This window comes from Ochotona curzoniae, unplaced genomic scaffold, assembly GCF_017591425.1.
Source record: "Ochotona curzoniae isolate NIBS_2020 unplaced genomic scaffold, NIBS_Ocur_1.0 contig_291, whole genome shotgun sequence".
NCBI lineage: Eukaryota > Metazoa > Chordata > Mammalia > Lagomorpha > Ochotonidae > Ochotona > Ochotona curzoniae.
In genome coordinates, this window is record NW_024465649.1 from 5,550,024 (window position 1) to 6,703,456 (window position 1,153,433).

The following is a 1,153,433-nucleotide window of genomic DNA, read 5'->3' on the forward strand; positions in this document are numbered from 1 at the left end:
GTAGTTTACTTAAAATCAATTTTTACTAAACACAAACTAATATTGATTAAAATATTAAGAATACAGAATTAAAAGATCATAAATGAAAGGATTTTATAAAAGCATATAACATAGATTCTTTGCTAAATCTTATAATCAAATCATGCATTAATTACGGTCACCTTCACCTAAAGCTGATTCAATTGGTTTTTTTGTTAAAGGGCAGTCAAAGGGATCAAGACAATTCAGCTAATCTACAGAGGGCCTTTACAAGAAACTTCCTTTCATCTATATAAACTATTTTCTTTCCCTAAATATAAATGCCAGTATAAGATAGAAATTTTTTTTTTTTTAAAGATTTATTTTTATTATTTTTTCATTGGAAAGGCGGATATACAGAGAGGAGAGACAGAGAGGAAGGAAGATCTTCCGTCCGATGATTCACTCCCCAAGTGAGCGCAACGGGCCGATACTATGCCAGTCCGAAGCCAGGAGCCTCTTCCGGGTCTCCCACGCGGGTGCAGGGTCCCAAAGCTTTGGGCCGTCCTCCACTGCTTCCCCGGGCCACAGGCAGGGAGCTGGAAGGGAAGCGGGGCTGCCGGGATTAGAACCGGCGCCCATATGGGATCCTGGGCGTGCAAGGTGAGGACCTTTAACCACTTGCGCCACCGCGCCGGGCCCAAGCCTTATAATTTAGATTTTCAACTTTTGAAAAGGTGTTCCCCATGTTCAAGATATTATGCTAATGAAGCTCCATGTAAACTGTCATATTATTTGGTCTTCCTATCATTTGCAAAGGGTGTCTTTAAGTCATTATACTCATTTTACAGATAAATATATTAAGTTCCACAAGGATTGAATAATAGGTGTAAGTTTGTAAACTAAGTGGTGAAACCAGAATTTAAACCCAGATTAATAACTGGAAATTTTGTATTTTTAACCTCTGTTCTACTGCCTGCAACAGGTGATTATGGTATAATTCCTTACATATTCACTGCCAGTGATTATGTGACAAGAGGATTTTCTTAATATGTTGTTGAACATGTTCAGTAAAAGTAGAGGTATCTGCCTGTCCTGAACTGCTTTGCTTAACAGTTTTTTAGTTAAAATAAATAATTGATTTATTCAAACTTCTCAACTTTATATCCTAAATGTGCCAGAATGTTTTATAGGTCTCAAAATGAGACCAACAGAAATGATTGTCATTAAAAACTCATTTTTTCCCCCCAGTTTCCCCATTTGATGTTTGTAGCACTATCTGCAATAGAGGTCGAGCTAGCTTAGCCTTGATGATTATGTATGTCAGTAGGAGAAATGTCAGGATCATGCCATCCAGTCTTGCTTAGTCTTGCCAGTGTCAAGTGAACTTAGAGAAATACATAGGTGATGAGTGGGGTTACAGATCCTTTTTCTTTGGACTTGTCTGAATTTTCTTTCTTTTTTTTTTAATGATGTTTAGCCTTTTTTTTTTTTTTTTTCCTGTTAGGTCTTTGTATTTATTTGAAAGACTGAGTTAAAGAAGAGTAGTGGCAGAAAGAATTTTCTATCTTCTGGTTCAGTCCCCAAATGGACACCACAACCAGAGCAGGGCCGTGCCCAAGCCAGGAGCCTGGTACTTCTTCCAGGTCTCCCATGTGGGTGTAGGGGCCCAAGAGTAAAATAGAAATGGAAGCCCCCCAAATCTTACACTCTTCTTTCCCTTTCTGTCCTGCATATACATTTACCTTGATTTCTACCAATATCCTGACTATTTTTAAAAGAGGTATTTATTTGAAAAGCAGAATGACAGAGCGAGGGAGAGAGAGATGGGTACAACAGCCATAGTTGGGCTGGTCAGTAGCCAGGAGCTGGAAACTCCATTTGGTTATCCCAAGTTGTTCAAGTACTTGTTACCGTCTGCTGCTTCCTATCACATTAGCAAGGAGCTGGATCACAAACGTAGCAGCTAGGACCAAACCTGGTACTCTGATAAGGAGTGCAGGCATCCTGAATGGTCTCTTAATCTGCTGTACCATGACCCCATCTACTATTACCCTGACTCTAAACATATATTCAAATGGAAAAGGAGGAATTAACACATGACATTGGAGCAACACAGGATGAAGGGAATAGCACAGACTTTGGAATCAAACAAGCCACAGTTTGCATACTTTCTGTTGTCACTTGTTTGGTAATTTAAGAACTGCCCATTCTGACCTCTAAGACTTCTAAAATAGGTTTAACGGGATAGGTTAAACCAGCAGAGTGCCTGCGATTAAGTCCAGCCACTACTTCTATTCCAGCATCCTATTAATGTTCATCTTGGTAGGCAGCAGATGAAGGCTCAAGTATTTGAGTTTCTGCCACTAACATTGGATACCTAGGTGGAGTTTTTTTTTTTTTTTTTTAAAGATTTATTTTTATTAGAAAGGCGGATATACAGAGAGGAGAATCTTCCGTTCGATGATTCACTCCCCAAGTGAGCGCAACGGCCGATACTATGCCGATCCGAAGCCAGGAGCGGGTGCAGGGTCCCAAAGCTTTAGGTCCTCGACTGCCTTCCCGGGCCAGGGAGCTGGAAGGGAAGCGGGGCTGCCAGGATTAGAACCGGTGCCCATATGGGATCCCGGGCGTGCAAGGCGAGGACTTAACCACTTGCGCCACCGCGCCGGGCCCGCTAGGTGGAGTTTTTCAATCCTGCCTTCAGCCTGGCCTAACCCTAACCTGGCAGCAATTTGGAGAATGAACCAGGTTATGAAAGCTCTCTCTCTCTCTTGCTGTGCCTTTCAAATAAATCAATAAATATAACAGAAATAAGATAGGGGGTTGCTATTGTGGTATAGCAGTTTAGGCTGCTACTTGGAGTGTTGGCATCCAATATCAGTCTTGGTTACTCCCCTGCTGGTAAAGCTTCCTGTACTGTGCATGAGAAGGCAGCAGAGGTTAGCCCAAGTTCTTGGGCCCTTAATGTGCATGGGGGGATCAGAAAGAAGTTCCTGGTTCCCAGCTTCAGTCTGACTTGGACATGAGTGTTGAGGCCATCTGGAGAGTGAACCACAAGATAGAAGATTTCCATCTGTCCCTCTTTCTTTTAAATAGATCGGTACTTTTTTTTTTTTAGAAAAAAATATTTTAAAAAATTACTTTTGAAGGAACAAATCTTATTTTGCCATCAGAAAGGTAATAAAAAAGACCATTTGTCTTCTTGTCACAACATTATAGATAGTCCTTCTTTTTTACTTACGCTTTTTTTCCCCACTTCTGAGGTTTATACAACTTGATTCGGCTGGATTCTTTTGCAGTTCTGTAAACAGTTTCCTTTAGTTTATTCTTTCTAGTCTGAAATAGGACCGGTAACAGTCAAGTAATATAGAGAAATTAAGCAACATGGATAATAGCTGCTGTTTAATGAACCTGTGCTATAGGGATGGGATGGTGGTAGGGTTCATATGAAATTGCAAGATTCCTACTATTTGGGTTATGCCATGGTTATGTCTTTAATTGAAGTCCCTTTAACAGAAAAAGGCATTATGCCTGTTTTTGGAAATTATTGACCCAAGTTTTTCTTCTCTTCAATATCATTAACCTTATCTGCAGCTATTTGGTATAATAAAAGGGTCAGAAATGTCTTTTTTTCAGGAATTAGCTTATTGGCACCTCCATGCCTTTTGAAAGTCTCCTTGCAGAAAGGAAAGGTTAAGTGTTGCAGTTTTTGTTTTTCTTGCTTATTATGTGAAGTTCTCTGATATTTTTTAAGTAAATTGGGAACTGTTGCTGTGATGCAGCTGATCATTCTACTTTCAGCCTAAATTATGGTTAATTGCAAGCAATCTCTATACATACAACAGACTGTTGCTTTTAACCTGTCACTGTTATCAGAATATGCCAAGCAAGTGGAGATTAAAACTTGCAAATGATTAAAACTAAAGATATTTGCACTGTATATGCCAAAGAACAACGTTGTTTTACCAGAACACTTAAGAAAGTGTCATTTGAAATTTGCAATCATATGAGTTAATTTTATATTTAACAGGGTGTGATTATGAAGACTCAAGGTCCCATCTTCGATTTTTTAAAAGAAAAACTGTAATTTTGACAAATGGTCTTAGTGGATTATGAAATTTATTTATGATATAATGAACATTAGGAAAATGGTGTTTTCGAGGCAAACTGAGTGAAATGATTTAGGATATGACTGTAATTCATATATCAAACTTTCTAAATGGTATTCAAAGTACTTGATGATTCCAGTGCTTTGACTATAGGAGACTGAATGTTAAGAATTGATTTATTTATTTTTATTACAAAGTCAGATACACAGAGAGGAGGAGAGACAGAGACGAAGATCTTCCATCCGATGATTCACTCCCCAAGTGAGTGCAACGGCTGGCGCTGCGCCAATCTGAAGCCAGGAACCAGGAGTTCTTCCAGGTCTCCCACATGGTTGCAGGGTCCCAAGGCTTTGGGCCATCCTCAACTGCTTTCCCAGGCCACAAGCAGGGAGCTGGAAGGGAAGTGGAGCTTCCGGGATTAGAACCAGTTCCCATATCGGATCCTGGCGCTTTCAAGGTGAGGACTTTAGCCGCTAGGCCACGCCACCGGGCCCCAGATTGGCTTTAGATCGTCTCAGCTCTGGCCATTGCAGCTGCTTGTGGAGTCAATCATTGGACAGAAGATCTTCCTCTCTGTCTGTCCTCCTCTCTGTATATCTGTCTTTGCAATAAAAAGAAATAAATCTTAAAAAAAAGAATTTATTCTAGATCCAAGAAGAGTTTGTTTTGATTTTGATCACATTGAATCTATAAATTACTTTGGGTTGTATGGATATTTTGATAATATTAATTATTCAAATCCATGAACGTGGAAGATTTTTCCCTTGTGTGTCTTCTTTTTCTTTTCTTAGTAATCTGTAATTTTTATTATAGACATTTTTCACATTCTTTGTTAAATTTACTTCAAGATATTTACAATTTTTTGTAGTTATTATGAATGTGACAGATCTTACAATTTATTTCCCAATCAGAGCACTGTCAGTATATATAAATGTTATGGAGTTTTGAGTGTTGATTTTGTAACTTGGAATTTTGCTGGACTCACAAGATCCAGTAATCTCCCAGTGGAGTCTTTCGGTTCACTTATATAAAAAGTTATATACAAACAAGAATAATTTCACTTCTTCCATTCCATTTGTGATCTCTTTGCTTTCCTTTTCTTGTCTAATGGCTCTGGCTCTAGCACTAGGAGAGAGGCATCGTTATCTGGTTTTGGGTCTTAATGGAAATATTTGTTTTTCCTCATTCAGTAAGATGCTGGCTGTGGGTTTGTCATAGTGCCTTTATTGTGTTTAGGTATGTTTCATCTACACTCAATTTCTAAGGGTTTTTATCATGAAAGGAAATTGTATTTTGTCAGATGTTTTCTCTGCATCTATTGAAATATTCATGTTTTTATCCTTCATTTTAAAATGTGATGTACCACATTTATTGTTCTTGAATGTTGAACCATCCCTGCATATCAAGTATGAATCCCATTTGGTATGAATAGGTGGTCTTTTTTGTAAGAGCCTAATGGTTTTGTTTCATTCAAAATGTTTAATCTGTTTAATTTGTTTACTGTTTGAAAGGGAGAGAGCGAGGGAAAGAGAGAGAGAAAAAGAGAGAAAGAACACATGAGAGTGTGATATCCTCCACTGGTTCACTTTCCAGATGCTGGGGCAGATCATAGATGGGAGGCCAGAACTCAGTGTGGGTCTCCCATGATAGCTCAAGTACTTGAGCCATCACATGATGCCACCTAAAGTATACATTAGCAGGAAGTTGGATTGTAAGTGGAGCCAGAGTTCAAACCCGAGCACTCTGGTGAGGGAGGGGTCATCCCAGGTAGTAACTCAACAAGCATGCCAAACTCTGCCTCTAATGGCTGTATTCAAAACTAATTCTATCCCAGTATATGTAAAATGCCTAAAGCTTTTTTAAAATTTGTTTTTAAATGTTTATTATGCAGGTGAGGGGATTACAGACCCATGCAGGTTTCTGGGTGTGTTCAAAGGGATGGTGGGGCAGGCAGTGGGTGAGGAATAAGACCTGCCCTCGCTCCTGTGACCCCAGAGTGGAAGAGGGAGATTTGGCTCTACTCCTTGCTGCCACATCACATCAGTTCCAGGGGACTGAGATGGTCCCCTGATTTCATTGCTAGGGACCCTGATGGGGGAAGAATGTCCTGAGGGTGTTACTTGGGTAGCCTTGGTTATTCTGAGCTGGTGTTGGCTTCATTGCACCAGCCGTGAGATACCACTTCCCATACTTGCCAGCTGTCTATCTCTGTTTTGGTGTGTCGATGGCCTTAGATGCTTTGTGGAGACTTTGCCTGTAATGTGGTTCAGCCTGTTCTCTTTTGCGTCTTTTGGTGAGGCACTCAACATCTTCTGTTGTTCCAGATAGGCTGATTGTGCTGTGTTTTGTGTGCATCCTGGTATGTTGTCTTTGCTTACATGGAGTCAGCAGTGGGGGTGGCTGAGTTCCACATCATGTGCTCCAAGGCCAGGGCAGACTTCTATGTGGTGTTCCCTGAGGTTGGGGATTGAGTGAAGTGGACCTGTCAGGCTGAGGATCAGGGTGTGTGGACCTATTAGGCTGATGACTTTTTTAAGATTTATTTATTTGTATTGCAAATTCAAATATACAGAGAGAAGGAAACAGAGAGGAATACCTTCTGTCTGATGACAGAAGTGGCCGCAGCAGCTGGAGCTGAGCTGAGCTGATCTGAAGCCAGGAACCTGGAGGTCTTCTGGGTCTCCTATCTGGGTGCAAGGCTTTGGGTTGTTCTCTACTTCTTTCCCAGGCCACAAGCGGGGAGCTGGATGAAAAATGGTGCCACTGGGATTAGAACTGATGCTCATATGGGATCCCGGTGCATTCAAGGTGAGGACTTCAGCTGCTGGCCACCGTACTGGGCCCACCAGCCTCATATCTTACATGAACTGACAGGTGCTGTGGCCTAGCCCAACAAGCCAGCTGCAGAACTGGTCTTCATGCATAGCAATGGATGCCATAGCCTAGTAGGGGCGACCACCAACAACCCCTACCAGGTCTACCACTAGTCCTGGTGTTTGCGTGTGCCAGCCTCTGCTGTGGCGTAGCACAGCGCAGCCCAGCCCAGCCCAGCCCAGCCCAGCCCAGCCCATATTCCATCATGCTCTTGTGCATACCTGTGAGCTTTGTGCCTTAGCTCAGTCTAGCTTGGCCCTCATGTGTGCTACCAGGTTCCTCCGCCTTGTCTGTTCCTGAACTTAGTTCTTTTTTTTTTTTATAAATTATTTTTTTTATTGTTAATAACATTGTATTATGTGATACAGTTTTATAGGCACTGGGATTCCCCCCACCCCTCCCACAACCCTACCCCCATGGTGGATTCCTCCACCTTGCTGCATAACCACAGTTCAAGTTCAGTTGAGATTCCTTCATTGCAAGCATATACCTAGCATAGAGTCCAGCATCTTATTGTCTAGATAAATTCAGCAGCTTCTAGGGGAGACCTTCTATGGTCTGAAGGTAGAGCTAACAGAGTAAAGATCCGGTCAGTTAAAAGCCCCAACAAAACATCAGCAACAATATAAATGTTATGAAATTGATTGACATAGTATTGAGTAAACAATATGTTAAAAATAATGCAAGTTCAATTTTTCACAACACATGGGTTGAGACAGTATCAATGACAGGTTCAAAAACAAATAAACAACAAAAACAAATAAAATTACTGGTTAAATTAAGGCAAACATGTGGTATCTAGCCTTTTGGGATTCGCTCATTTCCCTTAGCATTATAGTTTCCAGTTGGGCCCATTTAGCCACAAAGAACTGAATTTTGTTTTTTTTTAATAACTGAGTAGTATTCCATGGAGTAGATGAACCAAAGTTTTCTTATCCAATCTTCTGCTGATGGGCATTTCGGTTGCTTCCATGTTTTGGCAATTACTGATTGTGCTGCTATGAACATAGGGGTGCATGTTGGTTTGTCGTGAAATAGGTGTTTTGGATATATTCCTAGGAGTGCTATTGCTGGATCATATGGTATGCAGATTTTGAGTTGTTTAAGTCTCGAACTTAGTTCTTACTAAGCTCAGCAACAATAGGTACAGCCTAGCCAGGGGAGTGTCCAGGCATACTTCCCTACCAGGAATATTCATAACCCCAAATCTTGTATCTGCCTGGGGTGGTGCAATCCAGCCTGATGTGGTTTGATCCAGTCCTGGCACCTGCCAGTTGGTGGTACAGCTTAGCCTGGCTAGCCTGCACCCATTCTGGCTCTCGTGCATGCCAGGGGGTATATGGCAGCCTAGTTCAGCCTGACCTGCCCCCATAGTAACCTGCCTCCAGTCCCAGCTCCCATACTCACCAACGGAAGCAGCAGCCTGGCAAGGGAGTTCCTGTAGTCCCCCTACCATCCCTGCACCCAGCCCTGGATCTTGTGTGTGCCAGCAAGTGCTGTGGCCCAGTCTGAGATGGCCCATGCCCAGTCTTGGCATTCACCAACAGGTGCAACAGCCTGGCTCAGGCCAGCCTCTGGCTAGTCCAAGTTCTCACTGGTAGCTGCAGTAGAGCCCAGCCTGGCCCATCCCAAGCCCTCATGTGAACTGGTGGATGTTATGGTCCAAACAGCCTGGCCTTGTACCCCCTGTAGGCTCTCGCTCGTGCCAGTGTGTGCTGTGAATTGATCCTGCCTGGCCCACCCTCAGACATGGTTGCAAACATGCCAGTGGGGGCTGCAGCCCAGCCTGGTCTAGCCTGCTCCCAGGTCCAGCTCTCATGCTCACCACTGGGAACTATAGCCAAGCAGTTAAGTTTCCCAAGTTCCCCTACCAGGTCTGCTGCCAGCAATGGATCTTGTGTGTTTTTGTGGGTGCTGCTACCTAAACTGGCATAGCTGGCTGTCGGTCCTGACATTCACCTGTGGGTATTGTGGCCTAGACTGACCGGGTCTTCTGCCAACCCCAGATCTTATTTGTACCAGTGTGGGCAGTGGCCCTGCTTCGCATGGTCTACCCTCAGATTTGGTTATTGCATGTGCTGGCAGGGCCCTGCAGACTGGCCCTGTTGTGTCTCTTCTGAGTCCAAGCTCCTGCAAATATAGGTAGGTTCCTGTCAGATGAGTTCTGTGGTCCAGCCTCACTTGGCAGTCACCACCCCTAGCTCTGGGCATAAACTGGTGGGTGCTGTACTCCCACAGAGGTGAGCCCACAATTCCCCTACAGAATCTGCCTCCAGATCCAGTTCTCTGGTGTTCTGATGCGTGCTGTGGCCTGGCTTGGCATGACCCACCCCTGCCTCTACACTTGCAGATGGATACTGTGGCCTTGCCCCGTAAGACATGCCCTTTGCCCCAGCTTTTGCATGTGCCTGCAGGTGATGGGTGATGCTATTTAGGCCAGTCCAGTTCTGCCTCATGTGGGGGCTCCTTGGCCTGACCGACTTCCCTTCTGGTTTTCTCATATAAACTACTGCATCTCAGCATCTCCGCCTACCTGTATGTGCAGTGTCCTGGTCTGTGGACAACCCAGAAGTCATTTTTTTTTTTTTTCTGTCAAACATACCCTCAGCTACTCGCACTCCCATACATCTCTAGACCTCTGGCAATCTGCAGTCTCTCCATTTGGGGAACCAGGTGATATGTCCTGGTCCAGAGTTCCCTGCCTGCTCTACTTATCTGTAAAAATAAATAAATAAATAAATAAATAAGCAAAAAAAAAAATATATATAAGCAACTGTGTTGGCATACTGGTTTAGCTAATACAAATTTGGCATTAACCAGGCCCAGAGAGCCCACCAGCTACTGGCTGCTTTTCTCCCAGCAGTACAACACTTGCCTAGGTACAAGGCAATCTAGGCAGTTGCCTACAACTGGAGCAATAATAACCATTTTAAAGTGGAATTTTAAGTTCTTGGCAGAATTCAGCAGCAAGTACCATGACTTCCCATAAATACCTTGCCCTGTGCCCATTCATAGCCCTCCCATTATCAACATCTCCCAGCAGAATGGTACATTTATTATAAGTAAGCTATCTACAGACACATCATAATCACCCGAAGTACACACATTCTCATCACTTTTGGTGGCATACATTTTATGGACTGGAACATATGTGCCAATATTTTGCTATCAACCAAGGTGGTTTTACCACTGTGATATACTAATTCATCCCTCTCTCTTACCTCATCAACCCTTTATAACTACTGATTTTTTTACTGTCTCCATAATTTTATCTTTTTTAGAATGGCATGTAGTTGGAATCACACATATGTACTCTTGCAGGGTCAGGTACCATGGAGTAGCAGGCTAAGCCTCTGCCCATTGCACTGGTTTTCCATATGGGCATTGGTTTTAGTCCCTGCTGATGAACCTGGGACACAGCAGAACATGGCCCAAATGCTTGGGCCCCAGTACCCATGTGGGAGTCTTGCATAAAGCTTGGGGCTCCGGTCCTTGGACTGGCCCAGATCTGGTGGTTGAGGCCATTTGGAAGTGAACCAGAGGTTGGAAGATAATATCTCTTTCCCTGTCTCTCCTTCTCTCTCTAGACATGCATTTCAAATAAAAATAAACAAATTTTTAAAAAATGTTTTTTCAAACGGGACCCTTTCACTTAATTGTATGTATTTAATTTTCTTCCTTGTCTTTTTATGATCTGATAGATTATTTCCTCTTAGTTCCAAATCATATTCCATTAACTGAATGGACCACTCTTTGTTTATTCATCTACAAAAGTTCATCCTTTTTTTTTCCTATTTGTTTATTTGAAAGAACTGCAGAGAATGGGAGACAGAGAGAGAAAGCATCTTCCATCTACTGATTCACTCCCCAGATGGCCACAGGAATTCCCTCAGGGTCTCCTACACATGGTTGTAGGGAGAGCCAGGTTGGAAATTGGGACTTATTGGTGAGGATATGGGATGCTGGTGTTGCCTTAGTCCACTCCGCCACAGTTTCTTCCAATTGTTGACACCTTTGTTTCTTCCATGTTGGCAGTTAGGGGTAAAGTGGAGACTTAACTTGCTGAGCGCGATGTTGGCCCCTTTAAACTGTTTTCCCTTCGATCCTAATGTCAGAAAAAACAGCAAGATAGCCATGAATAAAGAAACCCAGAAACTATTTTAGATCTCACTTTTCTCCCTTGTTTTGGTGCATCACTGAACTTTCAAATTCCATCTCCCAAAAACTCTGAAATTCCCGCACTCTCACTGCGGCTTTGTTATTTCAGGCCTTGGATATTTCTCATCTGTGATCCTATGATCAAGGCTGGCTTGTTCTACCTGGCCAGATTCCCAATTTCCTCTGACTTACCCTTTGTATCCCAACAGAATAATTGTTCTGAAAAGCAAATCTGGTCATTTTATGTCCTGCTAAAATCCCCTAGAATCTACCCATTATATTTCAGATAAAATCCAAATCCATTTTCCTGGCTTCAAAGGTTTATCCTGGTTGAATTCCCACCACCTGACTTCTCTCTCACAGTCAGTGCTTGGTGAACTGATCCCTTGCGCTGATTACTTTGGGCTCTGGTTTCTCTTGCTCAGACTTTGGCTTACTGCTACTCCTGTTCTGAAACACTCTGCCCATCCACGTGCCATTATTCCCGTAGGGTTCTGAAGAAGTGGCCAGACGCCAGAGTCCACACTGTCACCAGGGCTGCATCCTTCTGCAGGCTGTAGTGAGAAATTTGTTCCCTTGTTTCTTCAAGCTGCTATTCATGTGGGGTGAGAAGCCCTGACTGTCCTTCTGTGGAACCCTGGGCTTCCTTGTTAGATGGTGCTGCTGACCCAGTATTCTTTTTTAAAAGCCATCATAATTGATTGGGCCTGATTTTCTGTATAAGAATACTTGAAAAAGTTCATGGGAAAATAGAATGAAAAGATAAATTTATTTTGGAGCAAAACTTTTTTGAGATATCTGTATAGTTTGTTTTTATAAGATTTATTTTTTATAAGATGCCGGACTTTATGCTAGGTATATGCTTGTAATGAAGGAATCTCAACTGAACTTGAACTGTGGTTATGCAGCAAGGTGGAGTACCCCCCATGCACCATGGGGGTAGAGTTGTGGGAAGGGTGGGGGGAATCCCCAGTGCCTATAAAACTGTATCACATAATACAATGTTATTAACAATTAAAAAAAATATTTTTTTTTATCGGAAAGTCAGATATAAAGAGAGAAGGAGACACAGAGAGGAAAGATCCTTCCGTATGATGATTTATTCCCCAAGCAGCTGCCAAGGCCAGAGCTGAGCCAATCCGAAGCCAAAACTCAGGAGCTCTTCCGGGTCTCCCATGCGGGTGCAGGGTCCCAAGGCTTTGGGCCATCCTCGACTGCTTTCCCAGCTCACAAGCAAGGGAGCTGGAAGGGAAGCAGGGCTGCCGGGATTAGAACCAGCATCCACATCCATATGGAATCCTGGTGTGTCCAAGGCAAGGACTTTACCTGCTAGGCTACCACTGGCCTGATACGTGTATAGTTTTTCCATCAGACACATTTTCCATGAGTTCTTGAAAGATCCCCTCATATTACAAACCAATATCAGTGAACAGGAACATAGCAGACACATGCACATTCAGTACCGGGGTGAAATAGAGGGTAGATACGCAATGTTTCTTTCAGGTTTGTCTTATTTCTCTTAAGGAATAGCCCTGTCTCCACCCTTCCCATTTTTTTTTCCCATCCTTCTCTTTAGGTAGGTAAACCCTAGCCTGAAATTGGTATGGAAAAGTCTTGGGACTCATTTGTCTCCCTTACTAAACAGTCGGCATGGAAGGCAGGGACGCTGTGTGTCTCTGTTGTGATTTTTATACTCTGGGGGCTTGGCGTAGAGCTTTTCAATCAGTGCTGTTGGACAACTGATTGAATAAAAGCGAGGCTCGCTTGATTGCCTGTCACTTGCCACCTTCCCAGACAGCTCTGTTCACATAGTTCGGCGAGTCATTTTACATGAAAGGAAGTACGCTTCCTCTCAGGAAAGGGCTGAGCTTGTGGTGGGAGCAAAAAGGAACAAAGCACAAACTGAATGTGGAATCAAACCCACTGAGAGCGTCCTACTCAGCATTACTTAATCCCTCTGGATGTTTCATTTCCTCTTTTGAAAAATGAGGTTAATAACATTTATTTAGCAGGAGTTTTGTGAGGATTAAATAAAATAACAAATATGAAAATGCCCTTTATGGTGGAATAGGTTCTCAGTAAATGGTATCATTGCCATAGAAGTAATTAAGTGTTTTATCTTCTTACTTGTCTTTCTCAGACTTTTCTGCCTGTAGGCTTTGTTGGGTCCTTTCCCCATTTCCATGCTGTTGTACCAACCCTCCCATTTGCCCAGAGTGAAGGGAGCCTCCCCCGGCCCAAACACTCTCCAAGGTCCAACTCCATCCAGTCCTGAGTATCTCGGCTTTCTTGTCCTTGCTCCTCAGTGCATTCAGTCGCAGACCCTCTAGCATTTGTGATGTACCCTCTTTAATGCGACATGTATCTTGTTCACACCATTTGTTCCTTAAAAGCCAGAATTATCTTCTAGTTCTCTATTATTTTTCACACTCCACACTAGCACAGGAGATAGTGTGACATAGAGTCAGATTGCATGGGTTAATTTCTAAATGTGTGACCTTCATCAGATTACTTAGCCTTTCTAAATTTTGGTTTCCAAATCTTAACTATAACTTGGGAGGAATAATAATATCTTTTGGTCTAGCTCTTAGAATTAGAATAGCTATTAAAGCATCTTGTACTGTCCCACTGCCTAACTGCTCAGTAAATGCTAGCTACCATTTTGCTGGTTGTCCATTAAAATGACTTAAATGACTTGCTGTGTTGGGGCTAACTGTGTTCATTTGCTCTCAATGTTGTAAGCAATGCCTGTGGACATCCAGAACTTTAAAGTAGGTCTAGATAAGGTCTTGATGGGCTGTAATGAGAAGAGTCTACAGTGCTGTATCCTTCAGAAGGCTGCGGGGAGAATCTGTGTCCTTGTCTGCTTCGGCTTTAAAGGCTGCCTGCATCCCTGGGTTTGTGGCCTTGGTTCAATCCAGTCCATGCTTCCGTCATTCCATCTCCTCAGCTCTGACTCTCCTGCCCTCCTCCTTAAGCACCCTTGTGATTATCTTGGAGTCACTTCCATTATGCAGGGTATCCCCATCTATTGAAATTCTTAACTTATTCACTTAGGTAAAGTTCCTTTTACTAGGTAAGGTAATACAGTCAAAGACTTTGGGAATTGGCATGTGAACATGTTAGGGGAGCGGCGTCTATTCTGCTTCTAACACTGATGTAATAAAATTCATTCATTTATTCAAGAAACATACACTCACAAACCACTCTGTGTCGGGTCTTGTTTTAATTTCCTGGGTTGCAAACAGAAAAATATAGTCCTCTTGTTGCTTTTATTCTGCTGGAAAAAATGTATATAAGCAGTTGAGTTCCTTCCGCCGCTACCAGCACAATAGCGTTCCTCCCTTCCTGGACTGGCTCTGGGGCATGCCCCACGGCAGGGAGGGCGTCCATGATTGCAAGCAACAAGGGTTGACTTCCTGAAGTTCCTGTACAGGTACAAGATCATTGTCACTGTGCTCCCCAGTGCACAGGCTGAGCGAGGAACCTGCGCCCAGCCTGCACCTCAAGCTGCTCAGCCTCTTGTCTGTCCCAGAATGTTACAGCGTCAAGTGAGCGTGCTCGGAGGAGATTCTGCTGGCCTGCGAAGGAGGTGTTGGACCTGTGGGCGAGTGAGGGTGCAGGCATGAGTTATGGACCAGCACCACGGCATGCCCATGCTGCTGGATGGCGTCAAATGCGTGGGTGCTGAGCTGCAATACCACTCAGAACACAGTGAATGGCGTGGTTTCAACTGACGCTCCAGCCCAATCCCCTCATGGCCTTCAGCCTTAACTCCTGCCTCGTCTCCCAACATGCTGCGCAGCAGTGTGGCGTCCTCCCCTCTCCCTGGGATGGGCCCCGGGGTGGTGCATCCGGGGCCTCCGATGCCAGGCCTTGCCAACACTGCTCACCTCTGCCTTCATTCGTGTCACCACACTGCCTCTCCTACCTCTTGCTCTCTCACGTCTTCCTCTCTATGGCCCTCAGTCTCCTGCCAGAGGCACTGGGTTGAGCCTCAATGGGAAGCTAACTGAGGAGGGGATGGGGCCCTGGGGTGGGTTCTACCCTCCCCACCCCAAACCAGAGCGGCTGCAGCCAGGGTCTGGGTAGGAAATTGGACCTGGCTCTGTGACATGGCCCCACCGCTGCTGCTGCTGCTGCCACGCTGTCTGGCTTCAGCCGCTCCCGCCCAGGGTGCTGAGCAGGTGAGGAGCAGCGAGGTGCAGAATCCAACCCCACCTCTCAGGTCTGTGCTATTTGATTTTTTAAATGACTGATGGGGATAGAACCCGAAAGAAATAAAACTTCCAGTGGATATCAGAAAAAACAAAGTAAAAAAAAAAGTATATAGACTGCGCAGTATATTAGCATAGTACTTTCTAAAGTGTGGAGGAGAAGTGAGAATCGCTCATGTTTAATAGATAACCAAAACTTCATGCTCTTTTGACTGAAGGAGAAGCAGGGAATGTATGCAGGGCGTTACGTGTTATGTACACTCTAGTGTGGGTGTGAGAACATGCACCAGTTAAGGTGAAATATTTTTGAAATTTCCTAAATGGGAAACCAATGTAATTCTCAAGTGAGAAAGAGAATGGGGAAGGACAGTATCGTTTTTAAATTTTATGTTTGAAAATTGCATGTGATCTTTTGAAGGATGAGGGAGAGCTTTTTTAAGTCATTATCTATGCAACTGATTAAACCTATTCTATTTATCTTCTCATTAGAATAAAAAACGTTTATTTTCTGACATCCATATTTTCGATGATTAGTTTCCAGGCTAATCGGAGGTAACATGACATCCCATTCACAGAGGCAGGGACCGAGAGAACAGACACAGGAATGGGGAGCAGCCCTGACTGGTGAGGCAACATTCAGGAAAAGAGAACAAACCAAAAATGATGTCTCTAACCGATAAATCAATCAAGTCTCTATTCCTGTTCTCAGAAAAGAATGGAAACATCCTTTTCTAGACCTTATATTTCTTATCTCATATTCAACCTGATATCCTTGAACTGAAACTTCTTTGATCCTCCACAGTCTTCCTCATTTGTGACTGCCAAGCAATAGGTTAATAGCACGAGAGTGGCAAGATCTATAAGTTTTCCCTCTTTCCAGACACCTGACAACATGTCACTTTTCTGTTGGTAGCAGTTGGGGCCTGGGCTTGTTTATGCATTAACGGCCAGAAGGGACTCCTGAAAACGCACTATGTGCTGCTAGCCAATCTTTTGGTTTTTTCCATTACTTCAAAAGGTAGGGCCTTTGTGAGTCACTTTGGTGTGTAGAGATCAACTAGCTCATTTTGTGAGGATGGCCCTGACATTTTTGCATTCAGCAAATATTTACTTTGTACCTACTATGTGGAAGACAGGTGTAGTGTGGTGAGGAGAGGGAAGGGAAGCACCATTATCTGAGCTTCCTGAGTGTGTGTGCACTGTGCCCCTTCATGCTTACTTCACATGCTTCAGAAATCCAAGTCATCACAAATATGCTTAGAGGTTTTCAATATGGAAAACAGGTTTCTTTCTCCATGCCAGCTCCAATTGCTTGTCTGTAACACCTGTCAAGAAGGATTGTGAGGCTGAGTTCCAGTGTGATGGAATGTAGTAGCATCAATAAATAACTTCTACAAGGGTGAGAGGGAGGATATGCCAGGTAAACTCTCATTTACTCATTAAGTTCTGCCTGAACTGTACTTTCCAAAGAGCAGGCAAGAAAGGAAGGCTGCTGTGCATGTGACTGCAATATGGGCAGAAAGTGGCTGGTGCCCGCATGGGACATAGACACAGCATGCCAGAGAAACATAGAGGATACGCTGCAGGATAGAGAGAGAAGGCATCAGGGAACAGCTGTATATGAACTGAGCCTTGCATCTCACTCAAGGCTGGATCCAGGAAGCAGAACTATTATGAATATTATGCTGTAAGTGTTTATTTTAACACTTAGATATTACATAATTGTGAGAGGATTAGAGGATTTCAGAAAAGGGAATTAGTTGATTTACTCAGGTTTGTCTGGGAGAGATGTCCAGTTATTCTGCCCTCTGTGATACTAGATGCCCTCTGCAGGCCTCAATGAACTGGTTGTTGTATCCATCATGAGTGTCTGAGCATACCATCCACAGCACAGGCCTCAGAAACCTTGGAGGCTCAGTTCTGACATGTACTCCACAATCCTGTGATTTTTCAAAAACTGTGGTTGGAAGTTTGAGTCTAGTCATGCAGTTGGGGGTTCCCCAAAGAACCCTTGTGAGAGGTGATCGCACAACTGACTCCTGTGTGTGCCAGCCAGTATGGGATCTGGCTCAGTGAGTGCATCACCAAATCTGCCTACATAAACACTAGTAGTTGGTCAGTTCTGGTCAGTTCTGTCCCCAGCCCCATCTCATATGCAAACCAATGGATGCTGCAGCCCAGCCTAACCCTGCCCATCACATCTCATGTACACCAGGGAGAACTGCAGCCTAGTCAGAGTGGTCCCCAATAACCCCAACTGGATACACCCCCAGCCCTAATTCCTATGCATGCCAATATGTGCAGCAGACTGCTCCACTCTATCCCACATCATTTTCAGCTCTCACACATTAATGGGCATTGGAGTCTAGCTCAGGCCAACCAACTCCACTCTCCAGCCCATCCTCATGCTGGCAGATGCCACTAACTTTCTAGCTAGGCTCGCCCCAGGCCTAGTTCTCATGCTCCCGGGTAGGAGTTGCAATCCATTAGAGAGGTGGCCACTATTTCCCTAATAGGCCCACTCCCAGTCCCAGATCTTGCACTTTCCAGTTGGTTCTGCAGTCTTGCCTAACAGGATTTGCTACCAGCCCCAGCACTTGCCAGTTGATGCTGCGGCAAAATCCAACCAGCCTGCACTTACTCTGACTCATGCATGTACCAGTGCATATGGTCATTTAGCCCAGCCTGGCTCTTTGCTAACCCAGTTCACATGCAGGCCAACAGGTGTTGTAGGACTGCCCAGCCTGATCTGCCCCCAGTCCTAGTTCTCATACTTACCAGCAGGAGCAGTGGCTTTAGCAGGAGAGCCCCTGCAACTCCTTGTTGTGCACACTCTCCCATCCCAGGTCTTAGTGTGCTGCAGTACAGGCTAGCACAGCCTGCCTCACCTTGGCATCCACTAGCAGGCTTGACCTTACCTGGCCCCAGTTCCAGCTCATGCTGGTGGATGCTTCAGCCTAGCTCAGTCCATCTAGTCCCCAGTCCCAGCCATAATGTGCACTGGCTGGCACTGTACCCCAACCCAGCTTGTAGGTCTTAAATCTGATCTGTTCTGTGACAGTAAACAAGTAGCCATTACTCTATAGGTTGGCAAATACTGATCAAAGTACTCTCATAGGTGATTCAGGATAATATAAGTGTGAAAGGCACCCCCAAAATGCCACTTTGAGTCTTAATAAAGAAAAGGCTTATTTATTTTTATTGGAAAGTCAGATTTGCAGAGAGGAGAGACAAAGATCTTCCCTCTACTGGTTCACTTCCCACAACAGCTGGAACTGGGCTGATCCAAAGCCCAGAGCTTCTGGGTCTCCCACACAGATGCAGGGTTCCAAGGCTTTGAGCCATCTTCTAATGCTTTCCCAGGCCATAAGTACGGAGGTGGATGGGAAGCAGGGCTACCGAGATATGAACGGTGGCCATATGGGATCCTGGCACATGCAAGGAGAGGACTTTAGGCACTAGGCTATGGCTTTGGGCCCTAGTCTTTATAGATGTTAATTTGCAAAGAGCACAGGGAAATCTTTGAAAGCTTAAGCTCTGTTCCAGTTGTGCACATTGGCATATAAAGAATGCTTCCAGGTTCAGTTGCAGTCACCTACGGGTCCAAAACCTCCTTGTGATGCTTGGATAACTTTGAGCATTCTGTGGTGAGGATCTTGTTTCCCTTCAAAAATAATCCCTTAACTTGTTTCTGTAAATGTGGATATCCTGCCCTTTCTGCCAAATAAGCAACGGAATGACAATCTTGTTGCATAGCGTGTGTGTGTGTGTGCGCGTGTGCACAAGCGCGCGCGCGTGTGTGTGTGTTGTGTGTGAGAGAGAGACAGAACACAGATCTTTTAGACTAAAAACTGTGCCCAAACCAAGGACAATATCCCAACTTTTGTGAGCTTTGTCATGGGGTCAGTAGCACTTTAGTCCTTTCCTTTCTATTTTGCCACTTTCTGCCACCTAGATCCTCACTGTAATGTCTTGATCAGCTCGACAAACTCTCATGACTCCTTATCCTTACTCTGTCACAGCTAGTAATGGATTTACACATTGGTTTGCAGGTCCTGTGCAGTCAGCTTGTGCTCCTAATAGCTCAGAGAGGCCCAGGGAGATGAAAAAATTTGTTTAGTTTGTTTGTAACACAGACCAGTCTGTGCTTTTGCTGTTCTGTCTTGAGAATACTGTCTGTGCTGGGAAGGAGAACACCACAATTACGAATCAGAATTTTTACTTTTCAACTCTATTTTCGCTGGTGGCACCCTGTTTTCTTTTGAACACATTGTAATTCATTGTGGGGTGGGGACTACACGAGGTGGTGGTGTTATAGCAAAATTTTGTACAGGAATCGAAAGAATACAGGCCTGTGACCAAAAACAAGGGCTTCCTTCTTTACAGCGCAGACTACTAAATGTGACAAATGGGCAGAGTCTCATAAGTATTCCGGCTCTTCACTTCCCTAGTTTGATTACATTGTACTGGATGGCATTTGGAAGTCGGTTCAGGGTGCATATAGCTGAATTATGCAATTTGCTGATACGCAATTAACTGGAGTACCAACACATTCAGTCTAATGGGGGCCAGATAGAAACTGCATAATTCTTGGGAGCACAAGCTGATTATGCAGTTAAGTGATATGCACTTAAGAGAAGTGCACCACATCTATCTGATCCCATTTCTTGCAGTAGATTTCTCATGGCACTTTACCCCAGCCTTTCTGCTTTTATGGTCAAACATATTCTAACCTGTATCCACTTGAAATGAGAGCCTTACAGTTCATATGTAGATTTGGGATTCATCTCTTTTAAAAGTCAACCTTTGAAATTCTTAACTCTACAAATGAAAAAAGAAAAGGGCACATATGGGGCTTAGCAGGTCTTAATCTTGGGGACGAGGAAGAACATCTGAGTTAATTGTACAAATTTAGGGGGGTTCAGTTTTAGTTTCTTTTCTTTTTTGGTTTGGCTAGGAAGTTGTGTTTCAAATGCAAACGTGAGGTGCATGAAAAGATTTCTTTTTAAAAGCAAAGGCCTTTGCACTCAGTATTTTTTTCAACTTGAAAATGGATATTGTAGAAAGGGGGCCTTTTTACGAGAAACTCCAATTAAATGACAGTTCAGTGAGTATGGCAAGCTTTAAATTCCTCTGATGATGATGGATGGTTAATTTAATTTGGCAGGTCTTGCTGTTTTACCGTACACTTGCTGCATGCCTTGGATTGACCTAAATCCTTTTGGGGGACCCCCAAGAAATATAAAATATGGTTGCCTATCTTCAGCATGATTTGGAGAGCATGACCTATGCATACAAAGTAATGGGGAACAATGAAATCCAGCATGTGACTAGATGATGAAAGAGTTGTTAAAGAGTTAAGAAAAGAATCAAAAACAGAAAGACAAATACTGTATATTCTTACTCTAATGTGGAAACTGAAAAGTTGAACTCACGGGAGTAGAGAGTAGAAGAGTGGCCACTGGAGCCTGGAAAGGATTTGGGGGCTGGGCAGCAATGAAGAGAGAATGGTTAATGGGTACCTGGACACTATTGTGTAGAAAGAATAATTTTTAAAATTTTATGGTATGATAGGACAATTATAGCTCACAACAATTAAATGTTTCAAAAGAGCTAGCAGAGAGGATTTTGAATGGTCTCAACACAAAGAAAGGATAAGTTTCAGAGCTAATGGATATGCTAGTGACCTTGATGTGATTATGATCCATTGTATAAATGTGTTGAAATGCCACCCTCTACCCAACAAATATGTACAGTTACTATCAATTAAAAATAAAAATGGGTTTTAAAGAACATCGGAGAAAGGAAATAGAGCGGGCTAGAATTTTTCATCACTAGAGGGAGACAGAGAGAGGAACACGGGTCAGTGATTCCGATATACTAATTAGTCCAATCAAAGATACTGCCAAGATACTACTGTTCCCCACTGACAGATGAAAAAGAGTGAAGCTCAAGCATGTTTTGGAACTTGCTGATGATCCACAGGTAAGAGCAAACAGTCAGAATTTAGAAACAAAAAGTGTCTCTCTGTAACTCCAATTAGGGGATGTTCCACCCATGGACTGGGCAGACAGGCTGTGGAGACAACTGCCAGTAGAATTAACTGTGTGGCCATAAAGATCTTTCAACCATGGTGCCCTGGGTTCTGGAAAGATTTCAAGGAGCACAGGTGAATGTTGTGGTCTCACAGTTTGGAGAATTCCTCATCCCTCTAGCCTGGAGATATCAGCCTTACAGATGCAGCTTTTCCTGAGTTGAATACATTTTTTACAAGTTTATTAAAACCATATATGATGATTGGGTCAAGAATAGAGGAGCATAGCATTTGGTACATGGGCCAGGAAGAGAGAATGTCAGAGATTCACAGGGTCACATGATCATAATATTCCCTATCCCTGTTCATAACCTGCCATACATGGTGAGCCAGATTAACCTGGCACCAAATAGGCTGATTTGGTCCTTATCTTTTTGAATTGTATCAAGAGTACGTTGAGTTTTTGGCACTTAATAATTTACTCCCTACCTGTAATAGTTTCCTATTGCTGCTTATCAGATTATTACGAATTTAGCAGTTCAGACCAACACTCAATCCTTTTTCCCTTTCTCTCCTTTTACTTTCCCTTTCTGCCTCTCCTTTTCCTCCTCCTCCTTCTCCTCTTTTACTTCCATTCTTCTTTTTTTTTTTAAAGATTTATTTTTATTATTTTTTTATTGGAAAGGCAGATATACAGAGAGGAGAGACAGAGAGGAAGATCTTCCGTCCGATGATTCACTCCCCAAGTGAGCGCAACGGGCCGATACTATGCCGATCTGAATCCAGGAGCCTCTTTTGAGTCTCCCACGTGGGTGCAGGGTCCCAAAGCTTTGAGCCGTCCTCGGCTGCTTTCCCAGGCCACAGGCAGGGAGCTGGAAGGGAAGCGGGGCTGCCGGGATAGAACCGGCGCCCATATGGGATCCCGGGCGTGCAAGGCGAGGACCTTTAACCACTTGCGCCACCGCGCCGGGCCCTACTTCCATTCTTCTTACACACACACACACACATTCACATCATCACTGCCTTCTCTTCTTTCTAGAATGTAAACTCCATGAGGGAATTTAGCACCATAGCTGTCATACAATAGATGTTTAGTAAGAATTTGTGGAATAAATTAATGAACCTTGCAAAGAGGGTATAAGGGGATTGTTAAATCCCATTTTAATTAGATATATTAGACCACTTTCCCAAAGTGAATAAATTGTCTTGTGTTTACCCACAAACTCTCCAAAGACTGGGATCTTGTGTTTCTATTAACCTAACATACCCGTTAATACATAGCTCCAAAAAATGGAATAGAAACTAGTGAGTTGGAATCCTGATTCCGATCTATTCTGTGTGACCATGAGCAGATCATTCAACATCACTGAGCCGCATCTTCCTTGTATGTAGCACTGGGATCAAAATAGTATGTGCTTCCTCATGGGAATTTGAAAGACAAGTTAATGAATATAAGTAGGGTTTGTGTCATGGTGTAGCCAGTAAAGCTGTCACCTGTGGTACTGACATGACGTGAGCCCCATTTTGGGTTCTGGCTGCCTCCATTATCCGATCCATCACTCTGCTAACGTGGCTGGGAAAGCAGCAGAAGATGACCCAAGTGCTTGGGTCCCTGTGGGAGACAGGAGGAAGTTCTTGGTTCCTGGTTCCAGACTGTTGCAGACTGTTCCATTTGGGAAGGAACCAGCAGATGCAACATATCTCTGTCTCTGTAAATTTGCCTTTCAAATAAACAGTGAGAAGAAGACGAATATAGGTACAACTGATTGCTTGGTGGATCAAAGGCAACAGGTTTTCTGCTTGACGTTCTTTCACTTTTGTTTCCTTTTAGGTATTCTGTTACTATTCGAGTTAAAATGTAAATGTTTTTATAGTTTTCAAAATGTTTTGTTTCTTTTCTGGTATCACTGACCCTAAGCAAGGCGCAGTCTTGACTTTATTCGCAGATAGGATAGCATGAAAAACAGTCATGTTACCCAGCTGAGAAGGTACGTTCCCTTCTCACATTTTCTAAGCTTTTTCTCCTGAGCTAGGTCCCCAACAAACACAGAAGAAGCCGCTAAAACTGAAGAAAATTTTGCTTCAACTGCAAGGGGACATACAAAGGCCTGAAGTTTTTTCTAGCTCCTTACTGCAATGGAAGAATTTTTCATACTGTATTATATCTACAGATAAAGAGAATGCTTGCTCTCTTTTTTATTGGTAAGACAGTTTACAGAAACAGAGGGAGAGACAAAGATCTTCCTTCTACTGGTTCATTCTCCAACTACCTGCAATGGCCGGAGCTGATCTTATGAGAAGCCAGGAGCACCAATTCAAAGCCAGGAGCCAGGACTCCCATTCGGGTGCAGGCTCTTAAAGTGTTGGGTCATCCTCTACTGCTTTCCCAGGTCATAAGCAGGGAGCTGGATGGGAAGTGGAGCTGCCGGGATATGAACTGGGGCCCGCGTGGAATGCTGGTGCTTGTAGGTGGAAGATGATGCAGCTGAACCATCGCAGTGGCTCTCCTTTCCTCCTCTTCTACCCGTGGTCCGATGTTTTTCTCTGTCTTCCCAGGACTGTCACTAGGCTCTCATGTCAGCCCCCGCTCTCTACATCAGCGTAGTACCTCTACCTAGAGTCCTTCTGCCCTTGATTCTTCTGACCAAGCCTTTCAACAGGGATGCAGCAATTGGAAGCTGGGTTAGAGACCGTTAGACAGGAGGCACCCAGGTTTTGTATTCAGACTCATGTATTATTTTAGTGTTGTGACCTTCAGTAAGTTTTCTCATTTTGTAGTGTCTCTCATTCCTCATTAGATATAAGAATAACATCTCTCTGATAGTCTGTTAATGCAAAGAACTATGAGATAATTTATATTAATTAAAAATATATCACTTTATCTCTCACTTCATGCTGCACTCTAATGGATAGATTTGAGTTTGGGCTGGCATTGTGGTACAGTAGATTATATTACTGCTGTGATGCCAGCATCCCATATGAGCACTGATTTATGGCCCAGCAGTTCTACTTCTGATTCTATTCCCTGCTAACACACCTGCTAATGCAGTGAAAAATGATTCAAGTGCTTGGGCCGCTGCCCCCACATGGGAGAAATGAAAGAAGCTCCTGGCTCCTGGATTTGGACTGGCTGTTGTGGCCATTTGGGGAGTGAGCCAGCAGATGGAAGATATCTCTCTATATACATCTGCCTTTCAAACAAACAAAATGAATGAACCATCATTGCATACAGTGGCAAGGTGGATCTCAACAACATGATGCCCAGTGAAAGAAGCCACACCCAAGATAATACCTATTGTGTGAGTCTATTTATATGAGATTAGGAAACAAAAATCTGCAGTGACAAGAAGCAGATCAACTCTTGCCTGGACCTGGGGCTGTTGGCAGGGGTTACCTGGCACCAAGGAATGCTTGTGGGTGATTGAATTGGTTTGTATCCTGCTTGTGATTGTAGTGGCATAAGGATATTCCTTGATTTAAATTGATGTATATAAACAACTAAAAAGCATAAACTTACTCAGTGAAGTTGATTCAGAGACATAAAAATTAAGAGAAACCAACAACTTGAATCTCTTGGTAATGGTGATTATTTTTCCTTTATTGCCCATCATCTAAGGAAACAGGGAAAAAAATCCTTTATCATACAGCTATTCCAGTAAGAGACATCAGGCACGCACTGAGATAAGGAGGAGTAGGACTGTAGCATGTTAGGAGTTGCTGGCTTGGGCAGGAGGAACACCTGCTGTCTGCCATAGGCTCTGTTCCTTTGCTTCTTGAGGCACGTGGTAAGTGCTGACTCTGCAAAGCCTTCTCAGGTTCTGTTCATCTAAAAAAAAGTACCCCCCCATACTCCCACCCCTCCACTACCCCTCCCCTGCCCCGTGCTTTTATTTATTTTTTTTAATAATTTCTTTGCCTGCCAAATTCTGTGAGGTTTTGAGTCACATAAAAAAACCAGCTCACCCCACATTAATCTGCAAAGCCAGGTTCAAACAGGAAAAATAAGCAGGGGCTTTTTGGACAATTGTCTCAAGATAATCCAAGGTAAACTTATGCCTTTACCTTGTTCTCACAATAATCTGTGGTTCTTTGCCTGAATGACTAAGGCTCATTCCTCATTATTCCCTTTGTGCCAATGAAAGGAAGTGGTAAGTTCCTGAAATTTTGTACATCAGGGGGAAAAATGTTTCTAAACTATGCTAGTATCTTGCAGTCAGTTGGGGTGAATAAAATTTAAACAAATTATTTTAAAAATCCTAATAATAAAAGATTAAAACAATAGGGAACTTTGTAGGGCAAAATACAAAAACTGCCATGCCCAGAGACATCCACAATAATCCTTTAGTAAATGCCTTTGTTGCTTATCTCTGTTTTTGTTTCTAATGTTTTCAACATAAATATGCTATATAACATGTACCATCCTGTATCTGGCTTTTTCAGTTAACAGTGTGCTTTGAAATCTTTTCATGTTTATGTATAGATTAAATCATATGAAATTGTTGTTTGTTTAGGTCAAGAACAGTAAAAAATGTATACTTTTGTATCTTGACTTAATATATCTATTCCTGTATTTTAATGGTTACACAGTTTTCCATTTTAAGTTTTCTTTTATATTTAAAGATTTATTTGCTTTTATTTTATTTGCGAATCACAGAGATGGAGAGAGATTTTCCGTTGACTGGTCCACACCAGTCTTGAAGTGTCAGGGATGGGCCAGGCTGAAGTCAGGGGCCAGGAACTGCACCATGTCTTCCGCAGGAGCAGCAGGGACACAGTACTCAAGCCATCCTCTGCACACGAGCAGGGATCTAGATTGGAAGACTTGGACCAAGCACTCTGATATGACATGTGAATCTCCCAAGCAGTGACTCAATAGCTGGGTCAGACACCCACTCCCTGTACCATACATTTCTAAGTTATCGTCCCACTGATAAACATTTAGGCTATTTCCATTTTAATTTGCTAATAAAACAAATATATTTATGTGTGTATATATATTTGTATATGTATCTTTACATCTACATATGTATATTTATATTGTTTCTTTGCATACATTCATTAGTATTTAGGCAGAATAAAATCCTAGAAATGTAATATGGGTCAAGGGATTCACGTTTCTCATATTTTCATAATTACTGACCAAGTGTCCTCCACAATGACTAACTAGGGTGGCCTTTCCCTGACACCTGTTCAGTCATCTGAATAGCTGAGTTTTTGAAGCACTTTGAAATGAGTTATTTTATGCAGTAAAAGCAGGTGTCTCCTGATTGGTGTGAGGTGTAACTCCTGTACAAAGTGGCCATGATCTCATTGTTGTAATTACCAGTCTTCTCCAGAAGCATTAACTAAACATATACCAGCAGCATGCACTGAGCTCCACTGCAGTCAGACAGCACTACATGCTGGTCTAGTTCCTCTGCTTACTCTGAGAATTTCCTGGGCTTCTGTATTTATGAAATGGTGCCAGCAAGATTAGTGCCCCCAGCACAAACAGTCCCCTCCTACTAACGTGCAATGCATGGTGCTTTGTATGAATTCCATAAGTCGCAGTTTTCTTTGCCTGCCTTGCTCTCACGCCCTCCCAGCTCATGTCCTGTGGTGACTCTCTCATTATATGCCATCAAGTCCTGAGTAACAGTTCTTCTGTGGTTTGTACTGTCCTGGGAAAGCAGAGCAAATGCTGCCTCGCTCTGAGTCCCACATCACTGTGAACAGCACTTCACTAAGTGCTAAGGCTTCCACTCAGTGCTTATTTTATTCTGAGAACTTTAAACAGGGGCATGTTTCTTTGATATTTCAATTGAAGCACACCATTTTTTAAATTTAAGATTTATTTTTATTTGAAAGTCAGAGAGAGAGAATCTTGCATCTGTTAGTTCAATCCCCAAATAGCACTGCAATGGCAGAGTCTGGGCCAGGTGAAAGCCAGGAGCCTCATCCAGGGTCTTCCAGAGAGGGTTCAGGGCCCAGGCACTTGGGCCATCCTCTGCTGTTTTCCCCAAGGAGTATTTGCAGGGAGCTGGAACAGAAAGATAACAGTCAGGACTGGAAACAGCACCCATACGGGATGTTTGGAGTTGCAGGCAGCAGCTTAACCTGTGCTACCATAGCACAGGGCCCCCCCCAAAAAAGCTTTTTAAAGACAAGATTGATTTCTTGATTTGAAAGGCAGAGCTGCAGAGGTGGAGGAGAAAAGGGATATGAGAGAGAGAGAGAGAGAAAAATTTTCTATCCATTGATTCACTTCCCAAATGGGCACAATGGCTTGGGCTGGACCAGCTGAAGCCAGGAACATGAAACTCCACCCAGTTCTCCCACGTGAGTGACAGGAGCCCAAGAACTTGGGCCATTTTCCAGTGCTTCCTCAGGTGCATTAGCAAGGAGCTAGATAGGAAGTGGAGTAGCTGGGACTTAAAGCAGGGCTCTGATATGGGGTGCTGGCATTGCAGGTGGAATATCACCTTACTTTACCACAATGCAGGTCCTTGAAAAACCTCAGCTCTTGGTTGGAGAAGGGCCATTTCATTTGCTACTAGTGTATTTTAAGAAGATGGCAAAGAGAAAAACTGTAGCTACTGTTACCTAAAAGTGCAAAATTAAGCCATGAAAATGTCTACCTAAAGCAGATAAATTTCCTGCATTTATTATTAATGTTCCAGAAAATACTGTCTTCTTCCAGGTATGTAAATTTTGCATTCACTCTGGTAGCATAAGCAGGTGGGTGGAAAAATGCCTGGTTCATTATGCATGACCATGAAAGCGCTTGCTGTAGTTCATAAGCATATAGCTTCCTTCTCCAATACAATTATTAAATCTGTTCCAATTAATTGTTCATTCTATGCTCAGGTGGCTGCAGCAACTGCAGCTGGATAACTGCAGCTCCATGGATAAGCTGAGAAAAGATCAGACAAATAGAAACAATTGACAGTCCAAAAAGAAATTCATGCTCTGCTCCAATGGAAATTCATCAGGAAGAAGTGCATGTAAATCACCTTGGGATGGAGGCATCATCATCGGCTGCTAAGGAGGTTTTGACAACGTGGACAGGTCTAGATTGATAGGCAGTAGCTAGGACAAGCTAACATGGCAGTTAAAAGCAGGCCTGACACTGGTCCCGCTCATTCAGAGCCAAGGTTTCCCGTGTTGGGATTCCATTGATGTAGTTATTTGTCATCAGTGAATGATGCATTGACTACCTGGAATAGGCTTCCTGTCCTGCCCACAGAGTCTTGACCCCTTTAGGGACATTGAATTCCTCTGATCATCTAATGAAACTTCTAATTCCTTTCCTTAGAAAAACTAATGCCCCACATATACATTTTTGTCATTTCTGGGGCACCTGGATTCTCCCAGAATTTCACGGACCTCAGCTAGGAAACACCACTTGGTGATCATTTCCTGATTTCTTCATTTTTTATTCTCATTGTGGTCACTGGTAGTTTTTTGTTGTCAGGGTGGATGCCCACTGATTTGCCCTCATCTCACAGGTTTGACCCTGCCTTAAGTCTAGTTTGTGTTCCTATCCTTTCATTCTATTATTTACTGGAAAGTCAGATTTACAGAGAGAAGGAGAGAGAGGAAGATCTTCCATTCACTGGTTTGCTTCCCAAATGACTGCTATTACCTGAGTTGAGCCGATCTAAAGCCAGGAGCCAGAAGCCAGGAACTTCTTCCATGTCTCCCACATAGATACAGGTCCCAAGGCTTTGGGCCATTCTCTGCTGCTTTCCCAGGCCACAAGCAGGAAGCTGGATGGGAAGTGAAGCAACCAGGTTATGAACCAGCGCCCACATGGGATATTGGCACTTGAAAGTGAGGGATTAGCCAGTTAAGCCATTGAGCCAGTCCTGTAATGTCCCTTTCTATTGAAGGCTAATGGAGTAGCAGCATGGTACTCCCTGAGAGCTTTAATAAGATTGCCAAATGTCAGACCCCCATTCCAGACCTCCTGAGATGGACTGATTTGCATACACATTCAAATTTGAAGAAACAGTGGATGCATTCAATAAACACTCATATATGCTGAACAGATAATAAATGTTGAGTAAGAACCAGCAGAGCATTGATATTCAAAATGTAGCCAGGGCATACTCCTAGGTAGGCACTCCAATGAGTGCTTGAGGAGTGAATTTTGTTTTCTATGTGCTGTGTCACTGTTTTCTTCAAAGAGACAATGTTTTGGGGCAAGCATCACATTCCACCTTTTCTTCTTATCTCCACACCTGATGCTTGGTTGGTACTCAGTAAAGATTTGAAGCTATTTGACACTTCAGTGTTGAATAATGAATCATATACTAGATTGGATGTTAGCAGGAGAGTTTTAAGGGTGGCAGGGGGCTGAAGAGACCAGTTGCCTGTAGACCCTCTCATGCTGAGAAACGAGCTGTTGAGCCTTATTTCCTTCAAGGCAGCCAAATGCAGAGGTCTTTGCAATGAGAACTTTAATTTCTGGCTTTCACTCTGCTTAGGACACTGTTTGGCTTGAAGAGGCCTAATGATGCCGCTTACACTGCAACACCAGGGAAACAGATCCTTCTAAGGAGTGTGTTTTCATATAATTGCCTCTTCCAGATTTTCTCAAGGAAAAGACATTTGGTTTTTGGCATTTGGTCTTCGTATTAGGACAACTTACAGACTGTGGGAAAGGCTTTGTGAAAACAGGCATATTGATGAATAAGGTTAGTTTTGATTATTTTATTAACTCTTCTCTTTTGATTTTTAATTTTATTATTATTTTTAAATTTTATGGCACAGTTGCATAGGATCTGGGATTTTTCTACTCCCTCCCCAAGTTCCCAGCCCCAATTGATATTTTCCATGTTATTACAATAGTATAATCCTTCATAAGTTGGTTATTTGAGTGTATCCTGACATTGCTGATACAGACAATGCCAGATAGTGCAGCATATCTTGACAATAGCTTTTATTTTATTTTTAAACTAGGTTAAAATAAAACTTGGATATAAAAAGTATATTAGGGCCCAGCACCATGGTCTAGAGGCTAAAGTCCTTGCCTTGAACGCCCTGGGATCCCATATGGGCGCTGGTTCTAATCCTGAGAGCTCCACTTCCCATCCAGCTCCCTGCTTGTGGCCTGGGAAAGCAGTTGAGGACGGCCCAAAGCCTTGGGACCCTACACCCATGTGGGATACCAGGAAGAAGTTCCTGGATCTTGGCTTCAAATCGCATAGCATTGGCCGTTGTGCTCACTTGGGGAGTGAACCATCGGACGGAAGATCTTCGTCTCTGTCTCTCCTCCTCTCTGTATATCTGACTTTCCAATAAATAAATAATTCTTTTAAAAAAAGTATATTAGTGCATTTGTTGAATGCTTGCAATGGTTTGAGTGAACATTGTGCTGAGCAAAATTGAGAAGACTCTTCCAGAATATCTCCTGAGCTCAGTGGTAGATTCCCTCCTTGACTTGGAGTTCAAGTCTGAAAACACAGGATTGTATCTTGGTTTTTCTAAAAGTCTACTTATTAGAAGATTACAATCTAAGAGATTCCAGCAAGAATCGATTTCTTTAAGCTGTGGTATTTTAGAAGAAAGAATTACACTTCTGGAATCCTGTAATCTTTGACCTTTAATCATAGATCACAAAGTTTCCAAAAATCATTTTAGGATGATCCTGTGCTGGGGAGTGGTCTTGATTAGTTAAGACAGCTGTCAGACAGTATCTTTCTGCCTCTGGTCTGCATGCTCTGTGAGGATGTCACTATCTCAATTTCTTGCTGATAGTTTTTGGAAGGATTCAAGCAGGTTCTTCTATGGACTACCTCTTGGTCCCTGGCTTCCTGATTCTTCTCTTGGTCCTTGCAATCTCCTTTCATGACAAAAGCTGGTGTCCTGAGTTCCCAGGCACTCTTGGCAGCAGCTATGGGACAGGCTTGTCACTGTTGCTGGGACCAGCAGCCATGTAGTATCATGCTTCTGCCCCTCCACCAGCTCCAATGCCACCACTCACTCTGCCCGTAGATTCTGCAAACACCTTTCTCCTTGCTTTGCCTGTGGCCAAAAGCCTCTGAAACCAGAGTACACACCTAAATCCAGTTAGCAATCTGTTGAGCAGCCAAGTAAACAAGGACTTTCTGAATCACAGCTTTTTTCTCCTCTACCTACCTTCTGCATGCTGTCTCATCAGGCAGGATAGGCAAAACACCAAGTCCTCGGTTCAGATGTCTGGCACTGTGTCCCATGTTTGCTTTCTTTAACCTTCGCCATGGGAGAAATGCAGTGAATTCAAAGTAGATTTGGAGAAACTATAACATTTGTGAAGGGGGCTAGGCCTATGTTCCCACCTCTCCTAAATCAGACCAATGAAGATAGTCCCTTATCCCCACAGTTAACCCCAAAGTTCCAAGGAGTAGCAGATTTCCTGAGGTTGGTTGTTTATCTTCGGCTGTTTCCCAGTGTGAGTCAGAGATGCTAGGTCTTACCTTAGTGTGGAGAACTGTCTGGTTGAACACAAAGGGGCTCAAGATACTGACTATGAACCTAGCACAAAAAGCGGTGGGGGCCAAATGCATCAGTAGTCAAAGTAGTCCTACCCTGAATCTGCCCCTTACTTCATAATTCTGCTTTCTTATCTAGAAAATGGGAAAACTCTTAAGCCAAAGAGAACATTAAGGAAGATTATATATATTATGTTTAGTTTAGGTCCTGAATTACAATAATCACTCAATTATAGTTTATTACTAATAATAACAAAAGCAGCTAAGTGGCTATTATAAATAGTAAAATATTTAGTGACACCATTTTAACATGCCTTTCTATCTATAGCCACTCAGTCACTGCAATCTATTTTTTTCTTTCATTAATGTTTTTACATATGCATTTTATATTTAAAAAATTAATAATTATTTTTACTTTTGATGATTTTTTACATAGTTGATTGGGGTGATTAGGATCAAGGGCTACAGAAAGGTGGTGAGACCACCATTTCCACATTTTCTGTTTTCCTTCCTGTATCTGGGGGAAGAGAGTGCCTCTGCACTCGGAGAAGGAGGACACCCACTGGACACCTCCCCCAGGGTCCATGATGTGGGGCATGCTGCGAGGGTCCTGCTCAAGTGGTTTTGATAATTCAGAGGTTCTGAAATGCTGTCCATCTTGCCACTTCAAGCATGAAAAATCCCTCTGTGAGTCCACTTTAGAGTCTCTATTTGCCCAGATATTCACTGCCAACAGTTGGCTGGGTTAGTTGACCAATTTGTTCTGTCCTCTGTCCTCTGTTCCAGTACTAGGTGTCTTCTGCAGGCTCCAATGGACTGTCAAATCCTCCATGTGCACCTGGATATGCTGTCCACTGCTCCATCTAAGCCATTGAGGAGGTTCCAGCCAGGCCATGGAACCTGTAATTTTCTCCATGGTTGGCGTTCTGTGTCCAGCAATTCAGTTGGTGGGATCCCTACAAATACTTCATCTGAAGTAATCCCAGACATGATTCTTGTGTGTGCTCACTAGTACAGGGTCTGGTTCAGTCTGTCGCCTGCATCAGCCTATACACACAGTGGTGGTTGCAATTGCTGGGTTAGTTCTATCTCCAGCCCTGTTTTTTACACAAGCCAATTGGTCCAGCACGATCCTGCCCATCATACACTCAGTTTTCACATGTTCTAGTTGGAGCTACAGGCTAGTCCAAGTGACCCGCAATAAGCCCCCACCAGGCCTGCACAATGACCTGGTTCCCGTGCTTCCCAGTATGTACAGCAGACTGATCCAGTTTGGCCCACATCCCATTCAGCTCTCATACATGTCAATGGGCATTGTAACCTAGTTCAACTTGACCAGTCCCACTATCCAGCCCACACACATGCTAGCCAGTGCCACTGTCTGTCTAATCAAGCCTACCCTGTCCTGGTTCCCATGCTAACCAGTCAGCGTGGCAACCCAAGAGGGAGGTGCCCATTGTTTCCCTAATGGACCCACTCCCACTCCTGGGTTTTGCACTCTCCAGGTGGTTCTGCAGTTTAACTTGACAGTTTTCCCACTGTGCCAACATTTGCCAGCTGATGCTGTAGCAGAGTCCACCCAAACCACACTCACTCTGACTTATGCATGCATCAGTAGAAACAGTCAACCCAGCCTGACTTGCCCCTGATCCAGCCCACATGAGGCCAACAGGTGTTGTAGCCCTGCCTAGCCTGTCTACCTGCATCCCAAGTCATGCTCTCAAGTAGGAGTGGGGGTTCAGCATGGGAGCCCTCCACAGCTCGCTATGGGCTTTCCCTTGTGGGTCTCACGTTTGCTTGTTGGGTGGTATAGCCAGTCTGGCATGGCCTCTCCTCGATATTTGCCAGTGGGTGCTGTAGCCTGGCTGGGCCCACTCCCAATTCCAACTCCTGTTGGTGGGGCTTACAGCTGAGCCCAGTTCCACAGGTCGTGTCCTGGCCTTCATGTGAACCAGCTTCTGCTGTGACCTAACCAGGCCTGTCCCATACTCCATTCTGGTGCTTGGATTCACCAGTGGGTGATATGAACTTGTTCACTCCTGACCTGTACCAAATTATGCTGGTGGGTAACATTCCCTGTTCTGGTCCAGGCTGCTCCCTGTTGCGGTTCTTGCACTCACCTGCAGGGACTGTGTCCTGACAGAGGAATACCCCAAGCTCATCCATCAGGCCCTTCCCAATGCCAGATCTTGCACACACGAGTGGGTCCATGGCCAGCCTTACTTGGTCTACCTCCTGTCATAGCAGAAACAGTGACCTTTCCTGACTGTTGGATACTACAACCCAGCCAAGCCAGGTCCACACCCAGACACAGCTCACACATGGCTCAGCAGGGGCAGAGACCTTGTCTAGCCAGTCCTGCACTGACTGGTTCTCACGAGCACCCAGTGGGTGCTGAAGTCTAGCTCAGTCTGGCACACCCCAGATCCAGTCCACACTTGTGCTGAGGGAGAATGCAGCCATGTCCAGACCAGCCAGCAGCTCCCACTCTGGCCTTCACACTCACCGGTGGGAACCACAACCCAGCCAGGGCTTCCCCTTAGCTCCCCAACCAGGCCTGACCCAGCCACAGATCTCGTGCATGCCAGTGGTTGCTCTGAGCCAGCTTGGCAGTAGTCCCTCCCTTTTCTTGGCCTTTGTCTTTGGATGCTATAGCCTGGCCTGACTGAGCCTTTCTCCAGTCCCAACTCTCGCTGGCACCTGGCCCTACTCAGTCTGCTCCTATCTCTGGCTCATTCAAACTGGCAGGTGTGATAGCCTAGCCCAGCATGACTCCCCACTCCAGCCTGTTTTCTGCATTTGCCAGTGAGCTAAGGTTTGCTGACCTTGCCTGGTCCACCCTCTTCCAAAACCAAGCCACACATTAGCTGACAGTTGGAACTACTTTGCCCAGCCTGTCCAACTCCCAGGCCTGGACCATATGCTCACCCGTGGAAGCTACGACATCATAGGGACATTTCTGAAGTTCCCCTGCTTCACTTACTCCCAGACCTAGATCTCACCCATGCCAGCAGGTTCTAGGCCCTTAACTGGCATAACCTGCTCCTCTATCTTGGCCTAGATTGAGCTGATGAATGTTGCTCAGCCTGCCCCACACCCAGACTGTCCCACATCCTGTTTTAGGATGCACATACGGGTGCTGCCACCTGGACCTGCACAGACTATACTCAGCCTCAGTACCCGTAAATGCTGACAAGTTCCATTATTGCACCTAGTTCAGCCCATCACCGTCCAAACTCTTGAGCTAACCAGTGGGAGATGTATTTCCACAGGATTTGGCCCACAAAATCCCCCACAGAATCTTCCCTCGGACCTGGTTCTCTTGCATGCTGGTTAGTGTCATGGCCCTGTCTAATATGACCCATCCCCTGTTCTGCCATTCAGTCAGGTAGTAGAATCTAGCCCTGTTAAACAGGCCCCCAGCCCTAGCTTTCACATGGACTGGTGTGTGGTCATCAGCAATGTTCTATGCTAACAAGTCCAACTCCAGGTTCCCATGTGGGCTGGTGCATGAGTCTGACCCATACAGATCTTCAGGTCTCTCCCGTCCAAACCAGGTCTCAGTCCCCTCACTTACCTGCAAGTACAGTGGCCCTGTCATTAAGTGTCCCTCTTGATAGATTCCTCAGCTACATGTACTGTGGCCTTATCAATGGATCTCCTTAGGCAGTAATTCCAGACCCCCAAGACTCTAAGCTCATCATTTGGTGGCCACTGGGCAGCCAGTAGGTGAAGCCCAGCTCCGTTGTTGCTCTGAGCACTCGCAAACCCAGGATTTGTCCACTGCTTTGCAGTGGTGGATGGGGAGCTAGGATTTCCATAAAGAAGCGTGGCTTCACATGAGTTTTCCCAGCCACAGCCACATGGCTGGGAGATTCAGATACCCAAACCTCTGAGCAGACTTACCTGGATTCCTCCTTTTTCTTTCTTTCTTTCTTTCTTTCTTTCTTTCTTTCTTTCTTTCTTTCTTTCTTTCTTTCTTTCTTTCTTTCTTTCTTTCTTTCTTTCTTTCTTTCTTTCTTTCTTTCTTTCTTTCTTTCTTTCTTCCTTCCTTCCTTCCTTCCTTCCTTCCTTCCTTCCTTTCTTCCTTTCTTCCTTTCTTCCTTTCTTCCTTTCAGATTTATTTATTTTTATTGGAAAGAAGATATATGTAGAGAGAAGGAGACACAGAAAGATCTTCTGTCTGCGGATTCACTCTCCAAGTGGCCACAATAGCCAGAGCTGAGCTGATCTGCAGCTAGGAGCCAAGAGCTTCTTCTGGGTTTTCTACGTGGGTATAGGGATCCAAGGCTTTGGGATGTTCTCTTCTGTTTTCCCAGCTCACAAGTAGGGAGCTGGATGGGAAGTGGAGCAGCTAGAACATGAACTGGTGCCCATATGGGATCCCAGCAGCTTCAAGGTGAGGACTTTAACCACTAAGGCATTGCACCGGACCCAAGTGCAATCCATTTTTCATTCAACTGTTAGATTCATTTCTCCAGCACATTTTGATCATATTACTTCTTTATGTGAAAATATTAGATGGCTTCTTATTACAAATAAAGGCCCAAGTCCTTCTGTGTTCTCAGGCCTTTGATCTGGTCTCAATAAAAGATTTTCCTGTTTTCTCCACCCCTCCTCTTCATACCACTTCCTCTCCAAAGAAAAGGAGCCAACATTCTTCAGGTACACCCACACCCTGTGCGTTTGATTTTTTTTTTTAAATCCAGAATGTAGATTTTATCTCTTCTTTGATGCCTGCCTCAAGTGCCACTGTCTCCACCACACCTTGCCCAGCCTGTTATAAATCCCATTACTCCTGAATGTTCTTGAGGCATTTATTATTCATCATGTAGGTATCTCTGTAAAATTTGTGCTTGAAATTTATAGCCACATCTCCTATGTCAGATGATTGATGGTACTCTCTATCTGATTCATCTTTACACTCTTAAACCAGAAATTCTGAACGGAGAGCTATTGCGATTTTAGGCTAGATCATTCTGTCTTTGTGGTTGACTCCGTGTGTGTGTGTCACAGGATGTTCACAGCCACTTATGCCTCTACTGACCAGTTGTGATCACCAAAAATATTTTCAGACACCACCAAGTGTTCACTGGAGGGCAGAATCAGCTTCTGTTGTCAACCATTGGCCTGGCCTCCATACTATGAGGCTTTAAACGTAGACAGTCTCAGTAAGGAAGAAGAAGAAGGGCAGGGAGGGGTTTGATTGAGGCCCTTTGAGACACTACTGGTATGTGTGATGAATTTATTCTTTCATGAATTGTAATTAGAGGTGTAGAATTAGAGGTTAGAATTGTAACGAGAGACTGAGATCTGAATGCCTCCAGCACAGAATTAAGGAAGAGTGTAGTTACTGTGTAGCATGCCCTCTGGCAGTCTGGAGTTAGGGACTGAGTTCCACAACTGGCTTTCCCACCATAAGTTGTCACTGTCCATGAGAACCTCAGCTTCTCTGAGCTTCCATGTTCTCCTTTTGCAAAATGGGGGTAGTGACTGGAACATACATTGCATATAAAGTGGTTAGCAGAGAGCCAGGAATGCAGTATGCACTTAATAGTTCAAAGCTATTATTGCTACTATGATTAATAATAATAAGAATTCATTTCTAGTCCTTTCAGAGGTCACAGAAGTGTCATTTCCATTTTGTAGATGGGTTGTGGTTAGAACCTGGATTTTCTCATCCTCAACTTTCACTGGATCATATTCCTCCACTCTAATGAAATGGAGTCTCATTTACCAGAACGATGTTCACTTTTTAATTTGGAAACCAACTGCTAACTGCCTACAGCAAAAATTCCTTTTCAACTGAAAAATACCATCTTTACCTATAATTATTGAGAAACTCAGCAACGGCTTATGAAGCACTTGGTGAAGTAGATATAGTAGACACTGGGTGTAAAACACCTGTTCTGCCCAAACAAAGCACCTGCCTGTTTATAGCTTACCAACCCACAAGCCCAAAGCTTCTGTCCTTTAGGCTTAAGAAATTCATTCACAAATTCAGCAACCAATTGGCATTAGCTTCCAATAGTCTTTGATTTTGGGGTATAAAGCAGCAGGAACAGCTGCCTCAGGGCAGAGCAGAGCAGAAGCTGGGCCTGGAGCTCAGCGACAGAACCACCAACAGGTGCATGGGGAAGTCAGCTTCCTCCCAAGACAGCCTGTCAGCTAAGCATGTTCCTGCAGGCCAGCCTACTGTAAGGCAAAATTGATTCTTTGGCCTAAGAAAATAAGCATCAGAGAGATCAAGAAAATTTGGCCACAATCCAGACCTATCACTCATAAACTGGTTGACATGGAAAAGGACACTGAAGCTGTCCCAGTGTGCAGAATGAGGCAATGGGATTGAGTTGGTTGTTCTCAGTGCCTGCTGGGCATCCTGGGATTGTGGGGGACAGGACTGAAGTACCAGGTGCAGGATTGTTGTGGCAATTACTATCTGTGAATAAAACATGCCTCACAACTCATGAATACTCATATACCTGAAGCAAGCCAGCAGGGCTTCTCTCATTAAAACTCACTGCTGGTTAACACAGTAGGTTATTCAGTGGGTAGGCTTGTTCATTCATTCAGCAGTTGTCTGCTAAGCACATGCTGTGTCCTGGGCCTGTACACTGGGACCACTCATTGCCTTTGCTCTCAAATGGGATTTCCATGTAAACACGAGGTCCACATTTCCATGCAAGCTTATGCCCAAGTTACAGGAGGCAGAGCGCTTGGCTTGTCTCCTCCAAGCACAAAGCACAGTGCTGACTCGGACCTGGCTCTGTTGAATTGATGTGATGGTAGAAATCCCTGAATTTCCCTCCTTCTACTTCCCTGCCCATTTTGGGAAACTCCACAGGCAGGTGTCCGGATGCGTTACCCATACCCCGCGGGGCAGCTGCTCTCGCCCCGGGCTTGCCGGCCTCGGGATTCCGGTAGGGGGAGCCAAGCCCCCTGGCTTCTGCCCGACGTCTCCTCTCCAGGCCGCCTGCGCTCTGGGGCGGCTCCCTCCACCGGTCCCGGTCCCAGTCCAGCGAGTGCGTCTGAGGTGAAGCTCTGCCAGATTTGCAGAAGGCTGCCAGGTTTCTCCCAAGGTTTCTTGGTTTAACAAAGGCAAGCAAATTACAAAAATGGAAAATTTCAAACCAGCCTTCAGTGGTATTCAAATCGACGTTAGGATAGCACGCAGGCACAGACCGCATTCGTGCTGTTATGTGATTACAGTGATACCCAAAATACCTCCTGGCTTTGTTTTTCATCCTCTCAAATAACTTTTTCCCCTTTTGTGATGTCCTCCCCCACTCCCGCCAGGCAACCCCCTGTGACCGCTCCTAAAATGCCAACATTTGGATCCGCGGGGCTGAAACCTTGTTTCTGCTGACTTCTGTCAGGAGCTGAGTGTGTGTCTTTCAGTGCGGGGGTGGGGGGAGTGGACTGCAGTTAGAGAAGTTTCTAGACACTACCAGGAAGTGCTACAGGTTGTCTTCCCGGGCATAAATCGCCTTTGTGTTTTTGTCCTGTGAGAAGAGGAAGGCCGGGAGGTGGGCCCTGCCCGTACTGGAGCTGAGTTCTCACTGTGTGTCCTGCCTCATCCCCAGAAAACACGGGGTTTCCAGTGGCCGTGGAGCTGCGCCTTGAGCGATTTTACTTAACAGGAAGTCTTACACAGCGTCCTCCTTCATTATTTCTGCAGTCGTTAGACAGGCCCGGTCTCTAGTGGGCTTGTGGGAAAGGCGCTCCCATTCCTCCCCCCAGCTCTGGGCTCTCTGCCTTGCACCATTTCTTTCCTTGGAAGATTTGACTGTCTCCTTACACAGCTGTGTTTGCAGTGCCTGGAGACAGGTGGGGAAGCAGCCTCGGAGGCGCGAGCCAAGTCCCTCTCTAAGGACTGGAGAGCAGTGAGCATTTAAGGATCACACACAGCACTATGCACGTTGCTTGTGTATGTTTTTTTTTTGTGAGTGTGTGTGTGTGGTTGGTTTTTTGTTTGTTTTTGGTGGTGGTAGGTGCTGCTACTTGCAGGCAGCTGTGCCAGTTTGCCAGGCTGAGATGACACATCCCAGCTGTAGTCTCCAGCCCGACCTGGGCTAGGGCCATAGCTTAGTAGGCACCTGAGAAACAGGGATCCCTCCTACGGCCTTAGCCCCATCCAGGCCTGATGCTTGTGGATCTTGGGAGAGATCTGCCATGTCAGTTCACTCAGGCGAACAGAGCAAGTTCTCAGGCAAAACTGTCCCAAGAGGTGGTGTTGTTTTGGGTCCCCATAAATTAGGGTTTTCTGCCTGTGTCAAGTGAGAACAGGAAGTCAGGCTGGCGATGTTTCTTCAGAATTCAGAATAAAAGAATACTTTTCCTGCCTTGAATCAGACACGCCAAGAGGGGCTCTACCCAGAATCCTCAGTGCTCCTGAGGGCTCTCATGCGCTATCTGTGCTGTTTCCGCCTTGGGTTTGTCTCCCATCCTCTGCCGTGTATGCAACTCTCTTGTTTGCCCTTCAAACTTGCCTCAACTGCAGTCTTCTCACATCTTTCCCAGCTATGTGCATGCACCAGTTTACATAGTTGATTAGTGTGGGAAGGATCAAGGACTAGGAGAAGAAAATGAGACCATTGTTTCCAAGTTTTCTTTTTCTTCCTCCTGTATCTGTGAGAAGAGGGGAAAGAAGGGGAGAACCTGCACTCAGCCTCCCAACTGCCTAAATACCTGGAAATGGGGAATGGCCACCCAGTGTCATACCCGGGTCCCTGATGTGGAGGATGCTCCGAGGGTTATGCTTAAGTGGTTTTGATTAGTTCTGAAATGCTGTTGATCTTGCTGATTCAAAGATGAGGAAATTCTTTCAAGGTCCATTGGCTGACACAGTCCACCTTAAGAGTTTCCATCCGCCCAGACATTTGCTGCCAACACTTGGCTGGGATAGTTATCCAATTTATTCTGCCCTCCTTCCTCTGCTATTGTGCCAGATGTCCTTTGCAGGTCCCAGTGGACTGCCATATCCCCTATGTGTATCAGGGTATGCTATCCACTGTTCTGTCTAGCCACTAGGGAGGCCAAGTTTTGACATTTGCACTTTACAGTCAGTCCACTGATTCTATGGTTCTCCCCATGGTTGGAGTTCTGAGTCCAGTGGTTCAGTTGGGGGGGGGGGATCCCCAAAGGAACCTTATCTGAGGTGATCCCAGACCTGACTCCTGTGTGTGCTGCTCAGTTCAGGGTATGGCTCAGTCTGTCACCCACATCAGCCTATGCATATATTAGTAGTTGCAATTGCTGGGTCATTTCTGTCTCCGGCTCCACATTTTACGCAAACGAATGTATGCTGTGGCCCAGTCCAACCTAGCTCACCGCACTCAGCCCTCATGTACACCAATGGAAACTGAAGCTTCCTTGAGTGACCCCCAATAATCCTCACTAGGCTCACCCCCAGCCCTGATTCCTATGCATGCCAGTATGTGCAGCAGACTGCTCCAGTTTGTCCCATATCTCACTCAACTCTTGCACACATCAAAAGGTGTTAAAACCTAGCTCAACTCAATCAACCCTACTTATTCAGCTCATATTCATGCTGGCAGATGCCACCACCTGTCTAGCCAGGCTCGCCCCAGGCCTGGTTCTCATGCTCCCAGGTAGGAGTTGCAACCCATCAGAGAGGTGGCCACTATTTCCCTACTGAACTCATTCCCAGTCCCGAAACTTGTACTCTCCAGGTGGTTCTAGAATCTAGCTTGATAGGATTTGTTACCAGCCCCAACACTTGCCAGTTGATGCTGCAGAAAAACCCAACCAGCCTGCACTTACTCTGACTCATGCATGTACCAGTGCATATGGTCATTTAGCCCAGCCTGGCTCTTCGCTAACCCAGTTCACATGCAGGCCAACAGGTGTTGTAGGACTGCCCAGCCTGATCTGCTCCCAGTCCTAGTTCTCATACTCACCAGCAGGAGCAGTGGCTTTAGCAAGGGAGCCCCTGCAGTGCCCCTACTACCATGCTTGTATCCCTGTCTCTGGTTCTCATGTTTGCTGGTGGATGCTGTGGCCCAGTCTGGCAAGATCCTTCTCACCTTGGCATTAGCCAGTAGGTGTTATAGCCTGACCTGACCTGGCCCAGTCTGCCCTCTGTTCTAGCTCATGCTGGTGGGTGCTTCAGCCTAGCCTAGCCTACCCCAGCCCAGCCAGCCCCCTTTGCTAGCCCTAATGTGAACTGACTGGTATTGCAGCCCTACCAGATCTGTCCTGCATCCCATCCTGGTTCTCAGATCTGCCAGTGGGTGCTATGAACTGGCCCAGCCTGGCCTGCCCCCAGACTTGACGCATATGTATACCTGCTGGTATTATAATCTGGCCTGGTCTGGTGTTCCCAGTTTTGGTTCTTCTGTTCAATTGTAGGGACTGCACCCTGAGAGAGGAGTTCCCCAATCTCTGCTATCAGGTCTCCACCCAGTGATAGTTTTCATGCACACTGGTGGGCCCTGCCAGTCCACCTTCTGTCCTGGCAGGAACAATGGCCTTGTCCAAGCAACCCACACCTTCTCCAGGTTCTTAGTGTTGGGTGTTACAGCCTAGCCATACCTGGTCCACTCCCAGACACAGCTCTTGGGTGGTTTATCGGGAGCAGAGACCTAGCCCAACTTGTCCTACACCCACCCTGGCTCTCACAAACATCAGTGGATGCTGCAGTTTAGCCAAGTCTGGCATACCCCAGGCACAGTCCACACCCGTGCTGAGGGACATTGCATCCATGTTCAACCCAGATCGCCACCCCCAAGTCTGGCTCTCACATTCACTGTGGGAGCCATAACCCAGCAGGGGCATCCCCTTAGCTCTCCAATCAGCATTTTCCCAGCTACAAGTCTGGCACCTGCCAGGGATTGCTCTGACCCAGCTCAGCATAGCCCATCATCTGTCTTGGCCTTTGCCATTGGATGTTGAAGCCTGGCCTGACTCATTCTGCACTTAGTCCCAACTCTCACTGATGGATGCTGCAGCCAAGCCCTGCCCAGTTGCTCTCACACTTGGCTCATGCAAACCAGGAGGTGTGATAGCCTAACCTGGCATGACATGCACGTGCCAGTGTGCTAAGGTTTGGCCCAGTCCTGCCTTGTCCACTCCCCTTCAGAACCAACCCACATACTTGCTGACAAGCGGAGCTACCTTGCCCGGCTTGACCAACTTCCAGGCCTGAATCACATGCTCACCAGCAGGAGCTATGACCCACCAAGGGAGTTTCCCAAGTTTTCCCACCAGGCCAACTCCCACCCTAAGTCACACACATGCCAGTGGGTCCTAGGCCCTTCCCTGGCATAGTATGCACCCCTCCCCGATCTAGTCTTTGTATGAGCTGGTGGATATTGCAGCCTGGTCCATTCCCAACTAAGGTCTCCCATGTGGGCTGGTGCATCAGTCTGACTCTTAAAGGTCCTCCAGCCCCACCCCTTGCAAACCGCTTGGTCTCAGGCCTCTCACTTACCTGCAAGCACGGTGGCCTTGTTGATGGAATTCCGTCAGAAGTCACTCCTCATTTGCAACATATTCCCTTAGCAGTCTTCCCTCCCACACATCTCCTTACCCCTTTCCCTAGTCAGTCTACAGTCCTTGTGCCAGGGAGTGCATGGGTTCCCTGGCCCAATCTTCTGAAGCCCAGTGATCCAGTGGAGAGGTGTGCTGGCCTGGAGCTCTGCCTGCCCGTTAAGGTCCCAAGCTCCCGGCATGTGTGTTGGCCTGGGACCTTAACCTCCTGCCACTCAAATTCCATGCCCATTTAAAGTTCCCCAAGCCTGATCTACCAGTATACCACGCCAGCATGTTAACCTATGGCTCTCCTCTCCCTTCCCCCACCTCTCCCAGGACGAAGCATATGGGAAAATCCATAGATTCACTCTGGCTGTCTTGGCATGAGCACCCAGGTCCCTCGACATCCCCATTGGTACTATGCCCCAGCCCCCCTGCAACCTGCACCCCAGATCCCCACATGTCAGTGTGGCGGCAAGTACCTGCGGCAGGCTCAATGGCGACTATATGTATATTTTTTATTCCTTTTTTTCCTTTTTACCCAGGCAAAGAACAGCTTATTGCTTTATACCTCTTATAGCAAACACAGTATAAGTTGGTTGAATCAATAAAGATTCTTTAGTTTTTAAGCAACTTCAAGGGTGAGGGGGAGTTTGCTTTCTTCCAGATTCTCCTAGTTCAACAGCCAGGCATCTATGACCATGTCTGTAGAGCGGAGAGTAAAACCTTAGAGTTTGTCTCTGTGTCTGATTTTCGTAGTTCAGAGATATTCTTCTGGCTTATGGAGAGGCAAGTTTGTTGAGGATGGGGTGGAGAATCTCTATATCCCAGCACCTGGTTTATGCATCTGTTTCTACAGGTCTAATGATGGCAGAGTGCCGCGGCAGGCCCTGAAGCTGTGAGAGCTCTGTAACTCATACTACTCTGGAGTTACATTAACAAGTTTTTATTCATTAGACCTTATTCATTAAGTAGCTCAAACTAGAAACCTGGTAATATCATTGCCACATCCTTCTTGCTTTCAGTCCTTTCAAGCATGTATTTATCCAATAACATCAAACTTCCAAAATCTCATTCATGTCTGTCCACTATTCTCCATCCCTAATCTCTTCAAAATCACTGTCACTTCCCACTTGGACAATTATCAGTGCCTTTTAGTTGATTTTTCTCCTTCAAGTCTTTCCTGCCTTTTATTTTGTCACTCCCTGGCTTACCACCCTCCAGTGACTGCACTTATATAATTCTTTGCATGGCCTTGTGTGGTCTGGTCCTCACCTGTCTCTTTAGCCTCTCTCTGAACCTACTAGGCTTTATTCAGATCCTTGAAATTACCAAACTGTTGACCAGGTCAAGGTTTCTTTTTCTGTGTGTTTACTCTGGAAGCACTCTTTCAATGTTTACTCTCTAGGATTCCTTCTCATCTTTCAGACATCGGTTGAAATGGCACTTCCTTAGAGATGTGGCCCATGTTTCGACTCCCTAACTCGATTAGATGCCCTATGATTGTCACTCATCTTCAGCAGTTAATTTTTTAAAATAAAATTTTCATTTTCATTTTGTTTGAAAAGCCAAGAGTTAGCAGGATAAACAAAAAGAGATCTATCAGTTGACTCACTCTGCAAATGCTTCGAAATTGCCATGTCAAGGATGGGCTGAAATCAGGAGCCTGAGATCAATGCAGGTCTCCTAGGCAGGTGGCGGGAACCCAAGTACTCGAGTTGTCACCTGCTGCTTTCCAGGGTGTGCATCAGCAGGAAGCTGGGCAGGAAAAGCAGGGGCTAGCCCTGGCAGCAGACATTCTAATACGGGTTGTAGGCATTCTAAGCAGTGTCTTTACCATGTGGTAAATCTCTGCCCCTGTTCTCCTTCTGCCTTATTTTTCCTTCATTCTACATGTCTTAGGTCATAATTATAAAATTAGTCTTGCTTTGCTTTTATTTTGTGTCTGTCTCTTTGTCTGTAGTAGGTCAGATGAGGGTGGGATAGTCTTTTTCAGATGTTTACCAATATACCCAGTGCCCAACACAGAGTAGGATGTTAAGAAATACTTTTTGTATAGTGCTAGGATGAAACATGCTGATAAGTCATGTGTAGCAGGCCCATGGCATGAAAATATTTCTATGCAAAACAAAATCTTAATCTGAAATGAGACTCAAAGATATATTTATGCACATGGAACAAGCAAGGGGAAGATATGAGTTATAATATGATATCCCACAGCCTTTCTCCACCGCTATTTGAAAAATAAGAAGAGAACAAGAACAAAAATATTTGTTTTACAGCTCTACCAAGATTCAGCCCTCCCCTTTCTCTCTCCCTTGCATCAAGTACATCCTGTACTTTTGGCAACATGTTGACTGGATATTTAAAAGCTGTGAACTGTTCTGAAAATTTCACATACTGGGTTATGGGCCATGTGTGTTTGATCAAAATTCAATTACTACACTGTACCATACTTGGAAACCTATCATCCCAAGTTATGAAGTATGACGAAATAGGCGAGCCTAATTGGTTCAGTATGGGAACAGTATCAACCAAGCTTGTTATGATAAATAGCTTCCTGTGTTAAAGGTTCTCTTGAGCTTATAAGTATCTTGGCTCACCTCCTTCAGAGGAATAGGAATATTGCTCCCAGGGACCCCCTAGATCATTGTCCCTGCAGTTTAACTACAGTTCAGAGTTTTCTTCAACTTACTACCCCTGAAAAAGAAAAATGCTATGCCATTTCCCCTCTGCTGCTTCATTTCTTCATTTCGAACCAGAGTACCTTGTAACTTCTTTGGCTTTTTATTTTTTCCTGAGAAAAATAATTTTAAAAGTTATAAAGCCTTTAAAAAATAGAAAAACAGAAAATGACAGACATCCTTGTACCTACTAGTCAGGATCAACAAATGATCACACACTTCTTATTTCTATCAGATCTTTTGTCTTTCTATGTGAACTCTCTCTTGCTTGCCAGGGCCAACATTACAGTGAATGTATGCCAGGATTCATGAGGTTTGTAAGTTAAGTGCTGAGCTGTATTACAGAGGAAAAAAAAAAAAAAAAAAAACAGATGTACACCTTATCCTAGAAAAGTACCTGGAAGTTGTGTTTTCAGATGTTGATGAGGACTCGATGCAAACTTCTGGTCTACCTTGTAGCTGTGGCTTGCAAACATCCTGAGGAGACTGTTGGAGATAGATGGTGAGAGATCCAGAAATCATCTGAACAGTTCAAAACAGATAAGAAAATAAATGAAGCAAAATATTTCCATGCTTTGCAGTTATTTTGGGCATATGTATATGATTTTTCTATTTAGATGTGCTAGTTGGGGTTGGTTTAGAAGTGGTTCTTTCTAGTATTCCCAGTAAAGGACAACACAATTGGGTGCTTGTGGTTTTTACTTCGGAAAAATACTCAGTAGCATTGGCATTTTCCTCAGAAAACAGCTCTAGTTCCAGGCCATCTGTATATGTTTGCCCTTAATTCTACCACGTGCAGTTGCTTTCCCAAGCTAGCTCTCATTTTATTCAGCATTTATCAGACCATCCTGTTTAACGTGTTAAGGGAAATGCATAACACTAAATCCATGTTTTTTCCCCCCTGGAAAATTTTTGTGCTGGTGAAATGCAAGAGCCTTAGTGTGCCCTTGATGACAATTCATCATCCATGAGTGTCACAATACCCAGCTGAGTAACAGAGAAGGATCCTGGGTGAAGGTAGCTGTGTGAGCTCACTCAACGGCAAAGTGAATACGGCATGCAGTCTAGCCGTGTTCGCAGTCACAGTGCTGCGAGGATTAGATGAGATCCCGCCTTCCTGTTCTCTGCGGTGCCATTAGCTTTACTTTCAAAATTGCAATTAGCTTAAAAGTTATGATTTCTCAGATGGCCCACTCGCCTTTCTTGTTTCTTCTATCAGGTGCATGCTAGCATCATAATCCTCCCATAATTTTAAAATAGAACTTACAACAAGAAGCTCTCCTTGAGAGCTATAAACTTCAAAAAAATAGGATGTGACTGGAGGCACTTATGCTAATCTCCTTTTCGGCAAATCAGCTTTTTTTGGTATTGAATCTTGCCTGATTAAATAGCACTGGAGTTGCCAAAATAAATGCTATTATCTATGTGCAGTAATTAAGAAAATAGTTCTTGTCACTCTAGTAGAGGGTAGGATCTTCTGGCCTTTTGTATAGTCAAAAGATAAAATTTCTGACAAGTAGAGAAAAACAAAGGAAAGTCAGGATGGTAGATAAATGCTGTGATGCTTTTTTTTTTTTAAATTCACTTTATTTGAAAGAGTTACAGAGGGAATCAGGTGAGTAAGAGAGAGAGAGAGAGAGATAGATAGATAGATAGAGAGAGAGAGAGAGAGAGATTGATTGAGTGCTTCCATGTTAATCCATGCCCCTAAATGGCTGAACAGCTGGGGATGGGCTGGGCTGAAACCAGAAGTCAGGAGCTTCATCCAGGTCTCCTGCCTGGGTGCAGTGGCCCAAGGACTTGAGCTGCCTTCTACTGCTTTTCCAGGCTGATTAGCAAGGAGTTGGATCAGAAGTGGAACATTTAGGGCTTGAACTGGGGCACATATGGGATGTATTGCACCAGTGACTTAATTTAGTATGACACAATGCCAATTCCTGAAGTGATGCATCAAAAAAAAAAAAAATCTTTACTTATTTCAGAGAGAGAGAGAGTGAGAGAGAGAGAAAGTGTTGTTTCACTCCACATATGCCTACTATGGCTGGGGCTGGGATAGGACCTAGTTGCAAGCTGGGAATTCAATTCAGGTCTCCCATGTGAGTGGCAGGAACCCAATTACTTGAGCTATTGACATTGCTGCCCAAGGTCTGCATTTGCTGAAAGCTGGAATCAAGGGCTAGTGGTGGGTATGCAAGACGTGTACTCCAACATGACATGCAGGTCTCTTAACTGCTGGGTCAAATGCCTATATTGAATAAAATTTTATTTTCATTATTGTATTTCTTTTTTTATTCAGAGTTTTTTATATAATAATATAATTTTATTATTCAGAAATCAATGAAGAAATTAAATAATACAAATAAAGCAATTTTTTTAATTGAATGAAATAATTATTTCAGCAAAAGAAATTCTTCTCTCTTTGGGAAAAGTTGATTTCCTGTGTGACCATCTGTGTACTATTACGAAATACAACTTCATCAAGTGCAGATCCAACACTGTTATAGTAAACAGCATCCACTGTGAGATAATCACTCACTCAGGAATCACAATAAGCATCTAACTGTAACAAAAATGACAGCAAGCTTTGGGAAAGGCTTTGTTACATTTAAAAAATTTATTTTAAATGTTTTTAAAGTTTATTTTTATATATTATTTATATATTATTTTATATATTTTTACATAGGGGGCCTCTAATTAGGATAGTGAGAGTCAGGTATGGAGGAAGGTGGATGGAACAAATATTTTAGTTTTTTTTTCCTCCTTTGTCCACAAGGGAGGAGAAGGGAGCTGCTGCTTGCTGTCAAACTACAATCGGTACCTAGGGATGGGGGGTGGTTAAGTGATGATGTCTTAGAGATCCTGACACGGGGAAGAGCATTCCAAGGATGTTACTTGAGGAGCTTTGATAGTTCTGAGAAGTTGCTGGTTTCATTGCTCCAGGATTGAGAACATCTTTCCAAGCTTTATTGGTTGACAAAGTCCGCTGTAGTGCATTTAGAACCAATATGCTACAAAGCTTGACCAGAATTGTCTAGCCTGTTCTGCTTTTCATCCTCTGATGAGGCAGTCAACATTTTCTGCTGGCCTAGATGAGCTGGCTGTCATGTGCTCCGTGTGTGTCTGAGCATGTTGTCTACTGCACAGGTATCAGAAACTGAGGAGGCCCTGTCCCAATGCATGCACTCCAAGGTCAGACCAGCTATCTTGTGATTTTCCCAGTGGTCAAGGTTTGAATACAACAGTCTAGTCAGAGAGTCCTTCAAGAAATCTTGCCTGGCATGACCCCAGACTTGATTCTTGTGTGTGCTTGCTCGTTCAGGGTCAGATGTGGTCTTTCACTTACACCAGCCAATGCACACTTTGGTGAATGCAGTTGCCTGGTCCCCAGCTCTATCTCCTGTGCAAACCAGTGGGTACTGTGGCCTAGCCCAACCCAGCCTACCACAAACCCAGCCCTTATGCACACCAGCAGGTGTCATGGCCTAGTTGGGAAAGGTTTTGTTACATATGTGCCCACAATACCTTCCCCTAGACCTGCTGTCAGCCCCAGTTCTGCACATGCCTGAATATATAGCAGATTAGTCTGGTCTGTTCCGCATCCCACCCAGCTCTCATGCACAACTATGGATGCTGTGGCATAGCTCACCCTGACCTACCCCCACCCAGATGGGCAAATCATGCCGATCTTAAAATGTGTATTTTAAGTTGCTTTTAACCCTGATTCACTATGTCTCCCCCCAACCCCATAATATATTCCCATCCATTTGAATTTCAGTTTCCCGAAGTCTGGATTCTTAAATTGAATACTCAGGGAATAAGCTAATGTGTTTATTTACCCTTTGATTTCCTGTGAATGAGCAATTGGATCCTGAGGCTTGGTTCCAGGTTCAATTTCTTTGTTAATATGATGGGTGATTTTGTGTTCTTACATCAAAAGGCATAAAATATCTATCTAAACTTTTACCCTTTTTATGATTTTGCATCCAGTCATCCCAAAGGTCTGGATCTATTTATTTGTTGTAATTTTGTGATATTCTATCATTTTGCTTTTATTTTAGCATAATTGCATAAGGAAATAATTCTCCTTGTCTATAACTTATCATGTCAGTTCATATAAAATAGGCAAGTTTGAGCAGGCACTGTGACACAGTGAATTAAGCTGCCATTTGTAATGTAGGAATCTCCTATTGGAGTGTCAGTTTGAGATTTGGCTGCTCAGCTTCCAGTCCAGTTTCCTACTAATGTGTATGGGAAGGCAGTAGATGATAGCCCTAGTATTTCAGGCTCATGCTACTCATGTTGGAGACCCAAGTGGAGTTCCTGGCTCCTGTCTTTGACTGGTCTAGACCAAGCTGTGGAGGCCATTTGGTTAGTGCATTAGTAATTACAAGAGTTCTCCTTCTGTATCTTCCTCTTTCTACCTTAAAAAAAAATTCTGAAAAAAATGGGCAAGATAAACTTGGAAAGTTGCTCAATTCTAAAAGAAGTGAACTGGATTCTTTTTTAACCTTATAATGTGAGCAATTTGTTTTTTATTTTAATATTTTAAACTAATGATGACTTTCTGTCTATGATGTTTATATTAAGGGTCTAATTGCCCATCCTTGGATAATATGAGTCTGTTTAAGTTGGCTTCCCAAAACTTTCTTATTTGACCTCACTCACCTTTGATAGATTCCTTACTGTCTGGTATGCCAAGATATTTCAGGCACATTGAACACATCCCACCCCAGACGTGGAATCAGACATTTCCTAAGAAATTTCTGAGGCCTGGTATAATAGCCCAGTTGCTGAAGCCTTGCCTTGCACATGCTGGGAACTCAAGTGGCATTGGTTCATGAACTGGTTGCTCTGCTTCCCATTCAGCTCCCCATTTGCAGCCTGGGGAAGCAATGGAAAACACCCCAAGGTTTTGGGACCCTGACCCTGCATGGGAGGCCCAGAAGAAATTCCTGGCTCTTGGCTTCAGATTGTCTCAACTCTAGCCATTGTAGCCACTTGGGGAATGTGCCAGCAGCCATTAAGATCTTTTCTCTGTATCTCCTTTTCTTTGCAAATCTACCTTTCCAAAAAAAAAAAAAAAAGCCTTAAAAAATTAAGAAATTTCTGTTTTTTTTTGTGAGAAAAGGTATATATATATTTAATTAGTTTATTTTTATTGGAAAGGCAGATTTACAGAGAAGAGACAGACGAAAAAGTTCTTCCATCCACTGGCTTACTCCCCAGGTGGCAGTAACAGTTGGAACTTAGTTGATCTGAATCCAGGAGTCAGGAGTTTCTTCCCAGTCTCCTATGCATGTGCAGATTCCCAAGGCTTTGGGCCATTCTTGACTGCTTTCCCTGGCCGCAAACATGGAGCAAGAATGGAGGTAGAGCATATGGGATTCCGGCACGTGCAAGACAAGGATTTAGTCACTGAGCCACTGCGATGGGACCTATTCATTTAAGATAAAAAAGCAAAACAAAACAAAAAAAATTTGATAGGCAGAACTACAGGGAGAAGGACAGACCTTCCATCTTCTGGTTCACTTCCTAAAGGACCACAATGATCCATACTGGGCTGGTCTGATGCCAGGAGCCAAGAACCTCTTTTAAGTGTCCGATGTGCTGCAGTGGTTAAAGTACTTGGGGCATATTCTATTTTCCTAGGTACATTCACAAGAAGTTGGATTGGAAGTGGAAAAGCTAGGACTCAAACTGGCATCCCTTGAAATGTATTTTGAAATCGCAGTCTGGGCCTTAGTGATGCTCATTAATACTGGGTTGATCATCTGGTTAGTATGATTAATATTCATTTTAAACTCAGGCTACAAAGTTATTATTATTTCATTTAATCTTTCCTATAATGCATCTATATTTCTTTTTCCACACTAAGAATTTTGATTTTTAAGGATGTGATAAAATTAGTATTTTCTATAAGTAGCTCCTTTCTTTGTCTCATAGCATATAAGGAAAGTCATAAAATGGCAAAACTAACATGCCAGCATCAGTATGACTACTGAAAATGCAATTGAAGAAAATTTTTAATTTTGTTTATGATATTTCTATTGTCTTCTATTTTTTAGATTTAATAGAACTAATTTGTCAGAGTATATAGACATTACATATTATAATCTCTCCTTTTTAACTCTCATTTAGTCTTAGTTTTTTTAATTAAATATATATCTAATACTCACCATAAGTTGCTAGGTCAATGATTCTCTAGTAATTTTGGTTTTCTGAAGTTCATTGGGTATTACAGTGCCTTCTCATGTAATTTTCTGTGATGATAAAATGTTCTATATCTATAGCTGTCCAGCTGTATGTGAATCATGATTGCTTAAAATCTAGCTAGTTTAACTGAATTAAATTTCAATTTTATTTCATTTAATACATTAAAATTAAAGTCTAAATAGGCATGTGTGTCTATTGGCTATCATACTGATCAGCTCATCTCAAGTAGATATCTTAGGAAGAGCTCAGAGGAACAATATTCCTTGAGTTCTTGCCTGTTGATAACAGTATGTTTTGCTCTCTGTAAAATCCTTGGCTCACATTCTGTTTCTTGTAGGATCTTAAGTAAATTGTTTTGTTTCCTTTTGGCATAAAAAGTGACTGCAGAGAAATTTGATAATATGGTATATTTTTTCCCCTTGTAGTCATCAGCATTATTTTCCTTGGTATCTGAAAAAAATTTTTTTTTCTTAATGTTCAGTAGCTTTACCAGACAATGTCTGAGTCCTTCCTTAGATGTTTCATCAGAAGCTAATCAGTTGCCACAGTAAGTCATAGGCAACTTGAATCCTATTCTTCATTGACAAAGGATTTAACATTAACAAATTAGCTCCCAATTCTGATCTTTGAGGATCGGTTTTTGGGACCACTCTTAGTAACAATTTCCATGTCAGTCAGTGTCTAATCGGGAGACAGAAACCTTAACAAGAATTAAAACAGAGATAAAGTATTGTTAAAAAGACAATAACTTTATAAATGCCATAATCATTTGAGATATCTTTTCTTAGAAGCAGAGTATGCTTCATCAATATATGATTTCAAATACTATTACTCTTTATTTCTGGGAAGATTTTAGTATTTGTTCTGTTTCTCTGTTTTGGATTTCTTCAGGGACTCCTATTAGCCATATGTTGGATTTTATTCACCCATCTGCAATTTTTGTCACTGGAAGGGAAGTGGGGCAGCTGGGACACAAACCAGCACCCACATAGGATCCCAGTGCATGCAAGGAGAGGACTTTAGCCATTAAGCTACCATGCCAGTCGTTTATTCCTTCTTTTTACTCTCATATTTCCTTTCTCCTTCTCTCTTTGTAATGTGCCACCCCCCGTTTTTTTTTAAGATTTATTTATTTTTATTGCAAAGTTAGATATATACGGAGAGGAGGAGAGACAGAGAGAAAGATCTTCCATCCAATGATTCACTCCCCAAGTGAGCAAAATGGCCGGTGCTATGCCGATCTGAAGGCAGGAGCCCAGATCCTCTTCTGGTTCTCCCACACGGGTGCAGGGTCTCAAAGCCTTGGGCTGTCCTCGACTGCTTTCCCAGGCCACAAGCAGGGAGCTGGAAGGGAAGCAGGGTCGCTGGAATTAGAACCGGTGCCCATATGGGATCCTGGTGCGCTCAAAGCAAGGTCTTTAGCTGCTAGTCCATGGGACCGGGCCCAACCCCCCACCATTTTTTTTAAAAAAGGGGAAGAATTGATATTTTATTTTCATTTATAATCAAGAGACAGTTGGGCATATATAATTTCAATACTACTTTTAGTAAATAATGAAGAGAATAAAACATAAGTGTTAAGCACCTGTGGGTGTGTTTTTCAGAAAACACAATTAGAATAGGTCGTTAATGATCGCTCGAGCTTTTCCTTATTAACTTCAGAAATTTCACCCACCTTTTGTTTCTCTTTAAATAACTGCAAGGTTGCATGCATTTGGCTACAAATTGTGCAGCAACACTCTGGCAGTCATCCACATCTGCTTCAAGAACCAACACTTTGGGATACTTTTCATAGTGGAAACATAAGAAAGTTTTGATAATTTGACAGGGTCTGCACCACGTGGCTGAGAAATCAACCATGAGAGGTTTATCTCTTGTAGTGCCTAGGATTTCCTGAAAAACAGATTTGCTGCTGGTCTGTTTCTCCATTTTGGCTGTTGGGGGTCTGACAAACAAAACTAAGAACAGGTGGAAACAGATTCAAAGTGCTGGGCCATTGGCTTTCAAATAAATAAATGAATCTATAAACAAAGTAGTAGACTTGTATGGAATTTGATCTCAATAATGTTTGTTTATTACATTTTAATGTGTCAAGGAAGAAAACAGGAATGGAGTAATATTGATTTGAGGTATTGAAAATGGAGCCAGGAGGCCACTGTTAAACTGAATATCTGGAGAATCAAGATGGCAGAATAGGGTAAGGACTCGTTTAAACAGATGGAGAAACATTTAATCAGGATGAAGCAGAGAGGACATATTTCAGGAAATAGGAAAGGACAGAACAACAGCAGAGGGGTACCTGGAGACTGACAGACACAGGAAAGCAGCAGGCACAGCAGTGTGGTGTTGCAGTGAATGATACTCCAGCACGGTGATCTGAACTCCACCAGCAGCAGGAACTCCACCAGCAACCAGGTGGGAAGGGACTTTCACTGGGAGCTTGGGAGGTGAACCAAGACAAAGAACTGTCCGTCCTGCTGGTCCGTTTGATTTGACCAAGAGCAGAGACAGAGCAGTAAATTTCAGACGGGCAGTGTGAGAACAGAGTGGATTTTAATTGAAGAGCTAATTTTGAGGCATCTCATCTTTTAAATACTCTGAAGCTGTTGGTGTCAGATGTTTACTTAGGACACAGCACATTCAACCTGTGCTGTGCAAAACCTGACCACTGTTCCGCAACCACCCTGCTGTCCCCATGTAAGTGTGTGAAGCAGATCGACGCTAGGTCATTCAATGAATTAGTCAGGACTCAATCAGGTTCTGTTCAAGTGTAGTTCTTGCACAGAGCCCTCCATTTCAGCCAGCCATAACCCAACTGCAATTGAGATTGAAGTGGAATTTTGATAAGCTTTTAAATGTGTTATTTTTGTTGGAGGAGGAATACAATAAACTTCCATCTTTTATTAAAATAACTGTTCTTATGGATAAATATACTAAAGACAGAACATTTGAAGTAGGCTGTGCAAAAACTCCTACATGGGTGAGTAGGGCTAAATAAACCTGCTTTCATTTCTGTTTGTTAGGACACTAGGCATGGACTCTTGTGTTTCAGGGAAAGGGGAAGCAGAATAAATCAGTTCTGTTACTCTAGTTGACAAGGTTAGGACCAGAAGCAATGCAGGTGACCATTGGGGTGAAGTCTGAGCAGATTGCACCAGGTGTGTAGTGATGTGCAAGGAGATTTCCAAGGAAAGGGAAGGGGATTTTCCATTTCCTTCTTTACCAATCAGTATTGCTATAAAAAAATCACGTGTGTAGGCTTAAACTGTCCTATAGGATCTCATCTTCACTTGCCCTACACAAGATCCCTAATTTAAATAATCAAAAATAACAATCCATAATCCAAAATAAACTTACCATTCAATTGAAAGTAGATTATACAAATGTAATGCAAATATGCCCTTAAACCAGGTCCCTGAGAAAACCTTTCCAAGCAGATAGCTACCCCAAGCCTTTCTTATATAGTCTGAAATCAGTCTTTGGTCACATTGCATGATCTATGCTCAATTCTGAAAGTAAAGTTGAAAAACCACTTTCTCATAATGTGTTTAACATTTATTTGTCTGTGATTGTCCCTGACACAACCCTCAGGAGCTCGGTGTATCTTTGTCAAGATCTCCCATTCTTGCCCTCCTCATAGCTAGGATCCTTTCCCCAACTTTTTCTTTTTTTTAAATGATCACCACTTTTCTTTTATTTTCTATTGGAAAGGCAGATATACAGAGAGGAGGAGAAACAGAGAGGAAGATCTTTCGTCCGATGGTTCACTCCCCAAGTGACTACAATGGCCGGAGCTGAGCCAGTCTGAAGCTAGGAGCCAGGAGCTCTTTCTGGGCCTCCCACACAGGTGTAGGGTCTCAAGGCTTTGGGCCATCCTCGACAGCTTTCCTAGGCCACAGGTAGGGAGCTGGATGCGAAGCAGGGCTGCTGGGATTAGAACCTGTGCCTAATATGGGATTCATGTGCATGCAAGGTGAGGATTTTAGCCACTACATTATCGTGCCAGGCCCATTTCACCAACTTTTGAATGGAACTTTACTGATGTTACTCTTTCTCTAAACTTCGCAAGGTGACTGGCTAACTAATTTAATTAATTAACTAATGTGCAAGAAAGTCCCATTGGTTCCACGCATCTCCCTTTGAGAATATCATTTGCATTTTAAATGAAGCTTGTTAGACTGTCAAGTTCTGCAAGTGACTTATAAATCATCAGGACAAATGCGCTCATTTTATAAAGGAGGCCACTGAGCCTCTAAGGCCATATAGGACTTGCTAGAGGTCTTCAGGCTGCTAAGGTGCAGAGGTAGAACCAGAATCGGTTTAAGGGTCTAGCACGGGTTGTACCATCAAACACAAGCTCTCATAGAAATATTAGTAGAAGAATTTTTAGGTACTTAGGAAGGAAAGAAATATTTTGAGTCATGCATTTAATATTTAACATACATTACATAGGAAAGTATCATCACCCACACCTACTGGCAATTTCTATGCTATCCACACTTAGCATGAGATATTGTGAGAATTTATTACTTGTGTGTCCCTAATCGAACTCTGACCACTCAACGATGTCAACTCAGCTCTATCAGGGCTTGTCAAAACATTAGTGGAAAAAGGGAATTAAAAGACGTCTATTATTTTGACACAAAAATTTGTAATCCATGTATGGTGATTTTTTTTTTTACAAACGCATGTATTTATTTATTTGTTAGAGTGACAGAGAGAGAATGATACATAGAGAGAGCTCTCTGCAAGTTCAATCCCCAAATGGCTACAATAACCAGGACTTAGCCAACACAAAACCAGGAGCCTGGAACTCCATTGAGGTTTTTCATGTGTCAAGAGCCCAACTACTTGGGCTATCATCTACCATGTATTAACGGGGGGTGGATTGGAAGCAGAACAACTGGTACTTTTTTATTTTGCAAAGATTTATTTATTTTTATTTTAAAGACAGATTTTCAGAGTGTGAAGGAGAAACAGAGAGAAAGAGAGAGAGACAGAGGTTGAGAGAGAGAGATCTATCTACTAGCCCACTACCCAAAAGGTCACAACAACCAAGGCTGAGCTGATCTAAAGTCAGGAGCCAGAAACTTCATCTGAGTCACTTACTTGGGTGCAGAGTCCCCAGGGACTTGAGCTGTTCTGTGTGGCTTTCCCAGGCCATAAGCAGGAAGCTGGATTGGAAGTAGAGCAGCCAGGACATGAACTGGTGCCTGTAAGAGATGCCAGCACCGGCAGGCAGAGGATTAGTCTATTGAGTCACTGCATTGCCCTTACCCCCTCGTCCCCTTTGAGTGGCAGCATCTGTCATGACTTGAAACGGTTGTTTTTTTGGTCAGCATCTTTCCCAAGAGTCTTAAGGCTACATCAGATTCTTTCTCTTTCCCTCTATCTCTTAATTTTGATGTCTGTATTTATAATTTTTTGTTTTACTTTTGTGTGTCATTGACTAGCCTACACAGATGTTACTGCTGGCTTCTTCCATTCTATACTTTTTTTTTTTTTTTTTACTTCCCACAGTGTAGGAGTTCTTTTGCTCATACAGTTCATCATATTCATTTTGCAAGATTGGAAAATGACATCCTTAAAGAATAGCAGATTAAACTGTTGCAGTTTTTCTTTTTTTTTTTTCCTCAGCTAGAGATAAAAAAAGAGCCTTCAAATCAACAGTAATTTCAAATTTTCACAACATAAAGAGGCAGAGCGCAAAGTGAATTTGACACTTTGAAAAATGCTGTGAGCTCCCTGTAGACAGATGAACATGCTTCCACTTCATGAAAGCTTGTTTCATAAGTATTCCATAAATATCGATGTCAGGGTTGTTAAGTAATTAATATTAACCTATTGAGAACGCGTTTCTTTTCTATGTGGATGATTTCCAATGGGAAGACTAATTAAATATTGAAGACCATGTGAGATGTTTCTGTAACTACAGTTTCTGTGTGTATTTATGAATGTTGTGCCTACATACAGAGTGAAATAAAAATATGGTATAAATCCAGTTTTATTCCGATACAGACTATAGAGATTTAAATGCTCCGGACTTCCTCTGCCCACACCTGTCTATTGTTATTTGCATCCTTGCAAAACTGCCCTGTTGATTTTTTTTCCTAGTTCATCATTCTTACGTTCCTCTGGTAATCTATTTTTTTTCTTTTGTTTTAACCACAAGGGACCTCTGATGTGTGGCTACTCAGGTTTGGAATGATGAATGGCAGATACAGGAATATAGAGAGCTGAAAATAAAACCTAGACGAAGAGAGTAGGTTTTTCTATAAAAGCACAATAAATACAATAAATGAAGAGTATGTGAGGTAAAACATATGCTAACCAGTTTGATGTAGCTGTTTCCAAATGGCTCCAGATTTCAAATGCCATAGATAACATTTCTTTAAAAAATTTTTTTACATTATTATTATTATTTTATGATACAATTCCATAGGCTCTGGGATTTCTCTTACCCCATCCCTAAATCCTCCACACACACTGATTAGTCCTATGTTATTACAATAGTATAGTTCTTCATAAACAGCCATAAGTCTATCATTGTGGGCATGGATAATGGCAGAGAGACCAGCAACCTGTTGTCAGACATACTTGACAGTTTCAGTGGGAGTCCATCTGGAAGTAGAGTTGCATACCGCATTGTATTGTCATATCTGGATATGATATTCTTCATCACACAGTTACTATATATCCCTTAAATGAAAGGCCACAAAATGAAATCAACAACAGGAAGAAAAATAGAAATTTATAGCACCATGAAGTTAAATAATATGCTACTGAATGATTAATGTGTTGCTGAAGAAATGAACAAGAAAATCAAGAATCTTCCTGAAGAAAATGATGCTACTGTATGACATATGAGTCAGTGATGAATTCAATAAAAAAACTATTTTGAAAAAATGAAAATAAAAACAAAAACATATCGAAATCCATCAGATATAGTTTGTGCTGATTTTTGTTGGTGAGATGTGTCTCCTGTAGGCAACAAATAAATGGGTTTTGTTTTTTAATCCAATGACTAATCTATGACGTTTGATTAAAGGGTTTAAGCCATTTACCATCAGGGTTAGTATGAATGGGTGGTAATTTGGTCCTGTCATTTTAGCAATGGGTTGTTCATTGATCTAGTCTTCTGTTGTTTTACTGGGATGTTCTTCACATTTGCCTTTGATTTTTGTGCGTGCTGCTTCTCTTCTCTGTCAAGAGAACACTGCAAAGTATCACTTGTAGGGCAGTTCTGGATGACGCGTATTCTTTTACTTTTTCTTTACTGTGGAATAATTTTATTTCATTCTCAAAGACAAAGGAAGCTTTTCTGGGCATGTTATTCTGGGATGACAATTTTTTGCTTTTAGAATCTGGAATATGTCGCTCCATTCTTTTCTGGGCTGTGGAGTTTCCTCTGAGAAGTCAGCTGTGACTCTGATTGCCATTCCTCTATATGTCTTTTTTTTTTTTTAAAACTCAAACATTTAAGGATCTTTTTCTTATGTTTGGTTGAAGGGAGCTTGATTATCATGTGTCATGGTGAAGATCACTTTTGGTCAGCCCTGTTAGCAGTTCTGCACCCCTCCTGGATGTTGTTTTCCAACTCTTTCTCCAGATTAGGGAGGTTTATTCATCTAATACACCTTTAAACCCAGCTTGTCTTTCTACAACTTCTGAAACTCCCATAACTCTTATACTTGGCCTTTTAATCATGTCTCTTAATTCTTAAAAATTTTTTTTTTAGCTTGACTCAGCTCCACTTCCAGCTTTTTGATTGTGTTCTCCCATTGTGACAATTCTGACATACTTTCTTCTGCTTCATCCTTGCTCTCACACTCTCCAGTAGGAGTGGTGGTTCAACAAAGGAGCCCCGCAAGTCCCCCTGACAGGTTTACCTCCTTCCCCCTGGGTCTCATGTATGCAGGTTTCAGTCCAATCTAGCATGGCTGCCTCTCCTCTGTATTTGCCAGTGGGTGCTGTAGCCTGGCTGAACCCATCCTACTCTCAATTCTGGCTCATACAGGTGGGGGCTACAGCTGAGCCCAGTCCAACCAGCCCCCTGACCTGGTCCTCAGGTTAACTAGCTTGTGTTGTGACCTAACCAAACCCAAACCCCATTCTGGTGCTCAGATTAACCAGTGGGAGATATGAACTGGCACAGACTGGTTTGCTCCCTAACTGGGTCAAATATATGCTGGTGGGTACTGTTCTCTGTGCTGGTCCAGGCTGCTCCCTATTGTGTTTCTTGCACTCACCTGCAGGGACTGTGTCCTGACAGAGGAATTTCCAGATCCTCCATCAGAACCCCTCCCAGTGCCAGATCTTGCACACACGAGTGGGTCCATGGCCAGCCTTACTTGGTCTACCTCCTGTCATAGCAGAAACAGTGACCTTTCCTGACTGGCCTTCATTCATTCCAGTTCTTACTGTTGGATACTACAGCCCAGCCAAGCCAGGTCCACACCCAGACACAGCTCACACATGGCTCAGCAGGGGCAGAGACCTTGTCTAGCCAGTCCTACACTGACTGGTTCTCACGAGCACCCAGTGGGTGCTGAAGTCTAGCTCAGTCTGGCACACCCCAGATCCAGTCCACGCTTGTGCTGAGGGAGAATGCAGCCATGTCCAGACCAGCCAGCAGCTCCCACTCTGGCCTTCACACTCACCGGTGGGAACCACAACCAGCCAGGGCTTCCCCTTAGCTCCCCAACCAGGCCTGACCCAGCCACAGATCTCGTGCATGCCAATGGTTGCTCTGAGCCAGCTTGGCAGTAGTCCCTCCCTTTTCTTGGCCTTTGTCTTTGGATGCTATAGCCTGGCCTGACTGAGCCTTTCTCCAGTCCCAACTCTTGCCGGCACGTGGCTGGCACCTGGCCCTACTCAGTCTGCTCCTATCTCTAGCTCATTCAAACTGGCAGGTGTGATAGCCTAGCCCAGCATGACCCCCCACTCCAGCCTGTTTTCTGCACTTGCCAGTGAGCTAAGGTTTGCTGACCTTGCCTGGTCCACCCTCTTCCAAAACCAAGCCACACATTAGCTGACAGTTGGAACTACCTTGCCCAGCCTGCATGACTTCCAGGCCTGGACCATATGCTCACCAGTGGAAGCTACGACATCATAGGGACGTTTCTGAAGTTCCCCTGCTTGGCCCAATCCCAGACCTAGATCTCACCCATGCCAGCAGATGTTAGACCTTTAACTGGCATAACCTTCCCTTTCTGCCCGGGCTTTTTGGTGGGCTGGTGAATATTGCAGCTCAGCCTGCCCCACATCCTGTTTTAGGTTACACATGCGGGTGCTGCCACCTGGACCTGCACAGACTATTCTCGGTCCCTGTACCCATGAGTGTTGGTGGGTTCTATGTTCAGACCTAGTTCAGACCATCACCATCCCAACTCTTGAGCTAATCAGTGGGACATATATTTCCACAGGATTTGGCCTTGCTAGGATGTGGCTCAATTATCTCCTGCAGAATCTCCCTCTAGACCTGATTCTCTCACATACTGGTTAGTGTCATGGCCCTGTCTAATGTGATCTGTCCCCTCTTCTGACATTCAATCAAGTCGTGGGATCTAGCCCTGCTAGACAGGATACCAGCTCTAGCTTTTGTGTAGGTTGGTGTGTGGCAGTCAGCAATGTTCCATGCTAACAAGCCCAACTCCAGGTTCCCATGTGGGCTGGTGCTAGAGTCTGACCCATACAGATCTTCCCTCCAAACCACCTTGTCTCAGTCCTCTCGCTTACCTGTAAGTACAGTGGTCCTGTCATTGGGAGTCCCTCGGGATTCATCCCTCACCTACATGTACTGTGGCCTTATCCATGGATCTCCTTAGGCAGTAATTCCAAACCCCATGTGTCCAGAGCTCGTTGGTGGGTGCCCAATGGGTGAAGTCCAGCACCTCCATGCACTCTGGTTGCCCAAGTCAAAATGGTTCCAGCCACTTTTTAAGCTATTGGGTCAGGCTGCACCCTTTGCCCATCTGCCAAAAGTAGCCGATGGAGCAGAAGTTCCCATTTGCATGCCTAGCCTCGGTAATAAGTTTTATAGCAAATGCCTTGAATTCTGTATCTCCTATTTTCTTTATGTCTTCCTCAGTTAACTCTAAGGTTAGCCAAAGGCTTTTGCTCCTTTGCAGTGGAGTCTTTATTAATATTCATTGTGACTGTCACTTTTTTCTTCTTCTTTTTTTTTTTTTTTTTTTTGGTCATTGTGGTTCTGGCTAGCAGATTCTTCCCCTTAGGGCAAATTTCTAAGCTGTGTCACTCACAGGTCTACAATTTTACGTATTGTGGTTGGCACATGGTTCTTTGTTTGCAGTCACTTGTGTCACACCATCAAGTTTCAGGTTTGGGCTTTGTTAGACTTCTACCACAGTCTTCATAGCCCCAGCTATTGACTCACCACTCTCCATTTTCTGTGAACCTGTGCTATGGCTGCACTGTTGTTCATACAACGTGTCTCCCACTTCCGGTTCAAGCAGTTTCCCCATAGATAAAATTTCTGTCAATGGAAATGAAATAAAATGTATAAATGAGTTCTTGAAAATTCTTTTTCTCATCCCTCAGCTGCCTTACCATGCTTCCCTCTTGGCCTGCTTGGTTCTCTGTAAGTTCACTCTTCTGTACCTTCTTTCTAGGAGAGAAGCAGGCTTCTCCGATTGCTCTAATGTTTACACAGAGCAATCTTAACTTCTGCTCTATTTCAAATCCTGCAATTCCTGACCTTTCTTTTTTTAATTTAAGAACAATCAAAACATCAAAATCTCTTTGTGAGAGTTCACATCACTGCCATCCTGATTTTTTTCTTAAATTATTTTCATTCATTTGAAAGACAGACAGAGGAATAGACTGAGAGCTCTTCCATCCACTGGCTTACACCCCAACTCCCTGCGATAACAATGTCTAGATCGTGCTGAATCAAGGAGCCTGAAGTTCAATTTGTGTATCCTAGGTGAGTGGACGGACCCAACCACTTAAGCTGTCATCATCTGGTACCTCCAAAGGTGTATATTAGCAGGAAGCTGGACTGGAAGCAGAGCTGGGATTGGCACTCAGGCAATCCAATGTAGGATGCAGGCACTCAAGGGCGTCTTAACTGCTGCACCCAATGCCTGTTCTACTTTCTTTGGTACTTGGCTCTTTTACAGCACACAAGTATCAACAGACTTCATCATTTCCTTTTAGATTCAAGAGCGCACAAACAGGCTGAATCTAATTTTTCACTTTTACTTTATCTAATTTTAAAAAATTGCTTTCTTTTAAATGAGGTTTTGATAAATATTTAACACTTGTACATTTTTATGAGTCAATATTAATATATGTGAAACATGAATTGTTGCATAAATACAAGACACTTTCAGTGAGTTTAGATTATTGAAACTATCTGAAAAAATATTTCAGAAACATCCTTACTACCCTTGCTAGATAGTTTATGTAAGCTAAAGAGATTTAAGCAGGATTGTTTCTGATACAAAGAACCTTGACTTGTTTTCTGAATATAAAACATGACTTTTACATGTGTGCTCAAAGAGGATTAGTTATACTGTGTTTGAAAAGGGAGTAATAACTTTGAATAGGACAGTCACCTTATGTGATGAGAAGTATTTAAAAATTAGGTAGAATTTGCTCATCACAAATAAAACTACATTTTATCCTCTAAAATGTTTTATTCTAATGGCTTAGGAGCTCTAGCTCCTTTGCCTTGAGGCTGAGTCCTCAACTGCTACAGAGCTGAGGTTCCTCCCCTGTTGATATCCACAGGAAGGAAAGCCATAGCCATGGTGCTCAAACACACTTTACTCAAGGCTTCTTCTCCAAAGTCTGGCATCAGACGCAGAGCTTCTAAATTCTTTTGTTTGGTGAATTGGACTTGCTGTAATGACTTTTTCTAACAGGCTTCTCAACTTTAGGTTCATTTAACACTTGAAACCAAGAAAATAAGAATATAAGCTGGAGTCTTGCCAAGTGTTTATAGATTAATAGACATTTTGAGCACCTGCTAGCTAGGAAAATACTGTTTGAGGAGAAAACATATGTGGACACAGGTGGTGTGGCTTCTCTTCCTCAAGATGCAAGAAGTGGATACATTAGTGATGGACAGCAGACTCCGAGAGATTTTGGAGGCTGGAAAAAATCACTTGACAAAGAGATTACTCCCAAACCTTTTGCTAAGTTAGTTATTCATTCATGTAACATATTTTTATTTTTTAGAAATGGTTTGTTTATTTGAAAGACAGATTTATAAAAAGAGGGACGGAATCACACAGACACACACACACACACACACTCACACACATACATAAACATGTCCTCTGAGTGATAGTTTACCTCCCAAGTGGCCACAACAGCCTGAGCTATGCTGGTCCACAACCAGGAGGCAGGAAATTTTTGCCAGTCTCTTACATGGGCTCATGGGACCAAGCACTTGGGCCATCTTTTACTGCTTTTCCAGGCACATTGGTGGGGGCTCAAAGGGAAACAGAGCCACTGGGACTCAAACAATCACCTAGACCGGATACTGTAGGCAGTGGTTTTATCTGTTACATTATAGCACTGGTTCCAACCTATTTATTGAATCCTGTGTGCCAATCACTGATTCCAAAGTATTACAAATTCCAAGGGTAGGTAGTTAGGATTCTTGGCTGTTCTCAAAAGCTTTAAGAACATAAAAGAATGTGGCTTACAGGCAAAACATTTTTATGACCCATACTATATCTATGGGCTAAATGATGTAATAATGTAGGCCCATAATATTTTAAATATTGTTTCCTTTTCCTCTTTAGAGTTAGCATAAGTCCATTGATAAATTCTTTCAGTGAGTCCAGATTAGTCACTATTGGTGTTTGAAAGCCTCTACCACTACTGTATTCAGTTCAAAAGAACAGAAGGACTTTCTCTTTCCAGGATGGTTAATGTCTTAGCATGACTCTGTCTGATCATATCCCCTGCACATGAAAATTACGGGCAAGCATCGAGTATCATGTGAATGGGCCACTGACTGATAATTTAGGTTTGAGGGACTAGTGATTGTTTCCTGGGTGGTGCACTCCTGAGTCATACTGGGAAATGACTTGGGATTATGAGATATGCAGACTTCATCTTTGCACAATGGAAATAACACAAAGGCAAGGGGATGACACAAGGAAGGGGATGTTGAAGAACTCCAGTTTCAAATGGCTGGAAAGCAACATATTCCTAAGAAATGTCAGCATAAAAGGCTGACAAGTCTAAGTCTTAGACTATGGGGTATCAACATGACTCATAAGGGACCTACAGGATTTAAAGTAAGGGAGGGATTTGATGTAGCCTGTGTTTCTTGCAGCATAGGTTAGAATGGATGTGGACTGAGGAGAGGGATCCACTGTGGTGATCCTGGTGGGAAATGGTGGCAACTACATTAATAAGATGTAATGCAGGGGATGTTGCTAAGATGTCCACAGGGAGCTGAAGACTAACCGGATGCTGTTCAATGAAAGAAATGGTGGCGTCTAAGATGATTATTTGTCTTCTAGCTGGAGTAACTTGGTAGATGGTGTCATAATTCACCAACATAAGGAACCAATAATTTTTTTAAAAAGATTTATTTATTTTTATTACAAAGTCAAATATACAGAGAGGAGGAGAGATAGAGAGGAAGGTTTTCCATCCGATGATGCACTCCCCAAGTGACCACAATGGCCGGTGCTGTGCAGATCCAGAGCCAGGAGCCAGGAACTTCCTCCAGGTCTCCCACACGGGTGCAGGGTCCTAAGGTTTTGGGCCGTCCTTGACTGCTTTCCCAGGTCACAAGCAGGGAGCTGGATGGGAAGTGGAGCTGCCGGGATTAGAACAGGCACCCATATGGGATCCTGGCGCTTTCAGGGAGAGGACTTTAGCCACCAGGCCATGGTGCTGGGCCCAGGAACCAAGAATTTTTGATGGAAGATCGTGTGTTTAGGTTCCAACAGTCATCAGTATGATGCAAATTGCATGCATTGCTGTAGCTGGAGGGCCTCTGCAGAGGTGCTGCAGAGAGCCATAGTGGGGCCCAGATCACTGCTCAGGATGCTGAATGACCTGTCCCTGGTAAAAACTCTCTCTGATTAGCTTTAACCACAGTTGTCATCCTGGGTCAGAATTTTGGATCAAGATATATGAACATTTAAAACAATATCTGAGTCACAGAGTAAAACTTTTCCTATAATCATTTTATGTGTTCATATTTGCAGAGAAAAACGAATGAGAAAAAGAATTTTCCTAGATGCTTAGGCATATAGCAGGTTAAAAACTGTGTGGGTATAATTTTTTTGGTTTCTTATTAAGTTGTGTAATAAGAAGTTAAACTTGTTTATTGGCAAGGCAGAGAGAGAAGAGATGGAGAGTGAATTTCATTCAGCTGGTTCATTTCCCAAGTGCCAGAAATGACCAAGGCTGAGCTAAAACTGAAAGCTGAAGCTGAGAGCCAGGAACGTAGTGCATGTCTCCTAGGTGGGTTCTTGTCAAGTTTCTTGTAAGTATTTGTAATCTCTAATGATACTGAGAATGGGATATTTTCTTACTGATTATTTTTCCCTGATGAGGTACATGTGTTCCAGAAGGAATTGATTGATTCTTAATGTTTATTTATGAATTTTAAATGTCTCTTATCACAGAAAGGAAACAAGGCAATGCTTTGAACATGTTCCAAACATGTTTTGCAATTTATTCTCCTCTCATTTTTGTTCATCTGGTCTGGCTGCTCTAGAAAGCCCTTATAGTGCTTTTCTGCCCAGGTAAATCCTAACACTGAGGAAGAAGCCGTGGGGAGTCTGCTGAGCTCCTTACATGGAGCTTGCGGGTTTGGGACCATAGGGGGCACAGGCCAGATGTGCTCAGCATTGCTGCCAATGCTCCGTTCTCCCTGCCATCAGTCTCTGTGGTGTATCCACAGCTGCCAGTACCAGCAGACAAAGAGGAAAGAAAGGTCTGGTTATATTTCACAGCTGCTGAGCTCCCTGTTAGCTACAAGCATCTGCACTTTTGGCCCTTTAGTCACAGTGTGCACTGTAGTTTGAACATGGTTTGGGGTCTTAGCCCAGGCAGGTTGTCTAGTCCCCAAAGTCATAAATTGGTAGTTTAAGAATAGAGATATCTGGAGTAGATATTGGGTCCAACACTTAACACCCTCACCCTGCGCGAGGATGCCTGGGGTTAGTAGCCCTCTCTGCTATTCTAGCCTCCTGCTAGTGTGCCTTCCCCTGGCAGGCAGCAGTGATGGCTCAAGTAACAGGATTCCTGCTACTTATATGGAGACGTGGGTTGGGTTCTTGGTTCCTTGTTATAGAGAGTGAATCAGCAGATCCTTTCCTCTCTCATGCCTTTTTCTCTCTGCCTCTCAAAAATAAACAGATACACGCACACACACATTTGTAGAATGGATACTTGGAGCTGACACTGTGGCACAGTGGGTTCAGCTACTGCCCAAAGTGCTGGTATCCCATAGGGATGCCAGTTCCCATTCTGGCTGCCTGACTTCTGATCTAGATCCCTGCTAATGTGCCTAGGAAAGCAGCAGAAGATGGACCAAGTTCGTAGACCCCTAAACCCCCATGGGAGACACAGATGAAATATCTGGCTCCTGGTTTCAGCCTGGCCTAGTCCTGGCTTTTGTAGTCATTTGGAGAGTAAAACAACAGATGGAAGATCTCTCTCGCTCACTACTCCCTTCTCTATTTTGCCTCTATGTCTTTCTGTATCTCTGCCTTTTATATCTTTAAAAAATACAGTGGGTGCAACTATAGCATTTGAAGACAGGATTTGGGAAGTGACTATTGGAGCAGGTTGCTAGGGAGAGGCTCCAGGACTGAGCCCTGGTGGCTTTCTAGAAGAGATGGCATGAATGAGTGTGCTCCCTCTCCCCCTGCTTCCTGGCTCACCATGTGACTTCTCTGCAAGTGTCCTCCCACCACCCACAGCCCTCGTCAGACACCAGAACAGGGGTTGTTTTACCTTGAAGCTCCAAAATTGTGAGCAAATGCCAATATGTTTCTTTCATAAGCAGCTCCTTGCAGGTGTTTCTTATAGGTGATGAATACTAGCAGCAGTTTATTTGCAGCCAGAAATTTAATGCTCTCCAATCACTTCTCTCTGATGTGGTTGCATTATTTGTTTATTTAGTTCATTAAGATCACAATAACAAAATACCATAAACTAAGCAGTTGTAGGTAAATTTATCCCTACAGTTTGGGAGGCTGGAAAGTCCAAAGCCAAGGCATTGTGAACGTTTGGTGTTCAGTGAAGGCCCCATTTTCTGGTTCATAGAGTGCCTTTTATCTGGGTTTTCATGGGGTCAAGGGACAAGGGTCTCTTTTATAAGGGAATTAATATGAATCATATAACCTCAGTCCTCATGAGCGAGTCACCTCCCAAAGGTTCCACATCCTAATACCTTGAGGGTCAGGATTTCCTAATAAGAATTTTGAGAGGACACAAACCTTCAGGCATGGCATTTTCTGAATTCCTAAAATATTCTTTCATGTTTTTTGATTTGTGATCTTGATGTCAGGGTTTGCAAAGTATACTTCTCAGAAACTCTTGGAAGGAGGAGCTGGAGGGAGATTGTGAGATGGAAGAAACAAGAGGGTAGAAGAGGTTCTGATGTTGGTATCATTGTCACTGTGTACAGTGATGGCCCCAGTCCCTAACTTCACTAGACACTCCCTGGTCCAGTTGCATTGCTTTCTTTTTAGAGTAGTGGCAGCAGCAGCCACACTCTTCCCTGAGGTCTGAGTTTTTTCTTGTAAGTGGGACTCCTCTCTGAGTTGGCCTTTACTAACCTGCCTCTGTTTTGTTTCCTTGATTTTTGATGCAGAGCCACTTCCTCTGTTTCTTCTACCTTTACTCTCCGTCTTCCATCATCTTTGTAATCAGCTCTCTGCGTACATTTTCCTCTGTGAATTATATCCAGTTTGGTTTCTTTTTTTTCCTGATGGTCCTGTATATGTTCTCCATCAAACAGAGGAGGAATCTGTGTTTATTCTGAACACAGACAGCTTGAACTTGGCTGCTCACATACTCAAAACCCTTTCCTACCAAGAAAGTGATTTGGTTCCTTGTTTCATCATGAGAATTGAGGGTACCAGGAATCAGTTCTGCAGAACTTTCTGTTCCCCACCAATTAATGCAACTGGAAGATGAAAATACCCTCTCTCATCAGCTGCTGGGCTTCACATATCCTGTTCCAAATGTTTGGGACACTCTCTCTCTCCCTACCCTGATATGGCTCACTTCCCTTTCTCTCCTTTGTTCTATATAATGAATATTTATTAATTGAATGGGCAGATGATTTGGCTAGAACAGTCATTTTCAAGGCCAGATTCACTGAACACCTTCAGAAATGAGTGTATTTCACCTCTGTTATTTGTGCTTTAATCCCTTGTTTTTCATGACACCACTCATCATGGCTCCCTGAATCTTTCTCCTACTTATGCACTCTGCTGTGCAAACTGCTTCTTCTTCCAGGCTATCTCTATTTAATACAAAGAGACCAAAGGGCTACAAGATGATAATAACTGGTTATTCCACTGAGTTTTGATATCCTGCCCTGCTCTATGTGGTTGTTTCTGATTTATCTCTTTGGGGTGATAGTAGGGCATTTTCAGAGACCTTCATTTGACCTTCCCTATCGTGGAAGTTGAAGGACCAATATGAGAATTATACCAACTCTCCAGTGTATCACATCCAGTACACTGGAGGATCCCAGGGTTGATGAAGAGGGCAGAGATTCCACATCACACAGGATCCAATGAAGCTCCAAATGCTGATGGTGTCAGTTCGCTTCAGTGGGCTTCAGATCCTAGAACTCTGGCAGCACAGATGCTTGTCCCCTGAAGAAGGTTGGTGGTTTTCTCTGGGGAACCTGAGCAGCCTCATAAGAAAGACCTACTCATTTTATGCCTGATGGTGCCTCCATATGGTCCAGAAAATCATGTCAGATAAAAGTTCAGATATGACAAAAGGTGCATAATGAATAGGGGCGATTCATTCTGTATGCTTTTTATCTTTTTAAAGATTTATTTATGTATTTGAAAGTTAGTTACAAAGAGTCAGAGAAAAGAAAGGGAGAGAGAGAGGTATTCTATCCACCCGTTTGCTCCATAGATAGCTGGAAAAACTAGGGGTTGGGCCAGGCTGAAGCCAGTAGCCAGGAGCTTCATCTAAATCTCCCATATGGATGAAAGTGTCCTTCTGTTGCTTCTCTCAGGCCATTGTCAGGGAGCTGGATTGGAAGCGTAGCATCTGGGACACAAACTGGTGCCCATACTTTCTTGTAAACATATTTTATCTTGAAAATTAACACATAAATAGGGAAGAGTTCACAAAAAACTAGCCAAAAAAATTATTATAAAGCAAATGTCATCTAAAACATTGCCTGTATCCTGAACCTTGCTAATTACTTCATAAATGCAGTATGCCTCTCTCCACTAAAGGGGACCTGTTTCCCCAACATTTGTGGCACTTACGCATTTGCTTTTCTTTCCCAAGTGCATGGGGAAGCCTAAATATAATGATTTTGCGTTACCTGTTTTTCATATAAATGTGGTTTTAGTTGTGTGACATGGTCATGTAGCAAGTAATTGTGGAGGCCTGTTCTTTATTATTACTTTATAGTGGTCCAATGTATGCAAATCTACCAGAGGTCATGTTCCACAGGTATTCCCCTTGGCCTTCTATCCATGTTGGAAGTTACCCTCCACGTGTAGGTCTGGAAGCTGTGCCTCAGGTCGTGGGGAGGTAAGCTCTAAGCCATGCCCACCAGGCAGCAGGCAGACTCTGGATTACTCCTATTTCTTAAATGCCTGGCACATTGCACCACCTACAATCCCCTCCTCAGATATTCATTCCCACTCATCATCCAGAAGACGGTCAGCAACTGGTTTACTGTGTAAGGTCAAGATACTCTCTGTATTTCTCCCTTACCCCACTGACAGAATCCTTCTTGACAGCCAATGAGTGATCCAGTTCTCAAAGTCCAACTTAAAATCTGTTGTTTTGAACCACTTCTGGTGCCGGTTGACATAGGACAGATTGTATGGAACCATACACCAAACAGGGTTTTATTAGTGCATATTTGTGGAGGGCAAAGGTAGAAGTAGGATTTGGCTGCAAGAAGTTCAACTGTGATGGAGGCTTGAGAAAACCTAGCCCGACACTGCAGGGTGTTCTAGAATATACGTCTCTGTTATGTCACAATAGGACAAAGGAATTGCACAATTATACTCCTTGGGTTCATGTATGGGACATGGGTTGACCCAGAAGGGATCATGACCTTGGGCAAAGTGACTCAAAACCACTGGGGCAAAAAATCATATTTTGAAACATTTCCATGTTCACCTCAATGAGGGAGGGACTCGATGTCTGTCATCCTTCTTCCTCTCTCATGCCCATTTCTTCCATGCTCTTCATTACTGAGGTGGACTTATTATTCACTTATGCATCTGGAAAGAATTTTTCTTATCCCTTAAAATTATCTTATCACCACATTCTAACTGTCTTACATCTTGAACCATTCTCTCATCAATCCCTTCCTTGCATACCCGCTTCTTAAGCTCAGAGACTTAGGGTTTTTTTTTTTTTCTGGACTATTGCAATAGGCTTCTGATTTCTACCCTAATCCAATGCATCCTTTGCTGAACTGCTACAGTAAGCTTTCTAAGCATAAATCTGGCCTCATTACTTTAACACTTTTCAATGACTTGCCATACATTCACTTAGTTATGGATTTATCCACTCAAGGAGAATTGTTCAGTTCAAATACTTTGTAATCAGAAAGACTCTTCTTTAGCTCACAACCATCAAGTACTGTAAGTGCCAGTTTTAGAATATATTGTTAATTCTATCACTGTCTGATATTTATAGTTCTGTTACTCTGACTTAAAAATTCTCATTCTGCCTCTGGGGAGCATTGAAATAGTCCTGCAACTGATCTTACTATTTCTCTGTTATCTCTCTATTGCCTTTTCTCTGCTAGGTAGCCAGAATAATTTTTGTAAATGTTAATCAGAGCATATTTCCACAGAAAATGAAAGACATCAACAATTTGGTGATACATGAGAAGAATATTCCAGATAAAAATAGCACATACAAAGGTTATATGCTGAGAGAAGATTTGGAACGTAACGTGAGATAGATCAGAATGGTTGTGTCGTGGTGGGATAGGGTCTGGAGACCTGTTATATCTTGTTCTCTTGGGCAACTTCTCCTATGCCCATCAGCTTGCTATACAATTTCTGGCTTTCATGGTATGTGAGCAAGCAGAGGGAGGAGAGAGAAAATTGGCAGAGTCTTATTGGAATGGGTCTGTCACAGGCTGGTCCACACTTTCTGGATCTTGCAGATGTTGAAATACGTCTTTGTCCAATGGAGTGTTTTCCTCGGCTTTTTTTTAGGCAGTTTTTGGTTGAGGATTCCAACTGTAATTCTAATGCATATTTAGAAAATTTATTTATTTATTTGAAAGTCAGAATGAGAGAGAGAGAGAGAGAGAGAGAGAGAGAAAGAAAGAGGAATCTTCCACTCACTGGTTTGCTTCCCCCATGGCCACAATGGCCAAGGCTGAGCCAGGCTAAAGTCAGGAGCCAGGAGCTTCATCAAGGACTCCCATGTAGGTGACAGGGCTTCAACTACTTGTGCTATCTTGCAGTACTTTCCCAGGTCATTGACAGAGAGTTGGATAGGAATTGGAACAGCTGGGACACCAGTCAGTGCTCATATGAAATGCCATGTCACTGGCAGTGGCTTTATCTGCTATGTCACAATGCTCATTTTTCATTTAACTGCCTCATCTCTTTCCTGAAGACACTGGCTCAACAGAGTCTGTTTCTCTTGCATATTCTGTCACAGTCTCTTCAATTAGTTCAGTTCAACGAAATAGAACTTAGGGGACCTGCAGCACAGCTCTCTTCAGCAATGCCCATGTCTGGTCCCTGTGAAGTGTTCAACCCTTGTTGTCATCTGGTTGCTATAATAAAATATTATAGACTGAATGGCTTGTAAATTGTATTCTCACAATTCTGGGGGCTCGGAAGTTCAAAATCAAGGTACTGGCAGATTCAGTGACTGGTAAGGGCCAATATCTAGGTTGTGGATTGCTTACTTCTAGCCATATGTTCCCATGGCAAGAAACTTGAGGGAATATCTCTGGGGAATCTTCTGTAGGGGCACTAATTCCATTCATGAGGGCTAAGCCTTCAAGTTCAGTCATCATGTTGAGAGTTAATACATAAGCATGTTGACTGAGAGGGTGCAAATAAATGTTCAGTCAATAGCACTTGCCCCATCCAATCAAGGATGTGCAGGACTTAACTCAGCAGCTTTCTCGTGACTCCAACATCCAAGTGGCCAGTTATCCTGGTGCTTATCTTCTAGATTTCTTAAATAGATTCAGTATCCTGGCCAGGTGATATCTTGCCTTTCCATGTGGTCCTGGGGAAATTCCCTCTGCTTGGCTTGACATGAATTTGGTAGATCTGTTTATTGCCAGTTGCCAGCTCATATGTGCACTTATTTTTACAGGAAGATTCGGGAGCTCAAAGCATTGTTCAAGAAGTTACACAGGCTGGTTAGAAGAGAAGGCTGCTAATCGAACGGTTCCTGGGTATACTTTCTACTTAGTTGTTTCAAGGTTAGAAACAATCACTTATCCAATTAGTGGGGACCTGAGACAGTGATGGCTCCTTCCTAAAATAAATAAAAAGGATGATGCTGGGAAAAAGAATTCTGACTCTAATTTAAGAAAGATGCTATTAAAGTAATGAGTCAGTGTTTTGAATGACACATCTAGGAGTTGTTCCACCATGTCATATGGCTTTTGTTTCTCAGTATGAGACCTCTTTGACACAGGCCACCAGGAGGACTCAAATGCAAGAACGGAGAGTCCCCGTGCTCACAATGATCTTGGTGGGATTTTATACTCACCACAGACATTTTCTTGCTAGAAAAACATTAGCTGGAAGAACAGTAGAGGTTACTCAGGCAGTAGTTACTAGTTTTCCCTGTATTAATAAAGATTATTTATCTACTCAACAAAGATTTGTTTGAATAGTCCCATGGGAATAGAGTAAAAGGGAACATAGTGAAGAAGCCACTAAAAGGGACTTTCAGTCTCGTGGTAGTTAGAAAGGAGTATTGATTTTAGTGTTACCTGTCTATATAAATTATCCAAAGGAAATGCTTAAGACAAATTGTCCCGTCATCTGTAATATTTTTCAGATAAATTTGTTTGAAGAATAGTGACTTTACATTTTGTCTTTTAATAGGCTACCAAACATCTGGGGTTAAAAAGACAATAAATAGTTGGAGGAAAAAACAGGAAAGAATGGATAGAAACATTAGCAATTAATATTAGACTTTAATAATAATGCCATAAATCACAGGGAAGGAATCTCAACTGAACTTGAACTGTGGATAAGCAACAAGGTGGAGGAATCCACCATGGGGGGAGGATTGGGGGAGCAGATGGGGGAATTCCAGTACCTAAAAAGCTGTATCACATAATGCAACATAATAAATTGGAAAAAAATAATGCCATAAACCATAATGTATTTGGTAATAATTTGACAAGTAACATTTGTTAAAAGCTTGCTAAATGTGAAACTTTGTGCCTAGCACTGTTGTAGCATATTTAACTTAATTGTAATTTTTCTCCATTTAGACACATGGAATCGAGGCACAGTCTTAACTGCTGCTTCATGAAATCTGGGAATGAAAATGCAGTGCACAGGGACCCTCAGCAATAAATTACTCACGAGTCACAGCTGTTGATGGGATCCACCTTCAGGGGATTAGTGTGGATAACCCAAGTTTACTTGGTCACAAGGAAAAGGCTCATGGGTCTCAACTCAAATTTGTGACTTGTCATGTGTGTAAATGATAAGAATCATTAGGACTTATCCTATAACACATTTATTCCTCAATAGTATCATCCTTACCTGCTTTTTTAAAAAAAAATTGATGACATTCTATTGGAAACATTTATCTGCTTGTCTTAAGTGAAATCGTGATACAAGAGGTAAAGTGTGTGGAAGCAATGCACGTCAGGAAATTGTCAAGGGTTCTGGGAACAGTAAAACCTTTGGGAAGTGTTGTCATTGCCAGTGGCATATGCCAGGCCAAAATGCATTGCGTCCCATATGAAGGAGTCTTTGGCTAAGAAGACTGCAGAGCCTCCCCAAAGACATTTTTTTTTAAAGATTTATTTATTTTTATTACAAAGTCAGATATACAGAGAGGAGGAGAGACAGAGAGGCAGATCTTCCGTCCGATGATTCACTCCCCAAGTGAGGACAACGGCTAATGCTATGCCGATCCGAAGCCAGGATCCAGGAACTTCTTCCGGGTGTCCCACAGGGGTGCAGGGTCCCAAGGCTTTGGGCTGTCCCTACTGCTTTCCCAGTCCACAAGCAGAGAGCTGGATGGGAAGTGGAGCTGGATGGGATTAGAACAGGCACCCATGTGGGATCCCGGGGCGTTCAAGGCGAGGACTTTAGCCTAGGCCACGCCGCCAAGCCCCAGGCTTTTTTTTTTTTGACCCTTGTTTTCTCTCAATGATGTTGTACTGGAGTTTCAGAGACCTCTTTCACGGCAGAGAGAAGCACGTGGCTCCAGGATGAGTTGTCTAGGACTAGCAGCCAGGCCCTTGACCACCTGGAGTAGAATTTTGGGGATATTTGTTAGAAGTGAAGCCCCAGACCCCACGCTGTGAGGAAAGTCTCCCAAGCTGAGTTGACTCTCTGGAAAACAACTGGGTTTGGTATCGTTCTTTATTACAGTTTCCACAGACGGAGAAAATTGTTTGTAAAACAAAATCCGCATACGATTTGGTATGGTAACATTTTTTAGAATTTTGTTTTTGTACAGCGGAAACCGGGGCCAATGTGGTCATGGTAGAAATGGAGCCAATTTTGTTACCCCAAAGCACCTCTTCTAAAACACTAGGCTGAGTAAGCCAGACCTGACCGTGCCAGGAACAGCCAGCATTGTTTGGCTCTATGGAGAGATTTCTGGGACAAAGAGCTCCAGACAACCCCAGCAAGGCCCCACACCATGCAACGGCATGCCAATGGCACATTCAGGCTCAGAGCTCTCACCGTTTTCACAGGAGGAGAAAGTTTACCGGTTCTTTCCCTTTTTTCCACTCCCGTGACAATGAATCACAGTTATTGTTTCCAGGACAATACATTGATATACACAGTTCCCACCATTCCTTTGTACCACTAAGACATTCCAGGCAAATGGAGACACTGTTCTGGTTTGCAGTTCTCCCGTTCCCAGTCAGTTAAAGGTGCCAAGTGAAACATCCACGTTTCCTGGTCTACTTTTTGAGCCAGATCATATGATGACTAAAGAAAATCTATGTTTGCTGGCTTTGAGAACATGATTACTTTCTAATCACAAAGGGAATGTTTCAAAAAAGACAAGACTAATATATGGTGAGAAAGCAAAACCAAGTAGGAAATTGATTAAACGTTGGGGATTGGAGACTTCCTACTGGCTGTAGCTCCATTTTCTATGTGGCTGGAATAATTCATTTTTCTGCTTTCTGACATCCTGAAATTGCTGCAACAAAGTTTCTTGGGAAAGTGCTTGTATTTTGGAGGTTAAGGTACTTTAGAATCTCATGTATGTTTTTTTGATGGCATCATGGTGCAACTTTTGTACTTTGTTTATACACCTGTATTTTCCTAGGAAAATTTGTTAAAAAACCCAACATTTATACTCCATTTGTTTGATTCAGTTAGTGGCTTTGTGACTCACAGCTGGTCAAGAACAGGTAAATCTTTTGCCTTAAAGCTTGCTTGCTGTGTGTGAGGGAAGCAGACAACAAATTAGTAGATTCAGAAAAACATAATTTAGAGGTGAGTATTTAATGTTGTGGTAAGAGAGGCCCATGTTCCTGTCTCCTTCATATAGAATTACCCAGAACTGAATGTTGCACACCGTGCACGGTTCTGAAGGAGTTGCACTCAGACCAGGCCCAGCGCTCACACTGAAACCTGGAGCTGGTGGTGGCTGAGATTGCAAAGGCAGGCAAGGGGCAAGGCCTCTGTTCACCATCATGAGGAATTTCGATTTTATTCCAAGCATCACAGGAACCTTCAAGGGTCTCTGTTGTTGTAATGTTCCCTCCTTGGTTCTACAAGAGGTAGAAAGAATTTCACTGGATGGTAACTTGTTGAACTGTATCAGCGAGGTTTGGTTGTGAGATGGGTTCCTAAAGAAGGGAATAAGAAAATAACATGAATAACCAGAAAACAGGAGAGTGAAAAAAGTTCCAAAAGGGGCAAAACTAAACTAATAAGAACATGAATTGCACATATTGGTGGAGTGCTTGCTGTGTACTTGGTTCTATCCATTTTTTGTGTGTCTTATTAGTATATCCTGAAGTCATAAAAGCAAAGTAATGCCATAGTTCTGAAAGCAAATAAGTGGAGAAGCCAGAATTTGAATATAGATTTTTCTGATTTCAAAGCATAAGGTTTAGCAACTCAAAGGAAGGATCAGACAAGATAAACAACCAATGTTTTCCATTGTTTCCTGAAAACAGCAATGGACTCTAAGATTGGATGATTTAATGAATAAGCCATTGCTCCTTGGAAAAACATGTTTAATCTTTGAGATCAGGATCATACTGGTTTTCTATATATATTCAAAAATTAAACAAGGACAACATAAAGGTAAGAATCAGATTTTCTAAATATATTTTTATTTTGAATTCTGAATTATGTGGTACAGTTTTGTATAGGCTTGGATTCCCCAAAACTCCCACACCCAAACAGATTTTCCCCATTTTTCTATAATAGTGTAGTCCTTCATAAGGAATCGCAATTCTATCAGTCTCTTATTTAAGTATACCCCAACATTGCTGGTACAGACAACGTCAGACAGTCCAGCATCCCATTGTCTATACATGTCCAGCAGTTTCATTGGGACTTCATCTTTCGTCTGGAAGCTGGGATGCATGTTACTTTATACCTCCACATCTGGATATGGTGGACCTCAGTACTCCATCACTATACATTTCCATAATTGAGAAGCCATGAAACCAGGTCAACAACTGGTTTGAGTTAGAACAGCCACAACAACAACAACATCAACAACAAATTATAGCACTATGAAAAAAACACGCCATTGAGCAACCAACACATGAGTGACAAAAAGGAAACACAAAAGTCTCTTGGAAAAAACGATGCCACTGTGTAATCTATGAGACAGTGATGAATTCGACAAGAGAAAAGGAATTATTTGGAAAAAACAAAACTGAAATAAAAAACATCAAAACACATGGGATATATTTTGATATATATTCAATAATAAAACAAAGATAACATAAAGATGGGAATCAGATTTTCTTAAAAAGAAAATTCCAAAACACTGCCAGAAAAACATTCAACAAACTTTTTCCTTCATAAGGCATGTTGCAGTCTGTCGTAATTGTGTCTTGTTTGTTCTCCATTTCATCTTTTTTCCTTCTCTGCAGTGTGGTTGTCAAAACTGCAAAAATCAAGTCTGTCTGTTCACCGTGGCATCTTCAGAGCTTAGCTTGACTCATTGAACACGGTAGGGGCTCAGTATTTGTCGAGTGAATGAATGAATGGAACTTCATTTATTTCTTTGTAGTGCCCTCTCATCCCATCCCTGCCTTAGCTACCATGGCCACTCCAAACAACAGGCAGAGATGACAGGGAGTTTAACAAACATTGGAGGTGTTTCGCAATTCATGACTGACCCACGGTGACCTCTGATTTAATTAAATCTTTCACTGGTGAGTGAATCAAATCTTCCATTAATTAAAGTAGTATACACACATGTCTTTGTAAAGCATGTGTCAAAAGAAAGCATTTTCTCCTAACACATACAGGAGGTGCTACCCGCTACAGCGAGTTACCGATCATCATCTGCTAAAAAGATCAGCCCTGGAATTAAACTAGCACAAGTGTCTCTTCTGCTCTCAAAACTATGAGCTGCAGCTTTCCAGCCAGTCTGTCAGCTGTGTTGTTAACACAGGGAGTTGCGCCTCCTCTGAAGTCAGGAGAGAGCCGTTTATTTTGGAGGACTAAGCATGCAGTGCCAGCACCCCAGGACAGCTAGCGTCTCTAGTAGTTGTGTGGAGCATGTGCTCTCTGGAGTCTTGTATCTTGGCTGTGAGATCTGAAAGGCATCGTGCAGTCACAAGGCTCATCATTCACTCTTCCAGCCCCTTCCAAAGTCAGGAAGGCAGCAGCAGGAGCCAATGGTGCTGTGGAAGTGGTGGAAGCAACTGTAAGACCCTGTGCACCCTACAGATGCACCCTGTAGGGTGCAAACATCTGTTGGCAACCTTGACACTCGGGAAAGAGAGAGAATGTCCGTCAATCTTTCAGTGTAAATAGTTCATTATTCAAACTCTATAGGTGCAACATCCCTGTGCTGGGCTCTTTCTTTTTTATCTACCTCCAGTCCAGTGTTTTCTGAGACACTTTTTTTTTTTTTACAAGACTTGTTTTTATTTATTTGAAGAGCTATGAAGAGAGAGTGGAAAAGAGGGAGAGAGGGAGCAAGCAAGACAGAGAGAGGTCTTCCATTGCTGGCTTATACACAGCAAGTGTCTTCAATGGCCAGGGTTAGGCCAGGCTGAAACCAAGAGCCCGGAGCTTCTTCCAGATCTCCCAGGTGGGTGCAGGCCCATGTACTTGGCTGTTTTCTGCTGCTCTCCTAGGGAACTGTGCATTATCTGGGAACTGGATTGGAAGAGGAACAACCAGGGCTTAAATCCAAACAGCTGCCCATTATGGGACACTGGCGCCTTAGACAACAGCTTAACTTACTATGTCAGTGCCAGTTCTGAGGCACTTTTTGAAGGTGCATATTAGGCAACTTCAATAATTTTATGGATGATAGCATTAAAAGGTAAGCTTATTTAGGTACAAAACATTTCAAATTCTATGCAGATATTTCCTAATACGTATTTTCTATGAACCCTTGGATGGTTCCTTTTATTTAGCTCCGTAGTCTCTTATTTAAAACCTTCAATGGATTCTGTGACTTACAGGGTAAAACAGTATAACGTGGTCTCAACCCATTATGCAGCTTCATTTTTACCATGATCGTTTCCATGCCCTACATTCCACCCAGACAAGATTGTTCAGCATTCCCTCAGCACCCCGTGTATTGCACACCTCCTTTGTCTAACTCACAAAGTGTTCATCGCTTCAAATCCTCCTTCTCCACATCACCACCTACTAAATTCCTAGTCATCAGGCCCGGTGCCGTGGCGCAAGTGGTTAAGTCCTCGCCTTGCACGCCAGGGATCCCATATGGGCGCTCGTTCTATCCTGGCAGCCCCGCTTCCCTTCCAGCTCCCTGCCTGTGGCCCGGGAAGGCAGTCGAGGACAGCCCAAAGCTTTGGGACCCTGCACCCACGTGGGAGACCCGGAAGAGGCTCCTGGCTTCGGATCGGCATAGCATTGGCCGTCGTGCTCACTTGGGGAGTGAATCATCAGAAGGAGGATCTTCCTCTCTGTCTCTCTGTATATCTGCCTTTCCAATAAAAAAATAATAAAAATAAATCTTTTTAAAAAAATAAATTCCTAGTCATCCATCAAGCCTTAGTACAATTTCAGCTCTTCAGTGAAGCCTGTTGTTACTCTACTTCCTTGCCAACAAAGGTAACTCTTTGCTCTGAAGTTGAATGCTACTTTATTCTTATCTCACATACAGCATTTACCACATTAAATTGTGTTGCACCTGTGTCTGTCTTCAGGCTAAACCTGGTTTAACAAACATTCAAAATAACTTCTTCTCCCATGCTTGTGGCAATTTTTCATGCTTGTGAATTTAAATTGTCCCTAAAATTATTTTCTAACCAGTGCTCTGGGAAACTGCTCTAAATCCTTCAGAGTTGACACCAGAGCAAAATCTATTTGCCCATCCATTGTTTAGTTCTGAGTAACTTTTGAGTGCTCTCTCTCCCCCTGTTTCTTCATAAAAGTTAATTAAGGGCCTGGCGGCGTGGCCTAGTGGCCAAAGTCCTCACGTTGAGCAATCCAGGATCACATATGGGTGCTGGTTCTATTCCCGGCAGCTCCACTTCCCATCCAGCTCCCTGGTTGCGGCCTGGGAAAGCAGTTGAAGACAGCCCAAAGCCTTGGGACCCTACACCTGTGTGGGAGACCTGGAAGAGGTTCCTGGCTCCTGGCTTTGGATCTGCACAGCACCAGCTGTTGCGCTCACTTGGGGATTGAATCATCAGACAGAAGATCCTTCTCTCTGTCTCTCCTCCTCTCTGTATATCTGACTTTCCAATAAAAATAAATATTTTTTAAAAGTTAATTAAGAAAAGGAAAGAGGGGAGAAAGAAAGGAGGAAGGAGAGTGGAAGGAAGAGAGGGAGAGAAAGACCCCTTCCATCTACTCATTCACCTGCCAAATGTCCACAGAAGTTAGCCAAGCTTGGGTCAGGCCAAATCCAGGAGCCAGGATCTCAATCCATGTTTTCCACATGAGCAGCAGGGTCACAGCTACTTGTGGGTCATCATTTATTGCCTTCCAGAGTGTGCATCAGAAGGAAGCTGAATCTCAAGTAGAGGAGCTGGAGCTGGAATGCAGGGACTCAGGTATGGAATGCTGGCATCCCAAGAGACATCATAGTTCCTGCCCTGCATGCTCATTACGTGTCTTAGTAGCTCTTCACTCCCAGCACCTAATGCAACACCAGGTACTTAATACATATTTGATGAATAGCAAAACGAGACAGCACTGAGCTATATTATCTGTGAACACTGAAGAATAATTCTGAGTTCTGAGAATGTGGAGTCAAACTTAGACCGTTAGTCCTGATACCACACTGCATACCCTAGATTCTGAGAAATACGTACACTTTGGTGTTATGATTCGGGAAATAGTTGCAAAGTACTTGTACAGATGGATTATCGATAGCAAATATTTCTTCCTCACAGCTCTGGAGGCTCAGGAGTCCAAATTATAGCACCGCCTGGGTCAGGGTCAGAGTCATTGTAGGTGAGTCCCTACCCCATGGTTCATATTCCTGCTTCGTGAAAGGATTGAGTGAGTTCCTTGGCCACTTTTTCTAAGGCCACCAATCCCACTTATAAGGGCTCTGCTCTCATGACAGAATATTAATCCTTGATCAAATTAATGGCATGCTGACTCCTGCAAGCAGAGTATTAGCCTGATATGCTATAGCACCGTCTTCCCGCTTCATTCTTTTACATGTGGATATCCAGTTTTCCTGGCTGTATTTGTTGAAATGATTATCCTTTCACCACTGAGTGGTCTTGACATGTTTGTCAACATCATTTGACCAGATATGCAAGGATTTATTTCCAACTGTCCATGTTATTCCTTTGGTTTATGCTTTCTCTATCTCAGTATCTCACTATTTAGATTACAGTAGTTTTCTAGGTAGGAAGTGTGAGTTTGTCATATTTATTTTCCTTTTATTTTTAAAAAAGATTTACTTTTATTTACTTGAGAGGCCATTGAGACACAGAGAGAGAGAGAGAGGCGAAATCTTCCATCTGATATTCACTCAAAGCTGGAACTGGACTGGTCTGAAGCCAGGAGCCTGGAGCTTCTTCTGGATCTCCTACATGGGTAGAGGGAACCAAGCCCTTGGTCCATTTTCCATTGCTTTCCCAGGGAGCTGGATCAGAAGTGGAGTTGTGACTCAAAACCTGTACCCATATGGGACGTTGGCACTATAGGCAGAAGCTTAACTTCTAGGTCATAATGCAGGTCCCTTGTTCTCTTTTTTAAGATTTTGTTTTTACAATTTGGGGTTCTTGGAAATTTCCATCTGAATTTTAAGATGGATTTTTCTATTTTTGTAAAACACATTATTGAGATATTAATGAATCTGTAGAGTGCTCCAAGTAGCCCTGGCATTGCAGCAATATGTATTTTTAAAGTTTTTCTTTTCTTTTTAAAGATTTATTTATTTTTATTCAAAGTCAGATATATATGGAGAGGAGGAAAGATAGAGAGGAAGATCTTCTGTCTGATAATTCACTCTCCAAGTGACCACAACGGCCAGTGCTGTGCAGATCCAAAGCTAGGAGCCAGGAGCTCTTCTGGTCTCCCACACAGGTGTAGGGTCCCAAGGCTTCGGACCATCCTCGACTGCTTTTCCAGGCCACAAGCAGAGAGCTGGATGGGAAGTGGAGCTGCTGGGATTAGAACCGGTGTCCATATGGGATCCCAGTGCGTGTTTAAGGTGAGGACTTTAGCCGCTAGGTTACTGCAGCTAAATATTATTTTCGTAACTGAGAGAGATGCATGTTGGTCTCCAATTAGAGTGGGGAAGGTCAGATATGGAGGAAGATATCGGTAACAACTGTTTCAGTTCTGTTCTCTTCATTTTTTTTCTCTCCTGTGTGTGCTTTGGGGAAGAGGAAAGAATGAGGGCCACTTCTTGCTGCCAAACTACATCAGCACCTGGGGTAGAGAGACAGTCATTTGATGATGTCTTAGAGACTGATATGGGAAAGAATGTTCTGAGGGTGTTACTTGTGTGGTTTTGATATTTCTGAGACATTGTTAAGTTTCTTTGCTCTAGGGTTGAGAAAAATCTTTCCAAGCTCTATTGGCTTAGTGCAGCCACAGATTCAGCAACTTGTTGCAAATTCGGCAAGGAAAATTGTCAATTTGTTTTCCTTTCCATTCTCTGAAGAGGTGATTAACATCCTCTGCTGACCTAGGTGAGTTAGCCACCAGGTCTCCTGTATGCATCTGTGCATTCTGTACACTGCACAGGCATCAGCAACTGAGGAGGCTCAGTCCCAGTACATGTACTTCAAGGTCAGACCGCAGATCTTGTGTGATTTTCCCTTTTGCCTGGATTTAAGTTCAGTGATCTAGCTGGGGAGTACACCAAGAAATCTCCTCTAGGAGGTCACAGACTTGACTGTTGTATGTGCCAGCTAGTGAGTGTAGTGTTGGTTTCAGTCCATCATATGCACAAACTTGACAGTATTCTCATCCAGGCCTGGCATGTGTCAATGGGTACTGTGGCCTAGTACAGCCAGCTTGCATCCAGAGTGGCTCTCTTGCATGCCAGCAATGTGACAGCCTAATCTAGCCTGGCCTATCCCCTATACCCAGCCCACACATCAGCCTATGGGTCCTATATCCATTCTGGACTGTTCTGCCCCCAGACCCAGCTCTCACACTCACCAGTGGAAGCAGTGGAAGTAAGTCTCTGAAGTTTCCCTACCAGGCTCACTTCCAATCCCAGATCTTTCACGTGCTGGTGGGTGTTGCGGCCTGGTCTTGCATGGTCCAACCACAGTCTCCACATTCCGTGGCAGGTGCTGCAGCCTGACTCAATATAGCTTGCCCCAGTCCTAGCTTTCACTTGTTGGTGCACCACCTAGCCCAACTTGAGCAATATCCAACCCCAGGCCATCAGGCTAACTCTCAGGTGTTGTGGCCCAATCCAGCAGGCCTGCACTCCATCCTGGTTCTTACTTATGCCAACATGTGCTGTGGACTGGCCCATCCTCACCTACCCCCACACCTGGCCTACATATGTGCTGACAGGTGCTATAGTCTGACCTGCACTGATATTTAATTTATTTTTTGTTATCGTAAATGAATATTTTAAAATTTACTTACTTTTCAGATTATTTATTACATGTACACAGAAATACAAAATGGAGGGAAGTGGAGATGATTTTGTTAAGTAAATTAAGTCACATATTGATAGACAAATTCTACATTTTTTTCATATATGGAAGTTTATATAAAGAATGACCACCAGGCTCACTCTGGAGGCCCCCCGCCACCAAAAAAAATTAGATTAGATAGACAGAGGACAACAAGGAAAGCTTAGAATAAGACAAGAAACGGTTAGCTCAGACTCATATATACCTTACTAGGTAGGACACAAAGATTTGTTACTCCTCACTAAGGTATTGAAGATTTCTCTGCTCACTGCACCTAAAACTGTTCTGCATCTCAACTGTTGACATATGCTTTTTTAGAGTTATAAGCCAGTTTGGACTATCCTAAAATCGGCCAAGTTCAGTAAAAATTATGCTTCAACACTATAAACTGCTAAATATAAAAATGAAAATAGACATGAGACAGCTGAGTAGTACCCTATAGCCTTGCAATGTAAGTTAATAAAAAAGGAAAATTCATTTTGTGGAAAGGACAGGTATTATTATTGTTAATAACAATAAATATTTTTTAGATCTTTGCCATGTATCAGACACTATGTTCACTGCTTAATGTGTATTATTTCACTTGCTCCACACAACAGTGCTATGAAATTGATATCATGATTATCTGCATATTGTAGTGAAGCTATTGAAACCCAAGTTAATTTACATAACATTATACTTCTTGTAAATAACAGAAATGACATCCAAGACAAGATAGACTGAACTTCAGAAACCATAGTTGAAATCAACATGCTGTAGTGTTCCATGAGAATCCACACAACATGGTCTGGTTATTTCAGTCAGCCTATCTCACAATAATGTTGTGGGACACCTGCTTTAAACCCCAGTGGCTTAAAGCATAAGCAGTTATTCTAAGGTTCAAAAGTGTATATATCAGTTATGATCTGGTTCAGTTTGGTGAGGGTCAGCTGGGAAGTTTTGTGTTTATATATGCTCCGTATTTATTTGTTTTGTTGTCCAGGCTAAAGAAAAACTAGCTAATCAAGGCATTAAGTATCTCAAAACTGGTAACTGGGCACAAAATAAGAATCAAATGATACAAACATGTTGGATGTATATGCCATTTCCCTAAGTCTTTCAGGAAGAAAACAAATTGCACAGCCAGACTCAACACCAATAGGGGAAGAAGATGAAGGTGCTTGGTGGGAAGAGGAGTAGAGCAAATGCACCAAGCGTCACATGATCCTTTTATCCCCCTCCACTCCCCTCACAGGCTTTTTTGTCTTAAAGTCTAAGAAATTTATTGTTTTCATTTAGGCAGGTACCATTTGACTTCGACTCCTTTGCAAGAAACACAAAACTCTTTGGCAGCTACTAATGATTTCCACCTCCCTAGATTCTTCTTGGGTCCTGAGTACTTTGATGGCAATTGAGTTCTTTAGAATGGTACCATTACTGGCAGATCTCAAATCCACACTATTCTTCACTTTGTTCCCTGCCAGGTTCATAAAGATGCTTATATTTTAAAAAACTCTGCAATAAAACTTTGATTTCCCCCAAAGCAATATATTTTTAGAAACCCAGAAATTCTTGTGAACAACACTTAAAACATCACAGAATAACGTCAAAGAGTTTCACCGTGGCCTTGAGAGGGTACTTAGTTCAACCTTCTCGTTTTGCATGAGGAAACAACAGTTTTAGTTTCAGACTTCCAGTGATCATATGTAGTGGTTCACAATTTATTTCTCATGTTAAAAGAAGCAATGAGAAAAAAGAATCTGGGGTGACCTTTACCTGTTTTCTTATAACTGCAATTCTGTAATGGAGATCTGCTCAGCTTGTTTTATGTGAATCCTCATATGGCCTGCTATTTTTATCAACATAACCAGCTTCTCTGATTGCCTATGAAAAGCAAAACTGAAGTCTTTCCATTTCTTTCTATAATGTTGAAGATCTTTTGCATTTAGATCTAGCAGAATAAGTCGATAGACATCTGGTTACCAGCTCCAGTGTCCTAAGGACATCAAGGGCTGCTTTCCACAGGGGAGAGGAAAAAAGAGGTATCAAGCCCAGTTTTCCAGAAAGAAAGAATTATGACCACTTTCCCAAGTGAAAACCTTTCAACATCTATGCAATATTTTTCTCTAGTAGAGCTGTAGAGTTAGCATGGAGAGAGTGCTGTGAGAATATGAACAAAGACTGGAATAAGTCCAGGGTAAAAAATAGAACTCATTGCATCAATACCTATTAAACACAACCTATGTGCAAAGTTTGGGACTAAGCAATATAGTTATGATAAGAGCAAGACAGGGAAAACCAATGTGTTTCTGGTCTAACCTGAACATGTAACTAAAGTGTTATTGAAAGAAAAACACAAACTGTTGTGTACATACATGTGCAGTGCAGGATTTAGCTGGTGTATGTGGGAAGGTCAGAGGAGCAGAAAGCTTTTCAGGCACAGATCAGGGCATGTACAAGGGCCTAATGGAACAGAAATGGAGTCAAGGCATAGCAAGGCAAGAGGAGGCAACCACGTGAGGGGACAGGTAGTCAGGAACCAGGCTGTGGTGGGATGGATGTGGAGCGCTTATAGGACAAGAGGGAGAGTTTTATTGGAAGGTCACAAAGAAAGCTCTGAAGCAGGAGAATGACACTGAGTAATTGGATTTGTATTCTAAAAGGAATTCCTTTGCTATAGTGTCAAGAATTAACGGGATGGGGTGGATGGGATAGATGGAAAGAGAATTTGGGGAATCTAGGAGAATGACGCTAGAAACTGAATGAAAATTTGGCTGGCAAATCCAAATCTTCACCCAGGTCAGTAGTAGGTTATATGCAGTGAATAGCCTAGGTATGTGTGTTCATTTTTTGTGTGTAGGTATATGTTCAGATATTACATACTGCGCATTGAAGAGTCACTTTTTGATTATATAAATGCAAGGTACATACCATTATGCTTTGATGTACACAAGCATAGTGAGATGAATGTTATAGTCAAGCAAATTGACATATCTGTCTCTTCACATGGCTACTTGTTTGATGATCATGCAGAGAGCAGCCACTGTTGGTGGTACCATTAACTACCGTTCTTAAGATGCATGTTAGCTTTCTAGACTTACTCATGCTACTGGAATGCATGTCTGTGTCCTTAAATATACATCTACCAAGTTCCTGCCCTACCTTAGCCCAGTAACCCCTGCTCCACTTTTTATCTCTGTCTTTTGGAGTATTTTAGATTCTGCATGTGAAATCCTGCAGCAGGTTCCCTTCCGTGTCTGACTTATTCCACAGACATCCAGGCCTGGCCATGTTGCGGCAAATGCAGGGCCTCTATAGCATCTTTCTTGTCCCTCAACTCATCCACTACTTTCAGATAACTGCCCAGGAGTCAGTTGATTCCTTTTTTTTTTTTTTAAAGATTCATTTGTTTTTATTACAAAGTCAGATATACAGAGTGGAGGAGAGACAGAGAGGAAGATCTGTCTGATGATTCACTCCCCAAGTGAGCGCAACAGCCGGTGCTGTGCAGATCCAAAGCCAGGAGCCAGGAACCTCTTCCAGGTCTCCCACACAGGTGTAGGGTCCCAAGGCTTTGAGTTGTCTTCAACTGCTTTTCCAGGCCACAAGCAGGGAGCTGGATGGAAAGTGGGGCTGCCGGGATTAGAACCAGCGACCATATGGGATCTCGGTGTGCTCAACGTGAGGACTTTAGCCATTAGGCCAATGCACTGGGTTCATCAGTTGATTTCTTTAGGGCCAAAGACATGCTTGTTAAAACAAGAGTGGCTTCAGAGTCGATACTATCAGATTGGTCACATACACTTAGTTCTTTCTGAAATTCACTATCTAGAAGCCAGTGAGCATGACACAGGAAAAAGCAATACAACCCTGGGAGAGAAGACGCTGTGCAAGACTGGGGCATGGCCCAGCAGATCCAGCAGTTCACGTAGTCCTGGATGACATTCACAGCAGTGAAAAATCATCTGGTGGCCTCTGGAGCCTCTGGAAGCAAGAGTGAGCATGCAAACAAAAGAAGACAATGGTATAAAGAGTTGTAGTAGCAGTGAGACCCTCAGCCATGACTACATGACTCTCCACTGCAGTGACTGAGAGGGGTGAGCTGGCTTCTGGAGACAGTGATTATGGGTTTCTGAATTGGAAATTCCAGGGAGAGTTATAGTATGGATGAATGCTGTGCTGTAAAGGACAAATGGAGGACACTTGAGTGGCCTGGCTGAATATTTAGACCTCAGCCTTCTTCCCACAATACATCAGCCAGGCATACAGTAGATCTCCTTAGCTGCAGGGAATCTGGGCCAAATATCCCAGTGGATGCCTGAGACCATGGATAGTACTAAACTCTGTAGCTACTATGTTTTTTTCCAACTGTGCTCAGATGGAATGCCATAGTTATAGGAGGCAGCTTTATCCGCTATGCCATAATGCCTACTGGCTGCAAATAGCTTCTTCATGATGTTGAGAAAATAATTTCAAGTAATTTACAACATGATCATGTTTGGAGATAGGATCTTTCAGACGTCATCAAATTAAAGCAAGGTTGCTGGGACGGACCCTAATTTAATATGAATGGTGTTCTTATGTAAAGGGAACACATGGATGCAGGCAGACACATGCAGCCCTGGAGAGAATGCCTCATGATCATGAAGGTAGAGATGGAGATTAGTCTCTATAATTCCAGTTAGGCTGAAGAACTACAGAGGCTGGGGGAGAGGCCTCAAACAGATTCTGTGCCACTGTGGTTTGGTTGCTTTAGCAGGCTGATAGCCACATTGTAGGATGGCTCATTTCCACATCCTCCTAAAGGAAAGAGGCATGACTTGGAATCTGTCTGGGAAAGAATGAGGAGAGAAAGGAAGGGAAGGAAAAAAAGGGGGAGGAAAGAGAGGGTCTGGCCAAAGCGTCCTGGATTTATTGCAACCCTATTAGCAAAACTACTTTCGAGCACGAGACATTGCATCGCTGTTCTCAGTGATTTTATAACTGGATGCATTTATATACATACACACCAAAGGCAGCCAGACAATCCTTCTTCTGGACTCTCCATCTGGAAAAGTGGTTAGTTGATCATATTGGGATGAATAAAGCACATTGTCATTAAGAAAAGATGAGAAATACTGCATGTACTTTCATTTGCTTGCTGGAATTTTTCCTCACAAGGAGGAGACCTGCTTCTGCCTGAGCTCTGCTCCTTCCTCCTTCTCCTTTGGAACTGGGATTCAGGGGGACACAGATGGAGGACAGTCCTTTCTGGATTTGCTTGCGAGCATTTAGAAAGCTTGTCAAAGCTTGACCCTAGCTGGATGGAGGCAGTAAAGCAAAAACTACCCCTTCCACTGTGTTGTCCCAGTCTTGGGGTGTCAGACACAACGCAGTCTCAGGGCGGCTCGGCAGCTCGGAAGGTTAAAAGTTGTTAACTCTAATCAATTGGGAGCAAAAGGATCACATCTGCCTTGGATCACATCTTCCCTTGTCCAGACAGCTTTGGTTTGCACTGTAGGGGCTGTGCGCACGTACACACACACACACACACACACACACACACCCTCACTCTGTAACCCTAGGGGAAAGCAAAGCAGCTGCAGAAGCCAAAAAACCTCCCCAGTCCTAATTAAAGCCTCAAAGTTTCCAGGCAACAAAGCCAAGGAAAAAATCATTTCCACGCGGAAGACCTCCAGCCCCCAGCCCCAGCAAAGGAAATGGGTCGTTTGATTTAATCAGCCCACGTGCACATTCTCTCTCCCCAGGTTGCCAAGACAGGGCCTGTACCTAGCAGAGGTATTTGTGTAATCAAAGCTTCTGGAACTTTCCCTGCCAAGGCTACCAACGTGAATAGGCTCCTGAGGTAACAATGTTCCCCTGCTGGGAACGGTGCCCTTGAAGTCTACATCCAAATCAAGCCAGGGTCACAGCTGTTACGGCACCCCACGGCGGAAAACTTGCAAGAAATCCAGTCTGTACTACTGCCTTGCCTAAGTCTATGGGAAGCAGGTCCAAGTTCCCCGAAAGCGGGGGGATTGAGGGAAACTGGGAAAACGAGCGAGGTGGGAAGCGGGGCAGAAAGGGAGGGAGGAGAGGGAAGCAGAAAGAAAATGCTTTCAAAAAAGCCAGCTCAGCCCGTCTAATTAGTACTCTGAGCAAGCAGATAAACTCTGCTGGGAATGCTGTCCCCTTCACCAAGGCAAGCCTTATTTACCCCTCGGACCAGTCCCTGGGATCCTTCAGGTGACAGGTCACAGTCCAGCACTGCAGGCTGGCTGAGAGCCACTAGGTGGCAGCAGATTAACTCTTCCAGTGCCAGAGGTGTCTGCAGTGGAGTCTGCATGCTGTGTCTGGTTACTTCCTGCAAAGGAAATTACTGAAGGATGCTCTCCCGTCATCCCACTTTCTGCTTTATAATCAAAGAGTTTGGCTTAGAGGGTAGATATTGAAGGACATCTCTGGAGGGTAAGGTTGGTTCCTGGACATCCTTTTGTATGGATGTGATTGTGTACCAGGGTACTTCAAAAGTTTGTGGAAAAATGCAATGTAAAGAAGTTTGTTCTGGTGTAAAAATTTTGAAAGGCAAGGAATCTTCGAAAAATTCGTGGAAACACTGTGTTATGACGCTACTGTGCAAGGATTTCCAAATGCTTTGCACCAAAATGAACTTCTCATTCCATTTTCCTGGTTCCATGATCTGTGCTTCCCACTTGGTTCGAGGCACTAAACCATACTGCAGGAAATTTACAGACAAATCTAATGTTAAAATTCCATTCTGCAAGTGCTAGGTGTGGTCCTAAGTGAGTGCACACCCTTTGCTAGGCACAGTGCTAAGGGCCTGTGAGCAAGGGGCACTCGCCACATGGACCACTCTGAGTGAATGTGGGAACTCAGACTGAGATTTGTGTGAGCAAAATGGAAAGACCTCAGCCAGTGAAGGGAGATCAGCCATCAGGCTGCAATGTGAGAAGCTGTGTTTTGTTTTGGGGGGTGAGCAGTAGTCTGAAAAATGGAAGCTAACAGCAAGAAACTTGGCCAGCAGAGGTTAAAAGTGTTTGCTGTTCAGATGACAAGGAAAACAAATCTTTCTCCTGGGTATTGTAGCCTCAGCAAAGCATGGACCCTCCTGATTTATTAAACTTTAGCCACAAATGTAAGACTGTAGTGCTGATTGGAGTAGGGGGACAGAAAGGTGAGACCGATTTACTTTAGAGAAGGGGAGACAGAACTACTCACCACAGGAGGGATAAATCCAAGAAGGTGGGGACCGTGTGGGGAAGGAAAGATCAGCGCTCCTACAGTTGAGTTGAAGAGAGTTTGGAAAGAAGAGAGAAAGGAGGAAAACAAGAGGTGGAGGGAGCAATAAATATGCGATATGTGTGACTTGGGAGAGATAGGGAAAGGCAATTGGAGGATGCTTTGCTGTGCATTTGGGATTCCCTTTGGTGTACTTCAAGAAAATTCAGTAACGATTAAAGTTGCCTTACAATTATTTTTATTTCTTGGCCCAGAAGGCCACCTAAGACACAGATAAGCACCTTCCCACTTCCTGTCTCTGTCCAGGTGCAAGTGCCACACCCACATGGTTATTTGCTTCAGGAAAAGCGATTCTAGGATCTCCAATACATTATGTGAAATGCAACTGTTATGATTAACTCTAACATGCAAGTTCTAATATACAAGGCTACATCAGGGTAAGACAACTGTCTGATCATAAGGCAACTGGAAATGGTTATATTGCCTACCATCTTATACATGAGGGAGTTGGACTCAGAGTAAGTGGCCCACCAACTGAGCTTCCTCCAGGGCACAAGAACTGTTACATAGTCAAAAACTGCATGTGAGTTAGGCCCTGACCAGCCAAAGCCAGCTGGTGCGTGCTTTTGCAGGGGCGAAAAGATTATTTCTCTCTCTCATCATTAGGACCATGGCTGAGACCACTATCACTGAAGACAATCTGATAAGACAAAAGCAAGCAAGTTCTCTTAATATCACTGTAATGTGACACAAGAGCCCTCAGAATTCAAAGTCAGGGAAACAGGAAAATCTGTAGGTTTTTATGCTCAGGTCTGGTGAAGAGGCAGTCGTGGAGAAGTGGCATTGGACAGGGGGCGTGGTCTGATGCCAGTAAGTCGGGGGAGCTGAGCAAGGGCTGTGTGTTCAGACTCCTCTCCACGTCCCTGAGCCTCTACAAGAACATTCTTTCTCTTTGGGTATGGGGGTGTCCCAACTGCGCGAGGATCTTAGGATCTGCTTCAGAGGAAGCTCAGAGAATGCTTTTATAGCCTGGTCCAGAGAAGAAGGGCAGGAGAAGGTGAGGGTGGCCTTGTTATTCTTGCTATCTCCTCAATGTGATGGTGCCCTGTTTTAGAGTAGCCTATCCTGAACCTCACCACAACCTGTCTGTGAACAGCTGACCACTCTGCTCTTCTTAGCAAACTCTGACGATTGTCTAAATGTCCCGGCTTTTGTGAAAACCACTTTGATCATTCATCTACCCGCTCTTGTATACAACTCACCTTCCAGGAGGGCAATACTGTCTTCATATCTCCCTTACTGCAGTGAAGCCACACATGATTTCTGTTTGTTCAACCCCCAGTGCAGTGCCTCAACACATCACATATGCCCTAATAGATGACTGGATAAAAAGTTGCCACATCTCTTATTGCTTTATGCCTGGAAAGGCCAGATTTCTTTTTTAAAGATTTATTCTTGTTGGAAAGGCATATATACTTAGTGGAGAAGAGAGAGGAAGATCTTATGTCCAATGGTTCACTCCCTGAGTGGTAGCAATGGCTGGAGCTGAGCCAATCCGAAGCCAGGAGCCAGGAACCTCCTCCGGGTCTCCTATGCGGGTGCAGGGTAACAAGGCTTTGGGCCATCTTCGACTGTTTCCCCAGACTACAATCAGGGAGCTGGATGGGAAGCAGGGCTGCCGGGATTAGAACCGGTGTCCATATGGGATCCCGGCGCGTGCTAGGCGAGGACCTTAACCACTACACTATCGTGCCGGGACCAAGGCCAGATTTTAAAGGCCTGAATCTAAAACTCACACAATCAGCTGTTAGTTTTTATGTATATTTGCTATTCCTAATCTGGTAATCTTAGTGCAAAGCATAAAATGTGGAGAAAAACATCCCTAGACAATGACCTGATCACAGCTGCAGGACGATGGTTTTCAAGGTCTCTAGTAACAGAAGTTTTTGTGTTGATATTCCTGTTTTTGCTGAAGATTATTTTCTAAAGAAAAAAATTAGCCATAAAAATACTTCATGCTCATTATGGAAAATTTGCACAATAGAGAAAAGCAGAAAAGAACAAAATAGTTTTCCATCAGAGTCTCACTGTGTCAACAGTGAGGTTGTAACATTCTGGAGTATGGATTACTCTCTTAGTTATGGAATCTAACAAAAACCAGATGACAGCCTGTGCTGTCTGCTAAAATCAGAGCCAGGTTTCACAGAAAATGCATAGGTGGATTTCATAGCTGGTTTCTGTAACATACATAGAGGGAGCGTCCGTAGGCACAGCCCGGGATGCATCACTGGATACGAAGACAAGTTCTTGGAAAGGGTGAATTAGGTTGGGTGCCTTTTCATGCTTTTTTTTGCTTTTATTTTATTTTATTTAGTTTACTGGGGGGGGGGAGGGAGAGAGAGAAAGAGAGAGAGAGAATGCACTCTAAGAAATTTTCCATCAACTGATTCACTCTCCAATGCCTGCAACAGCCAGGAGCTGGCAATTCCATCCAGGCTGGTAGGGACCCACTCACTTGAATCACCACTTCCTGCCTCCTAGGGCATGCATTAGCAAAAATCTGGAATCAAGAGTGGAGCCAGAACTTGAACTCAGACATTCTGGTAGGGGATGTGAACCTTCCAAGCAGCATGTCATCACCCTCCAGCTGGTGGAGCTCTGGACAGTGCCAGCTCCTATAGTCATGACAACATTCAGATCTCAGGTCCTTCCTGCCCGCACTCACGTGGTTACTGGTCAGTAGTTCACGTTGCTGTGATGGACCTGAGACCATTCGTGAGAATCAAAGTCTCTTCCTCAGCGTCTCATGAGTTTTGTTGCTTGTTTCCTTGACTGAGCTCTTGATTCTTTAGTAGACTTTTTTTTTTCTCCCAAAGATTTATTTTATTTTTATTGGAAAGTCAGATATACAGAGTGGAGGAGAGACAGAGAGGAAGATCTTCCATCTGATGATTCACTCCCCAAGTGGCCGCAATGGCTGGAGCTGAGCCAATCCGAAGCCAGGAGCCAGGTCTCCCATGTGGGTGCAGGGTCCCAAGGCTTTGGGCTGTCCTCGACTGCTTTCTCAGGCCACAAGCAGGGAGCTGGATGGGAAGTGGAGCTTCTGGGATTAGGACCGGCGCTCATATGGGATCCTGGCATGTGCAAGGTGAGGAGGACCTTAACCACTACGTTATTGTGCCGGACCCTGAGCTCCTAATTCTTAAACTCAGGCATCCTGATGATACTCTGCTGCTTTTGCCTGGCCATTAGCAGGGAGCTGGATCAAAAGTGTGCAGTCAGGGCACAAACAATGCCCACATGGAATGCTGGGGTTTCAAGTGGTAGCTTTATCTGCTTTCCTCAATTCTGGTCCCTCATCTTTGTATTTGTGAGCCTTGGTTAATTATCCATACAGAAGATACAATGGCTACCTTAAGGGATTACGATTATGTTTCCTGAGAACTGAAAGGTGATGACTCACAAAACCCGTGAAACATTTCAACATTTAATCAATGTCAGCTATTGTGCCTCCACAGCTTTCTAAGCTCAGCTAGTGGTAGAGTTAGGAGACTGTGGAGATCTGAGGTAGGTAGCCAGGGACAAAGGCTTAATCGACTCAACGCTGAGATGCAGAGAAATGCCCCTGGGACAAGATGCCCCCCACTTCTCAAAACCCAAGCTAAAGAAACTGAAAGCAAAACAGGATGTGGTTACAGCCGGGCCAGCCAGCTCGGGCCATCCAGCTCGACTGACTCCCCAGCACCTAGAGGGTCATCAGCTGCTAATCGGTGTGTTTATATACTTAGTGCAAACTTTCCCCAGCCAGAAGATGTAAACCCTGAGGCAATGGCCCCTAGTGGACTCCTGCTAGGGAACCCCTCTTGGTACTGCCAGGAATCATCTCTGACTTTTTGCTTTCCCTTTCCTGCTCAATAGGCTTTCCCTCCAGCTCACTCTCTACTGCGCAGGCTTCTCATTCCTCCTGGTCATGGGACATGAGCCCAAGTGACTACAACTACGGATTCCTGCAACACTAGCATGGATCTGTAGGATCAGGACAATTCTACAGCTCACAATACACTTGATTTTTGTCTCTTTGTTAACATTAACCCAACTCACATCTCCCATCCCGGTTGCCCCCATGTTCTTTCAGTGTGCAGGACTCAGCAAATATAAAACATATCAGCTAAGCAAACATTAAATGGATTGAATTTGGCTTGTTGACACGACATTCTCATCTACTAACAGTGGCATGCTGGAGCTGACTCATAGTGGCTTGTGAAAGCTGTGTTAAATTTTCATGAAATCAGTGAGTCAGTTGTTAAAACATGGCTAGTTTTGACTCGTGGGTTAAGACTGCTGCCTACAATGCTGTCATTCTGAACCAGTAGAGTTCAGCATCCCTGAATGCCGCACTTCTGATCCAGCTCCCTGCTAGTGTGCCTGAAAAGATACAGTAGAAGATGGTCCCAGTGTGAGAGACCAGGGTACAGCTTCTGGCTTCTGGCTCCTGGCTTTAGCCTGGCCCAGCCCTGACCATTAAACCACGTGGAAAGTAAACTGCTAGCTAGAAGATTTTATCTCTGGATCTCTCCCTCTTTATTTATGACTGTGCTGCTTGAATAAACAGATACATTTTTAGCAGTATCTGCCATAGTAGAGTATAGCATCACAGAAAATGGCTTTTGTAGAGACACTGCAATTCAGGCTTTGCTCTCCTGTGCGGTTTCACGCATATACCCAGAACCAGATGCAGGTTTCCTGATATTCTGATTTCTAGCACATCATAATTTGCCATCAAACTTCCTGATTTTTTTTAGTTTGGTTCTACCAAAGTAGAAGCCTGCAGGATTTCTTCAGACTCCTAATACTAATAACCCAATTTCTAGCCTTGGTGTTGCAAATTTAAAGCTCTCACATTATTTGAACTCCCTTGCAAAGGGAGTGCCTGTCTGAGATTACAGGACAATCCTAAAGATACGAGCTTGCTCACTGTTTTCCAAGACAGTCTTCTGCAGGTAGAGCTCTAAGATTATTGAAAAATTCTTCATGGGATCTGATTTTACCTTTTCTACTTATCCCAGCTGAACCTGGATCTGAATTCCTTTTTGCTTTTGTTTGTTCTATTGCTAAGGCAGAATGTCTACAGTCTTTCAGTAATGACATTTAACACATTTATCATGTTGATTTCAGGATTCCTTTTTGTCAGGCTATCAAATCTTCTTTTTCCTACTGTGAAGATCCTCTCATTGTGCTGATTCATGAACTGAATCAAATAGGTTAGATTTGACCAGTTCAGTACAATAAGGTGAGTACCACTTCCCATGATATTTTCCTACAAGCGTATTTCACATTTAATTTATGTTGTACTTAAAAACTCAAATCTCTTCCTGGGCACTATTTTCAAGCTGGCCCACCTTACTATTGTGCCTACATTACTCATTTTCTAAACATGATATTTCACATTGTAGTAGTTAAATACCATAACTTCATTATTGATACTTTTTTGTGTTTTGTAATGTACTGATACATCTTTTTAAATGTCTTGGTCTTAATATATAACATGTGGATTTAAGTTTTCAGTTTTTGTTATGGCTTCCATAGTTCTTTCTCTAAATACATATATAAAAGTATCCATAATATTTATAAATATTCATCCAGTTGTGGTTTTGACTTCAATTTTTGAGACTTATCTATTTGAAAGGCAGAGTTACAGAGGGGGAGAGGGAGAGATGGGGAAAGAGAGAGGTCTTCCATCTGCTAGTTCACTCCCCAAATGGCCTCAACAGACAGGGCTAGACCAGACTGAAAGCAGGAGCCAGGAGCCTCTTCGCGGTCCTCTATGTGGGTGGAACAGCCCAGGTACTTGGGCTATCCTCTACTGCTCTCCCACAGGGATTAGGAAGAAACTGGATTGGAGGTAGAACAGCTGGGGCATGAATCATTGCCCATATGGGATGCCTTCGTAACTATTACGCAATATAAATTTATGAAATTTGGCTACAAATATCCCATGAAGAAGTTTGTCAATCCTAATTAATCAAAAATAACACTGAATTAGCAATTTGGAGGCTCCAAGATGGCTGAGCAGGGTATAGCTACACTATCTTCAACTGCTCTCGGATAGGGAAAGAACTAAAAAAGGGCCCCATTTCCAGCAGTCCAACTGATGGAAATTTTTTGCAAAGAAGTGAGAAAACAAAGAAGGCACTGCAAGACCAGAGGATGGAAATCAGAGACACACCACTGTAGCCAGGTGCACAGGTCGTCAGTCAGTCGTTGGGTGTGAGCTGTTATCAAGGCAGAAGGAACTGCTGTGTGCCCTGCTACTCGTACTTTCACAGACACCCAGTGACTTTTACTTCAGTTTGGGGAGCTAACTGGGATCTGAGCAACTACCAGGCCTAGAGCAGGGAAACAAAAACATCAACCAGTGCAACTGTATTCCACGCTTATTAACATCAGAGTGAGAGCCAGGGCCATGTGCTGGGCAAAGGACAGAAACCCTGCTTCCTGCCACTGTGGCAGTTCTGGGGCATCAACCATGTGCTGTGCTAACCCATTCCCAGTGAGCCAGGGGAATTCAGCTTAGCTTGTAGAGGTTAACAGCAGAAGCAGTCCAAAAAGAAACACTCCAAGCCTGGGAGATCTGGGTAGTGACCTCACTGTCTCCTGCAACACAGGACTAACATTAGTTTTTAATTTATCAGTGCCACTAGAATCTACCTACTGGACATGAGGAAGAATCTACCTGTCTGGACTTTTACCTTCCAAAGACAAGCCTCATATATGTATTGCAGTCATTCTGGAGACAGAGTAAGGTCAATTCACATCTCCTAGTCCTAGGATCATGCTGTGGATGTTAAAAGCCGCAGCTCATCATTACAACCCATCCCGGAAAACCCGTATTTATTTCAAAGCCACATTGTTTTGGTAAGGTATTTTTAAAAACTTTCTTTTAGTTTTGATGGTGTTTACATAATTGAGAAGGGTGTATACTCATGGGCCACTGATTAGGATGGAGAGGGTCAAGGCTTGGGGGGAAATGGATGAGACAATTACCTCCATTTTTTTCTTCTAATGAGATGCAAGGAAAATATAGATAGGTTAACGGAATGAGGAAATCAATGAGTGACACAAACTAGATAGAATTGAAAAATAAGAAACAAACAAGTTTTGGAGAAAAAATTTCAATCAGTGAAATAAAAAATATGATTGAGACTTTTAACAGCAGAATAGACTAAGTGGAAAAAAGAATTTCTGAGCTAGAGGACAATACTTTTAAAATAATCCAAACAGATGAAACTGAAGACAAAAACATAAAAGGATAGAAGAAAGTCTATTTGGAACATGTAATATCATTAAATGGCTAAATATACATTTTATAGATATTCCAGAAAGAGAAGAAAAGGAAAAAAGTGTTAAGTGATCTAACAGTTGAAAGTTTCCTAGGTTTTGAAAGAGAAATGGCCATCCGGATATAGGAAACTCCAAGAACTCTAAGCAGACTCAACAAGAGCTCGAAAACAAAGTACGGTTAAATTTTCAAAAGTTAAAGAAAAGGAAAGAATCCTAAAGACAACACGGGAAGAGTGTCAAGTTACATATAAAGGAGAACCAATCAGATTAACGTCAGACTTCTCAGCTGAAATCCTACAAGCCAGGAGAGACTTGGGTGATATATTTAATATACTAAAATAAAAGTCTTCCAAATAAGACTATTCTATCCAGTGAAGTTATCTTTTGCAAGTGAGATGGACATGAAGTATTTTTTAAATAAATAAAAACTGAGAGAATTTGCTACCACCAGATCAACCTTACAAGAAATTCTGAAGAGTGTCTTAAATTAGAAGTAAATATGGGACCTGGTGCAGTAGTCTAATGACTACTCACCTTGCACTTGCTGGGATCCCATATGGGCACTGGTGCTAACCCCAGCCTGATTCCCATCCAGCTCCCAAATGTGGCCAGGGAAAGCAGTCGAGGATTGCCCAAAGCCTTGGGACCCCTTCCATCCATGTGGGAGACCCAGAGGAAGCTCCAGACTCCTGGCTTTGGATTGGCTCAACTCTAGCTGCTGCGGCTTCTCGGGGGGTGAGCCAGCTGATGGAAGATCTTCCTCTCTGTCTCTCTTCTGTGTGTATCTGATTTTCCAATAAAAATAAAAATAAAAAAAAAATCTTAAAAAAGTAAACATGAAAATGCATGATAGCACCAAATTCACTGAGTGGGTAGAATCAGTTTCCACTCAACAAAATTACACATCTTAGTTTTTATCTATCAGTACTAACCTTAAATGTAAATTGATTGAATTCTCCAACCGGAAGACTTAGGTTGACTGAACGGATAAACAACCAGGACTCCACTATATATTGCCTACAAGAAATGCAATTTACAAAGAAAGATATAGAGACTGAAGATGAAGGATTGAAAAAAGACGTATCAGGCAGATATAAACCAAAAATGAGCAGTTGGACCTGGCACTGTAGCCTAGTAGCTAAAGTCGTCACCTTGCACCCTCTGGGATCCCAGATGGGTACCAGTTCATGTCCTAGCTGCTCCATTTCCCTTCCAGCTCCCTGCTTGTGGCCTGAGAAAGAAGTCAAGGATGGCCAAAACCTTTGAAACCTGCACCCACGTGGGAGACCGGAAGAAGCGTTTGGCTCCAGACTTCAATCGGATTAGGTCTGGCTGTTGTGGTCACTTGGGGAGTGTACCAGCGGATGGAAGATCTTTGTCTCTCCTTGTCTTTGACTTTTTCCTTAAATCTGAGTTTCCAATAAAAATAAGAAAATCTTTTAAAATTGAGCAGGACACCCCCAAGAGTGAGAACCAGAATGGGTGTGAGCCGGTTGAGCAAGGCCACCATTCCTGCTAGGACAAGAGGTGGACAAAACCAACGAGGGCCAAAGACCCACTGATGTGCCCGTGATCTGCCACTGGGAGAAGACTAGACAGAGGAGCCTAGGAAACTCTTTTGTAGAGATGCAGTCCGTGCAGATGAATGCAAGGACCAAGTCAAGAACCAGCCCAGATCATGCCAGGTTACAGTATCTGCCAGCCTACATATGGCTCAAGTCTGGGGACATAGCAGGCTGGGCCAGTTTGCAACATTCACTGGCAGACCTGAGAACCAGGACAGGGTGTGGCAGGGGCCAGTTCAGGCACACTGGGGATGCTGAGGTGAGGCAAGCCATGCAAACCCAGGGTCTGTGTGAGCTGCAGGGGCAGATGATCTGGCGGGGCTCAGGTCGCGTGACCTGGGTCCTGGGGTCTGCCTGCTTGGTGGGTGCCAAGTTCATGAGCCCCGGTGGTGGGGGATCTGGTGGGGCCTGGGTCACTTGGCCCAGGTCCTGGGGCATACCTGCAAGATGGGTGCCAGGTTCATGAGCCCCCGGGAGTGAGAGATCTGGTGGGACTCAGGTTGCCTGCCTGGGTCCTGTGGCCTACCTGTGAGGTAGGTGCTTGGCTTGTTGGCCCCAGGGGCTTGTGGGTCTCGGGAACTCATCTGGTGGTGAATTCAGTCACTTTGTCCAGGTCCTGGGGCCTGACTGTGGGCCCCGGGGGCTTGTGAACCCCAGGAGTGGGAGATTCAGTAGGGCTCTGGTTGCCTGGTCCTGGTCCTTTGGCCTCCTGAGCGGTGGGAGCTGGGTTTGTGAGTCCAAGGGAAGGGGTCCTGGCAGGACTTGGTTCATCTGGTCTGGGTCCTGAGGCCCACAGGCAAAGTTGGTGCTGGGTTCATGAACCCCAGGGGTGGGGAATCTGGGAGGACTCCAGTCACCTGGCTCTGGTCCTTGGACCTGCCTGTGAGTGAAAAAGCAGAGCAGTGGACACAGACCCTAATGCAGATGGAGATTATGGCACAGAAAAGGAAGGAGGACAGAGCACATTGGACAACTACCCCACCAAACAAGGGTGAATGGAGACTAGAGGTTTACTATGTCAGTCAATGGACATTGGGAGGGCTGCCTCACCCCTAAATTGGTGAAATCAACTGCATTTCAGAAAATCCAAACCAACTTGGGCAGAACTCTCAGAACACGCTCTACAGCAGGACCCTGGGTTGATATTGAGTGGTGTTTCCTCATTCATGGGTACTGGGACATTTGGGAGGCCGGAGACAAGAAGAAATAGAGAATTTGGAAACAATGATTTCACGCACTCTTCCCTAACCCTCAATCTTTTCCACTCTGGTCAACCATGTAATCTTCATTAAAAATAGAAATTAAAAAAAAATGAGCAGGAATAACTATCAGTATCAGATAAAACTGACTTTAAATATAAACATCATTTTTTGCTGACATATTCAATTCAAGAAGAAGGCATAACAACCATAAATACATATTCACTGAATGCAAGAACACTGAGATAGATATAGCAAGTATTGTTAGATCTAAAGGAAGGGATAGACTACAATATAGTAAAAGTGGGTGGCTTCAATATCCCACTCCCATCAACTGACAGATCATCTAGACAGAAGATCCTGCAGTGGCATGGACAGGGTTGGAGAGGGAGGCAATATGCAAATGAGAAAATAAAAAAGAGAGACAAGAGAAAAACTGCAAAGGAGATTGCCAGAGAGAAGCCGTCTTCACTAGGGAAAGGAGCTGACAAAGGCTTGCTGTTGTGATTGTTTATTGAACTGCTTGTGGAGTCAAATTACAGGAATTGATGTGCTACAAACTCTCATAGCTACCCTCATATTGATGTTAATCAGCCAATGCTTGATGATCAGGAAGCAATGGTGTGAGCCAATACAGAAGTCAGTGTGTGACTGTCTCCAGGATATTCTAAAGCACACAATTCCGTGGCCTTGGACTGCTGCCCATCCACAGACCCTTGCTCAAAGGCCTCAACCTTAGTCTTCGACTTTTTCCAAGTGGTGGACCATTGCCCATGGAATTTGACCTTTGTCTCCAGCACCAGCAATCTGCAAGTTTAAGATTTAGGACACAGTACAGGCCGTGGGCATGGGGCAAGGTCAGCTCCTTGCAGTGTGGTGGTTGAGGGGGTGACCCTCCCAGGCCAAATCCAATGTTCTAGATTCAGGCCAAAGGCACTGCCCAAAGCAGTTGACTGAGTCGAGACTTCGGGCAGCCAGTGTACCTATTGGGTGTGATCCTTTGCCTGCTGGCTGCCCATCGGCAAGCTCTAGGGTTTATAGGGTATGTAACTGCTGCCTAGGGACACACATGAATAAGGCCAGTGAGAGTGTAGGTGAGGGATGAATTCTGGGTGATTCCCAGCAATGGGGTCCCAGAACTTTCTGGCAAAAATGGGGACTGAGACCTGGTGGTTTGGAGCAGGAAGTCCATAAGATCTATTCACCAACCCACATGGGACTCCTGAGATGGGCTATTAGCATAGAGCATGGCTGACTGCCACACACCACTCCACACAAATGCTATGGATGGGGGCCTTTCTGGCATGGCTAGGTACAGTACCTGACTGGGTGGTGGAACAGGGGATAGGTCACACTTGGCAGGGTCAGGACACTAACCAACATGCGAGTGAACCAGATCTGAGGGTAGATTCTCTGGGAGGAAGTGTGGGTCCAAGCCTGTGGAAATACAAGCCCTGCAGGTTAGCTTGCAAGCTGGGGTGGTGATGGGCTGAGCTAGGTGTGACCATGGAACCTGCCAGCACTCATGGGTAAAGAAACCAACAGCAGTCTGGGCAGGTCAAGGCAGCAGGACCTGAATGTGCATCTTAAAACAGGATGTGGAGTGGTCTGAGCTGCTACTGAAAGGGGATGGACCAGGCAGGGTGAGGAAACCTCACTCAACTCACAAGAAGAACAGAAATCAGGATGGAGCACATGTCATGCTGAGCTAGGCTCTTACACTGACTGGTCTGGATGAGCCAGGGATACTAGGCCACAGCATCGAAGGCAAAGGCTGAGACAGGTGAGGGGCTAAGCCAAGTTGGGTCAGAGCAACCAGTGGCACGTGTGCATAATCTAGGGCTGGGGACAGGCTGGGGTGGGAAGCTGTGAGAGTACACTCTTGCAGGGTTGAGCCCCCCACTTGTGAGTGTAGGGGGCCAGAGTGGGGCCTGCATTCTGGTCTGGACATGGCTGCAGTTTCTCTTGGCACAAGTGTGGACTGAGGCTGGCAGACTACAGCATCATTGGTACTCTGGAGAGCCTGGGTAGATGTAGGACAGACTAGGCTAGGTCTCTGCCCCTACTGAGCCAGGAGTGAGCAGTGTCTGGGTATGGACAGGCTTTGGCTGGGCTGAAACATCCAACAGCAAGAAGCAGAATGAATTGAAGGCCAGTAATGAGGGCTGGCTCATGGATCCACGGGTATGCGCAAGATCTAGCAATGGGAGAGGTTCTGATGGAGCAGCTTGGGAAACTCCTCTGTCAGTACACAGTTTCTGTAGGTGGGTGCAAGAACCATGACAGAGAACACCCAACCAGGCCAGAGAAAGATACCGACTGGCATACATTTGGCATAGGATGGAGGCAGACCAGGCTGAACCAGTTTATATCACCTGCTGGCCATACCGAGCACCAGAACAGAGTGTGGTTCAGGCCAGGTATGGTTGCGACAGAAACTAGTGCACATTACACAATGCCAAGGTTAGGTGAGCCATACCAGATGTAGCCTTAGTTCCCCCAAAACACACGTGAGAATAAGGGAGATAGGGGGCAAAGCCAGCAGGGGGAATGTGAAGGGCTCCCATCCTGGACAGCCACTCCCACTGGAGAGTGTGAGCTGGGATGGGGGCAAACCATACCAGGCATGGCTACAACACCTGTGGGCCTCATGTGAGTTAGATCAGGGAAAAGCCAGGCTGGGCTGACTGTTTCTACCGGTGCAAGCAAATATTAGAGTGGGTGAGGGCTGTTTGTCTTTGCTGCAGTACCAGCATCACCTGGCAGAGGCAGCACTGTCAAGTTAACCTCTAGAACCATCTGGAGAGTGCATAATCAGGGAGTGGGAGTGGCCTAGGAGGGAAATAGTGGGCTCCTCCCTCTTGGGTTACCACTCCCACTGGAGAGCATGAAAACTAGGAGAGGGGGCAAGGACAGGGGTGTCTAGACAGAAAGGCACCTGCCAGTATGTGTATGGGCTGGAGAGCAGGTTGGTTGTGTTGCACTAGGTTTCAATTCCACATTGACATGTATGAGAGCTAAATAGGATGTGGGACAGACCGAATGAGTCTGAGGTACATACTGTTGAGCATGGGAACCAGGGTAGGGGCAGGCCTGCCCCAACTAGGATGCAGTTCCCACTGGTTTGTGTGGGGGCTGAGCATGAAGTGGGAGGATTGTTCTGGACTGCAATACCCATCGGTTTGTGTGGAAGACAGGGCTGGAAACAAAACTGACCCAGCACCTGAAATGACCAGCATGTGCATAAGCTGATTGGGGTGATGGACTGTGTTGGACCATGTACTGGCAAGCACACACAAGAATCAGGTCTGGGATCACCTCAGACGAAGTTTCTTTGGAGTTCCCTCCAACTGAGCTGCTGATCTCAGAACCCCAACCATGAAGAGACTATGTCAGCCAGTGGCTTCTGAAGAGCTTTCACTGCTCTTGGAGCGGTGAGAACGGCAGCAATTCAGACCTGTTGAACTATCCAAACTGCATGAGCAGGACCCTGGGAGCATGCCCCACATTGGGGACCTGGGATGGGTGGGAGGTTGGGTGGAGCTTTTCACTTTGTTTCTCCCCTGACCCCAGATACAGGGAAATCTGCAGGGGATGCCAAAAAAGTGTTAGGAGGGCGTGTTACCACATTAAGTGCTCATCTTAAAAAAAAAAGAAATGCCTCAAAGTACACAAAAATGAAATGATACCATTTGTTCATTGATCAGAAGAATTAATGTCATTAAAATGTCAGGCTACCCAAAGCATTCCACAGATTCAATGCAAGCCTTACCAAAATACTGGTAAGATTCTTTACAGAATTAGAAAAAAAATAATCTTACACCTTATATATAAAATTACGAAAGACTCAGAATAACCAAAATGATACTGGTTAAGAAAAGTAAAACAAGCATCATAACACCTGACTTTAAAGCATACTGTAAAGCTATGGTAATTTAAACAGCTCAGTACTGGCATAAAATAGGACACATAGATCAATGGAACAGAATAGAAAGCCTAGAAGTTAATGCACATACACAAACCTAGCTGATTTTTCACAAACATATTCAGATCACACAGTGGAGTAAGAAAAATCTCTTCATCAATTGGTGCAGGCAAACCTGGATGTACATATATAGAAGAATAAAAATAGACCTGTACTTCTAATCAAATGCAAAAATCAAGATGGATCAAAGATCTACATTTAAGTCATGAGACTATATAGTTTCTGAAGGGAAAGGTTGGAGAAACACTTCAAGTCTGTGGTTTATGGGATGACTTATTGAATAAGGCCACCAAAGGATAGACAAGAAAGCAAAGCTAATCAAATGAGAGTATATCACACCCAGACACTTTTACATAGCAAAGTGAATGACGAATAGAGTAAAAGGACATCCAATAAAATGGGAAAAAATATTCACAGGCTATCTATCCAACAAAGGATCAATGCTCCAAATATTGCATCAACTTAAAAACTTAAAAAAGCCAATCCAATTGAGAAACGGACAAAAGATTTCGACAGTTCTGACAGAAAGAAATACAAATATCCCACAATGAGATGTCACGTTACCCCGTCACCATGGTCACAACCAAAAGCACAGAACGTAGCACGCGCTGGTGAGCATGTAGAGAAAGCGAGACTCTTACACACTTTTGGTGGGGGTCAAACCAGTGCAATCACTGGGAAACAGTGTGGAGCTTTTTAAGCTAGAAATAGAGTACCTTATGACCCAGCAATTCCACTACAAAGTATAGACCCCAAAGATGTGAACACATTGTATCAAGGAGATACTTGCATCACCACAGTTATACCAGCCCTGCTCATGATAGCCAAATTTGGAATCAGCCACAAGTGTCCACCATCAGACAAATGGGGAAAGAAAATGTTCTATGTGTACACACAATAGGATGTTATTCATCTGTAAGCAGAGTAGACACAATTGGAGAACACAATGTTGAGTGAAATACACCAGACTCAGAAAGACAAATACCATATGTTCTCTATTTTGGAGCTAAAATTAAGAAAAAAAGGAAAAAGATAGAGAAATCCCTGTGTGTATCAGTATTGTTGTAAATACAACTTTGTGAAATTTTGTTTTATACCTTTGTTATTAAACCAGTGGCTAAGAATTCTTTAATGATCTGTGATTTTTTAAAAATTTACGGTATCAGCATGAAACAGTAATTTTTTCATTCCATTATTTTTATGTCCATTATCTTTATTCACAGTATACTAGGGTATTCTTCTTCTTCTTTTTTTTTTTTTTTTGCTAAACTTCTTATTCAATGAAATATTAAGCCTTTTTCTGTAATGTAAATCTAAAATACATTGGGTAGGGCTTTTCCCTTTGTTACTTCCCTAACCCCAGATACAGGGAAAAATGATAATATTAGCATGGAAACAATAGTATTATCCACTTTCACCCTGTAGCCCTTGACCTTTTGTACCCTAATCAACTAAGATTATTAAATAAATAAATCAATAAAATACATTATTTTAAAATGACAAAGAATTTTATCCACAAGCCAATATGAATCTATTAAAATTAATGGAAAAATGAAGTAAAATTAAAAAACAAAAACAATTGCAACCCAAAGTACAAGCTAAACTTATAAAATGTACAGAATCCCAATTAAATACACATGTATTTGTTGAGTGTAAAATTTGACAGACTGTCAGATAGAATATTTAGAAAAGCACATGCAAGAATTGACAAGATAGTTTTTAATGAGGAAAATAAAGAAACAAGAGACTTTTAATTAATAAAAATATTGATATGGGTCAGGTTTGTGGCATATGGAGTAAAAGTGCAGACTGTGATGCTGACATCTCATACGGGCACCAATTTGTGTGGCAGCTGCTCCACTTCCAATTCAACTGCCTGCTAATGGATGAAGGAGAGAAGTGGAAGCTGCTGCAGGTGCCTGTGTTTGGGACACCCACATAACCTGGCCCCTGGCTATCCCTGGCCCAGTCCTGGCCATTGTGACCATCAGGGGAAGCAAACCAGCATATGGAAGCTTGATCTTGCTCTCTTTTTCTCTAGCTTAGACCTTCAAATAAATAAGTAAATCTTTTAAAAATAATAATGAATTGAATATAGTATACTTGTTTATAGTGACTTCAGCCTTTTAAAAAATAATCATCTTCTAGTTTCCCAAGTTATTTCTTAAATGGTGTAATTAGTAATTTATACTTGAAATTTGATCTGTAATAAAAAAAAATTAACACCAGGAGTTTCTGATAACTACTGCTTACTGTTTGATTCAATATAGCATTTCCTTTTTAAAAACAATATTTATTTATTAATTTGAATGTCAGAGTTACAGAGAGGGAAGGAATAATGTACAGGGATTTTTCATCAAATGGTTCAAAGGCTGGGGCTTGGCCAGGCCAAAGCCAGGAGTCAGTAGTTTCTTCTGGTTCTCTCATGAGAGTGGCAGGAGCTCAAGTGCTTGAGACATCTTCCGCTGCCATCTCCAGGCCATCAGCAGGGAGCTGGGTGAAAAGTGGAGCAGCCAGACATAAACTAATGCACACAGAGGATGCTGGCATCCTGGACAGTGGCTTTATCCATCATGCCACCATGCCGGTCTCAAGGTGAAATTTGCTTAAACTTCTTTTGATATCTCCCCTGTGGTCATATGGATGCCAAGTGACAGGAATCTTTAAGTCCTACCTATACCTTGTTTAAACAATGTGTCTTGCCCATATTTAATGCCATATTATTTGTAAAAGCCAACATACAGCACCATCAGTGAACAAATGGATGCAGAAAGTGTGGTACCTATACAAATGGGATACAACTGGAAACCATAATGCTAAGGGAAATGAGCCAATCCCAAAAGGTTAGATACCACATGTTTGCCTTAATTTAACCTGTAATTTTTTTTTTGGAACATGTAATTAATACTGTCTCAACCCATGTGTTGTGAAAAATTGAACTTGCATTATTTTTAACATATTGTTTACTCAATACTATGTCAATTAATTCCATAACATTATATATTGTTGCTGATGTTATGTTGGGGCTTTTAATTGATTGGGATTTTACTCTGTTGGCTCTACCTTCAGACCAGAGAAGGTCTCCCCAAGAAGCCATTGAACTTATCTGAACAATAAGATGCTGGATTCTATGCTGGGTATATGCTTGCAATGAAGGAATCTCAACTGAACTTGAACTATGGTTACGCAACAAGGTGGAGGAATCCACCATGGGGGGAGGGTTGTGGGAGGGGTGGGGGGAATCCCACAGCCTATAAAACTGTATCAGATAATACAATGTTATTAACAACAACAATAAAAATGGGTGAAACCTTCTCTAGGAGCAGCAAGAGTGGAATTGGAGGATATTAGTTAAGTGAAGAAAGCCAGATACAGAAAGGCAAAACAACATGTTCCTATTTTTGTGTGGAATCTAAAACAGTTGATGTAGAAAGAGAAAATTGAATATTGATCTACAGAGGGCTGGAGTGTTAAAGGGAAGAGGGAACAGATAGAGGTTAAATAATTCGACTCAAGATGCAGTTCCACGGAGGAATGCATCCTTGTATTCTATAATAGGATAACTATGGATTACAGCAATTTATTACATTTTGTGTAAAGAACCTGTAGAAATGGGCTTGAGGATCTCTGCATAAAGACATGACAAATGTACAAGAAGAGAGAAATGCTAATTAAACTGATTTGATCATTATGTGTTTTATACATGCATTGGATTGTCACACTGCACTCCATAACTGTTCAATTATAATGGGCCAATTTAAAAAAAGTGTGCAGCTCTGTAGTGCATTGCTGTCTAATGAAACTTGGTAAGACCACAAAGAGGAGTCATTATGTAGCTTTACATTTTCTTTTGTGTTTGAAAATATTTATTTAGAGTTTGATCTTGGTGGCTCGGGTGACAGCAGCCCTCCTCATTAGTGGCAACCTGCTTGCGGAGAGTACCCAGGCCAGGACACTCAATACCTGGGATTGGCCCATGGGCACTGTTGCCACATGGTGACTGAGTCCTAGCTGCTGGGAGGCTGGAGAGAGAGATTTCTCCCCCGATGGTGAGTACAGCATGAGGAAATCTTGGGACCGTATTAAGACCTCTAGCCCTGCCCTGCAACCACCACCTTGTGGCAGCAGGGAACTAGGGGATGCGAGTTTGACCTTGGCGGCTCTGGTGACAGCAGCCCTTCGCAGTGGTGGCGACCGACTGGTGAAGAGTACCCGAGCCAGGTCAGACCCGAGTACCTGAGCCAGCTCAGCCTGAGACTAAGCCCATGGGCACCACCGCCAAATGGTGAGAGTACTAGGTGTTGGGCAACCAGTGTGCCTATTTGGCACCAGGCTCTGCCTGCTGGCTGCCCGTTGGCGAGATCTAGGGTTTATAGGGTATGTAATTGCTGCCTAGGGACACACATGAATAAGGCCAGTGAGAGTGTAGGTGAGGGATGAATTCTGGGTGATTCCCAGCAATGGGGTCCCAGAACTTTCTGGCAAAAATGGGGACTGAGACCTGGTGGTTTGGAGCAGGAAGTCCATAAGATCTATTCACCAACCCACATGGGACTCCTGAGATGGGCTATTAGCATAGAGCATGGCTGACTGCCACACACCAGTCCACACAAATGCTATGGATGGGGACTAGGTACCCGTACCTGACTGGGTGGTGGAACAGGGGATAGGTCACACTTGGCAGGGTCAGGACACTAACCAACATGCGAGTGAACCAGATCTGAGGGTAGATTCTCTGGGAGGAAGTGTGGGTCCAAGCCTGTGGAAATACAAGCCCTGCAGGTTAGCTTGCAAGCTGGGGTGGTGATGGGCTGAGCTAGGTGTGACCATGGAACCTGCCAGCACTCATGGGTAAAGAAACCAACAGCAGTCTGGGCAGGTCAAGGCAGTAGGACCTGAATGTGCATCTTAAAACAGGATGTGGAGTGGTCTGAGCTGCTACTGAAAGGGGATGGACCAGGCAGGGCAGGACCAAGCAAACCTCAACTCACAAGAAGAACAGAAATCAGGCTCTTACACTGACTGGTCTGGATGAGCCAGGGATACTAGGCCACAGCATCGAAGGCAAAGGCTGAGACAGGTGAGGGGCTAAGCCAAGTTGGGTCAGAGCAACCAGTGGCACGTGTGCATAATCTAGGGCTGGGGACAGGCTGGGGTGGGAAGCTGTGAGAGTACACTCTTGCAGGGTTGGGCCTCCCACTTGTGAGTGTAGGGGGCCAGAGTGGGGCCTGCATTCTGGTCTGGACATGGCTGCAGTTTCTCTTGGCACAAGTGTGGACTGAGGCTGGCAGACTACAGCATCATTGGTACTCTGGAGAGCCTGGGTAGATGTAGGACAGACTAGGCTAGGTCTCTGCCCCTACTGAGCCAGGAGTGAGCAGTGTCTGGGTATGGACAGGCCTTGGCTGGGCTGAAACATCTAAAAGTAAGAACCACAATGGATTGAAGGCCAGCAATGAGGAAAGGCTACTGTTACTGCTGGGACAGGAGGTGGGCAGGGTAAGGCTAGCTCATGGATCCACGGGTATGCGCAAGATCTAGCAATGGGAGAGGTTCTGATGGAGCAGCTTGGGAAACTCCTCTGTCAGTACACAGTTCCTGCAGGTGAGTGCAAGATCCACAATAGGGAAGAGCCCAGACCAGGTCAGGGAAAGATACCGACTGGCATACATTTGGCATAGGACGGAGGCAGACCAGGCTGAACCAGTTCACAATGCCAGCACCGGAACAGAGTGTCGGGTCAGGTACAGTTGCAACATATACCAGTACACATTACGGCTGGTATTGGATGTCTGTAGGCTGGGATAGGCTGTAACCCTCACCAGTGTCAGCTAGAATTGAGGGTAGGCTGGTTGGTCCAGGCTACAATACCCACTGGCAAATGCCAAGGTTAGGTGAGCTGTACCAGATGTGGCCTTAGTGCCCAAACAACACACGTGAGAATCAGGGAGAGAGGAGGCAAAGCCAGCAGGGGGAATTTGACGGGCTCCCATGCTGGACAGCCACTCCCATTTGAATTCAAAATCCAGTGCATGTTTCACCCTTATAGTAAAACTTAAGGTATACCGGCCATATTTCAAAAGCCATGAGAGACTAATGGTTGTCATGCTGAATAGCATAAGTCTAGACTTATGCTCTGTTCAAGGGTCTGGACTTAGTACTAATATGATGCTTTGTTTTATCTTGTACTTCAATCCCATTTTCATGAGACCTATTTGTGTTTCTCCTTTCAGCCAGCAGGTCTCCCTCATAGTCATGTTCTTGCTAACTCACAGTGGAATGGCCTTGCCTTTGTCTATTACCGTTAACGAGGGTACCTGTTACAGTTAAGCACCATAAAGAAAGCTCGTTAAGGAAACAACATCCCCTAGTGCACAGCTCTCCCTAGAACTGCAAAATGAGTATGTTCCAGAGGCCTGGAAGCTAATTCTCTCCAGATGCTTGCAAAGTGAGCAAGACCAAAATGTGGAAACCGAAATTACTAAACATTTAATAGGGAGCTGATGGAACCCAAGTCCTGGGGTTGGCTCAGCAGTGAGAGAAACACAGAGAGCCTGTTTGTTCAGAGAGACTTCAAAGCCCCTGTGAACTCCGGGGGAAGGTGAGAGGCAAAGGCACTGCTGAGGCTCCAGCATTCCTGCCCAGGCAAGCTGCAGACTAACTGGAGATGCTTCCCTTGGTGCTGAAGAAGACTGAGGGGCAGGTCTGGTGAGCAGATGTTCAACTTTTGTTTACACCCAATACTACATACAGCGTGTGCATGTCAGACTCAGACATTTCTCTAGCAAGGCCAAAGGGGAGAAACCAATTAAACATTCAGTTAAAAAAAATAACCATAATGGGAAAATGCCTTTTCAGTACTAAGTATCACTCCACCCCTAAATCATAAAATTGCTAATGAGAACAGCAGATCCAAATAAAATAAAATTGGTTATATTTATCTTCATTTTTTTTTCCTTTCCTCTGCATATTGGTGGGATAAACATAATGGAGTTTGGGCTAAGATGATAATTAAAGGGGAAGAAAGACCAATTCATTAATTTAAAGGAGAGAAAGACCCAATAATCAAATGTGGAATGGGTGAAAATTTTACAAGCTCTCTCTTTGGTCATAGTTACCTGGCAGGCAGAAGCATGCCTGGTTCCTACCCTGTACTTGTTTCAGCTTTTGTTTTCCCAGGATCCATCATTGTAAGCAGCCGGGTCTGTGCAATTTGCCCTTTATGTCTACGGTGAGGGCTCAAAGAAAGAATGAAACAATGGTAACCAAAAAGGAACACAAGAAAATTCATCCAAAATGACCCATCTGGTAAGCAAAAGAGTGCTACAGAGTAGGGTACAAAATGTTTCTCTCACCAAACGGTTAACGAGCAAAGAGAAAAATAGACAGCTCTTGCAGGTGAGAAACAGACCAAGTCGCTTTTTGGACTCATATGTAATGAGGTTGATCTCTCAGCTCCACCATTTACTAGGTGGGTAACTTTGTAGGATGCTTTTAGGTTGAGTTTCCATTTCCTCTTCTACAAATAGAACATGCACACAGGAGTATCTTCTCGCTAGGACTGTGGTGAGGCTGTGGGAGCAGGCTTCTTCCCTTTTATAAACACCATCCTTGACACTCGATTAGGAGAGGTAACGGTCACCATAGCCGTAGCCTGTAGATTACTCACCTTCCAAGACATTTGCTCAGCTCTGACACTGCAGGGGAATGATCACTGGTTATATCCGGCTCTAGGGCTCTAGCAGGATTCCATTTTTTTTTTCTTCACCTCCAAAGGGTGAGTCTTCCAGGTTGCTGTTCTTGCAATTTTCTTCTTGCAGAAGAGATGAGCTCAACAGAGCCAGAGACTGGTTGGTTTGCTTAACCCTGGATGCTTGGAGAAAGATTCTTGGCTGAAGAGCCATGTGTCCCTTGTGCTTGTGTTTCCCTTGGTCCCTCGACACGGGACTTTTATGCTAGTAAGCCGTCCCCATAATAAAGTATTTCATAAAGTCGTGATTTGACAAGAAGAAAATCAACATAAACACTGCTCAGACAGACACTGGGAAGAGAAACATCTGGATGTTCACTGCTGTTTCCTGTCGAGTTTGGGAACTTCGGGATTTTAACAGTTGGACAGGGCTAATTTTGGAAAGTATTTTGCGTCTGTACAAAGAAAGCACGCATTTCTTGCACGTTGCATGTCGCTTGTCACATGAGTGAGATTGGTGGGCCACCTCTTGGGCCCCTCTGCATTAGACAAGCTGGGGGTTCTTTCCTTTCCACTCATGGGCTGGTGGGGCATCCCTTCTTTCTCATCATGACTTGGTTTCCCTTGAGTTCTTCCTTCCCTTCTTAAAGTCAGTTCCGTCTTTCAGTCTAGTAATCTTGACTTGGAATTCGGGCTCAGCTACTGACTGGCTAGTTGCTCTTTGGCAATGGCTTACTCTGGCTAAGCCTCAGTTTCTTCTTTTGAAAAGGAAATAAATGCTCAGTATTCATTGTTTAGCTTCTGTGTAGATAAGACCTTGGCACCCCTGCCCTAGATCTCAGAACCCTTCTTGTTTCTTCTAGCATCCGTGTCATTCACAGATGCTTCTCTTTATCCTCCTCCATGAATCACCCTTTCAGCTTCATTTCCACCGCTATTGGTGCTGTGGAGTCGTCATTTCCCTCTCACTATTATGAAATGTCACAGACAAAAGCTCTAATGACATAGGACATTTTCCAACTCATCTAGTTAAGAACATACTTACTTATTTAATTTTGCTTGGGAGGCACACAGATACAGAAATACATCTCCTGTCTGTTGGTTCCCTCCCCAGATGCTCAGAGGAGCTTGGGCTGGGCCATTTTGAAGTTGGGAAGTAAGGATCCAGTCTGGGTCTTCAACATAGGTAGCAGGCATAACAAATACGTGAGCTGTCACCTGCTGCTTCCCAGGGCAAGAATTAGCAGAAAGTAGGAATGGGAGCAGTGCTGGGACTCAGACTAACGCATTTCAACATGAGATGCAAGCATCCCAAATTTTGTCTATTAGGTTAAAGGTCACTCCTACAACACGTGCTTTTCAGTTAAAAAGTTGTGGGTTGGGGGAGCAGGCAGAAGAAGGAAATACAATAATATGATCCAAATTTAGTAAGATATTATATGCATATGTATGTATATTACTTTATGTGATACATGGGTTCTCCTCTTGGATTTAAAAAAAATATTTTTTTTAAATTTGAAAGGATGGATTCCAGAAAGAATGAGAGAGAGAGACAGAGAGAGAGAGAGAGAGAGAGAGAGAGAGAGAGAGAGAGAGAGAGAGACAGGAGAAATTTTCCATCCATTGGTTTACTACCCAAATAGCTGCAATTGCCAGAGCTGAATTGTTACAAAGCCAGAATCCTGGAGCTTCTTCCAGGTCTCCTATATGGGTACTGGGGCCCAGGGATTTGAGTCATCCTCTGCTGCCTTTCCAGGTCATAAGCAGGAAGCTGGATTGGAAGTGAAGCAGCTGGGACACAAACCAGCAATCATGGGATAGTTGGCATCACAGATGGAGGCTTAGCCTACTATGCCATGACTCCTTTCTTTTGGATTCTAAGCTAAAGCTGAAAACAGTTGTGATCAGGGAGCTCACATTTCAAAGAAAAAATTCTTGGTGTCTACCTGCAGATGTTGTTGATAAGTGGACTCGATAGTCTTGCAACTCCTTACTACCCCAGTTAGGAGCTTCACATGAGTGAGTTGTTGGTTAAGTGGGGACTGTTGTGTCGTCTCTCCTGCCTTCCCTAAGTTTCACATCTCTTAGATCAAATGACAGGAGCTCCAGGAGAGTCATCCCTTGGAGTTCAGGAACGAAGGACAGGAAGGGGAACCACCTTCTTGCTGCTGCGCATTCTCCAACCGCCCCCCGCCCGGGCAGCTGCTGTTTCCCAAGTAGAGCAGGGGTAAAGGGGTGTTGGGAGCTAGTCATTGTTCTCTTCTCTGGAGGTTGCAGTGCATGTGAACCCCGAGACTCATGCCTGCTTCCTGTTTGAAGCACCCTAGATATGGGAGGTCGGATGAGCAGTTTGCAACAAGACGACATAAAGAGCAGCATAGGAGCAGTCCAACCATGCCATTCGGCATGGAAGGGAAGCCTGGGTTTTCCCTGGGACATGGAGTGTTTCAGGATATGCCTGGAGTTAATGCTCTGTGAAGCTCACTCCCGTAGGGTAGAGGACTGCAGGGTGTCAGCGGGAGCACTGCGCTGAGCGCTGATCCATAAGGTACCTCCCAGGAATTCACTATCCCAAAGGCTCATGGTGTCAATGCCTCTGGAGGCAGGCAGTGTTAGCTACGGGAGTTGAAAACAGCAACAGCAGTGGAGACTTCTCTCTCATCCTTTCTCTCTCTTCTGTGGGAAATCCAGAGAGATAAAGTGAGAACAAATCCAGACCCACACTACTGACTCCTCACCTAAGAACCCTAACCATGAGTTAGGCCTACTATGCTGAAGGCTTCAAATTGAGAAATACTGGAAAGAGAAGTTTTCAATTGAAAGAGAAGTAACATTATAAGTGACATCATGCTCACGGATGGATTTTTATTTTAAGAACTCATTTCCGATTGTGGAGAGTGGAAATGTCAGACTTACCAGTGAGAGGTAATGCTGTTTCTTCAGGTTTAAAACTATCTTAGGTAAGTCATCTGTTCACTTCATTAATAAGACTATTTTGATTCGTGGTTAGGTCTTCATTCTGAAGAAACCTCTCTTCTTATTTTGCATGTAGTATCTGAGTTTAAGCAGAACCTACCTATTATCTTCACAGCAGAGGGCAAAGTCTCTAAACTACATGCCATTGCCTTCATTTTGTAGATAAAAAAAAATAGATGTTAAGTTGCCTGCAAAGGTTCATACCTAGTGAGTAGCAGAACTGTTTTTCTGTGGGTGAGCAGACGTTGGTTTACATGAATGAAAGAGTACTAGGAGAACACGTTAGGCAATTGAAGTGTTACACTGGAAAGGCGAGAAACATGTTGGGTGGTTTGAATGGCTGGAGTTCCAGGGCTTGACACACTTGTTGGGATACAGTTGGAGTCACATAAAGCATACCAGGCTCACACCAATGAGTGTTTCCCATATTTCTAGAAGATGCACATGGTCTAGTGCATCTACATCTTTCTTTGGCTCAAAGTAGCATTGGGATTATATGGTCCTTTCATTTGTTCTTTAAGCATCTGTTGCATCTCTTTTTCGTGTATGTAACATCCAAAGCCATATTCTGGGCACTAGGATTAAACCAGACAATCTTTGCAATACGGATTTTTCATTCTAAAAAGGAAAGGAGATTATTTTTTTTATGTTTTTATTTTTTTTGGAAAGGTGATTCTAAAAGCTAATTACACAATGTGTACCTTAGTTATAATTGTTGGTAAATGCTACGATAAAACAATCAGATGGGGACATGATCTAGTTTGGTGGCTCAGACAACATTTTCTTGAAGAAATGATATTCAACCTAAATAGTAAACAAAACAAAACAAAAAGAATAGAAGCTAATCTGGGGGAAGGAAGAGTTACAAGGATGCTGCAGACTATGCGCGTGAATTTCCTGCCTCGGGCTTGAAAAGAACACAGAAGACTAGACAGTGTGACATCAAGATTTTAGACTGAGCAGGTTTTGTGTTCAGTTTTTTTATTTGCAATGGATTAGTATGTTGTGGGGTGGATATTCATGATCTTACTGGGAGTTTCCTGGGAGATTTCAGGAGTTGGAAGAAGTAGGCAAAATGTAAACAAATCATGCTGTAACCACTGTGTAACAGAACAGTCAACTAATAATATTGCACACCCAAGGTTAGCAAACTGGTTCTGCTCAGAGTCAGATAGTAAATGCTTAAGATTTTATGAACCATACTCTGTGCTGCAGCTACTCAACTCTGCCAGTGTAGCCTGAAAGGAACCAAAGGTGCACACAAGCCAGTAGGCGTGGCTGTGCACCAGTAAATATCTAGTGCGTGATTGTGATGGCCGAGACCCTGTAATAAAACACAACAATACCGAGGATTTCCTTAGCTGAAAGTCTAGCAGCAGATAGTTTCAGGGTTGGCTCAGCAACGTAAAGAAGTGAGGAGCTGGACCTTCCACTCTGGTTATATGAGCAAACTTATGGTCATGTGAGCAAACAAAACAGACACCAGGGTTTTAAAAAAATCAATTAATTAAATTATTTATTCACAGATTTAACACTCCAATAGATAAAGATATCAACACATGGTAAGTAGAAAATAATAATGGTATAAAACAGCAGTAACAACAAAACACTCAGGTAAACAAAAAAGTAAAAAGCCTATTGTTCCTTGGAACTGTAGGCAAAGGTTGTGCACAACAATCAGATCCCAGAATGTCACTCTCACAGTTATAGATTGCATGTTTTGTCCTCTGTGTTTTAGGTAGCATAGATTAGGGAGAACATACAATATTTATTCTTTTTTGGACAAGTTTATTTCACTAAGTACAATAGTTTCTAATTGTATCTGCTCAGTTACAGGACAGATTTCATTTTTTTTATGGCTGAGTATTATTCCCTGGCATGTATGTACGTCATTTTCTTATCCAGTCATCTGTTGATGAGTATATGGGTTGATTCCATTTCTTAGCTATTATGAATTGAGCTGCTATAAAATGGGGGCACAGATAACTCTCATGTGCAGATTCAATTTAATTTGGGTAAGTTCCCAGGAATAGGAAGGCTGTGGGTCATATGGTAGATCCGGTTTCAGATATCTAAGAAATCTCCGTACTGTTTTCCATAAACTAGTGGGTTTTTTTTAACTTCAATTTTGGTGAAAAAATGTAAACTTATTAAATTAATGACAAAGGGAACAAACATCAATGAAGAAACCCACTGTGACAGGTAAGATTTTATGAACTGAGAAGTTTCTCAAGGAACAAAAGACAAGTTTTTGAAAGCAGAACGAGAGGAATGGCTCCTGGTAGGTACCCTAACCAATACGTGAAAATCACTACTGCAGGTGGAGAATGGTGTGTGAGCTCATCACAGTTTGTAAAAATCAGCCTCATTGCTCAGTGGTCAGCACAGTGCCATCACTTAAGTCCAGTGAAGGATCTGGAACCGTGAGTTCCTCAGAGTTCAAGGTCCTCCCTTGCATACAGCTGGTTGGAACTAGTTGAACGGAACAGAACAAGAGGTTTTGCTGTCTCCCAGACAAATGCTGATGTGAGGGGGGAAATTCTGCCCTTTTCAGTTCCAAAGTGGCCACTGAAACCCGAAGCATCTTTTGTCCCAGCAGAAGGGAGACCATGGCAAGAGATTTTCCTCACAATCCCACCGTTGTTGCTTCCCATCCACTATTGCTGTGTTTCATTCACTCCAAGTAGTTTACATGTCTACCTCGTCATCTATTACTGGAAGAGAAGTATGGGCAATCACAGCTCTCGTCTGGGCTACCCGTTTGAGCAAACTTGGAAATCTGTTGGCAAGGAGGAAGGGCTTTCATGGCTATAAGAAAGGCCAACATGTAAGTTGCTGAAAAACCCATGTAGATCTTCCTTCTCTGGTAAACAGAAAATGTGGGGACAATTGGAGACAGGTGACACTGGAGAATCTACAGAGAGAGTGATTAGAAAAAACTGTAGGAGTTCGGTGGCTCTCCAGAGACCAGCCCCTGACAGTACACTGGGTACCCTGCTTAGATTGTTAATGATAACAATCCTATCTTATGTACTTGAGGATTTAGATTTTGCTTTGTTAGGGACCCTAAAGGGGACTACCCTTCCTTAAAATTTGTATTCCTTAGGAGCAACTAAAGAAAAAGCTTGAAGACAGGAAACTCCAGTTTATCTGTAAAACAAACACACTTCTATTTTAAATAATCAGCTTTCAGTTATTGGATTTCTTCTTGTGTTTATGCCCCATTTTTGCTAGAAACTGGCAAAGTATATATACACATGCCAGCATTAGGGATTTAGTAAGAAAAGCCATTTCCAGCACATGTTATAATTAAAGTCAGACTAATTCAGTCCAATCCTTAAATACCTACTCTCTCTTAGACTGTGTTGTGGCATAATGATATAATTATAACCCTGCAGCACTTGGGGACATGGGAGGGAAAATGCACTCTTTTCAAGTTTTTTTTTTGTTAATTGCATGTTATTGTTGTCTAATTTTTGTCAAGAGAAGGCAATGAAGAACTATGAGGAAAGCATAGGGTTTTGTAGTTGGCAAACTTGAAATCAAATTCCAGTTCTGCCATTTGTAATTTCCTGCCTCAGTTTCTTTATGTTAATGAGCATTCATTTTGGCATTCTCAGCACTAGTTTTAGTGCATGGAACTGTCTCATGAAAAATTAAGAATTTTTAAAAAATTAAGATTGTGATCTCTGAATCAACAAATAAAACTTTCTTGAGTATTAATAAAATTATGTCTAATATATTAAGATTTCAAATATAGGAAATTGTGATTCTCTCAAGCATTATATTATACAAACAGTGAAACTTTTCATTAAAACCACAAATTTCACCAGCTGATTGGGGTGATGGACTGTACCGGGCCATGTACTGGCAAGTATGCACAAGAATCTGGTCTAGGATCACCTCAGATAAAGTTTCTTTGGGGATCTCCCTAATTGAACTGCCAGACTCAGAACCCCAACCATGAAGAGAAGTGCAGGTTTCATGGTCTGCCATGGAGGACAAGTGCCAGAGCCAAGCCTCCTCAGAGGTTCAGACGGAGCAGTGGACAGCATAAGCAGGTGCACATGGAGCATATGGAGTCTATTGGAACCTGCAGAGGATACCTGATACCACAACAGAGAACAGAACAAATCAATCAACTGCCCCAGCCATATGTTGGCAGTGAAAAACTGGGCAAATGAAGACTCTAAGGTGGAGTATGTCAATCAGTGGATTCTGCAGCAACTTTATTGTGCTTGGAATGGTGAGACTGGCAGCAATTCATAACTGTTGAACTATCAAAATTGCATGAGCAGGACCCTTGGAGCATGCCCCACACTGGGGACCTGGTATGCGTGGGAGACTGGGTGGGTTTCTCCCTTTATCTCTCTTTACCCCAGATACAGGGGGGAGGAAAAAAGCAATGATGAAAAAAAAGCAATAATAATCTCACCCACTTTCCTATAGCCCTTGACCCTTTGTGCGCTAATCATGTATGTAAAGATGGTCAAAAAATAAAGCGGGGAAAAACCCCCACAAATCTAATCAGCTACTTTATTTCTAATGTAAGTGTGAGTGTTAAGACTATTATTGGACAAATTTGTGCATGTTAGGCACATGTAATACTTGCTTAGCTTCCTTAGTGTGAACTGTTCATAACAAACAAGTCTACGCTTGTGCATGCAAATACCATCGGAAAACACTGAGATAATGTTCCACTGAGAAACCTGGAGCTGCAGACACCTGGAAGGAGATCCTTCTAGCAATCCCGTGGTAGCAATCTATTGTACGACAGGGCTTGAAGAAGTTCACAGAAATGACCTACATCTCTTATTATTATTATTTTATGATACAGTTCCATAGGTTTTGGGATTTCTCCCCCTCTTCCTTCCAAAAAAATCCTCCCCCCTCACTGATTTCCCCTATGTTAGTACAACAGTATATAGCTCTTCATAAACAGTCATAAATCCATCACTGCGGGCATGGACAATGGCCGAGAGTTCAGCATCTTTTTATGACCTACATCTTTTAATCCTATTTTCCATAAAATGAAAGTCCTTTCTACCTTCCTATGTAATATGTGGGTTTGGGTTTTGAGTTTCTAATAGTTCTTTTTTTCCCTTTATTTCTTCATAGGCTCTGGGATTCCCCCAACTGCTCCCCCTACATTCCCCCCATGGTGGATTCCTCCACCTTGTTGCAGTATTACAGATCAAATTCAGTTGAGATTCTTTCATTGCAAACATATACCAAGCAAAGAGTCCAGCATCTCATTGTACAGGTGCATTTAACTGTTTCTTGGGGAGATCTTCTCTGGTCTGAAGGTAGAGCTGGCAGAATATCATCCTGATCAATTTAAAAGCCCCAACTTAACATCAATGACAATTTACAACATTATGGAATTAATTGACATGGCATTGAGTAACCAATATGTTACAAGATGCAAGTTCTGAACCACATCCTGTGGCTACTTCATTGACATTACAATTTTAGTTTATATACAACCAGCTTCTATACACCTTAAAATGGCTATAGGGTACTATTCAGCTGTCTCATGTCTATCCTCATTTTAGTATTTAGCAGTTTATAGCGTTGAGGCATAATTCTACTGAACCTGGCAGATTTTAGGATAGTCTAAACTGACTTGTAACTCTAGCAAGGCATATGTCATCAGTTGAGGTGTAGAACAATTTTAGGAGGGGTGTGCAGAGAAATCTTCCATTCCCCAGTGAGGAGTATCTAATCTCTGTGTCATACCTAGTGAGGTACATGTGAATCCACGCTGACCATTTCCTTTCTGGTTCTAAGCTTTCCTTATTGTTCTCTGTCTGTCTATTCTGATTTTGTTTGTTTGTTTGTTTGTTTGTTTTTGGGGAGGGGGCTCCGGAGCGACCCTGATGGTCACTGCCAGAGAGGATGAGGATCCAAAGTTGGAACTAAGTAAGGCCCAGAGAAAGCTCCTCTCCCAAGACCCAAAGGAAGTTTGCTGTTCTTCTGTGTCTATGGACTGCTCAAGGCTCCTACTGTTGTTCCGAAGACCTTGGATCCTGCGAGGAAGGATTTGGGTATCTTCCATCCCATGTGGTAGATCCTAACCGGGGTGGGTGACCTCAGAGTTCTCTGTCTCTGAAGGCACTCCAGTTCCCTGTGGTCTCCTTGGCAGTTGGGATGTAGTCCTTGGTGCCCATACTGATAGTCCTTCGTGTAGATCCAGGGGTCTTCAGGGTTGGGATACAAGCCTCCTCCTCTCCACCTGCTCCACTCTGGGATCCTCCCCACTCTGTGCATATGACCTCCTGTTAAGAGGTTGTCAGGATTGCTCTTGACTCCCCCATGTGTCTTTGTAGTTTTACTATTGTCTAATGCTGATTCGAGTCTGTTGTCTGTTTTGTTCCTGATAGGTTATACTTCACATCATCCTCACATACTCTAAGGAGATGGAAGACTTCTCTGCCCTCCTGCCCCATTTCTGAGTAGCATAGGGTCTTAAAATTATAATATGTTTTACAATTCTTTGATGTAGGTCATAAGCAGTCTGACTCACATTGGCTGTTGATTCATTGGTTACATTACAATATCATTGCATTTGATACAGGCTATCTGAAGTTGAAATAATATTGCAATTTACAGGTACTATTTTTCATATTGACATAATTTTATCTTAAATTAAGGCAAACATATGGTATTTAATCTTTGGGGATTGGCTCATTTCCTTTAGCATAATGGTTTCTAATTGGGCCCATTTGGCCACAAAGAACTGCATTTCATTTTTTTTTTTGATAGCTGAGTAGTATTCCTTGGAGTAAATGAACCACAGCTTATCCAGTCTTCTGTTGATGGGCATTTCGGTTGCTTCCAAGTTTTTGCAATTATTGATTATGCTGCTATGAACATAGGGGTGCATGTTGGTTTCTCGTGTAACAGGTGTTTTGGATATATTCCTAGGAGTGCTATTGCTGGATCATATGGTATGCAGATTTTGAGTTGTTTGAGTGTTCTCCATCCTGATTTCCATAGAAGCTGTACCAACCTGCAGACTGACTGCATTCTTAATGTTCACTTGGTTTGGATGTACTGGACTTTAGTTACAGTGGCATGTTGTGTTAGTGTCTCATCACTCTATATCTGAGAGAAACTACTTAGCAGGGAAAAGGAATTTTATTTTGGCTCTTGGAGTTGAGGCCTATGCCCAAGATCAGGTGGCCTCCACAGCTGTAGCATCCAAGGTGGGTGGCCAATTGCAGGGCACATGCAAGGGAAGGACCACATGTTGAGTCAAGAAGCAAAGGAAGAGAGGAGTGCACTCACACTCCATGTCTTTGTAATTTCTTTAAAAATCTCCTGTGACAAGATCAAGAGCTGTCTGTCCAGTAACTGAATCCAGTGTGATCACTTTTTAAAGGCCCTGCCTTCAGACGGGATTTAAGTCTCTACCTTTAATCTACAAACCACCAGTGTTAGTCTGTTAATGATGAACATATGACTCTGAGAACCAAGATTTTAACCTGGATGGCCTTTGGGGCTGCACAAACTGTCTAAACTATAGCACTGATTAATTTCACGGTTGGTTGGTTGTGTAGTACATGTCTTCAGAGGCAGTTTATACACATTTAAACATATGTGTGCTATCTTGTCTTTTGTGTGCCTCTAGGTATGTTCTCTATTGCCTGGGCATCAGCAACTCAAGAGAGCCAGTCCTGCAACATGTGACCCAGGGTCAGGTCACATGTCTGTGATTTCCCTGAGATCAGGGATTGAACACAGAGGTCCAGTTGGGAGTCTCCTAGGAAACCAGCCAGGAAGCCCTCAGACCTGGCTTTATGTGTGCTAGTTGGTGTATGATCAGGAACCAGCTGACTCATGTACCAGTGGCTGCTGCTGGCTAGTCAGCCCCACCCCTAGGTCTGACTATCACTCAAACCAGTGGATGTTTTTGCCTAGTCCAGCCCAATCTATCCCCAGGCCTGGCTCTTATGCACACCAGTGGGTATTGTGGTCTAGTTGGAGGGACTTCAAATAAACTCCATCAGGCCCATCCTGAGACCTGGTTTTCATGTGTGCTGGCAGGTGCTTTGTCCTGACTTGATACCAGCCTGCCCTCAATCCCAGTTGTTGCATGCACCAGTGTGTACTTTAGCTTAGCAGGGGAGTTCTCAAAGTTCCCCTATGAGCCCTGACCCTAACCCTGGATCTCATACACATTGGGGGCTCTAGCCTGCCCCAGCATCCATCATCCCTAGCTCTGGTACTTGCTCTGGTACTTGCCAGAAGGTGCTGTAGCCTAGTTCAGCTCTTTGCCCATCTCCTTTCCCAATTCTTATGTGCATTGGTGGGTGTTGCAAACTAGCATATATTGGTACATCCCGAGTCCATGCTGCAGATTGCGTATGTTGCAGCTTACTCAAGCCCAACTCACCCTCAGCCCCAGCTCTTGCATGCACTGGTGGGTGCTGTAGCCTAGCAAGGGTTATCCCAAATAACTCCTACCAGGCCTGTCCCCAACCCTGAGCGGTGCCGTGGCTCAACCCACTCTAACATGACCCAGCCCATTCATGGTGTATGCTGATGAATGCTGTTGCCTAGCTTTGCCAGTTCTGCTGCCAGTCCTGACCTTTTTTTTTTTTCCCCACCCAGACTTGTAAGTACACTAGCATGTGCCTTGGTCTGACCCAGGGAGGCTCTATGATTCACGTCATTCAATCTCATTTCCCAATTATCTGCTGGTACCATAGACCAGTCTTTAGAAGCCCTAGAAATCACCCAATGTATATTGAAAAAGTTCTCAGTGGTCCCCATTTTGATTTTGTCCCCAGATTCCCTTCCTGTGTAATGTGTGGCCCCATCATGTGGTGTGCATTTGAAGCAGGATGAGGGTTCCACCTGGCATGGCATCCATGGTGGTGTGGCAGGAGCCCTCTGTACCCTCTTGTTTATTTGAAGGCACCTCTCCAGTAACTTCCTCTGTATTATTGTCAAATATTTCTTTTATAATACATCTTTCCCATTAGCATAAAAAGTGCAACTTATTTTTCTGTTTTCTATCTTCAACATTTCTTGCCTAGTAAAACTCCTTTTTCTTCATATCCTCTGGATGAATTGCCTCCATGTCTTTTTTTTTTAAAGACTTATTTATTTTTATTGGAAAGTCAGACATACACAGAGGAGGAGAGACAGAGAGGAAGATGTCCCATCTGGCGAGTCACTCCCCAAGTGGCCGCAATGGCTGGAACTGTGCCAATCCTAAGCTAGGAAACAGGACCTTCTTCTGGGTCTTTCAAGTGGGTGCAGGGTCCCAAAGGTTTGGGCCATCCTCGACTGCTTTCCCAGGCCACAAACAAGGAGCTGAATCGAAGAGGGGCTGCCAGGACATAAACCAGTGCCCATATATGGGATCCTGGTGCATGCAAGATGAGGACTTAGCCACTAGGCTATTGTGCTGGGCCCTCCATGTGTTTTTAAAAATCTTTAATTTATTTATGTGAAAGACAGAGTTATTGGGGTGGGAGCAGGAGACAGAGTTAGAGAAAGAGAGAGAGAGAGAGAGAGAGAGAGAGGGAAAGAGAGAGCTCTTCCATTCACTGATTTACTCCCCAAATGGCCACAATGACTTTGTCTGGGCCAGACCAAAGAGAGGAGCGTTGTTCAGATCTCTCACATGAGTGCAAGGTCCCAAATATTTGCAACCAGAACTCCAACTGGCACCCGTGAGGAGTTGTCAGCATTGCATACGGTAGCTTTATCTGCAATGCCAAAATACAGATCCCGTCTTTGGTTCATTTCTCACACTATCCCTTGAATATATGCCAATTAACTGTTACTACCGTACATATCTATGTCTCAGATGAACCTCCTTTTTAAAAATCTCACACCCAATCTCGGGCCTTACCTGACCTGAGCTCCATGAAGTAATGAACACTTTGAAACTTTCTCCCACTATGTTTTGTGTGGTTCTTCCCCGTTTGCTGTCCTACTGTCAGCTTCTTCTTTGCATCTTTGTGGTTTCTCCTCTTCTCTTAGCATTTGGTATTCAGCAAAACATCTACACCTTTTCTCTGTACTTTTTCCTTTCGTGTTATCATCGTGTTTCATGATTTCTATTACTACCTGTGAAGCATTGATTCCCAGTCCTGTGTCTTGATCACAGATCTCTTGGTATTCTAATGGGATTCCCCTGCTAAAGGTGGTCTTCCCATAGTCTTCCATTTTAGCAAGTAGTAATTCTATCTGATTTCTTAGGCTAAAAAGCCTTGTTGGCATTCTTATTTTAAATTGTTATTCATTTTATTGGAAATACAGATTTACAGAGAGAAGGAAAGACAGAGAGAAAGACTTTCCAACTGCTGACGCACTCCCCAAATGTCCACAATGGCTGGAGCTGAGCTGATCTGAAGCCAGGATCTTTTTCAGGGTTTTCCATGAGGGTCCAGGATCCAGGGCTTTGGGCCATCCTTCTCTGCCTTCCCAGGTCATAAGCAGGGAGTTGGATGGGAAGTTGAGCAGCCTGGACACAAACTGGCACGTATATGGGGACCTGGTGCTTGCAAAGCTAGGGTTAATCGCTTCCCGGCCTTTTGGCTAAGATCAAGTGTGAAGGGAGGATTAGACAATTGAGCCACCGTCCCAGGTCCTTGGTGTCGCTCTGGACTCCTTCCTTTTTCTTTCAGCCTACTGTAGTTGAAATGTTTGTGTTTCTCCAGAATACACCTTAATTCCGAATGCAGGATTGTTAAGAGGTGAAGTCTTAATGTGAGCAGACTGTGGGTTCTCCTTCCTTGTGGGTGGGAGTAGTGCCAAATGACAGTGTTGACAGGAATTAGCTGGGCCCTTTTGCCTTTCCGTATCTTCCTCCAAATGAAGACACAGCATATGTCTCCTTCAAGATTTGAACATGAAAGCCCCATCTTGAAAACTTACACTGAAACTCCAAGCGCCCACTCTTGAATTTGTACCCTCTAGAATTGTGAGGAATAAATTTATATTCTGTATAAATGACCCAGTCAAGGGTATATTCTTATAGCATGACTATAAGGATGACAAATCCAGTATCTGATGCTTTAGCAAATCAGTTCTGTACAAAAAATACAAGTAGTCCAACTATTCCCATTACAACTATTCTAATCAGGTAGCTCTCCTCTCACCTGGATTTGTAGCAATAAGCTCCTTACTGCTTTCTCTACTCCTATTTTGCCTTCCCCTTATCCCATTCTCAATTCAACTGCCAATTCTATGATTTAGATAATTTAAGTCAGGGGCCCACTGTGGTAGCCTAGCAGCTAAAGCCCTCGCCTTATACGGGCTGGGATCCCATATGGGTGCGAGTTCTAATCCCAGCAGCTCTGCTTCCCATCCAGCTCCCTGTTTGTGGCCTGTGAAAGCAGTTGAGGATAGCCCAAAGTCTTGGGACCCTGCACCTGTGTGCTTTGGGTTCCTGGCCATTGATCGGCTTAGTTCCAGCCTTTACAGCCACTGGGGAGTGAATCGGAGAGTGAAAGATCTTCCTATCTCTCCTCTATGGGTATCTGACTTTATAATAAAAAAAAAATCTTTTATCAAACATTTAACTCAGGTGACATCATGCCTATGCGGATGACTTCAAATGGCAGAGAAAAAATCAGTCTTAGTGAGGCTCCATATGGAACAGAAGTCCCTCATTTCCTGCATTTCATCTTCTACCAGTGTTTTTCTCATTTGTTTGACTTTGAGATGCTGAGACACCCACTCAGAGCTCATTTCCCTTAGCCTTTCCCCTGTAGAATGTGTTCCTCGCTAAACAGCCGCACTTTCCACTGCCCACTTGCTTCAGGTTTGTAATCAATCACTACTATAACCTATCCCGACAGGCCAGGCAAAGCTATGCTGCACTAACAAGCAAACCCCAAGTCTTAGCTTAGAACGAATCATGACACACATCCATTTTTGTTTTGTCCCATGTTATTCCCATTCTAGGCTCGCAGCTGTCAGAAGAATTCCCATTGGCACATTGTGGTGGAGGAGGGCAAGAGCATGGTAAATCATATACCCATCATTAAAGCTTCCATGCCAAAGTAGTGGCCATCACTTCCACTTCACATTTCATCATCCAAAGCAAATCACTTGGCCTGCTAACTCCAATTTAGCAAGGAAATACAATCCTGCTATGTGCCCCTGTAGAACAACCAGAAATATAAATGAAGATGCAAATAACGCGAATGGTCACTGTGTTTAGCATCTAACGGGCCTTTGAAGCCTTGCTATCAAAATTTACAAGCCTTCTTGAACACTTTCTAACCCTCTCACCCAATAAAATCCCTCATGTATCTCTTAAGAATCTTTCACTATCTAGACATGTCAGTATATTATCTATTTATCTCATTTATTTTATTATACCATCTCCCATTAGAATATGAACTGCAAGAGAATAGAGAGCTTTGCCTGTTTTATTTAAGTGATGCATTTCCAATGCCTAGAATAGTAACTGCTTTGTAGATACTGTAGGTAAAAAATTTAAATAAATGAATAAAAGACAAGCTAGATAGAACTAGTGATTCATGTAAAATGTGTTTTTCAGTTGACCAAGCTTGAGGTTTTGCAGAAGCCAGAGTTGCTAGGTTGATACTCTTCAGTCATTCAACACATTTGAGCATGTCCCTAACATATGTGAGGCTCTATATTTTAAGGACATCCCCATCTGAGTTTAGCACTATGGCATGGGGATAAAGCTTCTGTCTAAAGAGCTGGCACCCCATGTGGGCACCGGTTCATGTCCCAGTTGCTCCACTTTTAATCCAGCACCCTGTTGATGCACTTAGGAAAGCAGCAGAAGATGGCCCAAGTGTGTGATCCCCTGCACCTATGTGGGAAACTCAAATCTCCTGTCTTCTGACCTTTGGCTTCAGTCAGACTGGCCCAGCTCTGGCCGTTGTAGCTATTTGGAGGTTAGTGAGTGGAAGATTCTCCCCTCTTTCTTCCTGTCTTCCTCTCTCCCTAACTCTGCCTTTTAATTAAATACATAAACCTTGAAAAGAACCCCACAACACCAGGTGGGGGGGCAACACCCCATCTTTGAGCAGATTAAGTCCTTGAAAGCTGACTCAACTTCTGCCAGCATACTAGGTCCTTGGAAGCTGACTTTGCTTCTGCCAAGGTAAGAGTAGAGCTCTTTGACTTTCATAGCAGCAAAATTATAATCTTCCATTTTAAAAAAAGATTTCATTTTATTTTTTATTTGAAAGGAGGATGAACAGTGAGAAGGAAAGAGAGAGAAAGAGAGGTGAGAAAGAGACTGAGAGAGATCCTCCAATTGCTGGTTCACTTCCCACATTGTTGTAACATCTAAGACTGGGGCAGGCTGGAGCCAGGAACTTCTTGCAGATCATCTACCACTGCTTTTCCAGGCACATTAGCAAGGAACTGGATCAAACGTGGAGCAGCCAAGACTCAAACCAATGCCCACATGGGATGCTGGAAAAATAGGTAGAGGCTTAACCTACTACACAACAGTGCTGGCCTTTGTAATCTTTCTTTTGCAGATAATATCTACCTAGAATTATGTTTTCTCTTTAATAAAGATTAGAAAATTTCATGTTTGGCAAGCACATTTGTTCAATTCTCCTTCCATATTGATTTGTGTTACATCACATGTGCAGCTCCCCAGGAAACAAAATTTACACCAATGATGAACTCTCAGCATGTTCCCAAAGATGCTTGTTTGTTTATTAAGTTATATTTGAAAACAGAGTGGATGGAGGACAGGAAACAGAAAGAGAGAGAGATTGATTCTTCCATCTACTGGTTTACTTGTATCGGGGGTGCGGCTAGGCCAGGCAAAAGCCAGAAGCCAAGAACTTTTTCTGGGTCTCCCACTTGAGTGCTAGGCACTGTCGTGAACAACTTAATATGTATTAACTCAGTTAATCATCTCCCCTGTCTTATGAATGGGCGTGATTATATGGTGATTCTTTGGTACCTAGAGAGTATCCCGGGGTTCTTGGGGATACAAAGATCTGCACATGACCAATTTCTTTACATAAAATGGTGCTTACAGAATCCTGTATGTATTTTTTGTATACTTCAAATTATCTTTAAATTACTTACAATATGCAACCCTATGTAAATGTCATATAAATTATTCTATTGTACAGCTTAGGAATAATGACGAAAAAACTCTATATATATGCCCAGCAGGGACATCTTTCTCTTAAATATTTTCAGTCCAGCAGTTGGTTGAATCCATCTTGTGGATGTTAACTCTCAGTAAGATTGGGCAAACTGAAGCAAAAAGAATGAAGTTTATTTACTCAACTTTTTACTATACAAAGCTTAAGGAATATACTGCAGTAGAGATTAGTATGAAGAATTCCTCTGAAACCATCTATAATCCAGTTTAAATAATTAGCAACCCAGGACCACATGTGATTCCTTCATTCCTCTGTCCACTTGTTTTTCCTCTGCCCTACCCTATTTTGAAGCAAATCTCAAACTCCATATTTTTTCATTCTGGATGACTTCATATTGATGCAAGATGAAAACTAAATGCTACTTTTATGTGGGTTTCAAAGTTACAGCCCAGAGAAGTTGCTAAATATTAATAACTCATCTAATAAAAATTTGAAATTGCCAAAAAGCTGAAGGCAAAAATATAGAAACTACTGACAATATGATCCCTAAGGAATAAATAACTCCTACGGACCCAATGTTTATATGTTCCCAAAATTCATATGATAAGCCTAATCTGTAATGTGGTGACATTGGGAGTGGATCCTCTGGGGAGTCATTAGTTATGAGGGTCTTGGAAGCATGAATGGAATTGCTACCCAGGAGTAGCCTTGCTCTTCCATCATGTGCAATTGGAAGAGAAGATGGTACGTAAGAACCATGAAGTAGATTCTCATCAGACATCAAATATATTGGCACTTCAAACTTGAATGTCCCAGCATTGAGCAATGCGGGCAACACATTTCTGCTGGTTAGAAGCCACTGGTCTATGTTATTTGTTGTAGCAACCAAAGTGACAAAGAGAAACAGCTGATATTAGTTATGTGCTTCTTTCCCATAGTTTGTGCCAGTTTGCTTTGCATATGACATGGCATCTTTCTGCTTTTTATGAGTTGAGCATTTTGCATCTGCATTTCAACCTATATGATCTCTGGTCGCTGCACTCCTTCTATCCTTTAATTTTTCAAGATTTATTCTATTGATTTAAAAGGAAGAACAGCAGAGGGAGGGGGAGGGTGGGAAGAGAAATCTTCCATCCACTGATTCACTCCCAGTGGCTGCAATGGCCACGGCTAAGGTGGGCAGAAGCCAAAAGTCAGGAACTACATCTGGATTTTTTGAGCAGCAAGTGGGCCCTGGAACTCACAGAGATACAGAGTGTTGTATTGGCTCTCACCATTGTACTGCGGCAGACTGAGCATCCAAGGGGCCTCCTCAATGCCTTAGGGAGCAGGTTATGATGCACCCTAGAGCCCTTGTGCTAAAGTGAGGGTGGGGATGACAAAGACGGATGAGGCTGAACTTCCCAACTACACAGTGGGAGTGGACTTAGATTAATGGTTTGATTTAAAAGCTGGATACTCCTGTGTTCCCAAGCCCAGGGGGAAGTTCACACTCCTTGCAGCAGAGGACGTGAGTGCCTGGAGGTGGAGACAGAGGCTGCAGGGGGCCGTGTTCAGACCCACCACAACCCCTCTGTCTTCAAGCTCCATGAAGATTTCAGGCATGAGTTCTTTGGAAGGACTTCACACTGCTTTTTCCTTCCTTCTCATGTTTGGCATTAAATGGAAATAAGCAAAACGCCAAAAAAAAAAAAACAACAAAACTTTTTTGAATTGTAGAAAATGAAAGAAATACAGTATCTCCTGCTGGCTGGATTTTCACAGGGAGCCTTGTGACCATTTCAGTACTGATTGAATTTATGAAAGTTACTTGAAATCCTGTTTGGGAATAATACAGTATACAAACAAGCCAAGCAGAAAATCGTCATTTCTATGGAAGGACTCTGTAGACTTTGGAAGCTCTCCTCCTATTCTCATTTGACTTTCACATTATGAAAAGTGGAAGGAGAGAGAGAGAGAGAGAGAGAGAGAGAGAGAGAGAGGAACTGGCCAGAGAGAAGCAAATATCAGAGACCCCAAAAACATTTGATGCCAAGAACAGATTAGCTTTTCCGTGGTGGAAGGTAGCACTCAGCTGGATTTTGCAGGGCACTGGAGGGTAAATGTTTCCTGCATCTCTCCATTGTTCTCCATTTCTGCAGATAAACTCAGTAAGAGGAACACTCTTGGCCTCTCTCTGTTATATTCTTTCCTTCCTAGGAGAATTGGGAAAAATTTATTGGTAAATTTGGGCAGGATAAACACTCAATTTTCCTTATTTATTTATTTATTTTAGAATTTTTAAAAAATTTCTATTGGAAAGTCAGATATACCAAGAGGAGGAGAGACAGAGAGGAAGATCTTCCATGCAATGATTCACTCCCCAAGTGAGCACAACGGCCGAAGCTATGCCGATCCGAACCCAGGATCCAGGAACTTCTGGGTCTCCCACGTGGGTGCAGGGTCCCAAAGCTTTGGGCCATCCTCGACTGCTTTCCCAGGCCACAAGCAGGGAGCTGAATGGGAAGTGGAGCTGCCGGGATTAGAACTGGCGCCCATATGCGATCCCAGGGCATTCAAAGAGAGGACTTTAGCTTCTAGGCCACGCCACCGGACCCAATTTCAAAAATATTTATTTTATTGTTATTTCAAAGGCAGATCAGATTGCTGAGAGAGAGTCAGAGAAAGTATCTCCCATCTACTGGTTCACTCTCCAAATGGGTGCCATGGCCAGAGCTGAACCAATCTGATGACAGGAGCCAGTAGCCTCTTTTGGATCGCCCACACAGGGGCGGGGTTCCCCCCAAGGCTTTGGACCATCCTCTACTGCTTTCTCAGGTCATAAACAGAGAGCTGGATGGGAAGTGGAGAATCCAGGACATGCACCACACCTATATGGGGTCCTGGTGCTTGCAAGGTAAGGATTAAGCCATTAAGCCATTGTGCTGGTCCCCTAACTCTTCCTTATTTCTGCTGAAAGTTAATTGTGCGAAGAGCTATGTACTGCACCTATGCACACCGCAAGTTCAGAGGAAACTATTTTCAGTAGTAGGGGTGCACTAGCCCACCCTTAGAACCCGTGACCCTCATCTTAGCTTTATCATTAATTATCAATAATGAGTGTAATGCTTGGACATCCCTTCATCTTAGTCCTCTGACCTATTTCTCAACAGATTCAGAACTTGTATTGAGGAAAGGATTACGATTATCGAGGTTTCTAAACCTACCCCAGGAGGGATCAGTAAGACCAAACAGAACAATAGCACATGTTAGATGGATGGAATCTATTGTCAGAGGACAGAAACACCAGATATGATCAGAAAGCAGCTCAAATGACCTACAAGACGGTCCAATCCCACCTTCAAACTTCCAGAGAAATGCCCCAAAGAAGAAGGTCCAAGTGTGCCACATGACTGGGGAGGACTAGTAGATGTGATTTAGTGGCCAACTCTGAAGCCCCAATTCATCAACCAAGGGCAAACAGCTTGAAACTGTCAACTGATACTTGAGGACTTCCAGTAAGGTAAATAAATATGATTCCAGGTATTTTAGAGGACTTAGGGGAGAGGTGGTCTAACGTCCAGTAAGTTTATAGCCTAATACCATTTAATGAAATGTCAACTTTTCTTCCTGCCACAGGAACCACATTTTTCTCAGAGGTTTTCATTCAAATTCATTCCAGTTTCACCTTTGTTCCTGTTATTGATTCTGTGGCCTGGTAGACAAGTATGAGATTAAATTTGTTTAAAGGAATCAACCAATGAGATCCAACTGAACCACTCTAACCCTGAAGAAGGGCGGAAGATGTTCACAAATCAAAGTCAAGGAATAGGCGTGTGGGTATGCATTACCATTCCTGACCACATTTTTTCCTGTAGGATCAGAAAAGCCTTAATTCAGCCAGATTTTTGTCCCAAGTAAGTGTTTCATAATGGTATTTGTTCAAGTTCTCATTACAACACAGCTAATGAGGGCCAGATTGGTTGTGGTCAAGTTATATTTGGCATTTTGTGGGCTACATCTTTGTAAATAGGCCAGATCGTGGCCTTAATTGGGGTTATTTGTGGGCTTTGGAGGGTGGTGCAACAAGGTTACTTTTTCGCTCCTGTGGTTCTTCATCAGTCATTTTGTGTGCCAAAGTACAGCAAGCATGAAGAAGCCAGACCATTTGCTTCTGGAAAAACAGCAGGCTTCCAAAGCATGTTATGCTGTAGATGAGTCAAGGTGTCAGAAACAATTTTCCTCAAGCTTGTGGCATTTTTTTCCTCTCTCAGAAGCAGGAAATCAGGGTAGGTTGGCACAGACAAAAGAGAACCAGGTTTACCGCCAGAAAGTACTTTCTTTAATTAGGTTCTTAAGCTGCACTAACTTTACAAGGGATCCTTAGTATTTCTGGGATTTTGTTTTCCCATCGGGGAAATGGGTTAAGAAAACTCTACTATTTCACAAAATTCATGCCAGCATTAATGAGATTGGATATGCTAATAGTTAGTGCATATTAAGTACTCAAAAATGATGTAATAAAAGCTTTGATATTGAAGACTAATAGACAATCCAGAGTGACTTGACAAATGGTGATAAGAGGAAATGAATGCTATTGGAAAATGCATAATTTGAAAATATGTTAAGTAGTGATATTAAGAATAAAAAAACAGAAACTATGCATCCCATCTTATGCTGAGTGTTGAGGAGGTTTATGAAGTCCATTGAGGTGAACTTCATTCTGTCAAAGATATGATTACAAGATGCACATGAACTTAATAGCCATGCACCTGAAACAATAAATGAATAATACAGATCAATTGGCAACCAAATCTTTGAGAGTACTATAGTTGAAATGTGTAAATATCTGTTAAGTGAAAGAACAAAACTTACCTTTGTCAAATATTAGATTATGTGGATTAAGACTTTCCTAATAGAGACATGCGCACCTGAGTGGCATGGATACTCTCTGGACAGGAAACATTTCTGGTGAAATCTGATGACAATCATTTAAATCTCTGAAAACTGTCCTAAGGGCATGTGACGCATGGAGAAAGATTCATTCCATCTACTAGTTTGTGGTGAGAGCAGTTGGAGTCTGTGGCATTTGAGGCAGATTTTATCCCTCAACACCTCCCACAGCCTCAGGCTATGGGAACTCTAATCCTGATTTGCGAGGCCACAAGGCAACAACTTCTCTCCCCTCCAAGTGCTGGGTTTGGCAGGAGTAAGGGGGCAGTCTGCTGTTTCTTATCTTCTCCAGCCTCATTTGCAGAACTTCTATGCTAGGCAGGGGTGACCAGAAGGGTTGTTTTCTACCTCTACCCAGCTGTGACTGATAGGATGGAAGCTTTACCCCAAGGGCAGAGGTTGAGAACACTGGAGTTCTACTGCCCTCAACCTTGCTTGCATGGCACAGTGCAAGTTCCAGATCAAGAGGGGCAGGACAAGATGATCAGCACTGCCAACCTCTCCTAGCCCCAACCTAGTGCTCCCTCGTGGAGGAGGGGTTCATCTGATAGCTAACAGATCTTAGGAACCAGAGTTCAGCTTTGCCCTAGAGGACTAACTTCATTTCTGGAAGTGTGAAATAATTCCATAGCTAAGCTGTTGTAGAGAAGAGGGGAGAGCTTAGAGCAAAGCAATGAAGATGAGGCTGGTAGCATCGTTGCAGGAGGTTAATGGCAGAGCACAAATTTAGTAGAAAGAATCAGAAAAAGTACAACCAAGAGAAGCTCTGGGGTCATGAGTCAACTCTGGGTTCAGAAAGCATTGGCGCTATAATTGTAAGCGGTGCCTGCTCAGGAGTAATTAGAGCAGGATGTACTGTTAGTTAGAAGGTGTTTCCCCAGCTGTTCACAGAGCTCTCTGTATGGGCAAGATGCCTCATTAGCACAAAGAGCTTTGTCTCTTATGTTTCTTCCTTCTTCCTGTGCTTCTCACTCTCCATCAATGAATAAAACTCAATAACTGTAAATTCCTCAACTTACAGCAGAAGCATCTAAATCATACCCATTCATTGATAAAGGGCAAAAATTAGCCCAAGTGAGATAAAAAGCACAACTTTGAAACAATTAATTCACAGGTAGGTTTTGGCTAGTCAGAAAAAAAGATGAAAATCAAGGAGAAAAAATCTGAATGGGGCATAGGAATCCTGGTACAGAGAGTTGAGCAGCTATTTGGCATTCCAGCGTCTTATATTAGAATGCTGGTTTGAGTGCTTTGTTGTCTTCCTTCTGATCCAGCTTCCTCCTAACGTGCCTGATAAACAGCAGCTGATGGCCCAAGTGCTTACACTCCTGCCATGCACGTGGCATGCCTGGAAGGAGTTCCAGGCGTTTAGGTAGTATGTGAGCAGATGGAAGATCCCCTCTCTATTTTGCACTCTACCACTCTGCCTTCAAATCAATCACTCAATACTTTTTAAAAAATCTAAACAAGAGCACCAAGATGCATGCTGTGATGTAAATAGACTGTAGTGATTTCCCCTGAATTGTTAAATAAAAACACAAGCAATATTTCCTGGGGTGATTAGCAGTCAAAAAGTTTTTAATTATCTGAAATGAATAGGTCTCAACAAAAAATTCCAAGGCATGAAAAAAGAATCATTGAAAAATAAAATAAAATAAAGCTGGTTGTAGAAAATATACTTAAGGGCTCTCTGGTGAATTTAACAAGGACTTCAAAACACCCTTATTTAAGGGGCTGGTGTCACAGTATAACAGGATGAACTGCTGCCTGCAATGCTGGCATCCCATATGGACACTGAGTTTCTCTCAGACTGCTCCACTTCCAACCCAGCTACCTGTTAATGAAGTGTTTGGGCCCCTGTACCCATGTAAGAAACTCAGCAGAAGCTCAAGGTTCTTGGCTTCTGCCTAGCCAGGGCCCAGCTGTTGGAGTCGTGTGGGAGTGTGAAACAATGATTGGGAGATTTCTGTCTATTCATTCTTGCCTTTCTGTAACTTTGATTTTCAAATAAATGAATGAGTGAATGAATCTTTTTTTTTTTTTTTAAAGGCAAGCAAACAGCTGGAATATGTCACTCCATTCTCTTCTTGCCTAATCTGGAGAAAGAATTGGGAAACAAGATCCAGGAGGGGTACAGAATTCCCAACAGGCTTGATCAAAAGCGATCTTCACCACGACATATGATCATCAAGCTCACTTCAATTGAACATAAGGGAAAGATCCTTAAATGTGCACGTGAAAAAAAAATCAATTGACGTATAAAGGAATGCCAATTAAGCTCACAGGAGATCTCTCACAGGAAACTCTACAGGCAAGAAGAGTCACGTATTTTAAATGTGAGGAATCAGTTGGTATGTTAATTGCATCTTAATATAGCTGTTAAAAGAAACATGATTACGTGTTAATAACTCCTTTATTGCTCAAAAAGGAAAAGAATAGAGGTCAACGGTAGTGGGAAATATTTCAGGGGAGAAATCAAAGTTGAGTGATTTTGCTAGCATATATGTTTGTCCCCACTGAGGATTTGTGAAGTGATATTTGGGGCTGTGTTCTCTTCTATAAAAGAGCAACTTTTGCTGATCATCAATGGACAGCTATGAGACATTCATAAACCAGAAAGTGAGTTGGTAGAAACTTTAGAGAATATTATTCTAGCAGGAAGAATTGGAGAGGGAAAAGCTGAGAGTCATATATCAGATGGGAAGCTGCTAAAGAGGGCCTGAGCCATGCTAGCTGAAGTAGGAATGGAGAGGCAAGGATGGATGCCAAGGAATGGAGAGACAAGGATCAGGTGCCAGCACTTCCTGAGCTACAATACGAGTCATGCAATGATGTAGTGCATACTGTACATTATTTTTGGGCTTCTTCATAGGCATAAGAATCATGGTTCCCTGATCTCAAGGAAATCATGATACTCTAATTTTTCAGTCTCGTGGTCAATCAGGTATCTGGTTCTTTAGTTGATAAAAGCAACTAAAAATTCTAGTTTAAAAAAAATGTCCAAATCTTCTGGGAAGCATCTAAAAGTTGACAAAGCAAGAGGGAATTATCTAGTTCCATTTGGAGAGGACCCAGGAAAGGAAAGGAAAGCTCAGGAAAAGATTTCAAAAGGATTTTATTTATTTGATATGAATGACATAGAGATGGAGAGATAGATAGATAGATAATGGATAGATAGATAGATAGATAGATAGATAGATAGATAGATAGATAGAAAGAATCTGCTGACCCACTCCCCAAATGCTGCCATGCCTGGGGCTGGGCCAAACTCATGCCAGGAGTTGGGGGCTTCTTCTGGGTCTCCCACATATGTGGCTGGGGTCCAAGGACTTGGCCCTCTTGTGCTTTCCAGGCACGTTAGCGGGAAGCTGGGTCAGAAGTGGAGTAGCTGGGACTTGAGTTAGCACTCACATGGGATGCTAGCTTTGCAGGCGGTGGCTTAATCTGCTACTGGCTCCTGAATTTTGTGTTCCTATACTTTGTTTTCACAGTTTGTGCAGAACATAGTCTGAGAGACAAACTCAGGTCTCTGGATATTCCAATGGGAGACTTTTCCCTTATAAAAACAGGATGTACAGAATGTCACATCCTCAGAATAAGGGTGATCTAAAACTAATTTTCTTATCCAACTAGTCATGGTGATGGCATGGAATGCTACCTGGGATCTGAGCAGAACAGTGAGACACTGAGCTAAAAATCCACATTTGGTGGATGTTTCAAAAATCTCAAGTTTTAATGTTATGAACTTATAAATTGTTCTAAACTGGTACTGCTCATAGGTTTGTGGTAGAAACTGACACAAAATCTTCCTGAAAAAATGATCTTTGTTCTTGGTCTCAAGGAAATTAAGATGAAATTGTCAAACAGAAATAAGACGACCAAATTAAAAGTCAAGAGAGGTTAGATAGTTGTGGCACCACCTATAATGCCAGCATTACTTATGCATACTGATTCTAGTCCTAGCTGCTCTAGTTCTGATCCAGTTATTGGCTGATGTGCCTAGGAAAGCTGTAGAAGATAGTCCAAGTGCTTGGGCCTCACCATCCACATGGGTATCCTGGATGAATCTCTTGGATTCTGGCTTCAGCCAGGTCAAGCTTTGGTTGTTATGGCAGTTTAGGGAGTAAATCAGTGGATGAGAGGTCTCTCTCTTTCTCTCTCTCTCTGTGTCCATACATGCCTCTTTCTCTTTCTTTCTGTAACTCTATCTTTCAAATAATTTTTCTGCAAGCCAATAGGCATACAATTAATGTGCTAACAGCATGTACTAGTCAAAATGAGTGACAGAAAAGACTTTAAGTACTTAATCAGACAGAAGAACTATGTTTACTACATTTAAAGGAGAAAAAATGTTAAGCTTACAAATGTCTACAAGGAATGGCAAAATAAAAATAACCTATTAGATTTGGTAAATGATCAAATAGAAATATTTTAAATGAAAGAAAAATTATGATAAAAAGAGTCATGAGTTTGCTAACATAATAGGCATAGTTGAAGAGAAAATTAGTAATCTGGAAGATAGGATTTACCAAATGAAATGAAAGGAGTCCTGGAGAAAAATGTTAGATTGGATATACTATGTAAGGCCTCTTAGTTTCTCAAGGGGGGTCTTAAGGACAAGTCCTTTTCTAAACGTTTGAAGAGAGGCAGTGGTGAAGGGGATTCCAATGTGTTTAAAACGTTGCAGTTCAGCATTATGCCTGCAGGGAGATAGGAGAAGATCTTTCACAGGACTGTACTCCCAGGTTTCAGTTGAGACGATGGAATCTAGGAATGGACAAGGTCATATGCTGGCATTCAACAATCAGGAACCTCAAAGTCAAACTAGCTATAAAAGTTCCTTGAGTCAGAGAACGATGAAGAGAGTGGATAGTAATGATATTTCTAGGATAAAGAGAGATGAGCAGATGAGTCAGGTATACACTGTGTTGTGAAGATTAAACTAGCTAAATAATCTAAGAGTTGATAGGCAAAGTATCAATGTTAGTCTCAACGGAAAATTGTGTTTCCTAGCTCAGTTCCCATTTCAGTTCATAGGGCCTTTGAGAAAAGGACTCTTGAGAAATAACCTGCAATTGCTCCCTAGCATATAAAATAAACACCCCCAATACTTGATCAGTGTTTTGTACATCATTCGTCATTATACTTTGCACCACATATTTGGGTGAATTATGGCTGGAGAGAATGGAAGAATGGACACATTATTTTGAGAGCCATGAGAAAGGAGACTGGACTAACACTGTCATGGGAATATCCAAGTATTATCATGGTTTCTGTCTACAATAGGAATTATGGGAGATAAATTGATGTTATTTTGTTATGGGTGCAGTGCACTGAAAGATCCACCCTTTGGTTATTTATCTAGTCCCTGAGTATCACTGGGACAGAGGTAATTAGCTTCAGAATCCTTGCATTGTTTCCCTGGCCAATGGAATAAGGCCAGTGGAGTCAGGACAGTGTAGCAGGAAGACCAAGCAGAAATCTTTACAACTGGCCTCCTAGTCTTCCTTATTTTAAAGGTAGAGTGACAGCAATGGGGAATGTGATCCACTGATTCACTCCCCAGATGATTGCAGTACCTAGGGCTAGTCCAGGCTGATGCCTAGAGCCAAGGACTCCATCCAGGTCTCCCACATTGCTGGCAGGAACCCAAGTGCTTGGGTTGTCATTTGTCGCTTCCTCAGGTGCATTAGCAGAAAGGGGGCAGGGTCAGAAATGTGGATTAGCCAGATCTTGAACTGTGCATTCCCAATATGGGATACAGGCATCTGAAGTAGTGGTTTAACCTTTTGCACTCCAAGGCCCAGCCCAGCCTCCTAGTCTTGTTGTATTGCAGAGATGAACTCTGTCTTCAGTAGACTTAAAGCTTTCAGGGTAGTAGTTTCCATTACATACATGTTTAAGTTTCTTGTCTGATCTCTTCGTAATAAAAGGATTATGATAGATATTAATTAATTATTGTAAGTTAAACTAGGGGTTGGCCCAAATTGTAGCTTTTTTTTTTGCTGAAGATATGTTTATCAGAGTAAATTACCATTGTTTCTGGCACTTGTTGTATAATCATTGGTTTGGAAAATGTGCTCTTCTTGATTCTCATCCATTGAACAATTAGCCTTAGCGTGAAAGCCTGAAAGCCCACATTCATGTGGCCTGGGTGATGTCAGTGCTCACAGTTATTTTCTGCACAGGTCTTCTTTCTAAGTGGATCTGGTGACTGGGTGTTGTCAATGGCCCAGCAAGGTGCACACAGGCCAGAAGGTAGCGCATGCTCTCTATTCACTCCACACCTCTAATGTCTTCCTTTCCATTTTTCCTGGTTGGCAACCTCTGCTTCTGGTATGTGAATGCTGTTGCTGCCCAGCATTCCAATTACATGTCTTTAGTGATCACATAGAGTCATTACCATTTCCAAGATTCAATTACAAATCCCTGGGAAAGAGAACCTGGCTACAGAGCTGTGTGACTGCAAGCTGTTGGCCACATCTGATTGGGCCAGAAACTAACAGGGTTTCTCCTGAGAGATCTGGAACTTGGATTTACAGCATCAGCCTCTCTTGTTTTCTGTTGGACATTGGAACAAGGACACGTAACTCGTGGCTGTGAGAGGGTGAGGTCATGCAGTAGAAACAGGGCTTTCAGAAGATGAATTGACATCATGGCCAGAGTGCATATATTAGGAAATATCCATCTACTTGAAATAGAATGCGTTTATTGTGAAGTCAATGAAGTCATCCAGATAGTGTAAATATTATAGCACTCTAACATTTGATAAATCGTTTTTTTCCCTGTAGTTCCTTCTATTTTTGTCTATCTTTGTTTAATTTAAATATGACTTACTTATTTCTCATTTGGAAGAGAAACTCACACACACACACACACACACACAGAGTGATCTAGCTGCTGGTTCTCTTCCAACAGGCCACAATATCCAGGGCTGAATTAGGCCAAAGTCAAGTGTTCAGAATTTATCTGATTTTCTGATGTGGGTAGAAGGGTCTCAACTGTTGCCTTCTAGGGTACTTACGCATCAGCAGAAAGCTGGGTTGGAAGTGGAGTAGCAGAGACTTGGGCTAGGCACTCAGATGTGGGAGTCTTAAGTGGCTCCCTAATTGCTACACCATGTGCTGACCCTAATTTTTTCTTTATTTAAATAAACACCACAAACTTTAGAGCCTGATAGAATTTAGTTCAAATCTATCACAAGAGTACACCACTACAAAACTCTAATTTCATATTGTAGTGTCTGTGTTCAAGAACACCTCTGCTTCTAATCAATCTTTCTGTGATTGATTGGACACCCTGGGAGATAGCAGATAATGACTTACTTATTTATCCTTATTTACTGCTGAATTTCCAGTTGATTTTAATAGGCCCTCTTTGCTGTAGGCACCATATCAAGAGGCCCATGCAGTCCCACATTTACACCTCACATAGGTTCAGGAAAGCAGTGGTCAAGGGCACAGTATTTGGCATCAGGTAAAGGACTATTACAGGTACATACACTGAAACCATCACAAATAACAACTTCCATAGAGACAGCATGAGAGTGAATAGAGCAGAGTTCTTCCAACAAATGTCTCTGCACCCTCTACATACCAGGCTCAGTTCTAGGTATCTGGAGGCCTCAGTGAGGAAGGCCTCTGCCTTCATCACACTTGTCTGGTTGCTACAGAGAACCCCTGGGTGCATTTGGGCTATGCGCATTTGCCTCTCAGGTTTCATTACTTCAGGCTTCATTGTATCACATCACATTATTCCTCATAGCAGTAATGATGGTCACAGGGCATGGCTGTTCCAGGTAGACCATGTGCCAGACACTGCTTGCCTGCTTTCCACACTTGGATTTCTTTGGTTCTCATCTATAACCTACTGTAATTCTCCCTCCTCCGCCCCCATGCAGTCGCTGTAGAGAAGCATCATGGTGTACCCTGATTAGTGGGAACGCTGGCTGTGACAGTTTCTCCCCTCACCATGAACGTCTCTCCCACTCTGGGAAGAGAACACTGTCGTCTCGCCATCAGAGCCACGTGGATGGAGCAAGATAACTGGAACTGGATCATAATGGCTGGTTTTCTAAAGGACAGAGAAGCATAAATTAAGAAACAGACCATTCTAGTAAGGCCTCCAAAGCCCAAAGCAAAGGAATGATTGACTGCACAGAGCAGAAAGAGGACTATCAGCCCTACTTTGTTAATGAGAAAACCATGGTTCAGAGAGAGAGCATGTAGCTTGTGTGGGTTCTTGTACCTCAGATGTAGTGGAGGTGGGGTTTTAACCTGCGTCTGGAGTCTGTGTATGCATAATCAGAACTCTGCTCTAATAAAGTCATAGAGATAATCGCAGTCACCACATTTCACACATTCTAAGAAATCTTTCTTTCCTATTTCAGCATCTTAGCCACTGGGATGTGTTATTTAATAAACCTTACAGCATTTATAAAGCACAGTAGCATTTTGCCTTCTTTATTTCCATTAAAAATAACAATGCCCATTTCCAATCAAGTCAGAGCCAGTGATGTACTGTATCTTCTGCAGATATTTGTGATGCTCGTGCTCACCGCTGGGTAGCTGCACCAAGCTCTGTGTGCACTGGAGTAACAGACAAAAGTACATGGAAGCAGGGAAGGAAATGTTCACATTTGTACACAAAATGTTGAAATGATATACTACATTTTCTCATGAACTTTCTGAAGATTTCTCATACACATAGAATTTGATTTTTATACCAAAATAGATTCATCTTTTAATTCCATTCTTGTGAGCTTTTTTAAGTACCCTTGTTTCGACAACAATCACCCACAATACAATGGTATGGGGACATAGAGCAGGGGCACTTGTCATAGGACAGGCTCAGAAGAGCCTTCCCGAAGGGGAGGAGTGAAGTTGGGTAGGAGAAGAGAGGCACATGATAGAGACAAAACTGGCTCTACCTTGAAGAAGGACCAAATGTGAGTCATTTAGAGATTCAATTTAAATATGCTCAACATCATTGGATGTGTGATACTTGATTCCCTTGGACCTTGAATGGCATGCTGTGATAATGATAAGCAATGAGGACCCATTTCAGGGACAGAAAAGAGGAGGCTATGCCCCAGATTCCACTTTGGAAAGTTCCCTCTGGGAACTGAGTACAAGATAGGTGAATTTGAAGGCTGGCTCAGGGATTATGGCAGTCAGAAAAAAGGCAATGCTGGGGGCCAAACGTCTTGAGTCAGTATCTTTGATAGAGAAGAGACAGTAGGGATGATATAACCTCCACAGACACAACTAGAGAGACCTGGCGACTGCATTTGAGGGTGATGGAGAAACTGATGATTCAGGGGTGATTTTCAGGTCCTGGGCTTGAACAGCTGGCTGGGTGATGAGGTTGCCGATCAAGGTGTAAACAAAGGAAACAACAACTGCAAGGGGGGAAGTGGTGTGCATGACCTTGTACATGTTGAGTGTGAGTTCTGTAGGAGAACAGGGAGGCAGTTGTGATCAAAGCACTTGTGTCTTAAGGCAGATGGAGAAGTCAGTCTGCTGTGGGTTAGTTAACACTGCCTAGCCTGTAATCAAGAGCTCTTTTCTGTTGTTCATCCTCCATTCCTGACATGGCACCTGGTATACAATCGGTGCTTACGAAACATTTGCTCCAAGTATCATTATAGTAATAATTAATCTGTGTTTGTGAGAGGATGTCGGTGTGACTATGTGTCTGTATGTTAATGTATTTGTATGCAGTTAGAGTTTTGTTATATGCTAGACGTTGCATTAAGACCTTCCCAGGGGCAGCAAAGAAGAGAGGACTCCCAGCATGCTCATAGAGGGGAGTTACACATGCGTACCCAAAGATGGAGCACAACACAGATGTTATGTTCTGACTTCCAGAACCTACGCCAATGTTGGAAATCCCTGGGAATTCCTGTGATATTCACTATCTCAAGTTCCCTTTGATGCAATGTGGTCTAGAACTGTTCAACATACTCCTTTCAGCCCCTGTTTTCTAAAGACCTATTTATATTAGTTCTTGCTAAGTATTTATTTAGGAATAAAATCAACATTTGGAATCATTGCAGCATCTGGTTAGTGTTTGCTCTAAGGGGTGGGGTATCCATTTCTCCATCATGTGGCGAAAGTGCAGCAGCTGCAATATTTCATTACAGAGCTCTACTTTATTTAATAAAAAATAGTATTGCTCTATTTAACAAAATTATCCTCATCTCCCTGACCCTCCCACCAAAACCTGATCTGTGGTTGCAGTACCTCTTGCCTCCAGCTTTGGATGGTTTGCATGTGATGTTAGTTAGCTCCAGAATCTGCTTTCAATTCAGCTGTTTCACATTGTGTTTTCACTGAGAGCCATTAGTCACCCAATGTTGACAAGCATTTGTAAAGATGCCATCTTCCCCTTTGTTTATATGCAAGTGCAGCAACTAAAATGATTTATTTATGATTTAATTAAAATTTGTGGATTGACTAGTGATTTTTAGCAGTGACTTTTCTAATTTGTGGGCTTCAGAAAGAAAAAAAATCAATAACCTGATACCATTTATGTTTTTATAGTTACCCCAGGCATTTGTAATGCAGATGTGCCACTTACCTGCAGTCTCCCTTGGAGGAGCATGATCCTCCCACGTAAATCTTCCCCAGAGGCTGTGATGGTCTGCACTTCCCTGTGTCAGCCACAAGTGAGATGTTACATGTGTTCCATTCTCATGGCTTTCATGGCAAGGCACAAGGCTAAAATTAATATTGAAAGCAAACTGATGGACTGTAGGTTTTATAGTATTTGATCCAATCTGTAACGACTGCTTAGAATTGTAATAATTTACGTCCATTGATTTTAGTTCCTGCATATCATGCTCTACATTGGAAAGGCACCCCATATGGTCTTTGCAAAGAACATACCCAAAATGCCAAGCTTTATAGGAACTTAATATATTCGACATTGCAGGTGCATAAATCTCCATGAAATTGCACTGAGTTAATGCATTTACTGGTGCACACAATTCAGTAACTACTTTGTAAAAGTCCAAATAAAGACAGATAAGACAGGTGGATATGAAGAAATAATGAATAAATGTCCCAATGTGTATGAACAAGACGAAGGTATTGCCTTTGCCAAGTTATCAACTTAACTGGAAAAGAATTAATTAATTTTCAAGGTGTTTGGGATGGTTTTAATTGCAGTTTTTTTGTAATCTTAGGCAAATGAACTGTTTTTGAATTTTCTGCCTAGCTCAAATTATCCTCTAATAGTTAAGCTTAGGAGGCTGGGGGAATGGTGGGGTGATAATAGAGATGGGAAGACAAATGCTCACTGCTTTATTCCCTGGAGATAAAAGCTTGTTTTATTTCACAAGGTCCTCTTCAGAGGGCTTCCCAGCTGAGTTTCTGCAGTATCCCTGCTTTCAGAATACACACTTTGCATTTCACTGCAAACACTCATGCTCACGTTTGACTTTTCCCATTTCTTTCCTCCTTCTTCCCATCTTGAGCTTTTTCAGTCCAGCTCTGGGAGCATTCAAGTCTTGTTTTAATGGCAGCATGTTACAAACATCTGGCCATATTATTTCAGGAAGACCCCCAACTTGCTGACCTCAGAGGACAGAACTGGGGAGTTTTCCTGGGAGCAGATTTTTAATTTGTGGAGATAACAGTTTATTTCTTGGAAACACACACACACACACACACACACACACTCACACACACACACAGCATGCATAAAGGACTTCAAAGAATTCATGAAAAGATGAAATTATAAGATGAAAATTTAAAACTAAGTTTCGTTTCTCCATATAAGCTTCATATAGTTCAAGACAATTTGTGAGCAATGATTTCAGTTCATGCACCTCGAAAGAAATGAGCATCCGTGAAATTTGATCCTGTTGATATAGCCTTTTGTGTTATTTTCTTTTAATTTATTTTTTATTGATTACACTGCATTATGTGACACAGTTCTATAGGCTCTGGAATTCCCCTCCTCCCTCCCCAAAACCCCTCCCCTCCCATAGTGGATTCTTGTTGCATTACTACAGTTCAGATTCAGTTGAGATTCTTTCCTTGCAAGCATCTACAAAGCATAGAGTCCAGCATCTTATTGTCTAGATAAGTTCAGCAGTTTCTTGGGGAGACCATCTCTGGTCTGAAGGTAGAGCCGACAGAGTATCATCCCAATCAATTAAAAACACCGACATTACATCAGTAACAATTTGGAACGTAATGGAATTAGTTGACATGGTATTGTGTTGAGAGAGAGAGAGAGAGAGAGAGAGAGAGAGAGAGAAAAGAGTGCAGGTTCTGAACCACATCCTATGACTGCCTTTTGTGTTATTGTGAGGAAAAATGGGTTCCCTTTAATGAATTTTTTAAAATTAAGAAACTAAAGGGAATTAGAAGGAGCCAAATCAGATCTAGAAGGTGGATGCCTAATGATTTTGTATCAAAATCATTTTTTATCATCAGTTTTGTATCCAAACTGTTGCAAAGATGTTCTTTGTGTGATGAGAGGAGTGTGAGGGGCTCTGGCTCACTTTCTCGGAACACTCTGAATAAGTGAGGTTACCCTTCTTCCCCCCAAAAAGCCAAAGTGTGCAACTGTCTTGAGAATTTCAAAACTGTGGGCCATGACTTTGCGTATAAGCAGTCCAGTTTTGCTTTGACTGGGCCACTTACTTTTTCCTTCTGGTGGCTCCTTCCGGTGGCCATTGGTTGTGTGTTGTCTTCAGGATTATACTGCTAAAGCTGTTTTATCTCCTGCTTCACTTCTTCAAAGAAAACCTCAGGATCTTGATTGTGCTTTTAAAACATTTTCATTGGAAGATCTGCTTGTGGCTGCAGCTGATCTTGGAAGAACAGACTTGATATTCATTGAGCAAATTGTTTCCTTTACATTGGTTTTTGACATTTGAACTGATAGAGATATCAATAGTTTTTTTTTTACAATTATTCTGTCATTTCATTCTCTATTTTTAATTTTTTTAAGATGATTTATTTATATAAAAGGCAGAATGACACAGAGAAATTTATGGATAAAGAGGTCCTTTATTTGCTGACCTTCTCTCTAAATGGGTACGATAACTGTGACTGGTACAGGCTAGCACCAGGAGCCCAGGTCTTCCATGTGAGTGGAAGAGATTCAAGCACCAGAGCCGCCCTCACTGCTTTCTCAGGTGCATTAGCAAAAAAGCCAAACTGAAGGCAAATTGGTGGGGATGCAATCAGCACTGTGTTGGGGACGCTGGCCTTACAAGCTGCAGCCCACCCCTCTGTGGGACAGTGCTGGATTAGTCAGTCCTCTTTAATCAGCACAAAAAGAAGATGAAGTTTTTCCCTCACACATGGACGTGGATGGTCTGATGTTGTGGGCCTCATCTTCAATGCTGTCTTGTCCCTTCTACAAATCTATTTGTAAACTGATTTTTTAAGGCATTGTCCTCATCAATTTTTCTTAAAAAATCAATGATTTCACCACTCCACCCAAATTTCAGCACACAGCTGACGTTTCTTCTTGCCACAATTATAGCAGAATCACTGTTGCTCTGAAAAGACTCCTTAATTTCTTATCCTTCTTACAGTATTCTAGATCTATCAAGACACATTATAACAAGTTAGTATGATGTCATTTTGGTGTGGCTTTTTTAAAGGTTTATTTTATCTTTTCATCTGAAGGGCAGAGTTACAGAGAGATACACACATACACACACACACACACACACACACACACACACACACACACACACACAGATCTTCCATCCACCGGTTCACTCTCAGTATGGCTGGAACTGAGCAGACCCCAAGCCAGGAGTCAGGAGCTTCTTTTGCATTATCCACTTGGGTTCAGGGGCCCACGCATTTTGGCCCTTCTTTACCAATTTCCCAGACTTTATGCAGGAAGCTGGACCAAAAGTGGAGCAATTGGGTCTAAAAATGTCATTCATATAGGATACTGGTGCCCCTGATGGAGGCTTATCCTTTTATGCTACTGCAAGGACCTTTGGTCAGATTTATTTATTTTATTATTCTATAATACAGTTCCATAGGCCCTAGGATTTTCCCATCCTCTCCCTAAATTTCGACTCCCCCACTGATTTCCCTGTGTAATTACAATAGTATAGTCCATCATAAACAGTCATAAGTCTATCATCCTGCTGTTTCAGTGTATCCTCATATTGAAGGCATGGACGATGACAGTTCAGCATCCAATTGCCAAGATATATTTAACAATTTCATTGGGATTCTATCTTTGATGTGGAGCTAGAGATATATACATAGTCCATCATAGAGTCTTGGTTTGCCCCGTATTTTGCTGCCAACATATAGCTGAGATGGTTGATTGACCTGTTCTGTCTTCTGTCTTTTCTTGGTTAGGGTTCTGAATGTGTCATTTCAATTGGGAAGATCTCCAAAGAAATTTTGTTGGAGGTGTTCTCAGACCAGATTCTTAAGTGTACTAGCAAGTACAGGGCCCAGCTCAGTCCATCACCCTGATCAGTTGGTGGTTACAATCACTTGGTTAGTTCTGTTTTCAGCTCTGACTTCCACTGGAACCAATGGGTGTTGCAGTCCAGCCAGGTGCTGCCCAGCACATACTCTGCCCTCACATAAACCAGTGGGAGCTACAGCCTAGTTGGAGCAACCCACAATAACCTCCACCAGGCCTGCCCCCTACCCTGGCTTGCCAGTAAGTGTAGCAGTAATCCAGTCTGTCCCACACCCCATTCCACCCCAGCCCCTGTCCTCCCATGGAAGTGGTAACTCAAGAGGGAGGAGCCCACTATTTCCCTCGCAGGCCTCTCCCACTCCTGGATTATGCACTCTCCAGGTAGTTCTGTGGTTTGACTTGACAGAACTAGTCCCCAGTGCCAACTTCTGCCAGCTGATGCTGTGGCTAAGCCCAAACAACCCTCACCCACTCTAATTTTGTTTGCACCAGTAGTAGTAATCAGCCCAGTCTGGCTTTTTCCTGATCTAGTCCATGTGAGGCATACAGGTGTTGTAGCCCTGTTTAGTCTGGTCTGACGCCATCCCAGCTCACGCTCTGCAGTGGGAGTAGCTGTCCAGCAAAGGAACCACCTCTTATTCCCCTCCTGCTCTGCCCCCTCCCTTCCTGGTTCTCACGTGTGCTGGTTGGGCACTGTGATCATATCTGGTACAGGCAACCTCACCTTGGCATTCCATATTGTGCACTAGTTTTTGTCATGACCAAACCCGGCTCGACCCACACTGTTATGATGCTTGGATTTGCCAGTGGATGACGTGAAGAGGTTCAGCCTGGTCAACCCCCGACCCATGCCAGATGTATGCCCGTGGGTAACTTTTCATGGCCTGTTCTGGGCTGTTTCCTATCATGTTTCTTGTGCTTACCTACCGGGTCTGTGTCCTGCCAGAGGAGTTGCCCAGGCTCCTCCATCAGAACCTTTCCCAGTGCCAGATTTTGTATATACCAGTGGGTCCATGAGCCAGCCCTACTCAGTCCACCTTCTGTCCTAGCAGGAACAGTGGCTTTTCCTGACTGGCCTTCAACCCAAACTGGTCCTTGCCTTTGGATGTTTCAGCCCAGCCATGGTTTGTCCATACCCACATATGGCTCACACATGGCTCAGTTGGGGTTGAGACCTTGCCTAGTCCATCCCACATCTATCCCGGTCCTCCAGGACACCAGAGGGTGTTGGGGTCTGGCCTGGCTCGGTGCATCCAATCCCAGTCCACACTTGTGCCGAGAAAGACTACAACCATTTCCTGATCAGAACGCAGCCCCCATTCCAGGTCACACACCCCTTGGTGGGAACCTCAGCCTGGCTAGGGTTGTCCCCTTAGCTACCCAACCGGGCCTGTTCCCAGCCATAGATCACAGACATGCCAGTGGTTGCTCTGACCCAGCTTGGCTCAGCCCTTCACCTGTCCTGGCCTCTGCCTTAGACACTGTGGCTTAGCGTTCCTGGCTCATGCAGATCAGTAAGTGCAAGAGCCTAGCTGGGCATGACCTGTGCTCCATCCTGGTCTCTAGTTTCGCTTGTGGGCTAAGGTTTGCTCAGTCCTGCCTGTTATGCCCCTGTTCCATTACCAATTGATACATTAGCCAGCTGTTGGAGCTACTTTGCCCAGCTTTTCTGACCCTCAGGTTCACCAGGGGGAGTGTGACTCATCAAGGGAGTTTCTCAAGTTGCTCCACTCAATCCACTCCCGCACCCAGTTCTCATACATGCCATTGGGTTTAGGCCAGGTTCCGGCAAAATCTGGCCTTCCATTTGGCCTTGTATGAGCTGGTGAACGTTGCAGCCCGGCCCACCCCACACCCTATTCAGGATGCACATTTGGGTGCTACTGCCCTGACCAGTCCAGACTGTTGGGGGTTCCTTTACCTGTGATGCATGGCAGGCTCCTTGGTCACACCTAGCTTAGTCCATCACCCCCCAACTCTTGAGATAACCAGTGGAGCTAGAATTTCCACAGGGTTTGGCCCACACATCCCTCACAGAATCTGCCCCGGTTATGGTTCTTGAGTGCTAGTTAATGTAATGGCTCTGCTTAATGTGACTCTTCTCCTGATCTATCATCATATCAGGTAACAGGATATGATTTTGCTGGATAAGCCCCAAGCCATAGCTTTTGCATGGACTGGTATTTGGTGGTCAGCATTATTTAGTGATTACAAATTTTTCAAAGGAAGACTTACTGTCATTGGGAATCTTTACGATTGCTTCATGTCCTAGAAGCAGAGTGGGTTCAACCTGGAGCTACCTAAGCAGCGATTCAAAGATCCAAAATCCCAGAGCTCCCCAGCAGGGTGGTCAGCAGGCAGAGTCTGGCACCAAATGGCGCACTGGCCACCCAGGGATAGCTCACCACGTGCACATGGTGGCTGGCATCTGGGATCCAGGCATGAGACGCCCCGTACCATGGTTTCTTTATCCACTCCTCTTTTGATGGGCATCTGGGTTGTTTATATGTCTTTGTTGTTGTAGATTGGATTGCTGTAAATATAGGATTACAGATCTTTTTCTTATATGTAGATCTCATTTCCTTTGGATATATTTCTAGCAGTGGGATAGCTGGGTTATATGGCATATCTATTTTCAGTTCTTTTAGCATTTTCCATACTGACTTCCATTGTGCTTGTACTAGCCTACACTCCCACCAACAGTGAAGAAGCATACCTTTCTTCCCACACCCATACCAGCAGCTGTTGTTAGTAGAGTTTGAATGTAGGCCAATCTCACTGGAATTAGGTGGAACCTCAATGTAATTTTCATTTGTATTTTCCTGACAGCTAGGGAGACTAAGTATTTTTTTCGTATGTCTGTTATCACTTTGAATTTTTTTGAAAAATATCTAGTTCATTTCCTTTGCCCATTCCGTCACAGGGTTGTTTTATTGTTGTTGAGTTTCTGCAGCTCTTTGTAAATCCTGGATATTAATCCCCTATCTGTTGTGTAGTGTGCAAAGATTTTCTATCATTTTGTTGGTTGCTTCTTCACTTTGTTGATTGCTTCTCATTTCTCTATTTATTATTTCAAATAAATAAATACTAGTTTGAAAAATTATAAATGAGATGATCCTAATGCTGAGGCCCCTCTGAGGGGCTTTGAGAAGGAGAGTGACAATGAGGTTGGATTTGGGAGGGCAGTGGCGATCATGGGGAAGGTCAGCGAGGGGCAGGAGACAGCAAGACCAACACGGCTGCTGTAGTATTCTCAGTGACTAATGATGGACGGAAGCTGTGTAAGTAAGTTTCTTCCATTCCATAGGCTGTATTTTCTCTCTGTTGACTTGGCAGAAGTTTTTTTTTAGTTTCATATAATCTGCTTTGACCATTTTTGTTTTTGTTGCCTGTGTCTTAGGTGTCTTACCTCAAAACTCATTATGAAAATCAATGTCATAAAGTTTTTTCTCCTAGATTTTCTTCATGTGTTTTTATAATATATAGCAATAAATTAAGCCTTTATTTATTTTGAGTTGATTTTTGTGTATTGTGTGATAAGTGTCCGACTTCATGTGGGATGGACTAGGCAAGGCCTCAACCCCTACTGAGCCATGTGTGAGCCATATGGTTATGGACAAGCCATGGCTGGGCTGAAACATCCAACAGCAAGGACCAGTTTTCTCAATGTCATTTATTGAAGAAACCATCCTTCCATTATTATATATTCTTTTTTAAAAAAGATTTATTTTATTTTTATTTGAAAGGAAGAGTTATAGAGAGAAGGAAACGCACACACACACACACACACACACACACACACACACACACACACACACACAGAGATTGCAGTGGCCAGAGATGAGCCAATCCAAAGTCCAGGAGCCAAGAGCTTCCTCCAGGTCTTCCACATGGGTGCAGGGGTCCAAGGACTTGAACCATCCTCTACTGCTTTCTTAGACCATGAACAGGGAACTGGATTGAAATTGAAGCAATTGAGACATGAACTGATGACCATAAAAAAATGCCAGCACCACAGATGGATGTTTAGCCTACTATGGCATTGTGCTGCCATTTGTTACGTGTTCTTGACACCTGTGCTGACAATCAACTTAGTATAAATGTGTGATTTGTCTCTGGGCTCTCCATCCTTTCACATTTTTTTCATGTGCTGGTTTTTATGCTAGTGCCATCATGATAAAAGGCTTGTATGAAATATGTTAGGAATTTAAATAATAACAAAACAAATAATTCAATTAAAATGAGCAGGGGGTCTGATGTGAGCTTTCTCAGAAGGTGACATAGAAACGGACAACAGACATGAAATATTACCCAGATTTACTAATCATCGGAGAAATGAAAATAAGAGATCCCATAACACCAGTTGGAATATCTACTACTGAAAAGATAAGAGATAACAAGTGCTGAGGAGGAGATGGAGACGAGAGAACTCAGGTGGTGGGAATAAAATTCAGTATAGACATTCTGGAAAACAGTATGGCTTTTACTCAACAGGGGCAGGCATTTGATGAAGCTGTTAAGGTTCTGCCTGGAATGCCTATATCCAGTGTCCAGGTTAGAAATACCAGCTCTGCTTCCAGTCTAGATTCCTGCTAATGTGTACCCTGTGAGGCAACAGGATAGCTCCAGGGTTGGGGCCCTGCCATCCATGTGGAAGACCCAGATTAAGTTCCTGTTTCATCACTTTGGCTTGGCCTACACTTAGCTGTTGCTCGTACTTGGGGAGTAACTAGTAAAGGGGAGATCTTGGTGTCTGCCTCTCCTGCCTTTCTCTTTGTATCTCCCTTTCCAATGGGGAAAAAAAGGCAAAAGCCCCAAGTAGAACTCCCATGTGGTGCAGCAACCCCATGACTGAAATGTAGCCCAAGGGTACGAAATCAGTAGGGGAAGAAATGGCTCCCACTCCTGTGCTCATCGTAGACTTTTCATAATAGCCAGCCTGTAAAATCTGAAGCATCCATCAACCGATAATGCTAAGGCTAAGGAAACATTATATATATACATGATGTGTATATATATACACACAGTGGATTTTATCCAGTCTCATAAAAGGAGAAGATTCTGTCACAAGAGCCTGGGTAAACCTGGAGAACACTATGCTGAATGAGACAAGCCTGGCAGAAAAAGACAAACAATGTGTTGATTTTACCTGTATGTGAACTCTAAAAATGTGAAGCTCATTGGATTCGAGAGAATGATTGTTACTATTCCAGAAGCGGAGTTGGGGAGATACTAAAAAACAAGAACAATGAGAGCCTGATCTTACGCATTAGTGGGTGGAATGGGGATAATGAGTGTAAGTGTGTTTTTGGCTGGTGGTTATTCCCAAAGCTATTCCTGTCCTGGTGTTATCTCTGCTGGGATAGCTTTTTCTCTGCACCTGCTGTCTGACTCAATTTCACCTTGTGACTCTTCAGCTCAGGGAAGCCCTCACTTGCCTTTGCTTGACTTCAGGTCCCTTCCCCTGTGCTCGCTCTGCTGCCCTCACTTTGCTGGATAGCTGTTTCCTTTGGTTTCTCCCTCAGCCAAGGCTGCAGTCCCCTTTTTGTTGAGCACTACTCACTAACATTAGTTACTCACATTCACCCTGTTGTTGTGATTTCCAAACACAAGTTGGTTAAGCCCCGGGAATACTTCTGTTTGCATTTAGAACCATTCATCACTGGTAATTTTGAGATCTTAGGTTTTAAGACCAATCCACATTCTTTTAATGGCAGAACAGCATGTGCCCCATAATAAGAATGCATCCCACTGCCCAGGCTTATTGTTTCAGGATTATGGTTTCTAGGAGGAAGCTGGCTTTGGTGCCCAGTAGCCAGGTTGCTATTGTTTGGCCTCTACCTTTGAAAAGTTGTAATTTATTGATTTTGATAGTCATGTTGTGCTCCCATCACAAGATGTGCAGATAACAGAGGCAAGCCTGAGATTAAGAATGGCCTAGAGAAAGATCCTACTAATTAAACCAGCTGCTTGGGTAGTACAGCAGGTGTGCTCACTCTGGGAATTTATTGTGTCTAAAATACACTTTAACAAATTACATCCCCATCCGTCCACAGTGTCCCAGACAGGAGGGCCTTTCTGGTTGCTCCAAGACAATTACTTACAGCACTGAGGAGAGACTGCATCAAACCTAAAGCAAAGGGAAAATGTACAACAAGCACAGACGACTCTGGCAGCAGAGATGGTACGGCCGCATCTTTTGGTAGAAGTCTGGGGCTCTTTGCTCAGTTTTTTGCTGTCTGAAGACCAGGACTGGGGACCAACAGAAAGATATCTGCATGTGAGAGATACCATAGACACCACACACAGACTTTGGCAGCAGAACTTTCACTGTAATTACCCATTGTAATGCTGGCATCATCAGCAACAATAGCAAACACTGGGTGGCACTCAGTGTTTACTAGACAATGCTTTAAGCATTTTACATAAATTTATTCATTCAGTTCTCACAACAATCCTGTGAGAGGGACCACTATCATCCCTATTTTACAGCGGAGGAAACTGAGATGCAGATTAAGTGATTTCATTAAAGTTTCTTAAGTAGTAGCATAGTGGAGGCAGTCTCTAAAGTCAGTTTTCTTAATTTATTTAAGGTCCTTGAATTAAAGTTATCCCAGCTGTAATATGGAATATTGGTACCGAATACAGTAGTAATTTTGCCTGTTTCATCAATGGATGCCTGATCAATAGTGGACAAAGATTAGAAAACTGACATAAAAACAATGCTGGATAGAAATATCTCTTGGGGTTAGCATTGTGGTGCAGTGGGTTAAACAGCAGCCTGTGATAGCAGCATTTGATATAGACACAGGCTCGAGTACCAGCTACTCCATGTCAGATCCAACTCCCTACTAATGTGTTTGGAAAGGCAGTGGAAGATGGCCCAAGTGGTTGGGTCCCTGTTATCCTCCTGGGAGACTGGGATGGAATTCTTGGCTCCTGGCATTGGCTTGGTTCAATCTCAGCTTTGCAGTCATTGGGGAGTGAACTGCAGATTGAAGACTCTCTAATTCTGTCGTTAATTGAAATAAGTAAATCTTTAACAAATAAAAAGAATTTCTCAGCAGTTTTGGTTTTAAGCAGCAGAAATGGATTGACTCATTCAAGAAACAGGAAATTTACTGAAGGGATATGAGATCTCTGAATCTGAAGTTCCAGGAATTAGTTTCTTAGATGGATACTTCCCTGTAGGGTATCTACCAAAGTCTTGTTAACGATGAGACTCATGAGGGGCTGAGGGAAGCTGACCTGGGCAGAAGGTAGACTGTGAGGCAGGTGTGGAAAAAAGCCATTACTGATCCTGCTGGCATGGTCCTTCCAAGTTGTCCCAAGAAAAGTTGCATCTCACTGTTAGAGCAGTGCTCCCCCTGGTTAGAGTAGTGCTCCTCCAGCACTTTACAAGGGTGCATGTCTCAGCTGGAGACATCGAGTTGTCCATCTTGTTGCAGATATCAGGATTTCATCCTTTTTTTTTTTATGGCTGAGCAATATGCTATTTCGCATATACCACATTTTCTTTATTCAATAATCAGTTGATGGACATTTTAAGGCTGATTCTATAGCTTAGCTATTGTAAATTGTGCTGCCATAGACATGGGAGTACATATAACTCTTTCAAATGCTGATTTCAGGTCCAACATGATAGCCTAGTGGCGAAAGTCCTTGCCTTGCAGATGCTGGGATCCCAATATGGGTGCTGGTTCATGTTCCAGCTGCTTCACTTTCCATCTGGCTTCCTGCTTATGGTATGAGGAGGCAGTGAAGGGCCAGCCAAAGCCTTGGGACCCTGCACTCATGTGGGAAACCTAAGGGAGTCTCCTGACTTCCAGCTTTGAATTGGCTTAGTTCCAGCCATTGTGGCCACTTGGGGAGTGAATCAGCAGACGGAAGATCTCTGTCTCTATCTCTCCTTATCTCTGTAAATTTGCCTTTCCAATAAAAAAATAAATATTTAAAAAGATAGGGAAACAAATGCTGATTCATCTTCTTTGTATATGTGTTCAAGAGTGGGATAGCTGGGTCCTGTGGTTGATCTACAATTTTCTAAGGAGTTTCTGCACAGACTTCCATAATGGTTCTACTAGTTTACACTCCTGCCAGTAGTATGTTAGGGTACCTTCCCCCTCACCTCTTCACTAGCATTTACTATTTTTGTGGTTTTTACATGACAGTCATTTTAACTGATGTGAGGTGAAATCTCGTCGTAGCTTTAATGTGCATTTCCCTGATGGTTGGTGATCCTGAACATCTTTTCCTTGTGTCTATTGGCCATTAGTACTTCATCCTTTGAAAAATCCCTGTTCATGTCCTTTTCCATTTCCTAACTGGATCGTTTTTGTTGTTGTTGTTGTTAAATCTCATGCTCCTTATATATTCTGGATATTAATCATTTATTGGGTATACAGTTTGCAAATATTTTCTCTCATTCTGTCTACAACCTCTTCATTTTGTTAATTGCTTCATTTGCTATGCAAAAGCTTTTTGGTTTGATGTAATCCCATACATCTATTTTTGTTTTTATTGCCTGTGCTTCCAGAATCTTTTTAAAGAAGTCTTTGCTTAGGCCAAAGACTCATGACGTTTAGCCTCTATTTTCTTCTAGTGATTTGATGAATTCAGGTGTTATGTTTAGATCCTTGATCCGTCTGAATTTTCTTTTTTCTTCTGGTATCTGGAGAAAGTGGAGAGAGAAGGGGAGAGGGCTGCACCTAGCAACCCAACCACATCAGCACCCAGGAATTGGGGAAGGTCACCCGATGTCGTCCTCAAGTCCCCGATGTGGAGTATGTTCTGAAGATATTGCTTAAAGTTGCTTGATAGTTCTTAAATGCTGTTGATTTCATTGCTCCAAGGTTGAGGAAATTCTTTCAAGGTTCATTGGCTGACATAGTCTATCTTGGAGCTTTGATATGCCAAGCTAGTTGTAGGGAAGCTGTCCAATTTATTCTGCCCTCCATGCTGCTAGATGTCATCTGCAGGCCTCAACGAACTGGTTGTCATGTCCCCCATGAATATCTGGACATGCTGTTCACCACACAAGCTGAGGGATGCTGTAGTCATGTTCAGCCCAGTTTGCCTCCCGCATTCCAGTTCTCATACTCACTAGTAGGAACCACAGCTCAGCAGGGGCATACCCTTAACTCCTTGACCAGGCCTGATCTCAACCATGAACCATGAATCATGCCAATGGTTGCTCCTTCCCAGCCTGGCATAGCTCATCTCCAAGGCTGGCTTTTGTCATTAGAGGCTGCAGTATGTCCTGGCATGGCCCACACCTGTCCCAATTTTGTTAGTGGATGCTGTAGCCCAGTGCTGTCCAGTTTGTCCCCATCTCTGGCTTTTATGCAAACCAGTAGGTCTGATAGCCTAGCCTAGCTTGCCATGGCTCTTACTCCATCCTGGCTTCCACACATGCTAGTGTGTTTTGGTTTGGCTTGGCCCTGCTCTGTCTACCCATTATAGAGTAAACCCACACACTTGCTGACAAGCAAAGCAGTCCTGCCCATCCTGACTAACACCCAGCCTTGACTCATATGCCCAGCAGTGGGAGCAATGGCCAAGCAGGGAGTTACCCAAGTTCTCCCACCAGGCCTGCTCCCAGACCCAGATCTCATGCATGCCAGCAGTAATTAGGCCCTTACCCAGCAGACTGTTGCCCAGTGTCAACCTTTGTGTGTGCTAGTGGATGTTGTGGCCTGGCCTGTCCCACACCCAATTCTTGGGTGCACCTATGGGTGCTACAGCCTGGACCAACCTGGCCTATTCCCAACCCCAGTACCCATGACTTTTGGTGAGTGCCATGGTAATGCCTAGCTCTGGCTATCACCACCTCTAGCCCTCAAGCAAATCAGCTGGTATGTCAGTCCCACAGGGGTGAGCCCATGAAATCTCACAGAATCCGCTCCCAAATCCAGTTATCTTGTGCGCTGCTTAGTGTCATGGCCCAGCCTAACATAGTTCACACTCTGCCCCAACCCTCACTGGCGGGTATTGTGGTTGAACACTGCCAGGCAGGCTCCCCAGCCATGGCTTTAAAAAAAAATAATTTATTTTATTTTTATTGGAAAATCAAATATACAGAGAGGAGGAGAGACAGAGAGGAAGATCTTCCATTTGTTGATTCGATCCTCAACCAGCTGGAGCCTCTCCCAGGTCTCTCACGTGGGTGCAGGGTTCCAAGGCTTTGGGCTGTCCTCGACTGCTTTCCCAGGCCTCAAGTAGCAGCTGGATAGGAAGCAGGGCTGCTAGGATTAGAACAGGCACCCATATAGGATCATGGCATATTCAAGGCGAGGACTTTAGCTACTAGACTACAGTGCTGGGCCCAGTCATGGCTTTTGTGTATGCTAATAGGCAGTCCCAGCTCAGGTTTCCCACATGGATGGGTATATTGGTTTGACCCCAAAAGGTCCTTCATTTCCCTCCTCTAAGCCACCTTGTCTCACCTCCCTCTTTTACCTGCAAGTGCAATACCCAGGTTGGTGGAAGTCCCCCAGAAGTCCTTCCTCACCTGTCACGCTCTCCTTCAGCAATCCTCCCTTCCATACATCTCCAGACCCCCTTCCCTAAACAATCCACAATCCCCCATGCCTGGTCTTCTGGTGGTGTATCTTGCCTGCCTGGGGCCCTGCCTACCTCGACAGGGCCCACACACAAGAGACCCCATTTGCTGTTGTGCCAGCGTCTGCTCCCGCTGCCTCCACATATCTTAAAAAAAAAAAAAGAATAGACAACTATGTTGTCATACTGGTATAGTTAATTCAAATCTGGCATTAACCAGGCCCAGGATGCCCACCAGCTATTAGTTGCTTTCCTCCCCAGTGTAACATTTGTCTAAGTACAATGCAACCTAAGCTGTTGCCTGCAATTGCAGGTGAGTTTACTTTTATACAGGTTGGTAAGCTGGGAATCTTATTTCAAACTTTGCATGTGCAAATCTAATTTTGCAGAATGGTTTTAGCTCATTTGTCAAGAATTAGCTGGTTGCAGATGTGTGGATTAATTTTTGGGATTTCTTTTCTGTTTTGTTGGTCTACATGCTTGTTTTGGTGCCAGTATCAATCTCTTTTGATTAAAGAAAGACTTGAAATTTAGTATTGTGCACCTTTGACTTTGGTTTTATTGTTTAAGATTGCTTCAGTTTTTCAGGGTCTTTTGTGTTTCCAAATGAATTTTAGGATTTTTTTCTAGATCTGAGAACATCATAGGTGTTTTGATTGGGATCACATTGAATTCTTAAATTGTTTTGGATAATATGGACATTTTGATGACATTAATTCTTCTAATCCATAGACATGGAAATTTTCCCAGTGTTCTGATGTCTTCCATCTTTCATTCATGGTTTGCAATTTTTGCTGTAAAGATGGTACATTTCTGTTGAGACTTGTTCTATTGCTTAGAATATGGTCTATCCTAGAGCAAGTTCCATACACTGATGAAGAGTATATTCTGCAGCTGTGGTAAAAAATGGTTTCCATATATTAGGTACATTTGTTCTGCAGTGTGGATTAGCTCCATTGTTTCTTTGTTGTTTTTTTGCTGGTTTATATGTCCAGTGATGAATGTGGAGTGCTATATCCTGCATTATTATTGTGTTGGATTTTCTTAGGTCCACCAATATTTATTTTATCAAACTGATTGCCCTAGCATTGGGTGCATAAGCTTTTATTATAGTAACATCTTCTTATTGAATTGATTCCTTAATTATTATGTAATACCTTTTGCCTCTTGTAACATTTTTTAGACTTAAAGCCTATCTTATCTGATATGAATATGGTTTCTCTTATTCAATTTTGATTACCATTTGTGTGGAATATCTTTTTCCATCCTTTGACTTTTAGTCTTAAAGTGTGCACCTTTATTAGCTAGGTATGTTTCTTTTCATCAGCATACAAACAAGTCTTTTTTTCTTTCAGTGTTATTGTTCATTAAGTCATTCTGTACCTTTTAATTGGAAAATTTAGTCCGTTTACAGTATAGGTTATTCTTGGCAACGAATTACTTGATTCTGTAATTTTCTATAAATATTCTTATTGTTTGTTTCTTGCTCTTTTACTAGGTTTTCAACCTTCATATTTTTTCCCCTGGTATTGATTGTCTTTCTTTGTGTTTCTGTGTATAGTAAATCCTAAAGTATCATTTGTAAAATTACCTGGACAGTGACAAGTTCTTTCAATTTTTGTTCATCTTGGAAGGTCTTTATTTCAGCTTCATGCATAAAGAACTGTTCTGGGTAGCAATCCTTGGTTGGCAGGGTTTTTTTGTTTGTTTGTTTGTTTTGGTTTTTTTTTTTTTGTTTTAGGAACTGGAGTACACCTTGTCTTTATTTCCTGACCCGCAGGGTTTCTGGTGAGAAATCTGTTATAAATATGATGGAAATTCCTTTAAAGATAATCTGACATTTCTCTGTTGTTAATTTTAGTATATTATGATTGTATATTACTTTTGAAAGTTTAATGTGTCTTGGTGGGGATGTTTTCTGAGCATGCCTATTTGGGAATCATTTTCTGTATTTGGATATCAATATCTTCAAATAGCAAATTTTTGAGCCAGCTTCAATAACTGAATCCTCTGCTTGCAAAGGCTAGGCTCCCACATGGGTGCTCCTTTGTGCCCCAGCTGCTCTGCTCCTAACCACATCGAACTGTTGCTGCTGGATGCAGCTACAGTCCCCCTCTTTGGGTCAGCAAAATTGGATCCACTCTCTGGGGTCTTGCACATTTTTCTTCTTGGTTGCTCCTTTTTTCTCATAGTGCCTCCAATTGCGCTGACAGCTGCATCTTAAACCTTATCTCTGATGATTAGGAAGAGGCTTTGTGGCACTTTAGAGGAGACAGGAAGTTTGGATAGAAATGAATTATTTGGGTTCTGTGCAGTGGCTTAGTGGCTAAATCCTCTTCTTGCATAAGTGGGGCTCCCATGTGGGTACCAGTTCATGTCCTGGCTGCTCCAACTCCCATGCAACTAATGACCTGCGAAAGCAGTAGAGAATGGCCCAAAGCCTCCAGCCATTGAGACCACTTGGTGAGTGAATTAGTGGATGGAAGACCTTCCTCATTGTATCTCCTACTTTCTGCAGATTCTGATCTGCCTTTCCAATAAAAATAAATCCTTTTTTTTTTTAAAAGGGTGACTTTTTTTCCTGCGATTATTTTACTGGTTAGATTTAAAAGCCATTCTTTTTCCTCACATCTTCAGAAACTGCTAAGACTCTTGTATTTGATTATTTCAAGGTTTCCTAAAAATTAGAAACAGTGGTTTTGGCTTTTCTAATTCCTCCTCTTCCTTTTTCTTCTCCTCCTACTTCTCTTCATCCTTCTTGTTTTTGTCAAACAGATTTTTCAAAATATCTGTCTTCTAGATCAGATATTATTCCTTCTGTCTCATAAAATCTATTGTTAAAACTTTCTAGTGTGGCTTTTATTGAACCTATAATACTTAATTTCTATTTGTTGTTTTCAATATCTGTATCTCTTAAGAATTCCTTATTCATTCCATGTACTGATTTCTTTATTTAATTTCGCTGTTTCTCTTACAATTATTTTTCTAATTCTTTTAAAGGCATTTTGTCCATCTCCTCTTCCTCCTAGTCCAATATCAATGTATCATTGTGATCCTTTGGGGGAGTTGCATTGCGCTCCTTTTCCGGGTAGCCTGTGTTTACACAATGGTTTTTGTGCATTTGGAGGTCTTTTTCCTTTTACCTTTTTATGATCAATATTATAATCTGGGAAGTCATGTCTCATTGTTGTTTAGGTATGTATTTCCCTGGTGATTAGGGAAGGTATTTGTTTAGGTCGTCAGCCCATTTAAAAAATCAGACTATTTCCTTTGTTGTTGTTTTGCTATTGATTAGGGTGTATTCTTTATATTTTAATTTGACTCCACAGATAAGTGATTTGCAAACATTTTCCCCTTTCAGAGTTTGCCTTATCACTTCTTTGATTGCTTTCTTTGTTTTGGAGAATTTGGATTTGATGTCATCTGAGGTGCCTTTTTTCACTCAAGTGGTTTGTGCTTTGTATCAGACCTAGAAGAATCCTTTCCGAGACCATGGTCACAAAGCAGACCACTAACAACAAGCTTTTCTGCTTTTCTCCACCTGAAGTTGTAGTCTCAAGTCTTTTTCTTTTCTTTTTTTTTTTTGTAAGGATTTACTTATTTTTATTGCAAAGTCAGATATACAGAAAGGAGGAGAGACAGAGAGGAAGCACTTCCGTCTGTTGATTCACTCCCCAAGTGGCTGCAACAGCTGGAGCTAAGCTAATCTGAAACCAGGAGCCACGAGCCTCTTTTAGGTTTCCCATGTCGGTGCAGCATCCCAAGGCTTTGGGCCATCCTCGACTGCTTTCCCAGGCCACAAGCATGGAGCTGAATGGGAAGCGGGGTGCCAGGATTAGAACTGGCATCCGTAAGGGATCCCACGTGCAAGGCGAGCACTTTAGCTGCTACGTTATCATGCCTAGCCCCTCAAGTCTTACATGTAAGTTTTTAATGCACCTCAAGATAATTTCTATGAGTTTTACAAGATGCAGTTCCAATTTCATTTTGTACATGGACACTCAGCTTTCCCCAAAGCATTGTTGAACAGGCTCTCCGATTCCTCTTGTGTTTTCTTGGCACCCTTGTCAACTATTAGTTGACTGTGCATGTATGGATTTATTTCTGGGTCTTTGAATCTGTTCCATAGGTCTGTGTGTCTGTTTCATGCTATGCATATGTTCTTCCAGTCCAGGTTTTGTCATTCAAATTAGTACCTCCTTTTCTGTCTACACATCTGCTTTGCCTTAACTGAAAGCAAAGATGCAGAGTTAGGGAAGCAGTTAATCTCAGATTCTTTCCCACATCCAAAGCAAAACCAACTGTGTAGTTCTGAAAAGAGTCCCATGGCAAAGAAGGATTGGTATGTGTGTATGCATGTTGCTTGTTAGTTAGCTAATTAGTTGGCTTTTACAGTTTTCAGATTTTAATGCTGGTTGTTTTAGTCCCTGTGACATGTATTGAAGGTTCTTCATAGATGATGGATTGCATCACTTGCTTACTATTTTATGATTATTCCCATTTTCCATGTGAGGAAAAAGAAGCCCAGGCAAGGCATCACAACTTTCTCAGGGACATACTGTGGCAGTCAGTAAAGTTAGAACCAGGACCAAGGTTTCTGAAATTTAATTTTGGTTTTTTTTTGGGGGGTGGGGGAAGGTTTCTATTTGGGCAACTAATGAAGCCAGTGACTTCTCGTGGGCCTATGCGATACTTTTTGAACAAGAGTGTAGGTTTTGAGCCCATAAAGTAGAGGTACAAGATGCAAACATTTAAAAAATATTGTTTACTTGTTTATCTTTTTGGAAGGCAGAGGGACAGAGAGAGGGCAGAGAAAATGAGAATGAGAGAAGAAGGGATAGAGAGAACCTGAATCCTGTCCCACCTGTTCCACCCGCTGCTTCATGTCGCAAATGGCTGCAACAGCCATATCTGAGCCAAAGCCGAAGCTGGGAGGTAGAAACTCTGCTGTTCTCCCACATGAGTGTCAGGGACCCAAGTACTTGGGCTGTTTTCCATTGGCTTTCCAAGTGCCTTAGCAAGAAACTGGATTTGAAATAAAGTATCTAGAAGACAAATAAAGAAGCCAGAACTCCAAAATGGGATGGTTGCAGCACAAACATTGGCTTAGCCTGGTGAACTGCAACAACAGTCCCCAGGTATTCAATTTGAGAGAGTTCATCTTCAACAAGAACTTGAGATATTGACACTGTTAAAGAATAGTTTCATGATAATCTTTACAACATAAAGAGACATGAGAGATCCTTTAGTCTTCCTACAGTGCCTGGTTAGAGGTTCAGAAGCTACATTTGTGCCAGCCAATACAATTACATCTAGCCACATATGGTTCAATGAATTTACTTCAATCAATTTAGCTGATATAAAATTAAAAATATAGTTCCTCAGTTATATTTTAAGTAGAGTCAATCCTTTGTGTCCTTGGGTTCCATGTCCAAAAATTCACCAAAACACATCAGAGATTGTTTTTGCTTGCTGGTATTTCCTAAATAACTACCCACATGACATTTACATTGCATTAATTACTGTAAGTAATCCAGAGATGATTTAAAGTATACAAGAGGATATGAATAAACCACATGGAAATACATGCCAGTTTAGAAAAGAAACCTGAGCAGATTTTGGCATCTGTGGGGGGTCCTTTAAGCAATGTCCCGCAAATTCCAAGGGACCAATTACTCAGCGGCCCCCATGTGGCTGGTACCCTCCATGCAGACAGCACAGAGGCAACACATTTCCTTTATTGTAGAAAGTTCCATTGACCCAGGACTTTGAGACTCAGTGCTACCACTTATCGCTATGTGAACTCACACAGGTTCCTCCAATTTTCACTGCCTTAGTTTTCTGATCTGTAATGCAGGGCTGATAAATGGTTTTTAGCTCACAGGGTTGCTGTGAGAACTGAATAATACATACAAGCACTTAGGACAGTGTCTGGCACACAGCAAGCCATGATGGAACCTATTACATGTATATGAGGGCGCTTCAGAAAGGTCAGAGCTTTGCTTGGCTTTTCTTTCTTTCTTTCTTTCTTTCTTTCTTTCTTTCTTTCTTTCTTTCTTTCTTTCTTTCTTTCTTTCTTTCTTTCTTTCTTTCTTTCTTCCTTCCTTCCTTCCTTCCTTCCCTTTCTTTTTTCTCTTCTTCCTTTTTTATTTTTCATTTTCTTTCTCTTTCTTTCTCTTTCTTTTCTTCCTTCCTTCCTTTTCTTTCTTTTTTCTCTCTTCTTCCTTTTTTATTTTTCATTTTTCTTTCTTTCTCTCTTTCTTTCTTTTCTTCCTTCTTTCCTTCCTTTTCTTTCTTTTTTCTCTCTTCTTCCTTTTTTATTTTTCATTTTTCTTTCTCTCTTTTTTCTTCCTTCCTGTCTTTCTTTCTTTTCTTCCTTCCTCTTCTTTTTTTCTCTCTTCTTCCTTTTTTATTTTTCATTTTCTTTCTCTCTTCTTTCTTTCTTTCTTTCTTTCTTTCTTTCTTTCTTTCTTTCTTTCTTTCTTTCTTTCTCTCTCTCTCTCTCTTTCTAAATGAAACTTGTCTTTTAATTTTGCTTTTGCCTGTGACTTTTCAAGTCCCTTCTAGGCACAGAAATGTTCCAGTCACTGTTCTGTTTCCAAACGCTACTATTATTCATGTGTAGTAAGCTCAGCAGATCAACAGAGGACTGCCACTGGAAACATAGTTATAATTTCCAGTTCCTGAGAGAAGGAGTGTGTCAAGCCATACCAAGCTACACCAAGGTACTTTAGGAAACAGCAAGGAAGATCATGAGGCAGAGTGAGAGAAAGGATGGGGAGGGGTTCTTTATTTTGGTTCTGCAGGAAAGGCAAAGCATGCTGGGGTAAGCAGCCAGCAGTAGCTGTTGAGATCATGTTAGTGAGCTTGGGGCCACAGGGGCTGTTGCTGGTTGCATTGTACTTTTCTGTGGGATAATTTGGATAGAACAAGTTTGTCTTAAGTGTAAGAACTGAATGGCAATGGTCCTGAGTGTTAGCTCTGGATTGGTAAGTTTGCCTGTGAAGAGCATATATCATCTTCACCAGTCATCAAGGTTGTGAATATTAGGACATTAAGAAAACAGAAAACAAGACAATACATTTAATATGTCTTCTTGATCTGGCTTTTACTTGGAAATCCTCGTCTGTGCTATGATAGGTCCTTCATGCAGCTACTGATCCATGAATTCCTTTTGGAAAATGTTCTCCTTTATTTCATAACAGGTTTCAAGAAGTCAGGGATCTTCAGCTTGAAGTTTTAACACAGTCATGAGAAATCCTGAGGAAGCTCTGATAATGCCACAAAAGAATTCATCCAGCCTCTTTAGATGGCAAGAAGTAAAAGCCCCTTGAACCTGGCTTCTGATTAAAAAGCATGCTTTTGGTAGGATTTATTGGTCTGTCATGCGATCCAGAGAAAAGCTGGATAATGAGTCCTCAGGCAAGAGAAAACATTGTGGCTCAGGATTGGCAGCAGGTCGAGCTGGGCAAGACCTTTGCACTGCTCGTTCTTGGCCTGCCCCTTCCACCAGGCTGAAAAAGCCCTGCCTTTTTGCTGTGCACATCATACAGAGAACCTGAATGAGCTGGGCTAAGCTCCATCAGCACCTCTGCTCCAAACAGCTCAGTCTGAGACTGAGCCCTGTGGCAGGAGCAGGATTCTCTCCCTTTGTGTGCTGGACAAGTCAGCAGCCATCAGAGAAACAGTAGCCTTTAGCACCGTAGAGATGTGGCTTGCCTGAGCTCCAGCACTCTGTTCCTAAAACCTTCATTCCTTTCTGAGTCTTCTGCCATCTGACATCATTTATTTTTTTTTAAAGATTTATTATTTTGTAAATTGTAAGGACAATTACAATTGAAGAAGGAGAGACAGAAAGAAAAGTCTTCCATCTGCTGGTTCATTCCTCAAATGACCTCAATGACTAGAGCTGAGCCAATCTGAAGCCTAGAGCCAGGACCTTCCTCCAGGGCTGCCACTTGGTGCAGGACCTCAAAGCTTTGGGTCATCATCCTCTGCTTTCTCGGGCCATAAGCAGGGAGCTGGATGGCAAGTGGAGCATCTGGAACACAAACCAGTGCCAATATGGGATTCTGACACTTGCAGGCTGAGGATTATCCAACTGAGTCATCACACTAGCCCTATCCATCATGTCTAATGGATCTCTTTGCTACCTTGAGCATATTCTCGGAGTCACAGCCGAAGTGTGTTCCTTCTAAAATGCAAATATTTAGGAAGCACCCTTTCATGCCACACCAATCGCAGTATGAGTCCAAGTTCCTAGAATGATTTTCAAGGTGTTTTTGTGGGCTTTGTTGTTGTTTAGTTTTTTACATTAAAGGTCAGATGGATGGATTTTATTAAGTTCCTCAATAGATTTATTTGCTATTAAAATTAAAATAAAAAAAATTTCTTCTGTTGCAATTTATCACAGTATTTGAAAGCCAGAGAATTATGAAGTGTCAGTGGCTGAGAGTGAGAAATCTGGAGCAGGCAGAGGTGGCCTTGCTGGGGGTGGCTGGTTGTTACCAAGAGCATGAGCTGGCTTCTGAGAGGCCATATCGGAATCCTGAGGTCCTCTAATTACTGCTTACATAATCGGTGCAGTGCTACCTAAGCTTCAGGGGCCTCAGTGTTTCTTCACTGAGAAGTTAGGGTTGGTAATATCTTGCTGGTGAACGAAGAAGCATAGCAAAGGCTTGGTTCAGAGCAAGCTGAAGTCGGCATAGCTGCACTCTTTAAGAGAAGGGCTAAAATCCTAGAATCTACTTATTCAGTGAAGAATTGCTGGAAGCCTTGTACTACTTACAAAGGGATACCAAAGTGGAAAAATTACCTCTTTGCCTTCAAAATACCCTAAATATCTGTGTCTCTCTATCTCCATCTCTGTCTCTCAAACACACACACACACACACACACACACACACACACACACACACAATTTCAAAACTTATTAGAAAAGGCAATATCTTCTCTGCAGATCCTTCTCGCAGGTGTAGCTATCAAGCATGATTGTTCAAAAGAGCTCCTCAGGCCAGAGTTGTGGCACAGTGGATGAAGCTACTCATGATACCAGCTTCTGTATGAACTCTGGTTGGAGACCCGGCTCTTCCATTTCCCATCCAGCTCCCTCCTAATGTGGGAAGGTAGCAGAAAATGGCCCAAGTCCTTGGGTTCCTGCTATCTTCTTGGGAGACCTGGATGGAGTTCCAGGCACTTGGCTTCAGCCCGGCCCAGCAGTTGAGGCCAATTAGGGTGTGAACCAGCAGATGCAAAAATCTTTCTCTTTCTCTCACTTGCTTATTTGCTTTGTCACCATCTGTCCCTCTCTCCAAAACTGCTTTTCAAATAATAAGTAAGTAAACAGACAAACAAAAAGCAGAAGCAGCTCCTTGCCCTCTCTGCCTGCTGAGTTTTCTTCAGGAATGAAAGGGCAGTGGGATGTGAGTCACAGTGCTGACATTGAGACATAAGTGGAACTTCCCTGTCCCTGCAGATGTGCTCCCTCCTGAAACTTTCACCTGTGCTCCATCCGCTGAGAGGGTTCACAGCTCTCCTAGTCAGCACCCATCACTGCTGCTGCCTCTGCTGCTTTGGAGGAGTTTACTTAGTGCTACAGCTTTCTCTGTGAAACTCCATGGGGTGAGTATGCCCCTGGCTACCCTGGGTGGGGGACGACTGAAAGCCACCTGGAAGTGCGCCTGCCCTTTCTGCACTGAGGCACACAGCTATGGCATTCGTGCAGCTTAGAAGGGATGGGCATTTATGGAGGAGTGCTTTCTTTGTGACAAGCACTGTTTTGAGACAAGAGGACCATCAATGAGTACAAGTGATGATCTCCTGGCATTTCTGTTCCACCGCTTAAGACTTGTGGCAGTTTACTGCTATTTGATTGGCATGGCATGCTGTACTCTCATGTCCATCTATTTAGTCAAAAGCAGACCTGAGTGTGAGTGTGTAGATGTATTTATAGCCAGTCAACTAATATTACCTCCCTTGTTCAGCAGTTGAGATTTAGCGGGATGAGGTCAATTGGTCGGGTTCACAGAATCAGGAAATGCAGAGCTAAATACGAAACTGAGATCTGTCTGCCTCTACAGATCTTGCTTTTTCAACTCTGCCACAGCCAGCGACACAGTCGAACTGACCAAATGCTCAGAAAGTGGCTGGCATATTCAGATATGGTGTATGAGTTTTCATTTTCATTGCTGGACTCTGGTTGCACAAACTCTCTTTGGACAGAATAGCAGAAGCACTGATTCTGAGGGCTTGCAGTGAACACTGCAGAATCTACCATGTGAGCTATAATTAATAGAGATGCCAACTGCCAACTATCCAGAAAAACTCCAACCTCGTAAATCTGTCTCCTGGCTTCTCACAAGAACTGATGGATGAGGAATTCAGCTTAAATATTTAACAATCAATAATTCAAGTACCCACCCAACCATTTGCAAGTTGGCATGTTTATAAATATAAGGGCCACACTTTCTTGTATTTCACATGAAGCTTTCTTAGAGTTGAATAGGGAGGATAGAAATGTCCCATATTCTAAGGGAAAAATCTTGGAGTATAAATGAGAACAACCCCTAGTCTTTGCTCAGCTTGAATCTTCTAAGGTCTCAGCTTCAATACTGAACCATTGTGCATGCCTTCACTTGGCTGGCAAACAAATCATCTACGAGTGATGACTACAAGACCGAGTCGTGCAGCTGGGGTAAGGTGCCAGAGCTCTGATGCCTTTGAATCAGCAGCTCCAGTGATGAAACCTAACCCACAGCCAAATGGAACAATGAATTATTCAGCCTGAGCATCCACAATCTCTGTCTCTAACTTGGGTCGCTTCCCAGGCTGTAACTCTGCCTCCTCCACGACTTCTTAAAAGGTGACCAGAAATGAAGTACATCTCTGGAAAGCCAGCCTAGCTGGGTGGCTGGGGGCCGTGAGCCCGGTGTGCTGATGAGGGGCAGCAGCATGGCTGTTTGGCTTTAACTATTTTGGAGGAATAAAGTCTAAAGTCGGCATTGACAAGAGTGATTTATCTGCACTTCACAATTATTGAATTTAGATGCTCCATCTACTTGCTGATTTATGAAATTGCTCTCTCCTCCGAGGGAGAATCAAAGCACCTCTTTTGGTCCTAATGGAAAGACACTTTGGAGGCACTTAGGGAAAACTGTTGATAAAAACATCCTCCCTAGAAGAGAACCAAATCTCATCTTGTCTTTGCATGGAAGTAACCTCTGTTATTTGTGCTCCCTTCATACTCATAATTCATTCTTTCCAGGGAAGGGTGGGACTGTTGGCAAACTCCGTTGATGCTTTAGGGTTGAAATGTCTGACCTGGGTAATGAGCTGCCTGCCACACTTACTTCCCTTTGCCCATATCTCAGCTGTGTTTCCTCCCAGCTGCATGGCCAGAGGGTCTCTGGGATGAAGAGAAACCCACAACTCTGGCCATCACCTGGCATTTCTCTCTGTTCATGGGTTCCACCTCCCCTAGATTACCCTTAGAAAACAACCTGAGCCAGGACTTTGAGATTTGTTCTCTTTTCATAAACTTGCAGGAGACAGAGGGTGGGGAAAGGTCATTCCTCTGAAGTGAATCCCTGCCTGGCCTGCCCGTCACCCTTGCAGCTGGGAAAAACTGTGGATTCTCTGTGCTCACAGTAATTGACTGTTCCATGTTGGATGGCTGGTTAAGGAAAAGATCACCAAGCAGCAGTGTATGTGCTGTGCAATAACGTTTCCATTCTGGAAAAACAAAGGTGGCCAGTAAGGGGCAGAACAGTAAGAGCTGAGCTCCCCCGCAGCACTAGCTACAAGTCTGTCTGGGCTTTAGGTTTCAAGCACTGTGGAGGAAATATACAACGTGAGGCCAATTTTGTCTCAAAGAAGACAATAGCAAAAAAAAAAAAAAAAAAAGCAGATGACAAATGATTGTCAGAGGGTGTCACACAAGAATTTTGGGAAGTTGGAGCACAATCATAGTAACAGCTTAACTTTCTGCACCACAGCACTGGTCTGAGAAGCAAGCTTTTAATAGGTTAAGAAACAGTGGGCCTATTGCTGAGGCCTTTGGAGAGCACTGGGATTCCTTGGCCCTGCTCTTTCTCTCACAGACAGGAAGTCAGTGTGGAACATGAGCCTCCAGCTTTTCGCTGATTCCCTCCACTGGTGCTGCTCAGCAGAAGTGTCAGGAAGGAACTTCTCTCATCTGAGCTTGAGTTGAGTGTGATTGCAGTAGCAGCTCTTGTTTTTTGTGAAAGAAACACCGGTCTATTGGTAAATGTTGGCAGGAAAAAAGGAGCCTGCATTTTCCTTTGAATCTGATTCATGGAAGTAGATATCACTGCTCTGTTTTCAGATCACACCAAAAGGGACACGAGAATTGAGTACCCTGCACAAACACACACAGCCATTTCTCACACAGCTGAGATTTCAGTTGACATATTTTTTGGTTCACCTGCGCCCTTCAGTTCCTTTCTCTTGTTCCACAAAGTAGAAGAGGGAGCCCTGGGGAAGAGCAGGCAGAGTAGCTGGGCCCTGGGGCTCCTGTCTCTGAGGGTCAGAACGCTTTCTTCTCTCTTAGACATAATGGTCCCAAGTACAATCTCGGGGAGAAGATTGTGTGCTACCAAAATACTATCTAGATAAACTAATTTGTCCTTTCATAACAATCTGATGAAATGAAATACTGTCTGAATGTTACCCAGAGACCTGTTTGCTCTATAGGAAGTCATTTTCTGCTTACGCGATGCTTTCACCCGCCCAATACCAACACAAACTCCAAGCTGATGTTCCAGCCCATTCCTGGACCTTGTAGATGGCAAGTCTTCAGCGATATTGATAATGCTGACCTGAGAATCTCAAGCACACTGGCAGTGCAGCCCATGAGTGATGGCTGCTGGCCTCTCACGAGGGCAGCAGAGGCCAGCTGCTTCTTTGGGATCCAGTATGAGGCCGAAGAGGCCAGACCCAGACTCACTCTCAGAAGAAGAGGAGTCTTTCAACATTTTGGCAGTTGTTATTGGAAGCCCACCCAGGAAAAAGGTAGCCTGAAACACAATTAGGATTCTATTTTAAGGAGGAATTACAGACTGCCCATTTAAAGCTAATGTTTCATCTTCTGTGAAACGGGGAAGGAAGAAGCTATTACAAATTTGCTAATACCATCAAAACTCACCAAGTGATAAAAGGAGGCTGCGTGAAGAAGGCAGTCATCCTGAGCAGTTGCGATGTTAAGCTATGAATTTAAAGGAGGGTGAGAGACTGGCTGGGAGTCAGGGAGAGCGCAATGGGGCTGTCTCGGCCATAAACAGCACGGGGACTCTGGCCTCTCCTGGTTCTCCAAAGTGGGGACATGCCCTGGGAACTACCCAATGACAAGAGCTTCTACTGCTCTTGCTTTTGACTTTTGTTGGTTAAAAAATTGTTAAGAATTAGATACTACTACAGCTTTGCTAAGAGTGACTAATTTAAGATTTACTTTCTATGACTATTTCCTTTTTGCTTTTTACTTGTTGAACTCTTTGCTTAGTAGACATTATACCTTTGACTCTAATATAACTTTTAAATATGTTAGCTTAAAATTGAATGAAATGTAAACACAGTTTAAATGAACGTTTTATGTAGTTTAAGATCCATAGTATTTTAGTTTGAATACACATGCATACTGTTAAATTATACCTTATCTTTGCTGCCCCACTCCTACTTTGACAATACTTCACATAATTCAAGGAATTAAATGATAATTAAACCATTTGGAAATTATCAATAGTAGCTACCCAGGGAGAAGGTGGTTTTACATAATTCTGTGTTAAGGAGAAGGTATAAAATGAGCATTTGATGCTAATATTCCTGAAAATTAAATATTTTACAAATATTTGGATGAAAAACTTTTGAAATGCAATCATAGTTTTTTCATAATACACACTATTCATGAACCTTTTTGAAATCTTATACTGGAATATGATCAATTCAGTTGTGTTTTTGGAAAAATTCTTTGCTATCCAGAGTCTGACACCTGCTGTTACTAACTCAGAAATCAGTGGGACAGTCATGGTCTGGGATACCAACATTCCATGCCATGCTGCCTGGACTAAGCCCCAGTCCCAGCTCCACTTTCAGTTCCAACTTCCTGCGAGCACAGCCCTGGGAGGCAGCAAGTGATGATTCAAACACGTGATTCCCTGAAGCTGTGAGAACAAGATGCGGTCCCAGGCTCCTGGCTTCAGCCTGGTCCAGCACTGGCTGCTGTGGGCCCTGGGAGAGTCTGTGGGTGGATGAAGCTCTCCTCCTATCTTTTCACTTTTTGTGTATCTCTGCCTTTTAAATAAAAAAGAAAACAAACAACACCCCCAAACAATTGAAAAAAAGAAAACCTGAACCCAATGGATGTGGCTAACTTGATACTACTTACTACCTGAATGTGTTGTCCCAGTAAGGAACTGACATCCTGAGATGGCACAAGACATTTATGTGGAATTATGGAGATGCTGGCTTATTCTTGTTATTTTAACTGAAAGAATGCTCTTTTGAAATAAAGGATGCTGCTGATGACCATGTAGGTAGGTCTCTAAGTCACAGGCAGAGAGAGCCTATAAAGGCCTGAGGACCCCAACAAACCTGGTTGGAAAGAAATGCCCTTTTGGGCCTCCAATGAGACAGAGTTTATGTGTTTCTTAGAGATTAGGTTGTTGTAAATTTCAGATAACCAAAATTGAACACCTTTTGAAAAGGCTTTTTGAAAACACCCTTGAACACCCTTTAGAAAACATTGCTTTGAAGGTTGAGTTTATCTTTCAATTTCAAAACAGATCATGTTTTTTTTTAAAACTGGTATTTGGTTATATTTGGAGCCATATGGTACTAGAAATATCCAATTTTACTATTAGAACTCAACTCAATGACACACTTCATCAGAGAGCAGGAAGCAGAGAGGTGCCCTAAGGACAGTCCCAATCTCCTGCTCCCAGCGGCCCCCAAGAAGCTCCTTGTTGAGTGTGTGTGTGTGTGCTAGTGGCACAACTTTAGGAATATACTGAAAACCCTAACATTGTACAGCTGGCACAGCTGAATTGTAAGATATATAGTTGTATCTCAATAAGTCTGTTACTCCACATCCCTTCTTCTCCAAAATAAATAACAACCACACACACACACACACACACACACACACACACACACACACACACACACACAATCACCTGTTGTCTAAAGGACAACCTTCCAGAAGATTAAATCAGTGCCGGTTCAGAGCCAGACAACTGAGGTACCTCAACTTGCAACTTGCTCCCTTGATTTAGAAGGCCCTTTTTTTGGCCCTGCTATAGCTGCACTGTCCCTACAGGGGAAAAGCCGTTGGGGCCTGGAGATGTAATCCCAGGCTTGTCACTTTCTTTTGTAAACCAAGCTATTGGTTTCAGATACCTTGAGGTTTCTGCTCACATGGCCCTCAGTGGCTTGCAGTGCTTGCAGGGCTTTGTCACCTGTCCATCTCCCATTGACAATGGTAGGCTTTGCTACAGGTATATACATTCCTAACTGCAAGGTGTACTGTTTGCATAGGAATGGATGATGCAGACAGAACCTGGATATACAGGTTGGGATGTGCAAACATGTGCACAAGATGTCTCACAGTCAGGGCTCAGATGGGGACAAGAAGAGAGAGGGGTTATCCAAGGGCTAAGGAGCCCTATTTGTACCGTTTTTCTTTTCTTTTTTTTTTTTTATCTGTACTGTTTTTCTAGGTCCCACATATGTTGGGACAAACAAGTCAGGATGGGACAAGGTCTGAAAAAAGAATAGGCATCAAAATGTCCTGGTACTTTCCGCATCTGCGTGAATTCCCTTTTCCTCAGACATCCAAATGTGGTAACATCTAATGTGTATTAAATGTATTAGGCTCTCTTTTAATGCATTTAACATACATCATTTCAAAATGACATGGGAATTGCTCGCCCCCCACAACTTTCCTAATGAGAACACTGAAGCTTGGGAGGCTAAATTAATAGTTGAGTCAGGATTTGGTCACAGGACAATTTGACAAAATCCAACCAAGCCTATGATCTCCCAAGGAATGCCTGGCTTGGAGATGAAGTTGAATTAGCAAGGAATGGCCTCTTTTTATTGTCTAACAATTCTTACAGTGATAAGGTAAGAAAAAGGAGGAAAGCAGAATGCTTTTCAATGGAAGAGTTAACGAAGTTCTTTTCATTTAAACAAGACTGGATAACACAGCATGTAAGCACTGTAATGTGAATCACATTGGTAGAGGACATTTTCATTTTCTTTGTAGCTTGAGGCAGTGGGCTATCAGTTATTCCTTCTAAGATTAATCTTTCTGCATCAGAGATATGGAGATTAAGCGTTCAGGGCATGATGACTTATGCACAGATGAATCTGATTTTCGATGTTACTGACACTTGGGTTCACAGAGCATTCTTCCCTCTGAAATCTCAGAGCCCTGGTTACTCAATGCATACTCCTGTGCCTAGCAGTGCTTCACACAAGGTTGCAAATGAGATCTCCAAATTTATCAGGCCTGACTGTTTTTTCTTGGCTTAAGATTTATTTTATCTTTTTTTCAAAGGCAGAGTTGTAGAGAGAAGGAGAGCGATATCTTCCATCCACTCTTTCATTCACCAAATGGCCACAAGGGTCGGAGCTGAGTCAATCTGAGGCCAGGAACCAGCAATTTCTTCCAGATCTTTCATGTATGTGCAGGGATCCAAGAGCTTGGGCCATCCTCCGTTGCTTTGCTAGGTCATAAGCAGAGAGCTCTAAGTGGAGTAACCAGACATGATCCACCACAATATGGGATGCTGGCATCATGATCAAGTTTAGCCTACTATGCAATGGTGTTCCCCCCGCAAAAAAAAAAAAAGCGATTTTATAACAACTGATTTAATTAGTATGGATTCAGGAAAAGAAAGATGTGTAATACATACATATTTGTGGATGTGATGCATTATCAAGTGACATTCCTGTTTTATAGGTGGAAAAACCAGTGATTATGATTCTGTAAACTGTCCAGAGCAATAGGGCCTGGGATCAAATTTACACTGATGTCCCTTATTCTGTTGGCATCTTGTATGTTACAGGCAAGGGGCAGTGACATTTTCACTGTCTCATTTGATTATTTATTAATATAGTGGGATGTTCAGAAATAAAGGCTGTCTGATGGATACTTCTCCGGCCTCCATTTATCCACTTGTTTATCCCAGAGAAAGGACTTAGATCCTCATTTGGAAGGGAACTCATTCTAGACCTGACTCCCCTCTGAGGAGAGATGGCCCCTTCCTCTGGCTCCAAAGGGTGCTTTGGCTGGTATGAGCTGTTGTTCGCTTCAGCTAGTGTGGCCCACAAAGATCTTTTTACATGACCACATGACTGCTTGGTTGGCAAAACTGTTGGAACTTCCAGGGAGAAGGTTTCCTCTTTTATCCATGGTAATTCCTGGAAAACAATCTTCTTCCTGTGGAGAGTATAGTGTGTGGAGGGCAGGCCTGCAATGCAGCTGTTACCATGAGAGAAGGCAGTCAGAGGAGGGGCTGACCACAGAGGACAGAGGACAGCAGAGAAGCACAAATGCAACCATGACATTGCAACTTCAGGATCAAATCATGTCTGGTCTCGGCCATTTTGCTTAACTCTGGTTGCACTGGCATGGCAGGGACCTTTTCTTTGTGCTGCACACAAGCAGCTGAGGCTCAAGAGCTATAAAGGAGTGTGTCCAGGACCGAAGGACATGTTCTTGACTTCAAATTCAGGGTTGTCTCGGTGTTTTTCAAGAGGCCATCAGCAAGCACAGGTAAGAACAATGTGTTTTCTTCCTCCTCTGGGAGAAATAAGCAAACATACGCTCCATTGAAGATTTATGGGGCAAAGACCAACAGAAATAGAAAACAATAAAGGCATTGTACCGAGAGTTGTACCACAGCCAAAAGATCTGATAGACTTGCAAATAGCCTGTCTTGAGCATTCAAAACCAAGTGGATGAAAAATGTTGAATGATTTATTAGAAACTGAGGGAGACCATTTAAAATTTTATAATTAATGGATCCTCAAAATGTTGCCATTAGTGGGCCAGTGCCATGGCTCAGTAGGCTAATCCTCCACCTTCAAGCACCGCATCCCATATAGGCACCAGTTTGTGTTCCAGATGCTGCACTTCCCAGCCAGCTACCTGTTTGTGACTTAGGAAAGCAGTGGAGGATGGCTGAAAGCCTTTGGGCCCTGTACCCAAATGGGAGACCCGAAGGAAGCTCGCAGTTCCTGGCTTCAGATTGGCTCAGCTCTAGCTGTTGGGGCCGCTTGAGGTGTGAACCAGTGGATGGAAGATCTTTCTCTTGGTCTCCCCTTCTCACTGTAGATTTGCATTTCCAATAGAAAAGAATAAATCCTTTTAAAAAAAGTTGCCTTTAGGATGCCAGCATCTACACAGAAAAAGTGTTCAAATAATAAAAATGACAGTGTAAATTATTAACTTTAAAATAGAACATAAATATCATTTGCTTTCCGGGATATCAGTGGAAATCCAAGCAGATGGTGATTCTGCTTTTGTTTGGGTGTTCCACTGATGGAGCCCTCAATCCTCTGTAAACCATATTGTAGTATGCTTCCATCATATAATAAATAAAATAAAACATAAATTTTATAAACAAAATGTAATAAATAAAAACACAGTATAAGAAAATATATTAGCTTTTCCTCTCATAGGTGTTCGTTGTTATTCTATTCTCCCTGTGCTAAGACCAGCCTGGAGCGAGGAGAGGACAGGTGGCTCTTGCAGTTGGGAGGGGGCTGATTCCATGGTGACCTGCACAGACTAACCCATGGCAGCAGCAACATCTCATTAAGCAGAGACAAATATGAGCAAGGTCATGCTCCTGTGACCTGCTGTCACCATTGTGGTGCTGTGTGACTCTTTATCTCTCCCCCAGACAAACCAAATTCCCACAACACTGATCACTTGTCACTTCTTCCCCAAACTAAATGTCTTTATTTAGGATTTTTCCTTCCTCTCTCCACTGTCCCTTCACCTGCCAGAGCCAAGACACATGACCATTGGTTACTAATACAATGCTTCCGTTCCTGCGTGAGTGAGGCAAAGACGATGGGACAGCCAGCACAGCCTTGCAGCTGTGGTGACCACGGTCCATGCACATTGGCTCTTTCTTACTGACTGTCGACTCATCCTGGCCAGTTCGTCCTGCTATATTGCCTTTTTTTGTTCTTGGCAATTTTCCCAACTGGTAACAACTTACTACTTTTCAATCAATTTCTTTTTATGGTGTCAGATACTCACAATCTATTTCTGGTCCTTGCAATTTTCTGAAGCAAAATTTAGGCAAGGGAACATACTGCTGGCTTTTAAAGTTAGATGGCCTTTATGGCAGGAATCTAAGGTTGAGCAGGCATTGTGGACAGTGACTGTCCATTTGGGATCTAGGTAAAGAAACTATGGTCCTCAGTGGCGGTGCATTGAGGTAATTAAAAAGGCTAGGGAAATTCACAACCATTGTCCTGGGACAACAAAAATGACAGCAGTTAGGAGCTGTGGACAAGCGCCATTTCCATTGTCCTGGGGGATTATCATATTAAACGATAATGATGGAAGCTGGTGCTGTGGTACAATGACTAAAGCAACCACCCACCTGTAATACTGGCATCATATATGGGCACTGGTTTGTGTCCTGGCTGCTCCACTCCCAATCCAGCTAAGCAGCAGAAGATATCCCAAGTGCTTGGGGCTATGCTGTCCCCAAAAGAGACCAAGAAGAAGCTCCAGGCCCCTGGCTTTGGCTTGGCATGCCCCTAGCCATTGGGGAATGAACCAGCTAATGGAATCTCTTTCTTCTTCTCCTTCATTCTCAGAAACTCTGCTTTTCATAATTAACTAAATAAATAACTTAATCTTAAATAAAAGAAAGAAAAAAATGGCAAGCTGAAATATTTAAATTTCTCAACTTAAGGCATACAGTAAGCCTTGGTAACTTTCGACAGGAGTGCTTAATAAATTTCCAGCCTCTAAAATACTGAAGGAATGGGAATGCAATCGAAGGGATGGGAAACAGATTTAAAGTTGCATCCCCATTTTTGCATGATTACATCAGTTGAGTTCACAACCTTTTTAAAGCTGATAGAATAAAAATTTGGATGTGGGAGTCTTTATGCATTTTGTCCTACTGTAATAGCATACCTAAGACTGGATAATCTATTGTGAAGAGAAATTTATTGGCTCACAATTCCAGACACTAGGAAGTCCAACATCCATGTGCCAATTTACTTTACTGCCTTCTTAGGCTGGAAGGCAGTAGAGCCAAGGGTCGGGAGAGGGTACTTGCTTTCTGATAATGAACCCATGCCCACAATGGTAGGTAGCAATCCAAGTTCTGAAGATCAGTGACCTCTCATTAAGCCCCATCAGCTGGCACAGTTGCATTGGATATTTCATTTTCTATGCAGTCTTTTTTGGGGATATGTTCAAATGATAGCCAAGGGGCACTGGAAGACTCAGAGAACTCTCTTGTCTCCAGCAACTGATAACTTCATTTTTTTTTTTCCCCTCAAAGAATCTTACAACTCACCTTCAAGAGTTCCACCGAGTCTGTTCTTTTTATGATCTCTGTCCCTCCTGTGTCTCCAGGATGTGACCTAGAATAGCTGTGGGGGAGGTGGAGAGTAAAACAAGACACATGATAGCAGAAGGCACGTGTAACAAATGATTTGTCAGACTTTGATAATTTACACCTCTAAAGACCTGAGGATTATGTGCAGGGTTGAATCCTGTAGGCTCCTGACTGAGGGAAGAGGAGCATAATTTTAGACCACATTGAAGTCATCACTAGGATTGCACGGTCTCAAATTCTGTTGCTGGCTTGGAGCAGCTGGAAGAAGACAGTGTTGTTTGTTCAGTTGCTTGTCAGAAATCTGGATTCAGTGGTGGGCAACATTAAACAGAGTTGAGATGTCATAAATTCCTTGATATCAAGTAAAGGAAAGAATCCAAAGACTCTGAGAGATAGGAATGCTGGAATGAATTTATCATGTGCAACTTGCATTCTCACTCCCTAACTATGTCTCCCAGGAGAGCTCAGAGGATATCGCCTTTGCCAAAGTCTTGAGAAATACCTTGATGTGGGGGGAAAAGGCAACTGCTGTCTGGAGCTGGGGTTACTCATGGGAGATGAGTTTGGCAGGGGCTCGCTGGAACGGAAGGGGCGAGAGAGCCTCAGGGTCCACACAGCAGCTCTTACAGGGCAAAGGGGGAGGCAGATGGGAGAGTCATCCTTGTTCCCTCCCTGAGGTCATGTGGCTTCAGTCCAGCCATTGAGGTTATCTAATCCAGAATTCTGAATCTTAAGCAAGTTAAACATGATGCATGGTGAGATCATATCAGAGATGTTGGGTTAAAGACCCAACTACTTGGCCCAACTTAATTCTATTTCTGATATTGTACAAAACTAAACAAGATCAGACTCCAATTTCATCTTGCCCCACTCTTCCATGCTTTTGCTAGGATCCAACCACACTGGACTCTCTCCAGCTCCTTAAACTCACCCGAATTGCTCCCTAGCATGACTCTTATGGATACTGCTTACTGGGCTTGGAATAAGATAACAACTCCCAGCACCATTCTGAACAACTCAGGACATCCTCTTGTTTTTTCAATCTTCTTGACCCAGAATTGTTCTAGACGAGTTTCTTCCCATAGCCAAGTAAACTATATGAAACTATATGAAACTGGAATGTGATTTCTGAGACTTACTTCTTTTTTTTTTTTTTTACCAAATCTATAAAAGCAACAATGTAAATGTAAAGCTTTGTTTTTCTCCCTCGTTTTTTAAAATGGAAAAGTTAACATAATAACTTTGGAGAAAATTTTTAAAAATTAATTACAGTGCACTATGTGACACAGTTCCATAGGTACTGCGATGAAATTTTGAAGAGTAAAAACTTTCAAATAGTGTAAACAACAGTAAAATGTAGGTTCATTATTATTGGCATGCTGTACTTATTATTGTAACCACTTCATTTACATGCTTAATTATCTGTGTTGCAGGAGTTGTTTTGAATTAGGGTTTCCAATGCCTGAAAGTGAATTGCTATTTGAAATCTGGGTACCATTTCTTCAGTTTCGATAGGTGAAAACATACTCGGTGTGGAGTCCAAGACACCTAGCTAATTACTAGGTGAACATTAAAAAGAATTTGTTCACCTGGGTCCTTCCTACTGTACTCTATTTTTGTTCTTCTATAGCCCTCATCAGAACGTTAATGACATTTTGGTTTGCATGTATTTTCTGTAACACTTGTCTGCTCAGGATCCTCTAGGTTTTATGAGGGAAGATTGTTTCCTATAGTGTCTCCTAAGATTGACATCCAGCCAGGGCACCTGATTGAGGGGCTGCTCAGAAATAATTTACTATAGGGGTGCCGGATATGCGCTGCTTTGTTTGTTTTCACTTACTTGCAGCAATAAATATAAATCTCCAAGACATGTGTAATGACACCATAGTATCCTAAGATAAGGATGGTGTTAATCATAAGAGCCATCTTTGCATGAACATTACTCTCTGCCAGGCCTTGTTGTGAGAGCTGTACATGGGCCATTTATTTAATTTTCTCAAACCTATGGAGTGTGGACTTTTCTATTACTATTTCACAAATATGGGAACCAAGCATAGGAAAACCCAGTGACCTTTCTCAGAGTCTCTCAGCCAGTATCCAGTGCAACAAGGCTTTGAATGTAGGCATTTTCACTCCCAATTCTGTTTTTATCTCAACTTTGCATGGCACATAAAATGTCTGTTTCGACGAACCCAGCTCCTTATTTATGTAAATTTTTCTAACTTTGAGTTCTTGTAAGTGTCATGTTAATACCCATATTTTTGCATACTTACCCAATTACATTTGCAAGTGTTTTACACAATTTCTCACCAGACTGCACATTTTTCATCAGCACAGGAAAGTGCTCTTGTCCATACCCTCTGAACATGTTTTATTATCTTCTAATTATCAGTTTCAGTAAATACAAATATAAGATGACCAGTGAAATGTGATAACAATGAGTGGCTTCTCTCCCTTGCTGTGACACAGGAGAAAGAAAGAGAGAAGGAAGGGAGAAAGGAAGGAAGGAAGGAAAGAAGGAATAAAGAAGAAAGAGAGAGATAAAGAAAAGGAAAGAAACAAAGAGAAAGAACAAAAATATCAAAACATTTGTCTCATCCACTTTCCTCCATGCTTTGACTCTCACCACCCTAATTGAAAGGATGGGTTTACATCCCTCTCAATGTTAAGAATCAAATAAAAAAAATTAAAGATGCCACATTAGAAAAATAAATACATATTTAAACATATTTACATTTTAGAGAAGAAACCATTTTCTAGTTTACCTAGGTCCTGGGCAATATTTGAAATATACTAAGAAAGTGTTTAATACCTTATCCGAAATTCAAATTTGAATACAAATTCCAGTGTAACTTAGTAGCTTACAGATATCTGAATCCTATGGAGATAAGGAGCACCTCAATTTGTCTACCTACCCTTTGCTAATAGCTGTTGCAAAAATACAAGGTAGCAAGGCCGGTGATGGAGACATGCCAAGTCATTTCAAGGAGAGATAGCAGGTATCACACAGGGAGGCAGACAAGGGTTTATTAAAACTCTCAAAGAATGATCAGAATTCAGCTAACCTTAAGGAATATCAGAGTATTAGAGTATTTAATAGAGTATTTAATTAGAGTATTTCAGGTAGAAGGGAGTCACACAATCCAAATCTCACAAGCGTCATGGATCGTGGACACCCACAGGCAGTGTCACTGCAGCCCAAAGGGCCAGGCAGAGTGTGATAAGACTTGAACCTGGGGACTTAGGAGGAGCTGAATCATCAGAGTAGCTCACTGTACTTGCTGCAATAGAGTGGAATGGGGTTTTAAGCCGGACAGCATCAAGGGCATGCTCTCTTGTCCTGACCACCTACTGCCTGTCACTGTATAGTTAACTCTTCCAGAATTCTTTCCCACCCACCCACCCCTTAATGGCTTAGGAGTACTGCTCTGGGCTGCTCTAGGATTCTGAGCTTGCTTTGTCAAACCACTGACCACCTTATCCGAAATGCCTGACTGTCTCCCCTTAAATGGTTACTCTGGGTAGGAATAGATTCCTTGGCATCTCTGACACTCAGCTTCCATTCCACTGCTCTCCTGCTCCCCCAAATCCTAGATATTTGCACTAGACATCATCAATGATGTCCCGCCAGGCCATTTCTCTGCGCTGCTAGATCATATTCCATTGCTACAGAATGCCAGATGTCTCTAGAGCCAAAATCCCATCATCAGTAGCTTCCCTAGTGTGGGAAGCCCTCAGTTTGTTTCACGATGCTGAATGAACTTTTTCCCTACATCCTTGTCATTGTCCTCCATTCTCTTCACTCTGCTCCCCTCTCACATCTTCCTGCAGGATGACCTTTACTTTAGAAAATGTCCAGTGATCTCTGTTAGTCACTTCCTAAGGCAGAATCTCAGCAGCAGTGTCCTTGGCACCCCAGGGACAGCGTTTGGAATGTTCCATGCCCACCAACTTTGACTCTGTCATTCCTTTATCTTCTCTCCAGAGGTTCCTCACTCAGACCATTAGGTTTCGGGTATTTGTTAATTGATAGACCTGAAGACTTGCTCAGAATTAAGCAGGGTTCACTGTTGCATATGGCTTAATTCTCAGGAACCAATCTAACCTTCTTTATTCTTTTTTTTTTTTTTTGGTGCATTCTTTTCTATCATTTCCATGTAGCAGGCCTGGGCATATCACTAGCTCATCTTCAAGTTGGGTTGGCTGTTGACCTATCCCCAGCATGGATCACTCCACTCTGTTTTTACTTCTCTACACATCACCATAGTTGGTCCTACTAAGTGTCTTGATTGCTTCCTTGGCCACTCTGGATTGGGCATCCTGTCTTGCCCTCTATGTATCTCCAGAGTCATTAATTTTTATGGTTTGGTCACAAGAACTTTGGAGTCTGAAAAGTCAGTTAACTTTCATTTTATTACTCAATTTATGCTACCCAAATATTCAATGATGAGTGTGTTGTCACCTCTTGTTGGCTGATGAAAAAATTTTAAATTTAAAAATTTTTTGGCATAAAAAGTTAAATAATTGTACAGTTAGTGAGTGCGGATCCTTTGGATTAAAGTTCTAGTCTCTGTGATTCCAAAACCTGTGTTCTACTTGTCATGTGATCTTTGTACAAGCACAATTTTGGAGCCCAGGGAAGTCACCTGAATTTTATAAGTTTTAGCTTCTATCTCTTTAAGAAAAGTTAATTATAGATTATTGGGAACCATTTCTCAAGACTATTGTGGAGATTGACTGGTATTACACAAATAAGGAACCCAGCATAGAGTCTGACAACGACTTTGCAGAAAATATTTGCTTCTGTCCTTGGTGTGTATAGCCAGGTAGACTCTTCCTTGTGCTGGCACATGAAGAGCATGGGGCAAGCAGCAGTTGTATCAGCTCAGCTGGCCAGAGAGGAGCTGCTTCCCCACATAGCAGGGCCTGGAGTGGAGGCAGGCATTTGGTGCAGTTGGTTAAGAGGCTGCTCGAGATACTTGCATCTCATATTGTTGTTCCAGCTAATGCACATCTTGGGAAGCAGGAAATGATGATGTTATAGCCAAGTCAATAGTCAGGGATCACAAAAAGAGTTGGAGGAAACATATTACAATACTCTCCTTCCACGGCCAGCAATGCAAAAATCACTACTTTTGCAAAGCAGTTACCTACAATCTGGGTGGCTGAAAATATCCAACATCCAATGGCAGCCGATTGCATTCTTTTGATTGCCTATTGCCTATTATAATGTTATTGTAACAAAGTCATCATGGTTGGCACTCCCACTCCAAACATGTACCTTCCACCATGACAGCCGCTTCTTTAAAATGCCAGCAAATCTGCAGTCATCAAATTCCTGGAAACCGCTGTCCTTTTCTGGAAAATTCTGTCCAAAGCACTATCCCCCTTTATGTCTGCAGACTGAGTGAAAGGCCAACACAGAACCCCATGGCTTCTGACTCATATGTATCATTCCTGCACTCCTTTGGACAGTGTGCCTTCACTTTGCAAGTAGCTCTTACTCTTCACTAACTTCTATCTACATCTTGTTCAAAACTGTCAGAGATAAGAACTTGAACCTGCTGGGCCCCTAATGGTGGCTCAAGCAGTGGGGTCCCTGTCACTCATGTGGGATAGAAGGAATACAGGTGAATGAGGGCTTTGTCTTCAACTACTAGGCTAAAATGGTGGTGCCTTGCAAGGCACCTTGGAAACATCAACATCCAGTGCATGAGATGCTAGGACTTCCCAACCTGTGCATTGCTAAAGCAGGTGACTGAGAAGAGACTCAGCCAATATTTGGAAGAAAACGCACATTTTTGGGGGGATAAATTTCCTCTTTGGTATTCCTTATCTCCCCCCTCCAGTTTAAGTGTGCCCATAGCCAAAGTTTGAATTACATGAACATAAATCTCCATGACCAATTTATTGCCATAATCTATCAAGTTCTTTTGCTGAATGGACAAGCAGTTAATTTTAAAATGAAGTGGGGCTGTTTTCATTAATACCCTTGCACTAACTACCTATCAAAACACTCAAAGACAATTAATACCGTGTTGCTGAAGTACTAACCCAATAAATATCCGCAGTCTCAGCTTGTCTCTGGCGGATAAAAGACACTGGACTCATCCCCTGTTCAATAATATTTTCCCAGTTTCTTCCTCTCTACAGCATCAGGATCAGCCACATTCCAGAAGCAGATTAAATAGCTGGACTGACTCACAATGTGAATTTGAAAGGTTGGTTCATGACATCTAAGTGATGCTTTCAGGATACTGTGGTAATGATAACATGCCTGAAAAGGAACCAGAACATTTTGGAAGGTGATACTCCATCAATACTGAAGCCCTCTGGCTTCCAAAGCCTTAAGGAAATATGTCAGAGACTGTGGTCCAGATTGTCATCAGCAGTCCGCGCAGTGTTCACTTTGCTCACTGGCTCAAAACCTTTGCAGAAAGAACATTCTGGACTTGGACCGTTTGGCAGCCACACTGGGGACTCATGGCATATGGGAATTTGCTGTTTTACTGAGGCATGACATTCTCATCCCATGGGAATTCCAGTAGCCTCCCTGCCCATGGTACTTCATTCAGTTACTCCTGTCTTCTGTCATTTATTATTGTCCTGGTGGGTGCTCAGCCCCAGAGAGAGAATGTGGCTTTTCTGTGGCCTTTTCCATCTGCATCTGCAGGAAGCATGTTCCAATCTTCTTTACTGCTTTCCACCTGTAGCACCATTTATGTAGCAACTCTTAGGAGGTCATAAAACATTGGTTTCTTTAAGAAAATAGCCCTGAAAAGAAATCCAGGTGGTGCATTAAAAAATATTGCTTCCCCCACCTTGTTTAAATAAAATGTTCCCTATGGCAAAAATGTAAGCAAAAAGAAAATAATTAGCTCCCCTAATTCCACCACTGAGAGATCACCACAGTTAACTTTTGCCTCCCACACACAGGGGCTGTTTTTCTCTTTTACATATGCCCCAATTTATGTTTAAGACACAATTATTCTTTGCATCATTTTATGCTCTCCATTTCTCCATATGAAGCTATATTGTCCCACCTTTTTGCTCTATAACTCTTGATTGTGTGTATGCTCAAGGCTTTGACTTGTCTGTGTGACATTTTAAGAACATACAACAGGTTTTTAAAAACCAGGTCTCTTTTTTATTCGTTTTTGATGATCATTGCTTACTGTTAAATTTTTATTTATTTGAAAATTAGAAAATGAGAGAGAGCAAGAGAGAGAGAGAGAGGGAGAGAGAGGGAGGGAGAGAGAATACCCGTCTGCTGGGCCAATTCCCAAATGCCCACAGCAGCCAGGGCTGGCTAGGTGGAAGCTGGGAACCTGGAACTCTGTCCAGGGCTTCTCCGTGGGAGGCAAAGTCTAGGCACTAGCCATCACCTTCTGTTCCTACTGTATATTAGCAGGCAGTTGGATACAAATTAGAGGAACTGGGACTTGAACCAGGCTCTTGCAAAGGAAATGAGCGTGTCTTTAGCACTTTTTTTTCATTTTTTATTATATTTTTGACAATCTTTACATAGTTAGGGTAAAAAGGTTCAAGGGCTATAGGAAAGCAGGTAAGACTATTATTTCCATATTGTTTCCTTCATGTATCTGAGGTAAAGGGGGATATTGAGCGAGAAGCCCCACCCAATTTCCCACCCTCCCCAGGTCCCAGATGGAGGGTATGCTCTGAGCTTCTTGCTCAAGTAGTTTTGATAGTTCATCAGTTATGAATCGCTGCCAATCTCACCACTCCAAGCACTATGAGGTCTTTGAAGAATCCATTGACATAGTCCATCATAGAGTTTGCCCAGTATTTTGCTGTCAACATGTAGCTGAGATGGTTGATTGACCTGTTCTGTCTTCTGTCTTTTCTTGGTTAGGGTGGTTCTGAGTCTGGCATTTCAGTTGGGGAGATCCTCAAAGAAATTGAGGTGTTCCCAGACCAGATTCTTGTATGTACTAGCAAGTACAGGGCCCAGCTCAGTCCATCGCCCGATCAGCTGGTGGTTGCAATTGCTGGGTTGGTTCTGTTTTCAGCTCCGACTTCCACTGGAACCAATGGGTGTTGCAGTCCAGCCTGGTTCTGCCCAGCACATACTCGGCCCTCACAGAAACAAGTAGGAGCTGCAGCCTAGTTGGAACGACCCACAATAACCCTCATCAGGCCCGTTCCCTACCCTGGCTTGCTAGTATGTGTAGCAGACTAGTCCAGTCTGTCCCACATCCTATTCAATTCTCGTACGTATCAATGGGTATTAAAGCTTAGTTCCACCTAACTAGCTTAACTATCCAGCCCCCATGGATGTTGTTGGGTGCTTGTTTGTGTAGCCACCCCCACCCCGTCCTAGTTTTTGTGCCCTCCCATGGAAGTGGTAACCCAAGAGGGAGGAGCCCACTATTTCCTTCCCAGGCCTCTCCCACTCCCGGATTATGCACTCTCCAGGTAGTTCTGTGGTTTGACTTGACAGAATTAGCCCCCAGTGCCAGCTTCTTCCAGCTGATGCTGCGGTTAAGCCCAAACAACCCTCACCCACTCTAATTTTGTTTGCACCAGTAGTAGTAATCAGCCCAGCCTGGCTTTTTCCTGATCTAGTCCATGTGAGGCACACAAGTGTTGTAGCCCTGCTTAGTCTGGTCTGACGCCATCCCAGCTCACGCTCTGCAGTGGGAGTAGCTGTCCAGCAAGTGAACCCCCCATATTCCCCTCCTGCTCCACCCCCTCCCTTCCTGGTTCTCATGTGTGCTGGTTGGGTGCGGTGATCACATCTGGTGCATGGAAGTTCCAAGGCAAACAGCAGAACAGGAAGGCTGTGGCCTGTATGGGACACGACGGCTGCACCGTGGAAAGCTGTAGGACAGGAGCTGCGCCTCTCCAGGAAAATCCTGTGAAAAGGAGAAACCTGCCACTTCCCTCTCGGCACGAGATGCAGAACCGAGGGACTGGAACGCCTCTAAAGCACTGACACAGCGACTTGTGCAACTTCTTGATTTCTGTCATGGGGTGCATGCTTTGTCCTCACCCCCAAATTCCTAAATGGAAGCCCTAATCTACTCTCAGCCAAACCCAAGTATTGCAAGAATGTGATGTTAGTTGCGTGCTGCAGTGTGGAGTTTCTGCTCGAGGAGAGTGTGTGCCGTACAGCCTGGGTGGCCACCTAGCTTTGTGTAGGCACACTTTCTAATGTTCACATGATGACAAATTACCTAACGAAATACTTCCCAAGAAACTGTTGGCATCATTCAGTGACACAAGCTTGTATTTATCAATAGAACTTTTGAAGAGGTGATAAAGTTGGGCTTTGTGATGTAGTAGGTTAAAGGCACTATCAGCCACACCAGTATCCTATGTGAGTCCTGGTTTGTGTCCTGACTTCTCCACTTGTGATCCGGCTTCCTGCTAACGTGCCTAGGAAAAGCAGTGGGAGATACTCCAGGTACTTGGGCCCCTGCATCTACATGGTAAACCTGACAAAGTTCCAGGCTTCTGGCTTTTTTTTTTTTTTAAAGCTCCAAGGCCAATGCTAGCCAATGGAGTTTTTTGGGGGGAATGAACCATTGGGAGGAAGATCTCTGTCTCTCCTCTTTCTCTCTGTAACTGTAATTCTTTCAAATGAATAAATCCTTTTTTAAAAAAAGAGGTGATAAAGTTAAAATGAAGCTGTTAGGGTGGCCATAATCCGATATGCCTGGTGTCCAGGACAAGAGGAATTGGAGCACATAGAAGCAGGGATGTATAAGCACAAAGATCTTGGAGGACTCAGTGTGAAGGAGGGCATCCACCTGCAAGCCACAGAAGGAGACCTCAGAAGAAATCACACCTGCTAGTACCTTCCAATGAAGTGTCTGCCGACGAAGTCAGCCAGCCTGTGATATTTTATCATGGCAGCCCCAGCAAATCCATGCAACCTCCTTAAATTAAAACTTTGCTGCCACTGTCTTTACACAGTCAGATTTTTGAGCATGTTTCTCTTTGACACTTCATTCTCTTTTCCTGTCTCACTTCACAGTTCACTAAAACCTCACTTCTACCCTTTCTTCAGCAGAGAGCTCAGACCAAGATTAAAAAACCCACTACACTACCAGTCCAATTACTATTGTGCTCAGCATACTTAACTCGTGTAAAAGTAGTCGCTATTGTTGTTATAATTTACAAGTGTCTGCTTAGTGTTTCAAACTGTTGATGGAATAACAAATGCATCTGGAAATTTGTTCATAAAATGCATATTGGGACTTTTCAGGCTATTTGTGGAATAGGCATACACATAAGAATTATTCAGAAAAAGAAAAAGGCTAGGCATGCAAATAACAAATCGTTTGGGAAGGACAGTGTGATGCTTTGGTTGGTTTGCCCAGGTCTTTTGGTTTTCTGTTATGCTGAGGATGTCTGCATACAATAGTGCACTGTACATTCTCTGTACAATGACTTGTAACCAATCTTTTCCCAACCCCTGCCTACTGTTTCCTATGTCCAGGTGTAGTGGTGGAGGGCTCCAAGGGGGGTTGGCAATGATGTGAAATGTTATTCAGCAAGAATTGCAAGTTGGGTCATGGCTCCTTTAGCAAGCAACTGACACAGGGGTATTTCCCTTTGGAAGGGAAGACTTTAAGAAATCTCTCACAGACCTAGCCAGAGGTGGCTTAAGGCACTTGAGGACAGATTTATGAACTCAAGGTACAGAGACTCCTTGACTTGTTCTAGCAAAGTAGATGCAGTGCTGATGACAAAATAGGAAGGAATTTGGATTCTTGTTTAGGGCGTGGGTTGCTGGTATCATACCCCATGGGCACACAGGGCCAGGTGACAGGTGGTGAAGGGACTTTCCTAACCAATATATCCTGTAAACAGTGTCTCCTAGGAGGAAGAGGGTAGGCTGAAACCAAAGTAGCATCAACACCCTCCCTGCTCAAGGCTCCTAATGGTTCCAGGGTTTCTCCTTGCTCTGCACGGTCCTGGGCAGCTCCTGCCAGGCCCATGTCACTCTTTCCCCAGGCTCATCTGCCTCTGGTGATGAGGCTCCACTGTGGTCTGCTGCTGTTTGGCTCAGCCGCCAAGAGTTCAACCAGCTTGTTTTTGGAACATCTTCTTGCACTCCATAGTGAGGATGTAGAAATGTTCCTTGTCTTATTTCAAGGAGAGACAGATAAACAAATAGAAAAAAACACAGTATCCTTCTACTCTTGTGGTTTCAATTTCTGCATTACAATCATCCACTATCAACTGCAGCCCAGAAATACTAAATGGAAAATTTTAGAAACAGATAATCCATACATTTGCTACACGATGAACCTGGCTCTTATTAATTTTTTAATTGTGAAATGTGACACAAATATAGTTAATTGTACAAAATAAAAGTGTGCTGCTCAATGACCTATTACACACATTTTCCTTTATTCAAATGGCGAATTGCTTTGTTTCATTGTGAAATTAACTTTGTGTTTCTGGGGAAAATATGTTGTATGTACTTTGACAATGAAACCAAGTTTAGTTTAAGCATTTTGTAAAATTTTTGCACGTATGCCCATGAATGAGATTAGCCTGTAATTTTTCTTGCCTGCAGTGTCCTTTGTATCAAGGGTAAGGTAAGAGGAGGAAGATCTCCTGATTGTTAATTGAACTATTAGCAGCATTTCTTCTATGGTAATAGTCACTGAGGACAATATTAGGGCTTGCAGGTTTCCCTGATGGGAAGGTTTTTAGTGTTTTTCTTTGTGATAAGATAGTTTGGGTTTTCTCTTCATCAGTGTTTTAAAGAATTTGTATATTGGGCCCGGCGCGGTGGCCCAGTGGTTAAGGTCCTCGCCTTGCATGCCCGGGATCCCATATGGGCGCAGGTTCTATCCCGGCAGCCCCACTTCCCTTCCAGCTCCCTGCCTGTGGCCCGGGAAAGCAGTCGAGGACGGCCCAAAGCTTTGGGACCCTGCACCCGCGTGGGAGACCCGGAAGAGGCTCCTGGCTTCGGATCGGCATAGCATCGGCCGTTGTGCTCACTTGGGGAGTGAATCTTCGCATGAAAGATCTTCCTCTCTGTTTCTCCTCTCTGTATATCCACCTTTCCAATAAAAAAATAATAAAAATAAATCTTTTTTTAAAAAAGAATTTGTATATTTAGCCAATATTTGCTAGTTAATAGGGATAAGATTAGTTAGTAAACTTTGCTATCTTGTTTTCGGTGACTACCACATCTATCATTCTGTCTTGTTTTGCCTTCTTACCTGGCTTGTTGGTGGATTTAAACCCTTTTTCATGCATCTTGGGATCCAAATTCAATTTTACTGTTTGTTTTCCATTACCAATTCATCGTTTATAAATCTGATGGATGTTCAATATTTTATAACTATTTTTTTCTTTTTATCTTCTCCTTCTCTCTACTTTACTTGGACATTATTTTAGTGGTTTTACAGTTTATTGAGGGGCTGGAGTTTTGGTGTTACATGTTAAGCCTCTGCCTGTCATGCTGGTGTCTCATACATGCCAGTTCAAGATCTGGCTGCTTCACTTCTGACACAGTTCCTTGCTTATACACCTGGGATAGCAGCAGAGGCTGGCTCAAGTCCTTGGACCCATGCACCCATGTGGGAGACCCACATAAGGGCTCCAGGCTCCTGAATTTGGATCAGCTGAATTTGGGGCATGAGCTGAATTTGGGGCATGAGCCAGTGGATGGAAGAGCTCTGTGTCTCTCTTTGTCTCTCCTTCCCACTGGTAAATCTTTCAAATAAAATAAACGGATCTTTTAGAAAAATGTACTCTTCTCTGACGATGTGTTTACTCTATTAAATCTATTGCCTGTTTTAATTATTTAATAGTTGTTGAGATTTGTGTGTTCTTTGTATGGCCTGGATGTAAGTTCCTTGTCAGTTACGCTTTGAAAACATTTTCTTCCAGTCTGTACCTTGTCTTTACCACCTTTTCACACTGTCTTTTCACAAGCAAAAGATTTTAATTTTAATAAAAGCCCATCAATCTTGCAAAACCAGAACATGTTTTTGCTATAATATACGTTTTTTAAACATTTATTTCTGTGGTTCATTTTCAATTTTGCACAAAGTGTGAGGTATACACAGGGTTTCTCTTTCCCTCCATGTCCTATTCATCTTTCTTCTTTTTGTATGTGGCGGTACAATTTCCCAGCATTACATGTTGAAAGATTATAGTTTGTCCTTAAATCGCCTCTGCACTTTTGTCATGAATCACTTGACTACATTTGTGTAGATCTATTTCTCATGTTCCATTCTATTCCTTGGATCGATGCATCTATCCCTTGGTCAATACTATACTGTCTTGATTACCATGCCTCTGTGGTAAGTCTTGAAATCAGATAGTACGAGAACTTCAGCTTTGTTCTGTTTCAGAAGTGTTTTGGGAATTTTAGTCCCATTGCTTTTCTGTATAAATTATAGAATTAGAGTGCTAATATCTGTGCTTGATGGGATTATTGCCGGAAAAGAGGCAATAAGATGTGTTGTGAAAGCAAAAGTGAGATGGAGGCTGCCTACAACCTAAGGGAAGAGCTCAGAGTAAGATAAACCTTGCCACTGCCTTAATCCTGGACTTCCACCCAGGGGAACTGTCAGAAATAAATTTCTGTTGCTTAAGCCAATCCAGTCTATGGCATTTGTCTTGGTAGCTCAAGCAACTGATTAACTCGTGATTCTCATTATTGCTAGGAACTTTTTTTTTTTGTAGATTTTTTGGATTATTCTTATTGATATTCATATAGTCTGAGAAGAAAGGCAGTTTTCTTTCTGCATTTTGGGATCAGAAACAGTGACACGCTGAGTCATTTTGGAATCTGAGAGTGAAAGTAAAAATCAGTAATACTAAAGCTATCTTTAAAATTTTGATAATTTGTTCCTTGTAAAAATTTTATACTAATTTCTACTTAAAGAATATTTCACTAAGATATTGATTACCAAAATTTTCAGTGATGCCTTAAATTTTGCAACACTTGAGCCCCAACCTTCGTGCCCTTTGTCCATTCAGCTGCTATTGGGAACCAGGAATAAATAGACTGACTGCTTGTCAGAGGGGCAGGATAAGAAGATGAGCAGCACCCACATAATGAGTCTCACACCTCCATGCTTCTGGCCTTTAGTCATGATCTTCTCCCTTCTTAGCTGATGTAGACTTGGAACTGAAAGGTATTGGGAAAAAGCCTGGGTGCATAGCCCCTCCAACCTGAGCCATGAAACATCTCTGTTGTGATGCCGGGGTCATTCTCCTTGGCTGAAATAATGTTTGTGTGTGGTACATGATGTATCTGATAGAATAAGTTGCTCATGGTCCTCAAATTTGGTGGCAGTTGCTATTATCATTTCTACTGACAATCAGCTCAGGTATTATTTGTGGTTTGTCGTTGCTGTTGCAGGAAAATCAGAAACGCAGAGCTATTTTTCTCTCATACCAAGAAGGAAGGCAGCCTCGCAGGTCAGCGCTGCCCTGACTTCAGGCTCCACACAGCAGGGCAGGGTCCGGGTGATGATCATCTTTTAGGGGTGTGAACATTTAACTCTCAGAGCCAAGTGATGAAGACATTGGTATCCCAAGCAGAGAGCCCGGGCTGACACTGGGAGGCAGCAGTGGTGGCTCCACTGGTTGTCTCCCTGGCACTCACATGGGAGGCCCATAACGCATCCACATCTCCTGGCCTGTTCCTGGATTCTGTAGGCATTTGGGAAGTGAACCAGAGATGGGAACTCTGTCCATTTCTTTTTCAGCCTTTCAAACAAATATATATATATATATATATATATATATACACACACATATATATTCATATATATGTACACATATATATGTGTCCAAATCTATTCAAGTGAATATATTCAAATCTATATTCAAATGAATATATATAATTTTTTTTTACAGAAGTAATTGTATTTCTAAAGCTGATTTTAATTTCTGTTTCTGCCTCCCAGTTGCTTTGGAAAGCAACTCAATTGGACAAATTTAGGTAAATTTAGGCCAATTAGGTATTTTTGCCAAGAATTTTTGTTTCTAAGTTCAGCTCAATCATTTCCAATATCCTTTCTCCTTGCGTTCAGGTTTTCAATGCCAGCGGACCAAAGCAACCACATGAGGGCAGCAGTGAGTAGAGAGGGGGTTGTGATACCCAGCTCCATCTTCCCTGTGGTTCTTGTGTTGCCAATTCCTCATGGCCTGGTTTGCTGGCTCACGCCATGCCTGAGGGCTAGTCTGTCTAGAGACCTCACCCAATTTCAGGTGATTCCCAGTTCCAGGCATGAGTGAGCCTCATGAAGCACCTCTTTTTCCTTCACTCCTGCCAACTGAGTCCCAGAATCTCTTAGATTCCACCTTTTACCCCACCAGGTGGCCTCTGTACCCGCTCACCCAATACCTCCCTCAGGGTAGCAATGGAGCTTCCACCCTCAAACCGAGCTCTCCCCCCGATGACTGCTTTGAGTATATTTTTGTTCCTCCCTTCCTCACCTTCCTGTACTCCCTCCTGTTAGGACAAAGGGGTTGAGGGAACATGAGAGGGGCACCATCCATCTCAACACCACTTACCCTGCTTTTGGTCTTTCTGCCTCTCCATTCCCAGAGCCCGCTTACCGTTTCGTCCAGAGACTCTGTGCAGAAGTCTGTGCCAGCTAGTTGAGCTGGTCAACAGCAACAGCGCTCTTGAGCAACACTCCTTTTCTCTTAGTTTTGTTAGTGCATTCTGCTCAGAGCAATCCTCTCACTTTCGCCTTCATTTTTGGAAGCTTCTTGGTTGACTGGGAGGGATGGAGGAGGGAAGGAGTTACCAAGCAGTGGGATTCCCTAAGGGAACAAATTAGAGTTGGTGTCAAATTAGAGTTGGTATCATGAATATTTCTGTGGCACCTCTGATGGGAGGCACAGATCATTTTATTATCTTTAATTCGAATGCGGCTTTAGTTGCCAAAAATGTACTTAGTACTATGCCTGGCCCTCGGTCTCCATGAACACAGGCCAATGGACAGAGACAGCAATTTAAGATTGCCTTCATTATTCTAATGATTTGCGTAGTAGGGGAAGGAGATTTTTTGGTTTTTCCATTCCATGAGGCTTGTCTCGAGGACGAGGTCAAGGAGCAGAACTGCTATGAACCCCAGGAATAAACTCCCCACCAAATTTCTTTATTGGGAATCCAGTCTCAAACAAGGTGAGTTAAAGCAGGAAGCTGAGAGATAAGAGAAGCCAGAGAGACCCTCTAAGAGGACCTAAAACGATGCTTGTCAGGGATTCCATTTGCACAGGGCCAGATGGATGGAGAAATGCTTCCTGCAGAGCTGTTTGCATGAGGTCTGACCCAGCTGGGCCTGGAGGGAAGGGAGCTGCCCAATCTTTAGAGGGACAAACTAGGCCTGGCCAGCTGCTGACAATAGAAATGAGCCAGATAAACCCAACACGAGCAGACCCTCTTGTGATTTCTGGACTGAACAAACAGGATCATTAAAGTGTATGACTAAGAGGGAAGATGTTAATGGCTGTGATCCTTTAGGCTGAGGCAGACTCTTCCCTTCATTTCTCTGAACCTGCACATGGCCTTCCTTTGTTTATTAAGAGCTTTTCTCTCTCTGACAGAATGCTTGCTTTATTTCTAGAGTGTGGAGATTCAGAAATAAATGGTCAAGGTAACCGTGCATGTAAAAGTGTCAGGGGAGAAACTTACCCTGGGTCTGCTGAGCTGGTTACCTCGGGGATAGGGGATTTTATTTATCTGCTTGACTGGTTGAGAGAATGCTTAGAGTTCTGGGCAAACGTTATTTCTAGGTATGCCTAGGTGGGTGTTTCTTGAAGAGATCTGCATTGGCAGACTACATAAGTGAAGCTGATGGCTCTTCCTAATTTGAGTAGGTATTAATTAAGACTTAAATAGAACACAAAGTCAGACGTGGGCTGACTTTGCTGCCCACCTGTCTGCTAGAGCTGGGACGTCTGTCTTCCCTTGCCCATGGTGCGCCTGGCTCTCTCTGGGCTAGGCCTGGAATCCGCACCATCACTGCTCTGGCTCTCAGGCCTGGGATCCACACACTCCATTTTCCTGAGTCTCTATTTGGGGAGTACCCATGGTGGACCTTCTCATTCTCCTGAATTTATGTTTTATCATCTGTTAGAACAATATGCATGAGAGAAAAAAATCTTAAAGATATGGAGATATAGATAACATACAGAAAGAAGGAGAAGCTATAGAGGTAGAGAGAAAGAGAAACCTTCCCTTTGGCTTTATTTCTCTGTGGACTGCTGGTTAATACCACTCCTTGACCAACATAACTGTTAGGTCCTCTGTACTTTGCATATCAGGAGACCACGAGACTCAAATCACTCAAAAGGTCGTGGGGTCAGAGTGCATGATTCCAGATGACTGGGCCATTGGTGAGGTGAGCCAGCAAACGGGAGATTTCTTTCCCTTTCTACCTTTCTCTCTCTCTCTCTGTCTTTCCAATAAAGTAAATCATTTTTGTTAAAAAGTGTTGCCTACTCAATAGATATTAAATTAGAGCTTTTCTTGACTTTCTTTATTGCTCCTAAGGATTGTGAGGGGCCTCCAAGTCCTAAAAGCGAGTACTTTGGGGATGTAAATATTCAATAGTTTGGATTGATAGCACTTTCCTTTTTTAGAGCACTTTTACTTAGTTTTGGGGGCTCTGAGATGAGTCTTTGTGGTTCACACAAAGTGGGGGATTTAAAACTTTCTGACTTATTATTTCTTCTCTTATTAAGCAGGCTAATATTATTTATCCTGTGGGCTACTGGGAAGATTAAATAAATGGAGATGACCACATGACTCAAGCACAGCATCGACTCTAAGTCTTCTTTGCTTGGTTTTCGTGGCTGGGGATTGAGGTGATGAAGGAAAAAGTAGGGCCTGGTGTATTATCCATGTATGCTGTAGAAACATAGGCCCAAACCCTTGTGTGAGTATGTTCACCAATCCAGTAATAGAATGAAACAGTTAATGAGATCAGACAGCACTTAAAGAGCAAGGTGAATGATTTACAATACATCACTGCAATTGTGTGTGTGTGTGTGTGTGTGTGTGTGTGGCTGGCATGAGGGGGTGGGTATAGACACAGCAGGGTTTAGGGAAGAAACTTTGAATTGTATTTTCAAGATCTATTTTATTTATTTGAAAGGCAGAGTGACAGAGAGGGAGGGATAGCACACATACACAGAAAGAGAGATGGAAAACTCATCTACTGGTTCAGTAACCAAATGACCACAACAGCCATGTTGGACCATGACGCTTGCAGGGTACTAGATCACAAACCTGCAAATGGGCTGGAAGGCTACTACATCCAGTATGGGATGTGAGCATCGCAGACAGCAGCTTAACATAAGCCACCACGCCAGCTCTAGTACGAGGTGCTTTATGTCTGTGGGCTATGAGATTTATCACATACTGGGATTTGTTGTTCTTCCTGATTTATGTCCAGCCCAGCGCGAATCCATCGAAAGCCACGTAGGTGGAGCATTATGAAAGAAAGTGGCAGAGCAGGATGAGTGGGTCCCCATCAGATCCATGCGTTGCAAGCTCAAGTCCCAGTATCTCAGGACATATAAGGGATAAGGCTTTTAAACGGTAATTCCATTAAAATGAGTCAGCTGGGGTGGGTTACAGTGCAACATGATGGGTACACTGATAGCAGGAGGGCATGAGCACATAGGGAGGCAGCAGAACTACTGGCAGAGAGGACCACAGGGGAAACAGGATAAGGCAGCCATGTGTGAGTCATGGAGAAAGACCATGGAAGAGTGAATCTACTAAGAGCTTGGACTTGTAGCTTCCAGAACCAGGAGGAAATAATAATCTATTTTGTTGTGACAGGTCCAGCACAGTGACACAAAGCCTCTTGATGAGTGGAGGCCCTGCTGGCCACACCTTTGACAGGGCAGGTGATGAGGCGTAAACCAGTGCCTTCCTGAGTTTAAGGGTCCGGGGAACAGGCCGAGGGTGCGTGGCCATGAGAATAAAGGTAAGTTGAAAGGAAAGTGTTCACCAGGAACCGGGGTGGCCGCTTTCCGTAGAGGATGGGCTCCCGCTGGCCCTGCCTGCTGGTACAAACCATTCACACCCATGCTCTGTGGAAGGTAGTTACTTGTAGACGTCCCAGAGCATGTCCAGGTTGATTACAGCAACATGCACAAGCAGATTATCTGTTCTCATTGAGCTGCACTTCAGAGCCAGACAAGGGGAAGGATGATTTGACACTTATGTCCCCAAGAATGACGAGCTTTTTTTCAGCTCTTGTCCAGGAACCAACAAAAGGAATGGGCTATACCTGCAGCAGGAGGAGTCTGAGCCAGACAGGAGGCAGACTTATCAGGCAAGGAAACGGAAGACTCGAGCGTGAATTATGGGACCTCCTTACCTGGGGATCTTCAAAGTGAGATATATTCTCTGACAGGGGTGGTGGTCAGGGGGCGGGAGGCAGGGGGCGGGATTCCTAGCCTGAGGCAGGGAAATGGATTTCAGCGACCTTTGAAGGTTGGGGCCAGCCTTCTGAGTCTAGGATAAACTAAGATGGGAAAATTTATGGCTTTGACATCTATCCTGTGAATAAATCTAAGCCTCCGCTGGAGTTTCAGGTGCAAGAAGGTTCCGGAAGCTTGCTCTGGCACCACTCTATCAGTCAGGGTTCCAGCAGGAAACAGATAGGATATTCGACTCAAGATGATTTGAGAAGGTTTTAATAAAGAGAATGTTTACAAAAGTGTGGGCAAGATGTAGGGTGATTACAAAGGAGGGAGAAGGCTGGGGAGCAGTGAGTAATCACAAGTTAGAAAAAGAATTTAGGAAAGCGAGGCTATCCTGAGAGGAGCGCTGACCTGCTGGGCAATGCCAGCAGCCAGGGGGAGAGCCAGGGAGACAAGCCCTGCCATTGCTCTCCTTTCTTCCACCAACCTGCTTGTCAGGAGTTCCCATCTGCTGCTTCCAAGTGGATGCTCAAGGCCAAGGGAGCCCAATCACATGGTTCATACAGGCCAGCCTCCTGAGTCAACAGGGGCTCAGTAAAGGGTGCATAGTGGATCTGGAGAGGCACATGGAATGTTCCTCCTCTTCACAGCATGGAGCACCTTGTATGTAGATCTGGCCATTAGAAAAGGTTCATGAATCCACCTTCTATTAAAACAAATTGTGATTACTCTACCCTTGCCTAAAGTGTCTGAGATACTGCACTTTAAAAAAACATTCTTGGGTAGTTACTGAAATAAATACAAGGGGTGGATGTTTGACCTAGTGGTTAAGGTACTGGTTAGGTTGCCTGAGTCCCATACTGGAGTGTCTAGGTTTCCTATCTACCTTTGACTCCCCATCTCTGGATTCCTGATAATATGAACCCCAAAAGGCAGCAATGATGGCTCCAGTAAGTTGTTCCTGACCATTCACTTGGAAAAGCCTGCTTAAGTTTCTGTTCCCAGGCTAAAGCTGGGTGCATTCCGGGCTGTTGTAGGAATCCGTACAGCAAGCCAGCTATGTGAAATCTGTCTGTCATCTTTCTCTTAAGTAAGTAACATTTTAAAGATAAAAGAAAAACCTCATTTGTAATTTTGAAATTAATAGAAACATTAAAATAAGAAAAGAAAGTTACAGAAGCTCTCTGTGCCTCAGACTTACTTTGTTTGTTTTTTAAGGCTTCCTGTAAAATTCAGAAAAGAAAGCCACATGTAGACCCTGAGCACAACTTTACTCTGTCAATGTCAGTTCACACCAAGTGGCATTTTATCTTTTTCTATTACAGATTTTAATTTTTTTATAATAATAATTATTGTTTTCCATGATACCATTTTGTAGGTATTGGGATTCTTCCCTCTGCCTCCCCTTCCTTCCCCCCTACTATTCCCTCCCACCATTTCCCCAATTTTATCACAGTAGTGTAGTCCTTTAATAATAGTTACAGCTTTGAGACTCTGCTATTTGAGTGTATCATGGCATTGCAGATATAGGCAAAGAAAATATCTAACACCTTTCTGTAAAGGGGGGAGCTACTTGTGCTTCCTTGCTGAAGTTGGTTTATATGTGTAAGTGCATGGAAAGTGTGGAAAGCAACACAAGGCATGCGGCAAGAACACGTGCACATTCCTAACATGAATATCTTCTAGCCAGTCCCTTGAATTATCTTCATCCTTGGAACCCTAGATTGTATAGCTTCTTGAGGCTCTCTGCTATGGCTTTAACATGTTCCCCAAAGTCTACATGTTAGAAACGCAATCCTCAAATTCATGTGTTAATGGTATTGGCTCATTGGGAATTCATTACAAGAAGTCATGAGAGTGGATCCCCCACGACGGTATGAGTGGCTTTATTGCTTTTATAGATTTTTTTTTTTTGAAAAACAGAGTTACAAAATGAGAAGGAGAGAAAGACATTCTATCTGCTGTTTCGTTCTTTAAATGGATGCAAATGCCAGGATTGGGTCAGACAGAAGCCAGAAGCTTCGAACTCCATCTGGTTTTCTAACATGGGTAGCAGGGGCCCAAAGACCTGGGCTGTTCTTGGCTGCTTTTCCAGTTGCGTTATCAGGGAGCTGTATCAGAAAAGAAGCAAGTGGGACTTCAGCGCTCACATGGGATGTTGGTGTTGTAGGTGGAAGTTGAACCCGTTGCACTGCAATGGGTGACATCAGTGACATCATACAGAGAAGGAAATCTGAGCTAGCACACTTGCTCTGTGTCACACATGGCATGCTCTGCCATATTAAGGTATAGTAGGAAGCACCATGCCCTTGGACATCCAGCCTCCAGAATCACGAACTGGATAAACCACTGCATAAATTACTCAGTGTCAAGTGCTTTGTTAGTACAGGAGGAAATGTGTTACTACAGTTCCTTTGTTTTCCCTTTACCTAGGGCACACATGATGTCCTCTTGGTTCTTCCAAGACCATGGTGCAATTACAAATATATGGTTTGTATGTCTAATTCCTCTTAGATACTCTTCAGTCCTCCAAAATGATCTTGGATGCATCTCCTTCACACCTCCAAGTTCTGATATTTGGGAAGTAGTTGATGTTTGCCGAGTTTGTTTTAAATGACCTTACATAGGAATTTTTGGAGTTTCATGGAACAGGATGGCCAAGCCAGTATTCAGAACCCAAGATAGTAGAAGCTAAAGTCGTCAGTACTAGGAAGTAATTTTGGAGCTCTTGGGAACTCAGCTGCATGCCATCATAGGGCCTGACCAAAAAATTCCTTCTCTTGCCCTGCAATTGACTTCTGGTCTCCAAGCAAACACACTCTAATTTTAAAATTACTTTTTAAGATAGTCACACATGTATTTGGAAGGCAGAGTTAGGGAGACAAGGAAAGAGATATTTTCCATCTTCTTTTCCTATAACTCTTTCAAATCTGTTTTTTTAAATCTTAAAAAATAATGTCAGCAGAAGGGGACAGAGGAGGACTGTGTTCCTTGCCATTAAGTAAGTTCTCCCTTCCTTCCCTGTTCTCTGTCAGAGACAAGAGAGGTCTTGGAATGGAGTTGGCAGAGAACAACTCCTGAGCACCTTTCTCTTTGGTCCAGTTATTTCATCCAGATTCCAAACAGTCAAGGCACAAACACAAAGATAAGTCCCTTGGTCCGTTTAGCCCAAGAATCTTGTGTGATACAGCCTTGGGACTGCAGTCCATGCTACTAACTTTCATGTGAGAATGTGCTTCCAACTTAATAATAGAATACACTGAATACATCACCAGGATGCATTATACAAAATCTTGTGTGTGGGGGGAGGAAGAAGGGAATAAAAAACCGCAAGACAAACAGCACAGTTCTTCAACAATTCATTGCATGGAAAAGAGATGGAGGATAATCCTACTTGCACATATTTCAAGACTTAAGACAGATATAAACCGCTTTGTAGATGGACCTTATTTAGATTCTTATTAGGATCAACTATTTTAAAAAATATTTATTTACTTGTTTGGAAGGTAGATTTAGAGAGAGAGAGAGATGAATCATCTATCCACTGATTCACACTCCATATACCCACAATTATTAGGGATGAGCGAGGCTGAAGCCAGTAGCCTAGAATGCCGTTTAGGTCTCCCGTGTGGGTGGCAGGGGCCCAAACACTTGGACCATCTTCTGTTGGTCATATTAGCAGGAAGCTGGATCAGAAGCAGAGCAGGCAAGACTTAAACAGGAACTCAAACTGGTGATTTAGCCAGATATGCTATGATGCCAGCCCCAGGACCAACTACTAAAAAATGTTTAAAACAGTTTTGATGATACTAAGAAATTATCAAAAATATTTTGAGACCTTAAAAATGGTGTTTTGTATGTTTTATGGTTCCTTGTCTTTTAGACTTCTGTTTATGTATGACATTAAATGATGTCTGATATTTGTTTCAAGGCAATCTGAGGCTAGTGTCAGGAAGTGGATTATGGAGAGAAGCAGTTAATGTCAAGTGATGGACAATGGTTACATGTAAGTTCACTCATCAATTCTATTTTGTGTATATATGCTATTTGTCTATAAAAATGTGCTAGTAGAAATAAATGTGCATTTGTTTTAGCAGGGTTTCCTGCAACAGAAGTTAAAACCCATATTGATGTCCCTGGTTGAAACCAAATGTAGAATGCACAGGCCAGTGTTCTTTTGAGAAGCCATCTCATTCTGTAGGAAGTCAAGGGGAGCCCTGGTTCTCCCTAAAGGCAAGTAGAAACCTTACTATTTAGCCAGGAACCACAATTTGAAGGATTAAAAAAATGACTAATCTCATGATGCTAGGCCTACTCTCCTTGCCTTTTAAGCCAATAGGTTTAGGAGAATAGGAACCAGAGCCAAGGTGGGACTTACTTCTGCCCCCTCTCGTCTAGTGCCTGGTGCTTAGAACTGGGCTTCTCAAGACATCCCCTTAATGTTAATTGAGCCATTTGGGCCTCTCCTTCAAAAAAAGAAGAGATTCTTGTAGTTATTTGACAGGTGAAGAAACAGATTTAGAGAGGAATAATAACTTGCTAAATCCCCTATGGCCAAGAAAGGGCAGAAGAGGGATTTACGTCCCAGTCTGGTTTCAAGCCCAACTTCTTTCCACTATGCAGTACTACCCTCTGTGGTCTCTGGATTCCTATTCTTACACACACAAAATGAGAGCAGTTTTTATGTGGTTAATAGTGTGCTGGGTATTCTGCCTAATTTCATTTAACCCTTTTGAAGATCTTGTAAGAGTGTTATCTGAGTTTTTAAATTAACTTATTTGAAAGTCCAAGCAAGAGAACAGGAAGGAGAGAGGTAGAGATGTAGAGAGAAAGAAAGAAAGAAAGAAAGAGAGAGAGAAAGAAAGAAAGAAAGAAAGAGAGAGAAAGAGAGAATTTTCCATCTGCTGGTTTACTCTGCAGTTGGTTGAAACAAGTAGAACTGAATCGGCTCAAAGTTAAGAGCCAGAGACATCTGGGTCTCCCACTTGAATGGCAGGATATGATATTTGGGTTATCATCTACTGTCTTTTCAGGCACAGCAGCAGGAAGCTAGGTTGGAAGCGAGGAGCTGGGACTTGACTGGTCACTCTGATAAGGGATGCCAGAGTTGTTAAGTGTTGGCTTAATCTGCTGTGCCACAATGTGGCCATGGTGCTATCATTATTATCATTTTACAGATGGGGTAATTGAAGATCCTGGTATTGCAAAATCAAGTAAATGAAAAACTGAGAATTAAGCCCAAGTGTATCTGCTCTTAAATCCTGGACTCATTTTTCTAATGCCACTTTCTTCTGCTTTGTAGAGGCAGGTATTAACTGAAAGATTTCATGGGTTATACAAAAAGAGGCTTGGAAATGACCAGATTATGTTGTCAGTATATAGAAAAGAGGTCTTCTCTCTACATTTTGGCATCACACAGGGCATTGAAATGGTGTTTAAAATGTTCTAGGCTGCAAGCTCTGTAACCCATGAGTCACTTAGAGCATGAGGGTCTTTAAAAATGCATGCAAAGTTTATTTTATAGAAAAACTATGTATGGATCTGAAAACATTTTCTTGCCCACACTAAATTTGATTAATTATGCCTTCCACAGACTTTTTGCAGTATACTTGTATGTGTGTGGGGTGGTGATGGCTGGTTTTATTTATTTGAGATGGAGATGGGTAGACAGAGTGAACTCCCCCATTTAGCGATTTATTCCACAACTGCCTAAGAGCCAGTATTTCAGGCCAGGTCTTCAATGTGGGTGTCTGGGAACCAACTCTTTCAGCCTTCCCCTGCCTTCTCCAGGAGTATACAGTGGCAACACTGGAATAGAGTAGGGCTCGGGTTTGAATCCAGGCACTTCAGCATGGAATACGGGCATCCCAAGTGGCATTTCAATTGCTGCACCAAGTGCCCAACCATCTTGGTTGATTTCAACTCGGATTTCTTAATAGTTCAAACAATAAAGACCAAAACAAGGCATTGATACACTTGGTCTAATGTAAAAAGCTTGAAGTGTGTAGGTGTGGAAATAGCTGTATTTACTGGAATTAGGAGTGTGCTTTGAGGACTGTACACTTTTTTGAAGATTGATATAATAAAAAAATACTAACGAATGAAATAATGTATCTATAGGCCTTTACTATGAATAGAGTTCAGTAGACAACAGTAATTAATATCCTTATCAGTTAATAGAGAGCCTGTGCACATGAGTTACTTATGTTCTTATAGTCTCTTCCATTCTGTCATGGGCTCCAGAGCCTGAGTTCAGCAGATTCTCTGTTTCCGTTATTCTAGTAGCTTCCTTGTGGACCCTTTGCCCTTGGCCCTGGCTCCACACTGCATAGCTTTCCGTCCTCTCCCCATAAAGTCTCTGCTAATGTTCTCTGCTTTCCCTGATGCTTCTCGATCCTGATGAAACCATGCAAGACCAAGTGACTTGCTATAGCCCATATAACTCAAGAGGCCTCCACAGAGTGGGTAAAAGCTGATATGTGCTTTGCCAACACTTCAGCAACATTCCTAGTGGGAGTTTCTTTCTCCACCATGGATCCTAGCATAAGGAGATCTCGTGCAGAGGCCCAGGAAAACCTTAACAAGCAGATAAACTAGGGTGCATACCTTTATTGTTGCAAGCCACTAAGCTTTCCATCTTGTACATGTGTGGTAGGATATGACTAGTCCAAGCTGACTGATGCATATTTTATAAAGTTCTTACAAGTTAAGTTCTAGGAGCTAGATCTGCAAAGCCTTTCAACGTCTTGATTTAAATATCAAACTTTATCTCGAATTGTATTTCCTCTCCTGATCTCCTTGTCATCCAAACAGGCCTACTTTCACTCCCTCATAGGTGCCAAATTCCTTTTGACACAGACTCTTTGTGCATGCAGTTTCTCCACTGATAATAATCTTCTTCATGGTGCCTGCTTGTCTAATGTCTCATCAGGCTTCCTCTGCAACGTAATCCTTTAGAGCAGTCATTGCAACTATGTGCTTGCCTTTGCAGCTCATCTGAGTCACATGCATTTCGACAACGCTTATTTTTGCTCTGCAGATTACACAGCTCATAAGAATGCTCAATTTTTACTTACTATCCCTGTCTCTGGCATGGTTTCTGGTACATAGTAAACATTCAGTTAACTGAGTTCAGTATACCATGGTGATTTTAAGATGGGGTCTCAAGTCAGGCCTCTTGATTTGACATTCACTTTGCCAGTTAATTATTGTGTGATGTTGTGTAATCTCTCAATTTCCTCATCTGTAACAGGGAATAAGCAGTAAATATCTTGCCACGTGGTTGTGAAGTTTAAATGTTGCTTATTTACTTATGTCTCTGGTGTCCAAACTCATGTGTCTATACTTGGCTGTGTGGGGTTGAGGTTGGGGCAGGTATTTTTCTCCTGACAATTTCCAGATGGCCTACCTCTAAGAGAGGGGGCTAATGATAGGCACTGGTGAGTGCCTGAGAGTCATGGAGGCGCAGCCAGGATGAAGAGATTTCTTTGCAGTTTTGTTTCCTGTCCTTGAAGCCACAGCAACAGCTGCCCCACAGTTTTCAGCTCCTCCCAACCCCTCACTTGTATTAGCCTTGACCTCTCGGTAGAGCTAGCATATCTGGCCTTATCCTCCTCCAGGGTCATCCTCCACCAGTCAGTCAACTCCCCAAACCATGTGATGTCCCTACTCTCAAGGAGAATTCCTTCAGAAAAAAATTCAAAATCCAGTGGCTTGGTGTTCTTCCCAGAGGACCCAGCTTTAGCTGACCTTGCCTTTCCCTTGGGTTTTCCCATCGGTAGGGGTGATGGCCATGAGCTGTAGTTGCTAATGTCAGGTTATTTTGGAGCCTCCTATTATAAGAGCTCATGGGCCCTAATACTAATTCCTGAGTAGGTTCCAAGAGGTAGAGTAACTAAAAGCAGGTAGACCAGTCAAGCACCACTTGATTATTCAGTCCTCTACTGTCCATGCAGCTGTATAAAACATCGCTGCTCCTTCAACCAGGGAAAAACAAAACAAAACAAAACAAAACACACCCACACAAGGGTGTTTGACATCCAGGTTGGTCACCTCTTTCTCTATGCCTCATTGAAAATACGATCTCCTGAGAGAACCCCCTCTTTGTACAGAGAACTGTCACTCAGCCACTCTAGGCATGACGTAATGCAAATGACCACATAACTCCCGTAGCATTAGCAATTTTTTATTTTTCCTTTTTTGTTGCATAGGAAATGCAGTACTTGCTTCCAGTAATTGTATTGTAATGTGAGAAGGTGGTAGCACTAACGGTTGAATACAAGAGTTAAACTAATCCACACCAGCTCAAAAACCTGTGGAGATTTAGTTGAATAAGAATGGACGCCCACAGTGATTCTCAACCAATTACAAATTTTCACAGAACACAGTAAAACTAAAAGGGTAACTATGAGATCAATACAGGTATACTAGAGGCACAGGGGGCCCGCCTCATAAAAACAGGTTTCCGAGTCAGTTATTAACACGGGGGTGTTGAGTTTTCACAACAGCTCTCTTCCAACCACTCGATGGATTCAACCCCTCCCCCCCTACAATTTGGGAAAAAAAAAAAAAGCTGGAGGTGTTTCCAGTGGACAGATTTCCCTGTGTGGTGGGGAAAGGCTCCTGGTTAGCTCTGTTCTGGGAAGAGGTCAGGGATAAGGAGGGCTAGGGAATCATACAGTGGCTCTTGAGAGTCTCCTGCAGGAGCTCCTGGTCCAACTAGTTGGGTCTCAGCAGTGAGGCTACCAAATGCCTCCACACTGCAGGGCTGAGGGGCTGGGAACAGGGAGAGGGAAGTGGGCTGGCAGCTCCTGCACCACTCAAAGCAGCCAGCCGCCTCAGGATCTCAAGCTATTAAAAGGTAAGAGAAGACGAAGAGGCCAATGTGCAGACTACTATCAAAAATATAAAAAATAACACCCAACGGACTCAAAAGAAAAATGAAAGCTTTTAGTTATTCTGAGAAGTTGAGCATAAACAGCAGGAAAAATGGCCCAAATTCACTGGAGGGTTTTTGTCCTGGAGACCACCACAGAGACAGGAAGGTTCACATTCTATGACCCAGGGGGCGGTCACCGCCACAAAGATGCTCTGGGTAGGTTAGAGGTAGCACTTCCACTGTGTACTCTTGTGGTCCAGATGCATGTTGGGAAGTTTGGATTCTGAGTCAAGCAACACAAGGGGTCCATGAAGGACACTGGGCGGGGCAGCCGCCACAGCTGGGACAGCCACGGTCTTACCTTGCTGTGCCGCTTCCCCATCTCGGGCCCTCGCATGAGTGTCCCTGAGCCTTGGCTCCTGGGATTTGCCCCCCTCTACCCCATGCCCTTAATCTGGTTCATGTAATCTCTCGGGGGGACTAAAAGGCAGATTGGTACTAGGTTGGATGGAATGCAGAAGGGAGAATAAGATGAAATTTCTTAGATTTCTAAATTTTGACTTAAAAAAAGTCTATTAAAAATCCCGTGTTAATAACAAAGCTCTTTTTTTTTATGAATTGGGCCCAGAGTTTGTACAGAGTTTTATTGTTGAAGAAAATATTGCAACTGTGTATGAAACTAAATAGCCACATGATTTCTCAGTTTTTTTTTTTCTTTTCTTTTAACATGAGAAGATCTGGTGTGAAGGAGCAAGCATGGGTACCTGGCTGAACATTGTCCATTAAGAAAACGCTTCAGCATCCACAAAGCTTCTGTTTGGGGGTCCAGGAAAATGTCCCTCACTTGGAAATGTTCCCAAAGTGTCTTCAGAGCAGAGTTCTTGAAATTCAATTCATAGCTTTGAGATAAAAACTTGACCAGGTACTGATTTCTGAAATCAAACACCCATGCTTGTCCCCTAGGGGGAAAAAAAAAAGAAAAACAGAAAACAAAAACAAAACACAAGTAATACTGAATTGAAGTCAATGTATACCTCCAAAATACTGAAAACAGCGAAATCAAAAAGACAGAATTTGCGTTCTCAGTGAAATACCTTTAAACCTAGCTGACAAGATCTAGTCAGAAAAAAAAAGAAAGAAAACTAACATAACTTTGAGTAATATTCATACAGTCACTAAGCATTATGGAATAGCATGCATTAATATTGGACGGTTACTTTACATCACCTATACCAGAAGTTCCTGGCTGACAGACAGCGAAGGCTACCGGTGTAGAAAATTCTTACGTCCGAAGAGCAATATAATACAGATATCACAGGCACTACATTTTAATATATCAGGTATTATGCTGGTTTTCTTATAATTCTTTCTGTCCTAAAGCTGGCATTATAACAATGACCAAAAAGGCAAGGATTGAGTAAACGGAAAGTAGATACCAAAGTTGATATAGTTTGTTTCTTCAGATAGATTAGTGCATAGTTCTCATGCAGATAAACACTGCTATGCATTTACACTGTTGGAAAGCAGAGTGAATTGAGCCCGAGTTGTCACATTTGTGTAAATCATTTTGTCAGCCTGTAATAGCACCATGTAATGGATTTGCATTAAACATTAAATTGATTTCGGAATGGGTGACACAGTATTCACTACAGTTAAGTGCTATGGAATAGCTTCAATGTTACCTGCTATATATCAAAGCAATTTTCATCCCACTGCTTTTTTTATTGGAAAAATAAAAGGGAAACGTACACGACGCTAATTAGACGAATGCACAGCCTTGGACATGGAGAAGGCAGAGCGGGTTTACTGTCAAACAGTAAATACATGCATTGACTTCAAGACAAAATGGGCCTTGGAAGCCTATGTGAATGACAGCCGTGCCAGTGGGTGGGGCAGCTTTCTGAGGCTGTCTCATGCCAGGTCTCGGAGGGCGGGAGGTGCCACGGAAGCTCTCCTTACATTACCATGCTTTTTGCGTTGTGGATTTGTTCTATGGAGGCCTGCTACACAGGAAAGAAAGGAAGAGGAAGGGAGCAAACAAGAAGTAGAGACAGAAGAGAAAGAGAGAGAGAAACTGACTACCACCAATGTGGACAAAAAGATATTTCCAGAGACGCAATGCCAAGTACATTAACTGACATTCTTAGAACCACCCTCCCCCCACTCAAAAAAAAATTACTGGGGGTGGGGGTGGGATGGGTGGACTGTTTCCTTAATTTAGATTTTGTAAATGCTTCATGACACTGAAACTATGAAATTTAAGCATGTGAGGGGGTGAAGGTTTGAAAGAGCGACAAGCTGGAGATGGGTTTTGCATATTCCTGTGGGCTGACTGTATATGGTGACTCTGGAAAGTTTTGAAACCCTTTTCACTTTGTTGGAAAAGCAAGGGCACACGCTTCAAAAAGTGTAGCCTCAGCCACCTGCCCCGAGCCCAGCCCCTACTGGGGGGGATGAGGGCCGGGTACATGGACCATTAAGAACTCTGTGCCAGAGTGTACAGTGACAGAAGGGCCAGGGCACACCTCTGAGACAGAAGGCAGCTCCAGGATGGAGAGAGTGGCCTCTGCCTAAGATGGATGGGGAAAGGACGCTTGCATGGCACCGAGAAGGGCCAGAAGAAAAGGTGGAGGGGATAAGAGTAAAATTTAGCATTTGTGCCTCAGACTTCAGTTCCCAAAGAAAACACACAGAGTCCTTAGAGGGGCTTGCCTTGGCCTCTCCTGTGAATGTCACCGGATGGCAGAGCAAAAATCCAAACGTCTCAGAATCAAGGGCTGGGCCTTCAGATGTGGATAGCGCCCGGTCTGTCTGCCTACACACCCTGGGAGCAATGTCCTCCTCAAACATCTTTGCTCGGCTTTTATTCTAAAAAAGCCAGATACTCGTCCTGTTGCTGTTTCTTTTCTTGTTTGATCACAACTGAACTACAGTTTCCTGCTGCTTTCTGGACAATGAAACATGAACAAAAATTTAACTTAGTGTATTTAATACTTAACTCCTGTTCGTGATCACCCTAGACTGCCTCCCTAATGGTTTAAAGCCTTTAAAAACATTTTTTTTTCCTGCAAATCTGTTCAGAGTTGCCTAATTTTAGCTTCATCAAACTTAATACGACAAAATACCTTCAAAAATACAGCATACCTGTAATGTCCATTGCCAATGGTTTTTCAGTAGACCTATACTCCTATAGCATAGGAATATGCTATACCATTGAGAGAAAAAAAATTACTGTATTTAAATACTTACAAAAAATAAAGGAAACAGGAAAGTTTTAAACTTAAATCCAGTTCCCAAAGAGGGTAGGGGAAGGAAAGAAAAGCAATTCTATGAACGCTGCCTTTATAATGAACAATCAGAAATTTTACTAGGCTAATTTGACAGAAATTTTTCCTCATTTAAACAACATTACAAAAGTCCTGCATTATAAAATAGGGTAGAATAAATCAGTGTAATCAATAAAACTATACAGCAATACAAATTACATATCTTCTGAGTGGGCAGCTTATTCTCTTTCTTTGCAGTCATGACTACAACATGCTCACTAAAAACAACTAAAACTGCCCAAACTATTGCTTAGTTTGTTTTTTTTAAAAAAGGGTGCAATTTTATTGTATATACAACCAATTTACTGGTAATACCTTGGCTTATCGCAAGGTTCTGACAAAATGTTTGTCTAGGCTTTTTTCCCTTCACTGTGAAGCACTGAAAGCTGCTATTTTTTCTTTCTTTTTCTTTTTTTTTCTTTTTTTTTAATTTTTAGTGCACATATGTCATCATAAAGTAATGCCCAGCTAAGTGCTATAGGGGAAGGCAAAGTATGCTGGCTGGCTATAGGAAGTGACACCGTACACTGACAATCACACCATACAACAGCGCCAAACGACTATTCAACCACTTATCAGACACATATGAACATCCAAAATGTTTTATTTTATTTTTTTTTCCTTAAATAGAGATAACCAGTAAACAATTTTCAGAACTTGGAAGTTTAAAAACGTGCATATAAAAATGGGCATTATATACTTTTTATTGAATGTGGATTGACTGCAGTCTGCTAAGAAAAATGGGGTGTGGGAGCTGAAGAAAAAGGAAGTTGTCTTTTCTTAAGGCTTGCTTGTGAAAGGAACAGTTGTAAAAACAAAATTGCTTGAAGCAGGGTCAGCTTAGTGCTTCACAGTTTGACTGCTTCTCTAAGAGGAGCCCTTCCTGCGCACGTGCACTCAAAAATCACAAAAAAGTACAAAGACAAACACCTAAAACACACTGTGCCAAGTGCAGCACCGACTTTGGTCAAATAAAAAAAAAAAAGAAAAATTAATAATTGCTAAGCTTCTCTACATGATATAAGCAGGTATTGCATATTTTCATATATCTGGGGGAGGGGGGAAGTAAAAATAAAGGAAGACTCCAAATAAATTGTAAAATGCAGCAACATCCAAAATACTGATATTCTAAGCATCTACAGATCTCAGAATAGCACTGCCACTGACCATACAGGACAATAACGACTACTGCTATCTGCGGGACAGCTAACTTTCTAGTGAGTTCTAGATGTTGAAACTGACGATGGCTGACAGAAAAGTCACATTTACAAAAAGTGTCTCCAAATGCTTGATGAGGGAAAAAAACCCCTTTCAATACAGGAGCATGTGCAACAATTCCACAAATAATCGCTATCCAGGGCAAGGCACATTGATATGGAATTTTTGTTTCGTGCAAATTAAGGAAAAAAAACAAAACAAAACAACATTGTTTCAGGGGGGAAAGATGAAGGGCAAAGTGTCTTCCCCAGAATTTCAGTTACTTGATTGTATAGGACAGTAGTAGAGCCCTTCTGAAGGGCTGAGAAACGTCGTTTAAAGGCAAGTGCCTAGAGGAGGGATTACAATAGTGTGTCTTAATGCACTCTACTTTATCCTACATTAACTAGATAAAAATTAGTTACTACCACTAGAACATGCAGAGACTTTCTCTGATCAGCGGGGCTTGCCAACCAGAACGTATATATATGTATATTATAGGAAACCTTCTTGAAGTCGCACGGGAAGCAAAGGGGCGCTTCGCTGTCTGGTAGAAAAATCACTTGCACTTTTTTTTGTTTGTTTTTGTTTTTTCATTTTTTGTTTTGTTTTTGTTTTTTTTTTTACATAAGATACAGGACATTTTGGGGTGCAAACTTTTTTTTTTTGTTGGTTTTGTTTTTCCCTAACAAGTACGCTTGATCTGAATGGGTGTCAGTGTTTGAGTCAGCATTGGCTTCACAATTATTATTATTATTATTTTTTTTTTCCCCTAAGCCCAGTTCAGGGACACAAAGGTCTTTAAAACTCCTGGACAATCTCTGGTACAGTGAGGTGTCTGCTAACTGATGAGTCCTATGTTGCTGGATGCATGTGAAAATGTTCAGAATTGGCATAATTCAGTATAGTGACTTCTAGCTTATAAAATTAACAGATACCATGATTTCACTTTAGTTATGTGCTTTGATAACAGAAAATAATTAATTAGCATTTAATGTAGTTAACATGTTGTGGTAAAAGCACCATTAGATTTGTTTTTTTTGTTTTTTTTTTTTTAAATTTTCCTTCAGTTTTTAAAGGGATACAAGTTTAACAATAAAAAACATAAAAAGCAAAAATAGCTCCCCTTTTTCTTGCAAGGCTGTTTTTTACCCCAATAATTTAGAGTCCTGGGGTGGAAGGACTTGGAAAAACAAAAATAGAATTTTCAACAATCTCTATCTTACAAAGATATTTAGCTATCCAATGAAATTGCACTTTACTCAATTCAAAATTCGATTGTTTTGATTGATTCCTGTCAGTTTCTGTCAAAACAGACCATCTTCCCCATTTCCATGTGAATTTTTGTGTCATTGTTGAAATTGTTGAAAAAATGTTTTTTTTTCTAATGTAAGTGCAGCATTTCAAAACTTTTAAAAAACTGAATAGTAGTAGTAGTAGTAGTAGTAGTAGTTGTTTGCCGTTTTCAGAATTGTTCTGCAACGTGAGAGGATTCATTGTCCTTGTGGGCCATGTTACGTACTAAACTGCTGACTGCTGAACCAAACTGAACTAAAGGAAAAGATACAAAAGGAATATAACTGCATTTTCTTCTTCCATTATGTTACAGAAAAAAACATTGCCCTTTGACTGTCCTGTAAGTTATATATTGCAGATCTCGGCTACTACGAAAGGTTTAGTTGTCCCTGTGTCTCCCGAATGCTCTGGGAGGACCACACCTGCATGGGTAACTTCATGAAATACTGTGAAACAGCCAGGCTCTGTAAGGAAAGTATGTTACAACAGGAAGTCAGTGAGCAAGCTTAGTCCTCCCCTGGCCACGTTGTCTACTGCTCACGCTACCACGGAAAACACTTCAAATGTTACAAAGCCCAACCATTTCCAGCACCATATGAGAAATTACAACAGTCCCTAAAGTATTTTTTTTTTTCCTTAAAAAAAATCCCAAAAGGTTATGGCCTTTGCTGTTTGACCATAATGCTCGCTGTTTCCATGTACAAGTTGATTTGAACTGGGTTTCCTCCCCTTCCACTGACAGTGAAGTTGTAACCGCGCTGGGTTGAGGTTGCGTCCATGTTACAGAGTTGAGAAGGGGTCAGGTGGTCTGTCTGATGGATGGTGGGACGCTGCAACTTTTATCCCAGGTACCAGGACTAGAAGATAAAAAGAAAAGCATATTTAGAAGTTTAATTGGTAAAGTGGTACATTACAGAAGTTTGCCTTTCCAAACGAGAAATCCAGGAAGGATGATTTCACTGGGAAAGTAAAGGAACGACAAGTCACAGTAAATCTTGAGACACTGAAATCCTTCTGATTCCTTTGAAATTAAAATTCATTGTCTTCACCAGGGCTTGCTAACATGCTGAGCATGTCTTACCAAGAGAGGTATTTCTGCCCACTTGAAACACAAATTCAGAGTTTGCAGTCTGAGGGAGAGTTCTTACAGGAAGATAAGGCATTCAATCCTCCTGGTTAGAATTCAATCCTTAGCACCCAGCCTAGTGCCTGAATTAGAGCAAAGAGCTGAATGGATGAAGAGTGGGTAAAGGGAGGGGCTTGCTGTGGGGATGAATAACTGTTCTGATGATCTTCACGGCATCTCTGAAATGAGGGAAGGCGATTGGAGGCATCATGGTGACACCGCTTTAGCAGGCAGACAGCTAACAGTCACATCTTAAGCAGTGCAGTCAAAAAAGGAAAAAATGCTGTGCCAGGTAAAATGGGTGCCTTGGGGCAGCTCAGAGCATTCCTCTTGGTCTTCATTTCTGTTTATGTGTTAGGTAGAGTCTGTGATGGTCCATGCAGGTCAACATTTCTAAGAATTTTCTTTTCCGAAATTTGAGAGGAAGGGAAGTGGGTGGAAGAGAGAAAGAGAGAAACTCCCATGTACTTGGTCACTTTCCAGATTCCTACAGTGACTGGGGGTGCCAGTGTTAATGCTAGGAGCTAAGAATTCAATCCTGGATTCTCACACTGGGGCAAGAGCCCAGCTACCTGAACCAGTACCTACTGCATGCCAAGATCCACTGGAGGAAACTACACAAAGGAGCTAGAGCTGCGTATGGAACACAGGCACTCTGATGTGAAAAATGGGCATCCTAAACAATGATTAATCACTAAGTCAGATGCCTGCGTTTAAAGCAAATGTTTTTATAAGCTGACATACAATAGGGGCCGGCATTGTGGTGTAGCAAGCAAAGCTGCTGCCTGCAGTGCTGGCGTTCCAAATGGGCAGTGATCCAAAGTCATAGTCAAGTCCCAGCTGCTTCATTTCTGATTCAGCTCCATGGGAATGCCCCTGGTGGTTCAAGTACTTGGGATCTGTGCACCCATGCAGGAGATCCAGAAGAAGCTCCTGTCTCCTGGCTCTGGACCTGCCCCACCTGGCTAGTGTGGTCATTTGTGGTGTAAACCAGCAGATGGAAGATTCTGTTTTTCACTGCAACTCTGCCTTTCATATAGTGATATCTTAGATTAATACATATACTAAGTAAAGAGTATCAAGATTTTACCCTGTTAAGCATCATGACAACCAAGGGGGAAATGAGGCCAATGCACAGTCCTCATTCACGGTTCTATCGACTCAGCATTTATCCTGAGCCTTTTGGGTGCCTGGAGAGTCCAATTACCAGTTAGTTTTCCTTTCGTAAATGTATAGGTGCTGTGAGCAACAGCTCAGTTCCTAGATCATTTTATCTGCTGGTATTGTTTTCTTCCTTGTCTACCGTAGGTGGCCAATTATGAGCAAATATCAATCTTGGTTTACAAGTGAGATTAAAAACGTGTATGGCTTTTGCCAACTTTTGTCTCCTAACACTCTGACAAATTCACCACATCTTGCCTTAGACACACAAAAATTGTCACCTGCTTGCAAAAGTTAATACTAGGAATTCTTGGAGTTGACCTACTCAGACAAGGCTCCACTGGGGCAGATTCACCTAGGGGAAGGCTCATCCTTGCCCACGAGAGTCTGCTGGGTAATGGAAGGACTCCTCAGATCCCGGGGATAAATGGCTAAACGATAACTACATGGAGGTCGGTGTAAGATTTCCTGGTCACACAAGCTACCTTTGATTTCCAGAGGAGCTTAAAAACCCTAGCTTAAACTGAAAAACTACTCTTCCTGTATACTTTTCGGTGTTACTCTTTGCTCACATGCTTTGAGGAAGACAATAAAGTCTCTTGTGTCCTGAAAGGAAAACATCTTGGCAAATACACGCGGCCTACATCTAGCCAGGCAAAAGAAAGAAGGGGTAAAGGAAGGAGGGAAGATGAAGTCAGCAGGTGTTTTGCGTGAGGTTCTTCAGACAGGTGACCCTGAGCTATGGTATAGCCGTGTTCTCCCACAAAACCGATCACCCTCTGGGTATGGATGGGGAGGCTGGTGGATTCTGTTTTTGCACGGAGATAGTTGTGAAATTCCAAAGTTGTTCCATGTGACAGTCCTGTGCCTCGTGCAGCAGAGGCTTGGGACCTAGTGAGTCAGCAGGGGGAGCAGTTTTCCATAGCACAGTTTCTGGACGAGACCTCAGGGCACTACAAAAATCTGCAGTGCCTCTGCACTTCTCTTAAAAAGCAAAGCAGGGAAAAAAAAAAGTTTCTTCACACATCTTACTATTCAGTATGTGCTTTGCCGACAAGGTTACCCCAGAGCAGCTCTGTAATCCTTCACTGAAATAGGCTTTATTGATTGCTCTGGTCTATTGTTCTCTTTTCAAGTCCCCCAAGTTCAAGTTCATCCTGGTGTTACATCATGTCTGGTTGCTCTTAGCAACCAGACAGACCCAGACGTGACTATCATTAGCAAGAAACCCTCTGCTCTCCTCCCACCAACCTTCCAGTGGTTCTGACGTAGCAGACCCACTGCAAACACATTGAAGTATTTATTCTGCCTAATTTATGACCTACACAGCAAGTGAGACCCCCACTCCAAAAACCAACACTGTTGTATATTTAATTAATCTGTCTTTCTCTGGCACTTGGGAAAGTTAGACAAAGGACTAATTATTGTGTTTCACTCTCCACACTTTTCTTTTGGGGGGGGGGCAGTGAATATTTGCATGGGAAAGAAAACGACAAGGCCCAGCATCAGCACCCCCTCTCCCCTTTTTCTTTTTGCCCTATTGACATTTCATGAAATACTTTAGCTGCTTAAGGGAATTAGAAAAAAAAAACGCGATGTGAATGTTACTCCTTCTGAGTTGGTATTCAGTAACACAAATCAACTCATGACATGTTTAAATTTAAATGCTAACCACACACTCTCGGAGTTACTTTAAAGGTTAGTTTTTAATCAATAGAAGTTGCTGACTCCGGGTTTTTGAGCTGTGCACTGCAACTCTGGGGCTTTTGTCTAACGCTAAAGCTTTCGAACTTTTTTTTTCCTTGAGATGATTTTAGCAATGATTTGTAGACACAGACGTCTATTGTGCTGGGACCAGCAACACGTCAATAGAGAAGCTAAGATGCCCTGTGGTGGGGTGTCATTATGACTCCTGAAGGCAGGGGTTGGGGGTCTTTTATAACCCATGAAAAACCTTAATTAACCCTTTCAGGCCCAAGCCAGAGACTATTCTTCAACTTTTTTACTCCTGTAATTTGACCATTAGTCCTTATTTCAACATCACACTAATCTTCATGACAATTAACCCAGCTATTTGACCAAGGGTTCCCAGTATGGGAAGTCAGTTAGGGGAACCACATGGGGATTTTGAGGGCAGGGGGTAGGGATGTGATATCCTTGATTAGATCATTTATTTGCAGAGAAGGCAGATAAATAGTTCCAATAATAATTTAAAAAAATTCAGCCATTTCTTTGCATTTTCTCACCACCAGTTTGCAGCTGGAGGTGCATATCCTCTTGTCACATGGTGTGGCAACTGCATGGTGTAAGCCACACGAGTTTCTCTCAAGTTTCATGAACTGCTCAGAACATCCACTGCACAAGGTGACATTGGGAAAGACCTATTTTCCTTGTGATGATTTTTTAAGAATTTTTATTATTCAAGTAGTATGAATGTCAAACATTAATGAAAGAATGATTGTGTATTTTCTAGCCATACAGAAAAAGACACAGCAGTTATCAGAAACGGTGAGAATGCTAGGGCTGAATAGCACAACGATTTGTTTATGGGCACTCAACAAATCATCAGACATTCACTGACATAAGGTAGTTTTCACATGGTTTCTCCGGCCCCTTCAGTCGTACTGTGTTCTGAAGGACCATAAAGAAATTCCTTTCTCCCATCTGCAATGAGTCGTAATATTCCAATACAATAGCTATCCTACTGGCTGCTGTTTTCTGGATACATTTACATTAAGGAAGTAAACACGATGCTTTGATCTATTTTTCCCCCTTGGGAATATTCTGCTATGGTTGTTGTGAAGATCCATAAATCCAACACTCCCACAAAGGCTCTGGTTGTGAAACATTAGTCAGTGATGCTCAGATTAGTCAGACGTGATGGGGAGAGGAGCAAGGAGAGCAGTAGAGATAACTGTCCTCTTTCAGTTTTCAAGGTGAAACATCAAAAGAAATCTGCAGTCCAGGACAAGAGCTCAGCTTTCCTTTTCTCCAGTCAAATGAAGAAGTAATCGCATCAGGTTGGAAAGTGCTGACTAAGGATTTAATAAAGTGCCTGCAGATGTGGCGTCTCTAAGGTATTCAACTCATGTAATGCAAAACAGCTCCACACTGAATGTGCTTATAAAATTTCAGTTAACCATTGCAGTGCACCTCTTTTTTCTCCCCACAGTTCTCTAAGGAATTTTATCACCTTCTCACCCCTTAATTTACAGCTCCAAGGAAAAGTTCAGATTCTGGAACACTCATAGTAGTCTGGTTTTCTGAATCATAGACAATAAATAACTATCCAAATGCATCCTAAAACAGGAATCCTGAAATGGCAGCAGGTACCTCTGTGATGTCAACATGGTTTGTTTCTCATGCCTCATGGAGTAAAGTAATTAGAAAAGAGACTGCTTTCCAAAATTTGGCTTTGAGACTATCGAAGTCCGGGTTGGTACAGACACCAGTCCCAACTCCCGGATTACCCACCAATATTCTAGTGTGCAGCACAACTTCTTAAAACACCTTGGGTGTTTTCTTTCCAGCAAGGAAATCGCAGCAAGGATGCATGCTTTAAAACCCAAAGAAATATGTTTGAGGTCCTTATATTTCACTGTAACCAGAAAAGGGAGAGGGTGTTGAGGGTGGAACAGACTATGACGCAACAGAATCTGTTTTTCAAGTTAAAAAGTTAAACAAAAGGCCTCAAGGGCAAAGTTTAGCACTGCGGAAGGAGGTTGTTAATGTGGAATCCAGAACTGGGTGTGACACTTGGCTTTCTTCTCCAGGCAAGGTGGGTTATTTAAGGACATTCACACACAGAGACCGGAAACCTGAAAGCACAGGGGGCCCCCATGCTGCCTCCAACAGGTCTGACTTCCCACACTGCCAATCGGCTGTGCAGAAGAGCAGTGAGTGCTTTGCCTTCCCTTCAACCTCTGCTGGGTCACACCAATCCAGTTTGTCATCTTTGGCTTCTGTCTCTTGTCTGGATGCACTCAAGGACACAATTTAGCCCAAGTGAGTTGTGTTTGGCCAATCAACTCAAATCCCAGTAAGTTCCGTTCCCTCTTTCAATGTGATGGAAATGGACAGGGCCTCATACTGGACTCCTAGCTCCTCACATTTGTATTAACCATATGGAGATTGCTGGCCATTTATTCAGTACATGTAAAGAACCTACTATGTGCTTTGAGCTATGGACTTGAGGCTCTGGGGATATAATGAATAAAGCAAGTGTCTGCCTTGAGGAGCTTTACTGCATAGCAGGAAGCAAGACCTGGATTTCAGAGTGCAACACCCTTTGTGATCAGATATCCTACTTTTTACAAGTAATACGGTTATGATTTATGTCAGCCAGTGAGTTGAGTAACCGTGTCCGAAGGGCCCAGGACCGGGTCCCACTTTGAATGAAGTGTCCTCTGCATCTCTCAAGGTTGTCCTGAGGGTGGTTGTGCATTAGAATTCAAAATGAAGGTGGTTTACACTGGTCTCCCCTCCAGTGAAATGCTGTACACAGGTGTTAGTTATTGGTGCTTCCAGCCCCAGGCTTTGATCTCTGCACTCATGTTGCTTGTCTGATTTTATTTCGTTAATTAAAGAAGGCCTATTTTCAATAAGTTTACACCAAGACTTTTTACTGTACAGGAAACTGTTAAGGCATTAATGAGCAGTTTTTGGCCCCATTGATCTTTGGGGCCAAACACCATGCTTGTGCTATAGTTGACTTCTTCCAGTTCCCCAAGGGCCAAACACTTTGTCCTTGCTGGGCCTTGGCACACAGGCTGTGTCTCTCCTCAGCTAACATTTACTGGCCCTTGCGCGGGGAGTGGGTCTGTCTATGGCTAACTATAATTCCTTCTGAGGGGCCTTTCTCGTGTGTGGCATCCCTAATGTCTTACCCAAGGGCTGGCAGAATAGGTACTTAATAAAAGCTATCAGAAGGAAGGCAGGCAGCAGGGAAAGAGGAGAGAAGAAAGGAATGAGGGAGGGAGAGAGAGAGGAGGGCATACAAGTTGTATCCAGGTTCCCAAAGTCTGGTGCCAGCTACACTGAGGGTAAAACAGGCATCTGCATGGAGGACTCCTTGCAGTACTCTGGTACACCCATGTTCAGGACACATGTCTGCATGTCCCCGTGACAAGCACATTCCCAGAGACACAAGTTTCCACAAGCTGCCCCAGGCAGTTCCGCCTGAGGAGCTGTGGCAATGGGACCAGCTGCAACCAACTGCATCAGTAGCATGTGCGATGGTTTTGTAACATGGCCTGCTGCCTACTTACTACAAGCACAGAGGAGTTGTCCAAACCACCACTCCCTGGAGAAAGACTGTGCTGCTCCCAGCCAAGACCTCTGATTTGGTTTAAACCTCAAGACGGGAAAACACTAATCTTTTTACCCAATAAGCCATTCAGAACCTTCAAACCTTGAAAGTTCACACACAGTCCAATTATTCTGACTGTTGCCCCAAAGTCTGAATCCTTTAACGACAGTCCAGCTTGCTCAAGTGTCTCTCTTACCCATCAAGTGAATTTTTCTTTTGGTCTCTTCTCATATTTTCATCTACTAATCTTTCACCTCTTGGAACGAATGACTTCTGGGTGAAAGATTGCACTCTGGCCCAGTAAGATTTGCTCTAAAGACTGACTGGAGGGTAGTATGGGTGGTAGAAAGAGTCAGGAATCTGGAGACCTGAATGGATGGACTCCCAGTGTCATGATTATCTTAGGCAAGATAGTGCCTTGAATCTCAGTGTTCAACTCCATGAAATGGAGATAACAATTTTAATAAATCTGTGGGGATTAAATGAGGTGATGTCAGGGTTGGGAACAAGTGTCAAAACCTAGTTCAAAAATGCTCCTGAAGCCCAATCCACTCAAGATCTGGAGAAGAAGTCTCCTAGGAAGGCAAACCACTTACCAAGGCGGCCTTCTCCTACTGAATAATATAATTTCATAGTTAAAAGTAGCAGCTCTGTCTGTTCTATTTCCCCAGTTGCAAGAGAAAGTTCTTGAAAAAATAAAAACCTGTCTTTAATTGTGGTATTAAAATCAGAGCAGTGAAAGCAACAGCACAAAGGGAATTGGCTCAAGTTTATGAAAGGCATTTGGGCCCTTGCCTTGCCAGGGCTATGCTGCCCGCCTTGGAGGCTGGGGCTGATGTGGGGAGAAGCGGGTGGGGGGGGGGAAGAGTCGTCAGGCAACCAAGTGGGACAGAAACAATCCTATTTTGGTTTTTGTTAGCGAATGGCATACTACATAGATCAGAGACTTCTTATAAAATACAAACCCCCACTGTACACAAAGCACAGGAAAATGTGAGGAAAAAAGGGAAAAACTAAAAGCAGCTTAGGGTGTGTTAACGCTGCTATTCTGTCAGCTTAAAGAGTATTTTATGCTTGATCAACAGCTCTTTTTTATTGTGCTTTTCTTTCATTCACTCAGGACATCAAAGGCGGGCCCCACCAGCGTACCTGCCCTTCTGCAGCCGCTTAGGAGGGGCTTCTAATGAAGCCCGACTCTGGGAGCCGGAGACCCCCGTGGACATGGCAGTTCAAAGGGAATATTTCAACAGTGATTACATTTTGTAAATCTTTTTATGAAAGAGACAGCTTATTTCCTGCTTTTTTTTTTTTCCATGAAAAATAGATTCTATCCATTAAAGTGAGCCCAGGCCACAGAAGCTGCTTGAGAACTGAGGTACAGCCTGGGGATTAAGGGACAACCACCCGACGGAGTCGTGGTACCTAGGGTGCCTCCTATCTCCTGGGCCGTGGTGACACTGCCGGGTCTTCTGGGTGGATCCCAGACGGTGCCCTGGAAGGCTGGGCTTCAGAGAACACAGCGATACTCAGGGGGAGATGGCTTAAGACACTTGTGTTTATCATATAGTCTTTTTATTGGGAGGGGGGATTCCACAAAGCCTGAAAATTATTAGGTACGATCAGGCCACCTCTCCCATCACATAAGAGCAAGATGAAAGATTTTAATCACAGATTCATTCAGCGCCGTACTTCCACGTCCCGGAGTGGGGCAAACCCTCCTCCATTTAACAAGTTATCCATGAAAGAGTTGGCTCTGGCCTGGAGACACAACACTGCCTCTATTAGCAGAGGCTCATGTTGGCCCCACAGGCGAAAATACAGAGGCAGTTTCACCCTTTGTAATTGCCGATTTTCATATTAAAATAATCTTTTTCCCTTGCTGTTTTTTTTCTTTTTCTTTTTTAAAGGGGGAAGAATTGAACAGAGTGGGGATGGGCGGGAGAGGTAGAGAATATGCCTTCCTGGGGAGCTATGAAATGAAAAAATCTATGTTTCCTACACATTGGATTCCAGTTTTAATTAAATGCCTGTTGTCTAACAAGTGCAGACACTCACACTTGGGGTTGGCCCAATGGTGGCACAGGCAGGGAACTTTCTTGTTTAAAGAGAGGGGCATGGGAGTGGAGGTCGTGCTCAGCAGAGCGTGGCCACATTATAATAACCGTTCCCCTGTGAGCTTCCTCACCCCTGGGCTTCCCCAACATGACTCGCGTTCACAGCATCTATTACCCAGATTTTGCTGTTTGCATTGTACAGGTAGAGAAAAGTCCGGCAAGCAGGAAGATTACTTTAGAGTAAAAAGCCCAGCTATTTCAGATTTTCTCTCAGAGACACTCTGCAACAGCAGGCCAGAAGGTCGGGCTCCTTGCCGAAAAGTGATTCCCAAGCTAGCCTCTGCAGCCAAGGAGCCAATTAGGCACTGGATGGCACCTGCCACCCTTGACCTTTCCACCCCAGCAGGCACCTCCTGCACGATTCTGGGCACTGGTCTTGGCTTCTTACCCCTTTCATCCCCCTCTTCCTAGGGCCCCTGTCTTTTCTCCCTTCCTCCCCAGCCTCATTTCCTGCCTCCTCCCAACCCACAGTCTTCCGGCTCCATTCACAGGATTAAGAAGGACAAGACAAACCACAGCCACCTGGCTGAGCAGCTGGAGCCAAAGGCTCCTATAGGAGCCAAAGAAAGGAGGCGCATAGGCAAACTTAGGGCAGTGTGGGAAGAGGCAGAATGGCATCCTGGTCCGCAGACTCATGGGAGAGTACAGTAACATGTGACAGCACAGACAGAGGAAAGTACTTTATGGCAGTCCTGTACTGGTCAGGGACCCTGGTTCAAGCCTAGTCTTTCCCTGTTTTTGGGACTCAGTTAGTTACCTTGAGACCTGTGCAATGAAACAACCAAGATCCTGTTTCAATATTTCTTTTCCTTCTAGGAACACCTGCTTTTACACCTGATTGGTTCCAGAAATCCTGCTTTCCTTGTTTATGGTACAGATGTGCTATCAGCAAGAGTGAAACTGTTTATGTTACTCACGAAAGTTAAGTGTGAACCTGATGTGAAAAATGTCAGATCATAGGGGTAGAGTTCTATATCCTAAACTTTAGGAGGTCCCCCTTTTCTGCAAGCCAGGTCTCAGACTACCAGTTATACTAGCTTTTGGGGAAGGGGGAGTGAGAACCACAAAACTGAATGACACAAAATGACTTTGAAACACTGGCCTAAGACAAAAGTAGCATCATTATTGGAGGCACTGATGTGATCTGCATAGGGGACCTGGGGTCTGGCAGGGATGTCAGGTGTATCTTAGCCAATGACCCTGGATGAAGACAGAATGACTTGCCTCAAGCACAGCCAAGCCCCATGCAACATCCACAAAGCCCAAACCAAGAATCAAGGAATGATGCTTTCTTCTGCCTTCTGAGAATATGGTAGGATTTAAGATTTTATGGCTACAAAACTTGTCTTTGTGGAGACGTGACTTGCAAAATAAGCCACATGGAAGAGCTTGCAGTTTCAAACGACGATATATATTTTTAAATGCTGAAACAGCAAATGCTTTTTATGTTCAGATTTATTTCCTTCTAAATTTGTAGATTAAATTTACAACTAAGCAATACTCATTCCTACAAACAATTAGGGGAACAAGAAGCTTCTGCTGGGAATGGGCGGCTGAGGACTTGTGTAAAGCGAGACCCTGCAGCACTGTGAGGCTCCCTGTAGGGACTTACCAATGTGTGCACATGTGTGGAACATATGTGACAGGCAGAGGCACTGATTTCTATGTCTGGAATCTACATGTCTTCTAGATAGGTAATAGCATTCTCACACAGAACCTCATTTGTTTTTCAACTTTTCAGTAATGAATTTGGGGTTGGAGGGGATCTCACAAGCGAAGACTCTCTAAGACACATTCAAAAATGTGTTTTATGCAATGAAACACCCAGACAAAAATCACTCTCATTTCATTTTTGGTCAACTCCTCTTCAGGTAGTGCTCTACTGGTGCCAGGATTTTGAATGGAGTCAAAAGACACACATATGTCATGGTACAGTGAGTGCAATGGTCACATATCTCTGGCATCCCTTTATTGGATTTTAATCAAATCAAGTACAGGTTGCATGTCTGTTACATGTTCACTGGTTCTGGAAAATTCTTCTGTCTTGTTAAGTCAAAAAACAGTTAGAGGCGTACCATTGGGTTTTTCCCCCCATGACTGGTGGTATGTTCAAAAGACAGATCTTCACGTTCACTCTGAGTCTGCAGTCTTGAGTCTTGCAGACACATGAACTTGGTGCTATTCTAGAAGACCGTTCAATCACAAAATACTTTAAGATATTTCTTTCTTTTAAAGGAGTGAATTGACTGGGCTAAAATATGACTTCCTGTTCTGCTGCAGCCTTTCTGTATTGTTCTCTAGGAACACATTTACGAGTTCAAGTTCAGGCTTAAATGAAATAAAACGCTCCTCAGGAGTTTATAACTGAGCCTCATTTACATGCGCTCCCTCTGAACTCTGCCGGCCTCAGCACGCTAGTTTCCAGGGCTTGGAGAAGGAATGCTTTACGGTTGGAATCCACACTGCTTTCTCAGGCATTTTCCACTCGCAAGCTCGGCAGCACCAAGCTTCACTTAGTATTAAAAGTCTCCTCAGATCTACTGTAGAGGCAAGGAAAGGCTGAAAGAAAGCAGGGCAGGGGCCAAGAGAACTAATAACCTTCTTCATTTCCCCTATAGGGCATTTGAATCAACAAGCAAAAATGAAAAGATGAGTAATGGGATCTAGATGTACCAAGATATTCTAAAAACCCATGACTTGAAATTTCTGTATAATCAATTGCAGCTTTTTTGGGGAAATGGCCAGTGAGCATTTATTCCCTGCAAATATAAAAATTTGGGTTTGCTTTAACCATTTTTTTTCACCTAGAAAATATAATTAGAGAAGTGTTATGCAGAGAAATGTCCCCAATCCAACAGGTTCCATGTTATGCTTACCAAAAAAAGAAAGAAAGAAAGAAAGAAAGAAAGAAAGAAAGAAAGAAAAGCCAGCTCAGAGTTTTTAAAGTCAAGAACACCTTGGGATGTGGGTTTGTGGCACAGTAGGTGAAATCATTGCTTGATGATGCCGAAGGCCCGTACTGAAGTGTCTGGATCCATTTCTGGTCATTTCCTGCTAATGCATACCTTGGAAAGTCAGGAAATGATGACGCAAGTTGTGTGGAAGGCCAGGATGAAGTTCCTGGCTCCTGCCTTCAGCCTTGCTTAACCCTGGTTGTTGTGACCATTCGGGGAATGAACCAGCAGACAAAAGATCTCTCTCTTCTTTCCTTTCCTCTGTGATTCTGCTTTCAAATAAATAAATAAACTAAAAAAAAAAAGTTCAAACCCTCAAAAAAAAATCTCAGTTCTTTTTGGTTTAGAATTAGGAAGAGCTGGAGGAGGGATTCTGTAGGGATCCAGTCTGGGAAGAACTGATATTCTGACTCACTCTTGAAGGGTCCAGAAATTCAGAGAAAGTACACATGGTCTTCACTGGGCAGAAATGGGAAGGGTTTTGGAAAGAGAGAACCAGGGACTCTGCCCATCAGCTTCTCTCTGAATCTGAGCTTATTTAGCAAGAAAGTAGGTATAGGAGTAATAACCCAGTGGCACTAACAGTAGTCATAACCTCAGGACAAGGCTAGAGACTTGACAGTATCTCTTCATTTTGAAGTAGCTCTCACTTGATGGACAATCAGAATATGAACAGAAGTAAAATTCATTTAGATGATGTTTCATAGAAGTGGAGGGCAAAACAGCTTCTTTAGGGGCTGCAGTTAATGTAAGGTAACTAGGTGGAATTAAATATCTCAGCCCTTGGCCAGGACCATTCAACCAATCAAAAATCAGAAAGATGATAATCTACACATCATATAAGTCTCCTCATGATCAGCTAAACCCTGGGAATGGAACAATGGCTAATGGCTAAGTCCCCATTTTGCAAAAACCAGGATTCCATACAGGCAATGGTTTGTGTCCCAGCTGCTCTACTTCCCATCTAACATCCTGCTTGTGACCTGAGAAAGCAGTGGAGGATAAGCCAAAGCCTTGGGACCCTGTGCCCACATGAGAGACTTGGAAGAAGCTCCTGATCTTGGCTTTGGATCAGCTCAGCTCTGGCCAGTGTGACCATTTGGGGAGTAAACTAGTGTATGGAAGATTCTTCTGTCTCTTCTTCTCTCTGTAGACTTGCCTTTCCAATAAAAATAAGTAAAAAAAAATGTTTTTTAAAAGATAAGTCAAGCCCTAATGGCTAATGGTTATGTGTCCTTTTTTGTCTGGTTTTGTTTATTTGTTTTTCATATGGATCCTATTATACTAAATAACTTGATAATTGATTTAACAGTTTCATTTAAAACCTTTTAGGTGTGTTGAGCTGTGATTCATAGAGTCAGATGTAACATTATTAAATTTATGCTGAATTTTCTGGTGAAAGAATAGTCTTATCCTTACAATTCTTTAATTTTTAAAATTTTATTGATTTGAAAGGCAGAATGTCAGACAGAGGGAGAGAGGTCAATCTCCCCTCTGCTAGTTCATTTCCCAACAGCCAGATGGGCCAAGAAGAAGCCAGGAGCTTGGCCTTCTACGTGGGCCCTAGCCGAATGGGAAATGAAGCACCTGGGTCTTGTCTTATACGTTTCGTTAAGAAAGACTACATTTGGAAGCATGATGGAGCTGTCATAAAGGCTGGGCAATGTGGGCACACCATTTCTGGGAAGTCTAGCAGGTGTGTGGAGCTGTCTTCTATCTTGTGCTTCCTGGCAGTGGTTGGGATCCTTCATGGTCCGGTTAAAACCCTAGGTCTGGGTCCTACTCAGTGCAAGCTGCCAGGAAGTGGGGTAGGTGCAAGGTTGGGATTTGGCGGACCCCAGGCAGAGCAGCATTTGTGGATTTCAGAAGGAGTTTCTTAGCTGTTGGTTTACAAGTCTCTGTGATGTAAGGCCCAGGGGAGGAGCCAGGCTAAGAGTTTCCTGGAAGATGGGGGGAAGGGAGAGAGAATTGGGCAGATGAGGTTGTGTGTTGAGAACTGGGCGTAGCTTCAGGCTTTGACAGGCAAGCAACCTTTGGGAAGTAGCCAGCTAAGAACATGGTAATGATGTAATGAACAGCACATGGCAGGGAGAACAAGTGGCAGACAGGCGCATCAGTATAAGACAGGAAACTACATCTCTCACTGCTTCATTATCACAGTATTTCATAATATTTGTCTAGAAAGACACAAAGCCTATCAGGTTAAATGAATCCTAATGATCAATTCCAGTTTTATTCTAATTAAACAATTCCAGTTTAATTAATGTGACCGCAGAAATTAGTCAAAATTACAAATGGAAATGTTGAACTTTAAATCAAAGGTCCTCCCTACTGCCTGCCTCATGTGGAAACACTGTGCTTGCCAGTGGAGGTGGACAGGAATTTCAACCTTGTCTGCATTGTGAAGGGCACAACTTAGAAAAGTGGGCATCAAAAAGCTACCCAGCAGCACAGAAGGAAGCAAGAGGTGTAAAACACACACACACACACACACACACACACACACACACACACACACACACTGCATGAGTCTGTGAAGGTAACTTTTGCAAAGGGGAACGAACTTTCAAATTCATGCTTTTATTCCTCATAGTTCCACTGTACCTGGGTCAGTTTAACATATGTTGGGTTTTATATTAAAAACCCCCCCAAAACAAAACTTTTGTAAAACAGAAGCTATACCCATACCCCGACTTCCTAAGCCACATTTCAAATCACTGTTTCCTTCTCTCTAGGATGTCAGAAACTTACATCCTGTTTCCGTTCTGCCTCTGACAAGCTGTGTGACCTTGCACGCCATTTTATATCTCTGGGTGTTTGCCCTTTTATTTGGAGGTACTTCTTGCTTGAAATTCTCTTTATTCCAAAACGCACTTAAAGTCGAAGCTGCAAAATGAATAGGTCTAGAGTAGACAAGAAGGTTAAGAAAACGGACAGCTTCAGTGTTCTGTATTTCTGTAATGTTGAGAAGTAACTGGTTTCTTAAAAAATGGACTTAAAAATGGTACAAGGTCCATGTGTCTGACTTATAAACACCTTTAAAAGCCAGTCACTTTTGGCTTTGCAGTTAGGATAGCTGTGTCCCTTGTGGTTGTGTTTGGATTCTAACCCTGACCCTGATTCTAGCTTTGGTGAGGTAACAGGTGATGGCTCAAGTAGTTGACAGGGTTCCTGCCAGCCATATGGGATAGAGACACTGGCTCCTGGCTTTGGGCTGGCCTAATCTTGGTCATTTTGGGTATCTGGAGAGTGAACTGGTAGAGGGGTGCTGGCTCTGTCTGCCTCTCTCAAATAACAATAACAATATTAGCAGCTTTCCTTCCTCCTTCTTAAATATCCAAAGTAGATTGAAATCTAGACTTTTAAAAATCTGAGGAAGAAAAAGACCGATAACAATGTAAATTTTTTTTCCCTAAAAAGGAATTAAACAGTGAGAACAGATGTGAAAGAAAAAACTCATAATAATGAGCAAGATTTGTTGCTATTCTGAAAAATGAATACAGGTGAATTATGTTCAAGAGCAGGTCTGCAGTATCACCAACTCTAGATATTAGAGGAATGTTCTGTGCTCACTTTTCCCCTTAATATAGCTGCAGCTTCTTTTCCCCAAAGCAGCCCTTCACCCATATCACTCCATCTTGACTGGTTCTTGATTGTGCAGAAGAATTATTTGATAGCAATCATTTCACTATTACTGTTTAGGGACGTTATAAGAGAACAGCAAAGTAATTTAACAATATCGTTGATTATGTACTAATCATCATTAAATTTAGTAATGGTAGTGGGATTCCGCTTATCTTAGTTAATGATCATGGACAATTCATTTCTTGACTGCTGGTGGTTCAAATGGGTTTTTGAAATATTAACTTCTGCCCCATGGGACTGACACTTAGCCCATCACATTTAATTCCTGACCTTCACCGAACAGCATGATCTTAGTCCCTTGATTTTATAATCTTAACTAGGAAATATTAAAATATGGACTGACTCCAGTTGGCAGGAATCTTTATGTTCTTTTTCACTAAAAAAGCTATAAATTCAATGATTGACCTTTTATTTCCAGGTCACAAATGACACCCACTCAGTTTTGTCCATTCACTTAGGATTTATGCTGGGGTCTACAGGTATAAGCCATGAAAGTTGAACTTTAATGAAATGTCTTTAGAAGATGTGCACTTAACCGAAAATTTCTCACAAAAATTAGCAGGTGGCCTTTGGAACATAGTGATTAGATCCTCAGGTTCACTGCTGGCTTCAACTAAATCTATTTCTCATTTGTAGTATGTTTCTTCTCATGTCATTTTTTTTTTGAAGGGTACAAATTATGCTTGTGTTTGGAATGATAGAAACAGCTTAGTTTCTATTTTGGTTTTCTAAATGAAATATCCCCTTATCTTCACTATTATTCATCTATCTCTAGTTAAAAAATGTTCCTTGGCTTTTTTTTTTAAAACAAAATCAATGGTATTGATGGGAGGCATTCTGGGTTGTCAATCAGGGAAATGTGATTTGATGGGACCCCAAACAGATAAGGAACAGAATACAAAACTGGCTCAGACCACACCATCAGACTGAGATCAATCTTTCCCATAATATTCTTCCCATCCTGTAGCACCCTACCTGTCACAATTAATAATGTAGAAGGTACTGATTAACATATGGGCAAATATATAAAGAGCTACAAGGCATGCCAAACATGGGAGGGGAGAAGGGAAGGAACAAAGTGTCATTTTTATTTTCCATGTGGATCTGTTCTCGCTTTCCATTCTTCTCTTGCAGCAATTACTGTACCAGCCATTCTGACGGAGTCAATACATTGATCTGGGTCTCCACACAGCAGCAAAGCAGACTAACCTGATTGCCATTATCTGCCACAGAGCACAGCATGGGTGAGGGGTGGGAGTACAGTCACATAACAGAGCTCTGAGCACAGAGGGGAGGAAGCCAGTCCAGCCATGCCAGCATTACTTGAGCTGGGTAATTAATGCTCCATGTGCAGCTTCTGGGCCAGGTAGCTACATATGTGGGGTATGGTGTGTGTTGGGAAGGCAGAGAGAAAAAGCAGCCTTCAACTTGGCTAAAGGATGCAGCCTAAGTAATACCGTATGCACCACTTATTTGAGTCCCTACGGTATTGCAGTCACTCACGCCAATCTGCAATTCAATGCGGATCACCACCCCATTAGGACTAATCATGTCAGCTGTGCATCTGACAAAAAAAAAAAATCCAGAACCTGTGCTCCTAGGTTCCAAACTTGTTTTTGTGTGGGGATTTCCAACCCCCCTTTCTTCCCTCATCCAGAATAAAGTTTAATTGTTTTTTAATATGAAATTATACATAGAGTCTCTCGGTTTGCATTCCTCAGCGTGCTTTTCCTTATAACCAGAAACTGCTGCTGTGAGCTGAGCTTTAACTTGCTCCTTGGGAGTATGCTAAGTATGTTCTTAATAAATAAATACCATTCCACTGGCTAATGAGAGAATTAATGGCACAACTTATGGAAGATGGCTGTGGGAGGATGGGGAGAGAGGAGACTCAGCTGGGGTGGGGGGAGATGATCGGATTACCTCTAAGTTCTCTCTATTAGCATCTCTCGGTGTATCCTAGAGACAAGCTGCCTTTCCATCAGTGCTTTCAGGGGCTCAGCTTCAGAGGGGAGCATGGCAGTAGCATCTTCTGCTTTCGGGGGCTTGGGCAGGGGGCAGGTGCCTTCATATCTCACAAGATTGCATTGTGATACAATTCTAAGTGAAAAGCAGGGATTAACTTACAGTTCTATAAATGTCTCAGCTGAGGGTCAGAAGGGCTAAAAACTATGCAGGGTTGCCTACTAAGACAAATCTAACTTGGGTCTATCTGGCTCTCAAGCCTATGTATTTTCCTCTCCAACACTTGGCTCCGGAGAAGTAGGGACTTGAGGACTAAAGGGCTCAAAACTTCTACTGCCCATGAAATCCCACAACCGACTGAGTATTCACTAGAGCAAAGTTAAGGTTTCTTCACCTCTGGAAAGCACACTGTGCCCTTCACCTGCTTGCTATGTCCTACAGAATGAAGCCCAGATGCCATCCTACTGGACATGGGTATTTGTTCAGGAGCAAACCCATCTCCATCTTCCCAGCCTCATCACTCTACATTTTCTGTCATTCATTTGTTGTCCCCCTCGCCTAGAATGGACTGTTACCCCCTAAAACCCCGAGCATGACTGCTTCCAACTTGGCTCATGTGCCATCTCCACCAGCATGTCCCCACTGATGCTGCGCCTCCCCTGTCCTAGTAAAAATGAATCCCCTTGTGCTGTTCTACTCATTCCACCTCACTATCAGGGAGCAGAGCACATGCACCTGCAGCCTTTCTTCTGGCTCATCTAGTGTAAGAACAATGCCAGGTAGTCTGCCGACTCTGCTTCTCTCTCCTCCCTTAGCTCAATCACACAACTTCTGGATTAGCCTGCTGCTTCTCCCACTCTAGCAAGAGGTGCAAGCCCTCCCCACGGTCAGTTCTCTTACTGGATTTTTCCACTGTAGTATCTTTTCCTCTGCCTGAAGCACTTCATCGTTCTCCCATGCTGAGGGACACAGGCTCTTACTGGTTGTTGACTGGCTCCCATTTCCCTCCATCTTCTCAGCTAACAGGAAGTATATGATAATTCCCAGCCTTGGAGGGCAGTGTGGGGTATTTTCCACACCACCGAGACATCAGTGGCGCTGTCAGAGCCGGAGATTGCCCTGTGCTGAAAACCTCTGTGTCTGAGACACCAGTTGTTCCCCAGACACATTCAAGCTCTTGGGAGGGAGGGCACAAGGGCAAGGAACACAAGGCTAGGACAGCCTGTCCTGACCCAGTGTCCCAGCTCCAACTCAAGGGAGCTGGCTTATCACTAGTTCCTGGGATTCATTAGTTAATGTGTAAGGCATTTGCAAAGTGAAAAGCCAATTAGAAGTGTTAAGTTCTTTCATCTCTGCTGTAAAGGAAGCAATGAGCTGCCTTAGAAAAAATTTTTAGGCAGATATCTTGGTGAGAGCCGAGTAGTGTGAAAGGAGCTTAGTGAACAGACTCCCTGAAACATGAGATCCCAACAAGAGAGGCCACTGATGTCAGATTGTGTCTCTGTGGGCAGGAAGGCAACCAGGTGAACTGGAGGAAAGCAGATAGGGAGAGTCACTGAAAAGGCCCGATTTTTGATGAGTCACTTCAGACAACAATGGGCTGTGGCCTGGAAACTGTGTGTCAGTGGAACCTTCAAGGTCTTGAGTGCAGTGGAAACCGGTATCCACAAAGAGCGCAGCTGCCTGAGTCCTCTCCTCCCACCAGCAGTCATTCCTACAGCACACAAAGGTCTGGGAAGGCAAGTTCCTGGGGCACAGGCTCTGGAAAGTGTGAGGATCTCACCAGGGCAACCTTGTCTCCTCCGGGTTCATGACACAGGGCAGCTCAGCTCATCTTCCTGTTCTCTGAACTCTGTTGACTCAAGCTCAGCATATCCAGGCTCCTTTCTTTTGCAAAGGAAGCATCTGGTTCCAAGTCATAAAAGAGAAACCCAGAACCTATTACCGCTGGTTTGATAAGCACCTGGGAGGGCGCACAGAGGGCACCCGTTTCACTGACCTCCCCTGCAGTGACAGTCACATCCCCTCTGGCTCAGCCTTCCTAGAGTCTACTTTCACCCTGTGCAGGGGACCCATTCCCAGGGGAGTTGATCTGCCCAGAGCTTCAGTACTTGTGCCTAAATCTCTGGCATTCAGCTGAAGGCTGAAAGGCAATGATTCCCAGAGCATGTATGTCTGCTAGACAAGAGGCAGTGTGTGTAAAACAGCCCCGTGAGCAGACAAGCATGAAGAGAAAGAAGTCAAGGGCATCTGTGGGAGGGGAAAAGCACATGACATCCGGCAGGGAATGGGTCAAAGGACAATGTATGGCAGATAACCATTGTTTTTTTTTTTTTTCTGCTTTTTATGTTTTTCCTGGCAGTATTTTTTTTTCATGCTAATACAATAATCCAAAAAGAACATATTCAATGTAGTTCATAGATGCATTCCGAACAATATAATATTCCCTTCATCCCTCCTTTTCCTCCCTCCCACTCTCTGTCTTCTTTACTTCTTCCATCTTTAATATTCACTTTATTTATTCTGAAATTCAGAGTTACAGAAAGAGAGATCTTCCATCAACTGGTTCACTCCCTAAAAGGCCACAATGACCAGGGCTGGCTCAGGCCTAAGCCAGGAGGCAGGTGTTTCACCCACGAGGGTGGGTGGAATGGGCCTGAGGATTTGGCCATTAGTATGGAGCTTGTTCAGAAACAGGGCAGCCAGGACTCCAACTGGTACAAATAAAGGATGCTTGAGTTGCACTGAGAGCTTTACCTACTACACTACAGTGCCAACCTCTCATTCTTTTGAGCTTTTGAGACAACACATTTTTAATTAGCATTACAGTCAAGTATTGAATGCTTTACTAAATAAGGAGATCAAGAACTAAGAGAGTAAAAAGAACCTAGTTCAGTGGTAGCAGAGGCAAGAGCTACAAATTGACTGAATGCAAAGATGACCACTTCACTGATACACAGTAAACTTTAAAACAATTACTGATCAATAAAACTTATAGCATGATAGCATTATTAAAATTTTGTTTGACAAAGAATAAGACAAGGTTTGGCAAAAATATTGCATTGCTTTTCTTTTTTGGAACAGTTTTGTTATGGAGGACCAGTCCTGGTAATGGGTCATGATTTGAGTCCATCAAGGTAACCTTGTGCTGGATTTCCCAGAATCCCTTACAAGTAAACATTCAAATATGACCGAGTTTCAGCTGATGACACAAGGAGACATTTATTACCAGGACACAGGAGAGGAGTATACCACAGTCTTTTCCATGTTACTAAAAGAAAAATGGGCATGTGATGGGCATGACTGCTGGAACTGCATGCAGTGGCCATTTCACAAGAAGGAGCACTCTTTTATAGGAAGCAAGGAGCAGAGCAATCTTAACTGAGCGCCTGTTGGGTGCCAGATCACATGATGGCAACCTCCATTCTAACAACTGTCAACTTGCTTCAACTAAGAAGTTTCCAAAAATCTTTTTGGAACAAGATAGAAAGGTTAAAATCAAACCACTAATAAAGGAGACCACTATCTATGACATTCATTTTGTCCAGAAATGAAGTTGTGGCTAAGGGCATTTACAATGTGCTGCCAAATGGAAACTTGAAAGATAAAGGTTTCATTTATTGACAAACATATTTTCACAGAGACTCACAGACTGCCGATGAGTCGGCCACAGTGCATCGGAAGAGCATGACAGGGAAGAACTTACAGGTTGGTGTGGGAGCTAGGAGGCTGTGAGGATTCACTCTTGTCCATAGGAGTGTAGGAGGAAGGAAGACAGACTCCATGAGTAACTCCTTTGTGGAAGGTGTTGCTTACTATTCAACACCTACTAGTGGAGCTGCAAATATAAGTAAAAAAATGACCAGGCACCACAACTCAGGTATCCTTGGCCCTGTGGAGTCTGGTGAGTACACTAGCTTCCTGCTAGTCCTTATTGCTCTCGGAGATACTGTTTCCTTTGGGAATGGCTCTTACTCCTTGGAGCCCAACTCATCATAAGAAGAGAAATGTGTGCTCAGGGTGTTAGCCTGTGCAAAGAGCACTTCAAAGAACTTTGGGGGAAAATAGCATTAAAAGTCAATTTTGTTGCAAAAATAAAACTTGCAGTCCATACAGAATGTTTTCATAATGTGCATTTTTCATCAACTTTCTGAAGTCCTCTTGTATGGGAGAAGAGTAGAAACACTCAATTCAGTCAGGTTTCTGGGGTTAGCTTTATGGTAGATGCTTGTCATAACAATCCACACAGCTATGGGAAGTGATTTTGCTCTAATTTGCTGGACCCAAGGGCTTACGTAAGACCTCCCCTGGTAGGACTCTGGCAGGCGCACAGTAATAGGTCTGTGCCTTAGTTTACTGAACCTTAGCTAGAGAATTCTGAAGAATTACTTCCTCTTATTAAACCCCATTTAAAAGTCTGCACTGTGGGTACAACAGCAGTAACACCTCTAGTTCTTCAAAGAGTTGCACTGAAGATAAACTGGAAAAACACTCTGTGCTTCAGAAATTGTTCAATTGAATTCAGTTATCAGACTATGAAAGCTATCATTTGTTGAATGGTTAGAAAGCATGAAGCATTCAGCTCACAATAAATATGTGAATAGTTAGGTATATGAATATATGTACTCATATCTCTATATGTGTACTTATCAATATTCAACAGTTAATGAACCAGGCTAGAAAAACTGAATTACCAAGAAAAAGAAATAAATCAACAACACCAAAAAATGAGGCTTGCTTCCTGCTTCAAAGTGATGGACTAAAGCTTCAGCCAAGATCTGAACCTAAAGCCCAGGATCTGAGCGGCTCTGCTCCCCAGACTCTGTCCCCGCAGAGGCAGACGTCACTCACACAGATCTCTTTCCCAGGCAGGATGAGACAGTGCCCAGACTTGATTTTTAAGATACATGAACTGACAGGAAACTGGGGCCAATCTGTAGAAAAACCAAGTTCAACACCACTCCCTTTGAGACCTGGGAGCACTGGGTCTAACTTCAGAGCTTCTGATTCTCTGACACAGGAGTATGAGTTGATCTTAGCCCCTCTTAAAGACAAAATGATCAATAGTCTTTCACTGGAAGCACTTAGGGATGCAGATGGCACTGTATTGGAGACCCAGAGGAGTTTTCGAGACATGGTTTCAGAGCTCAACTACATCAATTACCACTGGATGTGATTACTCTGCTCAAAGTTCAGGTTTCTCATCTGTGAAACAGAAATGACAGCAGCAACCTCAGAGGTTGCTGAGTATTGCAGCAAGGGTGGCCACAGAACCTGGTCTGCAGCAAAAGAAATACCATCTGTCATTTTTCCGGAGTCTTGAGAGCTCTCTGTTGAGTGGATCCACAACTAAAATGTTCAAATCCAATTCTAACTTGAAGGTGGATGGGGTTTCTTGACTTATAAATCTCTAGCAGGTCCTTGAACTTCTGGGTGGTACTGACCTCTGACACACAGCTCCCATCAGGGTGGGCAGCAGCAGGGAACGCCTTTACTCCTTGAAATATAATCTCCAGTGAGTGAGCCTGGGTGATGAGTGAGGGCATTACAACAGGAGGGGAAATTTCTTGGGTGAGAGAGTGATTGGCTGATCTTCTGCAGGAGGAAAAGATTCTAATTTTATTTGTTCCAGAGGAGACAGAACTGAACAGGCTATCACTTTATCTACTGTTTGGTGGGTAGGGGCACAGTAAGTACACAAAACATATGATCAGACGACCAAAGTTAGCAGAGAAACTGACCACTTCTACCTTACCACTTTTGGCAGCATTCTTATACCCAGCTCTGCAGTCTTACAACCTGTTAGGCAAATCTTATAGTACCACTCTCACATTGCATTATCAATGCTGTTGCTGTCACTATGATTTCCTTATGCCCAATTCCTCTGTGAGACTAAGCAACCTGCAGAGGTTGTAACCTGAGTAACCTGAAGAGAGTTGCTATTCCCTAAAGTGTGTACATGTTGAGGATATAGACAATTAAATATGAAGAGAAGAGCTTCTGATGAGTTTTGCAGATTGTCTAAGTTTTGGTTTCTGAAGCAAAGCTTCAAGGATATGACATACAGAATGGCAAAATGGCCTCCATGTTTAACCTTCCTGGCTTCCTCTGCACAGTCATCAAAACTCAGTGTCGTGGGCAGGGACAAGGGATGTCATACCCACATTTTAGCTATGCAGGGTCTTCTCCACATCGGCTGGTTTCCAGTAGAGAGAAGAGTGAGTTTAGTGTATATGTTTTTGTAAGTATCAGGAGGCCAAGGCAGTTATACTAACTGGGAGTTAGGCAACTAAATGTTTTAATAAGCAAAGGTTATAGCATTTGTTCCATTTTCCAGCAAATCAGGCCCATGCCATGCCATGTGATTCTTCTAACTGCCCCAATAGTAAGCTGGTCTGAAAAAGCACTTCAGAAACCATGATTCTGTTGATGCAGAACAGTGACAGACATGGGAGTAGGGAGAAAAATGTCTGTTTTAATATTATTTGCACTCACTTTTCATTTTAAAGAATTAGTTCTCACTGGAGTCCTGCAGGTTAAGCATTTTATTTGAGCATTCTGATTAAACCAGAACCTGAATCAAAATGAGCTCTTTGTATAGTTCTCCTGTGTGGGAACTGGTATTTCTATATATTACCTGATGATGAAATATTAACTTTTCTTCTCTAAATAAAAGCCTCTTAATACAGACCCTCCTTGGCAGAGATCAGATTAAATTAGAAGACACAATTACAATGGCCCTTGGCTTTCTGCTATTTGAGACAATGGCATATTCTCTGTTATCTGATTATATCATTCAGTGGGTGTGCAGGACATGTTAATAGTGTCTAACGGGGAGTAAATTTTGCCCCAGAGACATCTATTTGTTGAATGCTGAAAAATAAGAGTCTTGGTGAGAGGAGGGGTCATCTTTTCTCCAAATAGCTGTGTGTCCTGAAGGCTGCTGTGGCTGGCTGCCTCTTACAGTCACGGAGAAGCATGATATGGAGGAGGTAAATGAGAGGCAGATGATAGGAGCAGACAAGTGAGGCCAAAGGACAGGACAGATAACTTGGCAGGTGTGTTCAAAATCTAGACTGAGAGACACAACGCATGTGGAAGACTGGCTGAAAGAAAACCAGCTGAAGGCACAGCCGCAGAGAAGGCAATGCTGCCTTAGTGAAATGGGGAATTCTCTGGAGGAAGGGAGAGAAGAGGAAAAATGGCTCTCAATTATCCATGTTGTCTCTCCTGACCAATCATCACGGATGATGAAGAGGTGCAATAAAAGCTAATATTCAATTTTTCCAATTTACATGGAAAGAAGGCCATAATATATTAATAAGGGGAAGAAACTGCAGGTTACCAAACAGTGTGTACACTGTGAGCTCATATTTGGAACATATTTACATTCAGAGAAACAGTGTATGGATTATTATTTTTATCATCTGTATCTTCTACAATTATAATGTATTAAAACTGTTACAAGAAAAACCCATCATTTTGAGCTTTTGTATGAATAATGCCTATGCAATCAACATATACACAGTACCCACTATGTGCCGGGCATGAGAACTAATGCTGCTCTCAGCACTCAGCCTGCGAGTTCTGTGGCTTTGCTTAATAAGCAGTCTACTCTTACTGACTGGTTTGTAAGTATTTTAATAGATAAAATGATCTTCAAATTGATCTAATGATTATATTTTATTTACTTATAAAATATTTATATTTTACAAATAAAATACATTTTATTTACTTATTTTAAAAATACATATTTCAGAGAGAGTAGAGAGCTCTCCCATTTACTGCTTCGCTCCCCAGATGCCTGTAACAGCCATGGCTGGACACAGGCTGAACAAGTCCAGAAGACAGGGACACAATCCATATTTTTCAAGTAGGATCCAGTGAATCAAGCACTTGTTGCCATGCATTAGCAGAAAGCTGGATTTAAAAGCAGAGACAGGCCCTGAACCCAGGTACCCATACAGGATACGGGCGCTTCGAGCGCATCTTAAATGCTGTACCAAATGCCCACCACTACATTCTCTTATTTTTAAAGACTTATTTATTTGAAAGACAGAGTTAAAGAGTGAAAAGCAAGAACCAGAGGTAGATAGACAGACAGACAGATAGATAAATAGATAGATAGATAGATAATCTTCCATCCATTAAGATGGCCACAATAGCCAAGGTTTGAACAGGCTAAAGCCAGGGGCCAGGAGGCAGGAGCTTCTTCCAAGACTCCCACGTAGGTGCAGAGGCTCAAGGACTTAGGCAATCCTCTGGGCGCTTTCCCAGGTACATTAGCAGGCAGCTGGATAGGAAGTGGAGCAGATGGGACTGAAACTAGTGTTCATGTGGTATGCAACTGTTGCAGGAGGTTTAACTTGCTGCACCATAGCATCAGCCCTACAGCTGCATTCTTAAAATGATGGTGAAATACGTGGAATGTAAAATTTAACAGCTTAAGCATTTAAATGTACATTTTAGTGGTATTCTGTAATCTTGCTGTGCAGCAATCACTGCTAAATTATTTACTTATTTAAATAGATTTTATTTTTTTAAAATGATGATTACATGGTGGATCAGGGTGGGAAGAATCAAGGTTTAGGGAAAATTGGGTATACTCACTGCTTCCAAATTTGCTATTTCTTCTTGTTGTTTCTGGTGGAAGGGGGGAGACAAACGAGGAAACCACTCATGACTTTCCACACGTACTAGTACCCAGGGATGAGGAACTGCTACCTGATATTAACCCAGAGAATCATCAACCATCTTCACATTTTGTAAAACATAAACTTATACCAATTTAAACAACTCTGCAGAGTGATGCTGGCATCTCAAACGGGCACTGGTTTATGTCCCAGTTGTTGTACTTCCAATCCAGCTCCTTGTTAATCAACTGAGAAGAGCAGCAAGAGATGGCCCAGTGCTTGGACCCATGGCACCCATGTGAGAGACCTGGATGCAGTCCCTGGCTTTGGCTTGGTCCAATTTGGGCCATTGCAGCCAATTGGGAGTCAATCAGTGGATGGAAAATGTCCTCTCTCTCCTTCCTCACTCCTTCCCTCTCTCTTTCTTTTCCCTCTCTCTTTCTGTCTGCAAAGAGAATAAATAAAGAGAATAAGTAAATAAAAGAGAATAAGTAAAATAATAAATAAATAAAATAAGTAAATCTTGAGAGAGAGCGAGAGAGATGGGGGAAGATGTCTTATGATAAACTGGAAACTGTCTACTTAAAAAAATAAAGCACTTGTTCTTCTCCCACCTGGCAGAGCACACAGAGACCACATCTAGTCTTCTATAGGATGATCTCACGTTTAGGCATGCAGAATTTTCCATGGGAACTGGGTCAAGGAAGGCAATTTATTCCCTGTTTGCTTTCGTGTATGTGTGCAGGATATTTTTTCCAGCACACAGAAATTGCAAGTAGCTATTTGGTGTCTTCTCAGGCTGTTACTTCTCCATAGCCAGAAGGCCAAATCTGTTTTTCTAGAAAACTTTTCTTGTAACTCAATTAATGCCAAGTTCATGTCTTGTAGCAAAAGTATCAATATAGAAAAATGCAAGCTGGTGTAGGAAATTGTTAACTTACAGATCAAATTACGCTTTTAAAATTTCAGTTGTTTTTTAAGAACATATTCTGAAAAAAGCCCTCTTGAAAGGGAACTTATTTTTCAGTGTATAGCATGAATGTTGTTATCTATGTTTTTATAGATCCAACACTTTAAATGGCTACAGACAATAGTTTCTTTAAAAGCCTGTACCTATCTGTTACAACTAAAACATTTACTGCATATAACTTTTACCTCAGGATATTTTCTAAAAAAGAAACTGACAATTCCATTAGTGTAGTTTCTCACAAAACAATTGAGAATGGTTTTTTTTTTTAAGGCCAAACATGGCAGGTGTCCCTGTGGAAGGAACACTCACCACATTGTCCTCACAATGCCAGATATTTAACGGAAATCAGAAAAATTCAGTTCCAGATGCCAATACTGGGCCTACATGACATCATTCATGCAGATGCATGGAAAATCTGGACTTTTAAGAATTGAATTTTTGTGGTCAGCATCATGAATTCTCAGTTTCTGCATTAAATCGGGTGTTTGTGAAACAAAGTTATATTGGAATATAACTCAACTTGACTGTAGAGAAATAAACGGAATGGAACACCACGCGTGATTTGGGGCTGTGGATCACATTTTCCATGGAAGGTACCATGGAAAGTGCAGACAGACATTCCCAAGTTGCTTTCTTCAGGTTGTTAGTAAAGCAGGGTGGTTGTTCAGGGCTTTGAGAAAAGAAAGGCAGTCATCCAGGAGGGAGTCATGGTCCTGCAGGTCTCCCTCTGGCGTGGTGCTCAAACAAAGAAGCCAAACACGCAAGATTCAACTCTGTTCTTTTACTTTCAAGATTTCGAGGTAGTTATGCGACTTCCAATTCACTAGGAATGGACTGGAATATTTGAAGGTGTGAGAGAATAAATAACAGAGAGGAGCTTACGGGAGGTATTGAAGAACAGCTTCCTCCCAGATGCTCAAGGGGAGCCAGTTTGAGAAACCAAAGTGGGAAATGCAAGAGTTAACCTCCTCCCTCCCAGCTCAGCTCCCCAGCTCCTCCCAGCTGCCTGCTGGCCCAGGCTGTACTTTCTGTGACCCCAAGGAAGGCTTCAGAGGCACTGCAGGTTAACCTATGCTGTCGACATAGTAATAAACTAAAGGGGAGGGGGGGTACAAATGGACCTAGGAAGGCAGATTTTTGCTGCTCCTAAGCCCCTGGCCATTGCCTGACAAACAGATGAATAGTTATAGATCAGGCGCCTGCAGATTACACACCAGGCCTCTGCACGGAATTGCTCAGAGAATTCTTCCAAACGCGGCACTGACAGCCTTGGAGAAAATGCTTTGTGTCAATGATGATAACGCATGGCTGTGTGCTACTTAGGAAATCAGAGAGTGGTTGCTCTTGGAATTTGACTCTAATTTCATCTCGGATGCCTCCAAATTCCATGGCACATGCTACACTTGAACTTCTCCCCCGCCCCCCAAAGCCTTTCATTTTGTCTGGATGCGCAGCAGCCATCCCCAAAACTTTTTTGTAAGAGACCTTTTCTCCTTTACCTATTCCAGTGCAAAATGCAACTGTCTATTGACAGACAACCTCCAGATATCCCGGCAGACTCTTCCCTCAATTGCCTGCCGCGAAAGCCACATTTCAGTCACACACTATACTGCGCCCTCCTTGCACCATGCACCCCTGGGGCCAGCAGTCCCTACTAACTAACTTTCTCTATTTCTGGATCAACATCAGCAACTTAATCAGGTCCATAAGGCCTTTCTTTCCTTTTTCTGTTAGAAAGCTTGCCAGGTTCCTGGGGACCCTCTAATGAGCAGAGGAGTGGCTGGTCCCTTCCACTCCCAGCATGCACTCCTGGTAACCAGATATTTCTCTGCAGGATCTGTAGGGGCCCTCTTCTGTCTGCTTGTATCAGAAATGCTGCATACTGTAGAAGAGGGAGCGCGCTATGGAGCCCTAGGGACCTTCCTTTGCTATTCTAAAAGCAACTCTGCTCTATTCCTTCAACACAAGAAGCAACAAACAAAACAAAACAAAACAAAACAAAAACAAAAAGAACCCAGGCAACGTGTTCTATGGAAACTTAGCTGAAGGGTGGGGAGGGATGAGGTCAAGAGTAAAGGGGTTGAAGAAAGGCTGGGAAAGGCGGCTTGTGCCCAGAGACAAGTTAAAATGCACCTGCTGAATAAAACAAGCTGCACCACATACAGAAAAGATGAGAGCGGCCCACCTGTGTCTGTTGAGGGATATTTACAAAGCTTGGATCCCGTGGTCCAACACTGACGAATCGGTTTGCGGGGGAGGTGCTGGGTGTCGAGTAGGCTGTGAAGGGAAGGGACACATGCGTTCAGGAAGCGGCATGAGATTGCACACACAAACAACACCAAAACACACAGTCTCTGAGCCTAGGCAGCTGATTAACAAGGAAATGTGCAGACACTGTAGCTAGCGGAGGGATCTGGCTGGCCAGAGGATTTCAGACAGCTTCTAAAGGGTGGGGTGGATGGGGAAGGGGAGAGGTTGGCTTTTAGGGATTACTAGAATACAACAAAGTCAAATTGGTGCTCAGATGAGCTTTCTCCTTCTCTCATACAAATCAGAGCATGCAGGATGTTTGCAAAGTATACCTGCTATATTAAACAGGAACTCGGATCAGAAAGAGATGTCCTAGCCTTTAGAGCGGGGGAGAAAGGAATTAGCTAGGAGAGGGAAGAAAGCAGTTCATGTTAAGCTTTGTTTTTCACATTGTTACACTCCTGCAAATTATGAGCTAGGCCTCTACTACTCCACAGGACAGTGGAAGCTTTACAGGAGGAGTTTTAACTTAAGTTTAACCCCGTAGGTTTCTCCAGGAGGCAGGTGGAAATCCATGTAAGAACAGGCCCAGTGAAGAGTCTAGAAACTGTACAGCACACAACATAGGCTTAAATAAGAACATTTGTAACCTTCCCATCCAAGATCTTTCTGTTCAGGTACAACTTTCAAGGCCCACGTAAACCAAGATTTCACACTGGGACCTCAGGTGTCACACTTGAGATTACTGTCCTGTCTACAGTACTTGGGCACTTGGTTGTTGGTTTTCATGTTTGTATTTGAGAGTTTTGCTAGAGAAACAATTCACTGGTGTTGGTGTTTCATTGGCTCACAAGCCCAAAGTTACCTTTCAGATTTTGGCATCCTGCAAGTCATGTCATTACTGCAAGACCCAAGAATTAATTCACATTCTTTCTTTGTAATAGAACCTTTTTATTATTGCTTAAAATAATCTCAAGTATCTCAACAGCAATTATAAGAAGCCTAAATTTTGGTACTAATCCTAGGAACCATTGAATAGAAAAGCGAGGAGGGTGTTGTGGCATAGTAGCTTAAGTGGCAGATCAGCCAATACTGCATACTCAAGTGTTTGGTTCCAGTCTAGGCTATTCTGTGCTTCTGATCCACCTTCCTGCTAATGTGTGGGGGCAGTAGCAGATGATGGTTCAAATATTTGCGTCCCTACCACCCAGGAGGCAGACCTGGCTAGAGATCCTGGCTCCTGGTTTCAGCCCAGCTCCAGGTATTATAGGCATTTGAGCAGTGAACCAGTAGACAGAACATCTCTGTCTTTCTTCCTCCGTTGCTGTCACCCTTTCAAACAAATAAGTCTTAAAAAAAGAATGAAAAAATGGATATACAATTTTTTTTAAAAAAAGATTTATTTATTTTTATTGAAAAGTCAGATTTACAGAGATGAGGAGAGACAGAGAGGAAGATATGTCTGCTGAATTCACTCCCCAAGTGACCACAAAGGCTGGGTCTCCCATGCTGGTGCAGAGTCCCAAGGCTTTGGGGGCATCCCTGAATGCTTTCCCAGGCCACAAGCAGGGAGCTGGATGGGAAGTGGCGCTGCTGGGTAACAAATTGGTGCCCATATGGATCCTGGCAGGTGCAAGGCGAGGACTGAGTCACTCGGTTACAGTGCTAGGCTCCGCAATAGGCTCCTATTTGCATTTTTAAAAACACAGACAACTGAGGGAACAACACTGAATTCCTACCATAATTTTTTTAATGATAGTTATCTGCTTCTCAAACTTTGATTTTTCTCTTTTGATAATACTGCTCACAGTTTGCATTTTCCTTGTAAAACATTTTTAGGAATAAAATTTCCACCAATCTAGCCCCATTGCTCTTGGTGGTCTTTGATAAGGGCTACGCCACCCACACAGATCTGTGTTGGACACATGGATGTACATGTGACAGTGTAAACCACAGTCAGCAAAGGATGACCAGGTGGGGCCTCTGAAGTATTCCCATGAGATTTCTGTTGTAAAAGTCTTTTTTCCCTAAGAGGATTTACCCAGTGATGATTTTATACAAAATGATCTCAAGTGTTTGATCTGTTGTATCATTTAGCAACCTGACCACTGATTTGCTCCTTGGTCCACCCTATATCAGACTAACTTGAACAGATTTGAGAAACATCTCTGAATTCAGCCATTCAATGTTTCCTGCACTCAACAGGCATGCAGGTCATTTACTTTCTTGTAAGAGGCTCAATAGAATTTTGTTATTTCTGCTTCTTTCAGTCTCTGACTTTACTTTGATATGCCAATATAGTTGGATATGAAGTATGAACAGCAAATGACAAGTGAAAGACGGTGATTCCCCTGGTATTGCATTCATCTATTCCTAGAACATGGTGTGGGGATGAGAAGGGAGCTAGGAAATGAGATAACCTACTGGGCCCATGGGTAGTTAGGGAGGCAGGGCTCATCCGTATGTAAGTAGTAGGTAGGTTAGAACGCACAAAGATGAATGAAGAAAGTTTTCCGTTTAAATAACTGATGGCAGACAATGCGGGTTCTCGGTTTGATATCCCAGGAAAATGGTGTATATTGGACTAATGCTTATCACAGAGAAGAAGTACAATTTCAGAGACAGCCCTCCTACCCACTGGCTCACTTCTCAATGCTCACAATGGCTGGGGCTGAACCAGCATGAAGCTGGGTGTCTGAGAACCCAATTTTGGTCTCTCACATGCTTCAGGACCTAATAACTTGATCCACCACTGCTACCTCCCAGGGTCCGTATGGGTAGGAAGAAGCTACAGCTGGGTATTAAACCCAGAAATTCTGATATAAGATGTAAGTATATTAATCATTAGGTCAAATGGCCATCCCTCCTAATTACACTTTTACCATCCTGGTGACATCATTCACAATCACATTACTTCATTTAAGTGTATATACTGTGGATCAGAAAAAGGTAATTAAATTTGGTAAAATATTTGTATTGTACCCCACTCTCTATTTTGCTTGATGTAAATGTTGCCCTCTGAAAAGATGTTTTGCACAGAAAAAATTTTTAGGTACCTCAAACTGCTCTGAGGCTAACAGGCATTTTCTCTCCTCCAATCAAAGGACATCTCACAGTGTCAGTTTCAGAACACTATGAAGATCTGTAACGAATGTTCTCAGGTGTTTCTAAGAATGTTACAGTCTTCTGTTCTTTTTTCCCCCAAAAGAGAGCAATGATGAGAGAATACTTTGCATTTCAAAGATGTGTGTGTGTGTGTGGTGGTGGATACTATATCTATAAAACTGCGCATTGGGGGTGCTCAGATCATAGGATGGGATAAATGGTGCCCAGAGAAACTTATTCTGTTGGAAGCTATTTCATGGGAAAATTCAAGGCCATGGAGAAAAGAAGGAAAGGAAACAAGTAATCCTATCTCATTTTCCAAGACTACAGCTAGAACAGTCCAGGGGATCACCTATGACAGGATGTTGGCTCAGAAACAATATCAAAGCTAAAGTTAAATTTTCCAAAGAAACAGTGGAATAAGGGAGTCACACTGATGAACAAAATCTCAAGTGAAACTGTATACTGAAACAACTACAGCAGTGGATGTTTTGGAGCAGTGGGTTTAACAGACTCTTGGATTATTTGCACCCTGTACTGCAGGACTGATTTGAGATCTTGCTACTTTGATCCAGTTTCCTGTTGATGTCCTCTGGAAGCAGTAGAGCATCACCCACATGGAGGATACTGATGGAGGTCCTGGCTCCTGGCTTCAGCCTGGCCCAGTTCCAAGTGTGGATGTAATTTTGGGCAGAGAACCAGAAGGTGAAGGATCTCTGGCTCTCTGTCACTCTGCCTTTCAAATGAATAAATAATTCCTAAAAAAATCTTAAATATTTTTAAACATTAAAAGCAACCACATACACCATAGGGAATCAATTATGCATGCAAAGTTAAGAGCTTTGAAAATGAATATAAAATCAAGTAAAGGGGCAGTATGGTAATTAATTACACACAACTGTGCTTACTATAATATTACATCACATTCATCTCTTTCTTAATTATAATTCTTGTCTTATTTACAACAGCAATAATCAAATGCCACAGGAAAAGCTTTGGGCATGAAATTCAGAAGATGATTTCTTGCAGAGATTCCTAGAGACATGTTGAGAATTCTGGAGGAGAGATTCAGGAATTCTTGATGACTTTTTGATAAAGTCAATACGAAAACCAATCTGGTCATATAATCTCATTTCAAAGTCACTGTGGCAAGCATTTTGTTAGAAATCAAATTATTCATTATTTGGCTGCTTGTGAAATAGCAAGTGTTTGCTTTTTTAGCAGTAATTTTCTTCTACACTAGTAGCATTGCTAGGGGCCATTTTCCTAACATTATGGAGGAACATTCATGCAAGAGGCTCTACCAGTGTTATTTGCGCTAATCTCAACAGATGTTTCCTCTCTCTAATTGAGTTTCTCACATTATCAAAGTCTTAGTTTGGCCATCAACACAGCAGTATCAAAATCCCAAAACCAAATCTGGTCTCATATCCAGAAATAATATTTTTCTGTGTTGCCCAACCTCATCTCACAGGTGTTGTTAGTTCTGTGATCCTTCACTTGGGCAATACAAGTCCTCCACCTGTAAGGTAGGATCTTTATACACAGATCGACCTGTTTACAGGGCTGCTGAAGAAGCTGAACACGACAGAACGTGGGGTGGGAAGGAGGGAGGAGGTGGAAATGCATCAGCTCTGCTCTCACAGCTTGGCCTCTGGAACTAGGATGGCTCAGCTAGCATCTCCTGAGAAGTGAAGGTGGTTGACTCCCTGCCAAGTCAAGCATACGTCTTGTTGTGGTGTTCCTTACAGTGTTGATTTCTTTAGTTCTTTTCCTGAGTAAGAAGGAATATGGGATGTATCTGGCACAGGAATTATGACATTTCCAGATGTAATGTTGCATCTGCAACAACCTCACTCAATAATTAATCCTGAGCATGATGTTAAGAACATGGTGGTATAGCAAGTAAAGCTGCCACATGTAACGCTGCCATCTCATATGGGCACTGGTTTGAGTCCTGGCTGCCACAGATCTAGATGAAGTACTTGGCTCCTGGCTTTTGCCTGGCCCAGCCCTGGCTATTGTGGCCATCTGGGGAATGAAGCAACAGATGGAAGATTCTGTCTCTCCCTGTCTCTGTAATTCTCTCTATATATTTGTATGTATATATATGTATACAGAGAGAGAGATTATATATTATTATATAATACCATGGGGAGTCATGCAGTTGGGTCGGATGGCATGGGTGTGTGATGAGCACTGCTCCTTCGTTAGCAAGGCTACAAGGAGTTTCTGACTGCATGGCAAGGCCCAGCAGAATATCTCTGGTCACTTCATTGCTGCCTCACCCCACTGTATGGACCCTCAATCACCTCTCTGATGTTTCATAGAATTCTCCTGAGGGTGTTGTTGTTGTTTTTGTGCAAACGTGAAATGGTTCCTGTAACTGGTATAACACCTCAAACCAATCAATCATGTTATGATAAAAACATCTTTAGTGACGTAAGACAATGACACACAGTTAAAACCATATAATAGTACGAGCCCACAATGTCTTCAAACATCTTGTTATGTGCCCACCTTTGTCTTGAAGCTTGCCCTAACATAAGTAATATTTTCCTTAAGAAATGGCTTGATAATATCTTGGAACAGATGGCAATCATGGAGGTACAAAGGGTTTGTTAACCATGTGCCTCGCACTGTTACAGTACATGAAATGATGCATTTTGGTTTTTCACCACGAGAAGCAGAAAGGATATGGGACATCTTCTAAAAGGAGACAAATGGGAACTCCCCCCAAAATGGCTTACAATTTCTACCTTATGTTGGCGCTTACATTTAGGGAAAGGAAACAGTTTATAAAAACTTATGCCTTATATTGGCACTCTTATTTAGGGAAAGGAAACAGCTTATAAAGATAAAAGGAAGTTTCTCGTAAAGGCCTTCTATGGATTGGCTGAGTTGCCCTGATCACTTTTACTGCCCTTTAACAAAACAACAACAACAACAAAACAATTGAATCAGTGCTAAGTGAAGGAGATGGTAATTAATGCATTATTGATTATAAGATTTAATAAAGAATCCATGTTATATGCTTTTATGAATCCCTTTCATGAGCTTTCCTTTTAATTATGTACTCTGGACATTTTAAGTAATATTAGTTAGTTAATGCTTAGTGAAAACTGATTTTGGATTTAAGTAAACCACCTGTCACTATGTAACCGCATGCGCTGCCAACCGTGGAGTTACTGGCTTCAGCCAGGTGACTGCAGGTTTGAGTGAATAATGACTTGCTGAAAATATTTTCTCTGAAGTAAAATAATAATAATTTTTTGGATTGATTTTGTAATCATTCTCTTATAATGAAGTAAAAATGAAACAATTGGATGTTGTGCAAAAGCTTGTGATGATTTATATAAATAAAGAAGGCAACTCTTCTGAGTTGTCCATTATGAGCATCATGCCATAGTGGTCCATGCCTCCTCTTCTCTCTTCTCGCCAATTCATGCATCCTTTGCAAGCTCTTGAGCCAGCGCTAGTCTCCGGTATAATATATATAATTATGTAATAATACATAACACAAATTATATATTATAATACAAATTATATTATATTCTAATATATACATACAATATAAGTGTATTATAATACAAATTATATATTATAATTATATAATAATATGCATATATAATACACATAAAAATAAAGAATATGGTCAGGGTGCTCTGGATAAAGATGCTTGGTGTCTCCCATCTTTGGACAAAGTATGTCTGAAGAAGATACTAAAGTATTAAAATACCTATATCCATGCCTGCTGACATTTAAGATAAAAACCTTAACAATAAAATCATTCAAATCTGACCAACTAGAAAATGTAAGTCTGTATGGCTTGCTTTAGGAGTAGGCAGTTTCAATGTCTAGTTCAAATTCAGCAACCACTGAACTATGTGTAGTCACAGAACGGCAGCACAAGAAGAAAATGTAGACAGCTGTCTGGGCAGAAAGTTACCACGAAAGGAGAGCCCTTAGAACAAAGATGTCTCCCTGTGTCTACAGGTGCCCCTAGAGGGAACAGGGCCTGCTTTCTCTTGGGCTCCCCTCCTGAGTGATGATGCCAAGCTCTCCGGCCTTGACTAGGGCCTACAGGAACATATGTCACATCTTTGCTACCAGGTGAGATTTGGCACTCTTAATTTATTTAAAGAGACAATGAAGTCCCTTAAACCCTGGGAGCCTGGCCCACAGATTGGTAGGAAGTTTAGAAATAATTTCCTACCTTAAAAAAATCAAAGACTCCAACTATAGCAAACTAGTAAAATTCCCTTTCCCTTAAAAACTCCATTAGGTTTAACCTCTGAGGTGCACTGAAGAGAAACTGGAAAAAATAATATTTATTTTTATATTTTAAAACCCCCAGTAGCAGCTGGGGTGGGGCCAAGAAACACCAGGATCCAGAAACTCGGTCTCTTAGGTGGGTGGTGGGTTATCCACACACTTGAGTCATCATCTGGTGTCTCCCTGGCATGCTGGGAGGAACTTGCACCAGACACAGAGAAGCTGGGACTTGAGCTGGTTCTCTGATTTGGGAAGTGAGCATCCCAAATGGAGGCTCAGTTAGCTGCACCACAATGCCCACCCCTAGAGAGCAGCATTCTGCTCCATATTCACTCTCTCCCTTTCTTTCTCTCCAGAAGATAATTTTAGCAATTACTATATGCGAGGCTTCACATGGAGCAGAAAGATACAACACTCCACTGTCCTCAAGATGTGAGGGTCTGCTGGGGAATGCTCAGTATAGAAAATGAAATTCTGAGTACCTACAAGTAATATAATTGCTAGGGTCATTGGGTTGGTGTCATTGGTGATGGACAGGCACGTGTCAGCTGGCAGAAGGAGAGGGAAAGCTTCACAAAGGAGGTAGGGGTCGCCTCTGGGACTGGCTGAGAGTGATGTGTTGGTGACAGACCTCGAGGGACTGCAGATCCTAAAGCCAGTGGCACAGAGGTGGGGAGAGCTGCTGGGAGAAAGGAGGAAAGATGCAATGAATTACATTTGGCCACACAGCAAGAGAAAGTAAAATCTGAGTGAGATAAGAGACCTGGATGCTTGAAAATGGAGGACATAAGTTTGCTGACTTACTTTTCTTGTAAGAGGAAAAAAATTAATATATAAACAAGAGTACCAAAAATCCTTTGGCAAACCCCAAGAAGGCAACCAGATAGTTTCCTGTTCTCAGCCCTTCCTGTTTCTGTCATCAGTGTGCACCTTCACAGGTCTCCTTTCTTTCAGAAATTCAGACATATTCAGGTGGGCTACAGGGTCTCTTTAAAAATAAAACTAGCCAAAAGTCAATTTCATTCCAAATAGACTTACTGGGATCCTCCTAGTTAACAGACAAAACTAATCAAAGTCAGTTTGGGACCACAGACTTGAATAGAATCATATGCATTCAAATTGCAGTTTTGTGAAATGTTTATTCCTGACACCTGACACTGAGGATAACTATACAAAAGAATTCAGTTGCAAGTGGAAACAGCAACCTTACTTTATACCTAACTGAAGCAGTTCTGCAAGTCTCAATTGCACCATCACATGTTATTTTTTTTTTTTTTAAAGTTCTATGAAGGAAAAAAATCGCATCATTCAAAACACTACAGAAACTTGTAGGGCATAGGCTGACTAACAGAGCTCACCCAGGAATCTGAATGACATTAAGTCTTGCACGGCCCTGAGGGAATGCTGGAGAAAATTGAACTGCCTCCACCTCAAAGAAATCTGTGAATATTGACAAGTTTGCAGGGCTTGAGTTGGCATCCTGAACATCATCGTAGCTGGGGAAACACACAGACTTTAGAAGCCTTTTCCAAAAACGCAGCATTTGCTTACATACAACCCCACATTCAGAGAATCAGAAATCCTCATTCAAGTGAATGAATGCTGTAGGTCTCCTACAGATGTTTGGAATCTAAAAGATTACCACACTGAATTTTCATTCCTGAGATCAACATCTGTGCAGTCAGTTACCTCATTCTACAATCCCTGCAAATCTGTCTTTATGAATAAGCTACCATCACCACCACCAAAACCCCACAGTACCAAGGAGATGGAATGAAAACTCCTTATCACTCATAAATCATTATGGAATAACATACTCACAAGCTGTTTGAAAAGCTAATGAATTCAACCTTCGATATATTAGCAGTACTCAACATGTATGGCAACAATTTGCATGACGTAGCTAATGCACTGAGAGTTCACAAAAATCAGGAAAAGAATCAGTGTAGCCAGATGGCTTTGCTCTGTTGGTATTTTTGCTTGTATAAAGGATCCTCGGGAGGTAGGTGCTCAAGTGACATCAGGGTTTGGGGTAAAATATGCAGAAAGAAATATACCAGACAATTTATGTTATGTTTTGCACACAGAGAGGAGAGCAGAACAACTTTTAGCTGGAGATGTTTTCACCTTATGTTACCCAAATCTGCTCAACAGGAGGCATTTTTGTTTTTGTAATGAATGTATTCTGTACACAATCTATTCAAATTGCCTAAAACTTTTTCTAAAGGATAAGAATGAGTATTTTTCTTTCTATTTATTACAGCTAATTCAAATTCAATAATCATTTATTTTTATGTGTATTATTTATGTTATGTTGTTCAATGGACAGAACAAACTTATTGACCAGAAGCAACACTATGCAAGAGGAGGCACAGGTGAGTTATATTCAGTGACCACAAGGAACAAATCCTGTATTCAGCTGGGGTTTGCCTATAAAAGTAGCTTAGATCAATGCAATGGATCACTGTCCCTTGGGAGGATCCCGCAGCCTTGCAGGAAAGAAGAGTACAACTCTGGAATCAACCTCTGGGAAATTATCCTCAGGTAATATTGGAAAGATAGAGGTAGGTTCCAAAAAGTTCATGATATTGTCATTTATTAGAACAACACATTGGAACCAGCTTGTAAGTTAATGCTTCATCCACGCAGTGAGATATTTTGAAATCATTAACATCATTAACAGCATTTTACAATAATGGCTAATATCACCACAACCTACTCTAACATGAAATAAAATTAATAAAACCAGTTATAAATTGCATATATGCATTGACCGTGTGCATACATTATGATTGATTTTTATTTAAAATACACATGGAAAATAACTAGAAAATATTCAGATGAAGTGCTTAAAGAATGAGAATCTATATTAACATACATTCCAGTAATTTCCTAATGTGTGCTAAAATAGACACAAACAAAACCTGAAATCCTAAATCCTTTTTTTTTTTCTTTTCAGGCAGTTCAGTGTAGTCAATAGAAAATAAATTTCAGAACCAGAAAGCAGTGATTGAACTGGTTTGATCTTCTACTAGAATTACTGACCTATGGGAAGCTCTCACCCATAAGATGGGAAATACCCAGAATTCCTTTGTGCTTTACATTATATTAATAGAAACAAACGTGATTACAAATATCAAAATACAGTCAGGGATATTATATTTGCAAGATATCGTTGTTCCAACAATTAAAAAATTACTCAAATCCCTCAAGGCTTGATAGACTCATAAGCAATAACTCATGCACTGGTTCAGCCTTTATGTAAAGCAATTTGGTAATGTGTATCAAGAGGAATGTCTACACTGTTTGTATTGGTAATTCTAATTCCAGAAATCTATCCTATGGAAATAATCAGGGTTGAAGACAACATATATGTCTTAGTATGTGCTAAAGTTTGGATAAAATTAGTGGTTTGGATAAAATTAATGTAGTAGAGAAACAGGTAACGTTTGTTTAAAATCACATTTACTTTTTTATGAGCAAGATGTAAGATGATAATTAAATGCAATTATTCTAGCTAATATGATCATATTTTGTGTATATATGTATACAATCATACATATCACACACATACATGCTTTTGAAAGTTCACAGAAAATGAAATTAAAATGAATTTATTTTTTGGTGCCCCCAAATTCTGAAAACCATACATTGTTTTTCAGAATATGTGGTTTCTATGAACTATTAAAATTATTTATTAGAAAGGCAGAGAAAGACAGAAGGAGGATGGAAAAAGAGACAGAGAGAGATCTTCCATCTATTGGCTCTCTCTCCAAATGCCTACATCAGCCAAGGCTGGGCTGGGCTGAAACTAGGAGCCTGGAACTCAGTCCTGGTCTTCCTTGTAAGTGGCAGCACCCAAGTACTGCAGCCACCACTTTCTTCTGTCCGGAGTGCACATTAGCACAAAGTTGGAATGGAGAAAAGAACAGAAGTCTCAACTGCTGAATAGTACCAGCCCCATCAGGAGTTTTTAAAAGACCCCTACATGCAAGAATTTTACATTGTTTGGCATCAAAAAACCTTATCCTTTAATCCATTTCCCGTCAACAGTTCAAGGTATCTTTGTATATATTTAAATAAATACATATACAATATGGACATCAGCATGCATGAAAGAAAAATAAAAGATGAAGAAACTAAGACCAAAATGTTAAATGTTAAGTCAGCTGATGATGGAAGGACATAAATTTCTTGCTTAAAATTTTCTGTATTTTCCATGTTCCCTACGAAGCCATTTATTAGTTGTCTAAAAAAATCTTAACTCCCATCTGTCATCTTAGACATTGGAAGTAATAAAAAACTGAGGTTGACTTGAGATTTGGATGAGTTATGATAACCCAATTGCATGTCATTTCCCACCCGTCTCCTTTCTTCTGTCACTCTTGGTTGCAGTGCTCATCTTCTGCTCTAGTTTCTTTCTGTGCTTTTTTCACCTAATCCAGTGTACCCAGGCCTGTGCCGCTCTTGAATTAATGTGTAAGTCTCTTATGGAGTGTCTGAGGTTTTCAAAAATGAAGTTGTACAATATTGTACCTCAAAATGTGTTTCCAACATTTCCTTGGGGCTCTCCCTCCTTGAAGATCCCTCCTGTCGCTACGACAGGAGACATCTTTCTCATTCTCTTAAAAAACTTACACTAAGAAAAGCATGTAATGTATATCCTCACAGACTAGAAAGACTTGGATTCTGAGTCCAACAGATCTGAGTTTGAGCCTTGTATCGGTTTCTTCTACAACAGAGGGCTAACAATTCTGCAGTTTCTAATAACAAATGCAACGAGGTAATGAATAGGAAGGTGTTGTCAAAATGCCGCATTTTCCATTACTGTTTTCATTGTAAATTTCCCACTGTCAATTTAAACACTAAGAAATGAGACTGTACACATAATAGAATGTTATTTATAACATACTATGACTTACGACAGTGTATGCACACTGGCATTCCATGGGTTCCTAAAGTGGAACCTGTGACCTATTAACAGCTGCTGCAAATGAAACTATGAATCTCACAATGCATTCCGGCCCCTGTCGGGAGACAGGCTATTATTCTTTACCAGAAATGCCATGAATTTTTGCTGCTATATCCAAAGTTCAGGTCAATATAGCTTAGAACTGGGTTTGTAAAAACTGCAAAGGATTTTATGACTGACCTCCTTCCCATATAGTGGTGGTTTTGGCCACTGCAACGCTTGAGGTATAAGTATTACTGTTACACACACAGTGCTTTTAATTGTGTGGTTATTCATTTATCTGAAGAGCAGAGCGATGTGGTGGGGAGGGGAGAAGAGAGAAAGATTTTATCCATTGGTTCACTCCCCAAATGGCTGCCAACAGCCAGGGGTGGGCAAGACCTAAGCCAGGAGCCAGGAATTCCATCTGACTCTCTCACACTGGTGGCAGGGACCCAAGTATTCTGGCCATCCTCGGCTGCTTTCCCAGATCATTAGTAGGGAAGCTGAATTAGAAGAAGAGCCATTGGGATTCTAATTGGTGCGAGAGCATCACAAGTGGAAGCTTATTTTGCTAAAACACAACCTAGTCCTGTCATTCAAGTCTTAATTTGCATTGCTCTTATACTGCATGAATGAGACATCTTTCAAACGATCTCTTTTCCCCTCATTTACATTCTTGTCTTTCTACTGGATGATTAACCTTTTCCTTATTGACTTTAAAAATATTAATTAGAAAATTTAATGCTTTTTTACATCTGTTTCAAATATTTTCTCTACTTTTTGTCTCTTGATTTTGTTTATGGATTTTTTGGAGTAAATTATTAATACTTCTATTTGTTATTATAATTATTATTAATTTTCATTTTATTTTAAGGCAAACAGAGAGGGAACTTCCATCTGCTGGTTTACTCTTCATATGTTTACAAAGGGTTGGCTCTGCTACAGCCAGGAGCCCGGAACTCCACTCAGATCTCCCACATGGAATGCAGGGATCCGTCGTCACCTGGTGCCTCCTGCACATTAGCAGGAAACTGGATCACCACGCAGAGTAGCTGGAACTTGAAACCGGCACTTGGACACGGGGACACGGGATGCCTACAACTTAAGCAACAGCATAACTATTGAATCAAATGCCTACCCCCTAAACTATTGATGCTAATAAAGTAGAATTTATTGGACTACCTTTTCATAGTTTTTTTTTTAGCTACTTATGCTATCCTCAATAATACTATGAAAAAACTTACTGTATACTTTCTTATGTTATATGGATAATATTTTTACCCCCAGGTGAAACTTACTTTGATGTAAAAAACTTTATTTCTTCCAGAATGTTACTCAGCTGCTATGATACACTTATTTGAATAAAGTCTTTTCCCTGCTCTTACATGAACCGTTTTATACATTTGGGATGTTTTCCAGGTTTGCCTTTGGTTTTTGTAGGTGCTATTCCCTATCAGTTATGTCCTTGGTTCAACAGGTTCATATTCAATTACATAATTTATATATGTATGTATATACAGAGTTGATTAGAAGATAAAAATAAATAATACAGTTAACTTTATTATGAGCTTTTATTTTAGTGGAACTCTAGCTTTCCTTTTTTTAAAGTTCGTAGCTGAGACGTCATATAGAGAAATGAATCCTTTATACATTTTAATTGAGTTATATATTCCTAATTCATTAAAATAGGAGAATATGCATGTTCAGCTTCCATAATACTCCTAAAGCAATTTGTTTTTCCCAGTGTAATTCTAGGCTATGATAGCTATATTTCTGAAAAACAGTGGAAAAGTCTATTTCTATAGGCTGGCTTGTCTCAACATGCTAAATAAAAAAAATCTGTTATTTCAACGCAATTAACATACGCAAGTGTGCACTTGAATTCTCAGAGAAAAAACAGAACCTGAACTTAATGAAAGATTTCTCCTGCTCCTTGGCAGCTGCTTATGGGACTCTTAGGAGTATTCATTCATTGTAGCAGCTCTCAGACAGAAAGAAATCCCTTTCATGAGGTTGTGTGGACCCACACTCCTGATTTCCATCCTCACGCAAAGCCACTCCTCCTGAGGTTGTCCTATCCTGGTGGTGGTGGCTCCATCCTGCTTCAGGATCCTGTTCAGCTCAACAACACAGCAGTCACAGTTGAGCTTTACTTACGTTTCCCTTCTCCCACCACCTTTAAAGCTGTATCCTATTCTTAACACTTCCAAATGTCCTTGCCTCATCTTCCCAGATTACAGCTTTGTAACCACATCATACACCCTACCTACCGTTCACACATGCATTCTAGATTTTTTTTTCCCTTCTAGAACAAAAATTCCATAAGGTCAGAGGTTTCATCTTTTTTATTTCCTGCTGAATCCTAACCCCTACAGTTAATAATGATATATAATAGATATAAATATTTATTGAGGTGCAGGCATTGGCATGATTAAGTCACCACTTCGGATGCCCACATCCCAGGTTAAGTTCCATCTCGGCCCCTGATTCCAGGTTTCTGTTAACGCACACGCCAGGAGACAGCAGATGATCAAGTACTTGGGTCCCTGCCACTCACACAGGAGACTTGGATCAAGTTTCCAGCTCTGGGTTTTGGTACAGCTGTGCCCTGGCTGTTACAGGCATTGAGGTAGTAAGTAGCAGATGGGAGGTCTCTCTAACTCTCTTTTTGTCTTTCTGCCTTTCGGATAATAAACTAAACGAATACAAATTCAGAAAAAGCATTTGCTGAATGAATGAAAGCAGTGCTCTTCTCAAAGGGTGTGAACTGCAGGGGTAGCTCAGGAGTGGGAACGGAGCACAGGCACAGTGAGTTGTATTACGGGCTGTGCCTTCTGTTTTTAGCATGGGAGCCTGAAGACACCTGACATCCTTTGCCTCCAAACACAGCCAGAGGATAAAAGTTTTCACTGAGAGAGAGCACAACAGTTATCCACCCCCGCCCCCACTTCCTTGACTTTTAGGGCATTGGTAAGGATTTGCCCCATCAAAATGGTATCTGTTCCATGGGCAAACATATTCTACTTTCCAGACCTGTTTTGCTCTCATTTTTCTTTCCACAGCTGCAAAGTTTAGTATTCATGCTAGAGGCAACTCATCAGTTAAGAAAAACATGCTCTGCTCTAGGTAGGGATGCATTTGTACTTCATGGTAAAAGGATATTAAAAACGATGCCCTGGACTTGTAACTGTCTGCAGCCCAACCTGGCACATCTGTCACTCTGTTCTCCATGAGAGTGGGGAGAGGTGGTCACATTATTTCCATTTACAGAAAAGAAGTTGAGGCTCCCCCAAAAAAACCAGTAATGTGGGAGGCTACAGACATGATTTCCTATTTTTAATTTTTGAAATCTTACTTTACTGCAAATCATTTCAAACCCATAGGCCAAAAAGGCTATCCTAAGTTATACAATTAGACTTTTTGAAAAAAAGAGTTCTCAGAACTGGGACATCTTGTAGGAATGCTGAACAACTGCAGCTAATACTTTGCCATGATGTTTCTTACTAAAGCTGAGTTGTAATTAAGTGACACAGATAAACAGGATCCATCCACCCTATACTTTTAGTTTCTAAGAAAATACATGACTTGTGAAAATAATGTTGCCTCTAATTCTTAATCTGATGGCAATCCAATTTTGGATGTCCCCCTTGTTTTCTGAAAAAAGTCTGACCTTCTCTTAAAACACCAGCATATCCTTCCTACTCGAGAGCTAAGACCTCATCCCCTCCAAAACATCTTTACCCAAAGGCCATGCTTGGACTAAGGCCCCTCTTATCCATGTCTACCCCTAGGACTCTGGCACGCCTTTATCCAAGCACTGTCCTCTGCAAATGATCTGTTTACCAGCTGCTCCCTTCCATAAATTCCCCTTTGTTGAGAGCAGGCAATAATCATCTTTGTATCCCAATCAGCTAACATTCCTAGTATCTTCTGGGTTCTCAATATATGAAAGCTTAATATAGGAATGAAAAGAAGGCAATCATCACGGATCAATGTTAGAGAAGGGGGGGCAACTTCACTTGTGGCATTCATTCCTTTCCATATGCTTTGGATTCCTTACCGCCTTCCCACTATTCTCTCCAAAGAATTTTCAAGTGGCAACTGGGAGTGACCAGCCCTTCCCCTGCCTTTCCTCTCATAAGGAGTCAAGGCTGTCAAGAAGCACAATGCTGCCTGTACCTCCATGGCCATCAGCTACATATGAGAGGGCAAACCTCAAGGTGGAAGATCTGTGGAAGTCCAGTGCCACCAGTGCCTGGGTAGCTAATTCAGTGCAATTAGGGGTCCAGTATTAGCCAGCATGCTTGCCTTACTTACAAGCTAAATTCTCTAGTACTGAAGGCAATTTTCTGTTTTCACCTGATTTCCTTCATATTTTATTTATTAATTAATTTGGTAATCAGGGCACAGCTAAAAATTGTTTGGTTTTGGTAGTGGCTTTCAATCCTTTCCCAAAGATGAATGGAAATTAGATTTTTAACTCAAAAGCCTTCTATATTATAAATTACAGCTCTCCCAGCCTATCACTATGCTACAAACAGGCAGAAAATGGTATGTTATATATTGCTGTGAAACAACATAATACTGTGTATTCAGCACACTCTAGAAAAGTCCAGCAACAGGGGCTAAAATTTATGATTATAAAAACTTCATACACTCTCGGTAGAAGACTTTGTTTTGCTTGCATCTTTAGAATCCAATGATTCAAAAAGTAGTATCACATTACTGATGTCAAGCTCTGGGCCTGTCACTCCTGCAACTTTTAGATCTGGCTGTGATGAATATGTAACCATATGAGTTGGGTTTGCTAAGACTCCTTCCATCCCTCCTGCCACAGTGTTATAAAATTCCTGGGAAAACAGGTGTGTTTGTATAAAAGGCATTTAGTTCAAATCATGAAGTACAGTTCAAAACTATGTACCCAAAGACATCAACTAGATTGAGGGGGGTTAAGTAGCTTCTCTAAACCTACAGTTGTCCTTTGTCATTGCCCGAGCATGAGGCCTTCCACGTGGTAAGAGTTTAGGCAAGTAATAAAAAAATGCTCTCATTTACTTGGTGAGGAGTTTGAAATTATGGCTAATTTCATACCAGTGCCCAGAAAGATATTACGACTGACACTCTAAAAGAGGAAGATGATACAGAGTGGAACACAACTTAGACCTTTCTCTGAAGCTCCAATAGCCTCACATCAATAGTTCCAGCTGAGCTTCATCTCCTTACTATAAAGTCACTAGGAAGCCTGTGATTAATTAGTAAAGTGAGGAATGGGTGGGATATCACTGCAAGGCTTTTAAAGGACTGTAGCAATGTTCTGTGCAGATGAGAAGAGGAAGAGAAAAATAGAATGCAGAGGCATGTAGAGAGACAATAAGTATGTGGGCACCAACTGGTAAGTCAATATTTCCAGTGAACAGATGGAATTAGAGTTTGCAGACAGTTATTTCTCTAGCTTATTCAAAGATGGTACATAAATACACAATAAATGTGACACTCCTACAAGCCTTTGCTTCTCGGACTCTCCTCTGAGTTGAACTTCCCAGATACAGGGGCCATGCCTGGCTTGATTCCAATGTTGTTGAACATGCAGAATGTGGGGGACAAGTACTGAATCATTTCTTACAAAGAGAAGTAGGTCTAATCAAAATTATCCCTAGAACTTTGATCTCTTTGCTAGTTACATAATCCACGCACAAGATCTGGTGTTTCTACATGGTTAACCACTAGCACAATACTGGAGAACTCAGGGTGCCACACTCTGATACTCGTCCATGGGGTTGTTAACCATTTCGGGTCCAGTCCCTAGAACCATGTCTATGGAATATGGCATAAACAGGGATGCATATTCCTTATTTGGTCCTCTCCCTCCTGTACCCATTATCATTATGATCCTAATGTAATCATTAATGTAATGCAGCTGAGCCTCAAATCACCAAACTCATCAAAATGAGGACCAATTCCAAATTTATGTGGACAAAATATCCCTCTGTCTAATCCCTTTCATTCAGCTCCTATTATGGGCATCCAGTTTCTTGACTCTAATGCTCCTTTCCTGGTCTGTTCCTCTTCTTTTCCTCAGTGGATTCCTGAATATGAGCCTTATCTTCTTCAAAGACCTCCTTTAAGTCTCTCCATAAGGGCCACTCCCAGTGTTCTTATGCTTTCTTACAATTGATCTCTGTCTGAAGGTTTATGGGAGGTGCTCATGGCACCACCTATCAAGGCTAGACCATCCATCACTTGGGAACTCCAGCCGTCAATCCTTCTGTCACTTAGTGACATTGCAGGCACTAATAAAAATCACATTTGTGGGTTCAAGTTCTTTATATCCACTCGACATCTCTAAAATATTAGGAAATATCTGGAGAACTCTTCTCTTTCTAGCTCATCAAGGAATCATTCCCATCATCTAACAAGGTTTTGAAATCCTATCTTCTCCCATCAAATGTTTCCAGACTATTCAGAGAAGCACCAATAGTTCTTATCTTTTTGCAGTCAATTCTACCCCCTATTTCTTCCTCCTGCCAAGCCATACAAATGCCATGGCTACTAGCTCTGATCTTCTGCCAGGCTCTTACTCTTGGCAAATGTTCAATGCAGACACCTTGAATTGCAACTTTGAACTGAACCTTTTTTTTTCCTTCTATTTGATGTATATGGTATATAGCATTATCTTACTATCTACATTTCTGTTGGACTGCAAGTTCCTGGAAGGCAAGGCCAGACAGAACACTGAGGAATATTTTACTACTGAGAATTCATGCAACTTGATGCAGTTCACTGATCATGGGGATAGTAGTCAAAGCCACTTAAAACATTTTTCAATAGCTTCTATCTTGATTTTAGTCCCAGGCATATAATGATACCATCTTATACACCTGTTTGCATATTGGTGTAGTTGACAGTATGTGAGAATGTCAATCGATTTTGACTTTGACCTCAGCTGCAAAATTCATGGCACAGGTCATCTCTGAAATTCTTGCCTGTAGCTATGGCCTATGCAGTTATGCACATGAATACAAAGCTTGCACATGAATGTAAAGTGACCAGCACATTGTCTTAGCCTCACTTACTTGGTGAGGTGGGGGAGGCCGCGCCTCCTTCTGTTGATGTGGTTGGAGGCTTCGTGTCTGGCACCGGCAGAGGCACAGGCCTGGCCATCGGTGGTGGCGGTGGTGGTGGCAACATTGGGGTTGGAAGGAATGGGTTGTGCACCTTGCCTTGGCTGCTTCCATTGGGCTGTATGTAGAGTAGCAAAAAGCACACAAGAAAAGGAAGAGATAAACAACAACCATTAGCTGCTTCTGAAAAATGATTCATTTGGTACATTTAACATAAAGTACTAAGTATTCAAAGCCATGTGAATTCTTTCCTAAGACAATGTGAATAAAGACTTGTCGATCTTGTTGTTACACTGAGGGACATTGCCCAGTGCATTAAATGTAGCTCCTGAACTAAACTGTCTCTGCAACTGGTTCCATAAAATGACCTGCCAATGATCACTTTGTATTTGTTACTCAAGTAGCCAGCTTTTCATTGGAACATTTTGGTTCTAATGAACTATTACTTTCATCACTCTTCTCATGAATATTAAATATTTCCATCATGTCTATTTATACAGGTATGAAGTTTCCTAAATAGGCATCTGAGATGAAAAAATCCCAATATTGTATTTTCACTCTGTAAAGCTGATATTATATAACATTTAATAAATGTGTTAACTGAACATAAAAAAAGTCTTTCACATATTGTGTAACATCAGGCACAATGACTTTAGAACTCAGCTGTCAAAAATCTGGTAGGGGAAAATATTACTTCTAATTTTGATTTAAGTTGTATTAGCATATGCCATAACAGTTATATTTATTTGGCTGCCTGATGCCAACAATCAAAGAACAGCTCTCTAACAAAAGAAAGCTTCCTTCTAAAGACAGCAATAATATTCACTTTCTCAGTTTACCATAATAGTTATGTAAAAAGACTTGCCTTCAAGTCAACAAAATTTTTATCATAATGCAAAACTGGCCCTTTGACAGTCACATAGGTTGATGTTAGAATTTTTTTTAAAAGCTTGAGATACAGAAATTGGATTGCGATTAGCTTAGCTTTCTTCTTTTCTTTTTTCTTTTTGTCACTGCTTCCCAAGTGAGTTTTTTCTACTGAAATTCCAGACATTAGTGATACTCTTCAGCCAACAATAACAGCTCATGTTCAGTCTACCCTCTCAGCACCCTCTCCCCAGAGCTCATGGAGAAGATGTTGCTGTCCCAGGCCTCTGAGTTGAAGCTTAATAATTCCACAGAAACAGGTTCACACACTGCCGCCCACCCTCTCCAGTCCCCCACCAACATTCACTTATACATTTAGTAGTATTGCTCTTTAAAGACTATCTCGTCTGACCATCAGGAAGCTAGGCTTTCTTGCCAGCAAACTTGCCTCTGTGATTTTTTTTTTTTCTTTTGAGTGGGTTGAAAGTCCTTAAGTGAATGCTTTAGAATGAGCCCAGCAAATGAATACACAAGCAAGAAGAAAAAAAACCAGCACTGTATTGATTTGTTGTCTAGACAAAAATGTATCTGCTAACACATCACCAGACATTAGTCAAAGCTGCCTGTTTGCACTCAGATATGCAGAATCAGGTATTTTGGCGAGGGAAGAAAACCAGTGACAGGACAGGGCACACATAATATCCTAAATTAGGCAATAATAATTATGGCTAATTTGTGGCTTCATGTGCAGTAACTTGGAGGAAAGGAAAACCAAATTTGGCTTTAGCTGGTCATTGCTGATTCTCAGTTTGGGTCTTTGGAATATACCTACTTATCATAAATTTTTAGTTCTGTGTTTGAAATAAAACTTGTGATTTTTAACAGGCATTTTTACACTTGGAATGTTCTACATTGTGATTATGTGGTTTATTTGAGGAAAAAAATGAAAACATTCATTTGGTGTTATTGAACACTGTTTAGCTTTATACAAAGATAAGTGGGAAAGATAACTATTTGCAGAAATAACAAACTATAATAAACTGTACTTCTAGCATCTTGAGTTCAAGTACTGGTCAACTTGATCTAAAGTGTCAGAAGGCCATATTTAAAAAAAATATCAACGTAGTTGATCTGAAACATCTGTCTGCTTATCCCCAAACCTCTCTCGGCTACCCCAAATCATTATTTAAACTTATTTGGTCTTTCTATTTTGTTAACTGTAGGAGCCCTAGGGTTAGAATGCACGAGGTGAAATTATCAGCCCACAGAACTTAGAAGGTTATATGGTTCACTCTCAAGATGATTTATATTCATAAACTTGACAGTTGCAAACTTAACACAAACACTGTTTTGAAACCCTGGCTCATCACTCTTAGAGCAAGTTAACTTTCCCACAATCAAGAATAAATATGACATTTGCCTGCAGTCAGCCAACACAACATCAGAGAGCCATGTCACATGGTCATAAGGTCTCCCCCTGTTATTTTTACATTCAGTTAACATTTCTCAAAAAAAAAAAGGAAAAAGAGAGGTTTCCTTACATTGAGGAACCCCACCTGTCCAGCCTGCTGACCAGCATCAGGGCAGACAAGTTGGACAAACTCTTTCAGCGTCTCCTGAGGATGATAGCGGATGGCTGGGTGTGAGAAGTAAGGCCCAGGCTGCTGGATAATGGGTGATGTTGGAAAATGAAGAGTCGATGGTGTTGCATGTGGACTTGCTGTGGGAAGAGAAAACAGCAGCGTTAGTAAGAAGAGAAGGCTTTGCGCAGCTGAACCTGAGTCAACTTCCTCTTTTCTTTCCTCTCCTGGCCCAGTTCACAGCACTGCTCAAGTGACTGATTTTAACACTGAATCCGTCTGATAGATTTTTTTCCCAAAGGCTCTAAGACAACATGGAGGTTAGATTAGGGTAGAGTTTCAAGCTGTCTCTCTATTTTCAGTGGACATGAGTTATATAGACATTAATAATCCTTCGTGAAGCCAAAGATTATTCATTACCTTAAGAGCCTTTTTAATGAAGCAAGCAATAAAAAATGTATTTGGTAGATGAGACCTGATTGAACTGACATTACACATGACAAATTTGAGTGTGCACATATGGGTCCCCTTTCATGCTGAGCTATCCACAGACAATAATTCATTGTTAACGCTCTTATACCCCTTTCAAGGAAATTTCTAGGGACTAATTCAGGGTGAAATTTTTTTGAAGTATGTAGTAAATGATCACTTAATGAACCTGTGCAATTTGAGCGCCTCACTTTACACAGGAAGTATCACCTTTTCTTTCTTCCTTTCTCTCTCTCTTTTTTCTCTCTCATTTCAAAGCCAAAATGAGGAACGGATAAATGTTACAGCAGGGTAACCCACAGGCTGATTAGGTAGTGACCCCTGTGAAAATGTTGGCTCTCTGCCTATATAAATGTATAAAAACAAACAAGAAAAGACTACTGCTTCCTTACCTTTGAACTCTGATAAAGTTTGTATAAGAAAATATTTTATATGCAAAAATGTATTGTTTGATGGCAGAAAGGAAGGGACAGAGATGGAGATTGGGAAGGAGATGAAGATGGAGAAACAGAGATAGCGAAACCAATAAAGAGATGGCATGTGTTTCTACCCATTGGTTTATTCATCAAAGGCTTGCAAATGACTGGGTGTCCAACCAGGTCTGGGGTGGGCAGAAAGCAGAGGCTGGGAACTAAGTCCAGGTTAAGTCCTCATGGGTGGGAGAAAGATGGGGCTAAAAACCAGAGCTGGGTATTAAGCACATATACTCTGATATGGAACAGGACATCTTAAGTAATGTCTTAATCACTAGGCTAACATGCCTGTCCTAGTATTAATTTTTCTAAGACCTTTGTGTTTGAATTGGAAAGATGAATGAGAAACCGAATGGGGATAAGAACGACACAAAGTGAGAATTGAAGACACTCAAACCAGGTCAAGCCAAGATAGAAACTCTCACTTCTCAATGAAGGCTAGAGAAAGCACTCCCAGATTACAGCAGATGAGCGTCTTTATGGTTTCGGTGCATTTTACAGTTTAAGACTGTACACTCAAGAGCATCTGATAAAGAAAAAAACTCAGGAATGTCCCATTTTGGGAGAGAAAGACCTTCCTAATACCAAGAATATCTCATAAAATTGAAGAGAAGCCCAAGTAAGATGGATCATCCTAACTGCTATTATCCAAGGACAGTATAAAGAATGCAGTGCTTGTTGATGCCTGGGCAGGGTTTCTGTTCCTTAGGGGCACCTCCGCATGACTGGGCATTTTCTAAATAATGACGTAGATGGCTAGGTGTGCGTGGTTCCAAGGGGCATCTGCAGCCTTTAAGGGTGGAAATGAGGGTGGAGATGAGAACAGGACAGTTCAGGTCTTACAGATGATCAAATGGAACACTACCTTTCGCACAATCTTTCATCTATTATATTAACATTCATGAGCACATTTTATGGGCTTGTGAGACAAAGTTTAGTCAAAAGAGATGAAGTTTTGTCCTCAGTCATACAACTAAGAATATCTTGAATATAAGCTATTTGAATCAGAGTTTCATTCACTTTCCCCTCTCAAATTTACCCTCCTTCTCATCTTAGTAAATAGCTTTTCCAGCTGCTTCACTGTTCACTGTCATATGTGTAGACCAAACATGCATCAATCAGTATCTGATCTCTGAGTAAGTGAGTGGCACAGACATGAAATAGCCATACGAACCAATATAGAACAAAGCCTGCCAGAACTGGGGCTGTATGTCTGGAAAAGAGCTCTATAAGGGAGATTTTAAAAAATTGTCAAAATTTAAGACTTCATACAATGAATGGTGATGATTGGCATCTATTATTATCTCTGAGTTAACAACCGAAGGCAAAAAGGTTAAATGGCTCTGGTGAGCTTCCACGAATCAAACGAATTATTCTTTGGTCTAATGTGATACAGTCAGGAAGGTGATCCAGGACTCCTCTTTGACTAGATGGTTACTAATGAAGAACGGAAGGCACTTTCTCCAAACCAAGCTGGGAACATGTTTTGCCTAACAAAAGGATGTGATCAAGTTTCACAACAGGTCAGACACAAGGTGGCAAGACCACTGGCAAGAGCACCATGGAGGCTGAACTTAAGGATAATGTGGCATTGCTTCAGGTTCTCGATGGAAGTGATGAGTGAGGGACAGACTGTGAGACTGTAGGGACCAACAGGCAATGCTCATGGAAAAATTCACTTGAGCAAATATGAGGCGGACAGATATGAGTTAAAGAAATGTGGAAGAAGATATAAAACTCAAGAGGATCATGAACTCTTCTGGCTAACCATAAAACAGATCTCTGCCCTTATTTTGTTTTTAAATATATAAGAGAAAATCAGTAGCAATTTAAATTCAGATCTTAGTTTCTTTATAATAAGAGTATTTTACTAAAAGTAATTTATTCACTTTTTTCTTGTGACAATTTAAGCCTGAGAATATGTGGTACCACATGGAATTAAATCTACAATGGCTGATTTATAAGGATCAATTAATTCTTAATTAATACTAGGAAATCATGTGGCCTATAGTTTTAAATTAGACAACTGCTGAGTCTGTATTTTAAAGGGTCATCCTTTCAACCCTTCAGCTCCTACTTTTTTATACTTAGAACTTTCTGGCTCAGTCATCAGTTCAATGTGGAACAGGATAAAAATCACCCAAGATCCTGAGCTTTATTTTCTAGCTGTTTTATAGATACTGTAAATACCTACTGATTATTCTTCAATATATGTCATTTTCTCTGGATGACTATTGCCTTTTCAATGGGCAATGAGACCCTTGAAGGTCCAAGTTAAGGTATTTTTTATTGTTCTCCTTTTTTTTTTTTCCTATTATGAGTATGAGGAAGGGCTTAGGGAGCCAAATGGGGGAGAGGGAAGAAGGAGAGAGAGAGAGAGAGAAAGAGGGAGAAACTGCCACCTGTTTGACATGCAGCGGCTGTGGGAGCCAGGCCCTGGGACTGCCACCCTGGTCTGTGGTGGTGGCAGGAAGTCAACGACTCGAGCATTAACACTGCCTCATCAGCTTCTGCACTGGCCAGAAGCTGGAGCTGGAACTGGAACTCAAAACCAGGCCTTGTGTGGTTTGTAGGCATCTTATCAGCTACTCTGTGTCTACTCTCTCTTCCACACTTCTTACTTTCTCTCTTTATACTGGACTTGACATTTTGTTATATACCTCATTATTATACGAGGTATCTTGAACCATTGTGGAAAGAGTCATCGGGGTTAAGCCAATCAAACAGTGAAATGCATGAATGTCCTTTGAGAAGGCCAGATCAGGTACATAGGAAAGAAAGCACATTATTAATCTGGCACGATGCTAATGGAATACACAAAGGATAGTATGAACCCAAACTTATGAAGAAGAAAAACATCTCTCACGGATATGTGTGTGTAGTTGACACAATAAAAAATTATAGCACATTATGTAAATGCATATTTAGTTCTTTTAAAATGTGCATTATTTACTTGAGAGACAATAAAGGCTTTTCTCAAGTGGTTACAGTTTATTGCAGTGCATCCATCTGAATCGGTGTTGATGCTAATACAATTTTGAGTAATAAAAGATGCTACCAAATTGGCTGCTTCTGGGGTCTAATACCCTTCGTACCCCAGGCCAGGAGCAGCTGGGACAGTAAGGAGTGCTTGGCTCTGGAAGGATAATACAACTAGTTAAACTTTAATGAGTGGCTGGTCAGACTTGCTTCAAACAACTGCTTAGACTTTTCACAAAGAATCTAAATAAGATGGAAAGCTTGGAAATTCGATCAGGTTTCTCTGGCTGCAGTGGAACTGCCTACACATTCCGAACAAAGTGGTCACAAAGAAACAGAGAACTAGAATTTCCCAAAGAGTGCAGCCCGGTGTTATTGATTACAAAATGATCCCATTGCCAAGTACTTATAAAGGGGGAGAGGGCAGGTTGGTGTATATCTTTACTCCCCTTCTCATCAACTCAGCGCGCCCTGATTCTTTGCTTTGATTTGAAAGAGAAAAGGCTAAAAACGCAACACAATGGAATATATCTATTCTTAAACTAAAAATGGTTCCTCCTTTTAAAAGGAACTTTTTAAAAGTAGAATGAAGACTGAGGAGGGATAACATGGGAAGGTTTTTATTGTATCCCTATGCATGCATGGAGACATCAGCAGTTCTTGGATTCCTGGGAGGGAACATCCACTACAGGCAGGGCACCTACGTTAGCAGGAGCCAGAATGTGTTGACGTAGGCCAAGGTGAGCCACGTAGAAGAAGATGGCCCGGTTGAGGTGTGGACAGACAGGCTTGGAACCTTGCATTTTTTTTTTTTTTGCCATTTCAAACTCTTAGGAAAGAGAAAGAGATGGGGGGAAAGTAATCTCTTCTTACTGTTTCCAGCAGTTTTTCTTAAGCTCAAACTCCAAGAACTTTAATAACCCTCCCACATTTTCCCTCAACCCAAAATTTCATGGGTTGAAATATGTTCTTCTATGTAATCCTGACAGGACCTTAATTGCTTTATGCCTCGGCCATGAACTGTTTCTCACAGATTGGATATGATTCTCACAGTATCATGCAGAGTCTCACAGATTGGACAGAGACTTGGATTCTTTTCATGTCAGCTCTTGCTTTCTGGCTCCAGCCTTTAAATCCTCATCTCTCTTCTGTGCTGTCCAGAGAGCAACACAAACAATAAAATCTAATCCCCTTGCAGGTGCAGCATACTCTGAAGACAGCGTTAGACACAGGCTCATGCCTCACCAGAGCAAGGGATCACCCCAAGCCCTGGCTTCTGCAAAAAACCTCACAGCCTCACGGTAAATCCACACTAAGTCAGCAGCAACAGGTGAGGGTACAAACTTTTCTCATCTGTTAGCACTGCCAAGAGAAAAAGCCACTCATCTGTCTTTAGCAGTAAGATGTTCCACAGACACAAACAATCATTTCCAAGGAGGACAGGATGGCATTACAGACTCCTCACCACTTAGATTTTATAAGAAAAGATTTTTAATAAGCCAAAAATTCAAAAGGAGATGAAAATGAAAGGAGGGAAAAACCCTCTTAATAAAAGCATCCTTCCAGAAGGGCAAATGAAATCTGAATTGTTTGGGTTGTCAACTACTACATACTTTGCTTCTTCAGAAATTCAAAACCACACTACACAGCACCGTGATAGCCTACCTAAAGCTGAGAAATCTGTCTTAATGGTGCATGGCTATAATTTATAAATCATGCATGAATCAGGCCTGCCATTTATGAAAGTTGAGAAGTTTGGAGTTACAGGATTTTTTTTTAATGGAGACACAAGGGAAGAAGAGTTGGCAATGCTGTTTAAACCTTTAGGAGCTGGAGTCTTTTCTAAGTAACAAAGCTTTTGATTCAAGGCAAGACAAGTTTTCCAAAACATTTAGTTTCGATCTTTAATATCACGGAGATGCAAGTACACAGATCTAGATGCATCCACTGAAAGAAACAGGACATTACAGATGACTTGCAAACACCATAATTTTTATATTATTGCTACCAGATGAGGTTTCTAAGATACATGATATATGAGTCTATTCTATTTGAATTAAGAGGATCTTCTGAGTGGAGATCAAATTCCAATGTCTTTTGGAAAAACAGACCTCTGCTCCTTCCCCCCAAAAGGAAAGGTCAAGGTCTTTTAAAATGTGCATCTAGATAGTGAGCTGGATGATTTTAACTATTTTAAACCTGTGTTGCTCCAAAGCCTCAGCTTACGGTCTAGACCCAGCATTGTAAACATTTCTGTAAAAGTCTTGGCGTGAATAGTTTCTGATCTACTTACGGTCTGGTCTCTACTATGTTACTCTACTGTTCAAGCAGCCATAAAACAGTCCATACAAATCAGAGTGGTCATATGCCAAAAACGCTTACTCTCAAAAGAAGCCAGAGAGCTGGATTTGACCTGTGGGCAGTTTTCCAGCCCCGCAACATTCCTGTTCACACTCCAGGCACCTGCCATGCTCTTCAATTCCAGCACTAGACCCTCTCTGTCCTTTCCACCTCTTCTGTACTAAACCCTGCCACTTTCCCAACATCCCTTTCTGCTGGAGTATTAGCTTCCAAAAGCGGTCTGTTTGTCTTCTGTACCTGTACCAAGTGTCGATCATAGCCCTTTGATTGTCCTTCTTCACCACAATTTACCTTGATCTGTGCTAGCTGATCACAACCACATGTTCATCATTCAAGGTAAACACATTTGGTGTGAAATTTAGTGTCACACAATATAAGAATGATAAACTTTGGAGCCAAACACAGGTTTAAATCCTACTTCTAACATTTAGCTATTCTTTAAGTTTCACTTTGAAATTTCTCTATGAATCAGTGTTGCCACCTATATAATAGAAATAATAAGACATCAGAGATTTGTTGTGAAGATTAAATAAGAGAATGTACACAAGAAACACGATGTAGTCTCTGCAACACAGTTAAGTGATCAGTAACTAGCCTCTTATTTCTTACTGGCATGGTACTGTAGGTTAGGAGGAGGTGAACACTGGATAAATTCGAATCCGTTCCTTTGTGCAAGGACCATTCTGATCACAGAGAAAAGGAGAGGTGGAGCAAGAGGCACTTGATGCCTGTGTATCTCTTGGACAAATAAATACATGAGCATTAATAAGGAGTGTCAGTATGGTGTCAACAAGAGGGCCCTGAAAATAACCATATAAGAAGATTAAAAATCACAGAAATCACAGTAATGGCAGTGACCTGTAAAGGTTATCTACTTAGCTGGCATTTGTTACAGCACATTACACCACCACCTGGGATGCTAGCATCCAACATGAGTTGAGGCTAGAGTCTGAGCTGCTCTACTTCCAATTCAGCTCCCTGTTAATGTGCTGAGAAAGCAGTGGAGGATGGCCTAAGGGTTTGGGTCCCTGCCACCATGTGTGAATCTTGTATGAAGTTTGTGGCTCCTGGCCCATCTCTGGCCATTGCCACCATCTGGAGAGTTACCCAAAGAATGGAAGATTTTTTTTTGTCTCTTCCTTTCTCTCTGTAATCCTGCTTTCAAATAAATAAAAAAAAATCTTTAAGAAATTTCTCTGTTGACCAAATATACTTTGAATTCCTGCCTTTGGTTAACACATAGACTATGGGACTCAGTCAAAACGCTTAGAAATATGGGGTCCTATCCCTGAAGATGCTGTTCTACTTAGAGTCCTTCAGTATATGGACAAAAAGCAATGTCTTCCATTTACTGATTCACAACCCAATGTTTGCTATAGCTGGGGCAAAGCCAGACCAAAGCCTGGAATTCAGTGTAGGTCTTCTGCATGGATTACAGTTATCGATGTATGTGAGCCATCATCTGCTGCCTCCCGAGGTGAATGCTAGTAGGACACTGGAACTGAATGTCAAGGTGGGAGTCAAGCGTAGGCACGCTGATTCAGGAAGTGGTATCCTTTGCTGTGCCAACCCCTTACTGTGAGCATCCATCTTGCCCACCTCTTAGATCACCTCATTGACCTCTGTCCCCTCACACACACCTGCTGATCTAAACAAATTCTAAGCAGGCCTCCACATGGCCTCCCCAAACACAGACACAGTGGAAATCTCCACAGATTCCACTGAAATGCCCATTGTGATAGTCTCTGGGCATGTGTGTATCAGAGATCTAACATACATTAATTACTAAAAATGTTTCTCAGATGACCTGTGATACTCTTTTCATAAAAATATTTTATTTAAATAAAGGCATTTTAGTTTGGTTTCAACCATTACCTGGTTTATAAATGTAGACAACTTTTGTTTCTCCCAATTCTCTATTCTCAAAATAAGGAATCAAGGCTACATAATCACTGAAGCTCAAGAAGCTTTAAATTCTCCTGGGAGCATGGAATCACTATGATTATATTTGCAAGTACATTTTTATAAGTGAGTCACAATAACAACATTAAAACCTAAAACAAACAAACAAAAAAAAAAAACTGAAGTAAAAGAATACGTGGCTCCTAAAAGAGAGCATTTAAAAAAGGCTTCTGGAATATTAAGTTCAAAGCTATATATAGACTCAATCCTTAGGACAATTTGGCTTTAGGAGGGCTATACTACTTAGTGTTTTACAAACTTGTAGTAGGGGCCCCAGGCTTTGTCCTGACAGGACTTCTGTGAGTTGACTACATTCTCGCACTAACGGCTTGCGCTGCCATGATGGCCATGTGAAATGCTTTCAAACATCCCATAGCAGCTGTGATCACTTGGAATATGAAGAGTGATGGCTTAATATGCACAGCTGACATCAATCCAGTTCCAAAAGAGGACCTTGAACTTTGACGTAATATGCGAATGACATTATGAGAGGAAAGGAAGAATAAAAAACAAATCAAAACCATTATTTCACATAAAAATTGGATGAACACAGAGGCCAACAGAAATAGTGAGGGAATCTCCTAATGACCTGTTAGAAGTACACTGGAATTACCAACTGTTGTTCTGCAAAACAGAACTTTAAAGTAAGAACTGGATGGAAATGGCCCTGTTTTTGACCTTTGTATTGTTGGGGAATGAATCAATGGATGGAAGACCTCTTTCTGTCTAGCTTCCAACAAACAGAAATAAATAACATTTAAAAGCTTTATTCTTTAAAAAATGTATATGTATATTAAATCTATTGAGAAGCTTTAAGCCTCCTGGGGTTGACCAGAGCTGCGACCCATGCTCTTTGGAAGGTTCTCCCTACAATGAAAACAAAACAGAACAAGACAAATCCCATAAACAAATATGCAAACAAAACCCCAGAAGAAATGCACGTTCCAAGGTTGATTTGCCAAGGAAGGAAGGGTGGCGTTCCACCCAACACTCAGGAGCATTCCAATCTTTACCCCTGCCCTTCTGAGTGACATACTTACTGAAGGCACACACTGCCTTCAGACCCTGTTTCTGAATTTAACCTAAAGGAATGGAAGATCCAATTCTCCTCTTGGAAGATTTCACAAGAGGAGAAAGCATGGCAAGAATCAGTGCTGTGCTTGAAGTTAGGAGACTGAATCTTTATCCCAGGTAGGACCCAATACGTTCTGGACCAGTCCTCTAGTCATTTTGGTTTCTTCCACTGACAAAATGGAAATGCGCTTATGTGTCACTGACAGAATGTGGCTACTGTGGAGCTGGTGCTATAGTACGGATTGTTAAACTGCAGCCTGCAGCACTTGGCATCTGATATGGGTGTTGATTTATGTCCTGGCTGCTTCGAATCCAGCTCCCTGCTCATGCACCTGGGAAAGCATTGGAGGATGTCCCAAGTGTTTGGATACCTGCATCCATGTAGGAAAAATGGAAAAGGCTTTGTGCTACTGGCTTTTGCTTGGTCTATCCCTGGCTGTTTTGGCCATTTGGCCGAGTGCTTGCTTTGGGTTTAAAATCATTCCTTTCTATGGTGAACTGGGCAAAGTTATTTAGCCTTTTTGAACCTCCATTTTCTTATCTGTGAATTAATCATTACAGTATCACTTTTAAAAGCTTTTCTGAGGATTAGAATTAATGTATACAGCCACCTCACATCTTTCCTTCAACAACTGTGCCAAGAATCTACTATGTGTCAAAAAGTATATTGGACTGGGTTGTTTATTATTCTTTGGATTGTTTTTAGAATAAATTAAGATGCAGAAAAAGCAAACAGGATTGCAGAATACAATGAAGCAGCTCGGATAGCTAGGAAGCAAGAGTTGAATTATTTCCATGTTACCTGGAGGACCATGGTATGTACTGACAGGCATTTTCTGAGCCTGGATTTTATTTGTGTCCTGCACACTCCGGCTGCAAGAAAAAGTCACAGCCTGCGAGCAGGCTCAGCCCATTGGCCAGCGCGCACGGCAGCTCTGCCGTTGTCTTCGCAGTGGATCACTGTGATTTTTGCCTGCCTGGCAGTCCTTCATGTCTTCTTCTGGAAACAGAACTCTAATGTTTCTTTGGGGAGCTCTTTCCCCAGCCTCAGTGCATGTGTGTTTTGGACGGACTTAACTCCCTGGAGCTCCCCTGATGGCCATGTAGCTCAGGCTAACCAGTGAGACACCCCATGATCAATTCAGCAGAGGACTGTGCTGAAAGTGAGCAAATGACCAAATCAGGCCAATCAGAGTCAAACTCATGCAGGACCAGGCCGTTGGCTAGAGCTAGTGGGTAAAAGGAAAAAAAAAAAAAAGCTGTTCCTTTTTTTCCTTTGTGATTGTTAAATTGGTGGGAATTAAGCCTAAAGCTGCTCACACCATCTATGTCACAGTCCAAGGAGGTTTGGCCCCCACATGAAGCTCAAACAAATGAGAGGAGAGAGTTCTCCAAAAGTTTATATCACCTGAGCTCCTGAATCCATCTCTACCTGTAGCCATAAATCCCTAAAATTTTCAGTATCATAAACCAGTACATTGTGTTTAGGTTGTATTTTTTCTCACTCATAAGAACTTTTCCCACGTAAGAGTTCTTATTAATAGGTCTCCTATTCATTACTTGGTATGCAAAAACTCAATAGCTCTCATTATAGGATCTAGGATTTTGGGCATACAGCATGGTCTAGAAATATCCCTTAGGGTTGCCAAGGTTTTATAAGACTATACAGTGTGCCTACTGAAGGGACTCAAATAGCTTGCCATAAATATGTTCAATCCCCCAAAATACTTTAAAAATACTTGTGCTATGTTATCCTTTAGTCTTCTTTAATCCCTTTCATTAATTTCATCACAGGAGTAATTATTTTTCTGATCTGCTTGTGGCTTCAAGGGCAGGTTTGGTTTGGTCAGCTTTTTCCTTAGGTCCTAGCATAGTACTTGGCAGATAAGAAGTACTCAATAGGGCCCAGTGTGATGGCCTAGTGGCTAAATCCTCGCCTTGCATGTGCTAGAATCCCAAATGGTACTGGTTCATGTCCTAGATGTTCCACTTCTTATCCAGCTCTCTGCTTGTGGCTTGGGGAAAGCAGTAGAGAATTGCTCAAAGCCTTGGGACCCTGTATCAAGCAGAAGATTCAGAAGAAGCTCCTGGATCCTGGCTTTGGATTGGCTTAGCCCTGGCTAGTGTGTCCACTTCGAGGGTAAACCAGAGCATAGAAGATCTCTCTGTATATCTGACTTTCCAAGAAAGAAAAAAAAACTCTTAAAAATAAACAAAAGTACTCAATAATTATTTGTTCATTTACCCCTGTGGACAGCAAAGGGGCCTTTCTCTTCAGCCAAAGCATGCCTGAATTAAGGCATGTCAAAGCCAAGCAGGCTGTGCTGCTTACACCCCTGTGAGAGTGTCCCCTGTAACTCCGAAGAGCCATAATATGGGGTGATTGTGCCTGTCCATCTCTCTGAGACCACATCTCCATGAAGAACAGGCAGCTCCTCTCTAAGAGGTAAGCAGGGGCCAGCAGCGGGGATGCAGCGAGAACTAGTGATGTCGTGAGGAAGGAAGGACGTGAGAACCACTCCAAGCAAACTGTGAGAAAACAAACATGGCTATGGAGACAGGGGAGCTGGAGAGAAAACATTTATTGGACACTTACTGCATACCTAGACCTTTGCATAAGCTATTTACTTCCTCCTCTAGCTAACAGGTGCAACTTTTGTGCAGGTGGTAGAACGAAAGCTGACAAGAGCAAGTGACCTGTGCACACATACACAGGGCTCAAGAAGCTGGCCAGGCTCTGAGTCCCGGCCCAGCTGACCCCAAAGCCAGACCCATCTCTTTGTCTCAACGCGTTGCTGCTCTCATTTAAATGTGTGCTCAGAGGTCAACTGGTTTGTTTCCTTTCAGGCTGTGTGCGTGTGTGTTCACATATCCTTTATTATCATCATAAAACATGGCAACTCTGGTATTCCTGAGAAATATGCACACGTTAGAATAAGGCACTGAGGAAAGAGTAATGAAAAATGGAAATATCTGGTGTCAATACACATAAAAACCTACTGGGTACATGCGAGTGATCAACACACCCGTTTTATCAATACACAGGATGTAGAGAGATTAAGTGACTCTGGAACACTGCAGTCACATGAATAGGATCATGCGTCCCCATCCCAAGTATCTGTGCTTGCCTGTTTTCCCTGCACAGAAGACGAGCTGATGGTAACTAAACATTGTTACAGCAACAGTCCATGCTACAGTAATTCACTTAACTGAACATGATTTATGATACTGTCAATGGTGGAGGGAGGTGTTTGAAAAAACCCTGCACCAAAGCTTCATATTTAACATAGGAATTGTGTGTGTGTGACAGAGAAAGAAAAGAAAAATCATTCCATAGAGTGGAGACACAAGTTCAATCTTGAATTGTTTTGTGTGCTCACTGAAATAAAAAGGGAAACAAATACTGAGTCTAAACACGGAATCAACATTAGATTAGGCTAACTCAGGAAGAAAAGGCGGCTAGAGTCTTATCTGATTATGCGAGTTCTAGTCCAGGTGTATGATCCTTGTAAGTCACAACAATGAGGGGATTTCTTAGTGACTGTGCTCAGGATCACTGCCGTCACTGTGTGTGCATCTGTGTGCCCTTGGTGTGTGCGTGTGGCCAGGGCATACGGCTATGCATGAGGACGAGAGCGAGCAAGGCGGACTATGGATTCCAAGGAAAAGCAGCCGCCTTTGTCAGCGTGGGTTTGAACCTAGGTCCACTTGGTGAATCAGTCCATTCTCTTTAGCACTCACCCTTGGGGGCCTTTTGCCTCTTGAAGAGATTAAGGATGCAAGGGGTCTCACTGTGCTAACCTGTCCTCCCGGGCACAGCATATTAACCTGACTCCACTACAGAGGGCTCTCTCAAGAAGTGTGCTGCAGGGATGACAAATTAACCCAGCAGGGTGTCCCACACATCTATCTCAGTACAAATTATTAGTGTAATAGAGCTTTTAGTTATGCATTTATCTGGTAATTATTGAATGGTTACACAAAACCAAGCTGAGCAGCCACGGCCCTTTATGAGGTATGCTCGGTGGGTGGCCTTACAGTTAATTTAGGATGGTTCTCCACCAGGCAGTTTCACTTGCAGACAAATTAGCTAAACAGCCTTCTCTTTTAAATATTTTCCATGTCACAGTGAAACTCTTTACAATACAATAAAGGTACAGTTTTAATTACACGCTTCCTGACTTTTGTTTAGTTGTAGTTTTAAAACATTTGCTGGCACTGTTTTTTCCTTTGGCTGGGCAGTAATGGCTGGTTGTAAGTATCTGGCTAATGAATTTAATAATTTCCTGAACTGGGACTTAAATGGCCTTTGCTAAAAAGCTGCACTTCCTCTTTACCATTCAGTTAACTTCCAATCCTCCAATCCCAGTGATGGTGTTTCCCATCGCGTCGGGCACTGCGCTCAGTGAACCTGACAGAAGTGTGCAAATCTCTCGCTCTCTTTCGTGGGCTCCTCAAAGGTGGGACTTGTTTGAACTATGATGCCTGCATCTGAAAACCAATTCTGGCAAGTGGTATGAGACAAAGACAACGTAACGCTTTCCTAAATGACAACGTAATGCTTTCTTAACCGACATACTCCAGCAATAAATAAACACCTTGCGCCTGTCTGTTGGCAGATTATTTCAGCGCCTTCTTAGCAACAGGTACTTAATTGCTTCTCATTTTCCTGAGATAATTCAATTGCACTAAGCCAGGAGAGACAAATTAGATTCAGTTGAGCACCAGCATGTTCTACAACTAAGCTGAAAGCTCTCCTAAGAGGGCAGAAAGTTAGCAGACTTGATAAAAGAAAGCAAAGCATGCTCCTCATGTGGGAGCTTCTAAAAAGGGGTACCCGGGTTGTGGTGGTGAAGCATCAAGAACCATTTTTTTCCAGGGGTCAGAGTTTGGTTTGAACAGTAGAATTCTGCTCCCTTAATTCTTTTCTGCGCATATTATGAATCCACATCACTTCTACCTTTTCTGGTGATCCAAACTTCCTGGGAGGTGATCTTATTCTTGTAATTCTTTCCAGTGTGTTTTTATTGACCAAACGTGGAGGCACTGCTAACTTCAGACCCTCGGATGCTTCGCAGGAGGATCATGGTCTTAGAGAGGTCTGTAGAGCACAGAAATTCTGATACCCCTGCTAACAGTAACAGGTATGATTCTCTGAAAGCTGTACGTGACTCTTTGGTTTATGGGACAACGGGTTTTAGTTTATCTTCTGCATATTTTCTGGATCAAGGTAATTTTACCTCTGAACTCTGCATAGTGCATATCGTACTTGGATTCATACTAAACGAGCTGCTTAACTTCTTCGTATTTCACCTGTCAGTGTTTCCTGGTACTTTTTACCTCATGGCAGGGCGTGTTTGCTGCTGCTACTCTGTTTTTACAAAAAGAAGGGCAGCAGAGTACAGGGGATGTATCTCATGCTTGTATGGACTAAACAGTGGCAGGTGTCACTTGGGCTTTGCCTGGAGAAGCCTGTTTGCTTGTCTCCTGTGGCATCCTGTGATGCTTTTCACACAGGAACACAACTGCTGCTGTTCTTGTCCTCACACACCGTAGGAGGTGAGCACTCAGAACAGAATCCATATCTGTTCTTCACATCCAGTACCTAGTAGAACACCTTATACAGTGCAAACGCCTGGCAGACATTTGCGGTCACGAGAGGCTGCAAACTGAGTAATAAAAATGTGAAAATAAAATAATTGTTCAAAGAAATGAACTTGAAGTCTCATACTGGGAGAAAGCAAGACAGTAGCTACTGATAATGTGTGAAGACACTTGGCTAGATCGTTGATTTCTGGTCACCTTAGGGATTTTACCTGTAACAGTAATGCAGGGTATGTTGCTGAGTGCTGACAAGCAAATTTATATATTTATCTCATGTGTTTCCACTTACAGAACCCTAATTTTATGCAGAGTGGTAACATGCTCAGCTGCGCATCTCGCATGTCCAGCTTCACACATAGCTCTGTAACAGAATTCTCCCCATCCTGCACCTCTAAAAGGAGACAGAAATGAGCTCTCACTCATCCCTTCCTTTCTGCTTGGAATACAGCTGTAAGGCACGAAGAGTGGCTGTGCTAGGACAAGGAGGTCACAGTGGAACCAGACTACAGCAACCCCCAGTAGGACAACTGGGAGACATCTCAGCCCTTGATTGCATTGTAGTGCCATCATAAACAGCCTTGATCACACTCCGGTCATGGGTCAGCTTTTCTGTTACTTCTCTGACACAGGGAACACAGCAGACTGGGAGATTCCAGAGCACAAGGCTTTTTAGTTACTTTCGATGCTGTTTCCTGCTGTGGGTACACTAGTCGCTCCTCCCATTCTACACCTTAAATCACAGAATCACTTACTTAGTGCAGAGTATTTCAACAGCTACCACTCATTATCTTGTTTTTAAAAAGAGCAAAGACTTTGGATAGAAAGATTACCTTTAAGAAGACAAACCTTCTGGAAGCTTTAAAATACTACTGATGATCACTCCAAGTAACTCTCAAAAAGAGAATCTTTAGACCATCAGAAAAATATACAACTCTTAGGAGGGCAAAGGGAAGAACAGAGTGGGGTTTTTTTTGGCTATTTATCACAAATAAGGTAAGTTGCCATGATGTAATACTATGATTACAGTTTTAGGTAGTGCTAAAAGAAAAAGCTTACAATGCATAGTGTCTGCAATAATGTATAATGGCATTCAAATGCCTTGACTGAAATTTACTATCTTCTCACCATCAGCATAGTCTAAAATAGATTAATCCCTTTACCTAACTTTAACCACAGAGAGACACAGGTGTCAAGGTAATATCCCCAAGGTACAGATGGCCAAACTGAGGCCACGAGGTTAAGTGATTTCTTAAAGCCACAAAGAAAGCCATTATCAGAGAGGAAGTTAGTCTGAAGAAACCACAGGCCTGCACCTTGACTATGTAAGGAGGGACGTGGTTAGGAGCAGTGGCAACCAGCACTACGCAGAGCAAGGCCTTACTCAGATCACCAGACATCACTTCTCTTCGGACGTAAAGTCCTGTTTTTTCCTGTCTCAGACAATCCTCATACAGAACTTTGGCCTCAGCTATCACACACCTGTCCCATTGAGTTTTTCTGAAGCAATGGGAAATTCCTGGACAGACATGGGATGAACAACTTTCGTATGCATTTGAATGCAAACTGACTACATTTTATTCACTCAAACAATATTTTGACAGAAAGCTCACTGTGGGAGTCCCAAGGAAGACAGGACAGCGTGAATGTTAGGCGGTCTTTTCCATCCAAATTTTACTCTAGAAGAATGTACATGAATTTCACATTAATAAGATGTATATCAATTAAAAGCAAAGCAAAGTTGGTATTTTGTTGCAAAGGTCTGAGATAACCAGTAAGATATGTTGTCTGCCTTCAAAGCCCTGGTTTCTTGCCTTGGCTTCAGAACTTTTTATTAAAAAGGAGTTGCCGCTATAAAAGGTGGGCATCGGATTTCCAAATAAGGTTTATGTTTGTATCAAAGACAGGGCAATTACTTTGGTGTGTTCTGGTTTTGCTGAGGTCATCTTGTTTTGTCGTAGATGTTAGAACAAAGGAAAGTAGGATGATCATGGATGCTGGGAACCAGCTTCAATTCTGATGAAAATGAAATCTTCATGACTGGTTATGAACTGTACTACTATAACAATATGGAGGAATTCAATATGGGGGAAGTTGGGAGGGGCTGGAGGAATCCCAGAGGCTATGAAATTGTGTCATAAAGTGGTATCAAAAATAAAAAAAAAATCTTCGGTATTCCATTATCCTAAACTAAGTGCCTTAATCTTTTCCTTGTACACATTTTTATGAATAGGAACATGGCTGGGGAAAAAAAAGCCACTGTGCTGTGGACTAAGGAGACACACTGACTGTTCACGGGATGCATCATTGGGCAGACACACTCAGTTGTCTGGCAAAAGGATATTGTCAATCAAATACCCAGGAGTAAGGGCAAGTTATGATAATTTCTAGAACCACAGCTTTAAGGCAAAACCTCTAGTCTTGTACACAATGTTAGTAAAAATATGTACCTATTTCTTTATGCTCCTCAGGGAATCTCCATTAATATTGGTTTATTATAGTTTCTACATAAGAACATGAGGTTGGGAGAAAGGTTTACTCCGCAGTAGTACTGTCCCATTTTTCTGGTAAGGGCATCAAGAAAATTCCCAACGTGTCTGAAGAAGCAAAGAGGCAGCTCTCTTTGAGGATATATTGTTCTTCTTAATCGTTATGACCTGTACCCTACAAATCTTTCTTCTGCTTAGAATGTTCTCTATTGGCTGATGAATTTAGGACTTCAACATTTTTTATAAACTTGGAAATCTCTCTGGGACAAATGGTCAGCATGACCAGATCCTACATCTCCTCTAGATGCTTGCTTGCTTGTATGACTCGTCTGCACTTGGTTATGCGCTGCTTTCCAGTGTCTGAACACAAATGGCACTCCACAGTCCCCCCTATTCCCTGTGCAGACGCTTCTTGCAGCATTCACTTGGCATTTAGGATGCATGAACCCAACCACAGAAAGAGGGTACAAATATAAGACTTGCCTCTCTATGATATAAATACTTGGATTAAAAGGGCTTCCATCTTGGATGACCCATTCAAGATGTTCACTGAATGTTAACGAAGCGGTAATAAAACAATACTACCTCATTTAAAGAGGTTTACTTTGGGCTTCTCTAATGCATCAAGATGCAAGTTTTCAAGTTTTAAAAAGCACATTTATAAACCTTAATATGCAGATACATATTTCTTTGTATCAAAACTATATGACTTTTACGATATACACACAAGTGCAATGATGATGCATCTTTTCATGATTAGAAAGCATGCAAAGATGTAAAGATGAATCAGGTAGGTTTTTTCTTTTTTAATGATGGATAGAAAAAAGGTTTCCTCCCACTGTCACCAGGTTCCTTGCTTTCTTCAGTGTAATCTTCTGCGTTGTCAACACACATACACTATTTATAACGGGATTCAGATTTATGAGGCTAACACAGAGATTAATGCAAGAAATATCAGTTTCTCCAGGCATATGTCAGAGGAAACAAGAGACCGTGACTTTCTAGGATATTTTATGATACCAGCGGCTAGATCACAGACCCACCTAAACGAAAATCTGATGGAAGAAGGTAAACGTGGTTACAATTGTTCATACCCCTACTGTGGGAGCTTCATAAACAAACTAATAAATATTTTTATCTTGCAATTACACCAAGTTAAGTGATTTGCTGACATTCTCTTGAGGCTTAAGGCTTGTCCTTAATGTGAAATACAAATCATATTACTTGTGGACACATTTTAATAATAAACTTAAAAGCACACAAGACAAAAATAATGAAAACACAGCAATGAAAACCAGACAAACTATCTACCACTTCAAAAGGAGCAAATGGAGACTGCTCTTCAACACCCTGATACAAACAAGCTCAACACAAAATGCCACATATTGAAATCAGGTTTCATGGAAGGAAGATCAACAGGGAAGAGACAGTTTAAAAAAATGCCATCACTTGAACCCAGGTACCTGACCACAATGATTTGTACTCACCTCACACTTTTGCACAGCATATAGAACAGATTTTGGTTCAATTCAAGTTATTTCTCACTTTTGCAAAATCTCACTAGCAAAAAAATCCAGGTTTAGTCCCTTCTCACCTTAAGAAAGGATCAAGGAACTGATGTAATGTCTCTTAGGACCCTAACATTCCAAGGTTGCTCCCAAGCATAAGAAACTGGGCCACTCATTGCCTCCTGGGAATCTTTGGGAGTCTTCGCTCTCCTTTTGCCACACTGGTTCTAAGGCCATGGTTATGCATAGGCATGGGTCCTGTGAAGCAGCTTACCTCTGGGTCCTGTGATGACGGGGCGGTGATGCTGTGTGAACGCAGTGCCCAGGGAGGAGGTCTGTGAAGGGGAGGGGCTGCTGAAACCAGACTTCTCGGACTTCTTCAGTGTGGTTGGAGATGGCAATCCTGGCAAGAAGAATGATTGGTAAGGACACTTTAGTTCTCATGGTAGCAACCTGTGTAACCTAAAAGATAACATTTAAAGGATCTTTGATTTAAAAAATAGAATCATTGATGAATGGAAAATTTGGTTTTGAATCTCTTCAAATTTGTCACAGACACAAACCGGTGACAGCGTGGTCCCCTGATAAGTCAATCTGTAATTTATTTCAATTTAGTTTATGAAACCACAGTCCACTTTGGGTTTATTGATCTCTGATTATCCAGGGCTCAGCTTTGCCAGCGTGTGTTAATACTGCTGTTTGCATTTACTACCTCTGGGAGCCTGCAGAAGAAGCCGCCACCTAAACTTATGAAGAGCTCATGTGCAAGGACTTCACCACACCTGTGATCTTTCCTCAGCACCAAGATATTTTCTCCACATTTTCAATAGTTTAGCTATTTTAACATAAGAACATCCTCAACAATGACAACTCAGTTCATTCGATAAATTATTTAAAATGGGGAAAAAAGGAAAGGTATACACTAAAAAAAAGCTTAAATGCTCACCAATTGGGAGCTTGTGAAAAGAGGGTAGCTAATGCAGATGACACTACGAAGAGTAAGGCTGTGGGAAAAGGATTTGTGATGTTAACTGAAAACAAACAAGTACAAAACAGGACTTTCTATACCCTCAAAGATATGCCTAACACTTCTCTGTATGTATTGCATTTTTATCATTTCATTACCTTTTTTATTCCTGCCCACTTGTCTCTTTTGATGAAATACATTATTTTTATGTTGAAATAAGCAACAGTGGGCTAAGGTTTACACAACATTTCCAGATTAGGAAATTCTTTGGTAAGAAAATAATGGGAAAAGAGTTCCTTGTAATTGCTGGATTTATAGCATTCTCAGCAAACATGTCAATGCACAATTGTAGGCATCTGCCACTTTGGTAGCAACAATTAAAGCAAAGGAAATTCGGGTGTGAAAGACAGACAATGATTCCTGGACTTTACATCATAGGACAAAGTTGGGCTCCCTCATGTTTCTAGCACACAGTCTGTCCTGATGTCAAAGGAACCAAATACCGAAGATCAGAGTCTACCTATGCTGCATTCTGTCTGGGACTGAGGAATTATCTGGGGGAACTGGAGAAAAAGGTGATCAAATTGGTGATGATATTAGCATGTAGTGGTTACTTACACCTGCTGGGAAACACTATCCACTTCATAGTTACATGTTTTCCCAGATATTGAGTTAACCTACCCTGTATTGAAATACGTTCTTGTTGTTTCTGATCACACATTTCCTTAGCATGCTTCTACAAATCTGACTTTTGAGTGCGACTGCAGACTCTACAAGCAGAGGGACCTATTGTGGCCTTTCTGTGTTTGCATCAAATGGTCAGGGACATATACCAGTGGTCCAAAAAGGTTCTGAGAGGTTTCAATCTGTGTGGCTCTCAATTTTATCTGTGGTTTCACCAGCATATGCCAGGACAAAGCAAGACTTGGGGCATTGAATCAAAAGAAATAAATTGCGAATTGGTGAGATGTTAAGTATCAATATGGACTGCTATGTGCTGTCACGCCAACTTGAGGAATTTGGATCATGTGCTTTCCAGATCAATATTCATGAGATCTGAAGTAAAAACAAAGTCTACTGACTTTAGTTAGACTTTTTTGCTTGTGTATGCAGTAGGCAATGAGTGAATAGTCATATGAGACCAATGCTCCAATTGGGTACGGTGCACTGGGCTTCTGGATGGACAGACACTGCAAGTAACCCAGCTGTTAGGATGCATGAGGTAATTACATTAGGGAGAGTATTTCAACTTTAAAAACATAAATAATAAAAGTCTTTTTAAAAAATAAAAATCCAGTAGATTGTAAACTTCTCCCTAGTTATACAAATTCCTCTGTACAAACCAATTTTTGGGCTGCCAACCAGTCCGCTGATTTAAATTTAGTCAAATGCCTGAATTATGTGTCATGAAACAGAAATAGAAATATAAAATGAAAAATATCAAAAGTTTGCGTGTTTTTTCAAGCTGTAGAAATGAAATCTTGTATCTGAACGAATCTTATTAAAGAAAGCAAATGATTGGATTCAAGAAAAGGTTAGCATTTCTTTGAAAAGCTCTTATTTTCCAGCCCATGCCATCCAAAATACTGCAAAAATGTTGGCAAGATTTAAATCTACATTCTACATTTTGTTCAAAAGAGGAATTATAAGGACAATGTAACAATAAAAAATCAAGAATGCTAAGATAAAGATGTTTCGAAACAGTAAAATTTAAAATCTTTTGTGAAACGGTTAAAAAGGGAAGAAATCAACTTGGGATGTAAGAACAACAAGCTAAACTATGCATCAGTTTCTAAATTTGTCACAGTCAAGTAATATGAACCCTAAGGCTGTCATGAAACTCAAAATTACTTTGGGCTTTCAATTTTTAAAGACTCGTATTGAGCACATTTCCTTATTATATGCTTTAATATTTTCTCTACATGCATAATGTATGTTTGGGCTAATTTGCTCTGTATACTCAATTGACCAGCTGAAATTTCAAAATGCTAGTAAACTGCTCTGTTAAAAGCTAGTGAACATTAATCTTGGCTTTTATTTTGGAAACTAAATTTGGTTTCTGTACATTATTTTAAAAATAAACTTGTTAAATTTTTTTTTTTTGGCCAATTATCTATGTGCAAACTGCTACACAATTGCTGTGTAGATTAATGTTTGATTGGCTTCCTGTTAATGAATCTGAACTTAATGTCTAGGTCTTTTTTAGACATGTTAGGTTTTTGTTTGTTTTTAAGATTACTGGTAATATAATGTGACCCTTTTCTGGAGCAAACCAAATACTTCTTCTAAGTTCAATGTTAAAAACAATTAATTAGAATGAGAAGTCCAGAACAAAGTTTTGTCTCAATATGATACTTCACCATTTTGATTGACATAAAAAAGGCCAACAGAGGTAATAGAATGTGAGGCAGATTTCTGTAAGTATTCTGGCTTGTCCCTGATTTTCCATATATACATTCTTTCTAAATTTCTCTTCACTCTGCCATTTTCCCCCAAACTTTACGCGTGTCATTCCAAATTGTGTTAAGGAGACAAAGGTGGAATTCTCATCATCCAGTGGCAATTATCCCTAGAGGCACTTAAATGTGTGAAACTCATGAGAAAACTCATGAGAAAAAGTACAGGCCAAATAGGTACTCCTCAAGATTTCTCTAAAGCCATCCTTTGTATCTGTGGTTGTCCAAATTTTCAAACGGCTCCTGAGATTCCTGGAGCCTGTAACCCTAACTCGTAGAGCTACGCCCCTAACGTAAGTGTGGACTCAAGAATACGATGGCTGCCACTCTTGTGATTGGGCCGCAAAGGTCAAGGGAGGTTTTGTAGATGCAATGAAGGTTTCCACTAAGTTGTCTTTGAGTTAGGGAAATAGATCTTGTTGCTGGTGGGTTGACCTATCAGGTCAGAGAGACTCTCTTCAGGCTTTGAAAAATTAAGCTGCCACACAGTGGAGGAACTTCAAGAGATAACCACAGGGCCAAGAACAGCAGAGACCTCTTGTTGCTGAGCTCAGGGCCCTTGTCCTTTAAGACAGCTCAGAGGATAGGCCTAATGCTACAGGAAAAAAAAAATTCAGCCAACATTAAAAAAACTGCAAGGGGGGATCCTGAGCTCCAGAAACGAATGCAGCCTCGACACAGTTTTGACTGCTTCCTTGTGAGATTGTGAGCCAAGGACCCAGTATACCTGTATCACAACTCAGCAATAATAAAAAAAAAAAAACTAACAGATATCTATGTACACATTTTGAAAGTTTTTGCACAGAACAAGCTGTCTTCATTCTATGATCTATCTTTTTGAAGCATCCTTGTCAAGGCCAATGCCAGAATGTGAGAAGTAAACATGCCTATTATACATTAATCTCCAGAATCCTGTAAATTTTTATTGTTTTTATGGAAATTTACCCAAGGTTTTAAGGTTTTCTGGCAACTTACAATCTCCCAAGGAGAATGGCAAGACATCTTCTTATAAACAGAACTAAGTGGTGGATATTTCCAAGGACTTGGAACACATTTGAATATTTCTTTTTCCCTTAATTCTTTCCAGAAGCATCAGTAGCAAAATCAAATTGAATGACATTGCGGAATGCAAAACTAATTCTTTGTGCGTCCTGTAAGAAACTGAGGATCTGTTTTAGAACACTTTTACTGCAACTTTACAGGAAGTGAAAAGGTAAAACAGGAAAAAGAATCACAATTAAATTCCCTCCTCTCCACCAAATCATGAGATGTAACAGATACTTTGGCCAAGAACTCTACTGCAACTGTTGTAAAGAAAAGTCCTATAGGAAAGAGAAGAAACTACAGTGCTGTTCTTTGCTTGACAAAATCTTAAAGGGAATATTTATAGAAGTCAGAGGAGCTGTATTATAAACGGGAATGGAGGAGATGGGGAACTGTACCCCAATCCACCATTATTGCAGCGACAATGCAACAACACGCTGGATTTTCTCCAACTTAGTATTTTATTTACTTTTTTGAGATAATATATTATTAATTTACATGATAGTCAAAGGCTTAATGGCTCTACTAAATAGAGTTCCACAAATAAGAGTAGAAAGAAGTAGTCTGACAGGAAATAGACAAGGGCTGTAAACAATAACGAAAAGACATTTAACTTTGTTCATATAAAGTAACTTTTAAAACAGAAACCTAGAGAAAGTAGTTTGAGTGCCTACTATTCTAGAGATTACTCAAAAATTTGCTCCACTGTGAAAACTGTTCATGGTAAATGTTGCTCAGGTAAACGGGATGTTACGTTTTCTGTTTGGGAGATATAATTCAGGTTGTCAGAGAAGATTTAATTGGTATATGTTTTCTGCTTCAAAGTGTCAAAGTCACTTTCATTTGCTTTGTTAATGCAAATTTTTAGTCATAAACTGCTTGAAAATCTGAAATTGAGCAATCTCTGTCCTTTTGTTTGAAAATCCAATGGCTGAGCAATTAGAAAAGATCCCCGAATCCTGTAAGCTTGGTCGTTCATGAGGTGGACTATTTTTCTCTAGCTGTTTGTCATCATCTAACCCCTAACAACCTACATTTACAGCAGCTGTTACCTAACAAGTGTTATACCAAGCCTAAAAACTACCAGGACTTTTGCTCTATCAAGTAGCCTCAAGAGAGCAAGAACGCATTTAAAAGGAATAGACCGTATGTATTAATCATTCCCCAAACAAGGCTGGAAAAGATTAGTGCTACAAATTATAGAGTACCTGCTATGTGTCATGCTCTTATAAATGCCTAGAATTCTACCTTTTTTTTTTTTATTAATTACGTTGCATTATGTGACATAGTTTCATAGGCTCTGGGATTCCCCCAACCCCTCCCTGTGCTCTCATCCCATGGTGGATTCCTCCACCTTGTTGCAGTATTACAGTTCAAATTCAGTCAAGATTCTTTCTTTGCAAACATATACCAACAGAGAGTCCAGCATCTAACTGTACAGATAAATTCAATGGCTTACTGGGGAGACCATCTCTGGTCTGAAGGTAGAGCTGGCAGAATATCATCCCGATCAACTAAAAGCCCCAACATAACATCAACAACCATTTAAAAAATTATAGATTTAATTGACATGGTATTGAGTAACGAATATGTTTAAAAAATGCAAGTTCCTAACCACATCCTGTGACTACTTCATTGACATTTCATCTTTAGTTTGTACACAGACTGGCTGCTATACACCTTAAAATGGCTATAGGGTACTATTCAGCTGTCCTGTGTCTATTTTCATTTTAGTATTTAGCAGTTTATAGTGTTGAAGCATAATTTTGCTAAACATGGCAGATTTTAGGATAGTCTAGACTGGCTTATAACCCTAACAAGGCATATGTCAAGAGTTGAGGTGCAGAACAGTTTTAGGAGGGGTGTGCAGAGAAATCTTCAATACCTTAGTGAGGAGTAATTAATCTTTGTGTCCTACCTAGTAAGGTATGTGTGAATCCACGCTGACCATTTCCTGTCTGGTTCTAAGCTTGTTTTCTGTCTATTCTAATTTTTTTTGTTTGCTTTTTTTGGGAGGTGGGGGCTCCGGAGCGACCCTGATGGTCATTGCAAGGGAGGGTGGGGATCCAAAGTTGGAACTAAGTAAGGATCAGAGAAAGCTCCTCTCCCCAGTCCCAAAGGAAGTTTACTGTTCTGTTTCTGTGGACCACTCAGGGCTCCTGGCTGTTGTTCCGATGACCTTGGATTCTGCGAGGCAATCCAAAAAACAGTATCTGTAAATTGTAATATTATTCCAACCCCGAGTAGCCTGTATCTCATGCAATAAGATGTTGTGATGTAACCAGTGAATGAACAATCAATGTGAATCAGACTGCTTATGATCTACATCAAAGAATTGTAAAACCTAACATACTTTTAAGACCCTAAGCTACTCGGAAATGGGGTGGGAAAGCAGAGAAATCTTTCATCTCCTTAGAATTTGTGAGGAAGACGTGAAGTATAACCTATCAGGAACATAACAGGTAACTCATGGACAACAGACTCAAATCGGCATTAGACAACAGTAAAACTACAAAGACATATAGGGGGAATCAGGAGCGATCCTGACAACCTCTTAACAGGAGGTCATAGAGCTGGCAGGGGTCGGGGAGGAGTCCCCAGAGTGGAGCAGGTGGACAGGAAGAGGCTTGTATCTCAACCCTGAAGACTCCCGGATCCTCACCAAGGACTATCAGTACAGGCACCAAGGACTACATCCCAACTGCCAAGGAGACCATGGGGAATTGAAGTGCCTTCGGAGGCTGAGAACTCTGAGGTCACCAAACCCCTGTTTGGATCTATCACATGCAATACAAGAATTCTACCATTTCTACCTCAGATATTTAGGTGTTACTATCCACCGTACCTACAACATGAAATTAGATTCCAAGAGATATTGAGCAATTCACGCCAAGTCTTTCAGCTACCAAGTAGCATTTCACTGAGATGTCTACAGTTCTAAAGCTTGTATGTTCTACAAAGCACCACACTCTCTCACAGTTTTCTAAACTGGCCTATGAAAAGTTCTGAACTTAAGTCAATTGCTATATCTATAGTTGAGGTTTCTAATCTGGTTATGTAAACATATGTAAAAACAATTCTGAAGTCCATTAAAAATCATTTGTCAGGCCTGGTACAATAACCTGATGGCTAAATCCTTGCCTTGCATGCTCTGGGATTCCATATGGGCATAAGTTTGTATCCAGGCCACTGTACTTCCCTTCCAGCTCCCTGTGCGCGGCCTGGAAAAGCAGTCAAGGGTGGCCCAAAGCCTTGGGACCCTGTACTTATGTGGAGACTGTGAAGAAGCTCCTAGTTCCTGGCTTCAGATCAGCCTGGCTCTGGTTGTTGCAGCCACATCAGGAGTGAACCAGCAGATGGAAGTTCTCTTTTTGTGTCTCTCCTCTCTGTATATCGGCTTTTCCAATAAAAATAAATAAATCTTAAAGACTCATTTTTTCAGAGTTGGGGTTAGGTGTATTGGCTAAGATGCTGCTTGGATACACACATTTCATATCAGAATGAGTATCAGTCTGGGCTCCGCTTTGAATGCCAGTATCTTGCTAGGGTGTACCCTGGGAGCAGCAGGTACTGGCTCCAATAGCTGGGTCCCTGGAATGTATGTGGGAGACCTTGATTGAGCTCCTAACTCTAGACTGATCTGCTCAGCCCTGGTTACTGCAGGTATTTGGGGGAGTGAACCAGTACATACAAGATTTCTCTATTCCTATCTCTGTCTTGTTTTTTTCTCTCTCTTTCGAATAAAATTTTTAAAAAGTAATAATTTGGGAATGTCATGATGGCTCAACTAGCTAATCCTCTACCTGAAAGTAGCAGGATCCCATATAGGCGCCAGTAGTATCTCAGTTGCTCCACTTTTAATGTGGCTCCCTGCTTATGGCCTGGGAAAATAAAGGAAAATGACACAAAGCTTTGGCCCAAAGTGTGGGAGAACCGGAAAATGTTCCTGGATCATGACGTCAGCTCCACTCAGCTCCGGCCATTGTGGTCATTTGGGAAGTGAACTAATGAATGGAAAATCTTTTTCCCTCTCTTTCTTTTTCTCTCTATAAATCTGCCTTTTCAATAACAATAAAGTTAATCTTTGAAAAGGTAATAATTTGTTTTATATCAAGCTTTTTGGCATTAGTAAGGATTTTATTTAACACAGTACATATACTATCTGTTATTCTCACACAGAAATTCCATAAAATAGATATCACCTGAAGTTACTAGACAATCATGATCCAGCATACTAAGTTATATTTACTATGCAACTTTTGTGTAGGCAACAAGTTGCTTCTTCCATTAAAAACTTTAAAAAACCAATTTGCATCTCTATTCATAACCAGAAATGATGGAAAAACTTATTTTTAAATATGCCTCATACTGATATCTTCTAATTCCAGAGCTGTAACACACACACACACACACACACACACACACACACACACACACGCACTTCACACTTATTTAGAATTCACTGAGTCTTGAAATCAAAAAAGACCTCTGAGCTTTACTACGTTAGTGTCAAAATGGTTGGGCAATGAACTTGAGGGGTTTAACTCACAGAAAATGGTGAGTTTATAGAAACCAAGTAAAGTGCTCCACAGAAGAGACTGTTATCAGTTGAGTACACTAATAATATTTCAGAGGTCAAGTACACATACGGAGTAGGGAAAAATGTTCGTAGAGTTGGCCAATGTATGTTTTCAATCATTTTTTTAAAAGAAGCACCATTCCTGGTGAAGCACATGCAAGACAGGAAATAGTGGCTTATAAAATCAAAGAAAGAAAAAAAAGCAGGGGAAGTGGATGTAATCCTGACTATGACGTGCAATTAACATTTAGAGCATACCAGAAAAATAGGGTAGCAGCTCTGGTAAAGCCAGAGGAAGCAAAGGCAAGTTTCGTGGAGACAGGGGAGCAGCAGCATTCGATGCCCCTGGGAGGAACCAGCCCCACTCAGAGGACAGATGTGAACCAGAGAAAGACGTCTTTAAGGAGTGCCAGCCTTCACAATCAGTAAGTGAAGGAGCCACAATCTGAATCCAGGGGCCAAAGGTCTTGCTCCTCTCAGTAAAAATTTCTTCCAACATGTCATTTTTAGAAAAACAAAAAACCAAACCCCCCACCCCAAAAAACCCAAAAATCATAGACATAATTTACCTATCTTATTGATAGGAGCCTTTAAGACACTTAACCAATTTCTCCCTCATGAAATATTCTAAGTGTCAAGGACAATGCTACTGTACCTGCTCTTTTTTTTCCCTGGACATTCAGCTTCCTCTTTCCCTCCATGTCTGAGAGGGGAGCAAGTTGTTCATTTGTGATTGTCAAGACTAAGTGTGTCGGTATAAACTTCACTTCTTGTGAGCAGGATAAGTGACACTTCTTGAACCCAGAAGGGGAAGCTGGGGACCAGTGCTGTATTTGACAACTCATCTACCAGCAACAGACTCATGCTCAGACACACTTCTTTGAGACATGAAGTTGTGCTGCACTCTAGCAATTACCTTTCAGGCAAGAACAGGATCTTGTAGAACCATTTCCGCTACACCTGTGATGAGACCATTTTTTTCCTGTGATGGTTGAGTAAAAATTGTAATTGGAGAGATTAATCACAAGTTAACAGACCACTCTGTTTCAGTGAGTACAAACACAGACCCTATGATACCCCAAGAGAGGAATGAAAGGAAGAAACCTGCACTTGTCTCAGGTTTGTGTCCTTAATGATAAAAAGCCATTAGGGTTCATTCTAATGTAATTTATTATGATTAACACACTCAACAATAAAAAGGGTAAAACATTCAGACTATTTTGACTTTTAGCCTTTTTCAGTGAATAAAAATGTTTTAAAATCATTTTTATGATGGAGGGAATAAAATGAAATTTAATATAGCTTCTGAGGTTTATCCTTTTTATTCTGTACGCAACCATTTAAAATGAGCTAAAAGGACCCCCAGAAGAATTACCACATCATAAAGAAGTTCAGGTAATTTAAAAGGTTTGGTGACACAGGCGATTTTTTTTTCCAATTTTTAAAAGATGGGAGTATGAAGTAAAAATTGCATGGATTATTCAAGGGGAAGGAATGATGAGTTCTCTAATGTATTCCAAATGTTCATTTGTGAGTGAAAATTTACAACCAGAGAGCAAAAAGAATAGACACAAGGAAAAGATCATATAAAAATCTGGTGTCTCAGCCAACAATAAAGGATCTCGACTCTCTAGAGGATTTCCTCTTCTTTTAAGGTAAACACAGACACCCCAGTGACAGGACTGAAATGTAAAAACTGTGTTCCATGCTCCATATATTTACAAGAGGTCAGAGACTATATATCCAGCCAGCCTGGCTTCCACGTGTTATAAGAAAAAATGATTTTTTGACTCAAGACAGCAATCATACACATTCACAGAGGGACTCAGGATAAAGAAGAAATTTCAAGAAACTTAAATTATCTTCTCTGCATAAAAATGTACTACGGGCTTCGCCAGTGGCACAGCTCACTAAGCTGCTGCTCGTGGTGCGGTCACACATCAGGGCACTGGTTCAAATCCCAGCCACATCTAGCTTTGTGCTAGTGTGCCTGTGGAGGTATGGAAGATGGACCAAATGTTTGAGACCCTGTTACCCATAGAGACCCAAAGGGAGTTACTGGCTTGTTTGTTCAGATCTGGCTATTGCAATCATGTAGGAAGTTTACAAGTGTACAGAATCAATCACTCTTTCTCCCACTCATCTTTCACATACAAAAAGAAGTCTTGGTGTGTCTCTCCCAACATGTCACTTTATAAAGGAGAAAACAAATACACCTCTCTTTCACACACACACACACACACACACACACACACACACACACACACACACGTACAACACACCATAATGCTTTATTGCATTTAGATGATAGGTTGAAAAGTTTAAAATCTATGATATATGTGTTTTGTTTGTATCTACGATATATAATATGGCAGCTAGTAGTCATATGTGGCTACTCTGTAAATAAAAACCAGCTGATCCAGTGGCAGAGCATGGTCATAGTACACGAGCTCAGTTCCATATGTTGCTAAAGGTTACAGGGAGTTACAGGGATGGACAGTGCAGACACCGGGCAGCTCCATCACTGCAGAGTTTTCTATGAGAAAACATGTTTGTGGAAAATGAAATTAACAGACAGGTTAACCCTGTTGTAAACACTTTTTTGAGATCTATGTGAATCCCAAAAGACCCATGTAAATTTCAAAAGTTCATCAGAAGTGTGCATGATTCAAGAAACTGCATGTAGATTTAAAACAACATAATGGCACTAAAATAAACCTATCTCTTACTTCTATTTTTTTGTATGATATTTCTGAAGTGCCTTTGTATTAGCCAGCTCTGGGTCTATGTGGTATCAAATAACCTTTTATTCTTTTGGCTTTTTTTTTTTTACAATGGTAGTTAAATATTACTTCTGTACTTTCTTAGCATATCAATCCTTTTAGAAGTCCTAAAAGCAAATAAATACATTATATGATTATAGGACTGTGTACATGGGGAAAAAATGAAAGGTTTTTCCTCTCCATCATCTAGGAGGTAAATGTCCTTAATACATTTCTTGGAGTGTAACATTAATCTCGATGATGTGAACCGAAGCATTTATTAAATACACTTCCTTCTCTCAGTGAAAAACATGACTGAAATCTTGGAGCTAAAGGTCTTTCTGGTAACACTGAATTTGAACGTGCTATCTCAGCTGCGATGTTCCATGTCAGGGCTACACCTGCCCGGGAGCTCCATGAGGCCAAATGTTGCCTGAACACAGGTAAAGCACCCATTACTTTATTTAAAGTAAAAATCTGAAACTGATTGAAACATTTCTTGTGGGGTGAAAGAAATAGAATTTTGGGCTTCCTCAAATTGCTTGAACTGTGAAATGAAGTAATAAACACTAGAGAAAGGTTCTGTCAGCTAGATTCCAGGCTTAGTGTAGTCAGCATTTTCGTGCTAAACCTTATTATGGCAAAGCATTTGATTTTTCATCCCTGTTCTCTGTTCATTCCCACAAATCAACTACTTTGACCTCCACCTTAGCTTAGTGAAATTTGCCGGCCATCCTTCAATAACCCCATTCTTTGCCTTCAAAGGCCTTTGAATCTCTGAGAAAGTGGGAGGATGGAGTTGTGCAATGAACTGAGCTGATATCGCTTTATAAACTGTTCAGTAGTTCTTAGTTCAACATGGAAGCTACAGAGAAAAATAAAATGAAGTTATGAAAGCCTGTGCTTGTAGATGCTGGTGGGGGGCAGGCAACACAACTTATCAATTTTACAGTACATTTTTTTTTTGTAGAAAGAAGTTTCCTCTTGAGTTCTTACTTAATGCCAAAAAATCCTAGCCAACAGCTTATAAATAAGCCACTAACCACCCCCCCAAAAAAACAAAAAACAAAAAACAGAGGCAGGCATTTAGTTTAGTCATTAAGATGACTGCATCAAAGTGCTCCAGTTCCATTCCTAGTTCCAGCTTTTCATTTCAGCTTCCTGCTGGTGTGTCTTCTATAAGGCGGTGGGTATGGCTCAGGTATTTATGTTTCTTATTGCCTTCATGGAGACCTTGATCAAGTTCCAGCTCCCAGCTTCAGGGGCCAGCCTTGTCCGGCTGTTTCAGGTATTTGGGGAATACAACAGGACATAGGAGTTTTCTCTAACTCTTTCTAGAATCTCTCTGCTCAGGTGAATAAATATTTTTAAAACAATAAATTTGAAAATTGTGCCTTTGCTTTAGATTGATGAGCCAAGAGGTCATTTTAAAGCTTAAAAACACTTAACTAATATTCATCACATTGACACTCTGGAGAGCATAGTGTATCACTAATCTCAGATACAGCTTCATGGATACAAAAGGATCACATTATACTTGGGCACCATTAAAACCAGCAAGAAAACAAAAAAGGGAAATAATTGCACACATTTAAATCACACAACTATGCAAATCATTTCTCGAAGCAAAACAGCCAAGAAAATAGTTTGCTGTGCTTTTTTTCTAACAAAAATACATCAGAGAGAAGTATTTTCTGGAAAGTCACATTTCTGAAGATTAATGCTACATTCTGCAGAAGAGACGATGTCTAATTACGGTAAATACTTATCTGAGAGGGATCGGCAAGATGTTTCTGTTTGCTGTCATTCTTTGTGACAACGTAATGATAGATCCATTTACTTATGAGTGTAATTATTAAAAACTGTGCTGTTTTCTTAGCTGTCTTCATATCTTGAACATATTTGATTAAAAATTATTATCTGACACAAAGGGTGACTGCTTGGCAGAGTGCTGCATATCAATTTGGTAAATGACTTAGTTCCATGCAGGCGTGGGGTCTTGGTTGAGCCTTGGTCACTGGAAAGCTTCCAACTTGGAAGGAGTGATTCACCCTTCTTTCTCCTGCTCTTGTTTGGCCAAAACCTAGAGTTTGGTTTTCACATTAACTAAAAACTGCGCATGGCCGACATTTCCTCTGGAGTCATGATTTAACACTTCTTCTTCAAATTCGCACCTTTTTTTGGAACTCAACACAAGGATCCAATTTTACTCTAACAACTTTCCACAGGCCAATCAGGATGGGTTGCTAGCTATCAACCATCTTCTGTGGCTTTTTTTTCACTCACGCAATGAACTTCACCCAGCACCTGTGAGCAAAAGGTCTTTATATAAGACCAAAACAAAAAAGCAAACCAGTTGGGGACTACAATGTGGCTGGCCATCCCTAAGTCAAATGACTTTCCCTATATGATTAAAGAGACAAGACCAGCACCCAGACTGCTGCTTCCCTTCCACTTATCTCAAAGGACAACTGTCACCAATCTTGTCTTCGAACGTGAAAGACAGCCAAACATGGGTATTTGATGTAAGCGCCTTACTGGGCTCCTCACATAGCAAAGAATTTATCTATGCCTCTGGCAGTTGTCAACTTAAGAGAACTAACAAGTAGGCCAAGGGACAGATAGTGATGTTTACAACAAATCAATCTTAATCAATCTTTGTAAAAGTCTTCAAATATGTGTTAAGGGGATTTTAAAAAAAATATATAAAGGCATGTTAAGGTTTCAGCGCTGATGAGCAAACTCATAAAAACATCAAACACATCAAAAGGAGAAAAATTACTACTTAAATCTTTTGAGGATAAGATTTCTCAAGGAACAAAAAAAGTCATCCAGTGGAAGAGAGAAGTGCTAAAATTAGAAGCAGGTGTCACCACTATGCAGTGATAAATATCAAAGAATAACTGGCCCTGAAAAGCATTCTTAAGTATACCATGCTACCTTTAATCCTTACATGTGTATTCCGGCATTAGAACATGGAGTGCTGGTTGTGTGAGCCACTGACAAGCTGTTATAACAGGTGAGCTGCTGCACAGCCATTTTGGTTAAGCCTTCTCCTTGGCTGGGTTCAGGAAATGGCTGCAAGACAGATGGCCAATCTGACCGGCATTAAGTCACGAGTGATCATGATATCCCTGAATTCATTAATCTTGGAAGCTAATCACAGTTAAGTGGTTTCTGGGCTGGTCTGGCTAACATGGCAGAATAATCTGGCACTGCAGAGGACACTTCAGATTAGAAATGGATATTGGGTTGCCATTCCTTGAATTTCTCATGATTTGTGCATGTTTCCAACTCTGCAAATGAAAGCTTAAACCACATCTCATTACACAGTAGACTCTAGTGAGGATCCCTCGACATTGGAATGTTTCTTCAGTATGAACAAAAAGATGCTTGGATCACACTGAAACCCAGACATGAGAGAGAGCTGGAATAAATACTTAACATTCACAGCTGCACGTAAAGCAAGTTTTCAGAATGGGCTAAAGGTGCTGGACTGAAAACAGAGTCCCTCACTCCAAACAGGCCACAGAATCAAGAATCAAAACAACCCTGTTATTTTAAATCCAAAGGTTTTGCATAGGGTTTGTAATTATTAAATGCAAGCAACACACTCTAGGGGGCTCAGTTATTCTGTCTCAGTTTAATTTTTCATTAAGAGTGTCTGTGGACTAAAAAAAAACTCTTCTTTATTCCAAAAGTATTCTCTCATTTGGGAAACATGCTCTCTGTCTGGTTACTGGTGGGAACTCTTTCTGTTGTAGCACTTGGTGTGTTGCTCAGGAATTCATGGGTAAAGAGCCCCTGAGTTACTCTGTAGATGGGAACATTGCTCCTATTTTCCTTGGATGTCGTTCACCATGCCTGTTTTAACTGAGTTTATGAGGTATGTGAATCGATGCATGGCCCAAACTGGGTCAATGGACAGTACCTGGATCCTCTGGGAGGCAGGAAGTCGCCTGGAACACATAGCTCCATGATCGCTACACAACAGTGATCAGGATTTGTGTGGCTCATGATTTCTGTTCTTTCCTTACTCCTCCATTGCCCCAACAAAAGCCTCTTATTTTGCAGTATTAACAAAGCACTTTTTAAAAAATGGATGGCCATAAAAGATGGACCTTTATTTCCATGGAAGTTATGCTCAACTAACATTTAAATAAAATTATCAGTAGGTAGCAAATAGTTGAAAACATATAAGAGAGGGAAATAAATCTGAAAATATTATTATTAGAAATCTGAAACACATTTTTTTTTTAAATTGGAAAGTCAGATATACAGTGAGGAGGAGAGACAGAGATGAAGACCTTCTGTCCATTGATTCACTCCCCAGGTGGCTGCAATGGCTGGAGCTGAGCCAATCTGGAGCCAGGAGCCTCTTCCAAGTCTCCCACACAGTGCAGGGTCCCAAGACTTTAGGCCATTCTCTATTGCTTTCCCAGGCCACAAGCAGGGAGCTGGATGGGAAGCAGGGCAACCAGGATTAGAACCGGCGGCCATATGGGATCCCGGAGCATGCATGGCGAGGACTTAAGCTACTAGGCTACCATGCCTGGCCCATTCTGAAACACTTTTTAAAAAATTAAACATATGTGCATAATACACCTACAGATGGGTGCATGCACTTCAAAACCTCTTAATTCTAGAAGATAGAATTAAAAGATAAGTTCATTCCGGTAGAAAATGTTTTGAAATCCATGAAACAGGGTAATGAATGAAAAACACATTTTATGAAAAATCTGTGTAACAATTTAAAAATATTTTTTCACCAAAATGAACTTCTCTTTTTAATTCTATCTTCCCATGAATTTTTGAAACGCTCATATATATGGACATGCAAACATGTACATGTGTACATGTACTTTAGAATAATGTGTGGTTCATATTCAGTAGCTATTACTACTATTTGTAAAATATTTAAATTTTCAATAGCATTTTAGTTTCAAGATATAATCCAATATGTTTGCATTGTTAGTCAAACTGTGGTATTACTTGGTCCTAGAAAATATCTAGTTTGTGTTCTCAGAATAAAGGTTGAAAAATGTTTAAGTAAGGATTTTTCTTTATATAAGAGGCAAAAAAAAAAAAAACCACCCTTCCTTCTGTTTGAGGTCTACAAATGTTTCATTGTATTTATTAGAGACAGGAAAACACTAGAGCAAACTCTCAGTGAGTCTGAAGTTTCTTTCTTCCTCTTTGCTTTCCTCTTTTTTTCTCAGTTTCATTTTCATCCTACCTGCTTCTGTTACTCACAAGTCAGAGAACAGCCCATTTTCTGGATGTATGGGTACAAAGTATTTGGATCTGTACCACCTACCTGGGAGACCTAGGTTGACTTCGGGATTCCAGCTTTGGACTTTCTAGCTGTTGCAGGCATTTGGGACAGGAACCAGAGAATAAGAGATCATTCTCTGTCTCCATCCCTTTCTCTCTTCCCTGGATCTTTCAAAAAAAAAAAATCTAAAGAATAAGTGAAAGTTAAAAAGAAATAGGCAAGGGGTCAGTATTGTGGCAGAGCAGGTAAAGCTGCCATTTGCTATGCCAGTATTCAATATCAGTGTCTGTTCCCAGCACCATTCCTGGTAAAAGCAGAGTGGTGGAAGGTGGTCCAAATGTCTAAGCCCTTCTACTGACATGGGATACTTGGATGAAGTACAGATGGGGGGTGTGTGTGTGTGTCCTTGCAGCTGTTTCAAATAAACAATAAAATCTTTTAAAAGTAGCTTGGATAAGGAAGGTAAAGATATTTTTAAGGGCAGGTGCAGTGCTCATCCTATAATATAGCTTTCCAATTGTAACCTCTTTACAATTTGGGTGAAATTTCTCTGATAAAGAAGTGCCATTTAAAAACAGGTCCCTGTTACTACACTGATGCTCCCTGGTGTACCAGTGTCTAATGAGCAGGTGCCAATACTAAGGAGATAATGGAAGAGGATGCTGTCACAGAATGATTGTTTCCCACTGCTCCATAAATGCAGAAGAAAGGCTGCGGCATTGATCCTATGGCAATGTTCTGTAACAGTGACTGTTCCCATTACAGCAGGAGACTGTGGGAGATTTAATCATTTTCCCTAATATATGCTAGTGCAGCAGAGTGTCCATGATCAATGACTATTGTTATCAGTCGGCTGCCTTTTTATTGGCACTTCTAATAGGTCTCCTCTGTGTCTCAGCTAGAAGTAGAAGGTGGTGAACTTCTTCCAGTCTTTCAACTGGCAAATGATGGCTGGCAGTCAAATTAGGACTGGCAGATGCGGAATTCAAGTGAATCCAACATGGTATTTAAAAAGCCAACGACCTGATGTTAACCTGCAAAACCAACTGCGTTCCTAGCAGCTGTGACACGGAACATTCATAAACGTCCTGGGTTGCTCGCAGATCAGATACTTACCAATACAGTCTGACAGATACTTTAACACACACTTTTTTTAGATGTCTCTCTTTACTTAGTAATTGTGATAGGAACTAAGGGTATGCTATTAAAGTACTTTCAACTTTCAAAAGTAGAACAACTCAGTCTTTGGGAAAAAGCTTATCTTTCTAAGTATTTAATAAACCAATTGCAATTACATTTACTACTCATCAAATCTGACTTTAAAACTCCCTGAACTTACGGAATTTCCAACAGCTTGGATGATGTAATTGTGTCTGTTGGCAGTTTCACAGTCCCAATATAATTAAAGGCATGTTATAATCCTGAATATTTTTTTTGCAGGAGAAAATGTAAGCGGCCTCTCACATCTATATTCAATCACAGTACTGTGTTTTACTAAAAAGTATTCTCATTTATATTTCTGCGTAGCAAGAATGTTAGCTCTGCTTCAGGCCTGCTGAAACTAACTGATATGGATGGACTCAATGCTACTTGGCCACATGTCTGCAAGTAACACAGCCTAGTAATCTGAAGACCAATGAATCCTTGAGGCAGCTCTCAATTTGGAGGACACAGAGAATCTTAGACACAAAGCTGCCCTGCAACTAAGGGAGAAATAGATGAAGAAAATAAATTTAGACAAGCAACTGCAAGGTAAAGAGACATCAAGATGCCAGTTTAGACCCCATTTGACTGCCACCTTGTAAGGGAGTTGCTATGGTTTCTCAGTCACACTGAACAGTTCTCTTCCTTTAGCTCCACAACAGTTAGCACTGTCTTCTTTGAGCTGCAGTCAGCTGGGTAACACCTGGCTCTCTCAGTAAACTAATGAGGACAGTTGACATGATTAGAGAACATTAACTTTGAGAAGGGACTTGGGCCATCATTCTTCTGTGATTGTTGTAACTGTGACAGAGATGAGGCAGAAAGAACCGGCCCTGTGGCACAGATAGTAACTGACACTTGAGGAGCTTCGGAAGTTTGAGATGGAGACTTGAGGGAGCCATCGTCTGCTCTAGTAATGCTCATGTGATTGGTTTACAGCATGGGTTCAGAGACTTGGCCTGTCTTGAATATCACAGATTAGATGACTAGCCTTTCTTCATGCACAGGTCCTTGAACTGGAAAAATGTGTGACAGACAAAACTGAAAGTTTCCCTTTCTTCTTTAAAAGTATTATTTATTTTAATTGAAAGAGTTACAGAGGGAGAAGAGACAGAGAGTGATCTTCCACCCACTGGTTTACTTCCTAAACGGCCGCAAAAGCCAGAGCCAGGCTGGGCTAACGCCAGGAACCAGCAGTTTCTTTCAGCTCTCTCAAGTTGGTGCTGGGGCACAAGGCCTTGGGTTATCCTCCACTGCTTTCCTAGGCTACCGGCAGGTAGATGGATCAAAAGTGGAGCAGCCAGGACTGGAAACGGCCCCCACATGTGGTGCTGGTACTGCAGGCATAGGATTAACCTGAAATGCCACTGTGCTGGCCTCAAGAATTTTTCTTGTGAAGTATCTGGTATTGCCCAGAATATAAACTTTGAGTTGCTTATAAACAGGCTACATTTCTGTCTAGCGTAGTCTTATAAACATCCCTACTTCATAACCAGAGAAAGGTGGGGAGTTCAACACTTGCAGGTCAGCTGGCTTCCAGACATGCCTGATGTGTTTGGAGCCCGCCTGAAGGCAGGGCCTCCGTCAGTACCTCCCGAGCCCTGACGTGTGTGAGCAGCACAGCCTGTCAGCCCAGGCGGGCCTGATAATCTGCGTGAGAGGATTTCCAAAAGTTCATGGAGAAATTGCAGTTTGGTGGTAAGTTTACCTGGTGCCAAAAGTTGAAATCCAAGCACAGGAACGATCTCCAACTTTATGGAAAACATGTATTACGAACACCTTTGCTTGGATTTCAAAAAAATTTTTTTGCATTTTGAAATAAACTTATCTTTTAATGATATTTCCCCATTAACTTGTTGAAGTATTTTCTTGTTTCTGATAGGTTCCCACTGATGACATGTTGCAGATTCTGAATACTTGGAGAGAAATTTTATGTGCATTTCTGAAAAATTTCCACACAAGGTGAATCAGGAAGGTTATTGAAATGACATAAAATGCTCTATGAGGAAGGCACTATCAAATTCTTGATAAAAAGAACTACCTTAACAATAATAAAAAGTTTCCTTTTTAAAAACAGATTTGGACTATATTACTGTGACAATATGGGGGAAATGGTGGGAGCGGAAATAATGGCAGAGGGGTGGGGGAGGGAGAAATCCCTACACCTACAGAAATGTATCATGGAAAAAAAAATAATATCAAAACAGATTTGGATGGGCATTTAGTTTAGCAGTTAAGAAGTTCTCATCCCATACTGAAGTACCTGAATTTGACGCCTGGCATGGGCTGTTGAGTCCAGTTTCTGCTAATAAGGACCTGGGGAGGGGGTGGTCCAGCAGTGATGGCTCAAGTAGTCAGATTCTGACTCACAGGTGGGAGATCTGAATTCAAGTTCTAGCTCCCAGCTTTTTAGCCTACCTTATTCTGCCCATTGTGGTTATCTGAGGAGTAAAGCAGTGGGAAATTTCTCTCTCTCTCTCTTTCTCTCTGTCTTTGCATCTCTCTGTATGTGTCTCAAAGAAATTTTTTTTAACAATTTCAAAGCTTTGCTTCACTTATAGCAATACCCTTTAAGTTGAGCGACAGTTGAAATAAAATTTGATATATTACTATTTGTCATTGTTATTTTTTTTCTGGTTGAGATTTGGTAATTATTTTTGCTAGTAATTGGAGTTGATTGGAAGCCTACAGACTGGAAAGAGATCAAACATTATTTATGAGTTGATGACTGGTGGCAAATTTACTTTCAACTTTATTGAGAACACCCAAAATTCTTGGATTTATGGCTGCATTCATTCCATCAATTAACATATTTAGTATTTATTATGTAGAAGACATGGCTATAGGTGTTAGCCACATGACAGCATGAAAGACAGACTAAATCCCACTTTTCATGAAGAGTATATTCTAGGAGGAGAAAACAGACAATCACAACAGACAGAGGTGTCAGGTAAGGAAAGCAGGGTTACAACTTGTGGGATGATGGAGAGTCAGCAGCCACTAGGGACTCTCAAATGAGATGCTACTTGAACAAAGTCAAAAACACTGGAGATTATTTGATTATATAGGTGAAAATAGCTCATTCTCTTAACAGTTAATGTTCCTTGCTTATGTATAATGTAACTTGTATTTAGTAACTCTGATTCTTTCCCTGGCTTAGGTTTTGTATGATAAGGATTCAGATTTTTAAAAATGGAAGATTTTTCTGGTTTTCCTGATAACTTGAAAACATATAAAACAGGAAGTAGCCTAAGTACCAGTCTCAGAAATGAAGCCTTAAGTTGCAAGCATGAATGTTTATGATTGGAGAGGTTATTGCATACTACACTCTGAATTCAGATTTGACGTGAAATTTGGATTATAACCTCACAGATTTACGTCCTGTGTGGTATTTGACCAAGTTATTTAACCTTTTATGATTCTCACTGTTCATTTCTTTCTCTTTTTTTTTCCCAAAGATTTATTTACTTTTATCTGAGAGGTAGATTATGCAGAGACAGAAGGAGACAGAGAGAAGGCCTTCCTTTAAGTAGCCTATTACATAAACCACTGCCACAGTGGAGCCGATGCAAACACAGGAGCCAGGAGCTCCTTCTGTTCTCCCACATGGGTTGCAAGGCCCCAAGGACTTGGGCATCCTCTGCTGTTTTCTCCAGGCAATAGGCAGACAGCTGGATCAGAAGTGGAGCACCTGGTATATGAGCCAGCACTGACACGGGATGCCAGTGCCACAGGGCAAAGGAATAGCCTGTGGTGCCACAGCGTTGGCATCTTAATGTTCATTTCATAGAGGCAGGATTATTGCGTTTTGCAAATGTTAAAAGAACTCTTACTACAAAAAATGAAAATCCATGGCACATAGTAGGTATTCAATTATGACTACTATAATTATATTTATCTTATATTTATAACTATCATAATTATAGCTTTCACCACATACATATAGAATGCACAGCGATGACCTAATCCTAAGCATCTGCCTGTTGATTTCCTTCCCATTTGTTTGCGTTAGTAGATTTTTGGCAATTTTGCATTTGTACCAACAAATAAGAGCTGATGGTATGTGCATGTTTGTCTGCTACGATTTCATAGGATCCATTTCATCAGTGCCTGATTAGCCTCAAAGCTTCAAATCTAACCCAGTTTTGAGATAACTGGGAAATGAAACTAACGGAAGGGAACAAATGCCGCATTGTGAGGGAAGCAAGAGCCAGCTTGATATTGGCTGATATTTTCAAACTCATATCATCCTTAAAAAAAAAGATTTATTTATTTTTATTGGAAAGGTAGATAAACAGAGAGGAGGAGAGACAGAGAGGAAGATCTTACATCTGATGGTTCACTTCCCAAGCGGCCTCAAAGGCTGGAGCTGAGCCAATCCAAAACCAGGAGCCAGGAGCCTCCTCTGGGTCTCCCACACGGGTGCAGGATCGCAAAGCTTTGGGCCATCCTTGACTGCTTTCCCAGGCCACAGGCAGGGAGCTGGATGGGAAGTGGGGCCGCCAGGATTAGAACCAACACCCATATGGGATCCCTGCGAGTTCAAGGTGAGGATTTTAACCACTACGCTATCATGCTGGGCCCTCACATCATCTTTAACCTCCTCTGCTCTTCTTCCCAGACAGTAAGAGCTGAGCACTAAAAGTCCTGAGAAAACCAACGGGGAACAGGATACTACAAAAGATATTAGAAAGAGCACATGTGATTTACTGCACGTCTGGTTTGCTTTTCTTTCCAAATTCTTCCTGTTGCTCAAGTGAACATGTCTCTTCTGGCAACATTCGGCCTGCTGTTGGGCTTTTGGCTGGAGAGTCCTGAAAAGCATTTGAGGGCAGGTAAGCAGATGCAAAGCCCTTTGAGTGAGGACTGGGCACAGGCCTTGTTTCCTGTGTCACATCTGAGGCACAAAGTATCCCCAGTACTTATTTGAGCGAATTATCCCAAACATAGGCAACCAAAAGGCTGCCAGTGCATTCAGATATACATAATTCCTGACATATTTCTGAAGGTAATTTACATGAGTGAACCACTAAAAGCCTCCTACTCAATTAACTGTACCCCTGGGGAAAAGCATGCAGGCCCAGATAAGTGTGGGAACAACATAAAGGTGTTCTCTGTGCCAAAAGGGGGATTGGGCTTGATGGAAAATCCCCAAAAAGGACCATCTGGCAGCATAAATTATCCATGTAAAATGGCTTGTGTGAGTTAATGACACCAAAGTCACCATGGACATGTGCAACATCTTCCAGTTGAGTTTTAATGTCCCCTCAGGTCCTGTTTCAATTATGTCTTTCTATGTTGAATATAGCCAAATATAAATTCATCCATGTCCTCTTCCAGCCCTGACAGCATATACCATGAAAATACATTTTGCTTTAATGAAACTGGGGTAGACAATGGACACTCAGTATAGGAATGGTACTGTAGGGAACAGCTATCAGAAAAATGTATGTGTATTGCCTATGAGGTTATGGTTGTGGAAAATACAATGAAACATGTTTATTTTGGGGCAAAAAATTAAAAATTCATAAACATAAAGGCCTTCAAAAGGTTCAGGAAATGTGTACTATGAAAAAACCTATGCATAAGTCCAATTCTTCCATACTAAAATAAAGTTAGAAACTTACCTTCTACAAAGTCTACTCAACAGGTGGAGAAAGAGAGAGAAAAAGAGAAAGCGAGAAAGAGAAACTGGGAAGTGAATTTACATAGTCAAAAATGGGATGCAGGTATTCCAAGCTATTTCTTAAGTGTTTTGCCAAATGCCCATTATTAAACTTCTCCTTCAATTTTATTTTTCATACACTTTTTCAAGTAGCTCTTTGTGTGTGGAGTATATATACATATATCCTCCTACAGAGATGCAGCCATTAAACCCATTATTTAATGACTGTAAAGGACACAGGTATTAAGATGTTAAAATTTATGATCATTTGAATCAGTGTGCAGAAATGAATCGCAATGAATAACATGCTCACTAGGTCAAACTACTCTATGTTCAAGCTACCTCTGCTGCCCCAAAACATATCCCCAAAAGGGCTATATAAGGACACAGGGAACAACCTGATGGTGTAGTTGTTTTTCTTTTTTAAGATTTTAAAAATTTATTTGAATGGCTGAGTTATGCACACACACACCCACACGCACCCCCTCACCCTCACAGAGAGAGAGAGAGAGAGAGAGAGAGAGAGAGAGAGAGAGAGAGAAATCCTCTCTCTGATGGTTCACTCCACAAATGGCCACAATGGCCAGGGGTGGCTCAGGTGGAACTAGAAGTCAGGAGTTTCATCTGGGTGGGTCTTGCAGTATATTGTAGAGGACTAAGCTGTTTGGCTATCTTCTGATGCTTTCCTAGCTACATTAACAGGAAAATGGATCAGAAGAGGAGCATCTGAGACTCAAACTGGTGTCCATACGGCTTATAGGCACTACATGCAGCAACTCAATTTGCTGTGCAACAGTGCCAACAGGAGGGATTTCTTTACTTTCAAATAATACAGAAGCTGCAACACGTGCAAAAATGCTTAAGTGTTTTTATATCGACACACTGGCATGACAGGCTAATTTTCCATGTGTGGTTCCAGCAGCGCACAGGTGTTTGTGTCCTGATGCTTCCACTTCTGATCCAACTCTCTGTTTATAACTTGGGACAAAAGAGCAGTATGTCCCAAGTCCCTTGGCCCCTGTACACGGGGCCCCTGTATACACAGGGTAGACCCAGAAACAAGCTCCAGGCTCCTGATCTCCAACCCTTGAGGCCATTTGGGGAGTGAACCAAAGGATAGACAATTTCTCTCTCTCTCTCTCTCTTTCTCTCCTTCTCTCTGTAAATTTACCATTCAAGTAACAATAAGTTTTTAAAATGCACCAGTGTGACATTCAAACATATGTGAAATACACCTATACATTTTATTTTGATTTTCACTGAAGCAGGTAAATTGACTAGGGCTTTAATTGGCTCTTTTTAGAAAGGTTAAGCTTTACATCCTGTTTTTTTTTTTCAGTAGCACATCAACTGTTTATTGGCACTGTACTGAGGTCATGTTGATGTTGCCATTCATAACAATGAGTCATCAGTACTTTTATTCTCATGTAGATCTTTTATGAGCTCCATGCCACGTCAGGGCAAACTGAGTGGCCCCAAGAGCAGAGGGCAGCTGGAATGTGACCTTCACCAAAGAGCTACCACATCATGACCACTAAGTTGGTGAAAACTAAAGAGAGAAGGCCGTGAAGGCTAGCATCACCACTCCCATGCTTCTCATGACCCTGTGCAATGGTTGCTAATGAGTCAGCTTCCTACTGTACTTGTGGGGTCCTGGAGATCAAGGGCCATCGCCTCCCCATTCATCCTTGGGTTTTCTGAACCTGGTGCAGGGTCTCACCCTAAAAGTTAATCCAGGAAGTCTATTGAAGGAGTGAGGAAATAAACGCATGAGTCAAGTGAGTGCATTTAGGTAGAAGTGGGACTAAGAGAAATGTTTGTATTTTAGTAAGAGTAGCAAGAAGAAAGACCTGGCCAGTAGGGCCTGAGGTTTTCTGTTGTGTTTTGCTTCGTTTTGTTCTTAATTATGGTTACAGTAAAACAAACTTTTATGGGGAGGAAGTAGACACTTCCCTGAATGTAAATACTTGCATGATTCTTGTAGCTTGCAGCATAGTCAGAACAGACAGAGCAAACCCATCACCTCAAGTTCTCCCCTGCAATCCCCATTCAGAGTTACATCAACTGAGAAATGCCTTTGGCTAAGACTTGAAGATGAAGAGGTTAATTCTGAGACTGCCATGGTGTTTGCCTGTTCTGGTACAGAATTATTCCGAGATGGGTGAGGAACAATGTGCAGAAAACTTTTTTTTTTTAATGCTTACTTGACGATAGGTACAATTTTCTGTGGTTACATATGGTGCCTTATTTAATGTTCAGGACCACTGAGACATGCATTAATATTGTCATATTATAAAGTCGAAGACATAGGCCCCAAAGGGTTAGGATCTTGCCAACAAAGATTTCCCTATCCATCTGATTCCAGAGTCCACATCATATCTGCTTTATCCATTTGACCCATCCTATTACAAAAGGGATTATTCACATAGAGCAAGTTTATTGATATGGGTATCAAGAAATTTCTGCTACCAGAAGTATCCCTAATTTCCTCAAGATAAGAAATACAACTCAGGAAGTCAGATTAGCAATCACCATTTGCACAGTTTAGAACGAATGAATACAAAGAAATAGATATTCCATGTAAATAGAAAAACAATAATGATGACACTCAGGAATAGGAAAAACTATTATCATCATCTTTCTTTTGTAAAAATGTGGGTATGAACTGCAGCCCAAGGAACTCATTTCCCTTTTTAGTATTAGCAATGCAGGTGGAAAAGTTGATAGTTTTTATTTAATCATGCCTATAAACAGATAACTTAAAAACATCAATAGAAAGATAGCCAGAAATAAACCCAGAAGTAAATGAAAGACTGGACTGCAGCGCAGACGACAATGTGTAAAAGAAGAAATTTGTACCATTCTCACCCGTCTTTCCACTGAAGCACAGCTCCGCACTGCCACTTGCACAAAGGTGGCGGCTGGACCACAGCACAGACATAAGTTTACATTGAAAAGTCCATTTGCTTCAGCTTCCTCCACATGACACCTCCCACGTGCACGTGTTTGATTCTGCAGCCTTTGCCACAATCCTGCGGCCCAACCTTGCTTACCTGGCTCCACTTCATGCCATCCGCTGGACTGACTGCCACTTCCTGGGGAGCGCCCTTGGCCCGTATAAAATGGCTCCTCACCAGGACTGTCCATTTCATCCTCCACAGACTTGAGGCGCTTTGTGGAGCTGAAATAACAAACAGGTGCTTGTTTAAAAGCAATCCAAACCACCTTTCTCTTGGACACTGCACCTCTGGTTGAAAGGAAGCCAAGGGAGGAAGCAATTGGGCAACTGAGTGTAGTTTTAGGCCTCGTTTTAGGCTCTAATTCAGTTGGGTGAGTCATTGGATGTGGAACAAAGTGTTGGGTCTATGTTGTTCCAAGTGTCTGGGTTTGATTTTTATTGTCCCTGAAGTTGCTGCTGCGGCTGCCACATCCTGTTTCTTTTTCCTTTGAGGAACTGGTAACTGGCTCCTGCTCTGTACTCCACCTGGCAGTGTGGTGGGAAGGCCACGGATTTCCTATCTCTGTAGGTGGCTGTTGGGGCTCCAGCAGCAGCCATGCACCTAGACAGCAACTGAACCCCAGTGGGCACCCAGACAGGGACAAAAGCAGCACTCCTGATCCTTCAAGAAAAACTTGGTTTTCTTTTTTTATTGGCCATGTTTTCCTCATATTTCACTTGCATATTTTCCTCCAAAAAACTTACTGCACAGCTACAGAGGTATAACTACTGCTCTAGACTCTTCAAGATACACCAAGAAGGAAACAAACAAAAAGAGGAGAAGGGGTGCACTGGTGTGCTAGAAGCAGGAATACAGACAGGGAGTGGCCCAGGGACTTTTATGACCTTCTTCTACACAGAGGTTACTGCAATCATGTTTTAATCCACTGGGGACTTTTTGGTTGTTTTTGGATAGTTGAGAAACTTGTAGAATGCATCTCATTTCCTCCAGCTGAAGGACTAAATTTTTCTCTTAATGTGAGGCTTCAGGAGTTGAAAAGTTGAGAAATACAACCAGCTGCTCTTCTTCGTCTTGTTGTTTTAACAAGAGAGCACCACTGACATGTTGCCAGAATGGGCAGATTTCATACCTAGGAGTGGGGCAAGGGTATTTATTAGAAAATCTTTTCCTTATGTGTCAGGTACAGAATTTTCCAGCTCTTTTCATTCACCACCCACTTCCCATGTAGTTCTAATGTGGCAGGTGAAGAGGCAGGGAAGGAAGAATGAAAGAGCAGAAGCAGGCTGCTGTTAGGCAGATGTAGCACACAGGCAGCCATGGAAACATGTCTTGACCACTTGGCAACTACTGCTGCCTCAAGCCCTATAAGCTTCTTCCAAGCCTGCCATCTGTTCTCTGTTCTCTGTGCCAGGATGTCCTCCCATTACTAACACCAAGGGGTTAATGACTGGCCACGCCACAGTATTCCAGTACCCAGCGGAAGCTTTGGATGTAATTGGTATGGTATCCTGTCACACAGGTTATCAGCTCATTGACCCATCACCTCCAGAAGGCAGGTCCGAGTCAGGCACAAGCACATCATGATTGTAGTGCTTGCGATGGCTGAGGCTGAAGGAGTGGGTGCAGCAGCAGAGCACTGTAGGGGCTAGGGAGGATACTGGATGCCAGTATGTTCTCCTATTAGCAGTGGAGACCCCCTGAGACCATGGAAACAGACAGTGACATTCAAATCATCACTTATAACAGTTACTGTGGTCACTGTGCCAATGATAGAACTAGAAAGACAAAAAGAACGTAAGAGGATGAAACCTAGAGGTAGGAGGATACGTAAGAGGCTACTGCAGCAGTCTGATTCAAAAAATGTGGAGGGCCCAAATTAAGGCAAAAATTCTAATTATTAATGCTGGCATTCCAGTGTTCTTAGCTATTAAGTTCTATTCTCGTTAAAACCAGACCACAGCAAAGCAACATAACTGTACCGGACTAGCTAAGGACCCAGAGGAAATGCCTTTAATAGCTTATTTAATGTTTCTTGCTTGGTTTTCCTTAAAGTTCAAAGAAAAATAGCCACTTGAAGAACCTTTCCATGTTTTATGCAAGGCTGCATCTAATGGAGGTTCTTTATAACAGCATATACATAAAAAAATCCCTAGCACATGAAATCAGAAAAAGCTGGTCTCTTTGGATAAAATTGTTTTTATTAGAAAATGCAAAATATATGAAGCTATTGCTTCCTGTTCTTGCCATGGGAGATCATGGAACTCACATTCAGGTTCCTGATATAGTAATCTTTCCTATTTTTCCAAAGGGGCATTTCTACCCACCCCCCCTAAAGAATATGTCTATATTTTCTGTTGTGTTGTAAAACTGAAAGTCTCTTGAAATTACTTTAGAATTTGAAAGAATACATACTTGCCTTCAGTACTCAGGCATATAAAAGGTGAGACTGCATGTTCTGATGGCACTTTAAGATCCGCAGAAAAAGTGGCTTTCTAACTTCTTTTTGTGAAAAAAGATTTGTTTTAAAAACAGAGTGATATACCGAGAAGAACAAGAGAAAGAGACATTCCAGTCACTCCTTCACTCCCTGTGTGGCTCTACTTGACCACTGCTAGGAACCCAGTTTCCCATATAGACGGTAGGGCCCAAGTACCTGGGCCATCTTTGGCTGCTCTCCCAGGTGAAATCAACAGCCTGCTGAATTGGAAGCGGAAGTAAGCAGCACACAAACCTCACTCTTTATGGGATGCTGGAGCTTCAGGCAGTGGCTTAACTTGTGTCACAATCCTGGCCCCAAACTCATTTTCAGATGGCTAGTACCAGTCATAGTTGCCCACCAGGCTACTCAGAAACAGCCATAGAATGAATCCATGTGACAAGGATTCATTCAAACATCAAGCTTTGGTGAGCTCCAACCTAGAAGGCCAATTCCATTTCCCATTATCCTTCACTATTAATATCCTTCCAAGATTTTAAAGCTTTGGACATCCAGGGCATCCTCTAATAAAGTGCAAATACTCATAAAGGCATCAAATCCTTCTGGTCAAGGACTCTGCAAGTAGCAGAATTCTCAGTTTGAAAGCAAGGACTTCTGGGGTTGACACAGGATAAATGTTGGGTAGGTGGAGGTGCAGAATGGAGGGAGGGGTCGGAAGAAAAAGATTCAAGAACCAAGAGAATTAGGAACATCAGGAAGGGTATGTCCAGAGCTTGCAAGAAATCCTACACATTCCACACATCCCACAGCTGCCTAATCCTAAGGAAGCCCTTGAGAACTGCATTTTATCCCGATTTTTAAACTGCCCATTCCAAGACAGTGAAAACATTTACCCAGAAGGGATACAGAACCTACAGGTAGTGGCTGCATCTTCCTGTATGTATGCATATACATCAGTTAGAAACAAACCCACCTTTCAGTTTGCTTTCTTGTTTCTGACTTTCTAGTGTGCTGATGCTACTCTTCCAGAAACATTCAAGGAAAACAGTAAAGTAAGGAGGACACATATGCTCCTAAGGAGTGACATGTCATTTTTTTCTATTGTATGAAATTGGCTCTTGTGCAGTCGCCAATCCTATGTAAAAAGTCATTTAAGCATAATATGTTAATTCCTAATAGTTGTATTTCCTTAGATTGTATTATGTGCAAGACCTACTGACCTTACTTTTGTCCACAGACTAGGAAGGGCCTCTTTCCTGAGTTACCATGGTACCCTGAACTGAAATCTCGACTGATGTGTCAGTCTCCTGAATTGCCTTTCTGCCACAGTGCTGGGAACACCATCCTTGCTGTGGTATCTGAACGAGGGCAGATGCAGTCCTTCCAGAGACTCACAGCAACTCAAGATTGCAAACACAAAGTATCGGAGAAAAAGACACATGCCAGATACTTCTTTTATCAGGGCCTCATATTCTTCTCTTGCCTACCAACAGACTCAGTCTCACTCCTGGAACGATGTGGTATGAAAACGGACTCTTTCGTAACTTCTAAGACCCAAGTTTGAAGGTAGACTCTGCCATTGGAGGCCCAATTACTTAACTTCTCTGAGCTCCATGATGCTCTACTGTTCAGATGGTAACACTGTCTATGTCACAAAACTAAAATGTGAGGAATGGTTCAGATTAGCTTTGTAAAGCTCCTGACTTTGTGCCTTCCACACTGGTTAACGCTGGCACTGTATTAATACAATCGATCAATACTGATCAATTGACTGATTTTTCTGTATGTAAATTTGGAATATTCTTTCTGAATATTTTTTTAATCTGCATACAGATAACTCAGTTGAATCTTTGTATTTAAATAACATATTTAAAAAAATATCATCCCAGGAAGAGCCTAATGAGAGTAGAACAAACATATTACTGAGTTATTAACTACTGATGCTGCTTATAATTAGTCCTTATCAGGGTTAGTTATTTGCAGAGTATGAGAATAACACAAGCCTTTTACCTGACATTAATAACTGACTTTCCACTCAGAGTCGCAGCAGTGATACAACACAGCTGGGAAGTGCACGCCAGGTTAGGAGGTGCACAGCACTGTTTGGGATAGACGGGGTGCATGTGAAGTACACATATGAAAAGCAAACAGCCCAGAAACTTTCCAATTAATCACTGTCCGCAAGTATTTGCAAAGCTTTCACATGTTGACCAAAGGCAGTCACACACCGTGTCTCCTCCATCAGCAAACATTCAAAATCCCCAAAACGTATTAACACCTAAATGCATTCACAATCTGTTTCTTATATTATAAATGTACTTTGGATTTGAGACTTTCCCCTGCCTCACTCCTGAAAGGTGGCACAAAGGGAACCAAGGGGAAGATTTAAACAATGGGAAAAGTGATGATAGGATTTTGTGGCAAACACTTTTTTAAAGTGTCTCCAAGTTAGCAGTAATGACTCAGTAAACCCTCCTTTTAAAGCAATTATGCTTAGGATACATAAAATCGGGATAAGAATGAGTCTGTAATCAAAGAACATTTCTATAACATGGACATTATTTCAAACGGTAAAGCTTGGGTTTTTGTTTTGGAGTAATATACCATTGTCCATCGTTTTCTGCAAAGCACACAAACATTAAAGATGTTCTGCATCATTCTTTTCTTTGTTGTCACAGTCCAGTGCTAAAGCCAATTTGTAAAAGAATACTGTGGGTTTAATGCCTAATCCCTTTCCCTCTGGTACAGGTTATCTAGAGACAACAGGATCTTGCAAAATGCCCTATTTTCATTTTGGCTTTGTCACCTAACTTAAAAAGGATCAAGAATCCTCGAATTCGTATTGGGTTGAGCTTCCCTAGTTTTATGCTTTTAAGGACTCATGGTGCATCAGAGTCTGGCCATCCTCTTTTTTCTAATAGCATTCATTGTAACCATTTACTCACTTTAAGACTCACACCAGGATATTAAATAGGGTTCATTTTTTTTTTAAAGGATGGCCTCATAGACTGCATTTTCAGACTGCTGGGAACAGGAAAAAAGCTGGGGCTGGACACTTTCAGCTACTCTGGGCACAGGGACTGCAATGGTGTAACCAGTGTCCACTTCCGGCCAAACGTCCGAACAGCTGCCCTTTCCCCATTCTAATCCTGGCCTTCATTTCCTGAGAACAAGCTCTTCTCATCATCCATTCCGCCTCCACGTTCATGTTCTCACCCCACCCAGTATCCCACTCCTTTTCCTTTCCATCTCATCAACCTAACCAACACTTAGAGCTAAGCACGAGTCACCGTGTTTGGATAAAGCTTTCTGTAGCTATTTCTAGTCCATGTCACACAAATCAGCTCGCTGCTTTTTTACTATCTGGATATTTCCTGCTTCGTGTGCAGTTGCTGTATCTCCCTAGCAAGACTGACAGGCTGCTGGAGCTGTGCTCTCTGCTGTGGGGTCTCTGCTAAATGCCTAGCGAGTCAGGGTTAAAACCAAGGCGTGCAACTCTGCAGCACAACCTCTTTATGAGCCATCAAATTACCTCGTAGAGGATGTGCTGGGCAAAGACCTCCTCATTGCTCCTGGACTCATGCTGTAGTATGAAGAACTTTCCAAATCTGAGAGAGAAAAATTTGGGCCAGTTCCTGCAGCTATTGGTGCTAGAATAAAAAAAAAAAAAGAAAAAGAAAGAAGGAAAGAAAGAAAGAAACATCAGTTAAGTTCTGTGAATAAAAGACCATTGAAAGCAAATTTCACTGTTGTATTTAGCACATTTTCTTTTTGCATTTATAAGGCAATACTAAATGATCAGTATTCATCCCTGACTTGAAAGGAATGTTGACAATGGTCTCCACCAGAAAGGTATATTTCTCCTAATGCACCTTTCATCTCTTTTCTTTTTGTGACAGTAAATCATCACTAAAGTTGCAACATTCCTAGATGATTTTAGCAAAAGCACTTCTCCATGTTTTGGTCTTAAAATTTTTTAGGTGACTGGATAAAACATTTCCTAGGCTTTTCACACTTTGTCTGTCTTTGTCTTGAGAACTTCTACTCATTTCATTTTTGGCATTTGATTCTGAACTTCTGTGAGAGGGAACTCATCTTTTTCTAAGTCACCCATTCTTAAACGCAATGTGAAATGTTTCCCACTGTTCTGGATCATCTCAATGCTCTGCATTCATCTTCACCTTCATAGTTGTTCTGTCTGGTCATTTAAGACGGGGTTCCCAAACCAGCTCTGGGGCAGGGGAGGCAGTGAGCAGGGAGAGCCTGGCAGATTAAACACACCGAGAACTTCTTTGACAGTTATTTCTTAATTGATATGATCACATAGAAGCAGGTAGCCAACCCAGCTTGGGGTAAGAAAACTAAGAGAGTAAAAGAGCTTTAGAAAACATGGCACTGCAGAAGAATGGTAAAAGGATGAGTAGAAATTACAAAAAAAAAGAGAGAATGAGCAATGATTTGAAAAGATACAATATTTACTGGATAGTTTGGTATGATGGAGCATGTAGTGCACAGGAAAAGGCAAGCTGTTAAGGTCAGACCTAAAAGACACAGTAGATTTCTTTAAGTAACATGAATTTGAATTGTCCATCAGATTTTCAAGCTCATAAACTATTAAAGCACAATCATGTACCACTCTAACTGGGAATTGTGAGGGTTATACTGACAGCAAACTTTAAAAACTTCATGCAAAAAAAATTTCATGCAAAATAAGCTAGCAGACAAGTTCATTCCGGCATGAAAAAAGTTGAAATTCATACATAAGGAAACTTCTTGTAAAATTCATAAAAAATGAATATTATGAAAAGACTGTGTGGATTTCAACATTTTTCACAGCAGAATCTTTCAACTACACATTTCCATGAACTTTTTGAAGTGCCTTCATATAATTCCCAAATCAGAAATTAATAATCACTGGTTATATGGACTTGGTTGCCACAACAAGTTTTATTCATTAGCTAAAGGAGACTCAGCAAAGTAGAGAAACATTATCATTTGATTTGCACTGATAGTCTAGAAATATTACCCAGTCATGAGAGTAGGCGCAGAGAGCAAAGTGGAAAAAGCGGTGAAGAATATAATCAGTTAAAGTCAGAGAGACCATTGGGGTCACTTAAGTCAGGGAAGTTGGAGTCACTTAAGCCAGCTCAGAGGGTAGAATGGATAGGCCTGATATAAGTTATTAAGGAGCTGTAAATTACTATAATCAGGAGAATGTACTGACTGCTTGACTGGTAATAAGGGAAAGAGAATATAGGATGATTCCTATGATTGTGGCTTGGGACAATAAGAGAATTGTGATGCTGTGATGGAATGATGGATTCAGGAGGTGGTATGAGGAAATACAACAATCTCTAAGGATAAACGATTAGCTGTTTGATTAATCACAAGGACTATATCTTGATCATAACTGTCATTGAACAAAAGCAGTCACTGCTAAGACATGTGAAACTTAAATGTACTTTTTGAAAGTCAAACCAATCTCTCAATGACAAACACTAAATGAGGAAGGGCCTTCAATTCAAAAACAAATGGTTAGGTTTGACAAGAAGTGTAAACAGAGTTATAATTAATAGTTTTGCTAGTCGTTTCCTAATTTGCTTTTCATATTAAATTTATTTGCATAATTTGCTCTTTTATTTCATGATTTTTTTATTTATGAAATAGGCCATGGAGCAAGAGAGGGTGTGATTACTTAAATATCAGCCCAGATCACTCATGAGCACTCGAAGCAGCCTGGTATATAATAGTTATTAATGCTTTTCACCTTTCTGGAGCTTAGACATTCACACCTCTCATTAACTAAACTGCAGCATAAAGCTGTATTAAGATTTTCTTCCAAAATGTCAAAACAGAGTGCAGGGTATTTATTGCCATGGCATGGGAGAAATTGTACAGTAACTCCCTTGTTTTGGGGAGGGAAGAAAGAGCAAGATGCAGGTGAGAGGGAATTATATCTGGTAAACACTCAGCTGTACTTGTACTTCAGACTTTCTCTGCTGCATCATCCACCTGAGACTTTCATTAACCTTTTAAAACTAAGGGGGCCCAGAAAATAGTGAAGGAAGAAAAACACATGTAAATAGCGATGTGCCCATCATTCATCAGACAGATAAAAAAAAGACAACAAACAAACAAAAAAAAAAACTAAGTAAGCTCACACAAATGTTCCTTAACTTGGCAATCTATATCCTGTGAACCACTTAATACACTATTATGGCCATGCACCAGGTGATCTGGCAGCATGACAACACTTTCAAAGTGTCTACTGGACTTCGGAGGAGTAACTTCAGAGAGTGCCATACACACCTTGAATTGTGAACCATCATTCTTATGTAAGACAAATAAGACATACATGTCTTAGATTTTGAAACATCACTAGTTTACTGAAATGCGAATGGGTCTTTCAGCTTTAGTTAAATAATCCTGGTAATACTCTCACTCAAACTCTACCTTCCTCAAGAGGGCCATGTAAATTGCCTCTCTTTCACCACTCTCTGTGTATCTGCACTTCACAAGGATAGCAAGTGAAGATAGAGTCTGACTTTGTGACACTACAGCCAAAGCAGCAGCTCCCATTGTGGGTAGGGGGTCCCTTCCAGAATGCCCCAGCAACAGGTGGGGTATCCTTAGTGCCTCTGCTCTGGAGAATGGGGAGCATATTACAGATATAACGAAGGACTTAAGAGGTTCTCTTTTGGCATGATTTTGGAGTAACTGTGAATTCATATTTGATAAGCACTTTATTTCCTGTGCCTAAGTTAGCCTTGAAATAATTTTCTCAGTAAAGTACAGGTTCTAGATGAGGGCAATTAAGCCATAGGGGATGAGATTGAGCAATTTATCATCATTACTAAAAGGCAAATAAGAGAGGCAGGGTTAAAATGTAAGGATATCTGACCCCGAAACCTTTGCTTTTCCTACCATGCCACACTAACCCTCCTACACAGCCTTTGAGATAATAAAAAAGGTGAATCTATTTCCCAAAGATATACAAAATAAATGGAATATTAAAATAATATTTGAATATCTAATGCAAGGCTGAACATGTCAAAAACTTGCACAGAAATGCAAAGAACATGTTCGGAAAGTTCAGAGGAGTTATACATCTCATTTATTTCTAAGAGTGGAACACTGAAGTCATGTCTTGGAGAACAGTTCAGATCAAACAAGGCAGAGCAGGACACAGGAGGCTTTGCAGGCATTTACACACACATGCGCAGAAGGCTGCAGACAGGAAGCAAAGTGTGTGGTGTGGTATGGAATCCATGACAGCTCCTGAGCAGGGAAGTAATAACATCATTGCTGAAGCAAAGGAGTATGCATTTGGTAACAGTACACAGTGTGCACAAACAGGGCTATGATTTTGGAGGGGGAAGAAAACAGCTTACAGGCTGATGTGGAAACCTTGGCCAGAGGCAATGAGGGCCTAAACTACACTGTCAATATAGGGAATAGAATTTTACAATGAATATAGGATACCTTCTCCAGGAGAGTCAATGAGTTGAAAAGACTTGTTGCCAACTGTGTACTATGGAATGGTGTCAACAAGTTCATTGTCATATTCTTCTAACAAAAAGAATCAATACGATGTATATAACAGTACAATTCTTAGCCAGTAATGATATTCAGTTCTTTAGAGTTCAGTGACTTTTCCAATGTCACTTAAATTTTGGCCTGCCTGGGATATAACACTGGGCTCCTGAGGCTAAGAATGAACAACCTATGGTGTAATACAGAGAGCATGTAGCCTCAGGCTCATCATATGTGGGATCACTAAAGAAATACCGGACCAGCCACGGCACTTCTTCTCTGTTCCCTAGATTGAGAAGTCTGATTTTTGCTCCATTTGGATTTGGCTATAGGCTTTTGTATCTTATGTACTATTTTCTTCCCAACCAGACTGAATTGTATGTTGAGGGCTGTAAAGATAGACAACATGTAGCATACAACAATTCTGGCCTGACACTGGGGTAAATTGTCTAGAGTTCCACCAATCCTACTAATAATAACATGGGTTGCTCCTTTAAGCCACTAAAATACCTGAGGTTTCATAATTCTAACAATAATTGTGGAAAACATGGAAAACCACTGCCACCAGTACTATCACAATTTGCTAAGCATCATTTCTGGGCCAGACACTGGACTAAGAGCTTCAGGCTATCATCCTGTTTAATCCTCACACTACTGGGGAGGAGCTGAGGCACAAAGAGGTTGTGAAGTCAGAGGTCACCCGACAGGACCTTTAATCCTATACATGCATGGGTTTCTTCTGTGCTCTAAACAGCTCACCACAGTTTTGTGGACACAGTTCATGACTAATAAATACACTCCGAAATAAGCAGAATAAGTAGTTATCTTTTCCATTCACTTCCTTAAAGTTTCAGCCATGTAAAGATCAGATGCCAAATTCTATGAATGTCTTTCAATAGTAAGGCTGAACTCCTTAACTCTTTAAAGAAATACTGCAGTTATTTTGACCTGAAGAATTTTGTTGCATCCAAGAGTTTTTGTGAAATGGCCAACTTTTGGAAGTCATCTCTTCAGATGTTATTTCTAAATCATTCATTCCCCACCCCACTCTTTCCTGTCATGAGTAGAATGTACTCTTTGTGTCATTTCTTAATAAATGGCTTGCTATTAAGGAATCATTATAGTAATGGGGGCTATTGGAAGAAAGGGGTTACTTTAGTAGCCAACCCTCTTAATGACCTGCTCTTCTGTACACATTAGTAGTTGGATAAGGTTGTGGTTATTGAACTTCTGCCATCCACCACAGACAATCTGCTCAGGCTTGCATTGTTGGAGAGAGGATGATGGAGGAAAAATCCTATCCAAATTTTTAAGTTACTCTGCCTGAGAGTGCTCCAAGTTTGCCACTTGTTCAATAGATTTCAGGAGGTAATGTTGACTAAATGACTAGTGCATCCAGCTGCAGTTAACAGCACAGAGGCTGCATGCAAAAGAACTTGACGGAGACTTAGGGAGCATCACAAAGTGCCAAGTTCCAGATGTTTGAGACGCATTAGTGGACACGACATCTGAATTCCCTGCCCTTTAGTGGACAAGACAGTTGAACCCCCTGCCTTGTGGGCTTAGGTTTAGTCACCCTCCTTGCTGGCCATTCCTAAGATCTGCATGACCACTCAGGACTACAGAATAATGGCAAAGGATGACCCTGTCCCTCCCACCCCATGACCCAATTATCAACTTATAAAATAACTGGCAAAACTGAGGTGTATTTTTCCCTAAGACTACATGGTTTAAAGCACTGACACTCTCAGAACTTGAAGTTTTAAGGCTGAGGTGGGGGTGAGGGGAGAGTTCAATAATGTACACGATTCTACGGGATCAGAGCAATTTAGTGTTGTTTTGCATTCCAGTGGCAAAGATCTTGTAAGAAAGTCTATGTTACTGGCACAAAAGGAGAGAACATGGGAAAATACTTGTTCTTCCTTCTGTCAAAGGCACAGTTGTGAAACGCACAATGCTATGAAAACCCAAGCAAATCTGGAATCATCATTAAAGGGAATTAACTTGGAAAGTAATTTACGGCAAGAAAATTCAACTCCTTTGTTATCTTCCTTTTACTGTAATATGCTTCCTGAACACTGCCTATGAGAGAGGGCTTTTAGAATGAAAAAAAATGATAACTGTAGTAAAATTAACTCATTTTATCAATTTGTGCTCTCTGCTAGAGTTTCCTGACTGTGGCTAGGAGGGGTTGTAAAACTGATGAATTTGCATGGAAAAAGAAACCAGTGTAAGTAATTTGTGTAAGAGGTAACAGGGACATAGACTGCTATAACTCAGACACCCTGCAGATAGCAGACTGCTGCAGTGTGAGCAGTTATGGGTTAGAAAAATGACCACACTGCAGTCAGTCTGACTTGAATGGAAATCAATCATAAAGGTACTTTCTCTGCAGCTTCTATGCCACAGTCCTCAGCAACTCCCTTGCCAAGCAGATTTCTGGTCTGTAAACCCTAGTGCTGATTTCTTTTTTCTACTCTTCCTTTCTAAAAGGTCTGACCAAATACAGGCAAGGAGTATGGTTTTCCAAACAGGAACATAAAAGAAAGGCACTGAACTAAAACGAGGATTTCGCTCTATGTGAAAATGAGCTTGCCTGCTATTAAAAGGTTTAAGCAATGCTTTTTATGAAATGTAGTATTAGGTGCCAAAAGCCAGGAGAATGTTTTTAACCCCATGAAAGGTGTCTGCTTGCGCAGAGAACCATTTTTGCACAAGCACGTCTTACGCATATGTTAGGGAATATGTTTATTTGGGGTGGTGGAATGGGTATACAGGAATCAAAAAAGGAATTCCTATTTCTGAAAAAGTTTTCATTTTTTTAAAATAGGAACAATTTACCAAAACTCTCTTTCACCCTACCCTGATCATAGGGATGGTGTCTCTGACAGGTAAGTACTATGAGTTTAACTTGCAAACCCAAGTCTATGCAGGCATATAGGGCCATAATGATAGCTCAGTCTTAGATATCAAGAAACTTAGATACTACAGAGGAAGGGATTGTTCCTGACTTATTTCTACAACCCCTCAGCACATAGCCCAGGATACTTCAGTATATTACACAGGCTAAAAATGTTTATTGTAAGAAAACTCTATGAGCTTCTTCAAGTAGGATAGCCTACTTATCAAGCATTTATCACATGCTAGATGATATCTTAGGTGCTTTGTCTGGATCATCTCATTTAATTCCTGCAGTACCCCTCTGTCATATGTGCTAGTATTAGTCACAATTACAAATGAGAAAATTAGCAGGGAGGTTAAGGAACATGGTTAAGATCACACAGCTACTAAGTAACACAGGGGAGATCTGAAGGTCGATTATTTCCTAGGCTCCATTTCTAGTCTCCCTGCATTTCTCTTGTCATTGGTTACTAGGGAGATGAATTCAACAAGATTTATATAGAAAAATAATTAACACCTACCACTTCAGCGGCAAAGCTTTCATCTCCTGATCCTCCACTTCTTCATTTTATTTTTGCAGGTCTCTGGCGTTATGAAGGATCTAGTGTTCCATCAGACACAGGGCCCTAACACTCAGAGGGGTAAGCAATGCTGACGGTTCTCCTGCATTAGTGGCTTCTGCCTTTGGGACTGAAATTGATTTTCTGAATTTTAGAGTATCATTTTTGTCTCAGCTTTTTGGTTGAGGTCAGATGTGCTATACCCATTTAGGATCTGATACAGCCGCAGTCATGGGATTAAGTCTTTTCTAGCAAGGGACGGAGCCGGTGGCCTCAGAGCTCTTTTTACAGAAACGACACACACACCAGGCAAGGGCTTCTCAACATTAGCCCCTGCTCCAAGACTACATGTGGACTACCTGACCATTAGTGTTTGGAAATGAAGTTTCACCAGCAGAGTTATATCCCAACAGCTTATTCATCTTTCTGTTTGCACCAATCATTGTTTCAAATATTTTCACCAAGGACCATTTAGTTTTTCAGTTTGATGCCTACTAAAAATGTTGTGTAAATAAGTACTCATACTAATTACTAGTTCAGTTGCAACAAATGATCTAATGTGTGGCTTTTCTGAGTGGACCCCACCAGCTTCATCTGCTACATGTGTATTGGGTTGGCACCAAAAGCCTTTCTAATCGGTAGCATTGACTAGGATAATGTAGTCCGGCCGACATCCCAACAATATTACGGCCTGATTATGGGAGTAGTTTAGGATTTCTGTCGGGATTTTAGAAACACAAAAATGTCATTTAGTTGACGAATCTTACTCATTGAACATGAACAGTGACTCTTACATAGTTGAGGTTTATAAGTATACAAATAAGGCCCCCAGCATGTTACTGCTGTTCAAAGAACATTTTGATCATTAGTGAAAGAAAAATTTTAAGATACTATGGAAACAAATGTTACTTTAACAAATTCTGACACAAGTAACTCATGTGACCAGTCATTTCAGAAGTTGGTAATGTGTCAGAGATACTTCAAACATCCTGTTATTTATTAGATTCCTGAAAGAATCATTTCCAGAATAATGGGGAAACAGTTTTGGCTGTAAATGAGGGGAATGAGAATTTCCTGACTTCCTAAAGCAGCTGCATAGGTTAGATACTGGCACGCTCTTCTCTCAGAATTACTAACTCTGACAGGGTCACTAGAATGGCTCTTTCAGCTCTCAGAACATGAGTTCTAAAACTGGCACTCCTTAATATATACAAGGGGTCTTGCATGCTATAAAAAATAATGCTTGGATTTCAGGATTTTTTAATACCAAATTCGATCTTCTTTAAGATTACCATTTTGGGACCAGTTTAGTGACACAATGAATTACACCACTGCCTGTCATGCATGTCATGTGGCTGCCAGTAGGAGTCCTGGCTGTACTTTCCATCTAAGTCCCTGCTAATGCACCTGGGAAAGCAGCAGAGGATGATCCAAGTGCTTTGGCCCCTTCTATCTGTATGAAAGATTTAGACAGAGTTCTAGGATCCTGGCTTTGACTTGACCCAATATGGCTATTGTGGCAGTTTGGGGAATGAGCCACCAAAAGATCTTTTTCCCTGGCAACACCCACCTTTCAAATACATCTATAGAACTATATCAAAAAAAGTTTGAGCTAAGGAGCTGAACTGTCTATTTATAAATTCTAACCCTAACACTAAATTTCCATTTTCTCATCAACTTTTTGAGCCTCCTCATGTGTACACACTGACTTAGTCAATGTGCTTACAATGGTCAGCTCCAGGATCAGCTCTGAGCACCTGGTGCAAGCCAGAGGCAGGGCCTTTGCCCAATCAGGGCTGTTACCAACATTCTCTCACTGAAGTCTATTTAGATTCCCAAGGGGGAACAGTATTTCTGGCATTCGGAGTCGGTTCAGCATACAGCTGGGACCTCACAGGCATTCACTGATGGGAAAAAACTACTGGGAAATTAAGAGAACACAAGTGAAAGAAATCAAATATTGTCCAAAGTCATACAATGAATGATTGGCAAAGCTTGCTCTCCAACTCCATACCCTGGATTTTTTTTGAGACCATGCTGCTAATAATAACTATGGGTTTTATATGTTATATACAATAAGCATAACTAATAAATTACCTAGAAAAGATGGGTAATAGATGAACACATGATTAGAGACTCTGACAACATATCAGTAAGTAGATCAAGGTATGATGTGTTCTGTTTCTCCCCAGGTTGAATCTTGACAGTAATACTATTCAGCAAATGCCTTGGCTGAGACAAGAGAACAAAAGGCTCTCCTATCCTACCATGAGAGCCTCCTTGTTAGCTCCCACCAAGAAGATGGAAGGAGGACACAAGCACGAACTTTCGCAGCATTAACCGAAGGACCTGCTGACGTCCCTGGCTTGTTCGTGCCATGGTTATAGGTTCAGCTGGTTCAGTGAGTTCCTAACACAAGTGCTAGGACACATATCAAACAAAAAGTATAGGGGGATACATTAGAAAGTTCATGGAAAACTGAATTTTAAAAGTTTACTTTGGTACAAAAGATTCTGAAGGCCAGGCATATTAAAGCTCTTCAGAAAGTTCCTGGAAAGTTTATACTATGAGAAAACTATACATGGATTTTAGATCATGGGGCCATGTCAGCTGAGGACAGAGTCAGCTCAGCAGTAAGGACGCCTCTCACCTTAGGTGGCTCATTCTCTATTGGGTGAGGAGGGAAGGGCAGGAAAAATCATGTTTGTCCGCCCAAACTGAACTGGGACTCAGAAGAAAGGCTAGTTTGATGAAAACTTCTCTTACTGCCAGTCTGTTCCATTTGCTATTGGCTAAGCTATCCAAATATTCATCCCAAAGATGCTAAGAAAAAAAAATGTACAACAAAACATCCTTCTGAGCTAATTCAATTTCAATATTTATTTTAAAAATTTATTGAATTATGGTAGAGGAAACCTGCTAAATGAAGCCAGCCAGGCTGATATTTTTACTTCTAAAAGTGTGGCAATATTTATTATTCTACCTCTCTGTGAGGGGTATATTAAAACTATAAAATGAAACATTTACAAGGCTATAAGATATTCAGAATAAGGTGGCTTTCACAGAAAAATTTGAAAGTATAGAACCAACCTGCATTTCCTATGCCACAACACAATAGATTTTTCTTAAAAACACTGCATTTTGGAGATACACATTATGATAGTTTTAAAGAGCCATCCACTGTTTTGTCTGTGACACACCGTATCCCCACATTAAAAGAGGTGCCATTGACTTCTACAGATATAAAACGTGTGATGTTCATTTTAAAATTACTAGTCGAGCCTACTATTGACCATCTAATTATGCTGAGTTCCATTTATAAACATAGCTAACCACTAAGTTTATGGAGACTTTTTGTGCTGCTTTAATAGGATATTGATCGAGAGCATAGTTTGAGTGGACTGCCATTGAATTGTGTAATGGCGAACAAAAGGCAAGGTCAGAGCAACTGTTCATCCCAGGGCTGCAGTCTATTTTTTATTATAATCTTTCTGTTTCTTCCTTTAAAGCTCAAGTCCAAATGGCTTCTTTCAAAAGATCTTGCTTGAAAACATAAACTGTTTTTAAAATTAATTTCCATGCAATGATAATAGCTATCATGTTACTTAACAGAGAACAACCAACAGGACATTCATTCAGAAAAGAAAGTTTCATATCTAACTCACTTTAATCAAGCTATGCACTAAGTACAGATATCTAAATGCTATCCAAGAGGACTGAATGCCTTAGTGTCTTATCCTTACAGCCATTTCCTCTTTAGTCCTTGTATGGAAGTACATCGTGTATTTTCAAGTTTAGCTTTATTCCTACCACAGAGTTTCATTTTCTCACTGTGCCTTGTAGCTGAGTTACTTCTGTTTTAGTGCTTCTATCAGGGCAGGTTAGAACATTGCCAATTGTTCTTTATTTTGCTGGCCTGAAAATCTATGTGGGTGAACATCAGTATTTGAGGATACCTCAAGGATGCAGAGACTTAAAAAAAAAAAAAAGTTTAAAACCGAACTGCAGTTTGGATCTTAATGATTCTTGTGTGAGAACATAGAAAAAAAATGCACACTTCGAAGGCAGAAAACAGCCACTAGGGTGCCACCTCATGCCAGGCTGTGGCATATGCCCGGCTCCATTCACTCTGTCTCCATTGACTAAGAACTTGGGAATCCTGCAGCAGCCTAGCTTTGTGGCTGAGCCAGGACAATTCGGCTGCCGGACTTTAATGGATTCTGCAGCAGGGCAACGGGAACCAAAAATCAGTCTGGGTAGCAGAGAGAGTGGTTTTCACACCCAAAGGCTCCAGGGCTGGCCACAGTGTGTGTACTGAACATCCTGGCTTTTCAGAATTCCAAGGCCATGAAGTCACCCTTAGCCATGAAGTTTACTTAACCCTTGCAGCCCGCCTGGGTGAGCAAACCACTGCTAGAAAGGGGGAACGCACCGGGCCACAGTCACAATGGGCTGTGTGTGTTTGTGGTTTTCCTCTTTCCCAGTGAAGTAATAGAGCTTTCAGAGTCACTCCACCAACTTCAAGTAAAACACAGTCAGCACTTTGCAAGGAAGTGGGCAGGAGGAGTGGGTCTTTGGGAGAAACTTTCTGAGTGCGCACCGGGAGATACTCCGGAGATACAGCCGCAGAGCACGAATTGGTAAGGGAAAACACTGCTGCGCACGACCACGCACAGTGGGTAAGGAGTGCGGCTCAGTTCTCGGCAGCCACTTCCAGGGAAGCGGCCGATGCGAAAACGCCTCTGGGAGGCTTTGTTTGAGAACGCGGCATCATGTGAGAGCCATTTCAACAGATGGTTCCTGTCTCCTTCCTCAGCACTGCGCTAAAACAACTCCCTGCCTCTCAACCACATTGTTCACACTTGCACGGCCCTCCCCCCAAGCAGAGCTGACTACTTCTCTCCAGCCCAATCTGTATTTCCCCCTGCCCCGGAACAAAGTCATAAATAAGGAGAACTACTTTCAGCTGGTCCTAACACGGGGGAAGAAGGAGAGAGAGGACAAATAAGCGATTTATTTTTAGGCTGTAGGACCTTCTTTGCTGTGGAAACTGAATTTTCCTTTCTTGTCTTTCATGGATTTTTGATAATAGGGAAAATTTTAGGGTGGTGTGCAGGAGCCCAGGGTAAGCACAGCCTGTGGGAGCAGGCAACCTTGGTCGCCAGCAGGAGTCCCCCATGCCGGCAGCTCTTGGTATGTGGTCTGCCTAATTGTACCTCACCCAACGTGGGTCGCTGATCTCCTTCTAAGGCTAACTCAGCAGCTAACCCTGTCACTGTGGGTACCACAGTGGCTGAATGGTGCCCCCATCTTCCCATTAAATTCAAAAGGACATACATTAAGAACAGAATTGGAAACGAGGAGAAAAAAAATTGTATTTGTAAATACTGAGGTTCTTGACAGAAAACTTTCAAGGGAAGCCACTATGACTGATTAGTTGAAAAGCGCCAGGCTATCCCAGTCTATGTGGTCATATTTAGGTGTGATGGGGCTGGGACAAAAGGGAAGAAGATTGGGAAGAAATTCACAACATGGTGGAAGCCACTGAAAGCAATGAAAACATCCAGATGAAAGGCAAAAAGTATGAACAGAATACAGACCACTGAGGGGCTGGGAGCTATAGTGGGATGAACAGGTGAAGCACAGGGAATTTGCTGGGCAATGAAACTCTTCTATGTAATACTTCAATCACGCATACGTGGCATTGTGTGTCAAAACCTACGGAACACACAGCATCAAAAGTGCATCCTGAATATAATAATTACATGCCAATATTGGCTCATCAATTGCTAACAAAAGATGTTAATACTAGGGGAAGCTGAAGGGGAGGGCATGAGGGGGTTTCTATCCTTTCTGCTAACCTCAAATTATTAGCTTACAATGCTTCTCTAAAAATAATATTCGTTAAGTAAAATCAAAATGACACATAAAAACCAATCTAGAAAAATTCTGAATCAAGCATTTCACAAATTAATAAGCTAAAATTTGGTCAACTCAACAGGAACTGATTATCTACTATAAGCACAGAATCCTTGAATTCCATGTATCAGGCAGTTATAAAAGAGGCCATAACAAAAATATGTGCAGTGAGCTAGTTGAGAACTCAAAAGAGCAAACAACCTAGCCTCTTGAGCATCACGGTCTCCTGCGTCTTGGATAAAGGGACACCAGTACCAACCACAGGAGACCGGATGAGAGGACATTTACCAAGTGTCTAGCTCAATGCCAGGCATGTGGTGCATGCCTGACAAACACTAGTCACTGTAATTTCTCGTATTCAGATTGCATCATTCTCCCAAAACAGGGCTGGCCCCGTGTGTTTAATCAACAGCTGTGCCCGTTAGCTTAGTTCCACTTCAAGGACACAGAATTTACTCTTGTCTACTCATTTGCAAAAAGTGTGCACTGCAGCTCTAAGAGGGAAGTTTGGCTCTTCCGATGGGGGCCCAGGTAGAAGAGAGCAGCCTTGGAAAAAACGGGGAAGAATTTCAGCTCCACCACAGTGGGCTGAGTGCTAACTCGTTCAGGAAGGTATGTAGGTGAGGAAACCTGAGCTTGGGAATTCTTAGCCCATTAGCCAAGGCAATCTTGTGAAATACACCCTGACAATCTGAGATTTAAGATCTCCAAGGATCAGGGGTCTCTGTCTCACAGCTGATCAGCCAGGCCTGAAGCCATGCGTTAGCTGGCAGCACAGTCTCCTTCTTGGCAAACAGTTTCAGTTAGCACAGGGCCATGTGTGAGCAAGTCCTGGAGTGATTACACAGCAGTGTGCAGAACCGAAAAGCCTTCAGGAGCTCAAAAATTCTTATAGTGCCAGCCACTGGCTGCACAATCCCTTACACAAGGACAGGAAACAAAACCAGGTCCTTCCGCAAATTCAACACCACATCTGGCCAGATCTACTAGCAGGCCTGAAGGCAGTTTGAGCATTCAGTTGGCAATCAGGCTATCTCAAACTACACGAATACCTGATCATAACTGGAATACCAAATCTTCCTTCTAGGGTTACCTTCCCAGTGTTTTCCTTATTTAATACTGTCTTAGTCCCTTGGGCCAGTCTAAAATTACAGATTCTGGAATTATAGGGACCTAACCATTCACCTGCTATTTTATTTGGGGTTAAATGATTTAAACAGATCCTTAGTTTGGTTCATCTGCAAAGATGGGAGTGATTGCACATCTGACAAGTAAATAGCAAGTACTGATTTGCATGACACACACAAAGCCCAAGCACAGTGCCTGGCAGACAGTAAATGCTCAAGAGTCTTGAGATACTCTCCTACATCCATGCCTAGCTCATTTTCTGGACTGAAAGACCCTGCCAGACTATGAAAGACAGCAGAGAGAAAGATAGAATATGGATTCACAAGATCAGGGTAGCTCAATTTACTTTACTTTGTAATCATTCTGAAAAACAGACTGGCTCATTTGTTAATACTGTAAGCCTATAACACTGTGAACAGAGTGTGAACTTGAAATGATAATCCACATTTTCACTCCTCATTTCACAAAGGATGCCACTAAAAACCAATTCTAACAATGTAACAAATACAATTTTGAAGAAGTGGATGGATAGGACAAAAATTTAATAATTTAATAGTTAATTTTTCCTTTTTATGGGACTTAGTACCTCTTTCCATTATAGATATATCCTTAAATAAGCTGTATCTTTAAATAAAAACAAAGAGGTGTCAAGGTTAGGCCACATGGTGTTGAGAGGAGGAGAATCTTACACCTTCTCCTTGGACTAGCTAGATTATGTCATTGCAAAAAATACAATCAATGGGTCTTTGATCAGCAGAACAGAGTGGGGACAGGTAGTCTTCATTCACTGTTGTTAGTGATTATTGACAAGACGGTAATGATCCTGCTGTACTGTGTCACTCACACTGAGGGCATTAGCATTGTTTAAAGGTCAAAACCAAATTCCTTTAAAAGGCAGGATTTCTTAGAAATCAGAGAAGCTGCAGTGTGTTTTAACCATGTTCACACCATCTTCCTGAGAATATGTGAGACACTTGGGATTTCCATCCTTCCTCTACGCCTCACATTAAAATGATATTTAATTTTTCCTGATTTACATTCTTGGCTCTCAAAAACAAACTGTGTGGCAAAATCCTTCCAGTGGGTGAATGGAAAGGGGATTCTGAAAACTTCTTATGTTTCTAAGCAGCCCACACAGAAAATAAGCACAGATTCAAGGTAAATCAAGGCAAAATTGTACTTACTTTGTGACACTCTTACTAGCTCAGTCACACTAAAAACACCTGATGTGACAAAACTGTCCTGGAAGCCCAAATGTCCTGAGGAAACAAAAACAAAAGAAAACCGTGTCAAAAGCAGAAGACATCTGACAATAGAACTCTAACCATTGGTTTCGCTATGATTACAAAGTGTGATGCCCCATCATTTTCGTTGCTCCTGTGAGGAGCCTACGTGGGAGGACACAGTCATTCAGTTATGAAGATAGTTTTTGGTTTGAATCTGGTGGCATGTGGAAAGCTATGACACAACCGGGTGATTTTTGAAATGGCAAAAAAAAAAAAAAAAAAAAAAAAAAGAAGAAAATCGGCAGGAAATCTGAAACAAAAGGCAATCTAAAATAAATAGTTACCTTGGGTGACCTTTGCGACTTTAACAATTGGAATGAAAACAGCATGCCCATTTCATAACTGGTTTAAAACATGGTTCATGAAAGAAACATCTGATGAAGATGAGTAACCCATTCATTTAAGTCAAACAAGATTTAAAGGTGTTCACTTTGTCTCTAGAGGCACTACAGGGTGAATATTTTAAAAGTCCGAACAGAAAAATCAAGTTATCAACACACGAAACATGAAAACAACTCCTTCTGAGAACAAATAAAATTTAAAATTTATATATGTTTAGAAAATAGCTTTCATGCTGGCTATCTTTTTTTTTTTTTTTTTTTGAGAAGATAATCAATGGTTCAAAATTGCTCTATCTTTGAATTTTGTGTCTGGTTCATTTTTGCAGGATAGAATTCATTTCCTTTATGATATCTATACATCCTGTTACTACTTGCTCAATTTATTTTATAATATGCTCAGATACATAAAACCTGAAAATGGTAAGGCATATTTAATCTATAAAAGCATTCTTTCCTATGTTTCTAGAATTTTCTTAGTCTCATGTCGATAGATCCTAGATGAGAGATCTGTTTGAAAGATTAGCTTAACCTTTACCTGATTTTAAATGTTGTATCAAAGGAAACTGCTAGCTGAACGGAATTTTGAAATAATAGTTCTTAGAAATAGAAACATACCTTAAGAAATACAACATAAGAAAATAGACCGATCTGAATATATAGCAACCTATAAATAAAATTCAATTTTATATATGTAACTAAGGAGAAGTGAAGTCACCTACGACACAGTACATTCACCATTAAATTTATTAAGTATCATGGACAAGACACATGCAGAAAATTGCCATGTTTTAGAAGACTATAAATGCATTTACGGTTTCTTCTTCGGGTTACACTGGGTTTTTACATAAAGCTTTTTTTGTTGTTAAACTGGGATTTAAAAGAAGAATCTCAGATAACTTTTTTATGTCATACACACAATCTATGGTATTTAAGACATGACAATCCTAGTATTCAGAACATGCAATAAACTTTTGAAGAATAAAGTAACAAAATTTCGCTTTAAAAGCATGTAAGAAATTTTCCCTGTCAAAACAGCTATACCTAGATATTTAGTTGGCTTTTGTTTGGTAAGTCCTTGAGGTGTTGTCCTTGGATTAAGAAAATGAGAAGTAAAAAGAAATAATAATAAGGAATAAATAAAATTCTCTTGCAATGTTTTGGCCAAACAGAACACAATGTCTCTTTCTTCTTGAGACATCCTTGATACCACATTTATCCCACAGATCGTAACAAAGGAAATCCAAACACAGTGTACACTACAGTTGACTTGAAACACATATAAAAATAACAGGGAAGCTCATAGTCAAACAGGAGAATCTGGGTTGATCTCCAGTTCTTGCTCATCTTTGTCTTCATCTTGTCTTGGGCCAATATTTGTTTCAGTTACCAAATCTGAAATCTTTTTTTTACAGGGAGAACTAACATAGATTTTTAAACAACGTGAATATAAACAGCTTAAATCCTGCCACCAATAAAGAATCTATTTTAAAGACTAACTTGAGTTTGGCATAAGGATTGGGCAGAGGGGTGATGGGAGTGAGAAGGAAGGACATTCTTGAACTGATCCATTCAGACTATTACTCTCTCCCAATTGATATCATTTTTAAGGGTCAGGTGTGGCCCTCTTAAAATATTCATGTTCTCCAGGGTCAGTGCTCATCTCTCTGCGGACACACAATGTTATGCTATTTTGTTTCCTTTCATGACATGAGCTACTAGTCCAGACTGATTTTTGTGAAAACATAAACCAATACTTATTTTGTTCAGTATTGTATCCTTACTGCCTCATATAAAGTTAATGAATGAATTACTTGTTGAATGAGTGTGGAATGGATAGGCCAATGTCTTTCAAATCTTCACCTTTCCTGAAACCTGTCTTCTGAATTCTAAACTCATCATTCTCAGTGTCTTGGACATTCTGTCTACCAATTATACAGGTACGCTCACACCCCGCACATCCAAAGCTGAGCTCATTTTCTTCTCCCAGGCAAACCTATTCTTACTGTTTGCAATTTTCTAAATGACTCCTCCTTCACTGTTTTAGCTTTCTATATTTGGGTGTCATTCCAGATTCCCACTTTTTGTAGTCACCACATGCACCTCATTCCTACTGATTTCTCTTTCCTGACTTTCTTGGCTCAATGTATGTCTCCATCTCCCCTTACTACGTGGATCATTACTTCCTCCCTTTTTCCTGCATCACTGGAAAGCCTCCCAGGGGTATTTTCTCCCAGCATTCTTGGCTTCCTCTCCAACCCATTTTCTTCTTTGCAGCAATCTTACTAACAGGTAAACGCAATGACACACTCATTTAATAAATCGTTGCTAAGCGCTTACCATGTACAAGACCTGGAGCTAAGAGATCAAGATAGATTCCTTACCTTCAAAGAGAAAATACAGCTAAAAACACACAAGCCATTTTTTATATTACAAATGATATGAAGCAAATAGGGTAAGATTTGCTTTAGATGGCACGGTCAGGGAGGGTGTCTCCTCAGCAGTGCTATCTGAAAGATACTAATGAGTGAGCAGAAAAAGAAAGGGAAAGAGCTCTTTAGGCAGAGGAACACAAATGTGCAAAGGCCCTGGGGCAGAAAAAAAAGTTATTGAAGAAACCGAGATAAATCCAATGTTTTCATAGTTCCTGGCCTTATTAGAAAATTTTGCAAGAGCTCTACCATATGAGCTAGCTAAGCCTCTTCTGGCAATACCTCTAATGGCAATGAAATCAGTATAGGAAAGAGAAATCTGCATTCACATGTTCAGGTCAGCACCACTCACAACAGCCAATGTAGGCCACCAAGTTAGGCATCCAACAGTAGATGGACGGATAAAGAAAATGCAGCAGTATACATAATGGAATATTATTCAGCCACCAGAAAAGGAAGGAAGTGCTGAAGTAAAACGTTTGGAATTGGAGATCATAGTGGTGATGAAGAAATACAAATACTATGTGTTCTCTAACATACATGGAAGTTAAGAGGGAATGTCATCAATACAAATCTAGAATGACAGTGAATTCTAGAGGATAGGAAGGGTTGTGGAGGGGAAATGGAGGAAAGTTAGGATACAACTACCAAAATACAGTCATATAATGGTAATAAATTCTAGCATTCCATAGCACAGAGATGTGACAAGAGTTGACTGTATACTGTGTAAAAGAACTGGAAGAGAAACACAGGAAAAAAGGGAATACAGACTAACTGCTTGACTTGATCTGTTCTGGGTATGTGTGCTAAAAAAACTGTACTATGCTACATAAAAATGCACAAGTGTTAGATATTAGTAAAGTTTTTGATAAATTATCAAAACAAAAATGATTAAAAAGAAAAAAAGGAAATATTCCACAAGCTATACAGAGCATTTAGCATGTAACACAAATTCCTTTGCATAATGGCCTCAGTATGGCATCTGTTTCATTCTCCATGCAATTGCTTAAGTTCTTGCTTTTGAACTATAGCATTCTTCATTTTGATTTTAAAGCTTATTTAATTTATTAGAATGGTATAGGAACAGACAGAAAGATCGGCTACCCACTAGTTCACTCCCATTAGTCTCAAATATCTGTAACAGCCACCGCTGGACTAGACGAAACCAAGAAACCACATACTCAAGCTGCGTCCCCTAGATGGTTAGCAGGAGCCAGCACCTGTTGCCTCTTAGGGTGTGCTTTATTGGCAAGTTGGAATGAACAGCTAAGTTTTACACCCAGTCATTCTAAGTTTCGCTAAAGATTCGACCCCAGAGTTCGTTGATCATCTCTTGGCCTAAGGGAACTGTTCCTCCCTAGGTCTGGCTCACCCTCTGCCATGAAGTTGATTCTTCTTCCTGAAATGTCTGCACCTCACACTTGGGCCTTAACCACCTGCTACTGTCCTTTAGGATTCAGCTCCACTGTTGCCTCTGTCAAAAGGCTTCCTTGGTTTCTTTTCCACCCTCATTTGTCCCATTATTGGATAAATATACATATACACACAGATACACACACATATATGCACACAATCACATATATACACAATCATATATAGACACACATTAATAATGGAACATATATATATAATCACACACATATATACAATCACACACATATATATGATTATTATATATATATGCGATATATACAGTATTTCTCCCAGAACATGGTACACAGAATTGTAAATTTATCTTTTTTTCCCCCAAATTATAATGTGAGTCCGTTGGGTGGGCTAAGCATTCTTTGTATCTTTGGGCTACTAGGTGCTTGCACTGTGGCCCGCAAGTGGTAAGTATTCCAGGGGACAAAATTCAAACTGGACTCATCTGTATTTATTTCCCCTTTATAAAAATACTGACAGAACTTTTTTTCCTTATTTCTATTAATACAGTTTAAGCTACATCTGAGCCAATATGCACTGAAAAACTATTAATATGAATCAACTACATAATCCTTCCGAATCAAATAGACCCAAGCAAAGAGCCACTTAAATGAAAACTCTGGTCAAGAAGGTGTCACTAGGAGTGGGCATTTGGTTACATCGCCACTTTGGACACACGCACTCCATACTGAGTCCCAGTGGCTCTGCTACTGATTCAGCCTTCTGCCTTTGCACACCCTAGGAGGCAGCAGATGACAGCTCAACTACTTGGTCTATATCATCCGCAGAGGAAACCTGGATGGAATTAGCTGAGCCTGGTTAGTGTGGGCATGTGGGAAATGAACCAGTGAATGGAAGAGCTCTTATCTTCTGTCATATAACTTCTTTTCCAATAAAATGAATCTATATTATATATAATGTATACACACACACATAAGAAGGTGTAATTACCTCCCATGATGTAAAATGCTATTTTCTTTAGTCATTCACACTTTAGATCAGTTGAAAAGGGGGACCTAAGGAGTTCAAAAGAGAGAAAAGGATTCGGCCCTGTGCTTACACTAGAGTCACATGTGATCCTGACAATGTCAGTGCCAAAGGAACAATTGCATCCCCCTTCTCCTATCAGTGAATTGCCTCCCAAAACCTGCTTAGTGTGTAATATAGAAGGTAAAGTACACGTGACTATGCAGTAATCAGAAAAGTAAAGCATATAATTATTTCACAAGGCCTGATAAAACATCACTTGTAAGTATTATCAGATTACCACAGAGGTACATATAGTTCATAATTTCTTCACTACAAAAGATCTGTGTAAACTCTACACATGTGAAAATGGTTTTGTTCTTTCACAATGATGTGTATATCCACCGATGAACTCTGTAAGAAGACAACGATGAGAAGTGAGACCTAAGAAATGCTGGAAAATGTGAGAGGTCCAATGTAATCACTAAGTGAACCTGAATGAGTGGATTAATATTTCAACCCCAATGACACAAGGCAAATCATAAAAATGACTCTCCAGGAGATTACAATAATCTGGTTATTCTACCTTATTGTAAAATGTGAAAAGCATGGAAAAGAGAAGGAAAAGGTAAATTTAAGCAGTTTCAAATTCAGATGTTATTAGCATCAAAAGATCCTTAGTTAGAAAGCTGATTAAACATTCCCGAAAGTTCTCAAGATTTACCTTGTGAATAGGGGCTCTCAGAAGCAAGAGCACAACATACACTTTTGTGAAGCATGTCTTCGATGCGAGGCCAGACTGCTCAATGAGCCATCTCTACAGTACTGAACTGCTGTTCAGGAGCAATTGTATGGGAGACTGAAATGAGGAAAAAAAAATCCTCTTTCATTTTATATAAAATGGCTAAAAAATTTCATTCACTGAAGTCTTATTCAGTGAATTCCCAATTAGAATACAGATTTCAATACTTTGAAGCCATACTCACAGTGGGGAGGGACGAGACTTTCTCAGAGAGGTGAATGTAATAAAAAGCTAAACTCTTTAATGGGTGGTTAGGAAAAGGAGTTCTCTTTACCCTGATGATATCAGCACTTATTATGGAAAATGCCATTATATGAGAATCAAATCTCATTTCACAGAGGGACTGAATATCTATGTACTGTCTAACAGGCATGAAAGAGAAAAAATAAAAGTTTGATTTGCAAAGAGACAGGTGACCTTGCAGAACTATGCGCAGGTGAGGGGAAGACACAACTGGAGCAAGGCACCGTAGGGGCCAGCTGCCCAAAAAAGTGAGAATGTTCCTGATACCAAATCTGCTTTGCGTGTCACATATCTTATCCAGATGTCAAAGGTCTTCTCAGGCCTAAATTGCCACATCTTTTCTGTTTAGTAGATATGCACTATGCTGGTCAGCCTACGATGAAGGATGGGGTCTGCTCTCCCCTTGGCAAGTGGGAAGTGGGTATATAGACACTCTCCTTACATGTGCCTCAAGGTCCCTTAAAGGGAGGAGAGCTTCCTCATTCTTACACCATCCATGAGCATTTTAGCAGGACTTTCGGGGGCCTGGGATATACTGCCCTATGCTAGGCTTGGAGGTACTATTCTCCCTGTGCCCTCATCCTTCTGAAAAAAATCCTTTATCTTAATTCTGCTGGAGGCCCCACCAGCTGAGCAGCCACTTACAGGGAGTTAGTGTCCTCAAGGTCCCTCTGCCCTCCAGCTCAGCACATTTCAGGTGTGCCCCCTGAATCTTGTTCTATTTATGTCAATCTCTTCTTTCTACCTTACGTGACAGACAGCTGTTTGCTTGCCTGTCTTATCTCTGTACTCCTACTATAAACTGGGGGAGGGCAGGGTTGTGTCTCATTATCTTCCATTGTCCACAGGCCTCAACACAGTCCTTATTCCAGGTGTGCAATAAATATTCAGTGATTCACATGAGTGGCTTGAGATACCCTTATTTGGTAGTACTATGAAATACAAAGAAAATTATTATTAGCTTACCTCCACAACAGTATGCTATTTCTGTATTCTTAATTGGGAATATTTCAGAACACAGGTTCTGTTTTTGTTTATGTTTGAGATTAGATGAGGGTTTGTTTCTGCTGATCTTTTAAATTCTAGATTTTTGGACGATGGGTGACAATGTATTATTCAAACTTTAAATTATTTGTATTAATTGGTAACATTTGTATGTTTTATTGTTAGAATAATTTCCTTGTATTAAAGAAAACATGAAGAATAAAGTGAAACAGAAAGGCAATAAAAATACAGGTATATTCTATTTGCACACAATATTTCTGATGAGAGAGGTAAAATTCATTTGGTAGACTATGCACAATGCACAGTAAAGGAATGAAACATGCTACTAGATTGACAATAAGAATGAAACACTTTGATCTGATAATTTGTAATGATATTTGTCAACAAATCGCTTAAGTGGGGCACTTTGATTTTCTAAGATGAGTAAATGGATTGTTACAAATGCATGTGTGATACGTTTATGATTGCCATTTTGATTTATCATAACACATGAAGGAATTGTCACCATGATGGAAATCATGTCCTCTTGGATGAAGGGAAGGATGAGGCAAAAAGAATTTTGAGCAGTACGTCTCCCAGGACTCACATACTTTTGGCAGCCTTGTTTTCTTGCTCCACATTTCTCTGTACTGCATATACTATTACTTTGTATGACACATATCATGTATTTTCTATTTGTTTTTAATCACATCATATCAACCAAGAGTTGATATTTGGTTTACTGCCGTTATTCAATAAATATTTATTGAATGTCTAGTATATGGCAAGCAAATTCCTAGCTCCTGGGGACAAAACAGGAAATAAAACGAGGGTCTTGCTCATGGAAGAATATCAAGGAATAAATACCAACGAAGATATTCATATAACTATTTTCAGTAATGTGTTTATATAAAAATGAATATTACTATTATTATAAGAACATTCTAGGAAGACATCAGATATTTAGTTAAAAGACTATTTTGACACTTTGCTATGCTGAATCTGGTGCTGCCCATACATCTCCAGGGTCAAGAGCTGGAAATACCTGATAGAAATTCCTGCTGTGCCCTTTCTCCCTTCCTTTTTTATGGGTTACAGCACTTTGGGCCATGTAGAGACAGTGCCATGTAGAGACAGCAGATCAGTGGCTCTGGTTTAACAAAGGTGAGTACAATCACCTTGTCAATGAGGAGGTGTTACCAAAAAGAAAAACAAATAGACTCCAATGTATATTAACTACCGTATTTGTATGTTTGTATGTTTGATCTGATTGTTGTTACCATAGCTTAGCACTTTACCCTAACTAGCCTATTAATTTACCTTTTGAATCTAACATGTCACAAATTAGCCACCCACAGACCAATCAGTCTGCAAATAGTTTGCTTGACTACTACAGTACTTTCCATTACTGTTTTGCAAAGAAATGCCTTTTAACTGGACATAGGCCTGCACATTTACCACTCTCCAATATACTATATTGCATTTCATTTATTTAATTTGCTGGAAGAACATGGGGGCACACATATGATGCATATTAGTTACTTCCTCTTACTTTTACTCATATGGCAGGAAAAGCCTGGATGAATGTTTGATATCTTTTTGCTAGAAAGAAAAAAGCCATCAATATTTCATGTTTCTTCTCCTTAGCTAAAGACGTAGAGTCCTTCACTACATCTTTTCAGCGGTATCTTTAATGCTGTCCAAATATAAAGTCTCTATGCTGCCATCAAGATGTTACACTCGCTATGTCAACAATACTGATGTGTTCAAGCCTCCATAAGGCAGAGTCAGGGCCTCCGAAAATGAGTTCTGTGAACTAGTGCTGTGAAATTGTCCACTAATAATGAAAACAAAGATGTTAGTGCATATGAATTAAGAGCCTCCAGTGAAACAGGTTTGGAAAACACAAACACCCAGAGTTTTAGAAAAATGGCAAGGATATTTCCATGTTAATGCAACTGAGACTATCATAAATAAACTTCCTTGCTATGATTCTACTAATTATCCATCAATTCGACAAGAATGACACTTTTAAGACACTTTCTCCCTTTTTTCTATGTGCTGAGGGGAGAGAAGAATTCAGATTCTTTGGATCAGCTGACTTTTTAAATCACCCAATGACATTCCACATCTTAACTTGGAATCACTTTCCCATATCTACATTAGGTAAACAGATCAAGCCAAATGACAGGCACTCTAAAGTAGGCTCTTATCTGATTATAGAACCTCTTCAGATAGTATTAATTTTCATCAAGGCATAATTTATCCAGGGCTCAGTTTGTATTATAATAATATATTATAATAATACATATTATAATATAATGTAATAATTATATTATTATTATTAGCACTCTGCTAAGCACATTGAGCACAGTAACCTCTCCTGCTACAACTCAGTGTTTACTAATATTTTCATTTTACAAAAGAGGAAGCTCAGTCTCAAAGACATCACACAGAGAGCGACCACATAGGCCCAGAACACCAGTATGATTAGTTCACTTCGTATGAAAAATTTTATCCCATTTTGATATATGGCACAAAAAAGAAGTGGATTATCCAATCTAATTTAAAAGTCTTTTTTTTTTTTACCACTTCCTGCAGTTACCACGGGAAAATTAGCAATTAACTAAAATTATCTGTTCAATGCAATGACTTTACCATAAGGAAAGTTTGAGCTTAAAATATACATGATTGACAAGTAATTAAAGCATTATGTCTATTAGATACCCAAACATCTAAAAATAAAAGTTAAAAAATATTTTTGTTTATTTGTATGTTTGTAGATATCAGATATATGACATCAGGGATAAAATGGAAATGAAAAATATCTTACGTGTTACCTAGTAATGGAATTTTCATCAGCTGTGTTGGAATAAAAAATTCAGATTAATAAATAGGAGGATTTTTTAAAAACCCATTGAATATGTCTTCTTTCTATAATTCTTGTTTTTCTTGATTCTGCCCTCTGGTACGGGCAGAGAAAAATCTATCTTCCACTCTGCTATTCTTCAGATACTTGAAGACACTCCAATCAACCTAATTTGTTTTCTCTTTTATTTCACTGTTTTGTCATGTCAACAATTTAATTTTCCTACTTCCCATCAACATTTAGAATAATGCACTCATTAGGTCTGTAAGCAAAAAGCAGGTGTTATGTAAGTGACCCCAACTGTAAATTAGCTTTTTTCAAGGACAAAGAAACACTTTAAGAAAGTTTTCTAAAACATCTTTAAAAAATACAAGACAGAAACACAAGCAGAAAATTTAAAAGAGGTAAGGCTCACTACAATTAGCATTGTAAATTCAATACTTTACGACTAATTCTGATAGCTCTTAACACACTACAAACTTAACAAGTTTTAATTAATCTGGCTTTGAGCTTAAAAGGATTATTGGAAGCAATAATATTGTTTTTATGTTCTGAATCAAAGATTTTTTTCAGGTACAGCTGGTAATTTGCAAATCGATCAGACTATTTGTAAGAGCTTTTGCTTCTGCCTATAAACACAAATACTGCGGGAAAAAATAAGGAAATTTATTCCCTGGCTATATCAGAATCTGATTACCTTAAGTGAAACAGACATGAAACTGGATCACCTGAGGGCTACCCCGGTTCATGGATGTAAAACAGCAAAAACCCTTAACATTATATCACCCTGTTCTTCCTTCTTTGGTTTAATTCACAAGACTCGTGAAACCACTTACAGAGAACCCTGCTTGCTAAGTCACTTCAGCATACATGCGATGACAATGAAAGAAGATGACCAGGGGCCATGTGCTAATTTTAAGACACTCAACAATGATTTGGTTCAGTAAGCATGGAAAAAAAAAATGATTGATGGAAAAAAAGCAATGTATTTTTAAAATACCTTCACAATTACCTTTCCAAGAATACAGACAAGAACAGATGATATATTTACATGTAGGTGGTATGTAGATACATAAAAAATAGTGAAATGAGTTAATGTTAACAACCACAAAATGCAGAGTTTTTCTCCTTTAGACGTCATTTGCCTTGTGTAATTTGTATTCACTCATTCCAGTAATGCTATAATCCACGTGTTTATTACAGAATCTATATTATATATTCTGTGAATACTATGTGGTACCACATACCGTGTGGACCACGATAGTTCAAAGCTGATGGCCTCGTACAAACACAAAGTATTTTACAAGTACCAGGAAATTCTTTGTGAAATATAGCAGAATGAATTAGACTGTTGAGGCCATGTCGTGTTAGCACAATGGAGAAACACTTTTAAGACTTTAAAGTCATGTAATACAATTCTGGGCTGGATTTTTCTTGTTAAAAAAAAAAAAAGCAGAATGGATGTGAGTGGAAGAGAAAAGGGCCAATATTTGACAACAGAAATCAGCATAACCTTTTAACTGCAGCAGCCATGGATGACTGCCCTTCGACCTTGGGAGATTATGTGGGATTTCAATGACAACAGCTGGAAGTGAGCATGTGTGAATAGAGAATACAGATCTGAGGCCTGCTACAAAAGACTGCACAATCTCTGCCCAGATCAGAGTGCTGATTAGAAATTGTTTCCTGGTCCTGGCTTAATAGAGTGTGATCATGAAAGTTGGCATTTTTTTCTTTCTGTCTTTTTCCTTTCTTTCTTTCTATCTTTTTTTTTTTTTTAATTCTTCCAGGAGGAAGTTATTGGTACATTTCTTCCACTCTCATTAGACCTGGAGTCTCTCAAATTTGACTTCTGTAAGAAACTGGCTCATCATTCTTGAAGATGTGTTACAAACAAAACTTTGTTTCTTATTCTACTTTTCATAAGAAGAATTAAGTTCTTGAGTTCTTGCTCTGAGTTTTAAGACGATCTTCAAAGGGGCATTTCATCTTAGTGTTTTTATTTAAGAATAGTCACACTCATGCTTACAGCTTGTAGAAGGATTCAAGGAAAGTGAGAAATACAACTTTTTCATCTTTGTAACTGTGACATTTATAAAGCATTAACACATGGAGGGTCCTCAGGGTAACATGCTTAAAGAACACAGAAATGAAATATGTAGTCTGATCTATTCATTCTTTCACCTTTTCTTGCAATGTAAAGGTAGATACCATTTACTATAAAAACATTTAATAATTTACTTTTGTCCAACTAACTTAATATATACATTAGCAATTTTTTTAGCTGTCTTTAGGTATGCTTCTCCAACAAGAGCATGTGAAAAAGCTGAGCAATTTCCTCCTTTCAAAGACAAAATAATTGAGTGCATACACAGATAATGGATTTCTAGTGAAGTAGTCCCTTCAATCCATACAGCCCTCAGCGTGGGGCAGGTGTTTGGCACAGGGGTTAAGACACTGCATCCCACATTGGTGTGCTCGAGTTTGAACTTCGGCTGTACTCCTCATTTTAGTTTCTGTTGATGTGCATACGGGGAAGCAGCAGGTGAAAACTCAAGTACATGGGTCCCTGTCCTTATGCAGGAGACCTGGACTGAGCTTCTGGCTCCTGGTTTTCTCCTGGCCCCGTCTCAGCTGCTGCATGCATTTTGGGGAAAAGCCAGTGGGTGGGAGTTTCTGTCTCTCACTACCTCTTAAATAAATACCAATACATAAATATTAATGGTGCTAAAGAAACACGATTTAAAAAGAAACTCAAAATGAACTATATCTGTTGCATTGCAATGCACTTACACAGATACATATGAACTTTTGGGTTCTTACACAGGATCTCTTTACTAGAATATTTCTCAAAGTCATGGAAAAATGAAATTAAAATATAAAATCATTTTGGTGCAAAAAAAATTTAGAAATATATGCATAATTTTTTCAGAGTATACATTTCAATGAATGCTTTGAAGATCTTACAATGCACATATTTCAAATTTCTTTTGTACCAGAAAAAACTCACCCTTTAATTCCGTTTTTCATGAACTTTCTAAAGTACCTTTGTAGTTACTGACATTGTTCCGAAACCAGCAGAATGATGCCACAGGATTACTGAAATGGCACCCTGCTGTGACTCATTTTTGTTGTTTTGGTTTTACCAACACTCTGTCTTATGTTCCATTGCTCTGGATTTTGCTTACTACTCCAGTTTCTGTATCAAATTAACAAATACTTAACTTCTGTAAAAGATGACCTTTCCTCTTTGCATTGACATAGGCAGAAACTAGCAAGACTTTCTTCCAAATCGGAGGCGAGTCACCTCCCTAACGCCTCCTAGAGCAACCCTAGACATTACTGCAAACAAGCACGGGACAGATTGTTTCCTCAGAACAGACCAAATCCATTTGCTGCTTCAATCTTCTGTAAACAGAGCGACAAGGAATCCAATTTCCAGCTCAACTGTATGCGTGTTGGCTTCACTCTCGTGGGTGCTTCTTCTAAGCTGACATATTTGTAGAAGGACTGGTGCTCACAGTTTCTTTGCAGCCCAGGGCAAGAAGGAGGCCTGCTCGTGCTCTCAGTCACTGTAAGGACTGGGTTTTGTTAGTGACAGGTATATGTGGTAAATGTGCCAGCAGGCTGACCTAATTTCCGATGAAGTGAGTCTTTTGCTAAGAACTTTCTCTCAAAGTGTCAGCTTGCAACTCAGGATTCCAACCTGCCAGTCTCCATTCTCCTTAGCAAATTATTATCATAGCTTGTGAAACTTCACTTAATTTCACCTCATTTACCAACCCTCTCTGGACTTAAGTTTTGAATTTAAATAAGTTATATATCTCATTTAAAACACAGAACTCTCAAACACACTGAAATGTTTCACATTTTTAGTTATCTGCAATCATAAAATCCAAACGCTCTGGGCGAAATACAAATGAGGATAAGATGGCAGGGCACTTGTTTTTCACTTGCACAGAGTTAAATATGGTAAATGTTCATTTAAAAGGTATTTTCAAGGTATTATTTACATGTAATAAAGTCAGAGCAGCATTATTAGGGAAAACAGAATCCTAACTATCCCAAGTTTCAACTTCCCTTCTGTAACATGAGTGCAATGATTGTAACTTCCTCTTAAATTTGTTGTTAGAATAATGAGACAGTGCACTTGATATGCGTAACAAAGAACTTGGAGCACAGAATGTGCTTTAAAAGTGATAGGTGTTTTTATAGAGAATGAACCTATTCTTTACACCTTAGCTCTTGAAGCATAGTGAAATTCTTCTAATAATTCAGTAATAACTATGTTCTTTCAGCATATGCTAGTACATATTTTCTTAAGAGGTCGTGTGTATAAATCAAAATGTTGATAAAATGATCTTGAGTGAATTTTTGAGTAAAGAAAAAATCAAATTTTGTCTTCTAAGCCAAGTGACGAAGAAATATTAGAGACAAACCATTTGTTATTTTGAGGATTTTTCTTAAAAAAAGAGACCTATCGCTGTACATAGTCTCTAAATTAATTTTTTAAAAATCTCACATGAATTTTAGGAATTAAATTTCTAAATATAATTTTATTTATGTATAAGAATACTCATTTATAATATTTGTGCAATAATTACTTATAATTTCTAAGATAATCTTAAACATGATTTTCACCTTGTCTTTAAAATGCCTTTATGTCTTTAAAATGTCTTTAAAATTAAACATCTACATGGGGCAAGCATTAACCTACACATGAGGTATAAGCACCTTGGTCTTAAAACTTTCAGGTGATAATCATGGATTCTCAGCAGACCTCATTTCTGATGGAGCAGATCAAGTTTTAACTATTTTTCCAGTAATCAACGAATAGAGTACTTCAGGAAAGAAAGAATGAAAAAAAAAATGGTTTTTTTTTTTAAAGAAAAGTTTTGCTTTACTTTTTAAGATTTGTGTACCAAAAATTTCTGTTGCTAATTGTGTTATGTTGCTTATCGTAGAAAGCAAGTATTGAGAAATATGATTTTGTTTTTCAGTTATTTTTTCAAATAAAGTTATCTTAGGTTTTAACAGTAAGTTTAAAGTTATTTTAGGTTTCAGATTATATAAATATATATGTACACATTACAAAACAAGTAACTAATATTAACATTAAATGTAGAAATTCCATTTTGAAATGAACTCCGTTCTAGTACAAAGCCTTCAAATTCAGCTCTTCACCTTGGTACGTACAAAACCATCAGAAAGCATTGTTAAAGAAAGGGTCCTCATTCCTTACAGTTTTAAATCAATGCTAAAAGAATCTGGCCTTTTAGGGGACAGGATGATTGACATGTTTCACTTTACTGACTTTGATCACTGAAGCACTTGGTGGTGCCATTTCCTCGATTGTAGGGAGCAGAAACTTTGATTTATGGAATGGACAGAGTCCATTTCAGACTCAGCTCCAAGTCGGAGCTCCATGCTCTTCTCGGAAGCTCTGCAGCACTTCTCAACAGGGCTTTCCACACTTTAAAAACTGCTTCTACTGTTCACAACAACCCCGGACACCAGAGGATGCCTAGCACGCCTGGCTTCCAACACTGAAACTCCCCATGACAACTCAAAATGCTCTCACGCATTTTGAACATCCCAAGGAGGGCCGTACAAGTATAAACGGTGTCTTCCAGACCTGGTGAGGTGCTCAATACTGTGTATAATTTCTTGCCCTAAGCTGAACTGACTTCCTGTTTCTATCTAGGACACAACCTCGTCGTAAGCTAGGAGCTCATTCTGACGATTCTACTGAAAGGCTTCTTCGTCTGCCATTCCTTACCTAGTCACCTAACCCAGAGCTTTATAGTGAGAACAATGGTAACAAAAATGACTGATTATATTTTAACTGTCAGCTCTTGGAGAAGCTTTCTGATATATGATCGATCACTAAAATCACACATTTTAAGCCACATAGAAGAAATTTACTTTCAAACACACTAGTGCAGGTGTGAGAATGCTAACCAAACCTTTCCCATCTCCCTTGGCTGTTGCTGAGCTTTGTTCACTGGACTCATGATTACGCAGGAATTAATCAGACAACATCTTCGTATCTGTAGGTCCACAGACGCTAAAGCCATATGAGATAACATCGGAAGGTAGAAAGTAAAATAAATATGCATTCTGCTCTTAATCTAAGAATCCAGGTGAAATAAAAAGATGCGGGATCACAATGACATAATCCTCTGTAGTTAAAATCAGATGAACAACACTCTGAAACCTAACAGGACACTAACCAACAAAAGGCTGCACGATGTCAACCAACTACGAATTCCAATCAGCGCCTTTATCTCAGAGAAGTGGGGTAGTACATCTAGCTTTCATTTTTAAAACTTTTGTTCTGAAAGTTTATTAAATATCTGTCATTTTCCCAAAAGTAAGAGCCAAGGGCCTCTACCCTGTGCTAGGATGCAGTGAAGTTCTCTGCCTTGTGATTTATCAAGAACTGCCACCTTAGTTCACTTCCCGCCTGCAACATCAGCACACCAGTAAAATCTTACAAAGTGGAAGACACAGACCAGGGGGGAAGATCTGTACACAAGTATATATTCAGGCATGCTCATCTTTGTAGGGTGTTTAACTTTACTTACCCCCTCAACATCAAGTAAAGGAAAGCACACCTTGTCAGATGTAACTGTCAGGGGTATTGGAAATGTTGTTCTCGATCTTGGGCATTTCCTCTCGCTTCAGTGCCACCAATAGCAACAATGGCAGCATGGTCATGACTTGTCACAGTAAAAAGCTATTCTGGCTACAGCTGGTGAAGCCAATGCGATTCTGCACTATTAACATAGTCGATTCTTCTAACGAGAAGTCAGTAAGCTCAATGGCTAATTTCTGAAGTTCCAGCTATCATCAAAATGGTTAGAGAGAAGCTAAATGCAAGTTTTTATCTAAATGGTGTTTTCAAAACTTATTCAGAGCATTATTGATTCATTAACCAAATATCTGTTGTTGCCAACCTATAACCTGAGTACTGATGGTAATTTCAGAACACAGTTCAATATATTTAGTGTTCTTAAGAACTTGTAAACAACAACAAAAAACAGTTTTCAAAGAAGACTTAGTGAGGAAGCTTTGATTTAGTCCTGTATGACCTAGTTCAAATGTCACCATGTTTTGATATCATTTCTGTGCCCTTGGAGCATCGCAGGCTTGTATAATATAGGCCTCAATAAATACAACAAATACTTAAGAGCAGAATGCAGGTTAAGAGCAAGTGGCTGGTTGAGAGAAGATGAAATCCTAAAGATTTAGTGGGAAAAAAGTATCACTCTAAAAATAGGGAGTCAGGTGTATATGCTAGAGAGTAGAGGGTAAGAGTGGCAAATTATAAATAAAGCTTAGAAGATTTCTATTACTTTGGATCATACTCTGTGATAATGGTCAGCCCTGAGTCGTATGTTAGTGCATTATTATTATTATTATTATTACTGGGGGATTCCTTACTGTCATTTACTTTTATGTTAGATATGGGATCCATTCAATTACTAGCTTTGCAACACTAAGATAATTAAGCTTCCATTAATTTAATCTAAGAAACATTTGTTGAATCCCTGTTCTGCTCCTGGCATCTTGCCAGGCATTAAGGTGCTTGTCCTTAGCATTTAGGTACTTGTAGTCTATGAGGGGAAGCAGACCATTGCAGGAATATTTGTAGCACAATAAGGGCTCTGATAGTGGGGCAACCTCTGGAAGCACAGGGGGAAGATATGAAACCTAGAGAGAGAGTTAGGGGATGCCTCTTGGAAGTGCTATAAGGTAGGGACTGATCTCACTAAATGTTTACAAATAATTGAAGCACACAGGCTAACCAATTAACTTAGGATCACAGAGTCACTGGCAAAGGTAAGTTTTAAGTCCAAGCAAGCAAACTGAAAAACTCACATGCTTAATCAAGGCATCATTCCCTAAGTGCTCCAAGAATTGTCAACCATTAACAATCAGGAAAACACAGCCCAACAATTTGTAGAGAATTCCATGTGGGTTCACTATGTGGATTAATGAATTACTGATTCCACAACACATATAAATTTGACTTACTAAATGGAAATGCATATTATTTCTTCCTTTATCTCCACTCAGAGGTTCTCACTGGGACTTATTTTGCCCCTCTGTAATATTTGGCAGTGTCATTATATTGAATGGTGCTCCTAGAGGCAGACATGCTGCTAAACATCCTACAGTGTACACAATAGTGACGCAGAATAAAGAAGCATCTTGCCCAAAATGTCAGTAACATTGAGGTTGAAAAACTCTGCCCTAATTTTTACCTGATGCCAGCACAGTACAGTCATGTATTTTTATCAAAAATTACCCTCAGGAAATGCAGTGCAATACTAACTGAACATCTACCACTCATTAACTCATTCCACTAAAGCTAAGGGCCCACAATTTGCAAGATTGTGTCACTGCTGTGGATACAGACAGAAGACTGATCACCTGCTGACAACAAACTTATCCAGGCAGATAAAGAACGGGAGATTCCCAGGATGGAGTTGACTATTCCCAAGGACAACGGGAACACAGACAATTTAGCATCTAAGAACATGAGGTGGGTTGGGAGTATCTTTGGGTATTTGCATTGGCTCATGAAGGCGTCAGACGATACTCCAAATGAGGGAGAGAAGGGAGTTGAAAATTGTGAGGAAGGGCCCGGCGCGACGGTGCAATGGTTAAGGTCCTCGCCTTGAACGCCCGGGATTCCATATGGGCGCCGGTTCTAATCCCGGCAGCCCCGCTTCCCATCCAGCTCCCTGCCTGTGGCCTGGGAAAGCAGTCGAGGATGGCCCGAAGCTTTGGGATCCTGCACCCGCCTGGGAGACCCGGAAGAAATTCCTGGATCCTGGCTTCAGATCGGCATAGTATTGGCCGTTGTGCTCACTTGGGGAGTGAATCATCGGACGGAAGATCTTCCTCTCTGTCTCTCCTCTCTGTATATCCGCCTTTCCAATAAAAAAATAATTTAAAAAAATCTAAAAAAAAAGAAAATTGTGGGGAAGAGAATGGGAAGAAATGAAGGGGACAAGGAAGTAAAAGGAAGAAAAAAACAGATGGCATGTTTGGCTCCTTGAAGCTAGAGCTGGGCCTTGTGTGGACAGTGAAAAGGGTGAAGAGCGTGGCAAGCCTTCCTTAGTAGAGACACCGCTGGCATGTGAGGAAATAATTATTGGTCAGGACATCTTTCACATCCTCTGCCCCACTTCAACACGCACACACACACACATACACACACACACACACACACACACACACAGAAAGAGAGAGAAGGAGAGAGAGAGAGAGGAGCATACTTGGGAGAGGGAAGTGTCTACCAATTACCAGATACTCCAGAAACAACAGCATTATTCCCTTGTTGGTGCTAGGTTAAAACACTGATGGGTTTCCTAACAGTATTAGGTTTTCAGTAAGCAATCAATTGGAAGGCGAAAACGGCCCTAAAAGGCCAGAAGGTGTACTCTCTGTTTCCAGTGGTCTTTTCCTACTGCTGCTGCAACATTCCCCAGCTGTGACACACTTGGTCAAGTCTGATCTCACATCCTTACTATCAGGAAATGTGGCTCCCAGCCCAGCACACTGAACAGACTTCCAAAACACAAAAGTAATGCGGAATTGATGAACATTTCACCTGGGAGATACATTTCGACTGAGAACTCTAACAGCACCTTCCTTTTTTAAACTATCTCTGTCACAGTAAAACACCCTAGGTATTTTTATCCAGTCAAAGCCAAGGACTTTGAAAACAGACTTCTGCTTTGCTTTTAGAAAGGAAAAAAGAAACAATTTGCTCCTATTTCATGCCATCATCCTATAAAACAGAACGTTGAAGGGAGAAGGAAACACGCATCAGCCTTTTGAGTTTGCCTTGACCCCTGGACCTGCAGGGAACGTGGAAGCAGGGCTTTGCACACATGAGCCTCTGTGTGGATATCCTGACCTTTCTTCCTTGTTACTGAAAGCAAGAGAGAAAAATTAGAGGAGGAAAGGAAAGGGAGTATGAACAGAAGCATGAAAAGATTTGAGTAAGGAAAAATCACATATAAATGTGGGCCATGGGTCTTCTTGTCAGGTACGGGAACACTCAGCTTTTGTCTCACAAGAAAGACAATGTTCTTTAACAAGACTCCAGTGTTCCTAGGAGGAACATGTAAGAACTTGAATTAACAATCTTTCATACTCACCTGTGACAAATGCCCTACAGATAATCTGGGGCGCTGATTGCCACATGATTAATATGAAGATGTACATAAGATTGCAGTAAAGCCTTTGTCAGGAAAATTATAGCAAAAACAGAAAGATGGGGAAGGCTATGGAGTTTCATGGAGATTCACAACAGTTGATCTCCATCCTTTCACCGATTATGCAATAGGAAGATAGCTTGACAGCCCAGCAGGTTATTAAACAATGGGGAGGACTTTTTCTGACTCCTGTACAACTGCTGAGTCTTAGCAGCTTTATGCCAGCCTTGGTTCCCAACCATTCAAAGACAGTATCTGTGAGTCCTACCTGGAATCCAGCATAACATCTTTACTGCCAAGGTTCTCAGGTCAAGACACTGGCAACAATAGCAACACCGGAGGTGACAATTTACGCAACCATTTATGGAAGACTTACCTTACACTTGAAACTAAAGCTAAGAAAAAATTTGAAAGCTAGATACTGATTTCTTTATTTCTTAATGAAGGAAAGTTCCAGTGTTTGTTCATAGTCACCATATCAGTAAAAGGACAAAGGTAGGAAGGAAGCACAAATGATGGCAAGCACATCTTCTTCCTACGTGGGTACTTATCTTATTATACCACAGTGTGCTTTTATGGAAAACTGCCACCTGCTACCCACAACAGCTGTGTTACACAGAAAAGTGAAAATACACTGCAGTATGCATCTCTATTCCGGAATAAAAGATGTACTCCCCAACAAAACTGTTTAATGTACCTTGACAATATGATGCTGGATTTTCCACCCATTGTCTATACCTGGAAGGACAAAGACAGACTTGTATAGTAGAATAACTGAGTTGTAACTGTTCCTGGAGGACTATACTATTGTAACAATATAGGAGGAAACACTGGGAGTGAGGAGAAATGGGGAAAAGGGCAAATGCTGAGTCTATGGAACTGTATCATGAAAAATAAAAATTTAGAAAAATTACAGTTCTAGTTTACACACAGTCATTAAAGCATGGCGTTAGGTTAAACACACCTGTGAGGGAAGGCACACCTTAACACATTGTAAAAAATCAATTCTTGGGCCTGGCATGATGGCTCAACTAGCTAATCCTCCACCTTGCAAGCATAGGCATCTCACACAGATACCCATTTATATTCTAGCTGCTCTACTTCCTATCCAGCTCCCTGCTTGTGGCCTGGGAAAACAGTAGGGGATGGCTGAAGTCTTGAGACCCTGCACCCTATGCGGGAGACCTGGAAAAAACTTTGGCTCCTGGCTTTGGATCTGCTCAGTTCTGGCTGTTGCTGCCATTTGAAGAATGAACCAGTGGATGAAAGATCTTTCTGTTTCTCCTTTGCACTCTGTAAATCACCCTTCCCAATTAAAGCTATATATTGTGTTTTTGTGGAGTGGGCACATAGTGTCAGTAATTTTTATTATCAATACTGTTGATGATGTCTCATGGATTTTTATCCCCTCATTTAATTCTTTAAGCATTCAAATGGCAAGACATGTAGGAAACTGCATTTATTGTTTTGTGACAAGACTGTCGCTACCATCTGCTATCCACCATCACCAGAAAGAAAATGCACTTTCCTTCCTCTCTGCCTCTCTCTGCAACATTCTTCTAGAGAAAACTTGGCTGCAGAAACATTTTCCAGCTTAAAAACTTAAAACTAATCAATTTCAAGTACTACCAGGCTATTTTGTTAGACTTGTGCTTCATCTAGTTCAACTAGAGAAGGGGGTAAGGATCTTCCACACATGTGAATTAATTACCATCAGATAATATCATCATATTCTTACTATCCATTTCATTATTAAGTGTGCTCTCTCAGTGACGCTGTAGCTCTGCTCCCCAGGAAGCAGTTCACTGCCAGCATAGGAACAACAGCAACAACGACAACATACCATTTGTAGGAAGACAAGATGGAGTGTACTTCTAACTCTACACAAAGCATAGCCACCTGCTGCACTTCAGATGTGTCAGTCACCACTATAATGACTCAGTAAAATCTGAAGACTTTGGGAGATGCCTGCAAATGGATCTGTTAAATTTTCACAAATGACGAGCCATCACCCACAGGTGGCTCATGCCCAACTTCTCAGTGCTGGGAAAAAACTTGCTCTCATTACTCCAGAGCAATTTAAAGCACTGAAGGAAACCCAGAGTCTCGGGACACTGGGAATGATTCTTCATGGAATACTGGCTTGTTACCCCAACACACACCACAATATCCATATCATTGATTCTCTCTTTTTTTAAAAAATCACATTTGCTGGAGTTGGAGTGCGGTATTGTCTTAGTTTGTTTCCATAATAAAATATAAACTGGGTGGCTTGTAAACAATAGAAACATACTTGACTTAGTTCCGGAGGCAGAGGCTCTGGTAGATTTGTCACAGAGGACACTTCTAGCCACATCCTCATGAGGCAAAGGAGCTATTTATAAGGCTCCCTGGGGCTCTCTTTGATAAGGGCATTATCCCATTCACAAGTATTCTGCCCTGGTGACCCAGTCACATTCTGAAAGGTCCAATCTCCTATCACCATCAGTATGAAGGCTCATCAGTATCAATTTTGGGGGAGACACAAGCACACAGACCATGTTACTATAGATTGCCTAAATCCTTCCATGTTCATGTTGCCCCATTCCAATTTTCCCCAAAATGTCTGATTTTAAGTATATAGTCTATTCTCCATTAATCACCCTACCACTTTCTGAACTGCTCCTAAATGGACAGCAATGGATTCCATGTGCAGAGGAAAGCAAGGCTAATCAGAAAAGGATGGCCTCTTAAAAGACAGAGGTAGCACAACAAAACTCTCACATTGGGCATACGTCAACTCTTTTACAACTTAACAGTTTTTCATGAGATGATGGAACATATATGGTTTGATGGTGCATGGGATGGCTAGTTCTATAACATAATTTTTACTCTTGGCCAGTATGTGGGCACTTTAGGGCACCAGGCCAATATATGGGCACCATATGCATGTGAGACTGAACAGGGCTGGTGTGAAATGCCACCAACTAGGAAATTCAGGGAACACCCTGCATATTATCCCTAGATATTAGTGATAGAAAATGGCAAAGAAGTTTGCGCAAGAAACTATTCCAGAAACAATAGGGGAAGGGGAAGAAATTGCATACTAAGTCCTCCAGTTTCTACTTAGCAAGAAAATCCAGGTTTTTAGGGCGGTAGATGTGATGGCCTAAAGGTAGGTGGGTGGAGGGCCAGGGAAATGAGAGAAGCAGAAAAGCTGAACATGAGTCCCCTGAAAGCCATCAAGCAAAGGCGAATTTTCACTAGCAGAAAGGCAACCTTTGATTTCAGACTCCGTGTTTGGATTTCAGTCTTAGTCTCTTACTACCCAAGCCTCAGAGTCTTCACCTATTAAACAGGATTGATGTTATCCATCTGAGGACCGAGAGAGAAGGCAACGAGGAGAGGATGGTTTCCTTTTTGTTTCCATCTACAAAGGATTTGGTCCTAGAAAATGCACATAAGCAATCGACAGTGATCAAAGGCTTACGTGGGACTTACCTATACTGCATGAGCTCTCAGATTTTCTACACAGATATCAGATTTCATGGACTTAAGCTTTCTTTCGTCAACACCTCAGAATACAGTTTCCAAAGTCCAGTTTATAAACTCTATGATACTTTTCTTGTTTTCTATTGCTCCTCAAGTATGTAGTGATATCTACAGAACTTGCCAGTGCCATTTTGTGTTTCACGGAAGCTCCATGAGGGCCATATGGGCTGATGCCATTTGGGTCATGGGAATGAGTTGTGTCACAGCTAACCACTAGGTTCCAAGAACTTGTGGTTCTTTCTACTTATGTACACTGTCCCCTCTGCTTGGTACACCAACTCAGGCTCCTCAGCTGAATATCCTTCATGTTCTCTACCATAACTCCTCTTTCCCTTTTGGAAGAAGAAATGTTTTGATCAACATGAAGCCAAGTGTACTTGCATATGGAGAAAGCATTGTACCTGGTATAATGGTGAAATCAGGATAATAAGCATTATTTTACATTTAGAGTTTCTTTGTGCTAAGAATACTCAAAACTCCTTTCCTCTACCAACCCTGAGATATGTCTTTGTTAAGCACAGTCATTGTGCCATGCAACAAAACACCAGAATGTGTTTTTCTGGTGGACCTGTAATATGTCTCCATCACCTACCTAATTTTCCTTCCCTCTCCTTCCAAAGGGTTAGCCCTCCTCATTCTCCCTCCCGAGCTCAGCACACATCTAAACAATCCTAGCATGCTCTCCCCATTGCCTGTACCTTACTGCACACTACGTACAGCAGGAATTTTGGTGAGGCGCCAAGGAGTGTCAAATCTGAAAGGTGAATAGAAATGTACTTATATTTGATTGTGATAATCGCAACCGTTACAAGCAGCATGCTTAGTGCCGTCTGCTGAACCTTGCTCTGAGACCAGCACTACTGCGCTTCCCATTGCTGTTAGAAGTTAAGATAGTCAAGTATGACTGCATGGCAGTTATGTTAGAGCTTGCTGACTCCACGTTCAACTTTTGTTGCCCCAATGCTCCTTTCACTTTACATATGAGGAAGGAAGTACAGGCAGGGCCACATTACAAATCACACTTCCCTTACTCAATCCTCATAGTTCTGGGTCTTTAACGAAGCATTTGTATGTACTATAAGCAAAATCCCTTGGAATCTTGGGTATTTTGACCTCTCCCATCCCATCCCATCAAGACAGATCATAGATAGAATGGCAGGAAGGTGGGGGGGGGGGTTAACTATGGTTTTCCTCCAAGTGCTCATCTCATTCCTGCACTATCCCTTCTCTCAGGATGTTCCACAAATTCCCTTGATTCTAGACAGATCCTTCCTGGTATCTGAGCTCTGATATCCTCATATTTTTCATCCTGCTCTCAGAGCAGGAGATAGTAGCTCTTTTAAAAGGAATTCACATACATTTTCAAGCTAAAATGATAGCCAAAGAATTTTAGGTTTGTATGACTCTTAGTATGATTTTGCTTCAGGGGACAAACTCAAATAAGCTCAGAGTAGAAGCTACAGAGCTTACCAACGTCACTGTCAACTCTTACGTGGATTACTGCGGCTGTGCGCTCACTGCCTCCCATTCTGCAGCCCTGTCTCCTCCAGCAGGCTTCAGCAGCAGTATGTGCCCGCATTACTGACAGTGACAGCCAGAGTCTTTCAACAGCCTCACTGGATCTCAAAGGCTTAACCCTCTACCAGAGACACTGGGAGACTTGTTCCAAGTATAAGTTTCTGAGTGAAAAACTCCAGGAGGCTGTCCATAACCTGTGTTTCCACAAGTCTTTCAAGTGAGCCTGCTCCTGCCACATCAGTGAGGACCACCATCCTGCAGAAACTGCCCCTCCACCTGCACTGATCGTCCCCAAAGAATATGCATACCCTGCCCGCTCCCTCACCTCCTCCATATTTCTGATCAGCATCAACTTCTTTTCTCTTTTTAAAGATTTACTTTATTTTTATTGGAACGGCAGATCTACAGAGAGGAGAAACAGAGGGGAAGATCTTCCATCTGCTGATTCACTGCCTAAGTGGCTGCAATGGCCAGAGCTGTGCCAATTTGAAGCCAGGAGCCTCTTTGGGGTCTCCTATGTGGGTGCAGGGCCCCATGGCTTTGGGCTGTCCTCGACTGCCCTCCCAGGCCACAAGCAGGGAGCTGGATGGGAAGTGGGGACACTGGGATTAAACTGGTGCCCATATGGGATCCTGGTGCAAGCAAGGCAAGGACTCCAGTCACTAGGCTACTGTGCCGGGCCCGACATCAACTTTTGACAAAGAATCAGCATCCATCTTCTTTAAATCTAAACCATTCCTGATTTCTTCTTCTTTTCTTAATTTTTCTCCATAGCATTTTATAACTATGTCACACACTGTACCTCTTCATGTTTGATGTTTCAACTCTCCATGTCTTTTAGCCATCATGGAAGCTCTTGAAAGGGCATGGACGCTAGTCAATCCAATGTATATACTGACATATTCAGGAAAGTTAAAAAAGACATTTGCACAAAGTAGGTGCTCAAGAAACAGCTAGTGCAAGTTGAAGGAAGGACTTACTATGCTCAGCCACTTAAATGGCTTGTGACCTGTGCAAGTTTGTTAATCTCTATGAACCTCAGTTTCCTACACAATGGAGAGAGGATTAAGGAAGATAAAAAGCAGACACAGTGCACAGCTCATTTAGTCATTCAATTAACAGTAGCAATTGTGACCATCAGAATAGAAAAAAAATTCATTTCAATACCATTAGAACTAAATGAAAAGCAACGTTTGAACTTTTCAAAGCATTTTTAGAGCTTGGAGAAAATTTGCGAGGAGGGAGGTGCCAAAGATGCACTCTCTTCTCTTAAAACATGTTGTTGAATCAGGAAGAAATCTTCCTACACTGGAAATCATTTTCCCAAAAGGCAGTATTTTGATGAATTAAGAATATAGGAATTATAAACATGCATTTTAATTATCCTTCTATAATAAAATACATATTGAATAGGAAACACATTGAAAATTTAGACTTTTGTGGATTATTTCCCCCAAGATATTGCAATAAAATGTTTGGGAACATCTAATAAAAGTAATATGCAGCTGGATTCTCTAATTTGCGCTGATTACAAGATAGGTCACAAGGTCGGCATGCTTTATTTTTGATGCATCCATTATAATTGTTACTATGGACAAAGACTAAACACACAAAATAAAACATCCTGTTGGGGAATGATTTACCCAATACACACCACATGTTTTCTCTTTTAACATTAGTCTAAGGGGGATTTCCACAAAAAAATGGGATTCTTAGAAACAAGTTTTCATTCGTCATCGCTGCCTCTTCCCACTTAGTCACTGTCCTGGGACCTCCCAGTTGCTCTCTGATGAAATAAATCTGAAATTGTACACTGAAAAAATAACTGTAGCAACGCATTAGATATTTGGAAACTCTCCTTTCATACCACTACATTTAGGAGTATAAAATCATGATAAACAACCTGACAATATGTTAATGTTTCTGCATGTCACATGGCTTCTTCTGGGAGCAAGACCTTGCTGGAATAAATGCCCTGAGCACCTTAGATGGGGACACAGGTGCCAGTGCACATTTCTCTGGTATGAATGAGCAAGGTCAAAAGAGAAACTCTGCCCACTGCCTGGGGAAATGGCAGTTGTCATAACACATACCTTTACACCTACCACTTTCTCCCATGGGCAAATAACCACCACCCCCACCCCCCCGCCCGATCCTAAGCAACCGCAGTGTGGCCAAATCAAACTGTGAATGGGAAAGTCCTCTCTCCAAGGAGCGAGCAGGACTGTGGATGAGACTTAAAGGAAAAGTTACCAGATCTGCAGTGGTGAAGTGGTGTCAGTAATTACCTTAGACAACAGCACAGTTGCTTGCTTTTGTAGCTGAACCAGCTTGAACAAAACCTACCCCTTCACTGCCCTAAGTTCTTTCCACTAGAAAAAATCACCTTCAGACAAGAACCTCGTACCAATTATTTCTATTTGGAGGTGAATTAGTTTTTTTCCTTTTAAAAGGCTCTTAAAAGACCTCACTTGTCTTCTAACAGGAAGACATTATGCATTGTTATAGAAGGATCTTTGCACAACTGGGAGAACAACCAAGGAGGAATTTTGTTCTAATATTTTTAGGAATAAGCTCATGGTATCAGTTGGGAGGCTTGCCTGGGTCGCAGCCGATTTTCAGCTTCCTATTAAGAAAGTCTCTGAGAAGTAGAAGATGCTGGCCTCAGTGGTTAGATCCCTGTCAAGCAAGTCAAGAGATTAAACTGGGATGCCACCTCCTGCCTGGTACTGTTCTAGACCCAACCCCTGTGGGCATCTGGGGACTGAACCAGTGGACAAAAGATCTCCATTGGTGCCTCTCTCTCTGAATAAAAAAAATTAAGCATTATTTTAAAGAAAAACTAACAGTAATAGAACAAGGGCATTTACCTGCTCTACCTATGTCTAGGTAAGAATCTTATTAAAGTGCTTCAGTTTCTACCTTATGTGGTTAACTGTCTGCTCACTCCACAAGGTCTATGGATTCAGTCCTCAAGGAAATATCACTTCTCAACAAAACACCAATCTGAAATGTCTGTGGCTCAGTTTTAATACAAATTCTGGCTGTAAGAAATATCTAAAAGCATTTCAAGACTATGTCACCTACCTATTGCTCCAGAGTTTGCAAGTTTCATCACAGAAATGTGTCCAACCTTTGTCAGCTTCCTGCAGGTTCCAAAGCAAGTTACTTTCATGGACTATTACTCACTTGTTTTAGATTCTAAGCTTCTAACCACTTGGCCCTATGAAAAGCTATCTTAGCAAATCCTATATTATGTCTACTTCAATATCACTGATTGCTGTCTTCCTGTTGGGAAATCTATGTGACAAGTTCATATCAGAGCAAAGTGCCAAGGAAAGATTTCTTCCCTTGGGAAAATGGCATGTACTTTCCCATGGGTAAAGAGAATCATTTAATTAATCATGTATGTTTTTCTTTTTCCTTTGGCTTGCAGAAAAATCAGAACCAAATCTTTATCTCAATGCTATTAGCCCTGTAGACTCCCATGGCAGAATCTCGGTTGAAGCTTTTCCTCTGAGGCAGGCACGTGGCCTAAACGAAAATGCCAGTTAAGATGTCCATGGGTTGGATTCCTGGCTGTGGTTCCAGATTCCAGCTTCCTGCTCATGTAGACCCCAATGCATGGCAGGTGACAATTCAAGGTTCTTCATGGGAGGACTGAACTGAGTACCCGGTTCCAGGTTATGGCAGTCCAGCCATTAACCCATTAACCACTGAAAGAATGTTGGGGATGAATTAGAAGATTGTAGCTGTTTCTCTGTTTCTGGTTCTGTCATTTTTAACTTCCTGCTGTAAATGACACATTTCCAACTTTCAGATTTCTTACCTTTTATATTTCCTACTTTACATAGTCTTGCAAATCAGTAATCTTTATAAAAACAAGCTTTTATAAATACGCAAATACACATACATCTATATACATATATTATATATGTATGCTTGCATTTTATTCATGTGTGTATACCTATAAACTTGGTAATTAGAAATATTACAATTTCAGAACTATATTTTCATGAGCAATAACTGTTACATGGAATAGAAATATAACTGGCTGCACTGGATTTTCATTGTAGAAGATTATTTTATCAAGATCAATAGATTTTTGTGGGCTACCTATAAACAAAGAGAAATCGTCATGTTTAAAGGCATTTTTTGTAATATTATTTCACCTAAGAAGTGAGTAAGAGTTGTTGGAACTTAAATTCTAAAAGCTGAGCCTGGCGTAAAAGCTTAATGGTTAAAGTCCTCGCCTTGTACACGCCAGAATCCCATACGGGCACCAATTCTAATCCAGACGGCCCCACTTCCCATCCAGTTCCCTGCCTGTGGCCTGGGAAAGCAGTCAAGGACAGCCCAAAGCTTTGGGACCCTGCACCCGCATGGGAGACCCAGAAGAGCTCCTGGCTCCTGGCCTCAGATTGGCTCGGCTTCGGCTGTTGCGGCTGCTTGGGGAGTGAACCATTGGACAGAAGATCTTCTCTCTCTTTCCTCCTCTCTGTATATCTGCCTTTCCAATAAAAACAAATAAATCTTAAAAAAAATTCTAAAAGCCCTTGTTCTTAAATTTTTCAGTTGTCAATTTTTAAAAATTCAGTGTGCTTATCATTCATAGTTTATTGTAGCAGGTGTCTGTTTACAGGTCATGTAATCACATTAAGGTCTACAAGGCACCCTGTGAGATGATACCTACCAAAGTGTTTTTGCAAGATTCCACAGCATACCTTTTAGCTATTACTGCTACAGCACGGATGACACAATCATCAGAGATGAATATATTCCACTGGTAAGCATAGCTATGACTGTGGAAATTTATAATAATTGTGGATTATACAAAATTAATGTCCTTTTTAGTTTATTTGCTTGTTGAAAGGACAGCCAGTCATGCTTGTAGAGCCGACTATTCTATGAATGCCAAAAACCCTTACAAAACAAGGACATAGTCAAGAACTCTCAATTTGTGAAACTCTTTGATCTCCTGAGTATAGGATTCAATATCTAATTTTAAAATAGTCTTCGTATGAAACAGAAGTAGAATCAGAGTTGGGAAATAGTTTTAGTGACAACACTGGCCTGTTTGTTCCTTCCTTTCTGGTTATTAAATATAACTATGCTATTCACTAAAGATCCAGGAAGCACAGAACTAAGACATTAACCAGCTTGCGTTCCAAACTAAGAGGAGGTTAAAAACACAGCATTGTAATACAAACACAGCTTATAAGTACAGTGTGTGTACCTACTGTTCTGCCATTCCAATGTTGAGTCGCTGTACAAACAAGTCTATCTTGAGGAAACAGGCTGGGTAATTTTCCATTTGGACTGTTTGAAATTTCACAAAGAGCCTCAAACTTAGAGAAGTCTGTGTTGCCAGACATTTTCCTCCAGTTTGTTATCTACATTTCTCCCCATTAAGGCTTCCCTTTAACAAGAATGCTTTTCTTAAAGGTTGAACTTTAAGTGAAAGCCTTTCTTCTACAGACACAGAGATTAAACTAAAAAGAAATTAAAGGGGTAGCAGCCCCCAATTTCTCTACTCTCTAGCCTAAGACAACCCCAGATCAAGATTTCAAGTAGTTCACTCATTATGCATCTCAGAGGAGAGTTCAAAAGATTAGAAAAAAAGGCACAATGCTAATCAATGAAATGATCAATATACAAAATTTCTGTAATGGCAGTAAATGCTGATAGTAATTTGAGGAATCTTGAGAGCAGCTGATACAGAATGGGAGGCTGTAAACCAAGGACAAATTCAACACTTAGGACACAATAGGAAAGCCCAGCTTCCTGTAGCTTCTATGGACTTACTGAATACGCACAAACAAGTATCAAGCACTGAGAACGAACTCTATTACAAAATTATCTTAGACATGCATGAAAGCATTGCTTCATAAGCTTCAGGTCTCAAAAACTTCAAAACACATGCTTGATGAATACATCTGAACCTTCTTTTAGAGTGATTGTTATTGAGCAGAAAATAAACATGATTCTATTTTAAAATGAAAACAGCCACTCAAAAAAGAGATGTTTCTCCCTGGTGGGTTTTAAGTTATCAGTAATTAACTAAAATCCAGTTCATCTAAGATGGGTAATGAGGTATCATGGTGTTTATAAAGTAGTTTCTAATTATCGAGCACTAGTTATATACTGCGAACTGTGCTAAACAATTCTTTTCTGCATTATCGCATTTAAAACTCTTACTAGCCAAGAGGTAGGTGTTATTAAAGCAAGAAAAGTAAGTCAAGGGTCAAAGTGAAAGGGCTCCTTATACCAGATCATGGCTGGCTGATGGCTGAGCCAGGAATGGAAGCCAGGTTTCTTAGTCGATGCCTTTTGTACTAACATTTTAATTGGTTGAATGATAGGATGGGGTTAAGGCTTAAATTCTGGTGACAGTTGGGGGCCATGTGTGAACAGATCCTCTCTTGGACTTACACTGCTAAGAGTATCTAAAAAAAAAAACAAATCAATCAATCAAACAAAAAAAGCAAAAAACTAAAACATGAAGGCTGCACTTGTAGGACTACACCAGGTCTTGCCGGCATCCCTCATTTTACTCCACAGATCATACCATATCACCTGGTGACCTTCCAAGCTCTCAGTGAACTCCTAGACCACACTGTACCTTTGGCTGTGTTATTTTATGAATCTGGAACATGCTATTTCCTCTGCCCTCCACAACTTCTCTGTTGATTTGAAATTCAACTTTCTCCTCCCTGTCCCTGAAGTCAGAATGGAAGCATGCTCTCCTCCACATTCTCCGAGCTCAGTGCTTACTTTGCTCTTGGGGCACTCATCTATCCTACATTATGATTAGCGCCATACCTGACTTGCCTATCATCTATAGAGAAAAAAATGACTCTGAAAGGTCTGCATCCAGAACACCCTGGCAGTGCCCATGTGTCTTTAAACAGTGCATTGAACACAGCAGGCACTCCATAAATGTCTCATGTAGAGCTAAAATAGGAAATGCAGGTACTACCACTACAACATTCATTTCAAAGAAAGAACTATTCCCAGCGGGTCTAGGGAGTATTTTTGCTCACTCTTCTTTTTGAAAGGATTTTTCAGACAGCTTAGTACCACTACAAGGATGGTAATGGGGCTATTTTTCTGTTTAGGAACCAGTGGTTTAAGTAATGTAAGCTATGGATCAGTGGTTTGCAACGATGGAGCTGATCGAAAGGCAATCACACTCAGCACTGCTAAGGTTAATGGCATTGCCTCTTATAGAGGAAATATAAAAGTGGAAGACAGGGAAGAAACCAATAAAAACATTTACACACACCTTTAATGGTATGCACAGCAGAGCCCACTTATGTGAATACCAACTAATGAAAACATCTTGAAAAGTGATTTTTAGAGAAACCATTTAGCTACGAGCCCTTTATTTATAGAGCAAACCTTTTAGATGAATACAAGGTAAAAAAATAATTAAACCAGTAATTGTTGTGATTCATTGTGGTTCATATAACTTTCATCAGGCCAATGAGATAAATGAACCATTTAACCAAAGGAGGCTCTTCTCCACCAAGCTGTCATGGATGTCAGCATCTAAGGAAGAGCTTCCTTGGGAAACACCACAGAGAAAAACAAATGTCCGGAAATGACTGAATCACGTATTACCCCACACCTCCACATGGCGCATGTGAAAAAATACAGTTCAATCAGGAAAACGCATGGAAAGGCAGACATTTCATTGTCTAGCTAATATATACCAGACATTTTTCTACTTTATTTCTCTTCTGAAAAAATGAGCTGTGAGGTCTAGAAGAAACAGGCTTTTAGAGGGCAGACTTCAATAAAGGAGTAGAACCAGAAGTATTTAAGATCTATGCTTGTCAGACTTTTCTCTCACAGGCTTAAGCAAAAAGATGCTACTACTGCCTTTTAAGATCATGAAGTACAACTAAGAATTGCTAGAAACAACATTTCTATAACCCTAGTATCTAATAAAATCTATTCATTTGCCAAAAACTATTGGCATACATGGCTGTAGCCTGTACTGTCTGAACTGACCGTGCCAGCAATGATGTACTAACAGTCTAAAGATTTCACAGATGTATTCTGCATCCACTAGAATCTCATTGTTAGAACTGTGGATTTTAGGTATTTTTTGTATAAGCTACTTGAGATAATTGTGGATGTTTTTCTTTTTTAAAATTATCATTGGGGGCACGTGTTCACTGCTGTGGTTAATACATGGTTTGGAATGTTCACATGCCATATCAGAATTTTTGTGTTCAAGAACTAGCTCCATTCCTGATCTCAGCTTCTTGCTACAGTGCACCCTGGGAGCAGCAAAGTAATGGCTCAAGAAGTTACCTGCCACTCCTAACAAAGGTGTGAACTGAGTTCCCAGCTCCTGAAAACTTGGAGACACAAACCAGAAAATGGAGTGGGAGCACATTTTCATCCATTCTATCTCTGCCCCTCAACCTCTTTCTTATACTCCTATCTCCTCCTTTCCCTCCTTCTCTCTCTTAATAAATTAAATTTAAAATCAAATTATGTTTAAAAACTTTAGAATGCCATATTCATTCAGAATAGCAAATGATGTGTTATCAGGGGCAACACAAGCACCCTTAGGCCTGTGCAGGCTTGAGGGTGACATAGTATGCCAGGCAGTAAAGTATGTTCTCCATAAGACAGGGGCATTTATTTCTTGTCCAACAGTTTTGCAAACATATTCACCCTGAAAATGAGCACTATTTTGAAAAATTAGTAGTATTGAGAAAAATGAGCAAAAAATTGGCTTCCTAATTATGTTTCAGGGGATCAAAGATGGAAATGGAAAATTCCTAATACCAGATATTATGACAACAGTCATTTTATATATGAATTGTTTGTTACAAAATGTAATCAGACTCATTGTATCATTATGCTTTGAGTAAATTCTCAGGAGTGAAGAAGTGCAACAATGATGACTAAACAAGGAGGTAAAGCATCTTTCCCAAGCACGTGGTATCAGAGTCCAAATGCTTTGGAAGTATTTCATAGCCAGGAAAATGGCAGAGCCAAGGCTCTGGCCTGCCTTTCTAGCCTCTCCAACCCATGCACCTGTTGAAGCTATAGTGTGAAGCTACATTTTTGCTATAGTTAGACACTCTTGGTTCTAATAATCAGCTTCCTCCAATAAGAAACCCATCATTCTCATCACTTCTTCAAATTCTACCCTCCATATGTAGACTATAATGCTATGAAAAAGCATGAGAATGAGAGACATCATGTCTGGCATTTATGTTAACTTAAAAATGACATGGACACTGTGTCTCAGATAGGTACTTGCTTAAATGTAACACAGCCTGTTCCTATTTTATTGTCTCTCTTTGTTCTTCTCAACCTTTCACAGTACAAAGATCCTTGGCCACCAATCACCTCTGCCAAGAAATAAACATTTATTTCACATTTTGACTAGTTAACTCCAGCTCTGCCACATACAAAAATGCCCACTCAGAGTGCTGCACCTAGGAGAGTTGATGCATATGAAAATGGTATGGTGATTAAAAATGAAAAAAGAAGAGAAAGAAAAGAGAACAAAAAGAGAAAAGAGAATAAAAGAGAAGGAAGGAAGAAGGAAGGGGCTAGAGGAAGGGATGGAAGGAAGGAAAGAGGGAGAGGGAGAGAGATATATAGAGAGAATATGATTACAGAATGAAGAGCCTGAATTCCTGCTACACCCAGGCAAGGCAAGGTTTCCCTTTTCAACCCAGCAAATTTTTACACCCTGTTTCAAAACCATCTTGCTGTGCCTGCAGCCTGGGGAACTACAGGCATGTACTGCAATACAGTAGGCAAGGATTACAATTTAGCAGGTATGTACCATAAATTACACGCTGCTTTGTTGACATCAAGGTACTGAAAGCCAGGGTCTACAGAGGAGGTGGGCTGGAAACTCCACACTTAAAACAGTCCAGTGAATAGGCACAACATAATCTAACCAGCAGCAGATTTGCTAGAGAACTCACGCTACATGCATGTTGCATCACAGAACATGCATGTAATAAGACATAGGACCTTCATTCGGTTCTGCATTTACAGTAGATTCTAACTGGACACATACTATGTGGTAGGCAATGTACCAAGAAACATGGCGAGTATAAAATGAAATCAGGGGCCAGCATTGGCCAGCTAGGTTGACCCACCATTCTTATACTAGCACCTAACATGGGAGCCAGTTCAACTCCCAGCTTTTCTACTTCTCTTTTAAAAAAATATTTATTTATTTTTATTGGAAAGTCAGATACACAGAGAGGAGGAGAGACAGAAAGATCTCCAGTCCACTGACTCACTCCCCAAGTGGTTGCTATGCCCGGAGCTCAGCTGAGCTTATTCGAAGCCAAGAGCCCAGAGCCTCTTAAGGTCTCCCAAGCAGGTGCAGGGTTCCAAGGCTTTGGGCCATCATCAACTGTTTCCCCAGGCTACAAGAAGTGAGCTGCATGGGAAGCAGGGTTGCCAGGACATGAACTGGTGCCCATTTCAGATCCCAGCATGTGCAAGCAAGGACTTTAGCCACGAGGCTCCCTCACCGGGACTCCAGCTGTTCCACTTCTAATACAGCTTCCTGCTAAAGGGCTGGGTAAAGCAGTGAAAAATGCCCCAAATATTTGGCCTGCACCAACCTCGTGGGAGACCTTGGTAAAGCTCTTGGTTCCTGGCTTTGGTTTGACCCAGCCCTGGTCATCGAGGCATCTGGGCAATGAACCAATGGGTGGAAAATATCTTTCTTCTGCTCCCTCTGTAACTGAAAATTGATAAATGAATTCATTTTAGAAAGAAAGAGAAAAAGAGAAATAATACAATCCTTGGCTTCATGAAGTTGACAATCTACTTCAACATGAAATTTGCTGTCATATATCGAAGACTCACAAGCTAATGCCATAACTAAAGCTTCAACAGACTGGCTCAAGATTCTTAACTGATGACCTTGAAAACAACTTTAAAATTTGTTGGCAAATCAAAGTAGTGATTTCAATAGCATTTCAATCGCCCTTTTACTTTAGCTGATCTATTTACTTTTGGCAAAGCAACAAACCTAAGAAAAACACAGTAATTGTGGAATAGAATAGTGGGCAAGAGATCAAGCATCAAAGGTTTCAGTGCTGCCACTCCACGTGCTATTTGTGACACATCATTTTATATCTATGGGCTTCTTGAGTCCTGCAACTAGTGCCTGCTATAGTATTTGGCACATAGAAGATGTTTGATAACTACATTTTGGTTGAATGAGTATATCTAGCATATGAAGATTTAGTATGACGGTTTTTATAGATCACTGGAAATATCAAGAAAGATGAGAACAGTCAAGTAACAGAGACACAAGTAGCATGCTTGTGCCCCAAATAAAACCTCACTGGCATCATGGTGACAAGTGGCTAGTAGGAAAATGCTTGACTACAACAACTTGCAATACTTTTTCACTGCATTGCTCAAGCTTGAATTTTATTACAATTTAAACCTAATACAAGAACTTTCTCTGATTAGTTAGTAGGCTAATACCCTAGCAAGCATATTCAGTAGTGACATTGTAAGCCTTCTCTTCAATATTTACAGAACAAAAGGCAATGCCAGTTGGGAGCTGTGAGCACATGAGATTTTGACAGCGTGGAAATGCCATTGTCAACGCAAGGGTTTCTCACACACGGGGACGCTGGCTTTAACTATTCTATAAAGGCAAATGCAAATATCCTTGACCAGAAAACCTTGAGCATCATGTTCTGAGAATGTTAGTGAGATTGCATGAAGTTCTTTTTAACTGTATTAGTTTCCATCCAACATCTACTAAATTGAATTAGAGTAAAGTGGGGGAAGGCCTAGGTTCGAAAGGTGGATGCCAAAGAAGTCACATTTTAATTTCATCTCCATCTCTCACTTACAGATGCTCTCGAGCTGTCAGCTAGGCAGGCAGAAAGCCTCCTTCCAAGGAAAACACACTGGGTGACCAGCCATCCAAGAATTAAACAGGATATGACTGTTGTATTAGAATCTGTTTTAGAATCACTGTGCCTTAGCCAACCTTAGCTGTCCATGCGGGGGCCTCTGTCCTGAGGCTTCTAGGCAGACTGAGGAACTTGCATCTTTAACCTTACACACAGAGAAACTGAAAGCCTCATTTATTATTTTATCAAGATTACCAGAACCCACTAATTAGGAAAGCTTACTAGCACATTAAAAAAAAAAAAAGTAGATTCTGGGGATGGATATTTTGCTGAGTTGTTCAGAGAACTGAACCCTGTGCCCCAGTACCTGGATTAGATTCCTGACTCCCATTTCCTGTTAACGGAGACCCAAGGAGGTAACAGGTAATTACTCTATTACCTGTGGAAGTGTAGGCAGAGTTCCCAGCTCCTGGATTCAGCCTCTACCCAGCCACGGCCTTTGTGGACAACTGGTGAGTGAATTAGTTAATGGGAATACCATCTCAGTCTTTCTCTCCCTTTCTCAGCAAATAATGCAAGTTTAAGCAACAATAAGGAAAATCCCAATGTTAGCATAATAAGGCCATTTTCATGGAAAAGACTGAAAATTCTTTGGCTGGAGAACTAAGCAAGAGCAAGGAGAGGCTCAGCGAAGGAGGAAACAGTAACAGGGCAGAGAGGCCAAAGTGCCGCTGCCTAAAGTCAATGTGAAGTGGCTTGTGTTTTCTGAGAATTACTGAAGTGCTTCCTCACCAACCCACTCCCCTTTAAAATCACCCAAGATAGCTGCATGTATAGTTTCTATATGTACATAGGGCAGAAATAGAGACATGGCTCCGCATGACCTACAGGGCACAAGACGTGTAGGATAGCACTATATGGCTTGTGAGAAGGTCTCTACATTAAACTAACTCAGCAGACTCAGGATCTGAGAGCCAGAGGGCAGCATTCACTGAGTGGACTATTAGCAACACGAAGAAATCCTGGGTAGGCTTCAGACCTCCTCAGATTGTGGAATGGGGTATCAGAGCTAATGCTAAGGGGAAGAGGCCCTGGATGCCATCTACAACAGCAAGTGCACTTCAATATTTAGATCAAATATCCGTTAAGCTCTACTATGAACACCTATTAACTCTACTCGTATTGCCTTCTGCAGAACTTGTATTACTTTGTAAGTACCTTAATATGTGCCCAATATTATTAAATCCTTCCAAAAATCATAACACAGTTTGGAAGGATATCTGCCTATCTCTTGTCTCCATTGCTAGAAGGTAGACTCAGGGAGCATACTGACACCTCGTCTGTTTATTGCCTGGCATAGGAATTACATCATGTAAATAAATAAATGTGTGATTGGAAAGAGGGTGAATACCTGCAAATTATTTTCCCCATAAAAGACTTAAAATTTCTGACAACAAGATTACGTTTATCTATTTTCTCATTCATTTACTGCAAAAATACTGAGTGCCAGATACTACATTTGGAACATAACACAAACACCAATTTTGGTCTTTTGGAGAAGAATCTAGAACAGAAGTTTCTTTAAACATCAATAAAGGGCGCCTAAAGAAATGCTTACATTTTATTTTGCATCTTCTGAAGAACGATAATGAATTAATTCCTACTCAGGCCACTTCCTCGCTTGGCATATACATGGTATGGTACCAATATGACACGTTACCCACAATACATGAGATACTTCAAAGGATATGTAGAATACTACAGATCCTTCCTTATTGGTTTCACTTATAGCATACTATGGCATAATAGTGCTTTCTCCTTTAAAAGCTTATTTTTATTTATATGAAATGAAAATAAAGGATGAAAAAAAGAGGGGAGAGAGAGAGAGAGAGAGAGAGAGAGAGAATCTTCATCAGTCAATTCTTTCCCCAAATGCCTGCCATAGCCAGGGCTAAACCAGGTTTAAGCAAGGAGTGTAGAACTCCACCTTGGTCTCCAACATGGATTGCAGAGGCCAAAATACTGGGGCCATCATCTCCTGCCTCCCAGGGTGTTCATTAACAGGAAGTTAGATTGGAAGCAGAGTAGTTGGACTTAAAGCAGGTTCTCTGACGGGATGTGGACAGGCCAAGAATGGCTTCACCTGCTGCACCATAATATAGGTTCCCACGTTACTATTCGCATTGGCCGGAATTAAGTGAAAGCAGCTGATTATTTCATTCTAGCCAATTAACTACTACTACCATAATTATGTATCATTATACATTATCTAATATGCATTATTACACATGATCATATATGTATTATATTGACATAATTATGCTAACAATTATATTTCATTATAAACTATTGTTATTCTCTCACCATGAGCTTACAACTTTGCTGGGGTAGGGGAATAAACCGCTTAGAAAATACATTGAGAATGTAATAGTAATTTGAGGTTTTTATAATTGCTGAGTATAAAACATTTCAAAGTGGTTCACTATCCATTATCTCTATTGAGTCTCAAAGCTTTCCCAAGGAAGACAAAGTAGCACTTATCCACCTGCTGACCATAGGCATTCACACCAACCACCCTGAGCCTATCTCATCATATACCTGTTAGAATCATTATTCCAAAATAAGATAGCATGTTCAAGTGACTTTGAAACCATGGTCGATTTTCTTACATCTCCTAAGAATGCTCAGAAAGAATCCATATGTAAGAAGATCTTAGACCAAATGCAAATATTCCATATACTTTATGTTTACTAGGTCACTCAGCTTGATCAATATCTTGCATTCCAAAGCTATACTCTCCTAGTCCATTTACTAAGTGGAGAAGTGTTGTCTCATTGATGTCACTAACCAATGCACTCAGACAGAACTGAATTCAACAGCATCTGAAAAGGACGGGAAGGGCTGCATGTAAACCATCCTTGCTGGCTTCTACTGGCTTCTGCTTTCTCTTTCCTCTTCTTCCCCAACAGAAAAGTAAAGGCTGCTAATCACTGATCTACAGCAAGGCGTGTGTGTCCTATGCCATTTAAGACACTCTGTAAGAATTTCCCCATGAAATCTGGTTGACAAAGTATTTCATTTACTATCTTTATGAAACAGCAGATAATTAACCTCTTCCCAACCTTTTATTAAATGAAATCAAATTTCAATTGCCAAATAGACTCTCCATTAAGTACACAACAAACAGTGAGTTTACAAGAATGGGTTCAAAAGCAAACGTTTTCAGCTTCTGCAACTTCATCTAGGCTAGGAAATGCGGAGTGTTTTTTAAGATTTTTTTTTCCCCTTTGGTCCCATAAAAGACTATCCTTTAGTTAGTACCTACTAGCCAAGTGTGTGCTAAAGTTTACCTGTTTTCATTTCATGATATTGATGCACATAATCATTGGAACCAAAAGGAAATGTCTATTCTGAACTCTTATTTATGAAGCTGAGCACTTAGAACATGTCTCTGATGCCAGCTGATGCTCAGACAGCAAGGTGCCTCATTTACCCCCGTTGCATCATTAAGGAATTTACTTATAGTTTACAGCTATAACAATGCATCAAACTGAAAAGCTTTCACTATGGACAGCATATGCAATTTTAATAGAAGATAAGTCTTCTCGTGGAGGTAACAGGATCTGTACACGCGGGACATGCTTGGAATCAGACATTCTAATGAACTTTGTCTTCCTCACTTGAAATAGAGAATTAATAAATTCTTTAAATAATTCAGAGATCTAGAATGAAAGGAATAATGTGCAAATTTCTTACTGAATTTCACAAAACTAGAAACAGAATAAATGTGTCTCCAATAAAATGACATTCCCACAGCCTTCACAATTGAAACACTTTCAAATTTACTGGCAATCATAATTGTTCTGTGGCATCCAACAAACATAATGGCATCTGGTATAATACCTTGCAACTAATATCATTTTATATGTTCTGCCTCCCACAGAAAAATCAAATAAAACTTCAGAATATTGTTTACAAATACCATTTAAAGCAGTACCTAAAATACTCATAATTGCAGAAAAATGGTAAGATTTTATGTTTTTAAAGGTAATTTTTCCATAAAAACATTATTTTGTCTCAAAAATTTAAGACCAGAAAAAGATATCCTTTGGCATATAGCTCATTTGCATGAGGCACTGAGGAAAGTGAGAGTGAAGGTATTCAGTCTTTTCCAGTGTGTCTACCATGTACTGTTTGCAGGGCTGGGCACGTTCTGCCTGTATACACACATGCACACATACACACATACATACGATGCACACCAAAATAGTCCCACCACTCCTAAGGTCGTAACTGAGCCAGCAGGTGCCTAAACAAGGCTGAGGCACATATCTGGCAAGGTGAGATAACAAATAAAGGAAGAGACAGTAATTCCGGAAGAGACAAGCAAGAGGAAGGAATTGAAATGTATATAGCTGAGCTCAAAACAAACCAGGAACAAAAAGCACATTTCCTGACAAAGCAGTAACAGCTCACCATATAAATTAGCAAATTAAAGTCTAAGAGTTTAAATTATTTGACCAATCAAGTTAAATCACAGAATCAGAGTTTGAATTCTAGTCTTTCCATAAAAGTACAATTTAATTGTTGTACAACTGGTTTCCGGAATTACAATGAGTTTGAATATTCTTGTTGTCTTCTTGACGGTGGGCAAGCTGTTTAAATTCTCTGCTTCAGTTTCCTCATCAATAGTGCACACTGGAAGCACTTATCTCCAAAGGATTTTATTAGGATTATAAGGTAATATATAATAAATGTATAATAACAACACTTATCTCTGTAGGATTATACTTAGATTAAATAAGACTATGAATACAGACCCCTTATTAGTACAGCATATGGCTCTAGCAGCTGTAAAAATCAACACTCTGATTGCCAAGTGCAATGACCAAAGATGCTGGCAGCCTATAATGTTACTCCACTAGATCTAAGCACATGTTCCTTTCAAATTCATGCTCCCTCTGGGGTGCTCACAGTCAGTGCCTGAGAGGAATGTTTCTGATACAGGCCTTTTCTGGATATTGACCACTGTGTGTGCGTGATTCTTTTTATCCATCCCTCATCCTGTCCCCCGTCAAACCAGGTGTCTGGAGAATATTGCTGTGTGCATGCTCTCCAGCATCCTCTTGCTCTCTCCTTATTCCATAGGTGTTACCGTAATAAGCCTTTTCACATCTAATTCCATAACAATATATTATTGTGGGAGAATTCAAACTAACATATTCGGACATGGCAGGTCCACATTTGTCCTTATAATAAAAAAAATTAAAATTTTGTCATCTGCTATCTCTCAAAGGTACTAGTATAATCTTATTTTTCACAATGGCTTTCCTTAAATCTATACATATAATTCTTTTTTAAAGCCAGAAAGTTCAAAGATCACAGCAGTTTTTCTAACATCTTTAGATAACTGTCAAACGTAGAAAAGTGATTCCAGTTAATGACAAAAATATACAGATTTAATTTTCATGTAGCACACGAAATATAAGGTTTCTTCTAAGTTTACCTGAAACACCACTTCTCCACAGTTCAGTGTGGAAATTTTTCAGAGTCGTATTAGTAGACTGATTTTCTATTTTAATCATCTTTCATGGGGCACGTTGTCCACCAACGGCTGGATATTATAAGCAGATCTGTTTCTTTGGCATTTGCTTTGAAAAAAATTGACTCACATTCTCTCCAATGACTTACTCAATTAATATCACACTAATTAAAGGTATACACCAACTTGCATAGGTTGAATGGCTCTCAGCTACTACATTGTACCTAGTGACTTTGTCTTACAAGTGGCTTACTGTTCAAGAAACTACTGAGCGAGGCACAGGCAGATGGAGAGGGAATGGAATTTAAGCAGTTAAGTTACTAGAACTTGGTATTATTCCCTTCACATCTCATTTTCAGTGGGTTAAACTGTAGTGGTCTAATCCTTTTTGATCACTGAATCATCCCATGCTAACCAAACCTTTTCATATATACATTGCTATAACTTTTGAGAATGAATGCAGAATTAGGATTGCTTGCCAGATAAAATACAGGGCTTGGTTTTATATAAATGACAAGTACTTATTTGACATGTCTCATGCTATACTAAATATATAAATAGCTAACCTGAAATAAAAATTCAACTTGGCATTTTGTATTTTTACTAAGTCTGGTAACTAGTAAGGGGTAAAATCAACCTTGAAGTATTTGAGACCTGGATGTCACAATTTAATGGTGTCTTCAGGTAATGGTGAAGCTGAAATATCACAGACTTAGACCTGTGTCATGAAAAAGGAATTGCTCGCACAAGCGGGTACATGAAGACAGCTATTCCATACAAATGACTCAAGTTTTAGTAATGCATGAATAACAGAAACAAGTAGGGATAAAGATCTACTGCAGATGAGAAAATGTCATTCCTTGAAAACACTATGAATTAAGCCTCTGTGTACAACTGCACACTAAACTCTAGTCTCGTTTTTGTTTCCACTCAACACTGAATAACCAGAGCAGTAACCATCACATCGCAGGGTTCAGGTCATGTCTTCTGCATCAAGGAAGCGATTTAGTGCATACTTTCCTCTGCAGAGTGCATCACTTATCAAGAATTTGCCAGGGTTTGGTCTTGGCCTACCAAGCTGCAACGCGGTTTAGCTTCCTGCTACCTACGGCTCGGACTGTGCTCACTCTCGTCTGTGGCCCTCAAGACAGATGGACAGCCTTGCTGCTCCTGCAGAAGCAGCAGAGCCTTTCCACTTTCCCCTCCCTTCCCCGAGAAGAAAAGTCCCTAATAACTGCGTGGCTCTCTCTGTCATCTTCTCTAGATCTTAGCTCCAACGGTAACAGCTCAGAAAGCCACTCTTGGACTATCCCATGTAAAATGGCATCCACACATACTGTGTTTCTCCTTGCATTCTCTTTCTTCCCAATGTTTAAAACACGTATGTATTACATGTGTGAGGGCCACTCCAGGAAGTCGTGCAAAATGGCATTAAAATATAAGCTTGCTTTGGTGTAAAAAAAAATCTTGAAAGCCAGTTTTTAGACAACATATATTTCCTGGGACTATTCTGAAGACTCCTCATGTATAAACTTGCTGTTGGTCTTCCCTCCTGAGAGAGAGCTCATGCAACAGCAGGATTTTGTCCATTTTGCTCAATGCTCTGCTGAGATCAGCACCTGAGTCTAGGATTCACTTGATAGATACCTGTGACTGAATCATGCATCTGCCCCTTTTCCCAGGTCATAAGGTCCTCCAGAGCAACATATGACCCAGGTCTACCTCTCCAACATACCCAGCTCATACTTCAAAAGTATGTAGCAGGCTCTTCACATCTTTCTGTTCAACAACTAATGAGAAACTTGAGGTACACGTGTGTAAGTGAGTTGAACAACTGATTTTTTCCTTAACAGATGCTCAGTGTCAGGCTCTTCACAGTGACTCTTCTTTGAGACTCCGACCTATTCAGAAGCTTTGACTTGGTTTCTGGTTCATCCCTGAGGATACAAGGGCTGCCTGCTGAGACACTCTCTAGCTGCAAGTTACCTACAGAGATCTAGGAAAACACTTTCCTCCACCCAGGGATTGTTGAAAGGCTCTTCCTATTTTGCTGGGTCTTGCCACAGCATACTTGACGTTTCTCTTTTTGGAATTGTGCCACATGATGCCTGCGGATAAGGCATATGAGACTCCCTTGTTCCCTCTGGGTTAAAATCAACCAAGTACAGAAATTAACAACTGTGATAGGGCAGAGCAATCTGCTGTAAATGCTACCCTCCCCCCATCTTCACTTGCAGTATCCCAGTAGATTTCCCTAACAACAAGCTAATGCCAAGGGGGACAGAGCTGCCAGGAGCTGAGTAAAAACTGAAGAGAAAAAGAATGAGGAAGCTCTAGGTAGAAAAGGTGCCAAAAATCCTTGTGGCCACATGAATTTTTCTAGCAGGCAACCAATCAATCTGGATTAGTGACTCCAAATCCCCAAATAAATTATTTATATTACATTCAGTTTACTAATGTTATCCACAAATAGATAATGCCTTCCAGAAAATAATAAACAGGCTTGAAAACAACAAATTCACATTCAAGTGACAAATCAAACATGATCATAAAACTTGTGACAAGGAAAGCTTGTCTACTATCCTGACATCATTTGGTTCCACCCCCCTCCCCCCGATATTTTGCCACACTGATAATTAACTGATAGGGAAAGATGGGGAAATGACCATCAGCAGTCCTTCCAAGGCTCCCTGTCGAAGGGTCCTGTCACATCGGTTCCAGGCTTAGATCACAGGGGTAAGGGATCCATAGCAGATGGAGCTCCAGTTGTATACCAGGAGCACCTTCCTCTCTACTGTGATTTGATATAGGTTCTTCCTTCGATTTCTTTTCCAAGACTCTTTCAAATACTACATGAATTGTACTTCTTCTATTGTCATACTTTCAGAATCTAGATCTATGCATATACTTACACAATCCTTTTTAAATAACACACACTTAAAAAGTGGGTCTCAGGCTCCGCACAGTAGTCTGGTAGCTAAAGTCCTTGTCTTGCACACGCCATGATCCCATAAGGGCATTGATTCTAATCCTGATGGCCCTGTTTCCCATCCAGCTCCATGCTTGTGGCCTGGGAAAGCAGTTGAGAATGGCCCAAGACTTGGGATCCTGAACTCACATGGGAGACCTGGGAGAGGCTTCTGGTTTTGGATTGGGTCAGCTCCAGATATTGCGGCCATTTTGGGAGTGAAACATCAGACAGAAGATCTTCCTGTCTGTCTCTCCTCCTCTTCTCTGTATATCTGACTTTGCAATAAAAAATAAATAAATCTTTAAAAAACAAAAAGGTGGTTCTCACTTGGGCAGGAACATAGGCCCAAATTAACTTGAGAACCAGGAAGAAATGTGGCTTTTGTCTTTCCTGGTCCGTAACTATCTGCGAATGAGGAGCTGCAGAGCCAGGGAAGATCAGGAAGATCAGGGAAGATGGAGGCAGAGGATGGGAAATGACAGTAGTGGGTAGAAGGTGTCTGAGTTGAGTGGGGTTTAAAACATTTCCTGTTTTGGCTAGTAGCCAGCTAAGCAAAAGTGTGTATGGCTGGTTATTCTCTGTGTGCCATACTATGTGAGGGCAAAAGCTCTCAATTAATACCCAAGTAATTAATTACCACAACCTCCTTCCCTCTCTATAATTGAGATGGGCATTTATACATGCTCCTATGGGTGAAGGTCAGCACACTCTAGGGCATGATACAGGGGCAGAAAGCCCCCAGCTCACCTGGCACTTTATGCTTCACAGAGAAGGCTCAGACACTCTTTTACCTGGAGGCATTTTCAAGGAGTGTCTCCAGACCAGGACAGGTCACATCCGCTAACAACACTTCACAAAGCAGACATCACCCAGTTTCAGACTCATATTTCCTATCAAAGCTAGTCCTAGTCTCATTAAAACAACAGAGAGAGAGAGAAAGAGAAACTAGCTCCATCACATTGCTGAAAATTCATCAGTCAGAATTTAATTACGCAGATCTGGGAACCAGAAGGCATTTAGATTTTAATGTCTCCCTGAATTGGGACCTTTACATATTTTAGAATATTGATCATTACTGTTATTGCTGCTATTTTGGTGGTCACTCTAGTGTGTCTGGTCCCTGCAGGGTGGTTTTTGTGTGTGCAAGAATAGTGCAGAGAAGAACTGTTGCTAGGTAACTATAAAAGAAAGCTATGCAAATTATGAAATATTGATAAATAATATTTCCAAATCAATGTACTAGAATGTTCTCACTTCCCCAACTGAATGGGTACTGTAAAGGTGCATTGCCTCTGAACGTCCTCAAATGACCAAACTAAATGACACACTAGTCAAAATAGCTTCTAAAACAAGCATTAAGTCCAGTAGCAATAATTCTTAGGGTATGTGATTACCAATTTCATTTTTCCTTCCTACTATATGAATGTATTAATAGCGCAAAACAGCTACTTATTCTATATTTGAGGTAGTGAAAAAAGTTTAAAATGACTATACAGAGGACCTACATTGTTTAAAGAGAATATTATTAGATATAAGAATGTTTATCCAAAAGAGAGAGAAATTGCAGTTTCCTTATTTCGCTGCCAAATTAAAAAATGCATCCTATATATAAATCTTAAGAAGTCAGTAGCCTCAGATGTTACCTTGTAAATACTAAAACACTCATAATAGGTGAAAAAATTAGCTACACGGTAATTTATGAAATATTGATAATTGTGGTTGAACACTGGGACATTTCTCTTCACCCTTTATAATTTAGCAATAAGGCCTAGTTTAACAATTCAAGATATGGACGACATTAAGTGAAGACGGCAAACATGAAAGCTAAATTTAATCGATATTTCAAGGCAATTTTCACAAAGGCAGGTAGAGGTGGAAGCTGAACATCTCGGACCACATCATGACTGATGGCCAGCCACTGTGTGCAAAAGCCCACTTGAACAACCAGCAATTACCAGAGAAACATGGGGAAGCAAGCGTTTTGATAATCAAAGAAAACAATCCAGATACCCAAAGCATGCCTTTTTGTTGTCAGTATCACACTGGAAAAATCACCAAGATGACAGCATAACTGGCAGCCTATGCAGGTGCCAAGAAACAGCAGCATAGAAAGGAAGAAGACAAACCTATATGAACACAACTTTTCCTTTACACAGCAAGTAAATCGCACATGTTATTTTCCGAGCAAAAAGTGCCTTCACTGGTAACAGTGACAGCAAGTGGGAGGAGTGTTCTCATATTGACCTATGCTGTTGCCTCCACACTGTGGCCCTACTGAAGCATGCTTTGAATTGTGAAGGAAGGCTGTCACATAAGCTTCTTCCTCACTACCCACCGCCATGGTGCATCTCAAAATGCAAGTGGAGGGGCATTGTTCAGAGGCCTTGCATATACCGAGCAGGCATTTAAAACATCCTTTCCCATACATGCTTTTAACAGTATCCACAACATGCCACAGAAATTCATGAAAGTGGCTGAACATAGTAAAGTCAAAGTCCAACAAACGAAGCTTCAAACCACCAAGAGCTCTTGAATAGTGAAAGGGAGTGTTAAGCAATACACAAAGAGATTAAATGAATAACATCAGTCAAGGGGACTCTGATTGTGTTGCCACTGACATGGTGGGTATTCATATAGTTCACCTCACCTGTTCAGGGTTGGGGTCAGAGAACAATTTGAACTACTATCTAGCCTGTAACTTCTGTTGCACAGCATTTTTTTTTTGTCATATTTGTGTTTACCCATGTGTTTACACTGAGCCTTCTCTCCATATACAAATTAGATTTTTAGCTTCTTAAGGATTCCTCCTATGCACATAAAAATCTTTTCGTAAATCAGCAGTGATCGCTCAAAGGATTATTTTAGGATAATAAGAATGGCTTTGTCTTTTAATTAGCTTTACTCATTAAGCAAATAACTACCAACTACTAACTTCAAGGAACAGATCTAGGTACTATACAAGTAGTATTTTTTTTTTAAAGAATTTAGGATTTCTATGCTCAGTAAGCTTACCAAATCTGTAAGCCAGATTTTGCTTGTTTTTTTTTCCCCCAAGTAAAAACTCAGAATTAAAGACATGTAGGAAGAGTCCTGTCTTTCTACAATCTTCATTCTGAAGATTCCATTGGCATGAGTCATTTTCACAGTTCCTTGGTTCTCAAAGTCACAGGACTGGTGGACAGAATGAAAGAATGCACCCCTGTGGGACTGTGGGGATTTAAAAAGGACATCTGTGTCTGATACCACAGAGCAGAGCAGATATCTACAGAAGATGCCTTCAAAAGTCTGTCTTACTTCTGACACCCACCACTTCCATGCCAAAACGCTCCTAGGTTCTAACCTCTTGACCACATGTACTCATCATGAATAAGAAAAGCTTTAGGGGCGCGGTGGCGCAAGTGGTTAAGGTCCTCGCTTTGCACACCCGGGATCCCATATGGGTGCCGGTTCTAATCCCGGCGGCCCCACTTCCCATCTGGCTCCCTGCTTGTGGCCTGGGAAAGCAGTTGAGGACAGCCCAAAGCTTTGGGACCCTGCACCTGCGTGGGAGACCCGGAAGAGGCTCCTGGCTTTGGATCGGAATAGCACTGGCCGTTGCGCTCACTTGGGGAGTGAATCATTGGACAGAAGATCTTCCTCTCTGTCTCTGCTCTCTGTATATCTGCCTTTCCAATAAAAATAAAATAAATCTTAAAAAAAACAAAAAAGAAAAGAAAAGCTTGACCTGGAGAGCAGTACTGATTGCCTTTGAATCTTTATATTAAACTAGACAGTATCTTATTTTGTATTCATAGTGTCATTTCAACACTCACGGCATAGGATCTTTCAGTATTTCCACTTTCTCGAAAAGCAAACTTAGATCAGAACAAAATTTTACCCAGTCATTCAGCTATTACTTAATTTTAACTGAAGTACTATGGACACCAAAGGGAGAATTTCTAACCATTATTTTATACCAATTTTGAATTGCATAGATTCTGCTATTTTATATTAAGTAACTCCTTCAGAATTCCTATATAATGCTCTAATTGGGCAAAGGTTTGTTTTCTTTTAGAACTGAATCTTAAGGGACTACCAATAAAGATAGCTAAAAATCTGTAGAAAAAGGCACACTGGTCAGACAAGACAGAAACAGGCGCATCCACTTTAGGTAAAGTTACATGGCCTAGTTTAAGGTTTTGGTGGAAACAGCATCTTATCATTTGTCTAGTCATTCTCTACGGTTTACCACGGTTTCCATTCCCTTTCACAAGGGCTAAGATAAAGAGTATTCTTTCCCTTCACATATATGTATGTGTAAGGAGGAGTAATGAACACCCACTTTAGTTGCTGAGTAGTTTGTTCATCCAGCAACATTCTGAAACCACACAGCGATTTGGCAGCACACATAGGAGAATTCCCTCTTTGAAAACAAATGAACAAAAGCTTTCAGGAATAATTAACTCATCTTCTTAACCTGAGGTAAAGAAAAAGAATTCTCTCTTGATCAAAGCAAGAGCAGAAAATTGTCTAATGCGTGTAAACACCCTGCCCTAAAGTCTTCATTTATGCCCTTCATGGATATTACATCTTCAAGAAGCAGCTAGGGTAATATTTCCTTTCAATATCTTTATCTCTAAGATTGACCAAAGACAGGGGAAAACTAGAATAGGCTGATGTTTCTTCCATTAGGAGTATCTAAAAAAAGCAGCCTAGATTTCTTAGGAAATGCTGGTGTATATTAATTTCTCACCTAGATGCCAGTACTTTCTTTCAATTTGCATGATCTCCCCAAAATGGCACCCAAAGGGGTTAGAACAAAACTTGGCTAACATTTTCTATGACTGACCAAAAAGTCCAGGCTCAATTCTGGTTGCCTTTTTGGAGTGGAAACACACAATCTCAGCATCGCAGGCAGCTCCAGAAAGGCATGCCAGGTCTCTCGTGCTCTCAATTTATATTTGCATGGGAACAGCTTGTCGACCATTTTATGAAGCTAGATGAATCACAGGCCTCCTACAAGGAAGGTCAGACAGAAAGATGTGAACTACACACTCTCGCAGCCTACAGTTCTTTAAAATGAAGACAAAATGAATATCTGTGGACATCCTCTTAAGGGAGATTATAAACAAATATATTACAGAATATATTACAGAAATGAAACATTTAAGATATCATCTATAAGTCAAGTGGAAAATAAAGAATGAAACCAGTCTATAAATATCACTCTTTAAAATGTCAACAAAAAATAAGATATGGCTGTATATAAGACACTAAAAACAAACCTTCAGATGTCTCTCTGTTTATTGCTGGTTTTGCAAGATTCTCATAAAAAGATTTATTTATTTGAAAGGCAGAGTGACAAAGAAAGAGAGAGAGAAAGAGAGAAGATTTTGCATCTGCTGGCTCACACCCCAGAAGCTCACAGTAACTGGGGAAAGACCAAGTGCAACCCAGGAGCTGGGACTCCATCCAGGTCTCCCCAGGAATTCAAGCACTTGGGCCATCACTTGTTTTCTCCAAGGTGCATTAGCAGAAAGCCGGATCCAAAGCACTAGGTTGCCAGGACTCTACAGCAGGTACTCTAATATGGGAAGAGGGCATCCTGATTGACGACTTAACTCCGTACCGCAATACTTACACCTCAGAAGACAAGTCTGATAAAGAAAATGCCACCAACATATCCAGATGGGAAGAGGAACAGTTGAATGTCCTGTACTTAACGCTAGAGCCCAGGACTGTGATAAAGAATTTTATAGACTTAGCAACTGAAACAAATTCTGAAACTTCAGCGATAGCCTGTCAAATGGAAAAGCTCCATCCCCACCCCGCAGCACTGACACTATCCAGTTTACCCATAGTTTTCTAAAAGATTAGATGAAAATCAAAATAGAAAAATGGACAGAACAACCAAAGGAATGAAGTTATTCAGAGGATGTGACAAAGTGTGGCAGGATTATGTCGACAAGAAAAAATAAATAAAAGCCATAATAAATCATGACTAAGATGTTTTTAACAGAAAGTCTATGAAAGACACTATGGTAATTTTTCTAAGGGTAAGCAATATTGTTTTCCTATTTAAAAAGAATAGATCTACAACCTGAGAGGTTAAATGATCCATTCAATGTTACAGATGTAGAGACAGGATTTAAAAATAGGTCTTATGCCACAACCTGAGATTTTAACCATCATGCAGTGGTCCCCTCACAGGTTCTCATGGTAAAGCCTTCACATTAAAGCGTTAGTTCTCTCCTCATGACACATTCTAGAATTCTATATAAGATGATGTCTGTGAAAGTACCTAACGTAAGATGCTGTTAGCTCATATCTGTTTTTATTGAAACTGATGGTGCTACGGAATCTAAAATTCCAACCTATAATAATTTTGTAATACTTGAAGTAATTCCACAAATTTAGTATTTTACCAGATACTACATTAATACATAAAGCATGTACTTGGTTTTAATAAAGTTTTAGCAAAAAGAAAGCTTGCATATTTATGCAACTGAAAATATGCTTTCCTATGCCCTCACTGTTCTACTGCAGGCAATCTGAATGGAAAGAGCCTTCCCAGGCAAACAGTTTTCTCACAGCAATGAACAAAAGGTTGAGCTCATAAAATGTGTCAAAAATACTTGTGAGTGAATGATCTCAAATCATCAGTGAAGAGTATTTGCTGCTTTAAAAGGAACTGAAAAGAAATGAAAAGGCGTGGTTCCTCACTCATGCAGTAAAACAATCTGACCTGATAAATCAACACAGCATCTCAAGTTGAATTAGGTAATGAACTTTCTTGGGAATTAAAGATCTCACGACCACACTGATAACATTGGGAAAGGGGGATGAGGGTGATTAGGGTGATGCAGGGACTAAGAAATCTGTCCTCACAAAGGAAATCTTTAGTTGTCTCCTTGAGTCCTCAAAGTTGCAGCTGCAATGGGTTGCCGATATGGCATACCCCAAAGTCCTTGTGCCTGGTTGGGTGCTAGCTGCTGGGCACTCTGAATGCAGTAGCATAGAGTCCCATGCTAAACTTACCATTTTCTGGTTGGTCCTTTATGTCAGCATCACTTGGCTGGCTGGGACTTTCAGATTGACTTGAATCTGAAAAACATAAAAATACAGCCAAAAATTACAGGGTCTGTAAGGGAAAGTGGATCAGAGGTGCCAGACTTTCTCAAAAGGCTCAACCTATATATTAAGGATGAGAATGCCACAGGGAAAAAACATGATGAATGAGAAAAGGAAAGGTAGAAAGAGAAAAGCAAGCGGCATGGGGGAGCAGCTGCCACGGTGTCACTGTTGACATGTTCAGGGGCGTCTGCTTCGTGCCAGCGGAGAACGTGACGCCCCTGAGAACTCAGCCCTTCTCCTAGGGAGACCCTTTCCAAACTGCTCTTCTCCATTATTTATACACTAGAGTCTGATAAAGACTTTATCCTTCATTACACACATCTGAAGCTTGATTCAGAACATAATAAAATGTCAAAACATATTTTGAAGCTGGTATGTAAAAGAAACCCCAACAACAGTAACAAGTTCTGTTGCTGTTTAGCTCTGTATTACAGCAACAGACTACACAGACTAACACCACTAAATACTAGACTTCTAATATCCTAGCACATGGACTTGAAATAAACAAGTGACTCAAACAAGACTTTCTGAAAGCACACATTTCCTCTACTTAGAAGAACTGTTCTCTTCCTAATGCGTTTCAGATATTCTCACGAGGCTTGTTAACAAAAAATAGGTTCTTGCACACCTTTATAGAATTAAATTGCCTCTTGGAATAAACAAACACAATCAGATTTTTAAACAAGAAATAATTCAATTAATCTTCAAATGGGATCATTTGAAATAATGTCAAAATTAGGTGAAATTAAGTTAGATCAAAAGAATTTCACAGAATTAGAAGCAAGCATGCAGATTTTACTTTTGTCAGAGTGGAGAGAAAAATCCAGGTTAAATGTTTTAAGAGTGCAGTTTTTTAACATAGTTCCTGAGATCTGAAACCGTTTCTAACACTATTTTAAAACCACTTTTGTATCTGTGCGAAGGCATGATACTGACTTCACATCAACTACACAAAGTTAGAGTTAGCTATGAAATCTGATCACATTTCAGCAAGGTCAACCCAAGATCAAAAGGCCATGACGCTTAACTGTGATTAAATTGAAATATTATTTCTGTTGCAACAAGTGATGTCTTATCATTCTCTCTCTTGGAGATACTGTAGGAAGCAGCATAACTACTGACCTTAAATTGAGAAATACTAATTTATTACATAAAAAGACTCGCTGCTTTTAAGTAAATGAAGACTTTAATTATAAGGAAGTACTATGCAGAAAATACCTATTCAAAAATTTTCAGATCCTAGCTGGTGACTATAAAAAAGTCCCATGTTAATGTATAGATTCAAATAACAAGAGATTTAGAACAGTTAATTTTTATTCAGTCTGGCAGTGTGTTAGGTTTTTTTTGTGTGTGTGTTACAACAACTGTCACAGTTAAGAAACAGAATTTTATATATAAATTATATCATAATTATATAAATTTTTGCTATTTTATTATATCTTACAACAAAACATTTTATATTTATTATATATTATAATAAATACTATATTAAGTATGATATAAACAATATATTTATAATGATCATATATGATATATCAATATATTTATATGTAACTATGATCTATTTAAATTATATTTATAAATATGTATATATGTGAGTGTGTGTGTATATGTGTGTGTGTAGATCCTTAGAGGAATCCTTCAGAATAGCCCAACAAATTACATACAATGCCTTAATTAAAAAATGGATGAAAATCAAATGTATATTGTATTATATTCAAAATGTTAACTATTTAAATCAATATTACATTTATAGCAAATTGTAAAATATAGCATCGCCACCTCTTTCTCTCAGGGAAGATCTTGTAATTTTACCACTAGAAATTATAAAATCTTATTATTTTGAGGAACAATTCTATATGTTTTAGAATACCTACACATTACTTTTGCTTTTCTGGAGACTCTGAAACCATTAATACATGTAACAAAAATTAAAGCAATAAACCCAATTTTGCTTTAAGGGAAGTTAAAATTCTTTGTGATCATTTCCCTATGAGGTATGATAGCTCAGTCAGTGTTCAACCTCTGGATGTGGTATCTTTATAATTTAATCTCCACAAACAAATACAATGCCTTTTATCTCAATTATTTTAGATATTCAATAGCCAATCCTTTTTCTGATATTTATTCATGAATATTAAGGTAAAAAGGGGTAAGGAGAGACTCAAAAAATATTTTTTTAAATAATTCGAAAGTAGACTTTTTGTCCCTTTCACTTTTTGTTAACCGTTGGTTTGCTAACCCACCTTTACAGGAATATAGCTTAATTACAGAAAACATCAACAATGAAAACATCAGCAAGAAAGAGAACTATCAAACAAGTTCAAGGATGGTGTAACACTCCAGGTCACACCCAAAAAACGAACAGCCCAGGATGAGTGACAAGAAAATGCCTAGCGGGAGTCCACAAAAGGCCACAGCACTCTGGCAAAAGCTTAGCTAGGAACACGGGGGAGGCAGCTGCCAAAGTGAAAATGGTATTTAATTTCTCTTGTTTCATTGAAAATACTGGAGATGCTGCTATCCATACAAGGACTACCTATGAAAACACACTGTCCTGGAAAGTGATATACCATACTAAAGGTCCACAGCAAGTTTTAAATGATCCAAAGACTTCAAACTTTGCTTTCTACCCTTGGGTGTTGACTTTCATTTCGTTTTGAGCCAAGACGGAGCAAAGCCAGTGCTAGTATTTCTCAATGCTGAGGGTGCACTGGCATTTTTTTTCTGACTTTACAAAAGGTCGCTGATACTGTTAAATATGGAACCAATCAGATGACTAGAATTACAAATTAATTTTACCCATACATAATTGATATAAATGAAAGATCTTTCTGAAGTAATTGAATTCAAATATTATCAAGAAGCTCAACAATAATTTACTTTTTGGTTTGAACTACTTGATAGAGACTTATCAAGAAGCCAAGATAAGTTTATTTAGGCCTTATTTTTTGGATGGTTGTTTCCTTCCACAGATGCACTTCTAAAGAAACAAAAATGCACAGACTTGGATCCCTTCCTTGCATACGAGCCCTTCTCCTTCCCACCCCTACCTCACCCCTGCAGTAAGTTTCTCTGGTTCTCAGGCTGAAAGCCAAATGTGTGTACTATAATAAAGGCAGCATTCGTTAAAGTGTGTTTAAATGACAGGACTAGAAATATCGTGAGGAAGTACACAGAGGTTATGAATTCTCTTTCCCATCTAGGGATTTGCTTTTTGTCAAAATAATCTTAACTTTAGCCTAAGCTTGAAAAGCAATAGTTTCTTTCTGTTTTTAAAAAATTTATGAGCAGACATCGCAAGCTATGATAGAAGGGTTCACATGCAGGAGAATGGATTAAGGCCTCTTAACTGAACTGGTAGCCATCCATCTACGCATTTTAAAAAAAAGATTTATTTGTTTTTCATTAGAAAGTCAGATATAGAGAGAGGAGGAGAGACAGAGAGGAAGATCTTCTCTCTGATGATTCACTCCCCAAGTGAGCCGCAGCAGCTGGTGCTGCGCCGATTTGAAGCCAGGATCCAGGAACTTCCTCTGGGTCTACCACATGGGTGCAGGGTCCCAAGCCCTTAGGCTGTCCTCAACTGCTTTCCCAGGCCTCAAGCAGGGAGCTGGATAGGAAATGGAGCTGACGGGATTAGAACTGGCACCCACATGGGATCCCGGTGTGTTCAAGGCGAGGACTTTAGCTGCTAGGCCACGCCGCCGGGCCTCATCTATGCATTTTTATGGTGCCTACAGCTACCACTTCAGTATTCAAAGATAGTTCACTATCAATAGCATCACTAAGGAAAGAAATCAAATAAATCCTAATGCCTGAATATCAGTCTCTATTTTCATAAACAGGTGCAGTGCAAGAACAGATAGAATGCACCAGATGTGCCATTTACACCAATGTCAATTCTGTTCCCCTTCAAGAAAGGATATCAATGAGCACTTCTTTAGGAAAGGTGAAGAACAAACCACAACATGCCAATACGATAAAACTCTCGAGGCAAAAAGTAGATATCACTTCCAGGCATTATATGGTCTTTGGGCAAGAAGCAAAAATGGAACATTGCTAAATCTCCCATCTTCCACATCAAATTAGGCACTTTCCCACTACAGTCCTTCTTTCATTGCACATATACCTCCCATAGTCTGATTAAGTTATTAAGGTGATTTTTGATCATCCATGACCTACAGGAATCTGAGCTCCTAAAAAACAAGAGTTCCCGCCTGCTCTTCTATTAGTCCTTGGTACCAACCAGCCAAAGAGTTGAAGAGGCACTGACCCAGAGATGAATTTTCAGTTGCTGCCTTCCTATGAGTAAACTACTGCCAAGAACTGAAAATTACACAAAGCTCACACATGAGATGGGAAGTGGAGCTTATCAAATGAAAAAGGAGGGCAGAAAGGCTTATCTCTGTTCAAATGTTCTTTGGGACAGCCAAGGGTAAGTGAGGCCTTCGCCTCTGGTCTACAGCTGACCTGGAAACACAGCACAATGTTGAGAAGCTGCACAGAATCAATGATAACGTCCACTGGTTCAGAGAGCACAGAGGGTAGTGGACACAGGGAGGCCCTCCGGAATGCCGGGCATGCTAAAGTGAAGAATCACAGAGGATTACTTCACAGGTTCTAGCACTACTGAGATTAGAAAACTCTACCTTATTTTGATGTCTACAGGCATGTTTCAAAATCCTGACAGTGGCTACCGGGAGGGACTTGCTAAGAGCGGAGATGCCATGATTAAATGACCCCAACTACAACCCAGTGTTATTCCTATTCAATTGACCTGCTCTCAGCAACAGACTATGGATCACAGACGCACAAATTCCACTTCCTCTACAAAAAACAATTTAGGGTTAAGTTTCAACTGTCCTAGAACTTCACGATTTGGCAAAAGACAAAGTCTGAGAAGTCTTTGTTTGAACTGTGTGTCTAGTTTTAAATGACCCAGTGGCACAATGAAAAGGTGATATGAAGAAACCATGAGACATTGAGAAAAAAAAGAAAGAGAGAAATGAGTGAATCAAGTGAGAGGAATAACGTGAAAATTCCTCCAGAAACAATCAGGATTGTTTAGATTGTACGAAAGACCAAAGCAGGAATGTGTCCTTTCCTGCAAGTTAATGAAAATGTAGAATTCCTGCGGGAAGAGAGAATGAGGCATATGAGCGATCATGCTTCAGCTGTGCTGAGCAGGCGCCCTGCGTAACTGCAGCCCTTAAGTATGTTCAAACTTTACACAAATTTCGGTTTCTTATGGCGTGGGGAGATAAGAACTTTACCAAACAGTCAGGCAAAACAGTTTGTTTTTCTATATTCATGAAGTTACATGAGAAAAATGAACCTACTTGACACTTGGCAGTAGAAGGCTTAGAACAATTCCATTTTGATCATCTAACATCAGACAAGTTATGAAGAAATCTAGAAAACCAAGTGGCTGGTATAGTCACACTTTGTTTACTAGTCTCAGGATTTAGCTGTAAAAGTAATTACTATTATAATATTCTATTTTTCCTAATATGACCATGCTCTTGAAAACCAAACTGTAAAAAGATAGTTGAAAGCCTTATTTAAGAATGCAAAATGGGCCCTGGTGCGATAGTGTAGCAGCTAAAGTCCTCAAATGTGCCAGTATCCCATACAGGCGTTGGTTCCATTCCTGTCAGCTCCATTTCCTATCCAGCTCCCTGCTTGAGGCCTGGGAAAGCAGTTGAGCACAGCCCAAAGCTTTGGGACCCTGCACCCACATGGGAGACCCAGAAGAGGCTCCTGGCTCCTGGCTTTGGATTAGCTCAGCTTTAGCTGTTGTGGCCACATAGGGAATGAACCATCAGACGGAAGGTCTTCCTCTCTGTCTCTCCTCCTCTCTATATATCTGCCTTTCCAATAAAAATAAATAAATCTTTTTTTAAAAAAGGAATGCAAAATGTCAGTGTACAAATGTAAATACAAACATGCAGATACCACTTCTGGGTTCGATGTAAATGTTGATTAATGCAGCACCATTGGCTATAAATAATATTATTCATCATGATCTGGAAAAGAACAGAAATCTACAGTACTAGCACTAGATCCAGACCACTGAAAATAAGCAATTGTTTTTAGTATTTCAAAGAGTGGATAAAATCCTTAGTGCCCAAATGCATAATCAAACCAACATCTAAGGTCAATTAATATGTACAACTGTAACCTACTTAATCAAACACTGATTTTGATAAATTATAGTCACCCCATACAAGTTTCATTAAATTTTAAAAGTGGAAACAGTCCATGGCCCTTTAAATGGGAAGCCTTATCTTTATTACATTTAAAACACAAAATTTGATCGCCATAGTTTTCTTGGAGAAACCAGGATGGGGTGTTTACACGCATGTGTGTGCCTGCTAATTGCAGTAATTAAAATATGCAGAGAAAGTCCTCTGTCTGGAAGTCCCAGCTCTGAAAGGACCAGGCTGGTTTGCACACAGCGGCTGGAATGGCTGGAAAGGCTGGCCCTGCTGCAGTGTCTTGGATGTGCTCCACGAGACCACCCCAGGGGCGTCAGCTGCTCCGGGCTCCACCTCTCAGCCACACCCACGGATGATATTTTCAAGGCCTCCTTTAGGGTTTTATATCATCTATGTTCCTACCATTTTCTTTCCCAAAACTTTGCTTTCTGTAATGCCTCTCTGAACAAGAAATTGTGAAATATTAAATTTGCAGGAATTGGATTTTTTGGCATTAATGCTGGTATTCAAGGCCCATCTGTTTAATCGGGACTGTGTGTGAGGATAAGACTGTTTAGGTTGAAGAGTGATTCAAATGTCTCATCACCTACTCATCAATGTGTTATTTTTCTGTGTGTACAAGGAGGTTGTGAAATGATCCACAGTTTTAACATGCTGAGAAAAAAATTAAATGGCATAACTATTGTGTTATGACAGTAAGAGGGGGAGAAGCTCTAAAAATTATAAATTCAGTCACTCTGAAAGTAATGAGAAAATGACTCATTCATTAAACCTTCAATTTTCTCATGCGGCTGATTTCAAGAGATGATCAGCTTCCTCAGTAAAACTACATATGAAGTCAACGATAAGAACTCGGTGATTATAACATATAAGCAAGTGGGCTACCTGGGCTGAATGTGGAACTTCTTACATTTTCTGACAAGATTTGATGACAGAAAGAATTTAAAACATTTAGCTTATCATTTTGATTTTTTTTTCCTTATAAGAAGAGCTGTACTGACAAATGAGGTTGACCTGTTGGCTAACTCAGAACCAAATGGTCTGAACCAGCCTGTCACCCTGCCGACTGCTGTGCGAACAAAGGCCTACCTAAGATCCAGGAGCCTTCACTGTAATCCCATATCAGATTTCTGTTCATTTTCCTCTTTCCAGTTCCTGTTGTCTTAATCAAAATTAACTATAATAGTAGGTATTTAAGAGTTCTTAAATCAATAGATACTTAAAGATCACCCAAAAAGTCCTCTCTAGAATTTAAAAACAATCCAAATTATAAAAATAAACCTATCAATGAAAACAGTACATGATTGAGTGATAGCTGATATATATTATTTTTATGTATCTGAATATATGTAACTTAAATCTACCGAAATAACACAACGTAGTCTCTGTTGAGGGCAAGTAACAAGGCTATTTAAGGTCAAGCAGAATTCTAAATATTAACTTTCTTGAATTTGTTTCAATAGACAAAAGAATATCAAATGGCAAAAAAAAAAATTCTGAAAATCTCAGCAGGGTAATTTAGTAGCAATGGGTCTCTGTTTCCTAATCTATAAAATAGGAAGGCTATTAATCATTTTTGCCTAATTTAACAGAATGTTGTGTGTAGTGAATCTAAGAATGCAAGTAAACCTGGTTTGGAAAATCACACACAAAACAAACCGACAGATACACTTGCTTCTGTCACACACATCTTCCATCTGAATAAGTTGTTGTTTACAAACGAACCCCAACCCATGTGTGAAGTGATTCCTGCATGAGACCAGAGCACCACAGACGTGGTTTTAAAGGTTCTTCATCCTCATATACTGGGAAAGGGATTATGTCTGATCATAGAAATGTAAATCTCAGCTTGCTGTTGTTGATTCCAGACAGACACTCGTGTGTTAAGTCTGTTTATCGGGCAACACTTTGTCTAAGCCAGGAAGTAGTCAGTCTTTGTAACAAGATGTATGTAAATGAATTTCCCATGTGTCTCTACAGTGGGTTGTAACATGGGGAAAAAATCCTTTTTACTGTAGGAGCAAGACTCTACCTTAAAAGTAGGCTAGAGATGGAGAGCTAGGAGTGAGCGGTTCTGCTGACTCGCAGTCAGTCGGGCTTGCGCCCGAGGTCTGCTGCTCTGTATTCCAGGCAGACGCAGTGCACTACATCTGTTTATCAGACAGCACTGTCTGGATGCTCAGGATTTGGAACCTGGGTGAAAACCAACAGTACCCTAATCCCATGAAATAACCTGCCTGTGCCAAAACTCCAACCCCCCAGCACTTCAATAACCCTCAGCAAAGCTTCCACAAAACCTCAGAAACTTTAAAAGAGGACACCCAGCCCAGCTCGAACTTTCTGCTCGCCTTCTATCCGAACTTTCCTATAGTCATTGCATTCTCTGCTGCTCTTTTAATTCTGTGTCAGAATGGTGAACTGTGTGTTACACACTAAACTGATAAATAAACTATTTGCTAACAGTGTCCTCGCTATATAATTATTTAAACTTAGAAGCTTTTTAAAAGTAATACAAAAGTATTTATTCACATTATTAAAATACTGACACTCTGGGGGGCGGGGATCTGTATGTGAAGAGCTGAATAACTTCTTTTCCTTCTGTAGTTCTTGTTGATTTTCTACAGGGTTTGAAAATCACCAAAGAAGTTGAATTGGTTTAGCCTGTCTTCCCAGACAAAATAAACACTTTAGGACTCTACTTGTTTGTATTCTCCTCAGTGGCGCTGTATGCATCAGCAGCTAAAAACAAAGAAACTTTTTAGCTGTTCAGACAAAAATGCAGAAGCTTCCCAAACAGGGGAGGGAAGGGGTGTGGGTTCTGAGGAGGTGGGGGTGGAGAAGTGTGCAGAAAGTCTGACAGTCCATTCAATATAGGGATGATGCCTATAATGCAGCCAGGGTCCCCTTGCTAATTAAATATGCATTGGCACAGTGTTGATCGATGCAAGCCGTGGATCAGATGACACACCTGCAAATTCTTGAGCCCAGAGCTCCCAGGAAAAGGGAAAATACAGTCTTGTCTCCTTATCTTTGTTTTCAAAGGCTCTCCGTTTCTCTGCTTAGATATCTAATTTAATTCTCTCACCCCTCAGCAAACTGGATTAGGGAAGTCAATACTGCCTTTGTGCATCGACAGGAAAACACAGCTTTCCTTTTATTCAATTTAGCTATGACCTTTAGACAAAGAGAATGACAACTGTCTCAAAGTAAGGGAAAGGCCTCCAGAAGAGGACCCCCAGAGCTAGGGCTTCCTAGAAATCTTTGGGGACAAGGTACAGGGGTTTCCTCTGGTGTTTTTTCCTCCAGGTAAGGAAAAAAGGAGGAAAGGGAATTCCGAATTGAAAACAGGAGCTAGGGTGGGGACATGAAACAAACACAATGGAAGAGAGGCAAACACCACCAAAGCAGTGACTGAGTCTCAAAGATCACCAGGGCCCCGTCATGCCTATGATGGGAAGACATGGCCGTGAGAGCACAGCAACAAGGATGGTCGGGTGACAACTGGCTTACCGGAGAGGCTGGGGAGCCTCGGTGAATTAGGATGGGTCCACGTGTTCCTGAGACCAAGCAAGGCAAGAGCGAAGACAGGAGCGAAGACTGGGATCACCTCACTAGTCCACACGCAAGGGGAACCATCCCACACCAACTTGTAAAGCCACACTGGATCCCGTATCTCTGTGTGAAACGCTGCTGCTCCCTTGGTAGTTGTTTTGTTTTGGGGCCTACTCCATCCATTCCTTCTTTTATTCACTTAGCTTCAACTATGTGCCTTTCACCTGGACATCCAGAGGCACAAAATGAAAAAGGAGGGGGAAGGGGGAGGACAAGGGCACTGCCCTCGAGGAAACTCCCCATCAATCAGGATAATAATAGTAATAAATTTCTGCGCCAATCTCTTTCTTGACTAAATCCTGTCTTCTGATGAATTAAGGCAGAGCATGAAGTTACTGTGCACATTTTCAATTGCTTTCACTCTTTCACTATTAGTGGCAGTCAGTACCATGAAATATACCCTTGCAGCACAATTTACAATAGACCGGATACTAGCCCTTGCTGGTAATGGTTAAGATTTGCCTTCCTAGTCAGATGTGGAGACGTGGAGGTACAGTGTCTCTTAGGAAATGTGCAATAAGTATGATTAGAAATGTTATAACATTTCAAAGTAATTTGTTAAAAAGGATTTTTTTTCCCTTAGAAACAAATTCTTGGCAGTACACAAAGTTACTCTTCATCAGCCCTGGTAAGACCCCTTTGAAAGTGGTTCTAGCAGTTAGCTATGGAGTGAAAACGAAGGGACATAACACCTGGGTTTCAGCCCCTTCTTGGCCACTGGGTTCAGCTTTGTGGAAAAGGAAAGCCTCTTTGCCCTTCTGAAACCCAATTTACTAATCTTTCAAACACCTAACACTCGATTATCGGAGATGAGCTGCATGACTTAAAGGAGGAACTGTAATTCTCTAAATGTATATTGCATAGAGGCAGGCTTCCTAAAGTAAATAAACTGGTGACATCATCATGTGACAGGCAAAGAGCACACTGTCTAGAGTACACAGGTACTAATATATGTTTGTTGGAATAGAATGGAAATCTAACGGGAAAAAAAACACAATGGGAGGGAGGACAGCTTAAGGCCATTAAATCCAACAGGGCTTACCTTTAAAAAAATAAATCTAACAGGTGTATGGGATGGGTTTTCTAGCTTTAGGGAGATTCCAAGCCTAGACAGTACTGCAGAGTGCAGAGCACAGACCCTCTGGGAGTCAGGGGCCTGCTTTCTGGTTCTCAATCACCCATTTTCACTTGTTCATATGAATTCTCCCCTCTGAAAGCTGGGACAGCTACAAAGATGAGGCGTGCTAGGTAGCTTAAGTTGTCTCCTGTGGCACAATGGAAACAGATATTTAGGCATCGTGCTGCTGGGCTTTCAGGGACTTCCAAGGCTATTTCATAAAACCCCCACCTGATAATAAGAGATGGACGAAATCCGCTTATTTGCTGCTGACTGTAAGTGACACTAGAAATAGTATGTGTACAATAATTATTATAAGTCAAATGCTGTCTCTTATTTACTTTACAGAGAACCACAAAAAAGCCCACTAGGAGTTTAGCAACTTGGCCAACTCCTAACCACAGAAGCCTACAGATGATGTTTCCTCTTTAGAGGGTGACCCAACATGCCTTTCAGAGCAATGAAAATCTTTGTGTTCTAGCTTAATAAGGTACCTGTAGAGAACACAGTCTAGGATATAAGCCTTGAAATTTAGGACAATACTTTTTGGAAAATATATATGAGTATATCTAAAGTCCATATATATATGAACATATATGGAGAAATTTAAAGCCATATATAGAGCTATATATAACACACGCACTTTCATATACACACGCAGCACCATATATATTGTTTTAAATTTCTCTACTGACAACAACTTTCCCCTAATAATTCGGCACCCATAACAAACAGGCTCAGCCTGGCAAGCTGTCATTCATTTGGCCAAAGAAACATTTTTCAGATTTCTTAACATGAATTATCAGAAGAAAGCTCAGGTAAGATATAATTCTTCAAAACTTCACACATGGCTTACACAAGTTGAAATGGTCACACAGTTTTTGCTCCCATGTATATGTCTTAGGACACATAAAATGACTTCAAGGACTAGACTGAATCATTGCAGCTTTAGGATTTCCATTTGGATTCCATCATGGATTTCTCCCTGACATATGCAGTGCTAAGTGATTTAAAATTAATTGCACTACAATATTTTAAACTTTCTTCACATGGTGCTAATCTCAAGTGCTTTGGATGTTTGAACCACACTTGGAAACCATCAAGTTATGTATATCTTCATACCACAGAGCAGTCAAACATGTTGAAAAGATTATCAGTTGTTCTGCAGTGAACTTTATAACCAAAGAAATACTGAATTATAAAATTTCAGAAATGTGTGAGTTCATATAAACGAGAAAATTGCAAACATCCTATATAGTAAGAAAAAAAACAAACTGAGTAATAAAAATGCATGAATTTGCACATGTAGCTCTGAAATCCTAAAAAGTTCTTAGAAATCCACTCTAACACGGGCCCCACCCTGGAACCCCCGTCAGTGGCAGTGGAGCCTGTGTGCACCCCCTCACCCACGAACACTCATTTTAGATGCCCTTTTTGTTTTCATTTTAGCACACAATCTCCATTTTTTCCCTGTGGCTATGTTGGGGGGAAGATAAAAGTATTTTCCATTTCAGTAACTCAGTATGGATGAGTAATTTGCTTAGTAATAATCCCGAAATTAAATTGTCCTTCATACAATGTCTAGTAATAGTTTGTGGAGGATTAGCCGAATGGACTATCTTTAGGATGAGCTTCTCTTTAAAAAAAATCTTATTTTTTTATCACCTGGGTTTACTGTGGACATCTTTCTAACAGACGTGCTAGTTCTCTGATTTTTCCTCCACAAACAAGTCCAAGTGGGTGACTGGAAGTTTATTCTGATTCATTTTTTTAAATTCAGCCTAGCTTCCTGACTCCAAAGAACAAGTGTAAGTAATGCTTTTGAAGAGGAAGCTGTGGGTGGCAGTTCTTGAAATCTCTCTCCATTCTCACCTACTGTGTGTAAGGCAGCCTGAGATTGTGCTCAGGCCGGAAGCAGCTCCTAACGCAAGAATTCCATTCATGCAACTCCAAAAATCAAAGTGTAGGATATTCTTTTGCCCTTACTCCCTTTCACAGTGGTAAGGGCATTTCTCTAAGTTAGAGCCCTTTCCAACATCTATCAGAGGTGGAAGGAGAGATGGAGATTTCTATAAATAGGAAATAGCTAATCTATTTGTTCAAAATTCAACAAAAATTACAAATCTCTTGGCTCTGTGGTCACGGTGCAAGCACACATACAAGTGAAAGAATACAGGGAAGCCAAGGCCCTGGCGGGGGGTGGGGTTAGGGAGGGGAGTAAAGCAAAAGTGAGCAGTTCTACTTGTAGTCTTGCTGACTTTCGCTCACCCCATCCTTCACCCCTGCGGCGTTAGCACAGCGCAGGCATTAGCCTGTGGCTCACAGCAATTTCAACAGCACCTCTCTCTGCTCAGATTTGGAGTCTTAAAATAATCATAAATAAACAGTGACTCAATCATTTTGGATGAAATCTCTGAATGCCCTTTTTAACCTCAGGCTTGTTTTACTTTTTGGTTATCTAGAAAAGGAAATTAAAAACTAAGCATGGGTGGGAAAAAGTTGTCAAGGGAAAAATAGCAAAGAAGAAGAAGAAAAGAAGAAGAAAAAGAAAAAGGAGGAGGAGGAGAAAAAAAAAAGAAGAAAGTATTACCAAATCAAGGAACCAGTGTTATGCATAAAAAGCTAATATGCAGCCTGTCGGTGCCAGCACCAGCATCAATACAAATGCCTGTCCTAGCTTTGCTGGTTTGTGTCCTAGCCGACTGCCTACTAATATGTCTGGGGAAACAGCAGAGGATGGCCTAAGGCCTTGGGACTCTGCACCCTTGCAAAAATCTGAAAGCAGCTCTTGGCTCCCGGCTTCAGACCAGCTCAGCTTTGGCCACTGCAGCAATTAGGGAGTGAACCTGCAGAAGACCTCTCTTACTGTCTTTCCTCTCTCTGGAACTCTGAGGTTCAAGTGAAACAAGTTTTTATTAAAAAACAAAAAACAAAAAACTGTGGTATCCTTTGAATAGAAGATAGAAAAAAAATTCTCTTGAAATGAGATGGCAAATTTAATTTGCAAAAGACAAGGGAAAGGTTACAAGTAAAAATCAGAGTTTATTCAGGAGTTGAAAGTGCAGTTACACTTAGCGCGCTGTCTCTTACTGATGAGTTCAGCACCAGGGGTAGGATGAAGAGCAGCAGACACATACATGAGAGTAATGAGCCAGAAGGGGTGGAAGCCACACTTTCACTTCCTTGGATGCAAGTCACCATCTCCATAACAGCAGAGAATTCTGTAAATAGACTTTTCTATATAGTAAGTATGCTAAGACACTTTGTTACCTTGCCACACATGATTAAAAAAAAAATCTTGCAAGTGGTTTTTATTTTCCAGTTTTACTTTACATACTCACAGATCTTCTCATGACTTAAGGATTTTGTTTTCTCCTCTAAATGACAATCCAACAGAGAGAGAAAACTCTCCAGACTCACCTACAATCACATGTGTACACCATTGTAAGCACACATCTCCCAAAGGTACCGCCTTGTTGGTACTGGAGGGACACATTTAAGACACCACTGGAGACAACTTAAAAAAAATCATATTGAGGGGGCTTCAGAAATTTTTTTGAAAAGCAGAATTAGTAACTATTTGGCACCAAAAATTTTGAATTCTAGGCAGTTTGTCCATAATGCATATTTTCATGAACTTTTTGAAGACTTGTATCCATGAAGTTCAAGAAGCTTTGCACCAACATAAACCTATCTTTTAAGTCCATTTCCTGTGACCATTTTGAAATCTCCATGTATTCGCAAGGAATTTCTTTTAAAAAATACTGTCTGGGAGCCAGCATTGTAACATAGCAGGCAAAACTGCTGCCTGCAATGCCTATATCCCATATGGGTGCAGGTTCAAGTCCCAGACGCTCCACTTCTGATCCAGATTCCTGTTACTGCTTGAGGAAAGCATGAGAAGACTGTCAAGTATTTAGGCCCCTGCCACCCACATGTGCAACCCAGATGATGTTCCTGGCTTCTGAATTCAGCCTGGCATAGCCCTGGTTATTGCAGCCATTTGGGGAATGGTTTCCTTGTGTGTGTGTGAGTGAGAGAGAGAGTAACTCCTTCAAATAAATCTTAAAATAGTGGGCAAAAAGAGAATTTGAAATTAAGAGAAGCATTTCATCCATAGTAAATGTGGAAATAAAGGATTCAAACCTCAAGCCCAGATGAATCAGGGCCTGCTCTAGGGAACCTGGTTGAGAAAAGCTGGTATTCGCACAGAAATTAGAAGCAAAATGACAACAAGATTTCCATGTGAAGAAAACATTAGCGATCGTTTTTCTGAACCCACGCAAAGCTGGCTGTCATGGCCCCTCAAGGCACAAGCTTGTTCACAGGAGGCAAAGAGAAAGAGCAGAAGAACCGAAGTCCTCCGTCTTCTCAGCAAGACTCTCGGAGAAGAGACTCTGCGACGCAGGACCTCACATGTTACTCAATATTTTCCAGCAACCATGATATGTCACACAGACCACATGATGTGAGGACATTTAAATTCAAGCTTCTATTTCTGTTTTAAAAATAAAAAAATCAGGACTCTGAATCTGGAGACACAGAATATCTTGCAGGTTTAGAAAGCATATACAAAACCTGGCAGAAGAGAATACTCCTCACCGCCACCATCTGCTTTCTGGCACACTGAGGAAACTTTTGCTAACAGCAACATTTTCTTCCATTAGAATATTCACTAATTAGTTTTGTTGTAATAAGAAAAATAACCTCTGTATGGAAGACAGGTGGCCGGCTTGCTTTTTTCCTTGCTGTTTGCTCTACCTGCTCCGAGAAGTGTAACACTTCCACGTGAAGTCAACCTGAGTTCTCCACTTGCGCACCTTCTTGCTCCCAGTTTAGCCTAAAATAAGTATGTATAAATGTGAGATTGGCTGGCTGGGGAACTTGAAGATTTTGAGCTTCCTATCCGCTCTCCCTCACAAAAGAACATCAAGTTCAGAATCAGGGAACCGGAGCTCCACAATCAAATGTCAGACTCTTAACTAAACCTGGGTCTTATTTATCTGATCATTAACGCTACAAACAACTGTAAGTTTCCTCTAAATCTCCCAAATATTTGAAGTTTAAATCATTTCTCCCCTAAGAATTGCATGTTCTGATAAACAAACCATAGCAAAAGAAAAATAGAATTTGAGATCTCTCTGACAATCCTGAAATCATTTGGAAATCCTGTCATAGCTAAGCCTACCAAAATACTACGGGTCATTTAGTAACCAAGGAAAAAGGAAACTCAACTAACATTCTTTAACAATACAATTTCACTAATCATTTAGTCAGACTATCACCTGGCCCCTGGCTTCATCCTGACCCAGCCCCAGCTGCTGTCACCATTTGAGGAGGAAGCCAGCAGATGGAAGAACTCTCTTTGTCCCTCTCTACTTTTAACTGTGGCTTTCAAATAAATAAAATAAACCTAAAGATGAATAGCTAGGTAGCTAGCTAGACAGACAGTAGATGGAGCACCTACTGTGTGCCCTGCCCTACTGTGAGAACTGACTTAGAGAATGAACAAAGGAAGTGCCAAAGTGCACCAGAGGGAGCCTACAGTCCAGGAGTGGGCATTTACCCTCTGAAGAATCCATTACCAGCTGCAGTCACCAGGCTGTGCTGAACCAAGCAAGAGAGAAGCAATCCCTGGTGCTCAAACTTAAAAGCATGCTTGAAAGTTCCTTGAGAAAGCAAACTAAATGGGTACAGAGATGGGTATTGGCCTGCAACTTAAGATACTAGTTAGGAAACCCGTTTCCCCATGTCAGAGGACCTGTGTGCAGGCACTAGGTCTGGCTCCTGATCCCAGCTTTCAGGCTAATGTAGACAGTGAAGTTTCAAGCAGTTGGGCTCTTGCCATCTACCTGAGAGATCTGGACTGCGTCTCCAGCTCCTGGTTGGGCTAGCCCAGCCCTGCCAACGCACGCATTGGGGGGAGTGAAAACCAGCACATGTGAATGTCCGTGCAAGTTCTATTCTTCTCAAATAAATAGAAATAAATATGAATGAATATAGACATTTTCTAAAAATGTACGTGAAAAACAGAGGCCATGAGCTTAAAAGCAAAGCAGAATACTGAGGCAACAAATGCAAGTTTGGACTCAGCCCTCTGGGAAAGATTTCTGGGGCCTACATTATTCAGACTGGGCTCTCTGCTTCCACTGAATAAGTTCACCAGTTCAAGAACTCACATTTTGCATTCTCTTACAAACTGCCACACAGGGTCACCTACTGCAGACTGAAAGGCCTTATACTTAAGGAATGGGAGAGGAAATACCACAAAATATGATTAGCCTACTGTTGGTACACAACACACTGCTCTCCGCTGCACGATCCAACCACTGTGATGAATTCGCTCATGGCAAGGACGAACACCCATTGGATTCATTAACCCCCAGTTGTCACTAAAAGGCACTCATAACAGCACTTTACGCAATGCTTGCTCTAAAACATTTGAAACTATTTTGGTTAATTTGTGCAGAAACTTATCTTCCACCCTCTTTAGACCGGCATCCTTCTTAGGCACAGAAAGTAACTATACTCTTTCCAAGCCCTGTTAGTCACATTCCTCCAGCACAGATCTCTGCCCTGCAGTTAGAAGGTTACCCAGTGCAGAAGGGGATGAACTCAATCCTTTCCCTTCCTTTATGCCCCATGCCCTGCTGACTGAGAAGGAGCTCAGCTTCCATCTTGTGTCTCTGTGACTGTAACCTCCAACTCCCTTCCCCACAAGGTGGTAGTCCCCGAGGAGACAGCACTCCTGCCTGCCTGCTACACAAAGTTCTTGCACAAAATAAATGCTCAAGAAGTGAGCTCTGAACAGAGGAACACACGAGGGAGGGGCCCATCTGGGCAGGATTCCTGATCTCAGGCTATCCCAGACGTGGCTTCGACTTGGAGTCTTGTCCATCTCCTGGCAGAAGCAAAGCCTGGTTAGAACAACAGCTAGCCTTTTAAACACAGGCTAAAATTGCAGAAGTGGCTCCACCAGAGGAGAACAACTGCCCTGTGTCTATGAAAGATAGAGGAGAAGTGATGTCTCCCCTCAGTATTCACAATCCTGTTGGAGAATCTCCTATTTAAAATACAAACCAAGAAAACATAGCATCTTACAAGGGAAGAGGATTACTCAAATCACTGGACCATTCTTTGCAAATCTTCCAGGAACATGAGCCTTTTTAAGTACATTTCTTACTATCTGTAGTAGAGCAAGTAAGGGTAAATTTCCAGTCATTTTGTTTAGTGTAACTCCTTTTATTTCCTTGCTATACATGCTGGCAGTTATGGATTCATAATTACTGAAGATCCCTGGACCTTGAAACTGGGTTGAAATGTTATTAGGCTAGTAGTCAACTTTAACATGTAGCCTGTTGGCCAATCTCGGTATTTCACAAATCTGTATTTCTTTCGTCTTTAGCTTTATATGGGCACAATAGCAGACACTGTTAAAAATTTTTTTTCATAAAAATCTGACCTGGATGTCATGTTGAGAATGTGGTTTCCACAATTAGGCAGGAGTTCTGCATGTTACTTAAATTTTATAGATCTACTTTTTAACAAAGGTTGTTATTATTACTTGAAAGTTAGAGAGGGAGGGAGGGAAAGACAAAGAGAAAGAGAGAGATCTTTCATTTGTTGGATCTCATGCTCCTCCCCAAATGATCTAGGCAGCTAGTGCTGTGCCTATCCAAAGCCAGGAGCCTCCTCTGGGTCTCTCACATGGCTGCAGAGCTCCAAGGCCTGAGTTATTCTCTGCTGTTTTCTCAGGTCATGTGCAGGAAGCTGAGTCAAAAGTGAAGCAGCAGGAACTTGAACCAGAATCCATACGGGAGGCTGGCACTGGAGGTGATGGTATAACCCATTACACCAAAACCTTGGTTCCTAAGTCTGTTTTTCATTTAGCTCCTCTAAGAAGGTTTATCCCTCCTCCTCACCGTATTATCTGAATACCATTTCCTTAAATCTTCATTCTTGTTCTATCATTCTTTCTCAAGTGTTTGCCTATCCTATATATCATTATACCTACAGAATCACCGAATTTCATGAATATTCTAAATAGATTCTGTCAATAATAACTATCTAATAAAATGTGTGGCTATTGGGAGTGCATTTTGATCCTAATTGCTGGGTTCCTGCATCCAAGCAGGGGACCCAGAAGAAAGTCCTGGCTTTGGCTTGGTTCTTCCCCAGCCTTTACGGCCATTTGCGGGGGTGAACCAGTGAGGAAAAGCGCTTCTCTCCCTCTTTCTCACCCCCCGCCATTGTCACTCTCCTTCTCTGCTCTGATTTCAGATAAAAGAAATCTGTAGAACAATACTTAATGAACAGAAACGATTTTGTAGCACTGTACTAACATACCTTACTGCTTCATAAATATTACTTAGCTAACCTGTGAGACAGCACAATCAAATTCCTTCCACCTCCCCTGTTCTTCCTTCACTTTTCTGGAAAATTGAGGAAAACTCAACTAATGAAACTGGGTTCCCCCGTGGCTGAATAATGGTACTCACCTTAAAAAACAAAAATGAAAGTAAGTTCTTGATAAAGCTCATAAAACAGGTGGACTATAACATAAACAACTGGCTAGTCTTTTCATTGAAACACCTGAATACAGCTTTGAAGTTAGAACATTTTGTTATTTGCCCTGCTGTTCCCTTCCAGGCCAGCATAAGCATGTATGTGTGTGCATGAGCACACAAACTGCAATTGTTAAACCTTTCTGTATTTCTCTACTAATCAAAAATACATATATATTTTTGACGTTTAAAAGGACAATGTGAGTTTTGAGAATTCTTACTTTGAGATGTAAACTTATCACCCATTGGGAATTACATGGTAAACAGGGCATACTGGCGCATGGGGCCAGTACTGCTGTGTTTAACACTTGGCCTTCCTGACACCAACCTGGACAACCCACATCAGTGGATGTTGGCTGCTTCAATTCCAAATTCAGCAACAACCACCACAAGAGCTGCATTACACAGCAGAAAGGTTAAGTTTCATCTGTGATAATGAGAATTCTGGAACAGTAAGAAGTCTAGGATTGCCTGTGTAGTGCCAAGAAAACACTGCCCCTTCCTACTCACTCCAGCCATGGGTAGTGAAAGTCACCTCCCCGCCTGCCCCCCCCCACCTCCACCAAACCAACACGCCGGTGGGGTTGTGTTTTCACTATGGAACAGAATAAAAATATGCTCTTGGAAAGTTTCGAATCTCTGATATCTGTACACCTTTAAAGTAACTGTGTTTCAAACACACTGGCCATCACCATCAGATATTAAACACTTGGTGTGTCTCCCAGGGTCTGTTTCCTTTCTTATTCATGAAGCTTCATCCTTCTTAAATGTGGACTTCCATACTATTTTGAAAGGTCAGGAGAATGCAATGTATAATGCAAAAGTATTTCAAGCAAATCACAGGGTACCTGCATTCGATAATTTTTCACTGTACAGTGAAGACTGAATATTTTTTAAATGCTAGAACACTGAGCCTCCCTTTCAAACAATTCAAAGACCATATTGCTGACACAGCAACCCTGTGGTCTCAGGGAGACTGTGGGAAATGTCAAATTTATGGTCCTTGGGGTGATTGGTTGATGGTTTTGTGGTGTGTATGGTGTTTTGTTTTGTTTTGTGTGTGCTTTCTCTTTTCTCTTTTGAGCCTCTGACAGAAACAGAGCTCTACAAACTTTTTGGCGACCTCCCAGGAAAACAGAAGGAAGCTGTATCCTGCACTTCCCCTGGGATCTAATGAAATGTACAGCCTCTGGGCTTCTTTCAATTTGGACTTTCATATTGCTAAGCCAGTGAAAAGGGGACCCTAGCTGTTGCAAACGTCACATGTTCGGGGTCACCTGCTGCTTGGGGTTCTCATGCCAGTTGTTGACATAATAAGGACCCCTTACACTTTAATTACAATTCACAGTGTGCAAACTATGCAATCTGCTTTAGGGCAGACTGTCTTTTAAATCAACACCAAAATTCTATTACTAATACGGCAATGAAACATAGACTAGGAGGAGTGACTCTAGGGGACTGGCTATGTGCAGACAGCTGCCATTTGGGGAGAAACGGGTAACATTTGCTAAGATATAAAACGCTGCTGCTACCCCTAATGCCAGGACAGGGTATTTAGCTCTGATCTCAGACTTTTTAATGAGTGGGCCATAAAACGTAGTACAATGCTATTCACATGCAGCATTTTTACATTTGTACAACCACGACATATTTTTGTTTTATACAAGGCCTTGGCTGTACTGTAATACATTGCATATTCCACATGACTATTCAAGTGTTGAAGGTCAGGGAATTTGTGCTTCAGCCATATCTTCCCCTTTAAACCTTGGCAGCACTAGGGCATCTAACAAGAGTAACTAAAGTTGTCATTTACTGCATTCTTGTAGTTTGCTAACCACAGACCTGTGTAAGCTATACTGTTGCAATCAAAACATGAAAAGCCATTTTGAAAGAGAGCTCATTTAGAATAATATCACAATGTAGGGAGCTTTTTTAAAAGTACTAACACATAATTACAGTCCACAGTTTTCTCCAAAAGCAGAGGAAATTAGTTATAATTCTATTACCGAGAACTGCTGTAAACTTAGGTGGGCTCCCCTTGGAATGCAGTGGCCCAGAATTCTGGAAACTGCAATCACATTTTCAATGCCACAAATGATGTAAGAATGAACACACAAAATAAACCCATATGAAGTGCTTCTATGCTTATAAAGTCTTAGTTGGGCTACAGGCTTATTCTCCATGTAAAACACTACAAGCACTGCCAACAGGAAACTAAATACCCAAACAAAACTAGAGAAGTCCAAAATTAGAAATAAAATAGGCAGACTTTAAAAAAAATAATATCTACTTGCACCTAAATTACAAATACCACTAGCATGGGTCAAATTAGCCAACACGTATCCACTGTTTTTTGTTGGTTTGTTTTTGTGACAGACAACAGTGGGTACCAAGATGAAAATCAACAACAAAAGACAAAGAGTTTACATTATCCACATATGGCTATTCGAACACAAGGGAGCGATGCATCTTTCATTGCCTTTTGAAAAATATCAGTTTCCTGGGGTAAACGTTCTGTCTTTTGCCTACTGGCCGTATGTGTTGTTTTAATGTTCTATTTTGGTTTTTTAGTCACGAAAACAGACACAGAGCAACTTTATTCTCTTTCTTCTTTAAACACTTTCAGTCCTCATTTGGCTCTCTGCCATTCCAACCAACCCGATGGACCTCCAGTTGAGTACAACTCCCTATCTGTAAACTCATTCACTCTTATGAGAAGAGGCTACAAAAAGCTCAAGTTCCCAATGAGCCTAAGCATTAAACCATTCCATTTCTTACCTTCTGACTTGTGAATTACTGAAGCTCCTTGTGCTTCAATTTTGATAAAGTTGTGCCATGTGCTTTGGCAGGTGGGCTTAACTTTGTGTACAAATTTCTGCACCCAGGTTTGGTCAGTTACCCTGTCTCATTTGGACTTATAAACTGGTTTGGGTGTCCTTATCTGAATCGTAAAAACACAATTTCACCCCTGAGACTCAGAATGGCTTTTGGAGCCCCAGAACCTGCTGACAAATGTCATTTATGCTAACCATCTACCTGGAGTGGTGTCACCTGCCCATGTGTTCTGTTCTTGCTCCTATTCAGCTTTGCAGACAGTCACCTTCTCTCAGACCTGCATATTGTAGCGTGCTCCGTGAAGCTCCCAGCAAATGTCTACATTCAGACCACTGGAACCTTTTTCAAATGGACTGAATGTTATGGAATCCCAAACTAGACCAACCTCAGAATATCAATCCCTGCTAAATTTCTGGTCCTGATCTTCTACCTGCTTCCTAGGACAGAAACCTATCTGCAATTCTCTCATTCCCTTTGGTAGGAAGGAAACAGAACATTTCTAAAACTATACAGAACATGAGTAAGAGCCAGTGCAGAAGCTCTCGCATCCAATATTGTTCGAGTTAGCAATTAATTGTATAATCTAAAAATTGGCTAAGGAAGATAATATTTTTAATGAAGCATATGCATATATGGCTATACACATATACATGTAGATTCCTCAGCCAATTTTTTCATGCAGATAAGACATTAAGTTTAATAAAAGTCTGTCAGTTGCGTTCATCAGGATCTTTCGTATTTAGACCATACCGATAATGTATTATATAAAATTTCCAGTTTCATGTGGTCACTGGAAGAATTTTAAGCTATATTTAAAATAATGTAAGTGCAGAGATTTACACTTAATCTGCTCACACTAAATCTGACAAATTTTTGTAACTCACTTTGATTGAATCTTTCCAAAGCATTGGTTTGTTTTATAAGAATAAAACTTTCTTTTTCATTATTAACTCAAATTTCATTAGTTCACATAAATTTGATTAAATTACCCAACAACACTACAAATATAAACAAATGTATATAAACAACTGTGGGCATGACATAACCAACTTTTGGTAAAGTACACAAATGGTGAGTATGTAACATCAGATTAAGCTATTGGGTTTTGCCTATAAGAACTCAACATGCTGCAAGGCACTAGTTATAAAGAAAAGTTCGGAAAAAAAAGTTTTAATCTTGCAACTTGGTTAGTACAGAAATTTTACTATCCATATCTATCCAAATGAAATACTATTCAAATATCCAGAGTGGCTACAGGTTGCAGGAATAGGCACTGGACACATCATGCTTGCAAGAGACACCTTGGCCAGCATTTTGGTATAACTTGCATTTCTGATAATGTCAAGAAATAAGTAGGAAAAACTAGAAGCACTTCTCAATGAAATGCTTTTAAAATAGTAACTGATACCACTACCTACCTCCTGTAATAGATTTAATATTTAAGCTCATGTAAACGTATTTCGAAAACAAGAAAAACAACTCAAGTGCTTAGATCTTGATATAGTATTTTTAATATCTATTTTATGTTTTTATCTTGTGCCAATGTCAAAGTATCGTTACTTTCATTTTTACTTAAATTTGTGATTGACAAAACACTTTTAAAATTAAAAACATTTAACAGAAAATTTAATTCTTATTGTAGTGTTCATTTTGAAAAGTGAAAACAATCACATAAAAATGCTATCATGATTTCTTAATATGCTATTATTTTTACAGTGATGTATCTTTCACGTTACATCACTGTATTTCAGTCAGCTTGATGAAATACAAAATAGTGTATTACCTGCTTGGGTACATACACAACGATAATGTCAGTGTTGAGAATGTTGAAAGATAACAACAATGGCCAGCACTGTCAGATGAGCAAATTACAAGCACATAACATTCCCAAAACCTTGTGCAAAGTAAAATGTTATTACCTCATTTCAGGTTAAAGACACCAAGTCTGCAGAAAGAGAAAAATCTGGAACTCAAAAATAGAGTGACTCCAAACTTGGGTATCTCCCTTCAACAAGTTCTGTGAGAATGTGTGTGTGTGTGTATACACACACATACATGTATTATATATACATTTTAAATAAACCACAGATCACAGATTACCCTTTTCAGTAAATTTTCCTGTTTGCACAGATGTGTACATGTAAGCACACATATGACACTCAAGCACACACATACACTTGACTTAAATCAATTACATATGTAAAAGAAAAGCGAGCCAGGGCTAAGTTATTAAAGGAAGCCTTTGAAGCGAGGAGCGATGATGTGTGAAAGACATTCCACAAAAGTTTATTTAAACAAAGAACAAGCACACAGGGATGGAACAAAAGTGAAAATAAGGGAAATGAAAGCTCTCCATATTCTCTCTGTGTGCACAGACTACTCCTGCATAGGAAAGAGACGTCTGGAATTTATTGAATATCCGAAAGCAAAGTAGGTTTAGCCAAACCAGAGCATAGATGAATCAAATTAACACTGATTTTCAATGAGTTTTTCTGTGTTAAACACAATTGCATGATCCTAATAGAAGGTCCTTAAAATTAAACATAATTCCCTACTTTCAAGAAAAAAATTCAAGCTACTATATTTTATAATATTTTTATAGTCTCTGTTTTTTCAATGGTGGGCTATGAAAGCAAAATTTGACTTGGCTTCAGAAAAGAGATAAGGAATCTTTTGACTTTTTTGCTCATAAAGCTTTGCAGAACATTTCAGTATTGCAATACATATTTCAATGGCCCTATACCTTCCCGTGAGCTCCTTATAATTTAAACTTTTGTTTGGTCATCTAATTAAAAGTGAGAAATTTGTCCAATCACTTCGAAATTATATTCAGGACACATGGCACCCAGATCATGTGGAGTGATATGGTCTCTTTCAAAATATACCTTCTCTTTTTAGCAAAACAACAGGCAACATTTAAACTGCTCTTGGGAACAGATATAGAAAGAGTGGCAAAAAAGTTTCAGAGAAGAAAAGTATAGTCTATCCTCTAATCTGAAGTTAAAAATAATTTTGTCTGCTTGCATTTAAATAGACTTTATTATTATAAAAATCTCATATACTTCTGTGGACAGAAGGCATTATTGCTTTTGCATATAAATTGAAGCACATTTCTAGCACTTACGTTATGACAAATATTGGAAGTGGCCTCCAGAAGCTTTTAGCAATGTACTCTTTGTCTTGTTTCCAAAGAAGCAATCCAATTAAAATGATTATTTTCAGCACAGCAGACTAAAACAAGAAACTGTACTTTGTACCCAGCATCTTATAAGCACAATGGAAAAACAACTATGGAAAATAGATTTGAGAATTTCCATATGCTCTATACCTACTTATACTAACCAAGTATGAGTTACAAATATTTTCCTAGAAAAAGAATTTTTTTTCTGCCTCTTCAAATGAGTATCATCCATTCCAACCTCTACCATGCCTGCTTCCCTGAACACACTCAGTATTTCCCAGTGTATTTTGTGTAGCCGAACTTGTTGGCAAAATGGAAATGAGTAGTATTAATATTTGATACTTTCTTTGCACATCCTCCAGCCAGATAGCCCTGATTCACCAGCAGATACTCCTGTTAAATTCAGAGAAGACACTTTACAATGGTGTTGACTAGCAGAACTAGCTTAGAGTCAGAATTATTTCATCATTTGTCCTAACTATAATATTTAGTTAGCAAACCATTTGTTTACAGAAATACTTCCCCCTGAAAAGAATTCAACTAGTTTATCCCATCTTCATGTTTATTTCTCGCTAAATTTAATTCCTGTGCCTATTTGTTCAAACAGCAAATACTTAGAAACATGTTTCACAAATTGTCTTAGATGGCTCATATTACAACTGATATTAATATAACCATAAACTGAAAATTATTCTTTTGTTTTTCAGGAAATATGCTGTATCAAGGACGGATGCCTTCCTTGTAATCCCTTTGAAAAGATCCCTTTATGATTCCCTAATTTTTTCCTACAACCAAGAGAAATAATGAAAAGGAGATATAAAAAGATTAGTCACACAATTAAAAACCAAATCCCATGCATGCCTTTCCAACGAAATATCACTTCAGGGACCAGGAGATCCTACCTTTACATTTGTAAAATCACCCAGGTCAGTTTTAAACCTTAATGACATTTGGGGAGCAGTCGGAAATGTGGGAGCAGAGAGGTAGGTGGAATTGGGAGAATAGGGGCTGACTGGTACTATTTTAGTAGCCAATATCTTTAAATTAAATACTTCAAACCTCTCTTCTATAAGGTTTGTATTTTTACTTATTTAAAAGACAGAATTATATAGAGAGGAGAACAGAGAGAGAGGGAGAGAGAGAGAGAATATCTTCTATCTTTTGCTTCATTCCCCAAATGGCCGCAATAGCTGCGACTGGGCCACGCCTAGGTCAGCAGCCAGGAGCTTTCTATAATCTCTCATGTGGTGCAGGGGCCCAAGCACTTCGGCTAGTTTCTTCGCTTTCAAGGCACATTGGCAGGCAGCTGGATCGGAATTGGAGCACCCAGGTCTCAAACAGGCACCCTGATGGATGCTGGCATTGTGGACTGGGGTTTAACTTCACAACTAGCTCCTAAAATTTTCTTATCCAACAAACCAATGGATGATCACTGGCTATTTACTGAGTATACCCAAAGTGGGAATTTCTTCTTTGATATTTAATTTAGAACTGTACTATGGTCCTCTTCCATAAGGAAAAAGCCTGATTGGTCTTGATTTTTAATTTTTATTTTACTTTCATTTTATTGGAAAAGCAGAGAGAGAAACAGAGAAATAGATCATCCATCCCTTGGTTCGCTCTGCTAGCATATGTAACATTAAGGCTAGACCAAATTGAAACCAGGATCTTGGAACTCAAACAGGCCCTCCATAAGGATAGCATGGACCCAAGTACTTGGGCCATCACCTGCTGCCTCCCAAGGCACATGACAACAGGAAGGTGAATCAGGAGCAGATCCAGGATTCAAACCCTGGTCCTTGGCTAGGCAATGCAGTCATTCCAAGTGACAGCTCAACTGTGCCAAATGCTGTCTCTGTGAATTGGTAAATAAACATATAAACTTCCTTGTGAACTATTTCATACCTTTCCTATGCAGTTTAACAGGCAACAGCTCTGCTTCAACCTAAAGAACACTAAGGCTTAAGATGTTTTTAGGTCTGGCATGGTAGTCTAGTGGCTAAAGTCCTCTCCTTGCCCTCACCGGGATTCCATATGGGCACTAGTTCTGATCCTGGCAGCCCTGCTTCTCATCCAGCTCCCTGCCTGTGGCCTGGTAAAGCAGTTGAGGACAGCCCAAGGCCTTGGGACCCTGTGCCCAAGTGGGAGACCAAGAGGAAGCTTCTGGCTTTGGATTGGCTCAGCTCCAACCGTTGTGGCCACTTGGGGAGTGAATCATCAGAGGGAAGATCTTCCTCTCTGTCTCTCCTCCTTTCTGTATATCTGACTTTCTAATAATTGGTGCATGTTATGAAGTTTTCTAGACTCCATCTCACCCAACAGTTTTAGCGAAAAACACTGTTTCGTTATTATCCCCATACATCATAGTCGTATTCATCACTGTACATTTGACTTCATTTTCCCTCGAACCCAGACTTCAATGTTAGATGAACTGTGAACAAATCTGCCTCTCTAGTGAATTTAAGCTGGTTGAGTTCAGGTCCTAATTTTTTTTGTCTGTGCTGTTAAATGAGTGGCTGATGCAGAGGGGTGTGGCAAATGCTAGGCAGATAAGATTTTTCTAGAATTTCCTCAGGTTAATGCTTGCTCGTTGCCCTACATACTAGTACATATAGCAAGTGTTTAAAAACCCTGAAGAAAAAAAAATTGTTCTTTAGGACTTCAGAAGCATATCATTCTCACGCAAGAAAAGTTCAAAACCAGGAAACAGTAAAGGAAGCCAGGAGGATTCCTACTCTCAGTTAATCAATGCACGACAGATCTCAGGATCATGCTGACTGTGGACTGCTTCCAGCCTTGAGATAAAACACCCCTTCTAACCTAAAACTATTGCCCAGCTACAAAATAATGACTGCAAGAGTTCTAATGGTGGCAGCAAGCTCAGTTTGAAAGCTCTGTGTATGTAGGCTGAACAGACGTGAGGAGTGGATGGAGAGCACCCTCTCACTTCCTCTCATCCCTACCCTTTACCAATGGTAGTAAGAGCAATTACATCATGTCCCCAAGGGCGCTGGCCCAGGTAGGCAACGGGAATCCCTGTCACAGGTCTGCATGCCCTCAATAAGGACCTGAAAAGAAGCTTTAATGAGTTGATCATGCAACAGATGGAGTAGAACGTGGTGCTGTGTCCCAGTGGCTGCCCTGAAGAGATTACTCGTGGCATCAAGAAGAATACTGCACACATACATTGTGACATCCCAGTTCTAGAGAATGTCCTCTTTTCCGTATACATGTACAAACCAGTGAGGTGTATACTTCACTCAGTGTTAACCTTGCATTTATCCATGTCAACCAGGTAGTGAATTTAGTTGTGTCTTTACTCTCTTTGGGGGTAGACTTGTACCTGTGATAGCTTCCTGAAGAAAGGGGACACTTCGTTTTGCCCAGCACTACCTTGTGAGCAAAAACCCTGCCCATGGAGGACAGATGATGACTTAATCTGTGCAATATCCATCTATCATAAGATAGACAAAAAAAAAAAAACCCTAAAATGGTTAAATAGAGTAGAATAGAGACCACATGTTGGTTAATTATTCAAATTTATAGGCAAATTGTATAATTTCAGGATTCTTGAGCATACAACACATTGCTCTGTAAAGTGTTCAAGCAATATAATCCACTAAAATACTGAGACTACTATAATACAGATGTATCTGTGAGCTGATTCATGGGAAGAGTCCAAAACATCATATTTAAGACACATCCACTCATGCATGGTAACAATGATTACATGTCTGATGATGGTGAGCAGCAAGAGGAAGGTAGGTTGGTCATCTACACTGTGTTCTCTACGTGTCAGCCAACCCACCTTCAAAAGGCACATGATAGACAACGGCCACACTGTTGCTTTCAGATTTCATTTTGAATAGGAAGGAATCTGAGAAGCTATTTTTTAGTCTGTCCCCGCAAAGATTACTATATGAATATCTGAAGTCATACAACTAGTTGGAAGCTAAGTGACTTAAATGAAGAGTGATTCTTTTTTCTCTTTTGTCTAAAGAGACCAACCTTGTTTAGCTCCTATCACCTCATACCATTATAACAAATAATGCACTCAATCTCTTATTTTAAGTATTTGCTATGAAAGTTCAGTGTTACTTCAAGATAACATGACTTGCTGAAGGTATGCAGGTTAACAGCATCCTGAGACACCAGTCACTCCTAGTTTTGTATTTCTGTACTGCTAACTTTCCAAGAGATCCTGCAAACGAGAGTACTGGAAAGAAGTTCCAGTTCCTCTCTTCACGCAATGTTATGAGATTTTTACAACAGGTTGACTGTATTTAAACACTAAGTAGCTTCTTAATCATACATTCTAAGACAAAATAGTTCATTTCCAAATGCCAAATTTGTCTTCCAACTGTGAACACATAAATTAGCCATCACAAATAACTGTTTTTCATTGGATGCAACAGGGTTAGCTATTTCAGTTCTTCAGGATTTGCACAGGGATGACAGCCTTTCATTTCAGTTGTGCAGGTCAGACAAGGCTCGGAGTGAACTTCACTTGGAGCTTCTCACATGGTTTGAGCATTAACAGGAATGGATGGGTTTATAGATCACCCAAAAGAATTTCTGTCATGGACTCTTGCTGTGAACTCTGAGAAGTTAAATTCCTAATGAATTTATATTACAGAGTGCTTATGGGTTTTTAGTATCTGTTTCTATTTTATTATTTTTGAAATTTTAAATGGAAACCATGAGGTAGATACATGAACAGAAAAGCTGGGTTGTCGAAACTTAAGAAAATAAAGAACTGCAGTATGGACATCTTGATATTTGGTAGTCTACAAAGGACTTTCACATACATTAATGTATGTGAATGTCAGGTAATAGTCCTTGTAGAATATGATTCATGCTAACATTTTCTGAGACTTTTCTAAGTAATTACATTTTCAAACTGAGATATGTTTGAGGAAAAACAAGTATAAATAGCATTTATTTTAAATACAAAGTATGAAGTAAGGCCTTTTTCATGGCATTTTTTCCTCTGCATAACAAAATGTCGGACCATAACACACAGAAAATATTTTGGTAGTTAAAACTTTGAAATTCAAAACAATTGTATCTACTGAAATGTTTTTAGGGTATATTATATAATGAAGTTTTACTGTGTATACTATTTTTTTAAGAACCAAAAAAATCGATAGTTGTGAAACAAAATTATACCCCTCAATTTAATTCCACATATATAATTTATTAAATTTTAAGACCATGTTATAACTCCGGTTAAGAAAAAGCCTGCTAAATTTCTAGGGCCAAATTTCTCAAAGGCTCAGATAACATATTCCTCATATTCATGTAGGAAATGCCTTTTAACTTACATTTTGAGACTCAAATTTATTCCAGCGACACTTCTGCATACAATGTGTATCTGACTTGGAAGAACATAGTAAAACATCATTTAGCTCACTTTGTTACAATCTGCCTAAAGTACTTAATGAAAACAAAAAAAGTGTGTAAATCTCTAACGCATCTGAGAAAACAGAAAGTAGTTCATATGTCCCGGTCCACTTAGAGGTGAGAATTTAAATCTAGATAGGTAGGAAAAAGATTTTTGAATGTTTTTTTTTTCCTGAAGTCTCTGAAGCAAAATATTTTGACACATAAAAAGAGGTGGTGGTTCTCTTTTGTTTGAGGAAAAATTCAAGAATTGGGCCTACAGCCAGAACTCATGAATAATCTAGGATTTTTAAACAATCAGTTAGGAAAATCACTAAAATACTATCACATTTTTAATGCCACTTAAAAATAAATAATTGCTACTCTTCTGAGGGTTTCTGACTCAAATCCAGGTGACTAAGATATGTTAAGTCCTCTATGTTCGTCATTTCGTTTATAATGTACCGTTGCATAATTAAGCCCACATATTCATTCAAGAGAGCCCTTCTCTTTCCCTGTGCACTGCGTTGACGGCAGGGTGGCCAGCCTCTCTCACCTAGCCTGGCAGACCCAGGCCTCTGGCTGTGAAGAAAACCACAATGTGGGGAGGGAAGTCTACAAAAGAATGAAAACAGAAAGTGTCTAAGGCCTTGGCAGAGGACACTAAATAAAATAGAGAGTGGTGACTCATTTTGGCAGTGAATCCACCTCAACCCCTTCAAAGCCTTTGGCAACAGTCCTCCGAGGAGACCCCAGCCTTTTGCCAAGCCACAAAACACCACAATTATTATCGCAGCAGTCATCAACAAAACAGATTTTGTAAACTGACTTGTTGGCACATAGATTAAAGAAGCTATAAAAAGGAATAACAGCTGTTTGGGTTGCCCTATGCAGAAAGCTACTATATAGAAGGCAAATTTTATATTTCTATACATACTGGGTAGACATCGGCATACACATGCATCCCAAGTACTAACGGTACAGGGATGCTCCATAGAATACTAAACGCCCCCCACAGAAACCTAAAAAATGAACAGTCATATCAAATTAAAATGCTTTCTTTGGAACGACTAATAGGAAAAAAGTCTCCTGGAGGGAAGATTCTGCAATTCACTCATCTAAAATATGGGCTATGTCTACAAGGGCATGCTAAATAAAGTTCATCTGAAAATTCTAGAAGATATCTTACTTTTTAAATAAACATGAAACAGATTCTTTGAGAATCTGCAAAATATGTCTTACTCTGACTACCTAAATGTTCCTCTGCTAGCCTTCCAAACTGTAACATGGAGGGGTATGCCACACTCTAGGCAACCTGAGAAAACTCTACTTGCTTGGAGACTTAAAGACCCAAACCTGCAATGATTAAAACAAAAACCACATACCCTAAAATGACTTAATTTTTACCTTTGCTACAATATTATTTACCTGAATTAACATCAATAAACATATAACAGGAACAACACAGGAAAAAAGCATAATTAATACTATTTAAATATTCTTAATTTGAAGTTAAAAATACATGATGATTTATTATAAAGAGGCAGGAGCTCTTGGCTTTTAATTTGAACGAAACACTTTATCCACATTCCTTCTCAATAACTTACAATAATATCTGTGAAAATTAGCAAGAAGCCTTTTAATTAAGCTATTTTACATTTGTAGTATCATGTAACATTTTAAAATACTTTGTGCATATGTATTAACAGATCTGCTATGTAACTTTCAAATCATCCATTTACCCAGCTAACCTCTAATTGCCTCTGTAGCTCTATGTTGAAATTTCTAGAACTGATGCATCATAGAGGGAACTAATTGATCTTTTACATGGAAGGATGCGGAGTTCAGATTTCAGTCCTGTCAATCACCTGACAGTTACTCACCAGGAAAGAAAAGACAGAAAACGAACATACAAGGCACTTAGATATCTATAAACACCACTACTTAAAGAGCAGGAGGAAATGAGTTTCAAAAAAAGAACTGAAAAAGACATTTCTTGGATACTTATTAGAGAAAGTACACAGAATCCGCAACACAATAAATGCTAAAAATTATAAATTTCCAAAATCACTTATTGGCATAAAGCATAAAAAACCACCACTATCTTAATGACAACCATCTTTTATGAATAGTTACTTAACTAAAATGCTATATTAAAAACTATTTAGAAGTTCAGATCTTAATCAGTTATATAAAAACTAGCCTATAGCTTATGTTAAACAGCAGACTTAGTTAAGGAATTCAGTGACTAAACTAACAGCCCTGGGAAGCTAATTCATCTACATATTTTTAAAGTATCACCAAGAAAATTTTTAACAAGTTGGAGAAACATAGTCCCTATTAGGTAATTCTTCAAAATGCCAAAATCCCTTCAGTTTTTTCAGCTTAGCTTAGTATCAGTTATTTATATCATTAACCAAGTCAAACACTCAAAACTACACAGGGCTCAAATAAAATCCTATGTTCTAGATTTTATATTTTAGCTTCAAATTTTTCCCTTTTGAACATTTCCCCAGTTTCTTCTATCCACCTTGGAATCCAAGCATTATAATGCAGCCAGCACAATGAACCAACATGCCAGCAGAAGTAGCATGCTCCACCTATCCAAGAATTTTAAAAGCATCTACACACACACACACACACACACACACACACACACACACACACACACACTCTCCTGTGTAGCCTGGAGATCCCTATTGAGCTCATGCCAAGTGTCTGAAAAGTTGGACCCTGCATCCAGTATTTACACTAAGCTAAAATTCTAATCAGCACTAACAGCAGTATGTTTTAATTCACCCTTATGATTTTATTTCAATCTGCTAAGTAGCACAACTGCCAGAAAGCAATTGCCATAAACTTAAGTAAACAAATGCAAAACTAAAATAAATCTTAAACCTGTTGTATATAAAGTTTGTGCCACTTTCGGCAAGCAGTACAAAAAGGCACAGCCTGGAGACTTAGCTGACGCTCCTCGATCTCTCTAGAAAACCTTTTGAAAGTAATGCCTGGTCTCCTCCCTCCACCCTTCGAAAGAATTATTTGGTGCATATTAGATAAAGTAGAGAAAATACAGCGGTTTTTCACCTCATGTAATCCCCTGAATAGTCTTCTGTCAAGCGTGTGAAACAAGTAGTACATGGTGACTACTCGAATCTCTGGATGACACTATAACTGCTTGTGCCAGGGACCTGGTGCCAAGCCTTGTATCTTCGGGTCTGTTTTGTTTTTCTTCCTTTTTGGGTGGTAGCTGTATGGAGGGAATGGGGCTGGCAATGGAGGATCTGACCATTACATTCTGAGAAGCTGGTCACCATTTTGAACCCGTTCAGTGTATTCAGACCTTGGCAGCCATCTTACGGCTTGGCAACCATTTTGAGAATTTGTTTGGCAAGCTCTCAGAATTTGCTGACACTGTTTAAATAGGATGCTGGTTAAAAATAGTCCGCATTCAATAAGATAATGTAATATCAGGTGAAATAACCCCCAATAAATCTTGCCGACAATTTGCAACATCTTCACCTAGGCAACGACAACCCAATTTCTTTAACTTAAATACAGTATGCCCAAGCAGCTTCAAATCTGACTCCTTAACCCTTTAGCATACAGGAAATTAAGAAACAACACTGTAGGAATGCCAGTTAGTAAAAGGAACACATTAGGAAAGGAACAAAACTAAAAATATAGCTACAAAGTACATCAAAACGTTCCTAAAACTGCTCAAACTCAAAGAGCAAGGTACAAGGGGGCAGGCTGTCATCGTCTTTCAAGGTGTACACTGTCGGAAAATGGTCACTACGTGACTCTGCCACTGTGTCCTACTTCATACTTCATGAGCTCGTGGAAACCCTCTTACCAAGTCTGGTAGCACAAAACCCTCGTTAGGCAAGAAGATGATATACAACAATGCAATCTTAAGAACTAGAATTAAAGATAAACCTTGTAGCTGTTGATGTTTTTCCAGAACCAACATCTATACATACACAAACAATGCTGTTAATAGCCAATCTCACTTTAAGTGTCAACGTTTCTTATGAATGAAAAGTGAGTTTCATCCTTGAAAGCCTTTCTCCCTGTTTACAAATCTAAAATGCAAATAATGATTTTTCATGGTTGTGAATTTGGCATCATTATCAGACCTATGCAGTTTTCTAAAAGGTTGAATTAAGTACTGGATGATGATTCTATACCATGTGGAAAAAGGAAGATGACAAGCTAGTAATTTGAAAACACCTCTTTCTGCACAGACATGAATAATACTTTTTAATGTTTAATTCACTATTCTTTCTTTCAATACTATGAAAATTTTATGTCTTATTAATATAGAAAAAAGGTTAATAGTAAAAAAAAAGACTATATATTATATAGTTTTATGAAAAAATCCAAATAAACTGATCTTTTTTAATCATAAAGATGATGTTAAGCCCTAAGGAATTTTGAATCTAGGGATGTAGGAAAAAAAAATTGGGGGTTGGTGTTGTATAAAGCTGCTATAATGCTAGCATCACATGTGGGTGCTAGTTCAAATCTTAGTTGATACCCTTCTGATCCACTTCCCTGCTAATGGCCTGCAAAAGGCAGAAGAAGGTGGTTCAGGTGCTTGGGCCTCTGCCACCCCCATGGGAGTTCTAGAAAAAGCTCCTGGCTCCTAGCTTACCCATGGCCCAGCTCTGGCCAGCCACCGCAGTCATGCAGGGAGTAAATCAGAAAATGGAAGATTTCTCTCTCTTTCATCTATTCCTCTCTGTAACTTTTTCATATAAATAACAGATCTTACAATAAAAATATAGTAGAAATTTGAAGACATTAAAAATGTTGCTGATACAATAACTGCTATTTCAGTTTTAATGCTTCTTTTGGGGATGATGGATACTTGACTGGTTTTCTAGCTGCATGATGACAAAATTCATAAGGGCATTGACAAAAGCTAAACCCATGCACTAATAATGACATTTACACTATTGCAGTGCTTTTAAACTTGAAGCGAGAATTTACTCCAATTCAGGAAATAAGAGTGAAGTACTTAATTAAACTATGGTCAAAATTAGAGCATTACCTAGGAAGACATTGTGCTGAAATGGATCTGTCCGAAGTCTTTACACTATTAGATGTCTCTTTATTGAATGACAGTATCTGCAGGTTATGACGTAAACCATGCTAGAAGAGTTTGGAATGCATTGATAAATTGCTCTATCGATCCTGTTCTGCTTCACTTACCATAATTATAGCACAGTAATGGAAGACATGTATGATATATTTTCACTAGAGGAAAGCCCAGAGTTTGCCTGTTTCGTTATGAGATTATACCAAATGCATTCAATTAATGCAGCATGATTGATATGTAACACTATATAGTATAGAGTATAAGAGGCTTGATCATAGTCTTTCTGAAATATTATTCAGATTTTTGTCAATTGTTTTAAATACATGTATTTAGTGTTTTAGACACAGAGCATTTGTTCCTAAGATGCTGTTTCAACACAATTTCACTGAAATACTTTATTTCCACTGAGAAATCTGAATTGCAAAACTTTATATTTTATGAGAATACTCTTATCATATGAACGGACCATGGTAAAAGTTATGTCAAAGCAATCCAAAGATAACTCCGATAAGAGCTGATCGGGTGAAGAAAAATAATTATTAGAATGGAAGGAAAGACAAGTAAGCACCTAAAACTATTTTCATTAAAAAAAAAGACTCAATTTAAAAAACTCTTATTAACCCAGTTAGCACGAGGTTTAACAGAAAGCACTCAAATGAAAATAAAACAGACAACATTCATCTCTAATTATTTAATATCCATCTGAATGCCACCTAGTAGTTTCAAAGAAACTTAACTCTGCCTCAAAACCACACCTGCATCTTAGTAGCTGATGTTACACCTCTTGGTTCTTCCTGACATTGCTGTCTGCTCATTACTAAGACAATGTTTCCCCAAATGCATTCATTGAAAATTAAAAGTGTCATTCCACATCACGCCCCCAAAATGTGAAGAAATCAGGAACAGGACAAAATCAAGTCTCAACAGCTGGAAAGCAAGACTTGATTTACTTTTTCTTTAAAAATATGCGTTAATGAAAATATCTCATCTTACTCGCTCTTACTGTTCAGAAGAAAAAGGCATAAATATGGTGAGTTTCAAAGGAACAATCAATTGACAGGAAAAAAAAAAATGTCCCTCAACAACTAAATGGTGTAAAAATTGATCTATCCTTCCCTTCTCGAATTACACAGGCCTTCGTGGGAATACGATGTAACCCAGGAGGGCTGTGACAGCTCTCAAACCTGCCCTGACACATTAGAATGTCTAAAGCCGAGACACCAAAGGTTTCTATCAGAAAAACTCCTGCATGTAGTGCACAACTCAAAACCAACTATCGACCACTCTATTGATTTTCAGGGAGCAAGGCAGGAGGGGAAGAGCACCAGAAAAGATAAAATGTCCCTTTTCTTTCCTCATCCCCAACTTCGTGGGCTGCCATGCTCCGGCCATGTCTGGCTCCAGCCTGGAGTCTTGCGCTGCAGCCAGTCGGACTGTCTGCAGGAGAGAAGTCTAGCTGCGCTAACTCTCCACTGCCTTCCCAACCCAACCGCCTTCAGCTGCCAAGGCGGCCTTAGGACAGGGGGTAGCGGAGAGGACAAGGGAACAACTGGGAAAATGATGCACAGGGTTGTCTGTTTTCATAGTATCTGGAGATGCCTGACTTGGAAAGCTCACAAATTGTGCCTGAGTCCAGAGCTAACAGGAAGCTAAGCCCATCTACTTGAAATCGCTGATGTATATATATGGACAAGCTGCTACAGACACATTGATCTGAAATTAGCAAGTGAAGCCCAAATTCTAAAGTAATGACACAGAAACACAGACCTTACTTTTTTAAGAACAAAGTTTAAAGGCAAATTTCTTTTTTTCTTTAGCATAAATTAATGTGGGGAAACTGAAGGAAAGAAAGTAAAATGCTTACGTTAGCTACTTGGGATCTTAATCACATAATTTTGAGTTGGTTGAGGATCTTTCACTTGGATTATTATAGTTATACCCTACAAGTAATCTGCCATCGGCTTCGTGGGATGTATGACCTCAGAGCATGTACAAATAAAGAATTATCAGGTGCGTTCATCTTATTACTAAGTTGGGTGGTGGCTCTGCCATTTAATAATAACGATGACAATGATAACTAACAATGCACATCCACTGTGACACACGCGGCTACCTCAGATAGTTTCACAGCTGTGTGCTTATTAAGTCTCATACCCCCTTTATGGGGAGATGAGTATTGATTGGCCCATTTTACACCTGTGAAAACTGAGGCCAAACAAAGCATTAAAAGGGGAAATGAAGACCTTCCAATAGGAAGTAAGAACATGAGAAAGTCACAGAACATTCCGCCTTTTAAAATTTGTATTTGAGGGCCTGGCGCAGTAGCCTAATGGTTAAATCCTCACCTTGCAAACACTGGGATCCCATCTGGTCACTAGTTTGAGTCCCAGCTGCTCTACTTCCCATCCAGCTCCCTGCTTGTGGTCTAGAAAGCAGTTGAGGATGGCCCAAAGCCTTGGGACCCTGCACCCACATGGGAGACCCAGAAGAAGCTCTTGGCTTCTGGCTTCTGATCAGCTCCAACTGTTGCTGCCATTTAGAGAGTGAAAGCAGCAATGGAAGATCTTTGTCTCTCCTCTCTGCAATAATGTCTTTCTAAAAAAATCAAATAAATCTTTAAAAAATAAAATAAAATAAAATAAAATAAAATTTATATCCAGAAATTAAAAAAATGTATAACTCATGAAAAATAGCATAGTTTATTTTATTCATAGATTTTGTTCCTAAAAATAACACAACAGATATTGGTTGTTTATTCCCTTATCTAGCTCTGTCTTGTGTGGCTATGATGAGAAAAACTTCTGAATTTCAGTATGAAGATGGCTCAAGCACAAATTTGGCCCACTGCACACTTTAATATAATTATCAGTTGAATGTCAAATTAATTCCTCTATGGCTAACATAATCCAGCAGAGTTGAGCTTCTCAGGTTATCTTTGGTTTGATTAAATTTCCTGGGGATTATAATAATGGGTATATACTTTGCTGAGTTGTGAGAACGCTCTTCCATAAAGCATGGCTCTGTGAGTCTGAGCCAGTAACACAGATTAGAAATTACCATGTCACTGACTACTGTAGCGTTAGGGAATGCTTGACATCATTCATTCATTCAATATCAAGAGCAAGGTGGAGGAAGGTATCTCCCAAGCACCATGCAGGGCTCTAAGAGCTAGGAATTTAGCAGACCAATGACACAAAACTCCCAACAGTAGACAGGAGCTAAAAACAGTACCATGTTTTATTAACTCACTTATTCAACAATTATGCAGCACTTTAGGCACCAGGATACAATCATGATAAAAATCATTGGCTAAGTCCCCAAACAAGCTATCTGTTCTGTTTTCTTCTTCTGAATCTTGATTTTCTGTAGAGTTTTCCTGATGACAAGTAAAAGGGCTATTGCCACATCTTCAATATTGGACATAATTAGAGATATGGACCATGCTCTTCACCTATTATAATAAAAGGTTAGTATATTGAGCCACTTTACCAGGCAATAGAGAAAAGCAAAGAATAACTAACTAACTAACTAAATAACTAACTAACTAAATAAATAACAAAATAATCAGAAATGAAAAAAGAGGTCCTTTAAAAAAATCCTTTCCAGCAAATGCTAGATTCATCCAAATTAAACTATTACGTGAAGAGGTGACCTGGAAGGTATTTGTTAGAACCAACAACTTTGGCTGCTTTTGTTTCTATGACTTCAATAGCAACTTCACGGGCTAGGGCTACAGTTTGGGGTTTGGATATAACGAAGTTCATTCTGAGAATTCACATCAAAGAATGGCTGTCAAAATTACATAAAACACCTGCCTTAAAAGCACAGAGCACAGGTTGTCATCTGTTATTTTGCACAGAGATACCCCGTGCCATATGTTTTGGGACCCTGACTATCAGGACCCTCAAGACAAAACCTCTGCCTCACACCTATTTAGCTCAAGAACTCTCTCAGATGACTGTTTTGTCAGTTCTAAATAGAAGTGCTGTCCCACATTGACACCGATCAAGGGAAGCTGATTTCTCCCAGCCTTCTCTTCCCACCTGCTTCTTTAAGACAGATTTCTTCTGAAATGGTAAGGACATCCTTAATTGGATGCAGATGATCGCCCCAATTCAAGCCGTTTTTAATGTGCTATCAACCAGCAACAGAACCGAAGAGTAGCCCAAATTTTCTGGTTCAATTTGGGGTTGGGGACAGGGAAAAACTGTGGGAAACGCTGTTTCCTTTCTAACACGTGAAATAATGAACTCATAAGCCCTTTCTTTCTTGCTTTTGATGTAGTGGTTTCCTTCATTTATCCACTCAGCAAACTCCAGTCTCCTACCTGCTGTGCTCTTTGTCACAAGTTGTGACCTGTTTTTTTGCAAATGATTTCTTTCTCAAGCATGGAGTCTTACATGAGACGTCTAAAAGCTTGAGGAGAATCAAAATTGCACTTATGGAGAGGGGTGATTGTGTGTGTGTGTGTGCACATGTGCTTAAGTATAAAGCCAGCGGAAGGAGACTGTATCACTGGTGCAACTGTCACATCTCCCACATTTAGAAGAAATGAGCAGTTACATTCATCTTTCTTTGAAAACAAAAAAGTGAAACAAACAAACAAGCAAAAAAACACAAAATGTGTTGCTTCTTGCTTCTGAACAGAAGGCCCAGCCAGGAATGATGGTGAAGCCAGCATGGTTCAAAAGTGGGGACAATGAGTCTTAAAACAATGGGAAAAGCACCAACTGTTTTGGCCTGAGGTGATTGAATACCACAGCCATGACAAAGGACAGCTCTAGATACTGAGCGCTCCTCCAACCTGTTTCTTTCCTGTGCAAGTATTTACAAAGACCTTCCTCAGAACAAAGCAGTAGGTGGGTAGAGAGAGGCTCAAAGAAGAGCTGGCTGTCACACAACAGAAGCAGACGCTGCTGCTAGCACAAGGACAGACCATAATCACACATGCAAATTGTAAAACTCAGCCTATGGGTCAGGAAGCCACTTTTTACATCCATTGCTTGTGAAATCCAGACTGCTAAAAACGAGAATTGGTGAAGAGTTCAAAGATCATTTCCCAAGCTCTCTGTGCATCTACCTACAGGTTCTTAGTAGAAAATAATAAATTATTCCCAGAGATAACCGACACCAATTTAATGGGAAGCAGCCTTGAGGATGTACTTATCCACAGCCAACTCCCATCAGAGACAGGTCAATAGCTCTACCCAGGAGGCAGTGGCAAAGGCTGCAAAACAGAGAACCTGTACTAGCTGATTCAAGTCTGTCTTCCGCTCTCGGTTAAGTCAAAGCTCTCTGAACTGGTTATCACCATCCAAACTTTACTGATAGAAAATCTCAGGCTTAGAGAAGTCAAAGAATTTGCATAAGGTCCCCAAGGCCCCTGGATTTCAACTACCTCAGGTCAGTTCAAAATTCAAATACCTGCTCTTCTATTCTCAGGGTAAGCAGTAGGTATCAAGTAGGACACAATTCCTTCATCTTCTCTAGTTTTAGGAAGAGCCTTTTCACTGGACTGCTGGAATTCCTGGAGCAAGTGCCCACTACAGAATGCTGCGGATCGGCCTACGGAACCCTTCCCGTCACTTATAAACCAGGTTTCTCCAGTTACGATAGAGGGGTGCAGCTGGAGGTTCACAAATCCTTTGAAGTAACTTTTCCACACATGATAGTGAGAGATTCATTTCCACAAGCTCTTTCTTGAGCTGCCTTTCACCTTCAATACTAATGCACAAAAGCATGTTAGTACTCAATGACCCTGGAAAACCAAAAGGGAAAGGGAAAAGAATTATTTATTTATTTTACAAAAAAATATTTAGTTTAGAGTATTTACTTAATGAAAATTTGACAGTGGTAGACTTGAACAGTGAACCAGAGCTAAAAGAATGGTTAACATTAAACTATTAGCAATATTTACCAAATAAGTTTATGTGGAATGAGTGAACACAGTAATCAGAAAATCAAAATCAAATCTGGGGTGACTTTGTTATCCATAGAGAGCTTTTAAAATTTTATTTATTTTAAAAGCAGAGAGAGAGGGAAGCAGGGTGAAAGGGAAGCGAGAAGGAGAGGCAAAGAGAGAGAGAATAATTAATCTTTCATCTACTGGTTCACTTCACAAATGTCTGCAATAGCCTGGACTGGGCCATGCCAAAGCCAGGAGCTGGATTCCATCTTGGATTTCCACGTTGATGGTCACTACTATCTCCTAGCGTGCACATGAGGTGGAAGCTGGCATCGCAAGAATAGCCAGGTATTCTGCGGCAGTTTATGGGTGTCCCAAGCAGCATGTTCACACTCACCCCCCCACAAAGAACAAAAAGGGAAGAGGAAGCAAAATGTTTCTAATTAGAGCAGAAAAACTGAACTAGAACAAGATAATGCTTAAAAGAAATGATTTGCCATGAATGCATTTCTTTCTAAATCTCGGAGCATTGATTTTTGCCACAATTAATGGAATTAATATTTACAGGCCAGCAAGTTTGAAATACACTGCCAATAAAAACTTTTATAACTCTGGAAATTTCTAAAATTGGTTCTCTTTAAATTGAAGTACAGGCAGAATACTGGATGATGTGGTATAGTAAAAACATTTTATTGGCATTTGGTTGAGATGACCTACATAATTCACTTGTGGCTTTACCACTTACAACATGTCATTCCAAACTCGTGGCAATAAAACTTTTATGTAATATTGCTCTACTATACTTTACATAAACACGTATACATAATATATATGGCTTAATGTTGCCTTTTAGTGAAAACAAGTCTAGCCCAATCACTCAGAGGAATATTTGTGAACTTGGATTAATTAGTGGCAATGGAATGCCTACAAAATGTAAGAGCCATTCAAAGCCATACTTTATTATTCAGCTATAGCCCACTCAATATTTACATCTTGAAATGCATAATTAAGTAGGGCAGGGAGGATTAAAAAACATCATGAGTTACTGTTCTGTTTCCTGATTTTTGTGGACTCACTTTACATTTTCCCAATTCATTAAATTCCTTTTTGCACACTAAACTCTATTTGGAACCTGGCATCAGGAGAATAAAAACCTGGGTGCCAGCCTCAAATTCATCATGAATAGTGAGGTAATGCTCATAAAGTTAGGAAATGCTTTGATGCTCAGATTTCTCATCTATGACGTAGAGATGCTGACACAGGACTTCTCAGAACATAACACTCATTTTTTTTTAACTCAGTCTAGGTGCTATATAAGATGACTTATCTTCTAGACAACCTTATTAAGAGCTGAGATGTTTTACCTCTTTCTGAAATACAACAGTAGTAAGTTCAATCCTCAACACATACAAGAAGCTGGATATATGTGTGTGTGTGTGTGTGTGTGTGTATTTTATATATATACATATGATATATATGTGTGTGTTATGCTTATATATATATGTTATACCTAAATATGTTTAGGCACAACATTTCCTAAAGAAATGACTAGGAAGGGCAGGAGGCAGGGCAGGAGGCAGAGCAGGTGAGGACGCTGCCTAGCAGGTGCACATCCCACATGGAGTCTCAGCTATTCCACTTCTGACACAGATCTCTGCTGATGTGCCTGGGAAGCAGCAGATGCTGGCTCAAATACCTGTTTCATTTCAATATACTCAAAAGACTTTGAATAATATTAAAACAATTATCTCAGAGAATTATTATACAACTATCTCAAAACAGAAATTTATGAATATCAAATTTGTTTTAAGGTGATTTAAAAAAAGACATACATTTCAACAAATAACAATGAATACCTACTGTGTTTTGGCCACTAAGCTATATGATAAAGATGCAGTGAGCTTCACATTGCAGGGGAGGATCCTGACATATGGTTACAATAAAGCATGGTAAGTATCCTTGTAGAAGTATGCAACAATCCTACAAAAATCCTACAAGTCATTCCCCCCTCCCCTCCCTTTTTTTTGGCAAAAAAGAACCACTCTCCAATGGCCAAAGTGCTTAAACTGTGTGTTCCAAGAGGAGCTGGAGTTTTCCAGGCTGCACAATCCTCTGGATGCGCAGCATTCAAAGCAGGGAAACAGAATGTACTATGGCACCACACAAATGATGCAGTACTGTGGCACCAGTAAAGTGCACACCTTGGTGAACTGGAAGCATTACAAAGAGCTGGACCAGAGAGCGGGAGTATCATGTCCCCAAGTGTGAAAGGTGGGGTGGGAAGGGTGGGCCCTATTGAGCAGGTGAGAGCAATTCAGTGAAAGCATGTCAGCAAAGGAGTGATAATCGTTTTTTGGAAAGATCACTGTGGCATCAGAATAAGGAGGTGATGGTTGATATAGAAAGAATGTGAGCACAAATGGGGGGCTTTAGAAGGAGGCTAGGCTACAGACAATAAGGGTCTAAAATCAAAGGCATCATGGGGAATCTGCACACCAGTATAAGTCAGAGCTGGGAGAACTTGGGGACCGATTAGTAAGAGATAACTTCTAGGTTGCATTGTAAGAAAAGTCTATTGGGATGATACCATTAGATGCCATTCTTCCTAGTTCATGCAACCCTTATAATTCAACAACCAACTTCATAATAGACCTGCTTACCAAATTACTGACAAATTCTCCTGAAGGTATTCCTAGATTTTGGTTTTCATTGCTTCTCCAAATGAGAGTTTCTCTTCAATCAGAAAGTATTAAAGATCATTGCATTACAGAAATCTATTGTTTGGGAATATTCTATCTTTTTATTAGGTACACTGCTAAATTTTCTTAGTAATTCCAAATGTTTTTGGTTGAATCCTTTGTGTAAGTAGGTAACACCATAATTTGCAAACAATAACCTTTTTGGTCTTTTCTACATTTGTTTCTGATTCTTGCATTACAACATCTGTTGATATTATGGAACATTAAATAAATAACGACTGCAGCTATCTTTCTTTTCTTCCTGATTCTGGTGGGAAGGATTTCAGCTAAATGTTGACTCTTGTTAACTGTGTCAGGAAAAGGATACTGTTCTCCCTTGTTAATGTTTTTCAAAAGTTTGGTCTCAGCGATAAATTTTAGCTACTCTCTTCTACCACAACATTATTAATAAGGTTTTTGTGCTTACATTCTGAATTTTGGTAGAATCTTCAACACTTAAAGCCCTGCTCCAAAAAATATGAGTGAGAGATAATAAATGAGCGTTACAGAGGAAGGCAGGACATAAGGCTTCTGATTTAATCAAACTCTGTTTTTTCCCAGGGCAAGGATGAGGTTTTTGGTATACAGTATACTGGACACACAATAAAGGAATCAATGATGATTTCTCATTGAGATGATACCTGCTTTGAAAGTTCTACTGCTGTTTGACAAGCTCATCTGGTTTTATGAAATCAAGTGCAGAGAACTTTAAAAAATGTCTTATGGATCTTTCTTTGGCTGTTTTAAGGACATCTGTGCATGGGAAAATATTTAAGAGATGGAATAAGAATTTTACTGGACTAAATATGTATCACAAAATTTGAACATAAATATAGAATCTATTTGTTGTAATAATATATGGTTGAGTAATTGCTTTAGAAGTTATATTTGGAGAAATGGTAATTTTTCTCAATTTTTTCCGGGAATATCTTCTAAATGATACTGTCTCTGGTTCAGTAAATGGTCAAATTATTTGTACTCAGAAATTAAGAAATTTAAATCCAATAAAATAAAGAACCATGCACTTTTTTTATTGTACTCTTAAATTGTGACATGCTTCCAAGTAATACCTGCATTCTTGACCACTAGTGGATTTCCATAAAGTTCTTTTAAGGTTCAAATAATTAACCTTAAAAGGTATTAAAAACACAGTCATTTTCCAGAATTAGTGAACTCATTTTTTTACACACAAATATTTTCAAAAGAAAAATTTTACTCCCAGTATAAGTGAAATAATAAATGCCCCGCAGCAAAGAAATAGGAGATGCTATCCATGAAGAAGGCTTTCGTTATTAGATGAAAACATGATTCAGGTAAGCGTGCTTGAATATGATTCTGTGAATTCTTTTGGATTTCACATTATGCTGCAGGTCTTCATATACTCAAGAAAACAAAAATCAGAAAGCCTAGTATCCCTATCACAATATGGAAAAATTAGAAAGAAAATAGATATTGCAGAAATCTTGGAGTTCTAAGAGCGGCTCAAGGCTAAACCTTACAGTTGGTAGAAATTAGTTTTTCTCTTCACACATTAGCCGTATCCCATTTTAACCCTTCTTATTTTAGCCATGCCATCCTTTTCTTTTGAACATCTTTCTTCGGGGTAAGCATTCAATGCCGAAGCCTGATCAGAGCCAAGAAAGCACAGATGGGTGTTGCAGCTGCAGCATCCCCGACAGACTGTGAGAGCCTGCGGGGACACTTCCCCCAGCTCTGTCAACCCATCTTGTGAAGGGTACAACTCCACCTTGCTCAGTGTTCTGCTGAGTGTGTCATAGGACTTTGGCCAAAATGTTACAACCCAAATAGGTCTTATTCACTGACCTATTCAATTAATGGATTCCCCAAAACACATCTACGCAGTTCATATGCTTTTCCTGAAATAACTGACAGTTCCCATTAAAAAGAACGTTATAATGGTAGTGATCAACAAAAAGAAAGAAAGAAGAAAAAAAAAAAACCCTGAGAAATAGTGTATTCAGACTCTCTCCTGCAGGGTGAATGAGTCAAGTTACTCAATAGGATTCATTCAGTCTGATTAAATTGGAACAAAGCCAAAGAGATCCTCAAGATCTGAGAGATAGTGGTCACTGAGCTGGGACGAGAGAAACACATCAACTGGGAATGGACAGATCACAGTGCTGTTTGGAAATAATGAACTGGCTGATCCAAAGGCTAGCACAAAAATTTACAAGCACGGAAGTGCCAGGCCTAAGTCATCACAGCTCTCCTTATTTAAAACATGGGCTAATTAATCTGAGACACCTGCTTGTTATGCCAGAAAAGTCTATTTAAAGATTTTAATTACGAATAAACTAAAGTTTCTATTCTGAAGTTTTATTTACTTATCAGTTCCTACATCTACCTTCCAAAAATGACTGGAGATAGTTCACAAATATAAATATACTAAACACACATGCATGCATATGCAAATTTAAGACTATGAAAGAAGAAAATACTAACAAAAACTGCAGGAGTTAGAAAAGAGAAGCAGGCAGAATTAGAAAAAAAAAGTAGGCTGAAATATTTAGTTGGGATATCTACATTTAATTCTTTGGAACCAAAGCAAAAGGTAAAACAAGGTATCATCTATTCTTACCTTCTGCTAGAGGAAAGAATAATTATTTCAAGAGGAAAACTTGCTGTACTATGGCTTTTAAGGGGGGAAAATATATCTTCAAGACTCTATCAATATATCATGCCTGTTCTGAATGATTCCTGACCTAGATTGCCAAAGATTATGAAATCCAGTTTGATAAATACATTATGAAACTGCTCAACCAATTTCTAAACCAAACAAAGACGGAAAACTAAGTGAGCAAATGTTTCCTAACATTTAAAAGTTAGAGCCACCCAAAATGAAAATTGGAACCAGCGGCAAATAAAGCCAACCCAATTGCTAAGCAAACCAGAATCACAAAATCTTGTCACTACAGGCTTGGGAAGAAAAATGCTGCTTGTCAGTCAGTGTCTGTCTATGGCATATGGGTAAAGGTTTCATTCTGTTATCTTCAAGCTCATCTTATGGCACTGGTTCAACATCAGTGAATGGTGCTTAAACAAAAGGAGAGCTCATTCAAAATGGGCATTTGTGAGTTACTGGTCAGTGTAGCTGTGCAGTTTGTCTGAGTGAAAACTATTGGCATGGGAGAGATGAAGTGCAGCTCCCAGGCCTTTGGAGCTTCCTAAGCACTGAAAAGCAGCCGGGAGGTTAAAGCTGGCTGGTCGGAATGGCATACTTGGCTGAATGCACGGCCAGGTGGCTTGGGCATATTGGCAAACAACTGGCAACCTGCCCAATACATATGGCTTAGATTGCTTTGCTCTTCCCATCAAGCCTTCTTAGAGTCTTGAGCAAGCATTCGTTTTAGAAAAAAAAAGTGCATCCGAGTGCTAAATAAAATCTTTAATAACATCCATCTAATGTGAAATCCCTTTGCAAAAAATAAAAACAAAAAGTTGGGTGGAGAAGCTGGTGGCAAAATACACAAAAATAGGTTTTTCTTTTTAGGATGAAGACTCTGAAGATCCCTTCTCAACCATCTTTGGACTGTGATATTTAGGTCTTTTGACTGATTTCACAGGGTGCCTTCAATACCTGGTAAGCAAGGTCAATGTGAGGCTTAGCAAAAGTTGTCAAGAAGGCAGAGGGACCCTGAGTTATTAATGAATACACAAAAACGCAAAGAAGTAAAGAAATTCAATGAAAATGAATACCAGATATATTTCTCAAGAAACAATATTACATCTTGATTGGCAGGTAACACTAAAAGGTGTTAGTATGGTCTATCATGTAAATATATATCTGGAGACCTGTTAAAATAGTCTTTAAGTGTTAACTCCTGAGGCACATGTTATGTCCCAGACTTTACCACGTGGCTGTTTAATGTCAATAGCATGAAGGTTTAATGACCCCAGCTGGTCACTAATCACCTATAATGCTAATACAGTTCCATATTGAATATTTCATAAACATTGTTTTTCTCCTGGAACCGAATTTTCTTCTGTATGGTTTGTTGAATGTACAACATTTTCTCTTAGTTTACTAGTTAGCTTAAAAAGTATTAGAAGTATTAATAACTGATATTAGCTAATCAGAGTAGATATTACCATGAGGATCCTGTTTCACTTAGTATTTTAAAATATACAATTACGAGCTCATAAAACTGCAAGGCATTTGCGTTAAATTTCTAGAATCAATATAGTGGATTTGGTAAGAATATAGAATCGGTGTGGTAATGGGTATAGATTTGGGGACTTTCCTTCAACTTAAAACTTTTAGCTCAGTAACAACTTAAAGATTGAAATGAATTTATACTTCATTCTAATGAGGACTTCATGTGATTGTAAATCTAAAATCCCATAAAATAAACGTAAATATATATTATCACAGGAAAATAATCATTGGCCTTAATATATACTAAAGATGTCAATCTCAGACGAGAATACCCTAACTCATTCTGGTCATAGAAAGTAAACATGGTTAATATGTGTGATGGCTTCAGATTGAATATATACTGTGTTTTACGATGAAACCCTCAAATCAGTTTCTTTCTCAGGAACCTCCTCTCCTTCCCCACCAGAAAAGAAGGAAGGTAGATCAGATGCCATGTTGAGGAATGCAGCAGATTTAAGGCAGAAGTGCTCAATGACTCTCCATGGTATCAATTTGGAAAATAAATATTTTAAAAAATCTGTTATTGATAGGAATAGCAGAATAAAAAAGACCTTCATTAACAAATCTAACATTTAAAATCACAGGTGAAAGAAATGGAATCTTAAAAATGGTTCTTCAGCGCTATATGAAACGACCTCTGCGGCATCACATTTTCAACACCCTTATCCTCTCCTCTTGATCAGCAAGTAGTACCACTTAGAGGTTTATTAGAACATCCTTTTGCCAACTTGGATCAGCTCCAGGCAACTCCGTCCTCCAAGGACACAGTTTGCAGTGCTTAAGAGTAAATTGCAGTGGAATAGGTGGTTGCAAAGAGCAGGGGAGCCCAGTGAACCAGGTGCCACTGAGGCAACACCCCTCATCAGTGTCGCTCGGTGCCCAGTGGAAACGGAAGCACAATTGTTAAGAGCTCCAGATGAGCAGAAGGGTCGGCAGAAAGAGTATTTTCAAACCAAAGGTAGGGAGGTAGAGTAAGTTTTTGTACACAAATGCACAGAAAAGACTACGGAAATAATTTCTCCAAGTGCATTTGGTGAGGTTCACAGGCGTTACCAGCAAAGGAAAAAAAGGGGGGCTTCTGCTGACAAACACATTTGGCCACTGCTAGGTAAAAAAAAGTTCTCAGAACCTTAACATACTGATTTACAACATGACTCTCAAAGATTATGAAATTAAACATTTCGACCAAAAGTAAAATTTCTTTTTGTCCAGGGAGCATAACATAAAACCCAAGTTTTCAGAAATAAATATTCATTAGTATGATGAAGCTTTCCAAAAGTTCATGGAAAAAGCATATGATGAAAAAGCCAAGTATGAGTTATTTATTCTTTGCATTCAAATAGCTTAGCTTTTAATTCCATTTCCCTCAAACTTTTTCTTGTACGCTCCTACCAACTAGGGGTTTTTAAAAGTTAGAGTTAAGTAAAACTGTTTACAGTACAGCTGAAAAGCTGAGTTGAAGACAAAACACTAGAATCTTAAAATAAGCAAATAAATAAAACTCTTGAATGGGTTCCCTATATTAAACACACTGTCCAACGAATCTTACTGTTTTACATCTCGAAAAGTAAAATGCTTCTCTGTTCTTTGCTCTCCCACATCAAAGCTCGATTTCAGCTTTTTTCCTTCAAACTAGGCATGAAACCTCCAAGTAGTGAGTAGGGCAGCCGGTTTCAAACAGGTTGGTTTCTCAATATGGGTTTTAATTATTTAAAGCAAAATTAAAGGATAATTTTCCTTGGACATTTCTTTGACAAAGTATGAATGAATATGCTCTAATGTTGAAGTATTTGTTAATAAAGGCTAGCAACCGTGATGACTTTGATTTTTAGTCATTTACTTATCCAATTAAATACACAGAGATACAAAGAAGAGATGGGGGATGAAGGTCATTCCAAATAAAACTGCTATTTCATATTGAAAGATATTTCCATACACTCAGACAAAATAAATAGAACAAAACAATTGTGCAATTATGTGGAAACCAAGGAAAATTCCAAATTTAGGTATGGAAAATATTTTAAAATATTATTTGAAATGTTTACCTTATGCTTTCAAAATAAGATTTATTTTTGGAGTTTCCAATCATCTTCATACTTTCAATTCCCTTTAATCAAACTTGAGAAGCTGCATGCTTGGAATATTAAAATCTGCAGTTTGTCTTCTAACAGAAGCACTGAGAACGGCTTTTCTGCTCCTATCTACAGATGCTATCTTCCATACAACTACTATTTTAAAAACCAATATAGGAATGCACTTGCATCCCAGCACATTTTTCTGGTAAACATTTGTTTTTTTTTTTTTTTTTTTTTTTTTTTTGCTTCTGGCCTCTGTTGATTTCCTGCCCCAAGATTAGTCTCACCTAATGGTAATACAGGATTTATTTCTTAGTCCAAACCCCTGCAGCAAATGTCCTTTAAATAGTCCAATTTAATATAATTTAATTTTAAGAGAATTGTTGTTGAAAACTTCAGTTACAAAGAAAATTGAACAGTTCTAAAAACAAACAATATTTGGTTAAACAAATACACAGATTTAAAGCATATGGGCAAAAATGCATGTTAGTATAAACACAATGCAGCATTTTTCCTTCAAAAAAACTCAGAGCACAAACAACAAAAGTTATTTTGGTTTAAATTGTGAAGCCATTTTTAATAAATAATCATTTTTTACTCAAGAAAAAACATTTGTATAGCCTCAGAAATCTGTTTCATTTCAGTCTTTGTGTAACACTGTACATGAAAAGTATATTTATAAAAGAAATACCAGACTTGGAATTATTTATGTCGTTGTAGTTTATATGTGTGTGTGTGTGCATGAATGAGTAAAACTTCACTTAAGAGACATCTCTCACATAAAGGTTGAATTCTGGCTTTAAAAATTTATTCCAAAAAGTTTTCTTTGCCAATTGAATAACCTCTAACGTCTTGAGAAGCATTACCGCAAGTATAACGATGTTTCACCTATATTTTGGCAAAATGTGATCTAGTGTCTTACCAGATGAGCTACTCTAAATCATTAAGGTTAGGAGGTTTCCAACTATACTGCTCTCAATTTATGGTTCAATTCTCTTCTCTTCCTGAATTAAAGGACGATTAGAAAGATTCAACCCGTAAGCTCCTGGTAACATTCACCCCGAAATGGAAACCTGAGCTGTATCAATCTGCATTAAACAGATGTTGCAAGCATGAAAACAAACATGTTGGAAATACACTACTGAGGAGAAATGACAAGATATATAGAAATCCAACCATAAGACTCTTAACTGAGGGTGATGGAAACCTCAGAAACAAGACGCAAATCGCCTGACTTTCTGTACAATCTGACACTCTTGGTTTCATATTTAATATTTTACATCATTGCCATGAAAAATGTTATTTGAAGGTATTGCTTCTGCCAACTGAATTTGAAAGATGCCTAAGAAACATGTGATGATTTTCAACTTTTCTGCACTAAAGAGAGTATATTTATTAACTTCTACAGTAAAAATAAAATGAGCTGATCATGTTGTAACTTCCTATAGGGATGATGCTTGATATAACTTTCAAAAAAAGTGCCTTGTTTCATGGAAAATCCTGAATAAAAATGTTGCGCTGAGTTCAGAGTGCTTTTGAAGCCCAAAGACCAAATGTTCAGTTTTAACAAACCAACAATGTCTGTTCATTTTGCCCAAATCTTTTCAGCTTAAATATTCACAATGTGCCATTATTACCGAATCATTATCTGCCTTTAGCTCTGACAACAGCATCATACGGGCTATGAAAGGCCTCTTTCTTCTCATGATTAGTCCCTCAAACATTTCCTCATCTTACAGTGCTTTTCAACTTCCCAGAATGCACTGCTCAATTACAGTGCTGAAATTAACTGTATGCCACTCTTATTTATTGAGAAGAGAATAATCAAGTACTCCAAACCATGTCATGGGTTGCCCACAATTTTATATCAAATTTCAAGTAATAAAAAGATTAACTCTTTCAGGAGGCCATTTTCTTAAATCTACAATCTGTTTATATTTGCCTTGGGTTATGTCTTGCGAAAGAAAAATTAAAGCACAAAAAAACCCAAAGCAATAGCTTCCATTTCTGATGTTCTTTATCATGTATACAGTTTTTATAACAAATTTTAAGTATCTACATAAGGTCTATTTATCCTTAAAAATTTTACATAATTTTTAAAAGTAAGCTTTCTCAGAGCCCTTTCTAAATTTAAATTCTTTCCTTCTTTGCTCAGAAAAGTAGGATTTCTTTCCACTTATATTAATGTGCAATGTGGACATACTGCAAATTATCTTTCTGAAAGTAGAAAACAGAAATGATTGCATGCCTGAAGATAAAAGTGTAAAAATATTCCAATTCAATAGCAATTTTGCTTATACCACTAGATAGCACCTCTTCCTCAACAATAGTAATTTTATTAAATAGTGGACATGAGTAATTTTTTTACATACACACTTCAAATAACTCACTCTAACAGGTAATATGTGAAAATAACATCATAAATCTGTCACTTTATATATTATTAAACTAATTACTTTCTATATTTTGCAGGAACAAAAGTATTCAAAATACTTAGTAAACTTACAGAAAGTATTATCAAATACTGCTGTTGAAATATATTTAAAGGATATGTGTTGTGTAAACAAAAGCAACAAAAGCACAGAGAACAACGATTTAAAGCCACAAATATACTCACACAGCAAATACTTGTATGAAAAGGAATGGGAATACTTAACACATGGATTTATATTTATTTGTTTTATTTCTTCAGGCAACAGAAGAATGTAAATAAAAACACTTTTTAAACCTCAAAGATACTTACAAACCCATGCATACATTAATCATTCATACCGCATGATTATTGTTCAGTATTTTCTGCAATAACAAATTGGAGGGTGTGGAGGTTATTGTGGGTTTCAGCAAACCACATTCTATTTAGGCAAAGCCAAGTATTAAAGAAAGGCCTAACTTGCCAAACCAAGATAAATACATGCCATTATTATGATTACATAAAAGCCACTGTTCTCAGCGTTACAATTTCTCTTATAATTGGCACTATTATAATTAAATGGATTCATATGTTTACAATTCCTCTTTGAATTGTAAAGTGATTTAGCAATGATAGTGTCTCTAATTTCTTTTAACTATACTGACAAACTTCACTTAATCAGTGGTCTAAATACCGCATTGCCACAATAAATTAGGTAAATACCCAGTAAAGCCTGAATTGCTGTTGAGTTTAAGTATGTTATAATAAGGTAGCAAGTAACTTCTCCAAAGCTTGTTGCTGGACTAGCCCACAAACCCACAAATTGAAGGGGTCGGTATATAATATACCAATGGTATTTAAGATAGCCTAAGATGGATTGAAAGGCAATGAATCTGAACAGAGGAAAATACACAGGAACACACACACACAATCCATCCAAACATCACATGGTCAGCTAAAAATGCAGGGGTTTTACAAACAAGCAGCAAGTGACAGATTATTACACAATATATAAGCAGGAAACTGTGTGCTTTATAGTCCTCTTTCCACCTTAAGGCTCAAGAAATTCTTCTTATCACTAGGGAGAGCGTGGCGTAAAACATGTCCCACTCCAGTGGTGGAAAAAGTTAATGAAACATTTCAGCTTCCCTGCCACCCCTAAACAAAAGTCAGTATATTTTGTTCTAGCCTTCAAACTAGTGTGGGATGGTTGTTGTTTTCCCCTTAAGTAGGTGATAGCTCTTAGCTGGATATTTAAGTAGTCACACATGACAAAATTACAACATAAATAAATATCTAAAAGTAGCTTAGAAATACCTGGGTAAGCAGTTGGGAAATTTTTTTTTTCCACATAGTGGGCAAAAATAATAAGGGATACATGGAGGCAGCCAATCAACCTATCACTTAGCTTTGTTTTTAAATTGTTTTTCAAACAAAATTAAATTTGATATTTTTATAAAATATCTATAAATACCTTGGCATGATTGTGCTATATGGAAATTAGTAATCACATTCATTATAATGGCAAAAAACTTTGAAAGAAACTCAATATCCATTGTAAAATTGAGTTAATAATGATTCATCCATATTATAAAATATATCCAGGAGAGCTACCAAAATGCAGAAGAAACAGGAAAAAGTTGCCTATGACACAGCATTAATTTTAAAATAGAGTTTAAGAATGCAGACATTTGGAAGATTAAACCTCAAAAGAGCATCATTTTAATACTTATTTTGTGCAGGAAATGTTCACTTTCTCCTCCAGGTGCTTCTTTTCCTTCATTTTACTGGCTATCTGTTGCAATTTTAACATAAGGGTAGATAAATCCTGTACTTATCATTTTTAATTATGTAAAAAAAGACATGTGTTTTAAGACATTTAAGTCAACCCAATTACAAATTATTTTTGAAAAGCTAACGATCTGTTGTGAATGACAGTGCTAAATCAGTGCATACTAAGCCGTGTTCAATCTCCAAATGCTACCAGAGAAAATCAGAGATACAGTAGATATAGATGCTTACTAAACTGCTATCACGAGATTTTAAAAGAAAATAAAGTAGCAGAAAAACTGGTAGAATTTAAAGCCCATCCCAAAGTGGACTGGGAACCAGAAAGAGAACACAACTTTACCCAAAGATCCCTAATTTAGCTAGCACTCCTGAGGGCTTCATCTATGAAGATCAGACTGGGCTTTGTTCTCCCTGCCACAGTTTTCTAAATAGCTCAGTTGTAACAGTTCATAAGAAGCAAGACAAATCAGTCTTGCCCAATAGAGACTTAAAACCAAGTATAACAAATAAGCTGAATTAAGGCAAATCTGGTATTTTTATATACATATAGATATATGTATATATAAAATGCTTTAAATGATGAATGAGATCTCAAAGCTATCTCATTCGGTTTCCAAGATTCAATAAAGACACCAAATTTCCAGCCAAAATGAAATAAAATCCTTCTAAATCCTCTAAAGAGTCAAAAATCATTCAACAATCCCATAAAGATGGTTTTGCAAAAACAGCAACTCAACACAAACACTGTAGAATGTGTACTACATGTGACACTGTGAGGGCCCATGTGGACGGAAACAAGATGGTCCAGATGAATATCTGATCTCCATAAATTTAGATGCTCTCATGTTTATACAATTACTGATTATCCTTTTCCATCCATGTCTCTAATTAAAATGCCCCTGATAGATGCAAGACAATGTACAGATACATACTTTCAAGAAAGATTTACTTATTGACTTATGTTTGTTGATTTTTTTGTTTACTTATTTATTTGCAGGGTATCATAAAAGACCGAGGAAAAGACAGAATAGCCTAGTTCACTACCCAAACAGCTGCAATGGCTGAGGCGGAGTCATGCTAAAGGTAGGAACCCCTTAAAAGCGGTGAAATGATACCCGCAACACAGGACTGAGTCTTCAATGTAAGAGCCATGCAATACTTAAGCAATGTGTCAATGCTATGAGTGAAGTTTACGGGTAAGTCTACAGAAACCACTGCTACATAAAAAGGGAACATGATACTGGACATCACATTCACATTCAGAACAAAGGTGACCACCTTGCTGAAGCGGAAATCACCATTCAAAGTGACTTTCAAGGGTACCTTCCTGTGTTGTTAAAAAAGTCTCAAACACAATGGGCATGAACACACTCCAGGAACAAAAAGGTTATTTGCAGAGACAATCATTAAAGAGAAATATCTGTCCAGTGTGGTTGGACAATAATTCTGAGACAAAATAACCCTGCCACTAACACACAAGGTTTGATCATCCCAACCTATGTCTACATCATATTTGGATCAATTCAACAATCAAGAAAGGATTTGCTAAGGCCCTATTTAAAGATGTTCTCAAAACAGTCAATATCCAGCTATCCGGTGACATAATGTATGCAATTCCTAAGTTTCCCAATTGTAACTGGGACACCTCAAGACAAAAAGGCTGCTTGCCATGGGTTTCATGATAAATGTGAATCTTTCTTGGGAAGCCCCTGGCTCGTTCTCTCTCTCTCTCTCTCTCTCTCTCTCTCTCTCTCTCTCTCTCTCTCTCTCACACACACACACACACACTTTCATTCATTCCTCCATTCATTCATTCATTCTCTCTGTCTGTCTGTCTGTCTGTCTGTCTCTCTCTCCCCCCACCCTCATATGGAGAGGATATAAAACAGGTGGATCCAGATGATCATTTCTGGTAGTGGCAGGGCTTTTGTTTGTGTAAGCAAAAAACCAAACAAACAAAACTGTTCTACGGCATATTCTGCACACGATGATTAATGAAATGTTCATTTATAACATATCTTTTCAATGATAATTTCTGACTGGAAAGAACACTAATACTATTATTAAAGTATAAATAGTCACACTTTCTACAGATGATGTAAAGAGGTGGAGAGAAGAATGTCTTTTTCTTCCCAAGTTCCGGTCTTTACCAGCAGTCAGGTAACTGTGTCTTGCCTTCCCATGCCTGACGGCTCCCAGGAGCCTCCGCAGATCTGAGGGTTTCACAAAGGCTGATTTTCACTTGGGAAGAACACCATGAACCCAGCCCAGGACACAGTCAAGCTCAATGGCTCTCAACAGTGACATTCACATTCCTGAACAAGAAAAAAATGCAGGCAAAAGGCCATCTTCAGAACCAGTATTTAGCTTTGGAAGTCCTCTATATCTTCTGCAGAAGCAAGACCGAAGCCACAGTTCTTCTCTCACAACCACTCTCCACTGTGTATGTGGGATTCCACTGTATATGTTAGGAATTCCCAGATCTCTGCAAGTCAGTACATGAATACAAGGTGGAAAACCCTCTGTCCCCAGAGTTTTAACCCAAACTTACATTCTCCAGCTCTTCAGAGACAACCTGACTCAGCAATGTGTGACAAATGAGCAGTGGTACCTGCATTCCAGAGAAAATCTCCGTGTATTTAGATAGATATCCTTCTCTAGCAATGCTTAGCAACAAGGAGGCAAATATCCTGGCAAAAATGACTGAGGTAAATACACACACGTCTCATGAGCATTCTGCCTTACACTTTTGTTGGAGCAGAAGGAAGCCAACTTTAATTAAGTGCCTTGTGTGTGCCACTGAGTACTTTAAACACTTCTAAGCCTTAAGTACACCTCATGTCTCTTTCATAAAAATGCCAAAATAGAGATATTATCATACCCTTGTTAGGGCTGAAGAAGCTGAAGTTAGTAGGTAGTAGGCCAATGTTAGGACCAAGTGTGATAACTTTAGATTTATATTCTGTATACCACTATGGTGAGGTTTATGTTCATCCTGTATTAAGACAGCCAAGCCAAGCCTCTCCACTCCAAAGCAAAGGTTAATCATGTATTAAGATAGGACTCAAATATTTCATATCTTCCTATGATTTGTACCCACCAAAGTGCTATTTCCCAATTCGGAACTGTTTCCAAAAAGATCTGCTCATATCCTGTGAGACCTTCTCCTTTTTTCCTTAATGAAACTATACTTCAGAACATCTCGTGAAACACAACTTTTAAAAAAATCAACTTAAAAAAACATAGATAACATGTCCTAGCAATATATTTTATATTTATAGTACTCTTCCAGGCATAGCTATGCTCATTTATAGAATCCATTCTACAGAAATTGTTTAAAGCTTAATCAAGCCCTTTTCTAGAGAGCATCTACACATATTTAAACAAAATAGGCCAGTTACAATTATTGTTACGTACCAATTCCAACTATACTGCATGAGTAACTGTTTCAAACACTTGTTTTAGAAGAAATTTATTGACTGAGCAATTATATTTTGTTTAACTGATCTGCTTTTCAGAAACTAAAGCTACCACTGAAACAAAATCACAGTTTTGCTTCAAGAGAAAACAAGGACAATTTCTGATATGATATTTAGCCACTTGTTATTCAGAAAAAGATATCCATTCTTTGAAATCCCTAGAATCATCTGTTTAGCTTCACTTTTTTTTTTTTTTTTGAAGTTCAGGGAACTGAAGGTAAAAACTGAAATTGAGAGCACTGTGATGGGCAAACCAAGAAGCTACATGCTGTTGAAGCTATACAGATGAATCTTCTAGGAAACGATGTTATGACAACACCATATTATTACACAAACCACCTGGCCTTTCTGAAATGAGACTTATGGATCACCATGAACTGCACACACCAGTGCTCAATAAACCCTCGACTGCGGGAGGAAAACGGTAAATAGATTTGAGCTAAGTATCTGTAATAAGATTTAATTGTACCAAGATATCACAATTTGGGGGGCATCAACACCATGCAACACTCACAGCCATCAACTTCTTTTGGCACTTGGCACAATCAACAATTTGTGGAATTACCAACTTTTTTTTTTTTGGCAAATAAGTCATTAACACCGTCAAGGTTTGTTATCTTAAGCAAGGTCCATGAATGCTGACTTTATATCTTCACTTTTGACTCCTCAGTTCGGTTTACCTGATTGGGCAGAGCAGAAAGCAGAATCTGATGCTGAATCACAAGGAACAGATGTCACAGGCCAAACAGAACCATCCTTGCTAATAAGAACTTGATGGGCACAGAATTGGCCAATCTCACCCAAGTGACATTTCTAAGACAATAATAAGGCTTACTTTAAAAAAATCTTTTACATTCACCAGTCATTGCTAGAAGGATTTAAACAGCAATAACGGGAATAGAGTTTTTCATCAGTGGGGTTGGTATTCTGATCCAGCCTTTTGGTATTTTAGCTTAATTCTAAACATATCCAATGATGTCTCCTAATAAAGCTATGACCTTTTGTCTAGAACAGTACGTGACTTAAATAGTACTGGTTTAGGACAGGAAAAAACTTGAAGCTTGTTTATCAAAGCGTTATGGCATTATAGAAACAGTAATCATCAGAATTTTCCAGCCACATTTTGTTTAATGGAAATATTCCTATGAGTAGTGTAAAAAAAAACACTATATTTTCAGTTTTAAAAGAAAAATCTCCAAGTAATTTCTGCATTTTACTATTTCACTATAGACCACTTCATTTCTTAAAGATTTTAGATACATTATAGTCTTTTTTGCCTCAGGGAGATGGGAAAATTTGTTACTTGCTCTCTCAGTGCCTGCAAGCTTGGATTATTAAAATGTACGAGGTGACTTTTAGGGTGTCTCAAAGTTAAGCTGTTTGCCAATTGATGCTGATTTTATCAAGCAAAGCATATTAACTTCAACGTCTGTCTACTTAGGTATTAAAACTTGCATTTGTAAAAACATTTCTGGGGTAATCATTGTGGCTCAACAGTTAAGTTGCCACCAGAGACACTCAATCCCATATACAAGTGCCTGCGTTCAAGTTCCACCTCCAATCCGCCTTCCTGCTAAAGTGCACACATGGAGGTACCAGATAATGCTTCAAATACTCAGTTCCTTTCCACACATGTACAAGATCTGGATGGAGTTCCTAACCACTGCTTTCGGCGTGAACCAGACTTAGCTGTTGTGGGCACTTCAAAGAATACACCATTGTTGGAAAGCAATTCTCTCTCTTCTCTGCCTTCCAAGTAAAAACAAACAAATCTTTAAAACATCTTGAATTCTGTTCTACTGCCAAATATGACAAAACACAAGACAAGGAGGTCTAACTATCATACTAAACAGGGCGAAAGAATGGGATCTAAAGACTACAATCTTGTCATGGAACCAAATTCAGAAGAAAAAGTTTTGTAACTTTAAGCAGTGGGGGATGTCTTAAATTCACAAAGTCCCTATTCCTCACCTATAAATGGAAGGTGTTAGTGATGACAACAGTAATGACAGCTCTTCTCTCAATGAGCAAAGATGAATCTCAAACATTATGTAAAATATTTCATAAGATAATGAACATTATAAAAAATGATTTACTATTAACCCAACTTTTAACTTTTAGCAGACAATCCATACACTCTGGTATCTTTCCAATTCCAATCCATAAGACCTTATGCAAGGCATCAGCAAACTCTCATTTTCTAGGATTTTCTCTTATTACTTGCAAGCCTGAGGGTAGAGCTACACTTAATATAAATGATTTAAGCCAAATTGGAAAAGTATATTCCAGCAAGGACTATCCCAATAAACTCTACGTAGTACACAAGAGTAGGAGGTCCACCTCCCAACCAAAAGGGTAGAATTCTGTCCCTCTGACACAATCTATGAATACACAACCTATTAATTCATGGTCTACTCAAGCCTAGGTGTGTTAATCAAAGCAGACTAACCAAGGCTAACCCTTGGGTTTGGGCCTGATTGGAGAACTCTTCTAAACTCCCCTAATTCCAAAAACTCCAAGTTTTTGTAGTGTTATCCAAGTCATGCAAATGGTTCCTTTGCTTTCCTTTTCCCCAGTGTACCCCCTTCCCCACTGAAGTCATGGAAGGAACAACTAAGCACAGCAGGCCTTGGAGTTTGATAGGAAACGGCCTTGTCTGTACGCAGTGTGAAAAAGCAAGAGCAGTTTGGAGAGTTGAGTAATGTGCACTCTGTTCGCTATTTCAATTGCTGGGTTGCAAAGTTGGTGGTAAATGCTAGAAGGAAAAGGATTTTACTACCCCTTTATGAACCTCCTGGTGTCCTTTCCCAGAAGTGTGCTCCAATAACAATAAATACTCTGCATGCAGTAGATGGTATCAAGGGTACTTTATCCAGGAAAAACAGCTAAATAAGATCACTCAGAGATGAGGCTGTACGTTCAATTTGGGTGGGAAACCAGGCCCATGTGCCAACAGATTTAAATGACATACCAACTAGAGTGGGAAACAGAAAAAGGGGGAAAAAAACCAGACCTTGTCATGAAAAGGGTGGCATACACCAGCTCATCCTTTGAGATGTGAGCTTACAGTCTGTCCCCAGGAATGTATCTTCACAACCCTCATCTCCTGTTGACATTGCAATGTTCACACATAATCTATATCAGGCACACCGCCTCCAACTCAGAATATATTCAAGTCTGAATCATCAAGACTGATACGTTAGTGGACTCAAATATCAACTGCCAACCAGAAACTTCTACAGATCTAAATCAAACTCTATGCAGCAGTAGGAGGAGCCACTACATTCTCACACACCATAAATGAAACGAGTCATTTTGAATTTAAAATTTCATCACAGTGATCCCTGGAGTTACACTTGATTGGTGCCTGCTTCCCCCTTTTGCCATGCAGTCGCTGCAACTGACCCAACACGCTGCTTCCAGAGAGCTCAGCCAAGGCAGGGAGAACCCTGGAATGGGCAAAGAAACAGGCAACAGGAGTGGTGGTAAGCCTTCTCAGATGTCTCTGCCAGACCACTAATGGTGACTGGCCACAGGGTGAAGACAGCATTTGCAGAACTGGGGAAACTACATACTTCAGTAAGAAGCTAACGCAGCTGCCAAATGGAAAATAAGTTTGAGCTACTTTCGATTATCCACAAGTGGTTTAACCACATGCCCTCCATCTTCCTATGGCTCAACCTCAGTCTGGGCTGTAGTCCAAACACTGAGCTGGGTGGAGGGTCTACATGTCTGAATATAGCATCTGTGTCTGAAGGTGTGGTACTAACTCTTCTGAATTTTGAATTTTCTTTTATGAATCAAGCCACAAACTTCTCTTTTACTAATAAGCATAACTGAGAACTTGATGAATGAACACTATTAATAAAAACGATGTTATACATCCTCTTTTCAAGACTGTATGAAACAAAGTTCTTAAAAATCCATAAGTAGGTGCCTATTAAGTGATAGATAGAAAGTGTCACTATTTTTATTTATCACTTCTCTCAATCACTCATGTATTAAAGTTTCATGGAATCTTTACCATGTTAACTGTCAGAGTCCATTCTAGGTTCTACGGACATAAAATGAAGATAGTTAATATCTACACTCATTGGGATCACAGTCTATGCTGGATAATAACACTTTAGAAAGCTAAAATATCTTTACAAATGCACTTTCCCTGACATAATGTAATTCATTTGGCAATTTATAGAATAATATGCTTTACTGGGTGTTGCCAAAGTGGTAGAGAAGACTATCTTGAATGGGGTAAAAGGTGAAATTTTAGCAGCAGGTACAATCTAGCTCTGATGTTCTGTCCTCACCTGTGCTCTTGACCCCAGAGGACAAGCCTGTTCCCTTGACCCTTTTAAAAGTACACTGCTATATTATCTACAAGTCATCCTTTCAAGTCGCATGGAACCTACTCATTCATCCTGCAATTACCAATCTATCTATTCAATTTGCTGTTTTAAATTTACAACATGGTAGTAGACTAGTGGCATTCTACACTAAGACTCTGTAGTGTAGAATGTGGAATGTGGTGCCAGTGTAGAACTGGCACCCTGGGGATGCCAGTTCAAATCCTGGCTGGTCCACTTCCAATTTACCTCCCTACTTATGGCCTGAGAAAGTAGCAGAGGATGGCCCAAGTGTTTGGAACCCTGCATCCATGTGAGAAGCCTGAGAGAACTTCCTGGCTTCAGATCCACCCAACTCAGGCTACTGCAGCCATTTGGGAAGTGAACCAGCAGATGGATTTTCTAACTCATCTCTCCTTCTCACTCTGCCTTTCCAATACAAATACATAAATGATATTAAGAAACAAACTTATACCATAAGTATTTAAGACTAATGAAGACTAACACCCATGAAAACACTATCTCATTATTTTCAAAAATCACACTCTTCTCCAAAGCTCTAACTGATGGAACAGAGAAAGAAAGCATGTTTCCTTGCTGGAATTATTTCCTGTGTCCTTTATTTTCTCGAGAGATTCATGAACTACATGTTAAAAGACAGGATTTGTATTCTCAGAAAACTGTTGGTTTGTTACATTTATAAGTGGAAATAATAAGACATAAGGTTAAGATAACGAAATTAGCTGATTTGAGGAAGCATGTAAATTGATATCTTCAAAAATAAGCTGTTATTATTTGCTGTTATTGTTCCTATTTAAAGCATTTCATTGCTAGATAAATAGCAATTTTGCAATTCTTTTCTGACCTATGACCAGCTGCTGTTCAGAAAACAAGACAATCAGAGAATCAAAGTGTCCTCAATATTGTGAAAGCTTCATAAGGTTTTAGTGACTGTGAAACACAATTTTACGGTACCACTATAATTTTCTCAGTAAAATGTGAGTCCTGTTTATTAAGTTAACATAAGCAACTCACTGCAACTGTTTTAGAACATAGAAGCAATGGAGGATGCAGTCACTGTAGAGTATCCTTTGAGCTCTTAGAATGAAACAGTTCTCTCAATCAGGGAAGTGGGAAAAAGTTATACCAAAGACACCCATAGCCACAAAAGTGTGCAAACTTCCTTCCTAATCCAACATACTCCTTCCAATCCATTTCCTTACTTGAAATTTATTGCTCTAAATATAAAGCATGAAAAAAACATGAAAGGGTGCCAATCTAGCCATCACTTTGGCCCTGATCCTCTGCTAAATTTATGCATTTCTCCCAGTTTTGTAGAAATGCCAGAGTAAAGCAAACTAGGAAAGCATTACAATCCTCCTTTCAATAACGAAGTCCACCTGAGCACTGAATGCAGCTGGAGACAAGAAAGCCAAGAGAAAAGGGATTAAAATGCTCATTTAGCAAAGGACACCAGGAGGCTTGAGACATCCAATCAGGAAGGACTAATAAAATCACCTCTCAATATAAGTGATCTTTGGAAATCTTACACATTTCCCAATTGATTGTTCCAGTGTTTGTCCAGTAACAGAAAAACTGCCAGATTTCTATGCCCTTCCCTCCTAGTTTTATGTCCATACATTTAGCCATTGTACTACAACTCAGAGACTCCCCAAGAAAACCTTCTGACCTATTTATATGTATATTCACAATCATAAATATATCTGTTAGTACTATGTACTAACGAGAGGAAGTCTGAAAGGGAATACAAGGGATTAATGTTATTTTTCAGATAATAAATCAGTGTATGAACCTCTTTCCCTTTTTCCAAATTTTCAGATATATCCATAATGATCTCATATCACTTTTCATAAAGCATTTAAAAAGAAAGGTTTATTTATTCTCCAGCTATAAGTAATTGCCTAAGTTGTCTTGTTTCTAGGCAAGTGTTAACAATGCTAGGAGAAAAGCAGCCATGGTTGATAGCCATTATGGGCCTGATTAATGCCAAATTTGTGTTGATTATACCGGTGTGCCAGTATAGTTGCCTATTCTATTCTATTTCTTTTTTTTTTTTTAATGATACATGGAGAAGGCGGGGAACATTGGTCCAGCAAACACCACCCATGGCTCCCAGGTAGGAGTTGACAAACATGATTACCCAGGGAAAGGAGTCTGGGAGCATGTTGGAGTGGGAACAGCTAAGGGAGGTTTGACCAGGCAGGAATGACTTTGGAGTGTTTCCAAGAACTGGACTACTGCACTCGCAAGTAGGTGAGGCAGCTGAGATGGAGAGGTTTAGAGGCAGAAGTAAGCATGTCTGGCCAAGGCACACACCCACATGGGAGAGCCGGGCTAGGCCAAACAGCATCACCCACTGCCCGCTGGCACATGAAAAAGCTGGGACTGGGAGCATGCCTGGCTCAGGCTGAAGTACCCATCTGTGAGTGTGGGAGCAGGGGATGAACCACAGCACCCAACCACAGCACACAAGAGAACTGGATCCAGGGGTCAGATGCTGTAGGGGATCTGTGGGCTTGCCTCTGTGCGAGTGTAGCATTCACAGGTTTGTGAGGTAAGCTAGGGCTAGTGACAGGCCAAGACACGCTAGACCAAGGAACTCATCTGACACTCACAGGAGTAAAGACTGCGAGAAGACTGGGCTGGGTCAGGCTGCAGCACTTGCCAGCACATGTAAAAGCCAGCACTAACGGCAGGCCATGCATGCAGGACCATGGCACCTGCCAACACAAGTGAGATCCCAGCCCTGGTCAGGGAACTTGTGGAACTCCCCTAGTATGATGCAGTTCCATCTGGGGAGCCCAATAGCCAAGATTGGGGGCAGGACAAGCCAGGTAAGGAGTAACATTTCTCAGCATTTGTGTGGGCTGAGTCTGCGGACAAGCCAGGCTAGGCTAGGCTATAACACCAACTGGCACACATGTGAGTCAGGACAGGGTGCAGACCATGCCCACACAAGTTAGGCTATAACACCTGCCAATGAGAGCTGAGAGTGCAGGTACGCCATGCTAGGCTTGGTCGAAACATGCACCAACATATACAAGCACTAGATCTTGGAATAGCCTGTAGAACTCTGAAGATTCCTCTACTAGGCTATAGCTTCCATGGGGGGTGGGGGATGAGAGCCAGGCCTGGGGGTGGGCCTGGATGCACAAGGATGTAGTATCCATCAGTATGTGTACTTTAGGTTTGAGGACGGCCTAGACTCGGTTAGGCTCCAGCACCAGCTGGTGCTCCTGCCAGCCAGAATAGATGCAGGCAAGCTGGACTAGGCCATAGCACCCTCTGACAAGTGCTGGGACTAGCTGCACGCTGGACCTCAGTAGCCCACAGGAAGCACAAGATCTTGGGCTGGGACTGGGCCTGGTAGGGAAGCTGTGGGCACTATTCTGCTAGGCTTCATTCCCTCTAGGGAACACAAGAGCCAGGACTGATGGCAGACTAGATTGGACAAGGTGGCAGCACCTGGATTAGGACTGGGGTAGGCTCAGGCTGAGTTAAGCTGTAGCACCCATGGGTGTGCCCAAGAGCCAGTTGGGTTGCAGAACAGACCAAGCTAGATTGCAGCACATGCAGGCACACACAAAAACAGGCTTGGGGGGGTGGGCCTGGTGGGGACTAACAGAAGTTCCCCAATTAGGCTGCAGCACCTGCTGGTATGTGTGAAGACCAGGTCTGTGGTAAGCTGGGCTGGGCTAGGCCACAGCACCCATCAGTGTGCATGAGAAACGGAGCTAGGAGCAGAACTCACCAGGCAGCTACACCCACTGGTATATGTGTTGGCTAGTGCAAGTGACAGACCAAATCTGACCCTGCCATAGCTGACACACCTGAGTCAAATCTAGGGCCACACCAGGTGAAGTTTTTGTGGGACTCCTCAGCTGGGTGGCTGGACTTAAACCTCTGCCTAGAGGAAAATCACAATATATGAGGTCTGACCTTGCAGTGTTTTTGTGGCTGATGTCTGTGCAGTGGTCATCAGGGCCAGACACACATGCAGGACATGAAAGCCAGCTTATTTGGGCCAGCAGGGGACATTGATTGCCTTGTCAGAGGATGGAAAGCTGAACATGTTGGACAAGTCTCCTTTATAACATGTCCCTAGGCCTGTGGATGCACTAAGGTGAGTTTGATCAGCCAAGAGACCTTGGAAAAAATTTCTCAACCGTGGTGCAATGAAGCCAATAATGTCTCAATTATCAAAAGCACTCAAGTAACATCCTTGGGACGCTGTTCCCCAATTGGGGTGTCTAAGGTGTCATCAAATAAATGCCTCCCACCCCTGGATGCTGATGTAGTTTGACAGCAAGGAGCATCCCTTCCCTCTCCTCTTCTGTGGACACAGGAGGAAAAAAACATAGAAACATTTGTTCCACCCACATCCCTCCATACCTGAACCTCTCCACCCTAATTAGAGAGCCACATGGGCATGCATGCTTCTCAACTTTGTAAACAATGTTATTAATTAAAGTTTCTTAAGTGTTTCGCACACTGGCATGTGAATCTTCAAGGCCATATGATCCGGGCTCTTGCAATAAGAGAATTAAAAACAGCATAAAATAAATAAATAATACACAAAACTATTTGGGAAATGAGAACCGCTATTCAACCCTAGTTAAGCAATTATTGATGGATTCCAGAAGAGCAATTCTGTACAGAAATAACTGTTTTTACAAAATGAACAACATGGCTCTCTAAAGTGAAGTGTAACGTTTAAAACTGTCAGTCTCTCAAGCATTTCTTTTCCTGTGAATTATCCACCTCCACATAATATCACTGGAACATAAAAGGCCAAAGCCTGGCAGAAAAAAAATGGGACTTTGTAAATTCCCAAGTTTCTTCCCTCCAGTCGTGCCTGGGGTCCTCTGCTAGTGTGGCTTCTAGGACTCCCCTCACCCAATCCCCAATGACAGGATGGAGACCACTACAAGCTCCAGTCTGTGCTTTGTCCTGTAAGTGACATAAATCAAGTGTCTTGAACCTCCTGCTAGACAGTCACTAAAAAACCAACTGGCTTGAGTTCTTTGAAAATCTTATATCTTAGAGTCCAGATGAACTTATTTAAGAATTTATATCATACTCAACAATGAAACAATAAGTATTTTATGTAAATTAATAGTGGAAGAATACCAGGATAACTACGTTAACACAGGGGTTAAGCCACTTGAAACGAGTAAGACCCCATGCTATGAGCCTCTCCAGTCTCACTTAGGCCACGTAGAACATTACGCTCTATGGCAGTCATGGTTACTGTAAAAACTGCAAACTAGATAAGGGACAGGACAAGGAGCAAGGTTGCCACATGCAGCTTCAAGCTTGGATCTCAGCTCAAAATATAAAGATTACAGTGTGTCAAACTGTTATCCTTTGAGTTTTACAAAAGTGAGAGGGTTTTCCAAAACTGAAAAGCAAAACAAACCCCCAAACAGAAAAAACAGCAAAATCATCTTTGCCCCTTTATGTTCACAAACCACATGACTGTCTTGCACTGCTGAGCTCACTCTTGGTCTAGTGTGGACCAGACTTTTTAAAGCTCACTCACTGCTCTCCGGAGATTGGCAGAAAGAATGACGAACTAGACTAACTTAATTGCAGCGGGATTTCAGAAAAAAAAAAAAAACATATTACTGTTACACAAGAACAAGAGTTTGATCAGAATGTTGTAAACAGAGCAAAGCAAGGGAGGTGAGGCATACGGAAGGGTTCAGAAAAGCTAGTGTCTCTCTTTGCCAAATACAAAGGAAAGGAAGCACCTGCCTGCTCCCACCACATGAGGGATCTTCTGGGAATTCTTGCCCTTTCAAAACTATGTGGCACCTTGCAGATGGTCCCTTACCTTATCTGGCTGTGAAGAGCTGAGTCCAAAGGACAAGAAAAGGTTCAGTGCCCTGCCGAAACATACCACCTGCCCAGCTGAGTGAAAACTCCACTCAGTGCCCTCTTCCTTTTTTATCTCAACACCGATCTGAATGTCACATAAATGTGCACATTTCCCCCAAAATGGTAACCCAGGGGGATGTTATTAACATGGCAATGGATTTTAGTCTTTCAAACACTTGTCTGAATAACTGAACGATCTATGTCAAGCAAAAGCAAAGGGAGGCACAAACAGTGAACTTGAAAGTCAGGCCATAGAAGGCTTCTCATTCATGAATCACTCAGGAGTTAGTGCCACAACAGTCCTCTTCTTAAAGGAGAGATTTAATTCCAATTTTAATTTGTATTAGATAGATAAAGAATGAGAGAGAAAGGCTCAAAAAGCTTGCCAACAGCTTAGGGCTAGGTCAGGGCCTAAACCAGAAGCTGAAAATTCAATCCAGGTCTCTGAGAGGAACAGCAGGGAACCAATTACATAAGCCATGACCTGCTACCTCCCAGAGAGTACATTAGCACAAAGGCGGAGTCAGGGGCTGAGGCTGGGAACTGAATTGAGGCATTTTAGCACGGGGCACAGACAGGCACCTAGTTGGTGAAAGGAAATCTTCAGGCATCTAATCTAGCTGCATATTATTGAATAAGGTAAAATTTCAGTCCCTGGGTTTAACTTAAAGCTGATAAAAGTTCTACTAGATTTCTGTACTTATCAATATAGTGAAATCGGTATGATCTGAACATTTGTTGGAGGGTAAGGTAGCATGAACAGGTCTTCTTCCTAGCAATGGCCATCACTAAAATGCCCTAGAAGCAAATCCCAGTTCCAATCTGCTAAGACTCAGTAACTTGTACTCGTGTAGTATCCACATAAATCTAAAATATGAAAAAAAAAACCAAAATACTTTCACTCAAGAACACCCTTATATAAATGAAGTTTGTACCTTTAAAATTGCCACAAAATTTGGGGCTGGCATTGTGGCATAGTGGATAAAGCCATTACCTTCAATGCCAGTTTGAGTCCCAGCTGTTCCACTCCCAATCCAGTTCCCTGCTAATGCACCTGTGACAGCAGCAGAACATAGCAGTAAGTGTTTGGGCTTCTGTATGGGACACCCAGAAGAAGCTCCTAGTTCCTGACTTTGGCCTGACCCATCGCTGACCTTAAAATAAAAGGCACTTGGGGTGTGAACCAATGGATGAGACCCTTTGCCTTTCTCTAACTCTGTCTTTCAAATAAATATGTGAGTAAATGTTTTAAAATGCTCTAAGATTTTACAAAATAAGCCATCATTGAAGAGCATCTGTTGAATATTGTGACCCGTTGTCAACAACATAATGAATCAACACCAGCCATGGGAGTCCTCAGTGCTCATCAGCTCCACTCAATAATACCCTTGGTCTTACTATTTTTGGTAATCCAGGGTTTGGATTCTACTTAGTCTTACAACATTCAGAGCACCTACTTTTACTTTTGAAAAGTGAAGATACTAGGCTTGCAGATGAAATTATTATGAATTATTGGCACAATGTCAACATTTTCCTGTATTTTGATGCCGTAACTATTATTCCTATGAAAATGTCTCATAACAGGTGAGTCTTAAAACAGATGTTAAGAAAAATGTGTTATATGATGAAACATATCTCATGAATCAAAGAAATATTTTATATGAACCTTCAGTTCAGAATAAAGAATGCTCTACATCATTTGGACCAAGCTTTCCTAAAATACCTAGGCAACCTTATATGATATTTACATTACACACTTAAAGATGAAGATTCATGAAAAACCCCATTTCAATAATTTAAATTCTAGCAATGTGACCTAAAGCAAATTAATCTACCTCTGTTTCCTCACCTATGAAATGAGGATAATAACAATATTACTAAGGTAGTTGTTAGGGACATAATTGACAGACAAATAAATTTATAATTGGCAGTAAACTTTTCTTTATCAAATCTCTGTGTCCTGGTATTCACTAAGTTCTTTTTAAAAATAACTGTTAACCAAAAGAACATAGTCCCAGTGCCTAACAGGAGGAGCACCGAGTAAGCTATTGCTAAGTGAATGAAGCAGCAAGTTCCTAGAGGGAAAGAAGAGCCTTATGTAAATGCTTTCAGTATCACTGACTATATGTCAAAGGAATGTTCACACAATAGCAGAAAGACAAGCTAGAGTTTCCTCAACTCATCGTCCCTGCTAATAAGAACAGTAGCTGAGTGTGTTCTACTGAAATGAAGGCCAGTCTGATCTGTTCCCTTCATTATCTCTAGTAAATACATCAACCTTAAGGGACTGCAAACTTACCACAACAGATAAAATACAAATACAGCTAGACATTAAATCAAATCTTAAAATTTTAGATCCTCTTGCTGTGTCTTAAATTAGGAATTACCTTTAGAATAATTTACATTCATTCCCCATATCCAGATAAATGTACAGATGAGACTAAACCATTTCAAAATATCCTGTAGCCCAACAACACTCCTAGAAACCAGATGGAAAACACTTTAAATCTAAATGACTTCCAGTGCCCCACTATTTGGCTCTAGCTCAGGATTCAAACCCAAGCTTAGCCTGATCTTTTAGCCTATGCTGAAGATAAGAATCTTTTTCTTAAAAAAAAAAATCATTTATTTTTATTGGAATGTCAGATATACAGAGAGGAGGAGAGACAGAGAGGAAGATCTTCCATCTGATGATTCACTCCCCAAGTGGCCGCAACGGCCAATGCTGCACCAATCCAAAGCCAGGAACCAGGAACATCTTCCAGGTCTCCCACATGGGTGCAGGAACCCAAGGTTTTGGGCCATCCTTGACTGCTTTCCCAGGCCACAAGCAGGGAGCTGGATGGGAAGTGGAGCCCATATGGGATCCCGGTGTGTTTAAAGCGAGGACTTTAGCAACTAGGCCACCACACCAGGCCCAAGATAAGGATCTTAGGACAACAGATTAACCAGAAGCTCTTCTAGAATAAACCCTCTTGAAGAAGGCCAGAAGAGGAGTAAAGGGACTCTAATAAGAGCAACTAAACAGAGAGAAGTGGTGGCTGCCAGTTCATCATTTCAAGCAATGTTAAGCAGCCTGTGTTTAAAAGGAGTGAAAGGGAGCCTGGGATGATAGCCTAGTGGCTAAATCCTCATCTTGCATGCCCTGGGATCCCATATGGGTGCTGGCTCATGTCCTGGCTGCTCTGCTTCACATCCAGCTCCCTCCTTGAGGCCTGGGAAAGCAGTCAAGGATGGCCCAAAGCCTAGGGACCCTGTGCCCACGTGGGAGATCCAGAAGCAGCTCCTGGCTTCGGATCAGCTTCATCTAGCCATTGTGGCCACTTGGGGAGTGAACCAGCAGGCAGAAGATCTTTCTCTATCTCCTTCTCTCTGTAAATCTGCCTTTCCAATAAAAATAATACAGATTTTTTTTAAAGGAGGAGGAGGGGCTGTTAGAATTTATACAGGTAGTCACAGCAACATCTGAAAAGAAACAGTATTGCTCTGGTCAGGAATGAGCCTTCACAGACCACAGTGGATACATATTCCACCAATCCCCTTCTGAAACAGGTTACACTTCCACTTGGCCACTTGGAAATCTGGCAAATGGACAGCACCCTGGAGACAGACAACCTTAATGCATCCTTATCTCTCCAAGACCTGGCTCCCACCAAACCAAATTTTTTCCATTTTTTCCCTCTTCAGCTCAAGTTAAAGAGTCACTATGCATCCACTGTTAGAACTGTTACAAGCCCTAAGAAAACACAGCCCCTTGTGGGAGACCACAATGTGAACCAGATTTAACTACCATCGGGCAACATAAACCACATGCAGTGGGCAAAAGGAAGACAAAGAAGGCTGATTGAGGAAGGCTGGATGGAACTGGCACCCTGCCTTATTCCACCAAAGTCCTGAAGCCGCATGAAGGATGAATGGGGTTCGACAGACAGAAGGAAAGCCCAGCAAGCCTGACTGGAGATCAGACAGGGAGGGGGCCACGGTGTACTCTGCACAAGGCACTTCTGCTTCCTAACTAAGGGAGGGTGTGCACAGTGCTCTCTAATTTTGTGTTTTCACTTTGACATGTATCCTGGACACTTGGAGTGTCAGGGTTTACCCTTTCCCTCTATTAACCATATCACTGATAGGTTCAAAGGAGTCAAACTGATTGCAAGTAAAGTTTGCCTGCCCACCATGTCTTTTCCACTGTTTGACTCCTTCATTTGCACAGGACAAGCTTTAACATGTGGCTCATGGAGAAAAGCAAAATCATAGACAACAGGGGAACTCAGAATAAAAACACATTTTGAAATAAAATAAAGGTTAAGCTCTCATACCAAGAGACCTTGCTTGATCAGCAGAAATGTAGGTGTTAACAGGAAATCGCTCTATTGCGTAATTCCCATTTCACCTCCACAAAATTGCACTATAATTCAAAATAAGTGAAGCAACAATTGGATGGATGACCAGCTTTTGCTGTTTACATAGTTTAATGCACAAATGTGCAGTTTCCATGACTTTCAGAATGACGTGATTTACATGAGGCTTTAACAATAAATAAACTTGAAGTGCTGTATATAGTTAGCATATGGTGAAATTTTTAAGCAAAGCTTTTTCTTCCACTCCCTGGAATACATTTAAAATACTCTTCCCATTGGGGTCTTTCATTTTTATTTTACAGTCTGTTAATTCTCCTTCTGTGCAAATATAAAGTTTTTGTTTTACATAGAAAATGTTAAGGGTAGAAAATAAAGCAAAACAAAACAACATGTTCCTTACATAATAATACACAATAATCAGTAACATCTGCCCATAGACTACAGATATTTATAACTTGGCGATTTGAGAAGTTAGTCATGAATACCAAAAATACTTGAATTACTGTATAATAATTTACAGCATTTCTGCAGACCTAGTAGAGATCATCCTTCTTCAACTCTCTGTCATATAAGAATATCTAAGAAAGGATTAATAGAATTATTTGCAATATATCTTAAAAACATATCTTCAGAGGAGCATACACAAAGAAATCCTGAAGCAATGAAGCATTCTCTTGTCAATGTTTTTAAACTCCTCCATATGAATCATATATATTCAAGATGTCCCAGAGTCTTAGGGAACCTATTGTAACCAATGTAAAAGTCATATTTTTATTACATCATCATTTTCCAGATTTTACCATACTGAGATTTCCTTCCTTTTACCAAGTTACATTTTCTTCAAAAGAATTCTGATAAAGTTTACAACTACAATTATCCTATAGGGAAACAACACCTTAATTCACTCTGGTTAGATAATAGATAGCAAATCATGAAGGTACAATCTCCCTCTAGAGTTACCTCTGGTAGCTTTCCTCCCAGAATATCTGGGAAACCAACAAGTCTACCACGATCTTCTCATCTGCCCAGGATGGGAATCAAGTAACAGCTGGATTTCTTTAAATAGCAAAGTAAAGAACACATTGGAATTCAATTTTAGAAGAGATTTACAAATGGTAATAATTGTTCATTTAAGTCATCATTAAATAATACCAATATCCAAGGTATTTTTTATCGAATCCTCTTAGCCCAGAAATTGCCACTGGAGCCGCTGGATGATTTTCATTGTGAGCTACATTCTATTCCCATCCACTACAAATCTTTTACCTGGAACACTTTTTGCAGAAACTAGTTAAAATTCTCTTGTGAAAGAAGAACACAACACCAATGCCTTCCCTTTGTCTAATGCCTCAGGACCTCTCTCATTAATTCATTCTAATTAAATTATGCTTCTCAAGGTGCTCCCTCTCAGGCAATCCTTATGTAATTGTACCTAATATTTTCTCCACAATTGATGTTACATTAAACAGGCTTTTACTACCTTCCACTCCACTCTTTCCTTTCCTCCCTCCCTTCCACCTTCTCTCTCTTTCTCTCTCTTTCTCCTCTCCCCCCTCTCCTTCCTTCCTTCTCATCTTTTTAAAATCAAAAGACACAGAAATCTAACCTGACAAACACTAGTTTAAGAGTATGACCTGGGATAATATCTGGAATAATAGTTAAGATCCTATGTGAAACATTTGCATCCTGTCTTGGTGTGCCTAGCTTCTAGGGGAAGCTTCCCCTTGCACACTACAGGCAATCAAGTGATCATTCAGGTACTTAGGTTCCCACCACTCTTGTGGGAGATATGCATTTAGTTACTGATTCTTGGCTTTCGCCTTGCCTAGGTCTGGTTGTTGCACACATCGACAGTAAATTAGCATGGGGGTCTCTCTCTCTGTGTGCATCTCTCTAACTCTCTTTCACTCAACCTTTTGAAACAAAAAATAACAGATGTTTAAGAAATAGATGCCTAAGCCTTCATCAGGTTCTTCATTATTTCCTCAATAGTAGCATTAAATAGCAAATACGTAAATAACAAAGTACGTGTTGCACAAAACACACAAAGATTCAAACAGAACTCTCTGAGTACAGAACAGGACACTCCATTTTAAAACTCAGCTTAAAAAAATCCGAAAAGCTGATAAGCTATTAGCCAATTTTTATATAGGGACAGATGCTACAGATACAGGACACGCTGATTAAAATTACTAGAATAAATCTTAGAAAAATTACCAACTACCATTCTATCTTAAAGATGTTCTATGTAATGTAGATGTACTATAAGATGTTCTATCTTACGGATATTGACACTTTAAGCTTTCACGGACAACCTTCCAAACGATACTGAAGATAACAAAAACAAAAAATCAAATCCGAGAAAGCATGTGAAATCTTAATACGTCTCTTGGCTTGTGTTGCCAATTCTCATCAGAACTTTCTATTTTTAAACAAGATATAGAGGGAGTAGTTGTTTTCTCTTTCACACTTTGCTGTGTTTCAGCAACCCTATGGAACAAAAATGGGAATTTTACAAGAAATGAATAGTTCATAGCGGAAAAGATTATAAATGGTAGAATAATGTAGTTCAGATGTAAATTACTTGTGAGGGGCCACTTCAGAGTATACTGCTACCTTTGATCGCTGTTATTATTGTTAAAAATATGATGAGCATCATATATATAACTAAAATTTTCAGAGCATTCTTGGGTTGTCTACTTTTTCTTCATTTTTCCTGTCATTACTTGGCTTTGAACACATATTTAAATATGTGTTAACACAATTCATACGACTGAGCCTCTCAATGACCTAGAGCTTTTATTGAAATATAAGCAAACATCTTTGGTCTCACCAATATGACTGGTAATTTCTAAGGTTTGTGATAACTGCTTTGCATTCTCCTTCCACTCACCATTTCACAGCAGAAATTCATCCATAACTGTTGACTGGCAAATCAAAGCATGAGGATGACTCACATTATTTGGTCAACTGCTACAGAAAAGGTCAATGTCTTAATGTTAGAATTTTCTGTAGACTGAATCGATTAAAATTCCCTGAAAGAAACTTGTTTCTATGTCAGGTAAAAAGACTGTGATGATAAATTTTATCTAACATCTATTAATGCTTCCAGTTTTCTAGGGAGAGGAATGACTCCAAGTTTTCTTGCATAAAAGTCTTAATGTGATTGCCTCTAACACAATGAGGAAATAGAGACACGGAGAGGTCTCCAGGAAATCACCTGTCTCTGAGGTAGTGACAATGAAAAGCACACATATTTCCTGCTCCTGCCTTGTCATAAGGCACAAGTCACCAAGTAAACACATCAATATTCTTAAGTTCTGTAAGATGTATTTGATTAATCACATAGGCTTGGGCAGTGACATCTCCGGAAATAATGTCCTCAAAGAGCTTAATGTTGCTATTTAACAGAGATTTGGAATAAGCCATGGACATAACTGGCTTTGAGATAGTGTATTTTCAATCTGTCTAAAGCTAAGACACATAGAGGGATACAGTCATTATCATGACTGTATCCATGACTGTAATTGGGAATCAATATGAAATGAGTTAGTAATTATAGCTCAACTTTTTAAAACACATTACAAAAATTACTAAGCATATAGGTTGAGCATGCTGATCCAAAAACCTAAAACATTTCGAGTGCTGATGTGATGCAGCAAATGGCATCATATAGGACAGGTCACAATCAAAACACAGGTACACAGGAACCGGTTTGGGCCTAAAATTTAAGATTCTGGTTAAGATTCCCAAATCAAGTATCTGAGTAAATGTGTCCCAGTCCACTCAACTCTAGCTTCTTGCGAATGAATGCCTTGGGAAGTAGCACCAATAAGATCTTGACTGAGTGCCTAACTCCTGACTACACTCTTCTCACCCTTCACCTTCACCATGTGAACATCAAGGAACAAACCAGTGGACCCGGGCTGACTTGCTATCTATCTCTAATTCTCTTAACTGCTCTCTCTCAAAAAAATAAAATTCAAAAAAAGTAGGCACACTATAAAAATTACATGAAATTACATAAAGTGTTTATGAAACAAATGTAAGTTTCACATTTAGAGAAATCCCCAAGATTTCTCATTATGTATATGTAGCCATTCTATAATTCAACAAAGTTCCAAATTCAAAACATTTCTGATCTCAAGCATCTTGCATGAAGGATACTTATCCTCATGTGCAAAAGGATATACTTGGAAGCACACACCATATCCAAACAGCTAGGACTGAAATGAACCAGAAAAACAAAACAAAACAAAACAAAACAAAAAACAAACAAAAAATGCTGTTTCCTTTTCTCAAACAGGAAGCAATGGAATATATATGCTCTTGAGGCAAAGATATCTTGGTTTAAATCTGATTCTTACTACACATGAAATATGTACTCCTGGAAATCTCACAGAAGTAAGAAGATTCTCAAAACTAAATAAATCAAAGTGAAGATTCTCTTTTCCTCTAACTCTGAAATAAATAAACATTTTTAAAAATTGAAATGAGGGTGTTAGCTTTGCTGTGTAATAGAGATGAGGTGAGAAATAAATGAGGGGACACAGGTAAGCCAATTAGCATTTTCCTTACCATTTGTTAAATATTAGTAAATGGTAGCTCTTAGTAGGTGGTACCTGCAGCCAGTAATATGATTTCCATGCTGTAAAGAACTCTGCTGTTATGGTTTTCTCCATCTAACCCTTGTTTAAAATGTCCTGTAAATATACAAAGAGTCCCATACGAGTATACGCACAAGCATATGTCCCCAAACACTAAAAAAAGGAATACACCATCCACACTGCCTTGCATATCTAAAAGTCTTACTCCTTTAAAAACTTTACACTATGTTTAAGGGATAGTAATATTCACTTCTCCCTCCATTCACCCAGTGGAGAAAACAGAGACTCTAATCCCAAAAGGCATCGACTAGCTGGCCTAGAGAAACAGGAATTGCATTTCTGGCTGTCAGAATTCTAGACAGGGAAGACATCAGACACATTTCCTCACACTCCTTCTCTTTTAAAACAGAGTGGGTTATTCTTACTCCAAAACAGTAAGTAAGTGTATTTGAGGGTGATGGTGTTTTAGCAGGGAGAGGCCCATTCCTAAGGATAGAAAGGAGGGGCCCGCTGGGGTGGGGAGGTCCCTGCCTTTTAAGTAAGCCAGCCAGCGAACACAAATGCACGCAATTTGAAATTTTAATTAGGGCGCCATGTGCTGGTGACATATGGCGACACACTGACAGCTGGGCATCCAGGTTCAGGAACAGACCTGAGTTCTGAAGTCACAGTTGGCAGAAGCAAAGTTCTCTGCTCGTGCGCCTGGGTGCTAGCATGCCTGGAAAGTGCCCTGCCAACATCACCCCATGGTCCAGCCCTGACTCCAGGCCACTCACCAGCAGCCTGCCAGAGGCCCGTAGCTGCACTCACAGGGAAGCCCACACGAGCAGACAGGAACAGACTAAGCCCCCGGATCTCCATCTCGCTGTCACACCCTGTAAATACCAGACTGGCACAACCTTGGCATTCTGCTGAGCATCCCGGCTTCACCCGCACCCAACCAGGCAGTGTATACTCTGCCGTGCCTGGGAGAGGACACATACGGGGCATGACGCTGCATTGCCTCCTCCAAAATCCCCCAGGATTAGGCTTGTCTATAATACTTGCTACAATTTAAAAGTCAGATTTATATAGACTAGGAGATGAATCATGTTAGCCAAGCATCAGGTTTGAATAGAAACACTTGAAGACAACTTGTTAAGCATTAAAGGTCGAGTTTGCTAACTTTTTTTCTTTTCCACAAGGGCTTTTTTTCCTGTGATGAACTGAATGTTGGCAAGCGGAACCTTTGGAACTTAACAGGTTGCCCGAAAATGTCTTAAAATGGGTTAATGAATTGCCTTGTGGCTTTTTCATCTGCCTTTCCTTGCCCTTCTCTGTTTACTCTACTTAAAGTGGGAGCAGTGTATCCAAGTATGCTGTTTGCAGGCAAAGCCAGGACCCACAGTAAACAGAGTAAGATTTCTTAGTCAAACCGTGCAATATTAAGAGAATCATTCTTTGGATCCTTCTCTAGCCACAGACTCACGAGATACAAACCTGACAGTAAAGAGCTGGAGAAGCAAATAAACATGGCAAACTGCACCCTCTACAACTTGTGGGAGATGTTTCCAGCAAGCAAGCAGTGAAAGTTTTCTGGGATCTTATAAACAACGGGTCCAAACCCTTATCTTTTCCTCGTATTCTAAATACTGCCATCCAATGAGCCAAGTGAACTTAAGGTAGAACCATCTCGGAGGTATCATCCAAAATGTACCACTTCGATGAAAAGTCAGCAATTTATTGCTTTTCCCTCTTCCATTAAACAATCACTCACTCCTTGGAACCTTCAACAGTGTAACAGAACTTTTCACTTTATTTTTGAACTCGAAGTATTGTTAGGAGTATGCAGAGAAATACATGCATATCCCAGTCTACAATAGTTTCAGCTAATTTTTGCATAGCAACAGAACAAGCTGAAGCTGAACATCAGTCATTATAGGCTAAGCAAAACATTGTTGTAAGCTGGAGAACACAGATTCTAGAATGTGAACCCTCTAGTTGTAAGCCCATTAGCTACTTTGGATATCAAATGGGCAATTTCATACAACAAACCTGAAAAACATACTGGTACAAAATAATAACTGCAGTCTCCTAGATACTGGCATAAGTTCTTTGAGATGAAATACCAGGAGCCAATCTTACTGCCTGCAGAATTTGCTCTGCACAAGGAGATGTATCAAAATTTATCCTTAACAGCAACAGATGGAAACAAAGAGAAATAATTGTGTCAAGTTTTTTATATTTTCCAAATTTATCTCAAATCAGCGTTAGAGTGGTGGCTGAAGTGAAGATTCCTTTAATAAGGGGCTCCATAGCCACAAGTACTCTTAGTAGTACAGAATACCATACGGGACATACTTTCTTTGTCCTTCCAAAGCCCTGTGCAAAATTCATCCAAATTTCTTATCCAAATCAAGCACAGGTTTTCAATAGCACACTTCAGGTGTAATTTACCCAGAAAATAATGCTAACCTTTTTTAAACACTTATTTTTAATTTTCTTTACAAAAAAATCTAAAAGTTTGATCTATGGAGTTTAAAATATAGTTTATAGTCAAGATGATCAGGATCTGATTCACATCTGAAGAAATAAAGCAAAGTCTAAGCAAAAATAGACAGTGTATATTCAGGAAAATTCAGTTACTTTGTTTAAAAAAAAATCCACAGGTTCATTATACGCTGTATACAGTATTTAATTCTGCTTGACTTTTTCTGACACCATAAGTAGGTTAATAAAAACTGAAACTCCATGCCTGGTCTCTGGCATATAAAAGAGTAACATTTAAAACTTTGTTTCTGTAATATATCAATTAATTCAATGGAATTTTTCACTGAGTCTTTCATGGGATGGCAAATGTAGTCCAAAACATTTAGAAAAAATTAGTATCTTGGAATAGGTTGAAATTATCAAGGGATAGAAGAATTCATAAATCTTATGCAAAGGCAACAATGTCAAATACAATTTAAATATAGATAAAATGGGTAAGGCATTACATTGCTTTTTAAAATTATTAACTTCTATGTACACGGTATAAATAAAACTTTAAAAAGTTATAACCTGTAAAGGAGAATATACAAGAAAGACCGATGGTTTTTGTTCTAATTACCGATTAGATTTTGATATATAAAGGATCCGAGCAAACTAGTATTGAAATGACAGACGTACAGATTCATGGGCTGCCTTTCATATACAAATAGCACATGTCAGTTACTTTCCTAAGTGGCTCAGACAGTAACACCTAAGAAGGCAGCATATTCCTGATGGCACTACATACTGTAATCAGAACAAATTCAACCAAGATATCTCAGTTGAACAAAATTAACAATCCACAAACTCAGAAAGAAAGAAAAATCAGTAAAAGATATCTACCAAGAGACCCTGCAAATATTCATTCCTCTGCAGGGATAAGAAGGAACTACAAATGTTTCATGCTAGATTCCTGGCCATCTCTTATTTAAAACATGGTCACTGAAGTCACAGCCATATAGGCAACAAGAGGCGGGGACAAAATGTAGCAGAAGTGAACACAGCTGACTTGTCAGAGGCCTATGGAAAGGTAATCATACCATTTTTTAAAATTTCTTGTAAGTTTTACATTTACAAAACAAAAACAGAGCTGTATGAAGAGTTCCCTTATATTCTATAGCAGCTACCTCTATTGTTAATATCGTACACGTTTGTCATAATCCATAAACCACACCCAACTTTCTCATTATTTTAAAGAGGGAATGAATTGGAACTTGTGATGGGTTCTATGTTGTACTCACTTAGATATCTTGGAAACTGAAAGGAACTCTACATAGTGAAAGTAGCTGGATTTAGTCCAGATATACTCATTAAGCAGTTTTGAGAGCTCTGGAAATTAAGAGCTATGTGCAACCTGTCAATAAGAGGACAGAAACCTGGCATTTTTAATTAAAAAATAAAAATGATCAGCGTGGGAGAGTGGAAGGGCATTGAGTTCAGATCTCCTTTGCCATCTGTGCCAATTTCTACAGTGAATCCCATGCTGCTTCACCTGCAAGATGAAGAACCACAGTCAAGGAAACCACATTTCCTTCTATCCTAGAATTCTTTACCTACCTTGCCTAACACGTTATTATTTTTTAAAATATAGAAACTTTATAGCCCACAATGAATATGAATTAAGGAGGAAAGAATGCCGAAGTGCAAAAATCAGGTAGACAAAATACAAAGATGTTAGGAGGTGTGTGCTAACTGATGTCTTCAGAATAAGAAGTGACTGTTCACGCAGAAGGCAACCTGAGGGAAATCTGAGATAGGTGTCGTTCAGAGGACGCATACTTTGAAAATGAGAGTATATAACAACAGGTCCTATTGTTCACCAGTGACTCACGGGCCCATTGTGCTAAGCACTTTACATGACTGATTTCACCAATTCTCACAGTGGTCTTAGGAGGTGGTTGTTTCATGACATTTTAAAAGACCCGGGAGTGGGGAGGAATGAGACTTAGAGTATAAAGCCAAGGTCATCTAGCTGGATAGAATTGGAACCTAGGTCTCTGCCTGATGCTAAATTATCTTGTTAATCAAATTAACTAATTACCAAATCGAATCAATCTTGTTCATCTGAATCACCACATGATACTAATGTTGTTCTTCCCTACAAAAGCACTTCCCCTATTTTTAATTAAATTCATCAGACCAATCAGTTAATTGGGTCAAAAAGTTAAGTTGGCTTGGGATGCAAATACACACAGCCTTGAAAAAAAATGTAAGCATAAAGTGATACACAAGGATGACTGTGTACAAATCCCATCACACTCTGGGACAATAACAGGTCACAATCACCTGGGTGTACAGCCACACAATTGCTAGAGAGGAACGGGTAGCCACGAAACACCAAAAAAGCACTGGAAAGAGAAATATCAATCAACTGATTTGATCAGTTTATCCTGTGTATATTGTTGAGATGCCACACTGCACTCCAGAAAAAGTACAGATATTACATCTTAATTTAAAAGGCTTACTAATTAGAAAAAAAAATCCGTATCAGAATTATCAGTTCTGTTAATTTAGGCTGCTTACCTTTTGGTATTTCCAGTCAGGGCCATCAGAACACAGTGAGAAAACGTCTTACTGTGAACGAGTCAAATAAATTGACCAGAGCCATGAGTCTTCCATCTCTTTCCCACAAGTAACATATGCAGAACAACACTGAAAAGTACACATGGCATTCATTGACAAAAAAAAGGCAAAATTCTTCATTTTGCCTATAGAGCTGGAAACCTCTTATTTCTGTGATACCTGATTCAGCAGCCTCAGCCTTTGTCTTTCAGTGGGGAGGGAAAGGGGTCACAGAAGAGATGGAAGAAACCATAGCGTGTGCCAAGCACTGCTGTTGTAACTTCCCCTGAGTGACCTCCACAGCTGGAAAAGGAAGTTGGGGGAGGGAAAGATCGTTCTCGTGGTGCTGAGCGATCAAGGGAAACATTGGAAGTCACAGAAAGCTTTTAATATTACACTCTTATGGTCGATTTTCTACTCCACTATTCTGAATAGTAGAGCTAAAAATTTTCAAAAACATGCAGACATTTTGTAAATAGACCCAAGCCAAATATACGGCCACTTGCCAACTTTGGTAGGTTTTGGAGGCTCATTCAGTGATAATGACCATGATTCCCCCATAACAAAGGAGTCTGGCAGTGCCTGCCAGTTTTGAGCTCTGTACTAGGCTAATTCAAAAGAGATTTAACACAGGATATTAAGAATCTAATCATAAAAGTCTTCAGGAGTAAGGAACACAATTGTCCAAATGTTAAAATTCAGGTGCAAGCCAAGTATGCAGTCAATGGCCAAGAGGCATGATGAAAATGACTGTCACCCATCCTTGGAATACTAGCATTTTCCCATGGATGATTTATGGAATTTCTTTTTCAGATCAGCAATACCTCCTACACCATCTCTCACACTGTGCTTCAGCCCTTCCAGTAAATGAATGTAAAATGAAAATATACACACATTCCTCCCGACTCTGACCTTTTAAACGTCAATAAAGCTCAGTTCCACATGGTGGTCTAAAGTTGGAGAGTTAAGGAGATGAAAGAAAGAGAAGTACTTTTTTTGTTGCTGGGTTATTTTTAATATGCTTGTTAGTACTTTGTCTAACCATCTAACTCATGCCTTGGAGAAAAGAAAGCAGAGTTTGAGTGTGTAGCTCAGCTGCAGGCACAAACCAAGCTCCAAAATGGTTGCTCAGAAGATTGTTAGACTTACTGAATGCCTACAAGGAAAGGTTTGGTGTCTTAATGAATTGCCAAGATTCGCGAACCATGGCAGAGCACTACCCAGGGCCACCACCCTGTTCTGTGTGATGGATGGGAGCAAGGAAAAGACAAGCAGAGAGAGACTAATGGATATGAATGCCACTGGGTCACAGGTTGCGAAGGATTCAGAACGCAGAAGGATGCACATCAAAGTTTTCTAACACAGCTACATTCTACACACCAGAAGCTGACAGAAACAAAAGCCTCCAGCACTATCTCCTGCCTAATTGAATTGGTGCCTGTAATAAGAGGAAGCTGTTTCTCAGAACCGAAATAAGTGATGCTGGGAAAAGGAGGAGGCCAACAAGCCAGGCTGGGGACAATGGAATCGAGGGAATAGGCATCCAGATTCCAGAGGGTAAATCCCACTGAGCATCCACACAGGTCGCAGGGAATCCTGTCCCAGAGTAACTTACAACTACAAAGAATGCTGCCCAAGGGTTCATTCGTTTTTCTTGGTTTCCTTTGCTGACCTGTAATTTTGATAGCCAAATATTTAAAAGAAAGCAGACAATAAAAACGTTTTCAAATTTCACTAATGCTCAAGAAGGTGTGGGGGGAATGGCCAAATTCCTAATGGTTTGGTCTAACATTCTTTCTGGAGCTGCTCAGTAACAGACTAATGCAGCTAAGCCATGCAGCATTGAGATAAACTAATAAGAAAACATACCTGAAGTTTGTAAGTGGGCTTCACTTGCTTCTTTAAAAGTAACTTTCATTGCCAGTTTTTTTTTTATCTCTTTAATTTATTGTGATGTCAAAACCCATATCTGGCCTTGGAAAATAATTTAGCACAAAGCTGGCTTTTTGTACTACCAGACCATAAAATACACAAAACTTCCACTTTAAAAAAAAAGAAAAACTGCTGCAAGAGTTTGGTGCTTGAAAGAAAAAAAATGATACCTACTGGGGGTGGTGAGTGGCAAAAAGGGCATGACATTGCAAGAAATCCAAGCCTAAATCATACAACTAAAATCCTGAGCACAAGAGGAACCAAATCTAATCTACATGATGTTATTCACTTCATACTCCTGGGTGCCAATTCCCCATATACTCTGACTCCAAATTTTGTAACTCTATAAAGGTCAGGAAATGGTTGATTTACTTTCATGGATGCACCAAGCAGGCTACTAACAGTACTTCACAAAGTTTTGCAAGTGCAACAAACCCTGAGACAGATTAGCTGCCATTCTGTTCTCCTTGTGTCTAATGAATGTGAATCGTTGTGACAGTGTACCTATAAACATAAGGTAGGCTATGTGTATCTGTAAATAAACCAAACTTAAAAAAAAAAATAAAAGCAAAAGTCAGGATGGCTGTGGTTGGGACCTTTAAAATCCTAATTCTGACTCTGGAAAATGACCTGGTCTCCACAAAACAGTCCATATTGCAACCCATGTTTACAATAGTGGTAGCACAGGAATAATAAATATCTGTCAAATAAAGAAATGAACATGCCTTGTGGTGCTAGGCTGAAAACTAACTAGTGCAAAGTATGAAGGCAATTCAAGAAGTTCAGGGAAAATGGAATTGAAACTTTGTGCTGATACAAAAAAAATTGTAATCCATACTTTTTTTTTAATATTCTACACTTCTCATAAAATTTTTGAATATCCCACATACCATGGAGAAGTAACATTTTGATGGAGACAGTGTCATGCAATGATGAAAGTAGTCACTATTGTAGTCACCTAACTGATGTGCCAATCCTGGTTAGGAAAATGAGGAATAACTGACTCTTACTTAAACAGGAGTGTAAGGAATAAAATGAGATGATTGAATGCTGCCTGTGTGCCACACTGCAGCATTTAATAAATGCTATTAAATATAATTATTTGATACAATCAACATAGTAATATTAAATTGATTCAATACCATGAAAATAAAGCAGCGTTGTAATCAGAAATATTAACACCTGATACTTTCCCCTTGTCCTCAAAGGGACAGCAAATGTGAACTGAAGATCCAACGGTCCTAAGTATGATAAAAGCTAATAGATCCAACAACACGTATTTTTCCCATATCTGTAATACCACATTCCCAGCAAATGTTCTCAGAGATATAAGACAACAGGATGCCTTTTTAATATAGGCAAACTGAGACTCAGCAATCAAGTATCAATGATGAACTCATAACTAAGAGAGATATTTATGGGAAGGCAACCAATGGCCCACCTTTTAACCACACTGGCAAGTTTCTCTGCCTGGACTCCCAGGCCTGTTGCTATGCACAATCCAGGAAAAGCATGCAAGGGAAGCAGCAGGGCCAGGGCTGCTGCCCAAAGGTCAAGCCCAACTCCCTCCTCACCACAGAGCTGAAGGTCAGCTTCACCTTCTGAAACTGTCCCCTTTATGCCCTGCCCACCCTGGCTGCAACAAGTGCCGCTTTCTCTGGATCCCAGAAAGCCCTCTTTCCTCCTAATCCTTTCCTATGCTACTGGCTCCAAGACTAACCAACTGCCTGGCCATTGGTGAGGTCCTTCAATATTTAAGTCACCAAATCAATCGTTGATTACAAGTGGCACGTGGTATCTCCACAGCAGACCTGTGAAATCAACACTACAACACTTATTTTACACATGAGGAAACAGCTCTTAAGTACTTTCCACTGGATGGAGTCAGACACACAGGGCTTTGAATATCAACCCAGGCGACCACTGAATAATCGAATTTAAAAAGGCAAATGAGGTATGGCTTGACAGTAATGGCCAAAAGTAAAATAATGGCAAAAACTGGCCCCAACTACTGAAGATGGAAAACTGCCAATATACTGAATGACTGATTACCACCTTAACAAGAACTTATTTCTATCTACCAAAATGCCTTCAACGATTAATTTATAGAATCCATCTAGATGATGATGATGATGACAATAGCTCAGAGGTAATTTGCCTAAAATTTAACAGCAGACCAGACCAGGGCAGGGCCAGTACTTATGCCAAGATTACTAAATTATCCTGTGTTAAGATCTATGAGTGAATGTACTTCTTCTATTAGAAAAGTAAATTTTTCAAGCTAAAATAAAAGACAAGAAGAAAAGAAATCCCCGGTGTCTTGTTCTTAGTTCCGTGTATCTATCTTACTTTGCAGTCCACCACACAATGGATGCTTTTGTTCAGCTCAGCAGGGCTATTTATGTGTTGTAACTTGGGTTGCTTTGAGGGGCTGTGTTCTTCCTTCTCCGAAACTGAAAGATTGCCATGTAAGAAAACTTCAAGACTAAGCCACCTCTGCTTCAGTTATACAACTGGTCCAACCAAGCCTTCCAGTTCCGGAACACAGAGTCCTTCTCCACCAGGAAGCAGAGAGATAGTGCCTGCTCTCCCCAGGCCCACCCAGAGGCACAAACCAGTCTCACACAGATCCCTAGAAACAAAAGGGAGATGGGAACTGAGCTGTGGCGAGACCAGCCCCCGATTGCAGCATGCACAGCAAAGCAAGGCTGGCACACCATTCTGAGATTTGCAAAGCAGGGCAAATATCAGCTGCTTCTTAAAAATCTGGCACCATAGCAGCAAGAGTGTGGGCAATCAGTCCTTCCTCACTGCTGCAGACCAGAGGCCAGGCTGGCCAGTGTGGGAAGAAAAGGAACAGATCTTCTTGAAGCTGTTCTCTGAGCTGCTCAGGGCGTGGGTGGCAATATTGAGCCTAAACGGAACGCATCTCCATGCCACCACCAGCGCTTCTTACACTTCCCCAGGAAAACAAACTGCCTCACAGATGCATCCATTTCTGAGCTGAAATATAAAAACAGGAGGAGTGATTCTGAAATCACTACGGCAATGCTGGCAGTTGGAGAGGCAGCTTGAAGGATGACGCTAGCAACCTGGATAGGAAGCCACTTAACTGCTGGGGCTTTGCTTGCTTTGGAGGTGGGCTTCCCACAGTAAGGGTTGTCCTGAGACTGGAGGGACTCAGGCAACACAAGGGACCCCAGACCCCATCCGTGTGTGACACCCCAACAGCTACAGCATGAGTTGTTGCAAACCTTTTCAAACATATACCATCCAGCCAAGCATCAAGCTGAGCACTTGAACTTAACTATATCAATAAATTCTCACAGTCACCCTGTAAGCTATAGGAGACCGGTGCAGCTGACATTTCACCAATAGGGCAAGTAAGGGTGAAGGCAGCTCTGTTCAGAATCTCTCATATATCCTGAAAGGAAAGGAGGGACACCACTAGGCCTGTCAAAGGAATCAAACAGGGACAGAATGTGGGTTCCAACACCAAAGACATTCAGATCCCAGCACCGATGTTTGCCTAAAGGGTATGCAACCTTAGGCAGGCCACTGAACCCCTCTTGGGTTCATTTTCCTTCTCTGTGAAACAGAAGTGATAGTAAAACCGATTCACAGATTTGCTGGAAGAATGAAATGATAAAAAAAAAGAAAAACACTTAGAGGCAGGTGCCTTAGCAAGAGACTTACATAGATATTAGTTGTTATTATTTTATTACTTTCTCCAAGGAATATATTTTTCCTAAAAGGCAGCTTAATCTGTCTTGGATGCTACTTCCCCAAGGCATCTTTGTTATCTGCTAACAGAGCCTCCCTCTCATGTTTTCTTTAATGCCTGCCTGTGTACAGTTGGAGCTCTAGGCACAACACAGGTTAGTAACTCACTTATTTCCATAGATGACTGTTTCACTGACTCACCAGTTCCACAGGAAGTACCATTTCCTACCACAATCCAATGCACATTACCTGCTACTGTGCCTGCCACAGTTATTAATTAACAGCAAGGGCAGCAAAGGTAGTAGCAATAAAGAACATCTGTGTGATAAGAATTTTACAATATGATATCACATTTAATCTTTACAATAATCCCATGATGTTGCCACTACTTCAATCACCCTTTATAGAAGAGGAAATAGAGATTTAGAATGGCTCAGTCACCTGCCAGAGTTCACACAATGAAATCAAGATTTAAGTACAGACTGATAGGCCACAGTTTGGACCTCTCTGAACCAATGTGCTTTACTAACTCTCAATAGAGAACTGAAAACATCAGTTTACTAGTGCATTTTGTAATTTTAAAAAAGTCTTCTGAATAGAATAAAGAATTCTTCATTGACATTCAAGATAAATGAAGTATGTATTTCAGAATACTCAATCTTGCCAATGTTTCATTCCAATATTTATTCCCAATGTGATTAGGTACAAGGCAAACAGTGTAAAAAGACTAGTATCATTCCTGTCCTTAAGTGGTGGAAAATAAGTAAATCAAATGGGCAAATACATCAATAAGAGCATTTCAGATCGTTGCAAGTACTATGAGAAATACAAAGAGAAGGCTGACTTTATACGAAGAACTTCTCTACAGTGTTACATTTGAACAGAAAGCTGAAAGGTAGGAATAAGGCAGGCATCAGAACAGACAGGAAAAATATCAAGGCATACAAGTAACCAACTTCAGAAAAATCAAAAGCAAACCAAGGGGCCAAAGGTGTGAAGTACACTTATAGTGATAGCAAGGGAAGCCAGGTTCCACCTTTCGTGTTTGTGTAGACCATGGCAAGAAATTTAGAATATATTCTAAATGTACAAGAAGCTATTGTGCTTCTTAAGCAGAAGGATGATATACACTAGTAGACTTCTTGCCACTCAAGCTGCTCTATAACGGAGCAAGAAGGAAAGAATGGGAGAAATACTCAGAATTACTACTGAAGTCATCTATGAAGAGAAAGTGGTGGCCAAAACAAGGTAATTCCCCTTTTCTTCACTCTGATTGACTAATCTCCATGCAAATGCTGGAGTTTGGTTTGTAATTACCCCAGCTGTTCATTCAAATTCAACTGTTCCATATTTTTAGAGCTCAGAGGAATCCTATCTTCTTTAACGTCTCCATTCCACACAGCAGCCTGGGGAAACTGAGGTAGGGGGTGTCCGAAAGACATGTTGATGTCACACGAGTCATTAACAGTGGACTTCACCCTAAGTCAGGTATCAGGGAACAAACTTTTCTGTTCCTCCTTGGCATGACAAAATTCCTTGTTTGGAATCTGTGGCTACCTTTGGACTTTAAAACAGTTTTTCAGTGTCCAAATCCCACATTCGCCCTCCTATGTTATGTAATCCAGCCTTCACCTCAGAGAGATGCAGCCTGCAGGGTTAGGAAACGTGAGTGAAGTCATGGCAGGGATCCGTGTATTTCGTCTGGGAAAAAGTTCATAAAAGTAATTTCAAAGTCCTCTGTTTTCTTTTAGTTCTTGTCTTTCTGTTTATGCGCAATTTATACCTCACTTTTGAGGTTGCATTTTGCCATTTTCCTCTCTTTCCCTAAGAAAGCGCCCCTTAAGTGACAATGCTTTCTTAAAAGGAGCCAGTATGAAGTTCCTCTGAGTTCCTGCTCTCTTGGAGCACGGCTGCTATCACAAAATAATGTGTTATTTTGTTGAATTTTGGCATCCATCTAGCTTGTTTGGTCAGAAGCCAAAAAATTAGAGTGTGTCGGTCCACCAGTTTCTCAGCAGAGCAGCTCTCTTCTCACCCAGCGAGTGTGCTGTGCCCTTGGCCTCTGGCCAAGAAGGGAAATCCATTTTACATAAAGAATGCACAAAGCTCAAGTGCTCAGAGACTTTTTACCTACTAAAATAACTTTATGGACAAATGCCAGTCTGCTAGACACATTCTGCAGGAACATTTGGCATGGAATACAAGGTAAAGCACTTTGTGGAGGGAGCAAGTTTTTCAGAAACAAGGAAATGGCTGTGCGTGCCCTCGTGGCACATCACGTGGCTTGGCACAGCCGGCGTGATTGGCTGTGGCCGAGTAAATACAGCCGCCATGTAAGGAGCGGAACGTCGCCCTTCCCCGGCTCCTTAAAATGGCGGCCTGAGCCCGCACCACGAAAAGCCAGACGAGTCTCTTCTCAGTTTCCCCCGTGAAGTTTTGTGTGTCTGTTGTTTTTGTTTTATTTTTGTTAGGGTTTTTTTTTCTTTCTGTTTTTTTTTTTTTTTTTTTTTTTTAAATAAACCTTACGGCTTGAGCAGAAACAGATTTCTCACAACTTGCCTCTCCGGCTCAATTTCACAGTTCGGCATACACTCAGGCTCTGTCAAAAGCTTGACAATGTTCCAGGGAAAATATTAACTGTAAACTTTCCAAGAGGAATTAAAGGAGCAGGCAGGAACGTCAGGACGCCGTCCCTGCTACAAGCACACTCCTGGGTTTGCACATGTCCACGTTCTGGTTAGCAGCACATGTGGCTCAAATGACCACCATGGTCCCGCTTCCCCGCGGCTCAGGCAAGGGAAGGGGTGGGGGAAGGACGCATCCTCTCTGGCTCCAAAGCACGGAGGTCCCACTCTCCCTCTCAGGCCTGACCAGTTGAACACTGCACACTCTGATGTATAAATATTTGCCTCTGGCTAAAGTTCAAGCAGCCCTGTGTGGCTGCCAGACACAACAGAAAACCAACATCCAAGGGAAAGTGTTTACTGCAGTGGTGGCCAAAAGAGCCACTGCCAATAAAAAGTGGCCTGTGATTGGACGAGCTTGCCTATGGTGTTATCATAACGCACCTGGCCACTGGCCACTGCGTGTTCCCACCCTTTTAGTAATGGTCAAGTTCTTGAAATGCACAGCCTTGCCACAGTTCACCCCAGACCAAAAGACACACTGATGGTTTCACATGTGTTCTTCCAGAGCAAGGGTTGGAGTAATCCAAACCACGCTGCCTGTGCACCACCACCACTGTCCAACAAGTGTCTGCTCCTTAGAACCTCCGGGCTCGAGCCTGGACTCTCCTGCTACACTCCCACCTTCTCAGGTGTAGCACCTTCCAATTCCCCATCTGTGAAGTCTTCTAGCATTAAATTCCTCCATCCTCATATGATACATTTAAGCAATTTTGAATAGAGAGAAAGAGAGAGAGAGACCTGTAGTAGGATGGTTAAAGGAAACATTTCAAATAGAGGAACTGATCCTCATCTAACAAATTCCATCTCCACAAACCAAAATATACATTACACCGTTTTACCAATATTAGAGTTCGGAAACAAGAGGAGGCACCCATCAAAAGATTTAAAAGCTCTAATGAGGATAAATGAAGTAAGTGGAAAATGTATCTCAAGAAAATCTTTATAGAGTCATAGGTCACGCTATACACGTAGCTGACGGGGTGAAGACGCTGTGTGGTACCCGGTAGGGAGTTTGATCAAAAAGTGAAAATATTTCAAAATTATTGTCACCCATATAACATTTCTATCTTTGTATATAATAATACATGGATCAAAGTTTTATTCAATTCTAAAGGATGCCTCTGCTTAGATGAACCAAAAAGTACCTCAGAAAATAGAACAGGAAAATCCAAAAATATGAAGATAAGAACTTCTTTTAAGTCTTTTTTTTTTGTATTAGAGGATAATATTTAGCTAAAGCGAGTCACACTGTTATGATTTCATCTGCTTCAAATAAAATACACATTTATTTAATTGAAACATTTACCATTTGTTGAAAATATTTTACTTCCATACTCAATTTAGAGTTCTGACTTTGAAAATTCTTCAAGATCCCAATCCTTGATTAATTTTAGGCTTAAGGAAATTTCTAAATTTGAATTTGTTTTGCAAAACTAAAGTCATGGATCAAATAATCCCAGTTTTCCATTGTTGGTGAAACTTTGAACAGCCACATTGGTCCTGTCTAATTTTTAACCAGTTGTGCCACTAAGTTTGATCTGCGTTTGACCTCAGATGCCAGGACTTAAAGTATCAAGTAAGGCTTCCAAGAGATCTCAGCGAGTCATGTGCGAGGGGATCACAGAGGAATGTTCTGTTTCCAGCTGTGAACAAGACAGAATTAACTCAGAGACGCTTCCTTCTGCTGCCCTGGTGGACAGAAAGGTCAAGATGGTGAGCTCTTGTAGTCTCAGTATGAACCGTCAAAACAACATGCGTGTTAAAAATAGGTCGTCTGTAGGCAACCAAAACAAAAATACAGAAAGAATTCAAAGTAAAAACATTTTCATATATTTAAATTTCAGCTTCAAGAATTTTTAAAGGCTGTAACCTGAAACCAAGAAGAAATGGGCCCAGAAATAATTTTCCCAAGTGCATTAACTTTACAAACTTGGCACCTTAACAATTAAAAAAAAATTCTGACCTACGGATGACACTTTTCTTAGGAAATTCCTTGGATCCACAAGTAATTCATTGGGAATTAGAGCACAAGAGGCAAATTTACCACTTTCATTTGTTTATATTTTGATAACTGCATTTTTCTCAGCCTAATTTCTATGGAAATAAAAATTTTACTATCAGAGGAATTTCTTTATCTACCAGTGGGGAATACAGGCGAAATATTATGAAGTATTATTTTTTCACTGCCATGAAATAAGACATTCCAAGGTGCTACAATACATCATCTCTATCACAACCATGGAGAAAACCAGGGAAACTGCTGCTTCATATCTAAGTAGATACTTAAAAACTTATCACCAAGCAGCATGCTTAATAAAATCGGCAGCATTTGTACAATAAAATGCTAAAACAATAACACAACTAAACTGGTGGGGAAAGTAATCCTATCTCACAGACTTTACCATTGAACAAAATGTACCTTCTAAATAAAAATTATGTTGTAAATGTAAATATTCCTTTTAAAGCTGCTGAATGCATCCCTTTACTAGGAAAGGCTTAGCTATGTTATTTGCAATTCCCTCACTGCACCACAATGTACATTACTGTCTGTAAGCTCTAATTTGGCATGGCGCATCATTAATGACCTGAATGGTGGCTGTTTCACACATACATATTTAATTACAACAGCTGAACAAATTACATATTTATGCTTTATAAAGGGGATTGCCAGTCTAATTCATTTGCTATGCATGCAGGTACAGGACTCCATCTGCAACAGCATCTGCACAACAAGAGCTAACAATTATCCATTGTACAGCAAGTAAGCATATCTGGGGAAACCTGTAAGGGAGGCAGTCATATTAACTATTTCACTGCCTCCACTCTTGTGTTTCTCCAGGGGTCAAATCCTTTAAAACCCTAAGTAGTGACTAACTTCACAATAATAAATAAAAACTTGAGTCCTTTGATGCCAACTCTATCATAGGGCAGAATCGACTGACACTCACAGACACTACCTTTCAGTGGGTTTCAGATGAGACACAAAGATCAGGATTCTAAATCTCACATGACGTGAGGTTGTACGTCTTGAGGCTTCTTGCAAAAGCAGACATACTAGAAAGGGAGTTGGATTTGCAGCCCCACAACTTAAGCACGAAGCTTAACACCCAAATGACAGCCTTTGCCAAGATGTCAGTAGAATGTACTGTCAGCCAAAATAGAAGTTGAGTCTTTGTCACCATACTCTCATCACACCACATATAATGTGTGCTTCTCAAGGACGAGCCGGAAGAGGTTTTGTTTTTTTTGTTTTTTTGTTTTTTTTTTTTAAAGAAACACACTCCAAGCTCCTTTCAAAAATCTCAAGACCTTTGTCAAACCTTTCTTGTCATCAGTATACTTTCCAGCTAAGCCACAACTAAAAGCTACTGTTCTCTCTTTGGGTAATAAAGTCCTACTCACCAATACTGCAACCTCATCTTAAATGGCTGTAGGACCTTCATATGTTTAATTTAATATATCCAGCAAGTAATATAAATATTCTGGACCATCACTTCTACTTCAAAACCCAAAGAGGAAGAATTAAGAGTCAGCCAATCAATAGTGAGGTTTCCCATTATCATTTAAGGCTTTTGCTGGGCAATAAAGAGGCTCCACGGTGATGGCCCCTAAAAGCTCCTTACGGCGTCTTTGCCTCTTTAGGCCGCAAAATCAAAGCATGAGTCAGAGGTGTGGGTTTTTTTAATGTTCTCTCCTGAGTGTTGGAGTTCAAGTCAGGGATGAAGTGGAACGGGTGGATGAAAGACCGGCTGTCCCAGGCAGGAGCTGGCAGGGCTATGGGCAGGGGCATCTGCCTGGCTCCTGGCAACACTCCCCTGCTGAGGAGCCAGGAGACACCAAACAAAGGCTGCTAAAATGCCCTCCTGATTCTTCCTGATGCTTGTGGCTTGATAAGGGTCAAGTTCACTGCACGTATTGCAGGGCTTGATTTGCTCCCTCTCAGTCATCCTGTAAAAAGACAGAGTGGGTCTGTAGTCAGAACACAGCCCAACGTAGCCAGGATGGAAGTTGCCATGGCCTCTCCTCCAGAAAGGCCAGGGCTTGCTCCATGGGGTTGCACATTCAAATCAACTTTCACCAGAAACAGCTGTCCTCTGCAGGGAGCCACTGGAGACATGGCCTCATCCTGGTGCAAGATAAGAAGGTGGGGCCTAGACAGGGTTTGAATAGTCTCTACCAGCACCCAGTCCTCCATCAGAGTTTTCAATTAGGAGCTCCAAAGATGACAACAGGAAGGCTGCAGAGTGCTCCTAATTCACAAAGGCCATTATGAAAAGTGCCACATGGAAACCCTGGGAGTTGACTCTTACCCTTCCAAGGGGAGAAGGCTGACTAAGAAAAATGAGGTATCCAGCCTTAGAAGTGACAGAAGAACCAAATTTCCCTTCTATCCCCCACCCCCTGCCCTGAAAAATGATCTGGTTCCAAATCCTACCTTGCTCTGCTAAAAGTAATCTTGGCCTCAATGCCTGCTCTGCTGCCTCACTGATCTAGAAAAGTTAGGTTGGACCAGCATTTGGCACAGACTTTAAGCCACAGTTTGGGATGTCTGCATCCCATACCCTAGTGCCTGGACCCAAGTCTCTGTTCCACTTACAGTCTTATTTTCTGCTATTGAGCACTCTGGCAAGCAACAGATTATAATTCAAGTACTTTGCTCCCTCCCACCCGGGTAGGAGACCTAGATACAGTTTTAGACTCCTGGCTTTGGCCTGGACCAGTCTTTAGTGCTTTGGGAATTCAGAGTTAACCAGATAATGGACAATGCCTGTTTCTTTTTCTCTCTCTCCCTCTTGCTCTCTCTCTTCCTTCCTCCCTCCCTGTCTTGTTGTTATAATAATAACAACAACAGTACAAGGTTGAAAAATCCCCACAAAAGTCAGGGATACCAGTCTGGATGTATTTTTATCAGTACTGGTGCTAGATTCAAAAGCAAATATACAGGGCCCAGTGCAGTAGCCTAGTAGCTAAAGTCCTCGTCTTGCATGTGCCAGAATCCCATATGGGCGCCAGTTCATGTCCCAGCTACTCCACTTCCCTTCCAGCTCCCTGCTTGTGGCCTGGGAAAGCAGTCAAGAATGGTCGAAAACTTTCAGACCCTGTAGTCAAATGGAAGCTCCTGGCTCCTGTCTTCGGATGGTCTCAGCTCCAGCCGTTGTGGCCACTTGGAGAGTGAAAAAGCAGATGGAAGATCTTTCTCTCTGTATCTCCTTCTCTCTGTGTATCTGACTTTCCAATAAAAACAAATAAATCTTTAAAAAAAATCAAATATATGGGCCCGGCGCGGTGGCGCAAGTGGTTAAAGGTCCTCGCCTTGCACGCCCGGGATCCCATATGGGTGCCGGTTCTAATCCAGGCAGCCCCGCTTCCCTTCCAGCTCCCTGCCTGTGGCCTGGGAAAGCAGTCGAGGACGGCCCAAAGCTTTGGGAACCTGCACCCGCGTGGGAGACCCGGAAGAGGCTCCTGGCTTAGGATCGGCATAGTATCGGCCCGTTGCGCTCACTTGGGGAGTGAATCATCGGACGGAAGATCTTCCTCTCTGTCTCTCCTCTCTGTATATCCGCCTTTCCAATGAAAAAATAATAAAATAAATCTTAAAAAAAAAATCAAATATAGACTGGCATGGTGGCACCACTAATCCTCTTCCCTGGGTGCCAGTTCAGATCCTGGCTGTTCCACTTCCCATCGAGCACCTGATTATCACCCAGGAAAGCTGCAGAAGATTGCCTAAACCCTTGGACCCCTACACCCACATGTGAGACCTGGAAGAAACTCCTGGCTTCTGTTTATGAGCCAGGTCAGCTCTGGCCATTGAAGTCATTTGGGGAGTGAATCAGTATATGGAAGATCTCTCTCTGTGTCTCCTTCTCTATATATAACTCTGTATTTTCAATAAAAAATAAATATTTCTTTTTAAAAAATTAAAGATCAAAGCAAAATCAACAGCAATGATTGGTGCCCCACCTCCATGGTGTTCACCATACCCTGACAGTCACCTGTAACTAAGGTGAAGATGCATTCCAGTCTCAGGCCTGAACACCTGTGTCTCTCAGCCCCCGAGCATGCCCTGTTCCTGTGGTGGAGAAGGAGGATGGAGAAATAGGAGAATTCGCACACTCAGAGCAAGCATCAGCTGATGTGGAGAAACGGGCTCGGCTCCTCAGTGAACTAATCAGGAAATATGCTCTCCAGCCACGTGATTAGAGGCACTGGACCCATTTGCAAACAGAGATAAACTGCTTATTAGGATACCTTTCATTGGCTCAGTTGCTCACAGATTTTCTGGGATCACCTCCCAAGTAAATAGTTTGCACCCAAATGTTTGTGTCCTAATCGGCTAGTGAGGAAATCCAAACCATCAAAACAAGCATTTGCTCCAGCAGCAATGAAAAGGCTGGCTTTGGGGTCTGCTGCTCACTGTATCTCATGCTAATATCCTGGTCAACGAATGTGTTGCCAAAGAGCTCCTTTGCATGGTCCTTCTACACAAGCCAACAAATCCACTGAAGCCGCAGAGACCCATGCTGCAGAAACTCGCTCTGTATTCTGAGTCTGCCCTTCTGAGAATGGTTTCTTCAGGAAGTTACTGAATTTTAGAGATGATCAGCACTCTTATGTGAAAGAACTATACCATGTCCACCGACACGACTAGACTGAAAGAACAAAAATAGAGTATTTGTAAGTATATGTAGCATGTAAGTCTGGATAGTAAAATGAAGTTCATCGTTGATATCTATGAAACCAAAAGCATACAACCGGACTCGGACAATTGTTAAAGAGGAAAAATTCTCAAGGTAACAAACTCCCCCACTCATTGTTTTGTTGTTGTTGTTTTTTTTTTTTTTTTTACTTTTAATCAGCCACCTTTAAATAACCAAGTGTGATTCAAATGCTTTAGCAAAATGATTCCCTTTGCTGGGGTGCATGACAACACCCTGAAGGTGTGAGCGATCCCCAAGATCAACTCTTTACAAGCCAACTCTAAAAGCACCTTAGCTGACCTTGGCAACTTTGAAAGCACAAAGCTGTACTCCAATACATTTCTGCCTTGATCTCTGGCCATCTAGGGGAAGTGGGCAGAGGGAATAACTAGGGACCCACGCAAGATAAATGAGCTCCTGGAAGGTGCCATATACCAACTCATGCGCTCCAAGGAAGAGATGAATGGTGCCTTGAAGGAGCTGATTTACTGTCTGAGGATCAAGTCTCCGATAGATCTTCATTAAGAATGCTAACTTCCCAAGGTTGATTTGCAAGAGTGGCTACTGTGTGGGAAAAAAAAAGACAAAAAATAAAGTTTGCGAATGTCAAGGTCTTACAGCACCAATAACAGACAGTTGGTGAAAGCCCTTCTTTATTCAGGATGGCTTCAATTTGAGCAGGGGCATTCTGGAAAGGGCACTGACTGTATGAAAAGACAAGTCTTCCATATAATGCATGGTACACAAACAAGACAAAAACATCCTTTCCATAAACATTATTTTCAATATAATATAACCTTGCTTATAATGTTCTAACGACAATACAATCTATGATTAACACCTTACACGTGAGGATCGTAGCATCTCGCAGAATTCATTATTCCATGTTTTCATGTCTTATCTTTATAACAGTGGTAATCAACAGATTAAAAAGTGAATGAGAAAGTGGACTAGTACATGCAAAAACTACTGTTACTGTTTTAAACTTGTAAGTATTATGACAGGCATTGTGAACTCACTAAATACTGCTTACTACGTGCGTGGAATGATTAGGAGATTTCTGTAGGAACTTGACCCTGTTATAAACATTTAATGTGATTTTTGAACTAACTCCTAATAAGCTTCTTTTGATTTTTTCCAAAAATACTGAGAACTGAATATGAAAAGATGGAATTCTCAGTTCTACTCTCCTATTCTGATATTCCCAGTAATTGCCAGAGACCCCTTTAGAGAATTCGAGAGTTTATTTTGCCAGGTGAAGGATGAATGCAGAATCTCGAATCATAATAAAATAAATACCACTTGAATAAACGTATTTTAATCAGTGTATTACAGTGTGAATATAACTAACTGTATTAAACAATGCATGTAAACATAGAAAAAGGATGGAGAAAAAAGTTTTAAAGGAAAAAATAAAATTGTGTATTCCTTTCACTAGAAGTTCAAATTTTTCTACACTTCAGATATTAGCAGTCTACAATAAGAAAGAAATTATTTGTAATATCAACATACTCATATAAAAAACTGTAAATAGAAGTAAAAATTGCAAGGGAAAAAATTCACCCAGCCAAATGTTGTATCTTTTGGTACTTCTTGCTTCTCACCACACTGTGGTCTCTCCGGCAGCAGAATCAAGCATAACATGATATGTAGCACACAGTAGGTTTCAAAAACTATTCAATGAATTATATATCTTCTTTCCTCAGTTTACGACCACTGTCATGAAGCCCACATTTTGTGATACTAATCCTGCTTTCAAGAGAAAAATACATTTTTAGTCTGCTCCATGAACAAGTGAGGAAGCCTAATCCAAACAAGGGGGAAAAACTCCATCGCAGTCACATCAAAAGGCAGTTGCCTGAAAAATAACTGTGTCACATAGATCACAGCATGCAACAACCCTCTGCCAGACACTGGCCCTCTGGGGCCAGCACTGTGGTCACTATGGCCCACTAAGCCTCCCCCTGCAATGCTGGCATCCCATACGAGTGCCAGTTCATGTCCTAGCTGCTCCACATCCCACCCAGCTCCCTACTAATGCTCCTGAAAGAACAGAAGATGCTTCAACTGTGTGGGACCCTGGCACTTACATGGGAGACCCACATGGAGTTTTAGCCTCCTGGCATAGGCCTGGCCCAATCCTGTTGCAGCCACTTGAGGAGGTGGGGGTTGAACAAGCAGACAAAAGATATCTCTCTCTTTCCCTTGCAAATAAATGAACCTTAAAAAAAAAAAAAGAAAACATTCCATTCCAATAAGGCTTCTTATGACATGGTTGCATTTTTAATGTCACATTTTTGAAGGAGTAAAAGTGCTACTGTTTCCCTTAGCTTTAGAACAACCATCACTAAACACCTAGTACTCTCTTCCTCACAGCTGCAATACAGTAACATTCAGTGATGGTTTTTCATCATATATGATACACATTTTCCATGATCTTGAAATTATATTAAACATCAACACAGAAAACCTTAGCTTAAAAATAAACAATAAAAAATGTTTTGCAGACTGACTCTTTGACATTCAAGAAATCCCAAAATGTAAAAAACCTATTTTTAAAACCCCTAATGCTCGCACTAGGGAGGAGGCCACACTTCCACGAACACCCAGATTTCCACTACACAGGATTCTGCTCACGCATGCCAGGACTTTATCCAAAAAAAAAAAAAGTCAGGTGCTGCTTAGTCCTACCACAAGTTTATCAAGAGGCCCTATTTTTCACAATTCAAATCCTAACTCAAGCCTCATGTAAAGTGGAACAGGCTAACCCCCTTCAAAGACCAAACCTTTGTCTTCCTAACCATCTGCCCAGTGCCTGGCACACAAGAGGGTCTGCAAGTTTATCAAATGGAAGCAAAGCAATTGCGCTTCCACATTACTGTGTGGAATGCCAGACAGCAAACACCCCTCTTTCTCTTTCCCAGTTCAAACAGCAGATACCTGGCTACTTGCATTGTGTTGTAGCACCGAGCAACAGCTTCACTTACTCACTTGTGTCTTTCTCACCTTCCCACCCCAATGCCAGATGAAAACCAAAATAACAAAATCTTCTGAAAGCTGTGCTAAGCCAGATTTCCACCCCTTGCACCGGACTCATAATTGAGCGTGGAATTCCCCAACCCGTTCCATTAAATGTCCAATTCATTTTTCAACCACACAGAAAGGAAAAGAAACCATCTGCTTTGTGAACTGCGCGTAGGCTTGCATGGAGCTTTCAGAGCAGGTAGCTCTGCCTGGGAAAAAGCTACCGAACAGCTTTGCATGCTGCCCTTGCCTGCTGGGTGCTCTTATGTTTTAAAACTGAGGTGGACTGCAAGCAGACCCACTCACTGCAGGGCTTCTTGACTACACAGAGCCATAGATTTCTCCTTCTGCAGAACACCTTCATTGCCACACTGTCTTGTCCTTGAGGATGCCTCATGTTGAGGGTTGGGGGTAAGATGAAACACAAAATGAAAGCTGAAACACAGTATCATAGACGCTACTTGAGGTGGAGAAACAGCTAGGGCCCAAAGCCATCTTTTCCTCCTCTCACTTCTCCATCTGCTCTACCCTTATCAGTCATCTGCATTCATTTCCCTCTTCCCCCAACACAGTTAACACTGCTTGAAAGCAATGGAGAGCCAATCTTTACAATGGGCTTTACGCCCCAGGTCTCATCCTTATCCCAGTGGCTGGGGATACACAAGCTAAGGCTGAAAGGAACTGTCATTGTCCACAGTCACACAGGTGACCGTGCTGCTCCTTCTATGTACTCTTCCACTCATCCAGGAACATAGCGGTCATGCCAACAGAGCAAAGAGGAAGGAAACCAAAGGGAATTAGGAAGGGGAGAAGCTTGGTTAGGAGCAAATGAGAATGACTCCTTGCTCTCTGGAAGGTATTTATCACGCTGCTGTTAAGAGGAGACTGATGACTATTTTACCTTAACTCAAACACAACAGCATATATTGTGACTCCCTCTCTGCTGTATAAGGTGCATCTTCCAAAGAACTCACAGACACATAAATTTTCTACTGCTTTCACCACAGTCTGTATAAAGCAGATTAGAGTTGGCCATGTCTGGAGACACCCAAAACTCAATGAAGTTCGGTGTCTGGACCACAATCATCTGGTGAATGGACTGCAGGCCAGGGGTCAGGTCCCTTGACCCCAAGGGTCTCTTCTGGTTTGACTTCTTAGCTAATCCAACATTTTTTGAGTTGTCTTTCCAGCAGAATTCCATGCCTGTCAGCAAGAGCCACTCATTTCTCTTTTCTAGATTAGCAATGGGCCTTCCATGGGTGTCAGATTGGGACAGAGGGCAAGAACACTTGCTTCCGAGCCAGCATAAAATTTTGTTATTTAGTGTGTGAAGCCTGGAGCATAGCTTAATCAACATTTAATTTTCAGGTGCCTCATCGGTAATTTGAAGGTAACAAAACCTGTCTGTCTACTTCATGGAGTTGTCAGAAAAATCAGATGACAAAAAGAATGTGAGGAGTTCCTTATAAAACTGCAAACACGGTACAAATACAAAGGATGATTATTTTTGGATTCAATAGACTTTCTCAATTGAATGAAGTCCTGAGTAGCTGGATGGTCAAGTAATGTTATAAATAACCAAGAAAAATGTTCCGATTCTCGAAACAATTTTACTGGCCTGCTCTCTCCCATGAAAGGACAGTGGTTGCAAAATGAACTAAATCAGCACTCTTTGCTATCTTTGGGACATAAATTGTTACTAGCTACGGACACATAAGGGGATGACTATTTTCAGAGGCATACAGACCTCTGTATGCACAAAGATGACCTTGCCTAGTCTAGAACACAGGGTATGGTGCAGAAACAAAGGGGCTACCTACTAGTTTTACAACAAGACTCAAGCAGCATAGGCTGCCAATCTCCAGCAGTGATTGGAAGATCTCACATACTAAAGTCAGGTTCTTGTTAAATATTTCAGAGACAATAATGAAACCAAAAGATCAACATGTTACACATCAACAGGCCAGCTTTATCCTAAAAGCAATCATAAATAGACTTCTAAATATAGCCTACTTTAAATATGTATTTTAAAAAAATCACATCCAACCTTCACACCATCCGTCCCCAGCAAGTACCTGACTTTTAAAACAGACTTTCTCTAGGGATACAGTTCCGCCTATCTGTGCCCAATTGCTTTCAGAACCACGGTCAGTCTGGCATTATTTTTAATAACTTCCAAACGTTTCTTTCTCTTTTGGAAGCAGAAATTTGCTGCCAAACACAGTGCTTCCATTCACAAGATTATTTATGGCACTGATAATTGAATTCCGGTCACATGACTTAAGGAAGACTGGGTTGAGAGGGGAAATAACCCAACCATAATTTCTACAGAGATCCATAAATTACTGCTTTTCCACCCCAGAGGTTGAAGTCCTTGGAGCCCTATGGATTCTTCCCTAGCATTTATTCTGAGCTCAGACTCATCACTGAAATTCCTCTTTCTATGTTCAGTGACAAAGCTCCTAAGGTGAAGCCCTTGAAATGATCCTTCCCGTCAGCTCCTAAAGACTCCAGAGGGGTAGACAGGAAATCTTCTCTTTCTCATGGACTAAAAGGTTCTGTCCCCATCCAAGCACACATTTCGTAAGGACATGCGGCTTAGAATTCACAGCAGAGTTGTATTCCAGTGCTCTCTTCCCTGCCAGAGAAAAGCACACACAGTTGCATCCACAGGCACAAGTGAGCGATGCAGACAGAGTCACCATGGCCAGGTGGAACCTCCTAGCCACACCCAAATGATGGACTGGACACTCTTTATCTTTCCTAAAGGAAGACCTACCAAAAACCTTTCACCACCTCCCATATCGTGGATTCAACATTTCCTCGAAGATGAGCTGTAAGGATCCAACACGGTCTGCACCACAGATAGCAGTTATCTCCTGCTACTGCTTGACTCAATAACAGAAGTTACAACAGCTACATAATTATTTTCAAAATATTTTCTAAGTTTGTTTTTCACTCTCTTAGAAATGTCTTCTTAAATATATCACATTTCCATTTGCTTGGCTCCTTATTTCAAGTGGTTAGGCTAAACAACATCATTCTGTTCTAATACTTTTTATCTTGGATTACTGTAGAATTATGGAATTTTTCCATGGCCCTTTATTCAGCAGATTCTGAAAAATAAGCAGTATTTGAAAAATCTGGGACTAAAAGAAACAGAGTAAAAAAAAAAGTCCAAGATTACACAGTAAATTTGGTATCTGTTTTAAGGTCCTATACTAGTATCAATACAAGCAGCCATGTGCCAAATGTGCCATGCTTCCATAAACACACTCCATTGAGCTAAGCAAATGGCATATGAGAATTGACATTATTTTTATAAAGTATTTTTGCTATTTGCAAATGAATATATCTCTCCATAGCTCTCTCTTTTTAATGAACTGAAATATAGAGCAGTAACTGTTTGAAAAAACAAAGTCTGGCTCTTTAGACCCTTATCAGGACCAAATACCTTTTCGGATGCACCATCACTGATACAGCATGGCTATGTGATAAGTCTCTAGCCGTTACAAAGGCAATGACACCCATTTCTACTCAGCTCTAACCAGCACTTACAGCACCAAATTAAAGGAGGATTACCTACCTACCACACATCTCCCAAAGAACACAATCTTTCAGGAAAATTCAGCAAGTCACTAAGTTATCCTTGTCACTTAGATGGCATCAAGGGCTGGAGGAGAGTGTGTTTCTAGGCAAAAGTACAGGCTTGGTTACAGTCCCAAACATGCAGAAATCCTACACTGGCTGAAGTACAGAGAAATGCCAAATACCATGATCAGGCTGTTAGACACCTGCCAAGACCATTTATTAACAAGCTGGGTTTCTGGACTGATCCTAACAATGTAGGTCTTGACCATAACTTGCCCAGCAGCCCTAAAGCTTCTTGAAAGTCTGCCCAGGTTTCCTCCATACCTGTGTTCACAGGCATTCCTCAGCCACCAAGGAAGTTCTGGGAAATGGCTAGGGACCAAAGTAACTGGGAACTTGTCCAAATTCACTGGCATCCTAGAAATCTTTTGGAGAAATCAGTTCGAGACTCATTCACTTAACCTCTTCTGGGTCACAGATACCTTTGGAAACTTCATAAAAGCTAAAGGCAATTGGTGCACAGAGGCTGCAGTCATACAGTTGTCTATGTAACAAGAGTTCAAAAGTATTTCTATGGTGCCATATGAGGAGACTAAAACAGTGTCGACTGGCTTTCAATACAAGTCTAATTGTTCAACATGTGCTAATTGTTGCCATGCCTGTCACAACAACTAACAAATACAGAGTTCACGGTTAGAAGTTAAATCTTGATTTGTATACCATCAAAAAAATCACAGTTTTACTGCAAATGGAATTTTAAAAGACCACTTTTATTTGAACCAAAAAAGGAATGCTAATCTTTGTTGTACATATTCAATCAAAGCTCCTGTTAACTAATTTGCTTACTATAGATTTAGTGAACAGCTACTATGTGTGTAAGCCAGTATTTGCAGAGAAAGCTAAGGAAGATGCCATCACATGATTTCCACTTGCTGGGAACTCACAGCCAAACTGAGGAGAAAGAGGACCAAGCGGGTAACGACATTACCTGTTAGAAACCTTTCATTTTCTCCTGTAAGTAAAACAGTGTCTGACAAAAGCAGGCTTCAGTAAATCTCTGTTAACTCCTGACTACTATCCAAACACAAATATCCAAAACATAAACCACAATGAGAAATTTGGAAACAATGATCACACTCACTTTTCCCTAACCCTAGATCCTTCCCACCCTGGTCAACTATGTAAACATCATCTAAAATAAAAATCAAAAAAGTTTATTCAAACAAAACAAAACAGTGAGAACAACGCAGAGCCCAACCACCAAGCGCGAAGGAGAACTGCACCAGGAACGATGAACGCCTTGCTGCATTCATTGCAGAGTATATTACAACTTCAGAAACAGCTCGTCTCAAGGCTGCAGGGTAAACGAAAGAAGCGATTCTTCAGGATAGTGAAGTGAGTGAGGAAAGGTAACCATTCCTGGAGGGTCAAGCTAGAAGGACTCAGGGTTAAGACATGTACAGAAACAAGAGCAAGACACTATTTGTGGCTGGAAGTCAGAAGAGCCAGGAGGAGAAAAATGAAGAAATATGTTGAATCCTCTGTTCTTTGCTATGCAGCTGGGAAAAGCAGGCTGCAAATCTTCCATGTTGCTTTTTAAGCTTACAGCAGCAGGGGCAAAGACTTGCAAGTATTTATCTAAAAGCTTCCAAGATCCTCTAAAATTACAATGTCATGCATGCACACGCAAATGTGTGTGTGTGTGGGGGGGTGCGGGTTCTCTTCAGGAGGAATCAATAAGAGTTTGGACATAAAATATACTCCAAAACAGAGTCAGGACTAAGTTTTACAGGTTGTTATTTGTTCATTTATGCCTCCCATAAACAGAGGTTTGATATAAAGGTCAAAGGTTTCACAGGTTTCTTCTTTGCTTTATGTAGCAACATCTTCTCTCCAACAAAACTATGATAAGACTTACACTTTGTTTCCTAAACAAATTTGAGGTCTTGCACCAGCAAAGAAAGCAAGTCTTGCTGCACAAAAAGAAAATACTGATAACTCAGTAAATGAAAACTATTTCAAACAGTCATTCATAAAAACAAATTTTTCCAAAACAATGTGATGAAAACTGTGGGCTTAGAAAAAACACCAATATTTCTGTAATCAGAGTTTCACTTTTTGGCCTTCACAAACAGCGATATGAAATCTCTATCCTCGAGTCATAAAACCAATCTGCGTCTCAAACACAGCACCATCCTTTTCAAACAGACACTGGGATTATTCATGGGACATTTTCAAAAGCAAGATCATAAGAGTATGTTGAGAGGGAAAAAAAACGGAACATGTTGGTTTCCAGAATTTTCACATATTTTCAGTTTCAGACACTATGTTATTAATTAAGGGGATTTCAAACAAATAAATGCATATCCAGCTATTAAATACTGATTAATATTAATAAATATTGACTTACTTAATTTTCCCCCTTCATATAAATAAAGCAGTTTACTGCACTATTTTTCAAGTCAAAGATATGTCCCTTGATTTACATCTACAGGTCATATGCACAGAGATACGTGGCTTAGGCAGAAGCAGATGTACCTTAAATTAGTTGACATACCAAAAAAAAAAAAAATAACATAAATTAAACATCTGCACTTCCACAAAAGCACTCATTGTTAGAGATCTTAAAATCATTATTTATACAGTGGGTTAGGCTTTCCTCTCCTCCCTCTATCTGGGTTCATTCCACAGGCATGGATGACTGGTAAGGCCCCAATATTTGACAAAAAATGCACTTGCCAAATGTTTTCAACCTGTTTTAATATGTATGCAGAGAGCAACTTGGGAATCTTTTAGTTAAAAAGCCCTGACTATGTTCCTTACTACTGAAACTGAAACCAAGACCCACAGGGACTCTTGATGGTCCTTTATCTGGTCCATCATGTACATTCAAGGTATCAATTGGTATAAACTCTTCATAATCTTATTAAGTGCACATCAAAATCTGTACATATGGAAAGCATCCAATATTGCAATTTGAATAACCTTCAGGATTTGAGCTACGGGGTTTTGCCAGGCACACAGAAATCTATTGGAGATAAGGATGAGCCATAACAGCGTTTGAAAGCTTGGTGATAAAGCAAAAGAAATTAAGAGAGAACTAAAGGGACTCTAACACCTGAAATTCACAACAGTTTTAATGAGTAATAACACTATTTTGTCTCACAAAATAGTAAGATTCATAGTTGCAGATTCGTTCCTTCTCCTAAGATCCTTGCTCAAATAATTTCAAATGAATATGTGTGGAATTGATTTTTAAGCTCCTGTAAATTCTTAGAGGCAATGCAGACTGACTTAATTATAATCAATAAAATCTACAGTCATTGATGCAACCCAGTAGAAATACCGCCACCAAAAAGCACTGTATGCTCCCTTTGTACACAACAGTGATATGACCTTAATAAATATTTCATTCCTTTCTGTGAATAACCAAGCATCAAGACAGCAAATCTGAAAGGCTACAAAATCGTATCATACTGACTCTACAAAGGATATTCCTCCTTTAGAGAAAAGTAACGTTATTCTCAAGTATGACTTCTAGTCTTCATTTGCAAACTACACTCAAAATCAGCGCATTCTCATAAATGTAGCTATCCTTTCCACATGCAGATTGATGTATTGCTTAAGGAGGTTTTATGGGGCACTTTTCTCACTATAGCAACATTAGGAAAGTCATATGGGAAAAGATGTAAGTTCTTTAAGTTACAAGCACACTGGCTTTCCATCCCCACAGTAAGTGTTCAATAAACACTCTCAAATGGACTGTCTTCAGGGAATAACAGGGAACACGATGGGAAGTGAGGCTACCGAGGTTAGAACCAGTGCCTGTATGGGATTCCGGCAGTGTGCAAGGAGAGGACTTTAGTTGCTAGGCTACCACACTGGACCGAAGTTCATTTTTAAAATTCACTTCTAGATCATGAAAATCCAAATTCATAAACCTGAGAAAATATGATCAAGATCAAACTAGCAGAAATATTTTCTCTCAATTTACGTGCCCATTGTGGCTTCCTGGATTTGTCACGGACATAAGAGTCTGTTAGCTCAGCGGGGGTGTGGAAAGGCAGTGTGCTGGAGTCAGATTCTGCCCTCCTTTAGAACATTCGTAGTTGTGATTGGGACTTCCTCAAACTTCTGTGAAGTCTTAACTAGAATGAATGAAATATAAACTTGGTTTGATAACAGTTCAACTAATATATACATTTCAAATATGCTTCTAACCAGCTTAACGATGGATACTTTTATATTGCATTGTGGGAGAATTTTCCCCATGTTTGAGTTTAACATGCAGATAAACCAAAACATAGAAGAGATTTCTTTCAAGCAAAAATGATCAAGACTATCTGAGAATGATTTACAAAATATACATCTGTTTTAGAATAAAAATAAAATCTATTCAATTAATTACATAAGTAAAATATTTTTACAAAGCATTAGAGAAACAATAAAATTAAATGCTATTTTAACCCCTCTACTGAAATTGTAAAAGTTTATAAGAAATAAACTTATATAAAGAACAGCTTGTTCTTTGCTAGAAATTGCCTATCACATGGAATACAAAGTCATTTAATGTGTGTGTGTTGAAAGAAAGGGAAAGACAGAAGATTAGACAGAGAGCTCCCAACTGTTGGTTCTCTCCCCAGATGCAAGGCCAAAGATGGGTCAGGTTAAAACTACTGCTCAAACTTAATCCAGATCTCCCACAGAAGTGGCAGGCACCACACCAGAGTACCTGAGTCATCACTTGCTGCCTCTCAGGCTGCACATGAGAAGGACACTGACTTGGAAGCACAGCTAGGGCTCAGGCACTCCTGGTATGTGGGTACCACAAACAGAGTCTTAACTGCAGCACCACATCACATCCCTACAAATTAACTTAGTGTGGAGGGAAAAAAAAGTAATGGACTGTTTTGTTCACTTCTCCATCCAAACAATTCTTTATAGTTATCTAATGTGGAGATGCTGGATGTGGCCTGGAGGTGGCAGGGTCTCCAGGTTCAGCAGCAGCTGTGGCCGACTAGCACTGTTCACTGGTAAAGACAGCAGCCACCTGCCACCGAGATGCAAGGCTGGACACTCATCTCCCTAGATTTTCTTACAGCCAGAATAACCTATAATTCTACAGAGATCTCTGATGTGTGATTGCTGGAAAAGTTTTCCCCTTTCTGATAAATGGAATAAATCAGGACTAAAAACTGCACGACAGTGCTCTTCCCCATCAGCCTGATACACATGGCAACCAAAACACATCACGGTTAAAACAAGGGTCAACAAATAATGCACATTAGAATACAAAAAAAAAAAGTGTCTGGCTTCTAGTACTGTGAGCATATAAAGAAGCACCAGCTGTGACCTCCAGATTCTCTGTGACATAACAAAACCGCATCTTTGTTTAGTCCGTTAATAAACTAAGATTTTTGTTTCTTGCAGCCAACAGCATTCCCAAGACGCAGCTGCATTTACTTATAACCTCCTATGACTCATATAAAAATCTGGAGTACCAGATTCTTAGGAGAATAAAAACAAAAGTAAAAATGGCAACACCATGCCCAGGTTTGGACACAGCTTTGGCTGGCTATACAGCTAAGGGCCTTCACAACGTGATCACTTCGACAAGATATGGGTTCTCTTAGTGCACAGCTTGCTTCTTTAGATATCTTCCTCACAGTTTCAAACATTTAGATTTGAGACTCCAGCATACCAAAAAAATATATATATATGCTATGAACTATAAAAGCAAAGCACCATTAAAATCAACAAAATATTTTATTTTTAATAGCTAGAATCTAGATATATTGCACAGTTGTAGTCTCAATTATGAAAGTTTATTTTCTTTTTCTGACTACTAATTTTTTTAAAAGATTTATCTATTTATATTGGAAATTCAGATATACAGAGAGAAGGAGAGACAGAAAAGAAGATCTTCTGTCCGTTGATTCACAACAGCCAGACTGAGCCGATTCAAAGCCAGCAGCTTTTTCTGGGTCTCCCACGTGCGTGCAGGGTCCCAAGGCTTTGAGCAATCCTCAATTGTTTTCCCAGGTCACAAACAGGGAGCTGGATGGAAAGCATGGCGGCCAGGACACAAACCAGCACCCATATGGGATCATGGAATGTACAAGGTAAGGTCTTTAACCGCTAGGCTACCATGCTGTGTCCCTGACTACTAAGTTTTCAACAGTCACTTTAACGTTGCTTTTACTTCTATAGCATACCTGCAGTATGAGCAAACGATGCCGGGCCTTTCCAAGGAACAATGCAACACTAGTTAGAATTCCAAACAATGAGATGGTGATAATAATATCTACTGTTTATTAGGGTCATAAAGTTATAGGCCATATACTAAATGCTTTATGAATAGTATGACAATTCTTAAAAAAAATATTAGCTGGGACAGGTTCTGTAGCACAGCACATTAAGCTACCACTTGGGACACCAATATCCTGCCCTGCTTCCCATCCAGATGCCTCCTACCACGCATCCTGGAAGGCAGTAGATGACATCTGAAGTACGCAGGTCTCTGATCCCCCGCTGGGGGACACGGACAGCATTCACTCTTGACTTCGGCCTGACCCAGCCCTGACTATTGCAGGAATCTGCGGGGACAAGTCAGCAGACAGAACATACGTCTTTTCTGTCTCCCCTTTGTGGATCTGTTCTTAAAATAAATAAATACACATTTTAAAGAGACCAATTAGATATGTGTATCACCTTTATATTAAAAATAAAGTCAGCTTTAACGAAAAGAAGTGATCCAAAGGCATAAAGCTAAGAAGAACAGGATAGAGGACTACAGCCTAAGTGCTTCTGACTGGGAGGCACTTCACTCTCTACCAGGAAACACAGCTTCCCAGGAAGAGTCCAAAACCACCTGGATTCTCCAAGAAATATTCCACAAAATGCTTCATTTCCTACCTTTGATCCCTATGTAACTATATTCTCATGAGAATATTATGTCAAATGTTTGATTCTTAATGTCCATTAGAGTAAGTCTTGATTCCGGTATAGGATTTTTTTTTTCAAAAGGCACTTCCTTCTTAAGTGTAACTGACCTGATACAGTAAATTCTTGAGATTCAAAAGTGACTCATTTCCAAAGCTCCACACATTAGCAGCTGGTATTATTCAATCTGAGATTTAAATTTATAATGTACTCTTGATAATGTACTCTCAATACATTTTTCACTTCTCTATCTCTTGAATGACACAAGATAAAAGATCTTTAAGGTATAAATATTTTATATAAACTTTCACTCTGTTTTTCCTCAGCCATTTTCCATTTGCAAACACTAGACATCATGCAAGAGGGGAAAAAAAAGGTTGAAAGAGTTTTATGGATTATGCTGGGCATGCTGGGAACTGCTTATCCATTCTGCTGTGGCGGCAGACATCACAGCTCTGGGCCTAACAGCCCTTGCTGGGTAATCAGAATGTTCCACCTTAAACGGGGTCTGATTCCAAGCCTACCTTTTCCATCGGTGGATCAAGGCAGGAAGGGAATCGGTTTCCCTGGGCATCTGTTGAGATACACTAGGTTTGTACAGGATACTGGCACTGCCAATAGAACCCAATCCTGGGATACCTTAATCAGTCCAAAATAAGGACACAGCCATTCCACCACGCTTGGGATAGAATGAGAGGTGTGCTAGACTCAAAAGGCCCTCAACCGATCTGTGGCTGTTAGAAATTTGTTTCCTTTTTATAATTATTTATTTATTTATTTATTTGAAAGTCAGATTCACAGGGAAATAGAGGGGGAGAGAGAAAGAGAGAGAGAGATCTTCTATCTCTTGGTTCACTTCCCCAAATGACTATTAACAGCCAACTCTGAGCCAGGCAGAAGCCAAGAGGCAAAAGCCACATCCAAGTCTCCATATGCGTGTAAAGAGCCAAGCACTTGGGCTACCTTCCACTCCCATACTGGACATATGAGCAGGGAGATGGAGCACAAGTGGAACAGCAGGGGCATGAATTGGTGCTCCCATGGCATGCTGGCATCACAAGCAGCTTTATCAGCTACGCCACAACACCAGCCCCAAACAATTTCTTTCTTAACTTTGTTTCTTTCCATATTTCAAAAGTGAAGATGTTAACCCAGAAAAGGTTTCCAAACTATCTGCATATGCTCCACCAGTGTCTTGATACTCAAAATGTGTAACACTTCAGAAGCTTACTTGAAATGCAGTATCAGGGCCCAGCGTGATATTGTAGCAGCTAAATTCTCACCTTGCATGCTACAGGATCCCATATGTGATCCATTTCCCAACCAGCTCTCTGCTTGTGCCCTGGGAAAGCAATAGAGGATGGCCCAAAACCTTGGGACCCTGCACCCATCTGGGAAATCCAAAAGAAGCTCCTAATTACTTGAGGAGTGAACCAGAGGATGGGAGATCTTTTTCTCTATCTCCTTCTCTCCATAAATCTGACTTTACAATTTAAAAAATCTTTTAAAAAAAGAAAAAGAAATGCAGTCTCAGCTCCCCCCATACTTGCAGAATCCAAATCTGCATTTAACATGCTTCCCAGCAAGAGATCCTTCTCGAAAGAGCTTCTCCACCCATGGCTTCTTCCGGGGGAAGAAGACAGGGTCAGTAGCCCCACACTTTTTTACCTAAAAGAAAGGGAGAGATCTATAATTCCATAGATACATGTGCTGCACAGCCAAAGCACTCTGAATTTACATATGCATATATGGCTTCAGAATCACTGGTTTTTAAGTGAAGATTCCTCCTGATAAAATATTTGAAAACACCAGATATAATGACCCATACGATCCCCTATAATTGCAGAAGTCCATGACTTTATGGGTTTTAAAATTGCTTGAATTTTTAAGAACTACTTTTTTTTCCCAACTGACTCCCCTTGGAGAGCAATCTTCTACAATTTGCTACTAATACTCCATTAAACAAAACACAACTTCATATTTCTCTGTAAGTCTTATTAAGAACCCAGACACTGTGAAGTATCACAATGTGATGAACAACCAAAGAAGCAAAGGAGCAGAAGTATATAGGATTTGTGTATATATGTATAGAAGCATACAGTACATGTGTGTTTACATATAAAAACAGATACACATACACACCTACATAGGCGTGTGTGCACAGAGACAAGGAGGATACTTTAAAAGTTCACAGTAAATGAAACTAAAAGAAGTTCATTTGGTGCAAAAATCTTTGAAATCCACATAGGAAGTCTTGAAAAAGTCAATGATAAAATTACGTACAGATTTCAAAACTGTTTTTGCACTAACATAAACTTCGTTTAATTCATTTTCTATGAACTTTCTGAATTTCCCTGGTGGAGACAGTCATGTAGTTCAGCAGTTAGGAAATCTACATCCCATGCTCGCTTCGGCAGCACATATATTAGAAATTGGAGGAAATCTACAGCCCATATCAGAGTGCCTGGATTGGAGTCCAGGTTCAGGTTCCCATTCCAGCTTCCTGCTAAGGCATACGCTCAAGGGTGGCAGCTGATGGCTCAAATACGTGGGTCCATGCCACCCACGTGGGAGACTCAGACTGATCCTGGGCTCCTGAGTTCAGCCAGTCCCAGCCCTGGTGGTTACAGGCACTTGGGGAGTAAACCAGAAGAAGAAAGATTTCTCTCTCTCTGTCTCTCTCTCTCTCTTACGCTCTCCCTTTCAAATAAATAAATAAAACTGTTTAAGAAAGTACTTACAAAATCATACACTTATACACACATAGAAGGTAAAGTAAGAGAAGACTTTCAGCTCCCATCCACTCTGCCTCCTCCTCTGAGAGTGTCTTCATGGCCTTCCTCACCATTTGACAGACTAGCGCCTCTTGTCTGCTTCCACTTTCCAGACTCAAACAACTCTCTTCTAAGACTTCATTTGCTCTCTGGAATGAGAAATCAGGCTTGTGTCTAAAATGGAAGTTGTTAGACCTCACTGAAGTTCTCTTCTGTGTGTAAGAATCATGTGCTTTAGTGCTTGACCTTGATCAAATTTAAAGGGACAATAACAGGCTGAGTGTGCTTTTCTCTGGCCTTACAGACATAATTCCAAATGCAAAACAAAAACGAAGCCCGTGGACTTGAAATCCAATCATAACTGATTCTGAAAAAAGCACCATTTTACTTCCTCACTTCTCATCTCACACCAATGCAAATAAATTATGAGAACTTCTGGGTGAGCCCTCGAATATGATGAAAGTCACCGGGACAGGAGGATAGTGCACATGAGGATGAAAGTGAACCTGGCAGAGTGCAGAGCCTCACACACCTGGCAGCCCCAGGCTGCCCTAACGAGAAGAGGTAGACACATGAAGGTAAAATTCATTCTGAGTTTCAGAGAGGTGAGGCATAGCTCTGGGTATTCAGTTCTTCTAATCACACACTCAGTGCAACATAGTTGAAGAACATGCAGCTTGATTAACTCACAACATTCTTTACATTGATCATGCTAAGCATTGCTTGTTTTCCTATTTTCACCTATTCTCTTACCTGCAAAACAGGAGAGTCTAAATAGAACACACAAATAGGCATTCCCTTGGCTAAGCCCATAAAGAAAAAAGCTTAGATATCCTATTTCAAAATTGGGTAACATTTCAGAGGAGTTCTCAAAATCCAGCATAGATGGAATCAACTGCAGGGCTCCCTAATACCAGCTTGTTGGACACCACCCCTTCTTTGAGTTCTGATGCATTCTGTCCAGGCCAGGACTAGTCATTTGCATTTCCAGCAACTTTCCAAATGATGCCAATGCTATTGGTCCTAGGATCACATTTTTGGGGGCACTAGAGTAGGTCAAGCTTTTAATGAGACAAGAGAAGATCACAGGGCCACAAGATTTGGGTAAAACATCACAACAGGTGCTAGGGATGCAGGAATGCTTGTCTTGTTCTTGTCTCCCAGTTCACTGCACTTCCCATCACAGAACAGCTCATACAGATTCGATGAAAGGTATCCAAGGAATGTCTTTATCTATAAACAAAGATCCTTGCTGCCTTATACTTGAGTAGCATTGCAAAATTTCATCTGCATTATCTAATTTTATTCTCATATCAACCAGATGAGGTAAGTAGAGCAAAGATTAACATTTCTATTTTAGAGACTGGAAGATTGAGATGTAGAGTTGTTAAATGATATTGCCAAACCCACCAGGTTAGTTACATGGGACAGCACATCCATGTTATTCAGGGTGGGATCTGGGCTCTACAGCATGGACATCCCAGTTTTACTGAATCAGAGAACTTGCAGTTCAGCAAGAACCTCAAGCTGATTCACATACACAGTAAAGATAGAAAAGCACTGGTACAGAAAGGCCAAGAAACCAGATCAGCTAACTCAGAGGTCAAAGTTTCTTCTTTGCTCCTTTCTATCTCCCTACTCAATCAGACTACTGTTCAGTGCCTTATTTTGATTGGTTTCCAGGTCGGCTTAATTAAGAAGTTGATGCTCTCCATTTAGAGGACACTTAGAGAGTATTTTATCCTTAAAAATACTATACTAGGTTAAATTACTTTTATTAACAGCCTTAGTGATGCTTCTGTAGTCATTTTCTTGACTGATGTATAGATTCCCATGAAATGAATCCTCTGAGAAGATGGAGGAAAAAAAAGACAGTGATCAATGGATTCAATTAATTACAGTATAATTCTACCAAGCTCCTCCAGGTGGCTGAAATACCTTACCCAGAAAGAAAGAAAGTATACTATTTCTTTCCCACATTCTTCAGCTACACAGTTCACAAAAGCACAAACCAGGTGCTCCCAAGACACCTGGGAAGATAACCGCCATAAGCACAGTGCTCCTCACCACCGGGAGCATTTAAAGATGGCTTTTAATGGTCCACACAAGATGACAATTGCATTTCCACACACAGAAAAAGTGTTATTATAGAACACTTTCACCAGTGATGGCACATGAACCAAAGACTCACTTGGAGGTTAATATAAGACCACAGTTTTCAAACATGTACCCCAGATCATTCCTTCAACTTTTCAAATTAGTCTCTTCGATTAATAGTCTTTGTTACACAGAAACCTGAATGCTGATACAGTGTGCTTTTGAAACACGCTGATTAATTCAGCATGGCAAAATGTAAATTCAAAGGATTTCTTTTAAAATACATTAATCCTAGGCATTTGAGTGGGTAAACATAAATACAAATACGCAGGGGTATTCTGTTGTGGTGGTTGGTAATTTCAGAGTTGCTTTGTGCAAACACATGATTAGTTTATCAGGGAAGTAATATTCTAATCGTTAAAATTAATGCTAAGGACACAGAAACAACCATCTATAATACCTGGATAGATCAGCATATTAAATAAAACCCTGTGAATTGCAAACATTTGTATTTAAGAAAGCTGTAGATCTATTAAAAGTGAGGTGTTTTCCTGGTTTAAAAATAATTTTGTTAATTAATAAAGCTGATGAGCGATTAATGGAATTCAAAATCCTGATCTTGTTCTTTTCAAAAACAAGAAGGCTTCTGAAAAGAGCCAATCGCCTCCTTTCACTTAAGAACAATAAAATCTTATAGTCTGATCTACCTACTCCATTGAGATAATTTGGCACGGGCATACCTTTAATTCTCCTTGTATTTCTTTATAAGATACACAAAGCTGTTAGTGGTTTATCCCTCTGAAACCTGGGGATTCATGTAAATAACTTTTAACAGTGGGATTGCACATAACAATTTACAGAGCGCTGTGGCATAATGCAATTCAAAGTTGTGCTTGATTTAAAATGTTTAAAGTCCAACCACAGTGTCAGTCTGCCCAGAGAAGTCTCTTATAAAAAAGTTTTCACACTCTGTTGGGTTAAGAGACAGTGGGTATTAATCCTAAGGCTTCCATGCCAAGCTTCCTTTTTGTGGTCAGCAGAGAAGCTATGTGGTTGGTCTAAAGGAGTCCAAAGTCTTTTTTCTGTGTTAAAACAAGGGAAAGTGGGCCGGTTACAGAGTAAAAGAAAAACCACAGCCAGCTCACTCTGCTGCAGCTTTTCCCTTAAATGTGGCCTAGAGCTATTCTGCTTTCCAAAAAAAGGTTTAATTTAAACCATACACAGTGCTGTAGGCTGCCACGTTTCCAAACTCAACATTCCTTTCTAATCTGTGCACTTCAGAACCAACACACACTGTTTCCAATGGTACTCAGACAAGCTTTAATAAATAAAATATCACTGCTCATCCATTACTTAATTTGATAATACACCCTTTTCCCCCCTTGCTCTATTGATGTTATTATAAGTGCTTATTCAAGTGTGTTCATCTGTTGTAAACATCACCCCTGAAAAAAAGTTTTCTTTTAGGGACTGGAGGGGAGGAAAGAGGGAGCTAGAGCATCATTGAACTTCTGAACGTTAGAAAATAGTTCAGAGATCAGGAAAACCAGCTCTCTGTAAAGAAGCTGCATGTGGCCAAATAGGCTTCTTATCTTGATGTTAAAAACAAAAATAAGTATGTGTGTGTCTTTTCCTTGGACGTGACTCTGGAACCTAGGCTGGTACTCAAAATGCCGAAAGGAAAGACTAGCCACCATAGCTCAGAGCTAAAGAATAATTAGAGAACTGCCCATATCATTCTCTCCAGCCAGCAGTTTGGTGCTGCCTCTCACCATCGTGGCCAGAGTGAGCATGCTGAATACGCCTCAGTTGGGGAGCTTTAATTTTTTGCCTTGGTGTATTCACTTGCATGTTCATTAAGAACTCCAACCCCAGCAGGCAGTCCGGCACAGGGTTTTCTATGTGAGTTACCATGCTCTATTATACATGACACTTGTCAATTAAAGAGGAAACCCTTTTTAAAGCAAACTGAAGTTAAGCTGGGACTTTCTTCAACATCTGATTTACCGCTGCTGTTATCGTCCAAAAGGAAGTTTGTTTTAGAACAATGATAGCAGTAGTAATCCTCCGATTTCAGTAGTGAAGGATTTAAACACATTCAGGGCACTGGGGACCAGTCAAAAGCTTTCTTTCAACAGAACTGTGTATTTTCAGTTGTAAAAGGGAGGTCTTGCTGATGGGATAACTGCCAAGATTGGACAATTTTTCAGCCTAACAGTTTAGAGAATATGATTTTAAACTACCTGGTATAATACAAATGTGGCACAATAGATCAATGCAATGAATTCTCTATAGTCAGTAAAACGCTCTCCCAAATAATGAAATCCATTAATAACGATTACTGCCCCGGTGCCTTTGCCACAAAAGGAATGCCCGATGCTACATCTCAATGCTAACTGATAAATACATACAAGCCCCACAGTTAGAACATGGTCATAACACAACAAATGAGTAGATTCCAGTGAGAGTAAAAAGCGAAAACGTCTTCAGACAGGATATTCCCTGCTCAAAATGTCTTTGACCTAGTAAAATACTCTGCTTATCAGTAAACGGGAGCTTAGCAGGGATCATCTCTCAGGCCCCTTCCGGCTCTACGAGTCCATGCAGGTTTTAAAGTTTTCTCCAAGGCCTTTTATTTGTCTTTGATTTTTAATTTTCATTGATTTATTTCTTTTGAGAGGCAGAAAAACACAGAGATGGACTTCTTATCCACTGGCTCACTCCCTAAATGCCCACAACTGCCAAGGCACTCACTCAATCCACATTCCCACGCGGGAAGCAGAACCTCACTGCTTGATCCGTCTGCCTGCCTCCCACCAGCATGGGCAGGACCTAGGAATCAAACCAGGTGCTACACTGTGGGAAGTGGGCATCTCAGCCATGAGGCTAAGTCAATGGCTTTAATTTCATGAGCTCACTTTAGGAAAAACACACCAATAACCATTAATACCATTACAGGCCCATGAAACTTTAGCAATGAAATTTTAATTTGAATTCATCTGGAGGGAAAATCTCAGCCTTAGATTTTGCAAGTGAGACATTAGTTGGTTTCTGAAAAACTAAAGGCAGTACATTTGTAACACACAATGGATGGAACATTTGATTTCCTGGAAGGTGGGTAAGAGACACAGTGTGTGTGTTCAGCCTTCTTCAAAAGAAAAATTTCAAAGCTCAGAGATAAAGTTCAATTACATTCTAGCTATTAATGATAATAAATATTCATTGCTTATTCTATGGACCACCAGAATGATAAATGCTTTGTATGAATTGCTTGTATTTATTCCTCACAAGCAGCTATTATTGTTTCCAAATATGGAATGAGGAAACTGAGGCTTATGGTGATTTAAGCAACCTCTCCAAGGTGACAGGATAAGGAGCAACCTAAAATAGAAATTAATCCTATTAAATAGTCTAACCCCAGAGCTTAAGCTTTTGATAGCAATGCAGTTACCGCCTCTTACACTAAATCCATGACATGGTTATCTGTTTAAATGAGGTAACTATCTTCAAAACTCTTTTATTTTTGTGTGATGTTGACTACTGCAAGCACTAAAAATCAAGTCTCAAGATGTGTTTATACGGTGATTACTTATTTGTTACAGATCACTAATCTGCTCTATTTACATGTATGTTTTTAAATGCTCAATTTACAATATTACTAACAACCCAAGCTGAGCAGCAAGAAAAGATTCTCTTGGAAGCCAAGTATCATACTGTCTCCCCAGCCTTTGAACAGATCTTCCAAAATGCTCCTTACTGAAGGAGAAAACTGTAACAAGGGCCTTTGGGTAAACTCATATCAGGAAGTTCTTTTCACCTCACTGAATGCAAAAGCCAGATTTTACAAAACTTCTCTACAGCTGGCCGTAAGGATATAATTAAAGGGACTGTAAGTGTAAGAGGGTGGCCCAGCAACTCATCAAATCCATGGACCATCACATGTCTAGAAAAGCAGATTGCAGAGCTATTTTTAGTATATCAAAGCCCTAAACAGAAACTACATCGACCCATAAAACAGCTACACCAACTAGCTAAAACACCAGCCAAGTCATCATACAAAAACTATTTCACACCCTTGCTGCTGATGGTGCAGCTTGAGCATTATTACATTTCTGCTTCCCTTAAATACAGCAAAACTAATCAATTATTAACCAAAGCAGTTTGGAACACGAAAGTTATCAAAACATGAAACAAAAAAAGTAATAGTTGAATTTCTTGACGATAAAGATTGGAAGTTGGGGAATTAAAGTCACAGTCAAAGGCACCGCCAGTGAGCCTGAATCTCTGGATCCTCACTATAGCAACAAAAGATCACACCATAAAGAAATAACTATAAGAAATCATAAACGCTTGCAGACTATGCAAATAAATAAATGACAGGCGCAGGCCGCTGATGAAACCCAACGACAGGGAGTGGCGGGGATTATGGCCAACCAGAGAGTACAGATTCCATGGAAAGGCACTCACATTCAAACGTTTGACAACACTGACTGGGCTGGCAACGTACAGCCCACACAACGTGGATTCTCCAGCCCTGAATTTAAAACTCATTTCATTGGTCAGGAAACTTGTTTTCAGACTACAACTCTTCTAAATTCACTGCTTACCTCAAATAACTGACTGTCCCAGGAGTGGAAAAAAGGTTCCTAACTCCCACCCTTGGGCTCATTTACTGAACCAACTCATTTACTGAACCAAAGTACTAACTTTTAGACAAGGCCCTCTTCTGTAAGAAGTCAGAGACAGAAGACAAGTAATCAGATGAGATCCCAACCCTTACTCTTAGAGTGAGACAAGACCAAGAAACAAACTGTAATAGGGAAAAACAGAAACCACTCAATACTGCTGATAGCTCTTGTGCCCACAGATTAGCAGATGCAGTGCTCACACACTGTTGAGGGTCCAGCTTCATTGCTATATTCATACACTCCTGGGTGATGACGCTCCTAGGCTGTATCTTTCATTTCTTCAAAGAGGCACATCCCCACCCTCACACCCACCCTCCACACATACACATAAGATCTCAGATCAAGACACTTCAGGAAAGTCTTAGCTTGAGACAATTTTAATAGCCCAGTTATAAATCTCCTAAAATGAGAATCTGTAATAGAAATACTGCCAAGCCCTTAATTACGACAGTACTATGGGGCTTTGTAGAAGAAAATCCACATATTTTCAGCTTAGGTCATTATTTATAGGATGCCTTGCAAAGAGTTTTATTTACAAGGGCCTGCCTGAATCAATGAGGTGAAGTTTTTACACAAGGAAAGGAAGTGCAAAGTACCGTGTTTGAAAAAGTAGGAATTTGCCTCCTGGGGTTCAGGAGGCCCAGGGACCAGGGGCTTCAGGCAGTGAATGATGATTCCAACTCCTCCAGTTTGTATAAAAGGTTGAAGTTCAGTCTGGCGCAGTGCAGCATTCCACAAGACCTGCTGCCTCTTTGGGCAGGCGATTAATCTCATGATCGATAGACCATATGATTAGGCACTAATAGCTGATAGGAGGAGAGAATAAACAACCATAAATTTGCTTTGTACTGGGTAATCCAAGTATAAGCAGGGTCACTGAATGGCCACATTGGGTCATGTTACCTAAGGGGCTGTATGGAATAAAAATGGAAGATACATACATTTTTAAAGATCTTCCATTATTATCGCCGGGCCATGGGACCAGGCGGGAGTGATGTGAACAACACCTATTAGTTGAGTATCCCCTGGCGTGGGCTGTCATGGTTTCTAGGTTCTGTGTGACCTGGGCAACTACAGAAACAAACAAACAAAAAAAAAGGAATAATGCAAGAGCTGAAATAATTTGTCTATGAACATCACCAACGCCCCTCACTACAGGGTGAGTGACTGCATGGCCTAGCTCCACTCCCTGAGCCACTGGAATCTGCACCTTGGGGAAAAGAAACCCAAGGGCAGCAGCGCTGGGAACCTACAACAGCACTGAGTGCGCCGAAGGGTCAAAGCAGTTGCTGGACTACTTAATTTTGCCTTTGCATGCAGATCACTGCTCGGAGTTCCAGGGCTATTTCTCAGGGTGTCATGAACTTCCAGTATGGGGAATGCCTGTACAACATAAAAGCGAAGAGCCAGAAGGTCATAAATCTCCTTCTTTTCTCCTTTCCCTGGCTTCCTCCCTTTCGAAGACTCTGACCTCCTGCATCAGCCTCCTGAAAGAAAGAAATCAATCATCCCCAGATGAAAATGAAAACCCAAACCTTATCTGTGCACTGGATGGTATTCTCTGCGACAAAATTCATGAAAATCTGTAAAATGTCAATTCCCTCTCGTGTGTGTGTGTGTGTGTGTGTGTGTGTGTGTGTGTGTGTGTGTTTGTCCCTCTTTCCAGCTCATCCTCAGTCTGGGAAGAAGCAAAAAGCCCTTAAACTCTTGCTATCAATGACCATGAAAAAAGAAAGGAAGACACTTTGTTAGTCTAAATGGAATGTGCTAGAGAAAGTAATTGTCAGATAAAAAAGAACATCAACTGGTCTTGCACAGTATTCTCAGCTTCACAGAAAACTACACAAATCCCTTTTCTTTGAAAACTATCTGGGAAACAAACCCTTCCACTCACCCTCTCCATTCCTGAATTGTTCTCCCAGCCCCCATTCTCTCTTCAGTCCCTCCCTCTCCAGGCTGGCTAATATGGCCTTTGTTAATCCCCGAGCCTGGAGGGAAAGACTGTTCACAGCCCTCCCTTCCAGTCTAATTGTTCAATACTGCTGATAGCTCTTGAGCCCACAGAAGAGCATTCGATCGCTCTCTGAGAAGAAAGCAGGCGCTTCAGACACCCCGGGGTTTGTTGGGGAATTTGTTGTTGTTGTTGTTATTGTTCCCAGGAAGGTGGGAAATGCGTTCCCCTTTCACACACATTATCAATACCCCCCAGTGAAGGGCAGTGCTTTAAGCAGGTGCTTTAGCCAAGTCAACGTTTAGAAGAATGTTTAGAAGATGCCTCCCAGTATCTCTTCTAGTTTCCACTCTGAACATGTTTCGGCAAACGGCATTGAACCAATGGAAGATGCTCCAAGAGGTCAAAGCACAAGAGGTACTCGGCCTATCCGCAGCTTCAGGCTAGTGTTCCTGGAGAGTAAGACCAGCCCTGCAGGAGCCACCCAAAAACTCCAGTCAGGAAGCACCTACCTGAGATGGAAGTGAAGCCTCCCAGGGAGGGCTCAGACAAGGACAGAAGGGGCTTGGGACAGAACACACAACTGAAAAGCACAGACTCTGACCCCAGCAGCACGCCCAGCATTCCTCCTTCTATATCACTCTACGCTTGACCAAGCACTTCTTAGCAAATACTTAAAAAAAAAAATAAAAGCACTTTTTTTATTCTTATTTGAAAAGCAGATTTTCAGAAAGGAGAGGCAGAGAGAAAGATCTATCCTCTGGTTTACTCCACAAATGGCCACAATGGCTGGAGTTGACCCGATCCAAAGTCAGGAGCCAGGAGCTTCTGCAGATCTCCCACATGGGTGTAAGAGCCCAATGACTCTCTGGCCATTTCTACCGCTTCCCAGGCCACAGGCAGGGAGCTTAATGGAAAGTGCAGCAGCCAGGACATAAACTGGCACCCATATGGGACCCCAGCACTTTCAAGGTGAGAATTTAGCCATTCAGCCATCATGCCGGGCCCCCAGCACATGTACCTTAACGATTGGATTTGTTAAGAAGAAATACTTCCCTAAAAAGATTTATTTATTTATCTGAAAGGCAGAGAGAGAGACACACAGAGAGACAGAGAGACAGAGAGAGAGAGAGAGAGAGATCTAATTAACTCCCAGAATGGTCACAAAGGCCAGAGTGAGCCAAACCAACAACCAACTCCATGTGGGTCTCCCACGTGAGTGTCAGGGGCCATCCTCCATTGCTTTCCCAGAAACACTGGCAGAAAGCTGGATAAGAAACAGAGTAGCTAGAACTCAAATTCGTGCCCATATGGAATGGAGATGATGCAGGAAGCAGCTTAACTTACTGCACAACAATGCCAGCCCCCTAAGATTTACTTTCTTTTTTATTGGAAAGTCAGATATACAGAGAGGAGCAAAGACGGAGAGGAAGATCTTCCGTCCGATGATTCACTCCCCAAGTGAGTGCAACAGCCAGTGCTGTGCCAATCTGAAGCCAGGAGTCAGTAACTTCCTCTGGGTCTCCCACAAGGGTGCAGAATTCCAACAAGGCTTTGGGCCGTCCTTGACTGCTTTCCCAGGCCACAAGCAGGAAAGTGGAGTTGTTGAGATTAGAACTGACACCCATATGGGATCCCGGTGCATTCAAGGCAAGAACTTTAGCCGCTAGGCCACCACACCGGGCCCAAGATTTACTTTCTAGAGCCCTTCATACACTGTATCTTTTTGTGGCCACTTTTGAAACACTCAAGCCTAAGTAAGAGATTCTCTATTCCTTTAGCAACTCTGGTCTGAATTCTCCCTGGGGCAGACAGGAGTAGTTCCTCTGAAGTTGTGGGGAGCCTGCTGAGCTCCTGGCCTGTGCTGAGTGGGCCTCTGAAAGTGAATCCTCACAAACCACTGACCTCCCTTGCAGCAGCAGCATCATCACCGCAGTCACTGCCACGGATGAACACCTAATACAAACGAGGGCACTCGCCAAGCCATTTCCAGTTTTCATGTTGTTCTACCAGGTAACAGTGCCCCACCTCCAGCTTTACAAATAAAAGACTGAGCTGAAGAAACAGAGAAGTTAAGTAACTTGCCCAAAGTCACAGAGTCTACTAGCAACAGATTGGAATCCTATGTCCAACACGATGGCTGACTGGCTTTCCATCAGATGATGCTGTTTTTCCACACTGGTTTAATGATGTAGGGGTAAGACACCAAGAGCTGGCCCTTCTGGCTTACATGTCTTCAAGCATGAAAACATACAGTCTGACTATTCCCACGGATACCAGGGTCTTCTACTAAAGCTGTCAGAAATAAGAGGAGTAAACTTTAGCAAAAGCACTAGCAACAGTCTGAGGAACAATGAGGGCAAAAAGAAGTAGAGTGGAAAGATTTCAGTTTTATTATTATTATAAAAAAACAAAAAACCTAAAAGCTGATTTACTTATTCTTCCATCTTCAGCAAGAATCAGCAAATCAACTACTATGCAGAAAACGTTCCAAAAACCGAATTAGAAAGTGAACAGCTTGATTTCCCAGCCTCACTTTACCTATGCAGATGCTTTTCTATCAGCCATACATACCAAAGTAACGAATTCGTCACTCATTGGCTTTCATCACACCTTGTACCAACAATAATGCTTGAAAATGAAATGGAATTGGCTGCTGGCTTCATCCCACTTCCACATACTACAGAGAGAAAGAGATCTCCCGCCCACTGATTCACTCCCCAATGGCTGCAATGGCCAGAGCTGAGCCAAGCTGAAGCCAGGACCCTGAAGCTTCTTCCCAGTCTCCCACACAGGTACAGGGTCCCAAGGCTTTGGGCTGTCCTCAACTGCTTTTCCCAAACCAAAGGCAGGGAAGCTGGATGCCGGGATTAGAACTGATGCCCACATGGGATCCGGCGCATGCAAGGCGAGGACTTCAGCCACTAGGCTATTGTGCTCAAGCAGAGCCATTTCTACTTGGAAACAAGTGGCAAGGCTTGGGAGATGCACATCAGCATGTTAGGAGGCATCTGAGATGACCCATACATTTCAGAACAGAGTTCAGATGCAGATTTCACCAGTCACACTGGTCAATAGCTTTCCATTGTTCCCTAAAGGCTCCCTGAGATGAAAAACACACACCAGGCCTTCAATTGTATAACCACAACTACACCTCCTGAGAAGTCCTCTAGCAGGTGCTAAGTCAGAGCCAGCAGGAATTGACCAAAGAATAACAGTACTGTTAGAGGGGGACAAAACAGCACAGGGGTCCAAAGGCAAGAAAGAAAGTGAAATATTTAACAAGCTACAGAAAAAGTGTGGTTAGAAATTAGGAGGTATGGGGAAGCCAGAGTGGTGAGCAGGGGCCATGATTTTGCATCGGCGGTTTTGCATCCGCGGTCCGTTCTATTCTATCAGCGGTTCTTTCATGCCTTTCATGCATGCAAATGAGCACCTACTACGTACTACAGTGAAGGTGGGCCCTGGAGAGCCCAAGAAGGGACAGCAGAGCCTCAGGATACCTGTTAGCACCACTACTAAACAATAAGCTGCATCCGAAGCAGCTGGTTAATGTTCAGCACGCAGTATAAACCGGAGTACAAGAAAATATGCTGTGCTTTTCCTAATCAACCTTCTAAATTAAATCATTTACACCTGGAGGGGAAGGACTCATGTTCACTGGGGGTACAATGAACATTAGCCAAGCCCCTAGGGTAACGTTGGACTTCTGCCCGCTCGTCAATATTAATTGCAACATATATAGGTACAATCCTATGTTCTCCCATTTCATCAATTTCAGCCCTCACACCAAGGTACTTTCTTAATCCAACTAAAGTTTCAGGGCACACACTTCAGTGCAGATGGAACTATAAAAATTCACATGGTATCATTAAGTACCACTAGGCTAAAAAAACAAAAAGAAATAAAGGAAAGAGAATTGCACACTTTCCAGTAACGCAGAAATCCGAAAGATCTATTTCCAAAGGAAAAATTTGCCTGAATGCCGTCAAGGAAGGCAAACTGAGTTCAACAACAGCATGACAGAACTCATACTTTTTTAATATAATGGGATTATATAATGGGATTTTTTGAAATGAAAATACTCATAAAGCAAAATGTCTCAAGACCTAAGACTGGACTCTACACAGTAAGCCTTCTTTCATTCATCTTCTCTCATGACTGAAACTAATTTGAAGAATTTGAAAATTTCAGGCAGGGGTCCACGGTGTTGTGGCCTTTCACACCAGCATCCCATGGGGGGGGGGCATTTGAGTCCCAGCTGCTCCATTTCCAAACCAGTTACCTGCTCATGTGCCTGAGAAAGCAAACGAGGATGCCCTTGGTCTTTGGGCCTCTGCACTCATGTAGTAAACAAGGGAGAAGCTCCTGGCTTTGGCCTGGTACAACCTTGGTCATTGTGATTATTTGAGGAGCGAACCAAGAGATGGAAGACTCTCTCTCTCTCTTTCAGTCTCTCTCCCTCCCTCCCTTCCATTCTCCCTTCCTCTCCTTGTTAGCTATAACTCCATCTTTCAAATAAATCGGTAGATAAAAGATTCAAGCAGGCATGTTTGTTGATGTGCAAATTGCCACTGTTTCCCAGCACACTCAGGCACCCCAACAATATGAAATGCAACTCACTGGATGCCAGCCCTTCTTGTAACCAGCCTCAGCACACTCCACTTTCAAATCTGTCAAATAAAATTAAGTAAACATACATACATTTATTTTTAAGTAAATAAAACAAGCCGTATGCGAAAACAGGACCCACTCATCAATACAGAAGCTTTCAATGGTATTGTCTGAGGAGTCTGCAAGGGGAGGGCGGCTGGGGCAGACAGTGGGCAACCGGTGACTCTGCACAACCACCCATGAAGGCAGGGTCAGATATTCACTCCTGCACAAAGGGGGAAGCACCACAAGCCCAGTGGGCACGATGAGGCTTTGCAGTGGTACTGAGGTTTGTGAGCTGTGTCTTACATAACAGACAGGAAACACTGAGGAAATCTTCAGCTAGTTAGGCACGTGTAAATTAGTCTTTGCCAGTTTGGCAGGATTTGCATTTTCAAGCCTTCTCTGTTGGGTTGGTTTCAGTGATTGGGAGAGACTGCTCAACAAAGCTTGGTCCTCTGTTAGCTGAACGCAGGGGGCACAGGACTCCCTGATACAGCATGGGCTGGCTGAGCACTGGCTTGCCAAAACGACCACATCCCAGCTTCTGTGATAAAAGGAACCGCAGAGGTGACTAGGTTAAGGCCCCCAAGGTGGAGAAGCTCCCCTGGACTTTCTGCACAGGCCCACTGACACACACGGTTCCCAGGAGTGAAGGAGGCGGCTCTAGGCACAGGAGAAGGAAGGGCAGAGGGCAGACTGCGGACAGTGCCCAAAGCCCCTCACCTTGAGATGCTGGACAAGGCAATGGGTGGATTATGCCCCCTGCAGGAGGAACCCATTCTGGACACCCCTTGATTTATTTTTTTTCTGCCTAGTAAACCCGTTTTGAATCTTCCACCTCCAGCTCTATGAAAATAACTCATTGTTTTAAACCACCACACTGGTACTAATTTGTTACAGCAGCAATAGGAAGCTAAAGCATGGGACCCTTAGTATTACGAAAAGGAGTTTAATGAAATTGGCACTGATTCGAGCACACACACCTGGGGTACCATGATGTGCCAGGGAAGAGGGACATTGTGGTAGTATTCATTAATGAGGAGTTCCACTCTGCTGATAAAATTAAAAACAGATGGACTGCAAATGGTTCCACTTGATTTTGTCTCTGAGTGAATCCAAGGAGTTAACACTGAAGTGCTTTTTTCCTACACCATCCCAGACTCGGCTTCTGTGGGTAACTCACCACTCCGTGCGGCACATAACACATGCCGTGTGTGAACAAGAAAGCAACTCAATACCAGGATGCAGAAGAGCCTCATCCTCTTTGTCTTCTACTGCAATCTTTAACTCCTAGGATGATGGTTGGCACGTATTAAGTGCTCAGTAATACCAGCCACATTCATGAACACATGGCAACAAAACTTAGATAACCCAATTGTGACCAACTACTCACCCATTCAAAGGATAATTTTTCTTCTCAAAAGTATTCTCTGACTGGCCAGACCCTACAGGTAACACCCTCTAAAAATCACACTGGCCTAGTTACTCAGTGCAACACATAATAAAGAGAGCAAAACCAAAATTTAGAAAGAAAAGTCAGTGAAACTCAATTATTTGACAATGCATCAGCTCTGTGATCCTACCACTCTGAGAGAAGCACTTGTCTCATTTGGAGTTTTCCTCCTTGTCTAATTGCTGAAATGGCAAAAAACAGGCAGAGGTCTGATTCTCTTATTAGATTTACTTTTAACGCCACAAGCATCTCAAAAATAAAATGCATACAAGACAATCTGGAAGCCACTTAATTGAATGAGATTTTATAAGCATTTGAAATATTCCAAAGCTATGGGCTACAGAAGAAGGTAATATCCCACTCTGACCTGTGCGGATGAAGTCATAGAACTTACACGTGCCTCTAAAAAGATGCAGGTGCATCCTAACGACGAGTCCCACCGCTAGGATTTCTTCTGCTAAAGATGGACCCCAGATAGATATTAAATATCTACAGGCCACAAGCTAATGGTTCACGCAGAGAAATATAAACACTTAACTCATCTCTCAAAGAAGGTTCTTTGGGCACCTCCCCATAGCCAACTGTGTACTAGCTCAGGAGAGAAACAAGCAATTAACATTAGCTAAGCTTGAAGTACTTTTATGTCACGGTCACCCTCACTATCACAACAAGAAAACTAAGGCAGACATAAGCTCTCATGACTCTCTGAATGTCATGTAGCTGATGAATGGCATAGTAAGAATCTTGATGCTGATGATTCTAAGACTCCTATACTCATGTGCAATGGTACAAAGGTTTCTTCTACAAAGTCTTGGCACTAGAACTCTGTAAGTGAATGCTGTTCATCACTGCGATTAAACACACACACACACACACACACTGCAGTTTGGGAATAAATCTGCAGGGAAGTTTTCCTCAGAGCTACCTGCCACATGAATACAAAAATGTTGTCTAAAATCTATAACAGTGATTGCCATGCTACCAGAAAAGAGGGCTTGATTAAAACTGCCTCCCACCCCAAGGCTATAATCCAACTGGTCTGGGGGGTAGACCACGGATTTGCATCTCTACCAAGCCCCACATGATGCTGAAGCTGTCAATTCAAACACCATACCACACCCAAAACTTCTGATCTGTACAGGTGCAATACAAGCTCTACAAGAGCAAGAATTATGCTCTTTTTGTTTGTCTTATCTAGAAGAATCTACAGGCACATAATAAGTGTTCAGAAAATGTTTATTGAATAGATAATTCTGCTTTGTATTAGAAAACCAGATAAACAAATACACTAGAATTATGTGGGGGACCTACTTTGTACCATGGTGCATTAAGTCATCACCTACAACACCAGCATCCCATATGGGCTCCAGTTCGAGTCCTGGCTATTCCAATTATGATTCAGCTCCCTGATAATGTGCCCTGGAGAGCAGCAGAAGAGGTCTCACACGGGAGACCTGGAAGAATCTCTAGGCTCCTGGCTTCAGCCTGGATCAGCTCCGGCTACTGTGATCATTTCAGAAATGACCCCATAAATGAAAGATCTCTCTGTTTCTTCCTTCTCTTTCTGTAACTCTGCCTTTAAAATTAAAAAGGAGAAAGAGGAAGATGAGGAGGAGGAGAAAAACTGTGTGTAAAACTAAGCTTAATTAAGTTCTGATTGTGACCTGGAAACACTTCTATGATTAAAAGAGCTTGAACACTTTCAGGAATAATGTGTCATATCGCTTAGCTACTCCACAGCATGGCGGAAATTTAGGGGTAGTATTATCGCAGCCTTTCTCATAATGATACAGCACAGATGTGCTCATTTTATTCTGAGTACAAATTCTGGCTAGCTTCTCTATAGTTCTGACGTCCTGGGATAAGTTCTAAACCTTGTAAAGCTTGGTTTTCTCTTCCATAAAACAGGTCCTTGAGAAAATTAGAAGCAATATGCACAAAGCTATTTATCCAGTACACAGTAAGAATTAGTACGGGCCAATGCTGTGGTACAGCACGCTAAGCACCCATATAAGTGCTGGTTAGAGTCACAGCTGCTCCACTTCCAACCCAGTTCCTTCCTGATGGCCAGCGAAGGCAGTGGAGAATCGTCCAAGTCCTTGAGCCCCTGTACCCAAGTGGGATTTTCCAAACAAGTTGCTGGTTCCTGTTTTTGGATCAGCTCAGCAGCTATTTGGGAAGCGAACCAGCGGATGGAAGCTCACACTCTATCGCTCTCTTTTTCTCTCTCTCAACTCTGCCTTTCAAATAAAAATAGATAAATCTTTTAAAGAATTCTTTAATAGTAGCTATGATTAACTATCACAAACATGTGTTTGTCAAGGTCATCATAGAAATTTTCATCTTCCATAAACAGTCATTCAGTCAACAATATTCAGAAAATATTTACTGAGCATATCATTGATTCTATGGGTATGTTTCACACTGAATGCCACACTGAACAATAGGTTTTGCATTAAAGATTTATTTATTTTTATTGGGAAGGAAGATTTACAGAGAAGAGATGCAGAGAAGGATTTTCCATCCGCTGGTTCATGCCCTAAGTGGCTGCAACGGCCAGAGCTGAGCCAATCCAAAGCCAGGAGCCTAGAGCCTCCTCTGGGTTTCCCACATGGGTGCAGAGTCACAAGGCCCTGGGTCATCCTCCACCACCTTCCCGGGCTATAAGCAGGGAGCTGGAGGGGAAGTGGAGCAGCTAGGACACAAACCATTGCCCATATGGGATCCCAGCGCATGCAAGGCAAGGATATAGCCACTAGGCTATTGTGCCAGGTCCTGAAAAAAAGGATTTTAAAAGATACCCCCCTAAGATAGTCTACTGCCCCAACAGGCTTGTTCTGAAATGCTTGCTGAAGACAAGAAGGGCTCAGCCATAGAACTCAAGAGCTCTGCTGCGAGGTGATAGCAGGTATTTCTCTTTTCTGAGGAAGCCTGAAGAGGGGGCATAAGGGTTAATTGGTACACAAACTTTCTGCTCTTGGCCAAAACAGCACACAGCAGCAGTCCTGGGAGCTGTGACAATATCAGAAGAGAAGATGTGTGTGGCCACCACAGTGCACAGGTCCTGTCCCGGGTTAGCGGGTTACCACTCAAACTCCTGGCACAGCTGCAGAAGACTCCTGCTTGTCTCTTTAATTGAAATACTAAACACACACCTTACAAAACATCCCTCCTGTGTGAAAACACTGTAGCGAAAGGTAGCTTGCGCTATGAATATCTGAAGCAAGTTATACTGTTAAAGAAACTAAATTACAAACAAAGGAACCAGATAGCAAAAAGTAACCTTTACAAATCCATATTCCTATGTTCATTCATAATGTAAGAGACTTAGAAAGGTACCCATTTGGACTCTTGGGAATCGGAAAATCCCAAAACCATAGTTTACTATTTTCAAAGGAGTTTCAATATGGGCAGAAATCAAGAATACTGTTCTGCAGGCTAAGTTTATATCCTGAAATATGCTTCTTGTAAGAAATAATTTTAAAATGTGGAATCTAAAATTAAGCAAAAATAACATACAGTATGTTCAGCTTTGAAATTTGCCGGGACTCAGCCAAGTTTACCATAAACAGAAGGCAGAAATGTCTATTTTTAACTTTACAGCCCTTGGGTGATTAAAATTTTGAGCCATAATAAACAACTTCTTTCTTCTTTGCAACATAATGTCTCATTTGAAATTACAGTCTTTTTAGTTGTTCAGGAGATATGGATTGAGCATTTCACGTTTTTAAATTCTTTCTTAAACGTAAATTTCTTGCAGAGAAGAAATGAATGCTGTAGCATGGCAAAAACAGAATTTGAAAAATTGGGGGAGGGGAGAAAAGGAATGGAGCCAGCTTAATGACGGTCCAAGACTGAATTTCCTTCTCTCTTTACTGCTTTTGCTATTTATCATTAGCACCTCTGGTCTGGTGCTTTTTAGGAGCACAGCACAGGAACAGATCCAACCATCATGTCCACACGAGTCAAACTGCCACAAACACCTCACCAACATGCAAATTATTTGGCACTCCAGCAAGTCTGCCCACCTATTAACTCAGCAGAAAGTGTATCCTCCCATCAGTAAAGACAGTTGCATATGTAATAAACCAATAGCCTTTGACATGAAGTTAATTACATCAGTTAGCTACTATCTCCTGTGCATGATCGCTGTGTTAATGAAACTATTTTGGTGTGGAAATGAAACAAGTCAAGACAAGCAGATCAGGAAATTGAAGGGATTTAGGGTCATATAGAATGTCAATGTGCTGAGTCACACAGAATTTAACCTTGGCCCCCAGAAAATATATACAAAATTTTCCCTCAGCTGTAACAGTAATACTCTTTTTCTTTGGCATACTTAGCATTAAATAGCTGGACACTTTTTAAAGATAATGATTTTAAAGGGGAGTGGGGGGGATGAGAAGTAGAGGAAGAGAAAATCCCAGGGCCTATTGAATTATATCACAAAAATGAAAATAAAGAAAAGGAATGATCAAGTTTTAGAGTACTGCCTCTCGCATCTAAAGTTACTAGCCCATGAGTCACCTGGGACAAACCAAAGAGCTGTACCATAGCTGCCAACTTGAACTGGTTATTCCCTGATGGAAAGGGACTGAAGATTGGGCCCTCACTCTTACATAGACAAGAGGGTAAGAGGATGAGGACAGTCCCTCTTGAAACAGAAAGATGAACTGAAGTGTTGGAAAAACAATTTAGGCAGTGCAAGAAGATGTCCACACTTGTTTCTATTGTTTCACGCTGAGTGAGGATGGAGGCTTTAGGTCACAAACTTACCTCACCTCTGTCTTCTCCAGAATCAGAAGATACCCACCTGACCTGTACCAGACACTGAGATAGTTCAGCTAGTTACAAAAGCCTTTCTGCAGAATCTCAAACTTTGCAGCACGTTTTCTTCAACTGCCCCTCACAAGACTTCCTAATCCATTAGCATTGGGCTTCCATTGTATTCCCAAAACTGGACAAAAAAAAAAAATCCATCTGTGGTCAGACCACAGTCCAACACCACATTCGCTTTTCAAATGGCATTGTCACACTGCTGGAGCCTTTGAACCTTGTGGTCACTAGACTCTGGTAGGATGCTGCTCACTTGAACTGCTGTCCGATTAGGGTTCCATCACACTGCTTTGAGGTCATGAATTTCTAATTCTAAATACAAAATGCCACATGCCATGCCTGTCCATGTTTAACAGCAAACAGGGATTTCCACCAAGATTTCACCTCATCTATTCTGTCCCCAGCTGTGCCAGAATGGGGGAAAAGGTAACGCCTTTTGGAAGAAGCTTTCCCGTGCTATTTTCAGGAAGAGTAAAAAAATCTGAATATGTTGTTACCCTTCACACTACTAGATTCTCTATACTCCAGGTACTCTATAAAACAGCATCTTTCCCTACAGAAAATGCATAAAACCACTGGTGGGAAAATCTGTACAGAGAAAACAAGGTATTTGCTCATCAGTCTTAAAATAATGCAGATTTCTGTAAATTATTTCTTATTCTGAAAAATCACAATTTTCATTTAACAGTGTAAACTCAAAGACTATACACAAATCTTCTTCCCTACAGATGTTGACCAATATCTTGAGATCAAAATGAAATGAAAGTTTCTTCTCTGTAGGGTTAGGGTAATAAGGAATATGGATTGTACTTGCTAACCCATCAGCATGCAGCAAGCAGTACTGCCTTCAGGGCAGGGGTACAGAAAAATGTAAAGGAGGGTGCTATGTTAAAAAAAAAAATAAAAAGTAACACTGGCCAACTTTCAGTACTTATCTCAGCCTTGCAGCCCCACTGCCAGGCTATCTCGGGGCTATATAAGGACACAGAGCTGAGGGAGTGAGCAGTCTCGAGGCATTTACCTTCTTAGATATTCCTATCATCCTTTGTTGGACAGCATTTGACTTGGTGAAGCTTAATATCGGGTCTTCCACCAGCTCATGGATCTGCAAAGAGAACTACTCTTTCTACTGAGTTTTCAAAACTTCCTACTAATTCAGTCCATTAGAGACACTAAGTTTTTTTCTTGTGGTACAGAAAGCATATACATTTCTATCCAAGATGATAGGAGTGTTCAACATGATGCTTATCAACAGTAATAGCTAAAATCAACTTCTTTTTTAAAAAAGATTTTTTCTTTTTATTGGAAAGGCAGATATACACAGAGGAGGAGAGACAGACAGGAAGATCTTCCATCCTATGGTTCACTCCCAAGCGGCCGCAACTTCTGAAGCTGAGCCAATCTGAACCTAGGAACCAGGAGCTTCTTCTGGGTCTCCCACGTGGGTGCAGAGTCCCAAGGCTTTTGACCGTCCTCAATTGCTTTCCCAGGCCACAGGCAGGGAGCTGGACGGGAAGCGGGACCGTCGGGATTAGAACCAGCACCCATATGGGATCCCGGCACATTCAAGGCCAGGACTTTAACCGCTACACTATTGTGCCGGGCCCTAAAATTAATTTCTTAATAGTTAAGCTCATGAGTCCATATTTGAAAGAAAAATTGAGGGGGCGACAATATAGCACCATGAATTAAGCCTCTGCTTTTATGATGTTGGCATCCCATTATGGGGTGATGATTCAAGTCATGTCTTCTCTGCTTTCCACCCAAATCCCTGCTAATACTCCTGAGAAAGCAGAGGGAGATGCCTCAAGTGCAGCAGGAGTGGAGGGGTAGGTGGGTGGTGGTGGGTCCCTGCACCCGCTTGAGAGATCTTGGATGGAGTTTCTGGTTTGTAGCATGGGCTTGGTCCAGCGGTGACTGTTTCAACCGTTTGGGAGTAAACCACTAGGTGGAAGATTCGCTCTCTCTCTCTCTCTCTTACTTTGCTCTGCAGTGGACACATAACACTTAAAAAGAGAAAATGGAAATAAATATAAGTTGGAGTTATTTAGAGGCAGCTACTTTAGGAAAGAAAAGGAAAGACAAGAAAACTCCCCAGTAACTCTACAAAGTCATTAGAAATAACACCATGGCAAGCCCAATGACTCAGAATTGAGGTGGATGTTATGAAATCTCGGGGAATGCTAATCTATATCAGCTACTAACTCCCTAGATTAGCTTTCACTGAAATTACTCTGCTTCTTTGTTCTTTCTGGTCTATACAGTAAATACCTAGAAATCTTCTAGATGAAAGAAGATATCTTTGAATAATCCCACATGAATCAAAAATCGGGGGTACTTGCCTTGTAGCACTGAGCTGCACAAGCTGAGCCCTTGCAACAAGCATCTACACTAAAAGGAATCCCAAAGACATGTGTCTCAGTCCCGCCATGACAGAGGGGCACAGGTAGAGGTCCAGGCTACAGTGTGTGTGTGTGTGTGTGTGTGTGTGTGTGTGTGTGTGACAGAGAGACAGATTTAAAGTAACCAGACAAGTCAAGATTTGTTTTGTATATTATGAAACCAAGGCTCATAAAATTCAAAATTATTTGTTTTTTTTATTTGAGAGTCAGAGAGACTGACAAAGATCGTTCTCATCTATTGTTTCACTTGTCAAATGCTTCTAATAACCAGAGCTTTGGCAAGGCCAAAACAAGGAAAGGGAACCCAACCAAGGTCTCCGAGTGAATGACAGGAATCCAACTACATTAGACATCGCTGCTGCGCCTAAGGTGTGCATACACAGGAATTTGGAACTGGAAGCAGACTCAGCACTTGAACCCACGTATTCTCATACAGGTTAGGAGCACTGGAACTGGTGTCTCAACCAGCATGCCAAATACCCAAGGGCACCTATTTCTGAGGACCTATATGCCAACTATTGAGCCATTCCATACTTAGAATCTAATTCCATTCCATTTAATTCTTTTAAAGCCTCTTCATAGTATGAACCATTTACATAACATTATAGATAAGAAATTGAATTTCATAGAACAAGCACCCCCAAAAAACCCAGGGGAACCTGTCAGAACGCAAACCCAAGTCTGAAAAATCTCAAAGTCAGACCAAATTGTACCCCCTCAACATATAAAGACCTATAAAACCAAGCAAACATTTTGTGTATATTATCATACCAAACACTGAAAGACTAAAATAAATTGTATACTTTTATGCTTAAAATACTATTGTACACTTAATTTCTAATTCATTATTGAAATTCACATTGCTATGTCTAGCAATTGTCATTAATTTATCTCTCACAAGTGTTAGAAAGGTTTTCACTGCACCTCCCCCAGCCCTTTTACGTTATTCCAGCTTTCTATTAGCTCTAATGTTGATTGCCTTCCTGGGGCATCTACTAGCCTGTGTATAATTTGTCTAATTAAACTTAAAAAAGAGATGTTTCGGGGGGCACCATTTCATCATTTCCTCTTGCACTCCATGCTGTGGACTTTAATGAGGACCTAAACCCCATCTTAACTCAGCCTTAAGTTCAGCACAGATGAGCTGGGCTTGTTAAGACAGTCTTCAGTTGTCAGGAAAAACAGCTTTATTAAGGTCATGGAATGTGCAGAGTTTGATTAAAGCTAATCAAGGAAGAAAGCCAGGCCGCAGAATGGCGAATCAAGCCTCAGTACAACATGTTTAACATAACTTAACCTAACCTATCTGTTAAAAACAGACACAAGTAAGATCAGGTTTCCAAAAAAAAAAAAAATATATATATATATGCATGGACAAATACATGGTGTAATATATCTCCTAAGTTTAAGTTGAACAACTCTTTCAATAAGTAACACAAATTTGAAGCCACTCAGATCCAAGAGACAATTTAGGGTTATAATTTTTTTAGTAGCCTTTGTCATTAAAAAAGACCTGTAGGAGTAGGGATATGCCTGCATTCTTTCAGATTTAAAATGTGTGATCTACAGATATGCCCAGTACTAATTAGCAAATAAATAGTACTGCCTTGTCTATCTGTAAGTTGGGTCTCTGGCTCAGAAAAATCAGCTGACAGCACAGACAAATGCCATGCTAAGGCAGTCAACATTAACAGTATTTTGTAAAGTTCTCCTAAGCAAGGTATGTCATATTGCTTTACTTTTCAAAGCAAATTAAACAGATACATGTCTAAAAGGAATAGCTAAAATCTAGAAACCCAAAGGCCAAGGTCACAGTCCTGACTCCAACTTTGGCATGATCTTCCAAAAGGCCCTAGGCCTGGGCTTCCTCTGCCTCAGTTCTCAGGAACCAAATGAGTAGAGCTGGACTAAACGGTGTCAAATTCTCAAACGTTCCAGGTTGTTAGTAAAGTCTACTGCCATCGCCACACCATTTTCTCTCTGATTAAGTGCATATATTAATAACAAGGACCACCACGCACGGTTACTTGATACTTAAAAACTTTAAAATCCGTATTCAAAACGTAACTGTGGAAAAAGAATGTAAACAGGACGATTTTGAAAAATGAGAATCCGTTGTTCTGATCATGTTCTCTCTCTCCTTGTCAATACCAATCCTCTTAGGGTTTTCCTTTCTATCTTTTCCACTACCAGATTATCGTCTCTGGGGTATATGAAGAATAATTTTCAAAATTTGTGGAAAAGTGGAATTAAAATTATTATGGTATAAAGTTTTTTGAAGCCCGTGCATGGTTTTTTCATCCTATTTATCTGAAAGGTAGATAAATTTACTTAACTGAAAGGCAGAGTGAGAGCAAGAGAAAGACAATGACAAGGCAATCTTTCATCCTGTGGTACACCCCCCAAAATGTCTGCAATAGCCAGGGCTGAGCCAGGCCAAAAACACGAGCCAGGAACTCCATCCAGGCCTCCAAGGTACATGGCAGGAACCCAAGCTCTTAGGTCACTGTCTCTTGTCATACAGGTGTATTCACAGGAACCTAGTCTGAAAGTGGAGAAGGGTCGATCCCAGGTACTCCAATAATGAGGTGTAGACACCCCAAGTGATGGCCCACCCCTTGAAAAACTATGTTTTGCAACAATAGAAACATATCCTTTTAATTCTGCTTATCTACAAACTTTTTAAAGTATCCTGTGTTCCTGTACAAACACAGACCTCTGTAAAAAGAAAAAATTCTTACAGCTAACTCCATGACCCTGATTTTAGTTAGAATGCATGCTAAATACATGATTACCAATCTATCAAATGAACAACTAATAAAGCCTTTAACGTGCTCATCAAAGAATCCTGAAGTGGCCATAACTCGGAGGTTTCAAGTGTATGTTATGTCATGTGCAGTGCAAACAGGTAAGGAACTTTATGAGACACTCATGCCAGATTTCAGAGTTCTTTGGAGTACAACGGGCATAGAAAAGCAGCAGTCTGGGCCTTGCACTACAGCCCGACTCACCACCTTTTTCAGATTTACTGGAGGTAATGGAATACAGAGGCTTAGTCCGAACAGAGGAGAGCTGTGCATAATGGGATTTAAATAATCTGATTTTCCTAAGAAAAGAAATTGAGAAGCAAAGAGATAAAGGATTTTCTGTGTGCGTGCACACACACACACACACACACACACACATGCACACATACACTGCTATAAAGCACCCTATAGTTTTCAAAGTACTTTTGTAACCCTTCGATATCATTTAATCATTATAAAAACCAACAAAAGACAAGCAGGGCAATTTTTTTGTAACGGAGGAGCAAAGAAGTTAATCAACTTTCTATACGCAGTTAATAACATTGTCTGAACTAAATATCCAGGTCTTCTGAATTCCAGTCTAATGTTATTTTCACTGTATGGTGCTGCCTGTATACACTTATTTTTTTCACCCAACAAATATTTATTGAGTGTGAGTTATATGTCAGGAATTGTTCTCGATACTAGGAAAACAGCAGTGAACAAGACCAGTTCCCTTCCTCACAAAACACTTCTGTGTACATATGCATGTATTTACAATAACTATAGTTTAATATATATGGCTTTTCATACGCTTTTCTATACCAGCCAGCTTATGAGACTCATTAAAAATTAAGATCACATATAAATATTTATTATATTTTAAGAACTGCATTCATTAGGTCAACACAGAACAAATAAACCCGAGCCACTCCCGCCTCCCTTCCTTCCTCATTCCTCTACATAGCTAGCCTTTTAAAACAATCTAAGTAAATAGCCAAGTAATATCTATTTGAATTACACATTGGTTCACATGCTGAGAAGGAGAAAATACGGCTAAAAAAGTCTTTAGAAAAAAAGAGAGGTTCAGAATTATAGAGAGGGTTTTCTTTTAAGAACATTTTAAGTGATCACACATACACATGATCTTAAAGAACGTACGTGGACATCTTGTTTGGGAAAAGTTTGTTCCCTTTTCTCTTTTTAATCTACACAAAGCACGGTCTTACAAGGTCTGGGGGTGGGGGACAGCGTCTGCTCCCCATCTCTCTAGTTCTGTTGCTGAATGAAAGATCGACAGGAAATTAACGCAGTGGTAGGGAGCTGCTTGCCAAGAGTGGGCTTGAAACAAAGACCCATTATTGTGTAAGAAAACCTGACATCTATACCCTCAGCCATGTTCTAAACTTCAGTAATCCCTTAGCATGATCTATGATTTGTTATAAAATTTTAACATGTATATCTAAAGTTTTGTGTTACTCTTCTTCCAACTTCTCCTAATAAAGAAACAGATTTTAGTTTCTTTGTTCCTCCCTTCCTCCTCTCCCTGCTTCCGGGTCTTTTTTCCCTCACCAGCAATGAAGCTGGTAAATGAATTTGACCAACTTCCATCTGTAACCAGCCTTGTGAAAAACAGACCCCTAGCTTAGGACTTCATAGCTACTAGGTGTCCTGAATGGTTATGACACAAAGTTTTGCTGTTTCAAGCTGAGGTTACAGAAAATGTTCAATTTTTACTAAACTGGCAAAACTGATCTTGTTGCTGTTTCCTCACTTTTAACTGCCTTCCTTACATTCATATCCTGATAAGAACACTAAAACTCTGGGGTGGAAGCCATCTAAATAAGCATTTTAAATCAAACCAAGGCTTCCCTAAGGCAGATCTATAGGGGATGAAATAAAATTCTAAGAGTGTTTCCACTGGCAAGAGTTCATTGCCTTGGTCGACATTCAGGACTAATCTCTTAGAGTATGTTACAAGGGTGTTTCTGGTCCTGTTTTGTCCAAAATGTCATTACCAAAGCCTGAAGTATCTTCATTGCTACTCCTGAAAGGCAGTTGATCAGCTTGCCTATATGTAATTGGTGTCAAGGAAACATATGAAATTGTGACTCCCCACCAACTCATAATTATGTTCCTCTGCAATTTAAATACATGTCAGTGAAGGGAGAAGGAAGAACAAGTCATCAAGGTACCAGCAGTAGTTTCCTGGGTGCATTCCAACAGGCTACATCTGCTTGGCAACAACTCAGAAAAGAGATATGGTTACTCTTTTAACAGTAACAGAGTTTTCCCAGGCTTCCATGTATGAAAAACAGATTGTTCTGTACCAGAAGAAAATCCAACCAAATCTGCAAAAATCACATAAACTCCTCTACCGTCAAGTTAAAAGTGTTGCTATAAATGCACCCAAACTCATCAACGACGTGGTGTTCACAGTGTCCTAGTCACATGGTTTGAGAGACCGAGTGCAAACCATTCTTTCTTTTCTTTTTGCAACATAGACACTTAAGCATTTAGTGATAAAATATTAAAAGCTTGAGGCTCCAGACCCAGTGAGTACAAGTTGCTGATATAGCATCATACACCAAAGAAAGGTGTCAAGTATGTTAAAATATGGCTGTAGCTAAGACACTAGGGGCCCTGTTCTTTCCCTAATACGCTTGCCTTGTTCCTACTTGTCCACACTTAAATCTGCACATCAGCACTAAAATGCATTCCTCTAAAACCTACGGAAGAAATTCTGCTCATCTATGTCAATGAACAAAGTAATCGGCTCATTTGTTCATCACAAACAACAGATCTAGACACTGTTTTTAATTATAACATTAATTGATCTTTTGTCACCACTAATTAGAGTGATACCATCACGTTCACTTACTATACTAGCAGGAGTTGACTTGGGGTTGTTGAAAATGCATCAGTGAGGAAGATTGAAGGGGGCAGAACAAAAAGGAGAATTTGGGGAGAAAAGTCATTCTTTAAAAAATTTTTTACCTACAGTTGGGCACTTTTTCAATGTAATCCATCTTGTTTCTTCGGAAAGTTTTATTTGCGAGCTTTACAACTAAATTTCATGGTGATATTATAGAAAATGCTCACCCACTATTGTGGAGAATTTCATAGAAGGAAGAACGGGTTGATGAAGAGAAAAGCTACCTTTCATGCCTTGAGAAGAAAAAAAAAAAGTCACATGAACCTGTCCCAGCCCTCATCTGTGAGAAGTGTAAAGGACTTTAACGGGTACTTTAGTAGAACCACTTAAAATTAAGTGATGAATTGGAATGGGAAAAGTTATTCCAATAAAAGCAAACAAATTAACTAACCTGACCTTGGTCCACATAAAAGATTCATTTTCTTAATGGAAACAAACTCTGTGAGTCTAGCTCAGGTTTAACCACTGAAGTGTATGTGGGACCTAAATTAAGCTATAGAAACATGTGCCCCAAGAAGTTCAGGTATGCATGTCTAAGTAGGTAAGCGTTCTTATCGCTGTGGGATATGCTACTGGCATGGTTTGGTATGACCCACTTCTACAGAGAATACCACACGAGTCAGAAACCTGTTAAGACCCAATTAACAAAAATGTTATGCATCACTGATGCATGTTTTGTCCAGAGTTTAATTCCACCATTTTCTTAAGTAAATTCTGTCTTTTCTATTCATTAACTTTATCTTCCCTTGAGTACAAGCAGCAACTTCCCCTATTTTGTTTAAAAGGTTACAGAAGATCTGGAACTTACAGGACAATAGGTATGCCTTTTTGTCCACATTTATCAAACACCTCAGTATCTCTGATGCTATAAAAAAAAAACACTCAAAAATCTTCCTCCTTTCACTAGCAGTCTGGAACTCAGTATCAGTGCAGCCCCAAGAAAACTGGAAACAGCATGGTCTTTTCTTACTACTTCAATAACCAAAACCATTTTCATATCAAGTGGAAATGGTTGCTAAATAAGTCACTCTGAGAAGACAAAAGTTTGGGGTCTAGACCAGTGAGACAATACTAATGTGATGCAGCAACCAAAGCACTGATTGGCTAAATAGAGAAGGCAAGGCAGGAAGGGGTCCTCAGGCCAAAACTAAAGAACCACCACCCGTGCATCAGTTCCCTTGCCTAACATTAGTCACAACCTTAACTCCAGAGGGGCCTCCAAGGGAAAAGTCTGTAGGACACTGTAGGACAAGGAGTGTCTCTAATATCCTCAGCTATATTCCATGTTTTTAATGTGTTCATTACATCTAAACTCTGCTGGAAAAACACACCTACATTAAGAAGTATGCTGCTGCCTTTCTGTATACCTTTCTCACCTGCAAAAAAAAGTGCAGTTTATATAAAATAAAGTTGAATGGGGACAGGCATTGTGTCACAGTGAGTGAAAGTGCTGAGTGGGATGCTTGTATCATATATACTGAGTGCCAGTTCAAGTCCCAGCATCTCTGCTTCCAATTCAGCTACCTGCTAAAACATGAAGGAGGTAACAGATGGTGGCTTAAGTCCTCGGGTCCCTGCAACACACATGGTGAGAGCTGGACGGAGTACCAAGCTCTTGGCTCTGGCCTGTCCAGCCCTAGCTGCTGTAACCATTTGAAGAATGAACCTGTGAATGAATAATCTGTGTGTGTGTGTGTGTGTGTGTGTGTGTGTGTGTGTGTGTGTGTGTGTGTGTGTGTGTGTTTTGGGGGGAAGGAAAGGATGGAAAGAACCAATATATGTTGTTTTGCCTTTCCAAGATATGAAAATAAATTGCACATTTAAAAATAAAGTTGCATGGATTTATGTTCAATTACCCTGTAAAATAATGGCCTGTGGACATATAATAAACCAACCTTGGAAAAACTGGACTATTTCATATAGCCTAGAACTGACCTTTATTCTGAGCTTTACTAAAACTAATTATTTTAGCATCTGGATGATTTAAAGCAATACAAAACAAAATGTGAGGTGGGTACTGCCACCTGTTGCAAAGAACACTACTTTGCTCCAGATGTGTAACTACAGGCAAGTCACCACCACCACCAGCATATGAGTTATCTCCTACCTACAGAATAGAGAAGACTGTGTTAACTGTCTTCCCTAAGTTCTCAAGACAATCTTTCATTTCCATTTCATGTAAGCCAATGCATGTGATGGGAGTTATGTCACTCAATACTTAGGTTACATATGAGTTCTTTCTTCTCTTCAAACATAACAAATCTCATCATGTTCTCTATGGAACACATCTCATGGCAGTCCAATGTTCTTCCTTCTTATCATATGTTAGATTTATTAGTGATCAGTGAAAAATGCACTTTTAAATTATTTACCCAAAATAGAGGCATACAAAATAAGGTGGAATAAGATAAAAATCCAGTACTGAAACACTAAACAGGCAGTTTTATCCAAATTATTACACTCAACTGAATTCAATAAATTTTAAGAGTCTAGGTTTTGATAATGCTGGGGCTCAGTGCTAAGAAGTCTAGGATTTGCAAAGTTCCGCACCCTTTAGGAGTTCCTAGTCTATAGTGGATAGTCCTTACAATCAAAAAGAAAGGAAAAAGTTTTAATGAAAATTCTTAAATATTTCTATTATTAAACTTAAAAAACATAGACAGTTTCAAAGGCCCACTGCCTATTTAACTTTCAATTTTTAAAGCATCATTATTCTTCCTTAAGGTCCAGGATATCAAGAGAGGGCATAAAAAACTGCAAACTTCCTTCAAGACAATTTACTATGTCTTCTGTATAAAATAATACACTCTGGAGATGGTTAAGCTCTGGAAATGTATGGTCATTTCGGAAGTCTTCCTCCAAGATGCTAATTCATCTGGAGGAAATTCTCTGAACACTTCTTCAGCATTTCTTACGACAGAAGTTGCCAACAATTAGCCTCTTTGCAGACTATCTCACATGTAGGCCAGACCATGCATGAAAATTTAGAAACTAATACAGAGACTACAAGATGACCTCTCCTGTTGGCCCTGCTCACCACTACTCTGAAGAGTTTGAATCATGGTATACTAACTGTTGGATAAATGAGGCAGGTAGAGATGTAATTCACAAATATTTTCATATGCATCTTCTTTGAGTTTAGACTTCTAGGATTAGAAAAAAAATTACTTCATGGAGCTGGTGCAATAATGCAGCAAGCTACTCTTCTGCCTACGGTGCTATCATCCCACGGGGCGTCAGTTCACGTCTTTGCTACTCCACTTCCAATCCAGCTCTCTGCTTATGGCCTAGAAAAGCAACAAAGGATGGCCCAGGTCCTTGAACTCCTGCACCCTTGTCAGAGACCTGGAGAAGCTCCTGGCTCCCAGCATCAGATCAACTCAACTCAGCTTGAGCTGTTGCAGCCATTAGGGAAGTAAACCAGTAGATGCAAGAGCTCTCTGTGTGTAAAATCTGCCTTTTAAATTAAAAAAAAAATCTTTCACATAAAATTTTTAAAAAGAAAAAAATCTTCATATGTTGAAATGCAAAATGAAAGCTACCATAAGACTTTTTTCAATGTGTGTTTTTATTTTAAAAAGAAAAAATGCAACTAAGCACAAGATGGAGAAGCAATACCAGGCATCAGAGGTTACAAAATGCCATCTACTGCAACCCCCAGAGGCAGAGCTGGTCAAAGAGAGATGTTAATGAGAGGCAGGCAACAGCTAAATGATAGTAAGGGCTTTCAGTGATCAACATTATTCAGCCAGAAGGGGCTGCCTGATGGAGAATGGACACCATTTCCACCCAAAAGGCATTTAGCGGAGAGTGAGCACATGGACCTGGATTCCAGTTTCAGTTTTGCCGCAAGCTAGGCTTGGACAGAGTTTCACGATGCTTATATAACTTGGTTTCCTCATTTGTAACTGAAGGTTATAAAACACACACTCATAAGTCAAACAAGATGGCGATAGTGTCTGCCCTAGTATCTTGCTGGTATTAGGCACTGGTTCCCGCCAACCCTCCTCCACATCCAACGCCCTCCCTCCTTTTGCGCTGGCAGGATCTCAGCACAGGCATGTCATTCAAGAGCTTCCTACAGAAAAGGTGGCTTAGCCTTGAAGAACTTCAGTTTTAGGTCTAGAGTTCAGTCAGTAAAACTCTGACTAGGTGGAACAGAGCCATGACCCACTCGCCTCTGTTTCCCCTTCCTTCAACAGCCACCAGAAAATCAGAATGCGTACTGTTATTTTTCTTCTTAGGTATAAATTGCTTGCTAGCTCACTGCACTTTATTTCAAAGAATTTTCCATAAGCTCTTAATTGTTTCCATATGACACCATATTCTGCAGGTAACTTGAGTTCATACTAGTTCCCAAACATTAGTCCCTATAAAACATTCCCAGATCTCTTTGTGCGCTCTGAGTAGAATTTGTGAAGCTGCCAAATCATTCAGTGTTCTCCAGATAGCCTAACTGCTCCTAACTTGGTTATCAAAATTTTTTATCAGTGTGTTTTAATCAAAGACTTTCAAAACAGTGAGAGGGTTAGGAAATACCATATAGTCTAATAGAAAAAAGGCAAGAGGGCAAAATGTAATTACGAATTGGGACAAAAGCAAAGGGCTCTTTGACTTTGCTTTAGAAAACAACACAGCAGAAGCCACCGTCATCTTAGGAGGTAAAAAATGCCAGCTCAAATGTCACACGTGAATAAATTATTGGCTGTTCACGAGCAACAACATATAGGGAGATATTCAAGTTGTATCTCTAGCCCGTGGATTTACACAAGAGGATTTCCCTTTTACCAAGTGATCTTCACATCACCCATCATATTTTTAAAAACCAAAAATTTAAAAGAGGAAGAACAGTCCCAGAACTTTGTCTCCAGAGGCAGCAGGGAACCCCTCCCTCTGAAAGGGGCAGAGACAGCGAATGCAATCCAATGTCCAGGTGCTTTGGAAGCTGCTGGGTTCCCACATCATTTCAGGAGACTTTTTCCATGCATACATGGTTGAGCTGGCCACCTGGTTCCCTCCTCTGGTGGAGGGAGGCCAGGTCATAGCAGTTCCATTCCCACTGCCCTGTGCAGTTACAAAAGAAGGCCTCCACACAGAGTGTCTGCCACCTTTCATGCCAGCTGATTTTTCAAGCAGGGCAATAATTAAAAAGAAATGAAGCTGCCTCCTCCCTTTGGCCTCTAATGTTATTATTGTAGGCCACCATTTGTTTCTTTCATTATCGTTTCCTTCCACCACTACAATAAACTCTCCTTAGCAAAGAATTCATCAGTGGAAGGAATTTTACATTCATAACAACTACCAATGCAATGACTGGAAAATAAGCAGTTTGCTGATAATTTATCCTGAACCTTTCACTATCCCAGCGTCTGGAATGCCTTCTCTGCCTGAGAACGGATGCATTATGCAAACCTCCAAGCTTACTCCAGATAGAATTAGGCCTTCTTCTTTCAGAGCCCCTATTTCCTTGCACTATACAATCATAGTTATCTTTTTTTTATTATTGTTATTAACATTGTATTATGTGATACAGTTTTATAGGCACTGGGGATTCCCCCCACTCCTCCGATACCCCTCCCCCCATGGTGGATTCCTCCACCTTGCTGCATAACCACAGTTCAAGTTCAGTTGAGATTCCTAGTTATCTTCATAATAGCACTCTGAGGGGTTCCAGCACAGGGCCCAGTCAGACACACCCATGAGTCCATGTGACCCAACTCAAAAATCAGCTCAAAGAAATTCTCATTTACCTCCACTAATGGAGGCAAAACTGAGTGAGAGCAGAGAAACAGTGAAGGCCAAGAAGCTAAATGAATATCTAGTGATCACACAGCTAAAACAAGAATGGAATCCTCCAGCAGCACTTTCTCCTCTCTACTCTCAAGCTCCACAACAGACAAGACCCTAATGACTCATTATCTGACAGTGGTTAAATCCCTATTGTTATTCCAGCAACAGTGAAGCAACTCTTCCTCCATTAGGATGCTCAGACCCAAGAAAAAAAGAATCTGTTTTGCCTCCTATCATATAATTGGATAGCAAGCGAGTAAAACAGAAAGGTTTTACACATGCAAATCTGCCCATGCACCCAATCTCAATTCTCTTACTTCCCTGATCTATATTCCTGCCCTCCAGATGGACCATCCGCTTTATACCACTGCCAGCAACAGCTTGTGTATTGTTTGTTTAAAACAAAGATGATGGATTCACTATCATATGCCATGTGAGGAAAGAGGTTAAGGTTAATATTTCTGTCCTTAAATCTATCATACACCAAATCCATGTAGTTCCCCCCACTCAGCGGATTTGAATAAATAAAAATTTAAGTTTATTTTTCAGAGTCATAAAAGGAAGCATGAATTCATCTAGAATGTGGAGCCTTTTCCATGGCTCCAGATTTAGTCTTATTCTAAGGCATCATTACCCTCCAAATTATACAGCCTTATGTCATTTCACTGAAACACCCATCACATGCCCAGTTCCAACAGTAACGCTTTTGTTTTTAAATTATGCCAAAATGAGCAAACTTGAAATTCTTTCACCTATATGTGAGTGTTCTGCAAAATGTCTTCAATCATCTCAAATGAATTCCAACAAAAATCTACAACTGCACTGCAAAATATATAAAACAAAGAAATTCCAGCGGAAGTACAGAGTGACACAAAATTGTCCACAAAACAGTGGCAGCAAGACACGCTGGGTATCAAAACCAGCCCCACTATGTACTCTTCCTGCCACACAAGGGTGTCTAGTCTACAGATTTGCATGCTGTCTCCACGAGGACAACGATTTAAGAATAAGGAAACACACACAAGACAGAACGGAAGAACTGTGCAAAACGCAAAGATAATTCCATAAAGAGATTCAGATAATAGGATATCATGTAAGTAGATTATCCACAACAGAAGAACACTGATTAGGATTAGGAATCTCACAGGGAGTATCTCGAGAATCAGCCAAAGGTAGAGTCCACATTGTTTTCTGGACACAAGCACGTGTGCATGTGCAGCAGAAACAAGGAGCTCGTCTGGAACAGCCAGACAGGCAGAGTCTAATCAGACACAGTGCACACAGAGGATTCTTAACCAAAAGTTCCATTATTCCCCCATCTCTACCAGGTGGTCAGGTAGAAATGTCATAAAAGGCTGGAATTTGACTCTCTCCAGTTGCATCATGAAAAGAAAACATTTCAAGATATTTTTGCATTCTTATCTTTGGGATGAATGATAAAATCTACAGTAGTACCAACATTTTCTAGATGCCACTTCAATGGCACCCATTTCACACATCAGGACAAAAGAGCAAATAGACTGACTATTGAGACATTCATGGATAAATGCAAGTGAGATTAAAATTTTCAGCTACCTAGTTCTTTTCCATCAACACTTAATTTGTAACACTGGATTGTCTGTCTTGTATGTTTGTATATGTGAGCATTATACACTAAGTAGTCTGCTAGGTATAGACAAGCATCCAGGCAAATAAAAAGATGTGCTAATATGAAATGCTCCCAAGCACAATATTTTGTAAAGTAGCCACAAATAAATCATAGGTAAATAAGAATTTATATTAATACATTTAATTTTTAAATATGGAAAAGTTCCATTCATGATCATGGAATATGCAATTTAGTAAATTCTCAAAGCTAAAATGCGGGTTAAGGGAAACCTAAGGTTCCTTATAACTTTAAACATTCCATGATTCTCTGAACCTACTTGCATTTTTTGCTCATTTTTTACTTTTTTTGCAGGAAAGGTGGCATCATTCTTCCTTTAAAAGATGTCACCACCACACACACACGTATCCCTACTGCAGGGACCCATGCTGAGCCGGATGTAGAGTTACCTAACATTAGGATCTACTAGAGTAGAGTCCTACTCTAGTTCCATATATATTTTTTAAGATTTATTTATTTTTATTGCAAAGTCAGATACACAGAGAGGAGGAGAGAGAGAGAGGAAGATTTTCCATCCGATGATTCACTCCCCAAGTGGCCGCAATGGCCAGTGCTGCACCCAGTTTGAAGCCAGGAGCCAGGAACTTCCTCCAGGTCTCCCACACAGGTACAGGATCCCAAGACCTTCGGCCACCCTCGACTGCTTTCCCAGGCCACAAGCAGGGAGCTGGATGGGAAGAGGGGCTGCCGGGATTAGAACCAGCGCCAATATGGAATCCCGGTGTGTTCAAGGCAAGGAGTTTAGCCGTTAGGCCACGCCGCCGGGCCGTCTAGTCCCATATTCTATCACCGTCAAAGTCTGGCTAGTGAAAATTTATTTTTACAAACCGAAAAAAAAAAATGGAGAGTGCACTAAAGCATCTCCCAACAGAGTAATTACAAATTGCTCTTTCTTTATATTAATGGGGGTGGGAGATAGAATCACAATATTTAAAGTTACCTGAAATGACAGCACCCACGCTATCATTTTCTTGGTAAAGTGCCTCTGAAGGAAAGCAGAAACACTCTTTCACTTACTCATCTATTGATGAAGTGCAAACTCTAGCTGTGTTGAATGTATGCTTATCGTGTCCTGTGAATGAGGCAAAAATGTGCTCCAGGTGACAAGAAAGTATCTTGAACTTTCACTGAGAATTAATCCCAGGGAGAAAACAGTGCATTAAAACAATGTATTAAAAAATTTAATCTCTAAGTCTGTTGGTCAACTTTTCGCTTCTTGACTACATGTTTCACTACACAGATCTTTCATTTGAGAGAAGGTAATCAGTTCGTGATAATAAACACTCATTTCTACCAGATCACTCATTTCTACCCAGAACCCAAAGAGGACTTCTGCTTTCTTCACCATAAAACCATGAAGTAACAGCTCAGAATACTGCCTAAAAACACGAGTTTAAAAAGCCCTGGGAAAAACAGAGTTAAAGATGATCATTTAATCAACCTTAACTCACACTAGACTATTTAGCTATTGCATCATTCGCAGTACACAAGTCACATGCTGTCCTCAGTCCACTCCATTGAGTAACAGACAATGCAATGCTTTAAATTTGATTTCCTAATATCCTGAAGGTCAATTTAAGATCTTATAATTTGTTAATACATTTATCATAAATGTATTTATCAGTTTTTAAAAATCTGATTAGAGATTATGACTAATAGATACAATAGCCAACAACAAAGTGTTAATTAGACTTCATCAAGCGTAAGGTGTTGCTGCGCTCAAGTTGAAAATCTGATCAAGAGAAGCTGCAAAAGTAGAAGCATCTTAAGCCCTGGCACTCTTTTGACTCTTGATTTCTAATCTTTGGATTTTCCTTAAATTTAGAACCAGCTAATGTACTTTTAAGATGCTTCTGCCAAGAGCCACTTTCAACCTGAAAGAGACATACCTGAAGGTTGGTAATACTTTACAAAACCAAAATCTCATGCATTGTCTGGGTCACTCTTAAAGACATTTTCAGTAACATTATTTCTGAAATGGTGCTAGAAATAACTTCTCCCTTGTCCCAAAGGCTTCACTCAGACACTTCTCAATCTCCTCAGGGCAGCTTGGTGTCCCTGAAAACGACTGTCGTGGCAGACATTAAGTGGACATAAAAACTACACAAGGACCAGCACTTGCCTGGAAGGCCCAAGCCTGTGTAGCAACATACGCTGGTTTTGATTCTAACAATATTTCCAAACAATCCTTAAATCTGGCAGACAGAAAGAATACTAATCACCTAGATAAATGTGTTTCTTCCACATTCTGGAGTACTGCCATAAGAATATATCAAGTTTAGTAAGCGTATGTGAGTGGAGCACTGTCCCACTTGGCATGACTTATTGAATTTCATATTATTTTATTAGGATGTTGGGACAGACACTATGTAAAACTCTACAATTAAGTTAATTCAATCTTGTCATCTCACATAATTGCAAACTACAGCGCCCAAACCAAACCAAAGGCCAAAGGTACACCACATGATTTAAGCCAAAGAAATCTGATTTGCCCTATAGAACATAAAACTACAGTAGTGGATGAGTTCTGTTGGCCTTGTGAACCCAAATATGGTATCTATACAGAACAGGTTCCCTTTGAAAAGTGAATATACCCAACATGCAGAGAATAAACTACCAACCCTCTAAATATACAAACTCCTTCTTTCAAATGCTTAATTTTAAAACACATCAAGTTGACAAGACACAGATGAAATGAGCAGAGTCAAGGCTGTTAAAAGTCAAGGGCATTAAACACTAACATCTACTTACCAGGTATAAACCCTCCTCGTTACCACTAATTTTTCACTGAACATTTACACACTTTCATATTACACCCTGCCTCTCCATTTATGAAGCAAACAAATATTACAATTTACATATATTTTAACAATAAGTGTTTGAATTATTTTAAAAAAACTCAAACCGTCAAGCCTAGATTCTTTTCAAAACTCTAAGTTTTAGTTTCTTCTAGTCTGATTACATGCAAACTGTAGCAAGAGATAATACAAGTCACTGCAGCTATATGAAATTATTTAATGTGCACCCATGCAATCTATGCCAAATAAAAATGAAGAGCATGGTACAAAGCCAACTTTGCTGATTAATGCATCCTTAGCTAACATTTCCATACAGATTTTCTTAATTAAAGACAAACAGAAATTTCCTCTCACTAAACACTTTCTGCTTCAAGTTTACTTTCCAAAAGTGTATATCATTTGTTTTACTATTTCCAAAGTGTATATCATTTCTTTTGCTGAGTAACTGAATGACCTCATATGATAAAGCCATTAATTATGTGGACCTGGTAACAAAGGAAGAACATTTGGCCCAGGAACAGAGAGCAGAAAGTTTGTCTGTGGTGTGGACTTTGGGAATTGGGTAAGTCAGGTTTTGTAAGTATCACTGGGGGGAAAACACCTACATTAAAGCTAAACTCACCAATTAAATATTCACAAATATTTAAAATTTGGCAGAAAAAGTTTACCTAATAAAACAGGGTGGCCTATATTATTTCTTTCAACTAAAGGTCTTAATAATCGATGTGAAAATTAACAATTTCCTGCTTATACTATAGGAGGAAAATATCTAAAATATCTTTTATGTTCTGTATGTAAATTTCCCCCACGAACCCTATTTTTTCTCTGCCAAAGTGATTTCCCACCCATCTGGATGTCTGTAAGCAGTTATTTCCACTGATGCTTTTTGGCGCTCACCCTCTGGTGCTAACACCATCTGGCAGTGTGGCAGCACAGGCTAGTGTCAGGAGCCCTGGATTCAAACACCTTCTCCACCAATGAGCACCAGTGTGATCATGTGGCAAGCCACTCTGTAACTCTCTCAACGAATTCTAGATCCCTCATCCAACCACAATGGCCTTCCTTCCTTTGATCCCTGAGAGACAAGCCCTCTTTCTTTCTCTCTCTCATCTCTCTCTTTTTTTGTTGCTCTCTCCTCTCTCTCTCTCTCTCACACACACACACACAAACACACATCCTATTACCCTGACATACACATATTCATATATTCTCACACACTCATTGACACACTCATACATTATTTCACACACTCACAGGCACAGTCTTGCTCACACTTGCTCTCACACATTCTCACATGGTCTCATATACACATTCACACTGATTCTCACTCGCACATTCACACACACCCCAACCCTCTACCAAGCTTTGGCTCTTGTTCTTCTCTACCCAGACTGCTAAGGATGACATGGTTTGCTTCTCACATCCCCCACGTAAATAGGTCACCTTGGCTAACCACCATACCCCGACTGTTCCTTCAGATTTAGGGGCTATTTTCTTTGCTACCTTTAGATGGCTTCCTACAGACAAGCTGGAACTTCCTGAGAACAAGACTCATGATGTCATCCCAGCACCCAGCAGGATACCTGATACATAGTAGGTTGCCTATAAAACTCATAACTGGCTCAATAAAAGAGCAACCTAACATAACACTGACTGAAAAGATCATTACATATGTAATTACTTCCTCCAATGAGGTGGCAGTGTGGGTTTGAAATGTCTTTCCCTCTCTTGAACCCAGAGAGCTTTCATAGTTCTGGTCCTACTGAAAGGCACACTGTAGTCCATTCTCTGCTTACACGATGAAACTGCACTACGAAACTTACCATCCGTTAAGTTCATGGCTTTGGATTTAGCAGATACTCAGTAAATGTATTTAGATACTTTAATATGTAAATAATAAACAACAGTCAATCATAACAATAAATTATAAAAGCCATTATTTTGAAGCATATGATAGTTTCTTCAAACATTCAAGTTATGTTCACCAGATAATTTTAAATAAAAGGAAAACACAAAATAACACAGTTGACATATAATTACATTAAAGTAAGAGCTACTTACCCATGAGTCCATATTTTTTTCTGGTGCTAACACTGTTGTAAACTTTACAACAAAGAATGAAGGCAAAAAGAAGCTTTTTACCCTACTACAAGGCTCCAGCTTTCAAGAGTAAAACAAAATGATTAGCAAGACCAACTGAATCCTGCATCACAGTTTTCATTACAAACACTCTTCTCTCTGGGGCTCATTCTTCCATCACTACAGAGTGATTTATACCACCACCTCCATTAATATTAATGGTAAGTAGCCACACAATACTACCAAAAGTTTACTACAGAATCAGGCCTGTTAGGAAAAAAAAAAGAAAGAAGGAAAGGAAGAAAAAACTTTCCTCTGTGCTAAGCTTAAAAATAGTGCCTAGTATAACATAAACAGTATTGTTCCTGTGAAGTGTCCTGAAAGGTGTGCTCACACCGCGGAGGGTGCAGTAAACAAACCCATTCTACTGTATTCACAGCAAACAGAGTCGGTCCATGAAGCTACAAACCTCTGATACCTTCTACTCTCAACTGGAGACTATCCTATGATTCCCTGTTGTATTTTCAAAACCAACTAGTATGTTTAAATTATTTCTTGTCATTTATAAAAAGCATGCTTTAAAATGGAATGTTCTAACAAAATACACTTACACATACAGGAAATAACGAATTTTACAAGCCAACACAAGGTCATTATTTAATTGTTAATTAGGTTTCACTTAACAATGGAAAACTAAGTCTTCCTTCATCCATTTAACAAATGCTCATTTAGCATACTCCATGGCTTAGGAAGCTTCCGAACAGATGCCTAAAATGAGAATTTAAGACTCAGGAAAATATGAAACTCACTTTACTCTGTTCTCAAGTGATCTGATAAACAACAGCCTCACCCTCTGCAGTCATTGCTGATCACTTATTCCTAGAGTATGATGACTCTGTGGCAATTCGCTTTACTGATGAAACATTTTTTATTTGGGTGGGATGCACACAGACACAAGCTTAGCGAATCTCATCCCCACAAGATAATAGACCATACAGAAGATACATGCCAGGCACTACAGCATCAAAAAACCACTTTTCACCTTTCAGAGATGCCGTAACAACTGCCAGTGTTTAGCAAATTCACAAAACCTCTTTCTCACTCGGCAAAGTTCCAGAATTCTGCTCCTTCATTAAGGCCATCTAAGCTTTTGAGTACATGTGTTTTCTGTATATTTGTAGTTACTAAAATCCTTAACTTTGCAATTATTTATAGCATTATTGGTAGTGACAGTTGGGAACTGCGAAGTTCTTATTTTGTTAATCAGCTCAGCATCTCACTTGCAGTGTAGACAGGAGCTCCCTCAAATCTGTAAGAGAAACCTGCTTATGGTGGAAGAATTTGCCTTCTCCAAGAGTATTTGGGGATCTCCAATTTGTGTCTTGCTTTTATTCTGCTGAACTCTGTTAGATGTGAGGAGCCCAAAGATGAGAGGAACTTGGCATCACACTCCAACTCTTCCAGAGGAAGAAAAGAGGAACTCCACAGACAAGGCAAACAGAGATGCGGCAGCCGCTCCCAGCCGCTCTGGGATGGAGGGCACATCTGGCTCCAGAGCCAAGCAAAGAAAAAGAGCAGAGAGAACCGCATTCCTCAGCATCTATCAGTTCACATGTTCCATGCTTTAAATTTATCAAGGGGAAATGAGATTTTAAAGGTACACTAGAGCCAAGTGCAAACTAGGCCAAGGATAATGTGCTCAAGGTACAACTGCAGACCTTCTCCCTCTTAGAGTTAAGGACAACTAAACAATCCTGTTGAATTTACCCAAGAAGTGGATGAGCTTCTCAGAGGCAGCTTTACTCAGTGGCCAGGACAAGGTAAATGATGGATGCTTACAGGATGAGTGAGGACAGAAATACAGGCACTTCCCGCACTGCGATACCTGCACTCCACCGCAAGCACACGCTGCTTGCAGGACACAGGCTGGATATTCCCTTCCTCAAGCTCCGTCACTCACAAACCCACAAGCTCTGTCCCCCTGTCTTCCTCTCCAACTCAGAAGCAGCACTGTCCTGTCCTGGGCTCTGAGGCTCCTCTGTTGTCCATCGATAATTAACACTTGACCAGCTTCATCCTTTCCCTGTGAGCCCATGGGAATCTGAAAATGAACCACAGCTTCTTATTTTACCTGTTATTTCTTTTTGAACATGTTACCTTATTCTGGCTAAGTAATTAATTTGTATTTGCTAAATATTTGGGATCAGTATTTCTAGTCATGCCAATGCAAACTATTTTCTTGTCTGAATATAATATTCAATTTCTTGTAACTGTATTAAAATACCTAAAAAGGGGTATTTTCTAGTCTCTTGAAGGCACTCTCAGATTACATACTATGAACAAGGTAAACAGAAAAGTGCAAGAAGAGTGATAAAAGTCACCATGCACACCATGTCCAGCCTTATCAAAGACAAACCATGCAAAGATAAGGAGGAAAGTTCAGGACTTTCTCCTAAGTAACTCTGACATGACCTCAGCTTCCCATACAGATCAAATATTGACAATGAAACAGTCTGACCAGCCAAAAGAAACAGAGATGCTCCCTTACACATTGTTTTAAACAGAAGGAAAAATGATCCGAAAATCATTTCACTGTAAACATAGTAAAACAATATTCATTTTTTCACATGTGTCTTTATAAATGTCTATAGAATCAATTACCACTTTAAAATAACGAAGTGTTTATTATAAACTGATTGAAAGTTTCTGAAGAACCAGAAATCATGTTTTTTTCTAAGCACTTTTGCCATGTGTTTTTGTTCATCTTACTACTGAGGGCAAAAAAAAACCCACCACGATTTACAATTTGTTCTGACACAATACAAACCACTGTTCTAGTCTCCCTAAGCCACCCTACTCTCTTCTTCAAGGTTCCCTGCATCTGTGTATCTCTGTGTGTGTATAACGTATATATTATTCCTGCCAAAAATCTTCAAGGAACATGCCAGATCCCTGCTCAAAAGTCCCAGTGCCTGAATCTTTCAGCTGGCATTCAATGCCCACTTCCCTGTGAATAAATGTGTTCCCATGGAGAACATACCTTGCATTTCCCTGCTTCTTCACTCTTCCTCCCCATGCCACTCCCTTGCTGTCCTGCCACTCTCACTACTCAGCTCTGCCTCAGTCCCTCCTCACCATCTGATTTCCAAGCCAGCTAAATCACAAATTCAGTTCCATCCAAGGAGCATAATCCAATTCATTAGAAAGTTTCTCCTGGATTTTCTCCTTTGTTTTGTTTTTTTTTTTAAGTTTGTTAACTATTTATTTGAAAGGCGGAAAGACGGAGACAGAGACCTTGCATCTGCTGGTTCACTCTTCAAATGTCCACAATAGTCAGGACTGAGCCAGGCCACATCTTGTAAAAAAACAAAAACAAAAACAAAAACAAAAACAAAAACAAACTCGACCCCGGTTTTCTAAGTGTGTGTCAAGCTTCCAAGTACTTGAACAATCACCACCACTGTCTCCTAGGGTGCACATTAGCAGAAAGGTGGAATGTATAGCAGAACCAGGACTCAAAATCTAGGAGTTTCAATACAGATGTCAAGACACATACAAAGTTGTGCTTAACTGTTGTGCAAAACATACAACCCTCTTCCAAATTTCTATAAAATGTGTTTTGATTTGGTGTTGATATATCCCCAAATGTATTTGCTGCAGAATACAAGGACTACACTGTATATTCAAAGATGACATATTCCACCAAATCCAGCAAAATAGCTTGCACAGCTGGTAGTCAATATGAACTTCAGAATTAATTAGTATTTCAAAGACACCAATTTACAAATCTTATAAACTCAGCTGAAAGCAAATATTTCAAGTAAGAAAGACTACATCAAAGCAGAATAACATATATATCACAAATATAATGCTTCCAAAAAGTAAATAATTTGGTGGGACCAACATCCCATTTGGGCACCAATTTAATCCTAGTTGTTTCGTTTCTAAGCTGCTGCGTGCTACTGTGCTTCAGCCGTTGGCACCCATGTGACAGATCCAGATGGAGTGAAGACACCTGGCTTTGGCCCGCGGTCCACTCCTGAGCATTAAGTGATTTGGGGAATAAACCAGCAGATGGAAGATCTTGCTCTGCTCATTCCCTCTCTCTACGCAACTCTGCCACCCAAATAAATAACTCTTTTAAATAAATTTTTAAAATTAAGACTAGGGCTATAATAACAATAAAGAAAAATTTCCATCCAACACTGATTCCTGACTTTATCACATCTTTAGGTTCACAAAACATTGGACATACTATCAAAAACGAAGCAGGTTAACGAATTGTTCAACCTATAATTACTGTAAGAATAATAAATATCCCAACATTTTGAAGTAAGAGTTTTATTTCCATATACTACAACAAAATTAATGCCAGCTTAATGTCAATAGGTGTTGGACATGAAACAGTTATAATTTTAGATCTACCACAATACGGGTATGTTTTATGGGTCAGTAAGAAAATTTCACTGATCTACTATGTGTAAACATGTGTAATATTAAATGAGTCTTAAGGAAAAAGTTCACTGTATTAAATCACCCCCTCCCAGGAAACTAGCTACATTAGTGTAGCCTTTAAAATGGAAGTTTCTTGAATTCCTTCTGATGTCTGAGGTTGGGCTATCACACATGTATAAGACCTGGGTTAAAACTACCTTTAACATATCCCTTGTCTTTCAATAACAAAAATACCAACACAAAACATTGAAAAGACCTGAATAAACTGAGCTAGATGAGGCAGGATTTGAAAACTTGAACAAACCACAGATAAACTAGAGGAGTACTTTACAAACCGCTGTACATACACATGCACACCCTCTCACACACTTGACCCTTCATTCTAAGATACGGTACTGTTTCTTTGCACTATAACTGTACTTTGATTTTAATCTCTTACTGTCACTGATTTGAAAACTATAGTGAGGTATTTTTTAAGCATATCAAAAACTGTAGTCTACAAAAGATAGAGAAATACATTCTTAAGAAATGGAAAGCATTTATTTTTAAATGGCATCACTCAACATACGAAGACATATTCAAGCTGCCAATTTTTAGAGCATGCTTTTAAAAAAAAATCTTTCTATTTTGGACAAATAGGATTAAGCTTCTTAGACAATTCTTTGTTGTTTTGACTTCAACAATTTATGCAAATGAGATGTTAATTAGTGTAATTGTAACTTAAAATATGCTTGTGTAAACCTCTCCATTGGTAGAAAAGTGTGGGAATCTACACAACTGGTATTTAAAGTAGCTGTACTAACTCACTTCTGAAAGCCCAGCATAGCAAGATCACTTTCATGTCTTTACAATTTGTTTTTATGAGGTGATAACATTTTTACAAATACCATCATTTTTGGTTTTTTATATTGTAAGTGACAGCCTGACATTTTACAACTGGCTTATTGAAAACAAGAATTGAGCACTCTAGCAGTAACGGACATTAACTGCTGAATACAGATTCAGATGCTAATGAGGTGAGAGGGCTCCAGAAAGTTTTGATAAATGCTACACACACTCTAACTAGCTGTGAATGTGGGTTGACAAAGAACGTCTACACCAGGGTTCAATAAAATGTAACCCTTTAAATTAATCATACTGGCAGTATTTAATAGAATGCACAACAATCTCCTTTTCTGTTGGCTATAAAGCTGGAGAAATGCAAAGTCTTCAGGAATGAACGTTCCCACATCCCCTCTCCACACTGCTACTCTCATTTGAACATCTACAGCTGTTTCAAAAGTACTTACTGTAAATAGCAAAGTATAAGCAGATTTCAGGGGCTGGCTCTTGCACAACATGGGATATAATTTTTTTCTCTCCATTTTTGTCTCTGGATTTAAACAAAAATGCCTAAGTAAGGAAAAAAAAACCGAATATCTGACTGTTGGACACAGACCTTAGCGCACAGTAGGTTCTCAGTAAGGATAGTTATTGTTTTAGGAAAGATCTGGCAACTTATAAAAAGAAAAACCATCTGCTCTCACAGGAAAAAATAAGAAAATTCAGGAAGTAAAGCAAGAGTTCGGTCTTCAAATCTACCAACTTTAAAGCAGGCCTTTGTTCTTCAAGAACTGTGGAGAAACTATTTCATAGCTTTTGCAAAGAATTCTTACAGGGAAAAAAAATAATCAGACGTTACTAACTGAAACTTTAAGGAGTCCTGCACAAATGTCGGAGAACTACTTATTTTAACTTTTGATGATCATACTAAGCAAAGTTCCACTGATTGCAAACTTGTAGATTTCAAGACTATAGTTCAAGAGATCACTCTTCTATTCCTTAAGCAAACATACAGCATTCCAACATTAGCTCTCCTTAAAGTGACAATCCCTAATACCCTTTTTGGTTTTTGCCAATTTTCATCTTGGCAGGAAGTGGAAATCTTTGCACTTAGCAACAGTGCAAGCTTGCTGGCTGTCAAAATGACGTCTCCGCCAATGCCTGAATGGTATTCCTGTCATTTCCCCGTGGTAAGAAATGTATCAGTCTGACATATAAAGACTCTGAAACCAGTGACTTATGCCAAAATGTAGATACTCCTGCCTACCACCTAAATTTCACATTTATAATGTCCACAATTATTAGTTTTCCTCTATTCTACATATGAATTATAGTCATAGCTTCCAAAATCCTTTTTAAAAATTTAAAGACTAACTATGACTCAAAAGTTTTAAACAACTGAATTTTTACAATTAGATTTGTCTATATTGATACACATATATATGTATTGTTTTCATGCTTGCCTGCAGATTTCTGCATTTCAAAAATAATTTTCTCCAAATAATTCCCATGTGAATGACATATATCTATACCAACAGACAGATCACTACCCAGCAGACTGCATAAAAACGTTACTTTTATATCAGTCAGCACAGCTTACTCTTTGACTTTTTACTAAGAGTAAAAACCCTCACTTAAAAAAAGTGAACGAATAGAGAAAGAAATGTGTGCTGTGGTTTAGAAATGGCCATTTAGCCAAATTGCATACCTGTGCTGTGTCAGCGCCACGCAGAGTCATCTCATTCCACTGGTCTAATGGATGGCAATTGAATTTAATTAACAAAACTCCTTTGACTTAGTTTCATACTGTGCTGAATGTAATGGAATCCTCTCCTTCACCCCACCCCCTTATATCTCTGTCTCTCTTGTCTCTTTCAACTAAAGAATGTCCTTAACTGCCAACCACTTTAAGAATATTAAAAGCTATACATTACCTCTAAATGATATAACACAGTCATTCCCTTTCCAAAGACTAAATTTAGTTACTAAATTATATAACATAAAATAATTTATAAGATATGTGAATAATGAAACACAGAACAGAATCAATTAGCACAATGTCTTCAATAAAAATACTTTTATATTATGAATAAAATGCAGATCCTCTTCATGGATCAATTCTAGGACATTATTTCACTCTTCTTCCTAAAGAAAGAAGCTAACCATGATGAAACAGCCTCACATGAAATGGTTAAGTATTCTGTTCATCTCACTATGAATGTTACTCTACATTATACCATTAAGAACTGTGTAGTTCACCAATATTTGGTAAAACCAATAAACAAAAGTTGCTTGCCATTAGTTTTCAAATTTATTTAAATGCCTGGCAATAAAATGAGAGACATTTCAATTAATTAAGTACTGTCTCCCAAGGAAAATCAAGAACATACACACAGAAAAGGCCCCTAAGAGATTCTGAATAAATATTACTACTCTGCCTAACTTTTGCCTGGCTGGGCACTCTAAGACAAGTTCATATGATTGATTATTGTTGTATCTCTGAATCTTTGACTTTGAACCATAACCTTTTTTGGCGAACAATGACAGTTGGGACCTACCATTTGCCATCTGTATAGACGGAGGAGGGAAAAGCACTTCTTGTACATTAATCAACCAATTAAGAGCAGACTTAAACAAAACACTAAAGCATAATAAACCCCTGACTGCTTAATAGCTTTCTACTTTTAATAGTTGTCTTCCTGCAGTCGGCTCACAAGATTAGGAGTAATCTATTCAAGTCTAACAAAAATTGCATGTGAAAAAGCGAAAAAAGTAAACCTATCCCCAGACTAGACATTTCAAATTGTGAAAAATGATACTTAGAATTTCTATAGTTCAAATCAGAATTTAAAGACTGAATCACATAACACGGCATGAAAAAAAAAAAAAAACCTCTGTCAATATGAAACGTGATACTTCTCTTGGTTAAAATCTCCAAAGTCAGTACACACAAATGACCCTTTCATTTCAAAATTTTAGGAAACTACACTGTTTTCTTAAAAGCATCACTTACCCATTGATACATCATAAAGTCATATGCCAGAATTTTTGAGGCTTCAGTTTTGGGTAACACAGACCAAACTACATAACATAATATAGAGAATGTTAGGAGAAAAAATGTAGCAAAATTGTTAATGTCTTGCCCTTTCTCTGATTAAAATATGGCTAGTAAAAGTACTATTTAAATAAGATAACATGAGTTCAGCTTTGTTCCTTGAAAAAGGTAGCCAAGAAAAGAAAGTCAAGATGTCCGTTCTTACTGGTTAAGTCAGCAATGAATTGGAGGACTTACATGGTAGGACAAAAAGAATATGAAAAAATAAAAGTGAAAAACTGAAACCAAAGAAATAAAAATATCAATTTGATATAATTATCTACCCAACAAACACACAACAAAATTACAACTCAATGGTAGTCAGATATAAGATTACTCTACAGGAATTCACTGTATTTCTACACGGAACTATTAACCTAGAAACACAGTTAAGAAAAAAATAGTTTCACAAAAAGTGTTCAATGCCTAGGGGGAAAACAATCTAAAGTAATCGAAGATAAAAGCTAAATAAATGAGAGACATACCATGTTCATAGATAGTAAGACTTGATCATTTAAAACGATGTCAACGTCTTCCTCATCTGTAGATTTAACACATTTCTAAACAAAACTCCAACAGACTTCTCCATGCAACCTGATAAAATGATCTTAGTATGTATGGAAACATAGAGGATCAAGACTAACTAAAAACATCCCAAAAAGAGGTGGGAAAAATACCCCTTTGTTTGGTTTCAAAATTCACTATAAAGTCTTAAGTAAAGAAATGTGTTGTTGCTATAAAGTAGAAAACTTGATCAGTGGAACAGAACATAGAATCCAGAAACAAACTCCTCTTATTACAAAAATTAAAACAGCAAAAGTATTACTGAAGGTCATTTGGGGAATATAAAAACTATTTAACAAGTTATTCAATTAAAAATTGCTCACTCATACTGCCAAAAAAAGAAAAAACGTTAGATCCCTACCTTACACCATGCATTTAAAAAAATCAGACAGAGCAGCACCTTTAAAATACATTAAAAAAAAAAATACCATATCTTTCTTAACCTGGAATAGAGGATACCTTAAGACTCAATGAGTCTGGCACTCTGGGGCACCAATTTCAAGTCCCAGCTACTCTATTTCTGATCCAGCTCCTTGCCCATGTGCCTGGGAAAGAGTTACACATGGCCTAATCACTGGGACCTGCTTGGGTGACCTGAAAGAAATTCCTAGCTCCTAGCTTTGGCCTGGCTCATTTCTGGCCTTTGCAGCTATTTGGCATTTGCAGACAGAAGATCTCTGTCTGTTTTCTGTCTCTCTCTTCTCTCCTTCTGCCTCTCCCTCTCTGAACCTAATCTTCAATTAAATAAATCTTTTTTAAAAGACCCAAAAGCACCCTAAAATTGAAGACCATTTTTGTTCATTAGGGATAACTTTAAAAACATAAAAAGATGATACACAGGCTATGAAAATAAGTTCACAAACTGACAAAAAATTAGGATCTAGATTTTTTTTCACATAACTAACAAAGAATTAGAATCCTTGACCTATACTGAACTCCTATAAACTAGTATGAAAAAAATAAACAACTGAACAGAAAAATAATTAAAAGACAAGAACATTCATTTCACAGACGAGGAAAGAAATGGACTCATACATATACAAAAAGATGTTTAATTTCATTATAAATCAAATTAGAAATGCAAATTAAGACTATGATGAAATACCACTTTATAGCCTCTACTTTGGCCAAGAGTAAAAATCTGGCAATGGAAAAATGTTTGAGAGGATGCAGACTAACAGAATGTTTTGTACACTGCTACTGCCAGTGAGAGTGTAAACAGATGCAACTATTTATTAAGATAAAATATCACTACATTTTGTTACAAAAAAATCTTAACATTTACACATCTTAGGAATCAGCAATTTTACTCTGAAGGATATGCCACAAAGAAACTCCAGACACCTGCTGCAAGAGACAGGTTACGTTTCAAGGCACTTGCAAGTAGCAAGAAACTGGAAACAGCCCCACAATTCATCACACAATAAAATATTATTCAAAAAATAATAAATTACAGTACATGCAAAATTAGAATCTTAAGACTGAGTGAAAATGTGATGGTTTTATGGAATATTAATAACAAGCAAAACTAAGCAATATATTTAGTACAGAAATATAAGAAAAAACATTTGCTTTATAGGAAGGGAATTATAAACCAAAAATAAAGGCTAATGATGGGAGGCAGCACCACTGGATGGAAGAGAACACGCAGTCAGTGCAAGATATTGAGCATGCTCTCTTTCGTAGGTAAGTGAAAGGCCCTCAGCTTCAGTTCACTTTATGTTACAACTCGCATGAATTTTTTAAATACAAAAAGGAAATTTAAGAAATCAAACCAAAAATGTTGATTAAATTAAGAAATTTTTACAACATTCTTTGAGGAACATAGTGGAACAAGTTAAAACAATTGTTTGAATATTTTAAATTTCTTTAATAACACTTTCCCTTTTTTTTCTCCAAGAAAATAGTAGTAACATTATTTTTTAAATCTCCATTAATTTTTCCTTAACTGATGTGAATAACGCTTAATTTAAATCCAACCTCAGCTATCCCTATACAAGAATGATGTTTTAAAGAGGAAGGAACCCAGCAGAAACAAACCCCACACAACAGATAACCCAAACTTGCACTGGACATAAAATGCATCTCCTACTCCTTCAACATCCTAGTTCGCATCCTGAAAAGGTCTGACATGAAGTAGAATGACAGCTGTGGGACAATGGCTAAGAAGCGATGAGATTCAGGTCTGTAGTAAAGTATATGTATGAAGAAGGGAACACAGTATAAATGCTGTGGTTTGAAGAAGAGATATGTCAGATGAGTCCAAAGCGTCTCTCTAGCACAGGTATTTGATATCTGATTGTAGAACTGAAATTCTATGAATTATCTCCTGTTAATCCCCACCCCTTGCCATTTTTATTTGCCCAAACAGGGGTGATATGAAATAGTCAACGATGAATTTGACTGAACTAACAAGTTCTCTGTTTCACCAGCTCAGTCCACATTTCAGCATCACTGTTCTTACAGGTGTACGTGTAAAGATATTCTTTCATAAAAACGTCTGCTCCGAAACACTTTCAAGGTATACTAAATCACAGTGGAAACAGCAATGTCTGTCTATCCATATTTTGCAAGAATAAATATGCTTGTCTCCTCTCAAACACAAAAATATGATCAGTGAATTAAGCAATGATTAAATATTAGACTTTCACTGACAGGCATTATAGTGGCTGATACAAAGTTACTCTCTACCAGTGAGTATCCATCTAAACATGCCCCGTCCACACCTGAGATGTGTTCAACCAGCCACACTGGCACCTCAAGGAAAGACGTGAATTCACTGCTTTATGTTGGTTCAAATAAAATTTTTTTCTAAGATGCTATCATTTCACTAATTAAATATTTAGCAATTAAAACCATTCTGAGGAATAAGAAATTTGGTGTGCTTTCTAATACAAATCCTGAATATTAAAAAAAAACTGACTATGACTAAAAATCAAAAATAGCAAGATTTACTCCTTAATGCCTGGTTCATTTGTGTCACTTCAAGCTAATCTTGGAGATACTGTAGGAAAATCTACACTGTCTAAACTGACATCTCTCCTCATGAGTCTTAATATCTTTTAAGTAACAAGGCATACATTAACTTTGACCTGAATCTTATACTTCAGAAAGAAATATGGAATTGCTAAGAAGAAAATGCAAATGCTTGCTACTTTAAAAAGTTGTAAGATGACAATATCCTAAAAAGCACTTGGGGAAAGTTGAGGTCTTTTAACACTTTGTAAATTGCAAACCGATGCACTATTAGCTCTGTAGCTTTGAGATTTGATAAGAATATAGGCAAAAAAAAAAAAAAAACCTTCTATTTTTCAATTCTCACTACAGTATTTTTAATAACTGCATAACAAAAAGGATGACCAGATATGGTCTCTTTTTGTTCTATACGAAAGCACCAAAAAACACAAAAGACAATTTATTTAAAGCAAATCGGTTTTGTATGATTTTAGATGCTTTTTCTCTCATTATGTTGAAGATGTTAGTTTAAAAAAAAAAACTCCCATTATCCTTCACCGAAACCAGCAGGAGCTTTTAGATATGAAAATATGGCCAGACAGAAACACTTCATGCAAAAGTCTGTGGTGGAAAGGTTTTGATAATGGACCCGCCTAGAGAAATAAAATCGTGAATGCTGCACGCGTTGGGGGGAAGAAACTCTTATCTTCAGTTGGGTTCTGTTTCCCTTAGAGAGGCTTATGTTACCTACAATCAATAGGTCTCCAATTAAACAAAGAAGATTTACATATGCTGGTGCATTTTGGAGCTAATGAAATTGGTCTAATGGTTTTAAAGCCAGGAAAGCAGTGGATAGGAAAGTTAACCATTCACCATATAGAACTTAGCTCAACATCTTGATCCTAATCTTAAACTTTTCTACTACTGCTGCCTGTGACCTCTCCCCTGTAAAATACATAACATGCCAAAACGTCCACTATGCAGTGAGAACACACCTGCAAAACTGCAAAGCTCACTACAGATAAGCACATGATGGACAGCCTTGTTCCCCAGAGAGCAAGGCACGATGTGATTCAAAACCAACTAAAACACAGCATCCACTCGGAGGGAAAGGGCTCTATTTTTAACCCAAATTTTGTGAATTTTGTGAAAATTCACCGGCAAGATATTCAAATCCTTCATTTCCCATCCTCACAGGAGACTTACCTAGCACACAGTAGGTACTCGATAAACGACCGCTGATAAATATCCTCATTTACCAGAACAGTGGCTACATTACCCTAGCATCCACAAATCATCTTGCCTAGATAAGAAGTTCAGATAAAAGCCAAGACCATGATCTTAAAAAGAAAAACAGTTTTCTACACATCATTTCAGCATCATCCAACTTTCAGAATTACAACTACTCATGATAATAACTCCTTCTTTGATTTAATATGAAACTTAAAGTGAAGAAACAAAAATCTGTTAACAGGTAAGATGAGAAGCAATAATCTTTCTGAATAAAATAAAAAGAAAGTAATACCAAACTCACTTCTAAGCTGAACGCCCAAAACTATTTTATAGCCACTCGTTTTTTTAAATTCATTTGACACATGGACCTGGTGTGATAGCCTTGTAGCTAAAGTCCTCACTTTCCAATGTGCCAGGACCCCATATGGGCACTGTTTTGTATCCCGGCTGCACCACTTCCCTTCCATCTCTCTGATTGTGTCTTGGGAAAGTAGTAGAGGACAGCCAAAGCCTTGGCACCCTGCACCTGCTTGGGAGATCCAGAAGAGGCTCCTGGCTCCTGATTTCAGATTGGCTCAGCTCTAGCCACTGCGACTATTTGGAGGGCAAATCTTTCTCTTTGTCTCTCCTTTTCTCTGTAGTTCTGCCTTTCCAAGAAACATAGTCAAATCTTTAAAATAATATATAAATAAATTCGTTTGACACACTTCTCAGATTACTTTATTTTTCAGAGTAGATCTTCCAACAAGTCACTAGTTCAACAAAGCTATTCAACGTACCTACTAATTGCTATGACCTATGTATCCACAAGTTGGGTACATAAAAATGAATGCAACCCCATTCCCATCCAGAGATGAACCACAGCCCATTGTGGGAGACAACAGAGAGGTGGCTTGCTAGCAGGACTTGCTAACAGTGACTACTAGGCTAGGGCTAATGGACACAGTGAGTACACAGGGAAGGAGTCACAGCACAAGCCAGGGTGAAAGGAAAGCTTCCTTGAAGAAGTAATGGTACTGGCTGTCTCAAAGTGTAGTGTTAGCCAAGTAAGGATGGATGAGGAAATCCCAGGTAGACTGATGCAAAGAAAGAGAAAATTTGAATAGACATATTGGAAACACGCAGAAAGAGAATATGCTCTCACGCACTCCATGCACTAGAAATTTCATTCATGCTTCCCATAGGCATTCTCCACTTTTGGAACTGCCATTTGTTGTTGTGTTTACCACTTATTTCAAACATAATCTGTCCACTTTAGTGAGTCCACACGTCTAAATACACTTTGCCTTATTTCAACACTGTATCTATGATGTGGATTACAAACTAGAACATGCCAAAATGCACAGTACTAACAAGGGAACCCTGTCAGGTGCGAAAGCCATTCCACATTACTGTTTCTTAAACCTTCAAACATCCTGTCCGATTTCAGCTCCTATCTGCAAAGTTCAAACAATCAAAGACCCAAGGCTGATGTACTACAGTTTACTGAAACACCACCCTGGTGGGAATATGCAGCTAGGGATCAATCACAAATTTAAAGACAAGCAACCCTTTTTCCAGATGTTTGATGGAGCTAGACGATGAGAACTCTCCAAAACAATTTCCCGGTAAATAATGGATTAAAATAGAAATGGGCATTAATAACATGAAAATATAAGAGTGTTTCCAAAGGTCCAGTGAAAAACCATACTTAAAAAATAAATTTAGGACCCAAGTGCTTAGGTTCCTACCACTGATGTGGGAGACCTGGATGGAATCCCTGGTTTGTGTCTTCAGCCTGGCCCTGCCCTGGCTATTGGGTACATTGGGGGAGTGAAGCAACAGATGGAAGATTTCTCTTTCTTCCTTTCTGTCACTTATTCAAATAAACATATATTTTTAAAAATATGAAATTGGGACAAATTTTTTTGAAATCGAAGCAATTTTTATAATATGAATTTTCCAAGAACTTTTTAATGACCCCTCATACATATGTTAAAACACTCAGTCTAAGTGAAAGCCTGTTTATCTTTAACATGTTCAATTTTATTCTTATTACATGAATGGGAGATTAAAAGAAGGAAAATTGGCCAGAATCATTAAAGCCCTATTTAAGACTACAAGAAAATAAGATGGGTAAGCTTTCATTATTTGGAAATGTGACAACAGTATCACATACTGCTAAATTCATCAGGTACATTGTGACATTTGTAAAAAAAAAAAAAAAAAGATGGCTTGTTTAATTTGAAGAGCACATGCTTTGCTGTTCCAGGAAGAAATGAACTGCTAACATCCCATGAACTGTATCACGTTTGCTTCATGCCTTTGAGTGTTGAACAAAGAAATCTGTCTTGAGTTACATGATGCCCCACATGTTACTGTGACTAATCCCCAGCCATTTGTATTTACAGTGTTCAGAATGAGATTCTATGACAAACCCATGCCATGAGTTAAATGTTACACGTTTTCTCCCTCTTGAAAGTAATTATAGAGCAAATCATTTGGTCTGCACTCTATATAAGGAAACACTCACCTATTAAAGGTGAGAGAACCAGATTACACTCTCACATTAGAAAACAAGCAAATATCATAAGAATAAAAAAGCATTTTACATTGAACCACCAGATCTTTACTGTTTTCTGTACATGCGTTCCATTGGTCAGCTATGCAAAGGTTCTCTCCTATTACCATACATGCACACTCTCCACAGCGCCTCGCACCAGCCCATCAACACACCAGCACAGCCTCACACATCTAGGACTCTTGTCATGCGAAAGAGCAAAGCAGCATAGACCTCTAACAACTGAAAACCCATCTCAGAGTAAAAGTCTCATGAGGAAGAGTAGCTTTTCTACTTCCTACTTTTTAATTCCTTATTGCTTGAGGATTATGCTTTTGATTAAAAAATAAATGGAAATTATGAAATTACAAAAATTGAAAGAAAAAATAAAGGAAGAAGAAGGATGGCAGTGTGGGTGAGTGGAAGGACAGGGTGGGAAGTACCATTATGGTCTTAAATTTATAAGTATGTATGAAAATTGTTCACTGTATTTCAATAACTGAGTTATGAAAAATAGTCTCCTGATTATGAACTTGCCTCTGAGAGGGAGGAAAAGGGAATTCAGGTGACTGTTTTGGTACTTGGCTGTGTTTTAGGAACTGGTATCAATAGCCAAATGAACTCAATACAGCCTGCTTTCCAAGGCCTCCCCTCCTTTTTGTTTTTCTCTCTCATTCTCTTACTATTTAGTTTTCCAATAACTATTTTAGGCTTCAGTGTTACTTGAAGGATGCCCTTTAAAAAAATAAATAGAACTCTGTATGCCACCAGCATTCCTTAGAGAAAGCATACAACTGTAGTGAATAACCGAGCAACAGCAAGCACCTGCACCCTCTTCTGTGTTTGCCTGAGTGATTTTTATGCTTACATAGCTTCTATATTAAAAAGAAACTTAAAATGCAATAGAAACAGAGACAAATGATGGAATTCCTCAACACATAACAATTACGCTGCTTCTCTCCTTCCCACTCCCAAAAGCAATATGCACAACTGGTTTTACAAATGTTTAAAACTGGGCCTGGTGCGATAGCATAGTGGTTAGTGTCCTCGACCTGCATGTGCCAGGATCCCATATGGGCACCGGTTCTAATCCTGGCAGCCCTCATTCCCATCCAGTTCCCTGCTTGTGGCCTAGGAAAGCAGTAGAGCATGGCCCAAAGCCTTGGGACCCTGCACGCATGTGGGAGACCTAGAAGAGCTCCTGGCTCCAGGCTTTCGGATTGGCTCAGCTCCAGCCATTGCGCTCACTTGGGGAGTGAACCATCGGATAGAAGATCTTCCTCTCTGTCCCTCCTCCTCCTCTCTGTATAACTGCCCTTCCGATAAAAGTAAATAAATCTTAAAAAATAAATAAATAAATAAATAACAAATGTTTAAAATTCACTATGGGAGGTAGGTATTGTGGCATAGTATGTTAAGCCACCACTTGGGACACACACACCCCCTACCAAAGTGTCTGAGTCCCAGCACCTCCGTTTCTGATCCAGGTTCCTGCTGTCAGAGACAACAGATAATGGGAGACATGTAGAGTTCTGGACTTCTGATTTTGACATGACCCAGTCCTTACTAATGTAGACATCTGGGAAGGAAACTGACAGATGATAAGTCAGTATCTCCTCCCCCGCATATATATCTATGGAGATATCTATATCTGCCTTTCAAGTAAAGTCAAAAAAATAAAACAAACATTTAAAATAAGAAAATAAAAGTTTAAAATGTCGTATAAGCTATTAGGAGAAAGATCTTAATTTAAAATTTTAAGATTTCTAGGGAAATTATGTCTGAAAGGCAATTAAATACTGTTTTTCTTCACTTCTGCATCTTCAGAACCCAAAAGGCGCCAAAAAGGTTGTGAAGTGCTCCGAACAGGTTTGCTGAAGAGAACTGCCAAGGCCATGGTAGCATTTGTCAGAAAAGGCAACCAAGACAGAAGCATGGCAACAGCAACCCAAGACCAGTCACATCGCTAACACTGATAACGCTGTGGCTGTCCTCAGTCCACACAAGCATTTGCTGTCTCCTTAGCATCCTGGAGCGCATGGACTTAATTGCTCCACCATAAAACCCAGGTTTTGGACTAGCCAGTTTCCTTCCGGTCAAGTAAGAAACTGGGAATCTGATATTAAAACTGAAAAATCACTATTTTTCTTGCTACTTTATGAACTTCAGAAAAGAAATGACCTTCATTATTAAACAGCTTCAGAGAACACTGTTTACCCTAACCCACACTCTCAGAAACAGAGCTTGAAGTCTGATATATTGGGGAACAAACACTTTAAGAGATCAAAGCCGGCTGTGGAAGGAACTGATCTAGTTACTAATCCTAACTACTTACCATGCATCCTAGACAACCTTTCTTTTCCCTTGCCTGCACAGAGGTAATTATAAAAACTTCCTGCCTAAAATTTATAGTCCATATAAAGAACTAGTAAAATAATGCTTTAAAGAAGATAATTTAAATATAGTAATTTAACAGCACAAATCTGAGGTTCAGTGACCTGGCCTGGTTGCTGGCTTTTCCACTAACTCCTGGGTGACCTCGAGTGAGCCGTAAATGCTCCTGAACCTGCTCCCTAAATAAAGGGAGCTACCCACACCAGTCACCTCTAATCTCTTCTCTCTGCTACTATACAACAGGAAAATTCTCCAAAACCAGGAGAAGTCAAAACCAAAAACACAATAAAACCCTATGTGAGACCAAAGCAACGCACATGCACAAGTTAGAAAACTCAGTCCAACCAAGCCAACCAATACCCAGATATGCAAGCTCCTTGACTGCCCGGAGTCTTTCAATGGACTGTCCAGAAACCTGCATTTTACAGCAACATGAACTGTAAGGGCTGCTCTGCCCTCACTTGTAAACTAAGTGACTTGGCAGTAAGGAGCCCTGACCATGAACCTACGTTCTCTCCAGCATACCTTTTCCTGCAATTTTGCTGTCTCATAGCATGACCCCACTTCCTCACCATACCCCCCTCCAACCCCAGCACCTCCCAGGCTAAACTCAAACATAAAGCAACACATAATTGGGCTTTTTATAGCAAAACTGAAAATGTCTCTCTCTTTGAAGAATTACAAAACTGAAACCTATGACCTTTCTAGAGAAATCCAAGTCACTGGAGTTTAAGAATGTAGGTGGTCAAAGTACAAAGAATGACATTTATCCGTTTTGCATGTTTGTTGCCTTCTCTGAGATGAGGGGCAAATATCTTTGGAACAATTACTTCTTCAGCCTCAACATTTCAGACTGCAATGGCCTCATTCTCCAAGGAACTGTACTAACATCCTGATTCCAATGAGATGGCACTTCTTGACTCACTTTTATCCCCACCACATTTTCCTAAAACACTAAAATACATGAATTATATAATCATTTTTAAAAATAACCTTATAGTTTCTACAAATGAAAGCTAACAAAATAATTTTTAAGACGTTAATTTAAATTGCTCTATGAGCATTATAATTCTCACTGGGCATAAGGAAAGGGAATACTTCCAAAAGTATATTTAAAAAGGAGAAAGAATTCTTGGTAGAATTCCTTGTTACATTTTAGGAGGACGTACAATAAAAGGATTGCAACAGCTATCTTTCCCAGACAGGAATGTGCAACAATAGTTGGGCTGTTGAGCAGCATCCTTACAAAGGCTCCATTCTCACAAGTTACTTGAAACTACTCTCCAAGAGAACCTCCGAGATCTAAGGGGGGAGGGGACCCAGCCAAAGGGATCCATTAGAAACTGTAATAACTTACTAATTTTTACATGATAGGTATCAGGCAAAAATCTTGCCACAATCATACAGAGATGCGAATGGGCTTTGGCCAAATTCTTATTTTAGCACCACTGCTTCACCTTAAACATTTGTAACTCATGTTCCTTTCATTTCCAGTGACACAGTGTTAAAAAAATATATATAATCAGGCCCTCAGTTTTCTATCCACTTTTTCAATATATTATTTATGAATTGCATTTAACAGAAAAGACATCACTGCTCATCCACACAACTCAGCCGAACAGTGAGCCACAGAGGTTTCCACGCAGATCGACAACACCGTAATTACTCACTCTACAGTAAGCTCCCTCACTCATTTGGAATGTTAAAAAATTCCAGGGAGAAGGGCTCGATGTCATCTCAACACTGACATCCATCTGTCTGTGGCTCTCCTCTGATTTGACTCCTTCTGTAGCCAACATTTTCACAAAAGTTGATGAGAATTTGTCAACCTAAGGACTTGTAATGCCAGTTTCTTTGAAAGGCAATGGAATGTTGCAAAGTGACAATGATGGAATCCTGCACGTACAATCTTCATTTTCATGCAGGGGAATAAAATGAAATAAATAATATCTTGAAGAGTAGAACCCATAAAACTTACTTTTTTAAAAACATGCCTGTTAGAGGAAGGGACAAGAGACCAGCACAGAACCAACTCATGGTTTTGAATTTCTGATATGAAATAATCCATCTCTGATTTTGAAAATTAAATGAAGATGGATATTACAGTCCCACAGTTCTTATTACCCACTGACAAAGACCTTCCGTACTAAAAATTACCACTCACCACTGATGTGTCTTCTCTAGCAGCAGGCCATGCAAGGCACCACCCAATCATGGGCTGGCCAAACTACAAAAGCAAATCAAATCACCCAAACCATAGCAACAAAGACAACAGCCTGACAATGGCAGATGCTACACAGACATTCATTCAAATGTTTAAATAGTACACATTTTTTAATGTTTTAACTTCATGTCACTTTTTTAACCCATAAAACATTACAAGAACAGCCATTAAAAATTTTATATGGATATGTATTCTCTGAAAACCCTATGTCTGGGAATGTGTAGGTTATGTGGGACCACCACAAGCACTGACCAGAGACATTCCAAGCAGGCAATCGGAAACAGGATGTGTTGGACAACACTGCATGCATCTTTTTACATCCTAAATCCTAATCCTTTCTTTCAGATTAACCAAGCTTCAGTTTCCCCTTTCTAGCATAAGAGATATCCCTAAACCCTAATTTATTAACACTTCTTAAAAAGAAAAGTACATTATTCAAAGTCAATTCAGCAGCTTAATTTTTAAAAACACATTAGATACGTATAATGATTTACTATATTTTAAACTGGTACTTATTAGTCACTTTTAAATTTACTTATAAAATTCATGTTAAATGAGGACTTCCAGGCTTGTACTGAAATCATTACAAATCGATCTTGTTTAAGTTGAAAAAAAAAATGAAAGTAAAGCCCTGACATTTAAAGTGAAGCTGTTCTCATTTTCAATTTTCTTCTTTTCTATTTAAATGTGCTTTAAAAACATAGGCTAACATAATTCTACTTTATCCTCAAACACTATCTTTGTTTCCTATGAGATCATTAAACACAAAGCCATAAGCAATGGATCTCTAAAAAAGTAAATTTTAAACCTTAAAAATCTACCCAGTAAAGGAAAAATCAGGACTACTGTATAAACTATTATGTGCAATTTAAAACTTTTAAGTAAGACTTAATATTCAATAGCTTCCTAAAACATCTAGAACCAATTAACCTCACTTTATCTTACAAAAATAATTTTATGTCTATACTATAAGGCTCCTATTCATCAAACTTCAACATTCTAAAACAAAACAAAAATAAAATAAAATAAAATAAAAATTCCAGAATTCTGACCTCAGCACTGATAAGAAAATCCATCAATGGAAGCCTCCCATCCCCGCCGCCACTGTGTGGCTAACATGTGAGGTTCAAAATGAAATACCTCCATAGCAAGGGGTTTGAATTCTGACATTCCTTCTTTGATTCAATACGGATGTGTAACACTAGTTAAATGATAGTCAACCCTACACAACAAGCTCTAAAGTTGGATTACAAAATGGATAAGAATGTTTTTAGGACTACTAAATGTGTAACCAAAAAGACCTGTGTTTAAACTCTTTTTCTGTACAAGTAATTTCACCACTCTGAGATTATTTTAATCTGTTCAGGTGAAGAGTATATCACTTATTCAGAAAGAGGAGGAAGAGAGGGAAGCAGAGCAGACTACAACATAGGACAAAACCTCGTACAGTGCCCACTAGAGAACACTCACGGTTATACGCCTACCCAACTCCATTCTTCCTTATGCCCACCCCATCTCTCCACTCAGCTACACTAAGACCAAACTAGCAACTACTGGAAAAGTAGTGAAAGACATGAAGAGAAGTTTAAAGTTCTCAAAGAATACTAAAGCTATTTCATTTCAATCTCAGGCACTATGCATATCCCAATCATTTCTGGGTTTAAACGCAGCAACATTTTAAATATTACAGAATGCCAAGCCTTGTCAAAAGGCAGTACAAATCAATTTCTCTTCATTTAGCTTTATCTCCTTTAGCTGTTTGACAAACAGTAAAAACGTCCTCCACTACACACAGAATTATTGCAATTTGTTGCACCCTACTTACCACTTCTTCAACGCACAAGCCATACTTATTGAACTATCAGATAAATGGAAAAAACCAATGGCATTAAATAAAATGTTTTTATAGTGTATCGTTGTAGTAATAAAATATGAGTAATTATCTGTTTTCTAATATTTTGGGAATAATATAAATTGAAAGGTTATTTCTGTCTCAGCAGTAGCTCAAGAATTCTCTAAACTTCAGGGACATGAAAGTTTGGATCAATAATATGTGTCTTACAATGATCTTATTGAAAGAGAGCCAAGAAGTTGACAACCTCTGTGAGCTGCACCCTTAGAAAGCAAAACAGCAGAAATGACAAGCATCTCAACAGCCCCCTTCCATTCTCCCATGCATCACGATGTCCACAATCAGACTCCTAAACTCTTAAAAAATAAAGGAAAACTTTTGCTGCCATAAATTTGAGTAAAAAATACTCAGGCGCCCAAATAACATCGTAGTCTGAAACAAACTGTGCACAAAAACAATTGTGGCAATAGGGGTTTTCAAATTCTCCATTTGATATCTTTCTGCCCAAGATTCTTTTACAGTCATTACATAAATCAAAACATTCCATGTGCCATGAAGTCATGGTTTTAGGTTTCTCTTAACAAAGCATGCCAGTTCATTCAGCCTATTCCTCCTCCAGCTGACTTCTTCCCCATACCATCTCCCAAGAATTCCAACCTCCAAATAAACATAGGGAAACTACTGTCTAAACGATAGCAAACCAAGATTTAGCACATTCACTGTTCCCAGTTCTGCATTCTACATTTTCTCCCCTGCCATTCTAATCCTCAAAATTGCTTTCAATGATCTATATTGACATTTGTGAGCAATTAGAATTGCTGTTGCTTCTGTGCAAGACTTAAAAAAACCGACAGGCTGTTCTGCAGCTTCTGGAAGCAGCTTGAGGCTTTAACCAACTGAAACACCCAGTCCTACTGTGTACAGCACTGACCACAACAAAGGCTGTGGTTTCTCCCACACTGGCCTTAAATAGGTTTAAATTAATGCTATTCATCACTGGGTGGAAAAGAAGACAAGGCAAATCCAAGCCAGCAGCATTGGGAAATTTCTAACCAACACACTCAACTCTCTTAGCCATAAATGAACTGACCTCCATTCAAAGGTTTCCTCCAGAACAACTCTTTCTCCGTACTCCTAAACACTCTCACTTTCAACTTCCAGCCTCTGTGCCACATTCCAATAGAGGATTGTGAAGTGACACACTAGATGAAGGATGTTATTACTATCCTGGAGTTACCCAGCAAAATCGCAAAGATATAAAAGCCATATTTATCTCAAGTTTGTTGCTTGCTAATGTAATCTTCTTTGAAGAATTTAAAAACAGAAATTTTAAAAATTTGTGCATTTATTAACAGCTTACGGTGGACCACTCAGTCACAAATCCAATATGAGTTTAGTCTATGGTTAGAGTTAGAAACTGATAGTAATAGTTTAAACATCACTGTTTATCAGTCACAGTCCTTTTGCTAACATACTTTATTGTTACAGATCACAGGGACTTTACTACACTAGGGAGCTTATTATATCACTGAATCAACTTAATTATACAATGTATTGTCTTAGTCTGCACCATACACACACACACACAGACACACACAAACCTGCCAACAGACTATATAGGATATGTTTTGGATATGCTGGCTCATGTGGTAAATTGCCTAAAAATTAGGAAATTATCACCTTAAGTCGGTATCAAATTATAAACAGTCTAACAGAATTCATTCAAAAGTTTACACAATTTATGCACTGATAACCTTATCCATATAGTCACAGAATATTTAAAATACTAGTCTTTTGAAAAATATATCATTCCCACTGTTCCAGTAGCATCCTGTACGCCACCTGGATGTACACACACAGGCACACGAAGCACACACACACTCATACACAGACACTCCTACTCTTACACCTGTTCTGAAGCAGTAGGAAGTGAATTCTCAATCTGTCAACATGACCATCTGGTCTATCTGCATATCACGGTTTTCTCTATTACTATATGAAGGAATGGCAATCAGGAAGCCAAAATAAAACTAAAATGCACCTGAACGGGACTGTCTCCCTTCTGGCTGAAAGGGAATTATACGTGGCTTATCAAAGCAAAACTAGCAGTAATCTAAGTAATTTACAATGAGCCTTCATAACGATATAACTAAGGGAGCCACCCGGAGCAGGCCATCGGATGATCAGTGACAGCGTTGCACGGGTTTGTGCGTAGGACAGGTAGCAAGCTTCTGAGAACCTGCAGTCGCTTTGCAGTGAGTGACAGGAGTCTTGCTATTCCTGATCCCGGCAAAATCCACTGAACGCAGTAATGGGGGTCAGCAATCAGCCACCATTGTCCTGGAAAAGTGCTGTACCAAAGTGGTCACTCTGTACCGTCCAACCAGCACAGACCTACACTGCCATTACAATGATATCAATTCATTTCATACCTTGCAATTAGCAATTACAACCATTACTTAACAATTTTTGGTAATTTAGGAATCTCTCAAAATGATTCATAAGACCACTAAAAAATAATTTCAATCCTAGAAAGTTTCTTATCTGCAAAAACCGAAGATGGCTTATCGCAATTTAGCTTTGGGGTCTAATGACACTTGAAAAGTAGCAGAGGCCCTAGTTAAATTAAACATAATTCCATTTGTTTAATTTCAGTTTTTAAATGTCACCTCACAGCTGCCTCAGAGCTTTCATCCTAGCCCACAGCAGGTAATAGCCATCACATGTAACTTGTGACACTGTCATTCTGCAGCCTAAATACAACAATCTATCCCTAGACCAGAGATGAGTTCTTAAAAAGTCTAACCTCTCACAGAATTTAAGTGGCTCAACTGAGAATTCTTCCAGAATCTGATTACATTACCAGAAGTTGTACAGAAGCGGTTTAAGGGGGGGAGAAAAAAAAAAAACTCTCCAGAAAGTTCTCGGTTGAGTGCCTACTAATGAACAAAGGTTAACTTTATCTAAAAGGTCAAATGCCTGGTGGCTAAGGTTATGACCTTAACAACTTAAATTGTGACCTTGCCACGTGCCGGGTATATTGTAGATTCTGATACAGATCATCTGGGAAAGACGGGCCATAAATTAGCTTTACTGTTACACACCCACAAAAACACCCATTTGCCATAGTAACATAACATCTCCAAGCTGGCACCTGACACGTGAAGGACAACCAAACAGAGATGAAATCAACCAAGGGCACAGAATAATTTTGTCCTTTATGCTTCTAAGAACATAAAATTTAGTCTTACGGAAGCAACTTTGATTTCATTATACTTGTTGTTATTTATCAGCCACACAATTCACACCACTTTCAGTCCATTGAATTTGGGGGGACAAACTGCAGCATAATTTATGTATTTGCATGTTAGTATCTCAGTCAGTCAGAATAAACCACCTCTGCTCTTTAAAACTGACTGATTTTGCGTTCACATGGATCTTCTAATGTTTTACCAAAGAGGTTGATGAATGACACAATAACTATTGTACAAATCTCCAGGGGGGAAAGATTTCATTCCTGTGGCCCTAAAACGGGGGTAGGCATTTTGGGAGGAAAAAAATATATACAGCATTTTAAAAGAAAGAGAGGGAAAAAGCTCACGATAGGTGAAAAGGCCACAATGGATTTGGCATGTATCTCAAAGCACGTTTCAGAGTCTCTGCCTCCTGCCAATACTGGCAAGTTCTCAAAACTTTTAAAGAGGTAAAAACATTGTTTAGTGTTTACAAATCTACAGTATTATAACAGATGCTTGTCAAATCAGTTGTATGCAAGTTGACCGATCTACCTCATATTTGTATTGGCAGCTTCCCTTCCACAAATAACAGGTCTCTAAATTTTCTAAATCAAATTTAAAATATTTTCAGACAAAAGGCCCTGAATATTTTCTTTTGCAGTCTTCCTGTTGCGCACACAGCGAGGCAGCCATTACCGCGGTCCTGTGAAAACCAATGGCCAAACCGTTGGCTGCCGTTCAGGCTTTACAAGGGATTCTGGGATACATCAGGAACACCAAACCAAAAAGTAGTGTGAGCCACACTACTGTCAATAAATCTTTTTTTTAAGCAATCAGGATGCTAACTCTCCTAAGCAACCTGCTAAATGTCATTTTACCAACATAATCTCTTCAGGTGTTGCAATAACCTGACACTGTGTTAGCTCAAGGATTTGGGGCAGCAGGATAACAAACCATCAACAACAGCAAAGGGAGCACATACCATAGGGATAGGCAGAACGGGTGCTTTTCTTTAAATCCAGGGGAAATGCTGAAGTTGGAAACTTAAGAACAGACACCAATCAGGCGATTAAAAAAAAAAGACATCTTCACAGGTATTTCATTTGAGTGTTATCCTGGAAGGAAGGAGGCACACCCCACTAGCTACAGCAACTGTTGGCACTGTTCTGTGTCTAGGATGGTCAGTTGAAGCATTTGTCATAACTTAAAAAGCACGTATTTTTCTGAACATGGGAAAGAGAAACAACAGTTTAAAGAGTGCTACTTGAAACTATTTGCAATGCCCATACTGGCTTTGTACCTTGCTGCACTGACTTATACAAACAGATGAAAAAATTGTTAACTTTGCCCTTTCAGCAGACAAAACAATCGAACAATAAGGCTAAAAGAGGGTCAAAGAAGGGCTGAGGTCATCAGAGAGGTGATGCTTTTTCATTCTTGCTACCCAAAACTGGCTAAAGCAATAAGTACTTCTCATAATTTAGTATACATTTTCAAAAACCCAAATATTTGAAACACTCACAGATCACATCCTCTCAAAGACTCACCCATCCCCAGCCAACAGAATACAAATGATGCTGCGGCATGCTTGCAAAGTTAATTTCTTCGGTTTCTTAAGTAAGGACAGATGGATAACAAAAGTTCTTTTTGTAAAACTTACATTGAGGAAAAATAATAGAAAATAGTGATATCAGTCAACTCCTTTTAAAAGCAGCTAACATTTTCAGAACATAACACTGTGAGAATGAATTTACAGGTACTCTTTCCTCTCCATTGTGGGGGGAAAAAACACAAATATATGAACCCCAAACAACCCACTGGTGGTATTCCACAACCTTCTTTCTTGCATCTGGCTCACTTAACTGCCACAAAGGTATTCTAGCAAGATTCACAGGTACATATAAAAAGTCAACAAGTTACACAAGACCTGAGCTTTAACATGATACAATGAGTCTTTTGTCTAAAAGTAGAGGAAAGGAACAAAGTAAAAATGCATGCTCTTAGCCAGTCCTCAGGAGTTCTGTCCTGAATGCTGAAAACACACACGCATAAAACATACCTCCAAAAAGCAACAGAGAATTGTAAAATAAATCAAAGCAACTCACTCCATCAACCATCAATAGCCACTTCACGATGTCACCATGTGCCAAACAGGTGGATTACGTTTAATATTAACCTCCTCCATCACTTACTTAGAGCTGGTTTATTTACCTTAGCTGTCAAATACGACGCTCAGAATTCCTAAACACAAAGCAACTAAAGTTGTGAATCAATGTGATTATTTTTCTTCATAAGCAATCAGCAATTTCATATTAATCTTACCTCCAGCTTCTTAATTGGCAGGGGGTTCAAGTGGCCCCAGTAAGTTAAAAACTCTCCCAACAGAAAAGCAGCTAAAAACATTGCCTCTCTACCAGCTAAATGTTCTTTAACTAGATCACTGGTCAGTGAAAATATGCTTCTTCTTACATAGTTTTCAAGTAGCTTCTCTCACCCCTCCTCCTCAAAAAAATAAAAGTGATAGAACCATATCACCTATCTGATTACCAACACTTTCCATAACACTACTTACCAAGCGAGGAGGCCCGAGAGCCTGCTTCCCCCCACCCCACCCGAAGCTGGCACCCCACGCACAGGGGCCTCGGGCTGTTCTGACTTTGGTCTACCTCTGAGACCACATTGCAAGATGTGGCCTACAATGCAGTGAGCCCCGGGATGGGCAGAACGGACGCAGAAGCCATCAGGAGAGAAACACACACCAAAAAAACAGAAGGATTGCTCACCATCGCACTTACCTGCTGCATGCACAAAGTATGCCAAATATAAATCGAGTTCCTTAACGGAAACCCCTATGTGATGGGGTTGGACACAGAGCCCTGGATTCGAGCATTGTGGGGACTTTACAAGGCGCTCGCCATCAGTACTTTCCAGCGGAATACCTTTAAACAAGATCACCATCACAAGGTCCAACCTCCAGACTTTGTCTGCCTGGCGGAGGCAGTCAATTCTGCGCATCTTGCCTTTCTGGTCAGGGTTGGAAAGAACACAACATGGAGGTTTTTTCCCTGTAACTGTAAGAACAAAATCCTCTCGGTACTCGGGTCGGATGTCTTTCCGTAACTTCGCCAGGAGTCGAGATGCCCACTTCTGCTTGACTTCTGGTTTCTCACTTAGCAATTCATCCTTCACGGCTCTCTCTTCTTCTTTTGACATACGCTTTTCATGTTTTTTGAAGTATTTCCGTTTGCGGGCCTGCAGGTTGAACCATGTGTAGGCAAAGGCTCGGACATGGGGCAGAAGCGCTTCGATGAAAGGATGAAATTCATCCTGGGAAAACAAACAGAAACGAAAAGATGAGCGAATGAAAACAAAAGGAAAAACTTCTCTGAGGACGGTCACCTTTAAAAAAAAAAAGTCTTGGCACTTGAAGTTTCAAGTCACACATTACGTGGTTAAAATCGTACGTGGGCTTTCTAGGCAATCTGACGTGAGGGCCTGCAGTATCTTTTCTCACAATACAAAAGAAAAAAATATTGCTTAAAATTTAAACTGTCTCAATAGGCTCACCCAAGGGCATCGGCTCTCACAGTTGGGCCTAGTTGCCAAAGCCTTCTGATAGTAAGTTTGATCTGAATGCTTATAATCTATAATCTTAACCCTATTTCAAGGAAGGCACATCTAATTCTGTCCCGGCATTGACCTCACCACTTGTAGTCCAGCCAGGACCCGGCCGCCAGATTGGCAAATCCTAAACATTTACATGCCAGTCGATGCTTGTGGAAGTCTAGGAGCAAAAATCATCTCCACAATCAATGAAAACAAAGGCTTTCCCTCTAAAAGTACTGCTTGCAGACTCCGGTCTGTTTCTTATTCATCTGGGTAGTATCTTAATTCCTCTTTTAAATCTAGCTGCATCAAATTCTTTTTTCTTTTCTTAGTCAAAAACTTAGAAAATTTGGCAGGCAAATATGGAAGAGATGCTTTTGATTTTTATTAGGCAAAAATAAAAAAATCTATGTCCAAGATATATACTGTGGGAATGAAACAAGACGAGAAAAAAAAAAAAAAAAACAAAGCCGAGCATACAGGGATCCAGTAAACAGACTGTGTCGTTGTGACAACACGCTGCAGTTCAACACACTGAATGTGCTGATATGGCTGTGAAATGCCTGTGGTAATAATCATCCCTTATAAAAGAGTATTTAAATTTTGAAAATAATATTTCAAATTGGATCTCACAGGTAACAGAAGACAGAGATACTCAATGTTTATGAGACGCCAGGAAAACACTCATGGTTGCCTGTTTAAACTGAGGTGATTTGAAAGTGATATAGAATTAAAAACACCTAAATTTTTTTTGGTTTATTCAAAACCTTTGATTCTACATACAATGACATTTTCTTAGGAAACATAAGTTAAAAAGAAAAAGAATTAAACAGTACAGTAACGTCCACAAGAATTTTGGAGTACATCTAACTTTTGATTAACTCATCAGACTAATCTTGTGTAACTTTTCTCTGCCACATAACCAGTCCTCAAAGATAAATTATTTACTTTCAAGTAAATGTGGAAAAGAGACTAATGAGAAATTTTATTACTTTTTTTTAAAGGACAGACACGTAAGAACGCATTCTCTCATTCTCTCTCTCTCTCTCTTTTTTTTTTTTGTTTATTAATGTATCTACATATATACTATGGAGGTACAAGAAATTACAAAACCCAAAGTATTATTCAGAACTATTATTTTTTAAGATATTCCGGTATGAACTGTAAGGGGAAATTTGCAAAATATTTTCATATTCAAATCTGTTGTAATTTAGCAAACTCTAATCAATTGCCTAAATCCTACATACAACTAATATTCTAAAAATTAAATGTATTTTAATAAATGCCCAATAAATCACTTCAACAACTGACATTTTCCCCACTCTGCACATATTACAGGCTCTAGGTTTCAAGTTGAGCTCTGAAAACTGTTCTTTTCAGTATGAGGATCCAGAGCAGGCAGCCGGCCTCCGTAACATGTGCGTACTCTTCAAGTGAGGAGGAACAGAGAAAAACACAGGAACTGTATTATTCCTGACCATACACCATTAGCATTTTAAAATGTTCTCGGGTTCAAGAATCTTAGTTTCAGGAGAAAGAAATTGGGGGCAAGACACAGTAGATCTGCTAAGGTGTATGCCAAACCACAAAGCATTTCAACGCGACTGGATTCTGAGCTCCTTCTGGAAACGCTCTACAATATGCCAGTTCAGGTGTGAGCCTCATTTCCCACCTACACAGGAGCTGCTGGGGAACAACAGAACCCACCTCACCAAAAGTCAGACCACATTTTAAAGTCTCAGTCCCATCTTACACCTCAGAAAAGAACAACCCCCAACAACCTGTAGCTGTTAAAATGTTCTCTTATTTCAAAAGCGTAATGATGACAAACATTTAAGTAAGCAATCTAATGTAGCATTTCAAGAGTCCGAAGATACTCCCAATATGCTTCTCAGAAAAACTGCAACCTGTGTTCATTCTTGCTTAAAGGATTTTGTTTACCTGCCAATCGAATGTCCATATACCTCACTCTAAAAACTCCTAAACGAGGCCAACTATATTAATTCGTCTTTAATAATAATCCAAGTTCCCAATTCTGCATCAAAGGTATTTTTGGTAATAGTATTACTCTCCAAAGGTATTACAATGTGCCAAAAAGAGTTCACAGTATTTTGTATAATTTGACTCACATGCACAATAAAAATAGTAGCTAATTTTAAAAAATAAACCTTCTTCAACTCTTCAAAAAAATTATTCCATAACATCAAAACTAAAGCGTGTCATTAACACACAGAAAATGACCAGAAATAACATAAATGGTGAGTCCTAAAAAAAAAAAATGCCTTTATAAGTCAAGTTGCGGAACACAACACTGAAAACCCTATAATATTTCAAGATATTCAAGAGAAAGAGCGAGGCTGTTTTGCATATGTACTAAGTAAGAATGTTACAGGCCATTAATAAAAACAACCTGAAATCCTGTTTCAAAAAACGGTATTACTTTGAATCAGCACCTTAAACACTGACCTGTTTGAAAGTAAGCCAAATCTAAGAGAACCGCTGTTTGCTGATATTTCTTGAAACTTTTTTTTCTTAACATTCATCTGCTGGGTTATCATTATTTGGCAAGGTTACATGATTTGATCATGATATGCCCACACTAGATCAAAATAAGATAGCTGGCATTCTCCTGCTTAAGTGTTTTAAAATTATATAGAAGTCAATGGAGTTCATTCTCTCCTATTGATTACTTTTATCATTGCACTTGCATAATTTTTTCAATGAGCAATAAACCACATTTTCCACTAAACTGGCTCTAAAACATTAGCAATATTCCAATAAATTAAACAAATTATAAGCCAATTTTTAATAAAATAAAATCCGTAAAGTAAATGAGTGCTCATTCCCTATTTATTTTACCTTTTCCTGACAAATGATTACACAAAATAAGCATTTCTCTGGGTGTTGTTTCCACAAGGCCTAGAGGATGCACCCATGCTGCCAAGTATGTAGGAGGAGTAATAAAGGGGGAAAAACTTTCTAATGGGATAATAGCTCAGGAGCCAAGAGCAGTCAACTTTGTTAAATACCCGGTTATGCCCTAGTCCTGAATGGATACTAAGGTAACCTGGAATATGCACATTTCCAAAATATAGACGTATCTTTCCCGGACTCACTGGAGAAGCCATTAAGTATCTGAGAGGGTGCTTTCCTCTCTGGCAGCACGCTATATTATCCACAAGTCCCATGCGCTGCAAAACTTTGGCCAGCCTGAACTTAAGCCTGTGAATCTCAGCATTTCCACTGCAGTCCATAATTCATTCAAATCATCTCACACTTTGCATCTTATCCATATGCAACGGTGAACTTTGCCAGAAGTGGTTGGAAAAGTTTCATTCCATACTTCCACAAGTTCTTAAAATAGGAACTTGGGAAGTTTGTTAGGAAAAAAAAAAAAAAAACAAAAGCACACTAGAAACTTTTACAATAACTAAAAGCAACTGCTATCTATTATTAATGTTAGGCCTAAATCCTAAACAGACCATGTCTACATAAAGAATGCATTTAAGAGTCTTCTGTGATCCAACAGCCAGGATTATCACTGTTAGACACTGCACGAAGAAGGGATGTCATGTGGGAAATAAATCTAGACTCTGGAGGAGAGAGAAAACCACTCATACTTCCCAGCCTTCCAGAAAGTACTCCAGTTAAACCGTTATCTCCCGCTAAATGAAGGCAAGAAGTGTTAGCAGTTTTCACTGGGGATGAGGAAGAAACATTTTATTTGAAGCATATAAGTTATGTAGGTGTTTCATGGACACATCACCTAGTATCAAAATGCAGCATGAAGCCTCAGGCTTTAAAGAAAAAAAAAATGGGGGTTGGGGGGTAACTTTGACTTTCTTTTAGTCAAAGCAAAATAAATAATACATTAGAAAGGGGACCAGCTCTGGAGACTCGAAGGGGCAGTGTTCTGGCTGGGGGTGGTGCCGCCTCGAGAGGGCCGAGCAGGGCACGCTCCGGAGGGGCGCGGGGGACACGGGAGCCCCACGCGCCACACGGAGTCCGAGGGAAAAGTTGCCCCCGTCGTGCGCGCGGGGCGGCCGCTCGCAAGGGGCGGCGGCGGGGAACCGCAGCGGCGGAGGGGGGGAAAGCCGCGTCCGGCCAGGGCCGCCGCTCGGGCCCGCGACCGGGAACCCAACTCCACTCGGCACCCCCACCGCCCCCGGCCTGCAACCACCACCACGGTCGCGAGGCCTCCACTGCTCCGCCGCCTCTGCCCAGCGGGAGCTCTACCGGCCCCGAAACTTTCACGCGGAGGAAAGCGAGTGGGCCGCCAGCGGGCGGCGAGGACGCAGGCTCCACCCGGCCGGCGCGGGGCGACGCGCGTCCACGCAGCCCCGCTCCGCGGAGGACTCGTCGCCGTTCCCGCGGCCGCCGCCACCGCCCGCGTCCAGGGGCGCTGTCCCGGCCGGCCCCGGGGCCCGGACGGCGGCCCGGCGTCCATCCCACGGCCGGAACCCGAAGGCTGGCTGACGAGAAGCAAAAGTAAGAGTTCGGGGAGGCAGCCAGGGGAGCCGCCGCGGCGCGGACTCCTCGGGGCGCTCGCCCCCCGCCCGCGCCCCGTGCCAGGGGCTGCGGCCGTCCCCGGCCGTGCGGGGCGCGCGGTGGGCACCGTCGGCGGCCCCCTCCCCGGGGCGCCGCCGAGCTCCCGAAACCCGCGCGGGGCGGCGCAGACGCCGAGTCCAGATTTCGGCGCGTCATGGGCTGCAGCCCCAGCGGAACACGTGCGGGGCGTCCGCCAGCACCGCCACTCCGCAGTCGGGCGCCCCGATATTAATTAACGCATTAATAAGAGGGCGCCATTAGCCATGTGCCCACACAAATGGCCGTGCGATAGGAATGCACCCGCATGGAAACAAAAGTTACTTTTTTTTTTCAAGCGGCGCCCCGGGCACACGCGCGCACAGGTACTCGCACAGACTCGGCCCACTCGGGAGACCCGCGCCCGCCTCGGCCGGGCCGCCGCGACGGCGCCGCGCTTCAAAGCCCCCCACCACCACCCCAGCCTCGCCAGCCCGGCCCCCGGCCCCGCGGCCCTCCGCATCCCCGCAGCTGCTTACCTGGGTGAGACAGAGCGGAGAATACATAACTGCCGGGCGGTGGGGTGTGCGTGTGCGTCTGGGTGTGCGGGCCGGAGGTGTGCGTGAGTGTGGGTGAGAGAGGAGCGGGAGAGGGAGAAAGAGAGAAAGAGAAGGGAAAGAAAAAAAAAAATCAAGCCTGCTTCTTGCGTTCACATTTCCAACTCGGCTCAACTGCAGCCGCCAGCGCGCTAGTGCCGCTCCATGGGCTGAACTTTAACCCCGCCTAGAGTTTCCCTACACTGCACTATACATGCCTACTGTACGCGGGCGTTAAAGGCATAGCGCACCCTTTCCCGCTCCCGCGCCGGCCCGGCCGGGTGCCGCGAGCTGCCCGCGCGCCCGCCGCCGCCTCCGCTCTGCACCGCACCGCACAGCCGCGCCCGCTCGCGCCGCCGCCGGGGGAGGGGGTGCGTGGGGGAGGGGGCGGCTGCGGCGCCGCGCGGCCAGCCGGGTCCCCGAGGCTCGGCGGCCGCTGCGCCCGCTGCCTCGGCCGCTCGTGCGCCCGCTCCGGGTCGCCCCTCGGCTGGCTGGCTGGCTGCTGGCCCCCCGCCCCCTTGCCCGCTCCGCGCAGTGCTGGGTAGCGCAGTGAGGAGCGGTTACAGTCAGCCCCTGGCAGCTATAGGCTGCCACAGGATGTGCTTAAGCAAACAAAACTACTTTTCCTCGTCCCCATCCCCCCACCCGCGCCGCAGACCTTCGCGGACCTCGGTGGAGGAATCGGGCCCCTGGGCCAGGATGCCCTGCACCCCCCGGGCCACTGTGTGGGCACCGAGGGAACCGAGGAGGAGGCCCGGCTGCACATTTGCATGTATGCAAATTTCTTTGAAAATTCAGACCTCCTAGGTAACTTTTTTTCCCCCTCTGAAATGCGGTACGGCTCAAAGCATTGTAATCTCTCCAGCGAAGCTTTCTGTGGGAATAGATTCTTCGGCAGAGGTAATTACGCACAAAACCCTGCAAACTTTGTGCAGCTCCAGTCCTGTGGCACTGAGAAGCGGGGGTGGTGCGGCGTCATTTCACACCGCAGCTTCACCGGCGTGCGGGGTGGGGGGGGGGGGCGCGCTGGAGAAGGGAAGGCGGAGATTAACCGGGGGTTCTCCCCCCAACCCCCACGCCGGGACTGTGAGACCAATGGGTTTGAACACAGCCGCCATACACAAAGTTCTATCACGTTCAGAAACAACAGCGGTTTCGCGGTGACATCTTTTGGGGGGGGGGAGGAGGAGTAGAGTGGGGGCGGGGAGAATGTGAGAGGGATGTCTTCTGTGGTACGGGAGCTACTCTGATCCACGCGTGTATACCCAGAGCTGGAAGGGGGCTGGCCCGACCGACCCTGGTCTCGGGCACTGCTGGTACAGTGCCTTTTAAGAATCCCCCCCCTCTTTTTTCCCTCCCCCAGGTAATAGTTCTTAAAATGGAAAAGAACTTCCTGCAATTATTTTAGGTTTGCTAAAGTATTGTTTTGGCAAAAGGGGGGGGGTGGTTTTTAGGGTTTGGCAAGTTGCCAAAAAGCCTGCTTTTCCAGTTTTTTTTTTTAACCTCATATTTTCTCTCTAGTCTCTGCTCTCTCTCTTGCAAGAAGAAAAAGGCAGTGTATACCTGCCTCCTCTAAGCCCGTTTCCCATCTTTGCCTTCTCTTCTCCCTCGCTTTGGTTCTCAGCCTGCTGCATTTGCCAACCCTACTCAAAATTCCAGAAGCAAAGCGCAGGGTATCCCTGGCACACAGACAGGGCAGTCTCCTCCTTTGGAGCCAGGCTGAGAGGGACTGTGAAAAGAGGAGGTTCCTTAGGAGTGCCCACTAGGCAAATGAGGCCGAGGAGCGTGTTAAGGCCACTCTCATTCAGAGATACATAAATATGTTGTTAAGTAAGGGGAAGGAATCTGCTAACTGGAGAATGAGCAAAAATAAAATCCTCTGGAACGGTTCTGTATCTGTAAAATTATTTCATACTTTATTATTTTAGTGCTCAAATTATTCCCCAAAGGCAAAAAAAAAAAAAAAAAAGTTATTCCCACCCCAGAATTTCCTTGGAAATGTCTGATTATTTATTAAGGAGTGAAAGCAACTCATAAAATGAGAGAGTCCATTTTTCCAAACTAAACTGCTTTTTCCTAATTCCTCTTGGACTCCAGTAGGGCTGACATGTCCTACAAGCTAAGCCGAGTTACCGAGACAACATCCTGGCCACGAAAAGCTTTGCTGGGATCTCTAACTTCAAGGCGCTCCAAGTTTCCTCGACAGAAGTTTCTGGCTGACGGTCCCAGCATGTAACTGAGGCACAGCGAAGCGTTATTGTTCCGACTGTGTGCTCTTGGGAAGCTGTCTTCCAGAGCAGATGAAAATCTTTCTTTGCTGCATTCAAAGGTACACTCCACATCTGCCTCTTCTCAAAACAGCAAAGATTCTTACTTTTGATTCACAGGGGGGAAAATAATAAATAGAAGAACTGGCGCGTCGCCCTGTTTCCTTTTTTTTTTTTTTCTTTAAGCGAGGGTAAGTAATTTAATACTGATATTTCCAGTTTAAAAACGTCTTTTGTTGCAGCCGCGGATGTGCCCGCGATTTCCAGCTTTCTGCGGTTAGCAATATTATCTTAAGTAACTTTTGGCGCCCTGCGTAAGACTTTTGGATATGGGACGATTGTTTGCGCCCTCTAGGCAAGGGCTGGATCCAAGTTCAGCACTAAAGCCTTTCACATCCGCCCCAGCTTTCTCTCCTATCGCCGCCAGCTCCCGCTCCCTCCCCCGCGCGTGGGGGCTGGGGGGAGCAGGGAGGGCCGCGGCGGAGGCGGGGGGTGGAGGGGGAACACTCCAAGCTCGGTTCCAACTACGGCGTTTGGAAACAAGACTGAGAAAAATACAGTAGAAGAGTTACAGTTACAAAAAGGCTTCTGGTAACTTTCTCTCCAACAGGCATAAATTTAAACACACACAAAGAAACAGATGTTCCTCAAAGGGCATGCTGGGGGTAAAAAACATTTCCAACTCTCTCCCCTCTTCCCAACTGGCAAAAGTAAACCCTTGTGCAGCGTTCATAAAGATACCGAGACACTTGAGAGAGAGCCGGAGTGAGTGAGCAGGGGATGGAGGGGAGGGGGAAAGAAAGAACGCGGAGCTGTGCAGGAAGCGCAGGTGAAGTAGGAAAACTAGTTTATTGCAATCATATAAATGACCCATTGTTAGGAAGGAGAAACCCCTTATTGGAAATAACCGCTCCAATCATTTATTTTGCAAGTGGTAGGAGGCTGCCTTGAAATGGGATTGTCTGCGCTAAGGAGGCTCCTGCCATGCTCTCCACTATCCATATTCTTCCTGGCACGGAGCCCAGCCTTGCATTTACTGCGTTTTATTTGCAGGAACACTACCTTGCCAGCTTTAGTGAAATCCTCTTAGATATATAAATTACGTCAATAAAGTTTCACTTATGTGTACATCTCAAATACCTCTCATTTTGGAGGTTACTTAATAGGGAGATGGTATTAATATGTTTTAGATTTTAATGCCCAAAGCAGTGACGATAGGACTGGGATGCCTAAGTGACAACACCATTAACTATAATTCTTATCAAGACTAACTTTATTAACCAGCATTCTCCAGCCTCCTTCACTAGCTTTCCACTTGCAGATTTGTCTTATATACATATAATGTTCAATTGATTAATGTTGCTGAGCCGTGGCTGTGAATTCTTACCAGATTTTATTAAGAGGCCTACAGCCTTGAGAACTGCTCGATGAGAATTTGGTTTTAAAAAAAAAAAAGTGGGGGTCGATACATATTTTTTGTATTTTTTCTTATACTGACTTCCCAAACTCACTACAGTCCCACAATCCAGGGCAGAGGTAAGCCACTTATTGGCCACAGAACTGGGTGTCCACTCTATTCAGGGAGTAGGACAAAGTGGATACATTTCAGTCAGAGGTTGCCAGTTCCTGTCTCCAAGACAAGCTACTGCAGTTGGTTTCCTTTGGATTGGTGTCAAGGACCTGCACCAGCGCCCAGACTCCAGCTGACAGTGGAAGGAGTCAGCAGGGGCTGCTGTGGTAACAAGAAGAAATGTCAAGTTGGCCAGTCTTAATATCCTATTTGCTACTGACCATACAAGCAGCAGAAACCAAGGAAAAGGCTCCCTGCCCCATCTCTGTCCTTTCAGATCTATGAAACGGCTGTTGGCCCACCTGTGAAACTCCCTGTCTGCCTTAAAATTGTTTAGAGTTCCAGAGAGGATAGCCCAATCCTTGTAAGCACTCCAAATACCAAAGCTTCTGAGACAATCTGAGTGCGAAGTGTTGCAATGCTGAGTATGCAACATATTACTTCCCAAAGCTTCACTGCAAGTCCCACTGCTCAGAGAGACTGCACTCACACGCGGCTTAAATCTCACTTTCCACCACAGTCACCAACTTCCCTTAGTTTATAAAGCATAACTAGTGCAAAGCCTCTCTCTAGTAAGACTGGTCTTTTCCCAAAAGACAAAGAAGGCGTACAATCCATGCATGAAACTCCTCAGTCAGCTTTTCTTTTCTTTTTTCTTTTTTTCTTAAACCTGAAAACTTTGTCCTATTGTGCTTGCTAAATCCGGAAGAGCCCGTAGCTTCGACAGCTTGAAACACACCACCATCCCCTTCAGAGCCGCAGACAACTTCCAGACCTCTGCTCCGCCCCTTCTGGCTACTGTGAAACACTGTACAGTCAAGCCCGCTCGTGATTGGAGGAAGCTTTTGTCAATCTCCCAGGTGGTCCCATTGATTAGAGGATCGAATCGTCAATTATTCGCCGGGTCCAGACATTGCTTTTCGGGTTAGGTTGACTGCTGAGGCCAGGCGTCTTTTACAGAACAGAGCACGTACAGGATCCCACTCCCTACCCCCCACCCCTTTCTGGAACCGAGCAAGCGCTAAGAGGAAAAAAAAATCTGTCAAGCTCAGCAATTTTTTCAAATCCCGAAAAAAAAAAAAAAAAAGGAAACCCAGTCTCTTGATGCACATAGCACAAAACGCCATCCACAAAGCTTCATCTTTAAAACAAAACCATCACAATAGACATTTACCCAGCAATCACTTAAAGTGCAAAAGCGAACGAGAGAAAATTTTAAAGTCTTAGTCATTAAGCAAAATCATTCAGCCATTATTGTTGCTTATAAAACACATATCGTATAAATGCAAAATAGAAAGTTTAAGATGTACCACGTACCATTGCAATGTAAAAAGAGTACGTGAGAAACTTTAAAGTGTTCTGACGAATTGCTTCATTTGTTGTCCCCCCCCCTTTTTTTTTTTGCATTAAAAAAGAAAATTAAACTTGGAACCGTTGAAAACCCGGAAGAGATTTTTTTAAAGCTGTTGGCCAATTGCAGGCTTCTTGGAGATTTTTTTTTAAACTCCAAATCAGAAGGCTTTTGCAATTGCAGTGCGCATTCTCTCCCTCTCCCTTTCTCACTGTCTCTGCTCGCTCTCTCTTTCTCTCTCCCCCCCCTCCCTCCCTCTCTCTCCCCCTCCCCCCCCCCCGACCCCCTCCTCTTTTGAAAGCGATCCAACCCGTTGCAGGCTGCTTCTCGAGTCTCTCTGCCTTTGCCTGGTGTGCTTTGGATTGTACGAGACTTTGAAGAAGTTGCAATCGACAGTCCCTCTCACGGCTCCCTACCCCCTTGTTTATTTCCGCAATCGCTGCAATTTGCATAGTAACTGCGCTGGGGGCGGCTGCCGGCCGAGGGGGCCCGGAGGGGGCCGGGGAAAGGCCTCTCCTCGCCTCGCCAGTCTCCTCCTCCCCACGGCGCGTGGCCAATAGGAGCCCCTGCATTCAGCGCAGGCTCCGGTCGGGACGGCGTTGGCGAGAAAAGCCCCTGCGTTGCTAGGCCCCGCTCGTGGGATCGCCGCTTTGGCGCAGTGGAGGGGCCCCGGCTTGCGGACCTCGCTGCAGCCGCTGGAGAAGCGAGTCACCTTTGCCTGCGGCGGTGTGGCTTTTGCGCGTTTGAATCCATTCCTGCTTTCTCCATGTCTCTTTCCAGAGCCTCTCGTGAGTTATTAGGCTAGTTCAGGATGGTCAGAGAGAGATTTAACCTTTATTTGCACTAGCGTAGACTGAGAGGTAAAGAGCCTCCTTGGTGCATTAAATCAGGAGTGCAGGATGTCATAGGGAACTTGCAGAGAAATAACGCGTCTGCCCTAGGCTAGGAAAGGAAAACACGGCAACTGCTTCTCAGTAGATGACTGACCATGAAACTGCTCCGTGGGTTCCTTCCAGAGTTAAGCTGGCCCTTTAAGGCAGGCCAGTGATTGAAATGGGAATTTAATTGCCAAGCATCTAATTTGTCAATAGCCTTACAAAACCTGGGTTCCTCACTAAAACCAGCCTTCTCTCTCATAACTCCCCCCTCCCCCCAAGAGGAGAGCTGAAGAGTTTTGACATTTCTATTGGGGTTTTTAAACAATAATTGGTGGTATATTGAGTTCATCTCATTGAGTCATCATGTTTCATGAAGCCAGAATTTCTCTAAGCCCGTGTCATTGGGATATTTCAATGTCAACATTTTGTGTTTGTGTTCAACAGCAAAATAGCCATGGTTTGGAGGAGGAATAGAGGGGATAGACTGGAAGGACATACTATCTCCTTAAATTGCAGGCATCACAATCAAGCTATTGCATTTTCTGTTGTTTTAAAATGTTTGTTTTATGTTAGTTAAGTGTCTTAGAACATTTTGCCAAAACACTGAGTTACAAGACAATGTATGCAGAGCTTTCCTGTTAAAAATTATCCAGTAAGAAATCAAGAGGAACAGGAAGCAGGCTGGTGGCTGTAGATTTTCTTAACTGTTCTTGGTGAAGCTCCTGGGTTCATTGCTAAAGGACCTTGTACAATTAAACTGAAGGTTTCTTTTGAATCACATTTTAAACTTTAGTCTTGCTCCTTATAACTAGTACTGCGATGCGACATTGCTAGGAGGAACTGTACTATGTTGGACAAGCTTTGATGCTCTGGCCTGCCTCTTAAGAGATTCCAATATTCTCCCTCTTATAGTCCTCTGGAAAGCCTGTGGCGCTTTTTAAGTGAAATTCTTTTTTAAAAATTAAAGGGTTACCACTATTATTTTTTATAAGCGTTATCTAAAAGGCAGAGTGACAGTGAGAGAGACAGTCTTCTAACTTTGGTTTGATGCCACAAACACTTGTAACAGCTAGGGCTGGACCAGGCCAACACCAGGAGTCTCAGCCTCCATCCAAGCCTCTGACATTGGTGACAAGGGCCCAAGCACTTGAGCTGTCATCTGCTGCCTCCCAGGACGTATCAGCAGGAAACTGGGTCTGAAATGGAGTTGCCAGGACTCCCTTTGGCATGCAGGGCTTCCTTATGCTGTCCAACAAACATCCCACACAGCAGTTTAATCTTTTGAGCTCCAAATCCCATTTCTAACATTTTTATTAGTTGCAGTTATTTCAAAGAGAGAAAGAAAATAGTTTTCATCCACTGGTTCACTGCCCAAATGCCCACAACACCCAAGGGTGGACAAGATCAAGTTGGCTAATAGTCAACTCAGGGCAGGTCTCTTAGCTGGTGTCAGAGACCCAAGAACTTGAGCCATGACCTGCTGTTTCCCAAGGTGCACAACAACAGCGGGAACAGAGGGCTGAACTAAGATTCAAACCCCAAGCAGTCCAGTACTGGACACAGGTGTCCCAAGTGGTAGGAAACGTCTGCCCAAGCCTGTGACGTTGAAGCCTGACTTCTTTTACTGAGAAACCATTTATTTGTGGCATAAACTGGAGGGAAAATATATAAATAAAAAATAATAATAATTTATTTTAAGTAGCCAGAAATGTTCTGGGACCGAAGTGACTGCCCAACAGGCTAATCCTCAGCCTTGCAATGCCACCATCCCGAATGGTCGCTGGTTCCTGCTATGGTTGCTCCACTTCTTATCCAATTCTGCTTGTGGTCTGGGAAAGCAATGGAGGATGGCTGAAGTGCTTGGGTTCCTGTTCCCACCCATTTGAGTACCTACCTCCTGGCTTACCTCCTGGCCAGCTCTGCTCTGGCCATTGAAGTCATTTGGGGAATGAACCAGCAGATGGAAGATCCATTCTCCCCCTCTTTCCTTCTTTCTGTAAATCTGCCTTTCAGGTAACAAATAAGCAAATAATTGTTTGTTCTGGGACTTGCTGAGATAGTACACTACTGTAAGGATTGAGGGCTGTTAAGAAGCTAAAAGTCTTTGAAATGTGCAAGGAGTATCAGTTTCTACTGCATTCCTGCCACATCTACCCTGCGTGGTGACAGGGATGACTCAGGTTCTTGAGTCCATGCTACCCTTAGCAGGAGACCCAGACTGAGTTCCTGCGTCCTGTTTTGAGCCTCTTCAGGTCCTTGGTGTTACAGGCATTTGGAGAATAAACCACAAGATGTAAACTTCCCATTTTCACCCCTATCCCCACCCCTGGGCACTCCTGATGTTGTTGTTGTTTTTAATAGAATATTAAAAAAAAAAAAACTTAAAAAAAAATAGGGAAACAATATCTCTGCCTGCCAAAAACTGTAAGTACAATGTAAGTGACAAAATCCCAAAATCAATAATGTCATATAATATGACCAAATCAATTTTTGTGTATACAAAGGCAGTAGTGATTCTTTGACTGATTTTTTCCTGGAGGTGATAGAGTTAGGATGCCTATCAGAAGAGGAAATGACATTTTGGGGGCCAAAAGCATGCGTTTTTCAGCAGATAAAGGAAGGCACGGATGTTCCTGTCCAGAAAGGCACCATGATGTCATTGACCCAATAGACCTGAGACGCTCCCTTGACCCAATAGTGTCTAATCGCTGGTGGCTAGTTACCAACCTAGAATAGGCTTTCATTAAGCCAACTAATGATGACATTAAAAAGGAAGGCTGAGGGAAGGTGGTGTGCAACCTTTGAAGCCATTGGAACTTGCATTTGAGGGAATGGGGAGCCTTCAAGGATATGTGAGGAAAAGGTATGCCCGTACAAAGTGAGATCTGCAGATTGGAAAGATCTTCTAGTAATGGAGCAAAGGCGCCTGTAGGAAAAAGGTAAGAGAAGATGAAGTCCAAGGCTGCAGCACAGCCGGAATGAGCCAAACAGAGGGAAGAGCTGAGTGTGAGAAAAAGTGAGGAAACAAAAGAGAACAAACATTGCTGTAAGCTTTTAGACATTTTGATAAACAGGAACAATTTGGGAGCAAAAATGTTTTTTAAGATTTTATTTATTTTTATTGGAAAAGCAGATTTACAGAGAAAAGGAGAGCTAGAAAGGCCTTCCACTAACATTGATTCACTCCGCAAATGGCCGCAATGGCCAACCCCGGAGCTGAGCTAATTCTAAGGTAGAAGCCAAGAGCTTCTTCTGAGTCTCCCAGGTGGGTGCAGGGTCCCAAAGCTTTGGACCACCCTCTACTGCTTTCCCAGTTCACAAGCAGGGAGCTGGATGTGAAATGAAGCAGCTGGGACATGAACAGCCGCCCCTATTTGATTCTGGCACTTTCAAGGCAAGAGTTTTAGCAGCAGAGACAGCCAGAGTGGTGTTCCAGGGACCAGATACCCCAGGAACAGTCAGCAAATAATGATCTGAGCTTCACCAGCTGCCAGAGCTCCCCTGTAGCCAGGTGGGAAGGGGAGCTCACTGGGAGCTCAGGAAGTGAACACAGGCAAAGAATTGCCTGTTCTGCTGATTTATTTGATCCCACCAGGAACAGAGACAGAGCAGCAGGGCAGGAACAGTGTGGATTTCACAGTCCAGATCCCTCGCCAGTGCCACACTGGGACCATTCTGTGTAGTGAGGCAAAGGCTCTGGAACTGGGAGGACAACAGCAAGCTGTGCATTTCTGGCTAAATGCATTGCACTGGTCCCACAGGGAAAACAGTACCAGTGTGGTACCCTACAGGTAGCCCCCAGACCTAGTGGTTAGCAGATGCAGAACTCCACCATTGCCACATCAGGTGCCATTTTGTACAAAGTGGCAGACTGTGGGATTGAAGGGACAATAGCGAGCTGCTCATGCACTAAGCTGGGAGCAAACCCACTTCCAGCTCAGTGCATTGTGCTGGCCCCACAGGGAAAATTTGGCACCCTATAGATCCTAAATAATATGGTTCAGATCTAATGTCCAGCAGGTTCCAGTAAGATCAGCACCTCCAACAACCCAGCTATTTAGGACACCTGGTGTCTCCCTAATCCTGGGGACTGCTTAAATCAGAAGTAGGAGAAATGTTATATAGGCAATGCTGCAGCCACAGCACAGGATTACAGGAGTTGAAGAGTGGTAAGCCATTAACTGTGGCTTTGGAGACTGTTGGAAACCTAACAAGAATCCAGACTGAGGGCCTGGTACAGTGGCCTAGCAGCTAAACTCTTTGCCTTGAACACACCAGGATCCCATATGGGCACCGGTTCTAATCCCAGCAGCCCTGCTTCCCATCCAGCTCCCTGCTTGTGGCCTGGAAACACAGTAGAAGACAGCCCAAAGCCTTGGGACCCTGCACCAGTGTGGGAGACCCAGAAGAAGCTCCTGGCTCCTGGTTTTGGATTGGCTCATCTGTGATCATTGTGGCCACTTGGGGAGTGAATCATCAGACAGATCTTTCCTCTCTCTCTCCGTCTCTCTGTATGTCTAACTTTTCAATAAAAATAACTAAATCTTTTTAAAAATTAGTAGTCAGAAAAAGAAAATAAAGTTTCATAATTGAGACTACAACTGTGCCGTATACCAAAACCAAAGGCAAATGTGAAGAACATCCCAGTAAAATGACAACAGAAGACTAATTCGAACAATGAAACATCCATTGCTAAAATGACAGGACTAAATTACCACCTATCCATATCAACCCTGATTGTAAATGGCTTAAACTCAACAATCAAGCATCATGGATTACTGGACAGGATCAAAGAACAAAACCCCTCTACAGGAGACACATCTCACCAACAAGGATTCGCAGAAATTGTATCTCATGGATTTTGATGTTTATTTTCATTCATTCAGAAACAATTTTTTTTCTGACTCATGTTATACAGTAGCATGATTTTCTTCAAGAAAGTTCTTGATATCCTTTTTCATTTCTTCAGCAACATATTAGTTATTCAGTAGCATGTTATTTCACTTCATGGCATTGTAATTAGTGTTAGGGTTAAGGCTAGAGAGAAGGGGAGTAATGTGTCCATTACTTGTGGCTCCTTCTTGATGAGACCATGTTAGGGACCTAATGTTGTCAATATAGACCAGTACACAATGGACTGAACCTGGGTTGTTACATGACGTCGTGGAGCAGAAGCTGCTTCTCCAGATTTGGTTGTACTGAAGTTGCTATGTTTTGAGGTTGCTGATTGGACATGTCATCCTAGTCTTTACTATCACTAATGATGAGGGTTATAAAACAAGCTCATCCTATCTATGGATATTTTTTCTAAATTATCACAACTTATTTCGTAATACATTTGGTCTTGCTACTAGCAGCCTCCTTTTCCCCTTCTGCTAAATTCCTGTACTTCTTTCATCCCTTGACAATAAATTACACTTTGATCTTCTCATCACTTTCTTATATACGATGAAATTCACAACTCTTTTTCCTTTGCATGATTCTTTCTGCTCAGAAGTCATGAAATTTTCTTCCTATTCTACTTACCGTCAAAAGTCAGAATTGTATTATAGATGCTGGTAGACACAAGTAGTCCATCTCCCCCCTCCGATGTCTCATGCCTTACACTTCTTTAAGACATCTCTTTCCACGTTGTGTATCAGTTCTGCATTTCTGTGTCTGTTTACTAATCTATGAGCTCCTGGCAAGTGCAGTTATTTTATTCACCCCTGTGTGCCTAAAAACAACGTGTCGAAGTAGATCCTTAATAAACATTTGTTGAATTAGTTACCTTTCTGGCTTTGTACTCCAGTAGAAAATGTGGACAGGAGTGTGATAGCTGGTGTAAGTCTGGACATTATCACAAAAAGACAGCTTTAAGAATATATAGCATAAGGCCCGGCGGAGTGGCCTAGCAGCTAAAGTCCTCGCCTTGAATGCCCCAGGATCCCATATGGGCACCGGTTCTAGTCCCAGCAGCTCCACTTCCCATCCAGCTCCCTGCTTGTGGCCTGGGAAAGCAATCAAGGACAGTCCAAAGCTTCGGGACCCTGCACCCGTGTGGGACACCCGGAAGAAGTTCCTGGCTCCTGGCTTTGGATCAGCGCAGCACCGGCCGTTGCGCTCACTTGGGGAGTGAATCGTCAGATGGAAGATCTTCCTGTCTGTCTCTCCTCCTCTCTGTATATCTGACTTTCCAATATAAATAAATAAATCGTTAAAAAATAAAAGAATATGTAGCATAAACGGGCTTGGACTGGGTGGGTCGATTACCCCTGGAAGTGGCTTGGATCCGGAGGGAGACCTGGGCCCATCGGCTCACCATGTACTCAGAGCCAGTAGACTCAGATGTATACTACAACAGCCAATTGACCTCAGAAAGATTTGCTCATCTGTGGAGGAGCCATATCTGCAGTATCTCAGAACTACTGAAAACACATGAACAGAATCCTCAGAAAATCCTCCACAGTGGGAACCTTAAGATGACATCAGATGGCAGTTCTCTAATCTTTGTGGCAATATGGCAGTTGCGAATCTGGGTTTGGTTTCTGCTCTTGTATTTCCTTCCATATATGGGAAGAAGAAGAAGAAAATGTATGAACAAAGGTCTCACCCACTATCCCCTGATCCTCGACCCTTCCTGCTCTGATCAACTATGTAAACATCATCAGTAATAAAAATTTTTTAAATGGAATAAAAAAGAATATATAGCATGACATTGAATTGGTTTATCATAGGCCTTCCTCATGTGTCACCATCTTTAACTTTCCTCCCAGGTAGATGGGAAGGATATTGAAATTTCAACCACATAAATGTGGAAACTGAGGATCACAAAACAGTAGGGAGTTACTCAAGATCATTCACTTGGTGAGTGGTTGAACACAATATTCAATTCAATTAGAATTCCTCCCCAAAGCTGTAACTATGAGGTCTGACTTTGGGCGGAGATCAAACTTCAAGTTTTTTAGAGTGTAGTTTGTATGGTTAGATGACTCTGTCATAATCAAAGATAGACACTTGGACTCCCCCTCCTTATCTAGGACACACCACCATAAACTGCAGAAGACCAAAAATGATGTCATACAACTGAGCTGCTAGAGTTACTAGAGGGAGGAAATCTTGCCTCAAGTAAAGGTAGCAATGCAGTATTCTGATTCACAGAAAGGAGAGCTGCGAGGGAATTCAGAAGTCCCCAACCACCACATCTTACAGATGATAAAACAATCTAGCCAAGTTCAGTAGCTTGCTCATGTCTACACAGCTGGTAAGGAATTAGTCCCCAGGCTGGTGCCAGTATCATTACATCATGCAAAGGATATTCTGTGGGAATGGGAAAGGAATGAACAGCTATCTCTGCTATCAGCATAGGAGCAGCAGCCTGGGAAAGCGGAAGATATACTGTTAGTGAGTCTGATAGCACAAATAAAATAGTTAATTATCTAAACTGGAGGATAACTATAAATCACAGACTTGTTCTGAAAGATACACCCAGATGTGTTTAGGCAGTCAAAGGATAATTTTCAGAAAAAAACAAAAAAAAAGAAAGAAGTGAAGGTAAGGGTGACTCAGAGAGGAGTGACTTGGTCTTCAGAGCTGGACTAATCTGCTTTGCGATGCTCTACTCCCAGTGACCTTGGTGACCCCTTCTCAGGGCTTCCTTTTTTTGCAAGATGTAGAAGTCATCAATCTTGGTTGCTTCACGAGTTCAGTGAGGATTCAATGAATCACAAATGAGAACCTACTCAAAAACTTTAAATTTCAATTCTATGAAGGCAAATACTATCAACAGTTGTCCCTAGACAAATAAGGGATATGAATATTTTGTCATATTTTTTCTGCCTGTACATGCATTCTATTAAAATAAAAATAAAGTGAAACTAAAGGCAAGATCACTTGTTAAACATCATAGTGAAATATAAATATATGTGTGTATGTATATATGTATGTATGTGTATACATATGTATGACTTTACCATTTCAGCCATTTTTAAATGTGCAGTTAGTCACATTGAATAGAAATGCATTATTGTGCAACTGTGACCACTACCCTTCTCCAGAACTTTCCATCTTCTGAAACTGAAACTATATCCATTAAGCAATAACTCCCCATTACTTACTTCCTGCCAGGCCTTAGAAACCTGCATCTTATTTTGTGTCTCCATGAAATTTGACAACTGTCAGTGTTTCCTATAAGTGTCTCATCTAGTGTTTTTCCTTTTGCTGTTGACTTAGTTCCCTTAGCATAATGTCTTTAGGATTCATGCATGTTGAAGCATATACCAGAATTATCTCCTTCTTTGTTAGTGCTAATAGTATTCTATTTTATCCTTGTTTTGTCTTCATAAAATACATGGAAACGCATAATGTCAGAACATGATGTATGAATTTAAAATTTTTATACTGAAAAAACTATCGAAAATTTATTTCTGAAGCTTTTGAAATGCTTTGTGTGTGTGTGTAATTTTGTTTATTCATTTATCTGCCCAAGGACACCTGGGTTGCTTCCAGACTTTTGGCTGCTATGAACATGGGTACATACACTTCAGTTCAAGTCCTTGTTTACAGTGCTTTTGTGTATAGAACCAGAAATGGAGTTGCAGGATCAGACCATAACTCTGTTTTTATTTTTTGAAAAGAGAATAGTGCTTTTATTTGTCCTTGGAGACAATTATCCAGCAAGTTTCGTTTCTGAAGATGATTTTGTGAGCAGCAGGAGTCTTAGATTCTGATAACAGTGCTCCCATTCACCATGAGGCCACTGAAAGTCATTTAAATGTTCAGGATCACTTTTAGTTTCCTCATCCAAAAAAATGCTTTTGAACTAATTGATATCTGAAGTCTTTTGAAATTTTAAAAGTGTAATCCTGTATGTTGGAATACATTTATTTTTCCGTTTACTCATTTGGAATAAGCTTTTTGAATGCTGCAGCAGCCTTTTTCTCAAAGATGCATTAAAATTTGCCAAGGCATATGAGATTGGGATTAGAAAAGCAGATATGGGGCCTGGCGCGATGGCGTAGTGATTAAGGTCCTTGTCTTGCACGCCCCGGGATCCCATATGGGCACCGGTTCTAATCCCAGCAGTCCTGCTTCCCATCCAGCTCCCTGCTTGTGGCCTGGGAAAGCAATCAAGGACAGCCCAAAGCCTTGGGACCCTGCACCAGTGTGGGAGACCCAGAAGAAGCTCCTGGCTCCTGGTTTTGGATTGGCTCAACTCCAGCCATTGCGGCTGCTTGGGGAGTGAGTCATCGGACAGAAGACCTCTCTGTCTCTCCTCCTCTCTGTATATCTGCCTTTTCAATAAAAATAAATAAATCTTAAAAACAAAAAAGAAAAGCAGACATGAGGGAGCAATAAAACAGACCGTAAGTCAGTGGGGAAGCAGGTGTCAAGATGAGTCTTCACTGGCACAGCAGAGATGTCGCCTGGCATGCCGGCCTGCTTTGTTGGAGTGCCCTGGCTCAAGGCCTGGCTGTGCTTCCAATCCAGCTTCTTGTGAAATGCATGCATTGGAAAGCAGCAACATGGCCCAAAAAGTTGGGGTCGTGCCAGCTCAGTCTGAGAAGATCCAGGACCTTCTTGGTTTTAGCCTGGCCTGCCCAGCTGCTGCTGGCCTTTGTGGAGTGAACGAGCAGGTGGAGGAGTCCCCTGCATCTCCATCCCTCAAAGGATAAATATAAAAGTAAATGAGCATATTAAGCAAATATTTCTAAAAGTAAATGCATCGTTAAAATAAAAGAACTATGAAACTGAAGAAATAAGCATGGTTCAGAATATTTGGTCACGGTGATTACTTTTTAAGACTATAAACTTTACCTGGACAGCAAAGGTTTCAAGAAGTTGCTAGCAATATGAGATTCTGTTTAGGAAAATTGTTCTGAGAGTACTGCAGGGAGTGAATGGCAGGGCTTGAGAAACAAGCTATGAATTCCTTCTCTGCTAGGTTATCTCCTTCTTCTTTTTGTTTTGAAAGTGGTAAAGTTAGTCAAGATGTCCAGGGTTTAAACTTGAAAAACAAGACATTTAGGTAAAACTTACTTCTCTGTAAACAGTATTAGGCTATGCTATTTATAATGAAAAATGTTCAGGCACCATTTCTTCCAAAATGTGAAACTATTCAGGAGAACAACATGTCCTGCTTGCTAACACGTTAATTTCTGCAGGTCCTTAGTTTGCCAATGAATTTTTAAGGTTATAACACTAGAGCAACTTAGGAAAAAAGCTATCCCTTTGTAAAATTTTTTAAAATTTTAAACAATTTTAGTATAACACCTTTCATCTTACAGTGAAATTTAGAAAATGCAAATTTAACTGGACAGTTCCTTAATTGGAATGCAAAAAGTCTAGTTCTGGCTTGGTATGTTGTTTTTTACATAAATAATGTAGTATTATAAAATCTTAAAATTACACAGTAATACTCTTTTTCTTTCTTGTGTGTGTCTTGTTTTCTTTTCTATGGAAGTTATAAATTGTGCTGCATCAGCAGAATTGCATACCTCCGAAAACAATGAATGATCCCTGAAGGCCATTATTTTTAATGGGCCAAGGAAAGAAGTTGGTTTCTATCTCAGAACACATGATTGCAGAAATGAGTTGTTTGGAAAAGTGCTCTGGGTCTTCATGCGTAGGAATAATGCCTTGGTTTACAGCAGATATTAAGACTCACTCAGTCAATAATGTAAAGTGTAAAAGATTGCTGGGAAGAAGGCATTTACCTCCAACACATTTTGTCACTTTGGTGTAGTTTTAACTTTGTATATACCAAGGAAACAAAGTTAAAATGAAAGCAAGGAGAACCAACGATACAGAGTGCCATAGTTTGGTAGTTTGGCAAGGTTGCTTTAAATGGCCAATTTACTTCAAAGAGGGAAGGGCTAATATGGAAAACCATAGTTAGTAATGTATGTGGTATGTTAACCAAAAAAGTAAATCCAAAAAAGAACTTTCTAAAGAAAAAGCTGAAGAATAGTGTTTCTGGTTTTAACATTATGTTATAGTTTGCTGGTCCTTACAAGGACCAGAAAATTGATAATAAATCAAGCATATTTTGTCATGAGAGAGTAAATAGAAACAAAAGTTTCCCAACCCAGTTCTGATAGTGTTTTTACTAGCCATAAATACTACAAAATTTGTGCTCACCATCTAAAAGCTTTTAAAGACATGAACTATCAAACACATTGTAGTTTGGAAAACATTTGGTGAATGCTGCTGGTGTGTCAGGTCCTGTGATGTCTGACAAGTAAGGGGTGATTTTGTTACTAAAAGAGCAAGTGATTTTAGGTGAGCTAGATTTGCCATAAGGCCAAAGCATGCCAGCCTTTTCCAGTCAATAACAGCATATGACACAGCGGAGTTAATAATGAGGTACAGTTTTGCTCACTGTCCTCCATTCAGATCTGCCACTTTATATGATAGTAGGGCTATCTTTTGAACTTCTTGTTTGAATATTGTGTCATAGTAAATCCCATGTCCTGCAGTGATCGTATATTTGAATAAATTCTGAAACTGTAATGTACATGATACTTGCTTCTAAGTGTGTTAAAACTAGTTCTCAGTAGCCAATCTAGTTTTTAAAAGATGGACTGTCAGAAGACAATTGTATTTACAGTACAGATAATTGGAAGATGCACTCATTACAATATCATGTTGATATTTGAAACACTGTGGATCTCCCCACCCCCAGGAGTCAGGAGAGTGTTGTTTTTAGTATTGAAGAGAACAATATTGAGGTAGGCACCTGTTATTTCTTCTTTTTTTAAAGACCTGTTTACTTTTACTAGGCAAGTCAGAGTTGCAAAGAAAGAGAGGCAGAGAGAAAAAAACACACAGAGAGAGACTCTTCCCTCACTAGTTACTCCCCAAAATAGTTGCAATGGCCAGAGGTGGACCAGTCCAAAGCTGGGAGCCAGAGACTTCTTCCACATCTCCCACGTGGGAGCTGGGGACCAAGACCTTGGGTCATCTTCCACTGTTTTCCCAAGCCATTATTGGAGTGCTGGTTTGGGAACTAGAGCATCTGGTGCAGGAACCAGGGCCCCTAGAGTATGTTGGCATAGCAACATACATATTAACTGATTATGCCACCAAGCTGGCCCCCCTGCTATTTCCTGTTTTGTTTCTTTGGGTTTTTTTTTAAGATTTATTTATTTATTGGAAAGTCAGATATACAGAGAGGAGGAGAGACAGAGAGGAAAGATCTTCCAACCGATGATTCACTCCCCAAGTGACTGCAATGGCCGATGCTATGCTGGATCCAAAGCCAGGAGCCAGGAACTTCTTCCAGATCTTCCACACAGGTGCAGGGTCCCAAAGCTTTGGGCCATCCTCGATTGCTTTCCCAGGCCACAAACTGGGAGCTGAATTGGAAGTGGAGCTGCCGGGATTAGAACCGGTGCCAATATGGGATCCTGGGCGCATTCAAGGCGAGGACCCAGCCACTAGGCCACGCTGCCGGGCCCTATTTCCTGTTTTTATAAGAGATTTATTTAGGGGCTCAGTGCACTGGCCCAGTGGCTTAAGTCCTCACCTTGAGCATGCCAGGATCCCATATGGGCATCAGTTCTAATACCTGCAGCCCTGTTTCCTTTCTAACTCCCTGCTTGTGGCCTGAGAGGGTGGTCAAAGATGACTTAGGGCCTTGGGACCCCTGCACCCACGTGGGAGACATGGAAGAGTTCCTTGCTCCTGCCTTTGGATCAGCGCAGTTCCGGCCACTGCAGTCACCTGGGGAGTGAAGCACTGGATGGAAGATCTTCCTCTCTGTCTCTCCTCCTCTCCATATATCTGATATTGCACTAATAAATAAATAAATAATTTGTTTAGATTGATTCATTTTTATTTGAGAGGCAGATTTCAGGGGGGGAGAGACAGAGAGGAGAAGATCTTCCATCTGCTTGTTCACTCCAACTGGTGGCATCCACAATTTTGCCAATCAGGACCCAGGAATCAGGAGCCTCTTCCAGATGCCCTATGTGTGTGCAGGGTTCCAAGGACTTCACTCATCACTGCTTTGCCAGGCCATTAACAGGGAGCTGGATTGGAAATGGACCAGCAGGGACACGAATCAATTCCCTATGGGATGTCAGCACTTCAAGGTGGAAGAGTAGCCTTCTGAGCCATCACACTGCTCCCCCTCTGTGTACCCCTCCCCCCATCCACACACTGTTATTTCCTAAGTTAAATGTTCCTTAGTGCAGGACAAGACTTGGCACAGCATTTACACCATTTGGGGCTCCTGCATCCCTTAAAAGACCCTGGGTTTCAGCCTCAGCTCCACTTCCAATTCCAGCTTCCTGCTAATGAACACCCTAGGAGTAGTAGGTGATGGCTGAAGCACTTGGGCCCCTGCCACCCATGATGGAACGCCAAATGAGTTTAGGCTTCTGACTGCCTGGCTGTGGCAGGCATTTCTGGAGTGAAGTAAAATGTGGGAGATCTCTGTATGTCTCTCATTTAAATGAAATGAAAATAAAGAAATTGAAAAAACTGGAAAGGCATAGGGCTATAAAATTTATCCTGCTGTTTTGGGCACTGTAAAACTACTTGTTGAGCTGCCCACATCCCATATGAATGCCAACTGAGTCCTGGATGTCTCACTTCCAATACATGTTACTGCTAAGGTACCTGGGAAACCAGGGGAAAATGACTCAAGTACTTGGACTCTTGCATCCACATGAAGACCCAGAAGAAACCCCCAGCAGCCCTGGTTAGGCAGTCTGGGGAGTGGGCCAATGGATGCAAGATCTCTCTCCTTCCTGCCTCCCTCTCCCCGAACCTGCTTCTCTGTGTATCCTCTGACTTTTAAGTAAATAAATCTTTAGAAAAAGTTTTGTTCTTTCTTCTTTTACTTTTATAAATTACAAGATAAATAATGCCAATACATAGTTTTACAGGTGTCTATATTGTTTTTACATTGTAACTTGTTTCAATTTGTTCAAAGCCTTTGTTTTAATTTTTAATAATCCAACATTGCATAATGTGACTCTTTTGTGTTGTTGTCTTAGTAGGATTAAAGTACAATGATAACAGACTTCAGACTCCTTTGGTCTGTAGATAAATGTAACTGCAAAAATTTCAAAGTGTTCCCCCTAAAAAATCTCCTTAGCTTTCAGTTGCCAATACTGGGACCAGTGTTGTGGTGTATAGGGTTAAGCTGCTCCTTGAAACACCAACATCCCATGCTAGAGTACCGGCTTGAATACTGGCTATTCTGCTATTCTTCTTCGGATCTGACTTCTTGTTATTATGCCTGGGGAAGGTAGCACATAGTGGGCCAACTATTTGGGTGCCTCCCAACAGGTAGGATACTGGAATGGAGTTCTGAGCTTCTGGATCCACTATGGCCCTGAACTAGTGGTTAGTAGCATATTGAGGGTGAACCAGAGCACAGAAGATTCTCTCTCTCTCTTTCTCTTTTTCACTCTTCGTATCAAGCACGTAAAACTTTGAGGTGAAAATGATTAAGAATCCTAATCCTAAGATAAAAATCAAAGGCACTTCACTGATATTCCCCGTATTTTATAGTATTCTGTTTCTTTAAAAATAGAAACAATGTCAACAAGATTATAATTAATGCCTTCAGTATTCAGACACATACAAATATCATCAAGTGAAATTTCCAAGGCCTGGTGGAATGGCTCAGTGGATAAATGCTCACTTTGCAACTTCCAGGATCTCATATGGGTGCCGGTTCATGTCCCGGCTGCTCCACTTTTCATGCAGCTCCCTATTTGGGGCCTGAAAAAACAGTAGGAGATGGCCTATGCCCTGTACCCGCATGGGAGACCTGGAACAACAAGCTCCTGGCTCTTGGCATTGAGTCAACTCCGCTCCAGCTAGCCACTGTGGACACTTGGGGAGTAAACCAGCAGATGGAAGATCTTTCTCTCTGTCTCTTCTCTCTGTAAAGCAGCATTTTCAATAAAAATAAATTAAAAAAAAAAACTCTTTAAAAGTTACACTAAACTTTCATATAATAATGAAAAATGTTTAGTTTTTGTTTTTTGTCTAAGAAGTAACCATGCCAGAAAAGTCTTAAAAAAAATAAATAACTGTAAGGGTAAAGTGTGTTAAGCTGCCACCTGCAGGGCTAGCATCCATGGCTGTTCCACTTGGAATCCAGTTCCTTGCTGATGTGCCTGAAAAAGCAGTGAAGATGGCACAGGTGATTGCCCTACACCTATGTGGAGACCAGATAAAATCCCCTGGCTTCTGGTTTTGGCTTGACCCAGCCATAGCCAGTGCAGCCATTTGGGGAGTGAACCAGTGGGTGTAAAACTCTCTCTCTCTCTTTTTTCCATGTGTTTATATGAACACATTCAATATTTTACTTTTCTGTTTTTCTACATCTGACACTGAGGCTCCAGGTTCAGGCCTTTAAGGGCACAGGATGGCGAAGCAGGGGTCCCCTGTCTTTTGGAGTTGGTGGACTGCTTTTCTGTGTACTGAGATGTTGACGCACATATCTGGCTCTCCTCTCTAGTGACTGCATTAAAATACCCCATCCTTCTCCAACTTGGACATTGTGCATTGCCTGCAAACCCTGGGTCATGAAATAGCGGCCTACATCAGGACCAGCATATCTTTGGCGTTGTTTGGTGTGCTACTTTTCACTCTTTCTGAGTGAAGCCTTGTTTGGGCTGTGCTGGCCCAGTTTACCTTCCTTGGTACGTATTCCCATCCAACCAAGCCAGTTGGCACTGCACTGTTGCATCTGACTTTTTAATTCCCTTTAAATAGGAAGATGGATACTCTCAGATCACGGACAATCCAGGATGACTTTATCAAGTAAGTTAAAACCATCTGCTTGGCCTTTGCCTTCCCAAGGTCACCCTTAGTTTCACAGAGAGCAGGGCCCTTTTTTCCCTGGTAAATACTGGGAAGGATGGCACTACACCACCGAGATGGGAGGGCTGTATCTCCAAGGCTTTCTTCACCGCAGCTGTTAATTTGCAGTCTGCCAAGCACTTAAACCCTCTAAAACTACAAATAAACTGGGAAAGTTATGTGAGTGTAAACAGAGACCTATTGTTTACGTTATTATTATGCAACACTGTAACAACAACATCACTTACATGGCAATTATCTTCCCTGTTTGACAAATGCTACTGTAGTTTGGTAGGTTAGAAGCAAACCTAGGATAAATGTGCCCATGCTAACTTTATGAGCATATCATCCCCTCACCCCTCTTTTAAAAAACAGCTTATGCCCTGCAAACAAAACATGGCACCAAGGCTGTCACCCCAATCTCTGGCATCCCATTTTTTAAAGTTAAGTGATCTGCCTAGTATGATTTGAATACTGCATTATAGAGAAGAACGTAGGAAAATTAGAATCAGGATGTAGTTCTGAAAACTCACTAGATTTCAGCACACATCTAGTAATTCAGTTGGTAATTAATTCGCTCTTGAAAACAACATCAAAGATGTGTGTCACCAGCAGTTTGTGTCTGCACCAAGAGTTCGGTTCTGTACTTCCATCACCAGAGATGCTTCGGGAACTGCCCCCCACTGCTGTTCAACCACTGCTTCGCTCGGGGGTTTATGCAAAAGGAAAATCAACGCTATTCTAAATGCAATTTTATGAAAGATCCCACCACCAGACCCAAGCGATCAGTTTGGGAAGGAAAAACTGGTAACCACTTTTCCAAAGACAACATCGAGGGGCAACAAACGAGCCGCAGCAGAGACTCTGACCGCCCATCCCCTGGGGCTTGTCACTGGGCTGACGCCGTGGGGCCGTGGGTTGGCGGGATGGAGGGGCCAGGCGGGTTGCAGTGTGATCTCTGGTCCGCAAAGGGCTGGCCTCCTCCAAGCTGAGGAAGAGGTGGTGGCCATTTTCTTTTTCCTTTTTTAAGGGAGCAAGAGCAAGGTAACACACAGTCTCTCTCCTTTCCTGTACCAATACCTTTGCTCTTCTTCCTCTTCCCGCAAAGGAAAAAAAAAATTTTTTCTCTTCCTCTTTTTTTTTTTTTTTTTTTTTTAAATCGCAGATACAAAACCCATTCGCATCACCGGAGGCTCCGGCCGTCAACTCCATTGGGTGAGTTGCGCTGAAGGAGAAGCGGTCTCGGAAAATCCAGTCAATCTGTGCTCGCGCCCCCGCGCCGCTGCCGCCGCAGTGGCCACAAAATTAGCGGCTCCGAGGACATTTTTGCCGCAGTGCACGTCCGCCGCAACCACCGAGCACTCGGGTGAATAATGGAAGTACAGTGCGGAGACCATCAAGTTGATTTATCACGCAAAGTAATGCACTGCTTCGGTCCGGCTCTTGGTGCTGTCACTCTAAATCATGCGCGCGCGCGCGCCTGCACGGATCCACGGGCACACACACGGGCACGGCACGCGTGTGAGAAACGGCGTGCGCTTCCCCGCCCCTCCACCCGCCCTCCTGGCCTGGTCTCTGCACGGATCTGAAGGTGGGAGGTGTGAAAGAGCTTGTCATCCCAGCCCCATATCTCGGCTTCTGCAGCCGGGACTAGTGGCTGGCAGCTGGGAGCAAAATAAAGTCTAAACAAAACTAGAGTGTGAGACCTTTACCTCCCAGAGTGAAACTGGCGGTAACTCAGTCTCTTAAAGACGCGGATCCCTTTGAGGCAATACTAAAATTTCCTTTAGGAAGGAAGGAAGGAAGAAAGGAAGGAAGGAAGGAAGGAAGGAAGGAAGGAAGGAAGGAAGGAAGGAAGGAAGGAAGGAAGGAAGGAAGGAAGGGAGGGAGGGAGGGAGGGAGGGAGGGAAAGGAAGAGGAAGGAAGGAAGGAAGAAAACTTGTCACAGGGTGTAGATCTGAAAAAGCACAGGTTGAAGACTCTGCAAGTACAAGTTTGTGGGTAAACATCTGTGAAGACATTCCGGAAACACCTCTGGAAGGAAGAAAGGAATAAGACAGCTACTTCTTTATATGTCTGTCCCTCACCCTCCACGGCTCTTAAAACTTTTCCCTTAAAGTGTGCCTTTAGTCTAAACACATTTAACTCATGTCTGAGGGATTAACTCATCTCCTATGCTCTGAGGGAAGAGAACTGAAATGAGAAGGCCGGAAACCTCAGCTCCCTGTGAATTTGGACTGATCTCCAGGGTAAATGGCACCGGGTGAAGGACTTTCTAAGGCCTTTATGTGTGTGTATATATAAATGAATCATATATATATGATTCTACTGGGAGAGAAAGAGAGAAAGATGGTTGTGGCTAGAAGGCAGGGGTGATCGAGAGGAAGAGGTCACACTCTTCAGGTGGCATCTGTTTGAACTGAGGCCAGCGGTGAGAGCAGTGCACTGGAGTCCTTGACAATGAACCTGTGTATTAGAAGCAGTTATTGTCCTTGCTCTGAACTCTATATAGCATATGAGGATGCATGCTCTTTTGGAATTACTATGCAATATTACAGTTCCTTGGGGAAGGGGAGGGCTATTTGCAAGTATTAACTGAAAGAATTTGGGGGGGGGGTTGAAGCAATTTTCATGTTCATGTTTATTTATACTTGGTATGTAAGATGCATTGAATCATTTGAATAATCCACGGGGAAAAAGCTTTCCTGTGGGTAAGGGTTCTGCTGCCCAGAGTGACTAAATCATAGAGGCGATTGCTCCTTGTCTAGTTAAAAAAAAAAAATAACAAAACAAAACAGAAACTCTAAGCAGGAGTTACAAGCAGGGGCTGTTTGATGTTTCACTTGTCCATGTAATGAGAGGTCTAGAGCTCAGGTGGTAGAAACAGACCACTGGTTGGTTTTACATGCCTTGGCTGTGTAATCATAGGCAAATCACTAAGTTTAGTTATGCCTCAGCTTCCTGCATATATAGCATGAGGATTATCATAGCAACTAGTTCATAGGACTGTTGTCAAAACTAAATGAGTTGTCTTCCTAAGGTTCTTAGAACAGAGCCTGCCACACGTAACAATGAATGTTACAGGTTACCATCACTTCAATGTAAATACAGGGATGGCAAGATCAGCTACAGCACATTGGGGCCAGAGGTCTTTGAATTGCTCCTGGATTTCAATTAAGTCCTTGAAACAGTTTATCTGATCAGATTTTTAGGGAGGCAGCATGAAGCAAGGAGCTCAGCAGCCCTTATTACTTTGACCAAGAACAGATCAGAATATTCCAGAACTGGGGAATTCTCCACTTGACCAGATCCATGTAAATACATATCAGCTCCACGTGTTGAGTACCTTCATACTGATGAACGCCTTGATTCTGGAGGGGGTGGGAGCCCAAGTTGTCTTGGGAAGGCAGGCTCAAAGGCATTAGTTTCTAAGTGTTGCTGGTGTGATTCTTTCTTTCCTACACTATTTGTTAACCTCAGGCCTGGTCTCTGCTGTTGAATTACAAAATCAAAATAAGCCCAAATCTCTGGCTGCTCCCTTGGTGTCGCTGGAAGCTTAAAGGGAAAGAGAGTGAGGTCCTGAACTTTTCTCCTCTCTAAAGGACCTCTGGGTGCTGACTTGCGCACTGCTCCAGGAAGAGTTGCTGGAATGGAAAGTTTAAGAGAGCAGTTCAGCTGGTGTTTGCAGTTTGGGACTGGAGTCGAGCTGCCGTTAATCTTTATAGAGGAAGTGGTGATTAGGTGTTTTTAGAGAAAGCTGGCGCTGGCAGGCGGGGTCACTGCTTGCTGGAAGGTAATGCCCCGCTTCTTTCTTCCCGCTCAATCCAAGCAGGTGCACTCTTTGACTAGCGCCCAAAGGGGACGGCAGCTCCGCCGAGGGCGGACAGTCCTGGGACGCTAAGATTAGGAATTTTAGACTCCACGGTTAGATTCTCCGTTAGCCAGTTACAGTCTTGCTCAGAGCGCAGAGAAAAAAGTTTATTCTTTACAAGCGCGAGCGCCAGCGCACAACTCCACTTGGTCAATCTTATTAACGCAACTCTTAAACTAAAGGAAAATTATGTTTTTCTTTTTTTTAAAGAGTGACGGCTTTCCACTCCACGTGCTCGACTTCCTCGTTCTCACTGGTGGGGCAGAAATGAAACTTTAGGGGACTGCGACCCCGCGGACCCCTCCCCCCCGCCAGTCTCCCGCCGCCACCTTTCTCTTCTTTTAAAGGGGAATTGGGATTTCCACAGGGAAAAAAAAGAGAGAGAGAATTACAGCGCCTAAAGTTTAAACAGCGTCTGGAGACGCCCGACCAGGGCAAACTGGACAAGGAGTCTCCTTCTTCCTTGATCCCCGCAACCTGGTACGCGGAAGCCGCGCGCTCGACCACCTAGAGCATCCCGAGATGTTACGCATCTGCGTGGGGCTGCGGTGACCACCCGCCCTGACTTTCCCGGTTGCGGAGCGCGGTACAGGGACGGAGCAGGAGGCATAGGTGCCACCAGCGCGCCCAAGGTCACGACCGGGAGGCGGCGGCTGCGGTGGAGGGCGACTGACTCGGTCCCGGCCGTCTCGGGCTCCGTCGTGGCGCATTCTCCGGGGCAGGTAGAAGGGGGTGACGCGGCGGAGAGGACCCTCAGCTTTCCTAGTGGAAAGCTGTAATCCGCAGGACTCGGGGCCTGGAGGTGGGGTGTGGGGAGGGGGGAGAAGAGCTGTCCCAGGAGAAAAACCACAAGGCCAATAACGTGCTGAACTTTGTTCTTACACCACCCACCTCCCCGCTTCCCGAAGGCGACCTGTGAGAAACCTTTGCGGAGATAGCTCTTTACAGGAATCCGTGGGTCCCCAACCCCCTGCCTGTCCACACAGCCTACTACGGTATTTTAGAACGAAGGCAGCAAGTTCAGTGCTTCTATTTTTTTTTTTTTCTTTCTTCTTTTGGAAAAAGTACTGCATGAATTTAAGCTCTCTTAAGCTTTAAAAACCCAAACCAAGTGAAAATAACAGACACCCACCGCGCACCACCGCTCCCCTGGAGAAGGCTGCCTTCCTGGGAGTGGACGATGGAGACAGTCCAAACCTTTCTAGGACTGTTCTTGCTCAGACGCTGGAGTTCCTGAATCTTTCAGGAAAACAGAGCCTCTTTCACACACTTCTGGAGGGGGACTTCACAGCACTGCAATATATTACCATGTTTAAAACACTTTGTAGAAGCTAGACTTCCTAAAAGCGGCTTGCCAGCAACCAACGCATGGAAAAGCAAATCTGCTTAGAGAGAGGATGGGCAGCTGAAGGCAAAGGGGGGGGAGAGACTGGACCAGGCCGCAACTGAAAACCACTGTTTCCAAGTATTGAAGCGCAGTGCTAGCCACCCTGGGGCTGTGGGGTTGGTGACAGAGAGGGAGTGCCTTTGGAGCCTACTTGGAGCCAACTTCATTTGGCTGCCTTCTGGGACTCTCCATCTCCTGGGATTAGTGGGCCTGTGTCTGGACCCTTGAATCTGGGGGCTTTCAGGGGTCCCATGTGTGCATGGAGGTGGGACTGCTGCAGGCCGGCTGACCAAGGTGGGGACATTGTGGCTGGGGTAGAGGAAACTGCCACCTTCATTACTGGGCACGCCAGGGAAAAGTTGCAGTTCAGACTCTAGTGATTTCTCACATACTTTGATGCTGGGGGAGGAGAGAGTCATGAAGGGTGTTTTGCAGAGTAAATGTGGTCTCTGCGCTCCAGCAGGATTGGGTACACCTTAAAACATGCAAGTGACAGTCCAAGAGTCTTGGCTCCCACCTACTTTGGGCAAAGACAAAAGCACCCCAAGATTTTCTGATTCTCTTGTGGTTACTAGTTAGCACTGTCTTGAACTGTTCTTTGCAATGGTGATTCCAGCTTTCACGGGAGTTTCTTGCTGTTTTGGCATCCTGATTTCAGGCGTACTTGCTGCATCAGTGCAAGCTTGCCTTTGAGCCCCCAACAGTTTCAACTTCCAGAGTACCATAAACTTGGTTTTAGCCCTAAGGGATGAAAATGTTCCTTTGTGTTGTTTACCAAGGATGTGCACAGGTGTAAAGTGGGAAAGGCAATCTTTCAGTTTTGCTAATATCGGGAAGACAGTATTTACATGCCAGTCCTTGTCTGCTCAAATACCAGGATGAGGCACCCAGGATCCAGTGTAGCTGATGTCTCCACCTTCTCAACTCCCACACCCCCACGAAGGCTTGTGCACACCTGCTGACTTTAAAACAGTACATTTTACTCAGATCACATAGAAACCTCCTTTTCCATTAGGGCTACTACGTGGAACAAGCATTTAAAAAGCTCACAAAAAGGAATACCTTCGAGTTAATTCTGTCCTGTCTTACCCTGCTCCGAGAATCCGGGCCCACCCAAATCCCAGCTGAAGTCAGCTTGGCCAGTACTGTGCAGGGTGTGGGGACCTGGAACTTCCGTTGTTCTATTTCCCCATGCACCCCTTTCCTTCCCTATATAAGAAATCGTCTTATTCTATTTGTCATGTAAAAAAAGAGACTAAATTTGAGTGCCGACTACATTCTGTAGAGATTTCTTCTCCCCATCTCTTAAGTGCCTATGATGCCAGCCTCTATTGCTTTGTAAAATTCCCGAAAATAATTCTCTCAATGACTTGGAAAAATGTGATAAATATTGGGAAAAAAAAAAGCCCAACTCTCACATATTTTACTTTCTCAGATCCGGGAAAAGGACTATGGGCAAAAAGACAGATTTCATGTGGCTGATATTTTAACCACTTTATTTTTCGGCTGCTATTTGTCTTCGTTAACTAAATGGCGTAGTTTAATTTAATTCCGCGTGTACTCCTCCCGGTCCACCCTCACCCACCCCACTCAGCGGCCCTGATCAAGTGAAGGCCGGGTGGTTGGGATTGGGGGAGGCCTACAGAATGGTCCCCGGGCTAACGCGTTGAATTTGGAAGGATCTGAGCAGAAGTTTTCAGAAACTATGCAAGGAGTAAATCAATCACTGCCTTGGTCCAAGGATTGCTATAGAAGGGCTGCGGGGGAGGGGGGTGTCTTCCTCATGATGCTGTCCTAGTCCAAGTCCCTGGGTCTTCCTCGGCCGTGGGTGGATCGCAGAGCGATCCCGGCTGGCGATCCCGGCTGGCGGTGGCCGCGCAGCCCCTTCTCCGCCCCGAGGTGGCACAGCCCGGGCACTCTGCAGCCGCGGCGGCTCCGGACGCCGCTGGGGCCACTCTTAGATCTGCAGCCGTGCGAAACCAGCTTTCTGCTCCCCTCTCCCCTTCTCCCCGTCGTACGCGGGAGCGGGAGCGGGAGCGGGAGGAGGGTAATGTGGAATGAAATTTGGGGTTCCACGGAATTCTCTCACCCGGGTGGGTTGGGGTTAAAAGTCCGGAATTCAACTTTGCTGTAAAATCTTGGACTCTAGGGAGGGGCTGGAGGGAAGGAAGATCCTGCAGGGAACGCAGGCCAAAGAAGTCGGGACCCAGCCCCGGCGGCTGTCCCGTAGGGAGGATGAAAGCACCGAATCCCGGGCGGGGCCGCCGGCTCTCCACCCCCCAGGGGGCGGCAGGATCGGGGGTGGGTGAGTGGTGGGGCGACAGTGCGCTCTGGGAATCCCGCCCCTGGCCCTGCAGGTGCACATCCCCGCCCCCTTCTAGGCCCCTCCGTAGAAATCGCTTTCCGGCCCAAGTTCTGTCCTTTGAGGCTTTGAACGAGGCCTTTCAGAAGTTTTTGAGGCTGTCCCGCCCCGCCCAGCACTCAGAGGGTCACTTCCCACCCCCCTGAGCACAGCTGCGGGCAGAGCGGGCGCTGGGAGCGCGCGGCTCGGGGATCGGAGGGCCCGCTGCCCTGGGAGCGAGGCAAAGTCGAGCGGCGCGCGGGACTCGGGCCTGGCGCTGGAGACCTCGCCCCCAGAGCCCCACCTAGGACAGGGCGCAGGTCACTCTCTCCCCGACCTCACCAGCCCCCGAGGGGTGGAAGGCGGACGGCGAGGGGCCGTTTGTCCACACCATGACCAGGGCTAACGAAGCCGTCCAGCCAAACGCCTTTTCAAAAGCGTTTTGGAAAGAAGAGGCAGCTGGTGACCCTGGTCCTCGCCCTCTAAGTTCCCCTGAGCGAAGCAGGTCGCCACCTACAGGCGAGTCTCCAACAGCAGCAAGGAAAAAGGAGCACCCTTAGCGAATGAACCGGGTGCGCTCTGGGGCTGGGCCCTGTTTTGTCAGCTGCTGAGTCCGCACTCACGGGTCTGTTGGCATGGGTACGAGCCCAGAGGGCCCTGAGAATGGGCTTTTGAGGGGCGGGGGGCTCGAGGGGTCAGGACGGGCACTGAGGGCTTTCAGGACCTGAGAAGCGGCAGCTGCGACTGGACTGGCCGCGTTTGCACCCAAAGTTGGCTGGACTGGGAATGTGTTGCCCCTCTGGCTGTTTTCCTAAGGTACAGCACGTTTTCCTGAGGGTAACTGTGTGACCACAGGCAAGTCAATCCCACCAAGACTCCTTTTCCTCTTTATTTAGGAGGGGCCCTAGAACACCTGCTTGCCAGGGTTAGTGTGGTAAGTAAATGAGTTCGTGTAGAGGAGACACCACGTGTGCTTCTCAGCGGCCGTCACACGTTTCTAATGTCAAAGCCATTTTTAATCCTTTGATGGTATGACTTGTTCTAACTCCTTCCTGTTGTTGAAGCTTAGGGCCTTGGAAAGGGGCACAGCAAGCAGAGGGGCACGAATGATTAGGATGCGGGATGGGCCGGTGTGACTCTTGAAACCTGCTCCCTCAGAGTCAAATAGCATCTTACATGCACGGATGACTTATGGCTAGTCTTTCCCCTGTAATCCTAAATGTATTCCAATAACTTATTAGTTATTATTTAATAGTTAATGATGTGAATTTTCAATGCTGTGTGTTCGAAGTTATCTTCACTTTGAAAAATGAGTAAAGGAATGGGAATGCAGTGTTACACAGTGTTTTCTTAATGAAACTTGCCCTCCTGAGGTGTGGGGGTGTTAGGCCTGGCACTTAGGACACCTCTTGGGAGTGTCCATAGCAGTGTGCCTGGGTTCACGTCCGAGCTCCATTTCGGATTCTAGCTTCCTGCTAAGGCGCACCTTGACATGCAGGAGGTAACAGGTCAATAACTTGGGCTCCTGCCATCCCGGGTTGAAGTTTAGGTTCCTGGATCTGGCCCAGTCCTGGATGTTTTGGAAATTGGGGAGTGAACCATCAGGTGGGCGATCTCCCCATGCCTCTGTCTCTCTGCCTTGTAAACAAAATGAAAAAAAATTTTTTTGTTTCTTACTCCAGTAGCCCCTCTCTGTACAAAGAGACATCAAAAAGTTTATAGAAGATGTGTATCATGAAAAATCATGTATTTAAAGTATTTTTTACATCAAAATGTACTTATACAACATTAATTTTGAGACAGAGAAAGCTGTCATATGCTGGTTCACTAAACACATGTCTACAACACCCATGAGGGTGGGTAGCAGGGACCCAACCACTTCATCCATCACCCGTTGCCCTGAAGGGTGTGCGTTTACAGAAAACTAGAATTGCAAATGGAGTCAGGACTCAAAACCTAGGCACTGCAGTATGGGTTGTGAGTGTCACAACTGCTGGTTTAACCACTGGGCCAAAAGTCTGCCCCCTAAATTTCTTTTAATTCCATTTCCATGAACTTTTTAATGAAGGACTCTTTGACTTCTGAATCCCCCTTTAGCATGAATTTTTAAAGTACCTACTCAACAGTGGTTGCTAGATCAGGAGTTTTACATGTAAGGTCTATTTAAGTCTCATAGCACATTGATAGACTAGGACAAAACTTTGTCCTCAGAAAAGAGGAAGCAGGGATTCTGAGAGATCGGGGAGTCACTTACAGGCCAGAGAAGTAGCAGGGCCAGGCATGGAGAATCCACACCTTGAGATCATACCTCTGAGGACTGAAAGTTAAGATGTCACCAACTGGTTGTGGGGCATTTCTACAAGGTTTGAAGAAAGTCTAGGAACAGGGTTGACATCGTGGCACAGCAGCATAGGCGACTGCCTGTGGTGCCAGTAGTACCACATCAGTGCCTGCTTGAGTCCTGGCTGCTCTGCTTCCCGTCCAGTTTCCTGCTAGTGCACTGGGAAAGCAGCAGAACATCACCCAGTGCTTGCGGATGCTGCCAATCACATGGGAGACCTGGGTGGAATTCCAGGTTCCTGGGTTTGACCTTCGCAGCCCCAACTGTCACAGCCATTTGGGGAATGAGCCAGCAAGTGAAAGATACAGTTCTCTGTCTTTGTTCTCTCTGCCTCTCTGTCAGTTTATCTTTCACATTAATAAAGCAGGTCTTAGCTGAAAAGAAAGCCAGTGTAGGGAAAGTGACTACCTGGGTAGTTCTGTTATGCTGAAGTTATGGTAAAGAGTGGTGTTTGTGACGTCAATGAATTGTAGAATATTGTTTCTAAAAGAAATATTGACCGTGAAAGAAAGAAGCAGGGATGAAGTGGGCAAATGCAAAGAATGATTTGATTTATTACTGATTTAAAAACTTACTTGAAAGAGAGAGAAAGACAGAGAGAGAGATCTGAGATCTTCCATTTTGTGGTTTACTCTTCAGCATGGCCAGGGCTGCTTTAAGGCAAAGCCAGGAGTCTGGAGCTTCTTCCAGGTGTGTGTCATCTTTCACTACTCTTCTCAGGACATTAACAGAGAGCTGGGTTGAAAGTGGAGCAGCCACCAGAACATGAATCAGCAACCTTATAGAATGCTGCTATCACAGGTGGCGTTACCTGTTACACCAGGTATTGGCTCCTGATTTATATTTTTGCAAAGATAAACAATGCATATGTACTTAATGACTAAACAAAGTAATTATTATTATAGCAAATACTATTACTGTGAAATACTTGGCAAAATGTTGCTGTTGCCAAATCTTGGTATCTGAATTATTGAAATATACTTTCTTGATCGGGTTATGAAAGTAACTACACTACGTGGTTTTGTACTTCTGGCATTATTGCTAGCCTGGGTAATAAAAACATTTTATGATGAAATGACTGAATTATTCAGGGAAACAAGTTATTTGTTTCAATGCTTTGGTTTTCTTTTTCATTGTAAATAATTACTCATTAGTTCTCTTTCTTTTTAAAGTTTTATGTTATTTTGAAAACTTTTATACTGTTTATTTTAATTTATTTGAAAGGCAGAAAAGAAACAGATTTTTCCATTTGCTGCTTCACTCCCCAGATATCAGCAACGAGCCTCAATCAGGGCATCTGAACTGAATCCAGGTTGCCCACGTGCTTGAGCCACTATATACTTCATCCCAGGATGTACATTAGCAGGAAGCTGGAACTGGACGCAGAGCCAGAACCTGAACTTGGAACTGACACTCCAATCCAGGCACTTTGTTTTGGGATGTGGGCATTCTTAAGCAGCATCTTAATTATTGCCCCAAACACTCACCCGTTATCTGCCTTTATTTTTACCTAGCTGAATACCAAATGAAACCATAATATCCATCCAGAACATCTTTTCACACCTGAGAACACCTAAATTGATAAAATTGCCAGAAAGTTAAGTGGTGGAAAGATGTGAATCAGGGTGGTGGATATGAATGTACACATTTTCTGCCTCCTCCTGGGTTCAGTCATGACTCTTTGGCTTGCCAGTGCATTACCGAGAGCTCAGACCCTGCCAGTTCATCTCCAGCTTCTATGCATGGAGAGTGTGCCTAATGATATAATTGATTTTCATCTCAAAACAGATGCCACAGGAGATTCAGTGGCAGGTACCCTACTGTGTAACTAACCCTATGATATTATCAATTTAAGGTCGGGTGGCTGGATTGTCAGCTCCTGTAGCCCACTTGATAATCAGATAACAGAACTTTGTGAAGACAAACCAGTGGAAACCAACACATATTTGTGGGATGTGTTTATATGTTTTATTTTCTCACAGGCACTCATAGAAACATGGAGCAATCATAAGTATTTCTTCTGGAGTTAACATTCCAAGTTTTAGAGTAAAGATGTTTATCTTTTACCCATATAGAGTTTTGTTCAAATAAAATGATGAATTCCTGTTCAAAATAACATACACCCTTGCTTAAACATTGAGCTGATGCATTCCTTTATTAAAATTAATAGCTTCATCCTGGGCTTTTCATGTTACTCATTTCGCCATCTGGAGGCATAGTTATATAAACGAGTGACTTTACGATAGACTTCAGGGAAGTCGGGAATTTTATTAGCCTTGCCCTCATTTCGCACATCCTCGTGTATGCACACACTCATAAGACATTGTCTTGTCCTGTGGAGATACCTGTTTAATTCTCGGATCTGTAATTGTTCCTCTATGTCACATTGGCCTATTAAGTGTGTTTGTGGATTTTTTTTTTTTTTGGTAGAGAAGGTCAGAGCTCTACTCTGTGGGTCACTTTAAGCTTCATTGTGTTCTTCATATCACTTGCCCTGATCTTCTCAAATCTTAGTCTCAGAACTTCTGAATGTTGGTACTACCCTGAGTCACCTGAAAGTTAGAGGTTGTTCTGTGTGGTCTCAGTTCTCTGGAAGCCTCTTCTAGAAAGGAAATGGCTGGGCAAATGCAAACTACTTTGAGAGGTGAAACTGATGCTGCTGGTCATGGAGGTGGCGTTTTCCACTAAAGCTGTTAGTGAGAGTCAAATACACTGATACCACAGGTTACTGATGTCAGGTGGACCAGCCTGATGGGACTCTTGGTTACAAAGCCAATTGCTAGAGGTTTGCAGCAGAAAATCAGCATGCTTAGAGAGCTTTAACATTTTGTATTTACTTGAGAGAGAGAGAGCGAGAGACTACGTTCTGGTACAGTCTCCAAACGCACACAATGACTGGGGCAGGGTGAAGGCAAATCTGGGAGCTGGAAATACAATCCAGGTCACACACGTGGGCGATGAGGAATCCAACTAATTCAGCCATCACCACTGCCTCTGTGGAGAGGAATTAGAGGGCAGCTGGGAATCAGGTACCCTGACTCGGGATGCAGGCATCCTCACTATGAGGTCAAATGTCCACATTTCAAATAAAGGAGAAAGGACAAGGAACAGCATGGGCTGCCATGTGTCTGAAGCAGCAGAGCCAATGAGAAGGGCACAGCCATTTGAATATGCTCTGGAGAAGCCTGGAGCTCCCAGGAATCTGTCTGAAACAGCCTAAAAGAAAGACAGGGCTGCAGTGATGCTAGGTGGACCTAGGGCTACAATGACCTCAAGGCACAGTCATCCCTGTTTCCCACCAGGACAGGGACAGGTATGGTAGTTAAGAGGCATTGCTGGGGTTTAAACCTGGGCCAGTCTGGCCCTGGTTTTCCTACTGTATGCCCTGGATTCAGGGCCCTGAGCTTCTCTGTCTAGGCTTGATTTACTTGTCCAGATTTCTCTTCCAACACCAGCCACTGGCTCTCTTTCTTGGCACTGTCATCTTGCTCTTTACCAAGGATCTGTTTCCTGTGCTGAGCCTCTGCAGAACAGCCTCTGAACTGCAGCTGTCTTCTGCAGCGATGCCCACATACTGAGTCCAAGGCTCCAGTTGCCAGTCCCACCGTCATCCACCTTTTGTTTGCACTCCCAGCTGGCTGCGTGCATCTGGACACTGAACTCACTATGTCCCCTTCTTTGGAGTCTGACACTCTACCCAGCTTTCAAGTTCCTGTTTTCGCTCTCAAGCACTGCCCGTGGCGCCTGTTCCAAAGCGTCAATACATGGTGGTCTCTCCAGAAATAGCTTAGCTGCTCTCACCCCTTCTCCACCTAGGTGGGTGCAGACATGGAGACAAAGGGGGTGCTGGCTCCTGAGAGTTCTAATTTTTCTGCCTTCTGTCCTCTTACTGGTATCCTTGCCCTAAAGGCTACGCTGCCATCACAGCCTCAAAGCAAGAACCTGGATGAGCAGATTCTCTTGACTAGGTCCCAATAAACGCAAACTTCCCCTACAGGCAGAACCCACCACCACCGGATCCTCCGAGAGCTAAACTGAGTGACTCTGGGACCCGTGCCCCTTTGGGGCTCCCTGCGTGTGTCTGGGAGGAGACGCCAGAGGGCAGCGAAGGTGCCCAGGGTGGGGACAGCGTTTCCTAGGGAACCCGAGAGCCTCGGTTCTCAAGACTGGCCATTCCCCACGCTCCCAAGAAAAGCAGCGGGCCGGCTCGTTCGTCAGTGTCACCTTTCAATGGCAGCGCGGTGCTGCCTGGCTGGGTGCCCGCGCGGGGTCCGCGAGCCTGTCCCAGGACTGCTGGGCCCTAGGGCGGTTCAGAAAGAAGCGAAAACAAAGCCCCAGCGGGGGGCGCCGACCCCACTCCGCGCTTTGCGGACCCCCTCCTCCTTCACCTCCCAGCGTCCCGGCCGCCAGAGCTGCGGCAGGTGACAGCCGACTTGGCTCTGGTTGCCGTCGGGATCCGGAGTTTGTTTCTTTACTGTCTTTGGGGACCATACAGCTTTTCGTGTGCTGCACTGAGGGCATCGCCCTGGGGAGGGGAGAAGTGGGACCGCAGAGTAGCTCGAGTGGCTGCCGAGGCTGCGAGGGAGCGAGCGAGACAGAAGAGATCGGCGCCTTGCAACGTTGCTGGCCTCAGGGAGCCGACGCCTGGAGTCCGCAGAGCCCCAGGCGCTTGTTGGCCTTGGTGCAAGTTTTCACCGGGAGCCGCATGACAGGTTCAGCCAGGCCCCAAACGCCTCGGTTTTTACCCGGCGGCCGTGAGCGGACACCAGAGGGCGCTGTTTTAATGCGCTAAAGTCGGGGCCCGCTTGGGTTCACACGGAGGATCCCCGTTGCGCTCCCCCTGGGGCAAAGAATCCGAGAGCGGCGGTGAGTCCCCCTTCTCTTTGGCGGGAGGAGTCCACCGGTGACCTCTCGGGGGTCTTTGCAGCCGTCAAGGTGAAGAATAGGAGTGGCCCGAAGTGTCCCCATGCGTCCCCCGTTAAGGAACATGCCTGTTAAAGAACATGTCTGCCGGCCCTGTTCAATTGCGAACGACTAATTAATTTTCCAACACTCGTGCAGAATACTTTAAAATGGAAAAATGAAGGTCTTCGATGAAAATGAAGGTTGATAGTGTGCACCTGCCACTAATGTACAGTGCACGGTAACTTCCCCTCATTAGAGAGACGACTTGGGTTGAGAACAAGTCATATAGTGAAAATCACTTCAACACGTGCCTGTTCATATGCATAAACTCCTGTGTACCAGATGGCAAAATATAATGACATCTTAAACAGCTAATTGCATAAACCTTGTAATGCAGATAATTGCTGTACCAAAGTAGGAGTTAATAATTTCCCACTGTATTGCCTGGCTGCAGAGTAATCCTTAAGGAAAGTTGTGACAATTCAAACACACTAAAGTTCACCAAGCGGTAATTAAAACTAGCACTTAAATCATTTGACTTTCAAACCCTTAATTATGGCTCGGAAGAACTACTTTGTGGAAACCCAGAATTTATGGATGGTGTGTGATAACATTTAATGTCTGTATTTCATCGTTTTCGTTCATAGGTCTCGTGTGGCATAATATTATTGGAAGTCAACGGGGATGTATTTTATCCCCTGATATTAGTCCACTAGCAGGAGCTGTGCATCTTGGGGTGTGAGAGCAATTACCCTCCACCCCCAGATGGATCTGTTGGTTATTTGTAATTTATTTGTAGAGCCTTTATGATAATAACTCACTTGAAGCCTTGGCATGTGTTTGACATTGTTCTAAGCACTGTACAGGTACTATCTCATTTAATCCCCAGAACAGTCAAGGAAAACATGTACTATGATCATATCTATTTTTCAAAGAAAAGGGCCAGGCACAGAGAGGTGGGGGAACTCTGCACAGAGTTCGTTGGAAATCACTGATCCAAACTCAGACAGTGCAATCCCACAGCCCATGCTGTTTCCCACCATGCCATACTCTCCTAGGTTAAGCCGGGCATCCATCATATTTACATATATGTATGCATCTATCCATCTACCTATGTATCTATATCTGTCAATAATGCTTAGAAATAAAACCAAAGTAACAGGCTTGCAGTCATCCAAGTCAGTTTGGAGGTAGATGCATTTTATAAATTGAATTTATGAGTTTGTGTCATGTTACTTTCACACAGAACAATTCTACAGCAGTAAATAAGCCAAGGAAAGTATTCCACGGCTTTGGTTTTGTCAATACCTACTTTAAAAGACAAGTGTAGTTTGTGGTTTTATTTCTCTGTTTTCAAAAGGCTGGAATTGGACTTCAAAACCTTAAAGAGAATGTGCAATAATGAACAGAGGACAAAATCCTCTTTATAAAATACGGAACGAGGCATAGTTTTTTCCTCCCAGGTTATATTGTAGAATTCCTCTTCTCAGTTTTGGTGGGCATAAGATGAGAAATGCCAGCTCTCTTCCTAGGGTAAGTTGGCAGGAATTATGAAGTTGCATTTTCTTTAATAAACACAATGTTCTGGGGGTAGTTAAGATCCTGGTTGGGGTGCTTCCTTGCCAAGAACTTTCATTTGGTAATAAGTTCTTCTGGCTCTGGCCGTCGGCTTCCTGCTAATGCAGGAAGCAGCACCGAGAGCTCTAGTATTTGGGTTCCTAACCACCTGTGTGGATTTACTTGGCTTGAGTGTCTGACCGGCTCCCGGCTTTACCCCTACCACTGTTGCAGGCCTTGGGGAACTGAGTCAGCAGATGGGAGTCCCTTCCTGTCTGTCCATGTGTTTTTTTTCTCTTTTCTGTTTGCATTTGCCGTTTCATTTCTCATTATTGTGTTTTAAATTGTACAGATTTATTGGATGTTACATAAGACATCATTACATGTATGCAATGTGTACCATATAATTTAGGTTAATTTATCCTCTTAAGCACTCAATATTTCTTTGCAGTAAAAGCTTCCAACAATCTTATCTTCTAACTCTTTTTGTAGAGAATAAATACATAGTACATTAACATTATCTCTAGATTGTTTATCTGCCTTTTAGCCAATCAACTAACCAGTCAATACCTTTTCATACAAAAGAAAGCCATGGATTTGCAGAAGGAGTGAAAGAATGTCTGAAGTGGAATGAAACACTTGGGCAAGCATTTTGGTCAGAGCCTGTTATTTTACAGGTGCAGTTTCAGGATATAAGGAGAACTATGACAGAGTCCCTGAAATCATGAGTTTTTGTGTTTTTAAAAGGTTTATTTATTTGAAAAGTAGAGCAACCATGAGAGGAGAGACAGAGGCAGAACAGGGACTATCTACTATCTGCTGATTAACCCCCCAAATTGACCCCGATAGCTAGTGCTGTTCCAGGAGTCAGGGATCAGGAACTGTAGTCTGTGACATGGGTGTCAGGGATCAGAGCACTTGAACCAGCACCCCTTCCCAGAAACAGTAGCCAGAAGCTGGATTGGACCTGGAGCAATCAGGAGTCCAACGGGCAGTTGGGTATGGGGTACCAGTGTCACAAACGGCTGATTAACCTGATGTGCTACAATGCTGGTTGCATCATGGGTTCTTAACGCAGTGACAAGAAGAGGTATGCAGTGTGGAGTAGAGGGAGCCATGACAGAGAATGTCAGGAAGTGTTACAAGGGCTGGGCTGCTCCTGTGCCAGACTGACGAGTCAGAGATTTCCTAGAAGTGACATCTGACATTTCAGGGATAAATAGGAATTGGTGTGAACTGTGGAAGGAAGATGGACACTTAGTGCAAAGGACACTGTATACGTATGAGCCAGGGAAGAGGGAAAACATTAGAGACTCAGGAGAAGTGAGTAAAGCTGCTTTGTGTATTGTGTGGTGTGAGGTAGGGGAGAAGAAAGTCTAAGCAGGAGAGACTGGCACAGGATCTTAGAGTCCTTGTTAGACATTAGGCTTTACTCCGAAGGTCATGGGACTTCAAACAAGTGTGTGTATGTTAGGGAATTTCTTAGGTGTTAAATGGATATACCAGGTCTGCTTTTTGTCAGAAGTCATGTGGCTGTGCCCCTAGAAAGAGAAACCCTACTTTGGCCCTTGCATGAGTGGAAGTCCATTGTCATTGCTGGTGATCTTCAGTAAATCAATTTTTGTTTAGGCTCTAAGTAAACGAAATGATTGGTCTTTAACTGCTGAACTCCTAAGTCCTTCTAATCTCCAAGCTGGTGGATTATTTTTTTAAAGATTGATTTATTTTTATTACAAAGTCAGGTATACAGAGAGGAGAGACAGAGAGGAAGATCCTCTGTCTGATGATTCACTCCCTAAGTGAGCACAATGGCCGGTACTGCGCCGATCCGGAGCCAGGAGCCAGGAGCTCTTCCAGGTCTCCCACACGGGTGCAGGATCCCAAAGTTTTGGGCTGTCCTCTACTGCTTTCCCAGGCCACAAGCAGGGAGCTGGATGGGAAGTGGAGCTGCCGGGATTAGAACCGGCACCCATATGAGATCCCGGGGTGTTCAAGGCGAGGACTTTAGCCGCTAGGCCACACCGCTGGGCCCTTTTTTAATTTATTTTCTGCATCAAGGAAAAAGACAAAGTCAAAGTCATGGCAAAGCCAGCTCACAGAGCTTTTAGAGTACTCCTTTCTTTTAAAACAATGTATCTAATTGACATAGCTATACGACTAGTTATGCAGAGTTTCTAATATGCTTTTTCAAAAAAGATTTAGTTTTGATGATTTTTACATAGTTGATTAGGAAGGTCAGGGTCAACCAGATGAAAGGGGGTGAGATCATTGTTTCCACATTCTCCTTTTTCCTTCCTGTATCTGGGAAATGGGGGAACGCAAGGGGAGAAACCACATCCAGGGTGGTGGCCACTGATGTCATCCCAGGGTCCAATTCGGTCAGACCATGGAACCCCCAATTTCCCCCTAGGTTGGAGTTCTGAGTCCAGTAGTTCAGTTGGGGAAATCCCCAAAAGACTTTTTCTGAGGTGATCCCTGTCCTTATTGTTATTTGTGCTTGCCAATAAAGAGTCTGGCTCAGTACATCACTCAAATCAGCCTATGCACACACTGGTGGTTGCAATTGCTGGGTCATTTCTGGCTCCAGCTTCTTTTCCTATGCAACCAGTGGGTGTTGCAGCCCAGGCAGATCCTGCCCACCACACACTCAACCCTCACGTAAACCAGTGGGAGCTCCAGCCTAGTTGGAGCAACTTGCAATAACCCTACTTGGCCCGCTTCCTGTCCTGGTTCCTGTGATTGCCAGCAGTTACAGCAGACTGGTCCAGTCTGTCCCACATCCCATTCAGCTCTCATACATGTCAATGGGCATTGAAGCCTAGTTTACCCCAACTAGCCCTGCTATCTGGCCTGCACTCATGTTGTCAGGTGCCACTCTCTGTCTAGCCATGTCTACCCTCAGATTTGGTTCTCATGCTCACCAGTGGGAGTTGAAACCCAAGAGGTAGGTGCCCATCGTTTCTCTAATGAGCCCACTCCTACTCCCAGTTCTTGTACTCTTCAGGTGGTACTGCAGTTTAGCTTGACAGAATTTGCCCCCAGTGCCAGCAGCTGCCATATGATGGGGTGGCAAAACCCAGCCAACCCACACCCATTCGGCTTAGGCACGCACCAGTAGGAACAGTCAACCCAGCCTGGCTTTCCTTTAATCCAGTTCATATGGAGGCCAACATGTGTTGTAGCCCTGCCTGACCTGGTCTGCAGTGGGAGTGGCCCAGCAGGGGGACTACCCCCTGCAGCTCCCCTCCAGGTTTGCACCCTTTCCTGCCTAGGTCTCATGTGTCCTGGTTGGGGGCTGTGGTCCAGTCTGGCTTGGCCTGCCTTACTTCAGCATTTGCAAGTTGGTGCTGTGGTTTGTCTCAGCTCATGCTATTGGGGGCTAGCGTAGCCTAGCCAAGCTAGCCCCCCAGTCCTGGCCCTAATGTGAACTGGCTGGTATTGTGGTCTGATCTGGCTTGTCCTTCACCCCATTTTGGTTCTTGGATCTTCCAGCAGGTGATATGAACTGGCCCAGCCTGGTTTGCCCCAGACCTGAGCCACATGTACACTGGTGGGTATTGTAACCTGGCCTGGTCTAGCCTGCTCCCAGCTTGGTTTTGCACTCATTTGCAGTGACTTAGTACCAACAGAGGAGTTCCCCAAGCTCCTCTATCAGAACCTCCCCCAGTGCCAGATCATGTGCATACTGGCGGGTCCATGGCCCAGCCTGACTTAGTCCTAGCAGGATAAACAGCCTTTCTTGACTGGCCCATACCCATACCAGTTCTTACTGTTGGTTACTACAGTCCAACCAAATCAGGTCCACACCCAAACACAGATAATTTGTGGCTCAGCAAGGGCAGAGAACTAGCCCAGCCTGTCTTACACTCACCCTGGTTATCATGAGCACAGTGGGTGCTAGAATCTAGCCCAGTCTGGCGCATCCCAGACCCAGTCCACACCCTTGCTGAGGGACACTGCATCCATGTCCAGATCAGATCTCAGCCCCCATTCTGGCCCTTGCACTCACCAGTGAGACTCACAACCTAGCCAGGGTGTCCCTTTAGCTCTCCCACCAGGCCTGTTCCCACCACAGATCTCACACATGCCAGTAGTTGCTTGGACCCAGTTTGGCATAGTCCTTCACCTGTCTTGGCCTTCACCTTTGGATGCTGCAGCCTGGCCTGACTCGGATGGCCCCCAGTCCCAACTCATGCTGTTGTGTGCTGCAACCTGGCCCTGCTCAGTCTGCTTCTGTCCCTGGCTCATGCAAATCTGTAAGTGTGGCGACCTAATCTGGCATAACCCACACTGCAGCCTGGCTCCTGCACTTGCCAGTGGGCTGACATTTGCTTGGGTCTGCCTGATCTGCCTCCTTCCAAAACCACACCACACATTTGCCAATGGGTAGGGCTAGCTTGACTGGCTTTCCTAACACCCAGGTCTGAGCCATGTGCTCACCAGTGGGAGTTTTGGCCCACCAGGGGAATTTTCCAAGTTCCTCCACTTGGCCTACTCTTAGACCTAGATCTCACACATGCCAGTGAGTGGTAGGCCCTTACCCAGCATAGCCTGCCCCTTCCGTCCTGGCCTTTGTATGGGCTGGTGGATGTTGTGGCCAAGCCTGCCCCACACCCTGGTTTAGGGTCCCATGTGGGTGCTGGAGCCAGTGAGACATGGGAGCTCAAGTCTAGGCAGGTGGAACAAACCTGGGGATTTCCCCATATATTTGATTCTGGGTGAGGTGAGGAGAGAGGAGGGGAGGGGAGAGCCCATGTTAGCATGCTGCCCTGGTGTGCTGGTGAACCAGGCCTAGAGAACTTCAATAGTCCTGGATCTTGGGTGTGTGGAGGAGTAAGGCGTTAGACCACCACATGTGCAGGTGTTTTTGGCACTGCTTTTCTGAGTTTTGTTTGTTTGCTTGTTTGTTTAGACTTATTTACTTAAAATGCAGAGCGACAAAAAAAGGGGGAAAGAGAGAGATAGAGATCTTTTATACACTGAGTCACTCCCCAAATGGCAGCAACAGCTAGGTCTGGGTCAGATCTAAGCTGGGAGCCTAGACCTCCATCTAGGTCTCTCGTGTGTGGCAATGACTCATGTACCTGGGCCATCATCTGTTTCTCAGGCATACTAGCCAGGAGCTGGATCAGAAGCATCATAGCCAGGACTCAAGCTGCTACTCCTACATGGAATACCACATTACAACTTGTGCCTTAGTGATTGCACCATAACAAAGCATCATGAAGAAAAATATTGACTATATACCATGAAAAGTCACTGTGCATAGGAGCTGGGATTATAGAATGGAAGACATGAACTGACAGCCACTGTGTGGTAAATGTCACTTGAAGAGAGATGACATGAAACACCATGAGGGAAACAGGTTTGAAAGGTTTTCTAAAGGAAGTGGTGTCGGGGTTAGCGCTGAAGTTCAAGTGTTAGTTGTACAAGCACAGAATCAGAGGGAGAGAGGTGATCATGACAAGGCAAGAAATGGCCCCTCGGCCATATTAGACAACCAGATTTCACATCAAAGACTTTGAGTTTTCATTAAGGACTCTGTCCATGCAAGCTTCCTCATCCACTTGGATTTCCACCAATCCCTCCTGCCATAAAAATCCTGAGGTTCTTTTTCATCCCACTTCAGCTGCCCTTCAATAACACACTTCTTACTGACTGAAAATTTTACCTTGTTAACATGCATATATACTTTACACTGCCCACTTAATATCATGGAAAGGCATCAAATACCAGAAGTGTATCTCACATTGTAACTATCGTTCCTCATGCCACCTTGCACAGGTTTAGACCCCCTGTGCTGTTAAACACATTTCCTAGGGAAAGTAGAGGCCCAGCAGTGGATGGAAAGCAACAGTGGTAAAAAGGCAGATGGCAAATAGAGGGAAACAGCATATACAGCTCAGTGCGAGGGCTGGAATGCTGGGCAGGGAAGTCCATATGGACAGGGATTTTCTTTGCCCTGTTCCCTCTTTGTTCTATGTTATCAGAATGCTTCATTTTCCTTTTGTTAAAATAAAGCATGTACTGCATCTCTCAGAAGAATGTTTTCCCTTTGTGTGTTCCATTCTCACTGATTAGACGTGGATGGAAAATACATTGGCCCTTCTATGACAGAGCAGTCAGGTTGATTGAGAATGGCTGGCTGGGCTTTGTGCGAAAGCATGCCATGATCTACTGGTGATGTCTGCTGGCCACAGTGAACGGAAAGCACCAGGGCTGTTACCCACACTAGGCTAGATCATCATTTCTTTAAATGTAGGTTCTGGAAGATTTTTTTTTTTTTTTTTACAATCTACCTGCTTAACACCATTCTTCATCTTATAAATTGTGCACCTATGACTCCACTTTTTAGCTTTTTTAATGCAAAAAACAAATACAGCTAAAATGCAGGAGGGTACTTCACAAAGTTTGTGGAAATGAAATTAAAAGACTCATTCATTCTGATGCTATGAAATGTTGGAATCCATGCAAATGCAGGCCTGTATAAAGTTCATGGAAGTTAACATTATTTTTAAAAACCATGCTTTATGGTATTTTAGTATGGATGATGATCATTGTTATTGCCAATGCCCAACTAGTTAGAAAATCTTGCTAGGAACTTCCTTCCACATGCCTTGGAGCCATGTATCTATTGCATCTGTATCCAGAGAGTAACTTCTGGATTGTAAGGTACTCTGACATTGATTATTAGTAGGTAATCCTGGATTTGTTTATTCTCTCTAGTCCATTTTCCCTTTCAGTTAGTGCTACCTTATTTTTCCTACTTTCTATCTTATTTAATTTGCAATATAGTTACTTATTTGGAGGTAAAATATGCAGGGAAAGAGGGAGAGACAGACAGAGAGCAAGATCTTCCATCCACTTGTTCATTCCCCAGATGGCCACAAGATCACTACTGGGATAACACCAAGGCAGGAGGCAGGAACAGAAGCATCATCCAAGTTTTCCGTGTAAGTGGCAGGAGGCCATGTACTTGAAGTTTTTCCCACTGCTTTTCCCAGGCCACTGCTAGGAGATAGGTCAGAAGTGGAGCATGCAGACACAAACCCATGCCTAAATGGATTGCTGCTATCACATGTGGCAGCTTTACCTGCTATGCCATGCCAGCCCCTATTCCTAAACTTTTGAAATAAATGTTAAAGGTGCTGATTTGTAGCCTTTCTTGTTATTTGAAGCTACAGGTTTTCTTGTCAGTAACGCCTTCATTATATTACACAAGCTTAGAAACAGAATTTCAATTCAAATTATTTTCTAATTCCCACTGTCACTTCTTAGTTAATGTGTGAGACTAGATTATACTTTATTTCTTGGTATTTGAGAGTTTCTCATTTTCTTTTTTGGTGTTGGTTTGTAGCTTGCTTGGCTAGAAAGTTTTGTATGTCCTAGGAAAACTGTATTTTGCCTTTGGGTGGTACTTTATTTTATGTATTTACACTAATTCAAATATAACTATTATTTTTATAAGTATCTATATTAATACTGATTTGGGGTCCACTAGATCTGTCATATACTAAAAATCATTGCTAAAATATCCCTGTATGATTTTGAATTTGTCTATTTCAACTTCTCAATTTTGTCAGTCCTTGCTTTATGTGCTTTTGTGCTATACTGTTGGGTACATTCAATTTTGCACCAAGTGCCAAGTGCCCCTTTTCATCTCTAGTACTGCGTTCAGTGCATACAGCTATTACAGTTACGTGTGGGTTGGTATTTGTGGCATTTATACGCTCCTTTCCTTCAATTTTTCTGTATTTTTATGCTTTAGGTGGGTGGCTGTAAACACGATAGACTCAATAACGCTAGTCTGTGTCTCATAACTCTTACATGGAGACACCAGGCATCTGTCCCCTTGCCGGCTGACTTTGCCAGTTCTCATTCCTGCCCTCCCTTCTCCCCATTTGCCTTGCTATTTTCTTTTCTTATTACACCACGGTCTTTATGTGTGGGGATTTGTTCATAGCTGGAAGTACAGGTGCTTTTTGTCTCCAGAAAATTCACATTTGTCTCCGTCCTCGAGTTATAATCATTTCAATCCAATTCAAAGATTAGTCAAGGCTGATCTCAGTTCCAGGACTTCTCTGTTTCCAGCACTTCCTAGGGTTATTACCCAGAACTCCAAACTGCAGGGATCCTGATCTGTAGTCCTGATACCCAGTGTTATCCCTCAGTCCCCCCTCTAGAACTGAGAAATACCTGCAAAAGAAAAACAGACCCTAAAGTCAAACTTATCTCCTGGAGTTCTCCTTCCTTTAGAACCTAGCAAAGCAATGCTTTACCACCTGGCTTGTTATTCAAGGCCTTGGGAAAGAAATTTGTACTGGCTTTGCTCCTTCCTCGGTGGAATGATCAGTCCCAGTTCCCTTGTCTGTCATTACTAGAAACATGTAAAAATTTGCTCCATTCTTTTTGTTTTCAAATATAAATAGTGTCTATTATTTTATCATTGCTTCCTTAATATGGAAGGTATACATTTTCTCTTTTCAAAATTTAGAAAACATAAGCAATAAAGAAGGGTGAAATCTAAACCACTTCAGTTAAATTTCAATAGTTTTCAACATTACAAAGCCACTGTCACAAACAGTGCTTCACCAGATACAAGTAGCCACCACCTTGAGACTGCAATGTTCAACTCCATCATGTAAAATGGGGTAGCATTTGCATATTACATGTGCCCATCTTTCTGTACATTTGAAACCATTTTTATTCATAATGCTTAATAAAATGAGAAAACTATGTAAATAGTTCTACTGAATCTTCATTATTGTTTGAAGAATAATAATAATAAGGGAAAAAAGTCTGTGCTCATGAGATACTGACTCAACATCTTTCTGGATACTTCCAAACCAATGAGTTCAATCTGGGCATGGCAAGCTTGGAGGGCCAATGGCATTCAAACAGCTATTTCCTTTTTTATTTTCATTTTTTAATTTTAATTTTTTATTTTAATTTCCTATTTTTATTTTTAAAAAGATTTATTTATTGCTTATTTTTATTACAAAGTCAGATATACAGAGAGGAGGAGAGACAGAGAGGAAGATCTTCCGTCCGGTGATTCACTCCCCAAGTGACCGCAACGACCGGTACTGCGCCGATCCGAAGCCAGGAGTCAGAACCTCTTCCTGGTCTCCCACACGGGTGCAGAGTCCCAAAGCCTCGGGTCGTCCTCGACTGCTTTCCCAGGCCACAAGCAGGGAGCTGGATGGAAGTGGAGCTGCCGGGATTAGAACCGGCTCCCATAAGGTGAGGACTTCAGCCGCTAAGCCACGGTGCCAGGCCCCCAGCTATTTCCTTAGGTTAAATTTCCACAAGTGCAACTGCTGACCAAAGGATTCAGGACAGAATGAATATTGTCAAGTTATTCTCCAGATAAGCATTATCAATGTATACCTCACCAGCAGGGTCTGAAAATGATATTGTTCACCTTTTAAAAGCATATTAGAGGGCCCGGCATGATAGTGTAGTGGTTAAAGTTCTCGTCTTGCATGCGCCAAGATCCCATATGGGTGCCAGATCTAATCTCAGCGGCCCCTCTTCGCATCCAGCTCCCTGCTTGTGGCCTGGGACAGCAGTTGAGGATGGCCCAAAGCCTTGGGACCTTGCACCCATGTGGGATACCCAGAAGAGCTCCTGGCTCCTGGCTTCAGACTGGCTCAGCTCCAGCCATTGTGCTCACTTGGGGAGTGAATCATTGGATGGAATATCTTCCTCTCTGTCTTTCCTCCTCTCTGTATATACACCTTTCCAATAAAAATAAATAACATTTTTTTTTTAAAAGCATGTTAGATTCCTGCACTGGGCCAGCCAGGAGGCGTCCATTTGCTACCATTATCATATCGGGCCGGCTGGGGGGCAGTGGCCACCTGTGGGGGCCTGAGGAAGCAGGCTTGCATGGGAAAAGATGGAACAACACTCTTTTCAGTAGTGTACCTGAGGTCAATTCCAGTGCCAAAATTCTCACCCTGGTGCAGTGTCATATTTCCTCTTCTGAATTCTTCCTATCATGCTATTTAAAATTGGTTTTGTGTAGTCCCATATGTCTATCAATTATTTGCATGAAGAATGAATATTTCACTTAATAAAATGCACAGGTGTCAGAATTCTGGGAGGAATAGCTAATACCATACTTAACAGAATCAAGACTTAAAACAGTCTAGATAAGCTATAACATTGGCCCAAAGTCACAAGACAATATCCCAGAAGGATACACACAAAATTTGTTTAGATTTAAGAAAGTCATCTGGGCAAGTATATTAGCCTGACTTTCTGTCAGTAGACCAGAAAAACACTTCATGGTTTTGAAAGATTACTAATGCAAGGTAGAAGTATCAACAAGGAATGTCCTCCAAACCCAAAGACTTGAATTGCAGAACCAATGCACAAAACAGAGAGGAGGAGAGCAAGATAGTAGAATAGGCTGAGGGCACATTAAGGCAGACAGAGGATTAGTGAATGAGAAGCAGAGAGGATACAATCCTGGGAAATAGAAGTGGGCAGGCCAGCGGCAGAGGTTCACCTGGAGACCCATGGACACGACGAAGCAGCAACAAAGACAGCAGATACCCCATAGCAACTGGAGCTCCACTGGCAGTCAGCTGGGAAGGGGAGATCACGGGGCATGCAGGCGGTGAATCAAGCCATAGAATTGTGGGCCCCACTGGTTTTTTTTTTTTAAATCCATGAACAGAAGCAGAGTGGAAGGGCCCTTTCACATGGTGTGGGAATGGGGTGGTTTTCATAGCCCAAATCCCCACCAGTGCCACATCTGGTGCTATTTTGAGTTCTATGGCAAAGCCTCTGGGGAGACAATAGCAAGTCATGCATAAGCTAAGTCAAGGGAGAGCTCAACTGTGGCTCAATGCATTACACTGGCCTCACTGGGAACATAATGCCAACGTGGAGTCCCACAGGTTCTGTCCAAAACAGGTCCAGATTGCCTCCAGCCCTAACTGCCAACAGGTTCTGGCAAGAAGAAAGAAAAAAGAAAATCCATGTGTTGGTGGTGCTGACATCCCTGTGAGCTAGTTGAAATCAGATAATGTAGACTTGGATGTGAAAAGCATTAAAAGAGATGAAGAAGGACTCCACATAATGATTAAATTATCTATTTAACAAAAGAAAGTCATGATAGTAAATATATGTGTGAGTGTATATATATATAAAATGCCAGGGCACTTAGCTACATGAAATAAAGATTAATAGATGTAAAGGGAGAAATAGATTCCAATACAGTAATTTTGGGTGGTGTTAATACCGCACTAACTTCAATGGACAGATCGATGAGACAGAAACTCAGCAAGGAAACAACAGAGCTCACCCAGACAATGGAATTAATGAATTTAATTGATACCCACACAACTTTCCATCCTATAGACAGAGAACACACTGTTTTTTCATCAGTACATGGAATCTTGTCTAGGGTTGATCACATCATAGGTCACAAAATAAACTTCAGCAAATTTTTTAAAAATCAAAATAATGTTATGCATCTTCTTAAACAAATCAAAGAGGAAATAACAAAATTCCTTGAAATAAATAAAGGCATCAACACAACATATCAAACATGTGGAACACAGTAACACAGTTAAGGCAGTGCTAAGAGGAAAGTTAATTGCAATTAATACCTACGTCAGAACAGTAGAAAGGTATTAGATACAGGAACTAACCATACATCTGAAGGAGCTATAAAAGCAATAGCAAAATAAACCCAAGAATAACAGAAATAGGAAATAATTAAAATAAGGGAGGAAATAGACCAAATAGAGTCCAAAAGAACAATATGGAAGATCAACAAATCGAAGAGCTGGTTCTTTAAGAAAATCAACAAAATAGATACCCTATTTGTCCAACTTATAAAAAAAGAGGAAGAAGATATGAATCAATAGAATCAGAGACAAAAAAGGAAATGTAGCAATGGATACCTGGGACATATATAATAGTCAGTAACTATTACAAGCAACCATACAACAACAAATCAGTAAATCTAGAAGAAATGGATATACCAGCACACATACAATTCACCAAAACCAAATCATGAGGCAATTAAAAATTGAAATAGATCTATAACCATGAGGAAGATCGAATCAGTAATTTAAAGTCTCACAACAAGGAAAAGGCAGGACCAAACAGCTTCACTGCTGAATTCTACCCAATGTTTCAAGAATTTAGCTCAATCCTGCACAAACTATTCAAAACAATAGAAAGGGAGGCAATCCTTCCAAACTCCTTCTATAAATCCAATGTCACTTTAATACCAAAGCCAGACAGAGACACAACAGAGGAAGAGAACTACACATCAATATCCCTGATGAATAGAGATGCAAAAACTTTCAACACAATATTAGCCAACAGAATCTAGCAATGCATCAGACAGATCACTCACCTGGGCCAGGTGATTTATCCCTGGTGTACAGGATGGTTTAACATACGCAGTCAATAACATGATATACTACATCAACAAAATGAAGAACAAAAACTATGTGATCATCTCAATAAATTTAGAGAAGGCATTTGATTAAAATCCAACACATTTCATTCTAAAAGCCTTATGCAAGATAGGCATAGAGAGAATACTCTGCATCACAATTAGAGTAATATATGAACATCTATATTTATATATCTATATATAGATGACATGTGATATATATATGAATATCTACATCTGTATCTATATCTATATATCAATGCCAGCATCATACTGAACATGAAAAGACTGGAAGCTTTTCCACCAACATCTGGAACTAGACAAGGATCTGCACTTTCACTGCTATTTTTCAACATAGTATTGGAAGTCCTTGTTAGAGGTATTAGGCTAAAAAAGTAAATTAAATGAACTTAAATTGGAAATAAGTAATTAACATTGTCCCTATTTGCACATGTCATGATTCTATATATAGCAGAAGCAAACGACTCAATAAAGACACTGTTGGGACTCGTAGGAGAGTTTGGCAGGGTATCATGGTGCAAAATCAATGAACATAAGTCAGTGGGTCTAGTATACATAAACAACTCCACGGCTGAGAAAGGATTTGTAAGTACAGTCTTTTTTAAAATAGTGAAGAAGAACCATTTGGAATAAACCTAACCAATGTGAATTGTCAACAAAGAGAAGAGGTTACAGACAGAATGAGAGAAATTCTTTGCATACTGCAAAATAGGTAGGTGACTAATACCCAGGATTTACAGTTTCAGAAACTCGACAACAGCAAAATTAACTACTCTGCTAAGAAATTGGCAAAGGAAAAGGGCAAGCATCTTTCAAAAGGACAGATTAAAGTGGATAATAGACACATGGAAAAATGCTCTGTCCCTCTATTAGGGAGATCACATTGAGGTTCCATTTAAGTTCAGAGAGTTTGGACTACATTTGAAAATCTACTGGGCCCAGTGTGATAATGTAGCAGCTAAAGTAGCCTGCTACCTGGCTACAGGTACCTGGCTACCTGGCTACAGAATCAAGATTTTAAAGTATTCATGATTTTTGGGCAAATCTCTAATGCTTTGGAAATTCTCATCTATAATTTGGGGAGGGTCATGATTCCTACTTATGTGGTAATAAATGTTACATAAGAAAATGTATGCTGGCACTTGGATTTGGTCAGGGTTCAGTATGTGTAAGTTCCTATTATGATTTGTTTAAAATTGATAAATAGGCCATTGTAGTTTATTTCTAATTTGTTTTTAAAAATTAAAAAAAATTGTAATATATAGACAGAGGGACAGAGAAAGAGTGCTTCTATCCACTGGTTTTCTCCCTAAATGCCTATGATAATCATGAGTAAGCCATATTGAAGCCAAGGACCAAGAACTCCTCGTCTCAACATTTGGCTGACAGAAATGCAAGTACTTGGGTCATAATTTGCCTTTCATTTACATCATCAGAAAGCTAGATCAAAAGCGTGGAGCATTGTGACATAGCAGGTTAAGATGCCAGCTATAATTCTGGCATTCTGTATGGTCACTGGTTTGTGTCCTGGCTGCTCTACTCTGAACCAGCTTCCTGATAATATGTCTGGGAAGGCAGCAGAGGAGGGTCTAAGTGGTTGGGTCACTGCCACCCACATGGGAGATATGGATGTGCTTCATGGCTCCTGGCTTCCACTTAGCCCAGTTCTGGACATTGTGGCCTTTCGGGAAATGAACTAGCTGATGGAAGATTTCTTTCTCTGTCTCTTCTTCTCGCTGTAACCGTGCCTCCAAAGTAGATAACATTTACATACAGAAAAAGCATGGAACAACCAAGATTTGAACTAGGTCCTTCAATATGCCACGTGGGTGTCCCAAGTAGTGCCTTAACCCATTGTGCTGCACACCTGTCCTTAGTCTCTGTAGTTTTGATATCAGTGAGGTTTTATAGATAACTCTGTCCACAAGTCTATTTCAATTTCAGTTAGCTGAGAAAAAAATCTAATTCTGGAATATTTGACCCTGAAACTAAAGTCATAGTAATTTTTTTTTACAATATTTATTATACACAGTTACCAAGTAATGAAACCATGGTAACCATGTTCAACAGACTATAATGGAATTTTTTTTACTAAATTATAAAATCTATATTCTAAAAATGGCATACATAAACTGAATTATATCCAGGTTTCCATGGCCTGAGAACAGCTAAAGAACTAGAAATTTTTGAGGGAGCCAGGCTCTTTATTCCTTGAAGATGGGTCCTGTGGAAGAGGAGTGCAGATTTTCTCACTTCCAGGAAAGAAGGGCCCCTCTGCATTGGCTGGAGCTAGGGAACAGGGAGTTCCTCTTCCCGGAATGCTTGAATTGCAGGTTTCTGATGGGAAGGCCTGGGAGGAGTAGCTCTTTGGATCAGAGTTTATGTAAGCTTGGATATAGCAAAGGGCTTTACCGAGCATTATAAACAGGATATGACGCTCAGTCTTATTTTCTGCATGTAATGGCTTATAAAATGTGTCTTCTGAGATAACCTGCTTCAGAAGCACGCACCTGGAATGCCCATTGCAAGTCCAGAAGCCTGGGATCTATTTCTAGAGAATTTAATTCAGTGTCTCTGGGTTAGGATCCAGCAAACTAATTGCATGGACCCCAGTGCAGAACTCTTCCTATTCTACTGAACTTTCTACTTCAATAGTCATATTAAGACCGTGTCCTTCATCAATAATTGCTAATCCCAATCATGCACTAGACCTGGTTGCAGAGGCTGATGGATGTAGTGATGCCCACAAATAAGCAGATTCTTTCTTACGGAAACTTGTTTTCTGCTGGAGGACACATTTGTTTTTGAAGAGAAAGAGGGAGAGAAAGAGATAATGAGATCTTTCAACTACTGGTTCACTCATCAGGTGGCTTTAATGACCACGACTGGGTCAAGTAGAAGCCAAGAGCCAAGAGCTTCTTCCAGGTCTCCCGCATAGGTAACAGGGTTCTAAACACCTTCTTTGCCATTTTCCCAGGTGCATTAGCAGGGAGTTTGATCAGAAATGGAGCAGCATGTTCTCAAATCAACTCCCATGTGGTATGTCAATGCTGCAGGCAGCAGCTTTATTGACTGGGAAAGACAATTATGAGATAAACAAACCAATGACAATCAAGGACCTTATCAGTGGATGAGTGTGGTTGTACCAAGAACTGCATGGGGGCACAGTTGCCTAGCATGACCTGGTGGCTATGTTGGATTGGGGCACCTCTCAGTGATGTTAGGTTTGAGCAGGATGATGAGGACTGAGATTACCATGAAGGTCAGCTGGCCAGTACCAAAGTCCTGAGAGGAGAAAAGCCTTTGCCATTTGAGGTACCGGCCAGAGCATGGGCAGGAGTCTCCTGTGTGAGTGGCAAAGGCAGATGCCCAGATGTGCCAACAGTAGCTGGGTCACACACAACTTGGGAAGCTATGTAGTCGTGAGGGTTGCAGCCAAGGAGGGTATAGCCTGTGTGATGCTTGGTTGCACAACATGTCGTTGTCATCACTGGAGAGAACTTGCTGTTCTCTGGGTTTCTCTGTTAATACTACGTAGCACTTTACAGTTTACATTTAATCTTAACAAGACCCTGGAAGACTCATCCTACAGGGAGCTCATTGTGCTGATTAGGAAATCAAACTGCCTGAAGGATGAGAGTGTAAGCAGAATGTCAGGATGAAGGTCTCCACTGACTTCATCTTCTTCATGGAGACAGTGGGCTGGAGATTCTGGGGTTACCCCTTGGGGTTTGACTTGCCTCCTGTGATCCTAGCATCCCCACGTCAGTTTCAGGCCCTGTTACCTGCTTGGTTCCTGCATGCGTCTGAGTCCCCCATTCCTGTTCTCAGGCACCTCAACCTGCTCCTGAGCACCAAGGGGCAACCCATTTTCCTCTGCTGCCCACCAAACCTGTTTTCCAAGTGAGAAGGAGGCAGGTTCACAGAGCCTCACTGCCCTAATCAGCTGACAATTGAGTCAAATATGTCTATAGATTTCTTCTATTTCCTTTTTAAAAAATCAACTGATGTAAATTGTATGTATTTATAGTGTATAGTACGATGCTTTGAAATACCATGCCACATTATGGCATGGCTAAAGTGTGTTAAATTATAAATGTATTATCTCATTCTTTTTGGTATGTATGGTTAAAACACTTAATCTATCATTAGTGATTTTTTATAAGATTTATTTATTTTTATTACAAAGTCAGATATACAGAGAGGAGGAGAGACAGAGAGGAAGATCTTCTGTTCAATGATTCACTCCCCAAGTGCCACAATGGCAGATGCTGTGCCAATCCGGAGCCAGGAGCCAGGAACTTCTTCCAGGTCTCCCACGTGGGTCAGGGTCCCAAGGCTTTGGGCCATTCTTGACTGCTTTCTCTGGCCACAAGTAGGGAGCTGGATGGGAAGCGAGGCTGCTGGGATTAGAACGGCGATCGTATGGGATCCTGGTGCATTCAAGGAGAGGATTTAGACACTAGGCCGCGGCACCAAGCCCTATCATTAGTGACTTCCAAGAACACAATAGTACACTGTTATTAACTAGGATTACCTGTTGTACAACAGATCTTTTTTTTTTTAATTACTTATTTGAGAGGCTGGTGTTGTAGTGCAACTAGTTACATGTCTGCTGTTAACTGTGATGTATAACCTGATGTATAACAGATCTTTTTTAAAAAATTAGTTATTTCAGGGACCAAAGTGATGACTCAATGGTCTAATCCTCTTCCTGGCATCTCCCACAGGCACTAGTTCTTGTTCTGGCTGCTCTACTTCTGACCCAACTCCATGCTTCTGGCCTGGGATGGCAGTGGAGGATGGCCCAAAGCCTTGGCAGTTTGTACCCAGATGGGAGATCCAGAGGAGACTTCTGGATCATCTTCAGATTGGCTCAGCTTCATTCCTTGCAGCTGTTTGGGGACTAAACCAATGGATGGAAGATCTTTCCCTCTGTCTCTCCTCTCTGTAAGTCTATTCTGCCTTTTAAATAAAAATTAATCTTTAAAAAAAGTTACTTATTTGAGGGGCCAGCATGGTGGTATAGTTGGTTGGGCCTCTGCCTATGACACTAGCATCCCATATAGGTGCTGAGTTGAGACCTGCAACTCCATTTGGGATGCAGCTCTCTGTTGGTGTGTCTGGAGTGTAGTAGAGGATGGCTTAGGTGCTTGGGCCCCTGTATCCTTGTGAGAGAAAACTTCTGTCTCCTGACTGTGGCTTCGCCCAATCTTGGCCATTGCAGCTTTTGGGGTGGAAGATCAGATAGAAAATTTCTCTCCCCTACACCTCTGTCCCCACTCCCCTTTCTGTAACTCTGCCTTCCAAATGAGTTAAATAAAAAATGAAACAAACAAATATATGGAGTTAAATATATATGCAGTTAAATACACACAACGTAGTACATGGATATATATATATATATATATTTATATAGTTACAGAGACGATGAGAGAGAGAGTGAGTGTGAGTTTGCATCCATTGGCTAACTCCCTACTTGCCCACAATGGTCAGAAATACAGCAGAATTGTAGCAGGAGCTGAGAACAGTCCAGATCTCTCACATGGAAGCACCCAACCCTGAATCAGCAGAAAGCTGCAATCAGGAGCTAGAGTCCAGGATTGAATCTAGGGATCAAAACAAAGCATCAGCCCCTATAATAATCCTCTTGTACTCATTCTTTCTGTGTAAGTGGTATTTTGAAGTCTTTGACAAGTACTTCCCAGTCTGCTACTACACCCTCCACCGACCCTCCCCTCAGCCTTGGTAACCATAATTCTACTTGTAGCTTCTGTGAAGTTGGGTTTTTTTACATTCTATCTGCCAATGAATTTTGCAACTTTTGTTTCTCTGTACCTGGCTTATTTCATGCAACATTATGTTCTCCAGGTTCACTGATATTGTTACAACATGGATTTTTAAAAAAGATTTATTTATTTTTATTGGAAAGGCAGATGTACAGAGAGGAGGAGAGAAAGAGAGGAAGATCTTCCATCTGATGATTCACTCCCCAAGTGACCACAACGGCCGGTACTGTGCCAATCCGAAGCCAGGAGCCAGAATTTCTTTTCAGATCTCCCATGCGGGTGCAGGGTCCCAATGCTCTGGACCATCCTCAACTGCTTTCCCAGGCCACAGGCAGGGAGCTGGATGGGAAGTGGAGGTGCCGGGATTAGAACCGGTGGCCATATGGGATCCCAGCATGTTCAAAGCAAGGACTTTAACCATTACACTATTGCGCTGTGCCCACAACATGGATTTTTAAAGGCTGAATAGTATTACATTGTGTGTGGAATACATTTTCTTTTCTTTATTTTAAAAAAAGACTTCTTTATTTTTATTGCAAAGTCAGTTATACAGAGAGAGGAGGAGAGACAGAGAGGAAGATCTTCTGTCCGGTGATTCACTCCCCAAGTGAGAGCAACACAAGGGCCGGTGCTGTGCCGACCCAATCTGAAGCCAGGAGCCAGGAACTTCCTCCAGGTCTCCCAAGCAGGTATAGGGTCCCAAGGCTTTGGACCGTCCTCGACTGCTGTCCCAGGCCACAAGCAGGGAGCTGGATGGGAAATGGAGCCGCCGGGATTAGAACCGGTGCTCAAATGGGATTCTGGCGCGTGCAAGGCAAAGACCTAAGCCTCTAGGTCACTGCTACTGGCCCTAGTTTCGAGCAACTTCTATAGTGTTTTCCATAATGGCTACTAGTTTACATTCTCACCAACAGGGTTCAAGGGGTCCTTTTTCTACATACCCTTGTCGATACTTGGCATAATTCAATTTACAAATTTCTTTGAAGTGTGTGTTTTAAAACAAGAAATTTTAATCCACTCTTAATGGGCATCTGGGTTTGTCCATGTCATTGCTTTTGTAGATTGTGCTGCTATGAATATAGAGCTATAGATCACTTTCTCATGTGGTACGTCTACTCCATGGAATACTACTCAGTTATCAAAAAGAATGAAAGTTGGGCTTGGCATTGTAGCCTAGTGGCTAAAGTCCACACTTTGCATGCTGGGATACTTTATGGGCAATGGTTTGTATCCCAGTTGTTCCACGTCCCTTCCAGCTCCTTGCCTGTGGCCTGGGAAAGCAGCAGAGGACAGTCAAAGCCTTGGGACCCTGCACCCACATGGAAGACCAGCAGGAAGCTCCAGGCTTGTGGCTTTGGATTGGCTCAGCTCTGACCACTGTGGACACTTGGGGAGTGAACTAGAGGATGGTAGATCTTATTATGTCCCTCCTTCTCTCTGTATATCTGCCTTCCCAATAAAAATAAATAAATGTTTAAAAAAAAGAATGAAATTCTGCTGTTAGCAACCAAGTGGTCCCAATTTGAGATCATTTTGCTCAGTTAAACAAGTCAATCCCCAAAGAACAAATATTATGTTCTCTTTGATATAAGGCAACCTTCATGCAAAATACGAGAACATTAGCCCTGACTTTCCAATAAAAAAAAAATCTTAAAAAAAAAAAAAGAACAAGAGTGAGAGAGTTCTGTCTCATTGCAGGTGTACACACTAAGGAAAGGTTAGGTGAAGACTTGGCAAGAAGGAGGCCATATGCAAGACAGAAAGAGAGCCCTCTATAGAACCTTATCATGCTAACTATGTGAGAAAATAAACCCCTTCTTAGTAAGCCACCCAGTCTATGGTGTTTTGTTATGGTAGCTGTAACTGTCTAAAACTGTGTGATTTCAATCCCAGGCTGGTACAATGGCTCAAATGGCTAATCCTCGCCTTGCAAGTGCCAGAATCTCATACATGTGCTAAGTCATGTTCCAACTGCTCCACTTCTTATTTAGTTTCTTGCCCGTGGCCTGGGAAAGCAGCAGAGAATAGCCCGAAGTCTTGGGATCCTGCACCCATGGTGGAGACCTAGAAGAACATCCTGGCTTCTGGCTTTTGTTCTGCTCAACTTTGGCCATTGCGGCCATTTGGGGACTGAAGCAGTGGATACAAGATCTGTCTTTCTGTCTATAAATCTGCGTATCCAACAAAAAGAAATAAATCCTTAAAAATAAAACACCCACAAGCACTCTGGGATAAATGGCAGCTGGTGACTTAAAAAAAAAAAAAACACACAACACAGCAAAACTTAATGCCATTTTTTCCCTCTCCTAAGTCTGTTGCTTCCAGAACAAAAAGACCTCTGCAGGCAAGGTCTATTTGGAGGTTGTCTTATTGCTATATGTTTTGAGATTTGTTGTGTTTGATGTGCTCTTGTGTTCATCAAGATGCAGTTTTCCCTGAATGACTGACCTGACATATAGACTCAGGTGTCCTGTATTACTTTCTGTTGAGTGCTTCACTTCTGTTTATTAGAACCTTATCTTTATCAGCATGTTGCAGAAGCAAAATTAGTGATTTAAAGTGTCTCTTCTGTAGCCATCTTGCCTACTGCTGCCTGAATCCATTTCAATTACTTACTAGTTGTTTGACCTTATACAAGTCACTTAACTCCTCTGTGCTTTGATTTCCTTATTCGTGTTGGGGGCACTGACAATTTCCTGTCCTGTGATTGGCCCTTTGCCCTGATTGGCGTGCCTTGGTGATCTTTAAGCTGATTGGGCAGGTTTGGCAGTAAGGGGGGGAATGGCGGGGGAGGGGCTTCAGCGTAACGGAATTAACAGACATAACGGGTTTTTAACGGAATATCGGAATTAAGAGCCTCTGAGACTCTCTCCAGTGTCAGGTGATTTCTTCTGCAGGACGGGAGACCCCGATAATTCATAAAAGGAAACTTATAATAGTGCTTATGTAGGGCCACTTCAATGACTTACTGCAGGACAAGTGCTTGGCCCACAAGAAGCCATGTATAAGTGCTAGCTGTTATTATGATTACTGAATGGAGGTTCCCTCTTTCACAAAACCTTCACTGGTTTATTCTTTTGATGGTCTGGGACCTGTTTCCCGTTGCATTAGCTACGTAGAAGCTGAGTCAGATGCTTAACGTTGATTATCTTCTCACCTGAAATTTCTAGTTATTGTAACCTAGTTCTGGGTTTGAATCCTTTTGGCTCTTGATTTAAGTGTCGAATTACTTTTTGTAGTATTGCAATGCTTTACCTAACCCAGATAATAGAATGAAGATGTGACTCTAATACTGGCAACTTGAAGCTTCTGTTCTTAAATAATAATTTGAGCAAGGGGATCATTTAATATGTCTCTATGTAAAGGCCCAGCTGCCAAGAGGGCTTATGTGTTATTGATTGGGGTTTAGAGGGAGGACAGAATTCAGCGAGTCGCACATGTGGTGGAGAGAGATGGCACCAGCTGCACTAAACTTGTTCCTAGTGTGGGTTCTGAGCTTGAAGAACCAGAGCTTCTATAGGACTGGGGAGGGGTCTGAAAAGTTGTATTTTTAGTAAGTGCACAAGGTGATCCTAATGTGTCTATTTATCTGGCTTGTATTTGAGAATGACTTGGTTAGATATTCTTCCACGATCTCTTTTAGCCTTTGGCATATACAATTCCAGGATAGATACAGGGTCTGGAAACTGTAAGAAAATAATTTCCAGATGGGCACTACTTTATCAAAGTATTTTCCTGGTCGATACTTGACTAGCAAAGTCATAAACTGGCACACGCATGTCAAGTTTTGTCTATATTTTAATCTTAACATATTGTTAGCTAGCTTCAGTTTAGAGCAATACAAGATTTAACAGTGATCATATCAGAAAAATGGAATCACATATGGGCCTGGCATGATGGCTCAGTGGCTATATCTTCACCTTGCAATTGCTGGGATCACGTATGGGCACCGGTCCATGTCCCAACTGCTCCACTTCCCATCTAGTTCTTTACATGTGGCCTGCGAAAACAGTCAAGGATGTTCCAAAGCCTTGGGACCCTGCACGCATGTGGGAGTTACAGAAGAAATCCCTGGCTCCTGGCTTTAGATTGGCTTAGCTCTAGCCATTATGGCCTTTTAGGGAGTGAACTAATGGATGGAAGATCTTTCACTCAATAAATATGTTCTGCTTTTCTAATAAGAATAAATAAATCTTTCAAAAAATAATAAAAAAAAAACCCAAAAGCAAACCAAACAGAAATATTGAATCACAGAAAAAGTTATAATATCTCAATTTGTGTATAGTTTGGGAAAGCCTTCTGGAATGGTCCTCTTACTTAATTTATTATAAATTATCATCTTGACAAGATGGAAAATATGCATCTATGGCAACATTTATTGGCAAGAATGAACTAAGGTCATTAAGATTTTTAAGAGCCTAACTAGAATTCCAGAAGAATTGGGAACAGAAAACATATTTGCACCAAAGACCTAACTTTTGGAAATGATGGCTTAGGAGATAAAATGCCATGTTCATGTATGCCAGACAGTCTGAAAGTTGTTAAGAAACGCAGCTAGTGTAGAGGAGGTTGAGTTGAAGGCTCTGCACAATAAAAGGCATCTCTTCTTGGACAAGTACCTAATTTGGCCTTGGAAAGTGTGTGAAGTGCAGGCATTTTATTTGTTTGACAGAAGCAAGCCCAAAACACCTTATGTAATTCTGTGCCACACTTTTTTGTGCCTTTTACTGCATATGGGCACAGTCAGGGTTTCTGTATTAAATAAGCTGGCTTGACAAAGGTCTGTTTAATTAGCAGACACAAGTGTCTCTCTTTGGAGACTGGTGGAGGGACATAGAGAAATGCATCATGCTTCCCATTGGCCCAGGGCATGATGATGCTTTGGGGCTGGCAGATAGGAATGTGCAAGTGGGTCCTGGATTGTTGGGTGTGGTTGGCCTTCTAGAATATCCTCTTTTCTCCAGTAATGCTGGCTGTCTGCCGCAGTATCAGTTCTCTCTGGCTGAGACAGTAATGTTCTAGGATACCTCCTTTTCAATATTATGTTTAACAAAGGAGAAGCTCTACAAAATCTATGCACTTTGACATTCGAGAATTAATATCCAGCTACTCGTAAATCAGTCATATCCATCCAGCATTTGTGCCTTAGCATGTTAAGTGATCATTCTTCAAAGAAGACTTTCCTCCAATCTGAGTGCCCTGAGGCTATGCTCCCAGTGTCTGTGTAAGAGAGGCCATTTCGGGCCCGGTGCAATAGCTTAGTGGTTAAGGTCCTCGCCTTGCATGTACCAGGATCCCATTTAGGCGCCGGTTCTAATCCCAGTAGCCCCGCTTCCCATCCAGCTTCCTGCTGTGGCCTGGGAAAGCAGTTGAGGATGGCCCAAAGCCTTGGGACCTTGCCCCCCCATGGGAGACCCAGAAGAGTCTCCTGGCTTCGGATTGGCTCAGCTCCAGCCGTTGCGGCCCTTGGGGAGTGAATCATCAGACAGAAGATCTTCCTCTCTATCTCTCCTCTCTGTCTCTCCTCTGTATATCCACCTTTCCAATAAAAATAAAATAAATCTTAAAAAAAAAAGAGTAGCCATTTCCCCTCAATAAGTGAAAGTCACTCTAAGTAGGTTATAAGTAACTTGAAATCTGAATTGTGACTTAAAAAATTTTTTTTTCAACTTCTAAATTTCTATTTCCTTATACTAGGGTCTAAATGTTGCTTTCCATCTCATTTCCTGTTCCTTTCCCTTTTATCTGTTCTCCATTTTCCAGATACACTAGATTCTTTTCAAAGTCCAAATGTTCTTCTGAGTAGTCCTCCTCTTCCCTTACTGCTGATTCCTGAATTCCCAACCCCTTCCTTCTTTTGTTCATTAAGTGTTGACTGAAAGGTTATGTATGATAAACACTTGGATGAATACAATCAATGAAAAAGAAAAATCTCTTGTAGTGCATCCTTACATACCATTGATAGGACTGTAAATTAGTATAGTCGTTATTGGTAAATGATAAAACAAAAACCAGAAATGACCAGCTATCCCACTTCCTGATGTATGCCTGCAGGAAATGAAAGCAGCATATTAAAGAGATAACTGAACTTTTGTTTTCATCGTAGCATTGTTCATAATAACCAAGACATGAAATCAACTTAGATAGGGGAATGGCTACAGAAAGTATGGTATATATGCAAATTGGAGTATTATTTACCACAGAAAAGAATGAAGTCCTGTCACTTGTAGCAAAATGGATGAACTAGAGATCATCGAGTTAAATGAAATAAGACAGACACAGAATGACAAAAAATTGCTTATCTCTCTCATATGTAGAAGTTGAAAAGACTTGGTGTAAACTTAGAATAGTGTTTATTAGAAGCTGGGAAGAGTGGCAGAAGGAGGTGAATAGTAGGGAGCAAAGCACAGTGGACAGGAGTAACAAGTTCTGGTTGCCGAGCACAGTAGGGTGACTGAGGCTCACAATCATGCATTATATACTGCATAAAGAATTGACAGAGAACTGATCGTCTCCAACAAGGCAAATACAAGAAAATAATTTTAATTACCTAATTTAAATAATTTCTGATGCTAGATGGTGACATATTGTGTTAGGTCCCATAAAAATGTAGAAGTATTATGTGCCATTGAAAGTACAAAAATAATTCCCCTCACAGTGTATATAGTTTTTAATAAGTAAATGATATGGTAATTTAGAAAATGATAATTTGTATAGAAAAGTAGGAAATAGCAAGAAGCATAATGTTCATAATTTTGACTAGGATGGTATGGAGGCCTTCACTGATACATGGATATTTAACTGAATTCTTAGTGACTCTTGGAATTCAGTTCAAATTAACATCCTCGGGAGTGTTTTTCAGATTAGATCTACCAATGGGTTCTCTTCCTCATACATATTTTTATAATTTCTAATACTTTTCATTCAGAGCTCCTAGCACCAGTTATAAATATGTACTCACATGATTATTTATATTAAAATGTCGTATTGGGCCTGGATCGGCAGCCTGCTGGGTAAAGTCTTCAGCTCACATGGGCTCGGTTGGTACCCTGGTTGTTCCACTTCCATATGGAGCTCCCTGCTGTGGCCTGGGAAAGCAGTGCAAGATGGTCCCAAAGCCTTGGGACCTTATAGCCACATGGGAGACTAGGAGGAAGCTCCTGGCTCCTGGCTCCGGACTGGCTCAGCTCTGGTTGTTGTGGCCACTTGGAGAGTAAAGCAGTGCGTGGAAAGATCTTTCTCTCTGTCTCTAGCTCTCTTTGTAACTCTGAATTTCCAATAAAAAGAAATAAATCCTAAAAAAAAAAAGTCCTGTCTACTCTGCTGTAAGACCACGCTAACATCCTTTTTGAGTACTTTTCTAGCTCCAAAGCTAGTTCAGGGCCAGCATTCAATATGCATTTGTTGAATAAATGAAAGGACTTGTCTGGTATAGGTGAAAGGTGGCTCTATTCGGGGAATCAGTTAAGAAGACTTGTGTTTAACTCCTTGTTTTGTGAACTGAGAGGTTCTAGAGACATTCCAGTCATTATTATTTTTTTTAAAGATTTATTTATTTTTATTACAAAGTCAGATATACAGAGAGGAGGAGAGACAGAGAGGAAGATCTTCCATCCAATGGTTCACTCCCCAAGTGAGCGCAACGGCCAGTGCTGTGCCGATCTGAAGCCAGGAGTCAGAACTCCAGGTCTCCCACATGGTTGCAGGGTCCCAAGTGGGGCCGCCGGGACTAGAACTGGCGCCCATATGAGATCCTGGCACGTTCAAGGCATTCAAGGCAAGGACCTTAGCTGCTAGGCCATGGCGCAGGGCTCCAGTCATTACTATTTTTCAGAGACCCTTGTCATGGTGTAGTTCTATGCCCATTGGTGTATGACCTGACCTTGGAACTATACTGGGCCTCTAGCTCTTCCATCCCAGATGTGATGATAGGATCAACTTCACAGTAGTGTCACAAGGCTTCAAAAAATTAGTCTGTCTAAGGCCTTTAGATAAAAGCTTGCAGGTAGTAGTGTTAGATACAAAACCACACCAAAAACAGCGGGACTACCAAGACCAGAATGATGGTAAAGCCATCATTTACTGAGATCTGCTCCCGGGCTAGGTTGATTGGTCCACAAGTTTCGTAAGGTCTGCGGGCTGCTGAGGTCGCACCTGCACTGAGCCGGGCATTTCTTCAGCAGTGGTGATGATGCGGCTTGATGTAAAGGTATGTGTCATATTCTGATTGGTCAGCTCCACTTAAATGAGTCTGGAGTGGCACTTCTCGGCTGGAACTTCTGGCGCCACCTCCGGGCTAACAAATAGGTACTCTATAAATAGTATCATGATTATTGTTATTACAATCTGCTAAGATTGGTACGGTCTATTGATTGAAATTTTTCTTGGTTTCTTCCTAGAGCATTATGAACTAGTTGTTACTATGTTGGGGATGTTTTGTTTTACACAGAATAGGAATGACTGACTTTCAAAGTTTATCTTGTAGCACTCAGCATCTGCTCTGGTTCATTCTTGGTGGTCCTTTTTGCAATTTTCTTGGCAGCTGGAAATTAAGCTACAGCCATTGATGTCTGAGAAAACTAGGTTCTGATCCTCTGATTCTTCCACTCATTGATTTAAAAACCTTTGGCAAGATAATACATTCTTTGAGCTTCACGGTTTTATTTACAAAATAAGACTCTTAATCACTCCTTTGTAGGGTTAGTGTGTGAGTTTAGTAGGAAAATATCCACGAAAGATTATCTCAGTGAGTTCTAAGAAAAAAAAAAATCAGTCTTGCCTCTCTTGCTGTTTGCCTAGGACCAAGTCTACATTCAAAAAAGAATATTCTGGAGGTAGAATAACATTGTCCTCTGCAGTGAAATCTCTGCCAAGCATTCTAAATCAAGAAGCCAAAGTCAACACATTTGTAACTTTTCTATACGTGGTCTACAATGGTTCATACTCTGGGAAGAGATCAGTGTAAGAAGCACATATTCACTTATCATGTAATACAAGGAAACTTAATTTTAAATCTTTTTATGATCAGAAATATACCAATTCACATAGAACAACTAGTGTGGATTGTAGAAAACATTTTACAAAACAATGTATTGCTGATTTATGAGTGTTAGGAGTATTTGATAACACAAACACTAGAGAGAGTTCAGGAAATTTCCCTTATGTAAGGACAATCTTTCCAAACATCCTAAATTATTGTTTGATGATTATACAGAAGTATCTCCTAGGTGTGTTTTTGAGTGCGTATGTGATTTTTGACAAAAATGGAAACAAGTCCGAAATATTTTCTTCATCTGCACCAAGTTTCCAGACTTCATTTATTTCTTCCCTGGATGTTGGATAACCTTAGCTAGTAATTTTCATGAGCTGTTCAATTGCAGAATATGATTTTCAATATGTCACAGTCAAATCCTTCATGTTATGTTCCATTTCAAAAGTCTTAGTTTCTGTTTCCTAATCTCTCTTTTCTCATATTTTGAGTTTTTGATCAACAATTGTTTATTGAGACTCCCCTCCCCCCGCCCCAGTGTAAGTGGCAGGCTCCCGGACTGGGTTTTCCAAGCCTCTTGTGTCCCAGTTGTTGGATAAATTGAAAATCCATGAGTCTGAAGTTAGAACAGAATTGAAATTATGTGTGAACATGAACTGAGTGCTTAGATGACAACATGCTGTTCACCATTGGCAACAGTAGGTTTAGGAGATTTATTTTCTACTTATTGGCTTAAAAAGTGAAATCTAGATGTGAGGGTGCCTGGCCTACCTATCCCTAGGAAATCTTCTTGCCAAAGCTACTCATTCTAATTCATCTGACATTTTTCTTTGCTGGATGAGTGCTCAAGTCACTCACTTGTTCCAGTTAGTGCCTTTGATAAGATTTCCTGGCCTGTAAAATAAAACTTGGTGTTCAGTGTTCATGATCTAAATTCTATTTACTTTTCCATTCTTATTTCCACTAGTCCCCAATGGTCCAGCCAAAATCAACTTCTAGCTGTTCCTCTGCACTCACTGAATACTTATTCTTGGACAAGCCCTGCCTCATTAACTTAAAAGTTATTTTATCCTTTCAGTTTTTCCTGGAAGGTAATTATTGCTGTTTTTTCTTTGTAGAGAAGATATTGAGGTTAAGAGATGTTAAATGACATGTACAAACTCACAGGCTAGTATTTGTGTATGCATGGCTTGTTTGAGCCTTAGGCTTGTTATCCTAATGCCATCAAGGAAAAGGATCTTCCCAGAATGCCTTGATGCTCTGTTTCCCAAAATGCCCCAACACTGTCTCCTTCAAGATCCTTCGTCAACAAGGAAGTATAATAGTGCTCCTTTCACCAAGACATCAATGCTACAATTCAGTGAATGTATCACTTTGGATTGCAAGGAGGAATTAAAGAAGAGGATCCTGGATTGCCTAGGTAAATATAGTGCAACCCCAAGAGTCCTTCAAAGTGGGGGAGGGAGGCAGGGGGAAAGAGTCAAACAGAGGTGTAATGATGGAGAGTAGCTGGAGAGCCAAGACATTGCTGGTTTAAAGATGCAGAAAGTGGTCAGGAGCCAAGGCATGAGAGTGATTTCCGGGCACTGAAAATGGCAATAAGGTGTATTTCCTTCTGGAGACTCCAGGAAGAAACCATCTTACTAATAGCTTGGTTCTTAGCTCAGGGAGACTCATGTTAATCTTCTATGCTACAAAATTGTCAATAATAATTTCATGCTATTCAATACACCCATGTTTTTGGTAATTTGTTTTAGCGGCAACAGGAAAACACCACAAGCCACAAGTAGTACTCCTTGTCTACCTGCCTGTCATGGCCAGGGCTGACAGCAACAGTTCCTACACCCTGCACCTTACTATCAAAACCTGTTCTTGGGGACAATCTAAAGTCAACTTTGATTGTTTTTATTGTTCAAAACAGAGTTGTCTACCCAAGCCCCTAATCTCAGAGAGATTGGATGAATTGTCCAAGGTCATCTACATAGGAATGATGTAGATAGACACCTGGGTCACATACACGGTATCTCCCACCCAGCATCTGAGACTTCCACTTCTAACAACAAGAAAACTTCCTCACAAGCATCAACGTTTTTTCAAGGGTCAATGCTTCAGCTTTCATTGTTGATTATCATATTAGAATTTTCAGAATTAGTCTGCATGTTAGGGGGTAATTTTATGATTGTATCCTTTGATCATACCAAAGAAATCTATAGGAAGTCCTGTGGCTGATTAAAATTAACCCACCCTCCAACATCTTGTACATTCTTTCAGCCAGATAATGTGCTGTCCTGAGAATCAAAACTGAATAAAATATTGACTATGCTCATCAGAAACTCATGGTTTCCAAGAACTGGTCAGGGGTGGGAAGAGAGAACAGACATGTGTACAATAAACAGAAATTGAAATACCTTGTGACAAGCGATTCAATAAAGTGTAATGAAATATGGAACCACAAAGTAAGGTATGGTGTAAGATTCAGCCAAGTCATGCTCCTGGAGGTAGCAATGCGCTGGATAAGTCTTTGAGGCATATAAGAGTTAGGTAAGGGAGAAGCAGCGAGGTTTTTGGTCCACAGAAGAGTAGAATTGGACCAGTCACATCCATTGAATAAATCATGGGAAATTTGATGTATTCTGTTCCCAAAGGCAATGTCTTAAAGTCAGTTCACACATTTTCATTATTTTCATTATTTTGTTTTATGACACAGTTTAATAGGCATTGGAATTTTCTGTCCATCTCCCCAAGGTCCCTCATCCCACTGATTTCCTCTGTGGTTTTACAATGGGTGTCTTTCATAAACATTCATAAGTCCATCATGCTGCCATTGAAGTGTCTCCTGACAATGTAGGCATGGATAATATCAGAAAGCCCAGCATCCTACTGTCAGGACGTTTTCATCCATTTCGCTGGGAGTCCATCCTTGTTCTTTTTCGATAGAGACATGCTGATATCTGTCTCCACCACTGAACATATCAGCTTCTGCCACACTTCCCTTGTTCATCTCCTTAAATACAGAGCCAGTGTACACAGCCCACAATGGATGAACTTAACTTCAGTTAATCAATGTGCAACAAAATAACAATGCATTGCTAGAATAGTTAAAAAAAAGACTATAAAGAACCTTTATGTAGGAACAGACGCCAGTGCATGACCCATGCACACATTTGTTTTTGTAATTCATTAAATTTCAGATTGCCTAGCTTCAAATGGTGAGTGAGCAAGTGGAGAGACTGCTAGATGAGATATGAACCTTGGCTCTACTGCCTCCCAAATGTATTGACTTTAAACACAACCCATTTTGATCTTTTTGTTTGTTTGTTTTTTAAGATGTTACTTATTTATTGGAAAGTCAGCATGAAAGAGAGAGAGAGAGAGAGAGAGAGAGAGAGAGAGAGAGAGAGAGAGAGAGAATATCTTCCATTTGCTCGTTCAAGGGAGAGAATAAAGAGAATGAAAGCATCCTTTGACTTTACAAATTATCACATTGACCAAAGCTGTACCAGGCTGAAGCCAGAAGCCTGGAACTCCATTTAGGGTTCCCATGTTGATGGGAGGTGCCCAAGCATTTGGGTTGTCATCATTTGCTTTTCCCAGGCCATAGCAGGGAGCTGGATCAGAAGTTGAATAGCTGTGACAACAGCCAACAACTCATGTGGATGCTGGCCTCACAGATAGGGGCCTTATCTGCTACATCACAATGCTGGACCCAAGCACATCCCTTTTTGCCTTATTTCTTTGCCCCTGAAATGGGAAAATAAATGCTTTCTTTGTGTGTGGGTTAAAGATTTTTGGAGTATTGAGCATATCAAGGCAGTAAACAGAGTTGCATAAATAACAACTTTTATCATCAAGCTTAGGGACTCTCAAGCTTAGGGCTCAGAGACTCTCCCACTAACTCTGTCCCACTGCACTGTAAGTATTGTGCTGTTCCACAATTCTTTCCAATGTGCAGATATTTTTCATATGGGTCCAGGAAGCTCTCACTGGTTTGTAGCAGATTGTAGCAAGAGGTGTGGACGGAGTACAGCTTCAGCTAGAAGTATGCGTCTACCGTCTATGTCAATTTTCCATAGAGTTGCTGTAGCCTTCTACTTGAAAAGTAGAGCTGACTAAACTTGAATCCTCAAAAGGCATCTCCTTCATGGTCCATGGCTTCCTACCCTAGTGAGACAGCTGCTCCTTTATTGCAGATATTCAGTGCTTCAGATACTCTTTGCTTCCTCTCATGGATCCATCTCTCCCCATGGTAATGCTGGCATGTTCTCACCTCATTTGCCTGGAGAGCTCATATCCCCTTAATATCCAGCTTAAATGTTGTCCTATCTGGGATACCGTTCCTGAATTTTCCACCATGAATCAGTTGCACTCTCCTTTGTACTATCATGGTATCCTAAACAGATATTTTGGTGCATCATGCATATTAGACTAACTTAATGATTTATTCTTCTACCTCTCCTTCATATGAGGAGCTCCTGGAGAGCAGTTTTGTGTATCATTTGTCTTCGTATTTCAAGCACTTAAAAGGGACTGGATAAGTGTTTGTTGAGTAACTGATGAACTAACTAAATGAGTGAATGGTAGATAGGTCTTTGGATTTTTCTAGTGGCTAGCTCTCATGTAAAGGTGGTTTGGGAGTCCTTTAAGTAATTGCACTATCACACTTTGTAACAGATTGGTGTTAGCCAGGGAATGACAGTATGTCCAAAAGGTAATGAATTAAAACCCAGCTTTGGCATATTGTCTTTCAGAAATGGGAGCAGTCTTTCAACTGCCTTGAAAAATGGGCGTCAGTAGGAGTGTAAGAAAATATGTGCAATTAGACGCAATCAATAAAATTGTCCTTGACTAATGTCTACATCTAAGGGAGTTTAATTAAATTATGAAAAACGCTTTCTGATTTAACTGTCAGGAAGGTTTATCAGGTATGTATCCAAACTCTGTATAGGGTTTTCTTTAAGATTTCTAGATCCTTAATGAAGAGAGGTGGTGGAAGAGGGAGAAAGAGAATGAAAGAGAGAGTGAGAGAGAGAGAGAGAAAGAGAGAGAGCAAAAGAGAGAGAATGCACTGCTTAGGGAGAGAGAGGTTGGTAGATGAATCTGAGCAAGCATGGAGGTGAAAATAATGTGCTGGAGTAGTCAGACAGAAAGAGAAATAATGCAAAATGCTCTTTGTCCTCTCATTCACTCATTCAGAAAACACTCCACACATGCTCTATTCAAGGGACTGTGCTAGGGGCTGGCAGTGTTCTTACATGCAGAAAATAGACAGAAGGCAAAAATGCAACCTCCTTCAACAAGTTTGTAGGAAAATGGAATTAAATGTAAGTTTACTTTAGGGCCCAAAATTTTGAACAAGGGCTTTTTGGAGATCTAGGCTGAGACTAAATCTTCAGCTCAGAGACAAGGGGCTGTCCCGAGATGATAGCCCTGAATGCTATAATGAGGGGCTCATCCCTGCAGAAGAGTTCAGAGCCCAACTGGACTGGTCCTATCACTCACTGTGGCTCCAAGATAGCCCAGGTGGAGGGACTGTTGTCAAAGATAGTAGCAGTCTCTCACAGCTAAGGGACACTTAGCTCAGGCTTTGTATTTGCAATCTATTTAATTTCATTGATTTTATTAAAAACATTCCAAATGCTTAAAAAAGGGGTCACTCCATACAGCAAGCGCTACGATGTTGACAGAATCATTCTGCTCTGCTATTGCAATCAATAGACCAGGCTCACAATTGTTGGTCACAAGGTGAATTTAGGTGGCAGACAGATTTTGCTGTTTCAACTCATTTGAATATTTTAGAACAAGAATGCCTCATAGGTTGGCATTTCTGTGTTTGTTGTATTTTCCAATAGCTTCTCTTGGTTGAGTCTCTCCTATGTATTATCTTCCTGATTTCATTTGATGTTGCAAACTTTGATTTTGCTGGCAAAGAAGCTAAGACTTGGATGGAGCAGTGTTGTGTACATGGAACCAGGATGGAAGTCACAGAGTCCCCTCCACTTGCTGTTCCTACCAGTTCCCTCTGCCAGGACTGCCTCTCTCAGAATCCCTTTGTGTGCCCAGGCTACAGGAAGCAGTCATTCCACTGCTTCCATCAGGGAAGAATCCATTGTGACTCACATAAAATAGAAGTCTCCGTTAGTGCAAATAAAAGGCTTTGGAGAAGACCTGCTGTGACTTCTCTCAGATTCTGTGAAACACAACTATCTGGCTTTGCAGCCTGGGAAAAGTGATAGACATGCCTGGATGGAGTAGGCACATGCGTTGCTTCTTCCTTTTTACATGCCCACAGGATGTAATGTGTGGGTTTGGCTGGATATACAGAATTGATGTGAAAACCCTGGGAGCCAGCGGGTCACTTTGGAATGCCTCTTTGCAAACTAAAATGCGGATGGGTGGGGAGATTATGCATGAGGACTTATCTTGTGCTCTCAGCTGGCCTGCTGTCATCCTGGGTTCTGCCTGGGGTGCTGGCAAAGGTACTACTGACCTATTTGCTTGGCAGGTTTGATCCACATTTACTCACCACTCCCAAGGAGCAAGGCTATGGGTGAAGGTGGAAAACATAGGAATCTAGGTAGCAAAGAGAAATCAAATTTCCACAGCCAAACCAAAGCTTGCAAAAACATAAAACACAAAGGCAGCCAGACCACATTTTGGGAAAAATCTGCTTTTGGGAGAAAGATGCTTTGACAGGCAGACTTTTCCTCAAAGTCAAAGCATGCGCTTGGATTACGTTCCACCACACTGCCTACTGCACTAGCATGGGCTAGTGCAATTCCCCTGGTGGCTGTTCCATTGCTGTGACTCCCTAACATTGAAGAAATTCAGATTTCTCCCCTGTGTGGTACCCTGACTGCAGCAGGTGACCAGCCCATCTGCTACAGAGAAAACTATCGCTTTGCTCAGAGGATCCCAGGCAGAACTACTTTGCAGAGAGCTTGTGAGTCACTGCTTGTTTTCCCCTTAGTCCTACCACCTGCACTCAAGAACAGCTGGAAGGGAAGCAAGGTCAGGATGGCTGCATTCAGAACCTCACCACTGTGCTGCCATTGGTTTCTGAGGCATCCTTTGTCAAAAGCCCTGTCCCTGGAATCTGGAGACCTGTATTGCTTTTTATGCATAGTGAGGTCCCCAAGCATTTAGGTCAGCAAGTTGACAAAGGACGTTATAACTCCACAGAAGAGAAAGAACTCTTGTTCTATGCCATGACATTCTTTTTTATTTTTGGAGATTTAGATTTATTTATTTTAAGATTTACTTTTATTTTTATTGGAAAGTCAGCTATACAGAGAGGAAGATATTCTGTCCGTTGATTAACTCCCCAAGCAGCTGTAATGGCCAGAGCTGAGCAGATCCAAAGCCAGGAGCCAGGAGCTTCTTCCAGGTCTCCTACATGGGTGCAGGGTCCCAAGGCTTTGGGTTGTCTTAGACTGCTTTCCCAGGCCACAAGCAAGGAGCTAAATGGGAAGTGGGGCCACCAAACTAGAACCAGTACCCATATGGGATCATGGCACATGCAAGGTGAGGACCCCAGCTGCTAGGGTACTGTTCCGGGCCCTAGATTTATTTATTTTAAAAAAAGGGAGAGAGAGAGTGTGCATGAGAGAGATGAGATTTTCCATTTGCTCGTTGACTTCTCAAATGACTGCAAAGCTGGAAATGGGCTAAGCTGAAGCAGGAGCCAGGAGCTTCTTCAGGGTCTCTCACATGGCTACAGGAATGCAGAGACCCAAGCACTTGGATTATTTCCTATTACTTTCCCAGATGCATTATCAGAAATGCTAGATTGGAAGTGGAGCAGCTGGTTTTGAACCGGTGCTCATATGGGTAGCAGCATAGCATGATATACAACATTGGTTTCATATTGTGCCATCTTTATGAGAAGAAACCATGATTTATACTGTTTTTGTTTTATAGGCCCTGGTGTTGGTTGGTGCATAGCAAAGAGTTATTACATTTACAGAGTGCTGGTCATGTGCCCAGCATTGCGCTAATAATAAAAATGATAAAATCCCAGAGAAGGCATGCTTTTTTCACCTCAGGGAGGCTAACATTTAATGGAGGAATATATGTAAAGAAAGAGTTTGCTACACGGACAAAATTAGTGGAATGAGCAAGAGTTTGGAGAAAGGCTTGTTCTCCTGACCTTGAATATGTGCATGGGCTTCTCTTTGATATACGTTGGAAGGAAAAGCACAAATGTTGCACCCTGAACTTCCCATTTCCAAGCAGAGTATTTTGGGTCAAGTCACAGATGATGTGCTTTATGTATCTGGGCAATCCACCATGGCACTAGCAGACATGGTTTTAGGTAACCCGGCTCAGGCTGACTTCCTGCCTCCTCTGGGAAGGAATAGTCACTTGACCTACTCCATTGAGAAAACTCCTTTGGAAAAAGTTTTGCATGTCTTTTGCAGCTTAGGTTTTGTAGATTGTCCACCTGGTGCCAGTTCTGAAACTCTGGATAAAGGCCAGGGGACAATGGCATCATGGACTCATTGTGGGTAACAGGCTCTCTGTCGTGACTGGAGCGTTTGCAGTGCTATAAATAACTCTATCAATATTGTGATAATGGTGCTCTAAAGAGGTCTATTTTACAAGTGCTGAATGTAAGAGAGACTACAGCTGCACTCATTAATTCTGAAGTATGCCTCCCACTATGTACAACTTGCAGGTGTAACAATAGGAATGTTGACTCGGTGTAAGTCTAGATAACGGTTAGAGAAAGGAAAAGGTTAGAGTAACACTGTCAATTTCTCTATTGTGTTTGCTACAATGAAAACAAATTATAAAAGCTTAATTGGAAACAGAAAAAAAAGAGCAAAACATAACTTTGCTTATAGACTTCAGATGCTCACAAATAGCTCCTTTCCCCTCAAGAGTAAGTATCATAATTGACAGCAGTAGATCTTTTGATAATTAATTGCAGTAAATTATCACTTGGCACAAAGAAGGCATAATTGTAATTAATTTGCAACCTTCCCAGCCTAACACTGAATTATAATGGCATTGGCGTAATTTTTCCAAGGGAGGGGACGGAGGGTACAAGCGGCATACACTTTTCCTCTGCCACACATTTGGAGTTTTGAGACAGTCCTTCTGTTTTGTAATTTTCTGGTATAACCATGGCACTGTTGAGCCTCTCTGGGGCTAGGGGTGTTTAATTTAAAACATGGTTATTGGCTGTGGGTTATTACCAAGGGAGTGCTACCACTGTGCTCGCCATGGCCTCCCATCCTTCTGCTTCAGGTCTGTCACCTGATCTTAACACCTTTTCCTCTGCTTCTTTCAGTATTTGTCTCATTTAGATGTGTGTTGGGGGGCCTCATTAGTACCATATCAATAAAAACGTTGTGGTTTTACTTTCAGTTTTCCTTTATTTGAATCTACTTTTTTGAGACATCTTTAACATCTGTATCTACAAAAATACAGAACTCGGTGTTTTGATATACATATACTTTGTAAAGTGATCACCACCATCAAACTAATTAATGTATCCATTTCCTCTACATAGTTACTGTTTTGTGTAGTGTTGAAGATTTAATTTCAGATGTCCTGGTAGCTGATTTTAAGTGTGTAACAGAATACTGTTAGCTATTGCCACCATGCTGTCCATTAGACCTCCAGAAATGATCCATCTTATAGAACTGAAATTTTGTATCCTTTGACAAATTTGTCTCACTCCCTTAATTTTTCCTGAATTAAAAACAAATTACTTTTCCTCAACATGTTAATTTTATTTTAGTGTATCCTATTTCTGGGGTGATACAGATAATGATTAGGGATATTTGCTATGATATTATTTTATAGTGATAAAAATAAATCAGGTTTTAATTTAATTGCTCAACAATTAATTAGAAAAAGAAATGAGGAATAAATACTATATCCCTGGATTCTGGACAATTATGTATAATCATTAAAGTGCCTAGGAGAACACAGCATTAAGCTAGAATGAAAGTCAAGGAGGTGGCTTAGAGATTACTGCCATGGACCCGTTGCTCTCACCAAAGGTGTAAAAGGTTATGGGCCTTCCTTCTCTTGCTCTCTTGTCCATTTGGGACAAGGAAGAAACTGGGTCTCAAAGTCCTGCCTCGTGCTTGGTCATAAAAAGCAATAAAGAAAGATAAAGATCATGGACCTATTTCAGGCAGGCTCATATAACGAGAGTTAGCCTTATTAAATTATTTTGACACTGAAGTTCTTCTTAGCTCTACTGTTATAAACATTGAAATAAGATGGTCTAACAACTGACAGCACCCTTCACCACCTGCTTTCCTGCCAAAGAACTAGGCAGCACTAAGGAATGTGTAGCATCTTCTATAGGGGGTCAACAAATCACCCGAACTTCAGGCATAGTTCCTTTCTCAAAAACCAATGCTTTAAATCAATCATTCCACTCTACAACCCAGGTATAACCTCCTCCAGTTGGGTTGAATTAGTCTTGATTGTCTTACTGTGTGACCTAATATATTCCCAAGTTTCAGAGTTCAGTATATGTGCTGCCAAAGCGAGCACCCAAGTTTCAGAGTTCACCCAACATATTTCAAGAGACTCCAAATGGAACGCAAACCTTAGCTCCAGTTATCAACGGTCCTGGTGTTTACTCTCCTGAACTTTGTGTAAAGACTTAGAGAATGAATGACAAAGAAATGTAGCTGTATGAACCCGGGAATGGAATTCCATCATTTTAATCCAAATCTGCAATGTGATTTTCATGGAGCAAATGGAGATAATGTATTTCTGATGGGCTCTTATTTGAAGGAGGGAATAGACCTGTATATCTTCAAAGGAGTGGAATAAGGATGTGTGAATGAGTGCTTCAGAGAGGTCAGCTTAACTTACAATCATCTCAATACTTGTAGTGGCTTGAGAGCAAGAAGATACTCCACAGGGCAGTGGGGAGAAGAGATTGGAGATCAGTAGGTAGGTAGGGAGGAAAAAGCTAAAGGCACGAGATTTGGGAGGAGAACTAGCCCTGTACTGTGGGGCCTTCTGAGCTAGTTTCTAAACTAGTGCTTTAGAGAGAATCATGGGTATATTAATGATCAAACTGAAGATTCTTCATTTATTCCTCCAGTCATTTATCCTGCTGTGCCACGTGACACATCACTGTGCCTCGTTGCACTGAAATTTTTCAGATTCCACCTATTCCTTGGAGCTTTTCCATAGGCAGGCCAGTGTTTGCGAGTGTCCAAAGGAATGACAAAAGCCTGGCTTGGAAGATGAGAAGCCACTCTGAATCCAGTGTAGGGGCTGGCTCAGATGTGGACGCTTGGTGTGGGTCTGTCCTTTGCCTCTGACATGGTCTCTCTGCTCTCAAATATGACTTCCTTAAGCATGTATTCTCTGTTCCATCAATCCCACTCTTCCTACCATTGACTGTTCCCCACACATCCCATAATGTCCTTTTATTTCTTTAAAAACAGCTTAAAAACAGTTCTAAAGTACTTGAATTTATCAAAGAATTAAAATTTTATTCTGTCATTTGCAGAATTTCTGAAACATTGACACAAGAGTTTGATATTTAGTGATATAAAACAGGAAAACACATACCCTTTCTATGAAGATAGCACGTTAAAAACAATCATATCTCCAGTTGTTTACTACTTTATGATTTGCATGTATTTTAATACACCTGTTTCCCTTTTGGTCCTCAGGTCAGAATCGGGTGGGAGTCATTTACTTCTCTTATATTTCAGATAACTTGTCAGGAACTGAAAAATGGTAGAACTGCTGAGAAATGTCAGAGCTCTTGATTCAAACTCACTACTCTGCCTACATGGTAATCTCCTCTTCTGTGTTTCACACACAAATCAAGACATACATGAGTGCAGCACTACATGGGCACTGGTTTTCTCTTTTTCTCCCACTAGTCTCCACTTTCTAGTCTTTGGGATGTAAACAGGGCAAATGGGATAAATGGGAGGAGAACTGGAGTTAACCCTATGAATAGACTAATTTAGATTAAGCTGATTTCTACAACCTGTTGAAACAGGATGGGGATGATTTTATCCAGTGATTAAAAGTATTTATTTGAGAGACAGAGAGATATAGTGAGAATTCCCATTCACAGGCTTATGTCCACAAAGATTCCAAGCCAGATGAGAGGCTAAAATCAGGAGCTGGAAACTAAATAACTAGGTCTCCTACACAAAAGGCAGGAACTACTCAATTACGTGAGTCATCATCACTGCCTCCTAGGATCTGCATTAGGATGAAGCTGGTCTTAGGACCTGGAGCTGAGACACAAGCCCAGGCATTCGGATGTGGTTCACAGGAGTCTTGCCTAGTGACTTAACACCTGTCCCCACCCTCGGTGACTTTTTGTTTTGACATGTGCTGTGGAGCTTTGAAATTAATGTTCTATGTCACAGAAATTGAGGGGATGGGGAACAAGTCACATGGTGTTCCATGTGAGGGTGGTGCCCCTGTAACACTCTGTCTGTGAGCAGTGCAGGGACAGCCACAGTCACTTTCATCTACTCTGTTGTATAGATGACGGCTTCTGAATTTTACTTGAACAAACGAAAACAAATATAACAATACTTCCCTTTCCAAACCCTTGTGAAACCACATTATTTATCAATGTGCCAGCTGAAAAATGATCTGTTCATGCTTTTTTGTTTTATATTTATTTATCCAATTGAAAGGTAAAGTGACACACAGAGAGGGAAAGAAGAATGAGGAACAGAGAGAGAAAGATGGGAGACAGATATATTTTCCATCTGCTAGCTCATTCTCCAAATGGCTACAACAGAGGAGGACTGGGTTAGAGTATAGCCACAAGCTGGGAAACTCCATTTGGGTCTTCCATACGGGTGGTGGAAACTCAAGTGCCTAGATCACTCTCCATTGCCTTCCCGGGTACATTAGCAGGAACAGGATTAGAAGTAGAGCAGCTTGACTCAAAATAGCACTCTGACATGTGATGTGGGTGTCGCAATCAGTGGCTTAGTCCATTTTGCTATAAGGCCAACCCCAAGATCCACAGATGATTATATAAGCAGTGAAGGGCAGCGCTGAAGTCTGTGCATGTGCATTTGAATTCAAGGCTAGTACTCCGGACTGAAGCTGCCTGCCTAGGAGAGGTAGCAAATTGGGGGGGGGGGGGGGGACAGTGGAGTGGGAAGTAAAACTGGTCTAGGACTTGGAAGAAATCCTATGACAGGAAGGCTTGAGGCATAGTTTGGTGCTCTTAAACTAACCACCCTTTGAAGTTTATCTGCCTGGGTTGCACATGCCCACTTCTTGGCTCTTCCCTATCCCAGTCCTGCTCACGCCTGTCCACTTCTACCTTCAGATTCTTGTCTCTAAGAAGCCTTGCTTCTCCACGGACTTCAGGGACATGGGAGATGAACTCTTCGATCTTTTGGGCTTCCTCCAAACTCCCTCTCATGGTCTACTGTATCCTCGATTTGGACCCAATGAGGACCACCAATACAGAGTTGTAGTCTCCAGGAATTTTTGATACTGTAGAGGATTTGTACAAAGAATGGGAATATTGGTTATTACTGTTTTTCTTGGTGAGTAGTAACAGCAAAACAGCTACAGTTTCTGAAAACCTCTTCTCTGCTGTTTGCTTTGAAGTGGAGCAGTCACTCTCTGACCTCCTGACTTCATTCATCACATCTGTCCCTCTGAGAACCAGGGAGTTCAGATTTAACAAGATTTTCTGGTAGTATTCAAGTTCAGGTAAGCCTAAATGCACTAAACAGAACAGAAGAAAGAAAGGAAGGAGGGAAGAATGGACTGAAGGAAGGAATGAAAGAAGCAAGGAAGAAAGGGAAATTGTGTTTTTAGCTAGTGTCAGCAAACATGACTAGCCTGAATTAATGACTGCTACTATGTCTTAGCTCACTGAAGTCTCTGCTAGTGCTGAAAAAAATCTGTGTCTCTACAGAGTTTCAAGCTCTGGCCGGGGTCATATAAATTAGTTATCAAATGGTGTTTTCCATCCATTTAAATGGAAACAAGACAAGACTTCAAGTTCGCACTTCAAGAATCCTGGAAGTAGTAACTACACAAGATAATGGAACTTTATCTCAACTCTTCGGTTCCCGGGATCAACTCTGGATTTTGAGTTTATTTTCCTAATTTGATTTATTTTTTTATTTTAGAGGCAGAGAGTCAGAGAGAGCTCGCATTTGCTTATTCACTCCGCAGGTGGCCAGTATGCTGAGGCTAAAGCCAGGAATGCAATCCAGGTCTCCCAAGTGGATCATAGGAGCCCAGTAAGCAGAGCCATCACTGCTGCCTTGTGGGTCTGCATTAGCAGGAAGCCGGAGTCGGGCATTGCAACGTGGGACATAGATGTCCTAAGTGACACCTGCGTTTCTAGGCTAGATGCCTGCTCTTGGTTTTAATTCACTAACCTTCCTTTACAGATATTTTTAATTGATATTTTTCCCTTTGTGACATTTTTGTCTATTTTCATTAACATAACATTTGAAAGCCAGAGAGACATAGTGAAAAAGACAAAGATAAAAGATTTTCCATCTGCTGGTTTAGTCCTCAAATAAATGCTCACAACAGATGGGCTTTTCCAGGCCAAAGCCAGGATCCAGGCACTCAATCTGAGTCTCCCATGCTGGCTGCAGGGATCCCACTGCTCGAGCCATCATTGCTCCTCCCAGGGGCAGCACCAGCTGGAATCAGATTCAGCATCATGACCAAATCCAGACCCTCTAATAGGAGATGCAGTTGTCACAAGTGGTATCCTTACTGTTGTTTCAAGCGCCTGTCCCAGGGGTTTTCATTTCTGAGAAGCTGGATTCCAGCTTGATGACATGTGGCAGAGCCTGCTTCTCCCATTATCTCCTTCCTGAGGCCTCTCACATGAGATGAAACAATAGAACAGATTCATTCCATTTGTCCCAAATAGTGGAACTGAGCCCTCTTCAGTTTTTCCTCTTTAAATGCTGACCTAAATCCATCAACGGATTTTGGACAAAGACTTTTCCTGTAATACAATGCTTCTCTCCATAGAAACAGTAAGCACAAAAACATGTAAACATTGTGCTTGGTTTTGTATACCATCAGTGTGTGTTATGGAAGGCGAGAAGATAGCCCATGGTGACTGCTGGCTGCCTTAGGCAACCCAGTTCTCAAGAAAAAGGGAGTGGGCGCCCAAGCATGGTGAGGTGAAAGAGGACCTGAAGTCTGTGAGCGCCTCTGCAGGCATCGTGGCTTCCCTTTTGCTGACTCTGCATTCCAGGCGGCTGTCACCACAAGCTCTTTGGAAAGGGGCCTGCAGGAAAACGTGACTTGCTTGGAAATGACAACTCATCAAGCCTTGCTGGAGGCTGAGGATGGCTACTAAGAGCCAAATGCATCCTCTGAGGAAGGTCCTGCCCAGTGCCAGTGGCCTGGGATCAAGCATCTTTACTGCTGTTCACAGAAACAAGTGTTTGTGCTGTGTACTGACGGGTACCTCTGTGCACTGCCTCCCAAGAGATGGAATTTTCCAAGATGCTAAACCCATGTTGCTAAAGCAAAGTCAGGTGCAAGAAACATTTGAGTCAGCAGTTTCAGAGTCAGCAGACACAGTTCTAGACCTGGTTGTGCCTCATGACACCTGCTGATTGACTTTGGAGAAGTCATCCCGCATCCTCTTGAAGCTACTCTCACTCAGACATTAGGGGTCTTTGATTTGCAAAGTGTGTTCTCTGTGGATCTGTGAGCTTTGCCTGAGGGCAGACAGGTGAGAGGAGAAAGGCCTCAACCACATAGCTCTGCCTTTTTGGTTTTATTGTGAGGAGTGCTAAGACTTTCTTTGCATAAAGGATTTGGCCATAAAAAGAGTCTGACAACTCTTGCTGTAAGAGATGGCTGTGTGTGCGCTATGGCTGTCTAGCACTGACAGTGCATGCCTGTAGATGCAAGCGTGGAAAAAGAATGGGTGCTGGGAAAGACACAAGCACAAGAAAAAGAAATTCCTGCTACAAATAAATCCCTGGCCCATCTCTCTTCATCTCTGAAGGTTTAAAGATTTAAAATCTCCTTTAAAAAAAAAAACTTGCAGTTCTCAGCAAATAAAGACTACTTTAAATTATTCAAGTTTGTTACACCCACAAATCACCTATGCCATACATTCTAAATAAAAAGCTAATAACTCCCTTTGTAAGAGGTATCCCTTCCAGGGGCCAGGCATGAGGCATTAACCTGTACTGGGAAAAATAATACTTGTGATTTCCAAATTACAGTCATTTTAGGAAATAACTTAAATAAATGAATTTAGCCAAATGTAGCCTGCTTATTTCCTCTGCATTGAAATGCAGGGTAATGTTTTTCTGCCAGGCAATATTGAAAACAAAATAACTTAGAGTCATACTTAAAGTAAGGTCTTGGGATCTTTCATAAAATTAGTTCAGCTAATATTTCCAAAGCCCTTTGTTTTTTTCCAGTGATGGGGTGAGCTGAGAGAAGAGGCTGAGTTGGGTGAATGAGAAAATCATGGAACTATGAGCTACAGGCTCAGGACTCCACAAATTCAGATATCTTAGTTGTCATCCAAGACAATTTGCCACTTGATGTTTCAGTCTCTGCTGTGTACCTGCTGGGTGCTCATCCAGCAGATCTCCAGCAGGCATGGCTTGTAGTCTGTTCTTTTGTTCTCACAGCAATAGCTGTTAGCAAATGTTTGAGACACAGAAGTCCTCTTGTGGGTGATTTACTACACATATTCACCTTGTGGTTTTCACCTAGTGGTCTTGGTCACCCCCCGCCCCCCCGCCCAGGGACCCACAAGATAGCATGCCTTCCAGGGTCACCCTCAAGGGTCCTTTCTTGAAAGGGGTTGAGGCATGCTGGCTGGAGAGAGGGAGATGCTAGGGACACACTCTCCTTTCTGCCTGGAGAAGCACTGAAAGGCAGGGCAGATTCAATGTATTGGCTTAGGTGGAAAAGTAGAAGTCAATTCTTATCCCAAACACAGATAAGAAAAAGACAGCAGAATAGGATGAAGCTGAGCTGTAGACCTGCAGTTGCAGACTGAGTTCCAACTCCAGCAGGGGCTTTCTGAGAGGATTGATGAAGAACAGTTTATTCTCTGTGTCTGCGTTTCCATTTGCTCAGGAAGGGAACAATGTTCCATGAAGAGAATGGGTGTGGGAATCTAACACAGGAACATTTGTTGAGAGCCTACTGTTGTATCTAGAACTATTTTTCCTTCTTGTCTTTCAAGAGTGCAAAGTCTAAAGAGGTGGCACAGCAACAGAACACAGTTCTGCAGCTAGGAAAGCAACACAGTGAGAGGAAAGGTGGGGGATGTAAAAGGAATGCAATGGGAAGGGGTGAGAGCAGACTCCTTGGAGGACAAAAAGATGAAACAAGGGTTGTGATTTGTATCGTAAAGTGGTGTGGTCAGTGCAACCGCAGGTCAAGATCAAGAGGAAACTTATATATGATGCTGAGGACTTGGGTTTCAATTCTGGTGATGGGAGCCATGGAAAGGTGTGATATAGTGATAATTTTGCTTATGTACATGAAAACACCTGTCACATAGTAGTTGCTAAGCATCATTAATTTTGAACCTAGACAATTTTTTTCCATGATAATCTCTGAATTCATTTGTATTGTGTGTAGAAAGAAATTCATGGTATGAGAGATTTAATGTTGTGAATGGAGCACTGGACCACGAATTAGGAAGCATGGATTAACTAAGCAGCCCCACTTAGTGACTGTGTTGGAAAACGTTCCCTCATGAACCCTGCACTGGGGTTTGCCCCAGTCACTGAGAGCACTGCAAAGGGTAAAGCTTATCAATGTCAGTTGGTCACACTGTACTTCTTTGAGTTCCTCAGAGGCTCCTGGGGATGTAAGGTTGGAGAACAGGGAAGGAGTTGAAAGAAAGGGCCAGGAGTGTTGGGAGAAAGCAAGTACACTTCTTTTAATTTCTCAGCCTGCCTCTGCAAGCAAGTGAACTGTGTGCTGTGTGCATCTTGAGATGGTTGAGTAGAGTGGCTGGGGAAGGAAACAGCCTTGCTGATTTATGAGCAGGAGGCAGATTTGCTTTAATATCGCAACACAGGAAAGTCAGATATCTTAAATAATATGGCTCACAGATTTACGGCTGTGTTGTGCACTTGCCTTAGTGCTGTCTCTGAACTTGGATGGTGCTTTACTCTGGAAAGGCTGAAGTCAGCAACTTCAGAAACACAGAGAAATAGATCCAGTGGCAGCAGCTAGTTCATTGGGTCAGCTGTTTTGAGCAGGGCTCTTGCTCTGGCTCCCTCTCCCTCCCATCCCTTTGTTATGTGTTGTCAGGACTCTGGGGACCTTCTCTGTAGGCCAGGGGCTGGCCTGGACCCTGTGAAGCCAGAAATATAGGAGAGAGAAAGGAGTTTACAGAGTGCTGTTCGAGAGAAATCAGGAAATTCCTGTTATTCTGTTTGCTCATGTCCATTCTTATGATGCCTCTGCTTGTTAAAATTACTCTTCCCTTGGGCCTTTAAAAACGCAAATCAAGAAAGGTCAGCACTGTAAGTCACAGGTTCCTTCCTGATAATGTATTTATTCCACAAACCTGTAGATCCACTTCTTACAGCCCAGGAACTGTTCCAAGCACCTTACAATTACTCACCCGTGTATTTCTCCTAACACCCCTTTGAGAAAAGGCTATTATCAACTCCATGTTACACACGATGAAATTGAGGTTCAGGCAAGTCCATCAAGGTCAAGAAATGGAGATGAGATTTGGACCTGACGGTCTAGTTCCATTGTCTGCTCACCACTATGCAATAAATTATACTATAAGACCAGCGATAATAGCAATCGACATTCTCTGAGTACTGAACACAAGGTATTGTGCTAAGTGCCTTTGATGTATCTTGGTTCAACTTCACTATAACCTTGTGAGACAGATACTAATTATTGTAACTTCCATGCTTTATACAAGAAAACTGAGGTGTACAGGATGATATAACTAAGAGTCATGTAGGTAATAAGTGTCCTGGTTGAGATTTAAATTCAGTCAAGGAGGCGGATTTGTTGTAGCCATCAGGATGTTGTTTGGGATCCCAGTACCCCACACTGGAGTGTCAGAATTTCAGAGCTCTTAATTCAAACCTCCTGCTGATAGGCCCCAAAGGAGTCAGCAGGTGGTAGCTGAAGCACTTAGGAGTCTCTAACACTGGGGTGGGAGAATTGGATCACTTCCAATCTCAGTATGTGCTCAGTCTGGGCTACTGTAAGGCATTTGAGGAATGGACCAATGGAAGGGTACTCTATCTGTCTCTGTCTCTGTCTCTACATTTGAAGTAGTTTCTTTTCTCACACTTATGTGTAAGGAAGTAATATCAAGGGGGTGGAGGAAAATTCTTAGGGGTGAATGTGGAAGTAAAATTATGCCTATTTTAGTTTTACCAAGGAATGACCACTATTCTTCCAACCAGTAGGTCCATTTCAGGTTGGTGGGCACAAAGGCTGAGCAAAATACTTGGGAAACTGCTCAGTGCAATGATTGGGCCAGCTCCTTGCATTGATTGCTTTGTTCTTTTCAATAGGGATAGTTCCACATCCCTTCCATCACTCATCTCTCCTCTAGCTCACTGTTAGCACCAGCACTCTGAAATCATCTCCATCTCAAAGTCTGTAGCCTTGTCTTTGAGACTATTTTCACTGTTCCTCTTCAGTTGTGTTTGAACTTCTAGCTTGCCCCTGTACTTCAATATCCACACTGACACCTTTCCATGATCCATTTTCTCTAAGCTTACATCATGCTTAGTTTCTTCAGCCTCCCAACTGATGGAGGTTGGGCTCAGACCTGCAGGCCCATAAATGTGGATTGTTCTACTGTTGTTGCCAAAGTCACTCACAAGAAGGGCCTTGTGTGTTGGGCTAGGATATCAGAACTTTATTCTGTAGATGGTGAAAAGCCAATAGGATATTTTAAACAGTGGTGTGCTCAAGTTACCTTTTAGTATTGCCCTGTTGGGCTGGCCATGCTTTTCTGAGTCATCTAACCTGTGCAGTCTTTCTCTTTTCCACAAATGCCTCACATTCTTTTCTCCATTTTCTCTTGACAGACTATGATTGAATAACCCCACTGGGTATCACATAAAAGAGCCATATGCTTTACCCTATGGCAGTTCTTCCCCTTCCTGGTTACTTGCTGGCCCTGCATCTGTGGCCATCTTCTTTTGGGTGATAGGATGAATATCAAGAAAGCCAATGGTGTTAGTTCAGAAAGTCAGGCGGAGAACAGCGAAAATTCGTCAAAAGGAAATCATAAAGGGCACACCATCAGGGCATTGTGGGCCAGTGTAGGGACTTGACCTCATGCTTTTAATGACTTGGGGAGCCCTTGGAGAATTTAAGCATGCACAACATGCAACTTGATTGATACTCTGGTAGGATCATGCCAACAACAGTGTTGAGAAACATACTGTAGAGTGGCAGAAAAAAAAGGTGAGAGACTGGTTAGGAGGATGTTGTGTAATCCACGTGAAACACAATAGCAACTATGATAGATTATGATAGCAACTTCAATAGATAACGATGAAAATGGAGGAGATGGTTGGATTCCAAATATACCAAGGAAGCAGAGAAGATAGCATTTCTTGCTAAATTTAAAGTAAATTATGAGGAAAGAGATGTCAAGGCGGGAGGTTCCTAGGTTTAATGCCTATGTCAGTAGGATGATGGGGTCACCATAACATAAGATGAGTAAGACTTATCTTTTAAAATATTCAACAAATTATGCAAACGTGTAGTATCACCAAGAGCCCCAAGGAGGACCCCAGGGGATGGAAGGAATCTCAAGGCCCCATGGCTCCCACTGTGAGGTTTAGAATTTCACTATGAGAAACATTCAATTTTGGAAAACTTAAGTAACTGTTACTTCAGTCTATTTTCCATATTTAGACATTTCCAGGCACCTGCAAGGCTGCATCTGCAGCACCCTTATATCTTTCAGAAGGTGCTGTCTTCTTATGTCTATTGCTAAGTGACAGGATTTACTGTGGCCTCTTGTATTAAGCCTAAATCAGGCTCTGTGATGTTGATGTTTTGCTAAGCAGAAACTCTGGTGCACTGGCTCTGTAATGAATGGGTCTTTCCACAAGCCTGGTGCTTTTAATAACTGCCAGGTTATCCCCAAGTGATTTCCATGGGAGTAGACCAAAAATTGCCTATCAGTCCAAATGAAGTATGCCACAATTTGCTCTGCTTTCCAGTTACTTTTTAATTTCCGTACCACCTGCTCCTAGCTCCAGTAGGGAAAACTCTGCCAGCATTATCATTAAGGACTTTGTCTTTCTGTGATGTGCAACTCATCATGTCATGGGTCTGTCCCTGCCCGTGGCTCAAAGAAGTGTCTGCCAGTGAAGCAGTAGCTCTGGCCTGAGAGACACAGAATGTGCTGCCTCTCTTGTATGCAGATGAGGTCTTGAACCTGCTTGCAAAATGTACTAAACCATTACCTTGAATGTATGCAAAACCCTTGGCATCAGGGTGAATTCTATTCAGGCATGGTATATGGAAAGAATAGACTTTGGCTTAGAAGGAACTGGGCTCACATGCTAGCTTTGTGACTTACTAAACTGGTGACTTCAGGTAAGTTAATTACGTTAACAGTAAAGTGAGTATGGCATCTGTATGATGGGATTATCATGAGGAGTACCAGGGCATGCAGGAAACATGGAAGCTGCTCAATCCATGGTAGGCTTACAGTACATTTTGTTAGCCTCTTCCTGTTTAAATATGTAGTCGAATTATTTTTCTCATCCACAAAATGTGGACTCTAGACATGGATTAAGTGCTCTGGTGCCAAGGCACTTAGGGCTGAGCCTCACATCTTCCTGTTACTAGTTGGGTGACCTTGGGATTTTGTTGAACCTTATTGCACTCAGTTCCTCATGTGAAAAGCAGAGGAAATAATAACATTGGTTTAAAAAGACTGTTGAATGGATTAAGTGAGCTAGTTAATTCATTGGAAAGTACTTAGAACAGCGCTGGGTACAGATGAAGTACTCTGCAAATGTCAGCGATAATGGTTCTCTGAAGTCCCTTTTCCATTAAGGAGATAGTTCATTTGTTGTTCATAAGCACTCATGTCAAGTTTGCAAAGGCAACCTGGATACTTGGTTTCGTTTGATTCTCATAATCCTGAGAGGTAAGAAAAGGCCTTCCTTTGCTTTAGCTCCTATTGGACACTTGGGAAACTGAGACACAGAGCCAGAAGATAAATGGTTTGGCATCTTGGAGCTGCTGATGAAGCTGCAGGTTGCAATGCTGGTATTCCCTACTGAAGTGCTGATTAAGTCCCAGCAATTCCACTTCCAATTCAGCTCCTTGCTAATGTTAATGTTTGAATGCTTGAGCCTATGCTACACATGTGGGAGACCTGAATGGAGTTTCTGGCTCCTGGCTCCTGGCTTCAACATAGCCCAGCCCTGGCTGTTGCAGTCACCTAGCGGGAGAAGTGAACCACTAGATGGAAAATCTACCTCTCCCATTCTCTCTGTTGCTCTGCCTTTCAAATATATAATCACAGGGGATATGTTGAAGATATTTGAGATATAGTTTACATACCACAAAATCTAGTCTTTCAGTGTATGTAATTCACTGGGTTTTAGCGTCTATGAATGGTTGTGAAACTATCACCATTATTTAATTCCAGAACATTTTATTATTCCCCAAAGAAATCCTGTAACTGCCATGATTCACGCTGAGACTTTAACAACCTCTGTTCTGCTCTTGTGAAATTGTTTGTTATGGATATTTTACTTAAGTGGAACCATTTGTGCCTTTTCTTTTCATTCAGTATAATTTTTTCAAGATTTTTCCACATTTAAGTCTGTATCAGGACTTCACTCCTTTTCATGGCTAAATAATTTTCTATTGCATTAATAAACCATCTTTTATTTATTTATTCACCAGCTAATGGGTTTCTGAATGGGTGCTATTTTTCAGCTACCATGAACCACATTATGATGAACATTCACACGTGTGCTGTTTATATAAATATGCGTTTCAAATTCTACTGGGTGGGAATTCCAGAAGGATTATTGGGCATGTGGTAACTCCATGCTAACTTTAGGCAGAATCGACAAACTTTTCCAAAGTGATTCAGCTGACATTCCCATCAGTAATATTAATTATTTCAGAATTTCTCCTTAGTCCCATCAATATTTCCTGTTGTCGAAAGAGTATCAGTTTTATAAGGTTATATCTTTATTTGAAAAATTTCCTATCTTGGATATAACCAAGAATGCCACATGCTTCAATCAAACAGATAAAAGAAAATCTTTAAAGTTCATAAGTTCAAAAGCAAAATGTGCTTTCTTGGATTTCTAATCAGTTTTAGTAGGAAAGAATAATGAAAAGTTGGCTTATACATTGCCGTGTGCCATTTGTTCTTTTTTTAAAAAAATTATTCATTTATTTGAGAGACAGACATACATACAAAAACACACATAGACATACACATTCAGAAAGAGAGGCAGAAAAAGACAGTTATATAACTTTCATCTATTAGTTCATTCTCCAAGTGGCTGCAACAGTCAAGTCTGGCCCAGGTTGAAGTCAAGAGCCAGGAACTTCATCTATCATGTAGTACATAGTTAGTTCATTGCCTACCAATTTGTCAAGCTCATTAACTGGAAGCTGCACTGGAAGTGGAATAACCAGAATCCAAATCAGCATTCTGATACAGGATGTCAGTGTAAGGAGTGGTGGCTTAAATCACCGAGCCAGAACATTTACACCTTTTTATTTATCATCTATTCTTAACATTTCTCCTCTGCTTTTAAGGATTTTTCTTGAGGTATGTTCATGTTGAAACATATCAAATAGAATGGCTTTAGATTTTAAGACCTGCTATTGTAGTAGCTATTATATATGGTTGCTCTGTACAAACTTGTTTCAGCCAATGACAGGCTGCATACATGAGAATATGGTTCCATAAAATTATAATGGAGCTGAAAAGTTTCTATCACCCAGTGATATAGCTCTTGTAATGTTGAAGTGCAAAGTATCACATGTATTTGTGGTGATGCAGGTATAAAAATAAGCTACTTTGTTGCCAGTGGAATAAAAATATAGCACACACAATCATGTACAGAGTATAATATTGAATATACTATACTGAATTTTTAGCTGCTATTTTAGAGTGGACTCCTTCAGTTTAGAAAAAAAACTTTCACTGTAAAATCTTTAATGTAACAACAGCTTCACCTGGTTAGTTCTGTGTTTTTTATTCTCTTGATTGTATCAAGAAGCCATAAGGAGTGATTGACATAGCTTTCCAAGTTTTGTGTGTTCAGCTATGATGCTTGTACAATGGCAGAATAATCTAATGACACATTCCACCCCACCCCCCATTTTAAGTGACACATGATCATATATCTCTACAATATGTTTGGCATTGCCCTCAGTGTATGCTGCGTGTTGACAGCCTTAATCTTCATAACAGCCTTATTATATGGCTGCTATTAAAACATCTATCACACATATGAAGAAAAGGAAGTACACAGGGGTTGAGTAACTTGTTTGTCGATACACAGCAAGCAAGTTATAGAAGGCAGACCTATGCCTGTAGTCCATGAGTTTACTATGACTGTATATATTTCTTTTTAAAAGTCAGGGCTGACACTATTGTTAAGCCTCTGCTTGGGGTGTTGCCATCCCATATGGGTGTTGGTTTTGTCTTTGCTGCTCCACTTCAAATCCAACTCCCTGCTTATGGCGTGAGAAAGCAGTGGAGGATGGTCCAAGTGCTCCTGCATCCATGTTGGAGACCTAGAAGAAACTACTGGCTCCTGATTTCAGATAGGTTCAACTTCAGCCATTGCTGCCATTTGGGGGTTGAATCAGTGGATGCAAGATCTCTCTCTCTCTTTGTGTCTCTCCTCTTGTAACTCTGCCTTTCAAATAAAAATAAAATAAATCGTACAAAAAAACCACTTCAAGTCTCAAGTTATTCTGGGATAATGAGTTTGGATTCCAAGATCCCGCAATAAAGTCTAAACTTAAACTTGTAGAAATTGATTTGTTATGTTATTGGGGCCATAATATTACTGTTTGCTTGAGTATAACGCTGGATGAAAATGACAGAGAAACTCTCAAGATGCTATGGCCCTTTTCTTTGAGACTTTCTTGATGCCTTCATTCAGAATTATCTTTTGTTCCCAAGTGATACTTTGTCTAATACTTCAAATCCACAAATATTTTGTGTCAGACACAGCAATTGGTGCTGCAATGCAGATATAATTGACATGACCCCTTCCCACCCTTAACAGTAGTTTGGTTTGTGTTAGGTAGTTACATAAGATTTTATGAAAAAATTCCTTCCCTTCTCCTGGGTTGATTAAATTGGATGCAAAATCTAGATTTCAGGATGGGATTTTGTAACCTCCTTTTTACATTTTTATTATGAAATTTCCTCTGGCTTGTCTAGGAGTCAAATTTCCTCCACTTTGCTGTAGTCTGAATTTTTCTCTCTAAATCTATACATGAAGACCTAACAGATAAGGTAGTGGCAGTATTAGGTGAGTCCTTCTGGTGGTGAGTGGTTTATGAGTGGTTTCTTTGCTCTTAGAAAAGAGGCTTGAAAGAGTATTCATTCTTCCGTCAGATGAGGACCCAGGGAGATGGAACCAGCTCGGAATCATGCAATAGGCCATCATCAGGCATCCAAGGCTGCCATCACCTTGACTTTGAACTTCTCAGCTTGCAGTATGACGAGAAATAAGCCTCTGATGTCTATAAGCAATGCAGTGTATGGCAGCCCCAACAGGACAAGGAGTCAGGGCTCTGCACATTTGTCACTCTTGAGTAGAGTGATGAGAAGAAAGGGAACAATCAAGTCTCAGCATTGCTCTCTGTCAAGCTGAGCAGATTGTCCTTCAAATCCTGCTTCATCTCATGTCCTCACAGAGCAAGCAACACCATCATTTGCCCAGTCATTCAAGCCCAAGATCTAAGGGACCTTGACACAACTCTTTCTTACACTGTACATCCTTCGTACGTAAGCTTGTGACCACTTTCTCCTAAAGCATCACAAATCTCTCCATCTCCTGCCACCTCACTCTTTCCCAGGGTGCTTTGCCGGATCACCTCTCGCCTGGCGTACTGTCGTTTCTTCCTGGCTTGTACTCTAGTTTCCCACCATCGATTGCCTATCTAGCAGTCAGAAGAATATTATTAAACCTTGTATCAGGTCAGGCCATTTCTTTTTTGTTTGCAAAACCAGGCAATGACTTTTTGCTCCACAGAGGAAGTCCAGGATCCAGTTCAGTATCTAGGCTCCTTTTAATTTTGCTTCTGGATACCCATCTTTCCTTTTTTTCCTTCTATTCTTTCTCTGGTTATCATTCCTGGCTTGCTGGGCCCTTTCCTATTCTGTAATTTCATCTTCAACACAGTAAGAAAGTTTTATCTCCCTCTTTGCATTTTTTGCTGCTTATTTTAAAATATCTTCTACTAAGCCCCTCTCCACAAAATCTGGACTAGCTCTTGCCCTCTCAACATTAGGGCCTCTGTAGAAACATAACTTCTCTAACCCTACTTGCTGGGCAGCTCAACTCCCTACTTTTTCCACCATCATCCCTATTCTCTCCTTATCTTGTTTAGTTTATATTTGTAACAGTTAATCAGTATTCAGCACATGATTTGTTTAATGAATTATGTCTTTCTCTTCCTTTGGAATATATGATCCAGGAATTTTTGTCATTAGCACTAAGGCTTTCAGTATCTAGGCACATTGCAGCTGTCCAATAAATTCTCTTTATATGAGCATGTGTGGCTCTGTTCCTGTCTTCCTTCCCATTCTCCTCACCCCCTACAATGTCTTGTTCTCAGACTGTGTGCACCCTTTGCTTTTACATGTGGTAAACTTGTAGGTGGTATTATCCCTGCGCCATGAATGTTATTTACCAGGGAGCAAATAGCCATCCACTAGGTATCAAATGAAGCATGAACGCTTTGGTGGTGCCTTCCCTGGAAACTACCCCACAGAGATCACCTTCACTGAATCTATTCTACCTTTCACCATGCTTTTCATTTCTATTTTCACTGACCTTATGTTTACTTGGTTATTTGTTTACTTCTCACCATAGCCTCTGTTACTATTGCAATACTCTCAGTATCAGGATCAGTGCTAGCCCCAGGAGGTATGACATGGCCACTCTACTCCAATAGCCTTCCCTCTAGTTGGGGAATAGAGGAAATAAGTGACACGCTGTGTTGCCATAGAATTCCCAAGTGCAAAACAGCAGGCAGGGGTGTTTGTTATTGTCCACACCAGCTGGGTTAGTAGATTCACCTGATTCATGGCTTCACTGAGGACTCAGCTTCTCATGTCTTTATAGTACTATAAAGATAACAATAACACCTTCCCTATCAGAATAAGGATGAAATAAAACTTCACAAGGAACAACCCTATGAAGTACCATGAGTGTATGAACTACTTGTTAACTTATAGTGCTTGATGTTGAAAACAAACATGTTTGCTCCTTAAACTGAAGATCATTTCACTCCTTTCTTTCTGTTGTGAGTGTTGACAGCTTAGTGTACATTTGTATTTGATCCCTGTGGGTACAAACCAAGTAGATTGGAAAGGCACAGTGGAGCCAGAGTTCCTGTAGCTTGCTCTGCTGCCTTGGACAGGTAGTTCAGATAATCCTTTAGGCAGGGCTTGCTCTAAGTTCTGAACAAACTGGGCAGAGTCCATAGCAGGACAAAACTGAGGCTGAATGCTGTGTATGCCATGCGGAGCTCACAGCTGGGCATTCGGACTGACAAGATTTTATCCTTCCCCAGCGCAAGATTTTCCAGGCAGAAGATTGGAGAAGTCAGGTAGCACTGACAGTCAACTTGGCACCTAAACAAATATCATCAATGACAGCAGCAGTAAGGTGAGAATCAAGTTTTCACTTCTTTGTTGGCAAATTGTGAGTGCTCCACTCCAAGCCCTCTCCTAGGAACTGGGGTGCAATGTGAAACCAGACATCAGTCCTTGCTCTCACAGAACTTGCATTTTAATGGGGACAATCTGCTCAGTGAGGTGGATGGCCGTGATGCAATTTCAAGTAGTGATAGCATAGTCAGGAAAGTGAGGCCTGGGTAGAAGATGATTCCGTGAGCCACACATGTGTCTGAGCGAGGAGAAAGACTGTGTGCTGAAAGTCTGAGGAGCAACAGGAGCCTAGTGTGCCTGGAAACGTGTGGGCAGCAGACACAGCTGGGAGGTAAGTCAGGGAAGGAACGGCTAGCAGGTCCTGCAGGGTCTTGCAGGTCATCAGGAGGTGTGGGCTGGTAAGTCGTGTGACAGATTTAATAGACTCATGATCAGATGCTATATAAGACTGGGTTATGGAGGAGGGGAAACTCAAGGAAGGGAAGAGTAATTTGGGGAGTATTCCAATAACCCAGATCAAAGATGATACCAGATTAGATCTGGACTGGAGCGATGATGCTAAGAAGTAAATAAGTTCTAGATGTGTTGGGTCTGTAAAGCCCATAGGATCTTCTGGAATTTATTCTTGACAGGCTGAGCTGACATGCTTAGACTTTTTAAAACATTACAGTGTTTTATTTCATGTCTTCCTTATCCTGCCAAGGATGAGAGCTGGCAGCCCATTGTCAGTCCCCTCAGGTTAAGTGCCCATGGCACCCAGGGTCACATAGCATGGTAACTGGGTGAACTGGGACACATAAAATCTCAGTCCTTGACTCTGTTGCAGTATTCCTCTTCTCTATTGGCTGTCTGTGGATCTGATCCTGATTTGGATTTTCTCTCATTTCTGAGCTCCTGCAGGGCTGTCTCCACGAGGAATCAGCAGCACCAGAGAGGCTCTCTGGCTCCTCGGCTCTGAGTTCCCTCCCCACTGTCCTTTCCCTCCCCCTTCAGTTCTTTCCCCCTGACACTGAGAGTCTGGACTGAATTCAATTATTCTTCACACCCTCATTACAGCCTGACCAAGATTTATGAGTTGATAATTGTCTGAAAGTAAGACCACAAAGTATCATTTGTGTTTGGGTCTGACATTCCCAGTGACCTTTAGGATTAAAGCAAAATGAAAAGTGTGATTTCTGTGGAGCCAAACAGGGTAACGTGATCCAACTTGGCTAATAATCCAAAGCTTCGAATTTCCCGGGTGGAGGAGATGGCAGAGCTGGGCACAAAGGGGGAAGTCGAGACCTGCAGGTTCATTCACTTCACAAATTCAGTTTTTAAGGTGTCACAACTTCCCTCTCTCACTTTTGGGAGCACCCTGAGTGATGTTCTGTAAACAGGATGATGACACAACTCACACCTCAGAGGCCTTTATTGGATCATTTTTATAGGCCACTGAAAAACAGGTTTTTGAGAAGTTCTAATTGAAAACAGACTCCCCCTGCCTCCCCCCCCCCCCCCCCCGCCCTGCTCCATCTGAGTTGGTGAGCAGAGCATTGCCGGGGGCGAGAGGAAAAGAAATGCATAGAAACTTTCCTAGACTGGTGGGTGAGACCTAGTCACTTTTCTTTCTTGAAGCATTGTGCATGCAGTAATGGCAATATTCAAAGACAATACTGCAAAAAACAAAAGCCAACCAACCAAACAACAACAAACCCACTACTTGGTACTCCCAATGGAACTCCTGGCCAACCCAAAACATTTGTAAGGCTGCTGTGGTTCCGTGCTGGGAATGTGTAAGACAGCTCTCTGCATTAGGAGCCCATGTCCTAAGGGAAGAGCAGCTCTTGGCCTGTGTCCCTCACAGTATATCAGAACACGAGAGGGGCAAATACATGTGAAATTCCAGCATTCCCTTCTCTCTGCTCTGCCAGCCTCAAGTTTCAATTCAACCAGAACCAGGCACTGTAGTAGGCCCTCTAGAAAAGAAAATCCTTTTGAAACTTCAATCTCAGAATCTAGAATGTTCCCTGTGAAGAAAGCAAGGGCCCTGGGCAGGGTCTTGCAGCCTGGGTTGGGTATGGTTAGTGGTCACTTGCAGCCACTGCTCTTAGAGCAAAGGTGATCAGAGCTGCTGTATGTGGAAAAAGAAGATCCTACAGGAATGATATTTTATATGAAAATAGCCATTGCATGGCTTAGTAATGCTCACTCCCCTGTACAGGCCGTGGATGCTAATATGCCTGATTGCAGATGATTAGTTTGTATCTACTGTTTGAACACCATCTGGGACATGTTTTTAGTAAAATTTGAAATGTTTCTTTATGCACTATTTCCCTTCTGCTTAGCATTTGAATACAGCCCAATACACACAGGCATCCGTACCCCATGGTGGGTACAAACAGACTCCTCTGGAGTTAACCTTCATGTTGCATCTGTAAAATGGAGCTATTAATGCTGAGATAAAGCATGTCAACTACTGGAAACAGTATCTGGTCTGTGTTAAAAGCTCACTAAGCTTGAGTCATTACGGGTGATTATCTGCCCTGCGCACTTTGGAGGTTTCACATTATGTGTGGTATAGTTCAAACTCTCTCCTTGCTCGTCCCTGATCTAGTCTCTTTTTAATGAACACCTGGCCCCAACTCAGTTCTGCTCTCACCTTCTGTGTGTAGTCTGTCTCCAGCTGTTTAGCTCTGGAGTTAGGACTTTATCTCCTAGGGATCTGATCTACTTCCTGTATATATTGGCTTAGTCTGTTTGGGTAGCCTCTCTAGGAGGCCTCAAGTAAGCCTCAGCTCACACCTGGTCTGTTGAGCTGCCACCTAGCACCCCTTTGGTACTGGAGCACTGGTCAGAACTCTTGCCAAGTGAAATCAAGCTAGAGGTGCACCGCAGGAAGTTGTAGGGATATTGTTAAGCACTGCCACTATTAAAAAAATTAAGTTGTATGAATTTTCAATTAAATGAATACATCTGCAATGGAGTTAATAAATACTCAAAGCTCACCACCTCCAGGCTGTTTTTCACCCTTAACAAAATGATCTATGTTCAAGTTGATGATGTCTATTGTAAGTGTACAGCAAGCTGCAAAACATCACTTTCCAACTTTCTCTTCTGTGACAGAAGAAAATGGGTCAATGGGGAGCAGTTACAGAAACTTGTAAGAGCTACATATGAGGACTTCTTTTCCTATGGGGAACTTGTTGCTGAACTGACCAGCATTCTACAAGGGTCCTCTTGCTTGGGCTATTCCAGCCCCTGACAAGCACACTATAGCTACTGGTTGATTCACTGTGTCCTTTAATGGATGTGATCAGATTGAGTGTAGGGATCAACATTTATCCATGTGGTGTGATTTCTCCCTTTCTCTAGCCGTCATCCCCTAGTCTGCTTGTAGAACACAAATGGGAGTGATGGCCTCTGGAATCATCTGCCTTTTCTGGCTCTTCCCTGTGGTCTCACAGTGACAGGAGACAGTTACTGTCTGCAGTGGCTGCCATCCCACTCTCACCATTGTAACCACAGGGAGCTGCTGGCAGCAACCACCTTGGCAGCTGGCATCCAAAGCTGAGCTCTAGCTTGAGTCCCGACAGCTCCTCTTGGAACCCAGATCCTTGCTAAAGCCCTGGGAAGGCAGGGGAAGGTGGCCCAAGGATTTGGGTTACTGCCACTTACATGAGAAACATAGATATAATTCCTGGCTCCTGGTATTGTCCTGGCCCAGTGCTACTCATAGTAGACATTTGTAGGAATGAGCAAGGAGATGGAAGATCTATTTCTTTCTCTTTTTCTTTGACTCTCATTTGCTCAGTTTGCTTTTTAAGCAAACTAACAAATAGATAATCTTTAAAAAAAAACTACAAAATGTTGTTTTCAATTGGGCTAGAATTTGCCAAATTAATTTACTAGTGACTGATATTCTACAACAAGACACCTTGGCCTTGTCAGTTTCTATTAGCAAACATTCTTTCCAAAGGGAAGAGCTGTGTGTGTGTGACGGTTGTCTAAGTAGAGAACAAGCTCACATTTTTGGAGCTGTTGGAGAGACAAGGTAAGAGGTAAAGGGTCATAGTATTAAATGCTACTTGGGGATGCTCACCGTGTTTCAAGGTTAGCTTTTTTGGTGATCAGATTATTGACGTAAAAGATGCATTCAAGTCCTGCCCTGCAATATCCAGATATGAACACCAGCTCCTTGTAACTTGGAATTGAGGAGGAACCTAAGAAGTAATAAATAGCCCTGGGCTTGCTATATCCATAAATTTCAAGTAAGGATAACTAGTTAACACTTTCAAAGGGTCTCAGGAAACAGCTAGGATGGCCCTTCACATTTGAAATTCAGCTTCGTGCCAGTACCAGGCTGTTTTGATAACCACTGCTCTATAGTATGTCCAGAGGTCCGGGATTGTGATTCCCCCTGCTAACTTCTTATTTTTCAGGATGGTTCTAGCTATTCGTGGTTTTTTGTGTTTCCAGATGAACTTTTGAATCATTGTATCCAGTTCCGTGAAGAATGTTTTGGGCAATTTGATTGGAATTGCATTGAAAATGTATATTGCTTGTGGTAGTATAGACATTTTAATGATATTGATTTTGCCTATCCAGGAGCACGGGATGTTATTCCATCTTTTGAGGTTTTGTTCAATTTCCTTTTTAAATAGTTTGTAGTTTTCTTCGAATAGGTCTCCTACGCTTTTGGTTAGATTTATTCCCAAATACTTCATACTTCTCTCTGCTATTTTGAATGGTATCCTGTTGGTTAGATCTTCTTCTGGCACAAAGACAGAAAGGAAGATCAATGGAATAGAATAGAAGCACCAAAAGGGAACCCACACAAATACAGCCAATTAATCTTTGACAAAAAGACCAATGACAACTCAAGCAAGTGGGAAGGCCTCTTTAGTAAATGTTGTTGGGACAACTGGCTGATAGCCTGTAGAAACAAAAAGATAGACCCACATCTATCACCATACACCAAGATCCAATCTACATGGATAAAAGACCTAAACCTACATCCAGAAACCTTCAAACTCTTGCAAGAAAATGTAGGAAATACCCTGCAAGACCTAGGAGTAGGTCCCGACTTTCTAAGAAGGACACCAAAAGCAATAGCAGTTGAGAACAGAATAAACAAATGGGACCTCATCAAACTAAGAAGCTTCTGTACAGCAAGGGAAACAATCAACAAAGTAAAAAAGCAACCCACAGAGTGGGAGAAGATCTTTGCACACGATATAGGCGATAGGGGGCTAATCTCCAGGATATACAAAGAACTTCAAAACAACCAAAAAACCAAAACAAACAAGCCACTCAAGAAATGGGCACGGGAAATGGGCAAACATTTCACAAAGGAACAAGTCCAAATGGCAAACAAACATATGAAAAAATGTTCCAGCTCCCTAGCAATAAGGGAAATCCAAATTAAAACATCGATGAGGTACCACCTAACACCAGCAAGATTGGCCCACATAAACAAGAACACCAACGACGCTTGCTGGCGAGGATGCGGGGAAAAGGGAACCCTACTCCACTGCTGGTGGAGCTGCAAATTGGTACAGCCTTTATGGAAATCAGTCTGGAGAACACTCAAACAACTCAAAATCTGCATACCATATGACCCAGCAATAGCACTCCTAGGAATATATCCAAAACACCTGTTTTACGACAAACCAACATGCATCCCTATGTTCATTGCAGCACAATCAGTAATTGCAAAAACATGGAAGCAACCAAAATGCCCATCAGCAGAAGATTGGATAAGAAAGCTTTGGTTCATCTACTCCATGGAATACTACTCAGCTATTAAAAAAAACAAAATGCAGTTCTTTGTGGCTAAATGGGCACAACTGGAAACTATAATGCTAAGGGAAATGAGCGAATCCCAAAAGATTAGATACCACATGTTTGCCTTGATTTAACCTGTAATTTTTTGTTTGGTTGTTTGTTATTTTTTGAACCTGTCATTGATACTGTCTCAACCCAGATGTTTCGAAGAATGGAACTTGCATTATTTTTAACATATTGTTTACCCAATACTATGTCAATTAATTCCATAATGTTGTATATTGATACTGAGGCCTTGTTGGGCCTTTTAACTGACCGGATCTTTACTCTGTTAGACCTATCTTCAGACCATAGAAGGTCTCCCCAAGAGGCCACTGAACTTATCTGGACAATAAGACGCTGAACTTTATGCTAGGCATGTGTTTGCAAGCAATGAATCTCAACTGAACTTGAACTATGGTTATGCAACAAGGTGGAGGAATCCACCATGGGGGGAGGGGTATGGGAGGGGTGGGGGGAATCCCCATCGCCTATAAAACTGTACTACATAATACAATGTAAGCAACAATAAAAAAAAAAAAAGAAAGAAATTCAGCTTCACACATTTCAGAATTAAACTGCTTTCCATGTGACTTATAACTCGGAATTTTCCTTGTTATCCTAATAAACTGCCTTGGTTCCTTTTAGGATCAGGCTGTTAATGTGGCTCTCTGTTTGTTGAGAAAAATCCTGAGTTCTGGTGGATAAAAAGCCATTGCCTGTGCTCACACAGAAGCACAGTTCCCACCAGGAGAGCCTGGCTGCCTCACTCCCAAGCCATGGAGACACATGGCCGGGGACATCTCTGTTAGGACTGTCACAGGTGAAGGTTTGTGATTCTGGCCACAATAACACAGAGTCGAGGGTGAAGTTGTTCGTCCTCTGAAAGCTGCCTTTTAAGGTGGATTTTGGGACAACTGGGATCTGTTGCACAATCGATCTGAATTTGTTTTAAAGCTTGCCTTAAGCATGCTGGTGGCTGTGTTTCTAAAATGGCCTTTTAAATCCTGTTGCCACAGAGTGTGGACACATTTCCTGTGTGTGTATGTTGGTTTCCTTGCTAAGTCTAGGCCAGGCACTATAATGCCTTCATGAAAATTAGTGCATAACCACTGTCCTTTCTACTTGAATTAGCCATAGTGCTAGAAAACATTTCTTAGAGAGTGCCTATGGACCAGACAGTATCTAAGACGTTTAGCCATACAACAACATTTGGTCCTGCGCATACTAAGCATTCTTATTATAGTTCTATTTGTTTTTTTCAATCCAGGCAGGAAGACTGAGGCATGGAAAGGTTAAGTAACTAGATCAAAGTTGCACAGCTACTAAGTAGTTAAGGCAAATTTTGAACTCAGAGCAAGGGAGGGCGGAGAGGGAAGTGAGTGGATCTGGAAGGGGGATGGAATTCCCTAGCCCAGGCTAAAATCATGGCCTGCACCCAGGGCCAGCACTGATTTGGGAAACTTGGGTTTCCCATTTAGGTACACACATTGGAATATGTTGGGTTAGGCAAACTGCATTCCTTATGAGCAGTGGCAGTTTAAAGGGAAACCAACAGGGACTCCCAGGGATGGAGGTGGAGGTGTTTGAGCAGGTGACTGGACCACTCCTGTCCCTAAGGGCAGTCAGCTGGCTGCTTTGTGCAAGTGGGTTGGGGAGGATCTGGGGGTGAGGTGGGCCCAACGGGTACCTGATTTCCTCCCGGTTGTGAAAAGACTGTCCATTATTCATTTTTTTTAAAGAACTTTTTTTTTAAGATTGATTTTATTTTTATCGCAAAGTCAGATATACAGCGAGAGGGAGAGGGAGAGGCAGAGAGGAAGATCTTCAGTCTGATGATTCACTCCCCAAATGACTACAATGGCCGGTGCTGCACTGATCCGAAGCCAGCATCCAGGAACTTGTTCCAGGTCTCCCACATGGGTACAGGGTCCCAAGGCTTTGGGCTCTCCTCAACTGCTTTCCCAGGTCACAAGCAGAGAGTTGGATGGGAAGCAAAGGTTGCCGGGATAAGAACTGGTGCACATGTGGGATTCTGGTGCATTCAAGGCGAGGACTTTAGCCACTATGCCACTGCATCAGGTCATTATTTATTTTTAAAAACAGCCCATTGTTTTGTACTGAGTGCGAGGATGACATGGAGAGTATTGAAGTCTGCATGAACTCTGGATGACTGATCCTGAGAATAAGCTCTCTAACTGTTACCTGCCTCAGTTTCCTCATCTGCACAATAGGGAATCACAACAATGTCTGCCTTTCTGCCTTAGGTTTGCTGGGAGGATGAACTGTGTCTGGACAGTAAAGGCCTTCAGCTAGAGCTCTGTAAGTGTGGCCTGGCATAGCTTTGACACTGGCAGGAAACTGGCACTGTTACAGGGATGGATTCCTCAGCAAATTGTTCATTCAGAAGCTGGCTCCTGAATGCCCATCATGTGTCTGGAATTTTGCCAGAGCTGGAGACTCAAATCCATGTGGTTGATCCTATAGAAATTACAAAAATAAAATAATTGTGAGGACTTCTCAGATTTAATTAGGGTGATGTCCCCTTTGGGATTTTGGCTCCATAAGGACACTGAGTTTTTTTTTTGTTTGTTGTTTTCATTCACTGTTGTATTTTCAGCAATGAAATAGTAGCTGGCAAATATTGATTGTTATATGTGTATGGCAGTCATTCACCTAAATAGATTTTTAGGTGGTAAGTCACCTGATTTCACACCCACCCTACAGACTATGCCTACCCATGGTTTACTAATGCTGCAGGTGAGCCCCCAAGTTGCTGATTAATCATGGGTGAGATTCAGCAGCTGACATCTCATTGTGTTCCCTCTTAACCATGCTGCTACACAAAGCAATGCAGTAAAAACCTAGAGATGTTCTCACAGCATTCCGAAGAACCAAGAAGGCCCATGGTGTCACCAGGTTTGGATCTGAGCTGCTAGGGTAGGCAGGACCCTGACACAGTACCTCTCAGGCAGAAGCAATTCCCTAGGTGCCTCCTTTTCCAAACACAGCCATCAGCTGCACAAATGATTAAGCATGTTCTATGTGCCTAGCACTGTGCATGGAGCTGTGGAAAAAGTGGACGTTGAGTTTAGGTTTTTCTATCGTATAGAATCTGTCATATGAGAAGTGGTCAACACCCCAAGGAAGGCCTTTGAGGTGAACAGAGGCTTGTGATGAGTGTGTGAGTGCTGAAGGGAGGATTCCATTGTCACATGCAGGGCAGGTGAAGGCCTGGCAGGGCAGCTGGGAACCAGCAGCTTCCTGAAGCCTGTGATCTGTGAAGCCCCTTCCCAGCTGACTCCACCGAGTGCTCGTCCACTCTGCTCTCAGCTACCGGCGGCTGTTGCTCACTTTTGCTGAGTGTTTCTTTCCCCGTGGACAGCTGCCTTCCTTTGGCCTCCAGAGAGGGAACAGACTTGAGAGGTAGGGTGCGTGAGGCATGGCAGTGAGCACACACTGATGGAGACCTGGATTTCCTGGATGAGAGTGACTGTGAGCTCATGTCTGTGCTAAGCCACTGGCCTTTGAAGCAAGGACCAGTACGGATGTTTTCCCTGTTTCAATACATACACTCATTTCCCCAGCCAAATCACACATCCCCGGGGGCTGGCATCTGCTGCAATGCTGGATCCTCTGGGGCTGTGTTCTGTGTGTAAGTTCATCTGGAGCTTGCCCTGTGCTGGCCACTCCAGCTTTTCCTGGATTCTGGGTCTTGAATGTTCCCCTGTGGCTCTGGCTCCAGCTTCACCATCCATGAACACGGGGCTCACCGAGCTGCTTTCCTGCTTCTTAAACTCTCAGAAGGTCTGCTTGTTCTTGGAGCAAGCTGGTGCGGGGTTTGTTTCATGCGTGGAGCCGGCCCAGCAGTCATTAGGCCTGTGATTGATGGAGGCCTTGTGCACTGGGTTATGCAAACTTGAGGTGTTTCCAAGGGAAAATTTTGGTCATTGGGCAAAGCCTTGCCAGGTTTGAGATAAGTGTGAGAAAAAAAAAAAAACCACATTACAAATGCAACAGAGCTGCAGTTTCCCAACAAGGGGAACATTTAACCCTGTGTTTAAGGAGTGTGAAAAGTACACACGGAGACATGAAATGTGAACATGTGGCCCTGCTGGAGGGGTTGCCTAAAAAAGGTGTGTATGACAGTAAGATGTGAGCATGTGGAGTACGTACGCGCGAGAGAGAGAGAGAGAGAGAAAGAGAGAGAGAAAGAGAGAGAGAGAGAGAGAGAGGAGAAATGTACTTGGGGAAGGCAGGGAGAGATATTAATCATGCTAAAAGCAATCTGACCCCATAGGAATTTATAAGGATCCAACTAAAATCAATGGGAAGTTTTATGAGACAATTTTCTTCTCGCTGGCTCTGGGGATTGTTTGAACTCTCATCGAGCTAAGTGGGGGGATGCTGGCTCTGAGCTCCTCCAATTCTCACACCTGTGCGTGAGATAAAGTATATTTTCCGTGTTAGCAACTCAAAGCCGACTCAACTCTAAGGGCTGCCTTGGGGATGGGCCTTGGCCTCCTGACTACCTGGTCCACAAGCTCATAGCCAGTGAGTGACAAAGGCAGTGCACTTCTGTTGTATCCAGAGAGAAGGGGAGAGTCCAGAAAGATGCACACAGACCTAAAGGATTACAATCACTTCATCATTCCCATTTGCAACAGAATATTCCAGAAACCCTGGGATGGCTGGTTCCCACTTAGGCTTCCATTCTATCTCCATCCAGGCACACACTCCCATTTCTCAGCCCAATATGAGCCTTCTAAGTTATTTAATTTTTAAAATTTAATTTAAAAATTAGAGAGGCGAGACAGAGATCACTCACTTGCTGGTTTGCTTCTCCAGTGCCTGCAATCACCAGGTCTGGGCCAAGCCAAAGTGAGCAGCCAACCACTGCATGGCCGCCCATGTCAGGGCACACACCTGCCAGCACCCAGGGTGGGTGTCAGCAGGAAGCTGGATCTTAAGCAGAACTGAGACTCAAGCCCGGACACTCTGACACAGCGTGTGGACATTCCCAGCTACATCATAACCACTATACCAAATTCCTGCCCTTACACGCTTGAATTTAAAGAGAATTGCTTATGAACTTTTTCAAACATTCATCTAAGAAAACACAGAAAATGTTGACCAGACACTTCTGTATCCACCCCTTACCTCTGAGAATAGAGTGACATTTGGTACAGGTCTTTTCCTTTCCTCCTCTAGAGACTTAATCATCACAGCTATTTCTGATGCACTTTTTTTAAAAAAGATTTATTTTTATTGAAAAGGCAGATGTATAGAGAGGAGGAGAGACAGAGAGGAAGATTTTCTGTCTGTTGATTCACTCCCCAAGTGAATGCAATGGCTGGAGCTGAGCTGATCTGAAGCTAGGAGCTAGGAACCAGGAGCTTCTTCTGGGTCTCCTAGGCTTAGGGCCGTCCTCAACTGCTTTCCCAGGCCACAAGCAGGGCGCTGGATGGGAAGCAGCGCTGCTGGGATTAGAACTGGTGCCCATGTGGAATCCTGGAGTGTTCAGGGTGTGAGGACTTTAGCCACTAGGCTACCATGCTGGGCCCCCAATGCACTCAATATATTTAATATACATACAAATGATACATAATATCACCTGTGTATTTTACCATTTTAGGCAAAGCTGCTAATCTGTCCATTTCCTTTGGGGTTCCTCAGAAATTTACCTGGCTAGGAGTGCACACAAACATTACAACAGTAGTCCTACTTGTGATTATCTATGTTAGAGGAAGCTCTCCTGGGGATGATGCATGTGCAAGGACAGTGCAACTAATGGTGCAAATATAGTAATAAGTTAATGATCACTTAATAGGCAATAAAATGAAACAGTATAAGGGTGTTAATAAAATGAAATAGTATAAGGCTGTTAAAACAAATAAGCTCTACAAGCAATGTTAACATAATACTACGTTAAAAAAAGCATGCTACACTGAAACACAGAGAAGATCAATGAAACAGAATAGAAACCCCAGAAATGACTCCATACGTATATATCCTTCTAATCTTCTACAAGAGGACAAGAAATAATTCAGCGAAAAGGTTTGGTCTCTTCAACAATTTTATGGGCATTATTAGATCCATGTAAAAGTAAGAGATGAGACTCCCACCTTCTGTCATAGGCAAAAGTCAAGTCTAAATGGATCAAGGACCTAAATCTGCACCTAAGAACCATCACGTTGGAGGAAAACATAGGAAGCACATTACAAGATATAGGCGTAGGCAAAGATTTTGTAGAAACTCATCAAAAGCACAGGCAGTCAAAGCCAAAATAAAAGTGGGATTACATCAAACTAAGAAGCTTCTGTACAGCAAATGAAAGGATCAACAAACCGAAGAGGCAGCTAACTGAATGTGAGAAATTCTTTGCACAAGGCACAGCAGCTAGGAGACGAACAGCCAGGATTTACAGAGCTTCAGAAGCCCAACAACAGCAAAACCAACCGCCCTATTAAGAAATGGTTGAAGGAAACGATCAGACATTTTCCAAAAGAATAAGTTAAAATGGCAAACAGACATATGAAGACATGCTCAGTTTCCCTAGCAATTAGGACAATCCAAATGAAAACCACACTGAGGTTCCACTTAACTGAGATCGCCATACCTTTGGAAATGTACTAAGAATGCCTGCTGGTGTTCGTGTGGGAAAAAGTTATCTTACTGCACTGTTGGTGGGAGTGTGGGTTTCTGCAGCCAATATCGAATGGAAAGTATGGAGAGTGCTCACACCACAGAAAACTGATCTGCTATATGACTCAGCAAACCTACTCCTGGGAATATATCCAAAAGAAGTGACACTTACATATGAGAAAACAACCTGCATCCCTATTTTCATAGCAGCACAATCCACAACAAAGACACAAAAACAACTCAGATACCCACTGGAAGAGAATTGGATAAAGAAACCATGATACATCTACTCCATGGACTACTACTCAGCCATTAAAATGAATGAAATTCTACCACTTATAATAAAGTGGTCCCAACTGGAGATCGTTAGGTTCAGTAAAATAAGCCAGTTCCAAAAGAACAAATGTCATATGTTCTCTCTGATATAAGGCAACCTTCATGCAAAATACAAAATAAATAGCTATATAGATGAACAAGTGTATTTACATACATATATATGTAGTCTTACAAATGAACTGTACAATGGAGACTAGAATATGGGTCAATAATGAGGTGCCCACAATACGCCTCTGCTCCCAAATAAAAGAAGGGCCCCCAATAAAACTGTTAAATATACCCTTACAATTTGATACTAGATTTTTCTTCCAGTATCTAAGCCTATAATGCCATGATACATGTAAATAACAGGAAGTTGCAATTGTGACAGCAGCTGAAGGACTATACTTTGAAATTATTGAAATAATAGAGAGGAAAATGGAGAGAAGAATGGGAAGCAGGTAAGGGAAGGAAAGGGGGAATCCCTAAACCTACAAAACTGTATAATGGCTGGACTTTGCCATTGTCCATATCTACAATGTCAGGGCACACCTAAACAGCAGAATGATGGACTTACGACTATTTTTCAAGGACTACACTATTGTAATATTATAGGGGAAATCACTGGGGGGAGGGGACTTAGGAGAAAAAAGCCTATGGAACTGTATCATAAAATAATTAAATAATTAAAAAACCACATCTGATTTCCCATTTTAGGAGGTGCATGAGTCATAAGAACTCTATCTTCATGAAGAAGTTGATGCTACCTTTTTGGGTCTGGATTCATTCATATGTGAGTGAGTCATTTTTTACTTTCCCAGGATTGGTTAGTCAGTGTGTGAACTGGCTGTTACAGAGTGGATCCAGTTCTCATGATTTGCCTGCATGTGCTGGCTTGTTCTGCTTTTTTATTTTTAAATCATGTTATGATGCAGGATGAAGCTCTCACTGGATGTGACCATTTGACCTCACACTTGTCAGCTTTTAAAATGAATTAAATAAATAAACTGCTTTTTCTTGTAAATCATCCAATCTCAAATGTTCTGCTACAGTCAAAGAAAATGGAGCAAGGTAGCAACTCAGGAAAATTTCCGGAACTGAAATGCAAAAATGCAACTCTCTTTGTTTTTGAAAAGGACACACTCTTTCTGGGCCCCACTTGTTTCACTCAACTTGATGCCATACAGTTGCATCCATTTTGCTGCAAGTGATTCTTTTTTTATAGCTGAATACTATTCCACTGTGCACAAATACCATTTTTAAAATCAGGTACCACATGTTCTTACTTACATGTGGGAGGTAAAAATCTAAAATCCCCCCCCCCAAAAGAAAATGTCTGTGTATCAGCATTGCTGCATAGTTTGTAAAACTTTTGCTTTCTACTTTTTAGGAAGATTTCATTTCTCTCTTAACTATCGTGAAACCTATGGTTAGAATGCTATGCTACAATAGTTTCAATGATCTGTGATTTCTTTAAAATTTACTGTATATGAGTGAAATGTTCATTTTGCTTTTCAATTTATTATTTATGGATGTTGTCTGTATTTCTGCTAAACTAAGATCATTGTGTTTTTTATTTGATAATTTTGTTAGGTAAAGTATTAAGCTTATTTTTTTTCTGTAATAACTCAATATATGCTATCTCAGAAACAAAGAAACAAACAAGACAGAAAGGAAAAGGAAGGAGGGCGGGGGGTATTGGGAGCTAGGGAAGATCACTGCATTATTTAAAGTGTATCTATAAATTATATTGATCTAAAAACTAATTAAAAATTAAAATAAAAATTAAAATATAAAAAAGGAAAAATAATAATAACAATAAAAAAGCAACTACAGAAGCGTCTCATTTTTCATGACTAAATTAAAAATGTAATCCTTCTCTTTAATGAAGCATTCGATGAAAAATACTACCAAAACGAAATTAATTGCTGTTTCCTACAAAACTTCATAATTTTATTTGTTTATGGATTACTTCCTACTGTTTACTCTTCATCATACGCGTATTATGCAATTCTAAAACAGAGAAACCTGGACTGATCTCAACTATCACAGACGAAGGGCTTTGGAGTAGTTGATATTCAATACACATGTGTGTTTCTCGACCCTCCCATGTATCTGGTGGCGTGGTGTCTTTATTGTCCCTCTTTCCAGTGAGTTGGTGACAGTGCCTTCCACCAAAGTTGTGCCCTTAGTCTCTGAGTGCAGTAAGTGCCACGAATCCAGGAGTCAGTGTTTGGCCGTGGAGGAAGTGGGAGCGCTGTCTGCCGTGCACTAACTGTTTTGCATCTGACTTCAAGAAAATGGGATGGGGACAAGCGATATGGCACAGTGGATTATGCTTCTCTTTGGGATCCCTGCATCCCGTATCCAAATGTCTGGTTTGAGAACCAGCCACTTCTGATTGAGCTCTCTGCTAATGTACTCCCTGAAAGGCAGTCAGTGATGGCACGAGCACTTGAATCCTTATTACTTATTTGGGAGACCTGGACGAATTTGTACGCTCCTGCTTCAGCCTGGCTCAGCCCACGCAGGTGTAGATACTTGGGAGTGGGAACAAAGAGATGGGAGACTTCTATATCTCTGTTTTTCTGTGTCATTCTCACTTTCAAATAAAAATTAACATATAAGTATTAAAATGTCAATGGGATGATTTCAGGTTCACGTTACTGAGTTGGTATATTTGAAAGTGACAGTAGATTTTTCTGGGAGTCAGAACCTTACCATATGAGTGAGAAAATGAGGTCCAGAGAGAGAAAACGATTTCATTTTAACTCAGTATAATTGAATAAATGTATTTGAAGTCCTAGGTGCCAGGCAGTTGCCTAAGCTTGCTCAAATAGAGCAAATGGAGAAGTCAGTGGAAAAGCGCCGAGCAGAGCACTGCAACAGAGTGAGTTTCAACATAGGTCAAGTTCCTTTCCTTCATTCAGGGCAGAGCGAGGGCTAGAACACAGATCTTCAGAGTCCAAGTTCAGCATCCTTCCCAGCCTTGTCATGGCCATCCAGGTATATGAGCACGAAAATGAATCTATGGGGAGCTTGTGGTTGCAATGCTTTTGCCACTTAGAAAGAACTACTATGGATTTCCTGGCAGCTCCTCTGCAGTGTCACATTATCCCTCCCTCCACCCGCTGGTCTGATTTTTATGCTCACACGGCCATTACTCTCTATTAGCATACTAATAAATGTTTATGAGATTATGCTGTATAAACTATAAACTTTTACATATTATTAATTAACCCCATGCATTGCATTGGGAGTGCCTGAGCATTTACTGACTTGTAAAATAGGAGAGTGGCGTATCGGGAGTCATGTTTGTAACACAGATCGTTTCTGCTCTATCCGGAAGGAGGGCTACACGTAGACTTGCATGATTCTTTGGCTCAAGCCGCAGACAGCTTTATCTTTGAAAAGCAGTAGACCAGGTCCTGCACCTTCCCAGCTGTGACTGTGGGTAAGTTTTGTAACATGCAAAGGCCCAGTTTTTTTTTTTTTTTTTTTTTTTTTTTTTTTTTTTTTAGCAGCAGACATAGTGACAGTACCCGTCTGTGCGGATCTTGGCACATGACAGGTAGTTGCAATTCAGATGAATGGAACACAGTAAGCGGACACAACAGGGGTAGGATTCTCAAGAGTGGCTCATCTGTGTTCCATTGTGGTGAGTCTTGCTTTCTTATGGGAGGTATGCAAGGAGAGACAGCATAAAGCATTTTCTTCATGAAATAGTAGTGTTTCTTATTCCTGCAACCCAAAGAATCTACAATTGAAGTTTCAAGGCCAGGGAGAAAGTGAAAAGAGAAATTATAACTCAGGAGTCTTTAATTCTTGTTTTAACTTGGCTACGCGCAAGTTTTACAACTTAATCTAGACTAAATGCTCCACTGCTCTGTGTTCTTTCATCTACAGAAGGGCCGGTCGTATCTGGAATGGTGAGTAAAAGACACACTGACCAAGAAAGTACTTTTAATTACAAGATTGAGCTTTGGAAAAATATCATTTGGCACTGAAGTCTGTTTCACCATGTTTAGTGTTTATATTTGAATTATTTCTTTGCATCTCAAGTAGCTAGTCCTTAAACTAACAAATCTGATATGCCAACATTGCTCCGGTGTTCTGAGAATCATAAGTCATGACTTAGTGTTTTATAAACAAAAAGGGCCACACATATGAGTATAATTGGTACAGTTAGAACACTTTACTGTATTTCAAATCAGTGGTGTTCTCACTTTCTAGTCCTTAAGGCTGTGAGACCGTAGTTACCATGCTGTTTTTTAGGGTCTTGCATTCTTCAGTGCCTTGCAAAGTGAATTCATCAAGCACATGCTTACAGAGTGCCAGTTATGGGATAGGCATAATGGGAAGGAAGTGTTGGGGCTAGGGATGAAAGAGATATGATTTCTTTCTTCATGGAGCCTTCTTTCTGGCAGAGAAGTGAGGTAGACATGTTCAGGAATAAAGTTTCAACAAGCAGTAATAGCAAAATCTAGTCTCTAAGGGGTTCACTTCTGCTGTTGCATATTGTCACTTTCAGAACAAGACAATCTTCCACTCCTCCCTTCTTCCCTTCAAAGAAATGATAAGCAGCCAGTGTTTAGGATGGCAATGCAGCTGTGGTCTTTATGTGTTTCCTACGCTTGGACACTTTCAGTGGAGTACATGATGCTAACTGACTCCTAGGGTCTACTCACAACATGATTGGATAAAAAAGATTGGTGAACTGATTTAAAGCTTATAGAGATGGCTAAGTCCCAAAGGGTTAAAAAGTACTTTCTGAAGAGGAAGAGGATGTGCTGCTTATAAATTCAATTACTATTGATTGCTGTCAGATTTTTTTTTTTATCTGATTCCTGCCCATTAGGCCGTCCTCTCTTTGTTGCTAGAAGCTTTCCTTTGCCCTCGGCTTCATGTTATTTCTAAAAATGCTTCTTAAATGAGTCCTGTAGATTCCTGGTGTTCTTGAGTGGCTGGTAGTTGTTAGGAGACCACTCAGAAGAAGACTTCCAAGCTTGAGAATAAATAACCACTTTATGTTTATGACATGAGTGGAAGGAAGGGCCACATCTCTTTATTGCTCTTCTTAGAGAGGCAGCAACAGCAGAAAGGCCAGTTAATCTTTAGACAGCTGCTTAGCAACAGGAGGCTTTGAGTGGCACTCCGAGAGAGGAGTGTGCGCAAAGGTCTCTATAGCATTTGCGTCTAGCATATCTTACCTTGGCTTCCGATAGTGCTGTCCAACTTTCCTCTTAGAACCATCCTTGCCACCTTCCCGATTCTGCACTTTTAGGTGTGTCAGAAGTAGAATATCTGACATGAGCATAGACCAATATATGACTTTCTAAGTAATTCCAGTTTAGGCCAAGGAGAAAGAGTGGGTTTCACATTTACAGAAGAACCTACTGGAAAAGACAGCACTGGGTGATGCGGACTTTGCCTTAGACTGACAGCTTGGATGAAAGGTGTCCAGGGGAAGGGGGAAGGAAATGAGAATCTGGGAATTGAGCTGTGACAGAACTAGAGGACAGATTTGGATTCTGGTGACATCATCTTAGCCCCAGCCAGATTGTGTCTGAAAACCAATGATGATCAGGCTTTCCAAGACATCCCCATTCCCAGTGTGAACCAGTGTAGGTTGTTGTCTTTCATTTGTATCCAAAAGATCCTGCATGATTCAGTGTGTGATGGTTTACTTCATTCTTTGCTACTTGGTTGGCTAAGCAATAATGTAGTACATTAGTTCATTTCATCATTATGTTCAGTTAGGAGCTAAGACTTGGGATCTGCATTAGCCATAAGGAAACTGAATCTCAGAGAGAACAAATCTAAAGGAACATAGCTGGTAAGCAATTGGGATAGGAAAAGAACATTGTGCTTCTGACCACAACACTATCTGAAGACATGTTTTATCCAAATGAGATGCATATAGAAAGCAAATTATTAAAAAATGCAAAGAAAGCCCCAGATAATGCTGACAGCCACAACATGGCATTTGCTGGGAACTTCACCTAAAACACACGATTGAACACAAAATTCAAAAACCCTAAGCCATGATTCCCTTGGCTGTTGCCTTGATCTTTTTAGAGCCTCATCATTTTGTTAAGTGACAACATTTTTTTAGGTGGTCTTTCTACTTCCAGTTTCATCTCCTTACTATTCATTCTCTATGGTATGACAGAATAATTTTTCTAAATGTAGACTGGATTGTGGCATTGGTTGTTTACAGCCTTTCAATTGCTTCTATAGTTGTTAAAACAAAGTACACATTTACTTTTGCACACAAAATATTACATGATCTGACTCCTGTGTATCTCTTTAGCTTCATCTTCCGCATTCCTTAAGTCATAATAAATGACTTATGGTTCTTCAAATGCTGACTCATTGTGTTGTATCTGCCTGATTGGAGACTATAGCTCTTTTTCTTTTTGGCTGGAGAACTTTTTATCATCAAAATCCTTCAGATATCTGAAGGATCTGAAGGATCAAAATCAAGGATTTTGATACTGAAAAAACTCTGAGAAACTTTGTGTGATCCATCAGATTGATTGCTATGTTTTTTTTCTGTGTCCCTACTGCACTTTGGACATACTGCTCATCTCACTTCTGCTGCACAGGAGTTGTGAGTGACATGCAGCATTTCACCTAGCTTGTGGGCCACAACTGTAGCCTGTTCAGTTTACATCAAGAGGCCTACATTTATAATAGTCAGTGAATGTTTGCCGCATGGATGAGGAAGGAAAAAAACAAAAGGAGGAAATGTGGAAGTTGAGGTCAGTATTTCCTTTTCTGTCATCATTAAATTCTTTAAACTATCACACATGGATGGTAACATTTATTTTTGTTAAACTGGATCACTATGCCCTTCCTGGCCCTAGTGGTTGAATTGTTTTAATTACATGATTTTTTAAAAAGAAAAATCTCACAGTATTTCATGCTAAATAAACAATGTGTGTGTGTGTATGTGTGTGTGTGATCTCAACACATGTAGAAAATCTTGTCTATTGAGGAGGGGATATACAGAGGTGAGGTTTCTGTGGATGATGAAAGACAGTAAATATTTGGAAGCCAACTGCTGGGATATCCTGGTCCCTTTGCTAGTTGAAGACTTTGGCACAGTGGAAATGATTTATGTTAGGGGTCTAAGAGCCACTAACTTCAGTCTCTGTGCACAGAAAAGTTTCCTTCCAAATATGTCAAGTTTGGGTGTCTCACGCTTATTGAGTCTGACAGTTGGTAAGGAATCTCATCTCCAAGGACTAGAGCTCAAATTTTCCCCTGAAATCTTCCAGTAGAAATGACTTTTGTTCCTTGGATTTATGCATCTCTTTCTAATTATGTTGCTCACCTGCTGTTTCTGGTGAGTATTTCTCTCTCTCTCTCTCTCTCTCTCTCTCTCTCTCTGTCTGTCTCTCTCTCTTTCTCTCTGTGTGTATTTGTGCAGAGCAGAAATTTTCCATATTGGGTCTGTTACTTTATGATATCAAGCCCTAACCATCATTTTCCACATATTTATGGAAAGTGTAGCCTCCATATCTGGTTTGAGAAATATATGCCTCACGAGAGACACTTTATATTTGTCTCAGAGCTTGAAATGAACTTTTGGCAAATTGATCTCACAATTGTCATATCTTGGTGAATTGTCTTGTTCATCTTTCTAGTTGCCCATCCACCAATCTATCACTTAACCAGTAAATTTCTACATCTATTACACAGCCATTTTCAGAAATAGTATGCTGTTGCCTATACTTCTGGAGGAGTAATCAGGTTGGGTCTTTAAATCGGTGTTGGGGAGGTGGGAAGTAGGCCCAGGGAAGTCTTCCTGGGGAAGCAGATATCTGAGATGGACAGTGAGAAGGCAATTGCAGTCAGCTAGATTGGTGGATGGAAAGAAGGTTTATTTTAGGAAGAGGTTTATTTTAGGCAGTGAAAGCTCCCAAGGGCTAGTACACAGAGGTATGGGGGATGCGGTGAATTTCAGGAGCGCAGAAATTTTGAATAAATATCACCTTTGTTTTGTCATTTGCTGTATTGGGATCTTCTGGAATGAACTTTGCTGTGTGGCTACTGGAGTGTCAATGTGGTGCTGTGACATCAGATTTATTTTGCTTCAAAAATGATTATTTATTAACTTTCATTTAAATTTGCAAGGGAGAGAGAGAGAGGTTCATGCTCCAAATGATTAGCACAACTAGAGCTAGTCCAGACTGAAGGTAGGAAGCATGGACTCCCTGGGTCTCTGACAGGGGAAGTAGCACTTGAGGACATGGGTTCAAGTACATGAGCCATCACTTGCTGCTGCCCAGGTGCATTTTTGGGTTGTTAGATTGAGAAGTGGAGGCTGAACTAAACCCCAGGCACAAACGTGACACTTGATAAATTGCTTTGATTAGTTAGGAACTAGAGGAGCGCATGGACAAGGAATTAAACATTATTTATTATCTATTATATGCCAGAAGTATTACATTGAAATCCTCTGTGATGTTCCTTTATAGGATGAACCATGTTTGAAATACAAAACAAAGAAGTGGAATCTGAGAAGAAAAGTAAACTCACTTTCAGCTTTTGGCACTAAAAATAAGATCTGTTCTTAAAAAATTATTCTTCTTTCAGAACTATTCTTTGGTCATCAAAAAAGGTCTTCTCTTTGATAAATGGCTCCAAAGATTAGGATCTCCCCTAAATCCCCACAAGATTGAAAACAGTTTAATTGTGTAAACTACAGCTATAGATAATTTTGGCTGGTAAATGTTTTTAAAAAGCGAGACTGGATAGAAAATAGATGCCCATTTTAGTTTGTGTTTTGGACCAACTTAACCCATCTTTCAAGACTCACCTTGAACCCTCCCTGTCTGCTATGTTAATCCTTTTCTGGCCACCGCAGACTATTTTCTCCTAATCTGTCTCTGCTGGGACTTAGGAATCATTGTGCAATATATTATTCTTTAACGCTACCTGCCCCCCATGACAGCCATTTGTTGCCTTTAATTGATATTTAATTGTGGTCCTTTAGTTCATCTTAGTGTGTGTACGTTTCCTTTCAATTTTACCATGAACACCTTGAAGGCAAAAGATTTGTCACAAACATATTTGGAATCCTTTTTTTAGAAAAATCCTATCACAGTGTTGGGCACATGCCAAAAGTTCAACTTTTGAGTTTCTTGTAAAAGTTCCTCCCAAATTTCGGAACCAGAAATATGACAAAAATTTGTTCAAATATTTGAGGATCAAATGTTTCAGATTCATTAGCTCTAACAGAAAGCAAAAATAGCCTCAATTTTATGCGGCTCCCATCAAGAGACAGAATCTATTTACCTTTTCCATGAATGCAGACTGGTCTTGTGAACTGTTTTGACCAGTTGAATGTGAGCAGAATTATACTGTGTGAGCTCTGACCTCACTCCTCCAAAACTTAGCTAAGTTCAGAGAACTACCAGGCTGAGATCAGCCCAAGTTGCAAATCCGTAGAATCATGAGGTAGGAAAATGGTTGTTATTATAAATCACTAAATCTTGAGTGATTGTTTTAGGCAACAGAAGCAGGCAGATAGGTAATCTCCTTTAGTTATCATGATAAGCCTGTGAGATACATGTTATCATCTGACTTTATGGATTAGGCAGCAAGCATTCAGAGGCAATGTGTGATCAGAATCAGGGCCTTAAGCGCTGTCAGGAGTTTATGTCTTTAAGCTAATATTACCTGGATAGGGAAAAACTTTAGAAGGCATGTGTCTCAGCAGGCACTTGTCTATCTTGTGTGGAGGAAGGAATGAAGGAGTGTTGGCTCAAGTCAGGAAAAGTTCAGACCATGGAGAATTGTCTATATTGGAGCAAGTGAGAGGCAGAGAGAGCGTGGGGACTCTTGGGTTCAGGCACTAAGGCTGAAACAAAGTAGTGAGGAGGTCTCTAAAGAGGGGAATGATAACCGTGGCTACTAAATTCACTAAGTACTTCTTGGTGGGTTAGAGGAAGTGCTGGGTCTCAGTGCCCACAAATCTCCCAGATGAGGGTGAGAGGAATTAAATAGGGCTCCTACCACCCACATGGGAAAACTTCATTGAGTCCCTGCCTTCTGGCTTCAGTCTTCTGGCAATAGTGGCATTTGGAGAATGAACCATGACCAGGAGGTCTCTGTATGTTTGTCCTACTGTCTGTCTTTCCACCTCTCAAATTAAAACACCAAAATAAAATTGGTTGTGCCTCTAACTCTAAGGGTAAATAAATAACTAAAATAAACTTCTCTTTCATAATATCATCTGGTCCATAACATCATTTTCTATCTGATTTCTAACACTGGACTGACATTTTTTTTCTCATCCCAGGGAAAGTATTTTGAATCCTTTGGAACACAGTCACATGTAGCTGATCAGTTATAAGTTGTCCTGTGTTGGACCCAGAGCAGGGGTTTCTCCAGTGGATTCATTCAGGAGGGTGCCTCTGCTCTAAGCTTTCAAGGTGGCATGCTCTGGGTTCTACAAACAGGGCTCCCATGGAGGGAACTGTGCTCTCTGCCTGTGCAGTAAGATAAGGAGTTGTTCCAGATAAAGACCTCAGAAGTCCAGTGAGTTGTCTTCGTTGAGACCAACCTATTACTACAAAATATTTATGTTAAACCATTTACTAGACTCACATACATGCACACACACACACACACACACACAGAGAGAGAGAGAGAGGGAGAGAGAGAGAGAGAGAGAGAGAGAGAGAGAGAATATTATTGTCTGTTCTTCCATTCCCTGGTTCACTACTCAAATGCCTGCAAATAGACCTTGTCAAAGTCCACAACTCCATCCATGTGTTGACAGGGCTCAAGCATTGCAGCCATCATCTTCTGCCTCCCAGGATGTATTACAGGAAGTTGGATTGGAAGTGGTGTAGTCTGGACTTGAACTGGTACTCTGATATAGGATACAGGCATCACACACTGTGGCTTAACTTACTGTGTCATGATGCCTGCCCCTAAACTAATTACAATCCCTTTCATTGATTCATTAGATAGCCTATACATATACAGCATAGCTGTTGAATTGGCAGCATAATTTAGTGGCTTCACACGGCAGCATGTGTGATTCTCACTTTACAAATTGAGAAAACCTAGATGTAGGAGCTCATTGATGTGCTCAAGTTCACAAAGTTAATTTGTGGTTGAGTCAGGACTGGAACTTATTTGTTTGGCTCCAGGTTCCATGGTCTTGCTTAACTCATTTAAATCCCTGGAGCTGACACGAAAGCACTTCCTATGTGTAAGACAAAGGGACTGCAGACAAGTGTCAAACTGGACTACTGTACACAGGAACAAGATGTGTCTGCACAGCACTTGCTGGATGCCAGACTCTGCTCTGCTTTCAACGCTTTGCTTCAAGAAATACAACGAATTCTCATAACAACCCACGGAAAAAGGACATTTATTACTCTCACATGTATGGCAAAATGGAGACATAAACAGTTAAATTGATCTGGGGTTTAGATACAGAGAGCCTGCTGCAGGGGCTCACCAGGAAAATCTTTTACCCTTCAGCACCAGGATCCTATGTCAGCCCCAGTTCAGGTCTTGGATACTCCATTTTGTTCCCAGACCACTGCTTGTGGCCTGGGAAAGCAGTGGAGGATGGCCCACTTTCTTGGGACTTTACAACTGCATGGAGATCCAGAAGAAGTGCTGGCTCCCTACTTCAGGTTAACTCTGGCCATTTGGGCGGTGAACCAGCAGATGGTGGACATTTCTGTCTCTCTCTCTTTCTCTCCTTATTCTGTAAAAATCTGCCTTTCAAATGAAAACAAATAAATCTTGAAATACAGTCTAAAGTAAAAACTTTTTATTAGCCATTGTGTCATACTGTCCTCATTCTCAGGGAAATTACTGAGAGGTGAGACTCTAAATGACAAGCAAAGGTCTTACTAGTGCCTAACATCACAGCTATGTGAGTTCAAGTTCTTGTCTCAGAACTTAAAGTATTTGTCCTTGTAAAAGTTAACATGTTTTGGGGAGTGTGTGTGTGTGTATAGTATCTTTTCATCTGCAGTGCAGGATTTTGATTAGAAAGGTGTTATGATAATTAACAGTGTATGGGCATGCATGTGCTTGTGTGTGCAATGTGTGTAGCCTAGAACAATCCTGCATCCTGCAGTAAGCATAATATGGTGTTGTGATTATCACCATTCCAAAGGATTATGATATGGACTCCCATTTGCATAGCACAGACAGGCATTAGAGATTCTTAGAGATGGGGGATTTATTTTCAGTGACAATGGTTAGGGCAGGCCTTAGTGAGATAAAGAGAAGATATAAAGTGGATCGCAAAGAGTAGAACTGGGGATTGACAGGTATGTGCATTCATGAGTACCATGTTATTGTGGAAGAGATCTAAGACAATAGTGGAGAGGTGACCTCTACCTGTTTAGCTGGCTAGTTAGGGCCAGAGCTTTGAGCAGAATGCAAGTCTTCTCACTTTAATTCTGTCAGTCTCTGGGCAATGTCGGAATCATTCTGGGCTAGCTAAATTACAGACTAAACTTCCTCAAGTCATACTAGAACTTCCTTTTGTAGTTGTAAGTGTAATCGGAAGGTCATGTTTGCCTTTAGACTACCACCTCTTTGGAAGGGATGCAGCTGAGCTGCAGACTTGACAGTCATGAGAAAGACCTTCTGCAGAAAGAGGAGACTTGTGATCCATTCGCAGTCTCTGCACGCAACAGCTGATGTGCACTGAGCACTTATTATCTCAGGTGTTCACTGTGGTTTCACACTGACACCAGAGGAACTGTATAGAATCAGTTCTGTTGACCTTCAAGCAAATATAGAAACAACTTAGGCTAGTGGTATCTTAGTAGTTTGCCCATGATCTCACTGCAAAACAAAACAAAACAAAACAAAACAAAACAAAACAAAGCAAAACAAAACCGTGAACCAGGATGTAAGCAGTGTCTACCAGATTCCCCACACCCATTTTCAAACACAAGGACAGAAAACTGACTGTATTGATGATTATGTACCTTTCTAGAGAACTACTGAGGACAACTGAGAGAATAAGCCTTGTATCAGTTGACAAGAATCCTGTGGCCAGTAAGTGATGTTTGTTTTGGTGATAGAGTGGGAATTGGTGGCATGACAAGGCGTTGCTGGTCCTACAATGTCAGCCTGTATCAATTCTCAGGGAATCTAGAGCCCAGCTTGAACGTGTCAGGGAGAGGACTCAGTTTCTTTCTTCTTTCCTCCCTCTCACCTTCCCTCTTTGTCTTCCTCCTCTGTCTGTCTATCTCTTTCTAGAATCAGAGACAAATGGAGAATAAATATGAAACAGTTCATTACTAACTGTCCTGGGAGCTAATTACTTGTCTTCTAAGATAGTTTTATAGAGGCCATATGTAGTCACTGTATCTTAGACAGTCTAGGGAAAAACAAACTTATTTGTTGACTCCTAATTCCCACGAGGAGGATTCGGTTCTTTTAGAAAGGGAGAAGCATCGTGTTTTCTCTATCCATCCATTCATTTGTCCATCTATGCAATTATCATGCATGCATTCATCATGCATCTGTCCAGCCATCTCTCTATTCAAAGCCTTTGATTGAGAGTGTGTTCAGTGCAAGGCAGTGGGCTTGGTGATATGCGGCCAAGAAGATGCACAGGTCTTGCATCCCTACAGGATTACAAGGCGTCTCTTCACTGTGGGGTACTGTGGGACAGTGTTAGGGAGGCAGCGATGAGGAAATGGCTAATACAGACAGTGGGCCCTTGGGGAGAACATGCAAAGGGAATCAGGCAAGTTGCTTCCCCACTCCTGCCTCTGTGGTTGCAGATGAGTGCCCAGCTGGCTGGCTGGCCACTGGCACAGTCTGTTTCTTTGTGTGAAAACCAGTGGAATCACATATGTGCTGCTCCCAAATGTGGTCTCGGCACCAGCACCTTCCAAGCGGGAGGCTCTGTCATGGTGTTGTCTGCCAAACCTTGGCCCAAGGATTCAGGCCACTTGGCCCGCTGAACTGGGCTCTGTGCCTGAGCTGAAAACTGTCTGCTGTAGAGGCTCAGGCGGGGGCGGGCGGGGGCGGCTGCGGCAGGTGGCAGAGAAGGCCAAGGGCTTCGTGTGTGTGTGTGTGTGTGTGTGTGTGTGTGTGTGTGTGTGTGTGTGCTGGAGCGAAGGCTTTTCTGGCTGCACTTTGCGCTGTTTCGCCGGGTGAGAGACAAAGAAGCTCTGTCTGCTTGTCAAAGTACTCTCTGCTGACTGAGACACAGCCAGGGAAAGTCCAGCCCGGGGCACCCCAAGTTCAAATGTGAGGTGTATTTTGCAGTGGTTAGAGGTGACAGAAGAAGGGAGGTAGGAGTCAGAGGGAAAACAGGGAAACTCAACGTCCTTTAAATAGAACAGAGGACCATTTATCAGCATTTTAAAAAACAAATCATGTCAGCTTCTTCACATACAAAAAAATTTGGTAGAGTCACATGCCATGGCTTGTCTCCCACAGAGATGGCCTATTTTTCATTTTCCCTGAAGATTCTGGTTTGGCTGTTGACGAAGGCCATTTGTCTGGTGCTGCTTGGTCCCGTTTGGGCTTCACGTGCACTCAAGGGCCACTTGCACTGTGTCAGCCACAGAGCAATGTGTGGCTCTGGACAGTGTCTCAGATATAATTGAAATGCTGGGATGTGTTAAACATTGCAGGGTTTTAAGCTGAGAAATAATTTCATGATGTGGCCTTTAGGATTGTTAATTAGCACTGTCTGTAAGAACATGTAACAATAACACCACCTACCGTAAAAGCGAATGTTCTACACTTCAGAACACTCATTTCTTTAGGGCTTCCTGCAGAGAAGCGGTCATTAACTCTTTTTTGGACAAACCTTTTTAGACATGCTCTACAGGGCCAGGATACCACGGTTCCCTCTGGTCCTGAAGATTTCTGTGAGTATTGCAAGGACGGCTGACACACACGGTGTGAGGGAGAGCTGTGAGCCCAGTTCTCCACCAGGGCACCTGGGAGCTGATGGCCCGCCCCTGCCCAACTCCAGAGATGCTGCCACTCCAGAGTCCAGAAGGAGATTCGAGAGAGGATGTGGGAAAAAACGGAACTGTATACATTGCTGCTGGTAGTGCCAAATGGTGCAGCTGCCATGAAAAACAGCCTGGTGGTTCCTCAAAATATTAAAAATAGAAGTCCCATCTGATCCAGCAACTCCTACTTCTTGATATTTATTGTAAGAATTGACACCAAGAACTCAAGAGATATTAGTCATTTTAGATTCATTACAGCAGCACCATTCATGACAGGGAAGATGTGGAAATAAATTAAGTGTCTATTAGTGGTTGAGGGATTAAGAAAATGCCACTGTGCATGCAGCAGGACTTTACTGAGTGTTTAAAAAGGAAGGGAATTCTGCAATATGGGACAACCCGGATGAACCTTGCAGAAATTACACTAAGTGAAATGAGCCAGTCACAGAAAGACAGATAATGCATGATTCCACTCATATGAGATATTCAAAGTGGTCACACTCACAAAACCCAAGTGGAAAGTGAGCTGCCGTGAGCCGGGGAGAACAGTAAATGTGCAGTTACTCATCAATGGGTACAGGTTTTAGTAAAGAAAGCCTAGTGGGTTCAGGAGACACACGTGGTACACTGTACCTGAATTCAACAACACTGTATCATACATTTATCATGTTGTTTACAGAGTGGATCTCATGCTGAGCATTCACACAGCAATTAAAATAAAAACTCCAAGGCTTGGGCTTGGGTCTCGGGCAGTGAGCTGGCTCACATGCTGCCTGTTGTGCTAGAGGAAATGGGCAATGACTGGCTTCATTGGCACTGCTGAGATGCTCTTGAGTGTGGCGGCCCTTCCTGTCTTATTGAGAATGGAAGCTGCTGATGATACAGGAAGGAGGATTATCCACTTTCTCCCACTTACATTGTAACAGCAGAGAGCTTTTTAATTCATTCACCTTTCCCTTAAATCACAAGATCCCTACAATGTCATGACACATGGAAAGAGCAGAATACCGCAGTCAAGAATCCAGCCAAAGGACTTGAAAGGGGCAAAGGGACAGGGAGAAAGGGGAGGGAAAGAGGTGGAAGTCCTATGCCTGCAAAACTGTAAAACAGAAAACAAGAATAAAAAAATCTAGTTGCAATGTGGAAAAAAGACACATAGGGGTGTTGTGCTTTGTTTTGTTTTCCTGAAGATGCTTTTCTTTACCAAAGAGGGACATGCAGCACCACACGTATGTTTGTGTTTTAAGCAGGTAGGTAGGTGCCTTGCTACCCCAGCCAATATTCCCACAGCTGAATTGTAGGTCTTGACAGCTCCAGTGAGAATTCTGTCCTGGAAACCTGCCCTTCCAACATCTTACACACTGACCTTTCACCTCTCCTATGTCCTTGCTTTCCTGACCACCTCTGGCCTACCAGACTAGAAATGACTGCTGCCTGGTAGGGTTTTGTTGTTTTGTCTTCCAGCCTTGGCAAGTATTAACAACTGATGACACCTCATTTCCTGATACAACAAGAGGTAGCATTGAAATCCTGACCAATGAAGCACATTATCAATTGGAGGTGACACGTTAGCTGAAAACTGCTAACCAATTCAGCTCCAACTTCTTGACCCATTTCCCACCTATGAAGCTAAACCCTGTGATGGTTCATTTAAATTTCACTGCTGCATGCATGAATGCCGTATCTCACCCAAAGCATATTATTTTCATCTCATGTCTAGAATATCAAGTGTTTATTTTGCATGAGTATTTATGCCACCATGAATTTGTCGGTTATGCTTTAGACTTTTGTTCATTTTAACTAGTATCCTCTTGTTATTCTCCCAAGTAGGCTTCTGTGGTGTTTCATGCCTTTTTAGTCCCCTAAACTCCTCCACCTCCAAAGCCACAAGCTGTGTTAGCTCCATTCATTAGTTGTTGCCCTGGCTTCCCATTGCCCTGTACAGTGTTAGGCTCCTTCTCTCTCCTCCCCTGATCCTCCACCTGTCTCCCACACATGCCATGAACTTCCTCTTTCCTTTCAGGAGCTTTGTGATTATTCTGCTTCTGGTGCTGTGTCCTCCCTCCTCCTCCTGCAACATTCACTATTTTTTTCAGACTCAGCAAAGGGCCATTTGCTTGACAAAACCTCCCTTTGCTAAATGTCCTTTACCACAAGCAGACTTGGAAGCCTCTTTTCTGTTTCCCCAGAAAGCTATCTATCCCAGGGACCTGTCATCAGTCTTCTTTTAAGTTTGATTTGCATGCCAGACCCTAACCAAGTTATGTTTACTGAGTGAATAAATGAATGAATGAATGACTTGGGAATTTGAGGCACAGAATAGATTTTGCCCATCTCTCACCCACTTGCCCTTCCTACTGAAGCTCTTAACTGCATTTATCTTTGTAAAAATACTATTTATAACTTTTCTACTATTGGTTTTACTTATTTAGACACAAGTATTATCATTCTCTCCACACTTCAGCTTGAGCCAATTGTTCAGATCTACATCAGCAGTGAGTCTCCTAAAACATGCAGCACACGTGTGTTGACTTATTCTCATTTGTTTACTTAAAAATAATTCTTAGAATTGTAATTTGTTTGAGTAAAAGTAATTTCTCTGAGTAAAAGTTATAATTGCTCAGATAAAGTGCTCAATACGGGATTCTTGAGTTCAAACGAATTTAGTCCTTTGTCACACATAGTCCTAAATATGTAAGGAAAAGTGCCAAAATAATCTGAATTCTAAAGTTCCCAAGGATTTAGTATTGTTTCTAGAAGATGGCTGGGCAAGTGGCAGATATTAAGGACCGGTGTTGAAGTGCAGTAAGTTAAGATGGGATTCATAATGCTTGAAATTCTGCATCAGAGCAGTGATTTGAACCCTAGCTGCTCCTTGCTAATGTGCTCAGAAGGCAATGAATGCTGACTCAATTACTTGGGTGTTTCTATCCATGTGGGAGACATACTGGCAGGTTTTGGCTCCTGGGCTTAGCCTGGACCTGCCCTGACTGTTGTGGTCATTTGGTTGTCATTCTTATGCAGGGGTCGTGCTGATCTTCTCTGTATTGTTCCAATTTTAGTATATATTCTGCTGAAGTGAGCACTGGTGCGGTAATTTAGGGAATGAGCCAGTGGATGGAAAATATCTTTTTATTTCTCTCTCCCTTGTTACTCTACCTTTCCAATACATAAAATGTTAAAATATGAAATATTAAAATAGTTTTTGTGATGAAATAAGGAGGCTCCTATATCCTACATCAGAAGGAAGCAAATTCAAGTTGCTAACATAATGCTACATCCCAGGAATTCCCTCAGAAGAAAGCACTATCCTATGAATTCCCAGAACCCATCAAATATTGGGAGGGAAGGCCAACAAAAACCATTCACCATCTCCCTGTGTGTTTGGATGAATATGATACCTTTGGATTTAGAATAGAGTTCGGTCTCTTTTCTAATCCCGAGGCTCTGATGTGGTGTTTGGGCTTCGAGGTTTACTAGCACAGACTGACATGCTATCTTTCCTACTCAAACACTGTCCTTATTGGCTGACATCTTGTGTTATAGAGGGTGAAGGCATCCCCACAGGAAAGAGTGGTTGTATCTCAAACATGGTGATGAGGTGGGCAGCGCTCTGTCAGATCAATGTTGTATCAGGCTTGTCTTGTCCACGGTTCTCTTCGCTGTTATTTCTCTCAAAGATTCACCTGTGCACAATCTGCTGTCTCCCAGAGACAGATCTGCAGACAATGGTGCATCACTGGCTGTCACCCTTGTGAGAACATTACACAAAGTTTCCCTGTCAACCTCTGACAAACTCCCTTGATTTCAAGAATAAGTGTTTGAACATAAGGGGCAGACACCTTCTTCTGTTGTCATTGACCTGCCCTGAGAAAAAGAAAGATTCTTCAGCTGCTTTGAAATATATGAGCTGGTCTTCACTGGGGGCTTGATTTTCAAAATTTATTTAAAAGACACAGACAGAAAGACAGAGAGATGGAGAGGGGGGGGGGGGGAAGAAGTGGAGACAGGTCTCCCATATGTTCTCATCCACTTTAACAGCCAGGGCTAGTCCATGCTGAAGCAAGGAGCCAGGACCTCTCCCCAGGTCTCCCACATGGGTTATAGAAATCCAGCTTTTTGAGCCATGACCTGCTGCCTTTCAAGGTACACATTAGCAGGAAGCTGTTGTTGGAAGGGAGATCAAGCCCCTATACCAACATTCAGAAATGGGGTGTGGGCTTCCTCTGTGGCTATTTTAACTTCTGTGCTAAACTCTTTACCCTTTTTTTTTCAGTACACCTAATTTTCTGTTTCTTTTATAGCCACTTCAGCTTTGGCAGTGAAAAACTGGCAAAACATTCCTGAGGGTAATTTAGGAAAGAAGGGAGTGGTCTGCAGGTGTATTTTTTTTCTCTTCTGTCTGCTTCCCCTGCTCCCACTGGAGCTGTGGCAGGGGGCTGTTCAGCTTTCTAGTAGGTCTTGTGGTGAAACTTCATAAAACTCTCCCAGGGTGCAGAGAGCACATGGTATCATAGTGCTCTGTGATGTCAGTCTAGTTTTCATGGTCTAACTTGGTTGATGTCAGTCAAAACGGAAGAGCAGCTGGCAGGGGGCACTGTCCAGCGATATGCAAACAGCAGCAGCTCTTCTTCAGTGTTGCCTTCAAAGTCTATTCAGCATGTGGCACCCTCTCTACATCTGCTCTGGCCTGCTCTGAGCCAGCTCTGCTGTTAGAATTCAATTCTTGCAGTACCCCTCCTCCATTTTCCCCCGCATCCTCGTTGTCCACGCAAACAGAAGTTATAATTATATTTTACTGTAAACATTTTAAAATTTGTTTTTATTTATCTGAGAGGCAAAGACGTTTACACACACACACACACACACACACACAACTCCCATCTGACAGTTCCATGATCGGGACTGGGCTAGAGTAAGGCTGGGAGTCAGAAACTCCATCTGGGTATCCCACAGGGCTGGCAGTGACACTGGCACTTCCTACCTGCCATGGGTCTTAATTAGGGAGATGGATCAGAACCAGAGAACAGACCAGAAGTCAGGCCTTCTGAAAGGGGATGTTGTATCTTAACTGGTATCTTAGCAGCAAGGACAAATGCCTTACCTTTCTTTTTTCTGTTTAATTATAACCTCATCAGAAATTTTGTTTTTTATCTTTTGTGTTCTTCATTTGCTGTCTGCTGGAACCAAAAAGAGTGATGACGCTCATGGCGGCCTTTCTTGATCGTTGTTCTATCCTCCAGGCTTGGAAAAACGCTCGAAATGAAGCAGGAGTTTCATGGGCGTCCGGAATGTCTGAGTGCATGCAGACATACCTTGCGTTTTGTGTCTGCTTAGACGTGTAGCTATGTTGCTTTACTTATTCTTTCTTAAAGAAACAACTGGGATGTCATTGCTTAGGGCTTGGGATCTAGGATTGGATAACCATGAGTTAAAGGTCTCACATTATTTCCTGCTAGCTGAACAAACCTAGGGCAAGGTAACATTCCAAGCCTGAGTTAATCCATCTATACGATGGGGATAATAATAGTAGGACCAACTCCTAAGCTGGTTGTGAAGACTAAATGGCATATTGGATTGGCACCTGGCACATAGCAATTGCTCAAGGAAGCTGAAATTTTGATCAGACTGTACAGTTGAGTGAAGGCAGCTCAGAGCTTATAGAGGAGAAATAAATACTTGTAAATCTGCTTTTGAAGAGAAAATCTTCAACAATTATCAGAAAGAGTTGGGTTCTAGTCCTAGGCCTATCATGGCAGCCACTCTATTAGTTTTAGTTCCCTACCTTGATAATGAGGAGAAAACTAAGCACTCTTTAGAGCTAAGAGGAAGATCTGAGGTAACCCCTAATGAAAACCATGCCAGCTCCGAGCCTTGGATGTAGAAAGCAGTTGCCTTTGTGATTGTCTCCTGGCTTCCTGGGCGGCCACATTTGCGGGGAGCCACCAATCTGGTAATCGGTGGAACTTTTTTCCAATGCTTTGATAAGTGCATGCTGTCTTGCACGATCTCCTCTTACTTTGCTGCCTGGTTGGCAGTCACTAGGCTGCAAGCCACGCCATGGCCCCTCACTGGTGGGTCAGCATGTTTTATTTCCCCTTAGTCCTCGCTAATGAAAGGCACTTGCATCCAGTAAATCTTTCCTGTGCTCTTATTAAAGCTCTTGATGTTGGTTACGGAGGTCTGTTCCAAGCTAGGTGAGGATCAATAAGGCTATCCACTTAATCACTTCAGCAATCAACAAGCAATTTTTTTTTAGTTTGCACTCTGGTCAGTGGCCACAGAAACCCAAAGAATGCTCAGACCCTAGCAACCCACAGAGTGTCCTAATGACTTCTCCTTTTCATTTTCTCTTGAAAGTCCAACTCTGCTCAGTCTCAGCCGCCTTTGGCAAGACAATGGCCAACCTTTTACATCTGGAATGAATCCTTTGACATGAAGGGCTCTCTCTCTTTCTGAGGGCTGCGGGCAGTCAGTGCCTGATTACAGATGATTTTGTTCTAGCTATTGTGTCCTTGCACTCTCTGCTACTACTCACACTGAGCATTACTCCTTTCCTACAGAGCCAAGTCTGTCTCCCACCTCAAAATTCAAATAACACATCCACCGGGAGGGCTCTGAAGCTCCCAGAGCAGCTCCTGGAATGTTCTGAACATAGGTCTACTCTAAGGCATTTTTGCACTACTTATGGTTTCTGCCCTGTTTCCTCATTAGTCTGTGACCTCCTTAAGGCTGGGCTTTAGTCCTCTTTGTTTTTTCAGGAGAATTCTAACAGCTAATGAACAGTAAAGAGTTCAATTGTGTTTACTGGAAGGAAGGAAGGATGGAAGGAAGGAAAAAAAGAAGGAAGGAAATGAAGGGAGGAAGAAAGAAAAGGAAGGGAAGGAGTTACACATGAGAATCAGCATGGGCTCAAGTGCTGGCATCACTAATAATTGCTGGGTGACCTTATGATGTGTAATCTGTTTCAGCCTCAATTCCCTTATCTGTCAATGAAGTAGATAATTCTCCCAAATCCTGCCAGCTCAAACATTTTGTAATCCTGTGCCTCTAAGCCCAAGGGTTGCAACTCTTTCATACCCAACATCACCTTATATAACAAATATTTTGAAGTCTCTTTTTGCCACCATAAATAAAACGCTCCAGTATTATATCAATTTTTCATCCAATTAGGAGAAAGATAATGCCCTAACTGAATGTAAAGAGGAGAAAAGAACATTTTGTGACAATATGTGTTCCTTTATGTGGAAGTATGATCAATATCCCCTTAGAAGGCACGACGAAGGAGCTAGAAGCTTGCACTATTAGGATGAATTGTTTTGAATGATGTGAGCTACAAATGCAGACAGAGGAAGGTGTGTTACACTGGTGCATTGGAGAAGTATTTCTGCCTTTAAAGTCCCCCTTTTAAAACGGTAACATTCTAAACCAGTGGCATGAAATCTTTCCAGGATTGAGACAGTAGTCACATTACTGGAAAAATGAGTAATTGTAAAACAAAGGTAGAGTTTTAAGCTCAGACAATTTCAAACAGGCTTTCCAGCTATGTGAACATCCAGAGGGACATTCCAAAGTGCCCTAGGAGGCAGTCTTTATAACCAGAACTGCCTGTAGCCTTGACGGTCTCTGGAATCTTCAGCCCCTGCCTGCTATGTATCAGCAGAGACTCCAGCTTTTGTCCCAATCAAGAACCTCCTCAGCCACTAAAGATCCAAAATGTGGTTGTATAAAGCCTCCCAAGAATCAGCACTCTAAGTTTTAAAGCTATACATGCAGGGCTGGTTTCAAGGACGTCCACTCCAGCAGAGATCTGGGGACCAGAGGGCCTCCTGTGCTTTACCATGTCCTGAATAAAAGGACTGGTAATAGCAATCTATTCAGAGTGCTGGGAGGTTCTAATGAAGAACTTCTGCACTTGGAAGCAGTTTGGGTTAAGGTTGTATAAATTAGGTCACTAAAATGGGAAATAGAACTGAGCACATCTTAAAATCAAGAATCCATGTGCTTATGTAAATTCTGTAGAATTCTGTAAATTATGTAGAAAGTGCTCTGTAAATACAATCAGAGTGAAAGGAATTGAATCTAAGAGGGGAAAATAATACTAATAAAAAGAAACCAAACAGTAGAGTGAAAAATAATAAAAAAAAAAGAGAGATAACGTCCACTCTGAAACTCCTGTTTTGGGAAGGGCCTAGTGCTGTCACTGCCTCAAACATCCTAATAGCCTTGGAAGAAGGGATCTTGCATTTTCATTTTGTACCAGATCCTGCAAATTACATAGCCAGTCTTGGCTATGTGTCATGATGAGATTCTTGCATTACCAAGCATCTAAGGGAAATTGAGTGTCCAAATGATTGTTTTTCTTTTTTTTATCTAGTAAGTGCTTTCTTTGAATTAGACAGCTTATCCCTGACTATTTCTTTTGATTGACTGATCAATTTGTTCAATAAGCTAATACACAGGAGGGAGCCTCAAAAGTTGTGTTAGAAATTGAATTAAAATATGTGTTTTTTGGTAGAAAATATTTTTTAAATATATGCAGTTTTTAAAAATTATTTTATGACACAGTTTAATAGGCACTGGGATCTCTCCTCCACCTCCTCCAATTCCTGCTCCTCCCCACTGTTCTCCCTTCCAGTCTTACAATGGGTGTCTTCTGTGAATTTTCACAAGTCCATCATGCTGCCACTAAGGTGTTTCCCAATAATGTAGGAAATTATCAGCCATTTCACTGTGAGTCCATCCTTGTATTGCATGCATGGGAACATACTTTTCTCTGTTTCTATGTATGAACATATTAATTTCTGGTGCATAGGTTTTTGTGCATTTTCTATAAGCCTCTTGGAGATCATTTCTGTTGAGTTTCTGTCATATACCAGGGTGACTCTTGACTTAGAAGACTTGTATTGTGGAGAGCTGGAATTGTTGCACGTGGTGTTAAGCTACTACCTGATATACGAGCATCACATTTGAAATGGTTCGAGTCTTAGCTGCTCTGCTTTCCATCCTGCTCCCTGCCAATGTGCCTGGAAAAACAGTGGAGGATGGCTCAAGTACTCGGGCCCCTGCCACCCACTTGGGAGACCCAGCCGCAGTTCTAGGCTCTAGGCTTTGACCTTGCACTGCTCCTGCCATTGCAGTCATTTGAGAGGTGAACCACCTGTCTCTTTCTCTCCCTTTCAAATTAAAAGTAAATCTTAAAAATAAAAAAAAGACCTGAATTCTTTTCCTGAAAGACTTCATAGCCTCTGGAATTCATGTTTTAAAAAGGTCTGTTTTATTTAGCTTGAAAGTTAGAGTTACAGAGAGATAAAGAGATAAAGAGATCTACTTGGTTCACTCCCCTGATGCCTGTCACAACTAGGGCTGGGCCAGGAGCCCCAGGAGCCAGGAGTTTGCCTGGACTACTACCTTGGCACAGGACACCAAACACTAGGGCCATCTTGTGCTGCTTTCTCAGGCATCATATTAACAGGGAGCTGGGTTGGAAGCAGAGCAGACAGAACTCAGCTGGCACCCACATGGGATACCTACATCACAGGCAGTTGTCTTATAACCTGTAATGTCACAGTGACAAACCCTGGAGTTCTTTAATGACATTATTAACATTTATCCTTACTTTTTATACATAGTAACTATGAAACTAAAAAAGACAGCATATATAGTAGTGCAAAAAACACTATGATAAAAGCCTCTATTGCTGATTTTGTGATTATGTTACTCTCCATCTCTAGAATAAGCTTTTCCCATTTTTTTTTAAGTTAATGTGGAATATGATGCCCTTACAGGGCACCAAATAGATTTGGCCCTCTGTATTTGTGGATTTCCCATCCATTGATACAATTAATCATAGATTGAACATTCTAAAGCATGTACAGCTGTACTGAGCACGTACATGCGTTGCCATTATTCTTTAAATAGTGTGAAACAGTAGCAATGACACATACATTAATAATATTGTACTACATATTGAAAGTTATCTGGAGATAATTTAAAGTATATGGGAGGATGTGTATAGCTTTTATGGAAATATTAAGGCATTTTACATAATGGATTTAAGCATCCTAGAAATTTGATACCCACAGGATTTCTAGATCCAATTCTCTATGGTAATCAAAGGGTTATTATATTGATTTTCCTGAAAAAGAAAATCAGTAAACAGGTAAAGTTACTGGATTTGGCAAAATCTATCATTTTTTACTAGTCTAGAATTTATGATGACTCATAAAATAATTTTACTATGTTGAAAAAGATATATTAGATACTAAATTGAGTCATTCACAGAATAATCAAAGTTTGGCCTTCAGAACATTATCCATGGCCTGGGGTGGGTGTTGTGGTTCAGTGGTGAATCCAGGACCTGGGGTGTTGCTTCCCTGCTCAGAGTGCCTGGGATAGGATCTACTTCTGCTTCAGATTCAGCTTCCTGCTAATGTGCTCCCTTGGAGGGAGCAGGTGATGTCTCCAGCCCTTGAGTTCCTGTCACTCACGTTGGAGATCTGGATTGAGTTCTGGGCTCCTGACTTAGCCTGCCCATGCTCTGAGCTGTTGCAGGAATTTGGGGAGCGAACCAGTAGATGGAGGATTGTTGTTCCTCTGACTTTCCAATAATAATAATAATAATAATAAACTTTGAGAAATTACCCAGAATGCTAATCTGCTATAACATGCTGTTATCTCTGGGAAAAGAAACAGCCATCATATTTTCAGAGCAGTGTTGATCACTTTGTGTAAGCTTTATGAAAGTAAAGAAGCAGATGTTTGGTGTGGCAGTTAAAATGCTGCTTGGAATGCTTGTATTCCATGTTGGAGTGCCCGATCTGAGTCCCACCTCTAGCTTCCTGCTAATATGTATTCTGAGAGGCAGAAAGGGATGGCTCAGTATGGCAGACTTGAATTGAGTTCCTGGATTGTGGCTTTGGTCTGATTCAGCTTTGGCTGTTGTGAACAAGAAGTGAGAAGATATCTGTGTATCTGTGGCTCTCTGTCTTTCAAATAAAAGAGAAAGATAAGCTCCCCCCCCCCAAAAAAAAAACGCTTAACAAAGAAAATAGAACTGATAAGAGTAAAATTCTTGTATGGACTTCTAGCTGGATATGGTTTAGACTTAAGAAATCAAGACGCATACTTTTTGGTAGTGTTAAGGAATTGACAGATTTTATGTGGATTGATTTTATATGCAGATCTGTTTCTGTAAACATAAGTGTGTTTGTGTGCACATGTGTGATATGAAGCATGGAGATTAAACCGTTGTGTCCTTTGCTATTACTGAGAGGGTGGGCTGTTCAGTGGTTTTACACTGGGAGGAGTTAAGTATTTCCAAGCATTGGGAATTCCATGTATTTTCTCTTCCCGTCCAAGGGTGTAAATCTCTCCTCCTGCTGTGGAAACTCATAGAATATGGAAACCATGTAGCTGCCGAAGCAGGTGGAGGGACAGAGGGTTGAGGTTAGAGAACCAGGAGCAGCAGAGAAATTCTGGAATGAGTTCTGGACTCCTGGCTTCAGTCTGACCAACCCCTTCCTGTTGTAGGCATTTGGGAGGGAGTGAACAGTGGCTGGAAGTTTTGTGTCTACCTTTCAAATAAACAAAATTAAATTAAATTAAATTAAATTTAAAAAATATGAGGGCAAAGAGTAGGGCTTATTACAAAGGGCTCTAAAGCAAGAAACGGGCATTCCTGCTGTGAGAGCTGGGGACAAGAGCTGTAGGGAAAAGAGACTGTTCTTTCGTTTCATTAGTTACAGCATTCTTTGGAGTGACCTGCCAAGCACCCACACCAGATTACTGTGGAGCTTATTAAAAATGCCAATTCCTCAACTCCACTTGAGGTTTGCTAAATTGGGAGTATGTATTTCTTAACAAGCTTCCTAGGTAATTTTTAGTCACACTGCAGGCTGAGAAACAGTTCTTTCAGGAGGAATTGAAGAATTACTGGTTTGGTGCTGGTGTTTGACCTAACGGGTGATATGTGGTTTGGGATGCCTGTTTCCTGTGGTGGAATACTTCGGTTCAATTCACAGATCTGTTCCTGATCCTGGCCTCCTGCTCACGATGCGCATTGCGGGTGTCACCAGATGCTGGGTTAAGGAATTGAGTTCCTGCCACCAATGTGGGAGACTTGATCGAGTTCCTGGATCCTGGCTTCAGCTGTACAGCCCTTGTGAGCATTTGGGGGCTGAACCCTTGCATAGGAGTTCTCTTTCATTCTGTCACGGTCTCTCTACTTTTCAAATATATGAACGAAAACCTAAAAAACTAGTAACTATTGCCTTAATGTCTGCTTCCCTTCTAGAGCAGGTATTCTATATGGCAGGGACCAAATCTGATTCTCTGAAGTGTCCCCTTTGCCAAGGTCACTCAGTACATTGCTTTTGAGTAAGCAGGCAAATGATTGAAAACCATGAACTGTGACTAGTTACCATGGCCCATTATGTATCCCCTACAACTTTTTGTATTTTGGTAATAGATTCCATAGATCTTGGCTTTTAGTTTAGGATGAAGTTAGTCATTTTTGATGAAGTCCGCTTAATTTTTTTAAATCCTGCCTCTAAGTCCTTTAGAGAAATGTTGTGTATAAGTACCTTAAGCTGGTGTGTCTTCCCAATGATCGCACTAAAGATTCTGGTGTTCAGATTGGGGATTCCTAAGGGTACGCTGCGTCCTTTCAGAATCCTTTTAAATGTAGCTGCTTCCTCTGTCTGCTGCATATTGCACAGCTACAGAGAAAGCAATTTCAGAGAAACACACGGGAACTAGAAGTTCAAACCTAGAGCACAGAGTTCAAAGACAGAGCACCTCATACGGTGATGGTGTCAACATCTTTCAACTCCCTCCCCACCCTGTAACCAAAGGACACAGGAGCTGCAACCGAACCCCAAGCCTGCCGCCCTTGGACAGAGGTTTTTTCATAAAATCCACTCAGGCCTTTCTTCTCAAGTTTTTCATACACTTTTCATGAGAAAAAAGAAATCATTCATATCTAACAAGGGTCTTGGATTCTTTAGATAGTTTCTATTATAAGTTTTTGGCACTGTTATTATCCTCAGCTCAAGTTACCTTTCTGATCCCGCTTCTTTCATCTGCTGAAAATGGATTATTTTCTTATTAGCTTGAAATCGTTACTGTTCACTGGGCACAAGCTCTGTATGAACAATGCTTCCTCTGGAATGTTCCTGACTGTCCCATCAAGCAGGCTTTCTGGTTTTAGGAAAGGACTCTCTTCATCAGAAAGACACCCAGCCATCTCCCTGGAGCAAGGCAAGGCACTGCAGCCCGCGTTGGGAGACGTCAGCAACTTCCTCAGAGGAGGCCTCTCTTGGGCTTGCCGCAGTCAGGGCTTCAGGGCCCAGGGGACACAGGTGTGCCTTCCAGTACCGCTGCTGTCAGTGTCCTACAGAGCTCAGCTGTCGTCACTGAAATTAAGCTTCTTTGTTCACTTGAGAAAAGATGCTATTCTTAAGTATTTTAGAAATCACTCCTAGGGATTTTTTTTATTATTTACCCAAAGAGAAAAGATTTCTTGTATTTCATAGATAGAATTCCTCCCACTTTTCCATTCCCTGAGTTTTTCCTTCTTTCCTTTCGTGTTTTTAAAAGTATTCTGGTAATATACTTTATTTTATAATTATAGGCTTCATGTTCAACTAAATATATTGTTCAACTTGTAAAGAGTGGAAAGACCACTGTCCCACAGGAATGTAGACTTAGGCTATAATAAATAATAACCAAATCATAGGATGCCAGTTTTACTCTTACACTAAATTTAAACATTTCTGGCAGTTCTTGATCAGAGCCAACAAATATTCTGAAAACTTGGATGAGAAAAAACTATATCCTCATATCTATTAATCTTTCATTGAAGTTTAATAATTATATCTGTTATGGTTAGACAAAAAGAGCAATGTTAGCAAAATTCATGATTCTGTCACTAAAACAAATCTTATTGCTTTAAAGCTGTTGAAGATATACATACAACATATATATGTGTGTGTGTGTATACACTTATAAAATTATTTATTTGAAAGCCAGAGTGGGGAGAGAGAGTTCCCACCTGTTAGTTCATAACACTCAGTGCTGGGCCAGGGCCAAAACCAGAGTTAGGATCCCAGCACGGATCTCCTGCGTAGGTGAAGGGACCTAATTCCTTGGGCCATCATTGTTACCTGCTAAGAAGCTAGAGTTGGATGTTGAACCCAGATGCTCCAGTATAGGAATCCTAGCTTGCATTGTATTTGGCATTGGTGAAACTCTCTTGAGACATTATGTGCATTTTCCACTTTTTAACATTCAGGAAGTTGCTAGTACCTCCAACAGGTTGTTCTTTGACCCTTGAATAAAGACCACTTACATTATCACAGCACAGTATTGAAAACACTAAAAAGTCAGTGTTTGATACTATGTTAAATGTTCCTATTAGCTTAATGTGTTTTCTGTTGCATGGGCAGTCATTTTTGAGGTGAGGTCTGAGATTCCTTGGACTGCTAAGTGGGTTTGTAACACAGAAGAGGTGAAGGAGCCAGCAGAGTCCAGTGTCTGCATTTTGGGATTGTGGCAGCTAATTAGTCAAGATGGCTGAAATGAGCCCGGGATTTGAACCCAGAAGGCTTTGTTTGGGTTCCATTTCTGCCACTTTCCAGTTGAAGAGCAAGTCATGAGCTTCTCTGAGCCTCAGTTTTCTCACAGTTAGTGGGAAACAAAAATATTGCCCACACATGGGGGTATAAGTAGCCCAAGCTTGTCCTCCCCACTCACTTTCTCCACCCCCTGCACCCAAATGCAGGTCTTCTCTCTAACACAATCTTGATAACATTACCACTTACAGGATTCTGACCAGCCCCTTAGCATGGCATCAAGAGGTCAGACCATCTTCCTCCCTGTTTTCTATTAAACTGCTTCAGTTTCGAGGAAGTTTCATAATCATTTCTAAGTCACATGATCCATTTTCTTCCTTTAAGAAGTTAGTCCATGCATTTGCCTGTGCTTATAAAGTCTGGATTTTTTATTCTATGACTCTTTCCTTTTCAGTGCACTCAAGACCACACTCTGCTCTTCTGTCGTAGAGGCGTATCACCACATGAATTCATTTTTCCCATGCTTTTTCTCTCTTATTTGTCAAGTTTAATACAGGATGTTGCATCAGGGAGAGAGCTTGAATAACTTGAAAAGACACCAACAATAAAATCACATGGAACTTGTATTAATCATGCTTTTTTTTTTGCATTTTCAAATTGCAGATACCATTACAGGACTGGAATTTTTCATGTGAGACTGAAGATAGGACCTGCAAAAATTGAAACGCATTTGTCGGCCAGGAGGACAACACCTTGGTGAGCTCTAGGCTGCACAGAGGAGGAGAAGGACTTGCAGTGGGCATCTTTCGTGAGAAGTTTCAGTCTGTTTCTTTCCCCTGGAAGAAACCCTGCTAATGCTTGCTCCTTCTCATAAGCAGCCTCCATCCAGGTCAGTGGCAGAACAAAGAGAGATCCTAGAATTTCTCTCCTGCTTCTGTTTGATCCTAGATTGTAGACAGTACGCCGGCTCAAGAAGTCACTCTGCCAAGGCTCACATGCCATTCTGTCTTTCATCCAGCAGCTGGCACTGGGTGTGATCTATGGCAGCTTTACCTCCCTAATCTGCTCTGTGCTGTGGTGTTCCCTGGGAGGTGAGCTGGGATTCACACATAATGATGGAAAGATTCAGCTTCAGTTTTGTGCTTTAAAAATAATATATAAAAAATCCTTAATAATTCTAGGGATAAATTAAGGATGCCAGGACATGGCACCAGTTTGTGAAATTCTGTCATCTTCTTTGACACAGCATCTTTCCCCTTCCATTTGCAAGTGAGGAAATTGAGGTACAGAGCTGTTAAATGCCTTACCCAATGGGGACATTTCTTCAGTCATAAAGATGGGCCTGAACTTTTACTATTTTGCATTTTTTGACTGGAAAGGCAGGCAACATATGCTCAAGGGGAAGATCTCGCCTCATTTTTTGTCAGATTGGCCTCTTGCTAATTTAATCTTGTCATTCCTGGTTCTGTTCCTTGGAAAACTCGCAACTCCTCTTTTCTCTTTTGGTACATTTGCACTCAAAATATTCCCTGTGCAAACTATTTCACCCATTTGCAAGCAACCAACTTGACACCATCCTCCCCAGCCTGTGCTGTCTGTTCCCTGGTCACCCCTCTCCCAGACCATGTCCCTGCAAGCCAGAATTTATCAGTGATCAGAGGGAGTGAGGAGGAGGCAGTTATCTCTGTGGACTAGGTTGTCCTCATGCATGGTCTTGCTTATAGTCAAAGTGAAGAGCTCCCAGCATGGTAAACACTGGCCCCTGAAATCCACTCGACATAAATGTTTTATGCTGTAGCTGCTGTGTGGCCAGGGCTTGAACACTCAGCTGCAAGGGTGTTTATATTTGTGAAACTCTCTTGAACATTTGCTGTGGGTTTCAGACAGCTGCTATGCTGAAGCTCTGGGGAAAGGAAGATCATGAATATTCAGGTGAAGCCACCAGAATGAGCAGCCGTTAATGGAATAAATGCTTAAACAGTTGTGTAAGGCTTATTAAGACCTATTGGGGCCGAGATAATAAATTCCCACTCTGACATGTTGCAACTACTGTCGCTTAAACACTTTGGACTACCTCTTCTGAAATGAAGGAAAAAATGATGTTAGTTCTCTGAGTGAACACAAAGAAACACCTGGAAGCCTTGGCAAGAGGATGAGATTTGGCAGTGATCATCCTCTGTACCGGTGTATCCTCAGGAAAATGATGTGCTGCTCATTGTTCCTGTTGTCAAGGTTATCTCAATCAACTTCATGCTGGAATGGGCATTGCTGTTGCACTGGAGGAAATCTGTCCTGACTCCCTCAGTCTGCCTCAGCAACAGCTAAGAGCCAACATGAACCTCCGGGCGCTGAGCTTGGCACCTGCCCTCTCACTCCCAACCCCCGCAGCTTGGGATTCTCCTTTAGTGAGCACGGGACCCCACAGGGACCAGCACAAGCTAGCATTGGACGCTCCTCTGTGGGCTGCATAAGTCCACAGCAGGAAATGTGACACATGGATTGGAAATGTAAAAATGCCCTTTCAATATGGTAACACCAGTTGTGTTACAAAGTCCATTGCAGGCTGGATTTGAAAGGTGTACACTAGAAAAAGGGGAGGGTGGGAGATGTAGCTATTTTATCCTTTGGATGTTAGCTGTCACATTGTGTTAGGCTGAGCCAAACTATTCAGTTCTGGCACTTACACTCACAAGACATTAACCAAAGATCTACAGTGGAACTCACCTCACTTCACACCTCAAGCTGGACTCAGTAATATTTGATAAGAAACCTGCTGTCAATTCGCATAAAGAGTATTTGACATCCACTGAAGATGACTGGCTTAATGAAGGCAGTTTTTATGTGTAATTCAGCATCAGATTCTCCCAAGCTTGCAGGGAAAGATCATCCAACCGAGTCATGCTCACTCATTCCCCTGCCTCTGAAGACAAGATGGGCTCCTGCTAGGCTGGAGGCATCCAAACTTTGGGAGACATAATAAAGAAAGGCATGTGTCTCAGGTGGTTTGCTTAGAGAAATTGATTGTAGAGTGAGGCACATATGGATTGAATTGTGCTCTGCTGTTTAAGGTGACAGTGATGCAAAGCAAAAATTTGACTTCTCTGAGATAAGGGTGTCCTCTCACCTGCGGTAACTACTCATATGCTTATGTGAAGGGGCAGTCCACAGAACCCACATGGTTAAAAAAGCTGGCTCTTGGTCAGCATCCATCAGTGTTGCTCATTCATTCTCTACCAGTGTGTTAAACCAAGCTAGTTTTTTTTAAAAAAAGATTTATTTATTTTTATTACAAAGTCAGATATATAGAGAGGAGGAGAGATAGGGAAGAAGATCTTCCGTCCGATGATTCATTCCCCAAGTGAGCACAATGGCCAGGGCTGTGCCATTCTGGAGCCAGGAGCCAGGAACCTTCTCCAGGTTTCCCACACGGGTGCAGGATTCCAAAGCATTGGGCTGTCCTCGACTGCTTTCCCAGGCCACAAGCAGGAAGTTGGATGGGAAGCGGAGCTGTTGGGATTAGAACCGGCACCCATATGGGATCCTAGTGCATTCAAGGAGAGGACTTTAGCCTCTAGGCCACGCTGCCAGCCCATTAGTTTTTTTTTTTTTTTTTTTTTTTTTAAGACATCTTGCTCACTGTCAGATGTCCCCATGGCCTTAATATATTGGCTAAATCAGCAGTTTGCCTAAAAATTAGGAAAATAAAAGGGGGGAAGTTTTAGGGGTTTCTTTCCTTTAGTCTTCTCTATTCTACTCTATTAATCATGGGTGACCTGGTTATCAATATGGGAACCAAATCTATTTGGGAGCCTTTTATGCCATGGTTGAGATTCCAGAGGAAAGAACAGATGGAATAAATTAATGAGTTAAAGCATGCTTATCCAGAAGGGCATTTATTTCCAGGTTTGGCCAAAGGCTAGGAGAACACACAAGGGACAAGGCAGCAGAAGTGCTGCAGATAGCCTGGGGGCCAGAACCAGGCCTTGTTCTGGTTTCTCAACGAAGATGGATGGTTTTTGTTTCCATTAGCAAATAAGGCAGGAGAGGTCTGATAGTCATTGTTTTTCCAGAAATGGGTCAGAAAATGACCCTGAAAAGCTGTCCAAATGGTAAAACTCAGAAGAGGATATAGCAACACCTTTCATGTGTTCTCAATGGAGCAGAGGCAGGCACTTGTCTATAATGATGCCTCTGGCAGGAATCTGGATGGGTTGGCTGGACAGGCTGACTTTAGGAAGCTGCCGGCAAAGCCTGCTTCAGCCAACAGCAGAAGCCTGCCTGACGGGAGGCCGGATGGCATCACTTCTCATTCTCTCATCCTTTCCTCTGCTCTCATTGGGCAAACAGGCTTTTTTCATCACATCCCTTCTTTCCATACTTGGCACCCCTCAACATGAACTGCCCATCCCTGGCTTCTGATCTGAAGAGTTCCACTCCTGGATATACAGGGCTCTGGGAATATCATATTGCTGGGTTTTTTTTTAATTTTTAATTTTTTTTTTATCACACAACAGGTATGTACTGTGGGCAAACTCACACAGAGTAGATGACTCTCCAAAGACCCAGATTGTGGATTTAATATGTTAAAAACACCTGTCCCCTCAGCCTAGATCTCCACATCATGCGAAGCGGCTCTGCTATTTGTCTTTCCCTCTGAACTTGGACAAATGGCACACAACACATGTTTTTAAATTGCTATTCTGCAAAAGAAGCGCTGTCTCTCCTGACAGCCCTTGCCAAACAGTATCTGCATCTTTCTCCAAGATGTTTTGGGATCAAGTGACTTTATTGCTATTCAATAAGCAGGAAAATAAATGCAAAATGCAACTTGTTTTGCAGATAATCAATACAGGTAGAAAGCTTAGAGATATAAATTTTGGTCTAACCTGCCAAAGCAAGTGAGGACACCAGCGGTCAAAAAGTGAAATGACTTTCCAGCATGGGGGGTGGGGAGGAAGGATAGCTCTGAGGTTGTCATTGGGAATAATAGCAAATCAGGGGACTGGTGGCATAGCTGTATAAGCCAATCCTCTACCTTGTGGCGCCAGAATCCCATTTAGGTGCCAGTTTGTGTCCTGCCTGCTCTACTTCTATGCAGCTCTCTGTGGCCTGGGAGGACAACAGAGGATCACCCAAGTCCTTGTAAACTTGGTGGGTGACCATGGCTCCTGGCTTCAGATCAGATCAGCTATAGTCATTGCTGAGGTGTGAATTAGTGGATGGGGGACCTTCCCTGTCTTTCCTTCTCTCTATAAATCTGCATTTGAAATAAAAATAAATATATATATATATATTTAAAAAGAGTAAATGATGTTGGCTTTTCCGTGATCTTGTTAATGCTTAACCATCCTGTCTTTCACAAGTGAGGGAACAAAGGCACAAGGAGTGTGAGGGAAGTCATTACGACCAATGATCTGTCAGTGCAGAACTGGAACTCATGCTTGATTTCAAAGCTGATTTCTTCCCGCAACTCACCATACATAGCCTCTTACTGCCCCTGACTTGCAAATAATGCCCATGATCCCAAAAGAGAGCCGTTGGTTCCTTGAGGGCTTGAAAGTGGCACATTTTCTGAGTGAGGTCACCCAGCTTCTCTGCACAGAGTCAGTGAGAACAGGAAAGTGGGGGCATGGGTCTCCTGCACTGAGCCACTTGCTTAATGCCTTGTAATCTTCACTCCAAAAAGTCCCTTATTTTGAATGGGTTAGAGGTCATTTTAAACATCTTCCAAACGTGAGGACAGTGCAGTGATCTGGGATGGAGGGAGCTGGCTGCTAGGAGCACTCGCCCTCTAGGCTTGTTCATGAGGTAGGTCTATCAGCTCAGAGGTAATCAGTGTCTTTTTGTCTCTGGCCAGAGAAAATGCACTTGGGTCAGGAGTGCAGCACAGCAGCTGGCTTGATCTGGGTGGCTACAGGAGAGGGCAGCTTCCTTAAATGATGTTGTTTTGTTGTTTTTGTGTTTATGCAATGGGGTGAGGTATGCATGGTGTTTGGGGTCAAATAGGTTTGGGTCTGCCACGCTACCAGTTGCAGCTGAGAAGTGATTTCATTCCTCTAAACCTCAATATTTCCTTTTGTAAAGTGAGGGATTGTTATTTGATTTCTACTGGTTGTATTGAGAATGAGAAAGGAAGTATGCAAAGAATCCTGGCCAGAAAATGTTGGCTAGTCCATTATCATTTTTGGGCAAGAATAATAATTAGATCCACAGTTTCAGAATTTTCTACCTCTCTTTTGATTTAAGTAATCCAAAATTTTTAAAGAGTGGGTCACTGTTGGGTTTTCTGAATGGGATTGGTCAGTGGGGATGCAGGGAAGGGGTTCAGAGAAGCTGCAGGGAGTAGCGGAGAGGTAGCAGAAGGAATAGTGAGAGGAACGTTGGGTAGCCAAGGGGTTTCCAAGGCTCAACGAGTTAGCTCTGCAATGTAACATATGACTCTTCATCTCCATGAGGAAACCTAAGTGGGGTGGGTGTTTGGTACAGGAGTTAAGACACTGCTTGGGTCGACTTATGTCCCATATTAGAGAACCAGGGCTTAAATGCCTACCTTAACCTCTGCTGTTAAACACTCTGGGAGACAGAAGGTGACGGCTCAACTCATTAGGTTTCCATCACCTTTGTGTGAGATCTGGACTGAGTTTATAACTCCTGGTTTTATCTTAGCTGAGTCTCTGCTCTTGTGGGTATCTGGGAAGTGAATATGTATGTGGGAGTTCTCTGCCTATGTCTCTCAGCTTTTCAAAAAAAATTCAAACAAATAAATTATGAAAAGATGGGGTAAAATTCTGCTTTATTCTTCGGAGTTTTTGGAATAAAGTTCATGATGCCCACTGATGACAGGTGTCAGGATGAGTGTTTCAAAGTGGCTCAGTTATTCTCAGTCACCATAAGGAATCTGTGATGGGACAAGGTCATTCTTCACTCAGTGGGCATTGCTAATTAGAAGAGCATACACACTGGAATAGCTAGAGCTATCAGTTTGTTACTGTGCATTGGCCTGATTTGAAGTTCAAATAATTCCCCATCCTAGTAGCCTCTGTGAATGGAATGGTAGTGATGTTAAGTATGGATGGAGGTAATGAACTTGAACTTGGGGCATTCAAATCTGGAAGCTTGGAAAAGGCAGCATTTTTAAGGCATTTTCCTTGGTAGTGCTACACATAGTGTTATGATAAAGAAGGAGGAATCCAGTGAAGCCACTTCAGTCCTTTGGTGTGTGACAGATGAGAGTTGACTATTGCACCATCAGGGGATCAATGGATTCTTCCTTTGCAGGTCTCAGAAGCAGGTCAGCGCAGGTTAGGGAGGAGTCCCTGGTACCTAGGTCTGGAGGCTCAGCTCTGTCACTCGCCTACGCCATCTGCCAATCAGGCAGTTTCTCAGAACCTTGTGTCACTTTGTTTATTATTTTAAGATTTGTTTTAGTTTTATTTGAAAGGAAGGGTTACAGAGAGAAGGGGTGGCAGAAATCTCTGTCTGCAGATTCACTACTCCAAATGACCCATATGGTCATGGCTTGGCCAATCCGAAGCCAGGAGCCAGCTTCTCCTGCCCAAGAATTTAAACCATTCCCCCTGATTTTCCAGGCCAGATGCAGGGATCCAGGTTGGACGTGGAGTCACTGGGACACAAGATTATGCTTGTGTGGGATGCTGGAGCCACAAGCGGGAGGTTTAGTCTACTCTATGCCATGGTGCTGGCCCCACGATCCCTGGGGCTTAAAGAGGGTCAACAATTTAGCTGTTGGAAAGATCTCACAGGTTCTCATGAATGTGCATTATTGACCAGCTCACAACAGTAAAACTCTGGATTCAGCCTCACTCTGATGCTTCCCAGGTAGGTGGCCTTGGACACCTTCTAGGACTACTTTGAGCCTCAGTGATCATAAAGAACAGGAGAGGAAGCTGTCCTGACTCTGTTGGGCTGTTTTGGGGGTCAGAAGAGCAATATTGGCAAATGTGTTTAATAAATGGTACACTGCTATAAATGCAAAGGTCTATTGCACATGCTTTTACTGTTTACAAATTTTGGCATTGATCTTACGGAGATAAAAATGGAGCCTTTGTATTAAACACAGCATAGACATAGAATCTTTTAGTGCCAGTAAGGGGAATAACGTAAAACTCTTTGAAATGAAACACTCCTCCAAAGTGTTTTATTTGAGGTTAATTTTACTATGTGACTGGTGTAGATAGGGTTCTGTTATGGGCAATACATGACTCACCCCTCAAACTTTTCCTAGAGCAGGCAAAAGTTACAGCCATTTGATTTCCCCTAATAAAGAGTTATTAGCAGTAATAATCCCAGAAAATATTAAGTTAGGTGCTGCAAGCCCTGCACTCAAGGGAGGCCTAGGCTTGAGTGCAGTAAATACTTCACAGTAACTCACCAGCTAAACAGATGCAGAGACCTGAGGCTCTGGGTGTTGATTGTGTCTGCCTCAGTTCGCCAGCTTCCGGCTTGCTCATGCCAGCCTGGGCTCCACAGACTTGAAGTTCAAATGCTGCCAGACTGTGGACTTTACAAGTCCCCAAATACCACACGGCCCAGAGGAAGCAGCTCTATCTCAGATGTTGCCTTCATTGATTTCCAGTCTAGTTAGTAACACTGCCATTTCATTAGTTCCCAAGACTCAAGATTTCACCTTCCCAGGGCCTTCAGGTTTGGACTTTGTCAAGCCAGCAAAATCACCTGGTCACTGTTTGCCATTTGTCGTGCCCATCCCACATTTTGGGCAGAGCGACAGTTTGTCTTTTGTGGTTTTGGTTGTTTGTATTGATTTCATTAGGATTTAATTTAACACATTTTCATTATGTTCTTTGTGCAATCATGCACTGCTCTTGTACCACGCTGATTTTCTAAAGTACAAATACGAGCACCCTTCTATACCCTGCTCATAAACCTTTTATGTCTCCTTACTGCCTATGGACTAATGTTTAAACTCATGGGTTTGTTTTTTCAGGCCAGTTTGCTCATTCCCAATAAATTCATCCCTTTAATTTATTTGTATAAATTAATTAGTTACCTGCACTTTTTTGCAGCTTCCCAAATACATTCTCCTTTCCTTTATTTTTTCCTTAGATCGTGAAGATTTCTCCTGTATCAAATGCCTGCTCACTCTTCCTGAAGACTCCCAGATTATTTCTCTTCCATAAGGCATAGCTTACCTGAAGGTTAAATACCTTTATAATCTCTGTACCTATAGAATGTGCTGCATCTTGTGATAGCCTATATTGCATATACTATAGAATACAAAACATAAAGGATATAGGTGACGGCACAATGTATACTTTCTCATAAAAGCTCTGAACTCACCCTTTAGAGAATATTATCACCTATTATTATCTTTTAAAAAGTCTGATTTTTTTTACAAAACAAATAAACATTTGTAATTTTGTACTAATTATGCTTGTGCTTTTATCTACTGCATTGTATATTCTTCTTAGGCATAGAGTTTAGGTCAGTTTGTCAGGGCTTAGTAATAATGCCTAACTCATAGTATACCTTAGTTTTTTACTAGTTAACTAAATAAATAATGAATAAAACATCTGTGCTTCTGCTTCTACCTTGGTTGACAAACTCTTACAGATATCTTTGTACTTTGCAACTCCATCTTTTACAATTCTTTTGCTAAGAAGTGCCCAACCAGCAACATTTTGAATAAATTTTAACTTTGGACCTTCGTTTCATTTTGTTGAGTAAGGAAGGTACTATAGCTAAATTGTTGGGTTTTTATTTATTTATTTATTTTCATTAAAAACAAGTCATAAAAAGTATACAATTAGTCTTGTATTTTTGTAGATTTCCACATGGGAGGCCCCTACATACTTCTTAATAAAACGGCCTGCCATCCTAAAGCTGATGAACACAGTGGAGGACAACAGTAGAACAATACTCAGCAATTTCCTGACATCAGGGTTCATAGTGCCACCATCAATGGTAATCATATTAGTTCAAGAAAGATATTTTGCCTTGTTTCATGGTGTTTACACACAAAATGTTCCCAAGCATGGATTCTGGCTGTGAAATTAACACATGTTTAAGTTTTATATGTGCTCGTATTGTGGATGGCCCATAATTTACTAAGATCAGAACATATTTTATCTGTAAATTAATTGATCTGAAACAATATTCAATTATTCATCTATTTACTTTGTTTCATTTTGTCATGTTTCATTGCATTTGCTCACTTGAAAAGCACAAAAGCGATGGTTGTGAGCTCAGTGGACTGAGAGATGAGAGAGAGAATGCAACAGGTACCAGTACCAATAATCAGTGAGTATTTAGTGCATAAAGTGATCACAAAAATCAATATTAAAAATAAAATTTCCCTTTGATAAAAAAGAGAAATGAAGTATTCATTAATTAGTTTAATGTTATTTTTCTATATTGGGTCTGTCTGGCTATTAAATCATATTGTACAGGTATATACCATTTATGTTTGTGTCCATTATGCATGTATATAATGTGCTAGTCCTGTTTAAATTCTGACTATGAAAGAGAAATAGCATTGAATTTTCTACTTTTCAGTTTACTATTCACAGAATTTTTTTTTCTTTTCAATCAGAATACTCATCATTCAAATTGTCTGTTGTGCAGAAAACCAGTTATGATCAGGTGGAAAGAGTGAAGCACAGCTTGTCTCAGAGGCCACTCTGAGGTCATTCACTCTTCTCCCTCCAAGGAGTGCCTTGGGCTTTGAGTTAAAGACCACTCTGTCATCTTTCTAAACTCTTTTTTCAAATTTCACAGCCTTTTTAATTTTTACTAGATACATATATTTAAAATATCAAGAAGCAAGTGGAATTTAAGATTGCACTTCACCGAAGATTCAGTAGAAGGTACAAAGGCCTACCAATATCCTGGAGAAGAGTATAGGCACATGTTTACATCTCGAAGTTTGCAATCTAAGTCACTGGAGCAGCTTCCTGGAACTTGACTCTAGATTACAGAGGTTGTGAGCAGTGGCATAAGGTGATCTTCAGTCTGGAGCGTTTCTACTCCATCAAACAGCATGTAAAATGCCACTATCAGCATAATAATTTCCCTGGCCTTTTCCAACTCTACCCTTCACCTCGCCCTTCAGGTAGTTACTGTTCTTGGTATTCAGGATCATTTAAAGTTTTCCATCATTTCCTGAAGCTCACAGGAGGTAATTTGGTTATGTGAACTTTAAGCAAAAGACTTTTTAATCATTTTGGATTTTCTGCCTTGGATTATTACACAGATACTTTCTGTTAGTTGATTTGACCCTCTGAAGAGATTTTTAACTTGCCTGGGCTGTTAAGGCGTTAAAAAAAAGACTCTTGTTTTCAGTTTGGCAGGTACAGGGCTTCCTCTCCCCTCCCATCTACTTCCTTTTTCTTCTCCTTTGTTCCCTGTGTTTTACAATAACGTAGTCCTTCTGCTGTAGGCTTGACTCCAGCATTCAAAGCAGGTGCTTTTTAAAACAAGTATGTTTCACACAGTCCATGGGCAGTCTTTCCATTAATTCAGTTCACCTACAGTGAAGAGAATTACAACTAGGAAAAACCAGGATGATGTAAAAATTGAAAATCAGGCTATTAAACCAAAATGAAGGGTAATAGAAAGGAATCAGGATGACATATTGGCCATCTAAACTACAACAGGGTTCTCATTCTCTTATACTCCTGACTCCTAATTGGTTCTCAGTTCTACATCAGACAAGTTCCTCCCTCTTCATCTGCATTCATAGTGCATTTGTGTATTTGGGCCCTTATCATTGTAGCTTGCTCTGTTTCAGTATTAAATAACTTATTTCCATTTTTCTTTCCCCTAAGTCATTTCTTTTACTGAAACCAGAGGGATCTTGCATGTGGGATCCAGGCATGAGATGCCCCAGCCTGAGACCTACCCCTAAATCAGAGGGATCTTTGTAGAACACAAATCAGTGTGGGTTACCTCATTTTGCTTAAGGGCTTTCAGTGGCTTTCCTTGACCTTCAGGGTAACAGCCAGTCTTCCTAGACACAGTCCATGCCTGCTATGGCTTCTCCAATATCCTCCAATCAGGATGAGTACTACTTTCTTTCCTGCTTTAACACACACCCGCCTGCTCTTACCTTTCACTTATTCTTCGTCTTGGTCTAGTGGCATTTTTTGGGCCACTTTTCTTCATTGCTCTTTTTTTGAGCTTTTATATCACCTACAGACTCCTGCACCTTCATACTCACTAAACTTCCCTCTGTGTATTATTTGTCTGTCACCCTCTCTTGACTGCTGGATCCTTAGACGATAAGCACCATAGTGTTAATTTCTGAATCACAGCACATTCTCCAGGCCTTGTCTAATGTATGCTTTTGAAATGGATTGCTTCCATGAATGAATGAAGCTTGAGGAATATTCCCGAGAATCCTTCTCCCAATTGCAGGTTACCCCAAGAAGGGTCAGTTTTATTGTCTTTCCATTCCTTGATGTAGCCTGTTTCAAGAACAGTGAATGGTCTGTTACTGACATTCAGTAGGTAGTTAACAAGTGATTGAGCTAAGACTTTTGCCTGACTCCAAAGCATACAACTTTGACAGTGGATGGCTCTTTCAGAAAGAACCATTGAGAGACCCATCCTGTGACTTTGCCTGCAGCTGATCAGTCCTGTGCATGCCTTAAGCCAACAGATCAGGGCTGAAAGCATGACTGGCATTCCCTTCTCCATGAATAAGTGCTTTTCAAAATATGGTCTGTGGAGTACTTGGGAAATAACTGCTGTGGAGTCACCATGGTGCATATAAATATTGCAGGTTCATGGATGTCACAGTCAACCTGTTGGAATTCTTAGGGTGACTTTAGGACTCTGCATTTTCATCAAATTTTTACTTGTTTTCTCTATAGGGAGGTTCAACAAAGACCTGGGCAACTGTAGAAAGGAAGCTAATATCTATGATGGTAAGAGATCTGAAAGTGGTGGCTAGGGCCCGGCACGGTGGCGCAAGTGGTTAAAGGTCCTCGTCTTGCACGCCCGGGATCCCATATGGGCGCCGGTTCTAATCCCGGCAGCCCTGCTTCCCTTCCAGCTCCCTGCCTGTGGCCTGGGAAGGCAGTCGAGGACGGCCCAAAGCTTTGGGAACCTGCACCCGCGTGGGAGACCCGGAAGAGGCTCCTGGCTTTGGATTGGCATAGTATCGGCCCGTTGCGCTCACTTGGGGAGTGAATCATCGGATGGAAGATCTTCCTCTCTGTCTCTCCTCTCTGTATATCCGCCTTTCCAATGAAAAAATAATAATAAAAATAAATCTTAAAAAAAAAAAAAAAGAAAGTGGTGGCTAAATGTGCCTGGTAACACTACATGGAGGTCTGACTTTCTCAGTGTACCTCCTAAACAGCAAACAAACAGCACAGTGTCTGTTGCAGTAAGACACTCAGTAAAATTTGCTGGAAAAAAATGAATAGGTTAAAATATTTGCTTATAGAAAATTGATGAATGTATATAAGTGGTGTTATTAAGTGTTCATTATTTATATGATTAGGAAAGACTGAAGGATTTATGTGAACAAATAATCAGATCTGGTGATCATTTATACATCTAAAATTTATGTTCTCAAATAACACCACAAATACAAAGCCATTAAACTTTTCCTATACCATTTTTAGATAAATCATATTTTTTGAGTTTTACAAAATCCCAATAAGGAAGAATTCATTAAGGTTCACTTGGAGTTGACCGGGGAAAGGGAAAATGGGGCTTGAAATTGAGGAACCACAGTTATAACTACCTTAATCAATTTGCAAACATTCACTAGGAAATGGTATGTAAAGATAAATAAATATGGCTCATGCAACTTAAACAATTCATTGCATTTGGCAAGAGATATCTTTAGAGAGGATATTAAACTAGATATTGATTGAATTCCTTAGCATTTATAAAGCATTGGTAGTTTTTGAGACTACTCTTCATATCAACCCTATTTTTTCTGATCTAAGGTCTTCCTTCTCAATGAACAGCAACAGAAAAAATCAAGAAATCCTTACCAAACTGTAAATCCATTTTTAAAATAATTAAAGAGGATTTCTGATTCTTTGATCTTTGGGATTTTCAGAAGGTAGCAGTAAATTCTTTCAAGGATGCACTTATAATCATTTCACCTTTTTGGCCTTCGTGTACTTCCACATCCATGTTTTCTATTGATTTAGATTTGAAAAGATAAGTATTTATGTATATTTGAAAGTCAGAACAATTATATATGTCTATAGCTATACACAGATAGACAAATAGATCCATCTTCCACCCGTGTTTCACTCCTCAGATATCTGCAGTTTGTCCATGCTCAAGCCAGGAGCCCAGAACTTCATTCAGGGTTCCCGTTTGTATGGAAGAAAACTAAGTGCTGGGGCCATCATCTGCTGCATCCAAGGTGCATTAACAGGAGGCTGCGTAGGAAGCAGAGCAAGTCTCAATCCCGACACTTTGATATGGGCTGCTGGTGTGCTCAGGAGCTATAGTACAAGATCCACTACTGATTTAGAAGTTTAAAGCAGGCAATTAAGATGTTTTATGAGCCCAGTGTGATAGCCTAATGGCTGAAGTCCTCACCTTGAGTGTACCAGCATCCCATATGGGCACCGGTTCTAATCCCGGTGGTCTCACTTCCCATCCAGCTCTCTGCTTGTGTCTGGGGAAGCAATCAAGGATGGCCCAAAGCTTTGGGACCCTGCACGCATGTGGGTGACCTGGAAGAAGATCCTGGCTCCTGGTTGGGATCAGCTCAGTTCTGGCCATTTCAGCCACTTAGGGAGTGAATCAACGGACAGAATATCTTCCTCTCTGTCTCTCCTCCTCTCTGAATATCTGCCTTTTCAATAAAAGAACTAAATCTTTTTTTTTTTTTTTTAAAAAAAAGACGATATGACACAGATAATGAGCACTTAATTATCAAGGACATAATCCAAGATCCTGCTGTGATTTTCCTGTTCCTTGTCTTCATGTAGTTGGGGGACACTGTGTACAATGGATTGAATGGTGCCCTTTCTCACAAATGTCTGCCCGGACTATGTGAATGTGACCTTATTTGGAAACAGTGTCTTTGCAGCTTTAATTAAGTTAATGATATTGAGATGAAATCCCTGTAATATCTGGGTTGGCCCCAAGTCCTCTGATAGATATTCCCAATAGAAGAGAAGATACACACTGAACAGAAGGAAATGTGAAGAATCAGCCTTGAGGACATCAGGATTTCAGTTTCTACCATATGGGTTTGGGAGAGAATATATTTTTTTGGGGGGTTTTAACCACCTAGTTTGTGGTAAGTTAACCACAGGAAGCCAATGCAAATACACTAACAGAGTATCCTTAGTACCACACCAGTCTGCCACCTCCTGCTGGCTCAGGAGGCATTTTGCTCTTTATGCCAGGCACAATCAGAACCTTCGGGAATCCCCTCAGTGTAGACAGGAGTAACCTGGGTCAGCCTCATGATATAGTCTTTTCCAAATCATTCATCCAGGAAAGACAAAGAGCAGTTCTTAATTTCAGGGCCAGGACTGCCATTACCAGATCTCTGGAAAGCAGCCACAGAGATGTGTATGACTTCTTCAGCCCCAGTGATCTGTGTCCTTGAGGAGGAGCTGGTAGACTAACTCACAAAAGAGCTTCCAGGATGAGCAACTCAAATATGATTCTTATTTAATCCCTCAAGCAGGAATACAAGAAAAACTTGTCAACACTACTGTAAGTTTCTGTATTTCATGGGACATTGAGACTAAGAGAGCAACATTACATTTCAGAGCCTTTCTAGTTTGTGGATCAGTTTTCTTTCCAAATGTATCTTCTTTTACAATATTTGTTTATTTATTGAATGATACAGTTCTATAGGTTCTGGAATTTCCGCTTCTCTCTCCCCAACCCTCTCCTCTCACTGATTTCCATTAGATTATTACAATGGTACACTCCTCCAAAAACAGGCATAAATCCGTCACTCTGATATTTAAGTGTGTTCTGACCTTGTAGGTATGGACAATGACAGAGTCCAGCATCCTATTGTCAAGATATATTTAACGGTTTCCAAACATATCTTTACACTAGGAAAAAAGTTAGTGGGAGACCTCCAACCTCTGCAGAAAGTGCTACTCCAGAATAGATCACTGAAGCAAGGGATTCACAGTGTGAGTTACGGTAGGTCCATATGCGAAGACATCAATTATCTAAATGAGTTTTATGATAGGGTATTCAGTAGCAGAAACAGTCTCACCAAAAAATGGTAATCCCTAAAAGCAAACTAAAAAATCATGCTTAATATAATAACAAAAACATCTATTGACTCGGTTTCCTATGTCTCTTCTTCCTTGATTTACCATTTATGCTATCATTTTATAATTGAGGAACTTGAGTGTCACAGGGGATAATTTCCTTAGTGATATTCACAGAAATCATCACGCAGCTGTGGTTCAAATCTAGAACTGTCTGCCTGTAAAGTTGCAACTTTCTGCGTTGAGTGGCTTACTATACTAGAAGTCCCTTGATGCTGGGACCCTGCCTTTTGTTGAATTATAGGAGACAGAATAAGCCATCAAATCAGAGGGATCTGGTGGCTCTGGCCAGTGTATCTGCTGCCATGTTGGGTTTCTCCACTATAACAAACGTTGGCAGGGATCAAGAGAAACTCAAGTGTAGAGGACTTATTAGCATCATGCTTGTCGCACAGAAGGTGGCAGGGGACACTGAACTGGGCGGTCAGAGTCTTCCTTGTGTAATAAGGCAAAGGTATTTATTATTTTAACACTGACATTTTATTACAGTGGAAACTCTTTTTTTTTTTTGAAAAATAGCAACAATCCTTGGTTCACTAGGGTTATTTGTGGGTTTGAGTGTTGTGAGCCCAACCCTCATCAATCCCTGGACAGTTCTCCCCTCCAAAGATAGTGGTTCAAATAGTTTCATCTGAGAAAATAAGATGTTTTCTTTCTCCTGAGAGGAAGAGGTGTTTAGAGGAGTAGAGAATAGTAAGTGAGGCTGAGCTAGGAGGAAGGCAGTGTGAGAACTCTGGAGACTCTGAGTGTGGTTCCCTTCACAGCCCTCTGCTGCTATGGTGCCGCTTCTCATTGCATGCTCCACATTACGCTACAAGGCCTCCATACTACTGCCTCCTCTTGTCTCCACACCCGAGAGAATCTCCCCCTGATCTATTGAACACACCGATGCATTGCAACAACTTTTTATCTAAGTAGAGATGACCCTTTTTAGGGGCAAGTGGACACTGGCCAAAGCGGTGGTGGCACCTTCTCAGAGGAGCCGGATCCGTGTGTCTTTGGGAATATGACCCTCCAAGAACAGTCAGGGTCTTCAGGGTACAAAAGGGAATGCCAGCGCTGATCTGAAAGAGCTGGGAAATCCCCATTGATACATCTCCCACCTCTGCTATTTTACTGTCTGTTGAGCATAATAAATACTCAGAAAGAATTGGCTCAATAACTGAGAACAAGAAAGAGCAATATATATGTGGCTCTGGCTAATTACTTGGGGTCACAGAGGGGAGAGACTCATTTGTTAGAGGGATCGTGGAAGGCTTTGGTTAGACACCTTGGAGAGCTGACTCCAACTGTGGGTTGTGCTGTTGTTATGGGATTGATAGGAAGAAATGAATGGGGAGTATTGATTAGGACTGCCAGTTTGGTCATGCACTAGAATCTGGGTTTTAGACATTTTTGGAGACAACTTAGATACAATCGGTGTTGCCAGAGAGGCATGATGTTGCTGCCATTACAAAGGAAATAGATGAAAGGACACACATCAGACAGGGCTAGCACGCTGGGGTCAGGTATAGGTGGGCTAAGCACAGCAGAGGAGGTAGAAGATTTCCTGTGTGCCTAGACAGCATGGACTGAGCTGCAGAATGGTCAACTTAGCATTGACTGGGAAAGGGCACCTTGGATGCCTCTCAGTTGGAAGACATTATCTCCAGATGGAGGCCTCTGCCTGCTGGCAAAATCAACAGCATTATTTGGTAATATTTTGATGTGCTATTTATGTGAAAAGGGGGCTTATTGACATGTCTTTCACATCATGCACAAACAGCTCTAACTTTTCCTTCTGAAAGGGACTGTAGTGATGAAGATACAAATCTCAGAAAGGCTTTGTGGCGACGGATGGATTGTACATGGCTTGTGCCCAACACCATGAATCCCAGCCAGAGCGTCCAGGGCTAGTCTTGATTTGCATTCAGGCTGCGTTCCCAGTTGGTGAAGCTGGACTTGCTTGTCATTCTAACGAATCTGGCAAAAGCTCCGGATGAGGGGTTTCAATGGACAGGAAAACACTTTGGAGAGCAGATATGGGGAGGGAGGGCTTGGGGGAATTACCCAGTGTTGGGGATATTCATGTAGTGCATTTGCCTATTCATTGTCCCCATTCAGGAATCAACTTAATAAAACAAAGTGCAGAGGTTCACATTATTTTTTGTGACCCCAGAAAGTTTTGTGTATCTCTGCTTTGCCTTCCTTTATGTTGCATTTGTTTAAAGTGTTTCACCTCCTCCTTTCATGGTTGTGAGTTCACTTACCAGTTCTCTTTCTTGTCTCTTTAGTCAGCACAAATTTGGAGGCAGAACCAAACCCAGTAATAGCATATCTCATGCTGCTATCAATTTTCCGCCAGAAGAACATTTTGGGACACAAAGTCCTTTGTCTATTTCCAGAAGCTCGATTCAATGACATTACATGAATGACTACAACACTATAGCATGTTCTGCACCGTTTCAAATTGTAACCTAAAAAAGGGAAGAGCTTGGATTGCAGCCAGAGTGTAATGATTTCAGTTCTTAAGAAAATCCAGCAACCATTACACTACATTCAATATTTTCTTGCTGTGGAAATCTAAGAATCGACTCTAATCAAATAGCAATCCCCTGCTCCTCACCCCCACGCTGCATTCTGCCATGGTTCCTGTTACTAACCGGTCTCCCATGTCTGTTTTGGCTTAAAAAAATAAATAAGTTTACAATATGTTTTTAAAAATTGGGCTGAATCAGACAATTGTATATTTTAGAAAACTAAGGCAAAATGTAAAACAGGCTAATCATGATTCCAAATTCAATCTTTGGGTCCCTAATTGATCCCATCCCAAAGGTAACATTCTATCTTAATTGAAATGCTGAGATGGTTACAATTATGTAAAATAAAACTGGGCCTGTTGGAAACTTCATGTCTTCTTGTAGAACAGGAGATGGCCAGCTTTTATAATAGTTGATTGCAAAAGGATGCAGCCACTTTGCTCATATTTCCTATTTTGGTTTGGCCCTTGTACATGTGCAATGAGGCTCCCTCATCCCCTCCTTAAATAAAGCATGGGCCTCAAGGGGAATTTGATGCCATTATATTTTCTTTGGGGTTTGGGGTGGGGAGTGGGGGAGGCATGATGGAAAGGGCCAGAATTTTCAATGTGCATTTTGTGTCAGAGACAGAGCGGGAGAGAGGAGATGCAACTAACATTTTCATATTGAAGGCCGAGTGATTTTTCTCTGTGATTGTGACCACACACACGAGCCTGTGCTCAGCCTGGATAGAAAACAGATGGCAGCGAGCAGTGTGGAGTGTGGAGATCACACGGTATCGGGCCCCCAGACTGGACTCACAGATCTCCCAGGAGTCTGTGAGGTCAGTACAACTCGTCAGTGACAGTGGTAAAGAGTCCTCACTCCCTCTCACCCTCCAACTCTCCTATCTGCTGAGAGCGCCCTGAATAGGAGGCCAGGGCTCCCCTGGGGTGAGCTGCATGTTGAGAAGGCAGCAAAGCAGGAGGCCTGTTTATGCAATCAGGAGAGGCAGAGGCCTCCTTTCGTGGAATGGAACACCTGTGCCTCTTGGCACCTTGCCTCCTGGATGGGTGAACCAGGCAAGCGACGTGCTTGGTGATGAGTGCTCTGCTCCCTGCCTGCTCAGCGGTGCCAGCGGCAGGGATGCCATTGATCTCACATCCTTGTTCACTCCTCTGTCTTCGAAAAGTGTCATTCTGATCGCAACCCCACCGACCCTGGCTTTGCCTCAATATGGCTCTCCTGGGTGCTTGCCTGGATTTTCTGCTCCCAAGGAGATCATTCGTAACACATGTGCTAGCCAGAGTGGTACAAAGCTGACAAGGTGGCTTCACTGCTGCTCTCCAGCTGACTCGCTGTGAAACAGAACTGTTGTTCCTATTCTGTAATGTCTACATGGACTGCGCTCATCACATGGAGCACAATGCCAGGCAGGGCACATTTGCTGACTGAAGGAAAAGTCTTTCTTGAGCAGACAGACAGACTGCCACCTACAGGATATTGGGCGCATGTACTTGCATTGGTTCTTTGTCTTGTAAGCAAATATTTATCACCTGCTCTGGTTCCAGATAGAAGCACCCTTTGGGCCAAACATTCAGTCTAGACATGTTTATCTCCTCAGGATGGGCCTTGGAAGCAATTCTCTGGTAAATATTGAATATTACCTTCTGCTGTCACTTTATGTAGGTTCGCAGGACCTCATGCCTGTGTAGACCTTAGACCGCTGTGTTCAATCAGCTAATACTGGAGCCACATGATTTCCTAGGGGACCAGGACTCCAAGGACAGGATTGCAACGAGAGCCAGAGAATTCTCTATCCCCTTGGGCAGGATCCCCAGGCTAACTTGGGAAATAAGCAAATTCTCGGTGTGGTAGCTCCTCAAACTCCACTGCATTTTACACTTGGCCCCACCCTACTCATGTCCATTGATTTGTCTACCTGTGCTCAAGGTGCTGTGGGGAGCTCAAATCGGATGGTAACTTGGACAAAGAAAGGAGATTGGCTGCTAAACTCAAATCCCAGTTTGACTAGTCTTCCTGCTTTATGAACTTAAGTGGTTTACTGCGCACTCCGAGCCTGTTTCCTGGATAATAAACCCACAGTCGTCATGAGAATTGGGTAGGAAGAGTCTCTGCTGTGTTTTGGAAGCTTAGTGGATACTCAATCCCTTTCCCTTCCCAATGTTTCTCTGATCCATAGAATCTCCTGGATGCCATATGCATTTATGTAGGGATCTTTCTGAAATAATCTACAAGAGGTTTTAATTTTATAACATATTATAACAATTATTTATATGTAGGAATTTTATAAGCATATTACACTGTGTGTTTATACTATATGTTTTACTATATATAAATAAAATGCTATCAAAAACAATAATATGTGGTCAATTTAAGTAAAGTTGAGAGGATATGGCCTTTGGAACAGAGGTGGTTTTGAGCCTTAGGTCCCAAACTGTCAGTGATACATTTTGGGGGAAGTTACTCTAATATAAAAAACAGCTACTACGTGTTAGGCACCCGTTTGGTTGTCACTATTACAGCAGTGCTTAGCAAAACAAAGCTCCTTATCTCAAGGAGAAGAATGATGGGCACGGTGAAGACGATGTGCAGAGAACTGGACACGTGTTTAGGGGACAACAGTTCAGAATAGAGCTTGACTAGAAACTAAAGCCTGAATGTAGTGAGAAATCATGGAGAGTGTGGCTTGGAGAAGGATAGTGTGAGCTGAATGTGTGTGTGTATGGTGCTTCTCATTGTGTCCTAGACTAAGCAGGTACAGTAAGAATCACATGAAAGGCAAGGGAATGACAACATCACTGTCAACATAAATATTTCCTCCGAAGGTGGCTCTTTAAATACCACTTTGAATGCCAGGTATATCAACCTAACAACTGAGACAGGCTCTCAAAAGAATAATGGCATTCAGGCCCGGTGTAGTGGCCTAGTGGATGAACTCCTCGCCTTGCATGCTGTGGGATCCCATACGGACGCTGGTTTGTGTGTGCCCAGGCTGCGGCACTTCCCATCCAGCTCCCTGCTTGTGGCCTGGAAACACAGTAGAAGACAGCCCAAAGCCTTGGGACCCTGCACCCACGTGGGAGACTCGGAAGAAGCTTCTGGATCCTGGCTTTGCATCTGCTCAGCTGTGGCTGTTGTAGTCACTTGGAAAGTGAATCAGTGGACTGGAGATCTTTCTCTCTGTATCTCCGTCTCTCTGTATATCTGTCTCTCTAATAAAACAACTTCTTTTAAACAAAGAATAATGACATTCACTTGGGAACCTCACATAATGTGACAGAACATAAATGGGGAATGCACATCCCATGGCAAAATGGGCATATTCAAATATGTGAGTATGTTTGCGGGGAGGGATTTCAAAGCCTAAAGGGAAACTTTCACATAAGCTACTGGATACCTAGTTCATTGGCGCTGCAGATCCAAAGCAGGAGTTGTCATCGGTTCTGCCCCGAGCATTTTGTCTGATTTTTGGCAGTCACACTTTCGTATGACTCTGTTATAGAAATCTGTGTATTTGTGGCAGGCATGCAATGCGTGCAGACTAAGAAGGACTCTCTTGTGGGATTTTTAGGAAGTTCTAACAGTGCTTATCTCAGATTGGCAGGCATGATGTCTTCATTACTTCCTGGGTCTAATTTTGTCTGGATCTGACAAGAACGATTTTATCATGGTATAAGCAACTTTCTTAGAACACTAACTCTGGCCACATAAATGAAAAAAAAAAGCACTTTTCCTACAGGAAAGAAAATGAACTGGAGAGATAAAAATTGCTATAAAAATTATTTAACCTCTGCAAGCCTCATTTTATTAATACGTAAAATAGGGCTATTGTGCTTCTAATAGGTTTACTGTGATATTAAGCAAGGTGAAATAAACAGCGAGGCACTGGCATAACTTAGCTCTATAAGGTTGAAACCATGTTTAAAGGTGTCACATTTTTTTTTTTAAATTAATTAATTAATTTATTTATTTTAGTGAGAAGTGAGATATACAGAGAGGAGGAGACAGAGAGGAACAGCTTCCACATGTCCCCAAGTGGTCACAACAGCTGGAGCTGAGCTGATCAGAAGCCAGGAGCCAGGAGCTTCTTCTGGGTCTCCCATGCAGTTTCAGGATCCCAAGGCTTTGGGCTGTCCTCAACTGCTTTCCCAGGCCACAAGCAGGGAGCTGGATGGGAAGTGCCGCAAACTGGAGAACACAAACTGGTGTCCAACTGGGATCCCGGCAAATGTAAGGCAAGGACCTTTGTAAGAAGCTCAAGCTGAATGAATTTTAGGAATAACTTTTGTAGAGGAATCAGCGAGTACTTGAGCTGGGACAGGGTTCTAGAGGGAAGCCAGGAGCTTAGACACTCAGCTCTTGACCCAGAACAGAGCTAATAACAGTTGCTCTGTGTCTGAAGAGGATTCCTGTAATCGAAGTATGGTGGTGGGGAAAAGTGAGATAAATGGTTACTTTGAGCAAAATGACAGAACTTTTGTGGAAAACGAAAAAAACCTGCATCTTACACATATTTTTGTGGATGTGCTTGACCCCCTGTGGACAGCCAGGAGGAGCTATGTGGAAAAGAGGAAGAAAGATCCAAATAGAAACAAAGTAAGTAGGAATTTGAGAGACTGGGGAGAATCCCGGGTAGTGGGAGAGAATGCTGTGACAGAAGGAGGCCAAAGAACCTGAGTAGAAGGTGAACATGAAGAAATTGTCAGTGTACGGGTGGCCTAGAGATTTTAAGAAAACAGGGATGTCTAGTTGCCTCCATGTGACTCATGATTCCCGCTGTGCTATTCTGTTTTGTAACTACCCTTCCTTGCTTTCTATCCTTGGCAAACTTTTTAGGAGTATTATATGACATTAGTCATGGCAAAAAGTTGCTTCATATTTGTATTGGCATGAAACAAAAGGAAGAAACAGGTAAGAAAGGGAATGTTGCCTGGATTTTGCAGAAGCGAAAATTTCAAGTAACAGAAGATCCAGAATGTGTGAATGCTGAAATCCCCAGGAATCTTGGTAAAGCTTTGCTTTAGGATGGAAGTGATGGTCATAATACAGACTTCAATCTCAGAGACAAGTACAAGGACTGTAGGAAAGTATACCTGGCCTTTTGGAGAAGGCACTGAACAAGAGTTTGAGTTAGAATCTTCTCCTTTTTATTCTCATTTAAGCAATCTAATGTGTGCATCCACTTATTTTTCCTGCTACTCAACCATTGTTCCTTTCACTCATCCATTCTTGCTTTCTTTCTTCCTTCCATTCCTCCTTCCTTCTTCCCACCGTCCCTCCCTTCGTTTTCTCCTCCTTTTTTTTTCCTTCCGCTCATGCATCCATCCATCCTTCCATTATTCCTTTCATTGATCTCTGGAGCCCAAACTGATAAAGAGAAAAGAACAGAAAGTCCTCTCCTATTTCTTAGAATGAAAAATTAGGATAATAAAAAATGTGGAATTAAAGATTCTTTTGTTACCCACACTGCCAAAGCTTACTTTGAAATAATATGCTTGACTTCTTTCTTCATAGTTTGTAACCTAGATATGGATTTAGGACTTTAGGATTTATTTAGAATCTATTTTTCCATGATTTAAGCAGTTATTGCATAACATAAGCTATATTTCAAATCCTCTTAGCTTGATCTGACTTTTATATTTATATTTTAATGATAGGGTTTAATTTAGATATTTGGGAGATTGTATCTTAAGCCATTGACAGAAAATGAACATTATTTCTCTTTAAATAATCTCACTCATTTGCTATCTGTCTTTATTTAATCCCAAAATTTTCAGAGGAGGCTTCATTTGATTAGCAAGTTATTAATACTTTGAACATGGGTTTGAGCAAGATATGGTTAGTAAATCTTTGGATTACATTTTGTGAGTGTGATCCTGGAGTTTAAATGCTGCTACAAATGGTTTTTGAACACAGGTTGAAGCCAAGATTATGGGCTGAAATCCTGAATGTACATATCTGTATTGTGGAAGCCTGAGGGTACAGAATAAAGGAAGCAGCAGAGCTTAGCAAGGCTCTGTGCAGAGCAGTACCTGGAAGTTTTAATGATCAGCCTGCTGTTCTGCCCCTGAAATCCTCTAATCCTCCAGGTGCAGCCACTTACTGTGTACACCTGTGGCTCACTCTTGCTCTCCGGTATCTGGTTTTAGTAAAGGCCACTAGTTCAATCAACCGGAGTCTAGTTTCTAATGACTCAGATTTACATACTGGTTTCCTTGGGTGTTCTAGGGTCTCCTCCACCCTCATCTCTGAGTCTGTGTCTGAAGGGCAGTTTCCTGGGGATCTATTCTCTTTCCTCCTGGCTCCAGACCACCTGCATGTCTGGATATCACCGATGTTGCTGAAGCTTCCAAATGCCAGGTGCTTTTCTGGCTACATTAAACCTATCTCAAGGCTTTTTTTTTTTTTTTTTAATTGCCTCCTTACGCTTGTTTTATGTCTGGATAGTAACTCATTTTCATCTCTCATTTGGAAACTTTTGTGAAACAGCTACTATACTTAGTCTATATACAAAATGAATAATATTTGCCTTCTTGAAATTCCCCATCTGGCAGACAGCATCAAAGTAAAAATCCCTCCCAGTGGGTCAAGCATCTGCAGGACATCAGAACGGGATGAAGTGTCCTGTCCTAGCAGGGTTCAGAGGTCTCTCCACAGAGAAAAGTTCAGCCTTACAGGATGGGTGGAAAGTGATTGCACAGATAAGCAAGATGAGACTTGGATGAAGGAGTATTGAGGATGTGTTTGGAGGCATTTTACACAATTACGGAAGGCTGAAATGTAGGATGCTTGGGATGTGAGACTAGTGAACTAGATGATGGCCAAGCAGTGAAGACTTTGTGCAGATAATGGTGGCTTTGTCAGTGGTAAGAGTACAGGAAGACATTCATAAAATCAAATCTTGTTTTCTCTTAACAGTATTAACATAGTATCACTAGGGATAACATATAAGAGTAATTATGGTATAGTTTTTCATGTAAATTTTCTAGGATGTTCTTGCATCTTTTTGACATCTGTGTCTTATGATCAGGAATCGTTGGGATGCACTAAGAGCCACACCTCTTAGAGCCTTTGCGGTGTTAACATGAGGCATGACTGGGAAGCTGCCTAAAGTACTACTGAAACTTATTTGACTACCACCTTTCCTCTTCCACAAAATTGCAGGGAGGGACTGGAAGGTTGAACAACACACTGCATGCATGGAACTGGGAAGTCCTTCACTAATCTGTTTAGTTGAAAGCATTTAAGGAGGGCCACTCCTGGACTCTAAGCAAATGACAACTGAAAAAACTTTGCAAAAGTGTGATTTCTTCATTGCTATGATTTGAAAAGGGCGTGGTTCCCCAACTTATGAAGATGTTTTATCTCCAAAGTCATAAACTAACGGTCCTAAGAGAGTAGAAACTTAATCCAACTATGATGTCATGAAGTGCACCTATGGGAGGTCCTTACGGCATTGGGGGCATGCCCTCAGAAGGTGGTTCCTTCAAGTACTAATCACTCATGTTGCACCTGCCTGGTTTTATGTGAAAAGAGACAAAGCGGAAAGTCATAAGTCAGAAGTACTAAAAACGAAGACGGGTAGACTCATGGAGAAAATTTAGAAAGGATAACACCCATTCGTTGAAGATTGGATATGGTGTCCATTTTCAAATCAGATGTTGTTTAAGCAACTTCCATCATGGGCTGACAACATTATGTAAAAATAATCAGGGAGTCAATGCTGTTCATGGAGAGGTAAGGCCATTTCTTACTAACTTGTACCATTCCAAAGATGTTGCTGGTGCAAGAAGGTGCTCAGTAAATGTATTCAGTTACGTTTACACGGACTTTCTTGGGGTTTAGCCCTTCTCTTTTAGATGACTTTCTGATTTCTGTTTATATTAATGTTCCTTTTAAAACATTGGTTGCTTTTGAGAGATAGGATTGTGACTCATTTGTTCTTACTTTTGATCTGTATTAGGGGTTTTAGTGCGCCACGTGAATAGCTTTTCTAACCAGGGAATCATGTGCTTTGAAGGTGCAGCACTAGTTCTTTTTTCAAGTGATTTGTTGAGATAGGAAAAAAGGAAGATGGCAGGTATTTACGCTCTTGGTAAAGTTTGGGGTTTTCAGACTAAAATCAACTATTGAGGTTGGCATGGTCTCCAGCAAGTTCTAAACATTTTTTCAATAGCTGTAGAATGAATGTGCATTATGGCAACAGGTGAAGCTTATTTTTGCATCTGTTCATTTCCCTCCTAAAGATCTTAGCAGTTTGAGAATCCCTCCTGCTGTCTAGGTGAAATAGAAACAGGACTAGAACAGACTGCCCAGGTCACTCCATCAGTCTGGAGGCCAGTCTACCCGTGGGCTAAATGCAGAGACATTGGTCCCACTGCAAAGCCAGGACTTCCATGACCTGGGGGGTGGGGTCCACAGCCATGCAGGGAGATGCACTGTCCCACACTGCACCAGGGCAGCTTTCCATCAGCACTGTTGTGGTTTGGAGGATAAAGCAGCTTGCTGCAGATCTCAACATGCCGCCATGGAACAAAAGTAACTTTGAAACAACAATCCTCACACTCTAGCACTGTTCCTGCCGGCCCTGTTGTGACTTTGCACCAAGGGTGCATTTTAATTGATGAAATGTGCTACACAGCCCAACGGCATTGAAAAGTAACAACCTTCACTTACCATTTGGAGACGCGGCAGAAGTGCTACAAGTGAAACTCTTGAGGACTAAATGAAATCACAGAAGCTCTCTACCCTCTCTTGAAGGAGCTCATTAGGTTTTGCTTTCTCACATTCTGTTTGCTGTGGCCTGCAGCCAAACATGGTGATGGGCAAAGATAATAAGTGAGAGTTAAAAATATGTGAAGGTTGTCTGGGTTGTGTGGGATCCCAGACAGTTGCAGGAAGTGACTTAGGTGGAGAGAACATGGGAGGGAGGTGCTTGGAGAGAGAGAGGGGTGGAGGAGAGAGAGACAGAGAGAAAGAGAGAGAGAGAGAACCACATGGAAAGACACACATAGGGAGAAGGAGAGACACAGGCAAGGAAACAAGGGATAGGATGATGGGACAGGTATAGTGTATGGGTGACAGAGAGCATACTGAAAAGAAGCAAGCAGGGGTATAGAGAATGGCAGGCGAGATTCCTTGTGCTCTGAGTAAATGTCGCCAGCCACTGGGGAAGGATCAAAAGTCATAGTCATGCTGCAGGGTCAGCCCCATCAAGTTGATCCTTCTGTGCTGTACTCGCAGCAGCTTTGGCACAAGGAGCATTGAATTTATGGTGGATTTTGAAGAATGCCTTAGGGGATGACAAGTGGGAGAGAGAATGTCTCAAATCTCTTACAGCCAGCTGGGCTGCTGACACTTATTCCACAGTCTGCGAGGCTCACAGAGTCATCCCTCCCATCACCAGGTAGGCAAAGCAGCTCCTGCCATTCAGCTTCTCTTGCCTCCCCAGGCATGATATGAGACCCACAGGGAGCAGTTTGCTAAATAAGCACACGCAGCTTCTCCTTGCTCTATGCTCCCCTGTTGTACTCAGCAAACACCTGAACATCATTGCTGGGTCAGGTACTGGTGTTAAACCTAGCCTCTCTCCCCAAGGAGCTTCAAGTTTCCTGGAAAAAGCAGACCCAAACCTCAGCATGCTCCCTCCTGCCTTCAGGTCCTGCCAAGCCAAGTGCAGGGGTGCTCGTTAGCATCGACATGGGCCCAGGCTTGGAAGGCACCACGTCTGTACAAGTTGTCACAAATGCCAGGCAGTGTCAGGCCGACTTGGGTCTGAAAGGAAATGTCAGGGAAAAAAGCGGAAAAGGAAAAGAAAAGGAAAGAAGTTAGCATTTACTCTTGTGCCAGGCACTGTAACATATGTTATGTCATTGAATCCACACAGTAACCCTGGCAGGTGGCTATTTTTAACCTCTGTGTTTTTTTTTTTCTTTTTCCCTGTGATAAGGACATGGAGACCCCGAGAGGTGGAGGAGCAAGTCCAAGGTCTTTCTGTTTGTCACTGACAGAGTTGCTAGCCTGGGTCTTTCTACTGCCCCAGATTCCTTCCCAGGCCCTGTGAAATTCATCATCCTGCGAGTAGAAGACAAAGGGTAGCCGTTAATATCAAGGCAGGCCCGGAACACAGACAGGCACCCGCTGGCCCCCTCTCCTGCTACCGCCCCACATAAATGTATTTTTCAACAATGAGGTTTTCTCTGCAAGTTAGTGATTTTATGGCTCTCAGCAAAAAATCTGTGACACCAGATGTTGAATGCAGCAGGAGAAAGTTATTTTCATCGTTGGTGAAATCTTGCAGAGTGCACTGAGGCTGGTTACATATCTGACTTCAGGCAACATGTGATCTGATTTCTGCTCACAGAAAGAGGCCCAGCAAGGGTTGCTATGGACGTGTGAGGCTGTGTAGGCCTCTGGGTATGGAGAGAGCGGGCAGCCCAGCCTGAGACTTCTCCTGGGACTTGATTGATAAACAACACCTGCTTGCTTTGGGGGCTTCTGCCCCTCGGCCAGAAAACCTGCCAGTATTATCCGAGGGCTGCAAGCCCTGGCCGGTGTGTCAGATTGACCCCTCTGCTAAGTGATTTCTGTCTTCTCTGCTTATTCCAACCCACGGAGTCAATTCTGCCTGGGCTCCTGTGCTAGTCATCCTGGAGGGATGGGAGCAACTGGGTTGAATGGCAGGAAATTGTCCATTTGTTTTTTTTTTTTTTTGTAAATAAATAGCAGCCCGTATTGATGATATATGTCATTCTCGTTAATAGATTGAGAACCTCAGTATTTCAGGAGGCTTACTGTTATAAACTGGATTACTGAATCACAGGGCTTTTGAAATGTTAAATGGTAGCATGTTCATAAGGACACTGAACACTGTCTGGGGCATGGTTGCAGCTCAATAATTGGAAACTAGTGTTAGTGATTACTTATAGCCCAGCATCCTTACCCCCTTCAGATATAAATGGAACTTTGCCCCAAACTCCTGCAAAAGGCTTCCTACTTGTTTCACTCTACATCATCTGAGCATGGCCAGCACCCTGGTTCAGGCACTAGGTTCCTACTGCTAAAAACCTCATCTCCAGCCCCACTTTGCCTCCCAGACTTCTTCCCTACCTGACCATCGCCCAAGTCAAAGCCATACCTGCATTGTTGGATAACCCCAACCTATCCTGCTGCTGGGCACAATCAGTTCCCTCAGTCCCTGTGTTCACTGAATTAATTATATAGTCCGTAGGTTTGCTCCCAATTGTCCCAAGAAGCAATGTGACAGCAATGTCTTATTGATAGTGATGCCTTCTCGGATCACCAGTGATGACTTGAGCTTATTTTTTTTTTTTTAAAAAAGGATTTATTTATTTTAATTAGAAAGGCAGATTTATAGATAGAAGGAAAGACAGACAGATAGATACAGATCTTCATCAACCAATTCACTTCTTAAATGGCTGCCATGGGCAGAGCTGAGCCAGGACCTTCTTCTGGGTCTCCCACATAGTTGTAAAGATTTGAGCCATCCTTCACTGTTAAGCAGGGCTTTTCAAGGCAGTGTTTGCTGAGCCCAAAGGCCTGCTTCTCAGTGCCATAAATTTAGAAACATGGCATTTATTCTTACAGTCAGCGCTGAGCAGGGTTTTCAGGACAGATTCTTAATAGTTTGCTGCATGAGCTGGGCCACTCTATTCACTGTCAGTAAGAAACAGAGTGGCTGACAGGACAGGGATTCATGAGTCTCATGTGGTCTCCCTGTAGGGAATGCCTGGGGACAGTTTATGGGGGTGATGGGTGGAAAATGAATCTGAGAAATGGAGGTCAGTATCTTGAGGGGTGCTGAGGCATCATGGATGCCCCTGCCCACTGCACAGCACCTCTCTCTCCAGGACTAGCTGTAGTCAGGGCCATGCAGAAGTAACCAGCTCTCCCCGATAAGTCCTTTTCCCTCCTATCATTGGATGACCACTCCTCTCTGACAATAACCACCCTTCATCATACATGGTAATGATATTTAATATTAATTAGTCAGTTGTAGCTTTCCTTAATAGTTAAATTTATTTTCCCTTCCTGAGTTTATTCAGGTTATAATTCATGTCGATTCAGTTAGATATGATGAATATTTATTGTGTATTTACTATATGCAAAAGCCCACCTTCAATTTTCCAGGTCATATGAAATTCAATATCTTCAGTTAAGTTTTAATTGATGATTATATATTGAGGTAGGTGCTATCCTAGACCTTGGATCAAATGGTGGACAGTGGACACAAAATTGTTCTCTGATGGTCTGGATAGGAGAATTAATGAGATAAAAAATAGTCCATAACAGTGTGTAAGGGATAAGCACACAAAAAAAGGCATCTAGTTGAGACTTAAGATTTCATGAAGGGCTTCCTGAAGAAATGACATTTGGTCCAGGGGCTGGAAGATCAATAAGAATGGGCTGACACTGTAGTGTAGTCGGTTAATCTTCCTTTGTTGACAACGGTATCCTATGTGGGTGCCAGTTCTAATCCTGGCTGCTCCACTTTTGATTCAGTTCCCTGCTAACGTTCTGGGAGAGCAGTAGAGGATTGCCTAAACCCTTGGGTGACTGAACCCGTGTGGAAGAGCTGGGAAAAGCTCCTGGCTCTGGATTGGTTCAGCTCTTGCCTTTGTAGCCATTTGGGAGTGAACCAGCAGATGGAAGAGCTCTCTCCCGCTCTCTCTTGTTCTCTCTGTATAATTCTTCCTTTCAAATAAAAATAAATAAATCTTTTTTAAAAAGATCAATATGAGTGTGAAGAAACTGTGCATGCATGTGTGGGTGTTTGTGAGTATATGTGTACTTCATTTTATGTGTATGCTCTTTTACATTTGTGTATTAGTGTTTGTGCATGCATACCCATGTGTATGTGTGTGTGTGTGTATTTGTGTGTGTCCATGGGACAGGGAATGTTGGAGTAGGAGAATTATGTGAGGTGAGGGTAGGAAAATGAGCAGAGACTGGACACTACCCAGTACAACTATTTGTGCTAAGAAGTTAGAACTTTGTACCAGCAATGATGGAAGCTATTGTGAAATTCTTGAGTGGCTCTTGAAGTAATCCTGTTTGTAGTTATGGAGATCATTCTTGCTAAGGAGATAAAGTTTTGGTGAGTTGGCGCAGGGGCACACTCTCGTTCATGCTATAAACAATATGTCTCTGTTCCTTGCCTCTTCCTGTCTGAGGTTGCTAAAGATGACCCATAGTGATTCATACCTGACACTAGAAATCAGATATTGGAAAAGTGCCCATTCAAGGAGATATCTCTGTGAGTGATAAAACACTTTTTGGAGGAAGTAAAATGTAATTTTAGTATTAACTCTGCATTTTTTGTTAGGTTACTAAATGATTTCTGTATAATGGCGGAGCCGTACATGGCAGTGACAGAGACATCTCTAAATGAAAGGTCATTGATTACTTCATCAATGGAACAGGCTCTGGGGAAGGACAAAGATAATCCTGTTAGAGAAGTCAGCGTGTTCTAATTGACTTATAGGCAGAGAGCAGAGGGCTGCATTTCTTCTCCTTCACTTACTATCAACAGATTGCGAGGAAGCAAAGCTCAGCAGCTCATGCCTGGAATCAGGTTTGCCTTCCCTCAGCAACACTAATAGGGACCTGACCCTAGTTGGCTGGGCACCATAAGCCGCCTACTCTGGGCTTCTGCAGTGTAATGGGGCAGGGAGTGAAACGCACCTGCTTGATGCTTAACGATTCTCTCTTCCCTGTGGTTTGTACATTAACATGGGGAGGTGTCTTTTGCTTAAATTTCCATCTTCCTATCATGTTGTTAGCAATAACAAGGGGGAATGTAAACATATGCTTGATGTATGTGGATAGCAATGAAAGGTAGCCCCTTACGAGAGCAGTTTTTGATAAATCTGGGAAACATGTGAATGTGCCCTGAGCAGTACGTCTCTAGCTCTTGACTTCTCTTCTTGCTACTCATTGCTTTTTTTGAGTTTTTTTCCTTTTATTTTCCTTTATTTCTTTCTTTCAAGAAAGGTTAGTGACTTTCAGCTTGGACCCATTGCTAAAGTATTTATAGAGTACCAATTATGAATTCTTACTATTGGGGCTAGCAACATGAGTAAGACATAGATTAGACATTCTAAGGCAAGACACAGGTAATTGTTGCATAAAGCAGAAGTCTTGAGGGTCATACAGGGTAAGGAAATCACTACTATTTAGCAAGTCACTACTTTAAGCCTGCTACTTAGTTTATCATCCCCCTTTTTATGGCAACCATATGAAGTAGGAACTCTAATGCCCACTGTAATCATGAGAAACTGAAATTCAAGAGAAGAAAATGACTTGTCTAATATCACAAAGTTGAGATCTGATTCTAAAACTCATGATTACTAGAGTTTTAAGGACTAGAGGGAATAAATCCAGTGCTTATTGAGGGAGAGGATCTTTCAGCATGGGATTTCTAGAGATTTGCTGCTGAAGACAGATAACAAAGAGTAGAATACTATTTTAGTACTGAAAAAGTTGAACATTTTTTTTAAGATTTATTTATTTTTATTGGAAAGTCAGATATACAGAGAGGAGGGACAGAGAGAAAGATCTTCTATCTGATGGTTCACTCCCCAAGTGACAAGAACGGCTGGAGCTGTGCCAATCCGAAGCCAGGAGCCAGGAACTTCCTCCAGGTCTCCCATGCGAGTGCAGGGTTCCAAGGCTTTGGGCCATCCTTGACTGCTTTCCCAAGCCACAGCAGGGAGCTGGATGGGAAGTGGAACCCCTGGGGTTAGAACCAGCACCCATATGAGATCCTGGAACAGGCAAGACAAGGACTTTAACCACTATGCTATTATGTCGGGCATGAAAATGTTGAATTTTATGGTGTGATATATCTTTTAATCATAGAGTGAAGATACATATGAGGAAAATTTTCAATTGAATGTAAAATGGGAGAAAGTATCTAATAGAGAATTTCGCACTGCAAATTGAGCTTCTGAGCTTCAGTAAACAGCCGAAAGGAAAAAACAGGCTTGAGAACTATGCCAAGCTTCTTTCAAGACAAGGCTTGAACCACTAGCTCCACTACAATTAGCTTAGCCCTGTGATCTTGATAGCCTCTTAGAGGCTCAGTTCCTGTATCTGCATAATTTGTATGATGATATTTACAATGATATCTGTAAAGATTAATTGAACAAATGCTTATAACTTGTCTGACATGTAGTAGGCTCTAAGTTGTATTATCAACTTTTACTCTATTCAATGCAAATGGTAATAATTCTTAAATAGTCACACATTAGGGTCCGGATCATATAGCTTAAACAACGAAAGAGAGAGAGAGAGAGAATTCTCAAATTTACCAATGGTGTGGCTGGTTTCATTGCTCCGTCTAATGAGATATCACTTGATCATATCTGAGGATGAAACTTTCTACATTTTACTGTGAATTTATAAAAGTTTTGACGGGTTTTCTCATCCTAGGCAGGCAACTTCAGATGTGTTAATTATTATCTTCGGGGCTCACTCCTCAGAGGTTTCTTCCTCTGATACAGGAATGGAGTGGCCAAATCACACCCAGTGATGGGGAATGCTGAAGTTCACCGGAGCCAGTTTGAGCAGCAAAAGTCTTGACATTCACCGCTGAGAGCCCCTGTAGGCCCTGTGGTTGTGGAATACAGGTACATACAGCTTTATAAAATCCTGTCTTAGTGCCCCAGGGTGCTGGGTCTCAGGTGGGACAGATGCTATGGCTTGCTGCTGCAATGAAAGGTGACTGTAACCATCAACTGCTTTTGTTCTTTTTTATTAAAGTGTTTAAAAATAATATTAATGTGTGTATATAGACAAATGAGGAGAGAGAGAAAGGGAAAGAGAGAGAGAGAGGGAGAGACAGATCTCTCATTAGCTGGTTCATCCTCCAAGTACTTGCAGAACTATGGCCGGGCCAGGCCAAGGCTAGGAGCAAGGAATTCAATGCAGGCCGCTCACATGGACGGCAGGATTACTGCTGCCTTCGAGAGCACGCATTAAGCAAAGAGCTAGAATCCGAAGCAGTCAGGACATGAACCCTGGCACTCTCATAGGGCGTGCAGGCATCCAAGCGACATCTTAACCACTGGCAGTTAGACTATTTTCTTAGCCAACATTTATAGGAGAGAAATTCTGCTTACAGCAAAGCCAGCTCAAAGCCAGCCGGCAGCTTCACTTGGAGCAGGTTGGGGAAACCTGAGCCATTCTCTAGAAGAGCTGTAAGGCTGAGGAGGGTGCAGCCCTGTCAGTGTTCAGGGAGAGTAGCTCCAGATGGAGCGTTTAGCACAGGGCTCAGGATCCAGTTACACTCGACCGCACTGCCACAAGCACTAACAAGGCCTGGCGGTCGAAGAAGCTGTCCTGTGGTGAGGCTGTGTTGGGAAGAGGTGACCAATAAAAGATTATCCTCTTGACGCTTGGTGTGGCAGGGGTGGGCAGCATTGGGAGTTGAGCTGGGTCAAAGTGTGCAAGGCAGGAGCTGTTGTGGAAATCTTGGGCTCCTGAGCCAGTTTTTGAAAGCAAACCGTTTTTCCTTTCTGCCAAAAGCTACATCAAACTGCTTCCTGGAGACACTTAAGGTTTTCTTCTTCTTTTTTTTTTCTTTCCCTTGGCTCTTCTCTGTTATTGGCCCAAGTGACCAAGTTAAGGAATTATCGCATCAGAAGTCCTCTTGAGTACCCAGGTATGGCAGGTGCTGTTGTAACCCCTAAAAGCAGTAGGAGGCAGGGGGTAGTCATATGTTTTGGAGGTTTCATGGGACACAACAGCATGAAGTGTGATGTAATGATCAGGAAGGTATTATGTTGGTACCAGGCCCCATCTGCAATGAGCAAGACCCCATCTGTAATGAGCAAGACCCTAATATGTTTCTTGTTTTCCTCTTTGGTTTTGAAAGGGCATAACATCCTGTGATGGGTGGCAGAACACATTAAACAGAAAGGCAAGTTATGTTTTGATGTCTGATTGTGGCAAAGTCAGTTTTCTGTGACAGAATTTCACAGAAGGAGGTGTCATGAGGGTTGGCTATCCAAGGAACAGGGGCAGACCCTGGTGGATAAGAGAGCTTTTGGCAAGGGGAGCTGGACAAAGACATTTTGATTGAGATGAAGCTTGTGGATGTTGCAGGGACAGAGACACAGCTGTGGGAAGAAATGTGCAGGTTTGTGAGGCTCCCAAGGTAAAGCCTGAGTTTGGGTAGGTGGGGAGCCAGGCTCCGTGCAAAGGACTTTGCATGCACTATTTCTTTTTCTTTTTAAAAAAGATGTATTTATTTTTATTAGAAAAGGCAGATTTACAGAGAGAAGCAGGGACAGAGAGAAAGATCTTCCATCCACTGGTTCACTCCCTAAGTGGCTGAAATTGGCTGAGCCAAGCCAATCTTTGAGTGCAGGGTCCTCAGGCTTCGGACCATCCTCTACTGCCTTCCCAGACCATAAGCAAGAGTTGGTTGGGAAGTGGGGCAGCCAGGCCATGAATTGGTGCCCACAAGGAATCTTGGAGCAGGCAAGGTTAGGATTAGCTACTGAGCCGGGACTAAAAACCACTATTCAATATTGAACTAAATTTAAATATTCCCTCCATTGTAAAGCTGAAAAGGCAGAGGCACAGAGAAAAAACTAATTTGCTGGAGGCAACACAGGCCATAGGAGTCAGAGAGGGTTGCAAAGTTGGCCTGATGATTTGAAAGCTTTTTCTCTCATTCACGAACCAAATTGTGCCCTCTTTGTTTTTCCCACTGCCACTAGCTGCCTGCCTGACCGTGCTGTCCTACCAGGTTGATAAGGATGGTTCCTTCTGGGTGTGCAAAGTCCCTTTACAAGTGTTGCTCATGACCTTGCTTACTCTCACTGTGACAGATAAGTCCACTTTCACTGAGACTGGGTGAAAGGCTGTGAGTTTGGGTTGATTTCCTGGAGCTATTGTAGTAAGTAGCATAAACTGGGTGGCTTCAATTACCAATAATTTATTGTCTCAGAGTTCTGGAGGAAAGAAGTCCAACATTAAGTTATTGGCAGGATCATGCTCCTTCTGATACCCGTATGTGTACTTGCCCGAGCTTCTGGTGCTTTCCTGGCAGCCCTTTCTTTCTTGGCTTGCACCTGGCTCACTCCATCTTGGTATCCATCTTTATGAGATGTCAGTCCTGTATAACTTTGTCTTTATATGGCATTTAATTTTCTTGAAAATTATTTATTTGGGTCAGGCACAGTAGCCCATTCAAACATTTTTGAATGTTTCAATTAGCAACACCCAGCGGCTGAAGTCTTTGCCTTGCATGCTGTGGGATCTCATATGGGAGCTGGTTCTAATCCAAGTGGCCCCGCTTCCCATCCAGCTCCCTGCTTGTGGCCTGGCAAAGCAGTTGAGGACGGTCCAAAGCCTTGGGATCCTGCATCCACGTGGGGGACTTGGAAGAGGCTTCTTGCTCTTGGCATCGGATCAGCACAGCTCTGGCTGTTGCGGCCACTTGGGGAGTGACCCATTGGATGGAAGATCTTCCTCTCTGTCTCTCCTCCTCTCTGTATATCTGCATTTCTAATAAAAATAAATAAATCTTTTTAAAAAATAAAAAAAAATTGAGAGAGAGAAAGAAAGCTTCCATCTGATGGTTCAATCCCAAATTGCTTTCAAGAAGTGAGGCTGACTAAGTCACGCTGAAGCCAGGAGCATGGAACTCCACCTGAGTCTCCCTTGTGGTGGTAAGGAGCTAAGTACTTGAGGCCTCACTGTGGCCTCCCAGAATGTCCATTAGCAGGGAAAACTGGAATCAGAAGCGTAGTCAGGAATGGAACCCTGGCACTTTGATGTGGGATGAAGGCATCCCAAGAGGCATTTTAACTGCTCCGTCAAATGTGTATGTCTTTTCTTGTTGGGACAGAAATTTTATCAGGTTGGGGCTTCATAATTTCATCTTAACTTGTTTACATTGGGATACATTCATAGGAACTAAAGGTCTGGAATGTACTTCAGCATATCTTTTTGGGGAACACAATATATAACAGAGTGCTCACCACTGACCAGGACCCTGAACTGGACTAGATTTTTGAATGTTTCAATTAGCAACACCTTTATAACAATGGCTTCTTGCTTTTATATAAATCTCTTACAGTCACTCTTGACTGCTTGCTTTGGTCTATCTAGTACGAAACTAAGAAAATATTTTCCCTTCCTTTGTCCTGAAGTCTTTCTCCTCTGCTACTCATCCTCATAAGCTCTGCCTGCCCGGGCTGCTCTTTGTCTAAGTCCTGTAACAATTAGGGTCATCCTGTAGTTGGATTGAGTGCTTCATGGTTCAAGAGTTTCTGCTTGCCTAATCAGATTATAAAGTCTTGATTCTCAGAGGTAGAGACTAATCTTGACTTTGCTATTTCAAGGATTAGGGTAAGAGTACCGCGTTCTAAATCTTATAAACTTTGCTGGGTGAGGGATAGAACTTTGTTTCAAAACTAAGTGTACATCAGAGTCGCCTGGAACAATGTGATCCACCTAGTGACTGGAAGAACTGAGCAGTGAGTTGGGCAGGCTAATGCTCACACAGGAAGCCAGGCTGTGGAACTGGACTCTGCATCCAGTACTCTGCCTTCTTTTGGAACTTTGATATACCTGGATAATGCCCTTAACTTTCTACCTGACTTAGCCTAGGTCAACCCAACAAAATAGTGAGAGGTTTTGCTAATCTAAGGTCTGGTAAACTAGAAGAGAAACGGATTACAGTGCAGAATGAATGGGCCAAGGGCCTCTTTGTTCCAGGTGTCCTCAGAGAAGCCCTGTTCCTGGGGGATTACATTGCATCCTGGGATCCTGGGGAGCAGAATGCCTCTGTCCCACCCCTAGGGCTGGCAGCAGCCCTGAATGCTGTCATTCTGTCCTGCCAGCTGTTTCCCTGGCAAACAGCACAGCCTTTGTGAGGCCTTGGCATTTCCTCCTGCTGCCTGAGCTTCCCCTGAGGACTCCTCCAAGCAGGGCCCAGGGGCAGGATGGAGCACAGATGCCCAGCCCTTCTTGTTGTCAGTGGTGGGGACCGTCGTGATGTTCCTGACAGCCAAGGAAGTTGGCAGAAAACTGAAACTTGCAAGTTGAGAATTTACACTTGGTCAATATCTTTGTGATAATTTCACCCAAGTGTATCTTGTTTTATAGAGGGAAACTGAGGCATAAAACAGTGAAGCTGCCTGCTTAGGAAGATGTCTGAAGAAACTAAAAAGTGTGTGGAAAGTGCATATCATCAAAAAACTATGAATTTTAATTTTTTTGTGCTAAAACATTTATCTTTAAAAATTATACTTATTTTTAATTTTGTTGGAATGACACAGAGAGAAAGTAAGTGAATGAGCAAGTGAGAGAGATGTATATTCCATCTGCTGGTTCATTATCTAAATAGTGAATAGTTGGGACCGGCTGAAGCCAAGATCCCAAGATTATATCCAGATCTCCTCTGTGGATGACTGGAACTCAGCACTTACTTGAGCCATGAACTTGTGCCTCCAAGGACATTAGCAGAAAGCTGGCGAAAAAGTGTGCGATCCCAATTTTGAAGTGGTATTCTGATATGGGATTCAGGTATCCCAAGTGGTGATTGAACCTCTGCTGCAAATGTCCACACATAAATGTATTTCTTAATTCCATTTTTGTATGAACTTTTAAAAGAATGATTATACATATTCACTAAATGAACGAATGAATAAATGAGTCAACTTGAGGACTGGCTTTTTGAGTATGGTACAATGAATCTGTTCACACGTAACAGTTTTGTCATAACTTGCTAGCTTGTTTGGAAAGCAAGTCTGTGATATGGATTTAATTACACTCACATTTTCCTACCAGGTAGCTAAGTTTCAGAGAAGACAAGTACTTGCTCAAGATCACTCATACTGCGAAGGGATAATCCAGGACTTGGGTACAAGTCTGTCTGACTCCAAGGCGATCATAAAGTTACCATGCTTCGTTTGAATATCAGGCACTTTCTTTGTGTATGAGAGACCTCATGCTGAAAATTTGTGCATCAGGCAGTTCAGGATTCTGCTCTTCCTAGAATGCATACCGAGTTAGCAGAAAGCCAAGTCTTGACACAACTTTACTGACTTGGGAATTGGAGTATATACTCTTTGGGTCTCAAGATGCCCCGTGCATTTACTAGCACTGCTCTGAGTTGCGTGTAGGGAAAATGAAGCCTTTACAACATCCATTTGCCATGACTCCTGATTCTGTATCTTACCCAGAGTAACTGAGAACAAAGCTTGTTTCACCAAAATGTTCTGTTGCCAGGGGTCCCTATGGAACTCCCGCTTTCAATCACTTGCACATAGTTAAGTGGAGGCAGTTAAAATACCCTAATTATTGAGCTGGTGGGTCCTTGCTGACACCTGTAAGACATTTGGTGCAGTGCAGGAAGTAATGCTTCCTTTCCAGTTTACATCACCATTTAATCTAATTATTCCTTCCAGTTTAGCTTTCACATATTCCATCAAAGAAGAGATTGCTCATTTCCTTGCGAAACAGTATACGTCCACTGTAATGCTATTTTTCGCCTCTCATAAGTAATCTGAGATTTCCTAACCTTCTCCCCCACTGTATTCTCTGGTTCATGTATAAACTTAGAAGAAGTTTCTTGACAGACAAGTCAAGAGGGTCTCACCTGTGGGACCAGCATTTACATTTTAGTGAATTTGAGAGCTCAAAGGGGTCTTTCATGTCTTCTGCATTAAGTTCCTCGTTTTCACACTGAGGAAACTGAGGCCCTGGCGGGGCAAGTGCATCACTCAGCGCACTGCTCCTGACTGCCTGCTGTGTGCAGGCTCTTGGAAAAGGATGGAGAAGGCTGACAAAACCCCTGCCCTCAAGGAGCTTGTGTCCAGAGGAAAAGAAAGGAAGGGCTATACTGAATATGATTTATGAACCCCAGAGGCACACATCGTGTGTAAAAGTATCGGCTTCTAAATGGAAGACCCTGGATAAGTTTTGGTTACAACGAGTCTCACATTTTATTAAGTGATTAGTGGAGAATGAACATTTCCCATGAAGGAAGTGAGCAAATAGTCTAGGCACAGGAGAGCTGTCTGTAACAGCTGATGGAACAGATAGACACAGGACAGCAACAAAGAAGCTAAAGATGCTGGCACCAGGGCCCGGCGCAATCGCTTAGTGGTTAAAGTCCTCCCCTTGCATGCGCCGGGATCCCATATGGGTGCCGGTTTTAATCCTGGCAGCCCTGTTTCCCATCCAGCTCCCTGCTTATGGACTGGCAAAGCAGTCAAGGATGGCCCAAAGCCTTGGGACCCTGCACCCACATGGGAGACCCGGAAGAGCTCCTGGCTCCTGCCTTTGGATTGGCACAGCTCTGGCCGTTGCGGTCACTTGGGGAGTGAACCTTCGGATGGAAGATCTTCCTCTCTGTCTCTCCTCCTTTCTGTATATCTGCCTTTCCAATAAAAATAAATAAATATTAAAAAAAAAGATGCGAGCGGCAGTCAGGCCCAGAAACTGTTGGACCGTAGTAACATATTGTTGGGGTGGGTACTGGCGCTAGAAGCTAGGATGCTTCCTCAGACACTTGAATCCCATATCACAGTACCCAGGTTTGAACCCCAGCTCTGTTATTGCTTCTGATTTCCTGTTATTGTACAGCCTGGCAGTCGGAGGCAATGTGCCAAGTGTTTGGGTTTCCTTCCTGTTCGCCAGACCTGGATTGACTTCTGGGCTCCTGGCTTCCACTTGGTCTGACTGAGCTGTTGAAGACATTTGGGAAGAAATAATAATAATAATAATAATAATAATAATAATAATAATAAAAGATCTCTGTCTATTTAGCTCTATCTCTCTGTGTTTCAAAACAAAACAAAACTGGGGCCCAGCACGGTGGCGCAGTGGTTAGGATCCTCCTCGCCTTGCACGCCCAGGATCCCATATGGGTGCCGGTCCTAATCCCAGCAGCCCCGCTTCCCATCTAGCTCCCTGCCTGTGGCCTGGGAAAGCAGTCGAGGACGGCCCAAAGCTTTGGGATCCTGCACCCATGTGGGAGACCTGGAAGAGGCTCCTGGCTTCGGATCAGCATAGCATTGGCCGTTACGGTCACTTGGGGAGTGAATCATCGGACGGAAGATCTTCCTCTCTGTCTCTCCTCTCTGTATATCGCCTTTCCAATAAAAAAAAAAAACAAAAAACAAACAAACAAAAAAACAAAACATAGAAGACTCTCCTTTTGAGATCGTGAATGAATGATATATTGGTCTCTCTAAATCTAATCCTTCACGCTGCCCCAGGTTTGGACTCTGTTCTTTTGCAGGCTGACCCTTAGACGCCAGCTTGACAGGGTTCGTGCACTCTGACTTCTTGTTGGGTTTCACCTTTTGGAGATGAGGAAAGAGGTCAAGTGTTCACCCCTGGCCTGGGCTGAGGTTGGCAGAACCTCGGGCTACAAAGGGCCACAGCTCCAGCCAGGTGGTCACCTCCTGAGGTTTTTCTTGCCTTGGACCCTCAGTGCTGTGGCTGATCTCACTTCCCCCCATTTTCTTGGTCTCATGAGATTCTGCCCACTTCTTTGCGAATGATCCTTCATGAGTGCCTTCCAGTCACTCCCTCTGAGTTTCCCTCAGCTTTCTGCATAGTCCTTTACAACAGGGCTCCTGTTGCAAAAAAATAGCCTCTCATTGAGAAGGACCTCAAAGTAAGACCATCAGCAGTTGTGCCTGATGGAAGACAGAAGCAACTGATTGAAGGAGAGACGGGAAACCCATGCGACAAAGCTGAGACCCCACAGAGGATCTTGCAACCCCAGGAGAGTGCATATGGCCAATAAAAAAGGGGGTGGGGCGGGGCAATCTCAACTCTTGCCAGGGTAAGGAGTTTGCTAACAAAACTAGCAAATTAGAACTTTCCTATGTTTGACTTCTATCAAGTGACCCAACTTTGAAGAGGCCAGCAAGGGAAAGACCCACAATCCCAGACCAGGAACACCCAGAGCATTATAGTATCTACCTGCGGCTGTAGCAGAAAATACAAGGAATGTCAAAAAGACTGCCTATGTTTTCATATTGTGCCAGAAAGCCACTACCACCTCTACTGAGGAGATACGTAGGAATTCTGGACAGCAAAGCATTCTCAGCGGCTTTGAGGATTATACTTCCTGGGGCCCTTTTTCCTTGTCCCATTGGCTCCTTTTACAAATTGAAGGAATTGCATACATTTGAATCCTAATGTATTTGCGAGTTACACGTCTGATTTCTGAATTTACTTGACCAAACATTTCGGGGGCAGGGAAAAGGGAAAGGGTTAATTCCAGTAAATAAAACAGAAAAGATTCTCTTCATAGGATAACATTAGGATGAATGGTTAGACTTGGTTTCAAGAGGCAATCCACCCTCAAGCATAGGTTTAGTCTAATAATATACTTGTAAATAAATTTTTATGCCTAAGATGAGCAATAAAAAAAACCATCAGACAGTACTTGGCATATTTTTTTTTTTTTTTATTGGAAAGGCGATATACAGAGAGGAGAGACAGAGAGGAAGATCTTCCGTCTGATGATTCACTCCCCAAGTGAGCACAACGGCCGATGCTATGCCAATCCGAAGCCAGGAACCTCTTCCTGGTCTCCCACATGGGTGCAGGGTCCCAAAGCTTTGGGCTGTCCTTGACTGCTTTCCCAAGCCACACGCAGGGAGCTGGAAGGGAAGCGGGGCTGCTGGGATTAGAACCGACCCATATGGGATCCTGGGCGTGCAAGGCGAGGACCCTAACCACTTGCACCACCGCGCTGGGCCCAGGCATAACTTTTATGATACATAAATGGAAAGTCTCACTAATAATGTGGATACTTTGCTTCCATTTAGTGAGTTCTAAGAACTTACATCTCAGGTAGGGTCTACTGGGCAATAAAGAGAGAGTGGTAATAGTATAAGAAGCAATTGTCTATCACCAGTGCCCATGAAAATGAAATAGTGTAACCCTTTTCATTTACGAAGTGAGGCCTCAATTTTTAACTGATGCAAAATAATTCTGAGAGATATAGTAGGAAAGTCACGGATGAATTCTAGCAGAAAGAGAACACCATTCACTTGCTGGTTCATTCCCCAGATAGCTGCAGTAGTCAGTGGTGGGGCAGGTGAAGCCAGGAGCTAAGAGCTTCATCTGGGTATCCCGCATGGGTGGTCAGGGGCCAAATATTTGGACCTTCTTCTGCTTCCATTCCTAAGTCACTGGAGATGTTATGTTGGCTCTTTCTTTATAAAGGAGATACTTAGCAGCAAAGCCTTTAGCATTCCTGGGAGACTGCCAAATGTACCTTATTAAAAGCCTCCATCACTGTGCTCTAGTGGTCTTTGCCATTTTACTAAAGTGAAACCCAAGGCTGGGAGAGCTGAGTCAAGAGAAGATAGAGGCCAGTGACATTCCTTGACCTGTAGGCTGGCTAGTTCCTTGACTGCTGGCGAATGCCTTCACTCGTATTTCATTCCTTTAACTGAGTGCACTGGGAAACGTCTTATTAAAGAGATCATGGCGACAATCTGTAACCTTCACTTCACCATGACCTTATCCTTTCCTGTTCAAACACTCACTCTGTTTTAACTTCATTGCTTTTCCTGATGTTCCCTGAGTCCCACAGGTGTGCTTCTTTGTAGGCCTTTGTCCTTGCTGCTGCCTCCCTTCCCCAAGACAGCCACCTGAATCACCGCTTTCCTCCAACACCTTTCTCAAATTCCAGCTTGCAGACTCATCTCACCTGACCCCTCCATTTGAAAATGGAAGACCTTCCCTTATCTGGTTCTCTCTTCTCTCCCTCCCTACATCTGCATGCTTAGCAGCAAGAGCATGGCTTGGTACAGGCTAGGTATCCGTAGATATTTTGAATCAGTTCACAGGTGTAAGTGTCTTGCTTTAATTGGATTTTCTCAAGCTCTTCAAAACTCTGAAATGGCTGCCTCTCAGTGGGGCTTCTGATTTAATAAAACAAAACAAAACAAAACAAAATCTCCCAGTTTTATTAACTTCCTCCCTGTTGGCTAGTCTGAGGTCAAGCCCTGTAGCCAACAGAAGTTGGAGGGAAGACTGGCTTCATCAGGCCAAGTGAAAATGCTGGAAATTGCCATACATAATTTGTATCAATCCTGAATCCTGATTCCAAGGCCCTTCATAAATTCCTTTGCATTTCAAATAAGGTTAATTAAAAATTCTGATAGCTCCTGGCTGAATATTATCTTACTACTATGAAAGGGAGGAAGAATTGGGAAGAAAGTATGATTATCTTCTTAGAATCATACCTATGAAAACATGAAATCTGCTTTCTTTATATTAATAAAAGTAAAAAAAAACTGAAAAAGTAAGTCTTCATTTTTACCAACTTTTATGGTGAAGGAAGTGGACTCTGGGGCTAGAGGGTGTTTGGGTTTCGGTCCTTCTTCTGGTACATGTGAGCTGCGTGGGTAGGCGGAGTTACTTTACCCCTCAATGCCTGGGTTCCCTCATCAGCTAGAGAGGAGGAGAGGAATTCCCACTTTATGAGGTGTTGCTAAGGTTACCCAGGGGACTACTCCAATGTTATCATGGGGAGAAATGGAATAGGACATATAAATTATTTTTGAGCCAAAATAATTGGAATCCATTCATGGTGTCTTCATAAAACACATTTCCCATCAACTTTTTGAAGACCCTGCCTATCTGGAACATAGTTAATGCTATAGAGAGTGAGTGGCTGGGAAGGGTCCCCTTCTGACTCATTTGGTGACAGTGAGAATGCTGTTAGCTTCCTCCTTCCTTTGGACCCTTAGCAGAAGGAATACAACCCTATGCCCTCTTCCACATCAGTTGCTCTTGTTGGGGGAAAGGGCTGTTGATTTTCCCGGCCTGTCAGTGTTGCTTAACCTGGCAAGAAGACAGCAATGTTCCTCGACATTGGTTACTCAGGAATACAACCCTCTGGCTGGTCTGGCTGGGTCTCCGTGACAACTCCTCCTTGCTGGCATCCCCTGGTAGCCACTGTTTGTGCCTACTGGCTGGAGAAAAAAGACCACACTCAGCGCTCATGCCAGGCCGTGGGTGAGAAGCAGGCTGGTGCTTTGCCCAGCCCTGTGGCACAGGAGCCGATTGCCCCAGCTGAGATAATTTTCTTGTCACTAGGCCTGCAATCCCTACTCAAAGCCATTTTCAAACTGGTGTTCTGAAACACAGCCAAGTCCTCGAGCCCAGGTTTCCCTTCTGGGGAGCGGATGTTCCCTAAAATGCACCATTCTACGTAAAGGAAAAAACTTAATATAGCTTGCCAGGTGAAATTAAGTGCCTTGGTCATCCTCATCCTCGTGTCTTCATTTTTTTTTTTGGAGTGGCTATTTGGATGCAGACAGGAAGCTTTAGAACCTATTGTAGAAGGTGGGGGTGGGAAATGAAAGGAGAAACACCTCACTTCCCCGGGGAGACATCTGAGGAACAGTAAAGCCGGAGGGAAGTTGGGATGCCAAGAAAGCCATGTTTGGAGCTACTTAGAGGGTGGCCCCGGTCGGCAAGACCTGTGCAGCTGCACAGTCTCTTCAGACCCGCTCTGGCAGGGGACAAAATGTTCTTTTTTCCTCTTTCACCTCTCTCTCTTTCCTCAAGGGAAATTTGAAAAGAAAAAGAGGAAAGGGCCAAAGACTTACTGATGTCATGGAGAGGGGACACCCAGGTCATCATGGAAAGTTGGCTCCAGCCTCCCACCATGCTCACTCAAGAAGAAAAAGTAAAGCTCTGAAAGGCATCCTAGACAATGGTGCAGATGCCAAAGCACGTGAAGTGCCCAGAGGCAAGTTGCAAACACCCGGCCTACCAGCGGGTGGAGGCTGCCAAGGAGCCAGATGCTGTAGCTTTAAAAATATCTTCCGCTGCTTGGCATCTGCAACTGCGGGCTGCTGTCTCCAAGAACAAGCAGGCAGGCAGACCAGGACCAAGACGGCCAGGCAGGCGGCAGCATCTGAACGCTGAGTGCCTGTAACCGCAGGGCTGCCCATTGTGCCTTGCTAAATCCAACCTTTGTATAGTGAGAAGCATCTGCCTGGGATTTGGACCTCATGGACTAGAAGAGTGTCCTGAGGCTTGAAGGGTGGAGGCAGTTGGGAAGGCATTTCTGAGACAGATGGGTCCATTTAAAGGGAGAAACTGCATTCTGAGAAGGGTTGGCTCAAAATCGTACAACAGTATGTTGTTGGTTGCGTGCATTGCCTTGAAACTCAGTTAACTTATCTGTGAAATGGAGCAGAGTGCAAGGTACTTTAAAACTTTTGTAGAAGAAACAATTGAAGGCAAAGAGTTTTGAGATCCATGCATGTGACGGGTTTTCCAATATTTCACGGAGAATGCATATTATGAAAAAGTTGCATGGATTTCAAAATGGTTTTGCACTTAAATAAACCTATCATTTTAAGACCATTTTATTTATTTGTAAGAGAGAGAAAGACATCCCATATGCTTCCCATATGCTACTATACTCCCCCAGAGCCCTTGGCAGCCAGGGGTTGGGCCAGGCTGTGGCCAGGAGCTGGGAACTCATTAATTTAATTGGGGAGGGGAGGAGTTTAAATACTCGGGCCATAACCTACTGCCTTCTAGGGTGTAGATTACCAAGAATCTGGAGTTGAGAGTTGACCTGGGACTTGAACCCAGGCACCAATATTGGAAGTAGGCATTGCAAGCAGTGTTTTAACTGCCACAGCATGCACTCACCTCTAAACTTATCTGTTCATTTCTTTTTGTGTCATGAACTTTTTAAAGTTCTCTTGGATACATTGTATCAGCTTCATGTGAGGATTAGATAAAGCAATTCAGGTGAATGTTCCATGCTCAATTTGTTTTAGCTGAATGCGATCTTTAGTCTTCCTATGACATAACTCGAAAACCAGCAGTTGCATTTCCAAGAGGCTTTGGAAGAAGGTGATGCTTTACTAAGCTTTCCTCTACCTGCTTTGTCCTGGATGACCTTCATTTATTTGAGAACTGCACCCCTTGGTAAGAGAGTTTGCACTGGTGGCAGATTTTCACGCTGAGCAATAGCATGACGTTACAATGTGTGCTTTGGAGGATGCCTCAAGAATGGAGAAAGGAGGATGGGAACTAGGACCTTCATCGGAAAACATCTCAGAGCTGTTTGATTTTCCTCTACCTCAAACCTCAACACTACGTACCAAAGCTGTGGTTTCTTTATTTCATTTTTTGGCTTCCAGACAATACTCCATATTGAATTATATTTCTATTCCTTTTCCCCTATCTTAAAAAGGCACCAGTAAATATTTTCTTAAGTAGGCAATGGCCCAGTCTGAAAGATAATGAGAAAAGTATTCCCCAAGTGACAGGGAGGAGAAATCCACAAAGGTGTGCTTGTAGACATGGGTCACGTGTGTCAGGCAGCTAGAGGCACATGGCTCTCCAGCAGCACCTGGGCATCTCAATAACGGCTCTGAAGACTACAACACATCCATGGGAGTTGTGAAGTCTCTCCTAGATCAAATCTAAATCTTCCCATGACAGTGACCCAACTGCTCTGGCTTCATTCCAGTGGGTATTTGTGACTGCTTTTCCAGTCTTGAATCTCTTGTTGGCCCACCTCAACATCCTCTATGGGCATTTAAAAAAAATACTTATTTTATTTTTATTGGAAAGGAGGATATACAGAGAGAAGGAAAGATAGAGAGGAAGATCTTCTGTCTGATGATTCACTCCCCAAGTGACCACAACGGCCGGTGCTGTGCCAATCTGAAGCCAGGAGCCAGAAGTTTCTCCAGGTCTCCCACATGGGTGCAGGTTCCCAAGGCTTTGGGTCATCATCAACTGCTTTCCCAGGCCACAAGTAGGGACCTGGATGGGAAACATGGCTGCAGGGATTACAACCAGTGCCCGGAGCGTTCAAGGTGAGGACCTTAGCCACTAGGCCACTCCGCCGGGACCTCTACTGACTGTTAGGTTATCTATATTGAAGTTTGAGGGCTTGTACTGCGGCACAATGGGTTAAACTTCTCATTGCAATGCCAGCATCCTGAACCAAAGCCACCAGTCCAAGTTCTGGCTGCTCCACTTTGCTTCTGATTCAGTTCACTGATAACGTGTCTGGGAAAGCAGCGGAGGACATCTCAAGTAGTTGGGCCCCTGCCACTCATGTAGGAGAACCAGCAGGAATTCCTAGCTCCTGGCTTTGGCCTGCCCTTACCACAGACATTGTGGCCTTTTGGGGAATAACCAGCAGATGGAAGACTTCTGCCTTGGGTTGTCTGTGTCTCAATTAATATGCCTGTTGAATAAGTAAATAAATCTTTGCAAAAAAAAAAAAAGGACTTCATATATTTTTTGTTTTTCCACAAATGTTCCGAGACACAGTCCTAACAGCCTGGTGCTGAACATGCTGATCTTGCTCAGGCAGCATGAATAAGACAGGATGCCTAGATTGGCATTGATGATAAATTATGGCATGCCCTTCTACACCACCAAAGAATAGAATCCTGGTCTTCCAGTTCCCCTTGTGGATTGACAACTGGATTCTATCCAATTGGAGTTTTCTAAGCTTCTGTTATTTGTCTATTATACTCATTTTTTTTTTTGTATTTGTTTTTGCTAGGGTTAGTTAACATTTTGTTTTAAATTAACTCTATTTCCTTAATCGTAATTATTTGGTAGCAAACTAAAATGTATATAATGATAGCAAACAATATATCAATATTGAATGCACATGCATTCACATTAATATACAAGTGTTTGCATACCTCTAAAATTACCTTGCACGATCCAGTGGAAACATCTGTGGGTTAATCAATGGTTTCTCAATTGTTTTTTGTTGAATTGTTTTGTTGTAAATGCTAGATATAAATTTTATTTTGTAACATTTTAATTTACTTTGAAAATTGAAATATATGCTTATTATTTGTATAACTTTTGGATTCTTTCTTCGGATAGTCACAATTTTATCAATGGATGTACTACTTTAGACTATGCTTGCATATTTGTTTTTTTTTTTAAAGATTTATTTTATTTTTATTGGAAAGGCAGATATACAGAGAGGAAAGCCAGAGAGGAAGATCTTCTGTCCGATGATTCACTCCCCAAGTGAGCGCAATGGCCGATACTATGCCGGTCCGAAGCCAGGAGCCTCTTCCGGGTCTCCCACATGGGTGCAGGGTCCCAAAGCTTTGGGCCGTCCTCAACTGCTTTCCCGGGCCACAGGCAGGGAGATGGATGGGAAGTGGAGCTGCTGGAATTAGAACCGGCGCCCATATGGGATCCCGGGCGTGCAAGGCGAGGACCTTAACCACTTGCGCCACGCTGCAGGGCCCTATGCTTGCATATTTGTAATAAATATAATTACATTGGATATCAGCAACTTATTCAGCCAAGCTGCATGTACTACTTTATTCTAGGCTCAGAGGAAAACTTCAGTGATCTCTGTGATTATATTTTTTTATTTAAGAAATTTTATCAAGTTTTTGGCAAATAAATAAGCAACTACAAATGACCAAGAATCCTACTGTCCATAGAATCCATTTGCTATTCAAAAAAAACAAGACATGTCTAGTTATAATTTCTGCTAACTATGTCATTGATCAGGAAGAGTACAGTTCTGCAGCTATCTTTCTGGAATTTGGACTTTAAAGATTGTATAAATAATCAGAGGTATCCCAAATAAATGTCACACAAGTGTTCTGTTAGTGGCTTGGTCAACTCCTATTCCAAATTAGAATGAGATAATTTGGTTACTTGGGAACTCATAATATGTTGATCTCCGTGCGTCATACATGAAGGAACTTAAAGTTTGCAGAAAATGATTAAGTATTAAAAGACAAATGGATTTTGGTTTCAGGGTCTTCTGAGATGCATGTGTATGTGCAACCTTCAAGAAGCTCGTGGAAGAAGCAAGCATTGTGGTACAGTGTCTCAACTGCTACATGGGATGCCTGCTTCAGATATCACAATGTCTGGGATCAAATTCTGCCTCCTCTTCTTATCTGCCTTCCTGTTAAACAGCCTGAGAGGCAGCAGGTGATAACTGACGCCCTTGGGTTCCTGCCACTCATTGGGAGTTCTGGATGGGGTTTCAGGCTTTAGTTTAGACTAGCATTGGCTGTTGTGGGCATTTAGTGAATGAGCTGGGGGATGGAGGTTCTTTCTCTCTTTCACCCTTTTTCTTTCTGTCAATTTACCTTTCAAATAAATAAATGAATGAAAAACTAAAACTTGATTTCATAATAATGATATTATGAAGAAACTGTGCAGTTCTCTTTTTTTTTTTTTTGCAGCAAAATAAACATTCCTTTAAATTCCCCCTTGCCATGAGCATTTTGTAGTATCTTCCTGTTATAAGCAACCTTAGGGTTGGTAGGCTCACTAATCCTTGGGTCTGACTATCATATCTATGCCAAAGAAGACAGAGTATCATCCTGAGAAGGGCTACTGCCTTAACTTTGAAACGGCAATGTCTCACTCTTTTGCCTGCATGCTTTTGGCCAGATTAAACGAATAATATCTTGAGATTGTGAGTCGAACTGTTAACAAAAAACAAAAAGGCCACAAATGTTACCGCTTTCACTACTTATCAGTGTAATCAGAATTTGTGTGGGGCTGAGTGTTCAAATAAAATATCAGGTTAAAGACAAATGGAGACTGTTACACTTGCACATTTCATTGAAAACTCCGACATCAAATGTTGGAGGTCATTCGAATAAACTCATTGCTGTGAATAATTGAACTTTAAGAGGTAAATATTTTTGATGGGAAATTATAAAGTAATATTGCATCAGCCAAGCAGCAACACACACACACACACACACACACACACACACACACGCACACACACACAGAGCACATTCATTTCACAAGATCTAAAAGCCAAGGGACCATATGATATTAAAATTAAGTCTGTTTCTTTTTGGACTGATTTAACCTCAAAGTTATGGTGGTGAAAAATCACAGGAAATTGACAGGTAGCATTTGTTCAGTGCTTTGCAGGGTCACAAAGTACTTTCACTTGAAGGAAGACTACGAATTTCAATCCTGTCCTCCAATCCCAAGTTTGCTGTGCCGATTTTTTCTTGGTGCCCCAGGCTATGCTAAGCATTTCACTGTCTAGGTCCCCAAGGCTCTTGCTTCATCATCTTTGCATCCCTCCCTCATTTTAGACTTGTTGCTTATTACCTCTGCCCCTGTGCTATGAATTCCTCTAAGGAATACTTCACGTCCCACTCATCTTTGTCTGTGAATTCCCATGATGGTGCATGATATTTGCGTAATAAGTGTTTGGGTGCTTAAGTAGATGAATGATTTCTTGGAAGCCAATAGAAAAACTGAGCATGGCATGGTTAAGTTTGTGTTTCTTTTTCCCATCAGCTCAGCACATGTCTCCCGCGTCAGTAATACTTATTAAGTAACAGCATATGTTGTCCTCATCAAGGAATATTTATTAAGCAGCAAATTTGCACATAAAATTTGGCAAGGTACCACTGCCTCTGACATCCTTCCTCTCCTCTCAGTCCCAACATTAACCAAGTTCATGTCCTCATTATCTTTTCTTGAGGCTGCTGCAAAAGCCTTGAACTCCTATCAGCACATACGTGACCTATTCCTATAAGTGAGCCTCTGTTCATATGTTTCTCCCCACCTGGCACACTTTCCCTCATTATTTCTACACATTCATTATCACCTGTACCTCGAACCGTTCCTGATAGCCTCACTGGCTCAGTCCTGGCTCGAACTAATTGACTTCAGAGATGCCATGTCTTGAAACTTTTTTTTTCCATAGTGTGTATCATGGTTACTTACAACCAAACTTCCTTTGCCTTCATGTTGTCCTGGAGGAAAGTGTTTGTGTTGAGTGATCTAGTGTCTATCAGAGAATCCAAAACACACACAGGTGAAAACATATCAGGTCTTTATAGCTTCCATGCTTCAATGTAGTTTCATTTGAAACAACTTAAAAGCTAGTTCTGGGGCCTGGCACAGTGGCCTAGCAGCTAAAGTCCTCACCTTGAATGCTCCAGATCCCACATAGGTGCAGTTCTAGTCTTGGCAGCCCTGTTTCCTATCCAGCTTCCTGCTTGTGATCTGGGAAAGCAGTTGGGGATGGTTCTAAGCCTTGGGACCCTGTACCCATGTGGGAGACCTGGAAGAAGTTCCTGGATGCTGGCTTCGGATCAGTGCAGCACCGGCTATTGTAGTCATTTGGAGAGTGAATCATCAGACTGAAGATCTTCCTCTCTGCCTCTCCCTCTCGCTGTATATCTGACTTTGCGATAAAAATAAAATCAATCTTAAAAAAAAAGTTCTTTAAAAAAATGAATAATGGACAGTCTTTTCACAACTGGGAGGAAATCAGGTACCCGTTGGGCCCACCTCACCCCCAGATCCTCCCCAACCCACTTGCACAAAGCAGCCAGCTGACTGCCCTTAGGGACAGGAGTGGTCCAGTCACCTGCTCAAACACCTCCACCTCCATCCCTGGGAGCCCCTGTTGGTTTCCCTTTAGACTGCCACTCCTCATAAGGAATGCAGTTTGCTTAACCCAACATATTCCAATGTGTGTACCTAAATGGGAAACCCAAGTTTCCCAAATCAGTGCTGGCCCTGGGTGCAGACCATGATTTTAGCCTGGGCTAGGGAATTCCATCCCCCTTCCAGATCCACTCACTTCCCTCTCCGCCCTCCCTTGCTCTGAGTTCAAAATTTGCCTTAACTACTTAGTAGCTGTGCAACTTTGATCTAGTTACTTAACCTTTCCATGCCTCAGTCTTCCTGCCTGGATTGAAAAAAACAAATAGAACTATAATAAGAATGCTTAGTATGCGCAGGACCAAATGTTGTTGTATGGCTAAACGTCTTAGATACTGCCTGGTCCATAGGCACTCTCTAAGAAATGTTTTCTAGCACTATGACTAATTCAAGTAGAAAGGACAGTGGTTATGCACTAATTTTCATGAAGGCATTATAGTGCCTGGCCTAGACTTAGCAAGGAAACCAACATACATACACAGGAAATGTGTCCACACTCTGTGGCAACAGGATTTAAAAGGCCATTTTAGAAATACAGCCACCAGCATGCTTGAGGCAAGCTTTAAAACAAATTCAGATCGATTGTGCAACAGATCCCAGTTGTCCCAAAATCCACCTTAAAAGGCAGCTTTCAGAGGACGAACAACTTCACCCTTGACTCTGTGTTATTGTGGCCAGAATTGACAGTCCTAACAGAGATGTCCCCGGCCATGTGTCTCCATGGCTTGGGAGTGAGGCAGCCAGGCTCTCCTGGTGGGAACTGTGCTTCTGTGTGAGCACAGGCAATGGCTTTTTATCCACTAGAACTCAGGATTTTTGTCGTCTTTATGTGGCATTTAATTTTCTTAAAAACTATTTATTTGAGCCCAACACAGTAGCCTAGAGGCTGAAGTCCTTGCATTGCATGCTCTGGGATTCCATATGGATGCCGGTTCTTATCTTGGCAGCCCTGGTTCCCATCCAGCTCCCTGCTTGCGGCCTGGGAATGTAGTCGAGTACGGCCCAAAGCCTTGGGACCCTGCACCCGCGTGGGAGACCTGGAAGATAATCTGGGCTCCTGGCTTCAGATTGGCACAGCACCAGCTGTTGCTGTCACTTGAGGAGTGAATCATAGGACGGAAGATCTTCCTCTCTGTCTCTCCTCCTCTCTGTATATATCTGACTTTGAAATAAAAACAAATAAATCTGAATAAAAGCTAGAGTTATGGTCAGAAAGGGAACAGAATTCTAGAATATAAATCAATTTCATTTCTCCCATTAAGAAAATGAAAGCAAATTATTCTTTTATTTTCATTGATTTATACATGATTCTCTCTGTGTGCCCTTGTGCAGGTCACCTGTGGGTTTTCTCTTGCATTCATGGTCACCAGCTTACTGAAAAAAAAGAAAACTAAGGTTATATATGTAAAGGTATCACCAAGCCCAGGACATGGCAAATCCTGAGTTAGTGGTCATTTTTATTGTAATTTATAGTTGTGGTTGTAGTTATAACCAAAATGATGCTGTGGCAAAATTTTTATAAAATTGGAAGCAAAAAGGCAGGTGGACAGAGGAAGCAGGTTAAGTTACTCTGTGTTGAGGGGCTAGGCTTTTCTAATGGAGAGCGCCTTGAGGGCTGGCTCTGTATCTGATCTATCTGTACATTCACAGGGCTTCCAATATCTAGTGTAGTAAAGGGATGCATTCACAAGCCTCGTGATGCAACTGTATAAATTTTATTGATTATGATAACAATAACTTAACGTACAGATCACACATCCTGTGACTGGCAGTGGCCTGTATCTTTCACATGCTGTCTAGTTTCATCCATGCAACATTACTAGTAGAAAAGAACTACTCTCTTATTTGGTGGCAGAAGTCATATAGCTTGTCTGTGGTTGTACAAGCAGGATGTGACAAAGGCATGATGAAGATGCAGGTCTATTTAGTGGCAAAGCTGATGCTTCTCATTGTTCTGCGCATCACCATTTTGGTGCACAGTGTTAGAAGGTTAATGTGCGACTCCACACTCTGATCCTTAAAGGGTAGAAGAGATAATAAGGCAGAGAAGGAAGCAATAGTCAACTGACTGAGCCCAGGGGGCCTCCGAGATGAGGAGAGGAAGAGGAAAAACAATGACCAAAAATGCCAGAGCAAAGCCGGTGAGCTGCACTGCCCAGCTTCTCCTGTGATGCACTTCTCATCGCCTCTGGCCTACAGCAGCTGCCCTCCATGGTTTTCCTAACAGGCATGACCATAGCAGGCACTGGCCGACTGCAAGGCAAGCCTGAGCTGTAACAACAGTGTTAATGGGAACTTGGCCCTGCCCCAAGTGGGTATGGAAAGTGACTGTTGGCTCTTGTAAAAAATCCTTGGTCCGGGGCATCTTTCCACAAGGAGAAATTCCCGCCCCAGGGAAACGCCATCGCCTAGTCCAGGTGCCAAACTTGAGAAAAATCAAGTCGTGAGACTCCCTCTGCTCTGCCTGGGTGACATGACAGATAGCAAAAGAGCTTTCAGTTTCCTCCACCCCAAAAAAGTCTGCCAGAGATATAAATATTTAAAAACAGGAGCTAGACAGAGAGGGTTAGCTTTCACTGTGTCTTCTTTGGCAGGCTTTCAATCCACCCACGAGATATCATTTTATTCTGTGTAATGGAATGGCAGTTCTGGGTCGCACATCCCAACTTCTGACACACTGAGAGGAGAGAAATGACTGTGACCCTTGTAAACTATTTTTGTAGTTTGAAACAGATACAGTCACTGGTCGTGAATGCCAGATTGAACACAGCCATGAAAGGTTTAAGTACTTTTCTTTTTAAGCTGCTGTTTCCTTATTTTTATCTCCTGCTAAGAAGTCCTCTCTCTGATTTCTGTCTACTAGGATAACTCCTTTTCCTTGTTATACAGTTTTGAAAAATTTATAAATAAATCAATCATCTCAAGTTTGTTCAATAAAGTACAGGTCCGTTGCACTGCTTCGTTCTCATTTCTTTGTTTCTGCCGCAGACAGTCCCCAAAATTGTAGACACAGAGGTAATTCAGTTGTTCCCTTTCCCATGTAGAAAAGTGGGTGCAAACCTCCATGAAATTAAGCAGGTTTGGATTATCACTGTAGACCTTCACAATCTAGGCCTTCATAATTTTAGGTGGATTAGAGGAAACTAATGAGGATTTTGAAACGGGCTTTGGACTAAAATTCTCATCATGCAAATCCACTGAAACCCCCGCTAACTTTAAAGCACAATTAACCCAATGCACGGCCCTCACCCTGCTCCATCTGATGCACTTTATTTCCTCTGATCTTCCTTTCCACACAAAACAGTAATGCCAACACCCCCACTGCAGTGACTGTTTGCCGTTAGATTTCACAGTCCTTTTTCTTTAGCTCTTTTGCCTTTTTTTGTTTTTGTTTTGTTGTTTTAATTTGTTGCTGTTCGAAACTGTTCTGTCCTCAGAGTCCTTTTTAATATGGCTTAGGGCTCACAAGAGTTAATAGGCGAAGGGCGGGGGAGGAACGCACTTGTTTTAAGCCTGGAGCCTGTCACCTTTTCTTGGCAATTACACTGCTAATGGCTGGGTCCCAAGCAAAGTGGCAAAGAATATCTCTTCTCACGTTCCCAACTCACAGTGCATTCCCAAATACCAGATGGTGTTTTTGGAATCCATTTCACTATGTTTGATATGACAATACTTTTGTATAATGTTAAATTATATATAACCATTGCAAATAGCTGAGATCAGAGCTACCAAGAAGCGGAAAATTAGACACAAGAAGGAAAGATAGAAACTGAAGACTGTGGACTCTCATCTGCCCCCTTTGTGCCTTGTTTCCCCTGGATTTTTTTTTTTTTTTGAATCTGAAGAGGATTGGCAGGAGGAGATAGGCTGCAGAGGGTGTGTGTGTGTGTGTGTGTGTAGGTGCAAGGGGGATGGGGAGCAGAGCAAAGCAGTACTGCTGTGTTGTTGCAATGAAATTACATTCATTGGGATCCTCTCCCTGCTAGAGTTTGGTTCCTACCATGAAAAACTTGCCAGACACTTGGAGAGCAGCGTCATCTCATTTCAATGGCCAAAAGCTTCAAAATAAGCCAGAGGAGACTGGTAAAGCCTCATGCCCAGCCCCTTTTGGAAACTCTTGTGTGTTTTTATTCCTTGTTGAGGGACAAGCAAATGAATTACCAGACCTGAAAACCTCAGTCACTGTTTTAAAGGAGCCATTAGAGGCACAACGAGAGAGGAAACAAATAGCAACTCCAGACAGGACAGAGGAATTCAACAGGAACAGGTGACATGCTTTATCCTTGGCTCGGACGTACATGGATACATCAATTTCCCTTCTGAAACAGAGAACCTTTGCAATAAAAAGATCTCAGAGGATCCACCCTGAAAACACAAGTAACACCAATGGCTCTGTATTTTTACCCCAGATAGCCAGATGGGGTAAACACATCACTCTAATTTTAATTTTCTGGCTATTTGACAATAGGCAACCTCTGGTCCTCTTTCTCCAACCTTCAAACAGGCCTTATCTCCATGTTGCAGGACTTACTGATTTCAACTAGAGCGAATGCATTACAGCCAAGTGATAAATTGCTTAAAATTATTCTTAAACGAAAATGCTGAAAACCTCCGATGCAGCTTTTTGAATGGAGGGTGGGCAGGACAATTTCCAAGCTGCACAGACCAGAGATTCTGCATACGATTGCTTCCTTCTTCACCAGTCACGGCACCAACCATCAGAGCCTATCGGCAGAGCCAAGGGCTTAGCCTATTCACGCCACTTGTGTTTCACATGGAAGGTGAGTTTTTTTTCCCCATCACCAGTAATTGTTCCCTGTGACCCCTCCTGGCAACACACCCTGCCCCCTCCTCTTCTCCCTCCCAGCTCCTCCTCCTCCCAGCATATAGCCAAACCATCCTCCCCCTGGAAGGCTCCTACAGCTCCAGTGACTACTACATAATTAACAATAACTTGTAGTAATGCAATTTAAGAGTCCTTTTAATGGGCAGCGATGGTAGAATGTATAGCCCATCTTTCTTTGTCATCTGAGAAAAGCGGCCCCATGCAGAGCTACTGGTTGCTGAGTGACGCTTTGTTGTCTGCACCAGACACAGTACCAGCTGCACTGGCAGGTAGCCGAAGTGCAAGGAGATAGCTGCCAAACTATGCTATACAAAGGGAACTGTGCCAGAGAAAAAGGGACCTTTGCAGGCGATGACCTTTGACCCTCAAGCCAGCATGGATCCCATATTCATCCCTTCCAGACAATTGCATCTTTCATTCCATCACAAACTATGATTAGAAAGGGACCATTTGTGATCAGACTTTGTTAGCTTGCATGTTCCCAGCCACGGAGTTCCTGCGTTTTTATTCCGTTTTAACAGTGACAATATTTTCCTTAATTCGGGGTACAAGAAGTAATTAAACAAAGGAAAATGATAAAAGCAAAACAGTAATCCAGCCAATAGCATGGGGGAGGGAATCAGGGAAAGTGAAGGGTTAGATAATGGCCATATGGCATTTCAAAAGTCAAATGGAAATTGAACTCTTACCTGATCCTGGGGACACTTCCCACAAGGGCATCAATACAAGCATGCATTTTAAAAGAAATCACAAATTCACTCAACAGTGCCATGTAATACTTCTTTCAGTCCACCAGCACAGCTTTTGTTTGGGCAACTTAGATTAATGAGAAACTAACAGCTTGTATTTGAATATGTCTTAGCAAGTTCACTTTTGTTTTTCTTTGAAGAACAAAAGCAGTCTTTGCAAAACAGCTTTTATTTTGTGTTTTCAAGCCATTCTACATCAGGACCTCTGAAAAGAAGCCTACAGGCTCACGTAAAGACCACCTCAAAGTCACAACCGCCTTTAGAACCCAATTTTTGGCCGGCTCCTCTAGTGGGCAGAGAAGTCAGTCGTTGGCCCTACCCACCCTGCACAACTGCATACCAGTGTGCACCCAGGAAACAAAGCAGTTGGGGAGTAACCCACTAGGGTTACACATTCTATGCCTTCCTTGAACCCTGGAACTGCGTGCTGTCCATTGCTGTGTGCTCCGAGAGTTTCTAGAAGAACCCTTCTTTGATCTGCCTCCCTTTCAAAGGCACACTTCCTGTGAGGCTAGGGAGATTGCAGATACCTGCAGGCCAGCCTGGAGGAGCCGCACCTGACTTCAGGCTCCTAGGCAAAGCCGTCTGTTCTTTATTTTCACTCTGTATGAAGCTAATGGAATTTGCAGTTGATTAACCTCCAATTTAGAGAAGTGATCCAGTCTGGGATTGCAGCTGGCAAAGCTAAAACCACTTGTATTTCTTAACTAAGTCCGACAGCAACAAGTGTTCTACCTGAAATTAGAGGAATCAGAGAAATGGGTATGTGAGGGACAGTCCCACGGGTCCAGGGTTGGAGGAATGGAGCTAGTAGGCATGGAGGCATAGTGTGTTTGACATCTGAGCTGGAAATGAAAATGACAGAATCTTGATAATGAATTAATAGTAAACCAAGAAGGTGGAGAGTTTCTAAAAATAAAGAATTCTTAATATATACAGGCTCTGCTTTGTGGAGAGGCAGCAGCGTGGGAGTTAAAGTGAAGATCCTGGGGCTAAATGTCCTGGCTTTGGATCTTGACTCTCTCTTCCCCAGCTATGTGACTTGAGCAAGTCATTCAATTTCTCTGTGCTTCATTTTCTCATCAGTTAATGGGGAATGAATGTGGCAGGTGAGGAATTACCATGAACGCTTTTAAAAGGCTTGCTATTTTTAAAGTACTCGGGAAAGGTGCTTGTACCATTGTACCTTTATACATATTTCTTTAAAGTTACACAGATTTATTTTCAAGAAAATATGCATTTATATAAACACAAGTACATAAGTCATTATTCCTACTCATTGTGTTAAGGCAAATTAAGTATTTCTTCTTCAGTTTCTAAACACAAAAGACACCAATAATTTGGGTATCCTGATACTCTGGTTAATTTTTTTCCCAAATTGTCATGTTAAAGGAAGTCATATAAAGAAGTCAAAAACAAGGGATTGCTTCTTTCTTGTGTGACGGACAATAAAGGTTGCTGTCGCATTTTCTGAGGGGAAGCTTCCACATATGGTATATTTAGTGCATGAAATGTGGCAGTTGGATTCTTGTGTTTTTTTTTAAATTGTCATATAAACAAATAATTCCAAGCATATTTCTTCTTCGTGGATTTGTTTCTATTTTGCAAATTGTTTCAGGCATCAATAAACAGGATTACCCAAGTGTGCATGCAACTGCAAAACTCATTTAGTTTAGCAAGTGCTTCTCACATACTCATTTACTCAACAATGCTACTTTCCAGTCATGTCAACATCACTTCAATTCTGTCTCATGACTAATACAGTGTTTCTTAAACCCAGCTCATGTCTTACAGCCAAGGAACACCACTAACCACTACCACTGAACTTCTTAGTGTGCACTACCTGGTTTGGTTTCTATTTAAAGCCAAATGAGGAAAACCTTCTGCTGCAGAAATAAGGGTTCCTCTGGAGCACACTTCTGGGGTCCACGTCCCCATCAGGTGTTTAAATGTGAGCCCACCAGCACAAATTATAGGAAAACAGCAAAGAGAGGGACACACACTAGACCAACTAAGAGGCTGCAGTGGGAGTTGCACCCATTTCTATGAGAGTGAATTCTATCAACAAAGGCACAAATAATTTTTCACTTGCAAACTGAAACCTTGCCCATTTCAAAATACTTCCAACTGGATCTGTAATATCACTGATGACAGAGCAGGGAGAAATGCAGATGGAAACTCCTCATCTACAACCTGTTAATAATAGAATCTACTATTTCATATACTGAATCAGAGATTACTGAACACACAATCACTCACAGTGAATCGGAAAACAATGCCCGTTATTCACTCCATTTTCTTGAGCTAAAAATGGCGAATGATAACAACATATGCTCTAAATGTGACCCGTGCAGTTTAGCTTAAAGGCAAAATAAGATAAAAGTCAGCATTGCACACAGAGTTTAAACAAAAACATACGTATCTATACGCTCTCCCTCCCGGTCCATATGTCTTGCTGTGGTGGGAATTTGAAGATATTGCATCACACCTTTCACTCAAGGATTGCCAAGCCGTTCTCAGCAATGCACACAGAGCCTGGCAGGCAGGTAAGGAGACTTACTGGTACGGTTTTCCAAGTAGAGGACTCATGGTTCCCGATATCTAGTTAATTGAACTCAATTTGTTGTCATTCTTAAGTTTGGGAGGAGAGAGTGTTTGTGTCTGCCTCTGTACCTATTAATTTCAGTGACAATACAAGTGACTTAGCACTGATGGTGGCCTTATTCACTGAAAACCCTAGAAAATAATTTACTTCTTTTCCACTGACTCTCCTCTACCCAACAAACTGCCAAATATTCCTCTTGATCCTAAGAATAATGGGCTCAAATTTTTCCTGTTGATGTCTCTCTTTTGGGGAGTGCTTAGAACACCAACAAATGAAAACCACAATCCAGAGAAACGAGCTCCTGAATTGGATGTTTTTTATCATGAAGAGTAAAACTTGGGCACTTCAGAACTGAAAGTGACAAGGAGCCTCCTGCTGATCCAGGCTCCTGTGTTTTGGCTGGGGCAGTTGCCATGACAAGGCAAGGAAGCTCTTGTACTTTATTTTCAGAATGATCACATACGACTGAAGGAAAACAAAAAATTATGAATCATCGCTCCCTTCTTCCTTTCTGACAAAACCAAAACCCAACAAAAACAACTTTAAGCATAGGAATAAGAGGATATACTCACTCAATGATAATGATAAAAACACTGGCATTTTAAGGCATTTGTTATGCACCAGGCACTGTGTTAAACATTTTATAAGCTCATACTCTTTAAAAATTATGAGAAAATTGAGGCTAAGAGAGTTTAACTAACTCCCTCACAGTTAACCTGTTTTTGGTCACTAGGTTTATTTGTCTTCAAAGTTCATGTTCTTTGTCACTGCTTATATTTCCCAAGGACAAGGTATTATTTCTATAGATCACTATGGCCTAATTAAAATAGGAAGAGAGTGGGGTACTAAATATATACAAGTTACTTCTCACATCATTTCTTCATGAAGGGCTGCCTTTGCATATTGAAACTGACTTCATCTGACTCTAATTTTGCAAGTTCTGAAAAGGGTATATCCTAATTTCCTTTTATTCTCAGTAACTAGTGCAGTGCTTTGCCCCAAGTACTTACTCAATAGAAGTTTATTTAATAAATGAATATATAAAATGGTTATTAGTTCTTTGAAAACTCACTGCCCAGTCAGTGGAAGACTCATGACAACTATGAAACTGGCTAGTTTTCCTAGGCCTCCAGCCAGCCTCTCTTCTCCTCCAGTCTGTATGTGTTCATGGCATGCAAACCAGTACGGAAATCAGGATGAATTCCAGGGGTGGGAGGCCTAGGTGGGAGGTGGCAATGGGGAAGAGTCCCATTAGCAGTTAGAGAAGGAATTCAAGACAAATTCATTGGTCATTTAGAATATACCTGAGCAGCAATTGGTGGAAATTCTAGAGAGCAGGCAAATTTCTGATCCCAAATCTGTCGTTAAGCAGATGAAAATTCTACTTTTTACATACTTGTTGGAAGTTACTCTTGTACAATAGGTTTGTATTGATCCTCCATAAGAAAGGAAAGTTTAATGTGTGATATAACATGGATGAACCTTATTAGCATTAACCTATGTGAGATGAGCCTGTCACAAAGCACAAATAGTTCAGCTGCACTTCTTTGAGGTTCCTGCAGTCATCAGATACACAGAAAGTAAAATGTTGGTTAGCAGGGAGGAATGGAAAGTCATTGTTTAATGGACATTGGGTTATAGTGAAAAAAGTTTTAGAGATGGATAATGGTGATGGTGACACAAGAATATAAATGCACTTAATGCCACACCACAGGATCATACATCCAAAGAAGGTGAAAGTGATTAAAGTTACATTCAGTGTATCTTAATCACAATTTAAAAACTCTATCCTCAATGCCAGTGGCAAGAGGGCTGGAGCATGAACACAGGACAGACCCACTCTTTCACGACACTTTAACAAGTTCCCAGCACCTACCATCATAGTGAAAGTGCTTTGGGTGAGGGTGTTGATGGTCCTTTGGCAAGCTCTGATGGATGGGGAAGTGCCTGGCAGCTGTACAGTCCCAAGGGCATGGTAGTTCCTGAGCCTGTTGGTAGGGCCACCATCTGGCACACAGAGCACAGAGCTCCCAGTCTCTGCTTAGAGCACCTTTTGCTGCTGAGTGGGTAGGGGGATGCCAAGCATAAACCTCTCTGCTAAAAGAGTCGGTTTGCTTTCATCATTGTCTGGCTTTTAACATGATTTCTGAGCCTGACAAAGAAATATCATTGTCCCGGACTGACTTCAAGGGCAGCCCTTTCAGGCAAGCTCTCCCTCATTACAATGAGGGCACTAATAAAGGCCTTAACTCTCAGGAGCTAAACAATTTTTGTAGGATGCAGACTAGCTCCTTTCACACCAGTGGTACTTGATGTTAGTGTTCAGGAATCCAGAAAGCTGGTCAAGATGGAGAATAAAAGCTTTAGACTAAATTTTGATTACTTCAGAGCTAAAATGTTAAGGATTTCAAAGGGATCTGATAGTGAAATTAATCTTTCTTTTTGTATCTAATATTTTCAATATTTTATGGCTCTGATTTCACAGATACTATTGGCACTGAGATGCTCAAAAAAAACCCACGAGAAAGGCCAGGAATTCAGGACAGCTACATGTGAAGACACTGCTCTAAGCTCCCTAAGATCAGGGCCTATGTCTTGTTTCCTTCATGTCCTGGCTTTTCCTCCTCAGCAGGGCGCATAATTCATTTCCACAGTTTTTGTTGAATGAATGAATGTACAGAAACTTCCAGTGATTTGCTTGAAATCATGTAGCAATGAGAGCAGGGGCTGGCCATCCATTCTATTTTTTTTTTTTTTTTTTTACTGTGAAACACCTTGCTAAAAACAGTGACCTTCCCTACCAAACTGTCTGGGGAATCTGTCCACATGTAAGGTTAAAAACTTGTTAGCCAATCAGTCACTAGCTTGGTGGGCTGATCACTTCAGTGGTTTCCCCACAAGTGAAAGATGCCCATCTTGACTGCAAGCTGGCAAGGTGGCAAGCTCTCATGGGGCTGCTGTGTGCCTTGCAAGCCCTCCTCCCAGACTGACCTTTCTGATTGGCCAGCTTCCTTCACTCTGTGTGAGTTCCGTCAGGTAAGTCCCTGCTGGCCTTCTAGACTTGCCGCACCAGGCTAGACTTGTCTTATCGCATGCCTTTCTATCACTACCTTATCGGGTGATCCCATTCCTGTTCCATCTTTCCAGGCCTCTCTGCTGGGGTCTGAGTCCTTGGTAGCTGGACACCCCTCCTCCTTCCCCCACCTCCGTGCTCCGCAGCAAGTGACTTCTCTCATTCCCCTTCTCTCGATCACAGTCTGCTCTGTTTCCTATTAGGAAGCGTGCATTTTAAATGTCTCAGCGGCGTCTGTCTCCGTGGCCACAGTGCCTCTGCCCACCCCTCCCCCACCCCCTTTCCCCAAGTCAGACACCAGAGCAGGGAGCATCAGTTTACAGTTGCTGGCCAGAGACCAGATGTTCTGGGTGGAAGCAAATTGTCATCGAAAATGTTTGTCATTTCAGATAAAGACCAATGCTAAAAGTGGTAAGACTGGAAAGGAACAAAAAAGAGCTACAGCTGTTATTGTTGTGATCACAATTAATACAAGTCCCAGGCAGAGTCCCTCTCTTCTCTCTTCCTTATCCAGTTGGTCATTATTTTAAAGTTTCTGATGTTGCCCCAGTAGACAGCCTTCATGCTTTCTGATCCACCACAGCAACAGAGACAGGAAGGGTTTTTTTTTTTTTTAGCAGATAATGGAAGGACTATAGATAAAATCTCCAAGAGAAATCTCAGCTTTAATGAAAAGGTGTCATGGACTCGTAGGGATGGGACAAAATTTAATGCTGGATCCGTCTAGTTGAATCCCTTAATTTTGGAGGTGATGAGCCCCAGGCAAAGGCATCACAAACAAAAAAGGAATTGGTTCCAAGTGGCAGAGTAAGAATGTGAAGTATTGCATTTGGTACATTAGTTCCTGGACATTCACAACTTCAGCAGGCCATGGTATTGAATCCAGTTGTTCTAGCCTGTTCCTAACCCACTTGGCCACAAAAAAACTGCCCCCTCTCTCCAGGTAATTAGAAATTAGTATTCTGTAGAATATACCTAGAGAAAATCTGGCTTACTATAACAAGACTATCCGTAATCATTTAGAGGTCTTTAAATGGAAGCTTTGCACCCAAAGAGATGTTGAAACTAACTGTCGCTAGGCTTAGACAGCTTCAGGGCACCCGTAGAGACCAGCCGTGCCATCTCTGTCCTTCGGAGATAGTTGTTGGAGATGTGAAACACTCATATGGGGTTGGGATTTCTGTGACCAAAGTTGATTTTATCCACACAGGTGAAAATACCTCTCATTCTGCCAATCTAACAAATGTTGTCATTAGGAACTTAGAGGAGAAGCTCAGGAAGAAAAATTTAAAGTGAAGATTGGAAGAGATAAAAGACACCAGAGACTGGCATTGTAGCACAGTGAATTAAGCTGCTGCTTGTAACACCAACAACCCATTTTGATGCATTATTGCAGACCTGGGTTCTCTGCTTCTGACCTAGCTCCCTGCTAACGTACCTGGGAAAGCAGTGGAAGATTGCTTGCCCCCCTACCATCTCTATGGGAGACCCAAATGAAACTCCAAGCTCCTGGCATCATTTTAGCCAAAACCCAACCATTTAAACCATGTGGAGAGCGAGTAGAACCAAACTCTTTTTAAAGATTTATCTACTTTTATTGGCAAACTCATATTTGCTCAGGATTCCATTGGAACCCAAGGGAGAAGACGAGTGGCCCAGTAGAACTCACTCATTAAGCAAGGACACACTGTACCCACAGGTGATTTTTTAGATGGGTGATAGCTTATCATTGGTGTGAGTGATTTCCTACTTTACTTACATATGGTGCTTGAGAAAAAAATGCAAACACACACAAAGGTACATTTGTGGATTCTTTGATTCTCACCAATGGCTACTCAAGGGAAAGAGTTGGTAAAGCATTAAGTCAAGTTGAGCAGTTGTCTTTATTTTCAGCAGTGGAAATTTAAGGGTACCTTCAACTTCTCAGAAACCTGTTCCACAGGAGAGATGTGGCAGAGCTCTCAGGTTCCATCAGCAATCACAAAGGGAAAGAACGGACTGTACTAAAATAGAAAGGGATATGGCAGTAAACGGATCTGCAGTCCTCAGCCACACCAAAGCTCATTTCAGAGACTCAATACACGGAGAAGCAAGCAAGAAAGGAAAGAACCAATGAATGATCTTTAGTACACCGCTGTGTTATGGCATATAAGGTATCATGAATGTAGTGGGGTAGAGAGGAGTTTGATCAATGGTTAAGTACAGGAGGCTATACATCTTGTGCTATGCTTCTGCATATATCACTGCAAACTTAAATACATATTTGTTGAATCTTATCATGACTTAACCCATTGCAAACTTAATTTAATCCACAGTACCTCTAGTAATACGAATCCTTTCAAAAGCAAAATAAAAAAACCTTGACTAAGTGGACATAAAAATTTTTACTTGCTTTCTGGTTAATTTAACAGGTGATACGTGACAATAAGGACAGAAATTGGAACAAATTTTTCTCAAAAGTGTTACTGATTATATCCAAATTAACTGAGAGGTGTTCAGAGAATGCCTGTTTGTTCTACTCAATTCCTGGCCCTATCCCAAGGAGCATATCAGAATCTGGGGGCTATGGGCATATGTTGATGGTAACCCTGCTTCCCAGGTACTGATAATGTCCTGCACTTTAGCCTTTTTTTTTTTTTTTTTTTGAAGGGGCAGTGTGTCTCCATTGTGGGTTCAAAAGACAGATCCATAGAATTTAGGACCACTTTGGACTATTTTTCTTTAAAGATTGATTACATTTTTGAAAGCTAGACTAACAGAGACAAAAAAGGGGAGAAATGCAGAGATTTTCTATGTGCTGCAATATCCAGGGCTTGGCTAGGTAGAAGCCAGGATCCAGGAACTCCATCTGGGTCTCCAATGTGGTGTTAGGATCCCAAGCATTGGGATTATTCTCTGCTCTCCCAGGTTTGTTGGTAGAGAGTTAAACCAGCAGCAGAGGAACCTGGACTTGAATTAGCATGCTCAAGTGGCCTGCGAGCTTTGCACCACAAATTCAGACTCACAGTGGAGCAGTTTTATGGTATGAGATCTTTATGAACTCCAAGTCTGAATTCTTTTGTCTGAAACATGAAGATAATAGTACATACACTGGAAAATTATAGATCGATGTTTTGAAAATGTCATGGAGGGTCTGACACACTGTAGAATGCTCAATAAATGTTAGTATCTTCCTGCTTCAAACTTTATAGTTGGTTACAATCTGATGCTCACAGCAGTAACTCTGGGCTCCACAAATCTTCAGATTAAACAAACATCCAGCATCATGCTTTGCCGAAAAGAATGCTATCACATATTACAAGGAATCTTAACTTTCGAAGAGGAAACTTTTGGTTAACTGAGAAAACTATAATGTAAAATCAAACAGACTAGATCTTCAAGGCAGCAATTGGTTGAGATATGTTTGTAGATACTGACAAGTACCCACAGAATCTATAGGGACAATTTCGCTCAGGGAAGGCCATAGGTCTACGAATTATATTCAAGTTCTCCAGAATTAACCCTTCCCAAGCAAAGTGTGTGCCTTTCTTTTTAGAAAAGTTGACATTTTACGTTTCTGGATAGAAGAGATCTCTGGGTAATGATGTTTACTAGGAAAAAAATTATTTTCTTTCACAAGTATATCCTCAGTCATGATAATTTTCTGATTGACGTCAAGACTTTGAGTAGTACAAGCAGATGAACACAGAAACTTGGAATAAAATTACTATTAATTAAATATCGAATAAACATGAAGAGGATTTCCTTAACACGTCTATCTTCTACCTACTCCATCAGCTCATCTGCCAAGTTCTTGAACTCTAGCTCTAATTACAAGCAATGGATCACATTGGATTCTCTTTCTTCTTTCATTGTAATGCCTCTATAAGCTCTGTTTACTTCTCTGAGAATAATGTTCCCACCTGCTCCTGGTAGTTTTCTATTTGCCCTGTAAGTTCAGCTCATTTCCTTTCCTTCCTGAAATGTTCTCTGATAATTTCTGGACTGAGTTATTCTCTTTCTTGGCATTCATTACCAACTTCTATCATAGTAGCTATCACTTTGTACAATATCTAGTCTTTGTCTGTCTCATCCCAGATTGTGTAAATTTAGTCAATGTTTACACAATGTATTTATCCTACAAACATTTAATAGGCACCTACTATGTGCCAGTCAATTTTCTATGTACAAGAGATATAGCAGTGAAGACCCTTTCTCCGCCTTCTTGAAACTTCTATTTTTTAGCAGAGATGTTTAGACCCTAAGTAACTGGCAAGAAATAGAAAGACCAAAAATAAAACTAGTGAGAAGTGAAGGAAGCATGTTTGTGTGTTGTGGTAGCTAATTTAGCACTGGTGACAGAACAGATGACATGCTCTGATGATATCTGAGCAGAGATCTCCAGGAGGGAAAGGAGCAAATGCCAGATCTCTGGCAAACACCCTGGGCAGAGAGAAAACAAGTGCAGAGGCAAGTATACACTTGTCCTGATGGTGCAACAGGGAAGCTGAGATGGCTGGCTCAGGAATGTGCGAGAAATATGTGGTAGGACATGGGGTCAGAGAGGGTATATGCCATGCTCAATTGGTCCCTGTGCTTCAAGTCTCATTTTCTTCTCACTCATTTTACACACAACTGCCATTTTAAGCTTCATTTGCTTAAAAGGCGAGCGTTATAACCTGATTTTCCTCTTTAAAATAGTTTTAAGATTTATTTTATTTTTTATTTGAAAGACAGGTTTACAGAGGATGAAGGAGAGATGCAGGCAGAAATAACCTCCAACCGTGGGCTCACTCCCCAGAAGGTCACAACGGTGGGAGCTGAGCCAACCCACAGCCAGGAGCCATCACTGTCTCCCAAGGACTTAAGCTTCTTTCCTCAGCCTCAAACAGGGAACTAGATTGGAAATGGAGCAGTCATGACAAGAACCAGAGCCCTTATGGGATGCCAGGTCATGCTACAGTGCTGTCCTCCTCCTCTTTAAAATTTTATGCTAGGTATATGCTTGCAATGAAGGAATCTCAACTGAACTTGAACTGTGGTTATACAGCAAGGTGGAGGAATCCACTATGGGGGGAGGGGTATGGGAGGGGTGGGGGGAATCCCCAGTGCCTATAAAACTGTATCACATAATACAATGTTAATAACAATAAAAAAATTTTTTTACAACACTTGAATAATTTCTCATATTTTTTGCAAAGGCTGTTCTCCAGGCACATAAAACTCCTTTGGATGCCTCATTCTGGCCTCACTGAATGGCTGGCTTATCCTATACACCAACCTGTGGAACTCAAATTTTACCCATAACAATTTAATTGAATCCAACTCCAACTGCAGTGGTAATCCCGATCCTGTTTTATTCCTAATTCCAAACCTGTCCCAGTGCAAACCTTAACCCTAATCCCAAACTTGTCTGAGGATACTTTTATTGTTGTATGTGTGACTCCCAGTAAGGTCACAGATGAACTCTGTTGAGTTTACCTCTGAAGAGAAACTATGCTCCATCAACTATGCAGAATTATTGGGGTCTGCAGAGTCTCCAATTTGAGAGAATTCCATCCACGGCTCTCAGTTTGCAACTCATGCATTGGATAATTTACTAAATTTTTAATGTGTCTCCCAAAGGTCATCTGTAAAAAAAATTAAAACTTTGCCAAAGGCTTTTAATGAATATGCCATGATCCAGGTACCAAAGAATATGACGTGTCTTTGGGAGGTTATCTGAGTTTGCAGCCTTGAATTTGAGTTCTCAGAGATCTTGGTCTTTGGATATCTTGTAGGGTTCTTGATTATCAGTGAACAAAATATCTTCATGCCAGAAACCTAGCACATTTTATTTCATGATAATGTTATCCTTAAAGGTTTACATAATAGAATTAAGGAGGATAAAGACCTTTAACTCTTACAATTATATACAATTTTGGTGTTGAGTGGCTTATTCTCTGATATGCAAATTTCAATGAATTCTAGCAAAAGCATAAACAAACAAATCCATGTTAGTATTTTGAAAGGATGTCGTTGAACCTAGGTTGGGTATACAAAAAGTTCATGTACAAAGGAATTAATAAATAGGTTTATTTTGGTGCAAAAATTTTGAAACCCATATGTAATTTTTTTCATAGTATGCATTTTCTATGAACTTATGCATGATTCCTTATATGAATTAATTTGAACGAAATCTGTTATCTTTGCCATGTTTAGGATATACAGCCTAAAATCTCAATGAAAACATATAATGTATTACTTTAGGTTATACTTATTTCTGTTGGGATTAATTCTGAGTGTTTATAATTTTTTGGTTGTATTGTAAACGGTCATTCTCTCACACTTTTTGGTGCCATTGTCTTATGCAGTTAGCTGTGACCATCATTTTAGCAGTCTAATTAATTCTAGCAGATTTTTCAAAATTTTGTACTTTCAAGTTTTCTAAGTATTTTATCAGTTCATTTGAAATTGGCAACACTTCAAACACCTCAGTCTTCTTTTAATAATTATAACTGAAGCTTCTATTTTATATCTTTGGAACTGGTCAGAATGCCTAAGGCAACATAAAGTACTAATGGTGCTTGTGGGTACACCATTACTGATTTTAATGGACGTGATTCTCCCTTGCTGTTCAGTGTGATGTCAACACAGTTTTGCTGTGATTTCTTTTACAGCATGTGGCTAGACTAGGAAGTCTGTGCAGGTTTCATTTTCAGAGTTCCTGGTGCATGTGTGTGCATATACATACGCCTTCACACTGTGATAGTATTTAGGTTTTTTTTTGAGTGGTTTGTTTATAGATATCCAGCTTGATGGGTAATTTTTAACATTAGTATTTTTATTTATCCAAAGTCTCCATGAATTATTTTGTGTTTGATAGAACTATAAATTAGACACAAATGTATCAAAGTTACATACATGCAAATTGTGATCTCGTCAGTTTTTCTTAGGTTTTGTAGTTAGTGCTCTATATCATTTGAGATTATTTGATGTATTAGGAATTACAACTATAAATTCATAATACCCTTTCTCATTTATTAACATAAATAATATACCTGTTTTCCTTTTGTTCAACTGTTTCTGCTTTGAAACCTGTATCCCCAGAAATGATATCTCCTACTTTTCCTTTCGTTCAGTTTTGTAATTCTTTGTCTTTCCTTTTATTTTTCATGGAACAGTTTTGGTTTAGGAATGTTTCTTAGAGGCAGCGGATATTTGAAATTACTCGAAGAGGCAGAGAAAGAGAAACAGGTCCTGCCTATCAGCTGGTTCTCCAGATGCCTGCAAGCCCTGAAGGTGGGCAGACGACCACGCTGGGGGCTGGGAAATCAACGTGAGTCTCCTGTGGGTGGCAGGAACCCTCCGGTCTCAGTCATCACTGTTGCCTTTTAGGCTCTGAACGGTCTGGAATCTGGAGTCAGGTACTTCAACGTGGGACATGACATTTCAACTGCTAGGCTAAAAGCACACTGTGGATTTACATTTTCATTCCAGACAGTGTGTACTAAGGGGATTTAAACCACTTACATTTATAGTTACATAGATGGTTTTGTTAAGTTCTGTCATTCTGCTTTCTCCTATGTATTTGTTTATTGTGCTTTTAGAATTTGTATGCACCTAAAGTTATGTTCCTTTTTAAACTTCTTTAATGGTTAGAAAGGTGTCCATTCTTATTTTCCTATTGAATTTAAAATTTTCAAAAGCCAGGGAATGAAATCTGGTTTTCAAATTATTGAAGTGCGAAACTACGTAGAATTTTAGAATGTTTTTCTAGGTGAGGCACTCAATGAAATTTTACTTCTCCTACCAAGTTTATAGATTTCCTTTTTTTTTTCTTTCTTTCCAGAATACAGGAAACTGGAACAATGTATTAATGTCTTGCACATATTACTTTTTTGACTTCCTTCTAGTTCAGAAAAGTTTTTTTCCTGTTATATATTTGGCTTTATGTGGACTGCCTCTGGTGATCTACTCATTTTGTCACCTGGGTTCTGTAGAAATATCTTGCTTCAGTCTCTGTCTATGATACTGATGTACTGGCTCCTTTCTTTCTTTCTTTCCTTCTTTCTTTTCAGTGTTTGAAAATCTTTCAGGTATTTTGATGAAAAGAATTTTTTTCGCAACCCAATCATGACTCCCTAATAATCAGAGCAGATGGAATAATGAAAACTATATTTTGCATGCAAGAACCCTTGGATTTTCTCCATTTCATCCCATTTTTGGCATTCCTAGTGGGACTAGCTTTATTTGACGTTGCAGCAATCCTACCATGCCTGCTTAGTAGTTTTGCCTTAAGTACATCATATGAATGGGTTTAGTAATATTAGTGGCAAAAGAAAAGGCTTTCTCCATGTATTATGCATTTTTTGCCTTGTAGAATGATATTGTGAGTCTGCCAAAAGAGTTTCCTAACTATTGCAATGAACATGTCAGTCTTTCATTTTACTTTTGGAGCTTAGCAGTCATAGGCTACCAATTATTTGTATTTAATATAGACATGTAGTAAAGAGAATTCTATAAGAATTGTCAGTGAGTCAATTCTTGGTCCCAGTTGCCAACCCTTTTAGGAAATCGTGTCTTCTTTTGTGTCTTAAGTGCTGGAAGGTGGGAAGTGTTTCATTAAGGACTCTTAGAAGTATTTTGAAACCAAAAGGTCTCAATTCTTTTGAATGATTCCTATTCAAAAGGAACTAAGGTATATTATACTCCCCATGAGATTTATAATCCTGTACCCTGAAGTTCTGGATTTCTGAGAAAACTTCATTATTTTCCAAGAGAACAATACTAATAATATGTTTAATAACTATTAAACATATTAAACTGCACATAGGAATATAACAATACACTAAACTAGGCAGGATAGGTCACTCAGAGCATAGCTTTTGGACATCCTAGCTTTGATTTGTAAAATGGGCATAATGAATAGGGCTCCTGTGGGAGGTAGATGGTGTAGGGGAAGGGAAAGCAATAAGAGGACTTGGTCCATGGATGTCTTCAATAAATATTACCATTATTACTTTAACAGAATGATTGAAAGCATTCTTCTGAATATAACTTTCCTGAAAAAGGGGCTTACTATTATCTTTTACTGTGTTTAAAAAAGTAAGGAATAAAAATGAAGATTTATCTTACAAAGGTCATAATTTTATCTCCCAGGGGAATAAGAGGTCAGGTCCAAGAAAACTGTTGAGGAAAATCTGTTGAGCTGAATTGCTGATGGGACAATTCCAAATACAGACACAGGTTTTAACTCAGCTTGGATTTAACTGTCACATGAATTCTTCCCAGGTTCCCTCTTAGTTGAATAATTGTCTTGGGCAATGGAATTAGTATCTTAACAAGGGAACACACTTTCTTGGTTAAAGTTTTACCAAAAAAATGTGCAATTTTGAAAGCATGGAATGAGGTTATTGTTGGTTGAATAGTCTTTCAGAAATTTTGCTTCGGAGAAGTTGCCTTGCCCTTTACACTGTCCAAACTGAGCTGATAGGGCAGATCAGTCTAACACATTAGAAAAGAAAGCTGGTAAGTCAAAATCAAAGTAGATCATCTTGGCATTAATAAACTTATTCAATACTTTAGTGCATTCCTAAACTTCTGAATCATGATTTCTTAAAATGTAATAGTTAAAAAAATAATAATGAAGGTTATAAAGCAATATAATAATGAAGCTTATAAAGCAGTAGAAATAATCTCAATAGTAACCAACCTTTTTTTTAAAAGTGTATAACATTGTCAGGTACTGTTCCCAGTGATTTATACACATTGTTTAATCCTTACAATAATCCCTGAAGCAGGTAATATCATTTATCCAAGTTTATACACAAGCAGATCAAGCTAATTTCCTGACATTACACTTCGGTAAAGTTATGGAGAAGGAATTCAGTGCTTTTTTCATCCTAGAATGTGTGTTCTTTCACTATACCCTCTCCATTAATTTCTCATGCCCCTCAACTCACACACTAATGCATCTACATTCAGTGTCCTCTTACCTGATGACACTTGGCAGCGGTAGGCTCTTCCCTATGTATCTTACTTTATAGTTTTCCAAGAGAGTTTCTCTTAGCTAATATATTTGATTTTTTCAAAAGCGCTAGGTGAACCAGGTGAGGAACCTGATACTATTATTTTGAAAATGATAAAACTGGCAACCAGATTGTAAGGCTTTCTGAGGGCCATATAGAGTGTTGGAGGAAGATTTGGGACTTCATATAGTGTTGATAGTAATAATAAAGCAAATATATATAATACTGATGGTAATAATTAAGCAAATACCTAACTAATCACATTTATTTGCATTAACACATTCAGCCCTTAAGAAATACATATGAAATCATATGGCCAAGGTACATTCCTTAGTACATGACAGAGCTGGGTCTCTCGCGTCTCTTTCTCAGTTCTGGTGACACTGGGGGATTTCCCCCAGTTTTCCCCGCGATTCTCTTCCTCTTGCCCTCTCCTCTGTCAACTCCTATCCCCTAATTTCCACACCTCCAGTCACATCAACCTACCACCGTCGGCCATCTTGTTGTCAGATGTGTTTCTACACTCTGAAGAGCTGGGTCTCATCCCCAAGATGGTGGTGTTGGCCCTTAATTTTAGTCCCTAATTTCTACTTAATAGAATAGAAGTTAATTTTCTTTAGAGACATATGGGTGGAGATACTATCCATTTTTCAGCAGTTTTCTGTATGTGAAAAGTATTCATAATGCTTAATGACATTTCAGTGTTCAGTATGGCAGGCATTCTACTATGCTTTTGCTCACTGAATCAGTAAATACCTACTCACCCCCTACAGTGTGCCAGGCATAGTCTCAGGGGTAAGAAAATGCTAGTGAACAAAACTGTATTTCACGATGTTTCGAGTGTATAGACAGAAACAGAAAGAAATGAAATAGTCACACACATTTTAAATATAAATAGTGCTCTATGTGTTTAGACAATGGACATCTGGTGTGCTCCAAGAGTCCATAACTTATACAGGGGAGTCTCCATCTCTGTCTCCGGAGCAGGGAGTTCTCCCGAGAAGGCTATGTTTGTACTGAGGATGGTAGGTGTGGAACTGCTGATTTGAAAGAGAGGAATACTTCCCAGGGAAGAAGAATCTATGCAGAATCTTTGATGGTTTTGATGACTGACAGAAGGCTAATGGCTGCAGTATGTTTTGGGATAAAAAGAGTGGCTCAATTCAGACTAGGGGCGGTAAAATCATGCATAAATTGTTAAGAATTTTGCTTTTTACATGGGCGCCATGTAATTGAAATAATCATTAGTTGAGTCTGAAAGACCTTTGAGTGTTGATGTGAAGAAAGAAGTACAGACGGCAATTGTGGAAACCACCTTAGCCATATGTATTAGAGAAGATGTTCGACTGGGCTAGGGGAGAATGGTAGTGATGAAGAAAGTGGATGAACTCAGGGATTATTTAGGAGGTAAATTCAACAGGATTTATTTTTAATTATATGTATGGAGTATGCAACTGCAGGATGCAAGAATGCATCCAAGATTTCTGGCTTATCCAATGAATTCAGTCTTTAATTAACAAACTTATGATTACTGTATTTTCAATATTAAAATGCAAAAATGATTAAGAATTTTCTAGTTATATAACTCACTTGTGACAGAGCCAGAAATCAACCAATCAACCAGTTTCACCTGAATTTGATATCTGTGCCCTTGACAGCTGCTTAAACAGGAGGATGGGGAGAACTGTACCACCCTTGACCGGAAGGTGAGCCTGTGAAAGAGCTGAGGAGTGTAATATCAGGATAAGCTTAAAGAGCAGAATGACAGACTTAGGGCTGTTTATGAAGGACTATATTACTGTAATAATATGGGGAGATTCAGTAAGGGGGAGGGGACTTGAGAAGGAAGGAAGAAAACTCCCAGAGCCTATGAAACTGTATCATAACACAATAATAATAAAAAGGAAGTTAATGAAGGAAATGAACATTCCTCGACTTTGAAAATATGCATATCCTCAAAGGCCAAGTGCCCCTGCTGTCCACGCATGCATGCTTCTGGTGGTTTTGCTGTTTTTATGAGATCAATGCATGAGGATTAAAATTTTCAGCAAGTAAATTTTGCTTAAAAGCACTTTCATAGAAAATAATCATCATAAGTCTATAAAAATTTTAAGGAGTAAAGCAGAAAAAAAAACATTGAGATTTGAATTCTTGCTTAACTATAGTCAGATAAAGCCATATTTTTTATGACTATTCATGATGAAGATTTGTCAGAACTATCACTGGGACACTAGATCTATACCCAGATTTTGTGATTATTTTAACTTTTGGAATACTTTAACTTCTAGGGTTCTTGTCATCTCATCTGTCAAATGGGAGGGAATTTGGCTCCGTTTATTTATGATAGCCTTTTTGGAGCCCGAGTCAGAGTATGGCACTACTGTGTATATTAATGTCATTATAGCAGAATGAAGATCACAGCTTCAGTTTCTCTGACTGCTAACTGTCCTCTTCACCTTTACTGTGGTTGGCCTCCTCAGTGCAGGAGTGCAACGAGTGACAAAGCTCTTCCAAGGATGTTTTTGGAACTAGCTCCTGGGTGTGAGGCATGCTTGGCAAGCCTAAGGTCTGCAGGTCAATGTAGAGTCATCCAAGTCTCTGGTGACATGTGGCAGGACAGCATTTAGCAGAATGATCACCTGTAGCTTTGAATCTCATGCCCTTGGATAAGCAGAGTCATAAGGCATCTACTAGCTCTTATTGTACCCACATCCTTATCTTCTGCAGCTTAGCTACTCGATGTGGTTCAGACCTTGGGGGCAGGAAGAAGTCTAAGAACTAGGCTCTCTTTGTGAGGGACAAAGTTTGTGAGTTTGGGGGCTAGTGAAGAGAAAAATTTCCAACACAATTTCATTGATCTTGGAAAGCCATGAGCAAAGGATCATGGGGCCCAGCTGGGGAGGTGATTCATTTTGCCTCAAGTGACCTGAGAAGATGTCACAGAAAGACCTTCATTTGGGGCTTGGAAGAAGTAGAGTTGGCAGGTGGGAAAAATGGGCATGAGGTACAGTCTGTGTGCCAGGAAAGTCTCCTTTTCTGGAATTCACAGTCTCCCAAGACCTTAGGGATGCCAAGGCTACTGTGAGAAATCTGGAGCCAGAGGTGCTAGAACTGGGGCAGGCAGGTGAAATTGGGCAGGCCTTTGCAGTCAGCAGACTCATTTTGCTCCTCCCCCTGCACAGTGATGTTGCTATTCTTAAAATATTGCAATAAAACAACCAATGGTGATTTTCATGGTCTTTTAAATGAGTAGGTGAAAATCAATGATTTTGCTAACGATGTTTATCTTTTCTATTTTAGAAGAGGACTTATGAATCCCAGGTGTTCAGAAATTTCATCAGTAGAACTAGAAAGCACATATGAGGGAAGGTGAAGTAGGGCTGAGGAAGAGTGTGAAGAGAGGCCAGTGACACCATGCGGGGAATGGAAGTGCTCTTCTATTGTGGATGGGTACAGACTTTATCTGCACCTTGACTGAGCAGGGAAGAGAAGGGTGAGACTGCATTTTGAGTGTCAGATTCTGTCCAGAAGCACTGGCTCTCTTATAAGTCCCCTACCCCTTATCATGCACTTGAACTTTGTGGAGAGCCGCTATGCCATCACACTGCTCATTATTCCCAATCATCATTTAAAGCAGTCAGAAGGGTAATTGCATGTGTGTGCATCAAGCATCACAGAAGGAACTTAGATGATGGAGAATAAAAAACTGTCTAACATGTGGCACCAGTAAAGAGCTTTGGCTGAGACATATTGTTTATATTCAGCAGTTGTCTGGAAAATAGATGTTTACTTGTAGTGAGTATATTAAGATATTTGCCATTAAGCATACATATCCTGCCTGGTGTTTTTCTTTTATAGAAAAGTCCATGTTGGAATAAACCTTTAATTGGAAATTCCTGTGGTAAGGAACAATACTAAACACCAATACTGTTTTGTGTTGACATTTCTGCTTATTATAATCATGTGCGTGCCCGTGTATGTGTGTGTTCTTTGAAAAGATGGCCTCTCATAAAATAGCATGCTCCATTTAAAACTGTAAGTGCAATATTTGTTAAATAAAGATTAAATTATAGAAAAAGATCCCTAAACTTGGCAAGAATGAACAGACAATGGATTTCCTTGGATCTCGGACCTTCTGAGGAAAGGAGGATTAAAAAATCATTTGAGAGGCAGTAGGACAAACAGCAAACACGAACATAAGACTGAGAGCAAGAACAAGAGGGAGAGACAGAGCTCCCGTCTTTTGGTTCACTCCCCAAAGCCTACAGTAGATGTGGCCAAGCTAAGCTGAAACAAACTGGAAGTTGGGAACTTAATCCAGATCTCCCTTGTGGCTGTCGGAAAATCATCTGCCTGGGCCATCACCTGCTGCCTTCTGCACCTGCAACGGCAGGAAGCTAGAATTGGGAGCAAATGCTGAGAATCAAACCCACTCACTCCAATACAGGATTCAGATATCCACACTGGTATCTCGACCCCTAAGAAAATATCTGTCCCTTTATGACTAGGTACATTATTATTATCATTATTATTATTTTTGCAATCAACTTTCTCATTTCTTTGATCTAGTTCTTTGTTGATGAGACTGAAGTTTTTGATTATTTAATAATAGTGTGGAAAACTGGTATATGCATGTTGTTTTTGAAAGATTTTATTTTTTTCTGCCTCTCTTACATTGGAAAACAGACTCGTGTATCCAAAATATTATTGCAAAATAAATAGTCCTACTCCTGCAAAGCTGTGAATAGCATTATATATTAGCACTGAAAGAAGGAATCCATTTAACACCAGTTGGGTATGAGATAAGCCTGGGTACCCTATGCCTCAGCTCTTCCTCAATATGTGCACAATCTTGGACAACATTTTCTGTTTCTTTATTTTCTAATGCATAACGTTTAGGCAATAATATTTCTTTCATAGGTTTGTGGTGTGGAGTCCATGAAAACAAATATGTGCAAAGCACCTATCCCAGATTCTAGCAAATAGTTGTCAACTGAGCATATCTGTTAGGATCACATACTCAATTGGGGCCAGAGGAAAGGATTCCTTAGTTCCTTTAGGCTTGAATGATGAGGGCCAGCAGATGTAGCAGTGGATTCTTTCCTCTCCATCCCTTGGTAGGGATCCTATTGTGGTCTGGTGAATAAATGAAGGAAATCTCAGACTGCCAGAAGAAGCCCCTGAATTTTAACTTTCGGCTTTACCAGTCTAAGCCACTGCTTTGGTTTGAATGTGTCCCCCAAAGCTTCATGTGGTAGAATCCTCACATCCATGTGTTAAGGGTGTTAGGAGATGCGATCTTTGAGAAGTGATTATGGTGGGAGGATAGGGCCCCTCTGATTTGCTCTGTTTCAGCACGTGCTGTCTGCCACGTTATAACACAAACAAGTGTGTAACACATGCTGGCACATCGCTTCTGGGCTTTCCAGCCTCCAGCCCTCCAAGTCAAATACATTTCTGTTCTTGATAGATTACCAAGTTTCAAGTATTATGGTATAGTATCAGAAAATAGATGCTGGACACCAAGCAGTTTAGTTTTCTAGCTCATCCACATTCCTCAGCGGTGCATATCACTGTAATTAGAAGCAGGAAAACCTGCTACATATTCATCCACTCAGTCTTACATCCAAACCAAAAATACTTGTTCAGGACAAGACAAGTGTGAAGAGTAAAGTTAGAAAAAGAATTCTCATCCTGTTTTCTAGAACACAGTTCAGCAAATAATGACACAGTAAAAACTAAAACAGTGGCTTATTGACTACTTATTTTTCCTTGTATGTGATCTGATCGTACGAGCTGGATCTTGAACTGCTCGTCTGGATCTGCTGTGTTGTTCACTGTCCCTAGCACCTGTTTCATCATTTATGCTCATCTGGAGCGTTCAGATCTGCTGTCCCAGAAAGAAAGATTCCTTTCCCACTTAGTGCCAGGGGATCTCAGAATGACTTTGGAACCCTGGGAGGTTATTCTATCCATGGATTCCCTCCTCTACTCACTCGGTATTATGGGTGTTTGGAATCTGAGCAGTGTTGAAGAGAGACAGACTGTGTAAAACTTGCTGCATTCTAGTTTCCTTTCCAAATAGTATATTTTGCCATCTTCCTCATAGTTTTTCATTGTTTTATTGAATATCACAGAACCGTTTTCATAAGAAAGTTTAGAGAATATCTTGGGATTATAGTCTTTGAATGAACTTTCATGCTCATAGTATAAGCCCCTTTGGTCTAAATCCGTTCCACTTAAAAGCTTCTACTTACAACTACCAGCTGCTGGTTCTTTCCCCTTCATACTCATCAAGTGCACACACGGAGAGACGGGTGTGTTCCCGTGCACGGGCGCACACACACGGGTACACTCCCCGCCCCCTCACATACACTGTGTAAACATCCAGCAGGACAATGCATTGTAAAATCTGTCCTGTTGAGTTGGTAATCGAGAGTGAGTTACTGAGTGCTGATAAGTAAAGGAAGTGCCACCAGACAGTTTAATCCTCCAATTTCCTGTCTTCTAATCAGCCCCTGATTCTTTTGGTTTTAAATTAGAAACATTCCTGACGATATTCAGGACAGGTGAAGGAAAATCAACTAGGAAATAACTAAGGACAAAGCATTTATTTCACTGTCTGAAGTTCACGGGAGAAATATGAGCATAACAACAGGAAATCAAGATTGTTGAGAAGATAGTGGAAGTATATAGGCTGGTCAGTAACCAATCACATTTCTGAATGAAGTACATTTGGATCAAAATTAGATTTAAAGGAAAAAAACTGGAACATAGTTAAGTGTATTTGTGTCTCTCAGATTAGTGAATGGCACTTTGAAGATGTTGTAGAAGGATAATCTAGAAAATGATAAGAATAACATAGTGCACGGGGAGAAAATTAAAACAATCCCACACCATTCAGATTTTGTTTGTCATTGATTCCTGCTAATGCTGTGAGAAAGTGTTAAAAGTGTAAAAAAAAAAAAAAACCCACCAAACCTTGACGTTAATGTGTATTCATAGAAATCAATACACTTAAACATTATTATAGTGAATGAAAGTAAAAAAAAAATGTGCATCTAAAAATAAGCTTAGGTACAGACACTTCACTGTGAAATATTCAAAAACTGATGTCTTTAGTTATCATGGCATCTTAAAACTACACTGAGTGCTGAGACTATACACTTATTAGTTACTTAAACTCCATATTTTAAGTCTTTTCATTTATAGCCTTTGTAATAATTTTCAAGCTATTTTTCTAATTATTATGAAAGAGCTGCAGATCCCTAGACAAATCTTCATTAGGCAATGTTTTTATGGAATATAGAAAACAAACACTGACAAAAGTTGGTCAGTGATAATTAACATCTAAAATTTTGAAATGATTACTACAATGTAAGACATGAAATCAAGCAAATAACAACAAATAGTTTCCACGAAATATGAGTTCTTAATTTTGTGTCTGCAGCAGTTAAGACTGTCAGATATTTGGGACTAGGCTGGAGTGCAGGCTTTTTCTTTTTGAAGTGCTGAACACAGTACTGTATTTCACAGAAGTACCTTGTAACTTTTTGCATGTGTAATTTTAAAAACAGGCAATTGCGCTGCAATATGTAACATATGCTTATTCAAGTGTTTTTCTAGTATACAAGGTTTTGGGGATGTAAAAATCTAGATTAAGTAAGACATTTACTGGATGAAAAATTGTGCGGCATTTTCTAAAGAGAATACTCTTCCAAATAATCACTTAGGGATCTGGAATGGGCTCTGAGAAGTTATAGGATGATTTGGGAAGCTTCACGTTGTAATCAGCATGACTTTTTGAATGAGATGGCCAAAGCAAGACAAGTGCATTTTGTAATTCACAGGAAAATAATCTCATAAAGCATTATCGCTAAGTCACTATGGAGAGGAGAATGTTTATCCTGCCATCATCTCAGTGCCATGTAGGGAGGTAATTCCACAGGACAGCATCGGGTTTTGAAGCGCATGCACGCATTCAGGGCGCTCCCATTTCATTTGGAATGAAGAAAAATGTCAAGAGGATTTTCTTTAGTTTTCTATCGGAAGGTTTCAACCTGAGATGTCACAACATAGCTAGATTAAGTTGATATGTAATATCTATTTCTTGATTTGCATGATTAAAGCATTAGAGAAGTGGTTCAGATATCAAAAGATTTCTCATAAGTGGCAGCGCCAAAGGTAATTACTGTTAAAATTGTACATGCTGGAACGCTGGCCGCCTGTTAACTTCTAAGTTGTTTACAACTCTTTGGGATTGAATGAAAGTTTTCATTTGTCTTTTGAGTATCAGGACCACTTTCTTGTTCCATTTTGATATAAAAATGTGTTTATCTTTTCTTAAATCTCATGTCCCTGGAGGTTTTAACCAAAGTGGAATGAACTAAAAGAAAATAAAGAAATGGCCCTTTTCAGTATTTCACATTGTAAAATAATTTCTTAAATAAAAGTAGTCTTCTTAAGAGGGCTAAATTTGTTTCGCTTGGAAGGAATGAGATTCATCTGGCCAACTGATTCACAGTTATCAGAAAGTGCAGTTAGAACGCTACTGTAAGCTGGAGTGAGTTATGGGGGGGTGGGGTAGAGAAGGAAAGAAAGAGAAGAGAGGTTGTTATTCTCGGGCTTTTATTAACCAGTTTCTTTCATCTTAGTTCGTCTGCATTATTTAGAAAAACAAAAACAAACAAACAAAAAAAACGATCAGGGGCTCAGTGAGGTCTCACCTAAAGTTTCCCAGTAGGTAATGACGGACTACAACCTGGCTCAACATATGCCCCCAAACTAAAACAAACAAACTCATTTGCCATACAAATTGTTTACGATTCATTAAAAAGCAAAATTGCATATCCCAGTGCTGGCAGCTGAGGCTGAGCCTGCCCGGGCGGAGGGGGCATTCAATGAGTTGCCTTTGTATGCTGGGAGCACCAAGCCGGAGGTTCCCACTATGAGCCCGGAGTCTGTGCAGCCAGATGATGCATGAGGTAATTTTAAAGCTTTATTTGTCTTTAGTGTGAAACTAGGATCTTGTACTGTCCTTTGGTTAAAGAAGCATATCAGCCAGGGGAAGTTTAAGTTTTTTGCTCTTGTTTTTTTTTTTTTTTTGAAGGGAAGTGGGGAAATTGCTCAGGGTAAAGAATAGGGGCATGGAAGGAAAGGGGACTCGGTACTATCCAAGAACAGACCTGAGGGAAAATACGAAATCTGCATTATCTTAATTAGTCTCCTTTCCTTTTCCTCAAGTCTGCAACTTCCTACCAGTAAAGGGAAATTTACCTTAGATTTATATGTAACTGGCATCTAAAATGCTATGTTATGTAGTACCTTCAAGGGATCGATTTATTCCTTATGGTAACTTCTACAACTTCTTCAAAGAGTGCTCTGAGCTCTCACCCTTTTCAAAGTAAGGACCAAGCAGCATTGAAGTTGGGAGGAACTTCCTTACAGAGTGCAGCCTAAACAGCAGCAGGGAAGCGTTCAGCATTGTTTATTTTTAGTCAACTGCATTGCCACATGTTTCCACCACTTTTATATGTTATATTCCCTGCGGTAAAACATCTGTAAAATAATTCTCAGGGAAAAGCAACTCCCAAGTAAACTTTATAGAAAAAAAGAATGACAGTTTCCAAGTTAAAAGATAAAAAAGAGAGAAGCATTTGGTGATCTTTGCAAGAAAAAAAAAGATGACACAATTTCCTATAAAAAGTTACAGTCTATAAAATCATGAACTTTTGAAATACAAGGAAATAGAATGTCTCACTCAGAGCATGACATCAGCATCATTTTTTTAAAAACACTTACCACCACACTTAGAAACTAACAGCTAAACCAATCAGTATATTCGTTACTGGTGTTTAACAAACTGCGTAAGGTGAAGCAATAGGCAATTTCAAAGCACACAAGTAAATCTTTGTTTGCTGGCAGAGACTACAGTGGGAAAATAAGTACCCTGAATAAAAGTTCAGGGTTGACGTGGACAGTCTCTTTCCTGTCTAATTGTCTAAAAGCTGCAGGTAACACGGTCCTAGAATCACTGGTAAAGTTTCTAGTGCCTAGTTAAGAAATTTCAAGTTAAAACACACATTATCACACATACCCACAACCACTTTAACTCAAGAGTCCTTAGAATGAACACACTGCATCCCAAGAAGCAGCCGAATGCGGTCCTGCGGGAGCTCAGTTTTAATAGTCTCTCGGTCCTCCGCATTGCTAAAGCTTGCCACAATGATCCCACCACTGATCCAGGAAGGGGAAAGTGGAACTCTTTCCGCAGATCCTACAGTGAAACCGACCATGCTCCGTTTTGTAATTCCATTCGCCAGTCTCCCCCCTTCAACATCTCTCTCTCATTCTCTTTTTTTCTTAAACTGATATCTATGTGAAACGAGCTGAAGTTCACGGTCCACTTAGGAACGGATAATACATGCATTGTCCTGGCAGCAAACTTTTTTTTTTTCACTCCCTGCAAGAATTCACGCTTGCCACAAGAATAATAATTACGGAAAACCAGAAATGCAGTACTAACGAATTAATCCTTAACGGACACCACCCTAACGAGGGTGGTCATGATTTGAGGACTCTCTTCCTCCCAGGACTTGCATCTCCTGTGACAATGAGCCATTGTGCATCCTCCCAACTCACTCTACCTCTTACAGATCCAAGATGTCAAAGGTTGTCTGGCCTGGTTGACCATGACATGTGAGTTAACTCATTCCACAGCTGTGCGATAGAACTTTATTAAAACTTTATTTGTACTCCGAGTACCCAAAAGACAGCGTGTGTGTGTCTTTTTCCACCCAGAGCTGGAGTTGCTAAAGACTGAAGACATGCTCTGATATAAACAAAGTTGGATGAGAGTTAGGGGTGCCCTGACGAAAGACTGAGAAGGGAGAGCCGGAATGCTCTCACAGGTGATTCTAGGTATTCTAATTAATGAACAGGGACCACAATTCACAGAGGGTTTGCTTCTCCCCAGTGCCGACCACATTTCCACAAAAAACACCACAACCAAGGAAAGCCATGCACCCCACAGTCCCTGAGACAAAAGTAAAGGGGATGTGACACTTGAGACAAGGAGCAAGGGGGTAAGACAAATGTCTCATTTTTTAAAAATTCCAAGATTAGCTTGGCTGAAACACCAACCTCTACCTTAAAACTTTTTATGCTCTTAAAAAAAGAAAGAAAAGAAAAAAAAAAAAAAACTCCAAATAGTGTCCCATGGAGAACCAGGGCAGGCATTCCTAGGAACTCTAATCGCAGAGTGGTAGAGAGGATGGCAAGAGGAGGCAGTGTGAGGCTGCCTCACTGAAGAGTGTGAAAAAAATCAAATGTGAATTTGATGAATGTGAGGTCTGGGACATTTTGTCAAAGAGGGAGGGAAAGTAGAAAAGAAAAAAAAAAAAAAAAAGCAGCCCGGCTGCCAACTCACCATCCACCAAGTTCTGGCCGAGATGTCGTAGCAGAGCTGCCATTTGATGGAGCCGTCGGAAGCTTTCCCTGCCATTACGCTGTCAGCAAGCTTCATCTGATGCTAACTCACGGGAGATAAGACACCTAATTGAGAAAACATTTGCAGTGGCATGTGGGGCAACATGTAGTCCGGTCCATACCATATGGAATCATGGGTAAAAAAAAATCTCCTTGACAATGAACCAATCTCTCACAGACCCAGTGGCAAGGTGAAGTGGAGATGAAAAGTCTTCTGCTCCTAGCACTGTCTTCTCTCTCCTTGTTAAAACAAGAGCCCACTGCCTCACATCAAAGGGAGGTGGTTGAAATTAGGGCTTCATCACTCAGATGATTTTGGTCTGCAAGGTTTTTCCTTTCCTTCCAACAACCAATCCTCCACCCCCCCTCCTTTTTTTTTAAGGAGAATAAAGAGATTTAATAGGACAAAGGCAGGTAGTGGACTGCGGAGGGAGATCGCCACAGGCTATTAGCCTAAAATTTCTGCTTGACAGATGGAACTGCTTAGAGACTATCATGCAATGTTTTGGGCTTCCCCCCTCCCCCGCCCCCCATTCTACTCTAAGTCTGATTCAGTATCTGTTTTTCACAGCCACTTTTTTTGCAAGAACGTGAGCTGTGCATTAAAAAAAAAAATGTTTAGTTCAGTTTTGCTGTCGTACACATCTTTGCTGGAAGCAAAGCAAAAAAGTCGAAAACTAAATCTGGGGGCAGCTAAACAGGTTTTCCAAGGACTAAAAAAAAATTGTTTGCAATAATTATTTCTCCTTCTTTATTCATGTTATGTTTAAAAAAGTAATTTGCTACTGAGTTAGGTGCTGAAGGAGTGTAAACATGAGGCAACAATTGTTCAAGTCCTGGATTTTTGGTTCGATTGGCGTTGTGTTTAGATGGGTGTTTTCATATGAATAAATACATGCATTAATGGTATTTTATGAGTCCCAGTCTAGGCTAGGTTATATGCCAGCTACATTTTTTGATATGTTCTAAACAATTTAATTCTGTACTTTTTTTTTTTGTAATTGCTTATTATCAATTCATTTTAACACAATTCAGGCTGAACTTGACATTAACATTTTTAATCAGGGAAAATAATTTCTGATTTCCTTGCTGTTTAGCTATCTTTCTCTCAGGAATTATTTTTTTTTAACCACACATCTTTTACTTTTTTTTTTAACCATTAAAAAAATAAACACAATATAGAGCTACCAGTAAGATGGACTGTAAAACAACATTTTTTCAAGTGAGGAAAATCCAGGCAACTGCTGAGTTTCAGGTTAATTTATCGAGGATTAAGGAAGGAGAAAGAATCACTTGCATTTGTTAAATTTTGTTCTTTCAAACTGTGAATCAGGAACTGTAGAAACTGTGGGAAATATGAAAATTTTCTGTCCTCCCTCCGTTAATTTTTTTGTGTATAATACATTGTAGAGTATTTTTTAAAAAAGATAGTGTTCCAAATATTAGTGCATCCTAATATTTTCTGACTATAAGTAATTCTTTGATTTCCAAAAACCTAGCAGTGGAATTCCACAGTTATCCATAACACGGCACCCTGACTGTGGGGCAGCAGGTGGAGTGGGAGGATTCTGCCACTGTTCCTGGGGGCAGTTGGGCTGTGATTACACACAAAGTTGTGTATTTGTAGCACAACTATATAAAGGAAATTTTTTTCTGATCATATTTTTTTTATGTTATCGGTTAAATTTATGCAGATTGTATTTTGAGTCCCAAAGAGGTTAAGTTTGGTGGCATTTTTTTTTCTGTTTCTGACTTTTTTTATTTTAGCCAGTTAACAACAAGATAATATAGTAAGTAGCTGTTTTGACTAAAATAATTTTGTTGAAGCAAATATTGAAGTGTTTTCCACTTTAAAGTGTGTTTCTGGGAATGAATCACATGTATTATTTTTTTCTATGCCTCATCATAATGGGATTTCTTCTAATCATATGGGGAAGTAGGGTAGGTACTGGAAATTAGTACCAACTGGGAATATTGCTAATATTCTTAAGGAGCACATCTGTGTTACCTTGGTGTCGGCCACCTTTCTTCTCAGGTTTTCTGCAGTGGCACAGAAACTGTTAAAAGTTATGCACTGGCACAAACAATGTTAAAAGTTATCACAGTTGTCCTCTGCCTGGCAAAAGGACTTGATCTTGCTAGCCAAATCATTTGCTGCCTGGTGTAAGTGTATTACCTTTAAAATGACCTGTCTTTCTTCAGGTGAGCATTTAGAGAATGAAAGGGAAAAAGTTGGAAATTCTACATAAAGTAAATGATCACTAGTCCTCCACCCTCACCGAAAAAAAAAAAAGAGAAAAGGAAAGACAAAATGAAATAAGATCGCATCCTGTTGCTGTTCAACCTCCTCTTCTGTCCAATCCCACTTGCCTCTGACAAGTTGACCAGCCCAGTTTCCTTGCTCAGGGTGTCCTCAGCTTTCTCCCAGGGCATTGCAGCACTGGATATCTTGGAGTCGTATGCAGCGTGACCTTTCTAGGTTTGTCCCACAGTCAGCCTCTGCCAGTGGAGGTGTCTCTTGTCTGACCTGCCGCAGTTCTGAGACTCTGAGCGTCCTGTGCGTGCCCATTATTTATGAATGAACGAGGCACTGTGTAAACTGTCGTCCAGATTTCATTTTGCAAATGATAGGATGCCCGAGAAGATTTTTACAGGAGATAACAATGTAGTTTCGAAAAAACAGATATGATAAATATTATTGGATAATAATGCTTTAAATACAGAACAATTGGCTTCATTTGACTTAATCATTGTTCTCTGAGAGGCTGGTGGAAGCTGCCCTTCCCCATATAACAATCAGTCTTTTCAGTGTGGCCCGCTGTTAATAGCCTTAAAACAAGATTAAATAAAACATGTTAAATATTGCAATTATTGTGGGAAATAAAATTATTTGGTGAGCATAATGGGGAGCAATTCAAGCATTTAACATGATCCAGGAAATGCTACTCCAAACAATTGCATTTGCTTTATGCATTTTTCCCCTTTGATTGCTGACAGATGCCTTTTTGGAAACAAACATCTAAACGGTTTGCCTTCAGTCAGGAAAAAAAAAATATAACAGAAAGCAGCTACATGTTTTGAATTTAACTCTTGTCATTTGAATACTGCTTCCCACTGCACGTGAATGAGTCTGAGGCAAAAATAGCATCCTCATCAAGAATGAAGTCTACCAGGACTGGGCTTTCTTGCTTCCTCTGAGCATATTTTATCAGAAGTGGGATCCCCTTAGCCCAGCATCAAGTGATGAGAAACATGGCCCTGGTGACAATGAGGAAGCTCTAGAAAGGGAATTGCCGTCTTGTAACATAATCTGTAGGCCAAGTGCAAGCCCATTTCCAGTCTCATTTTGGACAATGCTCCCCAAATAAATTGTGTCTTTTATGATGAAAGTGGAAGTATGCAGTGGGGCAGGGTGGGGTGGTGAGGGGAGCTGGGGCTTGAGGAAGAAGTCCATCCTTCTGTGTTGTGTTGCAGTGTTTCTGGGTAAAAGCCTCTAAGACTCTGCTTTCAACAAGGGTACAACATAAACAGAGATTTTTGGTTGTGTTTTGCATTGCTAACGTGGAATGAGGCTGGAGAGGCTTGCTGCTGAAGTTCAAGGGTCCCAATCTGCCCTGTTGCTATGTGACTTCTTTCAGGCTCCTTAATCCTACCCTAACTGTTAAATGAATAGTGTTAGCTACTAAGTTTTATATGCATAATTAGAAATAAAAATGCACATATAAATCATAATCTCTGATATGTAATGATTGCTCAACCAAAGTTACTACATTTTTGTCCTTTTATCTTTACTATTTTTCTATTGAAGGAAATCTCTTTCTCCTGTCTTTCCCCTCCTGGTCTTGTCACCTGAGGCTGGGCCAGGTCCCTTTGTTTTTTTCTCATCCATAAACTGTGCCTTGTCCTATTGAAACTCTGAGCACCTTTTCCTGGAGTCATGCATGTCCCAGCTTCCTTTCCTCCTGTACCGTAAGATTCTTGAGGGCGAGGACCACGTTTTGCTTGTCCAAATAGCTGTAGGATTACAGTGCTGTGAAAAGACGGCGGTTTCCTAAACAGAGAGAGAGAGAGAAAGCTAAAGACCATACTACATTAAACATACTTTTTCTTTTAGTGATAGAGATTTTTTTTTAAAGATTCCTATTTGTTTTCAATTTGAAAGGTGGAATTACAGAGAGAGAGAGAGATAAAGAAATAGAGAGAAAAATCTTCTATCCACTGGCTCAGTCACCACATGGCCACAATGGCCAGAGCTGGGCTGATCCAAAGCTAAGAGCCAGGAGCTTCTTCCTGGGTGCAGGGACACATGGGTGCCTGGACACAAGCACTTGGGCTACTGTTTGCTGATTTCCCATACACACCAGCAGGGAGCTGGATTGGCAGTCTTTCACCTCAGTGCTAGTTCTTGCACCTCCTGGTATGAGTCTCCAGCCTTCTCATGTTAATGTCCCTCACAGTAGCTTCTTTGCTATTCTATGGCCTTCCTTATCCTTGTCACCCACTGGTGACAAATAAGGATGAGTTGCATAATTACCTATCTCTGATGAGCATGTGCCATTCATTCATTCATTCATTCACTCATTTAATAGCAAATTCTGCAATCAGACAGTTATGTTTTATCTTCCCCTTTGAGTTTTTTTTTTTCCCATGACCATTGGAAATAGAAGTTCTAAAAGAACAACAGCATGAATTTGAATGCAGTGAGTTTCAACAAGTATTCATCGAGTGTTGCTTCTTGTCCAGGTAAGGCCCTAGGATTGTTGTATATGTGTTTTTTTTTTTCCCAAATTTTTAATAGGTAACACCTATTCTGAATCTAATTTTGAAAAATTAAAAAAAAAAAGATTCCAAGAAGTGAAGGCAATTGTTTAGTAATACAAAATTGAGAGAAAAGCAAAGTGTAAGCCTAGTAACTGTGACTCCGGTGTTTCGGCGCTCTGGTGCTGTCTCCTGAACAACGAAAGGAGGGAAAATCACTTGCTGTGTACTGGGTACCTCTCCAGGTGTGTTTGGGTATGGTATGTCATGTAACTTACACATCAACACTAGGAGACTAGTGTTTTTAAAGTGTGTTGTACAAAGAGTTTGTGGGAATAAATCACATATATTATTATCAAATTCCACGTAAGGGTCTGGAATTTGATGGGATTGTGTCTACAGACACATAGAAGAGAGAGATCCAACCCTGTATCTGCTTGATAGCAATGCTCATGCCTGTTCTACTCCAAATAGCTGGCATCTAGAATACAGTTTTTCTTTTTCCTGTAGAGTTGAATGTTGAACTAAACAAATACACACGGCCTTGAATCTCCAGACTTGTCAATTGTAAAATTATAAATGTATTCCATTGCCGAAGCTTTAGAGTTTAGTGTAGGGTCAGGCTATCTAAGATGAAAAAAGAAGAAAAACTTGTGTTGAAGAGGTATTATCTATTATTAATACTCTGGTCTTCTTGTACCTTACTTAGGTGGAAAGTCCTGAAATGGGTTTCAAGACATCATAGTCCGACTGCTCAAATGAGTGTGTACTCTCATGATAGCTTTTGGAAGAATCAGCAAAACGGATAGAAAGTCTGGCTTTTTCAAAGCCCAGATAAATGTCAAGACCTTTGCTGGGAGGCTTCTACTTTTTAGATAAAGCATCAAACTCCTCTGCAGAGGTATACCTGATTGCTGAGTAGGAGTGGTGACTTCAATGAACCAGCATCCTGAATCACCTGGCATGGTTCTCTCACCGTATGGCAGAAATGAGTGTTGCAAAGATGAAAGGGCAGAATGGTAGACAGTGCAGGGGGTCCAGACAGTCCCATCCATTTTAATGTTATTCCTCGAGGCTGCCCACATTTTTGACCCTATATTATTTTTGTGGATAATCTTGATAATTTTTTTTTCAACAGAAACTCATCTGCCAGGTCCTGCAAAGATTTAGTTTTCTTCTTCATGGCATTTTTTTTTTTAAAAAAACTTATTTCCATTTAGAAATTCTTTGGCTTTCTCTTCCTCTGCTTTCTCAGTCAGCCGGCTGCCACCCAAGATTGGACGAAAGCCTCTGCCCTCTGCTAAGAAAAAGAGAGAGAGAAAAAAAAATCATAGAGAACACAGCCCTCTAATAAGTAAATTCACAAGTTCTATGCAAGGCGCTTAAGAAAAGTAAAAGGTTAATATATTCTAACTGCATGTTGGGTATAGAATGTCAGATCTGTCAAATTTCATTATAACTTGCTGCTCATTGGAAAAGATTTGATTTCTTCTGCCACTGTCCTACTATGTTCAAGTCACAGACTGCCAGCAGCAGCCCACTGAAGACCACAGGCTGGCAGTGAGTGGGCTCGAGTGGGAAACCAGCCGCAAGGACCATCTGTTTCCGATTTCTAGCTGAGCCAAGATGTGCAGTGAAGTGCATTCCATTCACCAGGCCAGCTTCTCCTCTGCTCAAGTTATTAGTGTTACAAGTGAAGTTATCTCTTCCAAACAGCGGGGGAGCTATAATCCTTATGGAACTGGACTTACACACACACACACACACACACACACACACACACACATACACACACACCACACCACACACACCACACACACACCACACACACACCATACCATACACCATACACCACACATACCACACGCATACCACACACCACACACCACACACACACACCACACACACACCACACACCACACATACACCACACATACACCACACATACACCACACACACACCACACACACACCACACCATACACCATACACCACACACACCACACGCATACCACACACCACACACCACACACACACCACACCATACACCACACACACCACACACCACACATACACCACACACACACCACACACACACCACACCATACACCATACACACCACATGCACACCACACACACACCACACACACACCACACACACACACACCACACCACACACCACACAAACCACACACCACACATACACCACACACACACCACACACACGCACACCACACCACACACCATACACACCACACGCACACCACACATACACACCACACACACACCACATCACACACACTACACACACACACACCACATACACATACACCACACACACACCACACACACACATACACACCACACACATCACACACATACCACACCATACACCACACACACCACACCATACACACCACATGCACACCACACACACACACCACACCACACACACACCACACACCACACACCATACACACTACACCATACCACACTCACCACACCATATACCACACACACCACACCACACACACCACACTACACACACACACCACATGCACACCACACCACACACACACACCACAACATACACCACACTACACCACATACCACATACACCATACCACACACATACCACACACACACCACACCACACACACACCACATCACACACACACCACACCACACACACACACATACCACACACAAACCACACCACACACACCACACACCACACACACCACACGCACCACATCACACCACACACACCACATCACACCACACACACCACACCACACACAACACACACACCACACGCACCACATCACACCACACACACCACATCACACCACACACACCACACACACCACACACACCACACCACACACACACCACACACACCACACACACCACACACACACCACATACACACACACACCACACGCACCACAACATACACCACACACACCACACACACCACACACCACACACACCACATCACACCACACACACCACATCACACCACACACACCACACACACCGCACACATACACACACACACCACACACATACCACACCACACCACACCACACACATACACACACACCACACCACACATATACACACACACACCACACACACCGCACACATACACACACACACCACACACACACACCATACCACACCACACGCACACCACACACACACCACACCACACCACACCACACACATACACACACACACCACACCACACACATACACACACACACACCACACACAACAATTAGACATCTTTTGTTAAGGTTGTGGGAAGATTGCTTGTAAATTTAATTACAGCCTTCATGGGATTTATAAAGTAGGTTTTATTAAGCATGATAAACCTCTGAGGCATCAGCGTATACATTGGCCTCATTTAGTCTAATTGAATGATCAGATATCTGTAGGATGCTTTCTGTGGGCATGGTTAAAAATGATAAGAAGGAGGCATTTAAGCCATCTTAAAATGAACTGGCTTTCAAAGGCATAATGAGAGTTTAGGAATAATCAAAGGGAGCGGTGCTCTGCTGGATCTTTGGCAAGTAGACAGTTCTGGGGCTGCTTAGCTGGCTATTGATCCCAGGGGCCAAATGACCAGGATCCATGCTTAAGTTGGGAGATCATAATGGGCTGAGTCTTTTTTTTTTTTTTTGAAGTTGACCTGCCTGTTTCAGTGCTGATCATTTTAAGAAATATATGGATATGAAATAGTGAAGCTGACTGTGTGGCTGTGTGATAAAAAGTGTGTGTGTGTGTGTGTGTGTGTGTGTGTGTGTGTGTGTGTGTGGAGTGGGGGAGGATCAGGCAGCCTTAACAATACAAACATTCACTTAGCACCAGATGCTTGCTATGGTGCTAGCTGCTTAGGATACAAAGAATACAAAGGGCATGCCTCAAGTACTTCCCCAATGCTCCTTCAAGGGGCAGACAGAGCATCTGGCCCTTATGTCACAGTGCTGAGAACCATGTGGATTCTAGTCTTGGTTCTTCCACATCCTTACTCCATGATTCTGGGTTGTCATATGCTCTCTGCAAGCTTCATCCATAAAATGGGCCTAGTGATGGCTGACTTTAGGGACACAATTAAGACAGAAAAGATAAGGCTGCTCATAGTCACTTCACAGGTGCTCAATATATATTAGTTTCAATTCCCCCAAATACTCATGAAACTAGTCCATCACAGCACGTGCCTCTTTGTAGATGAGTGGCTCACTGAGTCCAGGGAGGCTGCCTTGTGATTCCTGCTCATATCTGCCAACCTGGACTGTCGATTTTCCAAGGACAAGGCCTACAGAGGGCGCTGAGCAGATTCAGGAATAGTAAGGAACCTAATGCTTTATTTCATGGCAAAAAAAGAACGATTTTTTCCGCCTCAAAATGAATGCTTTTCATACGTAAAACTAAGAGACAGGAATAATGTAATAAGTCTTCTTATAGTTTTAAAGATTAGGAAAATGAGGCCCAGTTGAGTGACCCTAAAATCATTGAGGAAGTTAGCAGCAGAGACAGGGTTTCAACTTGAACCCTCAGTGCCTCTGCTTGGCCCTGGCCCATTATTTCTTAGCATTTAAAGAACTGTGCCTGAGTTCATGACTGAATTGCATTCAGATACACGTGATCTTTCCCACTGTTGCTTTTGCAGACTGTATTATGCGCATGGTAGCTAGGTTGCCATTCTTTCCTCAGATATACCGACAGAAAAGAGGTCATCTAGCAAAGTTCTGTTTTGAGACAGATGGAAAAGCTCAGGACCAATGTCTGCTAGGCTTTCTGAGAGTAATGTTGAGACTTGTGCCGATCTGTGTGCAAGCAGTTCTTTGAGAAGGTTGGCAGGATCAACAACTACACTGAAGTCAAGGAAGACTGTTCTAACAGGCCTAGCTAAGCCTACAGGGGACCTGGAGACTACAGTGGCCTTGTAGAACTTCCCAAAGGACATGAACTATCAGGCATTTTACTCTTGCAATGACTGACCAGCTACTGAACATGAACTATCTTGAGAATAGGGAACAGGGAAGAAAAGTGGGTTTGGGCCAGGTAACAAGTGAAGACAAGATCCACAGGGGTTTCGTTGAGGACTGTCGGTCACCAGTGTTCTTGAGATGTGGAGAGTCGTCTGAATGTCACGCCACAAAATCCGTTTGTATCCAAAGAAGTCCACGGCTTACTTACAGACCTGCACCTGGGGAGTGGCAAGTTTAGACCTACCATGCACGATTCATAGCTCCACTTGTTTCTCAAATGGCAGGGAAAAATCCTTCACACTATTTGAACACATGTACCCAAGAGATGCAGGAGTGTCTCTTCCTCAAAAACAATTGGGTTTGTAAAAGGTAGTCAAGGCAATGAGAAAAATGATGTGCGTTCCTTTGGTTCCTTTTTTGTAAGTTTATGTTTTCACTGAGCTCCTCTTAGACTGTTCAGTGGCAATCACCCTTCTTGGCAAACACATGAGTTCCAAGAGTGGATGCAAGAGAAGTTTGTAGTGTGACTGCACACATGCAGGCGGATTTCTGGTATTTCGGAGAATCTCTTGCAGGAAGCATGTGTTGGCATCCCCGTGGGGCCTTGTACCTGCGGGAAAGGGGATTTGCATGAGGGGAAGCAGAAGGCAGCAGTGGAGGGAAAGCTTAGTGTTTCTTATTTCAGATGTTTTCATCTCAAAACAGCTCTCCCGTGGAGCACCTGATCAAGAAAAGAAGAATCTCCCAAATATGAAACATAGATGGCGTGTGATGATCAAACTCTTTGCTTCAAAGAAACACTTGGGAGAGCAAGCCAAACTCCCATCATTTTTTCAAACGAGCGAATCTGTGTGGTACGGAGTTCAGAGGCATCTCAGGGATCCAGCCCCTCCTACCAGCTCAACTTTAGTGTTTTTTCCTTTGTGTCCTTAGTTGGAGTCATTTCCTTGCTGGAATATTTTAAAAAGAAGACATTTTAACTTTCAAACCATTACCATTTGATTTCACTGGCAGTGAATAGAATGTAAACATGCAGGGATCCAGGGGGCACTGGAAAGTCTAGTGGGTACTCTCACTTTGGGCCTGGCTGGGGCCAAGTCCAAGGCATTATTGACCTTGCTCTTCATTGTTTTGATACAAAGAACAACCATTTCTACAGGTGCTCATGGTCAGTCCTTCAAGAGAGTGAGGAAATACACCTCTTCCTTTGGCAATTTTCCTTCTACTTCTCCCTGATGACAGTTATAGGTTCCCTGACTCTGCTCTTCCATCCACCTCACAGAGCTTGCGTTTATTTATTTTTCTAAAGATTTATTTTTTATTTTCATTACAAAGTCAGATATACAGAGAAGAGGAGAGACAGAAAGGAAGATCTTCCATCTGATGATTCACTCCTCAAGTGAGCACAACGGCCAATGCTGTGACAATCCGAAGCCAGGACCCAGGAGCTTCCTCTAGGTCTCCCACATGGGTGCAGGGTCCCAAAGCTTTGGCCTGTCCTCGACTGCTTTCCCAGGCCACAGGCAGGGAGCTGGATGGGAAGTGGAGCCACCGGGATTAGAACCAGCACCCATATGGGATCCCGGCGCGTCAAGGTGAGGACTTTAGCCGCTATGCCACGGTGCCAGGCCCAGAGCTTGCATTTATGATGAAAGTCTTCCATTTGTCTCTTTTACCTTATTTTAGCATTTTTGTTTATTTTAAACACGCATTCCTTTAAAACGCAGAACAAATGTGAAAGAAGAAGTGACAGAGTGGAAGAGACACACAAAGAGGTAACTTTCTGCTGGTTTACTCCCCTAAGGGTCGCAATAGCTAGAGCTGGGCCAGGCTGCTGTTGAGTGAGGAACCAGGCTCTCCACCTGACTTCCCCATACAGGTGGCAAGAGCCCAAGCACTTGGGCTGTAACTTGATGCCTTCCAAGGCACATCAACAGAAAGCTGGATCACAAGCAGAGCAGCAAGCACTCAGCTGGCACTCAAACCAGCATTGCAAATATTCTTTCTGTCAAACCAGCATTGCAAATGGTGACTTAACTTTATGTGCCATAAAGTCAGCCCCTTACTTCTTTTGATTTAAAAAAAAAAATCATTTCATTTGAAAGGCTGGGAGATAGAGAAAAAAGAATGGATGTGGCAGAGATCTTTCCTTTGATGGTTCACTCGCCCAAAGCCTGCAACATCTAGTACTGCACCAAGCTGAAGCCAGGAGCCCAGAACTTAATTCAGATCATCCACAAAAGTGATAGAAACCCAAGAATTAGAACTGTCATTTTCTGCCTCCCTGGGTGCATAGTGGCAGGAGGCTGGATCAGAAGCAAACTGTCCCTGGATACTTTGTGTGCACCAGGGACTGAGAAGGATGTGGGTGTCCTTAGGTGGTGATTTAGCCACTGTGTCAATCTCCTGCTCTCCTCTCTGCTTTCTTCCCTATTTTCTTTCTTCTTATTTTTACTTCCCACATGTAGCTAGCTCGTCTTACATTCCGTATACTGTGCTAACTACTAAACATTAAAATTAAGAGAGAAAATGTCTTCAAGGTGTGTGTCCTTGGAGTACAAGCTAGGTAACACAGCCACGCCAACCACTATTGCAGACTCTGGGGAACATCAGTAAATAGCGTTTGGTTTAGAGTTGGGGGTAATGTAACAGAGGCTTGTTTGCATCTTCCCCAAGAAGAAACAGCAAGTTTTGGCAGGAAGGGTGAAAGTGCGGCAGACAAGGGCAGATGCTGGGGATGGGCTGGTAGCAGGTGTGTTATAGGCCCAAAGGATAGCACAGAAAAGACCCGAAGGAAAGCCTGGTGACTTCACACTCGTGCATGCTGTCTAATGCAGCAGGTGGTTCTCACATTCCCCAGACACTATATCTGCCAAATTGATGCATCTGTAGTCCACCACCAAATTTCTAAATAGCACATAGGTCAACAATGGTTTTTACTTTTTGAAATGGTTGGGAACAATGAAAAGGAGAAGAGTATGTTGTGATACCTAAGAATCAGAAGAAATTAAAATTTCAGTATCCATGATAAAGATCTTTATGGTTTGTTTATAGCTGCTTTTGGATGACAGTGGCAGAGTGGACTTGCTATGCCTGGCCATACAGCCGGAGAGGCCCCAAATACTTAGACCCTTTGGAGGTAAAGATTTGCTGCCTATTGACCAGGAGATGGGACTTAGGTCTTGGAGCTAACAATATTGGATTCAAATCCTGCTTCTTCAATTTCTAGCTCTGTGACCTTCAGCAAATTCCATTTAAAAATGTGTAGTAATTTATTTGAAAGGCAGAGTTACAAAGAGAAAGATAGAGATCTTCCATCTACTGATTTACTCTCCAAATAGCTAAAACAACTAGGCCTGAGCAAGCAGCCATGAGCTTCAGTTACGTCTCTCACATAAGTGGAAGGGATCCCAGTACTTGGCCCATCTCCCACTGCATTGAAAGAGGCATTGGTAGAGATCTGGATTGGAAGAGAACAGTTGGGAAACCAACCAACATCAATATGAGAAGCCAGTTTAATGCTCTGCACTGCAACGGTGGCCCACAGTGGATTTTTTAAACTGTGATGTGAATTTCCTCATTAATAGGATGCTGACAATAACACTTCATAAGTTTGTGAAGACTACTGCCTTGTAAAGTGCCTGGGAAATACTAAGCAGCGACACAAATTTATAAAATATGGATAACTTAAGTGATTTCTGCTATTAATCTTTGTGATAAGGTAAGCAGGATAAGCTGTGTATTACTGTATCCACTGCCGTGACTGTTTTGGGGATTATCAGTTAAAGAAGATTTTTGCTGTTAATAGGTCAATAGGGATGGAGACGAATTCACAATTGCTTGAGTGTGGGAGGCTGTTGCTAGAATTTCTCACAATAATAGTCACAGTAAAACTCTATTGAATGCACACGGTAGCATGATGCTAAGTACTTTCTCTCTCAATTGGCCTAACCAGTCATTATCCCAAACCTCTGAGGTGGCCATTATTGTCACTTTATTCTGTATGCGAGGCAATCCAGTATCAGAGCAGTTAAGTGAGTTAACATAAGTCACACAGCCACTAGGAAGTACACTCGGGGGCTTGGACCTTGGGTAATCTGATGTCAGAGCTTCTGTCTTAACTGCCATGGTTTGGCAAACATGTGCTGAGAAGCAGAGACCCAAGTTTCAGGGCTCACACTTTTCTTGGTGGCTGGCCAAGTGGAGCTAGCAGTCTAAGTGTGCAGCTGTGCAGCAGTGTTGTCATGCAGTTAGGATAATGCTGCTGTGGCCGACTTTATCCGGTCTTGAATCCACATCTCAGAGATTCTGTAAGAGAGCTGCTGCCCCTTGGAGTCTCTCTTCTTGGATTAATGGCATGGTTATGGGTGTCCTGGGAATGTTCAGGTGGAAGTGTAGGTAGCTACAGGACTGGTTTTCAACTGTTTTTTTTTTTTTTGACCCAGAAATATGCCACCAAGTGTCTTGACTAAATGCAGACTATTACAAAGCCACACACCATGGTCTCAGTTTGGCAATTATGCATATATTTCCAACAAGATAATGAAGCTGTATACCAGAATATTCAATAGCTGTCTCCCTCTGGGCCTTGAAGGAGTGATGACAACTACAAATTTTAATTAGTATTTTTTTTAATTTCTGGAATTTTAAAAGCATGTTTATGGTGGCCAGATGAGGTAGAGTGCAATGTACTGAGTTCAGTGAGTTCGCTCCTAATTCATGCATATGCGCAGTTCACAGTTGTCCCTGCAGTCTAAAAGCCTTTGCCACACTGTGCAAAATCGTGCCCCTGGTGTGCCACTACTAGCATTCTTGATCTGCTCGCCATCAGGTCTGGCGGCTACCTGGACCTGTCTTCGGTGGAACCTGTAGGATGCCATGTTGTTGCAGTTCACTGAGCCAGAAATGAGTTCCCTCCTAGCTCAGTGCATGCAGAGTCCTGTCCCATAGCCTTTGCCTGGTTAAACAAAATTGTGCCCAAATCAGCTGGCTCTGGGGCAGACTGGGCTATGAAATCCACCCTGTTCCTGCACTGCCTATCTGGGATCTGCCTTTCTGTCTCTGCTCCTGGTCAAATCAAACAGGCCAGCAGGATGGGCAATTCTTTGGGTTCACCTTCTGAGCTTCCGGTGAATGTCCCTTTTCACCTTGTTGCTGGTGGAGTTTCAGCTGCCGCTGTAATTCAGATCACCACTCACTGAATGCTGCTGGGGTCTGGGTCACTGCAACACACACTGTTTTTTGCTGCTTTCCTGTGTCTGCCGGTCTCCAGGTAACCCTCTGCTGTTGTTTTGTCCTCTCCTGTTTCCTGGAATGTGCTTTCTCTGCTTCACATTGGCTAATGTTTCTCTAACTGTTTAAACATGTCCTCACCCTATTCTGCCATCTTGACTTGAGCTCTTTTTACTTTTCCATTGGCCTGGAATATCCTTTTCCATCCTTTCACTCTCAGTCTCCTTTAATCTTTGTTGATTACTTGTGTCTCTTGTAGGTAGCAGATAGATGGGTCCTGCTTTTTGATCCATTCTATTAATCTGTGTCTTTTGACTGTTGAGTTTAGGACATTTGTATTCAGAGTTATTATTGAGAGGTTGCAATTTAGTCCTGTTGTGTGTGTGTGTGTGTGTGTGTGTGTGTGTGTGTGTGTGTGTGTGTGTTTGTGTGTTTGTGTGTGTGGTCTCTGTTTATGTTTGGATTCTTTTGTGGGCTTTTGGAATGATCTTCCCCTTTGCCATTATTTATTGTGATTAGCTTCCTTTCTGTCTGATTTCAGCACATTTCTGAGCAGTGTTTCTAGACCTGGCTTAGTGTTGGCATATTCTTCCAACTTCTCTTCACTATGAGATTATTTTATTTCTTTTTCAAATACAAATGAGAGCTTTGCAGGGAATATTATCTGAGGTTGACAGTTTTTCTGTTTTAGGATCTGGAAATTGCTACTCCATTCTCTTCTTGCTTGAAGGGTCTCTTCTGATTGGTTTTCCTCTGAATGCTATCTGCTTCTCTTTTCATGTTTGGCTCAATATTCTTCTTCTATGTTCAGTTGAGAGAAGCTTCTATCACAGTGTGTCTTGGTGAGGGTCTTTTTGGATCTAATCTATTTGGTGTTCTCTGCCCTTCCTGTATTTGGCTTTCCCTTATGTTCCCAGTATTTGGGAAGTTCTCTTTGACAATTCTATTGAATATCGCCTGCAATCCTGCCTCTCTTTCTACTGCTTCAGGAGTCCCTATGATTCTAATATTTGATTTAAAAAATTTTTTTCTTAATGTTAGCATTCATTTCTTGGATAGGTTTTTTTTTTTTTGCTTTATGCAGATTTTCTTCCAGATGTCTAATTAAAGATTTATTTTTTATTATTTTTGTATTGGAAAGGCGGATATACAGAGAGGAGAGACAGAGAGGAAGATCTTCCGTCCGATGATTCACTCCCCAAGTGAGCGCAACGGGCCGATACTATGCCGATCCGAAGCCAGGAGCCTCTTCCGGGTCTCCCACGCGGGTGCAGGTTCCCAAAGCCTTGGGCCGTCCTCAACTGCTTTCCCAGGCCACAGGCAGGGAGCTGGAAGGGAAGCGGGGCTGCCGGGATTAGAACCGGCGCCCATATGGGATCCCGGGCGTGCAAGGCGAGGACCTTTAACCACTTGCGCCACCGCGCCGGGCCCCAGATGTCTAATTAGTTGTATGCTCTCTACTTGGTTATCTCCCATTTCTGATATTCGTTCTTCTGCAGCATTCATTCTATTGTTTAAGCTTCCCTCTCTGTTCTTTAGTCCTAGTGTTTTAGTTTGGACCTGTTTTATCTCTGTGATGATGTTATTCTTGAATTCCTTAAGTTCTTCCCAACGTTTTTCATTGTCTCTGAAAAGTTTCATGATGATTTATTTTGTATTCCTTGTGTGTGGGCTCCTCCATAGCTTCGTCCTGCAGCTCTAGGACTGAGGTGGTCTTTTGTTCATTTTGGGGGGGAAGCACTGGCCCCCTCGTCTGGGGTGTTCCCTATTTTTCTACTTTTCCCCATGATTTTTCGATCTGTGTGTTGTCTTATGGCAATTGAATTGTGAACCTTCTACCTTTGATGATTTTCTGGCAACTGAGTCATGCATTTCCCCCACACTTAGTATGGTTGCTGTGCCACCAATTGTGCTTCCCTACTACTCAGCCTCTGTGTCACACTCTGTTCTCCTGGGATGCCATATTTCCCACTTCAGCTTCCCAGTCTCTATCTCCAGGGACCTCAGGGCTCAGATTCTTTGGGTGTAAGCAGACCTAGTGTTGACTCCCCAGCCGCTCCCTCCCGAGTGGCTTCTCCGTGTCTTGGGGCGCCAGAGCAAGCACTTGTGGGTTAGTTGCTGCCTTTTACCAGTGTTCCGCACTCTGGGTCCCTCTGCTCCCCTCAGTTTCCATGGGAGTGACAGAGATTCCTGCCGGTTATCTCCCTGTGTGGGTCCATGACTCATCCGGCTTTGTCTTTGTCCCTGTTTGCAACTGGAGTTCGCCCTCCTGGGCTGTCTGCTGCCTGCTGCAATCCTGTGTGTCCACCATATATCTTCTTTGCCTTCACAGCACCGGTCTCCCTCCATGAACTCTAGGGGGCTTCAGACACGTCCTCCCGCACATCTCTTCCAGCTCCCCATTTGTCTGGATCCTGTCCCTAAGCATTCTTCACAGTCGTCTACGCCAGTTTTTCATGATCTGCCATCTTGGATCTCCTCTTTTTGAGCACAATTGACTTCTTTTTTCAGTAGAAAGTTCCAAATCTCACTCATGACTTGGTTTTTTTTTTTATTTAATTTTTTGAGTGGGTCCCTAATACTTCCTTCAGGGCAAGGCCTGGGTTTATGAGCTATCATCCTTGAAAACAGTTTGAGAAGGGTAACTTATCTGTTCCAGGGAAATAAGGGCACCCTATGCCTAGCATTATCTTAAAAATGTCAACGTGAGCTCCAGGAGTTGCCAAAGGCAGAGAAAAGGCACCTCTTTGCTCTGGAGACACCTATCAACCAACATAGCATACTCTAAGTTATCCAATTCTTCCCAGAAACATTTTCAGGGACCTATTCTGTTGCTTGATTTAAATGATCGAACCAAGAAGACCTATTTGGTATATTTGTTTCATGATAGTATATGGACTTGATCTTGTGGTATGATGCTGACCATTGCATCACCATTTTTTTAGGGCAGCAAGAAAAATAGAACCATAATGTTTTTCTCTTAACAGTTAAATATTTATTTTTCTGCCAGTGCTTATTTTCTCCCTATAACAAAAAAATCTGTTCTTTCTTTGCCTGTTTTAAACTTGGGAGTATATAAATACCCTCTCTTGCTTTGCCCAAATAATGTCATATTGCTTCCTGTAAATTTTTTTATTACTTGCTTTCTAAGTTGAGGTCAATGATTATAATAAAGTGGAAGATTTGGAAATGGAAGAAAAACTTGTAATGTTTATGATATTATTGCATAAATAAAATGATTTTAAGTGGCTTGATATTATGTACCCAAAGACTTAAAAATCTTCAAGATTTTTAAAATTTTTTTTTAAGATTTTATTTTTAATATTTTTTTATTGGAAAGGCAGATATACAGAGAGGAGAGACAGAGAGGAAGATATTCCATCCAATGATTCACTCCCCAAGTGAGTGCAACGGCCGATGCTATGCCGATCCTAAGCCAGGATCCAGGAACTTCTTCCGGGTCTCCCACGCTGGTGCAGGGTCCCAAAGCTTTGGGCCGTCCTCGGCTGCTCTCCTGGGCCACAGGTAGGGAGCTGGAAGGGAAGCGGGGCTGCTGGGATAGAACCGGCGCCCATATGGGATCCTGGGCATACAAGGCAAGGACCTTAACCACTTGCGCCACCGCACCGGGCCCAAATCTTCAAGATTTTTAACTCAGCAACTTTGTCTTAATACATTACCATAAATGGTTCAGTCATTATACACACACAACTATGTTGGTGTTAGCATTATTTGAAATGGTGAAAACAATTAGAAATATATATTCTGTGGGCAGGTGCTTGGAATAGCTGTTAAATTGCCTGTTAGGGTGCTCCCATCCCACATTGCGTCTGATGTCTTGCTCTAGGTCCACACTCATATTTGCTGGTGTAGATCCTGGTAGGCAGCAATGTCACCTGCAACAGTTGACTGTCACTCACTGGGTTCATTTCCTGGCCTCTTCTTGTCCATGCAGATTTAATGCATCTTGTGATTTGGGGATTGAATCAGTGGATTTCTCTCTTTCTCCCTGCTTCAACCCTTCTCTTCCAAAGAAATATTCAGCATGGAACAATACTTCCAAATATATTTTGTTCACAAAATGGAAATGCTACAATATTGTGAAAAAACTGGGATACAGAATTGAACATTTAGTTTGAAACCAGCTAAGTGACAGTTCGAGAAGGTATTTGTTTATAGAAAGAAACACATGCAAGCTAGGTGTTAATACTTGTTTGTATGATTGGTGGAATTATAAATTTTTGTTCTTTTCCTGTTTGTATACAAATTTTGAATGTTGTGTCTATAACAGAAGTAATGAGATACTGAAAATCTTCTAAAATTGCAAATCTGTGTCAAACAAATACTCTTAAATTTGCTTCCCTCCCCGCCCTGCCCACTTCATTGCTTTTGCTCACTCTTGGGTTTTTTCTCATGAGTAGTTGGGTATTTTCCAGTCAAGTTACAAGAAGCTTAATGAAAATGTGAAGAAGGCTGAGCTGGACTTCAGGAAATATGGAATGTTGCAAGGGCCATATTGTAACCTGGGTAGTTCCTGGATAAGTTCATTTTCCTACCAGAGTCTCAGTTTCTTTATATTTAAATTAGGAGCTTAGATTCCTGGAAATTGGACTGCTTTCCTGTGTGCTGTCTGGGATGTAAATCCTTCCTATATAATCCAACTTAGCATGATAAATCCTAAAGAGCAATGGCAAACACTTTCACACTGACAGTTCCTTTATTGAGTTTATGGGATTTCTTTGTGAGTGAATGATTTCTCTGTAGATTAAAGTTTTGAGACTCTTTGGATTGGATGATCTATATAGTGTCTAGATACTATAGTGCTTTTTGTGATCTACTTCCATTTCATATCAATTTATAATCATGCTTCATTGATTTTTTTGTTATCATATAAATAATATATGACATGAAAATTACCTTCTTCACACAATTTTACATGTGTGGTGTAACATTGTGAACCATACATTATCATTTATGGAAGGTTCTCTAATTTTTTTCTTCTTACATGGCTGAAATTCTGTATCCATTGATATAAACTCCCCCTTTGTTCTTTCCCTATCCAATAGCAGCAACCATTTTCCCTACTGCTTCTAAGAGCTTGAATATTTAAATTAAGAGCATCATTTATCCAAGAGACTTCTTTTTCAACTATGTAGCCATGGTATCCTTGTAGAAGATCATTTGATCATATGTTGCACATTCAAAAATTTCAAGGGCATTGCGTATTATGAAAAAAATTTTCAATATTTTTGAAAAAGAATCTTCAATAATTTTGTGCCTAAATAAGCTTATTTGGGTATTTATTTTTCCTTGCTTTTGAAGTATCCTTGTGTAAGCATAGATTTATATTTGGATTTGCCATTATTTTCCATTGGCCCTTGATCTAGCCTTATGTTTATACCATACTGTGGTAACTGCAGCCTCATGACATGTTCTGAAGTCAACAATTTCAGTTCTGTTCCTCATTCTCCATATTAATTTGTCCACTAAGAGTCTTTGTGGTTCCATATGAATTTCAGGAATTTTTGCTGTATCTGTAAAATTTTTTAAAAATGCCATTGGGACTTTGATAGGGATGACTTTGAATCCATAGATTTGTCTGAATAGAATATTATTTTGGCAATAGCAAATCATTATATCTGTAGTGTTTTGTAGCTTTCAATGTACTATCTTTCACCTCTGTAGTAGAGGTTATTTCTAAATTTATTCTTTCTGAAAATGAGATTTAAAAAAAATTTGCATTCGGGTTGTTTGGCATGGTATTAAAATACAATGATTCTTGCATGTTGATTCTGTGTCCTTTTCAGTGAATTCATTTATTAAATATGCTTTATTTTAGCACAGTATATTCTGACAGGAGCTTATGTCATCTACTTCAAAAAGATTTAGATTCTGTGCTTGGTGCGATGGCTCAGTAAGCACCTTGTAAGCACTGGGGTCCCCAGATGGCACTGGTTTATGTCCTACTGCCCCACTCCTCTATCCAATTTGCTGCTTGTGGCCTGGGAAAGCAGCAGAGGACGGCCCTACGTTTGCCTGGGGGACCCAAAAGAAGCTCCTGGCCTCTGGCTTCAGATCAGCTCAGCTTTGGCCTTTTTCATCATCTGGGGTGTGGACCAGATGATGAAAGACCTTTCTGTCACCGTCTTTCAGTAAATCTGATCTGCCTTTCTAATAAAAGTTAAAAATCTTTTTTAAAAAATTTAGATTCTGATAAAAATCTATATTTTTTCTGATTTAGATATCTTTATTTTTGTAATTGTTTTTGCTAAAGACTTCCAGTACTATCTTGACAAGAAGTGGTGAGAATTGGCATGTTTTCTTTGTTCTGGTCTGAAAGGAAAAGCTTTTCTTTTTCATCACTGAATATGAGGCTAGTTGTGGGCTTTTCACTTATAGCTTTGATTATGCAGTGAATTTTTTTCTATGTCTAGACTATTGAATTTATTATGAGTGAGTACTGAACATCATCGGATGACTTTATTTTGTTGTTCTTAAAGGTTTATTTAATTTTTCATTAGAAAGTCAGATATATAGAGAAGAGACAAAGAGGAAGATCTTCCATCCGCCTATTTATTCCCCAAGCAGATGCAGCAGCTGGAGCTTCACTGACCCAAAGCCAGAAGCCTGGACCTCTTCTGGGTCTTCCACACAGGTGCAGTGTCCCAAGGCTTTGGACCATTCTTGACTGCTTTCCCAGGCCACAGCAGGGAGCTGGATGGGAAGTGAGGCAGCCAGGATTAGAACCAGTGCTCATATAGGACCTGGGTGCATGCAAGGTGAGGACTTTGGCCGCTAGGCTACCAGGCTGTGTCCCAAATGATTTTTCTGTATTTATTGAGGTGATCATATTCATTGAGGTGATCATGTGATTTTAATCTTTTGTTTTGTTAATGTGAAATATCTTACTGATTGACTTTGTATACTGAAATACTTTTGCAGCTCAGGAAAAAAATGATCCTAATGTGTGATCATTTCATTCAAATCACTATTATTTATATTTTATTATTTTGAATTTAAAAATTATTACTCTATTATATTCATCAGGATATTGGCCTGAAGTTTTATTGTTTTGACACTATTTTTGTTAATTGGGTAAGTTTGGTCTCATTAAATGATTTTGGAAGAGTTTCCTCCTCTATATATCTTTGGAAGAATGAAAGGAGACTTGATATCAGTTCTTTAAATGCTTGATACACTTATTTAGAGAACCATCTTGTCTTAGCTTTTAGTTTTTAAGGGTTTTTGATTTCTGTATCAATTGCCTCACTCATTGTACATTTTGTCAGAATTTCTGTTTTTTTTCATGATTCAATCTTGATCATTTATGCATTTTTGGAAATATCTGTTTATCCTAGGGTTTACAGCTTGTGGATGCATGCTTTTTTTTAGTTTTCATTTTCCAACTTGTTGATGTATTATTTTTTTCTATGACTTTTTTGCAATGTTTTCTCTTTGATTTTAGATTTTATTTATTTGAGTCTCTCTTCTCCTTTTTGTCCCTTTTAGCTATCTAGTTAAAATATTTTTGAAATTATGAATTTCATTCATTTTATCCTTTGTTTCAATAAGGAATTCCTTTCAACATTTCTCATAAGATAAGTACAGTGGTATTGGCCTCAGCTTTTGTTTATGTGGAAGGTGAATTTTTCTTCATTTCTGAAGGACAGTTTTGTCAGACAATTTTCACTTTTGTTGACAATTTCCTTTCTTGAAGCGTTTGACTATATCATTCCATGCTTCTCTAGCTTGCAAGATTTTTACCTACAAATTCTTTGATATTATTGTAGAGGCTCCCTTATATGTGATGAATTGCTTTTCTCTTGTCACTTTCAAAATTCTTGACTTTTGCAAATTAGATTCTAATGTGTCTTGGTGTGGACTTCCTTGGGCTTATCCTGGTTGATATCCTTTGGGTTTCTTTACTCATAGTGTCCACTCACTTCTACACATTTGGGACGTTTTGAGCAGTCAGTGTTTCTGCTGCTTGCTCTCTCCTTCCCTTCTTAAGCTCCCCCAGCGCAGACATTAGGTTTTCGTAAGTTTCTTCATCTTCTGCTCTGCTGAAGGGAAAACATCAAATGGCTATCCTCGAATCTGTTGATTCTTCCTCTAAGTTTAGTGTTGAGTCCCACTGTTGGAATTTTTCAACTCCGTATTTTCTTCAGTTCTAAAACTTTTTAAGGCATTTTTATTTTCCTTAATGTTCTCATTTTATTCATATTTAATTTTCTGGATGCCTGGGCTCCTGAGGATTTAGTTTGGTCCCTTGTTTGAGCCATGTTTTACTGTGCAGCTAAAAAACAGTCACCCCTATTAATCTTTACATAGTGACTTTGTACAGGGAAAAGCTTCAGCAAGTCATCTCAAGTAAATAATATTCCCAAGCCTTTTCAAATATTTTGTCAGGACTCCAGCTTATCAAGGGAAGTTTGCTTTATTTTGAATGCCTGTTTTCTTTCTCTCCTTCTGATATCTGTCTGCGGCATTGCAAGTTCATAAGTCACTTAGCTCCGTTTCCTTCTCTGGGACCCATGCAAACAAGCAATGCCAGTTCCCTGTCAAGATTTTGGATCTGATCAACCAGAAAGCACTATTCAGGAAGCTCGCTGAAAACCCGAAACATTGCGTGCGTATTTCAATCATCTATTTATGTCAGGGTATGTCAGTTCCTAATGGTGGCATTGAAGGTTCTCCAGTACTGCCCCAAGTTTCTAAACTCCCCTTTGTTTCTTTGCCAACTTCTATGCATCCAAGAAGCACTAGGTTTCTAGGAGCATTCTGAGGGAAATGAGGCAGAAGTAAGTTACTTCTTGTTTTGGGACTTTGGGATACTGGCTGGAAGCTCCTCCAAAGAGAAAGCTGCAAGTTTGACCTTTTTTTTTGTCAGTTTTGTGGAGCAGTTGACATAATCAATGAGAAATGACTTTTTAAAAAATCCATTTCAATTTGTCAGTTATTGGCTTTGGATTTTCTATGGGGTGTCATCACTTTCTAATTGATTTATGATTTGTATTAAAGCATTTTCTCAAAAAAAGATTTGTTTATTATGTACTTGGAAAGCAAAGCAAGAGATAGGGGGCATTAACACACAAAGAGTAAGAATGAGAGAGAGAGAGAGAGAGAGAGAGGCTTCCATCTACCAATTCACTCCCAAAAGGGAAACATCCAGGTCTGAGCCAGGAGCTAGGACTCCATTGTGGCATTCCGCATGGGTGACGGGGGCTCAAGTTCTTGTGACCCTTTCCAGGCACATTTGCAGAATGCTAGGTTAAAAGCAGGGTGTCTTGGGCTCCCACTATACTCTGGCATGAGACACTGGCATCGCAGGCAGTGATGTATCGGCCCCTCATAAAGGTTTCTTACTTTTATGTCGCTATGTAAATCGTCTTTTCCCTGAAGGTTGGGTTCTTGGCTTCCAATTTTATCATTTTGTTGATGACAGTCTCCTGCAATGAGAAAAAAAACCTCAGTGTGGTCCTATGCTCATAGACACGTGCCTTTCTTTCCTTTATTCTAACCATTGTCTTCCTTAGCTACACAATTTTTAAAAAAGATTTATTTATTTATTTTTATTACAAAGTCAGATATACAGAGAGGAGGAGAGACAGAGAGAGAAAAAGCTCTTCTGTCCGATGATTCTCTCCCCAAGTGACCGCAACAGCTGGTGCTGCCCCAATTCGAAGCTGGGAACCAGAAGCCACCTCCAAGTCTCCCACACAGGTGCAGCGTCCCAAGGCTTTGGGCCGTCCTCAACTGCTTTCCCAGGCCACAGGAAGGGAGGTGGATGGGAAGTGGAGCTGCCGGGATTAGAACCGGCGCCCATATGGGATCCTGGTGCATTCAACGAGACGACTTTAGCCGCTAAGCCACGCCGCCGGGCCCAGCTACACAATTTTTTTTAAAAAATATTAATTTATTTTCATTTGAAGACGGAGTTGCAAATATAAGGAGAGACAGAGAAAGGTCTTCCATCCACTGTTTCCTTCTTTAAAAGGCTGCGATGGCTCGAGCTCAGTTTATCCGAAATCAGGAGCCTGGAGCTTCTTTTGGGTTTCACATGTAAATTCAGGGTCCTAAGGACTTGAATCACCTACCACTGCTTCCTCAGGTCTTCAGCAGGGAGCAGTTCAGAAGTGGAGCCACTGGGACTCAAACTGGTGCCCATATGGGATGTTGGCACTGCAGGTTGCTACACCACAGTGCCCATCACAGTTACATAACTCTTTCATTAGAGTACCTTCTCCCTCAACATTACTCAGATAGAGTGCCTTTAAATTCTATGAATACATTTAATATGACTTTTAGGCAGTAAAATGCATACTAAAAATGCAAGAAGACAGAATTGCTTAAGTATCTCTTTAAATATCTCTGATGCTAATTTGTCATATATAACATCATTAAAATACTTGAATATTATGCCTACAATTCTCAGGTCTTCCTAAATCTGAATATTGCATTGATGATTTCATTGGTAATTCCAGTTGCCTTTACCTCGGAAACATGAGTTTTCTCCAAGTTGAAATGAATATTAATTTGGCCAGAACTATAGTCACTCATAAATGATTGTGTAATATGATATTGCTGTTTTGAGAAATATTTCTTTTTAAAGATTTATTTTATTTATTTGAAAGGCAAAGTGACAGAGAAAGAGATCTTCCATCTTCTGGTTTACTCTCCAAATGGCCACAATGAAAAGGACTGAGCCAGGCTGGAACCAGGAGCCAGGAACTTTATCAGTATCTCCCACGTGGGTGCAAAGGCCCAAACAGTAGGCCATCCTCTGCTGCTTTTCCAAACACAATGTCAGGGAGATGGATCAGAACTGGAGCCGCTGGGACTGGAACTGGGACCAGTATAGAATACTGGTGCCACAGGTAGTGGTTGTACCCACTAGACCACAATGCTGGCTCCTGGTAAAGGAACAAAAGTTAAGTAAACATCTTGATCATACTATTATAACTAAATGTTTTTACTGAAATGGAGGAAAAGTATATTTTATAAAATCAGTACATAATAACTTATGAATTACATATCTTCACTACTGAACAAATATCAACCATTGGATCAGCAGATCAGTCAGCAGAACAGTACACAATAACTAAATTCTGTTTATCTTTGAGGCCTTATTCATTTTAGGTCATATTAAAACCACAGATTTACATATATCTCTAGGTTTTTATGTCTATCAAAATGTATGTAACAATGTTAGAAATAGGCTTCTCTCTGTCTCTCTCTTCCTGACTCCCTGCAACTCTGCCTTTCACATGAATAAATCTTTGAAAATAAATTATTATGTTTTAAAACGATTTAGTTATTTTATATTTAGTTATTTAATTACATACATTTTTAATTTTTATTTTTGATCATGTTTACATAGTTCATCAGGGTGAGAAGGATTGAGCGCTAGAAAAATTGGTTGTGATTAATGTTTCCAATTTTTCTATTTCATGTTCCTGTTTCTGGGGGAAGGGTCGAGATAAGGGGAGAAGCCACACCCAGCCTCCCAACCACCCAGTATCCAGGAATGGGGGATGGCTACCCAGTATCAAGCCAGGGCAATGCTGTGGCGCATGATCCGAGGGTTCTGCACAGATAGTTTCAATAGTTCTGAAATATTACCAATTTCACCTGATCCAAGGATGAGGAAACCCTTCCAATGTCCATTGGCTGACATTGAGTCTCAACCCTCGAGTCTCCACTCACCCAGATTTTTGCTGTCATTGTTTGGCTGGGGTAATTTTCCAATTTGTTTTGATCTCCTTCTTCTGCTATGATAACAGAGTCTTCTGCAGCCCCAATGGTCTGCCATATCCTCCATATGCACTAGGGCCTGGGGTCTGTCTTCTCTACTGAGGAGGACCAATTCTTGAAGGTAGGCCCAGAAACCTGGGCCCGGTGACCTGGGTCCCACAAGACTCCTTGCGCCCAGGGTTCATAGACCTGGCACCTACCATGCTGGTGGACACAAGGACCTCCTAACCCTAGGACTCAGAGACTTGGCAGCCACTGTCCCCAGAATGGCATGGCTTGCCTCACCCTGGTATCCACCAGTGGTTGCTTTAGACTGGGTGAGTCCAGCTTGCTCCCAGTTCTATCTCTTGATGATGGGTGCTCTAGCTTGCTACCCAGCCAGCCCCAAGTTCTGGCCCTAATGTGAACTGGTTGGTGTTCTGGTCTAACCAGGCCCCAACTGCACTCCATCCTGATTCTCAAGTTTGCCAGTAGATGTTATGAACTGGCCCATCCTGGCCTGCCCCCCCAGAACTGATTCACATGTATGACAGTGGGTACTGTAACCTGGCCCGGTCTGGGTCTGTTCCTAGTCTTAGTTCTTGCACTCTTCTGCAGACGCTGTACCCTGATAATGGAGTTTCCCAAGCTCCCCTATCAGGTCTTCTCCCAGTGGCAGATCCCACGCATACTAATGGATCCTTGGCCCAGGTTGCCTTTGTTCATATCTTGTCCTAGCAGGAACAGTGTTCTTGCCCCACCATTCTGACTCTTACTGTTGGATGTCAAAACCCAGTCACACCTGGTCCATGTCCAGACACAGCTGTCACGTGGCTCAGCAGAAGCCCACACCTAGCCCAGCATGTCCTACACCCACTCTGATTCTCACGAGTACCCGTGGGCCCTGGAGACTAGCCCAGCCTGGCATTCCCCAGACTCAGTACACACCCATGCTGAGGGAGACTACAGCTATGTCTAGCACTGCCTGCTGCCCCCATTCTGGCTCTCACATTCAGCAGTGGGAACCTCAATCCAGCTCCCCAATCAAACCTGTTCCCAGACACAGATCTTGCATGTGCCAATGGAGATTACAGTTCCACAGGGTGAACCCACGTACCTGCCCCCGAGATTCTGCCCCCATACCTGACTCTCTAGTGTGCTGGTTAGTGTCATGGCCCAGCCTAATGTCTGTCTCCTGTTCCAACTCACTGGTGGGTACTGTGATCTCGCCCTGCCAGGTACTTCCAGCTCTAGCTTTAGTGTGTGCTAGTGAGTGGTATTAGGGGATGGTCTATGCTAACTATCTCAGCTCAGGTCTCCTACATGTGCTGATACTTCGGCCTGATCCTTAAATTTTCTATCATTTCTGCCTTCCAACTCTTTGGCCTCAGCACCCTCATTTACCTGGAAGTACAGTGGCTGTGTCTATGGAAGTTCCTCAGTAGTCATTGCTCACCTAGACATGGACCCTCATGTTCCTGCTTGCCCCCACCTGTATCATCCCCCAGACCACCTGTAAGCCCATACCGCCAAGTCCCCAGAGTGGGCTGCTAGATGGCCCGAGGGCTTCACCTGGCACTGCCACTTGGGTGGGCAGGTGAGAGGTCCCTAGCTGAGCCCAACTTGAGGCTGCCTACTGCAACAGCCTTGGGGGCAGATGAGAGTCTTATTTCGTATAGAAGATAAATTGTATTTCTCATTATGATCATTCAGGATTTGAAGAAATGATTTTCAAAATATTGATCAAAGCTGCCTCTTGTTATTTTAAGCAGTAAAAGCCTGAAAATAAATTTCTGATCATAGATAAGACCACTTCACTTACAGTTTATGAAAATATTTTCTAAAGTTTTATTTAAATTCTACATTTATAATTATTTCTAGTGTTTTAAAGTAGATTTATGTAATAATGAAAACATAGTTTCTACAACCAAACTCATATGTTTCCTTATTTCAAGGCCATCTATTTGCTGTGTTTTTCCCCAGTATTTTTTATAGGTGGTTATTTTCTATGTTTGTCATAATATAAAGAAAACTGGAATCTGTGCTTCATCTGATAAACAACCTTGGCCTGGGGGTGTGGCAGCTCTGTGGCTCAACAGGCTAATCCTTCACCTGTGATACCAGTATTCCATATGGACCAGTTCTTGTAATGGCTGCTTCATTTTCTGATGCAGCTCCCTGTTTACCGCCTGAAAAAGCAGCAGAGGAGGGCCCAAATCCTTGGAACTCTGCCCCCTTGTGGGAGAGCTGGAAAAAGCTTCTGGCTCTTGGTTTTGGGCTGCAGCCATTTGGGGAGTGAACCAGCGATCTGTCTATCCTTTGGTCTTCAATCTGCGTTTCCAATAAAAATGAATAAATCTTAAAAGATCCCCCAATTTTGCTGAACTTCACAGTCCCAAATATGGCAAAGTATTCAGTCCTGGTCCATCCCAAGAAATTCTGATTGACCCGGTCTGGTGTGGGGTGCGTGTTGGAAATCAGTATTCGGTCTTAGTTCTGAATGCTGGAGAAACTGGAAGAGTTTTTTGTTTGTTTTGTTTTGCTTTTAAGATTTATTTATTTTTATGGGAGAGTTAGATATGCAGAGAGGGGGAGATATAGGGAGGAAGTTCCACTCATTGATTCACTCCCCAAGTGTCCGCAACAGCTGATCCAAAGCTAGGGGACCAGGATCATCTTCCCAGTCTCCGACGTGGGTGCAGGGTACCAAGGCTTTGGGCCATCCTCTGCTTTTCCGGGCCACAAGCAGGGAGCTGAATGGGAAGCAGAACAACCAGAACATGAACCGGCACCCATATTTGATCCCGGTGTGTGCAAGGTGAGGACTTCAGCCACTAGGCTGCCGTGCAGGGCCCAGGGAAGCTGGAAGAGTTTTCAGAACACCTGTGCTTGGGTCAGATGTCAGCATACTGAGCCAGTATGGGTCCTGGGCACTGTGTTTTTCAGAACTGCGGTTTGAGGTAGCATCCTCCCTTCTTCCATGTGACTGTAAGCCTTAATGCTCAGTGTTCTGAGTACACAGTGAAAAACCTGAATCACAATAGCTTAAGGCATTGTGTCCTTTCCGTTTCCATGACTTGGAAGTTGGGTTTCAAAACAGCTTAGGGGATATTGCAACATAAGTTTTGGTCAACGAAAGTTGCATAATAAATATAGATTCTGATTACCGGAACAGTGAAATTTTTAATCCCAGTTGTATGCTGCAATTCCTTAGAAAGCTTAAAATAAGAAAAAAAAAATCAAATAACCAAACTCTAACATTCCATGGTCTCCTCTCAGACCAATGAAATTGAGAATCTCCTGGATGCAGCCCATATACATTTTATTTTTCTTTGTCTTTCAAACTTCGCAGATGATTTTAATGAGTAGACAAAACTGGGAAAATTGACTTAAAGGAAAAGCACAGTACCTAATTTAAAATTACATCCCTGCTTCTGTCGTACAGTCTCTTGCTCTACTCAATGTGCAGCACACACATCCATTCTTAACCCCAATTCTGTGCTTTTCCTTGATTGCCATTCTGCCCTGTTTATATAAGCTATCTCAAACTTTATCACCCAGCTAATGACTCATTTTATCTGCGAAGTCTCCTTTTACAGCTCCAGGTTCAGTGACTCCTTCTTCTGTAATTTCCTCTAATTTAAGCATACATCCCCATCTGGGAGAGTGGAAATCATACTGTATTTATCATTATGTTCCATCGCTGGCAACATACAGCACAGCAGGTTCTCATGAAAGATTTGCTGCTATAGTTGTGGATTGTGTCTTCCCCTGGGAATATCATAAACTGAAAGAACACAAACTGCCGCTCCTTTCTGTTTTGTTTCTCTGCTCGGTGAAGCTTCTTTAGAGTGCAAAGGGGAGTCCATGCAATTGGAACGGGACCTCCACTTCCATATCATATGTTAGTACCTGTTAGCTGACACTGAAGTATCATCCTAATGAAAGCAGATAAAAGGCCCGAATTAGTATGCTGGCAGGGGCCTGGAATAGTTCATAGTTTGGAAATACATTTCTTGTACATTTCACATTGGAATCTTGTAGATGTATCCTGATGTTCCATTGTTTTGAAATGAGTCTTAACTATAACTCAAAGCACATGGAAATCATTTTTTATATTCATTCACATCTGCTCAGGACTCAGTTGTTGAATTCTTTATGTGTCGAGGCCTGTGTCAGAGCCTTTGGGACCACGAGTGCTTATCTGTCAGCTAAGTGCCTGTAACCTTAAGAATTGGAGCTTGTAAACTAAAAGAACAGTAAACCTAGCAGAATTTCCATCCCTCCCTATATTTAACATTTTTGTTATTAGTGAAAGGCTGTCACTAATTGTGCAGGGTAAGCATATGTAGACAAATGAATATTTTACCTAAAATGTAATCATTGTGGCTGTTTACAACAGCAAAGCAAATAGATCCATATTCATGCAAACATGAATCTATAAATGTAAGGCAAGAGTACATATGATATGTGCTGTTAACGCATATGCAGACCCTTGTAACATGACCATTTCAACACTAAATATTTAAATTCTCCTTAAACATGCCAACAAGTTGTAAATTCATGGTAATCTCATTCGGCTCTTAAAACTTCCAGCAGTTACGAGTGTAACTGACACATGTGTCCGTGCTGGTACTAAGTCCTAAGTCAGAAGTTGGATAATTATTGTGCAATGATGTGGCTTTGGGTATCTATACATGGATGGTGGCTGAAGAACGACCTGATTCACTTTGTGCACTTGAATTATTCCCTGTACTGTTGGAGCTTTTGAATTTGGATTCATATATTCAAATACGATTTCATTTTATGAGCATTTTCCTGTGGCTAAAAAAATAGTGGAATCTAGTGAAAACAAAACCAGCTTTTAGAGCTTTGTTCATAATTTCCTCAGAAGTGAGTCTCATCTTAAAATGATCATTCCTAATTTCCAAATCTGTTCATTAGAGTTTTAGAGGTTGAAACTGCGTTTTTATTTTTTTCCTTTAAGATTCTGGTATAGACAAACACAGCTAGAGGAAAACAACCAAAGAAATATACATGAGAATGTACTGGCAATGTGAGCAAGGCCAAGTGACACGAAGGCGTGGTGCCATGTTCCCTCGCCAAGCGGATATAACAGCCTTGGCCTGCCCCTTGCTCTCTTCACATTGGGGGAAAATTCTTTTTATTGTAACTTCTTGAAATATATTCTCAATTTACATTACACTCATGAGCTTAAAGAGTTCAGCAGAGGAAAAGTGAAAGGACCCTAGTTCAACAGGAATATATGTAAGGGTTATGAGTAATAACCAGATGGAAAAATGACCATTTCATTCACATACAGTAGATTCTGGAATAATCACAGATCAATGAAATTATGACAGTACGACATTAGTAATCATTGGTTTGACAAAGATGTAAAACAAAGCTTGTAACCCCTGCTGCATTTACATTAATATTGATACACCTTTTTTTTTAACTTTTAGAATTTTTCAGTTTTAGTTTTACGAAGAGCGCGTGGTATTTGTTTTTCTGTGTCTGACTTATTTTATTCACCATGATACCTTAAATTTACAAATATTTTGTTGCAAATGGAATCTCAGTATTGAATAATATTGTGAGAACACATTTTCTCCCTCCCTCCTTCTCCCCCCCCCTTTCTCTCTTTCTCTCTCACACACACATACACATTATTCAGCTATGAAAAAGAAGGAAAACCAACACTTTGGGGAAGATTTTCCCCATGGCATGTTGTTCTGGTCAAAATGGCAGCAAGTGTCCCGTCATCCTGCGTAGGTGAGAGGAGCTCACACCAATTCAATCCCAGCCTTACTCCTGGAAATTCGGGCCTTCGGTAGACTGAGTAGAAATAAGAAATGAAGCTGATGGATGCTGTAGGCAGTGCCTGAAAGGATCACCCAACTGATGAGGTGGTGATTTCTGTCATTTCCAAATTGCTCTTACCTTACATTGCATTGAATTTGTTTGCAATCCAGGAATCCTAACAAAATTTTGAATTTCTGAAACAATTGTAGCTTCAGAGATTTTGCATCTAGACTATCTCCAAGAGATCATTTAGTCCATTTCATTTGACAGATAAAGAAAGAAAAGCCTCGGATGCTCATGTTCATCTCTTTTATTCAACAGAGTAGCGACAATCCTAAACAGAGCCATTAGGCGGGAGAAAGGATTGAAGCACTTCTACATTAGAAGGAGGAAGTCAAATTGTCACTGATTGTAGCTGATGTGATCTCATATATCTAAAAACTCCAGAACTCAAAAAAAAAAATTGCTAAAACTAATAGCCAAAATTGCAGCAAAGTTGCAGGATATAGATGCTAATTTCCAAAAATCAGGACTGTTGTTATAGCTAATAAGTAAATATATGACAAAGAAATATAAAAATTATTTTAATAAGCACAAAATTAGCTCAGAATAAATTTAATCAAAAGAGATGAGAGATCTCTACATTGGTGACTACGAAACAGTGATGAAAGGAGTAGAAAAGGATACAATGAAATGAAAACTCATTTTGTGTTTAAGGATTGCGAGCTAATATTGTCCAGATGTTCACATTCCCAAAAATGATTTACTCATTCAGGATAATTCCTATCTAAATACCAATGACATTTTCTATGCATCTAAGAAAACCCATTATTTGCACTTACAAGGAATAGCTAAAGCAATCTAGAGAAAATAAAATAAGAGGCACTACGTTACTTGATTTAAAATGTATTATAATGCTATAGTAATTAAAAGCTTGGTATTGGCTCAGAACATATGCCAATGGAACAGGATAGACTCACTGGAAGTAAACCCATGCATCTATAACCAACTGATCTTCGACAGACATGTTAAGAACATGCATTGGAAAAGCCATAATATTTTTAATAAACAGTGCTGAGGAAACATATACACAAGATACACTGAAACTAGTCCTTATCTCTTATCACAAACTTAAATTTAAAGCAGGTTAAATACCTGAATATAAGATCTCTAACACTGGCTAAAACTTAAGGGAGGGGCAGGTGCTCAGCGTAGCAGTTAAGACAACAGTCGGTATAGCCACATTTCCTATCAGGATGCCTGAGTTTGATACCCACTTCTGATGCTGATACTAATTGCCTGCTAACATAAACCCTGGCATAGTGTGGCTATGGCTCAAGTCATTGGGTTCCTGCCATCTATGTGGTAGACCTGGCTTGAGTTCTTGTCTCTCAAGATTGGCTGGGCCACAGGCTGCCTCGGGCACTTGGTGATTGGACCACTAAACAGGAAATTTTTTTTCCTGTTTCTCTCTACCTCTTTTTCTATCTCAAGTAAGAAAAATTAAATTAATTCCAGGAACCAAGAACTCAGTCCAGGTCTCTCCCATGTTTGATAGGAACCTGACTGAGCTTCTGCCTTCTAAAACACACATTAGTGAGTGACTGGAACCAGGGGTGGAAATAACACTTGACCTTAGGGTCCTGGCAAGCCAAGTGCTCTTTCCCATCTTCTTTTTTCTGCTTACTATCTGACACCTATAGATTTCTTTCAGTGACGACATATCTATGTTGATAAAGCTTTTATTTTTTAAGCTTGTAGGTTTCCAAGAGAGCAATAATATTCTTACATTTTTAAATTTCTTGACTGATTTTGTTGGGGTTCAAAGTTTGGGATTTGGAAAAGCATGATTTTCTTAAGAACTGTCAAGAAGAAATTTTGACATTGAATCTCTAGTGCATACAATGTCTGCACACTGGTTTTTGCTTTCTCTCCTTTGGGCTATCCTATCAAAATTCCCAGTCTGTCATAAAACTAAAAGTAAATCTTATGTTCTTATCTGTGTATCTTTCCCTAAACATACAATCTCTATTCCCAGCCACCTTTTTTAAAACAGAATTTTTTTTTTTTTGCTCCATCAATTTTACTTTCTCCTAAAAGTATAAGGAGGAAAATATTGCTTTTATTGACAAAGGGTGTTCAGAAAAACTTGGGTCTAAGGTCCTCAGCTTCACTGAGAGCTTTCTGGATGTACTTTCTTTCCAGGGGTTCACTCCTATGTTCAAGACCCCAACTTTAATGCAAATGACCATATAAATGTACAACACATTTTTGTTATAGTTCAGCTACCTTCAGGATTACGCTTTTGGCCTAGTTCTCTGAATACTGGATTTCAATGCTAAGAGGTAATGGGTTCATCTAGAGCTGTTTATTAAAGAGCAATTTTGTTTTGTTTGAAAACAGATTCTTTCTGGAAACTTAATGCTTTTAGCTCATCATATTCTGTTCTCTTCCTGCTAGATTTCCTCAAACCCTCTCCACCATCCCTAGAAACAACATACAAACTCATGTGTTTATTAGTTAACATCAGCAAACGCTTGGTTTCTGCAGGATCTCCATAGGCTCTTGACTCAGGGTCCTACAAATGATAACGTAGGGGACTATTTGCCACCTGATGCAGTGAATTAGAAATGTCCCTTCACTGACTACTGAGTCATCAATGTCGTTTTGTTCAATAATGTCTTATTCTGTTTAGATAAGAGAACCAGCAACTAGCATTAGGAGAGATGCCTGGGAAGTTGCACAACCCTGAGAGTGAGTGCCTTTTTAACATTCGCATGTAAGTAACACTTGCCCTACTCTCCTTTAGCCCGGGACTCCAGAGAATGAATTCCAGATTTCCATCTGTAAAGTTTTGTTTCCCTAAAACCACCCCAGTTTTCCATTGCTGTAAAAAAAAAAAAAAAAAAAAATCTAAAAAAGTGGTTTTACAAGTAATCATTTACTTATTCATGATTCCACGGGTTGGTAATTTGGCTGGTCTTACCCATGCAGTTTTAGTTAACTGGTGGTTTTTCCAGGTGGTGGCTGATCCAGGTGGCCTCATTCATGTATGTGGTGCTTAGGCAGCACTTACTTCATCTGGATGGTTACAACAGCTGGGAGGGGGGCTCTCTGCCTCGCATTGTTCCTGTGGTAATTTATCCTCAGGGAGAGAAGCCCTGATTTGTTCATAAAGTTACAGTTTTCCTAGAGGGTAAGGAAGGAAGCTGCACACTGCACAATGGTGATGAAAGAAGGAACCCTTCTTGCTGTGTGCTGTGAAAGCAAGTCACAGATCTTTATGCACGAAAAGGGTGGAAAGGGAGGAACATATTCCCTGCCTTGATGTCAGGAACTTCCAATAATCTGTGGCCATTCTCATCATTCCATCTAGAATAAACTCTCTGTCCATATTTATTTCAGTTCTATAGTATAAAAATGTGTTCATCCTGCCCCAAAGTCGTCTGCCCACCAGTGTTATCCCATTGTACCCTATGTTTGAAGTTCATTGTCTCACCTGTTTGCATCAGATCTAAGGGGAGGAGGAAGTCCTTTAATTCAGCTCCGGTGAATGATATCTAGGAAAGGTAAGGATGAAAAGGCAAATGGCAATAAATGACCCACAGCAATTTTGAAATCTATTGGGGCACATATTTCCTACTCCAGTGGTAAGGTGTATTCTTTGACCAGAGATAAGTTTTGTTACTTGTGTATTGTTCTCTAACTCACTGTTTTCCCTTGACATTTACATTTTTTTTAAGAAACGAATTCTCTCCCTCTGTTTCTTTCTCTCTGAAAGTCTCATTTACTAGTGGATCAGGAGCCAGGGGAATTGATCCCAGGTTTTCTTATTTTTAAAAAGTTATTTTTATTGGGAAAGCAGATTTTCAGAGAAAAGGAGAGACAGATATTTTATCTGCTGGTTCATTCCCTAAGTGGCTTCAACAGCAGGGGTTGAGCCTATTTGAAACCAGGAGTCAGGAACTTATTCTGAGTCTCCCACACGGGTGCAGGGTCTCAAGGCTTTGGACCATCTTTTACTGCTTTCCCAGGTCACAAGGAGGGAGCTGGATGGGAAGTGGGGCAGCCGAGATACAAACTGGCACCCATATGGGCTTCTGGCACATGCAAGGCAAGGGGTTAGCCACTGAGCCATTCTGGGCCCTGAACTCAGGTATTCTGATGTGATATGTGGAAAATCCTGATTAACAAGCTAGTTGTGAGGGTAATCACCTGGCCTGAGTCTCTTACTTTTTAATGCCCATTGAGTTTTTTTTTTTTTTTTGGTGGTTTGATACATAGGTCTTATGTATGTACTTTAGTATATGCTTAACTTACTTTGTGTCCCTGAAAAGCGTGAAACCTAGAGAATTCTTTTCATTTTGAATGGTCCCATTTACTTTCCATCTCATTGATACGTAGAAAATCTTGTGAAATTGGTGTGGGTTACTTGTCTACCTTACTGGGTTTCAATCTGAGTCCAAGAGCCATATTAATGTAACTGAGCAGCGCTCAAAGCCTGCTTCTAGAATGGTATTGGGGAATGCCCTTAAGGTTTTCTAGACTTATTTCTGCTGAGAAAAATCTATTAGACATTGATTGAAGTTTTCCTGAAGCCTTAGTAAAGAATGTTATAGCCACATGCATAATTTCACCTTGAGGTAAAGTCTTAATTTAGAAGCTTGTGCTAGAGAGACTGAGAAACATCGAGCGATTTCATATTCCAATTCAGCAAATCTTGAGATGTGTGTGCATATGTTCAGGTGCACACATGTGCACACACAGATGTTTGCTCTCAGTGGTCTTATTCACATACGTTTCTAAAAATCGATTCTGCTTGAAAACGGTGATTTCTTTTTAAAATTCATATCTTTTTAAGCATGCTTTATTTTGTGCCGATGAAAGTTGTCATTTCAGTATTTTTTTTTTTTAGAAAACTTTTCAGCCAGGTCCATAATAACATAAAGTATATATGGCATTTTTCAAATTAATGTAAGTGAAATGGTGACAATTGCTTCACCATTATGTATTTTGTCCCTTATCTGATCTCTGGTAAAAATTTGCTCACAGCTTTGACAGCTTTGCAGCCTCTGCAAACAACATTTTAATTACCGATCCAATCTATTTTGCTAACTAATCATAAAGGTAATATGGCATTTAAAATTGTTTGTTCTGATAGCTTCTGAGTTTTATGCCAATAATCATGGAAGTGGAGCCCATGCCCATGTTTAGATAAGTGATGAATAATAGATACTAGACCTATACATGTATGGAGGGAGATGATAATGTGATGAACTAACGAAGTTTCAGGTATCCAAGAAATGTGCTGTTCGCCAGTCGTTTTGAAGCGTTGATGAAAACGGACGTGTTGGATCTCAGGAGGACTTGGGAAGAAAAGCATGGGAGCCACTGAAGCTGGCCTGGGAAGGAGAAACTCAATGGTGCAATCCCTGTTGCTGTGGTGTGCCATGGAGTTGCTGCCTGTGAAGGATTACTGGCCAGTGTGTGCCACCCAGTGTCTGCCTGTGAGGCTCGAGCTGCTCTTGTTAAGTAAACTGCCTGGCGTTGAAGAAGTGTTGGACACAATGATGATAATATGGGAACTGCGGGGATAGCTGTTACTGTCATGAGTCACAGTAAGACCTTTAGAGAGTAATGGCTACTGTTGCAATTCTGCTGCTCAAGTCGCATGCAAGTTTGAGTTTTGGCTAATTCTCGCCCAGAATTACATACAGAAGGGAATTTCTCGAACCTAAGGTCCAGCTTAAGAAAGGCACATCAGAACCATCCGGCAAAAGCACATGCTTATCTTATGACGTTAATAGTAGCTACGTGTTCACACAATTAGAAAAGTTTCATGCTCTCTGGTTCATTTGTTCTCATTCTCAGTCTTTTCCTCCTTTTGATTACTGGGTTTCAGTTTAAGATGGCTAATGATTCTCAATGGGGAAAGATTAATGTTGCCTTCAAGATCATTGTTTAAATGGACATCAATTTCAGTAGCACCAACAGTGACTTTCTGCTGCTACATATTCAGTTCTAAGCCCACAAATATAAATGTCAGAAAGAAATTCACTCGGTACATCAACTGAAAAGTAAACAGTTGTACGGGGAAGTTTCTTCTTTTATGATTTTCTCTTGCATAACACTGTACCTATTTTTTTTTGTAACCAGCTATTCTTTTGACCCAAAATATACTGAAGAATTTGACATTTTTCACATCATACTTCTTGTGGTGAAAATTCAATGAGCACTGAAGAATTATTTCCAACTGCAGAAGCAAACAGAGAAACATGGGGGCTTGACAGGACCACTGAGTGTAGGTAATATGAGCCATGGATTGTATGGATGAGAAACTTGAGGTCAAGCCAGCATACTAACATAGTGAAGTAGGCATTATCACTTCCTTTTCCAATAAGGCAGATAATATCCCCAAAGTTAAACTGTCCCAGATTACACACAGCCAGTTGGTAGTGGACCTGAGCTAGAACCCAAATGTCTTTTCTTTGGATAGTCTTTTAAGTATTTCACTTGATCTCCTGGGCCATCATTTACGCTCCTGAAGTGCCAGAATCATGTTTGTGCCTCCTAAAGGAGAAATCCATGAGCTCTAACCGTGAAGATGACAAGAGTGAAGCTGAGCATCTGGGGAGTGTTATACCTCTCTCTCCTGGTGCCCTTTCCACGCAGCAAAGTCTGAATAGATAGCCACATTTTGGCTGACGTGAACACTAGACTGGGTTTACCCCCGGTTTCACTTGCTCTAGCTAACATTTGATTTGTTTTTATGGTATTCTGTATTCCTTCTTTAGTATATTTGCTTTATTAATGGTTGCTGATTTTAGACTTCAGGCAGCTTAGATGCCAGACTCAGTTTAATAGTTCCCCCAGAAAGCTTTCCTGGAATCAGTGGTTTGTAATAACTTTCTTTTTTGAGCATAACTTATTTCATCTTTTATTTTTAATAATTCAGTTAGTTTTCTTCTAATGGTCAAATTATGAACTTGCTTCTGCAGAGATTTCATTTTTCATTTTTTTCAGGATTAAGATAATGCCTAAATCCCAAGAGAATGTCAATAAATATTTGTCAGCGTGAGTAGATGTGAAGGATTGAGATCAGTCTGCTAAATATAGTAAGCATGATAGTGCATTCAGTCTTAATGAGTCGCGTCTTGTTATAACTTTATCATGAACTGTATTATTGAATGGACTAGGACAATATGAATAACTCAAAATCACAAAGCTGTATTTTAGCAGGATTGAGCATAAAGGTCTGGGTGGGTTGCTATCCTATAGGATATTTCTATAGCAATCACTTTTAGAAGCCATCTAAATTGTTGAATAAAATGCTAGGATTTCCACCCTGTCATACTGTTACAAGTAGATATGCTCTTGATGTTGTTGGTGTTGGTGTGTAGAAGAAGCAGATGGAAAAGGCTGGAACCACACCTTCTGCTGTCAACCAGCCGTGCATCTATCTCAGTCCTGAGCTTCTCAAATACTGGAAGGGTCCTGTAGAACATACGTTGAAAAACACCATGTTATGTCAGTCTCCTTTGCTTTCTCCTTTAGCTCTGTAAATAGCTAAACAAATTCACAAAAGAACCAAACAAAATCACTCACACGTCCGCTTTGGCTCCTTCCTGTAAGCAGGAAGTTTTGCCCACTTGGTAACCCCAGAGGGGATCAGCCCAGCGAGTGTCGTTTTCAGCCTAGCAGTACAAAGTGCCCATTCTTGCACTTTGACCAAAGGCAGTGCAACGGGGTGGGTTTCCTACAACACATCTGCAGGCCTGTATCTCACAGGAAGTAGTACAGCTCTTCAGAGATAAGTTTCACAGGAGAACAAAGAGGGATTTTGTTTGCTGTTTCAAGAATGACGCATTGAACCTGGACGTGGCTTTTCAATTCATGCAGCTGGAAACAAGACAAAAACGATCCGAGAAGCTCCTTTCTTCTTTTCTCAAGTCAAGTGCCGTAGTTCCCAAGTCATCTTCCCTTCACCTTCCAAGAGGTTGAAAAGCACTCAATCTTCACTTCAGTATGAATCATTTCTACTACTACCATACTGCCTAAGATTAGACTTGAGTATTTATATCATGTATTTTTCCTTACTTCTTTAAAATCTGGGCAATCCTGCCTGTTGAAAAAGATGTTCTGAATTGTGGCACTCAACGTTCAGTGTTATTCAGGTGAATGCTTCTAGGAAAGTAACACAGAATCTATGGTTAGGATTTATTTAGAGAAGACTTGCTTGTGAGTCAAGAGCAGACACATCTGGTTTTTCTGTGCAGGTTCCCTTTGACTAGATACTTGCCTTGGACTTTGAGCAATTTGCATCCCTTTCTGATGGTGACTGTGTTCATTTCCCGAACTGGAACACTGATACCCTGTCTGCATCTCAGAGATGCCTGATAATCCACAGAAAATCAATGCTGAGGTGTCCTAAGCAAGGCTGATTATATTCACCCAGGAAGCTGGACAAGTGGTACAGCAGTCATATGACTACTCTCTGCAGTATGTCACTATCCCAGCTTGGAGGCAGAGGTCTGACCACAGGTTATTTTTCAGAAGCCGTACATTTCCTGTGAGATAATAAGGTATGGTAAGAAGGCAGTCGGGATTTATGGGGCCGTTAAATGTGGTTTGGTATCAAAAATATGATTGCATTATTCACTGTGGCATAGCAAAGATCACCTCTGCCCCCTTTCTTTCGGCTGTATCAGCAGATGTAGACCACGGTTAGAAACACTGTCAGATACTTCTTTATAGTTTAATTTTCCTTTTACCCTCCATTGCCTGCCATGCCCTTGCCTCTGGGGAAAGTGGCAACATAAACATGGATTTTCTTATTGGCTTTGTCTTTCCTGCATTTAGGGAGGAATTTAGGAATTCACATCAGCCCTGGGTGGGAGGCAGATTATCATCTGTGGCAACTTACATGTTAAAATGAGCTCACTAAATAGGAACGAAGAATCAACACACAAAACAAGTCAAAAGCATTTGGAGAGTAGAGAAAAACTCCTGCACGAGCCCATTTCTCATCAAGAACACTTTCATTATCAGAAGCAAGCACTTTGTCATAATCAGAGAAATTCCACGGGGGGCTTGGTGAAACATGAAGATTACTTTCTCTTAGTCCCAGGAAATGATTAAAAACAGAGTGCATCTTTTTAAGGGGTGGCTATCAAAGGATCTCTTGCAGGGAGGTTATGGACGTCCTGGCTTGCAATGTTAATTCTACTGCTTCTAAACCCTAGAAGTCTCAGTTTCCTTATACACAAAATGGGATTAATGTTAGTCTCATTGTGCTGTTCTGGCATAAAATGAGGTAGTCTACAGAAAATTGTGTAAAATTGTACATTAATCCATGTGCTGCTTCTGCTCACTTTTTTGCAGGCATAGCTGTTTGGATTTTAAGTAAACACTGCGGAACGCATGGACAGTCATTTTGGAGATGCTAATGAGCACATAGAGTGTACATGAGATCAAGTGTTGGAGAATGGCCCAGCTCGATGTTTTGAGCAGTATGGAATCATGTGGTGCTCTGAAGAGCACCCGTGATCAGAGAGCTTGAGTCTTGGTTGAAAGGTGGAAGTATGTATATCAACAGTGACCTCATGCAACGGCTTATAAAGTAAGGTGGGAAAGAGGCCGAAGCCGTGAGAAGAAGGCTTCAGGGTGTGGTGAACTTCTGTATAATTACTTTGACTCTGTAGTCTAAATGACCAGAAAGGGGGAACCTAAGTGCTTGTGAAAGGAGTAAAAAGAGGAATTAAAACATGGTAACATCACTTTCTGCTGCTGTAGCCAGAATACAATGGGTAAGACAGAAGAATGAGATGTAGGTTACACTTAGAACTTCCAACCAAGTTATCTGAGAGAAAAAGCATGAGTTTTAGGCAAGGGAGCTGATATATCCATATGAGATATAATAACAGGACAGAACAGAATATTTAATAGTCTTATGCAAACTTTTCGCTGATATAATAAAGCAAAAGGGAAGAGCAAGGGGTTTAGGGTAGGAAAAATTTTAATTTGCTATTTCATACAAACAGCTTCAAAACTTCATGGAAAATTTACAGCATCTTGTTTTTTTTTTTTTGAGGATTTATTTTATTTTGTTTTTATTGGAAAGACAGATTTATAGAGAGGAGAGACAGAAAGATCTTCTATCTGCTGATTCATGTTCCAGATAGCTGTAATGTCCAGAGCTGAGCTAATCTGAAGCCAGGAGCCAATAGCCAGGAGTCAGGAACCTCTGCTGGGTCTCTTACAGAATAGCAGTGTCCCAAGGCTTTTGGCTGTCCTCCACTGCCCTTCTGGGCCACATGCAGAGAGCTGGATGGGAAGTGGAGCAGCCAGGACATGAACAGGCACTCATAAGAGACCCTGGCACTTGCGAGGGGGAGGATCAGCCAAATGAATCATTGAGCCAGGTCCTACATTATCTTTTTTTTTTTTCTTTTTTAAGATTTATTTATTTATTGAAAAGTCAGATATACAGAGAGGAGAGACAGAGGGGAAGATCTTCTATCTGATGATTCACTCCCCAAGTGAGCGCAACGGTTGATGCTATGCCAATTTGAAGCCAGGATCCAGGAACTTCTTCCAGGTCTCCCACATGGGTGCAGGGTCCCAAAGCATTGGACCGTCCTGGATTGCTTTCCTAGGCCACAGGCAGGGAGCTGGATGGGAAGCGGAGCTACTGGGATTAGAACCGGCGTCCATATGGGATCCTGGTGCTTTGAAGGCGAGGACTTTAGCCGCTAAGCCATGCTGCCGTGCCCCTACATTATCTTTTAAATGCATTTCCATTAATGTTCAGAATGTGCCTACATGAAAATTATACAACACTTGATAATATTTGTATATTTAATTAAAGATCATGTTAGGTAGATATTCCCATTCTTTTTGTAGATAAGAGCATTGGAGTTTAGAATTAGGTTATTTCTTGTTGGCACGAATGATAGGTGGATAAAATTGTCTATGAAATTTGGTGAGCATAGCCCTGGGACCTATATACTTTCTGTGATATTATGCTGCTTCTTAACTACATAAATCCTTAGGCTGATTAATTGATTAAAATGATATTTTCTAGAAGTGTGAGCGATCCTCTGAGAGAAGGAAAAGGATACTTTGTTCCTACTTAAGTGACAAAATTGCAGATAATAAAGGAGGGGTTAAATTCACTCTCTTCTTGGGAAGAATGTCTCTCCTACATCTGGCTCCTCAAACAGTGGTCCTTAGCTGATGAAAAGACCTTGAGTCAGACTGAAAGTAAACGTTGTAGCTGCTGACACACTTTTGAAAAGCAAGACTCTGGCTGAAGATCATACTGCATGAATTTACAATGTAGTGTAATGTTATTACACCTTGGACAAATATAAATATTTGGCAGGTTGTGTATTTTGGAAAGCATTGTACCAGATCCATCTTCTCCTGTGGATATGGTCATTATCCCAATTGAGAGCATTAGAAACTCTGTCTGCTTCTCTCTGTTGAACAAACTTACCCTCAAGGAGTTCAGATAACCTATGAATTAAGCCAGGAAGTGAGAGTCTCATGGTTCTGCTGGACATCTTGGAAAAATACAGCTGAAAACTCACAGATACTGGAGCTTTTGAAAGAATCAGACATGAATTTTCATTTGAGTCTTTCTTTCACCTCCAAGCAATTTGCCGTTATGAACAGATCTAACAGATTGAATTTTTTTTTAAAGATTTATTTTTATTATTATTTTTTTTATTGGAAAGGCAGATATATAGAGAGGAGAGACAGAGAGGAAGATCTTCCGTCCGATAATTCACTCCCCAAGTGAGCGCAACGGCAGATGCTATGCCGGTCCGAAGCCAGGAGCCTCTTCCGGGTCTCCCACGCGGGTGCAGGGTCCCAAAGCCTTGGGCCGTCCTCAACTGCTTTCCCGGGCCACAGGCAGGAAGCTGGAAGGGAAGCGGGGCTGCCGGGATTAGAACTGGCGCCCATATGGGATCCCGGGCATGCAAGGCGAGGACTTAACCACTTGCTCCACCGCGCGGGGCCCAAACAGATTGAAATTAACCTGTGCTTTTTTCTACAGTAGTCTTCATTATTTTAGGAACCAGAAAATAACAGGATGTGTACAGAAACTTTCTCTAGGAAATTTAGTATGAGATAATTGCAGTTGAGTACTGCCTGGTGATCCTTCAAGATGAACATAAAATCGTTTCCTTAAGAGAAACAAAGCATTGAAAGACTTTGGCACTATTTGGTCAAGGATAGATGCTTAAAACTGACACTCAAGGCGAATGCATTTTATTTTTAGGTGGCAAAAAGGATGGATACAAGCTACCTAGCAGGTTCAGAGTTCAAGATGACTGTGTATTCAGAATTAAGGAATGGATTTTTTTTAAAGATTTATTTATCTTTATTACAAAGTCAGACATACAGAGAGGAGGAGAGACAAAGAGAGAGAAAGATCTTCCCTTCGATGATTGACCACAATGGCCGGTGCTGCGCCAATCTGAAGCCGGGAACCAGGAACCACTTCTGGGTCTCTCATGCGGGTGCAGAGTCCCAAGGCCTTGGGCAGTCCTCAACTGCTTTCCCAGGCCACAGGAAGGGAGCGGGATGGGAAGTGGAGCTGCCGGGATTAGAACCGGCGTCCATATGGGATCCTGGTGCATTCAATGGGACGACTTTAGCTGCTAGGCCATGCCGCTTTGCCCAAAGAACAGATTTCTTTAGGGTGACATTGTTGGTAGAAAACATGAAGAGGCTTTGACTGAGATTAAGAAAATGTATTTTTATTTTACAGATGTAATTTACAACGAATACCCTTTTCTTTATTTGAATAGTATGTGTTGTTTTTTTTTTTTTTGCTTCGAGATTAATCATGAAGAATCCCTTTCCCATTGAAGCCTTCTATATTTCCCAGGGAGAACATCTGTGCTTGGAATTTCTGTGTTAAACCTCTATATTTGTAAGCTTTATATTCGTCGTGTGGCATTTTTGAAGAGGTCACACTCATGGAAATCAAAATCCAGGCTTTTCTCAACCTCTGAAAGCTCAGTTTACAAAGGTCAGATAGTCATTGTTCTGTGCTGGATTTGAAATCCATCTTATTAATGAAATACCATCTTTTATAACTATGTTCTTTTGGGAAAAATGCTTGACCTCTTTGGGCTTCAAGTTTGTTCATAGAATGGAAAAGAGGTGACAACCATGAATTGCGATAGAGTGTAGTGGAATACTGTCAACAGCTCATTTCTGTTGAATACTTATTCTGTGCCTGTGAGTCTTGTGTTTTTTGAAGACTCCGATGTTGTTGAAGCCTGAATAAGTTTTAGCCCTCAAAATCGCACAAGACTTAAATTCCAAAGTTAGTGATACTAAGAGTGAAAATGCAACCCAACCGTGGTGTTTAGGAAGTAGGACCCAAGGGGTGATCCTTAGATTACTGAGAGTATGCCCTTAGAAGGTGGCACTTGCGGCAAGGTTGCTGTGAACTCCTCTGTTTGGGGACCAGTCTCTCCCTGTGCTTCCTGTTTGGTTAAGCAATTTTTTCCCTCTGTGTGTTTCACCATCCTCTAGGTTCCTTTATCAGAGATAAAGTCTACAACATGCATTTAAACTTTGAGGCCCAGAAACTGTGAGTTAAGTCTTTATGCCTTATCAGTTAGCTGCCTAAGGTATTTTGTTATGATGATGAAATTTCACTGATATTAACACTAAGGGTACTATGCTAGCCCCCTTTTTATTTTTATAGATGTGGAACCGGAATCAGAGACTAGTGTAATGGAAAGCCCTTGTACCATGGGCAGAGCTAGAAAGTGTTTGGAAAGCCTACATACTGCAAACCTAGTGCCCATGCTGTAATTACTAAGCTATACTTCCCTCTTACGTATACTTTCCCTCCATATAAATATTCGATGACTTGTTGAGTCATTCTTGACAGAAAAGAGAAGGAGATGAGAGGATGTTTCTGAGCTTCCTAGAATCTTACCCTAATACTGTCAACCATGGCTTGCCTTGCTTTTGTAGTTCCTACGGGGAATCCATCTTCCTTTCCCAATGTGGTACTGGGGGGAGTGCAGCTGATAGTCCAGAGACTGGGCTTTACACGGTAATTCTCACGGAAACATGTAGTAGTAGTCATGGAGTAGTAACTTCTCATGCTGTTAAAAGGGTAATGCCAAACATCTCTTTTGGGTTTCTTGACATGTTGAGCCTGAGATGCAGAGGGAAATTTGAGAATGGGCTTTGGTCTTTTTAGAAAGGCAGAAAACAATGTAGTTAGTGACACATTTACTCAAAATCTTTGGCCCTTTCATTCCATAAAGTTTGCATTTTTTTTTTTTAAGAAAGGGGCAAAAAAAAGGCATAATTAGCCTGACCACTAAATTCTTATTTTTTTTTTCTTAAATGACTAAAGCTAATAAGAAATGGCTCTGGTATTTCATCCAGTTCCTCAAATAATAGCTCTGTTGTTTTGATCTCAGAAGTGTAACGGAAGCTTTATACTCGGGGACGGGCGTCTCTCAAGCACCTGAGAGACTGCATTATACATTTGACAACCATTTTACAATGTCCCTTCCCAGAGTGTGAGGCCATTGATGCTTTGATGTGGTTAAGTAATCTAGTACAATCACGTAATAGATTAAATTAGTTTTCAGCTTCCTTGAAAGTTTTGAAGAAAACACATGAAATAGCTACATCCATAATCTTACATCACTTTTTCTGTTTTTATTTTTCTAGAACAAGTGGAGACAGCAGCAGATTCCCTACACCAGTCTTGAGTGGAAGCAATAGAGAAATTGCTGAATCTTATTATGCAGGGTTTATGTTTCAGCAGGAAAAGAGAAAGGAGAACAGAGAAAAAAACGAGAGACTATCGAAATGAGAGTGCAAGAAGCTGTTTCATTTTTCAAGAAAATAAATGTTGTTTGGTGGTGGGAGGGGGAGGCAAGAAAAAGGTAAGACTGCATAGGGTTTGTAAACAGGCAAACCTGAGTTTGAATCTTGATTTTCTAGCCTCATTGCTGTGCTCCACAATTTTTCCTGAGCCTGTTTCCTGCTCTGTAAAATTGGAGTCATAATATCAATATTGAACAGTTGTTGTAGTATTGATTGAAATGATATAGATGAAATATCCATTGGAGTCAGGTCAGCAAATGACTGCTCATTTAGTTAGTAAATGAATATATGTTGGATATTTATTTTGAAATACATACCATAAGAGGTAGTAAATATGATGTTGAATATGATATATTGCCCTATATATCTGATGTCTCCAGTGCCACCTTAACTACGTGAGATGATCGTCACCGTGGCTGGTATTCCCTAGATCAGCAAGTGACAACTTTCTACCTGATTGTGTGCATTAGAAGACCAGGACTCACCAGAAAAACGTTTCTTCCATACCCTTTGAAGCCCATTTTTCACTATGTCCTATCAGTTTTCTTCCAAAATATTTTCAGAGAGCTAATCGTGTCAGAGACATCTGCAGTTTCTCTCTCGTAGTCATCTTCCGTCTTCAGCTCTTTCATGAATTGTAGTGTTAACCTTGTACCTCTCCCTGTGTTCTCTACCACCTTCCAACATATGCTGTAGAGACAGAAATATAAGTCGAATTATGCTCCAAAACACTTAATTTCTATTGTTTTTATGAAAAAGACAAATATCCATTTTGTGTATCACTGTGTACCGGGAATCTAAAATCAATATATTGCAGATGAGGTTAACTCAATGAATTTTTCTTCAAAAAATCACACTGCCATCAGATCCTTCAGCATTGTTCTGACTGTTATGTAGAGAATAAAAGAGAACTTGTCAGGCAGACATAAGAGATGAGTGATATCAATTGATTAAGAGATGACAGAAGTACAAGAGTATGGACTATTAGAGCAAAGGTGTAAAGAACGAGAAATTGAAATGTGCCCAAGAAGGGAGAAAAGCTGAAGAGTTATAGGTCTTTGAAAATTATATTGAAAGCTAATATAGTAATATGTGTTGATTTTAAAATTTTTGCACCTATATAAACTTACACTTTAGTTTCATTTTTTATGACCTTTTGAAGTATCCCTGCATAACAATCTGTTTGAGTGTTTTTACAGTGAAAACAATCAATGTCTTTCTGTGGATCACTTAACCCTGTATGTTCTGACTCGTCATTTCTCCAAGATTTATTTACGTATTGATGTAAAAGGAACAGAGACAGGGAAAGTCAAAGAAAGAATGAAATGGAGAGAAGGATGAAGAAGGAACACTTCGTTTGTTAGTACACTACCCGAAGGCCTGTGACAGCTGAAGTTGGTCCAGGCTGAAACCAGGATCTCAGTGGAGTTCTCACACATGGTTGTTACAATGCAAGTGCTTGGGCTGAAATTGCCTACCTCTCAAGTCCATTAGTGGAAGCTGGATTGAAAGCAGAGGTTGAATTCCTTCACAGGCACTCTTTTATGTGACGCAAGTGTCCTAAACAAGGTCTTTATGCCACCAATGACACCTACCCCATCTTCAATATTTTAATACAAATAAATAAAGTAAATAACCTGAGAGGAATGTATAAAAATAAGTGATTTCTAGTGAAAAATGAGCTTGTATGCATGCTCTAATATAATAGAATCGGCTCAATGAATTAAGAATAACTCAATGTTATTTCACATATGTCATTTCAAGCTTCGTTATTTGTTTTCTGGTTATTTCCTCTGAAAATCTCTTTCCTTGTTCCTCTTTTGTAGTTTATTTTGAGGTCCTCTACATTCTGGTTCATTCTCCAGATAGACACAATGACCAAGGCTGTGCTAAGCCAGATGGAAGCCAAGAGGCAGAAGCATCCCTCGGGTTTCCCCACTTAGATTTGAGCATCCAACCACCTGGGTCATTTTCCACTGCCTTTCCAGGTGCCTTAGCAGAAAACTGGATTGGAAATGGAGCATTAGGACTCAAGTCAGCATCTGTATGAGATGCTGCCTCTGAAGGCAGTTTTACAACCTGCCTTGCCATAGAGATAGACCCAATCTCTTCTGTATATTTCCTTTTTATGTGGTAATTTTGATCATACAGATATTTCCCATCGTGGTTAAATTTATACCTAGGTGTTTACACTTTTTTTTAGCTAATATGAATGAGACTGATGTTGTAAGTCCTTTCTCAGTCATGGCCTGGTTCATGTATTCAAATACTATTGATTTCTGTGTGCTCACTTTATATCCCGGAACTTCCTCAGACTCTCTTACGAGTTCCATACGTTTCTTGCTAGAGTCTTTTGGCTCCCCTATGTATGCAAGAAACTGAGATGCCATCTGTAGTGTCACATTGTCTGCAAAAAGGATAGCTTTTCTTTCCAGTCATATCCATTTTGTTTCATTTTTTTTTGACTACTGCTTTAGCTGAAATTACCTGAACGATATTGAAAAGCAATGGTGAGGGTGGGCCTCCTTGACTTGCACCAGATCATAGTACAAAGTATTCCCAGTTTTCTTCCAGGTTTCAACGACTATAACAGAAGATGGTCCAAGTGCTTTGACTTCTGGGAGAGACAGGTGGAGTTCCTTGCTGCCAGTTTCAGCGTGACTGATTGCTAGATTCTGTGGTCATTTGGGAGTGAACTTGTGGCTCAAGGATCTTTCTGCCTTGCCTGCTCTCTGTTACCTCGCCTTTCAAATAAATCTTTGTCTAAAAAGAAAAAAAAAAAAAAAGAAACCACCCTGGCTGTAGATTTGTTATATACTGCCTTGATCATGCTTTAAATATATTGAGGTATATTCCTTTTGTGCCTAATTTGCTGAAGGTCTTTGCCATGAAGCAATTAATATTTATCAAATGATTTCTCTGTCTCTATTGAGATAGTCATATGATTTTTACTATTGAATTTGCTAATGTAATAATATATTCTTTTTGATAATAAATCCTTCATTTATATTACAGTGAAAGGCTTAGTGGTTCTACTAAGTAAGGGATTCAAGAAATTAAAGCACAATAAACAAAAACAAAACCTAAAGTAATATTATACAGATTTTTAGATGTAAATATTAGTTAATACTTGATTATGTGTAAAATGCAAAAAATTTCGATAGTAGATCCATTGCAGTCATTTGGGGAGTGAACTAGCAGATGGAAGAACTTTCTGTCTCTCCTCTCTGTAAATCTGATCTGCCTTTCCCATAAAAATAAATACATCTTTTTTAAAGTGTTATTTTGTTTACTTAATGTAGTTACAATGAAGTAAATAAGGAGAGAGAGGAGAGTGAAATTTCCTTTCACTGGCTCACTCCCCAGACGTCATGAACAGCTGAACAGCCTGTCTGGGGTTGGGCTGAGTCCAGAAGCTGAGAACTCTTTTCTGGTCTCTCCCATACAGGTTTCGGAAATTCAAGTGCCTGAACCATTATGTGTTGTGTCCCAGGATGCACTAAAAGCCGAGTAGTTAGGATTCAGACTGGCACTTGTATGACATGTGGGCATCCCAAGCAGCAACATGACCCACTTCATCGCAGTGTCTGCTTGAAGCCTGTTTGGTCTTGATCCGCAAAGGAACATTTGAAGTGCTTTACACAGTACGTGATTCATGGTAGGTGCTCGGTAAGTCACAAAATTCATGATAAATGTAAATCACTTCTGTTTTCAACCATTTTTCAGTGTGGTAGGATGAATGGACTCTGTCCGGGCAGGTGAAAGAACAACCTGGTTATCATTCAAAATTCAGGGCAGGAAGCTGCTGCTAATTGGCATCAGGAGAGAACAGGCATCAGGAGAGAACAGGCTAAACCCAGGCAAAATGGTGATTAATATTAGAGTCAATCTTTCATACTACCCTGCTTTAATGTATTTTGTATGTTTCAAAGCACTTTTTATAGTTATATTTTCTTTCTTTTTTTCCTTTAAGGAAAGTCTGAAAAAAATCTACTGGCACTTCATGTGTTGCAATTATATGTTGCATGCTGAATGTGTTTGTTAAATTTATTTTTTTCTGTGGTTTAAAGTAATGGCATTTAGAAGAGTGCACTTGTAACCTTAAACTTCAATCATTTTCCAGTCTTGTAAAATGCAGTATGATCTTCTCTTTCTCATTGAGGTGGGGCACAACTCCCAGTCAGTCTCATCATCATGAGTGTAACAAGGAAGTGTGCTGTGTGGTTTGGCTATGACACTTGTTAAGTGAGGTATGTTTATATTTTCAACCCATCATACTTTAAAGTTATGATAAATTTACTGATATATAATGTAGGACCATCTGCTTCATACATAAAATTTATTTTTGTGTAACAGTCCTGTAAAGTGTGTACAGGACTGAAGTCAGAAAATCTTGAGTTGTCTTGGATCTAATAACTGAGTAACTCACTGTCTATTTATGGAAATCATTTTTCCTAGTACTGACTGCAGATTCTCATTACTGACTGTAAAATTTAGATCGTACTGTTTATTTCATAAATATCTTTATTTACTTCATGCCTGCTTATTGAGTGTCTGATATATACCAGGTTATGTTCCAGGAGCTTGGAGTACATTAACACACAAGTGAGATGCAAATTGTTGTGTCATTGACAGAAGTTAATGCATGTAGAATGCTTACGCTTGAGCCAATCATCAAATGGGCAATCCATAGAGATGTAATCTTAGAAATTAATATATAGTATTTTGTGGTTTAAGTAAATTAAAATTTTAATATGTGTAAAGGGAACAATTACAATTCAGACAAACTATTTTCTCCTTACAAATTTTGGTTTTCAGCCTTATTGATTTGCCAAGGACTCAAGAGAGTCAGATTTGATTTGACAAGAGATCAATTTATTATAGTTCATTCCCTCTTCTCTATGTTGACTTTTTATACTTAGTCTAAATCAGAGAAGGTAATTCCTAGGGCACAGAGATCTGTAGTGTAATGGAAAATACACAGATTTAATATCATATATGTTATGTCAAACACACAGTAAATGCTCAATAGCTGATTATTTATAATTATCTATTTTAGAAATTTTAAAAATGAAATAGTAAGAGGTACTTAAGCACACAAACTGCTAGTGGGATGACTTTTTGAAATACAGCTTCTTGTAAGTGGAGATAACTGGGAGCAATGAATATCTATGGAAATTAAATAATAAACATATAATGGCTAATAACCAAATAAAACCAAGCTTCTATTGAAAACGTTCATTCTTCCTCAGTGGAGAATCCAATGAATTTACTCTCTTATTTCTTAGGGAATTACTGCAAAGCAGAGTTGAAGTCAATGTTTTGGATTTTTAATCCAATGTCAGTTCAAAAATTTCTGAACAATATGCAGATGCAGAATCAAGCATTTGACCTCAAACGGAATTTACTGGTGCAATCTAGATTGCAATGATGATGAGTTTTGTTGTCTCTGGAATACACTGCTGATTTTCTGCCCAGAGGAAGGCTTTTTCAATCTATAAGAGAGAGAGAGAGAAATAAAGATGTGAGAGAGAATGAGAGAGAGACAGAGAGAGAGAGAGAGAGAGATCTTTTATTTAGTGGCTCACTGTCTAGAGAACTGCAATTGCCAGTGCTGGAGCATGTTAAAACTAAGAGCCAGGAGCTTCCTCCAGGTACAGGTGGCTGGGGTCCAAGTACTTTGGTCAGCTTCTCCTGATTTTTCCAGGTCATTAGCAGGGGACTGGATTGGTAATCAAACAGCCAGAACATGAAGTAGGGCTTGTAGGGGTTCGTGGTGCCACAGCAGCAGTTTTGCCTTCTATATCACAATGATAGCTTCCCATTCTGTTCCTTTTGCTTAATTTGCACTAAATAACTTGAAACTGTCGCATATTTGATATTATTTTCCTACAATAGCAGAAGGATTTGGCTTTCTAACATTCTAATCAGACTTTCATACATAAAGCTTTCTGGATACGTTTTCATAATGATTTTGCTTCTTATGACCACTTAGGTTTATAACCTAGCTTTTACTTTTTTGTTCATTGATTTTAAAAGATGCTTGATGCATAGACAATATTGAAGTTCTTACACGTAAATGTGTTCATTTTACTACAGAGGAAAAATGAAAAGGGGACACAATAGGGTAAAAAACTGAAACTTATCTTGGGAGCTGTTGACTAGGTGGAATGTAATCTTTAAGTGCACAAAATGCCTCTTGTGCCCATCCTGCACCTGAGCCAGTAACCGCAGCCCATCTCTTTTAACACCAAAAGGAAATGGATCCATGATGCTAATATCTATGACAACAAAACCCCTATGGCTTCTTTATGTATTTTCATACTCTGGCATTCTAACTCTTCATACCATCTTCACCCTTGCGGCTATATCCGGTTTCTAAGTATACAGAAATTTATTTTATTCACTGCACTCACCTACTCTCTCAAATGTACCCTACATGTGCTATTGGCCAAGATTTCCAACTTTGAGCTGGAAATTTCCTGCAATACCTGGCCTGCTAAACCAGGCATTTTGATTTTTCTTTTCTTGTCTGATCATGAAATGCAGAAAAGTGAATGTATTACTGAGTTAGTATATGAATGTAATTCTCTTCAAGTGCAGTGTGTATTGCAGTTGCCTCTGAGCTCTAAATGAGAGGATGACAGAGGAAAAGAAGAAGGGGCTGGATTAAAATACAGACATTTCAAAAAATGAGAAAGAAACGGATGTTTGTACCAGTTTTGCAGCAGATACACTATTTCATTAAGTTTTGTTTTAAATCTGTGTCAGACAATTGTTTTGAATTATATACTAATCTAGTTTTAATAATTTTGTGACTATTTAAAAATTTACTTTATGAGTGAATTTGAAATCTTTTTACTTGATTGTTGTTTAAAGGCCTTGCCTGACTATGGTTTTTTTGTTGAACTATTTATTTATTGTAGTGTTAAGTCTTTGACCATAATGTAATTTAAAACTTTGTTATTTTAGATGTAGTGCTGTAGCGCAGCTGGTTAACTTGCCAGCTGCATTGCCAGCATGGATATGAGTGCTCATCCCAATCCTTTCTGCTCCATTTCAGATCCATGTTGATGCGCGTGGGATTGCAACAGAAGATGACCCAGTGCTTATGTCCCTGTATCCATATGAGAGATCCAGATGGAATTCTAGGCCCCTTGTGTTGGCCTGACCAGCCTTGGCCGTCTGGCCATTTGCGGAGTAAACCAGCAGATTAAAACTCTATCTTTCTTTGTCTCTGCTTCTGCTTCTAAGAAGCTTCTGTTTTCCTCCCTTTCTATCTCTCCCTCTGCAACAATACCTTTCAAATAAACAAAAATTTCAGAACATGTTATCTCAAAAATAATAAATGAAATAGTAAGCAGAAAAAAGTCTAGATTTTTGGAATTCACTCTTATCCTGCTGTAGCTGAATTTCTAACAAATATTTCAGGTGATTGGTGTATTGAAAGAGCTTGAGAATTGCTTTGTGTATTTTCCTCTAAATGAGACAATTTTAATTTATTGAATCGCGCTTAATGATCAGTTGGGTATGAAATGTGTCAGCCAGGAAGTCAGCTACACTTGGTAACTACACTTGGTAACTACTGAGTCCTAAGCATAATTTAAATTTATCTTGACAATCATGTCATGAAATAGGTGCTAGGATACTCATTCCAGAGTATCTTATTTAATTTCTGAAATTAAAAGAAGCAGAACTAAAATAAAAATTTATGGCCAAAATTCAGGCTATTTTTCTGTGTAGATGGTATCAAATTTCTAGTAAATCTATACTGAATCATGAGAATGCATACTCATAAAATTGAACTTTAATCCCTACTTTGATTGTGTCTATCTCTGTGGTGTTAGCTCTGTCATCAGGACCTTGCCTTCTCACTCTTTAGATCTTACAAGTTATGTAAGAACACATTCTACTTCCTGCAATAGTCTTCTTTATTAAACATCTAATAAAAACATTGGACCACAAAAATAATATCCCTGGGAATTTAGTGTGGCATGTGAGTGTCAGAATAGCCTAGTCTCTTTTAAGTAGCTGTCTGGAACTAATTTTAAAGAGTTGAAAAGGGATTCTATTTTCCTTACGTGTATGAGCAGCCTGAGACAGCAGTCCAGTGTCCTGAAGACTTATTGATATTATTTCTTTATTTTTATAATTTAGAATGCTCCCAGTAACCTGCCCTCAAAGTGAAGCCATATATATTGACCACAGCTGAGTCTCATGAGACTATTCAGCGAAACCAGAGAAATAATAGATGGTCTTGCATTTGCTGTGGCTACTTGCCCTCCACATTCCTGGATAAATGATGCCCAACCTCTGGTACCCTCGGTGAACCAGTAAAGGTTAAGGGCTTTTTTTTTTCCCCCTTCATGCCTGTCCTATTTATAATGAAGGCTGCTTTAGTCTAGAAGTAGTGCCTCTGGGAAGTACAGAGCAATGGCCTATAGGCAACAGCAGTTTTTCTGATGGTTCCTCAAGTCTCTCTCTCTCTCTCTCACACACACACACATACACACACACACACACCTATTCCCATCCTAATCTAGAAGGTCCGTGGTTGACTGATGCCCTTCATTCTAACCAGGTTTCTCTGAATGACAGCCTCTGTTCTGTAATCATTGCTTAGTGGGCCAGCCAGACTTAACATTCACACTCTAGATTTTCTTAAGGTCTTTGACTTGACTTGCTGTCTCTTCTCTTTGCATCCTAGTTTCTTTAGCTTGGTTGCACGGCCACTGTTCATGGCGAGGAAACGTTTAGCATTGCACACTCTGCTGGTGATTGGTTTTGGTAATTTGATGACCTTTGCATAGCTTCATGACTGTGAGAATAAGATGGACAAGGCTGTGATGAAGATTAGAATGACTACACACTGGGTTTCCAAGAATAATCTCTGCTTACTTACATCCCCTCATGTAATTGTTAGTAAAGTTCTCTTTCATTTTCAAAATTGTCCTAGTTTAAAAAAATAAATTATATTGTCATTCCATATATAAGGATTTCTGTACCATGAAAACGGTTCTGTAGTATTACACCACTTGAGGTGTCTAAGACACACCAAATTACCCAGGAAGTAAAAATCTTTCTTGGATTAATGTTTATATATAATGGTGTTTTCAGAACAAAGCTGTTTCTAGCAATGATGTGGATGTACCACAGGCAAAAATCAAGGAAAGTTAGCATGCTATTAAATCTGTCCACTGGTCATATTACTTGGGCAAATGTGAGGCATAACCCATGAGTGTACCAGTCCTGCACTGTCATTGTAAAACATTATGCTCATTTGCTACAGTACATGCTGAATTCTGTAGTGAGGGGGGTGGGAGAAGAGGCTCGGAACTCTGTGCGTATTTTCTGCATTCAACTTAGTTGTTGCACTTCTACAACTACATTGCATTTTACATTTTCTTTTGTTCAATCACTTTGCTTATAAGTTCTATAGGCATTTTTTTATATATAGAAGGAGCAAGTGTTAAAAGGACACCAGATGCAGAAAAAAAGGAACTGAGACATTGGATTAATAAAGGTTTACTAGCTGAAGCAATCCCAAGAAAAGGGGCAGAGGTGGTTCATGAGAAGTGTTATCTATGTGAGTTTATGAGTGATGATAATTTTATATAAATAGAAGGGGGATTTAGAATGACGCTGATAGGAAGGATTGGGGGAAGGCTCTTAGAGGATTTTGTTGTTGTTATCATTGTGTTTTAGATCTTTTGGTTGCACTAGAGGCCTCTATGTTTCAGATGTGGCATGAAATGTTCTCTTCTGTTTTGAGCCCAAAGGAAGTGTGTGCTCTCCGAGGCTGCCAGATTCCACATTTTGGAATAGTAAGCCTTGGAGCAATCATATGAGCTCTGCCAATAAAGCATTCCTGGAGATTTGTGGTCTCCCCATCTGGGCCACAGGTGATGGATTAGATTTGGGAGGAAAAAAAGCCCCAGAGGAGATCCCAGACCTTGGGCTCAGCAGGGGATCTAGCAGGATTAACACGAAGTCTGTAGTCAGGGCCAGGTGGAGGAATTTTTGACTCCTGACTGCAGTATGCTTGGGCCCAGAGAGGGGAGCAGGTGATGCGGTCTAAACAACAATAGAAGATCATATGCTTTAGGGAAAGCAGCAGATCAAACACTTCCCCAGCAGCAAAGGGCACAGAGCCATGCATAGAGCACAGGCAAGAGAAAGGATGGACAAGAAGTTGATCAGATGGAAAGAGATGGCTTTTGGCATGAAACTACCTGAGAAACACTTGGAAAAATATTAGTTTGTGACCGCTTAGACACAAAAGCACTTAAAGACGTAGGTAGAAAATTTGATCAAAAGATTATTTATTTGATGCAAAAATATTTGACTCTATGAATAGCTTCTTTAGAATATGTCTTATCCTATGAAGTTTCCAAAGAACTCTTGTATGTAAAATGATTCGGAAATGAAAGCCCTGCAATGTTCTATATTCTCAGAAGTGGGTGAGTCAGAGGTCTGTACATTTAAAGATGGGATTTACTCCTAGGTCTACTTACAACTTCTTAAATGTATTTGAAAATATTTCCATTTTGCCTTCATTTCTTGAGTCAAACAGTTAGTTTAGATCTGTGTCAACATGTTAGGCAAATGAAGCTATTTAGATTTAAATAACATATTTGGTTAAATATAAAAAATTTCATCCCTTTACTCATGCTTGTTACATTTTACATGAATAATTTTTATATGTGGTTGGTGGCTACCATACTGCAAAGGGCAGGTATAAAACATTTCCATAATCATAAATAGTTCTTATGACCAATGTTTCTTAGATTTTGGGATCTGATTTTCTCGGAGTCAGTTTGGGAATTTTGAAGTATTTACCATGTGTTAGGGATTAAACTAGATATCTTCTGTTCATCTGATGCTCTCTTATTGGGAGTCTTTCCAATGAACCTTCTGTTTGGAATGAAGGGAATTTTTTTAACTACAGTCTGAACCGTTTTACATACGCTTCTATGCTCTGCTGTCTTCACAAGAGTCAGATCTGTTCTGCAAAATGAAGACTGTTCTGCACATTGTTTATCTCCCTGTTTCTCTTGTACTTCAACCATTTTTTTTTGTTATGTTCTTTTTTGAGTACCTGAACTCACACATGATGGAATGTTCATGGCAGTAGGACTGCCAAAAAACATGACCCCAAGTCATGCTCTGGTGCTATCCATGGCTCTCTCCTGAGCTATGGGCTTGCAGACATTATGTGAATTATTTGTTGACTTTTACCTTTCTAGACCCTGTCTTTTGGGACCTCTGGTTTTGTCTTTTGGGGCAGATTCTATAGCCATAGTTTGTATACCATGTCTTACTGTTGCCTTATGATTAATAAGCTTGGCTACACATTTTATTACAAGGTCTACCCTTTTCCAGGCTGGAAATTTTGAACCTCCTTTCTCTTCTCTTCAATGGTTTCTATCACCTGGCTCATTCCTAGCATGGGGTTTTTGAATTCCAGCTCAGATAATCCGTAGGCACCTTCTTGCTTAGACAAGATGGCAAATGAAACTACACATAAGAAATTTCACTATTCTAACAGGAAGCCAGAAGCATTCAGTATGAGAATCTAGCTGAGTCACAGAAGGATATTCAGAAGGATTACGGACATTTAGTGGAATTCCTTAGTAGTCATCTCAGCCTTCAGAATACAGGTTGGAAAAAACACATAAGAGCCTCAGAGAGCAATGGGGTATATATTTCATACTTTTCTCAACTTTCCACCTCCTATTCTTTTTTATTTTAAAAGATTTATTTATGAGTGAGGGGGAAGAGAGAGAGAGAGAGAGAGGAGGAAGAAGAGAGAGAGAGAGCGAGAGAGAGAGAGAGATTGAGATTACATTCCTATTTAGATCAATTCCCCAATTCTCAAAGCATCAAGACCTGGGCCAGGTGAAAGTCGAGAGGCTGGAACTTGATCTGTCTCACCAAACAGGTGGCAGGGACTCAAGTTTTAAGTCATCTTTGCTGCCACTGATGGTGCACATTTGTTGTAAGCTTGATTGGGAGTAGCCAAGACTTCAACCAGGTACTTTGACTTTGGTACAGGATGCAGATGTCCCAACTAGGTATTTGTCCAGTGCGCTGCACACCCATTCTACCTTTAACATTTTGAAAATATTTGTGCCTTACAGCTTCTGACCTAGTTGAAGGTGGAAGTATGAATTAATAAGCCCTTGCTCTTGAAAGTTTACAGTTTAGATGTTAGAGCAGAACTGAAGTACAGGTTCAGGGGCAGAAAGACAGCAATAGTATTGGAAGATAACAGTCTCCTCAAAGTGTGAGAGAAGAAAACTGAGAACTTGGATACGGCTACTGCAATCCTCATACCCTAGCTTTGCAGTTTAGTTTTGAGGTTGAGCAGATTGTACATGGAGAAAGAAGAGCAGCAACAGCTCTGTAGAGGCTTATATGTTCTGGCTGCTACATTCTCTGAGCTATTTGAAAACATATATAGATGGACCCAGATTGATGATTCAATAGGCTAATCTTTCACCTTGCAAGCACTGGGTTCCCCTATAGGCATTGATTCATGTCCTGCCTGCCCCACTTCCTGCACACTTCCTGCTTCTGGCCTGGAAAAGCAATGGAGGATGGCCCAAGTACTTGGGAGCCTGCACCCATATGGGAGACCAAGAGGAAGCTCCTGGCTCGTGGCTTTAATTCAGCTCTAATTGTTGCGTCCATTTAATGAGTGAACTAGCGGATGGAAGGTCTTTTTCTCTATCTCTCCTTCCCTCCATAAATCTGATCTACCTTTCTAGTAAAAATGAAAAGGAATCTAAAAAAAAAAATGCACACAGGGATCGAATGGGCATCATATTAGAATTCATCATTCCGTAACAGCTGCCAGTTGCAATATTTATCAATTGATTCACAGAAATACATAAAATTCTTCACGTTCAACAACCAACATTTTAGATAACAGTAAAGGAATGTAGGTATTGTGTCCTATGACAGAGACCCATAATCATAGAATTATATAGAAGACAGAGTTCAGTTCTCAGTCATGTAAATGTCCTTTCTGCTTCCTGATTTCCTAAAAGAGAAATTCAGCTCTTTTTTGTTGCTCTGTCATTCCAAGGTCTTATTCTCAAACAGTTCAGTATTACTCACTACCATCCCTGGATTCTAATTAGAAGGAAATAGACATGGGAGGATTGTGTGTGCCTTTTGCTTTACGGAAGGGTCTGGCTGTTATACTTCTGTTAACATCTATGCTCTAATCCCATTGCTCACAGTTTTCTCTGAGGGTCCATGTAGGTGGCCATGTGCCAAGGCATTGACAATGGAGACCACAGAGAGCACATATGTATGCTTAATTACAGAGTGCGACCCGCTTTCAGCACTGCACAACGTAGACCTACCAAGTTTCTATTTTGCCACCATCTTACCTGTGTGATGTGTTGTTTTAACCCTTGGTTGTAACTCTGTTTATTTGTATTTGTGAGATTCTTGTCAGACAGAAACTATACATATCTATTATGTGTCCAACCTGACATCAAGTAGTAGATTGAAACACATGGTGTCTGCCTTGATAAATGGTTGGTGAACCAATAAAATCTTTTAGAGATGAAGTGTTACAAGATCCTTGTGTGAAATGAGATATTCAGCAAAAGAACTACCTCTCTCTCCTTTTCCTGCCAGTCTGGATTCATATTTATTGCAATTTTTATGGGTGATTGTAAAAAATCTGTTGATGTTAGATATGAAGGAATGGGTAATAGGAAGAGGAGTTAGATTGGCATCTTCGGATACAAAGATCACCATAATCATCATCTCTATACTTAGCTGATAGCTTTGCTGTACTACTCTAAATGTAGGAATTGGGCAGCCTTTTCCAGCTTGGTTATACCAAGTGGAAATAACATCCTTTCCCTCCCCCTGCCACATCAAAGGGGCCCTGGGAGCAGGGTGGAGTGTTATTGTGGCTTTTCACTTCAGGAAGCAAGAATAATGATGCTATTCATGGCATTAACTGCAAAAAACTATCATTAAGTCTTTGAATGTCTTATAATCATGGGGAAGGGAACTAATACTTGGGAGCTTCAAATATACCAAGCACTTTGTGACCACTGTCTCTTTTAATCTTCTTGATAGTCAATGAAAAAGGTAATTTAACTCCCTTTTTGCAGATGCGGGTCATCTCAGATAAAATAATTTGTCTTAAGTGCTTCTGTGGTAGAAACTGGAATCTGCCTATTCTAATGAGTGTATTATTTCCAAAAGTTCATGGAAATGGAATTAAGAGCATTTCTCTCTCTTTTTTTGGTGAATATAATTTCTTCATATTGTGTGGAAAATACATTTTATGAAAAACTACAATGGTTTTATACATTGCTTTTGCAATAAAATGAACTTGCTAATTATTTTGTTGAGAGAGAGAAAGCAAAAGATGTGGGAAGAGAAGAGAGAGAGAGAGAGAGAGAGAGAGAGAGAGAGAGAGAGAGAGAATGAACTCATCCACTGGTTCACTCTCCAAACATCGCCAACATCTGGGATTGGATGAAGCCAAAGCTGGGAGCTTGGAACTCCATCCAGGTTTTTAATGAGGATGATAGGAACTCAATTACTTGATCCAGCTACATAATTTTCAGGGTACACATTCTTAGGAAGCTGTAGTGAGCAGCTAGAGGCAGATGCTACTGCTAAACCAGGCGCTCCAACAGGGCATTAGGGCATATCAGTTGCCATCTTAGCTGCTAAGACAAATGGTCATCCTGTAAACTCATACTTTCAGTTTCATTTTCATAAATTTTTTGAAGTGCCTTTGTATTCCTAGAGTACTTTCAAATGTATTTATTTGTGAGCATAATGTTATCCTAATTTTTGTACTTTTTAAATATTTCTGTATATCAGTCACAGATTAATATTTGTGTGTCTGGTAGTTTTGTTATCTCTCCCACTTTCATGAGCTAGTTTTCATGTGAAATGATTTTTCCACTGAATATGTGTCTTACTCTGTTAGTTTGGTTAGCTTGGTTGGCTTTGGTTTGAACTGTGTGCCTTAGTACAGATTCTTTGGAGCTTCTTGGATCTTAATGTCTTTGAGCATGATTCTTGAAGCAGAGCAGTTAGGGATCCATTTTGACTCTAAGAGCTACACTGAAGTAGATAGTCTAGTAGCTCATTTGGGTATGGTACACACAAAAGTCCTTGTGGGGTGCCTACCATGTAGTCTTTCTGGCACTGGGGTGATGGTACCAGAAATGTGTGAATTTTTTCTAAGTGATTGTGGTGTAGTGTGTTTGTGTTCCAGTCAATGGAGTGAGACAAGGGTCATGGATGGGTTGGTAATGACGGTTGGGGTGGATGGTTATGCATGTTCTTGACACAGTGGTGGTTTGTACTGACTGTGGATTGGCTGCAATAACAGCCTTTGAAAGACATGCAGTATGGAGAATATTCTTTGGGCATCAGCAGTAGTTTGGTCAAGTAAATCTATAGAGGATAGCCTACAGTGTGAAATTTGCATCGTTTGGCTTAGCAGAAGAAAGGGCTGATGATGGACCTGCAGTGTGGCCCTGTCTTTGACACATCAGCAGCCAGGACTGAGAAGAGACAATGTCAGAATCTTTTATGAAACAAAGATATAGGGAAGATATCTGGCAGTTCCTCTAACTGGGCTCAGAGACTGAGACTGGAGTGCCTCACTTGTCCATAGGGATGTCAGCATTGGTGACAATGGGTCTCATTTGGCTTCCTCTGTTTAGTCTTTCACTTGTGTTGGAGAATCCCATTTGGGTTCTACCATTCACTCTTGCACTTGTAATGGGGAGCCCTCCTCTAGCCGTGGAACTGGGGTTGTTATTCTTTGGTGTATCTTCTTCACTGTGCCATTCCATCAAAGCTTCTGTGCCTTGCTTGGTTCTAGTGTTACTAACTAAAAGTGAGGCTATTTTTCTTGTTCTTCTGTAGAAGAGGAGATGATTATTGGGTGTTTATATTGTGTAATTTTGCCAGTCTCTTTGATGAATCACTTCTGTGACATCAACTCTTATGGCCTTGATAATGATCTTAAGAGATGGGTGAGACAGACATTTGTTGTCCTCACTTTGTGGACCATGAAGAGAAGTTCACAAAGAGTAACTGATTTGTTACCTATCACACTGCTATTAAATAACAGCAAAAGTCAGGTTGCCAAGTCAAGGGTACATTTTCTACGTCCATTCTCAACCTAATATAGAAGCTATATAATTGTTTGGAGTAGAGAAAACTAGTGATTTCCTAAACCTATACAATATTGTCATACTAATTTCCTGCACATTCTGTGATTACTCACAGCCCTGAGAAACTTGGATCATTTGTTTTCTTAGCCATGTAAAATTTCTTGACCATGAGAGAAAACAGTAACTTTTTTTGACAGTGTAGTAACAGCAATGCTTCATGGTAATGCAGGATTCTTAATAATAATGTGATCATCATTGGTTCAAGTAGTTGTTTCTTTTTTAAAATTAATTCCAGTGGGAAACGGCAGTATCTTAGAGTTCAAAAATTTGACCTTGTCTCAGTTTTATCTTGTGATTGTGCATGTATGCCACCTATTCTCATCGCATAGCCATTCTACCATTCCAATTGTTTTCAAATTGTGACTCTCAAGTTTCAACATTAGAGTGGTCAGAATACCACTGGTCAGAAACTGGCCAGAATACAAATAATAAAATTCTACCTCAGAGACATTGAGTCAAACACTCTAGGCTTATGGGGTTGAGCCCAGCAGTTTATGATTTAGCCATCTCTGCTGGGGATTTTTCTGCAATTAAAGTGAGAAACACTTCTTTGGTCTGGGCACTTTTAAGGAAGCTTTGGCCATGATCCAATACCAGAATGGTCTCATAGAACCACTGATTCTGTCTTTTAAACCCATAGTTAAGTATCTCATGAAGTTCCCTGAAAGTTTCCTTAGGAAAAGAGTTCCTGGCTACTTTGTTTCATGTTAAACACTGTAGCCCTGAACTAGTTTCTGTTTGATAACTGTGTGATTTTTGCTTTTTGCTGTCCAAGTTAAATAAAATTTCAGGTAAGCAGCAAATACATATTTAATGAATATGTGCTATGTAATATTGGTATATACTTATGTTAAAAGGTAGTCAGTGTTCATCTGAAATTCAAAATGAAATCCTAATTTAATTTTTTTTTTCTCTACGTAAATACTCCTCTTCCTGGGGGACAAATCCTGGGCTTCTAGACTCACAATTAACTTTGGGAAACTCTCAAAGACCTCAGGTTAAGACTGGCTCCTGTGTGTTCCTACATTCTACAAGTTACTCAAATTACTTAAACACTTTGTAGTTTTTCCCATAGGGCTGAAGCTTTCCAAAGGGCCAGGACTGGATTTGTCTTGTTGATAAGTTTCCTCAGTGTCTAGAATCAATTTGTGGCTATTCAGATAAATGCATAAGTGGTCTTCTGGGAACCATGTATTTTGAAAGAAGGAGTAGATGTTGGTGGCATCCTTGTTGCTGGCTGCTGCCCCTTCCCTAGTGATCTGTTGCTGTGCCTTGATTAGCCTGTGTTCAGACTAATTGTCTTGTGTCAGGGTAAAATGGTCGCAGAACTTAAAAGTGAATAGCAATGTGGTATTACCAAAACCTCAGCTAAATCTGTTTTGTATTTGTAAATATAAGGGATTTCTAATAATATTGTAATTGTGAAGATCCAATGAGATAATGGGGTTTTACACATTATTAACAGCTATGGAGATGATATTTGATTTTTAATTTTGAGCTCCCAAATTTATGGATTGTAGAACTTATTCATTTGTCTCATCCTGTTCATGTCATACAATTTGATGTACATTTTCTCTTAGTAATAAAATAGATCTCCTTACTATCTTGTGCTAGGCACTCTGTTACTGAATGTACAGATTGCATTTAATCTTTATCAGCCATGCACACAACCCACTTGTACAGGAAAGACATCAAGCCAAAGCATTTAGACATTTTTCCCTAGAAAATAGCAAGATTTGAATTTAAACTCAAGGCTATCTGTCTACTGAATCCACAGCCTTTGAATCACAGCACATTAAGTAGACTTTGGTTTTGTGGTTAGAGAGTTGACCTTTGCTTGTTCCTTCAGGGTAGCCTGTCTCACCCCTATCCTTGAGCCTTAATGTGGACGCAGCTGTATGGGGCTAACAATATCTGGCTGCAGTCAGCTGATGCTGGAGGCTCACGAGAGAATCTGTAAATATCACTGCTTCACTGCAAAGCAGTCACGTTCTGCCCCAAATCACATCTGAAAGTCCAGCTTTAGAAATGGTGCCATTCTATTTTCGGTACTGCTCATGTAGGTGGCCTTTGGAGTGTGTCCTATGTACCTTGGGACTTCTGTTGCTACATTCTTTGAAGTGGTGGATTGTGTGCTACAGCAATTTTCTTTCTTCTGTTAGGAAGAACTGGTTTTGCTTAGCTGCCCACCTCGTTCCCATGGGATCCAGGTGAGGCAACCTGCCCTAACAACAAAAACAAAAAAAAAAAATCATGAGCATCTATTCATGGAAGCTCCATTCTCCTTTCCAGCCACTGGTCTATGGATGGGCAATAACACAGGTCTGATGACTGGGCCAAGAGGACACATCTCTTGGTGGCATTTGGGAAAACTTTGGTTATTGACAAAAGAGACATAAAGAAGATTGGCTGTTCTCCTTCTGCTTCCTCTTCTTCCTCTCTTGCACTCTTTATGGATTCTTGGAACTAGCACAGCAGGGTGTGTCTGTGAAAAGTATAGCCTTTATTGGAATGCAATGTGCTGAGAATGGAAAGCAGCTGTTACTGCAACATCATTGGATCATCACATCAACCATTCTTAAAGCAGTCTTAGCTTCAGTTTGCTATTTGAGATATTAAAAGCCACATAGATGTCAAGTTGTACTTTAGAATAGGATTTCTTTATTTTGTAGATGACAGTATTGTAGTTTATACATTGCTAGAACCTATTTTTACTCTATCTCTACATTTGGCTATGAACTCAAGTAAAGCATAAATGTGCTGTAATTGACACACAATAGTTTCCCATAAAATGTTTGCTGATTGAATGAATGATAGCTCTGTTGGAAAATTCCCTGAATGCAGAAATGAGGTAGGTTGAAACTGAAGCATATGGAAGTGCTGTGTGCAGACTGTAAAAGGTTTTGCTGGATAACCACTATATTGAACTAAAGTAGAATCCCTGAATATCAGAGAAAAAAATGAGTTCTTGAATGCAATTATCTCAAATTTCCATGGGGATGAGATAGGGGGCAGTGCCATGGCTCAACTGGCTAATTCTCTGCTTGCAAGTGCTGGCGTCCAATATGGGTGCCAGTCTGTGTACCAGTGGCTCCACTTTCCATTCAGTTCTCTGCTTATGGCCTAGAAAAGCAGTAGAAAATGACCCAAAGATTTGTGACTCTGTACCTGTGTGGGAGAGGTGGGAGAGGCTCCTGGTTCCTGGCTCTGGATAGGGTTAACTTTGACCATTGTAGCCATTTGGGGAGTGAACAAGTGAATGGAGTATCTTTCTCTCTGTCTCTTCTCTCTGAAAATCTGCTTTCCCAATAAAAATAAATATTTTTTAAAATGAGGAACTGTGTCCTAACAAAGATAACTTGCCCAAGAGATCTGTATAATTCTTGATTTTATTCTCTAAAACCAATCTGATCCTTAATTTGCCCAGTGTTTGGGACCCATCACATGCTCTCAAAATGCCAAATTGTAAAACTTGATTGAACAGATTTAGATCCTAGCTGAAATAGGTTCTATGATAGAAATATAGCAGTTTCATAAGCTATATAGTCACAAGAAAATAAGGATGCCTAAATAAGATCATAGGTCACAGGAATTAAATTTTAATTCTATTTTTCATGAAAATTTAAAAATATTGTCACATATCTATATTGAGGTGAAATGAGGGAACTAGCTATAGCCAGGATGCTAGCTAGCATGCTTTCATGGCAGAGATGTAAGAACCACAAAGAGATTCAAATGTACAGGCATATTTTAAAAAGTGATGTCAGAATTCCAAATTGCCAGTTTTTGAGAACCTGTTTGTGAGACATTGTATTGGGACAATTCATCCAGTATTTTATGTAATCATTGTGTAACAATGAATATGATGGCTTGATTTTTCTTAATGAATAAGTTTAGTGTCTAAGAGATGGCAGCAGTTCTTGAGGCGATAAATGGATGAGCAGACTCTATACATATTTTTTTAAAAGATTTATTTAGTTTTATTGGAAAGACAGATCTCCAGAGAGGAGACATGAAGAGAAAGGTTTTCCATCCACTGGTTCACTCCCCAAATGGCCTCAATGATTGGAGCTTAGTTGATCTGAATCCAGAAACCAGGTTTCTCATGCAGGTGCAGGGTCCTAAGACTCGATTGCTTTCCCAGACTGCAAGCATGGAACTGCAAGGGAAGAGGAGCAACCAGAACTTGAACTTGCACCCATATGGACTCCCGGAGCATGCAAAGTGAGGATTTAGCCACTGAGCCATTGTACTGGGCCCAAGATCTACCCTTTTGGTGCATGGAAACCTACAGCTATGTAGGAAATATTTGATAGTGAAAAATCTTTGCTGCTTCTTCACTGTCTATGGAATCAAAATCTTGAAGTATTTTGCAGGTGATTAAGGTCCTCAGATTCCAGCTTCACATAAAGTCTTTAATCAGGGATTAAAGATTTTTTAAAGATTATTTTTATTGGAAAGTCAGATATACAGAGAGGAGGAGAGACAAAGAAGATCTTCCATCTGTTGACTCACTCCCCATGTGACCTCAACTGCCGGAGCTGAGCTGAGTTGATCTGAAGCCAGGAGCTTCTTTCAGGTCTTCCACAGGGGTGCAGGATCCCAAGGCTTCAGGCAGTCCTCAACTGCTTCCCCAGGCCACAAGCAGGGAGCTGGATGGGAAGCAGGGCTGCCAGAATAAGAACCAGTGCCCACATGGGATCCTGGCTCATGCAAGGTAAGGGCTTTAGCTGCTCGGCTTCTGGGCTGGGTCATAATTAGGGATTCTCAATCTGGAGTTTGGGAGTCTTTTGAAGTTCTGAACAAATTCGTATGTACTTTTTCTCTTAATATTTATTTATTTTTATTGGAAAGATAAACTTCCAGAGAGAAGGCAAGACAAAGAAAAACATCTTCGATCTGCTAGTTTACTACCTAAGTAGCTGCAACAGCCAAAGCCACGTAGATCTGTAGCCAGGAACCAAAAGCTCTTTCAGGGTCTCCTATGACGGTGCAGGTTTCAAGGACTTGGGCCATTCTCTACTGCTTTTGCAGGCCACAAGCAGGGGGCTGGGTGGGAAGTGGGGCAGCCAGGACATGAATTAGTGTATATAAGGGACTCTGGTACTTGCAAAGTGAGGAGTTAACCATTGATTCATTGTGCTGGGCCCCCATTATTATGGACTTTAATTGTCTGGATAGAGAATTGATAATTTTCCTTTCATGAAACAAATTTTTTACAGTTTATTTGTTTATTTATTTTTAGCAACTTCAAAGAATGATAAAGGGAAAGAGAGAGAAACTTTCATTCATTACTTCACTCTCTAAATTGCTTCACTGTTACTAAGGTAGATAGGTACATATTAGCTTATGTGTGTAAGAGAGGTCAAGAAAATGGGAAGAGAATAAATGCAGAAACATATCTTGAAAGCAGGACTCAGCCTGTCTGTATCCCTTAATTCAAAGTGTCTTTGTTCTTTATCCAAGGGAATTAATTGACTTGAGGAACTGATAAAGCTTCTTATAATGAAAAAGCTGAAGAAGCCACCTGCTTCTTGGATAGGTAAGAACCTTGATGACCAGTACCGTGCAGAGAACTTTGCTCAGGGGGAATTCCACATACTGAACTCTCCATCTTCTCTTTCCCAGAAGAGAGAGTAGGTGAGAAGAAAGAGGGTTGCTACTGATATCAGATAAAACCCCAATCTGAATATAGACTGGGCTCAGTCCTTTATTGAGATGTTCACCTGATCGACAAATGTAGAAATTTCTGTCTCTTTGCTCTCTTCAGTAAAAACTATGCTAATCACGTTCTCGTCTGCTCATTTGTCGGCCACATACATTTTCACCACTAGAACAAGTTCCAGGGGTCCAGATCAGTGGTAACACTATATTGCTTCAATGATTTGTATAATACTTTACAGAGAACACCAATTAAGGGAAGAAAGAGAAAACCTTACTTCTTGAAATAATTGTTCACTAAGGTTCACTTAACCTTTTGCTCCTTTATTCAGAGAAGAAATCCTGTGTTATCTTTTGGAGGGTGAAGAGGCCTAAGTTGATAAACATAAAATCTTGGGTGCAGACAGTCAACATCTTTGTTTCTCATGATTATTGATGACTTTTAGAAAACATTGGATGGATTTTAATTCTTGATTTGTATTTTATAGTTTATGGTTTTTTATAGATAAAATCACTGATTGCTTATTTCTCATTGTTTTTTTTCTGATCCTAAACATATTGGTGCTCTATTATCTGGATGGAATTTTAGGAGCTCATAGATGTTTGTGCCTTGTCCATGTCAATTAGTTTGTCAGGGGAGGTTGTCACAAGGATGGCACAAAGATTCAGGCTGTGGAACAGGAATCACTTGCACAGAAGAAGCAAACATAAAGTGGTTGCCTGTAAAATACAGAGCAATATGTGTCCGGTGTTGCTAAGGTTTTTGATCACAAAATGAAAATGTCAGTAAAAATTGGAGTTGAGGTAAGGCTAGAAACATAAGGAATCAAGTCATTAACTAGAACACTGTAGACCATAAGAGGGTGTGATATGGGCTGTAGGAAATATAAAGTGGTTATGGAAGGATGTTGTGATAAAGGAATCCACCATCAGAGTTCACTTAGTTCATATTATCTTTGTGATGTAGAGACAGGTGCAGTGCCTAAAAAGTTACCAGAACTCTGGACAGAAGACTAAGACAGAAATTCCCTACTAATATGTTTTTGCCGTCACCCTGTAACACTTTCCATCCCCTGGAAACTTTTCTGTAGTAGGATTGTATTATCCGTGAAGACACGAAATATCTTAGGCAGTCATGCCTTTTATAATTTTCCTCCAACATCTACTTAACATTCATTTAGGTTTTACTGAAAAAAAAAAAGTCAACCCGCAGAACAACCATGCTTGTACTTCTGTGTGGTATGTGAGCCTGTGGGATTCTTATGATGAAAAGTCAAATATGAAACAGGTGCCCAAGCACTGCAAACATGGGAGAGCAAGACCAAATTGATTCCAGTACCATGCAAGACACCCTCATCCCAATTCAGCCCCAAACATTGTCTTTACAACCACCATCCCACGTGTTGTGGCTTCAACCTTTAAACACATATTATGGAATTTAAGCCATGACAGGGATGGGAAGAAGATTTCCCTGGAGTTCAGCCCACTGTTCCCTTTCTCATGTCTTCCTAAAGATGGCTTATCCACATGAAAGAAGAGTGGACTCTGTCAATCCAGATGGAGCACAATGCTACTTGGTAAGCTACACACCATAATCTGCTCTGATTTGCTATTTAATTAAAGGCACAATTCAATTACTGAGACTCTGTACTTAAGTCCAAGGCCCTCACATCATTAAATATCTCTTAACTTTACAAAGGAAGTAGAAAAAAAATGAATATTCAAGTCTATCCACAGGAAATTTAGTGCCTGAAGTGATTCAATATCAAGGATCTTTAAAATTCTCATAACTGTTTATTCTATAATTTCCTTAACTTTCTGGATTACCTTCACACATTTTCTGAATATTCACAATGTTAAGCTCTGAAAGCAAAACAGGCATAATATATTTATCGCTCCATTCCTTAAAGCATTCACAGTCCTATGAGAGAAGGGTCTAAGGGCCCATTGATACAGCCTATTTTTGTTCTACCTCTTTTAGAAGCACAATTAAATATTTACCATTCCCAATCCCATTCCTGTTTGTTGGGATGGCTAAACACATACCTTCTTCTCTACTTGAAGTCACTTGTGATTGTATCAAGGATTCCAAGAAACTTGTCCTCCAACCCCAGAGATTGGTTTGATCAATGCTACTCTACACAGAAAAAACTATGAAATTCTGTGCCATGTATTGTTCTATTCTCTGACGCATTTGCTCTTACAGAGTGTTGCTTCTCAAAACCAGGTCATTTAGTGGAACTTGGCATGACCTCATTGTTGCACTAATCTTGATATCCAAAACACTTTGAAGATCAGATGCAGCTATATGCTGGGAGGTCAGGGAGATACGTAAATGGAGAACAAAAGAATTTATCCCCCATCTTGTAATTGACAGCAAATGGCCATAAAGTTGTCATCAGTTTGAAGATCATAGAACTGAGAGGTGGCATGTTTAATGTATCTTCTATTTTAGTTAAGATTGCTAGTGTGATGAAAATGTTGAAATGTAATTTTTGTAAAGTTTGACAAAGATTAAGCACTGACAAGGTGAGTGTTTATAATAATGAATGAAGTCCCTTGTGGATGCCTATATCTTATATGGGAGTTCCTGGTTCAAGTTTTGGCTCTACTCCCAACTCCAGTTTCAGACTAATTTCTATCCTGGGAGGCAACTGGTTATGGTCCAAGCACTTCATTCTCAGCTAGCCATGTGGGAGGGAGATCCAGATTGTGTTATGGCTCATTGGTTTAGCACTGCATAGTCCCTGTCATTGTGGGCATTTTGTTGAATAAACCAGCCGATGGGAGTTCTTTCACTTTCTCCTACCCCCAACAACGTGTCTTCTTTTCTAATAAAATGAAGAAAAAATTGGCAAAGATATAGAACTAAAGGAGACAGTCATCAATTCAGCTTTATTTATGATAACTTGAGTGCCCCAGTTATTACTAAAACAAGTAAGGGCAAATTCTGAGTAGACACATATATATAAATCCTCAACTAAAGATTGGTTGACTTGGAGATAGAAACATACACATCATATTTTCATTATAAATCCTGTGTTATGGAGGAGGTTTCATAAATTGCTTAGAGCCATGCAATGCTGAAGTCTTTCTCTGCATCTTAGGTGATCTTTATATCTTCTGTTTATTCCTGCATCCTTTTGTATGTAGAGCAGTGTCTTGTCCACAGGTGATGGCCAACGAATACTTTTATGCATTCCAAGATTCCCAAGATAGATGTCTCAGAATATTTAAAATCTGCTAGCAGCTCTGATCATATGGAAGAATGTATTTTGAAAATGTTAGCTTTCTCATGTGTGTACTCCGAGAGACAATTGATGAGGAAACACACAGCAAGGCTGCTAATTCCAATTACTGGGCCACACGCCTTCTCTGGCTCTCAGAGAGATGCATGCTTCCAAGAAGTAAGGGTTTGACTGAGGCCCAAGGGCACTTGGGCAATGGAGAAAACAAGCCTCTTCTGTTGTGTTAATGTCATTGCCTGGCTGAAGACCTGACAGTTACTCCCTTTTTCATTTGTGAATAACTTTCACTTCAGGATACTTGCACTTAATTCAATCATAAAAATTTAAGTACTTTTTCTTATTTTGGTAAGAAACACCTTGTTTACTGTTTTCAACATTTTTAATAGGAACTGCATATAGGGTTCTAGATTTGGAGGCTAAACCCCAAGGTTTGTATTTTTCTTATGATTCCAAAAAGCACGCACCCTTGAACAGATAAACTGGTTGTCTGAGATTTGATTTCCTGATGCAAAACATGGAATTGACATTATCTGCCTCCTGGCTGGTTGTCATAGTTCAGTAAAATAATCATTGTGAAGGCACAAAATGTATGTTCAATAAGTCAGATTTTAGTAGAACATGGAACTATGTGTCTGCAAGTCTTGGATAGCATAAGACTTTCTGCCCATCTCCAATGAGGGACAGTCTGCTAATGCCACATTTCACTGAATATTTAGATATTTGGAGCTTTTCTGCTTCAGATAGTATCCCTGAAATACGCACATTTTAAAACACTATAATTCGTGAAATCTTTGTCCCTTCAGAATATCCTTTTTTTAGGGATAAATTTATCTAGCTTTAATGATGTGTTCTGGCAGAAGCTTGTGATGTTGATTTTTGCCTTTGATGAGAAAATTAGCCCCTGGCTTAGGCTATTCATAGCTACCAGTCCTTAGCACACAGTTGTTAATTCAGGAATATGTGGACGATTTAGCTGGTCAGTGTCTCTTCATTAAAGTAAAGGAGCATGGACCCCTGAAGCGACAAACTATCCTTCCTGTTGCTTTGGAAAGAGAAGTGGAGGCAACAGATTGAAAGAGTGCTCTAATAACAGCATAAGTTGTTGTCCTAGAGGTTAAGATAGCCTTGGCTTTTTACAGATTCATAAGCCTATTGATTCTTATGGTTGCTTGTACTAGTTTGGTCAGAGGTTTGTTTGTAGTCATAATAATTGTTCTGGCATTTATTATCATGTGAAAGAAACTACCTACTATTTATTAGTTTAAAGCAAACAATCTGATGCATTTTGCAGATCTGGAATTCAGATACAGTACAGTAAGACTAATATCTGATTGCTCAAGGATTTCTTGAAGCCAGCTAATGAAACTTACAAATCTGGGATTATTGGAAGAAATCAAAAGTCTAATATTAGAATAATGGGTTAAAGTTCTCAACTGGTGAGATGGCTCCTTCACACATAATGGCAGAAGGATTAGGTTGACTTGAAAGCTGAGTTCAATTTGTCCTTTTGCTTGGAGCACCACTGCACAGCTCTTCATGTAGCTGGAGTTTCTCAGAATCTGGTGGCTGTGTTTAAACAGACAGGTTCCTAAGAAGAAGCACTGGAGGAGGAACATTTCAACACAACTGTGTGATGCCACATGATCACTAGTGGTCGAGTCTCTGTGGTCACATAGTATTTCTTCTGATGCACTCTATTGATAGTAATCAAAAAGAGCAGACATGGGTCCCCCAGGTGCAAGGAAAAAGAATTTTTGAGCATTAAGAAATACACATCATGTGGCAATATGTCACATTTCCTTTTATGTGTGTGTTTCTAGGTTTTCTGTTATGTCAATCTTTACTTTGATGTCTTGAAATCTCATCTCCGGAGAATCAAGATGGCAGAATTGGGTAAGGACATGTTTAAACGGACAGAAAAATATTTAATTAGGATTAAGCAGAGAGGAAATATTCCAGGAAATATAAGAGGACGGAACAACAGCAGAGGGGTACCTGGAGACTGACAGACACAGGAAAGCAGCAGACACAATGGTGCGGTGTTGCGGTGATGGATACGCCAGCGGCATTCAGCTAAGGGTGATCTGAACTCTACCAGCAGCTGGAACTCCACCAGCAACCAGCTGGGAAGGAACTTTCATTGGGAGCTTGGGAGGTGAGCCCAGACAAAGAACTGTCCATTGTGCTGGTCCATTTGGTTTGACCGGGAGCAGAGACAGTGCAGCAGATCCTAGACGGGCAGTGTGAGAACAGGGTGGATTTCACAGCCCAGTCCAACCCCAAGAGCCATTTCGTGTGCCATTTACTTAAGAAGACAAAAGCAAGGGAAAGGACTGAGCATTTGTTGAGCTGGGAGTAAACTAATTTCTGACTCAGTGAACTGCATCAATGTGGCATTCTACAGGTTCCACCTGGGGCAGGTCTGGGTAGCCCTCAGACTTGATGGCCAGCAGATCAAGAACTCTAGTAGTTGTACATCAGGCACCAATTTGTACACTGTGGCAAAAGCTTTAGGACTGCAGGGGATAACAGTGAACTGCACATGTTTTGAGCTTGCGAGAACTCGCTGAGTTCCATGAATTGCACTGGTCCCACAGGTGGCACCCAGACCTAATGTCCAAAAAGTTCCTGTAAGATCAGTGCTACCAACAGCCTAGCTGTAACACACCTGGTGTCTCCCTAATCCTAGGATCTGCTCCAACCGGAAGTGGGAGAAAGTTTGCAGAGAAAATAGTGCAGCCTCAGCACAGTATCACAGGAGGTGGAGTTTGGTTAGCCAGGAGCTGGGGCTATGGAGATCTTTGTGGAAATCTAAGATAAGAACCCAGAATTGGAACTTGCTGGAGGTAATGGCACACCTGGCTGCAAGCAAAGAGTTGTGTACCAACTGCAATACGTAAAATCAAACTGTAGATGTGTGGGTGACACAGCTTAGAAACCTGCCCCAAGAAGAAGACTCTGCTAACCAGAAGTGCAATGATCAAGAGAAAAAGAAGAGATAAAGGCACAATGAGTATTACAGAAAACTCCCCTGCAAAGAAGCAAAACCCTGTGCCAAACTCAGAGTTAACTGAGGAAGACATCAAGAAAATGGGGCACACAGAATTCAGAAAACTCATTTTAAAGCTTCTGATCAACAATGAGAAGCACATACAAGAGTTCAAAGAATTTAGGGAATATTTTTCACAGACAATATCAGCAATAAAGCAAATCAAGGCTAATATGTCAGAAGTTAAGAACACAGTAGAGCAAATTAAAAGTACAATGGAGGGTCTTGAAAATAGAATGAAGCAAGCAGAAGGAGGAAACTTAGGATTGGCAGATATCTCCTGCCACCAGGGGAAAGCAAACAAAAAGCTGGAAGCAGAGCTGGATCAGGCCCCCCCAAAAAAATTAAAAAAAAAATAATTCAAGAATTGAAAGACACTATTAAGAGGCCAAATATAAGAGTTATGGGAGTCCCAGAAGGTGCAGAAAGAGAAACTGGTTTTACAAATACATTTAATGAAATAATAAAGGATAATTTCCCTAATCTAGAGAAAGAATTGGGAAACAACATCCAGGAAGGGCACAGAACTCCCAATAGGCTTGACCAAAAGAGATCTGCACCAAGACATATGATCATCAAGCTCTCTTCAATCAAACATAAGGAAAATATCCTTAAATGTGCACATGAAAAAAATCAGTTGACATATAAAGGAGTGCCAATTAAACTCACAGGAGATCTCTCAGGAAACTCTACAGGCAAGAAGAGAATGGAGTGACATATTCCAGATTCTAAAAGAAAAAAGTTGTCGGCCCAGGCTAAAGCTTTCTTTTGTCTTTGAAAATGAAATAAAATTTTTCCACAATAAAGAAAAGTTAAAAGAATTTGCCTCTTCCAAACCTGCCCTACAAATGATACTTCAAGATGTTCTCTTGACAGACAAGAGGAATAGCACCCACTAAGACCAGAGGCAAATGGGAAGAACATCCCAGTAAAATGACAACAGAAGACTAAATCAATGAATAACCCGTTCCCAAAATGACAGGACCAAAGTATCACTGATACATATTAACTCTGAAAATAAATAGCTTAAGCTCAATCAAAGGTCATAGATTAGTAGACTGGATTAAAAAACAAAACCCATCTGTTTGTTATCTAGAAGAGACACATTTTACCAACAAAAACCAGCAGAAACTATATCGCATGGGTTTTGATGATTTCTGTTAGTTTCATCTCTTCAAAACACTTTCTTTTGATTAAATCATTCAATGACTCATAGATCATACAGTAGCATCATTTTCTTCAAGAAGGTTCTTGATTTTTATTTCTTCAGCTACATGTTAGTCATTTAGTAGCATGTTATTTAACTTCCTGGTGTTGTTAATTTCTTTTTTCTTCCTGTTGTTGATTTTGTTTTGTGGCTTTTCATTTAAGGGGATGTATAGTAGCTGTGTCATATCTAGTAACATGTTATTTAACTTTATGGCATTATAAATTTATATTTTTCATCCTATTGTTAATTTTGTATTATGACTTTTTATTTGCGGGAAGTACAGTAGCTGTGAAATGGAGACTAACATATCAAGATGTAAGAATACAATGAAGTATGCATTTCCACTTCCAGACAAAGATGGACTTCAGATGAAACTATTTGCTATATCTTGACAATAGGATGCTGGACTCTCTGCCATTGTCCATGCCCGCAATGATGGACATATGACTGTGTATGAAGAACTATATTTTAGTAATGATATAGAGCAACTAGGTGGGGGTGGATTGGGGCAGAAGTAAGGGAAATCCCAGGAGCCTATGGGACTGTATCATTAAATAATAGTAATAATAAAATGCAAAATGTAAAAAAATAGAAAAAAAAGAAAATTGGAATTTTGGAAAAATGTAATTTTGAAATAAAAGTCACTCTAATCAAAAAAAGAAAAAAAAAAAAAGCTCATCTCCGAGAAGATACTCCTGGCTTTCTTATTTTATACTGATCTCCATGTAAATTTTCTATTTTTTCTTGTTGTTGTTGATTTTCTTTTATAACTTTTCATTTAACTGGATGTATAGTAATTGTGTAATTGAGACTATCATATCCAGATGTGATGATACAATGCAGTACACATCTCTACTTCTAAATCAAAGTTGACTCAAATAAAACTGTTAGATATATCTTGACAACAGGATGCTGGACTCTGCCATTGTGCATGCCTACAAAGTCAGGATACATTTATAGAGCAGAATGATAGACTTATGAATGCTTGTGGAATACTATGGTAATGAAATGATATTCAGTAGGAATGGGGTGAGGGTTTAGGGAGAGGGAAAAGAAAAACCCAGAGCCTACAGAACTGTATCATAAAATAACACAAAAAAAAATGAAAAGAAAAAAATAGTTTAAAAATCTTTAAAGATAAGAGGCAATATATTTATTTGAACTAAAGAGAAACCAGAGGGTCCTTATCAATGCTGTCTTCTTGATGGCCATTTTTAGTATACTCCAGGCATATCATTGCATCACAGAGACATAGATGTTAAAAGATGAAGGAATGTGAGAAATAATTTTGTTAACTCCTTTTACTTTGCATATTTATTTTCATATTTATAAAGAGCACAAGTAGTAGAAACTGAATTAAAATTAAAATGCTAAGTTCGGTGTGACAGCATAGTGGTTAAAGTCCTCACCTTGAACGCACCAGGATCCCATATGGGCACCGGTTCTAATCCCAGCGGCCCTGCTCCCCATTCAGCTACCTGACTGTGGCCTGGGAATGCAGTCAAGGACGGCCCAAAGCTTTGACTCTCTGCACCCACGTGGGAAACATGGAAGAAGTTCCTGGCTCCTGGCTTAGGGTTGGCTGAGCTCCATTTGTTGCGGTCACTTGGGGAGTGAATCAATGGATGGAAGATCTTCCTCTCTGTCTCTCCTCCTCTCTGTATATCTGCCTTTCCAATAAAAATAAATAAATCTTTAAAAATTAAAATGTTAATAAGTTGAATATATAAACAAACAATGGCCAGAACACATATCATTAAAACTGTGGCCTACAACCTCTATAGCAAGAAACCTGGGAAAACAAAATACAACCTCTGGAGCAATTGGTTCAGGATTTGGTCAATGACTACGACCTCCTTTTTTTTGGCCTCCCACTTTCAGCTCCAGACCACCTAGAAGAAGCCAGAATGTTCCTCACACCATTTGATGTAGTATACTGTCTTCCTAGCTTGTCCACTCTCCCCGTGCAAACAAATCCTATTAGACCTAGAGCATACCTTAAACTTTTCCTCTTACCTTACTATTTAGATTTGCTACTCTTACTCCTGCCTTTGCACCTGTACAAATTCAGATGATGGTTACTGACTCAGCGTTGTAGCACGAATTCATGTATTAGCCTATGTTTATTCTAGTCTGTCGAACTTTGTTTTCTGGAGGTTCCACTGACAATGTTGCAACACTCTTCATCCATAGATTGTGCTTTCAGTTAGGTACTTTATCTAGAGAGGCCCCTTGTGCTTTACTGCTATCAGCTCTGTGAGTTAACACTTGCTGTTCTTTCTACATTAGCCTCTGCTGTCATGCTCAACCTCTTCCTTCATGCAAACCTTCTAGGTAGGTCTCAAACAACCCACATATTCCCTGTCTCCTAGCCCTTGAGAACCTAGCCCTTGGCCCTTTGAACCATAGTCCTTCCTGCTATGTGACATTACTCTTTTACATGCAACAAGCGCTTTATTTTGTAAAAGAAATTTTGTTATTAAAGTCACAGAAGAGGTATAGTTCTTTTATGTCTCAGGGATAACTTTACCTAAACAAGTAATATCATCTCTGGTTAAATGTTATCCTCTACCATAGTTGATGTCCAGGCCAGATAAAGATCCTGACACTCTATTAATTAAAAAGTCCTCAGATTTAGGAAAACTAGAACATAACCTCTGAATGTTCTGTTAGATATTAGCAAACTTCTCAAAAATCCGTGTTAGCCAGAATGAAGGAAGGATTAAACTTAACATCGGAGGAGTTTTATTCAAAGATATTTTGATACTTTGAGGTAGGCCTGGAACATTTTGGTCTGTTGAATGAATAAAATAAAATACATGAATATATTGATTTGTTTAGGATCTGAGAGCTACCCCCAAATTGTCCTTCCTGCCTTTCGGTATTTCTGTAGGCAAATACGCTCCTTGAAGCCACTTTCTGCAGACACAGGGCATGCTTGCACTTTTCTGTGAAGGATTATAAAATACTTGAGAAATTATGCTTCAGAGGTTTGCTGAAGTCTTCTCTTATCTTTCCCAGGCCTAAATCATGTCTTAAAACATCAGAATTCCTCTTATGATTAAGTCTGACATAGTAGGAAAATGATTTACATTGTTTAGAGAACAAGGGAACAGGCCAAAAAGGATTCAACATATTTCCTTGCATCCTAAATAGAATATAAAATTCCAATTTTGCTGAGACAGATTGTTATTTAGGGCAAGATTTCTTTGTGCAGAGGGAAACACAATTTCTTGATACACTAAAAATTGTTAGACTTACCCTAGGGCTCCCATGCAATGACAATTGAGAGCATTTCTAAGTTTAACTGGTTGTTTCAAATGAGGGCTGAACTTTTTTTGAGGTTTAGGTACTTATTTATGAACAAAGTTCATAAGAAAGCATGTTTTTCTGGATCTTCAAACACAAGCAGCCTCTTTCTGTAACATTCACAACTACAAATAGCCCTTTCGTCTCTTCGTGAGGCGTGATCTGAGAAAGCTCTTAGATTTTAAGTCAGCTTCACAGGAGACCAAAAATTCATCAGTTACTCTGGTGTCACACTGGGTGCTGGTATAAAGTTTTGTCCCCTTTCTTTTTGATAAAGGTTGCTCCAGAAAACTCATCTATGCTTTTGGTCATGTAGTTCTGAATCTCTTTTCTGTCTTAAGGTTTCTTATCTAGTACGGAATTTCTACTGAATAAGAATATATGAGACTTTTCATTATTGAAATGAACTATTTTAGGAAATTCTGCCACTCTCTCCTGCCCTTACTGCTATCCACCTCTACCAGACAGCAATTCCTGCTTAGCAAGAGAAGGAAAAACCCATGGCTCTCCTACCTCAGTTGAGGAGCTTTCTCTCATTTCGTCAGATTTTAAGAGGCTTCAAATGAGCCCTTCGTCTTCATATGATTTGTTATCGGCCTGTACTAAAAAAAAAATAAAGCTACTCTTTTTTTTTTTTTTAGATTTATTTTTATTATTTTTTCATTGGAAAGGCGGATATACAGAGAGGAGAGACAGAGAGGAAGATCTTCCATCCGATGATTCACTCCCCAAGTGAGCGCAACGGGCCGATACTATGCCAATCCGAAGCCAGGAGCCTCTTCCGGGTCTCCCACGCGGGTGCAGGGTCCCAAAGCTTTGGGCCGTCCTCGACTGCTTTCCCAGGCCACAGGCAGGGAGCTGGAAGGGAAGCGGGGCTGCCGGGATTAGAACCGGCGCCCATATGGGATCCTGGGCGTGCAAGGCGAGGACCTTTAACCACTTGCGCCACCGCGCCGGGCCCTAAAGCTACTCTTTATGGAGGAAGATACACTATCACAATTAAAGCTCATGTTTAGAATACAACCTTGCATCTACAGCAAATTTAGTCTGAATGGTAGAACTTATCTAATTTACTGGAGCTTGTAAACCAGCCAAAGCCCAGAATGTGGCTATGAATGCATTAGAACGTATCTGTGGACTGCGAGATGCTTGGGAAGCAAAGGTTTTCTCACTAACCCTGGAAACTTCATCAAACTAACGAATGTTTACATGCCACTTCACTTCCTAGAGAGAAAGCTGTTACTAAGTTTGAAGCATCTTCCCTCCATGGGCCTGCACTATGCTTTGCTGTGGTATACATCTTCTCAAGAAGTGTTGAAATTGGGCCCGGCGCGGTGGCGCAAGTGGTTAAAGGTCCTCGCCTTGCACACCCGGGATCCCATATGGCCGCCGGTTCTAATCCCGGCAGCCCCGCTTCCCTTCCAGCTCCCTGCCTGTGGCCTGGGAAAGCAGTCGAGGACGGCCCAAAAAGCTTTGGGAACCTGCACCCGCGTGGGAGACCCGGAAGAGGCTCCTGGCTTCGGATTGGCATAGTATCGGCCCGTTGCGCTCACTTGGGGAGTGAATCATCGGACGGAAGATCTTCCTCTCTGTCTCTCCTCTCTGTATATCCGCCTTTCCAATGAAAAAATAATAAAAATAAATCTTTTTTAAAAAAAAAGAAGTGTTGAAATTGAACTATTTTTTCGTAAAATACTACACATTTTACAGTTGGTAAAGCAACTATCTTTCTACAACCTGGTGTACCATCATTTCAATGCTATGTAAGTGTCTAACATACTAACTTTTTGAGACTCATACAAGGCATATTAAGAACTCAAAATTATGATGCTTTTACTATTCAAATTTCCTGGAAATGTTGGAAGAACTAATGATATCCTTACATTCAAATTATAAAGACTTTTAATGATGTTTGTGCTCCCTTGGAAAAGATACACTTTAACCCTGTGATCCGTTCTCAGGTGACAGCCAGTCCTAGGAGCTGATTGCTGGAAGACGAGTTAGCAATCAATTAATGGATTTCCTCTTTAATATCACTATATCCTATAGCAAAACATGACAAAATATTGCAAGAAACTCAATACTATCATTAAGTGTTTAGACTAAGATTTTTTTTAAGAAAAAAATTTATTATTTGGAAAGGCAGATTTACAGAGAGAAGGAGAAACAGAGAAAAATCTTCTGTCTGTTGGTGCAGTTCCAAGTGGCTGCAGTGGCTGGAGCTGAATTGGTCCAAAGCCAGGAGCTTCTGTGTCTTCCAGCAGATGCCAGGTTCCAAGGCTTTGGGCCATATTCTTCTGCTTGCCCAGGCCACAAGCAGGGAGTTGGGTGGGAAGTGGAGCAGCCGGGACATGAAGTGGCACCCATATAGGATCTCAGTGCGTGCAACGTGAGGAATTAGCTATTGGGTCATCATGCTGGGCCCAAATAGATCTTTTTAAGAACTTCTGTATGTGGGGTGGGGGGTGGGGAATCCAGTATTTGTTTTTTCGTGTCTTAGTTGTTTCATATAGCATGATAGTCTCCAGTTCAAATTATTTATACTGTAAATGATAAGATTCCATTATTTTATAATAAAATAATTCCCGTGTGTACCTATCACATTTTCTCCATTAAACAGATAATGAACACATTGGTTAATTTCATATCTTGCTTATTATAAATGCACTGCAGTAAATGTGATGGATCAGATTTTTTTTGTTAATGCAGTAATTTCATGTCTTTTGGATATGTACCCTGTAATAGGTTTTTTGGTCCAAATGGCTATTCTATTTATGGTTCTTTTCCAAAACATAAACACAGTTTTCCCATGTGGCTGCACTAATTTGCATTCCCTTTAACAGTGTGTAAGAGTTCCTTGTTCTCTACATGCTCACCAGCCTTTGTTCATCTTCTCCTTCTTTGACAAAAGCCTTTCTGATTCGGGTGAGGTGATATCTCATTGTGGTTTTGATTTGTATTTCTTTTTTGGCTATTGATATTGAAATTTTTATATATTTATTGGTTATTTGTATTTCTCATTTTTTCCAAATCATAGATTTTTAAAAATATTACAGGGTATGAAATATGAACATGATTATTTCATCATTGTAATTGCTCGAAACTGAATTACTATAGGCCCACCTTACCATTCAGTTCATATTGAATTTCTTTTTTTTTTGTTTTTTTTCCATTTTTTATTATTAATGTTTTATGATATAGTTCCATATGCTCTGGGATTTCGAGCACCCTTTCCTCAAATTCCCTCCCCTGTTGTCCTTATATTATTACAATAGTGTAGTTCTTCATAAACAGTCATAAGTCCAACATTGCTGGCATGGACAATCGCAGACAGTTCAGCATCTTATTGACAAGATATAGTTAACGCTTTCATTGGGAGTCCATCTTTGATCTGGAAGTAGAGCTGCATATTGCACTGTATCCTCACATCTGAATATGATGGTCTCAATTACATAGCTACTATACATCTCCTTAAATGAAAATTCACAGAACAAAATCAACAACAGGAAGAAAAATAGAAATTTACAACACCATGAAGTTAAATAACATGGTACTGAATGACTAATGTGTTACTGAAGAAATGCAAAAGAAAATCAAGAGCTTCCTTGAAGAAAAAGATGTTATTGTATGACCTATGAGTCAGTGAAGAATTTGAGATTTTTTCTTTATTGCCAATTTCTTCACTGAATTTACTTTTTTATTGTAAAGTGTTTTTTTGAGTTTCTTAAGTATTTGTATCTTAATCCATTGTCAGATATGTAGCTTGCAAATATCTTCTTCCATTCCGCTGGATGTCTCTGCTGCTGGTGGATATTTCCTTTGTGGTGCAGAAGCATCTGAGTTTGATATAATCCTGTTCATTTTTCTTTTACATTTATTGTGTATATGTTTGGCATTTATGCAAAATATTATTGCATGTATTAATGCCAGGAAAAGTTTCTCTCATATTTTCTTCAAAGAATTTTAAAATTTTCATTTACTTCTTTGATCTATTTCATTAATTTTTTTTTGTAGATGGTGAGAAGTAGGAATCTAATTTTAATTTTCTGTACTTTTTTATTCAGTTTTACAAGTGTCATTTATAGAAAGGACTATCTTGTCACCGATGTGTATTTTTGGAATCTTTGTCAAAAACCTCTTGTCTTCACTTACATGAATCGATTTCTGGCTTCTATGTTACGTTCCATTGCTTCATGAATCAGGTTTTCTTGCAAAGACTATCCTGTTTTAACTATTATAGGTTTGTAGTCTGCTTTGAAGTGAGATACTGTGATTTTTTTCCAGGCATTTAATTTCCTTTTTGTGTTTTTGTTTATTTACATATTTTGCCTCAGGATCACTGTAATTCCATATGTATTTTAGGATGTTTTTCTAATTCTGTGAAGAATGTTATCTGTGGCTTAGTAAGTGAAGCTGTGGTCTGCTAGTCAGCTTCCTCTGTGAGTGCTGTTTTGTGTCCCAGCTGTTTCCCTTGTGATCCAGCTCCCTGCTAACGCCTTAGGAAAGGAGTGGGCCAAGGACTAGGCACGCAAGTGGGAGACACAAAAGAGACTCCTGGATCCTGCTTCGGCTGGCTCACCTGTTGCCACTGCAGTCATTTCAGGAGTGAATCAGCTGATGGAAAATCTGTCTCTCTCTTAATTTGTAAATTTTACTTCCATATAAAATAAATATTTTAAACAATAAAGTGTTATTTGTAGTTTTGATAGGAATTGTACTGTAACTCTTGATTGCTTTCGATGGGATGGAAATTTTAGCAATATTAATTATTCAAATTTCAAATTCATGAATGAACAACGTGTCGTTTACTTTTGTTTTTGGTTCATCAGTGTTGTATGATTTTTGTCTTAGAGAGCTTTCACTTATTTGCTTAAATTCATTTCTAAATATTTATTTTTGTTGTAGCTATTGTGAATGGGATTATTTTCTTGATTTCCTTTTCAGCAAGATCATTACTGGTATATAAAAATGTAGCTGCTTTTTATATGTTGATTTCCTGTGGCTAGACTGAATTTGCTTATTAGTTCTAGCAGCTGTTTGGTGAAGTTGTTCCATTTACAAATTCATGTAATCTGCAATCATGAATATTTTGACTTCCTCCTTTCCTATTTTAATACTGTTTATTCTTTTCTTTTCCCCAAATGCTCTTGCTCGTAGTTCCAATACTGTATTAAAGAAGAGGAATAAAAGCATACATCCTTGTCTTGTTCCAGATCCAAGGGGAAATACTTCCCACTTCACCCATTTAACACAATATCAACTGTGGGTTTCTCATGCATATCTTTTATTATTTTGGGGTATGTTCCTTTCATATATAATTTGTCCAGAGAATGAAGGAATGTTTAATCTTTTTAAATGCTTTTCCTGAACCTATTGAAATGGTCATATTTTGCTATTCATTTGGTTGATGTGATTGATTTTGATTGTTGATTTTTAAATGCCAAGATATCCTTCTACTTTTGGATGTATTTCACTTGATTAAAACGTCTGATGTGTTTTCAAAATAGATTGACTTATTTTTATTTACTTGAAAGGAAAAGTTATAGGCAGAGGAGGAAGAGCAGAGAGAGAGATTGCTGCAATGGTCAGGTTTGGGCCAGTGTAAAGTCAAGACCTCAGGACCTCCTCCGGCCCTCCATGAAGATGCAAGGGTCTTACTACTTCAGTTATCTTTGGCTGCATTTCTAGGTGCAGTAGCAGGGAGCGAGCTAGGAAGTGGAGTGGCCAGTTCTCAAAATAAAACCCACATAGGATGTTATGTTGCAGGTGGAGGCTTAGCACACTATGTTACAACATGAGCTCCCCTCCCCCTTTTTGAGGAAGTGTTTGACCTTTTTGAGGAAGTGTTTTCTCAGAGCTGCAGGTTAGGACATGTGCCCCTGTAAATCCCACAGGGAAAGCACAGGGTTCAGCCACAGGCTTGAAGCTTTAGCAATGGTAATATGGTCTTCTCCAGGTCTCACAGGGTAAATATAGATGTCCCCGGGGACTTGCAGAGCCAATAGGTGCACTGTAAGAACTGCAGAATATGAAGGAAATCTCAGCCAGGCACCCCATTTCACACAGAGATTATGATGAGAATTGTGTACTGGCAAGTGCAGTTCTGGCTCGAGGCCTCTCTGTATCATGGAGTGAATTCAGGTGACTGTATGGAATATAACTCCAACATAGGCCCAGGGTCGCAGAGATGAGAGAATATGTCATTTAGATGCCACTAGGTGATCACAGGCTATGCAAGAAAATGTACTTTACTTGGTGGAAGCTTGGATCAGTTGTCCTCACAGGGCAAGTACGGTTATCCCCGAGATATGTAGAATAAACAGTCACAGACATCAAGCTGTAGCATGTGGTATGATTTTTAATTAGGTCCCCTGGGTGTAAGTTCAGGTGGCATTGGAATATAGTTCCAACAGTCACATTTTCAGTTTCGGTGCTTGGTGAGAACCTACCCAGGTCCCACGTGGTAATCATGCGCTATACTTGGGAATGTGCATTAGCAGGTGCAGTTCTGGAAAAGAGGAACACAAACAATACCTTATTCAAACTCCACTGGGAAGCACAGGTATTGCTGACACTTACAGAACCTCGTCACAGTCTCAGAGTTTCAGGATGTAGTGGAGTTGTTTCCAAAGTCTAATCTGCAGAATCCAGATCATGTTGGGTTTTGTGGACTGTTATTTGCCAGCCCAATGCAGAATAGAGATAGGACTGCTCAGTTCCACAATTGAGTGTGAGCATGAATTACTCAGCCGACTGTGGCACCAGCAGTGTCAGTCTGACCACAAAAGGGATCAGCCCCAGTTCCCAAAGCTTCAGTCAGAATGACACTGGGCTTGGGATGCAGCCATCCCATCCAGCACCCTGAGCTAAGAGATGCCATAGGGGACTTTCCTAGGTCTGGTTTTCTAGATGGGTATTTTGCCTGCTGTCTGCTGCCTGTGCCAAGTCCCATGGAGACAATGGATCTGGGACTTATATCTGGAGAATGGCCTGTTCCCTTGCGTGTGGAGTCTCCTGGCTTATAGACCCCTCATCCATAATGCAGGTTAGTAGATGCTGTGCCTCAATAGCTTGGGTTGGACTATGGAGGAAGATGAGGATGAAGCAAGGTGAGTTCCTTTTATGGAGCAAAGCAATTACTTAGACCCTTCTGGGGTTCTATACTGTGTTCAAAGCCAGTGGGGACTTTGAGATTCTCCTGCAGTTGGGGCTGCCGGACTGTAGCAGTAGTGGAGATTGCCATGCTTTCTGTTCATCTTTTCCTGGCAAGGTAGGCTGGGAAGCTGCAGTGGGAACTACCGTGAACTTTCTCCACACTGGCTTTCTAAGTGTCTGTGCTGCTTGTGGTCCCCATCACTTCCTTATTGACATTTTCCCACAGTCAGTCTGATAACCAAGCCCTTCTGTTGCTATTCTGGTCTTCTCTGCGATGCAGGTGCTGTCCAGCCAGGCATCTTGGATCTCCTCAGATAATCAGGATGTGTAGTACACTTTATTGTCAGGTAGTGCTAAAAATTATCCTGTAAAGTAGGTTTGTGACTCATCTACGGTGACATAGTTACAAGTGCTATCCTCAGAAAAGATATGAATCTAGAATTTGACTAAATTTTGACTGAGCTTTTAACCACTCTTCATAACGTCTTCTCCACTACCTAGTTGAGCATATTTATTAGTTTGTCCATTGTTGATAAGTAGCATTGAGACATAAGGAGAATTGCTGAATCATCTCAATGTTTATGTTTTGAAAGCTATACATATGGATGTTGGGATGTAATTGCTCAGAAATGGGCATGGTTATGCAGAGAAAAACAGAAACATTAATACTAAGCTTGAACTATTTTTCTAAGCCTTTTATTCTGGACTTTTATATTTAAATTATTTAATCAAAACAGTTTAAACCTTATGTTGTGGTGCAGTAGGATGAGCCACTGCTTGACACTCCTGACATCCTGGACCTGTATTGGGGTGCTGGTTTAAGTTCCTTCTGCTTCACTTCTCATTAAAATCCTTACTAAGTTCTGAAGGAAGGCGGTGAAGGATGGTCATATATTTGGGCATCTGCCACCCATGAGAGGCCAGTGTAGGGTTCTTGGCTGCTTGCTTCAGTCTGGTCCAGACCTGATTCTTTTTGTTGTTGTTGTTGTTTTTAAAATTTATTTATTTTTATTGGAAAGTCAAACATACAGAGGGGAGGAGAGACAGAGGAAGATCTTCTGTCCGATGATTCATGCCCCAAGTGATCGCAACGGGCTGGTGCTATGTCGATCCGAAGCCAGGAGCTTGGAACGTCTCCCAGGTCTCCCACGCAAGTGCAGGGTCCCAAGGCTTTGCACCATCCTCGACTGCTTTCCCAGGCTACAAATAGGGAGCTGGATGGGAAGTAGGGCCTTGGGATTAGAACCAGCGCCCATATGGGATACTGGTGTGTTCAAGGTAAGGACTTTAACCACTATGCTATCACACCAGGCCCCCAGACGTGATTCTTATCTGGGAGGTAACCAGTGAATGGGAAATCACCCTTTCTTTGTTTCTCTGCCTTTTAACTAACTAACTAACTAACTGACTAACTAACTAACTAACTAACTAACTAGCTAACTAGCAAACAAACTCTTAGAAGAAAATAAAACACCACATATAAGAAAGAAGCAATTGTCCACAGTCACATGGCTGGTGGAAAGCAGAGCCTTCTGACTAGGAAGTGTTTTTCTTCCTTTATTTGCAATGTGCACACTTGCCCTTGCATCTCTGATCACACTTGTTTGTGCCTCTATAATACGACCGAGAAGGCAATATCAACTATGTATTATATATCTTATATATTGCATACATATGCATATTTTACACATTTACATTATACATATATTGCATATATATGTATATTTTTATATCACTTAGTTTCCATAAAGTATTTATATTTTTATTTTTCCAGATCTCATGAATTATATGTACCCGATTTTGCAGATGGTGAATATCATTGCCATAAAACTGGAAATGAACAAATCTAGAACTCTTTTAATTCATGAGAACTTATTTCCTAACTAGGACTTAATTCCTGGTAAACATTAATTTGATTAATGGAGGATGTCATTTCCTCCTCCCCGGACTAGTCTAAGTATAACTGCCAACTCAATTCTAACAGGAAAAAAAACGTAGCTAACACTGAATTAATAGTTTTTGAGGGAATATCAAGTTCAAAGCAATGAAATTCTGTTAAACCAATATGGATCTGTATCCAAGAAAATCAGAAACCTTGCATTCTCTCTCCTACTTGGCTATGGGACTGAAGACCACATGGATTCATCTTTGAGTTCTCCAAGAGATAAATGGCTTCACAGCTCACCCGACTCTTAGATTGTCCCAAAATCCGAGCAGGAAGGAGAGCCACTGTTGTTGACAGAAGAGGAAGACTCCAGGACTACTCCAAGGTGAAGTACTGCTTGGAAACTCTTAGCTGGTTTTTAGCAGCCCCAGTTTAAAGCAGCCTTGTGTTTTGACTTGAGGACAGTCCCTGGAGGATCAGAGGCTGTGTCTTTCTCTCATTCTGTCCCTGCCCATGTGTTGGACTTGGCTTCTTGTGGCTCAATCTGTCAGTGGCTGAAATGGGCTCAGGCTCTTGCAAACAGGAGTTGATTAAAAAGTTAAGGAGCTGTTAATTAAAAAGTTAATTCAGCAGACTGTGTGGCTTCCTGGGAGGACGGGGACTCTTGGCAAGCCTTTGGATTCTCCCCGGCTTGAAGCATTTTTTTTTTTTAAGATTTATTTTATTTTTATTGGAAAGGCAGATATACAGAGAGGAGGAAAAACAGAGAGGATGATTTCCTGTCTGCTGATTCACTCCCCATGTGGCCACAGTGGCTGGAGCTGAGCCTATCTGAAGCCCAGGAGCCTGGATCCTCTTCCGGGTCTCCCATGCTGGTGTAGGGTCCCACGGCTTTGTGCCGTCCTCCACAGCTTTCCCAGGCCACAAACAGGGAGCTGGATGGGAAACAGGGCTGCCTGGATTACAACTGGTGTCCATAAGGGATCCTGACTCATGCAAGGTGAGGACTTCAGCTGCTAGCCTACCTTGCTGGACCCCCTTGAGGCTTTTTGACCAGCATGGGTGCATGTAGCTGGGGCACAGGGCTCCCAGGAGGGAGGAGAGCTCTCTGCGGGCCTTTGGGTTCTTCCCAGCCTAGATGTTTTCTAACTGTTGTAGGTACAGACAGCTGAGCAGAATGGATCCCTGTGGGAAGGAAGGCTCAGCAGGCTTTTGGGTTTTCCCTGGCCTGGAATCTTTTTGACCAAAGTGAGTACAAGCAGCCAGGCCACATTGTTCACTGTGGAAGGGCCTGGGCCAAGCCCTGGGGCTGTGGGTAAGGGGTCTGGATTTGTAAGGGGACAGGAGGATTGCATATGTTGTAGTGAGCAATGACCTGTGGGTTTATGTTCAGGTGGGGAATTACAACTGAGGCCATGGCACATCTATGTAAGCAGAGGGCTGAGACCAGATGGTTTGGAGGGGGAAACAAGAGGGTCTTTAAGGACCAGACTGAAGTGCAAGCACATGTGGGGGACCCGAGATGGGGTAGTTAGCATTGACCAGCACCAAGCACTACTCAATGGCACACACTAAAGCCAAGGCTGGGGCCTCGCAGTGAGAGTCAAAGAGGCTGATGGGTGATGCTAGAATGGGCCAGGATAATAGGTAGCATGTAAGATAAATGAGTAAGATAACAGAATCTGTGGGAAATATGTGGACTCGTTCTTGTGGAACTGCAATTTCTGCTGACATGCCCAAGAGCTGCAAAGGGGAGCAGGACTGGCTGGGGAGCTAAGAAAATGTCCCAGCTGGGTTGGGGTTCCCACTGGTGAGGATGAGAGCAGGATTTGGGGCAGCAAGCTGGGCTGGACATGGTTATAGCTTCTCCTGGCGCAGGTGTGCACTGGGTCTGGGGAACAACATATTGGGTTAGGCTCTAGCACCCACTGGTATTCGTGAGAGCCAGTTTGGGTGTTGAATGAGCTGAGCTGGGAATTGACTCCCACTGAACCATGTGAAAGCTGTGTTTGGGCGCAGACCGTGTATGGTTGGGCTGCAACACCAAATAGTGTATTTATTTATTTATTTTTCCAACACCTAATAGTAAGAACCAGAATGGGTGTGGGCCAATTGATTAAGGCCACTCTTCCTGCCAGGACAAGAGATGGACAAAGTCAGCCTGGGCCAAGGAGCCATTAGTATGTGTGAGATCTGCTGCTGGTAGAGGACCTGAGAGAGGAGCTTGAGAAACTCGTTTGTTGGGATGCGGTCCCTGCAGGTGAGTGTAAGGATCAAGGCAAATAGCAGCGCAGACCAGGCCAGGTTATAGTACCCACTGGCATACATGTAAATCAGGTCTGGGGACAGACCAACCTGGGTCAGTTCGTAATATCCACTTGCAGATCTGAGTACTAGAAGAGAGTATGGGAGGAGCTAGATCAGGCTACAACATCAGCCAGCTCACATTAAGGCCAGGACAGCAATCAGGCTGGGCTGGGCTGGGCTGCAGCACCACTAGCAGGAGCTGGAAGTGGGGAAAGGCTAGACTGGACCAGGCTGTGCAACACAATTTTGAATGCTGAGGTGAGACAAGCCATGCCCGCCTGGGGTCAGTGGGTACTGGGTTTGTGAACTCCGAGGATGACAGATCAGATGGGGCTTGGATTGCCTGGCCCACGTCTTGGGCCCCATCTGCTAGGTAGGGGCTGGGTTCATGAGTCTTGTGGGCAGGGAGTCTGGCAGGGCTCAGGTATCTTGGCCTGGGTCCTAGGGCCTACCTGTGAAGGAGTGCCGGATTTGTGAGCCCTGAGGGATCTGGCAGGGCTGGGTTGCCTGACCTGGGTCTCTTGGTCTGCCTGCAAAGTTGGTGCTGGGTTCATGAGCTCTAGGGCCATGGTATTCAGTGGGGTTTGAGTTACCTGGTCTGTGTCTCTGTGCCTACCTGTGAATTGGGTGCTGGTTTATGAGCCCTGGGAGCGGGGAATCCAGTAAGGCTCAGATTGCCTGGCCCAGGTCCTTGGGCTCTCCTGCAAGAGCAAGTCCTCATCAGTGACAATGGCTGAGCAGGGGACACATATCCTGTTGCAGAAGGAGACTATGGCAGTTCATATAGTATAATAGTAGAACAGATGGGATAACGATGACGAATGATGACAGCAAAAAATCTGGGTGAATGGAGACTTGAGGTTGACTATGTCAGTCAATGGACATTGGGAGGCCTACAACATCCTTGGATGGTAAAGCTGACAGCATTTCAGAATTATCAAAACCACTTGTGCAGTACTCTCGGAATGTGCACACATCAGGGTGCTGGGTTGGTATTAGGTGGATGTTCCCCATCCCTAGGTGCTGGGGCATTTAGAAAGTTGGGGATGGCTTTCCCCTTTATTTCTCCCATTCCCCCAGAAGCAGCAAGAAGAAATAGCTAATTTGGAAACAATGAGTTCACCAACTTTTCCTTAAACCTCAATCCTTCTCAACCTGATCAACCACATAATCATTATAAAAAATAAAACAATTTTACCAATAAAAATAAAATAAAAAGTTTGTGGAAAAACAAAGTTGGCTCACAGAACTGGTCAAAGATTTCAGAACAGGCATGAGTGCAGCTCTCACTGTCTGAGCTCCTGGTGCTTCTCGTTGTTTTCAGACGTGAGAGGAGAGAGATGGGAGGAAAGGGAGATAACAACAGACATATTGACTTGTGCTCTAATATCCAGACTCCATCTTGTGCCTTAGATACTGATGTGCTGGGAAAAGAAGTTATCTAGCAAATTCTTCCTCTTCTAAGAGATATGATTTTATCTTTCAAAAGCTTCATACTGGGGACACAACATAAATGATAATTTCCAGAAAAGTTTTGTGCTTCACAGACTTGGCTTTTATAAATGCCTAGTTTCCACAGAACCCTGTGCTTGCATCCTGTCTTGGCTCTGAGCCCTTCCCTCTTTATGTTCTAACTCCCAAAGCACATTTCCCTTGATCTGGGGTTAGTAGTAATTTACGGAATCTTAGCATCTGTGATGTAGAGGCACCTGAATGGTCATCTAGGCCAATGTTTTCAAACTTGCTCTGAGGAGACACAAAGTTGCTCTGACACCCTGCAGGAGTGAGGGAACTTTCACCTCTTGCCTCCATTTCACATCCAGCCTTTTTCAATTTGGAGTAGGTCAGCCTTGGTCTGTTTTGTATATTGAGTTTTGTTCTTTGGAAGAAAGATTTCAAGGTAAAAAAGTAATCATTGGTGTGGCCCAATCTTTTCTACATGTTTTGTTCATCTTTGTAACCCTGGTGCCTTTCTCAGTGCCTGTTACAACAGAGGAAACTTAAACACATATGTGCAAGTGGAAATGAACACACATTTTATGCATTCAATCATCGGCCTACTAATTCACCAGAAAACCACTTGTTTAATCCTACTGGTTTGTTTATCTCTATTTACCTTTGATTTTAATTGACTGTCAGATTGCGTTAACTAGTGAATGTGATTTGAAAGTGTCTCTCTCCTTTCACACTACACCATTTCTGTGCAAACCATCTTTTAGCTTAGGCTGATTCAGCTTGAAAGTTAAAAATGATGTGCTAACAGCAAAAAACATTAGGCTTAGCATTATTTTGCATTTCAGTCTTAACCAACTATCACCTGTTTCTTTTTCTTTTCTTTTTTTTTTCATTTCTTTTCTGAGGTATTCTCAGTTAAAAGGCTTGTCTCCTTGCTAACAAATGAGACAAAATGATTTTTTTTATGAAAATATTGAGGAATTTTATTAGAATGTATATACATTCTAATGTATATCTATGTATACACATTTTAATAATAAATTCTACAAATGCATATTGTTTTATTGCTTTTCATTTATAAAGATGTATAGTAACTGTGTATTAGAGACTATCACATTCAGTGTGTATCTCTACGTCTAAATCAAAGATGGACTCCCAATGCAGCTGTTGTATGTATCTTAACAATAGGATGCTGCACTCTTAGCCAATGTCCATGCCTACAATGTCAGGATACACTTAAATAGTGGAATGACGGATTTATGACCGTGAAGAACTACTATTGTAATGGACGCCTTTTAATATTGTACTGTATGTATTATTTCTATTTTCTGTATTCATACTAAAGAAATGGTTTATTAGCCATATTTGCAATATTATAGCATTTTGAATTTGTATAATTGCTCTTTAAAATCAGAAAGTACTTAATGCACTATAATGGCATTTTCTCTTTTTGTTTCCCATGTGCGTGTGTGTGTATTCTGCTTCATGATTGACATAACAAAAACATACATAGCCATGACAAAATAATACAAACTATTTTTAGAGAAGTGGACACTTTTTAAAACATTTGTTTCTTGCCAAGACTGAATTATAAGGAAAAAGGTTACTTAAATATACAAATGGTTGGTATTGCGATTGAATCAGTAAGGAAAATCACTTTTCAAAGAGAATCCCAGGAGCAAATGGCTTTCCTGCTAAATTCTAACTTTTAAATAAAACTAACATCAATGTTTCTTAAATTGGTTTAAAAATAGAGAAGAAAAGAATTCTTTTGTGTTGTTTCAGTTAGACCAGCATTAGTATGACCTCAAAGTCAGACTAGCAAAGAAGAACACAAAGTTACAAGTCAATATCCTTGATACATATGGATGCAAACATTTTCAATAAAATATTGTAAAATCAAATCTGTCCCACATGAAAGATATCATTCACCTTATTAAGAGGGATTTATTCCAGGAATGAAAGGATGGTTCAACACGCACAAACCAGTAAATGGAATACATCATACCAATAGAATGAAGAACACAAATTACATGATCCTCTCAACTGATTAAAAAATATATCTGATAAAAGTCTATCAAATTCCTTAATGATAATAAGTCTGATCAAGTTAGGCACAGAAGAAACATATTCATATGTTGTAGAGACATTGTATTACCGTGTTTTTTGCAGTACTATTCACAATAGCCAAGAAATGAAAACAACGCAAGTCTTCATCCAGCAATGAATGGATAAAGAAACATGCATAATGAAATGTTATGAAATAGATCAATGAAATCTTATAATTTCATGAAATACAATCATGAAACCTTATCATTTGCAATAACATGGATGAAACTAGAGGTAATAACTATGTTCAGTGAAATAAGCCAAGCACAGAATGACAAATATCCTGTCATCTCACTCACATATGGAATCTAAAATAAAAGGTGGCATCATAAGAGTTAAAGATATAATTGGGATACCAGGAGCTGGGGGAAGAATTAGAGAGAGAAGGTTGGGGAAAGTAATTGATGGGTTGGGGAAAGGTAATTATGATCTGTTATATCCAGATTATAACTACAAAAAAGTGAGAAACTCTGGATTTCTGCTGCAAAATATGATGACTATAGATACGGGTAATGACTTGCATATTTATTTTTAAAAAACTCGAAGAGAAAAACAAATAACTCATTTTCAAAATCATTGATTCTCTTCTTTAATCTTTTGTACTTTAAATTTTGCTTGGTGGGCCCAGCGGTGTGGCCTAGCAGCTAAAAGTCCTCACTTTGAATGTGCCGGGATTCCATATGGGCGCTGGTTCTAATCCCAGCAGCTCCACTTCCCATCCAGCTCCCTGTTCGTGGCCTGGGAAAGCAGTCGAGGACGGCCCAAAGCTTTGGGACCCTGCACCCGTGTGGGAGACCTGGAAGAGGTTCAAGTCATTCAATATGACAAAATATGACTAAGAAGTATAGTTTATAGGGGTACACACGACTAGAATACTGGAGGTCATGGAGGAAAGCTGAGCAGTCAGAGCCTTCTTGCTGGCACATCTCGTGATCGGAAAATTGGAATTCTTCACTCTGTAAGAGGAGCGCTGACTGCAGAGAAGTCTTGGTGGTAGGAGGATGATCCATATGTCAGCTGCCATCTTTGTAGCGATTAAGAAGGAGCAAGGACATTGGGGATGCTGCTGCTGCTTTTTGCTAGCTTCTTAGTCTAAAACAAATTAGCATTAATAATACTCTAATTTCACAGACAAAGAAACAGAGGCCTAATGATGTAAAGAATATGTCCTTGGTTTCACAGCCAGCAACTTACCTGGCATTAGAATCTAGGTCTTGTTGAGTTCTAGAATCAGTGATCCAACCACTGTCCTGAGCTGTCTTCTTAAAACTCTATGTGTGTGTGTTTTCTTGTTTTATTCTGTATACTACAGTATATGTTCTTGATGAAAGAATAAGATAAAAAGAATGGGGAAGTATTCTTTAAAAAAGTCTGCTACAAATTAAACAGTAAGCTTTCTCAATATGTGAGTTATTGGAATTAATGTTCTTCGTAACCTGTCTGCTATATTATTCCTTCCATTTTACAGGTGAAGACACTGAGTCAAATATCTGGGTTAAGGTGCTCTCATTTACCAGGTGAGCTGACCTGGGATTCGTTTGAACCCAAATTCTACATTTTCAAGTTCATCACATTAGCTTCTGAAAACCTCCAAGTCAGTGTTGCTTCCTGCACAATATCACACTCCTCTTAATGTAAATAAGGCAAATATTTGCTTAAGGTAAATATTTGCTTATTTATTCATTCTTTTACAATATCATGTGTATACCTGCTTTGTGTGGGGCACTGTAGCAAGTCTAATGAGTAGAAAAAATTATTTTAATAGTTTTTTCTCTGGATCACTACAAAACTGTGTGACAATTGTTCCTATACCATTTCTTGGGTTTTATTCAATGCATATAGAATTTAAACAGATCGTAAAAATTATTTAGTTAATGTTCCCATTATTAAAGATTTCTTATGATCAACACATAAAATCTCAAAATAAATTAAGACTAAATTTTAATAATAAAATTACATTTTCAAGAATGGTGTTGTATGAATTAGGGAAGTTATTCCAGAAATATAAGGGTGCATCAGTATAAAGGTATATTAATTAAATTCTCCATATTAATAAATGTAATGACAAAGCACCAATGATGATTTTTGATGTAATGAAAGGTAATTGATTATTGCACTATGACATATATCTCACACGTAACTATAATATGTATATAAATACAATTAAATACACACATAATCACATATGTATTTCTGAAAAATAAAAGTTGAACAAATAGCAAGGCTTTATCTAGTTCTTGGATTGGGAAGATTCAACCTGATCAGAGGGAAATTTTCTCCTATATTCAGTTATAAATTAAATACAATTATTATAAAAATATCAAAAGATTAAAAAAAAGAAACAAATAGAAATACAAGGAAAATACAGGAAAAGAAAAAGGGAATTTTTAAAGGAAATATTTGAATATATAACTGAAGTTCTAATAGAACCCAAAGGTACTTATGAGAGAAATTCAATGGAACATAATGGAAATTCTAAATATATGTTAAACTGAAGTATGTATGAAAATTATATTAATAAAGTTGGTGACTCAAATCAGTGTGTGTGTGTGCATTTGGTGCTGGGGTGGGAACAGACTATCCCATAATCTAGTAGCTGGGCAACTTTTTGAAAAGAAACTCATTCACAATCACAGTGTATACCAGAACAAGTTGAAATAGCAAGCACTTAAAAGTATAAACAAAATTGGGCCTGGCGCGGTGGCGCAGTGGTTAAGGTCCTCGCCTTGCACGCTCGGGATCCCATATGGGTGCCGGTTCTATCCCGGCAGCCCGCTTCCCTTCCAGCTCCCTGCCTGTGGCCCAGGAAAGCAGTCGAGGACGGCCCAAAGCTTTGGGACCCTGCACCCGTGTGGGAGACCCGGAAGAGGCTCCTGGCTCCTGGCTTCGGATCGGCATAGTATTGGCCATTGCGCTCACTTGGGGAGTTAATCATCGGACTTGATCTTTCTCTCTGTCTCTCCTCTCTGTATATCTGCCTTTCCAATAAAAAAATAATAAAAATAAATCTAAAAAAAGTATAAACAAAATTATAAAGATTGTGGAAGAACATACATATGAATCCTGTTGTTATTCATGAATAAGAAAAGTCATTTCAATGATTACACAAAACAAAAGGTCAAGAAGAGAAAAGTTTTGATATATCTCTAGGTATTAAAGCACAGAATTACAAAAAGTGCTCTAAGTCAAAAGAAAAATGACTCAAGGCCCCTATGTGCAATTTGTCACAAAGGGCTAATGTTACTAATTCACAAATTGCTTTTGCAAATCAATATGAAAACAATCATTAATCCACTGGAAAAATGAGCAAAAGACATAAATATGGAAGTCAGATTAAAGGGTCCTCTAGGACTAAGGAGTCACTTGATATTTTTTGGATAGCAGGAGAAATGAAAATTAAAATTACTCTGATATTCTGTGTTCACTAATCAAATTGGTGAAAAGTCAGAAGCTTGGTCATGCTTCAGGTTGCCAGGATTGTGTGCAAACACTGTTACACTGCTCATTGGAGTGTATATGAATACAGGTTAAATGATATTAAACACTATTTAAATGCATCCATCTGATGGTCCTAAAATTCCAATTTCAGAAAATTAAAGTGTGTATATGTATATATGTATATGTGTGTGTGTGTGTGTAAATGCACACATATATATTCCTTTGTCAAAAAATGACATGGGCATCATTATTTCTTCAAGCAAGAGATCGTGTTGAACACTAGTGTTTATCATTAGAGGACTGGTTCAGTGGAATTCAGCAGGGAAGCTATTCAGGAGCTGATATGGGAAAGCCTCTAAGTGGCCTTCTTCAGGGAAAAATCTGTATGGAGAAACTTGTATGGGATAATTAAGGAAAATAGGAAAAACGAAAATTCAAATGTGCTTTTTCACTTATTAAAAAAAAATCTAATGAGGCCCCAAAGAAAAAGATTTATCATTCAACACCTTTCTATTAATTGATTTTTGAAACAAGTAATATATAAATTTTTTAGTGTTGCAAGCCGCATCTGTATGTACTGGCCACATGCCGTACCCAAAATGGCGCCGGCTGGAGAAGCCACACCTTCGTGCCTGGTGGAGAGTCACGTAGCCTTCGCAGTACTGCGCAGGCGCCTAGCCTAGCGCATGCGCAGTGAGCTGCGACATGGCCGGCACGTGAACACTGGGGACTGACGAATCCGGTCGCCCAGGACCCTGCGTGATCATGACGCCGACCTACCATTGGCGGAGGCGGAGCCAGTCAGCACATAAGAGCAGACAGCCTGCCGGGGTCGGCGCCCCCTCTTCCTCATCTTGGTGAGCGCAGTAAATTTTACTGCAGAAGGCTTCACTCGCGTCTGCCTCTTATCGCTGGCGATAAGACACGTGGGCGCGACATTTTAGCCCCTCCTCTCCCAAATTTTAGATTCTCTTTTTGAGTGAGGTTGTGGTGGTGGTGGTGGTGGGGAAGAGCGTTGTGAACTTAGACAGTCACCGAATTAACTCTATCACTTGTCAATGACCTGGACAGAGGGCGGTGGAATCCAGTTACCTCAGCACGAGCTTGAAAACCAATCTTACGGAGCTTGCATTATAGAGGGTTCATGTCAAGTCTGGCACATGGTAATTATCATGGCAAATGTTAGCTATTCTTTTTATGTTTCATTTTGAAAGTTGTCAGTTGAATTCCACATAAACCAAAGCCATGATTCTGTTTTCAAAGTTTTCTCACGGTTATTCTTTTTTTTTTTTTCCCGTTTGTTCCTTGTCATTTTAGCAATTACTTTATTTTTATTTATTTATTTACAAATAACTCATTTCCATTTCCTCCAAGATCAAAGCCATTCTGTAAGATTGGGGCACAATCCTTGCAGGGACGTGGCAGAGATGAACTGAGGCTAGGTCTGGATGAAAGTTTTGTTTCTAGCCCTTCTGAGTTGTATCTTAGACATCCTTCACCCTTTCACCACAGGGTTACCCACGAAGCTCCCCTTTTCTATAGATTCCCAAGTAACGTTAGCCATCCCATTAAATTTCAGTTTGATGGGTCATTTTTCCTGGTTCCTTCCTTCATGGCTATGAACTTGGCAGATATGAACGGTCACTGAGTTTGTTGAAAAGCTTAGCTGCCCTGGCATTGGCTTCTCCCATCTGGGACAGGAGACACCATATCCTTAGCTAGACACACAGTGCTGGACTAAAAGGTTGCTTAAGGCCCTGGCAGGGGCACTTGGTGATAATCTGCTCTAGGTTGGTGGACACATCCAGCAGAGTGGGCAAGTTTTAAGAGAGTTCCCTGGCTGCCCTTACTTGCAGGATACACTGTTTTCCTTGAGCTCTTCAGCAAACTCATGATCTTTTCCAAAATTCTTTCCATAGCTAAACCAACAACTTCATACAGTGGATAATCTTTGGGGATTCATTCTCTAGAGAAAGTGCTAGAAAGTCCTTTGTATTAAATTTCACTTTAAACCTTGGGGTTCTCCGATGTCTTCCAGAAAAACTGTAGCCTGTCTCGACGCTTTTAGGGCTGTATCCATGGAAACCTGGGTGCCTTTCTGCTGTTAGTGCCTAAGACTCCACAAAGTTTCAAAGTGTCCTCACAGAGTACATACAACCCTATGCAAAGACATTAATAGGAATGATCCTGCCTGTCCCTAAGTGTAGGTTTAAGATCCCCTTTTATACTTTTGCAATGATACTTATCAATGTTGTAACACCTAAAAGATGTTTAGCAACCATGTGGTGACTGGTTACCTCAATCTGGTACTGTCAGGGATTAATAAAGGCATTAGTGCTAGTAGAAGCCTAGAGGGATGACAGTGGTTGCATAAAAGTGCTGACTGCAATTGAGGATCTTCACTTCCTTAGAAAAATGCATTCAGAAGGCAAAGCTTCATCTTAGATCAAAATCCACAAACAACATGGCATGTTGGGAGATATGTGGGAAGTTGGAATCCAAGGATCTGGTTTAGATTCCTGATTCCTGATTCCTGATTCCAGGGTAGCTCAGCAGTATCCTGAACACTCTGTTCAATCCACATCACTTTCCTGCAGTAACCTGCCTCCTGTCCTCCCAGATTATTCACAAAGCTAAAAAAAATTCAGCAGGGTTTGAAAGCATCTTACAGCTATAAAGTACTATTGGCTTATGCAGAATGCACTGCAGTTATGATTTTATGCTCAGGCCAGGATTGTGTTCTGTCTTTCTCTGTCTTTTTCTTTCATTCTCAGTAGTAGATTTGTGGCAGGTGAGGACAGTGTTAAATTTACAGAGCAGCCCAAGGAGAGGCTTGCTTGCCGTCAAGGGAGACCCAGGACTGATGGTAGGCACTTAACAGCATGTTCCAATTACAGCATTTAAATCTAATTGCATACTCTGTTAATCTCTGTCAGTGCGGCATCATTTAATATCATCACGGCAGCCTCTAATATCATGAGCAATGTGAGCTGAGCTGAGACTATTGAAAAAGTTCAGTCTCAGGTCTTCATATCCCCTTTAATTCTCTCTGTCAATTATGTCACAGCCAAGAGTTCAAATAAAGGTCTTAAGATCCGGGGTTGGAGCTACCTTTTTGAAGCAAAGCCTTCTATAAATATACAGATAATATCAGGAGCTTCCAATTCTTTGCCATGGTTGTTTTTGATGGGTTAGCTGCAGTGACTAGTCCCTGGGGTTTAACTTACTGTACGCCTAGTTCAAACAAATATTGCAACTGCAATCTGTTTCATAGTTTATAGTTCTGGAAATAATGTGATATCACTTGCGTATATTTTTCCACCATCTATTGGTCCCTCCAGGCTCAAATAAAATTGGTGGTGAGAAAAACCAAACTACTACGTAGTCCACTTTTGCACATAGAGCGTTTTACATCAGCTTATTCTTACTACTGTCAACTCACAGATTCATGTAGAAGATTCTGAACTATATTTTTTACGTGTGAAGGTTAATTTTTACATATAAAAAACAAACTTGTAACATCACCAACTCAATTTACATTCAATATAGAATTCTGTGAATTATGTATGTAATTAAAGTTCCTGGCAATATGCTATTGCCCCCATTTTTACTTGAGATTCAAGCACACACAAAAATAAAATAGAATTTTATTCTTGGTCTTATCAATGGTCTCACAACTGGCAAGTGGGGACAAGGATTTAAATGCAGGCAGTATATAGCTACAGGAGTACTCTCTAAGGCTAATTCTGTGTCCTTAAGGACTATTGTTCAGATCTTTCTTGTATGACCTAAAAGACTAATTGATTATCTGAGTGCAGCCCTGTGTGCTCAAATGCTAAAGACTTTGGCAGTATCAATAGTGTTGAAGAAGGCAGGGACAGTTCAGTTTCTGAGAGCTGGAATTATGTAGAAGGGATGTACGGTACAAGTGTGGGTGAATATGAGAGAGAGAACAGAAATCAGATGGAGGTTATTTTCTAGACAAAGAGATTGGGCACACTAGAGTGGATGGAGAGATCTGAGACCAGGCTGAGCTGCTCTATCCAAGAGCTGTTCCATCTACATCACAGGATGGAAGTAAGATAGACTTCTATTTCTTAGGGAGCTGTTCAGAAGTGTGTGGTATTAGGCTTGCCAGGTTTCATCTGTGATCCTCTGCAAGAATTCAAGTCTACCTTCTTGGATCACACAACGAGGCAGTGTATTGTTCAGGTAAGCCTCGCTTATGACCACAGTCCTCCTGTGGGATCTTGGGCAGGATATTTATTCTGCTGAAGGATCCTTATTTGACAAATATGTAAAATAGAGTTAATAGTATAACTGAAGAGATGTTAGAACATGCTTAACACAAAGGGATTAATATTCTTTTTGTGTGTTTTATATTTGCATTCGGTGATTCTCAATATTTGCCTATCCATTGGCTGATGGCTCCTTGACATGTGTGTCTCCCTTTTGGGAGACACCTGAGCTTACTTACTTGAAATAAATGAGTTTGGTAATATTATACTACAACTACAATTACTACTGGGATGAGGAGACCCAGATGGTGGTGAGGGGAAATACAGACAGAAAGATCAGCTGACAGTGTAGAAGTTTAGGGCAGAACACAGTGTCCAGGGGATGGGGATAAAACTGATAGAACACCTTGTAATCCATAGTAGAAGGGGCATGTACTTCATGCTCCTATTCTTTCCTCATTCCTGAATGGCAGGTGAATTCATATTTTGGTAAAGGACCCACTTTGGCCCATGGGACCCTGCAAGGTTACTTTGGCATCTCAGGCAGCTTTGATCTTAAAGGATCTACTCAAGATTTTGTCAAACCTATTAATACACAGCCACATTTCAGGTAATTACAAACATCCATGCATGTAACTGCAACAAAGTAGCTAAAAATATTACATTTGTGTAGATTCTTATTTTTAAATTCATTTATTTTGATTCCCAGTTTTTATTGATTATTTTGGGAACACACACACACACACACACACACACACACACACACACACACACACACAAGCACAATGTGCCTGTCTTAGGATTGGAGCTCCCAATGTCAAATACATTAAGTGAATTTGACAGTGGCGGTTTAAAATAGATAATTTGGTAAAAAACAAAACAAAACAAAACAAAAAACCAAAGCAATAGCAAAAGAATTGTTTAAAACAGTGATTTTGGTTTTCACTGATTTCTTTTTTGAAATTTGACACAGAGTCTTTGTGTTTAGAATTTCTCATGTATGGCAAAGATAAAAGAGGTTATGAGATCTTATACAGATACTCTTTTGGGATTACTTCTCACTCTTTGATGGTAAGGGTATATTGTCCTAGACTTTTTTTTTTTTTACCAAAAAAGTGGAATGGTATCTTTGAAGTCATCGCAAGATCATGATAGGACTCAAAGAAATTTGGAAATTGGCGTTTCTGTGTGATACATGAGTGGGGACAAAGATTGTAGAAATATTCTGTGTTTGTCAGTCCATATGGGTAGCAGCTTTAGTAATGGACTGACCTCCACTAGTGGTTCGTGAAGGTCATAGCAAGGTGAGGGGTGGGGAGCAGAGCTGGAACCTGTGCACCAGAGGTCCCTTTGGAAATCCAGCCAACTCTGTACTCTCCGTCGATATTGATATGTAATAAGGCAGGTGATTAGATTTGGGCCGTGAACTGGATACCACACCGCCCATGCTGTGTAATCCTATTTGAGTACTTGTCAGTCAAACAACCCCTTTCACAGGATGTATTTTCCTTCACCTGGGACCTGGGGTGACACCATGTAACCACTTCCTTTTCTAACCTCATAGTAAACACACACCTGGAAGGGGTTTTCTCTCTCTCTTCCCCTTTCTTTCTTCTTTCTCTTTTTTCTCCTTCTTTTCCTTCTCTCTCTCTCTCTCTCTCTCTCTCTCCCCCTTTTCTCCCTGTACATGAGGATGAGAAATGGTGCTGAGGCACCATCTCTGTATCCTTATCCCTTTATAGCTCACTCTACTTCTGAGCAATATGTGTACACGTGTGTGGTTTCTTCACATCCTAAATGAACTTTCTCACCGTGTGCACTGTGGTTCTGCCTGTACTTATAATGTTTCCTTGCGAAAAGCCAAGCACCTGGGATAGGCAGGGCAAACCATGAGGGAGTTTCGAAATATGCTTTACCATTTAAACCTTTCCCTGATTCCCATTTTGGTGAGCCCTTGTGTTCTAGCCAATGATGAGCAAAACCTCATATAATGAAAAGACCTAATGAGCTTGCCTTCTGGGCAGCAATATATGCTTAAAATAATAATATGATCCCCCCATGGGAGGTAGTTAAGGAAGAGCAGAGGAAGGTACAGTAAACAGGGAAGATTTGGGTTGGCAGATTTTAGATATGGAAGAGGGTGAGTAACTAAGAACTCAGAACATGGGGCCACCATTTTGGTACAATGAGTTAAGCTGATGCTGCTTGGGATGCCAGCATCCCATACCAGAGCTTTGCCTTGGCTTCTGATGGAGCTTACATGGGAAGGCAATGGGTTATGCTCCAAGTACCTAGGAATCTGCCACCCATGATAGACCTAACTAGAGTTCCTGCCTCCTAGCTTTGGTCAGCTCTACTTTTTGCTATCGAGGGTATATGGAGAGTGAGCAGAGGTTTGGAAGATCTTTCTCTCTCTCTGTTTTGCTGCCTTTAAAATAAATTAATAAATCTTTAAAAAAGAAAAAAAAAAGGCATTCTTAAAAACACCCATTGTTTTTGTTTCTTAGTTACTTAACTTTCGCTTGGATTTTATTCTAGACCTTACTGGTCATTTCATGCTGAGAAAATGATTAAACCTTTGTGAAACTCAATGTCCCCATTTATACTAAAGATTTCACTATTTTTTTTTGTGGCAGAATCTTTCTAAAATACCTCTCAAAGTGCATGCTACACACAAGTACGATATGGAAACAAAAAGTGTGGGGAATCTTGCAACTACAAGCAAAAGTTGCTGCTGCTTCATCTTCTAAATGTCAAAGAGACCCCTGCAATAGCGTCACGCACTGGCTACAAGTAGCTACATGGCTACATAGTCCCCATGACCATCATCCTTCAGTTAGTACAAGAGATGGATGAGGAAGAAAGTATAGAGGCATGGAAGTGAGTGCTCAGGGGTGAGTGGACAACCCTCCTCTCCTGTCCCAGCAGCCCTTTCATCAACTTCCTTCAAGATACAGTAGTAGAAGATAACCATTGCATGACATTGACTGTTTACATGAGAAGAGTTTGAGAATATAATAACCGGATCAACCTGTAATCACGCAACCAAGTTGATGTCTTAGAAGGACTAAGATACTGTCAACTTTATGTGTCAACATTAACCTTCTAGTAGCTGTGATGGTAATGATGACACTTGGAAAGTAATTGCAATGAATAGAAAATGAAATAATTAATTAAATAATTATTGTTGCTATTTGATAGTACCAATATTACAAATTAATGTTACTTATATGTTATTAATAAGTAATATAATGACAATTATTTAAATAATTAAAGACATTTATAGTTTCTTGAGTAGATATTTCTATAGAGGTTTGTTAAGTACTAATAAAATTTCCAAGATTTTAACAATTATCCTTTTGATGTTTACTGAACATTTAGTGTTTTTCAGGAACTTTTTTGTATGCTAGAAATAGTTAAAGGGAAGCAGAGTTCTCACTTTACAGGGCATCTAACAAAGTAAAGAGCTGTCATGTCAGGAAAAGATTAAGAAAGAATGGAACAATATGGTAGAGGTAAGGAGGGAGCATTTAAGGGACAGGAATCAAAAATGAGGAACTAAGTTCTCAATGTGAGAGTGTGTATGTGAGTGTGTACAATGGTGTAAATTTAACAGTGGCTCCCTGGAAAGGAAAGCCTTGATGTGTGGTTTTGCGATCCAAGTAATTGAGCCTTCAGCTATTGTCTTGTAGTGTGTGAATTAGCAGGAAGGGGCATGAGTGTCCTGAGCAGTGTTTCAACAGCCAAATGCCTGCTCCATCCCAGTGGTTTCAAGCCACTGGATGTGTGTTAATTTGTTACAGGCACCACTGGAAACTCACACATATTTATTAAAGGAATTACCTGAATTTTCTCATCTGTGAAATGGGATGCCTGTCCCTGCTTCATGGATTATTGTGTGGATTTGTGAGACTATATGCATATTGTAGTGCACCAAGAACTTGGTAAGCATTCAGTATGATTTTTTTTTTGAAATGGTTTAAGTTTTTCCTTCCTTCCCTTCTGTGTAAATTTGGTACATGGCACTCAATATGATGAGTATGAAAAGATATGCTGGAAATCAAAAAGGTTTTTGTGGGCTGGATTGGATGAACGGTTATTATTTCTCCTGCTGTATGTGCAGATTTGGCCTCAAATGGTTAAGCTCAATGAATAACCAATTGTGGAGCTACCAAAGAGTCATTTTTGACTACTGCCTCTTTTCTGAAACACAAATCATTCCATTTGATTAATCTGAGAGCTTAGAGTTTTCTTCCTTTGCCATCTCCCTTCCCAGATACTCAAAAATTTTCTTTTCTTTATTCCTCTTTCTTTCTTCTTCTCTTTCTTTCTTTCTCTTTCTTTCTTTCTCTCTCTCTCTCTCTCTCTTTCTTTCTTTTTCTCTTTTCTTTTCTTTTCTTTTCTTTTCTTTTCTTTTCTTCTCTTTTCTTCTCTTTTCTTCTCTTTTCTTTCCATCATCTCTATGGTCAGAGTGTTACCTTCTGTGTTGTGATTTGGAGACGGTCTGCCTCTCCTCTTCCATAGCAGGAATAGCTGAACAGCTGTGAAAACAATGCAGGAGAGCCCTGATAAGTGGAGGATGCTGGGTCGGTCAGGTAGGTCTTGGACTGAGAGTCTGTTGGCCCTGTCTGAGCCCAGCTGAGACTCTGGGTGTTACATGGCTAGGCTCAGGCCCAAGGCTTGCTCCCAGCCTGGGGCTCCCCAGCACTCAGCCTGCTGCCTTTTGTGGCAGACTGTCTGCAGAAATACAGTGTTTTTTCTCCTCTTCCCTCCATGTCCCTGGGACTTTTGCATAAACAATGTTGCTAGGCAGCCCTGAGGGCCTCCTTTCATCCTGCATCCCAGGAAATTTGGTACAGGCAAACTCACCAGTGTGCACTTACAGCTGGTGCTGTCTGCTGAGCCAACCTCCTCTCTGGCCCCAGGTCTTCTTGCTAGAAATTCCCAGCATGTCCTCTCTTTTTCCTTCTTTCTTTTTTTTTTTTTGTTTTTTAATAAGTTCAATATGGTTCAGTTCTGAGAATATAATGATATTCCTTTTCTCCCTCCCTTCCCTTGTTTTCCTTTCACCCTCCTTCTCTCTCTCTCCCACTTTTCCGCCTTCACTTTTGAGATAAGAAATCTTTAACTTAAATTGTAGTTGTAATGCTCCAGAAATAAGGAGTTCAAGAAGTAAAAAGCAAAAAGACTATAGTTTATCCAAGATATAGGCAGCAGCTATGAACAATGATCAAATGGAATAATGACGGTTTCATTTGTATACAATAAATTTCAAAATATCAAAGATTATGAAAACTATAGTGGTATAGCATTCGTAAGCATTAGTTTAGTAAAAGAATGAAACAAAGTTTGATAAAACTGCATTTGCAACAGCACCAATACACACTGAAATCCTTTTTCTTTTATTTTTGGATTTCCTTTTCTTTTTCTTTTCTTTTCTTTTTTTTTTTTTTTAATTTTAGCTTCCAGATATAAGGGAGACCATGCAGTACTTTCCTGTGTCTCTTTTATTTCCCTCACTCTGATGTTTTCCCATTGCATTCATTTGCTGAAATGGTAGAATCTTATCATTTTTAGCAGTGGAATAATATTCCATTGTGTATACTTGCCCATTTTCTTTATCTGTCCATCTGTTGCTGGACACCTTGGCTGATTTCATATTTTTGGCTATTATAAACAGAGCTTCTATAAACATGATGATGCAGATATGTCATTGATCCGATATATTTAAGACTTTTTGATATGTACTAAGTAATGGGATTGCTTAATCAAGTGGCAAGTCTACTCTTAGTTTTTTTTTTTTAAAGATTTATTTTATTTTTATTGGGAAGGCAGATATACAGAGAGGAAGATCTTCCGTCCAATGATTCACTACCCAAGTGAGCGCAACAGCCGATGCCATGCTGATCAGAAGCCAGGAGCCTCTTCCGGGTCTCCCACGTGGGTGCAGGGTCCCAAAGCTTTGGGCCGTCCTCGACTGCCTTCCCGGGCCACAGGTAGGGAGCTGGAAGGGAAGCGGGGCTGCCGGGATAGAACCGGCGCCCATATGGTATTCCGGGCTTTCAAGGCGAGGACCTTAACCACTTGTGCCACCGCGCCGGGCCTTACAAAGAACTTCAAAACAACCAAAAAACCAAAACAAACAAGCCACTCAAGAAATGGGCACGGGAAATGGGCAAACATTTCACAAAGGAACAAGTCCAAATGGCAAACAAACATATGAAAAAATGTTCCAGCTCCCTAGCAATAAGGGAAATCCAAATTAAAACATCGATGAGGTACCACCTAACACCAGTAAGATTGGCCCACATAAACAAGAACACCAACGACGCTTGCTGGCGAGGATGCGGGGAAAAAGGAACCCTACTCCACTGCTGGTGGAGCTGCAAATTGGTACAGCCTTTATGGAAATCAGTCTGGAGAACACTCAAACAACTCAAAATCTGCATACCATATGACCCAGCAATAGCACTCCTAGGAATATATCCAAAACACCTGTTTTACGACAAACCAACATGCATCCCCATGTTCATTGCAGCACAATCAGTAATTGCAAAAACATGGAAGCAACCGAAATGCCCATCAGCAGAAGATTGGATAAGAAAGCTTTGGTTCATCTACTCCATGGAATACTACTCAGCTATTAAAAAAAACAAAATGCAGTTCTTTGTGGCTAAATGGGCACAACTGGAAACTATAATGCTAAGGGAAATGAGCGAATCCCAAAAGATTAGATACCACATGTTTGCCTTGATTTAACCTGTAATTTTTTGTTTGGTTGTTTGTTATTTTCCGAACTTGTCATTGATACTGTCTCAACCCAGATGTTTCGAAGAATGGAACTTGCATTATTTTTAACATATAGTTTACCCAATACTATGTCAATTAATTCCATAATGTTGTATAATGATACTGAGGCCTTGTTGGGGCTTTTAACTGACTGGATCTTTACTCTGTTAGACCTATCTTCAGACCATAGAAGGTCTCCCCAAGAGGCCACTGAACTTATCTGGACAATAAGACGCTGAACTTTATGCTAGGCATGTGTTTGCAAGCAATGAATCTCAACTGAACTTGAACTATGGTTATGCAACAAGGTGGAGGAATCCACCATGGGGGGAGGGGTATGGGAGGGGTGGGGGGGATCCCCAGCGCCTATAAAACTGTACTACATAATATAATGTAAGCAACAATAAAAAAAAAAAAAAGAAATTTCCTAACTCCTTTCCGTAGTGACTTGTACTAGTTTATGTAATCACCAACAGTGTATGAGCGTTCCCCTCCTTCACATTCTCACCAGCATTTGCTATCTCTGTGTTTGGGATTTGAACTGTGATTGCGAATTGCTTTTTTCTGATAGTGATACTGAATATTTTCATCCTTATGTACATTTGGTTGGCTAAATGTGGATAATAGGAAGTTTAAAGGTCTCCCTCCCCTCCGTTAAATGTTGCTCATTCTGGGGGCTGTGGGTACAGTTGTCTGCCTTAGTCGTAGCATTTTGTAGGTCATTGCTAGATTTCTGCAAAGTGAAGAAATTTGCTTATGTGCTGATGAGATATGTAGTGACCTTATTGGACTCTCATTTGCATATCACTTCCTTCCAATTGGAGGGCTCACCTGTGATTTAAAAAAATCACATTATAATGCCAAGCATTTTATTATACTTACATTTATGTATCTGCAATAGCAATATAGTTTTATTTACTAAAATCCATTATTCTACTTAGGTGCCCATTTTCCTCATGTGAAAGTACTCTTGCATTCATCTCGGTGCCTCTAGCAACTAGCACAGACTGGTAGTTTTTCAGCAGGCAATTGTAGGGTGAGGAAATGTTGAAATAGTTTATGTGTGTTTGTTCCTTATTTCTGTTTATTCTTCTTTTGAAACACAATTATAAAAAATACCCTGCTACCATTCTAATCTATGTTTAATATTTTTCTAATTAAAATAACACTACAATTTTTCTAGTTTCTACTTCAAAGCATCAGCTACTTCATAAATTAACAATTATTTAACTTGAACCTAGAATTTTATTGAAAAGGCCTCTCTTAATGAAACTATGGGCTTTACCATATGGTTTGTACATCTATGCATGAACACTTCCCATAATCACAGGCCTTTCTACATGCGTCCTCTACTACATATTTATATATGTATTATGGAATTTTCAAATACATAAATGAGAGAGACTGGTGTTACACTATTGTGTTATATAAGCGACTAGCATTTGAAAATCTTTATCAGATTCTATGAGGGAATGGCATAAACATCTGTTGCCCACAAAGTGTCTTCTTGCATTAGATAGCTAGTGTTGATGTATGTGTGACTACACACACACACACACACACACACACACACACATACTGTCTGGCATTATTCCTTCTTGAACCCATGGAAGAGTTCCTGATCAATGAGAGAAGTGCTTTTTGATGAGTGTTGATGCAACTTCAAATTATGTTTTTAACATGGAGCTCCATAGTAGATATTATAATATCAACCAGAGTAGATATAACAGTGAACATCAGTTTTATTTTGATTAGATTAAACTGATTCTTTTTATAGAGGAGAATATCTTTCTTATATTAAAAAATACTATGCCTACTGATAATAAACATTAAGCTATTATTAGCACTTGTAAAGTAAAATCCCTCCCCAAGTTTCTTAGACATAATTTTCCAAGTTTTGTATTTCTTGGAGAATACTGTATCACAAATCTCCCATTATAAACACAGAGAAGCTAAAGACAAATAATAATATGAAAACATAACATTTGTGAGTATACCATTTAACACAAAACATGAAATTTGTTCTTCTTTCCCCCATTGAAAGAAAAAGGCAGAAGATATTGCTGAAACAGATTGTTTCTTTATATGAAAATTCGTTTTTTAATTAAAGGGACCTCAAAAGTTATGTAAAACATCATGAAATACATTAAGAGACTGGAAAGCATGTTTTAAAATTACTTCTTTTAAGTTGGGCAGTATCTAACTGTATCCTTTTTTAAAAAATAATAGGTTATTAAGGCATCTATATGTCCATATCCTTTTAGTCACCTATTATTGCATGAATAATATAAATATTTATTCTTGGGCTGCTTTGTTATAAACATTTTGTCCCTTATGTATCTTAGCTGGATGCTAATTTTATGACTTATGCATGATTATAGATATTACCTATAATTGTCACAGCGTCACTATTTTTGGGGCCTGTGACAAATTACTGATCAGACAATAATCTCATCTTTTGGGTGGAACATTTTTATATTGTTGAAGTTCATAACGTTTATAATTATTTCTCTTTGCAACCATAATTCTTTCAGTTGTTTATCCATAAGTCAGCATTCAAATCCATGTGAGTTTCTCTTGGTTTACAAAGATTGACAATAATTTTTCTATTGAAGTGTTCTTTCGTTTTGAAGCATCATGATTTTTTTTTTTTGTTAAAAGGTAATGTTTTTCAACAAAACTTTATGGCTTTTTTTGAATTTTTAATGTATTTGGGAATGGTTTCATCTTATCACTTGGAGAAAAGATAATTGGATTGCCTTTAAAATTTTGTGATCAGGACAACAAAATGATGATGATGATATTTCTTCATGACTGGCTTAAGCATGACTTTCCATGATCACCGATACTTAAATGTTACTTGGAATCCTACCTGAGGGAGGATAAACCTCATTCTCAGGGTACATGATCTACATCATGAGACCTTCTTCACACTCTCCGCATTATTTCAGTTCTCTACAACTCCTTCCTGGTTTTGGCAAAACAAATACCTTTTCCTTCTTACCATGTGGATCATAATTCTGGCCTTCGTCTATCCTCTGTGAAATTTAATTTCTTTAGCACCTGCTCTGGAAAGACATTGTGTCTCACAGAATTTCCTCTTTCTTTCCCAGAAGGAAAATACATTCTGTCCTTGGCACCTTTGAAAATTTAATTATTTATTTAAGGCTTTGTCCAGATTTTGCTAATTAACCCTCTAGAGTTTCTTTCTTTTTTCTCTCTCTCTGGTTCATTATTCCTATAGTTTAGCATATAACAATTTGTTTCTAGCAGTCCTTTATCTAAAAAGTAACTGTTTATCAAAAACTTGTTCTGCAGCTCTGCAAAGGTGTTCAGTGGTTCAAAATATCATAGTTATATCTAACTTGATATCTACCTTGGTCGACTGCCCACTAAGCTAAACAACAAACGTCGCTAAAATAATTCATTTTATTAGCATGGTATGTATTCAGAGTACTTTCATTATGATATAAATTGGGATGATGCTTTGAAATTCTACTCAGGGAGACAGAGAGCCTTAATTACAATGCAAATGTTGCTTGAACTGAGTGAGAGGTGATGTGGGACATGACTTCAATCTGCTTGGAGTCTTTGGGAAGATGTTATACAGAACATGACACTGGAAGGGAGACTTCAAGATCAAACCTGTGTTTTTCAGAACATCAAGCCCTTGGGAAGAATACAACAGAATACAGAATGCATGAAGAAGTGATAGAAAAGCTTGCTTGGCTTTGGGAAGTAGAAAGAGCTTAGGATGGTATAGAAAGAGAGCTGGTGTTTATGGCTGTGAGGTTGACAGCTGTGCATACCACATAAAAGAGTTCTAATATTTAATAATAATTTAATAATATTTAATAATTATTAAATTAATAATAATTTAATAAGGAAAGTTGGAATAATTTTGGAAGAGGAATTTGATATACTAATATTTGCATGTCATGGAGGTCATCGTGTTAGGGGTTGTGATGGTGATGGATGGGGGGTGGAACCTGAAGGGAATGAGTCAAAATGCTACTGTAAGTATGCAGGTGAGAGTTGACAGGTATGCAGATGAGGGATGAAAGGCATGGTGTAGGCTTGACTAAAAAGGAAGGCAGTGGACTTAAGAGTCCAAAGAGGTAGCCATGAGAGACATTGCTTAGATGATGTTTGAGATATATAAGAAGTCTTTAGAGCAAGAATCAATAGCTCTGGCAGCAACTTACATGTGTGCAGCACTGGCTGTGTCTTTCAATGACTGCATCATCTTAAGGAGTCACTGAAGAACCTTGCCCTCAGTCTCCTCATCAGTAATTGGAGATAACAAAGCACAATCCAGGACTGTTGAAAATTATCCTTGAAAAGCCTCTGGAAGGATTCTTGGCGCTCAGCAACCCTCAAAACGAGTTAGCTCTACTGACCCCATCCTCCTTGCAACGTGAGACATGTTTCTGGGAACAATGTGTTGTCAATCTTCTGAAAAGTAGAATGCAAAATTCTTACAATTCTAGCACTCACCTTTTATTACTAAATAGTACAGACAATGAGTCAGGAGTAAAATCAAACTATGTCTGTGTAAATGTGAAACATTTTGTTAGACACAGGATGAATAGTGACTTGGACTTTAACCAACCTCTGCAGCCTTACAGTGCATGAATTTAGTTAGAGAGTAGAGTAGGAGGCATTGCTACTTCACTATCACTATTATTACCATTACCAGATGCAATGCTGGGTCTACCACTAATTGAGGCTTTAATATGTACTAGAAACTTTGTGCCCATCATTTGTATTTCACTTTATTAGAAGAAACTTGTAAACAACAATTGTTCGTCTATTTTACACACCAGTATTGAAGCTAAAGCCCTATAAATAACTTGCTCAAAGCCACTTAGCTAGAAAATACAGACTCTGGAAAAGGCACTGTGTTAGGATGATGCAGCTCTTGCTGAATAACGAACTACCCTGAATTACAGTGGCTTCAAGTCAGTGCCTTTTATGACTACTCATGCGACCTGAGCTGATTAAGTTTTTCTTTCAATCAGTGTCAGGCTTGACTCATGCAAACTGGATTTGGCCTGCCTCTGTGATCAGGTTTGAGACTGCCAGAGAATGATTGGCCTTGACTCTCTGACTGTTGCCCAGATTGCACCTGGAGGAGTGGTAGTGACTGAGCTTTATCCAACAGCTGGCCAGCCTGCAGTTTGTTCATATAGCATAAAAGAAGTATTTCCAAAACTGAGAAAATGTGAACAGACACTTCAGGTTCAGGTCCAGAATGTTGCTTTTGGTACATTGTTTTGAGCAAGAACTGCTCTCACCTTTGCTCTCCAAACTGCCTATCTCCACCTTCATGGGACACAGAATTCAGTTTAAGTTTCTAGGTTTTGCCTGATCAGTTGTGGTAGGGTATATCATCCTTTTTCATTTTTCTATATATGATTCTTTTTTTCTATTTATGAGGTTTGGGATAACGCTAACCTTCATGAGAAATCTTTTAAAGATTTATTTATTATTTATTTGTGTGTGTGATGGGGGAGAGAAAGATGCAGAGGTGGGTTCAGGTTGGGAATATAGATATCTTTCATCTACTATTTTGCTGCCCAAAGGACTAGAGCTGGACTGGTCCAAACCTGGAGCCAGGAGCTTTTTTCAGATTAACTACATTATGGGAGGGCCCAAACAACTTTTGTCATCCTCCACTGCTTTCCCAGGCACACTAGCAGGGAACTGGGTTGAAACTAAGACGCAAACTGTCACCCATTTGAAATGCCATCATTGTAGGAGTGGCTTTACATGCCACAATATCACAGCATCAGCCCCAGTGACAAATCTTATCAAGCTCTTGCTTAAGTCAAGTTCAACCATCAATTCCTGTGTGAACAAAATACAATCACCCTTAGCTGTTTTAAAGGCTTGGCAGACATCAAAACAGAATACAGTTTCAGTTGTGTTTATGAGGGATTAGGGACTAGGCCCCAGATGGGTGTTAGTAATATAAGAAAGAAAAGACCATTTACATTCTAAAAAATGTCAAAGTCCAGAGAGTAAAATGAACCTACAAGAAGAGTAAGTTTATCTGTGTGTGTGTGTGTGTAAACGTGAGTGTGAGGATAATGTACCAACTAGGATGGAGAAATAGGAAAGGAAGTATTGTAGTCTCAAATAAATAATAAAAAAAGATTTTATAGAAGTTGAAACCTCTGTACTAGGAACTGCACATTGCGTAAGACTGATTCACCTGTGCCTAGTTTCTGTTCTGTAAGGAGAGAGAATACATCTTGATGATGAAATAACATGGACTTTGGAAACAGAAAATATGGATTTTAGTCTTGGCTCTCAGTTTCCTTTCCAAGGACATTATTGTTCTCTTTTCAGAGTTGTAGGGATTAAGGTTGAATGCATATAGGTTGTGATATAATTCTGGTGTGTATTTGGGTTGTTATTCTTATTTTAGATAAGGCAATATAATTCAAATGCCAAACGCCCAGATGGAGGACACCACTGAACTTACTGTGTCTTATTCTGTGTTTGTTGCAGGAGTACACTCACAATGAATTTCTTACTTGTTATAATCATAAGAAAAAGACTTAAGGAAGCATACATGGTTGGGTCAATCGTTACTATATTTAGATGTGCTGCTGTTAATTGAAGCATAGACTGAGGCAATTAAGTCCAGTTTTCTCTTGTGAAATGTAATCACTGAAAAACAATTAAAAAAAAACCTTAAAAAATATCACAAAATGAGAACATTTTCTTACTGCTAACATTTGCCTTCATTTGCCTAGTTATTACACACACATACACATCATCTATGTATAACTTGCATATATTAGAGCACCTCAAAAAGTGGAAAATTGAGTTAAAAGATAAATTTATTTCACAGTGTAAACTTTATGAAATTCATATGTGCTTTTTTTCAAAATATCACTTTCAGAAAAACCCTTGTATAGTAATACTGTAATAGTCTCTGTAGTAGACATTAAAGTACCTATTTTATGGAATAAGGATGCTTCCAGAATAATCAGAATGTGTTTTTTAACTTAAGTAATTACTGACACAGTGCTTTAATATAATTTACTTGTTACTGCAAACTTGTCAGTTGAGCAAATAATATTCTTTACAAGCTTTTAACCACCATTAGAATATACAATCTAAGGTCACATATTTCATTTACTTGCTATATATCTTTACTCTTCTTAACTCTGAAATCTTCCATAGCTCTTTATTTTATGATAACGGCAATTTAAAACTTACCTTCTCTCCCCTTCTTATAGAACGTAATTAATTTGGGAAAATGAGTGATCTTATATTTAGATGACTTTGCTTATGCATTTCATGCTCACAGTGCTAAATAAATGCTTTGGGGTCTCTAAGGGCATTACATTTGGAAGTACAATATCCAACCTGGCCCTCATTGGTGGTGTCAAATTTGGTCACCCAAAAGCTAACTTATTTCTTTATTATACAAAAGCTAATTCTCCCTTTCTTTTTTCTCTTTTAATTTCTTTTAATAAAACAGAGTTTTCCTTTTTTTAAAGCTTTTTTTTTTTTTTATGAGAGAGAGAGAGAGGGAGATTTCATCTGCTGTTTCACTTTCCAAATGGTCTTAATAGCTAGGCTTGGGCCAGGTCAAAGCTAGGAAATAGGAACTCCATACAGTTTTCTTATATGGATGGCAAGGGCCCAAGTACTTGGATCATCACAGGCACATCAGCAGGAAGCTGGATCAGAAGTGGAGTTTCTGGACCTAGACCAGCATTCAGATATGCGATGCTGGTGTCAGAAGTAGCAGCTTTACCCGCTATGATACAATGCTGGTCCCTATTTTATGCTTCCCTTTTCATTTTCTTTTATTTCATACACAATTGAGATACCACATGTGTTACTTTTCCTTTTTTCTTTTGCTACTCAACAGCATCTTCTGGAAATTTCTTCAAGCCCTTGTATATACATCATGATTCTTGTTAATGACAGCAATGTACACCATTGTGTATTTGTGTTATGATTTATTCAGGCAGTCTCCTATTCTTGATTATTAAGGTGGTCTCTGGTATCTTGTAAAAGAAGAATACTGGATTGAAACTTATGCATGTGTAGTTATATGCTATTAAAATATATCTTTAGAGTCAGTTCTTAGAAGTGATGCTGTGTTGAGAGGTAGAAATCTGTGCAGTTTTTAAAATTAATTGTCAAATTACACTCCAGAGCAGTTGCACCATTGTGCACTAGAAATAGAGTGCCTGGGAATCTAAATATTTTGACATTTATTCCAATGCACTAGAACGGATTCAGCGAACAGGCCACAATGATGATCAAAAACTGGATGTAGAAGTGATTAGGGGAAAGAATGACCAGTATGGATTCTATTTACAAAAGTGCTTTTAAAGACATGTTAGGTCGTCTATAAATATTGCTGTTTAAATAAACCAAAAAAAAAATGAACTGGCAAAATTCTGGCATGCTCATAGAGAAAAAACAAACCTGTTTGGAGTGTTGTTTTGAAGGCAGCATCTTACCACCTTTCTTGCTTCCCTACTAGACAAACACTTCCTTGTACAGTCATTACTGAGGACTGGGCAGTTCAAAGTTTCCAAAGATGAAAACATGGAAACAGCCTTTGCATTGGGAGATGGCTGCACAGAGGCCTATTGTCTGCAGGGACACTGAGAACTGTGTGGTGAAAGGAGAGTGGCTGTGACTACAGCCTGGTCTCCCTGGCCTGAGAATTGCCTTTTCACTCTGGAATGTAATATTCTACCCGTGCCCTCCAAATGGCATTGTGCAGTGCTGGGGTCAATGGTGTGTGTGTGTGGGGGGTGGGGGTTTGGGGATGCAGGCAGGGAAATGATCTCTGTACGGACAACCCAATAAGTCAGAGGCAGCACTGGAGAACATGGCCAGGATGGGCACTGAATGAGTGCTTTGTGCATGTCTTGGAGGCAGTGGATGGAGAAGCACCTTCCTCTTGCAACTCACCTGGTGGCTGAACAAAGCTGTCTTTCAGGCCTCAGGACCCATGGCAAGTATTGTGCAGGTGACCGACCTGCTTTTCTGCCCTGCAATGGCCCCAGGGGGATTGGATTTCTACCTGGCTTTTCTTGTGGGTCACCACTAGGGCTCATTCTCCCCTAGCATAGCAACAGTAATGGTAACAACAGCATAACTAGCCCAGCAGGAGATGAGACACCTGTTCCAAGGCCAGGGAGGCCATTGAAACTATCTTTTTCAGAGTCAAAGTGGAACAGGTATAGCTAATCTAGATTTCTGTTGAGTCTTGGCATGGGCCACAATAAGAGGCACTATTTTGTCCAGCCTTTTGCATTCATAAAATTCCTTTTCTCATTTGATCTCTATCATGGTCTTAGGGGATCTATAGGATAGTTTTTACTCAAGAGAAAAGGGAGCCATGTTGAGTCAAAGCGTGCTGAGGATGATAGTGCCCTCTGGCGCACAATACAGAGATTTTCCTTGGATACCAGTTTCCATCTTGGAAGTGTAATGAGGTAGGGGTGATAATATGCTTTAGGATGAATTTGGATTTTGTTCTGGCAATTCTCCTAGACTTGAAAGGAGAAGAGGTGATTTCTTCTTCCTTAGCGTAACTGCAACTGATTCTCTCTTCTGACTTTATGATCTTGTCTAGAGGGATTGTTAATTGTTTTTATGTCAAGTTCAAAAGTGTAAGCTGTGAAGCACCTAGAGAAAAACACATATAATTCTGTGTGAGGCTTATACATTCATGGAGAGAGGTCAGCATTAAGGTAGAGGCAAAAAGATGGCTTTCTATTCTCTCAGGGTTAGTTAGTGAGGATGATGTTGTAAGTGGTTGAGCTCCATGACATACATATATGAAGCACTAAATAGGGAGATATGTCTTTGCGATGATTGTGATTTTTGCCAGCTGAGGCATTTGGAGCAAGTGTTGGTTCTATGTCTGAGCCCATTTTACACAAGGAGGACTACAGCGTGAGTAGCCCCGAGCCCACTTTGGCATCATCAGCTGGTAGACAGGGGGAGGACCACTTTATGTCCTATGCCTGAAAGACTATTATAAGGACAGTGACACTATAGAGTAATCTCACATTTTGTTGAACAGCATGTGAACCTCCGTTATTTTTTAAGATGCTGGGAAAGGAAGGAAATCTTATTTTAAAAATGACTAACATTGAATTCTCCCTATTCTTAGCAAGTGAGGCTTAGAGCCAAACATTAAGCTCCGTATATGAAGCTGTTCACCCATTCAACCGTATTTATTGAGCTTTTACTATGTGCCAATATGCAGAATGTTAGGTAAACACTTTTCTGGATATCTTCAGTAACTTTGGTTAAAGTGCATTCATTTTATATTTGGCCTCTGCAATGACTCTGTTTTCTCCATCATCCTTCCTCTTCAAGAATCATTTCTGTGATGCTGCATAAATCAAAGTTCCCTTTGAAATGTGGCTCAAATATTCCCTTCTGTGTCTACTTTTCTCTTCCAATCAAGCAATGAAAAAGGTATCTTGGTTCATAACTTGGCAGGTTCTTAACTACTTACAGGTCCAAAGTATATCTGAGAGTGTTTGGAAAAACTTCAAATTTTTAAGATATTGGGGATTCTCCTGAGAAGAAAATCAGGATGTTCCCTCTTGTTAATCTAGCTGGACATACTTGGGCACATTTGCAGAAGCAATGCAGAGGGCTTGGGTTTTTGGGAGATGATAGCAGATCGCCAAGAAAATACCCTGGCTGCCATTTGGCTTTGTGTCCCAGCTGTCTTAGGCATTTTTTCAAGACTGTGTCTTGGAGAGCCAGGGCCATAAATAAAGGCAGAAATAACTTCAATAAAATTTTTGCTGTGGGAAAAGTGCATAATTTCTTGTACATTTACATAAAATAGTCATATTAGCTAATATATTGTCAATTAAAAAATTAGTTTTTAAAAGATTTAGCACTTTTTAAACATTGTGCCAGATTCACTTCATATGTAGGCTATCTCTATGTCTGTCTGTCTATCTATCTATCTATATTTGTCTATCTAGTTTTTCTTGAAAACAGGGATGTGAATTCACAAAACGTAAGTTTCATGGTAATGATCATAAAGTGGAGAAAAAAGTTTGTGTTTTCATATTTGTGGTAAATACTGAAGCAATATTCTGACTATATAACAAATAATGAAACATCCATGCTATTCATATGCTCTCTATATGTTAACTTTCAAAACTAAGAGAAAATGTGATATTTGTCTGTTGAGACTGGCTTATTCCCTATAGCATAATGATTTCTAATTCTATCCGTTTTCTGGTAGCTGTTGGGATTTCATACTTTTTATTGTTGACTAATATTCCATCATACATATATACCCCATTCTGTTTTCATTCATTAGTTGATAGACATCTAGGTTAATTCCATATCTTTGTTATTTTGAACTGAGCTGCCATGAAAATGGTAATGCAGATATGTCTTTCATGTGATGGTTTCAAATTTCTAAGCTTTGACACATTGAGGGCTTTGGGTTCCTAAACATGAAGTTTGATTGAGAAAGGTGGGATTCTTTAGATTCTTGCAACAAGGTGTCCAAGGTGCAGATACAGAGCCTTGCCTGATTGGACTTGTTCTAGAATGAGAATCAGCTTCTGGAGGTCTGAAATACCCTTGGGGGAGAAGTTTTGAAAATGGCTGAGGATTCTATTATAGTCCAGTGTACATGAAACACTAACAAATTTTTGGAATTCGGGTTCATGTGATCAAGAAACAAAAAATGAGGGTGAAAGAAAACAGTGAGAAAATCACAGACCACCTCAGAGCAATTCTGTGGCAGCTTGAATTTATTGTGAATAATATCAGGTTGCATTTAAAAGGAGTTTATACACAGGGAGAAACATCTTCCATTCACTGCCTCACTTCACACATGGTTACAACGGTTAACTGAACCAGCCTGAAAATAGGAGCTGGAAGCTTTTTCTGGGTCTCCCACATGCATTTAGGAACTGAAGCATGTGGGCCATTTCCCCAGGCACATTATCAGGGAGCAGGATTGGAAATGGAACAGTCGGGATTTGAGCAGGTACTCAAATGAGAGGCCAGAGTGCAGCCAGCTGTACCTGCTACAATTCCTGTCCCCAGATTTTATTTTAAAAAGATAATTATGGGGGCTTGCAGATAACTAATTGGAGGTGAGAAGAACTGAAGCAAAGAAAACTGATAACTATAACCACCCTCCTTTTTAAAGATTTATTTTTATTATTTTTTTATTGGAAAGGCGGATATACAGAGAGGAGAGACAGAGAGGAAGATCTTCCGTCCGATGATTCACTCCCCAAGTGAGCGCAACGGCCGATACTATGCCGGTCCGAAGCCAGGAGCCTCTTCCGGGTCTCCCACGTGGGTGCAGGGTCCCAAAGCCTTGGGCCGTCCTCGACTGCTTTCCTGGGCCACAGGCAGGGAGCTGGAAGGGAAGCGGGGCTGCTGGGATTAGAACTGGCGCCCATATGGGATCCCGGGCGTGCAAGGCGAGGACCTTTAACCACTTGCGCCACCGCGCGTGGCACCCACACCCCCTTTTTAAACGTTTCTATAGCAATACCTAAGCATAGTGGTAGTGAAGCGATAGTATGTGCTTACTCTAGACCTGTTTTTGGATAAAACTGCTTGGACATTAAGATGAAAAATTTAGTCTTGGCTTTAAATCACGTTTTGTTTGTAAATTTTGAGATAGCATGTGTTAGTTTATATTGACTTCAAAGGCTTACTGGCTCCAGTACATAAAGAATTCAGCAAATAAAAATGAAGGACCATAGTGTAGTAAGAAAATACTCCGTACTATGCATAGCTCTCCAATGCAAAGGTGTTCAATTTTACCTACATTCATTTAAAAATACTGAAAAAATCATTAAGAATACAGTAGCACACAGCACATATCAATCTGCAGGGCACATATTTAAAATATCCTCGCATTTTTCTTCTGTTAAATTTAATTTTAACTCTCACATATAAAGGAGAGCACGCAGTATTTGTTTTTTTGTGTATCTGGCTTAGTGCAGCCATGTTTTGATGAACCTTTTTATTTGTCTAGCTACCAAAAAGTACTTTAACTTTGCCACAACTCTAAAAGAATCCTTAATTTTCTTAGTCTGGTTGATAATGAAAGCTTTGCTTGAAGAACTAATTTCTCCCTAGGTGTTTAGAATGTCTGGGACACTCTAGAATTCTGGGATAGTGGATATAAATAAAGTAATGAGTGAAATGCTGTCTCTCCAACTGGCTTTTCAACCTGCCTGTTTTCTCCATTTGTCCTGTAGTCATAAAAATACTAACATGTCTTCTTTAATTTTGCTTGTTTTTTAGTATACCTATTGACATTTATTAACTTCAATTCTTTCCTGACCCAAATGTGCATACGCGCGCACACACACACACACACACACACACACACACACATACCACACTATGATCTCTCATATATTACAGCAAAATCTCACATGATACTCCTGAGCTGCTGGACTTTGAGAATCAGTGGCTTACTATGGTATAAGATCATGAAATTTCAAGAGGCAGTATGTCTGAATGATTTCCACTAGAATATTGCTACCTTTAAAAGAGAAAGCATTGCAGGATGGAGACCCAGTAACAAGCAAACAACTGGAACCTACTCTCAGAATCCAGTTATGTGGGCCTTTAAAACAGAAATTAAATTGCTGATTACTTTCTGTAATGTATGTAGGAATTATATGCTTGTGCCAATGAGGAGAGCTTACATTCAATTCCAAACATGGGAAATAGCTAAACAGGGGAATCAGTGTATAAAACATTATAATTTCTGTTACGCTTTTGTTTGTATTATATGTGCTTGGGACCATCAAAGTACTTTCCTAGGGTGAAAGGTGAAGCTCTGCAGGACAGGCAAATGATTCATACCTCCATTCTGAGAATGCAGATAATCACAGGTGGTAGTAGTGAACTAATGGGGGGACATTTTGGTAATTGATGATTATATTGTTGCTACTATTTAAATATATTTATGAATAACAGTTTTACGATATTACTTTAAATCTGGTTATTAAATTATCTTTTAAAATATAATTGGGTTTCCCTTTTTAAAAGACTTGTTTATTTTGTAAAATTCAGAGTCAGAGAGAGAAGAGAAAGGCAGAAGGAGAGAGAGAGAGAGAAAGAGGGAGCTCTCTTTCACTCACTCAGTGATTCCCAGATGGCCTCGATGGCCAGCACTGGATCAGGCCAAAAAGCTAAGATGCAGGAGCTTCATTTAGGACTCCCACATGGGTGCTAGGGACCCAAGCACTTGGCTTATTTTCCATTACTTGCCCAAGGTCATCAGCAGGGAGCTGGATCAGAAGTGAAGCAGCCGAGACACAACCCAGCACCCACAAAGGGTGTTGAAGTTGTAGGTGGTGGCTAAGGTGGCGATTTTACTTGCTATGCCACAGCATCGGCCTCAAGATAATTATATCTATTAAATGGACGCATAGACATTCAGCATATCATTAGTTTGAAGTGATTAGAATCAGAACAATTAGTTAAAGGAATGAATTTTGTGATTTTTTTGACTGTTCCATCTTCAGAAAACATTTAAGATGATCTCAACACTTCAGCTAGTCAATGTGTTCAATAACAATAAGAAACACATTTTTATCCCCTAATTAAAGTTTTCAGAAATGGCTAACTCACTTGTTCCTTCGGACTTTATATGATAAAAGATTAAACATCAACCCAAGAAGAAACTTGGAAATCTGATGAGCTGATTCGCCAGCATGTGATTTTCTTTCCTCACAAGATCAAGTCATCTTTCCTCTTAGAAGAACATTTTTACCTTCAGAGTAAGTTAATGCTTCCTGATCAAGACACAGGTAGCCTTCTCCTCTCATTTTATTTGTACAAAAATAGTTAAATTGTGACAATGCCGTATCTTTTTAACTTGTATGGTGACAGCTATTAAAATGCTAATTTCCAAGGAAAAAATTCACAAAAAGCAAACACAAGAAGCCAAAGACAGCCAGAAAATATGAGGAATGAAGTCTACCAAGTGATTAATCATTTGATTAACCAGGTAAGTCCCTGCACATTTCTAATTAGCTCTCTTACAAAGCCCTGAGCTGAACAGCCTGGTTTGATTAAAGAGGTGCCCAACCATTCAAGCATTGATGCTTGAGCTGCTTTTATAAAACAAAATGTGACTTTCCAGCTTAGCTCATCTCTTTAATCCAGCCTTGATTTCATAGGACTCTGATGCTCAGACCTTGACATGCAAATCAGTCCTTTTGAGTGTGCAGGGAATATAATCTAAAATTAAGGTCCTATGATAATCTTAAGAAGGGGCTTATTTAAGTTCGGAGGTTATAGTCGCTACTTGTTGATGGCCTCAGACCCGTTGTTTCTGATGACCCATTTGGTTATCTGGATGCACCCACAGCTGATGCCTGTGTGAAGGATGGCTCTGCGTGGATTTAAGCACTCTAAAAAAAAATACTTGACATTAGTAATAACGAGCATCTTAACTTCATTATGAAGCTTGCTTTTACAGTACACTTCAAGTTTATTTCTTCCTGGTTAGGTGGTTCTATTTTAGGTGGTTTATTTAAAAAGCTTAATGCTTTTTTTCTGCCTAGATAAAAGCATCCATCTTCTTGGTGGTACACCTTTAGAGGAATCCTGATTGCTCCCAGAATTAAAGAGAGAAAGTAAATTTTCCCTGCTCCACTGTTCCATTTTGGCTGCTCATACAGAATCTTGACTTTTTATTTTTATGCTTACTTTAAATAGCTGACTAGTTCCACAGGCTATGTGCTGCACCGATGAGTTCAGCAGCTCCACTGCAGTTTTTGGTGGCTTTTACAGGAATAAATAAAGTAATGGAAATGTTGGCTGGGCTAGCCAATGTACAGTGTTATGGACAAAGCCAAGTTCTTGACTGATGACTTCCAGCTTGACCACATCATGGCTGGATGTTGTCTGCCTTATGGATGCTACAGTTTAAAGGACCACTGACAAAGCAGAGCTTGTCTAGCAAAGGAGGGGATCATGTTAGGTAATCTTGTCATGGAGGGGATCACTTTGGTGCTGCAGAAGAGATTAAAAATGATATGGAGTGAAGGCACAAGGTACCTGCATTTAAATAAGTGAAATATATGAAGTGTATCCTTGTCCACTTTTGACATTCTTAGTATGCCACACAGTATATGATAAAGAGGCATCATGTGTTTTTTGCTTTTTACTATCTTGTAAATAAATTCTTACTACCTGCATGCTGCAGGTAAGTAGACTCTCACAGGGGTTAAATCACTTCCCAAAGTTGCACAGATAAATGATTATTAAATAATTTATGTTAATAATAGTAAATACAATCTTTCTACTGTGTACACAATAACACTTTCTAAAAGTAGTATGGAAATGAAATTAAAGGATGCTTATTTAGTGAAAAAGTGATGAGATTCATGCAGATCATGGCTCTTTAGGAAATTTATGGCCATATGAAATATGCAAAAAAGTATACAATTTCAAAGACATTTGTACCCAAATAAATGAATTTTTCTAATCCCCTTTTTTATCTGCATATGTTTTGTAGTATCCTTTTATGCTCTGTTCACACTGTTCACCTTCATTTGTCAACTTCTTTCTTATAGCCTCAAAAAGAACATGAAGTTTCTGTAATTCGGTAGTGCATCACTATCTAATATCATGTTCTTCATTTTATGTTTAAGTAAAAAATAAAGTATAAATAAAATAAGGATCACTCAATTTACAGAGACAAAAATTGCTTATTAATTAAGGGAATCGAAGCATATGGGGGTGAGATTGTTTTCTCAAGCTCATCCAGCTGGTTAGTGAAAAGTCCATGTCCAATGTTGATTTGGGGGTCTTCAAGGTTAGATGGTATGCATGTTCAGAGAGGAACAGGTTGATAATCCAGACAATCATGAGGGAGAATGGATGATGATGGGAAAATGTTGAACAAATTTACCAAAGGCAGAAAAGGCAACAGAATGTTATGGGAGAATTAGTTTGACTGAAATACAAATCTTTACTGATATTAAATTCTCTCTATAGCCCTGTTTCAGAGGATTAAAAAAGAATTCGTTTTGAGGAGGTTAAAGGTCCACTTCAGGCTGAAGAAATGAAGCAGTAATGGTGAGTATGCATTTTCTGTGGTTCCAGAAGATGGGCAGTGTGTTCCTGTGGGCACATTTGTGTGATTTAAGCAAATCTTCTTAGATTCTCTGTCAACTGCAATTTTCCAATGGGAGAAAGATCAGTTTGCCCTCTGAGATAAAACAACACACATCCAAACACCTGTCTCCCTTGGTGTGAAGTTTGGCAGCTTGGCTTAGTGCACTCGACCTGGCCAAGATCTACTGGCATTCAAAGAACTCCTTGATCTCAAAGAGTAGTTCAGCTGATTTGGAAACCTGATGATTTATAGATTTACATATCCACAATCATCTTTACTAAATCCGGACATGTGTATCTGACCTGAAATGACCATTATGTAGGTCCAGGAAAATAATCTTTCAGTTTGCTTCTGCTAAAAACTTCCCCTGGTTTCCTGTCTTATCCAGAGGAAAAGTTTAAGTCTTTATATGTTATTGAAGAATGCTTGGGTGTCTGGTTGCCTCTCTCTCCTTATACTTCTCCTTTCTACTCCTCTGTACTCATCACTCTGCTCTACCCATACTGGTTGCCTTGCTGTTTCTCAGCCATGAAAAACATGCTTTGGTTTCAGGGCTTTGGTATCGGCTCTTCATAATGCCTTGACTTTATCCATTGTTATTTACAGTGGTTTTGTCCTTTCCATAAATCACCCATCTGGAATAGACAGGACCTTCCTGAAACTCCATTTTGCTTGATAGTTTATACCTTATCTTAATAAGCTTTCTTACATCTATAAGCATATCACATATTTTATATATGCAGGGACTTCATGGAGTTTATTGAAAATATGCATTATAAAAAGCTGTGCATGGAATTCAAAGATGTTTTGCACTAAAATAAACATTTTAAAATTCCCAATTCCACAAGGTTCTGAAGTTCTTAAACATGTGATATATATACAAGCATATATATATATATATATATATTCAAACTATTTGTTCTTTTGATTGCTATCTGTCTTCCTCAGCTAGGAATACAACCACTATGTCGTCACCTTGCCTAGAGCACATGGTAGATGTGTAATAGGCATTTGTCAATATTTTAAAGTAAATTAATAGAACAAGCATTGAATGTGTGACCTTGGTAAACCTAGTGGTCTAAATAATTATGATGACTCCTGAACAAAAAGGTGATAGTGTGCTGGATTGGACAGGAATATGCCAGATTTCATAGGCTCAACCTACAACAGTGACACCTGGTGGCGTGACAGACAAGTAGACATTTATCAACAGAATGGGAGTAAGCCCAGGGGGTCTTGGGCTATTCCCTCTAGATGATATGCTTGTAACTTAGCACATGCCTTCTTTAAAAATACATTTTCTTTTATTCTTAAAATAATAGTTGAGAAAAAGACACAAGGAGATAGTTCATAAATTGGATGCTGAACTTTCTCTTTTAATATTTTCCCCTGTATTATTACAATGGTATTAGTCTTTGAGCAACAATCCAACGTTCTGCTACTTAAGAGTATCATGGCATCGTAGGCACAGGAAATGTATTTGTCTTTCTGTATCTGGATTATTTCATATTAGTATAATGATCTCTGGCTATCCTACTATGACAAACAGGTTTTCCTTTTGTATTATTTTTTGTTGTATAGTTATTTATGTTTATTTATTATTTTCCCATAACACAGTTTTGTAAGGTAATATGTTCATGGCATTTAAAATGCAAACATAGTGAGGGGACGATGACGTTCCTTTTGATTACTGTCCCTGGTCACTTGGAAGTTGTCCTACAGTACTGATTTCCTGTGTAGCGTTATAAGGACCGTCTGAGCATGTAGACATAAGTATACACAGAAGTATAAGTATACACAGAAATGTACTTTTTCTCTTTTGTTTCCTTTTATAAAGCATAGGATGTGGATACACAGTTATTTGAATTCAGTATCTTCAAGTTGTTCATGGAAAACTTGTATTATGAAAACAATTATGCATGAATTTAATTTTTTCACAAAAAAGTTATTTCCAATTCTGCTTTCTACTGTTCTAGGCTTTTTTTCTCTTGCTTACTTTTTCATTTTGAAATGAGAGTTACCGATTTAACTGTTTAACCTAGGTGGCAACAAATTTTAAAGACAGAGATCTATATATTTGAAGAAAAAATTTCGTAGGTTTTCATAAACAAGTGAATTTTTTTCTCAGCAATCAAAGATCTTAAGACATTAGAAATTATTTTGATAAAATGCAATCTAAGCCTAAAGTTAAGTAAAGGACATTCATTATTTCTTTTTTTTTTTAAAAGATTTATTTTTATTATTTTTTTAATGGAAAGGCGGATATACAGAGAGGAGAGACAGAGAGGAAGATCTTCCGTCCGATGATTCACTCCCCAAGTGAGCGCAACGGCCGATGCTATGCCGATCCAAAGCCAGGAGCCTCTTCCGGGTCTCCCACGCGGGTGCAGGGTCCCAAAGCTTTGGGCCGTCCTCGACTGCTTTCCCAGGCCACAGGCAGGGAGCTGGAAGGGAAGCAGGGCTGCTGGGATTAGGACCGGCGCCCATATGGGATTCAGGGCGTGCAAGGCGAGGACCTTAACCACTTGTGCCACCGTGCCGGGCCCCATTCATTATTTCTTAAGGCTAATTTTCAAAGAAAGCATTGTTGATATAACAGAAAGGTCTAGATTCAAATTTTGCTTCTGTATTTCCTTTTTATATAATTTTTTTATATTTAAAATAATTATTTTACTTTTTCATATTTTTTCACATTCATTTCAATTATAGATGTTATACAACTATATTTTATTTTTCCCTCTGAAATCAGATACTAATGCCGCTGAACAAGAGATTCAGGAGGATTATCATAATGTGGGGAGAGAAGAGTATAATGTCATCACCATGGTATGATTTGTTGAAGCAATAATTATAATTACATATCAAAATCATTTTCATCCATCCAATTTTTATATTCTCTACATATACTACCACCCACAAATAAGAGAGAACATGTAATATTTATCTTTTGGGGTTTGGCTTACTTCACTTAGCAAAATGATCTGCAGTTCCTTCCATGGAATTAAAATTTTTCATGGCCAAGTGACATTCCATCAGGCATATCTGTGTAACTCACATTTCTTTACTCTGTCATCCATTGATGGACACCTAGGCTGATCCCACATTTCTGTCATTATGAATTGAAGTATTGGAGACATGGGAGTATAGTAACTTGTTCACTACTGGCTGAATTTCCTTTGTACATAGTCCTAGGAATGGGATAGCTGGATCATATGGGTTTATTTCTCTGAGGAACCGTCACAGATGCTTGATCCATTTTGAATATTGTACTATTATTTCGAAGCCTTACTTATTACTGGATTATTAAGATAAATTACATATAATCGTTCAGACTTTCCATAGCACTTTGATATTCCTAGAATGCATTTCAGTTTGAGAAGTGAGGTAGTGATCTATTTTTTTTAACAAGTTGTTTCTATTACCACAATTTCCCATATTTATTGATTCATTTTTCCTTCAAATGATATGCCACTGATGTTTTTCTTATTTACAATTATTGTAGTTATATATATATGCACCTGTTTAAATTATTATAGTTTCATTGTTTTAATATTTGAGAGCCTCAAAGGAGTGTTGCCTTAAAATAGAGATACTGCTTTTCTTTCTAATAATGTTAGTGAGTTATTTAAATAATTACAATTATAAGACATACACATTTGTTTCAAATTCTGGAAGCAAAGCTGAACATAGCAGCTAGCAAAGAACAAAATGTAGAAATGCAATGCCTTTCACTAAAATTTCAAAGATTATTTTTGCCACCTTCCTTCTCTCACAATACACGCCTACACACATACTCACATTCACACATGGTACAACTCACACTCAGCAAACTGACGGCCTGAAGCAGATGGATTGTCCTGTAGGGAGCTAGACAGTAATGCGGAAATGATAGATTAGGACTTGCTTATTTCGTAAAATTTAATTATATACATTATACATTTTATAACTCTACTTTCTTAATAGTTCAGAATTTTCTTTTTAATTTGTTTTTGATTAATTTATTTAAATATTCACAAGTTAATTTTTAGAATCAAAGTTAAAATAAAAATATTTATTGGCTACACACATTTAACACTTTTGCAAAAGCATGGCAATAGTTAATATGGGCAAGGCTGCGAAGAAACAGGGACTTATACTCAATGCAAATGCCAAGTCACTCTCTTTCTTTCTTTCTCTTTTTCTTTCTTTCTTTCTTTCTTTCTTTCTTTCTTTCTTTCTTTCTTTCTTTCTTTCCTCTTTCTTTCTTTCTTTCTTTTACAAAACTAAACCTGCTGTTTTTCCATATGATGTAGAAATCATGCATTGTGATTTTCACCCAAAAGAACTGAAATCTTACGTTCATACAAAATCTCTACGTGTGTGCTTATAGCACCTTTATTCACAATTTCCCCAGCTTGAAAATAACTGGAATTTTTTCATTAAGTGAATAATAAAATGTAGTGAAATCTGACAACAGAGTAAGTTTTAACCTTAAGAAGCAATGAGCTATCAGTCTGGAAAAATAGAGGTGACCTAAATAAAAGTATCACATGTAAAAAAAGCTACTTACTACGTGATTGGAATAATATGAAATGCTGGATGTAGAAAAAGCATCTCTAGCGGCCAGAGTTTGGGGAGGTAGGCAAAAACAGGTGGAGCACAGAGAGTTTTAATCCTTTGTGTAATTCTATAATTGTGGATACATACATTGCACACTGGTCTACATTCATAGAGAGTACAAACCCAAGAAGAAATCTTCTGTGCGTATTAAGTGGACTTTGGTCTTGACATTTGCCAGTGTGTAGGTTCATCAACGGAAACAAATGTGTTGATCTGACACAGGATGCTGATGCAGGTGCGGCTATGTACATGTGGAGGTAGGAGTTACGTCGGAACCTCCTGAATCTTCCACTGAATTTTCTTGCAATATCCTGCCAGACAGGCCCCAGCCATAGCTTTCGTACAGAGTGTTGTGTGGCAGTCAGTGATGCTCTACACTAACAGCCCATCTCAGGATTCCGGTGTGGAATGGTGAATCAGTCTGGCCCCAAAAGCTCTTACATACTCTCCCCTCCAAACTACCAGATCTCAGTTCCCATTTTTGCAAGCAAGTTCCATGACCCTATCACTGGGAATCACACAGAATTCATCCCTCACTTACACTCACACTGTTCTTATCCATGGATGTCCCTTGGCAGCAATCACATACCCTAAAAACCCTAAAGCTTGCTGTTGGGCAGCCAGTAGGCAGAGCCTGGCACCCAGTGAGGGCACTAGCCACCCAGCAGCCTAGAACTCACTCCCCATGTGGCAACCGTATCCTTGGGTTGAGTCCCAAGCATTGGGTCCGACCTGGCTCAGGTACCTTTGCAACCGCCACATTGCAAAGGGCTCCTGTCGCCCCAGCCTCCCAGCGGAACACTGCCCAGACTCTTCCTGAAGCAAGATGGTGGCAGCAGGGTGGAGTCAGGTGCTTAGTCCAATTCCCAAGATTTCCTCATGGTGTACTTACCCTGAGGGAAGAAATCTCTCCGGCCTGGAGACGCCTAGGACTTGGTCATCGCGTGGTAATGGTGTCCTGGGGCCGAGTCCCAAGCATTGGGTACGACCTCGCTTGGGCATGCTTAGCAGCTGCCACAATGTAAAGGGCTCCTGTCGCTCCAACCTCCAGGCTGAACACTGCCCCACTCTTCCTGCGCTATATTTCCCTTTTCTTGCCTGTAAGGTTTCTGCTGGGAAGTGTGCTGTTAATGTACTGGGGATTCCTTTGTATGTGACATGCTTTTGCTATTTTTGCAATTCTTTTTCCAGAATAGTTGAAGGTTTGATTATGATATGCTTCACAGAATTGTATTTTTATTTGACCTATTGGCATCCTTTTAACTTTCTGAAACCAGGTGTCCATTTACTTCTAAAGATCTGATGTTTTCAGTAACAATTTTCTTAGTTTTTCTATGCCTGTTAACTTCCTTATAAAAAATTCATAACATTCATGCTTAGTCAGTATTATCCTGTAAGTTTTATAAGCTTTTTTTCTTTCCTTTACACTCAGTTTATTTTTTTTTTCTTGATTGAATTATTTGAAGGGCTTGTCTCTAAGTGTATAAATTCTTTTTGTTGTTGATCTTGTATGATGCTTAGGTTTTCCGTTTAGTTAATTAATTTATTAATTCTTAATGTAATTATATTTCATGATATATACCTTTGTTGAAATACAGGCACAGCTGCCCTGATGTTTCACAGTATCGGTGATGCACATGATCTCAAAATATCTCTGGCATCCATTGGGTAACATCTCCCCTGGTCTGAAGTTGATCTCAAGTCATGTGAAGAATGGTGCTTGATTCCCTCATTTATGTGCAATCATGTGTGTCTGTGTTCTGTGACATCTCTTCTCCATACTCACTGGACTATGGCATTTTGTTGCAAATACTATAGTGAAGTACCTGTCTTTCAGTTTGCATTGATCTTTTTTACCCGAGGGAAGCATGCCAGGCTCCACTAATCAACCAGTAAGCTGATACACAAGGAAATTATTTTTAAGTTTTTACATTTTTTGAGATAATATTTTTAGTTCCCATTTTAGTGAAAATTTTAATGCTCCATTAAATATAAAGCTCTGGGGCTTGGGACCTTGACTAAGCCTCAGCTTGCGACCCCAGCGTTCCATATGGAGCCTGGGTTGTTTCCCAGTCATTCCACTTCCAAACCTGCTTCTGCTTATAGCCTAGGAGAACTGTGGAGTGAGACCCAAGTGTCTGACTATTACAACCATTTTGGCAGTGAACCACTGGACAGAAGGACTCTGTCTGTGTCTTCCCTTCTCTCTGTAACTCTGTTTTCCAGATAAAATAAAATGTAAATAAACACCTCAGCAAACTAGAAGTAAAAGGTTGTGACTCAGAAAGAATATTGGCAAGGTCTGTAAACAATGCAATAATCAGATGAAAAGATTTCTATTTTACTCATGTAGAGTAGATTTTAAAATAGTCATAACACATTAAAAGTGGAGTATCAATTTAAAAAATTTGTTTGACAAATATAAAATAAAATATGATAAAACACTAGAGTTGCAGAAAAGTTATATACACAGCATCATAGGCTTATTTTTTGATTTTTTAAAAAATGGATGATGCATTGTGTGTATTTCTGTGTCTAGCTTATTCAACTCAACAATGATGCCATCCAGTTGCAAACATTGTGATGCAAAGGACAAAATTTAATTATTTATTTAGTTGAATAATATTCCACGGTGTATCAATACTGCATTTTCATTAGTCTGTCATCTGATAATAATGCCATGACTCATTCTGTATTTTGGCTAATGTGATCAGTGCTGCTATAAATATGATTCTGAGGTTTATGTTTGGTACTACGCATTCAAGTGCTTTGGGTATATTTCCAAAAGTGGGTTGTTGAATACTATATTATGTCATTATTTCCATGTGTACTACTGAAAGTAATCTAAAGTCTCAAAGTGAAGCAGTGGATGAATGATATCTCTCTTTTCCTTCCTCTCTCCTTTCTGTAACTGTGCTTTTCACATAAAAAGAAAGCATATCTTAAAAAAAACATCATGGCTGTGGCATAAAACCTGATCTGTCTATCTATCTATCTATCTATCTATCTATCTATCTATCTATCTATCTATCATAAAAAAGAATAGAGAGTCCAGAAATTAATCTACATGCATATAGCCATCTGATATTTGACACAAATACTCAGAACCATGCATTGGAAAAAGAATGAACTCTTCAACAAATTGTGCTGTCAGAACTGTATGTATACATGTAGAATAATGTAGTAAGATTCTTAACTATCATCATGTACAAAAATCAGCTCAAGATAGATCAAAGACCTAAAGTTAAGACCTGGGACTTTGAAGTTGTGGAACAAAACATAGGGGAAACAATTCAAGACGTTGGTGTGGGTGATGACTTCTTGGATAAGATCCCTAAAGCACAGGCAAAAGTATGCAAGGCAAGAAAAATGATTTTAAATCAAACTCAGAAGCTTCTGTACAACAAAGTAAACAATACCAACTTTCCTATTTTTCCATTGTGTGTTATCCCTTTAAATGTATTTGAGATTAAGTGGTAAAAAAGCCTGGAATAGTCCCTGGACTCATGGAGTTTGTGAAAATCATCCTTAAAGATTAAGTGGTATATAGTGAAAGAGTCTTAGAAATTCTTGGAGGGAAAACAAATAAGTGTGGAAGCAAGGGTTGGGTCGTACTCAAAATGCAAGTTCAGGCTGCAGGCTTACAATCATGATTTTGAGTATAATTCCGGCTCTTGATATGATGTAGAAATAGTATGCAAATAGTTCTCCTGTAGTAATATTGAGCACTAAATACTCAATACTCAGTGGTCTGGTTTTTGACACAGTGTGGCTTACTAGATAGTGGATCCTTGATGCTGTTTTTGTGTCTCACTTTACTTGAACAAACCAAAGGAGGTTTGCTTGTGACAGTACAGGCTGATGGTCTCTAAGCATGTAACACACATATCTTTATTAAGAGATTTCTTAGTGCTGGCACTTCTTCCCAGGATATTTCCAAATCACACTTGTGCTTTGCTATTAGACATAGACTAAACATTCATTCTCCACTTCCGTGTGCCTTTCCTTGGGCTTCTGGTGTTTACTCTATCCTTTCCCCTCAGTTGAGGGAGTGTTGTAAGAACTTTTGCAATAAAATAGCACTCTTTTCAGTCAAGAAAGTAGATGCTTTGAGAACTGCATGCATTATATTTATGTTGCACGTTATATTTCTAACATCTGTTTCTTTGTTTTATACTAATAATGTGACAGGCTGATATGAAGTTGAATGTGTCGCTTTGATGCATGGTTCTATGTTGAAAAAGGTACTGAGGGTCAGACTTGAGTACTCGATTGTTAGCATGGCCAAAGGTTGAATGATGTAACCCAGAAAGGAAATACCGACACCCAAGTCCCTCTTTTTTTAAATTTTTTATCTCAATTTTGTTTTATAGAGCTTTGCATTTCCTCTGGAGAAGTAATTGGATCACCACTGTATCTGTGGGCTGCGAGATCTGCTTGGATTTTTAAATTGCTCATATTCTCTGTGCTCTGTTTTTTTCATCTTTTTAAAAAAATATATATTTATTTATTTTAAAGATTTGTTTATTGAAAAGTCAGATATACAGAGAGGAGAGACAGAGAGGAAGATCTTCCGTCTGATGATTCCCTCCCCAAGTGAGCGCAACGACCGATGCTAACGACTGAAGCCAGGATCCACGAACTTCTTCCAGGTCTCCCACATGGGCACAGGGTCCCAAAGCCTTGGGCCGTCCTCGACTGCTTTCCCAGGCTACAAGCAGGGAATTGGATGGGAAGTGGAGCTGCCATGATTAGAACCAGCAGCCCTATGGGATCCCAGGGTGTTCAAGGTGAGGACTTTAGCTGCTAGGCCACACCGCCGGGCCCAATTTATTTTTTTTAAATCGAACAGGCAGATATACAGAAGGAAGGAGACTGAGAGGAAGATCTGTCCAATGTTTCACTCCCCAAGTGGCTGGAATGACTGGAACTGAGCCAGTCCAAAGCCAGGAGCCAGAAGGTTCTTCTGCATCTTCAACATGAATACAGGGTCCCAAGGCTTTGGGCCATCCTCAACTGCTTTCCCAGGCCACAAGCAGGGAGCTGGATGGGAAATGGGGCCACCAGGATTAGAAGACAAACCCATATACGATCCTGGCTTCCTCAAGGCAAGGACTTTAGCTGCTACGTTATTATGCTGGGCCCAGTTTTCTCATCTTTAAAATGGGCTTAATGGTAGTAATTACATGCCATGATTGATCTGAGATTTGAATAAAATATTGTTTAGGAGGTACAATTGTTTGATGCTGATCTAAGTGCTCCCTAAGCATTGCTATCTGATTCTCACACAACATAAAAAAATAAATGCTATTATATTATTTATAATATATATTTCTATTTAGAAAATATAATTCTCTCCTCTATTCATCCATCTCCCTCTTTTTCTTACTTTCATTTTACTTTTAATCTTTTTCAGACACAATCTCAACTCATTTTACAAAAGGCTAATTACTTTTCTAAACAAATAGCTTTGGAAGTAAAAATAGAAAAACCAATGCATCACAGGAGCCTTCATGAGGTTATAAACATTAGTTAAAACAAAAATGTCAATTTACCTCATGTAGGTTACCTCTTTCTAATGAAAGAAAACATGATATTTTTGTTTTGGGTCTGGCTTATTTCACTAAATATAATAGTCTCCAGTTGTATCCATTTTGTTGCAAAATACAGGATTTTGTGTGTGTGCATGTGTGTGTCTGAGTAGAATTCTGTTGTGTGTATTTACACACCACATATACTTCATATCTTCTTTTTTATTATTAATTACATTGTATTATGTGACACTGTTTTATAGGTATTAGGATTCCCCCCACCCCTCTTCTAACCCTCCCACCATGGTGGATTTCTCTACCTTGTTGCATAACTACAGTGCAAGTTCAGTTGGGATTCTTTCATTGCAAGCATATACCAAGCATAGAGTCCAGCCTCTTATTGTCCAGATAAGTTCATCGGCTTGTTGGGGAGACCTTCTTTGGTCTGAAGGTAGAGCCAGCAGAGTATCATCCTGATCAAGTAAAAACCCCATTGTAACATCAGCAACAATTTATAACGTTATGGAATTAATTGACATAGTATTGAGTAACCAATTTGTTAAAAAAAAATGCAAGTTCTTAACCACATCCATTGACATTTCAATTTTAGTTTATATACAGCCAGGTTCTATACATTTTAAATTCATCAGTTGATGCATGTCTTGGTTGGTTCTATATCTTAGCTATTGTAAACTGAACTGCTATAAACATGGGGTACAGATGAATCTTTCACATGTTGATTTAATTTCCTTTGCTTATATTTCAAGGAAGAGGAGGAAAACGGGTGGTGACTGTGGAGGAAAAAGGAAGATTGGAGAGTGAGGGAAGCATGGTTGCCTTGTAATTATACCTGTAGAATACATAAAATCCATTGCCTTTAAATTAATAATAATGTATGAATATAATCTAAACCTAAGACCTGAGACCATCAAATTGTTGGAGGAAAATGTAGGGTAAGCACTGCAACACATTACCAAAGGCAGTGACTTCTTGGGTAACAACAAATAAGCAAGGCTATAAAAGCAAAAATAGAAAACAGGGTACAAAATTAATGAACGAAAATCAACAGCCATAGTGTACGCAAACAGCCCCAAGATAGAAAATGATCTGACCAGCAACATACCATTCAAAACAACAGAGAAAAGTATGAAGTATCTGGGAATCCATCTAACCAAAAGTGTAGGAGACCTATTCGAAGAAAACTGCAAACTATTCAAAAAAGAAATTGAACAAGACCTCAAAAGATGGAATAACATCCCATGCTCCTGGATAGGCAAAATAAATATCATTAAAATGTCTATACTTCCAAAAGCAATATACATTTTCAATGCAATTCCAATCAAACTGCCCAAAACATTCTTCACGGAACTGGATACAATGATTCAAATGTTCATCTGGAAGCACAAAAAACCACGAATAGCTAGAACCATCCTAAAGAACAAGAAGTTAGCAGGGGGAATCACAATTTCGGACCTCTGGACATACTATAGAGCAGTGGTTATCAAAACAGCCTGGTACTGGCACAAAGATAGAGAGGAAGATCAATGGAATAGAATAGAAGCACCAAAAGGGAACCCACACAGATACAGCCAATTAATCTTTGACAAAAAGACCAACGACAGTCCAAGCAAATGGGAAGGCCTATTCAGTAAATGTTGTTGGGACAACTGGCTGATAGCCTGCAGAAACAAAAAGATAGACCCACATCTATCACCATACACTAAGATCCAATCTACATGGATAAAAAACTTAAACCTACATCCAGAAACCTTCAAACTCTTGCAAGAAAATGTAGGAAATACCCTGCAAGACCTAGGAGTAGGTCTGGACTTTCTAAGAAGGACACCAACAGCAATAGCAGTTGAGAACAGAATAAACAAATGGGACCTCATCAAACTAAGAAGCTTCTGTACAGCAAGGGAAACAATCAGCAAAGTAAAAAAGCAACCCACAGAGTGGGAGAAGATCTTTGCACACTACATAGATGATAGGGGGCTAATCTCTAGGATATACAAAGAACTTCAAAATAACCAAAAAACCAAAACAAACAAACCACTCAAGAAATGGGCAAACATTTCACAAAGGAATAAGCCCAAATGGCAAACAAACATGAAAAAATGCTCCAGTTCCCTGGCAATAAGGGAAATCCAAATTAAGACATCGATGAGGTACCACCTTACACCAGTAAGATTGGCCCACATAAAAAAGAACACCAATGACACTTGTTGGTGAGGATGTGGGGAAAAGGGAACCCTACTCCACTGCTGGTGGGGCTGCAGGTTAGTACAGCCTTTATGGAAATCAGTATGGAGAACACTTAAACAACTGAAAATCTGCATACCATATAATCCAGCAATAGCACTCCTAGGAATATATCCAAAACACCTGTTTCACGAGAAACCAACATGCACCTATTCATAGCAGCACAATCAGTAATTGCAAAAACATGGAAGCAACCGAAATGCCCATCAGCAGAAGATTGGATAAGAAAGCTTTGGTTCATCTACTCCATGGAATACTACTCAGCTATTAAAAAAAACAAAATGCAGTTCTTTGTGGCTAAATAGGCCCAACTGGAAACTATAATGCTAAGGGAAATGAGCGAATCCCAAAAGGTTAGATACCACATGTTTGCCTTAATTTAACCTGTATTTTTTTGATCCTGTCATTGATACTATCTCAACACATGTGTTTCGAAAAATTGAACTTGCATTATTTTTAACATATTGTTATTTAACATATTGTTATTTTGCATTATTTTTAACATATTGTTTACTCAATACTATGTCAACTAATTCCATAACACTATATATTGTTGCTGATGTTTTGTTGGGGCTTTTAACTGACTGGGATTTTACTCTTTTAGCTTTGCCTTCAGACCAGGGAAGGCCTCCCCAAGAAGCCGTTAAATGTTATCAGGACAATAAGATGCTGGACTCAATGCTGGCTATGTGCTTGCAATGAAGGAATCTCAACTGAACTTGAACTGTGGTTATGCTCTATGGGGGGAGGGTTCTGGGAAGAGTGGGGGAAATCCAAGCACCTATAAAACTGTATCACATAATACAATATTATTAATAATTAAAAAAAAAAGAAAATAAGGGATTTTATCAACCTGGGAACCGTCCGCACAGGAAAGGAAATACTCAAAAACCATAAAGGAAATTGAAAGAACGGGAGAAAATATTTGCAAAGTATGCAACTGGTAAATAATTAATAGTCAGAACATGTATGGAACTCAAGAAACTCAACAAAGACAAAGCAAACAAATTTGATAAGGTATGAACAGGCATTTTTAAAGAATGAAACAAGCAAAGAATACGAACAGGCATTTTTAAAGAAAAAAAACATAAATGACCAACAGGCACATGAAAAGTTGCTCAGGATCTCTAGCCATCAGGAAAAAGCAAATAAAAATCACAACAAACCCAAATTATGGAAAATAATAAATGCTGGTTAGCATTTGGAAAAAAAGCTACCCTATTCCTCTGGTGATGGGATGTAAACTAGCACAACCATTATGATTAAGCAGATTAGAGAGTCCTCAGAAACCTGAAAATGAGGCATATTTCTTCCATATCACATGTTTTCAAAGTTTTAGTATAATTGGATTTTAAATTTTATTGAATGATTTTGGCCAATTGAGGTAATTGCACAATTTTTATCTTTAATTGTATTATCTGTATTGCATTACATGTATTGATTTGCATATGTTAACCTATCCTTGCCTCTAAGGGGTAAGTTACAATTTTCAACAACTTGTTAAAGGTTTGTTGAATTTGATTTGCTAGTATTTTGGTGAAATTTTTTGTTGAAAATTTTTATAAGGGAGATCGTGATAGCTTTGTTTTACTGCTGATGCTTCTTGGATTTTGGAAGGTTAACGCTGGCCTTGGAGAATGAGTTTTGAAGCATTCCTCTCTTTTAAGTTTTCTAGAATATTGAGTAGAATTGGAGCTAGTTATTTCTTAAAATTTTTGCTACTGTTGATAGAGGAGCTATCTGATTCTGTTCTTTGCTTTTTTTTTTGAGCTTTTTATTACTGACTCAATCTTGTTATTTGTTGGTGGTTTGTTCAGGGTTTCCATGTTTTTATGGTTTAATTTTAATAAATTGCACATATCCAGGAATTTATATAATTCTTTTATGTTTTCTGCTTTTTAACATATATTTGTTCATGAAAGTCCCTTAATGGTTCTTTGTGTATTTCTGTTATATCAATTACAATAGTTACTTTTGAACCTCTTATTTTATAAATTTAATCTTTCTCTTTTTTTTTCTTTTAAAATTTATTTTGATATTATTACAAAGGGGAAGGGTTTGCAGACCCATGTGGGTCTCTGATTAGGGTGGAGATGGTTGGGTTGTGTGGCAACGTGGGTGAGATAAATGTTTCAGATTTTCCTGTTGTGTGCATGTGTGTGGCGTGGGAGTGCATTCATTGCTTCTTACTGTCAGATGACATCATTGCCTGGGGATGGTGGCAATTGTTGGTGTTGCCTAGGGAACCCCGATGTGTGTAAGAATATTCTGAGAGTGTTGCTTGTATTGTTTTGATTTTTCTGAGCAGCTGTCAGTTTTGTTATACCAGAAGTGAGTTCTTTCTAAAACCTTTCACTGTCCATGTCTACCTCGGTGCTCCTACACACCAATATGCTTGTAGTAGAGCCTTGCTTCAAGTGTTGTTCAACTTGTCCTGCTTTTCATCTTTTAAAGAAGTATTCAGAATCCTTCGTTGGCTTAAATGAGCTGGCTTTCTTGTCTGTATCTGGATATGTTGTCCATTCTTACACAAGAGTAAACATCTAAGATAGATCAATCATAAAATGGTGTTTCAGGATTGGACCACATGCCCATGTGTTTTGTTTTCCTGAAGTCTGAGACCAAGAACATTGGTCTACTGGGGAGTACCTCAGCTACCGCTCATGTGAGGTTCTCTGACCTTGTTTTCATGTGTGCCAATTGGGGCAGGGCTAGATTCAGCCAGTCCTTTATACAAACCAATGCAATATCATTGCGTGTAGCTTCCTGGTCTGTCGCACCCTACCAACCTTGGATTTCACATAGACAGATGGTTGTTGTGAAATAGTGGGGAGGTAGCCCCCGATAACCCCTGTTATCTCAATCCCCATCCCTAGTTCTTGCAAATGTTAGTAGTACTTCCACCTAGCCAAGCCCACCCTACCCCTAATCCCAGCTTTTGCATGTGCTATCAAGTGCTGCAGTCTAGCCTGTTGTAGCCCACTTACAACGCTAGCTGCTTCTGGTGATTGCTATAACTTAGCCACCCTGGCTTGCCTGCAACTCTCAATTTTCTGATCCACAGAAGCCCTTAAAAGTAATTTCATACAAATAAAGTAATCCCTTAGTGGCCCCATTTTTTATTTTTCCCCAGACTTCTGGGCAATGCATGTTACACCCCACAAGAGGGCTCCTACGGTCACTATCATCCCAACCTGTGACTTCCCATAGAATTGTTGCTCACAGAGCCAAGGAGCGGACAATGGTGATGGATCATTCAGTCCTCCTCCCCAACCCAGATCTTAAAAAAAAGTGTAGGAAAGACAACTATGCTGGCACACTAATTAACACAGTGTTGACATTAACCAGGCTCAGAATGCCTGCCAGCTATTGGATGCTTTTCTCTCACTTGTATTTTATTTGCCTAGGTACAAAGCAACCTAGGCCATTGCCTGTAACTGGATATCTGTTTATTTTCTTAGTCTAGATAAATGTTTTATCAATTTCATTTTTTCAAAATCAAACTGAGACTTATTAATCTTTTCTGTTACTTCTTAGTCTCTATTGCATTTGGTTCTATTATGTGTTACCGTTTCTATTACGTGCTACTGTGTTACTGCTTCTGCTTAGCCTGGGGTTAGTGTGTTCTTGTTTTTTGTATCCTCAAGCTGTATTGTTACTTATTCAATGTTTGTTTTTTTATTTGAGTATTGTTACAAAATCATGTCTTGATATTTCTTTTCCTATATCTCAAGTATTTTGGTATGTTGTTCCTTTATTTATAGCTTCATCAGTTTCAAGGAAGTTTTAAATTTACCTTTTTGATTTCTCAATAAACTGTTGTTCTTCCTATGTTCAGTCTTCAGATATTTGTATAATTTCTAAATTTTCTTTTTTTGTTGGTTTCAATTAGATTCTATTGTGATCAAAATATATAGAATATTAATTTTTAATGTGTTTTGTAGCCTAATCTATGATTAAACCTGGATTATGCTCCATGTGCTAATGAAAAAAAAAGTGCATTCTGTAGCTATTGGATGGAATCTTCTCTTTATGTCTTTTAGGTGCAATTGGTCCATAGCATAGTTTAATTCTGACTGACTTGTAAAAGTATTTAGCAGTTTATAGTATTGAAGCATAATTTTGCTGAAGTTGGGCAGATTTTAGGATAGCCTAAACTGGCTTATAACTCTCACAAGGCATTTGTCAAAAGTTGATGTCAGAACAGTTTTAGGAGGGGTGTGCAGAGAAATCTTCAATACCTTAGTGAGGAGTAACTAATCTTTGTGTCCTACCTAGTAAGGAATATGTGAATTCTCTCTGACCGTTTCCTGTCTGGTTCTAAGCTTTCCTTATTGTTCTCTGTCTCTCTAATCTAATTTTTTTTGTTGGTTTGTTTGTTTGCTTTTTTTTTTGGGGGGGGGTGGCTCTAGAGCGACCCTGATGGTCATTACAAGAGAGGGAGGGGATCCAGTGTTGGAACTAAGTAAGGACCAGAGGAAGCTCCTCTTCCTAGTCCTGCAGGAAGTTTACTGTCCTTCTGTTTCTGAGGTCCACTCAGGGCTCCTGGCTGTTGTTCCAATGACCTTGGATCCTGTGAAGAAGGACTTGGGCTTCTTCCATCCCATGTGGTACGTCCAAACGGGGTTTGGTGACCTCAGAGTTCTTGGTCTCTGAAGGCACTCCAATTCCCCGTGGTCTCCTTGGGAGTTGGGATGTAGTCCTCGGTGCTGTACTGATAGTCCTTGGTGAGGATATGAGAATCTTCAGGATTGGGATACAAGCCTCCTTCTGTTTACCTGCTCAACTCTGGGGTCCCCCTCCCCTGCTCTGTGCATATGACCTCCTGTTAAGAGATGGTCAGGGTCGCTCTGGATTCTCCCTATATGTCCTTGTAGTTTTACTATTGTTTAATGCTGATTTGAGTCTGTTGTCTATAAGTTACCTGTTATGTTTCTGATAGGTTATACTTCACGTCTTCCTCACACATTCTCGGGAGAGCAGAGAATTCTAATTCTTTTTACACTATTCAAGGCTATTGAATGTGAGGAAAGACTGCTAAATGTCTTCTATGAGCCCAGGATCACCTTTTTGCTTTTTTTTTTTTTAAATTTGTTCATTTTTATTTGAAAGTAAGATTTACAGAAGGAAGGAGAGACAGAGTGAAAGATCTTTTATCTGCTGGTTTGTTTGCCACTAGGCTACTCTTCCATGCCCTCAAAATGTTCATTTACCCAGACTGAGCAGAATTTATCACTTGTGGAGAAGAATAATTCAACATATGCAAATCAACAAATGTGACGCATCATAATTCAACATATGCAAATCAACAAATATGACGCATCATCTCAACAAGTTAAAAATAAAAGCCATATGACTATCTCAAGTGATAAAAGAGCATAACATAAAGAGCATCCTTTCATAATAAAACCTTAAGCACATTGGGTACAGAAGCAATTTTCCTCAACACATATTGCATTCTGGAAGTTGGAAGCACATGCTCTAAAACCCAGAAACAGAGAAAGATGTCTAATTTTAAAAATTGTTATTTAATATAGTTTTGGAAATTTTATCCAGAACTATTAGGTAGGAAAAACCACCAAAGGTGTACAAATTGGAAAAGAGGAAATCACAGCATCCTTGCTTGCATTTAGCATGATTTTGCATATAGGGGAAATATAAGACTCCACTTAATCTGTTGAAATTCCAGAGAGTTTAGTAAATCTGCAGAATACAAAATCAACAACAAAAATCAATAGCGTTTGTATTCACAGACAATGCCATCACTGAAAAAAAATAACTTTAGCATCAGTTCCATACACAATAACTTTAAAAATTTAAGGACCTTAGAACAAATTTAACCAAGGATGTGAAAGACCTCTTAAATGAAAATTATAAAATATTAAAGAAAAAGAATAGAACAGAAAAAACAGAAACCTTCCATGTTAATGGATTGAAAGAATCAATATTATCAAAATCTCCATATTACCTAATGAAATTTCAGATCAATGACATCTGGATCAAAATGTCAACAACACTCTCTAGAAAAATTGATGCTAGATTAATATAAAACCACAAGAAACCCCTAATAGTTAAAGCAATTGTAATAATCAAAAGCAAAGCTGGATGCATCACAAAATGATTTCAAAACATACCATGGGGCAGGTATAATTGCAACTTACACAAAAATAGACTTGTAGACAAATGGAACAGAGTAGAAACTCCCGGAATTAACACATGCATCCTCAACCTGAAATAAATCCTTATAGAAATAAGTCTCTTTAACAAACGATGATGGAAAAAATGGATGTATGTGTATAGGATAAAGCAAGACCCATACCTTGCAAAATCAACTCTAAGTGGATCCAAGATTTAAGTCTACAAGTTGATATCATCAATGAGTAGGGAAAATGTTAGGGGAACTGCAAGATGTTGGTGTAGCTAAAGACTTCACTGATGAGACCCAAAAAGTACAGACAGTTAAACAAAACTAGACAGAAGGAATTACATCAAGCTAAGAAGTTTCAGCATTTTAATGGAAATGCTCAATAATGTAAACAGGCAACCAACATAATGGGAGAAAATATTTGCAAACTATGCAATTGATAATAGATTAATAACCAGAATTTATAAAGAGCTAAAACCATTCAGCAGCAGAAAACAAATAAGCCGAAAATGGGGAAAGAAATGAACAGGCAATTTTCAAAGGATGAAATTCAAATGGCCAATAACACATGGAAAAATGCCTAGAATCTATAGCCATCAAGGAATTGAAACTAAAACCAGAATGAGGTTTAACCTCACCGCAATTAACATGGTTATCATAAAAAAAGGTAGTGACAATGTGGGGAATAGGTACCACAATCCACTGTTAGTGGGAATCTAGTGCAACCATTATGGAAAACATGGAGCTCCTTAGAGATCAGCAAATAGATCTCCCAAATGACTCATCCAGCAAGAAAATTCAAAATTAGAATAGAAAGAAAATTCTCCAGAGTCAGGCAGTATGATTTTACTCACATTTATGATGAAATTCAATTAAAGATAGCTTTCTCCTAAAGCAAGTCATTTATTACATGCAGATTTTGTATTACTGTTTTTCTTTTCAAAATTTAAACTGTGTCTGTATGCCTGACTTAATTTCTCACTGCTTTCACCACATAGATTTCTACTCTGTTGTTTGTGTATATTCACTTACTCATGCTGGATTACCTTATTGGAATTTTTCTACTATTTGAGATAAGCTTATTTCCCCCCTCCATTCAACTTCCTCAAGTTTTCCAGAAAGTCTCCTATATGTCATTTCTTCCTAATTTTCTCAGTTCCTAATCCGAATATCATACAAATGACTACTTAGTATTTGCTTGTTTGGCATGATTGTTTGGCTTATTAATGAGTATAGACATCATCATATCATATTTCTTTACTTGAAAGAAGAGAGTGATGACGAGCACTGGAGGCAGCTTTTGATTTGCAAATAATAGGAATGAGCTCTGTATCACTGATAGTCAGAAGGACTTGCCCACATTATAGTTAGAATATATTCGTGCAAAATCTCTCTCGGTGTTTTGCAATGTCTTACAGATAAATCGACTATATTTTCTTTGTAGAACAGTATATGTAATCCAGCATGAATGTATTCTATAGTCTTTAGTTTGGAAAACATTTGTTAGCCTTTAACTTTGAAATAAAAATTCTTTCCTGTTAAAAATATGTTCACATATATATATGTGAATATACATATGTATTGATTTTTAATATTCACATTATCTTGTGAAATTGGCACTCCTCCCGTTTATGAATGAGAAACCTGAGATTCTAAGAGGACAGCTAAATTTCCTCTTAGAGTTTTGGTCACACAACTGGTGTAAGACAAATTTGAATACAGACCTTTGAACACAGATGTGAGAGCCGAGTTTCTGAATCCTGACGTCAAGCCTCCTGACATCAAGATCAGCATTCTTTCTATCTCCTTAATTGCTTCTGATTAGTTTATGAAGCTGCAGGAAGCCTTTTCAGCAAAGTTTCCTGCAAATGAAAGGCAAAGAACATCTAAATCATGTCAGCAATCTCTATGGACTCCACACATTTCTCACATACCTAGATCCACATGAAACAAAACTTTATTCACCCTCCTGAGGTCTGTCTCACTCTGTGTAGGTTGGAGAAGACTATGTCCAGAACAATCCAACGCCTTGAACAATACTAGCATATTGTTCTAAAAATCTGCTAAAAAATCTTTGGGGATTGAAAATAACAAAGTACTAAGAAGAGCTCGCAAGGCTGAAATATCATGGCTTTAATTTTATTAAGCTTATTCTTTGGTGCTTTTCCAACATATCGGCCATTTCAAAGATTAATTTTCAGTATTTCCTAAGATTAATACTAGCTGATCATATAGATACAGAGTTGAAGCTATCTTTTGAGGTCCTATTCTGTGCCAAATGCTTCTCTATCTTCTCACTTTACAATCTGTAGTTTCCTGGAAAATTTAGATGTCTTTGTCCGAAACCATGGCGCTGTGTAACTGAGAGAAGGTGGAATAAAACCCAGGTGCCCTGCTTCCTTTTGGAAGTTAAGCCCTCTCATTCTACTACCTGAGTTTATAAACCTCTTCCAAAGTTTTCTTTCCTAGCTCTGTCTTGCTTATTCAGGTATGTCCAGAGGAGACTGAAAGGATGATCAGATCTGTGTGGTTGATTTGGTTCAAGTATATGCAGAAGAAGACTCTAAAAAATCAAGGAATATGGATGATAAACTAGAGATCTACATGGCTCAAAATCCAAGTCTTCCTTTCATCTTTCTCTAGGTGCTTAGAGAGAAAGGAGAAGATCTGAACTCAGTTTTTGGAGTTTGAGGCAGTAGCCTTGGACAATCTGCCCACCAATAGTAGCACTGACAGATGGTGTCTTAATCCAGTACCTCAGCTGAGCAGAATTACTGCCCAGGAGTGACTTCACCATGATAATTACCTCAGAATATCCATTTTTATTTGTATGATTGTTTGCCTAAATGCTCAGAATAGTATGCTAACCTCAGAATTATAATTTCTTTTATAAGTGATGTCTCATTTAGGGATTTGTTTTTAATGGGAGTCTACAACCTTTCATTGTGATTATCATCACCTGAAATAGGTAGTAACATTGGAGATGCAGAAAAGGTAACTATTGAGTCAACTGCTCAAAGTTAAATGTTGAGTTCAAGGCTTCTCAGTTTTAACTACATTTGCCATTTAACCTCAATCTTCTCATTGCACCCCTAGTTGTAGATGCACCAAATTACTCTCTTTGAATATGCATTTCTTTGTGTCTCTGTGACTTGGTCATTTCCGCAGTGAACTTCTATGCTTTTCCATTTGAATAATATCTTTATTGATTTTAGGTTCCAATTATAAAGATAATCTCTCTGCAGTCTTGTTCAAATTCCTTTTTCACCTTTGCTTTTCGAGAACTGATTGTTTCTCTTCTGTATGCCATAAGAAATAACTTCTTACCTTTAATGCAGGGCTTGTTACTTTAGTGAGCAATTCGCATGTCTGATACATTGATAAACTTTCTTCTAGGTCAGTGATTATTCCAAATGGACGCTCAGTGGAACACATTAGTTAGGGAATGAGCTCCCGTTCTTTGAGTTGAGGACTCAAGGATCTGATCCTCACGGAGCATTCCAGATTGTGGTTATACAGCAGCAATTTATATCTTTGCTTTTAGATAGGACCAGGCTTTGGCTGGATGCCTAACTATATAGTGGACATAAATTAGCAGTGGAGCAATTTACAGTCTGTCATGTCTTATTGCTTAATGAATTTGTCAAAAATCATATTACTCTGAAAATTATGGCCAGCAGGGTCCATCGGGTGTATGCCTTTAAGAGTGAGATTGATTCTGCCTCCACCAAGCATAACTGCATCACTGCTTGCCTCTTCTAATGCAAGCACCATGTTTTCTGATCCCCTCTATTTTTTTAAGCAAATCTCTATTGACCTTCCCTTTGCATTAGGAGTACCAGGGGTGTCCTTGACCAGTTTACAAATCCCCAGACCCAGTCCACCTGCTGTAGGAGCCAAATAGGATTTGGGAGTATATCTTAAACTCTTGATTCCATGTTAATATGATGTCATACATTTTTAGCTTAGGCTTACTCCGGGCATTATTACATTTTAAACAAATTCCAAGCCTTGTCCTCTATTATGAGGGCACAGAACAGACATTCCTCTTAGCTTTGGCTAAATTTTTCACAGATTTTTCTTTCATTTTCCTCATTTTTTTTTTTCGCTGCTGCTGAGAAATCACCTTCAACTTTGCTTTGCTGTTTTTTAGATTGGGTGTGCTTAGGATTGACTAGGACTATTTAGCAAGGTAGGAGGGTATATTTGGGTGTCTCTAAGCATTATTACTTTTGTAATTCATAAAATGTAATTAATCATAGCTCACTCACTTGACTAGTATGAGAATTAACATGACCTGAAATTATTTGTTCTTCCATCTATCCATCCCTCTGTTCAACCAAAACTTATTCTTTGTTTGTATATATAATCAAGATGCACAAAATGAGTTAGGCACACTTTGGTATTTAAGGCACATAGCTGAACTCTGGGTTCTGCTGTTAAGTTCTTTGGTGCCTGTTAAGAAAATTGACAAATTACAGCATAACTAAGAACTAATGTAGAAAGTTTAATAATTGAGGAATGCTTAAACCAATCAAGTCAGTTTCACAGTAATCTTCATAAGGCACCGAGGAGTTTGTGGGAGGTTGCCAGGGCTCCATTCCATAGGATAGACTGCACCTGGGTTTGAGTTCACAGTTGCTGTTCAAAAATGATGATGGAGCTGCTGGAGGGTGCAGCAGTCCTGAAAATGGTAGCTTTCTTATTATAAGCTCTGTTTTCTCTTTGCTGTTTTGTTTCTTTCTGCCTGTCTTTTTAAAAAAAACATTGATTTCTCCCTTTTACTCTCTTATAATACTTTTGAGGACATGTAACTATGAATTAACTGATGACTGACTAAAGCACATTGGGTCTTTTTGTTACACATTTTTTCCTAAGGAAAAAAAAATCACTCCAATGACACTAGAACATATGGAAGAGCCATGTCTGGGTCACAAACCAGTGGAGTCTGCCCCATGGAGGCGACAGATGCCCTGGGGCAGCTCCCTGGCCCATCCTGCGAACTATCTGGTTGGCCAAATGGAAGCAGGCCAGCCATCTAACAGTTAACTGTGTTTCTTTTTTTCCCCTATTTCATTTCAATCTCTTTGTTCTGTGGAACCAAAGAGCTAATGGCTGGCGAATTTATTATGACCCATTGTTTGGCTCATGGAATAAACCGATTCTTCTCCTTTCTATGTTCCGACTCCCCCCTTTGTCTGCAATTTTATTTTACGGCTCTTTTTGTACACATGCAACACATGCTGAGGTTATTGAAAAGCACAAATTACATGGAATTCAATTTGCATATCTATTGAAGGTCCAATCCCAGAGTCCGCAGTCAGGCAAAATGCCCACTGACTCTTACCTCCTTTGCTCAGCTCTTCCTTGGCACCAAAACCGGCAGGATGCCCTTCCACTGCTCCTGGCAGACCTGGGAAATAGCCTCCATGAGGGGTTTAAGCAGAGTCACACTGTAGAGGACAATGCACTGGTATTCTACAAAGTTCCAACAAAGTCAGTGTGAGTAAGCCAGGTAGAGAAAGAAGTCAGATAACAGACCTCAAGAGGTTATTTAGACCAAGCGTGACTGAAAAACTACAGCTATTTATGCTTAGGGAAATAGGGCAGTCCCCAGAAGACAAATATCCTATGTGTTCTCTGATTCATGGTAATATATATATATATATATGCATGTGCATGTATGTCTATTACTGAAATGGACATTTTGAGATTTGATTGTTGTTTATAGCCTTTGTCTAAACTTTTGAAGAACACTGGTCTTGATGTGTATTATTTTTGATTGTTATTTACTTTGGATTAAGCTTACAAAGTGATTACAAAGTGAATTGAAAGTATGTCATTGAAAAAGTTAAAAGAAAATTAGTAAAGCAAGAAGGAAGGAGGGAGAGAATCATTATGTTCTTTAAAACTGCACACATACGTAGCACAATTTCTTCAGCCAGTCCTCTCTCAGTGGACATCTACATTGTTTCCATGTCTTTGTTATTGTAAATTGTGCTGCAATTTCTCTCTCCCTCTTTCTATATCTACATCTATATTTATTCTATCTAAATAAATATATATATGTATATACCCCACATATGTAAGTATCACTCTTTTTTTTTTTTTTTTAAGATTCACTTATTGGGCCCGGCGCGGTGGCGCAGTGGTTAAGGTCCTCGCCTTGCACGCCCGGGATCCCATATGGGCGCCGATTCTAATCCCGGCAGCCCCGCTTCCCTTCCAGCTCCCTGCCTGTGGCCCGGGAAAGCAGTCAAGGACGGCCCAAGGCTTTGGGACTCTGCACCCGCGTGGAAGACCCGGAAGAGGCTCCTGGCTTCGGATCTGCATAGTAGCGGCCGTTGTGCTCACTTGGGGAGTGAAACATCGGATGGAAGATCTTCCTCTCTGTCTCTCCTCTCTGTATATCTGTCTTTCCAATAAAAAAATAATAAAAGTAATTCTTAAAAAAAAAAAGATTCACTTATTTTTACTCGAAAGGCAGATTTACAGAGAGAAGGAGACACAGAGAGAAAGATCTTTCATTCACTGGTTTACTCCCCAAGTGGCCACAATGGCTGGAGCTGAGTCAGTCCAAAGCTAGGAACCAGGAGCATATTCTGATTCTCCCATGTGGGTGCGGGGTCCCAAGTCTTTGGGTCGTCCTCTGCTGCTTTCCCAGGCCACAAGCAGGGAGCTGGATGAGAAGTGGAGCAGCCAAGACAAGAATTGTCCATGTGGGATCCTGGCCCATGAAAGATGAGAATTTAGCTCCTGAGCCCTCATGCCAGGCCCTTTAGTTATTACTTTATGATATAGTGCCAGGAGTGGGATTGCTGGATCAGATGGTAGATGCATTTTCAGTTGCCTGAGCTCTTTGCCATTGCTTATCGCCACAGTATCTGGACACATGTAAACAGCAGAATGCTGGAGTTGAGACTACAGCTAAAGGACTGTATTATTGTGAAGTACATTGGACAGTGGGGAGAGGAAATGGGAGGAAGGGAGGAAAGGGAGGAAACCCTATGCCTACAACGGTGTAAAGTGAAAAAATAAGGATTAAAAACAGAGACTGTATATGAAACACATGAAATCTGTTGCTTATATACAAATAAATAAAATATAACATGAAACTTTTTAATTTGAGTTGTGGTTTTAAATATTATCTTCAGAAATAAAAACAGAGATCTTCCTGTTATTTTCTCATTATTTGCCTTTTGATCTTGGGTTTATCAATCTAGTTAACTCTTTCTCCACATCTACAGAATGAGCATAACAACAATGCCACCTATTGCGTAAGAATCTTTTGAAGATACTCTAAAACAGAAACTGTGACAACCTACCATGATGCTTGAACTCAGCATACCTTTAATCAACAGGTATTTGTCTTAACACTAGTTAGATAATATTAGCCCAATAATTATGTTTAATGGAAGGAAGTTAACTTAGAGAGACTCTCTAGCACTATAGTTAAGGTTATAATGTGAATCTTACCATAAAAACAGAATATTTTGTAAAATTTGAAATAAAAATGATAGTTTGTATAAAAGTTTATCTCTGCTGCCTCGTATGGCCTGCACTAGCAGGAAGCTGGAGTCAGGAGCCAGGGATCAGATTGAGGCACTCTGGGGTGGAATGCAGGCATCTTAGCTGGTGTCTCAACTGCTGGGTAGATTGTTCTGTCCCCTCCTTTAATGTCTTCCTCTTCTCATTCTGCTTTAACTCTTCCTGTAACTTACTCTCCTCCTTTTCTTCTTCTCTTTGATATTCTACTTATAGGAGATTTAAATATTGGACATCCTTACAACAAAACTTTGCACTCATTTATGTTTATTTTTGGCTAAAAAGGCCTGTGGATTTTATATTTTTTTTGATGCACACTGAACTACACTATTTTCAATTACTTATAATCAATTATTCAATCAGGGTGCATCAGAATCACATGGGCAGATTTTTAAGCCCATACTTTCCTACTTTCAACCTCTGGATGTTTTTATTCCAAGGATGTGGCATGAGCATTCAATATCTAAACTTGCAGGATGTTCTCTGGGGATACCCCCATGCACATCTGGCTGAATACCACTGACTGACAGGAAGACAGAGGTATAAAGCCAAATTTTGTCCAAATGATGTGAGCCTAGAAAGAAGAATTAATTAATTGGCTGGTAGTACGATGTTTGCCAAACATGTCCATATGCTGGGATAATGTAACCAATAGCTGAAGGAATGTGATGTATACTGAGAACCCATTGGAAGATAGAAGATGTTGCCATAGAACACACATTTCCCTAATGGTCGCAATAACCAGGCTGGGTTGTGTACTGTTTCCCAGCGGTGAAAACAGAAGCATGAGAGTCACCATATTTGGGCAACGCCAACATTTTCAAAAACACATTTTGGGTGCAAATATATTTATAGCCTAAGTTTATGCTTTTATTTTTTAAACATAAATTTTTCTGTTTTAAGGTCATTTATATAGTTGATTAGGTGGAAAGGGTTGACGATTAGGGGAAAGTGGGTGAGACCAATGTTTCCAAGTTTTCTTTTTGTTCTTCCTGTACCTGGGGGAAGGGAAGAAATAAGGGGAGAAGCTGCACTCAGCCTCCCAACTTCCTCAATAGCCAGGCATGGAGAATGGCCACTCAATGTTCCTGATGTAGAAAATGCTCTGAGGGTTCTGCTCAAATGGTTTCAATACTTTTGAAATGCTGCGCTTCTACAGGTTCTGAAGGAGGAACTTGGGAAACTCCTCTGTCGGAACATAGTCCCTACAGGTAAGCGCAAGAACCATGGTAAGGAGCAAGCCAGGACAGGTGAGAGGAAGATACCCACCATCATACATATGGCATAGGTGGAGGGCAGACCAGGCTGAACCCGTTTATATCAACTGCTGGCAAATCTGAGCACCAGAATAGAATGTGGCGCATGCCCGCGTTGGTCACAACACATACCAGTCAGTGCACATTGAGGAACGCCAAGGTGAGGTGAGCTGTACTAGATGTGGTTGCAGCGCCCAAACAGCACAAGTGAGAACTGGGGCGGGGGGAGGAGGCAAAGCCGGCAGGGGAATGTGGGCTTCCTGCTGAACAACCACTCCCACTGGAGAGCATGAGTTGGGATGGGGGCAGACCAGACCAGGGAGCAGGGGGCAGACCAGGCAGGGCTTGGTGCAAACAAAAATTAGATTGGGTGAGGGTTAGTTGGCCTTTGCTGCAGCATCAGATGGCAGAGGCTGGCACTGGGGGCTAATTCTGTCAAGTTAAATTCCTGAACCACCTGGAGAGTGCATAGCCTGGGAGTGGGAGTGGACTAGTAGGGAGATAATGGGCACCTGCTTTGTGGGTAACCACTCCCAAGGGAGGGCACGAAAACCAGGACAGGGGCAGGGGTGGCTAGACAGAAAGGTACCTGCCAGTATGTGTGTGGGCTGGATAGTAGGTTGGTTGGGTTGAACTAGGCTTCAATGCCCATTGACAAGTACGCGAGCTAAGTGGGGTGTGGGACAAACTGAACAAGCCTGCAGTACACACTGGCATGCATGGGAACCAGGGTAGGGGTAGGTCTGGTGGGGGATATAGGGAGTCGCTCCAACTAGGCTGAAGCTCCCACTGGTTTGTGTGAGGACCAAGTATGAAGTAGGTAGGATCAAGCTGGATTACAACACCCATTGGTTCAAGTGGAAGACAGGGCTGGAAATAGAACTGACCCTGCAATTGCAACGACCAGCATGTGCATTAGCTGATTGGGGCGACGGACCATGCCAGACCCTGTACTAGCAAACTCACACAAGAATCAGGTTTGGGATCATCTCAGGTGAAGTTTCTTTGGAGATTCCTCCAACTGAACTGCTGATCTCAGAACCCTAACCATGGAGAGACTATGTCAGCCAGTGGATTCTGAATAGGTTTTATCGCAATTGGAATGGCAAGATTGGCAGCAATTCAGAACTGTTGAACTATCAAAACTGCTTGAACAGGACCCTCTGAGAGTGCCTCACATGGGGGATCTGGGATGGGTGGGAGGCTGGGTGGGGCTTTTCCCTTTGTTTCTCCGCTGACCCCAGATACAGGGGAAAAAATTATGATATTAGAATGGAAACAATGGTATTATCCACTTTCCTGTAGTCCTTGACCCTTTGTACCCTAATCAACTAAGTAAGATTACACACACACACACACAAAAGTAGAAATGCTGCCCTTCTCACTGCTCCAAGGATAAGGAAATCCTTCCAAGGTCCATTGGCTGACATAGGCCACCTCAGAGTTTCCATTTGTCCACATATTTGCTGTCAATGCTTGGCTGGGGTAGTTGACCAATTTGCTCTGCCTTCCTTCTTTTACTAAGGTACCAGATATCCTCTGCAGGCCCAATGGATTGCCATCTCTTCCATGTGTATCTGGAGATGTGGTCCACTGTTTCATCTAAGCCACTGGGGAGGCCCAGTTCTGACACATGCACTCCATTGTAAGACTACAGATGTTGTGATTCTCCCTATGGTTGGAGTTTTGAGCCCAGAGTTTCAGTTACAGCTCCAGAGAAGCTTCTGAAGTGATCCCACACCTGATTTTTGCATGTGCTTTCCTGTGCAGGGCCTGACCCAACCTGGTGTGCCTCTAGCTCCAGCACATGCTGGTGGGTACTGCAGCCTAGCTGAACCCATCCAGCACCCAGTCCCTGCCATAATGTGAACTGGCTGTTGTTGCAGCCTAACTCAGCCTGTCCTGTACCCCTTCCTGGTTCTCAGATCTTCCAGTGGCACAACCTGGTTTGCCCCCAGACCTGACCCCCATGTGTGCTGGTGGGTACTGTAACCTGGCCTGGTCTGGCACATGCTCAGTCTTCGTTCTTGCACTCACCTGCAGATACTGTGCTCTAACAAAGTCCCCTAGGTTCCTTTATCAGGTCTTCTCCCTGGAGCAGATCTCGTGCACACTGGTGGGTCCTTAGCTCAGACTGACTTAGTTCACCTCCTGTCTTGGCAGGAACAGTGGCCTTGTACAACAGGCCCACAGCCATTCCGGTTCTTACTGTTTGGTGCTACAGCCCAGCCACTCCTGGTCCATGTCCAGACACAGCTCTCGCATGATTCGGTGATTGATGAGATCTGTATGAGTCCATCCTATACATATTATGAGAACCCGTGGGTGCTGGAGTCTAGACAAGTTTGGCACATCCGAGACCATGTCCACATGTTTACCGAGGGACACTGCGATCATGTCCAACCCAATCCTAGTACCTGTGTGTGCCAAAGAGTTTCATGGTCATGCCTAACTCAGCCTGTCATCGCCCCGCCTCTTAAATAAACCAACAGAAAACATAGTTCCACAGTGGTGGGCCCACATATCCGCAACAGAATATACCCTCAGATCTGGTTCTCTTGCAAGCTGGCTAGTGTCATGGCCCAGCCTAACATTACCCATGTGCTGTTCTGACTCTCACTGGCTGTTACTGTGATCTAGCCTTGTTGGGTAGGCCCCCTGCCAAGCTTTAGTGCATGCCGCTGAGTGGTGGTTGGCTGTGATCCATGTTAACTAGCCTAGTTGAGGTCTCCCATGTGGGGTGGTAAATTGATCTGATCCGTAAAGGTCCTCAGACACCACTCCCTCATGCCACCATCAAACTGCTCAGTCTCAGACCCCTTGCTTACCTGCAAGTACGGTGGTCTTGTCAATGGAAGTTCCTTTAAAGTCATTCTTCACCTGCAACATACTTCCTCAGTGGTCCTTCCTCCCCCATACCCTCTTGCTTGTTTCCCTGCTCAATCTACAGTCCTTGTGCCCAGGAACAAATGGGTTCCCCAGCTCAGCCTTCCAAAGCCCAGTCTTTTGCTAGGGTGGTATGCTGGCCTGGAGCTCTGCCTACTCACTATGATCCCAAGCTCTTGGAACATGTGCTGGATGGGGACCTTACCTCTCCACACACCTCAGATCCAGGTCTATTCAAAGTTTCCCAAGCCTGGCTCATCAGCACACAGATCAGCATGTTAACCTAGAGCTCTTCCTCCCCTTCCCTGATACCATCCAGGACCAAGCACGTGGGGAAATCCTCAAGCTCACTCAGATCCCCAGAAACCCCACCAGCACCACCTCCAGGTCCCTTGCAAGCCTGCAACCCCAGCTCTCTACTTTTCCTTTCTTACTCTGTTTTAATTTTGGATATAAAATTTTAAAATTACATTATGAAGATTTTGTGCTCCATTAACAAATACCTAAGTCCATTTAATATGCACCTAAGTCTTCATGAGTAAACAGGAGTTTAAATTAAGCTTGACTTTAATGTAAATTGACAGGGCAGTATGTCTCAGAAGGCAAAGGAATGTGACATAAACCCAAGTTGCAATGATTGATGGGCAAATACACTTGCACTCTTGAGATCACTTTGGAAGCAACTCATTATGTGGACAATGTTAAATTTGCAGTTCATAGAGACAAGAGATGGTCTACTTGATGCAGTCAAAGAAACAGTGACTACTCAAACTGGAAAGGAGAAGATCTGTAAAATATTTAAAAGGTACCAAGATGGGGGATAAGGACTTCTTCCCCTCCTCTCTGGAGTCCAACAGGGCTGCTACAACCATGCTACCAGGGCGAATCCTGTTCTGTCTAGTAGTGTAGTAGACATTCTCTTCACTGAGATTTCTTTCTTAACTTTAGCAGTCAACCAAAGGTGGAGATTTCAACTACCAGGGTATTCTTTTTTATAGATAGCATCATGGTGCTGGGAATTTCCCTGTGCCAACCCCTTAAAACAAAGGACACTGACTGAGGTCTACTTGGCATTGTTCATTATCTCTTTCATTCAGTGGCAAGATGGGGTAATAGAACCAGGCAGAAGTGTTAGGGGAGCTAAATTTTGTCCCAGGTTTGCAATTAACATGGTAATTAAGGAAGCACTCCTGAATCTCTTCCTGTGTAGTGTTTTTTTTTTTTTTTATCCACAAACACAAAAAAAGCACTGTTGCTTCTGTGATTCATCATGGGATTTCTGATATGGCCAGAAATCCAGGGAACATGGGATAGCTCCACACTCCAAATTACTGCTGTTTCCCTTATCTACAAGGAGTGCATGCTAAGTTTTCTGGTGGATGCCTAAAACCACAGAGGGTGCTAAATTCAATGCTTTATTTTTTCTATGCACACATATGTACATTATCATTCAACCTGTAAACTAACAATAATAACTCTTGAAATATTTATAAGAATATACTGTGTTATAAAAGTTATTTAAAATTTATGAATTGATTACTTTTGGAAGTGCCCAGTTAATATTTTTTAAATTTTTATTTATTTATTTATTTATTATTGGAAGTTCAGATATACAGAGAGGAAGATCTTCCTCCTGATGATTCACTCCCCAAGTAGCAGCAATGGCCAGGGCAGAGCTGATCCAAAACCAGGAGCCTGGAGCCTCTCCAGAGTCTCCCACATGCATGTAAGTTCCCAAGGCTTTGGGCTATCCTTGGCTGCCTTCCCAGACCACGAGCAGGGAAGTGGATGGGAAATGTGACCACTGGGATCAAAAGTGGTGCCCATATGGGATCCCAGTGTGTGTAAGGCAAAGACTTTTGCTGCTAGCCTTCCATCCTAGAACCCCCATTTAAGATTTTTTAAAATATAGTTGACCAAGGATAACTGAGGCTGTGTAAAGCAAAACCCTGGATGGGAGGACTCCTGTACAAAATATTCCATTAATACAATTAATAAAGCAGACTTAAACATATATTTGAACACCTGTATTTTTTGCAAAGTGAGAAAATATATTTTTCATTAACTTAAACTCTCTTGTGATAGAATAGATTATGTTAAAGAAATAATTTACACTTATGCCTTTCCACTTTATTTATTTGAGGGAGACTGGAGGAAAAGACATTCCTATCTCCTGATTCAGAGCTCAGTCAAAGGCTGGGCCAGGCTGAAAGCTCAATCTAGGCCTGTGACGTAGAAGGAAGAAACCCAAACATTTGAAACATCCCCTGCTGTTTCCCAGGGTGCACATCAGCAGAGAGCAAAAGCCAGGAGTATTATTGGGGCTTGAGAAGAGTCACTCTGTTACAGGATGCAGACGTCCCAAGTTGCATCTTAACCACTGAACCTAATGGACCTTCCCATTCCACCTTCTTGTCATGGCTTCTACTTCCTCACTTTTTACTTTTCCCTCTTTTCAATTATAGGCCAATAAAAATGCTCAGGTTGAGCTTGGATGACTTTTCTTTTTCTTTTTCTCTGTTTTCTCCCTGCCAGTAACAATTTCTCATATACTTACCATGTGTCAGAATTTCAAGTAAATCATTTAATTTAGTCGTGTGAAAATGCCATAGAGAATACATTTTATCCCACTAAAAGTAAATCAGTGAGATTAAGTAATTTCTTTACTTTTAAAAATGTATTTATTTTATTGTAAAGATAGATTTGTGGAGAAGAAAGATAAAGATTTTCCATCTGCTGGTTCACTCCCCAAATGACTGCAATGGCTGGAGCTGAGAAGCCAAGAACTCAGAGCTTCTTCTAGGTCTCTCATGTATGTGCAGAGGCCCAAGGGTTTGGGTCATCCTCTGATGTTTTCCCAAGCCATAAACATGGAGCAGGATCAAAAGAGGTGCAACTAAGACACAAATCAGCTCCCATAAGGGGTCTTGGCACCGAAGGCAGAGGATTAGGAACCATACCACCACCATGGCCCTCCAATGTTAAGAAGTATCTTCAACTTAGCCTGTTATAGCCAGTAATTATAATACAATAACTGCTTTTATTCAGTGTGCATAATGCTCGCCGTCGATGCTGACTGCCACTTTAGTAGCAGTTAAAAATAAAAGCTTCTGACTTTTGGGAGTCATATTTTAAAATAGTGAGCATGCTATACACATGAGCATTTTAACCAAAGACTGCATGACCTGGCATTACATGTAGGGAAAAAGAAGACTTACTTCTATATTGCCATCATTAATAGCCTACAGATTTCAAAAAGTTGAATTTGAGTTTTGATACTACCATTTTAGCGATGTGTGACTTTGGGCATTTCATACAGTTTTGGTTATTCTCATCTGTATAATGGAAGTAATAATGAAATGGAACATATAATAAGCAGAAGGGGCTAAAGCACAGCATGATTCCTGGCATCTAGTAAGCAATTGGTGCATTTGTGTTATGATAACAGTCATGGTTAAGCCTTGATAACATTTCATGCACATGCAGGAGTTTTTCAGTGGGGAATACTGTCATTCTTCATTTATTTATACCCGGTCAGTGCAGAATGGAAGGGATATTTGATGAGTTACTCTCCATTTAACCACCATTTGGAGACCAGCATAATGGCTCAGTGGTTAAATGCTCACCTTGCAAGCGCCGGGATCCCATATGGGTGCTAGTTTGTGTCCCAGCTGCTCCTTTTCTGATCCAGCACCCTGCTTGGGAAAGCAGTGGAGCGTGGCCCAAAGTCCCGGGACCCCGCACCTGCATGGGAGACCAGGAAGAAGTTCCTGGCTCCTGGCCTCAGATCAGCGCAGCTCCAGCCATTGTGACTGTTTGGGGACTTAATCAACAGATGTAACATTTTTCTCTGTCCTTCTCCTAATAGATCTGATCTGTCTTTTTAATAAAAATATATGAATCTTTTAAAAAGGGAATGGTTTTTCCCTATGCCTTCACTTATGAAGATTTTTACCTATTTTTGTTAAGGATTGCTATGTCATATACTGTTAGTAAGATATTATGAAAAAATGCATAGACTGAGGATCTCTGTATTAAATCAGCAAAGCACCATTGAGTAGCTTATTTTTCTTCTGCCTATGTGTACTCTGTGTGAAGTGAGCAGACTTACTTTGTCTTTCTTTGCTACAATTTGTAGTTAAATACTAGGTTCTTGATTCCAGTGCTAGGAAAATCTTTTTTTTTTCCTAAGACATGTTTACTTATTTTCATCTAGTTGAAAGGGAATAAGTGGTAGAGAAAGAGAGAGGGAGAAGGCAGAAAAACCTTTCATCTGATGGTTCTCTGCTATGTGTCTGCAATAGCTGGATGAGGACCATACTGAATCCCAGAACATGGAACTTAATCAAAGCCTCCACTTTGGGAGTGAGGGCCCTAACTACTTGAACCATCATCTATTGCCTCCCAGCCCATACATTAGCAAGAACATGGAATCAAAACTCAAACCCTGGAACTCTCATATTGAGTGTATGAAATGTAAATGTCTGAAGTGGCAACAACCTCTGTACCAAATGCGTATCCTAGGAAAACCATGTTGACTTTCAAGCTATGAGTAAGGCATTGATGCTGAGCTTTTGAATTTCACTTGTAAACTTTTATAAAGATTTCCAATTTGTTCAAGTCTTAGGACAAGAAATTTGCTGCTTATTGTGGGCTTTATCAGAGATCCCAGGAGGTGATTTTCAGTTAATATAGCAATGTTTATTTAAAAGTTGAAGGAAAGCTATATCACAAGCAGTTTCTAAGTCTTGACTAAAAGTGCTTAACAATTGTGGGTAAGATGGGTCTTATCCATGATAAGTAGTCAGTCTCTCAAGTTTGGAAGGGACAAAGAAAAAAAGTCTTTGCTGTCTGGAGTTGGCAGGGATGGAAGGAACTGGGATGTTAGTTACAAGGATGATTAAGATGGATTTATAACGGGTTTGTTGATGAATCCTTGGCAGCCCTTTCAGAAAGAAAAACAGTGGGTATGCTGAGGAAATGGCTCTATCCTGGATTTGAAGAGACTTGAGTAATACCCAAACCACTGGTGTACACAGACCAAAGGTGCCATTTATTTACTGACAGAGCCTGTGCAAATGAATTCCTCTTGGTGATCTACAGATTCATCAAACTTAAATCAACAATGACGTATTTGCCTTTTCCTGGCTACTGTGAGATCTGCGTGAGACAGTGGATAGAAAGCCTATTCCTGGCACATTTTGAACTCTCGTGCTTGACATAATGAAAAAAGCAAATAAACTGGGCTGCACGGAAATGAAATAAATGCCAGCAGTCAGTGAGGTTTTGTTTTGCTTTCTACAGGATTTTGTAAAAATTTGTTGATCCCTAAGATAAAACATGGTAATGCTAAAATGAATGTAGTCATTATTGAATAGACCAGTCTTTAACCTTTAACTCACACTTACAAAATCCTTTAAACTATGGTCTTTGTTCAATTATTCATTTTTATTAAATTTTTAATGAAATAAATGCTAATGCAGAGCAGCATGGACAAATTATGTCTTATGTTTGATACTAATGATTACATTTAGGTTCTAAAATAGTAAAGAGCAGGATTACTAAATGGGATTACTATGTTGGTTTCTTCTACCTCAAGGTCGGTTTTCTATCGGAGTCTTATTCCCTGTCAGCAATCCAACTGAATATTATTTTTTTGTTTTGGAATACTGCATACATGATCCTTAAGTAAACTTTCTACATTTGGCACGATGATTAAATTATTTGATGTTTCTAAATACTTAGAAAGCTGTAATTGCAAAAGCAATATGAATATTTATTAAATCAACAAATAATTGATAGACTTTTTTGAAAAACTATTAGTTATGCCTTCTCATTGCCATGAGTACCACCTTAGATCAGATTCCCTCTCTTCTGGAATAATGTAATGATTGTTATTTTATCAGTTACATTCTAACTCTAGTCTCATTCCCCTCCAATCTACACTCCATATAACAGAGTGACAGTTCCTAAATGTGGAGCCATTCATATTGCTCACACTTCACAACATTGAATGGCTGACCATTGTGCTGGCTGGGTAACTTGGCTCTGTATGCTCTGACTCCTGTCTGCATTCCCAGATACTGTTCTGGTTCTGTCACCCCAGGTTCTATGTATTGCACATTCATTCTGTTTCTTTAAACCTGCCATTGTTTGCTATTCTCCATGTTGAGATAGAGATCACCTCTGCCTTATTCTCTTTTACATCCAGCTTAAGCATCATTCTATCTCTGAAGATTCTCTACTTCTACTGGGAAGAAATTTTCACTGTTCTCCTGCTGTGTAAATATGGTTATAACTGAGCATCATGATTCTATATTACATGAGTTGTTTGCACGTCCATCTTCTAAAACAAAATTTGATTTCTGAGATCTTAACCTGATATTCTCTTTCTCCTCACTCTCTCTCAAGCTAACATTTATTTTATTATTTATTTGAGATTTTTAATTTTTTATTGGAAAGTCAGATTTACAGAGAGAAGGAGATATATAGAGAAAGATCTTCCATCTGCTGGTTCACTCACCAAGTGGCTGCAAAAGCCAGAGCTAAGCTGATTCAAAACCAGGAGCTTCTTCCAGGGCTCCCATGTGGGTGCAGCGTCCCAAGGCTTTGGGATGTCCTATACTGCTTTCTGAAGCACAATCAGGGAACTTGATGCGTTGAACAGCTGGGATAGGAACTGGTACCCATATGGGATCCCGGCTCATGCAAGGTAAAGACTTAAGGCACTAGGCTACTACTCCGGGCTGTAACATTTGTTTTTAATTAGTATTTTTGCCATATTCCAGTGCTTTCCACAATCATTGACACAAGTTAAATGCTTAATCCATTTACATTGAGTAAATGAAGAGATAGTTTAATGAATTTTATGTTATTGATAATTAAGCTAGTTTCTAATAATATAGACAAGCAGAAAAAGGCTCCAGAAAACTTACCAAAATGGTTCCGGGAAACTCACTGCTCAGCATTAGAATACAGATTAATTGGAACTTTCCAGCATCTCCCATGAATACATTAAATTCATTTTGTTTCATTTTGTTTTAATGAGTTATTTGTTTGAAAGGTATAGCTTAAAACAGAAAGAGAAAGAAACACACACACACTCACACACATACACACACACAATATTATTTCCTTTTATCTTACTCCCCAAATGACTAGAATGGTCATGTGTAGGCCAGGCTGCAACTAGGATCCTGGAACTTCATCCAGGTCTCTCAAGTTCAAGTACTTGAACTTTCTTCTGTTTCCTTGAACCTTCTTCTGGTATGTAACTGGGTAGAAAGTGGAGCAGCTGAGATTCCATTCAACAGCCTAATATAGTGATAGTGTAGCAAGTGGCAGCCTAATCTGTTGTGCCACAATGGCAACAGTATTATGCTCCTTTTGGATCAATTATGCAATTTTAAAATCTAGATAAAGGAACCTAATTGCTTTATGGGTTCATTCTTTTCATCAAGTCACACTGGATATCACTTTCCTGATGCAATGGCTTCGATGCTACTGTCAGGAGTGTTAGCTGGATTTGAAAATGATTCTGTGCTTTTAAGGCAGAAATTTGACTAACTAGTGGCCATATTGGAATTAAATATAATTCTTTAACATTCTAATTGGGGTAAGAGTAGGAAAAGAAGGCCACTTAAAAAATGTAAATGTGAAAATTGTTTGAAGAATGTTTTATGTGTGTTTAAGAAACTGTGTGTGTGGGCCTGGTGTGATGGCTCAGTTGGCTAAAGCTACTGCTCCAGGTGCCAATCCCACATAGGCACAAGATCATATCCCAGATACTCTACTTCTCATCCAGCTCCCTGCCTGGGAAAGCAGTGGAGCAAGGCCCAGAGCGTTGGGACCCTGTATGCATGTGGGAGACCCAGAAGAAGCTCCTGGCTTTGGTTTGAATCAGGTCTGGTCATTGTGGCCCTTTTGGGAATGAGCCAGCAGATGGAAGATCTTTCTCCCTGTCTCTGCTTCTCCATGTAAATCTGCCTTTCCAATAAAAGCAAATTAATATTTAAAAAAGAAACTGTGTTCATTTCTATGTCTAAGTGCTATTTACAGTGAGAAATCAAGTCATTGGAAAAATAAGGGATGTCCCTTAAGTTTTGCATTTCATTTTTAAAGTCATAAGGAAGAGGAAGGTCGACTCTGAATTCTGCCAAGTTTGCCTTAGGCACAGCAAAATGAAACAAAGTAATGTACTTTATGAACTGTGAAGAGCTCTGGAAATGTGAAGCATTTTTAGATTCATTGATTTATGGTATAGGATGGTATTTAGAAGTAATGCACTCTTCCCACTCCTTCAAATCATAGTGCGTGGAAGTGACTCATCCAAGGCCATAGCTCTGATGAGTTGATTGTGTCCCCGAGGAGCCTACTGAGGCCAATTTATACCAGTTTTCAGTAACTCCAACTGCAGATGATTCAGGTGTTTGGGAGATGGGATTGAGTCTAGAAAACAGATTCCATCCTTAAATCAAATGATTAGAGAAGGCTTGAGTAAGGGATTGCTTTATAATGTTATAGATACAGTGAATGGAAGACACAGTGCAGTGCCCTGGAGTTAGTAATAGCTAACTATTTCTACCCTTGTGTGGATGACAGGGGGAAGGAGCAACCAACAGACTCTAAAGACACAGACAGTGCTGTAGTGAGGGATCTCTTGAAGGTGTTGATTTAATGCCAAGATTATAGTATCCAGGGATGACTTGAAGGACACTGAAGTTACTGCACTTTGTTTTCTCTTTAATCTCCATCACACTTTTCATTACCTGATCTAATTGGAAGTCATCAAGCAAGCCTTGTGTTGGAATGCATGAAGACCAAGCAACCCACTAATGGTGCAGAACTTTAGATGAGAAGCCAGCAGTGGATCTGGAGAAACCACTGGGAAATAGTTCATTTACCTGACAAAGTAAGTCTTCAATACAGCAAAGACATGCAAAAGTTCTTTATGATCCACAAACACCCCCCATACTCACGTGTTTCCTCCTATCCCAATCCTCTTTCTATATCAATGATTAAAGCTAGCAAAAAAAGTCTGCACCAAGCACATCCCTCCTTTCATTCTGTCATTATGCTTGACAATCATGCCTCATAGTAGGTGAAGTGATAGATCAAAAATGAGAGTAAAATCTGACTTTGATGCAAACGCTCCAGAATCTTATCAGCACCTTCCTTTTGGATGTCAAGCAGTATCTTCAGGAAGATCAACTCCTCTGTGCTTGGACACCCTCTCAACACATGTATGCTAGGTGAACCATGACTCTTTGTGTCTAATGTAGATCAGCTTTCTCTTCCAAGAAGCTTGGATAGACTCTCCCTTTTGGGAATTGTAAACCTTTCTTGGTCTCCTTGTTCATATTGGCCATGCATCTAAGGTAGTATCACTAACATTGACTATAATCTTGATTGCTCATTTTGAGATTAGAGATCATTTCTTTTTCATTTTTTGTTTGTAGAATACATGGTGGTGATTATGCCCTAAGGTTTAGCAAATATCTAACTGAAAATTAAACAATGATATTTCTGTATGTAATTGAATAACATCTGGTAGAAGGGAACAGGAGAAGAATTGCAGAATACCTTTTATTCCACATGCAACCTCAGAATACTGAGTAGGTTCTGAAACAAGAAAGGTAAAGAGATGTTTTGAAAATTCTGCCTTTAGCTATGTGAACACCATCTCATTGCACTTAATGGAAATAAATGTACCATTTAGTACTTTAAATCATAACTGCAACATAACTGCCTTCTATTTGCCGTGACCTTCTGGTGCCCTCATTATATTTCACTGCGGGTTTCTGTGTCACATATTGTTGATTCAGCACAAGGGGGTGCATCCAAAAGACATAGGTGAGGTGCAGAAATGTGAGGGTTGTGAGAAAAAGGATTCTGAAGTGGTCTGAAATGTTGAGGAGCACCCATAATTCTTGCACCATGGCCCATGTGTCCCTTCATCATTTTTGTTAGCACATTGCATTGCAAATGTTTTGCAAGTCTCCCCAGTGGATCAAGTGTACCCCAGGGGCTGATATCAAATTTATTTGTGAATCCTCAGTGCTTGATATAATATGCTGGGTGTAGGAGGTATTTGGTATGCATGTACTAAGTGGCTAAGAGTGCATTTGATTCTTTCTACTGATTCGGAAGAATTGGTTGAAAGGATGAGAAAGGGAATTACGGCTCAGAGAAAACCAGGGTTGAATTTAGGGAGCACGTGACTCCAAAGAACCTTTTGTTCTCCACTTTGTCCTGTTTATGTATGCATGTATGTTTGTATGTATGTATGTATTTTTGCAGTAGCTTCTTGTTCCATTTTTGTGAGTTACAACCTTTGCTGTTATTAACCTTTTTGGTTCAATGTTATAGTCTTAAATGTCTTGCAAGTGTTTAGTACCTAGCTATATAGCTCAACAAGTGGGTTTCTGATCCTCTCAGTACCCTTCTACCATCTCTACCCTCCCACTTTCTACTCTAATGTTAAATATACAGTGTTAACTGCCTTACTTCATGATATTCTACAGTGAAATCAAATGGGGCTGAGTGTCTGACCTTAAATGTTCAATTTAATAAAAAAAAATTAGACTGCATAAAAGACTTATCTACAGGCAAGAAAGCCTAGTATCAGACTTGGTATTAGGAAAGAAATCCTTTGTTGTCTTTATTTTGTAAAGATTAATTTATTACTTAATTTAACAAGAGACAAAAGGGGGAGGGAGGGGAGGAAAGAGGGAGAGAGAGAGAGAGAGACAGAGAGAGATTGAGAGACAGAGAGAGATTGAGATTTACCATAAGGACCAAAATAGTCAAGTCCAATGGCCAGAGCCAGGCCAGGACAAAGCCAGGAACTCGAGGCTACATCTGGGTCTTCCTCATTAATGCACAAACAGTAGGTGATAAAGAACTTGGGTCATCTTTCACTCCCTTCCAATGTGCATTAGCAGGAAGCTGGATTGGAAGTGGGACAACCAGTAATTGAATTGGTGCTCAGATATGGGATGCCAGCGTCCTCCCTATAGGGATGCCAACTCCTCACTAAATTTTAATCCTATTATGATCATGAAGTTTGTGCCACCTATAGTTAATGCTGCCCTGATTAAAGTAGAAATGGATATCTTACATTCCCAGATTACACATTTGAAATGCGTTAATGACACAGGGTTCAAGATTTCTGCTCAAGGCATTCTGATGTGAGAAGGGAAGGATCAACTGAGAAGAGCTCCTATCCAGAGCTTCTTGCAAGCTTGCATGGTGTCTCTACATGTAGGCTCACATTGTACATCTGGCAAGAGGAATTACAAAGAGAAGAGGGAGGCATGCACACTTTCAGTCAAAGAGCCCAAATTCAAGATAGAGAGATTTGCCAATTACCAAGGACAAAGCTGTAAAAGTTCCCCTAATTCAGCCTTGACTTCTTTAAGATGTAAATGAAGCTTGAAATATTGGCAGTGAGAAAGCTATTATTATTCTAAACCTAATGCAAGAAACAAAAAATGTTCAAGTGACATTTATTTTTAAAAAAATCAAAGTAGAAATAAATTTATTGAGTTTTATGAGCAAAATTATATTCTTATACATTGCTTCCTTTATTAAATAAGAGACCTTTAATGGGAAACTTGAAAGCTTTCTAAGCCACCAGAACAATCTCTTGGCATATTTGAGAACTGGCAAGACAAAGATGAATTTCTAATATTCTATCCTGAAGCTGCAAAGTCAGTTAGTGCTCTGGTTTGTTCTTAAGCAATATCTATGTTCATTAGTAAAAATTCTGTGATTTAACTGAAGAGGAGGCTTAGAGAAGTGAAGTGATTTCCTACATGTCACCCAGCAAATTTGCAAGAGAGCTGAAAATCAAATGGTCACTTCTGGTTGATTGAAAATTTACCTGTTCTAATTATGAGTGTGTACCAGCAATACCAAATGAACCTCCAAATTTTTATGCTCAACACTATGTAGTTTTCCTCCTTGTTAATCTAAGAATCCAATGCTTGGTGGGTCTCCATGCTATGAGTCAGGGAGTTAGACTGATGTGGGGAAACCACAGTTCTTCCCATGTAATTCCCAATTCCCTGGGAGGAGTTGTGTCTGAGGGTTCTTTTTTGGTTTGTTTGTTTGTTTGTTTGAAAGGCAGAGTTAGAAGAGGGGGAGGAGATCTTTCATCCATTGTTTCACTCCCCAAATGACTGCAATGGCTGATGAAGGTCTAGGCAGAAGCTAGAAGCCCATATCTTCTTCTGGTTGTCCCTTGTGATGCACGGACTGAAGCACCTGCTGTCTTCCTCCGCTTTCTCAAGTACATTAGTAAGCAAATGAATCGGAAGTGGAACGGCTGATACTCAAACTGGTGTTCATATGGGATGCCTGTGCCACAGGTGGAGACTTAACTTGCTATGTCATAATGCCAACTCTTCCTGAGGATTCTTAGAACACATTCTCTGTGGTTTTACAGAATACTTGCCCATGTGATACTTACACACAGAAGCTTGATAACCTATTAGGTTCTGCTACTGTGAAAAATAACATTGGACTTGATAAAGAAGAGCAGGTCAGACTGTCTAAATGTTGAGTTCACAGGCTGCTAGTGTCAGAGACCAAGGTCAAACTCTGTGGGCAACAGTCTGTGAGTGGGAAAAACTCAGAGACCAAGGTCAAAGCTTTCAGGCAAGAGTCTGTAGTTGGGCAATGGTCCAAGACCACAGAAGTGTGTGTTTTAAGTTAGGCTTGAAGCAGTCCAAACTGCTGTACCTGGGCCATGCTGTTGCTTCCTGATCATCAAATACTGGTTGGTTAACATTAATATGGGTCATAGCAATCAAAGCTTGTACCACATTGGTTCCTGTAATTTGACTCCCAAAGCAATTCAATGGAAGACTGAGGTTGTGAGCCTTCTGGGTTGACCTCCTTCCTCAGGGATGGGGCTTCCCTCTGGTCACCTGCATTTGTAATCTTTATTCTGTGCCTGCTTCATTTCCTGTTTTTGAATAGCATGTCATCCCCCTCTCCAGTGCGAGTTGTGCTGCTGCAGGCAGTGGGAGATTACTGTTTCCTTATTTGTAAGCTGTATTAGGAGTGAGGATCATATTACCTCAATGTATATAAAACATTAGCAGAGTGCCTGGGATTGTATGCAGCTATGAAAATCACTGCTTGCCACAATTGCTGCTCTCATTTCAATCCTGCTTCCTGCTGAGGTGACTGAAGCAGCAGTAAAAGGTGGCAGAGGCGTTTTAGGTCCTGCCACCATGGTGTAGGACCTAGATAGAGCTCCAGGCTCCTGACTTGAGCCACTCTCAGCACTGACAGTCGTGGCCATTTGGCTTAAAGAAAATCTTTCTCACACTCTCCCTCTTTTCTCTGTAACCCTGACTTTAAATAAATAATGAATCATCAAAAAAGAAATCAAATCTTCAGAAAAAAATAACACCTAGCTGAGTGACTGGAAGTTGCTGTTAATTTCTTCTTCCTCCTTGTAATGTTGCTTGCATCCACCTACAAACTTTGAGCAGCAGAAGGAGCTTAAGAAAGGTTCTGTCCAAACTCTCTCAGGAACTACCACTTCATTCCCTAACTACTTCTCCTTGGTCATCATTTCCTTCCTTCTTCCATAGCACCTCCATTGCATTGCTACATTGCAGTGTCCTTGGTTTTTGCCACTAGCCCCTTTCCTCTTTACCTTCCTTTCACCCTCCTCCTGTCAGCCCCAACTGCTGATGTGGGTGCCAGCGCTCATGTTACTGATTTTGTTCTACAAAAAATTGTTCAATTCATTTTATATATGGCAGCCCAGGGCCCAAGCTCAGAGTAGACCCCACAACGAGCAAGCTGATTACGTAGGGCACTTCTACTGAAAAGCTGCAACTCCTTCGTTTCTGGACAGGATAAGATAGTGCAGGTGGTTATAATTCACAAACTCTCAGTAGGTAAACAGCAGTGGACCCTGTCTTGCTCATCTGCATGTTTATAAGGCCTAGTCCAGACCCTGGCACCGAATCAGTCTTTATAATGTTTGTGAAATCTAAATGAATATCTTTTCTTAGCTTCACAGCATTCTGGGAAAAGAAGAGAATCTTTATTAACTTCTGATTGTCAATAGCAGTACATTGTAATGCTGGCTGCAAGTAGCATCACTAGGGAGATTTAAATCTACTCATAGCTGGGGCCTCTCTGCAGTGTAGCTAATCCAGGCCCCGTGGCATGAGCACTATTGGTGCTCTGTACAAACTCAACAAGGGACCTGTTGTGCAGTCACCTGGGTCTGTCCCAGAAGGGAACACAAGATCCTGCATGCCTTGATTCTTGCTCTATTCCAACATGCTTCCTTCTGTTGTGATATTCTTGCTCCTCCCTGGAACAATGCCTCTCTGCTCCTTTTCCCCTTCTAGTGCTGCCTGTCCCTAACATCTCTCCAACACAGTCCAACTTGTCCTCGCTTTGCAAGGTCCAGATTAGACACCTTTGTCCCTGAGAAGGTTTTTCCACCATTTCCATGTTTACATTGCATGTTCACATTACAAGTGAATTTCCACTTTCTGAAGCTCTTTTTTTTTTTTTCTATAGCTTCTATTTTTGTTCTGCTTTTATAACGTTAGTTTCAGTCATTCTGATTGGACCCTCCTGTCTCATAGTTCAATTTTTTTACCTGGCCTTGTAGTTTTGTCCTTGGCCTCAGATGTTCGGGTGCTTCTTTGGTTCCAAACTCTGATGCCCATTTGTTGAACCCATTTTTCCCATCTTTTTTTCTGGGCTTCTACACACCTGCCTGGGCACAGAGCCTGGGTCTCTACATCTCAGGGAGAGTCCTTTAGAAATGAAGGTTGCGGGCCCGGCGCGGTGGCGCAAGTGGTTAAGGGTCCTCGCCTTGCACGCCCGGGATCCCATATGGGCGCCGGTTCTAATCCCAGCAGCCCCGCTTCCCTTCCAGCTCCCTGCCTGTGGCCTGGGAAAGCAGTCGAGGACAGCCCAAAGCTTTGGGAACCTGCACCCGCGTGGGAGACCCGCAAGAGGCTCCTGGCTTCGGATCGGCATAGTATCGGCCCGTTGCGCTCACTTGGGGAGTGAATCATCGGACGGAAGATCTTCCTCTCTGTCTCTCCTCTCTGTATATCCGCCTTTCCAATAAAAAAATAATAAAAATAAATCTTTAAAAAAAAGAAATGAAGGTTGCTTTGGTTAACGCTGGCCCATGTTTACTGTGTGTTTACTTTGAGACACAGTAAAGCGCTTACTACATTATCTCACCTAAATCTTTACTGATGGGACACTGGGATTTAGAGAATTTCAGTAAATCGTCAAAAGTCAAACAAGACAGTAAGAAGGAAATCTGGGATTTGCACCAAGGCTAACACTAACCAAAAGTCTATGTTGCATGCCTGAATGCCTGGATAATATTTGAATATACCTCTGTGTGCTTTACCTTTTAACTCATATTGCCTTCTTGGTATTGCATCATGATTTATTGGTGGGTGAGTCTCATCTACCCCACTAAACTGTGACCTCCTCAAGGACAAGGAATATGGTATTCAAGCCTACATCCCTAGCACTTAGCAAATTGTCTGGCAAATAACAGAATTTCAAATAAATGCTTGTGGCCTGAATAAATAAAAGCCTTGAGAGGGACTGGCTGACCAAAATGCCTACTCTCCTGTGACACTGATTAGGGAGATATTTGTTGGGCAGCAAAGGCAGATGGGTGGAGGAGCAGGGGCAGCTGCCTGAGGCTGCCTTTCCCTGGTTCTCTGGAAATCCAGCGTCTGTCCTGTCCTATTGCCCAGCAGCAGGAGAACATTTGTTCCCTGAAGGGCCGGCACTATGCCAGCAGCAGGTGGTGCCCTGTGCACTGGGAGGGAGGGAGGCAGCAGGCGGGAGCAGTGATGTGTGCTTGAGACAAGATGCTGCAAGTCTGCTCATGGCACGGTGGTGATAGCAGCTGGACCAAGGTTGCAAGTCACCATTTTGTAACCATTAAAAACCAGTTGCTGTCACTTTCATAATAGTAAATTGAAATATCAGTGTAAATTGTGCTGGTTTCTGTGAAGAAAAGAAAGACTCCCAATAACAACCAAAAATGTAAAACAAAATCCTGTTTTTAAAAAGCTACTAAATAGTGCTGAGCCCTATGTTATCAGTTGAGTTGCATATAAAATTGATAGGTTTCTTGATAATTATAGAAAAACTTTTATGACTGCCATTAAAGATCCAATTTTTAATTTTCTTACAGAAATAAAGTGGAATATCAAAGCATAACCAACCAATAACATCCGCAATGTTGGAATAGGAACATGAGAAGGGAAGTAGAGGCAATGCATTGTGTCTGCTTATTTGCTGGAAGAATTTAAGTCTTATTATTAAGTCAAGTTGTCAGTAGCTCTTCTTGACAACTGTCTGACAAAACACACATTTGGTATTTGTAGGCTCTGACTGGATTCCTAACAAGTTGACTTTAGTGGTATGCACACTTCGGGCTTCTGTAAGCCGTTTGTTAATCCAATGGCTACATTAAGTGGGTTGGAACAAGTTTCCCGTCTATTGTCTTCCTAATGATTAAAGGAGATTCATGGCAAAACTACACATTATCTCCTATAGACTACTGTTACAAATTTGGGCTTCTTGAGTAATTTACTCACACTTTTGCATTTTGTGACTGCCTTCCTACCTATTGCCCCATTCAATGGAGTTTTCTTTTAAATCCTATTCCTTTTCTCAAAGGAATTTTCTTTTCTGCCCTCCAAAACACTGCCAACAGAAAGCAGCTAATTTATATAATAGACTTTCCCTAGAGGTTTGACATTATAGCACACAAAAGGAATACATTTAAAATGGGAATTAGTTTATAGCAGCCTTTCTTTCTATGGGGAAATCTTCAGGTCCTACTTACAGATGTTTTCATTAGATCAAAGCTCCAAAATCTTTCCTAACACCCATTTTCAAACATCCTTTCCTATATAGAATGGTGTGAAAAGCAGTGTTGATACAATATTAATTTTTGTCAATCATAAATATTTTCTGCTCTTCTAAAACAACCAAATGCCTAGGTTTTATCATAATATCTAGGAGAGGGAAATTAGAAACTTTAACATCACCCTTGTCACCCTTGCCATTAGACCTACTGTAATGAAAAGCAGTTGGATTATTATGTTCCACTTTAGCTTAAGAGGCTCTGATCCTTGATCCGAGCAATCGAGGAGGGCAATAGCATAGCCATGTATTTGAATTGTCACAGAAACATCACACATAATAACAGATTGGACTGGGAGTGATTTTCTTGTAAGGGACTTTGAGGATGACACATCTCACACATGTGACGTGTTGTTCTTGGATGGTGAAAATTAGTTCTTCGGAGTAGCTAGTAGTCATCAAGAGTTTTCTTTCTCCATTTTTGGATATTCTGCAGAGACTGACAGAATACTGGGATACAGTGCACATGCCACTTGTTTAAAAAAGACCACATAAGGATTCTGAAAACATTTTACATGCATCACTCAGCAAGCTAGTAAACCTCTCTGGATCCCAGTTTTGTAATATGTTAAGGTTAATGGCAGTGAATGCTATAAAACATAATCTGGCAGGGTGAGCTGAAATAAGCTGTTGCACCAAGGGGAGTGCACAAGAGCCAGGGGGATGCATGATGAACCAAGCTAGTCTGCAATAATGCTGGTAACACAAAAACCGGGGCTAGGAGTGAACCTGGTGAGTTTTGGGGTGTTGTGCCAACTAGGCTTCTCCACTAGCTGGCGTGTGTGAAGACCGGGTCTGCAGCAGGCTGTGCTGGACTAGGCGGCAGCGCCCATCAGTTCATGTAGGAGATGGGGCTAAGGCAGAAACTTGGTGCAATGAAGCTGATGATTGTATATATTTTGTGTGAATAATCTGGTTAATTGGATTTTTTGAACAAGCTAGGCAAAGCGACTTTTTCCAGATGGCTCTGTCTTTTGGAGTACACTGGTATCAGTGGATGGGCATAAAACATGACATGCAGAGAAGACAGCAACATTCCTATCAACCCGATGACTCTCATGGGAAATTAGAGAATATTATTGAGAGATACAAAATAATGAGAAACTGGCAGTTGTTAAAATTTCAAATGATGAATTAATGAAGAAATGATGAAGCTGCAAATGCAAGAAACAATTGGGGAAACAGTAATTCTTGGAAAAATGCCCTCCAAACAATGAAAGGTTAAAACTTGACTTAGTAAGCATTGTATTGATGCAAATAGGCATTGTGGTGTAGGAGGTTAAACAATCTTTCAATGTACCCACATCCCATATCAGAGTACCTAGAATCCAGTCTTGCTTCTTCTGAACAATGCTAATGTGCATCCTCAGAGACAGCGGTTGATGGCTCAAGTAGTTGAGTCCTTGGTATCCACATGGCGGACTTAAGTGGAGTGTCTGTCGCCTGATATCAGCCAGGCTCAGAAGTGGGCATTTGGAAGTCACCCGGAGACAGAAGATTGTCTTTGTCGCTCTACCTTTCAAATTAGTAAAAATAGAGCAAGTAAACAAAACATTTTATTGATGAATACTGTTGAATGAATAGAATCATTTTGACAAAATTTATACATGCCAAAATAATCAAGATAATGAAACTTGTGAAAAATAATATTTCCACCCAAAAGCTTACACAAAGGGAAATAATTTTCATTCACTTTGGTGTAAATAGATAAACATATCAACAAATGAAAACTTTACTACAAAATTCACATGGGAAGAAACAATGGACACTTACAAAAATAACTTCAATAGAATAGAAGTTAATCGGGTGTCCTGTGGAGGCGTAGCATGTTGAGCTTGTGTCTGTAATGCTGGCATCCATATGGGTGCTGATTCAAGTCCTGGCTGCTCACCTTCCAATCCAGCTGCCTGCTAATGTGCTTGGGAAAGCATCAGAGTACAGCCACATTTCTTTGAACCCCACAGACACATGGAAGATCTGGAAGGAGCTCTTGGATCCCATATCTGACCTAACCCAGCTCTGGCCATTGAATCTATTTGGGAACTGAACCAGTGTATGGATTAGTTTTTTCTTCTCTCTCTCTCTTGTACTTTGCCTCTCAAATAAATAAAATAAATCTTTGAGATGGAAAAGTTTTACCAAATAAAAGATTGGTCAAAAATTTAAATACTTAAGTATTTTCCCCTGATGAAAAATTCACCAATATTGATCTAATTATGGGTTGTTTATATTGACAAACATTGAATTAAAACCAGGCTAAGTTCATCATATTCTGACTGAACTCAGCAATTGTTCATTAGAAATTGTATTACTCATTACTTGGACAACAGAACTACACAGTATTTTGTTAAAATAGCAACTCGTGTTGATGAGTTTTTTTTTTTTCCTGTGCCTAGGATGATGGCAGTACTTATTCACTCTTTGTCAGTAGCTTGGGATCTAAAAGGAAGTTGCAACACAATGCACTACAGTTATGAGATAATTCCTATCGGAAGAGATGTCAGTTGCTTTTCTGTACAACATGGTTGCTTACAGAGCAGCTGGTCTCTTTTAATGAAACTGTGTGTGCACACCTTAATATGACTTAGACAGATTCTTGGAGCGTCCTAACGAGTATCAACTTTCTCAACTCTTTTTGTTGTCCTTCTTTTGAATCATTCCTTCCTAGCATTTCTGACAACACAAATGGGACCATTGGATGTTATGAGTCTGCTCTCTACAGTTGTAATGTAATGTTTTGCATATGATGTAGACTTTTCTATTTAGAAGTGGAATGCACAAGGCATCTTCCCAAGGTAGCTCCACAGACACTGCCTGCTGATTCCTTTTGTGCATCATTATCAGGCTATAAAAGCATTTACTAGGATCTCTTTGTGAATGTTTCACTGGGGCACCAGCCACAAGAAGGGAACAGATGTGATGGGCCAACCTCCAGGGGTTTATAGTCCCAGGCAGAGGACAGACAGTGCAAGCACAGATGAGCACTCAGGCATAACCTGCAAGCCAGGACAAAGGTATGACAGTCAGGATTGACACTGCATTGCAACCAAGGCAGACATCCTCTTTTAACATAAGGTTGCTTCTTTTTACACAGGGTTCCCCTGGGGCTCCTTTAGCATCTGTCCCTCTTGGGGCGTTTATAACAGATCTGATTTACAAAAATACTTTAAAACTGACTTAGGGAGGCAAATCCTGAGAGCATGCAGCCTGTGAGGTTAGTGTAAGATCATGTGGCCAGTATTGAACAGGTCAGTAGAAAATGTGAACTTGTATTGACTTTCTAATCCATTCAAGTGGCTCCATTTTTATGCATAAGCATCAAAAATCCTGATTTGTTTTGTGCCCAGAAAACACCTGGCTTGTGCCAGCTGATCAGTGAATGCTTATAAAGTGAATGAATTGAAAAAATACCTGTTCCACTAATGGTGGATTAGACAAAACTCCCTTTCATTATTATTCCTCTTCATTTTTCTTTTCCTTCTCATTTCTCTTTCGTATTGTCACATTTGGCATTTTTATATTTGAAATGATTTTGATATATGCTGTAAGGTGAGCCTTGATTTTTTTTTCTGAGAATATTATTAAATTTCCCTAATGACATTTATTAAATAACCCTTCCTTACCTGTCATTTAAATTTATTCAAGATTGAAGCTATAGCATATTTACTTACACATCTCTAAAGACCTTTAGGTATTTTGGGGTATAAGGAGTATTCTGTGTATTTGTATCCTTTGTGATTTTGTGATGCATGGCTCTGACTGCTCTTTGGACTACTTACGTTGCTACACTCAGCATTTGCTAAGGGCTGAATTATAGTCCCAGGCAGATTGATCTCCTAAACCATAGTCCTTCAGAATGTGACTGTGGTTAGAAAGGATCTTTTAAATAAGGAACTAAATTAAAACAAATCCATGAGTGTGGACTCTCAGTCAATATTAACTAAAGACACAGCAAAGGGAAAACCATGTGAAGACACAGGGAGAGAAAGAGACGTGTACAAGCCAATTGGACAGGCCATGGCAGAATCAAACCTTGTACACACTTTGGTCCAGGACTTCTGGACTGCAAAAATGGAAGGAAAAAAAATTCTGTTGTTCCAGCTCCACATTCTGTAGTGCAGGCTGTGGCAGCCATGGGAAATTCATTCAGCATCTATAAACATCACATATTTTTGTATTAGGGTCTGACTGTGGGCTGTTTACTTTATTGCTTCGAACCATCTGAGTATGCTTTCAATCAAATTACTGTATCATTTCAAATATAAAACATATGTATAGGGAACATGGAGGGAAATAGATGAAAATATTAACCACAATTATCTCTGAGAGTAGCATTTTGGGACATTGTTTTATTTTTTTTTTCTTTGTAACTTTTAATGCTTTTGAAATTTTCTAAAACTACAACGGGTTTCTTCTACAAATAAATAAGGAAACTACTTCAGAACTGTGTAAAATGTTAATGTTTTCATAAGGTGAAGGCCCAAGGAGAACAAGCTGAGAATAGATTTTTAGCCTTTGATGCTCCCTTATACACTTGGTAATTGTTGTAGCTTCAGCTTGTTCCGTAAAAATTGCTTGTTTCTGAAGATGGTGATTTATTTGGATAAGCTCCTTTTTTTTTTTGGCTTTTTGTTGTGTAGTCACAAAGAGAAGCATTGTTCTCACAAATCAGCATAGTCAAATACTTCTAATCCTGTCACTAACAGCATTATTTGCAAGTGCTTTTTTTTTTTTTTAGTCTTTTCTGATTTCCACCATACTACTTACTGTATTTCATTAAAATTGGTTTAGAAATGAAAGGCCTATAATTAGATTGAGAAATATGCTATCGATTTAGTTTTCCATTATGATGTTATCACATGCACCCAAAAGTCATTTGGTACAATTGTTATGATTAAAACCACAAAGCGACCTATTACAAGCAGACTGGGCTTGCAAAGCCATGTAAAATGTGAGCGAGGGGTTAATCCATTTTATTTGTGTTGCATATGTCATGTATCCGTAAATGCCTATAGGCTGATCATTTCAATTGCATTGTTAATAGATGAAAGGTTTTTCAAAAATTCATATTGAATAAAATTCAATGAATATTGGATTGCTAAGTTTGCTACACATAATAATTATTAGCAAAATCTGAACTCTGAAAAATGTATGCTTTGAGTCTACACAAGGTAGTTTTCCACTGTAGGGAGGCTAGTCCAGGTTGAAAGATTCTGGAATCAGAAATTGGGTCAAGTTGTAGTGTCAATGTCACCTAGAAGAAACTGATTTGACTATTTAGAGTATTCATGATGAAACACACTTTAGCAGATGTTATTCCACTTATTTCATACAAAGCTATAAAGTTGTTAGGAAGGAGTTGCTCAGCTATTAATCCCTTTGCCTTAAAGCCCATGTGTTTTCTGCAATAATACTCATTTTTGTTGAGTGATTTTGGATAAACTAACATTTCTGGCTCTTGTTTTTCCATTTGATAAAGAAGCATAATATAGTCTCAAATAATATTTTGATGACTAAATGAGTCAAAATGTATAAAACTGAGAATTTTTGCTGGTGCATGTAAGGTGCCCAGTAAATGCATTTATGCCTTTTGTACTATCACTGGGTAATCCTGTAATCCCCGTGCTAATCCAAGAGTTGCACTCAAAGCTTAAGTAATGATATTGATATTTCTTACCTTTTTTTTTTTATCAGAAAAGACACATAACAATAATGTGAACCTACTGATAATAGAAAATCTTTATTTTGATAGCATGAGAATGAGATACAAAGATTATTATACAGCAATGTTTCTTATAATTAAATATAGCAGCCTCAAAATGACTTATACTATGTTTACTAATCACCTACTATGTCACTCACATTGTTCTAGGTACATTCTCACATTATATTTTTAAATTTTTCAATAACTTTCTTGGGGAACATCTAAAGAAACAGATTTAAGGCATGAAATAATTTGAGCAGTGATGTGTAGAGTACATTGAATTTCTATCTATTTTTATGAAGAGAAATGAAGATGTATAAAGAGATTCTACATAAATTGATAATGGACTACATTTGATCTATTTGCGTTGAGTAATGCAGTTAAAATGGTACAGGAGGAAGGGATGGACTTTGAATTAGGCATACCTAGATTAAAAATGAACTGTATTGGGCCTGGCGGCATGGCCTAGTGGCTAAGGTCCTCGCCTTGAATGTGCCGGGATCCCATATGGGCACCGGTTCTAGTCCCGGCAGCTCCACTTCCCATCCAGCTCCCTGCTTGTGGCCTGGGAAAGCAGTCGAGGACGGCCCAAAGCCTTAGGACCCTGCACCCGTGTGGGAGACCTGGAGGAAGTTCCTGGTTCCTGGCTCTGGATCGGCACAGCACCGGCCATTGCTCTCACTTGGGGAGTGAATCATCGGACAGAAGATCTTCCTCTCTGTCTCTCTTCCTCTCTGTATATATCTGATTATGTAATAAAGATAAATAAATCTTAAAAAAAGATATTGCAGTGACTTGCATGCTAGGCAATTTTTACATATAGTCTCTGAGTCCCTAACCTATCAACATTAAAATGAGGCATATTAATGCCCAATTCTTACTTCACCATTGCTCTAAGTATCCAATGAGGTAAGATTTATACAATGATTGAACATTCTTATTTATAGATTATCACAATTTAATATAAAATAATTAAGTGTTTGTATCAAGATTTCAAGGAGTTTTGGAAAGAAATATATTAATATGCATGAACAATGAGCAGTTTTGTTGCAAATGACTCACTATATACATGCAATACTAATGTAGGATTTATGTGTGAGGATTAAATCAGGTTACCAGAGGCTTAAATCAGGTTACTCGACTCTCGCGTATATAATTCCTGTGTTTTTTTTAAGCTCTGTTTTATTTACCTGAAAAACAGAGTTACAGAGAAGGGGAGAGAACAAGAGGTAGGATATTCCATTCACTGATTCACTCCCCAAACGGTCACCACTGATAAGTTTGGACCCAAAATGAACCCAGAGACCTGGAATCCCAAAATGAGTTACAAGGTTTAAAACCACTTACTTTGTGATCACATTACATTTCAAGATTAATATTTCTGTTTGGTGACAGATTTTCTTCCCATTTACTGCTAATGGTTTAACTGTGAGAACAGAAATCCTGGACAGAGTAGGAGAGATTGGGAAACAGTCAGTGGATGAGTGTTACATAGTTAACTGACCGTTAAGCACTGGCAAAAATTAGTCAACAAAATCAAGCACAATTTCAGAAACATGAGGTTTAGGGCAACAGCTAAAGCAAGCAATGAGTATGTCTTCAAAATTAAGGGATAAAGGAGGTGTCTTGGGCATTTCAGGCAGGTGTTTCTAGCCTGAAAAGGTGAATCATGTATCTAAAACGTTTGGTTATGTAAGATTGAAGGGGAAATCAGTCATGTGGCTAATGTCAACACTTAACAAAATCATCTGTTTATATGTAAGGTAATCATCCTTTCACATCTGGCTTATGCTCATCATCAATTTTTGTAAATGTCCCCCAGATTTTGCAGTTTTTTAAAGCTTTAGTACACTGGCTCACCCAGCCTCTACTCTGTATTTGCCCCTCCTAAGTGCCATAGTAGCAGTATCCTTTATGTGTGCCTTGTAAACCGTATGGGCAGAGAGAGGTACTTTGCATACTGGGTTAGCATGCAGGTTTTTGAGCTTGGGGTTAGATCCTCACCCTGCTGGTTGTACCATGTGATCTCAGGCAAGCTCTTCATCTTCTCTACACCTCAGTTCTTGGTGTCTGGCTAGTTAACTAACTCAACACTTATAAAACATGTGCACAGAGTGATATTGATCCACAACTCACGTGGAGTTCTTGACTACTGAAACAGTACTTTTAAAATTGAGTTCTTAAAAGACTACTTTTATATGTACCATGCAATTTACTGTTCTTTGCTGAACGCTTTTAAATCTGACTTCATTACATATTTGGCTAGGTTTGTTACTTTAAATTGTTGTATGATATTCCATTTTATGTAAGACTACTTGATATCCATGAATTGTGTTTACATAGGACATTTAACACTGTCTTCAACTTATTATAAGAACAGGAAGTCATCCTGTAAATATCAGGATTTGTGTCTTAACATATTATTCTTTATTGTCAGGTGACTATAATGAAGCTATTAAAACATTTTCTGGGGCCTGGCGACATAGTGGCTAAAGTCCTTGCTTTGAAAGTACTGGGATCCCATATGGGTGCTGGTTCTAATCAAGGCAGCTCCACTTCCCATCCGGCTCCCTGCTTGTGGCCTGGGAAAGCAGTGGAGGATGGCCCAAAGTCTTGGGATCCTGCACCTGTGTCGGAAACCAGGAGGAAGTTCCTGGCTCCTGGCTCTGGATCGGCACAGCACTGGCTGTTGTGCTCACTTGGGGAGTGAATCATCAGAAAGAAGATCTCCTCTGTCTCTCTTCCTCTCTGTATATATCTGACTATGTAATAAAAATAAATAAATCTTAAAAAAATTTTTTTTTCTGCCTAGCGGTTTTGCTGTCCAAGAATAAATGCATATGATTTGGTGATTATTGCCTATTATTCTTTCTGATTTTAGTTTTTCAAGCTGTTTTTAAATAAAATTTTTAATATCAGTTTTATACTTAAAGAAATATTACAAAGATAACTAATGGAGCTCCTGTATTTACCACACTCAATCTTCGCCATTATCAATAGTTTACATTAGCATGATGCCTTGAGGATGGCCAGTGATCACTTACTGAATTATTAATTTAAACAAAGTGTGTATTTTACTTGCTTTTCATTAGTTTTTACAAAGATTATTTTACTGTTCCATGATTCTAGTATGCCACATTGTATTTAGTTCTTATAGCTCCATAATCATCTCCGGATTATGGCATGACTCTACTTGTTTTGAGGGTCATAATTATTGTAAGGGACATTATATGACTAGAAAAGTCACTAGAGTGACGTTTACCATGGTTAGACTTGGATTTCTTGAGATGATGACAAAGCCAAAATAGCATTTGCGCCAGCTTGCATCAATGGTGTTTATTCTGTTGTCAATATGCTGAAACTATGGCTTGTGTTATGGCTCGTGGTATGGACCCATGTTACTATTCCCACTATTCCTGGAGTTTGCTTAAACTCTTTTAAATTATTATTGAAAAACAACAGTTTTCTCTTTGAGCATTATGTATTTTGACAATTCTTTGTAGATACATCTTGGCATTAAGACAAATGCATTCTGTGCTGAACTTGACAGTTCCCTTCAGTCTGAACTGCAGCATCTTTTCATTATGGCCACGTACTGGCTGGTCTTTGAATGCATTTTCTTCTTCTCTTATTTTCTTTTGGAACTAATACTAAAAATTGGGATTTCTGCATTCCTTTATTGATTGTTCATATTCGTATTTGGACTTTTAAAATATTTTTCATGATGAATTTTGACTGAGTCTTTGGCCTACTAAATCACCTTGTCTCTACATTCTGTTTTTCACCTTCTCTACAGAGTTCTTTGCTATTATAATTTTCTTATATCCAATATATCTCATAGTTTTATATCTCATATTGCTTCACACTCCCTATTTTTGATTTATTATTTTATTATGCTCTTTGTACTATCCATTTCTGTAAATATTTAATAACTTTAAAATTATTCTATTTGTTTAATTTATTCTGCTCTCACTGTTACACATTTTTCAGTTTTTAGTATTTTTTACTTTTATTTATGTTTCTCAATCATCTTAGCATTTTTTTCTATGAGCTAATAATTCTTTGGGAATCTGCTACTTTGTTCATTAGTGTATAGCTAGCAGAAGACGGACATCTGCTTGTGATTTCCAATCAAGTGTTGCGGGGTGGGGGGTGGTGTTTGGGAGAGATGATGGTGTGTGAATCAGGACTTAACCATTCCCTCCTTGTAGCTGCCTCTTTGCCTAGCATAGCCATCTCCCTGGGGAACCATTTAAACAATGCTCTTTCCCAAAAGATTTCATTCTGTGCTGCGTTGCCCAGCCCACGGCTGGGCCATGAAAGCTAGATATTGAAATAACGAGAGGATCTTGGATGGGAGAAAGGACACACTCAGAAAAGTATTCATAGATTACACTGATCACCATTCCAGTAGCAAAGGGACAACCCTGTGATTTCCCTTCAGCTGTAGCTGCTGCCCAGTATCCATTTAGCCTGTTTTTCAAGTCTGTGAACATTGTGCTATCATCTATCTATCTGTCTGTCTATCTATCTATCTATCTATCTATCTATCTATCTATCATCTATTCATCTACTTATCTATGTAGGTGTCTGTCTACCTACTTGTCATCCATCCTTGCATCAAACTACCTATTCATATAACAATGTTTTCAGAATTTCAGAATGTTTATGTTGCTAGCTCCCAAAAATCCTGGTTAGAGCACTATGATAAAAGTTTGAAAAGTTGTATTTTCAAAAATGAATCAAAAATGTTCACTCTGCTTGTTAGCTCAAAGAAACATTTAAATGCACTCAGACTCAAATGCAACACTTTTATGTTATAAAAGAGGAAAAACAACTGGATTTTTTAATCTACTGCTGGCAAATGACTATTTTGAATGAAATTTGAAAAACAAATTGTGGATAAAGTTTTAGGGACAAATGTTATTTTGAAAGCAGGTGTCATGAAACACTTCCCTGTGAGAAAAATTGCTTTCTTTCAATGGAGCCCGTTTTTAAAGTGAACAGAGAAATGCAGAAAACATTTCAAAGAGTTTAGTTGCTTATTTTATGTATCTTTTGGTTGTCTTTTCTATTCACGAAGATACCCTTGCCTGATTAATGAACAATTTCTGGCACTGTTTCAGAATCTGGCTGCAGTACATTTGCTATGTGATATCCGAGATGTGTACAACATGTTCACAGTGAATTCTTCTACTGAAAACAGTAGAGTTCAGATAAAGTCAATTAATTCACAGAGTGAATGGATAGAAGCCCAGAAATGCGTGTCTTGTGGAGGCTTTTTGATTCTCTTGCCAAAAGATATCTGTTTATAAATGCAGTAAATATAACCAGGCAGTTGTTATGGTCATTACAACCTAATGTGAATTTTTTCTCTTGTGTTATGGCTGATCTCAAGTTACACGTTACACACGTTTCAAACATTCTGTCGTATGCCCTTCCTCCAGGACTCCAGTGATGTTCTCTCTGCTCTCATGTGCAGGTCTTCTTGCTTTTCTCTCTCATTCTGTCTTGCCATTTCTCTCTGTATCATTCCTTGCTTTCCAGACTGTTCTTCCAGTTTTCCTATTATGCATCCTTTCTTTCTTCCCTTTTCTTCTCCCCTTTGCTCTCTGCTGGTTCTCCTTCCTAGGATCCTTGTAACTGTTACCATGCAGGCTCATGGATTCAGTTCTCCCAAACACGATAGGGATTTTATTTTCCCTGTGCTTCTCTTCTCCTATTGCCCTCTGAAGTGTGGCGGGGTAAGCACCTCTTAGAATTGAATTCTTACTGAATTCTGGCTCTCATATAACTTACTTATGCCTTGTTATTCCACTTATAGCTGGCTTTCATTTGGGTGTGTTACTACTTTGTTTTTATTTTGTTTTCAAACTTTATACCATGTCCAAATATTTTTATGTGTCCTTTCTTCTTTTGACTTTAAATCTATAGTGTTGGAATCCTAACAGGAGCCTCAGCCTGCTTTGATAGTGAGTGGCTCTCTCACCTGCTACTCTCCCCTGCCCTCCTTTTAAAAAAACTGATTTATTTATTGTTTTTATTAGTAAGGCAGATACACAGAGAGAAGAAGAAACAGAGAGATGGATCTTCATTCCGCAAGCTGCAGCAACAGCTGGAGCTGAGCCGATCTGAAGCCAGGAGTCAGTAGCTTCTTCTGGGTCTCCCAATTTGGGTGCAGGGTCCCAAGGTTTTGGGCCATCCTTGACTTCTTTATCAGGCCACAAGCAGGAAGGAGGATGGGAAGTGAAGCAACCAGGATTAGAACCAACACTCATATGGGATCACAGTGTGTGTAAGGTGAGGAGTTAGGCACTAGGCTATTGTGCCATGCCCTCCCCCTCTTTTATTTATGCTTTAAAATAAAAATTTATTTATTTTTATTTGAAATGCAGATTTACAGAGAGGACAGGCTAAAGATTTTCTCTCTGCTGGTTTACTCCCCAAATGGCTGCAACAGCTGGAGCTGGGTTGATCTGAAGTGAGGGTCTTCCATGTGAGTGCAAGGTCCCAAGAACTTGGACTATCCTCTGATGCTTTCCCAGGACACAAACAGGGGGCGGATTGCTAGTGGAGCAGGAAGGACATGAAACGGTGCTCATATAAGATGCCGGCACTTGTAGGTGAAGGATATGGCCATATAATTTTAAGATAGTTTTTAAACTTGGATCCTGTTTCTGATACAAAAATGAACGATGAATGAGCTAGGATCACATTATGGGTGTAGCACATCTTGTCTCAAAAATCACAATGTTGTGCTTTGTGCTATAACCTGTTCTTACTTCCATACCTTTCAGGCAGGCTTCACCAGTTGCTGGTGTTTATTTTTAACTGTAAAGTCCAAAACTATAAACTGAAATGATCCCTTTGCTTCTTAAAGCAGGCTCTCTTCGGTATTTTCATTAAATTAATAAAGACTGACCACAGGTTATACTATGAGTGCTCTGGTAACTAGGGCTTGATTTTGAGTTTGAGTATAGAACAACATTCCCGTTTCCCCAGCCCCCCTGGAGATATCTGTAGCTATATCCTATCCATATTATAGTAAGACATTAATGCTTTTTTATTCATGAGTGCCAGGCTCCACCTGAATTTTGCTCTATCTCTTTGCACTGTGTAAGAATTGTGGGATATACTTCGTAGATGGAAGCTAGCACAAATCAGAGTATACTTTGCCTCCTACTTCAGCACTGTCTTGTTCCTCTTTACACAATCACTTTACCAAATATCTCTTCTGTATAATTCTTCTCCCCAAACTAGTAAAATGGGTAATAATTTGAAGCAGGAGAATAATTGACAATTTTATTTTCCTTTAAAATAGGGATTTCTGTGACTTTTCTGGCAAAGGTCTATTTTTTTTCCCCGTTTATGTACTTTAGTGTTTCTTACTTAAAACTCATCTCTATTGATCCTTTTGCCTACAGAGTTAATGAAGCCTTGGGAACTGTTTCCAGCTCTTTCTTTGATTTGACCCATTCTTACTATTTCACAGGCATTTTTATGATAGCTTTGCTTAGTGCTTTTCTGTTTTGTTCTGTTCATTCTGTGTGCTAAATGTTAACAGACTTGAGTTGAAAATCTGAAGTATTACTAAAATTATTATTATCCTCAATTTTGTGGTCTTCCAATGACCTATATTTTGCAAAATTTGTCCATAAAACACAAGACAACTAAATTATAAATGCTATTATTTACTGAACAGCTGTATTTTAGAAATTTCAGAATGTTATATCTATATGATCTTCCAATTAGTCCTCCAACAAATTTGTAAGTGAGGCATTATTGCCATATTGTGAGAAATGCAGTAATGTTTGGAAAGATTAAATAATTTTCTCAAATCACCACAATTGATTGTAGCAGAACTTGGGATTAAAAGAAGTGTTTTGTGATGTCTGAGTGCGTTCCTTATCTAAATATCCTCTCACTGTGTCTCTGGTTACTCTTTTTCATTGAACATGTGTTCAGCTAAGTAAGCTGCTTCATGATGAGCAGAATTTCCTTGATGTTATCTCACTTAACCATTACCTGACATCAATCAGATTTTAATTATTTTTACTCTAACACATTCTCACATCAAAATTATAAACATCTATTCTTCATCTTAACTCTGAATAGTAATTTTTTTTCCAGTAGTTGACTTCTTATTGTATGATGTGACTTCCAAATTTGTCAGCTAAAGCATCAATCCATTCATTCTTAGGCTATTATTAATTAGTAAGTTTTTCAGAAAACATACACATTTTTTGCTACCAAAAATTATTTTTATAATTAGTGTTCAATTACAAGCAAAAATAAAGGAGAACAGATATGTGCTAGACTTAAAATTATCCATAAACCTGCTGGGATCCATGAAGTGGGTGTGGATGACACAAAGGTGTGAAGAGAACAGCTCCCCTGTGTGGCAAGGCCCAGGGGAGCTTACAGCTGTTAGGCAAGGCCTGGCAGAAGTCTCTCTGATGATGTTTCACCCCCTGGCTGCATGGACACTCAAGCACCCCACTAAGAATTCTGTATTCTATTGAGGCATTGTTGTTTGACCCTGTGAGACAGTTTTTGCAGGTTTTTGCCACCGGTGTGAGCTTGAGAGTTAATGTCACTGATAATGTCTTGGTGAGTGGGCCTTTGGCAATTTACACACAATTTACAGCACAATTAAGCCCATGCCATTTTTGGACACCTTATTGTGTGCTAACTATTGCCTCAGAACCTGTCCCAGACATACAGCACACCCTCTGGGAAGGGGCTTGATATATATGCCTTAAATACTAATGCAAGTGATGGGAGTGAGAGCTGAAACTGCTATGGCAATAAATATAGTTATTGTTATCTCAAAGGCTAGCTTGTGTTTGTAATTTTTAGGAGTGTAGAAAATGTAATTGTTTTAGCCACTTTTATAATTTTTAGCTGGAGGAATTAAGGATGCATTATTAAAGAAAAATGCTTTTGATCATTGCTTTATTGTTTATGGGGTTGTAGGAGTGTATAGTTGTAGGGAGATTTAACATTTGAAGTTTCTGTTTTAGATTTTAGGTTTTTCCCTTGTAACCTATTTTCCCATTAAATAATGGGTGAATTGTAGAGATAGAAATGTGGTGGGAAAGTACTACTGATTAGCAGGTAATCTCATGTGCCTTGGCCTTGGAGTCCTGGCTGTTGCTCCATGGCTACTGTTGAAGAATAAATAATGGCTTGCTTTGAAGAATATGAATACAGTATTTTGCAGAATTATCTTTGGGGGCACCTGCTTAGCCCTGAAGTGCAGACAGAGTGACCAAATGTCTGTACATGCCCCCTTAGTCTTGAAGTGAAAATAGAATGATTAGTTGCTTGTGTAGAGTCTTGTAAGGTGTCTGAGTAAATAAAAAGGAAGCCTTTTCTTGAGCTGTTGTGAGAACGCACCAAGTGTCTGTGTCTGTGTCTTTCTTTATCGCCGACTCCATGCACCCTTCCCAAGCTCCGAACTCTGCTGGAGCTGGAATCCGGCTTAAACGCACACCCAAGAACACAGTTCTTACCTAAGAATGAAACTTACTCAGAATAGAAGGGAATGATCATTACCCCATATGGCTAACCTTAAAAAAAATAGTATAAGTAGCTGTGCAGCAGTCAGGTATTTTCTGAAGTGCATTGTGAGAAGAAAAGTGAAATATAAGGGTGGGTAAACATTTAAAAAATGTCAGACCAACCCCAATTTTAAATCAAGCAAGATAACCAAGACCTAACAATTCCCCATCCTGAGAAGTATCCTGACAAAAAGTATCTTAGAATATCATACTAAGACTACCAAAAACAAATGCAAATGAAACAATCCTGAATTTAATCTGAGAAAAAATGTTTCTATTATGGCTAAAGGATAAAAAGAATTGTAGCAGACTCTTCATAAACTATGTGTACGTGGAGATAACACAATGAGATCTCAAATTGTTGAGAGAAAGCGCTACCAATCATAATGGAATAACTGAAAATAGGTTTATCCTTCCAGTGAAACAAATCAGGGGACAAAACAATGCACGAAATCACATGTAGAAATATATGAAATAATATATTAAATTATTTTTTTAACATTTAAAATTAGTTTTAGATTTACAAAGCAAAAATAATGAGGTGGTGCTAGAATGAGGTTCCATTACATCTTACACCATTTCCACTATTAAGATATATTACTGTATTTGCCAAAATTAATATTTTTTTAAGATTTATTTTTATCTTTTTTTTTATTGGAAAGGCAGATATACAGAGAGGAGAGACAGAGAGGAAAATCTTCCGTCTGATGATTCACTCCCCAAGTGAGCACAACGGCCGATACTATGCCAGTCCAAAGCCAGGAGCCTCTTCCGGGTCTCCCACGCGGGTGCAGGGTCCCAAAGCTTTGGGCCGTCCTCGACTGCTTTCCTGGGCCACAGGCAGGGAGCTGGAAGGAAAGCGGGGCCACCAGAATTACAACCGGCGCCCATATGGGATCCCGGGCGTGCAAGGCGAGGACCACCGTGCCGGGCCCCAAAATTAATATTTTAATTGGATAATAAGTACTGGAGAAATGTAAAACCTTAGAGAAAAGGAAGAAAAACTCAAATTCTATGATTATCCTGGATGAATTTTCTGGTTTGCTACACCTGAGTAAAAAGACTGGCTTTTTCACCGTGTTGGGGACAGAGGGCCCCGAGTGTAGGGTGGTAAACGTAATATTGGCTAGTGAAATCATGGAGGATGAGAATTTCAAGAACAGAACATTCCCTTGACTTTGGGCTGAATTCTAACCTATTCAGGCATTAAGTGATCTTCCACAGGTTGAGCAAAATTACATACTGTTAAGTTGTAAATTAAATAGTTACAAGAATTCACATTGGTTTGCTTTTTTATTGATCAAAAGAAATTTCAAACCTATATAAAGATACTACCCACAGCTAACTACGCAACATTCCAAACTCCAATCTAAACATCCCTGACATGTGACTCATAATTATAAGAAAACTTAATAAATAGAAATATAAACAAGAATCTTAAGCTGCACTTATTATTAAATTACTGTATGTTAAAAAAAATTGCCAAGGTCTTAAATGGAGAACAAAAACACCATGAGGCATGCAAAGAGTAAGGTGAAACTTCTGGAGATAAAAAAACATGTATAAAATGAAAAAGGAATTTACTTAATTGAAATAAAAGCATACTAAAAAAACCGAAGAAAAAACAACCAGAAAATTTGAAATATCTAAATAGAAATAAAGAGAAGAAAAACTCTTTAAAATAAGCAGAAACTGATGTCTACCATTTGTCAAGATGAACTAAGAGGGTTAAGGTTTATTTCTCAACTGAAACAACTAATAAGGAAAGAAATAAATTATATATATAAGAAAAAAAAGCCCTCAGGCAACAAAAGACAGTGATTTTCAAGAAAAAATGGTAAAAATTAAGTGAGCTCTGTGGTTCAACATTAGTAAATCTATAAATGTGATATATCACATCAAAAAACTGAACAAGAACCATATGATAGTCTCGGTGGGTCTCAGGATGGGCGTCTCATGCCTGGATCCCAGACGACAGCCACCATGTGCACATGGTGAGCTGTCCCCGGGCCTGCCTGGGCTCCCATGGGCTGCTCCCTTGGGAGTGAGTGCACCAAGGGGGCAGGTCTCCGTGTCTGGGCAGTTCCTGGGCCCACCCACTGACCTCATTAGGTGGTGAATGGGATTGAGGAGGGGTGCTACCTGGGCCTAGGAATTTAAACTTCCAGCAGCCTCCTGGCTGCTGGTGGGTCTCAAGACGGGGCATCTCATGCCTGGATCCCAGACGCCAGCCACCATGTGCACATGGTGAGCTGTCCCCGGGTGGCCAGTGTGCCATTTGGTGCCAGGCTCCACCTGCTGGCCACCCGGCCAGGGAGCTCTGGGGTTTTGGTTCTTTGAATCACTTCTTAGGTAGCTCCAGGTTGAACCCACTGTGCTTCTAGGATGTGAAGCAATCGTAAAGATTCCCAATGACAGTAACTCTTCCTTTGAAAAACTTGTAACTTGTAATCACTGAACAATGCTGACCACCAAATACCAGTCCATGCTAAAGCTATGGCTCGGCGCTTGTCCAGCAGAATCATATCCTGTCTCCTGATATGATGATGGATCAGGAAATGGGTCACATTTAGCAGGGCCATTACATTAACTACCACTCGAGAACCCTAAGTGGGGGAAGATTCTGTGAGGGATATGTGGGCCAAACCCTGTGGAAATTCTAGCCCCACTGGTAAACTCAAGAGTTGGGGTGGTGATCGACTAAGCTAGGTGTGACCAAAGAGCCTGCCATGAATCACAGGTAAAGGAACCACCAACAGTCTGAGTAAGTCAAAGCAGCAGCACCCAAATGTTCATCCTGAATAGGGTGTGGGGTAGGCCCGGCTGCAACATTCACCAGCTCATACAAGGCTAAATGGAAGGTCAAACTTCACCAGAACCTGGCCTAAAACCCAATGGCATGTATGAGAACTGGGTCTGGGAGTGGATTAAGTGGAGGAACATGGGAAACTCCCTTGGCGAATCACAGCTCCTGCTGGTGAACATGTGGTCTAGACCTGGGGGTTGAACAAGTTGGGCAAAGTAGCTCCAACATCTGGGTAATGTGTGAATTGGTAATGGAACAGAGGCATAACAGGCAGGACTGAGGAAACCTTAGCCCACAAGCGAAGCTAGAGACCAGGATGGAGCACAGGTCATGCCCAGCTAGGCTCTTGCACCTATTGCTTTGTGTGAGTCAGGAACGCTAAGCCAGTGTCTAAGGCAGAGGTTGCGACAGGTGAAGGGCTGTGCCAAGCTGAGTCAGAGCAACCACTGGCATGTGTGTGACCTATGGCTGGGAACAGGCCCGGTTGGGGAGCTAAGGGGACAACCCTAGTTGGGTTGAGGTTCCCACCAAGGGGTGTGTGGGCCTGGAATGGGGGCTGTGTTCTGAACAGGAAACGGTTGTAGTCTCTCTTGGCACAAGCGTGGACTAGGATAGGATGCACCAAGCTGGGCCAGACTGCAACACCCTCTGGTGTCCTGGAGGACCAGGGTAGATGTGGAATGGACTAGGCTAGGTCTCAACCCCTACTGAGCCATGTGTGAGCCTTATGTGGGTATGGATCAACCATGGCTGGGCTAAAACATCCAACAGCAAGGACCAGTTTGGGTTGAAGGCCAATCAGGAAAAGCCACTGTTCCTGCTAGAACAGGAGGTGAACTGAGTAGGGCTGGCTCATGGACCCACTGGTATGCGCAAGATCAGGCATTGGGAGAGGTTCTGATGGAGGAGCCTGGGCAACTCCTCTGGCAGGACACAGTCTCAGCAGGTAAGTGCAAGAAACATGATAGGAAACAGCCCAGAAGAGGTCATGGAAAGTTTCCCACTGGCAAATATTTGGCATGGGTGGGGGGCAGACCAGGGTGAATCTGTTCTCATCATCCACTGGCAAATCCAAGCACCAGAACAGAGTGTGGGTTGGGCCAGGTTTGGTCAGAACAAAAACTAGTACATAATACGGAATGCCAAGGTGAGGTTGCCTGTGCTGGATGTGACAGCAGCACCCAACCAGCACACATGTGAGAAGCAGGAAGGGAGGGGGCAGAGCAGGCAGGGGAGTAAGGGGTGGTTCCTTTGCTGGACAGCTACTCCAACTGGAGAGCATGAGCTGGGATGGGGGCAGACCAGACTAAGCAGGGCTACAATGCCTGTGCCAGGCTGTGCTGATTATTCCTACTGCTGCAAACAAAATTAGAGTGGGTGAGGGTTGTTTGGGCTTAGCCACAGCATCAGCTGGCAGAAGCTGGCACTGGGGACTAGTTCTATCAATTCAAACCACAGAACTATCTGGAGAGTGCATAATTCGGGAGTGGGAGAGGCCTGTGAGGAAAATAGTGGGCTCCTCCCTCTTGGGTTACCACTTCCACAGGAGGGCACAAAAACCAGGACAGGGGCTGTGGTGGAATGGGGTGTGGGACAGCTTGACTACTGCTGCACATCCTGGCAAACCAGGGTAGGGGTTGGGCCTTGTGGGGGTCATTGTGGGTCGCTCCAACTAGGCTGCAGCTGCCACTGGTTTATGCAAGGGCCGAGTATGTGCTGGGTAGAACCAGGCTGGATTGCAACACCCATTAGTTCCAGTGGAAGTCGGGGCTGAAAACAGAACCAACCCAGCAATTGCAACCACCAGCTGATCAGGGCGATGGAGAGTGCGGGTCCCTGTAATTGGAGTACACACAAGAATCTGGTCTGAGAACACCTCAGAAAAAGTTTCTTTGGAGATCTCCCCAACCAAAATGCTGGACTCAGGACCCTAACCAAGAAAAGAGAGAAGACAGATCAGGTCAATCAACCATCTCAGCTATATGTTGGCAGCAAAATACAGGGCAAATGGAGATTCTATGATGGACTATGTCAATCAGTGGATTCTCCAAAGACCTCATAGTGCTTGGAGTGGTAAGATTGGCAGCGATTCATATTTGGTGAACTATCAAAACCACTTGAGAAAGAACCTCGGAGCATACCCTACATCCAGGACCTGGGGAGGGTGGGAAATTGAGTGGGCCTTCTCCCTTAATACCCCCCTTTAAAGATGAAGGAAACAATATGGAAATAATAGTCTTACCCACTTTCCTATAGCCTTTGAACCGTTTAACCCTAATTAATTATGTACAGATTGTCAAAAATATAATAATAATAATAATAAAAGAAAAAGAAAAAAAGAACCATATGATAGTCTAAATAGATACAGAAAAAAGCTTTTGACAAATCTAACACTACTTCATGCTAAAAATGCTAAAATAAGCTAAGCATAGAAGGGACAACTCGCAACATAATCAAACAATATGTGAAAAATCCAGTGCCAGCATCACATTGAATGAGGAAATATTAGAAGCCTTTTCCCTAAGATCTGGAATCACACAAGGTTATCCACTATCACCACTGCTATTTAACATAGTACTGGAAGTACTCGCATATGCTATCAGAAAAGAAAAGGAAATGAAAGGAATTCAAATTGGAAATGAGCAAGTCAAATTAAGCTGTTTGCAGATGACATGATTCTATACAAAGAAAAACCAAGAGAGTTAATGAAGAGATTGTTAGAACTTCTATGAGAGTTCGACAGTGGCAGGGTACAAGATAAATGAAAATAAATTAACACTCATAGTGTATACAAACAACCCTAAAGCTGAACAAAAATTCACCAGTATGGTATCCTTCAAAATAACAGAGAAGAAGATTCAGTATTTTGGAATAAATCTAACAAAGAATGTGGACAATCTCTATGAGGAAACCTACAAAACCTTAAGACAAACATAGAAGACTTCAAAAAGTGAAGAAATCTAGCATGTTCCTGGATGGGCAGAGTAAACATTAATGTCCATATTGCCAAAAGCAATATATACATTCAATGCTATTCCAATCAAAATACCAACAGCATTCTTCACAGAGCTGGAAAAAATGATGCAAAGGATCATCTGGAAGCACAAAAAACACATGAATAGCCAGAACTATCCTGAAGAATAAGAATCTAGTGGGAAGGATCACAATCCCAGATCTTCAGACATATTATAGGGCAGTAGTTATCAAAACAATCTGGTACTGGCACAGAAACAGAGAAGACCAATGGAGTAGAATAGAAATACCAGAAGGGAACTCACACATGCAAAACCATCTAATCTTCGACAAGAAAACAGAAAACAATCCAGGAAAAAAGGAAGGTCTCTGAAATAAATGTTGTGGGGACAACTGGCTAATAGCCTGCAGAAATAAGAAGCAAGACCCACACCTTTCATCAAACACAAAGATCAAATCTAAATGGTTAAAATATCTAAACCTACACCCAGAAACCATTCAACTTTTGGAAGCAAAAGTTGGAAATACTCTGCAAGTTATAGGTGTAGGCACTGACTTCCTAGAAAAATCATCAAAAGCAAAGGAAGACAAGACCCAAATAAACAAATGGGACTACATTGAGCTGAGAAGCTTCTGCCCAGCAAAGGAAACAAACAACAAAGTAAAAGGCAACCAACGGAATGGGAGAAGATCTTTGTACACTGCACAGGAGACAAAGGGCTAACTTCTAGAATATACAAAGAACTCTAGAACAAGCATAGCATCAAAACAAACAAATCAGTCAAGAACTGGGCACAGGAAATGGGCAGACACTTTACAAAGGAGCAAATTTAAATGGGTAACAGACACATGAAAAAATGCTCATGCTCTCTGGAAATAAAGGAAATTTAAATAAAAACAACAGGGAGGTTTAGCTTAACGATAGAAAGAATTGCCCACATACAGAAAACTACCAACAACACCTGCTGGTGAGGATGCAGGATCAGATTACAGGCTGGTGCAATTACTATGGAAGTCAGTATAGAGAACACTGAGGCAATTAAAAATCCACCTACCATATTATGCAGCAATACCACTTGCAGGAATATATTGAAAAGAGTTGTCATATGAGATAACAATGTGCACCCCAATCAACCATTGCAAAAACATAGAAACAACCTAAATGTCCATTGGGACAGAGGACTGGATAAATAATCTGTGGTTCATTTACACTATGGAATGCTACTCACCCATTAAAAAAGAAAAAAATGAAATTCAATCCTTTGTGACCAAATGGTCTCTAGGCCATCATGCTAAGGGAAATGAACCAAAAGGTCAGATATCATAAGATATCATATGTTTGCTTTAATGTAAGTTAATATAACAAATCTAAGGAAATTACATGGGAATTTTACCTTATGTCATTTCCTGCTTACTTTTACCATTTTGTACATTTTGTAATAAGATCTTGTGATGTAATTTATTAATCAATCATCCATAAGAGACTGATTGTTTATAATAAAAATAAGTGATCAAAACTACAATATTTGCATCAGTTTCAAACAGCAAATGTCCAATATGTACTTTAAAATTAGAATGAATACAATTCAATATTTTCACTTATTTAAAAAAAAATCAAGCTTTTGATCTCAGACTAACCAAAATGTTGAGTTACCAGAAACTAGATTAACTATTATACAGAGGCAAATGGAGATGTAAAAAAATCAGATCAAATTCTGAGAGATGAAAACCAAAATATATATAACAAAAATAAGTTTGAAAGAATTAATAGATTAGACACTGAAGCAGAAAAGATGAATGAACTTGAACATATAATAAAAAATAAATATGAAACAGGAATGAAAGCAATTTTTAAAATTAAAGAAAGCATCTAAACTATGGGTTAATTTTATGTGATTTGATAAGATATAATTGGAGTCCATGAAGAATAAAATCAGTAGAACAGAGAAATTATAATTAAGTTATTATATCTGAAATTGTCATCAACAAAAATTTGAATTGCCAACATGTAAAGTTAAGATTGATGTACATCAAGTGCAAAATCATGACAAACTCTACCAAGAAATGTAAAAATCAAATTGCTCAAAACCAGCAATCAAGAAAAACTTTGTATCAATCAGAAAAAAGGTTGTGCAGGGAAGCAAATTCATATGTGATAGTAGTCTCATTGCTTGCTTTGAGACTGTTTAGATTCATCCATCTTATTCATTTAAGAAAACCTATGATTTTCCTAACCTTTCCAGGAGTCATACCACAGTCTGAATCTGAAGATTCTGCCTTGTGCCACAGCCTCTCCTTGGGTCAAGTGGAAAGGTAGGCCCTCCAGCAAGACTTCAATCCAGTTCCATTGGGAGTTCATCTTTTTATTCCGAAGTAGAGATGCATGCTGCAATCTGTCTCCACTTTACGGTATACTTGACTCCGTTATGTAGAAACTCTAGATAAATGTATGTATATACATGCTTGCCTAATTTGCCTTGCATTTCCTAATGAAACTGTTAAATGTATCTCGACACTAGATTGGTGGACTTTATTTCATTCTCTATATCTACAATGCCAAGATTCACTTAAATAGGAGAATTATGGACTTGAGACTGTCATTAAGGGACTAATCTATTGACAATATGGGGAAGAAGTGGGGGCAGGGAGGAGAGGATGGAGAAGAAGGGAGGGGAAATCCCTGAGCCTAAGCAATTGAATTATGAAAAATAAAGAATTTAAAAATGATTTGTTTATTTTTATAGGAAAGTCAGATATACAGAGAGGAGGAGACTGAGAGAAAGATCATCCATCCACAGATTCACTCCCCAAGTGGCCACAACAGCCAGGGCCACCCTGGCCCAAAGCCAGGAGCCAGGAGCTTCTTCTCGGTCTGCCACATGGGTACAGGGACCTACAGCTTTGGGACATCCTCAACTGCTTTCCCAAGCCACAATCATGGAGCTGGATTGGAAGTGGAGCAGCCTGGACACAAACTTGTGCCCATGCAGGATCCTGGAGTGTACAGGGTGAGGACTTTAGCCACTAGGCTCTTGTGCGGGGCCAAAAATAAAGAATTTTTAAAAATGACTTCAATCAGCTAGTTTCTTTGTACAAAAATCTGAGTCTACTACATAGAACTCATTCCTTTTCTCTTCTGCATTGTGGTCATCCAGTGCCTCAGGAAGGTCCTCTTTCAGTTGAAAGCCTTTCTTTTTATTATTTTTTGTTTTGTTTACAGTTTTTTATTATTACTGTTTTATGATACAGTTCCATAGGCATTTGGATTTCCCTTACCTTCACCACACGCATCCTCTCACCCTGCCCCATTAAGTTCTTCTATATTATTACTATGATATAGTTCCTCATAAATAGTCATATGTCCATCATCATGAGCATGGACAAAGGCAGAGTCCAGCATCCTATTATCAAAATATAGTTAACAGCTTCATTGGGAGTCCTTCTTTGATCTGGATATGCATATTGCATTTTATCTTCACATCTAGATATGATAATCTACATTACACAATTACTATACATTCCCTTAAATGAAAAGCCACAATACAAAATCAGCAACAGGAAGAAAAATAGAAATTTACAACGCCATGAAGTTCTCAAGAGGTTTTGCTAGTTTAACAGTCATGAATTGCTGTCAGTGTTGCCACATCAATTGTGATGAAATCTCTCCAGAATCCACTGGCTGCTGTGGTCTACCTTAGAGTCTCCATCTGCCCAGATATTCACTACCAATGCTTGGTTGGTGCAGTTGATCAATTTGTTCTGACCTCCATCCTCTGCCATGGAACCAGGCATTTTCTGGAAGTTCCAATGTACTGCCATATCCTCCATGTGCATTTGCATATGTCGTCCACTGCTCTGTCTGAGCTACTGAGGAGGACACATGGACTCCATGGTCAGATCTTGGAACCTGCAGTTCTCTCCACGGTTGGGGTTCTGAATCCAGCAGTTCAATTGGTAGGGAATTGCCAAAGAAACCTCATCTGAGGCCATTCCAGACCTGATTCTTGTGTGTTTGCCAATATTTGGTCTGGCACAGTCCATCACATAGATCAGCCTGCGCACACACTGGTAGCTGCAAGTGATCTCAGTTATGTCAGTTATGTCTCCAGCCCTGTTTTATGCAAATCAATGGGTGTTAGAGTCCAGCCCAATCCTTCCCACTATATATTCAGCCTTCATATTAACCAGGGGGAGCTGTAGCCTAGTTGGAGTGACACGCAATAACCCTCACCAGGCCCGCTCTCTACCCTGGTTCCTGTGCTTGCCGACATGAACAGCTTACTGGACCCGTCTGTCTCATATTCCATTCAGCTCTTATACATGTCAATAGGCATTGAAATCCAGTTCACCCCAACCAGCCCCACTATCCAGTCTTCACTCGTGCCAGTAGGTACCACCATTTGTCTATCTATGCCTGCACCTCATAGAATTTGTCCTTCGTGCTAGCATCTGCCATCTGATGCTGCACAAAGCCCAGCCCACCCACACCCACTCTGGCTTACGTATGTACCAGAAGGTACAGTTAGCCCAGCCTGGCTTTTCCCTGACCCAGCTCACATGTAGTCAATCAGATGTTATGGCCCTTACTGGCCTGGTCTGCCCTCATCCCAGCTCTCATGCTCAACAGAGGGAGTAGTGACCCAACAGAGGGCCCTTTGGGTTTCACATACACTGGTTGGTTGCAGAGATCCAGTCTGGCACAGTCTGCCTCACCCTAGCATTTGCCAATGGGTACTGTAGCCTGGCCAGGCCCACCCCCAATTCCAGCTCATACTGGTCGGGGAACAGCCTAGCCCAGCCCTGCCAGCCCCAAGTCCTGATCCTCATGTGGACTGGCCGGTATTGCATTCTGACCCAGTCTGACCCACACTCCATTCTAGTACTCGGATTTGTCAGCAGGAGATATGAACTGACCTAGTCTGGCCTGTGCCAAATATATGCTGGTGGGTACCGTATTTTGGCCTGGACTGGGCTGCTCTCCATCTTGGTTCTTGCACTTACCTGCATGGAGTATGTCCTGACAGAGGAGTTACCCAAGCTCCTCCATCAAAATCTGCCCCAATGCCAGAATTGCATCCTAGTGAGTCCATAGGCCAGTCCTACTTAGTCTACCTCCTGTCCCACAGGAACAGTGGTCTTTTCTGGTCATTCCTCACTCATTCCAGTTCTTGTTGTTGAGTGCTACTGTTCAGCCAAGCCTGGTCCAAACCCAGACACAGTTCATGCATGGCTCAGAGACCTAGCCCAGCCCATCCTACACCTACCCTGGTTCTCATGAGCAATGGTGGGTGCTGGAGTCTAACTCAGTCTGGCGCATCCCATACCCAGCCCACACCCATGCCAAAGGATCCTGAAGCCATATCCAGACCAGACCAGACCGTGACCCTTACCCTGGCCCTTGTACTCACCAATAAGAATCAGACCCTGGCCAGGGCATCCCCTTACCATCCCAACCACACCTGTCCTCATTCACGGATCTTGCACATGCCAGTGGTTGCTCTGACCTGGCTTGGCATAACCTCTCATCTGTCTTAGCCTTTGCCTTCAGCTGCTGAAGCCTGGCCTGACCTAGCAAGTACCCAGTCCCAACTCTCACTGGCGGGTAGGTGCTGTAGCCGGGCCCTGCTCAGTCTGCTCCCATCCCTGGCTCATGTAAACCCATATATGTGATACCTTAGCTTGGCATGACCTGCACTCCAGCCTGGTTTCTGCACTTGCCAGTGTACTAAGGTTTGCTTGGCCCTGCCTGATCTGCCCCCTTCCAAAGCCAACCCACATACTTGTCAGTGGATGGGACTACCTTTCCCATTTTGCCTGATCCCTAGGTCTGGACCATGTGTTTACCAGTGGGAACTATGAATACATAGGGATATTTCCCAGGTTCCCCCACACAACCCACTCCCTGATCTAGAGCTCACATGTGCCAGCAGGTGCTAGGCACTTACCCAGCATAGCCTACCCCTCCATCTTGGCCTTTGTATAAGCTGGTGGATGTTGCAAGCCAGTCTGCTCCACACCCTGCTTTAGGATGCACATGCAGGTGCTGTAGCTTGGATCATCCCAACCTATGCTTGGCCCCAGTACCTGTGAGTGTTGGTGGGCTCCATGTTCATGCCTAATTCAGCTCATCATCATCCCAACTCTTGATCTAACCAGCAGGACTTGTATTTCCACAGGGTTGGGCCCAGTCTGTCCTTGGACCTGGTTCTCTTGCATGCTGATTAGTTTCATGGCCCTGCCTGATGTGATCCATCCCCTGTTCCAACACTTAGTCAGGTACTGGGATCTAGCTCTGCTAGTCAGGCCCCCAGACAGAGCTTTCATATGTGGTGGTGTGTGGTGGTCAGCAATGCTCTGAGCTAATAAGCTCATCTCAGGACTTCCATGTGGGCTGGTGAATCAGTCTGACCCATACAGATCTTTCAGTCTCTCCCCTCCAAACCACCAGATCTCAGTCCACTCATTTACCTGCAAGCACAATGACCCTGTTGTTGGGTGTCACCTACAAGTATGGTGACTTTATCCGTAAAAGTCCCTAGGTAGTAATTTGTTACCCTCAAGTCCCTAGAACTCATCAGTGGGTAGCCAACAGGCAGAACACGGCTCTGATAGGCACTCTGGCCATCTGAGCCAAGATGACCCCAGCTGCTCAGAAGCAGCCAGGCTAGGTCACAGCCCTCCACCCTGACCAGCCAGAAGTGGCTGATGGGGTGAGGAGTTCCATTTGTGTGTTCAGCCTTTCAAGTTCTCCAAGTCCTAGTCGAGATGGCCCCAGCCACTCTGAAGCCAGTTCAAAGTCTCTTTTGAGGAGCCACACAAATCTCATCTGTTATGTCAGCTCCTCCCTCTTCTTCCAACCCAATAAAAAAATGACTAGCTCAAGTTCAGTGTTAGTTAATCCCTGCCCAGGAGAGATTAGTATCTTCCTCAGTGGTGAAGAACTGAAGGTTTAGAAAGGTTACACAATTTGTCCAAGTTTACAGAGTGGCAAAATTGTTACTTAAACAATTTTAATTTATTATGATCTAAGCAATTGCTAGCAATCCTTATCTATTACAACATTTCAGTCCCAAACCTGCGTGGCCAGATGACATTCAAGATCTGGTGATGGGGAAGAATTCACCTTCTCTCTGAACACCTTAAAATGTAATTCAGAATCTCCCCCTTAATTTCAGATCTCTCTCTTCAAATGAATAATCTCCAATAAATTCTCTTGCTGATATATCTTGCATCAGCCTGCATTAAATTCTTCAAAGTAAAGAAATCTGTGAGATTTGATAATAATTTCCAGCCATATTAAGATATATCCTGTAAGTTCTGCATCTGTGTTTGTGAGGTTGAAGTTCCCAAGTATTTATTTCTAATATGGTTATAGCACTTCTCTACTAACATTTCTGTATACCGTATTCTTGCAATATCTTCATGCTTCTTTCCAGAAGTATTTAAGCATAACCAAAATAATTACTTCATTATTATTAAAATTTGATACAAATCATATCTGCCCTGCACATTAGCAAGTTGTCTTTAGTTCAGTATTCTTGCCAATCGGTATCATCATCAACATCATCATTATAATTTCTGATTTTATGAATGAGCAGTTATGTCTTTTTTTCAGCCAGAAACTTCTGCTATTAATCAGATTCCTCTATTTCACATCCAGTTTTGATCTTCATGCCATATCCTTAGAAAAAGTCATGTACTTCTAATTTGATCATGAAGGTAACTGTTTGAATAGATTTTGTTAGACTTCAGGCATTCTAGTTATTTAAATTGACTTAGACAGTATAAACCAGACTCCCTGACATTCCAAAGGCTTCAAGAGTCAATGGCTTCTGGCAAGCAGCCACTGGGGCCTCCACTTGGCCTTAATTAAGTTAGCTCCAACACACCAGTGTTTTAGAATTATGTGCATACTCATAGGACTTCAATAAAGAATAGTCTAACATGAAGCCAGAATATTACAGTTGTGATTATATTTTTCCTTGTCAATTTTTCTGAAATATTGGCCTGTATGTTTGCAGGTAACTATGTGTGTGTGTTTGTGTATATGTATGTATGTATGTAATTTTCTACGATCTCTCACATATATCTCTATCATCTATTGATCTTTTGCAATCACACAGGCTTCTATTTGTTGAGTACTTCTTTTACATTGTCTAGCTTGAATATTCTCATGTTCTATAGTTATCCTACAAGGCAAGTGTCATCAACTCCATTTTACAGATACGGAAACTGACTAGAACAGTAAGTGAATTATTCATTAACTGCTGCTGTAAGATGCAGCAATGATTTAAACTGCTATTTTTAAAATCTTGCGTGCACAATAAAATACTAATATAAATTAAGAGTTTGCTATATTTCTCTTTTACAGATTTATGTGTTTATTAAAAAGACACAGAAAGAGAGAGAAGCTCCCATCTGCTGATTTGCTCTGTTATAGTTGTGCTTGCCACAACAGCATGACTATAACAGGCTGAAGTGAGGCCTGGAAACAGGAACTCTATCTGGGTCTCTTACCTGTGTTGCAGATGCTGAAGCACTTTAGTCATCTTTCCCTGCTTTCCAAAGTGTGCGGGCAGAGCTGTATGGGAAGTGGAGCATACAGGACTCAAGCTAGTTTTCTGATTTGGGATGCTGGTTTCCTGAGTAACAGCTTAATTCTGTGTGTTGCAACACCAGCTCCAAACATTTTCTATATATGATTATTGTCCTATTAGTAAAGTACATGAAATTACTGGTCTTTTATCCAAATAATGGCATTTCATATGTCTTAATGTAGTATTTGTCTCATTTGATTCTAATAGTAGCCTTATAATGCAGCTGGTATTGATGTTATTAGAGCAAATTGAAATGTGGCATGGTAAAATGGTGTTCATAGGATCAACAGATCAGTAAGCGACATTTTTCCCTCTCTTCTGTCACCGTGCAATTCTAATTCATTGTGAAAGAGCAACTATGATGAGGAGGTGTTGTGATTTTATTGTCCCCAGTGGTGCCATTTCTGAGTTTGTTAGTTCACTCACTTCATTCAACATTTTAAACACGTGTTACATATGTGAATCATATATGTTCTGCCTTACAAAGAATAGCTAGATGAAAATTTAAGCCAGTTAGTCCATATTTAGGTTAAAATTAAGCAAAGAAAATAAAGCCATCTGTAGTAGATCTTTTTTGGTGCTATGTATATATGTCTTGTAGAATACCTCTAAAGTATTCTGAGATTGATTATTATTGGGACAATGAATAGTGTTTCAAAACATTGCTTTTTTTAAAACATGCTCCTTGGATATTTTTGATTCTGCAATACTTGCTTGTCCATTTTACTGTCCTCTTCACCTGGAATGTCCCATTCCTAATACTAAGAATTTTAAGTCTTAACTTCAGTAGTCACCTATTTTATAAAGACTCACCATTTCTTACCTAATCATAAATGAACTATTTCTTATTGGCTTTTCACTGGTTTTGGTTTCAGTTTGCCTACACCACAATCCCCTTTTTTCTCAAATTATGTTTATTTACTCATCCATCCATTATTTATGGTCCAACTATATGTAACTAGTTGACATAAGGATCACTGCAGACCTAGGGACAAAGAAGAACTGCCATCCTTAAAGGTTTGCTTGGTGAGACAGATAGGTACACAGAATAGGTTAAAATCTGCTGCTCCCCTTATTGCCACTTCACACGTGAAAACAGCAATCTTTTTAGTCGTAGTAATTTTAAGATTGCTGTTATTCTAGAAGATGGTGAGAAGTGATGCAGAGGAAAACAGGCAAAGAAAGAAGAGTTGGGCCCAGCGCGGTGGCGCAGTGGTTAAGGTCCTCGCCTTGCACGCCCGGGATCCCATATGGGCGCCGGTTCTAATCCCGGCAGCCCCACTTCCCTTCCAGCTCCCTGCCTGTGGCCCGGGAAGGCAGTCGAGGACGGCCCAAAGCTTTGGGACCCTGCACCCGCGTGGGAGACCCGGAAGAGGCTCCTGACTTTGGACCAGCATAGCATCGGCCGTTGTGCTCACTTGGGGAGTGAATCATTGGACGGAAGATCTTCCTCTCTGTCTCTCCTCTCTGTATATCTGCCTTTCCAATAAAAAAAAATAACAAAAATAAATTTTTAAAAAAAAATAAGAGAGAAGAGTTACATTTTCTACACCCCAGAGAAGTATGGGAAATAAAAGGCTCTCCTAGTCCAGTTTACTTCCTGAGCTCAGGTTCAGTACAATATGTTACACAGTTATTGAAGCACAGAGAAGATGTGCCCATTCCCCAAACGGGGCACCCATGGGATGAGGAGAAATGATTTCTTGCGGATAATGTTTGAAGTAAACCATGAAAGGATGTGGAAGCTCACTCCATGAGTAGGACAGCAAAAGAAAGTCAGCCAGAGGATGCCAGACAGCTCTTGTAAAATTTGGAGGTAGGAGAAAATGCCCTGTGTGTGTGTGTGTGTGTGTGTGTGTGTGTGTGTGTGTGTACAAACAGTCTTGCTTTTAGGGGCAAAAGAGTAGTCTGAAATTAATAATCAAGAACAGAGACAAAAATGGTATTTTAGGACAAATCAGTTAGTGGTTTGGGTCCTGGGGACCTCATAGATTATAACCTGCCTGAAGGTCTCTGTCTGTATGGGCCAGGTTCCTAGAACATCATTTTAAATGCACAAGAATTCATTCCACTATCGAGATAGCTTGTATCCCCTACATTCTTTCATTCCTAGTAGGCTGATTGCAGGGCAAACAATTTCAGGAGACTAATGCTAGCTCTTGGTGCCCTCCCAGGGGAGAGTAAGGCACTGGATTATTAACATGAGGATCTGGAAAAAAAAAAAAGTAACAAAAAAAAAATGTCTGTTTGGAAGAAACAAAGAAGACTCAAGTCCATTTTCACAAGGACAACACTAAAATACAGCATTCCGTCTCTGAATGTGATTCGTGCCTGTTTACTTTCTTTCTCGTGGCACCGAGGTGGGCTGCATTTGCCATTTAGGCATAATTACTATTTTATTATTATTTTTTCACAGTTAAGTGGAGCATTTGAGCACAGCTGACTCTCTGGGAGCCTCATGGAAGAAATCTATTAGTGGTATGGCTTGAAACAATACACAAAAGGCCCCTGCGTGTGGTCTGCCCTCCATGCTTTCAACTTCCTTATGTGGAACAATAAATCTCCGAGTCAGCTAGAACACAGAAACTCCCATCCAACGAGAGCTGCATTTTTATCTTTTATTCATTGGCAGGAACATTAGCTGTAGGAGGTATTCAAATCACACTTTTATTTAAACAAACACAGCTGGATAGCAGCCTCTTAATATAGCAATTCTCTAATGAAAAATAACAACATAGTATTTATCTCTTTTCTTTTGTGTGACTCTCAATTTGCTAAAATTAGGCAGACTTCAATCCCATACAAAATTGGCATGTTTTCATGACCAGAGCTCATCGCAACTAACTGCAAAATTATAATGGGGATGTAATTATAGGAGGGCATGTGAAATACACATCCTTTTGCTGCTGTAAGCTATATGGGGTTATACAATTATGTTGTAATAACATCATTTATCTTAAAGGAGTCAGACAGCTGACTTCATTTATTTAACTTGAGCACTCCAATTATGTGCTGTGTCAGTTTAACATACATGTCTTGCCAAAGAACACGGTGTAATAATAATGGTAATAGCAATAACAATAATAGTACACATTTGTATATGGCGTTATGGAGCCCAGCATGATTTTTACAATGGAATCTTGCTTGAATCGCCTAACAGCTCTTGATTGCCAGCACCTATGCGTGTAATTCCATGTGCCCCATTTTACTGATGTGAAAGCTGAGGCTCAGGGAATCAAAATGATGTCAACTCTGCAAGCTCTGCAAGTGGTGTGATGAGCACTTAACACTGAGTTGATATTCAGGGATGGTTCAGCTGCCCTCACCTGTGGAGCCAGCATTTGAACGTGGACTTTTTTCATCTGTTACCCTGTTTTGTCTCATAATTACTTTTAAGGCAGGCACAGTAGTCTTGGGTTGTGGGGATCACACGTAGTGATTCTGTGACCCTTGTGAGACCTAAGATTCCTTGATAGGAAAAATTCGGATAGTTACCCATATTGAACAGGCTTGTTGTAAATATTAGGTGCAGTAATGTTTGTGAAGTGCCTGGGAACAGGTGCTCAGCAAACAAATTCATACTCTTTTTCTGTAAGACACGAACGAAACAATTCTTCCATTTCACATTGGAAGGAATTGTGCATGTTGTTCAGCTAATTTACCATCTCACTAAGCTAAGTGTCAGGGCAGTGTTTGAAATTACCAGTTTCCCTTTTAATATACAAACATTATTTCCATTCACCTTATGCTTTCAAATGTTCTTTGCCATCTTAGTTCCTTTTAGTACTTTACAGAACTATTTTGTTTAAATACTCAAAGTTGAGAAAAATTACTTGTCTTTTGCTAGAATTTAAAACGTAGTACTCATTTCTCCAATGGAAGAAACTTTATCACAATTATAATGAACACAACCAACCTTGAAGACAGGAAACCTGTCATGGGCTTCTGCGGTCGAGGGACTAATGTATGTGACTTAGATTCCTCGTCTGAGTTCTCTCAGTGTGGGATAGCTCCCTGATAAAAGCTGTTTCAACCCTCACTTGAGAATAACCCAGAATTGTTTCAGGGGAGAAAAGAGAAAGCTTGTCCAATAACAGACTTGGTTTGTGTCATATCAGCCATTGTCATCACATTGCTCAAAAGAGTAACATTTTTCTCTTTACAAAAACTCTAGACAATGATATTTGCCTTATTATACATTGAAGAAATGGAAATTAAATCATTTTTGAGGGTTGTGAAGTTTCGATTTACAGAAGTACTAGCACATGGCTGATTTTCATGTTTTCTGAATGACTAAGTAGTTAACTGTGCAAAGTGGATGACATGTCTTTTGATGCCTCCAATCACAAAATCAAGTTTTATAAACTTTAAAATTGTCACAATTTCTAGAAGAACCACCAGAGGTTTAGCTTCTGTAGGGCAACCAGGATAAAATTTCATAACTCAGGGAAATCTAATCTGATAAAGATGTTATAAGTGTTTTACCTAAGTCCACTGCAGTCCATGGGCTGAAGCATTTTTTTTTAAGATTTATTTATTTGTATTACAAAGTCAGATATACAGAGAAGAGGAGAGACAGAGAGGAAGATCTTCCCTCCGAGGATTCACTCCCCAAGTGACTGCAATGGCCGGTGCTGTGCTGATTCGAGGTCAGGATCCAGGAACTTCTTTCCATGTCTCCCATGCAGGTGCAGGATCCCAAAGCATTGGGCTGTCCCCAACAGCTTTCCCAGGCCACAAGCAGGGAGCTGGATAGGAAGTGGAGCAGCCGGGATTAGAACTGGTGCCCATATGGGATCCCAGCACGTTCAAGGCGAGGACTTTAGCCACTAGACCATGCCACCGGGCCCAAGGGCTGAGGCATTTTGCAAGCAGGTTGGTTGGGATTCAGAAACATGGAAATGTTTATAGAAGAACGATTAGAAAAAGATTCCATGCCTGTGTCATAATCATTTTATTCTTTTTCTTAGTTTTTTGCTATACATTAGTATATTGAATTTGTCAATATTCGGGGTCAGTCCCTGCAAATCTAAACAGTTCTATACTTTCACTGTTTGCTAGATATTTCACTGTCACCAGACACATACAGTGAAGAACATATATAGTGCAGCGAGTTTGCATAGAGGCAAACACAGTGACGCAACTGGGGCTGTGCTTGATCCTGCTCAGTGGATGGAGTCAGGGAGCCTTCACAGATCAGGAGCCCTGGGAGCACATGGTAGTTTTTTACTTGTATGCTTTTAATTGTAAGTAAAAAAAAGAGAACTATATAACTTATTAGTTTTAGAGGGATTGTTATTCTAGAGAGTCAGAGGTTTCAGAGTGTTCAAAGGTAGCAACATGACAGAACCTAAGGAGAAAAATGAATGAATTGTTTTAAATTTTAACATGAGATTGCTTTTTCTTTTTTATTGTTATTTTCCATGATATGGTTCCATAGACACAAGGATTCCCTCTCTTCCAGCCTATTCACCCCCTACACTGTTTCCCATCAGCTTATTACAATAATATAGCTCTTCAGCAACAGTCACAAGTCCAACATGATACTATTTTAATGTATTATGACACTGCAGGTATAGACAATATATGCTATTGTCAGGATATATGCAACAGTTTCATTGGGAGTCCTCCTTTTATTCAGGAGTAAAGATGCATACTGCAACATATCTTCTCTTTCCAGGATGCTAGTCTCCATTATACAGTTCATCTATGGAAATACATGTATATACATGTTTACCTATACATATCTTGATTTATTTTATTGGTGGAGGGGAGGTGGTGTCCTGCTAACAAAAGATGACACACTATCATGTTACCTGCCACCTGTCTCCATTCAGGGACCCATTTTCCTGGAGCGAGACTAGGACTGAAGAAGGAGTTTAAAAAAAAAAAAAACATAGACACACACACCACATTTGGTGGCTCCTCAAAGGGAGACAGGAGTCTAGGGTGGCGAGAAGTAATACCTCTTCCCAGATGTGATAGTAATGACAGGCCGTGCTAAGCCTTACACTACTACTGTCAGCCTTCAGGATTAGGTCACCTAGTGTGCTGGCAGTAATGGGCTGGGCTGTTCTCACATCCTGGTCAACATTCCTGATTGGGTCCTCTAGTGTGGTGGTTAACGACAGGGCATGCTGGACTGCATCTACTCTAGTGCTACCCAAACCTGGCCACATTCAGGAGTGAGCTGCCAGCTACCCAGCCCTGTAGCTGCCTGCCTGTTCTCTTACAACTCCTGCTCTTGTACTTTGCATGAAGATCGCCTTATATCAGAGAGAACACATAGTATTTCTCTTTTTGGGATTGGCTTATTTCACTGACCAGTTTGGGCCATTTTGTTGCAAACGGTAGCATTTCATTCTCTTTAATGACAGAGTAACTTTCCATGGACTAGATGTACCACAGTTTCTTTTCTCTTCTCTTGCCATTTCTGGGTCAAGCTTACCGCAGAGTGGCCACCTGTGCTTCTTTGTCACATTGACAGGAAGTGTTATCCTGGAAACAGTTTACATCTTTAGCATCAGATTCAGAGAAGAAACTGCTGCAATGAACTCCCCAAATGGAATTCAAAGGTTAAAAGTTCTGGAGGAGGGTTTCATTAGCTCACTCCCAAACCAATCATATTTGTAAGCAGAGTTACTGAGAAACAGGCAGGCTCCATAGGAGCCTCTCCAACAATGTTGACAGTGGCAGTTTCCCAAAGAGGAGATGCAGATATTTCTAGAAGTTTAGCATCTAGGCACCTGATAGGGTTCATGGCATCAAAACTTTTTTTCATTCTTAATAACTCAAAGCAATTGTCTGGTTTGTTGAAATCTGTATTTATATACACACTGATAGTACAAAGGTGATAGGTGATATTGCTGGAACATTAACATGGATCAAGGCAATGGCGATAAATGTGTAATTTCTCATTCAGCATTTTGCACTCCTCTAAAATTCTTGTTTCCCTTAAGCATGTTCTTGATTAGACAATAAAATGTATTAGCATTACTCCCATTAAAAAGGAGCCTTGTGTAGCACGCTATTAATAACTGTGTATAAAAATCATAATGTCAGAAGGCTATCATGCTCATATTAAGTTTCAAGGACTATGTTGAAAAAAAGTAGCTGCACACATATTTGAATCACAGTCTGAAACTTCTGCCTTTTTCGTGGAAAAATAGTTTATAGAAAAACCAAGGCTGTTCAGACTTGGGTGTTAGAAAGATATATTTATAAGCAAAGTAAGCATTAGGGCAGGCCACAATGACCTAGTGGCTAAAGTCTAGCCTTGTAGGTATTGAAATCCCATATGTGCAAGGGCTCATGTCCTGGCTGCTCATTTTCCTTCCAGCCCCCTGCTTATGTCCTGGGAAAACAGTGGAGAATGGCCCAAAGCCAAAGGATGTTTCGCCCATTCATTTAATGTATCGTTTCATTTAATGTAAACTAAAAATATATACAGAATTTAATAATTCTACCCTAAAATGACTAATTCATTATTTTTAAATGAGAAAATCATTTGGAGCAGCAAAAGCCAGAACTGGTGGCTAAATGGAGTGCCAGCATTGCAGACTTGTTATATCAGTGTTGGCCCCCACTGATTTAATTTTGAATGGAGAAACTTACAGAGAAGGGATGACTGGGATATATCCTAGACCTCTTTTTTCAAGTTTCTGAGGAATCTTCATGCTGTTATCTACAATGGTTTTATTAGTTGACAATTCCCACTCACAGTGGGTTAGGATGCCTTTTCCTCAACATCCTCACCACAATTTTTTTGTTTCTTTTATGATTCTTGGATTCTAGTGATTTTAACTGGTGTTAGGTGAAATCTCATTGTAGTTGTGCTTGCATTTCTCTGATGACAAGCAATCTTGAGCAAGTTTTCATGTATTTGTTTGCCATTTGTATTTCATCATTTAAATAATGCGTGCTCATGGTTTTTATCCATTTATTTTTAATAGGTGTATTTATTTTTATTGGAAAGGCAGAGCTACAGAGAGAAAGAGAGACAGAAAGAGATCTTTCTTCTGCTTGTCCACGCTCCAAGTGGCCACAATGGTTGAAGTTGGGTTGATTAAACGATAGGAATCAGGAGCTTCTTTTGGGTCTCCCACATGGGTGCAGGAACCCAAGCACCTAGGTAGTCATTTGCTGTTTATTATGTTATTAACAGTGAGCTGGATCAGAATGGAGCATCTGCAAGTTGGACTGGCACCTATGTGTGATGCTGGTGCCACAGATGGAAGCTTCACCTCCTATGTCATCATGCCACCCCTGGTTATTTCTTAGCTGATTGGTTTATTTCATATGGAAACATAAAAGACACCAAATAAAGCATTCTTAAGCATTAAAAACAAAGCTGAAGGAATTTCAACACTATTAGAATTAGAACACCTTTGAAATTAAAACAGCCTAGAATTGGTATAAAACAGGCATGTGGACTCAATGGAACAGAATAAAAACCCTGAAAATTAATCTGTCAATGTACAATCAAATGATCTTGGACAAATAGGCTAAAAATAATTCACTGGAGCAATAACTTTAATAAGAAGTTTGAAGCAGGACATTTACTTTGCATGCTATATGTAATCAACTAAAAATGTATCAAGAATCTAAATTTAACACCTGAAGCCATCAGACTACTAGAGGAAAATAAAGTGGAAGGACTGCAAACATTGCCAGGCAATAACTTTTTGGGTAGAACTTCCAAAATGCAACCAGTAAAAGCAAGAATAAACAAAAAGGATTACTTCATGCTAAGACATTTCTGAATAGCAAAAGAAATAGTTAAAGTAAAATAACAAAAAAAAATAGTTAACACAACTGACATATGGGAGAAGATATTTACAAATCATGCATCCAGTCAAGGATAAATACCCAGAATATATAAGCATCTCACAAAACTAACAGCAATGAAATGAAACAGTCCAGTTAGGATATGGGCAAATGAAATAGACAACTTGTAAAGGAAGAGACATCAACATGAAAACACATGCAAAATTACTAGCATTAGAAAATGCAAAATGAAAATCACAATGTATTTCACCTAATTTCAGTTAGAATGGCTTTTATCCAGACATTTAAAGAAAATGGTATCAAGGTTATTGAGAAAGGAATAGCCTAATATTATGTTGGTGGCAATACAAATTGGCACATCAGTTATGGAAAATAATATAACAATTCCTCAACTAAAAGTAGTTCTATTTTGCAGCACAGCTATCTTGTTCCGGGGGATATATCCAAGGCATGAAGAATCAGCATATGGATGATGTATCTACACTATCATGTTTATAGGAGCCCAGTGCAAAATAGAAACATATTGAACAAATCTGGACGTCCATCAACAGACTAATAAATTAATAAAAATATGCTAGGACTTTCTTCCTCTGGGGGCTCATACTAGGGTGCCAGTGGGGTTGAATTGGCCTGGGAATACCGAGGTGTGTTTGGATCCCAGGCAGGCTGGAGGGAAGGACTGTTAGGGTACCACACTGCATGCTGGTGCAGTGTGCTAGTGGACTGGACTTGGGGGCTCGTTACTATGCTTGAGTCCTGGTTGGGTGGAAGGGTAGCGTCTCAGGCTATCATACGTGCCAGAGCACTGGCTCTGGAGATCTGGGTGAGCTGGCAGGGGTCCAAAAGATTGTGCCACCCCTGAAAGCGGAGAAATCTTCCATCACCCTAGAAGGTGTCAGGAAGACATGAAATATACTCCTCACTAGGGCATTGAGGGTTTCTCTGCACACCCCTCCTAAAATTGTTCTGCAACTAAACTGTTGACATACATCTTGTTGGAGTTATAAGCCAGTCTAGACTACCCGAAAAAATAGCCAGGTTCAGCAAAATTATGCTTCAATGCTATAAAAGGCTAAATATTATAATGAAAATAGACACAAGACAGCTGAACAGTAATCTATAGCTATTTTAAGATGTATAGAACCCATTGTATACAAATTAAAATTGAAATGTCAATGAAGTAGTCACAGGATGTGGTTAAGAACATATTGGTTTATTTTTAACATATTGGTTACTCAATACTATGTCAATTAATTCCATAACATTATAAATTGTTACTGATGTTATGTTGGAGCTTTTAATTGATCAGGATGATACTCTGCTGGCTCTACCTTCAGACCAGAGAAAGTCTTCCTAAGAAGCCATTGAACTTATCTGGACAATATGATGCTGGACTCTATACTTGGTATATGCTTGCAATGAAGGAATCTCAACTGAACTTGCATTGTGGTTATGCAGCAAGGTGGAGGAATCCACCATGGGCGGAGCGTTAGGGGAGGGGTGAGGGGGAGAATACAAGTGCCTATAAAACTGTGTCACATAATGCAATATGTAATTAATTAAATTTTGAAAATTATTTAAAAAAAAGGATTGTGCCACTCTTCTACCCCACCAGAAGACTAGGCTAGGGAATACATGTGCGTGTGGGCACAGAGGCTGCAGATTGATCAGGGAAGGGGCTATAGAATGTGTGGGAAGGTGGGCTACTGAGGGACTATATTACAGATGAGGAATGACTTCTTGGGGACTTCTGCCAACGAGGCTACTGTATTTTCAGGTAAGCAAGTGGATTGAAACTGAGCAGTTTGGAGGAGGGAGGCTAGAGGGCCTTTCTGGGCTAGACAGATGCACCTGCCCATCTGGGTGACCTGAGCTGGGTTAGCTAGCATCAGCCACCACTGATCACCACCCACCAGAGCACACTAAATTTAGGGCTGGGGCTTACCAGCTCGGCTAGATCACAGTGCCCTCCAGTGAGTGTCAAAACAGGGGACAGATAACAGGCTGGGCCATGATACTAATAAGCACATGAGAGAACCAGGTCTGGGGGGCAGACCTAATGGAGGAATATGTGGGCTCACCCATGTGGAATTGCAACATCCCCTTGTTTGCTCAAGAGCTGGTGGTGACTGGCTGAAATAGCATGGACGTGGAACCCTTAACACTCAGCGGTACTGAAATTGGGCACAGCCTAGGCTGGTCCAGGCTGTAACACTCTCAGGTACACCCAGGAATAGGATGTGGGACAGGCCGAGCAGGGCCACACCATCCACCAGCACACACAAAGACCAAGACAGATGGTTCAGGCTATGTCAGGTATGGACCTAGCACCCATTGGTACACATAAGATCTGGGAATGGGAGTTGGCCTGGTGGGGTACTTGTGGAATGCACCTGGTGGGCTGTAGCTCCTGCTGGTCAGCATGTGGTTCCGGCCTAGGTGTTGGTTGAGCAGGACAAGGCAACTCTACTGGCTGGCAAGTGTGTGGGTTGGTTCTAGAGAGAGGACTGTGCAGGACAGGACCAAAACATAGTGCCCTAGCGTGTGTGCTGATATGTAGTGGGGTCTTGCTGAGCTAGACTATCACACAGACTGATTTGCATGAAAGCCAAGAACAGTTCAAACTGGGCAGGGTTGGACCGCAGCACCCACCAGTAACAGTTGGTACTGGGAGTGGACCTGGCCAGACCCGGCTACAGCATCCTCAATACTGGGGGTGATTATGCCAGGCTGGTCAGAGTGACTGCTGGCATGTGCAGATCTGTGACTGAGAGCAGGCCTGTTCAGGAAGCCAAGGGGATGATGCCCCAGCTGGGTTGTGCTTTCCTCTAGTGAGCACAAGAGCCAGAATGGTGGCAGCAAATTGAACTGGACATGACTGTAGTATCTCTCAGCATGTGTGTGGACTGCATCTAGGGAGTGTCAGAATGGACTAGGCTCCATTACCTCCCTGGATTTTGCAAGTGCCAGGGTCAATCTAGGACAGGCTGAACTGGGTTTCAGCATGGACTGGTCCAAATAAAGCTGAGTCTGCTTGTGGACCAGGCAGAGCTGGGCTGGCACCAAACAATAAGAGCCAGAAAAAGTATGGGCCAATTGGGCAATGCCACTGTACCTGCCAGGACAGGAAGTAAACTAAGTTGGACTGGGCCAAGCAACAACCACTATGTGTGAGAACTGCCATTGGGAGGTCACCTGGTGGAGAAGTTAAGGGAACTCCCCTGTCAGGATGCAGTCCCTGCAGATGCTAAGGGAGACAAGACTGGAAACATCCCAGACTAGGCCAGGTTACAGTACCCATTGACACACATGTGGGTCAGGTCTAGGGGTGGGCTAGGCTGGGCCAGTTTGTAACACCCACTGGCAGATGTGAGAACAATTACCGGTGCATGACAGGCCAGATTAGACTGTAGGACCAGCAATTGCACATTAGGACTAGGACTGTGGGCAGGCAAGGCTGGGAAAGGCTTTGGTCCCATTGTCAAATGCTGAGGTGAGGCCGGCCATGCCAGACTGGGCTGCAGCACCCACCAGCACACATAACACCCAGTGGTAGGGGTGAGCCTGGTAGCAGGGCTGTGTGGGCTACCCTGCAGGGCCACTGCTCACACTGGTGAGCATGAGAACTGGGACCGGGGGCAGACCAACTTGGGCAAGACTACTACACTCTATGGCCTGCGTGTGAGCTGGTTTAAGGGGAGAGTCAGGCTAGGATAAGCAACTGTATCCACTAGTGCATGCATGAGCTAGAGTAAATGCAGGCTGACAGGGTTTGGAGTGGGGCTTTTAAAGAAAATGTGGTCACCCCTCAGATGGGCTGCAGCTCCCACTGGTGAGCATGAGGACTAGGGCTGACTGAATGTGTGCCTCACTGGACAGACAGTAGCAGCCATTAGCATAAATATGGGCTGGATACTGGGGTTGGTTGGGCTAAGCTGGGCTGTGGCACCAACTGTTGTGTGCAAAAGCTGAATAGGATGGAGACCAGACCGAACTATTCTACACATCATGTGCAGGAACTGGGACTGAGAACAGGCCTGGTGGGTGTTATTGGGTGTTGATCCAAGTTGGCTGGAGTTTCCTGTGATTGCGTTAGGGCCAAGTGTGTGGTAGTAGGGTTGGGCTGGGCTACTCCTATGCACAGGCTTGCAATAGGAGCCTGGGCTGGAGATAGAACTGACCTGGAAACTGCAACCAAAAGTGGACTGGTGTGGGTGATGGATTGAACTGAACTGCTTACTGGCTGGCACACACTGGCATCAAGTTTGGTGTCTCCTCAGATGAGGTTTCTTTGGGGAACTTGGCATCTGAACCACTGGACTCGGAACTCCAATCACAGGGGAAAGTACAGGATCTATGGTCTGACCGTGTAATGCATGTGTCAGAACTGAGCCTCTTCAATGGACAGCATGCACAGATGTACATAAAGAATATGACAATTCACTTTGGCCTGCAGAGGACACCTAGTGCCATAGCAGAGGATGGAGGGCAGAACAAATTGGACAACTCTCCTAACCAAGCATTAACTGCAAATATCCGGGTAAATGGAAACTCTAAAGTGAACTATGTTGGCCAACAGGAAGGATTTCCTCATCCTTAGAGCAATGGAATCAATAGCATGATTGAAATCTCTACAGCGGTGCCATCGGAGAATGCTCCACATCAGGAACCCTGGGATGATACAATCCCCAGGTACTGATGAGGTTGGGATGCTCTGTGTGGCTTATCCCCTTCTTTTCCTCCTTCCCCCAGATAGAGGAGAAAACAAAAAGAAAATTGGAAACTATTGTCTCATCCACTTTCCCCTAATCTTGGTCCATCCTGCCGAAATTGGTGGTCCACATTGGCATATATCCTTCTCGACTATGTAAATATCATAAAAAGAGTTAAAAAAAGAGCAAGCTATTAATAACAGTGATTAAAGAAGTAATTATTAAAGTAGAATAATTTTTAAACTAAAGACAAATAAATCTGGTCTGACCCAGTATCTATGATGCTGACATTCCATATGGGCACCCATTTTAGCCGTTGGCTGCTCCACTTCTGATCCAGCTGCTGCTATTATGCTTGGAAAGGCAGCAATAAATGGCCCAAGTTTTTTGTTCCTTTGTTCATGTGGGATTCTTGGAAGAAGCCTCTAGTTCCTGGCTTTGAAATAGCATGCCCTGAATGCTGTGACCTCTCGAGGCATGAACCAGCAGATTGATCTCTCTTTCTTCCTCTCTCTCTCTTTGTTTGTGTCTTTGGAGCCTGATGACAAAGTTTTTAAAAACATTCTAGCAGTAAACCAAAAAAGTAGAAGGTTTATTTGGATGCAGGGAATGTATCTTTTTCTACATATACTTTCCTGAACATGTAATTATGACTAGAATACAGAACTATGAAGCCGAGAAGACACTACAAGATTATTTAATTTGAATGGAGTCCTAGGGACAATAACAAGGAAGACCTTAGTGGTCCATGTGGCTGCAAGTGACAGAGCCCAAAGAGCAGAGAAGTAGCCGTATGTATAAGGCTATCTAAGCAGAATCAAATGTGCAGAAATCCACACTCATCCCATTTTCCTGGTAAGGACATTTGTGACATGTTCTACTGAGTGCTAAAGGACCCTTATTGTCTTACTCCCAGAAATCTTGAAACGTGTGGTATGCTAGGGAGAAACCAAATATGACTCTAAGAAAGACATATCTTACTCAGGTAAAGATCACTATATTTTCCAGTTGGTGTGTATAACTGTATATAGCCTCCATTTTGTGTTTTATCATCACTAAGTAGAAATAATAGAGTTGATCGCAGTTACACAATGAGGATCGGGCAAGTTCTATGAAACACAGCAGTTTCTTGGACATGCTGCATTTCATCCGTTCTAAGATACTGTGGACAGTGTTATTTTTCTATTAGTAATGGCTATGCCCTGCGTTTGTTGTTGGTCCATGAATGGAAGAAACATGCTTAGAACTAAACCACAATACACCATTAATATTTAATGATATCGCTCTTTTTAAAATGTTGGATTGTGAATGAATATTAGGATTTATGACCTATGGCAGTGAGTATTCAGGAAACATTACCTCACACATTGTTAGGATAACAGCTATGATTTGTATTTGTTATAATTGTAGAAATCTTCAGAAGATATATAGAAAACATCAGCAATCTTAGTCTTTTGGGGAGGCCATTATGTCTTCCCCTGGACTGGTGGCTGGTGGACAGCAGAGAGATGCTACTCACCATTCTGGAGGCTAGAGAGCCCAAAATCAGAGCTCTGCAGAATCAGTGTCTGGCGATGCCTGCTTCCTCCCTCCTTCACAGGCCACTGTATTTTTTATGTGTCCTCCTCATGTTGGAATGGTGAGGTTGTTACTCAGGGTCCATTGCATAAAAGCTCTAACTCCATTTACATGCTGCCCTCCGAGTCTTGTCTTGGGATTAAGTTTCGACATATAGCACAGGACAACATCAAAAGAGGCCTTTTCATTTTACTAGTACAATGCCCATATAATAAATCTTTATAAAAAATATGACATATATGCAGTTTTCTTTTACTGGTACAAGGCCCATTTACAGAAGATGATCCCTGTTTCTGCTCTTCTGTGGGTCCTTACCAAACTTAGCAATAGTTACAGCTGGATGAGGAAACAGGAGAATACATATTTAATGTTGTGAGTTTTTGTATGGTTTTGTAGAATGTATACTGGAAGTCTCTGGAGCATGTTGTTCATATGCTAAAATAAATGTATCTAACTGCCTGAAATCAAGATTTTTTTTTTTTGCAGAGATGTGTGTGGTTGCCTTGCAGGGATTTCTTAGGAGACTTTATCTGCCCTTGTTCCTGACTCTTTACATTGAAAAGTGACAGTCACAGTCCAAGACTTGGCTAAGAAAAGGAAGACACACTTGTTTGAAGTTGATTCTGAGGGTAAAGATCTAATTGGATATTTAGTATTGAAAAATGGCTAAAAATGATAACACTCCTCTGAACATTACAAATATATTGAAAAACACAATTTATAAGAATGCTGATAAAGGAGTCAATGATGATTGAGGTAAAATAGAGTCATTTTCTAAGCATACAACATTGAGACTCCTGAATGACACAGTTCTTCAAAAATACAAAGATATGTCTTCTGATACAAAGAAAGCTCTGTTCTTTTCATGAAAGACAGATAAGAAATAATGAGACAAGAGCTATTGGCAAGGAAAGATACTAGCAGGCATAAAAAGAGGCAGCGATTGGTTCTGCAAGGTCAGTAGTAGGGGTATCTTTAAAAAAATTTTACACATTTTGAACCAGCCTGACATGCAATTGGAAAATGCCTGATTTGAAGAAGATTCTTTCTGGTGAGCCATTCCTGAGGTTCATACCTGGCAGCAGGCCCCAAGATCACTGGTGAGTGATGGTACCCCTCAGCCGAGGGACCACCAGAGACAAGCTGGTGAAGAATGTCCATTTTATTATCCACAGGTTACAGCTTTTAAAGGGTAAGTAAGGGGAGGGCAGGAGGGCATGTTCCGGCAGAATCCCCATCCACCAAAGACACTGCAATTGGCTACAGGACGCATCTATCTTCCTTAACCTTCTGGTCATATTCCACAGCTATCTCAATAACCTTCTAACCTTGTCAGAAGTAACACGTGTAATCAATCGCCCACAAGCCATGTGTTATGAACTAAACTATTTCCCTACCTCCAATTTATATGGCAAACTTCTTCCCTATCTGACTTTTTTTGGATATACATTCTGAAAGGTGGTAATGAAGTTTAACGAGGTCATAAGGATAGAATCAGACTCTAATGAGGTTGAAGCACTACAAGAACAAGAAACACCAGAGCTCTTCTCTGACAGAGGAAATGCTATGACAGGACAATGAGGCACCCTGTGATCCAAAAACAAGTCATTATTGGAAACTACACCTTCCAGTCTGGGATCTAGGATTTGTAACTTTCAAAACATTAAAAAAAAAGTGTTATGTAAACCATGCTGGCCAATACAGCACATGTATTTTCTGGAGTTCATTCAGCAATTGCAATTCATAATGATAATATCAACTTGTAATTCATCCCAAATACAGGATAGTGTAGCTTTTACTTTACTTTTTTTTAAAGATTTATTTTTTTATTGGAAAGGCAGATATACAGAGAGGAGAGACAGAGAAGAAGATATTCCATCCCATGATTCACTCCCCAAGTGACCGTAACGGCAGATGCTATGCTGATCCGAAGCCAGGGGCCTCTTCCGGGTCTCCCAAGCGGGTGCAGGGTCCCAAAGCTTTGGGCCGTCCTCGACTGCTTTCCCGGGCCACAGGCAGGGAGCTGGAAGGGAAGTGGGGCTGCTGGGATAGAACTGGCGCCCATATGGGATCCTGGGCATGCAAGGCGAGGACCTTAACCACTGGGCCACTGCGTCGGGCCCTACTTTACTTTTTATTTCCACCAAATTTCATTGGTTTCTTACATGGAATGAGTTATTTTTGCTGGACAAGGTACAAGTAAAAAAAGTGAATTTAATAGTTACTTTAAAAAGATTTTATTTTTATTTGCAGGAATAGCTGTTGAAGGAAAGAGAGATGGAGAGGTCTTTCATCTGTTGCTTCATACTCCAAATGGCCGCAACTGGGTGTACCTGAGTTCATCTCAATGCAGGAGTCAGGATCATTTTCTGGGTCTCTCACTCAAATGAATGCAGAGTCTCAAGGACTTGAACCGTCCTCCAAGCACAACAGCGAGCTGTATCAGAAGTTGAGCAGCCTAGATTCGAATGGGCACACTTTGGGATGCCGATATCACAGGCAGACACTTAGCCTACTACGTCATGACTCTGGCCCCCAATTGCATAGTTCTTCAAAGTTAATTCTTATATCTAATTAAGTCCAAAAACTATTTAAATTAAGGCAAAGATCAAGAGTTTGATCACCCTAAATCAGATCAGATATATCTCCTTTTGCAACAATATGTTGAGGCAAGTTTTATAGGAATAAACTGAATTTCTTTCTTTCAGATAAAGGCTTCCAGAGTTGTAGCAACTCTTTTAAGTTCTAATACCATAGAGGTGCTTAATTTTTTGGAGGATGGGAAAGAAAGCTAGTTAGGAACGCTTAGAGTGATTTAAAAGAATAATCCTAGAACCAATTCAATTTATCTGCTACTCAAACTATTCTTTCCAAGGATGTGTTTTTCAAGCAATTATACTAAAACACCAATTATGAGCCTTTATCAGGTATGGTAATGCCTCAGGTGCAATTTGGGAAGTACAATTATTAGACTGTAAAAGCGATTTCAAAGACATCAGGCAATCACAGTAAGTTGTGGTAAGGAAGCAAAAGAAACAGTAATTGGCATTTGGAACTACTACCTGGAAACCCTGGCTGAGGCTGATTCTGGGGTCCAATTTCTACTGAACCAAGAAGACCTATTCGGGATGGCCCTCCCATCTTTCAGATTACTGATCATGACTGCAGCAAGCCACAGTCCATCTTCATCTTTGTGCTCCTTGCATCCTGAACACAGCAAGGTGCATGGGCATTCCATGAGGTCACAGTTCTGGAGAGTCTCTCCTATTGATTCCTCAAACTGCAGTTAATATTAATTTGTTATCTGGATTGGATTGGATAATGTTCCTCCTGGGTCATGTAGCAGGGCCAGCTGAGGGGCCCCATTCTTTAAAGCGTTTCCACGCGTACATTCACAGTTGATGTTAGTTAGGTGGTGGTACTAGAATGGAGGGATTAGAGGAGAAACAGCCTTGCTGTGATGGCCTGCATATTAGCATATTTCAGGTGAAGATGAATAGGGATCCTGGTACCAACGAGGCTATTTACAAAATACATCCTAACAGATGACCTTGAGTTCATCCTTCCATCCTCTCCTCATCTTACTTTTCCTCTTCTTTTTTCTCTTTCTTCATCCTTCCTTTCCATTCTTTCCCTTTTTTCATCCCTTTCTCATCTATTTTCCTCTCTACTTTCCCCTTATTGTTCCATTTCATTGGTAACATTTAATGATTTCTGAGCATTGGGCCAAGAATAATGAACATTGAGAGCCAAACAATTATTAGTTTCAAGAAGGTCAATGTTTGTGAAATTGACAACAAGTAAATGGATGATTCTAATAGAGTTTGATAAGATGTGTTGGAAAAACACTAAATGCTTCCTAATAAGAAGTCCCTAACCTCAGGTAAGTTTTGTGGTAGGATGAGGGTGAGGTTAGGAAAAGTGTTTTGCAGAAGGCAACAAATGAGTTAATCTTAAAGAAGAAATTCAATTTCTTAATCAATGACAAGGGGGACAAAAAAGATTTCTAGAAAAGAGACGAAAACTGACAATTACTGCTGATTAACGAGTTTTCCTTTGGCAATTTATGAACAGCTGTGGTTAAGGGTAAAATAAATAACCGAGAGAGAGAGAGAGAGAGAGAGAGAGAGAGAGATTATGTTGGTATTAGGCAGTTGCCCAATCGTGAAAGATTTTGAGTGCCATATGAAGGAGAGTCTAGATTTTGTCCTAAAATTAATGGCATTTTCTAAGAAGAGAATTGTTGCAATTTGGTTACATGCTAATTAGATTTTGATTCTGTTTTTTTGCCTTCAGGATTCAACCAAATGTTCAGAGTGTCATTGCATTCTCAGTCTTTGCCTGACCTAGATATTGTCATTTCTCTGCAGATAGGAGAGCAGTTGCTGAGTTAGCACTATAGGGAGGAGAATGTGTAAGGGGCATGGATTATTCATGGTGCCTGTGCACTGTTCCAGGTACAGCCATGATTGCAGGGGACTGGGCCCATTTGTAATGCAAAGGCATGGCAGGAAAATCCATTTTCTCATTTTCAGAGCCGATTTTATCTCCACGCTCTTGCCCATGTTACAAATTTAGCTTGATAAAGTGAAACCAGAGGTAGAAGAGCTAAGTGGAAATTCTGACTGTTTGTAAAAGGGATTTTCAGGTGCCAATTTTTGAACTGCTGTATTCAGAAGAAAATTACTAGAACATATCTTAGAGCTTTGTGGTATAAAGCAATGGAGAAAAGTTTCTGAATTTAGACAAATCTGATTCGGATTCTTGGGATCTTCTGCAAGCCAGCTAGGTTTCCTATACCACATTGTCTATATGGGTGAAATGTAAGTAGAAATGTTAGAGGAGGCTGAATTACCAGGCAAAATCCACCACCCAGTCTTCTTTTATTGACTTTCACCTTGTAATTTTGCAGCTGTTTCCACTAGTGATTGAATGCACTTTTTTGTCTTTTAAAATTTTTTTTTTATTAGAAAGTCAGATATGCACAGAGGAGGAGAGAAAGAGAGGAAGATCTTCCATCCGATGATTCACACCCCAAGCAACCACAATGGTCAGAGCTGAGCCAAAACGACACCAGGAGCCAGGAGCTTCTTCTGCATCTTTAACATGAATGCAGGGTCCCAAGGTTTTGGGCCATCCTCAACTGCTTTTCCTGGCCACAAGTAGGGAGCTGGGTGGGAAGTGGGGCTGCAGGGATTCAAGCCAGCACCCATATAGATTCCTGGAACATGCAAAGTGAGGACTTCAGCCACTAGGCTACCACACCAAACCCACTTTTCTTGTCTTTTAAGGTCCAGGCATGTGAGCTTCTTGGCCAGCAAGCTATGGGGGCTGTGGAAAGAAAAGTAATAGTGCAACAGACTCAATTCCGGCCTAAGAAGTTGCTACATGGTTCTTCTCCTTTTACTTCTGTTATTGCCATGAGAACTTTCTAAGAACTTTTTGATCTTCTCAGCCTGGGCCTCAACAAGCCCAATCTGTTCTGAGATTGGTCCAGTACACAAGAAAATGAAGTGGTTGGTATTTGAAAAGTTTAACTATATCCTGGTTCACCTGTAGAAATACGTACCCGTACTCATTTTCATTTTAATGTTCTGTATTTTGCAAAACTTGTTAGGAAGTAATAAGTAAGTATAACAACACTCTAAATCTGATGTTTCTTGCAATTATGTTAATTACTCCTTTATGTATTTTCCTTCTAGTGAAAGTGGGCTGGTTCTGGACCTGGTGACATGGCTCAGTGGCTAAATCCTCGCCTTGCACACACCAGGGTCCCATATGAGCACCTGTTCTTGTCTTGGCTGCTCCATTTTTCATCCAGCTCATTGCTTGTGACCTAGGATAGCTGTGGAGTATGGCCCAAAGACTTCAGACCTTGCACCTCTCTGGAAGACCCAGAAGAAGCTACTGGCTCCTAGTTTGTGATTAGCTCAGCTCTGGTCATTGCTGCCACTTAGGGAGTGAATCAGCAGGTTGAAGATCTTTCTGTCTCTCCTTATCTCTGTAAATGTGCTTTTTTCAATAAAAATAAATAAATCTTAAGCAATTTGCACTTAGAGTTAAATATACATAGGTGGTACTTTGGTCCTGTAATTTTAGGAATGGGTGGTTCATTAATTCAGTCTTCTGTTGTCATTTTACTGGGATGTTCTTCCCGTTTGCCTTTGGTTTTGGTGGGCGCTATTCCTCTTCTCTGTCAAGAGAACATCTTGAAGTATCATTTGTAGAACAGGTTTGGAAGAGGCAAATTCTTTTAGCTTTTCTTTACTCTGGAAGAATTTTATTTCATTTTCAAAGATGGAAGAAAGCTTTGCAGGGTATGTTAACCTAGGCCGACAATTTTTTTCTTTTAGAATCTGGAATATGTCACTCCATTCTCTTCTTGCCTGTAGAGTTTCCTGTGAGAGATCTCCTGTGAGCTTAATTGGCCTTCCTTTATATGTCAATTGATGTTTTTCACGTGCACATTTAAGGATCTTTTCCTTATGTTCAATTGAAGAGAGCTTGATAATCATATGTCTGGTGAAGATCGCTTTTGATCAAGCCTGTTGGGAGTTCTGTATCCCTCCTGGATCTTGTTTCCCAATTCTTTCTCCAGATTAGGGAAATTTTCCTTGATTATTTCATTAAATACATTTGCAAACTCAGCTTCTCTTTCTGCACCTTCCAGGACTCCCATAACTCTTATATTGGGCCTCTTAATAGTGTCTTTCAATTCTTGAATACTTTTTTGGCCTGATCCAGCTCGGCTTCCAGCTTTTTGTTTGCTTCCCCCTGGTGACAGGAGATATCTGCCATTCTGATATTTTTTCTTCTGCTTGCTTCATTCTATTTTGGAGACTCTCCACTGTACTTGTAATTTGCTCTACTGTGTTCATAGATTAGTAGACTGGATTAAAAAACAAAACCCATCTGTTTATTGTCGGGAGGAGATACACTCCAACAAAGATCAGCGGAATCTATATCACATGGGTTTTATTGTTTTCTGTTGGTTTCATCTCTTCAAAACACTTTCTTCTGATTAAATCATTCAATGACTCATAGTTCATGCAGTGGCATCATTTTCTTCAAAAAGGTTCTTGATTTTCACTTCTTCAGCTACACGTTAGTCATTTAATAGCATGTTGTTTAACTTCTTGGTGTTGTTAATTTCTTTTTTCTCCCGGAAGTTGATTTTGTTTTGTGGCTCTTCATTCAAGGAAATGTATAGTAGTTGTGTAATGGAGACTGTCATATCTAGTAACATGTCATTTAACTTCATGGCATTGTAAATATCTATTTTTCTTTCTAGTGTTGATTTTGTATCATGACTTTTCATTTAAGGGAATGTACACTAGTTATGTAATGGAGACTAACAACCAGATGTGAGGATGCAGTGTGGTATGCATCTCTGTTTCCAGACAAAGATGGACTTAGAGTGAAACTTTTTATATTATATTTTGACAATAGGATTCTGGACTGTCTGCCATTGTCCATGCCCGCAGTGATGAACATATGACTGAGTATGAAGAACTATATCTTAGTAATGATATAAAAGAACTGGGGGAGAGGGAATCGGGGAGGGGATAAGGGAATATGGAACTGTATCGTAAAATGATAGCAATAATAATAAAATGAGAAAAACAAAAAAAAATAAATAAATCTTAAAAAAAGAAAGTGGGGGATAAAAGAAAGTGGGCTAGTGCTTACAAAGTTGTGAGTTGCTTTCAACCAACAGAATATAGCACACTAATGAACACCACTTACAAGATTAGATCATTAACGGTCATGACTCTCATCTTGTAGACACTTTTTCTATGCACTTTGAAGAAAGAATCTGCAGTAGGAAAAGCCGTCACGGAATGAAACCAATTGTGCCTCTAGTTAACTGTTAGAAGAAAGTGAGCTATAACCTATGAGAGACTGCGAGTTTTCTGGTGAGTTAAATCAGACCTATACTCAAAAGCCTTCTCAAAAGACTGTTGCTGAAGTGGTACCTTGGCTGCCGCTGCCATCATGTTGACACTGAAACAGAGGTAGCAAAACTCAGCCAGATTATGGGACCTGAGAGAGAATAGGCAGTTTCACTCTTATCTTCATCGTTACGGTAATTTGTGACACAAAAGTAGATCATTACATGCTTTCCCTGGAGATCTTTGGGAGAAAACTTGTATGTCACATACAGAATAACGGTGGTACAAAGACATCCACCTCCTAATCCTAGGAACCTGTGAACATCATGTTTCAGAAAGGACTCTGCAGATATAGTTAAAACAAAGACATAGTAAGAGTCTTCTGTGTTTTTCACTGCAATCACGTGGGTCACTTCAGGGGAGAATAATTTCTTTTTTTCTTATTTTTTAAGACTTTATTTTTTATTTTTTTTAAAGATTTATTTTTATTATTTTTTCATTGGAAAGGCGGATATACAGAGAGGAGAGACAGAGAGGAAGATCTTCCGTCCGATGATTCACTCCCCAAGTGAGCGCAACGGGCCGATGCTATGCAGATCCGAAGCCAGGAGCCTCTTCCGGGTCTCCCACGCGGGTGCAGGGTCCCAAAGCTTTGGGCCGTCCTCGACTGCTTTCCCGGGCCACAGGCAGGGAGCTGGAAGGGAAGCGGGGCCGCCGGGATTAGAACCGGCGCCCATATGGGATCCCGGGCATGCAAGGCGAGGACCTTAACCACTTGAGCCACCGCGCGGGGCCCTATTTTTATTTTTTTAAAGATTTATTTATTTACTCTTGGAAAGTCAGATATACAGGGAGCAGGAGAAGCAGAAAGGAGGATCTTCTGTCTCTTGATTCACTCTCAAAGTGGCAGCAATGGCCAGAGCTGAGCTAATCCAAAGCCAGAAGCTTCTTTCTGGGTCTCCCACAAGAGTACAGAGTCACAAGGCTTTGGGCCATCCTTGATTGCTTTTCCCGGGCCGCAGGGCTGCCGGGACACAAAATGGTGTCCATATGGGATCCAGGAGCAGGCTAGACAAGGACTTTAACCACTAGGCTACTGTACCAGGCCCAGTTCCTTACTTTAAAAAAAAGATTCCATTTTACTTGAAAGTTAGGGTTACAGAGAGAGAAGACAGAGAAAAGCAGTTTCATTAATTGTCCAAATGGTCTTAATTATTATTGTTGAGCATACCGAAAGCTTCAAGCAAGGAGCTTCCTCCAGGTCTCATATGAGGATGCAGGGTTCCAGGGCCTTTGGCCATCCTCCACTGCTTTCCGAGGTCACAACAAGGGAGCTAGATCAGAAGTGGAGCAGAAGGGAATTGAACTGGTACCCATATGGTATACTAGTGCCTCATGTGGATGATTGGCCTTCTAAACCATGGCTCCAGCCCCAAATGTACCTAATTTTAAAAAGAAGTAGAATAAAGGTACATTTAAAAAATCAAACTACATTCATTATTTTTTGTTTATTTTAACTTCAATCATTGTGTAAAGAATCAATGTAATTTGCGGATACAATCAAAAACATAATATTTCCTTCATCTCCCCCATTTTCCTCTTTCCCATGCTCTTTGTACTCCCTTTCTGTCTTTTTCTGTTTATCTTGAATTTTGAGATAATGTGTTTTCAATTTACATTATAGTAAAAGGCTTAATACTTCACCAAATAAGGAATTGAGTAAAAAGCAAAAAGATTTTAAACATAGTTGGAATACAGACAATGGCTAAAGAGAGCAACAAAATAGGAAAATGACCATCCCACCCATACACAGTTAGTTACAAGCTAATCACAGATCATTACGTAGTGTAACATTGTGAATGGTTGGTTTGACCAAGAAAGACAAATACCAGAAGTTCATATGGAGCTAAGACTAAAAACAAGTAAATGTCTGTATGTACTAGTATCACTGCAAATGTAGTTTTGTAAAACTCTTCTTTATACCAAAGCTGCTTTTAAATTCCATTTGCTTTCCCATACAATTTGTGGTCCCCAGGAGGCTCCAATGTGTTTATACATACATCCACTCAAACAACTCTGTGCAAACTGTGCAAAATGATAAACTACTTTTATGAATGACTATACTAAATATCAAAACTGCTTCACCATCACCTGTTAAGTGCAGTGGTTCCTTTGTCCGCCTGCAATGCTTTCCAGATCTCCAATGGATATCTGAGCTGTGGTTAGAATTGAGTATTATATACACCATGCTTTACCTTCTCATATAAGTCTATGGTAACATTTACTTTATAAATTAGGCACATTAAGAGATTAACTGTAAAGGTTAATGTTAAAATGGAGCAATTTTAATAATGTAGCACAAATTATTTTAATGTGGCCTCTGTTGTGATATTTTACAACACACACACATCCTTTTGTTGTGATGTTAGATGCGAAGACGTGAAGTAAAGTGAAAAATATACGTACTGTAACTTTCCATTAAGCTGCTATGTGCTGATCTCTTTTACACAAATGCTATGATGTCATGGCTGACCTCATACTCTAGATAATTACTAAGTGACTAATGGATATGTAGCATATAAACCATGGAAACAACAAGCAAATGGACGATTCCCTTTCCGAATGGGGCAGAACTGGGCAGCCTAAGATTCTATTAAACTATTCTGAATGGCTCAAAATGTAACCTTTTGCATTCATTATTTCTGGACCTTTCCATTTAATATTTTTTTGAATCATGATTGGCTGCAATTAATTGATATGGAAAGTGAAGTCACAGATAAGTGGAAACTATCATCTTTAGCAAGTAGGACATAATTGTGTTAATAATGAATACGGACTCATTGTTGAGTGCTAGAAGCAAATAACTAAATAATATCCATTCCTTTTTTTCGGAAGATTTATTTTACTTATTTGAAAGGGAGAGTGACAAAGGAGAGATAGAGAGAGGAAGAGTTCTTCTGATAGGTGGTTCGCCACCCACAAATGGTCAAAATGGCAGAAGTGAACCTGGCACGCCCTAAATTTGGTGCTTCTTCCAGGTCTCCCATGTTAGTAATAGTGAACCATGTACTTGGGTCATTTTCCTTTGCTTTCCCAACACACTGGCAGTAAATGGGATTGGGAACTGGGCCTCTAGGATTTCACATGGTGCTCTGACATGTGATGTCAAAATGTCTGGCAGCCACTTAACCAGCTATATAAATTATGGCAGCTCCAGGATCACCCCTTGAGGGTCTATGCTATGCTCGATGTTATGTACATATTCACTCATTTTAGTCCTGGCAAACACTATAAAAATTAAATATTCTATTCTCAATGCAGAGATAACTGAATTAAAGTTTGCCCATAGATACCCAACTGGAATTTTCTCAGATAAGATTATAAATCACGTATATCTATTTCCAAAAGTCTGTCTAGCTATCCTAAGCCATTTACACAAAGAGCATGTGTTACACTAGTATTTGTATTCTGTTTCAAAACATTTGGTCTTTCTTGCTTTGAAAATGGTTGTACCTTCTCATTTCTCATATGTTTATGATGCCTGAGGATGTTCCACATGAGTCATACCAAAAAGAAAACAGAAAACCATGGATTTGGGTATTATTTTCTTCTAACTATTAGAATTTTCCAACTATTTTACTTCCTTGCCCTTTTTTCCTTCGGGTTACTTTTAACTGTCCTATTCATTAGCCAGATTTGTCCTACTTCATTATCAGTTGTGTTGCACAGGAGATCTTAATGTACTGCTTTCCCATAAGAGTTGTACACAAGGACAAGGCTTTAGCTCATGGGTGATAGCTTACTGAGTCACAGGTATATATCTGCTTAAGGATAGTTGAGGGCCTGATGTGGCATAATCTGTGCAGTAAAGATATTAATCACCAAACCAACCAATTAAATCTAGCCTAAGTGAATGAATGGTGACACATAGAGAAAGATGGTAACCAATATTGAGGGCAGAAGCCATGATACTCACAGAAGGTGAAGACATCTGATATGATGAGATTCATGAATACAGAACTGTGTAAGCAAGGAAGATGATTAGATAGGAGTTTGCCAGCAGTAGTGGGAGATGGTGGCTGTTAGAGAGGCACATTGTTCGTGACTGTTGATGAAATAGTAGTAAGAGCAGGTCAGAAGAGTGGCCTTGAGTTTCTGAGCAATGTTCCATATTCCTAGAGGTGGGAATACACAGCAAATAAAATGCGTATATTTACCTGTGTGTATTTCTTAAAAACAAAGACTTTGTAACATAATGTTTGTGTGTACTTGCTTATGACCAGTCATTTGAAATAGTGTAGCCATTACGTGACATCTGGCTGAATGGTGTAAGTTCTTTTGTGGAACCAGAGGCTGACCACATTAAAGCATAAGTAATTGATAATGCATATCCAGGAAAATGCCCTGGATTCTGAAATCAGCTTTGCTGGGTTGGTGTAGGTTGGGGGAAGAAGGAGAACCTTAAAGGATATCACCTGTTTCCAATCTTTCTAAACCTCAGGGTTTCTTTTTTGATGTTTTTCATTAATACAGTGAACAACTGATGTAGGTAACACAGCAGGTGCCTTGGGCTATGGTCCCATCTGTCTTCCAGACAGGCTTTGTGGTAAAGTGGGGAGGAGGACTGGACTGGTATTAAAAAAATTAGAAGTCATGACCAATGTGCGAGACCATATCAGCTCTGTAAATGCTGGCATGTTACTAAGTTCTTTAGATTCCAACTTTTCAGGTGGTCTCCACCTTTATAATATTATGTCTTTATTCTAGAAGGAGGGAATGTATGTGTGTGTGTGTGCGCGCATGCACGTGTGTATGTGTTTGTGTGTGTGTGTGTGTGTGTGTGTGTGTGTGTGTGTATGAGAGAGAGAGAATGAGAGAGAAAGATTTGATTCTCCTTTTTCACTTAACAGATATCTTCATGATGACGGATTGGGCAGTATTGGAGTCACAGTCCAGGCATTTAATTCAGATCTCCTGCACATATGTCAGTAGGCAGGATTCAAACTACTCGGTTATTCCTCGCTACTCCTAGGGTCATCACTGGCAGAAATCTGGATTCATAAGCAGAGCTGGGATTTGAACCCAGGCAATCTGATGTAGGATTTGGACATTTTTAATTAACACCTTGATAAATAGATATAAAGCTCACTTGTACCTTGCTAAGTTTTAGGATTGTACTACAAGTTAAGAAAGATAATGAGAATCTGGTATTTTGGCTCTGTGATTTAAGTCATGGCTTTGGATGCCAACATCTCACACTGAATGCTCTTCTAAGTCTTGACTATACTACTTCTGATCTACCTCCTCACTAATATTCCTGGGAAACAGCAAATTGTTTGTTAATCACTTGAGTCCCTGCATTCTAGTCTCATGTGGGAGATCCAGGTAGGATTCCAGGCACTTGACCTTGATCTGACCCAAATGATTGCTGGCCATTGAAGGAGTGAAATAGCAGATGAAAGCTTTCTCTTCCTGTATTTTTTCCTCTCTGTCATTGCACCTTTCAAGTAAGTAAATACATGCATCTTAATCAAGATAATTAATTTTCAGTATTTAAAGAAAATAACACACTTGAATGATTTATTTTTGCCATCAATAAGTACCCCTGGGTAATAACACATCTTGTTAAAAATTTTTATTTTTATTTATGAGAGAAAGGGAGAGAGAGAGACAGAGAGAGAGGGAGGGAGGGAGAGAGAGATATCTTATACCTGTAACAGTCAGGGCTGTGTCAGGTAAAAATGGAAAGCCTGGAAATCTATCAAATTGATAAATTTTAGTGACAGGGCCACTTGCTTGAGTAACCATCTGGTATGACTAGACTATGTAACCAGAAAGCTTGATAATAAGTAGGGTAGCCAAGTCTTGAATCAGGATTCCAATATGGGCTGTAGTGGTCACAAATGGCAACTTAATTCATTGTACCACAGCTATAAGGTGCTCCAATATATAAACATCAACTGGGAAGGCTCAGGAATGAATAAGAGAGAAACCACACCACTTACTTAGATACTGGAAGTGATTTAGAATTGGTTTTTGAAATATGGTAACAACATTGGAAGATATATTTTTACGCTATATAGTTTCCTATTGATTTTTTCTGCCTTCCCCATCTCTTTAAGGGCCTGGAGTTTCTTTTGGGTCTCCCATATAGATGCAGTGATCCTAGGAATTAGGGGATTAGGAATTAGGGCTTTTGTTCTGTTGTTTTCCCAGACACATAAGCGGGGAGAACTGGAACAGAAATGGAGCAGCTAGGACTTGAACCAGCATTCATAATGGGATGACAGAACCATAGGGGAGGCTTAACGTGCTATGCCATGACACGGTCCACATAACCCAATTATCCATTCCATCACTGGTGCCTTCGAAGGTATGAATTAACAGAAAGCTGGAGTCAAAAGATGGAACTGATACTTGAAACAATGCGCTCCAATATGGTATATAGGGGCCTTAATCAGTATCTTAATGTTAAGCTGAAAGCTCTTTCCAATATAATCTAAAATAGTGATTATTAGAGGATATGAGGAGTGATGGAAGGAGAATTGAGGGGAGTTTGGGTAACAAGTAACAAAATGAAGCAAGGTGACTGTAGCAGGTTCTGTTGTTTTGCAGCTGTTTGTTCACATTGCTCCAAAAAACGAATTGTATTCTGTATGAAGACCTGGAACAGAGGAGTTGGTAGATTTCAAACACAACCACATCATAATGGAAAGATTAGTTTCTTAGAAATTCTGATTGCTTGTTTTTGTTGTGTTAAAATAATTATCCTCACTCCTCAAAATGTACACATATTGTAATTAATCCAAATTTTAAAATAACTAAGAAAAAATGTTAGGGCTTTACGATTATGTATGGCAATAGTGAAAACAATGGCAATAAAAGTAACTTCCATAACATTAGCTTTTCCTTCTGCATCTAAAAAGTTATTTCCAATGGACTTATTATTGTCAAGGTTAATTTTGATTTTTAACACCTAAATTTAGAGTTTGTCTTAAGAAATCTTTCCTAAATTCTCTACTATATCCATTACAAATTTTTAATACTTTTTATTAAAAAATAGTCTCAGAAAATGCCAATCAAATGACTTGTGCATCCTGCTCTCCACAAGAAACAGTCAACTCCTTCCAGTTAGTTTGGACCACTCCCTAAACTTTCTGTCCTTACTAAGTAGGTTACTCAGTATCTTGGCAACTTGTAGGTCGGTATGTAGTAAAAATTTACTAGATGAGCGAATATATACTCTGCCATCCATTGAGACTCTACAGTGGGATAGAATCAGCCAAGAGGGAATCGTTGATTGCTATTCACATGCTCCAAACTTTTCCATAGCTTCTCCCTCCTGTGGTCCCATTTGAGACTGTGACAATCAACATTCACATTTGCACTGATGAGCTTGAAATATTCTTGACAAAGCCAAGAGATTGGCAATCAATGTGTTTGATTGCAGCGCTGTCCTGCCTCCTAGGTTTGTCCTTGCAGTTGGAATTTACTCCAGAGATTTGATTCCGATAAATACTATTGTGCTTTCTCTTAGAAGAGTATCCTATAAAGTGAAGTGAGTGCAGAGTACTTATTTGGGTTGGGGTGCTAAGGTTCCAATATTCTTAGTAAGAATTAACTAGGTGCTTCATTCGTCTTCCTTGAGTCAGTGACCGGAGGCAGCATTTCCATCTGAATTCATATATCCTCTTTTGTTTCTCTGTTATTTCACTTTCCCATGTTTCCTTACTGTTAATGAAATAAAGTCTTAATCATTCCTAAAATAAATTCTCATCTACCTTTTGTTTTATGACTTACTATATGTAATCAGAAATTCCAAATGCTGTTTGATTACTTGATCATTTTTATCATATTATGTAACAATAGTTTATAAATTATAATTCAGACATTGTAATAGTGCTAAAACTATTAAAGGCAGGTAACAGAAAAAGACATTTAAAAAACATTTAAAAAATAAAAATGTAAATAAAGATAAAATGAGTCATTATAGAAAGGCATAAAATGGCAGAAGATATTAGCATAGATGACCGCGGTGGGATATATGAAAGTTAAGAGATGCTAAGGAAGACGTTTAGAAATTTGTTTTAGATATTAGTCTGTCATGGATATCTCAATATGGCATAGTACCAGATCTGTAGTACCAGCACAGAGTAAAGCAGATGCAATCAATGTTAAACAAACTAATGAGTCAAAATGTCAACATTGACAAAAGTTTTTAACTAATTTTTGCTTTTTCATATTGGTAATATTGGATGAAAGTATTTTAGTATATGTACTCATAAATGTAAAAGCACATATTAATTCATGTTTTACAGTTATCTCTACAACATCTTAATTAGTTGTATAAAATCTGATTAATGTTGTGAGACAAAATTTTCTATTTATTTATAGGAGACAGATATTATGGGAGGGTTGCCCAAGGCAACATACCTAGTAAATACTAGAAAAACACGTAACACTTTAGTTTACAGGTCTCAAGTCTGGGACCTATTTGTTTACAAACAAATGAGGGTAGGGTAATTCTAATGAACAAGCTATGCAAATTAGTACTCTACCAGGTAATATTTTAAGCAATTACCTGTACTTGAAGGAATACATTAATCTAAATCCAGTGTAGAGTCTCATAGGGAAAAATTTCAGAGAAAAAAAACTAAGAGAGGCAAGCCTGGCAAATGGGACAGCTTGTCTCCTAGAAACAATAGCCAATTCATGCAAAGGCAGCTGAAAAGTTGACCCTGGAGTCCAAGGTCCACTATAGATGGGGTGGCCCTAATAAAGTACTTTTGCTTTGAACTGTAACCCTTGGACCTTTACTCACAATATTATAACTAATCAGAAATAGTCTGATTTTCCTAAGGAATTGATCACTATAAATAAATAAATAAAGTTTTATTACCAGAAGCAGTAGCTATGGGCTGAGGCAAATGCAAATTCTTTTTGGAGCAAAAAACAACAATCTAGGCTCTAATATTTAAATAATATATTTGTTCTGCAAATTTTCCAAATCTTAACAAAATAACTCGAATGGAATTTTTCCAGGATAAAATTCAGTCCTCAAATACAATTCTTCCCACAGTGTTGGCTTTTTCTTAGGCCCACTAACCAGTATTAAAGAAGATTCAAAATTTTGGAATGTGTTTTCGAAAGCCGAATCTCCAGTAATCAAATGAAAGTTGGCTTTGTGTTCAATTACTATGGTTGTACCAGCTTCTACTTAGCTAATTTGTACATTTATCTCTTTTCAATATTCAATATTCTTCTTACTTCCTTCTATAAGAATTTTGTCTGGTAACTGACAGTTAAGGCATTCATGTATTTGTACTTTAATCAATTAAGTTGTATGTTTTCAGAATCACATGCATTAGTTAGCAATCACTGAAGCCAATTATAGATGTATAATTTGAGTATATCTTGCATAAAAATATATATTGCATAAAAATGACAGTATTGTTTCAATGAATATAGTTGAATGCTTTGGGAAAACTTAATAGAGGTATATGTATATTTTAAAAATTACTGTTAAGTAAAGTATAAGCAAGAGAAGTGGAATGATTTGAAAAATTTGTAAAACAAAAATAGGTGTTATATTTTGATTATTTCTCAAATATTTTAAAAGTTATTAACTGGAAACTGCACATGGAAGTAATAGACATTAAGATATTAGTTTTTCTACCGTTGCGAATACCTACAGTCATGATACACTAATGAGCAGAATGCTGGACTGGTGACTTTGCTGAAGGACTATACTATTGTAAAAAATGCAGGAGAATGTTGGCTGAAGGAGAATGCTGAGGGAGGAAGGGGAGTGTAAGTGGTTATCTCTATACCTACATATCACAGGAAATAATAATAATTAAAAATCATTAAAACGAAAGTTGTGAAATTTCAGGGAAAACTTTTTGTGCTAGTTAGTTGAATGTAGTGATGAGAAAATGGCAGACTCTAGTATTTTCCATGACAGATTGGATCTTACAGTAGATATAAAGAGTCCTGCTGTGATTCCAATTTGTTTCTTCCTTCTTAGCTAGGAGTAGATTTGTATAAGCTGAGACAGGAAAGATTGATGAAACAAGATTTTGAGGGAAGACAAGGATTTCAGATTTGGGCATACTTATTTTGAGGTATCAATTGGACAGCCAAATGGTTGGAAATACAAGTTTGGAGTTGAAGAGAAAAATCTAACATAAATAAAATTTTGCATCAAATACAGATAAAAGTCCACGAGATCAAATGAATATCATCAATATACTGAAACAGAAGGACAGTATTGGTTCCTGCATCCTCCCAGCATTGAAGCAAGGAGAGAATAGTAAAGAATGACAAACAGATCAGTGTCCTGGGTACTTCAGTTGCAAATAGTTCATAAAGGGTGACACAGATAGACCTAGAAAACCAAAAAGACAGAATAGAAGCTTCAGTGATGTGTTAGTCATTGGTGACCAAAACTCACATAGTGGTTTCTTTGTTACAGTGGAGTAGCTAACTTTTTTTTAATCTTAAACAATTCTGTGGTGTAGGTGGTGGTGTAACTGAATTTTCTCTCCTGTGCTTTGTGTCTGGGAAGGATCCTATGAACGAATCATGTCTAGGTTGAAATTTTCTATTTCTGATCTGATTTTTTGACTGCCTGTTCTCTAAAGTAGTATTTCTCTGTTTCTTGATATTTGATCCTCAAGTGCACTAAATGTGTGTGCCTCTGTCTTGAGGAACCATTTATAATAACATATACATTCCATAGTTTCATGATTCCTTGCTCACTCCTCCCCTTTCTTACCATCTCTTAATCCCAAAAAAGCAAGTACATTGACCTAGAGAAATTAACACTAAAACCTATAATCCTTCCACCAACTGACTTTAAATATTAGAGCTAATTTTGTTTTATCTTGTTCATAAGAGTATCATGAGTGGTCTTGTTATGTGACACTAGTCTTTGTTATAGGAGAAAGACTCAGACATTGTGTCACTTTGACTTTCTTTGAATTCTTCTTGAGCTTTACTTGTAGACTCTTGTTCAAGTGAACCTATGATGCCTTCATGTAATCAACTTGATTTTCCATGTGCTAATAGGCATATGTTTATAACCCTCTATTTTTTCAGAGGTGCAGTCATGTTAATGTATGTTGATTTCTTGAATTTTTTTTCTTCCTTTTTTTAATTTATACCAGGTTTAGCCTGCTGTTGGTATTTTGGCTTATCTCCAATTTTTCATCATTTTCTTGTGTAAGTATAAATTTAAGGGTTTTTTTTGGGCACAGCTTTTCATTAACACTATCTCAAATTCAAGTTGGCAAAAGATGTCATTTTCAGAAAAAAATATGGACTTGTCTAGTACAAAGAGGCTGGGATGGTTTTCTGACATATGTTACTGTATTTACAAAATAAACTGTTCTTAGAAATCAGTTTATAATTCAACATAAGGTTTAGTATTTCTGTTACATCCCATTAAACCCAGTTTTCTCACACAGATGACAGAAGAAGACATGGGAAGTTTTATCATTGAATATATATATAAAATATATCCTTTATATTCATTGCACAATATGGTGGAAACATTGTGGCTGAAAAACACAAGTCTGAGATTAAATCTTAGTTTCCAGTATTGACAAATTCTGTACATTAATGCTATAAACCTCCTTTTCATCATCTATCACACAGGAATTGTTATCAAAGCTCTATCAGTTCATGTCTCTTATTCATTCAATAAAATTATTGGAGTCTTCTATGACAGGCAAGATACTGAGGATAAAAGATGTAATCCACAACTCATGCCCTAAGGGAAAAAATGTGCAAATATAATGAAGGTGTTTCTACTCTGCAGTGAAAGGATTATACTGTAAACTTGTAACTTTAGTGCACATGAGAATTTTGGGACTGAAGTCTATGCAATAATTCTGAGTTCCCATATTCAAATTTCTTGAAATATATTAAGGATTAAGAACCACAACATCTCACCCAGTGGCTTCAAAATTTTGTTTTAAGGGCCAGCATCAGGAAGTAGAATGTTAAATCATTAAGACAGCATGTGAAATGCCAGCAACCTTTGTGGGCACAAGGTGAATCTTGGCGGTTCCACCTCAAATCCAGCTCCCCGCTAATGCACCTGGGAAAGTGGCAGAGAATGACCCAAGTCCTTGCATCCTTAATCTCATGTGAGAGACTTGGAAGGACTCCTAGCTTAGGGTTGACCTAGTTCTTGCCTTCGGTGTCATTCATTTGGGGAGTGAATTTTGAATGGAATACCTTCAAATCTCTCTCTCTCTCTCTGTCCTAAATAAATAATATACTTGTGAAAAAACATAGACTTTTATTCACATTTCAGGCAATGCAACAGATAAAACACCAAGGTTGGAAATTATGAGTTGAGTGATCATGTACCTTAAAATATCATAAGCATTTACAAAAAAATCTGCTCAACAACAGCTACGCAATTGTTTTCAAAACATTGCATTTTCATATATTAAATTAAATATTGGCAGCATTGACACTACTTAAAAAAATTAAAGCAACTGTGACACCTTGGGCATGTAGTTTTCTCTCTTTGAGCATGGCTTTTAAATGCTCATTGGCCATAGTATAACAGTTTCTGATACACATCTTGACAGCTGCATCAGTTTCTCATATGCCTCTTGACAGATTTAATATGTGGTGGATTGCAGGATTTTCTGTCAACAACAAAACCAAAGGCAAATGGGAAGAATATCCCAGTAAAATGACAACAGAAGACTAAACCAATGAACAACCCATTCCTAAAATGACAGGATCAAAGTACCACCTGTACATATTAGCCCTGAAAGTAATTGGCTTAAACTCAATTAAACATCATAGAGTAGTAGACTGGATTAAAAAACAAACACATTCATTTGTTGTCTAGAAGAGACGCATTTCACCAACAAAAATCAGCAGAAGCTATATCTCATGGATTTTGATGTTTTGTTTTTGTTAGTTTCACCCCTTCAAAACACTTTCTTCTTGTTAGATTCTTCAATGACTCATAGACCTTACATTAGCATCACTTCTTGATTTTCTTTTTCATTTCTTCAGTGACACAATAATCTTTCAGTAGCAGGCTATTTAATTTCATGGTGTTGTTAATTTCTTTTTTCTTCCTGTTGTTGATTTTGTATTGTGGCTTTCCATTTAAGGTGATGTATAGTAGCTGTGAAATGGAGACTCATATCTAGTAACATGCTATTTAACTTCATGGCATTGTAAATTTTTACTTTTCTTCCTATTGCTAAATTTGTGTTGTGACTTTTCATTTAAGGGATGTACAATAACTGTGAAATGGAGACTAACATATCCAGATATGAGGATACAATGTAGTATGCATCTCCACTTCTAAACAAAGACGGACTTACAATGGAACTGTTTACTATGTCTTGACAATAGGATGCTGGACCCTCTGCCATTGTCCATACCTGCAATAATGGACATATGACTGTGTATAAAGAATTGTACTTTAATAATGATAAAGAGGAACCAGGTGGGGGGGCAGAAATTGGGGAGGGGATAAGGGAAATGCCAGTAGCCTATGGAACTTCATCATGAAATAACAACAATGATAATAATTTATATGTATAATTTGTCTCTCTCTCTATATATAAAACAAATGGCTGTTGCTGCCACATGGGGAGTGAATCAGTGGATAGAAGATCTTCCTTTCTTTGTCTTCTCCTCTTTGTATATCTGACTTTCTAATAAAAATAAATAAAACTTAACCCCACGCAACAAACAAAACAAAACAAAACAAAAATAAATGGCCTCAATAATTATCATTTCATTTCCCTAAGTGTGGATCAAATCACACCTTGCACTCACCAGGATCCCATACAGGTGGTGGTTCTAATCCCAGGATCTCTACTTCCCGTCCAACTCCCTGTTTGCAGTCTGGGAAAGCAGTCCATGACAGCTAAAAACCTTGGGACCCTGCCCCCATGTGGAATATTCGGGAGAGGATTTGTGCTCCTGGCTTCAATTTGCCTGGGCTCCGGTCATTGCAGCTGCTTGTGGAATGAAGATTTTTCTTTCTGTCTCTCTTCCTCTCTGTATATCTAACTTCCCAACAAAAATAAATCTAAATACATGTATATATGTACACATACACGTATAAAATTATGTGTAGAATGGAAAAATCAAGAAAACTTGAAAAAGTGCAATAAGATCATGTAAGTATAATGTTTTATGTTTTATAAAAGACTCAAAGGAAATTTTATAGAAGAATGGTTAAAATTAACTAAGTAACAAACCATATTCTATAGTTGAAGCAAGACAAACAGAAAGACAAAAGAAGCATGAATATGAGAGGAAAGGATAGGGATAGACAGAAACTATAGCATAACTTTGCGAGAATGCAACAAGAAAAATAAACAAAGAACAGTGTTTGATGGGAATTTACCAAAAGTTAATTTAAAAGTTAAATTTTCTTAAGTATTTCTTAAGTCAAAACTTAAATTCTCAAAATTAGAATATCTAATTATTTTGAAGCTGGATAAATTAAAATAAACATGAAATTAAAACAATGATGAAACAAGTAAAATTCACATTACAAAAAAATTTGCAACAGTTAAGGATTGAAATGATACCTTTAAAACAACTTTAGAAAAAAAAAAACCAGCATAGAAAAATAAATCAATCCATCAACTTACTTTTTTCTTTGTATGCACAAAAATTCATATGCATTCAATTACAGCAAATAGTATTTCTGCTCAGGAAAATGAATTTAATTGATAGCATCATGATAACATAGAATTATAGAATATGTTTTAATATAAAATGATGGAAGAGTCAAATTCACAATCTTTCTGCTTAGTATTATAAAATCAACAGCTATCAGTAGTATGATCTTGAGCGTGTTTTTCTAGAATACTATCAAAAATGTCATTTTGCTTCCCAAGGAGAAAAGTATGTGAATCTTGTATTTTGAACCAAAGGAAAAAAATTTGGTTATTATATAGATATAATTACATATATACGATATAAGTAACAGGTTCAGCCTTAAACATTTCAAAGATAATTTAAAATAAGAGATATGCTGTTGACAACATACATACAGTTCTATAATATGTACATAATACTGAGATACATAATATTTTTCAATTACAAATTTATTTAGAATTGGCCTTAGCTTATATAATGGAAAAAGCTTACACATATATTTAAAAATACTTTACCAAATAATTGTGCATAGTGTATTTTGGAAATATATTTCTAATCTCCTTGGCCTTTGTGTGTTGGTTTTTCAAATTACTGATGATATAGATTTGTGCATTCTACTGAAAATTTTGAATTTTTCCAACGTGGCTTGTAACCACCACGTTTTAAAAAAGATTTATTTTTATTGCAAAGTCAAATACTCAGAGAGAGGAGGAGAAAGAGAGAGGAAGATCTTCTATCCGACAACAGAAGCAACTGCAACTGCCGGAGCTGCGCCTATCCGAAGCCAGGAGCCAGGAGCTCCTCTAGGTCTCCCACACAGGTGCAGGGTCCCAAGGCTTTGGGAGTCCTTGACTGCTTTCCCAGGCCACAAGCAGGGATCTGGATGGAAGGCGGAGTGGCCAGGATAAGAACTGGCACCCATATGTGATTCTGGTGTGTTCAAGGCAATGACTTTAGCCACTATGGTGTGGTACCGAGCCTGTAACCATCACTTTTTATGTCATCCTACCTTATATTTCTACTTTATATGTTACATAAACTCAAATTTTTTGAAATTGTGGATTTTTTCTTATTTTTTTTTCTTTTTAAAAACTCATGAATAAAACACATTTCATGCATTTCGTATACACAGTCTTAGCAGGATAATTTAACTTCACAGTCAGTCCTTCATCTATCCCCTCTTCACGTTCTCCCCCCTTTTCTTATAGTTACTATTGCTTAGAAATTACAGGACTATACCTTCGGCATATGAGGTGCTTTGGCAACAGAAGGTATTACTTATCTGTGTTATCACCTAACTGCTCCACTTTCACATCATTTTGCTACTTGCAAACATGGGAATGTGTGCTTAGAAGTGCTAAACATCTAAGCAAATTTGAGAACAACCCACTGATGCCCATTTTAGTCTTCTAGACAATACAAAAACATATAGCTGCTGTAACCACATAAAGCTTACCAGAGTGCAAGTTTTTTTTTTTTTTTTAATCTTTATGGGAAAGTCAGATATACAGAGATGAGGAGAGACAGAGAGAAAGATCTTCCATTCACTGATTTACTCCTGAAGTGACAGCAACAGCCAGAGCTGAGCCAATCTGAAGCTAGGAGCCAGGAGCTTCTTCTGCATCTTCAACATGAATGCAGGGTCCCAAGGCTTTTGACTGTCTTTGGATGCTTTCTCAGACTACCAGGAAGGAACTGGATAGGAAGTTGAGCAGCCAGGACATGAACTGTCACCCCTATGGCATTCCAGCACATGCAAGGCAAGAACTTTAGCCACTAGGCTACCACATGGGGTCTCAGAGTATAAGTTCTAAAATAATCGTTTTTATCTTCGATTAGTGGGGAGAGTGGAAGAGAATATTTTACTGACTTCTCACTGATTCACTTTCCAAATACCTATGATTGCTCTGAATTGCCTGAAACCAGGGACTGGTAACTCAAAACGAGTATCTTACACTGGTGGAAAGAATTCAGTCACTTCTGATATCGCTACTGCCTTCCAGAATCTGTGTCAGAGAGAATCTGAATTCAGCAACTGGATTCATGGTTTAAACCCAAGATTTCAAACTTGAATTGGGCATTTTCACTGAAGTCTTTACCACCATCCCAGCTTTTTTTTCTTTTTTAAAAATTGTATTATTTTATGATACAATTCCACAGGCTCTGGGATTTCCCTTACTCCTCCCTAAATCCTCCACCCTGATATCCCCCCATAGCATCACAGATAGCATTACAGTAGTATAGAGCTTTACAATCAGTCATAGGTCCATCATTTTGCTATTTAAGTGTATCCTGACATTTTAGCTATGAATAACGGCAGAAAGTCCAGCATCCTATTGTCAAGGTATATTTTACAATTTCACTGGAAGTCCGTATTTGATCTGGAAGTAGAGATGCATACTGCAATGTATCCTCACATCTGGATATGATAGTCTCTATTACACAGCTACTATGTACCCCCTTAAATGAAAGGGCATAAAACAAAATTAACAGCACTCAAAATAAAAAATTTACAATGCCATGATGTTAAATAACATGCTACTGAATCATTTCTTGAAGAATATAATGGTACTGTGTGACCTATGAGTCAGTGAAGAAATTAATAGTAAGAAAAAAACTTTTTTGAAGAAATGAAGATTAAAATATCAAACCCCATGAGATGTAACAAAAATATTATTGAAAGGGCTATTGGTCTTTTGTTTTGCTTGAATGCTTCCTTTTATCAAAGAGGACATATAATATGTTTGTCTTTTGGAGATTGACTTATTTCACTGAGCATAATGGCTTAAGTTAGTACCATTTGGTTGCAAATTGTATAATTTCATTCTTTGTAATGGCTGAGTAGTATTCCATGTAGTAGATGTGCCACAGTTTCTTTATCTACTCCTCTTTTGATGGGATTTTGGGTTGTTTCCATGTTTTTGCTATTGTAGATTATGCTACTGTAAGTAAAGAATTACAGATCCCTTTCTCATATGCAGATTTCACTTTCTTTAAATATATTCCCAGGAATGGGATAGCTGGGTCATATGGTAGGTCAATTTTTGGTTCTCTTAGCACTCTCTATACTGACTTTAAGAGTGGTTTTACTAACCCACACTCCCACCTACTGTGAAGGAGGGTGCATACCAGCAGATTTTGTTACTAAATATCTGTATATAGGCCGTTTTCAATGAAGTTAGGTAGCTCTTCAATGAGGTTTTCCTTTGTATTTCCATGACAGCTGGGAAGCCTAAGCAATTTTTCATGTGCATGTTGTCCTTTTGCATTTGTTCTATTGAAAAGTGTTCATTTTCTTCACTCATTTCTTCACAGGGTTGTTTACTTTTCTGTCGTGGAGTTTCTGAAGCTCTTTCTAAATCCTGGTTAATTAGTCCCCTATCAGTTGTGTAGTGTGCAAAGATTTTCTCTTACTCTGTTGGTTGCCTCTTCATTTTGCTGATTGTTTCCTTTGCTGTACAGAAGTGTTTTAGTTTAATGTAGTCCTACTTGTTGATTTTGGCTTTGACTGTCTGTGTTTTTGGTGACTTTTCTAGAAAGTCTCCCTATTCCTAAATCTTGGATAGTGCTTCCTATGTTTTCCTCAATAATTAGATGGTTTCTGGGTATACATTTAGTTCCTTGATCCAATTATAGCTGATTTGTGTACAGAGTGAGCGGTGGGACTCATGCATCTTACCTCTGCAGGCTGCTACCCAGTTGTCCCAACAGCATTTGTTGAAGAGATGAAACTTTTTCCTGGCTTATTTTCAGCTTTCTTATCAGAGATTAGTTGGATGTACATGCATGGGCTCCCTCTTGGAGTTTCTATTCTGTTCCATCGATCTCTGTTTCTGTACCAGTACCAGACTGTTTTGATGACCTCTGCCCTGTAGTATGTCTAGAGGTTTGGAAATGTGATTCTTCCAGCTTAATTTTGGTTCTCCAGGATAGCTTTAGCTATTCGTCGACTCATGTTTCCAGATGACCTTTTATATTATCTTTTGTATTTCTGAGAAGAATGCTGTGGGGAATTTGATTGGGATTACGTTGAATCCGAATATTACTTTCGGTAATATGGAAATTTTGGTGATGTGGATCCTGCTGATCCAGAACCATGGTAACTTTCTCCATTTGTTAATGTCTTTCTCCTTCTTTTTTAAGGTTTTGTAATTTTCATCATAGAACACTTCCACATCTGGTTATGTTAATTCCAAGGTATATTCCTCTCCTCTATCTTAAGTGGTTTGAATTTATAATTTGTTTCTCAGTTGTGGTGTTATTTGTATATGCTAGTGTCATCAATTTATGTTCACTGGTTTTGTATCCTGCTATACTGTTAAACTATTCTAAGACTTACAAAACTCTTCTGATTGAGTCTTTTGGTTATATTATGTAGAGAATCATGTCATCTGAAAACAGAGATAATTTTACTTCCTTTGTTGGTGAGATGTGTCCCTTATAGGCAACAGATAGATGGAATTTGTGTTTTGATTCAGTCCACTAATCTAGGACTTTTGATTGATGAGTTCAAGCCATTTACCTTCTGGGTTAGTATGGATAGATAGTAATTTGATCCTGTCATTTTAGCAATGGGCCTCTTTCCTTGTTTGATTGTTCTATAATCATTTTAAAGGGATGTTCCCCACATTTATCTTTGGCTTTGGTAGGTGCTATTCCTTTTCTCTGTCAAGAGAACATCTTTAAGTATAAGTTGTAGGGCAGGTCTGGAAGAGGTGATTATTTTTGCTTTTCTTTACTGTGGAAGAATTATACTTCATTTTCAAAGACAAAGGAAAGTTTTGCTGGGTAAGTTACGCTGGGCTGATAATTTTTCCCCTTTAAAATCTGGAATATGTCACTCCATTCTCTCGTGACCTTTAGAGTTTCCTCAGAGAGGTCAGTATGGGTCTGGTAGGGGCTCATCTAAATGTTAATTGATCTTTTACATGCATATTTAAGGACCTTTTCCAACTGAAAAGAGCTTGATTATCATGTGACATGATGAAGATCACTTTTGGTCAACCCTGTTGGGAGATCTGTACCTCTCCTGTATGTTGTTTCCCAATTCTTTCCCTAGATTAGGGAAATTTTCCCTTATTTTTCATTAAATACACCTTTAATCTCAGTTTCTCTTTCTGCACCTTCTGGGAGTCCCATGACTCTTATATTTGGCCTTTTGATAGTGTTCCTTAAATACTAAATACTTTCTCTCTCTCTCTCTCTCTCTCTCTCTCTCTCTCTCTCTCTCTCTTTTCAGCTTGGGTCAACTCCAGTTCCACCCTTTTGATTGCTTCATCTTTGTGCAAGAAATATCTTTCAATTCTGAGATTCTTTCTTCTGCCTCATTTATTCTGTTGTTGAGGCTTTTCACTGAGTTTTTAATTTGCTCCATTGCTTCCTTCATTTCTAATAATTCTGTCTGATTTTGTTTCAGTGCTGCTATTTTCTGTTTAATTTATTTCTTGCATTCCTTGAATTCTTGAATGTGCTTCTCATTGTTGATAAGAAACTTTATATCAAGTTTTCAAAATTCTTATCTCCCATTTTCTGGATGTATTCTTCTGAGGTTAGGAAATGCTTTTGCTCTTGGTCATTGCATGCCCTGTCTCTTCATTTGTAGTCACTTGCGCACTTCCTACAGCAAGTTTCAATCCAGGGTTATGTGCCCCAGCTTCTGGCTCACCACTCTCCACATCCTGTGAGTCTATGCTGTGGCTCTTACCTTTGCCTATACAATCTTTCTCTGGCTTCTTCTTCCAGCAGTGCCTGGGATTAGGGAAGCTCCTGTTCTAAATAACTGGGTTGCTGGTGGTGCTGTTCTTGCCAGAATCTTCTGGCCATTAGGTCTGAGACCCACCTGGATCTGCTTTTGGTGAACCCCTAGGATGCCAACGTCAGTAGTGTTTTCATGTGGGACCAGTGGAGTACATTGTGCTGGAAGTGAGTTTGCTCTCAGCTGAGTGCGTGCACAGCTCACTGTTGTCCCTTTAGTCCCACAGCCTTTGTCTCAATGTACAAGATGGAGCCTGATGTGACACTGGTGGGGATTCTGGGTCTACTAGCCATCAGGTCTGGGAACCACCCGGACATATTTGGAGTGGAACCTGTAGTATTCAAGTCAGTGATGTTTCCCCTGTGGAGCCAGAGCAATGTGCTGAGCCAGAAGTGAGTTTTCTACCAGGTGAGCACGTGCACTATTGGCTGGTGTCCTTCCAGTCATACAGTCTTTGCTTCACTGCACAAATGGCACCTGATGTGGCACTCGTGGGAGTCTGGGCCATGAAATCCACTCTGTTACTACTCTGCCCTCTCCAGGCAGCTACTCTGTTTCTGGTTGGATCAAGCAAATCAGCAAGATAAGGAGGTTTGTTTGGTGTTTTCCTTGGATTCATCTCCAGAGCTCCAGGTGAACTGCCGTTCCCTCTTGGCTGCCTGTGGAGCTCTGGCCACTGGTGGAGCTTGGGTCACTGCTTGCTGCTCACTGTTGGGATATCTGGTCACTACAACACCATTCCATTATCTCTCCTGCTTCCCCAAGTCTGTGGGTCTCCAGGTGCTCCTCTGCTATTGGCCTGTCCTCTCATATTTCCTGAAATCTTCCCTACCTGCCTCACCCTGGATAATGATTCTCCATCACTTTAAACCTCTCCTCACCCTATACCAACATCTTGTTGTAGTTGCCAATTCAGATTTTAAAAATCTTTAGTGACTTATATGTATGAAGACTTTGGTTTTTCATTAGTGGTTTTAATTGTTTTTCCTTTGTAAATATTTCCACATCCTCTTATGTTGCCTAGGATACTCTCTGTTAAGATTTTACAAAGAACATTCACCTGATATTGGCATAAGCACTAAAGTAGAATTAGCTAGTTATTATCGGTCATCATATCTAGCAATTCCTAAAATTGTTATAACAATCCACTAAGTTGTACTTTAGTTGACACATCTTAGTTTGTCCGCATACTACTTCATATGGCTTATAATAGTGCTCTCATTTTTCACTTGAGGAAACTAGGACACAGCTAGGTGAAAGTCACTAAAACTATGTGAATGATAAGGATACTTATCACTTGAATTACTCTTTTGATTTCTTTTTCTTGGTTATATGTTTAATTATGTGAAAAATAGAAATCTGAGAAACATAAATTTATAATGGTTTATATGAATTTGTATGGATAATTATAATCAGCTCCAGATGGTTACTGCTCAGAGCTACTAGAGACCCCATTTGATGCCCCAGTTACCTACCTCATACAATCAGAGGAGTCGCCAACCAACATTTAATAAGTAAAATGGCATTGGTAAAAGAACAATGGGTTTGAAATATGTCCTGGAAACAGTTTTCATTTTTGCCACTTACTGGCCATGTAATGATGAATAAAGCAATTTTCATTTCACTGAGCATTCATCTCTACATATGCAGTGGGAATAACACAAATAAATATACATTATGGGTAAGTATACTAGTAGTTATAAAATGCCCAGTCATGGATATTTTTAATAGAAGCACAAAACAGACTAAAAGACAGTTCTTCAAATGGGATCACAAGACACTGAAGCAAGGAAAAGCTAAGCTCCCAGAAATTGCGACAGCTAACATGGAGGGGAAGATACTTCAGGGTCAAAGCAGTTAGGGCAACCAATTTGATTTTGGAGGTCCATCTTATGCAGAGAGAAGGAACAAGTACATTACAAAATTAAGAAATGGTTTGCAACAGCAATATGTAGGGCTAAATAAATGAAGATCGTTACAGATGGAGCAGAAATACCATAGAGTGGTATCATAATGTGTTCTTTGTAGTGTAGAAAATCTTCTGCCTTATTGGAGATTCTCCGTGGATTTGAGAGGAAAAAGGGGTTTATTTCACTATTTTTAAAAATTTTTATCTGCAAGGCAGGATGATGATGATGATGCAGAAAAAGAGAGAGAATGGTCTTTCTTCCTTCCAGCCTTCCAGCCTCTGGTTCATTCCCCACTTTACTACAGTGACTGGAGCTGGACCATGCTAAAGCCAGGAGCCTAGAATTCCATCTAGCTCTCCTACATAGGTGGAAGGACCCTAATTATTTGGTCAATTTTCTACTCTTTTTCCATGCATCTTAGTAGGAAACTGAATTTGAAAGGGCGTGATCAGTATTTGAACGAGCACTCTGAAATAGGATGACAGCATTGCAAGGAGGTTTGACATAGTATGCCATAAAACCTGTGCCACAATATTTCCTTTAAAAAGCAAAATATGGAACAGAAACTGAGAAATGAAGCAACTTGGCAGAGGTAGCAACTCTTATATCTACCTGAGTGAAGTCTCAAATCCTCCTCTGTGGCTCCTGAGACATAAGAAGTGACAAAGCATAAAATAAAGCTAAAGATGTTAAAAAAAAAAGTGTGTGACTTCAGATGGTGGTCTGAGAGGTTGGGATTTTTATATTGTGAGCATAGAAAATTTTCAAGGTTTATAACTCAAGTACATGCACAAAATATTATCTTTGAAATTAGTTTGACCACAGAAATAAAAATGGAGGTCTGTTCCCCAGACAAGGCAGAGTTCTAGAATCTCCATAACCCAATACCTTTGTCAAAATGAATTTTGGGTTCGAGAGATCTCTGTCCTATATGCTTTCTTGGATGAAGCTCCCTTAATCAGGAAAATGGAGCTATTAGCACACTGGCAACCTTTTCTGTGCTGCATTTTAAATTGTTAATCTAATTTATTTCTTGATAAAATATCTGTGTAAATCAAGCCAGTTTGCAAAACTGACAGCCCCAAGAAAAAAATGTGGGTACAAAAAGGATCATATGCATGACTAAGCTATATTTTAATTTAAGCAAGTGTTCTGATTAAATCATAAAAGGAATGAAAATAACATAATGGGAACATCATAATTCACTGAATGGGGTCAAGTGCATCTTCCCCTATAGCATCAATGAAATCAAAGAGTGGATTTGGTAGAAATATTAAAGTTTTAGAGTAGTTCAAATGCAGATTCGAATCTTGATCACAAAATAGCAGGGGTTTTGTGTTCCTTTTTAAAATCCCAGAACTTTCAACAGTGTCTGAATCACAGCAAGCATTTCTACAAGGTTTTTTTTTTTTTTCTCCATGAATTATCAGAACTCAGCCTTATTCTTGGCAACTAAAAATGTTGAAAAAATGGGTTTGTCTTAGTGAACTTTAGTCTTCTCATCTTTCAAATAGAGATAGCAATCTTTAATTTTTGAAACTATTGTGAGATTAATAGCATGGAAGTTAGGTAAGCGTGGTGTGTGACATTTTAGATACTCAGAGAACTGAGCTCATCAACTAACCTTATTCTTGTTGTGTTTTCCAACAAATTTTCTGGCTACTCACTGGAACAGTCACAATTTAGGATTATACTACTTGTAGCAATAAATGAGGTAATTTTGCTAATTAGGTGCTCACTTGTCAAAATAAAATTTTCTGGGCCTGGTGTGATGGTCTCGTGCCTACATCCTTCTTGCACGTACTGGGATCCCATATGGACACTGGTTTGTGTCTGGGCTGCTCCACTTCAGTCCAGCTCCCTGCCTGTGGCTTGAGAAAGCAATGGAGTATGGCTTAAAGCCTTGGGACCTTACTCCCTCATGGGAGACCTGGGAGAAGCTCCTGGCATCCAGTTTCAGTTTGCCTTATTTGCAGCTGTTGCAGAAACCTGGGGAGTGAACCAGTGGAAAGAAGATATTTCTTTCTGTAGATCTACCTTACCAATAAAAATAAATAAATCTTTATTTTGAAATTAAAATTTCCAGTTTATAGAACTTTGAAACAAATTGTCCCTATTTATCAATAAGTTCAGTTAGGCAAATAGATGATTAACTTATAGCATATTTTTAACATTAACTTTTTATATTCAAATATTAGCCTATGATTTCCACCATTGAGAGATACTTCTTATTGTATTTCTATAACCTCTAAGACAGTATTCTATTTAAAGTTACTCTAATTTTAAAAATGAAGAATCAGACTTGGATGAACCTAATGACAAATTAACAATCATGAAGGACATTAAACATCAGAGTGACACTTGAACAGGACTTTTGGGCTCAAAGTTATAGTACTGCATAGGTGTGTTCCATATACAGTTAGGTTTAATCAGGAGCAAAATCATACTCAGCTTAGACTTCCCTTAAGTCACAAAATATTCATTTGGCTCTCAGCATGAAGATACTAAACACAAGAAATTTGTCATTTACAGCCTTGAATTTTTTATTTTTGAGAAACTAATGTGAATATATATCAGTCTCAGAAGAATGAGGACATTCTTTTGATTTATTTTATGTCCTCCCTTGCATCAAAAGAAAGAGAAATGAAACAAAATAGAATGAAAAGACCAAGAGACAGAGGTTATAAGTTTAATGTTCAATTGGTACTCTTATTTATGTGTCAATTATACAGTAACCCTTATGCTATGTGTTATGCATATATTATTTTGCTGACTTAGCTTCCATTTTGTTTGCCCTGCAGGAAGGCTCTCCCTTGATGTTAACACACCATGTTCTTGGACTTACCAGGCTCCAAAATAGTTTTCTTCATTACATCCAGTCTGTAAGATTCTGTCACTGTGGATCATAGATGAGGGGAGATTGGTGCAATATTTCAAGAAACAGATGTTCTTAAGAATATTTCTGTTTTTTTTTTTTTAAAGCAGACAGATAAGCAAAACTAAGTCATTGTCAAATGGAGATTGAGCAGTTTCCAAGACCTCAGCTTTTCCATGGATGCAGGAGGTGAGAAGGCACAAATATGCTAAGGTTCCTTTTGGGTGTCAGGTAAGGTTACCAGGAGTCTATTCATCTTTTCTGGGAGCTCTTGAGGGATTCTGTGCTGATTTGGGAGTTAGTATTCTGGTGGCGCTTAACTGAAACTCAGCTCTCTATTTTCTTTGATGGTCCAGGTAAGGTAATATGAGAGGTGGAAAAGTGGAGGCTTAGAATCACTTGTGGAGTTGTGTTGACCTACGTCTTCAGTTGGATGAACAAGATTAGTAGATCCATGTCCTGCACATTCCGAGAAACCTATGTGCTTAGCAGGGACTGTGCCTGACAACTATGCATCCTGGGAATGGCCTTATCCCCAGCTTCCTAATTTTATGCTTTACCCATTCCTGACAGGTAGAAAGTAAATTTGCATAACAAACTCTTTAAATATTCAATTTTTATCCAGCTTCAAGGCACTCTTGGTGCTCCACTATTTTCATGGCTAGTGACCCCTTCACAATCAACATCATTTGTCAAATCAAATTAGCCCTCTTACTAATTGCAAGGCAGTGACATTCATCTTTTTGATGCTTTCAAACCAATCTGAGGTGAAGTTCTCTTATGGAATGGGACTTAGGATGCTGGATAAGTCATATCCTCAATGAAGCAATTGTCAGGAAAATAGAGATGTAGCTCTAAGGTAAATAATGTTGGGTCACTTGAAATGTATGCAGATTTGACATTTCCCTTCTGATTAGCATGCCTACACATTAAAAATTTTGTGTGTCACATCGGGTCATTCACATGCTGGGGTAATGTCAGCGAGCACTTGATAGAAACAATTTTGCTTCTTGGGAAGAAAACAGGATGATTAAGCAAACAGCATAACATGGTGACCTTATTTGAAATATATATAATATATAAAATAATATTATATGTAATATTCTTATCACTATATAATAATATAGCATACTACATAATATGTTAAATATTACATATCAGTCAATATGATTATATGCAATATTGTATATAATCACATTATATTATGTATTTAATATACACTTACATTATATATAATTGCATATTATATAATTACACACACACATAATAACATCCTGTCAGAGAAAGTATCAAAGTATCACCTGTTATATGTCAGTTGCTTTTTCTGTGCCTGTATATGCATTTTACTGAAATTAATTATTTGGGGGAACATGACTCCCTTTCAATAAAGAGTGGTAATGCAACCAGTCTAATGCACAATGGCAAAGCAGGTAGTAAAACAGAAGAGCTGGAAACGCAATTCTGCATCTCTTTGATTCCGAAGTTTGTGTTTCTCTTTGAATCTTGCTACTTCTGTAAGACACTCAATACATAATGTAGTGGTGAGAGGAAACCTTGATTGAAAATTTCATGCAGTACCTGAGCATCCTGTTATCAGTTTGCAAAGATAAAAAGAGGAATTTAGAGAATATCCTGCTGTACTTCACTCCTTTTGTAAATAATGACAACCAAGTCTCCACTTGAATGTTTCCAGTGACCACAAACTCACCATTTCACTCTTTCTTCAGGTAGGTATTTTCTTTTGTATCTATTCATGTACTAGCAGCTTTGGTTATGACATGTATGCTTAAATGGGCAGTTCAATCCATATATAATAACAGCCAAAGAGTATTTGCTGTGTTAGCAATGTTACTGTGGCCTCTGTAATATCACCTTATAATAACAATAGGAAAATAAATGTGCCCTATTATTTTCCTTACCTCATAGAAAATTAACTTAAAGAAACTAAGCAGATTACCTAAATCACTTAACTGAGTAATATAAGAAACCCAGCACTTCCCAGTTACAATTTTTTTCAACATGGTAATCCTTAGGATCCCATAACATGAAACAGTGGCATGCTGGAGGAAGCACTGCAACTTTCACTCTCAAACTTCTTATTTCATAATGTTAAAAGAGTTATTTAAAAGAAAACTTATTCAATAACATTAAAAAGTTTTATTGATAAAGCCACATGTTCAAGATTATTATGTATCACAAGTTCAGCACCTTTCTTATACCCAGAATAACAACCTGTCAGCAGTTGATACACTGGCCATAAGGTCGAATTTTATCTATTTCCAATTTTTAAAATAGTTTTATTATAAAAAAAAGGGTCATGCTCATTCATTTACCTATTGCCCATGGCTGTTTATCCACTACATGGGAAGATCAGAGTAGTAATGACAGAAACCATATGTGCCACAAAGCCTACACTGTTTAATCTCTGAGCCTCTAGAAGGATGTTGGGTTTTTGCTGACGAGGTCTACAAATGGAGTCATGCAATCAGTTTGATAAACTGTAAAGAAATAGAAAATAGAGAATTTTTAAGTTGAAGAATCAAGAAAAAAAATTGTTACCTAATGTATATGCTAATTCAAGACCATCATTGCTACTAACACAGCGATTCTAACACAACTTCTCCAATCCTTACTGAAGTATCAGAAATTTTTAACTGTATTTGCTTCCCCTGTTGCTGCCCAGGAAACAGTAAATCTCTATTCCTGTATTGCTTTGTCTCCCTCTCTTTCTCGTTGTCTCTCTCACACACAAATATATTCTACTTTTAAAAATATTTTAAAAAAATAATTTCCTAGGGAGAGAAGGAGAGCAAGAGACTGGAAGCAAGAGGTAAGCTAGAATGTGAGTATGAGCTCTTCCAACCATTCATCACTCCTCAAATATCTACAACAACCGGTTCTAAGCTAGGGCAAAAGTAGAAGCCAGGAACTCCATTCTGCTCTCACAAATACTTGAGCTGTCATCTGCTGCCTCCCAGGCACACGAACGAGAAGCTGGATCAGAAGGTGGAGGCAACACTTGACCCAAGGGATGCACATACGGGATGCAAGCATTGTTAACAAGCAGCTTGATTTTGTGTGCAGTGAAATCCACCCTAACACATTTCACTTACTGAATCTCAGATACATACATACACACATATTCCACTTTTAGAACTCTGGGTAGAAATTTCAAACTTACTGAATCAAAAATACTTGAAACAAACAAAAACAAGCAAACAACAAAAAAAAAAACAGAGCAAAGGGGCTGGTGTTGTGGCATAGTAGGTAAAGTTCCTGTGTGTGGTGCTGGCATCCCATTATGGGTGCCAATTTGAGATCTGGTTTCTCCACTTTTGATTCAGCTCTCTGCTAATGCACATCAGAAAGCAGTGGAAGAGCTCGAGTTCTTGCCTCCACATGAGAAGCCCAGAGGAAGCTTTTCATTCCTGGCTTTGGCCTGACCCAGGCTCAAACTTTGTAGTGTTTAGGGAATGAACAAAGGGATCTTACATCTCCCTTCAAGTCATTTCGGCTATTCAGCTGCAAACCAGAGGGAATCCTACGCCCTCTCTGTCTCTTTATTCTTCTCCTTTCCTTTCCCTTTTCCGTCCCACCTGTCCTCATAACCATCCCCTTTCCCTCTTCTCTCCAATTTTCCTTCTTTCTCTCTCTCTGTAACTCTGATTTTTAAACAAATAAGTAAATCTCAAAACAAGAAAACAAATAAATGAAGACACACCTGTGTTTTCAAAATGCTTTAACAAGAAACCAATGTTTGGGAACTATCATACAAATATGTGCATATATATCTGCCTCCTCTTCTTGAAAACATTTCGATTTGTATAGCTTTGCATACAAGTGTATTTCAATAACTTTGACATTTTGCTGAGTTGTCAGCTTATTCTTGCCTTGGTCTATTTTTTATATCAAAATATTCCTTTTTCAAAACAAATTTTTAGTTTCCATGTTGAAGTCATCCTCATCTTGGTGACATTATTGCTTCTTCAGTTGTTTAATCTCAAATTCTAAAATGTTCTCATGACTATTTACCCTTTATTTTTCCCTCTTCTTCTAACCATCTAGAAATCTAAAATACAACCTGATTATTTTTAAAACCCATTTCTCTCAATCACCATGCTAGGTCGATATACCCTTTATGTTTTACCTGAACTACCATAACAAATCAGATCTTGTCTGGCATTGATTTTTTTAACTACTTCAATACATATTTCTTCTCTCTAGGATACTTATAGTATTTTTCCTAAAATTATGTTGTTTTGTTTGTTTGTCTCGAGCTCTTCAATGATGTCCTTTCACACCAAAAACAAAACCAACAAACAAAAGCATACGTTTACTGCATTCTACAAGTTTCACACATTCTGGTTAATGTCTACCTCTGTGAATCTAAGTATACCATTTTTCTCCTGAGTAATTCATTCTAGATGCCTAAGCCTTCTTTCCATTATGTGAAAACTAAGTTCATTCGGTTCGTTCATTTCCCATGAAATTTTGCATTTCTTACTTGTTTAGCCTGTGAACATTGGCATGCCTAGTTGTTCTTTATAATGTAGATGTTACAAAATACATTTTTTAGACTGCCTTATCTTAGAGTCTGTAGTGTTTCTATCTCTTTCACTTATGCACATATATACACACACACATACACATGCATTGCATCATTTTATTCTACTTTTTTATAACCCTTATCATTACATAAAAATATTTTGGCTTTATTATCTTCCTTTCTTCAATAGCATATAAAGGTCACAAGAATGTCTCAAATACCTAGAAAAAATTTGTCATGCATGCATGACATTTAGTAAGTTTTTGTTTAGTGAATAGCTACTGCTATCCTGCATCTTTTCTTTCAGCTAGATCTTCATGTTCTCTCAAACCCTCAACAATGCATAATATGTGAGCACCATATGCGTTTGCTAACTAAAAATGCTCCCCGGTTACAATCTATTCTGGCCAACTTTCTGGTCCTCACCTTTCCTGTGAGTGCTTCCTATGCATTTAGTACAATATTATGTACATGGTAGATATTGAATAAATGTTGATGAATGGACTGTATAATGGGATTTGGGCTCCATACATCAAGATTCTATTGAAGGGATGATAATTACTTCTACTTTATATCTGACATTTTAATATAACTGGTTGTGGTCATTATCCTTTGGAATTGCATCCTAGTCAATTCTTTCAAAAAAGAGAAGAAAATAAGGCAAAATTACTTTGTGAGCAATCCACAATTGGATTTGCATTTAAAAATTGCAGAGTGAGCACTCTGCCTGATGGCCAAATGAAATTAATCTTTCGTAACTCAAGGTTTCGTCTACTTGGAGAGGGGGGGTTGCTGAACTCAAGCAGTGCTGCCAGTTTTGTAAATGGCAAAAGTCATCACTCTCATTATTTATATTTACAGCATGCCCACAATGTTCTCTAGCTTCGCTAGCCATTGGGAACATGGGAATGGTTAAGTCAACGAGTCTAGGTCATTTGTAGGATGTTATCAGAGTTCCTGTCCAGCTTGCAAACTACTTCTCGGAAATGCCCCAAATCACTGATAGAAAGACAAGCCAAGTGTTAATGATAACCTGCTCCATCTTCTGGACACAACTATTGGTCTACAAGTGAGCGAGAATTTGACCCGGTGCAGTCAATTTCTGTTTTTCAAAAGTTTTAGTAAAGGAATAAGATTAAAGGAGTTGGTCACTGAGTTAAGTAACTGGCAGAACACAAATGTCCGTGGAATCTTGTTGTTCTGGTCTCTGGGCAGGTCTAATGCCTAATCTTTCGACACCTGATTGTTTATTTTGGATTTCAATCATCTCTTAGAAACATTTTAACAGGCTCAGAGGTTAGTGCAAGATATCTGTAATACATGTAGATGAAGAAATGAATAAACCAGGGAGCATACTTTAGAGATTTAGTACTATGGGCAAGGTTTGGGCAGGTTGATATGTAAACCAAAAGTTCCTGCTTTAATCCCAGGCTAAGAAAGTAGAGAGAATTTACAAGTGGGGTCAGTGCACTGAATCACAAAGGAAAAGTAATAATTGGTGGAAAATAAAGGGAGAATAAAAGGTTTCTAGAGCCCGTGAACAAGCCCTGGGAAGTATAAAACAGCATGCTTGTCCTGAGAATTTCAAATTTAGTGTAACCAAAGTTGAAATTAAATAGTGATGAAGTGATATGAAGTGTTATATACAAAGGAAAGTGGAATTTAAACCATGAGCTGTGTTCCACAAGATACTAATATACTTTATTTTGTTTTTCATCTGCTTTTGATCACTTCTGAGGAGACCAAAATTGTAGTCATCTTCTAGTTATTTCATGATTCTTTGTCAGGAGAGAACATAGGAAAATCTTCAAAAGTAAACAAATGGCACATAGAAAGAAGACAGAATTAACTACAACATTTCCAAGGTTTGAGCTACTGCACTTCTATTTTGTAGCTGAGCAATACTGAGCAAGGAATTAACTTCTCTGAATTTATTCCCTCATTTACTCAGAGTGGTAGTTCAGTAGTACATATATTTTTAGTGCCTACCATATATTAGTTTCTGACTTTGCTTTTTCAGAGGCAGCATCTCACTGAATTATAGACCATCTTTTGAGACAGATATTTTTATCTTTTTGTTCAATACGGAAACTGAGGTCCAGGGAGTTCAACAGTCTTGTTCGGTTTTATATTATGAGATGTGGCAGATTAGGCATTCAGAATGGTATCTATTGCACTTTACACCCTTTGTTCTTTCCTTAAACCACAACTACCTTATAAGGAAATAAATGAGAGAAATTTTCAAACATATTGTAGCTAAAATGATGCACACATCACAGCTGCTACTCACTGTTTGAGTCAGCTGAGCTCACACCTCAACTTCTGTCTCTCAAATGCTGCATGTTATCTTGTGCTTGTTTCTGGTGGTAGGTATAAGTACTCAACATCCAAAGGGGTTTTACCTGGCTTCTGATAAGCGAGCGTATCACCGCTAGCTACTTATTCAGATTGATCTTTCTGTGACATTGTTTTGCATCAGTATCCTTATGGGAATCCTAAGTCTACCTGATTAGTTGGTGTAGAGTTATAGAAGGCTCTCATTTGCTTACTTTATTGCTCTACATTGCGTATTTTCTTCTTAGCAAAGTTTCTTTCGATATTTAGTGCCTCAAATCACCATTTCCCCAAAATGTTTTGAGATTCCTAATACAAGAAGAGGGACCATGTCAGAAGAATTCCTGATAATCTATCCTACAGATTAAAGAATGTCAAAAAGTAAAAAAGCATTCTAACATACACGTTTTCTGGTTATCACTATTAATTCTTTTTTGTTGGATACCCTCTTAAAAGGTTTATTTATTTTTTAATTGGGAAAGCAAATTTACAGACAGAAGATGACAGAGAGAAAGATCTTCTGCTTGATGGTTCACTCCCTAATTGAGCCAAATGGAAGCCAGAAGTCAAGAGCTTCTTGTGGATCTCCTAAGCAGGGTCAGGGTCCCAAAACTTTGAGCCATCCTCTACTGCTTTCTTGGTCTGCAGGGAGGAAACTGGATGGGAAGAGGAACAGTTGGGTCATGAACTGGTGCCCATATAGGGCCCTGATATATGCAAGCAGAGGATTTAGCCACTGAGCCATCTTGCTGGGACCTTGCCAAGCACAATTTGGCAAATACACCTTGACATGAAAGTGTGGATATGAGAATTCTGGCATCATACTGCTTAGTAAGAATAGTATTATGGGAGCAGAATCTTGATAGCATGTTTCTCAAAAACCAGCATATTTGCTTTATCATTGAGAGTAGATTCATGTACCATGATGCGGAAAGATGAAACAGTTGGTGAATGTCTTTCCAAGAGATAGGAAATAAAATCATGAATGAAAGTTACTTTTTGAAAGGGACCCATGAAAGCAGACAGCAACAGTTTAAACCTCATCTCTAAAATATCGACCTTTTAAAAATAGTTTAAACCCAGTGTGGCTTGTGTGTATATAATCAGTGAAAAAATAATGACCAGAAAATGAAACACTCATATCCTTGTTCAGAATTTTCTATTTGGTTCCTAATTGTTAGACTGTGATTTTGAGCTAGTCACTTTATTTTTTCTCTTTAGCATCTGTATTTTAAAAATGAGGTGGTAATTGTCCTAAGGATGGCAGCTATGAATGATTAAACATCATGTTTCTAAATATCTGTTGCTGCTTTTTCCTGAATGTCTCTTTTTTTATTGCATTTCATTTTATGACATCGTTTCATAGGCTCTGAGGTGCCGCTAACCCCTCCCCGTACCCTCCCTGCATGGTGGATTACTCCACCTTATTGCAGCATTACAATTCAAATCCAGTCATGATTCTTTCATTGTAAGCATGTACCATGCATAGAGTCCAGCATCTTATTGTCCAGATCAGTTCAACATTTTCTTGGGGAGATCATCTCTGGTCTAAAAGGCAGAGCTATCAGAATATTGTTCCGACCTATTAAAAGCCATGACATAACATCAACAACAGTTTACAACAGTATGGAGTTAATTGGCATGGTTTTGAGTGACTGATATGTTAGAAAATGCAAGTTCTTAACGACATCGTGTGGCTACTTCATTGACATTTCATTTTTAGTTTATATACAACCGGATGGCTCTTTCGTAATTTGAAAAGGAAAAAGAATCACCGAGAGGGAAAGAGAGAGAGAGAGAGAGAGAGAGAGAGAGAATGAGAATGAGAATGAGAATTACATGGTGTATTCCTCATAGGGCTGCAAGAATGAGATTGTCAGGCTAATCTGTGGCCACTAGGCAGGGACTCCACAGGGCCCCATGGTCTCATATGTGGGTGATAAGGATCAAGCATTTGCACAATCCTCCAACCTTTTAAAAGTGTATCAGTAGAGAGCTTATTTGAATACAGAGCAGGCAGTACTCAAACTATCACTCTAATAAAGGATGCCATTGTCTCAACTTGCAGCATAATCCACTGTGCCACAATATCAGCTCCTGAACAAACATTTTTTTTTTTTAAGATTTTTATTTTTTATTATTTTTTCATTGGAAAGGCGGATATACAGAAAGGAGAGACAGAGAGGAAGATCTTCCATCCGATGATTCACTCCCCAAGTGAGCGCAACGGTCAATACTATGCCGATCCGAAGCCAGGAGTCTCTTCCGGGTCTCCCACGCAGGTGCAGGGTCCCAAAGCTTTGGGCCGTCCTCAACTGCTTTCCCGGGCCACAAGCAGGGAGCTGGAAGGGAAGCGGGGCTGCCGGGACTAGAACCAGCATCCATGTGGGATCCTAGTGTGCAAGGCGAGGACTTAACCACTTGCGCCACCGCGCCGGGCCCGAACAAACTTTTTGAAAAGATAATTCATTGGGACATAATCAAAACAACCACAACCATTTATCTCTATAAAAATGTAGGTTATGGTTCTTTAGAGAATGCTTATTAATTGGAATACTACACATATGTTAAGAATCATTAATATTATTTTTAATATTTCAAATAAAAATAAGCCTAGAACTAAGTAAGGAAGATTTTATTTAAAATATTACTGTATGGAAAAGATAATATAGCAATGGAGAAACGACATCATTGCTAAGCGTCACAAGTATTTCAAATGTCAGTCAGAATATTATTTTTCTTTTACTTAGAGAGATGATGAAAAACAGAAAGCACAAATACGCAGTGGTGTAAAGAGCAAAGTGACATGGTGGAACATCGATGCCCTTTGCCTCACTCCTTACAGATCAACATCAGGAAGGCATTGCTGCAAGTTCCATTGTTCAACATTGGGTCAAAGATTCAGACATGGGGAACTACAAACACCAAAGTCACATCTAATTAAGTCAAGTTAGTGGGCAATGGGTCTAGATTTATTAAATAAATTTTTAAGTGTTTATGAGACAAAGAATGAGAATTCTGAATGCCACAGCTGGTCTTATCCAAGGTAAGCAAGTGTGTCATCAATGAACAGGTTATATAGGAAAGGGTAGTATTTTTCAGCGCGCTATGTCCAGGAACATACTGTGTTTGGGAGAGGGCTTTGAATTTCTCTCTATTTGCTGTTTCTCAGGAGCATAGGACTCGGGGAACATTTAGCATCATCAGACATTGCTGCACTTATGAGGTTTGATTAACCCTTCAAAATGCTCAGCCTTTGGCCAAATTGCCCAGCCTTCTAGAACTTCTGTCATCTTTTCATCAATATGGAAACTCTTATAAGAACTGATTCACAGCTTGAAGTGAAATTGGTACAATAACTTTGAGTGTCTCCTCTGCTACAAGTACTGTAACAACATGATTTACTATGATGCACTATCATTGTTAGGGTTCTGTGAGCTTTGTCTTGTTCTTCATTCATGTGAGACAGGAAAATGGAAATGGAACCAAGCATTTGTAAAGTAGTAGTAGATGCTAGACACAAAGCTATTTCATACTCAATTGAAGACCAAGGCATGAATTCAGCATTGGCATTTACCAAAGATAAATGTCTCAGCAAGATTACGTGCCTAACCCCACACAGTTCACAGGTGATAAAATGAACTACTAACAATCTGGAAATGTCTGATTCACCTCTGCTCCCACTAGTGCCCAGGTCATGAGACTATCATGTCCATGACAGAACTCATTTTCATCTTAGCTGTATGAAAAGGAGATGAAGAAAGAGATATGTCAGCTACACATGCATTGTAGTGATTAATTTTCATTTATTCTGGAAGAAAAGATCATATTCTCCTTTATATTTTACTTTGAAAAAGGCAAAGAATATAAAGAGGAGAGGAAAAAGCTATAAAGCCCATATTGCACATTGGCTGTCAGCAATATTTTTTTAAATAAAATAAAATAAAAATGTTCTGTTGTAGATTTTTTTTTTCACTTTTGGAGAGACACAGGGATTGTAAGAGAGTGCCAGACAGCGCTAGCATATGCTTATTTTTCTAACTCAATGTGGGCAGTCTTTTCTTAAGCATTTTGTATAAATATATTTATTCTCCCACTGAGACCTTGCCTGCCAGGTTCAGGAACAACTGAGTAAGCAGATGAGTTTTAAACCACGGAAAGAAGAGGAGGGATTGCCACGGAAATGCTGATAGTCTCTTTATTCCAGTTGAGCACATTGCCCGGTATAATAAATTAGTGGTTGATGTCTTGATGATAAATCTGTATCAGTTCTCCTGTTCAAAGTAAAAGGTATTGCACTCTGGCTTTGCTGTAAAAATAGTTTGATAGCAAGGAAATGTTGACATTGAGAGGATAAGATTGGGAAAAAAAATCCGCACACACAAACCCTCTGGTGCACAACCCACATTTGCAAGCTGTCTGCATTTCTTACATTGGCCTCAGCTTTGACAAATGTAAAAAAGTCACTAATATTTTGACACTCTTCCTGCCCAAGTCAGATACCAGCTGGCTGTGAAGGCGCATACTCATTGTTCTGCTGGATTTTAAAGACTGGGTCCCAGCCAAAGTACTGGACTGAATCCATTCATTCATTTTCAAGATTGAAGCTGCAGCCTAACTATAATGACCATTTCTCAACTCAATCTGGAAGTCTCTTCCAAATCCAGCAGATGCCTGAGAGGCAAATGTGCATTTAGATTAAAAATGACTGTCTGAGAAATAAACAAAAGGTGGTCTTTGAATCTGAAGATGATTTCTTGTTTGCAGAGCAATTAACATGCAAAATATTCATCATGTCTTATTTTTTAAAATGTTCATGCTTTTTAGAATCTTGGTTACATTGCTTATCTTATCATTTTAAAGTGAAAGCAAAAATTCAAATTGCAGAAAGAGTATGATAACAATTATGTAAAAATATGCCCAGAAAAAAAATTTGGAATAGGCATTCAAGATGTCAAAAATGTTAACAGGAAATATCCTTAAGGTTATGTTGATCTTTATTTCTACTCATACGTGCTGTTCTCTTTATCAAGTTTTACCTTGACCGTGAAAATAAACTGCTTATTCATGGAGAATGTGCCATTTCTTTTATTTTTATTGTATTTTCACCTCTGGTGACCACACTGTTTCAGTAATTATAAACAACTATTGCTCAAGTGCGGTACAGCTATGGAAAATAAATCCACACAAGAATTTACGAAAATATCTCTGCTTTGTACATCTAAAAATGCTCCCCTGCTGTGTATTCCTGCTGTCCCATTTTTCCAATCACTTAATAATTGGAGACATTAACTATGATCATTTGCAAATTTCTCATTTAAATTTATTTTCAGGTAAACAGATGCTTGGGAAACTGCCACTATTGGGCTGTGGGCGAAATGGAGTATAACTTGATCCTGGAATCATTTGGGGGAATTTTTCCTAAGGCACGATGACATACTTACATCTCTGAGAATCAGAAACAATCGTGACAGCAGATTTACATTAACATTTTAATATAGACATGATTTTGAACATTCTTACTCTGTTTAGATACGGAAGGGAGGATTTATGTCTGTTATTTCATGTATTCCTCAGACAAATTTATCAAAAATATCACTTACTGTAGCTATTATTAATGTGGAGAAACTTTTACTTACATGGCTTACAAATCTGAGACCCCATTTGATTTGATCACAGCCCATGTTGGGATTTTCACCTACGAAATTTTTTTTTTTTCCATCAGAAAGACTTGTCTTTTTGTTCTGGTGCTTTCTGTTGGAAGTTGGTAATCCCATTCATCTGCTCTTCCTCTTTAGGTCCTTGTTTTCCTGCCTTTAAAAGGGGAATAATCAGGGTCTGGCGCAGTGGAAAAAGAGGGTCCAGCGTCATGACCTAGTGGCTAAAGCCCTTGCCTTGAAGGCGCCAGGATCCCACATGGATGCTGGTTCTAATCCCGGCTGCCCCGCTTCCCATCCAGCTCCCTGCTTGTGGTCTGGGAAAGCAGTTGTGGACGGCCCAAAGCTTTGGGACCCTGCACCCATGTGGGAGACCTGGAGGAGGTTCCTGGCTCCTGGTTTCGGATTGGTTCAGCACTGGCCATTGCGGTTTATTGGGGAGTGAATCATTGGATGGAAGCTCTTCCTCTCTGTCTTTCCTCCTCTCTGTATAATCTGACTTTGCAATAAAAATAAAATAAATCTTAAAAAAGGGGGGAATAATCAAATTAAAGATATAAAACAGTTGCAAGGATTAAAGCAGTCAGTGACATCAGCCCCTCAGGATAACACATCTGTAATTCCAACTTGTCCTTTTAGAATAAAAAACTACTGAAACAAACAGAAATGGTTACTTCCAAAAATTATTCCTTAATTTGCCTGTGACAGTTCAACATTGTTTTTTTCACGGCCTATACCCCTATTCATCCCTCTGGCTCATACAGCACTGATGAAAACAGATCGCCAGCAGTCATCCATGATTGTGTACCCAGAAGGGCAGCCCTCTCTTCCCCCACTCGCTTGTTCTATGCACTATTCATGAGTTACACCATATTCCAAACTTTAATTTCCACAGATTTATGCTCACTAATTATTCACCATATGAACCTTTTGCAGGATAATTCCTCTGGATGTTCTTCCATCCTGAGGCAGGGAAGGCAATGTCGAATCGTTTTCTGATTTCAAGTGGAAAACAGACTAATTATGTGGAAATATGATAATAGATTGCGCTGCAGGGACCAGTCCTCTGCAGGTTTCATAATGTTTGCTTTTGATTGGCTCTTTTTGTTATTTCTTCCAGGAGGAGCTGCCCTTTTGTAAAGCATCAACATTATTGACTGGTCTGTGATTCCTTATTTGAAGTTAAGATTATTTGCATAATTGTGTATTATTTCCGTCTGGTGGAAACAAGCAAGATGTTCAGGTGCTAATGATCAAGCATGCAGCAGAGACTGCTGGGAGAAAGATGACTTTAGAAAAAGTGCAAAAACGACTAGCATCAGCTTTCCTCCTTGGCATCTTTCTCCACTTTCCTTTGACCTACCTTTCTATCTCACTTGGCCTCTGGCCATGTTTTTCCTCTTTTCTCTAATTTTGAATTTTTCTATCTGTCCAAATTTAGAAAGTGGCCTGGCTATGCATCTATTCTTTATCTGGCAAACGTTCAGGATCGTTCATCTTTGGTTTGGTCTTTTATTTAGTATTGTCTTCCTTGTCTCTGGTAGAATACATCTTCCTTCAGCGTTCAATATAAATGCACATTTTTACTTGATATCCCCCAGCTTTCCCTGTTGATGAGTGTCATTCTTGGAAGAAAAACCATCATTCCATAGAAAGGGTGCTCATAAAACCACAGGGAAGGTGATCAGAAAAGTAATCTTCACTTACTTGATTTACAACTTTTTGATCTTTCCATTTTGTATACACAGTATATATATATATATACATGTGTGTATATATATGTATGTATAAATATACATATATATATATATACCCTTCAAGGCACTCTGTGTATAGAAGTGAACAAGTAGGTTAAAAATAACTTCCTTATTTTCAATTTTACAAGCTGCTTCTTCTCTATTACAATTTATATATCTATCTTTAGTGAATACAGTTTATTTCATATTATAACCTTTGCTCAAAACTGTTTTCTATCTTTACAACTACATGATTAGACACACTAGTGAGTGCTCAATAATTGTCCATTCACTAAATGTGAAGTGAAAGGAAAGCATGCAAATTGTTTGATATACTGCACAAAGGATGCAAGTAGAGATGCCTTCCTCCCCAGTTCCAAATAATTTATAGCACCTGCATGAAGTACTGACGGACAATCTTGAAGCAGCATATGCTTATCGGAAAGTTTTCTGTGATTTATAAATCTTGTCTGCAATGGAAATATACCAGGAAACAGAAAACTACATGTTATGCTTGCGCTCTTATAGAAGTGTAATCCTGTTGCATCATCAAGAGCTTCAACAGCTGCAAATATTTGGTGATGGTGTGTAGAAGTTAGGACTTTCCTGGACTTTCCAAGTTTTAAATGTTTAGTGATTTGTAATCTACCAAATGGATTGCAATATTGTGGCTTGGAATATCAGACCTTTGAAATGAAGTAATAGAATCTGCAGTTGTTGGAATAGGCACCGACCACATATTATACTTTTTGATTTGTTACAGTATCACTGCACATTATGTAAAGTTCTTCTTGTTATGATTATTATTATTATTATTTTATGATACAGTTCCATAGGCTCTGGGAATTCCCTAACCTCCTCCCCAAATCTCCTGATTCCCTCACTGTTTTCCCCTATATGATTACAGTTGTATTGTCCTTCATAATTGGTCATAAGTCCATCATTTTAAGTGTATCTAAATACTACAGACATGGACAATGGTAGAACCCAGCATCCTATTGTCAAGATATATTTAACAGTGTCATTGGGAGTCTACCTTTGGTCTGGAAGTGGAGATGCATACTATATTGTATCCTCACATCTGGATATGGCAGTCTGTACTACACAGTTTCTATATATTCCCTTAAATGAAATGCTACAGAACAAAATCAACAGGAAGAAAAATAGAAATTCACAATGCCATAAATTTAAATAACATGTACCGAATGACTAATGTGTTGTTGAAGAAATGAAAAAAAATCAAGCAAATGTTGCTACAATATGACTCTTGAGTCATGAAAGAAGTAAATATAAGGAAAAAAAGTGCTTTAAAGAAATGAAAGTAAAAACAAAAACATTGAAATTCATAATACAGTTTCTGTTGATCTTTGTCGGTGAGATGTGTGTCCAGATAGATGGGGTTTTGTTTTTTGATCCAGTCCACTGTCTATGATGTTTGGTTGATGAGTTTCAGTCATTTGCATTCACAGTTAATATGAATATGTAGTAATTTTAGCAATGGGTTATTCATTGGTGTAGGCTTCTTTTGTCATTTTACTGTGCTGTTCTTCACATTTGTCTTTGGTTTTGGTAGGTGCTATTCCTTTGCTCTGTCAAGAGAACATCTTTAAGTATAACTTGTAGGGCAGGTTTGAGCTTCTCTTTAGTGCGGAAGAACTGTATTTCATTTTCAAAGACAAAGGAAAGTTTTGCTGGGTAAATTACTGTGGGTTTTAAAATCTGGAATATGTCACTTCATTCTCTTCTGATCTGTAGAGTTTCTTCTGACAGGTCAGCATGAAATCTGATTGGGGTTCTTCTATGTATGTTAATTGATTTTTTTCACATGCATACTTAAGGATATTTTCCAACTGAAGTGAGCTTGACTATCACATGATGTGGCTGTGATCCCTTTTGGTCAACTCTATTGGGAGTTCTGCACCCCTCCTGTATGTTGCTTCCCATTTCTTTCCCTGCACTAGGGAAGTTTCCAGTTACATTTTTTGGAATATATCTTTAAACCCACCTTCTCTTTTTCTGCCGTTTGGAACTACTTGACTCCTATTTAACCTTAAGTGTCCCTTAATTCTTGAATACTTTTTTTTTTAGCTTAACCTGGCTTCACTTCCAGCCTTTTGATTGTTTCATCTTTGTGGAAGAAATATCTTTCAATTCTGAGATTCTTTCTTCTGCTTCCTTCATTCTATTATTGAGATTTTCCACTGAGTCTTTAGCTTGCTCTATTGTTTCCTTCATTTCTAATGATTCTGCCTGATTTTGTTTCAGTGCTGCTATTTCCTGTAAGAGTTATTCCTTGAACTCCTGTATGTGCTTCTTGTTGTTGACAAGAAGTTTGATAACAAGTTTTTTTTTTTTAAGTTTTCTCCCCACTTCTCCCTTTCCCAAGTTAACTCTGAGGTTAGCAAAGACTTTTGCTTCCTTGCAGGAACATTTTCAGTTATGTTCAATGTGCCTCTGTCTCTTCTTTTGCTCTTGGTCTTTGTATTTCTGCTTAACAGATTGTATACAGTTCTTCATTTGTGGTCACTTGTGCCACTCTCTCCAGCGAGTTTCTTGCCTGGACTTGTTTATTAAGCTTCCACCATGGTCTCTATAGCCCCTGTTCTTGGCTCACCATTCTCTACCTCCTGTGAGACCATGCTGTGGCTGCACCTTTGCCTGTGGAATCTGCTGTCTCCGCTTCAGCCTGGCTAATGTTTCTGCATGTGTTTTAACCTGTCCTTACCCTATTCTTCCATCTTGATTCTCTGTTCATCCTGTTTTATAGATGTGGAAACTAGGACTCAGAAACTTGGGCAGATGAATGTTTCACAAATCTGAAAATCAGTTCAAACTTTATTATTATTATTATAAAATGATCATTTAGTTTTAGTCTCACACTTTTTTTTGCCATTTAGAAGAAGGAATCCTTCAACTTAGTAAAATAAGTCAAAGTAGTCTGAGGTATTGCAATGACTGGTCTTTAAGATATTAGAGTAAACGGTACCTTGAATGAAGGTCTATGAGCAGACAGATCATCACTGGAAAATGGCTATAAATGGAAAAAAGTTGAAAAGATGAAAGAACTTTTTTTTAGTGTATTTTATATGGTAAAATTTTGTTTACTTACTGAATTATGGGGGCCCTTGGGATAAGTATTATTGGTTCTATCTCTCAGAAAGAAAAATAAAGGCTTCAATGAATTGACTAACATCATTAAATGAGAAGAGGAATCTGACTCACTCATCCACAGTGCAACCTGAACTCGGTACTGCAACTTCTTCCTGCACAAATTAGAAACAAATATATTGAAATATAGTGTTGTTAAGAGTAATGAGAGATAAATCAGAGCCTGAAAATGAGTCTTCAGATCCAAAGCCTGAGCTTTTCTTTTTTAGTTAAAGATTTACTTTTATTGTTTTTTCATTGGAAAGGCGGATATACAGAGAGGAGAGACAGACAGGAAGATCTTCCCTCTGATGATTCACTCCCCAAGTGAGCGTAACGGGCCGATACTATGCCAATCCGAAGCCAGGAGCCTCTTCCGGGTCTCCCACGCGGGTGCAGGGTCCCAAAGCTTTGGGCTGTCCTCGACTGCTTTCCCAGGCCACAGGCAGGCGGGGCTGCCGGGATTAGAACCGGCGCCCATATGGGATCCCGGGCGTGCAAGGCGAGGACCTTTAACCACTTGCGCCACCGCGCCGGGCCCCGAGCCTGAGCTGTTTCTACCATTGATCTTGGGAAGTTTAAAATGTGCTAGAGACTTTGAAATTATTTCCACTTTTCAAGGATAGCCTTTTATACAACTGCCTCAATGCATCTGGTCCTTTGGAAGAATGTTTATAAGAAAGCTTGGCAGGTTTTGGGGGGCATTAAATATCTTACAAAGTAATATTTTGATGGAGTGTATGTAAATGAATCAGAAACATATGACTTCCATTTCCTTTAGAATGTGCACATGGAACTTTTTTTTTTTTTTTGGTAAAATGAATCTTCCTGAGTGCTTCCATGGGTCCCACCCTTTTCATCCTCTCCAGCATTAAATGTAAGAGTACATGAAGATCTAAGAATCCCACAACAACCTGAAATATTCCTTCTCTGCTCCCACTCTAGTCATACACAAGTAATTTCTGCCTCATTTACTGTAGTATAGGCAGATGTTACTGGGTAAGAAAAGCTAGAGGTCTGCCTAGGGTTATTCTAGAACATACACCTTTCACCATAACAGGTACCTTTTTCCTTATCTTGGGCTTTTTGAACACCAAGTCACTGCAAGGAAGGAGATATTCTGCCGTGTGCACATTATATGATGTAAAGTTCACAACACAAATTTGCTCATATTTTCAGCCTTTTTAAGAACAAGATTGTGTTTTGGTTTATTTTTGTCTCCAAACCACAAGGATACTGACACAATAAAATATTTATTTAGAACAGATACAAGTTATTAAGTACTCTGTGGAGTATGAAATGCATTCATAGTGACTTCAAAGCACCAAAAGGAATGCATTTATAACCACCTGGGACACAAGGAAAGTCAGGGGCATCCAATGATATGTTTGTAGTGCTTTTTGTATCCACTCTCAAAAGCATTTTTTTTTAAAAAAAGATTTATTTGTTTTTATTGGAAAGGCAGATTTAAGTAGAGAGAGAAAGAAAGAGACACAGAGAAACATCTCTCATCCGCTGATTCACTCCCCAAATGGCCACAACTGCTGGGGCTGACCTAATCTGAATCCAGGAACTTCTTCAAGAACCCGAAAGGGTGCAGGGTCCTAAGCTTTGGGCCATCCTCTGCTGCTTTCCTAGGCCACAAGCAGGGAGCTAAATGGGAGGTGAAGAAGCTGGGACACAAACTGACACTCATATAGGATCCTGGTGCATGCAAGGATGAGGATTAGCCAATGGAGCCATTGTGTCGGGTCCACCAATTTCTACAATTATAATCGTTGCCCACAATATTTGATGTACACCAATTTATACAGTTAGATATTTATAATTACTGATTTATTACATAAATTCATGAAAATACAAATTTCCTTAAATTCTTACTAGGCAGAAAAAAGCCAATTCATCTTACAAAAAGAGTAACTACAAAATAAAGCAAAGTATACAAGTTTTCCAAAGCAATTAGCTTCTAAATCCAGGTAAAGGGACAAATGTAATTTGATAAAAGTCAGTTGGGGTTTCCAACAGTCATGAAAATTAGAAACAAGCGAAATCTGCCTGTGAAATACTCAAAAATATGAGTTTTTAAAATAAGATTTTAGAAATTTTTATTAGAAATTCAGATAGATAGAGAGGAAGAGAGAGTGAGAAAGATCTTCTGCCAGCTGATTCACTCCACAAGTGGCCACAACAGATATAGCTATGCTGGTCTGATGCCAGAAACCAGGAGCTGGATGTGAAGTGGGACTGCCAGGATTTAAATCGCCCATATGGGATCCTGGCGTAGGCAGCACCAGGACATTAGCCACTAGGCCTCCATTCTGGGCCCTCAAATATATCTTTGAAATCACTAGACACAGATATTCTGAGAATCATATAAATAAATGTATGTTTGTAAACCAGGCTTTTAACCTCAGTGATTAGTCTGTCACACCAGGGTAAATATGTTTCTCTTTACCAGCAGTTATGTTCATAGCTTACTATTGCCGTCTACTTCCTTGAAACTGTCTTTATCTGACATTTTAATTACATATTTGGCAGTTGTGAATTGGAATGTATGTATTTTTTAAAAATATTTGACAATATTGAGGTTCTAACATTTTTACTTTCTGTCCCTCTGTTTCTCCTGAATCCCTTTATTCTCATATAATACCTAATTTTAGGAAAGGACCAGTTCCTTCTTAAAGCAATACCGGGATAAAGAGCACAGATTGAAAGAAAGAAAATGCCCCAAGCATGTTTTTAGATTTCATTGCCAAGGCTAGAACATTAAAAGGTCAATAATAAAAAATGTGGAGAATAGAAGTAAATAATTTCGAATGAACAAAATTAAAAATAAGCAATATGTTTGTATTTGCTTAGCTTATTTCCATCTTATCATAGGTCCATATTAGGTAAATTGTCTCAGATTCTCCATAGTATTCACTTGGAAAAGTAGCACATCCTGTGTCATAGAAGTGTTCATTGAGAAGCAGCCTGATTTAGCAGTTGAGATTCTGGGCTTTGTGGTGGGAGATCTGTGTTTGAATCACCAGATTTTCTCAGGCTTACACCATTTTTCACATCTGTGCATGTGGACTAACACTGATGCGCACTACTTACTGAGTGTAACTCTTTTACTTTACACCACACACAGTGATTTATTATTCTCTGTGTCATACACATTTGTCATAATGATTAACCTTCAGCTTGGGGTACCTGTATCCTGTATCATAGTAACTGGATTTGAGTCATGGCTCCATTAGTGGACGCCCTAGGAGGCACCGAGTAATGGTTCAAGTTATCGTCATCCACTTCAGTTGTATTCTGGGCACCTGGCTTTATTCTAGGGTACACAAAAAGCCTCAGCAAATTTCAAATTATCAAATTCTTCTCAGGCTATTATACTACAGGCAATGGTCAACAAAACAGCCTGGTACTGGCATGAAAACAGACTGAAGATCATTGAAAGAGAATAGAAACCCCAGAAATGAATCCATGTATGTACAGCCAACTAATCAACTGCAAAGAACTGAAAAGAAACCAGGAAAAGTTTTATCTCTTCAACAAATGCTGTTTTGATAAGTGGAGAGCAGGCTGCAGCGGTAAGAAGCAAAAGCCCCACCTGTGACAGTGTATAGAAATCAGCTCTAAGTTGATTGAAGACCCAAACATGTACCTAGAAGCCACAAAAAACAGGGAGCACTTGCAAGTTATTGGCATTGGTAAGTTGTTACAAAAGTCATCAAAAGACAGATAATTAAAGCCAAAAGGAATAAATGGACTACATAAAACTAAGAAACTTCTATACCAGCAAAGGAAAGAATCGGCAAAGTCAAAAAGCAACCAACAGAGTGACAGAAAGTTTTTGCAGATTACACAATAGATAGAAGACTAATATCGAGGATTTACGAAGAGCTTTAGGAATTCAACAGCAAAGTAAATAAACAACCCTGTGATGAAATGGGTGAAATAAATGAGAGGCACAAAAGAAAACATTCAAATGGCTAATAGACAAATGAAAAAATTCAGGCATCATAATGGAATATACCCAAAGGAAATGATATCTCCACATGAGAGAGTGATTGGCAACTCTATATTTATAACCACATGATCAAAATAGTGAAGACATGGAGACGTCCCAGATGCTCATCAGAGAAAAATGGATCAAGAACCTGTGGTACATCTACTCCATAGAACCACAGTCTAGCAGCTAAAATCTTCACCTTGCACGCACAAGGTTCCCGTATGGATGCTGATTCTAATTCTGGCAACCCAGCTTCTCATCCAGTTCCCTGCTTATGACCTGGGAAGCCAGTCAAGGATGGCCCAAATTCTTGGGACCCTGTAACCTTGTGGAAGGCCAGGAAGAAATTCCTGACTCCTGGCTATTGGGAAGTGAATCAGTGGACAGAGGATCTTCTTCTCTGTCTCTCCTCCTTTCTGTATATCTGACGTTCCAGTAAAAAAAAATCTAAAAAAAAAAAAAATGAAATTCCATCATTTGTAACAAAACGTTCCTAACTTGAGGCCATTACACTCAGTGAAATAACACAAACCCAAAGGAAAAATATCATGTATTCTGCTTGATAGAAGGGAACTTTCATTCTAAAATACAAAATGCAAAGATATATAGGTAAACAAGTATATACTTGTAATCTCATAAGCAAATGATGTGATAGAAATCAGAGTACCAGGAAACAGAAAATTGTAGTCTGCATTTCTATTCCCAAATAAAAACAGGTCCCCAATGAAATTGCTAAATATACCTTGGCAAAAAGATACTGGGCACTTTATCATTGCTTATACCTACCATGTTATGATACATGTAAAAAGCAGAATGCTGGATTTGAGACTACAGCTGAAGAACTAATTATTGTCAAATGCTGGTGGCAACGTGGAGGGAAGAAGGAGGGAGGAAAAGATGGCAAAGTTATGAAGCTCCTTTACTACAAAGCTGTAAAACATGCATGGGTCTGTGCTGTGGACCACCCACCCAGGAAATGTGGTATGGTGACAGCATTCTCTCAACAGAGAGGTACCAGAGACAGTTATAGTGAATGTATCCACTTACTGGCAATCAAGCACAAGCTTATACAGGGCATGTCCAGGGAAACAAGCTTCAGGGCAGTAACAATTTTTCTATCGGATATAAGCATCTATTACATATCATAAGCCTAGCCGAGCATCACAGCAGTCATGTACTTTACCAGGTGGCACTATCTAGCCCACCACAACTTATGTATCTCACCTGCATCCTGGCATTCTTTAATACAAGAGTATCACAAGATTACCACAAGATGAGTATGGCAGGGGAGGAGGCTACCAAGCTACTGGAAAGTAACCAAATTACAGGAAGAGACTGAGAAGGATGAAAATACCAGAAGAGCTTTGGGCTTCTTGCCAACTGCATGGGTCTGCAGGCTTCTCAAGGTGCCCTCGAAACAGGAGAAAGGTTTCAAGGTTTATGCTAAAACCAAGGCGAGGAGCGGGGCAGTGTCTAGAGTCTCCAGACATGCACTGAAACCATGTTCCCACTGCCCCTCACATAGGTCAAGTAAGCCGTGAACCATTTGGGCACTCTCTCACCCACAAAAATGGAAAATAAGAAAAAAAAAATAACTTTACTCAGAGAACAGTACAAAACAATGCTGATGAAAATTAATGAAAGTCACACTAAGGGAAAAGACATCACATGCCTTTCATTAGATATTCGATGTTATAAAAACTTCAATTTCCCTATAAAGATTACTGGATCCAGTGCATTTTCAATAAAACTGACAGTAAGGTGAGATAGGTTGGAGAGGGAGATGTAGCAACCGCTGTTACACAGATCAGTGAAAACTAGCTTGTAGTTATTTATTAGTAGCAGTTGTATTCTTTTTCGAAAATCATTTTATTTATTTAATAGAGAGGGCATGAGAGAAATAGAGAGATATTTCATCCACAGTAGCTGATTCCCTAAGTGCCTTCAATACCTGAGACTGGGGTCAGCCTGCAGCTTGGAGCTAGGAACGCAACCCAAATATACCACATGCGTGGCAGAAACACAACTACTTGAATATCCAATGCTGCTTTTAAGGAATTGCATTTCATGCAGCTGAGCATAGGAGTAGAAGCCTGGCATTGAACACAAGTTCTGCAATATGGGGTGCAGCCATCTTGACTATCAGAGCCAGTGCTTGGTGATACAAATTTCTAAGGAGCCAATCAAGTGAAAGTTAATTCAAAAGTGAAGTGAAAAATCACATAACATAATAGAGTTTATTGCTCCACATTTTGAATTCACAAAGCCTTATCACGTAACCTAAGCAAGTAACATTCCTGAATATTTTAATATTCTTGAATGTTTCAGTGGGGAGAGATGTTTTAACTAAAGGGAGCATTATGCAAAGAGCCTGGAATTGAGTAGGACATCCTTGATTCAAATCATGGTTATACCACACCCTAACTGCAATATCAAATTACCACTTCACGTTTCTGACACTGCTCTTCTATAAAACAATATGAAAATCTATATAGCTACGAGGGTCACCTGAAGAGGAACAGACTTATCAGAACTGACTGGATATTTCAATATACTAGTTGAGCTTGCTGAAAGAAAGCTAGCCGTACTAAAGCAAATGAGCTTTTGCCATCCATCTTGTATTTTGCATGATTCTTGCCCTATATAGGGGGGATATATGAAATTTGTCCTTTTGTGACTGGCTTATTTCATTGAGCGTGATAATATCTAATTGGGCGCATCTGGTTGAAAATGTTAGCCTGTCACTCGTTTTAATGGCTGAGTAGTATCCCATAGAGTAGATGTATCATAGTTTCTTTATCCACTCCTCTTTATGACAGGCGTCTGGTTTGTTTCAAAGTGTTCGCTTCACTATTGTGGATTAAATTCCTGTAATTATAGGATTTCGGGTTACTTTCTCACGTGAGATGCAAATTTCTCTTCCTTTGTATCTATTCCTAGAAGTACAAAAAAAGCATCAGCAGGATTTTTTTTTCTTTTGAGAAAATGATTATGAAAGAAGTAGTGTCATGAGGGCATTTGCTTACCAGAGTGATGGTTTTGTGGGTCTTCATGCAGTAGGAATGTCAGAGGGATAAAGCTGTTGAGGATCTTAGTGGCTTTCAAACCCAATTCTTCCATTTACAAGTGAAGGCACCAAAACTGAGAAAGGAGAATTCATTTTTGATCATCACTCCAGGTCCAAAGTGAGATTCAAGTTTTCAGAGTGCCATTAGAGTTGCTTTTCAATATCACGTCATCTGGGAAAGTAGAACAATCCAGAGGAAATAAAAAGTCACTAAATTTATGGGAAAGGGTTTAAAAGCAGAAATTTAAAAAAAAAAATACAACTATTCAACATGTATCAAAGAAAAATGTACTAGCAACAATTGTAAAAAAATAAGCATACTTAATTAGCCTAATAATATCATATTATATTAATTATGTTATATAATATATTATATAAGTGTGTACACACATAAACATCAGACTGAAGCTTACTTGTTGCTTTATTTTCCTTTTAGTTGGAAAGAAATTATTCAGCTGTTCTTGAGTAGAGTGCATTGCTTGGACACTGTGAACCAAACCAAGGTAAGAAGTTAAAAATCACTTTGAACTACTGAATAACATGTCAGACCCCATGATTCTCCTCATCATTTACCTTGCAAGAGAGGTGAGTTTTTTGTTCTGGGTACAACCACTTTGGCCTTGCCTAATATGAAGAAAGGAACACAAGCATAATCCCAGACATCGATTTTACTTTTTGCTTCCGTGGCATTGAGCTCTTCTTAAACTAGAGCTAATTCATTAAATAGGGCTGCTAAGTGAGAAGGCTATATAAAACAGAATATGTAAAATCTCCATGACAGAGAAAACAAACACTCAGCAGATGGTCATTACTGCTGTTACCTCGAAGATGCTGCTAACCACAGAACAGAAAAACCAGCACATGATACACAAGAAAATTGACCTCACTGAGTATTTTGTATATTTCCTTTTTGCTTTCCATCATAGGGTCTATTCAATAGGACAGGGAGGGAGCAGAGTGTTGGTGATGGTTTGTAGCTGTCATTGTTTAGAAAATCTGACTTTCTGTCTTATACAAGGAGGACCCCCTTGAGGTCAGAGTGATATCAACAATTTCCAGAGAGGGTTGATGTTTTTTGAGGTTCAAGCTAAATAAATGAAATGCCTATAACATTTTATTTGCCTTTTTATTTAGAATACTGAAAATGACATAGAAACAGCAAGTATTTTAAGCCTACTGATGAGTAAAGAAGATAAACCATTAAAAGTAAAAGCAGAGAAATAAAAACTCAGCATTCTGGCCATTTTATATGTTGAAAAATAGCCAATTATATTTAATTAGCCCCTAAGGTACACTATTGGTGTTCATGCAGATTTTGTTAAATCACCAATTAAAGAGTTTACCTGTGTATAAACTGAGAAGACAAGAAATACAGTTTATGAAAAAAAAGCAAGAGAAAAGGTTGACACTTCTAGATCAGACCAAAGTTGCTCTTTTCATAGATGCTGTGACATTCCAGAAATCAAAAAGCTTCGTCCTCTCCTTGCTTCTGTCTTCTCATCTTAGGAAGTAATGGAAAATGAAGGATCAAGAGTTAAAATATCTACTTTTGTTGGAACTCTTTTAGTTGGAAAAACTAAACATTAGTAAAAAAAATTTAGCAATAATAATGATAATGATGATAAAAGAGAAGATGTATTAATGCGAACACTGGTAAATTTAGTAGTACCAAATGATATTGGCGTTAATAAGCTTCAAGAACACCAGGGCTTATTGTTCAAATACCACGAGGATGATGTGTTTTCAAATAGGTTTTTTCTCCTACTTCTCTCTCATTCTTGGTGTAATTATCCACCAATCCTCTGCTGCTTGTTGTGATAAGCAGAGTTATCGGGATTAGAATACAACAAGTGAAGCAATTTAGGGCATTGATTATGTAAGATCTTCTTTCTGGAGCTCTGCAGAATGTCAACCTTATGCTTTGAACCTGAAGGTCTTTCTTGCCCTCGCTTATCATATTCCTAGCAAAGGTAAGAAATGAAATGACTGCAAATATCAACTAAACTTGAAAAGCAACCCCAAAGCAACAGAAATGCTGCTGTTTTCTTTCTTAGTCCCAAGCCGGAAAGTCTTGTGTCACATAAGAATTAGTTTGTAGCATTGGTCAACCATTAATGACTAGCACTTAGATATGTTTTACATAACGTGGCCCATGTACTCATTTGTTTAACTTTGGGGAGTGAGCAAGCAGACAAGATCCTAACAAAGAACCTTTGGGTAGAGAACATACTGACCTTATCCCATGCCTTGAAATCCTTACCACATTCAGAACTTGTGAATGTGGCCAAATATGGGGCGGGGGAAGACCTTTGTGGATATAATTATAGGCTCAATTGAAATAATCCTGGGTTCTCTAAGTGGATCCTGTCACACAGAGAGGCCAGTAGAGGAAGGAGGCAACAAACCAAAGATATCTACATCCAGTATAACTAAAGAGGCGTGGCAAGGAAGGAATTTTTCCTGGAGCCTTAGAATGCAAGCTGTGATTTTGAGTTTCTGGCTTACAAAACTATGGAAGAATTAATCTCTCATGTTAAGTAATCCAGTTTGTAGCAGTTTCGCTAACAATCTTGGAAAGTTATCCAGGTGCAAAATCAGAAGTCTTTGACAAGACATATGGGTCTTGTGGCCATTGTGGGACAGTGTATAATCTGGCTGAGAAATGCATGGACTCTGGAGTCAGATTTTTAATTTTCTGGATATTTGTACTGCTGTTTACTAGAGATCATCTTGTGCGGCTTATTTCATCTTCCTGAGCTCAGTTTCCTCATTACTAAAATAAGAACAATAAGTTAATTTATTCTGAGATTAATACAAGTGGGATGTCCTATAGATGTGCTGTGAATCATGATTATTCGTGTGTGAATTCAGGAGGGTAAGAAAAACTCAACTAGCCACACATCTCATTGTGGTATTGGGATAATTCACCAAGAAAACATGTATGTATTCCAACCGAGTCAAATGCCTTTTGTATGTCAGGCAACAGTAATGGATATATGGGGGGAAAATAAATCAAGGAAAATAAGGTCATGGGAACTTCTGAAATAACTTATATCCTCCTACACCATGGCCCACATTGCTACAACATTAATATATTGAACTCTTACTTCTAATGTGACAGTTTTTGGAGATAAGAGCTTTCAGGAATAATTGAGGTAATATGAGGTTATGAGGGGAAGCTACTAAGCCAATAAGACCCGTGTCATTATAAGAAGAAGAAGAGGACGGGCCCGGCGCGGTGGTGCAAGTGGTTAAGGTCCTCACCTTGCACGCCCGGGATCCCATATGGGCGCCGGTTCTAATCCCGGCAGCCCCGCTTCCCTTCCAGCTCCCTGCCTGTGGCCCGGGAAAGCAGTCAAGGACGGCCCAAAGCTTTGGGACCCTGCACCCGCGTGGGAGACCCGGAAGAGGCTCCTGGCTTCGGATCGGCATAGTATCGGCCCGTTGCGGCTCACTTGGGGAGTGAATCATCGGATGGAAGATCTTCCTCTCTCTCTCTCCTCTCTGTATATCCGCCTTTCCAATAAAAAATAATAAAAATAAATCTTTAAAAAAAAAAAAAAAAAGAAGAAGAAGAGGAACCACAGTTCTCCCTGCAGTCATGTGCTCACAGATAAGAGACCATGAGTGGAGACAGTTAACTCAAAGAGAGGCTCCTTAGACACCAATCTACCTATCACCTTGAGTTTGGACTCTGAAGTTGTGAATTTAAGAAAACGAAGAGCAAAAACAAACTTCTGTTGTGTAGGTCAGCCAGTCTATGCTATTTGTTCTGGCAACCCTCACAGAATAATAAAAATACCAAAGTGAAATTGCAAAGCAATACTATTACTATTATTATATTTTACTGTCACTAACAGCTTGTGTTTTCATATTGATCCATTGCGTGTGGAATGCAAAGGGTGCCTCTGCAGCGTAAACTTTCTTTGTTTGACACTCTGACTCTAAGATGTTTGCGCGAACACACAGTGGAATTCGTGAAATTCAACAGCTCTTCATGAAATACTCCCTTGAGGCAAGTAAGCAAGAAAGAAGTTACAATTTAAAAAATGCTTTCGACTCAGACATTCTGCCTTCGGAAATCTGTTGATTCAAGATATTCTCTTCTCTATATTTTTACTTTCACTTTGGTTTTTCTTGTATTTTATATATATATATTTTTAAATTTTTGTGATTGTGTACTTAATTGACCAGGGTAGGAAGTGTCAAGGACTCGGGGTAAGTGAGTGAGACCATTGTTTCCAAATTCTCCTTTTTTCTCTCCTGTATCTGGGGCCGGGGGGCACTATAGGAGAGAAGCATCACCCAGATTCCAAACTGCACCAGTGTTCAGGCCACTTTGGAAATTTATTAAAACAATTTTCTTCTAACAAAGAGAGAAATGATACTGAAGTATAATATTAAACCTTCAATGGAAGATGAAATTATTTTTCCTTCTACATGATAGACAAATGCTGATTTAATGTCTTGGTTTAATTCCAGCTTAGTTTTCAATGCAAATTGAAATGTCACCTCCTCCACGGAGTCACCTCTGATACCATTACTCTTGTTAGCATTGATTAACACTGAATCTCGAGTTGTGGTGTAGCCAACCACGCTGCTATCCACAATGATTTGCATCCCATAGGGGTGTCAATTTGTAATTTGGCTGCTCTGTTTTCAATCTACCTCTCTACCAGTGACCTGGCAAAGCAGTGGAAGATGACCCAAGTGCTTGGGTCCCTATGAGTCTGTGGGAAGACCCAGTTGAAATTCCTGGATCCTGGCTTTGGCTTGGCTCATTCACGGCAGTTGCTTGTTTTGGGGAGTGAATTGGCAGATGAAAGATCTCTCTTGTTCTCCATCCCTCTAAGTAACTTGACTTTCAAATAAATAATAACAACAATAGAAGTCTTTTAAAAAAACAATTAAGACGGGCCCAGCGCGATGGTGCAGTGGTTAAGGTCCTCACCTTGCACGCCCAGGATCCCATACTGGCGCCGGTTCTAATCCCGGCAGCCCCGCTTCCCTTCCAGCTCCCTGCCTGTGGCCCAGGAAAGCAGTCGAGGATGGCCCAAAGCTTTGGGACCCTGCACCCGCGTGGGAGACCCGGAAGAGGCTCCTGGCTTCGGATTGGCATAGCATCGGCTGTTGCGGTAGCATCGGCTGTTGTGCTCTCTTGGGGAGTGAATCATCGGAGGGAAGATCTTCCTCTCTGTCTCTCCTCTCTGTATATCCGCCTTTCCAATAAAAAAATAATAAAAATAAATCTTTTAAAAAAACAATTAAGTCGCCTTTCGTCCATTCCCAGCATGTGTCACATTCTGATTGGCAACACGAAGGTTAAAGACAGTGTCTTTGATCCTGAACTCATGCTCTAGTCTTTCCCTTGCCAACATGATGCCTACACTTAACAGAAATTAGAGAGAGTAATGGGGGTCAGGGACTGGTTTTACGTATTCCTAATTAAAAGTCACACACACAGAGGTGAAGACTTAAGATTTATGTTTGTAGACTCTGTATTTTGGTGTAATTTAAATTTATATCATAACAAAGGTATAGGGCAGTAAAGGAAGTATTAAAAATGAGCAGCTGAAGTCTTGTTCTGACCACTATGATAATGAACACTTAAATCCAGATTTACCCAGCCCAGAACCTCATTTCTGGAATTCCACGGAAGCAATCAAGAAGGCCCTGGCCTCAGTCCCTCTCTCAGCACTCCCAGCCTCTTGGGCTTTGTTCAGCTGTCTGTCCTGCCCTGGCTTCTTGAGACTGATGATTGACTTGACTTCCTGACATTTAGAACCCTGTTCCACAATATTGCTAGAATCCTGGAAATGTGATTTTAAACTGTGGTTCCTTGGACAACATTGTCCACATCACACAGCAATATGTCGGAAATGCAAATTATGTTCACATACCCCAGAACTTCCGAAACTGAAACTTACAGGGTATGGAGAGGGCTGTCACACTGCAATCTGTGTTTTACAACCCTTCAGGCAATTCTAATGATGTTAATATGTGAGAATCACCATGATAGGAATTCACCTCCTCTCTTCGCATTCTCAGCTCTCAACTATGTGGATAGGATTTCCATTCTGCAAGGTGACTTTGGGGACCTGATAAATCTAAAATCCTCTAAGTTCACATGGAAGCTGTTAAACAAACAGAATTGAATCTGAACCTAATACTCCTGTGTTAGAGCTGTGGGTCTGAGTAATTTCAATTTCATTTCACGGGGCTTTTTACTCCCAAGGGCTTCTGTGCACCTGTTTTACAAGACAGCCACGCTCCCGCCCGCACTATAGCAAGCCTTTCCTCACCTGGCACATATGTCTCTCTGAATCTTCTCACACCTTGGTGAAGGAACACATGGACCCATATGCCAGCCAACGTGTTTATATCATTTTATACAGAAAGGGGAAATATGTTTCACAATGAATGTTTGCATACTTTGGAGTAGATTTATTTAATTTTTTTTCTCAGAGGCAGAAATGGAAAGAAAAAGCAAGAGAGGCAGAAACTTTGATGTAGTTAGAACAGTGGGAACTTTATTCCTTCCTGATATTTTTATCAACGTTCTTGAAAACAGTCACAATGCCAGCTGGGAAGGACTGTCACTGACATTTGTGTTCTTGTGGAGAGAACAAGGGTGCAAACAGAAAGGGAAATGTCCATGGTTTCCAGGTGAATACTCTCAAATCCCCAACAGACAAATCTCAACCAAGAGACAGCAGAGCTTACAAGCAGGAGGAAGGAGACAGGGGCTGGAAAGATACAAGGAACATGTCATCATAGCAGGAGGATGCATGATGACTACCATAGCACACAGAGCAAATCCTGCTCACTTTTTCTCTATGTGATGGACATCGCTCATTTGTACTGATGATAACATCATCACTGATAACAGTAACAGTGATGATAACAATACTGTGTGATATAAAACTAGTATGCTTCTACTTATTTAATTTCCTGTGCATACCTATTTGACCCTGTGACATTCACTCATTCAGGCTCAAAAATAAAGAAAGTAAAAATGAGTTGTCGGACTCGGGGCCTTGGGATTGGGGGCGGATGGCAGCCCCCCATAGTGTGGTGGCTGTGGGGGTGTGCCCTGCTGGGGTCTCAGCAGGCCAAAACCACTGTCGAATGGCAGTTGACTGAGTCCTTGGCATTTTCCAGACTCAAGAGGAACCTTCCCTCAGGTTGAGTGCACCATGAGAGAACCTTGGGAATGGGATCAAAGTCCTAGCTCCACCCTGCCACCAAAAGTCAGCAACAGGACCAGTCTGGGAGGATTGGGGCCTTGGGGTTGGAGGAGGATGGCAGCCCACCACACTGTGGCGGTTGTGGGAGGCATAACCTGCTGGGCCAGATCCAAGGCTGGGGACTCAGCAGGCCAAAACCACTGTCCATGGGTTTGGGTGGCCAGTGTACCAATTGGTACCAGGCTCTGCCTGCTGGCCGCCTAGCGGTGAGATCTGGGGTTTTCAGCATATGAAACTGCTGCTTAGGGACTCCTATGAATAAGGCCAGCTTCCATGTATGTGAGAGATGGATTCTTCATGATTCCCAGTTACAGGGTCATGAAACTTTCAGGTAAGCATGGAGACTGAGACCTGATGGTTTGAAGAGGAGTGTCCATAAGATCTATTTGGGCCAGACTGAATCACCAGCCAAATTAGGAATCCTGAGATGGGCTATTAGCATAGAGCATCACTGACTGCCACACACCAGTCCACACCAAAGCTATGGATGGGGGCCTGTCTATCTGGGCACCATTACTTGACTGGATGTGGAATAGAGGACTGGTCACATTCAGCAGGGTCAAGACACTAACCAGCATGCGAGAGAATTTGGTTTGGGGCAAACTCTATGGAGGAAGTGTGGCCTAACACTGTGGAAATACAAGTCCTGGACGTTAGCTCGTGAGCTGGGGTGATGAGGGTCTAAGCTAGGAGTGACTATGGCACCTGCCATCACTTATGGGTAAAGGAATCGATGGCATTCTGGGCAGGTCAAGGCAGCATCACCCGAAGGAGCATCTTAAAACAGGATGTGGGGTGGTCCAAGCTGCAACTGGAACGGGATAGACCGGGCAGGGCCGAGCAAATTTCAACCCATAAAAAGGAATAGAAATCAGGATGGAGCACATGTCATTCCAACCTGGGCTCTTACACCAACCGGTCTGCAGGAGGCAGGGATACTATCCCACAGCATTGAAGGCAAAGGCTGAGACAGGTGAGGGGAACACCTGTGCACCTCATGTGAGCTAGATCAGGGAAGGGCCTGATTGGGCTGACTGTTCCGACTGCTGCAAGCTACAATTAGAGTGGGAAAGGGTTGGTAGGGCTTTGCCACATCATCAGATGGCAGAGACTGGTACTGGGGGCAAATTCTGTTAAGTTAAATGCCAGAACCACCTGGAAAGTGCACAACCCAGAAGTTGGAGTGGCCTAGTAGAGATTTAGTGGGCACCTCCCTCGTGGGTAACCACTCCCCACCGGAGAGCACAAAAACCAGGGTGGGGGCAGGGGTTGCTAGACAGAAAGGCACCTGCCAGTATGTGTGTGGGCTGGATAGTAGGCTGGTCGGGTTGAATTAGGCTTCAATGCCCATTGACAAGTAACAGAGCTGAATGGGATGTGGGACAGACTGAACAAGCCTGTGATACATACTGGCATGCATGGGAATTAGGTAAGGGAGCAGGCCTGGTGGGGTTTATGGGAGTTGCCCCAACTAGGATGAAGTTCCCACTGGTTTGCGTGAGGACAGAGTATGAAGCTGGTAGGACCAAACTGGACTACAACACCCATTGGTTCAAGTGGATGACAGGGCTGGAAACAGAACTGACCCAGTGGAGACTGGTCACATTTGGCAGGGACATGACATTAACAAGCACGCTAGAGAACCATATCTGGGGGAAGATTCTGTAGGGGATGTGTGGGCCAAATCCTATGGAAATTCTAGCCACACTAGTTAGCTCAAGAAATGGGGTGGTGATGGACTAAACTAGGTGTGGCCAAGGAGCCTGCCATCAATCACAGATTAAAGAACTGACAATAGTCTGGACTGGTCAAGGCAGCAGCACCTGAATGTGCACCCTGAATAGGGTGTGGGGTGGGCCGGGCTGCAATGTTCACCAGCTCATGCAAGGCCACATGGAAGGCCAGACTATGCCAGGCACTGGCCTAAAACCAAATGGCACGTATTAGAACTAGGTCTGGGAGTGGATCAAGTGGAGAAACTTGGGAAACTCTCCTGGTGAGTCATAGCTCCTGCTCATGAACATGTGGTTCAGATCTAGGGGTTGGACAAGCTGGGCAAAGTAGCTCCAAAGGCTCGCCAACGTATGAAATGGCAATGGAACAGGTGCATAACGGGCAGAACTGAGCAAACCTTAGCTCATAAGTAAAATTAGAAACCAGAATAGAGCACAAGACATGCTCGGCTAGGTTCTTGTACCTACTGATCTGCATGAGCCATGGATGCTAAGCCACAGTGTCTAATGCAGGGGTCGGGACAGGGTGAGGAGCTGTGCCATGCTGAGTCAGAGCAACTACTGGCATGCTGAACACTGGCTGAGTACAGGCCTGGTTGGGGAGGCAAGTGGACACGCTAGCTGGGTTGAGGTTCCCACTAAAGGTCACATGAGCTGGAATAGGGGCTGCGTTCTGATCAGGATACAGTTGTAGTCTCCCTTGGCACAAGTGTGGACTGGGATTGGGCGCACCAGACTGGGCCAGACTGCAACACCTTCTGGTGTTCTGGAGGATCAGGGTAGCTGTGGGACGGACTAGGCTAGGTTTCAGCCCTTACTTTGCCATGTGTGAGCTGTATGTCGGTATGCATGATCCGTGGCTGGGCTGGCACATCCAACAGCAAGAACCATAATGGTTCACTCTCAAATGGCTGCGATGGTTGCAACTGAACTGTCTTAAAGCCAGCTGAAGTCAGGCTCTTTTCCAGTTCTTCCATGTGGGTACAGGAGCCCAAATACTTCAGCCATCCCCTGGTGCCCTCCTGGGAATATTAGTAGATAGCTGGATTGGAACTGGAGCAACTTGACTTGAAGTGGAGACAAAACACAGAATTCTCTTGACACAGGTGGGAGCTTTACTTGCAAAGTTAGAATTGGCCCTAATGTGTGCCCATTGTAACTATATACTTAAAAAGGAATTTCTTAGAAATGGATACTTATGTGTTAATTGGTCCTTGCAGAAACATAACACAGCCATAAGTCAACAGAATAATATATCTGAAACTTCCCTTTGTGAGTTAGATTATGTCAGAGGAACTTGCTTTTAAAGTCTTGTCTGGAAAGAAGTGGTTTACTGTGAAATGAAGATTGTAAATTCAAAATTTATTCAGTGTGGATACATTAGAAAGGGAGCAGCACTAGTTAGAGTGATCATTATAAAGATTTTGAAGGCTATCAAAGGAGCAAGACAAAAGACGAAATTAAATGAGTAGAGCTTCACAATGCATTGTAACTCCAAGAAAAGTTTTAGGAAATGACACAGTTTATGTGGTAGTGGGGTGCCTCATGTCAAGTGTATATGACATTGACAAAGAGAACTTGAAAACAGATGAGCCTTACTAGAAACTTGACTGAATCCAAAATGTATTGGTTTGAGACTGCTAACCAACTCTGCTTTTCAGAGAAAATTTTACTTATTTTCATTTGAATCTCAGAGAAAGCGAGGAGACAGAGAAAGAGCACTTCCATCTACAGCTTCACTCCCCAAGCCTGTGAAAGACAGTGTTGATTCAGGTCAAAGAGATAAATCAAAAATTAACTCTGGATCTCCCACAAGGGTGGAAGTGACCTAAGTCCTTGAGCCATCTTCATATTTGGCCTCTCGGGGCCCATATCAGCAGGAAGCTAAAATTGTTAGCAAAGCCTAGATTTGTGACCAGGCTCTGAAAGTGGATGTGGGCAACCCACATAGCATCCCAAACTCTGTGTCAAATGCCTGAAGGCAGAAAAAGACATTTTGAATGGAAAGCTTGGTTGTGTATCCCTGTTGTTATCACATATACTAGGTAGTAGAGCCAAATCCTCACTTTTTCCTTTCTGATTTAATCTGTGGTCTCCCTCTGTGGTATCCTAATATGTTCCTCCTGTCCCATCCACCTGAAATTCTCCTTTTTCAACCTTCCTCAGATATCACTTTTCCAGTAAAGCTTTACCTGAACTCTTAAAAAATGACCCTGTTCCTGGATTGATGATTTCATTAAGGTTTGTGATTACACTTTAACAAAATGATTTCAGTTACATCTTTATTTCTCTATAAACTCTGTTGGAGAGGCATTTTTTCCTTTGTGATTTCCTCAGTTTGCATCAAAGTGCCAGACAAATAGAATGAGTGAATAAATGAATGGATGAATGTATGACGCACTTGTATTTACTTAGTTCAGCTGATTTCTTTTAATAAATGAGAAACTCTTCGAGCCTTAGGCTCATCAATCCAGAAATAAATTACAATCCTCTTATACATAAATGAAAACAGCCAAGAAAGTGATACCAGGAAATTAAAGTTTATGAAATATTAATAGTTTACCTTTTTTTCTGAATATGAAATGTAATGATTAGAAAAATACTGATCCTTGGGAGCATTTTGAGTGCTTGGACCTCTTTGTGACAAAAAATTGTCATTTAATTAAAATCAAATTCTAACAGTAAAAATGATACAATTATAATTTAATCACTCTATGCTTTGGCACATTTTATAGTAAGTCTTTTATTGTATAATTTATCTAAATATTGTCAATATGAACACTTAGGTATCATTATTATTGTCTTTTTGCATTTGAGCATATGAGAACTATGTTAGATTTCATATTTGTTGAAGGTCGTAAAGTATGTTACAAATTCAGATCATGTGTATCCACAAACCTATGTCAGCTGACATTTAAATTTCTTACCCATTTATTAAACTTTTTCTCCTTTAGTTGTTCATATAAGAATAAGAATTTTGTTATCTTTCCTCACTTGCATTGCTTCAAGTATTCCCCAGGAGGTCAAGTTCTTACGAACATTTCACAGAACTCCCTGCTCATGACACCAACCTGACTCACTTTCAATAAATGGATGTCTCTACCTGAATATCTTGACTTTTCCTGAATCATAGAATGTACAAGGCCAATTCAGTGCTTGAATTACCATATGATTCATTTTCTTTGGTTCTCCTTTTCAATGAATAACATCGCTGCATTTCTAGATATTCAGGTTTGGAATTTCAGAAGCACCCATTACTTCCTCAAAAAACAAAACCAAAAACAAAACAAAAGCACAACAAAAACACAAAAAAGCAAATTAAAACAAAACAACAAATAAAACAACAGTTACTTTGAGTTTCCTGAGACTAGAGATTGTTATTACCTTGGTTCTTTCCTGCACAGCATCTAACACAGAATAGTAGTTCCAAAAGTAATTTTCAAATGTCTGCTTCTCCTTGGCTTCAAGCATTCATTGGAGATAAAATGGTGTCAAATGTAATAGAAATCTCCTGAAGGGCTGAATTCTTACACCTCAGTGCTTCATAACTTGGAGTTAAACATACGTAAGTGTATGCTGTAAAAACAACTTGAGAATTTTTATTTCTGAGTACATACAGTCATTTTTGCAGGAAAGGACAGCTAAGGTCTGGACCACCGCAGAGTGAACCAATGGATGGAATATTCACAGCAGCATTATTTATAATGGTTGGAAAACTGCAGCAATTCAGGGAACTAATGGGTATCTAAACAATATATGTTACAAGTATACCAAGAGTATTATTCAGTCATGAATAAGAGTGAGTACTGGCACATATTACCATATTGATTGTCTGGGGAACATGCTATGTTAATGAATTTTTATAATTTGTTTATATGAAAATTCCAGGAAAAGCCAATTCATGTTACAAAAACAGTTTGTTGGTTACCAGATGAATGTAGAAGTCAAGTTTGGGAAGTGTGAGAATAGGGTGAGATTTTCTTTTAGATAACTGAATCTATTCTGAAATAATGGTGATGGTTGCACAGTTCTTTTGACTATGAGGCAAACTTCTCATTACATTAGCTTCAAATGCTGATATTGTGAACTTTTTGACTTATTTGAATGTTACCTCAATTAAAAAATACTCTTCCAGTGACAATACAGTATAACATCATCATTCAATCACTATTACATTTAGTATTATTAGAACTTTTGATTCATTTTGACTTTCTATTATCTGCAGCACATACAGGGAAAATTATGTGTGGCCCTATTTTCAAATTATTTTCTCAACCCATTATCTCCAAAAAAACCCCATTATCTTTGTATAAGATCAGAAGAAATATTAATGCTCAAATTTTCAGTGTTTATAGCTTACAAACTATATCCTTCCTACATATGTATTAGAATATCCTTTGAAAATGAAGTAGCGGGCCCAGCATGGCAACCTAGTGGCTAAAATCCATGCCTTGGATCCCATATGGACACCTGTTCTAATCCAGGCAATCCCATTTCCCATCTAACTCCCTTCTTGTGGCCTGGGAGAGCAATGGAGGTTGGCCCAAAGCCTTGGGACACTGCATCCACATGGGAGACCCAGAGGAGGCTCCTGGCTCCTGGCTTCTGATTGGCGCAGTTCTGGTCATTATGGCCATCAAGGAGTGAATCAGTGGATGGAAGATCTTCCTCTTCTTCTGCTTTATGTATATCTGACTTCCCAATAAAAATTTTAAAAAATTATGGAAATATGGGCAACCTCTCACTTAGAGCAGCTTCAGGGGAAAATATAATGATCACTTGGAGCTGTTTCTGCACTCAGATGGAAAAATGGGGATTGTTAAAAATATATCAGTCAATAAACAAAGAAGGAAAAGGCCAAGTATTGATAACCACCAAGTGATCATTTGCTTATATGAATTTAGATTTTTTAAAAAATTATTTTACATTAATTAATTACATTCTAGATCAAGGATCCATAATCAAAAGATATTTAATACTCTGGGGACAATTGTCAATATTTGAGATATTTTTGTCACAGATAGTTGGGGACTATGGAGGTGCTACCGGCATCCAGTAATTATAATACAGTGATCCGGATAAATATTACACCATCTGTAAGAAAGCTCTTCAAACATAAAGTAACCACTCTACAACATCAGCATTGCTGAGGTTCAGAATTACTATTCAGCTGCATTTTTAGTTCCTAAATACAGCAAGTTATATCTTTTTTATATTTCATTTATTTAAATTAAGAAATATAATATATTTTACCATACAAAATTTGAAGCATCCTGACTCCTTCCATCCCATGCCTCCTCCTGCTTCTCTGTTTTACAACCTCCTTTCTCCTAATTATTACAATGGTGCATTTGCACTTTGCTTCACAATCACAATCTCTTTTTAAAAAGTTTTATTTTTTAATTGGAAAGTCAGATATACAGAGAGGAGGAGAGACAGAGAGGAAGATCTTCTGTCCGATGATTCACTTCCTGAGTGGTCATAATGGCTGAAACTGAGCCAATCCAAAGCTGGGAATCAGGAGCCTCTTCTGGGTCTCCCACACGGGTGCAGGGTCCCAAGGCTTTGGGCCGTCCTCAACTGCTTTCCCAGGCCACAGGCAGGGAGCTGGATGGGAAGTGGGGCTGCTGGGATTAGAACTAGCTCCCATATGGGATCCTGGTGCATTCAAAGTGAGGGCTTTAGCCACTAGGCTGCTGCCCTGGGCCCCACGATAACAATCTTAACATTCCAATAGATAAGGATATCAAAACATTTCAGGTAGAGATAGAAAAAAGAAAATGAAAGCACTGCTATTCCTCTTGAGAACACACAAAGGCTGCAAACAGTAATCAGCTCTCAGAATGTTAGTCTTATTTATAAAGATTACACTTTCATACCCTGTATGTTAGTTGTCACATATCAAAGAAAACATAACATTTATCTTTTTGGGACTCGCCTATTTATTAAGCATAATTATATAATAAAAGCTCTCCCCCAAAAAGAAAGCTCAGGATACAGTAACTTCACTATTGAATGTTACCAAATCTAGAAGAACAAATTCAAGACTTTCCAATTTATTCAAAAATGTTAAAAGACAGGGATTCCTCCCAAGATCATTCTATGAGGCCAGTATCAACTTACTTAAATACATATAAAACCAATATCCCTGATGAATATAGCCTCAAAAATCCTCAATAAATGCTATCAAAGGAAATCCGGCATTAGCTCTGACAGATCATTCACCTGGATCAGGTTGGAATTCGTCCTAGGACACAGGGATAGTTCATCATTTGTAAATCAATAAATGTGATATGCCCATTAGCAAACTGAAGAATAAAAAATGCAGGAATATATCAATAGCCTCAGAGAGAGTATTTGATAAATACAATATTCCCTTATGCCAAAACTTTAATTGGGTATAGAAGGGTCATTTCTCACCACAATCAAGGCAAGCATTCATTCGTAGTACCATATTGAATGGCAAGAAATAGTGGAGGCATTTCCACTAAGATCTGGAGTCAGACAGGCTTGCCCGTTCTTGCCACTGCTATTTTTAGTTTTGTTTTCCTGCAGAACTACACTATGTGCCAGTTGTCCTGGACTTTATATAAAATAAGAAATACTTGTGGAGTAAATTTAGTTGAAGTAGAGCTTTTTTTTCTGATTTATTTATTTGTCTGAAAGGCATAGAGAGAAAATAAAAAAGGGACGGGAAATGTTCAATCTGCTGGTAGATTCTCTAAATGATTACAGCAGCCAGGGCTGGATTAGGCTGAAGCCAGGAATCAGGAACTATGGTATGGTTCAGCTGTTGTTTTCCAAGCCACATTAGAAAGGAACTGAATCACAATGGAGTGATCTGGACTTGACCCATTGCTCACAGGGTATGATGCAGGTAGTAGCTTACCCTACTGCATCAAAGTGCTTGCCCTGAACTAATGTTAAAATCTTAATGCTAGGCTAAAGGCAGGCAAAGCACTTGGCTATGCAGTATTGGGAAATTTAAAAAGAACAACATGCTCCATATTGTTTAGAAACTTCTAAATTATCAAATGTGAAATTCATTGGACAATAGAGATTATGTACGAGAGTACTTCAAAACCTCATGGAAATGGAATCAAAAATAAATTCATTATGATGCAAAAATTGTTTCAAATTTGTTCACACTCTCCATGAACTTCTTAAGACTCCTGGAATAAATAAATTTCAAACTGTTCACCAAAGTAAACTATATTTTAATGCCTATTGCCTTTCTGTTTTAAAAAGTATTTGTAGTTATTCTTATCTTTCACTTGAAAGGTGGAGAGACAGACATTGGTCTCCACTAGCTGATTTAGTCCTTTAACGTCCACAATAATCAAGGCTAGGACAAAGTCAAGAGGACCTGAAAATAATCCAGGTTTCCATTGTGACTGAGACCCAACTGTTTGAAACATGTTTACTGCCTATCAGAGAGCACAGCAGTAAAAATGATGCAATTGGGATTGTAGCCATAACTCAAAACCATGGAATCCTAATACAGGATGTGTGTGTTTGTATAAGATGCTTCACAGAAATAATCTCACCTGAATCCTACAACAAACTTCATTCTATAAATGAATAAGCAGATGAAGAGCTGCAGAGTGACTAGGTGATCTGACACAGCTGGCAATGGCACAATCCACATATGAATCTAGTAAACAGACCTCCAGATCCCATACCTCAACATGATAAGTATTAAATATTAATATTCGGCATTAAAGGAGTGCCCCTCATACCTGATTATCCATCCCATGTGGTCCTCACTTGGTGGCTTGGTGGTTCAGAGATATAAACTCCATTGTTTATAATTCTCCTAAAATGGGGATTCTAAAAGATCAAATTCATTTGGCAAGTTCTGAAGGGCAAAATGTCTGGACTTTTAATAGGTTATCTCATTTGTAGTCCTCAATCGGACGTCCAGAATTCATGACTGTATTGCTCTTGAGTGATTATAACACTATTTCGAACTGCTGTGCTTGCACTGGGTCTGTTATGAAAGGATCACAGCCTGGAGTTAGAAGCTCAAACTGGAAGACGATGCTTCCATGGATTACAAGTTTAGTTTAGGGGGAAAAAAAAAAGGTGCTGTCCTGACCATCCTGAACTTATTTAGCCTAATCTCCCACGTATTTATAGGACACTTAGTATCCTCTTTTTATACTTTAGGTGCTTTTACTAAGATTCACTTAGTTCTTACAACATCTCTGCAAGGTGGGTCATACTATTCCAGTGTGACTTAAGATGAAATTTGTATTTGGCTCAGTTCATAACTAGTAAGAACCAATATTTAAGTTCAAGTATTCAAAATTCAGTTCTAGAGAACTTTCTGTTATTTCCGGCATTCTCTCCTTTGGGAAAGGCTTAGTATAAAGACTAATCCATGTATTAGCTTTCTATTAATATACTGTTTATTTCAATAATGTGCAAAACATGTGCATGAATAGCTATAATAAAGTTTCTAGCTCTGTTGGTCACACTTCGTGATGTGACTCACATGTTTTGAAAAGAAATGTAAAGTGTCTGAATTTTTCTTTCTCTACTGTGTAAATCACAGCCATCGTGTGGGCTGAGGACACAGTCGGTTGAAGGATCATGAACCTTGTTGGCAGAGGAAAATAAACCCCAACAGTTGGAGCTGCAAGCCATCTGTCTTTAGCTATTTTACATTTTGTCAAAACTTAGCAGCATACTTGGAAAATAGCTGTGACCAACTAATACTACTAAAATGTGAGTATGATTAAATGAAACATTCACCCTATTTATTCAGAGACGAAATATTTTCTTTGATATGTTGGAGGAGCATCAAGAGTTATGGAAGATATTCATGCTGTAAAGATAATTCAGACTATATGACAGGTTGTTGGAAGAAAATGGATGTATGAATAAATGTTTTATGAGCACAGAATATTAGTTTCTTACATAAAAAGCAAAATTGAATTCAGAGACTATTTGACCCGATTCCTTTGTTTTATAGGTGAGAAAAATGAGACTAAGATATGTTAAATGGATTGCCTAAGATCATAAATTATGTAGAGATGATGATTCCTAACTCTTTTCTCTCTGCCAAGAGTTAGGCAGATAATACTTATACCATACTTATTATTACTGCTAATATAAATATTATCAATTTTTATTTGATGTTGATGATTTTTAAAAATTTACATATATTAGCTTACTTATTCTATATTTCAGATCTAGATGACCAATATCAGCATCATTTTAGATAGAAAGAAATGAAGCTTAACGAAAAAAAGAGCATTGTACCATGGACTTCATAGAAACATATACAATGATATAGATAAATGAACAACAATAGGAATAAACAAAAATATTTTCTTGGGTTAATAAGAGATGCTAGAATTGGGTAAGTCACCATTGGGCAACAAACAGCCTTAACTGGCCAATGGAAGAATTGTAAGAGCATGAAAAAGCTAGTTGATCAGTGCCTGGTGCTGGAGCATAGTAGACTAACCTATCTTTAGCTTTCTAGTTTTCATTCTTTCTTTCTTTCTTTCTTTCTTTCTTTCTTTCTTTCTTTCTTTCTTTCTTTCTTTCTTTCTTTCTTTCTTTCTTTTCTTGTATTAATCCAATCCCTCTCAAATTGTCAAGGTCTTAAAAACAATACAGAAGATTATTTGTATGACCTTGGAGTGTGAAACAACATTACAAAAAAGATGCAATCATACAACAGGCATGAAGTGCAATAGTTAAAATGAAATTTAGAGATATACTTACATCTTTTATTAGAGTGACTAAGTTTGAGTTCCACCTCTGTTCACGATTCAAGCTACCTGCTAATGTGTGCCAGAGAGACAGTAGGTGATGTACAAAGCAGATGAATTGATGTCATCAGAGTAGGACTTTTGGACTGATTCCTTGGCCCATTGTTTCTCTGCTGCAGGCAAATGGAGAGTGAACCAGCATATGGGAGATCTTTACCTGTATCTTTGTCTTTTAAATAAGTAAACAAAAATAAAATTTTAAAAATCTTCAGTACCAAATAAATTCGCATACTTTAAACTATTTTAACTATATATATATATATATATATATATATAATATTTCACTTGATGAAAATGAAATATTTAAAAATTTTGTGATATCTAGCTTTGGGAAGTACATAGGGTGAATCAACTCATACCTGCTGGTGATTGTTCATTGTTTAAAACTTCAACTCAAGTTTGAGAACAATTTAGAATTCGTTTTTGTTCATTTTAAGAGGTGTTTATTTTAGAATTAAACAATTCATCTTAGATTGCTACTTTGGAAATTTTTGCAATTATGCATGAACAGTACTAAAGTGTACTAAAGTGTTCATAATTTGTGAAAGCTAAAAGACAAACAAAATCAAGATATGGTAGGAAATATCACTGCAAAGAAAAATTTCCATTGGCAAGAGGCTGGATAAAATTTCATTTACAAATGCAGTTAATTAATGCACAGCAGTAAAAAGAAATAACCAAAATGTGAAACTATATACATTAGCATGATTGAGTTTTACAAGAATTCACAGGGTACCATTCCATTTATATATAATACTAACTGTAGTTTGTTTAGGATTGTGTGAATACAGGAAGTCCTCAACTCAAGATGATTTCTTTAACAAAATTCAGAATGGTGCGAAGCATACCATGCTAATATTTTTATTTTCCACTTTCAGAATAGTATTCAACAAATCGCATATTAAAAAGTGTTTCTGTTGGATGATTTCATCCAATTGACAATTATTCTAGAGCTGTTACAACTCAGATAAGATATAATATGTGATAGATCAGCTTAAATACATTTTTGAACTTGGTACTTTTAGGTTACAGTAGGCTTGGGTACGGGATAATAAGCCAAGGATTATAGATAATTTCAATAACATGTAAAATGAAAGAATGGGACTAAGAAACACACAATTCAGAAAATAAATTGCTGTTAGGAAATTGGGCAGGAAATACAGAGAGACACAACATTTCTCACATTCTTGATACTGTGTTTTTTCATTTAATTGGGTTATGGTTGTATGCACGTCCCCGCTTTTTCCTTTCAAACCTGTCAATATTCAGATAACGACATTTGTGACCATTATCACCAAAGGTCTGAACAAAGTCATGTTCTGTGAAAAAAAAAACACATCAAAATATGTCTCATTTAATATCTATCCAAGATTTCTGTTGAATGATGATTTATTTAAGATTTCAGTAATTTTTATCCTTGAGCTAAATGTATCTGTCATTGGCAACTTGAAAACAGCCCATTTCTATTCCTTGAAAATTAAAACCAGTATATTACAATCATGCTGGAAATGAAATTTGTAGCTTTAGGTACTTTCAGTGCAACTCTGTGGTGAAATTTCATTTGCACTCAGCATTGAATCCTACCAGCCTCTGTCCTGGCAGCAGGGCTATAGGCCATGCAGTTCTTTGTTTTTGCTGACCCACTTCCTAGTTTTTACCCTGCTCAAACCTTCTGTCAGGTTATGCAGTAATGACTTGTGTGTATGTCGGTTTTACTGGATATGTGTTGTCCAGGTATCAAGCTAAACACTAGTTTGATTGTAACTGAGAGAGATTAGTTGGAACTAGTAAATAATTAAGATTACTATGCCCAGTGGGTTGAACATCATCTAGTTCCTTGGATTGTAGGATTTCTCCATCCTACATGTATGAGCCAGCTCACGCACTTAGAGAAGGGGGAGGGTGGAAGGGAAAATCCATGAGCCTACGAAACTGTATCGTGAAAAATTTAAAAGAAGAAGAAAAAATAAATCTTACCACACACAAAGTTTAGGCATATATGTACATAACATATGTTGCATCTAAATATATTTCTTACCGATTTCAATGTCTACAGAACTAATTAATGTGATACAGGAGGAGGGCAAAAACACGATGAATTTTAGAGAAAGGAATTTGAACAAGCTATTGCTTGGCAGAGTAATAACTCCCCAAGGACACTGTCATTCTCCTCTATGAAACCTTTGAATATGTTCCCTTACATGTCAAAATGCACTTTGTGGATGCAATAAGAATTTTTAAAATAAGAGTATGACGGATTATCAGGCAATCTCTGCATAATCCTTATAGGAGGATGAAGCAGGTGTGATGGCAGAAACAAGGTCGGAGTGATGTCATTCCTGGAAGGGAGCCATGAACTATGCTCTGAGGACAACTTTTGCAAGTATGCAAAGCAAGAAAAGTATTTTCTCACTGAGACATCTGAAAGAATGTAGTAATATTCATTTTTGATCTTCTAGCATCTAACAAAGCAATGTAATTTGATGAATTTTGCTGTTCTAAGCCCCTTAAGTTAGTGGTGTTTTATTATAAAAGTTACAGGAAACAAATAGAATCATCTCTTGTGTGACACTGAACATCTTCATTAGCTCCAACTTTTGCTTCAATTATTGCAATGGTGACTTTTTCTGAATAGCTGGATGGAGATACAACCAGATACACCTTGTTACTCATTTGCCCCAATGCACACACATATGCAAAGCCTACAGATGAAGAAAAAGCAGTGTCCTGGTGTTTTCCTTAAACAATACGTTGTGTCTTCTGATAAATATTTGTATATTTTTATTTCTTAGGCAAAATTGTATGAAATGTTTCAGAATACTGTATGGGAAGCAGGCCACACAGCAGACATCCACATCTTGTACCATTCTTTTCTAGGAGATGGGTGAAAATTGCTACAATTGCTACAGCACAATTCTCATAAATTTTGTGCTATAAATATTAACAAAAAGACAAAAGATCTCATGCAGCTAATAGAGAAAATTCTAAGGACATTATGATGCCTCTAATGCATTTTACTCATCATTGTGTTATCCAGTTTTATGAATTTTGGGATAACTCATAAAATTCCAATTCTTTGTAGCTGAAATATATATATGTAATTCTAATTATATATATGGATATATAACACATAAATGTTGGAATACAGCCCGTAGGAAAGCTGGGACGGCGGAGGCCTGTGGGACCCTGTTGAGAAGATGCTCCAGGAAAGAGAAGGCGGAAGGCCTCTCCCCCACTTGTGCACCTGCCCCCAGTGAGTCCCTGGATGTGCTTTTGTGCTCTCCTTGAAGATAGGCGGACATCTGTGCTCTGTCTAGTCAATCAAATATGGATAGTATTCTTTATCTATTCCCTGTTTCAATAACTTTTTGACTAAGTCGCCTTGTTAGCTTCTTCTTACGCTCTGTTCTTAGACATGACCTTATTCTGAGTTATGTGTGAACCATTGTTTCACGGAATGCATAAAAACTGGAAATAAACTTTGTCAGTTGCCAAAAGAGAGCACTGTCCCCCCATTTCTACAGGTCGCATCTCCTCCCCAGGACCTTGCAAGGTAAACTTGCATATAAAGTGACAATTATTTAATATAGACATGTGATATATAATGAATATTATATACAACATAAATTTATAATATAATAGATACAGTTAGATATTTCAATATTTTTGCCTTTTTGAACAGTGCTGTTTTAGACAGGAAGGTACAGGTGTATCTTTGCTAAAATGTGTTGATGCATTTTGGACTTGCTGATTGATCATAAGGTAAATCTATTCTCTCCATCTCTCTCTCTCTGTTTTTCTCTCTCTCTCTTTGAACGAAATGTTGATTCCATTTTGTACACTGAGTGTATTAATTTACACACCCACAATTAGTATGGAAGAGTTGCCCCTTCTTCACACTCTAGGCAACAATTATTACTGTCATCTTTGATAATAGCCATTTGACAGGGTAAGGTGGTATCCGGATGGCTATTATTATTGATAGCTGTTCCCATATGCTTTGGGCCATTTTTTATTTGTTCTTCTTGAGACTTATCCTTTGCTCATTTTTAAAATGGATTTTTTTCTGCTTTGTTTTTTTGAATTGGCTGGATGTGAATTTTCTGTTGTACAGGTAGCTTGCAAATATTTTTTTCCTATCCTATTTGATGCCTCTTCACACCCTACTGATTGCTGCCTTTGCTACACAGAAGCTGCAGAGTTTGATATAATTTCATTTGTGTAATTTTACTTCTGTAGCCTGTGTTTTTAGGGTCTTACCCTAGAAATCATGACTTACACAGTGATTTTTAGTGTTTTTTTTTTGTTTGTTTGTTTTCCCATTCTCAGATCTTAAACTTTAATTCATTTTATTTATTTATTTATTTATTATTGTACATTTTAGAAGGTGGGATCTTAAATTTTCCTCAGTCTCAGATCTTAAATTTAGGTCTTTACTCCCTTTTACTTTTGTTTGTTTTTTACATGGTAAGAGGTGGGAACGCATTTCATTCTTTCACATTTATATTTCCTGTTTTGCCAGCATTAGTTTTGAGATTACTCTTTCTCTGGTATAAGACTCAAGCATTTTTGTCAAAAAACAAAAAACAAACAAACAAGCAAAAAACAATTGTTAAAAGTCCATGGCTTAGTTTCTGCTCTCATTAATGCTATTATTTCTGCACGTTCGGGTTTTCAACTTACCATTTTGTTCAATTTGTTTATTCATTCGGAGGGCTTTATGATCTAATGTTAGCTTAGGCTTTTCCATGTACAACACCTTGTTGTTACAATGATGGGTATTCTGACTTCTGCCCTCCTCTTTGGACACCTTTTATTTCTTTAGCCTCCCTAATTGGTTTTGCAATACATTCAGCAATATATTGAATATATTGAATAAAAGTGGTGAAGTAGTTAGTCCTGTGTTGATCCTGTTCTAAGGGAAATGCTTTCAGGTTTTCCCTATGCAGTATGAATTGGGCTGTTGGCTTGTCATACGCAACTTTATAATTTTTAATTTTTTAAAGATTTATTTAGTTATATTGCAATTATATATATATAACTTTGCAATATAACTTAATAAATATATAAATATAAATATACTACATATATATATATATATATATGGAGGAGAGACAGAGAGGAATATTTTCTGACCAGTGATTGACTCCCCAAATGGCCACAAAGTCTGGAGCTGAGCCGATCCAAAGCCAGGAGCCAAGAACTTCCTCCAAGTCGCCTATGCCGGTGCAGGATCCCAAGGCTTTGGCCCATCCTCGACTGCTTTCCCAAGCCACAGGCAGGGAGCTGGATTGGAAGTGGGGGTGCCAGGATTAGAACCTGTGCCCACATGGGGTCTCAGTTCCTGCTAGGCGAGGATTTTAGCATAATTATGAATGTTCTATTTATCTGTTTAGTTTTAAGTTTTTCTTTTGAAAATCCCACCCCCCAACTGATTCACCCCACATTGCTATAGTAGTATAGTCCTTCATAAGGAGTCATGAATTCATCAGTCTGTTATTTAAGTGTGCCCCAACATTGCTGGTACAGACAATGCCAGACAGTCCAGCATGATCTGAGAAGATGCCAGATATGGTTTTGATGTTTTTAAATTGACTAAGACTTGATTCATGGTCTAATATATGATCTATCCCAGAAAGTTTACCATATGCTGATAGAAAGTATGTGCATTCTGTAGCTGTTGGGCAACTTGTCTATCAGCTTAATTACTCACTAGCATGGTTCAAATCACAAGTATCTTTACTGACCTTCTTCTGTCTTCATGATCTGACTGTAGATTAGAATTGGCTGGTGAAGTCATTCACTATTACTGTATTGAAGTTTCCTTGTAGATCTAATCATATTTGCAGTGCGTAGCTGGCTGATCTTGTATTAGCTGCTTGTATACTTATGACTGTCATATCTTCTTGCTGAATTGATCCTTGTCTCAATATCTATTGTTGTTCTTTGTTTCTTTACATAGATTTTGAAATAAAGTCTGTTCTGCAGATATGACTATAGATAATTTTGCTATTTTTCCCCATTAGCATGCTATTTATTTTCTCCCAACCCTTTCGTTTATGTCTACATGTATCTTTTTATTTGAAGTGAGTTTCTTAAAGGCAAAATGCAGAGATGAAGTTTTATCTACTCAGACATCCTAAATATTCTGAGGAATTCAATCTATTTGCATTCAAGATTAGTACTTCTAAATAAGAACTAGCACCTGTCATTTGTTAAATTAATGCTAATTATTTCATTTGGTAGGTTCCTATGTTTTCATAATACTTACTTTTAATGTAGGACTATCTTCCAAATTCATTTTTTTAAAGATATGTTTATTTTTATTGGAAAGCCAGATAACAGGAAGGAGGAGAGAAAGAGCAGAAGATAGTCCAACTGCTGATTCCCTCTCCAATGGCTGCAACAGCTGGAGCTGAGCCAATCCAAAGCCATGTGTTTGAAGCTTCTTCAAGGTCTCCCACATGGGTACAGGGTCCAAAGGCTTTGGGCTGTCCTTGACTGCTTTCGCAGGCCACAAGCAGGGATGGGACACCTGGGTCCATATATGAACCAGTAGCCATATGGGATACTGGTGTTTGCAAGGTGAGGACTTTATCTACTACGCTACCATGGTGGGCCCCCAAATTTCTCATAAGACTGGTATGGTCCTTATGGTCACAGTGAATTCTGTTTTAGCTTATCTGAGAATTGCCTTATTATATCATGAATTCTCAAGGTGAGCTCCGTTGGGTACACCATATATTCTTGGGAGGTTTTTCTTTTGTTGTTGTTGTTAAATCCTTGAATATATGTAACAATTCTAGCTTGTACTGTTTCTGTGAGAAATCTCCTGTTAATCTAATTGATTTTCTGTTTTTATTTAACATTGATATTTACATTTTACCATATATAGGATTAGCTCCTTAGCCTTAATTATCTACAAATTGACTACAGTATGTCTTGCAGAAAATCTTTTACATCTATATATTAAAAAGAATCAATATATATATCTAATTTTTAAAAATTTAATTTCATTTGTGACACCATTTCATAGGCTCTGGGATTCCCCCAACCCCTCTCCATACCCTCCCCTCATGATGGATTCCTCCACTTTGTTGCAGTAGTACAATTCAAATCCAGTCACAATTCCTACATTGTGAGAATGTTCCATGCATAGAGTCCAACACCTTATTGTTCAGATAAATTCAACAGTTTCTTGGGGAGACCATCTGTGGTCTGAAAGTAGAGCTGGTGGAATATCATCCCATCCAATGAAAAGCCACAACATAACATCAAAAGCAATTTACAAAATTGTGGAGTTAATTGACAATGGTATTGAGTGACCAATATGTTAGAAAATGTAAGTTCTTAACCAGTTGTGACTAACACCTGTGACTACTTCATTGACATTTCAATTTTATTTTGCACACATCCAGCTGCTATGCACCTTATACTGAACTTGGCAGATTTTAGGATAATGCCAACCGACTTATAACTCTAACTACTCATATGTTAACAATTGAGGCACAAAGCAGTTTCAGGAGGGGTGTGTAGAGAAATCTTCAATATCTTAGTGAGGAGTAACTAATCTTTGTGTCCTACCTAGTAAGGTATATGTGAGTCCAAGCTGACCATTTCCTGTCTGGTTCTAAGCTTTCCTTATTGGTCTCTGTCTATCTAATCTAATTTTAACACATATATATATATATGTATTTTGTTTGGGAAGGGTTCCGGAGTCACCCTGATGGTCATGGCAAAAGAGGGTGGGGATTCAAAGTTGGAACTAAGTAAGGACCAGAGCAAGCTCCCCTCCAGAATCCCAAAGAAAGTTTACTATACTTCTGTTTCTGAGGACCACTCAGGGCTCCTGGCTGTTGTTCTGATGACATTAGATCCTGTGAAGAAGGATCTGGGCAACTTCCATCCCATGTGGGAGATCTGAAATGGAGTGGATGACCTCAGAGTTCTTGGCCTATGAAGCAGTCCAATTCACAATAGTCTCCTTGGCATTTGGCATATAGCCCTTGGTGAACATACTGATAGTCCTTGGTGAGGACCTGGGAGTCTTCAGGGTTGGGATACAAGCCTCCTCCTGTCAAACTGCTCCACTTTGGGGTCCCCCCTGTTCTGTGCATATGACCTCCTGTTAAGAGGTTGTCAGGATCGCTCTTGATCCCCCCATATGTGTTTATAGTTTTGCTAACATCCAATGCTGATTCGAGTCTGTTATCTACAACTTTCCTGTTATATTCTTGATAGGACTTTACGTCTTCCTCACACAATCTAAGAAGGTGGACAATTTCTCTGCTCTCCCAACCCATTATGGAATAACATAGGGTATTGAAAGTATGTTAGGTTTTACAGTTCTTTGATGTAGATAATAAACAAAATGATTCACATTGATTGTTGGTTCATTGGTTACATCACAATATCTTATTGCATGAGATATGGGCTGTTTGAGGTTGAAATAATATTACAGTTTACAGGGGTCTGCTTGTAATCCTTTGTGCTTTCTGTATCTGGATGGCTATATCTCAAAAATCGGAGTCAAATGTTCAATCATCCTTTCATTTAACATATTTTCAATGTGCTTTCCCCTCCTTCAGCGTTTATAAATGCATGTTTTGTGGTTTAATGGTATCCAATATTTCGTACAGACTACAGTCTCTTTTATTTCCTTTTTATGACTTCTGTATGATATTGTTATTTTCAAAATCTCCTTCAAGTCAGAAATTCTTCCTTCTCCTACGTGTGGTCTATTGTTAAAGTTCTCGATCATGTTTTCTTTTTTTTTTAAGATTTATTATTTATTGGAAAGTCAGATATACAGAGAGAAGGAGAGACAGAGAGGAAGATCCTCTGTCCGATGATTCAATGCCCAAGTGAACGCAACGGCTGATGCTATGCCGATCCGAAGCCAGGATTCAGGAACTTCTTTCGGGTCTCCCACACGGGTGCAGGGTCCCAAGGCTTTGGGCCATCCTCGACTGCTTTCCCAGGCCACAAGCAGGGAGCTGGAAGGGAAGTGGAGCCGCCGGATTAGAACCGGCGCCCATATGGGATACTGGTGCGTTGAAGGCAAGGACTTTAGCCGCTAGTCCACGCTGCCGGGACATCAATCATGTTTTCTGTTTCAATAATTTCATTTTCATCTCCAAAATTTCTATTTGATCCTTCCTGATGATTTTTATCTCCTAACCGTTGAACGTATCTGGACAATAAGATACTGGACTTTATCCTTGGTAGATGCTTACAATGAAAGAATCTCAACTGAATTTGAACTGTGGTCATACAACAAGGTGGAGGAATCCACCATGGGGGCGGTTTGGGGAGGGGTAGGGGGGAATCCTAGTGCCTATAAAACTGTGTCACATAATGCAATGTAATCAATAAAAAGACGTTGGAGGTCATAAATAAATAAATAAATAAAGGAATTAGAAGCAAACTAAAAAAAATTTTTTTCATCCATTTCACTGATTAACTTCCTCACTTATTTGTCTACCCAAATTCTCTTGATTGTATTGACTTTTTTTTACAACCATACTTTGGATTTTATTTCTAGAACTATATAGATTTTTGTGTGTGAGAATGTTATCCTGGAGAAATATTGTATTCTTTTTGGAAGCCCTTCTCCATGTTTCCTGTGTCCCTACATTGATGTTTGAGCTTCTGATAAAATAAGTCCTTTTTCTCTACAGAGTGAGGTTTTTTTTGAAAACAAGTTTATGTTTTACATGCATTACTTATGTCACTTAGCTTGCTGCCTTTGCTTTGGTTTTGGGTGAGCCTAGAAATACTAGCTTTGAGTGATTTTTTCTGCTGAAATCAATTTGTTTTTATATGTGATAAAATGTTCTAATGTGCTGAAGTTAGTACAGACAGAAATGTGAGGTTCAGGTGCATATTGACTTCTTGGACTGTGTATCTCCAATCTCCAGAAAGATTGGTGTCAGTTACAACTAAAGACTGGGATAGCAAAATTGATTTTTCGATGCAGAGAAACACACATGTGGTTGTACACTTGCCTTACAGGCCTGTCTGTGCTACTGGGGCTTGTAGTACTCATACATGTGACTGTAGGATGTAGGCCCTCCAAGAGATACTGCTGTGAGTGTGCAACTAGGGCTTGGGACATGCAACACATACATCACTAGTCCCACGAACTGTGGGCATGAACAATGCTTTGCTTTAGGACGAAGAAATTACTATATGATATACAGAATATTTTGCTTTGGTATGCGTATTTCAGGCAGATTTTTCTCTAGGTCCCACTGTGTTTAAGGAATTTGATATCAATTGCTATAAACCTGATATTGCAGTATCTTACCCTCAAGATACCTCAGTGTGTAAGCCAGATGGTGAGGACAGAGGTAACCAGCTGTCTGAAGCAGAGCAACCCAGATAGAGCATTCCAGATACCGAAAATGAAAGTTATAATTCTAACTTATAAATTCTAACACCAGTATCTATGGTCTGTATTCCACAAGGCAGAGGCGAACTGACCTCATATTCCATGAGGTATGCAATGATGTTGCTGGTGTTTGTGCCCAGTGCTTCCAGAACCAAGAGCTAGCACATATAGAGGAGCCTTCCTCAGGCCCAGACTGTTCTGTCACATTCCATAAAATATATATATATATGTTGTCCTTACTTTACTTTCTCTCACATCCTTCTGTGCTTCTGGTCCTCTCACTACTCAACCATCTTAGCTCTGACCACTCACCATTTTGATAGAATCTTCATAGTATCCTTTCTTCACTATTTTCTCATTACCACTCCTGGTGAGCCGTTACAGAATAAAACATATTCATGCCTTAAGTTTTCAAAGGCCATCAACTAAGAGAGAGGTACCTCTGTACATTTTCTGCTTTAATTAAAATATAAACTGGAAAAATACTTACTCAATCTCTTACAATTTTACAGAGAAGATATTTGTATGAGAAATTAATGTTTTCAGAAGACAATTCAGGAAACACAGCAAACAGGTAACAAAATCTGAGTTCACCTCAGAGTTAATGTGATTACCAAACTGTAAGGTTTCAAATACACTACTTCAGTTCTCAAAGATTACTTTGAGAGACTTGATGACATCATAAACATAGGGGTTCTGATATCGCTTATTCTGAAGGAATAAACTTTAATCTGTGAAATCATTTTGTAGAGCTGTTCTCAGGAAAAAAATATTTCAAATGCTGACACTCTAAATCTCAAGCTCTGTGCTTCTGAGAACGTTTTGTTCCAATGGAGAAGAAATTTTGGAGAGTGTGATTAAAAAACACTGGAAGGAACTGAGAAACCAGCCCGCCCCACTAAATCCCAATTGCAGAAGAGCTGAATATAATTGTCCCACATTTTAAGAGCAGGTGAATTTTTTAGTTAGGGATTACCTGTTGAATTAAAGCGTAGAGTCTCATTTTTAAGGTTTTCTTCTGCAAAGAGTCTTAAAAATGTATATAACCTCTGTCCTAGTAATTCCATTAGAAATTTACCCAAAACAAAATCTAAAATGCAGTGAAAGATCTGCATATTGGATGCTTATAGCAAAATACTTTAAGACTATAAAAATCGAAAGCAGCCAAAGTCTCTAAAGACAGACCGAGGGGTAAGCAGTATGATTTCTTCATCCGATGGAAATTGGAAGTAATTGAAAATTCAATCTATATTCTGTATGGGAAAGAATTTATACTTTAGCATTTGGTTTAAAAAAATGGAATGGATAAATGTTTTTTTTTTTTTTTTTATACCAGTACCTCTGCATTTCTATGAATCTGAAAGCTAAGGCACAAACTAAATAATTATATTTTCTTTAATTGTTAGGGTTATGGGTGATTTTTTCAATATCCATTAATTTTCTTTCACATTTTTATAATACTCTCTAACAATACTCTTATATTTTAAAATATATGCATGGCATTTATTTTCAACTTCTACACTCAAGTGTTCTTCATGTATTGGAGAATAGATTGTTCTCAGTCCACCCCCTGCAATAGACAAACAAACAAACAAGAAACTCACCCCGATAGCAAGGGCTTCTTTTGGGTCCAATGCAGTGGCCTACTTGCTAAAGTCCTCCCCTAGGACGTGCTGGGATACCATATGGGAACTGCTTCCAAACCAGCTTCTCACTTGTGCCCTGGGAAACCAGTTGAGGATGGCCCAAAGCCTTGGGACCCTGCACCCACATGGGAAACCTGGAAGAGACTCTTGGCTTCGGATCGGCATAGCATCGGCCGTTGCGCTCACTTGGGGAGTGAATCATTGGACAGAAGATCTTCTCTCTGTTTTTCATCCTCTCTGTATATCTGCCTTTCCAATAAAAATAAATAACTTAAAAAAATAAATTAAAAAAAAGGGCTTCTTTCTATGAACATCCATGTGCTACTCTCCCAGGTAGACTCTCATCAAATCTCTTTGCAGCACATATCCAGGCCTACACCAATTGTTGGGTCCCCAGTCTGAATCACACGATTCCCTCCAAGGTGGTGATAAGAGTCCTCCTGCTTACACCACAGACTTCCTCGACTTTTCCTCTGTATTATATACTACCCAAAGCCAAAGTGTTGTAATGTTGTGTGTCATACCCTCAACCTTAGCCAAAGTCCTTACTACTTAAAGCACATTTTAAAAAGTGTTGAGCAAATGTTGATTTCCTCTTTCACTTGTTTCTCAGTAATATTTTGCGTGACTTTTAAATTTCTCATTTTCCCTAACTTAAAATGAACATTAAAGGAGCTGTGGTTACAGTCTTTTGTTGTTACCTACAGGTTCAAAAGAGGCTATAGACAGACATATGCATGAATGTATGAGGGATGAAGATGATGACTCAACGTTGAAGAATTTGTGTTCATGTCATCACAACAAAAGGTTTTGCTAACTGTGTCCTATATGCCAGGCATACGTGTGTTGGTTGAAACTGCAACAAAACTTGGCAAATGGTCACGAAACATGTGACGAAACTGTTGTTGCAGCAACGAAGAAGGAATAAAGAGTAAATTGGAGAAGACTTCAAGAGATGTGAAATTGTGAGAGATCCTGAAGGAGAAGCAGCTTGCCAACAAAGAAGGAAGGAAGTCATTTCAAGTAGCTCTAACAGCAGGTGACATTGATGGGTTTAGGAGGCAGTGGGTTTTGGAATGATGGGACAGAGTGTTGTAAACATAGTGAAATTTAGCTGGCAAAAGACTAAAGACTGGACCTCAAATTCCCAAGAGAAAAGAAATTTATTACTCGTGTCAGAATTTTCCCAAAATGACCCTGTTACTTCTAATTTATCCTAAACCAAATCTTCCCCCAAATATTCATAAAGTACATTTCTAGAGAATAAGTAAATTACTGAAATATATTATGGCTTCTGAACCTCAAGAGCTATGCAATCCATTCGTAATTAACTTCTGTAAGTAGAAAAATATTTCACGAATACCATTTGTATTATTACTTCAGGGCTGTCTCAGATCCACCCAATTAATTAAAACTTGTATTTGATTTATGAGAAATTTTAAGTTTTTCCCCCTCCAAATTTCCTATACAACATATTCTTTAAATCAGTCCTGGGTCTCATAATTTTTTAACAGACTGAGAAAAACCGTAGTACCCCAATCATTTGGAGACATTTTGATTGTGATTTTTAAATATTCTGAAACCAGAAACAAAACACCACTTTGCACTCTGTGAGTAGGGCCTTTTAGTATCTTCCTTTTCAGGTGAAGCAACATCATGTTTGTGGTTGTTGCTGTTGTTTATAATAGAGTCCTGCAGTTTACACGTTATCACATTTTTAACTCTTCTGTGAGAAGTCTTGAATATGTATTATGCAAAACCTATGCATGTGTTTCAATATACTTTTTACTAAAATATTCTTACATTTCTGTATTTTTCCATGAGCTTTTTGAAATACTCTTTTTAAAAAAGATTTATTTATCTTTATGACAAAGTCAGATATATAGAGAGGAGAGAGACAGAGAGGAAGATCTTCCATCTGATGATTCACTCCCTAAGTGACCTCAACGGCCTGTACTGTGCCAATCCAAAGCCGGGAACCAGTAACCTCTTCTGGGTCTCCCTCACGGGTGCAGGGCCCCAAAGCTTTGGACCGTCCTCGACTACTTTCCCAGGCCACAAGCAGGGAGCTGGATGGGAAGTAGAGCTGCCGGGACTAGAACCAGTGCCCATATGGGATCCCGGGGCGTTCAAGGCGAGGACTTTAGCCGCTAGGCCACGGCACCAAGCCCTTGAAATACTCCTGTATTATAGTTTGAATTTATTTTTCCCTTTGTTGATCAATACTTTTTCTTCTTAATTCAGATGGGTTTGCCTAGGCAGAACTAGTGAACAGTAACTGAGAGGGTATAATAACTCCCAGGCTAAATTCAGTATATTTTAGTAAATTTAAGACTTATTTGGTGTGTTGAAAGGCCAATTGATGATAACTATGATCTCTAGGGTGTTGCATTTTGTGGTTCCTCTCTTGCCCACATTCTCAACTCACTTTAAACGCTTTTTATGAGTTGCATTATTTGTTCACATTTTACTGGTCATGTTGAAACTAATTATGTCTGATTGCAAAATTCCTCAGCTTCTCCCTCACTTTCAAATCTGTACATCTAAATTTGCCCATATGGGATCCCGGGCATGCAAGGCGAGGACCTTAACCACTTGAGCCACTGCGCTGGGCCCAATAAATCTTTTAAAGTGACAAAAAATATACAGTCCATTAAATGTATTCCTACCACTACCCACCCACCCTTCATTCCTGCACTATAGAGACAGAAAAAAGAGAGAGAACTTTGACCTTTTAGTTCAGTCTTTAATGGCTTGAAGTGTCAGATCAGGTGTAGATTGAAGGCCAGGGACTCCATCTTGGTTTTCCACAGGGTAGCAGAGGCCCATGCATATTGGTCAATTCCTAAGTCTTCTCCCACACACCAACAGGAAGTTGGATTGGAAAGGGAGCAGACAGGTCTCAAAACAGGTACTCCTACATAAGATGCGGACATTATAAGCCCTTGGTTAACCTGCAAAACCATAACACAAAATGCCCGTGTCCTTATTTTTGTAACACCAACTCTTAAAAAAAATCAAAAAACTTCTGCCTCTATTATTTCTAGTTGCACAGTTGTGATTCACATGCTTGGAAGTATGGTTTATCGACAATGAAAATACTTTTGAATAAAGCTTTCACCTGTTTTAACACTTTCTCATGGTTTCACATTGGCCTTGGTACAAAAACAAAACAAAACAAAACAAAACAAAAACATGCAGCTTCGTATGGCCTGCGGAGGCTACCATCATCTGGGTAAGGGCCTCTTCGAAACTGGTTCTTGATCCCTATCTCTTGGCCTACCAACACAGAGGCACACTGAGCGACTGGCGATTCCCTGGATTTGCTGTTCTCCTTCATCACAACATTCCCAAATGTACTTTTTGCCTGAAGCATCTCTCCTTCCAACTTCACCTGTCGTGTTCCCTTTTCTTTGAGAGCTCCAGCTTCGTTTGATTTTCTTTGCTTTCACTTACCATGCAAGGAAATGAGCCATCTTCTTCTCTGTCTCCGCATTGTCGCTTGAAACCTACAGCAGTATCCACCATACTAACAGCTTTTATCTACTTGCATAATTACATCCCTTATTTAAATTACGTGTTTTGGAAACAGAGGTCATGTTTTCTACATTCTGTTTATTGGACCCTCATCAGTGTCGGAATCAGAACAGAATAGTAAATAATAGTTTCATAGGCAAATGAGTTTTGAAGAAACAAAACCAAATCCATTTATTATGATATCCTCTGTTCCCATTTTGATTTTAGCAAAGCAATAAGTTACTTCCAGGATAGCTGTGTAAACATTCACATTCTTTATGGAGAGTCCCTTTCATTCACAAAGGTGCAGTCCTACTGTGTGATCACAATAATGCAGTAACGCAGAAGGCAACAGTCTACCATCAACACTGTTTGAAAGGTTTGTGCATTCACCTGAAGTTAGCGCTTGCCAGTAGTCACATGGCTAGGAATGGACTGGAGGGCAGATTCAAACCACGCACAGTCTAGGTTGTTTCAAGTGTGCACAGCTCTTCTCTTCAGTTTATCCACAAGCTAGTGTTAAATGCAGGGCTTGCGTTTCTTTTCCTGCAGTCGTAGAGTCTGTTACTAATCTCTTATAAACAAGTATAAGCATGTGCTTCTTGGTCACAATAAGCGATAATTCACAGATTAAATTTCCTAATAAAGACATCCTTCTCTCAAAGTAGAAAAGAAAGTATGCAAGGAAATTGTTTTGCTAAAATATACATAGAATTTACATTGCCAAATAGCAAATATATCTACTTAGTTTAAAACATATGCTTTCAAGTTATTTCAAGTTATTCCGCTAGTGATGTTAGTGGGGGGGGGTGTAGAGCAGTTATGTTTTATTTGCATAACTAATTAAATATATCCAGTGATTTTTCTCAAAACAAACAAATCATGTGCTTTAGAACTTAACTGACAGTCATAGCAGTTACACAATAGAAACAGTGCGAACTCTGGTATTATTGAAAGTACTTTGAAATTTCTGCTCATGAACATTTTCAGCAAAAAAGATCCAATAACAAGAAAATAATCACAATAATAATGAAATAATAATGATGATAACTATAGTGTAATAATGGAATATTTTTACTTGCCAAGTTTTATGCACTATATGAATATTATCGTATTTAATTTTCTCAACAATGTTTTATGATAGGTATAATTTTTAACTCAATTTTACAAGGAAAATCTTTTAAATGCAGAGACTAAATAATTTGCATATAGTTACTTGGGGATAATTGATAGAAATGAAATTCAAAATTTGAAAGTTTTTGTTAAACTCTAAGCATGTAAGCAGTATATATTATGCCTAATATCTTATAAAACACATGTATATATGTATAGGCATTCACTAAATTCTCAAATTAGCAGATACATATATTCACATATATATATGCATGTATGCATCTATAATGCATTTGCTATAGAGGAGATGCATTCGCTATAGAGGAAGTAGACCTTTAGTCTAGTGTTTAGGCATCTGCACTCCATGCAGGAGTGCTTGCATTCAGTTCTTAGCATCAGGTGCTGAATCAAGCACCTTGAGGCCACAGAGATGGTTCTAGAGTAAGTACATCATTTCCTCCTATTTGGGAGGCATACATCATACTCCAGGCTCCTAACTCCAGACTTGGCCAAACTATGGATATTTCAAGCATTCAGGAAGTGAACCAGTGATTGCTAGCTCTCACTTCCTCTCTGTCTCTGTTTCTCTACCTTTCAAATAAGTAAATTTAATTTAAGTACAATTTAAATGTATGAACTACATATGCAGACACATACATGTGTGGTCATCAAATTAGAGAAAGAAATGCTTAAAACATGTCAAAAAGACTAAAATGTAAACATAGCAACGATTTTAGCAACTTTTCTTACCAAAATCTGAATTCCTCAAATTCAAGCATATGAAAATGAAAAAAAATCTTACAACTATATTAAGCACATCTTTCTCCAAAAAAATATTCATCATTTTAGGAAAGCAGAACTTTCTAAAAACTGCAGCCAAGTAAGACTTCTGAATTTTGTTTGTGTGATGTTTACCCAGTGAGACCATATTTTCATTGCTCTGATTAAATACAGGTGAGAACTCTAAATCCATCTGCTCCCACGGTGCTCTTTCCTGCTCTTTGTTAGTGCGGCTGCAATCCCTGCACCTATTGCATTCTAGCTTTGTCCTTCACCACATGAATGAACAGACTCATACGATTCTAATATCCACAACAAGAAAGCACAGAGGGAAAAATGTCATTTACTGATGCAAACCATCTCAGGGAATTTTTCAAGTATTATTTCACTTAATTCACTCAACAGCACTGTCTAGAGTGCATTATCTTTACAAAAGGTTAAACACAGGCTCAACAAAGTTAAATGATACGTTCAAAAAAGCAAAGTTAGTAAAGCTTGGAACAAGAAATTCATCACATTCCCATGTTGTTATGACAGAAAGAATAAAACTACAAAATAACATTGTCAGAATGAACTTTTATTTATTGAATTATAATTCTAGTGTTTCTGGAGGGAAATGACTAATTTCTTGCTCAGCTTTAACTCTATGTGCAAAGTGCTGGCAGGGAGGGAACTCTGGAAAGTTATTTGTTAAGTTTTAATTGCTTCAAATAGATTATAATATCTAAAGGCTCACATTTTATTTTATTTGCCATTCCTTTGCTCCTTTAATAAACTGGTAGAATCTTCTATCGTTTCACTAAGGAAACCAGAATTCAGGAAAGAAAAACAGTTTACCCAAAGATAGACAGTGACTTTGGCAATGACCATTCGGAATTAATACTCTATACACACCACAGGGTGTAACCCTTCATTAAACGATACATTTTGTTTAGATTACTTGAACTAAATGGATATGAATCAAACTGCAAACTATAGATCCCTTGCTCATCTAAACTGTCAGTGCCAGTTCACAGGACAGATGGAAGGCATGTTTACTTCCAATAGTGCTAGGAGGTGAAGGCATCATTTTTGTTTTCATAAGCGCAGTGGCAATAGTCTCTAGCCTGAAGCCCATGCTCACATTCTCAGACCCAGAGCTGCCAACCATTAATAGGAAGGGTAATAGCTTCTGCTGGGGATTCAGACCTACATATCCCTGCATGGGAATTAAAATCTTTTTATGCTTCTTAATTCAATCACATACCCAACTGGCAATCTTGCATATCAAAATGGGAATCCTGGGAGGCTGTTGAAATATGCAGATCAACAGAAGCTAATTAGCATTAACTTGCAGCCATCCTGAACTGATTGGCAGCACAGCTGTGGGGACCCAACAAAACATGCTGAGTTGCATGTTTGTCAGGCCACCTGCCACTTGCGGAATCCAAAACAGTACAAACCACCCAGCCGTAATAACTCGGTGACCTTAGTTTGGGAGGAGTAAGGGACAGACATATTTGGATCATGCAGTAATTAGTACCACGTTCACCTGACACGCATGAAACAATAGGCTTTGTGGCAGTACCTTCTTCCTCTGACATGCTGATGTCTTTATTCAGATTTGACAGCTTCTTCCTGAGGCTAGTTCTCAATAAAGTTTGCAATCCTATTCATTGCCGCTGCAACCTGCTTCAGTAGGCACTGAGGTTCTCAATGCATCTGAGATGTGGAATATCACTTCCTAAAGCCTGGCTAGCATTTTTTAAACATAAGATACATTTCAAGAATAAATAAAATGAGTTTTACTTTTGGTATGAGGCACATGGGTGCCTGAGATGTTCTGAGAAATTGTCAGCTTTGGAATAGGGACTTTTAGGTGATATTGAAAATCTGAATTCTGTATGACTTCCCATAATGAAACTTTTACAATTGTATTCCAGGGTAAATTCATGGTAGCAAGAATCCTTCTAGTCATTTTCACCCTATCCGTCAGTACTTCTCCTGGAATTCCCTCCTACTTTCCACACGGTTTGTGACACATCCTAAAAGTATGCTATTCCAGGCCTGGCACAGTGGCCCAACAGACGAAATCTCTACCCGCAAGTGCTGGTTTATGTCCCAGATGCTCCACGTCTATGGCCTAGCAAAGCAGAGGTATGGTCAAGCCCTTGTTGCCAAAGAAGTTCGTGCATTTTGGCTTGCAGTGAGCTCAGCTCTGACCGTTGTGGCCATCTGGTGAATGGACCAGCAGATAGGAGACCTTTCTCTGTCTTTCCTTCTCTCTGTAAATCTACCTTTCAAATAAACATAAATAAATCTTCATTTAAAAAGTATATTCACTCTGCGTGAGTGAAACTCCATATCTGAGATAGTCAGCTATGTGTCAACTTGTATTTTAGCTCTGGTCCATTGGCCATGGCAGCTGGAACACTGCATAGAGATGGCTTTGAAGTCACAGTCCTACTCACAGGGAAACGGAATGTGACAGGTGAGAAGGACAGTGCACCATGACCCATGTGAACATAATCACTATTTTAAATTTTAACTTGTCAGTGGCAGATAGGGAATGTATGAGGGCATGTTACAGAAGAAAAATAAATTTGTGTGTATACAAATGAAAACTCAAAGAGTAATTTTAACTGAATGTCTCTTATTGGCAACCCAAAATATGGAGTTTAAAATCCATTCACAAAGTTTCTAAAGCAATTAGAGTGCTGCAGCACAACTTTCAAATGTATAATCACAGTCAGTAAGTTGCTAGATTAAACAAATAACTGAGTAAGAGTGTTACCTAGGGGGGCAGAGCTAGCTTAGGACAGTGACAAGATTAGGTTCCTGGCTTCAATTGTGCTCATATTTGTGATCTTCTTGCTAAACCATTCTGTTTCTTAGCCTAGCTATAAAGCACGTGTTGGTTAAATTAGGGAGGTGAGGTTTGGAGGAGTTCAATATGAGACAGAGGGTTCACATTCTGTCTCATTCATCAATGAACCTGGACTAGTCACTTACACTATCATGGCTCTGTTTTATTGGACCAGAGACTGAAATAATCACTCAACATGATTGCATGTTTAATTCTTACATGGCTCTGTGAAGGAATCTGATTGAGCTTGGATTCTGGGAGGTAAAATAATATCTACTCTATCCCCCAGGGGGAAAAAAAGAAAGTCTGCTGGGAATCAGGGATTCCAATTCATGTCTCTTAGGTTCCGAATCCCTAACTTTTAACCAATGTATCAGGAAATCTCAGTCGTGGTGAGAAAAGTTTTCAGAATAAACCAATGCTTTGTTAAAAATTACTACTGCTAAGAAGTGAATTGAAAAAACAAAAAGGAAGACAGATACTGGGGGGTTTCCTACTGAGAAGAGTATGGTTTCTAAAAGTTAGAGAATGAGGTTGTTGCAGTGGGTTTGTAGATTAATACTCCAGCTGTGGTGCCATCATCTCCCATGGGCACCCGTTTGTGTCTCAGATACTTCACTTCTGATCCAGCTCCATTCTGATGGCCTGCAAAGAAGCGCAGGGTTGCCCAAAGACCTTGTACCCAAACTTGGGAGACCTGGAAGAAGTTCTTGACTCCTGGCTTCTGATGGGCTCAGTGCCAGCTAACTGTAATCATTTTGGGGTGTGAATCAGTAGATGAAAAAAATATCATTGTGTCTCCTTTCTGCAAGTCTGTCTTTCAATGAAAATGAATAAAATCTTAAAAATATAGGTCAGGTATGGATGCAGTGAGAAGGGATACAGGCTGTAAGATATGTAAAGTATTTTAAAAAAAAGTTTTATCTGGTTCTGCCTTCATCTTCTTCTCCATTCACATGGCTGGGAGATTCTAAGTAGTACTGCAAAGGAGTTCCAGGTGTCAAACCCAATCTGGGTTCTTGATGAAGCTTCCTCTTTCAGGGCATCCAGGAAATTGGATAAATCAGGCTCTGACACTTAAAACTACAAGTGGAAACATCAGGACGAAGAATGGCAGGCTAAAGTAGCCCGTATCTTCGTCTAACATGATGTTAACATCGAGGTAACCGAAACAAGCCCCTGTCAAGAATGGTTGAAGATAAAGCAAAAACACAGGAAAAGGGCTCCTTGTAGTGTTATTCAGGAAAGACACCCTTTAGCACGAGCTCTGGAGATTGTCATGTCTCAACTGACACTAAGGGAGTTAGCTATGACCTTTCCTTTTGTTTGAAATCACGTACACCAGCTCTGTGTTCACCTTCCCTGGAATGAATCAAACTTCTTGGGATATGGAGTGAGCTGTGTCTTTCCCCAAGTGTAACTCCCTGTCATGGAGAGTCATATTTGAGTTAGTTTTCATATATAGTGTAAGATATGGGAATAAATTAATTTTTCAGCATGTGGATTTGCAATTGCCTCTGTAGTGAAGATTTTTACTTTCCATGTTGGATAGTCTTGAAACATTTGTCAAGACTCAATTGATCATAAATATGGTGATTTAATTCTGGACTTTCAATTCTGTCCTGTTGGCCTACATGATATCATATAACAGTACCACACTGTCTTAAAATATCATTGCTGTACAGGAAGTGTGAGGTCAGCAAGTATAAGGTCTCCAACTTTATTCTATTTCAAGATAGCTTTGACTATTCCAGATCCCCTGAATTTCTGTAGAAAATTTGTTATCAGATGAATTTATTTGTATATATGTATTTTAAATTATATATGAAATATGTATCTATATTTTAAATATGTTAAATATTGAATAAATTAAATAAATATATTCTACATTGTTTATTTAAAAGATTAGTCTATTCTTACTTTATTTACAGGGAGAAGGTGATTCAGAAAATCCTCCATCTGCTTTTTCAATCTCCAAGTGACCACAATGGCCAGAGCTGAGCATATCTGAAGCCAGGACCCCTTCCAGTTCTCCCAGGGTCTTCAGCCTTACCCTAGAAGCTTCCCTATGTGATAAGCAGGATCTGCATTAGTAGCTGGGCAGCAGGGACACAAACAGGCACCCAAATCGGATGTAAGTACTGCAGGACAGAGGATTAGCCTGTGGCACTATAACACTGGCTCCTTTCTGTAGAAAATTTAGGACCAGCTGGGACTTAGAGTGACTTTTGTGAACCTTTGAAGTGCAGAACTATATATCTTTCAAAATTTAAGTAGATTACTTTATGTGAGACAATTGCTAACCAATTTACCCAATCTCTGCCACTTTCCAGTGCTTCATTCCAAATTGTTTCACAATTTTTATATCCACTTAGGTTGAAACTGAAGAGCTTTTCAGTTTTGACCTACGGTTTCCAGTTATGACTAACAGAATGAGAAACACAATCAGAATGATAAATGCCAGCCATTCTCAGACTACTTTATAATGAAAAAAAATATTTATTGAGAGTGTGTGAGCACTTCCATCCATGTTTCAGTCTCCAAACAGGAGATGGAAACGACCCCCACCACTGAAATAGCATGGCGCTTTCTTTCTCAAACTCTCTTGTAGTAATATTTCACTTATTTTATGTACTTGTGCACACGCCTACCTGCTGATTCACTGGAGATTTCTGAGGAGACTGATTCTGTGAGCCCAGCTGCTGTCCAAGACTGTAAATAGCAAACATCACACAGTGTTTATATTTGTTGCACAATTGAATATCTTAAATGGTAATTATCCATGTTTCAATATGAGTTTTGTGGGGTTTTATTTCTGAAAAGGAAGTGCTTTGCATCTTGTTTTATGGTTATTTCTAAAGAAAATTGTAGAAATTTTAAACAGGAAATACGTTGGGAGCCGGTGCAGTAGTATACCAGACTGATTATCCATGTGGAGCACTGACATTGCGTATTGGTGCCAGTTCAAGTCCTGGGTGCTCCTCTTCTGATCCAGCTCCCTATTACTGCCCTGACTAAGTAGCAGAGGATTTCTCAATTATCTGGGCCCTGTACTCACACTGGAGATCTGGAAAAAATATCCTGGGTTCCAGCTTTGGATCAGCACAGCTCTGGCCATTGAGACCATTTGAAGAATGAATCACCAAATGGAAGATTTCCCTCTCTGACTTCCCCCTTCTCTGTCTGAAACTCTTGACATTCAAGTAAAATAAATAAATCTTAAATAAAGAAAACACTTTGAAAAGTTGGGGCTGCCAAATACTTTCTTTGATTTTTTTTTTAAATTTTAGATTTATCTATTTACTTTAATAAGAGAAAGAGAGATCTATCATCCATTGGTTCACTCCCCAAATGTTCAAAGCAGTCAAAGATATTCCAAGTGAAGAACTTCGTGTGGGTCTCTCATGTGTGCTGCACAGGTTCAAGTGGTTGATCACCTTCTGCTGCTCTCCTAGGCACACTCGTAGGGAGCTGGATCAGAAGTGGAGCAGCCAGCAAATGAAAAGACAAGCACTCATATGGAAATCAACAGGGGAAACACTTAGGACATTAACGTAGAGACTTCTTGGAAAAGACCCCACAAGTACAGGTAAAGATAGACAAATGGGATTGCATCAAGCTAAGAAACAGCAAAAGATACACTCATCAGAGTAAATGGCAGCCAACAGAATGGGAGAAAATTATAGAAATTTTATATGACTAAAGTGTTAATATTTGTGGTATTTAAAGATTTTAAAAAATTGCATAGCAACAAAACCAATAATTACATTAAGAGGTGAGGTAAGGACATGGATAACCGTTTTTCAAAGGATGAAAGCCAAGTGGTCAACAAACAGATGAAAAATAGCTCTGTATCACTAACGATAATGGAAATGCAAATAAAAATCAAAATATCTATCATCCCCAATTTGAAACAGAACAGAACAAAAATAACAAAATTGTGGGAGAAAATGTGCCCTTCCCACTGCATCAAGCTTTAGCCTACTTTTCTAAGTACCTTTACCCCTTAGGAGTTCATGAAAACATTCAAATGAATCCTTAACTGTACCCCAGTAACTGAACTTTTGTAATTCTGTTGTAATTTTGTTTTTATCCTGTTCTCAAAACCTTGATGCAGAACTTGGCTTCCAAGATTCCCATTCTGTGTTTGCTGCATGAACACATGGCATGGAGCAACTTTGTGAGGTTACTCAGTGCTTGTGTTGTTCTGAAGAGCAGTTTGGCAGTGAAACTATGACTTGAACATTGTAATTTATACCCTTGATTTTTTTTTACTGGTAAACTGAGAGTGCTTATAATCTTATAAGATTTTAAAGGTTTATGAACACTAAAATTGAGCACCAAAATACTATGGTCTCAGTAGTCAGCTTTTGTTCCTCCTGAGAACATTTTGGGATTGTACCAGGAGGAGCCTAAGAACTCTACCTACCCCTAAAATGTGTGAGCAAATCGTTGGTCACAGCTAATTTCAACATTAAGTCCTATGGGCTTAGCATGTCCCATGCCACATGCTTGCAATTTTCCTCTTCTCTTTGTTCTCTGCTTTTTTTTTTTCACCGAGTCCACACACATTTTTGAATTACCAACTTTTCCATGTAAGACAACTTCTAAGTATTACTTATGACTCAAGGGCTTCCTTCCTCCAACAGGTGATCTGATTGTTGTTAGGACACACTGAGGCCAATGCTAGATCAATTCTGACTGGGATACATTGCTTTCTCCAGAACTCCTGTTGGCTCCTTATTTTGCAAAAGCCATTAAAGCTTACTTGAGTGAACATTTAAAACATAATCAAATGTAATTATTACATGCTGCTCTTTCATCAGTTAAATTGTGTAAGGGGTATATATGGAACACCTACTCTGTTCTGGAAACTGGAGTCAGAGAGAGGCAGGCAGTCCTCACCATTCACAAAAGGAAATATGAGAATCTACTGAATACTGTATTACAAGAAAGGCACACTTGAAATCATTGAATGGAGTGGATAATGTCTGGAGGTTCAGAAGTATTTTTATTTTGTTGGTATGCATTCAGCCTTGGAAGCCCTGAAGACAAGTTTTATGTATACTCATTTTGCAAGATAATATTTGTAAAATATTTTATTGTCCTCAGCTCACAAGGGAAAAGAGTAGTTTGGCAGATCAGGACATGAGGTACCAGTCTAACACTGGACTCATATTTTCAAGGTATTTACTGTAGTCATCGACAAAGAAAGTAGAATGAGTCTAATTACTATGAGACAATGGATGCAAATTAAAGCTTTCCATTCAGCAGCTATTTCACCTGAAAGAGAATATTTTCCCCATGTTTTGCTCCTGTTAGAAAATTACTTCCTATTTTTTTTTCTCATTTTCTCTTCCTCTCTAACACTTATCTTCGAGCATTTATGTTAGACCTTGTACAAGTTGCTGAACCCACAGTGATAACGTAAAAAAAATCTCTCTGGGCAATGGATAAATAATTAAATCAAATGTTTTCACTGGGACACATGCTGTCACAGAGGGAGTGCAGTAAGATGGAAATGCTCCAGAAGACAGCGATTGTTTTAATCCACCAGAACGCAGCAGCACTTTAAGGAGAAGATGATATTTGATTGAACAGCATCTTTCAGAAACATATCCCTTTTCTTCAATTGTAAAATTTTAGGAATAACTTAATCAGTTTCTGGTCAAATGTCACAATAGACATGACTAAAAGTTGAATCTATGTGGAAATAATGTTATAAATCATAAATGAAAACTCAGCTCCTGAAATCATATATGTGACAATAAAAATGAGAAAAAAAAGCAAACAAATTTACAAAATACAAAACAGTAAAATCATGAATTTAATAGAAATCAGTTTGATGAGCTTTCTTTTGAAGCAGTTTCCACTGAAAGCTAGTTATGAATAGTTTCAACTTTCCATTACCCATAATTGCATTTATATGCCCTTATTTTAAAAAATATACATTTTCTTTTTATTGGAAAGGCAGATATACAGAGAGGAGGAGAGACAGAGAGGAAGGCCTTCCGTGCGATGATTCACTCCCTAAGTGGTTGCGACATCCAGAGCTGAGCTGCTCTGAAGCCAGAAGCCAGAAGCATCTTCTAGGTCTCCTACACGGGAGCAGGGTCCCAAGTCTTTGCGCTGTCCTTGACTGGCTTCCCAGGTCACAAGTAGGGAGCTGCATGGAAAGTGGGGCTGCTGGGATTAGAATCAGCACCTACATGGAATCCCAGTGTGTTCATGACAAGGAGTTCAGCTGCTAGGCTACTGTGCCAGACCCAAATATGCCCTTATTATTATTTTTTTTTGAGGATAGTATTTTTCTTGATATGAATTTATCAATTACTTATTTTTTAAAAGATTTATTTTTTATTATGTTTTTATTGGAAAGGCGGATATAAAGAGAGGAGAGACAGAGAGGAAGATCTTCCATCCGATGATTCACTCCCCAAGTGAGCGCAACAGCCCATGCTATGTCGATCCTAAGCCAGGAGCCTCTTCCGGGTCTCCCACGCGGGTGCAGGTTCCCAAAGCTTTGGGCTGTCCTCGACTGCTTTCCCGGGCCACAGGCAGGGAGCTGGAAGGGAAGCAGGGTTGCCGGGATAGAAGCGGCGCCCACATGGGATCCCGGGCGTGCAAGGCGAGGACCCCAACCGTGCGCCACTGCGCCGGGCCCAATTATTCATTTTTAAGAATTTTTCCATAGATACTTGAAAATAGTATTCCAATAAGTGGTTCAGGGAGCTGGCCTTATGGAACAGTGGTTAAGGTGCTACATGATATGATAACACCCTGTTTCAGAATGTTAACTTTAGTTCCGATTGATCTGCTTAGGATACAGCTCCTAGCTAGCACATCTGGGAATGCAGCGAAGTGAGCCCCATATTTTGGGTTTTGTACTCACAGGAAACCCAGAAGGAGTTGGGAGAACAATGCCTGTTTCCTCCTTCTCTTTCTTTATCATCCTGCCTTTCAAAGAGATACATCTTTGAAAAACATATTTCTTGAAAACTTCTTCTCCATAAACCTAAGAATCAAGCTCTCTTGTTTCATGTAAAGTGATCAATTCACAAGGATCAAAATCTTAGCTGTAAGACTACATCAATGAAACCGCAAGAAGAAAACTGATTTTGCAGGATATTACTTGAAGGAAACATGGCTTTGGATTAAATCTCCTAAGCACCAGCAACAGAAACCAAAACACACAGATGGGATTCCATCAAACTGAAAACCTTCCTCATGGCCAAGAAAATAAACAAAGTTACGAGGCAACCTAAAGAGTGAAAAGTTATATTTGCAAGCTTTGTCTGTAAGAGATGGTATTTCAAATTTATAAGAAACCCAGAGAACTCAGTAACAAGAAACGATGATTCAAAAGTTGGACAACGGGCATAGATGACTAAGTTATTGTTGTGACATGAGCATCCCATATAGAGAAGCTGATTAGAGGCCCAGCAGTTCTGCTCCCCAAGCTGGCTTCCTGCTAGAGCACCTAGAAAAGCAGAAAAAGAGGGTTTCTGTTTATGTACCACCATCACCTTTGTCAAAGTCCCTGATGGAGTTCTGGGTTCCTGGTTGTGTCTGGACCAGCCCCAGTCATTGTGGCCTTCTGGGAATGAACCATTAAAATAGAAGACCTCTCTGTCTCTCTTCCCCTCTCCCTATAATTTCACCTTTTTAAGCAAACAAATGAGTAAATAAAATAATGAAAGAATTATTTAAATAGACATTTCCTAAAAATATGCAAATAACTGACAAATACATAATAAATTGTTCAATGCCATTAGGCATCAAGAAAATGTAAATCAAAACTACACAGAAATCTCAGTCCAGTTGGAGTAATGACTATCATTCTAATGCAGCATAGCCCTATTACATATTAAAATCTCAGTTGCCAATGAGATGAATTAAATTATGAATCTGTAAGAATACTGACTTAAGTCATCTTCAATACACAAAAGCAATATCTATGTGAAAAATACATAAATGGAGTTTCAGACCCTGACACATACTGCAAGGGGCGTGCTTGTTCAGTCTCTCTCAGAGAATTGATAGCAGATTTTTTTTTCTAAAAGTTTTGCATTTGGCCTGTGGTTGAAATATTTTGCCCTGCAGTGTTACGGCTCTAAAAATCTTTTCATGGATTTCACTACAAAACTGAGATTCATTGCTCAGAAATAAGTATGAAATCATTTAGCCTGTGAGGCAGAGGGAGACCTCTATTTACTCCCGTTTGGCCAGAAAGCAATCTTATCTCAGACATTTCAACAGTTACAGCTACATACGAATAAGAATTGTAATATGTTCAGTAAGATAAATCTTCATAACTTTTGTCAAGGTGGAAGACTGAGACCAGTTACAATCCTTTTAAAATTTAAAATCCGAATTCCTGTTTCTGCTTAATCCAGAGCCCATGCTCTTCTGTTTCATCCACCCATTTGTTTATTTATTGCATTCAGCGAACACTTTTCCTCCAAATCAGCATCTTTCTCAGAGTTGGCTCTTTTTAAAAAATTGTGCACAGTTTATTTTATTGTTTTAGTTTTGAATTTTATGGTATAATTCCATAGGGATTGGGATTTCCTGCACTGCCCAAATTCCCACCCACTGACTTATTTTCCCCTTCTTATTACAATAGTATAGTCCTTCATAAGGAGTCCTAATTCCATCAGTCTGAGATTTAAGTGTGCCCCAACATTGCTGGTACAGACAATGTCAGACAGTCCAGCATCCCACTGTCTAGATAGATCCAACAGTTTCATTAGGCGTCCACCTTTGATTTGGAAGCAGGTATGCATATTGCATTATATTTTCACATCTGGATATGGTAGTCTCTATTACTCCATCACTATACATTCCCTTAAATGAGAAGCCATGAAATAAAGTCAACAATCAGTATGAATTAGACAAAAAGAACAAATTACAGCACCATGGAGTCAAAAAAAAAAAAAAACATTGCACTGAATGAATAATGCATGGATGACAAAAGGAAAGCACAAAAGCCTCTTAGGTAAAATGATGCCACCATGCGATCCATGAGCCAGCGATGAATTACACAAGAGAAAAGAAACCATTTGGCTTAAATGAAAATGAAGTCAAGAATATAAAACATGGGCCCGACGCTGTGGCGCAGTGGTTAAGGTCCTCACCTTGCACGCCCGGGATCCCATATGGGAGCCAGTTCTATCCTGACAGCCCCGCTTCCCTTCCAGCTCCCTGCCTGTGGCCCGGGAAAGCAGTCGAGGACGGCCCAAAGCTTTGGGACCCTGCACCCGCGTGGGAGACCCGGAAGAGGCTCCTGGCTTTGGTTCAGCATAGCATCGACTGTTGCGCTCACTTGGGGAGTGAATCATCGGACGGAAGATCTTCCTCTCTGTCTCTCCTCTCTGTATATCCGCCTTTCCAATAAAAACATAATAAAAATAAATCTTAAAAAAAAAGAATATAAAACATATGGGATGCAACAAAAACAATATGGAAAGGGGTATTGAACTTAAAATTTGCATGATTCTTACATTTGAGAGAACATATATTTGTCCTCTTGGGATTGACTTGACATATTTCACTAAGCATAATGGTCTTTTGTTGGGACCATCTAGTTGTAAATGGTATCATTTCAATCTTTTTTAATGGCTGAGTAATATTCCGTGGAATAGATATACCACAGTTTCTCTAACCACTCTTCATTGGATGGGCATCTGGATTGTTTTCACGTCTTTGCTATTATAGATTGTGCTGCTGTAACCATAGGGTTACAGATCCCTTTCTCATATGCAGTTTTCATTTCCTTAAAGGAACATTGGATCACAGCAATTTTACAGAGCCCGTGGGCTGAGCATGATGCCAAACATTCTTCCATATTAGCAATAGAGATGACTTCCCAGGATTTACTGAGAAGATATTAGTTTCATTCTTTAATGCATTATTATAATAGAAAATATTTAAAAATTCTTTGAAGCACTAATATTCCTTAAGTTCTTCTACATATTTAAAGCCTTCATCAAGATTCAGTCATTATCGACTTGTCACAGAGAACAAGGTAAAGTAGGAAAGGTTTATTATTTGCTAGTTTAAGTAAAGTGGGAGGAGATATAGAAGTTTCACTGGGATTTTGGTTCTGGGCGTTGGAGGTTCACAGACTCCTGTTTGGTTGAGCTATCTGGCAGTCTTTCCAGGTGGTGCCACACCTTCTTTTCCCAGGCACTCTGAAAACCAGCAGACAAGACTAAAACATTTCAAGTTTTGTTTGTTTGTCTTTGGGAACGTTATCTCCCTGGCCTACATGCTGATGGATGGGTAATGGCCACATTTGGCTGCTGGCATTCTCACACTTTCACTCCTGCCTTACCAAGCCTCCCCCCATTTTTTCATACAACATATAAACAACTATTTGAAATATGAACTTGCAATCATGATCACCAAGAGCTGGCAAACACTGGAGGAAGAGAAGTTGAGGCAGGTCAGGTTATAAGGACCGAAATAGTTACATGGAAATAATAAATTCTAATGCTCCACTCTGTATTTCACAGCAATGTTTTATGTATTTGTTTTAGACATTGTGTGAGTCTAGAGACCACCACAGGGTAAGGCAACAGAATGCTAATTTCCTTGTTTGATCTCTGTATGCTATGGGCATGTGTTTCGGTGTTGTACCACATGTCATGAAGATGTACAAGTGTTAAATACCAATCAAAACTTAAAATACATTATAAAACTAAGCAACAGTCCAATTTTATGAACACAGAAGGGACAGATGAAGAAATAACATGGATAATAGAGCAAAAAGCCTATAATGAAGAAACTTTAATTATAACTTGGGTTCATCACTGTTTGTCGTGTGACTTCGGATAATTCATTTCCTACCTCATGTTCTTAGCTACTTCATCTTTAAAATAAATATATATACACCCTTAAGTTATTTCATTTGTCAATTCTCTTGAAATATCAAACCAATTTTTTTGATCCTGTGGTGAACAGGTTCATTCTTTTTGATCAGATTTTCATCTTTCATTTATAGCTAAAGTGAAGTTTCGATCCAGGCATCAAGAAAGAATATTTTGCATTTATATTAATATATTATATAGCATATATTAATTATCTAATATATAATAATATGTAAAATGTTAGGTGTTATGATAAACAGTCCAAACAAAATGCTAATTTAGTCTGCGAGATTGATAGAAATGAAGTGAAAATAAATCTTAATTCATTACAACTGTTATAAAAAGTATGAAAGAAAAACCATAATATTATTGGGAAATTATAAAAGAATTTAGGTACAGAGACCATTATGTACATTTTGGCTTTTGGTTGACGATTTATTTTTGATAGCCCCAAGTTGCATGCCCCTCTCACCTGTATTTGTTTGCAGAAGAGTCAGATATAACACAAGGCTGCAGTGTGTAAAGCATTCTTCGTAGCATTTATTTTGAGCTAAATTTTCTCTAGCGGCCTGGAAATCATGGCTGGTCTCTCCCTTGCAAAGCACAAATCATTACCCTGATATCCTAGATTATTTTGAAACCTTTTCTTCTGGATTCTCTTTCAAGGATGATTGTCCTAGAGAAGACTGGAATACTGAGAAACATTTGTTTGAATATTCGTTGAGACAAACAGTTCTGACTTGAAATGGTTCACAATTCCTGTATTTTAAGAAAAGTCTTTTGTGAAAAAACTGCCTGCCTATTTATTTTACTAACAATACTATTAACAACAATTAGAACATGTATAATTTATGGGATAAGTATTATATCCGTAACAACATACAAAATTGTTTACATGCATTGGTTCTTTTTCAACCTCAGAAGAACAAATTAAGGACTCATAATTTTGACAACCACACATATTTTCATCTCTTATTCTTTCTGCAGACTCTCTGGTCATTCTGCTTTTTGTTGAAGAGGGAGAGAAAGGAGGAGGATGATAGAAGGGAGGAAGACAGAGAAAAAGAGAGAGACTTCAGTAGCACACTTGTGTGTGATTGACTAGGACATTTAACTTGTTTCCAAGTCCAGGCTGTTAGTAACAATAATGTAAGAAGCAGACATTGAGGCTTCTGTTGTGATTATTAGTTTACTCCAATGTTCATGTTCAACAATATTGAACTTCCTGCATTCTTATGACTGTAAGAATACGACTGTATTCTTGACTTTCTGATTCTGTTTTCTGAATGTTGCCAACATTTGCTTATGGAATTATTGTACTTTTTTCTTGGATGTTTGACCTGTTCTCACAGTAGTTTCTGACTAGGGAAGAAAAATGACAGCAATAAACTCTGTTAGGCTTCACTTTAAATATTTAAGTGAAAACTTGTTTTTATTAGGCTAGATATAGGGAAACAAAGCATCCCAAAATACAGAAAAGTGGGCAATGTGCACATGTAACTCTCAGACACTAGTTAAAATTGCATATACTTGGGACTGCACAGTGGCCTAGTGGTTAAAGTCCTTGCCTTAATGCACCTGGGTTCCATATGGATGCCAGCTCTAATCCTGGCAACCCTGTTTCCCATCCAGCTCTCTGCTTGTGTCCTGGGACAGCAGTGGAGGATGGCCCAAAGTTTTGGAACCCTGCACCTGCTTGGGAGATCTGGAAGGAGCTCCTGGCCCTGGCTTCAGAATGGCTCAGCTCCAGCCCCATTGTGGCAGGTTGTGGAGTGAGCCACATGGAATCAGACAGAAGATCTTCCTCTCTGTCTCTCCTCCTCTCTGTATATCCGCCTTTCAAATAAAAACAGATAAATCTTTTTTTAAAAAGTTGCATATACTTACACATAGTTCTACACACAAATATAAAAGACAGTATATCTAAATGCCTGAATAAACTAGGGAAAAACAAACCAAAACAAAAATTTAGGATCTGAGATAAATTAATAAAACAAAAAACCTTTATGCTGTTCCTGATTAACCATTTAACAATTATATTTTATTTCTATTTGGGCAGGAATTGTGTTTTGTTTACATATCTTTGTATCACCAAACAGTACATACTGAGTATTTTATATTTTTGTGTAACTATGATTTAAATAAATTTGTACAGCTAAACTAGCAATTCTATTCTTAAGCCTTATGATAAACAAATAGTTTTTCAAATACTAAATTTGAACGAAATAGCTTTGGCCAATATAGACTCTTCCATATTTCCCAAGTGTATAAGTGCGTCTCTTGGTAGTAGCTTTTGTCTTTGGGACTATGAATCCTTAAATCCTAGTTTTACATCTGGAAACTACTTCCTTACTAGTCGAAGTAGCAAAAATTTTGAAGAAATTGTCAAATGACATTGAAGAAGTTGAAATTAAGTTGTCTATGTTCCACAAGTCTGGAATTTCTTTACTGCTCACTGCATAATCTGAGAGAAAAATGCATGCTCTAGAAATGTTCCTAAAATGAGCATCTTTCCCTAAGCCACCATGCATGTATAGAATCTAACAAACGACTGGAAAATGAATAATAATATAGACAAAATATACGCTCAAACTAGAACTTCCCTTTATATCGTCCTTGACTATTCTTCTCTCAGATGCCAATAACACATCAGCGCATAAAGAACTCAGAGACTTAATTGTAAAAATAAAATATTTCTTGTATTGAGTAAAATCTGTTTTACTGTCAAAATTGATGAAATTTGTTAACTCATTAAATCTATCTATTAGTATGTAGAATCGTAGTTCTTTTTTTGAGCTATGGATTGGCAAGAGGGTCACAAAGTTGAAACTTGTGGTTGTGAAGTGGGTAATCATTTAATTGGCAAAGAATGAGATAATGGTTGGGACATATCCCATGGCAATATGTATCAGTTATAGTGTTGCGGGCTAAGGTGTTGATTAGTGCTCTTTGAGCTGGGCAGGAACAGTAACTGGGCTTGTGTCTAAAACCACCTAGACTAATTGGACTCATCTGTGTCCAATATCCTGGCTAAATTAGGATGTGAGGGGAAGAGTGTGTAAGGGAGAGGTAAAGGAGCAATCACTGGTCTCCTGTCGGTGCTTCATCCCCAAATTCACTCCTCCAAGTCCACGTTACTGACTCTGCTGGCTGGAGCAAACAGTGCCTAACGTGAGGCATGGCCTGAGGGACAGTCTGAGGGATCCTTGGACCTGTGAAGGTAGGTTTAGAATTAAAAAAAAAAAAATTCAAGGGCATAAGTGATTTCATCCCCAGATCTTCTCCCTGTCCTAGGGCATGAGGGACAATCTGAGGGACTCTGGAACTCTGGAGGGGCATAAATGATTTCATTCCCAGACCTTCTCCCCATCCTGGGGCATGAGGGATAATCTGAGGGACCCTGGAAATCTGGAGGCAAGCTTAGAATTAAATATTTTGTAGGGGCATAAGTAAAATTTATCATGGGGCAAGCACTCGGTAAAGTGCAGATGATTAAGGGAATCAAAGGTCTGCTCCACTCACAAGGTACTGACACTAAGCTTTAAGGGCTTGCAGAAGTTCGTTGAAACTGTGCAATGTATTCCCATGGTTCGCTCTCCTTTAGCCACCTTTTACCTCTAGTGCTTGGTAAAAGATGCTTTGCCATCTTCTCAAGCAGTGGTGCAACCCTTCCTTGAAAAATTAACCATAAAAAGGGGCAGGGAGTCACGAGGACCCCACGCCAGGGTAAAAAAGAAGGAACCCCAGGCCAGACAAAGTCTGGAGAAACTACACAAAAAAGATTTTTGCCTCTTGTAATTCTTAAAGTTTCATTCATGATATTTTCAAAAATGTAAAATTTTATCACAAATAACGTGGCATAGAATTAAACCCTAATGCACTGTTAAATTATTTCAATGTATAAGCTAAATCAATGTGGTATTAATTGTATACAAAGCATTTTTATATGTTAACATGATTCTGGTCTTTTTGGCTGGTTATCAAATATCTCACTGCTTTAAATTGGTAAACGTTTTAAAGGTATTTGAGTGATTTCACATTAATAAATAAGTCTAATCTACAATGTGTTTTGCTAACTTCAACAAGAAAAAAATCTTGTTTCAGACATTTTTAACCATCTTTAAAAGGGCATCCACCTTCTCCTTAATACCCGCCTTTAAATATGAAGAAAAAATATGGAAAAACTAATAGTCTAACCCATTATCCTGTAACCCTTGAACCTTTTTACCCTAATTAACTATGTAAAGATTGTCAAAATATAATAATAACAAAAAAAGATGTCAAAAAAAAAAAAGGCATCCAAGAATTCAAGTTTCAAATTCTAGGGCTTCCCTTGGTATTCTTACAAGACCTCAAGAATGTCAATGGGTTTGTCTATTGTTTTGTGGAGACAGTTAATCAGGTTGATTGAATTATGTGAAGATTATTGCCAAATGGACATGACACACATCCCAGAACTTGAGACAAAAATGTATGTGCATGTTACTGTCGATATTTGCTCTGGATTTATTCTAGCTACTCCTCAGACAGGGGAACAAGTCCGGCATGGTCAAGCCCATTGCAATGCTTGTTTTTCCATATTGGGAACTTCCAAAGTTATTAAAACTGATAATGGCCCCTGCTATGCCAGCAGTAAGTTTTGTGATTTTGCTGCCTTCCACAATATACAACTAATTACAGGCATTCCTTACAATCCTCAAGGACAAGATATTGTGGAACGCGCCAACCGTACTATTAAGGATTACTTTATTAAAACAAAAAAGGGGGAGTATAGCACTCCCTGAGATCATTTGAACCTTGTATTATTTATCTTAAATTTTCTGACATTGGATGCTAAAGGACCGTCTACTGCAGATCCTCACTGGAATTCATCTTGGGAGCAGAAGGCTTATGTGATGTGGAAGGATCCCTTGACTGTTCAGGGGCAAAGCCCAGATCCTGTCCTCATATGGGGTGAGGATCAGTTTGTGTTTTCCCAGAAAACGAAAATGGCCCACAGTGGATTCCTGAGATGCTTGTCCAGCAAACTCCTGCTGCTGAGTCTTGTGAAAGCTCAGGTACTGGCCATGGTTATGGCATTTGAGTAGGAAGATCGACAGGATAAGCAAGTTGTATATTATATAAGTATATTAGTATATTGTTAAGCCCCCTCTTTTTCTTCCTTTTATGTACAAGGTGCCGATATTTCTAGCTTTTTCTATGTGGCAGCTTTGTGGGGAAAGGGCATGCATTGCATACTCCCTCCCTTTCCCTTATTAAGGGAGGCACTTATTCCTATGGAAATTATCAGTTCAATCACTCCTCTGATTTGAGGATTCGCTCATGTGGGTGAACCTTAACTCCTTGAATTTTAAACCTGCGTCCGCCTGTATTATCCCCCTGTTTTTCTCTTACATACAGAAAACGTTTCTGAAGTGAATTTCATCGAGGTCGGTGCACCCTAACAGCATGTTGGAATGGCAATGGTGATACTGCTGTTGTCATACAGCTGCCCAGAATTCTGTCTGTGCCTGTCGGGGCTAACAGAGAGGCCTCTGTTGGCCTGATAAGGCATGAAAGAGACTTCGGCATAACATCAACCATCGTAACCAGGGTTGTCCTGGTGTTGGTAGCCACCAACACAGCAGCAGTGACCCTAGGATACCCTACAGTGACTGCTGAGACCATGAACAAGCTTTGCAGAACTGACTGCCTGAGCTATGGGTTTCTCATGTGAGTGCAGGGTCCTTAAGCTTTGGGCCATCCGCTACTACTTTCGCAGGTCATAAGCAGGAAGCTGGAAGGGAAGTAGGGCAGGCTAGACACAAACCAGTGCCCATATGGCATCCTGGTGCTGGCAAGGCAAGGCTTTAGCCGATGAGCTATCACGCTGGCCCCTGCCATTTCTCTTTAATGTCTTAGAGAGTCTCTGTTTTGCTCCATCACTTGTTTACTGAAAAGTTCTCTTTTGTTTCATTAATTATTTACTGAAAAATGTTCTCTATCTGTCCACTAGGAATGTGATCCACTTTTTTCATGTGTTTTTTTGTGCTTTAGATTAGTATGGTTTCTCATTTTTCAACTGTCTTGCATCTCTCTAAAGGTTGTATTTTAGGTTTTTTGGTTTTTTTTATTCTGCAAGTTTATAATTTAAAAAAAGCAGACTAAAGCAAAAAGAGGAAAGCAAATTGTAAAAGAGAGGGTGCTCTAAAACTACTAACAATTGTCCTTAACAGGGATTTTAAAAAATAACACCTTTATTATCAGTGTTGTTAGTGGTACTTTATTGCTGTGTGATCTCAGGTGAGTCATTTAATGTCTATGAAGTCCAGAGTAAAATTAGATTGTTCCTAAAAAAACAACAACAACAACAAAAAAACCAGTGTTATATTTCCAAGGAGTGACTGGCTATAGTGCTTTTGGTTCCTCTTGGGTTTGCAGGTCAGTTAATCCAAATTTTTGCCAGTTAAATGGGTTCCTTGCAACTTTCCAGTCAATTTCTTTTCTATTTAAGCCCTTTGGTGTCATTAAACTATTAATGTATAGCCCATAAGCTTGAGTCATAAAGACTTGTACATAACTAATCCTTAAAGTAGATAGCATTTAAGGGTTCTTAAGAATAGAAAACAGATGCTGGAGCTGCTGAAGTCTGGATCACATTGCTGTGTGTCCCTCATGCCTGTCCCCAAAGCACTCCCAATCCTATTTGTTTCTAGGTAAGGAATGGCAGCGCTCATAGATCAGCTGATTCACAACCTTTGTAATGAAGAACAGAATGACCCAAATAAACCTCATTCATGTTGGAGTTAGCTGTTAGTGTCTCCATGAAGGACTTGGCTGATGATTGTGCTCTTACTGATACCGTAGGAGACAAACTACAGTGATAGATGACAGATTTCCAACACGACAGTAGTTTCCTTAAAGTTCCCCCCAAGTTGTCCCTGGAAAAGACCAGAATGACTACAAACTTCAGTGTGATAATGATCACAGCTGGGGTACATCAGCAAGAGGGAACAAGCTATCTTAATCTGATGCAGTGTAATGTAACCATCTTTAAATTCATCATTTCTAATGGTGGCAAATGTAGATCAAACTGCAAAAACCCTTGTTGATTCCAAGTCACTGGTATTGATCTGTGACGTTAGGAGGGAAAGTTGCTTTCTCAAAACACGTGTCATTGAAAGTGTTTGTAATCTGGATTCAACAGAGTGCCATTCCCTGCTAGAGAAAATCTGACAGTTGACACACTAAGCTGTCATGTGTGAACCCTAAAGGGGCATAGGTATTCAAGTGTGCTGGCATGGAGTGAATTGAATGTTGCTAGGGTATCCCTGCACCGAAATTTAGACACTGATGAAGAGAAAGATGGTGAAAACAGGTTCACAAAGATTGTTGATTGCTTATGAATTGATCAGAGAGGCTATACATTCTGGAACCCCAGATTCTGGCAGATTTGGCTAAAACTATAGTGAAAAGTTTTAGACAGATAATACCAATTTTTACCATGATTAATGATTATGGAAGAAGGAATGATATCTTAATGTTGCTAGCATCATGGGCCAAAAGGGAATCTCAAATGTTTTGAATGTGACTCTGATTCCTCAGAGAGATGCTGTTTGAAGAAGTTTCAGATAGATCCTGGGGTTCATGGTGTTGTTAATTTCTCTTTTCTTCCTGTTGTTAATTTTGTTTTCTTGCTTTTCATTTAAGGGGATGTATAATAGCTGTGTAATGAAGACTCTCATATCTAGCAAACTGTTGTCTAACTTCTTGGCACTGTAAATTTCTATTTTTCTTCCTGTTATTGATTTTTTTTATTGCATTTCATTTTATAACATTGTTTCATAAGCTCTGCTGTTCCCCCATCCCCTCCCCGTGCCCTCCTTCCATGGTGGATTGCTCCACCTTATTGCAGTATTAGAGTTCAATCCAGTCTTGTTTCTTTCATTGCAAGCATGTGCCATGCATAGAGTCCAGCATCTTATTGTCCAGCTCAATTCAACAGTTTCATGGGGAGACCAACTCTGGTCTGAAGACATAGCTGGCAGAATATAGTTCTGACCAATTAAAAGCCATAACATAACATCAACAACAGTTTCCAACGTTAAGGGGTTAATTAACATTGTATTGAGTGACTGATATGTTAGAAAATGTGAGTTCTTAACCACATCCTGTGACTACTTCATTAACATTTCAATTATAGTTTGTATACAACTGGCTTCTATCTACCTTAAAATGGCTATAGCATACTATTCAGCTCTCTCATGTCTATTTTCATTTTGGTATTTAGCTGTTTACTCTGTTGAAGCATAATTTTTACTGAATTTGGCAGATTTTAGGATAGTTTAAACTGGCTTATAGCTTTAACAAAGCATATGGCACCAGTTGAGGCATAGAACCTGTTGGGAAGGGTGTGCAGAGAAATTCCCCCATACCCTAGTTAGGAGTAATTTATTTTCGTGTCCTATTTATTGAGGTATGTGTGAGTACCCACTGATTGTTTCCTGTCTAGTTCAAAGCTTTCCTTGTTGTTCTCTGTCCATTCTAATATTTTTTTGGTTTTTGCTTGTTTTTGGGGGGGGTGCTCCGAGGCAACCCTGGTGGTCATTGCAAGAGAGGGTGGGGATTCAAAGTTGGAACTAAGTAAGGACCAGAGAAAGCTGCTCTCCCTAGTCTCGAAAGGAGTTCATTGTTCTTCTATTTCTGTAGACCGCTCAGGGCTCCTGGCTGTTGTTCCGGTGACATTGGGCTCTGCTAGGAAGGATTTGGATTTCTTCTATCCCATGTAGGAGAGTCAAATGGGAGTGGATGACCTCAGAGTACTTAGCCTCCCAAGGCACTCCAATTCCCTGTGGTCTCCTTGGCAGTTGGGATGTAGTCCTTGGTGCCCATACTGATAGTCCTTGGTGAGGATCCAGGAGTTTCCAGTGTTGGGATAAAAGTCTCCTCCTGTCCACCTGCTCCACTCTGGGATGTAGTGCTTACTCTGTGCATATGACCTCCTGTTAAGAGGTTGTCAGGATCACTCTTGATACCCCCTATGTCTTTGTGGTTTTACTATTGTCTAATGCTGAATCGCATCTGTTGTCTATAAGTTACCTGCTATACTCTTCATAGATTATGCTTTACTTCTGCCTCACACATTCTAGGGAGATGGAAGATTTCTCTGTTCTCCCTCCCCGTCACAGAGAAGCTTCTGGTCTTAAAAGTGCATTAGGTTTTACAGTTCTTTGATGCAGATCATAAGTAGTCTGCCTCACATTGATTGTTGGTTTATTGATTACATCACAATATGTTGTTGCATGAGATACAGGTTATTAGAGGTTGTAATAATATTACACTTTACAGGTACCATTTTTCAGATTGACAGTATTTCAACTTAAATTAAGGCAAACATACGGCATCTAACCTTTTGGGATTCGCTCATTTCCCTTAGCATAATGGTTTCCAGTTGGGCCCATTTGGCCACAAAGAACCGCATTTTTTTTTAATAGCTGAGTAGTATTCTATGGAATAAATAAACCACCGCTTTCTTATCCAGTCTTCTGTTGATGGGCATTTCAATTGCTTCCAAGTTTTTGCAATTATTGATTGTGCTGCTATGAACATGGGAGTGCATGTAGGTTTCTCGTGTAGCAGGTGTTTTGGATATATTCCTAGGAGTGCTATTGCTGGATCGTATGGTATGCAGATTTTCAGTTGTTTGAGTGTTCTCCATACTGATTTCCATATAGGCTGCACCAATCTGCATTGCCACCAGCACTGGAGAAGGGTTCCCTTTTCCCCACATCCTAGCCAGCAAGTGTTGTTTTTTTTTTTTTTGTATATGAGCCATTCTTACTGGCATTAGCTGGTAACTCATTGATGCTTTAATTTGGATTTCCCTTATTGCCAGGGAACTTGAGCATTTTTTCATATGTTTGTTTGCCATTTCGACTTGTTCCTTTGTGAAATGTCTGCCCATTTCCCATGCCTATTTTTTGAGTGGTTTGTTTTGGTTTCACTGGAGATCTTTATATATCCTGGAGATTAGCCCCCTATCACCTATGTAGTGTGCAAAGATTTTCTCCCATTCTGTGGGTTGCTTTTTTACTTTGTTTCCCTTGCTGTGCAGAAGCTTCTTAGTTTGATGTAGTCCCATTTGTTTATTTTGGTCTTGATTGCTATTGCTTTTGGTGTTCTATTTAGAGAGTCAGGGCCTACACCTAGCTCTTGCAGGGTATTTCCTATATTTTTTCCCAGAAGTTTGAAGGTTTCTGGATGTAGGTTTAGGTCTTTTATCCATTTAGATTTTATCTTAGTGTATGGTGATAGATGTGGGTCTATCTTTTTGTTTCTGCAGGCTATCAGCCAGTTGTCCCAACAACATTTACTGAAAAGGCCTTCCCATTTGCTTGGACTGTCATTGGTTTTTTTGTCAAATATTATTTGGTTGTATCTGCGTGGGTTCCCATCTTTTGTTTCTATTCTGCTCCATTGATCCTCCTCTCTATCTATGTGCCAGTACCAGGCTGTTTTGATAACCACCACCCTATAGTATGTCCAGAGGTCCAGAACTGTGATTCCTCCTGTTAATTTCCTATTCTTCAGGATGGTTCTAGCTATTTGTGATTTTTTGTGTTTCCAGATGAACCTATGTATCATTTTTTATGTATCATTTTTTCGAGTTCTATGAAGAATGTTTTGGGTACTTTGATTGGGATTGCGTTGAATGTGTATACTGCTTTTGGTAGTATAGACATCTTGACGATATTAATTTTACCTATCCAGAAGCATGGGATGTTATTCCATCTTTTGAGGTATTCCTCAATTTCTTTTCTAAGCTTACTGTAGTTTTCTTCCAAGAGGTCTCCTATGTTTTTGGTGAGGTTTATTCCTAGATACTTCATATTCTTCTCTGTTATTTTGAATGGTATTCTGCTGGTTAGATCTTTTTCCATCTTGGGGCTGTTTGCATACACTGTGGCTGTTGTTTCTTGTTCATTTATTTTGTACCCTGCCACTCTACCAAAATCTCATATAAGTTCTAGCAGTCTCTGTATTGAATCTCTTGGTTCTTGTAAAGGATCATGTAATCTGTGAGTAGTGAAAGCTTGGCTTCTTCATTTCCCATTTGAATTCCTTTAATTTCTTTGTCTTGTCTTATTGCCTCTGTGAGTACCTCTAGGGCTATGTTGAATAGCAGTGGTGATAGTGGACATCCTTGTCTTGTTCCAGATTTCAGTGGGAAGGGTTCCAGTTTTTCTCCATTCAGTATGATGCTGGCATTGGGTATTTCATATATTGCTTTGATTATGTTGTGGATTGTTCCTTCTATGCTTACCCTGGTTAGGGTTTTTATAGCATGAAGTGGTGTTGGATTTTTCCAAAAGCTTTTTCTGCGACAATTGATACTATTATATGATTTTTGTTCTTCAGTTTGAATGTGGTGTATCACATTAATGGATTTCTGAATGTTGAACCATCCTTACATACCAGGGATGAATCCCACTTGGTCTGGATGAATGATCTGTCTGATGTTTTTTTGAATTTTATTGGCTAGGATGTTTTTGAGAATCTTAGCATCAATAAAAATATGGAATGCCTCACAAATTTGTGGGTCATCCTTATGCAGGGGCCATGCTAATCTTCTCTGTAATGTTCCAATTTTAGTATATGTGCTGCCGAAGCAAGCACCTGCTGTTGATTTTGAATTGTGGCTTTTCATTTAAGGGGATGTATAGTAACTGTGAAATGGAGACTAACATATCCAGATGTGAGGCAACGATGCAGTATGCATCTTTACTTTCAGACTAAAGATGGACTCCCAATGAAACTGTTTACTATATCTAGACAATAGGGTGATGGATTCTCTGTGATTGCCCATGCCCACAATAGTGGACATATGGCTGTGTATGAAGAACTATACTTTAATAATGATATGGGGGAATTCAGTGGTGGGGGGTTGTGGAGGAGCAAAGGGAAATTCCAGGGGCCTATGGAACTGTATCATGAAATGATAATGATAAAAATAAACAAATTTTTTAAAAAAGAAAAAAAATGCAATTTCAAATTTGTAATGTTATAACAATTCACTCTCTGGGCTGCAGTTGGATTTTAGATGGAGATTTTACTGTTGTCCTGTTTGATCTGTGATTAAAACAACAATAATATTAGAATTATCTGGTAAATATATATCAGCTTTCTGTAGTTAGAAATTGAAATGGGGTTTATAAAATCCTGCAGCTATATCAAGATATTGGATAATACTTAGCTCCTGTTATCATAAACTTTTAGTTGAAAAGCCCAATCATCCCCAAGAAATCATTGCCATTGCTATACACTATGCAGTTGCTTTTATAACCTGCTATAGGTGTGTGTGTGTGTGTGTGTGTGTGTGTGTGACATTACTTCTGGGTCTTTCATAGGATGTGTTTAGTCCATTTTTTTTTCTAATCAGACACATTCTGGCATCCAATGTAAAAGGTTGTCTTACACATTATTTTTGTATGCAACCTTATGTGGTGTATTGTATGTACTGGTGATGCAAACGTAAATGCAGAAGGAAAATTCTACACATACTGTACAATATGCAACAAGTTACCAATTACCATTCCAACTAAATCATAAAATAAACCACGAATAAACCATCAGTAATGAAAAATAAAGCATAAAAACCACCAATAGTAAAATCTGGTAGCCTTTTGAAATGTTTTCATTCCAACTAGAGATTTTGTTGTAGCATATTTGTCTTTAATCATGCTTTGGAAGACCTGAGGTCTTACTGAAATAAATGTGCAAGTCATCTTTTAAGAGTCATTAGTTTTAAAACTTTTTCTACTTTTATGCTTTTTCTGACAGTTTCACCCTGGCAATAGTTTTTTCTTACAATTCTCTTTGTACCAAGTGCATGCTTCTGTTTTGAAGGTTAAAAACAAAAACAAAACACAACCTTGCTTAATGTCTTATTTATGTCTTTGTACTTGATTTGATTGTGATTTCTGTGATGAAACAAGTAATTTTTAAAACAGTGTTTGCCTCTAAAATCTAAGGAGTACCTGGAATATAGTATGTCAGTAACAGAAAAAAATAATGAATGAGGAGCAAAGTAACAGATGAATTGCTAGTTTGCTTACTTGGTCTGCAGAACCTACTGGATTATGTTCACTTCCCAACTGATTTCCTGTTCTCCCTCAAGCAGACATTCTTTTTGAAGTCCCATTACCACAGTCAATATTTGCACCATAGCTAATAAATTAGCATCACACTGAAAACAAAAATGATTCCATTTTGCATTTGGAATGTGGACTGACAATTAGAAAGGGCAGGGGTGTTATTCTCCCCAAGGCATGGAAAGTCTTAGTGTTTTATTAGGTAAAAATTTCTATTTTTACTGGATATGCTGATCACTAACGTGCCCCTGGGAACCTGACTGAATGCCAAGATTTCAAAGTAAACAGTACACTCTTGCTACCTACAGACAAAGTGATCTCCAAATTGGGAGGTATCTACTATGGAGATTAGAGAGACCTGTCATTGTGATTTGAAGGCAACCAGAGCTGGGTCACTGTGTATGGTTGCGCTACCAGTGGCTGATACCATCTTCCCTTCCAGCTCATTCTGCTTATGGAAAGCTTAAAGCAACAAGGGACACAAAACTATTTATTTCTCATAATAAATCTTATCTTTAAACAAAGGAAGATAACAGATGAATTTTCTTTTTGGTCATTGTGTGACATTTAAGAAAATGGTTTTTTTGAACATTTTGAGGTGATTTGATGATGTAATCATACTTTAGTCACCTCTTGCAATCCAACCTCCTTAAATGAAAATCAAAGATGCCATTGGCTTTTTGACTTACCCATCTAGCTATGCTATGAGCATCTACATAGCATAGCATTCTAATACCTGAAAAATGAAGTATTAGGCTTTCATTGTGAGTGTAAATCTAAAATATGTTATCTCAAAGTTAAAAAACAACAGAGAGAAAAGAAGAACAAAATTAGGGAAAAGGGAGAAAGGGGACACCATTATGCTCTTCGAACTGTATTTACAAATCACATTGCATCTGTTAAAAAAAAAAAGATTTTTTAAATCAATTTTTAAGTTAAATTGGAAAGTAAATTTAAACTACTTCCTTAAATGACTTTTTTCTTTCAAAGAGAGTATATACGGTAATTCATATACTATGAGTAGCTTGTTTGGAAATTCTAAGGTTAAGCACAGTGATGTTGAATATATAAAATGCAAGTGCTATTTTTGATTTATTCCTAATAGAAAGGAATGTTTTCTATGGCCCAGGAGTTTCTTTCTCAGTGTTCCACATCAGTACAACGGCCCAGGGACATGATCTATCCTCTGCTGCTGTTCCAGGTTATAAGCAGAGTTGGATCAGAAATGGAACAGCCAGGAATACAAACTAATGCTCCTTTGCGATGCTGGAGCCGCAGTTGAAGAACTGGCCTAAGAGGCCATCATACCAACCCAGAAATACAAGTAATATTAATAAACAAGGCTGTAAAAAGAAGATAGCTCTAGTATCTATTTCTGTGACGTATTACCTGCTTCTGTTTTGCTGTATATTGAAGTTTAACTTTATTATAATTATTGTTTTGTGTCATTATTTGGGTTGGGTGATTATTTTAGATACTGTGTGAAAAAAGGTTGAATGTCTATTATCTTGTTTTTGATCCTGCATTTTTCTCCTATGTGTTTGTGTAGATAAAGTAAATCAAGGTCTCCCTTCTGCAGACGAATTTCACCCTTTTGCTTTTAGTCTTTAAAGTTACAGCAAATGTTGCAATCCAGTGGCACCACAAATTCACATTGTTTTTTGGGGAGCCAGCATAGTTCACCATTGTATAGTACATTATTTCACATTATACCTAACTTTTTAATGGACTTAGGGAAAAAATAGCATTGGCTTTACAGCAAAAATGATCAGAAAATAGAGTTCCCTAATACACTTGGTTCCACACAGTTGTTGCCTCCTCCAATCAACTTCATGCACCCTGATAATGTACTAGTGGTGACTGATGGACCTATATTCACACGTCATTTTCACATGATATGCACTTTGTTACTATTCACTGTTGGCTCAAATATTCTGTTGGCTTTGATGAAATAGACCACAATGTATATTTAACATTATAGTATCAGTATGATATTATTCATCATAGTTTCTTAGAGAACAATTTCACTGTTTTCAATATTCTCCGTGTTCTTCCTAGTCATATTCCCTTTCCATTAGCTCCTGACAAGCACTTATTTTTTACTGTCTTCCTAATTTTGCTTTTCTATAATATCATATATATGGAATCATTACCATTGAGTTTTACATGTTTAGATGATTCCAAATTATTGTATATGAATGTAAAGAAACATCAGCAACATTTTTATAGCCTAGAAAAAACACACCTATCAGAAACAAATCTCCAGAAAAATAAGTTTAGATGGTCACAGGTCATAATGTAAGTAAGTCTTCTGACTCTGGTGAAAATCACTTTTGAGTTTGTGGAATTTTATCCCATCCTTCCCTCCCTGAATATATAGGCAATTTAATAAAATGAAAGATGGCACACAAAAAAGTCCCAGAAATGAGCTAAAGATATGAACAGGTGTTTCCAAAGGATAAAATAAGATGACCAGAAGACACAAACAAAGCTGTTCAGGACTACTAAAATAAAATGACAACGAGGTTCAACCTCACGTCAGTTAGCACAACTATCATCTCCAACTGAAAAAAATAACAAATGCTGGTAAGGATGTGGGCAGAACGGTACATTAATCCACTAGTAGAACTATTATTGAAGATACTATGGAGTTTACTCAGAGATCTGAAATGGATTAATCATGTGCACAATCAACCCATTCCTGGAAATCTACCAAAGAAAATGAAATATGCATATGGAAGAGTCACCTGCATCCTTGTGTTTAAAGCAGTTGAACTCACAATAGCTATGTATGGAGTAAATCCGCAAATTCATTTGCTGATGACTGAATTAGAAAATGAAGAGACTGTAATATATAATGAAATATTCTCCTGCCATGAAAAGATGAAATTCTGTCTTCAATATGCAATGAATGCAACTTCAGATCAGCAGAAATAGCAAAATAAGCCAGTTCTGAAAAGAGAAATATATTTTTCCTGATTTATAACTAATATACAGAATAAAATGTAATGCATATGAGTGAAACGTGCACTTTGACATTTATTGTTTAAAACCATTGTCTATACTCTTGAGGAACAGTAGTTTTCACACTTAGTACTTACTGAAATATTGATTTAGTGGAGGGTTAAGTTTGTGACTAAAAAGTAATTTGAAAGTATGTCATTGTAAAAACTAAAACAAACAAAAAAGCAAGATAAGAAGGCGAAATGGTGGGGATGAGAGAGGTAAGGAAAAAGGATGGAAAGTGCAACTATGTTCTTAAACTTTGTATTCATTAAATTCCTTCCCCTTATATAAGTTAAACTTAGAGAACCCCAAAAATAGCTTTTTCTCCCATTTTCTTATCTTCTCTAAATTTAATGAATACACGAGACTTGGTTTTTGTTAAAGAAATTTCCCTCCTACAGGTTCACTTTTGTGTCTTTGAGCATATGAATACACACAATTCATTGAAGCCCTATTCAATTCCAGGTGCTGTGCTAGATTTTCAGAAGTATAGTGTTAAAATGAGATGTGGCAGCAGAGTGGACTATGAAAATATAGAAGTCTGGAACTTGATATTGAAAGCTACAAATGTGTCTTAAAGTCATTGTATTTTTACTACAGTCAAGATATTCAACATTTATCCTTAAATTTGAAAGTAATCATCTAAAGTGAAAGGGGCTAATAATGACTATCCAGGGGAGTGCTTGCAAGGGTCATATTTGTAGACACTCGATTGATTTATTTCTGTGGAGGGAAGCAGTTTCTGCCCTCCAAATTAATACTGTCTGGAGTTACCAATGTGAGTGTGATGAAAGTTGATGTTTATATATCAGTTATTGTTGTGGAGAAGTTCTTCCTTCTTTTATATTAGGCTTTATTTGTCTTGAGAATAGAGTGAGATCTTTTCTTACTGTTACAAGCAAAGAAGCAAAGGAAAAAAAAAAGGAAAAAAAAACAATCTTTGCCAAGAATGTAGCTCTGATGTGCTTGGCACACGAATGAAACAGAGGGGAACTGAGAGAGGGTGCAAGCGAGCAAGCGAGAGACAGAAATGAATGATCGCTGCAATTATAAATGGGTTAACATTCCACTGTACCCCAGAAGAATAGATTTCAGGCAAGGCTGCAATGAGAGATCGGGGGAGGGGGAAGCACACAACTGACTCTTTTCAAACATGGGAACAAACCCTTCTAAGAATGACTACAGAATGAAACACCTGCCACCCAATTCTTCACATAAAAGTTTGGCAAAAATACAGTGAGCAATTTGAAGCAACTTTTATATTCCAAGTTAAAGGAGCTGAACAAGAGAACTATACAAGTGAATCCCTGAGAATGGACCTTTATAACTTCAACTGCTATTTAAAACCAACAGAGCAGAAGTCAGGGATCAGAGCTCTTCTTTTCCGTCTTGCATCTCCCAACTATGCTTTCCTTTTGTATCAGGATTTAGTTTGGCCACTTAAAGAATTTCTGAATTCTTGCTGGGACTCTGACCCTTCGGAGCCCTGCTCTACTCTTTCTCAGTTCTTGGCAACATTAGCACAAGCTCTTGGCTCAAGTCCTACCCAGTTCCTGGGATCGTTATTATCTGTCCCTTTCTTTTTCTTTCTACTTATTCTCTTTCTCTCCTCTCCCCTGCTTTCTCTTTTGCTCTATTCTAATATTTTTAATGGAAGTGTAATTTTCATTCAGTAAAAAGCCTAGATAATATGGGTACAATTCAATCAACTTCTGTAAATGTTACAGCCTTCACAACCGTTATTATGCTATAGAACATGCCTATTATCCAGATAGCTCTCTAGCTATTGCTCCAGATGTACCCTGGTTGCACTAAAACAACTAGTGTTCTAGTTTCTTTCATCATGGAATAAATTCTGATGCCAAATATTTAGATGAACACAACCAGATACAATTTCTATATAAATTATGTTATTGTATTTTGTATAGACTTCATAAATAATTTGCTCAGATTATTCAAATGCATTCATGTTATTACATGTGCCAGTAAATTGCTTTGTTTTGTTGATACATAATTTCATATCGTATAAATATATAACAACACGGGGCTCCACTGGCTAATCTTCTACCTATAAGCACCGGCACCCCATACCCTCTGGGTTTCATGTCCTGGTTGCTCCACTTCCTATTCAGCTCTCTGCTTAGGCTTTGGAAAGCAGTAGAAAATGGCCCAATGTCTTGGGACCCTACACCCACATGAGAGATTTGAGAGAAGCACCTGACTCCTGGTTTCAGATCTGCTTAGCTCTACCTATTGCAGCCGTAAGGGGCATGAATCAGCTGATGGAAGTTTTTCTCTGTGCATCTCCATCTCTCTGTAAATCTGCTTTTCCAATGAAAAGAAATAAATATTTATAAAGATATCGTAATATATCCATCCTTTTGTCTGGTATTTGGATAGTTTTCAGTTTTATGATTTTATGAATGAAACTATTATAAACATTCCCAAAAATGATTGATTGGTGTGATCGCAAATTGACTTTTTTTTCTATTTAAACTGTTTACTAGAATATATAACAAATTTTTGTATTTTGAGATTTGCTGTATTAACAATTATTATAGTTATTTTGAAGGTTCATTTTTGTAACATATTATGGTGTCTTTAAACAAAGGCAATTTTACTTTGATTCCATGATGAACTCCTTTAGTTACTTTTTGCTATCTTTCCATACCACCTACTATCCTTAAGCACTGAATACAAATTGTGAGAGCTGATATCCTTGTCTTATTCCAATTTCAGTGGTAAAAATTCAGTTTTTCTCTATTATAACTGAAAGTGGTCTGTCTTTACTGTAGTTCCATTTGATCAAGTTTAGGCAAGTTCTATATATTCTTATTTTGTTATAAGACTTTATCACTAATTAGAATTGAATTTGATTAAATGCTAGATCTGAGATTGTGATAGAATAATGAAAACTTCTCCTTTATATTGACTTAAATGATTCTGTTGAATGTTAAACTAAATCTACATTCTGGAATTAGTGTTTCTTTGACACAATGTCTTAAACTTTCTAATTTTGTTGGATTCAATTTGCTATCATTTTGTGATTAATATTTATGCATATGCTCATGAGGAATGTTGGTTTGATTTTTCAACATGAAATGTATTTGTCATGTTTCCATATTAGGTCCATACAACCAGATAAAGTAGATTAGAAAATGTCCTGCTTTTCTCCTTTCATTTGAAGAGTTCTTTTTCCTCTGTATTTTTTAAAAATATGTATTTATTTTATTGGAATGTCAGATATACAAAGAGGAGGAGAGACAGAGTGAAAGATCCTCCATCCACTGATTCACTCCCCAAGTGGCTGTAATGGCTGGAGCTGCACCAGTTGGAAGTCCGGAACCCAGAGCCTCTTCAGGGTCTTCCTCATGACTGCTTTTCTAGGCCACAAACAGGGAGCTGGATGGGATGCGGGGCTGCCGGGACACAAAAAGGTGGCCATATGGGATCCTGCCATGTGCAAAGTGAGGACTTCAGCTGCTAGACTACTGCACTGGGCCCTTTCCTCTGTATTTTAATGAGAATACTTGACATATATTTGTGAAATGTTCACTTTCTTCTAACATGTATTTATTATTTGTTATAAATGTGTAAATCCAGAAGAGAAAGAGGCAGAGACAGATATTCCCTTATCTTTGGCTCACTTTCCAAATGGCTGCAATGCTTAGGGGTGAGCCAGGCAGAAATCAGGAAGCACGATCTTCATCTGAGTCTCTCGTGAATGGCAGACATCCAAACACTCAGGCCATCTTCAACAGTTTTCCCAGGAACTTCAACAGTGCGCTGCATCTGAAATGGAACAGCCGGGACTGGAACCAGAACCTATGTTGGAAAATGACATCCCAGGCCACAGCTTAAACAGCTGTGCCTCAGGGAACACCCTTTCTATTCTGAAGCATTTGATAGAAAACAACAGCAAAAACATCCTAACTTGACATTTCCCTTGATGGGCAATTTTGTTCCACCATATTCAATTTATCAAATAATCTTTGAAATTTGTTTGCTTATTTATAATAGAGATGCAGCCAGAGAGCAATTGTTTGGGTTCTCGTAACTACTGATTTGCTCCCCAAATGACTATTAAGCTCCTTAGCTGTCCCAGGGGTTGAAGCCATAAACTCAGAACTCAGTTCTGGTCTCCCCCATAAGTGATAAGATCCCAACTCCTTGAACCGTTACTGTTGCCTTCCAGCATCCACATCAAGATGGAGTCATAATTAAGAATGGAGTTATGTGTTAATCCCAGGCACACTGGCATGGAACATGGGTTCCTTATCTGCTGGGCCAACTGCTTGCACTCATAAAGTGTTTTATTTGCATTCCTTATGATAATTTGCTTCTTTCTTAGAAATTGTACATGACTTCTTAGTTTTAAAGTTTACTAGCATAAAATCGAGCATGCTATTTATTTCTTATCTGTTTTCCATGAACAGAAACTGAAGTCACAATGTAAAGCTTTTCCTTCAATGAAGATATTGAAGATTTATGTTCTCTCTTCCAAAATCTTGCTACCGAAGTAGAACATTCCAGCTGGGATTAAAACTATTGATATGTTTAAAGAATTAGGCTTTAGTTTTCCTGATTTATTCTACTCTTTGTAAATTTTTCATATCACAGCACTTTGCTCAAATATTTATTCTTTTTCATGTACCACATACTTTGGATTTACTTTTTAATTTTTTTTAAATCCTAATTTAAGGAGATTCTTAGATAATTGATCTTTTATCTTTATTCATCTGATGTAGGCTTTAAAGTATAAGACTCTCCATAAAATCATATCATATTTTGGCTTGATCTCATAAACTTTCATATTTTTCTAATTTCTGTGAGGTAAAATTATTTTTCAATTTCTTTGGGATTTCCTTAGAGCTTGTACTTTGAGTCATGGATCACTTCTTCAATTGCAATTTCAAAATTATTCAGGAATTTTTCAGATTGATCCTTGAGAAATTATTTTAATAGTTTTTGTTGTTCTGGTCCTCTGGTGATGGATTCTCCCAGCTGTGTTGGTCTGAAAAAGTCCCAATTTCACCTTGCAATGTCAAGAACATGAACCTGACCCCTGGTCTGGAATCCTGAGATCCATTTCCTACTGTTTAGCTATAGTTCAGCTTTTTTAATGTTATCCTCCAATCCCAGTATCTAAAAGGAAATCTAATTTTTTTCAAGAAACAGCTTTAAGTTCTCCTTTATTAAGGTTGTTTCTGGATTGTCTTTGTAGCTTCACTTAAAATTTGGGAAGCTATTAGTTAGTTCTCTCTAGCTCAGGCTTATTATTCAGTATGCACTCATGCCTTACTAAGTAAAAATTCTTTAAATTCCTAATGCGTGAAAGAATGTGAATGAATGGCTTTAAACATGCTGTTAAAAATATTCTGTTCAGCATGGTAAAACAAATAAGCGTCACTGAATGCTAGTCCTGAATATGTCAATAATTAGCTTTGGTTTAGTGCCTGAGAATTTCTGTTTCATCCTTGGTTTACTCATTATCTGCCTTTCTGTGAGAAGGAGATAAACATATTTCATAAAGTTGTTCTGGAAATAACTGATGACAGAGAAAAATGCCAAACCCTCTAACTGAACATAATCCATCAATGCTGAATTGGAGTAATTCATATAAACATGAAGTGAGAAAGCCAAAAGAGTTAGAAACACAAAAGATGTCAAGATGAGTTATAATGTACTGACTGGACTTCTACCCAGGCACAAATAACTCCTGGAAATTTGTAGCAGATTGAAGGGAAGAAAAAAAGAAGATTGAAAGTATTAGTTTTAAGTAAGGTTACCAGGTAATGATGTAACTGAAGATGGTGGGGAAAACTTCAAATAACAATTGAATTTAATTCCTTTCAATTCTGTTTTAATTCTTTCTAAATAATAAAATGTGATATTTAATTAATGCAATCTTTTCTACCAATTCAACAAGAAACAATATAAGCAATACTTAGAGACAATATGGCAACTTTTCTGGTTGTCCAGACACTACCACCACCATGCTTGCTGTTTTAAAATCCTTACTCTGCCACTTACTGCTTACATGATACTGGACAAATCAGTTTGTGAAACTACTAATGTTTTTCAGATAATATTATGGGAAAATAAAGGCAAAGTCTTCATGGTTAAAGTAATAAAAATAAATAAAGTAATAAAGATTTAAATAATGGAATGGATGGCGTGGCCGGGGGAGTTCTGTCTAGTATAAACAATGACTATCTTGATCACTGACATTCAGTAACCAATGGGAAGGAGAAAAGTGAAAGGTTGTGCCAGTGACCTAAGTGGGTAGGCCTTGGAGTGGAGATGATCACACTTATATTTTGTTTGGAAAATCGGAAAGATAATCCAGACTTATGCATCCTAGGTTGGGAGGAAATATACCTTTCCCTGAGATGATCCTTTCAGATAGGAAGCCAATGTTAAACAATATGTTCTATTTGCTTATGAATATGTTAACTTCTATTGAGACCCAAATTAGAACATCTGAGTGGCAGATGTGATATTCCCAGAAGCATACTATATGTAAAACATGTCTAAAATCTTTTTCCTACAACTGAATCAGTTTTTCAGCCCCATTCCTTTCTCGCTGGAAGAAGTTAACTTCTATTTTATTTAGTCGTGTTAGACTGTAACTTGTCTATTCAGGATTCCCATCCTTATTCTTTTTCTCCTGAATGACATGCAAAATTTGAGATTGCTCATAGAATTTCTAGAGTACATTGGTATTAGGAGTAACATCTGAGGTCTAAGGGTCTGCGTGTGACAAGTATGGGTTTCTGCTTGCTTCTTTTGCACTGACACATACTTACATTGGAGTTATAGGTTCCTTTTTTAGCCCAGGAAATCCCCATTACATCTGTTCTCCTTATTTTCTGTCCCTTTCACTCTAAAAGTTTTCTTGATATAGAAAATAACTTAGACAGTCACCTGTCATGAGCATCTGATTTGCCACCTGGTCACTGCTTGACACTCTCCAACCATTTTCTGTTTTAACTCTGTGTCTCTGGAACTTGATACTCTTGCAAAAGCATCTACAGCACAACTTCCTTTTGTTAGGGACACCAAAAGATTGGCTGTTTCCTCCACTCCATTCTACCTAATCCCAGTACCAGGTGGTACTATATTTTAAGGAAGATCTCTTGAATTTCCAACCCTTTGCAACATGGAAGAACAAAGATCAGATGCAAGACCTCGAAAATATGGGCACCATTTCAGGGTAAGTAGAAATATTTGGTTACAAAGCATGTGTAAATATTACAAAAAAGATAAACTTCAATTTCTGTTTAGTAGGAAGAGATTTATTATTTGATTTAAAGTAAAGAAAATAGGTTAGAAAAATTTTTGTGGAGGCAGATGTTTAGTACAGCACAATTCAGTGTCTGCCTTGATGTGAACCTCTACTTCCAACTCCCCATCTACTTCCAGACTTTAGGAGTCAGCAGGTGATGATGGCTCAAGTAACTCAAGCCCTGACACCTGTCTGAGAGACATGGACTGAGGCCCTAGACCTTGGTTTCATTTTGATCAGCACTGGATGATGAGACATTTGGGAAGTGAACTAACAGACACAATCTCTCTCTCTTTCAAATACAATTACAATAAAAAATAAAACGAATGAATTAACAAAAATTTGTTGCTTAAAATGGACCCTGAAATAAATTTGATTTATGTCTTGGCAACTGCCAATAAGAAAAATTTTGGTCATTGTATGCCGAAGTAAGGCCGTGGGAAGAAACAAAATGTGTCCAAATAATCAGTTATCATGTGCACAGCCTTAAGTTTTTGATCATGTGGTTTAGACAGAAACATATCTCAGGCTGGTAACTAACTTCACTGTTTATCAACTCTGATTTACAGATTTATTTTACTTCTATGAGGGAATGGAATGATACATCTAAAACAGTTTTTCTCAGTGTCTAATCAATACCATGTGCTAAAGGAGTGGTGGTTGCTTTAATAATAATAATGATAGTAATAATAATAATAATGGTGTTATTTATAATCAAAAATAGTGGAACTTATAAGGTGTTTGCTGTAAGGTGACTTTGCTTCAAATTTCTCCCAGGATACTCACTGTTCTTTCTTTAGTTCATATTTATTTTACCTATGACATGACAATAAATATATTAATACAATTTATGATATGACAATAAATATATTATTCAATAAAATGTTCAATTGATAGTGAGTTCAGTGTTCTAGCTCCTGTTTTGTCTCATACTTTCCCTTGGAATATCCCCATATGTTTCGCCTCAGCAGTAATACCGAAAGTGAAGCTTTTCACACAGCAACAGACACTAGGTAGTAAATGGTACAATAAAGAGTTCCTATGCGGTGATGTAGGAAGAAGATGCTCTGGCAAGTTCTTCACAGACTTAACACACAGTATACACTGTGAATCATTCTACTCGAGAATATTTTATCCTTGCTTCCTTCTGTTACAGAACAGAGTTAACAGCATTCTGAAGGACATTTAAGGACTTTTGTCTGTTTCAGATGACATCCTATTAGATTGCATGTTCCTAGCCACCTTGATATATGTGACTGAGGCCTGGCTTTCAGACTGTACTTGTCCCAAGAAGGATGCAAAGCTTCTGCTAAACTTTTCTCATCCAGTTTCATTTTGTCTTCTGACCTAGAGTATCTTTGGTTTGTCTTGATATCTTGGTTCATTCCCAGTTAGTGACCATTGGACAAATTCTATTCTTTACTCTGAAGGATGGGCTGACATTACTTTTTCTCACTGTTGTCCTTGATTGTACCACACATTCTTTGCTTCTTCCACATACTCAATGCAAGCTTATGATATTCCAGTTTGATTTCATATACTTGTAAGGAGTTGGGGAATCTAGCATGAAGTCTTGGTTCCATCCTGCCTTAGCTGCAATCTTTCCAAACAATTAAGCTTTACTATACCCTAAAGTATCTTGGCACTTTGCCAGTAAATGTCACCTCTATTCTACTCAGTTACCTCCAGACAAAATTGAAGGCGAATTCCAAATCATTGCTGTATTTTCCATTCTCAACAAATGTCTAGTTTCAGCATTTTCATAGGCTGAAACTATGTTTCTCTAGACTTGGCTTTCCTGGTGATGACAGCCTTCAGCTTCTACTGCACTGTCCTCTGTCTCATTTTCCTTCCTAAATTTAGATGTGCTCTATCACCTCCCAGACCTGATGGCTTTGGCAGGTCTTTCTAGTGATCTAACCTATTCTTGTTCTGTTTTATCACCTACAATCCTTGTGGTCATTTCAGATTCCCAAACTGATCTTACCTTGACCTCACCATCAACAATTAGCATCCTCAACATCAACATTCAACCAATGTGTCTGTTAGGGTTTTGTGTAATAGAATGCAACAGAGGCTCATTCACAGCAGATTAGCTAAACTAGGCTTCATTTTTCTAAGTAACATAAATTGTAGGAGTGGGCATTTGAAAGCAAGCGATAATATTGGCACAAATTGCAAAGGACCTAAGCTCATTCTAGCTTCCCAATCTTCTATTTGAGTGTGCGACAATTCCCTTAGTAGCAATCACAAAATGGGGTACACCACTGGTAGGACAAAGTCTTTTATGTGTATCTCCCCAGCTAGGACTGTATCATATGACAGTTCCAAACTTTCTTCCCAAAGAAGAAAGAAAAATGGGTTACATAACGTACTTACTTTCATTCTTAGAATTGATATTGTTAATAAAGAGGAAAATTGTTGTAAGATATGGAATAAAGGATATTGGTTCTCCTTTTCTTTGATCACACTGCCCTGATGTGTTTGTGTAGAGACAGGCTTCTCTATTAAATTCAATCAGAGTTAGTCAACTTTAGATTGTTTAACTAAAACTATCAGCAAATGAGGCTTTCCTTTTCACGGAATGCTTGTCTGTTACAGTATATACTTGGGGTTGCTACTAGCTATTTCAATTGCATATGTGACCAGGAGTGAAGAGAACTCAGAGGAAGGATGATTCAAGGGACCAATATGTTTAATATTGCTCATGTTGTTTGAGTATGTAAACCCAACTGTATCTGAAGCCAGCATTTCCAAAAGCCAGTCATCCAACTCTTGCTTTTTTGCTTAAGATATTTTGCTTTATATTTCTGTAATTTGCAATTCAAAGGTATCTGTTTACTGTATAAAGGAATGGTTATAAGCCTTTAACTAAGAGAGCATTCTGCAAATGCTCTCTTAAGTGTCTGGCACCACTGAATCCATTTATTACTCTCCCAACCAATGGTAGGTAGTAGCCTATTGAGTATGCGTTCTTTGACACTATGCATTTTGAAAGTGAGACTATGTTAGCAATGGAGATGGGGAAATTTTCCTTTATTTTGCTTTGTACAATGCAATCAGAAGAGTCTTCCTAAAGGGAGTCAACGGAGTCAGAGATCAAGGAGATAATTGAAGTAGAGATGGATGTGATGAAATTCATGGCTTTAACTTTAGAGGAAAGAAAATGGAAAACTATTAGAAACCACAAAGCACAGGAAATGGAATACCTAAAAGAACCTCCCAAGAACGAGTCAACCAGAGTGACACCTTGGCTTTAGTCAAATAATACTCATTTCCTATTTCTCAACTATCAGACTATAAAAGTCTAACTTTATATTTTATGTTGCTGTAGGTAATCATATGTGATAACTCATCGCACTGGGTTGAGAAATACATTACACCTCTTTTAGATTTTTAAAATAATATTAATAAGCAACAGTTTTGGGGAATTCAACATGTATTCAATAATGTTTAAGGTTTTGGCATTTTTGCATAGTTCAATATTTTGTATTTTCACAGTTAGTCTAAGAAGGACAATGTCAGGTCACTGACAACATCTGTTTAAGTTCTAATTGTAACTCATTGATTGATAGGGTAATATCAGTGTGTACGCTTCATTATTTTGTATAAAAAATCAGTGAGAAAAAAAGTGGAATTGGCTTAAGAAACAAGATAATTATGTAATGAACATTTTGAAGAAGAGGAGTTACAAATATTTATTTAATCAATATCTCTGATACCTTCAAAGAATAATAAGGTTTTATGTTCACTGATTTTTTATGCTTAAATTCTATCAATAGCATCCTAAAGTGATACTTATTTTGTCAACCACAATCAGAGGTATAAGTGGGAATTTTACTACATGTAAGTTGATTCTCCATGACTTGCTACATTGTTTTGCAATGAACTAAGACTATATTTGGCTTTTCTGGAACTTTACTGAGATCTTTGCACCTGTATTGAGAGCACTGTCATTGATGCTCACACTGCTAGAGGAATTCATCAATATCTGTTTCACCTAGTATTTATTTGTATTTATTGCATTTGTATTTGTATTTATTGCATTCACATTGAACGTATGTATAAATATAAGCAAATGACTATGATATATTATATTTTTGGTACTTTATACATACATTCGTGTGTGTTCATTTTATTGCCTATATCTTTTAAATATATTTCTATATATGCAATAAATAGTAAAGATGAGAGAGAGAAAGATCATTGTCTACTTGCTCACTCCCCAAAAGGTAGAACAGCTGCTGCAGCAGAAATCAGAAGTCTGGTATTCCATCCAGGTTTCCCACATGAATGGCAGAGGCCCAAATACTTGCACCATCTCCTGCAACATGCCCAGGGATGTTAATATGAAGCTAGATCAGGAGCGGAGCAGCAGAATTTGCACCAGCACTCTGCTTGACAGGATTAGGCAATGTTTAACGCACTGTGCTACAAGGTCAGTGCCTATCTGCTTTTTCACTTTGGAATAATAATTGGCTAATAGAAAATATTCTATAAAAATCAGAATTGTCATCTGTTCCGGAATTAAGACATGATATTTCAAGCAGGTTATTACTTCAGGAACATTTTATACTCCACAAGTCTCTAGAACAATTCAGAAATGTTCCTCCTGATAGTCCTGATAGGCTGGAAGATAAACCTCTTCCTGTTCATCTATGAAGAAAACAGAAATCTTTTTTTTTTTTTTTTACTATGATTTAAAAAAGAAAGAACTGTGAGTCGGGCCCGGCGGTGGCACAGTGGTTAAGGTCCTCGCCTTGCACGCCCGGGATCCCATATGGGCGCGGGGTTCTATCCTGGCAGCCCCGCTTCCCTTCCAGCTCCCTGCCTGTGGCCCGGGAAAGCAGTGGAGGATGGCCCAAAGCTTTGGGACTCTGCACCCACGTGGGAGACCAGGAAGAGGCTCCTGGCTTCGAATTGGCTCAGCTCCAGCCCGTTGCTGCCTGGGGAGTGAATCATCGGATGGAAGATCTTCCTCTCTGTCTCTCCTCTCTGTATATCTGCCTTTCCAATAAAAATAAAATAAATCTTAAAAAGAAGAAGGAAGCATTATTCTGGAGTTTCCTCAGTGAGTAGATACTCCGCAGAGGTAAGCATCTTACCATAAAAATGGACTTAAATATCTATCCATGTTTCCTCAAGAGACATATGGAGACAATTAAAAAAGGTAATGGAATTGCAAAACTAAAAAGATAAAGTGCATTTTCTATGTAGTGTTTATTGATTTAGATGGGGAAAAGGGAGAGAGAGAGAGAGAAGAGGAGAGAAAAAAGAGAAAAATAGAGAACTCTAGCCCCAGAGTTAAGAGCCAGGAGCTTAATCCAGACCACACACATGGATGGCAGCGACCCCACTATTGAGCTCTTCATGTTTAGGGTCTGCATTGGCAGGAAGCTGAGATCAGAATGCAGTGCCTTGACTGAGGTTTCCTGACATGGGATACAGAACGTTAATCACAAGAACGGATGATCCTCCCTTCTTGGGACTTTGGAAGACCCTTGTACTCAAAGAATTTAAGTTTTAAAGGTCGAGATGAGATATTTACTCAGTAAAGACAGACAGGTCATACTGATTCCCTTTTGATATAATAACTGTTATTTTATAACCAGTTCTCTTCTTACAATTTCAGAACTGTTAAAACCAAGGACTATTTTTTAGTCTTATATCATTCCCAGTGCTAAGGACAATGACAAATTGCTGTACAATGGATGAATGGAAGAAATAATATGCATGATCTTAAGGAAGTCCCGATGGTTAAAGGGACCATAAAGG

At 40.7% G+C, this 1,153,433-nt stretch overlaps 1 protein-coding gene, 1 non-coding gene and 1 pseudogene across 7 annotated transcripts; all 3 read right to left on the reverse strand.

Moving 5' to 3' along the window:
• Window positions 1–209,015: 209,015 nt before the first annotated feature.
• On the reverse strand, window positions 209,016–798,230 carry NFIA (nuclear factor I A). Of its 6 annotated transcripts, XM_040978449.1 has the most exons (12): window positions 577,174–577,353; window positions 576,449–576,506; window positions 570,575–571,106; window positions 387,932–387,997; window positions 335,081–335,155; window positions 319,388–319,505; window positions 313,512–313,639; window positions 286,782–286,910; window positions 267,533–267,711; window positions 265,077–265,242; window positions 245,605–245,696; window positions 209,016–216,400 (listed from the first exon to the last, which is right to left on the reverse strand). In XM_040978449.1, the coding sequence occupies exons 1-12, from the start codon at window positions 577,275–577,277 to the stop codon at window positions 216,383–216,385; spliced, it is 1,665 nt and encodes a 554-aa protein (XP_040834383.1). In that variant the 5' UTR covers window positions 577,278–577,353; the 3' UTR covers window positions 209,016–216,382. The 6 variants fall into 6 exon arrangements, with proteins under 6 accessions (XP_040834383.1, XP_040834385.1, XP_040834384.1 ...); XM_040978451.1 differs by lacking the exons at window positions 576,449–576,506; window positions 577,174–577,353 and adding an exon at window positions 798,135–798,230; XM_040978450.1 differs by lacking the exons at window positions 576,449–576,506; window positions 577,174–577,353 and adding an exon at window positions 581,660–582,061.
• LOC121155401 lies at window positions 700,601–700,685 on the reverse strand (annotated as a pseudogene).
• Window positions 798,231–1,135,782: 337,552 nt separating the features above from the next.
• On the reverse strand, window positions 1,135,783–1,135,889 carry LOC121155388. The gene has a single exon (XR_005883649.1). It is a non-coding gene; the product is annotated as a U6 spliceosomal RNA (small nuclear RNA).
• Between the last annotated feature and the right edge of the window lie 17,544 nt (window positions 1,135,890–1,153,433).

Excerpts from the sequence above, each read along its gene's own strand:
- NFIA (XM_040978449.1), bottom strand. The coding sequence starts at position 577,277 with ATGCAAATGTGCAGCCGGGCCTCCTCCTCGGTTCCCTCGGTGCCCACA. Across the intron at positions 571,107-576,448 it reads CTCCGCTCTGTCTCACCCAG|GATGAATTTCATCCTTTCAT; the intron begins GTAAGCAGCTGC and ends TTGTTTTCCCAG. Across the intron at positions 335,156-387,931 it reads AAAGGACCAACCAGAAAATG|GACATTTGGGCTTCCAGGAC; the intron begins GTAAGTTTAGCA and ends TTGTTTCCTCAG.